Source organism: Hyperolius riggenbachi, chromosome 10, assembly GCF_040937935.1.
Source record: "Hyperolius riggenbachi isolate aHypRig1 chromosome 10, aHypRig1.pri, whole genome shotgun sequence".
Lineage (NCBI taxonomy): Eukaryota > Metazoa > Chordata > Amphibia > Anura > Hyperoliidae > Hyperolius > Hyperolius riggenbachi.
In genome coordinates, this window is record NC_090655.1 from 72,047,493 (window position 1) to 73,200,925 (window position 1,153,433).

General features: G+C 44.3%; 3 protein-coding genes, 3 long non-coding RNA genes and 1 pseudogene across 7 annotated transcripts; 3 read left to right on the plus strand and 4 right to left on the minus strand.

Annotated features, from left to right (window-relative positions):
- Positions 1-131,196: 131,196 nt before the first annotated feature.
- LOC137534224 (large ribosomal subunit protein eL43-like) lies at positions 131,197-132,247 on the plus strand (annotated as a pseudogene).
- A 50,823-nt stretch (positions 132,248-183,070) lies between these two features.
- Positions 183,071-192,654, plus strand: LOC137536617 (uncharacterized). Its single transcript, XR_011024588.1, has 3 exons — positions 183,071-183,158; positions 186,609-186,730; positions 192,569-192,654. It is a non-coding gene; the product is annotated as an uncharacterized lncRNA (long non-coding RNA).
- Positions 192,655-249,367: 56,713 nt separating this feature from the next.
- On the plus strand, positions 249,368-715,280 carry PLCE1 (phospholipase C epsilon 1). The gene is given in 35 exon segments (XM_068255587.1): positions 249,368-249,557; positions 318,768-320,210; positions 438,398-438,659; positions 503,683-503,999; positions 565,566-565,711; positions 567,608-567,866; positions 579,696-579,904; positions 596,086-596,758; positions 603,780-603,875; positions 603,878-603,932; positions 603,935-603,963; positions 607,593-607,710; positions 608,470-608,632; positions 610,186-610,308; positions 613,168-613,304; positions 615,878-616,116; positions 618,222-618,283; positions 618,362-618,527; positions 621,238-621,345; positions 626,760-626,876; positions 627,467-627,625; positions 629,572-629,701; positions 638,822-638,946; positions 643,090-643,207; positions 649,521-649,652; positions 651,073-651,363; positions 661,097-661,260; positions 673,398-673,659; positions 676,597-676,715; positions 681,662-681,790; positions 688,888-689,094; positions 695,631-695,798; positions 698,520-698,738; positions 702,170-702,382; positions 715,195-715,280. Coding segments are annotated over 33 exon segments (6,789 nt in total). The 5' UTR covers positions 249,368-249,557; positions 318,768-319,103; the 3' UTR covers positions 702,350-702,382; positions 715,195-715,280.
- LOC137534191 (uncharacterized) lies at positions 271,955-288,280 on the minus strand. The gene is made up of 3 exons (XR_011024326.1): positions 288,204-288,280; positions 276,174-276,219; positions 271,955-272,536 (listed from the first exon to the last, which is right to left on the minus strand). It is a non-coding gene; the product is annotated as an uncharacterized lncRNA (long non-coding RNA).
- LOC137534192 (uncharacterized) lies at positions 643,092-699,063 on the minus strand. Its single transcript, XR_011024327.1, has 3 exons — positions 698,849-699,063; positions 660,995-661,258; positions 643,092-643,339 (listed from the first exon to the last, which is right to left on the minus strand). It is a non-coding gene; the product is annotated as an uncharacterized lncRNA (long non-coding RNA).
- Positions 715,281-721,631: 6,351 nt separating the features above from the next.
- NOC3L (NOC3 like DNA replication regulator) lies at positions 721,632-855,587 on the minus strand. Its single transcript, XM_068258071.1, has 21 exons — positions 855,541-855,587; positions 843,504-843,711; positions 839,035-839,158; positions 827,664-827,824; positions 827,494-827,562; positions 825,691-825,821; positions 823,937-824,098; positions 800,076-800,169; positions 797,395-797,570; positions 772,456-772,584; positions 771,020-771,151; positions 769,692-769,772; positions 761,620-761,720; positions 756,777-756,849; positions 749,618-749,681; positions 746,042-746,113; positions 732,744-732,925; positions 731,042-731,170; positions 728,759-728,856; positions 725,799-725,883; positions 721,632-723,295 (listed from the first exon to the last, which is right to left on the minus strand). Exons 1-21 carry the CDS (start codon positions 855,547-855,549, stop codon positions 723,176-723,178), a joined length of 2,400 nt encoding a protein of 799 aa, XP_068114172.1. The 5' UTR covers positions 855,550-855,587; the 3' UTR covers positions 721,632-723,175.
- A 27,254-nt stretch (positions 855,588-882,841) lies between these two features.
- On the minus strand, positions 882,842-1,010,370 carry TBC1D12 (TBC1 domain family member 12). Of its 2 annotated transcripts, XM_068255225.1 has the most exons (15): positions 1,009,669-1,010,370; positions 992,024-992,101; positions 967,764-967,887; positions 942,147-942,203; positions 921,569-921,684; positions 919,307-919,389; positions 905,739-905,856; positions 904,943-905,049; positions 903,303-903,383; positions 897,535-897,629; positions 894,294-894,365; positions 892,430-892,558; positions 886,685-886,794; positions 886,337-886,595; positions 882,842-883,199 (listed from the first exon to the last, which is right to left on the minus strand). In XM_068255225.1, the coding sequence occupies exons 1-15, from the start codon at positions 1,010,193-1,010,195 to the stop codon at positions 883,134-883,136; spliced, it is 2,022 nt and encodes a 673-aa protein (XP_068111326.1). In that variant the 5' UTR covers positions 1,010,196-1,010,370; the 3' UTR covers positions 882,842-883,133. The 2 variants fall into 2 exon arrangements, with proteins under 2 accessions (XP_068111326.1, XP_068111327.1); XM_068255226.1 differs by lacking the exon at positions 992,024-992,101.
- Positions 1,010,371-1,153,433: the final 143,063 nt, after the last annotated feature.

The window sequence follows — 1,153,433 nt, forward strand, 5'->3', positions numbered from 1 at the left end:
TTTGTATGTCTCTATGTACAAGCATTTAGTTTTCACAAAAATATCTGATGTGCGTAAGTGACTTTTAGTGGGAGTGTGTGTATGAGTGATGATTAGTAGTGAAAGGTAGGAATGAATGGAGATGGTTGTAGATTTCAAAATACGATTGTATTGTTGGATTTTTTTTCTTCTTGAAAATTCTTCTATTGGGGTAAAATACTGTGCTTATGTCAATACATAGATGCCTGTCGTGTTCATATCTAGATCTTTGTTCGTATGATTGCATATTTGTCAGTGGGTATGTTTTGCATGTGCTGGGGTGGGGGGACTGGATTGTTTCTTTTTTCTTATCTTTTCAGATCCTGCCATTGAAAAGAAGGCCAGGACATTGAGCAGAAGAGAATTGAAAACGCCCTGTGATTCAATACCGTTGTGCGCCTTTTGCAAAATTACTGGCAGAGTGGAAGCAACCAAGGTGTAATCAGAAAATTCTTCTATTAGGTTAATGTACGTTTTTCTATTTCGCTATGTACAAGCGTTTACTGTTTACAAAAATAATCTGATGTACGTAAGTGAATTTTAGTAGGTGTGTGTGTGTGAGTGATGATTTGTAGTGAAAGGTAGGAATGAATGGAGATGATTGTAGTTGAAATAAAAATAGAAATGTATTGTTGGATTTTTTTTCTTCTTGAAAATTCTTCTATTGGGGTAAAATACTGTGCTTATGTCAATACATAGATGCCTGTCGTGTTCATATCTATCATATCTAGATATTTGTTCATATCATTGCATATTTGTTAGTGGTTATGTTTTGCATGTGTTGGGGTGGGGGGTCTGGATTGTTTCTTTTTTCTTATCTTTTCAGATCCTGCCATTGAAAAGAAGGCCAGGACATTGAGCGGAAGAGAATTGAAAACGCCCTGTGATCTAATACCATTGTGAGCCTTTTGCAAAATTACTGGCAGAGTGGAAGCAACCAAGTTGTAATCAGAAAATTATTCTATTGGGGTAATGTACATTTTTCTATTTTTCTATGTACAAGCGTTTACTGTTTACAAAAATCATCTGATGTGCGTAAGTGAATTTTAGTAGGTGTGTGTGTGTGAGTGATGATTTGTAGTGAAAGGTAGGAATGAATGGAGATGATTGTAGTAGAAATAAAAATAGAAATGTGTTGTTGGATTTTTTTCTTCTTAAAAATCCCTCTATTGGGGCATAGTACTGTGTTTAGGTCAATACATAGATGCCTGTCGTGTTCATATCTAGATCTTTGTTCATATGATTGCATATTTGTCAGTGGTTATGTTTTTCATGTGTTGGGGTGGGGGGGACTGGATTGTTTCTTTTTTCTTATCTTTTCAGATCCTGCCATTAAAAAGAAGGCCAGGACATTGAGCAGAAGAGAATTGAAAGCGCCCTGTGATCCAATACCATTGTGCGCCTTTTGGAAAATTAGTGGCAGAGTGGAAGCAACCAAGTTGTAAACAGAGAATTCTTCTATTGGGGTAATGTATGTTTTTCTATTTCTCTATGTACAAGTGTTTACTGTTTACAAAATAATCTGATGTGCGTAAGTGAATTTTAGTAGGTGTGTGTGTGTGAGTGATGATTTGTAGTGAAAGGTAGGAATGAATGAAGATGATTGTAGTAGAAAAAAAACCAGAAATGTATTGTTGGATTTTTTTTTCTTCTTGAAAATTCTTCTATTGGGGTAAAATACTGTGCTTTTGTCAATACATAGATGCCTGTCGTGTTCATATCTAGATCTTTGTTCATATCATTGCATATTTGTTAATGGTTATGTTTTGCATGTGTTGGGGTGGGGGGTCTGGATTGTTTCTTTTTTCTTATCTTTTCAGGTCCTGCCATTGAAATGAAGGCCAGGACATTGAGCGGAAGAGAATTAAAAAAAACACCGTATGACCCTTTACCCTTGTGTGCCTTTTGGAAAACTAGTGGCAGAGTGGAAGCAACCAAGTTGTAATCAGAAAATTCTTCTATTGGGGTAATGTACTTTTTTGTATGTCTCTATGTACAAGCATTTAGTTTTCACAAAAATATCTGATGTGCGTAAGTGACTTTTAGTGGGAGTGTGTGTATGAGTGATGATTAGTAGTGAAAGGTAGGAATGAATGGAGATGGTTGTAGATTTCAAAATACGATTGTATTGTTGGATTTTTTTTCTTCTTGAATATTCTTCTATTGGGGTAAAATACTGTGCTTATGTCAATACATAGATGCCTGTCGTGTTCATATCTAGATCTTTGTTCGTATGATTGCATATTTGTCAGTGGGTATGTTTTGCATGTGCTGGGGTGGTGGGACTGGATTGTTTCTTTTTTCTTATCTTTTCAGATCCTGCCATTGAAAAGAAGGCCAGGACATTGAGCAGAAGAGAATTGAAAACGCCCTGTGATTCAATACCGTTGTGCGCCTTTTGCAAAATTACTGGCAGAGTGGAAGCAACCAAGGTGTAATCAGAAAATTCTTCTATTAGGTTAATGTACGTTTTTCTATTTCGCTATGTACAAGCGTTTACTGTTTACAAAAATAATCTGATGTACGTAAGTGAATTTTAGTAGGTGTGTGTGTGTGAGTGATGATTTGTAGTGAAAGGTAGGAATGAATGGAGATGATTGTAGTTGAAATAAAAATAGAAATGTATTGTTGGATTTTTTTTCTTCTTGAAAATTCTTCTATTGGGGTAAAATACTGTGCTTATGTCAATACATAGATGCCTGTCGTGTTCATATCTATCATATCTAGATATTTGTTCATATCATTGCATATTTGTTAGTGGTTATGTTTTGCATGTGTTGGGGTGGGGGGTCTGGATTGTTTCTTTTTTCTTATCTTTTCAGATCCTGCCATTGAAAAGAAGGCCAGGACATTGAGCGGAAGAGAATTGAAAACGTCCTGTGATCTAATACCATTGTGAGCCTTTTGCAAAATTACTGGCAGAGTGGAAGCAACCAAGTTGTAATCAGAAAATTCTTCTATTGGGGTAATGTACATTTTTCTATTTCTCTATGTACAAGCGTTTACTGTTTACAAAAATCATCTGATGTGCGTAAGTGAATTTTAGTAGGTGTGTGTGTGTGAGTGATGATTTGTAGTGAAAGGTAGGAATGAATAGAGATGATTGTAGTAGAAATAAAAATAGAAATGTGTTGTTGGATTTTTTCTTCTTAAAAATCCCACTATTGGGGCATAGTACTGTGTTTAGGTCAATACATAGATGCCTGTCGTGTTCATATCTAGATCTTTGTTCATATGATTGCATATTTGTCAGTGGTTATGTTTTTCATGTGTTGGGGTGGGGGGACTGGATTGTTTTTTTTTTTATCTTTTCAGATCCTGCCATTGAAAAGAAGGCCAGGACATTGAGCGGAAGAGAATTGAAAACGCCCTGTGATCTAATACCATTGTGCGCCTTTTGCAAAATTACTGGTAGAGTGGAAGCAACCAAGTTGTAATCAGAAAATTCTTCTATTGGGGTAATGTACAATTTTCTATTTCTCTATGTACAAGCGTTTACTGTTTACAAAAATCATCTGATGTGCGTAAGTGAATTTTAGTAGGTGTGTGTGTGTGTGAGTGATGATTTGTAGTGAAAGGTAGGAATGAATGGAGATGATTGTAGTAGAAATAAAAATAGAAATGTGTTGTTGGATTTTTTTCTTCTTAAAAATCCCTCTATTGGGGCATAGTACTGTGTTTAGGTCAATACATAGATGCCTGTCGTGTTCATATCTAGATCTTTGATCATATCATTGCATATTTGTTAGTGGTTATGTTTTGCATGTGCTGGGGTGGGGGGGACTGGATTGTTTCTTTTTTCTTATCTTTTCAGATCCTGCCATTAAAAAGAGGGCCAGGACATTGAGCAGAAGAGAATTGAAAGCGCCCTGTGATCCAATACCATTGTGCGCCTTTTGGAAAATTAGTGGCAGAGTGGAAGCAACCAAGTTGTAATCAGAAAATTCTTCAATTGGGGTAATGTATGTTTTTCTATTTCTCTATGTACAAGCGTTTACTGTTTACAAAAATAATCTGATGTGCGTAAGTGAATTTTAGTAGGTGTGTGTGTGTGAGTGATGATTTGTAGTGAAAGGTAGGAATGAATGAAGATGATTGTAGTAGAAAAAAAAATAGAAATGTATTGTTGGATTTTTTTTTCTTCTTGAAAATTCTTCTATTGGGGTAAAATACTGTGCTTATGTCAATACATAGATGCCTGTCGTGTTCATATCTAGATATTTGTTCGTATGATTGCATATTTGTCAGTGAGTATGTTTTGCATGTGTTGGGGTGGGGGGTCTGGATTGTTTCTTTTTTCTTATCTTTTCAGATCCTGCCATTGAAATGAAGGCCAGGACATTGAGCGGAAGAGAATTAAAAAAAACACCGTATGACCCTATACCCTTGTGTGCCTTTTGGAAAACTAGTGGCAGAATGGAAGCAACCAAGTTGTAATCAGAAAATTCTTCTATTGGGGTAATGTACTTTTTTGTATGTCTCTATGTACAAGCATTTAGTTTTCACAAAAATATCTGATGTGCGTAAGTGACTTTTAGTGGGAGTGTGTGTGTGAGTGATGATTAGTAGTGAAAGGTAGGAATGAATGGAGATGGTTGTAGATTTCAAAATACGATTGTATTGTTGGATTTTCTTTCTTCTTGAATATTCTTCTATTGGGGTAAAATACTGTGCTTATGTCAATACATAGATGCCTATCGTGTTCATATCTAGATCTTTGTTCGTATGATTGCATATTTGTCAGTGGGTATGTTTTGCATGTGCTGGGGTGGGGGGACTGGATTGTTTCTTTTTTATTATCTTTTCAGATCCTGCCATTGAAAAGAAGGCCAGGACATTGAGCAGAAGAGAATTGAAAACGCCCTGTGATTCAATACCGTTGTGCGCCTTTTGCAAAATTACTGGCAGAGTGGAAGCAACCAAGGTGTAATCAGAAAATTCTTCTATTAGGTTAATGTACGTTTTTCTATTTCGCTATGTACAAGCGTTTACTGTTTACAAAAATAATCTGATGTACGTAAGTGAATTTTAGTAGGTGTGTGTGTGTGAGTGATGATTTGTAGTGAAAGGTAGGAATGAATGGAGATGATTGTAGTTGAAATAAAAATAGAAATGTATTGTTGGATTTTTTTTCTTCTTGAAAATTCTTCTATTGGGGTAAAATACTGTGCTTATGTCAATACATAGATGCCTGTCGTGTTCATATCTATCATATCTAGATATTTGTTCATATCATTGCATATTTGTTAGTGGTTATGTTTTGCATGTGTTGGGGTGGGGGGTCTGGATTGTTTCTTTTTTCTTATCTTTTCAGATCCTGCCATTGAAAAGAAGGCCAGGACATTGAGCGGAAGAGAATTGAAAACGTCCTGTGATCTAATACCATTGTGAGCCTTTTGCAAAATTACTGGCAGAGTGGAAGCAACCAAGTTGTAATCAGAAAATTCTTCTATTGGGGTAATGTACATTTTTCTATTTCTCTATGTACAAGCGTTTACTGTTTACAAAAATCATCTGATGTGCGTAAGTGAATTTTAGTAGGTGTGTGTGTGTGAGTGATGATTTGTAGTGAAAGGTAGGAATGAATGGAGATGATTGTAGTAGAAATAAAAATAGAAATGTGTTGTTGGATTTTTTTCTTCTTAAAAATCCCTCTATTGGGGCATAGTACTGTGTTTAGGTCAATACATAGATGCCTGTCGTGTTCATATCTAGATCTTTGTTCATATGATTGCATATTTGTCAGTGGTTATGTTTTTCATGTGTTGGGGTGGGGGGGACTGGATTGTTTCTTTTTTCTTATCTTTTCAGATCCTGCCATTGAAAAGAAGGCCAGGACATTGAGCAGAAGAGAATTGAAAGCGCCCTGTGATCCAATACCATTGTGCGCCTTTTGGAAAATTAGTGGCAGAGTGGAAGCAACCAAGTTGTAAACAGAGAATTCTTCTATTGGGGTAATGTATGTTTTTCTATTTCTCTATGTACAAGCGTTTACTGTTTACAAAATAATCTGATGTGCGTAAGTGAATTTTAATAGGTGTGTGTGTGTGTGTGTGTTTGAGTGATGATTTGTAGTGAAAGGTAGGAATGAATGAAGATGATTGTAGTAGAAAAAAAAATAGAAATGTATTGTTGGATTTTTTTTTCTTCTTGAAAATTCTTCTATTGGGGTAAAATACTGTGCTTTTGTCAATACATAGATGCCTGTCGTGTTCATATCTAGATCTTTGTTCATATCATTGCATATTTGTTAATGGTTATGTTTTGCATGTGTTGGGGTGGGGGGTCTGGATTGTTTCTTTTTTCTTATCTTTTCAGATCCTGCCATTGTAATGAAGGCCAGGACATTGAGCGGAAGAGAATTAAAAAAAACACCGTATGACCCTATACCCTTGTGTACCTTTTGGAAAACTAGTGGCAGAGTGGAAGCAACCAAGTTGTAATCAGAAAATTCTTCTATTGGGGTAATGTACTTTTTTGTATGTCTCTATGTACAAGCATTTAGTTTTCACAAAAATATCTGATGTGCGTAAGTGACTTTTAGTGGGAGTGTGTGTGTGAGTGATGATTAGTAGTGAAAGGTAGGAATGAATGGAGATGGTTGTAGATTTCAAAATACGATTGTATTGTTGGATTTTTTTTCTTCTTGAATATTCTTCTATTGGGGTAAAATACTGTGCTTATGTCAATACATAGATGCCTGTCGTGTTCATATCTAGATCTTTGTTCGTATGATTGCATATTTGTCAGTGGGTATGTTTTGCATGTGCTGGGGTGGGGGGACTGGATTGTTTCTTTTTTCTTATCTTTTCAGATCCTGCCATTGAAAAGAAGGCCAGGACATTGAGCAGAAGAGAATTGAAAACGCCCTGTGATTCAATACCGTTGTGCGCCTTTTGCAAAATTACTGGCAGAGTGGAAGCAACCAAGGTGTAATCAGAAAATTCTTCTATTAGGTTAATGTACGTTTTTCTATTTCGCTATGTACAAGCGTTTACTGTTTACAAAAATAATCTGATGTACGTAAGTGAATTTTAGTAGGTGTGTGTGTGTGAGTGATGATTTGTAGTGAAAGGTAGGAATGAATGGAGATGATTGTAGTTGAAATAAAAATAGAAATGTATTGTTGGATTTTTTTTCTTCTTGAAAATTCTTCTATTGGGGTAAAATACTGTGCTTATGTCAATACATAGATGCCTGTCGTGTTCATATCTATCATATCTAGATATTTGCTCATATCATTGCATATTTGTTAGTGGTTATGTTTTGCATGTGTTTGGGTGGGTGGTCTGGATTGTTTCTTTTTTCTTATCTTTTCAGATCCTGCCATTGAAAAGAAGGCCAGGACATTGAGCGGAAGAGAATTGAAAACGCCCTGTGATCTAATACCATTGTGAGCCTTTTGCAAAATTACTGGCAGAGTGGAAGCAACCAAGTTGTAATCAGAAAATTCTTCTATTGGGGTAATGTACATTTTTCTATTTCTCTATGTACAAGCGTTTACTGTTTACAAAAATCATCTGATGTGCGTAAGTGAATTTTAGTAGGTGTGTGTGTGTGAGTGATGATTTGTAGTGAAAGGTAGGAATGAATAGAGATGATTGTAGTAGAAATAAAAATAGAAATGTGTTGTTGGATTTTTTCTTCTTAAAAATCCCACTATTGGGGCATAGTACTGTGTTTAGGTCAATACATAGATGCCTGTCGTGTTCATATCTAGATCTTTGTTCATATGATTGCATATTTGTCAGTGGTTATGTTTTTCATGTGTTGGGGTGGGGGGGACTGGATTGTTTCTTTTTTCTTATCTTTTCAGATCCTGCCATTGAGAAGAAGGCCAGGACATTGAGCAGAAGAGAATTGAAAGCGCCCTGTGATCCAATACCATTGTGCGCCTTTTGGAAAATTAGTGGCAGAGTGGAAGCAACCGAGTTGTAAACAGAGAATTCTTCTATTGGGGTAATGTATGTTTTTCTATTTCTCTATGTACAAGCGTTTACTGTTTACAAAATAATCTGATGTGCGTAAGTGAATTTTAATAGGTGTGTGTGTGTGTGTGTGTGTGTGTGTGTGTGTGTGTGTGTGTGTGTGTGTGTGTGTGTGTGTGTGTGTGTGTGTTTGAGTGATGATTTGTAGTGAAAAGTAGGAATGAATGAAGATGATTGTAGTAGAATAAAAAATAGAAATGTATTGTTGGATTTTTTTTCTTCTTGAAAATTCTTCTATTGGGGTAAATACTGTGCTTTTGTCAATACATAGATGCCTGTCGTGTTCATATCTAGATCTTTGTTCATATCATTGCATATTTGTTAGTGGTTATGTTTTGCATGTGTTGGGGTGGGGGGTCTGGATTGTTTCTTTTTTCTTATCTTTTCAGATCCTTCCATTAAAAAGAAGGCCAGGACATTGAGCGGAAGAGAATTGAAAACACCCTGTGACCCAATACTGTTGTGTTCCTTTTGGAAAACTAGTGGCAGAGTGGAAGCAACCAAGTTGTAATCAGAAATTTTTTCTATGGGGTAATGTACGTTTTTGTATGTCTCTATGTACAAGCATTAAGTTTTCAAATAAATATCTATTGTGCGTAAGTGAATTTTACTGTGAGTGTGTGTGAGTGATGATTTGTAGTGAAAGGTAGGGATGAATGGAGATGATTGTTGGAGATTTCAAAATAGGATTGTATTGTTGGATTTTTTTCTTCTTAAAAATCCTTCTATTGTGGCATAGTACTGTGTTTAGGTCAATACATAAATGCCTGTCGTGTTCATATCTAGATCTTTGTTCGTATGATTGCATATTTGTCAGTGGGTATGTTTTGCATGTGCTGGGGTTGGGGGAATGGATTGTTTCTTTTTTCTTATCTTTTCAGATCCTGCCATTGAAAAGAAGGCCAGGACATTGAGCAGAAGAGAATTGAAAACGCCCTGTGATCCAATACCGCTGTGCGCCTTTTGCAAAATTACTGGCAGAGTGGAAGCTACCAAGTTGTAATCAGAAAATTCTTCCATTGGGGTAATGTATGTTTTTCTATTTCTCTATGTAGAAGCGTTTACTGTTTACAAAAATAATCTGATGTGCGTAAGTGAATTTTAGTAGGTGTGTGTGTGTGAGTGATGATTTGTAGTGAAAGGTAGGAATGAATGGAGATGATTGTAGTTGAAATAAAAATAGAAATGTATTGTTGGATTTTTTTTCTTCTTGAAAATTCTTCTATTGGGGTAAAATACTGTGCTTATGTCAATACATAGATGCCTGTCGTGTTCATATCTAGATCTTTGATCATATCATTGCATATTTGTTAGTGGTTATGTTTTGCATGTGTTGGGGTGGGGGGTCTGGATTGTTTCTTTTTTTATCTTTTCAGATCCTGCCATTGAAAAGAAGGCCAGGACATTGAGCGGAAGAGAATTGAAAACGCCCTGTGATCTAATACCATTGTGCGCCTTTTGCAAAATTACTGGTAGAGTGGAAGCAACCAAGTTGTAATCAGAAAATTCTTCTATTGGGGTAATGTACATTTTTCTATTTCTCTATGTACAAGCGTTTACTGTTTACAAAAATCATCTGATGTGCGTAAGTGAATTTTAGTAGGTGTGTGTGTGTGTGTGAGTGATGATTTGTAGTGAAAGGTAGGAATGAATGGAGATGATTGTAGTAGAAATAAAAATAGAAATGTGTTGTTGGATTTTTTTCTTCTTAAAAATCCCTCTATTGGGGCATAGTACTGTGTTTAGGTCAATACATAGATGCCTGTCGTGTTCATATCTAGATCTTTGATCATATCATTGCATATTTGTTAGTGGTTATGTTTTGCATGTGCTGGGGTGGGGGGACTGGATTGTTTCTTTTTTCTTATCTTTTCAGATCCTGCCATTAAAAAGAGGGCCAGGACATTGAGCAGAAGAGAATTGAAAGCGCCCTGTGATCCAATACCATTGTGCGCCTTTTGGAAAATTAGTGGCAGAGTGGAAGCAACCAAGTTGTAATCAGAAAATTCTTCAATTGGGGTAATGTATGTTTTTCTATTTCTCTATGTACAAGCGTTTACTGTTTACAAAATAATCTGATGTGCGTAAGTGAATTTTAGTAGGTGTGTGTGTGTGAGTGATGATTTGTAGTGAAAGGTAGGAATGAATGAAGATGATTGTAGTAGAAAAAAAAACAGAAATGTATTGTTGGATTTTTTTTTCTTCTTGAAAATTCTTCTATTGGGGTAAAATACTGTGCTTTTGTCAATACATAGATGCCTGTCGTGTTCATATCTAGATCTTTGTTCATATCATTGCATATTTGTTAATGGTTATGTTTTGCATGTGTTGGGGTGGGGGGTCTGGATTGTTTCTTTTTTCTTATCTTTTCAGGTCCTGCCATTGAAATGAAGGCCAGGACATTGAGCGGAAGAGAATTAAAAAAAACACCGTATGACCCTATACCCTTGTGTGCCTTTTGGAAAACTAGTGGCAGAGTGGAAGCAACCAAGTTGTAATCAGAAAATTCTTCTATTGGGGTAATGTACTTTTTTGTATGTCTCTATGTACAAGCATTTAGTTTTCACAAAAATATCTGATGTGCGTAAGTGACTTTTAGTGGGAGTGTGTGTATGAGTGATGATTAGTAGTGAAAGGTAGGAATGAATGGAGATGGTTGTAGATTTCAAAATACGATTGTATTGTTGGATTTTTTTTCTTCTTGAAAATTCTTCTATTGGGGTAAAATACTGTGCTTATGTCAATACATAGATGCCTGTCGTGTTCATATCTAGATCTTTGTTCGTATGATTGCATATTTGTCAGTGGGTATGTTTTGCATGTGCTGGGGTGGGGGGACTGGATTGTTTCTTTTTTCTTATCTTTTCAGATCCTGCCATTGAAAAGAAGGCCAGGACATTGAGCAGAAGAGAATTGAAAACGCCCTGTGATTCAATACCGTTGTGCGCCTTTTGCAAAATTACTGGCAGAGTGGAAGCAACCAAGGTGTAATCAGAAAATTCTTCTATTAGGTTAATGTACGTTTTTCTATTTCGCTATGTACAAGCGTTTACTGTTTACAAAAATAATCTGATGTACGTAAGTGAATTTTAGTAGGTGTGTGTGTGTGAGTGATGATTTGTAGTGAAAGGTAGGAATGAATGGAGATGATTGTAGTTGAAATAAAAATAGAAATGTATTGTTGGATTTTTTTTCTTCTTGAAAATTCTTCTATTGGGGTAAAATACTGTGCTTATGTCAATACATAGATGCCTGTCGTGTTCATATCTATCATATCTAGATATTTGTTCATATCATTGCATATTTGTTAGTGGTTATGTTTTGCATGTGTTGGGGTGGGGGGTCTGGATTGTTTCTTTTTTCTTATCTTTTCAGATCCTGCCATTGAAAAGAAGGCCAGGACATTGAGCGGAAGAGAATTGAAAACGCCCTGTGATCTAATACCATTGTGAGCCTTTTGCAAAATTACTGGCAGAGTGGAAGCAACCAAGTTGTAATCAGAAAATTATTCTATTGGGGTAATGTACATTTTTCTATTTTTCTATGTACAAGCGTTTACTGTTTACAAAAATCATCTGATGTGCGTAAGTGAATTTTAGTAGGTGTGTGTGTGTGAGTGATGATTTGTAGTGAAAGGTAGGAATGAATGGAGATGATTGTAGTAGAAATAAAAATAGAAATGTGTTGTTGGATTTTTTTCTTCTTAAAAATCCCTCTATTGGGGCATAGTACTGTGTTTAGGTCAATACATAGATGCCTGTCGTGTTCATATCTAGATCTTTGTTCATATGATTGCATATTTGTCAGTGGTTATGTTTTTCATGTGTTGGGGTGGGGGGGACTGGATTGTTTCTTTTTTCTTATCTTTTCAGATCCTGCCATTAAAAAGAAGGCCAGGACATTGAGCAGAAGAGAATTGAAAGCGCCCTGTGATCCAATACCATTGTGCGCCTTTTGGAAAATTAGTGGCAGAGTGGAAGCAACCAAGTTGTAAACAGAGAATTCTTCTATTGGGGTAATGTATGTTTTTCTATTTCTCTATGTACAAGTGTTTACTGTTTACAAAATAATCTGATGTGCGTAAGTGAATTTTAGTAGGTGTGTGTGTGTGAGTGATGATTTGTAGTGAAAGGTAGGAATGAATGAAGATGATTGTAGTAGAAAAAAAACCAGAAATGTATTGTTGGATTTTTTTTTCTTCTTGAAAATTCTTCTATTGGGGTAAAATACTGTGCTTTTGTCAATACATAGATGCCTGTCGTGTTCATATCTAGATCTTTGTTCATATCATTGCATATTTGTTAATGGTTATGTTTTGCATGTGTTGGGGTGGGGGGTCTGGATTGTTTCTTTTTTCTTATCTTTTCAGGTCCTGCCATTGAAATGAAGGCCAGGACATTGAGCGGAAGAGAATTAAAAAAAACACCGTATGACCCTTTACCCTTGTGTGCCTTTTGGAAAACTAGTGGCAGAGTGGAAGCAACCAAGTTGTAATCAGAAAATTCTTCTATTGGGGTAATGTACTTTTTTGTATGTCTCTATGTACAAGCATTTAGTTTTCACAAAAATATCTGATGTGCGTAAGTGACTTTTAGTGGGAGTGTGTGTATGAGTGATGATTAGTAGTGAAAGGTAGGAATGAATGGAGATGGTTGTAGATTTCAAAATACGATTGTATTGTTGGATTTTTTTTCTTCTTGAATATTCTTCTATTGGGGTAAAATACTGTGCTTATGTCAATACATAGATGCCTGTCGTGTTCATATCTAGATCTTTGTTCGTATGATTGCATATTTGTCAGTGGGTATGTTTTGCATGTGCTGGGGTGGTGGGACTGGATTGTTTCTTTTTTCTTATCTTTTCAGATCCTGCCATTGAAAAGAAGGCCAGGACATTGAGCAGAAGAGAATTGAAAACGCCCTGTGATTCAATACCGTTGTGCGCCTTTTGCAAAATTACTGGCAGAGTGGAAGCAACCAAGGTGTAATCAGAAAATTCTTCTATTAGGTTAATGTACGTTTTTCTATTTCGCTATGTACAAGCGTTTACTGTTTACAAAAATAATCTGATGTACGTAAGTGAATTTTAGTAGGTGTGTGTGTGTGAGTGATGATTTGTAGTGAAAGGTAGGAATGAATGGAGATGATTGTAGTTGAAATAAAAATAGAAATGTATTGTTGGATTTTTTTTCTTCTTGAAAATTCTTCTATTGGGGTAAAATACTGTGCTTATGTCAATACATAGATGCCTGTCGTGTTCATATCTATCATATCTAGATATTTGTTCATATCATTGCATATTTGTTAGTGGTTATGTTTTGCATGTGTTGGGGTGGGGGGTCTGGATTGTTTCTTTTTTCTTATCTTTTCAGATCCTGCCATTGAAAAGAAGGCCAGGACATTGAGCGGAAGAGAATTGAAAACGTCCTGTGATCTAATACCATTGTGAGCCTTTTGCAAAATTACTGGCAGAGTGGAAGCAACCAAGTTGTAATCAGAAAATTCTTCTATTGGGGTAATGTACATTTTTCTATTTCTCTATGTACAAGCGTTTACTGTTTACAAAAATCATCTGATGTGCGTAAGTGAATTTTAGTAGGTGTGTGTGTGTGAGTGATGATTTGTAGTGAAAGGTAGGAATGAATAGAGATGATTGTAGTAGAAATAAAAATAGAAATGTGTTGTTGGATTTTTTCTTCTTAAAAATCCCACTATTGGGGCATAGTACTGTGTTTAGGTCAATACATAGATGCCTGTCGTGTTCATATCTAGATCTTTGTTCATATGATTGCATATTTGTCAGTGGTTATGTTTTTCATGTGTTGGGGTGGGGGGACTGGATTGTTTTTTTTTTTATCTTTTCAGATCCTGCCATTGAAAAGAAGGCCAGGACATTGAGCGGAAGAGAATTGAAAACGCCCTGTGATCTAATACCATTGTGCGCCTTTTGCAAAATTACTGGTAGAGTGGAAGCAACCAAGTTGTAATCAGAAAATTCTTCTATTGGGGTAATGTACAATTTTCTATTTCTCTATGTACAAGCGTTTACTGTTTACAAAAATCATCTGATGTGCGTAAGTGAATTTTAGTAGGTGTGTGTGTGTGTGAGTGATGATTTGTAGTGAAAGGTAGGAATGAATGGAGATGATTGTAGTAGAAATAAAAATAGAAATGTGTTGTTGGATTTTTTTCTTCTTAAAAATCCCTCTATTGGGGCATAGTACTGTGTTTAGGTCAATACATAGATGCCTGTCGTGTTCATATCTAGATCTTTGATCATATCATTGCATATTTGTTAGTGGTTATGTTTTGCATGTGCTGGGGTGGGGGGGACTGGATTGTTTCTTTTTTCTTATCTTTTCAGATCCTGCCATTAAAAAGAGGGCCAGGACATTGAGCAGAAGAGAATTGAAAGCGCCCTGTGATCCAATACCATTGTGCGCCTTTTGGAAAATTAGTGGCAGAGTGGAAGCAACCAAGTTGTAATCAGAAAATTCTTCTATTGGGGTAATGTATGTTTTTCTATTTCTCTATGTACAAGCGTTTACAAAATAATCTGATGTGCGTAAGTGAATTTTAATAGGTGTGTGTGTGTGTGTGTGTTTGAGTGATGATTTGTAGTGAAAGGTAGGAATGAATGAAGATGATTGTAGTAGAAAAAAAAATAGAAATGTATTGTTGGATTTTTTTTCTTCCTGAAAATTCTTCTATTGGGGTAAAATACTGTGCTTTTGTCAATACATAGAAGCCTGTCGTGTTCATATCTAGATCTTTGTTCATATCATTGCATATTTGTTAGTGGTTATGTTTTGCATGTGTTGGGGTGGGGGGTCTGGATTGTTTCTTTTTTCTTATCTTTTCAGATCCTGCCATTGAAAAGAAGGCCAGGACATTGAGCGGAAGAGAATTGAAAACACCCTGTGACCCAATACTGTTGTGTTCCTTTTGGAAAACTAGTGGCAGAGTGGAAGCAACCAAGTTGTAATCAGAATTTTTTTCTATGGGGTAATGTACGTTTTTGTATGTCTCTATGTACAAGCATTAAGTTTTCAAATAAATATCTATTGTGCGTAAGTGAATTTTACTGTGAGTGTGTGTGAGTGATGATTTGTAGTGAAAGGTAGGGATGAATGGAGATGATTGTTGGAGATTTCAAAATAGGATTGTATTGTTGGATTTTTTCTTCTTAAAAATCCTTCTATTGTGGCATAGTACTGTGTTTAGGTCAATACATAAATGCCTGTCGTGTTCATATCTAGATCTTTGTTCGTATGATTGCATATTTGTCAGTGGGTATGTTTTGCATGTGCTGGGGTTGGGGGAATGGATTGTTTCTTTTTTCTTATCTTTTCAGATCCTGCCATTGAAAAGAAGGCCAGGACATTGAGCAGAAGAGAATTGAAAACGCCCTGTGATCCAATACCGCTGTGCGCCTTTTGCAAAATTACTGGCAGAGTGGCAGCTACCAAGTTGTAATCAGAAAATTCTTCCATTGGGGTAATGTATGTTTTTCTATTTCTCTATGTAGAAGCGTTTACTGTTTACAAAAATAATCTGATGTGCGTAAGTGAATTTTAGTAGGTGTGTGTGTGTGAGTGATGATTTGTAGTGAAAGGTAGGAATGAATGGAGATGATTGTAGTTGAAATAAAAATAGAAATGTATTGTTGGATTTTTTTTCTTCTTGAAAATTCTTCTATTGGGGTAAAATACTGTCCTTATGTCAATACATAGATGCCTGTCGTGTTCATATCTAGATCTTTGATCATATCATTGCATATTTGTTAGTGGTTATGTTTTGCATGTGTTGGGGTGGGGGGTCTGGATTGTTTCTTTTTTTTTATCTTTTCAGATCCTGCCATTGAAAAGAAGGCCAGGACATTGAGCGGAAGAGAATTGAAAACGCCCTGTGATCTAATACCATTGTGCGCCTTTTGCAAAATTACTGGTAGAGTGGAAGCAACCAAGTTGTAATCAGAAAATTCTTCTATTGGGGTAATGTACAATTTTCTATTTCTCTATGTACAAGCGTTTACTGTTTACAAAAATCATCTGATGTGCGTAAGTGAATTTTAGTAGGTGTGTGTGTGTGTGAGTGATGATTTGTAGTGAAAGGTAGGAATGAATGGAGATGATTGTAGTAGAAATAAAAATAGAAATGTGTTGTTGGATTTTTTTCTTCTTAAAAATCCCTCTATTGGGGCATAGTACTGTGTTTAGGTCAATACATAGATGCCTGTCGTGTTCATATCTAGATCTTTGATCATATCATTGCATATTTGTTAGTGGTTATGTTTTGCATGTGCTGGGGTGGGGGGGACTGGATTGTTTCTTTTTTCTTATCTTTTCAGATCCTGCCATTAAAAAGAGGGCCAGGACATTGAGCAGAAGAGAATTGAAAGCGCCCTGTGATCCAATACCATTGTGCGCCTTTTGGAAAATTAGTGGCAGAGTGGAAGCAACCAAGTTGTAATCAGAAAATTCTTCAATTGGGGTAATGTATGTTTTTCTATTTCTCTATGTACAAGCGTTTACTGTTTACAAAAATAATCTGATGTGCGTAAGTGAATTTTAGTAGGTGTATGTGTGTGTGAGTGATGATTTGTAGTGAAAGGTAGGAATGAATGAAGATGATTGTAGTAGAAAAAAAAATAGAAATGTATTGTTGGATTTTTTTTTCTTCTTGAAAATTCTTCTATTGGGGTAAAATACTGTGCTTTTGTCAATACATAGATGCCTGTCGTGTTCATATCTAGATCTTTGTTCATATCATTGCATATTTGTTAATGGTTATGTTTTGCATGTGTTGGGGTGGGGGGTCTGGATTGTTTCTTTTTTCTTATCTTTTCAGATCCTGCCATTGAAATGAAGGCCAGGACATTGAGCGGAAGAAAATTAAAAAAAACACCGTATGACCCTATACCCTTGTGTGCCTTTTGGAAAACTAGTGGCAGAGTGGAAGCAACCAAGTTGTAATCAGAAAATTCTTCTATTGGGGTAATGTACTTTTTTGTATGTCTCTATGTACAAGCATTTAGTTTTCACAAAAATATCTGATGTGCGTAAGTGACTTTTAGTGGGAGTGTGTGTGTGAGTGATGATTAGTAGTGAAAGGTAGGAATGAATGGAGATGGTTGTAGATTTCAAAATACGATTGTATTGTTGGATTTTTTTTCTTCTTGAATATTCTTCTATTGGGGTAAAATACTGTGCTTATGTCAATACATAGATGCCTGTCGTGTTCATATCTAGATCTTTGTTCGTATGATTGCATATTTGTCAGTGGGTATGTTTTGCATGTGCTGGGGTGGGGGGACTGGATTGTTTCTTTTTTCTTATCTTTTCAGATCCTGCCATTGAAAAGAAGGCCAGGACATTGAGCAGAAGAGAATTGAAAACGCCCTGTGATTCAATACCGTTGTGCGCCTTTTGCAAAATTACTGGCAGAGTGGAAGCAACCAAGGTGTAATCAGAAAATTCTTCTATTAGGTTAATGTACGTTTTTCTATTTCGCTATGTACAAGCGTTTACTGTTTACAAAAATATTCTGATGTACGTAAGTGAATTTTAGTAGGTGTGTGTGTGTGTGTGAGTGATGATTTGTAGTGAAAGGTAGGAATGAATGGAGATGATTGTAGTTGAAATAAAAATAGAAATGTATTGTTGGATTTTTTTTCTTCTTGAAAATTCTTCTATTGGGGTAAAATACTGTGCTTATGTCAATACATAGATGCCTGTCGTGTTCATATCTATCATATCTAGATATTTGTTCATATCATTGCATATTTGTTAGTGGTTATGTTTTGCATGTGTTGGGGTGAGGGGGCTGGATTGTTTCTTTTTTCTTATCTTTTCAGATCCTGCCATTGAAAAGAAGGCCAGGACATTGAGCGGAAGAGAATTGAAAACGCCCTGTGATCTAATACCATTGTGAGCCTTTTGCAAAATTACTGGCAGAGTGGAAGCAACCAAGTTGTAATCAGAAAATTCTTCTATTGGGGTAATGTACATTTTTCTATTTCTCTATGTACAAGCGTTTACTGTTTACAAAAATCATCTGATGTGCGTAAGTGAATTTTAGTAGGTGTGTGTGTGTGAGTGATGATTTGTAGTGAAAGGTAGGAATGAATGGAGATGATTGTAGTAGAAATAAAAATAGAAATGTGTTGTTGGATTTTTTTCTTCTTAAAAATCCCTCTATTGGGGCATAGTACTGTGTTTAGGTCAATACATAGATGCCTGTCGTGTTCATATCTAGATCTTTGTTCATATGATTGCATATTTGTCAGTGGTTATGTTTTTCATGTGTTGGGGTGGGGGGGACTGGATTGTTTCTTTTTTCTTATCTTTTCAGATCCTGCCATTGAAAAGAAGGCCAGGACATTGAGCAGAAGAGAATTGAAAACGCCCTGTGATCTAATACCATTGTGAGCCTTTTGCAAAATTACTGGCAGAGTGGAAGCAACCAAGTTGTAATCAGAAAATTCTTCTATTGGGGTAATGTACATTTTTCTATTTCTCTATGTACAAGCGTTTACTGTTTACAAAAATCATCTGATGTGCGTAAGTGAATTTTAGTAGGTGTGTGTGTGTGAGTGATGATTTGTAGTGAAAGGTAGGAATGAATGGAGATGATTGTAGTTGAAATAAAAATAGAAATGTATTGTTGGATTTTTTTTCTTTTTGAAAATTCTTCTATTTGGGCCTAGTACTGTGTTTAGGTCAATACATAGATGCCTGTCGTCGTGTTCATATCTAGATCTTTGTTCGTATGATTGCATATTTGTCAGTGGGTATGTTTTGCATGTTCTGGGGTGGGGAGACTGGATTGTTTCTTTTTTCTTATCTTTTCAGATCCTGCCATTAAAAAGAAGGCCAGGACATTGAGCAGAAGAGAATTGAAAGCGCCCTGTGATCCAATCCTGTGATCCAATACCGTTGTGCGCCTTTTGCAAAATTACTGGCAGAGTGGAAGCTACCAAGTTGTAATCAGAAAATTCTTCCATTGGGGTAATGTATGTTTTTCTATTTCTCTATGTACAAGCGTTTACTGTTTACAAAAATCATCTGATGTGCATAAGTGAATTTTAGTAGGTGTGTGTGTGTGAGTGATGATTTGTAGTGAAAGGTAGGAATGAATGGAGATGATTGTAGTTGAAATAAAAATAGAAATGTATTGTTGGATTTTTTTTCTTCTTGAAAATTCTTCTATTGGGGTAAAATACTGTGCTTATGTCAATACATAGATGCCTGTCGTGTTCATATCTAGATCTTTGTTCATATCATTGCATATTTGTTAGTGGTTATGTTTTGCATGTGTTGGGGTGGGGGGGTTTGGATTGTTTCTTTTTTCTTATCTTTTCAAATCCTGCCATTGAAAAGAAGGCCAGGACATTGAGCGAAAGAGAATTGAAAACACCCTGTGACCCAATACCGTTGTTTTTCTTTTTGGAAAACTAGTGGCAGAGCGGAAGCAACCAAGTTGTAATCAGAAATTTTTTTTATTGGGATAATGTACGTTTTTGTATGTCTCTATGTACAAGCATTTAGTTTTCACAAAAATATCTGATGTGTGTAAATGAATTTTAGTGGGAGTGTGTGTGAGTGATGATTTGTAGTTAAAGGTAGGAATGAATTGAGATGATTGTAGTAGAAATAAAAATAGAAATGTATTGTTGGATTTTTTTTCCTCTTGAAAATTCTTCTGTTGGGGTAAAATACTGTGCTTTTGTCAATACATAGATGCCTGTCGTGTTCATATCTAGATCTTTGACCATATGATTGCATATTTGTTAGTGGTTATGTTTTGCATGTGTTGGGGTTAGGGGTCTGGATTGTTTCTTTTTTCTTATCTTTTCAGATCCTGCCATTGAAAAGAAGGCCAGGACGTTGAGCAGAAGAGAATTGAAAACACCTTGTGACCCAATACCATTGTGTTCTTTTTGGAAAATTAGTGGCAGAGTGGAAGCAACCAAGTTGTAATCAGAAAATTCTTCTATTGGGGTAATGTACGTTTTTCTATTTCTCTATGTACAAGCGTTTATTGTTTACAAAATTAATCTGATGTGCGTAAGTGAATTTTAGTAGGTGTGTGTGTGTGTGTGTGTGTGTGTGTGTGTGTGTGTGTGTGTGTGTGTGTGTGTGTGTGTGTGTGTGTGTGTGTGTGATGATTTGTAGTGAAAGGTAGGAATGAATGGAGATGATTGTAGTAGAAATAAAAATAAAAATGTATTGTTGGATTTTTTTTCTTCTTGAAAATTCTTGTGGATTGCTGTGAAACACAGTGTTTTCTGTTAGTGATGAAAAGTCACCTCTGTGAAAAACTGTAAGCCAAAAATGTTGAAGAAATGAGACATTTTAGCAAAATTACATCCTGAACAAATCAAAGAAGCCGCTAATAAAATGTTCCCTGCATAACTTTTTTGGACCTTCGGTTGGGATTCAAAAATTTTAAATCGATGTCCGTCCTCACAAACACCGCAAACTATAATTGCAGAACCTTGTAGTTGTTTGTTTATTTGGATGACAGTTTTTTGACATAACTGATTGTGTTGACATTTGACCTTTTTAAACAGCTCATCCAAACATGACTTGAATACAATAAATTTTCTCATATTCACATATTTGGTGTAGATGTTGGATTCCATTTCTTCTGTTTCTAGATGCAGATCTTGATTGTCTTCAATGATGGTCATCATTTCTGATTCTATTAATGTTAAATCGAAAGAATTGAACTCCTCTCCACTGGATTGCTGTTGCTGATCTGAAATGTCTGTAATGTCTGCTGACTTGATTTCTGAATCATCAATTTGAGTTGGTGGCTGATTTGCTGTTGTACTTTGTGTTTCCATTTCTATATCATGATGTGGTACCTGGATTGTTGGTGTCTCACGTAAGCTGAATAGTGGTGGACCGAAAGTGATAGGACTTTCTTGCAATGATGACATACCAAAAGGGGTAGATTCAGGAACAACTGTAACATCCTTCAATGGTGTAGAGAAAGATTGTGAAGCCTATATATCTGTTTGTGGTAGGTTTTGAATAGAAATATCAGATTGAAAATCTTCTGTTTGTGTGCTTGAGTCAACAAATGTTGTAGTGGTTGTCAGTGATTTTTGGCATTTAGTACAAATGTTTAAACTGTCTCCCCTTTTTTTTCTTCACAGGGGGTCTTTTTTTTCCCAGATGATAACACCCACTGTTCATCTATGACTTTATTATTTTCAGCCTGTGGGAAAATGCTTGGTAAAGCCAGTCTCTTTAGCGCTTTTCTAGTACCTTTATATTTATAGCTCTCATTTGTAAAATGGCTAGAACATATTCTGTAGGTATCGTGCTTCTTCCCTTCTACGATTTTCGCTATCATGCTGTCAATATCATCGAAAACTTGTCTGGTGCTCTCCAACCATCTTCTTATAGCAACTGGTTCACTTGAAAATACATGAAGTATTATCTCTTGTTGTGTTAAATTTTGAGCAGATGAGTGGTCTGTATCATCAATAATACAGCTCGGCATGATTGCTGAAACTGAAAAAAAAATTTGGGGAATAAATGTAATGTTTAAATTATAAAAAAAAAAAAATTAAAGATAAATAATACATTAAATTAATTGAAAGAAGATATCTATTAAGATATTAAACCCATGCAAACAGTGTAGGTAGGTATAAAGGAACTGGTTGTGGAGTGTAACCGGTCAGTTAACCTTTATTTGATAAATTACTTTGGGAAGCTTTGCAGGTGGATGGCCAGGAAGTGTGGTATTTCAAAGAATGTAAAGCCAGACTTTAGTTGACTTACCTGTAGTGAAGGCCACCGTACTAACTTACCGACACTAAATGCACCTATAAATAACTATCTATAGTCAAGGCCTCTATACCTACCTACATATAGTGAAGGCAAAAATAAGTACACATACTGAGGGCCACTATATCCACTTACATATATTAAAGGCCCCTATACCTACCTATATTGAGTGCCCAATTTCCTACTTACCTATAGTGAAGGCCACTTTAACAACTGACCAAAAGTGAAGGCCCCTATACCTACCTATTTTGAATGGCCATATTCCAACTAACCTATAGGGAAGGCCCCTTTACCCACTTACCTATAGTGACGGCCCCTATGCCTACCTATTTTGAGTGCCCATATTCCTACTTACCTACAGTGAAGGCCCCTATACCGACCTATTTTGAGTGGCCATATTCTAACTTGCCTATAGTGAAGGCCCCTGTACCCACTTACCTATAGTGAAGGCCCCTATGCCTACCTATTTTGAGTGCACATATTCCTACTTACCTATAGAGAAGGCCCCTACACCGAACTATTTTGAGTGCCCATATTCCTAATTACCTACAGTGATGGCCCCTATACCGACCTATTTTGGGTGCCCATATTCTAACTTCACTATAGGTAAGTGGGTAAATGGACCTTCACTATAGGTAAGTTAGAATATGGGCACCCAAAATAGTTCGGTGTAGGGGCCTTCTCTATAGGTAAGTAGGAATATGTGCACTCAAAATAGGTAGGCATAGGGGCCTTTACTATAGGTAAGTGGGTAAATGGGCCTTCACTATAGGTAAGGCCCCTATGCCTACCTATTTTGAGTGCACATATTCCTACTTACCTATAGAGAAGGCCCCTACACCGAACTATTTTGAGTGCCCATATTCCTACTTACCTACAGTAAGGCCCCTATACCGACCTATTTTGAGTGCCCATATACTAACTTACCTATAGTGAAGGACCCTTTACCCACTTACCTATAGAGAAGGCCCCAATACAGACCTATTTTGAGTGGCCATATTCCTACTTACCTATAGTGAAAGACCCTATACTGACCAATTTTGAGTGCCCATATTCCTACTTACCTATAGCGAAGGCCACTTTACCAACCTACCTATACTGAAGGACCCTATACCTACCAACCTACCGATAATGAAAGTCCATATACCAAGTTACCTGTAGTGAATGCACCGAGACTTACCAACCTAACTATAATGAAAGTACCTATAAACAATTAGCTATAGTGAAGGAACCTGCCCATATACAGACTTACATACATAGATGGCACCTATATCTACCTACCTAAACTGAAGGCCTCTATGCCTACCAACCTACTTTTTATGAAAGTCCCGACACCCAATTACTTATAGTTCAGGCCCCTATACCTAACTATACTGAGGGCCCCTATACCTACATACCTATAGTGAAGGACCCTATACCAAATTATCTACAGTGAAGGCAACTATAAATACCTATCTATAGTGATGAACCATATACAGAACTATCTATACTGAAGACTTAGATACCTAGCTACCTATCCTGAAGGTGGCATCTTTACCTAACAACCTATGCAGAAGCAAAGAACCCAGCTAAGCAATGCAACCAGCCCAGCAAAGCAAATAACTCATAAAAGGAGACCACAAGGCACAAAAAAACAGTGCTCCCTGTCTCAGCAAAGTAATGCACTAGGGCTCCATCCCAGCAAAATCACCCCCCCCCCCCCCCCATCCCCTGCCCTACATTATGCTGGGAATACACCATACAATTTTCTGTTATGCTGGGCATACACGGTGTGTTTATGCGGCTGAATCAAACCACTATGCCTTGCATATACGGGCTAATCCGGCAGCCGATTAGCCACCAAATCAACTCCCGCCGTGTCACCGCCGCGTCCCTGCTGGTCCGCATGTGTGCACGGATCGTTTACCGCTCGTCCCCGCAGGAACTTTCTTATCAGCTGCTCGATTCCCCCCCCTTTTTTCCCCCTCCCCCTGCTTTTCCCTCCTTTCCCTTTCTTCTCCTTCCCCCTTTTTCCCTCCTCCCCACTCCCCTCTCTGCCCTTGCTCATGCTCCTCTCTAACTTTTCCAACCATATAGAAGAGGTCTATAGTTGCAGGCCTTTCTTGCTTTTTTGTTTCTATTATTTTTCTCTTTAATGCACAGTGTGTTTACATTACCACATAGCAAAAGATCTGCACATTGAGTGAGCAGACGGATTGATGTGTGTGTGTGGAGAATGCAGTGTTGAACCTTTTTCTATCTCATAGCACTAATGTGCTGAAATTGTGTGATCCGTGAGCAGTAACTGCTTGCTTAGCACCGAATGTAGTTCTCTGCCTCCCCTTTAATTTGATGTGAGTGGATTGGCACGGTTTGCGTGCTTTGAAACACAGCATTGTTACATCTGAGGAGGTGGGGCCGTGAATATCCTTTAAGAAGCCCCTCTAAGCCCCGCCCTGATGAAGCTTGGTGACGCCAAGCGAAACTAGTAGGCGATTGGTTGCTGCCATCCAGCCCGCTGACCTCCAACCCATAGGCGGTGACGTGCTGGGAATCCCGCTACAGCGCGTGGAGTCTGGCGTCTCATGCTTGAAGCAATTCGCCCTTTGGGAGAAGGCCCAGCGCGAGACGGCTGCGCTGGTGGATCTTTGGACATATGGTGAACTGTGTACAGTGGAGGCTGACGCTATGCGCTAGATGAGAAGGCGCACACATGTTGTACCGGCTCTCCAGCAGAACGAGCTGGGTCTGTAGCGACATTAGGTCTCACGCCGGAACACATCCCTTAGCGGGGGGCCCCCACTGGACTACAGCATCTGCAGCCCGCCTGAGCGGCTGGCATAATATAGCCAGGTGAAGCCTCCAAATGTATTGCCTACGACGGACATTTGGGAGGTCGTGAGTATAATCACTTGTTGAGTGAATGCAAGGTTTAAGGCATGCCGGTTCTCTTGAATGAGACTTTACTACGTCTGTTTGGATGACACTGGACAAGCCGTTCTTGACATCTGCTTTTTTATGCTGCTTCTCCTTCGCTATTGCCATCTGCTATTTTGCTTAAGCTCTTTATAGGTGAACTGCCTTTTTGCTGCTTATGGGGTACCCCAGTGCTTTGGTTTGTGTGTATGGAATGGTGTGTCAGTGTGGTTTGATTGACAGCTATGGTTTTTAATGACAACAGCGCTGTTGCTTTTATAGCTCCGTTGTGTATTGTTTAATTGGTCTCGCTTTCATGTATAGCCAATACAGTTTTTCTAATTTGCATACACCTGTGTGTCCTCAGGAGCCCTTTGTTCAAAAAATGTTTGTGACACAAATAAGATTCAGGACACTAACCCTCATTTGGAAAGGTGATGCACATTAATATTACTTATGTTCCTCCATTTCCCTTACCCTAGTCCCCTGTCTATACGATTCCCTGCCATTGTCTGCCGGCGGGGATCGAGAGTGCGGGGATCGAGCGGGGTAATCGGACCAGCTGAGTATTATCATCTGGCCACATCAGCTGCTCGATACACGGTACAGAAACGTACCGTGTATCCCCAGCATTACATTGCGCGATTGATAATTTCTAACACGTACGATTACACTCCAGATAGGTTACGCGCTCGATACCGCGGGTGGGACAATGGGAAAAAAGAGCAGAAGATTAGTGCCCGCGTGGACGAGCGTGAATCTCTCCAGGCGCAAGCGTGGACGCGCGGAAGTCTATCCGGCAGCATAATCGAACCGCAGAAACGCATCATGTATGCCCAGCATTACATTTACCTGACAGATAGGGCTGGTTCAGACGGACGTTTGGAGGCGTTGCGTTTGCTGGCGTCGCGTTCAGCAGCGTTCGTGTGCGTTTGGATGCGGTCGCGTTTTTTCTTCCCCTAGGGGGACATTAGCCGTCGCGGTTAACCTCCCCTGGAAGCTACATGTAGCTTCCAGGGGCTCCTTGAACGCCAGGGAAAATCGGGACCCAAACGCCGCGTTTGTGTAAACGCGCTTGAAAGCTTGGTACAAACGCTCCCATTCACTTGAATGGGAGCGTTTAACACCAAGCCCTGAACGCTGGCTGTAAACGCTCTGCAAGCGTCTGTCTGAACCAGCCCATAGATAGATACATTTAAACATGTTTGAAATTATCTATCTTACCATCTATCTGCCGAACAAATAGGCATTGTTCTACTCAGCAGGAGATAAACAGAAGACAATGCGCCAGAGATAATGACCATTCTCTACAGAAAATAATCTAATTATGCATTCTAACAGAAAAAGTAATAGAAAATTGAATGGTGTATTCCCAGCATTAGCAAAGCAAAGCCCCTATTTAGATCAACAAAACAAATGAACTGTGCCCAAACTTAAGCCTCATCTACACGCGTAGATGAGGCGGCGATGTGGCTTATCAATTGAGCCGCTAATGCGGCTCGATTGATAAAATCCGACAGGATGGATCTCCCCTCCGCCGATTCCCTGCTCGCTCCCCGCGAGGGGACAATGGCAGGGAATCAAGCGGAAGATAAGTGGCGCCGGCAGGGACGAGCGAGGAATCTAATCCGGCGCACGAGCGGGGATGCGGCGGGCACGCGCGGGGACGCGGTAGAGGCGATCCGGCGGCTAATCGAGCCGCCGGATCGGAGCCTCATCTACCCGTGTAGATGAGACTTTAGCAAAGCACAGCCCACAGCAAAGATAACCTCTTCCGTTCGATTATGTTACAAGACAAGACAAATAACATTTATATCGCGCTTTTCTCCTGGCGGACTCAAAGCGCTAGATTTCTCATAGAAGTGAATGTAAAAAAGATAAGAAAAACGAGCGGAATATAATGGAATTTATAGATCGAATGCAGAATCGAACGTGGAAAACTTATCATGTTTTAAATACATAATATTGGTTACACACTATGAGAATTTTCTGGCCGATTTACTGTGAGAAATATTATTTCCAACGTGTACAATCTGCTTTTCAATCGTTTTCCGACCATTTTCTGACAGATTACTTATTGAAGTGAACAAAAATCGATTGGCAAATGCATGGTAATTGATCGGAAAGCAGATAGGATATTTTTGAAATAATCGATCTGTCAGTACATTTGCCATAAAATGTCATAGTGTGTACCTGGCATAACGCAGTTGAAATAGCGGTTCGATTGCGATTATAGCAATTTCGATACATTTGCTTGCCAATGAAATTGAACTACTACTCTCAATACAGTGGAATACAGTAATTAACATACAACCAACACCTGGAATTCGAAAATATTTTGAAAAAAAAAAAAACACCAATCACAAACGAGAATCACTGTGATTCACGATTGGACACGCTATGAGATTTTCTGGCAGATTTATTACTTCAAACATGTCAAATCAAATTTACGATCGATTTCCTGTAAAAGTGTGTGTATAATGGTCAGATATTGATTGTAACACAATTGCAAATCGATCAGAAAACAGATTGAACATGAAGGAAATAATCAATCTGAAATTAAATCTGCCTAAAAGTATCATTGTGTATGTAGCATAAACGATTTGAGCTGGTTCACACTTGGTGCATTTTTAGTGCTTTTCTGATCGACGGCGATCAGCAAAGCGCTGATACTAACAAATTCCGTATAGATACTTGCACAATGCGGCATCTGTGCTTTCCATAAATAGCAAACACACTGCACGCTGCGCTTAGCTATTTTATTCCAATAGAAAAACTCACGTAATATTACACTAATGAAATGGTAGCAGCTATTTATATTATTGTGATACAATTGCGTTGCGATTTTTGTCCAAACGCAATTGTCGTGCAGCTTCGTTTTAAATGCAATTGAGCTATTCTAAACTGAGTACATTAGCTCAATAGCAATTGCATGGTGGTAATTGAGATGTGATTGTAATTGTCATCGCAATCAAATTTTGGATAGGAAAATAGCCCTTACATAAATGAAAGCAGACCCCAGGGCTCTTTTCCACTATGAATGTTTGCAATCGCTTTTCAATTTCCACTATGCGCTTGAGATTGAGCTACTATATTCAGTATAGTAAAGCTCAATCGCATACAAAACGCGACAAGACGACGATTGCGTTTTGAACAAAATCGCATCGCAAACGGATCGCAGTAATGGAAAGTGCTGCTGCAGTTTCCATTAGTGTAATATACCTTGCGTTTTGCGATAGGAATCAAATTGCAAATCGCAGGGTAGTGGAAAAAGGCCGGGCCCTTTTCCACTAGTAATCGCTAGCGTTTGCGCTAAACGCTAGCGATTGCGAACCAGCAAAAGTACAAAATTTTGCTACAATTTACCGACTTTTGCAATGGCGATTTTGCTATGCTATGCACTGCATAGTACAATCGCTGCAATAATCGTTCCGACGCACAATTGCTATTAGGTCAAAAAAGAATCGCAGTAGTGGAAATGACCGACCGCGATTCCTATGATAAAATGCAAACCTATAATGATTTGAATTTCACTAGCGGTTTAGGTTTTTGCAATTCAGCCATCGAAATTCGCCATAGCAAACAAGAAATAACATACAATGCAATTTGAAATCCTATTATAACATAAATAATGATTTGATGAAATAGAAATTTCTCATATGTAATGTATATCTAATGAATAAAAAATAAATATAAAATATAAGGGTTTTTTTTGTTTTGTTTTTATTACCTGTGCTATAATAGGTATATGAAGAAATATTTTCTGTAGATTAATACAAAATTAAATGAATTGGGTATATGAAATTTTTTTACTTACATTGCAATACATTGCTGGGTATAAGAAAGTGGACTTCCTCTAGTGTCTCCCAAACAGTTTGTGACAATGGAGGTCAGGGCACAGGACTAAATAATGAGTGCAGGACAACTTATTTATACATTTGCACAGTGCACGCTTTGATTCACACCTGGAGTGTCTATGGGTCACGGACATCTTGTAGACCTTTTCCCCCCAAGCCTTCACTAAACTACTCTGTCTAAGCACTCCTATTGCCCCCCCCTCCTCCGCTACATTACACTAACCCCTGCTGCACCCTCTCAGCTACATTACACTTCACTACACTAGACTAACCCCTGCTGCATCCTCCCATCTACATTACCCTGCACTACACTACACTAATCCCTGCTGCACACTCCCCCAGCTACATTACACTGCACTACACTACTGTACACTAATCCCTGCTGTACATTTCCCCAGCTGCAATACACTTACTACACTAATCCCTGCTGCACCCCCCCCCCCCCCCAGCTACATTACACTGCTCTACACTACACTAATCCCTGCTGCACCCTCCACCAGCTACATTACACTTACTACACTAATCCCTGCTGCACCTCTCCCCCCCCCAGCTACATTACACTTCTCTTTGTTCTTGCATGGGGAGCCACTCACCAGCTCTTGGCAAACACCTCAGGCCATCGCTATTCCACTGTCACATGCCGGGATCCGCTTTGCTGAGAGATCGGGTAAGCACATGACATCAGATTGTCCTGCCACCCCCAGCACCAGTACTTGCAGTGCTGAGGCCATCACAGCACCGGGTTTCCTTTACCAGCCCTTCTCCATACTCTTCCCAGACAGCCGCAACTCCATGTCCAGATGCTGGTGCCCACATTGCTGAGAGATCGGGGACATCGGGGAAGCAATGGCTATCAGATTTCGCTGCCATCCAATGCACCAGTACTTGGAGGGCGCTGTACTTCCTGCTTACTGATGCCCTTGCGTGATCCACTGGGGTCACGCAGGGGGCTCTTCAGTGTGCCACCAGAAGAGCCCAGATTCACCAGGATGGCCTTGGTGGTGATCCGCTGATTTTTTTTTCACCTCTCTCACTATCCTCCTGCACTGTAGCCACTGTTACTTGAAGACATTTAGCACTTACTTGAAGACAATGGCCTTTTTGCCCTTTCCTGACTAGTGAGCAGCCACAATGCACAGCCACGGGTCCTCACTAAGCGCCTTTGTCTTAGCCATGACTGTCCAAAAACTAATTGCAGAGAGCTGCTGTTTTTCACCTGTTGAGTTGATTAAAACAGCTGTTCCCAATTAATCAGAGTAATTATGATGCTTTAGAACAGCTTGGACTATTTGGAATGGTATAGAACTTTGGATTTTCCCACAGACTGTGACAGTTTGTGAAGGGTATCAATAATTTTGGACTGTACACTTTTTGCTCAAATGTAAATAAAAGCTGAGAATTTTTTTTTCCCCGACAATAATGTCTCTTGTATATCGTCTAATTATCTTTTGGGATACACCTATGTTGTTTCCTATTACAAAAAAATTACTTGCTGGTTGAATAAAAGTAACTTTAAGTAAAAATTTGCCAGGGGTATGAATAATTATGGGCAGCACTGTAAGTACTGAACCACTAAACCTGATATTTAGCAAATGTCGGTGATTAAAAGGAAGAAATGGCATCGCAGGCAATCTCCCGCTGAGGAATGTGAATTGTTAAAGATTCTCTATAAACAGCTGCAGAAAATGCCTCAGTGCAAAATTAATCTATTACAATAACAATAGGCTCCATCTTCAATTTAAAAGAAAGAACTGGGTCTCGCACTTCTCCAACTTGAAAAATAACTGATTTATTCAACAATTTGAGGCAGACAGACAAAGGATAAAAAGCTGCTGAGATCTGACAGCTGTTTCGCATCCAGACATGTGCTTTGTTCTTTCATCTATATTGGAGGCACTGACTGCTTGCATGGATCCCTAATCTTGATGGTAAACAGGCTGAGCATGCAGGGGCAAGGAAGTGCAAACACACTGCTTAACCCAGTTGAGATTAACAATTGAATTTCCAAGGCCATTTACATCAAAGGCTTTTGTGTAAGCAATTATAATAGGCAATATGTTTGTAACATATATTAACCACTTCACCACTAAGAGTTTTTCCCCTCATGGACCAGAGCAATTTTCACATTTCAGCACTCCTTCCATTCATTCACCAATAAGTTTATCACTACTTATCACAACAAAATCTTGTTTTTCAATACCATATTAGTCTTTCTTTGGGTGGAACGTTTGGCTAAGAATTATTTTATTCTTGTAATGATTGGTGTCAACACGCAGAGAGAGAATCTGATTATTGGTGATCTGCAGAATCACCAGCAATGCAGATATGCACCAGATTATGGATGATCTGCAGAATCACCAATAATCCAGGTATGTCTAACCTCTGGACACCTGAGATATGAGTGTTTTGTGTAACAGTAGCACTTTGAGTGAGAACCACCAGAAGAGCTGGAGGTTAGAAGAAGAAGGAAATTCACCCCAGACTGTGGGTGAATCCCTATAGGCTAAAGGCTCCCTAGGAGAGGGGCCTAGGCTTGGTTGCACGATGCCCTGCTGCTAAGATGAACAGACTTGCCCTAACTGGATGTGAGATCCTAGCTCTCTACACCCTAGAGGCGGGCTAAGGTAATACAAGTACACAGTGCTAGTCTTGGGTGTGAGGTCCGTAGTGTCAACACCCTGAAACTAGTCTATAGCATAACATAGCATTGACACAGTATCCTAGGCTTGGGTGTGAGGTCCGTAGTCACAACACCCTGGAACTAGTCTATAGCATAACATAGCATTGACACAGTATCCTAGGCTTGGGTGTGAGGTCCGTAGTCACAACACCCTGGAACTAGCCTATAGCATAACATAGCATTGACACAGTATCAGGCTTGGGTGTGAGGTCCGTAGTCACAACACCCCGGAACTAGTCTATAGCATAGCATAGCGAGAATAATCTAGCTCAGTGTGAATTCCCAGGTCCTCCTGGTTCTAACACACTGTGGGATCTGACTGAGGTCTGTGTGCCAACACATAAAGCATTTGCAATGGCAGACCACGTGAGACATACATCCTGGGATCAGCTGACCAAGGGAGTCAGCTGATCCCTCTCTGCTTCCCATAAAGCTTCTGTCTTTCCGCGCGCATGTATTCCTCAGCCTATGTGCACAGGAAGGCTGTACCACATCAGACACATGTCGCCGCGCGTAAACCGCCGGACTGGACGCGGAAGTAGCCGCCACGCCGTCAGAGCACGCGGCGGCTATTCCGCTATCCTTCGCAATTCTAAATGCATTTTAATGGAATAATAAGAAAAAAAGGAAGCAAAATTATTCTTTTTCAGTTTTCAACCTTTATAGTTTTAAAATAAAACATGCTACTGTAACGACTGACGGTAATGTGAGGACTGGCACTATTTTGGCCCTCAATCAGCTTCTATGCCCAAATCTCTGCTGCAGTCTTCGTCCTATGTGTCGTGTCCCCACTTGAATGGGAGATGACCGAGTAGCACCTGCCCGACTTCAGTTACACCCAGGTCTCTCTCTAGTGCGCAAACTATAGGAGCTGAGGGGAAGAGTGCAACGATAACCACCAGAACTGCACAGGCACTGGAGTCCCTACAATACAAGACAGCAAGCTGGTAACAATCGGCAGGAAAAACTAAGTCAATCACAGTCCAGAGTCATACATGGCAGGTCAGATATTGCGAGGTACAGAATCAGCAGACTAGAAAATGTCCAGTGTCAATCCGAGGTCATACACGAGAGTCCGAGGGATAAGGCAAGGTCAAGGCAGTTCCAAGTCGGTCCAGGCAGCAATCCAAAACGTAATCCAAAGAACAGGCAACTTCACACCGAGAAATCCACAAAGAGAACTAGCACCCAGCAGTAACCCAAGGTAACAACGCTATAACCGGCAGGGATCAAAGAACAGGAAGTGTTTTTATGCTAAACTATACCTAATTAGCCACACCATAGAACTACAATTCCCAGCAGCCCTTGCGGCCAAGAATTACAATAATGCTGCTATCCCTTTAATTGATTGCTCAGCTGAGCAATCAATATCGCCGCTTGAGGGCATAAGAGCGGCTCTGAGAAGCGGGCACCCATCAAGGATCACGGGACAGGCACTCCTGCTCAGTCACAGCCTTAGGGATGCCGCTGCGGGAGGAGGAAGAGGAAACTCGCCTTCAGTGCTGCCGGGGCCGTCGCTGGATCCGCTGAGTGGTAAGATCGTTACAGCTGCTGTGGATAAAACCCACACACTTTATTTGCCCATCTGTCTCGGTTATTACAACGTTTAAAATATTTCCCCAGTACAGTGTATGGCTACAATATTTTATTGGGAAATAAAGGTGTATTTTTTCAGTTTTTTTCGCCCATCACTAATTACAAGTCCTTATTTGCAAAAGTAACAGTAATATACCCTCATGACATAGATATTACAAAAAAATTGATTCTGTAAGGTAACTATTTATGTTTTTTTTTGTGTCATATTCTTTTTTTATATATCCAAAAGTTTTATTTTGGTAACTATGGGAGAGTGGGGGAGGTAAGGGGTTAATTTTAATGGGTGGGTTTATTTTTATTGACTTTAGGGTGTATTTTTACTATTTGGCCTGTAGACGTCTCCCCCACTTTATATACCTGTGTACTGTGTACAGTACACAGGAAATAGTGTGTACGTTTTCACTTTCGTTTTATCAATGACCATCGCGCATCTTTAGAAGAACAAGATGATTACCTGCAAGACGTAGATATATTACTGCTTTCGCGGCTAGTGGTTAAAGAAGTATTCTGTGACATATAGTAGAATGCATTAAATTATTCAAGAAAAAGGCTTCTACAGTAGTGTTCCTGGTTTCAGCATCAGAAACACTTCTTATACCAATATATTGTTGTCAAGGGCGTAGGGCCCGTGGTCGCAGCGGTCGCCTTGGCGACCGGGCCCGGCTCCTGAGGAGGCGGGGGAGGGGCCCGGGGGGCCCATCTCCGTTTGGAGGGCCATGTGCCCGTTCGCGCTGGTAGGAGGGAGCCGCAGCCGCGGGGAGGGCAGCCCGACCTCTTCCTCCCTTCCTCTCCCCGGGGCCCCCCCTCAGATGCAGAGTAAGCGGCTAACGGAAGCGCTATAGGCAGAACTCACCTCCCTGCGTTCCACTCGCCGCTGATCTCCTCTCTGGCTGGCTCTGCATAGATGTTGTTACACACGCAGCTTCCGGCTAAACAGGAAGCTGCGTGTGTAAGCATCTATGCAGAGCCAGCCAGAGAGGAGATCAGCGGCGATTGGAACCAGGGACGGAGGTGAGTTCTGCCTATAGCGCTTCCGTTAGCTGCTTACTCTGCATCTGAGGGGGGGCCCCGGGGAGAGAAAGGGAGGGAGAGGTCGGGCTGCCCTCCCCGCGGCTGCGGCCCCCCCCTCCATTATGGGGACGGGCAGCTACCTAATCTATCCTGGGGGGCAGCTACCTAATCTATCCTGGGGGGCACCTACCTAATCTAACCTATACTGGGGGGCAGCTACCTAATCTATCCTGGGGGCAGCTACCTAATCTATCCTGGGGGGCACCTACCTAATCTAACCTAATCCTGGGGGGCAGCTACCTAATCTAACCTATACTGGGGGGCACCTACCTAATCTATCCTGGGGGCAGCTACCTAATCTATCCTGGGGGGCACCTACCTAATCTAACCTAATCCTGGGGGGCAGCTACCTAATCTAACCTATACTGGGGGGCACCTACCTAATCTATCCTGGGGGGCAGCTACCTAATCTATTCTGGGGGGCAGCTACCTAATCTAACCTATACTGGGAGGCACCTACCTAATCTATCCTGGGGGCTGCTACCTAATCTATCCTGGGGGGCAGCTACCTAATCTAACCTAATCCTGGGGGGCAGCTACCTAATCTAACCTATACTGGGGGGCACCTACCTAATCTATCCTGGGGGCAGCTACCTAATCTATCCTGGGGGGCACCTACCTAATCTAACCTAATCCTGGGGGGCAGCTACCTAATCTAACCTATACTGGGGGGCACCTACCTAATCTATCCTGGAGGGCAGCTACCTAATCTATTCTGGGGGGCAGCTACCTAATCTAACCTATACTGGGAGGCACCTACCTAATCTATCCTGGGGGCAGCTACCTAATCTATTCTGGGGGGCAGCTACCTAATCTAACCTATACTGGGAGGCACCTACCTAATCTAACCTGGGGGCAGCTACCTAATCTATCCTGAGGGGCAGCTACCTAATCTAACCTAATCCTGGGGGGCAGCTACCTAATCTATCCTGGGGGGCAGCTACCTAATCTAACCTAATCCTGGGGGGCAGCTACCTAATCTAACCTATACTGGGAGGCACCTACCTAATCTATCCTGGGGGCAGCTACCTAATCTATCCTGGGGGGCAGCTACCTAATCTAACCTAATCCTGGGGGGCAGCTACCTAATCTATCCTGGGGGGCAGCTACCTAATCTAACCTAATCCTGGGGGGCAGCTACCTAATCTATCCTGGGGGGCACCTACCTATTCTAACCTAATCCTGGGGGGCAGCTATCTAATCTATCCTGGGGGGCAGCTACCTAATCTATCCTGGGGGGCAGCTACCTAATCTATCCTGGGGGGAAGCTACCTAATCTATCCTGGGGGGCAGCTACCTCATCTAACCTATACTGGGGGGCACCTACCTAATCTATCCTGGGGGCAGCTACCTAATCTATCCTGGGGGGCAGCTACCTAATCTAACCTATACTGGGGGGCAGCTACCTAATCTAACCTATACTAGGGGGCACCGACCTAATCTAATTTATACTGGGGGCACCTACCTATCTAACCTATACTGGGGGCACTTACTTATCTAACCTGTATTGGGGGCACCTAGCTAGCCTATACAGGTGGCAACTAAACTGGCTACCTATATTGGAGGCACCTACCTAACTAACCTATACTGGGGGCACCTACCTACCTATCTAACCTACGCTGGGGGCAACTATTCTGGCTACCTATATTAGAGGCACCCACCTAGCTAACCTGTACTGGGGGCACCTATCTATCTAACTTATACCGGCGGTGCCTGCCTATCTCACCTATACCGGGGGCAACTATACTGGCTTACCTATGCCTGACTACCTATACTGGGGGTACCTATAGCTGGCTATAGGGATTTTGAAATGTGTGTGCATCCGTCGGGTGTTGTCGGGGGAGGGGGGGGCTGTTGTTGCCGGGGGGGGCCCACATCCAGATTCCGCATCGGGGCCCAGAGGTTTGTAGCTACGCCACTGATTGTTGTAACTTGGTAGGTAGCCCTGCCCTCCCAGTGATATTTAGCCTAGGCTGTTTAGCTATGTGGAATTCTCCTCCCAGAGCATTCGGAGAGACCAGGTACATTTATCTACTGACTTCAGAACACTCAAAAGACAAACATTCCGTAGAGATGCACCGGACAGGCCTAAAGATGTCGCCACCTATGATGCATTCCAGAATGCAAGTCAGGGAAAGGAAAGATCTTACAATGGACAAATACTGAATAAATACTTTATACATGAATATTGTAATATATATATATATATATATATATACATATACATACAGTGGTTTTCAAAAGTATTCTACCCCCTTGAAGTTTTCCACATTTTGTCACATTACTGCCCCAAACATGAATCAATTTTATTGGAATTCCACGTGAGAGACCAATACAAAGTGGTGTACACAGGAGAAGTGGAACGAAAATCATACATCATTCCAAACATTTTTTTACAAATAAATAATTGCAAATTGTGGTGTGCGTAATTATTCGGCCTCCTGAGTCAATACTTTGTAGAACCACCTTTTGCTGCAATTACAACTGCCAGTCTTTTAGGGTATGTCTCTACCAGCTTTGCACATCTACAGACTGAAATCCTTACCCATTCTTCTTTGAAAAACAGCTCCAGCTCAGTCAGATTAAATAGACAACGTTTGTGAACAGCAGTTAGATATGTTTTGTTTTAAACCATTCCATTGTTGCCCAGGCTTTATGTTTAAAGTCGTTGTCCTGCTGGAAGGTGAACCTCCGCCCCAGTCTCAAGTCTTTTGCAGTCTCCAAGAGGTTTTCTTCCAAGTTTGCCCTGTATTTGGCTCCATCCATCTTCCCATCAACTCTGACCTGCTTCCCTGTCCCTGCGGAAGAGATGCACCCCCCGAGCATGATGCTACCACCACCATATTTCACAGTGGGGATGGTGTGTTCAGAGTGATGTGCGGTGTTAGTTTTCCGCCACACATAGCGTTTTGCATTTTGGCCAAAAAGTTCCATTTTGGTCTCATCTACCCAGAGCATCTTTTTCCACATGTTTGCTGTGTCCCCCACATGGCTTGTGGCAAACTGCAAATGGGACTTCTTATGCTTTTCTGTTAATAATGGCTTTCTTCTTGCCACTCTTCCATAAAGGCCAACTTTGTGCAGTGCACAACTAATAGTTGTCCTATGGACACATTCCCCCACCTGAGCTGTAGATCTCTGCAGCTCGTCCTGAGTCACCATGGGCCTCTTGACTGCATTTCTGATCAGCGCTCTCCTTGTTCGGCCTGTGAGTTTAGGTGTATGGCCTTGTCTTGGTAGGTTTACAGTTGTGCCATACTCCTTCCATTTCTGAATGATCGCATGAACAGTGCTCCGTGGGATGTTCAATGCTTTGGGCTCTTTTTGTAGCCTAAGCCTGCTTTAAATTTCTCAATAACTTTATCCCTGACCTGTCTGGTGTGTTCTTTGGACTTCATGGTGTTGTTGCTCCCAATTAGTGATGGGCCGAACCTCCGATTTTAGGTTCGCGAACCGGGTTCGCGAACTTCCGCGGAAGGTTCGGTTCACGGAAAAGTTTGTGAACCGCAATAGACTTCAATGGGGAGGCGAACTTTGAAAAATAGAAAAAATTATGCTGGCCACAAAAGTGATGGAAAAGATGTTTCAAGGGGTCTAACACCTGGAGGGGGGCATGGCGGAGTGGGATACATGCCAAAAGTCCCGGGGAAAAATCTGGATGTGACGCAAAGCAGCGTTTTAAGGGCAGAAATCACATTGAATGCTAAATTGCAGGCCTAACGTGCTTTAAAACATCTTGCATGTGTATACATCAATCAGGGAGTGTAATTAGAGTACTGCTTCACACTGACACACCAAACTCACTGTGTAACGCACCGCAAACAGCTGTTTGTGTAGTGACGGCCATGCTGGACTACTGCGCAACATGGCGAGATTGCTCTTCCTCACTCAGTGATGTCAGGTAATGTGTGACTTCCTTCTCAACTTTCCATGGCATTGTTAAAAAGCTTACGTTGTGTTTTTAAATTACATTTTCTACTTGCTGTGTACTTGTTCAGTACCGCTACAATGAGAATCCTGTGGAGGCGGGCAAGTCTGCCATTGTGACCCCGGGTAATGGCCGGGGAATGAGGGGTTTGAATCTGGTGTGGAGCTTGAGCAACGGCTACCACTACACATCCAAGGAGGGCAGCGGGCAGGCATGCACGCCCGCCTGCCCCGAGGTAGTGACCAAAAATAACAATACAGGAGGAGGACTTTCGAGGCCCTGCTGTGTATTTGAAATGAATGTACTTTAAATCCTTTAACGAGAACCAGTTATGGCGGGCAAAGATGACACCGCATTCCTTTCATGAGAATCATATGGAGGCGGGCAAGTCTGCCATTTGTGACCCCGGGTAATGGCCGGGGAATGAGGGATGGAATCCGGTGTGAAGCCTGAGAAACGGCTACCACTACACATCCAAGGAGGGCAGCAGGCAGGCATGCACGCCCGCCCCGAGGTAGTGACCAAAAATAACAATACAGGAGGCGGACTTTCAAGGCCCTGCTGTGTATTTGAAATGAATTAACTTTAAATCCTTTAACGGGAATCCGTTATGGAGGGCAAGTCTGCCATTGTCACCGCGGGGAATGAAGGTTGGATTCCGCCCTGAAGTGGGAGCCTGCTGAGACCCATGCTGTAGCTGCCCTGACCGTGCTTTGCAGACCAGGCATCTGTGGTCAGATGGACCCTTGAGCCAGCGGAAGACAAACCAAGTCGAAAGCATTTGCCAAGAATGTTTTACGGAGGGCAAGTTTTTTTGCCCTTTTTTTTAAACATTTTTAAAATTATAGATGGTTGTATTTTTAAATTGTTTGAAAGTTTAGATGGTTGTATTTTTAAATTGTTTGAAAGTTTAGATGGTTGTATTTTTAAATTGTTTGAAAGTTAAGATGGTTGTTGTATTTTTAAATTGTTTAAAAGTGTATCCATTCTTCCTCCCCCCAGCCACGAACAATACCATGGGAATGTGGAGCAGCAGAAGCCCCCTGTGATGGCTGCCGCGGTTGTTCTCCGCGGCTTGTCTTTTGAGGGGTGCTGCTTTTCCTCAGGTGTTCTTGCTATAGCTGTTTGTGCCTTCTCTCCAGGTGCCTTCGTAAAGCACTTGTCCCTATGTGACAGTTGGCCTTTCCACGGCTCAATTTTTGCTGGCAGAGACAACAGATGGCTTTGCTCCGATCTGAGACACACACGTGAAAAAATTTCCAAACCGCTGAACCCCCCTGGGGTGATGGCGCTAGGGTGGCATCAGCAGCTGACGTTGAAGGGCATGTTGGCTGGCTGGCCATAGCTGGTGATACACGGCGCCGGACACTGCCCCCAGCTGTTTCTGAGGACGAGCGCCCTCTGCTTCTATCATGGAGTCATCTCCTCCTACTCCTCTCTGACTCCTCCTCTGAACTGTCCCCCTGGTCATCTCCTCTACCGGGAACATATGTGGTATCCGTATCATCATAATCCTCCTGGCCAGCTGCGCTTTCCTCAGACACCTCCTCAAGTGCACCAACTTCAGGTGGTCCACCATCATCCCCATCCACACATGTTACGTCCATACTATCGCCACCTAACTCAGACGTATGAGGTGGTGTACCTGCGCCTTCTTGTTGTTGTTGCAGTAGTGGCTGGGAATGAGTGATTTCACCACCACCACCAAATAACTCCTGTGAAGTGTCAAATGCAGCGTATGTGGTGCTTGTTGTAGCGCTGGTGGCTGTGGGAGATGAGATGTTCTGTGTTAAATACTCAATCACCTCCTCACGATTTTGGGAAGTGATGCCACGTGCTTTCTTCTGAGCACTGTACTTTGGGCCAGGTCCACAGGAAATCACAGCAACACCACCTCGCACAGACCTGCCAGTGCAAGGTGGCCTTCCTCTGGGTCTGCCTCTACCTCTTCCTCTACCTGGTTTGTCCATCTCGGGGGGAAGCTAGGTATATGCAGTGAGGTGAGTTCACTCAACACAAAAGGTAGTTATATGCAGTGAGGTGAGTTCACTCAATCCAAAGGTAGTTAAATATGCAGTGAGGTGTGTTCACTGAACACAATAGGTAGTTAGATGCAGTCAGCTGAGTTCACTCAACACAAAGGTAGTTATATGCAGTGAGGTGAGTTCCCTCAACAGAAAAGGTAGATATGCAGTGAGGTGAGTTCACTGAACCAAAAGGTAGTTATATATGCAGTGAGGTGAGTTCACTGAACACAAAAGGTAGTTATATGCAGAGAGGTGAGTTCACTCAACACAAAAAAGGTAGTTATATGCATAGAGGTGAGTTCACTCAACCCAAAGGTAGTTCTATATGCAGTGAGGTGAGTTCACTCAACCCAAAGGTAGTTATATATGCAGTGAGGTGAGTTCACTCAACACAAAAAAGGTAGTTATATGCAGAGAGGTGAGTTCACTGAACACAAAAGGTAGCTATATGCAATGAGGTGAGTTCACTCAACCCAAAGGTAGTTATATATGCAGTGAGGTGAGTTCACTGAACACAAAAGGTAGCTATATGCAGTGAGGTGAGTTCACTGAACCCAAAGGTAGTTATATATGCAGTGAGGTGAGTTCACTGAACACAAAAGGTAGCTATATGCAGTGAGGTGAGTTCACTCAACCCAAAGGTAGTCATATATGCAGTGAGGTGAGTTCACTGAACACAAAAGGTAGCTATATGCAGTGAGGTGAGTTCACTCAACCCAAAGGTAGTTATATATGCAGTGAGGTGAGTTCACTGAACACAACAGGTAGTTAGATGCAGTCAGCTGAGTTCACTCAACACAAAGGTAGTTATGTATGCAGTGAGGTGAGTTCACTCAACCCAAAGGTAGTTATATATGCAGTGAGGTGAGTTCACTGAACACAAAAGGTAGCTATATGCAGTGAGGTGAGTTCACTCAACCCAAAGGTAGTTAAATATGCAGTGAGGTGTGTTCACTGAACACAATAGGTAGTTAGATGCAGTCAGCTGAGTTCACTCAACACAAAGGTAGTTATATGCAGTGAGGTGAGTTCCCTCAACAGAAAAGGTAGATATGCAGTGAGGTGAGTTCACTGAACCCAAAGGTAGTTATATATGCAGTGAGGTGAGTTCACTGAACACAAAAGGTAGTTATATGCAGAGAGGTGAGTTCACTCAACACAAAAAAGGTAGTTATATGCATAGAGGTGAGTTCACTCAACCCAAAGGTAGTTCTATATGCAGTGAGGTGAGTTCACTCAACCCAAAGGTAGTTATATATGCAGTGAGGTGAGTTCACTGAACACAAAAGGTAGTTATATATGCAGTGAGGTGAGTTCACTCAACACAAAGGTAGTTATATATGCAGTGAGGTGAGTTCACTCAACACAAAAGGTAGCTATATGCAGTGAGGTGAGTTCACTGAACACAACAGGTAGTTAGATGCAGTCAGCTGAGTTCACTCAACACAAAGGTAGTTATATGCAGTGAGGTGAGTTCACTCAACAGAAAAGGTAGATATGCAGTGAGGTGAGTTCTCTCAACTTAAAAGGTAGTTATATGCAGTGAGGCAAGTTCACTCAACACAAAAGGTAGTTATGTGCAGCGAGGTGGGTTCACTCAACACAAACGTAGGTGTATGCAGGGATGAGGTGGGTTAACTAAACACAACAGGTACTAGTAGTAGGTAAATGCAGTACTGGGTGGGTAGTACAATGTGCAGCTTCTTGTCACACACACAGGTAGTCACTGAATGTGCTGCTGATACTGGTGGGCTGCTGGCAGTGGGACACACACAGTATGAATTAGCAATGCTGTCTAAGCAACACAAGTGTCTCACACACACAGGTAGTCACTGAATGTGCTGCTGCTGCTGCTGCTGGTGGGCTGCTTGCAGTGGGACACACACATTATGAATTAGCAATGCTGTCTAAGCAACACAAGTGTCTCACACACACAGGTAGTCACTGAATGTGCTGCTGCTGGCAGTGGGACACACAGTATGAATTAGCAATTCTGTCTAAACAACACAAGTGTCAGTTTCAAACAAAGAAAAAAAATTGATCACACGAGCAGGATGAGCTCTGAAAAGAGCTGTTCTGGGGCGCTATTATAGCAATAAGATTCAGCTAGGAGCAAGCTAAGAAGGCAAGAGCCTGACTAATCTGTCCCTAGGAGAAAAGTCTGCAGCAGCTGTCCCTATTCTGTCTCTAGCAGGCACACGAGTGAGGCTAATGGCCACCGGAGCCTGCCTTATATAAGGGGGGGTGGGGCTCTAGGGCTTAGTATAGCCGGATTAACTACAATGCGCCTGCTGACTGTGATGCAGAGGGTCAAAGTTGACCCTCATAGAGCATTATGGGGCGAATCGAACTTCTGTGTAAGTTCGCTGGCGAAGGCGAACCACCCTGGGTTCGCCTGGAACCGTTCGCCGGCGAACACGTACGGCCCATCTCTACTCCCAATATTCTCTTAGACAACCTCTGAGGTCGTCACAGAGCAGCTGTATTTGTGCTGACATTAGATTACACACAGGTGCACTCTATTTAGTCATTAGCACTCATCAGGCAATGTCTATGGGCAACTGACTGCACTACAGTTCCTCTTTAAAACAGAAGTACAATTACAATCCATTTTCCCATTTGCTCTATTAGACTTGTCTCGCTGTTAAAACTACCAAGAGCTACTGAAAGGATTAAATAACGGTATCTCTAAAAGTATATAATTTATTTCAATTCATTTTCAAACACATTCTCACTCTTTGCAATCTTCTTTAAAAGATTCCTTACATAGATGGGCGTCTGCACATAGGGCAAAAATAGGGCACTCCCCCCCCCCCCCCCCGTAGTCGTCATCCTCCAACCCCCCCACGGCTGTCCCTGCTGCCAGCGCCGGACCTCAGAATCAGCCGGCAACCAATGAGTGCGGGCGCTAGGATCTCACGGACACCGTACTGATATGTGAAAGTGACATCACAAAAGCAAGAGAAAATCAGACCACGAGAGAGCCTGGAGCAGCCCCTGCACTTACTCACCTCCCTGGGATCCAGCGCTGCAGTTCTCCCTCCGTCCTCCGGGTGGCGCTGTAACTCTATAGTGAGATTGCTGGCTGTCGTTATGACGACATTTGGCAATCTCACCAGGGGGATGCAGAGCCTCTGTGGACAGGAAGTGGAATGGCTGCCAGCGTCTCGATCGCACGGTAGTTGGGTGAGAACGCCCGCTGCGTGAAATGCTCTACATGAACCTGTCGGTGGCTACCACGTGTGTAGCTCGGGGTTACCACTCTGAGCTGCGATTTTCCAAACCGAGTGTAGCTCGTGGTTACCGCTAAGGAGGTTAAGACAGCCAATTTGCCTGAATTTTGCAAAACAAAAAGACAGCTGTATCATGACAACAGGAAAGTGATGCAGCTGAAGTCCAATCATAAGTTGTATGTTAAATATAGAAATTGGATAGGTAAGCTGGAAGATTTTCCCGTAAGAAGCAGTCCATATTTGGAATCCAGTTGGACTGGCTTGGCTTGTTTGAATAGAGTGGGTTTAATGCATCTAAAATCTTTTAAACTACAGGTACTGTACATATCAGAGACAGATCAGAGTAAATGGTAAATAACTGAACAATCATGTCTTGAATACTCTCCTAGCAATGGCAGAAAATTGTGTTTGTAGCTTGATGAGAGCATTCTATTGATACATTTAGGAATCTATCAATGCAAAAGGCCCCCATCTCCTTTGAACTATTTATATCCTGAACTACATTATACACATTCATATACTGCGGCCTGGAGACTGGCTCTACATAGTGGTCATGTATATCGATTTTGAATAACCTTTGCTTGACAGTTTATGTCAGCAGTATTGAGGAATGAATAGTGTTAACCTTTGAACAGTTGTAAATTGGTTTCAGTATTTCAGTATAATAAACTTTTCTGATACTGATAGATTAACCTCTTCCATTCCAGGCCATATTTGGCCATATCACCTTTCAATCCCTACCCAACTGGGATGCAAACAACACAGGGGTATATGGGAGAGGGAAAAAAAACAGGAAACTCAATATGCTGTAGTATTGTGGTATAAAGATTCATTAAAAATAAAACAAATATATACTCACAAATCAGGGTTACGCTCAAAGGCAACCACTGTAATCAGTTACGGGAAAATACAGTCCCCCCTCTGTTTCTATGTAGAACCTGGTTGCTTCCCGTTAAGGTGGCCATACAATCAGGCGACTTGGCAGCCAATCGACCATCCGATTCGATTATTGTAATTTAATTGGATGGAAAACGGTGCCGCCAAGTGCATGCCCGACCGACAATGTGACCAATTTTGCGCATGCTGCAAGATGTTGGGTCGCGTTGCTTGATCGGGTGCGTGGCAGGAACGGCGTTGCGATCGGCAAACGTGACGAATCCCCCGGCACTGTCCCCCCTAATGAAGAATGTGCCCCGTGTAAGGTATATATTGCCTGTCCACAGCCTGCGCTTGTCCCTCCACTGCTCCGGGCGCATTCTCCTCTCCATACATGCACACCCCATGTGGTTTCCTAGTAAGGGCACGCGTATGATGTCACACACGTGCCCCCTTACTAGGAAACCCCGTGTATGCAGAGGAGATATCCCAGAGGGTGCGGGGGACAAGTGCAGGCCGCGGACAGGTAATGTATACCTTACACAGGGCACCGGGGGGACATTTACATTAGGGGGGCACAGCGTCGAGCGGCGCTCACGGCTGATTCCGGATCGACTTCAGCATGAAATTGATTGGGAATTGGCCTGTGGTGTATGGCAGTTGACAGATCTCTCTCTTGTCAGATTTGATCAGAGAGAGATCTGTCTCTTGGTGGAATTCGCCCATCATAGCTAGATGTATGGGAACCTTTATAGTGATCTTCCATTATCGTGCTACCCTTTATAATATCTCCAGTATAATAATTCCTCCTATGTGCCCTCCCTGTTATAGTGTCCTCCTTATAGTGTATAGTGTGCTATAGTGTCCTCCTTATAGTGCATATAATGCTGTAATGATTTCCTTCTAGCATGCTAAGTCGGTACCCACTTGTTACACTATGGCAGGCTCTGTCTGTGGGTTCCTACTACGGCAGGCCTGTGGGGCTCCTGCTTGAATTGCTGTTTCCAGTACAAGAGCATAGCACACAGAATGAACTCTAAGGCAGGGAACACACTTGACAGATTTCGTAAGTGTTTTCTGCACAGAAAACTGAGAACTCATGTTAATCAATGTGCTAGTTCATACTTACTGTGTTGTTCGCACGCAGAAAAAAAAACTGACATTCTGCATGATGACTCTGCACATTTTGTCACTTTTCTCTATCTCAATTACATCAGCTGCTGTGAAAAAACGCACGCGTTTTCCTGCATGGAAACACACTTGGTGTGCAGAAAAAGTATGCAGAAAAACGCGTGCAGAAAACTGAAAGTCAAGTGTGTTCCCTGCCTCAAAGAAGACTATTCTACAGAAATGAGAGTCTGCTCTACAGGAAGTAGCTGTAGCTGCACCCCTGATCATGTATATTAAAGGAGCCAGGTAAGTATGTATTTTTGCTTTCATAAGTATAGATCTACTGTAATGTGCCTGATACTGGGGAGGAGCAAAAATTCATACTTACCTGATCTAATCAGTTTTACATCCAGACATCTTCCTATTGCCACAGCAGCTCCTGTGCATCTACGATTGTGATCTCCTCCTCTCTGATGATGTTGTGTCGTGACTACCCTCTAATTAGTGCAGAAGGCGGAGCAAAAGTACTTGTTGTAACGTTACAAGAAACACACGATGACATCATTGCAAGTCCACATGCACAGCAGGACCAATCAGGTCATTTGGGCTCCCACACCAGGTGCCACCATAGACCGCAATGTAAGTTTGCAGCTATGGCATGCCAGTTGCTTTATTTGGGTGCCGGCGATTGGGTAACAGCTTCAGAGTTCTGCTAGCAGCCTCCTTTGGGCACCAGTGATTGGGTAATGACTCCATAGTTTGGCACGTGTGTGTCTGTGTGTTTGTTTATTTATTTTAGGCATAGGTGGAAGGGGTTTATGTTAGGCGTAGGTAGATAGGGTTAGGCCTGGTTCACATTAGCGCCAAAAAACAGTCTGCTCCCGAATCGGAAGGGAACGGATCGGAACAGATGCGAATGGATCCGTTCTGCACAATACGCTGAAGGGACTAAATTTTCTCCTGCAGCAATTTTTCCGGACCGCTAAGCCCAGAGGTCAGGGTCTGGAAGGGGGGGTAGCGGAACGGTAGAAGCTAAAGGAAAACGGAGTGAAAACGGATGTGATCGACCGGTAATCATATCCATTTTCACGGATCCATTTGCCACTTAAAGGGGTTCTGTTGTAGTCTAAAAATCAAACAAGCTGACACTTACCCGGGGCTTCTATCAGCCCCCTGCAGTGGTAATGTCTCACGCCGTCCTCCTCCGATCACCCGTTCCCCGCCGCCGGTCCCGGTTTAATATTTGTCTTAATGTTAGGCATGGATAGAGGGTTTTAATTTAAAATTGCTGCGCTGCCCTTGCTAATAAAAACAATTCTCTTATAGTTTGTCGTTGACACAACTTTATATAAAATCAACTCAGTTCCATCCAGTTCCTCTAAGTGCGCTGTGGTCTCTCCTGTATAGAGTATACACAATCTTCTGGTGCTATGCACTCCACTGCGCGCTCAGTGATGACCTGTGTAAAAACGACCTCACATAGCGTAATACTGTATAAACAAAAAGTACAACACACTCCTCAGTGCAAGTGATAAGGTGCTCACACGTGATCCCAGCTCCCCTAAAGGTTGAAAGGCTCACCAGATAGTTTCCACCGAATCACAGGTGGTAATCTCACATCAGCACATATGTATCACTCAGACCTTCAGTGACCATATCCAATTGATAAAAAAGCAGCCTTTAATAAAACACATACAAATACATCATCGCGCAGTATGTCAGTTCCAATATAAAAAACACACTGCGCCTCTCGCGCACTCAGAACACTTACAGGATCCCTCTGGGGGATAGAGTAGCTTGTCACAGCGGTAAGTCCCTCGGTTCCAGACGCTTGAGAACTTATTCCAGCCGTTCGCGGCGTCCCGCACTGCCGGTTCCCGCGCCGCCGGACTTCCGCAACTCCAACCACGTGACCTGCGTCAGGCGTACTGGCTCCGCCCTACGCGTTTCGTCACCAGGACTCATCAGGGGCTAGCGTTGCCAGTACGCCAGCCGCAGATATACCGCTCACCACCCGCCCCTCCCCTCCGCATTATCCAACGGTCTCACCGCCGTCACATGCCTTACAATGAGTGACATTAAACGCTCTCCCAATTCCCACCCCTTATGCTTAATCAACATTGCTCCTTACCAGAACTTAACATTACTATAATCCTAATGCTACAATTATTCAATGTTACAATGATATGCCACAACCTTCCTATTTATTATATCAATGCACGCATCCCCCCTATTTGCGCCACCTATTGGATAAACAGCATATTATCTTACCCTAGTCATTTGCTATATAGCAATTTAGATCAAACTCAATATTCAATCCAGTAGGTGCTAGAGCTTTCAAATCATGAATCCATCTACCCTCCGCCCTTGAAATATCCCTCTGTTTACTAGACCCCCTCCATTTTGGGACCCATTTCTCCACTCCCATAAATTTTAACAGAGAGTAATCACATCCATGACTTTCTTTGAAGTGTTTTGAAACACTATGTGATTCAAACCCCCTGCCTATGTTATAGATGTGCTCCCCTATTCTTTTGTGCAAAACCCTCGTGGTGCGGCCTACATACTCCAGGCCACACGGGCACCAGAGTACATAGACCACTCCCATTGTGGTACAAGTAATGCATTGTTTCACCTTATATGTTCGCCCAGAATTCCTACCCACAAAGTGATCTCCCCTTACTGCACTAGCTTCACGGCAGCCCCTGCATTTCCTGCAAGGAAAGAAACCCTTTTGGCCCAATAAGTCGGTTCCATCTGATCTTAGGGGTGGATCTATAAAACTAGTGACTAATTGCGATTTTAGATTTGGTGCCCTCCTGTAAACAAAGGAGGGCTTGGCTGGCAGATACTTACCCAATGTTCCATCCATCTTAATTATGTTCCAGTGCTTATTCACCACTCTTTCTACTTGCCTATGTTGCCGATTAAACCCCAACTGAATGGCATATTCATGTTGGTTAGTGGGAGGCCTTTGAGTTTCACTAAAATCGCAATTAGTCACTAGTTTTATAGATCCACCCCTAAGATCAGATGGAACCGACTTATTGGGCCAAAAGGGTTTCTTTCCTTGCAGGAAATGCAGGGGCTGCCGTGAAGCTAGTGCAGTAAGGGGAGATCACTTTGTGGGTAGGAATTCTGGGCGAACATATAAGGTGAAACAATGCATTACTTGTACCACAATGGGAGTGGTCTATGTACTCTGGTGCCCGTGTGGCCTGGAGTATGTAGGCCGCACCACGAGGGTTTTGCACAAAAGAATAGGGGAGCACATCTATAACATAGGCAGGGGGTTTGAATCACATAGTGTTTCAAAACACTTCAAAGAAAGTCATGGATGTGATTACTCTCTGCTAAAATTTATGGGAGTGGAGAAATGGGTCCCAAAATGGAGGGGGTCTAGTAAACAGAGGGATATTTCAAGGGCGGAGGGTAGATGGATTCATGATTTGAAAGCTCTAGCACCTACTGGATTGAATATTGAGTTTGATCTAAATTGCTATATAGCAAATGACTAGGGTAAGATAATATGCTGTTTATCCAATAGGTGGCGCAAATAGGGGGGATGCGTGCATTGATATAATAAATAGGAAGGTTGTGGCATATCATTGTAACATTGAATAATTGTAGCATTAGGATTATAGTAATGTTAAGTTCTGGTAAGGAGCAATGTTGATTAAGCATAAGGGGTGGGAATTGGGAGAGCGTTTAATGTCACTCATTGTAAGGCATGTGACGGCGGTGAGACCGTTGGATAATGCGGAGGGGAGGGGCGGGTGGTGAGCGGTATATCTGCGGCTGGCGTACTGGCAACGCTAGCCCCTGATGAGTCCTGGTGACGAAACGCGTAGGGCGGAGCCAGTACGCCTGACGCAGGTCACGTGGTTGGAGTTGCGGAAGTCCGGAGGCGTGGGAACCGGCAGTGCGGGACGCCGCGAACGGCTGGAATAAGTTCTCAAGCGTCTGGAACCGAGGGACTTACCGCTGTGACAAGCTACTCTATCCCCCAGAGGGATCCTGTAAGTGTTCTGAGTGCGCGAGAGGCGCAGTGTGTTTTTTATATTGGAACTGACATACTGCGTGATGATGTATTTGTATGTGTTTTATTAAAGGCTGCTTTTTTATCAATTGGATATGGTCACTGAAGGTCTGAGTGATACATATGTGCTGATGTGAGATTACCACCTGTGATTCGGTGGAAACTATCTGGTGAGCCTTTCAACCTTTAGGGGAGCTGGGATCACGTGTGAGCACCTTATCACTTGCACTGAGGAGTGTGTTGTACTTTTTGTTTATACAGTATTACGCTATGTGAGGTCGTTTTTACACAGGTCATCACTGAGCGCGCAGTGGAGTGCATAGCACCAGAAGATGGATAGAGGGTTAATGTTAGGTGTAGGTGGCGATGGGTAAGGGGTTAGTGCTAGGTTGGCCCCCCAGGAGGGTTATCAGGTGCCAAAGGGGTGGGGGGTTATTAATTCTCCAGGGGGCATTAGTTGCCTGCCAGGGTAGGGGTTATTAGTTGTCCAAGGGGGGTTACTAGTTGTCCACCTGGGGAGGGATCTGTGTGAGAGTAGGGAGTGGTTAGGTCATGGTAAAATATCTGCAAATATTACCGATCTTTCACTATATTAAGTAGTAGAATATCTGTAAATTTACTGATATTCTGCTTCCGCTTTTTTTATGTGCCGTTACCCAATTATTTTTTTCCGGTTTATGCCGTGCCCAGTTAGCTGGTGATTTAGAGACAGGTGCTCAGGTGTCTACACAGGACTAGGAAAGCATTTGAGCCCTGGATACAGCTTTAGCCAGGGTAGTGCAATAGAGGAGCAGTTGGCAGTCAGGGCAGTGTGAATTCAAATGACAGTTCTAGATTTGTTTACTTGCTGAACACACCTATTTAGTGGGAGCCCCCTCCCCAGCTTTGCTATACAGGAGCCAAGTTCATGTCACTATGGTTATTTATTTTATAGAACTGTATGCTTTGGTTTTACTTGTCAGCCCCATGTTCAGGTCTCAGTATTTTTCTTTTTTTCATAGCTCCCTGGGTATCTGTCCCGATGTGCTTCTCTAGTCGCATTGCCTCAGAACCAGAGAAAAACATTTACACCTGTGACATCTAAATCTTTCCAAACCGCTATCAGCATTTACCGCTTCCTTTCCAAACCCTGCTGCTTGAAGGGCCACTTCTGTCACCTCATTACAGGAGCGCACCTGCCCGAGTCTGCACTCTGCATGCCAGTTGTGATTGTTCTCTGATTTAAGGTGCATCTGCCTAGCAGTTTGCAGAAATGTTACTAACTAATCCTGCAAGACCTTTTAGCTTAGTTTGGCTGCAGTCAGTCCTCCTGTCAAAGCGACGTATCCTCATTGAGCTGTGGTAACTTATCAATAAACTGTGCTGTGTTCTCCTCACCACCAGGTCTGTCAGATTTGATATAAGGCACTGAAACAAGTTTGTTACCTTGAAGATAAAGGAAAAAAAGTCCTGTGCAGAAGCAGCACTGCCCATCTTTATAGCCCCTCTTTAGGCTCAGTTTATATCAGATCGCCCGCCCTGTCCCATTAGTCCTTTAATATAAGAATAAATGTTTTGAAAAGGCTGTAAATACCCTCAGGCTGGGTGCACACTTGTCAGTGCGTGAAAGGTCGCGGTTTTTGTCATGTGCGTTTTTTTGCATTTGTAGTGTGCATGCGTTTTGCGTTTTTTCCCGCACATGCATTTTTCTTGCATTTTAATGCATTTGCGGTTCGCATATACAAAACGCATACGCGTTTTATATGCGTTTTTCTATTGCGTTTTATGCAAATCACTAGGAAGACAACAGGAAGCGGAAATACATCAGAAAACATAAAAAAACCACACAGATAAAATGCATGAAAAATGCATACAAAACGCATTGTATTGCCTTACCATTGACTTTCATTATGTGCGTTTTTGATACTTTTTTTAAAAAAATATGCAACAAAACCAGCGTTTTTAAAAATGCATATTAAAAAACGCATACAAAACGCATATGCGTTTTTTATATGCCTTTTTTTTGATGCGGCCCATTGACAAACTTTGCATGCATAAACGTTGCGTTTCTGCTAATTGCGTTCCCAGTCTAAGAGGGTATTAAAATGGACCTGAACTCTTGCACAGGACAGAAGGAAAACAGAGAAATGCACACGGTTTGTATTTAGAGGATTTAGCCTGTCTAATTCCCCCTTATCTGTGACGAATAACAACTGTTATTTGATCTCTCAGCTGTGTCAACTGGCTGCCTTAGCAGAGCAGCTAATTTGTAAACACAGGATGTTAACCCTGTGTCTACTTATATTATGTCTGATATGAACTCAGTATGTATTTTAAGTAGAAAATGGGCCTTATCCAATTCACTTTTCCTCCTAAGTTTTCTTCTCGGTAATAATCTTACATCTTATCAATAAAGTGCCTTTTAAATGGAATGTCCGAGCTGCAAAAAAAAAAAACAACATCTACTTACTCGGGGCCTACTCTAGCCCCTATCAGCCGCTATGTCCCTCGCCGCAGCTCCGCTCTCAGCCGCTGGCTCTCGATCCCCAACGGTGCAGAGGCCGAGCCAGGTCGTCCTGTACTGCGCCTGCGCGAGCGCCGCTGTCAATCACTCGCACATGGTGTGGAGTGCCCTATGCAGGTGCAGAACTACTGGGACTGCGCAGAACACTCCAGAACACATGCGAGTGATTGACAGTGGCACTCGTGCAGGAGCATCTACACCGGAGGGGACCAGGAGCCACCGGAGCAGCAGTGAGGAACATATTAGCTGCCAGGGACTGGAGGAAGCCACAGGTAAGTAAAGGTTTTTTTTTTTTGCCTGATGATTCCTTTAACCCACCAGCAAGCAAGAAAATACTCAGAATACTTTAAATTGTAATTCTTCACCTACCTTTTGGTACTTATAAAGTGCTGAAGTTCAGTAGCTAAGGAGCTGTGGGTCCCGATGCAAGTTTTACATTGGGGCTCCCCCAGCACTCTATACATAACAATACGGCGCACAAAAACCTGCCAATGGCAATTACAGTGTCAGAGGTGCAAGAAGGGTATGGGGAACAGCTTGTTAATGATTATCACTATTCAAAGTATCTATAGAAGTGATTATTATGAGCACAGGACAAATAGAGAGTTAATACTTTGGTTGAGGGAGGGCCCCTCTGGCCCAAGAGCCCCGATGCAGTCGCAACCTCTGCACCCCCTCTTGCTAAGCCACTGCTGAAGTTTTTGTTTTTTTTTAAATAGAAGATTTTAAAAAAAAATTCTCCTATGAGAAAATGTAGGAGAAAAAGTAAATTGCATTGGACCCTATGGATCTTGAAGGATCTGGTTATTATATTGGGAACCAACTCTTGTCTAGGCCTTTTTGTAGTTTTTTTCATTAAAGTAAACCTGAAGCTAAAATAAACTTATGACATAATTAACTGTATGTGTAGTACAGCTAAGAAATAGAACATTAGCAGCAGAGACAAGAGTTTCAGATTGTTTCCAGTACAGTGAAAGTTAAAAAAAAATCAGTTTTATCTGGTTGAATAGCTCAGAGAAGCTTTTTTCATAAACTGTGTCAATTATAATCCTGCTTTCTGAAGCACTTAAAAAGCCAAGAAACAATGAGAGACAGCTTGAAATATGGTTTTACTGCAGGAAAGTTCAAAGGTCTGCTTTGTTTTATAGCTATAACCACCCTGGCGTTACAATTATTGCGGCCATGGGTGGCTTTTTTTTTTTTAAAAGGTTATTTTTTAGTGTAGCTAGTACTAGGCTAGCTACACTCTCCCCCCAAGTCCTCCGGCACTGTGTCCCCCCCTCCACTCGCCGCCGGCGATATTTACCTTGATGATCCCGTGATGGCCGAGACTTCTGCCATAGCTTCTGCCCTATGGCGTTGCTATGGCGATTATCGGACATGGCGTCCGATGTCATCGACGTCATGATGTCATGTGCAGTTCTGATCGCTGCCATAGCGACCCTTGGAGGCTATGGAGAGGCTGCGCCGCAGTGGGCTCCGGGGGGGGGGGGGGGTGTGTGTAAGCAAAAACAGCGGCGATCGGGGGGATCAGAGTGGGCCGGCGGCGATCGGAGGTGATCGGAGGGGTGATGTAGGTAGCCAAGTGCTAGCTACACCCCCTCCGAAAAATTTGGTGCAGAAAGACCCTCCAGGGGCTGAGAAATCCACCGCGGCGGTAATGGACGAGCTGAGCTCGTCATTACCGCCAAGGTAGTTATTAAAAGACAGAGTGTGGTTTTAAAACTGCAATTGTGACAGTATGATCAATGTTATAAATAGCTTACAAATAACCCACCGATACGAACGGCCCAATCCCATCACGATGATGTCATTTCAGCGTGGGGGAAGTTTGAAGAAGCGGCTTCAAACTGCCCCCGAGTGTTGCCGTGTTTTCTTGCAGTGTTTGACTCACCTCCAAACCGATTCCAACGCTGTCTGTCTTCTCTACGCCACCTGTTCCTTTTAGCGTACAGCATTGCTTCGCTTCCTCTATGTCACATGACATACAGGACGCAAAGCGATGCTGTACAGCTACCAGAGGGAGCAGGAGGTGGAGTGGCTAGACGGACGGCGTTCGACTTGTGCGTGTCAAACTCAAATACAAAATGGACTGAAATTGAGCTCTGGAACATAGTCGTGGGCCAACCCTAATGTCTAGTGGCCACCTCCCTATGAAGTTCCCTGGTGACAAGCACCCCACCCCCCCCCCCACCCCCTCCATCCCCTAAACTGTTAAACTCTTCCCTAATGTTTGGTAGTCTTCCTTCCCTAAACTATACAATTCCCTGATGTTTAGTGGTTTCCTGGTGTCTAGTGGCCCCCTTCCCTCTCCTATACATTTCCCTGGTATCTAGTGCTGTCCCCTTCTCCATACGGCTTTCCTGGTGATCTAGGGATTACCCTCCAATATAGTTTCTCTGGTGGTCTAGAGTGTGCCAAACATAATTCAAAGTGGAGAAACCACCTGAGGGCCAAATCTGATGGCTCCGAGGGCCAGATTTGGCCCAAGGGCTGGAGTTTGACATGTATGTGTTAGAAGGTGAGTCCAGCTCTGCTCGGGGGGGGGGCAAGTGGAGGTACATGGGGGGCAAACGGAGTCACATGGGAGGCAAACAGAGGCACAGCGGGGGACAAAACAGAGGATGGCAAACAGAGGCACGAAAGGGGGACAAACGGAGGCACAGGAAGGCAAACAGAGGCACAGAGGGGGGCAAGAAGCACTAAGAGGGAGACAAACAGAGGCAAATGAGGGAAACAGAGGGGAGAAAACAGAGGCACTAAGGGGGGGGGGGGACAAATGGAGGCTCATGGGGGGTACACAGAGGCAGAGAGGAGGGACAAATGGAGGTGCAGAGGGGGGCAAACAAGCACTGAGGGGAGCACAAATGGAGGCCCATGGGGGACAAAAAGAGGCAAGGGGGGTCAACCAAAAATGGGGGGACAAACAGGCACAGAAGGAGACAAAGAGGCACAGAGGGGGACACTGGAGGCAAAGGGGGGGCACATAGGAGGCAAAGGGGACAGAAATGGGATAGCGTTCCGACTTAAGAACGGATTCAGGTTAACAACGAACCTACATCACTATCTTGTTCGTTAACCAGAGACTACCTGTATAACTAAAACGAAAAATATCTTTGCTACAAATGTTCTATTCATTATGCGTACTACACATACAATTTATTATATCATGTTTTGTTTTTTATTTAGTTCCTTTTTTCACTTCAGGTTTGCTTTAACTGAGGGAATTCTGCATTCTATTTGTAGTGCACAAGCCATGGAAATATGCAGATCTGCAACAGTTAAAGATCACTGGGAAACGTGTGCATCCTTGATTCTATCAAGTGGATAACAGGAGCCCAGGAAGTGACAGCTGAGGGTGCGACTCTTGCTGTTCTGATTGACGGAAATGCATCGTCAGTTGTCATCATCCCAGATGTCAGGCGCAAACCGCTGATGGGGTGAATTAGTAGCTGCAGTCGCACATGTGCAGCATTAACGATGAGGACATCATGCCATCTACAGAGTGCCCTTGAGCGACGTTCCTGAAAACCTGTAGCTAGATATTCATTATTATTTTATTTTTTTCCGAAAACACAGAATTAAAGACAAATTGGTATTTCATCTTACTGCTGTGAATGATATAACAGCCTTGTGAGAGTTATAATAAAACCCTTCCTGTGTATATAATGATAGTGTCTGCTCCAAGCGCTAATTAAAAGGTATTGTGATTTCAGCAGAAAAAGTGTTGCATCCTCTTTCCTTCCGAAGTAATTTCTGGCAGTTTAGTCTACCCCATGAACCGGCGCTGTTCATTATCCGGCTCTTTTGACTCAGACAGCTTGACATGTGTAAGCTTTGTATGACTGGGGAGAAATCTGCCGCAGCATCTGTTTTATAACAAGCCAAAGCCAAAAGAGATGCCCCACTTTTTAATTCAAAGTGGAATGCCCCCCTCCCCCCTTAAAGCAGAAGAGACAGCCATACTTTCCCAGGAAAAAAACACATATATAAGTAGATAAATATATGTTCTACTTACATAACATATGTATTGTACTGTCCACGTTTTGATTTCAGTGAATTAATAATTCAGATTTATTTAGGCATTTTCCATCTTTACCGCCTCTGAATGAATCTAATTCTGATTTGATTTCCTCACTCAGGACTCTTTCCTACTAAGACGTTGCGTTAGATGCGACGTTACGGTTGCATAACGTGCCCCTAACGCAACGCCTGTGAGCTTTGAAGTTGGACGTTATATAGAGCCGCGTTATGCATCTCTTGATGCGTCCGTGATGCATACTTTTTGACGCATACTATCGGCCGAAAACGGCGCATGCGGCAAAAGACTGTGGAAACCATGTAATCGGAACACTCCACATCACGTGGTCCCGCCAGCCAATAAGCGGCCGCTCCAGGAAGTAAACACTGCAGTGCAGTGCATATTAATTAGCAATGTGGCTGGCCACAATAGTGGACTCTCCCCTCCTCCTCAGACAGTAATACTGGTAGGTGAAGGCTTCCAAAATAATAAAACGACTTAAATCAAATTAAAAAAGGCAGTGGTTGGCTTACCTCTCCTGTAGACAAAGGCGCTGGAGTCTTTCCAGCCCAGTCATTTGGTACTTTTTTCTGGGTTCTACTGACCCGAGGAATTGGGCAACACCCCCAAAACGCATTGTGTAACCCTGTTTTCTGTGCAATAAACCTTATGTTTGAGCTGTACTGGCTACTTTCTCTACAGGAGAGGTAAGCCAACCACTGACTCTCCTTTTTAAAGGAAACCAGAGCTGAGGGTTCCTAAAGATTTTATACTCATCTGCAGCTTGCTCCATAAGCATGTGCAAGTCCCTCGCCGTCCTCCCACTCTCTGCCGTTCTGCATGCGCAGTAGCCCAGACTGATCTCGATTGAGCCTATTACCGGGGCTGATCGCGGCTGAACGGAACTGCAGGAGGACGGTCGGCGCACGTGCTTATGAAGCTGGATGAAGCTCCGTGTGAGTATGAAATCTTGAGGGTCCCTCAGCTCTGGTACACTTTAATCTGTTTAGTTGTTTTATTATTTGGGGCTGTCTCCACCCACCAGTAGAATTAGAACTTATTTGGGGTTTTTACTGCTGTCTGTATCTGTAGATTTTTTCTGTCCCTGAGACATCCATGGCTTTAACAGGAATCTTGGATATCCTAGTCATCACAGCGTGACAGTCCTGCGCATACGTGGTTCAGAGTTAGAAAACCGTGCATGTGCAGGACTGTCACGCTGGCCGGCATGATGATGTGGAGCGTCCCTGTCCAGGAAGAGTACTGCCGACCTTCAGCCCGAAAGTCGCCGGTAACAGAGCTGCTAGCGGGACTGGGAGAGGAGCCAGGAGGACACCGAGGGACCTAGCGGCCTACAGTGGGCTGGAGGAAGCCCCGGGTAAGTACCAGTTTCCTTTTTATTAACACCTCAGGGTCCCTTTAACTGTAAAAAACTTTTAAACATCACTTGGAGAACTTATATTGCTTTTTTGTGTTTACATGATCATTCTTTGCTGTAATCAGGACTGCTAGCCTCCTCGCAGCTCTGTTCACAGCTCTATTGCAATAATAATTTACCAAACAGCAAGCTTAAGTTAGAAGATGTCTGTAATTTGAAATCAAGCTCTGTACACTTTTATTTGAGAAGCAGTCATCCAATTTAGAGCAGGAGGATTAGAATTTCAAAAGCTCAAATATACTACTGCTGTGAAAGGGAAAATTTCTCCTTGCAACTGACTTTTCGGCAATTATAGAATGTATGCACTTGTATTGCTTGTTTTTGTTGTTTTACTATGCATTAGTTATGTACATATTGCCATTGTCTATATACAGTATTTCACTCTGTACAGCACTTTGAGAAATAGTATCAAAATATAATAGTGTAAATATATATACAGTGGTGTGAATAACTATTTGCCCCCTTCCTGATTTCTTATTCTTTTGCATGTTTGTCACACTTAAATGTTTCTGCTCATCAAAAACCGTTAACTATTAGTCAAAGATAACATAATTGAACACAAAATGCTGTTTTAAATGATGGTTTTTATTATTTAGTGAGAAAAATAACTCAAAACCTACATGGCCCTGTGTGAAAAAGAAATTGCCCCCTGAACCTAATAACTGGTTGGGCCACCCTTAGCAGCAATAACTGCAATCAAGCATTTGCGATAACTTGCAACGAGTCTTTTACAGCGCTCTGGAGGAATTTTGGCCCACTCATCTTTGCAGAATTGTTGTAATTCAGCTTTATTTGAGGGTTTTCTAGCATGAACCACCTTTTTAAGGTCATGCCACAACATCTCAATAGGATTCAGGTCAGGACTTTGACTAGGCCACTCCAAAGTCTTCATTTTGTTTTTCTTCAGCCATTCAGAGGTAGATTTGCTGGTGTGTTTTGGGTCATTGTCCTGCTGCAGCACCCAAGATCGCTTCAGCTTGAGTTGATGAACAGATGGCCGGACATTCTCCTTCAGGATTTTTTGGTAGACAGTAGAATTCATGGTTCCATCTATCACAACAAGCCTTCCAGGTCCTGAAGCAGCAAAACAACCCCAGACCATCACACTACCACCACCATATTTTACTGTTGGTATGATGTTCTTTTGCTGAAATGCTGTGGTACTTCTACGCCAGATGTAATGGGACACGCACCTTCCAAAAAATTAAACTTTTGTCTTGTCGGTCCATAAGGTATTTTCCCAAAAGTCTTGGCAATCATTGAGATGGTTTTTTTTAGCAAAATTCAGACGAGTCTTAATGTTCTTTTTGCTTAAAAGTGGTTTGCGCCTTGGATATCTTCCATGTAGGCCGTTTTTGCCCAGTCTCTTTCTTATGGTGGAGTCATGAACACTGACCTTAATTGAGGCAAGTGAGGCCTGCAGTTCTTTAGATGTTGTCCTGGGGTCTTTTGTGGCCTCTCGGATGAGTTTTCTCCGCGTTCTTGGGTTAATTTTGGTTGGCCGGCCACTCCTGGGAAGGTTCTTCACTGTTCCATGTTTTTGCCATTTGTGGATAATGGCTCTCACTGTGGTTCGCTGGAGTCCCAAAGCTTTAGAAATGGCTTTATAACCTTTACCAGACTGATAGATCTCAATTACAGTACTTTTGTTCTCATTTGTTCCTGAATTTCTTTGGATCTTGGCATGATGTCTAGCTTTTGAGGTGCTTTTGGACTACTTCTCTGTGTCAGATACCTCCTATTTAAGTGATTTCTTGATTGAAACAGGTGTGGCAGTAATCTGGCCTGCGGGTGACTACAGAAATTGAACTCAGGTGTGATAAACCACAGTTAAGTTATTTTTTAACAAGGGGGGCAATCACTTTTTCACACCGGGCCATGTAGATTTGGAGTTTTTTTTCTCACTAAATAATAAAAACCATCATTCAAAACTGCATTTTGTGTTCAATTATGTTATCTTTGACTAATAGTTAACGGTTTTTGATGAGCAGAAACATTTAAGTGTGACAAACATTCAAAAGAATAAGAAATCAGGAAGGGGGCAAATAGTTTTTCACACCACTGTACAGTCACCACGTATTTTTGTCATTATTAGGGCTGGTTGCCACAGGCTACTGCTGGTGCGGTTCAGGGGCAAACCCAGGATTTTCAAGGGGGGGATTCCTGAAAGGTCTCCCTCAGCCATGCCCAATACAGTATACAGAGGTGGCCTTAGAGTATGCGGGGCCTGGGGCGAGTGTCATATGCGGGGCCTAGAGACATATGCTGTGGATACACACACACACGCTGTGGAAGCACACACTCTGTATAGGTTAGATAAGTAGGTGCCTCCAGTATAGGTTAGATAGGTAGGCGCCCCGCAGTATAGATTAGATAGGTAGGTGCCCTGCAGTATAGATTAGAAAGGTAGGTGCCCTGCAGTATAGATTAGATAAGTAGGTTGGTGCCCTGCAGTATAGATTAGATAGGTAGGTGCCCTGCAGTACAGATTAGATAGGTAGGTAGGCAGGGCCGAGCCTGGGCGGGTGCTGCGGGTGCAAGGCACCCAGGCGCCTGCCTCTGAGAGGCGCCGCCCGGCCGCCGCTCTCCCCCTGTGGCCGCCGCTCCCTCCCTCCCTCTAGCCGCCGGCGCCGCCGCGTCAGACCTCGATCAGGCGGGCGGGCGCTAGGACCTGGCCCGCCGCACTGATATGCGGAAGTGACATCACTTCCGCATATAGAGCGGGTGCGTCCGGCGCCTTCTTACTGGTCGGGTCGCTAGCTGATTGAGGTCTGAAGCTGCTGCAAGGTGAGGGGGGAGCGGCGGCAGCAGCAGCGGCGGCGGGAGGGGAGGGTTGGGTGCGTTCCTGTCACTCACTACCTAAACGGGGACCCTATACCCCCTGGCTACATAACTGGTCACATATACCCCCTGGCTATATATACTGGGCACATATACCCCCTGGCTACATATCCTGGGCACATATACCCCCTGGCTACATATCCTGGGCACATATACCCCCTGGCTACATATCCTGGGCACATATACCCCCTGGCTACATATCCTGGGCACATTTACCCCCTGGCTACATATCCTGGGCACATATTACCCCCTGGCTACATATCCTGGGCACATAATACCCCCTGGCTACATATCCTGGGCACATAATACCCCCTGGCTACATATCCTGGGCACATAATACCCCCTGGCTACATATCCTGGGCACATATACCCCCTGGCTACATATCCTGGGCACATATACCCCCTGGATACATATTCTGGGGACACTGGCTGTTTGTCATTATGTGCATTGCATGTGTCTTATTATGTGCATTTGCTGGTGAAAAGCTGTCTTATTATGTGCATTTGCTGGTGAAAAGCTGTCTTATTATGTGCATATGCTGGTGAAAAGCTGTCTTATTATGTGCATTTGCTGTTGAAAAGCTGTCTTATTATGTGCATTTGCTGGTGAAAAGCTGTCTTATTATGTGCATATGCTGGTGAAAAGCTGTCTTATTATGTGCATTTGCTGGTGAAAAGCTGTCTTATTATGTGCATTTGCTGGTGAAAAGCTGTCTTATTATGTGCATTTGCTGGTGAAAAGCTGTATTGTTATGTGCATTTACTGGTGAAAAGCAGTATCTTGTTATGTGCATTTACTGGTGAAAAGCAGTCTCTTGTTATGTGCATTTACTGGTGAAAAGCAGTCTCTTGTTATGTGCATTTACTGGTGAAAAGCAGTCTCTTGTTATGTGCATTTACTGGTGAAAAGCGGTCTCTTGTTATGTGCATTTACTGGTGAAAAGCGGTCTCGTTATGTGCATTTACTGGTGAAAAGCGGCCTCGTTATGTGCATTTACTGGTGAAAAGCGGTCTCTTGTTATGTGCATTTACATGGGGAAAAGCTGTCTCTTATGTGCATTTAGTGGGGAAATTTTGTCAGTAAAAACAATCTTTTGTCAGTAAATTTTTAGGTATTTGTCAGTAAAAAATAACGTGAAAGGTTGGCAACACTGGCAGGCTGTGTGACGCAACGGGAAAGCTACAGGCAGCCCACCTTGGGCTTGGCAGGGGGGAGGAGCCGACGTCAGCGAGCGAGAGTAGGGTGGCCGCAGGCAGCCATAAATACGCAGTGTGTGACTGCGTCGCACTCGCAGAGCCTCTCAGCCTGAGTCAGTCCAGAGACTAGCAGACTCGCAGGAAGCCAAAGCCAGCCAGGAGCAAGCCCATGGAAGGGGGGTAGGAATGGGGTATCACATGCATGCGTAAAGAGGTGGAAGGTGTGGGTGTGGTTATGTGGTTGGGCGCGGTTAATTTAACCACTCCCATAGGCGCCAGAGAAAATTTTGCACCCAGGTGCCAGGCCTCCTCAGGCTCACCCCTGTAGGTAGGTACCCTGCAGTATAATCTACACTGCAGGCACCTGTCTAATCTATACTGCAGGGCACCAACCTACTTATCTAATCTATACTGCAGGGCACCTACCTATCTAATCTATACTGCAGGGCACCTACCTATCTAATCTATACTGCAGGCACCTATCTAATATATACTGCGGGGTACCTACCTATCTAATCAATACTGCAGGCACCTATCTAATCTAGATAGGTAGGTACCCCGCAGTATATATTAGATAGGTGCCTACAGTATAGATTAGATAGGTAGGTGCCTTGCAGTACAGATTAGATAGGTGCCTGCAGTATAGATTAGATAGGTAGGTGCCCTGCAGTACAGATTAGATAGGTGTCTGCAGTATAATTTAGATAGATAGGTGCCAGCCTGCAGTATAGATTAGATAGGAAGGTGGCTGCAGTATAGATTAGATAGGTGCCAGCCTGCAGTATAGATTAGATAGGTGCCTGCAGTATAGATTCGATAGGTAGGTGCCCTGCAGTATAGATTAGACAGGTAGGTGCTCTGCAGTATAGATTAGACAGGTAGGTGCCCTGCAGTAAAGATTAGATAGGTAGGTACCCTGCAGTATAGATTAGATAGGTGCCTGCAGTATAGATTAGTTAGGTAGGTACCCTGCAGTATATATTAGATAGGTGCCTGCAGTATAGATTAGATAGGTAGGTGCCCTGCAGTACAGATTAGATAGGTGCCTGCAGTATAACTTAGATAGATAGGTGCCAGCCTGCAGTATAGATTAGATAGGAAGGTGGCTGCAGTATAGATTAGATAGGTAGGTGCCAGCCTGCAGTATAGATTAGATAGGTGCCTGCAGTATAGATTAGATAGGTAGGTGCCCTGCAGTATAGATTAAAACTTCCAAGTGGTAAAAAGCAGTGGCGTAGCTAAGGAGCTGTGGGCCCCGATGCAAGTTTTACAGTGGGGCCCCCCCAAGCACTCTATACATAGCAATTGATACGGTGCACCAAAACCTGCCAATGGCAACTACAGTGTCAGAGGTGCTGACAGGGGATGGGGAGCAGTTTGTTAATGATTACCACTATTCAAAGTATCTAAAGAAGTGATTATTATGAGCACAGGACCAATAGAGAGCTAATACTGTAGTTGAGGGAGGGCTCTTCGGGGCCCCTCTGGCCCAAGGGCCCCGATGCGGTCGCTACCGCTGCACCCCCTATTGCTACGCCCCTGGTAAAAAGAGTAGCACTCTCTCAGGTGGATGGCGTGCCCAAGCCTCAATGGACCTCCGCACCTCCTGGTCCCCAATGTAGTACAAGACACGAAGGAGGCTGGCACTGCAGTAAAGATAAGCTCTTTTATTCTGAAAAAGATAAAATCATGGGGCCGTATGGCCGTATCTGCAGTATAAATTAGATAGATAGGTGCCAGCCTGCAGTATATATTAGATAGGTGCCAGCCTGCAGTATAGATTAGATAGGAAGGTGCCTGCAGTATAGATTAGATAGGTGCCTGCAGTATAGATTAGATAGGTAGGTGCCCCGCAGTACAGGTTAGATATGAAGGTGGCTGCAGCGGTGGGGAGAGCGGGCATAGAAGTTAAAACTCACGTGTCTTCCTCCGATCCTCACAGCTACCATGTATTTCCTCTTTCAGCATCTGTGTATTGGTAACAGCGTCCCCTGTGGTGACATGCGGTCACGTCATCATAGGGGGCACTGTTACCAATACACAGATGCTGGGAGAGGAAATAGATGGTAGCTGTGAGGATCGGAGGAAGACACGTGAGTTTTAACTACTATGCCCGCTCTCCCCACTGCTGCAGAGGGTGCGGGGCCTCTTCAGGCGCGGGGCCTGGGGCGATTGCCCCACTTGCCACCCCCAAAGGCCGGCTCTGACAGTATAATAATATGGTAGGACACCATGCTGGGTACATGTATTGCAATTTCCTGTCCGACTGACAGGATCTCACTATTATTTCCTAAATGTCCGATCTGCTCCCGATCGACAACGGGATTATTATTATTATTATTATTTATTGTATTTATAAAGCGCCAACATATTACGCAGCGCTGATCAGGGATTGATCAGATTCAGGAGCAGTTTGGATACAGATAATAATGAGGACAGCCGACATTGCTAATGAAGGGGAAAGTGAAGCACTCACCCATGGTTGTGCTCATATCTGACTCTGTTAATCTGTTAAGTTCCACAGAGCTGCTCCATGCTCTGTAGGCACATTGCTGCTCCATGCTCTGTACACACACTGCTGCTCCATGCTCTGTACCCACACTGCAATAGAGAGTGGATTCCGCACCAGGTCAGTTTAAACAAACTTTGCTTTATTCAATCACGTACATGGCAAGCTAAAATCCATCACCACATGCTGACATGTTTCGGACGTTACACGTCCTTAATCATAGCATAGGTCAAGTGAACAGGAATGCTCTGTACACACACTGCTGCTCCATGCTCTGTAGACACACTGCTGCTCCATGCTCTGTACACACGCTGCTGCTCCATGCTCTGAACACACGCTGCTGCTCCATGCTCCGTACATACACTGCTGCTCTATGCTCTGTACACACACTGCTGCTCCATGCTCTGTACCCACACTGCTGCTCCATGCTCTGTACACACACTGCTCCTTTATGCTTTGTACATACACTGCTGCTCCATGCTCTGTACACACACTGCTGCTCTATGCTCTGTACGCACACTGCTGCTCTATGCTCTGTACGCACACTGCTGCTCTATGCTCTGTACGCACACTGCTGCTCTATGCTTTGTACATACACTGCTGCTCTATGCTCTGTACACACACTGCTGCTCCATGCTCTGTACACACACTGCTGCTCCATGCTCTGTACACACACTGCTGCTCCATGCTCTGTACACACACTGCTGCTCCATGCTCTGTACACACACTGCTGCTCCATGCTCTGTACATACACTGCTGCTCCATGCTCTGTACACACACTGCTGCTCCATGCTCTGGACGCACACTGCTGCTCTATGCTTTGTACATACACTGCTGCTCCATGCTCTGTACACACACTGCTGCTCCATGCTCTGTACACACACTGCTGCTCTATGCTTTGTACATACACTGCTGCTCCATGCTCTGTACACACACTGCTGCTCTATGCTTTGTACATACACTGCTGCTCCATGCTCTGTACACACACTGCTGCTCCATGCTCTGTACGCACACTGCTGCTCTATGCTTTGCACATACACTGCTGCTCCATGCTCTGTACACACTCTGCTGCTCTATGCTTTGTACATACACTGCTGCTCCATGCTCTGTACACACACTGCTGCTGCATGCTCTGTACACACACTGCTGCCCTATACTTTGTACATACACTGCTGCTCCATGCTCTGTACACACGCTGCTGCTACATCCAAAGTCAACTGTGGCCGGGAAAGAAAGGGGCAGTGCTGTGAGCAGCAGATATCTGCAGATATTCTGGTGTCTCAGCTTGTGCCTGTCCCCAGACACTGCACCAGCCCTGGTCTGAGGGGGAATTCTGGGCAGCTTAATACCCCCCTGTGTTTGCCTATGCAGTTCGTTTACTGCTCCAATGCATTTATCAGCATTAGCCTGAAATTGCGAGAACATTTTAGTCAAAATTCTTGAGACTCCGCATGAAGCGTCCAGCGGCAGTTGCGTTTGGCGATTCCAAACCCCCAAATGCAATTTGACAATAGAATGACTGGAACCGATGCTCGGTTTCAGCATTTAGCATCAGGCATTAGGCCTGTTCACACTTGTAAACACAAATCACAATCGCCTAACGGTTGCAATCTCGATTTTGCATTACTTCAGCGATTTTTCTGCAATTGCGTTTTGCGATTCTCATTGTAGTGAATAAGAATTGTGACGCAATCACCAGGAAAATGCTGCATGCAGAGCATTCGTGATCTGTGATCATCGCAAACGCATCGCAATCGATGCAGTGAGAGTAATTCCATAGGATTACTTGTGCAGCAGCGCTTTGCTGATCGCTGGAAAAAAGCCCCCGAGTGGGAATGGGCCCTTCCTTATTCTTTTGAAACAATAAACTGTGTTAAAGGACAACTGTAGCAAGAGTTTTGTGGATGCTGTCATATTTATTTTCTTTTAAGCAATACCAAGTACCTAGCTGTCCTGCTGATCCTCTGTCTCTAATACTTTAAGCCAGGGGTCTCAAACTCAATTTACCTGGGGGGCCGCAGGAGGCAAAGTCAGGATGAGGCTGGGCCACATAAGGAATTTCACAATCGCGGCGCATGGATCGCCGCCTCTGCCCGCCCCTTTCACTCTTCCTTCACAGAGAGGGGCGGGGAGAGGCGGCGATCCATGCGGCGATTGACGTCAGGAGGGGCAGAGCTGAAGCTGAAAGCTCTGCCCCTTCCAGGAAATGCCGGCGGATTGCCCCCCGGGTGATTTGGGGGCTCTGCAGCCCTCGTTTAGCGGCGGGGATGCGGCGGATTACTTGGGAGCACAGAAGCGAACTATAAGGAAGCTTTTGCCAGCGAGGGCCACAAAATATTGTATCGAGGGCCCCAAATGGCCCGCGGGCCGCGAGTTTGAGACCCCTGCTTTAAAGAGAACCCGAGGTGTGTTTAAAGAATGTTATCTGCATACAGAGGCTGGATCTGCCTATACAGCCCAGCCTCTGTTGCTATCCCAAACCCCACTAAGGTCCCCCTGCACTCTGCAATCCCTCATAAATCACAGCCGCGCTGTGAGGCTGTGTTTACATCTGTAGTGTCAGTCTCAGCTGCTCCCCCGCCTCCTGCATAGCTCTGGTCCCTGCCCCCGTCCCTTCTCTCCAATCAGCAGGGAGGGAAGGGATGCAGGCGGGACTGGAGTTCTGCAGGAGGCGGGGAGAGCAGCAGACTGACACTATAGAGATAAACACAGCCAGCTCTGACAAGCTGTTTGTCAGCAGCGTGGCTGTGATTTATGAGGGATTGCAGAGTGCAGGGGGACCTTAGGGGGGTTTGGGATAGCAACAGAGGCTGGGCTGTATAGGCAGATCCAGCCTCTGTATGCAGATAATATTCTTCAAACCCACCTCGGGTTCTCTTTAAGCCATAGACCATTGAACAAGCATGCAGCAGATCAGGGGTTTCTGACATTATTGTCAGAACTGCCAAGATTAGCTGCATGCTTGTTTCTGGTGTTATTCAGACACTACTGCAGCCAAATAGACCAAAAGGGCTGCCAGGCAACTGGTAATGTTTAAAAGGAAACAAATATGACAGCCTCCACATACCTCTCACTACAGTTCTCCTTTAAGTTAAAAAAATGATATAAAATCACTTTCAATCCAGAAAAAGAAATGACATTTACGCTTCTGAATGCATCACAAATGGCATAAGTGACTTTGCCTCCATCCAAAAATCGCGTGTTTGTGGCGGAGCTGTACAGCTTATTGTCGCTCTCGTTGCAGAGGTCAGTGGTGCCGCTACAGAATTCTAGATGGTGATGTCACTGCGCTTGTCTGTAGATGACACTTCATTCCGCAAATGAATGGAACTCATCCGGTGTGCACTCATCATCTCCTGCAATCAAAGGAACCAGAAGAATAGCACCTTACACTGAATATAGCTTGCACAATGTCATCCACAGAGCCTCGATTCCAGGACTCATTTATTGATAGGAAAAAAGAAAAAGACATTTCTGCAGGAGAGAGACGCTGCAGCCTCTTCTAGATCCCTGCGATATTTTCACAAGACATTGAGCACAAATAAAAATAAACAATTTGTGGGATTATGAAGCAAATACGCTCATTCCAGTAAGTACAACATAGTAACCAAGCAGCTCGGGGTGACCCAATACCACATGGAAAGTATAGGAGACTAAAAGAGACAAAAAGCCCTCCTACTAAAAAGCAATGCTTATTGCGGTCCAAGCTCTAACCCATAGAGCCATATCAATCCCTACCATGCACTGAGGAGGCCCATAGAGCCATATCAATCCCTACCATGCACTGAGGAGGACCAAAAGTCCCAAACAGGCTGTCTGCATGTGGGGTTGGTGTGGCTGTGTAAAATGTAAAGCTATGGGCTAGCTATACACCAGCGGTTCTGAATGCAAGCCTAGCTTCAGGAGCATAAAGAGAACATTTGCATATTCAGTAGTGGTGCATTATGGGTGACCACAGATGTTCACTTCGGCCTTGTTCACATTGCGTTCCGTTCACATGTTCGTCGACGTTGGGCGGTTTTTGAGGCCTATTTCTTTTCTTTATTCCCGGCGCTTGGGTGGGCGATTCGTTTTTGTGCTTAGCGGGTTTTCGAAGCGTTTTTTTCAGATCGGTTTTGTACTGGGTGGGCTATTTCTATGGATACACCTTAATAAAATGGGAATGGTTGGTGATATTAACTTCTTGTTTGTGGCACATTAGTATATGTGAGGGGGAAAACTTTTCAAGATGGGTGGTGACCATGGCGGCCATTTTTAAGTCGGCCATTTTGAATCCAACTTTTGTTTTTTCAATAGGAAGAGGGTCATGAGACACATCAAACTTATGAATTCCAGGAAACCATGTCAGCTTTACAGCACCACCCAGTGGTAGAAGAGGAGTGATGGAAGAGTCTCTTACAATCATCACCCCTATTCCACCACTGGGTGGTGCTGTAACACTGTCATGGTTTCCTGGATCCCCCATCTCATGTCATGTCCTGTGATCAAGACCCAGCAGACCTGTTGGAAGTTCAGAGCCACCGGTGAGGGAAGAGAAGAAGCCGTCCAGCACAGGTAACTTTAACTGTTCCCTGCCACCAGGGCCGGAGCTACCATAGGAAAAAATAGGCAGTTGCCCCAGGGCCCCAGAGCCTGTAGGGGCCCCCAAGTTGTCCCTCCCCCATCTGAACTGTTGCTCCCCAGGGACACTGCAGAGTCTGTTAAGTTTAGGGGATGATTGGGGGAGGGTCAGCAGCCAGCTCAGGGGCCCAGGAGGGAAATTTGGCTGCAACAAAGGGCCTCTGATGACGCTTTTTGGTCAGGGTGGTGTCTGTTGGGGGGCCCCAAGGCTAATCTTGCCCTAGGGCCCCATTGTTACTTGAACCGGCCCTGCCTGCCACCCGCTTGTTTGGCTGCACCAGGCAGCTAAACGAGATTTGCATGCAGATGTTTACATTGCACAGCACTTCAAACAAAAACAATTTGTTTGAAGCTGCTAATGGGTTAATAAACCATTCCTTTTTCTCTGCTTACAAGAGAGATCATACAGCAGCATGCAGCATCAATTTACAGAACTGATGTGCGTTTCAGATCAGAAGAAATCCCATATGAGGCTCTCCACAGCTGCCCTGCCCCCTGGACAATCAGAGCAGCCTATCACAGGAAGAGCGGAATTCCTGCTGATCATCACTAAAGCCCTGTTCTGCATGTTTACACAGCCTACCGCTGCAGCCTCCAACAGTGACACAGATCGTTTTCAAATGACTCACAAAAGAGGTGAAATCTTGCTCCTCTGTGGAAGGAACATCTCGTGAAGAGGCCAAAATCAATAAAGCAAGCTATTTGCATTAATGATCAGGCTGCATTTTTAAATCATTTTGTGGCGATTGCCTTAAAAGCACTGTTGTCCTTTAAGCTTGTCTCTGACTTGTGACACACACTAAAAGCGAATAAAGTTCTTCTTCTAAAAAGAAAAACAACAACCCTATAGAGCTTATTCACTACACTACATCAATGGAGATGAACCAAGGGCAATCAATCAGACTTCAGCTTACTAAAATTCAGTGCATAGCGCTCTTGTGCCATTCTAAATATGCCTGTCTGAGTGTCCATGATGCATAGAAGTCTTCTGGGACTCATCATTCAGTCTGCCTGGCATCCCGCAAGTACAGATGACTAACAGTTTCATGCAAGTCACCCCCGGTAGCTCTCCTGGCAGCGCAGAAGAGTTAAGGATCCTAGCCGAGATTTATGTCTACAGAAACGTGCCCTGAGTGTAAATCTCTTATTGATTAGGAAAGCAACATGATAGTTCCTATTAAAACTAGTTCAAAGAGGCAGCGTGGGAAACGTGATCCACCTCTAAGGAGCGAGGTCGTCATGTAACCAAGCTGGAGCTGCCGCAATAACCCAATTCAATCTTTAAATGCCATCAGTGCGGGAAATGTGATTGGTGTGAGAAGATGATGTACTGGGAAGCCAGGCATGAAATATAATAGTGAAGAATGAAAAATAAATATGACTAACTGGGTAGAAGGTGGGAAATATATATATATTTATATAATAGGATGTGGAATGAGAGAAAGAGTTTCAACTAATGGCAAACCAGATTGATTTGCAATCTCTATACAATTACGAGTTGGTAGAATTCTGCAGAAAATTGTTCCGTGCCCAAGGAGAGGTAGCATTAAAACTGAATTATAGGAGTAAATAGAAAATGTGATTAGCTTTCAAAATGGAAAGCCTGCCAAGTGGGGCTTTACCTCTAGGGAAACAATTACATTACTCTGCATAGGAATTCTCCAAACCAGGTTCGATCAGTGAAATATAACAAGAGACTAATGTAATATTGTCCACTGTTAGGGTAAAGGTGTAAAGCGGGAGTCTGGCCAGTGCTTTAGGCCTTGTTTACATTGATAGTCATATCAAGTGATAAAAAAGTGAACATTATTTTGGCGGGATTTAAAGCAGATCCTAGATGAAAAACGAACTATAGCAAGTAACTTGTCTATATATCTTATCTGAAGTTTAGATGGTTTACACAGTAAATCTGGCTGCATTAGTGTTGAGCCGAAATTTTCGAAATTTCGCGTTACTATAATTACGCATGCGAAATTTGCTATTACGATGCGAAATTATGGTAGCGTAATTGCCATTAAAATCGTAATTGAAAATACCGTACGCGTAATTTTCAATGCGTAATTTCGCGTTTCGTTCATAACGTAACTTCGCGTTAAACCATAATGTAATTTCGCGTTAAACCATAACGTAATTTCGCATTTCTTCGTAATTTCGCGAATTTCGTAATTACTTGTTAGCAGGGTTGCTCGCGAATTTTCGCCAAAGGCATTTTCGTCTGCATGGCGAATTTTGATGCGAAATAGCATTCCGTAACGCGAAAACAACGCGAAAATTAACGCTTACAGTAATATGAACTATCGCGAAATTACATTATGTAACTACGCTTACAAACGGTTGCATGCAAGGCAAACGTAATTTCGCGATACCCACTGTAATGCGAAAATTACGCTTACGCGGAATTTCGCGAAATCCTTCTTCATTACGATTATGTACTTACGGCCATAATCGTAATTACACTAATTACGCGAAATTTCGCATAATCGTAATTAAGTCATTACGCTCATCTCTAGGCTGCATACAGCTTACAGCATACAGCTTCAACAGTATGGCCCAGTGTACAACGAGCGGTTTTGGATGCGATCCGCCGGCCGCATCCGCCTGTAAAAACGCTTGGCTAATGTATTTCAATGGGCTGGTGCACACTGGCGGTTTGAGGTTTGCAGAAGCGTTTCTGCCTCAATGTAAAGTATAGGAAAAACGCTACATCAGAGCGGTTTGCCAGGCGTTTTTGTTACAGAAGCTGTTCAGTAACAGCTTTTTTTTTTTTTGTTTCACTTGTGTTTATTGAGGATATGTTTAAACAAGAACATATAAAACAAGCAGTAGTAAATGTCAACATGTTAGATACAACCAAGTGTACATAGGCTTATAGCAGGGCCCCCAACCGCCCCGTTTTCGGCGGGACGGTCCCGATTTTGGGGGGCCGTCCCGCTGTCCCGCGCTGCCCCCCCCTGGTCCCGGCCGCTGGGGAGTGAGGGGGAAAAAAGCCGATCGAGGCACCAGCCCGCCCGGTATGCGGCATGAATGGCCGCCGCCGCGGCCATCATTATCCTTCTCCCTCCTCCTAATAGGTCCCCCAGTGTCCCCTTCCCCCCCGCACAGTAATATGGGCAGCGGAGCGGGCAGTAAGTCTTACCACTGCCTCTCCGCTGCGTACCGGGATCTCCTTTGATCTCGCTTCCTGCTTCCTGTGACGTCACAGGAAGCAGGAAGATCAGAGGAGATCCCGGTACTCAGCGGAGAGGCAGTGGTAAGGCTTACTGACCGCTCCGCTGCCCATATTACTGTGCGGGGGGGGAAGGGGACACTGGGGGACCTATTAGGAGGAGGGAGAAGGATAATGATGGCGGCGGCGGCCATTCATGCCGCATACCGGGCGGGCTGGTGCCTCGATCGGCTTTTTTTCCCCCCTCTCTCTGCCTGGCCACCCCCCTCCTCCTTCTCCTCACCACCACCACCCCGGCACCCTCCCATTTGGGAGTAATTTAATAACAATTATTAAAAAAAACCTTTTTTTTTTCCTGGGGTGGGCGTGACTAGGGGGTTGGGGGCGTGGCCAGGGGTGTGGCCTAATTGTCCCGTTTTGGGACATTGAAATGTTGGGAGGTATGCTATTGTCTGTTAACCTGTGTGGGGAAGATATGGAGAGAATGAGGAGATAGATCCTGGGTCGAGAGAGTTTATAAGGAAAATGTTCAAGAGCATGGAGGTCGGCCCATTGTTAGGAGATCTATCATATCTTGATCAGGTTGTACAGTGACAGTAATAAATCTTAAAAGACAAAGAAGCCATATATGATAACAGTAACTTGAAAAACTTAAGGGGATAGGGATGGGGGAAGTAACTTGGAGGTCACACCAAAGGTTGTTGAGTGAGGTTAGAGGGGTCAATGTCAGTAAGGAAGAAGAGTCATGTTGTTGACCCTTGGATGCATCATACTGAGCATTAAATATGGTTATACAGATGAAGTGTTAGTAAGGACCTAAAGGTGGTGTATTAAGTATGCAGGTAGGGAGATGAGAGTGGAGCTAGGGAGGCATAAGATCGGGAGTATGGAGGACCCAAGGGTCCCAGACTTTGCGGAAGTGGGGTTCTGTGTCCCGTAGGAAAGCGGTCATTCGTTCCATATCCCTGGTCCAGTCTATTTTAAGCTTAATATCAGACAGAGTGGGAGGAGCGATGTTTTTCCAACAGGAGGCTATCGTCAGACGAACAGCCATAAGAATATGAGTAATTAGGCGTACGGTATGTCTAGGAGTATCTGCTGGAGGTTTACCTAAAATCATATAGATAGGATCGAGAGGGACCAGGACCCCAGTTATGGAAAGAATGAGTTGCTGTACTTCAGTCCATAGGGTGGCAATAACTGGGCAAAACCAGAAGATGTGTTCTAAGCTCCCCTTTTCATTGCATCCTCTCCAGCATAGGTTGGAAGAATCTGGGTACATTTTTGACAACCTATCTGGGGTAAGGTACCATCTGTACATGATTTTATATACGTTCTCTCTAATTTGTATACACATAGATGAGTGTTTGGCGTTTTCCCAAATATCTTCCCAATCTTCTAGTTGTATAGGCTGGGACAAGGCTGAGGCCCATTTGGACATGTATGAGTGGTCAGGGTTGGAGGTACCAGATTTAGTGTGAAGGAGGGTGTATATTTGAGAGATCAGACCTTTCTGATAGCCTTTAAGGATACAGATATGTTCAAAGGGAGTCGGTGAGGAAATAGTGGAATCTTTTTGCAAGATAGTTCGGAGAAAGTGGTTTATTTGGATGTATTCCAGGGAGTATAGCAAGGTGGAGGGCACTTTGTCTTCCAAGGCATGTCTGGTTAACAGTTGGCCAGTGAGGGGGTCTATCCAGTCGTGTAGATTGAAGAGGTTGAGGTTGTACCATCTAGATATTAATGCTTTGGACATTCCAGGAGGGAAAGCTGGGTTGCCCAGGACAGGTGTAAGAGGGGACGGGGATGATTTTAGCTTGGCTGTAGCTGCCGTCGAGCGCCAGATCTGTAGAGTAAAATTAATAGTAGGGAGAAGCGGAGGTGAACTTATTTTAGGTAAGGGATATGACCATATCAAAGAGGCGAGGGAGGTAGGTTGAAGGCTGAGAGCCTCTATAAGGCCCCATTTAGTGTAGACTTTAAGATCAGTCCATTCTCTCAACTGACGAAGATGGGCAGCGTGGTAGTAGTGTCGAAGGTGGGGGAGGCCTAGTCCTCCTTGTTCTCTGGGTGAAAGGAGTACAGAAGCCTGAACTCTCGTTTTTTTGTGATTCCACACAAATTTGGAGAAAGCTGTTTGCAACTTCGTCAGTTGAGAGGAAGGGACCGAGACAGGGAGGGTCTCGAAGAGGTAAAGTAGTCGGGGGAGAATATTCATTTTTAGTGTATAAATTCTTCCTATCCAGGAGATCTTGTAAGCGGTCCATTTGTGGAGGTCCTGCAAGATCTGTTGGATGAGGGAGGGAAAGTTATGTTTATATAGCGTTGAATAAGTGGGTGTCAGGTAGATGCCTAAGTATTTGAGGGTTTGCCACTTATAAGGATAGTGTTGTTTTAAAGAATCTAATAGTTCAGGGGGAATTTTAACCGGTAGAGCTTCAGTTTTGTCTTTATTTAGCCGAAAGCCTGATAGGGATTCATAGGTATTAAGGGTATTGTGTAAAGCGGGGAGGGAAATAAGGGGGTTCGTGATTGTAAGGAGGATATCGTCGGCAAACAGGGAAATTTTGAATTCATGCTGTCCCATCTGGACGCCTGATATGTCCACATTTATTCTGATGGCGGTGGCTAGGGGTTCAATACTGAGGGCAAAGAGGAGAGGGGAGAGGGGGCATCCCTGTCTTGTACCGTTACGAATCTGAAATGCATTGGGTGAGGCCATGGGGAGTTTTACTGTTGCTGATGGGGAGGAATAAAGAAAGTGGAGGATGGTTATGAAGGGTCCACTGAACCCTTGGTGTTGGAGGACTTGGAATAGGAAGGGCCAGGATAGGCGGTCAAAGGCCTTCTCTGCATCTAAACTAAGAAGCAGAGAAGGCCTGTCCGAACGGTTCATGAGAGAGATGAGGTCTATGGCTCGCCGCGTGTTGTCGCCAGCCTGTCGGTTCAGGATGAACCCCACTTGATCGTTGTTTATAAGCCTCGGTAGGATAGGGTTGAGACGGTTGGCGAGGGTTTTAGTTATAATTTTAAGGTCAGAGTTAAGAAGCGAAATAGGGCGGTAGCTCTGTGGTAGTTGGGGATCTTTCCCCTCCTTAGGGATGACTGTTAGAAGGGAGTTTAGTATGGTAGAGGGGGGAGAGTCTCCTTTCATGATTTTATTCTCTAGGTTTGTTAAGTGAGGGATCAGTATTGTCTGAAAATTTTTGTAGTAGGAGTAGGGGTGACCATTCGGTCCTGGGGACTTAGAGGAAGGGAGAGATTTAAGTACTTCTGATATTTCTTCACTGGTAATTGGAGTGTTTAGGGAGGTAAGTTCCTCGTCGGTTAGTTTAGGGAGTTGAAGTTGGCCTAAGAAGGATGTAACTCTGGTAAAATAAGAGGGGTCTGAGGAGGAGTCAGGAAGGTTGTAGAGTTGTTCATAGTAGGACGTAAAGATTTGTGCTATTTAAGTGGGGTTGTAGTGCGTAGATCCTTCAGGGTCCTTCATGGCATATATTGCTTGGAAGGATCCCTTAGGATTTAATTTACGGGCCAGAATTGTATGAGGTTTGTTTCCCCTTTCGAAGAAAAGTTGGCGTGACCATTTTAGACTTTTCTCCAACTGTGCTGTTTGGAGGGAGCGAATTTCCTGTTTCAGTTTCTGTATGTTTGAGAAAGAGTCCTGGGTAGGTAGTGATTTGTAGTTGACATATGCGTCACTAAGGGTTTTGGTTAATTGGGTCAGTTTCCGAGAAAGAGTGTATTTACGTTTGGAGCCCTCTGCGATGAATAGGCCCCTGACGAAAGCCTTGTGCGCTTCCCAAGCCATCCCCATAGAGGAGACTGATGGTAGATTGGTTATGAAGAAGGAGTGAAGTTCTTCAGTTAGTTTAGCGAAAATTTTTTTTATCGTGCAGTAAAGTTTCGTTAAGTCTCCAATATAGGGGTTTGTGGGTTGGGCGCAGCCAATCTAGTTCAACTGAGACAGTGTGGTGGTCAGACCATGCAGTGGGGCGGATATTTGCTTGGATCAGTGATGGTATGGTGTAGTTTTTGGAAAAGAAGTAATCTATACGAGAGTGGCTGGCGTGAGGAAGGGAGAAGAAAGTGTATTCCCTAGCAGTGGGGTTGGAGATCCTCCAGAGATCAAATAGACCATTCTGGCGCATCAGGGTCCTAAATTTTCTGGATTGTCGGTTATGCAGGGGAAATGTTGGCATGTCAGGGGTTATGCTTCTGTCTTTTATAGTGGAGAACGCTAAGTTAAAATCACCTCCTAGCAGAAGAGAGCCTACGGTAACTTTGTGTAGTTTGGCAAGGAAGTTTGAGAGAAAAGAGATTTGATTAGTGTTAGGTACATAGACATTAGCTAGCGTTATAGGTTTGCCTGCTAGTGAGCCTAATAATATTAGGAAATGCCCTTTGCGGTCCTTGATGGTTTTTGTTATATGGAGAGGGAGGCCCTTTTTACAGATAATTGCTACCCCAGCTCGCTTCTTAGGTCCTGAGGCTAAGAACACTTCTGGATATGCCCTGTTGTGGAGGCGTACGGAGTCCTGTGAAGATAAGTGGGTCTCTTGCAAAAAAGCAGGGTCTATAGCAAGACTCCGAAGGTCTCGCATTAGGGAACTCCTCTTTTGGGGGATGTTTAGGCCCTTACAATTTAAAGTATACAATTTAACCATTGTCAAGATAATCAACAAGCAATACAGTACAATCAACAATCAATTGGTGTGAAAAAGGTGTACAATAACCGGGGTAAGGTAAGTATAACTTGATAGCATCATTGAGGGAAGGGGGGAACAAGGAGGGGATAAGACCACTGGAAAAACTGTGGTCGCCACGGGTAACAACTAACAGTAGTTGTTGGGGCAGGAGCCAGACGAGGGCCCCTGGGTCTTCCCAAGTCCAGGGGGTCTCGGAAGTGACTCCTCGGAGGATCATGAGGGTAGTCCAAGTAGGTCGATTCAAATCCCCAGACCAAGAGCCCGGAGCGTAGTAAATCAAGAAGGACTGTAAGCATTATCTGCGGTCAGTGCACCCTTGATATTAGAGTGTATCTAAGGAGAGATGGAGGGTTATGCAGATCACGATAGTTCTCCAGATGTTTGGGATTCCATCCTTGATGGAGAGTCTGGATAAGCTAGGCTGCGTACAGGTATCCGTGACCAGTCCGACAGTTGTCGCATTTTCCTAGGTGGTGAGATTGCAGAGGGAGAGCGTGGATGTGAATTAGTGAGCTGAGTAGAAAGACGTAGGCCCATTTGTTTGAGAAACATGGGGGCATCGTCCAGATCTGAGAGAGTAAAAGTGGCTCCATTGCGGTTAACAATCAGTTTAAATGGGAAGCCCCATCGGTAAGCAATTATAGCATCTTGCAGGAGCTGAGTAACAGGTTTGAGGGCCCTGCGTTTTGTTAGTGTAATGAGGGATAAATCATTAAAGATAGAGAGGTCATCTCCTTTAAAAGAGATTGAAGAGATGTTGCGAGCTGCTTTCAGGAGGATTTCTTTTGCCTCATAGTAGTGCATGCGGACTATAACATCTTTGGGCCTCTTAGAAGCTGTCTGTCTTTCTCCTAGTGAGCGATGTGCTCTGTCCATTCTCCAGAGTTCATCCGGTGTATCAGGGGCTAAAGATTTATACAGTTCAGTCAGATGAGGTATCAGTTGGGGAGAAGTTACAGACATAGAGATTCCCTTTATTCTTAAATTTTGTCTCCTGTCTCGATTTTCCTGGTCCTCTTGTGAGGATCTCAGGAATTTTATGTCTGATTGCATCAGACGCTGTTCTTCCTCGATATCTTTCTGTTTAATATTAAGTGCCTCCATTTTCTCCTCTATAACATTTGTGCGTTCCCCCAAGCTGCTGATTTCCCCTTTCAAATCATGTACCGCTGAGAGTATTACCTGCTGTAGTGAGTCGTGCAGGGAGCGGTAGTGCCTTTCCAGGGTTGCCTCTAGAAGATCCGCTGTCAGTGGGGGCGGAGGAGTTTGATGGGAGGAAGCTGTGTCAGGCTGCATAATGGGGCCGGCGCCATCTTGCTGGTCCGGAGCACGGAGAAACCGCTCCATTGTGCCCGCTTGTGTGGGCTGTTTGGGCCCGGATTTTGCTGCCATCTGGTCGGGCGGGTGTTCGGGTGCGCGTCCCTGATCTGTGCCGCGCTATGGGGGCGGATGAGAGGCTACGTGCGGCTGCGGTAAGGCTGCGAGGGGCTGGAGCTCGGGATCTAAGCGGCCATCTTGGATCCGCCGCGCATGCGTCCTCGTTCAGTAACAGCTTTTACTGTAACAATATGTGTAATCTGCTACACAAAAACGCATCAAAAACCGCTAGGTATGTTTAGAAAACCTCTCTAAACATGCCTAGAATCGCTCTAAAATCAGCTCCAAAAACCGCTAGCGTTTTGTGGATCTGCTAGCCGTTTTGGTGTGCACTGGGCCTTAATGATTATTTCTTCCTGTGATCAAATGAGAGCAGCCATATTCTGCTTGTCAAAATTACACAGGCAAGCTGCTCTGCATCTCCATCCCTCAGCCTGTGAAAACTCTACTCCCCTCTCCTCCTCTCCTCTCTGCCCTATTGCCTCTGAATGCTCAGCAACTCCCGGCTGGTAACGCCTCCTCCTCCTTCGGGAAAAGCCTCCTTCTCCCCAGACTGAGACTGGGACTCAGAATGCCTAGGGACTGGATCTGTGGGTGCGGCGTGCTTAGTTTATATGAAATTAGCCTATAGACAAGTCACATAACATTTATATTGCGCTTTTCTCTTGTGGTCATAGCACTTGAGCTGCTGCCACAAAGGGGCACTCGGTAGGCACTGGGCAGTGTTAGGGAGTCATGCCCAAGGACTCCTAACTGAAAAAGTACTGGCTGACTGAACAGAAAGAGCCAAGATTTGAACTTAGGTTGCCTGTGTAATAGGCAGAGCCCCTATGCTAGGTAAACACGATACAATTTTTTTAGCAGATTTACCTGCCAAATCGATTTTTTTCCAACATGTCTATTCTGAATTTCGATTGATTTTCCAATCGGTTTCCATAAAAGTGCACGGAAATCAATCAGAAAATCGTCCGAAATTCAGATTGGACACGTTGAAAAAAATCAATGTGGCAGGTAAATCTGCCAGAAAATTGTATTGTATTGATCAGGTTGTACAGTGACAGTAATAAATCTTAAAAGACAAAGAAGCCATATATGATAACAGTAACTTGAAAAACTTAAGGGGATAGGGATGGGGGAAGTAACTTGGAGGTCACACCAAAGGTTGTTGAGTGAGGTTAGAGGGGTCAATGTCAGTAAGGAAGAAGAGTCATGTTGTTGACCCTTGGATGCATCATACTGAGCATTAAATATGGTTATACAGATGAAGTGTTAGTAAGGACCTAAAGGTGGTGTATTAAGTATGCAGGTAGGGAGATGAGAGTGGAGCTAGGGAGGCATAAGATCGGGAGTATGGAGGACCCAAGGGTCCCAGACTTTGCGGAAGTGGGGTTCTGTGTCCCGTAGGAAAGCGGTCATTCGTTCCATATCCCTGGTCCAGTCTATTTTAAGCTTAATATCAGACAGAGTGGGAGGAGCGATGTTTTTCCAACAGGAGGCTATCGTCAGACGAACAGCCATAAGAATATGAGTAATTAGGCGTACGGTATGTCTAGGAGTATCTGTTGGAGGTTTACCTAAAATCATATAGATAGGATCGAGAGGGACCAGGACCCCAGTTATGGAAAGAATGAGTTGCTGTACTTCAGTCCATAGGGTGGCAATAACTGGGCAAAACCAGAAGATGTGTTCTAAGCTCCCCTTTTCATTGCATCCTCTCCAGCATAGGTTGGAAGAATCTGGGTAAATTTTTGACAACCTATCTGGGGTAAGGTACCATCTGTACATGATTTTATATACGTTCTCTCTAATTTGTATACACATAGATGAGTGTTTGGCGTTTTCCCAAATATCTTCCCAATCTTCTAGTTGTATAGGCTGGGACAAGGCTGAGGCCCATTTGGACATGTATGAGTGGTCAGGGTTGGAGGTACCAGATTTAGTGTGAAGGAGGGTGTATATTTGAGAGATCAGACCTTTCTGATAGCCTTTAAGGATACAGATATGTTCAAAGGGAGTCGGTGAGGAAATAGTGGAATCTTTTTGCAAGATAGTTCGGAGAAAGTGGTTTATTTGGATGTATTCCAGGGAGTATAGCAAGGTGGAGGGCACTTTGTCTTCCAAGGCATGTCTGGTTAACAGTTGGCCAGTGAGGGGGTCTATCCAGTCGTGTAGATTGAAGAGGTTGAGGTTGTACCATCTAGATATTAATGCTTTGGACATTCCAGGAGGGAAAGCTGGGTTGCCCAGGACAGGTGTAAGAGGGGACGGGGATGATTTTAGGTTGGCTGTAGCTGCCGTCGAGCGCCAGATCTGTAGAGTAAAATTAATAGTAGGGAGAAGCGGAGGTGAACTTATTTTAGGTAAGGGATATGACCATATCAAAGAGGCGAGGGAGGTAGGTTGAAGGCTGAGAGCCTCTATAAGGCCCCATTTAGTGTAGACTTTAAGATCAGTCCATTCTCTCAACTGACGAAGATGGGCAGCGTGGTAGTAGTGTCGAAGGTGGGGGAGGCCTAGTCCTCCTTGTTCTCTGGGTGAAAGGAGTACAGAAGCCTGAACTCTCGTTTTTTTGTGATTCCACACAAATTTGGAGAAAGCTGTTTGCAACTTCGTCAGTTGAGAGGAAGGGACCGAGACAGGGAGGGTCTCGAAGAGGTAAAGTAGTCGGGGGAGAATATTCATTTTTAGTGTATAAATTCTTCCTATCCAGGAGATCTTGTAAGCGGTCCATTTGTGGAGGTCCTGCAAGATCTGTTGGATGAGGGAGGGAAAGTTATGTTTATATAGCGTTGAATAAGTGGGTGTCAGGTAGATGCCTAAGTATTTGAGGGTTTGCCACTTATAAGGATAGTGTTGTTTTAAAGAATCTAATAGTTCAGGGGGAATTTTAACCGGTAGAGCTTCAGTTTTGTCTTTATTTAGCCGAAAGCCTGATAGGGATTCATAGGTATTAAGGGTATTGTGTAAAGCGGGGAGGGAAATAAGGGGGTTCGTGATTGTAAGGAGGATATCGTCGGCAAACAGTGAAATTTTGAATTCATGCTGTCCCATCTGGACGCCTGATATGTCCACATTTAATCTGATGGCGGTGGCTAGGGGTTCAATACTGAGGGCAAAGAGGAGAGGGGAGAGGGGGCATCCCTGTCTTGTACCGTTACGAATCTGAAATGCATTGGGTGAGGCCATGGGGAGTTTGACTGTTGCTGATGGGGAGGAATAAAGAAAGTGGAGGATGGTTATGAAGGGTCCACTGAACCCTTGGTGTTGGAGGACTTGGAATAGGAAGGGCCAGGATAGGCGGTCAAAGGCCTTCTCTGCATCTAAACTAAGAAGCAGAGAAGGCCTGTCCGAACGGTTCATGAGAGAGATGAGGTCTATGGCTCGCCGCGTGTTGTCGCCAGCCTGTCGGTTCAGGATGAACCCCACTTGATCGTTGTTTATAAGCCTCGGTAGGATAGGGTTGAGACGGTTGGCGAGGGTTTTAGTTATAATTTTAAGGTCAGAGTTAAGAAGCGAAATAGGGCGGTAGCTCTGTGGTAGTTGGGGATCTTTCCCCTCCTTAGGGATGACTGTTAGAAGGGAGTTTAGTATGGTAGAGGGGGGAGAGTCTCCTTTCATGATTTTATTCTCTAGGTTTGTTAAGTGAGGGATCAGTATTGTCTGAAAATTTTTGTAGTAGGAGTAGGGGTGACCATTCGGTCCTGGGGACTTAGAGGAAGGGAGAGATTTAAGTACTTCTGATATTTCTTCACTGGTAATTGGAGTGTTTAGGGAGGTAAGTTCCTCGTCGGTTAGTTTAGGGAGTTGAAGTTGGCCTAAGAAGGATGTAACTCTGGTAGAATAAGAGGGGTCTGAGGAGGAGTCAGGAAGGTTGTAGAGTTGTTCATAGTAGGACGTAAAGATTTGTGCTATTTTAGTGGGGTTGTAGTGCGTAGATCCTTCAGGGTCCTTCATGGCATATATTGCTTGGAAGGATCCCTTAGGATTTAACTTACGGGCCAGAATTGTATGAGGTTTGTTTCCCCTTTCGAAGAAAAGTTGGCGTGACCATTTTAGACTTTTCTCCAACTGTGCTGTTTGGAGGGAGCGAATTTCCTGTTTCAGTTTCTGTATGTTTGAGAAAGAGTCCTGGGTAGGTAGTGATTTGTAGTTGACATATGCGTCACTAAGGGTTTTGGTTAATTGGGTCAGTTTCCGAGAAAGAGTGTGTGATGATTTGCTCAGCTGCCTGTGCAGGCAGCCAGCCTTTTGACCATTGTGTAGGTTTGCATGCTGCAGGACTCTGGAAAGAACAGCTTCTGTCAGTTTTGCAGCTTGTGCTTGCAGAGGAATTTGCATACGTTGTCATGCAAATTGCCTGGCCACATTCATTGGAGGCGTGTACTATAAGTACTATGTCTTTCCCACAATGCTTCGCTGTTCATAAGGATTTCGTCCTATGTAACACTCCTGGTGGGGTGTCAGCCTTGCTCTCTGTTTGAACATCAGCTTAGAGTAATTCCTAAATCTGCGCTAGGCAGATTTCCCTAGTGCTGTTAGGATTGTATTATCTGTATTGCCTGTTCTGTCTTGTCTTGCCTGTTTGCCATTGTCCTGTCCCTATGGTGGTTGACAGGAAATGGTTCTGATCTCTGTTCTTGGAGTATAGCTGGTGCAGCGGTTGCTACCAGCTATCTCTTCTGTTCTGTCTCCTGGGATCGCACTAGCTACTTTTTGCTAGCGCCGGGGATCCTTCTGTTCTGTCTCCTGGGATCGCGCTAGCTACTTTTCGCTAGCGCTGGGGATCCTTCTGTTCTGTCTTCTGGGATCGCGCTGGCCACTTTTCGCTGGCGCTGGGGATCCTTCTGTTCTGTCTCCTGGGATCGCGCTGGCCACTTTTCGCTGGCGCTGGGGATCCTTCTGTTCTGCTACTCTGTACTTGGATCGCGCTAGCCACTTTTCGCTAGTGCTGTGGATCCTATCTCTCGCTTGTCCCTGTTTTCGTGTGTCTGTCTGCTACGCTTGCTGGAGGCTCGGTGAGGTAACCGTTAAGCAAGCGCTCGCGTCCTCTGTTTCATGTTTGTCTGTTAATGGTTAGTTAGGCGTGCTTGTCTCTATTGTGCTTATCACGTGGAGACCGCGCATAACCGCGTGCACTGTTGCGAATGAGTGCGGTGTTCGTGGTTAGCTAGCATTTGTTATTTTCCGTATCTCCTCATTGTATTATTTGCTGTGCCTTTGCTAACCTCGTATTCTGTTCTGATCTGCCTTGTGTCTTGTCTGGCGATCGCACCTCTCGCGATCGCGTTCCTATTTCATATCTGCTGTTGTGTGTGTGCGGTTGCGGGGTGGCGACTGGATTGGCACACACACATACAACCTGTCCCTTTGCTCATTTTCATTCGCAATCGCCTCTCTTGCGATTGCGTTCTGCGTTTTGTACAATTCCTGTCTGGCATTTGTGGAGGTACAGAGGATTGGTTCCTCTGCACTCCCCAGCGCCATCTGCCGACAGGAATTTTCCCTCTACGGGTGCGTAGCACCTTTTGCTGGGTTCCTGCAAATTATACGCTTGTGGAGGATTTCCGCCGTGTCAGCGCACGCGTTGTGCGCTGATCACGGGGAAAGTTCCACAATCGTTACAGTATGAACAGCCCAACCCAAAACCCCAGTGTAGACGGAAATTCCGATTTGTATGATTTTGTCGAGTTTGGGTCCTGTGTCTTTAAGAGCTTTAAAAGGCTTAATTCAGAGACCAAGGCGGAATTTCTTTCTGAATGTGTGAGGTTTTGCCTGAATCCCACCTTTCAGATTTCTGATCCGTCCACGTCGGCTCTTCTGTTTGCCTATGTGCTCTTAAAAGACGATTTGTTCACCTGGGCATATAATCTGTTAAAAATCAATTCTTGGAATGGTAATCTGTATCAGTTGCTTGCAGAGATATTCTCTCACTGGTTTAAACTGCCTGGCTTACCACCTGCTCTGATTGAGTGTGTAGCTGCTGATAAGTCAGCTGATCTTTCCCTTCCATGCAAAACCTTTCAGTATGACAATCAGTTCAATGTGTCTGTTGCCACTTCAGGTTTTAAACAGCAGACATGCAAAGTGGCGAAAAGGAGAAAAACTAAAAAACGCAAGCATCGGAATAAAACACTCCCTATTGATGTTTGTAATGATGTTGTTCCGTCTCCGGCTTTTTTGCCCCAATCCAAAGCTTATGTGGATCCTGCTATAGGTAGGATCGCACACTACATTAAAGCAGTTAAAAAATGTGTTCTTGTTCCTGAACTCCAACCCTATGGAGATTATGTGGATACTGGCCTGTTTGAACCCCCATTTGCTTCCTGGGATGTTGGGGCCTTGCTGGAGGAATTCGATTTTGATTGGAAAGCTTTTTGCGATTTTTACATCGCAAAAAGCGAAGATGTCTTGAATGCTTGTCTTGACTCTATGTACCTTCTGATTGATTCCGATGAATGTGACAAGGATGATGTGGATCTGGTGATCTATGTATGGCAAACGATTTTGGATGAGTTGCACACACACCAACCAATTGATTCCAATAAAGAGACGTTGTCGGATGATTGTTCCTGCCTTTCTGGGGTAAAGCATGTGAGTCTTGACTTTGTGCAATCTGAAATGAATGAGTGTGCCGCTGTGGTTGATTCCTGTGCGAATCCTGAAGGATTCGCTCCTGACAGTGTGCAGTTTGAATCTGTGCGATCTGATGCCTGTTTCTCGGATGTTCCTGCAGATTGTGATCGGCATAAGTCTGCCGGTTTCCTCAAGGATGTGTGGGATCCTTTGTCATTTAGAAACAGATCTTTGAGATCTTCCGTCTGTGACCCTGCTATGGGGAAAAGTTCTCGACTATGCAGCGTCAAAAGTAAATTTAATATGCCTAATAAAGTTTGTCCTGTTGATGTCACTATTTCTTCTGCAGATGAGTCTCTGTCTCACCCTGTTCACACCTGTAAGGGCCCGTTGCCTGGGGACAGTTGCTCCAGCGTTTCGGTCCTAGATGCCTTGCAGTCTGCTCCGCAGATCGCTGAGGTTTGCGCTATAGAAGCGTCAGTTTCACAACCTAAAGTGAATTTTGATTCGCAGGTTTTGCGTTCTGATTCCTTGGATTCGACATTGTTAGCCGAATCTAAGAGTGAGACAGCGCTTCGGTTTTGCGAATCTAATGCTGAACCCTCTTTGCCTTATTCAGAGACGCTTTCTCTGAATCTGCCCTGTACCATGAATAAAAACATGATCTCCACTTGCACTGACATTTGTGAGTCCCTTTCTTGTTTTGAGAAAAATGCTGATTCTGCACCCTGTACTCTGGATGAGTTAATATTGCCTTGTACAATGTCTCCTGCAGTGCCCCTAGAGGCTCGTCTAGGTATTGCTGCTATACTCACCTGTTTTTCTGCAGTTTTGGAGTTGCAAGCTAGTTTGACTGCTACGCAGAATTCGGGGTGCAGTGAGATTAAAGTTGGGGAGTCAGTGTGTGTTCTAGTAGATATTCCTGTACATTCCGCTCATGATGATGAGATCCAGTCTCAGTTTATAGTGGAACCTTCCCTGGGACATTTGCCCTGTCCACAAAATAAAGTTCTAGTTTTGCCCTGTAACATGGATAGTTCAGAATCCTTCTCAGAAAACTTGAAAAATTATGTTCCTGAAGTTTTGTCTGATGTTCTGGAGGTCTCCGAGTTCCTCCCAAAGGGAGCAGAACTTGTAGGAGATGTCTCCTGCCCCCCAAGTCCTTCTGAGGTGTTGCCCACTTCAGTAGGCATTGCTGTTGTGCTGACTACCTTTGCAGCTCTGGTGGAGCTTCACTCATATGTAGTCAATGATGATATTGCAGTCACAGAAATTTCTGAATTTGAGTCCGAGTCTTCTTTTGAAAGTCCAGTGCTTGAGACCATTGCTCGTGATGATTCTCTGCCCGGTCCTGGTTTTGGTTTCCTCGTGTCGGACTCTGAGGTTGGCAGTTCCCCGACATGTCCTGAGGTTTCTCCTGTGCTGGTGTACCCCAGTGTGCTCTGTGACCCAGAAAGCCCAAGTGTGCCTCGGTTACCAGCGTACTCAGATGCTTCCTCGGTGGAGACATGCTCTGATATGGCCTGCCTGCTTGCATGCCCAGAAGTGGTCCCTGAAAGTCTTGATCTTGATGGGGGTCCTCGTAATTCTGAATCCGGAATTGTCATTGGTTCCATGGGGGTTCTTGGTAATTCTCCATGTGAGCCTGGTGATTGTTCTGCCCTCTTGGGATCTCTGTGGAGCTTCAAAAGGTTCTGGGAGATTCCGGGAGAAATTTTGCTTGGTACCCTGGATAAGATCAACGGTGGCTTTTGTGTTGTAAGGGACACTTCGAACAGGTATTGTGGCAGGTTTGGTATTTTCAGACGCTCCTTGGAAGGTGGTGGGTATTGTCTGGAGGGTGTCGATGGCTTCTTCTCTGGCTTTCACAGTCCTGATGGGTGTTATACTGAGACTGGTAGTACTGATGGGCATGTTTCGGTGGCTTCTGTTTCCGATGAGGTCGGTTTCGGGTGGACTGACTCTGGAATTGGACCTTGTCGGGCTGCCCCGACCTTCATGAGTCTTCAGTTTGAGTCTGTTGCTAATAGCAGTTTTGAGGGTCGTCTGGAATTCGACCCTGGAGGGGGGGGTACTGTGATGATTTGCTCAGCTGCCTGTGCAGGCAGCCAGCCTTTTGACCATTGTGTAGGTTTGCATGCTGCAGGACTCTGGAAAGAACAGCTTCTGTCAGTTTTGCAGCTTGTGCTTGCAGAGGAATTTGCATACGTTGTCATGCAAATTGCCTGGCCACATTCATTGGAGGCGTGTACTATAAGTACTATGTCTTTCCCACAATGCTTCGCTGTTCATAAGGATTTCGTCCTATGTAACACTCCTGGTGGGGTGTCAGCCTTGCTCTCTGTTTGAACATCAGCTTAGAGTAATTCCTAAATCTGCGCTAGGCAGATTTCCCTAGTGCTGTTAGGATTGTATTATCTGTATTGCCTGTTCTGTCTTGTCTTGCCTGTTTGCCATTGTCCTGTCCCTATGGTGGTTGACAGGAAATGGTTCTGATCTCTGTTCTTGGAGTATAGCTGGTGCAGCGGTTGCTACCAGCTATCTCTTCTGTTCTGTCTCCTGGGATCGCACTAGCTACTTTTTGCTAGCGCCGGGGATCCTTCTGTTCTGTCTCCTGGGATCGCGCTAGCTACTTTTCGCTAGCGCTGGGGATCCTTCTGTTCTGTCTTCTGGGATCGCGCTGGCCACTTTTCGCTGGCGCTGGGGATCCTTCTGTTCTGTCTCCTGGGATCGCGCTGGCCACTTTTCGCTGGCGCTGGGGATCCTTCTGTTCTGCTACTCTGTACTTGGATCGCGCTAGCCACTTTTCGCTAGTGCTGTGGATCCTATCTCTCGCTTGTCCCTGTTTTCGTGTGTCTGTCTGCTACGCTTGCTGGAGGCTCGGTGAGGTAACCGTTAAGCAAGCGCTCGCGTCCTCTGTTTCATGTTTGTCTGTTAATGGTTAGTTAGGCGTGCTTGTCTCTATTGTGCTTATCACGTGGAGACCGCGCATAACCGCGTGCACTGTTGCGAATGAGTGCGGTGTTCGTGGTTAGCTAGCATTTGTTATTTTCCGTATCTCCTCATTGTATTATTTGCTGTGCCTTTGCTAACCTCGTATTCTGTTCTGATCTGCCTTGTGTCTTGTCTGGCGATCGCACCTCTCGCGATCGCGTTCCTATTTCATATCTGCTGTTGTGTGTGTGCGGTTGCGGGGTGGCGACTGGATTGGCACACACACATACAACCTGTCCCTTTGCTCATTTTCATTCGCAATCGCCTCTCTTGCGATTGCGTTCTGCGTTTTGTACAATTCCTGTCTGGCATTTGTGGAGGTACAGAGGATTGGTTCCTCTGCACTCCCCAGCGCCATCTGCCGACAGGAATTTTCCCTCTACGGGTGCGTAGCACCTTTTGCTGGGTTCCTGCAAATTATACGCTTGTGGAGGATTTCCGCCGTGTCAGCGCACGCGTTGTGCGCTGATCACGGGGAAAGTTCCACAATCGTTACAGAGTGTATTTACGTTTGGAGCCCTCTGCGATGAATAGGCCCCTGACGAAAGCCTTGTGCGCTTCCCAAGCCATCCCCATAGAGGAGACTGATGGTAGATTGGTTATGAAGAAGGAGTGAAGTTCTTCAGTTAGTTTAGCGAAATTTTTTTTTATCGTGCAGTAAAGTTTCGTTAAGTCTCCAATATAGGGGTTTGTGGGTTGGGCGCAGCCAATCTAGTTCAACTGAGACAGTGTGGTGGTCAGACCATGCAGTGGGGCGGATATTTGCTTGGATCAGTGATGGTATGGTGTAGTTTTTGGAAAAGAAGTAATCTATACGAGAGTGGCTGGCGTGAGGAAGGGAGAAGAAAGTGTATTCCCTAGCAGTGGGGTTGGAGATCCTCCAGAGATCAAATAGACCATTCTGGCGCATCAGGGTCCTAAATTTTCTGGATTGTCGGTTATGCAGGGGAAATGTTGGCATGTCAGGGGTTATGCTTCTGTCTTTTATAGTGGAGAACGCTAAGTTAAAATCACCTCCTAGCAGAAGAGAGCCTACGGTAACTTTGTGTAGTTTGGCAAGGAAGTTTGAGAGAAAAGAGATTTGATTAGTGTTAGGTACATAGACATTAGCTAGCGTTATAGGTTTGCCTGCTAGTGAGCCTAATAATATTAGGAAATGCCCTTTGCGGTCCTTGATGGTTTTTGTTATATGGAGAGGGAGGCCCTTTTTACAGATAATTGCTACCCCAGCTCGCTTCTTAGGTCCCGAGGCTAAGAACACTTCTGGATATGCCCTGTTGTGGAGGCGTACGGAGTCCTGTGAAGATAAGTGGGTCTCTTGCAAAAAAGCAGGGTCTATAGCAAGACTCCGAAGGTCTCGCATTAGGGAACTCCTCTTTTGGGGGATGTTTAGGCCCTTACAATTTAAAGTATACAATTTAACCATTGTCAAGATAATCAACAAGCAATACAGTACAATCAACAATCAATTGGTGTGAAAAAGGTGTACAATAACCGGGGTAAGGTAAGTATAACTTGATAGCATCATTGAGGGAAGGGGGGAACAAGGAGGGGATAAGACCACTGGAAAAACTGTGGTCGCCACGGGTAACAACTAACAGTAGTTGTTGGGGCAGGAGCCAGACGAGGGCCCCTGGGTCTTCCCAAGTCCAGGGGGTCTCGGAAGTGACTCCTCGGAGGATCATGAGGGTAGTCCAAGTAGGTCGATTCAAATCCCCAGACCAAGAGCCCGGAGCGTAGTAAATCAAGAAGGACTGTAAGCATTATCTGCGGTCAGTGCACCCTTGATATTAGAGTGTATCTAAGGAGAGATGGAGGGTTATGCAGATCACGATAGTTCTCCAGATGTTTGGGATTCCATCCTTGATGGAGAGTCTGGATAAGCTAGGCTGCGTACAGGTATCCGTGACCAGTCCGACAGTTGTCGCATTTTCCTAGGTGGTGAGATTGCAGAGGGAGAGCGTGGATGTGAATTAGTGAGCTGAGTAGAAAGACGTAGGCCCATTTGTTTGAGAAACATGGGGGCATCGTCCAGATCTGAGAGAGTAAAAGTGGCTCCATTGCGGTTAACAATCAGTTTAAATGGGAAGCCCCATCGGTAAGCAATTCTAGCATCTTGCAGGAGCTGAGTAACAGGTTTGAGGGCCCTGCGTTTTGTTAGTGTAATGAGGGATAAATCATTAAAGATAGAGAGGTCATCTCCTTTAAAAGAGATTGAAGAGATGTTGCGAGCTGCTTTCAGGAGGATTTCTTTTGCCTCATAGTAGTGCATGCGGACTATAACATCTTTGGGCCTCTTAGAAGCTGTCTGTCTTTCTCCTAGTGAGCGATGTGCTCTGTCCATTCTCCAGAGTTCATCCGGTGTATCAGGGGCTAAAGATTTATACAGTTCAGTCAGATGAGGTATCAGTTGGGGAGAAGTTACAGACATAGAGATTCCCTTTATTCTTAAATTTTGTCTCCTGTCTCGATTTTCCTGGTCCTCTTGTGAGGATCTCAGGAATTTTATGTCTGATTGCATCAGACGCTGTTCTTCCTCGATATCTTTCTGTTTAATATTAAGTGCCTCCATTTTCTCCTCTATAACATTTGTGCGTTCCCCCAAGCTGCTGATTTCCCCTTTCAAATCATGTACCGCTGAGAGTATTACCTGCTGTAGTGAGTCGTGCAGGGAGCGGTAGTGCCTTTCCAGGGTTGCCTCTAGAAGATCCGCTGTCAGTGGGGGCGGAGGAGTTTGATGGGAGGAAGCTGTGTCAGGCTGCATAATGGGGCCGGCGCCATCTTGCTGGTCCGGAGCACGGAGAAACCGCTCCATTGTGCCCGCTTGTGTGGGCTGTTTGGGCCCGGATTTTGCTGCCATCTGGTCGGGCGGGTGTTCGGGTGCGCGTCCCTGATCTGTGCCGCGCTATGGGGGCGGATGAGAGGCTACGTGCGGCTGCGGTAAGGCTGCGAGGGGCTGGAGCTCGGGATCTAAGCGGCCATCTTGGATCCGCCGCGCATGCGTCCTCGTTCAGTAACAGCTTTTACTGTAACAATATGTGTAATCTGCTACACAAAAACGCATCAAAAACCGCTAGGTATGTTTAGAAAACCTCTCTAAACATGCCTAGAATCGCTCTAAAATCAGCTCCAAAAACCGCTAGCGTTTTGTGGATCTGCTAGCCGTTTTGGTGTGCACTGGGCCTTAATGATTATTTCTTCCTGTGATCAAATGAGAGCAGCCATATTCTGCTTGTCAAAATTACACAGGCAAGCTGCTCTGCATCTCCATCCCTCAGCCTGTGAAAACTCTACTCCCCTCTCCTCCTCTCCTCTCTGCCCTATTGCCTCTGAATGCTCAGCAACTCCCGGCTGGTAACGCCTCCTCCTCCTTCGGGAAAAGCCTCCTTCTCCCCAGACTGAGACTGGGACTCAGAATGCCTAGGGACTGGATCTGTGGGTGCGGCGTGCTTAGTTTATATGAAATTAGCCTATAGACAAGTCACATAACATTTATATTGCGCTTTTCTCTTGTGGTCATAGCACTTGAGCTGCTGCCACAAAGGGGCACTCGGTAGGCACTGGGCAGTGTTAGGGAGTCATGCCCAAGGACTCCTAACTGAAAAAGTACTGGCTGACTGAACAGAAAGAGCCAAGATTTGAACTTAGGTTGCCTGTGTAATAGGCAGAGCCCCTATGCTAGGTAAACACGATACAATTTTTTTAGCAGATTTACCTGCCAAATCGATTTTTTTCCAACATGTCTATTCTGAATTTCGATTGATTTTCCAATCGGTTTCCATAAAAGTGCACGGAAATCAATCAGAAAATCGTCCGAAATTCAGATCGGACACGTTGAAAAAAATCAATGTGGCAGGTAAATCTGCCAGAAAATTGTATTGTATTGATCAGGTTGTACAGTGACAGTAATAAATCTTAAAAGACAAAGAAGCCATATATGATAACAGTAACTTGAAAAACTTAAGGGGATAGGGATGGGGGAAGTAACTTGGAGGTCACACCAAAGGTTGTTGAGTGAGGTTAGAGGGGTCAATGTCAGTAAGGAAGAAGAGTCATGTTGTTGACCCTTGGATGCATCATACTGAGCATTAAATATGGTTATACAGATGAAGTGTTAGTAAGGACCTAAAGGTGGTGTATTAAGTATGCAGGTAGGGAGATGAGAGTGGAGCTAGGGAGGCATAAGATCGGGAGTATGGAGGACCCAAGGGTCCCAGACTTTGCGGAAGTGGGGTTCTGTGTCCCGTAGGAAAGCGGTCATTCGTTCCATATCCCTGGTCCAGTCTATTTTAAGCTTAATATCAGACAGAGTGGGAGGAGCGATGTTTTTCCAACAGGAGGCTATCGTCAGACGAACAGCCATAAGAATATGAGTAATTAGGCGTACGGTATGTCTAGGAGTATCTGTTGGAGGTTTACCTAAAATCATATAGATAGGATCGAGAGGGACCAGGACCCCAGTTATGGAAAGAATGAGTTGCTGTACTTCAGTCCATAGGGTGGCAATAACTGGGCAAAACCAGAAGATGTGTTCTAAGCTCCCCTTTTCATTGCATCCTCTCCAGCATAGGTTGGAAGAATCTGGGTAAATTTTTGACAACCTATCTGGGGTAAGGTACCATCTGTACATGATTTTATATACGTTCTCTCTAATTTGTATACACATAGATGAGTGTTTGGCGTTTTCCCAAATATCTTCCCAATCTTCTAGTTGTATAGGCTGGGACAAGGCTGAGGCCCATTTGGACATGTATGAGTGGTCAGGGTTGGAGGTACCAGATTTAGTGTGAAGGAGGGTGTATATTTGAGAGATCAGACCTTTCTGATAGCCTTTAAGGATACAGATATGTTCAAAGGGAGTCGGTGAGGAAATAGTGGAATCTTTTTGCAAGATAGTTCGGAGAAAGTGGTTTATTTGGATGTATTCCAGGGAGTATAGCAAGGTGGAGGGCACTTTGTCTTCCAAGGCATGTCTGGTTAACAGTTGGCCAGTGAGGGGGTCTATCCAGTCGTGTAGATTGAAGAGGTTGAGGTTGTACCATCTAGATATTAATGCTTTGGACATTCCAGGAGGGAAAGCTGGGTTGCCCAGGACAGGTGTAAGAGGGGACGGGGATGATTTTAGGTTGGCTGTAGCTGCCGTCGAGCGCCAGATCTGTAGAGTAAAATTAATAGTAGGGAGAAGCGGAGGTGAACTTATTTTAGGTAAGGGATATGACCATATCAAAGAGGCGAGGGAGGTAGGTTGAAGGCTGAGAGCCTCTATAAGGCCCCATTTAGTGTAGACTTTAAGATCAGTCCATTCTCTCAACTGACGAAGATGGGCAGCGTGGTAGTAGTGTCGAAGGTGGGGGAGGCCTAGTCCTCCTTGTTCTCTGGGTGAAAGGAGTACAGAAGCCTGAACTCTCGTTTTTTTGTGATTCCACACAAATTTGGAGAAAGCTGTTTGCAACTTCGTCAGTTGAGAGGAAGGGACCGAGACAGGGAGGGTCTTGAAGAGGTAAAGTAGTCGGGGGAGAATATTCATTTTTAGTGTATAAATTCTTCCTATCCAGGAGATCTTGTAAGCGGTCCATTTGTGGAGGTCCTGCAAGATCTGTTGGATGAGGGAGGGAAAGTTATGTTTATATAGCGTTGAATAAGTGGGTGTCAGGTAGATGCCTAAGTATTTGAGGGTTTGCCACTTATAAGGATAGTGTTGTTTTAAAGAATCTAATAGTTCAGGGGGAATTTTAACCGGTAGAGCTTCAGTTTTGTCTTTATTTAGCCGAAAGCCTGATAGGGATTCATAGGTATTAAGGGTATTGTGTAAAGCGGGGAGGGAAATAAGGGGGTTCGTGATTGTAAGGAGGATATCGTCGGCAAACAGTGAAATTTTGAATTCATGCTGTCCCATCTGGACGCCTGATATGTCCACATTTAATCTGATGGCGGTGGCTAGGGGTTCAATACTGAGGGCAAAGAGGAGAGGGGAGAGGGGGCATCCCTGTCTTGTACCGTTACGAATCTGAAATGCATTGGGTGAGGCCATGGGGAGTTTGACTGTTGCTGATGGGGAGGAATAAAGAAAGTGGAGGATGGTTATGAAGGGTCCACTGAACCCTTGGTGTTGGAGGACTTGGAATAGGAAGGGCCAGGATAGGCGGTCAAAGGCCTTCTCTGCATCTAAACTAAGAAGCAGAGAAGGCCTGTCCGAACGGTTCATGAGAGAGATGAGGTCTATGGCTCGCCGCGTGTTGTCGCCAGCCTGTCGGTTCAGGATGAACCCCACTTGATCGTTGTTTATAAGCCTCGGTAGGATAGGGTTGAGACGGTTGGCGAGGGTTTTAGTTATAATTTTAAGGTCAGAGTTAAGAAGCGAAATAGGGCGGTAGCTCTGTGGTAGTTGGGGATCTTTCCCCTCCTTAGGGATGACTGTTAGAAGGGAGTTTAGTATGGTAGAGGGGGGAGAGTCTCCTTTCATGATTTTATTCTCTAGGTTTGTTAAGTGAGGGATCAGTATTGTCTGAAAATTTTTGTAGTAGGAGTAGGGGTGACCATTCGGTCCTGGGGACTTAGAGGAAGGGAGAGATTTAAGTACTTCTGATATTTCTTCACTGGTAATTGGAGTGTTTAGGGAGGTAAGTTCCTCGTCGGTTAGTTTAGGGAGTTGAAGTTGGCCTAAGAAGGATGTAACTCTGGTAGAATAAGAGGGGTCTGAGGAGGAGTCAGGAAGGTTGTAGAGTTGTTCATAGTAGGACGTAAAGATTTGTGCTATTTTAGTGGGGTTGTAGTGCGTAGATCCTTCAGGGTCCTTCATGGCATATATTGCTTGGAAGGATCCCTTAGGATTTAACTTACGGGCCAGAATTGTATGAGGTTTGTTTCCCCTTTCGAAGAAAAGTTGGCGTGACCATTTTAGACTTTTCTCCAACTGTGCTGTTTGGAGGGAGCGAATTTCCTGTTTCAGTTTCTGTATGTTTGAGAAAGAGTCCTGGGTAGGTAGTGATTTGTAGTTGACATATGCGTCACTAAGGGTTTTGGTTAATTGGGTCAGTTTCCGAGAAAGAGTGTGTGATGATTTGCTCAGCTGCCTGTGCAGGCAGCCAGCCTTTTGACCATTGTGTAGGTTTGCATGCTGCAGGACTCTGGAAAGAACAGCTTCTGTCAGTTTTGCAGCTTGTGCTTGCAGAGGAATTTGCATACGTTGTCATGCAAATTGCCTGGCCACATTCATTGGAGGCGTGTACTATAAGTACTATGTCTTTCCCACAATGCTTCGCTGTTCATAAGGATTTCGTCCTATGTAACACTCCTGGTGGGGTGTCAGCCTTGCTCTCTGTTTGAACATCAGCTTAGAGTAATTCCTAAATCTGCGCTAGGCAGATTTCCCTAGTGCTGTTAGGATTGTATTATCTGTATTGCCTGTTCTGTCTTGTCTTGCCTGTTTGCCATTGTCCTGTCCCTATGGTGGTTGACAGGAAATGGTTCTGATCTCTGTTCTTGGAGTATAGCTGGTGCAGCGGTTGCTACCAGCTATCTCTTCTGTTCTGTCTCCTGGGATCGCACTAGCTACTTTTTGCTAGCGCCGGGGATCCTTCTGTTCTGTCTCCTGGGATCGCGCTAGCTACTTTTCGCTAGCGCTGGGGATCCTTCTGTTCTGTCTTCTGGGATCGCGCTGGCCACTTTTCGCTGGCGCTGGGGATCCTTCTGTTCTGTCTCCTGGGATCGCGCTGGCCACTTTTCGCTGGCGCTGGGGATCCTTCTGTTCTGCTACTCTGTACTTGGATCGCGCTAGCCACTTTTCGCTAGTGCTGTGGATCCTATCTCTCGCTTGTCCCTGTTTTCGTGTGTCTGTCTGCTACGCTTGCTGGAGGCTCGGTGAGGTAACCGTTAAGCAAGCGCTCGCGTCCTCTGTTTCATGTTTGTCTGTTAATGGTTAGTTAGGCGTGCTTGTCTCTATTGTGCTTATCACGTGGAGACCGCGCATAACCGCGTGCACTGTTGCGAATGAGTGCGGTGTTCGTGGTTAGCTAGCATTTGTTATTTTCCGTATCTCCTCATTGTATTATTTGCTGTGCCTTTGCTAACCTCGTATTCTGTTCTGATCTGCCTTGTGTCTTGTCTGGCGATCACACCTCTCGCGATCGCGTTCCTATTTCATATCTGCTGTTGTGTGTGTGCGGTTGCGGGGTGGCGACTGGATTGGCACACACACATACAACCTGTCCCTTTGCTCATTTTCATTCGCAATCGCCTCTCTTGCGATTGCGTTCTGCGTTTTGTACAATTCCTGTCTGGCATTTGTGGAGGTACAGAGGATTGGTTCCTCTGCACTCCCCAGCGCCATCTGCCGACAGGAATTTTCCCTCTACGGGTGCGTAGCACCTTTTGCTGGGTTCCTGCAAATTATACGCTTGTGGAGGATTTCCGCCGTGTCAGCGCACGCGTTGTGCGCTGATCACGGGGAAAGTTCCACAATCGTTACAGTATGAACAGCCCAACCCAAAACCCCAGTGTAGACGGAAATTCCGATTTGTATGATTTTGTCGAGTTTGGGTCCTGTGTCTTTAAGAGCTTTAAAAGGCTTAATTCAGAGACCAAGGCGGAATTTCTTTCTGAATGTGTGAGGTTTTGCCTGAATCCCACCTTTCAGATTTCTGATCCGTCCACGTCGGCTCTTCTGTTTGCCTATGTGCTCTTAAAAGACGATTTGTTCACCTGGGCATATAATCTGTTAAAAATCAATTCTTGGAATGGTAATCTGTATCAGTTGCTTGCAGAGATATTCTCTCACTGGTTTAAACTGCCTGGCTTACCACCTGCTCTGATTGAGTGTGTAGCTGCTGATAAGTCAGCTGATCTTTCCCTTCCATGCAAAACCTTTCAGTATGACAATCAGTTCAATGTGTCTGTTGCCACTTCAGGTTTTAAACAGCAGACATGCAAAGTGGCGAAAAAGAGAAAAACTAAAAAACGCAAGCATCGGAATAAAACACTCCCTATTGATGTTTGTAATGATGTTGTTCCGTCTCCGGCTTTTTTGCCCCAATCCAAAGCTTATGTGGATCCTGCTATAGGTAGGATCGCACACTACATTAAAGCAGTTAAAAAATGTGTTCTTGTTCCTGAACTCCAACCCTATGGAGATTATGTGGATACTGGCCTGTTTGAACCCCCATTTGCTTCCTGGGATGTTGTGGCCTTGCTGGAGGAATTCGATTTTGATTGGAAAGCTTTTTGCGATTTTTACATCGCAAAAAGCGAAGATGTCTTGAATGCTTGTCTTGACTCTATGTACCTTCTGATTGATTCCGATGAATGTGACAAGGATGATGTGGATCTGGTGATCTATGTATGGCAAACGATTTTGGATGAGTTGCACACACACCAACCAATTGATTCCAATAAAGAGACGTTGTCGGATGATTGTTCCTGCCTTTCTGGGGTAAAGCATGTGAGTCTTGACTTTGTGCAATCTGAAATGAATGAGTGTGCCGCTGTGGTTGATTCCTGTGCGAATCCTGAAGGATTCGCTCCTGACAGTGTGCAGTTTGAATCTGTGCGATCTGATGCCTGTTTCTCGGATGTTCCTGCAGATTGTGATCGGCATAAGTCTGCCGGTTTCCTCAAGGATGTGTGGGATCCTTTGTCATTTAGAAACAGATCTTTGATATCTTCCGTCTGTGACCCTGCTATGGGGAAAAGTTCTCGACTATGCAGCGTCAAAAGTAAATTTAATATGCCTAATAAAGTTTGTCCTGTTGATGTCACTATTTCTTCTGCAGATGAGTCTCTGTCTCACCCTGTTCACACCTGTAAGGGCCCGTTGCCTGGGGACAGTTGCTCCAGCGTTTCGGTCCTAGATGCCTTGCAGTCTGCTCCGCAGATCGCTGAGGTTTGCGCTATAGAAGCGTCAGTTTCACAACCTAAAGTGAATTTTGATTCGCAGGTTTTGCGTTCTGATTCCTTGGATTCGACATTGTTAGCCGAATCTAAGAGTGAGACAGCGCTTCGGTTTTGCGAATCTGATGCTGAACCCTCTTTGCCTTATTCAGAGACGCTTTCTCTGAATCTGCCCTGTACCATGAATAAAAACATGATCTCCACTTGCACTGACATTTGTGAGTCCCTTTCTTGTTTTGAGAAAAATGCTGATTCTGCACCCTGTACTCTGGATGAGTTAATATTGCCTTGTACAATGTCTCCTGCAGTGCCCCTAGAGGCTCGTCTAGGTATTGCTGCTATACTCACCTGTTTTTCTGCAGTTTTGGAGTTGCAAGCTAGTTTGACTGCTACGCAGAATTCGGGGTGCAGTGAGATTAAAGTTGGGGAGTCAGTGTGTGTTCTAGTAGATATTCCTGTACATTCCGCTCATGATGATGAGATCCAGTCTCAGTTTATAGTGGAACCTTCCCTGGGACATTTGCCCTGTCCACAAAATAAAGTTCTAGTTTTGCCCTGTAACATGGATAGTTCAGAATCCTTCTCAGAAAACTTGAAAAATTATGTTCCTGAAGTTTTGTCTGATGTTCTGGAGGTCTCCGAGTTTCTCCCAAAGGGAGCAGAACTTGTAGGAGATGTCTCCTGCCCCCCAAGTCCTTCTGAGGTGTTGCCCACTTCAGTAGGCATTGCTGTTGTGCTGACTACCTTTGCAGCTCTGGTGGAGCTTCACTCATATGTAGTCAATGATGATATTGCAGTCACAGAAATTTCTGAATTTGAGTCCGAGTCTTCTTTTGAAAGTCCAGTGCTTGAGACCATTGCTCGTGATGATTCTCTGCCCGGTCCTGGTTTTGGTTTCCTCGTGTCGGACTCTGAGGTTGGCAGTTCCCCGACATGTCCTGAGGTTTCTCCTGTGCTGGTGTACCCCAGTGTGCTCTGTGACCCAGAAAGCCCAAGTGTGCCTCGGTTACCAGCGTACTCAGATGCTTCCTCGGTGGAGACATGCTCTGATATGGCCAGCCTGCTTGCATGCCCAGAAGTGGTCCCTGAAAGTCTTGATCTTGATGGGGGTCCTCGTAATTCTGAATCCGGAATTGTCATTGGTTCCATGGGGGTTCTTGGTAATTCTCCATGTGAGCCTGGTGATTGTTCTGCCCTCTTGGGATCTCTGTGGAGCTTCAAAAGGTTCTGGGAGATTCCGGGAGAAATTTTGCTTGGTACCCTGGATAAGATCAACGGTGGCTTTTGTGTTGTAAGGGACACTTCGAACAGGTATTGTGGCAGGTTTGGTATTTTCAGACGCTCCTTGGAAGGTGGTGGGTATTGTCTGGAGGGTGTCGATGGCTTCTTCTCTGGCTTTCACAGTCCTGATGGGTGTTATACTGAGACTGGTAGTACTGATGGGCATGTTTCGGTGGCTTCTGTTTCCGATAAGGTCGGTTTCGGGTGGACTGACTCTGGAATTGGACCTTGTCGGGCTGCCCCGACCTTCATGAGTCTTCAGTTTGAGTCTGTTGCTAATAGCAGTTTTGAGGGTCGTCTGGAATTCGACCCTGGAGGGGGGGGTACTGTGATGATTTGCTCAGCTGCCTGTGCAGGCAGCCAGCCTTTTGACCATTGTGTAGGTTTGCATGCTGCAGGACTCTGGAAAGAACAGCTTCTGTCAGTTTTGCAGCTTGTGCTTGCAGAGGAATTTGCATACGTTGTCATGCAAATTGCCTGGCCACATTCATTGGAGGCGTGTACTATAAGTACTATGTCTTTCCCACAATGCTTCGCTGTTCATAAGGATTTCGTCCTATGTAACACTCCTGGTGGGGTGTCAGCCTTGCTCTCTGTTTGAACATCAGCTTAGAGTAATTCCTAAATCTGCGCTAGGCAGATTTCCCTAGTGCTGTTAGGATTGTATTATCTGTATTGCCTGTTCTGTCTTGTCTTGCCTGTTTGCCATTGTCCTGTCCCTATGGTGGTTGACAGGAAATGGTTCTGATCTCTGTTCTTGGAGTATAGCTGGTGCAGCGGTTGCTACCAGCTATCTCTTCTGTTCTGTCTCCTGGGATCGCACTAGCTACTTTTTGCTAGCGCCGGGGATCCTTCTGTTCTGTCTCCTGGGATCGCGCTAGCTACTTTTCGCTAGCGCTGGGGATCCTTCTGTTCTGTCTTCTGGGATCGCGCTGGCCACTTTTCGCTGGCGCTGGGGATCCTTCTGTTCTGTCTCCTGGGATCGCGCTGGCCACTTTTCGCTGGCGCTGGGGATCCTTCTGTTCTGCTACTCTGTACTTGGATCGCGCTAGCCACTTTTCGCTAGTGCTGTGGATCCTATCTCTCGCTTGTCCCTGTTTTCGTGTGTCTGTCTGCTACGCTTGCTGGAGGCTCGGTGAGGTAACCGTTAAGCAAGCGCTCGCGTCCTCTGTTTCATGTTTGTCTGTTAATGGTTAGTTAGGCGTGCTTGTCTCTATTGTGCTTATCACGTGGAGACCGCGCATAACCGCGTGCACTGTTGCGAATGAGTGCGGTGTTCGTGGTTAGCTAGCATTTGTTATTTTCCGTATCTCCTCATTGTATTATTTGCTGTGCCTTTGCTAACCTCGTATTCTGTTCTGATCTGCCTTGTGTCTTGTCTGGCGATCGCACCTCTCGCGATCGCGTTCCTATTTCATATCTGCTGTTGTGTGTGTGCGGTTGCGGGGTGGCGACTGGATTGGCACACACACATACAACCTGTCCCTTTGCTCATTTTCATTCGCAATCGCCTCTCTTGCGATTGCGTTCTGCGTTTTGTACAATTCCTGTCTGGCATTTGTGGAGGTACAGAGGATTGGTTCCTCTGCACTCCCCAGCGCCATCTGCCGACAGGAATTTTCCCTCTACGGGTGCGTAGCACCTTTTGCTGGGTTCCTGCAAATTATACGCTTGTGGAGGATTTCCGCCGTGTCAGCGCACGCGTTGTGCGCTGATCACGGGGAAAGTTCCACAATCGTTACAGAGTGTATTTACGTTTGGAGCCCTCTGCGATGAATAGGCCCCTGACGAAAGCCTTGTGCGCTTCCCAAGCCATCCCCATAGAGGAGACTGATGGTAGATTGGTTATGAAGAAGGAGTGAAGTTCTTCAGTTAGTTTAGCGAAATTTTTTTTTATCGTGCAGTAAAGTTTCGTTAAGTCTCCAATATAGGGGTTTGTGGGTTGGGCGCAGCCAATCTAGTTCAACTGAGACAGTGTGGTGGTCAGACCATGCAGTGGGGCGGATATTTGCTTGGATCAGTGATGGTATGGTGTAGTTTTTGGAAAAGAAGTAATCTATACGAGAGTGGCTGGCGTGAGGAAGGGAGAAGAAAGTGTATTCCCTAGCAGTGGGGTTGGAGATCCTCCAGAGATCAAATAGACCATTCTGGCGCATCAGGGTCCTAAATTTTCTGGATTGTCGGTTATGCAGGGGAAATGTTGGCATGTCAGGGGTTATGCTTCTGTCTTTTATAGTGGAGAACGCTAAGTTAAAATCACCTCCTAGCAGAAGAGAGCCTACGGTAACTTTGTGTAGTTTGGCAAGGAAGTTTGAGAGAAAAGAGATTTGATTAGTCTTAGGTACATAGACATTAGCTAGCGTTATAGGTTTGCCTGCTAGTGAGCCTAATAATATTAGGAAATGCCCTTTGCGGTCCTTGATGGTTTTTGTTATATGGAGAAGGAGGCCCTTTTTACAGATAATTGCTACCCCAGCTCGCTTCTTAGGTCCTGAGGCTAAGAACACTTCTGGATATGCCCTGTTGTGGAGGCGTACGGAGTCCTGTGAAGATAAGTGGGTCTCTTGCAAAAAAGCAGGGTCTATAGCAAGACTCCGAAGGTCTCGCATTAGGGAACTCCTCTTTTGGGGGATGTTTAGGCCCTTACAATTTAAAGTATACAATTTAACCATTGTCAAGATAATCAACAAGCAATACAGTACAATCAACAATCAATTGGTGTGAAAAAGGTGTACAATAACCGGGGTAAGGTAAGTATAACTTGATAGCATCATTGAGGGAAGGGGGGAACAAGGAGGGGATAAGACCACTGGAAAAACTGTGGTCGCCACGGGTAACAACTAACAGTAGTTGTTGGGGCAGGAGCCAGACGAGGGCCCCTGGGTCTTCCCAAGTCCAGGGGGTCTCGGAAGTGACTCCTCGGAGGATCATGAGGGTAGTCCAAGTAGGTCGATTCAAATCCCCAGACCAAGAGCCCGGAGCGTAGTAAATCAAGAAGGACTGTAAGCATTATCTGCGGTCAGTGCACCCTTGATATTAGAGTGTATCTAAGGAGAGATGGAGGGTTATGCAGATCACGATAGTTCTCCAGATGTTTGGGATTCCATCCTTGATGGAGAGTCTGGATAAGCTAGGCTGCGTACAGGTATCCGTGACCAGTCCGACAGTTGTCGCATTTTCCTAGGTGGTGAGATTGCAGAGGGAGAGCGTGGATGTGAATTAGTGAGCTGAGTAGAAAGACGTAGGCCCATTTGTTTGAGAAACATGGGGGCATCGTCCAGATCTGAGAGAGTAAAAGTGGCTCCATTGCGGTTAACAATCAGTTTAAATGGGAAGCCCCATCGGTAAGCAATTCTAGCATCTTGCAGGAGCTGAGTAACAGGTTTGAGGGCCCTGCGTTTTGTTAGTGTAATGAGGGATAAATCATTAAAGATAGAGAGGTCATCTCCTTTAAAAGAGATTGAAGAGATGTTGCGAGCTGCTTTCAGGAGGATTTCTTTTGCCTCATAGTAGTGCATGCGGACTATAACATCTTTGGGCCTCTTAGAAGCTGTCTGTCTTTCTCCTAGTGAGCGATGTGCTCTGTCCATTCTCCAGAGTTCATCCGGTGTATCAGGGGCTAAAGATTTATACAGTTCAGTCAGATGAGGTATCAGTTGGGGAGAAGTTACAGACATAGAGATTCCCTTTATTCTTAAATTTTGTCTCCTGTCTCGATTTTCCTGGTCCTCTTGTGAGGATCTCAGGAATTTTATGTCTGATTGCATCAGACGCTGTTCTTCCTCGATATCTTTCTGTTTAATATTAAGTGCCTCCATTTTCTCCTCTATAACATTTGTGCGTTCCCCCAAGCTGCTGATTTCCCCTTTCAAATCATGTACCGCTGAGAGTATTACCTGCTGTAGTGAGTCGTGCAGGGAGCGGTAGTGCCTTTCCAGGGTTGCCTCTAGAAGATCCGCTGTCAGTGGGGGCGGAGGAGTTTGATGGGAGGAAGCTGTGTCAGGCTGCATAATGGGGCCGGCGCCATCTTGCTGGTCCGGAGCGCGGAGAAACCGCTCCATTGTGCCCGCTTGTGTGGGCTGTTTGGGCCCGGATTTTGCTGCCATCTGGTCGGGCGGGTGTTCGGGTGCGCGTCCCTGATCTGTGCCGCGCTATGGGGGCGGATGAGAGGCTACGTGCGGCTGCGGTAAGGCTGCGAGGGGCTGGAGCTCGGGATCTAAGCGGCCATCTTGGATCCGCCGCGCATGCGTCCTCGTTCAGTAACAGCTTTTACTGTAACAATATGTGTAATCTGCTACACAAAAACGCATCAAAAACCGCTAGGTATGTTTAGAAAACCTCTCTAAACATGCCTAGAATCGCTCTAAAATCAGCTCCAAAAACCGCTAGCGTTTTGTGGATCTGCTAGCCGTTTTGGTGTGCACTGGGCCTTAATGATTATTTCTTCCTGTGATCAAATGAGAGCAGCCATATTCTGCTTGTCAAAATTACACAGGCAAGCTGCTCTGCATCTCCATCCCTCAGCCTGTGAAAACTCTACTCCCCTCTCCTCCTCTCCTCTCTGCCCTATTGCCTCTGAATGCTCAGCAACTCCCGGCTGGTAACGCCTCCTCCTCCTTCGGGAAAAGCCTCCTTCTCCCCAGACTGAGACTGGGACTCAGAATGCCTAGGGACTGGATCTGTGGGTGCGGCGTGCTTAGTTTATATGAAATTAGCCTATAGACAAGTCACATAACATTTATATTGCGCTTTTCTCTTGTGGTCATAGCACTTGAGCTGCTGCCACAAAGGGGCACTCGGTAGGCACTGGGCAGTGTTAGGGAGTCATGCCCAAGGACTCCTAACTGAAAAAGTACTGGCTGACTGAACAGAAAGAGACAAGATTTGAACTTAGGTTGCCTGTGTAATAGGCAGAGCCCCTATGCTAGGTAAACACGATACAATTTTTTTAGCAGATTTACCTGCCAAATCGATTTTTTTCCAACATGTCTATTCTGAATTTCGATTGATTTTCCAATCGGTTTCCATAAAAGTGCACGGAAATCAATCAGAAAATCGTCCGAAATTCAGATCGGACACGTTGAAAAAAATCAATGTGGCAGGTAAATCTGCCAGAAAATTGTATCATGTGTACCTAGCATTAATCATTACACTGTCTATTCATGTTACCCCCCCTTCTATGTGCAACAGTGTCCTCCCATTCCATATGCAGCCCTCTCATTCATTCAAAATATTCAGGCACAGCAGCCCTCTCTTTCATGTATAGCTTCCTTGTGCAGCAGAGCCCCTCTTCTATGTGTTATTCCCCACTTGCAACCTCTCTTTTTAATTTGCAAACTCCTTTTCCATATGCAGAAACCCCTCTTCCATGTCCAGTGCTCACCCTCAATGTGCTGCCGCCCAAGGCCTGGGTCTTCGTGGCCTTCCCAGAAATCCGGTTACGGTTTTCCGTAACTATACTAACTAGCAGTCTGAACCAACCAGCATCAAGGGTCATCAGTCCTCATAGCGGTGAAGGCCAACTTCTTAGGCTGTTTGTGAGCTTTGGTGTACTTAAAGATTGAGTTCCACGGCATCCCCAAGGTTAATATGGTACTTTCGATTACTGCATTTTAGCATTTAATACAGAGCGCATGGTATGTATATAGAGTGGGGTATAGCACTGTAATAGCTGGGCCTATTTTTAAGACTGTGTCTCAAGCAACCAGAAAGCACACTTATCCAGCATCAGCCGACCACCTTCGGTGCCAGATAACCAAGACTCTAATTTATATGTGACAGAAGAGTATTGTATCTATAGGTGATGGTGTTTGATCAGTATCACAGTTCAGTATTGGCATAAAATCAGTACAATTGGCATCTCATGGCCAAGAAATCCTGCAAATGCTGTTGGAATAAACTTTGCGTAGAAGTTTCAGGCAACATTAGAAGTGCTCTCCACCCACCTCCAAGTCGTTAAACCTCCTCCCCAGGTCAAGAATTTAGTGGCTGCTTGCCATTTACAAACAACCAATAAACAAATTATATCATAATTTTTTTTTTCGTTTCAGTGCCTCTTTAAGTGAACCCTATGACCAACTGATGTTCATAGATTAAAGACAGGTCTCCCCTTTATATGGCACTTATATAGTCCGGTGCCAATAACCCCTCATGAAATAACATGAATCTAGCTGGCACAGGTTCAACCTTATATTTTTCTGTCCCATTTTCTCTTTTCTGCAATGTATTCAAAGTAAAGTAAGTAAATCATGTTGTGGTGCTGTCATCAGTGTTATTCCTGATAGACCTCAATATCTGATTGTTGTGTGAAGTACAGGGACATAATGAGTAAACCAGCAGTAAATAAAGCAGCTAGAGAAATAACATACACCAGCCATTATTCCTTTAGCATTGAATACTCCAGCGTGGAGACACACTGCGGATCCTCACATCGCCAGTCCATCCACTGGGATTCAGCCACCAGCAGGCTTGCATATTATCCGGCTAGCTGATAAAGTATTGGATACTGTTTAGATGCATGCTGTGTTGTCATAAGCTCAGAATCGTTTGATATGATGCACTCTCTGGTCTTCTCTGCTAGAACAAGTGACCTTTCATTTGAGGAAATCATTAAGGTATTAAGAAATCATTTTCCATCTGCCCTGCTAGAAACTGTGCGGCGTTCTCATCTCAACAAATGGAGGCGGCTTCCAGGTGAAAAGCAACACATTTTACATCACTGAATGCTTTACTTGTCTTGTCTAAAAGCTTTATTGTGCAAACAAGTTAAAAAGTGTAAAAGCATTGAAGGTAAAATCACTAGCAAGGATGACTTGCCAAGCCATACGCTGGCACTGCCTGATCCACTATGAGGCAACCTGATGCAATATTTCATAGTGGTACTTTCTAGAGGTGGCAAAATGGTAAGGGTCCCGTAACACTGAAGTGGGCTTAAAAAAAGAAACTCTGCTCTCTGTGCCGTTGTTCTAATGACTGAATGTGCCCACTACACAGATAATGTCTGGAAATCAGAGTGATCGGATCAGCCTGGAAATTTCGACAAATTTATGGGCACCTTCATAAATATAAACACCAGGAACTATCAGTAATTGTTCATTTAATTTATGGAAGTATTCTAAAATAAAATCTTAAAAAAGTTCAGGGCAGGGGGATATAGATCAGTGCTGATTAGTAGTCAGATACAGTGGGTTGCAAAAGTATTCGGCCCCCTTGAAGTTTTCCACATTTTGTCACATTACTGCCACAAACATGAATCAATTTTATTGAACTTCCACGTGAAAGACCAATACAAAGTGGTGCACACGTGAGAAGTGGAACGAAAATCATACACGATTCCAAACATTTTTTACAAATAAATAACTGCAAAGTGGGGTGTGCGTAATTATTCAGCCCCGCTGAGTCAATACTTTGTAGAACCACCTTTTGCTGCAATTACAACTGCCAGTCTTTTAGGGTATGTCTCTACCAGCTTTGCACATCTAGAGACTGAAATCCTTGCCCATTCTTCTTTGTAAAACAGCTCCAGCTCAGTCAGATTAGATGGACAGCATTTGTTAACAGCAGTTTTCAGATCTTGCCACAGATTTTCGATTGGATTTAGATCTGGACTTTGACTGGGCCATTCTAACACATGGATATGTTTTGTTTTAAACCATTCCATTGTTGCCCTGGCTTTATGTTTAGGGTCGTTGTCCTGCTGGAAGGTGTTACCTCCGCCCCAGTCTCAAGTCTTTTGCAGACTCCAAGAGGTTTTCTTCCAAGATTGCCCTGTATTTGGCTCCATCCATCTTCTCATCAACTCTGACCAGCTTCCCTGTTCCTGCTGAAGAGAAGCACCCCCAGAGCATGTGCTGCCACCACCATATTTGACAGTGGGGATGGTGTGTTCAGAGTGATGTGCAGTGTTAGTTTTCCGCCACACATAGCGTTTTGCATTTTGGCCAAAAAAATTCAGTTTTGGTCTCATCTGACCAAAGCACCTTCTTCCACATCTTTGCTGTGTCCCCCACATGGCTTGTGGCAAACTGCAAACTGGACTTCTTATGCTTTTCTGCTAACAATGGCTTTCTTCTTGCCACTCGTCCATAAAGGCCAACTTTGTACAGTGCATGACTAATAGTTGTCCTATGGACACATTCCCCCACCTGAGCTGTAGATCTCTGCAGTTCGTCCAGAGTCACCATGGGCCTCTTGACTGCATTTCTGATCAGCATTCTCCTTGTTCGGCCTGTGAGTTTAGGTGAACGGCCTTGTCTTGGTAGGTTTACAGTGGTGCCATACTCCTTCCATTTCCGAATGATCGTTTGAACAATGCTCCGTGGGATGTTCAAGGCTTTGGAAATCTTTTTTGTAGCCTAAGCCTGCTTTAAATTTCTCAATAACTTTATCCCTGACTCTGCCTGGGGGACATCCTGGGCACACCAGCATAGATCCGGGGCACGTGCCACTGACCTTTGGGGCTAGCGCTCCTGCATGAAAATCAGATATCTATGACAAATCTGACAAGATTAGCTGCATGCTTGTTTCAGGTGTGTGATTTAGACCCTACTGACCAGAAAGATCAGCAGCATTTGCCAGGCAACTGGTATTGTTATATGAAGGAAATAAATATGGCAGCTTCCACAGGTCTCACACCTCGAGTTCCTTTTAATAGACTATGTACCCGTTTCAGCTCATCATGCCAATTGAGGCAAGCTTTAATAAACTGTAATTATTTTAATTAATTTACCTTTTCTTGAACTCTGCTGTGTTCTCTCTTTCTCCTTGAAAATCTCCCTTTGTGGTTTGACTTCTCTATTCTATTATACTGCACAAGGCCAGAGGGAATACACAGATTAAACAACAAACGACAATAAAAAAACAAACATATCAGTTGGGAACTATAAAAAAAGAGATATCAACAATTCTCATTTCCTGGTCTGGAATAAAAGCTTTTTGAGCCAACCCATAAAAAGAAGAGAGGCAGAGGGAGCGCCATGAGTTGGGCACTGTCACTGCAATGAATAATATATAAATAGCAATGTCATTTTTGAAGTTAGCACTTCGAATGTAGTTACAACTATGACTCCACAATGTGTTGAAATGTTTCTTTATTTAACATTAGTTCTGTTTAAATGGATCAGATACCAAAACTAGTGGGAAGGAAGCAGCAAAAAGATGAACCTAAGGCCACGTTCACAGTGCAACAGATCAGGACAGCGGCGCGGCATGTTCTATCCTCGCGTTGCTTAGGGTTCAGTGAAGCATACAGTCAGTGAAAAGTATGCTTCAATTTTACTGTTAATGTGCGCATGTAGTGCATTACCATACTGCAACCCTTTATACTTATACCGCAATGCACCCGCCGCACTAGGTGGTATAGACAGCCCTTCTGCCGTTCACATCAAAGGCGCTGCGCAGCAGTACGATGCGCTATGATGCTCTTGCTGCCTGCATTTGGCCCGCAAGCGCAGAGCTGATCCCATCACTGTCAATGGATGGGATCAGCAGCGCAGCGGGTAGGTGTGCAGATGGCGTGTGATCGTACACGTCGCGCTCTGATCGCATGGCCATCTGCGCTGCATAGATGTGAACGAGGCCTTATGTTAATGTTTTGTGCGGTTTTGTGCGTTTTTGTTGCGTTTTTGGTGTGTTTACATTAGCGTTTCTTTACCGCAGATGTGTTTTTTTAAGCTTTTTGTGTGCAGTTTAATGCATTTGCGGTTCGCATATACAGTACACAAATGTGTTTTGTATGCCTTTTTCATGCGTTTTTCTTTTGCGTTACATTCAAATCACTAGGAAGACAACAGGAAGCAGAAAAACATCATAAAATATTTTTTTTTTTAAAAGCATAGAAAATCGCGTAAAAAACGCATAACATCGTGTTTCCATTGACTTTCAGTATGTGCGTTTTGATGCATTTATGAATATCATGCAACAAAACTAGTGTTTTTAAAAACGCAGGTTTGAAAACGCATAGAAAACGCATATGTGTTTTTATATGCCTTTTTTCCTGCAACCCATAGACTTCCATTAGCGGCAAAAATGCAGCGTTTTCCACAACTCTAGCGTTTCTGCTATGTGTGCACCTAGCATCTAGCAAGTCTGAAGAGAAAATAAACTTATGAGATAATGCATTGTATGTGTATTACACAGTGTCTCTCCAGAATTTTTTTCCATCCAAGTGGCATGAAAAAGTAGCCGGGAGGCATGAAAAAGTAGCCGGGTGGGGCGAGGTGAGAAAATGCAAGGCTGGCGCTTCTCTGCACGATTCTGCTAACAGCAGAGAAGGAGGCGATCCAATGACAGCTGGGTGCTCCCCAAAACTAGCCGGGTGGAGCACCCAGCTAAAAGAGCCTGGGGAGAACACTGAGTACATAGTAAATAGCACATTAGTACAGTCCTGCGAATGGAGGTTTTTCTAACTGTAAACTGCGCATATGCACAGGACTGTCACGCCGGCCAGCGTAATGGCGCGTAGCGGCCGGCGTGATGACGAAGAGCGACCAGATCCAGGAAGAGTTGGCCCGACACCCGGCCCAGGTGTCGCCGGTAACGGAGCCCCCGGCGGGACATGGAGAGGAGCTAGGAAGACGCCAGGAGACCTCACGGTCTACGGTGGGCTGGAGGAAGCCCCAGGGAAGTGAATTTTTTTTTATTTTAACCCACTACTCAGGGTCCCTTTAAGGGCTCTTTTCTGCTAGCAGTGTTTTCCGATACAATTCCAATTGCAAGACACTAGGTACTCAGTCAGCTGATGGAACCCGCACGGTGATGTTTCTATTAGTGTGATGCGTTCGCTGCACAATTTTCCCAATCCCAATTACTGAATTTTTGTGCGCTTGAGTTCTTCAAAATATAGGAGAACAGGAAAATCGCATAGCGATTGCGCCACTATGTGATCTTTCTCGCAATTCTGCAATTCAAAATATTTTGCCTCCTGTTCTTTTTTTCCTCCCATCAGAAAATCGCAAATGCGTAGAACACGCCACGCACTGGATGAAAATCACAGCGGAATCACTGTAGTGGAAAATGGGAGAAATACAACCGAATTGCAGCATTTCTCAGTAGAAAACACCCCTAAATGGGATTAAACTCAAAAATACAAGTTACTTATGGTAATTTTATCCTACAATATTATACCTGTTTGTGTTATTCCTGGCATCTCTAGGCTCCCTATTTTATGAATGGCTTTGACATCTGTAGTCTAAACCACACCACTGTGAAGTGACCCCTGACACCAGTATGGAGCTGTGTCTACTTATGGGATACATTATTAAAGGGAATCTGAAGTGAAAATAAACTTATGATCTAATGAATTGTATGTGTAGCACAGCTAAGAAATAGAACATTAGAAGCAAAGAAAAGAGTCTCATATTGTTGCCAGTACAAGAAGAGTTAAGAAACGTCACTTGTTATCCATGGAGAGGAGCTTCTCTGAGCTCTCCCACCTATTTAGTCAGAGAGCATTGCCATTTTCTCATAGATCAAAGAAACAGTGAAAGACAACTTGAGATAAGATTTTTCTGCAGGGAAGTTTAAAGGGTCATTAGCTCTGCTCTGTCATACTTTAAAATGCAGAGTGTAGTTTGTAAACTGCAAATATTAGAGAGTGATGCAAAGTTATATATAAAAAAAAGCTGTAACTGAAAATAAAAATATGAGACTCTTTTCTTTGCTACTAATGTTCAATGAATTATCCGTACTACACATACATTTCATTGTATCATAAGTTTTTATTCACTTCAGTGTCACTTTAAGTAGACCTGAACTCAGGGACAGGACACAAGGAAAACAGAGAGAAATATGCCCTGTGTGGTTTTTAGAGAGAACCACGTCTTCAAGTAATCACTAGTGTAATTTAATCTTTCAGCTGTATCAGCACAGAAATTCGGCAGTCCTCGGCAGACACAACTAATATGTAAACATGTCTGCTTCCATGAATGCAGGAAGTAGACACCCTGCAGATTTATTGCAGGAGTTCTGTAAGCTGTAACAAATAAATGTTTTTCCTAAAAGGTTACTATGCTGTTGCTTATTTTTAGAGCAGAGGGGAGAATTCCGATAACTAATCAGCCTAGGACAGGCCTGGGCAAACTTTTCTCGGCCCAGGCTGCATGCTGCGGATCACAGGACGCATTCTTCCCCTCCTCTTCTGCTCTCCCTCCCTGCAGAGTGGCGAGGGGGCGGTAGCTAGGGGAGACTTAAAACTCACCTGATCGCCGTCCAGCATTGCGTCTCCATGGCAACATGGCATCACATGACCTCGGGACGTGTCAGCGTATTGCACGCTGGCTGCCAGCGTGTAATACACTGGCACGTTCTGACGTTGTGTCATGTGACGCCCTGTTGCCAAAGACACGCAATGCTGGATGGCGATCAGGTGAGTTTTAAATCTCCCTTAGCTACCACCTGATCGCGACTCTGCAGGGGGGGGGGGGGAGCAGCACGGAGTAAAAGCGGGAGCAGCCCAATCTGGCCCGCGGGCCCCGGTTTGCCCAGCGCTAGCCTAGGATAAGCCTCTGTAGAAGGATGTAACTGCATACCAATATACAGCAATATATTGATATAGGAAGTGTTTCTGAGGCTGGAACCAGAATATTTAGCCTACAAGTGGGTATCCTGAATAATTTACTGCATTCTACCGTATGTCGTTACAGGTCCTCTTTAATGTATTTCAGCAGAGTGTGATTATACAGTGTTTACACAGGTCCAAGCTCTTTCTTCACCGCTACCTTTCTCCCTTCATCTCATTGTATAGCTAACATGGCAGAAAATTGTAAATTGTGATCAAAAGTGGCCGTGTAACATTACCAGAATGCATCTAAGCCATTCGAGCAATTAAAGTAATTCAAATTATTTAATTCTTGACCTTAAACGGGCATTAGACAGCTGAGGGTGAGCAATAAAACGTCAATGGGCTGTTTTATTAATATCCTGACTACATGTTTACAATAATGGGATAATGAGAAGAGGCATGCGTCCCTCACAGCTCAGCGGGCAGCCTCGGCCGGGACTATTTCCTCTCCTGAAAATTGTTTATAGAGGCCAGTGACATCAATTACATTTTTATATAAGAACAATGTCGTGTGACCATACAGTGATGTGCTTCAAGGTGAACCGCAACTCCTTGATGCATGTAAATACATTTAGAAATGGGTGTGGAATTTAATTGCCTCTATTATGCAGAATTTAAATTAAAAATAAAAGAAACGCTGAAACGCCATATATGGTCGCTGCTTCGTTTACTTTTTTATGATGAATGTCAGTTATAATTTTTTCCCCACTCTTCCCTCTCTTTTAATTGCTATAGCATGACCTGTTCTATCTTGCGGCATGTGACTTGCCAGAGCCAATCGGAAGGCCCCTCTGTTTCAGGTAGGGTAACTTCTGCCCATTTCTACATTCTTATTAGCATAGCGAGTGAACATGGATGCTCATGTATATTTATATCTGCCTAGATGATGACAGCTTAATTCAGACATGTGAGAAGCCGAATGCAAAATGAAGCATACAGCTGGAACATAAATGCATAGGCAATATAGCTGTGGCATGCGGAAATTCAATGTACTTGTCTGATCTTAAGCAAACGTCTCACTAAAATGTCAAGATGGGACATCACTTTTGTTAAACCGTAACATTGCGCAGATGTACTAACAATACAATACGGATATGTTGCAAAGAGAGTGAGACCTGAAGACTTTTCTCCTTCTGTACCAATTCAAAAATGTTATTATTATTATTATTAGTGCCAACAACTTCAGAAGTGTATATAAGTATATTGTCTTGTCACTAACTGTCCCTCAGAGGGACTCACAATCTAATCCCTATTAGTCATGCGTCAATGTATCGTGTAGTGTATTGATTGTAGTCTAGGGCCAATTTAGGGGGAAGCCAATTAACTTATCTGCATGTTTTGGGATGTGGGAGGAAACTGTAATGCTGGAGGAAACCCACACAGACACATGGAGAACATACAAACTCTATGCAGATAGTTCCCCCGGCTAGGATTCCATTTGGGGACCCAGCGCGGCAATTTACATAATGGTGAAAAAATAACTGCCTTATAAGTAGTTGTCAGTTTACACCAGGGTTGTATTTTAGGATTTAGATTGTGCATGGTTAAACAATAAATTCCCATTCGAAACTGTGTGAACTATCATGTTGATACATTTCTGTTGTACTTACAGTGTGTAGAGGTTGTAGGCGATCAGAGAGTTTGACGGTCACTGGCCAGTCAATCAGTGCTTTTTCCAGTCAGTCAGTCCTGTCATTCAGTCTTGTTGCCAGTTAGTTCTGTCGCCAGTCAATCCTGTCATTCAGTCTTGTTGCCAGTCAGTCCTGTCAGTCAGTTCTGTCCCAAGTCAGTCCTGTCAGTCAGTCCTTTTGCCAGTCAATCCTGTCATTCAGTCTTGTTGCCAGACAGTCCTGTCAGTCAGAGAAGGTCAAGAAGGCCAAATCGTATGCTATTCATCTGTTTATTATTCAAAGAGGCCACATGTCATGTAAAGGAATTAAACCAAATTACTGGGGCTACTTAAAGGACAACTGTTAATTGCTATAGCATGACCCGCTCTATCTTGCGGCATGTGACTTGCCACAGCCAATCGGAGAGCCCCACTGTTTCAGGTAGGGTAACTTCTGTCCTGTTCTGTCCTGTCAGTCAGTCCTGTTGCCAATCAATCAATCCTGTCATTCATTCTTGTTGCCAGTCAGTCCTGTCAGTCAGTCCTGTTGCCAATCAATCCTGTCATTCAGTCTCTTCTGCCAGTACTTCTCCCCAGTTAGTCCTAGCAGTCCTTCATGCCTGTCTGTCCTGCCAGTATTTCCCTCTGGTCAGTCCTTACAGAACTTCCTGTCCATCCAACCAGCCTGTCCTTCCCACGCTGTAGGGTTCACCCTCCTGTTCTTCCTGTTACCAATGGGATGATAACAGAAAAGCAGTCCGTAACATGTTAGGGGTTGAAGGCCCATCATACCTAGAGGGGTGCTTTGGGGAAGACCCATGGCAACTTGGACTCCAATCCCTTGGTGTACTCACAGCAGGGCCCTGACATTTTCACACTATGCAACTTGTTACTTTATGTGAACCCACTGACTATACCATTGTAGGGGCATATTCACATTTCTGCTTTTTTTGGATAATGTGTGCAAATGGACGTGTTCCGTAGCAAAAAAAGATGCTATGAAAAACCATCATGTGCACATTGTGCACTGCGTTATGTGTGTGCTATAATGTGCACCTTACCTCTTGAAAACATGTCTGCCAAATCTTCTGTGTAGCCTGAGTAGGACAGAAGCATCTGCAGGAACAGCATGGTGGCGTAGTGGTCACCGAGCAAAGGCACTATCTGCAAGGAGTTTGTATGTTCTCCCTGTGTCTGCATGGGTTTCTTCCAGGCACTCTGGTTTCCTCCCACATCCCAAAAGCATATAGATAAGTCAATTGGCTTCCCCCTAAAAAATTGGCCCTAGACTATGATACATACTCTACACAATACATACATAGACATATGTATGAGGGACTCTGAGGGACAGTTACGTGACAAGACAATATACTTTGTACAGTGCTGCAGAAACTGTCGGCGCTATATAAATACTAAATATAGTAATATTCAGTGAGATATTTAGGCTTCACTGATATCACAGCTTTTGGTGTTTTACATAATTTGTGGGGGAAATGAAGAAACCATTGTAGTTTTCTCTGCTATTATGTTGTTCACAGACGCTTTGGCCAGTCACGTCCATTTTAATTGTATTTCTTTCCACCAACTACAAGGATCACGAGTTATTGCTCTGCTCAGAGTGGTATTCCATTCTGATCACATTATTTGAATGTTACACATTATGCAGGCACTTGCTATCCATCTGCATGGAGTGTAGCACAGCCGTGAGAACTTTACATTATAATATAACACAATAATAGATTGTAGAGCCCAATGCGAAATCGTGTTCAGAGAAAGGCTGATAGCACCGCAATCCTATTAATGCAAAAGTCAGAACTTTTCTACAAATAAATCACAGGAGCAGCCATTCATTGCTGAAAGACAGCCTAAACATCTTCACAAGAAGCTGGGCGAAAATCAATGTGGAAGAGGAAAGAGATGTATGACAAAGCTCTAAGTGATGCCAAAAAACTGCTGCCCTCTGACAGTATCTTGGCACATTACTATCTAAACAAACCACTCAGTCTTAGATCTGATCTATTTTTCTATGCAGTAAGTGCTGTTCAGACCAAACACACTTAATGGAAGGTCAAGAAGGCCAAATCGTATGCTATTCATCTGTTTATTATTCAAAGAGGCCACATGTCATGTAAAGGAATTAAACCAAATTACTGGGGCTACTTAAAGGACAACTATTGCAAAAAAAAAAAAAAAATGTTAACATTTTTAACCACTTCCCTACCACAGGTTATTTTCCCTTAAAAACCAAAGCAATTTTCACAATTCACCCTCCTCCTATTCATTCGCCAATAACCTTATCGCTACTTATCACACCTAAATGATCTATTTTTTTCCCAGAGGAAACTAGGCTTCCTTTGAATGATACCTTTTAATAAGAATTATATTATTATTATTATTTTGAATGCATTTAAGAGAGTAAGAAAAAGCGGTCATTATTTCTCAGTTTTCAGCCATTATAGTTAGAAAATAAAAAGTGATAATGTAGATAAAACCCACACATTTATTTGCTCGTTGTCCTGGTTATTACATTTTTAAATTGTGTCCCTAGTACAATGTATGGTGACAATCATTTATTTGGAAATAAAGGTGTTTTTTATCTTCTCATTATACTCTATCAATAATGAAAAGATCGTATTTTCCGCCATTTTCACCTTTCGCTCCTCCCATTCATTTGGCCATAACTTTATTACTGCTTGTCACACCTAAATAATCTTTATCTCATTTTTTTCACCACACATTAGGCTTTTTGTGGGTGACACTAGTTTTTAAATATTACTTTATTTTGTATGCATTGTAAAGGGAAAACCAAGGAAACAAAAAATTGAAAAAAAATACACTCTTTCTCAAATTTCATCCCCTAAAGTTTTAAAATAAACTAAGCTACTGTAATGCTTTTGTGCATAAGCAATACTGTCTGTTTACAAATCACAAGTGTAATGCTTGGGGGTTAAACTTTGACCCCCCCAGAGCAACAAGGCTGGTAGCTGAATAATGGAAGAGGCTACACAGGCTGCCCAGAGCAACTGCAGCTCTGGGATTCCGATATCACTACAAATAAGACACAATGACAGCGCAGTGCGATGTTGTGCTGCTCTTGCATAACTATAGGCTTCGGTTGCTATTATTTATATTCTTTCCTGTAGTTGTGCCTGTGTGGATGCTTGCTGGTGACTGTTGTTGCCTGCTTGCTCTGCTTCTGTGGACGTGACTGTGAGCTGCGGTTGCTACTAGTTACGCTCCAATCTATAGTCCTGTCTTGTATCTGTCTGAGTGCAGGTGCAGTGAAAGGTATGCATTGACTGGTATTACAATATAATGTGCAGCTGTTACACAGGTGCAGTTAACAGGTATGCTCGGAGTGGTATATTACACAGCGTGCGGTCACACAGGTAGTGTGAACAATTATGCAATGACTGGTATTACAAATGTGGATGCACTGACTGAAGTGAACAACAGGTAGGTATATGCAGTGATGGGTATTACAATGAGCACCTGTCACACACAGACAGGTACCGGGCAGGCACAGTGACACTGCGTGTGCTCACGTAGGTAGGTGGGTGCACTGACTGAAGTGAACAACAGGTAGGTATATGCAGCGATGGGTATTACAATGTGCACCTGTCACACACAGATAGGTACCGGACAGGCACAGTGTCACTGCGTGTGGTGCACCTGTCACACACATAGGTAGTCACTGAATGTGCTGGGCCTGGCTGGAAGTGGCACACACAGTAGGAATTATCAAGGCTGTCTATGCAACAGTGGGACACACACACAAAAAAATTGGATCACAAGAACAAGTATTAGCTCTCAAAAGAGCTGTTGAGGGGTGCTTTTTTAGAAATAAGAATCAGCAAGGAGCAAGCTAATAAGCCTACAAGAGCCTAACTAAGCTTTCCCTATGAGAGTCTGCAGCAGCTGTCACGATCTGTTCCTGCTGGTGACATTTGTGAATTCTATGGACTTCCTCTGTTCACCAGCAGATGTCCCCTCTCATTTCAAGAACATTGCAAAATCTTCATGAAGTTCCTTCTGTCCACCAGCAGAGGCCTCTGCATTCAGGAACTGTCTCTGCAGCCTTGTTGGATGTCACATGACCGTCCTGCACAGTATATAAGTCCAGCTCCAACAGAACACCTTTGCTAGTTCATTGGTGATGATAGCCCTAGAGCCTGTATTCTGGACCTTTTCCTGTTACCTGATTCCTGTTACCTGATTCCTGTTACCTGATTCCTGCTACCTGTAACCTGTCTGCCTGTTACCTGATTGTTTGACTCCCTGGTGTATGATATTGGCTTTGTCTGACTATTCTTCTGCTCACCGATTGTATTGCTTGATGTCCTGGTATCTGATCTCGGCTTGTTGACTAACCTATTGCCTGCTGCATATGTCCTGCGCTTGAATGTATATTATCCTGTGTGTGTATATATATATATATATATATATATATGTATATTTTTTGTGTGTAATTTTTTGTTTTTATTAAGAGTTATTCAGAATTCTCCTACTCTAATTAGTTATCAATGAGTGTACAGCCTGTTACACACATCCTACTTTATTTTTCACCTCAGCTGTAAGGAAAGTTAATTCATGAGATAAACAGAGGAGAGGATTGTGAATCATTCCCATGCCATATGTCACTTCAGGTATCATTTAACTGCTCGCCGACTGCGTCACACTGATGGGCGTGGCCTAGGCGGTAGCCCCAGGACCGCCTAACGCCGATCGGCATAAGGTCCTTGGGCTCGCTTTGCAGGAGATCGCGCGCGCTAGATGCGTGCGCATCTTCCCTAGGTAGGCAGAGCTCCGCTCCGCCTTCAGCCTCCCAGTGGCGATCGCCGCTTGGAGACTGTTAGACGGCGAAACCGCTGTCTAATTACCTAGTACAGCGCTGAGATCTACAGAAGCGCTGTACTGGGGATAGCCGTGTGACACGGCTGGCCCCTCCAGGGGATCAGAGGTGATCGGCTGTCATAGGCTGAAGCCTATGACAGCTGATCACAGTGATTGGCTGGTGGGGGGGAGGGAGGTCAGGTTTGTAGGAAAGAAAAAATAAGGAAATTAATTTAAAAATAAATTATAAAAATATTTATAAAAAAAACAGACACTGGGGGAGCAATCAGCCCCCACCAACAGAGAGCGCTGTTGGTGGGGAGAAAAGGGGGGGGGGGAATTACTTGTGTGCTGTGTTTTGCGGCCCTGCAGTGAAGAATTAAAGCTGCAGTGGCCCCTTTTAAGCAAAATAGCTTAGTCCTTAGGGGAGTTTAACACTGCGGTCCTTAAGTGGTTAAATAGGAATTGATTTAATCTCTAATTCACATCCAGATGAGACTTAAAAAAAACTATTCATTTGTTAGTGTTTATTATGCACAAATCTCAATGACCCCATTTGAGTGCTTCTCTGTATAGGAAATCTACTACTATAAACAACAAACAATGCTGTACAGCATTTAGGAAAACAACACTTAGGAAAGGTTATGGAAGGGCAGTGAAAGCAGGCAGAAGAGTAAAATACAATAAAGGAGTGTATACAATAAACAATAAGCATGGCAACAATAAACCCATGACCCTGTAAGCAATAGGATGAGTGGCCGGATAGTGTAATGGTTAAGGGCTCTGACACACGAGACCTGGGTTAGAATCTCAGCTCTTCCCGTTCAGTAAGCCAGCACCTATTCAGCAAGAGACCTTGGGCAAGATTTCCTGACACTGCTACTGCCTATAGAGCGCATCCTAGTGGCTGAAGCTCTGGCGCTTTGAGTGTAATATAAATGTTATATGTCTTGTGTAAAGTTTTTGAACCGCCCCCACCCTATAGAACTATCTCCCTGCCCCCCTCAGACTCGCCTCTTATTTTAACACTTTCAAGCAACACCTCCTCAAGATGGCCTACCCCCCCCCCCCCCCCAGCACACCTTAACTCTTTCAGCCGTGTACCTATTCTGCAGCTCTACCTAGTGTGTCCCTCTCCTTGACTTAGATTGTAAGCATTGGCAAAATTCCATCCCCACACCCACCCAGTGTGTCCTTCTTGCAACTCCACCAATACCCTTCCCATGGACTATCTCGGACTTGAATTGCTGGGTCTCTGTAAAATTGTGTGTTAATGTATTTTATACAGGGGTGTCTTTAGGCATAGGCATTACAGGCCACTGCCTGGAGTGCCATTGGTCCTGGGGGTTGTCATGCCCCTGAATAAGCTACGCCCCCTTAACAAAGCCACACCAGAACTAGGCTATGCCTCCTGAATGAAGCCACGCCCCATGAGTGTTTGTACCTCCTTCTGTCCCCTTGTGCCTCTTTATGTCTCCTTGTGCCACCTCTGCCCCCCTGTGTGTCCCTCTGTGCCTCCTGACACAGGACTTCTTGCCTGTATTGACAAAAAGGCTAGAAACACCCCTGATCTTATAACCTGTTTGCGTGTATAACCTTGAGCTACCTCTCTGTCTGGCAACCCTGGTTAACATATGCCAGGCACGGGGGGGAGGAGGTCACTCTGGGTGCTCAAGCACCCTCACTTTTTGTGACCACTACCCTAGGCCCTTCCACCAGACTTTCTCCTTATTGCAAGAGTGGAGTCTGTGGTGTGGAGTGGACTAGAGGGTTGCAGCAGATTTGCAGTAAGTATGTACTACTGTGAATTTCTGGGGGATAGGGGGAATGTCACATGCCACTGCAGGGCAAGGGAAGTGGGGGAAGGTCCCACCACATTTTGAATGGTACTACTGTGCATTTTTTTTTGGGGGGGGGGGTGCTTTTTAAAATTTGAGCACCCCCCACTTACTGACTCTCAGCACAGCCCTGTTGTATGTATCCCTTTTTATTGTCCAATGATGCATAATATGTGGCTATAAGTACCGTAAATAATAAACATGTTCTAAAAAAAATTAGCATATTGTGATAAAGTTCATTATTTTCTGTAATGTACTGATAAACATTAGACTTTCATATATTTTAGATTCATTACACTACAACTGAAGTAGTTCAAGCCTTTTATTGTTTTAACATTGATGATTTTGGCATACAGCGCATGAAAACCCAAAATTCCTATCTCAAAAGATTAGCATATTTCTTCCGACCAATAAAAGAAAAGTGTTTTTAAAACAAAAAAGGTCAACCTTCAAATAATTATGTTCAGTTATGCACTCAATACTTGGTCGGGAATCCTTTTCCAGAAATGACTGCTTCAATGCGGCGTGGCATGGAGGTAATCAGCCTGTGGCACTGCTCAGGTGTTATGGAGGCCCAGGATGCTTCGAAAGCGGCCTTAAAGAGGAGCTGTTAGGTATAGGGTCTCAGAGAAAAAAAACACATATATCAGTAGCTAAAGATTGGCTGTACTTACATTACATATGCATTTCACTATCCACGTTTGGATTTCACAGAATTTTTATATAGTATTTGCAGAGAATGATGCTCCTGACAGCTCATGGCAGGTTCCATGTTTGTCTGTCTCCTATGAAGCCAAATGTGTCGTCATGTCCTCCCTGCTTCCTGATGATTCGACTCAGAAAAAAGACAACACTACTGTGCAGTGAATATTAATTAGCCATGTGGCTAGGAACAATAGCGGACTCATGCAGTATACTCTGCCCTGTGATTTTTCAGTGCTGTGAGCTGGGCTGCGTTACACGCTGTTGTAACATGAGCCTGTAACTTCTCACTAGCAGCCGAGGGGAGGACCCAAGGTGGGGAGAAGCAGCCCCAGAATGCTTTGCAGTATGGTATGCGGCCTCTCGTCCTTTTAAGAGCTTGGGTCTAACGGCCTTGCTGTTCAGCACACATCAAAAGTAAGAGAGATTTTTAACTTCAGTATTGCCTTTTTGGCTTCCTTCTAAACTGTTTAACACAGGAGAATAGAGGTTTAAATTAGCTTTTGCAGCCTGACAGTTACTCTTTAAGCTCATCCAGAGTGTTGGGTCTTGCGTCTCTCAACTTTCTCTTCACAATATCCCACAGATTCTCTATGGGGTTCAGGTCAGGAGAGTTGGCAGGCCAATTGAGCACAGTAATACCATGCTCAGTAAACCATTTACCAGTGGTTTTGGCACTGTGAGAAGGTGCCAGGTCGTGCTGAAAACTTCATCTCCATAAAGCTTTTCAGCAGATGGAAGCATGAAGTGCTCCAAAATCTCCTGATAGCTAGCTGCATTGACCCTGCCCTTGATAAAACACAGTGGACCAACACCAGCAGCTGACATGGCACCCCAGGCCATCACTGACTGTGGGTACTTGACACTGGACTTCAGGCATTTTGGCATTTCCCTCTCCCCAGTCTTCCTCCAGAATCTGGCACCTTGATTTCCGAATGACATGCAAAAGGTGCTTTCATCCGAAAAAAGTACTTTGGACCACTGAGCAACAGTCCAGTGCTGCTTCTCTGTAGCCCAGGTCAGGCGCTTCTGCCGCTGTTTCTGGTTCAAAAGTGGGTTCATGCTTCCATCTGCTGAAAAGCTTTATGGAGATGAAGATTTCATTTTTCAGCACGACCTGGCACCTTCTCACAGTGCCAAAACCACTGGTAAATGGTTTACTGACCATGGTATTACTGTGCTCAATTGGCCTGCCAACTCTCCTGACCTGAACCCCATAGAGAATCTGTGGGATATTGTGAAGAGAAAGTTGAGAGACGCAAGACCCAACACTCTGGATGAGCTTAAGGCCGCTATTGAAGCATCCTGGGCCTCCATAACACCTGAGCAGTGCCACAGGCTGATTGCCTCCATGCCACGCCGCATTGAAGGAGTAATTTCTGCAAAAGGATTCCCGACCAAGTATTGAGTGCAACTGAACATAATTATTTGAAGGTTGACTCTTTTTGTTTTAAAAACACTTTTCTTTTATTGGTCGGATGAAATATACTAATTTTTTGAGATAGGAAATTTGGGATTTCATGAGCTGTATGCCAAAATCATCAATATTAAACAATAAAAGGCTTGAACTACTTCAGTTGTGTGTATTTGAATCTAAAATATATGAAAGTCTAATGTTTATCAGTACATTATAGAAAATAATGAACTTTATCACAATATGCTAATTTTTTGAGAAGATCCTGTATAATGATTTTTCCGAGACACTACTATCTTCTGTTGGAGAATGTCAAGGCTTCCAAGCTTATTACGGATAAACCAAAACCAAACGTTCAAGTAGTAAATTAGATGGCTACCAAATTGCGGCAAGTCGCTTGTTAAATGGGAGAATATAGGAATTCACGTATAGAGGGCACTTTTCCATGTGGCTTATGCTCCACCTGAGGGTTTGTGACCAATAATGGTGAGATACTTATTACAGCAATAGAAAACCATTAAGGATAGGCACTTTGTTAGTGGCCACACAAAATGTCTTGTTTATATGTGGCTTTGTATTTGTGAAGTATATTACTCTGTAAAGACCCGCAGACCTCTACATGAAAGAGTAATGGAACATCTGAGGGACATTACAAACAAAAGTAATAGGTCGCTAGTAGCAAAACACTTTAATGGTGTCCATCAAGGCATGACAAAAGGTTGAAAAGTATCCACTGTAAGCTAGATTCACTCCTCCATTAGAAAAGGTGATAATGATGATAACATGGGTCTTCAAAGAGAAAGTGGATTCCCATATTAGCTGTGTGCTCAGTTTCCCCCCAGGATTAAATGAACTTTAGTTACCTTTGTTACCTTTCTTTAAAACAATATTTCTTGAAAGCATGACCCAGTTAAAGCGGACCTGAACTCAGAACTTCCTCTCTGCTCTAAAAGATAAGCAACAGCATAATAACCTTTAAAGAAAAACACTTAAACCGCGCATGCGCAGTACTGTCATGCCGGCCGCTGTGATGACGCAAGGCGGACGGAGTGGTGACGACTGACCTCATCTTTCCGGAAGAGGGAGCCCGACACTCGGTCCCAGTGTCGCCGGGAGCCGCGGGGAGCCATTTCTGAGCAGGGCCTGGGAGAGGAGCCAGAAGGACGCAGAGGGACCTCCCGACCTATGGTGGGCTGGAGAAAGCCCCAGGTAAGTTCAGATTTTGTTTTTATTTACAGGTCAGAGTCCCTTTAACCACTTTACCCCCAGCGGTGCGGATATCTCTGTCCCTTTTTCCATCCTTTCACCCCCGCACCTCCCACGCTCCCGCCGCTGCCCGCGCTCCCGCTCGCTCGTGCTCCCGTGCACGCCACCGCCCGCTCGCCCGGAGATCAATGAACAGGAAAAACTGTTCCCGTTCGTTGATCTAAGCCCCCGCAATGATCAGCTGCTTCTATGAGAAGCAGTGATCATTGTGGAAACAAAAAACAGTTTCCCAGCCTCATAACACTTCCTGCAAGCGTACTTCCTGTACGCTTGCCGGTCACAGTAACAAAAAGTTACTGTGGCCATCTTGTGGCCAAATAGTAAAACTGCACCCTAGAGCATTTTTCATATACAAATACAATAGTTTTACACTAAAAGTTAACTCATTACCTCCCAAACTCCCCAATTTATTTATTTTTGTATTAAAAAAAAAAAATTACAATAAAAAAAAATACATAAATAGTTACCTTAGGGACTGAACTTTTTACATATTTATGTCAAGAGGGTATAACACTGTTACTTTATAAACTATGGGCTTGTAATTAGGGATGGACGCAAAACTGAAAAACATGCACATTTATTTCCAAATAAAATATTGGCGCCAAACATTGTGATAGGGACATAATTTAAACAGTTTTATAACCGGGACAAATGGGCAAATACATTTCATGGGTTTTAATTACAGTAGCATGCATTATTTAAAAACTATAATGGCCGAAAACTGAAAAATAATGATTTTTTTCCCCACATTTTTTCCTATTTTCCCATTAAAACACATTTAGAAGAAAATAATTCTTGGCATAATGTCCCACCTAAAGAAAGCCTAATTGGTGGCGAAAAAAACAAGATATAGTTAATTTCATTGCGATAAGTAATAATAAAGTTATAGACGAATGAATGGAAGGAGCGCTGAAAGGTGAAAATTGCTCTGGTGCTCAAGGGGTAACCTCTCAGTTGTGAAGTGGTTAAGGCTTGTAACAGCACATGCTCAGAACTCTCCCAGCTGCAGGAGCACAACCAGGGAGGCGTGCATCCAGGGAAAGCACATGCGCAGTAGTGCCTGACTGACTTGGGGCTTACTGCGGGACCGGGCGGATACCAAGGTGCTGACGGTCTACAGGCGGCTGGAGGAAGCCCCAGGTAAATAAAAATTCTTTACCTCAACTTAAAGGACACCCGAGGTGAATATAAACTAATGAAATAAACAATTGTACCTATCCTCCTTCTCCTACAAATGACTTTTTAAGATATTCCACAGTATTATTTTATATTTAAATCTACTTTTTAAGTTTTTACTGTTTTATTGTGTGTGCTCAATGACACATTCATTGAAGTAAGCCAGAGCTAAAATCTATGAACTATTGATCCTTTTTATCTCTTTCCTGCTCTCAGAAGCCATTTTCTGCTAGGAAAGGGTATTAGGGCTCTTTCACACTGTGCCGTTAAAGTCGCACGTTATAAAATACTTTAACGCAGAGTAACGCACAGCAATGCAAAGCCTGTGCGACATTCACAGTGCACACATTGCGTTAGTGTGTAACGTGTACCGTTATTAAAAAGTGCTGCATGCTGTGCGTTTAGCAATGAATCTGCTGCATTACTTGTGTTGCACATGCTCAGTAATGTTTTCGTCCTTTTTTAAAATGTTCTGCATGCGCCGTTTTCGTTCCATAGTAAATAGATTTTCTTACGTGCAACTTTAATAAGTGTATATGCTTTGCGTTAGGGCCGCGTTGTGCGACCTTAACGTCGCATCAAATGCAATTTCCTACTGTGTAAGTAGCCTTACAGTTGTAATTTCTTATCAGTGAGGGTCACACTGTAGTCTGACCCAGTCCTGACTCAGACAGCAACTGCCACTTACATACCTGATGTTTAACTCTTTCAGGCAGAAATAGTAAAAAAGAAACACAGCCTAGTTATTTGTGTGCTGGGCACTGTACATACACACGTCTATCTCATGTCACATCTTACCTCGGGTATCCTTTAAGAATGTAATTGGATTTAGCATGGAGGATGGGAGTGAGAGGGTTGATCTAATCAAGGGAGACGACATGTCCCATGAGAATGGAACATAGGCAGAGTATTTTAATTTTATATTTACTGTGTGTTTTCCCAGCTATAGCCCTGGTCCCATCCAGACTCTTTAAACACATAGACATCATGTCTAGTCTTCACAAACCAAAGAAGGACATTGCACAGAGGATGCATTACAGACAGAGGCAATATTCACATCTATGCAATAGTTCTTTTTTTTTTAATGTGAAGGATACAAAAGGCGAGCCAGTTCAAATAGTCTGTACTGAATGACATTTATCTTTAGTACAATAATAAATGAGATGAGCATGAGCCAGCACTGGACAGCCAAAGTACATAATGTTGCGAGTGTGGTATAATTGGTGAGCATGCAGGGAAATGAATTTAGCAAGGCATATAGACCACACTGCACTAGAGAGCTAACAGCAGAGAAAGCCAGATCACAGTAATTTGAGAGCACATGAGCAGGGCCGGCCCGCTCATGAGGCGGGGTGAAACTTTTGCCTCAGGCGGCAAAATTCCAGGGGCGGCACCCGCCCGTCCGTCGGTGCGGGGAGCCGGCCGCCGAGCTGGAGGGGTAGCTGGCAGGACGGGGGTATTGGGCCTAGCGGCGGGGAGGGGGGTCGGACCCCCCCCCTCCCTCGCCTGGGTCCCCCGTGCTCCGCTCCCCTCCAGCCTTAAATACAAGCAGCGTTGCAGGAAGTGACGTCAGTGGAGCGCACGCTTGGAACGAGGAAGAGGTGAGTCCTACCCGCCCGTGCCTCTTACACATAGCGGCTGCTTGTATTTAAGGCTGGAGGTGAGCGGAGCACGGGGGACCCAGGCGAGGGAGGGGGGGTCTGACCCCCTTCCCCGCCGCTAGGCCCAATACCCCCGTCCTGCCAGCTACCCCTCCAGCTCGGCGGCCCCCCAGAGCGCGCCCCCCACCGGGGGGTGGCGGCGGAAATTTTTTTTTTGCCTCAGGCGGCAAATAGTCTAGGGCTGGCCCTGCACATGAGATGAGTTGATGCTCTGGCAGGAGTGATTTTATTAAGAAAAAAAAACACTTTATGATTGCTTAACCCAGTTACTTATGTCTTTGTTGAATGATGTGCTTTAAAGGGCAACTGAAGTGAGACGCTGCAATATTTCTTTCCTTTCAAACAATACCAGTTGCCTAGCAGTGCACCTGGTCTATTTGGTTGTAGTAGAGACTGAATCACACCTGAAACAAGCATGTAGATAATCTTGTCAGATCTGACAATACAGTCAGAAACAATGATCTGCTGCATGCTTGTTCAGGGTCTATGGCTAAAAGTATTAGAGGCAGAGGATCAGCATGGCAGCCAGGCAACTGGTATTGCTTAAAAGGAAATACATATGGCAGCCTTCATATCCCTCTCACTTCAGTTGTCCGTTAAGCAAGATAACAGTTTTACTCTCTGTTCCAATAGATCTTCAATAGATTTCCCATTACTATCATAAGAGCTAAGAAAAAACTGCAATGGTTAATAGTTTTATTTTCTCCTGGGGCCTTGTCATTCCCTGTCCTGCACTAAGCACCATCATTGAACTCTCCAGGCTGGTAATTTTTATCTCTGAATGCAGGAGATAAGACTTGAAAGGAATTGTGTGCAAGATGCAAAGTTACACAGTCTGATGCTGATGCAGCGTGGTGAGTTATTATGCAACTTTATTATGCATAGTAGAAGCTTCCACACTAGGTGAACGTGATTGGAAGATAATTTTGATTTAAATCCAGATGTAATTTATTTACGCCAAAGGTAGGCAAGATAGAGTCCATAGAAAGCTGTTTTTTAGTTCTATGTTACTCCAGACTGTAGATAGGCTTTAGGGTAAAAAATGCTATCCCAAAGTGTCTTCTTAAGCCATTAAAAAATGTTCATAATAAAAAAAAATGGACTCACCATGGCAACAGGAATGTAAAGCGATAAAGGGATCCCGTGCAGTTCCTGACACTTACTGTAAAATGCCTTAGGCTTCTTTCCTATATGTAGTTATGGCCATTGGCCAGCACAATGACTTCCTGCCATCAAGTTACACTGCAGAGAATATATGCAGCAATAGCCCTGTATGGTAATGAATCATTTTAATGCTGTGATTTCTAAAACAGAGATTATGTTTATGAAAAGAAAGGTAAACTGAAAATTTAAGGCGGTTTATACATCTGTGGCTAGTGTTGCAGTGCCATAGGCCCTCCCTCCTCACATCACACAGCAATGCCAAAAAAGCCAATCATATGATGGTACAGAGTGCGATGACAGGGTCATATGCATAGCGCCGCCCCCCAGCATGTCCTCTGCACCCTTCACCACCCCTCACCTAGTGACATACTCCCTTCTGGACAGGAAGCACAACACTGGGGATCCCGAGTTCTCTGATGTTTTTGCGTTGTTCGGCGCGTGCGCTCCGCACCACCGCCACCAATGAATTTAAAATGTATAAGTCGCGTATTGACTTCAATGCACTCCCCCGCTGATGCATCGCTGTGGAAGTCATATGGTAATGTGCTGTTGACTTTGCTGTTGCGTTACTCTGAGTGCAGAAAGGGTGACGCAACACAAATAAGTGTCCATGTGTAAAAGGGACCTAAAATAAATTCAATGGAAAGACAACATACCTAAGAGTTTGAATAGAATTTGGTAAGTCACAAATATTTTAATGATAGTTGTCTTTTAAAATATTCAATTTATATCCCCGGTAGAATTCCTCTTTATTAAGTTTGGTGGCAAAATTTACTTTTTAAATGCGGTAAATATAATAATAATACTTTATGTAGTTTAAGAGGCGACTATCTGTCAATATGCAGAATGGTGGACATACCGTGTTTCCCCTAAAATAAGACCTACCTCAAAAATAAAGCCTAGCTTATATTTCAAGCATGCTTTAAATATAAGCCCTACCCCTAAAATAAGACCTAGCTGTGGGACGCTTTGTGTATGGGGAGGTGTGTGGTCTCGTACTGCACCACCCTTGGGGCTGCGTCCCCCTTCGTTCCTTGTAACTTCTCCGGTGTCAGCAGCAGCATAGTATTCAAGCTGTCAGGGTGTCCTTTGACCCGCATGCTGACGCTGTATGGGTGGGTGCTTGGTGGGCTCTGCGCTGGCGCTCCCCTCCTGTCATAATCAATGTGCCATAATGTGTCATAATCAGCTAATGCATCTCTGGCGCATATTCATTAGTACAAGAGAGGAGCGCCAGCGCAGAGCCGACCTAACTTACTGCATACAGCGTCAGCGTGAGGGTCATAGGGCTCCCTCACAGCTTGAATACTATACCGCTGCCACCGCCGCTGACACCAGAGAAGTTACTTGGAACGGAGGGGGTCACAGTCACAAGGGAGGTGTGGTAAGGGACCACACACCTCCCCATACACATAGCATCTACCCCTCTCCAGAGAGTAAGCCCCTCCCCCCATGAAAATAAGCCCTACCACATATTTCTCCCTGCAAAAAATATAAGACACTGTCTTAAGAGGCCCACACACTGGTCGATTTCAGCCTTCGATCGATTTATCGAATTGATTGGCCGATCGATCAATTTGCATCCGATTTCAATCGATTTTATCTATCTGACAGGATGGAAAATCTAGGTCAATCTGCTGGTGGCAGCAGATCGATGGCCCATAAAGTTGCATTGGATGTAATGGTCCAATAATGCATTTAGATCTATTTTCAATAGATTTCCAATAGATTTCATTCTGAAATCTATTAGAAATCTGTTCCTAGTGTGTGGCTCACATCAGATAGATTCCTGTCAGATTCGACTTGACAGGCATCTGCCAGAAATCTATCTGATGGTCGAATCTGCTGTAAATCTGTAAGTGTATGGCCACCTTATATTCGGGAAAAGACGGTAGTAGTAGTCATAGCACTAATGACAGATAGAATATTAGTAACATAGAACTAAGTCTCATGCAGGGCCGGTTCTAGACTTTCTGCTGCCTGAGGCAAACTTATGAGTATGCGCCCCCCAACTCCTTCCCAATTTGGAATGATTGCACAGCACCCGACAATTTACAAGTCAAATGAAACACTGCTGCTCTCCTGCCTCCTATCTCCTCATTCACTGTCAGATCTTCTCACTCACTGTCACTCTCCACTTGCGTCTCCTCCTACTCTGACTGACATACTGCATAAACACACAGTACAAACCTGCCGCCCCTGTAATCTCTGCACCTGATGCAATTGTTTCACCTTGCTTCATGAGAGATCCGGCTGTGGTCTCATGTTTGCATATACAGTTTAACGCTAACCTGTAAAAAAAGAAGGGCCCCGAGGGGGTACTTACCTCGGGGGAGGGGGGGTGAAGGATGGGAGGAGACCTCTGTAGCCTAAAGAGGCTAACCCAGTCCTCCTCCATCCTCTTGTTCCCCCGAAAAGCAGCCTCCTCACAAATGCGCACTAGCTCCATCCTGCTCGGGCTCTGGTGGAGATAGCTGAGCCCGGTCACGTCTGTGCTACTGCGCAAGCACGGACAACTTGTGCCTGTACAGTGGTGTGGGCCCGATCCAGCCCAGCTTTTTCTACAGAAAGCCGAGTGGGACAGAGCTACTGTGCCTGCATGAGCTGCCGACATGTGACAACAAACTCTTTTTCTGGAGTCCCAGCGCTGGAATGGAGGGATGGAGGTAACAAGGGAAGCCTCTTTTGGGTCAAGAGCCTTTCCCCTTCCAAGGGGAGTACCCCATTGGGCACTCTTTTTCCTTACAGGTACACTTTAATATCTGAATTTTTAAGACTGAGGGCTGGTGCACACCAAAACCCGCTAGCAGATCCGCAAAATGCTAGCAGATTTTTAAACGCTTTTTTTAATTTTTATGAGGCGTTTTGCTAGCGTTTTGCGGATTGCTGCTGCGGTTTTCAGTATAGTAGATTTCATATATTGTTACAGTAAAGCTGTTACTGAACAGCTTCTGTAACAAAAACGCCTGCAAAACCGCTCTGAAGTGCCGTTTTTCAGAGCGGTTTGCGTTTTTCCTATACTTAACATTGAGGCAGAAACGCATCCGCAATCCAAAAAATGCCTCACCCAGGCATTTTTCGTTTCCGCAAAACGCCTCCCGCTCTGGTGTGCACCACCCCATTGAGATACATTGACCAAGCAGATCCGCAGCCGCAAGCGGATCTGAAAACGCCCAAAAAGCCGCCCGGTGTGCACCAGCCCTGAATTATAAACAGCAGACATGACAGTCTAATGTAAGATCATTCAGCTGTAAAAAACAAACAGACGTAATTACCCTTTGAAACACTAAAGGTGGCCATACATCAGGCGACTTGGCAACCAATTGACCATCCAATTCAATTATTATAATCGATTTGGATGAAAATCAGTGCCGCCAAGTGCATGCCCGACCGACAATGTGACCAATTTAAGGATGGAAATTGGTCAGATTCTGGATCGCGCATGATGCGAGATGTTGCTTGATCGTGTGCGTGGCGGTAAGGACGTGCAATTTCCTGACGATCGACGAAACCCACCACGCTGTTCCCCCTAATGTCAATGTCAAGACATCCTTTATTAACCACTTGAGGACCCCAGTGTTAAACCCCCCTAAAGACCAGGCCTTTTTATTGTTAATTGGCCACTGCAGCTTTAAGGCCAAGCCGCAGAGCCGCACAACACAGCACACAAGTGATTCCCCCGCCCCTCTTTTCTCCCCACCAACAGAACTCTCTGTTGGTGGGGTCTGATGGCCCCCCCTGTGTTTATATTTTTTTTAATAAATATTTATGTTGTTGTTTTTTTTTTTTTTACTATACACCTTTTTTTTTTTTTTTTCTAAACCCCTCCCTACCCAACCCCCCCCCCCCCTCAAGGCAGCCAGTCCTGCGATCGGCTGTCATAGGCTTCTGCCTATAAGAGCCAATCGCTCTCTTGTCTCCCAGCTGTCCCCAGTACAGCGCTGCTGCTGATTGCATTGCTGTACTAACAGAAAAGACGGCAGTTTCGCCGTCTAACAGTCTCCCAAGCGGCAATCGGCGCTCGGAGACTTAAGGCAGGGCAGAGCTCGGCCCCCCGAGCAGGATCTCCTGCAAAGTGCAGCCCCAGGACTTGACGCCAATTGGCGTTAGGCGGTCCTGGGGCTGCCGCCGTGACCACGCCCATTGGCATGGGGCAGTCTTTAAGTAGTTAAAGGACCACTATCGTGAAAAAAGTAGGTTTTGGACCAGTCCCTCTCTTAAAGAGAAACTCCAACCTAGAATTGAACTTTATCCAAATCAGTAGCTGATACCCCCTTTTACATGAGAAATATAATGCTTTTCACAAACAGACCATCAGGGGGCGCTGTATGACTGATTTTGTGCTGAAACCCCTCCCACAAGAAGCTCTGAGTACTCTGGGCAAACTGCCACAATGTAACAATGTTCACAGACAGGAAGTAGCTGCTTACAGCTGTCTCTAACAGCCAAAACAGCTAGGAGCAGCTACATAACCTGTCCACGGTAAAAATGTCACCATGTAATAAATGTCAGAATGTAAATCAGGGAGAGGAAAGATTTTACAATGGGCAAACACTGACTAAATCATTTATACATAATTATGGTAAAAAATGAAGCACTTTTTTTACTACATTATTTTCACTGGAGTTCCTCTTTAATGGGGGATTCTCAGGGTTTTCTTTGTTTTCAACAGCATTTCCTGAACAGCCTGAACAGCAGTTGCAACGTCTAACTGACAAAATAATGCGGGTCCTAGAGGAAGATGGCCAAACAAACCAAGAAGGTGGGCATTGTGAGTAAACATGAGACCCATTATGGTGCTTTCCTGAGGAAGATGGTTATTATTTATTATTATTTATTGTATTAATAAAGCACCAACATATTACGCAGCGCTGAACATTAATTTAGGTTACAGACAATATTGAGGGGTGACATACAGCAATATGACAATACAGGAATACAAGAAAACCAGATCACACAGCACAGTATGAGTACCAGGTAATGCTTAGTCATTCACTGGATGGAGCATGGAGATTAGGCAAGTTAGGTTCACTCAGATGCATAGCATGGGTGCACAGTAATGGAGGTGCATGATCAGGTAGGACACAAAAGGAGGAGGACCCTGCCCAAAGGCTTACAATCTAGAGGGAGAGGTAAGGACACGAATGGTTGGGGACCAGAGTTCAGCTGTAGGTTTAGAGCACTTGTGAGGGGTAGTAGGCCAGAGTGAAAAGGTGAGTTTTGAGGGCTTTCTTGAAGATGTTGAAGGAGGGGGCTGCCCTAATGGGTGGAGGTAGGGAGTTCCATAGTGTTGGAGCAGCTCTTGAGAAGTCCTGGAGGCGTGCATGGGACTGGGTGATGCGGGGGGCGGTTAGGCGAAGTTCATTGGAAGAGCGGAGTGAGTGGCTAGGTGTGTACCTCTGAGTAAGATCGGAAATGTAGGTTGCCCAGGTTTTGTGGACAGATTTGTAGGTCAGACACAGTATCTTGAATCTGATTCTGGACTGGATAGGAAGCCAGTGGAGGGATTCCAGGAGGGGATCTGCCGTGGTGGAGCGATGGGAGCAGTGGATAATTCTGGCTGCCGCATTCATGATGGACTGCAGATGGTTAAGAAAATTGAGATCTGTCAACATGCTAAGTACACATGCTGCTTCTGTGACAAGACCAAATTGAAGAGGAAGGCTGTTGGAATCTAGTACTGCGGTTCTTGCATGAAAATTGTGGCTGGTGGAGCCTGGACTTACAACACCACTTCTGCTGTCACAATGAAATCTGCCATCAGAAGCTTGAAGGAACTGAAAGACCAGTAGAGCCACTGTCCTTCTGGAAATCTATCCTTGTGTTTTGCTGGACTGTTCTTTAAAGGAATACTGTAGGGGGTCGGGGGAAAATGAGTTGAACTTACCCGCGGCTTGTAATGGGCCCCCGCAGACATCCTGTGCCCGCGCAGCCACTTACCGATGCTCCGGCCCCGCCTCTGGCTCACTTCTGGAATTTCCGACTTTAAAGTCAGAAAACCCCTGCGCCTGCGTTGCCGTGTCCTCGTTCCTGCTGATGTCACCAGGAGTGTATAGCACAAGCCCAGTATGGTCTGTGCCTGCGCAGTACGCTCCTGGTGACATCAGGGGAAGCGAGGACACGGCAACGCAGGCGCAGGGGATTTCTGACTTTAAAGTCAGAAATTACAGAAGTGAATCGGAGCATCGGTGATGCCTGCGGGGGACCATTAGAAGCCCCGGGTAAGTTCAACTCATTTTCCCCCGACCCCCCCCTACAGTATCCCTTTAATAAAGGACGTCTTGTAAAATAGAAACTTTTCTGTCATGTTTAGGGGTAAGCTAGCTAGATAACCTGAAGTGTTAGTCTTGGTATTGTCTTGCTGCTGTATGTAAAGAAGTGTACCTGCACAGTGGGTTTGTATTTTGCTTTTGTTTTTATGCTGGAAATACATCCCTGTGAGCCAATCAAGGTGAACACAAAACATTTGGGGGATGCGACCGAGGGTTTTGGTCACATTTGTTCTCGAATATCGCAGCCCTTACCACTGCACACCCGATCGAGCATGCCAACCTAAGATTTTTCAGCATGTCCGATTGATACATGAGATTGATACATGCAACCAATTTCGGCCCGAAGTCATGCTCTTGGTGGCACCGATTTTTATAATATCAATAATAATTGTCTTATCTGATGGTTGATCGGCCGCTAAGTCTACAGATGTATAGCCACCTTTAGCTAGAGCAGTGTACATTCCACAGTGATACGTAAACTGATAAGCAGTAAGTGCTGTGATCTTCTGGGAAAGAGAGGGTTTTTTTACTGACACCACAAAGTTTTTCATGGACTTTACTGACAGCCCAAATTTGTTGACTTTTTTACTAACTGTCAGTAAATTTACTGACGGTGGGCAACACTGCTCAGGAGGTTTTGCTAGTTTGTGTCCCCAGCTGAATTAATTTGATCCAATGGCTGCAAAACCTTTAGCTAGCACTAGGCTAGGTGGTACAAGTGTCTGGCACTCCCCGATCGCCTGCGATCCACCCATTTATACATTACCCAGCCTGGCCCAAGCGATCGGTGCAGCCTCCCCGCACAGCTCCGGTCTTCACTATGGGGAGGATCGCCCATGACTTCATGACGTTGCTGACATCATGCGCAAACCCCGATCCTCCCCATAGAGAGACCCGAGCAGTGCAGGGAGGATGCGCAATCGCTGGAGCCAGGCTGGGTAATGTATAAACGGGGGAATCGGGGGGGGGGACACAGGCGATCAAGGAGTGCCGGACACTTGTACTAGCTAGCCTAGTGCTAGCTAAAGGTCTTGCAGCCATTGGATCAAATTAATTAAGCAAGGGGGACTCCTGAGGACAGAGAGTGGTATGCCCGACACAGTGTCGGGCATACCGCTATGGAGGTTAAAGCTGAATATTCACCTGAAGAGGGATTGGGGAACCTCACAGCAAAATCACCTGAAAATGAGCGCTCCCCAATCCATCCCCGCAGGAACACACATCATCATGCGATGGCTAACAAGAGGTTAAACTATAGCGCCACTTTGAGTCATCAGGAATCTTAAAGAACTGATCCATTCTGATGGTCGTAATCGCTGCACATCGCAAAACCTCCTTCCTGTAATCATGCGCATGTACCCATGTCGAGAAATCGCGGAAGCAATCGCTCAACCTTCAAAAAAAATGCCTTTGTTGGAAAATAGCCTTGTGGGTACGAGCCTTGAGGGGCCAGAGCCTTGTAGTCGGGAAAAGATTACTCAGTATCCAGAATGGACCAACATAAAACTATACCAACCTTGAGCAGGGTAGGATGGAACTCAAACAATTCCCATGGAAATGATTGACAAGATATGATCTTACTGTTGGCAAAACACTTCAGAAAACATATGTTTCATTAACAGACAGCCCTTCTCCCATGTATAATTATCTGGTTTGTTAATCATTTCTACCAGAAATGTTTATTCTGTAAATTTGAGTATATTCACTCTGCATGTCAACACATTCATAATTCCTTTCTAAAGTTGTGACATGAAGTTATCTCCCTTTTCTCTTGTGTACCTTCCTTCTGCGATTGTGTTTCCAAGGCAACCACCAACTGTTCCCTTCCGAGGGAAGTGTTTCATTTTATCATTTCCCGAGCTCTTAATTTAGCCATTTTCCCAATATATCAAGTAGCCGAAATGAAACGCTGCATACTTATTCTTAAAGTCGCGGGCGCACTTTTCTCAAGTGACAGCGTGCACCTTGGGGAATAGTCAGATATCAATAAAACATGGTTTTAATGTAGGGAAAAAAAATGAGTTAGTTATCGAGGTCGAAATACATAAACTGAGTTCAAGCTGTCATTATAAAATGAATACTGTTGATCCAGAAAAAAAGCAAAACAACATTTCTTTGTGGCAGCCGCAAATTTATCTGCACAGCGAGGAGGGAGAAGATGTGGCTGTATGAAATGAAGATGGACATGGGGATCTGCATAAAAGGAATAAAAAATTACTGTACTTTCACTGTAGAGTTTGACTAAAATCACTGCATGTTAGTAATCACATATCAGGCATGCTATATAATACGGCCCCATTGTGCAACAGTGTAAATAGCTAGAGGACAAATAAGTCTGTCCTTTCTGAGTACAGCGCGGCCCACAGGTATGATAGGGGCCACATTATTAGCGAAGGGACCATATGGGTCTGTGTAAGCATGTCATAAGGCAGGGCAGTTTCCAGGCTAAATTGCTCCCAGGGAGAGGGTAGTAAAAAGGAGCCCCCCCCCCCCCGGTGGGCTCAAAAATGTTATTTGCAATATTTAGCCCTCCCCCACACACAGGTGCGCCAGTGTAGATTAGCCAGCTATAGGTGCGCCAGTGTAGATTAGCCAGCTATAGGTGGCCCAGTATAGGTTAGGCAGCCATAGGTGCCCCCAGTATAGGTTAGGCAGCTGTAGGTGCCTTCAGTATAGGTTAGCCACCCACAGGTGCCTTTATTAACCTTCGCCGGGCTGCTCTCTCTCTCTCTGACCATCCCCACCGCTCACAGGAAGTAGTAGTTATACTACTACTTCCTGTGAGTGGCGGAAATGTTTAGAGGGAGAGCAGCCTGGCCACACGTGAGCATCGTCTGGAGCCCAGAAGGTGAGTAATTTCCAACTCCACGCTGCCGCACTGGAGGGGGAAGCACGGAGGGTACCCGAGGAAAGGAATGGGGGAGTCGGGTCCCTCTCCTTGTGGCTGAGTCCTATGTACTGCAACTGCTCCCCCCCCTCCCTCACAACCCCCTCCCTCTGGGGGACCGTGCGGGGCACTATGAGGGAGGGGGCCTCTATCAGCGCCCCTCGCGGTCCCCCCAGTCTCTAGGGTGTAGATGACATTTTTGCTGAGTCAGCTAGGTAGGTTACAGCTGATTGGTCAGGACATGTAGTCAAGGTGCTGGCAGGTAGTTGCCAAATAGAATACAATGTTGCACCAGCAAATGGAATATGAGTTTAGACTATATATAGGGGGTCCGTCTGATAGCAAGCTGTCAGTTCCAGAAGTGGCCAAGGATGAGCTCCTCACCCTCCACTCAATCTTTTCTCTAATTTTAGTCATAGTCAGCTTTAGGTGGTTAGTTTGAACCTCCACCAGACAGGTTTTGGACTAGTCCATGGCAGATTCTTAGGATTTCTTGTATTTCCTAGTGGATGTGGGAAGAGGGGGGGGGGGGGTCCAGACCAATGGAGGATGGCTTGGCGTCTGCTTAAACGCTGAGTGGTGGTGATGCCGGCAAGCTTCTCCCCGCCATGGAGTCAAGTCTATGTAAAAGCGCATTCGGCGCAAAACAATTGTTGACACTTACATCTCTGTGACTGACAGCAGCCCTGGAAGGGTGATGTATTTATGAACTTACATCTGTACCATCAGTTTTTGTTGCTCCTGGAATAAATGTAAGCTCCCTAATCAGCATGTGGCTGGATGGTGTAATGGTTAAGGTCTCTGTAATGGTGTAATGGTTAAGGGCTGGTGTAATAGTTAAGGGCCCTGCCTCTGACACAGGAGACCAGGGTTCAAATCTCGGTTCTGCCTGTTCAGTAAGCCAGCACCAATTTAGTAGGAGACCTTTGGCAAGTATCCCTAACACTGCTACTGCCTATAGAGCGCGCCATAGTGGCTGCAGCTCTGGCGCTTTGAGTCCGCCAGGAGAATAGCGCGATATAAATGTTATTTGTCTTGTCTTGATCTGGTGCCCTAAGATTGGTTTTTTTGCAAAAAAAAATTTTAACAGTCTGGATAGCGTACTAGCACTTCTGACATAGGAGATCAGGGTTTGAATTTTGACTGTTCATTTGCAGAACTTATTCAGTTGGGAGACCTTGGGTAAGGACCCCTAACACTACAGATTGGCCTACTGAGCACGCCCTTAGGCCTCTTGCACACTGCAAGCGATTCAGATTCAGATTCCGCTTTTTAATCAGTTTTTACTTCAGATTCAGATTTGCAGTTTGCTCCCTGCACACTGCAAATCGGAATCTGAATCGGATGTAAAAACAGATTAAAAAGCGGAATCTGAATCGGAATCGCGTGCAGTGTGCAAGAGGCCTCAGTGGCTGCAGCTCTCAAACACTTTGAGTCCGACAGGAGAAAAGCGCTATACAAATGTTATTATTTAACAGAGAGTGTTTTATAAAAGAACAAAAGGAACCTTGGGAATCCACCATAAGGAGATGGGCTAGCAGTGGCGTAGTAATGGGGGATGCGGAGGTTGTGGCCACACCAGGGCCCTTGGACCTTAGAGGGCCACATGGGGTCCTCCTCAAGTCACTGCATTAGCACTGTAGTGGTAATGATCACCTCTATGTGCACTGTGAATTTTCCTCTGCTTACACCTCTCTCACACACTGTCCTTTTTGGTTATGTAGGTTGGCTTGGGTTTAGCTATCTGTATCCTGTGATTATTACACCTACAGTACATATGGGGGGGGATTTTATATTTTCCTTGAGGTCCAGAGCTCTATTGCTACCCAGTGTGGACTAGTCCAAAACCTGTCTGTAATGGGTTCAGAGCTGTCAGATCAAATACTGTACTGTAACTGACAGATACCTAAGAACAAGTAATGTACAGTGCATTTTCCTCAGGGACAAATTAACCTCTTATATTTATGTGTATACATGTAATTTACATTTTACAGTTTACTAGCTGAAACCTGATTGGTAGCTCTGGGCAACTGCTCCACTTTTCACAGCAGTCATCTGGCTATGTGATTAAACACAACTCCTGATTCGATTAGCAAAACACAGTATTTATACTTATAAAGAACTTTAAAACTTAGCTTTTACTCAATAAATAAAAAAAAAATAGAGTTAGCCTCTGAGAAGAAAAAACACTTATTAAAGCAGTTTAATTTAGTCTGTGAGCGGGAATTTATATTTTTAAGAGCAAGAGGTGGCTGTATCAGCTCATATCCACCATAGGTCTGCCCTATAAACCGTGTTAGAAATAGTACATTTTAATCTATCACCTCACCATAACCCAACATGTTTCACCCCCTTAGAAAGATGGGGGCTTCATCAGGGGACATCAAAGTGCAATGGTGTTATCACGCTGGAGCGTGACGAGATATCGTACAGATAAATACACAATAACAGTAATGCGTAGTCTTAGACTGGTCAGAACTTGTGCACAAGTATAGGCATCGAGGTACAAGAGTCATTAAGCTAAATCGTAGTCAAATACAAGCAGAGTCAGGAACGAGTATCAGATGTCAGTCGTATTGCAAGGATCGGGCACTAACAGAGTCAGGGACAGGCCGAGTCGGTAACGTAAATCCGATGGCAGCGGTACAGAAGGACTACACTAGAGCAGGGTCAGGAAAACAAGCAAGAGGTCGGTACACAGGTAAATATACAATGAGATGTTACTTCAATAATATCAGGAGGATATTACGAATAAATTACAATAATATACAATACGAAAATAACAAACGACTGACTAACTGGAGTACACATATATTGTGCGTCTACACAATATATTAATGTAGCTCAAAGTAGCTAGCTAGGCCAAGAACCAGCAAACTGATTAGTATCAAGGCCAGTGAGTGAGTGAGTGAAAGCACTGGCCTTATATACAGATCCCAATCCCCCAGCAACCACTCCCACAGTGATGTCACATCAGTGACATCACTGCTGACCTCAGCTAGACCCTCCTCCTCAGCCTATAAGGCTTGTCAGCCGTCGCGCCCACGCGTTTGGTTGCACGCACGCCGGAACACACCTCCAGAAGGGGAGCTGGGGATGCCGCCAGAGGACGCTTGCTGAAAAGTCCCGCCGCTCGCCCGGGCCACACCGGAGATGCCGCGGGACCTGCCGCTGGAAGGTAAGAATGTTACAGGTGTATACAGTGCTATACAATACAATGCATATATCAGAAAAATAACATAAACTGCGTCATAGCCTCACTCAGTGGCATAACTACCAATCATGCCCCCCCCCCCCTGCAAACCTTTGATGGGGCCCCCCAAATGTTCACATCCATTCCCTTTGTGGCCCTCGAAGCCTCGGGACCCATCTTGCAAGACCAAAAACGGGTGTGGACATCATCTTCACACACATAACAAGTGTAGCCACAAAATACCCGATCTGAAGAATGGACTGATTTATCAGAGGACATGAAGTAGGAGTTGGGCCCCCCTTACAGCTCTGGAAGTGATGTAGTCGGTGAGGCCCCCTTACAGCTCTGGGAGTGATGTCATAGTTGAGGCCCCCTTACAGCTCTGGGAGTGATGTCGTAGTTGAGGCCCCCTTACAGCTCTGGGAGTGATGTCGTAGTTGAGGCCCCCTTACAGCTCTGGGAGTGATGTCGTAGTTGAGGCCCCCTTACTGCTCTGGGAGTGATGTCGTAGTTGAGGCCCCCTTACAGCTCTTTGAGTGATGTAGTAGTTGGGGCCCCCTTACAGCTCTGGGAGTGATGTCGTAGTTGAGGCCCCCTTACAGCTCTGGAAGTGATGTCATAGTTGGGGCCCCCTTACAGCTCTGGGAGTAATGTAGTAGATGAGGCCCCCTTACAGCTCTGGGGGTGATGTAGTAGATGAGGCCCCCTTACAGCTCTGGGAGTGATGTAGTAGTTGAGGCCCCCTTACAGCTCTGGGAGTGATGCAGTAGATGAGGCCCCCTTACAGCTCTGTGCCCCCCTGCGAGAGTAGGGGCTGCTACCATCTAGTTATGCTCCTGGCCTCACCGCTATCTGTAAAGGTTCTGGCTATGTGACCCAGTAAATCTGTGTGTCTGTCCAGTATGCGCTACACGCTTGTTTACAGCAGTGTGCTAAGAAATCTCCTGGTGAACATTCTTCCATTATGTCTTCCACAATCTCAGTGGGCAGCACAAGTTGGATGGCATATTGGGTAGGCTATTCCTTCTGCTTCTTATTCCATTTCCTAATCTAAGTAAGCCTGCTAGACTTGAAAATAAGGATGGAATATTTAATTACTGGGAGAATACACTGAGGGACCAATAAAGAGAAGAACAATAATTCGTTTTTGATGCTTTTATGCTATTAGTTCATCAATATTTTAATTTCTCTCTCATAGATAGATTTAAAAAGATGTATTTTATTCTTTGTAGTTTTATTATTGATTCTCTTTTTCATGTTGATTGCTTGCCAGTGACAGAGTCTATGCCTGACAAGTTATGCACGCATTTATAACGTATCAAATATCAGCGTATCCAGGGCAGTTTCTAGGCTAAATTGCACGTGGGGCAAGGGTGTCAAAATTGCCCCTCCCCCCCACTCCCATTGACTTGGGAACACTAAGGCCTAGTCCACACTAGGTCCGGACACGTACCCGTGGCTGTGTTTTTCAGCCCTGATGAAAAACGGAGTCCTGGATACTAATGGTAAAAATAGCAGCCTTCCTCACCCAAGAAAAAATGGATCCGTCTGCGTTTGCAGGGACCCGTTTTCAAAACCTGAATGGAAGGTTCGGAATTGCTGCATTTTTACAGACCACGGATACACGGATGGGTAGTGAAAAGCAATGGAAAACTGTAACTCCATCTCCACACAGGCAAAATAGCACCAAAAACGGATGAAAAAACGGATAGCCTGAACTTCCTTCTCCTCCCCTCAATGTCATCCCTGACAGCTTCCTGTTTACGAGCTGGGAGAGACACGAGTGCAGCCATCATGCCCAGGAGCTTTATAAATGTGGGGGACTTCATTATGACCGTCCAAGAGCGACCAGACCTCTATGACAAGAATAATGACCTATATAGTGACCCTCATCACGCCAGGAGGGTATGGGAGGAGATCACAAAACAATTTGTACACAATTATGACAAGCTGCCAGCCAGGAAACAGGCCAAGGAACGTAAGTGTGCCCTCATATCTGTTTTGTTCATGTGTTTTGAAATAGATGGTTTTAAGTAATCAAAATGCCACTCCCCCCCCCCACCCTTCCCTCCAGTGTCAAATGCCACTTTCTGCCCCCCCCATCCAGTGTCTTCTAACTGCCACTCTATGCCCCCCTCCAGTGTCTTCTATAACTGCCACTGTATGCCCCCCCTCCAGTGTCTCCTAAACTGCCACTCGATGCCACCCCTCCAGTGTCTCTTAACTGCCACTCACTGCCCCCCCCCCTCAATCTGGCCCCCTCAGTGTCTCAAAACTGCCTATCTCTGCCCCCCTCAAGTGCCTCCTAACTGCCATCCCCAGTGTTTTCTAAGTGCCACACATGTTGTATTTATAAGAACACTGTAAGAAGTGTTGAATAAAATGTATTAAACAAAAAAAGATAGAATTAAAAATGTACATATTAACTTTATAATTAAAAACAATGTAACCCCCCCCCCCCCCCAAAAAAAACCCGACAGCAACAAAAATGTCCACTCAAAGAGGCACAATGATGTCTTGGTATGGGAAGTACCCCTCCGGCGACAAGAAGTACTGTGCCAAGCGATCCCGATTCATCTGGACCTGAACCCTACCCCTAGTCGCATACCGGCGAATTTGTGGCAAGTAGTCCATGTCGGTATGCTGGAGATTGTACCCTTGCTCCTGTCGAACAAAGTTGTGGAGGATGCAAGCTGCTTTAACTACAGCTGTGGCGTTGGCAGGGCTCAGCTGTAGTGGCGAGTGGAACATCCTCCACTTGTTCGACATGATGCCAAAGGTACACTCCACCATCCTACGAGCCCTTGTCAACCGGTAATTGAACACGCGTTGCAGGCAGCCGAGGCCTCTCAGCCCATACGGCCGCATGACATGGTGTGACAAGGCAAAGGCCTCGTCGCCAACAAACACGTAGGGTTAGCTGGGCGATGTTCTTCCAGGCCATGGCTTGTCCCCGGGGATGTCCAGCCAGTCCTCATTCAGTAGTCTATATAACCTGGAGCACTGAAATATCCCCGAGTCACTTGAAGCACCGTAGGAGCCAATGTCGACATAGACAAAGTTGTAGTCTGCGTCGGCTACAGCCAGGAGTACCAAGCTAAAGTATTTTTTATAGTTAAAATACAGACTCCCGCTCCTCGCTGGCTTCTGTAGCCGCACATGTTTGCCGTCAATGGCTCCTAGGCAGTTCGGGAAGTTGCACCTATCCCAGAACAGTTCAGCAACCTCCATTCACTTTTGAGAATCAGGAACCGGCATGTACTTCTCGACAAGCTTGCTCCAGATCACCCGGCTTGTCCTGTTCACGATGTTGGCGACGGTGCTTTTGCCCACTCTGAATGTTAGATGTAGACTTGCATAGCTTTGTCCCGTCGCCAGGAACCTGAACTGAAATGACAACATCTTGTTTATGTTTGTTTTTTGTTTCCACGGTTGAAAAAATGAAGACAAAATGGCGAAGTATACGGGACAGTTTTGTCAAGGAACTGAAGGTGGAGAAAGATGAACAGAGGAGTGGAAGTGGTGCATCCAAAAGGACTCCATATTGCCACACTCGTCTTCTTGCCTTCTTACGACCACTCGTACAAGCGAGAGGGTGAGTGACGTTTTCAACTTGAAATCGCTGTTATGTGTATGCTCTCCAACATAACCAAGTATAACCTTTCAACTTCCTTTTTTTTAAGTAAACACCGGTGCACCTCTACTTTTCACACATTTAACCATTGCTGTTTCTTTTCTACCCACAGTACTGAAGATAACTTTGACGCACTCATGGATGATTCTAATGAAGCACCTGCCGCAGCGACTAGGGATTCATCTCCTGAAAATTCATTTGAAGACTTGACAACCATCAACGTGGATGACATAGCAGAGGAGGATTCTATGGCATCTAAGTCACCAACCCCTTCTACATCCACCCCACGACCTGACGCACAACCTGCCACCGACAAAGCAAATGCTGAAACCACTCGTTCAGAAGCCAGACGACCAGCTGCTTGCCTTGCAAGTGCTCGTGGACAGGGCAGAACAGCTAATGTTCAGATGGCTGGAGCTGTTTCAAGCGGTGGTGGGAATGATGCGCAATCAATAAAGGATGGTTTCCCGAAGGCTACAAGATACAAGTTCTGGTCTTTCACAACAATATGTGCAACACATTGAAATGCTAAAAAATCAATTAGATGAATCCAACAAAGTACTCTAAAAGGAAAGGCAGATGTTTCAGGAGCAGATTCAATCTCTAAAAAAGCAGCATTCTCACGAGATTGACCGGCTAATGCAACACCAGAACAGCCAAGTGTACTACTCGGTGATGTCACTTTTGCCTTTAATGGAACAAGTGCCACGACATTGGTTAATACAGTGCCAATGTAGTTTGCTTGAGTGTGTCAAAAGTCATTTTGATTATTCAACACCACCAAGTAGGCCACCTAGCGCATGGCACCCTTCTCCCACTCAGCCATACCAGGGTCCATCTCCCTCTCAGTCATACCAGAGTTATCACCCAGGCCCTTCCTTCCCTCCCTCTCAAGCAGATGAACGTCCCGTTTATACTCAGCTAGGTGGCGGCATGCAACCAAGCCCCCCTACTACGTCTTCCCAGCAAAATAGTGGAAACTACTCTTTTTTCCCTGAACAAGATCCTAAAAAGTAGGGTATAGGGCTCAGGAATACACTTGGTGTTTCATGTTCTACTACATTTCTCAGGTACTGCACCTGCATAACTTTGCACTGTAGAGGTTTTCTGCTCATGGCCAATGTCCCAGGCCCCCTGAGTCAATAGATTTGCTACCTGCCTTTGAAGACCTTGTGATCAACACATGCCCAACTCAGCTTACCATCCACATGTCAATGGGATGCTGATGATCCTAGGCCTTCAATGGCAAGTAGCTCAATCTATTGAGGCAGGCAGTGTCTGGGATAGACCTTGTGAGCAACATTGTTTACATTTTTTTGAAACTTTGATATTTGTTGTAGGTACTGCACCTGCATAACTTTGCACTGTAGAGGTTTGCTGCTCAGATGTCTCATTCCCCCTGATTCAAAAGTTTTGCTGACTGCCATTCAAGACCAGATGATCAACACAGCTTCTTCACTACCATCTACAAGTGCTTGGGCTGGTGCTAATCTTTCTCCTTGAACAGCAGATAGCAAAGACAACTGTCAATTATCCAAGCTGGGCTGCCCCCTCCTAAGCAATACCTGAGACAATGTGCAAGACATGTGGTTTGGGGAAGGGGGAAAACAAAGACACAAAATGTACAGACTTGAATGCCTGAACAGCAAGTAGATTTTCTAATCCTGTCTCTTCCAGGTTGGAAGGAGAACTTTATACCCTACCATGTTGGTAGTTTTGTCAATAAAAACTCCAAAATAATAAAATAAAGATTTTGTTTTGGTACAAAATGGTCTCCTCATCAATACAAAATGCAAAGTGGTATAGGTAAAGCAGACATTACATACTGCAAGGTGATCAGAAGTTGTTCCTCAGGGGTGATGGACTTCCGCAACCTAGTGTCTTTCTTCTGAAGATGGGGCCTCAACATTAGTATTGGGCGAACAGTGTTCGCCACTGTTCGGGTTCTGCAGAACATCACCCTGTTCGGGTGATGTTCGAGTTCGGCCGAACACCTGATGGTGTTCGGCCAAACCGTTCGGCCACATGGCCGAACTAAGAGCGCATGGCCGAACGTTCCCCGAACGTTCGGCTAGCGCTGTGATTGGCCGAACGGGTCACGTGGTTCGGACCCGAACGCGCTCTGATTGGCCGAACTGTCACGTGGTTCGGGTAAATAAATACCCGAACCACGTCATATCTCCGCCATTTGTCTGTGGGTTTAGCTTTGGGTAGGCAGGCAGGGTAGTTCGCGCTCCAGCCACGCTAGCCAGGGTCCCCCCAGTCATTGTGTCGCTGCTGGGAATAGTAGTACACCGCTCGCTCAGCCACACTATATAGCATTCTGTTTACTGCCACTCTGTGTACCTCGCTCAGCCACACTATATAGCATTCTGTTTACTGCCACTCTGTGTCTGCTGGGAATAGTAGTACACCGCTCGCTCAGCCACACTATATAGCATTCTGTTTACTGCCACTCTGTAAACCTCGCTCAGCCACACTATATAGCATTCTGTTTACTGCCACTCTGTGTCTGCTGGGAATAGTAGTACACTGCTCGCTCAGCCACACTGTATAGCATTCTGTTTACTGCCACTCTGTGTACCTCGCTCAGCCACACTATATAGCATTCTGTTTACTGCCACTCTGTGTCTGCTGGGAATAGTAGTACACTGCTCGCTCAGCCACACTATATAGCATTCTGTTTACTGCCACTCTGTGTACCTCGCTCAGCCACACTATATAGCATTCTGTTTACTGCCACTCTGTGTCTGCTGGGAATAGTAGTACACTGCTCGCTCAGCCACACTATATAGCATTCTGTTTACTGCCACTCTGTGTACCTCGCTCAGCCACACTATATAGCATTCTGTTTACTGCCACTCTGTGTCTGCTGGGAATAGTAGTACACCGCTCGCTCAGCCACACTATATAGCATTGTGTTAACTGCCGCTCTGTGTACCTTGCTCAGCCACACTATATAGCATTGTGTTTACTGCCACTCTGTGTCTTCTGGGAACAGTAGTACACCGCTCACCCGCCACTGTATAGCATTGTGCTCTGTGTCGCTGCTGGGAATAGTGGTACACCGCTCACCCGCCACTGTATAGCATTGTGCTCTGTGTCGCTGCTGGGAATAGTGGTACACCGCTCACCCACCACTGTATAGCATTGTGCTCTGTGTCGCTGCTGGGAATAGTGGTACACCGCTCACCCACCACTGTATAGCATTTCTGTACTGCCACTGTGCTGCTGCCAGTCAGCGTGTACTTTAAGGATAAGTGAAATGAGGAAGAAATCCGGTGAAAGAGGGAGGGGAAAGGGAAGAGGTGTTTCCCCTGACGGTTCACGTACAGGCCACAGGGGAGCACCCAAGAAAACCCACTCAATACCGCCCATGTTGTCCAGGACAACAACCCTCACAAATCCAAAAGAACAGGACCAGATAATTACTTGGATGACCTCTCAAGCGTCCAGCAGTGGGTTAAGCAGCACCAGCACATCACGCACGAGGTCCGAGTCCTCAGCCAGTTACAAAGAGCCAATGGGCACAAAGCTGACACAACCGGCAGCGACACCACGCACACAACTGCCAGATAACCAGTCCGATGAATTACCTCAGGACACAATGGGGTATTCGCAGGAGCTATTCCCAGCCCCACAAACTTCCACCTTTCAAAGGTCAATGGAGGAACAGCCAGAAATGTTGTGCCCGGATTCACAACCATTAACTGTGGGAAATGCACCGCGCACTGAAATACAAGGCGAGTCCGAGGAGGACTCGGAAACCCAAATCCCAGAGCAAGTTGGGCAGGAGGGGTTGCAATTGCAGGAGGTCGGCCGACAAGATCTGGAAGACGACGTTGGAGTGAGCTGCGCAGAGGTTGTTCTGGGGAGCTCTACTCCACGGCGGCGGCCCCCCACAATGACATATGACGAGTTTCAGGAGATGGAAGAGGAGGGTATGGACAATGTGGACATAGACCCAGATTTTGTTTGTGAACGAGAACATCGCCATCGTAGCAGCAGCACAGATGAGTCTGTTGAAGAACCCACTGCTGCACGAGTTCGCCTTGTGCCACAAGGTAGGCGGCGCGCAATTTCAGGCACCACAAGCGTGGAAGTTCAAGTGAGAGGCAAAAGAGGCGCAAACAGAAATCGCCAGCAAGGCAGGTGCTCCAAAGTCTGGGCTTTCTTTGAAGACTGCAATGAGGATGGTACTATGGCGATTTGCAAGGTGTGCAAGACCCGCCTGAGCAGGGGGAAAAGTATTAACAACCTCTCCACCACCAGCATGAGCTGCCACATGCTATCCAAACATCCCACTCTGTGGGCAAACGTGGCAGGACAGGGTACCAGCAACACTGCCTCCCTTGGGGTCACCAGACTCACCACCAGACCCGCCTCAGCAGCAGCAGTAGCCCAGCCATTGCGTGGTTCACAACATTCACAAACATCAGACGCTGACACTGTCACTTTCCGGAGTAGTGCTCTTGAGGTCTCCCAGTGTTCATCAAACACAACAACCAACAGCCCTTCAGTTTGCAGCCCTACGATTCAGTTGTCTGTCTCGGAGTTTGATGTTTGATCGCAAGAGGAAATTGCCAGCAAATGACCCCCGGGCCGTGGCAGTAACAGCCAGCATAGCCAAGCTTCTGGCCTGCGAAATGCTGCCATATCGAGTGGTGGAGACAAACAGCTTCAAGGGCATGATGTCAGTGGCCATCCCACGTTACGTGGTTCCCAGCCGCTACCACTTTGCGCGCTCTGCAGTGCCTGAGTTGCATGAGCACGTGGTCAGCAAAATAACCCGAAGCTTGAAGAATGCCGTTGCCTGCAAGGTTCACCTCACCACTGACACCTGGACGAGTGCGTTCGGCCAGGGCCGATACATCTCCCTTACCGCGCACTGGGTGAACCTTGTGGAGCCTGGCAGCGATTCCTCACCTGCTACGGCGCGGGTGTTGCCCACGCCGCAAACAGCTGCACCGCCGTCCCTCCCACTGGATAACAACAGCAGCACCTACCTCTCTGACTCCTTCTCCCCCAACGCATCTCAAAGCTGTACCTCATCCGGAAACGCTAACCCAGCAGCAGTAGGATCGTGGAAGCAGTGCAGCACAGCTGTTGGCATGCGTCAGCAAGCGTTGCTGAAGCTGATCTGCCTTGGGGATAAGCAGCACACAGGGGAGGAAATTTGGAGGGGAATAAAGGAACAGACGGATTTGTGGCTGGCACCGCTGGACCTGAAACCGGGCATTGTTGTGTGTGATAATGGGAGTAATCTCATTCGCGCTTTAAGGTTGGCTAAGCTGACACACATCCCTTGCCTGGCGCACGTGATGAACCTAGTAGTTCAGCGGTTCCTGAGGACATACCCAGGCGTGGCCGATCTTCTGTTGAAGGTGCGACGAGTGGCCAAACATTGTAGAAATTCCAGTACTGCTTCGGGGGCACTCGCCAAGATGCAGGAGCGCTTCAATATCCCCCACCATCGCTTGCTGTGTGATGTCCCTACGCGCTGGAATTCTACGCTGCACATGCTAGCCCGCTTTTGCGAGCAGAAGAGTGCAGTGGTCCAGTACATGATGGCGCAGTACTGAGGCGCATCCAGACAGCTGCCAAGCTTCTGTGGATCCGATTGGGCCAACATGTTGGACCTCTGCCAAGTCCTCCAAAATTTTGAGCAATCCACGTTGCTTGGGAGCAGTGACAACTCTTCAGTCAGCATTACCATACCACTGCTGTGTTTACTGAAGAGGTCAATTTTGAAAATCAAGGAAACAGCTGTCATGATGCAACTGGGGGAATCTGAAGGAGAAAACGATCAGCGTGATGGTACCAACATCAGGCCATCCGCCTCAGGAAACGCTGGCCCCAGCAGCTATGACGAAGAAGAGGAGGAGGAACAGCTGGAGTTGGAGCAGGAATTTCCTGCCACCACTGACGAGGGCCAGAGCGGTGCACGTTGGACTTCCACAATTCAGCGCGAATGGTCAGCAGAAGCAGACCAGGGAGAAGGTGACGACTATGATGCATCACAACAACTATCACAACGCTCACAAGAGGATGATGAGGATTCTGGCAGGACTCTGGCACACATGGCTCAGTTCATGCTAGACTGCATTGAACGCGACCCACGCATTGTGCGCATTGTGGACAACACCAATTACTGGGTTTATACCCTTCTGGATCCACGGTACAAACACAATGTTCCAAAACTGCTTGAAGAAAGAGTCAGACAGGTCAAAATGGAAGAATACCAGCAGGCCCTTGTGGAGACTTTAGAGAGGAGATTGACATCCTCCCCCTCCTCTAGCCAGTTGTACGCCGACAGGCTGACTTCCGCAAACCCAGGACGACCAGGAGGGCAGCAAACAACACAAGCCGCAGCTAGTGCCCAAAAGGGAATGGTATCGGCAGTGTCCTTGGAGTGGGAAAATTTTATGACACCCATGCAGCAGCAGCCCACAGAACAGCAAGCGTGCAGATCCACCTCCAACACCGATCGCCTGGAGAAGATGGTCAAGGACTACATGTCAGATGGCGTAGCTGTGTTGAACAATCCATCTGCACCCTTCAACTATTGGGTATCGAAGCTAGACACCTGGCACGAACTGGCAATGTACGCAATAGAGGTGCTGGCTTGCCCGGCAGCCAGCGTTATGTCGGAACGCTGTTTCAGTGCTGCCGGAGGCATCGTCACAGATCGGCGTATCCACCTCTCCACAGAAAATGCAGACCGTCTGACTCAAATTAAAATGAATCAATCCTGGATTGGAAACGACTACGCAACACTCCTGGACCCCAACCAAGTAACATGAACAATGACCATCTGTGATGGGTTAGCGTTTCCGGTCCCTGTTTATTGAACCTCTTATCTGTATTACATTTATGACTGCATGGCGGCAAAAAGCATTGCTATATCCGCACGCTATTTGTTCTCATGCAAGGCCTGGGATGCTGTGTCTCAAAAAGCGTGGCCTTCTCCTCCTGCGCCTCCTCCTGTTCCATCACGTGTGCTGCTGCTGCTGCTGGCCTGGGTTAGCGTTTCCGGTCCCTGTTTATTGAACCTCTCATCTGTATTACATTTATGACTGCATGGCGGCAAAAAGCATTGCTATATCCGCACGCTATTTGTCCTCATGCAAGGCCTGGGATGTTGTGTCTCAAAAAGCGTGGCCTTCTCCTCCTGCGCCTCCTCCTGTTCCATCACGTGTGCTGCTGCTGCTGGGTTAGCGTTTCCGGTCCCTGTTTATTGAACCTCTCATCTTTATTACATTTATGACTGCATGGCGGCAAAAAGCATTGCTATATCCGCACGCTATTTGTCCTCATGCAAGGCCTGGGATGTTGGGTCTCAAAAAGCGTGGCCTTCTCCTCCTGCGCCTCCTCCTGTTCCATCACGTGTGCTGCTGCTGCTGCTGCTGGGTTAGCGTTTCCGGTCCCTGTTTATTGAACCTCTCATCTTTATTACATTTATGACTGCATGGCGACAAAAAGCATTGCTATATCCGCACGCTATTTGTCCTCATGCAAGGCCTGGGATGCTGTGTCTCAAAAAGCGTGGCCTTCTCCTCCTGCGCCTCCTCCTGTTCCATCACGTGTGCTGCTGCTGCTGCTGGCCTGGGTTAGCGTTTCCGGTCCCTGTTTATTGAACCTCTCATCTTTATTACATTTATGACTGCATGGCGGCAAAAAGCATTGCTATATCCGCACGCTATTTGTCCTCATGCAAGGCCTGGGATGCTGTGTCTCAAAAAGCGTGGCCTTCTCCTCCTGCGCCTCCTCCTGTTCCATCACGTGTTCTGCTGCTTGTGCTGGGTTAGCGTTACCGGTCCCTTTTCCTGGAACCTCTTCTCTGTATTACATTTATGACTGCATGGCGACAAAAAGCATGTTACCTGTGCAAAGAAACATGACATTTTCCGCATTTAAAAGACAGTTTTTCCTTTGAAACTTTACAATCAATTTTCTCAAAAACTATAAGCTCTGTTTCAAATATTTTTTTTCCTCTTGTACCCACTCCCAAGGTGCACATACCCTGCAAATTTGGGGTATGTAGCATGTAAGGAAGCTTTACAAAGCACGAAAGTTCGGGTCCCCATTGACTTCCATTATGTTCGGAGTTTGGCGCGAACACCCGAACATCGCGGCGATGTTCGGCGAACGTTCGCGAACCCGAACATCTAGGTGTTCGCCCAACACTACTCAACATCTCCAGAAGTTTATCAAAGCTTCAAAAAGGAAGGGATATCACCATTAGCAATGTGACAAATATGGGAACAGGACAAGGTAAGTATAGGTAAAATAGGTAATCAAGGGTACTTACACACTCACAGACATCCGGCAGTAGTTGAAGAACCTTGGTGGGTGTCGTTTGAGGTCTCTTTAGAGCTGAGAGAACTGCCCTTTCCTCTCTCTCTCTTCTAACAGGATATGCACCCACCACCGTCTCCGACTTGACTCCAGGAGGTTTCCGGCATAGTACAGCAAGACACCCAGCCAGGCTAGGTTAAGCCAGTACATAAAAACAATGGGTTCCATGGCCGTGGCTGGGCTGCTGTCCTGGAGTGCTGTCCTGATGTTCTCTCAACTGGAATGTGCTTACAAAACCAGGTGTTTCACACAATAGACATCAAAGCCACTCCCAAAACACTCCCCTGTACATTACAAATATCCTTACATGGTGCTAATCTACTTTCTTTACAGAACAACCACTCCCACTTCCCATCTTTTGTCCCAAATCCACTCCCACAGCCCAAGCCACTACATTCCCCATGCTCAAAAAATGTTAAGTAACCTTTTTTTTCTAAGCATTAACCACACCCACGTCCTGCCCACTGATTCCCATTGACAAAATGATTGATTATTGGCCCAAAAACTCCTCCCACTACCTTCCTAATGACCAAATTCCATAGAAAACCATATAGATGTTTTCTGTCCGTTTTTTGGGGTAAAAAATGGATGCAAAATGGATGCACTTTTTTGGAAAAATGGATCCGTCTGCGGTCTGTGGTACTTCCCCTCATCTCGGACTGCTGCGTCCGTCCTGCAACCGTACCTAGTGTGGACCTAGCCGCTCATCCAGGAGGAAGCAGGGAACAGGAGAACACACAGGCAAAAAGAGCCGGGAAATCTGACTCTGGCATGGGCGCGGCGCACTGACAGCCTCACCCACCAGGTGTCATCACGTGGTGGTGATGTAATAATGATTTGATGTCAAACATAGGCAGCCCAGGAGGAGTCAAGGACAGTGGTCATGCTGGTAATCTTTTTTCTTCCATTTGGACGCACCGTGTGTCACCAGCTCCCTAGTGGTTATGTACTTGTACCTGTGCCCAGCTTCTTCTACTTGCAGGTCTGCGCCCAAGGCGGTCACCCTGCCCAAGAAATGGTTCTGAGCGTATCAATGTTGTTTTTAGTCAGCCTTTCTCAAATTAGGAAATAGAAGCAAACTTGCGCTCAACTACACAGTTATGGCCCTTTAATTGATGCACTTGGGTCTCGGTGCTTTAAGAAGGCGTGGTTATGAGCCGAAACGCTTAGTGACGTCAGATGGCATTCTGCGCACCACTCCCCACCAGTTACACGTGAGGGTCATGTAAATCTAGGCACAATACACACCATTATATTTGTAATGCAATGTGCAGCATGGGTGGCCACAGAGCAATGTTTCGCCATAAAATAATCATATTGGGGCAGCGTTTCACCAGAAAATAATCGTAATGCAGCAATGCTTCACCAATGTTTCAACTAAAAATAATGTGCACCTGTAAAACAAAAAAGAGTATTTACTCACCTGCAGAAGACTCCTCTCCCAGAGCACATCTCCCCCGATCATCTTCACAACTCCCGCACTGACACAGGCAGAGCAGGGCTATGGGAAGATGGTGCCCAAAGCCGTGAGCTGGAGACACAAATAGTCTCTAGTGCATGGCTTTGGACGCCATCTTCTCGTAGCCCTGCTCTGCCGGAAGTCTCTCGCAGGCTGAGAGGAGCTGCAGGTTGCGGGGAGTGAACTGGCGCGGTGCTGCAAGGCAGTTCACCACCTTGGGGGTCCCACAATCTGGCGGGGGGCACTCTAATAGCAATCAGTGTGTGAAAGCTGGGGTGGGAGGGATGGAGGGGCGCACTTTGGTGTCCTGGAGGACCTTGTCCCAGCTCTGCCTCTTGTTACAGTTGTCCTTTAAATTGTAAGCTGGCAAGGGCAGGGTACCTCCTCCTAGTGTTTTTTTAGTCTGCTCTAATTTATTATATGAACATGTACCAGTATTAGTGATGTCTCAAAACTCAATTATATTTATATCTGTACTCAAAATACTGAATGTCCTGATTCAACAGAGTTATGGACTTTTTTAACTCATGTATCTATGCCTCCCCACCATTTGTTTTATACACTGGATAGCGTGCTAGTTAAGGGAGTTGCCTTCGATTTAGGGTTTGATCCCTTGTCCAGGGTTCGAATCCCAGCTCAAGCTAATACATAAAACAGTAAGGAGTGTTGGGGCAAGGCTCTCTAATGATCCTGATCACCCGTGGAGCAAGCCCTACGTGGCTGTAGCCTTAAAGGCCTTTGAGTCCGCCATGAGAAAAGCACAATATAAATGTTATATGCCTTGTCTACAGCGCTACGGAAGATGTTGGCACTGTTTATTATTATTGTTGATTTGTATAGTGCTGTAATTATTATTATTATTTTTATTTATATAGCGCCAACATCTTCCGTAGCGCTGTGGTCTCTACGTATTTTTTTTTCTTTGTGCCTCTGAATTAGCAACAATAACAGGCATTCCTTTTCTGGCCTGAAATATGTTTGGCTGCATGCACAGAATTTGGCCAGTGTGCTTAAAATGTCAATACTTTATATTCCCACCGACTCTGATGTCTACTGGATTATGACACCCGATATACAAAGACTTCAACTTGTCTCAAAGAAAGCCTGTTTCTGACAAGCATCGTAATCAGTCTGCACACCAGGAGTGCACACTTGGAAGTTAGTTATACGTCTAGCCTAGCCTGAGAAAGGGAAAAAGCTATTTCTTCAGGTTACTGTCGAAAATATGAACATTGGCTCCACTGGCTTATTATAGCGAAGATCCGCTTCTAGTAGGGAATACAGAGAGAACACGTAACATTTCATGCCAAAACAATTTTGTGTTTAATCTCATGCATCTCAGATCTAAATAACAGTGTTCTTTGCAGAGGCACATTTACAATTACCTTGAAGGATTCTTATCCATTCTCCTGTAATAAAAGAATGCAAACTGTCTTATCAAGGCCAGGCACTAGATGGCAGCATAGCAAGCATCTTATTCACCATTGCAACTGAAATCCAGGGCAGGAGTTTTCATTCTTCACACTCCAGATAATTCTGTTATTTTCTAAGCAGATCAATCAAAGCTTGGTCTGAAATGACAACATGGCTATTGTATTTTTCTATTTCTGGTTGCTTTTCACAGCAGCATTGGTTTAAAGGGTACTCGAGGTGAGAGACATATGGAGGCTGACATATTTTTTCCCTTTTAAAGCGGACCCGAACGCAGAACTTCCTCTCTGTTCTAAAAGATAAACAACAGCATAATAACCTTTAAAGAAAAACGTTTACCGTATTTTTCTGACTAAAAGACGCTCCTGACACCTGGGTTTACAGGACAAAACCAGGGGAAAAATATATACTAAACACGGTGTATCCATGGTGAAGCGGCATCCTGTGGATTATGACCACTTTGTGCCTCATGCCCCCATGGGCTTGATTCACAAAGCGGTGCTAACCCAGTTAGCACGCCTAAAGACTTTGGGACTTTTGATAACTAGGGTGCTAACTGGGTTAGCACCGTTTTTGAAAATCAGCTTGCGCGCAAAGTCCCGTGCCCAAAATTTTGCACGCGCACAGCGCAGTGCGACGAAAGCGGCAAGGAAGGCCGCAATAGCAGTATAGGGGGGTGCTATTGTAGCTGGGAACACGAAGAATCACTGGCGTTCCCAGCCTAACGGCCGGTGACGGTGACGGCAAAACCAGATGTAGTCACCGGCGGGTCCAGGAGCATCAGAGCGACTCTACGTGGGCACTGATCAGCTGCGGGGGGCTGAGGGAAGCCCCAGGTGAGTAAGGCTGGTTTCACACCAGGACGTTGCGTTTTAGGGGACGTTATGGTCGCATAACGTGCCCCTAACGCAACGCCTGGTGCTCTCTGCTGTGAACGTCAGAGTGAGCCGCGTTCTGCAGCTCACTCTGGCGTCCGTGATGCCGTGATGCGTACTCTTGGACGCATGCGGCATCACATGGTCCCACCCGGGCCAATCGCTGCACAGAGCGGCCGCTCCAGGAAGTAAACACTGCACGTCACACCGTGCAGTGAATATTAATTAGCCATGTGCCTGGCCGCTCTCCGCTCCTCCCCAACATTCCTGAACATGTGCAAGCAGTCTAACGCGGCTCTGCCGCTTATCAAGTACTGCATGCAGTACGTTGTCTAATGGCGCAGCGTTACTAAGTAACGCAAAGTGGGCACTGTAAACAGCCCATTGATTTTTCATTGCTGTGCGGTGGGGTGTGTTACAGGCTGCTCTAACGTGCGCCTGTAACGTCCCACTGTGAAACCAGCCTAAAACTCATTTTTTATTTTTGACTTAAAGAGAGCCTGAAGCGAGAATAAATCTCGCTTCAGACCTCATAGATAGCAGAGGCATGTGTGCCCCTGCTAAACCGCCGCTATCGCGCCGCTAAACGGGGGTCTCTTCACCCCCAAATCCCCCTCCGTGCAGCGCATCCCCTCTTCCTGGTTGGGGCAGGGCTAACCGCCGCAGCCCTGCCCCACGCGCGTCTGTCAGCGCGTATCTCCGCCTCTCCCCCGCCCCTCTCAGTCTTCCTTCACTGAGAGGGGCGGGGGAGAGGCGGCGATGCGCCGCTGATAGACGCGACTGGAGGCAGGGCTGCAGCCGTTAGCCCTGCCTCCAGGAGCGACCAAGTCTACGACCAAGGTTTGCGGGGGTGGGTTTGGGGGTGAAGGGACCCCCATTTAGCGGCGGGATAGTGGCGGTTTAGCAGGGGCACACATGTGCTAACTATGAGCTCTGAAGCGAGATTTATTCTCGCTTCAGAGTCTCTTTAAGGTTCACTTTAACTACAACTAAAAAATAAAATAAAAACCCTTTCATTAGCCACCCAATTTTGATAATATTTTTTCCCCAACTTTTTTGTAATTTTTTTTAGTTGGGAAGTGCTGGAAAATTATTTTAAATCAAAGATGAAAAATTATCTCCTAGGAGAAAACTCAGGTGAAAAAGTGGATTGCATATGGGCCCCTGATCTGAAGTATAGGCAGGGCCGGATTTACCATAAGGCACACTAGGCACGTGCCTACAGGCGCCTGATTGGGCAAAGGGCGGGGTTAAATCATGTCCCATTAAAATTAAAAACCTAAAAAAAGGCAACACTAATACCAACGCCGCCCGCCGCCTCCTCCGTGCACCATGTTCCCGTAGCCGCGGCCGCAACTACAGTGAGGGGCGGGCGGCTAGTGACACACACACAGTCCTTTATTATGTGCCGCTCTCGCCGCCCACCGGCCGCCCTATTCATGCCTGCACACAGCGCTGCAAGTGAACAGCAGGCTGTGTGCATAGGCGGCGGGGGGCGGCACGATTTGTTCCTCTCTGTTGATGGAGTCCTAGGAGTGTGGCAAACCACGTGGGCGGACAAGAAGATGCGGAGGGAGTGGACTCCCTTACCAGCGAAATTAGCCTGCCTGGCTGCGCTGGTATGCGATAGAAGGGAGAGGAGGAATAATCCAGCAGGAGCGCAGGTAGGCAAAAAGCTCCACCCCGCCGACTTTCTGTCCATCCTTCTGCTCCATGCGTCCAGTGTTTACGTCACCCAGCAGCACACCTGCATCTTCTCCATGGTTACAGCGCTTGACCATGAAGAGTATGCAGGGGGCGCAGCTGAGTGACGTCAATGCTGGATGCATGGAGCGTCCTTTGAAACGAGTCTCTCCCTCTTGCCCCTGTTGCCACTGACAACCCAAGTACTTCTCCACCACCCGAGTACTTCTTCTCCCCCCCCCCCCCAAGTCTCCCTCAGCCGCTCGGGATATTGGGCAGAAAAAGAACTTCCTGACAGTCCCCCACCTCCACCTGGAGCCCCGCCCACTCTGACACCTGGGGGAGCCGCTGCCGCCATAAAGTGGACCTGAACTCTTGCCCAGGACAGAGAGAAATGCAGCCTGTATGTAAGAAGAGGGTGTAGCCTGTCAAATACCCTCTCAGTCTCTTACGCAGGACAGAAGGGAAACCCTGCACCCTGCTGTATGTATTTAAAGTTAAGCCTGTGTAATTCCCAATTATCTGTCTAATCACAAATTTGTATTTGATCTCTCCCCTGTTCCACCTGACTGCCACGGCAGAAAAGCTCATTAGTAAGCACAGGATGTTAACAAAATGTCTGCTTCCATGAAAGCAGGAAGTAGAAACACTGGTGATGTATTTTAGGATTTGTATCAGCTGTAACAAAATAGTTATTCTTTAAAGGTTATTATGCTGTTACGTATCTTTTAGAGCACAGAGGAAGTTCTGAGTTCAGGTCCGTTCGCTGACTTCCCTCCTCTACCTGCTCTAACCTCCCACTTACCTACTTTCCTACCCTGACTTACTGCTCTCTGCACCTACCTTCTACCTACCTACCCCCACTGACCCCTCTCTGTGCTGTCTATACTCACTTGCTGTGCTCTCCCACCTACCTACCCCCAATGACTACTCTCTTTGCTCTATATACCTACCTACTGCATTCTCCCACCTACCTACCCCCACTGACCCCTCTCTGTGCTGTCTATACCCACTTGCTGTGCTCTCCCACCTACCTAACCCCAATGACTGCTCTATTTGCTCTATATATACCTACCTACTGCATTCTCCCACCTACCTACCCCCACTGACTGTTCTCTTTGCTTGCTCTATATACAGTACCTACCTACTGCATTCTCCCACCTACCTACCCCCACTGACTGCTCTCTTTGCTCTATATACCTACCTACTGCATTCTCCCACCTACCTACCCCCACTGACTGCTCTCTTTGCTCTATATACCTACCTACTGCATTCTCCCACCTACCTACCCCCACTGACTGCTCTCTTTGCTCTATATACCTACCTACTGCATTCTCCCACCTACCTACCCCCACTGACCCCTCTCTGTGCTGTCTATACCCACTTGCTGTGCTCTCCCACCTACCTAACCCCAATGACTGCTCTATTTGCTCTATATATACCTACCTACTGCATTCTCCCACCTACCTACCCCCACTGACTGTTCTCTTTGCTTGCTCTATATACAGTACCTACCTACTGCATTCTCCCACCTACCTACCCCCACTGACTGCTCTCTTTGCTCTATATACCTACCTACTGCATTCTCCCACCTACCTACCCCCACTGACTGCTCTCTTTGCTCTATATACCTACCTACTGCATTCTCCCACCTACCTACCCCCACTGACTGCTCTCTTTGCTCTATATACCTACCTACTGCATTCTCCCACCTACCTACCCCCACTGACTGCTCTCTTTGCTCTATATACCTACCTACTGCATTCTCCCACCTACCTACCCCCACTGACTGCTCTCTTTGCTCTATATACCTACCTACTGCATTCTCCCACCTACCTACTCCAACTGACCACTCTCTGTGCCCTTTATACCTACCTGCTGTGCTCTCCCACCCACCTACCGCCACTGTCTCCTCCTAGTAATAGCCTAAATTTGGTATATTCCCTTAGTTGTTGGTAATATCTGCACATTGTTGGTATCTGGGTATTGTTGGTACTCGTCTTTGGTAATATTTGTAATATTTGTATTACTTGTGTGGTTTTAGTAAGAAAAGAGGGCGTGACATTATGGGTGTGGCCTGTTATGGGGCGGAGTTTAGGGCGCCGGAGCTTATGTGCCTACAGGCTCCTGAGCTGTAAATCCGGCCCTGAGTATAGTCCCCTGTATCAGAGGAAGCGAAGGTTAGTAGTAGGGGACCCCCAACAGCTCTGGGTCTCCCTTCAGTCACAGAGTTTGCTCCCCTCTAGTTACAACCCTGGTCAGTGCTGTATGAATGCATAATCATAGTAAAGGGTTTCATGAGTTTTCGTTGAGCCATGTGCAGAAGCAGCTAACACATTTGAGAATAAGGTGCTTGAATTGAAAAAACATAACAAAACACAAAGAAGTATCTGAAAGGCACCAATTAACTACTACATTAATGGACAGCAACACATACTGGGTGGAATGGTTGTTTACTGGGAGTTCTAAACCCAGTAGAAAAGATCTCTGGTCTCACAGAATTCTCTGGTGGGAAGAATTCCACATAATAATAGTCTGGGCTAAGCCTCAGTGGAAAGGTGGGGCTACACAGGGCCGGCCTTAGGTTTCACAGCGCCCTGAGCGAAACCTGATTTTTGTGCCCCCCCCCCCCCCCTTCCTCCTCTTCCCACACACGCACACACACAGGCCCATGTGAGGAAACGTGGAAAAGCCGCCGCATGTACTCAGAACGGGGCGGCTGATTCCGCGTCCAACGCGGCGGTTTGCACGCATAGGCCTACATCCAGTAACATGGCCAAACGTGGAGGAATCGCCGCATGCCTTGATAGCGGTGCGGCGGTTTCCGCGTCCAGCACGGAGGGTGATTTGCAACACATGTCTGATGTGGCTGGGACTGATAGTCCACACAGGTTCAGAAGGACGCGCGCGTGCGCAGAGAGGCAGAACTTTTATGACAGCCAGAAGGGAGTCAGCTGACCAAGCCAGTCAGCTGACGATTCTACCAGTTCCCATTGGTCCAGCATTTAGGGGAGGCGCTGGAGAGCGCTTTGCTACATATACTGGGTGCTGGTCATTCTCTGGTTGTCTGCCGTTGCGATCACTACATGGAAGCACTCAGACCTTTTTTCAGATCTCTGTTATATCTCTATTATATCTCTGTTATACTTCTGACTAGTTCCAGGGTGTTGATGATCAAGGAGCTCACACCCAGATTAGGGACTTGTGTTACCAACCTGTTATACTTCAGACTAGTTCCAGGGTGTTTATGATCAAGGACCTCACACCCAGTTTAGGGACTTGTGTTCCCAACCTGTTATACGTCAGACTAGTTCCAGGGTGTTGACGATCACGGACCTCACACCCAGATTAGGGACTTGTATTATCATTCTGTTATTCTTCAGACTAGTTCCAGGGTGTTGATGATCACGGAGCTCACACCGAGACTAGGCATTGTATATTATCTGTTATGACCTTCTGCTTTCCTGACCATCCCTCTGCTTTATGATTCGGTACCACGCATAACTGATATCACGTTGCCAAACCCTGCCTGTCTTGGATACCGAATCAGCCTTCTGTCTTTTGTACCTTATCCGTCTGTCTGCTGCCGACCTAGCTAGTCCGACCTCGAGAACTATCTCCTCTGTTTAGAGATAGTTCACAGATCTGTCAGTGAAACTCCACCATTGGTGTCACTCACACTCTGGTCCTTCCCACTCTCAGCCTGTCTCCTCCCCTTGGGGAGCTTCAGGCAGAGCCGGGACAAGGTCCTCCAGCACCCAAGGCTGAGACACCAAAGTGCGCCCCTCACTCCCTACCACCCCAGCCGTCACACACTGATTGCTATTAGACTAAGAGGCGCCACAGGGTCCACAACCTCCCCAACACCTTAATATCTAGTTATATGGCTTGCAGTCACTGCCATGTATCCCCTATTCTTATTTCTTTCTGCTTCAAACACAATTAGGAATGACAGCTGAATGAATTCTGCGCCCCCTCCTACACTGCGCCCTAAGGCTGGAGCCTCTCCAACCTATGCCTCGGCCCAGCCCTGGCTTCAGGCCTTGGAAGGAGCCTGTTCTTTAGGCAGTATCCCATACTGCCTTGTACCCCCTTTACGGGGGCCCTCCTCAAAGTATTACTGTTGCACCAAACACTCATATTACTCAGGTGTCCAGAGGTTAGAGATATATCTGATTATCGGTGATACTGCAGATCATCAATAATCGGGTATATATATTTGTATTCTCGGTGATACTGCAGATCACTGGTAATCAGATCCTCTCTGTGTTACACCGATCGTTACAGCCCATATGCAATTCACCTTTTCTCCTGAGATATCTCCTAGGACAGTGGTTCCCAACCTTTTTGACGTTGTGACACAAATGCTCAGATCTCCGTGACACATCACATATGTATAATAGAAAAAATACTATTAATAACTACGAATGGATGGAAAGAATGCATTATCCCGAATATACTTAAAAATGAAGGCTAGAACCTTTCAGGAATATTAATAAAAACAATCAGTGGGACCGTAAACCCCCCCCCCCCCCCCCCATTTAGAATCAAAGCTCAGCACCGACAATTTGCACAGCGCGTTATAGCCGCAGTGCGCCCTCCCCAAAAAAAACCTCAGACTCAGGTAGGTAGCCAGGCGTAGGTGCCCCCAGTATAGGATCTCATGTGTAGGTGCCCTCAATATAGGTTGCCAAGCATAGGTGCCCCCAGCATAGGAAGTCAGTTGAAGGTCTCCATCCCCCCATAGGTAGCCAGGTGTAGCTGCCTCCAGTATAGGTAGCCAGGTGTAGGTGCCTCCAGTATAGGTAGTCAGGCGTAGGTGCTTCCAGTATAGGTAGCCGGATATTGGTGCCCTCAGTAAAGGTAGTCAGCTATAGGTGCCCCCAGTATAGCAAATCAATTGTAGATGCCCTCAGTATAGGCAACCAGCTATAGGCACCCACTTGGAAGCCGGCGCCCTGAGCGACCGCTCCAGTCGCTCAGGTCAAAGGCCGGCTATGGGGCTACATATCAATATACAGCACTATATAGCTATAGGAAGGGCTTCTCATGCTGAAACCAGGATATTTAACAAAAACATAGGTATCCTGAATAATTTATTGCACTCTACTACATGTCGATATGGTTCCCATATAAAATGTCTTCTCTACATATTTCTGATGGTTCAAAGACCGTAGTAAAGTATACAATAAAATACATTTCTTTCTGTTCCTTTTTTTTAGGGGTTATCAATCTTTAAGGATTGAAATAATCTCCGAGTGTGCATGCTAACTGCCTAATAACATCAAAGTTTCTCTTTTACTTGATTATCGCTTCATCTTCCCATAAAATCAATCACTCACAAGTCATGACAAGCATTTAAAAAAAAGATTAGATATTTCTGTCTCCTGAGTCTCATCAAAAAGTCTCACGCTAAAGTGACAATGGCAGCCAGGAGACAACAGGTGCTGAGTGACTGGCCTGACACCGGCAGTCAGGTAATACAGAGCTTTGTGCCATTTTTGGCAAGAACTTATTTTACTCAAAGTCTTCAGGCTGTCATGTACCCGAGCTTCTCCTGCCACCTTCAAAATCTAACCCAAGGCTCTGCTTATACAACAGCACGGAAAGCACAAAGTCGATCTTATTCTTGTTTTATCACAGATTTTAAATTTACCTCCAGCTTTTCCTTTTTCATGAAGGGGTGATAGGAGGATATAGATTAGCCGCTTTACTCTTGTTCTCTGATGATTTATTGCTGGCAAGTTCAGACTGCTGCTGGCGTCCGTCTACATCTTTTAGCACTGGGATCTAACGGGCCCCACATTGGTATTGATGGAATGAAGCAGGTTAGCACTAATGCTATGACGGTGCCCAGCTTCGGTGCTTGTAGCTGAGTGTCGGGCGGCGAAGCTGGGTGCCTTCATAGCATTAGTGCAATGCTGCACACCCTTTGCAAGAGTTACTCAGGGATCCATCGATCGCCAGACCCTGAATTACATCTCTTCTACAGTTCCTACAACTTGGAGGGGGAATAGTATTTAAAGCCGCCGGGTATTTGAGCGGCAGCAGTGAGAGCCATCATTCGACCCACCCTGCGCCCTGCTGACCGATAATAGATAATACGCACGCCGATTAAAGTGTTCATCTCAATGCATTTACCTTCGATTGCGAGTGATCGCATGAGCATTGTGGTCCAATGAATTTCCTGAGAAGCTGCATGTAACTTCTGGCTATCAGTCTCGCCTGGTGGTTACCTGTCTGTAGCACTGGGGTGCAGGATTACGCGCACGTAGTGCAAAGTTTTGCATTTGTGGAAATTTGTTTTTTGTCCGCTTTTTCTTGTCAAACCAGTTAGCTCTGGCCTCCAAAAGGCACCCTGCACTGATGCTCCCCACTAATACCTCTCTGGTATATGTTAGCGTATCTTGCACTCTGTGGGCCATACCCTATTCAAGGTGATAAGTAGCTTGCAGATGAGAGCTACTTATCACCTTGCCATCGCGCGAGGATTACCGGCAAATCCTATTGCCCTTATCCTTCGCACGATGGCCGACCGTTAAGGAGCATTACTCAGGCGAAAGCCTGAGCGATGCTCCCTATTACCGGGCGATGGGGAGTGAGGTTTACGCTGTGGTGCTGTCCATCAGCACCACGGCCTCACTCCCCACACATGCGCACTCGCCCGCCGAACATCGCCGCCATCTTCCGCCGCAGCATCTGGGGGTCTCCTTTAATAAGGAGACCCCCAGAGCTCCCCGTCGGGTCACCGCACACTGTAGAAGCCCCCCATGTAGCTGCACCGGCACCCCTGTTGGCAAACATACCTCCGCAGATCACCCGACGCCTCTCGCCGCAAAATCCGTCGTGTAATTACAGTGTATCTGACACTGTAATTCCTGTGCGCATAGAAGGAGCCCGGGCAAAGCATCTTTGAATCTGCAGCCGGGGCTCCCCATTGGTCCACTGTCTGAACCAATAAAATCGCTCACACCGCGGACCAATGGGGAGCCCAGGCTGCAGATTCAAAGATGCTTTGCCCGGGCTCCTTCTATGCGCACAGTAATTACAGTGTTAGATATACTGTAATTACGCAACAGAATTTGCGGCAAGAGGCGTCGGGTGATCTGCGGGGGTATGTATGCCAACAGGGGTGCTGGTGCAGCTACATGGGGGGCTTCTACAGTGTTTGGCGACCCGACGGGGAGCTCTGGGGGTCTCCTTATTAAAGGAGACCCCTAGATGCTGCGGCGACGACGTGCGTTAGTCAGTTTAGACCTGCTTTTTGTATCGCTTCCCGGAGGTATGATAAGGGTAATTGGATAACGTGTTAAGAACTCACTGGGCGATTATATCGCCCAAGCGAGTTCTTTTCCACCTGGGGGGGGGGGTCTAAAGTTTTATAAGATTAGGCGATGCCCCCATCGCCTAAGTTAAGAACGTTCATCAATAGAATATGGCCCTGTGTCTCCATTGATTGATCTGATCTTGACCCGGCTTCTTTGATCATTTCATTCGTATTGACCTCGGCTTGTCCTTGTTCTGCTTCCTGCTGCCTGCCCCAACCTGGATTGTCTACTGATCTCGCTTGTCTGCCGCCTGCCTCAACCCGGATTGTGCACTGATCTAGGTTTTCTGTTGCCAGCCCCGACCCAGATTGTTACTCACTTACTTGCTGCCTTGACCGACTAGGCCTGAATATCGTTAATGGCAATTGCTGCCTTCCTACTGACCCAGATCTTCCTCTGATTACAAGTATTCTCCTAAATGTGGTGTCGCCTGTTCTCTCTACCACTGTTAAGAGTCTCTCTTGAGTGCGACCTGGTGGGCACAAGGCAGCTAAGTCCATCGTCCCTTGCAGGGCGCTCTGGTAAAGACCTGTGGTCACTTAGACCCCAGTTGTTCACCAGCTCAACACTGTTGTTGTTTGCGGTTGTAGTTCCATATTCCCTTAGGGGCTCAAAATGCACTGCGACAGTGGAACGATGGGAACGAACCAATGCCAAACACTTTTCTGCTTGGTTGCGGAAAACGGTTTAGCATTGGCTAAATGAGACACAGGTAGCCAGCCATGTGTACCAGCCCTTACAAAGTGCTGAAACGTCTTTTTGTCACCTCCACAATGACTTCCCTACCGTGAAGGTAGTGCAGTCAATACACGTCAGTGTAAACAAGTATCGCCCATCGATTGCCTCCACTGAATACTTCTTTTTGTAGGTAAAAATTAGGGCTGTATTTACATTGCATGTGGTTATAAGATTAAACATCTCAAGCCTCGTACACTTTTAATTTATGTTGTTTGTAATGATTGTTGTTAGATCATTAGATCTTTCCGTAGACTGATCTGGCTACAACCCGCTAACAGACTGTACTCCTACCTGCTACCAGCCCTGGATTGCTGCTTATTTGCCAACTACATTTGCTAGCTGCCAGCCTTGACCTTGGACTTGACTTCAGCAGAGGTAAATTAGGCAACGGGGCCCAAAAATCCATGATGCCCCTTTATAATGGACTGTGGAAGTCGCAACAATTAAAGAGAACCCGAGGTGTGTTTAAAGAATGTTATCTGCATACAGAGGCTGGATCTGCCTATACAGCCCAGCCTCTGTTGCTATCCCAAACCCCACTAAGGTCCCCCTGCACTCTGCAATCCCTCATAAATCACAGCCGTGCTGTGAGGCTGTGTTTACATCTGTAGTGTCAGTCTCAGCTGCTCCCCCGCCTCCTGCATAGCTCCGGTCCCTGCCCTTGTCCCTTCCCTCCAATCAGCAGGGAGGGAAGGGATGCAGGCGGGGACTGGAGTTCTGCAGGAGGCGGGGAGAGCAGCAGACTGACACTATAGAGATAAACACAGCCAGCTTTGACAAGCTGTTTGTCAGCAGCACGTCTGTGATTTATGAGGGATTGCAGAGTGCAGGGGGACCTTAGGGGGGTTTGGGATAGCAACAGAGGCTAGGCTGTATAGGCAGATCCAGCCTCTGTATGCAGATAATATTCTTTAAACCCACCTCGGGTTCTCTTTAAGTCACAACAATGCTACAGTCAGGATAGTACTATAACATAGGGGGCTTTACTATCATTGCTTCTTCTCAGTCTCTGTCTACTGTTGTTAGCTGCCTCCAGTGCCACTTAAAGAGGAACTTTAGCAAAGAGGGCAAAAACAATAAATCAATACATTTCAAAAAATAGAAGCGAGATAAAGAAATGATTGATATTCATCATTTAATTTGTTCATGTTGTCTGATCCACAATCAGTTGTCACACTCACCGCTCCAGGTCCCTACGACTGTCTCGTGGCCATTCCGGGGTGCGCACGCACAGGGGGTCCTATGGCCTGGTGTGTGGACTTCCTGGTCGGCGGGCCGCGGCATTGCGCGGTGCGCGCATGCGCGCAAACTGTTGTGCGCGGGGTTTTACACGTTATGCGCGTGCACGCGCGGCATTGCGCATGCGCGCGCATGCGCAATACGCTGCAAACGCACTGCGCATGCGCAGGGCGTTAATTTCGGCGCCAAAGATCCTGTATAAAAGCAGCACTGGCCATCACTCCAGTGCTGCTCGTTCTGACAGCTTGGCGTAAGCCCCGTGGAAACTCTGTTGCCTATCTCTCTGATTGACTTCTGGATTTGACCCTTGGCTTGTGACCCTGACTCCTGTTGATTGCCGCCTGCCCCGACTCTTGGATTGTGCCCTCGTTCTGCTGGTTATCCGCCTGCCCCGACCTCTGGCCTGTGACCCGACTACGCTGCTATCTCCTGCCCTGGACCTCTGGCTACTGTCTGACTACGTCTGTCTCATCTCACACATTAGCGTCGCTGTTCTCCTGACCACTTGCTGAGGTTATCCTAGTAGTGACCTGGCTGGGCACTAGGCAGCAAAATCCTGCACTCCCCTCCAGGGGGTGTGGGCGAAGACCCATGGTCGCTTAGATCCACTACTAGGTAACGCCTCTTCCATCAGTGGGAGGGTCAACAGCGCCTGAAGATCGACGATAACATCAGTCTGCAGTTTATCATCTTTACTACTGGCAGACGTGAAAAAAACAGACATCACCAACTGCAATTATTTATAACCACACCCACTAACATTGTTATAGGCTAAAAGGTTGTTTTTTTCATAGATATACATATGCACAGAGGGAGATACTGGTTGCTTGGCAGTTGGAAACAGCTGCTATTCCCCACAATGCAACAAGGTTCACAGACAGGAAACTGTCAGGACCTAGGTCCCGACATCACACTGTCACACTGTGGGAGGGGTTTCACCACAATATCAGCCATACAAACCCCCCTGATGATCTATTCGAGAAAAGGTAAAGATTTCTCATGGGAAAGAAGGTTTCAGCTACTGATTGGGACCAAGTTCAATCATTGGTTATGGTTTCTCTTTGAACACTCAGCGAGTAGGTATCAGCTACAAGAAACACTGATTTCCTGCATGCCTCCTGGTACACTATGACATTGCTATATGAGAGGTTCGGGTGCTGTAAGTACCAGGGGTGTAACTAGAACACAGCGTGCCCCCCTGCAAAACTGAGCTGGCCGGACCCTTGCAAAACCAATGAGGTAATCCTGAGATCAATCAAAAAAAAAGTATTAATACTTTCCTGGGGCTTCGTCCAGCCCCCTGAAGTCCATGGGCTCCCTCTGTGTCCTCTCAGTCCTGTCCGTTCTCCTATTGTGTCAGCCCCAGTAGTCGCTGACTACCGCACATCCTTGGCCCTGCCCACATGTCTCCTTGGTTCTGTGCTTGTGCAGTTAGTTAAGGCTTGTAACTGCTCAGACACAGAATGTTAGCGGCCATAGGAACGCAACCAAGGAGGCACGAGGCCAGGCACACATATGCAAAGTAGTTCCCGGCTGGGACTTTACTGGGCCTAACTGCGGTGAAACTGACAGGACCGGATAGACATCAAGAAAGCCCATGGATGACATGGGGCTGGAGGAAGTATGAATCTTGTTGTATTTTATCTCAGGTACACTTTAAACCCCCCAGGATCAAAAATGTGCCTGCATAACCCCCTCACCACCCAGAACTTGGCAACAGCAGCATTCATTACCTGCAGTCAGCAGAGCTAGCTACACGCCTCTCTTCCAGTACTGTAAATTACAGAGTTACACTACTGAAGAGATGAGTGAAGAGGACCTGTCTCTAGCTTCACTGACAGGTAATGTAAGGCGATTCTGCTGCCACACTCTGCATCTCACGACAGGAGCGGGACCCATTAGTCTCCTGGCCACACTGGGGGTCATAGGGACTATTGTTAGGCCACTGTTAAGTGCTGCACCACAACACAGAGACAGCTGCAAAGCATACAGCTTTAATAGCGGATTACACAACTGGCATACACCATTGCAACAGAGCTGAGACAGAACAGATCTCTAATGAAAAACCCTTTTCCCGCTAATGCCAGCTTTGACAGATTGGCAGTCCCGGCCTATTCATTTTACTTGCTGTCCATAACTGATGCACCATAGATCACTATGGCACTTTAAGGAGTAGCATTAAGCTGACTAACACCAAACAAGTTTAAAGTGGATAAATCAGGCAATGATAAGATTGTGAGACTTAAGTGAAAAGAATATAACTTGGAGGAAATATGAAGATGAGAATGTAAGGGAGGAAACCACCAGATACCAGTTCTCGTACATAACATGACTAGGCTGAGCAATAACCTTGGTGCTTTGGGGATAGCGTAATGAAACATATAGGCTAAGATCATAGAATATGCCTAGAGAGAAAAGAAAGTAGCCACTAATTTTTCAGAAAACCGGGCTGTTGAGGTAGAAAGTGGAAAATGCACTCAGAATTCCTTTAAGTGGATGCATAGATCAACCTTGAACAAGCCAAGCTTGCATTATCATAACAAAAATAAGAGATTTATCTTTCCCCTTTTGTTTTCGGCAGGTCTGCCCAGAGCACTCCGCAGGCTCTATTAGCGAACGCATTCTGTATGTGAATCTATCGGAGGATTTTCAGGGTCACCTCAGGGAGCTCGTAGAAAGACGGCATTAATGCAGACGGCAGAAACCCACATTGCTTTTACTCAAGAGTGAAGTGAGGGTTCTTTGAACAGTGCATTAAAGATGTGATGTAAAAAAGTTTGTTCCCTTTGAAAGTTATCATTGAAGGTGCCGTCAATTACTATTAGAGGCATTTGGAGAATGTCGACTTCTAGGCAGTGACAAGATTGTATCATCGCTAGATGTATAGCTACCGAGATATAAGTCTGCTATCTAAGCCATTCTCCACTACACTGGGTATGATGTCAAGTATAGTTATCTGTTTGCATATACTAGCTAGTGCCCTAGGCAGGGGCGTAACAATAGACCCTGTAAGGGATGCATCTGCAGAGGGGCCCAGAAGCCGCAGGGGGGAGGAAGAGCTTTGTTTTCCATGTCCCGAGAGACTGAAAACTAAGGGCACAGAGAGAAAAAAACAAACTTTCTGCTGTCGCCACAATTGTTCTAATGACTGCATCTGCTCAGTCACTGATAAGGAATCATACAAAGTTTTGTAGACAAAGATTTGTAGACAGTCCCTATTCAGTGTGCAGCAGGCTCTTGTGTACAGCGCCCTGCCCCAACCTCTCTACCCCTTCCCAAGTGCTCTGTGCTGTAGTGGTGCTGGAGAAATCTGCAGAGCAAGTTCTGTTCCATCAGAGATGGACAGAGTGAGTGTAATAAGCTGAGGCTGGGAGCACACTTGTCTGTCAGTTTTCTGTATGCATTTTCTGCACACTATGCATGTCTGTATGTGTGAAAATATGCACGTTTTATCACAGAAGATAAAGTGATTGATAGAGAAAATTCTCCCAGTGCTTCACTGCTTTCAGTTCTCAGAAACCACATTCAAGTGTGCACTAGCCAATTGAATAACATTGGTTCTCAGTTGACCTGTGCATAAAGTGGGGGAGGGGAGGGGGGTGGATTGTGTAAAAGGCTACAAAGCACCAAAAAGCCCTCTTACTAAAATGTTATACAAAACAAAAGTTTGCCTTCTTGAAGGACTCCCGAGGGGAAAATAAACTAATGAAATATGCAATTGTACTGTATCTATCTTCCTTCTCCCAAAAATGATTTTTAAGATACTCCACAGTTTTGTTTTATATATTAAAGGAAACCAGAGCTCACATAACTAAAAAGATTTAGACATACCTCGGGCTTCCTCCAGCCCCATCCACTCGGATCGCTCCCACGACGCAGTTCTCCGATGTCTGCAGCTCCAGTACCAGGTCTCGCACTTCCGTTTGTTGGAGCCAGTCTGGCTTAAGGGCCCTTTTCCACTAGCAATCACTAGCGTTCGCGCTGAACGCTAGTGATTGCGATTTAGCAAATGCACAAAATTTCGCGGCGTTTTTCTGACGTTTGCACTGCATAGCAAAATCGCGGCAATAATCTCTCCGCCGCGCGATCGCGATCAGATAAAAAACGAATCGCGGTAGTGGAAATGACCTACCGCAATTCCTATGTTAAAAGCAAACTGTAGCGATTTGAAAAATCACTAGCGGTTTGCAGTTTTGCGATTCAGCCATCGCAAACGCCGTACTGGAAAAGGGCCCTAAGAGAAGTGCACCCTCTACGTATCTCAACAGCAGCTGCTGGAGAGATACACAAAGAGCACACTTCTCCTGCGTAGGCTTTAACCATCTCAGCCCGCTGGGATTTTTCACCTTATGCATCAGAGCAATTTTCACCTCCCATTCATTCGCTAATAACTTTATCACTACTTAACACAAATTATTGATCTATATCTTGTTTTTTCCGCCACTAATTAGGCTTTCTTTGGGTGGTACATTTTGCTAAGAATTTTTTTTTTATAAATGCATTTTAACAGGATTAATAAGAAAAAAATTGAAAAAATTTATTATTTCTCAGTTTTCGTCCATTATAGCTTTAAAATAATCCACGCTTCCACAATTAAAACCTATGTATTTTATTTGCCCGTTTTTCTCGGTTATGACACCATTTAAATTTTGTCCCTATCACGTCCGGGTGGCAGAAATGGTTAAATCTACTGGCACACTTCTGGTACACTTTAAATCTTCTTTTTAAGTTTTTACTGTTTTATTGTTTTTGCTCAATGACACATTCATTGAAGTATGCCAGAGCTCAAATCTCTGAACTATTGACTCTTTTTATCTCTTTCCTGCTCTCAGAAGCAACGTTCTGCTGGGAAAGTGTTTTATAGTTGGAATTTCTTATCAGTGAGGGGCCACACTGTAGTCTGAACCAGTCCTGACTCAGACAGGAACTGCAACTTACATACCTGATGTTTAACTCTTTCAGGCAGAAAAAGAAAAAAAGGAACACAGCATAGTTATTTGTGTGCTAGGCACTGCACATACATATGTCTATCTCATCATGTCACATTTTACCTCAGCAGGGGCGTAACAATAGGGGATGCAACCCCTGCACTCGCAGGGGGGCCCCTCTAGGGCCCGCTCATGGCCATTTTTGGGGGGCGGAGGGGTCGCAACATGAGGGGAGAGCATTGGACTTCGACGGGGATGGGGGACAGTCCTCACCTCATTCTCTCTCCTCTATGCTCCCCTCCAGCATATATCACTGGCAGCAGGCGGCGGGCAGTGGACAGAAACACATACCTTCCTGCGTACACCGCCGGAGGTTCCTCTAAGTGTCTGATCCTACTTCCTGTTTATACAGGAAGTAACGTGAAGCACTCAGAGTTCAAAGACCTCCGCGGTGGATGGAGGTACCGGTATGTGTCCTGCCCGCTGCCCGCCGCCAGTGATATATGCTGGAGGGGAGCGCAGAGGGGAGAGCCCGAGGTGAGGGAGGGGGGGACTGTCCCCCCTCTCCGCCGATGTCCAACTCCCTCCCCTCATATTGAGCGGGCCGGGGGGGGAGGGGTGGGGGGCTAATCCAAATTTTTGCAGGGGGGCCCGGTGATTTCTAGTTACACCCCTGCGACAGTGAGTATCATTTAAAATAGAAGGCATTTGTGATAATTCGGATTGGAGTGGGCATATGATGTGTCCCACGATGCATCACTGCTGAATATGCTAATCATCCTTTGTTGTCGCTGTAAGCTAGCCACACCTCTTTCGGATTGGTTGATCCTCATCAGTGCATGCTTTTTAAGCTAAGAACAGAGATGATTTACCGAAGGAGGAAGGCCGTAACGTTGTGCCTGTTCACTACATAGATAAAACTGTGTACAGAAGCATCAGGCAAAAATTCATTACTACAGAAATGTAATATCAGACCTTAAAGGGCTATTATAGTAACATCTATAATGTTTTGAGATCCCCACAGAAAGTAATGTTATATCAGGTTACTAAAATATTTAATATACTTTGCGTGGCAGATATTCCTAGAAATGTGAATTTTAAAGGACCACTATCGCGAAAAAAGTAGGCAGATAAAATCTGGCAGAACTAGCAGGTTTTGGGCCAGTCCATCTCATGGGGGATTCTCGGGGTTTTCTTTGTTTTCAACAGCCTTTGCTGAACAGCTGTTTAACTGCCAAAATATTAAGATGCCAGCCAGCCTCCCTAATCACTTGCACACTATTTTGTCAGTTAGACTTTGCAACTGCTGTTCAGGAAATGCTGTTGAAAACAAAGAAAAACACGAGAAGCCCCCATGATGAGATGGACTGGCCTAAAACCTGTCGGTTCTGTCAGATTTTAACAACCTACTTTTTCACGATAGTGGTCCTTTCAGTACCTATCAATTCCACTGGAATTTGCAGTGAGAGGTCAGAGAGGGTTCGGTGCAAAGCTGTCACTTCCCTCCTGTTTAGCTCTCTCCTCAGAATAGCCACAAATGTCAGACATCACCAGCAAAGGGTGTTGTATTTTCAAAGTTGTGAACAGGGCCATATTTAAGCATAGGCATTCTAGGCCTGTGCATGGAGTTCACCCATAAACCAATGGCACACTTTGTTTTCTAACCTGGAGGCCTTGAGTCAGGTACAGTTAAAAATGGCGCCGGACGAATAATGGCGCCATTTTTAGAACGATATTTTTTAAAAACGATATTTATTGTTTTAGATACATATATATTTTTTGTTTTTAAAATGTTAATCACGGGACACGCCGACCATACGAAATTTATCGTTTTAATCTTCATCTTTTTTCTTAAAACGTTATTTATAGATTCAAATTGTCATCTTTGGTTGCCATTCTAAAAGTTTATTTGTATTTAATAACAGTGTTATACCTAATAGCTCTAACTAAACCACCGCATTCCCGACGCTCTAATCTAACTAATTGCCCCCAAACTCCCCGGGGGCCAATTCGGCCTTCTTTTCCCAGTGAGGCAGGGCTGGGAGCTACAGCCCTGCCTCACACGTGTCTGTCAGTGGCGGATCTCCGCCTCCACCCGCCCCTCTCAGTGAAGGAAGACTGAGAGGGGCGGGTGGAGGCGGAGATCCGCCGCTGACAGACACGTGTGAGGTAGGGCTGTAGCCCTGCCTCACTGGGAAACGAAGCCCGGATTGCCCCCCGGGGAGTTTGGGGGCAATTAGTTAGATTATAGCGTCGGGAATGCGGCGGTTTAATTAGGGCTATTAGGTATAACATTGTTATTAAATAAAAAGAAACTTTTAGAGGGGCAACCAAAGATGACAATTTGAAACTATAAATAACGTTTCAAGAAAAAAGATAAATAACGTTTCAAGAAAAAAGATGAAGATTAAAACGATAAATTTCATTACATCCTGCGTCATTATTTCACCTTAAAAACTATAAATATCGTTTTATAATTAAAGTCTATGTGTCAGGCAGTCACTTTGTATGACTTGGAAATCTGAAATTGTGTTTACATGTTGGTCCGCAATCTTGAAGAATTGTGAAAGAAGAATAAAAGACAAGTTGTTCATAAAAAAAACCTGTGATTTTTTGCTCGTGTAACTTGTATGGTATCTAGATTTGGGGTGGAACAGTATTACTTATTTTATCTTGATTGTGCTTGCTAATGCAAACTCTGTTGGTTCTGTAACCGTTTACTTTATTTCTCTATAGAGGTCCTTTAAAAGGCAGAGTGTGGATTCAAAACTGCATCTGTGACAGTCTGGCACATTGTTATAAATAGAGCTATATAATTGAAAATAAAAATACGCTTTTCTTTGCTACTAATGTTCTATTTATTATCCATACCACACATACAATTCATTATCTCATAAGTTTATTTTCACTTCAGGTTCACTTTAAGAGCACACGTTTGAAATGATTTCCCATCACACCTTAGTGAATGGGATTCTTAATTCCTGTATGCGAGTGAAAGGTTCTGCAGCCCTTTTCTGCACAGCTGCCTCCGTCTGTTCCCTGTGTCCTGCGCAGTGCTTGTAGCTGGAAGGCAGGCGAGAGGTTTGTAAGCATTTATTTATGAGTTACCTTGTAGGTAGCTTGATAAATTTGTCATTTACCCATCCTGTCAGCATTTTTCATTCTGAATATTTTCAATTTATGGTAATGATTTTGTGTTACAGTGGTATTAAGGACAAATGATTCTTATAAAATGACAGCATTGAATGCAATTAAATGTTCCCATCAGCCCCTATGAAAATTGGAAAATATGAACAGGAAAGACATTAATCATTTGCCTGTAGCTGCCATGTGTCTCTTGATCATATGGAAATGAATAACCGTACTGATATCAAGTTTTTAAAATGTATTGATTTTACTGAGCCAGGAAACACAAGTTTATGTAAATACCATGCCAAGGGCAAGTGTGTTATTTTTTCACTGTCATTTATTTTGTAACTTTATTTCCTGTTAGTGTCTTTTATTTAAAGTGTACCTGAACTGATGTGACATTATGAGATAAACATGCGTATGTACAGTCCCAATCCTAATGATAAATGACCTGTGTCCCTTTTTCTTCTTTTTTCTTACTGTAAGGCTGCTTTCACAGTGGGACGTTACAGGCGCATGCAGAGCCGGGACAATGTCCTTCAGCACCCAAGGCTGAGATAGCAAAGTGCGCCTCTTATCCCTCCCACCCCAGCCGTCACACACTGATTGCTATTAGACTAAGAGGCGCCCCAGGGCCCTCAACATCCCCAACACCTTAATCTCTAGTTATCTGGCTTGCAGTCACTGCTGTGTATGCCCTTTTCTTATTTCTTTGTGCTTCAAACACAATTCTGAATGACAGCTGAATGAATTGTGCACCCCCTCCTACACTGCACCCTGAGGCTGGAGCCTCTACAGCCTCTGCCTCAGCCCGGCCCTGGCTGCACGTTAGAGCACCCTGTAATAGCCCAACTCACAGTAATGAAAAATCAATGGGCTGTTCACATGGCCCACTTTGCGTTACATTGAAACGCTGCACGTTCTATGAAAGTGCAGCATGCTGTGCGTTATACGCAGTTTTAGCCGCGTTAGACTGTTTGCGCATGCTCAGTAATGTTGTTTTGTTGTTTTTTTGTGTGCAGGAGAGGAGGAGGGGAGAGTCCGCTATTTTGCATTGAATTAATATTCACTGCACTGTAATGCCGGTTCTCTTCCTGCTAGCAATGATTCATATGAATCATTCTCTGCCTGCTAGCAATGATTCATATGAATCATTCTCTGCCTGCTAGCAATGATTCATATGAATCATTCTCGGTTCTCTGCCTGCTAGCAATGATTCATTTGAATCATTCTCTGCCTGCTAGAATCATTCCCTGTCTGCTAGCAATAATTCATATGAATCATTCTCGGTTCTCTGCCTGCTAGCAATGATTCATATGAATCATTCTCTTCCTGCTAGCAATGATTCATATGAATCATTCTCGGTTCTCTGCCTGCTAGCAATGATTCATATGAATCACTGCCGGTTCTATTAAACGAAAATGGCGCACCAAGAGCCGCATAATGCGGCTCTATGTAGCGTCAACCCTTAGCACCACCATGAGTTGCGTTAGGGTAATGTTATGTGACCTTAACGTCCCCTGCAATGCAACGTCCGTCTGTGTAAGAGCCCTCAAGGTTAAGAATCCAGAGCTGTACATTACAGTTTCTATACACTCGGAATTGCAGCCTTCACTGATAAGTGTGGCTGAGAAAGATGCTTGTCCCATAAGACTATGGGATTTGATTTGCCAAGGACCCCAAAGCACACAAACTTGGTCATTGAGTGACTGTATGCCAAGATTAGAAAAAGTGGCTGGACCCAACAACAACTGAACCCATGACTGAGCAATGCAAGGATCTTCAGCTAGTGCATTTAAAGAGAGTCTGAAGCGAGAATAAATCTCGGTTCAGACCTCAGAGTTAGCAGGGGCATGTGTGTGTGCCCCTGCTAAACCGCCGCTATCCGTTAGCCCTGCCTCCAGGAGCGACCAAGTCTGCGACCAAGTGTCGCAGTGGGGGGTTTGGGGGTCAAGAAACCCCCGTTTAGCGGCGCGATAGCGGCGGTTATGAGCTCTGAAGCGAGATTTATTCTCGTATTCAGAGTCTCTTTAAAGGAACACTATCGCAAAAGGTCTTTTACAACTATTTAATTTATAAGGATTATTTGCAGATCGATTATTGATCATTCGTTTCCAGAAGAATTTTACCTTGTGTGTATGTGAGTTTAGTGTCCATACACACAACCAAATTTGTGTGGCCAGTGATTGGCCAATTTCACCACTACCATTAAATAGGAGGGCCAACATATATATTAAATACTCCTAGATGATCATTTTTAATCTTCTTTTTAAAATAATTTTTCAGCACTTTGCAATTGAAAAATCACCAAAAAGTAGGTGAGAAAGTACTATCAAAATTACTTTCGGTATTCTCTTGCTTGCTGGTGGTATAAAAGGCATTTGATTGACAATTTCCAAACATATCACCTAGGAGAAAAGTCAGGAAAAAAAGTTAATTGCATATGGATCACTGTGTAGGTAAGGGCTCATACTACATAGAGCGAGTGTAATGATCTGCTCAGCTGCCTGTGCAGGCAGGCAGCTTTTTGACCATTGTTCAGGTCTGCATTCTGCAGCTCTCTGGAAGAGAGACCTTTTGTCAGTTTTTCAGCTTGCAGCTGCTGAGGGATTTGCATGCGTTTGTCATACAGATTTCCTAGCCACATCCCTTGTGGGCTTGCTCTATAAAGAGTTATGTTTCCCACAGTAAGTTGCTGGTCATAAGGATTCATCCTGTGAAACACTCTGGAGAGTGTCAGCCTTGCTCATTGTTTGGATATTAGTTTAGAGTAATTCCTGGGACTGCACTCGGCAGGTTTCCCTAGTGCAGTTAGGATTGCATATCTGTTTTGTCTGTCGGTTGCGATTGTCCTGTCCCTGCGGTGGTCGACAGGAAGTCGTTCTGATCTTTGTTCTTGGAGTATAGTTGGAGCAGCGGTTGCTACCAGCTATCTCCTCTATCTGTTTTGCCTGGATCGCACTCGCCTAGCGCTAGTGCTGTGGATCCGTCTGATCGCCATCTCTCTGTCTCCCTGGATTGCACTGGCCTCTTTTCGCTAGTGCTGTGGATCCGTCTGATCTCCATCTCTCTGTCTCCCTGGATCGCACGGGCCTCTTTTCGCTAGTGCTGTGGATCCGTCTGATCTCCATCTCTCTGTCTCCCTGGATCGCACGGGCCTCTTTTCGCTAGTGCTGTGGATCCTGTCTCTCGTCTGTTCCTGTTTTCGTGTGTCTGTCTTGTCTGCTACGAATGCTTGCTGGAGGCTCGGTGAGGTAACCGTTAAGCAAGCGCTCGCATCCTCTGTTTTATGTTTGTCTGTCGGTGGTTAGTTAGGCGTGTTTGTCTCTATTGTGCTTATCACGTGGAGACCGCGCATAAACGTGTGCACTGTTGCGAATGAGTGCGGTGTTCGCGTTTAGCTAGCTTTTGTTATTTTCCGTATCTCCTCATTGTATGATTTGCTGTGCCTTTGCTACTCTCATGCTCTGTCTTGCTGTAGCCTTGTGTCACGTCTGGCGATCGTACCTCTCGCAATCGCGTTCTTGCTTCATTTCTGCTGTGGTGTGTGCACCGTCGCGGGTTGGCGACTAGTTTGGTGCACACACTTACAATCTGTCTCTGTGCTCATTCTCAATCGCCTCTCTTGCGATTGCGTTTCTTCTCTTCGTACAATTCCTGTCTGGCGTGTGTGGTAGGGCAGAGGAGCTGTTCCTCTGCAATCCACAGCTCCACCTGCCGACAGGAATTTCCCTCTACAGGTGCATTACACCTTCTGCTGGGTTTTCTTAAATTACACGCTTGTGGAGGATTTCCGCAGTGTCAGCGCACGTCTTGTGCGCTGATCACGGAGAGAATCCCACAATCGTTACAGCGAGGTGGTAAAATTGGCTAGTAGTTGGCCAATCAAAATTGGATGTGTGTACCAGGCTTTAGGGATCACAAAAAGTGCTCCTTTTGGCTTAAAGAAAAGCAGAGATCTAACACAGGCAGAATCGATACTTACCCGGGGCTTCCTCTAGTCCCATAAACATGTGTGAGCCTGCTGTTCAGCTGCGATCAGCCCCGGTAACAGGTTCTGTCGCGTCAGTCTGGGTCTTTTGCGCATGCGCTGGAGGACCCCTTGCATGGGCAGAAGACCCAGACTGGACCCGACTAAGCCAGTTACCGGGGCTGACTGTGGCTAAACGGAAGACCGCGGGAGGACAGCGAGGGGCTCACAAGTTTATGGGGCTGGAGGAAGCCCCGGGTAAGTATGGATTCTACCTATGTTTAGATCTCTGGTACACTTTAACCGGTTCAGCACTGCAGTCCGAAAATCTCATGCATCCAAGCAACGTTCACCTCCCATTCATTCGCCTATAACTTTATTGCTACTTATCACAATGAATTGATCTATATCTTGTTTTTTCCGCCACTAATTAGGCTTTCTTTGGGTAGTACATTTTGCTAAGAATTATTTTTTTCTAAATCTATTTTAACAGGAAGATTAAGAAAGAAATGAAAACAAATTCATTATTTCTCAGTTTTTGGCCATTATAGTTTGAAATTAATATACGCTACCGTAATTAAAACTCATGTATTTTATTTGCCCATCTGTCCCAGTTATTACATCGTTTAAACGATGTCCCTATCACAATTTATGGTGCCGATATTTCATTTAGAAATAAAGGTGCATTTTTTCAATTTGCGTCCATCACTATTTATAAGCTTATAATTTTAAATAATATAATAACATATTCTCTTGACATGCATATTTAACAAGTTCAGACCCTTGGGTAACTATTTATGTTGTTTTTTTTTTTTTTTTTTTTTTTTTTTTAAATAAAAAAAAGTGTATGTGGGTAATTTTTGGTGTGGGGGGGAAACTGCTAATTTTAAATGTAAAATAATATTTTTTTTAATTAAAAATGTATGTGGGTGCAGTTTACTATTTGGCCACAAGATGGCCACAGTGAAAAAAGTCCTGGATGCGAACGATCTCGCATCCAGGAACTAAAATGCTGGGGAGAAGTTTCCTGGGGGCATAAATACCGCGCTCTCTGGAGAGAAAGCGTCGGTATTTCTGCGGGGAAGTTAGATCGGTGAATGGGAATTATATTCCCATTCACTGATCGGGGGGCTAGCGGCGGGCAGCGGGAGTGTGCGGGGGCGCGCCTGATCACGCGCACCAGCCGGCGGCAGCAGCAGTGCCTGTCTGGACGAGGAAGCTCGTCCAGATAGGCCGAACTGGTTAAAGGTGCGTACACACATGCGACTATAGTTGTTTGAAACGATCGTTCCCCGATCATTTCAAACGACGATCGTTTGAAAAAAAGCAGCCAACGACCATTAAGTCTAACGATGGACGAGCTAGATCGTTCAAAACTAACGATTTAGCTTGGCGGATTTTTCCCAACGACGATCGTTTGCAAAAGTAGTACATCATTGGAAACGGTCGTTCGTACTAGGCTTGACATGCGCATTACACTTTTTCTCCATGGAACTTTTCATTTTTTTGCGCAAGCGCAATAGTTGCTTTATGTGATGTAACGTTAGTTTTAACGATCAGATCGTTACACACCTTTTAAAACTAATTTTACTTAGGTCGTTCTTTCTTCAATTAAAAGTTCGTTCGTCGTTCATAACGAACGATCGTTGTCGCATGTGTGTACGTAGCTTAAGCCTGCAGGGGAAAACCCAGGATTTTCAAGGGGGGGTGGGTATCTGAAAGGTCTCCCTCAGCCACGCACAATACAGTATATGGTAGGACATCATGCTGGGTACACATAATGCAATACCCTGTCCGACCGACAGTATCTGACAATTATTTCCTAAATGTCCGATCTGTTCCTGATCGACAACGGGATCGACCAGGAGCAGTGTGGATACAGATAATAATGAGGACAGCCGACATTGCTAATGAAGGGGAAACTGAAGCATTCACACAGCAGGGCACAGTGCTGTGCTCATACCTGACTCTAAGTTCTCCAGAGCTGCTCCATGCTCTGTACACTCACTGCTGCTCCGTCCAAAGTGAACTGTAGCAGGGAAAGAAAGGGGGCAGTGCTGTGAGCTGCAGGATCCCTGCAGATATATGGTGTTGTCAGCGGATTTTACCTGTCTGTGGCAATGTCGAACATGTATATGTATCTCAATTTATAAGTCCATAGCGCTACAGGAAATATAACTTATCTAAATTTGACCATTCAACAAGTCAAAATAAAAGAAGATCTAGTACTAAAAAGAAAAATGTAAAAAGTAATACATTATAAAAATAAATATAACCATAGAGGAAGTATAAATCACATTCTTCTTCTTGTGCCATAAGATAAAAAGAAGTATTCCCCAACTAACTCTCATACCTGTAGCACATTTGCCTTACACGCTTTTAGCTTCCAACTTCCTATCAAAGCCTAACTGGCATGTCAATATATCAGGTTCCCTGAATGAATCTGAAGCGAAAATAAACCTATGAGATAATGAATTGTATGCAGGGGCAAACCCAGGATTTTCAAGGGGGGGGATTCCTGAAAGGTCTCCCTCAGCCACACACAACACAGTATAATAATATGGTAGGGCATCATGCTGGGTACACATAGTGCAATTTCCCATCCATCTGACCGATTGACAATGGGATGGATCAGGAGCAGTTTGGATACAGATAATAATGAGGACAGCAGACATTGCTAATGGAGAGGAAAGTGAAGCATCACACATCAGGACACAGGGCTGTGCTCATACCTGACTGTTAAGTTACCCAGAGCTACTCCATGCTCTGTACACACACTGCTGCTCCATGCTCTGTACACACACTGCTGCTCCATGCTTTTTACCCACACTGCTGCTCCCTGTTCTGTACACACACTGCTGCTCCATGCTCTGTACACACAATTCTGCTCCATGCTCTGTACACACACTGCTGCTCCATGCTTTGTACACACACTGCTGCTCCATGCTCTGTACACACTCTGCTGCTCCATGGTCTGTATGCACACTGCGGCTCCATGCTCTGTACACACAATTCTGCTCCATGCTCTGTAAACACACTGCTGCTCCCTGTTCTGTACACACACTGCTGCTCCATGCTCTGTACACATGCTGCTGCTCCATGCTCTGTACACACACTGCTGCTCCATGCGCTGTACACACACTGCTGCTCCATGCTCTGTACACACAATTCTGCTCCATGCTCTGTACACATGCTGCTGCTCTATCCAAAATCAGCTGTAGCTGAGAAAAAAAGGGGGCAGTGCTGTGAGCTCCAGGATGCCTGCAGATATTATGGTGTCTCAACTTGTGCCTGACCCCAGACACTGAACCAGACCTTGTCTGAGGGGGGATTCTGGGCGGCTGTAATCCCCCCCGCGTTTGCCTATGGTATGAGTAGCACAGCTAAGAAAAAGAATGTTAATAGCAAAGAAACAAGTCATACAGTATATTGTTTCCAGTACAGGAAGAGTTAAGAAACTTCAGTTGTTATCTATGCAAAAGAGCTTCTCTGAGCTTTCTGACCCACCTTGGATGGCTACAGTGCTGTTTTCTGGAGCACTTACACATCAAAGAAACAGTGACAGATAACTTCAGATAAGGTTTTTACTGCTCAAAGTTCAAAGGGTCATTCGTTCTGCAAACTAAACTGCAAATATAACAGAATGATGTCAGCCATTATATTTTTAAAATAAAACGTGCTACTGTGGATAAAACCTGCACATTTTATTTGCCCACTTATCCTGGTTATTACAACGTTTAACCATTTACTGACATCCTAACGTATTAAAACGTCATTCTTTCCGCTATTAACAGCAACATGACGTTTTAATACGTCCCGCGTTCCCACCGATGCTACCGCCGTGTGTGCGCCGCTACCGCCGCTGTTTCCGTCGGGCTTCCGTCCTGGGTGATTGGGGAAGAGGACCAAACGGTCCTCTACCTAATCGCAGTGCCTGGAGTGAATGGACGTGACCGCGAACAGCGGCTACGTCCATTCACAATAACAGGAAATGTAACAATTAAATAAAGTGAAGAAAAAAAAAAAGTGAACATTTCCTATGAGTGTTCACTAGCGCCATCTTGTGGCCAAAAAGTATATTACACCTACAAAATACATTCATTTTCAAGTACATACAGATCTTAAAAAATTACACTTCCAACCCTCCCCCCCCCCCCCCCAAAAAAAAAAAACACTTGTAAAAAAAAAAAATCAGCTAAAAAAACTAAATAAATAGTTGCCTTAGGGACTCAGCTTTGTTAATTTATATTTTATGGGGGGAAATTAATTTTAATTTATTACATAGGGGCTTGTAATTATGGCCAGAATAAAAAAAACACAACAGAAAAATAACACTTATATTTCAAAATAATATACTGTCGCCATACATTGTGATAGGGACATCATTTAAACTGTTTAATAATCTGGACAACTTGGCAAATAAAACGTGTTTGTTTTATCCACAGGAGAATGTTTAATTTTAAAACTATAATGGTTGAAAACTGAGAAATAATGTTTTTTTTTTCTTTTTTTTCTGTTTTTCTCATTAAAACGCATTTAGAATACAAAAATTCTTAGCAAAATGTACTATCCACAGAAAGCCTAATTGGTGGCGAAAAAACGAGGTATAGATCATTTTCTTGTGATAAGTAGTAATAAAGTTATTAGGAAATAAAAGGGAGGAGCACTGACAACTGAAAATTGCTCTGGTCCGTTAGGATAAACACCCTTGGGGGTGAACTGGTTAAAATATGTTCCTAGTACAATGTATGTGTCCCTCATTAATTACAAGCCCTTATTTGCAAAAATAACAGTAATATACACTTGTGACATACATATTTAAAACAAATTGAGTCCCTAAGGTAACTATTAATGTATTTTTTAAAATGTAAATGGGCGGTTTATGCATTTTCCTTTAATGTAATGCATTAAAGTTTAATTTTTCTATTAGGTCACTAGACCCCCCCCCCCCCCCCCCCACACACACACACACACACACACACACACACACTTTCTTCCCCCTATGTACTGTGAATAGTGCACAGGGTATAGTATGTGCATGTCTTACTTTCACTTTGTGAATGACCACCAGCATCTCATTGATGCTGGTGATCATTGATAATAGGCACTTGATCGATGAGTGGGAACTGTGTTCCCATTCACTGATCAGTGTACTACTACATTGGCGCAGGAGGAAGTCATTGGCATGTGCATTAGAGAAAGAAAACAAGTATCTACGCTCCTGGGAGGGAACTGAAGTCCTTTTATATGAGGGGAGAGTTTTAAAGAGGAACTTTAACCAAGGATTGAACTTCATCCCAATCAGTAGCTGATTCCCCCTTACCCACGAGAAATATTTTTCTTTTCTGAAAGAGAGCATCAGGGGGGTCTGTATGGCTGATATTGTAGTGAAATCCCTCCCACAGTGTGATGTCATGATCATGGTCCTGACAGTTTGCGGTCTGTGTAACTCATTGCATTGTGGGAAATAACAGCTGTTTCCAACTGTCAAACAAGCTGTATCTCCTGCCGCAGACATCACCTTGCAGGCTTAAGATGTTACCATCAGTGATAAATGTCAGAATGCAAATCAGGGATAGGTAAGATTTTACACTGGGCAAACACTGACTAAATAATTTATGAATTAATATTGTAAAACAATAAGCAATTGTATTTATTATGTTATTTTCACTGCAGTTCATCTTTAACTGGAGGAAGCCCTGGGTAAGTAAAAAATCTTTAATATCGCTCATCTCTGGATCTCTTTAAAGATGAACTGCAGCGAAAATACAAAAAAAAACCCAATACATACCTGGAGCTTCCTTCAGCCCCCTCCGGCCTGATCACTCCCTTGGCGTCATCCTCAGCCTCCCCGATTTTCCGTATGGGGTCTCGGTATCTTTGGCCAGTTGGGGCCAGTTGACACAGGTGCAGTGCGGCTGTGCCCGCTCCTCCGTCTCACTCCACAGCCAGGAGAGTTCTGCGCCTGCACATTACTACTGCGCGGGCACAGAGAGCTCCTGGTGTCTGAAGCGAAGCGGGCGCTCATGCACAGCCAGGCTGCACATGTGCAGTAAGCCCCAACTGCTGGAGATACGTATGGAAGATCAGGGAGGCTGAGGATGGCGCCGATGGAATGATCAGGCTGGCGAGGGCTGAAGGAAGCCCCAGGTATGTATGATTTTCTTATTATCTTTTTTTGTCTCTGGCTTCTTTAGATATAGTGCAGTCTTTTTATAAGATTCACATAAACAATATAAATATATATATATATGTGTGTGTATATATTACATGAAAGTGACAATGTTGGAGTATATTCATTAGCATTTTTAACTGTCGTGGATGTATTGTTATCAGTGTTGAATGATATAATGAGGCCACCAGAGGGAGCCCTGACCTTTTTGTTTGTCTGTACAGCAGTACAAATCATTTTACCAAGAGGGGGCAGCCCAGAGGAAGAGTCCCATGTTGTGCTGAGCCTCTTTTGATAAAGATACATACCTTAGAAAACCATTAGTAGGTGACACTAACACACAGGAAGCCTCTGAGACTGTTGGATCCTTGTGATGATGGACAGGCAGCACAGTGGTGTAGTGATTAGCACTCTTGCCTTGCAGCACTGGGCACTATCTGATGCTATGGATTAGCCTGTCCGTTCTCCAGACCTGAATCCAATTCAGCATATCTGGGACATTATGTCTTGCTCCATCCACCAATGCCGCAATGCACCACAGACTGAATTTACCACCAAAGGTTTATTTGAATTTCCTGTCAACATTTTTTTTTTTTGGTCCATATAAATGGGTGAGCTTGTGAGAAATTGAAATATATATCGCCATTAGGACTTCTTGTAGCTGTGGAATGTGGAAAGGCCTGGGGCTTGATTCACAAAGCGGTGCTAACCTACTTAGCACGTCTAAAGTTTTTAGACGCGCTAACCAGGGTGCTAAGTAGGTTAGCACCGGATTTCTCAATCAGATCGCGCGCTAACTTTGCGCGTGCAAAGTTTTACGCGCGCTAAGTCCTATAGGCTGTAATGGGCACTTCACGCGGAGCGCCCTGTGCTCTGTGCAGTATGCGCGTAAAGTTTTACGTGCATAAAGTTTTGCACGCGTAAAGTTTTATGCGCGAAAAGCTTGTTTAGACGTGCTAAGGGGGTTTTCACAGGCGTGCTAACAGTTAGCACCGCTTTGTGAATCAAGCCCCAAATGGTGGGGATCAATCTACAATCAAGATGAAAGAAGAGGAAAAGATTAACAGAGTGAAAGATAGAAGAACTACATAAAAGTTAAGAAAGGAGAATGAAGAATAAATAAAAATATAAAGTAAATAAAGTAATAGATGGAAGTATTATTATTATTTAGTAAGTAAACAGACAAGGAAAGGATACAGACATGAAGAAAGTGGTATACAAACTGTGGAGAAATAGGAATGCTGGTTAAAAAAAAAAGATACAGAAAACTACAGATAAAAATAGAGGTGACACTTTTATTGACCTGAGGAAGCTGTCCAGAACCCGGGAAACGCGTTGATTCAATGTGCATGAATAAATACTTTTTTCATTAAAGTAGGTTCACACTTGTTTTAAAAACGTATCCGTGGCTTCGTTTTTTGGCCCCAATCAGGAACAGAGCCACAGATACCAATGTTAAAAATAGCCTGCGTTCAGGGGGATCCTATTTTAAAGGCATTTTCCCGGACTGTGATCGCTCCCCCATACACGGAGGGATTGTGAAGGGCAATGTAAAAACGGATCCCCCTCTACACAGGCAGTTTTGGACACAGAAACGGTTCCGTTTTTGTGTCACAGCCTGTGGGTGGGGAGGGGGCCGCCATGCTGGAGGGGGAAGCAGCCAGGAGGGGGGTGACAGCGGTCAGCGGGGAGGGGGTGTCATCCCCCCCCCCCCTCACCTGGGTCCCCTGTCCCTGCTCCCTCCCACCTGTTTGTGAACAGACAAGTGTCGACCTAGCCTTAAACTTGATTTGTCCTTCTGAGAATGTGAGACATACTGTACACTTCTCATCCATACTATAGTATGTAGGTATTATCGCTCATGAAGGGTAAATGTGAACTGGCCCATAGATAATCATTGCCACCTCTGACCTGTCTATTTTGAGTCGCTGTTTGGTCTGTGGAAATTCAAGCCATAATCTATACGGAGCCTAAACCAACACAGGATTGATTAAAGTCAATGGGAACCTGGCAAAAAATTCAAACAGATACTTACCTAAGGAGGGAGAAGGCTCTAAGTCCTATAGAGCCTTCCCTCTCCTCTCATGGATCCCTCGTTCCAGCGTTGTCACCCCACCCCACTGGATTCTGAAGTTTTGGGGAGCCTAATGGCCTATGACAGGCGGCACCATACTGCGGCGGCGTGAGCTCGTTCTCTTGTGCGCTCACGCATGTTCATTACAGAGCTGCCCGTCTTCAGTCCCGAAGACTTCAAAAGCCGCCTCCAGTGGGAGATTCAAACAGGGGAGCCAGGGCTGCAAAGAGGGGACCATGAGAGAAGCGCGAAGGTTCTATAGGGCCCAGAGCCTTCGCTCTCCTTAGGTTAGTATCTGTTTGATTTTTTGTTTCCAGGTTCCCTTTGGCAAGAACACGTAATACATAATAAATGTTTTCCATTTTCTCAGATACTCTTTTTCTCAGCATTTACTGTTATATGAAACACCGTTTGGGTGTACTGAAGACAATTATTTTTTTAATAGCAGCACCCACGCAATACCGTGCATTTTCGCTGGAGCCATATAAAATCAGCCAAACAGCTTCATTTTGAGCTACGATGAGCTTATTTAACTGCAAAGTGTTACGAATTCCGACTCTCACTGCAGAAAAAAAAATCCTGCAGTTTAATTAACTGGCTGGAAACGTGGAAAACTGAATAAAATTTTAAGCGAATGTGTTCCCATATTCCATCGCACCTAATCAGGCATTCAGGACAGCGTAAAAGCAATACGGGTTGGAAGCCAGCCTGAAGGTATTATCCCAGCAGCTTCTGGGAGGCTCTGAAAACAATGTACAGTAACGGAGATAATGTCTTTTGCAGAAACAAGGAAACTGGAATCAAAGGACAACCTTTCTTATAAAATGGATTGAACTGACTTCACGGAAAAAGAAAAATCTTATGAGGCTTGTAGCAATTCCAACCAAGAGGTCATAACATGTTAAGTAAGAATGAAATTTTCACTGCTGAGCGGGTCAGAGTTTTTCTCCATTATGGAGCGGTTTGATAACAATGCTGATATATATATATATATATATATATATATATATATATATATATATATATATATATGGAAAGTGAGCTGTAAACTAGCAATTTACTAGAAGCCGAGGCAGAAAATTTGATTTTGAACTGCTAGATGTAATGGCCAGTGGTGGTAAAGAGTGGTGTGGGCTACTGGCCCAGAAAAACTCAATAACAAAGCCTAGTGCACAATCTGGGCTGGCAGTTTTGGAAGGATCTCTGCTCCTGGCTGAAAAACATGTACTGCTCTATAGTGGGGGTGGGGGCTGACCGGCTTCACCGGGCAGGCTTTTCCATAGGGGCAAACTGGGCAGTTGCCCAGAGGGCCCCCCCGCCCCAGGTCTTACCCAACTTTAGTTCTGTCCCCAGCAGAGTTTTTGACAACGTAGCGACCCTCCTGTTCCTACTGACATGCTCCACTGTTAGTGTGTTCCCGTCTTCATCCCCGTTGGCTGCACCCTATTAGTGACCCATGGGTGTATTACGTAACAACATGGGTGGCGATGAAAGTTGCAACGAATGATCGTTCCCTGATCCATCCACCGCAATTGCGTACCGTGGAGACAGACGACATGCGTAAATGCGACATTGAATGATCGTGGTAATCAGCATGCGGTCAGTGGAGATCAGAATGACCATCCACAATTGGATCCGTCATGATGGTCATTTTAATTGAATGATCATCGCGTGTAATCGACAGTCGGTGAACATTATTTAATGAACTTTCATTAAACGATGTTACGAGATATCTTGCAAATGGTCGTTCGTCGTTAACGATTTGACTTGAAAATCTTCTGGTGGGTATGGGCCTTAATGCTAGGCACACACAATGCAATTTTCTGACAGATTTCCTGTTAGATTGATTATTTCCAACATGTCTGATCTAATTTCCGATCGATTTTTCGAATGATTTGATTTGAGGTGAACAGAAAAACGATTGAAAAATCGATCAGAAATCAGATCGGACATGTTAGAAATAATGGATCTTACAGTAAAACTGTCAGAAAATTGCTTTGTGTGTACCTAGCATAAGACATCAGATATTTATCTGTTTCCAAATCACACACTTTTCATAATCCTTCACGTCTGTCTTTATCTCTGCATAATATGTTGGTTGCTTTATAAATACCATAAATAAATAAATCTCCAACAAGCTCGCCATTTAGTGTTCCCATCAGATGCATGCACCATATAGATACTTTATTCAGATGCTGGTGGTTACCTTCAGCAGTAAGTTTTAGGAATATGGAAGAAGTTAAAACACCTAGAGGAAACCTATAAAAGCACAACAAAACAAAGGCACTCCATGCAAATGATGTCTATAGGGCACAGGTGTGGAACTCCAGCCCACAAGGGCAGGACAGTTCTAGGCTAAATTTCACCCAGTGCGAGGGTGTAAAAATCGCCGCCCCCCCCCCCCCCCTTCCCATGGAGCCAGGTATAGGTGCCCGCAGTATAAGTTAGCTACGTAGGTGCCTCCAGTATAGGGTAGCCCGTATAGTTGCCACCAGTATAGGTTAGATAGGTAGGTGCCTGCTGTATAGGTTAGATGGGTAGGTGCTGCCTGCAGTATAGGTTAGCTATCTAACCCATAGGTAGGTGCCTGCAGTATAGGTTAGATAGGTAGGTGCCCCAGTATAGATTGGATAGGTAGGTGACTGCAGTATAGGCTAGATAGGTAGGTGCCTGCAGTATAGGTTAGATAGGTAGGTGCATCCAGTATAGGTTAGATAGGTAGGTGTCTGCAGTATAGGTTAGATAGGTAGGTGCCTGCAGTATAGGTTAGATAGGTAAGTGCCTGCAGTTTAGGCTAGATAGGTAGGTGCCTGCAGTATAGGTTAGATAGGTAGGTGCCCCGCAATGGCGGTTGGAGCGGACATAGCAGTTATAACTCACCTTCCGCAGATCCCACGAAGCATCAATCTCCTGCATTTCCCGGCATCTGTCTCATTGATAACAGCGTCCCCGTGATGACATGCCATCACAGGGGGTGCTATTACTATGTGACAGATGCTGGAAGAGGAAGTTATAACTACTATGCTTGCTACACCAGCCTCCTGCTGCTTAATCCAGCGCCAGGGCGATTGCACACTTCGCACGCCCATAGAAACAGGGCTGCACAAGGGCCATATCCTTGCCAGGGTTTAGGATGGACTAAAAAAATGGAGAAATGTGCTCTACTTGATGAACCACACATTTCCTGATTCAGTTCTCACAATTATTTTGAGATGTGCCAAAAATGTGTGAGGACCTCGGCCCTTGAGGACTGGAGTTTGACATCCCTGCTAAAGCGAGATTTAAATCCAGTACTGTACACAAATAAGTGTTGTGACATTGCAGAAGCTCATCGAAATGATGCTACAGTGAGTGGGTGCCGTTATCAAAGCTAAAGACGGTCCAACGATCAATTTTTGAGTTTGTGATCTTTTTTATTGGATAGGCAGTGTACAGTATATACCTGATCTGGTAAGGGTTTGTTTTTTTCTTAAAGTGGAACAGAAATATCTCATTTGCTGCAATAGTTATACAATAAAAACGGGCGTAGCAATAGCTATCTATCTATCTATCTATCTATCTATCTGCCCACCCGTCTATCTATCTGCCCACCCTCTCACCCGTCTATCTATCTGCCCACCCTCCTAGCCCCACCCAGCTATCTATCTTATCTGCCCACCTTCCCCTCACCAGGCTATCCATCTGATCTGCCCCCCCCCCCGGCTATCTATCTTAGCCGGGGGGGGCTATCTATCTTATCTGCCCACCCCCACCAATTTATCTATCTATCTATTTACCCACCCTCTCACTCCAACCAGGCTATCAATTTTCCCACCCCTACCAGGTAATCATCCAGCCACCCACCCTCCCTACCTGGCAATTGTTTAGCCGACCTACCTTGAGTGATCAGGCGCGGGGACAGACTGGAGGACATTCGAACTGATCAAGCAAGCACCATGGTCAGTCGGTATCGGTAAGCACTGACATCTTCTACAGTTCGGCTGACGTCATCCAGCCCGCCTGCCCCTTCAAGCCACCAGGGGGCGCCGGTCCTCCCGAGAGCCGGCTTCCCCCCGCGCTACCATGCGCGGGGGAGGGGGCAGGCCGGCTCATGGGAGGACCGGTGCCCCCTGCTGGTGGGAGGGGGCAGGCGGGCTGGATGACGTCAGCCGAACCTAACCGAACATCTAGGCGTTCGATCATCACTATTTACAATCCACTGCCTTGTCTTCCCAGTGCACCTCCTGCCTCCTAGCTCACTCACCCTCTGTACTAGGTTCCAAGCAGACTGCACCATCTTTGCCTAGATTCATTTGCATTTGCTCTAGTCAGCTCCACACTTCAGTCAGTAAGTTGCATGCTTGTTCAGGGTCTATGGCTAAATGTATTAGAGGCAGAGAATCAGCAGGACAGCCAGGCAATGTGCATTGTTTAAAAGGCAATAAATATGTCCGCCTCCATATCCCTCTCACCTCAGGTGTGTTTTCAAGTGTAAAAGACAGAGCCTGTCATGCCATGCTCTGTCTTGATGCAGGATTGGGGTTACGTTTTGTTCAGTAACCTGTATAATGCAGATGTTACATGTATGCATCAAGAAATATTTCTGGGCCTCAGGGAAGGTTGCCATAGACTGTATTGGTAAATATATGCAATGTGTAACCAAACCCAATTTAGTTATGGCCACACCCACTTTTAGTTGCCTGTTAGGGGCCCACAATTGGTATTTTGCACAGGGGTCCACTGCTGGCTGTGTCCGCCACTGGTCAGTAGACCTTGTTTCTCTTGGCTCAGAAGCTTATCCGACAGTCACTTGCCACTAATTCTCTTTTGATCAAATCCAAGGCCCAGTGCACACCAAAAGCCTCTAGCAGATCTCCAAAACGTTAAAAAAAGGTTTTTGAAGCAGATTTCAGAGCGATTCTAGGCATGTTTTCTAAACATGGCTAACGTTTTTTGGAGCGTTTTTGTGTAGCAGATTCCAAATACTGTTACAGTAAAGCTGTTACTGAACAGCTTCTGTAACAAAAACGCTTGGAAACCTCTCTGATCTAGCGTTTTTCAGAGCTGTTTTCCACTTTCCTATACTTTAACATTGAGGCAGAAACGCCTCAGAAATCTAAAAATGCTGCAGCCCCCGAGTTTGCGTTTGTGGAAAAAACGAACCTCTCTGGTGTGCACCAGCCCATTCACTTTCATTAGCCAAGCGGTTTTTCCCCTTCAGGCGTTTTAAAAAACGCTCCAGAACCGCTCTGGTGTGCGCCAGCCCAAACTTAGCTTTATTGGCATGACCAAGATTCATACAGGCATTACCAAAGCAGGTGGGAATGGGGGACATGGAACGGGGTGGGGTAGGGGTACAGTGAGTTAGCAGTTCATGGACATTTTTAGGTTTACAGTTCCTTTGTGCTCCTCTCAGTGTACAGCTATTGTCACTGTGGATTCCTCTTCTCCTAGTAGAATGTGGAGTTTGATCACTGATTGCAGTTGATCAGGGTGAGCAAACATAGGTTATTTTTCAGAATTCATTGTACTGTACAAGAGAAGGTTTTCCTCACTATCAGGGTCTTCTGAATGAATATGATTTATTTCTCCCATTGCAATGTTTGTTCTGGGCTCTGCTGTATTCTGTTCTTGGGGACTTGTGATTTTTACACCAATGACATTACTTTAGGACAAAAGCAAGTAGGGTAAAATATGGACAAAAAAAGAAGAGGGTAAAAAGTTTTTATTGACTGTAAGTTGGCTTTAACAAATGTGGAGTTACACGTTCATGTTCTTGAATATGTGAATGGATTAAATAATGATTTTTTTTCCCCTCTCACATTCGCTCAGAGTTCATCTCTAGTGCTTTGTGGTTGCTGAAGTGCTTTGACATTATGTAATATATATGGTTAAGTCCTCACTGAGCATTAAAACAGAAAGAGGCCCAGTACTGGGTATTGCTATGGATCTAGAGGCATTACCTTAACATAATGGTATGCAGTAGGTTGTATGTGATTCACATTTTACTTTGTTGTCTTAGAAACTATTCATGTAGTTATTCATGAAGGTTCTCATTTATACAGTTTATGGAATATACAGCGGATGCTGAATTCAACTGGAGTAAACTAAAGGTGGCCACTATTGGCTCAATTCCCTGAACAACTAACTGACTGGCCAAAAATCACCTGGAAAGGATTGATTGGAAACAATAACGGTAAGTGAAAACTTACCAGATCTAATCCAATTACAGGAATTGATCCATTTTGGCCGATTCCATTGATCGGATCTGGCAAGTTCTAACTTTTCGTTAGTGTTTGTTTCCAGATGATTTCCAGCTGGTCGATCATTCAGGAAATTGAACCATTAGGGGCCACCTTAAAGGAAACTCCAGATGTGAATAGCAGCACTACTTATATTTACCTGGGGTTCCTTCCGCCCCATGTGGACTGTGCGCTCTCTCGCCACCCTACCAAACCACTCTGTTGTCCCGTGCAAAGCTCAAATAATTTATAATAATTCTGCGCTTGTGCGGGTCGGCTGCGCATTCGTCCCCATCTCTTCTTAGTACTACCGCGCAGACGCGAAACGCTCCCGGGACGGGGCATGCACGGGGCCGGACCACACATGCGCAGAAGAGCACAACTGGCTGTGACTGGCCAAACTATCAGAGTTTTTCATGGGTGAACAGAGCAGCCGGCGTGGATGACAAGAGGGCCCACGGTCCACATGGGGCTGGAGGAAGCTCTAGATAAGTATAAATAATGCACAGTTTACCATTTCAGGTACACTTCGAGGAAACTTTTTACCAGCAAGGTTGAACTTCAAGGATTCAAGGAAGCACACAAGTATCCACTAACTTGAAACTGAGCCAAACACCCGACCTACAGGTTATTTATCTAACTGTAAATTCATCAGCAGCTACTGATTGGTTCAATGACTAGTAAAAGAAAATGTGCATCATGCTTACTCAAGTTTGAACTCATCTGAATTTTTCAGTGTCTCCCTCAGTTCAACTCAATGGAAGGGAAAAACACTTTCTGTAAGCTAGTTTTTTGAGTTGCGTTATTCCAATCTAGATTGTGTCCACTGAATCAGACTAAAGCTTACTACCCACCCGACGATTATTGCGGCAATGTTACCCGAGTTCGGGTAAAATTAACATAATCATGTTAAACAATGTTGCCCCCCCCCCCCCCCCCGACGGCGGTCGCCCATCGTTAAATGACAGACGCGTCGGATCGGAATGTTAAGATCCCTAACGAGTCAGTGCAAAGTACCACGATCAACTATTTCCCGTTTGTGCCCGCCATGTAGTCGCGTGATGTCACGAGTAGGAAGAGGCGTCACTTCACGACCGGAGTCAAGGGGACATACAAGGTAAATACATACATTTGAATTAAAAAAAATATATATATGTTTTCAGAGACTGATGAGCAGACTACATGTAATTCTACGTTTGAGTTTTTCTTGAATGATCTTCTATGATTTTCTAGGGGTAATTTAACATGTATCCATTCTGTTTTTATCTCTTATGCTTTTTTGCTGAAAAGTCCTTCTGCAAACATTTCTCCTGTCTTGGTTATTTTTTTTTTTTTTAACAATAATTTAAAATAAAGTCCAGTTCATTTTCTACGAGTGGATCAACTAAGCTTTTAAAGTGAACCAGGCACTATTTTTAGCACCCACGGTATCTCAATAGCACATTAAACATGCATGCTAACAATGTGGCTCATTATTAAAAAAAACTTCAATTTTTTTTACCTCTTGTCTTTACATTTAAAAGTTTAGCAGAAGCCTTTATTGTCCTTCTACCTCCCACTTCCGAGGCCTGCCCGACCTCAGACATTTTAGGCAGATAAGGACTGCTGTAATTATTTTATTGCACACATTAGCAGAGAGAAAACAAAAGCTTTCATCAGCAAGGGGGAGTGGAGATATTAGGGGGTGGTGGAGATATTATATTACTTCAAAGAGTTCAGAGAAGTCACAGATGCGATCTTCACACCTTCCCCTAGATAAATAATGGGTAGCTAGAAGGGGAGGGGGAATATGGCAGCTCCTATAGCTACTAGAAAACAGGACAACGGGCAGAAAAAAAAGGTAGTGTTTGGTTCCCTTTAACCAGTAATATCACTTGAGGTGCAGGGAAACATGGACGTTACCCTACGCACCAGTTTTTCTTTCAGTTATAATTGACAGCAACTGTCAATATACTTTTTTTTTGTACTCTGCAAAACATGCAACATTTTTGTGCAAAACATTTTACTGCATAACTGATTTATATTAATAATCTGTTAGAACAAATAGCAGATTTGTCTGCACTTGGGCTTTAACTTATCAGTAGTTTTTTCAGCTGCGGGAGGAACCGCAGAGCAACATGAAGAAAAGACCCAATTTCGATGCAGATCCTGTGCTGGTTAGAGTTTAAGCCTGGGGCTTCAAACATAGACCCCCTTCACCACTGTGTTGCCCAGCGCTATGCAATAATAACAGTCTTTATGCAGAATTCTCTGTAGTAGTCAAAAAACTCCCATGCAATCCAACCATTCCATGATTTGGTAATTTTGGTATTTCTACTGGATCGGTAGAAGGTTAAAGGGACACTTAAGTCAAACAAAAAAAAAGAGTTTTACTCACCTAGGGCTTCCAATAGCCCCCTGCAGCTGTCCGGTGCCCTCGCCGTCTCCCTCCGATCCTCCTGGCCCCGCCGGCAGCCACTTCCTGTTTCGGTGACAGGAGCTGACAGGCTGGGGACGCGAGTGATTCTTCGCGTTCCTGGCCACAATAGCGCCATCTATGCTACTATAGCATATATTATATGCTATAGTAGCATAGATGGCGCTATTGTGGCCAGGAACGCGAAGAATCACTCGCGTCCCCAGCCTGTCAGCTCCTGTCACCGAAACAGGAAGTGGCTTCTGGCGGGGCCAGGAGGATCGGAGTGAGACGGCAAGTGCACCAGACAGCTGCAGGGGGCTAATGGAAGCCCCAGGTGAGTAAAACTCATTTTTTTTGTTTGATTTAATTGTCCCTTTAAGGCCTCTTTCCAGGGGCGTAGCAATAGGGGGTGCAGAGGTAGCGACCGCATCGGGGCCCTTGGGCCAGAGGGGCCCCGAAGGGTCCTCCCACAACTGCAGTATTAGTCCTCTATTGGTCCTGTGCTCATAATAATCACTTCTATAGATACTTTGAATAGTGGTAATCATTAACAAACTGTTCCCCATCCCCTTCTTGCACCTCTGACACTGTGGTTGCCAATGGCAGGTTTTGGTGCGCCGTATCAATTGTTATGCATAGAGTGCTTGGGGGGCCCCAATGTAAAACTTGCATCGGGGCCCACAGCTCCTTAGCTACGCCACTGCCTCTTTCACAGTGGGACGTTACGTTTGATGCGGCGTTAAAGTCGCACAACCTGCCCCTAACGCAGCGCATGTAGGTTGTGAAATTGGACATTATTTTGCACTGCGTTATGTGTCTCTTGGTGCGCCGTATTCGTCGCATACTGATGGAACGAAAACGGTGCATGCGTTACATTTAAAAAAACCAAAAAAAATTACTGCTCATGTGCAACACACAACGCAGCAAATGTATTGCTAAACGCACAGGATACAGCACTTTCTAAATATTGCTACTCGTTACACACAACGCAACGTGTGCACAGTGAATGTCACACAGACTTTGTATTGCTGTGCGTTAGTCTGCGTTATAAATTTTTATAAGGTGCGACTTTAACGTTCCACTGTGAAAGAGGCCTAAATGTTTTTCATAGCTTCCTACCAAAACATGACTGAAAATGCTGGGTAAATATGCAGAAAATACCAGTAAATATTAGTATTTGTCTGGCCATTAGGTCAATCACACTGTGTAAAAAATTACAACATAGTATGTCGAGTCATTTGAGTGGTTCAAAGGTTGTTACTGTACTCTTGTTTTTTTGCATTGAAGCTTAAGAACTGTATGGAAATGAAATGTTTAAAGTCAATGGGAACAGTAAAATAAATAAATAAATAAAAATGAACCAGATACTTACCTAAGGAGAGGGAGGCTCTGGGTCTTATAGAGCTTTCCCGCTCCTCTCTCGGTCCCCTTGTTGCAGTAGCAGCTCCCACATTTGAATCTCCCGCCGCAGGGGACTTCGGAAGTCTTCGGGAGCCCGAGTGCTCCTGACGACAGGCGGCTCCATACAGCGCCTGCGGGAGCGCAGGAGAGAGCGTGCTCGCACTGGCGCAGTACGGAGCCACCTGTCTTCGGGAGTATTCGGGCTCCTGAAGACTTCTAAAGGCTCTGTGGGTGAATACTACTACTGGTGGAGATCTGCAAGAGGAGCAGGAAGGCTCCATAGGACCCAGAGCCTTCCCTCTCCTTAGGCAAATGTTTGGTACATTTTTTTTTCTCTTCAGTTTCTATTGACTTTAAGAAGACTTATACAACAGGAGCTAAACACACCTCCAGAACTGCTGGAATGCAATGATGTGTCAGCTTGTTAATTTGTACAGAGCCATGATAATCCAACATGCATACAGACTGTTTCAGATTGTTTGATCCTCATCAGTGTATGGCATGGATTAATTTGGCTCTATGCAGTAGGGCTTGTAACACCAAGAGGTACAGACTAACCAGCAAGCTCATGGTGAACCAGGACTCATTGGAGTGTGTTACAAGCCCTATTGCATAGAGCCAAATTAATCCATGCCATGTACTGATGAGGATCAATCAATCCAAAACAGTCTGTATGCATGTTGGATTATTATGGCTCTGTACAAATTAACAAGCTGACACATCATTGCATTCCAGCGGTTTTGGAGGTTTGTTTAACTCCTGTTGTATAAGTCTTCGTAAAGTCAAATGTAAAGCCTAAACTGTTAATAATGAGGAAATCCCCCCCCCCCCCGAGCATTCTGGGAGACCACCTATATTTTGTACTGGCTTTAAGACTCTCAGTTAACAAACATTCCGCAGAAATCATCTGACATCCTGCCATAAAGATGTTGGAGAGGAAAAGATTTTACAATGAGCAAACAATGACAAATAATTTAGAAATGTCTATTGAAAATGTTTTTTTTATTCATTATGTTATTTTCACTACAGTTCCTCTTTAAAGGACAACCGAGGTGTCATGTGACATGATGAGATAGACATGTGCATGTACAGTGAATGAAAAAAAGGTTAAACATCAGGTATAAGAAATTACAGCCACCAAACACTATCCTGTCAGTAAATGGTTTCTGAGAGCAGGAAAGAGATAGTGTCAATAGTTCATAGATTTAAGCTCTAGCATACTTCAAAGAAGGTGTCATTGAGCAGACCATGAAACAGTAAAAAAACTTAAATATAAAATAAAAACGGTGGGATATCTAAAAAAAAAGTCATTTTTAGGAGAATGAGGATAGATACAATCGTTTTTCTCATTCGTTTATTTTCACCTCGGATGTCTTTTAATTTTGTGTTTATGGCCAGTGCCGATTCTGCCATTTTCTATATATTTTAAGTTGTACTTTCCAGTCGTGAGGATGTCGTTCTTCTGTACTTTGTGACTCGTTTTTTATCCCCTGACTGTACACTCTGTCTCTTTAATTATAACAAGGACAAGAATAATAAATCAAAGAAGAAAACTTTGTAAAACTGTAGTCAAAGTTATCCAAGGTGATATCTCTTCCAGCTAGTTATCTCTGGATCCCTTTGTTAAAGTAAGTTCTGAAGTTTAATTATATTGTGATGCCTCCAGATAACCTGAATTCCTGTGGTATTAAACTGATCCGCAGCCTGTGATCTGTAGCTAGCAATAAACAATGTGCTGCATACGGCAAAAGGCACAAGGGGCCTGTCCGCTAACCTAGCTTGTCTGCCAAATGTGAGGCATGCTTACCAGGGAATGTTATTTGCTTTAGGCTCCTGCAGTTGTAGATATTTTACTAGTTCATACTGTATATGCTGTATTTTTTTGCTAGTACTTTTTGTCATATTGTATTCTAAAAGAAAAAAAAAAAAACACACTGCAAATACATTCTGTTAACCATTTCAGTCAGCGGGTTGTTTTCACCTTATGGACGAGAGGAATTTTCACATGTCAGCGCTTCTCCCTTTCATTCCCCAATAACTTTATCACTACTTATCACAGCAAAATGATCTATACATTGTTTATTTTCGCCACCAATTAGGCTTTCTTTTGGTGGTGCTAAGAGTAGGTTCACACTTGTCAGATTCGTTTTTGTAAACGATTTTTTTTTCTATCCGATTGAGAGAAAATGCCTTTTTTGCAGGGACGTTTCCAGTCTGTGGAAACATCCACAGCCTTGACTGAGGGTGGGGGAGATGGGGTGTCATGCTGGAGGGGAGAGCAGGCAGGATGGGGGGCAGCGGTGGGGAGGGGGGACGCTCCATTGCCCGCTGCATCACTTCCTCTAATGCCACCCTGTGTACTTCATTGGGCGACATACAGGAAGTGACACAGCGAGCGGTGGAGCGCAAGGAAGTAAGTAGTTCCCCGATCGCCGCTTGCTTTTTAACATTGATTTTCAAAGGATTTAAGCAGAAACTAGCTGGAGGGGGAGCTGGGAAGGGGGGACCGAGGTGAGGGGGGGGGGGAAACGACCCGTCTCCCTGCCATCCGCTGCAAACCCCCCATCCTGGCTTCCCCCCTCCAGCATGGTGGCCCCCTCCCAACCCACAAACAGGGCTGGGACATAGGAAACGGATCCGTTTCTGTGTCAAAAGATGCCTGTGTAGAGACGGATCCGTTTTCCTATTGCCTTTCACTACCCCTGCGTGTATCAGGATCCATATGCGGTCTGTGAAAATGCAGCAAATCCGGACCTTCCCTTCATGTTGCAAACGCAGGCGGATCCGTTTTTTGTTTGGGTCAAGACGGCTGCTATTTCCAACATCACTATCTGTGCTCCGGTTTTCATCAGGTTTTAAAGACGGAGCTACGGATACGTTCCCGGACCTAGTGTGGACCTACTCTTATTATTATTGTATTGTAAACGCATTTTAATGGGAATAGTCAGAAAAAATGGAAAAAAAAAATATTTCTCAGTTTTCGGCTACTATAGTTTTAAAATAAAATGTAAAACTGTGGATAAAAGCCACACTTTATTTGCCCATTTGTCCCGGTTATTGCAACGTTTAAATCATATCCCTAATGTATGATGACAATATTTTATTTGGAAATAAAGGTGCATTTTTTCAGTTTTACATCCATCACTTATTTCAAGCACATAATTTAATAATAATATAACCTCTTGACATACATATTACAAGAAAAAATTAGTCCTGAATGTCTGTAGGTGTAATTTTACTATTTAGCCACAAGATGTCCTTGCACATTATTTTCTATTGCGTACTATTAGTGTCCAAATAGGAAGTAATGCGTGCATGTGCTACTACGGAAGTGACGCAGGTATCTTATTGATGCAGATTGGCTCAAGGGACTTCTGTCCCCTGCCAGCAATCCCCCCTGTCTCCAGTATCCCTCCTGTCTCCAATCCCTGCTGCCTCCGGCACGATCATGTGTGCAGCCCTGCAAACTGCACACACATGAGTCTCGCGTCCCTGTGGCTGTAGCAGCAGCAGCCGCAGATGGGAGACTCACGTCCGTGCAGCTGAAAAGGTTAAAGTGTTATAGGGTGACTCCATTAAAAGACGATAATTCAGTTTAGGGAAGATAGAAAAATTATACATTACCAGCTAACTTTAAAAATTTCTGGCAGCAAGAACTATTCAGATGAATTTCTAGATTTTTTTTTATCCAGCAACGCATGTTAAAGCAAGTCTGAAGCCTAATTAAAAATAAAAAACAGATACTCACGTAAGAAGAGGGAAGGCTCTGGTTCCTATAGAGTGTTCCCATTCTCCCCCCGGTGTCTGCGTTTCCCCTGCAGGCTCCTCGATTTGAATCTCCCGCCATGGGTGATTTTGGCCGTCTTCTAAAGCACTCAGGCTCCCAAAGATCAGCAGTTCTGTACTGTGCATGCGCAAGTGCGCGAGAGCTGCTTGTGCATGCGCAGTGCGGAGGGGCTCATCTTCGGAAGCCCAAGTGCTTCCACAGACTGCCGAAAGCCACCCAATGCAGAAGAGAGCAGTCCATGATGGAACGGTCATGGACTGCTAACGGGGGAGCCTGCAGGGGAATGCAGAGACCAGGAGAATGGGAAAGCTCTAAAGGGCCCAGAGCCTTCCCTCTCCTTTTTTATTTTTAACTTCACTGCAGACTCCCTTTAAGTCATCCACACAGGGGTCATAACTAGGATCATCCACCAGGCAACCTAGACAAGTGCTTGGGTGTCAAAAGGCCCACCTGCCACCTTATTTGACCTCTCTCCACTTCTGCTTACCCAAAGGACCACAAGGGTGTCCCAAATGTACTACCTTGCCTAGGGCCCCATCACATCTTGATCCATCTCAGCCCACAGCTGTAAGGGTCCCCAGCTTCTAACCTTCCCTTTCTTCAATACAGGGGACTAGAACTCATATGTGGCCATACTTGTTATGGGAGTGAAGATCATGAAGATGGCCACACTTATTTTATGACCTTTGTGAGATGGGCTCCAAGGCGATGAAGGGCATCATGGGGAATCAAGGGAAGTGGTGTAATCATTGGGGGTTCCTCATAAAAGTTTTGCTGGGGGCCCCATGAATTGTAGTTATGCCACTGCATCCACACATTACTTGGTTTGCAGCATCGACATCCAGACGATTTGATTCATAATGACTGTATCTGGCAAAGATAAAGATACTCTACAGTCGGGGCCTAGTCGGACTACAGCAGTAACCCTCACTGATAAGAAATTACAGCCATAAAACTCTTTCCTCACAGAGAACAACTTCTGAGAGCAGGGAAGAGATAAAAAGGGACAATAGTTCATAGATTTTAGCTCTGGCATACTTCAAAGACTGTGTCATTGAGAGGAGACAATAAAACATTAAAAACTAAAAAGTAGATTTAAACATGAAATAAAACTGGATGGTGTCTCAAAAAGTCATCTTTAGGAGTACAAGGATAGATACAATCTTTATCTCATCAGGTTATTTTCACATCGGTATTCCTCTATGCGTGGGCGACTTGAGAGGTTTAGCGTTATTAATCATAGTTGCTTATTTATTGATACCAGTATAGGGCTGAGAAATGAGTGCAAAAATAATTAAATAAATTTTGACCTTGTTCGTAGAAAACCTTAATTTCTAAATAAACACTGCAATCATTTTTGTTTCTTTTGGTTCCCTAGCTACTGTCAGTCACCAGAGCTGCCTTCCTTGTGCTTTTCTCCTTCTAATAGACTGTGACTTGTATATTGTTTTCTAATAAGTAATTAAATTCCTGCTGTGTGAAGGTGTTACTTTTTTTGTCAATTTTATTGACAGAAGTGTTCACAAGTTCAACACAAACCAATTTACCTGGCAGAAAATACTGTAGACCAAAGGAAAAAAATGTTTTTTTTTAGTCTGTCCTTAATAGGGTTTTGTTTTTACTCTCTAAAGGGTAAGTATTTTATTGTAGATATTTATTGTAGATATTTTAACACATTTTATGCATTTAGTTCAAAGTTTCAGGGATGCAGGTTTTAAGTATGTCTGTTCCTCTTGTCCATTGGACATAATCAACTCTGGGAAATACAGTGAAGGAGGTTTCTCTCATTAACACCTGGGTCTGAAGATCACACTTAGCATGGGTTTCTTTGGAGCTTTTATTAGGTGTAATTTCCCACTGGTGGGAGATTTCACACATTTTTATAGCTTTTCTTCCTTCACTGGCAACTATGACTTGGTTGGTTTTCTTGAATCTACACTTAGGTATGAGATGAGTCACATGGGCCTACCACAGACTGATGTGGTGTTTTCAGAAACTCTCTGCAAGTTCCACCAGCATAAAGGTGTACACACGGATGTCGCACGTCAGGGATCAGGACCTGAACCATTGCTGGGCTCCACACATGCATGTCAGCTGTGTAGCTGATGACGTGCTGTGTTGCTAAGCGGGGGGGGGGGGGGATGAGCGGCGTGTTTGTTGTCATGCAGGGGAGCTGTGCTAATGGGATCGGCGGAGATGGGAACCCCAATCAGCGTTGCTGGGGTTGATGCTGTACACATACCGTTGGACTAAAGCTAGGAATACACCCTCTATAACTGTCATACAAAGGGACCAGGGCTCAATCTTCTGGGCAATACTTTGGGGACAAGTGCTATATTATTATTATGCTATACCGACATGACGCTAGCCCAGAGACATTTGTTGCTATGAAAGAGGAAGAAGGGGCGACATGCAGCACATTACAGAGCAGCTTCCATCCGGGTAGGATGAGGAGGTGAAAAATTTGTTTGGGGGTTAGTTGGGCATTGTTGTCACTAGAGATTAGGCATGCTGTACGTTTAGGCGATGTCGGGGGAATCATGTATACATGCTAGATTCTCTGTCAATACAGTCCTTAAGTGACTTTTCCTGGAAAAAAAAATGGTCCTAGGCTATGGTAAGGCCATAAAATTATAGAGCCTAAAGGCCCGTACCCACCATTACATTTTTTTGACGCTTTTTCTGACAATCAGCAATTGTTTGAGCGACAAGTGACCGTTTCCATAATCTAACAACGGCGGTACAGGCACGCAATTACTTGAATGATGCGCAACGACGACTGTCACGGCAGATCAGATCTTTAACCACTTCCCCTCGCCCAGGACGAGTAACTACGTCCCTGCAAAATGCCATATCTCTGTGCAAAGACGTAGCTACTATGTCCCTTCCTGCTCGCTCCCCGCGTGCTCCCGCGATCATTACCACTGCTAATCGTTAGCCGGGAGATTAATGTATGGGAACACAGTTCCCATTCATTTATCTAAGTCCCCGTATGAATGACCGCCACCGTCTAAGAGACAGCACTGTCATTCATAAAAGGCGATACTTACAAATCCACGTATTACTTCCTCTATGCGTAGTAATACTATGCACAGGGAAGTTATGCGCGAGGACATCTTGTGGCCAAATAGTAAAATTACATCCCAAAATATTTTTCTTAAATAAAAAGACCTATTTTTACTTTTTACATTGATCCCTTACCTCCCACACTCCCCAATAGTTGCTCCCCAAAAAATGTTGTAAAAAAAAACAAATTAAACATTTACAACTAAATAAAAAACATAAATAGTTACCTTAGGGACTAAACTTTTTTTAATATGTATGTCAAGAGGGTATATTACTGTTACTTTATAAATTATGGGCTTGTAACTAGTGATGGACGCAAAAAAAATGCACCTTTATTTCCAAATAAAATATTGGCACCATACATTGTACTAGGGAAAAATTTTAAACGTTGCAGTAACCGGGACAAATGTGCAAATAAATTGTGTGGGTTTTAATCACGTTAGCATGTATTATGTTAAAACTATAATGGCCGAAAACTCAGAAATAATGATTTTTTTTCCATTATTTTCTTATTTTTCCTGTTAAAATACATTTAGAATAAAATAATTCTTAGCAAAAAGTACCCCCCAAAGAAAGCCTAATTGGTGGCCAAAACAAACAAGATATAGATTGTTTTGTTGTTATAAGTAGTAATAGGCGAATGAATAGAAGGAGCGCTGACAGGTGAAAATTGCTTTGTTTTTTTTAAGGGGAAAACCCCTTGGAGGTGAAGTGGTTAAGATCCTCGACGACTACCGTGCAAAGTACCGCAGTCACTTGAACTCGTGTATGTGACGTTGTGTGCCGTTGCTTGTACCCGCTGGCAGGTAGATAGATCGGGGAGTATTGAAAGCCTAAACACTACGTAAAAAAAAATGAGTTTCACTTACCTGGGGCTTTTACCAGCCCCCTGCAGCCATCCTGTGCCCTCGACGTCACTCCCGGATCCTCTGTCCCCCGCCAGCTAGTTTCATTTTTGCTGACTCTGAGTCAGCGGGCCGCCATGTGTATAATTACACACATTACCGCAGTAACAGTTCACTATAGCGGTTGTCAATGCGTACAAAGATAAGTGTTGACAGCCACTATAGCGTCCTGTTACTGCGGTAATGCATGTAATGATATGCGTAGCGGCCCACCGACTCAGAGTCGGCAAAAATGAAACTAGCTGGCGGCGGGGGACCAGAGGATCCAGGAGTGATGCCGCAGGCACAGGATGACTGCAGGGGGCTGGTAAAAGCCCCAGGTAAGTGAAACTCATTTTTTTCGTAGGATTTAGGTTCCCTTTAACTTAGTGACAGCGCTGTAGATAAGGTGTCAACAGCACTACCTTAATAATACCATAATATTAATACAATAATAATAACAACAACAATAATCATACAATATAAGTAACTATTTAAACCTGACTCCACTATACAATCAATACATCTAACTGAGAAAACCATAAGTGAAAATGTCAGCTGTGGTGAGAGTCTGACAGAATAAATTGAGAGAGCAGTTAAGACAATTCAACTCATCCAGACGGCTCTGGGTATCTGGCTGCTCTGGCATTTGTCAGAAAGGTCACTGATTATGATGCAATAAGTGGACGGCTTCATTGCGCCTCACGGTGTTGCTTTTGATGAAAAGGTTTTGTTGCTTTTCAGCACTAGTCATGCAAACACACACACACAAGAGCAGCTGAATTCAGTAAGCTGAGCTGTGCGACTGCTACTCCAACCCTGGCTGGAAATCAGATATAGGCCAGTTGGTCAGCCTTTCATCTACAGCAAAGTACACTTTAGTATTCTGTTCTTATTTCTCATGCTACAATCTGGATATTGGACTGTTATCAAAGATTATCCCCAGTATAAAAGACAGCATGTCATGCCAGGCTCTGTTCCCATCTAAACCTTGTTCCCCATTATGGACCAGAGCAGTTTTGACATGTTAGCTACTGTATGTCCCTATTTAATCAGCAATAACTTTATCACTACTTATGACAGCTAAATGAGATATATATATTGTTTTTTTTTTCAAGGACAAACTAGACTGTCATTGTACAACATTTTTCCCTAGAACAATTTTCTTTTTTATGCATTTTAATGGGAAAAAGGGGGGGGGGGGGGGGGGGTTAAACGCATATTTCTCAGTTTTACCAATTCCAGTTTCAAAATAAAAAACGCTACTGTAGAAAAAAAACAACAACAACAACAACACAATTTTGTTTGGCTAGTTCTCCCATTTATCACAAAACTTAGATTATGTTCCTGTCACATATGGGCAGGATATTTGATTCTGAAATAATGTTACAGTGTGTATTTTTCATTATGAACTGAGAAAATAAAATATCTTTAATGGTAAAAATCAATCGTATTGGCTCAGTGAACATATATTCCCTTTCACCAATTAGTGCTGCAGCAGATAGTGATGGAGGTGGGCACAGGCGCAAGCCCAACTGTGCACAGCTGTGCTTCAGCTACAAGACGTATTTTTTTTTTTTGCCCTCGTGGCTTAGATGAAGTCACAGAGGATGTAGATATACTGTAGCTGATTCTAATGTGGTTAATGATGCAGGTTAAGGGCTCAAACCGACTAGGAGCAATTTCTAAGCTCTAGTGATTTGAAAAAGCTCTTGCTAATACAATGCTATGAGGGATTTTTATAAAATGACATCGCTCAAGTGGGATCACACCCATAGCATTATAGAAAAGCGCACATAGTGGGTTCCAGGTCTCAGGGCGGGTCTCACTTAGAATTAACCTCCCTAGCGTTCTGGACGAGCTGAGCTCGTCCAGAGATGCTGGAGGGCACCGCTCAGGCCCTGGTGGGCCGATTTTATAATTTTTTTCAAACACGCAGCTAGAACTTTGCTAGCTGCGTGTTTGCTCCGATAGCCGCCGCTCATCGCCGATCCGCCGCTACCCGACGCGAAAGAAGCCCCCACAGACCCCGTGCGCAGCCTGGCCAATCACCGCCAGGCTACACGTTGGGGTGGATCGGGAGTCCGTGACATCACGACGTCGATGACTTCGATGACGTCACTCCGTTCGTCGCCATGCGACAGGGAAAGCCCTAAAGGAAATCCCGTTCAGAACAGGACTTCCTTATGGGCGTGATCGCCGGCAGCAATTGGAAGGGTGGGAGGGAGGGAGCAGGAAGGGGAGAATCATGTAGGTAGCGCTAGGCTAGCTACATGATTCAAAAAAAAAAAAAAATCAGAACGCCCAGCAGGTTAATGACTTAACTGGTTGATTAATTTATTAAAGTGATCTGCCCCCCTTAGAAATGCAGCCATTACAGGGTTTTTTTTCAAACTTCTACTGGGCACTTCCATCTGCGTTGCAGTGGCCCGTCCCCTGCTCAGTAGCCACAGCCTACTTGGTGGCGGCAGAGCTGGGGGCGGGCTGAAGCAGTGCAGGCGGAGGTTTCTGAAAAGCTTTGGCAGACTTCAGAACCATGGCCGCCACTGCGTTGCCAAGGAGGTGGGCGGAGCGTCACCTGTAAATGAATTATGGTCAATAGGGTAAGTTGTTAACCCTGAGACCCTCCAATCTTGCATGACAGGCTCTGTCTTTTTGTACTGGATGTACTCATTTAAGTGGGCTAAAACTCTGACATAGCATTCAATGAAAATGTGTTTTCCTACTCTTTATTACGCATACAGTTACCATATTTGCTTTTGTGCATATTGTCTGTTTACAAATTACAAAGTCCCAAAGTACAGTCTATCTGCTCTGAAAGATGCCATTGCATTTTCTTTCATAACTGCTGTATTTATATATGAAAATATATCAAGTGATCACTTCTCAGCTCTTTCTGCTCCTCAGCTCTGTACAGCTTGGTTTAGGCAGTTTGCTAATGTTTACATTCCTTTGTCAGATACATTTAGTAAACAGAAGATAATGTTATTACCTCTTCGGATGTGGCCAGATGCTGCCCAATGAAGCAAGTAGCTTTCCACTGAAGAACAAAGTGCTATGTTTAACTGTTTGAATGCTGTTCTGTTGTTTTTGTGGTAGTAAATTTTATGCTGTAAATAATGTTTTACAACAAAGAGGCAATACTGAGTTTCATACCACTTTAAAGGGGCACTATGGCGAAAAATTGTAAAATTTAAAATATGTGCAAACATAGACAAATAAGAAGTACATTTTTTCCAGAGTAGAATGAACTATAAATTACTTTTTTCCTATGTTGCTGTCACTTACAGTAAATAGTAGAAATCTGACAGAAGCGACGGGTTTTGGACTAGTCCATCTCTTCATATGGGATTTTCAGCAAGGCTTTTATTCTCTATAAAGATATTCCCTAAAAAGTATTTAAACAATGATGCTGGCCAGCCTCCCTGCTCGCTACACAGTTTTTTTTGGCAGTTGGACAGAGCAACTGCCATTCACTAAGTGCTTTTGAAAATAAATAAATCCCTGAGAATCCACCATGAAGAGATGGACTAGTCCAAAAAATGTCGCTTTTCTACTACTTACTGTAAGCAACATAGGAGAAAAGTAATTTATAGTTCATTCTACTCTGGAAAAAAACGTACTTCTTATTTGTATATGTTTGCACATATTTGAAATTTCACAATTTTTCGCCATAGTGCCCCTTTAAGTATTTCTAGGAAAGTAGGAAATATGAACGTTATCCCCCCCAAAAAATCTGATTTTTTCTTCTGACATGCTTGATGAACGACGAAGCCGCGATCTACAGCTGCTGCTTTCTTCCATCAGCAGATGAAGATTGGATGAGGATGATTCTGGCAGACACATTGCTTTCTGATTTAATATTTATTTTTATATATAGTTATTTAAGTATATTTAGACACATGCTGTTTAAGCTCTTAGTATGAAATTAACACCCACACCCTGCACTTACCATTGATTCATTATAAGGCACATAGAGCGTGTAAATTTTATAAAGTGTATAAAATATCATCCAAAACACTGAATGATTCGTTTCTGGTATTAAGATGATGGCATCTTGTCGATTTTTTTCCAGCTTAAAATGTATTAAGAATCCACCCAGTATAAAAGGGGCAGCACACATTAATATTGTGCTAACATATAAATATACATAGGGTGGCATAGTGGTTTGCACCAGAGGCCTAACTACAGGGCAGCAACCTCTGCAACTGCAGGGGCCCCCAGAGCTCTAAGGGGGCCCCAACTACTATTTCACTCCCTGATAAAGGGCTCCATCCTTCAGATCAGTTATTATTGTAGCTACGCTTGTTATGGGTGTGAAGACAATGATGCCCACTCTTATTTTAGGACTCGTGCAAGACGGGCCCCCAGGCTGTGATGGTCACCAGGGGTTAGGCAAAGGAGAAGGTGTGAATCAGGGCTGGATTTAGCATAAGGCACTGTAGGCACGTGCCTACAAGTGCCTTATACTGCAAAAGTGGGTCTCTGAACTTCCCTATTTTGCAATTAAAAAGCAGGGAACGTGATCGCTGTCACCACCGTGGCCCGCCCACGATTGTGTCTCCCAGCCGCACACAGTTCAGTTGCCATCCTGTGGTCCCACCCCCAGCAATTTGATGACCTACATGCAGTCCAGGGTTGGGGGTGTAGCCTGTGTTGAGGGGCAGAGCTTAGGGTGCCAGAATACCTCTTCCTACAGGCTCCTGAGTTGTAAATCCGTCCCTGGTGTGACTATTGGGGGCCCCATCAAAGTTTTGCTTGGGGCCCCATGATTTGTACTTATGCCCCTGGTTAGCACACTCTTGAAGTGCTAGCAGCCCAGGTTCAAATCTTGACCAGGACACTAACTGCATGGAGTATGTATGCCCACCCCATGTTTCTGTGGGTTCTTTGTGGGCACGTTGAATTCTTTTTACTTCCCAAAAACATGCTGGTAAGTTGATTGGTTCCCTTTCCCACCCCCAAGGAAAAAATGGCCTCAGATAATGATAAGAAAATTAGACTATGACTATGGTACAGAATATATTGCAAGCAGCTCAGAGGGACAGAACTACAGACCTTGGAAAGCCCCGTAGAAGATGCCAGAACTACATAAATACATAGTAACTATACAATTAACTCTAAAGCTGTTGATCCTGGCGCTGTGATTATTTTGGCCCTGGATCTGTGTTGGATGCTGTGCAATTCATTCAAAACCCAACTACGCCAAAACCCAAACCCACTTACAAAATAGATGATGCCAGAGCTTTTATCTCACCAGGAAGAAATATTAAACAGCAGTCAATGTAATCCTGGCCCTATTCATTTCAGCACTCTGTCACTGTAACAAGAGCATTTATGCAGTGTGAGCGTCCTGCGGCAGGAGAGCCTGGGGCAGGACGATCACACTTCCCCATGTCCTTGTCCATATTACCCTGCGGCTAAATGTATCGGCAGGGTAATGTGTTTAGCTCCGCCCCATCGCTTGTGCCGATTTCGCCACTTCCGTCGCAACACATCGCAATGCGTTAGTGTGCACTTCTGCGCACCCAATCAAGCAGTTTTGACCGAGATCTTTCCAGCATGTCTAATCTACGCATTCAAACACTTTTTTGCCTGAAATCCGTCGAATCATTGATCAGGCACGCTTGTTGTGGCACTGATTTCCATCTGTTTCAATAAAATTATTGAATCTGATAGTCGATCGGGCTGCAAAATCGGTAAATGTATGGCCACCTTCACAGTTACAAATGCAGTACAGCTGAAAAGAACAATGGCTGAAGGGCTAGAGCTGCTGCTGTGGTCTGAAGGCACTCATCTGTCTCTCCAGCACTAGGGCTTCAGGACTTGCGCCTAGAGTACCTAGGAATTAAAGGACAACTGAAGTGAGAGGGATATGGAGGCTACCATATTTATTTCCTTTTAAGCAATACCTGTTGCCAGGCTGTCCTGCTGTTCCTCTGCCTGTAATACTTTTAGCCATAGACCCTGAGCAAGCATGCAGCAGATCAGGTGTTTCTGACATTATTGTCAGATCTGACGTGATTAGCTGCATGCTTGTTTCTGGTGTGATTCAGACACTACTGCAGCCAGATAGACCAGCAGGCCTGCCAGGCAACTGGTATTGTTTAAAAGGAAATAAATAGGGCAGCCTCTATATACTTCTCGCTTCAGTTGTCCTTTAATCCGGCTCTATGCCAGAATCTCAGAATACATTGAAAACAATTTCTAATAACAAAAAACCCCGGTTCACACTTGCGTTTTCAGCCCAAACTGTCAATTGAAACGGATCAGTTGAAGTCCGTTCCGGTCTGTTCCGGCTCCCTTCCGGTTCCGTTCAGTTTCTGTTCAGTTTGTATCCGGTTTTTCATACGTTCTGCATACGTTTTAGATCAGTTTCCGTTTTTTAAAGAGACAAGATACTTATCTACCTGGGGTCTTGAAGGTGTGGAAATGCACTGTGGTCATTGTTGGAGAGAGCCTGCTGTGCAGACGTTATCGTTGGAGACAGAGACTGCTGTGTGGACCAAGCTTCTGGCTTGGAATAGCATCGTTCCTGATATTTACCTACTACTCAGGGGCGTAACTAGGCCCCACCGGGCCCCCCTGCAGATTTTCTGAGCGGGCCCCCCCCCCGGGGCCCGCTCGCGGCCGTTTTGTGGGTGCTGGAGGGGTGGCAGCATGAGGGGAAAGCCTTGCCCACAGTCGGCGGGGAGAGGGGTAGTTCCCCCCTCTCCCTCACCTCGGGGCTCTCCCCTCTGTGCTCGGAGACTTCTCCCTCTAGCGGCTGACGTCACTTCCGGAAGTGACGTCAGCCGCTAGAGGGAGAAGTCTCCGATGGAACGCACGGAAGCAGGTATGTATCTGCCCGCCGCTCGCTGCCCACCACAGCCCCACAGACACTTACGAGCTGGAGGGGAGCACAGAGGGGAGAGCCCCGAGGTGAGGGAGAGGGGGGAACTACCCCTCTCCCCGCCGACTGTGGGCAAGGCTTTCCCCTCATGCTGCCACCCCTCCAGCACCCACAAAACGGCCCCAAGCGGGCCCCAGGGGGGGGGCCGGGCCCCCCCGCGGGCGCAGGGGCTGCAGGGCCTATTCCTGTGGGACGTAAGCGTGCTACTCGCAGGAGATGGTGGGTGCACCCTCTACCAATGAAAAGGCAGAGGAAGGGACAGTTCCAGATGCTGTACCGGGACCTGAGACGACACCCAGAAAAGTTCTGCAGCTACTGCCGGATGTCCATACCCCTGTAAGTATCCATACCTAAACACCCCACCCCAACCCCTTTTTTATAGGCAGTGTGTCGTCAACTTCCATTTTCCATTTGTTCCTATTAAGCTGCAAAACCTTCCGGATCAGTTCCGCAGAGCACAACATTCAGAAAAAATAGAGTCTGCAGCATTTCTCCGGACCGGCCGCCGGAACGTAAAATCCGGAAGGAAACGGCTACGGTGGGACGGACGGATGTGTACGGACCCATAGGTCATCATTGGATCCAAACTCGTCCGTTCCGTTTGTACAGTTTACGTTCCGGATCTGGTCCGGAAAAAAACGCAAGTGTGAACCGGGCCTTAAAGGGACACTTAAGTCAAACAAAAAAAATGAGTTTTACTCACCTAGGGCTTCCAATAGCCCCCTGCAGCTGTCCAGTACCCTCGCCGTCTCCCTCCGATCCTCCTGGCCCCACCGGCAGCCACTTCCTGTTTCGGTGACAGGAGCTGACAGGCTGGGGCGCGAGTAATTCTTCGCGTTCCCAGACACATTAGCACCCTCTATGCTGCTATATGGTATATGATATATGCTATAGCAGCATAGATGGCGCTATTGTGGCCAGGAACGCGAAGAATCACTCACGTCCCCAGCCTGTCAGCTCCTGTCACCGAAACAGGAAGTGGCTGCCGGCGGGGCCAGGAGGATCGAAGGGAGACGGCGAGGGCACCGGACAGATGCAGGGGGCTATTGAAAGCCCCAGGTGAGTAAAACTCATTTTTTTTGTTCGACTTAAGTGTCCCTTTAAGTATTTCAGCATGACACTATGGAAAGTCATACATTAGTAGCAAAAAAAAAAAAAAGTCTCATATTTTTATTTCCAGTTATATAGCTTTTTTTTTCTTTTTTTAATAACAATGCATCATTCTGTCACAGCTGCAGTTTTAAAAGCACCTGAGTTATCTCCTAAGAGAAAACGTTCATCTTCTCTCTACAATTGAAAAAGTACCCAAAAGTTGGTGAAAGGGTTCTATCAAATTTACTTTGTATTTTCTTGCTTGCTGGTGTTTTCTTGTTTGCTGGAGGCTTAAAAGGCATTTTATGACAGGTTGTGAAAATATCACCTGGGTGAAAACTCAGGAGAAAAAGTGAATTGCATGTGGACTTCAGTCTTTTATACTATAAAACAAAGCAGAAATAATGACCCTTTAAACTTTCCTGCAGTAAAACCTCATCTCAAGCTGTCTCTCACTGTTTCTTGGCTTCAGAAAACTGGACTGTATTCAACCCAGTGGGTGTCGAATAGCTCAAAAAGCTCTTTTGCATAGAAAACTACTGAAGTGTTTTTTAACTCTTCCTGTACTGGAAAACAATATGAAGCTCTTTTCTTTGCTACACATGTTCTATTTCTTAGCTGTACTACACATACAATTCGTTATATCATACATTTTCACTTCAGGTTTGCTTTAAGAAATCGGTCGGCAAAACATAAGAAGGATCACGGCTGCTCTCAATCCCTGTCTTATTTCCTTTTTGTCAGAACAGCACAAGGGATTGCATGTAAGCCTGCCCATTGGAGCCTGTGGCAAAACCTCCTCTATGGAAAGTTCTGCAGCGTTACAGTGTACACTTCATGCCGCGAGCTTTCTCTCTCCCCACAGATAATAGCTGGCAGCAGCGCACAGTACAGAGGTTGTGTGCTCCGCTTATGAATTGAATCATTGTTTGACGGGCCTGCTTGCCTTTTTTTTTCCTGGACTGCATGAATCAGGGGTGTAAAACAGGCACCTTGTATGTTCTGCCACTTCAGCTCTGAGCACAGGAGTTAGGAAAGTAACCCTCTAAAAACACGAGAGCGCACGACGCGCCTGTCAGGGGCGCAGCCACGGGGGGACGGCACTCTGCTTTTATGGGATTACATCATCCAAATTATATTTTATGGATACTTTACTTTTTTTTCTAATATTTGCTGTTCTTCTGGTTATATTTGCATGTAATGGCTTAGGTCACGCAACACTAGATTTGTGTACTGAAGGAAAACATACTATTGGTTCGGGCCAAGCTGTCTGCAAGGGAGAGAGGAAAGGCAGCACCCTGCATTTAATAACTAAGATTGAGAAGATCAGTCATTTCTGGCGACCTGTGATTAATCAGATTTCACCTCTCAGTAATGGTTTGCTATGCTGCAGCTCCAAGTTAATGTTGATGCTAACAAGGCAGTTGAAGGGCATGGAGGAGAGAAAGCACTGCTGAGGACTGTTATATTGTAAAAGAGAAGTGCATTATGTCTATACTACTACAATAAATACCTTTCAGTAAACAGTGGGCTGGGACATATAATACTAGATGCAGACAGCAGCAATGTGCAGTCAGTCCATTCATTATATGTAGGGATGTACTTAGGTGATAAAATTTAGTCTAAGTAGTTCAGCAATGATAGGAACCAAATGTAAACATCACAAACAGAATTCAGAGGCTTTTGAGCAGGGCAGATTGTCCAAGTGATGGTGCTATTATTGCTGGAGAAATACAGTACAAATTCTAGTATGTTGGCTAAAGAAAAAAAGTAAGCTTTCAGCTTGTAAGCCTTCTTTAAGACTCCATTCCTGTTGACTGACAATGCTAGAACATACAATCAGAAAGAGATAGAGAGATATTTTGCAAATATGTATCATCCAGATACATTACATTACTAGGGATCTTGCAATGATTGTGAAGTATTTATGGCAAATAGATAAGATCCTTGGTTTTATTTACCACCTACAAAGACTCAAGGGCACAGTGATTCTGGGGGTGGGATGGGGGGTGAATAGGCAGTGCCCAGCATGCCCCAGTGTAGCACCGCCCATGCTTATTAGAGATGGTTAATGAGATGCAAATAATCATGTGTTGCATACAAATGTTAAAGTGAACCTCCGGACTAAAAATCAACTCAGCAGCACTGAAAAGGCCTGGTGTTTCTTTAACAGTTTCACAGCGTTAGAACTTTGTTTCTTTCATACAAGCCTCATTTTTGGCTGCACAGAAGAAAACTGCCCGGGCTTTTTTCCCCTGATGCTGTGCAAAGCATGATGGGATTTCTGATGATGTTGTTCTCGTTCTGCTGTTTTGGTGCAATTTTTTTTTTTTTTACATTTTGAATTTGACATTTGAAGCCTAGCGTGTGCAGCTGGGAGGGGTGATCAGCACACAGGACAGTTGGAACTGTGTCTCCTGCTCCTTGTCACCTCCTTTCAACCAAAAAGATGGCTGCCCCCATGACAAAGATGGCAGCCCCCATGAATCACAAACATTTGCCTGTTCTTTTAAAACAGGGTGGGTAAGAGATTATATTACCTATCTATTCTAATTAACATAACTAATGTAACTTGATGACAGTATGTTTGTTTAGGCTGAAGTTCCCCTTTAAGGTAATTGTGCACAGTTTGCCACAATGCATACTGGGAGATGTAGTCAGTTGAAGTGAGTACATCTTCTGGCCTGGAGATGTGGAAAACATATCCTGGCATATATTGCGGTGGTCGGAGACGCATGGGATCACTGCGGTTGCTCCCTGGGGAACATGGCAAATCCCATACGGACATGGCCTAGCGGAGCAGGCCCCCATAGGTAAGTATTTCCAATTACCCCAACTGTTGCTACCCCGATGGCACACTCTATTACAAACGTTCCTTACAGAGAGGTTCATTTTATATGTATTCATGCACAGATGCTCAGGTCCCTTTAAGGTGCTCATCAATGATACAATCTTGGTTGTACAATCTTACCAAATCCTTGTAGTAGACGGGTAAACCGAGTGAATGTAGTTTGGATGGATACCTTAGGTAGTCCCTCATATTACATACAAGTGGTAAGATTGTACAATCAAGATTGTATGAGTAGTGGGCACCTATAGTTGTAACATGAGGTTGTTTTTTGCCCATGTAACCGCACCGCGTGTCAAAGGCTGACATCCATGTGGTTACGTATGCTGTATTTTGGCTGTAATAAAAGGCACACGGCTGGCAGACTACAGGCTGAATTGTGTGGTAAACTCACTATTCAGTTGTCTGTAAACAGGCCCAAAATATGGTTTCTGTTTAGATGCCATGCTATCTGCATAATGGCATAATCATATACTAATACTATACTGGATAAAAAGGATCAGTTTATATGTATCAGGTCTGTCTCACATATATATTGAAATAGGAATAGAATGAAGACTTGCTTACTGTCTAACAATATTACTTAAAACAAATATTTAGCCAGTGTTTCCCTAGCTTAAAGGGACACTTAAGTCAAACAAAAAAAATGAGTTTTACTCACCTGGGGCTTCCAATAGCCCCCTGAAGCTGTCCGGTGCCCTCGCCGTCTCCCTCCGATCCTCCTGGCCCCACCGGCAGCCACTTCCTGTTTCGGTGACAGGAGCTGACAGGCTGGGGACGCGAGTGATTCTTCGCATTCCTGGCCACAATAGTGCCATCTATGCTGCTATAGCATATATCAAATACCATATAGCAGCATAGAGGGTGCTAATGTGTCTGGGAACGCGAAGAATCACTCGCATCCCTAGCCTGTCAGCTCCTGTCACCGAAACAGGAAGTGGCTGCCGGTGGGGCCAGGAGGATCGGAGGAAGACGGCGAAGGTACCGGACAGCTTCAGGGGGCTATTGGATGCCCTAAGTGAGTAAAACTCATTTTTTTTGTTTGACTTAAGTGTCCCTTTAACACCCTGATTTACATTCTGAAATGTATCACAGGTGGCGACATCTTTAGTCCTGTCAGGTGCAGCTGTGCGGAATGTTTGTATACTCGGGCCCATATGCAATTAACTGATTTGCAATTAACTTATTTGCAATTGAAAAGGTATCTAAAAGTTGGTGAAAAAGTACTATTACAATTATTTTGAGTATTTTCTTGTTTTCTGTTGTTATATAAGGTGTTTTATGACAATATCACCTAGGAGAAAACTAAGGAGAAAAAAGTGAATTGCATATGGGCCTGTTTTCTTTTGGTTTTGCTGCACTGTAATTCTGCTTTAACATTCATGTACTGCATATGGCCAAGGCAGAGAAAAGTCTCTTCTGTATTTTTTTCCTGAATAGCGTGTGTACTATTTTTCCACTGCATATATTGTTTTACAACAGGCATAATTTAGCTGGATCACATTGCATAGTCTGTAATAAATATAGTTGTAAAAGTGTAATTTCACTTTGATTTTTAATGATTGGCCAATTTTACCACTTCCAGTTATTATGTGGGCCAATGGATTTTGAATACTATGGACACAATGGGTATCATTCAAAAAGAGGCTGTCGGTAGTGCGGGAAAACACCGTTCTTCTCCGCAACCGGTAATTTAGACTTCTGGGTGGGCATTCATAAAGAAGTTGCCTGTTGCGGTAGAAGTGCGGAGGTTTTCTGGAGGAAGCTGGCGGTAGCGTGGCGGAAGACATGCGGAAACATAAAAGCAGCCCGATTCCCTCCGTGCGCTCCTCTGCCTGATACTGCTTGGGAGGTCCGTCCCATTAATTTACATGTAATCCGCCCACCTATCGCTACTGTCGAGCAAGCGGTATTTTCCTTCCGGATACCGCTTGCTCTAATCTTTATGAATGGACGTGTTTGTAACTTTTTCTAGATTAATCTAGAAAAACTCCGGACAAGGCGGAAATGTATCGCTCTGTCAGCTTTTCATGCGGAAAGAGCCTTTATGAATGGGTATTATGCTGAGTGGTCGGTAAAGTCACCGGTATTAAGCATTTCCGCATGCGGAAATGCTTTATGAATGATACCCATTGTGTAGGTAAGCTCTCATACTAGATGGGAGGGGTAAAAGACCCTATGGCAAGACTGCAAAAGATGTACCATCAACACACAGCTGAGGTGGCTGGCATTGACAGTACTGAGGTGCTGTAATAATGGCAGCACAAGAACATACATTTAGCACTAGATCCACAGAGGAAGCAAAGGATGCCTCTAGCCATTTTGTCACTGCAGTCAAGAAAACCTGTGGTGGACACCCCCGAACGCCTCACAGGGGTGCCCCCATGAAAATAATCATAATGTGGTAGAGTTTCACCAGAAAATAATCGAAATGTGGGCAGAGTTTTACCAGAAAATAATCGTAATGTGGGCAGCGTTTCACCAGAAAATAATCATAATGCAGCAATGTTTGACCAGAAAATAATCATAATGCTGCAATGTTTTTCCAGAAAATAATCGTAATGTGGGCAGCGTTTTACCAGAAAATACTCATAATGCAGCAATGTTTCACCAGAAAGTAATCGAAATGCTGCAATGTTTCTCCAGAAAATAATCATAATGTAGTAATGTTTCACCAGAAAATAAGCATAATGCGCCAATGTTTCCCCAGAAAATATACATGCAGCGGTTCACCAGAAAATAATCGTAAAGTGTGAAGTGTTTCATCAGAAAATACACTTAAGCAGGGCTCCTCTTCTCTCCCCCCCCCCCCCCCCCCTTTCCCATTAGTTTTTCCAATAGCCCTGTAGCCCTGGTGCTGCACTTGTTAAAAAAAAATAAAGCATTTAGTCACCTGCAGAAGACTCCTCTCCCAGCTCGCAACTCCGCCGATGATCTTCAGTGCAGTCAGTCCGGCTGTGAAACTTCCGCGCTGGCAGGCAGAGTAGGGTTACCGGAAGATGGTGCCCGAAGCCCTGTACTGGAGACACAAATAGTCTCCAGTGCAGGGCTTCGGACACCATTTTCCTGTAGCATTGCTCTGCCTGCCAGGAACCACAGACTCCCACAGGCTGAGGTGAGCTGCGGGCCGTTGAATTGGCGTGGCATCTATCAGGCCTGGAACCCACTGAAAACCGCAAACGCAAAACGCAACCGCTAGCGTTTTGTCTGAGCGGTTTGCAAGCGGATTCATGCGCGTTTTGGGTTGTGTTTTGCAACATTGTATTTTTTTCCCCAGCGGGTGCCTAGCGTTTTGCGTTTTGCGTTTTTATCCTGATTGGTCCTGTGAATTATTTTTCATTTTGTTACAGTGTGCTGAACCGCAAAACGCTAGCAAAACCGCTCAGTTTAGGTTTTGCTGAGCGTTTCCGCTAGCGGTTCAATACTTTACATTGAAGCGCTAACGCTCCCAAAATGCTGCACGTCCTGCGTTTGCGTTTCTGAGAAACGCAAACGCTCCTGTGGAAGTTGCCCCATCCATTAACATTAGCCCAGCGTTTTGGCAAACTGCTAGCGTATCGCAGTGCTGCCAAAACGCTGCCAAAAGCGCTCCTGTGGGTTCCAGCCCTTAGACGCCGAAAGCCAGTTAACCTCTTGGGGGGGGGGGAGGGGAAGGTCACACAATCTGGTGGTGGGGTGGCCGTGGCAGCGCTTCTTCTCTGCACAGCGCTCCAGGCGGCCGCCTGGTTGGCCTTGTGCACCAGGCACCCCTGAGAGGAAGACGCCTACTGCACTATACAGGCTGTGCAATAAGGCCACATACACATTTGAGTGCGATAAGGCCGCATACACATTTGAGTGCGATAAGGCCGCATACACATCTCAGCACATAGGGCCAGATCTAATTCACTTTTTCTCCTACGTTTTCTCCTCAGCGATATTTAACATATTATCAATAAAATGCCGTTTAAGCCACCAGCAAGCAAAAAAATATTCAGAATAATTTTGACAGTACTTTATCACCTTTAGATTGTAAGCTCACAAGGGCAGGGCTCTCTCACCCTTTTGTGTCTTGGAATTTGGTACACATTTATTCATATTAATTGTATCACTGTACCAATTCTGTATTTTGTATATTGGTGTATACCATTGTCTGTATTATTATGTACCCCATGTTTGCTCCTTACTTTGTACAGCGTCACATAATACGTTGGGGCGTTATAAACCAATAATAATACTTTCTGGTACTTTTTCAATTGCAGAGTGCTGAAAAGTCATTTTAAACCGAAGATGAAAAATGATCTCCTAAGAGAAAACTTAGGGAAAAAAAGTTAATTGGATCAGGCCCATAGGCTTCAATTCACTACGACACCTTGGAGGGAAAAAAAAAAGAGTAAGTAAAATATTGTATTCTGTGTTTTAGACCAGTGTTTCTCAACATTTTATTGGTATGTAGCCCTTTTAAAACCCTTTACTCACCAAGTGCCCCCTAGCATAGTAAACATTATCACAAGTACCCCTTGACAAATATACAGTATATTTAATCGTAGTAGATGAAAACTGTTCTAAACAATTTCCAAGCATTTACTATTGCTTTTAATTAGCTAAAACACTAATTTGGTGTTGTTTAAATAAGATTGATCATTTTCTAAAACTCTAAATTTGTTATTCTTGGTTATGCAAGTCTGAGTACCCCCTGGAACCATCAGACGTACCCTCTCGGGCACGCGTACCACAAGTTGAGAACCTAGATTTTAGACCACAGCTAAGGAGAAGTTCACAGTGGGATTTGTGTTGTGTTCCCTGTAAAAACAGGAATGCAACACAAAGGAACGTAAAAGTCCTTTTTTTTTTCGTTGAACGTGAAAATTGCCCTTTTAGCGATTGCGTTTAGTGTTTCTATAGCACTGAAACGCGATCACCGGGAAATTGCCTGTAAATGGTGCAGGCTACACGTTTGCATTTGGCGATTTGCGTTAATCGCCGGCGATTAACGCAAATCGCCCAAGTGAGAAAGGGCCCATAGGGTATTAGGCACAAAAGGACTCGCATCTGCACAGTAGAGCGGATCGATCGGGTTTGACTATTTCCGCCTTACCCGAACGGCTAGTACGCCTGCACTGGATCGCGGAGAGGTAAATATTTACATTTCCGCACTTCTAGTGACCCGGGCAGGCTAACGGAGGGATGGAGGAGGATGGGGAAGTCTCGTTAGGATCCAGAGGCTTCCCCTCATGAGGTAAGTATCTCCCAGAGGGGTATTTTTTTATTACAGGATTTCAGTAAGCCATCATTAAAAAATAATTTTTACGTACCTGGGGCTTCTACCAGCCCCCTGCAGCTGTCCTGTGCCCTCGCAGTCACTCAAAAATCCTCCGGTCCCCTGCCGCCAGCTAATTTCATTTGGCCTACAGGCCTGGCCACGCATAGCCTTTTTCGTGTTCGCGAGGCCAGGCCCGCGCAGGCGCAATAAGCCTGTTGGTGAAAGTGAAACTAGCTGAGGGGTGGGAGACTGGAGGATCCGTGAGTGACTGTGAGGGCACGGGACGGCTGCAGGGGCCTGGTAGAAGCCCCAGGTAAGTAAAAAGTGCTACAGACAGAGATCAGCACAGAAATCAGGCAACTGGCATTGTTTATAATGGAATAAAGATGATAGCCTCCATAATCCTCTCACTTCAGGTTCTCTTTAATAAAAGTAGGGTCTGTAACAAAATAGGCAAAAAAATATGGTTGTACTGGAAGGAACGGATCTTCCCCATCCCCCAGAATGCAGCGTTACATTCTAGTCTTCACAAATATCACTTTCACCAGGATTTCTCCTCTCTGATCATAAGATCCCAACACCTGCTCCAGTCTCAGGATTTCCTGATTCATACACACAGTGATTCTCTCATCCATCCTTTCCTGTCATGGAAAATGTTCAGGCCACACTGTGCCTTTGTCGTTTCCCCTTCAGTACAGCCTACATAGCTGCAGCATCAATGTACGGCTTTGACATTCCGATGGACTTGGCTAGACGGTGCAGCATGCTATTAGAGTACACCAACCATGAAAAATATGGAAGCTGGCTGCTCTGCCTGTCTAAAAAATACTGGTTTTCTATCTGTAATGAAGACCTGCAATATTATGTACTGTATATGAACAAACAGGAGCATGGATATCTGGCACTATCAGGCTTTGTTTATTGTCAGAGTTTTGCCATCACTGTAAAAAGTGTATACATCTGCTTAAAGTGGACCCAAATTAAAAATACAAGATTTCAGAAATAAAATCTATTTTCTAAATTATAATAATAAATAGCAGCCTTTTTTCAGCTGCATGTAGACAAATATAACATATTTTAAATTTATTGGAGGAACCCCTCCCTTCCTTTCATATTGCCGGGACAGAACCCGGCAAACTTGGAGTAGAAGGTGTCCGGCAAAGGAGGAATTGCTAATGGCTGCCACCTGTATAACCCTAGTAATGAAAAGAGAAGGGTGAAAAGCATGCACTAAAATGCTCATAGGCTTGAAGGAGTGTTTATTTATCTTTGTATGTGTCAGAGTGGTGCAACTAAATATTTTGAATTCAAAAAATGTTTGGTTTGGGTCTGCTTTACCATACAGTACAACATCTGTCTAAACAAGTGTATTATACTTGTACTTATCATTGCTGGTTGGCACAAGGTGGGGAGAGAGAAAGGTCCACGGCCTAACAAGCGTTTTGCTGGGTGTCACCTACTTATTCTGAGGCCATTCAGGTGCACATATACAACAATACTTTTTACACTTGTTTGGACCATATGCAATTTACTTTTTCTTGTAGGAGAGAAATTTTCAATTTTCACATTCTCTTTAACCACTTGAGGACTGTAGGCCTCCGTTTTCTGGTGAATTTTGGTAGCAATTTTAAAAAGTGTAAGCGATTGTGATTTGGACTAGCGATTTTAATACTGATTGGTTGTTTGCAGTAATTCAAAATCACACACAAATCGCTATGTATAGTGATTCATTAGCGATTTGCCAGTGCTTCAATATTTTACATTGGAGCTCAAATGCTCCTAAATTGAAAGTGTTTAGGGAAATCGCTAGCGATATAAAGCGCTCCCTAAACGCTTTAATAAAAAAAAACTAGTGGGCTCCTACTGTAACTCTTCCTCCAACGTATGCTCAGCTCTGAAAATAAACTTATGAGATAATGAATTGTATGTGTAGTACAGCTAAGAAATAGAACATTAGTAGCAAAGATATGAGTCTCATATTGTTTCCAGTACAGGAAGAGTTAAGAAACTTCACTTGTTAATTATGCAAAAGAGCTTCTCTGAGCTCTCTGAGGCCTAGAACCCACTAGAGCGTTTTTTTTGAGCGTTTAGGGAGCACTTTCAATCGCTAGCGATTTCCCTAAACGCTCTGGCGATGTAAATGGATGGGACAGATTCCACTAGAGCGATTGCAATTAAGGAAATCGCAACCGCAGGACATGCAGCATTTGGGAGCATTTCCTTTCTAATGAATTGTATAGGATCAGGAAAATCGCTCCCAAAATCGCTTGTAAAACGATATCCCAAATCGCTAGCGATTACAGTAGCATTTAGCACTTTGTAATCGGTACCAGGCCTGACTAATTTAGTCAGAGAGCACTGCTATTTTCTGAAGCACTTGTACATCAAAGAAACAGTGAAAGACAACTTCAGATAAGGTTTTAAGCCTCATCTGCACGGGTAGATGAGGCTGCGATCCGGCGGCTCGATTAGCCGCCGGATCGCCTCTTCCGCGTCCCCGCGCTTGCCCGCCGCGTCCCCGCTCGCCGCGCATGCGCCGGATTCGATTCCCCGCTCGTCCCTGCCGGCGCCGCTTATCTTCCGCTCGATTCCCTGCCATTGTCCCCTCGCGGGGAGCGAGCAGGGAATCGGCGGAGCGGAGATCCGTCCTGTCGGATCTTATCAATCGAGCCACATCAGCGGCTCGATTGATAAGGAGCATCGCCGCCGCATCTACGAGTGTATGCGGCTTTACTGAAGGAAGTTGCATTAGCTCTGTTTTATAGTTTAAAATGCGGAGTGTCGAAAAATTTGCATTCACACGCGCACGAATTCGCATCCGCATGCAAATTCGTTTACACGTTTTCCGCAACGGAATCGCACCGCACTGGTGGAAATGTAGCCTCACTTTTATTAAAATCGCAGTAAAAATTGCTGCGATCATGTATGCAATTTTTACGTGATTTTTATGAAAGTGAATAGGAGCGATTTTTAAAAAGCACTCAGAAAGTTCTAATCAATCACAAGCGCTCAGAAAAGCGCTTATAGTGTGGCTGAGCCCTTATAAAAGTATGCAAATAATATTCAACCTTTGCTACTGTAATTTATGGAACTGATCTTGAGACTTTCTAGGCGCTTTACTGGCAAAGTTTTGTTCCGACTTGTTTCTGTATATCATGTGGCAGTGAAATTCTGTAACGCGCCAGTGACATATGTGGCGAGTTAAGAGGGCCATTCAAACCATTGCGCAACCTCATCTGTGTAATTATTGGACTGTGCTTTGAAATAATAAATCTTTTACTTATTTTTTTAGGAAGCTGGTGTACCCATAATTACACCGCCCACACCCTCCTCCTTGTCAGTGCTGGATTTTGGTACAGTTCAGCCACCTCCCCCCTTTAGAAGTAATTATGTGCAGCAGCTCTGTCCACATGGCCAGGCTCAGTGATCACTAATACTCTATAGTGTGAGAGGTCTGCTAGGAGCAGTGTTAGCTCAGACATTCCAATGTAGTGAGGCAGCAGTGTCAGGGTTGGTCACCCAGCCCAGCAAATTACACAGGCAGCCACGCTGTTCTCTCATTCACAACACGGCAGAGTAGGATGGCTGCTGACCAGCACTCCACACTGCAGAAATGTGAGGAGGATGCTTTCACCCCGAGATCACAGCGCACACGTTCTGCCAGACTCCGCCGTGCAGCCCTGGGGTAAGAGACCGCGCTCCATCTATTGATGCGCAAACCAGTGATTACTTGTTTACAAAACATTTTTATTAGCGGAAGACATGTTAAAAAAAAAGGGTTAATAGTGCTGAATATACAACAGTATTTTGGTATGTTTTTAAAGAGAGTCTGAAGCGAGAATAAATCTCGCTTCAGAGCTCATAGTTAGCAGGGGCATGTGTGCCCCTGCTAAACCGCCGCTATCGCGCCGCTAAACGGGGGTCCCTTCACCCCCAAATCCCCTCGTTTTAGCGGGGGAGCGCTTCCTGGTTGGGGCAGGGCTAACCGCCGCAGCCCTGCCCCACGCACGTCTGTCAGAGCGTATCTCCGCCTCTCCCCCGCCCCTCTCAGTCTTCCTTCACTATTTCAGCACCCCCTATTTTTCGACACGGCGCCCCCCCCCCCCCAATTCACCCCGTCCCAGGTTGAGCCTACAAAAATCTGGTCACTCTACTTTAAGGCCTCTTTTCCACGGACAGTTGAACTGTGGGCTCAACAAGCAGTTACCACTACAGGCAGCAGCATGCAGTTACCAGGCAGCAGTAAGGCCTGGTGCACACCAAAAACCGCTAGCAGATCCGCAAAATGCTAGCAGATTTTGAATCGCTTTTTCTTATTTTTCTATGGCGTTTTGCTAGCGTTTTGCGGATTGCTGCAGCGGATTTCAGTATAGTACATTTCATATATTGTTACAGTAAAGCTGTTACTGAACAGCTTCTGTAACAAAAACGCTGGCAAAATTGCTCTGAACAGGCGTTTTTCAGAGCGGTTTGCGTTTTTCCTATACTTAACATTGAGGCAGAAACGCATCCGAAATTCAAAAAATGCCTCACCCCGGCATTTTTCGTTTCTGCAAAACACCTCCCGCTCTGGTGTGCACCACCCCATTGAGATACATTGACCAAGCGGATCCGCAGCCGCAAGCGGCTGCAGAAACGCTGATAAAGCCGCTCGGTGTGCACCAGCCCTGAGAGTTTGAGAAGCATTTCACTGCCTATCAACAGTCCGTGGAAAAGAGGCCTTAGTATAGTTGCTGTGCCCAGACTTGCTTTTTAAAATGCACAGTGCAAATAAACTGTCAGTTATGGGATTTTTTTTTTCCAGCCTGTGCAAAACTTTTACTAGCTTTGATTTTACTTTTCAAGCCAAAGGCTGTTTTATTAGAAGTCATATATTCTTTAGTACTTTAGAGAACGATTTCAACGGTACACCTGTCAGTAGATTGACCCCACAGCTCCACTGTAAAAATATAGGAATTTATGGTGACAACCAAGTCCCTGGCCACGCTAAAGATACTGGGCGTGCATTTTAAATGTGGCTATTGCTAATGCTGAGCAGGAAATCTGACAAAAATGAGCATATACCGTAATTTTTATTTATTTTGTTGAAAAGGAAACCGTAGTGAATATAGTTTAGTTGGGGCGCTAAATGTGATGCTAATATTTCCGAGTTAAGGCACATCTTATGCAGCTGCATTTGATTGGCTATTTTGATTCTTCATAACTTGCATAAAATGTGCATCAACTTGGAATTATTAGCATCTAATTGATCATGCTTAGAAGCTGTCAGCCAATTAGCCACCAGCTGATAAGTTCACACAACTGCTTGTTTATAATCAACACCTCCTGGTTTAGATTTTGCCATCATCACTTCTTTTTTTATGTTTTAAAACAGTGTTCCCCAACCCTGTCTTCAAGGCCCACCAACAAAGCATGTTTTGTGGAAATACACGCAGGCAGGTAATCTGCTCTGTTGAGATGCTAATTACCCCACCTGTGCATGTTTGTGGTTCTCTGCAAAACGTACTGTTGGTGGGCCTTGAGGACAGGGTTGGGGAACTGTGCTTTAAAGTGGTATTGTCACCATAAAAATCTAATTTCAACAGCAACTGGTCTGAGTGTATTAAAGGATACCACAACTGAAATGTGACATAATGAGATAGACATGTGTATGTACAGTGCCTAGCACACACATAACTATGCTGTGTTCCTTTTTTTTCTTTCTCTCTCTGAAAGAGTTAAATATCAGGTATGTAAGTGGCTGACTCAGTCCTGACTCAGACAGGAAGTGACTACAGTGTGACCCTCACTGATAAGAAATTCCTCTTTTTATCTCTTTCTTGCTTTCAGAAGCCATTTTCTGCTAGGAAAGTATTTTATAGGTGGAATTTCTTATCAGGGAGGGTCACACTGTAGTCACTTCCTGTCTGAGTCAGGACAGAGTAAGCCACTTACATACCTGATATTTAACTCTTTCAGGCACAGAAAGAAAAAAAGGAACACAGCATAGATATTTGTGTGCTAGGCACTGTACATACACATGTCTATCTCAACATGTCACATGTCAGTTGTGGTATCCTTTAAATGATAAAGATGGTAAGCCTGCATTCAAAACTTTTTTTCTGCTGTTATGGTTTGGAGTTATTACATACTATAGGAGCACTGGCCCTAGTGCCAAAAAGTTGAATGCTGGGAGTTCTTTTTATCTAGAATATATTCCTCCTCTTCCATTTATTTCCCTGCCTAGCTGATCACTTGTGTTTACAAGCAAGGCTGAGGTGACTCAGTGATTGGATGTGTAAAAAAAAAAACTCTCTGGGAGGAGGGCAGCTAATGAATACACATTGAGAAAGAGAAGGGAGGGGGAAAACAAGAGTCAGGGAGGATATGATGTCAGCATTAGCTTGGCAATATGGCCACTGCCTAGAAAGGATTTTCTGCTTTTCCTTTGTAAAATTCACAGGAATCATTACGTGGATAGCACAATACATCTGTTATGTAAGACTAGTAGATGTAGTATTTATCTACTTACATATGTGGTTTTTATTTCTAGGTTAGCATGGGTGTCGCTTGTTCTTTAAAGGATACCACAGGTGACATGAGATAGACATGTGTATGTACAGTGCCTAGCACACAAATAACTAGGTGGCATTCCTTTTTTTTCTTTCTCTACCTTAAAGAATTAAACATCAGGTGGAAGTTCCTGTCTGAGTCAGGACTGGGTCAGACTACAGTGTGACCCTCCCTGATAAGAAATTATAACTATAAAACACTTTTCTAGCAGAAAATGACTTCTGAGAGCAGGCAAGAGATAAAAAAGGGTCAATAGTTCATAGATTTTAGCTCTGGCATACTTCAATAAATGTGTCATTGAGCAAAAACAATAAAACAGTAACAACTTAAAAAGTAGATTTAAATATAAAATAAAACTGTAGAATATCTTAAGTAATTTTTAGGAGAAGGAGGATAGATATGATTTTTTATTTCATTCGTATATTTTCACTTCGGGTGCCTTTTTAATCTAAATGTAGAATCCAACAAATTTCCTGGACTGCTGGTGCTTATTAAACATGAAAAATTAAATGCAATTTGATGCAGGATTATGCACGTTTTTGTATGGAGATTTATGCAGCTTGAAAATGTGAAGTTAGTCTAGTTAGGAGTCCCAACAGGAAACCTCCATGGTTCTGACATCACGCTTCAGCACCATTGCGATTGCATTGCAACACAACATGCATAGTGGGTAAAGTAGCCTAAGGGCTGGTGAACACTATGGCCTGGTGCACACCAAAAACCGCTAGCAGATCCGCAAAATGCTAGCAGATTTTGAAACGCCTTTTATTTTTCTGTAGCGTTTCAGCTAGCATTTTGCGGTTTTGTGAAGCGTTTTTGGTGTAGTAGATTTCATGTATTGTTACAGTAAAGCTGTTACTGAAAAGCTACTGTAACAAAAAACGCCTGGCAAACCGCTCTGAAGTGCCGTTTTTCAGAGCGGTTTGCGTTTTTCCTATACTTAACATTGAGGCAGAAACGCAACCGCAATCCAAAATTTGCAGCAGCCCGGGAGTATGCGTTTCTGCAAAACGCCTCCCGCTCTGATGTGCACCAGCCCATTGAAGTACATTACCCTAGCGGATCCGCACCCGCAAGCGGATCGCAAACCGCAGCAGAAACGCTCTGGTGTGCACTAGGCCTATGAGTGCTTTTCTAAGCGACAGCGATTTAAAAAGCGCTTTGCTAATCTAACGCTATGTGTAATTTATTTACTTTTTTTAAATCGCATCACTCAAGTGAGAACACATGCATTACATTAGCAAGAGATGTTCAAATCAATGGTGCTTAGGGAGGGATCACACCTGCATCTGCTGGAATCTCAGACAATGGTTTGCCCCACAATAGTGCGTATTTAACTTGTTGCAGATTTGCTCATGTGTCACCCCTGCCTCTGAAAATTGCTTGTAGTGTAAACCAGCCCTAAGGCCCCATTCACACTTGAGCGGGAATTGCGCAATTCCCGCTCAGCGCAAAACGCTAGCGGTTTTTGAAAAACGCTAGCCCATGTAAGCCTATGGCAGTGATCTTACTGCTACGTTTGCGGTTAGCGTTAACCGCAAACGCGTAACATGCAGCGTTTTGCCGTTGATTCCCGATTAGCGATCGCGATTTGCATGCATAGCACCGCTAATTGCGATCGTTCCCAAAATTTGCGGTTTTAGGTGTGAATGGGGCCCTAGGGCTGGAACCGACTAGAGCGATTTTGTGAGCGATTCAAACCGCTAGTGATTTCCCTAAACGCTCAGCTAATGTTAATGGATGGGCCGAATTCCACTGGAGCGATTGCGATTACCAAATCGCAAAACGCAGGACATGCAGCATTTTTTGCATTTAGCGTTTCTGCAATGTAAAGTATATAAGCCCTGGCGTAATTGCTCATCAAAACCTGCACAGAGCGATTTTGCTAGCGTTTTGAAATGACAGCACACTGTAAACAAATTGAAATTAATTGAAAAGACCAATCAGAATGAAAAATGCTAATCGCTACACAATCGCTGGCAAAACGCTTAGGGCCCATTCACAATTGAGCGTTTTGCCAGCAATTTCGGCAAAAACGCTCAAACACTAGCGCTTTTGAAAGCGCTAGTGCAATGCAACCCTATGGGCCCATTCTTACTTAGGCGATTTGCGCAAATCGCCCAAAAACGCTAAACGCAAACGCGTAGCCTGCACCATTTTCAGGCGATTTCCCGGCGATCGTGTTTCAGTGCTATAGAAGCGCGAAGCGCGATCGCGAAAAAATCGTCAAGTGTGAATGGTGATTTTTTTTCCCCGTTAATCGTGAAAAATCGCCATTGCAAAACGATAGCAAAAGCGCTAGCGTTTTGCGATCAGCAAGTGTGAATGGGCCCTTACACTTTTTAAAATCGCTACCCAAATCGCCAGAAAACGCTCATGAAATTGCTTACAAAACGCTCATACATACGATTAGCGATTTGTAGTGGGTTCCATGCCTAAACGGTAATTTCACCTGTGGTTGAAAAAAATCCATTCAGTAAAGCTATACATTTTGCAGGGGTTAGCATTTACACTTAGTTGCTTGTTTTCTGTACATTTCAAGTGCAGCCATTCCAAGGTTTCTAACAAAAACTGGCAGATGGGGAAAATGGGTGACAGTGGCTCCTTCTCCATTAATAGGTGCAAGAAGAGAAATGTGAACTTTTGAGCTTGCGGTCATTTCAGCTGGATGCCTATTGAAATTGGTACTTACCACCCCCATACTTTTATGAAGTGAATCAGACCTAAATTTCTAGACTTATACTCGAGTATATACAGTAAATGTTTTAATATTATATTGATAAAAGATGTGAGGCACCCATGTGTGGGTATGATAATATTTATTGTGAAAGATATTTACCTAATGTGGAAGCTCATAATTGAAAAGCCAGTTCATAATAGAAATAAACCATGGTTAACCTTCTAATATTGTGTTTACAATGCATTCGTCATGCATTCACTGAGGCTGCTGCTTGAAGATAATACGAGGAAAAAAGGGCAGCTAAAAAAATATCTGAATCATGCATACACACAAAGCAGCACTATGATTGACTAATACACCAGAAAATTCAGCATTCACAAAACACTCTTTATCCAGGCCTAGTCTGCCCATGATGCCAAGTGAGGTGACTTCCTCAGGCGGCAGAAGTCTGGGGACAGCACCAGGGAGAAACAGGAAGTGAAGAGTGCCTGGCCAACCTATACTGGGGGCAACTGTACCTAGCTACCAATACTGGGGGCATCTATACCTGGCGACCTAGCTATACTGAGGGTGTTTTTTTTGGGGGGGGGGGGGGGGGGCTCACTGCAGCTAAAACGTGCGGTGCAAAGTTTCTGGTGCTGTGCGATTATTCCAATTCGGGGAGGCATTTTGCCTCAGGAAGCAAAAAAACAAAAATAAAAAAAAAAACAAAAAAAACAGCCCTGTCTGTATCCTAACGGTGAGTTATAACACACCCCAGAGGGAGACTCCACTTTCATTTATAAATATGCCATAACTATAAATTCATTTTTATTATGGCTTGCTGGGTTTGTAAAACTTCCTGTATGAATGTCAAATATAGCTTGGTTAGACTAAATACCATTGTGGAAAATGTCAAAACTTCTTGCTCCATCCCATTAATAGTGCACTGGTTAAGGGCTCTGACACAGGAGACTTGGGTTTGAATCTCAGCTCTTCCTGTTCAGTAAGCCAGCGCCCATTCAGCAAGGAGACCTTGGGCAAGACTCCCCAATGCTGCTGCTGTAGCTGTGGTGCTGTGAGTCCACCAGGAGAAAAGCACAATATATATGTTCTGTGTCTTGTCTTGTCATTAACATTCTCATGACCTAGTCAGGGAAGAGCTGGGTGGGGGCAAAATCCAGCCATTGTGAATACAGAGCTAACCCTGCTCAGCTTCTCTTGCTGTTGGGAGAACTCTTTGTTGCCAGCACAGCAACACCACAGCTCTACAGGGTTCAAAATCACCTCCTGTCTAGTTTCTCCCTCTCATACTCCCTCTGTTGTCTTTATTAAATTGCACCCAAGGTGGCAGGGGGAGAGATGGGACATGGAGGCATGTACCCTGGTCCACGACATGCCTCTATGTCCCCTATGTGCTGCTCTCTGCCCCCCCCCCCACCCTGCGCACCCCGCTGTCACCCTGCAAAAACGCCGATATGCAGCTTGTTAGCAATCTTGAGAGGAAGGGGCATCCCTAGCAGGAGCTAAAAGACCAAAAAACACCCTTTCCCCAGCTCTCATGAGACAGCTCAGTCTCTCCTTGCCTCCCTGCACTCTGCTCTGTGATGAGACACACAGAGCAGAGCTTCAGTATCGTGACCCTAGAGGTCACTGAAAATTAAACTAAAGGATTTCTGGCCACAGGAGTGGCGGTAATTGAGGCTACCTGATCCGGCTAGTCCCACAGATCAGGTAGCATGTTTTTGGGTTTTTTGTTTTTAGAAAAATGCGCAACGCAGTCAAGTTCACTTTAAGGTACAAGTGCCCTCCCCACACGGCTGTCACTTGGATGAAAGTTAAAGGGACCCTGAGCAGTAAGTAGAATAAAAAAATGTCACTTACCTTGGGCCTCCTCCAGCTAGCGGCGGACATGAACAGGTAATGTATAGTGCACTGGGAGAGGGGGCACTTCAAACATTGGCGGGGGGAGGGGGGATTCGTCACTTGTCCCGATATCGCTTGCCATTACTGCTGCGCACACAACCAACAAAAACGGCCCAACATTTTGCAGCATGTCAGATGAACATGCTTGGCCCGAAATTTGCATCGCCTATTGGGTATGCACTTGGCAGCATCACTTTTCATCAGATTCGATAATTACTGAATTGGGTGGTCGATCGTCTGCCAAGTCTCTCTAGATGTATGGGTACCTTTAGTGTAGAGCCAGCTTAATGGTATTAAAGGGTTGGGCCAACCTCTTTCATAGACCTTTTGGACATCAAAGCTGCAATCTGCTGATCAATTTGCCCGATGACCATGTTCATTACTCAGCGGCTTAGCCTACTAGGGCAGTGTTCCTCCAATCTTGTCCTCAAGGCGCAGCAATAGACATGTTTTGCTGGAAACTGCGAGTATTCAAAGGTGGGGTAATTAGTGTCTCCGCAAAATGTATTACCTCCACAAAGCCTGCATTGTTGGTGGGGCTTGAAAGGGACCCTCGTTGATAGGTATACAGAGGCTGCCATATTTATCTCCTTTTAAAAAATACCAAACGAGATAAACAGAGGAACACCAAGAGCCCCAATAGTGTAGTATGTGTTGACAAAGGGGGTAATGACAAAGAGTAATAGTTGTTATACTCACAAACATGGGTCACCAATAGGCAACCACTGTAAAGGCAGGTGGAGAGATTATCCTGACCCCACTCAGGAATAAGAAGTCGCTCTCTGTAGATAGTAGAAAGGGTCGCAACCCTCCACCAAGGGTGGATACAATATTATATAAGAGAGAACAGAGGCGCCAAAAGGATAAAAGGGGTTTTAAAGGAGCTTAAAAGCCAAAACTTGGTAATTAGAGGAGGCAGTGGTGGACTTACCCCCTCCAAGCAGACATAACACGACTGTACATACAGTCTATTTATTAACGAACTCCAGATAAAACAAAGCAACGCGTTTCACGGGTCAGTGCCCGCTTCCTCAGGCAATAGAAAAAGGAGTTACAGCTGCAAATGACAGAGATCAGAGGGTATATTGTTTCTGCTATAATACATCCTACATTTAAAACTTCAATCATTGAGTGACAAACATGTGCAAAATAATATAGTACATTGACAGTAAAGGTACAGTATTTTGTATTATAGAATTGTTGCACATGTTTTTTATCCTTTTATCCTTTTGGCGCCTCTGTTCTCTCTTATATATTAAAAAATACCAGAATCTTTTTCCACCCGGAGACCGGCGGATTGTTAGAGGACGGCGCAGGACATTACAGTTTCAGGGGCCAGTAGAAGCCCCAGGTAAGTGTCCGTTTTTATTTATAAAAAAACAAAAACCCAAAGAACCCGTTTCCACTAGAGCGAATCTGCATGCAGATTCGCATAACCAATATAAATCAATGGGCCAGTTTCCACTTGTCAGAAATTCTGTGCGGTGGACTGTGCAGAAAAAATCTGCACAGCAGAGCCATCAGAATTTGCACACTGCAAGGCTAGTAATGTTTTTAATAAAAAATTTGTATGCGTTTTCGCTATGCAAATTTTCCCTGCGAATTTGCGTACATTTTTGCTTATAAGCATTAAAAAAGCACACAGGCACTGACATGGCTAAATTTGCATACTTACAAACAGATGCAAATTCTAATGGGTTTTCGTGTTAAAATTTAAATACAATCGCATACGAATTTGCATCCGCATGCAAATCCGTTTTAGCATTAACAGAATCGCACTGCACTAGTGAAAACCGTCCCTTAGGCCTATGGCGGCACATGGTGCGCCCAAATTCCCAGCGCTGTTTTTTTTCCTGACTCGCAGCAGTGTCTGAATCAGACATCTGAAACAAGTATACAGCTAATTTTGTCAGAAACCTCTGATCTGCATGCTTTTTCAGATTCTATGGCTAAAAGTATTGTAGGCAGAGGATGAGCAGGACAGCCAGGCAATGCGTATTGTTTAAAAGAAAATAAATATTTCAGCCTCCGCATGTATCTCACCTCAGGTGCCCATTGAGGACTAGCTTGGGGAACACTGTACTGTGATATCTCTACATGGTACTGTACAGTCCTCACCTGGTTAACTTATAAGGCCATACAAATGATTCTAATCTAGCTGTGCATGCTTACCATATTTTATAACTTATTGATAATAGACAAATACTGACTGTTTGTTGTCACATAATCTTTTGATAAAACCTTTACAAGAGTTTCCTCTTTTTAATAAAACATTTACTACAAGAGTTCCTACTGTTTGGTCTACACTAAACTTACATTTGTATTTTAAATAACAAACATTCTACTGAAAGTATTCTCCTGTTTAGTCAATAGAACACACATATTTATTTTAAACAACTTCAATTCCAAAATACAAACATAATAATAATGTGCTCCATGAGTTGGCATATTTTCTGCTCTTTTAAATCTTATCTACTGGCACAGAACTAAAAAATATCATCTAATAGCCTAGTACTCAGCGTGTCCAGATGTTTGTTTTTTGTGAAATGACGTTCCTTCAACAAAAAATCCTGCCTTGAAATGTTGTTCAGATAGAGGGCTTGTTTCCACTGTTGCGACGCGATTTCGGCCGCATTCCGACGCTTGTAAAAACGCATGCGGATGCGTTTCCACATGCGTTTTTACCCGCGATTTCGCATGCGATTTCGCATGGCAGGGTGCCATGCGAAATTAACCATGACACTGCCAGGGCTAAATAAAATTGAAAAAGGTGCGAAATCGCACGCGAAATCGCGGGTAAAAACGCATGTAACAAACGCATGCGTTTTTACTATTAAATACATTAGCGGCGATTCGCACGGATTCCCGACGCAGGCGAAATCGTTGGCTCTTTTGTGCGTTTTTTTCACGCTGAAAAAAACGCACCTCAACAACGCTACAGTGGAAACAGGCCCATCCACTTGTATTAGGGCTCGTTTCCACTATCGCGAATCTGCATGCGTCCAACGCATGCAGATCCGCACATGTAATACAAGTGGATGGGCCTGTTTCCACTGTAGCGTTGTTGAGGTGCGTTTTTTCAGCGTGAAAAAAACGCACAAAAGAGCCAACGATTTCGCCTGCGTCGGGAATCCGTGCGAATCGCCGCTAATGTATTTAATAGTAAAAACGCATGCGTTTGTTACATGCGTTTTTACCCGCGATTTCGCGTGCGATTTCGCACCTTTTTCAATTTTATTTAGCCCTGGCAGTGTCATGGTTAATTTCGCATGGCACCCTGCCATGCGAAATCGCATGCGAAATCGCGGGTAAAAACGCATGTGGAAACGCATCCGCATGCGTTTTTACAAGCGTCGGAATGCGGCCGAAATCGCGTCGCAACAGTGGAAACAAGCCCTTACATGTGCGGATCTGCATGCGTTGGACGCATGCAGATTCGCGATAGTGGAAACGAGCCCTAAAGGAAACAGAGTTCAGTGAGGCAAGGTTCATGCTTTGTGGGTGGATTGTCACCTCCCACTGTTCAGGCTACAAAGGGGAGGGGCACAGTCTGAATCCATCTGGGAAAGATTGCAGCCGCTAGCACAGACAGTGCTGCAGGAAGAGGCCTATGTCTGGCCTGCCGAACGTGCACTTGAGGCTAGGTGCACACATAGCAGAAACGCTAGCGTTGCAGAAAATACTGAGCTTCTGTCGCTAATGGAAGTCTATGGGCTTCAGGAAAAAAAAGCATATCAAAAACGCATTTGCATTTTTGATGTGTGCGTTTTGAAAAACGCTGGTTTTGTTGCATACTCTTCAAAAATGCACATAATGAAAGTCCATGGAAAGCAATTGTATATGTCTATGTCAAAACTTCTTCATAAGCTGATCATTTGTAAGGCTAGGTGCACACATGACATAATGAAAAGCTGTGTTTTATGTTAATGTTATGTGCGTTTGTGTTAGCATTTTTACCGCAGATGTGTTTTTCTATGCGTTTTATGAAAAAAAAAATGTTGTGATGCATTTCTGTTTCCTGTTGTCTTCCTTATGATTTGCATAAAACGCAAGAGAAAAATACATTAAAAACGCATCTGTGGTAAAAAATGCTAACACAAACCCACACAACATTAACATAAAACATGACATAAAATGCAGCTTTTCATATTATGTCATGTGTGCACCTAGCCTTACAAATGATCATCAGCTTATGAAGAAGTTTTGACATACACATAAACCAGGAGTAGAAATGAATATCTACAATGATGTAGAAGAGGTTTATGCCTGAACTGGGGCTACCTGAACTGAAACCTTCCGCTGCATAACTGAACTGGCCTATTAGCCAGAGCAGAGTGGATCAGCTCACTTTTGCCGTTGCCTCTCACTGTTGTGCAGCATGCTGCTCCTCATCCTCCCGACTTTTGACTGTGAAGGCAAAAGTATCGGGAAGATGGGGGAGCAGCATGCAGCCAAACAGTGAGAGGCGGTGACATAATTGTGTTAACCCTCTCTGCTGCAGCCACTTAGGCCCGGTTCACATTAGCGTTCGCTATCTGGATTTTCCGGATCTGATCCGGACCGCATACTGTACAAACGGAACGTACGTTCCGCATAGCAATGTAAAGTCTATGCGGACGTTCACACGCGTCCGCTCCGTACGTGCCGGATCGGATCCGGACTCTTTTCAAACATGCGCTATTTTTTGGGTCCGGATCTCCGGCCCACGCACCCGGACCGGAGCCGGACCTGAGCCTGACAGCACCATCCGGAACACAGAAACCAATGAGAAACGGAAGGCACAGAACACACTGCCTACAAAAATCTGACGTTCTACCCCACTTCCTATGCGTATCCAAGCGGCCATTTCGAAAGGGGACACATGGGCCAAGCATGTCTGGAGTGGAGCAGCAGTGACAGACGTGCTAGAGCTGTTTGGCAGAATGTCGGAGGTGGAGGTGAGGCCTACAGCGGAGGAACCTGATTCTACAGGTGCACCAGGTGCACCTTCTGCTGACCCCAACATTTTTTTCTTAAAATTTCGCTATTTTTTGCACACGGATCCGGATGGCAGCCTGATGCATGCCTGATGCAAACGGACCGGATCCGGATCGGAACCGTACGGTTCTGATCAGGATCAGGTCAGGATCCGATCAGGATCCGGTCCGTTTACTTGCCAAAACGCAAGTGTGAATGGGGCCTAACAGGCTGATTCAGTTTAGTGGAAGGTAATTTTGCTCATCCTGACTAATGCTGCATACACACTTGAGATACAAGTCTTTGGAAAAAGCAAGACCACAGAAAAATGTTTCCCCCTTCCATGTAGTATGAGAGCCATACACTACACAGTCTATTCTATGGAGCTGAACTCCCCATCAGATAAAATCTTTGCAAGATGCTGCACACAAAGATGCCCGTACACATTCAAAAGATCAGTATCTGCCAAAGATCTGTTCCTGCAAAAGATCCATTCCTGCAAAATGCATTCATAGGGCTCGATTCAGTAAACCGTGCTAAGTGTTAGCACGCCTGTGAAAAGCCCTATATCATGCCTAAAGTTAGTTTAGGCATGATAAATTCACATCTAAAGACTTTAGGCGTGATAACTAGGGTGCTAACTGGGTTAGCACCCTTTACTAAATTCACATCGCGCGCACAGTCCCGCATGCAAAACTTTGCGCGCGCACCGCGAAAACAGCGCACCCGATGCGCCTATAAGGTCGCATTGGGTGCGACCTTAATGTCGCACCATGTGACGTTAAAGTCGCACGCAATGCGACCTTATAGGCGCATCAACGCACCGTTTTTGTCGCACCGCAATGCGACATTTCGCGCACACCGCGCTGTGGGCACGCAAAGTTTTTAGTGTGGGACTTTGCGCGCGATGTAAATTTTGTAAACGGTGCTGACCCAGTTAGCACCCTGGTTATCACGCCCAAAGTCTTTAGGCGTGCTAACTGGGTTAGCACCGTTTACTGAATCAAGCCCATAGTCTATGATATCTGCAGATCCTCATACACACCTTGTTTAAAGGCCCATACACACGTCTGATTTCCGTGAACGACGGGTCGTTTGTACGTCCCGTCGTTCGCCCGCTAAATCGGGCGTGTGTACAGACTATCGTTCGCTTGATAAGAGTGAGTTTGAGCGATCCGTGAGTTTGAGCGACCGTTCGTCGCCATGTCCCTCTGTGCGGCAGCTGAACACACGTTGCACAGAGGGACAGAGATGCTGCGGAAGCTGTCGTCGAAAGTTTTGTCCCCCTGCCGGAAGCTCCCTTCTGGCTGTGGGTTGCTGTCGCTAGTCCACACATACACACGCAGTACACGTGGCGGACTAGCAACAGTTGCGGAGACAGAAGTTTCCGGTGATTGAACTTTTCAATTGCACGGCAACTGCTGTCTCCGGCGACAGTTCAGGGTGCGCGCCTCATACACACGGGGCAACTGTCGCCCAGACATGCGCGTGCCACGTGTTTGTGGCGACAGTTGTGCCCCGTGTGTATGAGCCTTTAGGCCTCTTTCAGACAGGAGGCTGAACTGTGTGCTTGCCGAACAGTTCAGTCTCCCATCCGCCGCTGGCCAGTGCAATTCAGATGAGATTTAAATGCAGCCGAATGGCAGTGGTAGTAACACCACGTGTGTCAAGAGCTGGTGTTACAGGGCGGTGGAGGGACGCCACATGCGGAGTCTGAGCATGGCTGCGGCCACACTCAGAGGTGACATCATGGGGGGGGGGGGGGGGGCAACTGTCCAGTGCCCGTGCCAAGTGCTAACAAGTGTCCGGCCGGTGCAGGAGAGCAGCTGACAGGCAGAGACTCCATCCCCTGTCAGTTGCCCCTGTGAGTGGTGCCTTATCCAAGTGGCCAACTCTTATCTAATTTCACTCCTTAGTCTTCATTCATTGCTTAATTCTTATTTATTTCCAGTTTTGTCTTGCTTCCTCCCCCTGTGACTAAAGCCTGGCACACATCTTCAATTTTTTTTTTACAGTAAACACACCTTCAATTTTAATTGGCCAATCATTGGCCACATTTTCTTCTTCCATGTAGTTCGAGACTAAACCTACACATCTGTTCATAGTATTCACAAATCTGATAATCATAGTACATGGGGGTAGCAAAGTTGGACAATCAAAATTGGGTGTGTGTGTACCAGGCTTAAGTACAGCCTTGGATCTGAGGAAAGAGATATAACTTCCAAAAGCTTAATGGTATCGGTATCCTACAAAAAACAAAACAAAAACTCTGAAAATACAAAATGGTATCACTTACAATACTCAGCTTTTTTTGGGCAAGTCTCTGGTAATTTTTGGTCTTGGCCTCGGCACATACTGTAACACTGTGCCCATTCCAAACCGTCAGTATTTGAGCTGCTTTTCACATTACAGCAAAGATATGTGCACAATGTTTGCTTGGGCTGCATTTTTCAGTAGCCAGGGGAAAGTTTATTAAAGTCTGCTTTAGTTATTTTCATAAAGACAGATAAGGATGACAAATATTCAGAATTACTGAGCACAAGGTCAAGGTTATGTAAACACGGTGGCACATCCCCTCTTGTTGCAAGCGTTGTGCTGACTTTGTGTTGTCCAGTGTACTTTGCAGACTGTGCAAACTGTCAGGGGTACAGAAAGGGTTGTGATAGGGGTATGTGCATACTTATGGTCCCGCATACATCCATGTAGCAATACGGTGCAGTTACCATACAAGCAGGCCTGGATTTACCTCACAGGAGCCTATAGGCATAGATTTCACCCTCCATGGACCTACAACCCCCCACCAAACTGCACCACAAGTGTGCTGGCTGGCTCAACTTTTAACCCCCCCCCCCCCCCAATTCCCCTGCCAGGCCAAGTTAGCCACAGGTGCCCCTTAGTATTAGGTAACAATAAGTAACCTCAGTATTCGGTAGCTAGAAGAACCTCAGTATTAAGTACGTAGATGTGCCCCTGAGTGAAGGGAGATTTTGTCAGTGGAATGCCGAGAGCAGGTTGAGTAAGGCTTCATTCACATCACGGACGTTTCTGTGCAATTTTCACAGTCCATCGCCCTGTACGTTCTGCAAGTTATTGATTTTCCCTATGTTATTAAATATGCCTGGATTACATCTATGCGCTGCGCTGAGCAGTGTTACAAAAACGTAGGGTTGCATGCATTTCTGTGCGTTGAGCTGTAAAGTGCACATCAACGCAAGTGAATGGGTGTGCTTATTTAGCGCATAGAAGCACATGCGGTTTTTACCCATAATTGGAAAAAAATATATACACTTACATATGAAAACAAAGCTTTATTGACAACTGCTACAATAAGAAAAATGGGCTTAAAAAAAAAAGCACAACGCACTGAAGCGTGCACTAAAGCATGCACAAGCACATGTGAGCCGCCTTTTCATCATCAGGCGCCTGTAGGCATCCGCCTTAAGGTAAATCCGGCTCTGCTTACCTGCCTCTCACCAGCCTGGCAGTGGCACAGTGTCAAAATAGTGTCTACTGCAAAAACAGGGATGTTCAAAGCATAACTGCACTTACAAAAGTACAGTTATCCAAAATACTTGCATCAGTAATACTGGGGGCTATAAAGGGAAGCTAAAGTGAGAAGCAAAGGGAGGTTGCCATATTTATATCCTTTTAAACAGTACAGGTTCCCTGGCAGACCTGATCATCTCTGTGGTATCAGTGGCGACTGAATTACACACCTGAAAAAAGCATGTAGCTAATCTAGTGGTCAGACTTTACACAGAGCACCTGATCTGCATGCTTGTTCAGGTTAAAGCTGGATTCACAGTGGTCATATGCATAACACACGCAGTATAATGCTTTGTACACACTTGCGATAACTATCGTTTGCAAAGAACGATAGTTACCAGACGAACGATATTGGAAAGATTGGTATGCAACGATGGGATGCAGCGATCATCATACACATTTTAACGATAGTTCTCGCAGAAAAGAACGATCAGAAGGAAATGTTGCGTACATATTTATATAAAATTAAAAAAACCACTGACATGGAGTTACAATAGATACAAATATATGATTGTTAACTTGAAAACAAAGTTTAATTGAAATGAGCAATGTAACAATCTTTACGGCCGCGCTACAAAGGAAGTACTGAAGCTGGGCAGAATTTCAATGCAGGCGCATTGGCCTTTGTAACGATCGTTCTCGGCCGATGTCTGTACACACTATAGTTTTATAACGATTGTCGGTAGATCTGATCCGTCAGGTTGGATATTTCCATCATCCCGATGTCGTTCTTTTGTCGTTCGTGTTAATGATCGTTGGGTAAAGTTCTTTCCCCGATTGTCGGCGGAACGATCGTTAATGAGCTGTTTCAAACGACCATAGTCGCCAGTGTGTACGCAGCATAAGGAACGTGAAGTGAAATGGAGACTGGCCATAGAAAGCAAACAAAGCCTGCATGCAGAGAGTTAGAATAGCATGATCAGTTACAATACGGTACTGTGAACAGGCACACAGAATTGTATGGGCAGTGAGTTGACATGCAGTATTATTCTGCCACATAACTCGCATAGCTCCCAACTGTCCCTCTTTTGGAGGGACAGCCCCTTATTGGGAACCCTGTCCCTCTTTCTTCCTTATCTGTACCTCTTTCAGGACTCGTGTACAGATCTATGCAAATATGTCATTTATCTACTGAAAAAAAAGTTAACTCTAAACTTTATTCTTATTCCTTAAATTGAGAATTAATTTTTTCAAATGTTAATATGGAAGAAACTAAACCAGGATAGAAAGGACCAATGTGGTTTTGAATTATAAAACATATTTTTTTCTTATGAAATCTTTGTGTGACCAGGGGTGGGATGGGGGCGTGACCAGGGATGTGGCAGGGGCGTGGCTTAAGTGGCCCTCCTTTCTCATCTCAAAAAGTTGGGAGGTATGCAACTGAGTACTGTGAATGAGCCCTCCTAGACGCCTAAAGCCTGATACACTCACAATATTTTTGATTGGCCAATTTTACCACTTCAATGTAGTATGAGTGCAAACGATGCAATTTCCTGTCAGACCCGACGGCTTGAATTGATCATTCCCGGCATGTCTGATCTACTCACGATCGAGAACAAGATGGATTTTCAGATCAGTACTGCAAAAAATGGATTGTTTCCTGATCATAGGCAGATCAGATGTCCTGGAAATGATGGGACTTGCAGCACCAGACTGAAGAGAGCAGCTGGCCATGGGTTTCACGCTGACATATGACGCATACACCTCCCACGTTTTACTATGTCCAGAGTCAGCATCACGTAGGGGCCAAAAATCATGTTTACTATAACAGAAGTTTTATTATATCTGGGTATACTATCATACCTCCCAACTTTTTGAGATGAGAAAGAGGGAAACTTAAGCCATGCCCCTACCACACCCCCGACACACCCCCTAGTCACGCATACCATACAGATTCATAAGAAAAATGTTTTATTATAATTCAAACTACACTGGTCCTTCCTATTCAGGTTTATTTACATTCATATTAACATTTTAAAATTAGAAATATATCAAGTTAAAGGATGGGAATGAAGTTTAGAGTAAATCAAACATTTTTACTGGAGAAATATATATATTTACATAGAAAGAGGTGCAAAGTCCTGAAAGAGGGACAAATGAGGAGAAAAGAGGGACACAGGGACATGGCTCCCAAAGAGGGACTGTCCCTCCAAAAGAGGGACAGTTGAGAGCTATGATACTATAACAGGCGTTGCTCCTAAAGACTTATAATGGAGATTGGTTGGGACCTGTAGAGGTAGTTTAAAATACCCAAATGTTTCCTTTAGCCAGGTATATTATAACAAGATTATACTGTGCAGTACTATTCTAAGGGCAACTGGCCAACACAAAACTCTGGCAAGTAGCATTTCTGAAACCGAAATTTTTTTTTCGCTTCCACATAGTTACGTGCCATGTTTTCTTTAAGGAGGGATTGTCAGTCTTAAAATCAAATTCCATTTACCTACTGCTCTGTGTTCATTATGCAGCCTGGAACCTCACCCTGCATTGCAAGCACTTCAATCTATTCAGAAATGTTTCTGCTGTGATAAATCCTTTCTTAATCAGCCTGGCTCTATTTTTGTCATTGCCGACGAGAGGGAAGCTTGTCATCACTCCTCCCACATTCCTGCTCTTTACTGATTGGCTGAGGGCAGTTCAGTGTAAAGCTGCTGAAACCTGTCCTTGCTGTGCTTACATAAAAGCAAGCTAGCTATGACAGTGCAGATTCTAGGAGGAAAAAAAGGGAGGAAATGACATCAGGATTGGCCTCAGTCAGAGGGAATCAATATGGCAAATGCCAGGAAAAGTTTTCTCTTTATTTACTGTATAAAATTCACTGAAATTAAAATGTGGACAGGGCAATACATTCATTATGTAAGTAGAACAAGTAGTTACCTACTTAAATGTTTTTTGTTTTTGTTTTCCTGGCATAGTATGACTTTCCCTGCTGCTTTAAAGCTAAGTTGCTATCCTAAATAACCTTTTATTTTTGAAATTCAACAGTCATCTGTGTTATTAGAAAAAGAGACAGTCTTACATCGGGGACTGATGTGCTTTCCTGGAATGGTTTTCTACATCAGTGATTTTAATTGTCTGAGATCAGGAGATTCGATTCCCTATTTTCTACTGCCTCATTTAAAAATCAGCATATTGCAGATTAAGCAAGCGAGTAAATCTCTTTATCTCAAGCAAATAATCTTGCTTGTTTAGACAATGGAAAAAAAAAATCACAGATGAAATTGCCCTTAAGCTTAAATAAAAATACAACTTTGGGTGACTTTCTTTTGTTATAGTAAAGTAGTTCAGCCGAAACTAACACAAAACTAATTAGAAGGATAATGGGTAATTTTAGCTGATTGATCAATCAGTTAAATTGCGTACACACAAGCGAAGAATACCACCTGGATGGGATCAGGACTCGCTCACCTTGGGTAACAGTTCAGACAGCGTTCTTTACAGATGCATAACTAGCCTACAGGCTTGCAACGCACTCTGCTGCTATGGAGGGGGCAATGGAGAGTCACACAACATAGTGCGCAGGAAGAGAACGATACCCTCAGCTGAGTCATTCCACAGTGGTAGATTCACAAATGATGCAATGGGGAGGGGGGGGGCGGGGTTGTCAGGGTCCGCTGTACACACACCAGGGCTGTGGAGTCGGAGCAATTTTGGGTACCTGGAGTCGGAGGTTTCATAAACTGAGGAGTCGAAGATTTTTGGGCCGACTCCACAGCCCTGACACATACACTACATTGTTGGCCAAGGCGGCCCAAACTAGCTGCCTCTGCTGAGTGAGAACTTCCATATGTTCGCCTTCCAAATCTAAATTTAGTCTTGTTCAAAGATCTGGCTTAACCTCTAATTGTAGCATGGTAAATTTTACATTACATCTTTCGTGCTACTGTAGAAGGTTTTTGACAGATCTGTTTCGTTTTTTGTTTTTTAAGGGACTCAGAGCTCAACTAAAAAATGAAAATTGTACTCACCCGGGGCTTTCTCCAGCCCAGTGCTGGTCGGGAGGTCCCACGACTGTGTCCTGGCTCCTCTCCTAGTCCCCGCTCCGGAATGGCTGCCCAGCGGTAGCCCGGTGACACTCGGCCGAGTGTCGGGCTCCTTCTTCCGCGTATGACGCGGCTGATGTCACCACGCCGTCCGGCATGAAAGTATGGCGCATGCGCGATTAAAGCGCGCATGGGCCGTACTTTCACGCCGGCCGGCGTGGTGACATCAGCCGCGTCATACCCGGAAGAAGGAGCCCGACACTCGGCTGAGTGTCACCGGGCTACCGCCGGGCAGCCGTTCCGTAGCAGGGACTAGGAGAGGAGCCAGGACGCCGTTGTGGGACCTCCCGACCAGCACTGGGCTGGAGAAAGCCCTGGTGAGTACAATTTTCATTTTTTAGTTGAGCTCAGTGTCCCTTTTAAAGAACAAGCGACACCAATGCTAACCTAGAAATAAAAAACACATATATAAGTAGATAAATACTACTACTATTTACATAGCAGATGTATTGTGCTATCCACGTAATGATTCCTGTGAATTTTATAAAGGAAAAGCAGAAAATCCTATTCTAGGCAGTGGCCATCTTGCCAAGCTAATGCTGACATCATATCCTCCATGACTCTTGTTTTTCCCCCTTCCTTCTCTTGCTCATTGTGTATTCATTAGCTGCCCTCCTCCCAGAGTCTTCAGACACTCCCACTGCGGTGTTTACTAGGAACTGCACTGTCTTTGTTTTTCTTTACACATTCAATCACTGAGTCTCCTCAGCCTTGCTTGTAAACACAAGTAATAAGAGGGTGTTTCTGATGAGCAGCTAGGCAGGGAAATAAATGGAAGAGGAGGAATATATTATAGATAAAAATAATTCCCAGCATTCAACTCTTTGGCACTAGGGCCAGTGCTCCTAAAGTATGTGTCTTGGACGGTTGCGGGGCCGCAGGCGCGTCCTGTAACCGCCCGTGAAGAAAAAGCGATCGCAGTCGATTCCCTGCATCGATTGCGCTTCAGATCGATAGAATCTGGGTTGAGTGTGTAGGGGCAGCTGCAGTCTGTTCTCAGCAGAGAGAGAGCACCAGCCTAAATGCTGGATGGCTCTTTTGATATGCTAATGAGCCTGAGCCTAATCTGCCCCGGAGAGTCCCTGGCTTCAAGCTGTGCTGATGGCCCATCCATCAGGTATAAGGTGACAAGCACCATGGCAGAAGCAATCTAGTTGGGGGGAAAACCAGACCCGCTGGCTCCCTCCCAGCAGGGGAGGTGACACCTAGCTGGCTGCCCCAAACTTCAAAGAGCCTTTGCCTGGGAATAACCTGAGTCTCATAGCATATCCATAACTTCCCAGATCTGTCATATTTCTGGGGTTCCTGAGATGGCAGCTTCGCCAAACGTGGGGGAAGTGTAGCATGAGCCCCGGTGCTGGTTCTGAGGAAGTTTCAGAACATTCTGAGGTAAGGACTGCCAGTTAGGCAGTTTGAAAGTGCCCTGATGATACCACAGGGGTCCCACCCCTCATGTCTGGTATCAGGGCGCTGGGTAAATCGAGACAGACCTGAAAATGTTAATAAATCTGCCTTGACCTGTACGGTTCTGTGAGATAGAGCCCATATATGGGTAGATATGATTTCTAGTCCCCAGGACAAGGGGAGGGCTCATCTCATCTTCTAAGGGGGTGTGTGGCTCCCTGCCCTCACTCCCTCCTACTGAATCAGGGGCATAAGAATGGCAGAGGACCCAAACTCAGTGTCCTCCACCCTGAAAACATCTTGAACTCATCGGTGCCAGCTTGAGCATATGCTGGCATCCACCTGGTCTGAACTCTGAACTTTGATTAAAACCCAGAACTCTGTTTTTCCCACAAAAGGGACATCTTTCCAGGAACTAAGTATTTTGCTCCCTTCTTTTATTTTTTATACTGGCTATTACTGTTTTAATAATTCTTGATTTTAAAAATTGTCTGTATATATTATTTATATTGTGTGAATAAACGACTTTCTCCAAGTCATTCACTGTCCGCTACCCTGCTTATCAGCACACACAGAACTGATCCCGGGTCTCTGAAGATACGCTACTGTTTGTTTGTTGTTGGCTAGACAGAATACCGTGTGTTTAACCGTTTTATTCGCAGGACTAGTCAGTCAGTTAGTGGGCTCCACGGTCCCATGGTAACCGCGGTGGTGGCAGTTTACTCTGAACCAGTGGGTGAAGTTGTAATCACCCGTGTCTCGCAGGCTCCCTTCGGAGTTGTCTGCGGCTAATTCTTAACGGTTCCTGCGCATTGACTGCGACCAGAGTTCGCACGATCTGTGCGCTGGCACCGTTTAGAAGGCTAAGTGCGGTCAGCCACTAGGGCTCCTGTGACAGTATGTGATAACTACAAACCATAACAGCAGAAAAAGTTTTGCAAGTTTTGAATAGCATCTTTATCACTTAAAGCGGACCCAAACCAAATTTTTTTTTAATTCAAAATATTTAGTTGCACCACTCTGACACATACAAAGATAAACACTCCTTTAAGCCTACGAGCATTTCAGTGCATGCTTTTCGACCTTCTCTTTTAAGAACTAGGGTTATACAGGTGGCAGCCATTAGCAATTCCTTCATTGCCAGACACCACCTACTCCAGCATTTTGCCGGATTCTGTCCCGGCAATTTGACAGAAAGGGAGGGGGGGTTTCTCCAATAAATGTAAAATATTTTATATTTGTCATCATGCAGCTGAAAAAAGGCTGCTATTATAATTTAGAAAATACATTTTATTTCTGAAATCTTGTATTTTTAATTTAGGTCCACTTTAATACACTCAGACCAGTTGCTGTAGAAATGTGATTTTTATGGTGACAATACCGCTTTAAAGAATAGCCTATGGTATTAGGCAACTGACTTTTCGGAGCTAATTGTTCCCTTCTACACCCCTCTTGCCAGAAGCCGCTCTACAGTGCACTACTCGGTTATCCCTCCCCCGCCTGGAAAAAAGGGAGCCAGATTTAGCCAAGAAACATAATTTCAGTTATAGAACGGTGCCGTATAAAGCGGAGAAAACAGCTTTCGCTTATGAAAGGGCACTGGTTATAGCCGAGAAAAGTCATTACTATGACCTAACATCTCCCTACTCCAAATCCAAATCCAAAAAAGCTTTATTGGCAGGACCAAATACATTTAGCATTGCCAAAGCAAAACAAGACAAAACATTAACATGGGGGGGGGGGGGGGGGTTTGTGGGAATAGGGAAGGATATAGGGAGTTGGGGTACTCTTACACAGATGTCCCCCCCCTTGGTAGTTCCAAACCCTAAAGGTCCGTACACACGCCGGACTGGAGGCAACGACGAGTCCGTCGTCCCCTCCCGCTGGGTGGGCGTTCCAGCGACAGTCCGGCGTGTGTACAGTCTGTCGGCGGACTGATACGGCTGTTTCTGAGCGATCCGCCGGACTGTCACTGGAACGCTCACCCAGCGGGAGGTGACGACGGACCCGACGTTGCCTCCAGTCCGGCGTGTGTACGGACCTTAAGACTCCCTCTTGATGGTGCTTAACCTTAATCCCCCATGGTGGTGCCTAATCTTAGCTGAATTTCATGTCAAACATGTTAGTTTGACCTGATATAACCAAATGTACTGATATATCCAAATTTAGGCACCTGCTAATATAACTGATTTTTAGACGGGCTCATTATAGCCGCATTTCATGTCAAACATCTATGTTATTTTGAAATGATACATCCAAATTTATCATAGTTGTAGCTGCATTTCAAGCCAAACATACGTTATTCTGAAAATAACTGAATTTGTGACCTGCTGATATCACTGATCATTAGACGTACTTGTTGTAAGCCCCATTTTTATAGCTGTAAAAAAATTATGGGGTTTTCCGTTTGGTTTCCGATTTCCAAGTAGGTTTCTTTTTTTTTTTTTTTTTACATTTTTTTTGCATTCTCTGGCCAATCAGCATTTCCGACCATCACTAACGAGTACCTTAAGGCTGCTTCCACACAGGGACGTTACAGGCGCACGTTCAGCCAGCAGTGCAGCCTGGAACCCCCCCCCTAACGCACAGCAATGTAACACAAGTTGGCTGTTCACACTGCCCACGTTGCGTTACATGTTACGCTGCACATTGTAGTGAAAGTGCAGCATGCTATGGCGTTCTAGCGGCTTTAGCCGCGTTAGACTGTTTGCACATGCTCAGTGGGGGGCGGAGAGGAGGCGGGGAGATGCCGCTACAGTAGCCGCGCACATGGCTACTTAATATGCACTGGCGGTCGCTGATTGGCCGGCGGGACCACGTGATGCAGAGTGTCTCGCTCCGCATCACGTGGTCCCGCCGGCCAATCAGCGCCACCCTGGGAGACCTTATGCGGATAGAGCCGCCTAACGCGGCCCACTCTACCGTCCTCTCCCGCACCACCATGCGTTGCGTTAGGGGCACGTTACGCAACCATAACGTCCCCTAAAACGCAACGTCTTGGTGTGTAAGTAGCCTAAACGGACACCTGAGTGGACAATGGGGACAATTCCTAAGGGCCAATTCAGACGGATGTGTGAACCGGCATCTGGTTCATGCAAGTGTGCAGAAAAACATTATGTGGCTTCTGGTGTCACTAGAGTGTGATGTTTGCCTCAAACGATGGGGATAAACGGGATTGGAATGGAGCATTCACATTTTTGCTTCCAGAGTTGCTTCAACTGAATGGGAAAAAAAAAAAAAATAAATAAAAAAAAAAAAATCGGCATTTGTGTAAACGGCGGTAAACCATGGCACCAGCACTGCCCATTCATCTTAGTGTGCCTGAGACGAAAGTCATCTCAGGTTTTATACTTACCAGGGGGTTCCTCCAACCCACTTGATGCTCCTCTGTCCCTCACTGGCTCTGTGTGCCCCTCCTCTCACCTGCAGGACAGCCCGGTACTCTAGCAGAGTCGCACTTCGTGGGAGTGCGAGACAGAATCGGGCAGGCGTGACGAAGTGCAACCCAGCCAAAGTACCGGGGTGTCCAGCGGGGTGGGGGTCGGCAGGAGCGGCTTGGGAAGACAGCGAGGCAGAGATGGATTAAATGTAAGTCCGAGCAAGGTAGTAGACTTGGGGGCACCCTTGGTAAGTTTAAGTGGAGAGAGGTAAAAAAGGTGGAGGGCCTTAACCTAGGTCCGAAGCACCTGCCTAGGTTTGCCTCGTGTATAATCCTGCTCTGCGGTGAGGGCCCGAACAGCCTCAAGGGGGCAGGAGGAAATGCCAGGTAAGTGTAACGCCTCGTTCACATCTCTGCAGCGCAGATGGCTGTGTGATTGGAACGCAATGCGTAAGATCGCACGCCATCTGCGCTGCTGATCCCATCCATGACAGTGAATTGGTCAGCTCTGCGCTTGTGGGCAGAATGCATGCAGCAGTACGCAAGCGTATCATAGCGCATCGTACTGCTGCGCAACACCTTTGATGTGAACGGCAGAAGGGCTGTCTGTGCCCTTCTGCTGTTCCTGCGTGTCACCACCTCATATGCGCACAGAAGCACGTATAATGGGAACGAGGCCTTAAACCTGAGGAAGACTTTCTTTTAACAAAGATGGGGAACAGTTTGTTGATGATTACCACTATTTAAAGCATCTATAGAAGTGATTATTATGAGCACAAGACCAATAGAAAGCTAATACTGTAGTTGAGGTAGGGCCCTTCGGGGCCCCTCTGCGGTCGCAACCCCTATTGATATGCCCCTGAAAACAAGCGCCGCAGTCGGTGATAAACGCTAAACAACCATCTGTATGAACTGGTCCTAAAAAGTGTCTCATCAACAGAGGGACAGATACGGTAGGAGCTTTGTCAGTGCTAAAGTATTTAGCCAGCCCAGTATAAAAAGTATTCAATAAAAAGCAATAAGCAAAAGTGATCAGCCAGGGATACACGTCACACTATGTGAGATCAGAGGTAACTTGCAGCAGTGGCAGCTACACTTGCAAGGAGTGAAGTAACGGATTCTGTGGAAGAACAAAACGGGTGCAAAACTGTGCAATAAACTTTCGGCGGATGACTCGCCCTTTGTTCCCGTTGGACTTGTGCTGCTCTGGCAGCGGGCAGTATGTGGAGCGCCGCTGGACAGGGGGAGAGGCGGTCTGTCACGTGACCTAACACCTCTCCGGGCTGCAGAGCGCGGCGGACTCTCCCGGCGGAGCACGTGACCCGACACCTCACCGGGCTGCAGCAGAGCGGGGAAGCGGCGGGAGAGCTGCTGCTGGAGGGAGGACACCGCCACGTCCTGCCAGAGCATTGCTGGAGGAGCGGCTGCTGCTGCTGGTGAGTGATGCTGGCCGAGGGGCTGCTGGGCTCTGAAAAAAAGTTTGTTTTATCCATTATTATTAACCCTTCCAATGCTGCTGATAATGTTTCCAAGCAGATCACCCTGCACCTTATCCCAATGGGCTGCAGCCTTATCATGCCACTTTGACTTATTTGTGTATTTGTTTTGTTATTCATGCATTTTTCTGAAATCTTACCCTTTCATGACTGCTAGGTTATAGTGGGGAGAATTGGGATGTCAGGTTTTGATGTGGTTGCAGCCTTGCAGGCATTTAGTTTTGAATGATTTCACAGATTTTGTCATATATTTCCAACTTTTTTTAACTGTATAAAACTGGGCTCCATTGGCACTGGGAATCGCAGAATCACTAGCGTGTTGCAAAAGTGATTTTTCCTACGACTTTTTAATGTATGGGAAAGCGATTTTGGAGTGATTGTGTTTTTCGATTCTTTAACATTGATGTGCAATCGCTCCAAAATTGCTTAAAAAAATGCTTCATGTACCATGTTTGCAATTAGAGCCAATTGCTAATTGCTGGCCATCCATGCGGTGTGTGAACTCTACCATTGATTTCCATTGCTATAGCGCTTTTTGAAGCGTAGTGTAGTTTATGTAAATTTTGTACATTTATTAATGTGTACAACCTGACTTTAAGGGCTCGTTCACACGTCTTTTACAATTTTTAAGCGCTGGCGATTTTCAAAATCACCATGAAAGCGCTTGTGCCATGATTCCCTATGAGAGAGTTCACATCTGAGCAGTTCGTTTCTGATCCCCTCAGATAAGCAGTGCTTGGGCCATTTTTAAGGCGATTCCGCATCAATGGAAGGTGTAGGAAAACGCAAAACGCTCACAAAATCGCTTTGTGCAGCAATTGCGTTCACGGTTTTAAGAATTACTACATTGTATTTATTATTTAACGAATCAGAGAGTTCACTTCCTGACTAATGTCAGGAAGTGAAAAAAACGCTATCGCTCTGCAAAAGCGCATACAAAAACGCTTAAGAAAACCGTCCAACGCAGAGAAATGGGGGAAAAAAAAAGCTTCAAAAACCGGCCACGGCGGATGGAACGCAATGTGAACAAAGCCTTAAAGGAGTTGTCTTAAAAAACACCTATCGTGGAAAAATTTTATAATTTACTTTATTCCTATGTAGGTTGTGGAAATTTGACAGATCTGTTATACCTAGTACACACAATGCAATTTTCTGTCAGACTGATGGATGAATCGATTATTTCTAATCGGTCCGATCTACATAGTTACATAGCTTTTCTGGTTGAAAAAAGACACACGTCCATCGAGTTCAACCAGAGAACAAGTACAACACCAGCCTGCTCCCTCACATATCCCTGTTGTGCCAGAGGAAGGCAAAAAAACTCTTACAAAGCATGGTCCAATTAGCCTCAAAAGGGAAAAATTCCTTCCCGACTCCAGATGGCAATCAGATAAAATCCCTGGATCAATATCATTAGGCATTACCTAGTAATTGTAGCCATGGATGTCTTTCAATGCAAGGAAAGCATCTAAAGCCGCATCTACACGAGTAGATGCGGCCGCGATGCTACTTATCAATCGAGCCGCTGATGCGGCTCGATTGATAAGATCCGACAGGACGGATCTCCGTACCGCCGATTCCCTGCTTGATCCCCACGAGGGGACAATGGCAGGGAATCGTGCGGGAGATGAGCGGCGCCGGCGGGGACGAGCGGGGAATCGAATGCGGCACACGCGCGGTGAGCGGGGACGCGGTGGGCACGCGGAAAAGGCGATCCGGCGGCTAATCGAGCCGCCGGATCGCTACAATGTCCCTCGTGTAGATGGGGCTTTAGCCCCCTTTAAATGCAGATATAGGATTTTCCATTACTACTTCCTGTGGCAATGCATTCCACATCTTAATCACTCTTACTGTAAAGAACCCTTTCCTAAATGGCTAAAACGTTTTTCCTCCATGCGCAGATGATGTCCTCTAGTCCTTTGAGAAGGCCTAGGGACAAAAAGCTCATCCGCCAAGCTATTATATTGCCCTCTGATGTATTTATACATGTTAATTAGATCCCCTCTAAGGCGTCTTTTTTCTCTAGACTAAATAAACCCAGTTTATCTAACCTTTCTTGGTAAGTGAGACCTTCCATCCCACGTATCAATTTTGTTGCTCGTCTCTGCACCTGCTCTAAAACTGCAATATCTTTTTTTGTAATGTGGTGCCCAGAACTGAATTCCATATTCCAGATGTGGCCTTACTAGAGAGCTAGAGAGTTTTGCGATCAGCAAGGGTGAATGGGCCCTCAAACATTATGCTGTTGTGTATCTTTTAGAGCAGAGAGGGCATTCTGAGTTCAGGACCTCTTTAAAGCAGTAGGATCAGCCATACTATTCCAGGGAAAAAAAACACACATATATATATCTATCTATATCGATAGATAGATAGATAGATAGATAGATAGATAGATAGATAGATAGATAGATAAATACTTGATCTACTTACATAACACATGTATTATACTGTCCACGTTTTGATTTCAGTGAATGTTATATAGTAAATGAAGAGAATTCTGTTCCTGGTGGGAACCATGTCTTTTGCCCACAGTTAAGGCTAACTCGTGATGTCATTTCTGCCCTTTACTTTTTTTCTTGTCTCCTCCAATCGCTAAATCGCCTCAGCCTTGCTTGTAAACACAAGTGAGTAGGGGATTAGGTTTCAGATAAGCAGCTGGCAGGGAAATAAAGGAAAAAGAAGGAATACATTATAGATAAAAAGAACCCCCAGCATGCAATTCTTTGGCACGACTACTAAAGGGCCAGTGCTTCTTAAGTATTGGATAACTCCAAATCATAACAGCAGAAAAAGTTTTGAATGCAGGATTAGCATCTTTATCACTTAATACACTCAGACCAGTTGCTGTTGAAATTTGATTTTTATGGTGACGATACCGCTTTAATGGGCAAGAAGTTTATTTGCAGTCCCGTTTTCTGTTCCTCAGTTGCAGTTGAGTTCACACAGTTTTTGTCTAGTGGTTTTCTATACAGAAGCAGGCTGAGCTTTTATCTAATTCATGGAAGATAAGAGAACTGTCTGTCCTTGTTTCAGAGGCAAGGCTAACCCAGAGTAATATTTCCAGTGGTTCCACTTCTTGTGATCACTGCCTTGCAGTGGCGTAGCTAAGGAGCTACAGGCCCCCGTGCAAGTTTACACTGGGCCCCCCCTAAGCACTCTATACATAACAATTGATACGGTACACCAAAACCTGACAAGGGCAGCCACAGTTTGAGGTGCAAGAAGGTGATGGGGAACAGTGTGTTGTTAATTGCCACTATTCAAAGCATCTATAGAAGTGATTATTACCAGCAAAGGGCCAATAAAAAGATAATACTGTTGTTGAGGCTAGGTCCAACGGGGCCCCTCTGGCCCAAGGGCCCCGATGCGATCCCAACCTCTGCAACCCCTATTGCTACGCCTCTGCTGCCTTGGCACAATCATCAAGGATTTTTCCTTAAAAAAATTTTCTTATTTTTTTTTTCTTTACGCTTGACAAACAGCATGCCAGACCTCATAATGTGTAAGGCTAGGTGCACACTTATCAGAAACGCAAGCATTGCGGAAAACTCTGCGGTTTTGCCGCTAACGGAAGTCTATGGGCCGCATGAAAAAAACGCATATAAAAAACTCATGCGTTTTGTATGTGTGCGTTTTTAAAAACGCTGGTTTTGTTGCATAATCAAAAATGCACACAATGAAAGTCGATGGGAACGCAATGTATTGCGTTTTGTATGCAATTTTTTTTTTTTTTTTTTTTTTTTTTTCATGCGTTTTTTTTTTTATGATTTTTTTTTTTTTTTTTTGTGATGTTTTTCTGCTTCCTGTTGTCTTCTAAGTGATTTGCATAAAACGCAATGTAAAAATGCATTGAAAATGCTCATGCATTTTTGTATATGCAAACGCATAAAAATGCACGCAAAACGATAGAAAAATTCATATGCGGGGAAAAATGCAAACTCAAATGCACTAAGAACGCACACCAAAACCCTGCACATGACAGAAAACGCAACCTTTTATGCTTTGTGTGCACCCAGCCTAAAATGTTTGATTTGAAAAATTGCTTCCCACTCTTTTCCTAGATTGCTGACATTTTTTTTAAGTAGGCTGTTTTATTTTTAATGATTTATGTATCCACCTTGTGTCGTTCTGGACAAGAGACTTTACACAAATAAAGGAGGATACAGATGAGGTACAGTAGAAAAGCACAGTATTGGGTCCAACGGAGGGTGGCCTAGAGTTTTACCTTGTGGGGCCCACATTTTGAGGGGGATTCTATTAGTGATCCTTCAGTTAAGTGTGGATATCTTTCTTATGGAAAAGGGAGGAGGGAGGGAGGTAATTGTTAAGGAATACCAGAGCTGGAAGACTCAGATGAAATGGGCACAAATTATGTTTGGGGAGTTATTAGTAGATACTTACCATGTCTTCCGTTCCCCTCTGTCACTCGCCGTTCTCTGTCACTCGCCTTTCTCCTGTAGCAAGGCCCGTTATGATGGGTGACCCAGGCGACTCAGGTAACCTATGACTTGGACATACTGCGCCATGCATGCGCAGTGTGTCCACTCAGAGTCTCTTGTGGCTGCGCTCAATGCTGTCACCACACAAGCGCCAGCACGTCTCCACAGCATGAACTGCTGACTACACTGAAGGGCACACTGGCATGCAGTAGCGGGTTAAGCGAGCGTGCCTGTGTGGAGGATAAAGGCATGTTTGTCTTCTGGGGACTGAGATTTGCACCAGTCTTTCAAGTTTTTGGCTTTGTCTTTTCAGTTCTTTTATAGGAGCAATGGTCTCAAAGGTGGACGGCACACATTTGTTGTATTTAAATAGCAGAGTATCAGAGTCCAAGCTAGAGTCTGTCAATTCATCAAAGCTGAGGTTATCTCTGATATGTTGCGGTATTAGCCCTTTTAAGCGGCGATATTTGACTTGATTTTTGAACTGGTGTTTGACAGCTGGTATTGAGAGAGGAAGTGGATAGTGTGATGGACTGACCAGACAACAGGATTGATTTCTACACTCCCTGATGACAGACTAGTATGGAATATAATGCTGGGTACATACCATACAATTTTCTGTTCGGTTTTCAGTACGATCGATTTCTGATCCTTTTTTTTTTTTTTTTTTTTTTTTTTAATTTTCCAAATCGATTTCCATTTATTTCTGAGAAATCGACCAGAAAAATGATTGAAAATAAGATCGAACATGATGGAAATTTTCTATTGAACCAACTATCTAACAGAAAATTGTATGGTGTGTACCTAGCATAAGGTCTAGAGTGTGACCTTTCTTGTTAGTAGCAGAGCTGATTGCTTGGAAGAAACACAGATCATTTATGACAAGACAAATAACATTTATATTGCGCTTTTCTCCTTGCTCTCTTCCTAATTGCGAAGAGGAGACATCCACCCCTATATTGAAATCTCCAAGAACAAACCATCTGGGGGTTTATTTTATTTATTTAGGTATTTATATAGTGCCGACATATTACGCAGCACTGTGCAGAGTCTTGTCTTGTCACTAACTGGCCCTCAGAGGGGCTCACAATCTAGTCCCTACCATAGTCATATGTCTATGTATTGTCGTGTAGTGCATGTATCGTAGTCTAGGGCCAATTTAGGGGGAAGCCAGTTAACTTATTTGTATGTTTTTGGGATGTGGGCGGAAACCGGAGTGCCCGGAGGAAACCCACCAGACACGGGGAGAACATACAAACTCTTTACAGATGTTGACCTGGATGGATTCAAACCAGTGTTCAGTTGCATAGAAGTTCTACAAGTTCCTTAAAGAGAACCCGAGGTGTGTTTAAAGAATGTTTTCTGCATACAGAGGCTGGATCTGCCTATACAGCCCAGCCTCTGTTGCTATCCCAAACCCCCCTAAGGTCCCCCTGCACTCTGCAATCCCTCATAAATCACAGCAGTGCTGTGAGGCTTTGTTTACATCTGTAGTGTCAGTCTCAGCTGCTCCCCCGCCTCCTGCATAGATCCGGTCCCTGCCCCCGTCCCTTCCCTTCAATCAGCAGGGAGGGAAGGGATGCAGGCGGGGACTGGAGTTCTGCAGAAGGCGGGGAGAGCAGCAGACTGACACTATAAAGATAAACACAGCCAGCTCTGACAAGCTGTTTGTCAGCAGCATGGCTGTGATTTATGAGGGATTGCAGAGTGCAGGGGGACCTTAGGGGGGTTTGGGATAGCAACAGAGGCTGGGCTGTATAGGCAGATCCAGCCTCTGTATGCAGATAATATTCTTCAAACCCACCTCGGGTTCTCTTTAAGGAAGGCACATAACTTATGCCCATTTCACAAGAGCCTTTCAGCTCTGGTATCCTTTAGCATCAGGAAGATGTTGTGTTTAGGTGTAGTAGTGGGTTAAGGTTTAAGCATGAAAAAGGGGTTAAAGCTTTGAAGAAAGCTTTTCCTCTTCATAGGTTTGCTTTAAAGGACAGTTGAGTGAGAGTGATATGGAGGCTGCCATATTTATTTTCTTTTGATCAGCAGGGCTGCCAGGCAACTGGTAATGTTTAGCAGGAAATAAATATGGCAGCCTCCATATTCTTCTCACTTCAGTTGTCCTTTAAGCCAGCTTATCATACAGACAGGTTATGAGGACCTGCAGGGCACGCATGTTGATGCTCTGGTCTGGAATTGGGGCTTCCCAACCCTGTCCTCAATTACCACCAACAGTACCACAGGTAAGGTAATTGGTGTCTAAGCAGAACTGATTATCTACCTTTGTGGATTTCCACATAACATGCTGTTGGTGGTTTTTGTGGACAGGGTTGGGAAGCCCTGGGACTAGGTGATTAATCCTCAGTGCGATTAATAGTGCTGATACAAAGGCTTTAGGTCAGCAAAGGAAAATCTGTTCAAAGAAAGGGAGTGCTCTAGCGTGTATTAAAACTTTTAGTAACGTATAAAGTACCATATTTTTCGGACTATAAGATGCTCCTGACCATAAGACGCACCTAGGTTTAGAGGACAAAAACCAGGGGAAAAAAATGTACATGAAGGGGCATCTTGTGGATTATGCCCCCTTTGTACCTCATGCCCCCTTGTACCTCTTGTCTCCCTGTGCCCCCTTGTGCCCCCTTTTGTGTCCTCCTTTATGCCCCTTTGTATCCTCCTCTATGCCCCTTTGTATCCCTGTGTCCTTTTGTTTGTCCCCTACGTCCTCCTCTGCATGGACACAGTACAAGGGAGTCCCTGACATTGCTGCGGGTTGGAGGTTCGTATTGGCAGGCGTTCACAAGTCAGGAACTCCCTGCATTTGGACTGTAAGACTTATGAGTGAGTCTTATAGTCCAAAAAATACAGTATTTGCACTTACAATGTATCCTTGTATCTAAGGCATTTAACCTGCGTCAAGACCTCCCATCTTTCCTCAGATAAGCTGTGGTTGTTTCAGTGAAGAGACCTGTCAGAGATGCCATCCTACTGTGACCATGCTGTAAGCGTAATTACGTGTGTTGGTGTTACTACACCTTCATCAGATCCACCGTAGTAGTAATACCAAAACAAGTAACAATGCTAACAGCAGGGATTGTGTCCCTGGCAGGTCCCTTCACAGACTGGAGTATTCCACTGTAACAACCGTGCTGTTGGTCATGGCTTGTCGGAAGCAGGACGGGCAGTCTTGCCTCAGGGGACATCTATGTTACAGGCCTTGATATAAAATTGTTGCACTTACTAGATATCTTTATAAGAATTCTTATTAAGGTTTTAAACCCATGGGGGTTACATGGGGGACAAAGTCTGCAGACTAGCTCAAGGCCTTTGCGACGGTATGGAGTTGACCCGTAGGGAATAGGCACGCTGAACCTAACAGAGATACTCTTATTAATCCTTCACATAGCGGGTTTTATGTGTTCTGTAATATGAGTATTTGGAAATTGATGAAACTTGATGGTATGCACTTGTTTTTGTATGTATAAAGCTACGTTTCCACGGTAGCGTGACATTTTCGCTTGCAAAAAATCGTATAAGATTTTTCTGCTTGGTGAAAATTTGCATGTAAATTTGTACGCATTTAGTTAAATATACATAATCTGCCTACTAACAGCTTTGTCATGACTGCTGACAACTTTCTGTAACCATGGATCTAATGCGAATTTTCGCACAAATAACGTGAAATGTTGCGTTGCCTATACAAAGCATTGTACGTGAATCGTACGCGATGTCCAAAAATATGATGCAGGACCTCAGATTTTTCTCACGCGTTCGAAACTTTGCATGAAGTGGAAACAGCTGCATTGACTTACATTGGTTTTAAAATCTATGGGAATTTTCTGACTCAAAAAACGGACAAAAAAACCGCACAAGTGGAAACCAGGCCTAAAAAGATTTTTTTTTTTTCCCCGTAACTTTATAATTATAAAAGTTTTAATGTACAATAGCGTGCTCTTTTTATATAAACATTGCTGTTTCATTATAAAATTGCCATAAGTACAGATAGGTGCGTCACAAGATTATTTTTGTAATTAAATATTAAAAAGATCTTTACTTTGAAGTTTGTAGCCAGCTAGGAACTTCCAGAAATGAAAGTAAGATCAAATTTCATTGTTGCAACCATGGCGACAGTGCTGTGCCTGCATTGTCCAGAACCTCGCACATTGCTATACGCGTTGTGCGGAGCAGCAGCAACCTTTGTTACTTATTTTCACCACCTGCTCCAATCCATTGACTGACTGCACACTTTGACACTCGGATCTTTTAGTTTCTGTTAGAAACCTCAGATTCCTGTGCTTAGTATGCAGAGGCAGCAAGCTGTGGTAGGGCTTTCCATCAATTCTTGCAATATATGGAATGGACCTGAAGTATTGCATTATTCTCAACAAGGAGGAATTTCTCTTAGTGAAATTGTTTCTTTGTGTGAAATAAGCGATGCCTTCACTTCAGCTGTATAAATTGCTAGGATTCATACCATACATTATGTCAAACTGTTTTGAATCTGACTTTCACCATCATCCTAGTGGTGGCCATGCACAATACAATAAAATGATTCCATTCTACGGCAATTCAAAAAAACAAAAACTTTTTGCTTGTTTGTGTTTTTTTTTTTTTTCCTTGTTCAACAACAACAACAACAACAACAACAAATGACATTTGTAAAGCTCTTTTCTCCCATGGGACTCAAAGCGCCTAAGCATGGCTCCGACCATCGTGGTACAGAGGAAGAATTTTATAAGTCTGGAAATGCCAGGTTAAACAGGTGGCTTTTCAGTCTGGATTTGAATAGCTCCAGGGATGGTGCTGTCTTTACTGGGTGTGGCAGGGAGTTCCAAAGAGTAGGGGCAGCATGACAGAAGGCTCTATCTCCAGATTTTTTGAGGTGCACTCTGGGAGTAACCAAGTTTATAGAACTTGCTGATCTGAGGTTGTGAGAGGTGTGGTGCAGCTTCAGCAGGTCCTTCAGGTATCCAGGGCCCAGATTGTGCAGGGATTTGAATGTCAGCAGTCCAATCTTGAAGAGTATTCTCCATTGTAGTGGTAGCCAGTGCAGTGAGCGAAGGATCGGTGTAATGTGACAGTGGCGAGGCTGGTTTGTTAGCAATCTGGCAGCAGTATTCTGCACTAATTGCAGGCGACGCAGGTCCTTTTTGGGGAGGCCAGCATAAAGGGCATTGCACTAGTCCAGCCGTGATGTGATGAAGGCGTGAACTAGGGTTGGAAGATCCTCTGGGGGAATCAGATGTTTAATCTTTGCAATGTTCTTCAGATGAAAGAAGGAAGATTTAACTACAGATGAAATTTGGTTTCTGAAACTCAATTCCCCATCGATTAATACGCCAAGGCTGTTCAAGACATCTGATAACTTTTTCCTTTGTTTGAGTGGCTTTGGTCGGATTGTCAATTTTTTGATTTATTAGACCTAAATATAATTTGTAATGTTGGGGATAAGGAGTGGGTACTTTTGCTTTCTGGGGCAGGCAGGGATGATGGAAGCAAGTCTAACAAACAAACACAGAACATTTTACATCGCGCTTTTCTCCTGGCGGACTCAAAGCGCCAGAGCTGCAGCCACTAGGATGCGCTCTATAGGCAGTAGCAATGTTAGGCAGTCTTGCCCAAAGTCCCCTACTGAATAGATGCAGGCTTACTGAACAGGCAGAGCCGAGATTCGAACCCAGGTCGCCTGTGTCAGAGGCAGAACCCTTAACCAGTACACTATTAAGCCACTAGTCTAGAGAGTCTTTGTGGTTCACTGAAGCTTCAAATACACTTCTGACTGTCACCGGCAGGGATTGGTACACGACCCCTGTGGTCACATTTGTGGACGACGCTGTACAGACATGTCACTAGCCTGAAGGCTAGCGTCACGCTCTATCACTATGACTCACAACAGAGGGCTGGAGAGCAAAAGAAAACGGTGCAGCCGGGCAGCATTAGAGCGTGATGATCTCGCATGCTGGATCTCTCACCGACTGGTCGTGGCCGCCATACACACTAGACTATTGGCCGAGGTGATCTCTATCTGCTGTCCTGTCCAAGTTTAGTCTACTGTGTGTATAGACCTTTTATACAAAGCTTGATCTGTGCTGTACAAACTATAACTATTTTACAGTATATACAGAAATAAACAAACACTTGCCACTAGATGAGCTATTTACTGAAATGAAGCACTGAGCAATCTTTTCTCTGCAGTACTTGTCTACTCCAAAACAACTCACATATATCAGTTTTATTAATTCATGAATACAGATTATTAATATCCTTGCAGCCTAGCACACAGCCTTGTACCGCCCAGATCAGGCTAAACCATGTTGGGTTAATTTGGGCTTTTATTTCCCAATTAAAGCGGATCTGAACTCAGAACTTCCTCTCTGCTATACAAGATACGCAACAGCATAATAACCTTTAAAGAAAAACATTTCTTCGTTACAGCTGATGCAAACCCTGCCATAAATCTGCTGTGTGACTACTTCCTGCTTTCATGGAAGCAGACCTAGAGTTAACATCCTGTGTTTACAAATTAGCTGCTCTGCTGTGGTAGCCAGCTGACATAGCTGAGAGATCAAATTACAATTTTGATTAGTCACAGATGAGGGGGAATTAGACAGGCTAAATACACCCAGGGTGCATTTCTCTGTTTTCCTTCTGCCCTGTGCAAAAGTTCAGGACCACTTTAACCAGTCTTCACAGGCGAAGCAGCCAAATCCTGGTGCGGATCCCTTTGCTTGCCTGGGCACCTGTCTTGGGGAGTACACACAATCCTGCAGCAGATTATAATGGCAATGTGAATGAGAGAAATGTGGGGCATACATACACATTGTCAATTGCTTTTGCAGACACTCTGCGGTTGCCACACACTAAATTACAAGAACATTTGTGCAGCACTGGTACGTGTTTGACAAGGTTGTAATTTCACTTTTAAATGGATGTAAATTAAAACGTAACCACCTTGAAAGTAAAAAAAAAAGCTATGTTGTAAAGTGCCTCTCCTCAATGTTATGAGAGTTTGAACACTGAGGGTGTAAGACAGTGCTTTGCATTATTAATAATCGTCTTTTACAAATACAGTATGTGCTTTGTTGTTTTCTGTCTGAGAAAAGAACAGGGGAGATTAGCAACAGAAGCCTCTGGCGCAAGTTTATCGAAGTGGGTAACATGGTCAATAGCAATCAGTGTGAGAGATGCTAGGCTCTGTATACACCTACAGTCAATGTTTGAGCGACATTTTGTTCCCTGAATCAGTGTGCAGATGAGCTTTTTGTTCCTCTGCTGAGCAGCCCATTCAGCTCTATGGAGAGAGGAGGGAGAGAACAAGCAGGAGGGCTCCCCCTGCAGGAACTACAGCATGGTGGCGTAGTGGCAAGCACTCTCACCTTGCAGCACCCTGATTCGAATTCCAGCCAGGCACTATCTGCATGGAGTTTGTATGTTCTCTTTGTGTCTGTGTGGGTTTCCTCCAGGCATTCCAGCTTCCTCCCACATGCCAAAATCATACAGATAAGTTAATTTGCTCCCTCCTAAATTGGCCCTAGACTATGCACTACACTACACTACACGATACATAAATAGACATGGTTGGAACTACTGTAATGCCTTCCAAATAAAGACCTATATTGCCTGCTACTAGTCTGGAATGCTACAATACTGTTAACAAGCCAACCCTGCCATTGCCACAGAACACCAATCCTTTGCTCCCTACACTGGCTACCCATCAAATGGAGAATCCTTTTCAAAATTGGCATGCTAACATTCAAATCCCTACATGACCTAGGCCCTGGATACCTGAAGGATTTGTTGCAGCTGCGTCCCACCACCCACAACCTCAGATCCAGATGATCCAACAACTTGACCACCCCAGAGTCCAACTAAAAACCTTTGGAGCCAGAGCTTACTGTCCTACTGCCCCTACCTTGTGGAATGCCTTGCCAAATGTAATCAAGACAGCTCCAACCCTGGACAAGTTAAAATCAAAGCTGAAAAGCCACCCGTTTTAGTCTGGCATTTATGATCACATAATTCCCCCTCCCCAGTACACATCACTGTGTACTGATCTGAGACAAACGTATGCACTTTGGGTGTTACGGGAGAAAATCGCTTTTTCAAATGTTTTCTTGTTGTTGTGATCCCCTCTGAAGCACGGTTATGGTAAGTGACAAGACAATATTCTCTGTACAGCGCTGCGGAAGATGTTGGCGATATATAAATACTAAATAATAGTCAGACAAGGTTTTTCCAACATGTTTAATCACCAATGGCTAGATTGGTGAAAATAATCACCGAGGGCCAGTTTCCGCTATAGCGAATCTGCATGCAGATTGGCATAGCCAATTAGCCAATGATAGTAAATGGGCCTGTTTCCACTTGTCAGGAAATCTGTGCGTTTTGCTGTGCAGGAAAAATCTGCACAGCAGAGCCATCAGAATTCGCACACCGCAAGGTGGTGTGCGATTCACATGCAATGTAATGGGAAATTCGCATGGAAAAGCACAGACCTGGACATGGTTAAATTCGCATACTTACAAAAATATGTGAAAACGTATACGAATTTGCATTAAAATTTGCATATAAACTCGTATGAACGCACAAGTGGAAACGGGCCCTAATAATTGTTTTGGGTGAAGACATCGTGTGTGTGTGTGTGTGTGTGTATGTGTGATTGTCGCTGTGTGTGGCAATCAGAAATGTGCGATTAGCTAGGAGGATGTGCAAAAATCATCTCACGGCTTTGGATACCTCATGGACTTCTGAAACCACTCAAGGCCTAAATGAATACAGATAGGCTTAAACAGCAGTGCTTCACAGCCACACAGGGCCCCTTCTTCAAAGCTTAATATTTAATTTTAATTAGTATGGTGGGATGAAAGCACACTGTGTCGTCCTGAAATGCTGCTGATTTGCCTACTCCCCCATGTTTCTCGAGGCCAGTATGAAAGCATCCCGCAAACTGCTGCTGGTGACCTCTGTACACCTCATTCTGGGAGATAAGCAGGACTCCTATTTGATGAGTGTACTGACCATACAGAGTACCAGTTTCTCCCTAACATGTCAGTGAGAAACTGATTTATATTACATGCAGCTTTACAATTTAGGATTATTTAGCTTCTTCACGCAGTAATTCTGAGCGAAATCCATGAAAGGCAATTTAAAGGTTTCCTATGCATTATTGCTCTGTTTATCCTATTGAATAAGCTTGTGGTTTGTCTTTTCCACATTTGCATCTGTGTATTGTTCTGTGTAACTCTATGAAAGAAGAGCCTAAAAGCAGGGCCGGCGTTACCATTGAGGCAAAGGGGGCAATTGCCCCAGGACCCCTGAGCTCTGCCAGGCCCTCCCTTCTCCTCTCCCCAGGGCCCCTGCACTGTTTTTTGCAGTGATCCCTGGACAAAGGCTTGAGCAGATCTAGGATTGGGTTCCACCCACTGAACAGGTGTGTTTAACAGGTAGTTGCCAATCCTACCGCCCTGGCTTTCAGTTCTGCCTCTGACTCTGCTGGCGGGGGCATTCTGGGAGTTGTAGGTTTCACTCGGTTTCCTTTCGGGTAGAATGCTCTTCGCTGTGGATGCCACTTCTTCTTCCTGGTCGGTGGCAACCAGTGCTGTGGAGTCTGTACAAAAATCATCCAACTCCGACTTCTCAGTTTATGAAACCACTGACTCCAACTCTGCCTTCAGGTACTCTAAATGGGGCCGACTCTGACTCGACTCTGATTCCTTAGTTTAATACTTACCAGGGCTGTGGAGTTGGTACAAAAATTATCCAACTGTGACTCCCGACTTCTGACTCAGTGACTCCTTCATTGAAGTATGCTAGCGTGCAAATGTATGAATTATTGACACTTTTTTTTTCTCTTTCCTGCTCTCAGGAACCATTTACTGACAGGAAAGTGTTTTATGGCTGTAATTATTTATCAGTTATAGTTATGCTATAGTCTGACCCAGTCCAACCAATTCCCAACCCGAACAGAATCTGTCTCTTGCATACCTGATGTTTAACTCTTTCAGGCAGAGAAAGGAAAAAAAAGGAACACAGCATAGTTATTTATGTGCTAGGCACTGTACATACTCATGTCTATCTCATCATTTCACATGTCACATCAGTTGTCCTTTAAAGAAAGGAATAAAGTTTTGGGGGCATGGAGGTGTGACACAAAAATAAAAACAAAGCTTTTGGACCATATTCTATTTTGAAGTGAAAAGTAGCTAGCAGCATCTTTCGCAACAGTTGTGTACAAGCATTCTTCCACACGTGAAACAGCTGTTCAGATCTAGCCACTTGCCTGGAACTCTCCATCCCTCACCTGACTATTGTAACCATTGGATTGGATTAAATAAAGCAGACATCAAACAGGTTGGTGTAGATCCTTTTCCTCCTCCACCGATTACATATTTCAGTAAACAATCTTATTTTCAGATTGTACTTAATGAAAACTGGAAAACTGGTGGACCCAATCGATCCCGAAGAATCACTTTAGCAATTGTTTCTCTGATTGCAGACCACAGCCTCTGGCCCCCTTTAACCACCCTGGCGTTCTATTAAGATCGCCAGGGCGGCTGCGGGAGGGTTTTTTTTTAATTAAAAAAAAAACTATTTCATGCAGCCAACTGAAAGCTGGCTGCATGAAAGCCCACTAGAGGGCGCTCCGGATGCGTTCTTCTGATCGCCTCCGGCGGCCAGAAGTAACACGGAAGGCCGCAATGAGCGGCCTTCCGTGTTTCGCTTAACTCGTCGCCATGGCGACGAGCGGAGTGACGTCATGGACGTCAGCCGACGTCCTGACGTCAGCCGCCTCCGATCCAGCCCTTAGCGCTGGCCGGAACTATTTGTTCGGCTGCGCAGGGCTCGGGCGGCTGGGGGGACCCTCTTTCGCCGCTGCTCGCGGCGGCGATCAGGCAGCACACGCGGCTGGCAAAGTGCCGGCTGCGTGTGCTGCTTTTTATTTGATCAAAATCGGCCCAGCAGGGCCTGAGCGGCACCCTCTGGCGGTAATGGACGAGCTGAGCTCGTCCATACCGCTAAGGTGGTTAAAGACCCAGAGGTTTTTTTGTTGTTTTTTCACTTACTGATCACTGTGATTGCCCTAAGGTGGCCACACACAATACCATAAAATGATTCAATTTAACGCCAATACAATAATAAAGATCGGATTTGCCAAAAAATCAAAAGCGTGTTTTTTTTTTTTTTTTTTTTTTTTTTTTTTTTTTTATTTGAGTGAGAAATCCTACTTGATATCCCCATTTTTATTTGATAAAGTCGATCGGGAATGGTGGATTTTTCTGATCAATTTTTACTAAAATTTTAATGTGTAGTAGATTGTCAATTTATTAACCTCCTGAGCGGTATGGACGAGCTCAGCTCGTCCATCACCGCCGGAGGCTGCCGCTCAGGCCCTGCTGGGCCGATTTTCTTCAAATAAAGTGCAGCACACGCAGCCGGCACTTTGCCAGCCGCGTGTGCTGCCTGATCGCCGCCGCTCTGCGGCGATCCGCCGCGAGCAGCGGCGAAAGAGGGTCCCCCCAGCCGCCTGAGCCCAGCGTAGCCGGAACAAAAAGTTCCGGCCAGCGCTAAGGGCTGGATCGGAGGCGGCTGACGTCAGGACGTCGGCTGACGTCCATGACGTCACTCCGCTCGTCGCCATGGCGACGATCTAAGCAAAACAAGGAAGGCCGCTCGTTGCGGCCTTCCTTGTTTATTCTGGGCGCCGGAGGCGATCGGAAGAACGCCTCCGGAGCGCCCTCTAGTGGGCTTTCATGCAGCCAACTTTCAGTTGGCTGCATGAAATAGTTTTTTTTATTAAAAAAAACCCCTCCCGCAGCCTCCCTGGCGATCTCAATAGAACGCCGGGGAGGTTAATATAAACACCCCAGCAATTTTTCTCCGTTTTCATTTTTTTTTTTTTTCATTGGGGAAACCTTGAACACGTGTGGTGGTATATCGGTCAGGTTGTTCAAATGTTACAATCAATCAGGAAAATTGATTGTGATCCTTGAATTGGAAAGAAATGTAAAAGTGTGTGTGTGTGTGTGTGTGTGTACACATTTACAGTGATCAGGAGTACAAGAGCCAATGACAACTGCTCTTGAATGAGGGATAGAACTTAATATAGACATCTGAGCTCTGTCCTGGCAGGGTCACGCTATTGCATCCTGTGCACAGGATCGGGCGACGTTAAAACTCCACCGCATCAGGCTTAAGGTGGCCACACACGATACAACAAAAGATCCGATTTTACGGCAATTCGATAAAAACAATTGGATCTCCCGAAAAAATCGAAAGCTTTTTTTCGTTCGACTGAAAAATCTGATCGGATTTCCCGTTCTCTTCTATTTATATCCATCTGGAATGCCAGATATTTTTCTTCAATCTTTTTAAAGATTGTATGGTGTGTGTTAGATTGTCAGTTTATTAATATACACACCCTAGCAATTTTCTCAGTTTCCAACCATTTTTATCATAATTGGGGACAAATTGAACATAGGTGTGTGGTACATTGGTCAGATTTTTGAAATGTTACATCAGTCAGAAAAATTGATTGCAATTCTTAAATTGAACAAATATTTAAAAAATTGTATGGTGTTTGGCCACCTTTAGGCAGCCACAAGAGCAGAGTAGTTTTTAAATATGGCCGGTCCTGAACCGGTTAAAGGAATGGTTGATTGGCAGTTTTTTTTTTTTTTCATAGATTCAAAAATCTACTTGGTTTTGATATAAAAACATGTTGGACTCTTTAATGTGTGGATTGATTAGGGCCCGTTTCCACTAGTGCGGTGCGAATCGCTGGGATTCCACCGCTGACAAAATCGCATGCGGATGCGATTCCACATGCGATTTTGGCCGCGATTTCGCATGCGATTTAGCATAGGCAGGCTATGAGCGATTTTAACCATGTCACTGCCTGGTTTAATTTGCATTAGTTTTCGTGCGAATTCGCACGCGAAATCGCGGCAAAAAACGCATGTGCGTTTTCCCTATTAAATACATAGCCTGTGAATCGCCTGCATTCCTCACGCAGGCGAATTCTGCAGGCCCTACCGTGCAGAAAAATCCTGCACAGAAAAACGCACCAAAAAACTGACAAGTGGAAACAGTCTCATCCACTTGTATTGGTTATGCGAATCCGCATGCAGACAACGCATGCGGATTCGCTCTAGTGGAAACGGGCCCTTAAGGATGATTTTTTTTTTTTTTTTACACTGTTAATGGGCACCTTAAGGTTTGTAAAACCTATGCAAATTGACAGTGTGATAATATTTTCCACCTGTTACAACATACACACATTGGCCCATAGGCAATTCACTTTTTTTTTCTCCTGCGTTTTCTCTTAGGCTCGGTCCACACTTGTCAGGTTGCAGGTCGGATCCCATTTCAAACTGATCTGTTTTTCTAAAAAAATATTTTTTTTTCCCCTGAGATGTGGAAGTGACGCAACTGCAAGCAGAAGTGATGCCATGGTTATCACACATGGTTATCTTCCTACCTCTCTGAAAGGTCCTTCACAGTCTCCTACTCAGATCAGATCTCTTCTCCTCATGCTTTGTCTGTCGGGGTTCCTCAAGGCTCTGTCCTTGGTCCCCTCCTCTTTTCCATCTACATGCATGGTCTTGGTGACTTAATCAACTCATTTGGGAATACCACCTGTTTGCAGACGATACACAGCTGTACCTCTCGGCCCCAGACCTTAACTCCCTCCTCAAACGTGTTCCTGACTGCTTATCTGCTATATCCTCCTTCATGTCCTCTCGTTTCCTAAAACTTAATATGAGTAAAACAGAACTAATAATTTTTCCACCGTGTCTGCCCACTTCTCTGCCTAAAGTAACAATAAATGTTAATAACACTCCCATAACTTCAGTTCCCAAAGCAGGGTGCTTGGGGGTAATATTCGACTCCTCTCTCTTTAATTCCTCATGTTAACTCCATAACCAGCTTCTGCCATTTTCCAACTCAAAGACATATCTCACATCCGTCCTTTTCTCACTCAAGACACAACGAAAATGTTAATACATGCCCTTATAATTTCTCGTCTGGACTACTGCAACATACTACTTTGTGGACTACCTTCTAACAGACTGGCCCCGCTCCAGTCGGTACTGAACACAGCTGCTCGTCTCATTCATCTTTCTTCTCGATCTTCCTCTGCTGCCCCCGCTGTCAAGCTCTTCACTGGCTGCCAATTAACCAGAGGATCCAGTTCAAACTCCTAACCCTAACCTACAAAGCTCTCCACAATCTCTCTCCCCGGTACATATCCTCACTAATTTCCAGATACAAATCCAATCACAATCTCAGATCTGCACATGATCTTCTGTTGTCCTCTAGAATAACCTCCTCACATTCACATTTACAAGATTTTTCACGCGCTTCACCCCTCCTCTGGAATGCCCTCCCACAACACATCCATCTCTCGGCAACCTTTGTTACCGTTAAACGCTCTCTAAAAACGAATATGTTCCGACAAGCATATGCGCTACCTTAGGCCACTTCCCTTTGTTCTAAGACCAGATTGCACTCCTACTAGGTATCCTAAAACACACTGCCTCTATATACTTGTTGTACACTACCCCTCCTCTTGTTTCTCCCCCCCCCTCCCCATTTCCTTTAGATTGTAAGCTCGCAAGGGCAGGGCTCTCTCCCCCTTTTGTGTCTTGGTAACGATTATACATTCATAATGTTACTTTTATCACTGTCATTACCAAGTCTATATTTTGTATTCTGTATGCTGTATCATTTTTTTTTATTTAGTCACTAATTATGTATCTTGTATATTAGTGTACACCATTGCCTGTATTATGTACCCCATGTTTTTCTTACTTTTTACAGCGCCACGGAATATGTTCACGCTTTATAAATAATAATAAGGCTAGGTAGCTGCACTCACATCACTTTGCAAGTGGAAACGGGCCCTTAGGAGATAATTTCTCATCTTCAATGCACTACTGTTCACTTTTCTCCAATGTTGCTTACAGCAGGCAGTAAAAATCTGACAGAACAAACTGATTTTGGACTAGTCCATCTCAGGGGGGATTTTCAGTATCTCCTTTATTCTTTACAAAAGCAATCCGGGAAAGAATGTTCACAAAGATGTTGGCAAGCCTGCTTACTCGTTTGCACACTATTTTGGCATTTGGACTGAGCAACTGCGTCTTAGTAATTGCTTTTGGAAAATAAAGAAAAGTAAGGATTCCGCATGAGGATATGGAGTGGTCCAAAAATTTCTGATCTGTCAGACTTTTACAGCTTACTGCGACTGACCGGTACATGGGAGAAAAGTAATTTATAGTGCATTTCAATCTGAGAGAAATGTATTTCTTGTTACAGTTTTTTTCATGATGTTGGTCCTTTAAGTATTAGTAAATTGTGGCTGCAGAGGTATTTAAGTTTGCAAGTTAAGTTTGCAATGTATATAGTTTTTATTATTTGCATCAATAAAGCAATATTTTTTAAATGTAACCCCCTAATTGGTAGAGAGAATTTTCACTCCTATCCCTTCCTTTTCACAATACCCCAGCCTCCACTCTTCAGATGTGTGTGCCAAAGAGGAGTTAGAGATGTCCAAACATTATAAAATATTTGGATTAGCTGTAATATAACTTATTGGAGCAAGTGCTAATTCCTGGAATGCAGCCTAACCACCGCTTGTTGTATTTAGCTGATCTGGCATTGTGCATTTAGCTGATCTGGCATAAGTGGTCTCTTACACTATGGCCCTGAGCCATTAAAGGCTGCTAAAATTGAAGTGAGCGGGATATGGAGGCTGCCATATTAGTTTTCTTTTACCAGTACCTTTTACCTGGCAGTCCTGCATTGTTTAACCTCCTGAGCGATAATCCCGAGCTGAGCTCGGGGTATATCGCGCTGGAGGATTTCTCAGGCCCTGGTGGGCCGATTTGCATAATTTTTTTTTGTTACACGCAGCTAGCACTTTGCTAGCTGCGTGTAACTTCCGCTCGCCGCCGATCCGCCGCTACCCGCCGTGCCGCGCAGCCCCCCCTCCCCGACCCCTTGCGCAGCCTGGCCAATCAGTGCCAGGCAGCGCTGAGGGGTGGATCGGAACTCCCTCTGACGTCACGACGTCCATGACGTCGGTGACGTCATCCCGCCCCGTCGCCATGGCGACCGGGGAAGCCCAGCAGGAAATCCCGTTCTGAACGGGATTTAATCCCATTCTGAACGGGATTTCCTGCTTACTCTGATCGCCAAAGGCGATCGGAGTGGGTGGGGGGATGCCGCTGCGCTGCGGCTATCATGTAGCGAGCCCTGGGCTCGCTACATGATTTAAAAAATAAAAAATTTAAAAAAATAGTGCTGCGCCACCTCCTGGGCGATGTAATTGTATCGCCCAGAGGGTTAAAAGTAAATGAATATTTCAGCCTCCATATTCTTCTAATTTCAAGTGTACTTTAAGTCAGCTGGATAACTTACTGGTTAAGGCGCTTGCTTTTGATGTAGGAATTGAGCCTTTGGCCAAGGTTCGATACCCAGCTCAAACCAGTATGTAAATAGTAAGGAGTGTCTGGGCAAGGCTCCCTAATGATTCTGGTCGCTGGTGGAGCGCACCCTAAGTGGCTGCCGCTCTGAAGTGCTTTGAGTCCGCCATGAGAAAAGGGCAATTTATTTACTTATTTTTATTTATTATATTTATAAAGCACCAACATATTACGCAGCACTGTAATATAAATGTTATGTGTCTTGTCTTTAACGGGGTTTATGCAAGCAGCCTAACGCGAATAGCGCAATTCACATTATGTACACAGCCAGGACTAGAGTCTGAAAAAGGCCTACTGGCCAGACGCTTAGCCCCTTTTATTAGTTTGGCAATAAATGGTCCTGATTCAAAACTTCTTACTTTAACTGATAGCTAACATGGTTCAATACCAGCATTGTGAAGTTGGAGTCTGAGTCAGAGCAAATTTTTGGGTACCTGGAGTCGGAGGTTTCATAAACTGAGGAGTCGAAGCTTGATGATTTCTTTGTACCACCTCGACAGCCCACAGAAGTATTACACTAAAGAGTCAGTCGAGGAGTCTGAGCAATTTTGGGTACCTGGAGTCGGTGGTTTCTTAAACTGAGAGCCGGATGATTTTTGTACCAACTCCACAGCCCTGTTCAATACTCTGTCATACAAATAAGCACATTGTATGTATAGGTTGACTTGTGCTATTTGTTGTATACATGGGTTTTCAATAGGAAAAAATGAATTGGCATTCAGACTTGCATGTTGATGATTTTTTTCACGCTGCATGTTTAAATGCAAACCATGCTGCCTTGTTACATGTTCTTTGCAAGCAAAAACACAAACATGCACACAGACTAGTAGAGAGAGCACATGGATCAATGCAAACGCACATTGTAGTGTGAAAGAGCCCTACATGCTAGATGTTTAACTCTGACTGTAGAAATCGCTGACACTTTCAAATGGTTGTTTCCAGAGGAGGGAGTTGTCTAATATTTTACGAACGCTAAAAAGCATAGATGGAAAATGCCTTTTTATCTGTTTTTCGAATGTATTGTTCTTATCTTGCAAATGCCTATGACTAACTCAAATGGGATGAGCCTACACTTGCAGCAATCTGAAGCCAGTATGATCTGTGCCAGAACGTGCTTCATGGATGACCTTTGTTTTTCCTGGAAGTACAGTATAATCTTGTTACAGTAAAAGCTGCTATAGTAAACTAAATGTCCTGGTCAAGCATCATAAGTATTAAGGCCTGGTATAGGAAACCTGGATAATAGAACTTGGGTTATAGTGAACCTGTTTTTGGCCCCTGTATCCGCTGCAAAGAAGACAGGCACATGGCATGCTTCATTTGTCAATCGGAGACCCATAAGCCGTGGTCGGTCTGTATCAGAATCTTTTTTTTTATTTTGCCAAGTACAAAGGGGGGTTTGTACCCGGAATTGGTTGCACATAAAGGTTCTGAATGGAGGGGGGGGGGGGGGGGGATAATGTTTGAAAGCCAAGAGCCGAGGCTGCCATACTATGTTGCCACCAGTCTGTCATCCCTAAGGGGGAGGGGACAGATGGCTCAACAGTGATGATCCAGTTCTGAGGATCCCTATTTCTGACATCTGGCAATGCTGGCCAAGGTGTTCCAGTTCAAAAGGTTCAGTAGTGTTCATTTCTGTGGTGGGTCCAGACTCCTGGGCAGCATTCGGCAGGGCCCTTCAAAATAATCTGGCTGTTACAGAAATGTCCAGTTGTGGCGGCCCTTACTGCTGGCTGGTATCATGAAGGTGCTGACCCAAAGTTGTCCTTGCTGTGGTGGAGCAGCCGATGGATGGAGACGGCGTCCAGCAAGGCCAAAGGTGTCCCGATCTGTGCTATGCCTTCCAACCTCAGTGGAGCCTTGCCCTCCTGGGTAGCAGCGGTGGACTCCACTTGACCTGTACCTACACAGACAATGGAGCAAGGCAGCAGCAAGGACGAAAAAACTCCAAGTCCCGAATTCCTCACGACCCGCACCAGCAACCAGGCTACACTGGACCACACTGCACATTCACAGGGGGAAAAAACAAGGTAAATTGGTTGGGAAAAGGGAAGAAAAACAAGAAAGGGCCAGAATCCTGTGGCCATGACTGCCAGTTAAGACACCATCTTCCTGAACAGCAGTTACATTTAGTTTGGCAGCCACTTGTAGTCTGCTTACTATCTGCAAGCTGCTCTGGGCCCATGTGGATTACCTCAGAAGCATCGACTGGTGCATGGGCTACAGACAGCAAGCTGTATCTGCTGGTGAGACCCATGCTTCCTGTGTAAGCTGCTGCCTGATTACAGAGGGCATTGCCTATCTGTGACTTGCTTGTGCATGGCTGCAACGCTACTATATCATTCATGCTGCAGACATGTGGGCAGAGGAGCACACTATCAGTACTTACCTGCACTAACTGGGGAGACCTATGCTTCATTTGCAAGCTATTGCATGCTTAGTGCATGCAAATCCCTGCATATTGAGCGCTGTGAATTTTGATCTAACTTACACTTTGTGCTCACTTGCTGAATCATTGAAAAGCAAAAAATGACTTACAATTTTGACTGAATTAACCTGCCTGGCGGTAAGCCTGTGCTGAGCACGGGCTATGCCGCCGGGAGGCACCGCTCAGGCCCCGCTGGGCCGATCTGCATATTTTTTATTTTTGCTACACGCAGCTAGCACTTTGCTAGCTGCGTGTAGCATCCGATCGCCGCCGCTATTCCTTGTGCCGCGGCCGCCCCCCCCCCAGACCCCGAGCGCTGCCTGGCCAATCAGTGCCAGGCAGCGCTGTGGGGTGGATGGGAGTCCCCTTTGACGTCACGACGTCGATGACGTCATCCCGGCCTTCGCCATGGCGACGGGGGAAGCCCTCCAGGAGATCCCCAGGGGCCGGGGGGATGCCACTGAGCAGCGGCTATCATGTAGCGAGACTTTGCCTCGCTACATGGTAAAAAAAAAATTAAATTAAAAAACACTACTTTGCTGCCCCCTGGCGGATTTTTTTAAACCGCCAGGAGGGTTAAGATGCAGAACGTGGATATACTTTAAGCTGGAGTTAGACAATTTCTGATATAGTAAACTGCTTGGCCCAGTCCCTTGGAGTTTACTATAATGTGGTTCTACTGTATTATAATTTAGGCACGTACTACTGTGTACTAGAATGTATACACTGATCAGCTAAACATTTTAACCATCAATTTATGCAGAAATTATGAGACCTGATTCGTGGAAACTTTTTCCAAATTTAAATAAAACCAAACTTTAAAAGCACTGGCTTAACATTGTGTTGGACCTCCCTTGTGCAGCTTTGACTTATCAAGGAGCCACAAATCTTCTGAAGGAGTCGTGTTATATCTGGCATCAGGGCTAGCAGAAGATCATTTCAGTCCTGTAAGTTGTAAGGTGAGGCCTTGATAGATGAGATTTATGTTTCCCATAGATGCATGATAGGACTGAGCTACAGAATTTTTAACATAGGATTTATCATGGGTAATCTGGTCTGCAGCTACACGGTGATGTAACAGTGATACATTGTTCTGAAACCTTTCACATGCCTCTACTGAGTTTTCCATTAAATTCTGCTGCATTGGCTCCTCAGTGTGTATAGAGTAGTTTGCCTTTACTCTGTGTGTGCATCAACAAGACTTGGGACATACGTTTGTAAGAGGCGCCTGTTAAAGGGGTTCTGTGGGGGCTGCTGCAGATAAACAGACACTTACCTTGGGCTTTTATCAGCCCCCTGTAGCTGTCGTGTTCCACGCCGTCCTCCAATCTGCCGTTCCCCGCCACCGCCACACAGACGAATAATGCGCGCTCCCGTTCGCATCATCGGGAGCTTACTGCGCAGACGCAGTGCAAAGTTTTCTTGTACTGCGCCTGCGCAGTAAGCTTCCGATGACGCGGGAGCGAGCAGGCCTGCGGCTCCAGCCACGCAGCCGCAGTTGGATGCTTGACGCGCTACACCGGGGCCGGCGGCAGAGAACGACAGATCGGAGGAGGACGGCGTGGGACATTACTGCTATAGGTAAGTGTCTGTTTTTCAGGGCTGTGGAGTCGGTCCAAAAATCCACCGACTCCGACTCCTCAGTTTAGGATTCCACCGACTCCGACTCCTCGACTCTGACTCCTCTAATTTGCATATTACAATTTTGTTGATTAAAAGTATGTAACATGAAATTCGTCTCTTAACTGCCAACGCTTAGGAATTTTACAAGACAACTGAAGTGAGAAGGATATGTAGACTACTATATTTATTCCCTTTAGACTAAAACTAGTCCTTGGTAAGAGTACTTGTAAAAGGTACAAACCGGAACAAAGAACATCTATCAGGCCCTAGGCAATGTAAGTGTGGGTACATGTAAGAATGATGTGCAGGTACTCTGCAGGGGAATGAGGAGATTCTTCCTCTATTACACATTCTTCATGCACAATCTGAACAAGGTTTATGGGTGACAGACAACACCTCTGTTCAATGTGCACAGCATTCTCAGTGGATTCCCTGCAGCTCTGTGGGGAGTGCATATGTAGAGTATAGTACTACTGTGTAACAAAGTAAACCTGAGACAGATGAAATTAAAGTTTTATACATACCTCGGGCTTCCTCCAGCCGCCTTCAGGATAATCAGTCCCTCGTTGTCCTCCTCCACCACCTGGATCTTCTGCTATAAGTCCAGGTACTTGAGCCAGTCGGGCGTAGTGCCCATGCACATACTCCGCCGCCAGGAGCATACTACACCTGTGCAGCACTATTGCGCAGGTGCAGAGTGTTCCTGGCTGTGGGAGCGGCATGCGGCCGGACAGCGCTCACTGGCTGAATTACCAGGACTCATAGCAGAAGATCCGGGTGGTGGAGGACAGCGAGGGACTGATTAGCCTGAAGGGGGCTGGAAGAAGCCCCAGGTATGTATAAAACTTTACTTTTCATCCGTCTCAGGTACCCTTTAATTTGTAGTCACCAAACCAAATTTTAACAACATATCAAATTATTTGATGTCATCAGCAAAGGGAGTGCATACATTTGCATAAATCAGCATCAGTGCAGAATTATTTCCATCTCATTGACCATCTCTATTAGTGACACAGCTACACATCAGGCTTTATTCTTACAGCATAGATGTTATTTAGTATATATAAGAGATTCCTGTGTACACATCATATATACAGTCACAATCATATATGTAGATCTGACCTTAAAAATACGGGGACTGCTTTATTGAAGCAGCACAAGTAACTAATTTTGATTGGTTTCATTTTTGTGGACTAAGCACAGCTATTACTGTATATATACTGTATATATACATTATTTTTAATGACTATTATCTGAGAAATAGAACATTTTATCATATTTTCTATTTTAATTACAGTTACAAATTCATTAGGAGTCGGAGTCGGTGCATTTTTTCCCGACTCCGACTCCAGGCACCCAAAATTGCCCGACTCCACGACTCCGACTCCACAGCCCTGCTGTTTTTATCTGTAGCAGCCCCCACAGAACCCCTTTAATGTGAATGTTTGATAATGCCAGCTGGAGGAATATCTGGAATGTGCTGGTACCAATACTCTACTGGCGGCTTTTGCATGCCTAAATTCTTAACCCCTTACAGTGAGTAAAAGGACCACTGCCTAGTTCTATGCAGGAATAGCTCTGTACTTACACAAGTTTATCTCATCATGTCAGTTCAGACATCATTTAAAGAGGACCTGTAGTGAAAATAGCATAATGTATTAAATTTTTTTTTTTTTTTTTTTTTTTTTTACAATAGTCCTATAGAAATTTAGTCAGTGTTTGCCAATTGTAAAATCTTTCCTCTCCCCAATCTGAAATGTATCACTGGTGGTGACTTCTTTAGTCCAGCCAGTTTATCTTGGTGGAGTGTTTGTTACTGAGAGTTTTATGCACAACGGTAGATGCTGCTTGCTTAACAGTTGGAAAAAAAACATTATTTCCCACAATGCAACGAGGTTCACAAACAACAAACTGTGAGGATTATGATCATGACATCAGTTTTCAGATTTTAGCTCTGCATTTAATACCATAATTCCATCACTGCTGCACAGCAAGCTCCTCCCAGCTACACATACCTGAATCCATCTGCAAGTGGATAACCGATTTCTTAACCCACAGGAGACAGCATGTTAGACTTGGGAAACACACATCAAGCTCTCTGACAGTCAGTACTGGTGCACCCCAGGGTTGTGTGCTTTCCCCACTGCTCTACTCACTGTACACCAATGACTGCATCTCCACAGATCCATCTGTTAAGGTTCTGAAGTTTGCAGATGAAACAACAGTAGTTGGTCTCCTACAAAACGGGGACGAGTCTGCATACAGTATACAGGCATGTAGTGGGACAGCTTTCCTCCTGGTGCTGCAGCAACAACTTGGAACTAAATGCTCTCAAAACCATGGAGCTAATAGACTTCAGGAGATTTCCCCGCCCAGCACCTCCTATTAACCATAAATGGATCCACAATAACCCAGGTAGTCATTCAAGTTTCTTGGGTCCATGATTTCAAACAACCTAAAATGGGACAACAATACTGCCACTATTGTCAAGAAAGCACAACAGAGGATGTACCATCTACGGCAGCTGAAATAGTTTGGCCTACCTCAAAATCTAATGGTGCAGTTGTATACTGCAATCCTCGAATGCACCATGACATCTATGACTGTATGGTTCAGCTCCTGCTCAGCATTAGAAAAGGGGAGGCTGCAGCGCATCATCCGAACAGCGGAAAGGATAATTAGCTGTAGCTTACCTTCCCTGCAGGATCTTTACGCTAGCAGGTGCAGAAAGAGAGCAACCAAGATTGCCTCTGAACCCTCTCACCCAGCTCACTCCATCTTCCAGCGCATGCCTTTCAGGAGTAAGATTCCGGTCAATCGCTACCAAAACCTCCAGACACAGGAACAGCTTTTTTCCTCAAGCGGTGGCCATACTTAAAGTGTAACCGTCGGGCATAAAATCAAAAATCAATTCTTTATTGTTAACTGGTAAACAAGTAATATGGATGCTAACCGGGAAATCCAAAAGTTAAAATCTCTATTACTTTTCTTGTTTAAAAATGATCATTCCCCAGTTTGCCTGACTCTTATTTGGTACATTGCCGCACAAAGGAAGTTGCAGGGCATGCTGGGTTGTCTTTTTTTTGCTTCTATACATTATTTAAGTCTGAGGGGAAATAAAGAAAAAAAAAAAAAAAAAAGACAACCCAGCATGCCCTGCAACTTCCTTTGCGCAACAACGTACCAAATAAGAGTCAGGTAAACTGGGGAATGATCATTTACCAGATAAAAATAAAGAATTGATTTTTGATTTTATGCCCGACAGTTACACTTTAAAGAGAACCTGTACTGAGTAAAATTATTTAAAATAAACACATGAGGTAACTTCAAATGAACATTACATAGTTACCTTGCCATCAGTTCCTCTCAGAAGCGCACCATTTTCTTCTAAGGCCACATACACACATCAGACCATAGTCTTTTGAAAATGAAAGATCACAGACCAATGTTACCCCCTTCATGTAGTATGAGAGCCATACCTTCACAGTCTGATCTATGGAGCTGAACTCCCCATCAGAAAAAAATCTTTGCAAGATGCTGCACACATAGATGCTGTACGGACACAAAAGATCAGTATCTGCAAAAGATCTGTTCCTGCCAAAGATCCGTTCCTGCAAATTGCATTCATAGTCTGAGATCTGCAGATCATCATACACACCTTGTTTAACTGACATTCATCTGCAGATCAGACAATCATCTGCAGATCTGAAAATCCATCCTGGTGGATCTGATCTGCAGATGAATGTCTGTTAAACAAGGTGTGTATGATGATCTGAAGATATCATAGACTATGAATGCATTTTGCAGGAACGGATCTTTTGCAGATACCGATCTGTTGCATGTGTGCAGCATCTTTGTGTGCAGCATCTTGCAACGACTTCTGTCTGATGGGAAGTTCAGCTCCATAGAATAGACTGTGTAGGTATAGCTCTCATACTACATGGAATGGGGTAAAATTGGTCTGTGATCTTTCATTTTCCAAAGACTATGGTCTGATGTGTGTATGAGCCTTAACAGTGATCCTTTCCAGTTCTAACAACATTTTGTCAGAACTGAAATATATCAGTTGCTGTCAGTTACAGCTGAGAGGAGAACTGATGTGTCCATGTTTCCCTATGGCTCAAGTGGGCGATGGTACAGTTTTTTTTTTCATCAACCAAAAGTGTTTGAGAAAAGAATATTACAATATAAAATACAAATGTACATGAAAGGAGAAAATATTGGACATTGTATGAAGGCAACCAGAGGGTATTTTACAGACTAAGTCATCAACACATTGAACAGGTATGTACTAGGTGGACTTGTACAACAGGGATATGAATTCTTGCGCCAAAACAAGGTTATAAGTAATAGAAACAAAAGCAGGTAAAAGACAATAGATTGGGTGGGTTTAGTGATTTAACCATTTATCCCATACTTGATTAAATTTATTTGGGCATTTTCTATGGGCATAAATCAGTTTCTTATAAGGCAAATGTTTACGCACTCTAGTTTTCCAAGCTTCAAGGGTAGGAAGGATAGGAGATAGCCACCTGAAGGTAATACATTGCTTGGCAGCGAATAGGGATTCCATGATCAGAATTTGTCAAATTTAGGGATGTCTTCATGTAGAAGATTAAGGATGCATGTCCTGATATCTAGGTCCACTGGAGATCCCATCAAGTCATGTAAGAAGTCAGTGACTTGTTTCCAAAAATCAGCAATGAGTGGGCATTGCTAAATCAGGTGGAGAAAAGAAGGGTTGTGGGCTGAACATTTGGGGCATGTGGCGGATGCCGAGGGGGAGAATTTAATCAGTTGGGACGGGATCAGGTAGCTTTGATGTAGGGTATAGATTTGTGTGAGTCGCTCGCTAACGCATGGAGAGACCATTTTGGGGTGGAGAGGCAATCCTCCCATTCCTCCTCATCCAGTTGGACTCCCAATTGGGTCCATTTGGACAGGGAGTTCTGAGTTGTAGGGGTAGACTGGTGTTCCAGAAGCATCGAGTATACTATCCCTATATGGTGCTTCATTGGGCCCTCTGTAAGGGTCTCCATAATAATGGAAACATTAGTGTGGGGCAGGCCCAGGGGGAACTGAGCTTTGAGGGCATGTTGAAGTTGTAAATACATAAATTTGAATATTGGTGGAAGGTCAAACTGTTTTTGGAGAGTATGGAATGGTATCAGGTTAGCATTATGGATAACTTGGCCAAGATATATAATACCATTAGTTGACCAGAGATTGATATTGTCAATGTGGATCAGTTCAGGTAACTGGGGATTGTGCCAGAGGGGGGTGTAGAATTCTTTATTTGAGGAGGGGATTATTTTATTTGCCGCCCGCCATACCCTAGAAGCTTGAAGAAGGATAGAGTTGTTGGGAGAGTTACCAGTTAGGTTACCTAAGAGGTCAGGGGATTGAAGAGAGTTGGACACAAACCAGTGTGCCAGTTGTTCCAATTGAGAGGCAATGTAGTAAAGGTAGGGATCTGGAAGGGCTAAGCCCCCAGAGGAAGTAGGACAATGCAGTATATTGAACTTGAGCCTCGCCCTGGACCTACCCCAAACCAGTGAGAGGAACATGGATCTAAGTTTTTTGAAAAAGGATTGGAGGATATAAATTGGGGAGTTATGTATAATGTAGAGTATTTTGGGGAAGAGAACCATCTTGTTCAGATTAACACGTCCCGACACTGAGAGAGGGAGTTTGGTCCAGGCCGAGGCTTTGGCCTGAGTAAGGGATAGGAGAGGGGCAACATTATTTTGATAGTACATTTGAGGATCCAGGGTTACAATCACCCCAAGGTAAGTAAAGGGGGTAACAATTCGTAAAGGACATGGTAGGGGGGATGTGGAAACCACCGGATCATCTAGTCCTAAGATAACAGATTTGCTCCAGTTCACGGAAAGCCCGGAGTAGCATCCCATCTCGCTTATTAGGTCAAATGCAACTTGGAGGGATTCATTAGGATCTGCAAGGAACAGAATGGTGTCATCTGCATATTGGCTTATTTTTTCTTCTATATTACCTATGCGTAGGCCTTTGATTCTTCTATCCGCCCTAATTTTACAAGCTAGTGGTTCTGCAGAAAGGGCATATAGTAGCGGGGATAGGGGGCAGCCCTGCCTAGTTCCTCTATTAATTAAAAAGGGGTTAGAAAAGGTTGAGTTTGAGCAAACTTGGGCCATTGGTTGATTATAAAGAACGCTGACCCATTTAATGAAGTTTTCCCCAAACCCAAATCGGGCCAGTGTGGCTAGAAGAAAAGGCCATTCAACAGCATCAAATGCTTTGGCGGCATCAAGAGATACCACCACTCTTTGACCTTTATTTGTATGGGAGGCTTGAAGATTGGCGAACAAGCGCCTAATATTCAAGGAGGTCTTTTTTCCTGGCATAAAACCTGTTTGATCATTATGGATGAGAGTAAGTATTACTTGGTTCAGCCGGTTAGCCAGGATTTTTGCTAATATTTTAACATCTTGTGGTAATAGGGAAATGGGTCTAAAAGAATCACAAAGTGTAGAATCCTTGCCGGGTTTAGGTAGGAGAATAATTAATGCAGTACGCATAGAAGTGGGGAGCAAGCCTTCTTTAAAGGCGTGGTCAAAGGTTTGGAGTAACGAGGGTGCTAAGATGTCCGCAAATCGTTTATATATTTCGCCTGGAAGGCCATCAAGGCCAGAGGCCTTGCCATTGGGGAGAGAATGAATTGCGATCTCTATGTCTTCTAGTGTAATGGGGCCCTCTAGCATTTCTCTGTGTTCTGGAGCAAGTTTAGGGAGGTTAATTTCAGACAGGAAAATTTCAGCATCAGATTGATTAAAGGGAGATTTAGAAGCATACAGGTCCTTAAAATCTTCAGCAAATCTATCATTTATAGCAGAGGAACCGGTGAGGAGAATGCCAGAGGAATCCCTGATGGCCGGAATAGAGCTCAAGGAGCTTCTATCCCGAGCCATCCTGGCAAGAATTGTACCAGTTTTCTCACCTTGTTCGTAGAAAGATTGTTTATAAAAGAAATTCTTAGCGTGGACTTTTTCAGTGAGTATATCAGCTAACTGGGTTTGTGCCCGTTTCCAAGCATCAAAGTTCACCCCAGAGGGATCTGCCAGGTAGTTTTGCTCCAAGATAGGTATCTGACGTTGGAGGGAGGAAATAGATGAGTTAGTTTCTTTTTTGAGATGTGATACCGCACTAATAAGACCCCTCAGGTGGGCTTTAAAACAGTCCCAGGTGAGAGAACGGTTCACAGTATCCCGGTGTATATGGAAGAAGGTTTGTAGTTTATCAACCAGCCATTCCTCGGAGGTGAACGAGAGCCAGAAGGGGTTAAACTTCCATAGGAAGTGTTTGGGGGTGTCATACCATTGGATGAATACATAGATTGGGGAATGATCAGAGGTAATGCTGGGTAGGGAACCTATGGAGCCCACTAGGGGGAGCACATTAGCTGATACTAAAAAGTAGTCTAGTCTTGACAGAACATTATAGGAGGTGGAAAAACATGTAAATTGGTTTGAGGAGGGATTAAAGTATCTCCAGGCATCGTATAGAGGAATTTCAGATAGGAGGTTGGGGAATGGAGTGTTCTTTGAAGGGGCTGGTGGGAATTTGTCTAAAGCAGGATCACATAATGAGTTAAAGTCTCCCATCCAGATGTTGGGGCAGGAGGGTACTGTCGAGACAAAGTGGATGCCTTCTCTGAGTAAAACAGAGGAGTATGGAGGAGGGATGTAAAAAGCCAATATATTTATAAGCTTATTATCCAGAAGGCCATGAGTAAATACATATCTTCCATACTGGTCTGTCTTAACCTTAATTGGGTGGAATGAAAGAGAGCGGTTAAACAGTAGAGAGACTCCACGGGAGTATTGTGAGAAAGATGAGTGGTAGGCTTTTCCCACCCAGCCTCTCTCCAAAGCCTTAACCTTGTTTCCTGTTATATGGGTTTCTAGGAGGGCCAATATATCAGGTTTTTGTTTTCGCATAAAGCTCATAACCAGGGAGCGCTTAATTTGGTCATTTAGACCACGAACATTCCAGCATACTATTTTAATACTTCTATCACTAGTTGCCATTCAAATACCAGAGGGAGATTTTGAAAGGTAGGATACAAAAGACCAAGCATATACAATACAATAGGCAGTAGGTACACATGAGGTTAATGAAAGTAACATAGTATAACACGGCTGTCAACATGGCAGCCATTCCCAAAAGAACACCCTGTTCCACAGCAACCAGCATGTGGAACTTTATACCCAACAATATAACAGAGAAGGAAGGAAGATAAACGAGCTGGAGCCAAAAGCCAGTCAGACTCGTTTATTTACACTGAGGTCTTGATTATAAGTACCAGAGTATATAAATTCTTATTTTGGTGGGGTAGTGGCGGAACACTGCGGGAGAGACCCGTCCAGGTAGGGTACAGCAGCTGTTTAGCTTCAACTAGGGTGACATGTGTAGGGAGGGGAAAGTACGAGGGATTTCCCTGCAGTAACTCTCGTTGAGGTGAAGTACAGAATATAGTCCGGTTATAAATGAGGGGGTACACAAGGATATGGACGCCATGTTGGAGACTTGCTTCTGAAGAAAATAAAAGGTAGGCAATAGGCATGTTCCTGGAGTTAGGTAACGGCAAAGGTCACCGGTCCAAAAAACTTATAGGCTCAGGATGCAGCTGGAGCCTAGTAAAGGTAGCAAATTGACACTAGTGCGAACTCTCTATATATAAGGTATTGAAGTTTTAGTCCATTTATAATAAAAGTCCAGAAGAGAGCTGGTGACTGTAGACCGCAGCCTTGCGCGGGCAGAGTAACATCAAACACGGCAGTCTACCGCAGCAGATAGAGCAACACGAGCCGATAGCCCATATGTCACGAGAAATGAACCTTCACCTTGGTGAGACCGTGAACACAGTGCAATGTAGGATAATGAGGATACTTTAGGATAACTCAGCAGACCTTAACATTGGCACGATGGTGTTGTTTCCCCCCCCTCCCCCCCCCCCCCCCCGAAGAAGAGATGAGTAGAATAGTCTCACAGAAACAGGGTCTGCTGGCTGCTAGGTAGGGAAGAGTGTATTTGGCGCCCAAACCGGCATGGAGGACTGTAGAAAGACATGTGGCAGTAGGGGTTGCAAAGCAGAGAGAGGTTTAACACATCACATGTGGGTCAAGGGCAATAAGGATCCGCAAGAGTGGGGATGGTGTTACAGTACCTTAGTGCGGCGGTGAAGCCGGGTCACGATACCTCGGGCGGTTTTCAAGCCAACAGATTATTTCTTCTGGTTCAGAGAAAAAGTGAACTTTACCGTTATCGGTGATCTGAAGCTTTGCAGGGTATAACATGGCGTAGGGGAGCTGAGCATCTCTCAGCTTCCTCTTTGCTGTGGCGAATTTTGCGCGCTGCTTCTGGACTTCTACCGAAAAATCAGGGTAGAAGGAGATCTTAGTATTTTCATAGGTAATCGACTCTTTGACTCTTGCAGCTCTCAGTACCGCGTCCCTGTCGCGGTAGTTCAGTAATTTAAAGATGAAAGTGCGCGGTGGAGCACCTGGAGGGGGAATCTTGGGGGATATTCTGTGGGCCCGTTCAATAATAAAGGCCTTTGAGAAAGTATCTTCTCCAAAGAGGGATGTTAGGAGTGCTTCAGTAAACTTCTCGGGGTCGTTTCCCTCTGCCTTTTCAGGGAGGCCCACGATGCGTAGGTTTGAGCGGCGCTGCCTGTTTTCTTGGTCCTCCTGTCGATCCATAACTGATTTCAGGCCTTTCTGGGAGCAGCCCATCTCCACCTGCAGCGGTCTGACGGGGTCTTCCAGGGCACTGATTCTACCTTCGGCATCGGAAACTTTGCTTTTCAGATTGCGGAGGTCCTGCCGCAGAAAAGAGACATCCGTTTTCACCTCGTCCAGGGTGGAGGTGATTTGGGAGAGGCTTGACTGACAGGCTGTGATTGCTTTTAGCACTTGGGTCAGTGTCGGGCGCTTCTGCTTAACTGAGGAAACCATCGTCATCGTCTGAGGCAGGTTGTAACGCCGAGTCGGCGCCATCTTGGTCCTCATGGCGAAATTTTTGTAGCTTCTGGAGAGCTTCCGATGGCCGGGAGGTAGCCATGCTGCGGTCCTGTAGGGTCAGGGGAGCTTACTGAGTGCAGAGCAACCAAGGAAGAAAGAATCCGCCGCTGTTAAATTGGGTTTCAGGATATTGGTGGACAGGAGCTCTATCGCAGCACGTCCTCACGCCATTAGGTTCAGGCCACGCCCCCCGATGGTACAGTTTAACACTGTGCTGACCAGGAAGCTGTTAGGGGTAATAGCCATTTTCAAAATAGAGGACGGAGAATTCCATTGATCACAGTGGACAAACAGGACGCAGGAGAGGAAAAATAGATTGAGGAGTAGACTACACAGGAGGTAAGTATGACTTGTGTATGTTTATTTTGTCTTTTAATTTTCAGTTCAGGTTTTCTTTAATGCTGAACCACGTTAGAGCTGCTAGGACTTGAACGTAATCAGCACAGAACTGAAAATGAACAATTCACACATTGCTTACTGCCACTGTACTCACATACTGTCCTTGACTTGTAATATACACACTGTCTGTCCTTGTATTGTTTTTTGTTTGTGTTTGTTAAGCAACTGCCAAGACAAATTCCTTGTAAGTGCAAACTTACTAGGCGAAAATAAATTGATTATGATATCGCACTGTGGGAGGGGTTTCACCACAATGGGCATGATTCACAAAGCCTTTTCACTTGTTTTCATCTGTTTTCACTTTATCTATGTTACATTTTAAAGCTTCCAAAGAGCATAAATATAATCTAATTAAGGTAAGAAAAGTAATATTGAAATGAGGTTAATCACAAACAAGTTACTTTGAGTGATTATAAATAAGTCATTTATGAGAAGTTTTGTGAATAGAGCCCATTATCAGGAAATGTAATTAGGGAAACTGGTATCAGCTACTGATTAGAATGAAGTTCAATCCTTTGATAAAGTTCCTCTTTAAAGTCCAGATTCACAGCATTTTAAATGAATTTACCAAAATATGTTTGTGCATAATACAAGTTTTGTAAATAGCATTGCAGACTTACCAAGAATGAGATCTTCTGTATTTTGCACAAACTATAGCTTTTTATTTTCTTGCATTTAATTATTTTTTGCAAAACTGTTTATTCATACAGCTGAATCGATACAGGACAAAACTTTGCTTTGATAATTATTGCACACACATTCAAATTTTAGGCTTCTCGCAAAGTCCCCAGTGTGTATTTAAAACCTGTGCGAGCTTCTCATCGCCCTGCTCTGCATCCACTTTTGCCTGCAATAAGATTTTTTTCTACCTCCTTTATTTAACCCTTTCATAAAAGCATTGAGAGTTTGGAAATGCTTACAGGACACCTGAACTTAGTGATATGGAGGCTGACATATTTTTTTCCTGCATGTTAATTCCTGCTGATCCTCTGTCTCTAAAGGCTCATACACACATCAGACCATAGTCTTTGGAAAATGAAAGATCACAGACCAATTCTACCACCTTCCATGTAGTATGAGAGCCATGCCTACACAGTCTATTCTATGGAGCTGAACTCCCCATCAGACAGAAATCTTTGCAAGATGCTGCACACAAAGATGCTGTAGACATTCAAAAGATCAGTATCTGCAAAAGATCTGTTCCTGCCAAAGATCCGTTCCTGAAAAATGCATTTATAGTCTATGATATCTGCAGATCATCATACACCCCTTGTTTAACAGACATTCATCTGCAGATCAGATTCACTAGGATGGATTTTCAGATCTGCAGATGATTGTCTGATCTGCAGATGAATGTCAGTTAAAGGTGTGTATGATGATCTGCAGATCTTTTGTGTCTGTACAGCATCTGTGTGTGCAGCATCTTGCAAAGATTTTTTTCTGATGGGGAGTTCAGCTCCATAGAATAGACTGTGTAGGTATGGCTCTCATACTACATGGAAGGGGGTAAACTTGGTCTGTGATCTTTCATTTTCAAAAGACTATGGTCTGATGTGTGTATGTGGCCTAATACTCTTAGCCATAGACCCTGAACAAGCATGCTGATCAGATGTTTCTGACTGAAGTCAGACTGGATTTGCTGCATGCTTGTTTCAGATGTGTAATTCAGACACTACTGCAGCCAAAGAGATCAGCAGGACAGCCAGGCAACTGGTCATTTTTAAAAGGGAATAAATAGGGCAGCCACCATATCCCTCTCAATTCAGTTGTACTTGGTAAGGGTCAGGTGACCTGGGGTCACTAGGATAGACTGGCTTGTGCCCTCCTTCCCAGTAGTCGTGATCACTAAAAATCCAAATAATTTCCACTTGCTTTCAAATTTCATTTAAATGTTATGCAGCTTGAACTTGGACCTGTTCAAAAAATTGTAGAAATTGTCAGGAAGTTATATTTATTCTAAATGCAAGGAGAATTATTTGCATCTGATTTGATCTGGGCAGCACGGTGGCATAGTGGTTAGCACTCTAGTCTTGTAGCGCTGGGTCCCCGGGGTCGAATCCCAGCCAGGTCAACATCTGCAAGGAGTTTGTATGTCCTCCCGGTGTTTGTGTGGGTTTACTCTGGGCATTTATGTTTCCTCCCACATCCCAAAAACATACAAAAAAGTTAATTGGCTTCCCCCTAAATTAGCCCTAGCCTACGATACATACACTACACGATACATACATAGACATGACTAAGGTAGGGATTCGTTTGTGAGCTTCTCTGATGGACAGTTAAGTGACAAGACAATATATACTTTGTACAGCGCTGCTTAAAATGTCGGCGCTACATAAGTAGTACATAAAAATAATAATGATTCTACTCCTTCCAGACTACCTCATGTTAGTAATGATGGGATAGTGCAGCGATCTGCACACTTGGCTCTCCAGCTGTTAAGAAACTACAAGTCCCACAATGCATTTGCCTTTATGAATCTGTGGCTGTCAGACTCCTGCAATGCATTGTGGGACTTGTAGTTCCTTAAGAGCTGGAAAGCCAAGTTTGCAGATCACTGCGATAGTGAGAGAAGAGTGGACAGCAACTGGGGTGCTCAGCATTGCAGTAGAATTTTGCTGGCATCGTAATGGGAGGTGGTACTGTAGAATCCATCCAGCTGAAGTACTTCCAGTATATTTATTGTAAAAATTACACTCATTCAATGTTCAACACGGTTATGCTGGGAATACACTACACAATTTTGTGTTAGATGGTTCGATAGTTTCTGACATGTCCGATCTTATTTTCGATCGTTTTTCTGATCGAATGGAAATAGATAGGAAAAGATAACATAATAGAATCGGAAATCGATCGGAAAATTAAATCAGAAATTGATTGGACAGAAAATCGACAGAAAAAAATGCATCGTGTGTACCCAGCATTATGCATTGATTAGCGTAAATGTTCTATTTCTATTCATTATAGATAGAATGGCTAAACTAGGGCAAAATAATGGTTATAAAATAATTGAATTTCATAATATAGAATTGATCAAGCAATCCTTGCAGTTTTATGCATGCTGTAATTAATACATTTCAGTAACTATTCTTGGGTGCATAAAATAACATTTGAAAGCATTCCCTGTTTATTTTTCTGCAGAGTAAGTAGTACAAGCTTACTTCTCTCTGGAAAATCGGCAAATGTAATCCATGTAGGCCAGGAGACACTCCCCTGCCTGTGTCTTCACTCTGCCCCTCCTCCTTTTCTGCTGAAGTTACTCAGCTGTTGCCAGGGCGATGTATCTATTCAGGTCAGGCAGGAGGGAGCATAATGAAAACACAGGCTGAAAAATCACTGGACATTGCAGCGATTTTCCCATGATCGCGTTTAGCGCTTCTATAGCACTGAAACGCGATCGCCGGGAAATCGGCTGAAAATGGTGCAGGATACGCGTTTGGCGATTTGTGTTAATCGCCGGCGATTAACGCAAATCGCCCAAGTAAGAACGGAGCCACACGGTATCGTAGCACTAGCACTTTCAAAAGCGCTACTAGCGCTTGAGCATTTTTCTGGCGATTTCGATTTTTTGTGTGAATGGGCCCTGAGTGTCTCCTGGCCGGAACTGATTACATTTGCCGATTAGCCAGAGATGAGCAAGCTTCTACTGCTCTCTGGAGGGAAAATAAACATTTTTACACACGGAATGGTTGGGAATGCTTTCAAATGTTCTTTTACGTATCTAAGAGGGGTTTTTAGTTTTTTGGAAGTATAATTCCACTTTAAAGTTTTTTTTAGTGTAACACTAATTGATTTATAGAGTAGATATACGGTAAATAAAGTTCACAAAAATGTTTGTAAAAGTTTTGAGTGTTTCAGAATGAAATGTGAAGGGTTGGATAAATAGATAATAATTCAGGCATATGTGGCATTTGGTCACCTGCTGTGATGGTCTGATGATTTCCAGTTACTAGCTGTGTGGTGCTGCTGTGTGAAATGGTCTCCTGGCTGGTCATCTCAGCTGTGTCCATGAATAATGAATTGGATAAGATTTTCCAGTCCGTTAGACTCCTTGCTTCTGACACCGGTTTCACGGTCTCTTCCAGCTTGTAGCTTTTAGGAGAAGCATGGCTGTAAATGCAATAATGAGCTAGTAGTACATTATTTTAATTAGGATTAGTATCGCAAAGACAGTGGTCTAAGATACCAGTCAATTTCAAAGATGTCAGGGAAAATTCTAACTCATCGCATTCATGTTTGGAAAGTTTTCTACAACTACTCAGGTCATTGGCCGTAAAAGAAAGTGTTAAATGGTACTATGTTATGAAGAAGACCTGGAGGCGTCCTTAAAGTGACACTGAAGCGGAAAAAAACCCCTCATGATATAATGAATTGATTGTGTAATACAGATAATTAATAGAACATTAGTAGCAAAGAAAATAGTGTCATATTTTTATTTTCATGTATATAGCTTTTTTATAAGATTGCATCATCCAATATAATAATATGCAAGTGTCCCTGCGGATGCCCGCACATGTTCAAAAAACAGACCTAGAGCCCATTTTTAAATGGGCTTGGGTCTGCTAGTTCTCTAATAATTGCAGTTTCCACACTACACTCTGCATTTTAAATGATTTCACAGAGCAGGCTATTGACTCTTTGAAGTTTTCTCTGCAGAAAAGCCATAAACAAATAAACTATGAGGCCTGGGGCACACCAGAGGAGTTTTTCTGAGTGTTTTGAGTTTTTAAATCTGCTGCTAATGTTATCCTATGTGTCTGTGCACACTGGAGCAATGAGGTTTTGTAAAAAAAACCCATAGCATTACATTGGGAAGAGCTTTTAGAGGTTTCAAAAGCTCTTCCCAATGTAATGCTATGGGTTTTTTTTTTTTTACAAAACCTCATTGCTCCAGTGTGCACAGACACATAGGATAACATTAGCAGCAGATTTAAAAACTCAAAACGCTCAGAAAAACTCCTCTGGTGTGCACCAGGCCTGAGAGACAATTGAGATAAGAGCTTAAAAAGACAGTGCTGACCACGACTTTGCAGAGCTCGCATAAACTCTTCGTAGGCGAACACAGGGAGGGATTACAGCTGCCCAGAATCCCCCATCAGAGAGGTGCAGTGTCTGGGGACAGGCACAAGTTGAGACACCATAATATCTGCAAGCATCCTGCAGCTCACAGCACTGCCGCCTTTCTTTCCCTGCTATAGTTGACTTTGGACGTAACAGCAGCGGGTGTACAGAGCATGGAGCAGCTCTGGGGAGTTTAACAGAGTCAGGTATGAGCACAACCCTGTGCCCTGCTGTGTGAATGCTTTACTTTCCTCCTTCATTAGCAATGTTGACTTTCCTCATTATTATCTATATCCAAACTGCTCCTGATCGATCCCGTTGTCATTCGGTCAGACAGGAAATTTCTTTGTGTACCCAGCATGATGTCCTATCCTACCATATTATTATACTGTATTGTGCATGGCTGAGGGAATCCCCCCTCCCCCCCTTGAAAATCCTGGGTTTTCTTCGGCTCTTATAGATAACTTGTTTCTTAAAGGGGTCCATACACTTGTCAATTTCAGCCATCGATTCATAGAATCGATCAATCAGAAATCGGTTCTTTCAAATTGTCCGATTTGTGGACGATTTTGATGGATTTGATCTATCTGACAGGATGGAAGATTTAGGTCGATCTGCTGGCAGCAGATCAATGGCCTATAGAGTTGCATTGGATGTAATGGTGCAGTAATGCATTTAGATAGATGTCCAATAGATTTCATTCTGAAATCTATTGGAAATCTGTTCCTAGTGTGTGGCGCACATCAAATACAGAGATGTGAAAAGCTATTTGCCCCTTTCCTGATTTCTTATTCTTTTGCATGTTTGTCACACTTAAATGTTTCAGCTCATCAAAAACCGTTAACTATTAGTCAAAGATAACATAATTGAACACAAAATGCTTTTCCCGCCGATATACGGCCGATTCGATCACAGTGATCAAATCGGCTGTGAAATCGCAGCGCACACCGCTGACAGAACGATTGATTTCGATTCGTTCCCGTCGAGCCGTTTGTGCGGAAGATTTTTCTTGATCGCTGGCGGGTCGGGAGTGCGTCGATAGCGGCGTTCGAATGCCCGGCGACCGACGCAATACAGCGGGTATACATTACCTGTTCCGGCCGGCACAAGTCCCCTGGTCTTCTTTCTGCGCTGGGTTCCGGACCGGCTGCAGCTACACAGAACTTCCTGTCCCGGCAGGAAGTTTAAACAGTAGAGCGCCCTCTACTGTTTAAACTTCCCCTGGACAGGAAGTGTAGTAGCTGCAGGAACGGTCTGGAGCCCGGAGCGGAGAAGAAGACAGCGGGGACCAGGGGACTTGCGCCGGCCGGAACAGGTAATGTATGCAGGGGGGCGGGGGCGGCGGCAGCTCCACAGATTGTGATCGGTTTCAGGCTGAAATCGATTCACAATCTGTTTGCAGTAAAGGTGGCCATACGATCCCTCTCTGATCAGATTCGATCAGAGAGGGATCTGTATCCAAATAGGATTGGTCGAATCTGAAGGCAAATCGACCAGTGTATGGCCACCTTAATACTAGGCATACATGGTACGTTTTTTACCGTGTAATCGAGCCGCTGTGGCTCGATTGACAATTTCTGACGTGTCTGATACCCCGCCGGATCGATTCCGCACTCCATACCGGCGGGCAGGACAAAAGAAGAAATGAGCGGAAGATAAGGAAGCGCCCGCGGGGGCACACTGGAATCGAGCCAGCGGCTCGATTACATGGTAGAAAATGTACCGTGTATGCCCAGCATAACAGAAAATTGTATGGTGTATTCCCAGCATTACAGAGCAGGCTAGTGAACTTTTGAACCCATTTACAATGCTAAAGAGTTTCTAAACTGCAAATATTAGAGAATGATGCAATGTTATAAAAAAAAAAGAAAACTATATAACTGAAAATAAAAATATTAGAATATTTTCTTTGCTACTAAAATCCTAGTAATTATCCGTATTACACAACCAATTCATTATATCATCTTTTTTTTTCTGCTTCAGTGTCTCTTTAAAGTGGACCCAAATTAAAAATACAAGATTTCAGAAATGAAATCTATTTTCTAAATTATAATAATAAATAGCAGCCTTTTTTTCAGCTGCATGATGACAAATATAAAATATTTTACATTTATTGGAGGAACCCCTCCCTTCCTTTCAAATTGCCGGGACAAAATCCGGCAAACTGGTGAAGTAGGTGGTGTCTGGCGAAGGAGGAATTGCTAATGGCTGCCACCTGTATAACCCTAGTTATGAAAAGAGAAGGGTGAAAAAGCATGCACTGAAATGCTCATAAGCTTGAAGGAGTGTTTATCTTTATAGGTGTCAGAGTGGTGCAACTAAATATTTTTAATTAAAAAAAATGTTTGGTTTGGGTCCACTTTAAGTATAATAATTGAAATCTATAAAAAGGAGTGTAAGGTATCGCTGTAATAGGATATATGTAACACTGCTTAGAAGACACTTAAAGACACTCAGAACTGAGTCTTCCTGCTGTTTTTTACTTACCTGAGGCTTCCTCCAGCCCTATAAGCATGGATGTGTCATTCGCCGTCCTACCGAGTGCCTCTGTTCAGCCACAGTCAACTCCAGGTACGCGGCTCAGTCGGACTCAGTCTAACTGAGTGACGTCAGCCGGGGCACAGAAGGTCCGCTGCTGACGTCACCGAGACGCTTACCGGGAAAGATTGCGGCTGAACTGGACATAGGAGGTCGGCGAGGGACACTGGAGGAAGCCACGGGGAAGTAAAAAAAAAAACAGCAGAAAGACTCAGTTCTGAGTCTCTTTAAAGCAGACCTAAACCCAGTACTTCCTTTCTGCACTAAAATATATGCAACAGCATAATAACCTTTTATAGAAAAACATTTCCTTGTTACAGCTTACAGAGCCCCTTAGAGAGGCCGAAGTGTAATTATTTCCTGGTTTCATGGAAGCACATACATGGTTAAACTCCTGTTTACATATAGCCTGTCTGAACGGCACATCATGGCGCAGTTCAGACAGAGATGACAGGTCAAATCATTACTTCCAGTCATAATTGAAAGTGTGTGCCAGGCTTCAGGCTGGGGTCACACTTGAGGTTTTCCCACATGCAGAATCACACAAAGATCTGGCATCCCATGTTAATTAATGGGACGATCCATGTCTAGTGCAGTTCCCACATGGGGGACAAAAACTTGCTGCATGCACTACTTTTCTGTACACTGCATACTGCACACATAACCCTTTCACAATCCTTATCTTCCGCATGCATTTTAATGCAGATGAATGTACAAGGTGTGCTGGAAAATGACGTGTGTTTTTCTCGCATGTAGTAAGTGTGAACCCTTCTTTAATTAATTTATTTTGTGAACTACTCTTGCCTCGTCAGGTAATTTCGGAGTAGAGTAACTTTTTGGAGGGGTGTGTGTGTGTGTGGGGGGGGTGACTTCTCACTTTCCTTCTGTTACGGTGCCCCCCCCCCCCCCCCCCCCCCATCACTGCTTGGTAGCTTCTGCCCTCACGTTTTTGTAAACTGAAGATATGACACTTTGAGGCTAATTTCACACCAGGACGTTGCGTTAGAGGGGGCGTTAAGGTCGCATAACGTCCCCCTAACTCAACGCCTGGTGGTGCTGGATCTGGACGTCAGAGTGAACCACGTTGTGCAGCTCACTCTGGCGTCAGTGATGCCGTGATGCGCACTCTTGTGCGCATGCGGCATCACGTGGTCCCGCCGGCCAATCGCCGCACAGAGCGGCTGCTCCAGGAAGTAAACACTGCACGTCATAACGTGCAGTGCATATTAATTAGCCATGTGCCTGGCCGCTCTCCGCTCCTCCCCAACATTACTGAGCATGTACAAGCAGTCTTAACGCGGCTCAGCCGCGTCTAAAGTACTGCATGCAGTACATTGTCTTGTGACGCAGCGTTACAATGTAACGCAACGTCCGCACTGTGAACAGCCCCATTGATTTTTCATTACTGTGCAGTGGGCTGCGTTACAGGCTGCTCTAACGTGCGCCTGTAACGTCCCACTCTGAAAGCAGCCTGATAGAATGTAAAGTAGTCAATGTACAGCTTGTGAATCAGTGTAATTTTGCAATCCTATCAAAATTACTCAGCACACAGCCATTCATGTCTAAACCACTGGCAATAAAAGTGAAATCACCCCTAAGTGAAGAATGTCTGAAGTCTGCCCAAAGTGTCAATACTTTGTGCGCCCACCATTATTTTCCAAACACATCTAGTTTGCAATATAAAGACATGTTCGCTTCTGCTTGATTTGTTTTCAGTGATGCCAAATCCATCTCTCCATCCAAAATGTACATTTCACTTTCTAGCACTATTCGGGTGATGTAATTGCCCAATAATCTTATATCCCACGCAGGACCCCACTGGCCGTGAGGAGAATGTTTCACTGCCTGTTTTCATTGCAACAAGTCCAGTTTCAGGAAAACATAAAATTAATACGGTTTTATAAATCCAGCTGATTATTCAAAGTGAAATCGGGGAAAGTGAAAAGCCCTTATGGAAGTAGGCCCATATATATGGTGTTGAGCCACGCCCCCAGTCATCTGTCTCCACATCCCCCTCTAGGGCTGCTCAAAGATGCTCCACGCTTTTCAGCTGCATTCCCCAGTCATATTTGTCCCACATTGTAAAACAAAATTTTGTCTTCTTAAAGTGGACCTGAACTCATGCACAGGACAGAAGGAAAACCTAGAGAAACGCACTTTGTGTGTATTTAGAGAGTTTAGCCTGTCTAATTCCCCCTCATCTTTGACTAAACACAAGTTGTAATTTGATGCCTCAGCTGTGTTAGCTGACTGCCAGGGCAGAGAGGTAATTAGTAAACACAGAATGTTAACAAGGTCTGCTTTCATGAAAGCAGGAAAAGACACATCGCAGGATTGTATCAGCTGTTAACCACTAAATGCTTTTCTTTAAACGTTATTATGCTGTTGCATATCTTTTAGAGCAAAGAGGAAGTTCTGAATTCAGTTCTGCTTTAAAACCACGCATAAATTCTGTTTTAAACACTGAAGCGAAAAAAGAGTTATGCTATAATGAATTGCTTGTGTAGTACAGATAATGAATACAACATTAGTAGCAAAGAAAAGTCTCATTTTTATTTTCAGTTATATAGCCTTTTTATTTTTTTATTTATTTATTTTTTTAGAACATTGCATCACTCTCTCATATTTGCAGTTTACAAACTACACGCTGCATTTTAAACTATGAAACAGAGCAGAGCTGTTTTCCGCCGATCCACCGTCGCAGCCCCTTCCATCTGTGATCAGGATGTGAAAATCTTTTGATTCTCAATCCCGATCACTGTTCCGGTGTCTTCGGAGAGCTTGTTAACGTCGCATAAGCTCCCAGACCCGACACTTACGGGTTCGTCTGTGTTCTATTAAAAGAAACACGGTCTCAATAGCACCATCTTGTGGTCAAAAAGTAAAATACACCTATTTATGCCACTATACTGTTTTCCATAGTACGTTTATTATTTTTTTATTTTATTTTATTACTTTTAACCCCTTCCATCCCTGCCCCACAGTTACAGAAATAAAACACTTGTTAAAAAAAAATTAAAAAAAATACATCATTTAATTTTTTTTTACATAAGTAGTTACCTTAGGGACTTTTGTAATACGGATGTCATGAGTATATTTTTTTCAAAAAAAGTTCTTGTAATAAGTGAAAAATCCCTAAATGGAAAAATGCTCCTTCATTTCTAGATAAAATGTTATCACCATACGTTGTACTAGGGACACAATTTAAACGTTGTAATAAACCGGACAAATGGGCAAATAAGATGTGTGGGTTTTATGTACCAAAGCACATTTTATTTTAAAACTATAATGGCTGAAAACTGAGAAATAATCATTTTATTTCTTTTTTTCCTTATTATTCCCTTTACAATGCATATAAAATAAAATAATTCAGAGCAAAAACTACCACCCAAAGAAAGTATAATTTGTGGCGAAAAAAAACAATATATAGATCATTTCAGTGTGATAAGTAACAATAAAGTTATCACTGAATGAATGGGAGGAGCGCTGAAATGTGAAAGTTGTTTTGGTTTTTAAAGAGACTCTGTAACATTAAAAAGATCCCCTGGGGGGGTACTCACCTCGGGTGGGGGAAGCCTCCGGATCCTAATGAGGCTTCCCACGCCGTCCTCTGTCCCACGGGGGTCTCGCCGCAGCCCTCCGAACAGCCGGCGACTGTGCCGACTGTCAGTTCAATAATTACCTTTGCTGGCTCCAGCAGAGGCGCTGTGGCGGCTTTCCGTTCCGAACTACACGGAAATACCCGATCTCATTCGGGTCCGCTCTACTGCGCAGGCGCAGGAAACTTGCGCCTGCGCAGTAGAGCAGATCCGACGGCTATCGGGTATTTCCGTGTAGTTCGGAGCCGACAGCCGTCAGAGCGCCTGCGCAGGAGCCAGGAAGGTAAATATTGACGTCACCGCTGCACGGACTCCACGGAGGGCTGCAGCGAGACCCCTGACGGATGGAGGACGGCGTGGGAAGCCTCATTAGGATCCGGAGGCTTCCCCCACCCGAGGTGAGTACCCCCCAGGGGATCTTTTCATGTTACAGATCCTCTTTAAGGGGAAAAACCTGTGATCCTGGTTAAAATACTGACTATTGTGCTATTTGAACTACTACTCATTTTGTATCACAGACAGTCCTGATTGAGCTCACTCTGGTCAGCAGAGATACCACTGTTCATTACATTAGTATGTTGGACGACAATCGAGCATGTGTAGGCGTGCAAACGACTTGATGAGGAACTGATAACAGGCGTTTTGCCTGATCCAACAGTTGGATGTACTCGCATGACTATTGGGCTGATATCGTTCAGTTGTTGCAGGTGTACAAGTAGCAGTATGTAAATGAGTTGGTCGTTAGCTGTCTGGACATACAGGTTGTGCGGTACGTCAGGTCGTGTGCATGTTGTGCACTAGTTGGACATGTGTATGTAGCTTTAGCTCTTCCTGTACTGGAAACTATATGACACTCACTCATGTATTTGCTATTAGTGTTCTATTTCTTAGCTGTACTACACATGCAATTCATCATCTCGTAAGTTTGTTTTCACTTCAATTAATGAATGTTCCTTTTAAGAAGGCAGCATTCGTTTTACATAGCATTTTTAGTAAGGGGGCTTTCATCCTTTTAAGCCCCTTACACACTCCTAGGAGATCTGGTTCACCCTGAGCTTGCTGGGTAATATGTAACTTTGACCCGCATTGTGAGGAACCTTTAGGGGCTGCGGGATACCATCACTTGGCCATGATGCTTCAATGAAGCCCAGAATCCTGGATTTGCATATCTCCCAAGTAGATTCCTCAAGTGGCATAATGAGTCTATGTGTGACTCAACTCGCCAGCAATGAATGAGAAGTGAGATTTCCTGTGGGGATTTCACCTGCCATCTCCTCACTGTGATGTATTGTACGTTCTTTGTGTTCCTGAGGCAAATTGATTAACAAAAAAAGATTGTATAAAGCCAGAGTCTAAAATAAATAAAAAATAACCTTCTAACTCTTTCCCCTGACCTTCTCACATTTAAATTAGAAAGTTAAAAAAAATTGGTTGGAAAAAAGATCTGTTGAGCTTAATCTGAAGGTGGCGATACACGATTTAATTTTTTTTTTCTTCATTTTTTTTTTTTTTTTTAGATTTTAATCTATTAGATTATTTTTATCAGGGAGGCACAGACTAACCAGCAAGCTCATGGTGACCCAGAACTCATTGGAGTGTGTAAGGGACTACAATGGTCCTAAAAGCCCCCTGACTAAGATGTTAAGAAAAACAAAAGTTTGCTTTCCTAAAACAGAAAGAATTTGCGATAATTCAGGTTGGAGTGAGCTTGAGATGTCTCCCAGGGCATCACTGCTGAATATATGCAAATTAACCATTGTACCCTTAGAAGCTAAACACACCTCCAGAACCGCTGGAATGCCATTCCAGCGGTTCTGGAGGTGTGTTTAGCTTCTAAGGGTACAATGGGTAATTTGCATATATTCAGCAGTGTTGCTCTGGAAGACATCTCAAGCTCACTCCAACCTGAATTATCGCAAATTCTTTCTGTTTTAGGAAAGCAAACTTTTGTATTTTTATCAAACCTACCATACACCATTAAATTTTAAAAGCAATCAACTTGATTTTTTCCAACACATCTGATCAGATTTTTATTGGAAATCCGGAATAATCAATTTTTTTAATTGATTTAAAAAAAAGATACTTTTCAATACCTTATTTGATCGTTTTGGTCGAATAAACGGGAAAATCAAACTATTTGATTGTGCCATGTATGGGAACCTTTACACAGATTATTTATTTTAAAGGGTGTAGAAAAGCTAAAGAAATCCCATTGTGGGCAATGCACACTGCATCACAGACCCTCCAAATAACCCCTTCCTGACGCACCATGGTGATTGCCTGACTTCCCTGCAGCAAGGCCAGAGCTGTGGAGTCGGTACAAAAATCATCGCATATCCACATAAACTGAGCAGTTGGAGTCAGATGATTTCTGTACTGACTCCACAGCCCTGCATTCCAGTATGTTAGCCCTCCACAATACTACAAAGAACACTGCCTGGCAGGTGGCGGAAGAGACCTCTGAATGCGGTCTTTATACATGCTACATATGATGTTATCCTCATGCATTATCCTAGAAACATGCTGGGACCCTGGTTGTGGAAAAGGGGGAACTTGAGTTTGAGGAGCTACAGCATGGAAGTTAATTGTAAGGCTGCCCAAATGCATAATTACCATGCAGTTCATTTTCCCCATCATGCTAGGTTTGCTTTAAAGGGACCGCCGCAATTTCGATCGCGAAAAAAATCGAAAACTAAAAGGCGTAGGGCGGCGGTTTATGTGTCGTTGGAAAGAGGAGAAAGAGAGCTTCAAAATGGTATGCATCTTTCCATAGTTACTGCACTGCTCAGAGTCCCTTTAAACCACATCATGGGCAGCACGGTGGTGTACTAGATGGCACTGTTGCCTTGCAGCACTAGTGTCAAATTCTGGTTCAGATTTAGGTCAGAACACTGTTTGCATGGAGTTTGTGTATTTACTGTTTTGTGTGGGTTTCTACCGGACAATTGGGCTTCCTCCCACATCCCAAACAAAAAGTTACAAATAAGTTAATTGAGTTACCGTAATTGATCCCCCCACCACCAAATACAGTAGGTCTTGGTCTTTATTGGAGACATATGACTATGGATGGGAATAGTTTGTGAGCTCTGAGGGACAGATAAGGACATGACATGACTATGTACTTTATAAAGTGCTGCGGAAAATATCAGCACTCTTTAGATACACAATAGGCATAACCATAACATCACAAGGAGAGTGGTTGATGGAGAGAATGTGTTTTCCTGATTTAAAATGGAGGGTTAATGTTAAAAAAAAAATAGATTTGATGTAATAGAAAACCCACTTGACATTACTCACAAACCAATATAAAGAACAACCAATGGGATCCAGTAAGCATTGCCTTGGCAGACCGGAGACCAGTATCAGTGATCGAGTGCCTCTTGTGGGTGCTCTGCTCATATTCAGAACTTTTCATGTTGCTACATTTTATGGAATAATCTTGATTATGTTGGTAGTACAGTGTACGTGTTTTCATCCTTCTAATCCTAGAAGAATAACAAACACGAGGTCTGGGAAAATAAAGTCTATCAGAGGGGGCAGCGGTGCATTATTAAGCTCTTGCTCTGTCTCTGTAGATGAATTGTGGCAGTGACTTGGATCTCATCACACCAATATATGTATAAGTCAGTGTGATATTAGAAGGCGTGCAAGCAGCGGCAGTCTGTGGGTTTGTATGCTGAGATCTGGAACATCTGTTGCGGCGCTGGAAAGGATGCTGTTCCCAGTTCTGTTATTGTTTCGGCTTATTTGTTCACATTTTCATGTGGCATATTATGTTTATTTATAATAAACACATCCATCTGCTTCATCACTTTTTTATATGATGTGGCAGTCATGATAGCGTTGCTTTGCCCAGATGCGCTGGATATAGTTGTATATGAGTTTTAACACTTAATTATTTTTTTTTGCGTGTGGCACAGAAAAGTAAATTTTACCCCATTTTATTTTTGTCCTGTAATTTCTAGACGCTGATCTGAAAAGGAACCCGAGGTGTGAGACCTATGGAAGCTTCCATATTTCTTTCCTTTTAAACCATACCAGTTGCCTGGCAATCCTGCTGATCTTTCTGACCAGCAGGGTCTGAAACAAGCATGCAGACAATCTTGTCAAATTTGTCAGACATCTGATCTGCATGCTAATTTAGAGTTTATGGCTTAAAGTATTAGAGGCAGGGGATCAGCAGGACAGCCAAGCAATGTGCATTATTTAAATGGTAATAAACATGTCAGCCTCCATATCCATCTGACTTTGGGTTCCCTTTAAAGGACAACTGAAGTGAGAGAGATATGGAGGCTGCCATATTTATTTCCTTTTAAGCAATACTAGTTGCCTGGCTGTCCTGCTGATCCTCTGCCTATAATGCCAGAGACCCTGAACAATAACGCAGCAGATAAGATGATTGTGACATTCTTTTCAGATCGGACTGGATTAGCTGCATGCTTGTTTCTGGTGTGATTCAGACACCACTGCAGCCCAATAGACCAGCAGGGCTGCCAGGCAACTGGTATTGTTTAAATTAAATAAATATGGCAGCCACCATATCCCTCTCACTTCAGTTGTCCTTTAAAGAGGAACGTTATCCCAATATAGAACTTTATCCCAGTGAGTAGCTGATGGCCCCTTTCCTACGAGAAACCTTTACCTTTACTCAAATAACCATCAGGTACATCTGTATGGCTGATATTTCAGTGAAACCCCTCCCACAGCGTGATGTCAGGGCCATGGCCCTAACAGTTCCCCGTCCATGAACCTCGTTGCATTGTGGGAAATAACATCGGTTTCCAACTGCCTAGCAAGCAGTATGTCCTTCTGAAACGAACATTCCTGCAGAGGTCATCTGGCAGGACTAAATGTTGCCACCTGTGATAAATTCCAGAATGTAAATCGGGGGGGGGGGGGGGGAGGAAAGATTTTACAATAAGTACAGAGTAAATAATTTATAAATTAATATTGTAAAAAAACAAGCAGGTTTATTTATGTGAACCTAAACTCTTGCATAACGTCTATTTTATTTCGGCGCTGGTGAATTGGGCGTAGTGTGAGCTGAATACTCACCGTGCTGCCTCTAAACTCCTCTGCAGTGTTAAATACAATTCCCCCTCTGAGTTGTAGCAACTCAGAGGTAGAAATAATTTGTGGTTCAACGATCGCTGGATCCCCAAATCATCCGTGCACAGGCCACAGACTGGCCACAAGGCCACAGGCATTGCTGCTATAGCTGCGCCAATCTCGGGCGCAACACAGCCGACACTGTGCGCCGAGAACACGTGCCCTTGTGCGCAGCAGACAAGGAAAACACATGTAGTTGCTGAGAAATTTACTCTATAGCCTCTTTCCCATGGGCAACTGACAGGCTGTGAAATCGCCACCTGTCAGCTGCTTTCCTGAACCGGCCGGGCGCTTGTTATCGCTCTTACCAACATTAGACAGGCGGCCCCCACTGGAGTCACATCTGAGCGCAGCCGACATATCGAGGTCCTCTGCTGCCCTGTAACACCACCGCCTCTTGGTGAGCATGCAGTTCAGCCCCCAGTCTGAAAGAGGCTTACTGTATGTGTATTTAGAGAGATCAGCTAGTGTAATCAGCTTATATCTGCAAGTAATCAGCAAGTGCAAAGGGCCGTTTCCACTAGCGCGAATTCGCATGCATTTTCTGCATGCAGATTTGCATAACCTATACAAGTAAATGGGCCTGTTTCCACTTGTCAGGAAAACTTAGCGTTTTGCTGTGCAGGAAAAATCTGCACAGCAGAGCAATCAGAATTCGCACACCGCACACACTGCTTGTGATTGGCATGTAATGTATTTAATAGGAATTCGCATTGCATTTTCGCTATGCGAATTTTCCATGCAAATTTGGCCGCATGGTCCGCCTACCGCTACGCGCCGAGGAGAGATGCCGTAGTGCATATTCCATATGTTAATGAGCCGGGGGGGGGGGGGGGGGTCGAGTCCAGTCCAGAGCGGCACAGAGCTTCTCCAATCGCTGGAAAGCAATGGAATGACGTAGGCGGAGGTGTACGCTCTTTACAGCTCCGCCTACCGCTGCCGTCATACCATCGCTATCCAGTGATTGGAGAAGCTGTGTGTGCCGCTCCGGACTGGACTCGTCCCCCACCCGCCCCATCCCTCGCCGCCCGGCTCATTAGCAATCATGAATATGCACTGCTTCTGTCAGTGGATCCGCCCCCCGCTGCCCGGCTCATAAGAGTCCCGTACGCCGCACATTAGTACTACCGCACGCACATTGTTAAGCCGAGGGGTCATCATAGAGGGCTTCAGACTTTATAAATGTCTATTGCCTGAAATGCAATGCGAATGCACAGCAAAATTTTCTGACGCAGAGCCCGCCATAGCTAGGCTTCTGACCCCGCCCCCCGCTAAAGCTTATTATGAAAAAAAATCGTGAATAAATCGAAATCTCAATTTCTGAGAGAAAAATCTCGATTTTTACCCAAAATCGTGCAGCCCTACTGTTTACAGCGGTTTGCAACTACCAAAAAAGCATGCAGCAGCTACATCACCTGCCAACAGTAAAAAGGTCACCATGTAATGTCAGAATGTAAATCAGGGATTTAAAATATTTTACAATGGGCAAACACTGACTAAATCATTTATACATAATTATTGTAAAAATGAAGCACTTTTTTATTACATTATTTTCACTGGAGTTCCTCTTTAAATCGTTTTAGCTACAATTGCTCTTTAAGCTTTGTGTCGGAGAAACTAACTAGATCCAGCAGCAACTGATGCAGCTTGGAAAGAAACGGTTATGTGATAAAACTTGTTATGATAACCATTAGTCACAGTTTTACTGATGGAAATTAACTTTTCCCCATGCAGAGCGGAAATAACTGACTGAGTGATGGAGCTGCGGAATGAGACAGATCCACTTTTCCTCCATGTGTTGTTTTTGGCAGGCAGACCAGCGATCAGAGAAGCCTCTTCCTCTTTCCTTTAGGCAGTGTCTGGGTTTAAATGTGCTGCAGCTGCAAAGGTGTTTCCCTCTACATCATTCTTGTATATGTATTTTATCAGGATGGCCAGCCTACTATTTTTCTATGTACAGTTACCTTCATCGGTTCCATCAGCGGTTTGAATCAGCTGTTAGTAGGTCAGAAATGATCAGGAAGGGGGTTAACGATAGCATTTAGTGATAGAAAACATTATGCTTTGTTTGAAAGAGAGTTACAGATCCCTCTAGCTATCGAATGGTGGTTTGGGGGCCCCGGCCAGTGAGAGAGCCCAGGGCCCCCGTTTGTCGTGTGAACCAGGGTTTGATTTTAAGTTTTTTTTTTCGCAGCTTCCAGGATGCAGTTGACAGGTGAGTGGTTAGGGAGGGGACCGTGTGCGAGACCTGCCTACACGGGGCGCCCCTGTAAAAGATGTAATCTATGATAACGTCCAACTGAAGCCTCCCACCTGAATGCTACCTAATTTAGGTGTGTTTTTTTTTGTTTTTTTTACTTATGCAATTACTGCTAGATTTGGTACGGCAGGCAAAGGATGTATAACAGTACACCTGATTGGCTGACTGGCGCCTGCTCACCAAATAAAGGTAGGAAATTGCTTTAGCTGGGAGTGAGCAATTGTGTGTGTTGCAGTTAGCATTCAGTTCAGAGGCAGTGGGGGTGAATTCCCTGGGGGTGAGAGGCCCAGTGCCCACCCACACTTCCCTCTAGGTATTGCATTGTGGTTTAGGGGCCCCAGCCAGTGAGAGAGCCCGGGACCCCCGGCTGTCGTGTAAACCAGTGTTTGGAAATTACAGATTGTCCAGCAAGGTCATGGAGAACCAGAACTCCTAGGAGTGTGTAAGGGGCTACAAAGGACCAAAAAGCCCCCTTACTAAGATGAGTTGAAAACAGAAGTTTGCCTGTTTAAAACAGAAGGTATTTGCAATTATTCAGGTTGCAGTGAGCTCTGAGGTGTCCTGCATGGCATAATGTTGCAGACATGAATATTTTATTTTTCTTATTCAAGGAAAAAATTCTGTAATTTTGAGTTCCTGCTGGAAGTGGAGGACCCCAGTGGGTTGTGGGGGTTTGCTTTCTTTGCATAGCTCATCCTGAGCAGACACTGGAGCAGCCACAGTTACCTGGCAATGCATAGTGAAGGATGATTATTATTATTGCCCTTGTCTCTTCTGCTGTTTAGTAAATTAGAATGAGTATTTAGGGTTAGAACCTCCAGAAACAATCTAGAAACCACTAAAGGCTAAGCTAAACCCACTAAGCGATTTTTCTGAACGATTTTTCACGGTGAACTATTTTTTTTTTTTTTGTGATATCGCGAAACATCGTTTAACAGAAATTAGGTAAACAATGTTTCACGACGAACACCTGCGGCAATCGTTTGTTTTTGAATGACTGCCATGTTGGATTAAATCGGGGAGGATCTTTCCGTTCCTCATTGAATTTCACGGGTTTTGGCGCTATGGTGGACAGGTCTGTGGAGTCTGGAATAAAAATCATCTGACTCTGACTCCTTTGGCTAATTTTTACAAAGGCTATGAATTTGGTTCAAAAATCACCAGACTCCGACGCCTCAGTTTATTGAAACCACCGCCTCCGACTCCAGGTACCCAAATATTGCTATCTACTCAGACTCCACAGTCCTGATGGTGTACATGATGGTTCATCTCTGATGCAGCCAACCACGCTTGAAGATTCGGCCAAATGTATCGGGGAACAATCGCTCGTCATCAGAGATCCATCTGGCCGTGGGTACTGAGCATAATGCCTTTTCATCATATGTTTGTGGTGTTAGGTGAATAAGACTGGGCTATTCATGGCTTTGTCATCCCCTGGTATCAGTGCTTGTCTGTAAATGTATCCTTTTTCCTCTGACCCTTACATTGCCACATGCAGGGTGGGGTTTGCAACTTAGAGGCCTGTAGGCACAGGTAATCTGACGGCCTCAACTCCACCCCTGAACACAGACCACACCCCCAAGTAAAATATTCTGAACTCTAATACCTGCCTTATGTCACTAACGGTCCTTAGAAACTAACACTCTAATCACTTACTCATATCATCCTTAGTGACAAGGATTAGGGTGTAAGTACCTGAAGTCTGTGATATGAGGCAGGTATTATACTGCAAGTTCCTGAGGTCAGTGATATGAGGGAAGGGGGGGCCACCTCTGCTACATAAGGCGCCTGCAGGCATGTGCCTACAGTGCTTTATGGAAAATCTGGCATGTTAAAATGCTTTGTTTGGCATGTATGCTTGTAGAAGAGGTAATATAATCTTACTAGGTATTCCATATGAATGTTTTTCATTCTCTTGGTTTCAGAGTGTGTAAGGTTCCTCTCTTAGTGCGAGTGTAGAAATTTCCATGTTTCCCTGTGATTGTACATTCTGCTGTTTAGCGTGCTGGATCACTCTGTGGGTTGACCCGAGTTGAAAGAAGCATGACTAATACATGAGTCAGTAGTCTTTGTTGCTTTCACAAACCACTTAGGCCTCTGAATGGCCTATGAGTGGTCCTGCCGGCCTTCTGGTGGAGAACTGAGCACTCGCTCAATGTGTCGCTCTTTTTTGTCACAGCCAAAGGTGAACAGAATAATTAACAGCTATAATGGCATATTTTTTAATAATATCTATAACGGAAGAATAGTCCATTTTCTCATGCGGCTGCGTGTTAAGAGGGATTTTTATACTTTGATGTGTGCTTTCTCGATTTAAACTGTGTTCCAATCAAAAGCTCTAAAAGGATCTGCAAGAGTGATAACTTTTAAATGAATGCCTCTTACTGTCAGAACGGTCAAAAGAGCTTTGCACTAAAAGTATAAAAAGGTAGCCCCCGGTTAACTAATGAGGTGGGCACTGTAGTTTCGTTCTTGAAACACTGTGCCATCTCTGTCCCCTGTACCTCCTCTATGCCCCCCTGTGTATCCAGTGTCCCCTTATGAAGGCAAAAAGGGACAGAGGCAGCACAGAGTACTGCAGTGAAATGTCATTTTACCAGTTTAAAAAAAAGTTTTCTTTGAATTTTTTTAAGTCCCATTTTTTCAAAAACTACCAGGGCTGTGGAGTTGGTACAAAAATCATCCGACTCCAACTCAGACTCCTCAGTTTATGAAACCACCGACTTCAACTGCAGGTGTCCAAAATGGCTCCAACTCCTCGACCCTGACTCCTTAGTCTAATACTTACCAGGGCTGTGGATGTGGTACAAAAATAATCCCACTCTGGCCCATATGCAATTGTTTTCTTCTCCTGAGTTATCTCCTTGGAGATAATTTTTTTACTCTGTTTATAATCACTTTTAAGCATTTTATAATTGAAATAGTACTCAAAGTTTGGTTAAAAAGTACAAAAATTATTTCGAGTATTTTCTTGTTTGCTGGTGGTTTAACCCCCTTGCTGTTCCAATTGTTGCAGCAAGGGGGCCGTGCAGCACTTTTTTTATTTATTTATTTTTTTTAAATCATGTAGCTAGCCTAGCGCTAGCTACATGATAGCCGCTGACCAGCGGCATCCCCCTATCTTCTTCGATCGCCGCCGGCGATCTGCGCAAGCATAAAATCCCGTTGAGAACGGGATTTCCTGCAGGGCTTCCCCGTCGCCATGGCGACGGGGCGGGATGACGTCATGGACGTCAGAGGGAATCCCGATCCACCCCTCAGCGCTGCCTAGCACTGATTGGCCAGGCTGCGCAGGTGTCTGGGGGGGGGGGCTCGGCGCGGCGAATCGGCGGGTAGCGGCGGCGATCGCGTACCACACGCAGCTAGCAAAATGCTAGCTGCGTGTAGGAAAAAAAAATTATGAAAATCGGCCCAGCAGGGCCAGAGCAATCCTCATGCGCGAGTTACCCCGAGCTCAGCTCGGGATAACCGGCAAGGAGGTTAAAATGCATTTTATACCAAAGTGTGAAAATATCACCTAGGTGAAAACTGAGGAGAAAAAGTGAATTGCATATGGACCTCTGACTCCTGACTCCTCAGTTTATGAAACCTTCGACTCCAGGTACCCAAAATCGCTCCGATTCCTCGACTCCAACTCTACAGTCCTGAAAACTACAAGGTCATTTTGAACAAAAATGTTTTTGATTTGTTCCACAGAATCAAATTTCACATTTTTGGCCCGTTCATATCAGGTACAGGCAAGTTGGGGACTACCTTTACCAATTTTTTGATTTAATGTTGATGGATAGGGCCATTTTTTTTCTTAAAGGGTACCTGAAGTGACAGTGTTGTTATATAACATCTTGACAGACTCTTTTTTAAATGAGTACTGCAGAAAGGGTGGAAAAAGCTGCAAAATACATCCTTTATGGGCACTGGGTCAGGTCTGAATCAGGTTTGCATTAAAGCCAATGTCCATAAATTATTTCTAACTAATCCCTTTCTACAGCTTTACCTCATGTATTGTACTGCCATCTCAATACTGTACACAAATGCCCCTCTTCCAGCCCCCACCTCCCACGATCAAATCTTGGGGACACGTCTTTTTGCCACCAGCGTGCTGAAAGGGTATTTTAGGCAAACATTAACCATTATCTCCTATAAGAAAACTTAGAAGATTAAAGTGAGTTGTTAGCTGGAGCAGGCCCTATATATGACTCAAATGTTAGGTTTGTAACGAATAGAGATGGCTTGAAAAGTTAGTTTGTGTGAGAGGTGGGATAGTGGTACCAACAGAATTTGTCCAGCCTAATTAAAAGGTTAGTAGCAACCCCCACACCCCAATAAAAGACCCCTCTGCTGTCTCACCCGGCTAATTTTGGTGAGCACCTGACAGTCATTTGCCTACTTCCTTATGCTCCTCCTATACTGTAAGCAGCATGCCCTGCATTACCGCACATTTTGCCAGGCATTACCCCGTCGTGCCCCACCCCGCTACTTTTTCATGCCACCCGGCTGGAAACGTTTCCGGGCATACACTGAGGCATGTTGTAAGCACATTTACACAATAATACACATTAAAGCAGTACTAGTTAGAAGCCAGGAAATGTAACAAATAAAAAAAGTGCTTTAGAGCACTTGCGAACCTCTAAAGAAATTGGCTTCTAAAGTTATAAAGATAAATCTATAAAGGCGAGAACTTGGTGCTTTTATCTACTATCTTGCAGAATATGAATAAAAACCAAATCCTTTTTTTTTAATATCCCTTTTTTAAAAGTAATTATCCAATTAAAACCAGCGTTACCTGTCTATCATTGTATCTATGGATTAATGGAATTAAAAGATCTTGGATATCCATTATCCACTGTGAGGTGCATTTCTGCCACAGCACAGCTTGTGGCCTGGGACTTATTATTTGATGAATCTTTTCTATTTTGAATAATGTCATTTAAAAGAAATCTTGATAAATGATAGAATGTTCATCATTTGGATGGAGCCAATTAACTATGAATTTAGAAATTTACAAAGGGAGTAAAATCAGTTAATGTCTGTATTTTTTCTTTAAAGACTACAATATATAAAACGTGAATACGAATGGGTTTGCGTACTTCTATTTCATTGTGTCAGAATGTCTTAGAAATGGTCTTGTGCTCATCAATTGTTAAGGTGCGTACACACAACCAACTTTACGCCTGATTGTCATTTGAACGACTTGAAGTGCAAACAACAAGTCGTTCAAACGTCTTGTACACACTGACCAACAAAGCTGCTGATATCTTAATGTACATGTCGTTTAACCAACCTGATAATGGACAATGGACTAGATTAAACGACTGATCAAACAACTGTATGCTTGAACGTCTATTAGTTGGGCAAAAGACTAGAAGTCGTTTGTACAAACGTACGGACCTGACAGTCGTGTGAATGACAGTCAGTCCAACAGATCCACCAAGCGGACCGGGCAGACTGGCTGTTATCAGTCGCTCAACTGCACGTACGCACGTTTAACTTGTCGTTCAAACGTCAAGTCAGGCGGAAAATCAGGATGTGTGTACGTACCTTTAGGGGTACTGAAGGGGTAGGATTACTGTTAGGATTGGCGAGTAGATTAATATTCAGGAACCTGGTTCAAAAGACCCCAAAACATAAAATCTTAAATACTGCAGGAAATTACACACCAGCCGGTAGCCATATGTCAAGTATTTGGATATGTGTATATGCTGCATGTCCTTATGCGATCTGTCTTAAAGGACAACTGAAGTGAGAGGGATATTGAGGCTGCCATATGTATTTCCTTTTAAGCAATGCCAGTTACCGGGCTCTCCTGCTGATCCTCTGACATTACTACTTTTAGCCACAGACCCTGAACAAGCATGCAGCAGATCAGGTGTTTCTGACATTGTCAGATCTGACAAGATTAGCTTTAGGCTTGTTTCTGGTGGGATTCAGACACTACTGCAGCCAAATAAATCAGCAGGACAGCCAGGCAACTGGTATTGTTTAAAGGGAAATAAATATGGCAGCCGCCATACTCCTCTCGCTTCGGTTGTCCTTTAAGGTGGCCCCACACAACACAATAAAAATGATTCGGCAATTAGAATTTACTGCAAATATCCATTTTTTTTTAAATTTATTTTATAATACTCTATTGTATTTGGCGGAAATCTATATATCATTTTTTCAGGAACAGTAGATGTAGAACTGCACCGGCCCCTAAATGGTGAGTTGGATGTGCCACGGCTAGCCCAGCACCACCTGGGCGAAAATCTTCAGAAAGGATGAAGCCGGCACCATCGAGTTGCTCTTAGGTAATTTATTAAAAGACTGCCATCAAGTCAAGATGAATACAGTGTGTGACGTTTCGGAGCGTAAAGACATGCCCCTTTATCAAGCCATGACAGTCTCAATCTATCATAGGAATAATAAGTTTAAATAGTACATCATATTAAGACCTACCAATCACAGGCTATCTAATTCACTAGCCAATCCCCATCCACTATGTATGAAGTGGACCTGATGGGGAACTTGTTACATGAAATCTTAACCAATGGATTTGAAATTCACTCACCTGTCCGTGTAAGCCATCACCCCTAGAGCGCACCGTCGCCGTCCCTAACCGCCACCGCAGGTAGATGGATACACCCACCGGTCAGCCGGACCTGATGGGGAACCTGCGGGGAGGCGGCGCCGTAACGTCATAGACATTTACTAGGGAGACGCATGGGACACAGACGGAAATCCGCGTGCGTCCTAGAGGGCAGGACGGAACGTCACTACCCAGCGCCGGCCGATCACGTGGAGTGAACCACCAATCAGCCGGCCCTGCGTCTCCCTATATGGCAAAGGCGGACAAACGATCAGTTTTATTTGCAGGTTCGGGGGACAGCGATGGGGTCCAATGTGGCCCCGTCCTACGCAAACATATACATGAATGAATATGAGGAATCCTTTGTTTATAACAACAATTGTTTTAAAAAATATGCCATTTGTTGGCTAAGATACATTGATGATGTGTTTTGCGTGTGGGCGGGGCCACGTTGGACCCTAGACTAATTTGTGGGTGAACTACATGGTCAGTGTGAATCTATCAAACTCACATCTCATTGTGATGTTCAGCAAGTTAGTTTTTTGGATACCATGGTGATTTTATCAAATGGTAGATTTGACACTGACCTGTACGTCAAGCCGACTGACAGGAATGCTATCCTGTCATATAAAAGCTTCCACCCCACTAACACAATTAGGTCTATACCTAAGGCACAGTTTAAGAGGGTTAGTCGTATAGTAGGTGATAGCAGCAGATGGGAGGCTAGATTTAAAGAGAATCTGTATTGTTAAAATCGCACAAAAGTAATCATACCAGTGCGTTAGGGGACATCTCCTATTACCCTCTGTCACAATTTCGCCGCTCCTCGCTGCATTAAAAGTGGTTAAAAACAGTTTTAAAAAGTTTGTTTATAAACAAACAAAATGGCCACCAAAACAGGAAGTAGATTGATGTACAGTATGTCCACACATAGAAAATACATCCATACACAAGCAGGCTGTATACACCCTTCCTTTTGAATCTCAAGAGATCATTTGTGTGTTTCTTTCGCCCTGCAGCTATCTTCCACTGAAGTGTCAGGCTGTTTCTTCCTGCAGAGTGCAGACAGCTCTGCCTGTATGTAATTCCTCAGTATGTGAAAGCCCAGCCAGCTCAGTGGAGGATTTATCCAGCTTGTAAAAGATAAGAGAGAAGAGAGAAGCTGCTCTAATCTAAATAATACACAGGCAGTGTGCAGAGAGGGGCCTGGATGGGGGAGATGCATCACAGAACCACAACACTGAAGAACTTGGCAGCCTTCCAGACAAGCCTGACAAGTCTGACAAGAGAGAGATAAGTTGATTTATTACAGAGATGGTGATAGTAGAACGTGCTGCAGTAAGCCAGAACACATTAGAATAGCTTTTGGAACTTGTAGGATGATAAAAAACAGGATGCAATTTTTGTTACGGAGTCTCTTTAATGAAATGACACAAAAATTCATTGATAGACATTACCCTGATGATGATCTGGTTGCGGAGGCATGCAGGACGGCAGTGGATACTATTCAGAGACCTAGGGCCAATTTGGGCAACCGGATTCCTTTTGTGACTAACTATAATGTCCTTAGTAAGGACGTGGCAAAAATTATCAAAAAACATTGGTCACCTCTTGCCCAAGCGCTCCCTCTGGTCCCTGAATTTCGTAATCCTCCATTATTCTCTTATACAAGGGCCCCTACATTGAGGGACAAACTCACACATGCTGAGATGAGAACTCTAGTAAGACCCCCTGAAGGGTCAAGGAGAGGTATATACCCATGCCTTAACTGCGTCCACTGCAATTCGGTCATCAGGAGTAGTGCATTTACACATCCTAGAACGGGCAAAATATTTAATATCAGAGGGGTCTACAATTGTGACTCTAAGTATGTAGTCTACATTCTAAAATGTCCCTGTGGGTTACTATATGTGGGGGAGACGACCCAAAAATTTAAAGTCAGATTATCAGCTCACAAGCATGCGATCCATGAGCGTCTCGTGGAGCAACCTGTCGCCAACCATTTTGTACGCTGCAAACATAACGTTAGTCAATTGCGCTGCCAAATTATTGACAGCATACCAATTTTAAAGAGGGGTGGCGACAGACATAGACAATTGTTGCTACGCGAGGCGTACTGGATCCGTATGCTTGATACTATTGAACCTCGTGGCTTGAACCGCGAATATGATCTCACACCTTTCTTATGATATCTGAATTTGTGTTTATATTTATTTTTATTCTATTTGTTTTATGCATTTGTTCCCCTTTAAGGTAGTTGCTGCTTGTGTTGCTCCCGCCTGTTATATATAAACTAGTGGTTTCTGCTTTACATTGATGTGACATTTGCTATTCTCCGCTGTGGCCATGTCTGTGCCTCCATCCCCTGGGCGCGCCATCTCCCACCCCTTGGGTTCTCGATCGCCAGGCATGGCGGCTGTTTGGCCGCGTTGCGGCCGCTTGATTGCGGCGGTTCAGCCGCTTTGGCGGCTGTTTGGCCGCGATGCGGCGTTTCAGCCGATTGATTGCGGCGGTTCAGCCGCGTTTGTTGCGGCTGTTTGGTCGCCTTTGCCATATAGGGAGACGCAGGGCTGGCTGATTGGTGGTTCACTCCACGTGATCGGCCGGCGCTGGGTAGTGACGTTCCGTCCTGCCCTCTAGGACGCACGCGGATTTCCGTCTGCGTCCCATGCGTCTCCCTAGTAAACGTCTATGACGTTACGGCGCCGCCTCCCCGCAGGTTCCCCATCAGGTCCGGCTGACCGGTGGGTGTATCCATCTACCTGCGGTGGCGGTTAGGGACGGCGACGGTGCGCTCTAGGGGTGATGGCTTACACGGACAGGTGAGTGAATTTCAAATCCATTGGTTAAGATTTCATGTAACAAGTTCCCCATCAGGTCCACTTCATACATAGTGGATGGGGATTGGCTAGTGAATTAGATAGCCTGTGATTGGTAGGTCTTAATATGATGTACTATTTAAACTTATTATTCCTATGATAGATTGAGACTGTCATGGCTTGATAAAGGGGCATGTCTTTACGCTCCGAAACGTCGCACACTGTATTCATCTTGACTTGATGGCAGTCTTTTAATAAATTACCTAAGAGCAACTCGATGGTGCCGGCTTCATCCTTTCTGTATCATTTTTTCAGAAGATTCAGGGCTTGTTTCCACTGTTGCGACGCGATTCGCCGGCATTCCGACGCTTGTAAAAATGCATGCGGACGCGTTTCTGCATGCGTTTTTACCCGCGATTTCGCGTGCGATTTCGCATGGCAGGGTGCCATGCGAAATTAACCATGACACTGCCAGGGCAAAATAACATTGGAAAAGGTGCGAAATCGCCCGCGAATCGCGGGTAAAAACGCATGTAAAAAACGCATGCGTTTTTACTATTAAATACATTAGCGGCGATTCGCGCGGATTCCCGACGCAGGCGAAATCGTTGCCTCTTTTGTGCGTTTTTTCTCCGCAACAAAAAACGCACAACGCCACCGCAGGAGTGGAAACAGCCCCATCCACTCACATTACATGTGCGAATCCGCATGCGTTGGACGCATGCGGATTCGCGATAGTGGGAACGAGCCCTCAAAATTGTAAGCTTGCCAATGTCTTGATTTTTAGGTTCAAGCAATTTTTCCATAGTTTTTCACATACAATACAATTTTTTTACATTTCTTTTCAATTTCATACTAAATCTGACCAAAGTGTCGCACACAATTTTGTTACATTTTTCTATATTTATGAAAGAAATGATTGTAAACTCTTGGGTTTATAAATCAAGAAACAGACAATCTTTCCTGTAAGATTCAATCTCCTGAAAAATTGTACAAAAATTTCCACCACTTCCAATTGCGTTTCATCGGGAAAGAAAAAACACCCACAGGAATTTTTTTTTGTATTTACAGTTTTTATTAGAACACCCACAGGAAATTTGATGAGATTTCTCACTTGAATTTAATAATAATAAAAACAAACTTTTCAATCTTTTTGCACAACCAGTCATTTTTATTGAATTGCTATATAATCTGATTCTATTAATATATTGTGTGGGGCCACCTTAAAATGTTTTAACTATTTTTGTATAACCTGTTAGCTAAACTTTTATTGAGCAAATGATTGTAAACTTGGTGTAATATCTATATGTACCTTTAGGTAGGTATCACACTTATTTGAATTGCATGTGTTTTGCCTCTGCGGCTGAAAACGCAAATACCGTATATTCCGGTGTATAAGACGACTGGGCGTATAAGACGACCCCCCCAACTTTTTCAGTTAAAATATAGAGTTTGAGATGTACTCGCCGCATAAGACTACCCCTCTTCCAACGCACATCAAATTAAAACAAAAATCCTGTACTGGTGCTGTGTATGAACAGATATTGGTGCTGTACTGTATGTGTTACCCAGTATATTACCAGATATAGTCAATTGACTTGTTGCATTGGACAGGTCTCCTTGTCTACCTCTTTACTAGAGCGGTATGGAAGAATAGATGGTACTTCCTCAGCAGGGAGATCTGAGAGGCATTAACAGGATATGGCGTATCACCCGGCGTATAAGACGACCCTCAACTTTTCAGAAGATTTTCAAGGGTTAAAAAGTAGTCTTATACGCAGGAATATACAGTAATGTTATTCTATGGGCCGTACAAAAAAAACCATGTTGGCACACTTTTTGTTAAGCGTTTTAGGTGCAGAAAAAAAAAATGTTGAACAAGTTCATTCTTTTTGCATTCTGTATGCAAAATGTAAGCAATGGTTTCCTAAAACACAGGCGTTCCTCATGCATTTAAAAAAAAAAAAAAGAAAAGAAAAACAATTTTTTTCACTTGTCAAATATGAGTATTTATGAAAAATGCAGTTGAAATTGCACCACAAATGCATAAAACGTGCTAATGAGAAAATAAAAATGCAGGAAAAATGCAGAAATGCGCGTGGCAGAAAACGAGGGATGCTCACCGAGGTTAATTATGAGTAATCACGACTGATTACTCCTGATTCAAATAAGGGTTAATTGCTGCAGGTGGGGGCTGGATGCGGCGGGGTTAATTACCCATAATGGCGCCGACCTCCCGGCGCATCAACGAGATTGCAAGCGTCCTATTAGTCGCGATGCAAGCCTCGCTATGGCGCACTTCCTCCTTCAAACTGGATGGAGGAAGTGCGTCATAGCGAGGCTTGCAACGCGACTAATAGGACGCTTGCAATCTCGTTGATGCGCCGGGAGGTCGGCGCCATTATGGGTAATTAACCCCGCCGCATCCAGCCCCCCACCTGCAGCAATTAACCCTTATTTGAATCACGAGTAATCAGTCGTGATTACTCATGATTAACCTCGGTGTGCATCCCTGCAGGAAACGGATGCTTTTCTGCATAGACAAGTGTTACCCCAGCCTTAGGACTCCTTTCCATCGCAACGCAGAGCCGCACGTCTCTGTGTTGCGCAGCACTCCCGGGGGGCGGACCTTGTGATTCCATTCATTATACTAAATGGGATCGCCAGTGCAATCTCCCTAAAATGCAGGCAACCATGCACTGTGATTCAGAAGTGAATCGTAGCGCATGTGTGGGAACATCGGAGAATGTAGTCTTTACACTATCTGCTGTCCCTGCGATTGCGTTTCCATAAGCACAAAAGTGAGCATATGGAAACGAACCCTTAGACATACCTGGTCCCTGTTATGTGTATCCCTGTTATGTGTATCCCTGTACCCCTTTCAGCCAAGAAGTGCTGTTTTGAAATCCTTCCTTTGGCAGCCTTGTGCTTCATCTCTCTGCGGTATACAAGTTAATGGACTATTGTGCAGATGTGTGGCGGCAGCTTGTGCGGCCTTCTGATGGCGACCTGCTTATGTTTCAGGCATTTCAGTGTACTTTGAAAGCGCCTTTGAAAGAGTCTTTTTGTGTGTTTGTGAAAAAAGATCAAATGGTTGTACTGTTAGCAAATGAGTCATAGCTTTACATCCTGTCAGCCTTAATCTTAAAGGGGTTTTCCAATTGGAAAAAAAAAAAAAACCTCTGGAAAGTTTTTATCACGGCTAATTACTGACAGTTAATGTGGCCCTCCCTTCTTGCTAAGTCATTTTAGTTTGATCATTCATCCTTACACTACAACCTTATGGATCGCTAGGGACATCTTGAACTGTTAAGCTTTGGCGAAATGTTTAGTCCTACAGCAGCTGCTATTTGATATGCCATTCATATTGGATTTTTATACAAAAGAAAGAGTAAATGCATACATTTGCTTTTAACTTTGAGGCGTGCATATTAATATAATACAATTCAGTACACGTATCCACTTAAGGACCAGCCTATGCTGGTCCGATCTGTGCTGCGTGGGCTTTCCAGCTCACAGCACAGATCACTTTGAAGCCAGGGCGACCAGACTTCCCCCCCCCCCCCCTTTTTTCCCCACTAGGGGGGTGTCCTGCCAGGGGGTCTGATTGCCGCCGGCCATCTGCGTTTTGCGGGGCTCCTCAAAGCCTCCCTCCTCAGCCATTTCCGCCCTCACGCTCCTTACCTCCCTCTCCCTTTTCCTACGTAATGCACAGGACGGAATTCCGTCCTGCGCATTGAAGGATAGGCTTCCGCCTATCAGATGCCGGCAATCCCTGGCCAATCAGAGGCCGAGGATCGCCGATCTGCCTTACAGCGCTGCTGCGCAGCAGCGCCGTATGATGTAAACAGCGGGGATTTCTTCCCCACATGTTTACATTTTGCTGGCGAGCCGCGATCGGCGGCTCTCCGGCTGTTCACGGAGACACCCTCCGTGAACTGACATGGAAAGGCCGCTCCATCGACCGGCCGTTTCCATGGTAAACCACTTAAGATCTGCCGACGCCTATGGGCGTTAGCTGGTCGTTAAGTGGTTAATTACACGTTCATTCACATTGTACAACAGATTAAGCTGCAACCGAGTATTTGCTCATGCCTGAAACATACAATTAACATGGAGAACACGTATTGAAACAATGGGCATTGCTGGATTATTTTTGTATTTTTCTTTTAAGTATATTAATGATCAAAATGGTCAACGATAGCTAATATCATCTACTGTACATAGATCTCTGCACTAGTACTGTAGGTAGTTATATCGATAACCTTAGTTGGGCATTTAATAATAACCAAAGTTCTTTGATCTAAAAGTTGTAACAGGGTCTCCTACTTGTGTTTGTGCCAATACTTCTTGTTCAATGCATCGTATGGATCATACTGAACATGCTGGTTGAGTTGAACATAATGCAATAAGTAAACTAAGTAACTTGGGTAATTTACTTGTCCTGGGATACTTTTATAACTTTTACTAGTCAGCATAGCCCAAACTTTAAGGGCGTCTGATGAAAAACAAGATAATTATCCTACCTCTTAAGAGACAAGTGTCCCTGCATACACTGTCTCTGTGTAGCTGGGTCCGTGCTTTTTGCTGTTGCGCATGTGTGCAGCACGGACCCAGACAGCCGTTGGGACTTGAGGACGGGGCCAGTGAGCCGGACGGGTGCTTATGCGCTTTCAAAAAACAGACCTAGAGCCCGCTTTTAAACGGGCTTGGGTCTACTAGTGAATTATATAATATAGTATATTGTACAATTCAGAGCCAAAGATCTGGCACCCTAGTATTTAGGGCTATTTGTACTTCTGGTTTAGTGGCATGTATCCTCCCATAACTTACATTTTTATTTTCAGTGATTGGTACCATCTCCTAGTGTATTGGCATGGAACAGCTATCCTATTTCTGTATTCCGAAGGCAGTTGCTAGATCAGAACCTTATTTTCAAAGACATAACTCTTAGTACATGGAAAATATCTTCTGCCAAAATGTCTGAATAATGTCTGTGGTTATAAGACTGGGGTGAAGTACTACCTAAGGAGTATTTTCTATGAAAGTTCCCAATGTGCTACACACCTTGTAGTGTTCATGGACCAGTGCAGAGCTACGAGTACGTAGCTACTCATAATTCAAATTTAAATTGGATAGTGCTGCCTTTGGCTGAGGTGGCGCTGACATACCTATGCTGTGTATGCTGATGCACTCCACTCGCAGTCCACGTAATGCCACTACTTCCTCCTTCCGGGTTTGAAGGAGGAGGTAGTGGAGATACTCGGACCACAAGCGGAGCTGATCGGCTATAGGCGACAGCATGGATAAGTTGATGCCCCACCCTCCTGTTGCAGACAGTGCTATCGACTTTAAACTTCAATTACGAGTAACTATGTACTCTCGGCAAATACATTTTTTATTGGCTTAGGAAACAACGCTGATAGGAGTTTAGTGCTAACACTTTCAAAAGGTTTGTTTTGCAATTGAGTAACTCTGATTTTTACATAGCACCATCATGGCTTTTTAAACTTTTTTCAACCTAAAGTAAAACTTATCTTTTACTAATGTGTTATTTTCCATTGATAATTCATGTATAATTCATTTTCTTATAAGCTTATTCGCATTACAAGTTTACTGTTATCTCAGATTTCTTTCTATTACGCACAGTAGCAAAATTAGACAACCTTTTTTCTTTTCTTTTTTTTGTACTATATATTTTTTTTTTCTTTTTTTTTTTTTCTTTTTTTGAGTCATGGTTTACTGAGAAAATTCTTGTTTCTTTGTCTTTACAGAAATGTTATTTTGCAGACCTCTCTGCACTGTTCAACTCTCCTGGACTGAAACTGGACTTCACGTGACCGTTATCAATACGAGCATCAAGCTGTGCTTATACATCTCTGGAGGAAACAGCTGGATGGATCTACCCTTAAAAATGCATGATATGTAACAAAAAAAAAATTTGTTTCGTGTTCAAGACCGAGGAAAAACATTTTAACATCTGCTGCAAAACAAAACAGACATTTTATGTTATTGAGGCTTTTTTTTGGATGAAAACCATGACGTTGCAGTAAGGTCTGGTACAGTATTCTTGGTCCTTAAAGCAGAAAGCTGAAGACCAGAGCGTCAAAATGACTTCAGAGGATATTGCAGTCTCTGTTGTTCTACCCTCAGTGGAGGGGAAAGTGATACCCCAGCAGTCAGCTGCAGATGACAATTCTAAGAATAGTTTGGATACTAGCGTTATAAAAAGACATAACACAGAATCTGTGCCTTGCTTAACTAGGCTAAAGGGGCACAGAGCTCCGATCTGTGCCTCCAAGTGTTTTGTACTCGAAAGCAAAAATGGAAGGAATAACCAAGATGCCATCCAAGGGGACACCTGTACGTCAAGTACCGGTGAATATTTCAACAGCAAAGTGTTGGAGCGAGCCTACAAGGCCAGCCTGGGTTTTAATCAGTTTTGCAAGTCCTACAATCCTTTAAAACAGAACACTGTTTGCACGGATTCACCAATTCCTGCTGTGCTGACAGAAGTTAATTTTAAACTGGATAAATCGTCGGTGGAAGGGCAGGTGCTAAAGGGTCATTTAGCAGTGAACGATCAGGCAAATGCAGCTAGCCACAAAACGTATTCCGCCCAGAAGAGCGGTTTATGTTCCAGTTCCAAAAATAACCAATGTATTTTGGGCAGCCATTCGCAGACAATGATGAAAAATTGCAGTAATAGTTGCGTATCAGGTTCTTGTAGTTCTGATGGCTGTGGCTGTAGCAATGGACACACAGTTGTCAAGTGTGATGCAGGCCATCCTACGAGTTGTCATTCCAAGTTCTGCTTGGACGTGATGCCAGGGCTGCCCAGCGACTGCACTGATGGGCAGAGGGTGTCCTGTGCTTTGTCCTCGAGGGCTTTTCAAAATCAAGACTCGCCTGAGCAGTGCATGGAGGAGATGGATAATGATCTCCTCAGAAATCGTAAAGACCGCTCAACCCTGCTGATCAGGAGGTTTTGTAAAAATTACAAAGAAGTGAAAAAGTCTGTTTACACAGGAGCTGGTGCCATTGTTAGATCTCTGCCTTCTGGCCAGATTGGAACTCGAGCTTGTCAATTTGTCGAGAGAAGTCAAGAAAGCACGGATGAATGGAAGTATTTCTGGCTGTCGGCGAAACGCTTGACTTTCACACAGAGCTCTATGAGAAGAGATGAGTTTCTGTGCTTTTTGTTGACTGCATGTCAGGTAGGTTGCAAAAATAGTCCTTGTTTTATAATAATTGTACGCAACATCTTGTTCAGTTTATTTTATTCATTTTCAACTATTAAGGTGGTCACTAACTATACAATTTGCTGTACGTTTGTTTTAATATGAACGATCAGAAATTATTGTTTGGGACCATTAATGGGAAAAAAAATCTCCAAACAAATCCGATCACATTAAACTCTTAAGATTTCAGGACGTGAAGTCATGTTCTTATTGGCCCTTCTGTGCATTCCAGGCTGAGAAATTCACTTCCTGCGGTTAAAATGCCACAGAGTGCATGTGCCTGCGTGCATTCATTTAACAGTGAATGACTGCTGCTAATAGCAGCACTCATTCATATAAAGAAAAGAAAAAAAGTTAACACGGTAAAAAAAAAAGTATTAAAGTGACAGTGTCCCCCTAAAATAATAAAGTGTTTCTCTCTTACACCTAAATAAAATATTAACTCCTACCTAACTAATTAACTCCTTGTGTCACCTATATTTAGCCCTAAGATTAGTGGGCACCTGTAATGGCTGCCACCCGTAGTGGTCAGACGCGATCGCTATGTTGACCGCTCCGGAACCTAACGCTGTACAGATCGCAGATCGTGTTTGCTTAGCAATGTATCTGTACAGCACTGAGGTCCCCAAACTGTGCGCTATACGGATTGGATCCAATCGCCACAGATGCACAAGCTGGCGATAATGGGAGGCCACATTCCCAACTAGTGATGAAATATGGCATGTAGGGTATCATTTTAACCGAGAAAAGACAAGTAACATATTTGTGTTAACAAATGAGTACAACTGAGGCACTTGACATGTGGCATTTTTGACGTGACCTATAAAAACATTTGTATTTTCTGCACTTATGCCTATTTTTTCCCTATAAAATGCTGAATAATTCTTGAAAACAAATACCCAGAGAAAGCCAAGATTATCCTGAAAAATTTACATGTAACCCTTTTGTATTGCTGTATCAATAGTGACAACTGAAATGCCAAAATTGTCATGAATCTTAAAGGGGAAAAACCACTAAATGCAAAGTAGTTAATGAAATCGATCAAATTTTCAGATCCATACCATCAATCGTATTGCTTAGGAGATTTTCGTCTTTTAGTGGTCCCAAATGATAATTTCCGATTGTTCATAAGATTAATCTTTCGTACCCTACCGTTTAGCAAATTGTATTGTGAGTGGCCACCTTAAGAACAGTCTTTTATGATCTGATATTAGGTGATGAGAGATCTGGTACTATGGAGCTTTACATTTCAATTCAGCGATCACAAAAGTGCATATGCAAACACATTTATCACATTTATTGCAGTAAAGTGCTTAATGTGCAATAACCTTTTCTTAGCAGTCTCTACAGGGATCGCTGAAGCTGGTAGGTGGCAGTGGGCTCTGCGAGTGCATGGCCTGACAGCCGTTTCACAGTAACTTGCTTCTTCCGAGGCTGGAGTGTGACGACACACTACCAGTGTCGTAGCACATGGACCCTAGCGTGCCTCTATATGTGTTATTTTCTGAGCAATGTTTGCTCCATAAAATTACCATATTTGCTGCCATATAAGACGCACTTTTCCTCCAGAAAAAAATGGGTAGAAAAAGTCACTGCATCTTATACGGCGAATGAACCCCCGATAGATGAACAGCTGCCGATACGGGGACTCACTGCACTGTCTGTGTTTTTATCTCCCAATGTGTGTCCGCTCCCCCCTCTTGTCTTCTTCTCCCTCCTCTTGTCTTCTTCTCCCTCCTATAATTAGCATTGTAGCGGTAGTGTGTCTCACCTAATCCATGGTTCCCGTGGGGATTGCAGACCTCTACTTTCCTGCACTGCTCCTCTAGTGATGGCTTCTGCTGATATCCTCATCAGCAGAAGCCATCACTAGGGGGAGCCATACAGGAGAGGTCTGCGATTCCCACGGGAGCCATGGATTAGGTTAGACACCGCCAAACTGCTAATTATACAGGGGGGAGCAGAGACACTGGGAGAGCTGGGGACAGAAGGGAAACAGGAGGACACCAGTTGGGGAGAACATCTGCTCCTGGAACATGGAGGCACCAGGTTTAGTACTATATTATTATTTTTTCCCTGGTTTTTTCCCTCTAAACTTGAATGCGTCTTATATTTTGGAGCATTTTATACAGCGGCAAATACATCGATTCAGAGCATCGCGCGTATATTTGTTTTTATTAGAAAACGTGTTGTCATCCAAGCTAATGTCTGATCTGTTTCTAAAAACAAACGCACCAAGCGTATGGCTAGCCTGACACACGCGTTGAGAAGCTGCAGCATCTTGCGGCTTGCATGTTTTGCTTTCCCTGGATGCTGCTGCTACTGTGGTGTTTCTGTCGGAGCCTCACGTCCTGACTGTTCAGTGTCTGGCTCCAGCACAGCACTGTGATAAACCTGTTGAACGTTACTCCTCTCACAGATTCCAACACTGAGGTCAGCCGGCTATGTAGAATGAAATGGAATTGTACTTACGGCTTACCATAGAATGATGCCAAAGTCTTGCATCAGCCTGCTGTTTCTGCGAGGCTTTTTCTCATTAATGTAAAATCATTCTTATTATTTTCATACTGTTTTCAGCTCCATTTTCCTGCCATTTAGAAATGTTACCAATCATGTAATTTAACGTTGTAACTCATTATTTCTGATGTATTCGGTTCGCCTTTCCCCGTGTGGATTCCTTTTCCAAGCATGACGCTCTGAGAGGAAAATAGCTTTGATATTCTCACATGGCATTTGTGTTTAGAGACACTAAATTATTAAAGCACCTTGGCTTTCACTTGTATAAAGTTAGATTACATTCTGATTAGCAGCGGAGATTATCAATAATTCAGAGAAATACCTGGGCTAAGTTTATGCATGAGTGTAAATGCTTTCGCATTCGGGAGGCACCTCGGTGTATATTAATGTTTTTGTAAACACAATTATAATTACAAAGTTTGCAGCAAGGCTTGCTTTAAAGCGGACGTACGCTCATCCGTAGGACATCTGCCTGAAGTGATCCAAAAGTTTTTAAGTTGCTCATACACCCCTCAATATTGTGCCCAATTGACCTTCTGATTTGACAATTTTATCGAATCGGTGCTGCAACATGGCCACCCGATTGATCTTTTGGTCGATTTCCAGTCAAAAGGATCAATTCGACATGCTGGGAAATCTGTCACAAGTGGTCTATTGGTTGTTTGGCGGTAACGGTGTTTGGTATTGCGACGACCAACATAGAAGACAGACCTCCAGACCAGCTGGTGTTCTTCCTAATGTAGAATTGCCCCCCCTCCCTCCACTTCGTACCTGTATGCAATCTAAACGTCTCACCTATCTGCCGGCCGCCTTCGGTGTCTGCCATCATCGAGAGCACCTGTGCCACCTGACATCACTATATTAGCACGGTGCAACGTGGTGTGGGTGCTCATGATGACGCCATGCCCCCTGCCACACCACCTTTAGCCAGCCGCACACAGAGTGCGACCTCTTGCTTCACCTCTTTGGCCAACTGCACACTTGGCAATGCAGGCCAGCTACCCTCCTGGACCCCACCACCATCTATCACAGCTCCATCATGCTGGCTCCCTGGATCTGCCCCCTGGTCCTCTGATGACCTGCAGGACTGCACCATGCAGTGCATGACTCTACTGCACCACCAATGAACTCTGATGTCCCCTCCATCCTCTCTCTGATCCTCTCTCTGCCCCTTCATACTCCATGGACAGACTGTGTAGTAGGCCTGAACGATTTTAGGAAAAGATTGAATCGCACGATTTCTGTCAGCAATTGCGATTTCGATTTGATTCACGATTTTCTTCAAACAGCTTGTAATTTCACAACTAGGATCAGTTTGTGTGTGTGAGCAGAGTCCTTCCTTTGCTTTATGAGAGTCTCTGCAGGCCTGTCAATCAAGCTTTGCTTTGGCCAGTTTATCAAGCCTAGCCTTTCCTGCAAACACAATTATGCCTTTGCACAAATTTACTGTGCCCCACTGCAGCAAACAGCTATGCAGAATAGATTGCCTTAATTTCAAATTCACAGTACCCCACTGCAAACAGCTGTGCAGAATACTAGGTTACCACAGTCAGTCACAGCACAGTCATCAGCATTATCACGCTGACACGCTGTGCAAAGGAAGTGGAGGCAGTGCAAAAAAGTTGATTGACAGGCTGCCCGGCCAGCTAGTGATGTGGACTCGGGAGGCTGAGCTACGCGTGATTAAGAGCCTGTGGGCGGAGTCTTCCGTCCACCCAGCCAATGACATGGAGGCGCTGGGAGGAGTGAGACGCCGCAAGAGCGACAGACTGTGGGCGGAGTCTGCTGCCGGCTCATCTCATAGGCTGCAGGCACGGAAATTGGGGAGAGAGTGAGCCGCCTCATGGAGCGGCAAGCTGTGCACAGCACGAGAGGGGGCTGCCTGCAGAGGGGGACGAAATCGCCGCACTGACTATCACGGAATCGGCGTTCCCGTGATCGTGATTTCGATCCCCAAACGATTTATCGTTCAGGCCTACTGTGTAGCACCTAATAGCCAGGTAGCGTTTGAGTGCCACAGATGGCACCGCCCAATCAGGGCTTCAGACTACCTCTCCGGTCCTACTTCACCCCCTCTTTATCTTTGTTGTTACTGAATTACTGTTTGTGTATTGTCCATTCTATGCCTACTCTACCAGGCTAGGGACCCACTACAGGCGGTTTGCGGGATATCTAATTGCAGAAGAGCCGCAATTTCATTGTGATTCCCGGATCATTCATGATTGGCTCTGCAGCTACTGATGCAGTCACTCCGCAATCGCTCCTAAAATGCTGCATGCTGTGATTTGTGATAGCAACGCCTTGATTGGGACCACCCCACATAGGGTTCTACTGGTGTAGCGCTTTGACGATTGCTGGCAAAGGGCGAGTGCTGCAAAATTGATCCCAATAGTTCCCAGGCCTTAATGTTTCTCAGACTTCTCTTTGATTTCTAATGCCTACACACACACCATGCAATTTCCCGTCACATAGGTGGGTCGAAACAATTATTTCCAACAGGTCCAATCTGATCTCCAATTGTTTTTCTGATTACTTCTATACAAAATCCGATCAGAAAAATGATTGGAAAGCAGATTGGACCTGCTGAAAATAATTGATTTGAAAAGTCTGTCTGACTAGAAATTTCATGGCGTCTACCAGGCCTTATAGATCACTTTTGTGGAAACAAATGTTGGCCCCTTAACAGGTGGCTAGCAGTAATGAGGTTGCCTAGAATGATCTAGCAGCACAGATAAGCATGGGAAGAGCTGTATGCTACATCCAGATTTAAAGTCTTGTTACTGGTACAGCAGTGAGGCGTATGAAGCATGTAAGGAATGATTTATGTTGGAAAAATCACTCTTGTAACTTTTGACGTTAGGAGGGGTCTTTGAAAAGTAGCTGTATGAGTCATATTTAAATATTTCTCCCTTACAGGCTCCATAAGTTGTAAAGGAAATCCCTAATTCTTTTTTTTTCTTCCACTGTATAAATGAGGATTTATCCCTATGAAGGAGGTACAGTATGGGCAGTGAGTTAGAGCATCTGCCATGCAGTACTGCATTTCTAATCCTGCCTTTGTGTTATAGCATAGGGGTTTTCTTCTTTGTGGTTCTTCTCAGTCCAGAAACAGTCAGTTTGACCCTCTGTGATTGAAATCATTACAATTCCGGAACTATTCGCATTTCAAGCACTGTCAGGTTGGAATGCGAGTCAGAAAGGGGCGGGGAATGATCACATATGACTGATGGACAGCAGCTTTCTAGTGTCACTTATGGGGCATCACAGATTTTACTGCCTTGCATGTTTTCTAGCAAGCCCCCATTTTATGCAAAAATAAAAGTTCAAGCTGAACATGAACCTAATTTTGCTCATCTTTCAAAATTTGTGCATCAAAATTCTATGACTTGCGCATTCTGACTTTTAACCCTTTAGCAGACCATTTATTTCAAGGATTGCAAGTGCTCCAGGCCAATTCATTTTATCACTTTATTTTTTTATTTCTTATTAGCTACATTTCTCTCCTTCTAATTAGTACTTCTGTAATGTGTATTTACGGCCACTTGTCACTAGGAGGCAGTGTGAGACCATAACAGAGGACTTCTGCTTTCAGTTTCTAGATTTTCTGCTAGTAGAGAGAGATCAAAACATTCCAAGAATTTACAGCCCAACAAGTTCTGCCGACTGAGATCAAAAGCAGTGCACTCATCTCAAACGAGATAACTCTATTGAAGTTGCTAATAGGTTAAAGCACACCTGAACCGGAAGTTAAGATTTGTATTTTAAATTACTTTGGACTTCTTCCAACCCCCCCATAGTCCAGCAGTTCCCTTGGAGTCCTCTTGGTTCCTTCCGTTGTTCTTCTGTCAGCTCAGAAATGTTCTCAAGTGGAGCTTTAGTCATACTAACTGTGCACAGTCCTATCCGAGTGCATTCCACAATTGAGCTCCCGTAAACTATGGATGCACAGAATGCTCTCGGCGTCAGGAGTGTGTTTGTGGAGTGCATGTGGATGCAGGGGCGTAGCAATAGAGGGTGCAGAGGTTGTGACCGCATCGGGGCCCTTGGGCTAGAGGGGCCCCGAGGGGCCCTCCCTTAGCTGCAGTATTAGCTCTTTATTGGTCCTGTGTTCATAATAATCACTTCTACAGATACTTTGAACAGTGGTAATCACTAACAAACTGCTCCCCATCCCCTTCTTGCACCTCTGACACTATAGTTGCCATTGGCAGGTTTTGGTGCACCGTATCAATTATGTACACAGTGTTTGGGGGGCCCCAATGTAAAACTTGCATCGGGGCCCACAGCTCCTTAGCTACGCCACTGTGTGGATGGTACCGTGCATACGCAGTGGAGCTCCATACCACAAGAATTTCAGAGCTGACAGCTGGAGAATGGTGGGGACCCATTCGTTAAAATCCACACATTTGCACACCGTTCAATTTCCTTGCAGGGTGCATTTATTTGTAACATGTTGCTTCCTCTATTGGCTCGGTTCAGTTAGGGGTTGATTCACTAAACTGCGTTATTTTTTTTCTTTACGGCTGTAACTTTTCTGCGTGCGTATTGCGTTGTGCAATACTGGAGCATTTTACTAGTGATTTCAGCAGCTTTTTCATTGCTGGCAATCGCTAGCATTTTGAAAAACAGTACTGCAATGTAATGTGTATGGCAGTGTTTACACTTTCAGTGCTATAGAATCGCAAAACGTAATCGCTCCAAAATCACTTTCCTGTACAGTGAAATCGCTGGAAAATCACTTTACATAACGCTAGTAATTTTGCTAGCGTTTTGCGATTCCCAGTGGGAACGAGGCCTGAGCCTGATAACCAGTACTTCAAGGCATCAGTGCTGTCCACTACACCAGTGCTGTTGAACTTCAGGGACATGGCTAGCACTGGATTTTTCAGCTGGAGGGGGCAGAGTATCAATGTCTCGGCTGCGAGGGGCAGAGCCAAGTGTGAACAAGAGGTGGGCGTGACACAGAAAATAGTCTGGGCAAGCGAGTGCGGCCCACATCTGGCACACGGGCCGCCAGTTGTACAGCACTGCGCTACACTATGGTAAACCTTGTTAGCTTGCTCTCTGCATCTGTCCATGCGTGCACCCTCTGCTTTGCTGGAAAGGACAGAGCAGATGTGGCAGTACGTAAACCGGCCCCTTGCTTGTCTTCTGCAATGATACACGGCCACTGATGAGAAACAGTGAGAACAGCATATACAAGACAGTAAACCTAACCATGGACGTCCGCAGAAAATTTTCCGGGGGTGGGGGCAAAAAGGCGGGGCCGCGCCGATGATTTCAGGAGAAGTGTGAGGGTGAAGTTGCTAAGCGTGCCGCACCGAAAAATGGGTGTGGCCATGAACCAGAATGTGGGTGTGGTCACGGGTGGAGACACATTTACATGAGCTTAGCAATGATGGGACATTCGATAAGGACAGTGGTGGCGAACCTTTTGGAGGCCGAGTGCCCAAACTGAAACCCAAAAGTCACTTATCTATCACAAAGTGGCAACAGCAATTTAAACTAAATACTACTTTTAACTCATACATGAACATTATGGAAAATCCAAGTTGAAAATAAACCGTGAAGATAAACCATTTCATCCATCCTACTCCTGAAAAATGTATTCATTTTTTTAGAACCTCCCAGTTTTATTTTCTGTTTTAAAAAGCTAAAAAAGTAGGTTTAATGCTATTTTCTCATATGATAATGATTCAGCTTTTCCCATAGTTACGCTATTAGCAATCATGTGACCCCCCAACAAGACAAATTCATCATTCATGAGGCCCCCAACAAGACAAATTCAGCAATCATGAGGCCTCCAACAAGACAAATTTAGTAGTCATAAGGCACATAAATAGACAGCATTTCACATAAATAGGCAGAATGCCCCCTTAATATGGTAGACACCTCTCACCTGGCTTTTGAATTCTCCTCTACTGGCTGCTGTGCCTGGCTGGCCTGGCAATACTGTTTTTGGCTGGATTGGAGATAATGTGTGGGCTGAAAGGCCTTGCAGTAATGCTGTGGCCGGGCTGGCGGTGATTCTGTGGCCGGGCTGGCGGAGATGCTGTGGCTGGGCTGGCTGGCGGTGATGCTGTGACCGGGCTTGGCTGGTTGAAGTAAGTGCTGGCCTGACTGGTGATGATGCTGTGGCCTTTTTGACAGTGATTCTGGGCTGGTTGGCTGGTGGAGATGCTGGGCTGGCTGGCCTGGATAGTTTGCGTAGCGCCAGGAGCCTCCCAGTTTACGTAGCGCCAGGAGCCCCCCAGCTTAGGTAGTGACAGGTGCCCCCTGGTTCAGGTAGTGACAGGTGCCCCCTGGTTCAGGTAGTGACAGGTGCCCCCCTGGTTCAGGTTGTGACAGGTGCCCCACCGGTTCAGGTAGTGACAGGTGCCCCCCCCCCGGTTCAGGTAGTGACAGGAGTCCCCCAGTTCAGGTAGTGACAGGAGTCTCCCAGTTCAGGTAGTGACAGGAGTCTCCCAGTTCAGGTAGTGACAGGAGTCCCCCAGTTCAGGTAGTGACAGGAGTCCCCCAGTTCAGGTAGTGACAGGAGTCCCCCAGTTCAGGTAGTGACAGGAGTCCCCCAGTTCAGGTAGTGACAGGAGTCCCCCAGTTCAGGTAGTGACAGGAGTCCCCCAGTTCAGGTAGTGACAGGAGTCCCCCAGTTCAGGTAGTGACAGGAGTCCCCCAGTTCAGGTAGTGACAGGAGTCCCCCAGTTCAGGTAGTGACAGGAGTCCCCCAGTTCAGGTAGTGACAGGGATCCCCAGATTAGGAAGTGACAGGCGCCCCCTTACCGTACAGTCGTCAGACCTCAGATTCAGGCGGCGACCCGACCAGTTAGAGCGGGCGCACGGATGCACCACGGTCTATATGCGGAAGTGATGTCACTTCCGCATATCAGTGCAGTTTGCTAGGTCCTATTGCCCGACATGCGGACGCCCGTGAACCTAACCATAAGCAGCTTTGTAAAATGGCTGATGATTCTGCTTTAAGAGGTTCTTCACCAGAGAACTTTCAGTTATCTCATACTTCAGAAGAGGTGATTACAACTTGCATCTATAGATCATCTGATTGTTTTGCTTGGAGGTGAAAATGGACTTCCCTGTGAGATTATAGATACAATCGAGCAAGCACTGGAAATTATGTAATTCAGTTTTTCTAGAGTTTTCCACCTCCTGCAACTGTGCACTGTGAAACCATATGGAACAGGTGTTCTTATTTTTACAGCAGTGGCTGAATAGTGTACGAGTTAGAGACACTGAAGTGAAAAAGTACTAGTAGATTAGTACGGATAATTACTAGAAGATTAAAAGCAAAGAAAATATTCTCATATTTTTTTCAGTTATATAGTGTTTTTTATAACATTGCATCGTTCTCTAACATTTGCAGTTTATACACTACTCCGCATTCTAAATGTTTTTGCAGAGCAGTCTTATGAACTATTGACCTGTCCTCTGGAGAGAAAAAGAAAATAGTGTCAGACAGTTGAGATAACAAGCTTCAGAAGACAGTTCTCTGTGACTTTGAAAGTCGTGGAGCTCAATGGCTTTTTTTACATGTATAACTGGAGTTTCTTAAATCTTCCTGTACTGGAAACAATATTTGACTTATGTCTCTGCTCCTAATGGTTTATTTCTTAGCTGTACTACACATACAAATCATATCATTTTTTTTCCGCATCAGTGTCTCTTTGAGGGCTCTGCATTGGTGTTGCTGAGTAGCTTGGGGCCCCAATGCAAGTTTTACATGGGTCCTCATGTACTTTATTGATATGAAGCCTTAAAGGACAACTGTAGTGAGAGGTATATGGAGGCGGCCATGTTTGTTTACCTTTAAGCAGCACCAGTTACCTGGCTATCCTTCTGATCATTTGTCTCTAATACAGATAAAGGGTTTCTGACATTTTTGTCAAATCTGACAAGATTAGCTGCATGCTTGTTTCTGGTGTGATTTGGACACTACTGATGCCAGAAAGATCAGCAGGGCTGCCAGGCAACTTGTATTGCTTAAAAGGAAATAAATATGGCAGCCTCCATATACGTCTCACTACAGTTGTCCTTTAAAACCTACCAAGTACATTTCAGGCCTCTTTCACAGTAGGACGTTGCGTTTCAGTGTGACGTTAAGGTCGCACAATGCGGCCCTAACGCAACGCATATAGACTTTAACCTGGATGTTTTCCTTGTGTCTCTTGATGTGCCGTTTTCGTCGCACAGTGATGGAACGAAAACGGCGCATGCGTCACATTTAAAAAAAAAATTTACTGAGCATGTGCAACACAAATAACGCAGCAGATTCATTGCTAAACGCACAGCATGCAGCACTTTCTAATAACGCTACACGTTACACACAAACGCAACTTGTTCACTGTGAATGTCGCACAGACTTTGCATTGTTGTGCGTTAGTCTGCGTTGGAACATTTTCTAACATGTGTCACACCGTGAAAGAGGCCTCAGTGTCAGAGAGGTGTAATCAGAGTAAGGAAACTGTTAGTTATTATTGGATTATTAGTATTCATTGCACATATAGAGGTGTTCATTACCAGTATAGCACCAATAAAAAGCTAAGAAGATGGATGAAGGAGGATCCCTAGTGGGCCCTTCTAGTCTAGGGGCCCTGGTGCACTTTCAATTTCTGCATCCCCTATTGCTATGCGACTGGGGCTCTGACACGAGACTTTGGTTCAAATCTCGGCTCCTCTTATTCAGTAAGCCGGAACCTATTCAGTAAGGAGTCCTTGGGCAATACTTCCTAACACTGGTACTGCCTCCTGAGTGTGCCCTAATGGCTGTAGTTCAAGAGCTTTCAGTGTTATTTATCTTGTTTTCTTTTACCAGTGTTCCTGCACTGTTACAGCAGTGTTTGCCGCTGCCGTCAGCAGTGTGTCTGTTTATGGTGTTTTACTTTTGGTTCTTTATCTGCAAAATCGGCGAATATTGGGCGCCGCCGTGCACCCGAATTTCCTCTGACGCTGGCCGAAAAGCAAGTAAAAACCCGGCAAAATTGGTAAATACTGCTCGCCTAGAATTTCCACTTTGCCAACAGCTTAGCGATGTTTTGTATGGAAGTCAATGACGGCGCCCAATTTGTCCAGAAGTCGCATGCACCCGATTTGACTGATATTGGAAAAATTGTGTGGCATGCCTGGCTGCATACGCACCGCTTCCTTGTCACATGTTCTAGTCTCCACCCACAGGCCTCTGCTGTGCCAATCATTGCACAGGCCAAATTCCAGGCGGAGGCCTTTATCTGCGCACATATACTTGCCATTCTGTTATGGCAGATTGCTACCTTTTTTTTTTTTTTTACAGTTCTATTAAACAGTGCTGTGAAGTAATGCTGTGAATGAATAGTAATCATAATAAATTGTGATAGGCAGCACATAGCGTGCTCTGGACGTTTTAGATTAACGGCTGAATGTCTTGTGTTTGGCTTGGATTTTAGTTACACATGTAAGTACACGCTGATGATTTAATTTTGTTGAATTACACAGAGTAGAGAACATCAGGGGTTGGGATTATTTTATCACAGGCACAAAATTGATGTTGTTAATCACACCCAGTAATGGTTATAGCAGCAGCCTGAGCCTGCAGGGTTATGGGCTACTGGTTATTGTTAAGTAATATAAATCCTTGCTTACTTCTGTGACCTAGCCTGAATTAATGCTGTTATTAAAAAAATTAGGTTTTTGGTTTTCTCGTTCTTAGCTAGTGAATTATTTCCTCGAGAAAAACTCCTGTAGGGACCGCGTGAGACCAATGTTGTTCTATAAACTGTTTCCAAACGCTGTAGCAATAGTGGCTTTGTTACCCCAGCTTAAGCTTGGATTTTATGCACATATGATCTGGTAATTTTTTTTACAATCATTTTTTATAGAATTTTCAAATATTTAAACAAGGCATAAATGATATGCAATACTTCCCCGCAGTAAAATCTTATCTGTAGTTGTATTTCACTGTTTCTTTGATTTTATAAGTGCTTCAGAACAGGGCTTTGGATTCAGTACAAAAATCATCTGACTCCTCAGTTTATGAAACCACTGACTCCGGGTACCCAAAATGGCTCCAACTCCTCGACTCCAACTCCTTAGTGTAATACCTACCAGGGCTGAGGATTAGGTACAGAAATCATCCGACTCCTCCGTTTATGAAACCTCCAACTCTGACACCAGGTACCCAAAATTGCTTCGACTCCACAGCCCTGCTCCAGAAAATAGCACTGCTCCCTGACTAAATTAGCTGGAGAGCTCAGAGAGGCTCTTTTGCATAGACATCAAGTACAGTTTCTCAACTCTTCCTGTACTGGAAACAATATGTAGTGTACAACACATACTGTTCATTATATCAGAAGTTTATTTTCACTTCAGATTCCTTTTAAATGCACAGTACAAAAATACTGGTACAGTAAAAGGGTAGAAATAACTACTATTAGTTAACAGGAATAAAAGGTAGCATAAAGTGCATATGCTGAGGCTGGTGTGCCACCTCCACATGCTCACCTAAGAATACAAGAGTTAAAAATAAATAAACACCAGTAACAAACAGAACACGATGAAACCTGCAGTTCGACCACCTGCAGTTCACATCAATGAGGACCGTGTTGAACAGGGGTCCCATATATCAGAAAAGCTTCAAGGATTATGAGTTAAAGGGAATGTGAGCTTCTTCATCATATATATTTAATATTTTTTTCTTAAAAGAAAGTCTTGAGGAGGGGATGGAGATTTCCAGTGACGGGCCAAGAGACCGTAGTGGCATTACACACCTGGGATACACAGATATTCTGCGGTTTGCTATGGGCAGGGGAACAGTTATGAATGAGAGCAACCCACAGATCCTTAGCCACTGTAAACTGCCATACCTCAGATCTTACATCAGTGCACAAATTCCAGGAATAAGAAACTGCTGAGCAGAGCCAGAATGAGTGAAATTGATCTGCAGGGGGCCCAAAAACCTACATCATTAGCAAGCAATCCCCATCTAAGTAATACAATTGCTGTAGACCCTTCCCATCCCGTCAAGTGTATCTTGCCAATACTCTGGGTCTTCAGATTCTGGCAGCCTGTCCTGCCACTTTAAAGTGGATCCGAGATAAACGTTTACTCATTGCATATTTGTGTTCCTTTCATATAGTTTATAGGGCATTCCTCAAGCCAAATACTTTTTTTGTTTTGTTTTAATACTCTAATTCCCTATAAACTGAACACGCCTTGCCCACAGCTCCTCTAGAGTGCTTTGGCACGCTCAGCCTTAGTAGAAAGGGCTTATGGGAGCTCAGTCTAGGCAAGAGGAGGAGGAGGTTACTAGCCGGAGATTTTAAAGGGAGAGGGTAGGAGGGAGGAGGAGAGGGGAGTGAAGTTTTCACAGGCTGAGGGCTGGAGATGCAGATCAGCTTGCCTGTGTGTAATGTGACAAACAGAACATGGCTGCTCTCATTGTATCACAGGAATAAATAATCATAAACTGTTGAAGCTGTATGCAGCCAGATTCGCTGTGTAAACTTTAGATAAGATATACAGGGAGTGCAGAATTATTAGGCAAGTTGTATTTTTGAGGAATAATTTTATTATTGAACAACAACCATGTTCTCAATGAACCCAAAAAACTCATTAATATCAAAGCTGAATATTTTTGAAAGTAGTTTTTAGTTTGTTTTTAGTTTTTAGTTTGGTTTTAGCTATTTTAGGGGATATCTGTGTGTGCAGGTGACTATTACTGTGCATAATTATAAGGCAACTTAACAAAAAACAAGTATATACCCATTTCAATTATTTATTTTTACCAGTGAAACCAATATAACATCTCAACATTCACAAATATACATTTCTGACATTCAAAAACAAAACAAAAACAAATCAGTGACCAATATAGCCACCTTTCTTTGCAAGGACACTCAAAAGCCTGCCATCCATGGATTCTGTCAGTGTTTTGATCTGTTCACCATCAACATTGCGTGCAGCAGCAACCACAGCCTCCCAGACACTGTTCAGAGAGGTGTACTGTTTTCCCTCCTTGTAAATCTCACATTTTATGATGGACCACAGGTTCTCAATGGGGTTCAGATCAGGTGAACAAGGAGACCATGTCATTAGTTTTTCTTCTTTTATATCCTTTCTTGCCAGCCACACTGTGGAGAAAATCATGTTTTTCTTGAAGGATGCAGGCTTCTTCCTGTACCACTGCTTGAAGAAGGTGTCTTCCAGAAACTGGCAGTAGGACTGGGAGTTGAGCTTGACTCCATCCTCAACCCAAAAAGGCCCCACAAGCTCATCTTTGATGATACCAGCCCAAACCAGTACTCCACCTCCACCTTGCTGGCGTCTGAGTCGGACTGGAGCTCTCTGCCCTTTACCAATCCAGCCACGGGACCATCCATCTGGCCCATCAAGACTCACTCTCATTTCATCAGTCCATAAAACCTTAGAAAAATCAGTCTTGAGATATTTCTTGGCCCAGTCTTGACGTTTCAGCTTGTGTGTCTTGTTCAGTGGTGGTCGTCTTTCAGCCTTTCTTACCTTGGCCATGTCTCTGAGTATTGCACACCTTGTGCTTTTGGGCACTCCAGTGATGTTGCAGCTCTGAAATATGGCCAAACTGGTGGCAAGTGGCATCTTGGCAGCTGCACGCTTGACTTTTTTCAGTTCATGGGCAGTTATTTTGCGCCTTGGATTTTCCCCACGCTTCTTGCGACCCTGTTGACTATTTTGAGTGAAACTCTTGATTGTTTGATGATCACGCTTCAGAAGCTTTGCAATTGTAAGAGTGCTGCATCCCTCTGCAAGATATCTCACTATTTGTGACTTTTCTGAGCCTGTCAAGTCCTTCTTTTGACCCATTTTGCCAAAGGAAAGGAAGTTGCCTAATAATTATGCACACCTGATATAGGGTGTTGATGTCATTAGACCACACCCCTTCTTCTCATTAGAGATGCACATCACCTAATATGCTTAATTGGTAGTAGGCTTTCGAGCTTATACAGCTTGGAGTAAGACAACATGCATAAAGAGGATGATGTGGTCAAAATACTCATTTGCATACTAATAATTCTGCACTCCCTGTATAGACAAGTTATATGTTATAATTAGTTTTTTATCTGGGATCCGCTTTCAAGGTCCACACCCACAGCTAGATTTTTTTTTTTTAAATGTTGTCCAACAAACTATTGTTTAATGGGACATAGCGTAATATCATATAACTGAAATTCTCTAAACGAGGTTTAAAGACGGCCAAGGAACCGCAATGATCGTTTGGAACGACTCATGACGGAACACATTGTGAACGGTCGTTCAATTTTCGCTGAAGTCAAACCATTTTAACGATCGTTCGCATTCTGTCTTTTGCGTATCATCATTCACGATTGTGAAAGATGGATTGGGAAATGATCAGTGGAGTTCCACAATACGATCTTTATGTGGGTACTCATCTTAACATAGGGGGAATAACCATCCCCCATGAGGAGATAGACTAATCCAAAACCTGTCATTAAAAGGTCAGATTATAAGTACTGTAAATCACAGCTACACTATGCGTAAAAAGATTATAGTGTATTTACTCTGGGACAAGTGTATATACAGTATGTATCCATATGCATTTTGAATTTTATTTTTTCCGCTGCAGTGCCCCTTTAATATAATATATAAGCTTGGCCTTTTTTATTTTTATTTTTTTATAAAAACATGGGTCACTTAAAATCATGGTAAAAATAAAAAAAAAGTGCATATGCAAAATTGTAAATGGGTGTTTTGTGTTAACATTCTGACAAATGCTGCTATTTAACATTAATCTAAAATGATGACCCTAAAATTACTAAAACAATTGTATTCATGTATGAAAATACACGAGTTGGCTGGAGAACTGGCCAGATAAAAACCTGTAATCCTCGGCGCTGTTTCCTAACCTCCCTGGCGGTACGCAGTTTTTGAGGCTGCATCCACGGGAGGATTTTCATAAAATAAAAGTTTCGCTATATGCCTAAGCTAGCACTTTGCTAGCTAATTATGTCCCCCAAGCCCCCCGGCAACCAACTAAACCCCCCGATCGCCGCCTGTAATATTTACCCCTACGCAATCCAGCGAGAGCCGCAGCTTCACGATCCAGCTTCACTGACGCTATGGCGGCGATCGGACATGACGTCATGCGCAGTCCCGATCCTCCTCAAGTGAAGCCTGGAGCTGAGCGGGAGGCTGCGCCATCACGGGATCCCTGGGGGGTACGTATTACGGCGATGATCGGGGGCGAACGGTGGGGACCGGAGGCACTTGAGGGACATAAGCTAGCGAAATGCTAGCTGAAGACTATAGCGCAGGTTTTATTTTAAAAAAATCCTCCCGGGGCCATGTGACACTGTGTCGGGCTTACCACCAGGGAGGTTAAATTCCCCAAACTCTTGTGCAGCCTGCAGTCACCAGTCACTACTAAATTATAAACTCTGCGAACAAGGTAAAAATATGTAACTTACATTGAGGGTCCATGCACACTAGACCCTGGTTGCATAGCTACGCCTATAAGGTATTGCACAATCTACCATGTAAAGTGCACCTTATGCAAAACAAACAAACAAAACAAAAAAACCCACTGCTGATACTTCAACAGAGCACGTTCTCCTCTCCCAACCGAAACCTGGTCGGGAGAGGAGAACTGGCATTTTTTTTGTTTTGTTTTTTTTGCATAAAGTGCACTTTACATGGTAGATTGTACAATACCTTATAGGCGTATCTATGCAACCAGGGTCCAGTGTGCATGGACCCTCAATGTAAGTTATATATTTTTACCTTGTTTGCAGAGTTTAGCGGTGGTGGCTACTGGTGACTGCAGGCTACACAAGAGTTTGGGGAATTTAGGAAACCGCGCCGAAGATTACGAGTTCTTCTCAGGAATATCTGATCTGCATGCTTGTTCATGGTCTGTGGCTATTGGTATTTGAAGCACATGATCATCAAGAAAGCCAGGCATTTTGCATTGTTTAAAAGGAAATAAATAAAGCAGTCTCATCTGTCCTTTAATTCTAGAACTAGTGGTCATGTGATCCCTCAATACCATCATAGTTCTGCTTATAGCTCCTTCCATGAGTCTTTCTATGCTTTACAGGTCTGTGCTTCATTTCCCATTAGAGTTCAATGGAGTCCTTTCTCTCTCCAATGACATTCCATACCACAAAAAGATTGATATGGCCATGTGACTACTTCTTGTGAGTGATGAATAGGGTGTGTTGTTATGCTTCTGGTGTTGGACTTTAAAACTTCATCCAAACTATGAATCTTAGTGTAACCTCTAAGCTTAACCCCAACCATCAATCTCAGCCCTAATGATACTATTTCTGCAATTGGCAATACTGTCAAGCTGAAAATGTCATGTGTCGGAACAGATTTATACTGTAATGGAAAATCTGGTGTGACATAAAATGTGTAAGATTATCAGCAATGAACAGCCTGTGCCAAATGTAGCCGATTAGCAACATGTTCTTCTAGAAGAGTATTTGCAGTTGATTTGATGAGTTTTTGGTATGGCGGGCGTTTCATTGTGGCTGTTTTTCCCATTCTGTGCCGTTCTATATTCCAACCTCAGCACCTGCAGCAATCAGCGATGGCACAGTATGCAACAAGTAGCGCTTTCATTAGAATCGTTATTATGCAGAATGCTGGATTTGCAGCAGTCACTACAGTACTATGCCTATTAATGAAGCATATCCGCTGCCTTAATTTACTGTTCTTCATTATGAAGAATTTTTTTTTTCTCTCACTCATTTTATTTTTTTTTACGAGTTTGCTTTCCATTGAGCCTGTGATATTAATTTTTCATCCGCAGTGGAAATAGTCAATAAGATGCTCATAATTCCAGTTTACTTAAAGGGGAACTGAAATAAGAGGTATACGGAGGCTGCCATATTTATTTCTATTTAAACAATACCAGTTGCCTGGCAACTCTGCTGGTCTATTTCTCTGCAGTAGTATCTGAATAACACCAGAAACAAGCATGCAGCTAGTCTTGTCAGATCTGACTTTAAAGTCTGAAACACCTGATCTGCTGCATGCTTGTTCAGGGGCTATGGCTAATAGTATTAGAGGCAGAGGATCATCAGGGCTGCCAGGCAACTGGTATTGCTTAAAAGGAAATAAACAAGGCAGCCTCCATATACCTCTCTCTTCAGTTCCCCTTTAAATGAACTTAAATGCAGCTTAGAAATGGGCCAATCCTGATGAAGACATATTTGGAACATGGACACCTGTTGCACATCATCTACTCCATAGATTGCAATATTAAATGCTGCTATGGGGTGTCGGCCACCTGAGTTTTGGTGCATGAGTAATGTTCTCGGATACTGAATAGCTGAACGCTGGATCGTGTGGCTGGACAGCAAAGTGGTGAACCTGCCCAGCTAACACATAGTTGAGCGCTCAGAGCAGAAAGGGAAACGGAGGGATGGCGCTACAATTGGTACCCATATAGCGTCAATGGCCCCAATTCACTAAGCAGTTTAGACTAGTCTACTGATGGTTTTTAGTCTACTGACGGTTTGGTCAGTTGCATCAAAGGGAAATTCACTATTACCAAATGTTTTAGACCTGGTCTAAACCATTTGGTGATTAGGTCCAGTGTTCTCCCCAGGCGCTTTTAGCCGGGTGCTCCACCCGGCTAGTTTTGGTGAGCACCCGCCTGTTATCAGCTCACCACCTCCTATGAGGTAAGCAGAGTTGTGCAGAGAAGCACGGACCCTGCATTCTCTCATCTTGCCCCACCCGGCTACTTTTTCATGCCACCCGGATGGAAATAATTTCTGGGGAGAACACTGAGGTCAGTAAAGCAGGGGAAATGATCAGAAGATGCAATTCACAGACAAGTAACTATGACTGACATCCTTCTCTTCTCCTCTGATGAGCTCTCCTCTGCATACAATTAAAATCCTGCATAATTAATTCAAAAGGTTCTATCCTCACATCTAAAATACCTCACAGAACTACATCAGCTGGTCTAATCTCTGTCAGAAAAAGTGGGCGTGGTTACTCCTTGTTTGCCTGTGAATTGTGTAATTACTGAATGTTAGACCAGGTCTAAAACATTACACCAAACCATCAGTAGACTAAAAACCATCTGTAGACTAGTCTAAACTGCTTAGTGAATTGAGGCCAATGATGAGTGGGGAGGTTAGTGTTAGGAGAAGGGTGGAGCTAAGTGCTGCAAGTGGAGATGGGAGGTTGTTAGTGCTACGAGTGGGAACGTCAGAGCGACAGGGGAAACTGAGGGGATGGCGCTACAGTTGGTACCCACATAGCGGCAATGACGAGTGAGGCGGTTAGTGCTGCGAGTGGAGACAGGTAATTAGTGGTACGAGTGGAGACGGGAGGCTTGTGGCACGAGTGGAGATGGGAAGCTGGACCCATGAGTGGACCCATGAGTTAGGCAAAAAAGTGGGCGGGGAGGTGTTTAAGGTAATCCAATAACCCTTCTTATAAAAGAACTCAAAGATTCCTCTTCCCAAACTGCAATGTTATCTTTTACACGCATGGACTTCTGGCATCAGATCACATGAGAGGGTCTGTATCCAAACTCACCGACACCAGAAGTGAAACCTATTGGCTGTTCTCCCTTTATTATAGTCATTTGAAACGCTTCCTCCTCTCAGACGGCATCTTCCAATCATTATTGATTCCTGCTACTTTCATTTTCTGTCTGGGCGGACCTGCTGTATAAGTTTCTATTTCCCAGCCAAATTATTATCGTAGTTCCAATTTTACAAGAAATCAGTTCTCCTGAGTTTCAGAATCTTCACAGGAAATACTGATATAGACCAGTTCTGTGTCTCCTCCAGAAGACCCTGAAATAACAAAAAACATCTCGCCACAATGATTTGCTCTCATTATCATAATATACTGAAAAGCTATTAGTATATAGGAATACAAAGTATAAAGGATATAAACACAATTCAATTGTAAGGCTGGTTTCACAGTGGGACGTTACAGGCGCACGTTAGAGCAGCCTGTAACGCAGCCCACCGCACAGTAATGAAAAATCAATGGGGCTGTTCACAGTGCGGACGTTGCGTTACATTGTAACGCTGCGTCACAAGGCAACGTACTGCATGCAGTACTTTGGACGCGGCTGAGCCGCGTTAGACTGCTTGCACATGCTCAGTAATGTTGGGGAGGAGCGGAGAGCGGCCAGGCACATGGCTAATTAATATGCACTGCACGTTATGACGTGCAGTGTTTACTTCCTGGAGCAGCCGCTCTGTGCGGCGATTGGCCGGCGGGACCACGTGATGCCGCATGCGCACAAGAGTGCGCATCACGGCATCACTGACGCCAGAGTGAGCTGCACAACGCGGCTCACTCTGACGTCCAGATCCAGCACCACCAGGCGTTCCGTTAGGGGGACGTTATGCGACCTTAACACCCCCTCTAACGCAACGTCCTGGTGTGAAATTAGCCTAAAGGCTATATTATTTATTTTCACAGAGATCAGTGCAAGAAAAAGAAACGGATCAGGAATAAGAGAAAAGAATTCCCCGAAAACAAGATTCAGCAATATCGTTTGGTGACCACGAATGTGCGCCAATCCAGATTAGCTGGAAGTGCATTTTATTGGTCCAAGTTGCTAGCTACATACAGTTAGCAGTAAATTGGAGTGCAAGCTGGTATTTTTGACATCTCATTGACCATGTCTACTCAGTAGAGATTAACACTTCTTCGGCTAAGAGTAGAATCAAAGATATAGCTGGCACCACCTAAATGTAAAGTGCTGCCCATAATTATTCATACCCCTGGCAAATTTTGACTTAGTTACTTTTAGTCAACCAGCAGGTAATTTTTTGAAGGGAAATTACATAGATGGCTCCCAAAGCATAAGACGATTTGCAAGAGGTATTATTGTGGGAAAAAAAAACATTTCTTAGCTTTTATTCATATTTGAGCAAAAAGTGTCCAGTCCAAAATTATTCATACCCTTCTCAATAATGAATAAAAAAGCCTTTATTGGCTATTACAGCAATCAAACGCTTCCTATAATTGGAGACCAGCTTTTTGCATTTCTCCACGGGCATTTTTGCTCATTCATCTTTAGCAATGAGCTCCAAATCTTTCAGAATGTAAATCAGGGAAATAGATTTTACAATGGGCTGCCTGACTAAATAATCTATAAATGAATACAGGTAGTCCCTGGTTAACGAACGAGATAGGGACTGTACATTCCTTCTTAACCTGTATCTGTTCTTACGTCGGAACACTGTGCCATCTCTGTCCCCTGTACCTCCTCTGTGCCCCCCTGTGTCTCCCCCTGCTTCACTTCTGCCCTCTGCACCTGCTTATACAAGTTTAAAAGACATTTTTCTTTGAACTTTTTAAAATTAATTTTCTCAAAAACTACAAGTCCAATTTGAAAATGTTTTTTTTTACTTGTTCCCATGGAAACACTGAATCCATTCCGTTCCTATCGGCGGGTCGTTCGTAAGACGGGTGTTCGTAAGTCGGGGACTGCCTGTTTTATAAACAATAAGCAATTTGTTTATTTTTACTACAGTTCCTCTTTAAGGCAGTCAAATCTACATTGATTTTTGCGACTGTGTATTTTAACAAAGTGTGTTTTTATTCTTTCTTTTAGTCCTTTTAATGCTATTGTACATGATCAATATTTGTGCTGATAAAAGTAATCACATTTGAATTTTAATCTGGTGGAAATATGGTTCCTCTTGCTTTTCATGTTAATATTTTGGCGTGTTAGTGACATCTAGTGGTACCGGCAAGAATTTATTTTCTTTTGTGGGAAGTCTTGAGTGTGCTTCCAAAGGGCATATTTCGCAGATTGAACGATCTGTAACTCGCTCTGGCTGTGACACCACTGACCAGCGCCACATACATCAAGAATTTGTGGAATTATTGTTTAGAAATGCTAAATTTGTCTTGGTGATGTACTTGTCCAAACAGCCGGATAGGGAAAGGGACAGTTTGTTCGCAAAGGAACAATGATGGAGACTTCCAGTTTCAGTGAAGTAATAGTTCTGGCTTGCAAAGGCTGTGTTAGGAAAAGTAACATAGCTGCTTTAGAACCTGTAGAGCTTAGAGAGAGAGAAAGAGAAAGAAAGAGAGAGACACTGTAACCCAGGGTTGACCTTCATGCCAATCAGTAGTGGATACCCCCTTTCCCTGGAAAAAACTTTACCTTTTTCATAGATAGATAATTGTGGACCTCAGTTAATGAACAGATCACTTGGCAGAACTGAAGATTTCACCACTAGTGATAAATTTCGCAATGTAAATCGAGGTGAGGAAAAAATTAACATTGGGCAAAGACTTAGTAAATAATTTGTAATTTGAAAATTGTAAAAAAAAAACCAAAAAAAAAAAAAACCATTTTTATTCATTTTCAATTTTATTTTCACTACAGTTCATCTTTAGCTTAATCCAGCGGCCCCTTTTCTTTCCTTTGGAATAAGCTGCTGTTGTACCTGCATCGACTGCCAAGCACGAATGTTTTTTTCCTTTGGAGGCGACAAAGAAGGGCTGCCTGCAGTGAGGCCCTGCAAATCGCCAAACCCATTCCAACCCAGCGTCTGGATGCAGCTTGAAGCAACACTGTTGTGAGAGCGACCTGGAAGCTGCCATATTTTACGTTTAAGCAATACCTGTTGCCTGGCAGCCCTGCTGATTCTCTGCCTCTAATACCTTTACTTTTTAAGATTTTTATTTTCATTCATACAAAAAAATAAAATAAGTCATGTAAGCAGTGTTAAGCCGCTAAGGTCTCGGCAGGCTGCCGCCGGCAACCCTGCTGCTGCCTTTGTTGCCGGCCCTGCCGCTGACTCACAGGCGTGCAGGGCGGCAGACGGAGGACGCGTCTCAGTGCGTGCTCCATCTATGCAACAGTAGTCACGTGTCTCCCTGCGTGTCAGCTGATCTGCTGACACGCTGAGTTCTGATTGGGCAGTCCATGTATTTGTATATGGTGATCGCCTTCAGTCTGGGCCCGTGATAACCCTTGCTGGGCTTGTAGCTGAGATTGCGCTCACACCAAGTGCCTTGTCTTGCTGCAGAATTCTGTCTGTCTCTTGACCAAAGCTTCCTGCAGGTTTGATACCTTGTTGCCATCCGGATTGTAACTGACGTTTCTTCTGATCACCTGTTATTGACCCGGCTTGTTCCTGACCTTGCATCTTACTGGATCTCCTGTTGCTAACCTCGGATTGTTAAAGGACCTTGCATGAACGCTGCCTGCCCTGATCCCGGCCTGCTTTGACCACGCATCTGTATTGTGATTACACTTTCGTCTGGAGTGCCTCAGTCCAAAGGCCTCAGGTGACTATTCAGGTATACTGTGCCTGCATTACCTTGCTGTGTTTGGGGAATGCTATGTGCCAGGTTGTATGCTACATCTACCTGCAGGGTTGTGTAGTTTGTTGTTAGGTAGGAGTGTACGCAGGTCACGGGCTGGGTTATAGGTCAGTCATATGAGCATACAGTCTGACCTATAGCAAGTAGCCAGGCAAGCCTGACAAAGCCAATAGCCAGAATACAGTCAAATCCATAGATTTAACGTATCATTAACACGTAACAAAGTTATCCATAAATATCCCAGATGCACTAATGCTAGCGTAACAACCTGAGACTGATCACGGCTCTTTTCGAAATGTTGTAAAAAGAAGAAAGAAATCAAGAAGAGAAAGAAGAAAAGAACGAAAGAAGTATAAATGAAGACACAGTAGGTAAGAAAGATAAAATAGATAAGAAAGAAGGGTAGAGGAGAGTGCCAGTCACCTTATTCCTCATAGCGTATAGTAAGAAATCCAGTCACAATCTTTACTGCCCGTTCTCACTAGGGCGATTAGCGGATTATTCCCGCTAATCGCAGAAACGCTATCGCTTTTAAAGCCCTAGCACAATAGAAACCTGATGGCAGTAATCTCACTGCTGCGATTGCCTCCGATCGTGGCCGTTTCGCGATTAACAGCATAGTGCTGCAAGTCTCGAGCGATAGCGGTGAAGTGCTTAAACAAGTGCTGATCGCGATCGTCGGGAATCGTGGAAGTGTACAGTGATTTTACCGTGCTAATTGAGATAAAATCACCAGTGCAAAACGGTAGTGCTAAGCGCTACCGTTTTTCTAGTGTGAATGAGCCTTCACATCAGGATATTGAATCCAGGGACGTAACAATAGACCTTGCAAGGGATGCAGCTGTAGGGGGACCCAGAAGCCACAGGGGGGGGGGGGGGGGCTGTCCTAAGAGACAGACAACTAAGGGCATGGAGAAAAAAAACTTTCTGCTCTCTACACAATTGTTCTAATTACTGCATCTGCTCAGTCACTGATAAGGAATCATACAAAGTTTTGCGGACAAATATTTTTAGATAATCCCTAATCGGTGTGCAGCAGGCTCTTCTGTGCAGAACCCTGCCCCCAGCCTCTCCACCCCCTCCCCACGTGCTCTGTACTGTAGTACCTAGGTTCTCAACATGTAATACGCGTACCCCAGTGGTTAGACACTTCTACTCAATTAGTCACCCTCATTAAGGACACCTGTCTTAACTAGTCACCTGTATAAAAGACACCTGTCCACAGAATCAATCAAGCAGACTCCAAACTCTCCAACATGGGAAAGACCAAAGAGCTGTCCAAGGATGTCAGAGACAAAATTGTAGACCTGCACAAGGCTGGAATGGGCTACAAAACCATTAGCAAGAAGCTGGGAGAGAAGGTGACAACTGTTGGTGCGATTGTTCGAAAATGGAAGGAGCACAAAATGACCATCAATCGACCTCGCTCTGGGGCTCCACGCAAGATCTCACCTCATGGGGTGTCAATGGTTCTGAGAAAGGTGAAAAAGCATCCTAGAACTACACGGGAGGAGTTAGTGAATGACCTCAAATTAGCAGGGACCACAGTCACCAAGAAAACCATTGGAAACACATTACACCACAATGGATTAAAATCCTGCAGGGCTCGCAAGGTCCCCCTGCTCAAGAAGGCACATGTGCAGGCCCGTCTGAAGTTTGCCAATGAACACCTGAATGATTCTGTGAGTGACTGGGAGAAGGTGCTGTGGTCTGATGAGACCAAAATATAGCTCTTTGGCATTAACTCAACTCGCTGTGTTTGGAGGAAGAAAAATGCTGCCTATGACCCCCAAAACACCGTCCCCACCGTCAAGCATGGGGGTGGAAACATTTTGCTTTAGGGGTGTTTTTCTGCTAAGGGCACAGGACAACTTAATTGCATTAACGGGAAAATGGACGGAGCCATGTATCGTGAAATCCTGAACGACAACCTCCTTCCCTCTGCCAGGAAAATGAAAATGGGTCGTGGATGGGTGTTACAGCACGACAATGACCCAAAACATACAGCAAAGGCAACAAAGGAGTGGCTCAAGAAGAAGCACATTAAGGTCATGGAGTGGCCTAGTCAGTCTCCGGAGCTTAATCCAATAGAAAACCTATGGAGGGAGCTCAAGCACAGAGTTGCACAGAGACAGCCTCGAAACCTTAGGGATTTAGAGATGATCTGCAAAGAGGAGTGGACCAACATTCCTCCTAAAATGTGTGCAAACTTGGTCATCAATTACAAGAAACGTTTGACCTCTGTGCTAGCAAACAAGGGTTTTTCCATTAAGTATTAAGTCTTTTATTGTTAGAGGGTTCAAAAACTTATTTCACTCAATGAAATGCAAATCAGTTGCTATCTTTTATTTAAGGTTATTTTTTCGATTTTCCTTTTGATGTGCTATCTGCCACTGTTAAAATAAACCTACCATTGAAATGATACTGTTCTGATACTTTTCATTTCTTTGTCATTGGACAAACTTACAAAATCAGTGAGGGGTCAAATAATTCTTTCCTCCACTGTATATTTGTCAAGGGGTACGTGTGATAATGTTTACTCTGTTAGGGGGTACTTGGTGAGTACTGGATTTTAAAAGGGGTACATACCAATAAAATGCTGAGAAACACTGCTGTAGTACAAAGTGGTCTTCCTGCTGTCTTGGGTGTTTATAGAGCTGTTTACCTGGAGTTCAGTAACCATTCTTTAATGGTAACCAAATTGATTTTCTACAGAAGTATCCCTGTTGTTCACCTTAGAAAACCACATTTGAAGCCTTACCATGCCTGATTAATCAAAATAATGACTTGCTGAAAAACCTCACTTGTAGAAGATGGCATAAATCCAGTTTCTTTATTAAGAACTAACTACTCCATTCCAAAGTGTTACATGATCAATCAATAATGGAACAGTCTTTTGCTTCATTTGATTTATTGTCGTCAGTGGTTAATCTTCTGAGTTAATAGGAGCTCTTATATTATGTCTTCATTTCCTTGGAGGGTTGTTAGGTTCCCTTCAATCTTTTCCTTTTTAGATGATTTCAGCACCAGGACTTGAGTATCAGACCACTGGCCTTTATGGCCCGTACTCACGGGCTGCAGAAGTGGCCTGTCGCCAGCACACGTGAGCGTGCTAGCGACAGGCCGGCGACAGCTTCTCTCCAGGTCCCTCCGCGTACACACGCGGAAGAGGGACCAGCGGCGAGACGGAAGCTGTCGCCGACGTTCCTCCTCCCCCCGCCGGAAGCTTCATTCACCTCTATGGAGGTTGCTGTCGCTAGTCCGCGTACTCACGCGGACTAGCGACAGTTGCGGCGGAGGTGCGGCGGCGACTGTTGCCATGCGATTGAAACTTTCAATCGCATGGCGACAAGAGCGGCGGGCGACAGTTCGGGGTGCGCGCGCGTGCGACGGCCCATACTCACGGGCGACCTGTCGCCGCAACACGCGCGCGCCGCGTGTTGAGGCGACAAAAGTCCCTCGTGAGTATGGGCCATAATAGTGCTTCCTTTCAGTAAAGACAAGGTGAAGTCATTCTAGTTCTCTGGGGTTTATTCACAAAGCTTTCTTTTTTTGTAAGGACATCTAATGCAAGAGATAAATAAGGAGAGATAATTTATGAGTTAACTCCCGATTTGTCTCTCCTTAACTGACTTAAGTTAGATAAGGAAAGCTACATCATGGGTTAAAGGACATCGGAGGTGAAAATAAACTGATGAGAAAAACAATTGTATCTATTCTCATTCTCCTAAAAAATTACTTTTTTAGATATCTTGCAACACGTGAGTCAGAAACTGACCCAATCAGCCCTATCTGTGCCGTTGCATGTTTGATTCCCTGTGCATATATTCAGCATCTATTTTTTAGATATCACACAGCTTTATTTTATATTTAAATCTAGTTTTTAGTTTTTTTGCTGTTCCATTGCCTCTGCTTAAAGTGAACCAGAGATGAAGCACCCTCATGTATTTTACCATATATATCAGTGGGAACATTAGAGAAAACACCTACCCTGCTCTCCGTTTCATCCTCACCGCTAAAAGTGTGTGTTATCAGCTGCGATAAGAATCCCAGACTGAGCATTCAGTCTAGCTTTGCCGGGAATGATTATTGCTGAGTCATTATAGCAGAGCCACAAGGGGGCAGGCTTAGGCTTGAAAAGACTCAGCTATAATCATTCCGTAGCAAAGCTAGACTGAATGCTCAGTCGGGGTTTCTTATCAGAAGTGATAACAGTCAGATTAAACAGAGAACAATGAAATAAAGAGCATATTAGGTGATTACTGTCATGTTCCCACTGATTTATAAGGTAAAATACATGCGGGTGCTTCGTCTCTGGTTCTCTTTAAAGGGGCACTATGGCGAAAAATTGTAAAATTTAAAATATGTGCAAACATAAACCAATAAGTACATTATTTCCATGTAAAATGAGCCATAAATTACTTTCCTCTTATGTTGCTATCACTTACAGTAGGTAGTAGAAATCTAACAGAAGCGACAGGTTTTGGACTAGACCATCTCTTCATGGGCGATTTTTAGGGATTGATTTATTTTCAATAGCACTTAGTGAATGGCAGTTGCTCTGTCCAGCTGCCAAAAAACTGTGTAGCGAGCAGGGAAGCTGGCCAGCATCATTGTTTAAATCCTTTTTAGGGAATATCTTTATAAAGAATAAAAGCCTTGCTGAGAATCCCCTATAAAGAGATGGAATAGTCCAAAACCTGTTGGTTCTGTAAATTGTCTACTACCTACTGTAAGTGATAGCGACATAGAAGAAAAGTAATTTATGGCTCATTTAACTCTGAAAAAAAACCTACTTCTTATTTGTCTATGTTTGCACATATTTAAAATTTTACAACTTTTCGCCGTAGTACCCCTTTAATAGCACCTTCATTGACGTGTGCTAGACCTCAAAGCTATGAATCATTGAACCTTTTTATCTCTTTCCTTCTCTCAGAAGCCATTTACTAACAGTAAAGTGTTTTATGGCTGTAATTACTTACCAGTGAGGGTTATGTTATAGTTCGACCCAGTCTGAGCCGGACGGAAACTGTCACTTGCATATCTGATGCTTAACTCTTTCAGGTAGAGAAAGAAAAAAGGAACACAGCCTAGTCATTTTTGTACTTTGCACTGTACATGCGTACACATGTTTATCTCATCATGTCACCTCAGTTGTCCTTTAAGTTATTTAAAGGACAACTGTAGTGATAGGTAGATTTAGGGTGCCACTTTTATTTCCTTTTAACCACTCCCCCCCCCCCCCCCTTAAGACCAGGCTATTTTTCACAATACAGGGCTGTGCAGCTTGGTCAGGGTGCGGCACAGCCCTGTAATTTGGCACAGGATTTTTACCTCCTTTTGTTGTCCGTAATAGGACACTCTGCTGGAGGAGGTATCTGATCGCTGCTGCAATCGTTTTTTTTAATTTTTTTTTTTTTTTAAATAAGAAAGGGAAGGATTTTCCCTCCTTCCTTCATTCCTCCCTCCCCCTGTGCCGTCCTAATCACCATAGGGAGGAGATCGGCACTTATCCCCGCCTCTCATCAGCCTATGAGAGGACTTCATTCCCTACCCAATCCGAGTGTCTGCTGTACAGCGCTGCAGGAGATCGCAGTGTTGTACAAAGGTAAACAAAGGGGAATTACTTCCCCTTTCGGCAGAAAACAGCCTGATAGCCGCAATCGCTCAGTGAACCCGGCTGGGAACAATCGCGCATGCGTTCCCTGCCAAACTGCAGCTCCAGGACTTGATGCCAATCGGCGTTAGGCGGTCCTGGGGCTGCCACCGCAGTCACGCCTATTGGGGTGGCTCGGTAATTAAAGAATACCAGTTGTCTGGCAGCCCCGTTGATCTGTTTGGCTGCAGTAGTGTCTGAATCACACCAGAAACGAGCACGCAGATAATCTTGTCAGATCTGACAATAATGTCAGAAACACCTGATCTGCTACATGCTTTTTCAGGGGCTATGGCTAAAAGTATTAGAGGCAGAGCAGGATAGCCAGACAACTGGTATTGCTTAAAAGGAAATAAATATGGCAGCCTTCATATCCCTCTAGCTTCAGGTGTCCTTTAAGGAGAGATAAGTAGTGCATCAATAAGTAAAGCCTTGTATACACGCCTGACTTAAATCTGCTGAGGCGGCCGTTAAGGATCGCCTCAGCCCATAATCAGGCGTGTGTATGGCATCTGGCGAGCCCCAGCCCGCGACACCAATCCCATTGTCTGTGCTGCTTCATCTGCCACCACGTGACATCGCGCATGCACCGCTTGTCATCCTTCCGTTGTCCATTCACTCCCCCCCCCCCCCACATAGCAACCCAGCGAGTCATCTGCTACACAGCTGACACACGTGTGTGCAGCCCGGCCCAGTGCTGTCACCCAAGGGAATCAAGTCCTGATCCTCGACGAGCAACATCAAAGATATGTACGCACCTTAAGTTAGGATAATTTACTAGGAAAGCTCTGGGAATCAGCCCCTTTATCTGGTATGATCACTGTGATGCCCAACAGAATTTTAAGCTAAATTTCTGCAAAATTCTGTTCAGGAGGGAGGGGGGGGGGGCAACGACATTGTCCCTTGTGTGCTTATGTCTCCCGTGTGTGTTCCCTTCTCCCCCTGTTTGTCCATTCCTCCCCTTTGTGTCCGCTCCCTAACAGCTCCGCCCCCTAGTCTCCTGCTCCCCCACTGTATAATTAACAATGTAGCAGGAGCTTCTCTCCACTAATCCATGTCTCCCATGGGGATAGCAGACCTCTCCTGTCCTGCATGGCTCCCCCTAGTGACAGCTTCTGCTGCTGATGGGATCAGCAGAAGCTGTCATGGCTTAGATGAGATACTCCTGCTACACTGCTAATTATACACAGGGAGCAGGAGACACAGGTGCAGCGGACACACACTGGGAAAGAGGGGAGGGTGGTAAGCAGCCCGAAATGGACACACTGGAGAACAGAAGGAGAAACATGGGGACTCAGGACATCAATTGGGGAAGAACATCTACAAAGATGCTCCTGGAACATGGTTCAGTATAATATTACTATTATTATTATTATTTTTTCCCCCTGTTTTTTACCCTCTAAACCTAGGTCTGTCTTAAATTCTGGAACGTTTTATTTGGTGGCAAATACAGTGCACAGTGCTGACAGTGACAGGAAATTTGAGTGCTGGAGGCACTGTGCAAGTTTGTGCGCCTCCTAGGTGCTCATGTTAATATTGGCAAATAAAGGGAAATTTGAGCACCCGGTAAAATGAGCACCCAAATTTCCAAATTTTCTTTATTACCGATATTAATATGGGCACCCAAACTTCCATTGACTGTGATATTTAAAGTATACAGCGGCTATTGGTGGGTTTGCGACAAGGAGGTGGGGTGCAGTTGGGGTTAGACATCCGTGTGGGGGATGGTAGGTTCGAGTTAGGCATCGGTGGGTGGCAGGGCCAGATTTTCCATAAGGCACTGTAGGCACGTGCCTACAGGTGCCTGATGGTGGAAACGTGTCTCCCTCCCCTCCCTGAGTGTCTCCCTCCCTCCTTACCTTTTCAGAGTCCTGATGAGAATATAAATAAGCGGTTATTCACCCTGCTCTCAGCATTCCACTGACTACATTCCACTGACCTCAGTCAGGGGCATCTCTAGCTACTTAATACCCAGGTTGCTCTAGCTACCTAATACTTGGAGCACCTTTAGCTACTTATTATTGAGGGTACCTCTGGCTACCTAATGCTAAGGGATATCCGTAGCTACTTATAACATGCAGGGGAAGTAAGAAAGAAATGACAAATGGGCAGGTCAGCACACTTGTGGTGCAGTGTGGTGGGGATTTGTAGGTTCATGGAGGGCGGATCTAAGGTGCCATGACATCTGTGCCTATAGGCTCCTTTTAGGTAAACCTTGGCCTGGTGGATGGGTTGGTTTGGGTAGGGGGGGGGGTGGTTAAGCATCAGTGAGGGAGATCAATGTGTGAGAATAGTGATAAGTTTAGCATTATTTAAATAACGGTAAAATGTAAAATCAGAATTACTACTGCTCAATAGTAGTATTTCAGTAAAATGCAGGAGCAGATGCCGGCATTTAGTGGCTTGGGCGCCATAGGACCATCACTCGACACCACACTCCACTTTACCACTTTAGGGGCCTGCTTTTATTACATTTACAGACAGGTCACCTGACCTTATACTGGCAGATCAATTCTGGTACTTTTACCCAATGGAACATTTTCTACAAAGGATACCCTGTGCATCTCTGGCCGGATACGATATCATTTTGACACTTTTTTTTTTTTTTACCTCCCTGGCAGTATAATTATATCCGGATTTTAGGGTCGCTTCAGCCCGTTTCAGCCCCTAAATTCAGGAAAAAAATCATTCCTCCAGAATGCCTGCAGCAGCCCCAGCACTTGCCTTCCTGGGATCCAGATCTGCAAATTTCCCTCCGTCCTTCGGGTGGTGCTTTAACTCTGTAGTGAGATCACTGATGGTGATCTCACCAGAGTGATTCAGAGCCTCGGAGGACAGGAAGGAGAAAGGCTACAGATGTCTGGAATCCCTGGGAGGTGAGTAAAAATGCCTGCTGCACGCTATACTCTGCATTGAGCTCCCGGCGGCTTACCGCCAGGGAGGTTAATGCTTATCGTCAGGTATGTTGCACTGCAATCTCTGTGCTGAAGAAGTAACCATTATTGGGTTGTGAAACATGCGTTAGGCTGCCATTGTATTATTATTTATTATTATTATTTATTGTATTTATAAAGCGTAAACATATTACGCAGCGCTGGACATTAATTTAGGTTACAGACATTATTTAGGGGTGACAAACAGCAATATGACAATACAGGAATACAAGAAAACCAGATCACACAGCACAGTATGAGTACAAGGTAATGCTTAGTCAGTCACTGGAGGGGAGCATGGAGATTAGGCAAGTTAGGGTCACTCAAATGCATAGCATGGGTTCAAAGTAATGGAGGTGCATGATCAGGTAGGAAACAAAAGGAGGAGGACCCTGCCCAAAGGCTTACAATCTAGAGGGAGAGGTAGGGACAGGAGAGGTAGGGGACCAGAGTTCAGCTGTGGGTTTAGAGCAATTGTGAGGGGTAGTAGGCCAGAGTGAAAAGGTGAGTTTTGAGGGCCTTCTTGAAGGTGTTGAAGGAGGGGGCTGCCCTAATGGTTGGAGGTAGGGAGTTCCACAGTGTTGGAGCGGCTCTTGAGAAGTCTTGTATACAGTAGAGTCTCGTATAGTAAACCTCTGGCTTTAGTGAACCTACACTGATGTAACATATATGTTTTATATTATTATGTATGTATCTGTCTATGAATAAGTTGCATTTTATATGGTTTTCCAAAGACACTGAGGCCTCTAAACCCTCATTATACAGTTTTTTATATGGTATTGATTTCAGGTTTAGCCATACTTCAAGAACTTGGCTATTGTGTATGTTTACATTAATGTGGTATGAAACTCAGCATTTCTTCTTTGCTCTAAAAGATTATTTACAGCCTTAGGGCTGGTTCACATGGGCGCTTTCGCAGCATTTACTGCAACATTTTAGACACAACGTTTTTCGGGATCTACTGCTGTCCCATTCAAGTGAATGGATGCATTTGGGACAAGTTTACATTTTGCTTTCAGAGCCGGTAAACACCGGGAAACCAGTGTAGGGACCCAAATCGCTAGCCTTGAAGACTTCCCAAGAGCCTTCAAAAGCCAGCGTTTGAACGTGGCGCCAAGTAAAAGCTCGGCAGACGTCCGTCTGAACCAGCCCTTAAACCTACTATCACAAAAAAATGTTACAGCAGAACAGCATTTAAACAGTTAAACACAGCAATTTGTTCTTCAGTGGAAAGCTCCTTGCTTTAGTGGAAAGCTTCTGGCCGCATCCGAAGAGGTGATAACATTATCTTTTGTTTACTAAATGTAACTGACAAAGGAATGTAAACATTAGCCAAGTGCTGAAACTGAGCTCTCTATGCTTCTCAAATGTGTGCAGTTAAGAAGTGATCTCTGGATAGATTTTAATATATAAATACAGCAGATATGCAATAAATGCAATGGCAGCTTTCAGAGCAGATAAACCGTACTCTGGGACCTTGTAATTTGTAAACAGACAATATTACTGTGCAAAATAAAAAGCTAATTTGGTAACTGGATGGGTACTAAAAAGTAGGAAAACACATTTTTATTGAATGTCATGTTAGTTTTATGCCAGTTTTAGTGGGATAAATATCTGCTGTGGATGTGGAATTGTAGGCAACTTTGCTTCCAGTTTTTTAGTGATTTAATGATTTGCTTAAATGTTTCCATAAACACGACTTTGCTATAGGATCACTAATGTCTTCCATTCTAGCAATCTTGTATATGGAGGGGTGGAAGGGAGATATCCAATCACATTCAAAGGAACAACACCTAGTTATTGGCTCAGTTATGTGGAAAATCCAAAACATTTGAAGTTCAGCCGTCTACGGTACATATAAACTCTGCGGTAAAAAAAAAAAAATCCCATTTGCACGGAGAGACACTGAAAATAAAAAGCGGGCCTTCTTGGGCTTTATTCTACACATTGAAGAGGGAGGCTTTTTGGACATAGGAATCCTACAAGCCATACTCGTGCCTTTGTTGGGAGGACTCTACACCTCCAGGCCAAGATGGTAACCAAAAGCACAGAGGCAACCACTCAAAAATGAAAATACCTCAGAAAAGCTTTTAACGTTTCACGCTACTCAAATTAGACCATTGTAAAAAATACAAACAACTTCATGAATAAAAGAGAAGAGACCGAACACATGAAGTAACTTAGTGATCCCGTACATAGCTGAAATCCTGGAGGAACTTGGGAGGATTTTTAACAAGCATCTTATAACGCTGCTAAACTCTCAGACAGAAATTTGTACATCTTGAGGATCCAACATCCAATCACATGCAAGATAACTTCGTGTAGGTAGTCCAGTCTACTGAAGAATGCACAGATTGGTAAAGTGGGGAAGCAAGACAACCATCTGGTGCCAAATGAAAAACACTATCTAGAAAAGCCTAAACCTATAAATTCCGGGGTATATTCCCTCACTCCACTTGAACCGAAGAAGCCACTTTGCAAGTAATTAATGTTTTTTAGGGTATAAAAATAAAATGTTCTCCTATTCCAGTTCTTTCCATTTCCAGCCCTCAGATATCCTGTGTCTGCGCCACGACAAAACAATCTTCCGGTCTCCCGCCGCGGCTCACTTCCGGTATTTGCGACTTTAATGTCGCAAGCCACTGCAGCTGCACGCCCTGGCAGCGCGCGTCCTTACTCCAGCTGTCAATGGCAGCTACCTGTGCAGGCGCAGTTACATGTACTGGCTTGCGTCATTAAAGTCGCAAATACCAGAAGTGAACCACGGCGGGAAACCGGACGATTGTTTTGTCTCAGCACAGGCACAGGATGTCTGCGGAGGGCCGGAAGAAGCCCCAGGTAAGTTATATATATATATATTTTTATTTTTTTAATTTTTAGGGTTAAAGTACTCCTTTAATAAATGCATTGCAAAAGTTTAGGAAAAAACGTTCTGATTTCAAAGCTCCATGTGGTCCTATTTTTGTTTTTTTAATGTATTTGCTTTGTCTGTTTACAAAAGATTTTTATTTAAAGTGTACCAGAGATGGCATAACCTAAAGATTTGAAACTTTCCCGGGGCTTCCTCCAGCCCCATAAGTACGCCTGAGTCCCTCATCGTCCTCCCATGGTCTGCCATTCAGCCGCAATCAGCCCTGGTAACTGTTGCGTCGGTCGGGGTCTTCTGTGCGGGGGCTGGAGGAAGCCCCAGGGAAGTTTCAAATCCTTAGGTTATGCCATCTCTGGTTTCCTTTAAGGAGATTCAGTAATACGAAAAAAAAATCATATATAGCAGTTCAGCAGAATAAATGTAAAAGATGATACACAGTATTGTAACACCAAGTATTAGTGCCATGCAGTACAAAGACATTAACAACAGAATTTATAAACTTAAAGGGATACTGTAGGGGGGTCGGGGGAAAATGAGCTGAACTTACCCGGGGCTTCTAATGGTCCCCCGCAGACATACTGTGTTGGCGCAGCCACTCACCGATGCTCCAGCCCCGCCTCCAGTTCACTTCTGGAATTTCTGACTTTAAAGTCAGAAAACCACTGCGCCTGCACGCCTGTGTCCTCGCTCCCGCTGATGTCACCAGGAGTGTACTGCGCAGACACAGACCATACTGGGCCTGCGCTGTGCGCTCTTGATGACATCAGCGGGATCGAGGACACGGCAACGCAGGCGCAGTGGTTTTCAGACTTTAAAGTCTGAAATTCCAGAAGTGAACAGGAGGCGGTGCCAGAGCATCGGTGAGTGGCTGCGCCAACACAGGATGTCTGCGGGGGACCGTTAGAAGCCCCGGGTAAGTTCAACTCATTTTCCCCTGACCCCCCTACAGTATCCCTTTAAGGCCTGAATTTCTAAAACTGAAATGTAAACAGCAGCCGTGTCAGTGTAATATTTAATCTACATCATATTAGCTGTTTGAACTTTATAGCCCTGTCTTTTAATCAGCAGCATTTCCTCAGCCAAATAGAAGTATTTTTGTCTTCTGTTTACATTTCAGGACTGAATTTGATGATTTGACTGCATAGATAAAAGCACTTTTTGTTTTTTGTTTTTTTATCCGTGCAATGAAAAAAATAAAAAGGGACATGAGACAAGTTATGAGAAAGACTAGTACATTCTGTACCTGTGTTTCTCATTATGTCACATATCCATTTAGGTTTGCTTAAAGCATGCAAAAACATAAAAAATGCCTACGTTTTGCTATGAAAGCTTTGTAAGAAGTTCAGGAGTTCTCAGTATAATCCAGAGGATTTTCTTATCTTTAATGAATTCTCCTAGAAATTGGCTAGAAAATAGGGAGATCTTTCAAGTATTCTAGCATGAATCCAGCTCTAAACTTGTGTTTGTGAGTGAGCTCTAGTTTGATAATCACTGCAAAGGTCACAAGTGGATGTAAAATCCCGGCTTTGTAGCACAACGGCAAACATATCTATCAAATCTCTGTTGACTGTGGGATTCTTTTTGAGAAGCATGCTGAAAATACAGCTGAAAGCCTGAATTAAAAGATAGCTGTGCTTCCGACACACAGAATGTGTCAGGCGTGTATTTTTAGAAGTAAAAGCAGAGAAGACAATGCAAACTTGCTCTTTGTTCTTCTACTCCAGTTGGGATATATCTCTAAACTTCGATATATTTTAACCACTCGGCGACTGCCTGTCGCAGATTGGTGGTGTCAGAGTGGCTCTATTGTTCCTCTGTGCCACCATATGACGTCCTCTGGCGAGGAGCGAGATTTGATGTGAGCTCCCGTCACTGTAAAGAGCGGAGCTCAGCGATCAGCCTGCCAGTGGCTGATCAGCGCTGGCAGACTGGTTTTCATATTTATATAGTTAAATATATTTATATAGCGCTGACATCTTACGCAGAGCTGTACAGAGTATAGCTGTAACGATTGTGGAATTATCTCCTTGGTCAGCACACAAGATGTGCGCTGACACTGCGGAAGTCCTCCACAAGCGTATAAAACGGCAGAACCCAGCTTTGGTGTAATGCACTTGTAGAGGGAAATTCCCACTGGCAGATGGAGCTGTGGAGTGCAGAGGAACAACCCCTCTGCATTGCCACAGATGTCAGATGGGAATTGTACGAATTGCAACAATGCAGGGCAAGATAGCCCTCAGAGAGAGAGAGAGTGAGCACAGCGACAGAATGTATGTGTGTCCACCAATCTAGTCGCCACCCAGCGACGGTGAACACACAACAGCGGAAACCAAGTGGGAACGCAATCGCAAGAGTGGCGATTGCCAACAGTTACACAAGACCGAATAAAGACAGAGCACAAGTGTAGCAAGAAGGGCACAACAAATGACAACGATCAGAACGCCAAGGAAAATAACAAACGCACTCGCTAAGCGCGGTCGCCGCACGAAAAGGGCAACAGCGACAAAGCACGCTAATGGCGCGGTCTCCGCACGAAAAGCGCAACAGAGCCAAAACACGACAACCCTAACTAACCAATGTAACACGAAAATGAATAGAGAACGCGAACGCTTGCTGAACGGTTACCTCACCGAGCCTACAGCAAGCGTTCGTTCCAGACAAGACAGACAGGAGTAACCAGTAGCAACCACAGCTCTGGCCTACACTCCCAGACAGTACAGAAGGAACCACCGCCACTACCGCTAGGGCGAATGCGATCCAGACAGACAGATGGGGCTACCAGTAGCAACCGCAGCTCTGGCTTGCACCCCTAAGACAGAGTACAGAAGGAACCACCGCTACTACCGCTAGGGCGAATGCGATCCCAATAGACAGAACGATTTCCTGTCGACCGCCGCTGGCGACAAGGCAATCGCAACAGACAGACAGTACAAGGCAATACAGATAATACAACAACCTGACTATGCTAGAAGGAATGCCTAGTGCACTCCCAAGGAATTACTCTAAGATAATCTTAGCAAACAATTAGCAAAGGCTGAGACTCCAGGTAAGTTTGCAGGAACAAACCATCATGACCAGCAAGGGATTCTGGGAGGAAATGGTTTTTAACCAGCCGGGCGGTATATACGAGCTCAGCTCGTCCATCACCGCCGGAGGCTGGCGCTCAGGCCCTGCTGGGCCGATTTTCATCAAATAAAGAGCAGCACACGCAGCCGGCACTTTGCCAGCCGTGTGTGCTGCCTGATCGCCGCCGCTCTGCGGCGATCCGCCGCGAGCAGTGGCGAAAGAGGGTCCCCCCAGCCGCCTGAGCCCAGCGTAGCCGGAACAAAAAGTTCCGGCCAGCGCTAAGGGCTGGATCGGAGGCGGCTGACGTCAGGACGTCGGCTGACGTCCATGACGTCACTCCGCTCGTCGCTATGGCGACGATGTAAGCAAAACAAGGCAGGCCGCTCATTGCGGCCTTCCTTGTTTATTCTGGGCGCCGGAGGCGATCGGAAGAACGCCTCCGGAGCGCCCTCTAGTGGGCTTTCATGCAGCTAACTTTCAGTTGGCTGCATGAAATAGTTTTTTTTTAATTAAAAAAAAAACCCTCCCGCAGCCGCCCTGGCGATCTTAATAGAACGCCAGGGTGGTTAAACTGCAAGCCATCAGAGGAAGCAGCTAGGCAATTTGCATGACAAGTAGATGCAAATTCCTCCCCAGAACAGCAACTCTGCAGCTTGGAGTGGAGACAGGTCTCTTTTCCAAGGACCTGCAGCACTCAGACCTAACAAATGGTCAAACAGCTGTCTGCCTGTGCAGACAGCAGCGCAGATCATTACAATAGCCTTGTCACTTAACTGTCCCTAAGAGGGGCTCACAATCGAATCCCTATCATAGGCATATGTCTAGGTAAGTTGTGTAGTTGTAAAGGCTTGGTGGTATAATTTTCAGAGTCAGTTTGTATGCCTAAGGCTAGAGGTCTCGCTCTTTACCTAGCTGTCCCCGCTTGGTTCACCATTAGCTGGCCCTAATTAGGACTTGGGCGAGCAAGGCAAACAAGCTGATGTAGAAGGCAGATATACCACCACGAGCCACTAAGACTATGCAGCTGGGTGATATTTAGCAGAGCGGAATGCGCTTGTGGAGGAAGTTACACAGACCACCACAGGAGTTAACAAAAGAGCAAAAGAGATTGCTCAGAACAACCGCAGCTCTGAGCTTCCGATAACTGCCACAAATAAACAAGACACAATGGTTGCTCAGGGCGATCGCAGCCCTGAGCCTCTAATGACCAACACACAGAGTAACAAAGACGGACAACAGAGAGACAGACTGAATTCTTACCAATCTAATCGCTGTCCCAGCGATAGCAAACATTCACATTGACAAGGACAAGACAAACAGGTAGGAGCGTAACTAATAGCAACCGCTGCTACAGCCACGTCCACAGGAACAGAGCAAGCAGGAATACTACCAGTCACCAACGTGGTGAAGACAATTTCCAACTAACAGGAAGATAAAGACTTCACTGTACACTGCCAGGTTCAGTGAACGTCCAGGCAGACAAGGAAAGATAATGCAATACAGTAATAGAACTTTCACACCATGAACCCAGCAAACAACTAAGACTAAGCTGTATGCTATGTCGGGTGAGGTCTGAGAGGAGAGGCAGGCTGTTCTATGGACATCAGCCAATCAGAGAAGAATCAGAAAACTTTATTTCGCCAAGCACGACTGGGTCGTGCCCGGAATTGGGCTTGGCACGTACAGGGTACTGATACACGGTATACAGTAGTTACAGATACAGGACATGCAGTAGTAACAGAACATTATACAGAAAAACAGAACATTATATAACATTTATGCAGAGGGAGACAATGTCATAAGTTACAATACAATAAAAAACTAAAAAAGTACGCTTGAGCTGGAGCGCCGTCTATGTGCAGAGTGCCTCAGTGCGTCATGGTATTGTGGGGTGGGGATGGGCATTTCCATGGCGAGAGTTCAGGAGGTTGACAGCCGAGGGAACGTGAGAGCAGACCTGCAAATACCCACACAGCTTAATAGTAATCATGCAATCCTGTGTTCGCCTGATTGAAGGCTACAAGCTGCTTGTGAATGGAAAGGACTTTCATTACAAATGCATGCCAGATTATGCAACTACATGCATGTAAGAAATCCACAGCTGTCTGACCGGAGTTTAACTGCAGCAAGCCATAGATTGATTCATGACAACATCCTGAGCTCCTCTGAACTGCAGAGTGATTGCAGATAGCAATGAGACTCATTGCAAATGCAATCAAAACCAAGCAACCAAATGCAGGCAGAGAAATCAAAACTGCTCGGTTGCAGCTCTGCTGCAACTGACAGGAGGGATCCTTATAGTAGTGTTTGTTATGTAGTCTAGGGCCAATTGCAAGGTTGGGGGGGGGGAGATAATTTTTTTTTTTTTGATAAAAAAAAAATAGCAGCAGTGATCAAATAGCACAAAAAAAGGTTTATTTGTGGGAAGAAAAGGAGGTAGAATTCATTTGGGTGCGAAGTTGTATGATCGAACAATAAACTGTTAAAATTGTGAAGTGCAGAATTGTAAAGAAATGGCCTGGTCTCTAGGGGGAGGGGGGGTATAAACCTCTGGTCTTAAAGAGGTTAAAGTAAGGCGGTCTTAATATCTTGATATAAATTTGTCGGCTACCGTTATTTTTGGCTAGTTCACATGCATGTTTACAGTGCATTTACTATGCGATCACACTGCAACAACCATGACAAATCACATTGAGTGGTATCGCTCTGGTGCAGCCAAGTTGGTGAGGCATACCTGGCTAGAGCGTTGCGGTGCGATGCTCCGCCCCTTGCATCACAACGCAAAAAAATAGATGTATATGACCCTGCGGCAGAGTGGGCCAACAGGGTCATATGCATAGCTCCGCCCCCCCCCCCCCCCCCCCACACGTCGCTCACATGCCTGGCGCTGCTGCTCACCCAATGATGTACTCCACGCTGGACAGGAAGTACATCGCTGGGATTCCAGGCTTCCCTGTTGTATTTGCGTGGTTCCCTGCAAACATGCTGCACCGCCTTCGTATTTCACATTTCTGTGTTGCCCACAGACTTCCATGCATTCCGTCACCGCAGAAGTCTGGTTATAATGCGCTGTTGACTTTGCGGCGGGTCGGCAACAATTCGGAAACCTCTGATGCGGCGTGGTTACTGTATTAGGTCCTGTACACGTTTTTGCTGTTGCATTACCCTGAGTGCAGAAAGGGTAACACAATGCAAAAAAGTATCCTAGTGTGAAAGGGGCCTGGAAGCATGCCTCACTTCCGAGGTTACTGCGTACAACGCACTGCTCCTCTTGCAATGCCATGACCGGAAACCCCCACACTGCGCACAGTGTGATAGCCTTCTAGGGCTGTCACTACGTATGTGATGGGATGCGGCATTTTTGGACAATGTGACCTTCCGCACTAAGTGTAAAAGGGGCCTAAAATTTCATATAGCCGTCGATGAATTACCCTCTTAAAGCGGACCCAAACCAAACTTTTTTTTCATTCAAAATATTTAGTTGAACAACTCTGACACATACAAAGATAAATAAACACTCCTTCAAGCCTATGAGCATTTCAGTGCATGCTTTTCACCCTTCTCTTTTCATAACTAGGGTTATACAGGTGGCAGCCATTAGCAATTCCTCCTTTGCCGGACACCAGTTTGCCGGATTCTGTCCCGGCAATATGAAAGGAAGGGAGGGGTTCCTCCAATAAATGTAAAATATTTTATATTTGTCATCATGCAGCTGAAAAATATATTTTAATTCTGAAATCTTGTATTTTTAATTTGGGTCCACTTTAAAGTGGACCTGAACTCTTACACAGGACAAAAGGAAAACATAGAAAAATTCACCCTCTATGTATTTACAAGCAAGAAGTTTTGAATCAGGATGATACTATTTATTCAAAACTTCTTGCTTTTACTGATGATTAACACTGTATAATACCCTATTACTATATGTATTTAGAGAGTTTTAGCCTGTTAATTCCCCCTCATTTGTGTAATCACAAGTTGTAATTTGATCTCTCCCCTGTGTCACATGACTGCCACAGCAGAGAAGGCAGATACGTTCATTTGAAAGCACAGGATGTTGACAATATTTCTGCTTCCATGAAAGCAGGAAGTAGAAACTGTGCAGATTTATTTTAAGATTTTTATCAGCTGTAACGAAGAAATGTTTTTTGGTAAAATGTTATTCTGCTGCATATCTTTTTAGAGCAGAGAGGAGTTCGGAGTTCAGGTCCGCTTTAAAGGGTCCTTGAACTGTTGAAAAAGTCCTGAATATGTGATACTGTCCCATGTAGTTGTGGAATCCACTTCAACGCAGTCGGATGAAGAAAATGAACAGGAGTGACGAGGAAGGAAACTGGGAGTGCTGGTTGATGAGTGACAACTAGATTCAGCACTAGATAATTACATATAGGATAGATAGAAGTTTGATGTAATCATGTCTTAGGGCAACATTGCAGGGAATGAGCACTGTACTGACACTCTTTTCATCTATAGTTGAGCAGCAGGTACTGCTCAATAGATAGGATAGGAGGGGACGATAGGGAGCCTCCAGCAGACTGAGTAATTAAGAGCACAATGCGAAGTCCAATTCTTGGTTATGGTTTCACTTTAACAATGCAGGTTTACATGGTAGGATCATGGCTGCGATGCCACTGAGCGATCACCCCAGTTGACAGTTAGTTACTGTCTATACAAGGCTTAAAATACCATTACCAAGTGTTATAAAACTATATTGTACAAATAATGTCTGTATTAATAGTTGTGTATTGGAGCGATCCATTAGCAGCCTGAGTTGTATGTGAAATGTGACATCAGCCAGTGCTGGTCTCTGCACTTCTCAGAAAGGTACATTGAAAGCGGTTTAGCATGCCTTGGTGTTCAGCTACACACACAATTGGCAGAAAATGTTTACTCATTTAGCAGATGAGATGCATAACTTTTCTTCTGCTTAGTGCAGCACAACAAAGTGGGCCATACATCAAGTGATTTTGGCAACCGATCGACCAAGAGACCGATCTTTCTCTGATAGGTTCTGATGAGACCGATCTTTCTCTGATAGGTTCCGATTAGAGAGCGGTCTGTTGGCCGCTATAAACCACAGGCCGATTCCTGATCGATTTCAGCATGTAATCTTTCAGGAGTCGGCCTAGTGACACCACCTCGCCGAAACATGGGAAGTGTGTGTGACATCACACCTATTGGCTGCAATAAAATTGCAGCCAAAACGTGCTCATGGCTGGCAGTCAGGATGCTGACCTGTCCAAATAGTTGGGAATTCAGTGCCACCTCCCCCAACCATCTGAAAAGGGGCATCATTGAACCTGTAGACCGCTTACAGGAGGAAGGAAGATCCGGCAGGGACATTATCCCAGGTTGCAGTGTAGCAGAAATCTGTGAAATCATTGGAGCAAATGAATAAAATAACATCTTTCGGTTTATTAACCAACTCACAAAACTATTTCAATGTGTGTGTCTGTGTGACTTGCACACTTTGGATGAGCAGAAGAGAAAGAAATTCAGTTTCATCAGCGGTGAAGCTTAAACTGAGTGTTGGTGGATTAACACGTTGGCGGCAGAACGTGTTACTCACCTTTCTCCATATCTCGCCAATGCACTGTACACTGTTTTTTATCACCCTGACACATTTGACTTCACAGTGGCGAGGTGGCGACAGCCAACAGAGTCCAAACTGTCTGCCGCGACTTGCGCCCGCCAAATGAATGGCTGATGGTAAGGGGTTAAGTTTACAGCATTGTGTGATTGTCTTCTTATCTTACTGTTCAGAAAGGCATTATCGGTATATCTTCATCAAGGTTTCCCCCCTCCCAGCATGGAAAGCATTGAGCAGCCAGAGCTTTGTTACATGCAGAAGTGTAATGCTAGGTACACACGATATGTTTTTGCATTCGATAATTTCCGTCATGTCTGATATTACGTTCGATCGTTTTACCACTCTATTTTTCATAGAAGTGAATGGAAATTGATAAGAAAAGATAAAAGAATCAAGCGGAGCAACGAATCAAAAATCGATTGCACGGAAATCGACTGAAAAAAACGCATCGTATGTACCTAGCATAACATCACAAGCAGTCAGTCAGGAGTGGTGTGTACATATCTCCCTGACTGCTAGTTATATTACAGCAATATTCCAGCACCTCTAGCTACATGTTGCCTCCTCTGATCAGCTTTCCTTCTTACTCTCCTGCATGCTGTGAGGAGAACACTGTAAAGTATTTGTGAGCTGTGTTAGGAGTGAAGGATTATTTTAAAGCAGACAGAGAACTGTGGGAAGAAATAAAGTGCCTCTAGCACTGGTGGTAATGTGAACCCTAATACAGAGTATTTTGTAAAAAAAACTTTATCGATACTTGTCCTTTTGCTGAATTTTGTGATGACAATCCTTGTCACCTTCACTCTGGCCCAGGTCAGCAGGTTTTACTTGCACTGCTTGTAGCTTTATTGCAAGTGTAATCATGTTATGTAGCAAGTATAAACATATTATATATATCAAGTATAAACACAATTTAGTAAGTATATAAACATACTTTAGTAAGTACTTTAAATACAATATATATTTTTTCAACCTTAAAGGGAACACGAGGGGAGACTGATGAGGAGGCCATATTGATTCCTTCCTTTTTAAAAATTGTTACCTAGCTATCCTCTTGATCCTTTGTCTCTAAAGGTGGCCATACACTGGCCCGATTCGCGGCCGTTTTGACAGCAGATTCGATCCAGGGATCGAATCTGCTGCCAATCGTTCGCGCTAAACGCACCCGCCGATCCGATTTCCTCCCGAAATCGGATCGGTCCGTCGATCGCGTCGTGCGGGAAATTACCCTCGATCGCCCGCGGGTAGGGTGCGCGGCCGATCCGATCAGGTATACATTACCTGACGCTGGCTCCCGGGCGTCTTCTCCGCTATGCACCGCTCTGTTCCGGCTCCATCCCGGCGCTTCCTGTGTCACTGCAGTGACCAGGAAGTTCAAATAGAGGTGCGGTGCAGCGCGGAGAAGACGCCCGGGAGCCAGCGTCAGGTAATGTATAAGGGGGGGGGGGGGGGGCACAGGCGGCAGGAGCAGCTCAACAGATTGTGATCGGTTTCAGGCTGAAATCGATTCACAATCTGTTTGCAGTAAAGGCAGCCATACGATCCCTCTCTGATCAGATTCGATCAGATAGGGATCTGTCAGCTGGTCGATCTAATGGCAAATCGACCAGTGTATGGCTACCTTAACACTTTTGCATGCAGATCAGGTGCTCTGACTCAACTCTAACCAGCATTGCGGCCTTCTTTTTTCAGGTGTGTGATTCACACAAGTTGTGCATAAAGGGTCAGCAGGACTCCCAGGCAATTGGTATTCTTTAAAAGGAAATCAGTATGGCAACCTCCATACCCATCTTGCTTCAGGTTCCCTTTAAGAAAAAAATATTTGCATCACCTGAACTGTCTTGACCAGAATATGTTTCCCGTTCCTTAGAGAAGTCCTTCCTTCAGCTGCCTGAGTGTTTAAAATGTCTTCTTGTGATCTGCCCGCCAATGCCATTAGATGGAAGCATCCTGTCAGATTAACAAGCACTTTCTTGCTGTGGCCTTGCATGCGTGTAGCACATAACCAGACAAGTGATTGGCAGTGCTCTGTAGTCCTGCTCAGCTACATCTACTAAGGCAGCATACAGCGGTCACTGCCAGCCTCTGCTTGTCTATTTGGTTTCAGTCAATAAGAAATGAGGCTGCTGATCCTTATTGCAAGGCATATAGTTTGGTGTATGCAGATGACTGGAATCATTCCAGGTATGTTGTCAAATCAGCTTAGATGTAATATTTAAAGGGGATATATTTAATACTACTAATATTAGTAAATTTGGATGTTTGTTACTCGTTCACACAAAAATGGCTAAACGGATTTGGATGAAATTTGGCACACACATAGCACATTACCTGGAATAACATATAGGATACTTTTTATCCCCATACCCAAAAAGTGGACGGAGACTATATACATTTCACTGGGAAAATGTAAACTGCAGCCATTCTTACACTGTTAAGGGGAAGGGTAGGGGCACAGGCGGTGGAGCTGTGTAATACAGGAGGCGGGTGAGTGGCGGTGATTGACAGACTGGGGCAAGTAGCAAACTAGCCACAATCTGCGGGTTTTTTTTCTTATGGAGGACAGAGGGGGGGGGGGGGGGTGTGGGGGGGCTGAAAGCACAATGGAAGGCCACAGGCAGGTCATTGTATACAGAACATTCCTCTGCGTCCTAATATTTGACAAACCCACCTTAGGTTCTCTTTGAAGGGAACCTTAACTGAGAGGGGTATGGATGTTTCCTTTTAGACCATACCAATTGCTTGGCAGTCCTGCTGATCTATTTGGCTGCAGTGGTGGCTAACTCACACACCTGAAACAAGCATGCACCTAATCCAGTCTGACTTCAGTCAGAGCACCTGATCTGCATGCTTGTTCAGGGGCTGTGGCTAAAAGCATTAGAGACACAGGATCGGCAGGAGAGTCAGGCAACTGGTATTATTTTTAAAGGAAACGTTCATATGCTCAGTTTAGGTTCCCTTTAACCAGTATACTATTCAGCCAGGTAGCATACCTGGATTTTTGGTCCATGGCTTATTCATTTCACTTTTTCTCTTTTTTTTTTTTCTCCTACGTGATATTCTTACAACTTATCAATAAAAAAGCCTTTTAAGCCACTTGCAAGCAAGAAAATACTCAGAATAGTTTTTCTATGGGAAGAATTGTTCTTACCTGATAAGAAGACTCAAAGACCAAAATAATGATTAACAATTTATTTTGCACTTGGACAACGCATTTTGCGACCCTACAGTCGCTTCATCAGGTCAAATATCGTGCTATAAAGATTTGTTGTCAAAGCGTGGGCGCCATGTCGTTTCATTCTATATGATTTAAACTCTATGGGCGCCTCCAATAGTGTTATCTGCTAGAATCCTTTCACCCTACCTGGTAGGATATGCGCCGCTATAAGCTATAGGGCGAACTTTTTTCTGGAGCAGCGAACAACATGGCCGAGTGGAGACGGTTCTTCTCCACATGCACTGATTAGTGGTTGCCTTCAAAAGCAACCCACAATTGTGAGTATATAACTATTCACTCTAGACCAGCTGTTATGATGGTAATACACAATAGTGGGCTCCCGGCGTCCCTGTGTTTTTTGTTTCTACTAGTCAGAATAGTTTTTGTGCTTTCACCTACTTTTGGTACGCTTTCAATTGCAGAGTGCTGAAAAGTAATTTTTTAGCAGAAGATGAAAACCATCTTCTAGGAGAAAACTTTAGAAAAAAAAGGAAATGAATAAGGGCCCTATGTCCATTTCTCTGTCCAAGCTATAAAGGTGTTTAAAAAAAAAAACACGTCACCACACAGCTGTTTTCCTCCTAGTCCTGCAAGTTCTTGTCGTGTTGTGCGTGTGAAAAGGTTTTCTTCCTGTCACCAATAAACATAGCCGTGAGTTCTGCTCGATTTTTTTTTTTGCGATTTAACGTCAAGTGTTTACGTGATCTCCAGTCGTGAACATTTTATGATTTTCTTTTCTTCCCATCACCATTTTCTTTCCGCGAAGTTGACGATTTGCAGAAGGTTTTAATACTGCATTAGCTGGTTCTTAACCCAGTTCCACAAATTTCAGAATTCTCCTCAGTGGTTTTCTTTTGATGCAGGCCAGTAATTTGCCCTTTCTGAAATGCAGCAACCTCTTTTTCTCAACCATGGATTTGCTTCAGACATGGCTGTAGTTTTGTAGTTGGAAGAAGGATAAAGGTCTAAGATCCAATAGACTGGCCACAGTTCTGGAATTCTTGCAAGATGGAATAGAAAAGAAGCTGGCGCAAAGTACCTTGAAAGTGCAGGTTGCAGCCCTTTCGGTTTTTCTTAATAGGCGGTTAGCCTTAGAACCTTTAGTTGTAAGATTTTTCAAATCAGTAGAACGTTCCAGGTCGGTATGGAAACGTTCGTATCCCAGATGGGACTTAACTTTAGTTTTGAATATGTTAATGAGTGATGAGTTTGAACCATTAACCTCCCTGGCGTTCTATTAAAATCGCCAGGGAGGCTGCAGGAGGGTTTTTTTTAAATTAAAAAAAAAACTATTTCATGCAGCCAACTGAAAGTTGGCTGCATGAAAGCCCACTAGAGGGCGCTCCGGATCCGCACTTTCGATCGCCTCCGGCGATCAAAAGTAACAAGGAAGGCCGCAATGAGCGGCCTTCCTTGTTTCGCTTTCCTCGTCGCCATGGCGACGAGCGGAGTGACGTCATGGACGTCAGCCGACGTCCTGACGTCTGCCGCCTCCGATCCAGCCCTTAGCGCTGGCCGGAACTGTTTGTTCCGGCTGCGCTGGGCTCGGGCGGCTGGGGGGACCCTCTTTCGCCGCTGCTCGCGGCGGATCGCCGCAGAGCGGCGGCGATCAGGCAGCACACGCGGCTGGCAAAGTGCCGGCTGCGTGTGCTGCTTTTTATTTGATAGAAATCGGCCCAGCGGGGCCTGAGGAATCCTCCTGCGCAGGTTACCCCGAGCTGAGCTCGGGATAACCGGCAAGGGGGTTAAGAAATCAGAAGCTACACACTGCATCAACTAACTGCCAGCTGAAGCATATTAATCTCTGGAATAATGATCGGCTTTACATATTTGACAAACTGTGACCTTTTTTCTGTTTTGCTATTCTGAAGTCCTGCAAAATCAAGTTCTTTTTAAACAAGGTTATATTAGTGATCTCATTCAAAGAGGAAAAAAGGGTTAATGAGCCCTTATCTGAAAAAAGAGCGCCACCATAGTCACCTATTTTAAAAGCCTCGATTTGCAGCAAAGAACGGAAATTTAGGAGCACAGCAGCGCCTACTATTGGGCACCTCCGGGCATCAAAATGTACCTTCGCTGCCACATCTCACGGCTTTTACAATGGCCGTGATATGCGGCAAGGAAGGTAAATTGAGGCGCTCCAATGGAATGATGTGCGCTGAAGCATACAAATATGCAAATTGCAGCATTGCATTCGGCAGGGGTAGGTTATGGTTGCGGGAAAGGGGATTCAGTGTTAGGCGTCAGTAGAGGGAGGTCTTAGGGTTAGGCTTAGGTAGAGGGAGGTCTTGGGGTTAGACATTGATCAAGGTGGTCTTAGGCATTGGTAGATGGAGGTCTTAGGTATCAGAAAAAAGGGAGGTCTTAGGGTTAGGCATGGGTAGAGGGAGGTCTTGGGGTTAGGCATGGGTAGAGGGATGTCTTAGGGTTAGGCATGGGTAAAGGGAGGTCTTAGGGTTAGGCATGGGTAGAGGGAGGTCTTAGGGTTAGGCATGGGTAGAGGGATGTCTTAGGGTTAGGCATGGGTAGAAGGAGGTCGTAGGGCTAGGCATCAGCAAGGGGAGGGTTCTTTGTAAGAGTAGGGTTAGTTTAAGACATGGTAAAATATCAGTAAAGATTACTGATATTTTACTATTGGCCACAGAAAATCAGGAGCACCAATGTGGATAATCCAAAACGGTGTGCCAAGGTCCCACCCCAGTACTCAAGGGGTCACAGCAATTTCCAATCCAAGGACCGGCACCACACAATGCAAAGTAAGCTCAATTACTTTATTTCCATGAAGACAGCAACAACAGACGCTGTTTCGGCCGCAAGGCGTTTCTCAAGTTGCTTAAGGGTCATGACCCTTAAGCAACTTGAGAAAGGCCTTGCGGCCGAAACAGCGTCTGTTGTTGCTGTCTTCATGGAAATAAAGTAATTGAGCTTACTTTGCATTGTGTGGTGCCGGTCCTTGGATTGGAAATTGATATTTTACTATTGGAATTAAAGAGACACTGAAGCGAAAAAAAAATATGATATAGTGAATTGGTTGTGTACTATGAATAATTACTAGAAGATTAGCAGCAAAGAAAATATTCTCATACTTTTATTTTCAGGTATATAGTGTTTTTTCTAACATTGCATCATTCTATAATATGTGCAGATTACACAACACTCAGCATTCAAAATGAGTCATTCAGAGCAGTCTGTGAAGTAATGACCTCTCCTCTAGCAGAGGAAAAGTAAATAGTCCAGGAAAAAGGAAAATTGATATAGGGAGCACTGAGGCTAGTTACAAAATTACAAAATGTATTGGTTAAATTAAAGAAAGCTGCAAACAACAAACTTCATTCACACATTCCCCCTTAAAAACAGATCCTGGCCATAGATCTAATGAGGTGGCCCGCAGTTCCACCAGGAGTGCACTCCTATAAAAAAAAAGCAAAACTGACATGTCAAATACAAATTCTTCGGGCCCCAAAAAGCAGCTGGCCAGGTAGGTAGGCAAATCCCAGAAGCAGATAGCTAAGAAGCAAAAAAAAAATATTTCTGTTGTTCATGTTCAAGTCAGAGATAAACTGGTCCAGGTCCTGTCTAGAGCCCTTCCACAAGACAAATACGTCATCCACGTATCTCAGCCTTAGGGCTACGTGTTCCCGGTATCCAGGCCTGCCCCTCACCACCTCCTGCTCCCAGAAACCTAGGTGGAGGCAGGCATAGGCAGGGGAACACGCAGCCCCCATGGTCACGCCCCTTTTCTGTCTGTAGATAGATCCACCAAACTCAAAATAGTTATTTTCAAGAATTAGTTTCATTGCGTCCAAAACAAAATCTGCATGGCTTTCAAAACCTTGATAGTATTTGAACAGGTAATGTTCCAGAGCTTCCAGCCCAATTGGGTTGGGAATCGAGGTAAAAAGAGACTCGACATCAAGGCCGCCCAACAGCCAATCCTCACCAACGTAAACATCCTCAATGCCTGCCAGCACATCACCGGTATCCATGACAAAGGAAGGTAAACTTTTGACTATTTCCTTCAATTTTAAATCAACATATTGTGACAATTTCTCTAAGGGTCCATTATTGCCCGATATAATCGGGCGTCCTGGTGGATTGTGTAGATCTTTGTGTGTTTTGGGTAAGAAATAAAACGTTGGAATAGTGTATTCCGATACAATTAAGTATTTCATTTCTCTTTCCAATAAGACCCCCTCCAAAAACCCCCATTGGACCTTCAAGTTGATTTTTTTCCACCAGATATTTGAAAGGGTTAGAACTCACCCTTTCATATGTATCTCTATCACAGAGTAATCTTCTAGCCTCCTTTTCATAGAATACTTTGGTCATTAATACAACGTTCCCCCCCTTATCACTGTTTTTAATCACCAAGTTTGGGTTTGATTGTAGATTCCTAAGGCCTTCAGAAAAAAGCCCCATGCACATGAAGGACTGGAGGTTAGACATTAGTCTATTATGTCTGTAATGAGGGCGTATATGCTAACTACATAGAGGCGTGCTGCTTCAATGTTACAGCACACGGGTTGAGCATCAATAGAGGCTGGTGCAGAAGAATCTGCTTCTTAGCTATCTGCTTCTGGGATTTGCCTACCTACCTGGCCAGCTGCTTTTTGGGGCCCGAAGAATTTGTATTTGACATGTCAGTTTTGCTTTTTTTGATAGGAGTGCACTCCTGGTGGAACTGCGGGTCACCTCATTAGATCCATGGCCAGGATCTGTTTTTAAGGGGGAATGTGTGAATGAAGTTTGTTGTTTGCAGCTTTCTTTAATTTAACCAATAAATTTTGTAACTAGCCTCAGTGCTCCCTATATCAATTTTCCTTTTTTCTGTATCTATATCCCTTAGAGGTGAGACAGGCTGCACAAAAAGGGTTGATATCCCGTACCTTTCTCTTTGTTTAAATAGTCCAGGAACAGTTGAGATAATAAGTCAGATAACAGCCCTCTCCACGACTAACTTAGTCGGAGAGCTTAATGGCTTGTTGTTTGCATAGAGATAACAACTGGAGTTTCTCAACTCTTCCTGTTCTGGAAACCATTACACTGATGTATCTGATCTTAATGTTTTATTTCTTAGCTGTGCTACACATACAAATCATAATGTCATCATTTTTTTTTTTGCTTCAGTGTCTCTTTAAGTAGTAGAATAATGGTTATTTTACCGATATTTTATTAGCGGCAATCCCCCACGGTCTTTTTTTACATGTATGCATACAATTTACTCTCAATGTAAAAGGATTTAATGCACTAGAAGTACACTTATTTATTTTTAAAGAGAAACTCCAACCAAGAATTGAACTTTTTCCCAATCAGTAGCTGATACCCCATTTTACATGAGAAAGACAATGATTTTCACAAACAGACCATCAGGGGGCGCTGTGTGACTGATTTTGTGCTGAAACCCCTCCCACAAGAGGCTCTGAATACCGCGGTACTGCTGGCAAACTGCCACAATGTAACAATGTTCAGAGACAGGAAATAGCTGTTATTAGCTGTCTAACAGACAGAGCAGCTAGAAACAGCTAAATAACCTGCCCACAGTAACAATGTCACCATGTAATAAATGTCAGAATGTGAATCTGGGAGAGGAAAGATTTTACAATTAGCAAACACTGACTAAATCATTTATACATAATTATGGTAAAAAATGAAGCACTTTTTTTACTACATTATTTTCACTGGAGTTCCTCTTTAAACGTACTGAACCACAATGACATATTGTAGAACATAATAAATTATTCAGAATACGATTTTTTTACCTTATTTATTGTGGTTTCATTGGCAAACTTTTCTTATGTGTATATGCTGCTGTATATTAGTATGTAACTCAGCCCTCCCAGTGATGTTTAGCCTAGGCTAGGATGTCTCGCATCCTTCTTCCCAAGAGCACTCTGCGAGGTCAGGTGATCATCCTGCTCACTTCACTGGGAGGCGGCATGAAACACCCTGCAGTGATAAGGGCGAGGTAAGATTTTACAATGGGAAAACAATGATTAAATAATAAGTGAATACTAAGAAAAATAAAATGTAAAGTAACTCTTTAACCACTTCACCTCCAAGGGTTTTTCCCCTTAAGGCTGGGTCCACACTAGACCCGGTTGCAGGACGGACCCTGCAGTCCGGATCAGGGGAAGTACCCACCGTACTGCAAACTGATGAAAGTGCATCAGTTTTGTATCAGTTTCCGTTCAGGTTTTTCCCTGACAGAAAACGTCTCTATCATTAGGAAGGAGTGGGAGGATTTTTTGGGCCAATCATAAAGCTCAGGCTATCCGTTTTCACATCCGTTTTTTGCCTGTGGAGCTGGAGATGCGTTTTCTCATTGCTTTCACTACCCCTGCGTGTATCCGTGGTCCTGATCCGTTGCGTGAAAATGCAGCAGATCCGGACCTTCCGTTCAGGTTTTCAAAACGGGTCCCCGCAAACGCAGACGGATCCGTTTTTTACTTGGGTGAGGCTGGCTGCTATTTTAAACATTAGTATCCGGGACTCCGTTTTTCATCAGGTTTGAAAAACGCAGCCACGGATACGTTTCCGGACCTAGTGTGGACCAGGCCTTAAACCAGAGCAATTTCACCTTTCACCTATAACATTACTACTACTTATCACAACGAAACAATCTATAGCTTGTTTTTCACCACCAATGTGGCTTTCTTTGAGTGGTACTTTTTGCTAAGAATGATTTTATTCTAACTGCATTTTAATGGGAAAATTAAGAAAAAAATGGAAAAAAAATCATGATTTCTCGGTTTTCGGCCATTATAGTTTTAAAATAAAATGTTCTACTGTGAGTAAAACCCACACATTTTATTTGCTCATTTGTCCCGATTATTGCAATGTTTAAAATATTTCCCTAGTACAATGTATGGCACCAATATTTTATTTGGAAATAAAGGTGCATTTTTTTTTTCAATTTTGTGTCCATCACTAATTACAAGCCCATACATAAAAAAATAACAGTAATATACGCTCTTGACGTACATATTAAAAAAGTTCAGTTCCTAAGGTAACTATTTATGTATCTTTTTTTTTTCGTTGTCATTTTTTTTATTTACTGCAAAACAACCTATTTGGGCACTATGGGAGAGTGTGGGAGGGAAGGAGTCAATTTTAAATGTAAGTGTAGGTCTTTTTATTAAAATAAATGTATGCAGGTGTAATTTTACTATCTGACCACAAGATGTCCTGGCGCATTATTTCCTATTCGCTTACTACCTGTATAAGTAAAAGTGAGTTGTGAGTAGAAAGTAATGTGTGGCTGTGTTACTTTAGAAGTTACAATGAACGTAGGCATAGCCTTGATGTCGGCTATCATTGCATTCCCATTCATTCGTCTCCTGTCTAAAGATTGGTGGCGAGAAAGAGCGCAGGAGTGCGTGGCGGCAAGGGATGAGTATCTATGTCCCTGCGATGTAAAGTGGTGTTTTGCAGGGACGTAGGTACTCGTCCTGCTGAAGGGATATGCTTAAAGTGAACCTCCAGACTAAAAATCTACTCAGCAGAACTGAAAAGGCCTGGTGTTTCTTTAACAGTTTCACAGCATCAGAACTTTGTTTTTCTTACCCAAGTCTTTTTAGCTGCATAGAAGAAAACTGCCTGGGCATTTTTCCCCTGATCCTGTGCAAAGCATGATGGGATTTCTAAAGTTGTTGTTCTCGTACTGCTGTTTTGGTGCACTTTTTTGTTTCTAGTTTGGAATTTGTGATTTGAAGCCTAGCGCACGCAGCTGGGAGGGGTGATCAGGATACAGGACAGCTGGAACTGTCTCATGCTCCCTGTCACCTCCTTTCAACCAAAAAGATGGCTGCCCCCATGACAAAGATGGCTGCCCCCATGAAATCAAAAAACTTTTGCCTGTTTTTTTAAAACAGGGTGGGTAAGAGATTATTTTACCTATCTATTTTAACTAACATAACTAATGTAACTTAATGACAGTATGTTTGTTTAGGCAGAAGTTCCCCTTTAAAGGACACCTAAGACGGATATGGTGTCTGCTATATTTATTTCCTCTTAAACAATACCAGTTGCCTGGACTTCTGCTGTCTTTGGCTGAAGTAATGTCTGAATCTCACACATGATGAAACAAGCATGCAGCTAATCCAGTCAGACTTTAGTCAGGAGCCTCTGATCTGTATCCTTGTTCAGGATCTATGGCTATACGTGTTGGAGGTAGAGAATCAGTAGGATAGCTAGGCATTGTATAAAAGGACATAAATATGGCAGCCTTCATATCCCTCTTACTACAGATATGCTTTATAACTCAGATACTTACCATAATATTGGTTAAAGAGGAACTGTAGTGAAAATAACATAACTAAAAATGCTTTTGTTTTCAATATTCATTATAGAATATTTAGTCGGTGTTTGCCTATTGTAAATTTTGAAATGTATCACTGGTGGTCACTGGTTCTGCCAGGAATTCTGTATAGAATGTTCATTACTGAAAGTTCTATGCACATAGCGAGATATTGCTTGCTTGGCAGTTGGAAAAAGCTGTTATTTCCCTCAATGCAACAATGTTCACAGAAAGCAAACTGTCAGGACCATGCTCCTGGCATCACACTGTGGGAGGGGTTTCACCACATTATCAGCCGTACAGACCCCCTAATAATATATTTAAGAAAATGTAAATACTGTATTTTTTGTGGGAAAGGGGATATTCGCTACTGACTGGAATGACGTTCAATCCTTGGCTAAAGTTCCTCTATGGGACATTGTTAAACAGTGGCATAGTGGATAGCACTTTTGCTTTACAACACTGGGTCCCGGGTTGAATCCTAGCCCGGGCACTATATTTTTGGAGTTTGTATGTTCTCTCTGTGTCTACATGGGTTTCCTCCAGGTTATCTCACATTTTAACATAAAAATGCATGAATTGGCTTCCTCTTAAATTGTCCCTACAATGGACATGTGACTATGGTAGGGGATTAGCTTGAGAGCTCCTCTGAGGGCCAGTTCATGACAAGACTATTTACTCTGTAAAGACTATAGCTGCGGAAGATGTCAGTGCTATATAAATACTAAAAATGAAAGAGTATTAGTTGTAATAATTATATGCAAAATATCTTGTGTTAGGTTTCTAAAATAGCAATCAGCTAGTCTGTTGTTTTTATATACTGTATTTATGGTTTCTGCCTTTGGGGTGTACAGCAGGTGTCTGTAAAGAAGTGCAGTTTGAGATTCCTCTGATTCTTCTGACAATTGGTATTCCATTACATGACCTCCCGCCTGATCTCACAGATATACATACTTTTATAAGAGTGCTATGGCAGTAGAACAGTAGGGGGAGTTAGAGCACAAGGATGTTCATTCTGAAATTAATTTTCATGTTCTATTTTTTTTTCGCCATATCTGGAAGTGTCCATGAGAGCTAATCAAGTAATGAGTGGTAACTGAATAAACATGACTTTGTGTAAAATGTGAAAAGTTTAGTTAGCTATGTTCTATTTTCTCTGACTTCTGGAGGGTCCACAGTTCTATGCGTAGTACAAGGCTGGATAGCTTTGGACAGGGATCTTATATATAACATAAAATGTATGATAATGTGGGAAAATGGGAAGTTGTGTGTAGTCACCCACAACAACCAATCTAAACTCTTTTACAAATGATTAAACCCCAATTTATGTATTTTTTTTCTGTATTGGTGCCACCACAATCCCCAAGTAAGCGGCAGGCCAATTGTGCCCCCCCCCCCCCGACAGACCCCCTCACTCTGCACACCTGCCCCCCTCTCATTTTCCGGCTCTACTCCCACCATAGCAGCATGCATGCCAGGCCACCATTTCTGGTCAGTGTGGTAGATTACTTGCTGAAACAGCCACACCCTCACACCTGCTAGTAAATGGAGAGACTAATGCATGTGAATGCCATGCCCCCTCCCAGAAGCCACTGTGAGAAGCCATAAGTCTGCAGGATGCCAACCAAAAACCCCAGAGTGATGCCTTTGCTGGTGACTTGAGGTTATTTTGAAGTTCATGGTGGATGAGGGGTTTTTATAGTGTTGGGTAGAAATTGCAGAGATGGACTTAAATATTAGTAGACATAAATCTGGCTCCTGGAAGTTATTGTGTTGTGCACAGGACTGATGTTTGTTCTTTAGAGTTTTAATAAATAAACTTAATAATTACCAACATTTTATTGCATAGTATCTATTGATTGATAATTGGTAGTATTAAAGTCCACCTACAGTTTATTTCATTTTCCCCTCGTCATCTGCCCACCCACCTAAATTAAACAAGGATCTTCCCAATCCCAACTTCCCCCACCCTTCTGTCAGTTGAATACCTTAAAGAGGAACTCCAGTGAAAATAATTTAATAAAAAAAGTGCTTCATTTTTACAATAATTATGTATAAATGATTTAGTCAGTGTTTGCTCATTGTAAAATCTTTCCTCTCCCAGATTCACATTCTGACATGTATTACATGGTGACATTTTTACTGTGGGCAGGTTATGTAGCTGCTCCTAGCTGTTTTGGCTGTTACAGACAGCTTTAAACAGCCATTTCCTGTCTGTGAACATTGTTACATTGTGGCAGTTTGCCCAGAGTACCGCGGTATTCAGAGCCTCTTGTGGGAGGGGTTTCAGCACAAAATTAGTCACACAGCGCCCCCTGATGGTCTGTTTGTGAAAATCATTCTATTTCTCATATAAAAGGGGGTATCAGCTACTGATTGGGATAAAGTTCAATTCTTGGTTGGAGTCTCTCTTTAAAGAGAAACTCCGACCAAGAATTGAACTTTATCCCAATCAGTAGCTGATACCCCCTTTTACATGAGAAATCTATTCCTTGTCACAAACAGACCACCAGGGAGCGCTGTATGGCTGATATTGTTGTGAAACCCCTCCCACAAAGAAATTCTGAGTAAGTATTCTTGGCAGTTTCCTGTCTGTGAACCTTGCTGCATTGTGGGAAATAGCTGTTTACAGCTGTTTCCAACTGCCAAAAAAACATGCAGAAGCTGCATCACCTGCCAACATTAAAAATTTCACCATGTAATAAATGTCAGATTGTAAATAAGGGATTTAAAAGATAAATCATTTATATATAATTATTGTAAAAATTAAGCACTTTTTAATTTCATTATTTTCACTGGAGTTCCTCTTTAAGTTCCAACGATGGCACACTTGGGATTCCATATGGTTCCTGGGAATAGGCATAACACACACTCCGCTCATTTCCTTTCTTTCGCTGCCTGTTGGAGGTAAGCCATGGATGTGACATCCCCAGACCCCCCCCTTCCCCCCCATCCCACCTACTGAAGTATATAGGGTGAGTGTTAGGTGCAGTGATGTCAGATTAGTTCAGAGGTTTACAGGATGTGATGTAGGGGCAACAGTGACTCCTTGGACCAAATTGTGGAGTCACACGACCCCTGTAGTTGTGTGAGGGGTGGTGGGGAGGTTCTAGGACAACATTAGGTCAGTTGGAATGCACAAGATTGTGAGAGCCAAAGTAAATCCTGAAATAAGGTTTAATGCTGGGCATACACGGGTCGATAATTCTTATCAATCGAGCCGCTGATGGCTCGATTGATAATTTCCGACAGGTCCAATCAGCGCGCGGATCGATTCCCCGCTCGATACTCGCGGGTGGACAATAGCGGAAATCGAGCAGAAGATAAGGAAGCGCCCGCGGGGATGAGCGGGAATCAATCCGGGTGGCCGCGGGGACATAGAGGGAGTCTATCCGGTGGCTAATCGAGCAGCCGGTTCTAACCTTGTATTTCCAGCATAATAGTCCAGAGACACATGGGTACTGCGCAGACATTTTGTCTGCCTTGCACCTTGATGCTTTACAGGTTGATAGAACTCTAAATGCCCAACTAACATTGAAGTGTAAATGCTGAACGTAGTGTATTTGTTGTGATATACTTTTGTATGAATACAACAAACTACTAATAGTCATTATTAGATTGGAACTGGAACAACCTATTTTGTCCAGCCAGTCCTTTGATTCAGACAGGCCATCAACTTAGAAAAGCTGTCATAAGCTTCTCTCCAGGCTGACAAATGACACAGATAGCATGCTGTATATCTTATATGACCTGCTTGTAGACTGATATGCTCTTCTGTCCATATCCGACAAATCAGCAATGTAGAACAGCCATCATTGCTTCACTTCTGTCTATATAACTTCAGCATTTGAGTAATACAACATTGGCAAAGCAACTTCACCAGCCTGCTGAATGGGTAATGCAGTTAAACTGCTAATCAACCTATGATTACTCTTCCGTAGTGCTGTAAAGCTCAAACTTGTAGATGGCAATACTATCCTCTTTGTTCAGGCCTTGAGTGCAGTCTCCATCAGATGTATGAAATAAGTTGTGCAGGACTCATTTCAGTGGACACAATTCAGAAGTCCGAACTTCCGAAGATGAGCACATTCATATTTAATATCTCATCAGGTTTCCTTTAAGAAGAATGGGTAAAAAAATGCAAGATCCAGATGGGAAATGCTGGGATTTTTTTTTCTTCTAAAAGGCTTCTTACCATTATTGTTTTAACTAGTTGTTAGTATAAAGTTTCTGTTTCTTTCTGCAACATTTTACTGCAGTGGTCCAGCACATGTACCCCTTTGTGGGTCAACCCTGAGCCAACGTACTCCCTATGTGTTTTTTTTAGAACGGGAGCTTATTTTGTGTTGTAAATGTTCTAAAATGGAAGGCGATTTAAAATGTGTAGTGCTTCACACTACAAAATATGCATAATAGACAGCAGTTAACCCACAAATACACATAAGTAGCAGCCTTTCACCCCCAAAGTACTCATAACTAGGAGCTGGTTTCTCCCAAAATACGAGTAATTTGGCAGCATTTTACCCCAAATATACACATAATGTGGCAGCATATCCCCACACAGTACAGCGTTTCCCCACTAAATACACATAATCCGGCTGCTGAGACCCCTGCAGCTGTGCCAGACACCTCGCCAATAAACCTGGGTGTGAGATCCGCTATTTTGGCTGCAGCCCCAGGTTGAGAAACACTGCTTTGCAGAGTACCCTAAGGTTATGTCACAAACTGTTCACAAGCTAGTATTTCCACCGTTGTATAAGGCCAATTTGTGGTCAAACCAGTTTGGCAGTATGATTTAGGGAATCTGAGTACCTAGAGAAGATCCGCACCAACATGGGAAGAGCATACAAACTCCATGAATGTAGCGCCACAGCCGAGACTGCAACCCAGACATCCTAGCATTACAAAGCAAGAGTACTAAGCACTTATTAGGTGCTTACCGCAGAGAGTTGCTGATGTGAAAATATGTATGTTTATATTCTTTACCTCCAGTTTTCTGTTCATACTTTCACTTTTATGGGACTTTACCCTCCTCTATAGCACCACCCTGCTGCAGTCCTCTGTATGAGTCTATGCTAATGTTCCCCAAGTTAATGATCCGTCGTGACATCACTTTAATTTCTGGTAATGTAGACTTCACTCGCAGCACTAATTTGTGCTGGCAGAAAATGACAAACGCCAGATAGTTTTGTTTCTTTTCCTTTTTTTTCCCCCTCCTTGTTCATCAAGCGGTTTCTCCTCTTCCCTCTGGCTTGCTGAAGGGAAGAAGTTTCACAGAAACTTAAGAGGTGAGGCAGCGTGATGTGAAATTCAGCAGAGGGATTCTGACTTGGCTTGCGACTTCTCTTCTTTTGTGTTCTTATTGCCTTTGTGGGAGAGCAAAGTCTGATGTATTCTGAGAAACGTTGGGATGTGTGCAGAATCCTGCTGCTGTTCAGCTGTGATTGGGCTGTGAGGAAGCCGTGAGGAAACAACAAAGGTACATTGATCACCAGAATTGCATTGTTTCGTGCAGGGGGATGGGGTGAATGAAGCTAGCATAGGGGTCATGTAAGCTGTGTTATTACTATGCTCATTTATAAAAGAACCTTCACTTCTCTGTTTCATTACTCCTTTAATGTACTACATTTCTTTTTAAGTTTATAACTTTTTTTTCCAGTCTGAATTGTACTTCACTTTTATGCTCCTTTTTCACGTTGGTCATTTTTATAGTATCTATATGCCTACTGACGCTTTGCATGACAATGTGACAATATACACTGTGCAAACTCAGGCAATGAAATGCTCATTTCTTCTCTGGATGTGAAGTAGCCTTCATGTGAAACATGGAACTTTTAGTCTGTGAAGTCTGCTGTCCCACAGAGGTATATTAATGAATGGAAAGTGATACAATCTAGGAGTGATTTATGAAAACTTCCAAGGCAAGCCGCTTTGTAGGCTTTCCCTAACCCAAACCTTCAGAGTGAAGCAAGCTTGCTAGTTATTGCTATAGGCAACCAGGGATGTAACTAGAAAGGAGCAGTCCCTGCGGCTTTAGGGAGGACCAGAGCAGTAAGGAGGGCCTAACTAGTACTTCACTCATTCCGATAAAGGGGTCCTTCCTTCAGATCAGGTGTTTTTGTGGCTACGCTTGTTATGGGTGTGAAGATTACGATGTCCACACTTGTTTTATGACCCTTCAAAGATGGGCCCCTAAGCTGCGAGGGTCACCAAGAGTAGGCAAGGGAAGGGGTGTGGTGAACATTAGGGGTCCCGCCCCATCAACTGTTTTCTGGGAGGGGGCTTGATTTGTAGTTAAATTGAACCTCCAGACTAAAAATTGACTCAGCAGCACTGGAAAGGCCTGGTGTTTCTTTAACCGTTTCACAGCATCAGAACTTTGTTTCTCTTATACAAGCCTCATTCTTAGCTGCACAGAAGAAAACTGCCCGGGCATTTTTCTCCTGATGCTGTGCAAAGCATGATGGGACCATGTGCTGCAAAGTGAGAGTGCTAACCACTATGCCACCATGTTGCCCAAATGAAAAATGCAATGAAAGACTATGGGATTCCAGTAAAATCCTGTTTAGGGGTAGGGCTATTTATGCAGTTATCTCATCCATTTATTTTCACTTCAGGTTTGTTGTAACAGTGGTGTAATACCATAGGTATACAGATGCTACTTGTAGCATTGATCAGTATGTACATGTCCATGTCCTAGTGATGTGACATCAGCTAGCATTTCCTGGGGTTGATTTTATCCAGTAATTGTTAGTGTTGCAATAATGTTTCTAGAATAAATTGACCTATCTCCACATTTTTTTCATTTTCCATGTAACATCATTAATAAGCTCAAATAGCTTCTGGCCCACCTGCTTGAAATATGTATTACTGTAAGTTGGCTGCGTCAGTGTTTCCCAGCTCAATTATGTACGCCTGTTAAAGCTTAACTGTCGGCCATAAAATCAAAAATCAATTCTTTATTTTTATCTTGTAAACAAGTTATGAGGATGCTAACCAGGCAATCCAAAAGTTAAACATCACTGTTACTTTTCTTGTTAATAAATGATCATTACCCAGTTTACCTGACTCTTATTTGGTACACACAAAGGAAGTTGCAGTGCATGCTGGGTTGTCTTTTTTTAACTTCTTTACTTTCCTCTCAGACTTAACTAATGCAGCCTGAGTGGCTGAAGACTCCCCCTGCCCCCCCCCCATTTTCCCCTCCCACACCTCTGTTCCTCTCTGATTGACCAATATTGAAAACACACACACACACACACACACACGCTTGCAAAATAAATTCCACGTGAAAGACCTATACAAAGTGGTGTACACGTGCGAAGGGGAACGGAAATCTGCGAAGTGGGGTGTGCGTAATTATTCAGCCCCCTTTTGTCTGAGTGCAGTCAGTTGCCCATAGACATTGCCTGATTAGTGCTAATGACTAAATAGAGTGCACCTGTGTGTAATATAATGTCAGTACAAATACAGCTGCTCTGTGACGGCCTCAGAGGTTGTCTAAGGCCTGGTGCACACCAAAAAACGCTAGCAGATCCGCAAAATGCTAGCAGATTTTGAAACGCTTTTTCTTCTTTTTCTGTAGCGTTTCAGCTAGCATTTTGCGGTTTTGTGAAGCGTTTTTGGTGTAGTAGAAGAAGATGTATAGGGAAGATGTATAGAGCCAAATACAGGGCAATCTTGGAAGAAAACCTGTTGGAGTCTGCAAAAGACTTGACTGTGGTGGAGGTTCACCTTCCAGCAGGACATCGACCCTAAAGATAAAGCAAGTGCAACAATGGAATGGTTTAAAACAACAAATATCCATGTGTTAGAATGGCCCAGTCAAAGTCCAGATCTAAATCCAATCGAGAATCTGTGGCAAGATCTGAAAACTGTTGTTCACAAACGTTGTCTATCTAATCTGACGGAGCTGCAGCTGTTTTGCAAAGAAGAATGGGCAAGGATTTCAGTCTCTAGTTGTGCAAAGCTGGTAGAGACATACCCTAAAAGACTGGCAGCTGTAATTGCAGCAAAAAAGGTGGGTCTACAAAGCATTGACTCAGGGGTCTGAATAATTACGCACACTCCACTTTGCAGTTATTTATTTGTAAAAAATATTTGGAATCGTGTATCATTTTCCTTCCACTTTTCACGTGTACACCACTTTGTATTGGTCTTTCACGTGGAATTCCAATAAAATTGATTCATGGTTGTGGCAGTAATGTGACAAAATGTGGAAAACTTCAAGGGGGCCGAATACTTTTGCAAGCCACTGTATATGTATATATCTATATATGTATGTGTGTATGTATATGTGTGTGTGTTTTATTTTTTTTGTATGGCGCTGACAGCTCCTCTTTAAAGCTTAAACGTTCCTGCTTATGCTATGTGGAGTGGAGGAAGGATGGCTGTGTTATGTATAAAAGTCCTGCAGCACACATTCCGGACAGCAGATCGCATTGCCATTTATTTGTTGAATGTTACACCTTTGCTGTGGAGTAGCAGCAGACGCTTTAATGGTCCTTTAAAGAGGAACTCCAGTGAAAATAATGTAATAAAAAAGTGCTTCATTTTTACAATAATTATGTATAAATGATGTAGTCAGTGTTTTCTCATTGTAACATCTTTCCTCTCCCTGATTTACATTCTGACATCTATCACATGGTGATATTTTTACTGCTGGCAGGTGATGTCAGTGGAAGGAGATGCTGCTTGCTTCTTTTGGCAGTTGGACTCAGCTGTGAACAGCTGTTATGTCCCACAATGCAATGAGGTTTACAGACAGGAAACTGTCAGTACTGTAGTCTACATCATACTGTGGGAGGGTTTTCACCACAATATCAGCCATACAGAGCCCCCTTATGATCTGTTTGAGAAAAGGAAAAGATTTCTCATGGGAAAAGGGGTATCCGCTACTGATTGGGATGAAGTTCAATTCTTGGACACTGTTTCTCTTGAACTGGCGCTGCAGCAGAACACGAGTGTGGTGTTTAAAATGCAGCGCTTGTCTAGTGTGAACTGACCCTACATGAGATTTCACCGCTGAATAATAATGTATGCACATCTGCCGATTGACTCTGGTCAGCCTCAGTATACAAGCATTAAGGTTATTGTCAAGTGTCCCTATACATTCTTAGGATATTATGATGACCTTATGTAAAGCTGGTTACTGCTCCCAGTGTGAACAGAAGCTCACAACCTGCCCCAGCTTCTAGAGATCCGAATAAGAATCAATATCTTTAAGGCCCGGTTTACACTTATTGCATTGTGTTGAGTTGCGTGGCATCCCATTTTGGCAAATGGGATGTGACACAACTTAACTCAACTTTTAAAGTGTAAATGGGACCTAAAGGACACCCGAAGTGAAAGAGATGATGGAAGCTGACATCATTCTTTGGCTTTGACATCACTCTGACATTCTTTAAACAATGCAAAATGCCTGGCTATCCTGCTGATCCAAATACTTTTAACCACGGCCCCTGAACAAGCATGTAGACCAGAGGCTTTGACTGAAGTCTGACTAAATTTGCCACATACTATATTTTATGGACTATAAGACCCAAAAGTGGGGGAAAAATGTATAGTCTAAATGCAGGGAGTTTCTGTCAACGCCGGCCAATACGAACCTCCAACCCCCCGCAATGTCGGGGACTCCCTGTACTGTGCCCACGCAGACAGGACACGGGGACAAATGAAGGACGCGGGCGAACACAAAGGGGCATAGAGGACAGAGGTGGACACGTGGAGGACATAAGGGGGACAGAGGAGGACACGGAGACACAAGAGGACATGAGGCACAAAGTGGTCAAAATCCACACGATGCCCCTTCACCATGGATGCACCAGGTTTAGTATATATTTTATCCCCCTGGTTTTTGTCCTCTAAACCTAGGTGTGTCTTATAGTCAGAAAAATACGGTACTAGTTTCAGGTGTTATTCACATACTACTTATGCATGAAAGAACAGCAGGACTGCCAGGCAACTGGTAGACATTCAAAGAGAATAAATATGGCAGCCTCCATTTGCTTCTCACATCAGGTTATTTTTAAATGAACCCCGAACAGAACTAAAAAATGGGATACTAAACTTACCAGGGGTTTGCTCCAGCCCCCTATAGCCCGTGCGGTCCCTCAGCGTCCTCTGGGTCCCCTCTGTTCTCCCGCAGACGGCACATTGTCGCGACCCGGCCTGGAGTCGAGCGCAACTGTGCATGTAAGGCTCAATGGCACCCATCTGGAACACACGCCTGTCGCCGTTCTGCACACATGCAGTTCATTCTTTAGAGAGTCGCGCATGTGCAACAGGCGTGCAGGCAGGCTGCGCATGTGCAGTTGAACATGACTCCCGGCCGGGTCGCGCAGCTAACAGACTGGACAGCGGGAGAATGAAGGGGACCTAGAGGATGCCGAGGGACCTCACAGGCTACGGGGGACTGTAGGAAACCCCTGGTAGGTTCACTATTCCATTTTTTTTAGGTCTGTTCAGGGTTTCTTTTTTTGGGCAAATATTTTATCTATTTTGGGATGTGGGAGTACATACTCCATGCAGGTAGAATGTCTTAAAGGGAACTTTTAACTGAGAGGGATTTGAATGTTTCCTTTTAAACAATACGAGTTGCTTGTCAGTCCTGCTGATCTCTTTGGCTGCAGTAGTGGCTGAATCACACACCTGAAATAAGAATGCAGCTAATCCGGACTGATTTCAGTCAGAGCACCTGATCTGCATGCTTGTTGAGGGGCTGTGGCTGAACATATTAGACACACAGGATCAGCAGGAGAGTCAGGCAACTGGTATTATTTTAAAAGGAAAAAAACATATCCTTCTCAGTTTAGGTTCCCTTTAAGGTATGAATCTCAGCCAGGACACCAACATTGCAAGGCGAGACTGCTGTCTATTATAACACTGTGGTAAACCTCTGCTCTCAGCAGGTACTGAATCACCATGCATGACCCAAAACGAGTAAGCAGATTAGGTGTTCTGATGTACTCTAACTTGGCTATACTGGTTCCAAGTGTGTGACTGAGACAAGATGTAAAACAACACATTTATGGCTGGCGGACAAATGTCATGTTCCAATTGTGGTGGAAGCTGTATTCCTTTCACTTCAGATTTCCTTTAAAGCACCACTATCGTAAAAAAATGGTTAATTTTTAAATACATACATATAAAATATACGTCTCTCCCAAAGTAAAATGCTCCAATGCATAACTTTTTTTTCCCCTGTGTTGCTGTCACTTGTAGTGCAAAAACTGACAGATCTGACAGATTTTTTGACTAGTCCATCTCCTCATGTAAGATCCTCAGTATTTTCTTTACGAACGCACTCTATGGAAACAATCTGTACAACGATGACCTTCTGGCTCCTTGCACATTATTTTGGCAGCTGGACTTGGCAAAAGCCCTTTTAGTAATTACCGTATATACTCGCAAGCAAGCCGAATTTTTGACCCCCCAAAAGTGGGCCAAAGTTGGGGGGTCGGCTTGCTTGCGAGTCACGTTGGTCGGTGGTCGTAGTGCTCCACGGCGGCTGCTGTGTGATGACAGGATTGGAAGCTGTAGGCAGAGCGGTTTCCATAGCAACGGTGATACACATCGCCGTTACAGGAAGCCGCTCTCCCTACAGCTTCCTGTCATCACACAGCAGCCGCCGTGGAGCGAGCTGCTGTGATCTATTTACATGCCCGGGAGACGGAGAGGGGACTATTGGAAGCCGGCAGCCGCAGGGTAAGCTAATAGCAGCGGCGGGGGGACGGGGGTTGCTTGAGGCGGGGGGCACTATACTAGCTATGGGGGGCACTATACTAGCTATACTGGGCACGCGGCGGCCGCGGGGGGATGGGGGTTGCTTGAGGCGGGGGGCACTATACTAGCTATGGGGGGCACTATACTAGCTATGGGGGGCACTATACTAGCTATTCTGGGCACTATACTAGCTATGGGGGGCGCTAAACTAGCTATAATTGGGCACTATACTAGCTATGGGGGGCACTATACTAGCTATACTGGGCACTATACTAGCTATGGGAGGCACTATACTAGCTATGGGGGGCACTAAACTAGCTATAATGGGGCACTAAACTAGCTATAATGGGGCACTATACTAGCTATGGGGGGGCACTATACTAGCTATACTGGGCACTATACTAGCTATGGGGGGCTCTATACTAGCTATACTGGGCAATATACTAGCTATACTGGGGCACTATACTAGCTATACTGGGCAATATACTAGCTATACTGGGGCACTATAATAGCTATACTGAGCACTATACTAGCTATACTGGGCAATATATAGCTATACTGGGGCGCTATACTAGCTATACTGGGGCACTATACTAGCTATACTGGGGCACTATACTAGCTATACTGGGGCACTATACTAGCTATACTGGGGCACTATAATAGCTATACTGGGCACTTCACTAGCTATACTGGGCACTACCTACCCATACTGGGCACTATACTAACTATACTGGGACACACTGGGGGGGGTCACACGGCCAGCATTTCCTACCCCCGGCTTATATGAGGGTCAATCGTTTTTTCCTGGTTTTTCAGGAAAACGTTGGGGGGTCGGCTTATATGCGGGTCGGCTTGCTTGCGAGTATATACGGTACTCATGTAAATAAAGGAAAACATTAAAATCCCCCATTAGTAAATGGACTAGGCCAGAACCTGACAGATGCGTCAGATTTTAATCCTCTATTGTAATAAAACGACACTGGAAAAAAAAAAGTAATTTCCAGTGAATTTTACTCTGTGAGAAATGTATATTTTACATGGTGTACTTGTATGTATTTTAAATGTTAAAATTTTCGCAAAATGCAATTGTCCTTTAACCAGAGAAACACATCAGTCAAAGAATCTGATTGGCTGTCATGTCAGCAGCACTCCTCCCCTTTTCACACCAGATCCTTATCCACCTGATACAGGTGAACTGCTTCATAATAAGGTCTATTGTACATAATGGCCTTGCGTAGAATAGAATTGGGATGCATAGTCACCATTATATAAACTTCATTAAAGATATGTGAAATCATTTTATGGAGATCTGTTTGGAAGTGTTCTGTGCTGTGCTGCATACAGTATGCGATCATCATTTCTATATTGTTACGGCAACACAAGAAAACTCCCAGCAAGAAGAAGAAATCTCATGGAAGAAAGACTTTTTATTTATCCCTTGGGGAACGCAGCAAGTTCAGTTCAAGTTTTTTTGTTTTTCTGGTCACACGCCAGATGGTCTAAATTAGAAAGAAACAAATAAAACACATTCTACTGGAATGGGAAAAGATAAGAACTGCATACATTAAGGTTCTATTCACATGTTTAGAAAAAATAAAAGTTTCTATTCACACGAGTTTATGAAGATGTAACGCTGCCCACAAGTTGGCTAGACGTCGGATTGTTATAGGCTTGCTGCTAGCAAAGCTTTAGAATGTAGAAAATTCTCATTCTCAACTCATTTTAAATCCAGATTTGGCAAAACATGAGCTTGCTCTATTGAAAAGCATCTTGCGTGTGTTGCTATAGTGAGAATTTTTCATCTTCCCCTAATGCATAACATGTATTCAGCTGGAACGGGAGATGTTTTTGTTGTCAGAATATAATTGAATCCAACAGATGTTTTGTAACAAAAAAAGTTATGTATGAAAATGTCAGTTTGGGCATTTTTTAAAACCATAGAGAAGCCAAAATATCAGCAAGGCAGGAACCCCTTTACTGAACCATTGTGCTGGGAGCTAAAGAAAAGGATTATATTATATATAATATATATATATATATATATATATATATATATATATATATATTTCTCCATAATGAAATGGTTAATCCTATGACTCTGAGGACTGGTTTACTCTGCTAGAGCTTTTTCTAAGCACTTTCAGATTTTAAAGCTCTTGCTAATGTAATGCTATGTGTGTGTTCTCACTAGAACAATGTGATTTTGTAAAAATCCCCCATAGCATTGCATTAGCAAGAGCTTTTCAAATCACTAGTACTTCAAAAGCTCTTGCAGTGTGGACCAGCCTTGACTCCGTTTATGAAACCACAAACTCCAGGTACTGTATATACTGATGTATAGGCCGACCCCCCCCCCCCCCCTTCCCAACTTTTGCCCCTGAAACACCCTAAAAATGTGTGACCTGTGGATAAGCAGACACTCCCCTAGTCTACCCCCTGTATGTGGTGCTGTATGTATAGCAGAGTGCATGTATATGATTATGCAGTGCATGTATAGCAGAGTGTATGTGGTGCACAGTGTTGTGCAGTGTACATATAGCTACCTCTCCTCGTTGGTCATTTTTCCATCTTCCTTGCTAGAGATCCTGGCTTTAGTGTCTTCTGGTCTGTGGGCAGCCATCTCCTCCTCTCCCTTGCAGCTTTGTACTTGCCACTGACATCTAGTGGCATCTAGAGTAAGGAACTACAAGGGAAAAAGGAAGTTGTTTTCCAGGAGGAGAAGGAAGTGAAACCTGGACACCTAGCAAACAGCTTCTCAGGAGATGCTGCCAGGAACGAGAAGAGATACCTATACCCACACACTCCCACACATGACTCGCATATAAGCCAACCCTATCTTCCCATCAACCTTTTGAGACACTTCAATTTGGCCCAAAAAATTGGCTTATATGGTACCCAAAATTGCTCCGACTCCACAGCCATGATCAGGATAAGTTTAATGTACTCCAATGAACTTTTCTATGATGTGCACAGTTGTATGCAATATTTTATCTTTTTAGTTCTATCTTTTTCCTTCTTTGGTAGTATCCTTTCCTCACTGTAAGGCTCAAAATTCCAGCAGAGAAGTGTGGAGTTATTTTGTTGTCTTTGTGTCATGGACAAGAACCCACAATTGTCACAATTTTAATACTAAATAATACAACCCTCAACATTAATCCTAATTAATAATTATTGATCATAATAATCATTTTGAAACCTTGTAAAAACATGTATTCAATGTAAAGGATATTACTTTAACAAAGACTTTACCTTAGACTTTAACTTTAAGACTTCAAATAGTCCATTCCATGTTAAATGATTGCTTGTTTTACAAACATATTCTGAATATCTCTTTTCACACTTTCTTTGCTTTACTCAGTAGCAAAGCCACAAAAGTTTAGCACAGCTCCCTGTTGAAAGATCTTATTTATTAGTGATCAAGCTCTGAAGCATGCAGTGTACACAAGACGTACTAAGCTGTGAAGTGGCTTCGGAAGGCATGATGCACTTTGTCAGTGAGCTGTAATAGACCCAGTACATTTGTCCATGGCTGAAAGTATGCCTGAGGCCAGTTCCACCAGCGCTGTCGGGTGCCTGAGTTTAGTTCTTTCACACAGTGAAATGTGCAGCATTGTTTTGTATCATGCTCGCTATGCAAAAAGGCAGCAAGATTAGGTTTGAGGTTTCCAGTGTGCTCTGTCTGGTAAGTTTGACCTGTAAAGTAGGTATCCAGGTGCAACAGCCTGCACACCTCTTAAGAAATAACACATCAATGCACAAGCCGATAGATATTTTAAACAAACAGACAAATAAGTGACCGCTCTCAATAATACATCCGAACTGCAAGCCTATAGAGGCAATGCAAAGCCCCTCCGGAACTAACTACATGCCTTGAATGCAAAACAGATGCAAATTATGTTCTAATTCTAATCTAAAAAATTTGAAAGTGAATTTGAAGCAGTGAATGCAGCTGGTCACTAGTACCACTTACAATGAACTTGCATAGCGGGAAACATGGCAGCTCTTTCAAACAAAACTTATACCTGAATGATTTATGTGCATTGATGTGCGGACCCCAACAACTGGACTAAGGGCCCTTTTCCACTAGAAATCGCTAGCGTTCGCGCTGAACGCTAGCGATTGCGATTCAGCAAAATTGCTAAATTTCGCGGCTGTTACCCAACGTTTGCGATCGCGATTTTGCTATGCACTGCAAAGCAAAATCGCGGCAATAATCATTCCGCGGCGCGATTGAGTAAAAATCGAATCGCGGTAGTGGAAATGGCCTACCGCGATTCCTATGTTAAAAAGCAAACCGTAGCGATTTGAAAATCACTAGTGGTTTGCGTTTTTGTGATTCAGCCATCGCAAACGCCGTTGTGGAAAAGGGCCCTAAATCACACACCCAGCACTCACTACAGGTAAAACGGGGGGTGAACTTATACCTGAATGATTTATCTGCATTGATGTGCAGAGCCCCACTGGACTGCATTACACACCCAGCACTCACTACAGACATTACACTAGTCAGTCAGTCAGACCCAAATCAGTAGTTGGGATCAGTGATGATCGAAAAATTCTCCTGACATGAAAATCTCCACTGACCCTTGGAGGGAATTGAGCTTAATTAACCAGCTCCTACATTTGATAGGCTCTAAATTTGCATGTTAGAAGAAATGTTTGGACATTGTTCAAATTCTTTCTACATGAATTTTGAGACCAGATTTCCTTCTACATGCTTCAGGCTTCTTTAAGTTCTTTATTGGCTTAGGAAAATGCACATTTGTCTGTAAAAACACATTTTTTCGCAGACGATTTTTAGAACATTGTGCGTTTGAATTTAAACGCTTGCGTTATTCCACAGTGAAGTATAATTGTAGATGAGCAAGCACTCATCATGGTATGCAATATTATACTGCGTGATGTAAATAGGGCTTATTTATACAACGCTGACCTCTTCTGCAGCACTTCACAGTGTACATTGTTTTGTCAATTAACTTTCCCTCAGAGGGGCTCACAATCTAATCCCTACCATAGTCCTATGTCTATCGTAGTCTAGGGCCAATTTAGCCAGTTAACTTATCTTTATAGTTTTGGGATGTGGAAGGAAACCGGGGTGCCTGGAGGAAACCCATGCAGACATGGGGAGAACATACCAACTCTGTGCAGATAGTGCCCTTGCTGGAATAGAACCCACCTTCGCCACTGTGCTGCCCAGTTTCAGTTGTAATGCGATTTTCTGGGAAATGCATGCAGTTTTGAAGTGTTTCCTGCCTTAGAAAAGGCCGGAGCATAGATTTGTTAGAAAAAAGATTTCTGTGCACACAAGCAGGTCCTATTTCTGTCCTCCGGTTCTAGATAGTGAGAGTTCAAACTTGCCTTTTTTCTCTGAAGTCACCCTGTAGGCTCCAATACAGAGACCATAATCTGTTCCAATCGTGAGGCCCAGGACTTGAACCTTTGAAACCTTTGACAGCACTTTTATATGGGAGCTCTGCAGAGCCTCGGCAGAACATTAGTTTCTGGCATAGACACGAGAGAGTAAGGCTGATTGGCCCATAAGCCTTGCAGTTAGCTTGAATTTTTCTGTAGAGTTCTAATTTACGCATCTGGACATCCTTGGACAAAAGAATGGCTAAGTCATTTTTTCTCTTTAGATCACACACTTAGTGCTATAGAGAAGGGAGACCTAAAGTAAATCTTAGACATTATGTTTTCATGTGAAGTTGCTTTTTCACTAGTTGTGTTTCGTAGTCTTTGGAATGATGTTCTGTAGTCAGATTTGATGTATGGGGCTGAGTATGTGAGGAGCCAATGTGCTCTTCTCCCAAAAGCTAACAGCTGGTGTCTCTCATTTTTATTTTTAGTGACTGTCTATGGAAGCAAGCCTTCTGTGGTTGGTATAAGAATGATGATTGGCTTCTAGATTGCTTCCTACGTTGTTCAGAAACTAAATCCTGTTGGAACTGGTGTTTAGTGAGTTCCTTAAAATTTCCACCAGTGGTATTTCAGTGTGTGGGTATCCTCCAGGGATCATTTCTTTATGTAAGTTGGGAATACATATACCGTCAATGTAATGTTCATCCCCATCTTTCTCCCATCCTGTCAGTGGGATAATGAAATGATGACTCAGTCTTTTTTAATTTAGTAGAGGAAAAAACTTGTGTGAATTGGTTGGAAGATTGTTTGTGAATAAAGAGGTGTGCACCTTCTGTCCAGTATGTGAAGCTTTTATTCCATTTCAAACAGCATACATTCCTTGTACAAATCAGTGCAGCCGTGGGAGTGGAGGTGGGCACAAAAGCGGAACATGCGATGGCCGTTTCGCGTCCTGAAGACCAGAGTTCTCCAACCCGGAGCAGTGCTTTTCAGCGCTGCTAACTTTGGGCGCAGCCAGCACCGCCATAGACTGTAATGGGAATCAGTCTATAGCGGCGCTCAGTGAGGAAGGTCGGCTCCGTCAGAAGACGGAGCCGAAGTTGCTTAAAAAACACAATAATTCGGCCTCCAGCAATCGCTGGAAGCCGAATTATTTCATTCCCCCACTATCCATGGCGGCCTGGAGGGGGAATAGTAATTAAAACGCCCCGGACTTGTGCAGAAGCAGGACCAGCTATATAACAGTTGGATCCTGCGCCCAAGTGTACCAGCGCCAAATTCACATGTACGCAAACCACAAACATACATACAGGTGGGGTAATTAGTGTCTCAGTAGAGCTGATTAACTACCTCTGTTGTTGTCCACAAAACACGCACTGTTGGTTGGCCTTGAGGACACGGTTGGGGAACACTGCTGTAGACGCTTGGTCACGCTGCGTTCCAAAGTGGTAATATATTGTTAAATGTATGCGTCGGACTTTTTATTAAAAAGTATGTAGGTGTAATTTTACTATTTGGCCACAAGATGTCTTCGCACATTACGTTCCTGTGCGTACTGTTAGTACGCTAACAGGAGGTAAAGCATGGATGTGTAAGTTGGTTACAATGACCGCAGGCATCTCATTGATGCCGGCGATCATTGACACGGGGACATTCATCTCCCCTCTAATGATCGGTGGTGAGAATGTGAGCGAGAAGGCGTGCACGGTGGCAAGAGACGTCCTTGCGAGGTGTTGTGGTGTTTTGCAGGGATGTTGATTGTCGTCTCAGGGGAGGGCAAGTGGTTAAACACAGCATAAAATTAACAGCTAAACCATCTGACTAATTTTCAAGGTACTGTAAGGGTTAAAACTCAAGCTTTTTACCTCATTTAGCTGCTAATTGATCAATTTTCCCTTGCTGGCCAGCATTATCAGATTTTTTGGGGGAAGTGTAATAACATGTAACTAGGTAGAAACGTTTCTGCGGTATCCAGGGGGAAACCAATAACTTTCTCTCCTTTATTTGTTCACTGATCACTTCATTAGGAGTCAATCTGATCATTTCTCCTGCAGGGACAATGGTATCAGTTAGCTTCAGTGAGATGTAAATATGCTTTCAAAGGACATCGGGGCATATATTGTTTCACATTCATTTTTTGTTGTAATGCACAAAAGCAAAAATTTTAATTTTGGGAGTAATCTCACTTTAAAGTGAAATGTCTATTTTAACCCCATAAAATACTGAAACTTGCTTCAGGTACTCGCTAAAATTTTACGCGCTGAACCACTAACGAGTAAAAATGTATGTGTTAATGTTCCTGCACCAGCGGGAATGCGTAAAAATGTACGCAATGCGGCCTGAAGACCCAGAGGTCGGCAAAAACTAAACGAGCTGATGGAGGGGGACCAGAGCAGCAGTGAGTGACTACGAGGGCACAGGATGGCTGCATGGGGCTGGTAGAAGCCCCAGGTAAGTGAAACTCATTTATTTATTTTTTTTGCCTGATAACTCCTTTTAAGTGAGTATACAGTATACTTTTTATAAATAGTAAATAATAAAATGCTGGCGCATTACATGACAGGCATATACAAGCTGAAATTTATCAGAAAAAACATTGGTGTGTATGGCCATCTTTGCTACCTGTTGCTTGACACATGAATCCCATCCGTTTCTGGCTGCTTGATTTGCTTTGTTTCACAGTTTGGCCGAACTGATCTGCCCAGTCCCGCCACAGCTATATGCCTGCTAATTGTTAGCTTATAGTACATCAGTGTGTCAGTTCTGTGTGGGATTCTTAATTATACATGCACATTCCATCTATGGTTCCTTTGGCTCCTATTAGATGGGCTAATTGTCATGCTTTATTCGCAGCTTACGCTGTGTGATATGGTTCAGACGCATTGTTTTATGTCATTTTATTATTACAGGAACTTATTAACCATGATGTTGTAAAGATAAGGGTATTAGACGTGAGCCATGTTGTCCTACTTTGCTTCATCTTGTATTACAGCAGGAGAACAGTAGCTTGCATTCTGTTAGGGTGGCCTGTGGGGGACCTCAGCATGGGTGGGAAATTGCTTGCCAGGCTTAAGCACACCAGTGCCAGCATTAAGCATTGTGAATAAAGACTGTTGAGTTTACAGAACATACTCTGTTTAGACCACATAATGGTTTCAGACGAATAGGTTGAAGTCAGACCATTGGGATAACATTAAACACTGAAGCGAACAAAAATTATGATATACGGTAATGATTTGTATGTGTAGTACAGCTTAAGAAATAAAACATTAGGTGCAGATATATTAAGTCTAATATTGTTTCCAGTACAGGAAGAGTTAAGAAACTCCAGTTATCTATGCAAAAGAGCCATTGCGCTCCATAGTGAGCTCTGTCTTCTGAAGCTTATCTCAACTGTCAGTAATTGTGCTTCTTTTTCTCTGCACAGAAAGGTTCAATAGTTCACTGGCCTGCTCTGTAAAATCATTTAGAATGCTGAATAGTGTGTAAACTGCAAATATTAGAGAACGATGCAATGTTATTAAAAAAACACTATATAACTGAAAATAAAAATATGAGAATATTTTCTTTGCTACTAATGTTCTAGTAATTATTCTTACTACACAACCAATTCATTATATTATAATTTTTTTTTCCGCTTCAGTGTCTCTTTAAGGCTTTGTCATAATGAAGTGCGTTTGGGCTTCACACTTGGGTTTCGGCTGCTTTTTATTGCATTTGTGGTCTTGCACATATGAATGGCAAGTGCCGTATTGTATGTGTTTTTGATAGGCGTTTATGCAAATTTTTGTGAATGGGGCCAGTATAAAAACACATTTTCAAATGTCCAGTCTGGCTCATCACTATGAAATCAACAGGAAGTGGAATACATAATCAAACTTGGTTTTCATCCAAGAATGCATTAAAGAAACACAATAAAACGCTAAACCTCTGGGTCATTATGTGCGTTTTCTAGATAATGTTGGGAGGCATGGCTGCAGAGTGGATTGCACTCTTGCCATATGGCACTAGAGCCCCAGGTTTAACCACTTCAGGACCTCCGGCATACACCCCCCCTAGTGACTAGGCTATGTTTTACAGTTCAGGCCACTGCAGCTTTAAGGGCTCGCTGCAGGGCCGTACAACTTAGCACACAAGTCATTCCCCCCACTTTTCTGCCCACAAAAAGAGCTCTCTGTTGGTGGGCTTTGATCTCTGCTGAGATTTTTATTTTTTCAATAAATTTGCCTTTCTTTTTTAACCGCCAGCCAATGACAGTGATCGGCTGTCATAGGCATCAGCCTATGAGAGCCTATCGCTCTTGTGCCTCCCCAGGGGACAGCCAAGTGACACGGCTGTCCCCTGTACAGCGCTGCCATAGGTCTCAGCGCTGTACAAGTGGAGCTCCGTCATTCAAGCAGGGATGCGCATGCGATCCCCTGGAATTGCCGTCCCCAGGACTTAACGCCTATTGGCGTTACACGGTCCTGGGGAGCTGCCGCGTTCATGCCTATTGGCATGACACGGTCATTAAGAAGTTAAAGTGAACCCGAGGTGAGAGTGATATGCAGGCTGCCATATTTATTTCCTTTTAAATCTGGGCTGTGGAGTCTGTTCAAAAATCCACCCACTCCGACTCCGACTCCTCAGTTTAGGATTCCACTGACTCCAACTCCTCAACTCCGACGCCTCTAATTTGCGTATTACAATCTTGTTGATTGAAAGTATGTATCATGAAATTTGTCTCTTAACTGCCAGAAGCCATTTTCTGCTAGGAAAGTGTTTTATAGTTAGAATTTCTTATCAGTGAGGATCACACTGTAGTCACTTCCTGTCTGAGTCAGCCACTTACATACCTGATATTTAACTCTTTCAGGCAGAGAAAGAACAAAAGGAACACAGCTTAGTTATTTGTGTGCTAGGCACTGTACATACCCATGTCTATCTCATGTCACATGTCACGGGTATCCTTTAACCATTTTTGCCGCCCGGGAGGTGAAGCTCATGTCCGGGCAGCTGCTCTGCTGCGCTTCGGCGTGCCCCCGTGCTGTCCCCCGGTAGCCCTGGGATCAGTGAACAGGAACATGGTTCCCGATCACCGATCCGTGTCCCCAGCAGAAAAACCCAAGCGCTCTTACAAGAGGCTTCAGTCTTTCTGCACGTAAACTTTTCTGCGTCATCCTTGTGCCTCCACTTAGCGAGAAGCACAAGGAGAAAAAGAAAACTCAAGGTGGCCATCTTGTGGCCAAATAGTAAAACTACATCTACATATTTTTTACATTACAATTTACACATATAACATTAAAAATTAACTGTTTATTTCCCACACAAAAATATTACCCAAATAAAATTTTTCAATTATAAGCTTGTAAATAGTGATGGACGCAAAACAGAAAAAATGCACCTTTATTTCCAAATTAAATATTGGCGCCATACATTGGGGACAAAATTTTAAATGGTGTCATAACCGAGACAAACAGGCAAATAAAATACATAGGTTTTAATTATGATAGCATGGATTATTTTAAAGCTATAATGGCCAAAAACAGAGAAATTAATTTTTTTCCATTTTTTTTTTCTTATTAATCCTGTTAAAATGCATTTATAAAAAAATAATTCTTAGCAAAATGTACCACCCAAAGAAAGCCTAATTAGTGGCGGAAAAAAACAAGATATAGATCAATAAATTGTGATAAGTAGTGATAAAGTTATTAGCGAATGAATGGGAGGTAAAAATTGCTCTGATGCATAAGGTAAAAAAAATCCCCGCGGGCTGAAATGGTTAAAAGACAGCTGAAGTGAGAAGGATATGTAGACTGCCATATTTATTCCCTTTAGTCATCGACTAAACTAGTCCTTGGTAAGAGTACTTGTAAAAGGTACAGACTGGAACAAAGAACATCTATCAGGCCCTAGGCAATGTAACTGTGGGTACATGTAAGAATGATGTGCAGGTACTCTGCAGGGGAATGAGGCAATTCTTCCTCTATTAGGGCTCGTTTCCACTAGTTCGGCGTGCGTCTCGTAGGCGCATGCCGGCACTGAGCGGGTGGGCGGGATCGCAGGCGAATCCCATGAGCCGTGCCATGCACGGCTATGGGATTCGCAGCCTCCGCAGCGAATTCTGCAAGGGCTTCCGGCCGAATCGCTCCCGCAAGCGATTCCGCCGCGGACCCGTCATCCCCTATGGCAGAGTTTCCCCATGCGAATCATGTGTGGGGAAACCCTTACACATTCTTCATGCACAATTTGAACCAGGTTTATAGGTGATAGACAACACCTCTGTGTTCAATGTACACAACGTTCTCAGTGGAAGAGGACAGTGAGGGACTGATTGGCCTGAAAGGGGCTGGAGGAAGCCCCAGGTGTGTATGAGGGCCAGTTTCCACTTGTGCGAATCTGCATGCATTTTCTGCATGTAGATTCGCATAACCAATACAAGTGGATGGGCCTGTTTCCACTTGTCAGAAATCATGTGCGGTTTTGTGTGCAGGAAAAATCTGCATGGCAGAGCCATCAGAATTTGCACACCGCAATGCGGTGTGCGAATCGCATACAATTTATTTAATAGGAAATTCGCATGCGTTTTCGTATGTGAATTTTACTACTATTTTTACCGCAAATTCGCGGGTGTTTTCGCATAAAAACAATGTAAAAGCACACAGGCACTGACATGGTTAAATTTGCATACTTACAAACATATGCGAAAACGCATACGACTTCGTGGTAAAATTTGCATCCGCGTGCGAATTCGTTTTTGCGTTTTCCACGGCTAATTTGCACCGCACAAGTGGAAACGGGCCCTCAAACTTACCTTTGCATCTGTCTCAGGTACCATTTAATTCGTAGTCACCAAACCAAATTTTACATTTTAACATATCAAATTATTTGATTTAATGAGCAAAGAGTGCGTACATTCGCATAAATCAGCATCAACGCATAATTATTTCCATCTCATTGACCATCTCTATTAGTGACACAGCTACACATCAGGCTTTATTCTTACAGCATAGATGTTATTTAGTATATAAGAGATTCCTGTGTACACATCATATATGCAGTCACAATCAGATGTGTATATCTGACTTTAAAAATACGGGGACTGCTTTATTGAATCGGCACAAGTAACTGATTTTGATTGGCTTATTTAATTTTTGTGGACTAAGCACAGCTATTACTGTATATATAAATTATTTATGATGACTATTATCTGAGAAATAGAATATTTTATCATATTTTTTATTTTAATTACAGTTTAAATTCATTAGGAGCCGGAGTCAGAGCATTTTTTCCTGACTCCAGGCACCCAAAATTGCTCCGACTCCACGACTCCGACTCCACAGCCCTGTTTTAAACAATACCAGTTACCTGGCAGCCCTGCTGATCTATTTGGCTGCAGTAGTGTGTGATTTACACCAGAATCATTTGTTTATGGCTGAAAGTCTTAGGCCACATACACACATCAGACCATAGTCTTTTGAAAACGAAAGATCACAGACCAATTTTACCCCCTTCCATGTAGTATGAGAGCCATACCTTCACAGTCTTTTCTATGGAGCTGAACTCCCCATCAAAAAAAAATCTCTGCAAGATGCTGCACACACAGATGCTGTACAGACACGAAAGATCAGTATCTGCAAAAGATCCGTTCCTGCCAAAGATCCGTTCCTGCAAATTGCATTCATAGTCTATGAGATCTGCAGATCATCATACACACCTTGTTTAAGTGACATTCATCTGCATATCAGACAATCATCTGCAGATCTGAAAATCCATCCTGGTGGATCTGATCTGCAGATGAATGTCTGTTAAACAAGGTGTGTATGATGATCCGCAGATCTCATAGACTATGGATGCATTTTGCAGGAACTGATCTTTTGCAGATACTGATCTGTTGAAGGCCTCTTGCACACTGCAAGTGATTCCGATTCAGATTCCGCTTTTTAATCAGTTTTTACATCCGATTCAGATTCCGATTTGCAGTGTGCAGGGAGCAAACTGCAAATCGGAATCGGATGTAAAAACTGATTAAAAAGCGGAATCTGAATCACTTGCAGTGTGCAAGAGGCATGTGTACTGCATGTTTGTGTGCAGCATCTTGCAAAGATTTTATCTGATGGGGAGTTCAGCTCAATAGACTAGACTGTGTAGGTATGGATCTCATACTACATGGAAGGGGGTAAAATTGGTCTGTGATCTTTCATTTTCCAAAGACTATGGTCTGATGTGTGTATGAGCCTTTAGATCAGCAGGATTGCCAGGTAACTGGTGTTGTTTCAAAAGAAATAAATATGGCAGCCTCCGTATAACTCTGGTTCACTTTAAATCTTGAGCAGAACAGTCTGGCTCCTTGTTTATTTGTTCTTGCAGTTGTTGCCCTGGCTGGGACTTAAACCGGAGACCTAGCGCTGCAAGGCAAGAGTGCTATCCACTATGCCACATGCATGCAAAATGGTGCTGGGACATTTGGGCACAGGGTGAAGCCGAAAACTGCTTGCCCTGCACCTGGAAAAGTCCCAGCGGCGTTAATACTATTCCCCCTCCAGGCTGCCATGGACTCAAGGAAAAGATGCAATTCGGCTTCTTGCTATTGCTGATGGCCAAATTGCTCAATTTTTCTCGTAATTTGGACTCCATATTTTGCCGGCACCCAAATTACCCTCTGAGCAGCCCTATAGCCGTAATTCACATTACAGACTATGGTGGTGACCAAATGTCCAGCGCCCTTTCTGCCTGCCTCGCACTACACCACTGTTCTAGTGTAACTGTGCCACTGAGCTAGACCGGTAGCTCTGGTAAATCTTTTAATACCGTAGCTGTTGTGATGTGCACCTGAGGAGAACAAGGATAGATTACACATTCTAGACTGGCTCACACAGGAGAGACACATCCCTCCCCTTCACTCAGTCTTAGCACAGTAATGTGAGGTCTCCACTGACTACAATCACAGGCATTTGACACGAGTTAAAGCACATTCTTCAACTCTGTAAAATGCTTATTGAATGCACAGCCACAGCGTTCTATAAAAAGCAATGCGGCAGGTCCCAGACTTGACTTGGCTTTCCATGTTGTGCTGCCCTTTGTCAGAGCATCGGTCACATAGAGAACGCTTCGTGAAATCCGTGCCGGCGTGTTTTATCCATTGTTCAAGCTTTGAACAAGCTTTTTCAATAGATCTGCTTCAGGCTGGCATTTTTTATTTTTTTTGTGGTGAAAAAGCGGAAATGTTTGTGTCTGGAGAATGATTGACACTAGAAACACAAGTCTTGTTTTGGATGCTGCAGACAATGTAAAGCCCATGGAGACAAAGCAGCTACATCTGTCTTGTGTACTTGCCTCTTCACCTGTTGTTTTCCTGTGAAGTATTGGGCTGTTAGAAGGCCTCGCAAGCTGAATGTCTTTGATGGACCCTTTTAAAGGACCACTATTGCAAAACTTTGTAAAACGTAAAATGCACTTGTATGCTTATGTGTAAAGTGTAAATTTGTTCCAGAGTAAAATGTACTATAAATTTGTCTCCTATGTTCCTGTTGCTTACAGTAGGCAGTGAAAATCTGACCAATCTGACAGGTTTTGCACTAGTCCATCTACTCACGGGGAATTCTCAGGGTTTTCATTATTTTGAAAAGCATTTCCTGAATGGCAGTTTTGAAATGTGTTGTAAAAACACCCCTTATTTTGAGCAATCTATATATAATCAATAATCTTGCTCGAAGGCAATGCAAGAACCACTACTGCAAAAAAAAAAAAAGTAGTAGCTTCTAGGAGCAGCAATTAAGAAATATAATTGCAATCTTGCTACAATGAAGTTGCAAAAAATATTAAATTTTATTTATCATCATCAAAAAACATGAACACCAATTAAAATCAGGTAAAATATTCCCCACGTACTGATTATAATCAGAAATCCTCCATAACTAACCCAATAGTTCACAATATCCTATCCAATATGGATGTTATCACTAAAAATGGTACAGCCAAGAGTTGTGCACAGAGCTATAATCCAAAGAGTGTGGTGGATTAAACCACCTAGAACATTGCTGAATGCCCAAATACAAAAACAAGCACAAAAATCAAAAATCTAAATTGTGTCAAGGGATGAAAAAGAGAATATATATACATATATATATCTTCAAAAGTGCAAAAATATATTTATAGAATACAAAGTGTGTGTGTGTGTGTGTGTGTACTTATATATATATATATGTATATACGTGTATGTATATATATATATATATATATAGATATAGATATAGATATATATATATATATATATATATATATATATATATATATATATATATATATATATATATATGATATTGTAAACTATTGGGTTAGTTATGGAGGATTTCTGATTATAATCAGTACGTGGGGAATATTTTTAAGTGGTGTTCATGGTTTTTGATGATGATAAATAAAAATTGATATTTTTTGCAACTTCATTATAGCAAGATTGCAATTTTATTTCTTAATTGCTGCTCCTAGAAGGTACTACTTTTTTTGTAATAGTGTTGAAATGTGTTGTCCCTTAATCTACATATATAAAGTACAAGTGTCTCTGCGTCTGTCCGTGTGTCAGTGCTTTTGCGGTACTGCGCATGTCAAGCACGGACAGGACGCAGGGCGGGCGGTTGCGGCGGCCAGCCGAGCAGGTGGGTGCGCGCACGACGATACGGTGCACGGCAAGTGGGTGCGCAGGCGCGTTACAGTGTGGCGCTGGCCAAGGTAAGATTGTGGTTTTTTTGCACTCCTTAGCAGCTTTTTACAATTGTTTGTTTGGGGCATCTACTCCCACCTCCTTTTTTTTTTTATTATTCCACTAGTATGGGGTTTCAGAGCCTTTTTGAACATTGGTTAAAGCAGTATTGTCAGCCACAAAATAAAATTTTTACCCACTGTTCTGTTTATTATGCAGCCTGCAACCTAACCCTGCATTGAAAGCATTCCAATTATAATCATAAATGTTTCTGCTGTAATAAATCACATCTCAGTCAGCCTGGCTCTATTTGGTACATTGCTGAGCTTTTTTTTCTACCCTCCCACATACCTGTTTCTCACTGATGGGCTGAGGGCAGTTCAGTGGGACATTATGCTGAGAAGGGAAATACACCTCAGCCCTCTGCAGAAGCTGCTGAAATAAGATCTATGCTGTGCTCACATAGCAAGCTGGATATGGCAGTGCAGTTTCTATGAGGGAAAAAAAAAAAGAAATTACATCAGGACTGGCTTCAGTCAGAGGCAGTAAAAAAAGAAAAATGCCTGGAACTGGTTTCTCTTTACTTACTATATAAAATTCATCTAAATCAAAACGTGGACAGTACAATACATGTTATGTAAGTAGATCAAGTAGTTATTTCCTTGTTTTTTTTCCCCTGGGATAGCATGGCTGTTCCTGCTGCTTTAAAGTATACCTCAAGTAAAAATGTTTTTAATTTTGATTGGAAGGTCAGGGGTTAAAATCTGTTCAGAATTTCATTACTGTCTTGTGTCCCTTATCTGTGGGAATTCCCGTCACTTCCTGTCCAGACAGTGAGGAAATCTTTCCAAGTGAAACAGAGACTAATGTAAATAAAACCTATTTTTGTAGAGTGGGGAAGAGTTACTATATACTTAGCTAGTTTTTATTGCTGTCCCTTCTTTCTTGTCACCAGGACCGTACATTTTTTCCTGTAAAAACCCACAAAACTGTGGAGGTCTCAGGGACAGGAAGTATGGTAAAGTCTCTCCAGTGGAGAGGAGCACACAAACATGGGCGTAACAGCCTCCGTGACCCCTGGCATTGCGGTAGGTGGGCTGCTTCTCTCAGCCTTGCCAGTATGCAGAGTAGTGCAAGGAGCAGTATACATCACCAGCCTCCACTGCTGACATCTGCTATACTCTCCTCACATAACTCCATGTGGCTTCCTTCCCAGCTGTTCCTGCATGTCATGTGACAGAACACCCAGGAGCCATACGGTGCTATATGCTTCCACAACGGGCTATGAAGAGAGAAGAGCACCAGTGAACCAGCACTGGAAGCGGATAAACCATAGTGTTGGTGTTTGAATTCGGGAGATTGAATTTCGAAACCTGAACTCTCCACAGAACACCTCAGAACCCAAAGAAGTGGACCAGGGTCACAGTGAGTTCACTCCAAGCCGAAAGGTGGAAGCATCTGTGAACTGCACTTGTTATCCTGTCTACTTCTTTGGGTGCTGAATAGTGGTGTAGGATAGGGCTGTGGAGTTGGAGTCAGAGTTGAGTCGTCGGAGCAATTTTGGGTACCTGGAGTTGGAGTCGGTGGTTTCATAAACTGGGGGGTCGGAGTGAGATGATTTTTGTACCAAATCCACAGCCCTGGTAAGTATTAGACTAAGGAGTCGGAGTCGAGGATTCGGAGACCTTTTGAGTATCTGGAGTTGGAGTCGGTGGTTTCATAAACTGAAGAGTTGGAGTCGGATGATTTTTGTACTGACTCCAAAGCCCTAGTGTAGGAACCCAAATTCGAACAGAAACACTAGTTTCATATACTACTGCCTGCACTACTCAGATTATATAGTTTTCTAGTTACACCCCTGAAGACAAATACAGCCGAGTACCCAGTATCCGGAACCGGCGATGATCGCCTGATGCCGGATCCATGTGCTTGCTGGTTGCTTGAGTAACTGGACAAAAAAGTACAAATCTCCCCGCCACCTAAATACTCAGCGAACCTTTAGCGACGTCTTGTAGCCTTCCTGCAGCTCCTGGTTACTTTCCGGCAGCCTCAGTGCTCGGAAACTGTGTGTCACCTGAAGTTGCTGGAGGCTTCATCTGTATTTTAATGCCTCCAATCCCCCCCCCCAACACCCCAATTAAACAATCCCCATTATCCCATTATCCTTCAGGCATGCTGGTTAGTTGAGATATCCAGTTGCCCGAGTTCTGGGTAACGGGGACTTTGCTGTAATATATTTATTACCCTCTCCACATTACATATGCCTAATTTAAATAGGACATTTCTGGATTTGAGCTGTAACAATTTTTTGTAAATACTTTAGACTGATGTAGATCACTTTTCCCTTCAAATAAAAGGAAGCCATGAATAAGCTGAAATGAGCTCCTACTTGGTAAACAGCCGGACTAATTACTCCTCTGACTGAGGTATGTGAGAGCGCTCTACTAACACCTTCATGATGTAATTGTGTCCACAGGTTATGCAATCATCGCTGATGTCTTGGGAATGGAGTTTGATACTACTCTGTAAATATGACATGTATGTGAGACCCATACTAATATGCTGCTTAGCTTGAGCCCTGAAAGCCACTGTTCTGATGAAGTTAATTGCCTTTTGTGATGAATGTGTAAGAACACTTAGGAGTGGAACAAATCTTCAGCTCTGCTCAGATGATGGTCGGACTCAAGCTGCGTCTTATTTGCCACCCTGTCCTGATAACAAGGTGCACAGAACAAATATTGGATTTGTGTTTATAAGTGAGAAAGTGCAAATTGGTATCTAGAAACGCTCTGAAGGTCGATGTATTGACATTATTCAGTGTTTCAAGCCCTGGAAATGCAAGATAATTGAAATTTTATCATTTCTTTTACAGCGAGCGATTCACAGGTTCGGAAAGAGCCTGGCTTTCTTTTTTCCGCAAAAAGATTTTTTGATCATATATTAACATTTACGCCTGCGTTTTTTCCTACTAAATGAGAATATGGGTGGGGAATTACTGAGGAGCTGCTGCCATTAGTGAGGTACACAGTGTCCTGTACTTAAAGCGGACCTGAACTCTTGCACAGGGGAGAAAGAAAAAAACTCAGTGAAATCCACACTTTGTCCACTTTGTGTGAATTTATAGAGAACAGCCTGTCTAATTCTCCCTTATCTGCAATTAATGAGCCAGTATAATTTAAGCTGTCAGGACTCTTCCGAATTGTGAGCTAATATGTAAACACAGAAGGTTAACCTTTTCTGTGCTCCCAGGATACCAGGAAGTACCCACACTGCAGCATCTCTGTGGCAGTTCTGTAAGTTGTAATGAAGAAATGTTTTTCTTTAATGGTTATTATGCTGCTTCTTATCTTTTGGAGCAGAGAGGAAGTTGAGTTCAGGTCCACTTTAAGGTACTTTGTGTATTTACCATTCTCCCACACAATCAGTTGAGAAGTTTTAAAGACCATTTCTAGCTAAAGATTGACATTTTAAAGTGTTCCAGCCCCATGTGCATGGATTGCTGCCACGCCACCGTCCTCCGCTGCTTGCAGCTCTGGTACCGGGTCCCGTGACTTCCTCGAGTCGCGGCCAGTCTGCGCAAGAGGAAATGCGCTTTCTACGTATCTCTCCTGCGGCCGTGATGAGGTAGACCTAAAGACCTGTATTAGGACAAGTATAACCAGTAGGAAAGAAGTTATGTATCCGGGCACCAGCCAGCAGTAATGCTTAGATCACACCTTTATTGCATCCACCTGGAATTCCAAACAACGATATGTACAGTCGGCCTAACAGCCGTTTCGCAGGAGCACCTGCTTCTTCAGAGGCAACAATGCTAGGACATTGTATGTAGGACAAGTATGTACTGCATTACTTACATTAAAATGTAATTATATTACCTCTTTCTGAAGACCGCCACTGCATCGGGTTTCTCAAACTCCTGCATGGACCTTGTCACACATGATTGCGCTGAACATTGTGCATCAAAAGCCAAACTTTCCCCATAAAAGCCCTCCAATTGACAGCACTCTGCTGATTGTTCTGTCAGCTCAGCATGTTTGCCCTTGCTCCGGTCCGTTACTCTTGCTTGTGTTCCTGCTGTGACCCTGGCCTGCTAACTTCTCTTGATCTGCTTCTCTGTTTTTCTACCTAGCTTGCTTGAGCACGATTTCTACTGTTATCTGGGCCTGGTATCTCAAAGAAACCGTCACCTGCTGTAACCCTTTTACTTATAACCTCAACTAAGCCTGCTATGCACCAGCTCTGACTTTGGCCCTGAGAACTTGACTAAGCCTTCTATCCACTAGCCTTGACCTTCTCTAAGCCGGCTTTACACCAGTCCAGACCCTGCTTGTGACACCAACCACTCTGAACATCAGTGTGTTCTCTGCTCTCTCGGTCACTGCTGAGGTGAACAAAGGGGCTGCCCTCTAGTGTTGACAGGAAAAAAAAGAATTGCTTATTAGGGTCACTTGAGTTAAGTCTGGTGGCAGTTAAGGTGGGTACACAAATCAGATAAGTCTTTGGAAAATGAAAGATCACAGACCAATCTTACCCCATTCCATGTAGTATGAGAGCCATACCTACACAGTCTATTCTATGGAGCTGAACTCCCCATAAGATAAAAATCTTTGCAAGATCCTGTACACAAAGATGCTGTACACATGCAACAGATCAGTATCTGCAAAAGATCTGTTCCTGCAAAATGCATTTATAGTCTATGATATCTGCAGATCTCATACACACCTTGTTTAATGGACAATCATCTGCAGATCAGATCCACCAGGATGGATCTTCAGATCTGCAGATGATTTTCTGATGTGCAGATGAATGTCTATTAAACAAGGTGTGTATGAGATCTGCAGATATCATAGACTATGAATGCATTTTGCAGGAACGGATCTTTTGCAGGAAATTATCTTTTGCAGATACTGATCTGTTGCATGTGTGCAGCATCTTTGTGTACGGCATCTTGCAAAGATTTTCATCTGATTGGGAGTTCAGCTCCATAGAATAGACTGTGAAGGTATGGCTCTCCTACTACATGGAAGGGGGTAAAATTGGTCTGTGATCTTTGATTTTTCCAAAGACTTTATCTGATGTGTGTACCCACCTTAAGACTGTGATATTTAGAAATGCGGAACAATTAATGAGTGGTAGTACATAGAATGATGTGCTTTTGCTCCACCTGTTAAATACATTTTGCATTTTCTATAGTCTATTTTTCTATTTAATTTTTTTTGTTTAGTTTTGTTTATACTCAATATTGTATACAAATCAAATTGACAGTTAGACACCACCTTGCGAGAGACCACATCGGGTCCGGTCCATTACAAGGGATAATATTTTGATATTAACCACTTCACAACTGAGAGGTTTTAACCCTTGACCACCAGAGCAATTTTCACCTTTCAGCGCTCCTTCCATTCATTAGTCTATAACTTTAGCATTACTTATCACAATGAAATAAACGATATCTTGTGTTTTTTTGCCACCAATTAGGCTTTCTTTAGGTGGGACATTATGCCAAGAATTTTTATTCTAAATGTGTTTTAATGGGAAAATAGGAAAAAATGTGGGAACATTTTTTATTATTTTTCAGTTTTTGGCCTTTATAGTTTTTAAATAATGCATGCTACTGTAATTAAAACCCATGAAATGTATTTGCCCTTTTGTCCCGCTTATAAAACCGTTTAAATGATGTTCCTATCACAATGTTTGGCGCCAATATTTTAATTGGAAATAAAGGTGCATTTTTTTCAGTTTTGCATCCATCCCTAATTACAAGCCCATAGTTTATAAAGTAACAGTGTTATACCCTCTTGGCATAAATATTTAAAAAGTTTAGTCCCTAAGGTAACTATGAATGTTTTTTTTTTCAATTGTAATTTTTTTTTTATTACAAAAAAATAATAATTGGGGAGTGTGGGAGGTAAGGCGTTTAATTTTTTGTGTAAAACTCATTTACTTGTATGTGAAAAATGCTTTAGGGTGTAGTTTTACTATTTGGCCACAAGATGGCAACAGTAACTCTTTGTTTAATGCGACCTGCAAGCGGAAGGACGCTTGCAGGAAGTACTAGGAGGCTGGGAACGTTTTTTTTTTCTTCACAATGATCGCGCTGCTTATTGGAGAAGCAGCGGATCATTGCGGAGCTTAGATCAAAGAAACGGGAATAGATTTTCCCGTTCATTGATAACCGGGCGAGCGGCTGGCGGTGTGTTTACGAGCGGGAGTGCACGTTAGAGCAAGCGGGAGCGCGGGCAGCGGCGGGAGCGCAGAAAGTACGCATTTCTCCGTCCCTGGTGGTGAAAGGATGGAAAAAGGGACGGAGAAATGCGTACGCGTTGGGGTAAAGTGGTTAATGCTGTAGGTCTTAAAGTGAACCTGAACCAAGAAAAATTATTTAAAATAAACACATGATGTACCTGCAAATAAATATTATATACTTCCTTCGCCGTCCGTTCCTCTCAGAAGCTCGCCATTGTATTCTTATAACAATTCCTTCCAGTTTTGACAAGATTTTTTCAGAACTGAATTATATCAGTTGCTGTCATTTATAACTGAAAGAACAACTGATGAGCAAGGTGTAATGTCCATGCTTGCCCATGGCTCAAGTACACGATATTATAGCTAAACAGTGTGCTGACCTGAAAGCTGTTATTGGGTAAAAGCCATTTTCAAAATGGAGGACGGAGAATTTTATTGATCACAGTAGACAAACAGGGCTGTGGAGTCGGTACAAACGGACTTCAGGTACCCAAATTTATTTTTATTGCATGGCTATGCAGCGGGTACAAAAATCATTCGACTCAGACTCCTCAGTTTATGAAACCTCAGACTCCTACTCCAGGTACCTAAAAATTGCTCTGAATCCTCGACTCCAACTCTGACTACAGCTGTGCAAACAGGACGCATGAGAGGAGAAAGAGAAGGATGAAAAGGCTACACGGGAGAGGAGTATGACTTGTATATGTTTATATTGACTTTTACTTTTCAGTTCAGGTTTGCTTTAAGGGTCAAGGCCACTTTTAATGGTGTTATTGCCGTACTGCTATTTCATAATGACTTTTTTTATTTGTTTTACACTGATAATAAAGAAAAAATCCTACATATTCCACTACATTGCATAGTAAAGTTATTACTTTATTCCCAAATTCACAGTGTGCAAATAAGAAAGCCATACAAATATATGAAAATCACAAGAGGCATACATAAAAGCCCTAAACAAATTATTCTGAGCTACTTATACTACATACTAATTATATACTAAATAATGTATACATATGATACAGTGGAGGAAATAATTATTTGACCCCTCACTGATTTTGTAAGTTTGTCCAATGACAAAGAAATGAAAAGTATCAGAACAGTATCATTTCAATGGTAGGTTTATTTTAACAGTGGCAGATAGCACATCAAAAGGAAAATCGAAAAAATAACCTTAAATAAAAGATAGCAACTGATTTGCATTTCATTGAGTGAAATAAGTTTTTGAACCCTCTAACAATAAAAGACTTAATACTTAGTGGAAAAACCCTTGTTTGCAAGCACAGAGGTCAAACGTTTCTTGTAATTGATGACCAAGTTTGCACACATTTTAGGAGGAATGTTGGTCCACTCCTCTTTGCAGATCATCTCTAAATCCCTAATGTTTCAAGGCTGTCTCTGTGCAACTCTGAGCTTGAGCTCCCTCCATAGGTTTTCTATTGGATTAAGGTCCGGAGACTGACTAGGCCACTCCATGACCTTAATGTGCTTCTTCTTGAGCCACTCCTTTGTTGCCTTTGCTGTATGTTTTGGGTCATTGTCGTGCTGAAACACCCATCCACGACCCATTTTCAGTTTCCTGGCAGAGGGAAGGAGGTTGTCGTTCAGGATTTCACGATACATGGCTCCGTCCATTTTCCCGTTAATGCGATTAAGTTGTCTTGTGCCCTTAGCAGAAAAACACCCCCAAAGCAAAATGTTTCCAACCCCATGCTTGACGGTGGGGACGGTGTTTTGGGGGTCATAGGCAGCATTTTTCTTCCTCCAAACACAGCGAGTTGAGTTAATGCCAAAGAGCTCTATTTTGGTCTCATCAGACCACAGCACCTTCTCCCAGTCACTCACAGAATCATTCAGGTGTTCATTGGCAAACTTCAGACGGGCCTGCACATGTGCCTTCTTGAGCAGGGGGACCTTGCGAGCCCTGCAGGATTTTAATCCATTGCGGTGTAATGTGTTTCCAATGGTTTTCTTGGTGACTGTGGTCCCTGCTAATTTAAGGTCATTCACTAACTCCTCCCATGTAGTTCTAGGATGCTTTTTCACCTTTCTCAGAACCATTGACACCCCACGAGGTGAGATCTTGCGTGGAGCCCCAGAGCGAGGTCGATTGATGGTCATTTTGTGCTCCTTCCATTTTCGAACAATCACACCAACAGTTGTCACCTTCTCTCCCAGCTTCTTGCTAATGGTTTTGTAGCCCATTCCAGCCTTGTACAGGTCTACAATTTTGTCTCTGACATCCTTGGACAGCTCTTTGGTCTTTCCCATGTTGGAGAGTTTGGAGTCTGCTTGATTGATTGATTCTGTGGACAGGTGTCTTTTATACAGGTGACTAGTTAAGACAGGTGTCCTTAATGAGGGTGACTAATTGAGTAGAAGTGTCTAACCACTCTGTGGGAGCCAGAACTCTTAGTGGTTGGTAGGGGTTCAAAAACTTATTTCACTTAATGAAATACAAATCAGTTGCTATCTTTTATTTAAGGTTATTTTTTCGATTTTCCTTTTGATGTGCTATCTGCCACTGTTAACCAGCTGAGCGGTCTGGACGAGCTCAGCTCGTCCAACACCGCCAGCGGCTGCCGCTCAGGCCCTGCTGGGCCGATTTCAATGAAATAAAAAGCAGCACACGCAGCCGGCACTTTGCCAGCCGCGTGTGCTGCCTGATCGCCGCCGCTCTGCGGCGATTCGCCGCGAGCAGCGGCGAAAGAGGGTCCCCCCAGCCGCCTGAGCCCAGCGTAGCCGGAACAAAAAGTTCCGGCCAGCGCTAAGGGCTGGATCGGAGGCGGCTGACGTCGCTATGGCGACGATATAAGCAAAACAAGGAAGGCCGCTCATTGCGGCCTTCCTTGTTTATTCTGGGCGCCGGAGGCGATCGGAAGATCGCCTCCGGAGCGCCCTCTAGTGGGCTTTCATGCAGCCAACTTTCAGTTGGCTGCATGAAATAGTTTTTTTTTTATTTAAAAAAAACCCTCCCGCAGCCACCCTGGCGATTTAATCAGAACGCCAGGGTGGTTAAAATAAACCTACCATTGAAATGATACTGTTCTGAGACTTTTCATTTCTTTGTCATTGGACAAACTTACAAAATCAGTGAGGGGTCAAATAATTATTTCCTCCACTGTATATTAAATAATGTGAAAATCACAAATAACTATTGCATACTAAGTAAGGAGCAGAAATAGGAGGCCCTGTAATTACACAATAGTCAGTGTATTTCTGGCCTTGATAATTTCAGTAGTAGGAGGGCTTAAAACTAAAGGTGGCCACACACCATACAATTTTTTAAATATCTGTTCAATTTAAGAATTGCAATCAATTTTTCTGACTGATTGGTCATAATTTTGAAATGTTACAATGTACCACACACGTATGTTAAATTTTTTCCCCAATTATGATAAAAATGATTGGATACTCTGACAAAATTGCTAGAGTGTGTATATTCATAGATTGGCAATCTAACACACACCGTACAATCTTTAGAAAGATTGAAGAAAAATATCTGGCACGCCGGATCGATAAAAATCAAAGAAAACGGGAAATCCGATCAAATTTTTCAGTCAAATGAAAAAAAAGCTTTCAAATTTTTTTCCGGAGATCCGATCGTTTTTATCGAATTACCGTAAAATCGGATCATTTTATTGTATCGTGTGTGGCCACCTTAACATTGAGTGATTTGGGGGACTAGTTTAGGCCTTTTTTTACTTTTGGGGTTGGGCTAGACGCAGATCCAGGACAAGGTCCTCTAGCACCCAAGGCTGAGATGCCAAAGTGCGCCCCTCCATCCCTCTCACCCCAACCGTCACACACTGATTGTTATTAGAGTAAGAGGCGCCCCAGGGCCCCCAACTTCCCCAACACCTTTATCTCTAGTTATCTGGCTTGCAGCCACTGCCATGTATCCCCTTTTCTTATTTTTCTCTGCTTCAAAAACGATAGGGGAATGATAGCTGAGTGAGTTGTGCACCCCCTCCTACAGTGTGCCCTGAGGCTGGAGCCTCTCTCGCCTCTGCCCCGGCCCTGGAGTTGGGCACTTTGGATCATTATCAACTTGTTTCACACTCAGGACTGAGGTTAAAATATAACTTTTATTGAACAATTAAAAAGGGCCGTGTGTACATGTATAAGACCTAATACAAAACTGTATAGTGCCTGACTACAAATGTAACACTGAGATTCCGTAGTAGTGTTGGATAATACATAGCCAAGACCCATGTATGGAATGGCAGTATTCACATATATGTATGGCCCATTGATCTATTGACTGTAGTCTCAGGGCTCATTTCCACTATAGCGAATCCGCATGCAGGCACTTGCATAGGCAATACAAGTGGCATAGGCAATACATCGCATAGGCAATACAAGTGGATGGGATTGTGTCCACTTGTGCGTCGTGCTGGTGCGTTTTGGTGTGCGGGGAAAATCTGCACGGCAGAGCCGTCAGATTTCGCGTGCGGCAAGAATGCGGGTGAATCGCCCGCAATGCTTTTAATAGGGAAATCGCATTTGGCTTTGTCATGCGGTTTTCCCCCCGATTTTGCATGTAAGGCTATGGAACTTTACACAGGCAGTGACATGGTTAAATTCGCCTGCTTCCTAGCCATGCGAAATCGCGGGGAAAACAGCATGCGGAAACGCATCCGCATGCAATTTCGTCCGCGGTGGAATCCAGGCGATTCCGCACCGCAACAGTGGAAACGAGCCCTCGCTCGGTGGTCACTTCTCTATATGAAGACTACATATACAAAGTGCAAGTACTGGACATAAAACTTCACCTTACATCAACCTGTTTCACCTAACCAAGGCTTCCTCAGGATGTGTATACAAAGGAGTTGTACAGTGAAAACCTAACAAACAACCATATTATGTTTTAGTCTCTTAGGTTCAAACTGACATAGTAGAAGCAGCTCAAGTTGCTGCCACTATGTCAGTTTAAACCCATGAGACTAATCAGTTGATCCACCATGGAGGATTGACAGCTGACACATCGAGAGGTCAAGGGACGCTGTATGTCAGGAACCGGCCCGCGGCACGCCTGCGTATACGGTTCCCGACTGCGGGTTTGACCAGATTAAGCGAGGAACAGCCTTACTTAAGCTACAAACAAGGCTGAAACCCCTCAAACACTTCTCACTGCCACCACTAGCTGTTCGCTAGACACTTCCACTCTGCTGTTGAGTCCTCAGCGCGCACTCCGCGTTTTCGTATTTGGGTCAGCTTTGCGCTTAGGCCAAATACGGAAACGCCACGCACCCACACACACACACAGTTGCAATCTTACACTGTCGTGAAGCAAAGACCCACTAACAGTCGTTCCGAACGCTACTGTTAGTCCCTCTGCTGTCGCTACTCGCACTGGCGTTGTTCGTACGTTGGGTCAGCTGTGCGCTTAGGCCAACGTATGACAAACGCCCCCACACACAATGCAATTACAATTTCATACGGTAGTGTTGCTCAAGCGTACAATTAGGCATGAAACTTATACACGGTTACACTTCAGTCTCTTCTAGGCTATGAGTGTTAGTTTAGTACGGCAGAAGTCAAGCTTATTAAATAATAATTTAATATTCCAGAAAACATGGAACAGTGCAGAACTTAATATATACAAAAAGATTACAAAAAAACAAAGTAAAAATAGTTACAAGATAAAAGTTACAAAGATAACACACACGGATATTTGCGTAAAAATAAACGGGGGAAAAAAGAACGTTACCAGCTTAGGTTAGAACGTTGTTTGACGGGAGGACGCCGTTTCAACCAGGAGTCGCGATCATCCCTAGCTATTCGCTACCTCCGAGAGAAGATACCGGTGGCTGTCCTGGGCCAGCTTAAATAGTCCGAAGTGTCCCCTGGGGCATTTAATGTCCAGCCCCCAGGAACTAATGCAGTTTCCCCGTTTGTGACATCACCGAACGCTTGTCATAATCTTTCTTGTGATATGCAAACTTCAAAGGGGGTTCCTGTTTTAGCTTCTTGAAGTTTGGCAGGATACAATCTCACCCATTGAACTCTGCAGACATCAAAAAGCTTCCTCCACATTATTTCCTTGGTTAAAGTGTATTTTAGCACATCCATGAAAAGATTGAATTTTGGTTACAGGTAGCAGTTTGCCTGTAATCCTGTAGACAGACGCAGACAATCACACCTGGGACAGCAGATCAAAAGTGACTGCTAGTGGCTTAATGAGCCGCTTCCTTGCCTATTGAAGGTGACTGGTCTTATTCACTGAAGACCTCTTTAGATGCAAATGTAGGTCTAGCGACCCACCCACACAAATACATGAACAGTCCATGAATCTAGCCTGCATATCTACACCTTTGACATACCACAGCAGATATAAAAATGGGAAAATGAAAATATATTACTGTATTATCCTTAACAGCATCCGCACCCCAATATATCACCACACTGTACACCGGCTATATTCTCAGCCTAGGCAGCCCCATTGGCTGAGACCCATCATACAGAAGTACGAAGCTTGAGTCCCAAAGAGAGATTTGTAGAAGCAACACATCTTCTGTTTCAGTTGCTGGTGATGTCATCCAATACAGTTACAAAAGGGAACCTAAAGTGAGAGGAATAAGGCTGTCAAATTTACATTTAAACAATACCAGTTGCCTGGCAGTCTTGTTTATCCTCTGCTGCTAATACTTTTAGCCATAGACTCTGAAGAAGCATGCAGATCAGATGTCTCTGACTCAAGTCTGGCTGGATTAGCCACATGCTTGTTTCAGGTGTGTGATACAGACTCTACTGCAGCCAAAGAGATCACCATCAGCAGGACAGCATGGCAACTGGTAGTGCTTAGAAGGAGATAAATACGGCAGCCTTCATATACCTCTCGCTTCAGGTTCCCTTCCAGCAGTTACATGGGACCAACAACAATGGTGTGTGTGCGTGTGTCATAAACTTCAACTGCTTAGTCATTCTTTATTTACATTTTTGTACAGAAGCACTGCTTCTCCTGTGTTTGCATTATTGTTTTGTGAAATGTAGGCTTCTATGTCACAGCAAGTAAAGAGTTCATCTTCTGTCATGGTCAATGAGAAATCCAACTACTTTCATTTGAACCCATCCCCAGGAAGACCAGTGACTCGAGTCTTTTGAACGTGCGTCCTTTTCCCTGTCTAGAGGTTAGAGTTCACTAGTTTCAACAGCTGATTATTTTGTGGTTGGGAGGGCTGGCGATATCCGTTTTCAAAACCATTGCAGACAGAGGAGTCGGATGCTACCACATAGAAAGCACAACTATAAACACCTTCCTGAATCTTAGCATAAAATTCATTTTAAAAATAATCCTTCGTCCCGGTCTCTTGAAGCATCTCAAGTATTCCCCCTGTCAGGAGCTAATCAATGGTTGGAATCTTTGTCCAGGACGCTGTGAACTTGCTTGTACTTGGAAAATGTTATTGGTCCTGTACTGAGAACGCTTTTTTAATTTGCTGTGTGCATTTGAGGCTAGAGTATATAAAAGTATAGATTGTGGATGTTAATTTTAAGTAAAGATCTCACACTAGTGATATCAAAGCTTTTGTTGTTTGTTGGTTTTTAATGTTTCCTAGCAGCACAGTTATAGTTTTTCCTGAATTTTCTCCCAGATGATTTTGAATCTGTGACCTGATCAAAGACTAAAAAGACTTTACAGACTTTACATTAGGGAAGATAAGCATCAGTCCAACATCATTTCAGCTGCTAAATGTAGGCTATGATCACAGTGGTTTGTTGTGGTGCAACAACTAGGTAACTACCAGCCCAGGTGCCTTCTGTCAGAGTAATGTGACATCTTAGCAGTGTAAGCACACTACCGAATAAAGTACTGGTAAAATAAATATGTAACACTTTGCCACAAATGGGCTTGACCTTCATGTACATAAAATACAGAGAGACGTGTTGATCCAGTCTCCCCTCACTGGATCAGTTAACTAGGTATATAACTTCTGTGCAGAAGTTATATACCTATTTAACTCTGATCCAGTGAGGGGAGACTGGATCAACACGTCTCTCTGTATTTTATGTACATGAAGGTCAAGCCCATTTGTGGCAAAGTGTTACACATCTTAGCAGTGTGCAGATTTGCAGCAGCTTCCACCATCAGATAGATTTCTGTCAGATGCCTATCAAATCGAATCTGACCGGAATCTATCTGATGTGTGCCACACACTAGGAACAGATTTCCAATAGATTTAAGAATTAAATCTCATGGAAATCTATTGAAAATGGATCTAAATGCATTATTGCACCATTAGATCCAATGCAACTCTATGGGCCATCGATCTGCTGCCAGCAGCAGATCGACCTAGATTTTCCATCCTGTCAGATGGATCAAATCCATCGAAATCGGCTGCAAATTGATCAATTTGCTGATTTGAAAAAAATTAATTTCTCATCGATCGAATCTATAGAATTGATTGATCGATCGATGGCTGAAATTGACCAGTGTATGGGCCCTTTTAGTCGCAAGCATAGTCTCTTCAAATCGAAACAATACTCTGTTGCTCTGATGTCTCTTCCAATGGTAGTCTTATATCCTTTCACTGATCTCTGGATGTCCATTTTTTTTTTTTTTTTTTGCCACTTATGTAGATGTAATTCCACAATGATTGTACATTTATAGCGACAAAAAGAAAGCGGGGACTTCCTCAGCGATGAATCAAATTGCAACTTGTGCGTTTTACTCTATTTACATTAAAGCACTATAGGTACATTCACTTTTGTGCGTCCTAATCCATTTAGGATCCACCGGCAAAAAGTGCTTCCCACGTCAGTGATACTCGACCGGTTTCGGCTTCTGCCATCGTCAGGTGCCAATGCGACTGTCTTGTTTTGTTGTGGTGTAACAGCTGCTTTGTTGTGCTTCTTGCCACACTGCAATGTACCGCTTATGTGACATTTACAGTGCGGCATGTGCATTGCAGTATAACGGCACACGGCATCATAAAGTACTAAATGCGGCGCGTTACCACAAAACGCGTGTTAACAGTGACGCATACTTTTCATTGACTGTATGCTTCACTGTATGCAACGCAACATGTAGATAACGTGCGTCACCACTTGCACTGCTTTACTGCTGTTGCAAGAAACACAACGGCCACTGCGGATCTAGCCTTAACTACATAACGACCAGCTAACGCCAACAGGCGGCGGCTGGTCGTTTGTGGGTTTCCATGGAAACGGACGCTTGTTCGAGCGGCCGTTCCATGTCAGTTTACGGAGGGTGTCTCTGTGAACAGCCTGCGAACCTCCGTTCGTGGCTTGCAGGCGAAATGTAAACACGCGGGGAAGAAATCCCCTGTGTTTACATCATATGGCGCTGCTGTCGCAGCAGCGCCGCAAAGGAGATCGGCGATCCCCCTCCTCTGATTGGCCGTGGATCGCCGCCGTCTGATAGGCTGAAGCCTATCAGAGGCGGTACAGGACGGATCGCCGTACTGTACCGCCCATAGAAAGAAGGGGACGGAGGGAAGGAGAGGGAGGGGGGAATGTCACTGCGGAGGGGGGCTTTGAGGAGCCCCCCCCCCTCGCTCGGCCACACAGCGCGGCGGCGATCCCCCCAGCAGGACATCCCCCTAGTGGGGAAAAAGGGGGGCAGTTTGATCATAATTGGGGAAAAGTTGAACAAGTGTATGGTACATTGGTCATATTTTTGGAATGTTACAATCAGTCAGAAAAAATTATTACAATTTTTTAAATATCTATTCAATTTAAGAATTACATAGTGTGTGGCCACCTTTACTCTTGCAATACACATGCAAACCTTCGTTAGGTCTTTTGGTACAGCAGCTGACGAGCATTTAGATGCAGGTTGTAGGAGTACTGCTTTTGGCAAACTTTCTTCAGCAACCCACAGCTTCTACTTGACTAAATCTCATATTTTTTCTTATCATTTGATGGTTTTTTTACCATCACCTTTTAAACACTTTAATACATTTTTCTCTTTAAAAAAAAAAAAAAAAAAAAAGAAACAAACAAACTGGTATGTCCCTTTATGCAAGGCATTTTTAACCCCTATTCCACAGGACATGCGAGTCCACAAGTGTGGGCGTTGCTCTGCCACCTGAACAATACTAAAGGTGGCCACTAACGGTCCAATTACTAGCGAAAAATCGTTTGAGCGATCAGAAATTCTGATCGGATTGGTTGTAAATAATCTCCCTTGGTGGACACAATCGATTATGAACGAGTGAAAAAAATGTCGTCCGAATGAATTTTCGTCGAACCAAAATTTGGATTTTCTTGTTGGTTGTGATAGCTAGGAAACAAAGATTGGTTCGTTGATGGCGTAGTGAACGATGTATTACAATAGTTCGAGCGATCAGAAATTCTGATCGGAAGTGAACGATTTTTCGGTAGAAATTGGACCATTAGTGACCAGCTTTATGCACATGGTATTTGTCACTGAGGGAGTACACTGCATGAAGAGGATGTATCCTCTCCCTTCATTCCTGCAAAGAACAGACCAGGATCATTTTGCAGTGTCAAAGATGAAGGTATAATCCCCACTTCTACTGCCCAAGGAGACTAATGGCGAAATTTAACGAATCCAAATTCTGAAGAGCGCTGCTTATATATTCTACTAATTAGACCAAATCGTATCCTGCAGCCAAACTCTTAGGATTGGGGATGTCACCCTTGTCCCCTCCACACAAAACCAATATCTATATAATAAAGAATAGCGCTGGAATGGTCTACACCAGGGGTCGCAAACTCGTGGCCCGCGGGCCATTTGCGGCCCTCGATACAATATTTTGTGTCCCTCGCCGGCAAAAACGTCCTTATAGTTCGCTTCAGTGCTCCCAAGTAATCCGCCGCATCCCCGCCGCTAAACGAGGGCTGCAGAGCCCCCAAATCGCCCGGGGGGCAATCCACCGGCATTTCCTGGAAGGGGCAGAGCTTTCAGCTACAGCTCTGCCCCTCCTGACGTCAATCGCCGCACGGATCGCCGCCTCTCCCCGCCCCTCTCTGTGAAGGAAGAGTGAGAGGGGCGGGCAGAGGCGGCGATGCGCCGCGATTGTGAAATTCCTTATGCGGCCCAGCCTCATCCTGACTTTGCCTCCTGCGGCCCCCAGGTAAATTGAGTTTGAGACCCCTGGTCTACACCATTACATTTTATTCAATGTAAAAAATTATTCTGCATCTATTATAATACGACTCAATTCCCTTGGAATCTATTTAAAATTACAATGCACACATATGTCTGAACTCTATTACTAATAGTACACACACTCATTCACTTGCATACAGGGTCACCTGATTCCCCTTTAAAAAATCTACTTGAGAGTCCCAAATAAATGGTAATCCTATTGCAATATGTCACAAAAATTTTGTATCCGTTAAAAATTGAGTTTAAAACACTTTCTCTCTTAAAATCCACTTATCTTTGTTCCACAAACTCAGGGTCATACAATAGATGTTTGCAGTGATCAAGGCTGAGTCTCTCTCACAGACTCCTCCGTGCTTCCGCCCTGCTCTGTATATAGCTCATTCCCCTGTGAATAAATTATCACTCACGGTTTCCAGAGTAGGTGTCTCCTATCGTGTCCCGGCCGGTGACCCCTCTTCGTGCCACACTCTTACAGTTCCTTCAGTTGGCAGTCTCCTTCGTCCTCCTCCGGAGACGCCATGTCCCACTAGCCCCACTCTGCGTACCAGAGTGGAGCGCAGCTCCTGGGTCAGCTGCTCAATCGGATGTGACGTCACTTTCTCCGGACATCTCAAGGGTAGTGTTGCGTTCCACACACTGCGTGCCACCCGCTGCTTTATCTCGTAATGGCTTGGTCTGAAGCAATAGGGTTTACAGGCTACGTCAGATTGGTTGTGTACAACTTGTATACCACAGGGGCGCCCCTCAGTCAGATCAACATGTTTCGAAGGCTTTGACGGCCATCTTCCTGAGGATCAAATCTACTCCTCCATCTCCATCCTCATTTTTAAGTACTTCCTGGGGCTGTGGGATCCTCCTCTTCACCACTCTTAAAGGGGAACTCTTCTTATTTTTAATCTGTCAGTCACTGTGATATAAACCAAAAAAAACTCATACTTCCTAAAACATATCTGCACGTTAAAGTTAACCTCTACCAATAGGTCTTGTTTGCTCATTCTATTTTATTGATTCCAAAACCTTTAGAACTAATTATTGGAACTCAAATTGGCTTGGTAAGCTCAGTGACCCCCTGACCTACATACACAGGTGAATCCAATTATAAGAAAGAGTATTTAAGGGGTCAATTGTAAGTTTCCCTCTTTAATTTTCACTGAAGAGTAGCAACAACTCTCAAATGACCTGAAGACAAAGATTGTTCACCATCATGGTTTAGGGGAAGGATATAGAAAAGCTGTCTCAAATATTTCAGCTATGATCTGTAAGGGCTCGTTTCCACTATCGCGAATCTGCATGCGTCCAACGCATGCAGATCCGCACATGTAATACAAGTGGATGGGCCTGTTTCCACTGTAGCGTTGTTGAGGTGCGTTTTTTTCAGCGTGAAAAAAACGCACAAAAGAGCCAACGATTTCGCCTGCGTCGGGAATCCGTGCGAATCGCCGCTAATGTATTTAATAGTAAAAACGCATGCGTTTGTTACATGCGTTTTTACCCGCGATTTCGCGTGCGATTTCGCACCTTTTTCAATTTTATTTAGCCCTGGCAGTGTCATGGTTAATTTCGCATGGCACCCTGCCATGCGAAATCGCATGCGAAATCGCGGGTAAAAACGCATGCGGAAACGCATCCGCATGCGTTTTTACAAGCGTCGGAATGCGGCCGAAATCGCGTCGCAACAGTGGAAACAAGCCCTCAAAGGAGAAAAAGGGCACCCCCCTGTATAATGATGGTAAATACAAACAAAAAACTGGTGCTGAGACCAAAAAAGTAAATGCAACAAAGACTCACTTTATTGTACCAATGCAAAAACAATAAAAACAATTAAAAACAAGGCAAACCCATACCCCAGCCCAATCGCCCCTAATAAGTTATGATAATTGCTATAAGCCCGCCAATGAGATAATGAAACTGCACAAAATTATTTATATATATGAAACTGCACAAAATTATTTATATATATATATATATATATATATATATAAATAATTTTGTGCAGTTTCATTATCTCATTGGCGGGCTTATAGCAATTATCATAACTTATTAGGGGCGATTGGGCTGGGGTATGGGTTTGCCTTGTTTTTAATTGTTTTTATTGTTTTTGCATTGGTACAATAAAGTGAGTCTTTGTTGCATTTACTTTTTTGGTCTCAGCACCAGTTTTTTGTTTGTATTTACCATCATTATACAGGGGGGTGCCCTTTTTCTCCTTTGAGGGCTTGTTTCCACTGTTGCGACGCGATTTCGGCCGCATTCCGACGCTTGTAAAAACGCATGCGGATGCGTTTTTACATATATTTTAGATTTCATATGGAAAATATTGTGTATGTCTATTCATGGATGACTATTAATTATTTAAGCATCCAATTAATATTGACTGAATAAGCACTGGTGCTGTGCTGTCACAGTTCCATAGACACAAACACAATGCAAACGTGCAGATATTGGTAAATAAAGCCTCCTAAACTATGCATCCATAACAATGAAAGCTGCTATTTATGCAGGTGAAAAACCATAAGACCTCTTTGAGAATAATGAAAACGTTTGATACAAACAGTGATAATATTAACAATGTGTTATAGTGTAACCAATTAGAAAAAGTGAATATAGTGAAATGAATACGAGGAGAGGCAAAGAGTAGGAGGAGTGCGGCAGGGCTTACCAAATAAAAGAGTATGGATGGGACTGGGGACGGCTGCAAAGGCGGGCGCAGGAGCGCCTTTGCAGCCGTCCCCAGTCCCATCCATACTCTTTTATTTGGTAAGCCCTGCCGCACTCCTCCTACTCTTTGCCTCTCCTCGTATTCATTTCACTATATTCACTTTTTCTAATTGGTTACACTATAACACATTGTTAATATTATCACTGTTTGTATCAAACGTTTTCATTATTCTCAAAGAGGTCTTATGGTTTTTCACCTGCATAAATAGCAGCTTTCATTGTTATGGATGCATAGTTTAGGAGGCTTTATTTACCAATATCTGCACGTTTGCATTGTGTTTGTGTCTATGGAACTGTGACAGCACAGCACCAGTGCTTATTCAGTCAATATTAATTGGATGCTTAAATAATTAATAGTCATCCATGAATAGACATACACAATATTTTCCATATGAAATCTAAAATATATGTAAAAACGCATCCGCATGCGTTTTTACAAGCGTCGGAATGCGGCCGAAATCGCGTCGCAACAGTGGAAACAAGCCCTCAAAGGAGAAAAAGGGCACCCCCCTGTATAATGATGGTAAATACAAACAAAAAACTGGTGCTGAGACCAAAAAAGTAAATGCAACAAAGACTCACTTTATTGTACCAATGCAAAAACAATAAAAACAATTAAAAACAAGGCAAACCCATACCCCAGCCCAATCGCCCCTAATAAGTTATGATAATTGCTATAAGCCCGCCAATGAGATAATGAAACTGCACAAAATTATTTATATATATATATATATATATATATATATATATATATATATATATATAAATAATTTTGTGCAGTTTCATATATATAAATAATTTTGTGCAGTTTCATTATCTCATTGGCGGGAACTGTAAGAGTGTGGCACGAAGAGGGGTCACCGGCCGGGACACGATAGTGTAACCAATTAGAAAAAGTGAATATAGTGAAATGAATACGAGGAGAGGCAAAGAGTAGGAGGAGTGCGGCAGGGCTTACCAAATAAAAGAGTATGGATGGGACTGGGGACGGCTGCAAAGGCGCTACTGCGCCCGCCTTTGCAGCCGTCCCCAGTCCCATCCATACTCTTTTATTTGGTAAGCCCTGCCGCACTCCTCCTACTCTTTGCCTCCATCCGGCCAATACAAAGCTATGAGAACCGGAGAGCGCACAACACACTGGCTAAAAATCCGGATGTTCTACCCCACTTCCTATGCGTATTGAAGCGGCGATTTTGGATGGGGACACATGGGCAAGCATTTTGGAGTGGAGCAGCAGTGATTTTAAACGTGCTGGAGATGTTGGCAGTATGTCGGAGGTGGAGGTGAGTGCTAAACAGCGGAGGGCCTGATTCCACAGGTCCACCTTCTGCTGACCTCCCAGACCCCAACATTTTTATTCCTTTTCTACTATCTTTTGCCAAACGGATCCGGATCGCATCCTGATGAACACCTGATGCAAACTGACCGGATCCGGATCGGATCCGGATCAGAACCGTACGGTTCCGATCCGGATCCGGTCCGGATCCGGTCAGGTCATCCAGTCCGTTTGGCAGAGAACCGCAAGTGTGAACCGGGCCTAAGGCATTCATGTAGAGGAACAAGTACAACGTTCTGGAATGGCCATCTCAGTCACCAGACCCGAATATAATTGAAAATCTTTGGTGTGAGTTAAAAAGAGCTGTCCATGCTCAAAGCCATCAAACCTGAATGAATGAATGAATGAACTAAAGATGTATTGTTAAGAGGAATGGTCCAAAATACCTTCAATCAGAATCCAGACTCTAATTGGAACCTACAGGAAGCGTTTAGAGGCTGTAATTTCTGCAAAAGGAGGATCTACTAAATTCTGATTTCATTTCTTTTTTATGGTGCCCAAATTTATGCACCTGCCTACATTATTTTAAACAATTATTGCACACTTTCTGTAAATCCAATAAACTTCATTTCACTTCTCAAATATCACTGTGTGTGTCTCCTATATGATATATTTAACTGATATTTTTTATCTTAACAACCATCGATTTATACAGGAAAATCATTACAATTAACAAGGTTGCCCAAACTTTCGCATCCCACTGTAAATTAATCAGTGGTAATGACTTTGCTGCCGCATATGGCAATTAAAGACAATAAGCACAAATAGCAAGAATTGTGTTTTAGGAAATGTATGTATTCCTACATTTACAAAATTTACTTACTGAAAGGCTCAGTCTAACTGCCAAATTAGTGTGCAAATTGGTGGGAGGCTGGCCGGCATCTTTGTATATATGCTTTTCAGGGAATGCTTTTGTAAGAAATAAAGGAAATACTGAGAATCTCCCATAAAGAAATGGACTAATCCCAAATCTGTCAGACCTGTCCGCTTTTTACTACCTACTGTAAGTGACAGCAACATAGGAAAAAAGGAAATTATAGCTCATTTCATTGTGGGAGAAATGTACATTTATATGTACAAGTACGTATATTAAATAGTTTTGCTCTAAAGGATACCCGAGGTGACATGTGACATGATGAGATAGACATGGGTATATATAGTGCGTAACACACAAATAACTAGGCTGTGGTCTTTTTTTCTTTCTCTGCCTGAAAGAGTTAAACATCAGGTATGTAAGGGGCAGCTCCTGACTGAGTCACGACTTGGTCAGACTACAGTGTGACCCTCACTGATGAGAAATTACCACTATAAAACACTTTCCTAGCAGAAAATGGCTTCTGAGAACAGGAACTAGATAAAAAGGGTCAATTGTTCATAGATTTTAGCTCTGGCATACTTCAATGAATGTGTCATTGAGCAAAAACAATAAAACAGTAAAAACTTAAAAAGTAGATTTAAATAGAAAATAAAACTGTAGAATATTGTAAAAAGTCCTTTTTAGGAGAAGGTGGATAGATGCAATTGTTTGTTTCATTAGCTTATTTTCACCTCGGTGTCCTTAAAGAGGAACTCCAGTGAAAATAATTTAATATAAAAAGGTGCTTAATTTTTACAATAATTATGTATACATGATTTAGTCAGAGTTTGCTCATTGTAAAATCTTTCCTCTCCCAGATTCACATTCTGACATGTATTACATGGTGACATTGTTACTGTGGGCAGATTATGTAGCTGTTCTGGCTTTAACAGACAGCTATAAACAGCCATTTCCTGTGTGTGTCATTGTTACATTGTGGCAGTTTGCCCAGAGTACCGTACGGTACCAGAGCCTCTTGTGGGAGGGGTTTCAGCACAAAATCAGTCATACAGCGCCCCCTGATGGTCTGTTTGTGAAAATCATTATATTTTTCATGTAAAAGTGGGTATCAGCTACTGATTGGGATAAAGTTCAATTCTTGGTCGGAGTTTCTCTTTAAGGTTGTTCTTCTCTAGAAGTCTAGCACAGTAATTACTAGCACAGTAATAAGACAACAGAAACCTGGACACCGGTTTGGTTGTCTGTGGAAAATGTAAATATTTTGAAGTGACAACCACACAAAAAAAAAGTTACTTTGTATTTATTTAGATAACGATATAATCTAAAGCTGGTCATAAATTACTGAGAGTAAATAACTCAGCACAAGTGCAGAGACTCCTGTGAAAAGGAACAGAATTGGAAAATGTTGTACAGTGAACAGATATTCTGGCGACAGTCGGGAAGACTAATTTACACAGGTTAGACTAACACCATTATTTAATGCATAATCCAGCCAAGGAAACACTGTCTCCTTTTTCTGTCAACAAGGCATTTTTCCTTGGAAGAAACACTCATTTACCGTGGATGTTAATGCCTGCTTTATTTGTTGCATCTTACGTTTTCTGACAGCTCTTTTTATTTATTTTTTGTCTCAGCACCAACTTCTAGATGTTATATGCAAAAGTTGTTTTTTTGCACTAAAAGGAAGGTCTCTGAGCCAGTAATGATACCAATCTAAAGAGGAACTGTAACCAAGGGCACTGCCTTAAATATGGGCGACCAGGGTTCGAATCCTGACTAGGGTCAGTACCTATTCAATAAGGAGTTAAAGGCAAGACTCCCTAACACTGCAGGGTAGCCTCTTGAGTGCTTTGAGTCCATCAGGAGAAAAGCGCTATACAAATGTTTGGATCATTTAGGCCCCGTTCACACTTGCGTTTCTGTAAAGAACGGACCGGATCTGATCCAGTCCGTTTGCATACGTATTGATACGGCTGCAATCCGGATCCGTTTGGTAAAAGAGATACAAACTATATAAATATTGTTGGGGTCTGGGAGGTCAGCAGAAGGTGCACATGTAGAATCGGGTCCTCCGCTGTGTAGGGCCTCACCTCCACGTCCGACATATACTGCCAAACAGCTCCAGCACAAAGTCACTGCTGCTCCACTCCAGAAATGCTGGGCCCATGTGTCCCCATCCAAAATGGCCACTAGAAAACGCATAGGAAGTGGGGTAGAACGTCAGGTTTTTATAGCCAGTGTGTTCTGTGCTTTCCGTTTCCCATTGGTTTCTATGCACGGATGGTGCGGTCAGGCTCCGGTCCGGGTGCGTCGGCCGGATGATCCGGACCCAAAAATAGAGCATGTTGGAAAAGTGTCCGGAGTCCGGATCCAATCCGGCTCCGTTCCGTACGGAACGGACGCGTGAGAACGACCGCATAGACTTTGCATTGCTATGCGGAACATCCGTTCCATTTGTACAGTCTACGGTCCGGATCCGATCAGGCGAATCCGGACAGCGAACGCTAATGTGAACCGGGCCTTACTTAATCCCAATCAGTAGCTGATACCCCCTTTTCTACGAGAAATCTTTACCTTTTCTTGAATAGATAATCAGGAACATCTGTATGGCTGCCAAGCAACCAGTATCTCCCTCTGTGCACATTGTAGGGGGACATCAGAGCTGGGTCCTGGATGTGAGATATGTTTCTCCATAATTTGGTTTGTGACCCGTGTAACCACTTCAGCTCGCAGGTGTTTTCACCTTCAGGCAATTTTCCCCTGTCAGCGCTCTTTCCATTCATTCGCCAATAGTTTTATCACTACTTATCACACCTATATGACCTATATCTTGGTTTTTTTTGCCACCAATTAGGCTTTCTTTTGTTGGTACATTTTGCTAAGAATTAGGGATGGGACGAATCCACAATTTCTTCGAATCCAAATCCGGATCCGAATCTAAAAAGGTTCTCGAATATCTCGAACCTTTCGAATCTCGAATCTAACTAATCCTGCCCGTAAGAATTGTGCGATCCATGGTATAGTTTCCTGCAGTATAGGTACCCAGGCATAGATGCCCGCACTATAGGTAGCTAAGTAAAGGTGTTTTCAGTATAGATAGCAAGGTATAGGGGCCTTCAGTATAGGTTGCAGGGTATAGTGGCCTTCATTATAGGCAGCAGGGTATAGGGGCCTTCAGTATAGGTAGCAGAGCATAGGGGCCTTCATTATAGGTAGGAGGGTATAGAGGCCTTCAGTATAGGCAGCAGGGTATAGGGGCCTTCAGTATAGGCAGCAGGGTATAGGGACCTTCAGTATTGGTAGCAGGGTATAGGGGGCCTTCAAAATAGGTAGCAGGGTATAGTGGCCTTCAGTATAGGCAGCAGGGTATAGGGACCTTCAGTATAGGTAGCAGGGTATAGGGGGCCTTCAGTATAGGTAGCAGGCTATGAGGGGCTTCAGTATAGGTAGCAGGGTATAGGGGCCTTTAGTATAGGTAGCAGGGTATAGGGGCCTTCAGTATAGGTTGCAGGGTATACTGGCCTTCATTATAGGCAGCAGGGTATAGGGGCCTTCAGTATGGGGGGCTTCAGTATAGGTTGCAGGCTATGGGGGGCTTCAGTATAGGTTGCAGGCTATGGGGGGCTTCAGTATAGGTAGCAGGCTATGGGGGGCTTCAATATAGGTAACAGGCTATGGGGGGATTTGGTATAGGTAGCAGGCTATGGGGGGCTTCAGTATAGGTAGCAGGCTATGAGGGGCTGCAGTGTAGGTAGCAGGCTATGGGGGGCTTCAGTATGGGGGGCTTCAATATAGGTAGCAGGCTATGGGGGGATTTGGTATAGGTAGCAGGCTATGGGGGGGATTTGGTATAGGTAGCAGGCTATGAGGGGCTTCGGTATAGGTAGCAGGCTATGGGGGGCTTCGGTATAGGTAGCAGGCTATGGGGGGCTTCGGTATAGGTAGCAGGCTATGGGGGGCTTCGGTATAGGTAGCAGGCTATGGGGGGCTTCGGTATAGGTAGCAGGCTATGGGGGGCTTCGGTATAGGTAGCAGGCTATGAGGGGCTGCAGTGTAGGTAGCAGGCTATGGGGGGCTTCAGTATGGGGGGGCTTCAATATAGGTAGCAGGCTATGGGGGGGCTTCAGTATGGGGGGATTTGGTATAGGTAGCAGGCTATGGGGGGGCTTCAGTATGGGGGGATTTGGTATAGGTAGCAGGCTATGGGGGGATTTGGTATAGGTAGCTGGCTATGGGGGGATTTGGTATAGGTAGCAGGCTATGGGGGGATTTGGTATAGGTAGCAGGCTATGGGGGGGATTTGGTATAGGTAGCAGGCTATGGGGGGCTTCGGTATAAGTAGCAGGCTATGGGGGGCTTCGGTATAAGTAGCAGGCTATGGGGGGCTTCTGTATAAGTAGCAGGCTATGAGGGGCTGCAGTGTAGGTAGCATATCCTCCTCCCTCCCCCCGCAGCCTCCTCCGCTCACCCCCCTGCATAAATAAGGAGAAGCAGCCTCTCACCTCCAGCATCAGCGTGGAGCCCAGAGCGGCAGACTTCTCCCTTCACTTCCTAGTTCCCCCTGGTGGCCACTGGACCAGCTCTTACTGATGACGCGTAGTAAGAGCCGGTCACTAGGGGGAATAAGGAAGTCTGTAGGAGGTCTGCCGCTCCGGGCTCCACGCTGGAGGTGAGAGGCTTCTTCCTCTTATTTATGCGGGGGGCGAGCAGAGGAGGCTGCGGGGAGCGGGAGGAGGACACTTGCGAGCGGGTTAAGCGTCGGGATTCGGCGAGCGGAAAATGGCGCCGGGATTCGAGTCCACGAATCTCGAATATTACCTAATATTCGAGGGATTCGTGGATTCGCCAGATTCGTCGTCCCATCCCTACTAAGAATTATTTTATTCTAACTGCATTTAAACAGGAATAATAAGAGAAAAAAATCATTAATTCTCAGTTTTCGGCCATTATAGTTCTCAAATAAAACTTTCTGCTGTGGATAAAATCCACACATTTTATTTGCCCATTTTTCCCGGTTATTGCAACGTTCAAAATATTTCCCTAGTACAACATATGGCGCAAATATTTTATTTAGAAATAAAGGTGCAATTTTTCAGTTATGCGTCTATCACTCATTACAAGCCCATATAGGCTAAAGGTAATGAGGTATATAGTAATATACCTTCACAACATTCATATTAAAAAAACTTAACCCCTAAGGTAATGGTTTATGTATTTATTTTTTTTTAAACTGTAATTTTTTTTTATTTACTTTTTTTTTAAATGTGTGTTTTTATTTTTTTAGTGAATGGGCAGGGTGGGAAGTCAATCAGTGTTTATTTAGTGTGTAAGTTTTTTTTTCTTTTTTCATTTTCACTTTAATTTTACTTTTTGACCACTAGGTGGCGCTAAGCACTCTCCTGGAAGATACCAGGGAGTGCAATACCTTTTTTTTTTTTTTTTTTTTTTTTTTTTTACACATTTTGGGTTAATGACTCAAGATGCCTCCTGATTGGATGCATCTTGATTTATTCACAGGGAATAGTTTGCCTCGGGGGAACACTCGTTCCTCTTCAGCAATCAATCCCCTGTAATAGCGGTGGGGAAGGAGCCACCTGCACGCGGATAGGCGTGCACAACGGCAGCAACACTGCTGGACGGATATATTCGTCCAGATGGCCTTTGTGTGGCGATTTTTGGACAAATCTATCCATCCACATTTTTGTGGTTAAGAGCTGCATGTGTGACCAGGAAGGACTCCGGGTATTGTTGGCAGAAATCCAGTTACTACCTTTAAGTAGCTTTTTTTCATGTCCAGACTCTGGAATTGGGAGGGAAGGAAGGGTGGACCTCCCCAGTCCACCCAGGTACACAACTGTCTTTTGATGGAGCAGCAGAAAAAGTTCTGCTAATTTGCATTTAGAGGAGGCACAGGTGCAGTGGGATGGAGGATGTTGTGTATGGAGGAATTGGAGTGTATTGAATAAGTTGGACTTTACTAATGCTACGGACTCTAATGCTGATGTAAGCCATTCATTTACTTTTCAATTTATGCTGATTCAAAGCTGTTACTTTTGTAAATAAACAGACTTTTATTTATGAAGCTGTGTACTGTATGCTGGCTGCGACCCCTCTAAACTTCACAATATGTACATCTATATGAAAAAAAAACTTTTAGCCTATTGCAATGTTAGGGGGTGTGGTTATAGATAATGGCAGTTGGTGCTGTCTGTTTTTTTTCATGTCTGCCAGTAGTAAAGATGATTATGTGTAGGACGAATGTGGATCAAACAATATGAACAAATGACATGGGCAATATTAATCATTTCTTGATCTTCCTTAATTTTTTTAACTTATCACTTTGCAATGTATTGATTTATTTTTTTTCCCTTTTTGCTAAAGTTCCTCTTTAATGCATACTCCCCCCCCCCCCCCCCCCCTCATTCATAAGTACAGATATGATGAGTTAGTCCTATTTGGCAGCCCCTGCTTGCTGCTTGGAGGTGACTATTCAGCGCTTCATGCTGACATATGGTGCACACTGTGTCGGCTCCGGACTCTGCTGTGGGGTGGCCTTTATTGGATACCTCACATGTCGGTTGGCTGGATTTCTGGCAGAGTGAAAGGTGATGTCATGTAGTTAAGGCGATTTAGTCAATACGGCAGGCAGCAAAACTCAGTAATACAATGCATAATGCACACATTGGCATATGGTAAATGGCCAGCTGTTTTCAAGCTGGTCATCCTGGCATTCTCGTCCAGAAACCGTTACCATAATTCCCTAATTTTGTCAGACTGATCTTGCTGATAGCTATATTTATTGCCTGTAATTTTTGGAATTATAGAGTAAGAATGATGAGAAGGTTCTCATATCTTCTGGATCATTTGCATGTTTTTATAGTTCATTAGGATTTAAAATGTGGTAAATTTATTTTCAGATAGAAAACAAATATTAGTTGCTTAAATACTATATAATATTTACACACAGAGTGGGCTCTATTCACAAAACTTCTCATAAATAACTTCTGTATCACCTAATTAATAAAAATAACCTTTCAGCACATTTACAAGCAGAATAATCACTCAAAGTAAGATTAACCTCAATTCAATATTACTTTTCTTACTTTAACATATATTTTTGCTCTTTGGGAGCAAAACTGCCACAATGTAACAATGTTCACAGACAGGAATTAGCTGTTTACAGCTGTCTCTAACAGCCAAAACAGCTAACAGCAGCTACATAACCTGCCCACAGTAAAAATGTCACCATGTAATAAATGTCAGAATGTAAATCGGGGAGAGGAAAGATTTTACAATGAGCAAACACTGACTAAATCATTTATACATAATTATTGTAAAAATGAAGCACTTTTTTTATTACATTATTTTCACTGGAGTTCCTCTTTAACATGCAACAATGATCATCGGTTAGCTGGCAGCTGCTCACATGGCAGTTTGATTAAAGAGGAAATATCAAAGAAACTGCCATTCTGTAAACCCCACATACCTGTAGAGCTTTTAGCCAGCAACAATAGAAAGCTTTTCAGAAGTCTCTCATCACAGCCTGGGTGAAAAAAAATGCTTTAACAGCTTTTTTTTTTTTTTTTAACAAAGTCTGCACTGGGAAGGCAGGGGCTGTACCATGTAGATAGGTGCCACTTCTCTGTCACTATTCACAGAGGAATGATATACAGTGTTTCTGCCCACACACACACACACACTGCTTTCTCACAGATCTCATGAGAACAGCTGAAAGATTTTGGAGCACTTCATAGTTCCATCTGCTGAAAAGCTTTATGGAGATGATTTCATTTTTCAGCACGACTTGGCACCTGCTCACAGTGCCAAAACCACTGGTAAACGGTTTACTGACCATGGTATTACTGTGCTCAATTGACCTGCCAACTCTCCTGACCCCATAGAGAATCTGTGGGATATTGTGAAGAGAAAGTTGAGAGACGCAAGACCCAACACTCTGGATGAGCTTAAGGCCGCTATCGAAGCATCCCGGGCCTCCATAACACCTGAGCAGTGCCACAGGCTGATTGCCTCCGTGCCACGCCGCATTGAAGCTGTCATTTCTGCAAAAGTATTTCCGACCAAGTATTGAGTGCATACCGTATATACTCGCATATAAGCCGACCCGCATATAAGCCGACCCCCCAACTTTCCCCTGAAAAAACTGGGGACAATGATTGACCCCCATATAAGCCGGGGGTAGGAAATGCTGGATTGGTGCAGCCCCCCAGTGTGTCCCAGTATAGCTAGTATAGTGCCCAGTAAAGGTAGGTAGTGTCCAGTATAGCTAGTATAGTGCCCAGTATAGCTAGTAAAGTGCCCAGTATAGCCAGTATAGTGCCCAGTATGGGTAGGTAGTGCCTCAGTTTAGCTAGTATAGTGCCCAGTTTAGCTAGTATAGTGCCCCAGTATGGCTAGTAAAGTGCCCAGTTTAGCCAGTATAGTGCCCAGTTTAGCCAGTATAGTGCCCAGTTTAGCTAGTATAGTGCCCAGTTTAGCTAGTATAGTGCCCAGTTTAGCTAGTATAGTGCCCAGTTTAGCTAGTATAGTGCCCAGTTTAGCCAGTATAGTGCCCAGTTTAGCCAGTATAGTGCCCAGTTTAGCCAGTGTAGTGCCCCAGTATGGCTAGTAAAGTGCCCAGTTTAGCTAGTATAGTGCCCAGTTTAGCTAGTATAGTGCCCAGTTTAGCCAGTATAGTGCCCAGGTTAACCAGTATAGTGCCCAGTTTAGCCAGTATAGTGCCCAGTTTAGCCAGTATAGTGCCCAGCATAGGTAGGTAGTACTCCCGCCCTCACCCCCCGCTCCCCGCTCCCCCCGCTGCTATTACCTGCAGGCAGCGGCCGCTTCCTAATCCGCGTTCCCCTTCTGTTTCAGCGTGTATCACAGCAGCGCGCCCGGCGCTGCTGCTGTGACGATGCAGAGTGCAGGAAAGAGCGCGGCACCCTATAGCGGCGATCTGTATCGCCGTTACCAGGGGAACCGCTCTTTCCTGCCCCCTGCATCGTCACAGCAGCAGCGCCGGGCGCGCTGCTGTGATACACGCTGAAACAGAAGGGGAACGCGGATTAGGAAGCGGCCGCTGCCTGCAGGTAATAGCAGCGGGGGGAGCGGGAAGGGGGGGGAGCGGGGCGCGGAACACCCACCACTAACCACTATACCACCAGGGAAGACTCGCATACAAGCCGACCCCCCAACTTTTGACCCCCTTTTTGGGGGTCAAAAATTCGGCTTGTATGCGAGTATATACGGTAACTGAACAGAATTATTTGAAGGTTGACTTTTTTTGTTTTAAAAACACTTTCTTTTATTGGTCGAATGAAATATGCAAATTTTTTGAGATAAGAATTTTGGGTTTTCATGAGCTGTATGCCAAAATCATCAATATTAAAACAATAAAAGGCTTGAACTACTTCAGTTGTGTGTAATGAATCTAAAATATATGAAAGTCTAATGTTTATCAGTACATTACAGAAAATAATGAACTTTATCACAATATGCTAATTTTTTGAGGAGGACCTGTATGTGCTATTTAGAATTAGTTAACTTTGATAGCTGTCCTTTAATGGTGCCCATTAACGGTGCCATTTTTTTCATCATATGCGATCTTTCAACGCACTTTTTTACAATTGAAAGTAGTTAAAAGGTAAATATCGACTGTTCCCATGAAGTTTATTAGGGCATTTTCTCTCTTCAGAGACATTAATAAAGTCCAACTTTATGAAATTTTCAGTATGAAAAATATTATTCCAGTTGACCAAACAGTTGTTTTACTTTGATTTACACCAAGCACTTCAATGTTTTCTGTACAGTTTGATTGTAACTATTGCGTTGAGAGATCGCAGCTGATGAAAATATTGTACCATTAATGGGCACCTTGTAGTACCCCTGAACCGGGGTAAAACTTTTAAATAAAGCCCATTGAGGGCTAGATTACATTTACAGAAGTGGCCTTACTCTGCTCGTTGGCATCGTGATTCCCCCCCTTTCTCAGTCCCCATTGCTCAGAGCAGCACAGAGCTATTGTGAAGTGCACAAGTGCAAGTTACAAGCTGTGCTGTGACAGATAATGCTTGTAAACGAGCGCTTTCTCTGTGCTTGCATGAATAAGAACTTGTCCCTGCACAGGTCCAACTAACTCGACATCGCTAGGTGGAGCTTCCTGGTTTTCATATTCAACTAGAGGATTCCGTTAAATATAAAACGAGCAGGAACCGGGAACAGCGGGGACCCTGAGCAGTGCCAGGCCTCATCTGCAAGGGCAAATCCAGGATTTTCAAGGGGGGGATTGCTGAAAGTGGTGTGTGGGCGTTGCCAAAACATGATGTGGGTGGAGACAAATACTAGCAGTTTCTTGGCCAAATTGCACTCAGGGCGATGGCGTAAAATGCGCCCCAACGTGGAGACAGGTATAGGTGCCCGCAGTATAGGTAGCCAGCTACAGGTCCTCCCCAGTATAGGTAGCCCATATAGTTGCCCCCAGTATAGGTTAGATAGGTATATGTCTGCAGTATAGGTTAGATAGGTATATGCCCCAGTATAGATTAGATAGGTATATGCCTCCAGTATAGATTAGATAGGTATATGCCCCCAGTATAGGTTAGATAGGTATATGCCCCCAGTATAGGTTAGATAGGTATATGTCTCCAAGTATAGATTAGATAGGTATATGTCTCCCAGTATAGGTTAGATAGGTATATGCCTCCAGTATAGATTAGATAGGTATATGCCTCCAGTATAGGTTAGATAGGTATATGCCCCACTATAGATTAGAAAGATATATGCCCCAGTATAGATTAAATAGGTCTATGCCCCAGTATAGGTTAGATAGGTAGGCGGGGGAGCGGGGAGAGAGGAGTTTCCACTTACCTGCCTTCATCCTGCACGCAGCTTCTATCTTCAGCCTCTCCCGGCGCGCGTCACATCGGTAAGAGCTCCCCCTGTGATGACATGCGGTTACGTCAACACAGGGGGCGCTGTTACCATAGCGACAGATGCCGGCTGGGACAGGAAGTACATAGAAGCAGCGCAGGATCAAGGCACCGTAAGTGGAAAGTCTTCTCTCCCCGCAGCTCTTCCTGTGCCCGTACGCCCGCCGCAAGCGAGGCCCCCGCAGCGCTGCACACACATTCCTTTGGTGCAGGGGAGGTTTTCCAGACACCCGGAATCCCCCCCCTCCATGCGCCAGTGCTCTGCTACGGTAATGTAGCCCGCCATGGGCTTTATTTAAAAGATTTAACCCTGGTTCAGGGGCACGTTATCCACTTGAGAACCACAGGCTTATGACCCCAGCGCCATATGAGATAGCACACAGAGCTTTCTGTTGGAGGGCTGTGATTGCTGCTGCAGGCAGTATTATCTTTTTATTAATTTGTTGTTGTTTTTTTTTTTAAATAAGATTGACTATTTTTTCTTCTTTTTTTTGTAGTAGATATTATGCTGTAAATAATATTTTAGAGCTAAGCGGAACTGTGAGTTTCACACCACTTTAAAAAGGATTTTTACTGTATATAAATTAATGCATACAATGGCTTATTTTCACATTTTTTAAGCTATTAAAGGAATAATAGCAAATCCTGACTATTTTATTAGATATGTGGGTCAGCCTTTGTTGATCGGTTTTTCTCAGAAAGCTGCAGTGTGAATGATGGGACAAAGTAGAGGACAGTGCTCGTATTGGCATAAAAGAGGCTGTCTCTTACTCCTGATCCGGTTCTCGTCGCAGTCATGCAGCTCTCAGCCTGCAGTGGAGGGGGGCACAGAATATAGAGAATGCACACGCTCGTCGCTTCACATATTAACATCCACATCACAATGGACCTTCAAGCTTTCCGACGCCAACTGATCCTTTATGGGGCACAGTTTGTAAGGTACTGGGAGAGCAAGAGGAAAGAGAATTTTCTTTTAAAGGATACCCGAAGTGACATGTGAAATAATGAGATAGACATGGGTATGTACAGTGCCAAGCACACTAAAAACTATGCGGTTTCTTTTTTTCTTTCTCTGCCTGAAAGAGTTAAATATCAGGTATGTAAGTGGCTGACTCAGTCCTGACTCAGACAGGAAGTGACTACAGAGTGACCCTCACTGATAAGAAATTCCAACTATAAAACACTTTCCTAGAAGAAAATGGCTTCTGAGAGCAAGAAAGAGATAAAAATGGGGAATTTCTTATCAGTGAGGGTCACACTGTACTCCCTGTCTGAGTCAGGACTGAGTCAGCCACTTACATACCTGATATTTAACTCTTTCAGGCAGAGAAATGTCACATGTCACTTCGGGTATCCTTTAAAGCAACTTTCTGTTGTTAAAACTTTTTTGCAAAGTGAATCATTGTGATTTTATTTTTCCCTTTGCGAAGTAAACAGGAACATCACATGATCTCCCAGAATGTGGTAAGGGAGGAGGCTGCAGGATATTGTAACCTAGGCCACAGGCGTCGAACTCCTGTCCTTGAAGGCTATATCCACGTCCTTGTTTAGGATGGACTACAAAAAATGGAGTAATGTGTCCTACTTGTTGAACCACACCTTTCCTGATTCAGTCCCAACAATTCATTTGAGCTGTGTTAAAAATGTGTGAGGACTGCGGACTGGAGTTTGGCATCCCTGGCCTAGGCTAAACGTGACTAAGAGGTTGGGGTTCCATATCCTCATACTGCAATAAATGTCTGCTGTCTTTAGGGATACAAGTACTAAATAGGAAATCAATTAAAAAACAAAATCTGTTTTATTTTTCCAGAACTGCAATCTAAGCTATGGAAAAAAGGACAATGATCACCTCTCTGTGTGTCTGCTTGAGAAACGCTTGATTCCTCTGGTTGCCAGTGTCGCGGATCGGTCTGTGAAACAGGATGCCTGTACTGGATTTTATGCAACTTTGCTTAGAACCACCATATCTCAGTTCATAAGTGGCGCACTGCTGGAGGCGACGGCGTTGTTGGGTGCAAGAAGTGGTCTTCTCAATTTGACTGGTGGCTCCACTGGCAGAACAATGCTGAAAGGTAAGAGTGAGTGTTACATAAATGTATTTATAAACCTTGTAGAGATGAGTTCAGCACCAGACACACAAGCCAGCAAAAGACACACTGCAGCAATCCCCCCCTCGCTATCAGGTCCAATCAGTGCAGCAAGTAGATAACAGGCGAGTCTTCAATCTAAACAATTAGGGCTTCAATATAGCTTCAGTGTACAAGGCATGACAAAAGATGGGGGTACAAACACAGTGGCCTTACAACCGTTTTGCGGACCTTCCGCTTCCTCAGAGACCTGTAGTTTACCGGTACATTATGGGTCTCTGAGGAAGCGGAAGGTCCGCGAAACGGCTGTAAGGCTGCTGTTTGTACCCCCATCTTTTGTCATGCCTTGTACACTGAAGCTATAGTAAAACCCTAATTGCTTGGATTGAAGCCTGGCCTGTTATCTACTTGATGCAATAAATGTATTTATGCTTTGGGTTTTTTTAATGTCCTTTTTTATCCTGATGATCATTTAGTATTACGTAAATTCACTATCAGTATTGCATTTCTGATCTTGAAAGGGGAACTTTGTTTAATATACACACGCGTGGTGACTTCCCTACCCATACGCCGAACCTCCGACTGGTTGGCAATCCTTACAGGCAGTCTGCAGGACACTGGGGAGGACCGGAGCTGTGGTGAGGGACCTAAATGACTTCTAGGGGCTGGAAGAAGGCCCAGGTAAGTAAAGATAGATTTAAGTTTTCACCTCCGGAAGCACTTTAAAATGCTGCCTCAGCTAGGGATTGCTCAATCCAATTTAAGTTCCTACATAGAATGTACCTCACCAGCGAGAATGCATGTTTTGGAGTAAGCCCATGTATGCATAATTTCTGGCTAGAAACCAACAGTGATGAGCTATCCACTAATCTATTCTTCTCACCCAGAGTTGTGTTCTTGGGACTGCTGGATGGTTTACCAGCCAGAAGCTCTACCTGATATTTGGTGCTATTAGAAAGAGCATAGTGGTACTATATCTATTCGAAACCCTCCCAATCTCAGTTCCATCCTCTCAACTCAAGGCCTTACAATCTGAATTCTCTAAATTTATCTGGAACCATAAAAGACCAAGAGTGCATAAAAATGTACTACTCTCACCCAGAGAACAAGGAGGTCTCGGGCTTCCACATATACGCTACTATTATTACGCTACACATTTAAGAAAGCTCCCTGAGTGGTCTAGTTTAAGAGTCTATACAAAATGGGGCCTCCTGGAAGCAACTAGTATTTTGCCAGTCTCATTAGCATCCTTACTATGGTCCCAACCACCACCAAAGCTATCCCAACAACATATACTCCCAACAATTAAATTCACCATGCAGATATGGCGTACCACAGTCGATATGGCCAAGTTGAGGTCCTCTCCCTCTCCTCTACTCCCGATATTGGGCAACCCTGGCTTCAAACCAGGCCTCTCTGAATCCTTCATGACCGCTTGATTTAAATTGGGCTACTTCAATTTGAACAACTGGGTTCACCCTCTCACAGGCAAAATTTTTACCAGATCACAACTGGAAGAAAAAATCCCTTTCACCCCACAACTAATTATGGGATATAACCAAATCACCCATTTTTTACACTCAATTATACGTAAACCTAACACAACTCTCTCCATCTCCCCATTTGAGCGATTGTGTTTACATGCGGGATCTCAGAAAGGCCTAATCTCACAAATCTATATACTTCTTCTCACCAAATCGGGCTCCTGGGTTCCGAGTCACCCATACATGTCTAAATGGTCAACTTCCCTCTCCAAAACCATATCCATAGATGACTGGTGTGAAATTTGGGAAAACGCTAAGCATTCGTCATTATGTATACAAATCAGAGAGAACATATACAAAATTATCTTTCGCTGGTACCTTACACCAGAAGTTCTGTCAAAAATCTATCCAGACACAACATATTTATGTTGGAGAGGCTGTAATGATAAGGGCACATTGGAACATATTTTTTGGCTATGTCCTCTCCTCTCCCCCCTATGGAACAAGGTCCAAGAACTCATTACATCCGTCACTGGTGTCACGGTTCCTCTTGACTCTCTACATATGGTACTAGGTAAACCAATGCCAGATATAAATAGACACGTAAATCGTCTAATTACGCACATCTTAACAGCCACTAGACTAACTATATCCTCAGCATGGAAAAATCTAACTCCACCAGATATCTCGGAGGTGATCCTTAAAGTTAACTGGACCAGGTCCATGGAACAACTTATGGCTTCACTAAGGGACCAAGAAAAGAATTTCCATAAAATATGGGACTCATGGCCCTACACCTCACCTGACTATCAGCCCCCATGAGTTATAGATCCTTAATCTTTACCATTGACGTAGGCTCGAGAAGGTACTGTGACACCATATAGACATCTCTCTTACCCCCCCAATATAACATTGGGCCTTTACAAACCCACCCAACTAAACTAACTGCATCTTTCAAAAAATTGGCTAACCACTGACACATCATATATCATAGAAGCTAAGAATACTGTTCTATATCTTACTTCTTCTTCTCTCGACTATCTTTTCTTTCTATTTCTCTCAATATAATCTAACCTTATCTATATCCATATTGTTGTTGATGTAAATATAGTTCTTCACTTCTACTGGTTTAGATTTATGCTGATGAAGCAAACCTGTAACTTCATTTCTCTAAATGCTTCAACTCAACCTCTATAACAAGTATGATGGGTTAGATTGTTCGGCTTTGTTGATAGTTAATATGACTCAGGTCAAAAGAAACTTTAATCACTTGTTATCTACGATTTGAGCACTGCTAAACTGGACTCTATTAGATCTAATATATTCTTATGTTATTCTGTATGCTTAAAAATAAGTGACTTCGAATACTTCATATAATACCTTAAGATCTTTATCTCATAAGAACTTGCTCAATATCAGACTATCTCTGCCTATTACCTGTATTTTGAATATTGAAACTTACCTGAAATTTTGTGAAAACTCTGTTTAAAATCAATAAAAACAGTATAACTAAAAAAAGAAAGAGCATAGTGGTCCTTCTGTTCACTCTTGGAAGGCAGCAGTTAATGCTGTTGTCTCATTTCTCTGATATCTCTTTTCAATTCCTGGTTCTTAGGTCAACGAAGAGACATTTTACGAGACCTGAACTTATACATACAGATCTTAAAAGATGCTTTTCTTTTAAATATTACTGTGTTTTCAAGTGATGTTGGAAGCATTCTTTAGTACTCACTTGTTTGTATTTTGTATGTTTCTGATCAATAAAATTATGAGTCAAAAAAAGTAATACTAAACACAAACATCAAAACAGAGTTGCTAGACTTCAAGAAAAGTGAAAACAGCGGGTTGCTCTTCTGCCATTGTGCTTGCTTGTAATGGCTGTGACATCACCAGAGGCAAATTATTCTTTGTAGAGTGCGCACAGGGTGCTTGTGTGGGAACTGCGATGTTTGAATAGCTATCCAATTATAGAGCTTGTGTTTAAGGCATCAACCGATTTGAGCTTCTCAATGAAAACTGACATGAGCAAGATTTTATCTAGAACAAGTTACAGGGAATATCTTCTTTGATTAGATTGTAAACGAGGATGCTTTCGATCTATTCTTTTTTTTCTTGATCAAAATTAAATTGGCAAAAGCATTCTCTAATTACTGAATGTATTTTGAAGCAAGTCGCTAGATCAGGGGTAGGGAACCTATGGCTCGGGAGCCAGATGTGGCTCTTGATTGCTACATCTGGCTCACAGACAAATCAGTAGTAGGGGTTGATTCAGTAAGCTACACTGCTCAAGCAGCGCAGCTTAGTGTGGCAGCGCAAGTAAAACCTGCATAGCAGCACTACTAACTTACTCGCACTGCCCCAAAACGAATGGCTGCTCCAATTGTCCCACTCTGGACCCTGTCAGGTCCAGTGACTTTGTAGAACGAGATCCCCACACTTTTATTGGCCCAATAGGTTGCCAGTCACTTTACAGGCAGCCTATTGGGCCAAAGTGCGGGGATCTCATCCTACAAAGTGAATCAACACCCAAGTTACCTAGCTAATTGTACAAATATTTCTCCTGTCTGGCTCTTGGGAAAATTGCTTACGTTGCTGAAACCCAAGAGAAGCTGAAGATGTCTCTGACACTTCCGCTGCCCGGCGGAACAACTGTATACACATCACCATGGCAACAGGGACGTGAGCCCTACTGTCCCAGTTTGAAACATATTGTGTGCTTTCACGGAATTAGATTTTAAAATATGTGGCATTATGGCTCTCTCAGACAAAAAGGTTTCTGTCGCCTGCGCTAGATCATAACAAAACCATGTGGTTTTTTGGGGGGGGTTTCTTTTTCTTTTTAATGAAGAGTTCCACTTTAGGGCGATGTTTCCCAGTTTTCAGAAAAAAGATCCAAAGACGTTTACTTTTCCGATTTGCTTTAGAACAGGTGGAGGTTAGCTGCTATTCACTTTTAAACACAAGGCCATCTACTCCCAAAGTGGATATTTCAGTTTTGGTTGGGAGCCAAATTGCTTATATTTTGGGCTGTTCTTATTAAATGCTTAATTCCGTAAGAGTTGCAGTCCTTTGGCAGATGTTTAGAGGTCTGTGTGAAGTCATTTTCTGTTTTATTCTCATCGTAATGTTGCTGGATCACAGTGGAAAGATGACTGGAAAGGAAATTAAATTTGCAAGAGCGGCATAGAAGAGCTCCTTGTCCATTACTGGAGTGTTTGTTTACACTAAGGTCATTCTTTTGCTTTTTCCAAAACTCTAAATAATTTCCTGACATCCCATTTAGGCAGGGATTTGATTGAATCTTTCCTGCTTCATAATTCCTTATATGCAACGGAGTGTTTGCCCTCCTGTGTATGGCTAAGGCAGATTTTTTTTTTTTGTGATCTCTTCTCTGAGCTAAAGGAACCAATAGCATTGTGCAGGTGTTCTGCTAGCAATGTCTATATACGTTATTTCCTTAGAAATAAAATATAGTGCGGCAGACGTAGATACATTTTATACATTTAGAATACAGTGAGACCTGAAGATTGAACTTTTCAACCCTTTAGCAGCCATTTTATTTAGAGGCTTGCAAGTGCTCCGGGCCAATTTATTTTGGCACATTTTTTTCTTATTTCTTACATTTCCTTTGCTTCTAATTAGTATTGCTGTGATGTGTATTAATGGTCACTTGTCACTAGGGGGCAGTGTGACAATAACAGAGGAATTTTGCTTCCAGTTTTTATATTTTCTGCTACTAAAGAGAGAGATCAAAGCATTTCAAAAAACGTACAGCACGACGAGTTCTGCCAACTGAGGTCAAAAGCAGTTTACTTATCTCAAGAGATAACTCTATTGAAGTTTCTAATAGGTTAATTCGGTGGACTTATCCTCTCGATGAAGAATGCTTGTACCATTGTAGATTTAATGAATATATGCTACTGGCTTGTCAAATTGGTTACATAGTCATCTAGGTTGAATAGACATGTATCTACCAAGTTCAGTCTCTTGAGCCTCATTGCACCTGAATTCAGAGGAAAGAAAAGCCAGGACAGAAACTCCCCCTGATTGGATCATGCGATTATCTTCCCTCACCGAGAAGTCACAGCTGTAGAGGCCCTTCAAGTTAAAGAAGGTATTTACTGTAAGTCCTTTTTAAATGCTAGTAGAGCATTTGCCGGACCTACTTCCTGTGGTAAGATATTGCATATGTTAACCACCACTCCCCTAATGACCAGGCTATTTTTTACTAATTGGTGCTCTGCAGCTTTAAGAGCTCGCTGCAGAGCACTACATCTTAGCTCACAAATGCCCCCCCCCCCCCTCTTTTCTGCCCATCAACAGAGCCTTCTGTTGGTGGGCTCTAAACGCTGCTGCAGGCAGTGTTTTTTCTTCAATAATTTTTTTTCTTATTTATTTTTCAATAAATAATTGCCGATGGGAGACTGATGGAGCGAGGATACGCGTGCCCCTGCAATCTCCGCCCCAGGATTTCACGGCAATTGGCGTTGAGCGGTCCTGAGGCTGTCGCTGCGTTCACGCTGTGTGGAGTGGTCGGCAACAAGTTAAAGTATGCCAGAGCCGAATAAAACTAGAGATACGAGGCGGAGGGGGAAGCAGGCATATACTGTCACCTGTCCTGATGCTCTCTGCCCCCGTGTCATATCACCGGAGTCGAGCTTTACTGCGCTGGGAACGCACTGCACATGACATAATCATGACTCTGGCAACCTAAAAGAGGATTCTGGGAAGCTTTTAGGTCACATTTTTTTTTGGGGGGGGGGGGGGGGGTTGCAGAGAGAAAAACTGGTGTAGCGGTGGGCATCAGCTGTATTCTATAGCTTTATTCTATAGCTTTATTCGGCTCTGGTATCCTTTATGGTGGCCATACACGGTACAATACAAAACGTTCGATTTTCCCATTTATTCGATCTAAATGATCGAATTGAATGAAAGTTGAAAATATTTTTTTTTTCGATCAAGAAATTCGAACGTTTATCCCGTTTTTTCGGGAAAAATTATCGTACATGCTGGAAAAATCTTTATATTCCATCTAACGGAATAATCGAACTAAATTATCTAATTGAAAAATTGTACCATGTATGGCCACCTTTAAAGTGGCCATACATGGTACAATTTTTCATTTTTTTTTTCAATTAGATAATTTAGTTCAATTATTCCGTTAGATCGAATATAAAGATTTTTCCTGCATGTCCGATAAGATTTTTCTCGAAAAAAACGGGATAATCGTTCGAATTTCTTGATCAGGAAAAAAAAATATTTTCAACTTTCATTCGATTCGATCATTTAGATCGAATAAACGGGATAATCAAACGTTTTTATTGGACCATGTATGGCCACCATTAGGGTGTCCACTAATGGTCCAATTTCTAGCAATAAATTGATAATTCTGTCGATAATTCTGATCGGATTGTTTGAGATTAATCCGTCCAATTAATCCAAACTAAAATTTTGATTTTCTTGTCGGTTGTGAGATGAAGCAAGGCCTGAAGGGGGCAGGAAGAAGCCCCAGGCATGTATATTTTTAATTTTTATTGTCTCAGGTACACTTGCCTGGTTCATTCTGCACCAAAAAAAAAAAAAAGGACAATCAAGCCCTCCGATTACTAAACTTATTAGGTGGTATATTTTTTTTATCTGTGTCTGGAAGATGGGCTTCCAAGGAGAACTGAACTAAATATACTGGGTAGAGAGCAGTAAATATGACTGGATTGAAAGTGTTGTTTGACTGGTCAGTGGCAGCTTCAGGATCCATTTGCTGTTCAGTCAGATTCTAAAGGTATAATACTAACAAAGATGTCAGGGCCAGGGGTTGGTTTTGGCTCTGTATGAGCATTTATAACAAGTGCAAGGAGAAGAGATAGACGTTTGCCCACTAAAATTGCTTCAGTGGAAATCGTCCTTGAAGATGTCCAGATATGGGCTGATGATTTGTCAGATTACAGTGAAAGTGTGAAAATCTGACTAGTGTGAAATGTATGGGGAGCGGACATGAGTTTGTATGCTTTTTTTTTTGTACTTACATTTCCAGCATGATTAAGGCTGCTTACACACAGGGACGTTACAGGCGCCTGTAACGCTCCCCCAACGCACAGCAATGTAACACAAGTGGGCTGTTCACACAGCCCACGTTGCGTTACATGTAACGCTGCATGTTATCCGGAAAGTGCAGCATGCTACGGCGTTAGAGCGGCTATAGCCGCGTTAGACTGTTTGCACATGCTCAGTGGGAGCAGAGAGGAGGCGGGGAGAGCCAGCTACAGTAGCCGCGCACATGGCTACTTAATATTCACTGCACTAGCGGCCGCTGATTGGCTGGCGGGACCACGTGATGCGGAGTGTCTCGCTCTGCATCACGTGGTCCCGCCGGCCAATCAGCGCCACTCTGGGAGACCTTATAGGGATAGAGCCGCCTAACGCGGCTCACTCTACCGTCCTCTCTTGCAGCACCATACATTGTGTTAGGTGCACGTTATGCGACCTTAACGTGGCACCTAACGCAACGTCTTGGTGTGCAAGTAGCCTTAAAGTAGATATTTGCCTTCTTAAAACTGAAGGCATTTGCAAATTTCACCTCCATGTGGGTGAAGCACATCAAACTTGTAGCAAAAATAAACTTCTGAATTGTGTGTGTAGTACAGCTAAGAAATAAAAGATTAGAAACAAAGAAAAGTGTTTCATTTTGTTTTCCAATACAATAAGAGTTAAAAAAAAACTTCTGTTATATATGCAAAAGAGCTTTTCTGAGCTTTTGGACCCACTGGGTCGAATACAGTCCTGTTTTCTGAAGCACTTAAACCAAGAAACAGTGAGAGACCGCTTATAAGATAACTGTATCCAGAGGGATATGGAAGCTGCCATATTTATTTCTTATTAAACATTACCAGTTGCCTGGCTGTCCTGCTGATCCTCTGCCTCTAATACTTTTAGCCATAGACCTGAACAAGAATGCAGCAGATCAGGTGTTTCTTACATGATTGTTTTATCTGACAAGATTAGCCACATGCTTATTTCTGGTGCTATTCAGACACTACTGCAGTCAAATAGACCAACAAGGCTGGTATTGTTTAACTACTTTAGCCTTTTGGACGTATCTGCTACATCCCAAAGGCTGCTACCGTGCTCCCGCACGAGATTGTGAGCTCCCGTGCTGCCGCCCGTTAGCCCGGAGATCAATGAATGGGAACACAGTCACCATTCATTGATATAAGTCCCCGTTAGAAAGACCGACTGCTTATATTAGAAGCCGCAATCTTTCTAAAGAAAATAATGTTTCATGCTCTCCTTATATTTCCTGAAAGCAAGAGCGCTTGCTTACAGGAAGAAAAAAAAGACTGCCATCTTGTGACCAAATAGTAAAACTACATCTACATACATTTTTTTGAAAATAAAATCACAAACAATTACATTTAAAATTAACTGTTTACCTCCCACACTACAAAAAAATACCCAAAATAAAAAGTTTTACTAAAACAATTTTTAAAAATCACAATTAAAAAAATAAATAAATGACTACCCTAGTTACCTAAGGGTCTAAATTTTTTTAATATGCATGTGAAGAGGGTATATTACTAATATTTTTTTACATTATAAGCTTGTAAATAGTGATGGATGCAAAACTGAAAAAATGCACCTTATTTCCAAATAAAATATTGGTGCCATGCATTGTGATAGGGACATAATTTAAATGGTGTAATAACTGGGACAAATGGGCAAATAAAATATGTAGGTTTTAATTATGGTAGCATGTATTATTTTAAAGCTATACTGGCAGAAAACTGAGAAATGCATTTTTTCCATTTTTTTCTTAATGTTCCCGTTGAAATACATTAAGAAAAAAATAATTATTAGCAAAATGTACCACTAGAAAAGTAATGTAGCTTTGATGTGCAGTCAGTTTTAGAAATTTGTTGTGACCCGCAGTTTGAAATGGAAATAATTTTTAGTAACATTTGATTACATGATCAACAGCAGTGATTTCATGGAAGAGCAGAATTTCGGGGTTAAAGTTTGCAGTACAATATTTTACTTTTTATTTTTATTTTTTCAGTGTTTGGGCTCTTGAATTCTTTTAGGCCCACTATTAAAATTGCACACGATTCTAGTTCTCTATAATGATTCTGGTACCCACATACGGTTTATTGTGAAATAGTAATTGTAATTTATAGCAGGATGTACATTCCAAGTACATTGGTATGGAAGAAGTTAAACCGTTTTTCTTAGTTAATAACCAATTGTAATGTTAGGGGCTTCTTTGTTTAATTTGGTCCCCATTATTGTGTTTTATGTCTTATGTGACCACATTTACCTTTTCAATTTTACTGAATATATAAGTGCAGAGCCGGGACAAGGTCCTCCAGCACCCAAGACTGAGACAGCAGTGTGCGCCCCTCCATTCCTCCCACCCCAGCCGTCACACTGATTGCTATTAGACTATGAGGCGCCCCAAGGCCCCCAACACCTTAATCTCTAGTTATCCGGCTTGTAGTCACTGCCATTTATCCCCTTTTCTTATTTCTCTCTGCTTTAAACACAATAGGGAAATGATAGCTTAGTGAGTTGTGCGCCCCCCCCCCCTACACTGCGCCCTGAGGCTGGTGCCTCTCTCGCCTCTGCCTCGGATCGGCCCTGCTTAAGCGCCATTGTAGTGACAAGCACCAGCCAGTGTTCTCTTTGTTTACATGTGGTGCTTGTTCCTTAGTTGTGCAGTATGGTGCTTTAGGGCAAGAATCCACAAGTAATTAATGCTGCATTCCATTTTACTTATAGAGGCACTCCAACCACAAATTTCTTTGAATGGCACACTTCACCGTTTAACCAGTATTTACCCTAAGGCCTCTTTCACAGTAGGACGGTGCATTTGATGCGACGTTAAGGTCGCATAACGTGCCCCTACTACAACGCATTGAAAGACTATAACTTGGACGTTATAGTACATTTTTAGCCCTGCGTTTGGTGCGCCGTTTTCGCCGCACAGTGATGGAATGAAAACGGCGCATGCGTTACATTTAAAATAAATAAATAAATTACCGGGCATGTGCAACACACACAACGCAGCAGATTTATTGCTAAACGCACAGCATGCAGCACTTTCTAAATATTGCTACACGTTACACACAACGCAACGTGTGCACTGTGAATGTTGCACAGACTTAATATTGCTGTGCGTTAGTCCATGTTAAAACATTTTCTAACGTGCGACTTTAAAGTCGCTCTGTGTGAAAGAGGCCTAAAGGAAAATTGGACTCCCAAATGTCCACAGCCCATATGCAGGAGACACGCCGGCTGTCACTCAGAACCAGAGTATCTCCTACGTTTCCTGCTACAAGAAGATGTAAGGCACTATTGTAATGTGCTGACATTTTTGCCATGGCTATCTTTGCCATGAAAGGAAATCTCTTTCTCCATGAAAGCAAAGTTATTAAGTTTGACTTAATTGGTAAAAGGCGCTCCTAGTTATAGAGTTTAATCACTTGACCTGAGGAAGCCGGCAAAAACACATTGTGTTTTTAAGACAATTTATCTGTCCTTTTAAAGTTTTTCTACCTCATTTATATAATATGCTGCTATGCAAGGTCATAGCATGGATGAAAATGTTTTAACCATCGCTGTTCTCATGGACAGTTGGGTATGATGCGGCCACCTCTTCTCAAATGCCTCTCATCATGTATCAGCAACCATGTTTACATTTGCATGCCAGTGCACATGGATGTGTAAAGTGGCTGATTGCAAAGGTCTTGACCAATGGTTGCGGTTTTAATGTCTGTTGGCAGGTTGGATTAACTATGGCATTTTCTTGTCACCTGTTGACTGCATCACAACCACATTTATAGATGTTGATATAGTAGTTACTAAGCATGTGCTCTATGTTCTATTGCAAGCCTATTACAGTGGTTCAACTGCTCAAGAACTGCTGTTGATTTCATTGTTGAGCATTGTCTATGCAACAGTAGATCCAGGTGCGTTTGTGAGCGAGGTAATAGAGAATAAAGAGTTGCTCACCTGTCATCTCCCAGGGAACCACCCAACAGGACTGCCAGAAAGCAAACTCTGTGGGGTGCCCCATTGCTGCTGCTTACCTCAGCATCATCTTAACGTACAAGTTGCAAAGGGTGGAGCCTAGACCAAGCTGTAGAGTTAGATTGCAGTCTGCACTTCTGAAGTCTGTGCTTACTCAGTGGCTGAGGAAAGACTCTTGACCTAGTACTTGCAAAGTGATTTATTTGACATTAGCCACTCAAGGGGCTTAGTATATATGCTCAGGCATATGTACCATGGAGAAACTAGAAAAACATTTGATCCTGGTGTTCAGCGTTAAGTGATGCAAACCCATATTTACTTTTTTTTTGTTGTTACTCCTCCAGTAACAAAATAACTTTATAGTAAAACTTTCTCTATGCTGTATGCATTATACAATAGCTTGGACTTCTGGGCAAGATATTTACCTTGTGTCATCTAGAGCAGAGATGTTTTGTTGTGTGTTCCAAATGTTGTATTCGCATAGTTTCCATGCTAAGCTTTAGTAATCCTTTTCTGTAGGTCACATTTTACGGATTTGTGTGAAGGTTTTGCAAGGTTTGAGGCATTTAGCAATCCAACCTTACTGGTTCTGCAAGAAGAGCAATCTAAACCTGTATTGATGGCGTGATCAGGTCACACAAATACAGGTTTATTGAGGACATCCAGTCTGTTTGTCTGGTGCCAAAATGACTTGGTGTGAACCTCCCATACCTGTATGGCTAGCTATTAGCAGAGCAACAACTGCCTGTTGCAGAAACACAGCCATGATGTGGAAGAAGTGCTGTTTAGCCACCTCGGTTTTCACCTCATAGCCACCTCTCTGAAACTTCATAATTATTCTCATCCCTTTTTTTTTACTGTGACTCCTCACCACCGCATATAAAAACATTAGTAGATATCCCTTAAAGGGAACCCGAGGTGAGGGGGATATGGAGACCGCCATATTTATTTACTTGTAAACAATGGCAGTTGCCTGGCAGTCCTGTTTATCTTCTGGCATACGTAGTGCGAGTCAAAACCCTGGAACAAGCATATGGCTAATGCAGTAAAACCCAAGTCAGCTGAGTCAGAGTACCTGATCTGCATATGCTTGTTAAAGGAATACTGTAGGGGGCTCGGGGGAAAATTAGTTGAACTTACCCGGGGCTTCTAATGGTCCCCCGCAGACATCCTGTGCCCGCACAGCCACTCACCGATGCACTGGCCCCGCCTCCGGTTCACTTCTGGAAATTCAGACTTTAAAGTCGGAAAACCACTGCGCCTGCGTTGCTGTGTCCTCGCTCCCACTGATGATGGTGACATCAGCGGGAGCGAGGACACAGCGACGCAGGCGCGGTGGTTTTACGACTTTAAAGTCTGAAATTCCAAAAGTGAACCGGAGGCGGTGAGTGCCTGCATGGGCACAAGATGTCTGCGGGGGACCATTAGAAGCCCCGGGTAAGTTCAACTCCTTTTCCCCCTACAGTATTCCTTTAAGAGTCTATGGCTAAAAATATTAGAGACAAAGGATCAGGAAGGCTGTCAGGCAACTAGTATTGCTTAAAAGTAAATAAATATGGCAGCCTCCATATACATCTCACTTCAGGATCCCTTTAAGGCTCATACACATGTACCAACAATCTGTCCAACTATCTTCCAAACTTGTCTGTTGGAAGATAATTTGGGTGTGTGTATGGCTGGCAAACAACCAGATGACCAGCAGAGAACAGGTTGTTTGCCAGATCCAGAAACAATAGCAGTAGTCCCCAGGCTCAACCGCTGAAATTCAGTACCAGGGAGTCGACCAGTACGCACTCTGATCCACCAAGAGTGCACAGGAACACCTCAAACAAAAGAATGACTGTCTCCACCTGACTTTATGCAAAAATTGCTTAAATATTTATTCCACCATAGTAGCACCATAGTTTGCTATATCCAACCAGTGGATCAATCTGACCAACTATCATGCTGGTTGGAACGTGTGTAAAAGTCTTTTGAACAACTTTGTTGTTTTTGAATGCGGACATGTTGTGCATTTTGTCATTTAGGTGGTGTGAAGGGGGGTACTGCCTGGGCTTCCTTATCTACTTGCAGTCATTTCCTACCCTCATCTGCCTCTCCTCACTTTTACCCTTCCCATCTCACATCCCCTTTACCCTCCTCCCCACACTCAGTTCACCCTTTCTTCCTCTCTTCACCCACTTCACACTTCCCTCGTCCCCACACTCACTTTTACCCTTACATTCTTCTTCTCACACTAAGCTTCCAGCATCAGCTTCTCACCTCTGTCCAGACTGAACTCTGTGGCTGGCAAGAGACCAGAGCGTCCCAGTCATCCTCACTGCTGCCACCTGGTGTCCATATAGACGGAAAGCATGCTGCATTACAAATATCAAGACACTAGGTGGCAGCAGTAACAATGGCTGCAGACCGCTCTTTTCTATAGCTTCCAGCAAACTTCAGTGACACTTCTCTCTGCACTGTGATGAGTCATGATAGACTGCACGGCCCAGCTGAGAGCAGGCCCAGGGGTTGGGGACCTCCAAAAACACGGTGTGTGTCTCCTATATTATAGGAGACACGCACAGTGTTTTTTGAGAAGAGAAATGAAGGTTATTGGATTTACAGAGAGTGCGCAATAATTGTTTAAAGAAAAACTGTAGTGAGAGGTATATGGAGGCTGCCATATTGATTTCCTTTTGAACAATACCAGTTGCCTGGCTAAGCTGCAGATCCCCTGCCTCTAGTACTTTTAGCCCTAGACCAGGCATGGGCAAACTTGGCCCTCCAGTTTTTACGGAACTACAAGTCCCACAATGCATTGCAGGAGTCTGACAGCCACAGTCATGACTCATAAAGGCAAATGCATTGTGGGACTTGTAGTTCCGTAACAGCTGGAGGGCCAAGTTTGCCCATGCCTGCCCTAGACCCTGAACAAGCATGCAGCAGATCAGGTGTTTCTGACATTTTTGACAGATCTGACTGGATTAGCTGAATGCTTGTTTCTGGTGTTACTCACACTACTGCAGGCAAATAGCTCAGCAGGGCTGCCAGGCAACTGGTATTGCTTAAAAGAAAATAAATATTGCAGCCTCCATAAAACTCTCCCTACAGTTCTCCTTTAAATAAAATTAGCTAGGTGCATAAATTTGAGCACTGTTGTCATTTTATTGATTCCAAAACCTTTACAACTAATTATTGGAACTCAAATTGGCTTGGCAAGCTCAGTGACCCCTGACCTACATACACAGATAAATCCAATTATGAGAAAGAGTATTTAAGGCGGTCAATTGTAAGTTTTCCTCCTCTTTGAATTGTCTCTGAAGAGTAGCAACATGGGGGTCTCAAAACGACTCTCAAATGACCTGAAGACATAGATTGTTCACCATCATGGTTTAGTGGAAGGATACAGAAAGCTGTCTCAGAGATTTCAGCTGTCTGTTTCCACAGTTATATTGAGGAAATGGAAGACCACAGGCTCAGTTCAAGTTAAGGCTTGAAATGGCAGACCAAAAAAAATCTCGGATAGACAGAAGCGACAAATGGTGAAAACAGTCAGTCAACCCATAGACCAGCCCCAAAGACCCACAGCATCAACTTGCTGCAGATGGAGTCACTGTGCATCGTTCAACCATTGGCACACTTTACACAAGGAGATGCTGTATGCAAGAGTGATGCAGAGGAAGCCTTTTCTCTGCCCACAGCACAAACAGAGCCGCTTGAGGTATGCTAAAGCACATTTGGACAAGCCAACTTCATTTTGGTAGCTAAAATGGGGTTATTATTTGGGCATAACAAGGGGTGTTATGCATGGAGGAATAAAAACACAGTATTCCAAGAAAAACACCTGCTACCTACAGTAAAATATGGTGGTGGTTCCATCATGCTGTGGGGCTGTTTGGCCAGTGCAGGGACTGGAAATCTTGTCAGAGTTGAGGGACGCATGGATTCCACTCAGTATTAGCAGATTCTGGAGACCAATGTCCAGGAATCAGTGACAAAGCTGAAGATGCGCCAGGGCTGGATCTTTCAACAAGACAACGACCCTAAACACTGCTCAAAATCCACTAAGACATTCATGCAGAGGAACAAGTACAACGTTCTAGAAAGGCCATCTCAGTCCCCAGACCTGAATATAATTAAAAATCTGTGGTATGAGTTAAAGAGAGCTGTCCAGGTTTGGAAGCCATTAAACCTGAATGAACCAGAGATGTTTTGTAAAGGGTAATGGTTCAAAATGCCTTCAACCAGAATCCAGACTCTACTGGAACCTGCAAGAAGCGTTTACAGGCTGTAATTTCTGCAAAAGGAGGATCTGCTAAATATTGATTTCATTGCTTTGTTGTGGTGCCCAAATGTATGCACCTGCCTAATTTTGTTTAAAAAATTATTGCACACTTTCTGTAAATCCAATAAACTTTAATTTCACTACTCAAATATCACTGCGTGTGTCTCCTACATGATATATTTACCTGACATTTATTATCATAACAAGCGATTTATACAGGAAAATCATAACTATTAACCAGGCCCCCCCCCCCCCCCCCATACACACACACGCACCTTTTCTGCCCACCAGCAGCAGAGCTTTCTGTTGGGCTGTGATGGCTCCTCCAATATTTGTTTTCAGTTTTTTATTAAAAAAAGCCATTTTTTAAATTATTTTTATACCCCTCCCTTGCTCCCTCCCTCTGCCAGCCTATGACAGCGGATCGCTCCTGTCTACCCCAGGGAAACAGCCATGCCCCCAGTACAGCGCTGCCTTACATCGCAGCGCTGTACAGTGTTATTAGACGGCGGTTTTGCCGTCTGACAGTCTCCTAGCAGCGATCGCCGCTTGGAGGCTGGTGACTGAGCTCTGCTCCATCGTTCCAGTGGGGATGCGAGTGCATTAACGCGCGCTTCCCCTGCTATCTCCGGCCCTAGGACTTCACGCCAATTAGCGTGGAGTGGTCCAAGGGCTGCCGCCGCGCTCACATCAATCGGTGTGCAGCGGTCGGCAAGCAGTTAAAGTAGCATTTGTGTACTCTTACCAATATTCTACAGTCTACTTTAAAATAATATTTTCTTCTGCTCCCACTACTCTTCTTATGATATAATGAATTGCATGCGTAATACGGATAATGAATAGAGCATTAGTAACAAAGAAAAGGTTTCATATTTTTATTTTGTAATATATCTTTTTTTTAAAACATTGCATCGTTCTGTCAAAGTTGCAGTTTGCAAACCACACTCTGTATTTTAAACTATAAAACAGAGCAGAGCGAATGACCCTTTGACATTTCCCGTAGTAAAACTTTTTCTGAAGCGGTCTCTCACTGTTTCTTTGATGTATAAGTGCTTCAGAAAACAAGAGTGAGTGAACAGAAGCTCTTTTGCATAGATAACAACCAAAGTTTCTTAAAGAGAATCTGTATTGTTAAAATCGCACAAAAGTAAACATACCAGTGCGTTAGGGGACATCTTTTATTCCCCTCTGTAACTGTTTATAAACAAACAAAATGGCCACCAAAACAGGAAGTAGGTTGATGTACAGCATGTCCACACATAGAAAATACATCCATACACAAGCAGGCTGTATAGAGCATTCCTTTTGAATCTCAAGAGATCATTTGTGTGTTTCTTTCCCCTTGCAGCTCTCACCCACTGCAGAGTTACAAGCTGATTGTTTCTTCCTGCAGACAGCTCTGCCGGTGTCTGTAATTCCTCAGTATGTGACTCCTTTCACAACAGAGGATTTGTCCAGCTTGTAAAAGATAAGAGAGCAGAGAAAAGCTGGCTAACCTAAATAACACACACACACACACACACACACACACACACACACACACACACACACACACACACACACACACACACACACACACACACACACACACTGGAGTGTGCATAGAGGGGACCTCGAGGGGGGCGTGCATCACAGATCCACAACACTGAAGTTGGCAGCCTTCCAGACACAGGGCGACAAGTCCGACAGGGGAATGATAAGCTGATTTATTACAGAGATGGTGATAGTAGAAAGTGCTGCTGTAAGCCAGAGCACATTAGAACAGGTTTAGGAACTTGTAGGATGGTAGAAAACAGGATGACATTTTTGTTACAGAGTCTCTTTAACTCTTGCTGTACTGGAAAACAATGTGAGACTCTTTTTCTTTGCAACTAATGTTCTATATATTCGCTATACTACACATACCATTCATTATCTCATAAGTTTATTTTAGCTTCAGGTTTGCTTTAATATCTACATCAGTGTTCTCCCCAGAATTTTTTTCCAGCCGGGTGGCATGAAATGGTAGCCGTGCGGCGTGAAAAAGTAGCCGGGTGGGGTGTGATGAGAGAATGCAGGGCCGGTGCTTCTGTGTGGAACTCTGCTTACAGAATAGGAGGAGGTGAGGTGATGACAGCCGGGTGCTCACCAAAACTAGCCGGGTGGAGCACCCGACTAAAAGAGCCAGGGGAGAACACTGTACATATTACTGTTGTTGTACTGTATTTATTTAAAAAAGGGTATTTAATAAGGGTGGTTCAATGGTTAAATTGCTTAGATTGCTGTTGACTAGCATTACATAAGATGCATATTTAGCAGACAAGTTACAGATGCAGTATCTCTAGACGACATGCCAGTCATGTGCAGGTGATTAGTCAGTGAAATCTATCTGCTGCTCAACGGCCAGGAAGTAGAGATGTGTGTACAAGGCACCTGTTGAAACTTGGGACTAAAATAAAGCCCATGATACTGCCGGGCTTCCTGTCGGGATATTTCATTGTCTAAGTACTCCATGAATTTAGTCTAGACTTCAGCTCATTAAACAGACTTTCTCCTATATTTCAGTGTGTGTCTGTCTGTGTGCTGTGACTCCGCTAGCTTGGATGTATGGTTCTGCAGTGCAATACTATTTTTTTTTTTTTTTTTATCAACCACTTCAATTAAAGGACCACTATCGCAAAAAAAAAGTAGACAGTTAAGATCTGACAACAGACAGGTTTTTGGCCAGTTCATCTCCTCATGGGGGGTTCTCTGGGTTTTCTTTCTTTCTTTTCAACAGCATTTCCTGAACAGCAGTTTAACTGCCAAAATAGTAAGATGCCAGCCAGCAGGGATGGGCTCAAATTTGAATTTGGGTGAATCCGGATAGTTGCTATCCAGATTTCACCCAGTTACTTGGGGGGGGGGGGGGTTTCAAGCTTGCCTATCTGACGTTTTCTTCGGTCCGTCCCTTGGCGCCCCCCACGATGCGGTCCACGAGCGTCACGTGAGTACAAACACTTCCTCCAACCTAGAAGGAGGAAGTGTTTGTAATCGCGTGACCGCCGCGTAGACCACATCGTGGGAGGCGCTGAGGGAGGGACCAAAGAAGACATCAGATAGGTAAGCTTTACCCGCCCACCCCGCACAGGTAACTCGGTGAAATCCGGATAGCAACTATCCGGATTCACCCGAATTCGAATTTGAGCCCATCCCTGCAAGCCAGCCTCCCTATTCACTTGCACACTATTTTGTCACTTAGGGCCCTTTTCCACTTCCGCTAGCAATTGAAATTCAACAAGTCCCAACTTTTTTTTCCCGCGATTGCGATTTTGCTATGCATTGCATTGCAAGATCGCTGTAAAAATCACTCCGAGGCGCGATTCTGTTTTGGTAAAAATCGAATTGTGGTAGTGGAAAATACCTACCACGATTCCTATGTTATTTAGCAAACCCTAGCGTTTTAAAAATCACTAGCGTTTTGCGATTCAGCATCACAAGCGCTCACAGTGGGAAAAAGGCCCTTAGTCTTGGCAACTGCTGTTCAGGAAATGCTGTTGAAAACAAAGAAAACCCTGAGAATCCCCCACGAGGAGATGGACTGGCCCAAAACCTGTTGGCTCTGTCAGATTTTAACTGCCTACTTTTTTTCGCGATGGTGGTCCTTTAAAGAGAAACTCCAACCTAGAATTAAACTTTATCCCAATCAGTAGCTGATACCCCCTTTTACATGAGAAATAAGATGCTTTTCACAAACAGACCATCAGGGGGCGCTGTATGACTGATTTTGTGCTGAAACCCCTCCCACAAGAAGCTCTGAGAACCGCGGTACTCTGGGCAAACTGCCACAATGTAACAAGGTTCACAGACAGGAATTAGCTGTTTACAGCTGTCTCTAACAGCCAAAACAGCTAGGAGCAGCTACATAACCTGCCCACAGTAAAAATGCCACCATGTAATAAATGTCAGAATGTAAATCGGGGAGAGGAAAGATTTTACAATGAGTAAACACTGACTAAATCATTTATACATAATTATGGTAAAAATGAAGCACTTTTTTTACTACATTATTTTCACTGGAGTTCCTCTTTAAAGAGACACTGAAGCGAAAAAAAAATGATGATATGATTTGTATGTGTAGTACAGCTAAGAAAAATAACATTAAGATCAGATACATCAGTCTAATTGTTTCCAGTACAGGAAGAGTTGATAAACTCCAGTTGTTATCTCTATGCAAAAAAAGCTATTAAGCTCTCCGACTAACTTAAGGCAGCCATACACTGGTCGATGTGCCATCAGATCGACCAGCTGACAGATCCCTAACTGATTGAATCTGATCAGATAGGGATCGTATGGCTGCCTTTACTGCAAACAGATTGTGAATCGATTTCAGCCTGAAACCGATCACAATCTGTTCAGCTGCTCCTGCCGCCTGTCCCCCCCCCCCCCCCCCCGTATACATTACCTGATACGGGCTCCCGGGCGTCTTCTCTGCATCTTCTCAGCGCTGCACCCCGCTCCATCCCGGCGCTTCCTGTGTCACTCCGTGACCAGAAGTTCAAATAGAGCGCCCTCTATTTGAACTTCCTGGGTCACTGCAGTGACCCAGGAAGCGCCGGGATGGAGCGGGTGCAGCGCTGAGAAGATGCAGAGAAGACGCCCGGGAGCCCGCATCAGGTAATGTATTTTTCATCGGATCGGCCGCCGCTAGCGACGCGCACTTAACCGCGGGCGATCGAGGGTAATTTCCCGCACGGCGCGATCGACGGACCGATCCGATTTCGGGAGGAAATCGGATCGTCGGCGGCGTTTACCGCGAACGATTGGCAGCAGATTCGATCCCAGGATCGAATCTGCTGTCGAAACGGCCGGGAATCGGGCCAGTGTATGGCCACCTTTAGTCGTGGAGAGGGCTGTTATCTGACTTTTATTATCTCAACTGTAATTAAACTGTTTACTTTTCCTCTGCTAGAGGAGAGTTCATTACTTCACAGACTGCTCTGAAAGACTCATTTTGAATGCTGAGTGTTGTGTAATCTGCACATATTAGAGTGATGCAATGTTAGAAAAAACACTATATACCTGAAAATAAAAATATGAGAATATTTTCTTTGCTGCTAATCTTCTAGTAATTATTCATAGTACACAACCAATTCATTATATCATATATATTTTTTCGCTTCAGTGTCTCTTTAAGTATGAATGAAGATAGTTCCATCCATGTAATTAATAAGGGTGTGTTTACAGATGCATTATGGGGGAATGCATGTGCCTGTCTGGGATTATTAGGGACTGCACAGCAGGGCTGTGGAGTTGCTATGAAAATCATCTGACTTTGACTCCTCGATTTATGCAAACATCGACTCAGACTCCAGGTACCCAAAATTGCTCTGACTCCTCGACTCCGACTCCTACTCCATAGCCCTTGCATGGATATGGAGTGGGTACAAAAATCATCCGACTCCAACTCTGACTCCTCAGTTTATGAAATCTCCGACCCCAGGTACCCAAATATTGCTTCGACTTCTCGACTCCAACTCTGACTCCACAGCCCTGTTTTTTCCCCTCGCAGAAAATGAAACCCTGTTTTGTTTTTTCAACAAAAGTGGAATTACTTTTTAATGCTTCAACTAAATGTGACATTATCTGCATTTTGAAATAACAGACAGGCTCACCACTCAATGGCTGTTGTATAAAACATATCTGATAAGTTATCTTCCCTCATCTTCACCTTATTTATATAATACCTTTTCAGCACCTAGCAAGCTGAGAATAGTAATGGCAAAGGTAGCTTAAAGAGAAATTACACTGAAAGACTTGTATATTTTTACTTACTGCTGCAAGTAGACTAAAAACCAGGCCATACACTCATTGATTTCTCTCAACGATACACAGCCGAGAAATGGGTGTAGCATTTGGCCTGCTTAATTGACTTACCCAGCGATTTCTGGCCAAAATACTGTATATATTAGCGTATAAGCCTAATTTTCCAGCATAAATATGTGCTTAAAAGTTACCCCCTCGGCTTATATACGAGTCAGTGGAGCAAAACAGATGGTGGAGGAGGTATTGTTACTGGCAGAGGAGCATAAGGATTGTGCACTAGTGATCCTGCTCTTGCCAGCTAGCTCTCTGCTGTGTCCGTGCCCACCATCCCCACAACATAGTGTGCAGAGTGCGCTGCTCAAGACTATCCTGTGTCCCCTGGCTTGTGGAGTGTGCAAGCAACTTGTCAGAAGTGCAGTGATCGAGGATTCTACCTGCGTGGCAATCACTGTGTCTCATACCTATGACGCCATCTAGTGGCTTCTTGAGACACAGCTGTATGATCCTGGGGCACATCTGGCTATGGGGAGGGGGCTGACTTGTACTGGGGGAACATCTGGCTACTGTGGAGGGGGCTATATTGGGGAGGGGGATTATACACAAATCAATCACTTTTTCCTGGATTCTGAGGGAAAAGTGGGTACCTCCGCTTGTACACGGGTCGGCTTATATGTGAGTATATACAGTTGGTGGATTAGGGCAATTGATCGGGGCGTACCGTTTTGGTTCATCAGTGGTTCATGAGCGTGTTGTTAGCGGCAGTCGATTTGGTGACGTATAAGAACATATTCTGACTTTTCCGCTGTACGGCCTGGTTTCTGCTGGTCCCTGGCTTCTTATTGATTTCCTGTCCCTGGCGACCGGTGTGACGTAATGCAGAGGATAGACATGAGGGGCAGAAGCCTCGAGTAACTTAAACTGGCCGCTTTTATTTCACTTTAGGTACCCTTTAAAATGAACCTGAGGTATGAGACCTATGGAAGCTGCCTTAGTTATTTCCTTTTAACAATACTAGTTGCCTGGCAGTCCTGCTGATCTTTCTGGGTCAGTAGCGTCTATATCACATACCTAAAACCAGCATGCAGCTAATCTTATCAGATTTGTCATAGACATCTGATCTGCATGCTTTATCAGGGTCTATGGCTTAAAGTGAACCCGAGGTGATAGTGATACGGAGGCTGCCATATGTATTCTGTTTTAAACTATTCCAGTTGCCTGGCATCCCTGCTGATCTTTCTGGTCAGTAGAGTCTAAATCACATACCTGAAACAAGCATGCAGCTAATCTTGTCAGATTTGTCATAGGCATCCGATCTGCATGCTTGTTCAGGGTCTATGGTTTAAAGTATTAGAGGTAGAGGATCAGCAGGACAGCCAGGCAATGTGCATTACATACCATCTCAGAAAAAAAAGTAAATAAGTGGATAAATACTTGCTTTACTTACGGAACATATGTACTGCACTGTCTACGCTTTGATTTTAGTGATTTTTTTCTACAGTAAAAAAAGAGAAAATCCTCCTTAGCATTTCCCATTTTAACTGTGACTATTTTGAAGCCAATCCTGATGTCATTTCCTCCCTTACTCTCCTCTGCCTGATTTGCCTGCCCATCACTATAGAAAGTGCATTGTCTCAGCATGAGAAATATTGGCCAATCAGAGAGGAGCAGAGGTGTGGGAGGGGAAAACGGGAGGAAAAGACTCTTCAGCCAATCAGGCTGCATTAGTTAAGTCTGAGGGGAAGTAGAGAAGCAAAAAAGGACAACCCAGCATGCTCTGCAGCTTCCTTTTTGTGTACCAAATTTTGTGTATATCAAATAAGAGTTGGTAAAATGAGGAATGTTCATTTATCAACTAGAAAAATAATAGTGATTTTAACTTTTGGTTTGCCTGATTAGCATCCTTATTACTTTTTTACCAGATACAAATATAGAATTGATTTTATGCCTGACCGTTACACTTTAAAGGAAAAAAAAAAAGTCAGCCTCCATATCCCTCTCACCTCGGTTTCCCTTTAAGCTAACCCTTCCCCAGCCTCACAGTACAGCTAAAATATCCGCTCTTTTTGTATGCTTCTGACGTTAAGGTAAGCTAGTGATCCCATATGGTCATTTCAAACTGGCTCATAGGGAGCAACTTTTTCCTCCAGTCACTGGAGAGGGTTTGTGGCTACTCCACCCTAGCTAATTTTCCTCTTAATGGCTGGGCACAGTCTGGGAGGAGGCTATGCCATAATTTACCCTCCTTCCAATTACAAGTCATGGAGAGGACATGGCCAGCAAAGAGGGTGTGGCTTTTAAAATAATACTAATAATTTGACTTTGCATATATACCAGAGGAGGGGTTAAGAATACAGTTAAAGTGGACCTGAGGTCTTACACAGGACAGAAGGAAAACTAGAGAAATGTACCCTGTATGTATTTAGAGAGTTTAGGCTCAAATGTCACTAATCACAAGTGTAATTTGATCTCTCAGACGTGTCAGCTGGCTGCCTTGGCAGAGCAGCTAATTTGCAAATACAGGATGTCAACTAAATGTCTGGTTCCAGCAGGATGTAGACATACTGCAGATTTATTGCAGGATTTGTGTCAGCTGTAACAAATAAATGTTTTTTTCTTTAAAGATTATTATGAGGGTGCTTATCTTTTAGGGCAGTGCAGAAGTTCTCAGTTCAGGTCGGCTTTAAACTAGGAGACAAAAAAATAAATCAAAAACATTATAAATGCCTCATGGTTTACAAATCAGAGAGTTTTAGTATACAAATACAGCATTGTTTTTTATGCAGCTACATACGGTAGCTTTAGCTCTGTAACCCAGGTAGTTATAGTTAGTACAAGAACACAAAGCTTCACTACTGTGTTGTAATAATATTGATAGAAGTTCTCTGTGAGTGTAAATACATTTCTGTTGTGGATGGCAGGGAGAGATTGACCGACTGATGCAGTCCTGCAGCATAGACTGGTTGTTGTGAGACGGCCATCTGGAAACATTTACTGTTTTGGCGCAGCAGAGTGTCTCCAGCGTGAATGTTTTCATGTAGTTTGTCACGGGTGGGAAGAGGAGTGTCATTCAGAATACCTAGGAGACATGCTTTGGTGCTTGTTCACACTACAACAGCTCTTCTCAGCGCTTTGTGATTTTAAAAGCTCTTGCTAATGTTATCCTATGTGTGTGTTTACACTGCAGCTATGTGATTTTGTAAAAATCCCCCATAGCATTGCATTAGCAAAACCTTTTAAATCTCTAGTGCTTAAAAATCTCTTGTAGTGTGAATCAGCCATCATGCAGAAAACCTATAACCTGCTTCCATTACACATCAATATAGCAATAGCAAGGCAGTCATATGTTATGTGGATGAAGGAAGGAGCTGATGAGGAGCACCTTGACAGGTGATGCCACTGGTAATCAAAAACTTAACAAATCGCTGAGTCATCAGATATGCCTGACATTGGATGGAAAGGGGAATTTGGGGTCCATAGTGGCTCCCTCCTACTTTTCTTGATCTAAGGTGGGAATATCAAGAAGCCACTTTTAATCATTTCTTTCCTCACTGGGTGAAGCTGAGAGCTGTAGGGGGGTTGCGAGCGTACATCCGAAGAAGGGCGCCGGGTGAATGCTGCCGATATTCTACTATTGGACGCTGACTAATTATGATAATGGTATATTGGTACTTTTACCGATATTTTATTATCCAGTTACCTAGCATTCCTCTCACACTAAAGTGGCCACACACCATACAATAAAAAGATCCAATTTATACAGTTCAGTAAAAACGATCGGTTATACAGTAGAATCAAAAGGTTTTTTGTCTATTGGAGTTAGAAGTAGGATGGAATTTCTCTATAAGTCGATCAGGAGTGGTTGGTTTTTTCTGAACATTAAATTGTATAGGATCGGTTGTCACTTTTTTTGATTTATAGAGCCATGCAATTTTTTCATTTTTTTTTTCATAATTGGGTAAAAATTGGTCACAGAGGCACCGCGCTAGCGTCGATTGTACATCAGCTGCTCCTGCTTTACTGCCTATCTTTCTTAAAGGACCACTATCGCAAACAATTATAACATTTGAATCACATGCATATACAGTGGCTTGCGAAAGTATTCGGCCTCCTTGAAGTTTTCCACATTTTGTCACATTAGTGCCACAAGCATGAATCAATTTTATTGGAATTCCACGTGAAGGACCAATACAAAGTGGTGTACACCTGAGAAGTGGAACGAAAATCATACACGATTCCAAACATTTTTTAAAAATAACTGCAAAGTGGGGTGTGCGTAATTATTCGGCCCCCTGAGTCAATACTTTGTAGAATCACCTTTTGCTGCAATTACAGCTGCCAGTCTTTCAGGGTATGTCTCTACCAGCTTTGCACATCTAGAGACTGAAATCCTTGCCCATTCTTCTTTGCAAAACAGCTCCAGCTCAGTCAGATTAGATGGACAGCGTTTGTGAACAGCAGTTTTCAGATCTTGCCACAGATTCTCGATTGGATTTAGATCTGGACTTTGACTGGGCCATTCTAACACATGGATATGGTTTTTTTTTTAAACCATTTCATTGTAGCCCTGGCTTTATGTTTAGGGTCATTGTCCTGCTGGAAGGTGAACCTCAGCCCCAATCTCAAGTCTTTTGCAGACTCCAAGAGGTTTTCTTCCAAAATTCCCCTGTATTTGGCTCCATAAATACAATTAGAGATGGCCCGAACGGTTTGCCGGCGAAAGGTTCCCGGCGAACTTCCGGGGTTTGCGATCGCCGAGAACCACAAACTTTTCTGGAAGTTCGGTTCGCCCCCATAGTGCACCATTAGGGTCAAATTTGACCCTCTACATCAGTCAGCAGGCACACATTGTAGCCAATCAGGCTACACTCCCTCCTGGAGTCACTCCCCCCCCCCTTATAAAAGGCATGCCCTGCCGGCCATTATACTCACTCGTGTGCCTGCAGTAAATAGAGAAGGGACAGCTGCTGCAGACTCTCATAGGGAAAGCTTAGTTAGGCTTTTGTAGGCTTCTTAGCTTGCTCCTTGCTGATTCTTATTGCTAAAATAGCACCCCACAACAGCTCTTTTGAGAGCTAATCTTGTTCTTGTGATCTTTTTTTTTTCTGTGTGTCCCACTGACACTTGTGTTGCATAGACAGCCTTGATAATCCATACTGTGTGTGTCACTGCCAGGCCCAGTACATTCAGTGACTACCTGTGTGTGTGACAGGTTCACATTGTAATACCCATCACTGCATATACCTACTACCTGTTGTTCACAGTGCACCCACCTACCTACGTGATATACCTGGCAGTCAGTGCATACCTTTCACTTGAATGGATGGCAGACTTGCCCTCCATAACAGATTATCTTTAAAGGATTTAAAGTTGATTCATCTCATATACAGCAGGGCCTCAAAAGTCCTCCTGCATTATTTTTGGTCACTACCTCGGGATGTGCATGCCATGCCTGCTGCCTTCCTTGGATGTGTGGTGGTAGCCGTTCCTGCTCATTTGCCCACAGCATGCCTGCTGCCCTCCTTGAATGTGTGGTGGTGGTAGCCGTTTCTTAGGCTCCCACTCTAGACCGTAATCGAACCAGGATTCCCCGGCCATTACCCTTGGTCACTAGTCACTCGCAATGGCAGACTTGCCCTCCGTAAAAGATCCTCGTTGCAGGTACTGAACAGCAAGCAGAACAAGTATTTAAAAAAAAATAGATGTAAGCTTTAACAATGGTAGAGAAAGAACCGTCGAAAGTTGATAAGGCAGTCAGACATTACCTGACATCACTGAGTGAGGAAGAGCAATCTCGCCATGGTGCGCACCAGTCCAGCACGGCAATCACTACGCAAACAGCTGTTTGCGGTGCGTTACACAAGCAGTACTCTAATTACATTCCCTGATTGATGTATACACATGCAAGATGTTTTACTTTACGTTTCACTTTAGGCCTGCAATTTAGCATTCAATGTGATTTCTGCCCTTAAACCGCTGCTTTACATCCAATCCGGATTTTTCCCCTTGACTTTTGCCATGTATCCCACTCTGCCATGCCCCCCTCCAGGTGTTCGACCCCTGGAAACATCTTTTCCATCACTTTTGTGGCCAGCATAAGTGTTCCTATTTTTCAAAGTTCGCCTCCCCATTGAAGTCTATTGCGGTTCGCGAAAGTTCGCGCGAACCGAACTTCCGCAGGAGGTTCGCAAACCTAAAATCGGAGGTTCGGGCCATCTCTACATACAACTCACAGGTGCATGAATGTCAATATATAGTACTGAAGATGAAGTAAGGGACAAGCATTCAGCAACGCATTTGCGTACGCCCTAATTTGGGTAGTTTTCCGTACTTTATCATAAATGCATGTGTTAAAACTCAAACCAATGCAGTCTATGCATCACCGTAGAAAGGTTTTGTGCCTGCTATGTGTTCACACATTCATGCATCAGTGTGTTGGTGTGCTATGTGTGCACTGTCTGTCTCCACACCTGCATGCATCAGTGTGTGTTGGTGTGCTATGTGTGCACTGTCTCCACACCTGCATGCATCAGTGTGTTGGAGTGCTATCAGGGCCAGCCCTACCATGAAGCTGACTGAATCATGTGATTCAGGGCCGCAAACTGTAGGAAGCAGCATCAGCTCTACACTGAGACAATCTTTCAGTCTCTCACTCTGCTCTGCTACTTCTGCCTGACTCACAAGGTACAGAGCTTGCCTACTGCGAGTCCATGTGCTGGCCCTGCTCCTGAAAGAAAAACCGTAACCAAGAATTGAACTTTATCCCAATCAGTAGCTGATGCCCTCTTTCCCATGAGAAATCTTTTCCTTTTGTCAAACAGATCATCAGGGGGCTCTGTATGGCTGATATTGTGGTGAAACCCCTCCCACAATGTGTTGTCAGTGCCTCACAGCTCTGAGGTCCTGACATCACACTGTGGGAGCCTTGTTGCCTTGTGAGAAATAACAGCTGTTCACAGCTACAGTATTTCCAACTGACAAAAAAGCAAGCAGAATCTCCTTTCAGTGACATCACCTGCTAGCAGTAAAAATGTCACCATGTGATAAATGTCTGAATGTAAATCAAGGAGTGGAAAGATTTTACAATGGGCAAACACTGACTAAATCATTTATACATAATTATTGTAAAAATTAAGCACTTTTTTTTTTATTCCGTTCTTTTCACTAGAGTTTATCTCACTAGAGTTTATCTTTAATTAACAATCACTGTACTCTGCTAGCTCCGCCTCCTCTCCATGTGCTGTTTTGCATTCGGATTCCCTGCTGTGGAGGTGAGCTGATGTTTATGCTGTGCATGCATGCCTGAAGAAAGGTGTGTGAAATCTAGAATACACTTGGTAACTGCATAATGCGTTAAAATGTGCAAGAATGGGCCCTCTTATTTTTACATCTGATTAAATTTGCAGGTTCAAAACATTTTTAAAACGGCTGTCCGCTAAGAACTATGAAGTTAATCGTAGTAAAATTGACTGTACCAGCAATTAATTTTCTGTAATTCTGTGTAAGTTTAGCTGCTTGCTTCAGTAGCCTCCCTGGTGGTATGGACGAGCTGAGTTCGTCCAGCAAAAACTTGCAAAACGCGTTAATGACGAGCTGAGTTCGTCCATGCCGACAGGGAGATTTCCTGTTTCTCTGCCCCGCCGGCTGCATTTTTTTCTCATCAGAGGGATTCCCCAGGATGGCTGGATGCCTGGTTGCACGCTGTGGGTAGCGATCTGTGCTACCCACAGCGTGCAGAACAAGCAACCAGCAACCCTAGGGAATCCCTGGGCAGCCAGCGGGGCAGGGAAAATGCGGGGTTCCCCCTTGTACGCGGAGGCTATGTGGGCGGGGGGATCCCCTTTCAATGGTGGCTATTTGGGCGGCCTATTCCCCTTCTCCCCCCTCCCTCACGATCCCCCTCCCCCCCCCCCCCGTCTCAGCCCGTTGAGTAATTAGGTGTACTCACCTGAGGGCCCTTTTCCACTAGCGGCGTTTGCGATGCTGAATCACAAACCACTAGTGATTTTTTTAAATCGCTACTGTTTGCTAAATAACATAGGAATCGCGGTAGGTTATTTCCACTACCCCAATTCGTTTTTGCCTCAAACGTGTGCGGAGCGATGTTTGCTATGCACACTACAGCATAGCAAATCGTGAACGCAATGGCCGGAACTTTCCTGCATTTTGCGATTCAGCAATCGCTAGCGTTCAGCGTGAACGTTAGCGATTGCTAGTGGAAAAGGGCCCTGAGGGCTTTCTCCAGCGACGGCTGCGGCGTACACCCTCCTCCATCTCCGAAGTCTCGTTCTCCGTACAGTTACATTACGGAACTTGGTGACGTCACCAAGTCTCGTAATGTAACTGTACGGAGAACGAGACTACAGAGATGGAGGAGGGAGTGCGCTGCAGCCGTCGCTGGAGAAAACCCGAGGGCACCTAATTACTCAACGGGCTGAGACGGGGGGTGGGGGGGATCGGGGGGGGGGGGGGGGAGAACGGGGATAGGCCACCAAAATAGCCACCATTGAAGGGGATCCCCCCGCCCACATAGCCACCATTGAAGGGGATCCCCCACCCGCACAGAGGGGGATCCCCCCCCCCGCCCACATAGCCACCATTCAAGGGGATCCCCCACCTACACCTAGGGGGATCTCCCCACCCACATAGCCACCATTGAAGGCGATCCCCCCCCCCCCCCCGCACAGAGGGGGATCTCCCCCCCCCCCCCGTCCACATAGCCACCATTGAAGGGGATTCCCCCCCCCCCCCCCGCCCACATAGCCACCATTGAAGGGGATCACCCACCTGCTCAGAGGGGGATCCCCTCACCCACATAGCCACCATTGAAGGGGGATCCCCCCACCCGCACAGAGGGGGACCCCCCCACCCAAATAGCCTCCGCATACAAGGGGGAACCCCGCACATTCCCTGCCCCGCTGGCTTCCCAGGGATTCCCTAGGGTGGCTGGATGCTTGTTCTGCACGCTGTGGGTAGCACAGATCACTACCCACAGCGTGCTGGGATGGGGGGGGCGGACATCTGGCAACCTATAAATCTTGCTAAACACCTGGCTCACTATATATCTGGCTCACTATATATCTGGCTCACTATATATCTGGCTGCACATCTGGCTCACTATATAGCTGGCTGCATATCTGGCTCACTATATTCCTGGCTGCATATCTGGCTCACTATACCTTGCTGCACATCTGGCTATACATCTGGCTAACTATTCCTGGCTGCACATCTTGCTACGTATAAATCTGGGTCTTATACTCACCATTGGCGTGCTGATCCCTCGTCGCGTACCTCTGATAGCTTCCCCAGTGTCTTCTTCCATGTCCCTTGGCGGATTTTGCTTCTCCCTCGGCGATTACATGTCCCCCGTTGATCGGCGTTGATGACACCAAGGTCATCAGCGTTAATGACAACAGCGTCCTCAACATCTTGCAGAAAACACTTTTTTTTTAATTAAATTCAATACAATAACCTGTATTGAATTCAATTTAAAAAAAAAAAAATTGCAAAAAAAAAAAAAAAAATGGTTGAAAATTATTGGAATTTAATTGAAACACTTTTTGCACAGAAATCCTGGGGAAATAGAACGCCAGGGTGGTTAAGTATGGCTTTCTTTCTTTTTCCATAAATAGTTGTATGACCTCAATGTCCATAATGAAGAAGGGAACACATTCTATAGGAGTGATGCTGTAATGTTCCAGATATATCTGATGGCATCGCTGCCTTCTCAGTCTATGGGAATGATCTATATGCTCTTGTAGACCCAAGCAAGGAAGGCTGTGCTGCCATTTTACATTATGTATGTCCTTGCTGCTTTTGTTTGCATACAAAGATTGACATCACAAGCTTCAGGAGTAATGTTCTCAGGGGCTGGAGAGTACATTGCTATTTTAAACTTGCCATCTGTATTGCCAAAGTCTTTTGGAACTCTTCTCTGTCTGAGAAATAGGAATCTCTTGACTGTTGTATCATAGGAGTGTCGCTCACCTGCAGAGGCATAGCTAGAATTTCGAGTGCCCGTGCATAAAGCTAGTTTTTGCGCCCCCTCCCCAGGAGTTGGCAAAAAATGGGCGAGACTATGTATAAAAATGTGAGCGTGGTTATGGCAAACATTATGCCACATATAGGAAATGCAGGAAATGTTACACCCCATACATGTGGGGTAGGAAACATTATGCCACATATAGCAAATGCAGGCAACGTTACACCCCATACACGTCGGGCAGTATACATTATGCCACATATAGGAACTGCAAGAAATGTTACACCCCATACATGTGGGGCAGGAAACATAGTGATTAGAGTTGTGAGCATAATGCAGGTCAATTCACCTTTTTCAATTCACGCTTTCTCCTAAGTTTGCTCCTAGGAGATAATTTTTCATCTTCTCTGGAAAATTACTTTTCAGCACTCTGTAATTGATAAAGTACCAAAAAGTAATGCCAAAATTATTCTGAGTACTTTCTTGCTTGGTGGTGGCTGATGGCTTAAAAGGCATTTTATTGATACGGTTTGAAAATCTCACTTATGAGAAATCTTGTGAGAAAAAGGGAATTGCATATGGGCCACTGTATGGTAATTTTACCCATTGTTATATTTATTATGCAGTATGCAACATACTATGCATTGGAAGCATCTAGAACATTTCATTTATAGAAATTCGTACATTTGAAGAGCACCTGAACTGAGAGGGTGCCTTATTATTATTTTTTTTATTTAGCCCTGAATTCCTAACCCTTACAGTGAGAAATAAAGAACACAATCTAGTTCGAAGTAGAATTGGGACTTTACATATACTTTTTTTTTATCATGTCACATACTGCAGGTAGTGCACTCAGATGTAACTCCATGGATAGGGGCTGCCTGTCTAGAGCCGTTTCTGGTTACTAGAAAGCACCCGGCCGGTGCAGACGAGCAGCTGTCAGGCGGTGAATTCACCACATGTCCGCTGCCCCATTTCACATTGCAGGGTGTAAATAAATAAATAAAAAAAAAAAAAAAAAAAAAGAAATGGCCTCAATTCACTAAGCTTATCTCCTGTCTTTAATAACGTTTCTAGAGTTGTCACCATGGTGATAAGGCATGTAGTATTTAGGAAACATTTTACCTCAGGCAAACCTAAAGTTAACTCTTCTCTCTTTAAAGAGAATCTGTATTGTTAAAATCGCACAAAAGTAAACATACCAGTGCGTTAGGGGACATCTCCTATTACCCTCTGTCACAATTTCGGTCCTCCTCGCGGCATTAAAAGTGGTTCAAAACAGTTTTAAAAAGTTTGTTTATAAACAAACAAAATGGCCACCAAAACAGGAAGTAGGTTGATGTACAGTATGTCCACACATAGAAAATACATTCATACACAAGCAGGCTGTATACACCCTTCCTTTTGAATCTCAAAAGATCATTTGTGTGTTTCTTTTCCCCTGCATCTCTCATGCACTGAAGTTTCAGGCTGCTCGTTTCTTCCTGCAAACAGCTTTGCCCTTGTCTGAATTTCCTCAGTATGTGAAAGCCCAGCCAGCTCAGAGGACGATTTATCCAGCTTGTAAAAGATAAGAGAAAAGAGAGAAGCTGCCCTAATCTAAATAATACACAGGCAGTGTGCATAGAGGGGCCTGGAAGGGGGAGTTCATAGCAGAACCACAACACTGAAGAACTTGGCAGCCTTCCAGACACAGGCCGACAAGTCTGACAGGGGAAAGATACATTGATTTATTACAGAGACTGTGATAGCAGAAAGTGCTGCAGTAAGCCAGAACACATTAGAATAGCTTTTGGAACTTGTAGGATGATTAAAAAACAGGATGCAATTTTTGTTACGGAGTCTCTTTAAGTTAACTCTCCAATCCTTAAAATAACTTCAGAGTTAAAGACAGGCTGTTAATGAACTGCGTGTGAAAATAATTACAGGGGAGGTAAATTAACTACAGAGGAGGTAAATTAACTACAGAGGAGGTAACGTAAGGAATGAAGAGATGATATAACTCTCTCACTGTGTGGTGGTAAGTTTTCTCTTGCCTTATTATCTCCGGCATGATCTTAGTAAATTGAGGCCAATGTCTGAGGAGAGGGAAGCATCTAGATCCTCCAGAAACTGCCTACACTGCCTCTCGGTCCGCTGCTGCTGCCCGGGGCCCTCCTTGAAATCAGCTATGGAGCCGATTGTGCTCTTGCTTACTACCCAGCCATTGCCGTACTCGCTCAGTATGGCCACAGTTGTGCCTGAAGAGTAGCGAGGCCCGAAGTTAAGTCAAACAAGCCCTTGTCTGTAATCTTTAGAGGGTCCATGCTCGACAACGGGAGACTAGAGAACCATGTGGAAAGCCTCTACAGGATCCAGAGGCTTCTCTCTTCTTAGGTAACAATTTATTTCTTTTTGTATCTGATGTTTACTTTGGGTACATTTTAGGCAGACGAGGGGCTTACCATGTCAAACATTGCAGAGAAGGTCCACTCAATAAAGCTGATAACAAACCTGTATTAAGGAGCTCAAGAGGCTGGGCAAAAGCATTCAGAGCAAAGTGCAATTAGCCTGTAACCCCTGACTGGAGCCTGCCTTGAAGAAGCAGCGAGGTCAGGATAGGTTGGGGGTTATTACCTTTTTTGTTTTTTTTACTAAACACAGTTCATGTTTATAGGTCGCTGTACTGTATAGCGTGTCAGTGGTAGGGACATGAGGTTGTTAGCTGTTACAGAGACAGAGAGATGCGTTTGACTACATAATGTAGTCTGTAAGATGTTACATAATATGCCAGTGCTGTATAAATACAGGAAATCATAATTTTCTTGTAACTTTTATGGCTTTCTGTCCAGGAGGCTTTTCAGATGTCTACTGTATAGGTGCTGCACTTCCTCCTCTGAGTCACAGAACAGACTGTTTTATTTGGGGGGGAGGTGAGTAACCTGACCTTGTCACTAGTGAGCCAAATGCATTTCTTCTACTGGCTTACACAAAGCATGCTAGTTATGCATTTGGCCATAGTTTGCAGCCTTAATCTGAGCAGCTGCTGCCTGACAGTTCATGTGGACAAGTGCACTGTGCTTTCATTTGGAGACGTTCAAACTTCAGTACCTGTTCAGCTGGGATCGTAGAAAGATATGACTGTTCAGTGGAAAGTTCACTAGCAGGTAAGATGCTGTATTATTTCAAGCAGATATTATGCTAAGGATTTACTGATGCTGAACAGTTCTGTTCATAGTGCAAGGATGCGGTTACACACAGAGCATAGCAGACAGTGTTATTTGCTATATATTGTACTACTACAAGCCTTTGTAATGTCTGTGCTGAACTGGAATATTTAACTGTATGGGATAAAGTTAGCGGCTAATATTTATGGTGTTCAGGTTTTCATGCTCGGTATGTTGTATGTGGATATTAATGCATTTACCTCTTTATTTCTGCGTTTCAAAGTTTATATTGGCATTGTACGTTCATGTCATCGTTTGCTTAAATTCAGCATTCTATTTCACCGGTTTATATGACTGCGTTATATAGTTGAGTTTGGGAAGAAGAATTATCTAAAGATTATACTGTATAGAATAAAAAAAATGTAAAAATTGGTTAATATATTCTCCAACCTGTAGATCTATAGATTTTTAAAAAATTATTTTGTGGCAAATAGGGTTTCTGTGTTGTTTTGTGTACTATATATGCTTGATGACATTTTGTTAAGTGACTTAGATGATTTGAATCACTTGAGAATGTCTATTGGGTTATTTTTAATTATTACCCATGTTTACATATAGTCAATAAACCAATTCTTGTTTGCCCTGGTCTCTAATGCTGGGAACACACAATGCAGTTGCTTGTCCAATCAGCGGGTGATCCGATGGGAAGTTGTACTGTGTGTATAATTTCAAACTGCTCCCGATCGATAAATGTATCAATTCGCAAAAGCGATTTCTTTCTCAATCGGAGATAATCTTCCAGAGTCAATCGGACGGGAAATTGCATTGTGTTCCCAGCATTAAGGAGCTTAAGATCCTATAAGCACAAAGGTTAGTTTTTCGGGAAGTGGGAGAAATTGCAGCCTAGCTAACCGTTTGGCTACTATGCTATCTTTTTCAGAAATTGCACTAAAATGAAGAAATCGCTCAGGCCAGCTTTAAAAATGGTCATTGACAGAATTGGTGTTCTCATAAAAAAAAAAATTAAGCCTTTTAGTTTAGCAGGTTCTTGTAGTGTAATATTACTTGCATTTGTGTAGAATCAGTGATTTTTCTGATGTTGGCGTTATTGGGAGCAAGATCATCATCATTTTTGTCAGCGTAATGTAAACATGCATTCTATTGAAAGAACACTTTATTTTATTTTCTTTATACTCCTGTTCAGACCTGTGCTTTCCTCGCACGTTTTTAGGTATTTGATCCCGTCTGTGAACTCTGCTTGTGTGTGTGTGTGTGTGTTTTGGTTACATGTTAATTGCTGTTTAATTATATTTTATTGTATTTGTGGAAAAACATGTAATGACAGCTCACTGCTCAGGCAATTAACATTTTTTTTTCTCTCTCTGCGCTTTTATTGTTTATGATTCACTGTGGCAAAGCTCAAGTGGTTGTGCTTTATCGCTGAGCTTTGTTCAGAGCAGCCAGACAGCACAGTGCCGTTCAGAGACAATGCTTGTTATTATTGTTTATGAAGTGCCAACATTTTCCGAGGATTCCATCACAGTTCTGGCCTCATGCTTCCCTTTGTACTAAAAAAAGATACACACACACAAAAATTGCAGGAACACTTTATAGCATATGTGCTTACTAACTTATTCCAGGCATCTTCATGGAATGGAGCTCTGATTTAATTTATACCTGGAAGAGGCTCTTTCTGGTCAACAGTCCAATGGGGAAGATTGATAGCTAATAATAAACAGCCTATTTTAATCATGCCAGCAGTATTACCTATATACTTCTGAAATACTTTCCCATCCATTAAACGTGGTCTTTATTTTGTTTTTGGGAAGTGAAAAAAGTGTCAAGATTTGTATGAAGACTAAAGGATTTGCACATGTTTCCATAGTCCCCTGCTCCGTTCATATATAACGGGACATGTGGCTATATGTGAGCATTCAGGATGATGGATATGGAACAGGGACTGTTGTTAGCAATACAGAGATGTTTCAATAAAACGTTGCCCATCCCCTATACTCCCTCTGTAGTTCAAGCAGTCATTATTCTCCTTTGAAGTCCAATTGAGGTCCAACAGCAGTGCTGAGTTGACCCACTTCCAGTCTCATACACACGAACCAACAACCTGTCCAACTATATTAATGACACATTCATTGAAGTATGTCAGAGCAAAAATCTATGAACTATTAACCCCTTTTATACCTCTCCTGCTCTCAGAAGCCATTTTCTGCCAGGAGAGTGTTTTATGGCTGTAATTCCTTATCAGTGTGGGTTGTGCTATAGTCCGCCCTTGTACCAACTGGAGCGAAACTGTCACTTTCATTCCTGATGTTTAACTCTTTCAGGCAGAGAAAGGAAAAAAAAAGTACAGCATAGTTATTTGCGTGCTAGGCACTGTACATACCCATGTCTATCTCATCATGTCACCTCGAATGACCATGCATCCTGTCTCTGTTATTGCATCACAAAAGAGTTTTACACTGTGAGTATAAATAGTTTTAGTGTATTTTATAAGTTAAATGAGGATCTGCCTATTTGCAGTTCTAACTAGCTGGAAAAATGTAGTTTTGCTTTAACCTTTGGCTTGAAGAGATTATACGCCTAGGGGCACTTTAATCAGATGACTTTGTGACAGGACCAAACTCTTATCTAGTGCAAATCCAGCTGCTTCATGTTTATAAGTGTGTTTAAAGTGTTCTTTTTTTCCTCCTTTTGTGACTTCTGCACTCAGTTCTGGTGAGTGCAGACTGTGACTGATGCTTCATACAGTTGCAGTAAAATAAAAACCATATTTATTTTATTGCTTAGCAGTAAATTAAAAAGGCAACCTTCTAAAACACTATACTTTAAAAGCTTGTTTGAGCAGGTGTTTTTTGTACCTGTGTGTCTGTTGGGAAGCTCCCATATTTCATCACAGATTCCTTTTAAAGGACCACTATGATGAAAAGTGTAAACTTTTAAATATATTTGCACATATTAGGGTGGGACTCCATAGTATTGGTTTTTCTGTGCTTGCCGATCGGCAAAGGCTACTCCAGTGGATCCCTATGCAGGTGGTCCCACTAGCAAAATCCTGCTTGCAGAATTTTGGAAGCAATTCCTGAGAAATCACATTAATGGCTACAATGGGTTTTAGTAGAGAAATAAGTCTGCACTAGTTGACATAAGAAGGCAGCCAGTGGGGGGTTAGGTAACTCGCCGTGCCTCCGGATAGTTTACACAGTTTCATCAATTCCAAAAGAAAAATTGAATCCAGGCACCAGCCAAGTAGAAGATTTCTCTTTATTTCATCCCCCTGGTCAAACAGATACGTGCAGTAGATCGCGGCCCGAACGTCTGAGGAAGCCGGCAAGGCCCATGAAACGGCTGTTAGGCCGTGATCTATTACACATATATCGGTTTGTCCAGGGGATGAAATAAAGTAGTAATCTTTTACTTGGCTGGTGCCTGGAATCTCTTCTTCTTTTGGAATTGCATTAATGGCAACAGTAGTCTAAATCACAGTCAAATTGCAGCACTTCTGCAATTCATTAAATCGTAGGTACTTTGCGATTGCCACTAAGCGCCCATAATGGGTCACAGCCCCAAGGTGCACGCTTGTCCCAGAGTAAAATGGACTGTAAATATTTTTTTTTGTGTGTAGCTGTCACTTAACGCTGGAGCTCTCTAGGAGACCACTTTTGCAGCATTTGCCGATCGGCAAAACGCTACAGCAGTAGGACCCTGTGAAGGGGATTCTACTGCCGAAATTGTCAGAGATTAGCGATCGGGCTGCAGCATTCTGTTTTGAAGGAAGGCGATTTTGTAACTTCATTCCTATAAATGGTTTGAAAATCGTTTGGTATTTTGTATTACAAATTGGAATCGGCAAGTAGTTTTGAATCAGGATGATACCATTTATTGGCCAACTTTAGAAGAAAAGCAATGAGCTTTCAGCAATGAAGCCTTCGTCAAACTGATTCCTGTAACGGTCTGACGAAGGCTTCATTGCCGAAAGCTAGTGGTATCATCGTGATTCAAAACTTCTTGCTTTTACTGATGGCTAACACGGTACAACAATCTACTGCTTCTAAATGGCAATCACAAATGCTAGCATGTGGTGAGTTGCGACTCCTTGTGGGAGCAGTTTTTATAAATCGGACACCTCTGACCTATTATCGTTTTGTTGCCCCCGCAGTTGCCAAATCACTGCACATCGCTCTGAGGTGAGCAAATTGGAATAGCAGCTTAATACATTCCATTTCACTTCATTGACAAGGGGACCAGAGTGGTCCTAAAATGTTGGCCTGATTTTGTATAAATGGAAGTTTTAACTGCAGGCAGCAGGACTGACCCTAAGTGACAGTTATAAAAACCTGTGAGGAAGGAAATAATAAATACAGTGGAACCTTGCTTTGTGAGCATAATTTGTTCCGGAAACATGCCTGTAATCCAAAGCACCCTTATATCGAAGCGAATTTCCCCATAAGAATTAATGTAAATTCAAGTGATTCGTTCCATGATTTAAAAACAGTTATAGAAAAATATTTATTACAAAGAACTGTACTGTGTAAAGCAAAGATGTAAACAAGACTTTCACCATCACTAACAGAATAATTGCCTCTGGTGGTTCTCCCTAACCTTTTCTTTGTGTGGCTTTAACAATGAACTTATCCAATAACCGTTGCTTTTGCCTACTTATGAGGATTTTATGGAAATATGACATTGTACAGACCCTACACTCAGATTAAAGTGGATCTGAGATAAACTTTTACTCATTGCATATTTGTGTTCCTTTCATATAGGTTATAGGGAATCCCTCAAGCCAAATACTTTTTTGTTTTTTTTAATACTCTAATTCCCTATAAACTAAACAAGCCTTGCCCACAGCTCCTTTTGTGCCTTGGCACTGTAGCAAGGACTTATGGGAGCTCAGTCTGGGCAGGAGGAGGTTGCTAGCCATTGATAGCGGAGGCAGAGGGGAGGATGAAGGAGGAGAGGGGACTGCATTTACACACAGGCAAGCTTATAGCATCTTCAGCCCTCAGCCTGTGATAATGTGACAAACATAACATGGCTGCCCTCATTGTATCACAGGAATAAATAATCATAAACTTTTTAAGCTTCTAAACTTTAGATAAGATATATAGACAAGTTACTTGTTATAGTTCGTTTTTCACCTTGAATCCGCTTTAAAGGGAACCAGAGACGAAGCACCCTTGTGTATTTTACCATATTTATCAGTAAGAACATTAGAGAAAATGCTTACCATGCTCTCTGTTTCATCCTCACTGCTAAAAGTGTCTGTTATCAGCTGTGATAAGAATCCCGGACTGAACATTCAGTCTGGCTTTGCAGGGAATAATTATAGCTTAGTCATTATAGCAGAGCCACAAGGGGGCAGGCTTGGGCTTGAAAAGACACCAGAGAAGACAGACTCAACTATAATCTTTCCGTAGCAAAGCTAGACTGAGTGCTCAGTCGGGGATTCTTATCAGAGGTGATAACAGTCAGATTAAACAGAGAACAATGAAATAAAGAGCAGATTAGGTGTTTACTGTCATGTTCCCACTGATTTATAAGGTAAAATACAAGAGGGTGCTTCATCTCTGGTTCTCTTTAAAGCGGTATCGTCACCATAAAAATCAAATTTCAACATCAACTGGTCTGAGTGTTTTAAGTGATAAAGATGCTAATCCTGCATTCAAAATTTTCTAAACTTTTTCTGCTGTTATAATTTGGAGTTATCATATACCTTAGGAGCACTGGCTCTTTAGTAGTCGGTGCCAAATAATTGCATGCTTGGGGTTCTTTTTATCTATAATATATCTACCTCTTCCCTTTATTTCCCTGCCTGCTGCTTATCTGAAACCTAATCCCCTACTCACTTTTGTTTACAAGCAAGGCTGAGGTGACTCAGCGATTGGAGGAGACAAGAAAAAAGTAAAGGGCAGAAATGACATCACGAGTTAGCCTTTACTGTGGGCAAAAGACATGTTACTATATAACATTCACTGAAATCAAAACATGGACAGTATAATACATGTGCTATGTAAGTAGATCAAGTATTTATCTACTTATATATGTGTTTTTTTTCCCTGGAATAGTATGGCTGATCCTCCTGCTTTAAGTACAATCCTGCAGCATCAAAGTGGGAAGAACCGTTGGCTCAGTTGTGATGATGGGACTCGTGTAACTGTTTTTTGTTTGCAAGTCAACATTTGTGCTTGTATTTCAAAGTGCTCTTAAAGAGACACTGAAGCGAAAAAAAATGATGATATTATGATTGGTATGTGTAGTACAGCTAAGAAATAAAACATTAAGATCAGATACATCTAATTGTTTCCAGTACAGGAAGAGTTGAGAAACTCCAGTTGTTATCTCTATGCAAACAAGCCATTAAGCTCTCCGACTAAGTTAGTCGTGGAGAGGGCTGTTATCTGACTTTTATTATCTCAACTGTAAATGAACTGTTTACTTTTTCTCTGCTAGAGGAGAGGTCATTACTTCACAGACTGCTCTGAAAGACTCATTTTGAATGCTGAGTGTTGTGTAATCTGCACATATTATAGAATGATGCAATGTTAGAAAAAACACTATATACCTGAAAATAAAAGTATGAGAATATTTCTTTGCTGCTAATCTTCTAGTAATTATTCATAGTACACAACCAATTCACTATATCATATTTTTTTTTTCGCTTCAGTGTCTCTTTAAACCAAGTTACACTCAATCTTAAAAAAAAAAAAAAAGAATCCAAGGATTAGCAAGCAACACTGAGTTGCTTCTCAATCCAAGGTTTTATTTACTGTACTTCCCTAAGAAGTAGGAAACCTTTGAATGGTGCAGAAACTTCCCAGATCCTCAAGCTCACATCTCTGATGATGTGATGAAGGCTTAGAAACGCCGAAATGCATCATGACGCTGCAGGCACTCTGAAGCAGGACCTCTGCTCATCACTCCACCTTGATTGTCCACCACCATCAGGTGCCTATGCTGCTGGCCACAGCTACGGTATTCAAAAGGAGGAGCTGAGAGAGGGTTTCCAGGCAACCCATGTGTTGGGTGACATGCTTTACTACCACTCCTATCTTGTAAGTGTATCATAATGCTTTTATGCTGGTCCAGTAAACGTTAGTGCACCATAGAGTGCTCCCCATTTATCTTTTCTTAGAGTCTCACTTTTCCCACAAGGGGGGTGGAAGATAAAAACAGACACTTACCTGGGGCTCTGGGGCTTCTATCAGCCCCCTGCAGCAGTAATGTCCCAGGCCGGCCTCCTCCGATCTGCCGTTCACCAGCTCCGAGCAATTATTCATCTAACAAGATAACAAGATGAATAATGCGCGCTCCCGCTCGCGTCATCGGAAGCTTACTGTGCAGACGCAGTACGAAGTTTTTTTGTACTGCACCTGCGCAGTAAGTGTCCGATGACACGCGCGGGAGCGAGCAGGCACAGCCTCAGTTGGATGGCATGCCGCTCTAGAACAGGACCGGCGGCGGAGAACAGCGGATTGGAGGAGGACGGCGTGGGACATTACTCTTACAGGGGGCTGATAGAAGCCCCAGGTGTCTTTTATCTTCAACACCCCCCCCACCACTCACAGAACCCCTTTAACTCTTAGGGCAGGTTCAGACAGGCAACTGATCCAGCCACTTGTCAGCTCATCCAAATGATTTTCTGCTTTTTCTGATCCTAAGCAAACGGGAAACAAGGTTGTCTTAGATGATGGGATAAATAGGGATCAAAACGCTGTGTTTGTGTAAATGATGGTACCGGTGCTGCCCTTTCATTTGAATGGGCAGGGCTTAAAGAGAAACTGTGACCAAGAATTGAACTTCATCCCAATCAGTAGCTGATACCCCCTTTTACATGAGAAAATGTTCCTTTTCACAAACTGATTATCAGGGGGCTCTGTATGGCTGATATTGTGGTGAAACCCCTCCCACAGTGTGATGTCAGGACCATGGTCCAGACAGTTTCCTGTCTGTAAACCTCATTGCATTGTGGGAAATAAACACTGTTTACAGCTGGGTCCAACTGCCAAAAAAGCAAGCAGCATCTCCTTTCACTGACAACACCTGCCAGCAGTAAAAATGTCAGAGTGTGAATCAAGGAGAGGAAAGATTTTACAATGGGAAAACGCTGACTAAATCATTTATACATAATAATTGTAAAAAGGAAGCACTTTTTTTTTTGCATTATTTTCACTGGAGTTCCTCTTTAAATGGTGGTGGCGTAACTGCATTATTACAGTCTTGACAATATTTTTAAATTTTTCAAGAAAATGTCTTTTTCATAGATGTGTTTTTGAACATGTATAGAGGACAATCTTGTTTATAAATGTAGATATGTCATGATATTGTGAGGGCATTGGGATATACAGTTGTTCATAAGACTGCAATATCACTTCATCGCTGCGACCTATTGATATACTTTTAAATCAAATGTAAAATTGATGCTAGGTTAGATTTATTTAACCCAATGCCAAACTGCCATCGTTTTTTCCTTGATGACAGACACGGGCCTTATTCCAAGCTTCTGCTCAGTTATTCGTGGGTAAGATTTATCTGCCTTTCCCTCCCTGTCTGTAATAGAATTGGCAATAAATCTCTGTGACAGTACAAGACCCCAGTCAGTGTGATAGGAATTGCCAATAAGAATGCCTGAGCATCTGATTTTCTGTTCAGTGCTTCATACAGCACAGAGTGGATCCAGATCTTTTCACCTCCATGTATAATATTGCTACAGGTCACAAGTAACACTTAAAGGGTACCTGAACTTGATCAAAATTTACAAAATGGCCATACCTGGGCTTTCTTCAGTGTCCCTCAGCTTTGCCAACCTTCTCGCCATTATGGGGCTATGCCTACCATTCAAAGCTTCAACTATATCCAGTCAGAGAGGGGTGAATGCTCACTCCTCTGTACGTCCGCTTTGATTGCACTCCTGAGTGACTGTGCATGGCAGCCATGGCTGGGAGCATTCTGGGTATGTGAAAATCAGAAACATTTGTAGCCGATTATGTCCAGAACATTCTCAGTTGAGGCTCCTGCACACTGCCATGGTGGAGCATGCACAAAGAAGGTGCATGTGGTGGACAGAGCATGCGTCCTGCATTGAATGGGGGTGACATGGATCCAACATGGAGAGCCCCACAAAGCCGAGGGCCCCTACAGTGTATGGGCACGTTAAAGAACCCCATAAGTATGGCCACCTTGTAAATTTGTATTAGGTTCAGGTGTATTTTAAAGCTATAAGTTTGTTATAAACCCAGTTGATTTGGATGTGCTTGTGGCTTACAAGGGCTTAAAGCAATGAATTCCTTGACTCTGCCCATAGTCTCCAAGTGGTGCATTGTGGGTGTTGCTTTTTGGATAGGTAGAAGTGACATCCTGTAAACACCATCTGTTGTTTAAAGAGAAACTCCAACCAAGAATTGAACTTTATCCCAATCAGTAGCTGATACCCCCTTTTACATGAGAAATAGAATGATTTTCACAAACAGACCATCAGGGGGCGCTGTGTGACTAATTTTGTGCTGAAACCCCTCCTACAAGAGGCTCTGAATACCTCGGTACTCCTGGCAAACTGCCACAATGTAACAATGTTCACAGACAGGAAATGGCTGTTTACAGCTGTCTAACAGCTAGAAACAGCTAAATAACCTGCCCACAGTAACAATGTCTCCATGTAATAAATGTCAGAATGTGAATCTGGGAGAGGAAAGATTTTACAATGAGCAAACACTGACTAAATCATTTATACATAATTATGGTAAAAAATGAAGCACTTTTTTTACTACATTATTTTCACTGGAGTTCCTCTTTAAGAAAGCACTGTATATTACTAGTCAAATAACCTAGGAAACCTCATGCTGCAGTGGAGTCTGCTGGATATAACAAGAACCCACTTGGTTTCCACATGTTGAGAACGGCTGTAATTGATTCAGTTCCAATTCCTCAGAGCATATAAACACTTTGTGCTTTTTTTCTTTGTTCACACTATGCTGGCTGTACAGAGCACACTGTGATCCTATAGAGAATTTCTATCAATCAAACCAGTGATAAGTCTGCTTACTGTGCTGCCTTATCTCTGCTTCCCTGACTGCTGTTGCTAATTGGGTTCCTCTGTTGACCCCTGGAAGATTCCCAAAGTTGACCTCTGCATTGGTGAAAGGTTAGTCTATCACATGGCATGACTGAGGAGGAAACTGGTAGGTCCATCTGAATACAGGAACCCTATTGGAAGCTTTCATCTCCACCTCAGCTTGAGACATGGATTGATAGTATCAACGGTAACCTTCCTTTATATAAACTGGCCTACCATATAAGGGGCAAGATATGTCTAACTTCTGCAGTTTTTTTCTATTTAGCCATTGTGTGTATTGCTTTGATTTAATAAAATGTGTCGACCACCATTGTTTTGTAGTTTCTCAAAGTTCTACAATAAAAATTTACTGTAAAAAAAGAAAGCAGCCTACCACTTTTTCTGTCTCTGCTGGGAGAATAGGGATCCCAACAGCGACCTGAATAAGGTCCATCTGCATATGTGCTGACAGATATTTGAGATCTGGGTATACATCTAGCTTTGAAGGTAAGGAAAAACTAAAGCTGGTCACAGTTAGATTCATGCTTGATGCCGGAAAACAATGTCTCCCAGATATCAATCGTTTAACTAGATTACAGCCTTCCACTGCTCAATACCGAATTCAGGACAGAACTGAATTTGTTCTTATTTTGACCACGGCAGAGGGAGGGTTAACTCAACCTTGTCACCGCTTGTGTGTGCTGTGCTCCATGTTCCATTTATCTCTTTGAGGCCTAGTTCACACTACAAATCGCAAGCGATTCTGAGCGATTCTGTAGGCATTTTTTGTGCGTTTTTGGCAAGCCCTTTTGTAAGCGTTTTTTGTTATGCGATTACAATTTTCTGTGTTGCAATCTACAGAAAGTGCACTTTTTAATCTGGAACTGAATGTCTTCAATGTAAAAGCACTCACAGAATCGATTTGCCAAGCACTGTTTAAAGCGATTTGCGATTTTCCTATACCTTCCATTGAAGCACAATCGCTCAGAAAATGGTGCAGGAGCCGCGTTTGCGATGGGAAAGAAAGCTCATCGCTCATGGGAGAACACTCGCATTGGTTTACATTACACAAGCGCTTTTTAAAACGCTAGCGTTTTTTAAAAACTTCAAAGTGCTCATAATGTGAACAAACCCTGATACTTCCTGCATCACACCCAGAAGGAGGATGTGTCAGAAAGGTGGACTGCAATTAGGAGTGCAGCGCATAGAGAAAGCAACAGGAGTGAGTGAACACCCTCCTCCTGCCGTGGTCCGCATAAGTAAAAATTTGAGTTCTGCCGGCATGCGTGTTATTTCTTTAATAACCATTGTCTGTTTTGATGAACTGCTTATGTTGCAACAGAGATGAATGCATGTGGTGTGCAGGAATATGACATATATGTTTCCTGCACGCCGTGTGAACGTCAAAATTTTACCAGCAGATAGAAACCGTGTGGAGCTGCCTTCCTAAATGAAATTACTCTAACTAAAAACAAAAAAAAAACAACACAAAAATTCTTGTTAGGCATTAAACAAGCTTGCAGATAAATCATCTTGTGAAAAGTCCAACAAGAACATCCTTGATATATGAGGAAATGAAGGGAATAAAGAGTGCCAGTCTTTGATATGAGGCTGCTTTTCATTTCTAATGAAGAGGAATATTCTGAGGCGCACATCTCTCATCATATGCCAGCCAGGCAGAGAGAAGCTTTGTAGTAAGCCCACATGAGATGAGGCCTGGTGAAAGCAATATTACGTGACCCAGAGAAAGGTGGGCTTTGTTTTACTCCAAATAACACATCAGGCCTGACGCTGGAAAGCGAACAAAATTTCACTTTGCTTTTTCTCATCCTGAAATAACCAACCTGAAAATGTCTTTTTGTTCCCTGAACCTGAGTGAGTATTGGAAGTGAAACAAGGAAAATGTATTTTAATAGCATTAGGCTTGTTCTAGTTCACAGTACAGTAAAACCTTGGATTGAGAGTAACTTGGTTTAAGAGCACTTTGCAATACAAGCAAATTTTGTGAAATTTTGACTTGATATACAAGCAACATCTTGATATACAAGCAAAAAAGTGTATGCATGTGTGATGTCATCACAACTGAGCTAATAGTTCTTCTCTCTTTGGCGCTGCGGGATTGTACTTAATTGTACTTAATCTATGTGTAGAGGCTGTGCAAAGTCACATTTCCATGAAATCCTTAAAAGTAACTGTCATTGGATAAGTTCCTAGTTAAAGCCACACACAATAAAAAGGGGGGTGAGCCAACAGATGGCAATGATTCTGTTCTGTTACGGTGAAAGTCTTGTTCAAATTTTTTTTATACTATTTTACTACAACTGTTTTTAGATTGTGGAAAGAATCAACTGGGTTTCCATTCACTCTTATGGAGAAATTTGCTTTGATATAAGAGTGCTTTGGATTACAAGCATGTTTCTGGAACGAATTATGCTTGCAAACCAAGGTGCCACTGTATTTCCTAATTTCTTTGCCTTGCTAATAAACTAGCTGAGATTGCAGTCTAGGTTTCCAGTTAGAGTAGCTGAAAGTAGAGTTGGGCGATCATGAAATCGTGCAGTCACTGAGGCCGGGTGCACACATGGCAGAAACTCTTGCGGAGCGGGAAACTATGCATTTTATGCAGTAATGTTAGTCTATGGGATGCAGAAGGACCAGCGTTGCAGTTGTGATTTACAGTAAGCGTTCTGCAGACACTTGTAGTCATGTAGTGTTGCATAATATGCAGGCTGGCTGCCAAAACGCACATAATGAAAGTCTATGGCAACTCCTATGCATTGTGTTTTCTTTTCAATGCGTTTTTAATAAAAAATTAAAGATCTCTGACGTATTTCCGCTTCCTGCTGTCTTCCTATAGATTTGCATATATGTAAATGTAAAAATGCATACAAAATGCATATGCGTTTTGTATTAGCGAACCGCAAACCAGGGCTGTGGAGTCGGTACAAAAATCATCCGACTCCTCCATTTATGAAACCACCGACTCCAACTCCGACTCCAGGTACCCAAAATAAGTCAGACTCCTTGACTCAGACTCCTTAGTCTAATACTTACCAGGGCTGTGGAGTTGGTACAAAAATCATCCGACTCCCTACTCTGACTCCCCAGTTTATGAAACCACTGACTCCTGCGGAAAATGCCGGATTTTTACGCTATGTCTTATGTGAACCTAGCCTGAGGGGAATATGCACCTGCCTGTCTATTAAGATGCACTGTTACCCTGCAGGAGACTCAAAAGGGACTTTTGAGTCTCCTGCAGGGTATTTTCTGGGTCTTTTTCTCTCTTGGAGTACTGCCGGTTTCTCCTGATGGTGGCCATGTAGATCTTTACTGATTGTATTTTGGCAAAAGTTTGAAATATACACACTGTAATGTCTCATAAGGTCAGCTTTGGAACAGCATCTGTTCTAAGGCCTTGGCCCCTATTAAATTAACGTTTAATTTGAATTTTCTCCAAGGAAATACATTTTTATCTTTCAAAAAGTTTTTTGTTTTTTTTTCAGCACCCAGCAATTCAAAAAGTACTTAAAAGTTGGTAAAGAGATGTCAAACTTTATTTTTTGTATTTCCTTGCTTGCCGGGGGTTTAAAGCACACCTGCACTGAGAGGGATGTTGATGCTGACCTATGTATTTCCTTTTAAACAATGCTGATTTCCTTTCTGCTCATCTGCCTCGAATACGTTTAGCCATAGACCCTAAACAGGCATGCAGATCTGACTGGGTAAGCTGCATGCTTGTTTTAGGTGTGTGGTTCACACTACTGCAGCCAAAGAGATCAGCACGCTAGAGCTGCGGTGTGACCAAATCAGTGAGGTACACTTTCCTCACTAAGCCTCACTTCTGGGGTTACCACACTGGCTCAAATGCAACTCTGGCGGTGCCACGCTGTAACATAAGGCACTGCGTTAAATGTTATAGGATGCTGCAGTTTTGTGTGACGTGATGGACCGCCCCAAGTGTAAAAGGGGCCTGAAAGGAAATAAACCTTCAGGTGTACTGTAAAAGATGTTGTATGGTTAAAGTGTGATCTTGTTACCAGATAACTTGCAATAAATGACGTGGCCTGCAGTGGCTGCTGTATTCCACACATAAACTGTTGGATTCAGATAACATCATCTCCATACAAATCCTGTCTTTTTCCATTTCTATTCAGAGACAGAGGCTGATAAAGGGAAGTTATCTTAATGTAAAACATTCTTTTTCTGGTAGTTTTTTCTTTCCTTTCTTTTTTTTTTTTTTTTTTTTTTTGCATGAAACCGTGTTTGGCTTTATCAGGTGCTTCAATAACTTTGTATACTGATTAGTCCAAATGCTAAAACCACCTGCCTTCTATAACATCTATTACCCCTATTTTGTTGAATTCCGACACACCTTATTCAATTGCTCCATATTCCAGGTTTAAAGCTCATGATGTGCTCATTGTAGTCACTTAAAGGAATACTTTTTTTATGCTGTATATTACCACAAGTACTAGGAGCAATTTCCTTCCCCACACAGCTCTGCCTCTCTGCTGTAAAATCCTCCATCTGTTTTAGATACAAAAGTGTCGGGCTCTTAGAGGGCTGGACCATGTCCCTGCACAGGGGGGTTGCTATCACCTCCTCAGTGTATAGGTTAATAATCACCTTGCTAAAAAGAATCTTATTCAGATGGTGGTAAGGGGTTAAAGAGGTTAAAGATTCCAGCAATGTGTGTTTCTTATCATTGCTTCCCTGACTGATAAAGATCCTAATAATGCCTTTGTAAACAGCATCTCTCTCACAGCCCGGCACCACATAGCAGCCTACAAAGCAGATGCAGCTTGGAGTGAAAAGTCACAAGCAAGCCAGTCAGTCAGGAATAGTGTATACACATCTCCCTGCTAGTTACATTACAGCAATATTACAGCACATCTTGCTACGTTACCTCCTCAGATCAACTTCCTCCTCCTCATGTCTCCTGCATGCTGTGACACAGTAAAGTATATTTGTGAGCTGTGTGAGGATTGAAGGATGTTTTGTTTTTTTTAAGCAGGGAGAGAGGGAGCAAGAACTGGGTGAATAAAGTGCCCCTAGCACTAGTGGTAATGTGTACCCTAATATAGAGTATTAAAAACGTTGTTTTAATAGATAGTGTTCCTTTAATGCACAAGGGGTCCTTAAAGGCATCCTGACTAGTCTACAGCTACACAGACTTGTATGCAGCAAGCTACAGTGCATTGTGGTTCTGACCCATTCCTCTCTTGACCAGCAATAATCCCATGTATAGAGTACATATTTAATACTTTGTCTTTACCATAAGTAACAAAAAAGAGAGAACCCCATCCACTTAAAATATTCCCCAGCTATACAATACAATACAATAATACAATACAATAACATTTGTAAAGCGCTCTTCTCCCATAGGACTCAAGGTGCATAGTTGTGTCTCAGATTAATACAGGGTTGCAGGCTGGGTTGTGTTACAGAGGAGATAGTCAGATGTTCATGAATGCCAGACTGAAGAGGTAGGTTTTCAGTTTAGACTTAAATGCTTCCAGGGATGGAGCTGTCCTGATTGGGTGTGGCAGGGAGTTCCAAAGTGTAGGAGCAGCATGACAAAAGGCTCTGTCTCCAAAGGTTTTGAGGTGGACTCTGGGGGTGACCAAGGTGTTAAGACTTTTTGATCTAAGATTGTGGGGGGTGTGATGCAGTTGCAACAAGTCATTCAGGTATCCAGGGCCCAGATTGTGCAAGGATTTGAATGTCAGTAAGCCAATCTTAGACAGAATTCTCCATTTTATCGGTAGCCAGTGGAGTGAGCACAGGGTTGGTGTTATGTGGCAATGGCGCGGTTTGCTCGTTAACAGCCTTGCGGCGGCATTCTGTACTAATTGCAGGCGGCTTAAGTCTTTCCTATGCAGGCCTGTGTAGAGGACGTTGCAGTCTAACCTTGATGTGATGAAGGCATGAACGAGGGTTGCAAGATCCTCTGAAGGAATTAGGTGTTTAATCCTTGCAATATTCCTTAGATGAAAGAAGGAATGTTTCACAACAGCTGAGATTTGATTCCTGAAGCTTAATTTCCCACCAATCAGTACTCCCAGGCTGCGCACACAGTCTGAGTTGTTCAGGTCTGAGCTCCCTATCCTTAGCGGTGTTGGTTGAGACTGGGGCTGCTTTGCTGTTGAGCCCTGGTCCTCGATAAGAAGAACCTCAGTTTTGTCAGCATTAGGTTTTAGCCAATTATTATTCATCCACTCCTGAAGCTCAGCTAAGCATGCGTTTATTTGTGGTGTAGGGTCGAGAGGCAAGGCCCTGGAGACGTTTGTGAGTCTCCCCCAGGAGGAAGAAGCAGACTGTGAGGCAATTAAGACAGCCATCATTAAGCGATACCAACTCACGCCAGATGTGTATCGCAAACGTTTCAGGACTAATGACAGTTACCTGGATCATGCTTGCAACCTGCGCACTGCCTTCCAGCAGTGGTTAAAAGGACTGTCTGTTAAAACCTTTGATGCCCTGCAGGAACTGATAATAAAAGACCAGTTCCTCCACACTTGTCCTGTTGATGTCCGGCTGTTTGTGCTGGATCTAGAACCAAAGACAGTGGATGAGGCTGCGGAAATGGCCGATTCCTACACGGCCCATAGAGCACCCGAGTCCCGGAGGACTACTACGCCCAGCTGGAGGGGAGAACAGATTGCTAAACCTGTTTCACCCAGCACCCAGAGGAGGCAAGCACCGCTGTCTCCTGGATTCAAGCAACCAACCACTGACACTCGGAAATGCTTTGTATGTGTGTATGGGTCATATCAGCACGACTTGCCCAGAGAGGAAGAGGGAGGCCCCAAAATCCAGTTAGGCCTTAAACCCCAGTGAAGTCCCAACTGCTTTGTGTGCTACCAGAAATGCCACTGGCTATGCAGAGAATCTGCAGCTTGTCACGGTTGGGGGTACAATTGCCACTGGGCTGGAAACACTGGAGCAGAAGTGACTCTCTTACATCCCCAGCTTGTGAACCCGGAGCAGTACATACCTGGGAAAATGATTGCTGTCTGAGGAGTTGGGGGTGTCACCCCAGCCATACCCACGACCTTGGTCCACCTGGATTGGGGGGCCGGCAGCGGAATGAAAGAAGTTGGGGTAACTGACAAAATCCCCACCAACGTTTTGCTGGGTACTGACCTGGGACAGTTAGTGGCCCGTTATGAGTCTAATCCAACCCCCGTGGAGCCCGCCTCCCCAGCAGAAGGTCAGGACTCTTGCAAGGTACTGTTTGATAACTCTGTGCAAGTGGGGGGTGCTGGTGGGCCTCCAGGGGCTACGGACTGTATACTAGGAGCCAGCCCTAGTGATTCTCCAGTGCCTAGGCCTGAAGTGGGACATGTTGATACCGGAAATGCAGAAACTGATGATGTCATTTTGTGACGCACGGACTATCGAGGTACTCGATGCAGGAACTGTTGATGCTACTTGTGAAGTGCTGAGTAGCACTGTGTATAATGCTGCAGATAATGTTGTGGAATGTGATGTTCTAAATGTCAATATGTGTAAGGCGGATAATGTTGATATCATATGTGTTGTGCTACATAATGATGCTTGTCCTGTGGACACTCCGTCGGCTGCAGGAGTAACCAGCAGTGGTCGCTGGGCTGCAGCAGGTGGACTGCCCACTAAAGGGGCAGACGGCACCAGGCCAGATCTTTCCCCTTCAGATGTTTTTAAGACCAAATGTGATGTGGTTTATGATGTGTGTAATGTGGGCGCTCCCTCAGCTGTAGTGGTAACCCGCAGCGCTAGCGGGTCTACAGCAGAGGGACTGTCCATTGACGTGGCAAATGTTGCTGGGTCAGCAACACCCACTTCAGAGCCGAGCCCTGAGGGCCCAGGAGCCTCTCAGTTTGTAGCCTTCCTGGAGTGTGTGACAGGCAGCACTGAGCTCTTTGGGGCTGTTTGATTTGACAGCAGCCTGGAAGAGCTCAGGGCTCTGGCCAGCGGGTCACCGGCTGGAGGGGGCAGGCTGAGAGGGTTCTGGGAAGTTATTCCCTCGGAGCTGTCCGAAGTGAAAGAGGCAGGCCGGCAGATAATCGTTCCTCAAAGGGACCGAGAGATGGCTCCTGCCACTATAGAGAAAGTGCGTGTAGTGACTGTTGGAACCCTTCCCCAGCTGCAGCACTGTCTCTATGGTCGCAAATTCACGGTCGTCACTGACCCTCATTCCCCTGGTTGGTTACGTCAGGTTGCCAGGGGCGACGACACATTGCAGCAACCTGACCTAGCTTTCCAGTCGTGTAGCTTGGAGCTAACTGCCAGGTGGGAAACCCTCATGAGAATGCTAAGGAGTAACCCCCCCCCCCCCCCAGGCCCTGCCGTCAGTGTAGGCTTTGGCAGGACGATTCGTTAGAATCATCTGCCAGCGCCCTCTGGAAGATAGTTATGATGTTGGGATAATACAGGAGTATATTTTCATTTTTCATCTGCTGTGTATCTTTCAGAGGTGGATGTAGGCCAGTCAGGCTTCCTGGAGTCCTTATATAATGTAAATTAGCTCTGCATTCAATGGCCAGCAGGTGAAGCCATTGTCTGCTCCTAATTGGGAAAGAGGTAATTAGATAACAAGCCCCTCTTTTGTCTTTTGTTGCCGTGCTTTGAATTTTGTGCATATGTCAACAAGCCAAAATACAATCCAGACTGGACAGTGGAAGCTAACACAGGAATGTTTGAAGTTTTCAGATGACAGCCTACCTGGAAGTGGGTGAAGTGGTTTGAAGTCCTTTTGATACAATTTTACCTGTGGTCTGAATTGCTCTGAAGTCTGCAAGGTGTGACAGGAAAAGCCTTGAAATTCGCATGTCACAGCTAGCCCAGATGTGACAAGTGGCTCGGCAGACCGTGATGTCACAAACGGGGAAATTGCGTTAGTTTTGGGGATGGAACATTCAATGCCCCAGGCCCCAAATGGGCCTATAAGAACCTGCACAGGTCCTTCACAACAGGTAGCTCTTTGGAGATGGCAAACGCTAGGGCTATCCTGGTCTGACCAGAAGCTACGTTCTCCCGCAAAACGACGTTTAGACCTTCAAGTTGGCAACGTTTTGATTCCCGTTTATTTTTATGCAAATATCCTTGAGTGTATCGTTGTAACTTTTATTTTGTAACTTTTTTTTACTGTTTTTGTAAATCTTTTGTATATATTATTTTCTGCATTGTTGCACTTTTTTTCCTGGAAAATAAATCGTTATTTAATAAGTTTGACTTCTGCTGTACTAAACTAACACTCATAGCCTATAAGAGACTGATGTGTAACTGTGTATAAGTCTATGCCTGATTGTATGACTGAGCCACACTACTGTATAAGATTGTAATTGCATTGTGTGTATGGGGCACTTCTGGGCGCGACAGCAGAGTGAGAAGTTTCAAAGTTGCTAAGAGTATCGTTCGGAACGACTGTTAGTGGTTTGGCTTCACTTCAGTGTAAGATTCCAATTGTGCGTGTGTGTGGGGCGTTTGTCATACGTTGGCCTAAAGCGCGCAGCTGACCCAACGTACGAAAACGCCAGTGCGAGTAACTCGACAGCAGAGTGGAAGTGTCTAGCAACAGCTAGTGGTGGCAGTGAGAAGTGTTCTGAGGGGTCACAGCCTTGTTTTAGCTTGACTAAGGCTGCTTCCCCTCTCGATCTGGTCAAACCCGCAGTCGGGAACCGTATACGCAGGCGTGCCGCGGGCCGGTTCCCAAATTTCCAGCGATGACTGAACAGTGGGGTCCCTTGTCTTGATCTCCACTCACTCCTGGAAACTGGCCGACCTCTATGGGGTGCCATTTGGAAGGAGTTGCTGACTGAAGGGAAATGTGTGCCTCACACTTATTGGTAATCTATTTACATTCAAATTTTAAACCAAAATAAATGTGAGTTCATGAAAGTTCTATTTAGGATTAGGACTATAGATACAATTGTATAGCTCATCAGTTTATTTTCACTTCAGGTTCACTTTAAGATGCTTACATGTTTTATCTAGTTCCTATTTTTTCATGTCGTTGTAATTTAGTTATTCTGTTAAAAGGAGATAAACATAAAAACGTTCATATCATTTTTTTTCCTATTTGCATTAAGGAGTGAATAAAGAACCTCGGCTCTCTGTTGAGTTATCTGATTGTGGAGATGTTTTTTGTGCATTTCCTTCTTACAATTTCACAGATGAAATCGGAGGCTTTGAACAGAGTGCTGAACCAGCAGCAAGGAAGAGATTGTGAGGAGTTTGACAGTTTGCACAGCCTACAGTATAATTTATAAGAAAATTATCTGTAAATGCCCTATTATATTTAATGATCAAGCGGTTTATGAAAGCAGTCTTCTCTACCTGCGTAAATCAGAGGGGTCTTTATAGCTAGTACTTTCTGCTATCAAGAATTCTAATGAATAACAAGGAAGGGCTCAGCAGGGGCATTTTATAAGGCATTCTCTAATTAAAACAGAGCACACATTCAGTATATGGAAATGTGCATGAAATTAATTTTATTAATAGAAATTAATAAAAATATCAGTTTTAAAGGATACCCAAAGTGATATGTGTATGTACAGTGCCTAACATACAAATAACTATGCTGTGTTCCTTTTTTTCTTTCTCTGCCTGAAAGAGTTAAACATCAGGTATGTAAGTGGTTGACTCAGTCCTGACTCAGAGAGGAAGTGACTACAGTGTGACCCTCACTGATAAGAAATTCCCCTTTTTATCTCTTTCTTGCTCTCAGTAGCCATTTTCTGCTAGGAAAGCGTTTTATAGTTGGAATTTCTTATCAGTGAGGGTCACACTGTAGCCACTTCCTGTCTGAGTCAGAACTGAGTCAGCCACTTACATACCTGATACTTAACTCTTTCAGGCAGAGAATGAAAAAAAGGAACCCAGCATAGTTAGTAAGCTCTGTACATACACATGTCTATCTCATCATGTCACATGTCAGTTCGGGTAGAACCTGAGACCAAGATTAAGAAAAAAAAATACTTGCCTGGGAGGGAAGCCTCTGGATCCTAATGAGGCTTCCATCAATGTCCTCCAACAGAACAGGGTTGCACACTTTCTAGCACAGGCGCAGTGCAACCGCGCTCATACTTGAAGAGCACAGCCCAAACTCTTTGAGGGTCCTTGCTTGGCAACAGGACCACAGGACAGTAGCCGAAGCCCCATTAGGATCCAGAAGTTTCCCTTTTTTTAGGTACCGGTATGTATGTGATTTTGTACCCCAGCTTCAGTTCAGATGCACTTAAAGTGATCCTTAAGCCAACTGAAAAAATGAGATTTACTCACCTGGGGCTTCCCTCAGCCCCCAGCAGCCGATCGGTGCCCTCGCAGCTCCGCTCCGATGTCCCAGGACCCGCCGGCGAGCAATTCCGGTTTGGCCGTCACCGGCCGACAGGCATGGGAACGCGAGTGATTGTTCGCGTTCCCAGCCTGTATATCGCCCCCTATGCTGCTATTGCGGCCAGGAGGAACACAGAGAACACAGAGAAATGCACCCTGTATGTATTTAGAGAGTTTAGCCTATCTAACTTCCCTTCAGGTGTGAATAATCACAACTGTAATTTGATCTTTCAGCTGTCAGCTCGGCAATCTCCTCTAGGCAAAGCAGCTAATTTGTAAACACAAGATGTAAACTGTCTGCTTCCATGAAAGTAGGAAGTAGACACACTGCAGATTTATTGCAGGATTTGTATCCGCTGTAACAAAGAAATGTTTTTCTTTAAAGGTTATCATGCTGTTGCATATCTTTAATAGTAGAGAGGAAGTTCTAAGTTCACATCCACTTTAAGGCTGGGTGCACTTCCTCTTGTCATTTATACTTATGGACCGCATTTGTTCTGCATTTGTCTGTATGGAAGATGAATAACAAAGCTACTATCTTTATCTGAGACAGTCATAACTTTAAACCTAGCTTTTAACACTATGGGATTTAAAGAGAACCTTAACTAAAAAAAAAACCCATTAGTTTCACTTACCTGGGGCATCTACCAGCTCCCTGCAGCCATCCTGTGCCCTCGCAGTCACTCATGGCTCCTCCAGTCCCCCGCTGCCAGCTAGTTTTGTTTTTGCCGACTGGGAGTCGGCTGGCCGCCATGCGCACCTTTCTACGCATTCCCGCTGGTACAGAAAGCTTTCGCGGACATTAACAAGTACATTTTTACGCGTTACGGGTGCAATGCGTAAAAATATATATAAAAACAACAATGCAGAGGCATCCGCGGCATAACATCTGAGAAGAGACTGTAAAGGCATTCCTCTGCCCCGCTTAAAGAGAACCAGAGACTAAGATGAAATAGGTTTATACATACCTGGGGCTTCCTCCAGCTCCGTAAGCCTGGATCGCTCCCACGCCGCCATCCTCCGCTGCCTCTGTCCGCCGGTACCGGGTCCCATAATTTCGGCTAGTCAAGCCAGTCGACGAAGCGCAGTGCGCTCCCTTCGTACTGTGCAGGCGCATGCGTACAATGCCGGAGGGAGCCCCTGCGCATACGTACAACTGGTCGCGTCCGGTGGAAGTGACGGGACCCGGTACCGGCGATAGAGGCAGCAGAGGATGGCGGCGTGGGAGCAATCGAGGGCTTATGGGGCTGGAGGAAGCCCCAGGTATGTATGACCTCTTTTTCAATTTTTCAGCTATGGTTCATCTCTGGTTCCCTTTAAGTTCCACCAACCAATCAGCTACACTGGATTTCCAAAATGTAAGTCTTATGTGCCTGAACTAGGATTTTTTTTTTAAATCTTTTAATTGGTAAGAGCAACATGAAGAGAAATAGTGATACCGGAAAGAGAGGTAGCTGTACACCTAAACATTTATCCACAATGGCCTCAATTCACTAAGCTTTATGAAACACTTTATCAAACGTTTGATAATTTACCTCATGGGTAAAATCTAATTTTGAATTCACCAAGGTGTTATAAACGTATTGAACGTTTTATCGATAAAACATTTGATAAATATATAACACCTTAGTGAATTCAAAATGAGATTTTACCCATGACGTAAATTATCAAACGTTTAATAAAGTGTTTCATAAAGCTTAGTGAATTGAGGCCAATGAGAAGTACAGTGTCCCAAAAGTTTTAAACTTGGAGCATAGCACCCTTATATGTGACATTGTACCAATGTGTGTTTGACACCTCCAGCATATCGGTGAGCAATCAGGATGACTCTAATATCATTGATGAGGGGTTTTGAACCATCTAGTAAGTATCTTAACTACTTGACGACCGCCCCACGCGGTGGCAGCCCCAGGACCGCTCAGGAGACTGTTAGACGGCGAGATCGCCGTCTATTTACACAGCGCAGCGCTGCGATCAGCAGCAGCGCTGCACTGGAGACAGCCGAGTGACATGGCTGTCCCCCTGGGGGACAAGAGAGCCATCAGCAGTGATAGGCTGAAGCCTATCACCGCCGATCGCTGTGATAGGCTGGCTGGGGGAGGGAGGGAAGCTGGCTGGGGGAGGCAGAGTAAAGGTTTAAAAAAAAAAAAAAAAAAAAAAAAAAAAAAAAAAAAAAGCAAACATAAATATTTATAAAAAAAGAAAATAAACAACTGGAGGGCGATCAGACCCCACCAACAGAGAGCTCTGTTGGTGAGGGGAAAAGGGGGGGGGGGAAATCACTCGTGTTCTGTGTTGTGCGGCCCTGCAGCTGTGCCTTAAAGCTGCAGTGGCCATTTTAGCCAAAATGTGCCTGGTCTTTAGGGGGGTTTACCACTGTGGTCCTCAAGTGGTTAAAATTGTTTTCTTTACCTCTGCCTCAGAGTAATGATTTAGCTGTAAAGTTATAAGCCTTTGACCATTACTTCTCTGATAATTCCCATCCCAGTTCCAACTGCCACTTGGAAACATGGGGGAGAGTATCATACATCATACATAGCAGCCAAAAGCAAATTGTAAAACAAACTTGCTCCATGGAGGGAAATCTCTATCCATACAAGTAGTTAGCAAAGTTAGTCAAAAAGTTAACTAGTTGGAGGCATTTAAAGCAGGGTATCCTATGGCCATTACCTTTAGAATCCATTTCAGATTTTGACAGAATACAATCCCTTGTAAATAAATCTCTCACCAGAACTTTATCCCACAGTATTAATCTACTATATATATATATATATATATATATATATATATATCTCCCCTCATCCCCAGAGGGAATGCAGGGTTATTCCAGACCGGTGTGAACTCACTAAAATAGGATGAAATCCTATGCTGTGGAAGCATTGTATCCCATAGCATTAAGCTAGCATTAGTTGAGTTAGCCAGGCAAAGCCCTATGTTTAGTCTCAAATTCTGAGGTTTCAACAGCATGTCAGTCATTCTCCAGGATGACCCACTGCTTGGACCCTTCACACACTTCTCAATCCTTCACTCTAGTCAGAGGGGCTGCTAAGTGATATATCCTCGGAAAGGGCAATGCCAGCCCCTGCTCCTCTTTTGGTTTGAACGGAAGCATTGCTGCCAGCCAAGGCCTGCGTGTAATTGAGCCATAGAGTCTGGAGTTTTTTCCAGAAGGTAGCAGGGATGAGAATCAGAAGAGGGTAAAACAGGCGAGCCATTACATTCATCTTTAGGACATAAGTGTGCCCTGTCCAAGAGCGTATCAGTCCCACCCATCGTTCAAGATCTCTACCTAATTGATGCAAAAGAGGTAGAAAGATTATCTTGACTAAATTTGTTGGATACTTTGTGATTTTAACTCCTAGATGTACAATGTGGTCTTCCTTAAAGAGGAATGATTGGCTAAGATTAACAAAACAGCCTAATTAATAGAGAGGTTTAAGAGAGAACTTTTTGAGGGCTTTATTTTTAAATGACTAACTTCCCCATATTCTTTAATAACATTCAGTAGATCGGGCAGCGTAGAAAGGGGTTTAGTAACTAACAGAAGCAGGTCATCCACAAATATGACCATCTTATGCTGCCTACCACCTACTTCAATTTCCGCAATGTCCAAGTATTGCCTGATAGAGACAGCGAGATTTTTCATGGTCATGTAATAGAAGATTCTAGTCTTAATGAGATTTAACATCTAATTTAAAGCCTCGTACACATGGGGAGAAAAAATTGTTAGGAATAAAAGATGAATCCAAAGCACAGTTGAAGTAATTGAATAAAAGGCTAGCAATGTGTCTGTAAAGCATCGGTCCCCAAATTGTCACCCAAAGTATCTTAACCTAATCCCCGGTGGGTGGCAATTATTGCATGTATGTAAGCACTTTAAGTTTAGCTTTAAAATACCGTATATACTTGCGTATTTTTTTAGCAGAAAAAATGTGCTGAAAAGTTACTTCCTCGGCTTATATGTGAGTCAGTGGAGCAGAACAGATGGTGGAGCAGGTTTTGATACTGGCAGATGAGCATAAGGATCTTGCACTAGTGATCCTGCTCTTGCCAGCTGGCTCTCTGCTGTGTCCGTGCCCCCCGTCCCCTGTAACATGGTGTGCAGAGTGCGCTGCTCAAGACTACCTGTGTCCCCCGGAGCGTCCAAGCAACATGTCAGCGGTGCAATGATCGGGGATTCTTCCTTTGTGGCAATCTCTGTGTCTCATATCTATGATGCCATCTAGTGGCTTCTTAAGACACATATGTAACATTCTTGGGGCACATCTGGCTATCGGGAGGGGGGCTGACTTGTACTGGGGGCACATCTGGCTACTGTGTATCGGGCTATACTGGGGAGGGTGCTTATATGCGAGTTAACCACTTATTTCTGGTATCTGAGGGCAAAGTGGGTACCTCAGCTTATAGGCGAGTATATACGGTATATTTTTCTGTGTTCTGCACACCTTTTATAATACAAATTTCTTTTATATACTTTTATGTACTTTTTTTTTTTGTATTAATTCCCTTGAGCATTATTTAAAAGTAGTCAGTAGGCCCCAGTGGCTTAAACATCATTTAAGCGAAAGCTTCCTTTTACCGTATATCTTTTTATGGGGTGTGGGGCTGCCTTTGCTAAATTTAGCTTTCATTTAAGGAAAGTGAATGAAATAGCAGTTGCGTTGCGGTGTCCGGTGAGAGAAATGAATAGAGAGGAATTTGAGTGAGCATGGTGGTATTGGCTGCAATTCAGAGCGCAGTGTGTGAGGCCACAGCTGGATACCTTTTTTGGAATTTCATATCTTACAGCTACTGCACATGGTCAGGGGACAGCGATTAATCCATTTTGTGCTGCTAATTGCTAGTCCATTTTCCTCTCTTTCACCATCTTATGTCGGACTCTCTTTACCTTTCTCTGCTCTGTGTTATGAATATGAAGACGAATCTCATCACTGACTTAATGCAATTTTTTTCCATCACAATAAGCTATTCCTTTTAAGCATGAATAGGTTTTGAAGCAAGTGTAAAATGTGTACGCTCTCTGCCGATCTCCCCAAGCAGCTGCTCTTGTTCCACCAGACATGGGGAAATAAAAGCATCATTTGTTTAATTTACTGGATAAAGGAGACTTCGTGTTGGCAAGCTCCAGTTCCAAGTGCATCTAGAGCAGATTTCCATGTGAATCTGGATAATGGCAGTGGATTGCATTTAAATAGATAAATGGACGCAACGTGTATTGTGAATTAAAGACTCGAAACATGGTATCGGTGGTCTATTGGAATTTTTTTCTACAAGTTGTGTGCTGCCATCATATATCTGTTAGTAAGTTCTCTTGGTCAGCTAAACTTTGGAAAACCTTCCATTAACAGTTTCAGATGGTTCCGTATGTTTTAATGGGTTATGTAAATATTGGTGCGATACTCGCGGTTACAGTTGGGCGCCACCATAGGCCCCCATTACAAACTCTGCTAGAACTGTAAATTTAGGCATGGGGCTCGCCCACTAAAATAGCGGGTGCCAGGGCCACAAATTGCAGTCCCGTGCCCAATATTTTATAGGGTGAGTCCTGTACTCAAATTTACAGTTATAGCCAGGGCTGTGGAGTCAGTACAAAAATCATCCGGCTCCACAGTTTATGAAACCAATGACTCTGACTCCTTAGTCTAATTCTTACCAGGGCTATGGATTTGGTACAAAAATCATCTGACTCCTGACTCAGACTCCTCAGTTTATGAAACCACTGACTCCAACCCCGACTCCGGGGCCCATATGCAATTAACTTTTTATGTTGAGTTTTCTACTAGGTGATATTTTCAAACATGTTAATAAAATGCCTTTAAAACCACCTGCAAGCAAACAAATGCTCAGAATAATTTTGATAGTACTTTTCCCCATACTTTTTGGTACTTTTTTCCATTTAATTTATATTTTAAATCAAAGATGAAAAATTATCTACTAGCAGAAAACTCAGGAGAAAATGTGCATTGCATATGGCCCTGGTACCCGAAATTGCTCCGACTCCAACTCTGACTCTACTCTCTGACTCATATAGCCGAGTTTGTCATGGGCGCCTAAGGCGGCACCCGGAGGAAGAGTATAGGGTTATGGCTGGGGGGGGGGGGGGGGGGTTAAAGGACACCCAAAGTGGAAATAAACAATTTTATCTATCCTTCTCCTAAAAATGACTTTTTAATATATTCCACAGTTGTATTTTATATTTAAATCTACTTTTTAAGCTTTTACAGTTGTATTGTTTGTGCTCAATGACTCATTCATTAAAGTATGCCAGAGCTACAATCTATGAACTATTGACCCTGTTTATCTCTTTCCTGCTCTCACAAGCCATTTTGTGCTCGGAAAGTGTGTTATAGTTTCAATGTCTTATCAGTGAGGGTTACACTGTAGTCTGACCTAGTCCTGACTCAGACAGGAACTGCCACTTACATACCTGATGTTTAACTCTTTCAGGCAGAGAAAGAAAAAAGGAACACAGCATAGTTATTTGTGTGCTAGGCACTGTACATACATGTCAATCTCATCATGTCACATGTCACCTCGGGGATCCTTTTGAGGTTAGGTGCCCACCTACAGTTAGCTGTGGGATGGAACAAGCTTTGTGAGAGACACACCTTGGTGGGTGTGTCTCAATGTATAAAGGTGTGAGCAGATGTCTGTATAGTTGGGCTATGAAAAAGCACATTGTCGTCCGAAACATGTTAGCCTTTTTATCCTGTCATGTTGTTACTGAATAAAATCATTTAGATGTCACCCGTCTGAGAGTGCGGATATTGCTTTCCCTCTTAAGTTCTGATTTTTGATTCCAGCACTTTGGAACGGGGTTAGAGAGTGTAGCAGTTGTTATTCTATCCTGCCTATTGTTCACCTTACATGGAAACGGAAATCTTTAAACATACTGTCAAAACACTCCTTTTCAGACAAGCTTTGCTATAGGTAGTATTGGAGGCTCACTGCCTTATCTGCATATCCCATTGTCTCCTCCCCTGGTGTCTCCACCCCACTACTCTACATTTTAAAATCAAACACAATACCATAAAATAGTGCTCACAAAAATCATATATACCAATATACATAGGAAATGTGGTACTGAACATGTACACCAGTCTATTACAAGTGGAGCGCTCCCTGCTTTGGTGATAAGCTGAGAGAAATCGGATGGGAAATGGGTTAAAGCGTTCAAAGTTCAGTCTCTTCACAGTACACAGCTTGCACTTGAATGTAGGGGAGTGAATAAACAACCCCCCTCGTGGAAAAACTCACTGGATAAACTGGCCAAACGGGCCCGTCACCATGTTAGGGGTATTGGCCACCCCTCAGCCACCGTGGAAAAGTCAGCGGGGCTCTTGAAAATCCAGGCGGTCACCTCCAAAGAATAACGCTTGACATAGCGTAATGGTGCAGGGATAGATATCCCACGTTTATTGGCAAAAAATATATAAAATAGAACGTCCAGTACACGCGGGCATGCAAGTGTGGGGAGGCACGCGGGTCTGAAGTTGCGTGACAGCCGCTGGACAGTCTGCTTTAGCCCTTACCCCAATAGTAGCGCCGCTAAGTGTAGTAGTATCGTGTGCCGACAGTCACCAAGTCCGGTGATGTCACACATAGCGCCACTCCGTAGCTCCGCCCAATGCGTTTCGTTACTATGGTGACTCATCAGGGGCTACATTGTAAGCTCACAAGGGCAGGCACCTCCTTCTAGTGTTTCTTAGTCTGCTGTCATTTATCATATGAACATGTAACAGTACTGGTGATGTCTCAAATGACACATCAACTATGCAAGTATCTGTACTTGTATGGCTGGATGTCCTGATTGTACAGAGTTGAGAGAATGATCCAATCTTTTTCATCCTTTTTTACCAAATCTGTGTGGTATAAGGGTAAATTGAGTGCATATATTGAATGGATAATTTAGGTAGTCCCTTATATTACATAGGAATGATAAGATTGGAGAAAAAACACTGGATCATTAGTGGCCACCATAGGGCAAGCATGCAGCTAATGTTGTCATGTTTGTGACCGAAACATCTCATCTGTATACTTGTTCAGAGTCTGTGGCTAAAAAATATTAGAGACAGAAGATCAGCAGGACTGCCAGGCAACTGGTATTGTTTAAAATTAAATGTCACTCTCCATATCACTCTCAAATTTCCTTTAAAAAGAAATAAATAGGACAGCCTCCATGTCTCTCTCAGGTCAGTTGTCCTTTAATTAAAAGATTAGACCTGCTCTACATGGTGCTCTATATAGATCCTTAACTGGTTACCTGTAAGAGAATCAGTTATGTAATTGAAAGTTTGTCTTTTTTAATTTAATAGGTGTTACAAATGACTCCATTTCCTTTAATAGTAGCAGCAGTCAAAAGACAAGAAAACTGTTGTGAGCTTTATTGTAGAGAGCTCGCTTTTAGAATTATTTACTGATTTCTTCTTTTGATTAGAAAAAAAATCAGAGGGCACAGGAAACTAAATTAAGCCTATTGGTTGGGTTGTTATGGGATTTGTTGATTTCATACCATAGCGACACAAAAGCAGCTTTACTGGTAAGCCACGGCTTATGTGGATTTCAGTGTAATATTTAAAAAAGATCTCCTGTTTTGCTTAATTAACATCTGCAGCCTTGTTAACGAGCAAGATTTTTGTTTTAATGGTTAACCCTTGTCAGCCTTGAGAAGAATACTGTAATCTGCTTTTACTTGGAGACTTCAGCGTTCCACGCACCCTTTACCAGACACGCGTGTAAATAAATTATTTAGTACATTTATTTGCATGTTAATTTGTTTTGGGCAGTGACTGGCTGGTTGCAATGGTGTTCTGGATTTGGATTGTCTTATAAGCCAACGGACTTCATACATACTACTTCTATAGACCATGCTGATGTCTTTTATCCTGTTGATGTTGCTTTAGTATTTTCACATTTTTAATTTGTCTGATTTTGATGTCATTTTAGATCGCCAGCCTTGTTCAGCAATGGCAGCGTCTAATACTCAGACGGCGAGCGCAGCAGGACTGAGTAAGGAATTGGTGGAGCTGCAACATCTGATTCAGTTTCCAGAGGAGATCGCAAGCATCCTAACCGATCAGGAGCAGGAGATTTACCGCAAAGTCTTGCCCATTGACTACCTTTGTTTCCTGACCAGAGATTTTGGGAATACAGAATGCGACGCCAACTTTCCGGACATAAAGACATCACTGTCTGTATCTCTACTGAGGCTAAAAACTGGAGAACATAACCCTGTGGAAGAGCTAGTGGCAAGATTTAATGAGGTAAGTTGGATAATCTGCTGCCTTCAGAAACTCCGGTTTAATTTGCACTTAGACTAAATTATAATTCCCTTTGAATTGAAGAGCTGCTGCCACCAGAAAGCAGTTGTAGAGTCATTTTTTTTCAGCAATCTTTTACCTTGAACAGTTTTTCTTGACTAATTAAAAGACAAAAAGGTTGAAGAAAAGTAAAGCGAATCGAGGGATGAAAAAGTAAAACAAGAGGAGATAAATCAGAAGTGATGTTTTGCATAAAAGGCACTTAAAACATCTAAAGTTCCATGGTTGAATGATTTGTATACGTGAAGGCAAATTTCCTGTTATAAGCTTCATATTCATGAGTATCCAGAATTTTATTTGCTTTGGTTTTTCTTGCACATGGCATTGTTCTTAGCATAGTGCGTAGCATGTTTTAAATACAATAACTCATTGATATAGATTAACTAAAAAAGTTAAAGTACCCTCCAAACCCAGCATAAGTACCCCAGGGGTACACTTAGACCTGTTGAGAACCTGATCAGACTCTAGTTTTGGAATAAACTGAATAATATTGGGTATTGTGTTGTAAAGAGCACAGTCTAAGGTTAGGGGCATATTCTAATTAAAATATTGATGTCAATTCAGAAAAGCCATACACTGTTTCATAAAGGAGTCAGTAGGGCAACTGAAGATGTAGATGATAGATAAAAAATATTCTTGATAATCACTATAGTTCTGAGGATTTTAGAAATCTGTACACACAGTGGTGGAAGATAGAGTATTTACTTGCCGGTGGATCAGTTACCAGGATTGTGAAGCACTTTTTGAACAGTTGATATTTACATAGCGCTGGTACTTTGCATTTTTTTTGGAATCCTATGGTGGCCCCTAGCATCATTTTGTTAATGTGGTATTGTCAGATGATAACTAGTAGTGCCTGTTGACTAACTGTATGGCTAGTGTTTTAAGGTCAATATTTTACGGTGGATTAAGTGTGGTTACAATGTCCTAAAGGAAACTCTTTTCACTAATGCAGTATAGTTGGATTACTGATTTTAGACATGTCTGAAAATTGGTGTGTCATTATTAAGATTAAGAAATTAAGCCTGATACACACATCCAATTTAGATTGGCCAATGAATGGCCAATTTTACCACCTCCATGTAGTAGGAGAGCTTACTTATACAATCTGTTCATAGTGTTCAAAGTCTGTTTGCCGTCATACTACATGAAGCTGATAAAATTGGCCAATCAAAATTTGATGTGTGTACGAATCCTAAAGGTGAACACTAATGATCCAATCTTTTTCATCCAATTTTACCAAATCTATGTAGTATAAATGAGGCCAAACACCATACAATTTTCATGCAATCTGGCTGTACCATCAATCACCAAGTGCGGTTATACTACATGGATGTTGGTAAGATTGTATAAAAATTGTACAGTCAGATTGCATGAAAATTATATGGTGTGTAGTCACCTTAAAGTGAACATCCAGACTAAAAATCTACTCAGCAGAACTGAAAAGGCCTGGTGTTTATTTAACAGTTTCACAGCATCAGAACTTTGTTTTTCTTACCAAAGCATCATTTTTAGCTGCATTTTTATCTAAGCTCCACCCATCAAAGAAAAAAAGTCCGGGCTTTTTTTCCCTGATGCTGTGCAGAGCATGATGGGATTTCCTATGTTGTTGTTCACGTTGCCTAGCAACTGGGAGAGGTGCTCAGGACACAGGACAGTTGGAACTGTGTCTCATGCTCCCTGTCACCTCCTTTCAACCAAAAAGATGGTTGCCATCATGAAATCAAACATTTGCCTGTTCTTTTAAAACAGTGTGGGTAAGAGATTATATTACCTATCTATTTTAATTAACTTAACTAATGTAACTTAATGACAGTATGTTTGTTTAGGCTGGAGTTCCTCTTTAAGGGTAATTTGGTTGACCATATTGAATGGATAATTTAGGCAGTTACCTTATATTACATAGAAATGGTAAGATTGGATGAAAAAGATTGGATCATTAGTGGCATCTTAAGTCCCAACTCCTCTCTCCCCTGAGTTTGCTGCTAAAATCTCTGCAGGGATGATGAGCATGGTAGAGACACAATGTACAATGAGGGATGGGAAGAGAACACTTTAGAAGCAATGTCAGTATTCTTGAACCAGTTTTTAAAATTGGGATTATGTACACACTGCAGCTTGTTTACTCTTGGTATAAGCATAGAGTCACAGATTGTAATCTACAGGAAGTGATATGTTTATATTTTAAAATGACAATTAAATCTGTAAAAGGGTTGCAGTCTTGTGCCACCTAATAGACTAGGGGTAGGGAACCTATGGCTCGAGAGCCAGATGTGGCTCTTTTGATGTAGCATCTGGCTCTCGACAAATCAGTAGGGGTGGATTCACTGCTGAAGCAGCGCAGCTTAGTGTGGGTAAAATTTTAAGAGTAGGCACGCTAATGCTGTAGCATTCACTACTAACTTATTTGCGCTCCCCTCAAAACTAACGACAGCTGTAATTGTCCCGCCCTGGACCCAGTCAGGTCCAGTGACTTTGTAGGACGAGATCTCTGTTCTTTGGCTGAAAAAACTGCTGCTCCGTTCTCCCCGTGGCTGCGTAACGCACAGCAGAGCTGGTGACAAAGCTTGATTGTGTGCGCCCTGTCAGCAGCCAATCTCAGCCCTTACATCCTGCGGGAGTCCAATAGGGCGGCTTGGGGGAGTGGCTTTGCCTGAACTACTATACACTGGCTGGTGGTAGGTGGGCGTCACGTGACATGACTCATGTGGCGGAAATGGGGAACCTTTCGAAGACTGGATGGCAGGGCTTTGATGACTGAGAGGTAGCGAGAAGCAACAATTAGATAGCTTCAGTATACCGAAGATAAGCTGATTACCAGTTACTGCTGAATGTTTCTCAGCCTATGTCCAGCTGATTGATTTATTGCCCATTCTGTCACTAGTCCACATGTGTAACGGCTCCTTCCCTTCTCATCATATTCTTTCGCTTGCTCTCTATTGCTGTCCTTTTTAGTTAATCTCTTCCTCATTTTGTTTCCTCTCTGTTTTAATCTCCCATCTTGTGCTCTCCATCTCTCTCTCTCTCTCTCTCTCTTGTCTTTCCTTCCTCTCTCCCCTTTCCTCTTTCTCTCTTGTAGAGGAGCTCACAATCTAATACCTACTATAGTTTAATGTACTTCCATATTATTAATATGTATTTATATAGCACTGACATCTTCTGCAGCACTTTACAGATTACATCATGTCACTGACTGTCCTCAGAGGAGCTCACAATCTAATCCTACCATAGTCATAGTCTAATGTCCTACCATATTATTATGTATTTATATAGCACTGACATCTTCTGCAGCACTTTACAGAGTTCATAGTCATGTCACTGACTGTCCACAGAGGAGCTCACAATCTAATCCTACCATAGTCATAGTGTAATGTCCTACTATATTATTACGTATTTATATAGCACGGGTATCTTCTGAGACTCATAACAGACATGTCACTGACTGTCCTCAGTGCAGCTCACAATTGGTGATATATTTTGTGCTTGAAGGAAAGAGGGGGGCGCTTTGCTCAATGCTGGCCTGGGGCGTTAAAAAGTACAAATCCTGCCCTGAGTCTGTCTGCCTCAGTCAGGGACTTTACCAGAGCTGACAGCAGGAGAACAGATGGACACCGAGTAAATGGACATACTACAGGGGGCTGGAAGAGGCCCCAGGTTAGTATTAAAACTTTGTTGTGATTGTTTCAGGAACACTGTCAGAAACACCTGATCTGCTTGGTTGTTCATCGTCAATAGATAAAAGTATTAGAAACAGAGGTTTTAGCAGGACAACCAGGCAATCTGCAGTTTTTAAAAGGAAATATATATGTCATCCTCCATTTCCCTTTCAGTTCAAGTGTCCTTTAAGTCATTGGCCCAGAATGAGCATGCAAATCACATGCTTTGACTATGGTTAAATGCTTTTCTAATAACAGACTGTTTAATTTCGGAAAGGTGTTTGGTCCAGTTTCAGTAACTGCAGAAAAAGCGTTGTTGGTTATTTCCCCCTTTATTTTAAAGCAAACCTGAACTGATGAGATTAACAACTGTATCTATAGTCCTAATCCTAAATACAACTGTCCTGGAATCCCGTCGTTAGTGATGATCGTAATCTGCTGTTTACGATTACCTTAGATGTTACATAATTTCCCACAATCACAGCCGTACGTAATTATGATTTGGATATTCAATTGATTTTGTGTAATCCATTCATAAATTTGCTTAATTCCACTACATTTTGAGTAATTTTGTGCAAACTGTAGCAGTTACTAGCAAAGCCACATACATGTTATTGTCACCAAAATTGATACATGTGTTAAAGGGAACCTAAACTGAGAAGGATATGGATTTTTCCTTTTAAAATAATACCAGTTGCCTGAATCGCCTGCTGATCCTGTGTCTCTAATACTTTTAGCCACAGCCCCTGAACAAGCATGCAGATCAGGTGCTCTGACTGAAGTCAGACTGGATTAGCTGCATGCTTGTTTCAGGGTGTGATTCAGCCACTATTGCAGTCACAAAGATCAGCTGGACTGCCAGGCAACTGGTATTGTTTACAGGAAATATCCATATCACTCTGTTAGGGTTCCCTTTAAGGGAGATACTGGGAATACATTAAAAAAATACTTTTTTTCAGAAAGAACCTGTTGTTTTTGAGAAAAGTCATTTTAAAAATGCAAAGGATAAATGGTTTTTCAGCTGTCGGTTTTTTCTTTGCACTTCCAAAGATGATTATCTCAAAAACTAAAAGGTCCTTTTGAAAAAACAAAATTTTTGCCTGCTTCCCCTTAACACACGTAGCAATTTTGGTGACAATGGCATGTATTGGAAGCTTTGCTAATAACTGCTAAATTTGACATGAAATAACGTGAAAATTATGTGAACTTGCAAAATTACAGTTCCTGATTATGTTTACACACAGAATTAACTACGATTATTACCTAAAATTTCCCCTTTTCGATTTTGCATTGTCATTGCAAATTACATTGCTGAATTATGATTATGCTGCAAAATTCTTGCTCATCACTACCCATAGTCTTAAAAAAAATCTTAGTTTGGACTACCTCGGGGTAAATGATAAAGTTACTTCGGCTCTTGTATGGACACAGTTGTAAGTATTGAACGTCTTTTTTGACAATTTAAGTAATTTAGACTCAGACTGTTATATAGAGTGAGGCAGATCATTTTAGCGGGCACTCTTCCCTGCACTGTGCCTGACCTGGGCGCCACCATACAAATAATGTTATGGCTATGGCCGTGCAGGTGCATAATTCGGGTGCCAGCGCTAGCCAGACCTAAATGACTTCTCCCTCCGAGTTGCTATGATTCGGATGGGGAAGAGTAATCATTTCCATCCGAAATTTGAGTGGCAGCAGGGTGAGCAGTCATTCGGCTCACCCTGCGCCAAAGTGACCGGGCGGCGAAACTCCATGTGCGCCATTTAGAGCTCTAGAGTGTTAACCCTTACACTGAGAAAAAAAAGTAACATAGCCTAGTTCTATATAGGATTGGGACTGTACATACAAGTTCATCTTTTCATGTCATATGTCACTTCAGGCTCCCTTTAGGTTTGCTATATATACTGTATTTTTTGGACTAAAGACTCACTTTTCTCCCCTAAAAGTGGGGAAAAAAGTCACCGTGTCGTATAGTCCAAATGCAAGGAATTCCTGACTTGTGAACGCCTGCCAATACAAACCTCCAACCCGCAGCAATGTCGGGAACTCCCTGTACTGTGCCCATGCAAAGGAGGACACGGGGCACAAAGGAGCATAGAGGAGAACACCAGGGGGACACAAAGGGGCATAGAGGCTGACACATAGGGGACAGAGGAGGACACAGGGGAGACATAAGAGGGCATGAGATACAAAGTCAGGCATAATCCACAAGATGCCCCTTCACCATGAATGCACCAGGTTTAGTGAATATGTTATGGCCAAAACCAGAAATCGGCCAAAGTGGGAATTGGCCGGCCTTTTTTAGAACTGGCCGATTTGACGTCGGCCAAAATCCAAAATGCTGGAAATATCTGACATTTTACTGCCAGTTTGCAAAATTGCCAAAGTCAGTCGGCCAAAGTCCAAAATGCACAAATCTCAGAACATCCCGGGTCCTGTGCGGCAGCATGAAAGGCACTCAAGCTTCCTCTCTGCTCCGAAAGATACGCACTAACACAATAACCTTTCAATAACATTTCTTTGTTACAGCTGGTACAAATCCTGCAATAATTCTGCAGTTTGTCTACTTCCTACTTCCATGGAAGTAGGACATATTGTTAACATCCTGTGTTTACATATTAGCTGCTCTGCCATGGCAGAGGAGATTCCTGAGCTGAGTCAGATGAAAGAGCAAATCACAACTTCTGATTTGTCACACATGAGGGTGAATTAGACAGCTAAACTCTCTAAATACATACAGGATGCATATCTCTGTTTTCCTTCTGTCCTGTGCAAGAGTTCAGGTCCACTTTAATTGGGGGGCAGGTAACTTTGAGCAGCAGAAGAGGGAAGATAGAGAAGCATTTAGGCAGCTCAGGGTCCTTTCAAGCCTCATGGGACGTGGCTGCTGGCACAGCAGGGACAGCACGGACGCATTGTGCGGGCCCGTCACACACACCAATCCCCCCTACTTCACTAACTTGTCGTTGGAGGAGAAAAGCAGCCAGCAGCATATAGGCAGGTCAGGGTCCTTGCACGCAGACAGCGCGGACACTGACAGTGCAGACCTGAAGCGGAGAACTGAGCGGGGGACAGCGGAAATGGAGAACTGAGCGGGGGACAGCGGAAATGGAGAACTGAGCGGGGGACAGCGGAAATGAAGCGGAGAACTGAGCGGGGGACAGCGGAAATGAAGCGGAGAACTGAGCGGGGGACAGCGGAAATGAAGCGGAGAACTGAGCGGGGGACAGTGGAAATGAAGCGGAGAACTGAGCGGGGGACAGCGGAAATGAAGCGGAGAACTGAGCGGGGGACAGTGGAAATGAAGCTGAGAACTGAGCGGGGGACAGCGGAAATGAAGCGGAGAACTGAGCGGGGGACAGTGGAAATGAAGCGGAGAACTGAGCGGGGGACAGTGGAAATGAAGCGGAGAGCTGAGCGGGGGACAGCGGAAATGAAGCGGAGAACTGAGCGGGGGACAGTGGAAATGAAGCGGAGAGCTGAGCGGGGGACAGCGGAAATGAAGCGGAGAACTGAGCTGAGGACAGCGGAAATGGAGAACTGAGCGGGGGACAGCAGGAATGAAGCTGAGAACTGAGTGGGGTCAGCGAGAATGAACACCGCGGGACACCAGCGGGACACTTGCAGAGAGGTGGGCTTCGGGACTTGCCCGGCCGCATTTAGTTACAACGCGTTCTGGCCGTCCAAAGTCGAAATTGAGGAGCGTTTTGCATATTGACCACATGAGGCGCCCGCTTCACATTCTGACAAGTGGCCAGACTTTGGGTTCTGGAAGTAACATATATTTTTTCCTCTGGCTTTTGCGCTCTAAACCTAGGTGCGTCTTATAGTCCTAAAAATACGGTTGTCTCTGAAATTAGATTTTAGTTTGTGCAATACTTGTTTATAAAGATATTAAAATTAAACATCACCAGCTGCAAAGAGCCAGCCCCTTTTTCCCTTGAAGAGTACCTTGCCACCTCCGCAGCCTGTGTTTAGTGTCTGTGAAGACAAGCTGTCAGCGTCGATCCGTTTACCCTGGAAGTTTAAATTCGTAGGTGTTGTTAAGGATGTTTCAGATTTCTGCTGTATAATTCTCTCTGGGTACCTGAAACGCGATTGAAAGGATGTGATTATATTTTTTTTTAGCTTGTTAGCTTCCTCCGTGATGGGCAGCCAGTTAAATTGGCGCTGACAAGTCGATAATGATTTTTGGCCATCATGCGGTGAGGAAACATGCTGTTGAAAGAACAGCTTTCGTATGTAGGCAGCAGGAGGGCATCTCCTGGGTACAGTGCTGTATACGTTTCTGTGTGTGGTCTTCACCAAGCACCCAGCAGTTAGAGCTGTGCATAATTTGGTTACATTGCAGAGATGAGAACAGATGTGTGCCATCTGTGTGTATGGTGTCTGCTGGTGAAGCATAAACTCATGACCTCATTATATGGAACATTTACACAGTGTATTACTGCTGCCATTGGATAACTACATTACAGTAGGTTTGGTAGCTATCGACTTCTCTATGATAAGAGTAAGTTTAAAGGACCATTATTGCGAAAATAGTAAAATTTAAAGTACATGTAAACATATACAAATAAAAAGTACATTTTTCCCTGAGTAAAATGAGCCATAAATTACTTTTCTCCTATGTTGCTGTGACTTACAGTAAGTAGTCGAAATCTTACAGAACCGATAGGTTTTAGACCAGCTTATCTCCTCATGAGGGATTCTCGGTTTTTACTTTATTTTTAAAAGTACTTAGTGAATGGCACTTGCTCCATCCAACTGACCCCCCCCCCCCCCATAAGTGTGCGGCCAGCATCTTGGTATACATCTTTTTCAGGTAGTGTCTTTGTAAAGTATAAAGGCCATGCTGAGAATCCCCTATGGAGAGATGGACTATCCCAAAACCTGTTGATTCTGTCTTTCTACCATCTACTGTAAGCGACAATTACATAGGAGAAAAGTAATTTATGGCTCATTTTGCTTTGGAAGAAACATACTTCTTATTTGTATGTGTTTACATTTATTTTAAATGTTGCACTTTTTCGCAATAGTGGTCCTTTAAGAAAATGTGTGTTGATATACCTCATGTATGTAATAGGGCAACAAATAGGCATGCATGGTTTACCTATGCAGGCAAGACTTGTGACTCGACCATGCCCCCTACCTTAAAGAGAACCCGAGGTGGGTTTGAAGAATGTTATCTGCATACAGAGGCTGGATCTGCCTATACAGCCCAGCCTCTGTTGCTATCCCAAACCCCTCTAAGATCCCCCTGCACTGTGCAATCCCTCATAAATCACAGCCACGCTGCTGACAAACAGCTTGTCAGAGCTGGCTGTGTTTATCTCTATAGTGTCAGTCTGCTGCTCTCCCCGCCTCTTGCAGAACTCCGGTCCCCGCCTGCATCCCTTCCCTCCCTGCTGATTGGAGGGAAGGGATGGGGGCAGGGACCGGAGCTATGCAGGAGGCGGGGGAGCAGCCGAAACTGACACTACAGATGTAAACACAGCCTCACAGCACGGCTGTGATTTATGAAGTATTGCAGAGTGCAGGGGGACCTTAGTGGGGTTTGGGATAGCAACAGAGGCTGGGCTGTATAGGCAGATCCAGCCTCTGTATGCAGATAAAATTCTTTAAACACACCTCGGGTTCTCTTTAAGACTATCTCATGCTGCACAGTAGCACAGTAGATAGTGCTCTCGCCTTGCAGCTCTGGGATTCCCAGTAAAAATTTGGGCAAGGGGGGAACTATCTGCGCGGAGTTTGTACATCCTACCCCATGTTTGTAGGAAATAACCAGAGAAGGTCGGCACTCCCAGTGTTATATTTAATAGTTGCTGATAAAAGCCAACATTTTGGCACTCACTTTTCCCTTCATCAGGGCATCAGAGGCCTATCCAACAATATCATACACTCACTAGCAAACGATGCTGCTGCATAAGGCTTTAGTACTCAGCAGCAGCCTGAGTGCGCACATTGCTGTTGACCGGTTATGCCCTGATGAGGGGACATGCGAGTTCCGAAACATTAGCCTTTATCTGCAACAATTAGACATTACACTGCGAGTGCCGGCCCACTCTGGTCATTTCCTATGAACGTAAAGTGTACCTGAGATGAGCAGGAAAGAAAAAATATATACCTAGGGGCTTGCTCCAGCCTCCTCCAGGCTATTCACTCTCCAGCCGTCCTCCTGCGATGTCTGCATCTCCAGGAAACCGCCCTGCAAAGCCCTCCAGTCGTTGCAGTCCGGCTGCGTGCGCTCCCATGGCTGGGAGAGTTCTGTGCCTGCGCAGTAATATTGCACATATGCAGTACGCCCCCAACCAGAGGACTTTGCTGGGAGGATTGCCAAAGATGCAGACTTTGCAGGTGGACAGCGAGGGTGCGATTAGCCTGGATTGGGCTGGAGGAAGCCCCAGGTCTGTACAATTTTTTTCTTTCCTGTACATCTCAGGTTCCCTTTTAGAGAGTGAATGAAGCACTCTGGGTATGAGGCCTGAGCACCTCTTATAAAACATTTAGCTCATATCAAGGGTGTTTGGGCAGCAGCAACTTTCTCCCCCATGTTTGGGTTTCCTCCAGGCACTCCATGTTCCTCTCACATTTCAAAAACATAACTTTATTTGCTCTTACAAAATTGGTCTTAGACTGTGTTAGGGACATTCAACTTTGACTATGGTATGGATTAGATTGCCTCTATGGTATGGATTAGATTGTGAGCTCCTCTGAGGGACAGTTAGTAACAGGACTATGTACCGTTAAGATCTGTAAAGACTGTAAAGTGCTGTGAAAGCTGTCAGTGTGAATAGGTACGAAGAGGTAGAAGCAGTAGGATAACTTCTACTTACCTGTGCTGGGCTAAATAATTATTTTTTATGTTAAAGAGAACCCGAGGTGTGTTTAAAGAATGTTATCTGCATACAGAGGCTGGATCTGCCTATACAGCCCAGCCTCTGTTGCTATCCCAAACCCCACTAAGGTCCCCCTGCACTCTGCAATCCCTCATAAATTACAGCCGTGCTGTGCGGCTGTGTTTACATCTGTAGTGTCAGTCTCAGCTGCTCCCCCGCCTCCTGCAGAGCTCTGATCCCTGCCCCCGTCCCTTCCCTCCAATCAGCAGGGAGGGAAGGGATGCAGGCGGGGACTGGAGTTCTGCAGGAGGCGGGGAGAGCAGCAGACTGACACTATAGAAATAAACACAGCCAGCTCTGACAAGCTGTTTGTCAGCAGCGTGGCTGTGATTTATGAGGGATTGCAGAGTGCGGGGGGACCTTAGGGGGGTTTGGGATAGCAACAGAGGCTGGGCGGTATAGGCAGATCCAGCCTCTGCATGCAGATAATATTCTTCAAACCCACCTCGGGTTCTCTTTAAAGCTTGCTTTATAGTCTCTTGCACTGTACAGGCTCCATTGTAGACACTATAGAAAACAATCTGAAATAGTACATAACTATGAAATAGGGACGTGCAACAGTATATTTATGAGTACAAAGTATAATAATATCCCACAAAGCTGGTACTCACACAGGTAGAACAATTACAGAAAATCATGTGTGGAGGCCCAGCTACAAGCTTACTGTAATGAAATGGTGAGATTACTGGCTAGTGTGACATTATTTTAGGAGAGGAGGCAACAGGTATTTGCCAGCTGGATTAGGGAAGGGAGATGTGGATACACCTGGATTGAGAGGTGGACTATGGTCCTGACATCACACTGTGGGAGGGGCTTCTCCACAATATCAGCATACAGCCCCCTGATGATCCATTTGAGAAAAGGAAAAGATTTCTCATGGGAAAGGGGGTGTCAGCTACTGATTGGGATGAAGTTCAATCCCTGGTTATGGTTTCTCTTTAAAGCGGACCCAAACCAAACATTTTTTTAATTCTTTGCTTTTCACCCTCCTCTTCGCATAACTAGGGTTATACAGGTGGCAGCCATTAGCAATTCCTCCTTTGCTGGACACCATCTACTCCACCAGTTTGCCGGATTATTTCCCGGCAAAATGAAAGGAAGGGAGGGGTTTCTCCAATAAATGTAAAATATTTTATATTTGTCGTCATGCAGCTGAAAAAAGGCTGCTATTTATTATTATAATATAGAAAATAGATTTTATTTTTGAAATCTTGTATTTTTAATTTGGGTCCACTTTAACATTTGCTGATTTGCCACCAAGCCCTCTCAACATAATGTGGTTGTATACAGATTTGTCAGTTGTGGCAATTGATCACGGTTCTTGAATACTGCATATAGAGGGCCCTTTTCCACTGGAAAGCACAATCTCAAGTGCAATTGTGCTGCCTTGCGATCACGCAACCCCCAATTTACAGTTGATGGGCTTGTGCCCTGAAGCCATTGGAAACGTAGCGCAATTGCACCAAGCATCTCACAGGCCAGCGATTGTGTTCCGCGGAAAAAAAACTAGTCTCGCTAATAGGTCAGCACTGCGATTTACATCTAAACCGTTGTGCTGTTGCAATTGGCAAGAAGGCTGCCATTCAGAGTCTATTGGGCTACCAAGTTGCTGAGGTATCTACTGGTAAGTAAATCCGTGCCAGGTTTTCGGGATCACTTGTGTTCTCCAGTTACCTCCAGCCTGGGAGCAGTTCAGTAACTTAGACCCAATGGGTGTGATTTTTTTTTTTTCCCCAATGGAGAAATGTGCTGTGATCGAAATACAGTGTGTACCTCAAATCCAGTGCGTTTGAGTTTTTGAATATAGCCCAGTGCTCCTTGACAGCATTTTTCAGATTGCGTTAATTTTGCTGCAAGATTCTTGGGGTGCTTTCTGGGAAGGACCCACACACCTCTCTTGGTCACTGTATCTCTACAATTGTTTCTGAATAAACAGAAGAGTTGCAGAAGACTACATAGTGCTCACAACTGGGGAAAAAGCACATTCATGTATAGATTATATCCACAGTCCTGGAGTGCACTCCCATTTAGTAGTCCACAGCTGAAGTGACAGCTTGATAGAGTAGGGAACTATAGTGGCTGTAATGCGCACATATATATGCTTATATAGAGGTGTGCAACTACTAAGCACACGGGTTGTAGGATGAAGATACGTTCCCTACTCTATCAAGCTGTCACTTTAGCTGTGGACTACTAAATGGAATGGGCCCGAAGATGACTTTATTTCTCAGCGCAAGTCTTTACAAGGAGTGCACTCCAGGACTGTGGTTATAATCTATACATGTTACAGGTGTACATACAGTATACATAGGTAGCGCTATAATCTATACATGTTACAGGTGCCCTATTTGGCTAGCCATAGTGGTTTTATGGGGGGAATTTTTTAAATGTCAGTGAATTTTTGTACGCAATTTGGATAATAAATGGTATTGAGATATAATAGGTGAATTGCTCTGGGCTCCCTTACTTTTTGTGTGATGTTCTGCTCTGTTTTTTAGGGTGAGACGGGCTATAATTACCAATGGTGATATCCTGTATATTGGTTTTGTAGTAGTGAAAAAAGCACATTCCTCTGCAGTCACTAAACTGATGAGACATTATTAAAAGAAAGAAAAGCTCTAATGGAGACATTACAATGAGGAAAGCAATGGAAGGTAACATAAATGGGATTATAATCAGGGAACTGTATTATGGAAAACTATAATAGAGGGAATTGTTGCTGGGGATACTCAAAAAGAGGAATAATAATGGAGGGAACAGCTAAAAGGAGCAGCAACTGGGAGCACTATAGTAAATGGCATTGTGATGGAAGACTGGGGGAGGGGGGCTGCGGCGCGCGCGCCGCGCCGCGCCGAAAAAATGGGCGTGGCCATGACATTGTATGGGCGGAGCTAACGTAATGATGTAACAGCGAGGCATAAGAAAGCAGTGTTTACGCCATGATGTGGACAAACGAGACTTTGTATCATGGGTGTGCAGAAACTGTGTGATGCTAATAGTATACCGTAACCACAAAGCAGCAAACATAGCCATCTATGACCATTAAATAATAAATGCAGTAACAGTTACCCCGGACACCAGAAAATAAACGCAATAGGCAACATGTCAGTATAAAATAAATGCAATGCGGGCAAACATGTCAGTACAAAATAAACGCAATGCGGGCAACATGTCAGTACAAAATAAACGCACTGCGGGCAAACATTTCACCAGAAAAGAAACGCACTGCGGCCAAACATTTCACCAGAAAAGAAACGCACTGCGGGCAAACATTTCACCAGAAAAGAAACGCACTGCGGCCAAACATTTCACCAGAAAAGAAACGCAATGCGGGCAAACATTTCGCCAGAAAAGAAACGCACTGCGGGCAAACATTTCGCCAGAAAAGAAACGCACTGCGGGCAAACATTTCACCAGAAAAGAAACGCACTGCGGCCAAACATTTCACCAGAAAAGAAACGCAATGCGGCAAACATTTCGCCAGAAAAGAAACGCACTGCGGGCAAACATTTCGCCAGAAAAGAAACGCACTGCAGGCAAACATTTCGCCAGAAAAGAAACAATGCGGGCAAACAATAACATTTCACTAGAAAAGAAACAATGCGGGCAAACATTTCACCAGAAAAGAAACAATGCGGGCAAACATTTCACCAGAAAAGAAACAATGCGGGCAAACATTTCACCTGGAAAAGAAACAATGCGGGCAAACATTTCACCAGAAAAGAAACAATGCGGGCAAACATTTCACCTGGAAAAGAAACAATGCGGGCAAACATTTCACCAGAAAAGAAACAATGCGGGCAAACATTTCACCTGGAAAAGAAACAATGCGGGCAAACATTTCACCTGGAAAAGAAACAATGCGGGCAAACATTTCACCTGGAAAAGAAACAATGCGGGCAAACATTTCACCTGGAAAAGAAAGCATTTACTCACCTGGCAGAAGTGTCCGGCCTCTGGCGCGCTGCTCCGTCCCGGGACCGTCTTCCTCCTCCTGCTCTTCTCTCCCGCGCTGACAGGGCTACGGCAAGATGGCGCCCGAAGCCCTGTACTAGTGACACAAATAGGTCTCCAGTACAGGGCTTCGGCAGCCATCTTGCCGTAGCCCTGCTCGCCTGCCGGTGTCGGAAACAGACACCGGAAGAGGAGGCTGGAGCGGGGCTGCGGGCAATGAACTGGCACGGCGTCTATAGACGCCGCTGCCAGTTCATTGAGGAGAGAGTGGCCAGAGTCCCGAGGCCGGGACGTCCCGCTGCTGAAAGCGGGACGTTTCCCGGGACCTCATTAAGCCTGGGACAGCGGACCCCGAATCCGGGACGTGTCCCGGGCAATCCGGGACGTCTGGTCACTCTAACACATGGTCTAGCTTTCTTTCATAGCTTTGCTTTGTGTGTCGGTAAACATTCTAATATTTGAAGAGTTTTGAATTGTTTTGCCTTCGTGAGCATGCTTTTGAATGCATTCTATCCATTATGTAGTAGATGAAGAAGAAATAAATATTATGTCTTTCATCAACTGATGATCTGAGTCAATTCATCAGTTTCAAATGTATGTTTCTTTTTGTTTAAGGTTTTGTCTGCAGTTTTCTTCTATGTTGGGGTTTGTCCCATGCGACCTTTTACAAAGGCTTAGTAGGAAATAATTTGCAGTGTTCACCTAAATCGCCCCATAAATCACCATACAATCTATTTCATTGTCATGTTACCAGCAGAAAGTCATTTTTGTTTATTAAGAATGTATTTCGTGGGGCACCTTTATACACGTGTGGTGGTCTTCCCCGAGAGTACGCAGGTTCTGGATCAGTTTACCAAGTAATTTACACTACCATCCGAGCGAAAGTACCTAAGCTACCAGAGGTTGCCCTCCTAGGTATTAAAACCCCTGAACTTACAAAATCCCAGCATAAACTACTAATGCATATTTGTCTTGCCGCAAAAAGAGTGATAGCGGGCTCCTAGAGGACTCCCTCACTTCCCTTTAGCTCATTTAAAACTAAGCTTAGTTATGCGCTCTGTTTTGAAAGATGAAAGCTATCCTGGATGATTCGCTACGGCAATTTGAAAAGGTGTGGAGGCCATATTTTACCTACTACTCACATTGGCTCCCAGCTTCCCTCACTAATGTCTGAGCCTACTGCTCCTGTTTCCTAGAGGGGCTGGTGGGGTGGTGACGGAGCAGCGAACGGTTTCTTCTTTCCTAACCTACTTCTTCCTATTTTCCCTCTTTCTACTTTTTCTTCCTCTAAATGGTTCTGTCCCATTTGCCTAGCAATTCCTGTAGCTTTATAGCTAGGAGACTAATGGAGCCTGGGATTACTTCTCTTCAGATGGAGTTGCCAATTTAAACAATTCCCAGTTTATCCAATAAGAAATAGGATACCTTTAGTCGAATGCTATTGGACCACCAAGACTGAGTGGTGGCCATTGTTATATTGTTTGATTTCTAGCTATCTGTCGACTTTTTGGGGTGTTGGTGAATGTTGCCCTGTGCCGCCGACACCTATGTTAATTTTATGTTAAATTTCTGCGGTTGCAGACTCTGTTGTACCTTATGCTATGCATATTTCAAAGCAGATGTATATTTCATATATGTCTTATAAAGAGCTGTTCACTTTTATTTTAAAAATAATAAAATTTTATGTGACAAAAAAAAAATAATGTATTTCGTTTTTTTTTCTGATGTTCAGAGAAGGTCTATTATTTTCCACTCCTATATAATATTAGTTCAGGTGTAGGACATGCAAAGTCTCTGTTTTATATAACCGGGGAATGGTGTGTATAGCAGTGGGTACTTCTTATTGAGAAGAATAGCATTTCTAAATGTCCCTGTTTATAAACTTGCTGGAGAATTCTTAAACACAGAGTCATGCTTTTGTTGGCCTCAGCTGGTGAGTGCTTGATGATTTTCTGGCCATTCTTAGGAGGGAAGTCTAAACTGTATTTATGTTGAGGGAGCCAGGCTGAATTTTGGGATGACAGAATTCAGATACAGAATCGGAGGTGTAGATAGTTCATTTGGGTCTTTCATCTTCGCCGTCATTGTTTAACTCTTCTTAAATGAAAGAGCTCTTGAAATGCAGGAAAATCGTTAGCGCTAAAGTCTTAACTTGGAATCTGTTTGTTTCTTTTATTTACTGGAGGCACTCAAGCACACTCCTAATCAAATATAAACGGAGGCATTTACTTTCACCTGAGGAAGCAGGAAAACTGCTCGACTCAAATATACACTGAAGGTGGATAATATGCTTTACTTTGTTTCCAATTTCTGGTTAGTTCCTTCATTATTGCACCCCAGTTATAATGTGCATGTCATTATAGGGCACTCTTTACACTGTGGTGATTATAGTGCCTTACAGACTCATGTGGTGGGTAGTGGCTGGCTGGATAGTGTACTGGTTAAGGGCACTGATGACAGGGTTTGAATCTCAGCTCTTCCTATTCAGTACACCAGTACCTATTCAGTAAGGGTCCTTGGGCAAGTCTCCTTAACACTGCTACTGCCTACTGAGTGCATTCCTGCAGCTCTTAAAGAGGAGCTGTTAGGTATAGGGTCTCAGAGACAAAAAATACATATATCAGTAGCTAAAGATTGGCTGTACTTACATTACATATGCATTTCACTGTCCACGTTTGGATTTCACAGAATTTTATTTAGTATATGCAGAGATTGATGCTCCTGACATTTCATGGCAGCTTCCATCTTTGACTGTTTTGTCTGAAGCCAATTGTGATGTCATATCCTCCCTTACCCTGCTTCCTGATTAATTATTCATTAGCCCTCCCAAGTCCCAGCCCTCAGACACTCCTACCAGTCTCTGGTCTTATGCTCTGTACACAAGATACGTTTTCCCGTTCGATCCGCGGGTCGATCGGGATCGATAAGATTATTTCCAACATGCCCGATTCGGATTTCGATCGTTCCTGACGTCGATTTGCATGTTAATTATGCCAAATCGACGGCAGGAACGATCGAAATCCGAATTGAGCATGTTGGAAATAATCTAATCGATCCCGATCGACCCGCGGATCGAACGGGAAAACGCATTGTGTGTATTAGGCATAACGGGGGCATATTGTCTGTCACTCAGCGGGGAGCGATCATGTCATGGGGGGGGGGGCCGCGACTGACAACGCAATCGCTCGCACGGCTCCCCCCACCCCAACTGACAGCGAGATCGCACGCAACCCCCCGTGGGGGTGTGTGGGGGGGGGGGCGGTTGCGATGTCGGTCGGTTTGCAGGCGATTGCGATGTCGGTTGGTTTGTGGGCGATTGCGATATCAGTCGTTTTGCTTGCGATTGCGATGATTGCAAAGTCTTCGTTTTGCGGCCGAGATTGCGATGTCGGTTGTTTTGCTTGGGATTGCGATGTCGGTCGTTTTGCTTGCGATGTCGTTCATTTTGCTTGCGATGTCGGTCGTTTTGCGGGCGATTGCGATGTCGGTCGTTTTGCGGGCGATTGCGATGTCGGTCGTTTTGCAGGCGATTGCGATGTCGGTCGTTTTGCTTGCGATGCCAGTCGTTTTGCTTGCGATTGCGATGTCGGTCGTTTTACTGGCGATTGCGATGTCGGTCGTTTTGCGGGCGATTGCGATGTCGGTCGTTGTGACACCGATCGACGGTGTCACTCGCGGTGGGTGCTGTCACTCCCGGGGGATTGCCGCTGATCCCAGCTCTCACTCGCGGGGGGATGGTGCCGCCGATCGCGGCTGTCACTCGTGGGGGAGGGGGGTGCTGTCACTCGGGGGGGTTGCCGCCGATCGCGGCTGTCACTTGCGGGGGGGGCTGTCACTCGCTTTGGGTGCTGTCACTCGCGGGGGGGGGGGGGGTTAGGGGGGTTGTGCCACCGATCACGGCTGTCACTCGCGGGGGGGGATGTCACTCGCGGGGGGGTGCTGTCACTCGCAGGGGGGGGGAGCCGCCGATTGCGGCTGTCACTCGCGGGGGGATGTCACTCGCGGGGGGTGTCACCTGCAGCTGTCACTCGGGGTATCTGGATGGGGAAGGAAGGAGAGGGAGCAGCCAATGAGGCTGCAGCAGGGCGGGATAGGGAAATGAAGGGGTGGTACAGGGAGGGCAGTAGAAAACCTTCCCATAATGCTGTGCAGGCTGCATGCGGCCTTTTCAGTCTGGTGCGGCCTCTTAAACAGCCTGGAGATAAGGAAGGCTGCTATTCAGCCAACAATAAAGTAAAAGAGTTTTTTAACTTCAGTATTGATATTTGGCTTCCTTCCACACTGTTTAACACAGGGGAACATAGATTAAAATTAGTTGTTTTTGCCTGACAGTTACTCTTCAAGCGCTTTAAATCCGTCAGGAGAAAAGCGCAACACAAATGTCGTTTTGCAGGCGATTGCGATGTCGGTCCTTTTGCTTGCGATGTCGGTCGTTTTGCGGGCGATTGCGATGTCGGTCGTTTTGCGGGCGATTGCGATGTCGGTCGTTTTGCGGGCGATTGCGATGTCGGTCGTTTTGCAGGCGATTGCGATGTCGGTCGTTTTGCTTGCGATGCCAGTCGTTTTGCTTGCGATTGCGATGTCGGTCGTTTTACTGGCGATTGCGATGTCGGTCGTTTTGCGGGCGATTGCGATGTCGGTCGTTTTGCGGGCGATTGCGATGTCGGTCGTTTTGCAGGCGATTGCGATGTCGGTCGTTTTGCTTGCGATGCCAGTCGTTTTGCTTGCGATTGCGATGTCGGTCGTTTTACTGGCGATTGCGATGTCGGTCGTTTTGCGGGCGATTGCGATGTCGGTCGTTGTGACACCGATCGACGGTGTCACTCACGGGGGGGGGGGGGGGGGGGCTGTCACTCGCGGTGGGTGCTGTCACTCCCGGGGGATTGCCGCTGATCCCAGCTCTCACTCGCGGGGGGATGGTGCCGCCGATCGCGGCTGTCACTCGTGGGGGAGGGGGGTGCTGTCACTCGGGGGGGTTGCCGCCGATCGCGGCTGTCACTTGCGGGGGGGGCTGTCACTCGCTTTGGGTGCTGTCACTCGCGCGGGGGGGGGGGGGGGGGTTAGGGGGGTTGTGCCACCGATCACGGCTGTCACTCGCGGGGGGGGATGTCACTCGCGGGGGGGGTGCTGTCACTCGCAGGGGGGGGAGCCGCCGATTGCGGCTGTCACTCGCGGGGGGATGTCACTCGCGGGGGGTGTCACCTGCAGCTGTCACTCGGGGTATCTGGATGGGGAAGGAAGGAGAGAGGGAGCAGCCAATGAGGCTGCAGCAGGGCGGGATAGGGAAATGAAGGGGTGGTACAGGGAGGGCAGTAGAAAACCTTCCCATAATGCTGTGCAGGCTGCATGCGGCCTTTTCAGTCTGGTGCGGCCTCTTAAACAGCCTGGAGATAAGGAAGGCTGCTATTCAGCCAACAATAAAGTAAAAGAGTTTTTTAACTTCAGTATTGATATTTGGCTTCCTTCCACACTGTTTAACACAGGGGAACATAGATTAAAATTAGTTGTTTTTGCCTGACAGTTACTCTTCAAGCGCTTTAAATCCGTCAGGAGAAAAGCGCAACACAAATGTTGGAACTATTATTATTAGTGAGGGTGGAGATTGTGTAGTCACTGGCAATACCTTTTGGGCTTCAATGCTGTATTCTGTTACTGTGGATTGTATTGCGAGGGGTAGCAAGTATCTGCGGCTTGACTCTTGCCTGGTGTTCTCCTGTTGCTTTGGGAGAGTGGCCCCCTCTGCATTTGTTTGGCAGGTTGCCGGGCAATTCATTATGCTACCAGGTCACATGTTGCATGGGTCGTCTCCCATCACCAAGGAGGCTGCCACTCCTACTTCTATGCTTTGCTGTCCTTTTTCTCTGCGTAAGCAAGATATTATATTCATTATGGATGTGTGGTAGAGGCGTTTGGCCTTCTTTTGTGTCTCTTTTTCATTTTAACTAGCAAGCATTTTTTTGAAATTGACTGTTTGGGTCATCAATTAGGAGCTAGGTCCACCACTAACTCTATTTTTAACCAGTTTTAATATATTTTATACTAGTTGGTTCCTCTGTTACATCACCGAGTGGGGTTAGGTTTATCCTCCCCTCCTGCCTCAACAGTGGTTGCCTTGGAGGCAACCCTGGCTTGTGAGTATCCTTTAATTTGACATCACCTTTACCTGCTGTATACTAATTTACTACACTATATTAGGCTCTCGGTTGTCTCCTCCTTTTTTGTTTTAAAATCCAGTGCAATAGGCTAATGTTCAAAATGACAGATTGCTTAGTATGGTCGCACTACCTTCAGGGATCGGAACTCATTCCTTTGCCCAATACTTTGGGCCTGAGTGCTCTACAGATTTGCCAGTAGCTTATAGGTTAGTTCTGCATTGTGTTGATATTGAGGAGGAAGGAGGGATGACAGTGAGGTGCACAATGGAGCTGTGAGGGCATAAGGAGGAGAGCAGTGTACTCTGCTGAAATGATCCAGCAGTCTGGATTTTTCAGAGTCTCTGAGAGACTGCCCTTTCTGCCTGCTTCGACCGAGAACCCGCTAGCATGTGTACCGTGCTTTATAGACTCCAAGAAGACCTTGACAAAAATGTACCACTAACCACTTAAAACTTCCCAACCCCAAATCATTTCAGCATCATCGGCATCATGACTGATGAAGACAGAAGTATCAAGTGCCGAGCAAAGCAACACTAGCTGTATTGGGAGCTTGTATTCCATGCTTCTGGAGGCATGGTAGGGAAAATTTAGTGGAACTTGTCTTGGAAGAAGCTATAACAAGCAAAACTGTTGTCCTGCACCCACCACTACACCCAGGTTGGATTTATACCCCCCCCCCCCCCCCAGGCAAATATGTTGTGGTACCCCTTCCATGTACAGCAATGCCCCTACCATTCAATGTGAGAGCCCCTATACAGGGCAGCTATCAGGGGGGGCAACTGACACTGCAGTGAGGGGCCCAGGGTTTCTGGGGGCCCTGTCCCCCCCCCCCCCCAAAGTGCTGGAAAGGCTGCATGTGCTGGATGCGGGCCTGTTGCTCACTAACCAGCACACTGCGTTCCAGCACTGAGACAAGAGTGACATCAGCTCTTGAAGGTGGGGAGCAGATGAGTGAGCCCGCTACAGTGGACTTTCTATACTGGGGCACCACCTATATCTTGCTAGAGGCTACCTATACTGGGCCACCACCTATACCTGGCTACCTCTACTGGGGCTAGAACCACCTATACCTAGCTAACTATACTAGGGCACTACCTATACTTGACTACCTTTTACTGAGGGCACCACCTGCACCTGGCTACCTGTACTGGGGCACCACCTATACTTGGCTACTTATACTGGGGTGCCTATAGCTTGCTACCTATACTTGGGGGCACCTGTACCTGGCTAACCTATACTGGTGCACCACCCATATCAGGCTATCTATACTGGGGGCAACCATACCAGTCTACCTATACCGGGGCATCACCTATAGTTGAATACTGGGGCACCTGTATCTTGCTGGCCTATACTGGGGCACCAGCTATACCAGGCTCCCTATACTGGGGGCATCTACACCAGGCTACCTATACTGGGCCACCACCTGTAGCTGGCTACTTATACTGGGGGAACCTATACCTGGCTACCTGTACTGGGGGCACCTATGCCTGGATACCTATACTGGGTGCACCTATACCTGGCTAGGGCAGGGGGAGGAGCTGAGACAGAAAAGGACAAGAGGTAACACAGGGGGATAAAAGAGGCACAGGGGGAACAGAGGCGGACAAAAGAGGCACAGGGAGAAAAGAGATGAGACGGGAACATGAGGTCACACAGAGGGACACAAAAGAGGCACAAACTGAGGTGGGACAAAAGAGGCACAGGAAGAAAAGAGGGGGGCAAAAGAGAACAGATAAAGGATAAGAACGGACCTACAAGTCCCTATCTCATTTGTTAACTGGGGACTACCTGTATTTTGCTAGTATTTGGCTCTACCCATAACCATGCCATGGTCACGCCCACTTTTTGCCGCATCACGCTGTGCATGCTGCTTTCTTCAGAGTTGGAGCCATTTTTTTGCGACAGTGCACTTTGCGCACGGATACGGGGGTGGGGTGGCTAGTGGGCAGGTACAGCAACCAGTGGGTGGAAGGGGGACCCCTGCCCCTATTCCATGCGTAACATGCATGTACTGCAGCCCCTTTTTCATGTACAAGCTCCCTTAGACATCAGCTTCTGTTTTCATGTGTTGCTCCCCAAATGCAGCCTTCTCTTTCATATGCAGCAACCCCTATTTCATGTCCTGGTTAAGGCTGCAGTCGCCCAAGGCCTGGGCCTGTGTGGCCTTTTCAAAAATCTGGCCCTGGCTACACTGTCCATCAGGTTTGTGCACCTCTTATCACTGTCAATCTCCGTAGTTGAGATGTCAGCGCGTTAAACTTATAAAGCCGCAACAGTGCTGAACCCGCCTCTTCTGTTTGTGAATTGATTTGCAATTTAGTCCAGAGCGCATGCTTAATGTTAACGGTGGATGTGGCCGAAGACTGGGGATTCACTATTGGTGGTGCCTGCACTGTTCACATCTTCTGTTCCACCATGATAGGTTAAATCTAACACAACTGCTTCCCATTTCTGGTAAACTGAAGGAGCTATGAAGGGAACACATGTGGGTATTCAGAAGCAGATGGGGAATTTCCAGTTAAGCTGGAAATTTCCCTAAAGCCATTTTATGAAGTTTGTTTTTTACATGGAGGATTATGTAGGCTGCTTAAGAAATGCCCATTAGTGACAATGCAAGAAAGGGAACTTCTGCATTCTGTACACTCTCCAGACTCGCTTTGCCAAATTGAGGACATAATGTTTATTTTTTGATGGGACAGGAAGTTTATCATTTTGTGTTATGGATGTTGGAGAGGCCTGCAGGAACTTTGACATTTCAATTTTGCAGAGTAGGAAACTTAACATCTAATAACATTACAAAGCGTGCCGTGGTACCAAGAAAAATTGCATTTCGTGCCTTCTTTTTCCATCTAATTCATCGTAATATTTATCTTAATGGCAATGTCTGTTAACTGAAATGGAAAGTGCTATTTAAATAAAGTATATTATTGTAAAATATATACGGGTAACGTGAGCAGGTCCATAAAATATTCTTTAAGGGACGTGTGTTAGACATTAGATCGCAGTTGAGCGCGTTAATTGGAATCTAGATGGTATCATAACCACAAGCACCAGATAAACATGCGTGCTGAGCTAGGCAGACATGTTCAGCCCTCCTGAGTGTAGAGGAGGGAAGGGCCCGTGCTGAGTCCAAATGCCTGGTAAATTTCATCTGTTAGTAGCTTAAAGAGTAACTCCAGTGAAAATGATGTAGTAAAAAGTGCTTCATTTTTTACAATAATTATGTATAAATGATTTAGTCAGTGTTTGTCCATTGTAAAAGCTTTCCTCTCCCTGATTTACATTTTGACATTTATCACATGGGGATGTCAGTGGAAGTAGCTGCTGCTTGCTTTTTTGACAGTTGGAAACAGCTGTAACCCGCTATTTCCCACAATGCAACGAGGTTCACAAACAGGAAACTGCCAGGACCATGGTCCTCACAGTTTCCTGTGGTAGGGGTTTCACCACAATATCAGCCATACAGAGCCCCCTGATGATCCGTTTGTGAAAAGAAATAGATTTCTCATGTAAAAGGGGGTATCAGCTACTGATTGGAATGAAGTTCAATTTTTGTTCACGGTTTCTCTTTTTCAGCTTCAATTTCAACACTTTAACACTTAAAGTGGAATTGCAAGTGCAGTTGTGCTGTGTTTGCGATTCCACAAGCTGCTATTTCCACATGCCGCAATCACACCAAAAATCGTGTAGGCAGGTGATTGCGACTCGGGCAAAAACAAATCACGCTTATAGAAAATGAGAACCGCGATTTTCATGTAAATTTCAGTACTGTTGCGGTCAGCAAAATTGCTGCGATCTGCTTTTTGAAGCGGATCGCAAGTGGAAAAAACACCTTTAGGACTTCAGTTGGCTTTGTGATAGGGACATCGTTTTCTTTAAAGTGAAACAAGTAACATTTTTAGCCATAGGGCATATCAATAGCACATTAAAAATGCATGACAACAATGTGGCTCATTACTAAAAAAAAATCCATCCTACCTGTTCGTTTTACATTTAAATGTTTGTTAGAGGCTTTTATTGCTCTACTTCCACGGCCTGCAATAAGCAGAAAGAACAGCCAGATAAGGAATGCTGTAATTGGCAGTAGCTATGTGCAAACAAAAGCTTTCATCAGTGGGGAGATGGGACAATGTTGTTCAAACAGTTTAGAGAGTCACACTTGATTACATTCACACCTTCTCCTGGATAAATAAAGGGAACGGGGGGGGGGGGGGGGGGGGAGACGGCAGCTCCTACAGCTATTCGAAACCAGGACAAACTGCAGGGAAAAAAGCTGCTTGTATCCCTTTAATGGCTTCTTTTATGAATTGGCCACCACAGATTTACATGTTCAAGAACACAAATTCTACTTGCTTACTTTTCTTGTTCGTTTAGCTTCAGTATCACTAATATGCATATGACATGTATGTCTCTCTAATAAACTTTTCCCGCTTTAACTTCTTGTATCCTTAAAGAGACACTGAAGCGAGAATAAAATGCTGCTATCCCGGGGTTAAACGGGAGTCCCTTCACCCCCCCCCCCCCCCGCAAAAATCAACGACCAAATTGGTCGTAGATTTTACTGCTCCTAGAGGCAGGGCTATCGGCTGCAGCCCTGCCTCTAGTCGCGTCTATCAGCGGCGCATCGCCGCCTCTCCCCCACCCCTCCCCCACCCCTCCCCCGCCCCTCTCAGTGAAGGAAGACTGAGAGGGGCGGGGGAGAGGCGGAGATACGCGCTGACGGACGCGCGTGGAGCAGGGCTGCGGCGGTTAGCCCTGCCTCAATCCGGAAGAGATCCCCGGCTGCTCGAGGGGATTTGTGAGGTAAGGGACCCCCGTTTAGCGGCGCGATAGCGGCGCGATAGCGGCGGTTTAGCAGGGGCACACGTGACCCTGCTAACTTTGAGCTCTGAAGCGAGATTTATTCTCGCTTCAGAGTCTCTTTAAGTTTTAGTGCTGTCATAATAAAGTTGGCACATTGCTTTTTTAAATCAGAAGACATTATGGACTCCTCTCGTGGGGAACAATACAACAAAATGTTCTATTTTCAACCCTAAGGAAGGGATACATTGTGGCCTAAAAGTGTTGGCGAGTCCATTGTCTGCTTATGAATATCTAACTTCTTGTGCCAAGATTAGCCTCCCGGTTACATTTTTGGATCTTGGTGTGAGTCCTACACCCCAAGCTGTGCACCCACTTGGTGGTTAGCAAGGGGCATGTGTTCCATTATTGACTCTGTCTATTGCTCTTCAATGTTCTATTGCTTTCTTAATGAGAAGCCAAGGCGTAAAAAAAAATAGTAAAGTGAATACTTACCTAAGGTGAGGGAAGACTCTGGATGTGCCACTGCCTGGGAAGCTCCTCATCAGGGCCACTCTCCTCTTCTGTGACAAGCGTGGCCATGCTGCAGCCGCACCTGCTCAGTAGCACGGAACCAAAGTAGCACTGCATCTGTTGAAAGGCCTTCCCAGAAAGACCTGTTTGGGCAGCAGATTTTAAAAGTGTGTACAGTACATAGCTGTAGAGAAACAGTGACCAAGAATTAAACTTCATCTCAATCAGTAGCTGATACCCGCTTTCCCATGAGAAATCTTTTCCTTTTCACAAACGGATCATCAGGGGGCGCTGTATGGCTGATAATGTGGTGAAACCCCTCCCACAGTGTAATGTCAGGACCCTGTCTGTGAACCTCGTTGCATTGTGGGAAATAACAGCTGTTTACAGCTGGGTCCAACTTCCAAAAAAGCAAGCAGCATCTCCTTCCACTGACATCACCTGCCAGCAGTAAAAATGTCACCATGTGGTAAATGTCAGAATGTAAATATAGGAGAGGAAAGATTTTACAATGGAAAAATACTGTCTAAATCATTTATACATAATAATTCTAAAAATTAAGCCCTTTTTTTATTATTTTTTTCACTGGAGTTCCTCTTTAAACATTATAGGGAAATTCTGTGTCGTATCCGTCTGAAATGTTTTGTCATAACTTTAGAATTCTAAGATGTCCTGTCGATCAATTTAATTATGTTTTTCTCTGTACAAGAAATTTCAGTTTGTGAATTTTTTTTTTAAGTGCTGGGCTGAAAGGAAAACATAATTAACATGCAAATACTCTTCAAAAAAAATTGATAAAATGCAATATATTTAAATACTAAATATAACTCTCTCATTTGGTAGTTTCATCCCCTTCTTTAAATCCTTACAGGATAATACTGTTTGGTTTTGTTCTGTCTCTTTGTGGAAGGAATACAATTTCTCCGTAATTAGAGATTTTGTCTTTAACATCTTGGTACAAGTTGTACCAAAAGAAAAGTCTACATTTTGTGGCTGCTAATTATGCTTGGATTTTATATTACCAAAGCGTGCATCGGAGCTTTCTCTATAGTCTTAATACATTTTCACTAGTTAGGCACAGCATAGATTAAGTTGAATTTTGACAGTCAAATTATACAGTTTTTAGAACACTGATTGGGTATTGGATGTTTTTATAAATCACCCCATGTTTCTTTACCTTTTTATTATGGTTTTTGGAGGCAGTCTTGTGAACATTCTAATCTATATTGTATACAGGTAGTCCCCGACTTACGAACGCCTGACTTACAAATGGCATGGATTCTGTGTTTTTTTCGATTTTAACTACTTCAGCCTTCAGTGTTGTTCACCTTATGCATCCGAGCAACTTTCACCTCCTATTCATTCGCCAATAACTTTCACTACTTATCACACTGAAATTATCTATATCTTCTTTGGGTGGTACATTTTGATAACAATTATTTTATTCTAAATGTATTTTAACAGGAAGATGAAGAAAGAAATGGAAAAAAAAAGTTTTTGGCCATTATAGTTTGAAATGAATACATGCTACTGTAATTAAAACTCATGTATTTTATTTGGCCATTTGTCCCGGTTATTACACCGTTTAAATTATGTCCCTATCACAATTTATGGTGCTGATATTTTATTTGGAAATGTGCATTTTTTTAATTTGCATCCATCACTATTTAGAAGCTTATAATTTAAAAAAAATACAGTAATATACTCTCTTGACATGCATATTTAAAAAAGTTCAGACCCTTAGCTAACTATTTATGTTGTTGTTGTTTTTTTTTTAATTGTGATTTTTTTTTTTAATTAAAATTTTTATTTGGGTAATATTTGGTGTGGGAGGTAAACAGTTAATTTGAAATGTAATATAATGTGTATATTTAATAAGAAATGGATGTGGGTGTAGTTCTACTATTTAGCCACAAGATGGCCACAGTCAAAAAGTCCTGGAAGCGAACAATCTCGCTTCCAGGAACTACAAAGAGGATGGGAAACTTTTTTATTCGCAGAAAGACAGCGGCCTCTGATAAGAGGCCGGCGGTTTTTCTGCAGCGGACTTAAATTCCCAGGGCTCACGGAAGTCTTAAATTCTCAGGGCTAACGGAAGTCCGCGGGAGCACGCGAGATCTCGTGCCCGACACCGCTGCAGCAGCACAGTTTATCTGGATGGATATATCCATCCAGATAGACTTAAGTGGTTAAAAAAATTCTAAGAAAAAAATGGCTTTTAAACTTGTATAAGCATGTACAGAGGGCAGAGGTGACACAGAGGGGGTACACTGGAGGCACAGGGGTGCAGGGGACAGAGATGGCCAATGTTCCGACGTAAGAACGAACCTAGAGTCCCTATCTCGATTGTTAACCGGGGACTACCTGTATTTTGTACCATCATACCACTAGTTATATCCATTGCCCATTTAAGCTAGGTCCACACACAGAGCTACAATCTGAACAGTCACAAGAGATCCAATGTACTATGTGTCAATTCAGGTACTCGTGGCTGTAACAGACATGTCGTAGATGCTACTATGCTATCTATGACCTGTCCATATCCTGGCCAGTGTCTGGAAGTGTCATACAAAAGAATTTTACACCACCAGATCCCTAGTGTCTAGTGGTTCCTTTTCTCTTCCCCATTCAATGATCCCTGGTGTCTAGTGGTTCCACCTCCCTGCTCTGTCCGCTCCATTAAGTGGTCCAAAGCAAGAGTTTTGACCATTTATCTGAACCTACTGCCCACACTATGTGCTATTTTTAGCTTGTGGACAGATCAGTCAAGTTGCTCATAAGAAGCAGATGGGAGGAGTTTGTGGTCTTATGACCACTTCCCAATTTAGCACATGATGGCAACTAGTCAATCAATCAGAGTGACACTTCTATCATCTATGATCATAGCAGTCACATACTTCTCCATGAGATCTGCTACATGCAAGCAACACTACAGATCAGCAATGTAGACAGCCAGGCTAAATTTCAGCAAACCTAAAAGAGAACCTGTCTCAAATCAAATCAAAGATAGCTTTATTGGGATGACCAAGATTCCTACAGGCATTGCCAAAGCTGTTATGCTCCTCTGTCTGCTGCATGCTGTGACATAATGTGCAGTGATTCACTGTGGATTCCTCTTCTCCCAGTTAGATATGTTTTTCTCTCATCTTCTAATGTGAGAAAGTCTGGGAATAGTTCCATCAATTTCTTAGAGTATGTGTTCCTGGTTGCAGTATGTTTGGGGCAGTGCCGCAGGAAGTGGTTTTCATTCTCAAGGATCTTCTGTTCACAGTCTTGGCATAGTCTCCCCTCCCTGGGTTTGTACGTCTGTCTGTGTCTCCCAGACTCTAATTCGAGGTTGTGAGCACTCAGTCTGTAGACACTCAGGATTTGCCTCTCTTGAGAGTTTTGGAGCTTTTTCAGGTATGGGGCCATTTTTTATTCTCTTTGTAGGGACTGGTATACGGTTAGCGTTTGTGACTGTTTTATTTCACTCTCCTATTTTTCCACATAGTCCTCTTTGCTCTTGGCTGTGGTTTGTTTTATCTGGACTCTTGTTAAGACCTGTGGGTCGGGGGTAGGAGGGCGTGTAGACTTGACCACTTTCTTCAGTGCTTAGGCGACATGGCTTTGTAGTGGGGTGAGTCGGGGCTGCTGTTCTGTAGGTGAGCCCAAAAGGACAACACTCACAACACAATATATGATCAAAGACAGACAAATTTGTTGCACGATCTGCAGATATACATGGAAAACCATGAAACTATTCTGCCTATTCTAACTGTGCCTATTTTAAATAAGGGAAATATCTACATCTATATTATGTTGTATTGCATTTAGAATGGTGCTCATGGCAGATTTAAAGTGTACCTTTACTCATCCTTGTGTTAGCAAGTTCCCAGGATGTTTATAGGTAAAGTGCCACAAACTTTAAAGGACAAGCAATGTGAGAGAAATGAAACTATCTTTTATTTACCTGGGGCTTTTTCCAGCTCCTACAAGTCGTGTCCCTCGCCGCAGCTCCGGTCTTCTCCAGTCTCCCGGCAACAGCCTCTGAAATTCGCTGACGACCCAGATGGGTTGGTGTATTCTGTGCATGCACGGGCGTGAGCACGCACCTACATCACTGGGAGCGTACTGCATCTCTGCAGGTATTTGGGTAAAGGGGAGAAGTTCAGGGAAATAATATGGCTGTTTATGGCTTCTACTGTTTATCCTGGAGTATAGATTTACTTTAAGGCAATTTCTATTTTAAAGTGGACCTGAACTACAGAACAGATGGAAAACCTAGAGAAATGCACCCTGTATGTATTTTGAGAGTTGAGCCTGGTTAATTCCCCCTCATTTGTGTCTAATCATAAGTTGTCATTTGATCTCTCCCCATGTCACATGACTTGCCACGGCAGATTAGCGCATTTGAAAGCACAGACTATTAACAATATGTCTTTTCCATGAATCGGGAAGTGGAAACAGTGAAGATTTATTTTAGCTGTAACAAAGATTTTTTTCTGTTTAAAGGTTATTATACTGTTCGTATCTTTTAGAGCAGAGAGGACATTCTGAGTTCTGGTCCACTTTAAAGTTGCCCATGGAAAATGGTCCATTGAATTACCACCAGGCAAAACCTTATACAAGTCTGGCAATTTGATCAGAAGCACCTGAAAAATGTACGTCAATCTCTGTTATCAAGACTGAAATATAGTCTGAACTGAACAGAAATATTGTGATGTAAACTTTGAATTTTTGAGTCAATTTAATCAAATCGGAATCATTTTAGGAATTAATGATATCCATTTTAATGCACCTGATTTGTTAGAATCACATGAAAAGAGTAAATTACTTTTTCTGGGATTATGAAACAATTAGTTTGAGCTGTTAAGAATTTTTCCTGGTTTTCTGGGCCACAAATGCTTCATACGTTACCAGTCAGATCCCTGCACAATCTGGGCCCTGGATACATAAAGGACTTGCTGAAGCTGCACCACACCTCTCACAACCTCAGACCAGCAAGTTCTATAAACTTGGACACTCCCAGAGTGCACCTCAAAAAATCTGGAGATAGAGCATTCTGTCATGCTGCCCCTACTCTTTAGAACTCCCTGCCACACCCAGTAAAGACAGCACAATCCCTGGAGCTATTCAAATCCAGACTGAAAAGCCACCTGTTTAGCCTGGCATTTCCGGACTTATAAAAGTCTTCCTCTGTACCACGATGGTCTGAGCCATGCTTATGCGCTTTGAGTCCTATGGGAGAAAGCTCTCTACAAATGTTATTTGTTGTTGTTGTTGTTGTCAGATCAGTAAAATTCACCAATAAAATAAGTAATACGTATAAATCTTCCTGACGAGCCTTTGTGAAGGGTGAAACAGCGGTCAACCTGCTGCACTGGCGACCTTCCTTATCCCAAATGATTGCTTTTAATACCATTTTTGTATGAAAAAAATTTGGATTAGCAACTTGAATGTGCCCTGTGCTTTGTGTCGTTGTGGATTGGATTGCTGTTCTGCTGGGGGGGTTGCACTTCTGGTGAACTGCTGGGAGTTTTGTTGCACCTCACCTCTTCTTTTTGTGATACATTCTTTGAAAGTCCTAGTGAAAAGAATCCTGCCTACACTTTCCCATAATGCTCCTGTGAGGTAGACTTTGTAATAATTGCCTAGGCAAAGCTGGCTCAGTGAAATAGCCCCTTACCCCTTTCCCCCAATCAGTACCAATAAAAAAAACTATCATGTTTGGCTAATGCTACATTTGTGCTGCAAAAATTAAGATATGTGCTACTTTCGCTTTGAAGACTATAATCGTGTGATACGGCTCTGTCTGTCACCCCATGTTTACGTCGTACGTATCGCGTACATTTTTATTGTCCACCGCTGCCAAATAAGTTGCCACTTTTTAAATTCAATTAATACTGATAAATGAAGAAAATGGCAGTTATTTTTTCTCAATTTTATGACATCATCCAGCCCCCCCCCCTCCCCATAACAGTGTATAGATATGAAACCAGCATGGTTGGGCAGTGCCGCATTTGTGCCCCTTTGTGCTCCAAAAATCTTTGTTCTGTATTTTATAGTATTGAGATATTTTTAAAAGTCAAACGTTCACCAAGCTTTGCACATTTGAAGGGGGTGCGAGTGAATTTTTTAAAAACTGAAATATCTCATTCAAAAATTATAAAAGATTTTACAATATTTTTTTCATCAAAATGGGCACAAAAGCAGCAGTACCCAACCATACCCGTTCCATGTCTGTGTGCCGTTGTAGTGGAGTTGCATGACCTTGTGTGGAATAAATAATTGCTATTATCTTCAAAATAAAAGCTGCAGAAATCTTTATTTTTGTGGCACAAGTTGGCACACATGTAACACTAATCAAACAAACAGTGGCGTAGCAATAGGGGTTGCAGAGGTCGCGACCACATCAGGGCCCTTGGGCCAGAGGTGCCCTCCTTCAACCGTAGTATTAGCTCTTTATTGGGCCTGTGCTGGTAATTATCACTTCTATTGAAGCTTTGAATAGTAGTAATCATTAACAAATGGTCCCCCATTCCCTTCTTGCACCTCTGACACTGTGGTTGTCCTTGGCAGATTTAGGTGCGCTGTATCAATTGTTATGTATAGAGTGCTTGGGGGGCCCAGGTAAGACTTGCATCGGGGCCCATAGCTCCTTAGCTACACCACTGCAAAAAGAATAGAATTTTTATTTTTGCTGATTGTAGGGGAACCAGCTACACACAGTTTGCAAAGTTGATGGAAGTTCAAAGGAAGCTTTTTGCCAATGAAAAAAATGTGTATTTATTATATGCAATAATCTAATTAGCAGCAATGCTAGCAGGGCTTTGTAATCTAGTCTAATTACAGTGTTTCCAATACATTGTTTAACAATGCTGTGGTTTCAACGCTGGCTGTTTTGGGCAGTATTTTGGGGGGTTAGTACCTTTTTAACGTTGTTTTAAAACCTTGGCTTTTATATGGCTACTCCCTGATTATGGCTAACCTTTTAACGCATGATTATAATCCCAAAACTAAAATTTAAGTAACCACTCTTAGTTACATAAAAGAACATTTGAAAGCATTCTCAAGTATTCCTTTTGTGTAACATCATTTATTTTTTCTGCACTGCTCATCTCTGGTCAATGTCAAAGGCAAGAATCTCCCTGTGTGTATGTGGCTTGAGACTCAGACTTGGAATAGAGAAGAAACGCATGCATTTAGCACTGACGACCTACATACACATTCTGGGACCGTGATGTAGTACATATCACAGGCAGGCCATTAACACGATGACTAAACAACCAGCCTTGTTTAAAAATCAGATCACTGATGGCAGACTACATATTTTTGAGATGAGGTTTCCTTTAATCCACGGTAGTCCACGGGAATTAACGTCCTGCTTCAGCACGAAACAGAATCTTCTTAAGTAACTGGCTTAGAGAGCTGTAAAAATCAAAACAAATCGTTTTACTTGGCCTGCAACTTTAGCCTTACAACATAACACCCTTCCCTTTAATTAAATGAATTCTCTTTCAGAGGGCTAATCCAGATTAAGGAGCATCATGTACACTTGGGCAATCTGATTAATATATCATAGTTATCCTATCATGAAACATTTGAGTGTTAAGTGTGGTGTGTGTTTATACTCTAAAACTCTAAGCACTTTTTTTTAATACACTGACGATGCGTGCACCAGGACCTTACACACCACGTGGCATAGCTTGTGGTTAATATATCTGTGAGTGTTGAGAAAGCCCACCATTTGACTTAATAAGGAAACAGTGTAGGTTCTTGCTTACGTTTAGCCCAGTGCAGCATATGCATAACCTCTGTCAGCACACAGAATGGTAAACATGAGCCTTTTTTTTCTCTAATACTGTAACAGAGGGAAAGGTTTCCAGATACTGTCTGTTACGGTTAATGTGCTGCATGATGCCACTGCTGTGAGGGATACCATTTCCAGCTTCCTCAAATATTCAAGTCCAATCAATAAGAATTTACAGATAAAGCATGTCAGATAACGTAGGGCAGTCTTCACTGCACAGTATGTATGAACCTTGCTGGTAGATGACAAGCTAAGTCCTGCCTTGGAAGAAAATGTTAAGAAAACTTTTGCTGTTCAATGTATTTATTTATTTTTTTAAGATACACTGCGCGAGGCCGGTTTTACATTTAAGGTCGTGCTTTTGTGGTGCGCTGCCCCGCCTCCACTGCATTGCACCGCAACGCACAAAACCACAAACATGACACTGTGGCACAGCATGCCAACCGGGTCATATGCAGAGTGCCACGCCCCTCGCCAAGTGCCGTACTCCCTGCTGGACAGCACGGCTGTGGAGTCAGTACTCCTCAGTTTATGGAACCTCTGACTCCAGGTACCCAAAATTGCTCGAACTCCATGACTCCTTAGACTAATTTTTACAAAGGCTATGGATTTGGTTCCAAAATAATCACTCAGACTCCTCAGTTTATTGAAACCTCCGACTCCAGATACCCAGAATTGCTCAGACTCCTTAACTCTGACTCTGACTCGACAGCCCTGCTGGACAGAAAGTACGTCACTGGGATTCCCAGGGATCCCCTTCGGATTCCCTTCGGATTCCCGTTGTTCCCTGCATGCGCCATATTGCTGCCGCCAGCCTTTTCAAAGGTATGCGTCACCAATTGACTTCCGGCATGGGGGAAGTCTGGCGGTAAAACGATGTTAACTTTGCTGCGGATCGGGCACTTTGGGCACAACAGGATGCGGTATGTATGCTAGGCCTCATTACCTTGCATTGCTGCTCCGTTACCCTGCGGTAAAACAGGGTAATGCAACACACACTGGCTGTGCAAGTGTAAAACGTATGAAAACTCTTAAGGGCCGGTTCACACTTGCAAATGCAAAATGAAATTACCTAGCAATTGTGATTTTTGTAGTGTGATTTTTTTTAGAGATTGTTTAGCGATTGTGATTTGCGATTTCCAAAATGCTACAGGCAGCGTGTTTGTGATTTGAACCAAATTGCGATGCTGCAGTGTTAATGAAATATGTTGTGATCAGCAAAGCGCTGACAAAACACTCCAGTGTAGATGGAGCCATAGGCTATGTATTTACACTAGACTCTAATCTTAGCCTTTTCCCAACAGGAAAAATACAATAGAACTGATTTGTAGTCAGTAAGCTGTTTCCAACCAATACATTTACTTTGTTGTGCGAGAAAAAAAACCTGACAGCAGATTGCACCTTCCTGGACACTGTGCACGTTTGTGCATTGACTAACGTTGCGTGGCTATGGAGCAAGCGTTTCCTTGGGTACAAATTCTAATGGTGTTTCAGAGACTGCACATAACCTGCACCTAGAGCCAACTGAGACTTACACACTTGAGATAAAAGTCTTTGAAAAATGAAAGATCACAGACCAATTTTACCCCCTTCCATGTAGTATGAGAGCCATACCTACACAGTCTATTCTATGGAGCTGAACTCCCCATCAGATAAAAATCTTTGCAAGATGCTGCACACAAAGATGTTGTACACATGCAACAGATCAGTATCTGCAAAAGATCTGTTGCATGTGTACAACATTACCCCTTAAAGTTCTCAATGGGTGCTGTATATTTCGTATTTTTGCAAAAAATACGAAATATACAGCACCCATTGAGAACTTTAAGTCAGCAGTGACTGGAGAAGAATTCGTTATGATGAGTAAAATGAATTGCACAACAACCAGTGTGATATACGTTAGAGTGCGGTTGTAATAAACAATACGTGGGGAGGACAAAGATAAAACTGTTATCAAGGATTGGGGAACATATAAACAATATCAAGAAGAAGAGTAAAAAACATCCATTAAGCAAGCACTTCACGGAACACCACAGGAGCAGCCTGCAGACTTTTAGGTTTTATGCTATTCAGATAGTAGCAAGAGATTGGAGAGGAGGAGATTTTATAAAAAAATGTCCCGGGCAGAGACTAACTGGATCTATACACTAGACAGCTTAGCCCCATGGGGTCTGAATTCTGACGTAGAGCTATTTGTCTTTGAATGAGAGAAGTGACGTATACTGACCATTGAATGAATTAATTGAAGGAACAAAGCTATGGGAAGGAACAATAGAGCAGGGTGGAGTTACGGCAGAGTATAAAAAGGCGATAGATCCAATGAGAGCCAGCTCTGACGAAGGTAGGCGGACCTACCGAAACGCGTAAGCTGATTGGCTGTTCAAACGAGTGGTGACATCACCTGAATTTCCGGCAGAAAGTACCGGTATTCACGTATGCCATTGGATCTAGACGGCAACAAGCCGAACACCATCCGGAGTGACGCCGGCCAGGACTCAATGCCGCTTTAGACCATTCGGACTTTTGAACATCTCTGTCAAATCTCCACAGCTCAGAGGTTTCGTGAGTTTACTATGTATTGCTGCTATATTCATTGCTGCTAATGAGACTCATCCAGCTAATGCGGAAGACGGAGTGTATGTCAAAATACGGAGATTGCTGATCTATACGGATTTCATTTAATTACTGTTATACCTATCACTTTATGAAATGTGTCCATGGATGTGGATTATAGACTAAGAGCCATTTGAATTACTGGAGAATCCGCTAGTCACTGGACTATTTTTATATATTTTTATGTTTATTTTATTTTTGCATTTTTTGAATCTATATCAAGGATCCAATAGAAAGAAGTACAGAGTTTGGGTGGTTGAGGGCTCAATAGTGCACTATTGATAGACAAGTTGGATGCCGTTTTAGGTAGTTCTTAAATGAATGTTGCTAGTCTACTATATGGTGATTATATGAAAAATGTTGCGCTGCCTCACAGTCCACTCATGAGCAAAAGTCCTTCACCAACTGGCCTCCAGCTAGACTTCCACTCGTCTTCACATCCAGTAATCCTCAGAAAAGAACAAAAACAAACACGATCATCGCATAGACTGTTAGTCCAAGCACGATCCTCCACCAACTAGGCCCCGTGTGATGTTTAGAGGTTAACACCTTCCTCCTGTGCTCCAACCACCCGAAGGAACCGCACTCACCTTTGGTCGTAGCTGCCCAGACCTTACAGACAGCCTACAGCGCATAAGGTAACCACCCGATCCAAGTCCAGGTTATAACTTGCTTCTCCTTACTTCCAACACTCACAATGATTCCAGATTCAGATCACAGTAAGAGAAAAATTAAAATATCATAGCGTAGACTGCTAAACTTAGATTTCCAGGGGGGACCTCTCCCACACTGATTACACCGTGTTTATGCCTCTATGGGGGCCACCACTTCACTCACTGGTGATCCACCACCTGCCAGGACCAAGCTCACCTTTGATACCGGCTGCCCCTCTCACAGACAGCTGTCTAGCTTATTGGTGAGCGATCCTCACACAATGCTTGGCCAATGTGTGGTCCTCCAGAGCATTCAGTGTATGCACAACCCACTGCAACTGAACAAGCTCATATAGTGTAAAACCTTTTAATAAGAGCAGTGTTCTCCCCAGAAATTTTTTCCAGCCGGGTGGCATGAAAAAGTAGCCGGGTGGGGTGCGACAGGAAAATGTATGTGGTATTTACTACCCCGTCTCACCCTCAAACCACCCCCATCCATATATTGCTTACCTACTCATTGGTGGTGAGTGCCCACTATTATTATTACTTAAGTATTTATATAGCTCAGACAAATTCCGCAGCGCTGTACAGCGTAAGTTGTCTTGTCACTTAACTGTCCATTAAAGTGGCTCAGTCTAGTTCCTACCATAGTCATATGTGTGTATTGTATGTATTGTAGTCTATGGCTAATTTAGGGGGAAGCCAGTGAACTTATCTGTATGGTTTTGGGATTTGGGAGGAAACTGGAGTGCCCAGCAGAAACCCATGCAGACACAGGGAGAACATACAGACTCCATGCAGATAGTGCCCTTCTGATTATCTCCCTGCAGCAGTACTGGTAAAAGCAGGGACATGTGAGCCCTTTGCGTCATCTGAAAGGCGACTAAATGCTGTAAGCCCACCCAGAGCTGTGTATCAGTGTTGGTTATAAAATTAAGCCACGCTGCTATACAGCCCTGTGCAGGTTTACAGCGCATGGCTGCCTGTCAGATGACACAGAAAATACTGTTCTTTACCTAAATGTATCTGTGCTGCAGCAGTGGAGATCTGCTATACAGTATAGAAAAAGCAGTGATGTCTTGTAGCAATGATGCCTCTGAGGAAGGAATGGTAGGACTAGGGGTGGGTGAAGGCAGAGGATACAAGGTACAGACCTTTTTGAAAAATTCTGGGCAAAGGTGGCAGGAAATGGAGGCAGACTGCAGTCCAATCAGAATTTTTTTTTTTCATTTAGCAGTACAGGATCTGGCCCTCACCTCTCGCACAGACAGTGCAGTAGGAATTGAGGAAACTAAAATGGCTCGGCCTCTCCTGCTATATACTAGCATGAATGAACTCTATGTGACCTGGTCAGTGGTCACAGAAGTCAGACCAGAGCGAGCCCAGATGGAATGTGAGGAGTGGGGGACAGCATTACTGTGCGGGCTGCCATGCTCCATTAGCTGGCCACACGCTGTGAGGTCTAGAAAGTGTGACTCGCTTGCTTAAGCGTAACCATGCTGTCCCGGCTATCAGAAGAATACGGAGGACAGCAGTAGCTGGAGGTAGAGCCTGACATGCTGGACGCTTGCAGAGAGAAGGGACCTGGCTGTGAGGAGTACAAGCAGAGGGAGAAGCTGTGGTATTTGGAAACTGTGACTGCATCAATAAATCCTCGTCTGCCAAACCATGTGCGCGTACCTCATACAGGCTCGAGTCTCCCTGCTATGTAAACTCCGGCAAGCAGACAGCCTCTAACACGCCCCTCACAGTCTATAGGCTAGCGCAGATGGTCCCACCTCTCACCACGCGCTGAGCCAATGAATGTACGAGTCTGCCGGGAAGCAGAAGAGTTTGTACTCAGAATAGCAGAGCAGATTCAGGACAGAGCTGGGTTTTGCCATTTTGCAAGAGAGCCCAGCGCGTCTTGATAGATCACGTGAAACCAGCCGGGCGGTGCTTAATTTCAAGTGGGCGGCCCGCCCACTTGTTTGATTCTGGGGAGAACACTGAAGAGCAATTAAAAAAGAGTGCTACTCACAAGCGTAAAAAGATAACGGGCATATCATAAAAACAATCCTGAGGACGTCTCCTCTGCACACTGCCGCCTTCTGCCCGCCTAGCCACGCCCTACGCGTTTCGTCTCAACGACTCATCAGGGCCCCTGATGAGTCTCAACGACTCTGAGGAATATAACTTTTTACTATATGGTGATGTTATTTGTACTTATGCGAAGCCCACTATCTTCATTTTATTAAGGAATCCATGAGATGTCTATTAAAGAAATATAGTATTTTACTATTGGAGGCGCAGGTAATTTTTATTCTATATATTTGTTGAAGGTGGGGATGAGAGTTTAACCCCTTTTACTCTTGCAGCCTAATTGTTTTAATTGTTTCAGCGCCACAGTTGGAAATATTCTGCAACTGTACATTAAAATTAGGGGCCTACTCCAAAAGGGAAACAAAGCCTACCAAGTTATATGAACATCTTCGCTCCTAAATGGTACTGGTTATGGCTATAAAGAAGGAATACTTATGCAATCTAATGACTGTAATTTCCATGTGAAGAAACTCAAGGGTTGTTGTCAGCACTTGAAAACGTAACTTCACTGCAATGAGTGAAGCAGGGAAAGCAGTTATTCCAAATGTTTAGTTAGTCTTACGATCTCTCATTGGAGAAATTTGTGAAGATATTAGAGTATCTTCTCATGCAGAGGCCTTTTTTACTGAGGTATTAAGAATGTATTCCCGTTATGCTGAACATGAAGATATGCAGAAAAAAAACAAACAAAATGGACATATTTTTCATTCTCTGCAGTCTGACTTCAACAACCTTAAAGTGACGGTGTTGCCTTCTAGTTGTAAGGTCTAAGCACTGGGCTGAGGTGGATTGTTTACATGACAAAGGATATGTTCTCTTGCTTCCTGTAGTTTAGTGTTCCTGTCTCTGTAATTCATCATTTAATCACCATTGGTCTATGAGAGGCACACACTGGCAGATGTTTTGTTGGTACACGCTCAGCTTGCCCCAATACAAGCCTGAAATTCTCTCAAAATACACTCTTCAGCCAGTGTAAAGTAAATTCAATAAGGTTATTTGGTTCTCTGGCACACCTATCAATTTCCTGCGGTTGCACTTGCCCACCACCTGTAGTCTGTGATAACATTTTTAAAGTTTCTTACCAAAGGCCTAGACCTCCTGCCCACCACAGGCACACACGCGCACGAACACATACACACACAATCGGCCACACTTGTATGCAACTAGGAATTCAGTCAGTCAGGTTCACTTCCTGCATTTTTGATTGACCTGTTTCCAAGGTTCGGAAGCACTGGAAGGCTGAAGTGCTATCCACTAGGTCACCATACTGCCCACAGGAATGGAAAGTTGTTTGATTACATTTTAATTCAACATGTTTAAAGTAGCAAGCTTTTATTTAAAAGACACACATGAATATACACATAAACATTAGGAATATAAAGAAATGATCATAATTGGTCTGCCCCGGTAATGAATGAGCCACCAAGATAACCGGAGAGTTCATGATAAAAAAAAAAAAGTTAACAAAAATAAAATTATACACTTGGCATAACAGGCAATACTGGCCTATATATGTTACACGGCACGATACTGAATATCTACTGAAGACTGAAGAGTAATCCTTATCGTAGGAAGAGCGGTACAGAGTGGTACAGAGGAAGAATTCTGTAAGTCCACAAATGCCAGGCTAAATAGGTGGCATTTCAGTCTGGATTTGAATAACTCCAGCGATGGGGCTGTTTTTACTGGGTTGTGGTAGGGAATTTGAAAGGGTCGGGGCAGCATAACAGAAAGCTCTGGCTCCAAAGGTTTTGAGATGCATTCTAGGAGTGAGCAAGTTTATGTATCCTGCTGATCTGAGGTTGTGAGAGGTGTGGTGCAGTTTCAGCAAGTCCTTCATGTATCCAGGGCCCAAATTGTGAAGGGATTTAAATGTCAACAGTCCGATCTTAAAGAGTATTCTCCATTTTACAGGTGGCCAGTGCAGTGAGTGAAGATCTGTGTAATGTGACAGTGGCGAGGCTGGTTTGTTATCTGGCAGCAGCATTCTGTACTAGTTGCAGGTGGTACGAGTCCTTTTTTGGGAGGCCTGCATAGAGGGCATTGCAGTAGTTTAGGCGTGATGTTATGAATACATTAAGTAGGGTTGGAAGATCCTCTGGGGAATAAGATGTTTATTTTATGCAATGTTCCTCAGATAAAAGTAGGAATATTTGACTAGAGCCAAGATTTGGGTTTCTGAAGCCCAATTTCCCATCGATTAGCACACCAAGGCTGTGCACAAGATTGGAGATGTTTATGTCCGAATTCCCAATCCTGATTGATGGTGATTTAGAATAGAGCTGTTTTTATGCCAAGCACTGGCCTTGGACAACAAGGACCTCAGTTTTGTCAGTATTCAGTTTCAAGCAGTTGTCTTTGATCCATTCTTGTAGCTCAGCTAAACAATAATTTATTTTTGGAGTAGGGTCTGTTTCACCAGGTTTGAAGGGCAAGTATAGTTGCATGTCATCGGCTTAGCAGAGGCCATGTTGTTGGATAATTGTACCAAGTGGTAGCATGTAGATTTCTAATAGCAGAGTGGGTAGGACTGAGCCTTGTGGCATTCCAAATTTCAGAGGTACGGGGTTGGACATGACGGGTCCTAGGGATACTCTCTGTGTTCTGTCAGTCAACAAAGATTTGAGCCACTGTAGGACTGAGCCACTGATGCCACAGTGTTCCTGCAATACGCTGAGCAAGATCTTATGGTCAACTGTATCAAAAGCTGCTGAGAAATCCAACAGAATTAGGATGCAGCATTCCCCTCTGTCACTTGCCATGAGTAGATCATTGCAAACTTGGATGAGGGCTGTTTCACAGCTGTGGTGTTTCTTAAAGTGAACCAGAGATGAACGATTCACACAAAATAAACATATCAGTTGATAGCTTGTAAATAATAAATGCTCTACCCGATAATTTTGCCACTCTGGTGTGCCTTTTTGAGTGCTTTTTATCCATTATTGCTCCAGGAAATATCCAATATGGCCGTCTGCTCATATCCCTTCTGCTTCCAGGTTATGAGGTGTTCTGGATGTGCTGTCTAGCCTCTATGAGACTATAGACAAGCAGGGCTGCTGCTGCAGCATTTCATCTGTGTGCTTTCAACTTCATATTCTGGTATGCTGTGTGGCTGCCTGTAGGAAGTTTCTCTCATAGTAATGAAACTGCATACAGTAGATAATAATGATGACTGGCTGCTCAGACAGAGCACACAGATCACACAGCCACATTTGTCTGTTTCAGAGATTTTTCCTGCAGCAGCAGCCCCTCCCATGTCATCAGAGCTCTCAGTATGTAAAGCAGGAAATCTGATCCAGGAGGGGGAAGGCTTGGGCTTGAAAAGACAATAAGACAAAAGAGTGACTCAGCTATAATGATTCCAGGTCAAACCTCGACTGACTCAGTCAGGGATTCTTATCACAGCTGATTATAGACAGATTAAGCAGAGAAGATGTAAACTAAAAGCAGGGTAGGTGTTTACTGTCATGTTCCCACTGATATATGTAATAAAATACATGAGGGTGCTTCGTCTCTGGTTCTCTTTAAAGCCAGATTGTCGAGGGTCCAAGATGTTGTTTGCAGGGAGAGCCTGACTTCAAGTTGCAGATAGACAGACTTTTCAATAACTTTTCCTAAAAAGGGGAGGTTGGAGTCAGGTCTGTAGCTGCTCATTGCGTCTGGGTCTGACATATCATAAATGTTTTGGGTTAAATAATCACTTTACCAGCCATCATTTAACTAACCAAGAGATTTGATATTTCTTCAAATCTTTTATAAGGTTAGAAATAAGAGCTACAACTAAAGTGTTATTCACTTTAAACATCAGGTTGAATGAAGGGGCTAGGAATTTTCCTAAATATGTCAATCTATCATGGCACCAAGTCAAATCAAAATTAGCTTCTAAAACTTTGACGGAAAGTTTGGAGAGATTAACCACTTCCCGACCGCCTAACGCAGAATGGCGGCGGGTCTGCGGCTCCATTGTTCCTCCGCAATGCATATGTGCATCATCTCGCTAGGAACGAGATTTGATGGTAGCTTGCACAAGCTCCTGTCACTGTGCACAGCGGAACCCAGCCATCAGCCTGCCAGCCAACAATCAGTGCCGGCAGCCTGTTTGTTTTTGTTTTGTTTTTTTTTAGTAATTATTTATATTCATATTTATATAGCGCTCTACAGAGTATAGTCTTGTCACTTAACTGTCCCTCTGAGGGGCTCACAATCTAGTCCCCATCATAGGCATATGTCTTTGTATGTCTCGTGCAGTGTATGTATCTTAATCTAGGGCCAATTAAGGGGGACGCCAATTAACTTATCAGTGTGTCTTTTTTTTTTTTTTTTTTTTTTGCTTTTTTTACAAAATGTACTTTTTTTATTATAATAAAAACGAAAAATAGCATCAGCAATCAAATACCACCAAAAGAAAGCTTTGTTAGTGAGAAGAAAAGGAGGTAAAATTCATTTGGTTGCTAAGTTGTATGACCGAGCAATAAACTGTTAAAGTTGTGAAGTGCTGAATTGTAAAAAATGGCCTGGTCACTAGGGGGATATAAACCCAACTGCAAAACGTGAATGAACAGTCCCGACATACGTTTCCCGTGCCAGGCTAATAGCCAGTAGAATCATGCCTGTTAATTCATCCGTAGCAAAATGCGCCCAAACACGTCTAGTGTGTTCCCTGCCTAAAGGGAACCTTAACTTTTGTACATTTTTAAATCACACAGCTTTCTACTTTTTTCTGCACGACGCTCATGTTTTCATATAGTACTTGCCACCACAAATGCGGAAAAGTCAACGGAAAACCGTTCATGTTAAACGCAAAAGCCTACAGCGGTGCGGGAATCACAAGGGAAAATGGCCCTGCACGTGTTCCCTGCCTCAAAGGGCACGTGCAGGTGAGCGTGCACCTGCAGATGTGCGAGCACAGTAGAATCGTTTGCTTTTTGCCATCCGTGGCAAAATGCTCACAGACGCATCTAGTGTGTGTTCTCTGCCTGAAGGGAACCTTAACTTTCATGTCTTTTTAAATCGGACAGCTTTCTGCTTTTTTCCGCACTATGCACACGTTCGGATAAAGTACCTGCTGCCGCAAACACGGAAATGTGGAAATGTTTGCGTAAATATGTTCACGTCAAAAGCAACAGCCGACGGAGACCGGGAATGGCAGGAGAAAATGGCTGTGCAAGTGTGTTCCGTGACTTAAAGTGCATGTGCACTGTAAAATCATGCGCGTTTTGCAGTCCGCTGCAAAATGCGCTCAAACGCATCTAGTGTGTTCCCTGCCTAAAGGGAACCTTAACTAAACTAAAAAAAAAAAAAGTTTCACTTACTTGGGGCTTCTACTAGCCCCCTGCAGCCGCTCTATGCCTGCGTTGCCCCAGAACGAACCTCTGGTCTCTCGATGTGGCTTAGTTTTGATTTTGGCGACAGAGCCAGTCGCCAGCCACTACGCCTTTGCAGCCCTGGCTGTGTATGTCCTCGATCACGCTTTGCTGCCGGGAGCGTCCTGCGCATGCGCATTAGGAGAAAATCTTGTGTTGCGCATGTGCAGGACGCTTTTGGAAGACGCTCCCATTCTAGTTTTCAGAAAGGTAAAATTTAGGACATGTATCAAATCTTCTGTCTCTCCAGGGCCTTTGATAAGAAAGAATGACATTATATTACATCTGGCCTTTAAAAAATGGCCTTTAGTGCTACTGGTAGTTAAGTCTGCCATGTGCCCAAAAAACAAGCTGATTATGTATATAGATTATGACTTTAACCGTGACAAGCAAAATAATAGAATATGGGGTATTTGAGAGCTGAGGCCTATGTATTTAGATTTTTTTTTTTGTGCCAAAGTGAAAAAAACTGTAAAAAAAGTTTTCAAAGTTTTGGTACAAATTCAGTAAAACCGCATAAGTACAAATATTACTATATATATATATATATATATATATATATATATATATATATATATCTGTGTAGGCATGGGTCTCTAGTTTTCAGAATGGTGCCATTTATGGCTTTTCTTGACTGTTCAGAAGCTCCATGGGCTTTGCTAAGAAAGAATGACTGTATTAACTTTGGTGAAAAAAATGGCTTCGAAAAATCAATTGGTGCTGCTCAGGGTTAACAGCGTATTGCTTGGCCAAAAAGCTATATGATTATGTATATAGGGTATCATTTTAACTGTGATAAGCAAGAGAATAGAGAATAGAATTTGGGGTGTTTGTGATCTGAGGCCTATGACATTTGAATTTTTTTTACCAAGATAAACACCCCAAAAGATAAAAGAGAATACATAAATTGTTACCTTAGGGACTCAGCTTTTTAAATATGTATATCATGAGGGTGTATTACTTATATTTTTGCTAGTAAAGGCTTGTACCCATTGGTAGTGTGCAATGAGAAAATGAAAACCACAATATAGAAAAAAAATAACTTTATTTCCAAATAATATATTGTCACCATACATTGTACTAGGAACATCATTTAAATCTTGTGCTAACCAGGACAAATATGTAGACAAAATGTGTGGGTTTTATGTATGGTAGCATTGTTTATTTTAAAACTATAGGAGATGGAATTGGAGAAAATGTGGGTTTTTTTTGCTAGTTTTTTTTTTTTTTTTAATGCATAGAAAGTAAAAAAAAAATCACCCCAAAAAGCCTAATTTGTGGTGAAAAAAAAAAAAAGGTATAGATCATTTTGCTGTGAGAAGTATTGAAAAAGTTATGACTTTAATATCACAATCCTAATTTTGTTCTCTGTCATATGTTTAGCAATAATGTGCATTATCCTACATGTGGGAATTATGTAATGTTACTCTGTATAACCTTGAATTGAAAAAGTTATGACGAATGAAATGAAGGGGCGCTGACAGGTGAAAATTGCTCTGGTCCATTAGGGTGAAAAACCCTTGGGGGTGAAGTGGTTAAGGTTGGCCATTTGTGTGTGTGTGTGTGTGTGGGGGGGGGGGTTAAGGGTTAGCCATGGTGGTCAGGTGGCTAACCTTAGGAATAGGTAGCGGTAAGGTTCAGTGTGAAAATAGGGTTATTTTTAGCTGTCCTTGCAAAAAAAAAACAAAAAAACCTTTTCAGCTTCACCTGCTGCCCTTTTTTCCTTGGTGCCCGTTTTGCATACACACATGGTAATTATAGTCCTTTTTATTATCAACCAAATAAATAAGAGTATTTTTTTGGGGGTGTGGCTATCTCTACTGTTTGAATTTCCTCTCTCAGGATTACCCTTGAACGTAATTGGAAGCAAGCTGGTTATACCATACGTGCCTGTCTAATCATAAATCAGCTTCACAATAACAGGCAGCTGATCTGATATCTTAGAATGTATTGGATGCACTGCACTAAATATTATCATCTTTTAATATGATTTGCTATCCCAGCTTCATGCAGCAGCCCAGGAACCACAAGGCTGGGGCAGCCTGCCTCCGTCGTCTGGTTACAGTTCCACAATTGTTTCAATTGCAGAAATGAAATTACATAATGCATATTAGGTAGGAGAAATTGGATTTTCTCCTTGCAGAAAAGATCCTGGAAGAAGATTAGATTACTATAGTGTTTACGCATATTTCCACTGGTGTATCATTAATCTCCTTTTCTCTCCATATAAAGTCTCCATCTGGTTTATTATTGGGATTAGAGTTCTAAATGAAACTGACACATATTACTCCATCTGAGCATTGTGACTCTAATTGAGTTTGCATTTGAACGCTAGGTCTGTGTGTGTGTTTAGGGATTAGCAGGGATTTTCATTCATGATTTTGCTGTGGATTTTTAAAACCCATACTGATGTACAGTATGTTTTTACGTGTTAGTTAAAATAAGCATTCATTTCTATTCTATTATATGCGTTCTGTATGTGTGCGTGTTAAAATATGTATACATTACTATTATTTACGTGCGGTGCATGGAGTGCTGGTGTGCTTTTCTGCTTCTGTCTACTAGAGGTCTGTCTGTTTAGAATATCTATGGGAGTATGTGTGAAGTTGATAAGTTGGAGCTTTTGCAACACGTTATAATAGACACTTCAGCTTATTCATAAACGATTGACACTTCATTGATGAAAAATGTACAATGCAATGTACATCAATAAGAAAGCAGAGTGTTGTTTTGTGCTATCATTGACAGGGCCGTTTTTATATTTGGAGTGATATCCGCAAAAGGCGGCATCACAGAGCTAGACCCTACACGCTTTGTGCCAATGGCTGCTCCCAGGGTGATCATAGTGGGGATTGTTGCACGTTATAAGAGTATGATTGCTGCATTTAATGTGGGGGTAATTGCTGCATTTCATCTGAAGTGATTGCTGTAGTTCATAGGGGGGTAATTGCTGCTTTTTATGTGGGGTTGTTTGCAGCATTACTTATGGTGTACTATCTGCATTTCATATGGGGTGATTGCTGTACTTTATAAGGGAGGTAATTGCTGCATTTCATTTGTGGGTACATGCTGTGTGTTATATGGGTCTGATCCCTGCATTTTACATTTGGGTGATTGCTCATATGTGGGGGATTTCTGGACTTTATATGAGGGTGATTCTGTATTTCATATGTGGGCTATTGCTGTAGTTCATACGGTGGTGATTGCTGAATTGTATATGAGGGTGATTGCTGAGTTTTATATGGGGCTGATTGCTTATATAGGGGAGGTTGCTGCATTTCATATATGGGTGATTGCTGCATTTCATAGGGGGGAGGGTGATTGCTGCATTTACTGTTAAACTGCCGTTCAGGAAGATGGTGCTTTAATTGGCAGCCACGGCCACAGTATTCTTGTTTTCCCCCCTGAAGGTGTGCAGTGTGGTGCAATGTAGCCTGGTACATTGGTGCGGTTCGTGGGAAATTTGGGACCTGGAGGGTTTTTTTTAGCCTTGCCCCTGCCTTGGTCCATTGTCTGTGCAGGGACAGGCCGTGTGGAGTCCACCAGTGTTACAGAGGTGGTCGGAAGTCACTGCACCAATCGGGACACCTTTGGCCTTGCTGGATGCCAGCTCCATCCATCGGCAGCTGCTGCTCCACCTTTGGACACCTTTAATTCAGCCCCTCCATGATGCCAGCTGCTAATCCGCAAGTAATGGTTGCTGGCCACGGCCAGATGCTTTGGTGGCAGCCAGATTATCTTGACCAGCCCTGAATGAGTCGGAACCCACCACAAAAATTAACACTTCTGCACCTTTTGAACTGGAACACCTTGGCCAGCACTGCCAGATGTCAGCAATTTCGGATTCTCAGCATTGTCAACCATCACTGCCAGTCATAAAGAACTGGGCCATCACTGCTGAACCTTCACCTTCCTCTGCACCCCCCACCCCCGTTGTCTCCCTAGGGATGACAGATGATTGCCAAGTGTGACTGGTGGTGACGTAGTATGGCAGCTTCGGCTCTTGGCCTTCCCCCCCCCCCTTACTCTCACCATCCAATACCCCCCCCCCCCCCCCTTCCTGAACCTGTATGAGCCCAAACCAATTGCTGGTACAACTCCTCTGTCCTTGTCGAAAACTAAATGACTCTAATTTTAGGGGCTGATTGATCATATGGGGGTTATTGGGGTTGATTTCTGTTATTCATATGGGAGTAATTGCTGTACTTTAAATGGGGATGATTACTGCATTTCATATGGGGGTAATTGTTGTATTTCATATTAGGGTGATTACTGCATTTCATATGTGTGATTGCTGCATTTTATAACTGGGGAAATTGTTGTTTCAAATGTGGGGGTGATTGCAGTTGTATTGAAATACGGTAGTAATATATGTGAAAAGAAATAATACAATTAGCGTTTTAGTGTTGTTTATATCATACCTGCAATGAGTAAAACCTACAACTCCCAAATGACAGATATAAAGCACACCTCAGACGAATGTGACCATTAGTAGTACACAGAGAAAGAGCTTAACGCAGAATTGCTTATCCATGAGTAAGGATGACCGTAAGGATTTTATGAAATTCCAACTTTTGCATCAGAATTTCACAATTTCGAGGTAAAATTTAGAGTTCACAGAATTCCAACATCTAAGTTCCAAAACTCGCATGAAATTTGGTTTGTGTAATGCACAAACTTTTTTCTGCCAAATAGTGAAAAAAACGTCTACTGGGCATGCTCAAGGGACATGAATGAAAATATTCTATGCAAAAATTCCAAGCGATATTGATCCAATTCACATGTTCTCCTCAATGAAATTTTCCTACCCGATCATTAACCTCCCTGGTGGTATGATTATTTCCAGATTTTAGAGTCTAAAAGGGGTGCAATTTTTTGCACCCTTGCAGACCCTAAAACCAGGAAAAAATAATGCTGCTAGAGAGCCTGAAGCAGCCCCTGCACACTCACCTCCTTGGGAGGTGCTGCAGTTCTCTCTCCATCCTCCGGGTGGCGCTTTAACCCTGTAGTGAGATCGCTGTCTGTTGTCGTGACGACAAACTGCGATCTCACCAGAGTGATGCAGAGCCTCAGAGGACAGGAAGGAGAATGGCTGCCGGCGTCTGGATCCCGGGAGAGGTGAGTGAAAATGCCCACTGCGAATGTGCACGGTGCTCCCAGCAGCTACTACCATGAGTCAGATTCGGGGAAACCGCTCTGAGCTGCAGTTTTCCACCCCGAGCATGACTTGGATACCGCCAGGAGGTTAAAATGCCTTTTAAGCCACCAGCAAGCAAGCAAATAGAATTGTTTTGACAGTTCTTCTTCATCTACTTTTTGGTACTTAATTGCAGAGTGCTGAAAAGTTATTTTAAACAGAAGATGAAAAATGATCTCTTAGGAGAAAACTTGGAGGAACAAGTGAACTGGATCAGGCCAATTATAACCTATTGTGATCATATTTTTGCAAATTTGCACTAACAGTATATTTAAGCTTATACTTGGGTGCAAAAATATATTCACAATTAATTACAATTATGGCTTGCAATGCAAATTCTGAATTAATCAAATTTTGGCATTGTAGCGAATTTGGTAATTTCAACCATCACTAATCAGGAGAGGCCATTCTGAAGCATGGTACACACCTTGGATTTTGATTGGCCAAACACTGACCAATTTTACCACCTCCACTGTAGTATGAGAGCTTTCCTACGCAATCTGTCTGTAGTATTTAAAATCTATTGCCACTCATACTACATGGAGGTGATTAAATTGGCCAAATTGAAGGTATGTACCTGGCTTGAGGGTGTGCACACACAGCAAGTGTTTATTGGCGAACGATTGGCCAATTTTCCACTTTTATGTACTATGATGACTATCAGATTTTTAATACTATGAACAGATTGCGTAGGTAAGCTGTCATACTACATGGAAGTGGTAAAATTGGCCAATCATTAGCAAATCAAAATCGGGTGTGTATGCACCCTGGTTTTTTTTTTTAATGGTCAAGCCTTGTTGACCCTCCCACTGGCTGATTCCAGAGAAAGGAAATAGTTAGCTTTTGGCACAGTTTGCCAAGCATGCTCAAATTATCCCCTCCACCATTTTACACCTGTACACTGGTGTTACTTATTAGCCTTATTACTACTAGAATTTGTGTTGATCTAATTTGGCTTTAATGAGCGTAGTGACACTTAAAGCTCTGCAGAGTAGAAGGGTCTCCTATTGAAAAAAAAATCACCGATATATAGTTAACTGTTGCAGAAATATTTTTTGCACATTAAGATGTTTTAAAACGAAAATATGTATACATCCTGTTACATCTTTATTACCGCGTAGTGTTTTGTCTGGTCTTCTCTCCCTGCTTCCTACTTGAATTTCCACTTCTCAACACCCAGCATTGCATACCTTCTGTAAGTAAAATGATGGAAATATCTTGTTGCTTAGAGATTCTGAATGGTACACACACCCATTAATTTACAATAAATACGATGGATCTCCTAACAGCATACACAAGAATGCCTTCATTTATACAGCAGGCCCTTCCTGTGATCCATCATTCCAAATAAGAGTGTGTCTGGAAAGAAGCTAATAAGGTATAGTGAGTGCTCAGCAGCACATGCATACGGTACTGTATCACCGCACAACCTTAACTCAACTGTTCTCAGTATTTTCCTATTGAGCAGCAGTGGTGGAATACATGCTTTTCCTTGTTCAACCTTCAGCCTATGTCAACATGCTTTCTTTATATAGATAAAAGTAAAATTATTCTATATTCCAGATGTACCTCCTGTAGTTTACTCTTAAAGAGAAACTGTGACCAAAAAATTGAGCTTCATCCCAATCAGTAGCTGATACCCCCTTTTATATGAGAAATCTATTCCTTTTACACAAACTGATCATCAGGGGGCGCTGTATGGCTGATATTGGGGTGAAACCCCTCCCACAGGAAACTGGGAGGACCATGGTCCTGGCAGTTTCCGGTCTGTGAGCCTTGTTGCATTGTGGGAAATGGCTGTTTACAGCTGTTTACAACTGCCAAAAAAACAAGCAGCATCTACTTATATTGACATCATCTGCCAGAAGTATAAATGTCACCATGTGATAAATGTGAGACTGTAAATCTGGGAGAGGAAAGCTTTTACAAGTTATACATAATTATTGTAAAAATTAAGCACTTTTTTATTACATCGTTTTTACTGGAGTTCCTCTTTAAAGTGGACCCAAATTAAAAATACAAGATTTCAGAAATAAAATCTATTTTCTAAATTCTAATAATAGAAGCCCTTTTTCAGCTGCATGATGACAAATATAAAATATTATACATTTATTGGTGGAACCCCTCCCTTCCTTTCATATTGCCGGGACAGAATCCGGGAAACTGGTGGAGTAGGTGATGTCCGGCAAAGGAGGAATTGCTAATGGCTACCACCTGTATAACCCTAGTTATGAAAAGAGAAGGGTGAAAAGCATGCACTGAAATGCTCATAGGCTTGAAGGAGTGTTTATTTATCTTTGTATGTGTCGGAGTGGTGCAACTAAATATTTTGAATTAAAAAAAAATAATGTTTGGTTTGGGTCCACTTTAAGCTATTTGCTATATTTTTCAGAAGGGTTTTTATATGGTCAATGTTTTATTTGCTTATTATAAAATACTCTTTAAAGCTAATGGCCTCAATTCACTAAGCTTATCTCCTGTCTTTAATAACGTTTCTAGAGTTATCACCATGGTGACGAGGCATGTAGTATTCAGGAAACATTTTACCTCAGGCAAACCTAAAGTTAACTCCTCTGTCTTTAAGTTAACTCTTCAATCCTTAAAATAACTCCAGAATTCTAAAGTTAAAGACAGACTGTTAAAGGGACTCCGAGCAGTGCAAAAACTATGGAAAGATGCATATCATTTTAAAGCTCTCTTTCTCCTCTTTCCAATGATATATAAACCGCCACCCTACGCCTTTTAGTTTTCGCTATTTTCGCAATTGAAATTGCCTCGGCCGTGATTTCGATTGCGATTGCGAAAATAGAGAAAACTAAAAGGCGTAGGGCGACGATTTAGGGGTCGTCAGAAAGAGGAGAAAGAGAGCTTTAAAATGATATCCATCTTTCCATAGTTACTTGTATTACACAGGACGACACTTTCCCCAGTGTCAGCAGCTCCATTCAGCAGAATGCAGCTGCTGACTTTAGGAAGAAGTCGCCCTGTGTAATACAATGTAACTATGGAAAGATGGATATCATTTTAAAGCTCTCTTTCTCCTCTTTCTGACCACCCCTAAATCGTCGCCCTACGCCTTTTAGTTTTTTTTCTTTCCATAGTTTCTGCACTGCTCGGAGTCCCTTTAGGCTGCTTACACACCAAGACGTTACAGGCGCACGTTAGTGCGCCTGTAACGCTCCCCCAACGCACAGCAATGTAACACAAGTGGGCTGTTCACACAGCCCACGTTGCGTTACATGTAATGCTGCACGTTCGGTGCAAAGTGCAGCATGCTACGGCGTTGGAGCGGCTATAGCCGCGTTAGACTGTTTGCACATGCGCAGTGGGGGGCGGAGAGGAGGCGGGGAGAGCCAGCTACAGTAGCCGCGCACATGGCTACTTAATATTCACTGCACTGGCGGCAGCTGATTGGCCGGCGGGACCACGTGATGCGGAGTGTCTCGCTCCGCATCACGTGGTCCCGCTGGCCAATCAGCGCCACTCTGGGAGACATTATAGGAATCGAGCCGCCGAACGCGGCTCACTCTACCGTCGGCTTTTGCAGCACCATACGTTGTGTTAGGTGCACGTTATGCGACCTTAACGTGACACCTAACACAACGTCTTGGTGTGCAAGAAGCCTTAAAGAGACACTGAAGCGAAAAAAAATTATGATATTATGATTTGTATGTGTAGTACAGCTAAGAAATAAAACATTAAGATCAGATACATTAGTCTAATTGTTTCCAGTACAGGAAGAGTTAAGAAACTCCAGTTGTTATCTCTATGCAAAAAAGCAATTAAGCTCTGCGACTTTCAAAGTCCTGGAGAGGGCTGTTATCTGACTTTTATTATCTCAAGTGTTTTTGAACTATTTACTTTTTCTCTGCCAGAGGAGAGGTCATTAGTTCACAGACTGCTCTGAAAGAATCATTTTGAATGCTGAATGTTGTGTAATCTGCACATATTATAGAACGATGCAATGTTAGAAAAAACACTATATACCTGAAAATAAAAATATGATATTTTCTTTGCTGCTAAACTTCTAGTAATTTTTCATAGTACACAACCAATTCATTATATCATATTTTTTTTTCGCTTCAGTGTCTCTTTAATTAGCTGCATGTGAAAATAACTACAGAGGAGGTAACTCTTGCCTTATTATCTCCAGCATGATCTTAGTGAATTGAGGCCAATGTCAAGTGAAATAAAATAATAATAATCATAATAAAAAAACAGATACCTATGGAGAGGTAAGGCACTGGGTCCTATAGAGCCTTCCTGTTCCTCTCAGGGTCCCCTCGTTCCAGTGTTGTCACCTCCTTCCAATCTTCTAGGAGGCTTCAGGAGTCTTGGGGAGCTTGAGTGCTCCCAAAGATGGGCGGCTCCGTACTGCGTATGTGTGAGCTCACACAGGCCCAGTACAGAGCCCCCCATCTTTGGGAGCATTTACACAACGAGGGGACAGCGACTGGGGTTTTCCATTGCACTTCTTCTCTTTGTAAATATTGCACGCCATTACCGCTATGCACCAGATCGATACATGCGACCAATTTTGGCCCCAAATTGGTCACATCGTCGAACTGCCATGCTCTCTGTGGGACCAATTTTCATCCAATTTGATTATAGTTATCCAATCGGATGGTCGATTGACCGCAGTATCATCTGAGGTATGGCCACCTTTCGTAGTTCAAGATTTGTCTGGGTGGGAGCTAAAACACATTTATCTTTTTTTTTTTTACACTATTGTCATTCACCTGAGACACTCAAACGTATTAGCACTACCTTTTAAACCGTAAGAAAGACAGTAAGGGATTCAAAGAAAGTCTCATTAAGAGTTTAGAATTAGAGATGAACCATTTTATTTTCACTTCAGGTTTGCTTTAAGCCAACATTCCTCTGATGTTTCACGTACAGTTTTCAAGACTCTGTGAAGGAATGTTTATATTAAAGCAATAAATAAACGCATATTAAGTTCAACCTTAGGCAGTAGAAATACAAAAATGTTCATAATGCAGTACTCTGCAAGAATAGAAAGGGAACTAATGTTCGAGGGAGCACATGTAATAGAAAATGTGTGTAATGGGAAGTGGCTGGAAAAGGAACAAAGAGGGGTTCAGAAGGTTCTCCTCTGGTTCATAAAATCCTGCTTGTGAGGAATCTCATTATATTCCAGTTCCAGTTTCTTTCCAAAATAATAAAGTCTCTCATGAATGTCTTTGCCTGCTTTACGTGTTGCACTGAAGAAGGGCATTCCTTAAAAGGGCAAATGATTATTCTGTAAGCATGCCGGGCGCACTAAACATTCAGAGCATGTTGTACTGTTTCTTGTGTGACAAATAAAGTGTAAATAATGGAACTGAAATAAGGTTTTGCTTTGTTTTAGTTTTCGGCGGTAATGATGCAGCTTGTCTTAGTAACTTTCTCTGCATGATATCAACACTTTTCCCCTCACTCGTTCTATTTTGCTGTTATTTTCAAATAATGATCACATAGTGCCAAAAATGTCTCCAGAATTCCCCATTATCCGACACAGGCAGAGGTATTTTCAGAACGCATTGGGCTCATAAGCTTTTTGCTGTGGTTTAATAGGTTGGTTTTATGAAGTCTCCTTGCTGCATGTAATGAAGAGTACCTGTTACCTTAACAGCGGAGTTAGTTAAAAGTCCCTCTCCGCTACAATACATTTCACATCATTTTAAAAAAAAAAGGTGTACCTTTAGAATAAAAAGGGATTTTTTTGGTTGTTTGTGTGCATTGTGCAAGGGGGGTGAGTGTCATTCACCCTGTAATTGTATAAAAGAATAAAAGGTATCATTGCAAGGGAACGTATACATATAGACGCATGTCCATTTTTAACTGTGGCAAGGAAGAGGGTTGTTGCTGTTTGGCATCTAAACAACGGATGAAGTTTATCTGTGTGTCTGATTGTGACAGCTCTGCTGATTTGCTGCATAGATTCTTTTATCTAATATGCAGCTCCCACTGAGCTTGAAGTTGCAGCCTACTAAATGGCTATAAATGCAAATGACAGCTGCCAACGCTCATTGCATGGTAAATAGTACTTTTTGCTTGGATTTATTGCTTTGGGCCACAGGCAGGTAGGGTAACTATAGGGTTTTTTTTGTATATGTGATGATAAACTAAAACCCCATTTCAGGTATAGTTTTTTTTATTATACATTGTGTAGTTATTTTTTTTATTTAATGCACATTAAACTTTTAATACTTATTGAAGGGGTTCATCTATACTTTTCCACTGATGTCTCTATACGTATCGCCTCACTGTAAGTTGCCACCTGACTTAATACCCCAATTTTTGGTTCTAGCAAATGTTAAAGGCAACCTGAAGGGAGAGGTATGTGGAGGTTGCATACTTATTTCCTTTTAAACCATGCCAGTTGCCTGGCAGTCCTGCTGATCACTCTGACATCAGTAGTGTCTGATTTACATTCCTGAAACAAGCATGCAGCTAATCCTTTCAGATTTTTGTCAGACACATCTGATCTTCATGCTTGTTCGGGGTCTGTGGCTAAAAGTAGTAGAGGCAGAGGATCAGCAGGACAGCCAGGCAATGTGCATTGTTTAAAAGTAAATTAACATGGCAACCTCCATATCCCTCCCCTGTCCTTGAGTATCAGTTATGACCATAAATAGGAGGGCTTATAGTTTCGTAGCCTAAGGATTTCAGCACTCAGATTTTAGCATTACTTGTACATATTCTAGTTTACATCCAATTACATACAATATGTGCATCACCATATGCATTTTTTGAAATGTATTGTATGCCTCTGGTTGATATAAATATTAGCAGCTCTGCAATATGCAAGTAAAGGAACTGGTAAACTGAAGGGATTGAAAGCTTGATTTGCAGTTTATTCCAGCGCCATTTGAAAGGTGGCATTCTTAGATAAGGTACCGTAAGTTACTGTATCCCTTGTACACTAGTAAATGTGCATTTAAAGAAAACATGGTCATCCACAGGGATAGGGACTCAATCATTCGAGCAACAGTTCAGACTGAGTGCCATACAGACTTGCAACACTTTGGGCCATATACAATTCACCTTTTTACCCGAGTTTTCTCCTAGGAGATAATTTTTCATCTTCTATTTTCATTTTCCAGCACTTTTCAACTAAAAAGGTTCCAAAAAGTAAATGGAAAAAGTACTATCAAAACTGTTTTGAGTATTTTTTTTCCTTTCTGGTAGCTTTACCTCCCTGGCGGTATGCAGATGCAGTCGCTGCGTCCGCGGGAGGGTTTTTTTTTTATAAAAAATTTCTATTTGTTAGCTAGCACTAGGCTAGCTAACTATTTGCGGCAAGTCCCCTGGCACCTCTCCGACCCCGCCCCCCCCTGCCCCCCGATCGCCGCCGGCAACACTCACCCGTCCACGATCCCACGAGAGCCGCAGCTTCAGCAATGAGCTTCACTGTCGCTATGGCGACGATCAGACATGATGTAATGATGTCATCAACGTCATGCGCAGTCCTGACCCTCCCCATAGCGAAGCCTGGAGCTGATCGGGAGGCTGCGCCATTGCAGGATCCCTGGGGGGTATGTATTGCATCGGTGATCAAGGGGAGAGCGGAGGCACTTGGGGGGGGGGCATAGTTAGCTAGCCAAGTGCTAGCTGATGAACATTCAAAAAATTTTATTTAAAAAAAAATCCTCCCAGGGCCATGCGATCCCCTGCAGCGGCTAGCCCGACACTGTGTCGGGCTTACCGCCAGGGAGGTTCAAAGGCATTTTATTGACAAGTAGGAGAGGGGGAGGAGGGACAATGGTGTGACACATGACAGAGTGGCTTTGAGTGGGTGGGAAGAGGAGGGCAAAAGACATCTTTCTGGCGTCTCTGTCATTCAAGATCCAGAGAGGACACCTATACAAAATATATAGTACAGATAATGACTATTGATCAATACACTAGGCCCGATCAGGGGCGGACTGACAACTCATGGGGCCCCCAGGCATTAGGAGATTATGGGGCCCCCATACCAGTGTTTCCCACCTTTCACGCTATTTTTTTACAGACTAAGGCCTCTTGCACACTGCAAGTGATTCCGATTCAGATTCCGCTTTTTAATCAGTTTTTACATCCGATTCAGATTCTGATTTGCAGTGTGCAGGGAGCAAACTGCAAATCGGAATCTGAATCGGATGTAAAAACTGATTAAAAAGCGGAATCTGAATCGGAATCACTTGCAGTGTGCAAGAGGCCTAATATATAATAATTTACTGACAACAGATATTTTATACTGATAAAAAACCCTGCGCCGCACTAAGCGTGGCGTGCCGAAAAATGGGTGTGGTCATGCATCAGAATGTGGGCGTGGTCATGGGTGGGGCAAAATCTACATGACCTTAGCAGTGGTGTAAAAGGTCTGCCGGGGAAGTTTGAACTCTGCCATAGTGTTTCCCCCCCCCCCCCCCAAAAAAAATACATGTAATTTGACAGCATTTCACCAAAAATCCATGCAATTTGGCAGAGGTTCCTCCAAAATACAGATATGGCAGTCGTTCCCCCAAAATAGACGTAATCTGGCAGCAGCGGTTCCCCCAAATACACATAATTTGGCAGCGGCTCCCCAAAATATGCGTAATCTGGCAGCGGATCACCCAAAATCTGGCAGCAATGGTTCCCCCATTATACACAATCTGGCAGCGGTTCCCCAAAAATACACATGATCTGGCAGCTGTTTCCCGAAATGCACTTAATCTGGCAGCAGCAGTTCCCCAAAATAGTTAATCTGGCAGCAGTTCCCCTAAAATAGGTGCCCCCAGTATAGGTAACCAGGTCAAAAGGTATCCCCAGTGGAAGTAACCAGATCTATAGGTTTTCCTAGTGCAGGTATCCAGGTCTATAGGTGTCCCCAGTATAAGTAGCCAGGTCTATAGGTGTCCCTAGAATAGGTAACCAGTATTATAGGTGTCCCCAGAATAGGTAGCCAGGTCTATGGGTGCCCCCAGTATAGGTAGCCAGGTCTACAGGTGTCTCCAGAATAGGTAGCCACGCCTATAGGTGTCCCCAGTACAGATAGCCAGGTCTATGGGTGTCTTCTGTATAGATAGCCAGGTCTATAGGTGTCCCCAGTATATGTAGCCAGGTCTATGGGTGTCCCCAGTATATGTAGCCAGGTGGATAGGTGTCACCAATATATGTAGCCAGGTCTATAGGTGTCCCCAGTATATGTAGCCAGGTGGATAGGTGTCCCCAGTATATGTAGCCAGGTCTATAGGTGTCCCCCAGTATATGTAGCCAGGTGGATAGGTGTCCCAAGTATATGTAGCCAGGTCTATAGCTGTCCCCAGTATATGTAGCCAGGTCTATAGGTGTCCCCAGTATATTTAGCCAGGTCTATAGGTGTCCCAAGTATATGTAGCCAGGTCTATAGGTGTCCCCAGTATATGTAGCCAGGTCTATAGGTGTCCCCAGTATATTTAGCTAGGTCTATAGGTCCCCCAGTATATGCAGCCAAGTCTATAGGTGTCCCCAGTATGTGCAGCCAGGTCTATAGGTGCCCCCAGTATATGCAGCCAGGTTTGTAGGTGTCCCTAGGAGGGGAGGCAGCCAGTGAAAGGGAGCTGTGGGCAGAGCGATGGGAAGCATCCCCCCCCCTTCCCTCACCTTGGGGCCCCCCTTCCTGGCTCTCCCCTCTGGAATATTGAAGTGTCGCACAGCGGCTGACAGCGGGTGGAGACTTACAGCTGTACAGCCACTGGAGGGAGCTTTGATCTGTGTGCCGCTAGTCTGGTCTACTCAAGACCAGACTAGCGGCGCACAGATCAAAGCTCCCTCTGGTGGCCAGACTAGCGGCGCAAAGATCAAAGCTCCCTCCGGTGGCTGTACAGCGGTAAGTCTCCGCCCACTGTCAGCCGATGTGCGACACTTCAATATTCCCCCCTTCTCCATTGCTCTGCCCACAGCTCTCTTTCACTGGCTGCCTCTCCCCCTGCTCAGGGTTCTCCCCCTGACCACGGGCCCTCGGTCCGTGCCTGAGTGCCCGAATGGTCAGTCCGCCCCTGGCCCCGATCCTATTCTCTTTTTCTCCTATTTTTCTCTTAGGAGATAATTTTCATCTTAAAATAGCTTTTCAGTACTCTGCAATTGAAAAAGTACAAGAAAGTAGGTGAAAAAGTACTGTTAAAATAATGTTGAGTATTTCCGTGTGCATCCATGTAAAAAAGGCACCTGCAAAAAAAAAGGTGTACGGGATTGCGCTTGCAGTATATCTATAAAATTACTGATATTCTACTAATTAATTCCAATAGTAAAATATTGGTAATCTTTACCAACATTTTACTATGTCTTAACCTAACCCTTCTTGCCCACAGAACCCTCCCTCTACCCATGCCTAACCCTAAGACTTCCCTCTACCCATGCCCAACCATAAGACTTCCCTCTACCCATGCCTATCCCTAAGACCTCCCTCTATCGATGCCTAACCCTAAGACCTCCCTCTACCAATGCCTAACCCTAAGACCTCCCTCTACCGATGCTTAACCCTAAGACCTCCCTCTACCGATGCTAAACCCTAAGACTTCCCTCTACCAATGCTTAACCCTAAGACCTGCCTCTACCGATGCTAAACCCTAAGACTTCCCTTAACCCACCCTCCTAACCTTAACCTATCCCCATTTGGGCGCCCTGAGGTGCCGCTACAATTTGCAGGAAAGAAAGTAAATTTGGACGCCAAGGCAGGCCAATATGCAATTTGAGGCATTGCATAGTGGGCGTTCTTCCTCGGCTATGCAAACTGCAACTGTGAAAGTCAGATGCAATGTTATAAATTTAAGCTATATAACTGAAAATAAAAATGAGACTTTTTTTTTTACTTCTGCTGTTTTATTTATTATGTGTATTACACATACAATTCATTATCTCATATGTTTATTTTCGCTTCAGATTTGCTTTAAGGACCACAGACATAAAGTAAGGGAGGAAGTGCATGTTTTAATGGAACTCTTGTCATATTGATTATTTTAGCTCTGCTCTGGTTAGGGGTGGTTTAGAACTCTTTCCCTTACATGATCTATGCAAGCTTATGTGAGGGGATCCTGGGTCACATGACTGACTTCCAGTGCAGTCCAGTGCATTGCTTTGGAATGGCTGCATCAAATATAAAAATCGTGTGAGTGGAAGCTTAGTCAATTATCTCCCTTTATGAAGAATAAAAAAATTAGGAACTTTGAACTAGGACTTAAAGCTTCACTATAAAACTTGAACTAGGACTTTAAGCCGCACTAGAAAAGGTATAGGTAACTTTATAATTATCCTGAAAAAAAGATGAACCACACGTGCACCATCCGTCCATCAATCACATTTATTGGGGGTGACAGTGTCCAAGTACACCATAGGAGAAGCGTGGTACAGTGTGGCTTCCAACAAAGCAACTTGCACATCGTTGAAATGTGCAATCATCGGTGGAGGAGGTGGATGGATTTCGCGTCTGAAGACAAAGCGTCATCAGATGCGAAACAGCCATGTTAGTGCCTCTCACCCACTTCTACCACTGATTTGGACATGTAACTTGCTTTGTTGGAAGCCACACTGTACCATGCTTCTCCTATGGTGTACTTGGACACCGGCACTCCCAATAAATGTGCTTGATGGACGGATGGTGCACGTGCTGTTCATCTTTTTTCAGGAGTGCTATCTCTCTTCCTTCAACTTTTTTAAATGGAGCACACGTCCTTGGATTTCGTCATTGGAGATGCAGCAGCATCAGTGAGAGTATATTACCTGTGTTTACTTTGCTCTACTAACAAACACTATTAATGTTGGAAGTTCCACCCTTTACTTTGACTCTTTTTCAGTACAAACTTCATAATGATTTCATGTTTTCTGTTTTAGGTTAGTTCTTGGGTGACATGGCTGATTCTCGCTGCGGGATCCATGGAAGAGAAACGAGAAGTCTTCTCCCACTTAGTGCACATAGCGAAGTGCTGCTGGAACATGGGCAATTACAATGCTGTGATGGAATTCCTGGCAGGACTCAGGTACTTGCTTAATTGAGGGGTGGCTGAAGCAGCTGTTATAAACATAAGATGGCACGAAGTCAGCCAGTATTAAATAGCCATACAGTTACAAACTGACTGTTTGGAAATAACCTGGAGGGTCACAATGTTTACACGCTGAAGGCAGTCATGTTTAATCTTTTAAAATATTAAGTGAAGTTAAAGTAAATTTTAATTTTGATGATGAAGTAGAAAGACTGGAAAACATTATGGATGTCGTTGAGAGTTTGCCGGGCCAGACCACACTCATTTGCACGAAATGGCCTAACTCCAAGGTATTCTACTAAACAAATGCATAATGTTTCATAGCTTTTGAGCTTAACAGGAGGTGTTCTTAAAAAAAAGTGTTAACAGAGGTTTTATCTCAGTGGTTTCCAATACACAACTCCTGGGCTGTATGTGGCCTGTCTGTACTTGCTGTGTGGCCCGTCTGTGACATCAGGGCCAGGACCAGGTTCTCCAGTGCCATAGGCAGAGATTCCAAAGTGCCTCCCCCCTCACCCCCCAAATTGTCTGCCACAGTAGAAGTAGCATATGTGCCCCCAGTTGAGGTAGCCAGATGTGCTTCCAGCAAGCCCGGATTTATATTTTGTGTCCCCCTAGGCCAAGTATGTTGCAGCTCCCCTTTCTTGTGCCTCAGGACCCCTCCATTTACATGTGCAACCCCCTCTTCCATGTGTAACCTCCATGTACACCAGCCCCTATCTTTCATAAACAGCCCCTTTGAGCATCAGTTTCCTTTTTCATGTGTTTCTTCCCATTTTCACCCTCCTCTTTCATATGTAGTAACCCCTCCTTCATGTCCAGGTGCCCCTTGGCCTGCAGCTGCCCCAGGGCCTGGGCCTTTGTGGCCTTTCCAGATATTCAGCCCTGGCCTTCAGTATTAGGTAGCCCCCTCCCCATCATAGATAGCCAGGGATCTCTCTTCAGCTGATCACACGTTTCCTCTCTGACTGCCTCTAATGGCATGATGTAAGAGGACGCCACTAGAGAGAGTCATAGAGAGGAGACAATACAACAGGTTGAAGAGAGATCCCGGTGGTGGTGAGAGTTGAGTAACTCTTCCATCACGCTCCCGTCTCAAATACTCTAGTGAAGAGGGTGTACAGGATGTTGGAGCTCTGAGGAGGTGGTAATAGGGGGCCATGCTTGTGGGCCATTCTCTCCACTATGTCAAATGCACAACCACTGTTTTTGCGGTTGTTAATGGAAGAAGTCTCACATGTTTCCACTCTACACATCCCTTAAAATTAATTAATTGATTAAGCCAGTGAAGCTTAGATGTTAGAATATTTAGCTATGTCTCACCAATTAGCTGCACAAAGCATCATGTTGTTCCTTTTTTTGTCAACCTACACTTATCTAGTGATTGGGCAGGCTGTTCCAACCCCATGTGGCAGCTATTGCTAAGAAAGTTCTGGAATGGTTTTTTGGTTTTTCTTTTCTTTTTTGTATATGCACATACAAATAATTTAAGCAAGCTGAAATGTTTGCCTTTTGTCCCGTACAATCTTTGTAGCCGAACTAATAAGGGGTTAGCTTGTTCAATAAAATATTATTTCCCTAATAAAATGTGAGATGCCAAACTGCACTCTATCCTTCCATGACCAAAACTCCATCCATGCTTGGGGAACACAGTGTACATGTTTATCCCCAGATCCAGGTGGCACATCTGTCTTCGGAGGTCTGATGATCTTAGGCCTCATCCAGCACTTGAGGCTCTTGAAAAGTTGCAGCTCACCACTCTGTGAGCCTCATTAGGAATTATTTCCCCACTGTTACCATATTGTAAGTTCTGTTTCCATTTCAAAACTCTTCATGCGTTAGAAGTGATATTGTGCGTGCCGCAGAAGAGCAAACTTTTCCATTTCTTATCAGGTCACGAAAGGTTCTGAAAATGTGGCAGTTCATGGATCAAAGCGACATCGAAACTATGAGAAGCCTGAAAGATGCCATGGCTCAACATGAATTCTCGTCTGAGTACAGGAAAGTGGTGAACAGAGCGCTGAATATACCTGGCTGCAAAGTGGTTCCTTTTTGTGGAGTGTTCTTGAAAGAACTGTGTGAAGCTCTTGATGGGGCTGCAAGTCTGATCAGGCTGTGTCCCCGCTTCAATTCGCAGAATGAAACACTGGAGGTAAATACATATGTAGTCTTTCTCCCAGTCACTAAGCTCCCCTATAACGTATTATATGTTCCTTTTGCGCTTTTACTTAAATTTATTACGTATTTTTGAAGTTTGCAGTATTTTTGAAGTATTATCATATTTCTGGTATTTAATGAAACCATCTCCAAGAGACAATAACTTGTTTCAAATATGTTGATAATAAACGGCATACAGTTTCAGCTTTGCAGATGGGAAATATGTCTGAATTAATGCCTGATTAATGGGTTTTGAAGAACCTTGATAGCCTAATGTACTTGATTTTGTTTGCCGTGTTGTACGATTCTGTGTATGTGCAACATTTTTCTGTGTAGTTGTATTTTTTCTCTGCATCAGGTAAAATTCTTGTTAAAATTGTTAACTGTGTGTGTCTCTCTCACTCCCACTAGTTTGGTACGAATAGGACTATGTATTTACAAAAAGGTAATTTTTTCAGGTAAAAGTGGAGGTCACTTGACTGTTGCTACTTTTGATACTTGTTCTTCTCAGGCTGTGTTGCTGTCAACTTTCTTTAGAGGGTTTTAAAGGGGACTTTAAACGTACCCTCCTCAAAATCTTTAAAAAAAATGAGCTTTACTTACCTGGGGCTTCCTCCAGCCCCTGCCAGCCTAAGTGTCCCTTGCCGCAGCTCCGGTTCAAGCGGGTCTTACGGGGTCTGCTCTATAGCAGCTGCCAACCCGGTGAGGTTGGGGGCCACTGTGCTCTCCACTCCAGTACTACAGAATGCTCCTGACCACGTGAGTGCACTCGTAAGTGGCATGGCTGCACGCTCGCACATGAGCAGTGGCTGCTACGGAGGGGACCCCATGAGACCCGCATGGACCGGAGCTGCAGCGAGGTACACATAAGCTGCCAGGGGCTGGAGGAAGCACCAGGTTAGTAAAGCTAATTTTTTTTTTTTAGATTTCCCGGATGTTTTTTTTAAGGATGAGGATCCAAATTAAAAGATTTATTTAACGTTGCAACGGAAGGCAGAAAGTGCTATAGGTATAAAGCAGCACAATGTCTTAAACCAAGCTCTCCAGACAGCATTTTTAAAGAAGTCTAAAGGTGGCCATATATTTGGCGATTTTGCGGCCAATCGACTATCCGATTTGATAATAATTATTGAATCAGATTAAAATTGGTGCCACAACCAGCATGCCCGACCAACGATTTGACCATTTTGGGGCTGAAATCGGTTGAATGCATTGATCAAGCAAGCTAGAAAATCTTGGTCTGGCATGGTTGATCGGGTGCATAGCAGTAATGGTGTGTTTTATCGCTACCGACGAACCCAAGGAAACCCCTGGTCCCTCAAATGTTAATGTGCCCCCTGTGCATTCAAATATCTCACCTGTCCGACCACCACTACTGTCCAGCTTCTTCTTCATCAGCATTCTTGTCCCACGTGACTTCCACGTGTAGCACATGTAACGTCACACACGGTTCAAGGCTATATGCGGCAGTCACGTGGGACAAGAATGCATAAGAAGAAGCATCTATACTCACAGCAGCAGTGGACAGGTGAGATATTTTAATTTATGGGTACGGAGGGCACATTAACATTTCCGGGGACACCAATTTCATGCTGAAATCGATAGAGAATCGGCCTGTGGTGTATGGGCAGCCAACAGATCTCTCTCTGATCAGATTCAATCAGTGAAAGATCTGCCTCTTGTAGGCATTGGGATCTATTCACAGAACTTCTCATAAATAACTTAATTATCATCTAATTGATAAAAATAGCACATTTCCAAGCAAAATAATCACTCAAAGTAAGTTGTTCCTTATTAACTTTATTTCCATATTACTTTTCTTACCTTCATTATATTATATTTTTGCTCGCTGGAATATCTGATCTGCTTTGAGCTGTGAATTAAACATACAGGCTCATATGCAATTCCCTTTTTTCACCTGAGTTTTCTCCTTTTCATCTGTGGTTTATAATGCATTCTTAGCACTTTCAAATGGAAATGGGACAAAAAAGTACAAGGCAAAGTACTGTCAAAATTATTTTGTGTATTTGTTTGCTTGGGGTTTAAAAAACGTTTTATTGACACGTATTAAAATATCACCTAGGCTAAAACTCGGGAAAAAGTGAATTGCATATGGCCTACAGTATCAGATATCATACGGAGACAGCATAGGATGCATATTTATACATATACAATGAGTTAGGTACACAGTATTATTACATTTACAGAATGTTATAATTAAATCATAAGACCCCCATATTAATTTATCATTATTTTCTGGAAGGTGTGGCCTAGAACCCACTTGCAACCCTCCCTATCAAGGAGCATGCATGGGTGAGATCTTACTCTAAATTCTCCTATTAGGGTCAGGGGGGTACATTTGTCCCCCCCCCCCCACAGCATCTGGGGGGCGCTTTGGCAGTGTAGAGTGACTGGTGAGCGGCAGGAGAGCTCACACGGGCAGCAGACCGGCTGTTTCTCAGTATTCAGCTTGCTGCCACGCTGTTCTCCTGTCTCAGTCCTGCCTGTGTGCATACAGAGAAGAGCGCCCCTCCTCTTCTCTCCACTGTGACACTGAGCGAGGGGCGGGGCTGAGCCAAACAGACCGGGTAATTCAAGCCGAGAAGAGAGGGGATGGCTGGCTTCTAGCTAATGAATGTGGAGGAGATGCTGCTGTCAGAATCCAGGAGGTAGAGAACTAGTGTGTGAAAAGTCATTTTGTTTACTTTAGCTGCCTGGTCCTGAGCTACTGTGGAGCGAGTGACCAGCGGGGGTCGGGGGAGGCACTCATTGGTGAATGATTGCAGAGCAATGCGTATGCAGGGCCGGGCCGAGGCATAGGCTGGAGAGGCTCCAGCCTCAGGGCGCAGTGTAGGAGGGGGCGCACAATTCATTCAGCTGTCATTCCTAATTGTGTATGAAGCAGAAAGAAATAAGAAAATGGGGATACATAGCAGTGACTGCTATCCAGATAACTAGATATTAAGGTGTTGGGGAGGTTGTGGGCCCTGTGGTCCTCTTAATCTAATAGCAATCAGTGTGTGACCGCTGGGGTGGGAGGGATGGGGGGGGCGCACTTTGGTGTCTCAGCCTTGGGTGCTGGAGGACCTTGTCCCTGCTCTGTGCGTATGTTTTCAATGGTAATGGAGTATGCTTTCTTACTTGTACTTAATTGTATCCCTATGTTATATTATATACAGTGCTGCAGATGACTTGCTGCCCATACAATTGTATATAGGTTTACACTGCAGCTGCCTGGCTTCTATCAGTTCCCCTATATTAATGCAGCCCTCTCTTATCAGGCAGCTCTTCTCCTCCCCCAGTCATCTCCCTTTTCATTCCCACACAGACTCTAAAAACTATTCACGTGGGTTCATGTAAAGGTGACCATACATCAGGCGACTTTGCGGCAAATCGACCATCCAATTAGATCATTATAATCTCATCTGATGAAAATTGGTGCTGCCAAGAGCATGCTTGACAATGCAACCTATTTCGGGTTTCAAGAAATTGGTTACATGTAAACTTGCTTGATCTGGTACATGGCGGTAACGGCGTACAATATCGGGACGAACGCGACGGAACGCATTGTCCTCTGTAATGTAAAATGTTCCCCCTGGTGCAGTATATTTTACTTGTCTGTCACTGGCTTTGGGCTCTGTCTACATACATGTGCCCCACCTGGTTGTTGCCAGGCATTACGTGGGCGACACCACACACGTGCTCAAGTATACGTCAGCAATCACATGGGGCGCATGTATGTAGCCAAAGCCAGTGACAGACAGGTAAAATATACTGCACCGGGCACTGGGAGGGCAATTTACATTAGAGGGACAGCGTGGAGGCAGTGAGATGGTGGCTGCGGTGTCACAACAAGGCTGAGTCTCGAGAGATTTATGCTGAAATCTTTCAGGAATTTGCCTGCGGTGTATGGGCAGGCAGCAGATACGATCAGAGAGAGCTCTGTCGCTTGGTTGATCTGCCCATACATCTTCTGATGTATGGGCACCTTAAAGGGATACTCTGGGGGGTGGGGGGGTGTTGAAAATAAAAACAGACACTTACCTGGGGCTTCTACCGGCCCCCCTGTAGCTGTAATGTCACACACCGTCCTCCTACAATCCACCGTTCCCTGCCGCCAGTCCCAGTCTAATGTGGCATCTCATCACACTGCGGCTGTGCACGTGCTTGCTCCCTCTTGCGTGTCATCGGAAGCTTACTGCGCAGGCGCAGTACAAGAAAACTTTCTACCGTGCCTGCGCAGTAAGCTGCCGAGCGGGAGCGTGCATTATTCGTCTTATTGCCCGGTGCCGGCGGCGGGGAACGGCGGATCAGAGGAGGACGACGCAGGACATGACAGCTACAGGAGGCTGATAGAAGCCCCAGGTAAGTGTCAGATTTTATTTCTAAACTCCCCCCAGAGAACCCCTTTAAGTTGGTTCCTTTGTTATTGCATGTTGGTCTTCTGAGCACAGTGGTTCACCCAGCTGTTTACAGGATAATGTTTCTATCTTGGAGCACCAGCACCTTTTCTCTTCCTGCAGCAGCCCATTAATGTGTCACCATAATTATTATAAAGTATTTATACTATGCTGATGTCCTCCATAGCATGTTACAGAGTACATAGTCATGTCACTGACTGTCCTCAGAGGAGCTCACAACCTAATCCTACCAAATTCATAGTGTAATGTCCTACCATATTATTATTATGTATTTATATAGCAGTGACATCTTCTGCAGCACCTTACAGAGTACATAGTCATGTCACTGACTGTCCTCAGAGGAGCTCACAGTCTAATCCTACCATAGTCATAGTCTAATGTCCTGCCATATTATTACTATGTATTTATATAGCACTGGCATCTTCTGCAGCACATTACAGAGTACATAGTCTTGTCACTGACTGTCCTCAGAGGACCTCACAGTCTAATCCTACCATAGTCATAGTCTAATGTCCTACCACATTATTATTATGTATTTATGTAGCACTGACATCTTCTACAGCACTTTACAGAGTACATAGTCATGTCACTGACTGTCCTCAGAGGAGCTCACACTCTAATCCTACCATAGTCATAGTCTAATGTCCTACCATAATTTTATTATATATTTATATAGCACTGACATCTTCTGCAGCACATTACAGGGTACATAGTCATGTCACTGACTGTCCTCAGAGGAGCTCACACTCTAATCCTACCATAGTCATAGTCTAATGTCCTACCATAATTTTATTATATATTTATATTATTATTATTATTTAGTATTTATATAGCGCCGACATATTACGCAGCGCTGTACAATGTATATATATATCTTGTCACTAACTGTCCCTCAAAGGAGCTCACAATTTAATCCCTACCATTACCATATGTCTATATTATGTAGTGTAAGTACTGTAGTCTAGGGCCAATTTTTTAGGGGGAGCCAATTAACTTATCCGTATGTTTTTGAAATGTGGGAGGAAACCAGAGTGCCCGAAGGAAACCCACACAGACACGGAGAGAACATACAAACTCTTTGCAGATAGTGTCCTGGCTGGGATTCGAACCAGGGACCCAGCGCTGCAAGGCGAGAGAGCTAACCACTACGCCACCGTGCTGCACTGACCTCTTCGGCAGCACATTACAGAGTCCATAGTCATGTCACTGACCATCCATAGTCAATTTAATCACCCTAATCTTGTGATCATTAACCCTAAACTGATACTTTACTGTATATTTTTCCCATAATCTTATTGTTTAATTCCTACCCTTACCCTAAATGGCCAAAAGGTCTTGTCAATATCCAATATCCTGATCTATTAGTATCTCTAACCTCTCCCTTTCCTACTTCTGATAACCTCCGGTGCTGTTCCCTAAGGGTATAAATGTGCATGTGTGCATTTATTCATTACCTGTCCTGTGTCGCGGTGCCTGTCCGTCTTCCAAATCCACCACTCTTCTATTAGCCCCATACATGCCACTGGCGCATAGCATTGCGGCACGTGTGTGAAGTCACACCCGAGCCACACCAGTGGCGTGTATAGTGCTAATGGAAGAGCGGCGGATTTGGAAGACTAATGGACAGGTAATGTATAAATGCATACATGTACATGCACACTTATACACTATGGCGGATGCGGCACATTTCAGCATGAAATCTCTCCGGAATCGGCCTGCGGTGTACGAGCAGCCAACAGATCTCTCTCTTATCAGATTAGAATAGAGAGAGATTTGTCTCTTGGTTGAATCTGCCCATCATCCCTAGGTGTATGGCTACCTTAACTAAGCTAAAGGCTGGTACACAGAACGCAATGTCCTCTCAGATCAACAGCTCAGAACAATCATTTCTATCATGTCCAATCTACACCTGATCAAGAACAGGATCGATTGTAGGATCACTACTTCATAAGATCCTGTTCTTGATCAGGAACAAGTCGGACATACCGGAAATTATTGATTTGACCTGTCGATCTGACGGGAAGTAGCATCATGTGTTCCAGACGTAATGTTTTCCCTTAATTGTATCCCTATCCCCATTATCCTAATCCTTATTCTAAACCTATATTGCCCCAGGGGGTGCCTAGGCACCCCCTGGGGGGCGCAAAAATGGTCTTCGTCCCCGGGTGCTGAAAACCCTAGCTACGCCTCTGTAAAGAAGGCGGGGGTAGTTCCAACTCTGGTGCAAGGGGGCGGGGGGTTGTTTTGGCTGGCAGTCTCCCATAGTCTAGAGAAGGGGTACTGCCAGTCTTTATGAAACTACAAAGATCAGCGGCAGTCACGTGACTTCCACTGCTACTTAATGAACAAAGGTAGATTTTCTTTTTTATGGAAAGGGATTGTTTTTGTATTACATTTACAAACGTTTATTGGATGTATAAACGGGGACAAAATGACAGCATATAAAAAGCCATTACAAACTACTAAATATCGCATACACACACACACATACACACACACACACACACACACACACACACACACACACACACACACACACACACACACACACACACTCACTCACTCACTCACTCACTCACTCACTCACTCTCACACTCACCAACCAGGGAGAGAGCACAGGCACACTGGACAGACTGCCCTCTGTATTTGCCTCCTTCAACAGTTGCGGGAGGAAGACATGGGGTGCAAGAGGCAGGAAGAGGAGCTGGGGAATACAGGTGCTGAAACATGTTCGGGACTTGAACAGCCAACTGTTTTAATTTCCTTTTCTGGCCAGCCAAAGTCCGAAATAGTAAGTGTAGTGTGATTGGTTTTGCACATTGGCCGCATCAGTTGGCCACTTTGCACATGCCAGAACCACAGGCTTGCCAGAACCTCAAGTGGCCAGACTTTGGGTTCTGGCTGTAACATATACAAAAGATTAGTAAAGCTCTTTTCTATTAAAATTAAAAGAGTGGCCATGTGACTGTTTCTAACCCTTCTGACCAGTTGAAGCCTGGCATCCTAGTAGTCTGGCCACACCCCTTCCTATAGCACACTGCAAGAGCATACATCATTACTCCTGTTTTAGATCCATGAAGTAGAGGAAAAAATGCCACATGTCTATTCTTTAGGCTCTATTTACGCCCGTTGCGTTGCATCCCATTTTCCAAATGGGTCCCAACGCAACTCACCGCATAGCAGTAGGTATAAATAGGGCCTCAAAGTTGCTAAAAGTGATATGTGACCTTTTCCCTATTTTAAGTGTCTTATTAGGAGTTTGGAGAGTAATGAGGCTTAATGAAGTTTTTATAAAAATTTCAGGAATGCGTTTTTAAGCGTATTGCAGTAACCAATCTATGTTTTAGTCTTGTGTGGGAAAACCTATCTCTTGTTACCATATCACATGAACATAGTGTGCTGTTCCCACTTCCATCTGTGTATATACATAAATTGAAACAAGTTGATGGGGATTACTTCTTGTGTAAAGGCCGCTTGCATATTTCAGTGTAGAGTGGAATCAAGTCCAGCATTCTTTGCATGCTTACAGTTCCAGCACAAATATATCAATTCTACTTTCATCCAAGACCATCATAAAATCGCTAAGAATGAAACTACTTCTAGTAGAGACCCTCCGATTTGTTTAATAGACGTTATTGGGGCAGTAAGTCTTCCTATTGGCCTTTTCGATGCAGTTGTCTCTTAAAGTCCTGAATAAGTTGAGACTTTTCTGTGTAATATACAACATCCACCTGGCTGCGAGTGTGAATGTCAACAGAGTCAAGAGATGAATTAAAGTTGTTTGAATGGCTGCTCGGAAGTCACGCCAGTGTTTCCATTCTGAAGGCTGCACATTGGCATAAAGGAGGCTTCTTTCCCCTATGTGAATATTAGTATAGCTTACATTTATGATTTCATGTTGTACTTTGTCAGTGAGTTACTGACCTCAGTCATGGGGTAGCAAGGGGGAGTGTTTAAAATCATCGGAGCATTACCTGTCACACAGATGGCAGTGTTCGAAGTGATGCATGTGACAGTTCTGATGCCTATCAAAGATGTATCTTCAACAAAGAGGGTCAACTGTGTAAAGGTTTCTATACACAGCTGCTTTGTGTGCAGATGGCAGTAGCAGACTCTCTTAAATAGTGATGGTCATATCTAGGAGAACTCAGAGAAGCATATGATCAGTTTGGTCAGGTGATAGAAATGCAAGTCTCTGATTTGCTAGTCATGATCATGTGCTAAAGTAGGATGTGATCACAGCAAATCAGAGCATTGCACATCTATCAGTTGATAAAACAATGCTTGCTCCTTCTCCATGAGTTCTACTACACATGACCATCACTACTCTTAAGTCATTTAGATTCTTTTCTGTTTAATTTTTTTGAACCTCTGATTAAGTTTGATTAGCACCCTAATGAAAAACTAATGACCTGTACAAGTGCAAGTTTGTTTTATCAACCAAAGCAATTGTTTATGATCATTTCAGGCTAACACTTTGCCAGTGACAATTGTGCATGCTTGATTTGACTGAGCTGCATGTATTGTCCTTTTTTTTTATAGCAGATGGGGATAAAGTAATTGGCTACAACAATCCAGCCCATTGCTGATTGCTGCTTATCCAAGCAATGGCGGCTCATCTGTCTGTCTGTCTTTCCATATATCTTATATTTATCTATGGATTGGTCACATCACTGTTCACAGGAATCCATCCTCCCATGTTCAGATACAAAAATCTGCCGTGTGTAGCTATTTTAACCACTTCCTGTTCCTATGATGTGAATATAAGTCTCTGCACTCTCCTTCCTACAAAATCTTAGATAACACTGTTTATTTATCTCTGCGCTGATAAAAAAAAAACTCTATAGAGTCAAAAAGGAAAGTCAGCAAACCCCTCTCCTCCCCCAAGGGAATTCTATAGCAGGGAATACAATAGCAGAGTTAATTAGTAAACAAGTGTAAAATACACATTCCAGGAGCAGTCAGTAGCAGATTGTATACATTACTTAATTGTTACATCTAAGACATTATCAAAACAAATAAACTGTTTAAATAGGAAGCATAGACAAATAAAATGTGTGAGTTGAATGTACAATACAACTGTTTACAATAAAGCTGCAGTCTATTAAAGTTTATAGATTGTGTACTTTTTCATTTTCTTCCTTATTTTCCTTTTAGAATGCATAGAAAATAAGATAAATACAAAAAAAAAATCTGCCACAAAAAGCCTAATTTGACCTGAAAAAAACAAGATATAGATCATTTAGTTGGGCTAATTATTGACAAAGTTATTGCCAAAGTAATCAGAGCTGAGCTGAAAATGACCGGGTACACACCTTCAATTTTCTGGGGTCTTCTTATACGCCGGGTGTCATTGATGCTGGACGATACACCCTATCCTGTTACCGCCTCTCAGATCTCGCTTCAGAGGACTGTAGTAAAGCAGTGAGATCTGAGAGGCAGAGAAAGAGGTAAATAGGATAGAAGGGTGAACAAGGCATATTTTATGGACAGAGCGCGATCTATTCTTCCATACCGCTCTGATATATAGGTAGACAAGGGGAGCTGACCAATCCACTTAGGGAGAGGGAGAGTTGACCAATCCAACCAGTCAATCACCTACATACTGTTATACAGGTAGTCCTCGGGTTACGTACGCCCGCTTTACGAACGCCCCCCCCCCCCCCCCCGATACGAACGGCCCGCCGATAGCTCCGCCCCGTCGATGACGTCACCGCGAGCGCCGGATTTCTATGATTTACATGTTTTTAAGTAGTTTAAAATTGACCTAAAGACGCCATGTGTTTGGGGAGGTGAGCAGCTACATACCGCACACCTCCCGTGCCCTGGTGTCACCCTCTGCCTCTACTAAACACCTCCGTATCATTACAGAGATCCGCGTCCTCTGACGCAGGCCGGGAGGCGACCCGGCATACTGCACATGCGCAGAGCAGTAACAGTATCCGGGTCAGAGGACGCGGATCTCTGTAATGATACGGAGGTGTTTAGTAGAGGCAGAGGGTGACACCAGGGCACGGGAGGTGTGCGGTATGTAGCTGCCCAATGTTAAACTACTTAAAAACTTTTAAATCACAGAAATCCGGCGCTGTCCCGACTTAAGGACAGATTCAGGTTAAGAACGAAATGACAGTCCCTATCTCGTTTGTTAACCGAGGACTACCTGTATTCCGGGTAGCACATACAGTGCAGCACCAGTATCTGTTCATACATAGCACCAGTATATGATGATTTTTCTTTTCATTTTTATTTGGAAGAGGGGTAGTCGTATACGGCAAGTATATCCCAAACTCTATATTTTAACTGGAAAAGTTGGGGGTCGTCTTATATGCTCAGTCGTCTTATACGCGGGAATATATGGTGCTATGAACAGAGTGTGTAGGTAAACTTCTCATACTACATGGAGGTGGTAAAATTGGTCAGTAATTAGCCAATCACAGTTGAAGATATGTGCTGGGCTTTAGCTGGTCACACATCATTTAAAACAACCAATTTGTTGCCACTTCCATGTAGTACGAGAGTTTACCTGCAGTACAGCACACCTGTTCATAGTATTCAATATGTATTGGCACTCATACTACATGGAGGTGGTACATTTGGCCAGCCATTGCCCAATCAAAATTCAAAGTGTGTACCAGGTTTTAAACAAAAACAGAATTCTATCTGGTGAAAAGTCTGGTACACGCCTTCAATTATAATTGGCCAAACACTGCCATGTAGTATGAGGGTTTACCTACACAATCTGCTCATAGTATTCAATGGCCTCAATTCACTAAACTTATCTCCTGTCTTTAATAACTCTTCTAGAGTTGTTACCATGGTGATGAGGCATGTAGTATTCAGGAAACATTTTACCTCAGGCAAGCCTAAAGTTAACTCTTCTGTCTTTAAATTAACTCTCCAATCCTTAAAATAACTCCAGAGTTAAAGACAGGCTGTTAATTAGCTGCATGTGAAAATAACTACAGAGGAGGTAAATTAACTACAGAGGCGGTAAATTAACTACAGAGGAGGTAAATTAACTACAGAAGAGGTAACTTAAGGAATGAAGAGATAAGTTAACTCTCTCACGTGTGGAGGTAAGTTTTCTCTTGCCCTATTATCTCTAGCATGATCTTAGTGAATTGAGGCCAATATCTGTTGTCCCTCATACTATATGGAGGTGTTAAAACGGGTCAGTAATTGGCCAATCATAATTGAAAATGTGTACCAGCTTTCAGCTTCTTATGAGGTTAATGTGAATCATTACATAGTTGTAAAATTGTCCACCTTAGAATTAAATCAATGTTGTAAACTCTCTATTGTTCATGATGGCATTTTCTTGTATATCTGTTTTTTCTCTCTGTTGGCTTCATGAAAAGTTTAGATAAGAAAATGAAATGAACGTTTCAATTTGTCTCTCGCAGTTTGTGTCTGACTATAATGGGCAAGACAACTTTCTGCAGCGAGTTGGAAAAGACGGACTGAACAATGCAGACAAAGAATCCACAGTGAACAATATCATGCAGACGATTCGCAGCTGCAATCGCAGTCTAGAATCAGAGGAGGGGGAAGATAATGTCAGCGATAGTGGCAACTCCAGGAAAAACTCCGTCATGGATAGAAACAGATTCCAGTAAGTTTTGTGGGACGTGATCACCTATTTCTGCTTTCACAGGCAGAAGAACAGGCAGGTCGCCTCTTATCCGTGACCCCGCTGAGGGATTGCTTTTTTGGCTCTGTTTTTTAATTTCCATGCAAACTATGCTTTGAATTTTGTTGCTTAGCTACTGAAATCATATCTGTCAGTTTATCTGTTTACAGTAAGCTATTGCAAGAAGACTTAAACCATTCCATTTGATACAGGAAGCAAAAGAATGCTGCTATCTTTTGTAGGAATTTGTAAAGCAGGGAACAATGCAAGAAATACTTTGGTTAATAAAGTGCATATGCACAAGGCCTCTCCTGTGCCAGGCAAGCACCCAAGTTTTTCTTTTTTAAATGTCTTCTCTGTTAAACGTGGAAGCCAAATTCCAGGCAGAAGTGTTTCACTAGCCCTATGCAGGCACCCAATGTCATCTGTGTGTAAGCCAGTGTGTGTAAGATGAACTGATATTGATATTGCTTTTGTTGCTTTGAAGGGTTACTGTAAGTTACAATGTTAGATTAGAGGGATTCTCAATGGACACCAGAGTTGTGCTGCAAGAGAAGCCCATGCAAAAGAAATTTAACACAAATTAAACTATGCTTTCCCATTGATAGTTATGGTAGTTGCCATAGTTTCCAATGCATATTTTGACTGCTAAAATTGTGAATGAGTGAAGGTCCATTTTTCAGGACCATTTCTTTGGCAGTGCGGGCAGGGCGACCTCCCTGGGCGCAGACTGGCGAGCAGAAGAAGGGGGACGCAGGCAAAGGACATAACCACTAGGAAGCTGATGACGCGCAGTACAGCCAAATGGAAGAAGAAATAAGATTACCAGCATGATCACCTTCCTTGACTCCTCCTAGGCTGCCTGGAGTCAGCTTTCTGGGCTCTCTTTGCCTGTGCGTTTTCCTGGTCCCTGCGTCCTCCTGGATGAGTGGCTGGTCACTAGTAAGTAGGCAGATCTACTTGTGACCTGTGGCTGTGTGACGGTCCCTAAAGAGTAAGGGTTTGCGAGTCCACGGGGTGGGCGGGGGAAGGGGTGCAATTTTTACACCCTCGTCCTGGGTGCAATTTAGCCTAGAAACTGCCCTGCTATTTTTACACAGTTATCAGTACAGGAAGACCTCTGTTTGATTAGGGCTATGTTCCAGAAAACAAGAAAAATGCCCACAGCCCACCGTATGAAGGTAAAATCTAGATTTCTTTATTGGTACATTAAAAACATGCTTGTAGCTGATGCGTTTCAGACACACAGGTGCTTAGTCATAGCTCTTGCTCCTAGCTTGGAGCTATGCCAAAGGACCTGTGTGTTTGAAATGCGTCAGCTACCAGCCTGTGTTTTTGGATGTACCAATAAAGCAAACTGGATTTTACCTTCATACGACGGGCTGTTGGCATTTTTCTTGTTTTGTGTTGTCTCGTGGAGAGATTGCCCAGCACTGCTGCTATGTGAAGGGTGTATGTAGCGATCTGCCTGTACAGTTTATTATGTTCCAGAAGCATGGAACTAATTCACATTATTTGCATTTCCTGACTAGTGAATAGCCAGTTGCCTTTTCCCTCCCCCTCTTCTTTTTGTTCCTCTGTCCGGTGAGCAGCTATCCTTTCTGGGAGAGGATGTTGTGACCAAGCTACCGCTCACCTTCTCTCCCACTTATTTTAGGGCAAATGGAGTTAGGTGAGTGGTGCAGACTGTGGGCAAAAGGAAGGCGGTGGGTGTGATTTGGACTGCAGGTTCTATTAAGATTGTGAAGGGTAACCTGCCATTCCTGGGGCCAAACAAAGCAGCAATGCAGCTAAACTAATACAGTAATATATTTATAGCTTTTAACACTTCATACTTCTCTCATTGCGCTTTGGGGATGATGAACTAAAGTTACTAAAAGCTTGCCTGGAATTTTATAGAATCCTTTTTACTAAAAGGTGATGGGCGCTTCTACGATTATCTTCCATGTACAGTATATCTGAATGATACCAACTACTCTGGCCATGTTTGTGTAGTAGCTTTATGTCCCAACCCAGAAAAGCTGCATCTTGCTAACAAGACAGGAGAGTGAGTAGTAGGGATAACCAATGAGATGCAAATACTTCCAAAATTGTTGACCTTTTTATGCAAATATATGTAGCTTGAAAAAGGACCAATCATTTTAAACTTGGCATTTTCAAACTGCATACATTTGCATAAAATGTACATTAATTTGCATCAACTCAGAATAATTTGCATCCCTTTGATCATACCTAGTGAGGAGCAGTGTCCTCCTCAGAACATTTATCCACCATTGCTTTCACAACGCCAGAGACTGGAGCGTTAAAAAGGAACTCCGGTGAAAATAATATAATAAAAATTTCTACAATAATTATGTATAAATGATTTAGTCAGTGTTTGCCCATTGTAAAATCGTTCCTTTCCCTGATTTACATTCTGACATTTATCACATGGTAACATTTGTACTGCTGGCAGGTGATATTAGTGGAAGGAGATGCTGCTTGCTTTTTTGGCAGTTGGGCTCAGCTGTAAACAGCTGTTGTTTCCCACAATGCAATGAGGTTCACAGACAGGAAACTGTCAGAACCATGGTCCTGACATCACACTGTGGGAGGGGTTTCACCACAATATCAGTCATGCAGAGCCCCCTGATGATCCGTTTGTGAAAAGGAACAGATGTCTCATGGGAAAGGGGGTATCAGCTACTGATTGGGATGAAGTTCAATTCTTGGTCACAGTTTCTCTTTAAACCTCTTTCCCTGACCTGCTCTGTCCTATCCCAACCATGATACTTGCTGCTATTTAAAGAGCTCGACGGCTCCAAGAACATTCTTGGCCGTGACCTCAGCAGAGCTAGCAACATTGAACCTGAGCAATCATTGCCCCCTCTAACCAGCGCACGTGAGTTGGTTCAAAAGGGCCCAGACCCAGAAATGGAGGGAATGAGGTCACTTGATCAATTCTTAAAGTGGACCTGAAGTCTTGCACATAGAGAAATGCACCCTGTTGGTATTTAGAGAGTTTAACCTAATTCCCCCTCATCTGTGACTAATCACAACTGTAATTTGATCTCTCAGCTGTGTCAGCTCAGCTGGCTGCCTCAGCAGAGCAGCTAATTTTGTAAACACAGGATGCTAACCCTATGTCTGATCACATGAAAGCAGGAAGTACACACTGCATATTTATTGCATGATTTCAATCAGCTGCAACAAAGAATGGTTTTTCTTTTAATGTTGTTATGCTGTTGCTTATCTTTTAGCGCAGGGAGGAAGTTCTGAGTTCAGGCCCACTTTAAAGTTAGAAAAGCCTCATTCTAAAATCTGCATTGTAACTCCCATGAATTACTGTACAGTCGCCTTCTCTCTTTACATAACTTAGTTGTACTTCAATAAATTCCTTTTGACAAAGGTGGGTGGATGAAGAATTTGGCATTGTTTAAAGGTGCTTCGGACTATTAAACACTTAGCTAAAGGTTGCGATCGTCAATCCAGCATAGCTACCTGCAGCGTAGTCACTGTGGCTTCCTACATTTAAGTGCTGTAGTCAGAGCTGAATTATGAAAAAGAGATGGTGCCTTTCAGGTACTTCTAATGTTAGGAAGAACCTTTGTATGACCGCAACCCTCTTATTCACCCTGCAGCAGCCGGAGAATAATCTATTAAGGTAGAATTTCAACAGTATGAGCGTATGTGCCAGTGGATAGAATAGGGTATACTCACCTCATCCATGGCTGTTTCATTCCTTGCATATCTCACCAGTAAGGGTGGTCACTGAAATGCAAATAATTGGGCTTGCATGCAAGTTTAATGAAAATTACAGGTTTGGAATTGGGCCAGTCCAAATAAACAGGCATTTCCTTTGATTGGTCCAATTCCAAGCTGGATGCAGTTTGCATGCAAGTTGCAATTATTATTATCACTGACTACCTTTATACCTGTGTCTCTATGTCAAATACTGCTGATGGCCACTAGCTCTCTGCACTCACAAAAGAGATTGCGGATGGACTTTTTTCTTCCCCTAGGCCAGCTTTCTTGTTGATCCATGTCCGTGTGCAACAGTGTCCCTCCCATTCCATGTGCAGCTCCTCTGCTTCCATATGTTGGTCCCAATTTGAAGGCGTCTCTTCCATATTGTGTAACCCCTTATCCATGTTTCCCCCGCCCCTTTAGGCAGCAGCTGCCTAAGGCCCGGTCCTTTGTGGCCTTTCCAGAAATATGGCCCTATTTCTAGATGTCACTCTGGAGGACAGATAGTGACTGGAAACGGAGATCTCTGCATGATCACTACTGAAGTGCAGGGAGAAATCGGCTGTCAGTGAAATGGCTAACAGACTTTGGAGGACCTGCTAGCATTCTACCAGGGAAGCGGTAAGGATGACCAATAAGATGACACTAATTCCAAGCTTAGAGAGGAACTATAACCCAGGATTGAACTTCATCCCAATCAGTAGCTGATACCCCCTTTCCCATGAGAAATCTTTACCTTTTCTCGACTAGATCATCAGGGGGGTCTGTATGGCTGATATTGTGGTGAAACCCCTCCCATAGTGTGATGTCAGGACCCTGGTCCTGACAGTCTGCTGTCTGTGAACCTCGTTGCATTGTGGGAAGTAACACCTTTCTTCAACTGCCAAGCAAGCATTCTCTTCGTCTGTGCATAGAACTCTCAGTAATGAACATTCTATACAGATCACGTGGCAGAATGAAAGATGTCACCACCAGTGATACATTTCAGAAGGTAAATCGGGGAGAGGAAATATTTTACAATGGGCAAACACTGACTAAATCTATAAATGAGAAGGTGAGGATCTTTCCCTGCAGATACTTTAGTATTTTAGCTAGAGTTCTACTACTTTTTAAATGGCACTTTAGTTATGCTATAAACGTAGCACAAGAAATGCACTTTCATGAACAATTTCTTAGCGTCATTTGGGTTTTTGGAACTAACAAGAAGCAAACAATATCCATCAGCAGAAGCCAGGCAGATATAAAACAGGCAGAGAGGCACTTTGTCAGGAGATGTTTGGTTGTCAAGTAATGACTTGCAGACAGGCGTATGTGGGGATAATGTACATTTACAGCCAGGTGGTTGGAGGAGCCATTTAAAGAGGAACTCCAGTGAAAATAATGTAATAAAAAAAGTGCTTCATTTTTACAATAATTATGTATACATGATTTAGTCAGTGTTTGCTCATTGTAAAATCTTTCCTCTCCCAGATTCACATTCTGACTTGTATTACATGGTGACATTGTTACTGTGGGCAGATTATGGAGCTGTTTCTAGCTGGTCTGGCTTTAACAGACAGCTATTTCCTGTCTGAACATTGTTACATTGTGACAGTTTGCCCAGAGTACCGTACGGTACCAGAGCCTCTTGTGGGAGGGGTTTCAGCACAAAATCAGTCATACAGCGCCCCCTGATGGTCTGTTTGTGAAAATCATTATTTTTCTCATGTAAAAGTGGGTATCAGCTACTGATTGGGATAAAGTTCAATTCTTGGTCGGAGTTTCTCTTTAAGTGTTGATTGTTGCGATTCTGCATAAAACTTCTACCTTACGTGACAAGCTGTATAAATCATAGCACAGATCTAGCTGGCTCTGTGAGATACACACGTATCAGAGCATCTTTCTGTGGCGGAGCCTGTTTAGCCGAGTGCCCCGCCCTACAGATCCTCTAGTGATTGATGCCAGAGCCTTGTCGGAAGCCCTATTCTAGTAACGCCGCTTATTTCATTCTAGATTGATGATTTGATTTATGCCTGTGACACAGTCCTGCTGTCTTCCAGTAAAAATAATGAAGAAATATGCATCAGGTTTTTTTTTATAAAATGTAAGAATCGTACAGAAAAGCATCAGAATTAGTTTAGATTGTAATGCTCTCAATCATTAGTGCGGTTATGGAATTACGTGGCATGGAGCGAACGTCAGTCAAGGCCAGTAATGACATTTTTAAGGACAGCGAGGGACGAGTGCGGCGGAGAAGACAGGGAAGTAATTTATTTTGGTCTTTGAAATAAGCCGGCGGTTTCCTGCTCACATCTGCTTATTTCATTTACCTGCAATTCTGAATCTCATTTCAGGGTAATAATTTGTTTTGCTGAATTTTTGTCTTAATATTATTAAAAAGCGCCTGGTAGATGATATGGCTGAGGTGCCCCAAAACTGATGGCAAAACAGATATTTGTTTCAGGTCTTGTTAATAATTAGTTTTTGTTTGTTTGTTTTCTTTTTGGTACAAGTCGAGAGCAGGGATGAGCTTGTCATCCATAGTGAAGGCATTTTAATACATCTAACATTGCACAAATTGTTCTAGGCCTATAATAATTGTATTTTTGCTACAAAATGTAAATGGGATATAATATATGAAATGTGGAATTTTAGCTGGAGTGATTATGCTACATGACAACCCCTGCAGTGGGACAATAGCGTAGGTTTCACCACACAAGGCTTTTACAGCCGCGTTCACAGTGGAGTATTGTGGTACGTGTGATGTAAAGGAATCGTAACGCAGAAAGTCGCACTTCAATGTTAAGCCTATGCGATATTAACAATGTGTCCGGTGCAGAGCAGCTCTCCAACACTCCTGTGGCCAGAAATCCTCTGCTTTCGGTTCCAGGGACACGACGCTGCAGCTCTGTTGGCCAGAGTGTCTCGGCACAGAGCGGAGCTGTGGGGGAGAGGCACAGCTGCCCATTGAGAGCTGGGGAAGGGACATTAGGAACGCCCCCAGTGGGCGTTTTGCAGAAGTGGAATGCCCCTTCCCCTTGAGATTGCTGACAAGCTGCATGTCGGCAATCTTAAGGGGGGACAGTATGGCGTGAAAGGGGGGGGGGACAGAGAGTGGTGCATGGGGGACACAAAGCCATGTCATGGACCAGGAAACCTGCCTCTGTGTCTCATCTTCCCCCCTCCAAAACAAGGCAAATTCTGAAAGTAATCGTGTTGTTTGATATAAGTTATCGATGTAACCCATGATATTAATTTTTCATGTTTAACCACTTTTGCATCCAGACCTTGTTTCCCACTTATGGACCAGAGCAGTTTTGACAGTTTAGCTATGTCCTTATTAAATTAGAATTAACTTTATCCCTACTTAAGACACAGAAATGAAATATATATTTTAGGCTTTCATTGTATGCCATTTTTTCCCTCGAGCAACTTTGTTTTCTATGAATTTTAATGGGAAAACGAGGGGAAAAATTGAAAAAAACACATTATTTCTCAGTTTTACCAAATCCAGTTTAAAAATAAAAAGTGCTACTATAGATAAAAAACACACATTTTGTTTGGCTATTCTTACCGCTTATCACAAAACTTAGATTATGTTCCTGTCACAATTTATGGTGAAGATATTTGATTCTGAAATAATGCTACAGAATGTATTTTTCACTAGGAACTGAGAAAATAAAAGTATTTTTAATGGTAAAAATCAATCCCATTCGCTCAGGAAACATATATTCCTGTTCACCAATTAGTGCTGCATCAGTGCTGGAAGTGTGCACAGGAGCAAGCCCAATCCTGCACAGCACTGCTTCTGCTACAAGACGTATATCTACTGATATTTCCAAAAGTATGTAGATCTACGGCCTCATGGCTTAGATGAAGTCACAGGGGACGTAGATATACTGCAGTGGTGGATAAAGTGGTTAAAATTTAATTTTGTGTAGCTGTGCTTGTTGCATCTCTATGCCCTTGTTCAGACAGAAAAATAACCTCTAGAGCTGGACCTAGTTAAGGTCATATCTAGGAGAACTCACGGAGAAGCATGTGATTTGTTTATTTACAAAGTTCTGATTTGCTGTCACCACATCCTGCTTTAGTACATGATCATGACTAGCAAATCAGAGACCTGCATATCTCTCACCTGACCAAACTGATTGCATGCTTCCATTACTAGTTACCTGTGTTAATGACTGAAAATCTCTCATGCTTTCTTCCTCTGAACTGCAAAGTCTTATCGCCTAATATGGACTTATGATTTTTGCTGTAATACAAGGATTCTGGGAAATGTAGTCTGGCATCTGTTTCTTTTTCCTGCTTTGTGTGTCAGGTGATCTCTCTTGGCTGACACACCCAGCAGCAGAATCCAGAGAGGAGAGAATGTAATTTGTACTGCAGGGCTTGGCACATTAAAGAAATATTCTTCCCACCCCTTTACTATGTACACTGTGTATTTATTCACTTATCCTGATTGCTATTGAACATTTGCCTTGTTCGTTCTGGGCTGTAAAGTTTAATTATTTTCAGTATAACACAAAGAAAGTATGTAACGCTTGCAAACTATTTTGTAAGGTTTGTTGGTTCACAGTCCAGCTTTGATCAGAAGATCTGAGGATAGAAATGTGGGAAATAACATTGCTTTTTTTGTCAGATCTAAGCTCTGTGGTGTTCATCTTGTTCCTGGATTCGCAATGAAGCGAGACACTCGCCTGGAACAAGTGCTCAGCCATTTAGGACTGAGAATTCTGAAGTTCTTTTGTGTGTGTTTATGTAGGTCATCGTCGCTGTGTACTGTACGATGACACTTCTAGGCTTTTCTTCTCTGATTACCTGAACTGAGAGGGAGGCGGACAGTACCATTGTTTACACACAAGTGCTGGTTGCCTGACTGTGGCACTGATAATAACCTGCTGCTACTGTGTTCTGAATCGCTGACCCAGAAGGAGTATGCAGATCTGGTGTTCTGCTTCCACTGGCTGAATGCATGTTTCAGTCGTGTGACTCAAACTCTATTAAAGCCAAACAATCAGCATGCAAGCCAAACAACTGTCATTTTTAAAAGAAAATAAAATACTGCAAGCGCCATAGGGTTCTTAATTCGAATCAGGAAAAAAGGGCGCAGGCGCCCTTATGGAAAAAATGGCACCGCCATAGACGTCTATTACAAAAGCCACGATTTGCAGCAAAGAATGGAAATTTGGGTGCATGGCAGTGATAGCTATCGGGTGCCGAAATGTACTTTGTTTGCTGCAAAACACGGCTTTTATAATGGCCCCGATATGCGGTAAAGAAGATAAATGTTGACGCTCGGTGGCACATGATTAGCAGCAAACAAGCTGAAGTTCGGCTCCCATAGGCATCCGATAGAATCCCTGCCACCCACGATTTTATTGAAGAAAATTTAGCTAGTTTGCCGCTAATTGCAGCTTTGCGGTGGCGCCACCGGGCACCCAAGTTGAGTTTTCTTTGCGGCAGAGGAGGTTAAGGTTTAGGCGGGGTGGGGTACATGGGATTAGGCACCACCAGGGGCGGTCTTGAGGTTAGGCACCCCTGGGGGGGGTCTTAGGGTTAGGCACCACTGGGGGGAGTGTCTTAGGGTTATGCACCATGGGGGGAAGGGGGTTTCTTAGGATTCAGCACCAACTGGGGAGGACTTAGGGTCAGGCACCACCTTGAGACATGGGGATCTTAGGGTTAGGCAATGGGAGGGGAGGGAGAAGGGGGTCTTAGGGTTGTTAGGTACCACCTGGGGGGGCGGGGGGTGGAAGTTAGGCATCTGTAGAGGGAGGGTTCTGTGTGAGAGTAGGGTTAGGTTTAGCCATAGTAAAATATCAATAAGCATTACAGATATTTTACTATCGGAATCCAGCAGTAGAATATCGATAATTTAAGCGATATTCTACTAGGGGTAATGCCCTGCGCTCTTTTTTTCCAGGCACCTTTTTTTCATGTATTCTTGTGAATTACAGTTTCCTTTAACAAGAGCAGTGAAACTATCTGGGCTTCTGCCCTTACTGGTTAATTTTAAGGCTTCTTTCTCCACTATGCACATTGTGATGAGATTGCTATGCAGATGCTGCATTTTAGCCCCAAATGCTAATGACTTATACGCTGAAGCATTCATCAGCCTAAAAAGCGCAGCACAGAGCACTTCTTGTCAAAAGACTGAATTTACTGCCGTCGATTACAAGTATTTGGATTTATGTACACCGTAGTCCACATCCTAGAAATCTGTTATTTAGGAAATGAAATATTAATCAGACAAAATATACAGCTGTAAAAATGCAACAAAGTTATATTTACATAGTTAAAAAGCATGATTACCGTATCGGGCCTGCAGACTAGAAAAGGGTACCCAGAGGCATGTTCTAATTAAAGCTTCAGTCCGCTATAAAGCACCTTTCATTTGTAGGCGGAGTCTGTCACCTCCTGGCTCCTTCACTGCAACACCTCTTCTGTTTTTGGTATCGTTTTCAACCATCCTGGCTGCCATAGGTGCAAATGAGGAAGAACTTGTATACTAAAGCTAGTCTGTGGTAGAATCGGAAGAAGCAATAGAAACATAACAGATGACTGGGTAGTGTACTGGTCAAGGGCTCTGCCTTTGACATGAGACCAGGGTTCAAATCCTGGCTAGGGTCCGTTCCTATTCAGTAAGAAGTCCTTGGGCAAGGCTTCCTAACACTTCAGGGTGGCCTCTTGAGCGCGTCCCAGCAGCTGCAGCTCTTGAGTGCTTTGAGTCCAACAGGAGAAAAGCGCTATACACATGTTAGGATTATTATTATTTTTTCAAACTGTATTGCAGTCCTAGCTGCAGAGAAGAAAGCTGCTAGTATGGTGAAGAAATGGCTCACTCTACCCTCTCTACAGATAGGACATGCTGCAGATGGTGAATAATTTACAACAGTGCTAACATAGTCAATGCTAGCCTAAGTAGTTTTAAATCATTTCTTTTCATTTTATGTGCCCTCTAAAGTGTACCCGAGGCTATATGTTACATGATGAGATAAACCTGTATGTATAGTGCAAAACATATTAATAACTAGGCTGTTTTAATTGCTGTATTTTGCTGCCTGAAAGAGTTAATTTTCAGGCATGGATGTGACGGCTTCTGTCTTGTGGGGAATATAGTACACATCACTGATAAGCAGATTACAACCATAAAAGTTTTCCTGGCAGTATACTACTTCTGAGAGCTGGAGGAGATAAAAAAAAAAGTCAATAGTTCATGCATTTTAACTCTTGGAAGCTTAATAGACTGCCACTGAGCAGAGGCAACAAAACATTCAATTTGAAAATGTTGAAATACAAAATTATGGTAAACCATGGGATATCTAAAAAACACATCATTTTTAGGAGTAGGAGGATAAATACAACTGTTTATCTCAGCAGTTTATTTTCACCTCTGATTCACTTTAAAAAATATTTTTAATAATAATTTGTTAGAAAAATCATGTTCCCTTAACAAACAGGTCTTCCTTTGGTCTTTTAACTATAGCTCAAAGAAAAACCATGAGTCAAATCGTGTTCTGTAAGTTAACATTTGCCTATTTAATCATAAGGGTGTTTTTTTGTTTAATTGACTTGAATTGCATCTATAAATTGAGATTTAGATATGCATGCCGTGTGTTCAGCGGTAATTGTCATTGTGTCATTTTACACAAATAGCTTTTATTTACGAACTTTTGATAGAAAAGGTGATTCAAGCTTCAACTTTTAACTGTAGCCTGAGTGTGTTACTGATTGCGCTAAAATAGGGCTGGCTTTTTGAAACTGCGCTGTTTGTGGACTTGTTCAAAGCTTTTATTGATGTATTTCCTTTGAAAGAATCCTGTGTTAATTTATTCATAGAATGCTGAGCTCAAATTCCATAAGGACATAGCAATATATTCAATATTTAGGGGTGGACAGATTCACTGGAATAGATTAACACTAGAATGGGCTGGTAAGCAACCTCAACATGTTACTTATTGTTCTGATCTTTGGTCCAGCAAACAATCAACTAACACGCAGGTAAATCCATTTTCTAAAATGTTTCTTTAGATCACCTGCAGGCTCAGCGGTGCTGTAAGAGGGATTGTGTGCCCTGTATTAGAGTGGAATAAAACTCTATCATAACATTTAATAAACATGTGTTTCCCTATGTTTTATTTACCCATACAATTATCATATAGGGTTTTGTGCACAAGTGATATTGTCTGTGTGCAAATTCCCAAAGTACAGTTTATCTGCTCTGAAAGCTGCCAATGCTTTTTATTGCATAGCTGCTATATTTATATATCAAAATCTATCTAGTGTTCACTTTTCAGTTGCACACATACTGGTACTAGAAGCCGAGAGAGAGTTCAGTGTCTGCATTTTGCTAATGGTTACTGAATGTATCTGACAAAGGAATGTAAACAAAATATGTTATCACCTCTTTGGAGGCAGCCAGAAGCTTTTCACTGAAGCAAGGAGCTTTCCACTGAAGAACAAAGTGCCGTGTTTAACTGTATGAATGCTGTTCTGCTACAATTTTTTTGTGTAGTAGTAGATTTTATGCTGCACATAATGTCTTAGGGCAAAGAGGGAATGCTGAGTTTAACACCACTTTAATTATGTGCAACTGTGAGCTAGTAGGGTTGCCTTATTAAGGCAGGTGAAATTATGCAGGAGTTTTGTTTAACCTCCTTGCCAGTTATCCCGAGCTCAGCTTGGGGTAACCTGCGCAGGAGGATTTCTCAGGCCCCGCTGGGCCGATTTGCATATTTTTTTTTATTGTACGCAGCTAGCACTTTGCTAGCTGCGTGCATATTCCGATCGCCGCCGATTCGCCGCTTCCTGCCGCTTTGCGCCACACCCCCTCCAGACCCCTTGCGCAGCCTGGCCAATCAGTGCCAGGCAGCGCTCAGGGGTGGATCGGGATTCCCTCTGACGTCCCGACGTCCATGACGTCATCCCGCCCCGTCGCCATGGCAACCGGGGAAGCCCAGCAGGAAATCCCGTTCTGAACGGGATTTCCGGCTTACTCTGATCGCCGGAGGCGATCGGAGTGGCTGTGGGGATGCCGCTGCTCAGCGGCTATCATGTAGCGAGCCCAAACATATCTATAGTGACCCAAGCAAATCTCAGAAAAGAATGAGCAGTGGGGAACTCTTCTGTTCCAGGAAACAGGAGGATAGACACAACTGAGCTCTTGATGTTGAAAGTTTCTATCTTATATGTTTGTTATGCAATATTTTTTTATTAACGTGTGTCATTAAGAGCCCATCAGAAAAGTATGTCAGGTGGTGTACAGCCTGTGGGCTACTGAAGGTTGTCTAGGACACTCAAATTTCTGTGGTTGCACCAACTAAGAGAATACAACATTTTCCTGGTATTCCAAGAATCACAGGACAGGATAAAATAAGCAAGACCAGGAGCCAGATGGTGCCGTATCTCTGGACAAAAGCAAAAATCTATTAACCCTTGGCACTCTCGCATGTAAATGTTCAAACAAATGCATTCACAGATTCGCTCATCCAGGCACAACTGTCATCCCCACAGCTAAGTTTAAAGCCAGCGTTTTAGTTCACAGAAGAATGCAGTCTTATGCTTAGTGACCTATACTGCGCAGAACTACCCAGATAAACATAGGTGTCCTATCTCTGGCCCTGTAACATGCATAGTGCAGACATGCAAACACATTCATTGCATCAAACCTATCAATGGATTAGGAGCACACATCCTAACTTCCTCTCCTGGGAAAGACAGTGCATCTTACCAATCGCACAAGGGAGCTAACGTTATGTGTCCATGTGCACCATGCACATACACCAGCATAAGCTGTGTGCATGCTGACAAACATATACAGGGGAAGGAGGGAGTGTACTGAATTAGACCCTAGCCACAGGGGTCAGTAACAAGAAAAAAATACATATATCCAGGCACATCGCCTCTAGTTAGGACATTAAATAAGTTATTAAGGAAAGGGAGGTGCTAAAGGGGGTGTGGCTAGAAAACAGCATAAATCTATTAACCCTTCACACTCTCGCATGCAAATGTTCAAACAAATGCATTCACAGATTCACTCATCCAGGCACAACTGTTATCCCTACAGCTAAGTTAATGTTAGTGAATCTGTGAATGCATTTGTTTGAACATTTGCATGCGAGAGTGCGAAGGGTTAATAGATTTTTGCTGTTTTCTAGCCACACCCCCTTCAGCACCTCCCTTTCCTTAACAACTTATTTAATGTCCTAACTAGAGGCGATGTGCCTGGATATATGTATTTTTTTCTTGTTACTGACCCCTGTGGCTAGGGTCTAATTCAGTACACTCCCTCCTTCCCCTGTATATGTTTGTCAGCATGCACACAGCTTATGCTGGTGTATGTGCATGGTGCACATGGACACATCACGTTAGCTCCCTTGTGCGATTGGTAAGATGCACTGTCTGTCCCAGGAGAGGACGTCAGGATGTGTGCTCCTAATCCATTGATAGGTTTGATGCAATTAATGTGTTTGCATGTCTGCACTATGCATGTTACAGGGCCAGAGTTAGGACACCGATGTTTACCTGGGTACTTCTGCGTAGTACAGGTGACTAAGCATAAGGATGCATTCTTCTGTGAACTGAGACCCCGGCTTTTAACTTAGCTGTAGGGATAACAGTTGTGCCTGGATGAGTGAATCTGTGAATGCATTTGTTTGAACATTTGCATGCGAGAGTGCGAAGGGTTAATAGATTTTTGCTGTTTTCTAGCCACACCCCCTTCAGCACCTCCCTTTCCTTAATAACTTATTTAATGTCCTAACTAGAGGCGATGTGCCTGGATATATGTATTTTTTTCTCTGGACAAAAGGGTGTATAAATCCTTAGAAATTGATAATTACAAAGGTGGGCTGCAATAACTTGCAACCACCTCTGGAGCCTGTGGGGAGGTGACTTCCCAACTAGGTATTTCCAAGTACTGTAGAACAGGCAGTCATGCAGCACGATTCTCCCACGGTGGGAGAGCCCGCCACAGTAAAACTGCACCACACCAAAGCCCTTTTAACATTACTCTTTTGCAGACAGCGTAGAGGTAATGTGTTCCCTGCTGGACAGGAAGTATGTCACCAGGTTTCCTGATGGTCTGTGCATGCTCCCCACACCGTGCTCCATCGTTCACACTCACTGCGTTGCCATAGACTTGCATTACTGCATAATCCTTGTGGTAGGCATGGATCATGTGGTAATGCAGGGATGCTGTTGGGGTGGATATGCAGTGAATGAACTACAGCTGTTGCAGCGCATTGCGGAATTATGAAAGTCTCCACAGACTTTCATTGACTTAGTGGCCTCTAGCGGTAGAATTACTTACAGCACAGCCATAGTGTAAAAGAGCCCTGAAGGTCAAGCCATAAAAACTATAACCTCACCAAATGCACTATTGAAGGCGCCCAGTATATACAAATTGTTAAAAAACAGTTTAATAAAGAAAAGCACTGAAGAAAGTTTATTGGAGCACTTAAAATGGGCAATAGACAATTCGTTTCAGGGATCAGGCCCCCTTCTTCAGGTCAATCTCACAGGAGTGCCTACAGTAAAATATACAAAATGTAAAGCTCATGTTATTACAGTAGAGAGGAAATTCTGAGTTTAGTTCCACTTTGAGGGTTGTGGGTACCTTTTAAGCAAAGACACATTAAATGGTATGGCCAGTAACATCCTGTACCAGGTCCAAAATTCCACAACATTTTATAGATTTTGATGGCTGAGTAATCTTAACTTTAAACGCACTTACTGGTACCCAGGACTATTGTAAGCTTCTACTATAAAAGCATTATAAAAGCCATAATGCAAAAAGTTTCACCAGATGTTATACAGTAGGTGCATGGTATGTCCGTACCTGCCCACGCATTATACATCTGTGTTATTGCTACTTGTCTTTTTACTCTAAATATAAAGTCATATATCACTGTATATGCTCTGAAAAGCAGGGCTGTGGAGTCAGTACAAAAATCATCCGACTCCAACTCCTCAGTTTATGAAACCACCGACTCAAACTCCGACTCCAGGTACCCAAAATTGCTCCGACTCCACAGCCCTGCTGAAAAGTGTGCATGTTGTCGTCCTTGATATTAACCTCCCTAGCGGTATGGACAGAAATGTCCGTTCAAAAAAACATGCTGTGAACAGTATAAACATGCATACACATCAATACTCTCCTGCACTGTATACTAGACCCTTGCTTGACACATTTTGGCAAGTTACAGGGGAAAAAAAGTTTTACAAATATATTTTATCACTGTTTGCACAGAAATCCTGGGGAAATTGAACGCTGGGAAGGTTAAGCAGACTTTGCATGTGTTAAGTAATATTTGTGAATTTGAACATGGAGAATGAGTAAATGGATAGATTTAAGGCATCTGTGCATGCATTGGTCTTGTTAAGAAATTTGGTATTTGGAGAGTTTGACAGAGTAAATACACTGATATCAGTTCTTTATTTTTTATCTGCAGATTTATTATGGGAGATTTGTCTGATTCTGAAAGTGATGTTTCTGAACAGCCCAAGGACTTTGAGTTGCATTGGGCTGATGAACAGCAGAAAGCATTCAGCCACGGTACAGAACTGGTTCCTTGGTATGTTCTATCAATCAGAGCTGATGTCTACCAGTTCCTTCTGCAAGGAGTGACAGTTATCCGCTACGACCAGGAAACCCATATTTCCGTTCGTTGCTTTCTTCAGCTTCAACCAGACAATAGTACACTAACTTGGACAAAACCCTCCACAACTTGCCTTGCGAACGCTAAAAATAAGCTAGGTATCCCCGGTAGCGCTACAGAGACCAAGTTTCAGTTTCTGGCCAATGCTGGAATAAGTGGACTCACAGATGGCTTCTTGGACTTGTTCTCTGTGAAGGCTGTTTATATGGGACATCCGGGCATCGATATACACACCGTGTGTGTTCAAAATAAACTTTGTAATATGAACGTGGAAGAAAATGGTGTCACACTGCTTTATGGACTACACACTACTGAAAACAAGCTGATGCACTTTGTAGCTCCAAAGTACACAGCTAAAACGATCTATGATGGATTGCTGGAGTTAACCAAAGCTGTTCGGAAGATCAAACACTTCCCCGATCAGAGACTGCAGTGGCTGAGGAAGCAGTATGTTAGTCTCTACCAGGTAATTTCCTTATCTTGTTATTTAAACTGTTTATAAGATGATACTATTACATGAAATCATATTGGTTTGTGCTTTCCATTGATTTTTTTTTTTTTTTGTTCTTTTCATTTTCATCTGAAATTTAAAACCCGCTGTTAGAGGTCAGTTGGTATTGGGAAGGTCAAATATGGCAAATGAAACACTTCAGTAAGGCCTCTTTTCCGCTTGTAGGTAAAATAACTGCTTGTCAGCTGCTGCTCTTCCCCCATGGAGTTGCATCTGAGCACGGCGGTTGCTATGCACAGACACGACATGAGTTCTTTTTTTGCTGCCGGGAATCAAACCAGACACGTGGTGTTACCAAACCCTGCCATTGGATTCTGTGCAATTGCAGCCAGATGGCGCTTGTGGCTAGCAGCCAGGCTCGGCAAACGAGCAGTTAACCATCCGTGTAAAAGTGGCCCAAGAAACCAACACCACCCAAAACCTGAATGCTTGGATCCAGGCTCTTACTTCAGTGAGATAGGGCAGTAAATAGTTTCCTTTGTCTCCATGTGGATCACAGGACTTCCAACATCGTTGGTTAGGGCTTAGTTAAGATTGTAGGAAAAAAGGACATGTCCTTCCAGCTCAGCACAGTGATATAGTAGATGGCTTTCTCACCCTGCAGTGGTAGGGTACTTGGTTCAAAGCTGGGTCAGTACACTCTCTGCATGGAGATTATACACTGTCAAAGCAAAGGTCACACAATCTAATATTTTGTTGCACCACCTTAAGCTTTGACTATAGTGTAACTTTGCTGTGGGTATGTTTCAATGAGCTTCTGCATTTGGATACGACGGGAGAATTGAATCACTGTGCAAATTCTCCTCCAACACATCCCACAGACTCTCAAAGGGGTTAAGGTGTGGACTGTGTGGAGGCCAATCCAAGTGTGGTGTGAACATGACGTCTCATGCTCCCTGAACCCCTCTTTCACGTTTTGACCCCAATGAATCCTGACATGGTCATCTTGGAGTATGCCAGTGCCATCAGGGAAGAATAAATTCACCAATGGTATTATGGAAGCACTGAAGAACATATAAATACACAATTATGATACGGCTTGGTGAAAACTTTATTTTACGCCAGTTCTGAAAAACATGGTATACCAAATTTGGATTTAAATGGTCAATATTAAATGTTGATGCTCAAGAGAAATCTTTAGTATAATCTATTTCTCTGTTCCATGCTAAAAGTAGATTTTCATTTTTAATTCATAAACTGTATCATACTTATGGAGGACTGTACATTCCGGTAAGGGGCAGGAGCAGTAATGGCGCCATAGCTATGGGTGCTAGGGTGAAACAGTCCTGCCGCTGCTTCGTGTGATTTCTTGTCGGGGGGTGGTAATATCGCCAGAGCTATGGGTGCTCGTGTCACGCAGAAAAGTGAGTTTGTTACGAATAATGAAGTCCATGCGCCATATTTATACAGCCATCACCCGCATCGATGATATTTACACTGTGGTCTATGGTGGCACCACAATTACTAGTTGGGCCTGTGTGCCATAACTAAGTAGTCCCAACCAATCCCAGAAAGCTATGTAATCTAAAAGTGTAGTCCAGAAATGGTATATGGGCAATGCACAGGATAGGTATTTTCTAGATAAGATGAGAAAGTATTTCCTGAGAGAATGTATTGAAACACAGCCTGAGTGTCACAGCTGCACCTTTATTAAAGCGGTATTGTCACCATAAAAATCAAATGCCAATAGAGTGTATTAAAGCTGACCAAAACCAAAATTTGTTTTAATTCAAAATATTTAGTTGCACTACTCTGACACATACAAAGATAAATGAACACTCCTTCAAGCCTATGAGCATTTCAGTGCATACTTTTCACCCTTCTCTTTTCATAACTAGGATTATACTGGGGGCAGCCATTAGCAATTCCTCCTTTGCCGAACACCACCTACTCCAGCAGTCTGCCGGATTCTGTCCCAGCAATATGAAAGGAAGGGAGGGGTTCCTCCAATAAATGCAAAATATTTTATATTTGTCATCATGCAGCTGAAAAAAGACTGCTATTTATTATTATTATAATTTAGAAAATAGATTTTATTTCTGAAATCTTGTATTTTTAATTTGGGTCCACTTTAAGTGATAAAGATGCTAATCTTGCATTCAAAACTTGCAAAACTTTTTCTGCTGTTATGGTTTGTAGTTGTCACATACTTTAGGAGCACTAGCCCTAGTGCCAAACAGTGCCAAAGAGTTGAATGCTGGGAGTTCTTTTTATCTATAATATATTCCTCCTCTTCCATTTATTTCCCTGCCTAGTTGCTTATCAGAAACACCCTCTGATTACTTGTGTTTACAAGCAAGGCTGAGGTGACTCAGTGAATAAATTTGTAAATTAAAAAATGCAGTGCAGTTGTTAGTATACACCTCAGTGGGAGTTTCTGAAGACTCTGGGAGGAGGGCAGCTAATGAATACACAGTGAGCAAGAGAAGGGAGTGGGGAAAACAAGAGTCAGGGAGGATATGATGTCAGCATTCGCTTGGCAAGATGGCCACTGCCTAGAATAGAATTTTCTGCTTTTCCTTTATAAAATTCACATGAATCATTACGTGCATAGCACAATACATCTGTTATGTAAGTAGAAGTAGTATTTATCTACTTATATATGTGTTTTTTATTTCTAGGTTAGCATGGGTGTCGCTTGTTCTTTAACCTCCCTGGCGGTAAGCCCGAGCTGAGCTCGGGCTATGCCGCACAGGGGGATATCTCAGCCCCTGGTGGGGCGATTTTCACCATGTAAAGTGCTGTGCGCGCAGCTAGCACTTTGCTAGCTGCGCGCACAGCTTGATAGCCGCCGCTCTGCGGCGATCGCCCGCACGCAGCGGCAGAAGAGCCCCCCCCCCCGCCAGAGCCCTGCGTCCATGACGTCATGCCGATCGTCGCCATGGCGACAGGAGAAGCCAAACAGGGGAACGCGTTATATATGCGCTCCCCTGTTTGCTATTGTTGCCGGCGGCGATCGGACTAGAGGGCCACATGCGCCCTCTAGTGGTGTTTCATGTAGCTACCACTCTGGTAGCTTTACATGAAACAAAAAATAAAATTAAAAAAAAAAGTTTTTTTTACCATTTGAAAAAATAAATTAACCGCCAGGGAGGTTAATAGGCAAACCAATGATTTTAAATGAATTTAGTTATTTATCTTAATGTTGAATAAAATGTTACACTACAAATAAACCAGTACAGTAGTAGCCTTGTTGCCCAGTGTGCAGAGTTTCAAAGGTTACAAATACATGACACCTAAAGTGAGAGTGCTGCTATATGTATTTCCTTTTAAACAATACCAGTTGCCTGGCTATCCTGATGATCGTCTGCTTCTTCTACCTTTCTTTATAGACTCTGAACAAGCATGCAGACCAGATGTTTGAAGTTTGACTGCATTGGCTGCATGCTTGTTTCAGGTGTGTGATTCAGCACTACTGATACATGAAAGATCAGCAGGTCTTCCAGGCAACTAGTATTGTTTAAAAGGAAGTAAATATAGCAGCCTCCATATCCCTCTCACTTTAGGTGTCCTTTAACGCACTATCCTCAAGCTTGAAACTTTTTTTTTCTAACTCTTAAAGTGGATCCGAGAACTTTTACTCATTGCATAATTGTGTTCCTTTCCTATTGTTTATAGGGCATTCCTCAAGCTAAATACTTGTTTGTTTTTGTTTTAATACTCGAATTCCCTATAAACTAAACAAGCCTCGCCCACAGTTTTTCAGAGAGCCTTGGCAGTAGCAAGGGCTCAAGGGAGCTGAGTCTGGGCAGGAGGAGGGGGAGGTATTACTAGCCAGAGATTTCAGAGGCAGAGGGGAGGAGGGGGGATTAGGTTTTTTTCACAGAAGATGCAGATGAGCTTGCCTGCCCATACAGCTTGGGAATCATTGCTGATGGCAGCTCTACTTTAGATCTCAGATTGCGGGTTCAAGTTTGTCATAGGCCCACAGATGTTTTGTACACTGTGTGCCTCTGAGGAAGCGGCTGTTGGCCGTGAAACACGTGGCATTTCTTGATGTGAAGTGAAGGTCTGATGTTATGTCCATATGTATGATCCGCAATTTGAAGAAATAATGTATGATGAATAAACAAGAAAACTTTGGTTCATAAAAAACCCCGTTGTTGAGTGTATTGAACTTGAGAACTCTTCCTGAGGATGTGTGGTGCTTTCCATATATGGATAGGTTTCAGTTCTGATAAAGCATGTATGAGAATGTCATGCCTGTTTGTGCTGAAGAAAGCTTGTAATATAATAATCGGGAATATCTTTTTTATCAATGAAGGAAAAAACTAAAAAAACATTGAGTCCTTTTTGATGTGATCCACTTCACTTCAAACAACTCACTATATTCATAGAAAGGACTATAAAGTATACATGAAGCACAAAGTCTTGCAATTCTTCTGGTACAAAAATATCCAAAAATCTTTATTGACACAAATACAAAATTTCTTTTGGTTAAAAAAGAGAAAAAGATCTCTATAGGATGCTCCTCATTGGCATATATAATCACAGGAATTTGAATAATAATTAGTAGTAAAGGCTTAAAGCATTCAGCAGAATATTAATGGGCAACGACACGCTTGTTTCGGGCAATAAATGCCCTTCATCAGGCCACTGTATAAGCACTTTCTATAAATCCTGTTGGCAGCACATGGTAGGAGCAAGGAACAAAAGTTATGTCTGACCAAGCAGACACATATCACACTATCCTGACGGCAGGTATAAGGATAACCAGGCAGCTAGAAACAGGGGTTTTGCTGAAGAAAGCTTCAAAGAGGTCTTTAAGACTCTAAGTGGGGTATAAGAATCAGAATCGGATTTATTCGCCAAGTACAATGGGGTTGTTGTACCTGGAATTGGTTTTGGCACATACAAGGGCAGTGATGAAACAATATAAGCAATAAAATAAGGCAATAAAAACATACGCTGTAAGCCATGATCTAAATCCGGAGTCTTCAACTGTGGCAAGTAGATATGGTTACCCATCCCATCTACATCTGTACTTCTATTAGATTTGCCCAACCCCCAACTAACACTGAGGAACCCTATTTTTATTTTCTTGGACCCCTGAAGTTTCAGCAATATCGCGTTGGGGCTTCATGTTTAACAAGAATCAAATGTGCAAATTTGAACCATTAATTTGTGTGTGTGTGTGTGTGTGTGTGTGTGTGTGTGTGTGTGTGTGTGTGTGTGTGTGTGTGTGTGTGTGTGTGTGTGTGTGTGTGTGTGTGTGTGTGTGTGTGTGTGTGTGTGTGTGTGTGTGTGTGTGTGGGGGGGGGGGGGGGGGGGGGGGGGGGGGGGTTGCTTTTGAAAATTGTAGAACGGAAGGGTTAGCAACTTTTTGGTTTTTATTGCTTCATGTGTCTTCATCGGAGAGACATTCCCTTACTTCCTGTTTCTGATGCCTCTGTGGAACTTTGTGGCCTTAATATGACATCTGATAGTCCAGGGGAAAGGAACAGCAATAAAAAATGTTCAGTGATTTCCAATGTTTTATTTGCCGCCACTGTTGGATACATTTTCCTACTCCTACCAGATAAGGACACAGGACTGCAATTAAAAAAACACAAATGAGGCTCTCACGCAGGGGTCTCAAACTCAATTTACCCGGGGGCCGCAGGAGGCAAAGTCAGGATGAGGCTGGGCCGCATAAGGGAGTTCACGTGTTCCCGCCGCAAAACGAGGGCTGCAGAGCCCCCAAATCACCCCGGGGGCAATCCGCCGGCATTTCCTGGAAGGGGCAGAGCTTTCAGCTTCAGCTCTGCCCCTCCTGACGTCAATCGCGGCGGATCGCCACCTCTGCCCGCCCCTCTCACTCTTCCTTCTCAGAGAGGGGCGGGGGAGAGGCGGCGATCCATTCGGCGATTGACGTCAGGAGGGGCAGGGCTACAGCTGGAAGCTCTGCCCCTCAGCGCAGTCGTGGATGTTTGCGCGGGGGATTTGGGGGTCTGCAGCCCTTGTTTAGCGGCGTGGATGCGGCGGATTACTTGGGAGCACTGAAGCGAACTATAAGGTAAAATGGGCAAATATAGTTCGCTTCCATGTCTCTTTTGCTTTTGCCTGCAGGCAGCGCCGGTTTAAGCAACAATGGGGCCCCAGAGCAAAATAAACCTGCCCTCCCTTCCCCAACAGATACCCTGGAACAAAAATCGGCATTAAGGGACCTTTTTTTGCAGCTGGTATAGTCAGGGTGTAAAGGCCCCAATCGGTCGGAGCTCCACATTCTGGCTACCCCAGCCTGCATGGGGGACAAGGGGTTAAAAAGTTTCAGGAGGGGGGACCCCACATATTTTTTTTTTTAAATTCCCACACTCTAAACATAAAAATTTTTTGGGGAAAATAGGAAAAAATGCCAGGGATCTTCATACAGCCATATTGCGGCTGTATAGCGATCCCTGGCCAAAGCGCTGCGGCTGCGTATGGACCCCCTGGAAACCCTGTCAGGAAATGTATTGCTCTTTCTTTTGATACATGTAAAATTACACTACCGTTAGGCTTGCTACTAAAAGTGACATTTACCGCATTTAAAAGTATACTATTTTCCTTTGAAACTTTAAAATCGATTTTCTCAAAAACTATAAGGTCTTTTTGAAAAATTGTTTTTTTCCTCTTATTCCTAATGATCTCCTTAACATATCCTGCAAATTTAGGGTTTCTAGCATTTAAGGTGGATTTGCTATTAACCATTAAAGTCGGCGGTGTTTTAAATGTGTATTTTTTCCTTTGCAACTTTAAAATCGATTTTCTCAAAAACTATAAGGCCGATTTGAAAATTTTTTTTTCCTCTTGTAGCCACTGGGGGGCCCTACAAGCTCTGGGGCCCTGGGGCCACAAAATATTGTATCGAGGGCCGCAAATGGCCCGCGGCGCCGCGAGTTTGAGACCCCTGCTCTAACCCTCACCACATTATCGAAAACTACAATAAATATTTTTCTTGGATTGGGATTTATATACCTGCTTTGATACACTGTTTATGTTTGATTTCTGAATGCAGGAGGACAACCGATTTGAAGGACCAACATTAGCACAAGCTGTGGAGCTTTTTGGAGGCCGTCGATGGAGCACCAGAAATACAAAACACAGCAACCTTAAACCAAAAGCACTGAAAAGCCAAACGTGCAGCGTAACAATACTCTGGGGATAAACACTGCCAGAAAAAGAAGAAAGTACTTATGAGGGTATAACATTCTGCTGTCCCTGATTAATCACTGTATTAGCATTTTCATGAGAATTTGTAACATTTGCATTGTAGTCTGCCTCTCCTACTTTTATCACCAACTGACATTTTTATGTAGCTTTGTGGGTTTTGTCTGGAAAAATAGAGCTTGTATTTTTCCCTAGATTAGCTGTGGTAATTAAATAACCTGTTTTTATTGTGCATTTATCTAAGAAACCTCTGTGGCTTGCAAAGCCCTTCAGAATACTGAAACTTTGAATGGAGGGTTGTAATTAGGTAGAACATAAATGGCAACAGTAAACTGAGTCACAGGCCTTCATTAACTGATAGTACTGCTTGAAGCGGACCTCAACTCAGAGGCTTCCTCTTTGCTCTAAAAGATAAGCAACAGCATAATAACCTTTACAGAAAAACATTTTTTTGTTACAGTTGATTCAAATCCTGCAATAAATCTTCAGTGTGTCCTATTCCTGCTTTCATGGAAGCACACACAGGGTTAACATCCTGTGCTTACCATTTAGCTGTTCTGCCAAAGCAGCAGAGATTCCTGAGCTGACACAGATTTGAGATCAAATTACAACTTGTGATTAGTCACAGATGAGGGGGAATTAGACAGGCTAAACTCTCTAAATACATACAGGATGCTTTTTATGTTTTCCTTCTGTTCAAGAGTTCAGGTCCACTTTAAAGTGTAACTGCAATGATGAAACACATTTTGTTCAAAATATATTTAAAGGGGAACTGAAGAGAGAGGTATATGGAGGCTGTTATGTTTATTTCCTTTTCATCAATACCAGTTACCTGGCGGCCCTGCTGGTCTATTTCTCTGCAGTAGTATCTGATTAAAACCAGAAACAAGCATGCAGCTAGTCTTGTCAGATCAGACTTATAAGTCTGAACCACTGAAACACCTGATCTGCTGAATGCTTGTTCAGGGGCTATGGCTAATAGTATTAGAGGCAGAGGATCAGCAGGGCTGCCAGGCAACTGGTATTGTCTAAAAGGAAATAAACATGACAGCCTCCATATACCTCTCTCTTCAGTTCCCCTTTAAAGTGATATTTCAGCTTCTGTGCAAATAATACTGTTCATTAGCCCCACTCTTAGGGGTCAAGTCACTGATCTGCCGAGCGCAAAAATTACTCCGCATGATAAGCAGAGGTTTGCGCGTGGCAGATCGCGTGATAACTGTTGTGATAGCAGTTATCACGCTTTAGTGAATCGACCCCTAAGTGTGTCCATATACAATAGTAAGCTTTCCAGCTTTCCAGCCCCCTGCTGATGTTCTAAGGTGCCCAGCTTTTAGGCCTCGTTCACATTGGGTGCACTGAAAAACGTGTAAAAGCGCATGATAAAAAAAAAAAAACATGTGCTTGTGCGCGCTTCAGTGCGCGTTGCAGTGCGCTTTTTTTAAGCATGCTTTGCTTATTGTAGCAGTAGCAGTTGTCAATAAAGCTTTGTTTTCATATGTAAATGTATTTGTTTTTCCAAATTGGGGTAAAAAAACACATGTGCTTCTATTTACTAAAAAAGCGCACCCATCCACTTGCATTGATGTGCGCCTTGCACCTTGAGGCACAGAAATGCATGCAACACTACATTTTTGTAACACAGCTCAGCGCAGAGCATAGATGTGAACCAGGCACATTTAATCACATAGGAAAATCAATACCGTGCAGAACACACAGGGCAATGCGCTGTGAAAAGCGCACAGAAACGGCCCTGATGTGAATGAGGCCTTACTGCAGGGCCTGGCACATGCCTGCCTGCGTGTTTTTCTTGAGGGCGGAGTCTGTAAAGGAAGCACAGCGTGATGCCATTATGTCATGCACCCGGGTGCTAAATCTAAGCACAACTGGCTATGTGCAGAGCTCCAGCACCCGTAAGGCATAGTGATGTATGCTTTTCCCATGGGGCTGCAGGGAGAGATCCATGGGTGGCAGTGCACATGGCCTGGTCTTAGACAATGCACCTGATGCTTGCAGTAAATAGTGGGAAAGGTGTTTTTTTTTTTTTTAACGGTTTTATTCAATTTGTAAGAACCCATACAGACGTTTGTATGCAGTTATAGACCTGGGTATAGGTTAATGAATATTTGTCTTAACGGAATTCCATAACCTCATGGGGCATCTGTATCTCTCAGCTGCAGCACTTCTGAGCCGTGAGAGGGCTTGGGCCTCTGTTTATGCTGCTCCTGTTTCGCAGGTTCTTGGGGGTCCTACTCACAGCACCCCTGTTAATGTGCAGACTAACCCCCAAAGGGCATTACAATGCAGTGTAGTTAGTTTAAGACCTTGCCTATTCTGGCAAGTGAAGGCAAATGCAAACTTGCACAAGCTGTGCCCTTAGTTGAGCTGAGGAGGCTAAGTTTACAGCCAGTATGTGTCAGATTCAGCTTGATGAGCACACATCCTCTGTTGGTGCTCCTCTTCCTGTCTGCCGTGTCTTTTGTACATTGCCGCCAGGGGTGTCTGTATCCCCATGCCCCCCCCCCCCCCCCCCCCCCCCCCGGTGCATGTACTTAAAGGACATCCGAGGTGACATGTGACATGATGATATACATGTGTATGTACAGTGCCAAGCACACAAATAACTATGCTGTGTTCCTTTTTTCCTTTCTCTGCCTGAAAGAGTTAAAAATTAGGTATGAAAGTCACAGTTTCTGTCCAGGTCTGGACTGGGTCGGACTATAGCATGATGCTCACTGATGAGGAATTGGTCATAAAACTTTTTCCTGGCAGTAAATGGCTTCTTAGAGCAGGAATGAGATAAAAGGGTCAACAGTTCATAGATTTTAGCTCTGGCATACTTCAATTGATGTGTCATTGAGCAGAGACAATGAAATTGTAATAACATAGAAATTAGATTTAAATGTAAAATACAACTGTGAGATGTCTTAAAAAGTCATTTTTAGGAGGAGGAGGATAGATACTATTGTTTATCTCATCAATTTATTTTCACCTCGGATGTCCTTTAAATCACAGTTCCCCAACCCTATCCTCAAGGCCCACCAACAGTACATGTTTTACAGATAACCACACACAATCACAGGTGGGGTAATGAGTGTCTCAGCAGCGCTGATTACCTACCTCTGTGGATTTCTACAAAACATGCACTGTTGGTGGGCCTTGAGGACGGGGTTGGGGAACACTGCTCTAAATCACATCTGATGATTTTTGCCCCACAAATTTGTTGCTGCATCTGCAAATGTTTGAGCACCTTTAGTACCTGAAGTAGCAGACAGAAGGTAAAGAAAAGTCAAGGGTGAGGGGCAGTGTTAGACTTTAAGACAGGGGCAAGTCAGAGTTGCAGTAGCATTAATAGCAGCAATTATTTGCAGAAAAATGTCAGGTTCAGATTGTGTTGCCAGTGAACTGGGTGAGGTTAGGGGTTTTAGTTGGCTAAAAGATATTCAATAGGATTAGGTAAAATAAGAACGCAAAGGGTTAAAGTTATGGCTTAAAGACATGATCTGATTTTTTTTTTTTCTTTTGAATTCCCCTAAGGAAATTGATCCCGTTTCTGGTTTCCTGGTTTGTTTAGCATGGTTTGCTTAGCATGTTTCTGGTTTGGCCACAATCTCTATTGCAAATTCATTTAACCGCAGTGACTTCTGTGATCTTTCACCAGGGAGAGAGTGGAGACACAGCTGACGATGAGATGGCTACAAGGAAAAGCAAAAGTTGCAAAGAGAACCGCAGCAGGAGCGGCTCTGATCCTCCAGAAATTGACGAGCAAGAAGAGCAAGGTTTGGCAGGATTTAATACAGTTAATGGCAGTATGAAGTAGTACAGTTTGTATCCCTGGGTTCATCAGACAGAAATGTCAGTATAATATTAGGGCGTGTGGGCAGGGAATGCAACAGAAACGCAGTGCATGAATATGTTGAACTTTTTTCACATCCATCAGTGTATAAGATAAATCAGAATGCAGAATATTACCGGTAGATCATGCTAGGTATAGAGTGGCTGGATAGTATACGTTTTAAGGGCTGTGCCTGTGACATGGGAGACCGGGGTTTGAATTCTGGCTAGGGTCAGTCCTATTCAGTAAGAAGTCTTTGGGCAAGACTTCCTAACACTGCATGGTGGCCCCTTGTGCGCGCGCCCTCAGTGGCTGCAGCTCTTGAGCGTTTTGAGTCCAACAGGAGAAAGTGCTATACAAATGTTAGGATTATTATTTATAGGCTATAGAAAACTGCAAGGCAATGCAAAGGCAGCTCAGAAAGACCTGAAATGGCCCTGTACACAGCCCTTAAAGTGTTATTATACTCATCTATGGTCTAACGCATTAAACACACCTGACTATTTTTCAAGGTACTGGGAATAAAGGTTAAATTAAATCTCAAGGTTTTTACCTTATTTAGCTGCTAGTTTCTAAACTTCCTTTGCCAACCAGCATTATCAGGTTGTTTTGGAACATAGTTTGCAGTGAAAAAATGGCTCTTAGTAGGTCGTTATAAATTGTTGACTACAATTTCCTTGAATATCCTTTTGTTTATCAACAGATCACAGCACAACATCCGGATACCCGATGTCTTATACCCTTCCTTCGAGGAGGACTCATTCAGTGTCTGCAGCTGGTTCTCCAAGTTTAACCCCTGGGACAACCACACCTATCCGACCTGCATCTTCACCTGTCCTGTCCAGCTCAAACAAACCTCCCTCTGCGTAAGCTATGAAATGGCTCAAAGGGCTTTTTGAATATTATTTTATTTAAAATATACATGTTTATGTATTGCTAAAATGGGTTTAAAAAAAAAAAAGCCACATCAATATGAAGATTTTATGTTTAGCATTGTGAGTCAACAAGTGGAGCTCTAGAGTAAAACCAAACAGTCCTTTTAGAAATCACATCTGGCCTGCTGAGATCAGATTAGCAGACAATGTGGATTAATGATATACAGTACATTCAGCTAGCTGAGTGTTACAGAATTCTGTCCATTAAACCTTATTTTTAACATTGAAAACCTGTTCTGTTAAAAGCAAAGATCTTAAAAAATATTAGGCCCAATAATATGAAAGTGTGAAATAAAAAGGTGCACCTTCACCGCGTATCTGAGTCCATGAAAAATTGCACTTCTGCCAAGATTTGCAACATTGTGTTCGCATTTTCGCATGCGTGAAAAACCTCCATATCTTGCAGCATAAATTGAATGTTCATTATCTGTGATAAAAAACTGATCTAGCCTCACTTCCCTCTAGTTACATGATATGCTGATAATTACTTTGGAAATGGCAAGCAGGTGTAGAAATTCTGAAAAACATTGGTCTGATGCTCTACACTCAAGGAGTAAAGTTATTTTTCCTGAATCAAATCACAAAGATACCTATTTACGTACAGGGGCTTAACTACAGTTGCACCCCTCTACCACCCTTGGGCCCGGTCTGGTACTTATTATCATTATGCAGAAAGCACAGCATAAGGATGCCTTATTGTACATTACCTGTTCCTGGTGATCATCGCATCTCCTCCACTTCCTGTTTAGTTAGCAAGTGTTGTGCAGCCAGCCAATCACCGTGCGAGGACTGAAGCCGCTCGGTGATTGGCTGACTGCACAGCACTTGCTAACTAAACAGGAAGTGGAGTAGATGCAATGATCACCAGGAACAGCTAATGTATAATAAAGAATCTAACCAGGAAGTGGAGGATATGCAATCGCCATGAGCTGGTAATGTATAATAAGACTCCCTTTTGCTGCGCATTCTGCATAGCGATATTCGGCACAGGACAGCCCCCAGGGCAGTGGCGGAGGGGGGCTGAAGTTGCACTGTATTTGAGCTCTTGATTTATATTTAATCAAATACTGTACAATTGGCAATTATTTAAATCCAAGATATTTCATTACAAATATGTACCGTTCATTTTAAATATACTTTAATAAAGGTAGTTCCTATTGTGCATAACTGTACCTTTCACATGATGAGTGACAGCTGTTTTCTGCTTCTACAAGGTTGTAAATCAGAGGCATTTTTGCTCTATCTGTAAAATCATCACAGGATTTTTTTGTCTAAGCTTCCTCCTGGCAGCAGATTGTTCCACCTTCCTTCCATCTTTTACAAGCTCTGCCAACACTTACAATGGCGTTGTGTACTTTATCTCATAAATCAAAGAATGAAACGTCATTAAAATGATTTAATTTGCAGGAGAATGGCACACCATAAATGCACATGCTGGCACATGTTCTGCAATAAAACTGTAATAAATCTGTCTTGTTTTTCAGCACATGGAGCAGTTCGAGTTGGCATGGGAGAGTTAAGGGTGGGATGAGAGGCTTTCAGTCCTTCATGGTCTCTGATAGCAGCATGAGCTTTGTGGAGTTTGTAGAGCTCTTCAAATCCTTCAGGTAAATCCATACACAGCACTTTGTGGCTTTTTTACAGAACAATTCTGCTATGCACAAATGTAAATGGCTCTTAACTGGTACACTCAGTAATCACAGCACGTTTTTTTCTAGCAAAGATAGTTTCTTTGCAGAGAATGAAAACCTACATTATGCCGAATCAGGCAAAAACTGCGCTGGAAATTTGGGGACTGCTATAGCAGTTAATGTGAATTATGGCTGTAGCAGAGCTCAGTAAGTCATTTTGGCGCCGTCAGAAGATGGCGCTCAAATTACGATAAGAACAGCGTAATTCGGCTGCCAGCGGCCTGTAGCGGGAATAGTAAGTATCGCCGTCAGGAATTTTGCAGGAGCAGGGCAAGCCATTTTTTGGCTTTACCCTGCACCCAAATTTCCTGGTGCCTTGATGACATGTATGCCATTATAGCTTCAATTTACTAAGCATTAACGCATTTAGGGCCATATGCAATTCACTTTTTCACCTGAGTTTTCTCCTAGGAGATAATTTTTCATCTTCAATTTAAAATAGTTTTCCAGCACTTTTTAATAAAAAAAAGTACCAAAAAGTAGGTGAAAAAGTAATATTAAAATTATTTTAAATATTTTCTTGTTTTCCGATGGCTTAAAAGGCATTTTATTGACAAGTTTAAAAATATCACCTAGGAGAAAACTCAGGTGAAAAAGTGAATTGCATATGGGCCCTAGTGAGGCCAAAAACATCTGATTTTAGCAAACATTTTGTGAAATATTAATTCACTAAGACAGTTACTGCATGGAAAGCTGAAATTATTGACTAGCAAGGTAAATTACCGACTTGTGAGGTAAATACCCCATTGATGTCAATTCACAAAGATTAGCGCATGTGGTAAAAGAAGTGAGATGTTCGGTATTTTTAGACTAGCCTGAAGCTTGTCAGTAACTGACAAACAGCCTTCCAGAAAATTATAGAAGGGAGAAAACAGAGCAGAGAAAAAGATGAAAACATTCTAATAAAATTTTTTGCAGCTTGGTCTTTACTTGTTAGTATAATAAAAAATATGCAATTTGTATCATATCTTTCATCCATTTTCCTTTTACTGCAATAATCCATCAATTACCGAATGAAATACCACATGATTTTGAATGAATACTAAATGAAATACCGCATGAGGTAAAAATAATCGTGAATTGTCATACAGTTTTTTTGTGAATTTCCAAACTATCACTGAATGTGTGAAAATCTTAGTGAGTTCGGAAAAGAAGTCTAAAACGCAGAATGCGGTAGTATACCGACCCTTATTTCTATTATTATTTTTAAGTCTATGGGGCATTTTATACCTTGCGTGGCGCGATGTGCCAGAAGTCTCAATTTTAATGCGTGGGTAACAACGTGTTAGGGGTCGGCTAGCGCAGTGACGTGTAGTGATTAGAAGTCATGTAAGTCTATGGCGACGCATCTTTGTTTACATTTTTCGGCAATGGCACTGCTATGCGCATGTGCGGAAGCATATTTTTTTAAATACTCTTTTCCGCGCAATTCTAATTTCGGCCACAGAAAGTGAGCGCTAGAGAGTCTCACTTACTGCTTGGCTTGCAGCCGGAAGGGAGATTACCGAGCATTGCCACGGTAATCTCTGAAGGCTATTTTTAGCGTTGCGGTGCGATCATTATACTGCAACACTCCAGTTGCCAGTCTGAAACCAGCCTGTACATTATCCATATGAAGAATATAAATCATTATGAGTTGTAGCAACAAAATAGTTTTGTTCTTTAGATCAGAGATATATCTAATACATATGCAGCAGTAGCTTCTTAAAACAGAATTCACAAGTCTCCGTTCCTTTCATCCTCTTGGAAACAAATGTTGTGGGCTGAGTGAAGCATATCATTCCTTTACACCTTTACACCCCCCCGGCCATCTAGAACCGCTAGTGTATTGCAGAGGTGCAGCCTCAAAGCCTACTTAAATCCTGGCCGACATAGTCAGGTTTTGTCATCTGCTAGTACTAAGAATAATGTAGTTCTTGGCTTCTATGATACTTGAGGATTGAAAAAAAAAAAAGCTAGGGTGTCCTGCTGGCGTGTAGAGTTAACTAGTAGTTGAAGGACTGATTAGTCTTATTTGACTTCTGAAGGTCTGATTTATTTTGACAATCATTGGGCATGATCTCCCATCCGATTTCTTGTCGTTGAGGATTCAGTACAGCTGAAAATCGCTGCCCTCTCCAAAGTGCTCCTGAATTGGGAGTTCAGTTCTGCCATATGACTATAATGGTTTATTTGGTCATTAGCCAGGCTTAGCCATGGAACCAAACTTGAAAACACTTTTTTTCAGCACTTTGACCAAGGTCAAGGAAAAGTATTTCCATATCTGTGTAGATACAATGGTATTGTAATATCACCAGGGAGCTTAGGAAGAGCAAAACAGATTTTGATGAAGAGTTAAAGGAGTCAAAAACCCCTCCGTGTTGCCCACAGCAGCTTACGGCATCTTCTTTCATTTATTTGTGACAATAATCCTATCCCTGTCTGCTCAGAAGAGGCTTTGGTGTAGACCAGGGCTGGTTCCAGGTTTTACAGCTCTGATTCTTTTTGGCCACAGAATCTGGTCAGACAGAGGGTGCAGCCCTTACCCATTGTATCCAGAACATAAAAGAATCTCTACCCATTGTATCCAGAACATAAAAGAATCTCTACCCATTGTATCCAGAACATTAAAGAATCTCTACCCATTGTATCCAGAACATAAAAGAATCTCTACCCATTGCATCCAACAAATAACCTTTTGGTGGAGTTCAGTCTTAGACAATTTTTGGTACATTTGTGTGAATCCTAAATGTTTCCTATAGCCTAACATGATGATTTTTTTATTTTTATATTTAGTGTACGCAGCCGAAAAGATCTCAAGGACATTTTTGATGTGTATGCCGTTGCCTGCAATCGGTTGGGATCAGAATCCATTCCACTTTACACAAATTTGACAATTGATGAAAATGTCACGGGAGTTCAGCCAGACTTGGGTTTGTATCATAAAAACACTATTCACATCTGTAGTCACTGACTGTCTGCGTTGTGCACACTGGGCAAATCCAAGGATAGATAAATAAGCAACATGATAAAAAAAAGAAAACCTTTTCTTAGATTGTTAATTGAAAAGATTTTTCTGTAGCTTTTATAAATTGTCTTGGCTTTTTACATGATATTTCTCCAGTCTGAGTATTCTAAGAATGATAAATTATGACAGAATTGCATTTCATACCCCTTTACAACAAGATATCTAGGAAGGACGGTTTATTTCTGGGAAAACGCTGATATGTGAACTAAAAACTTAGACATATATGTGAATAAATGCCTCAGAATCCAGTAGTCATCACTGTAGAGTCTATCCACTTATATATTACTGACGCGCTATATCTATATGTTTTATTAATACCTTCCAAATAATTTTTTCCTTTAAAATATAAAAACACATATATTCAAATCAATATCTATGCACATTCACATACATTCATCCCTAGAGAGGCCTCTCTATATTATAAAAAATTACTGGATCCGCATAAAGTAAAGTCCTAAAAAATCTTTAAAAATGGATATTGATTCGTCAAAAATTCAGTAAATCTTCATCAGCAAATATATGATAGTATCTCCTGATACGTGTGGTAGGTTATCACATATATTCCTTTGTTATATTAGGTCAGTCCGTGCCAGACAATTTACACTCTGCACTATGATACACTATGGTCATACACTCACGGTTTCCTCTCAATAGATACACTGCCTCCTGACCAAGTCCACTTAGGATCTTAATGGAATAGCAGCTCCGCTCCTGCTTCAACTCTCAAACAGTTCCGTGCGACTGTCTCCTGGGAGTTTCAATCTGCGTGCCGCTCTCCCGACTGGCGTCCTTTGTACAGCATACGTCACCTCCGTTTGTAGGTGGCAAAGGTCCGCTCGCTGCACTGCACGTCTAACAGTCTTCCGCATGCACTTTGGGGGTTAAGGGATCCCTCTACGTGTCACGCAGCTTGTTTGAGTGTTCCAGCGCCGGTGAGTGTGTTTTGTATATCACTGTAGAGTCCTCAGTATCCAGTGATCAGTGTAGATGGTTCCAATTCCAATGGTTATTCGCATAGACTTCTCAAAATCTAGTGGTTATCAATAGGATTGGTGTTCAAATTTGGCGTATTTCATTTGGAACACCCAAATACTCACGAACACCACAGTTCAGCACCATTTCAGTACCGAACAAGCGAACAGGGTTTGGAAGGGACTTTGGAAGGAGGAAGTATCGGAGTCACGTGAATTGTGCCGTGAATCGCAAGTAAGTGAACTACCCTTGATCCTGTTCGCTTGTTCGGTACTGAAATGGTGCTGAACTGTGGAGTTCATGAGTATTCGGGTCTTCTGAAGCTTGATATGTATGGCCTAGAGGAACTTTTACGGGGAGAACATACAAACTATGGAATCAAACCTGGGAGCTAACCACTACTACATTGTGCTGCACCAGTAGTCATTGATGCAGGGTGGGGATGGGGGGGGGGGGGGATTTTACACTTGGGGACAGTGGCCAGGTGTCTATTGCATACATGGCTTATTGCAACTTTGCACACCGTTAACGTGGCACACTTGATCGACCACTTTAGACCAAGATTTTTAAATATGCTTGATCGACACATTCGACAGATTTCAGCCAGAACTTGATCGAATCATTGATCGGGTATACTTTTTGGGGTACATTTTGATAAAATTATCGGTCAATCTGGCTACAAAAACGCCAGATGTATGGATACGTTTAGACTACGATATGTACATTAAACTGTGACTATGGTATCGATTAGATTGTGAGCTAATTTTAGGGACAGTTAGTGAAATAGCTAATATACAGTTTTATTATTAATAGTGATCTCTTTACAGTAAGTGCTGAAAAGCATTGCATATGCCACTCGTTTTGCCTTCAGATTTCCCATTCACTCAGCTTGGGGTTGACAACATAAAATAAATGTATCCAGACACATTTCAAAGATGTGAAGACTGGTGGCCTTATTAAATTATACAGAAAAAAACACTTGGGCCAGGTTACATGTGAACAGGCAATATGAATGGGATCTGCTGTATCCAGTTATGAGAATTGGGACATCCGAGGCTCACTTGTTTGTAGCATGCTCCTGAGAGAACTGCCAGTGTGTTAGTATTGCAAAGAAAATTTGTCAGTGCATAGTCCGGAAAAATCAGTGTATATGACTAGGGATGGTCATGCGATGCAAATCATTTTGAGTTAATGCGGGATTATGCAAATTTTGTATGCAAATGCATGCAGCTTGAAAATGGACCAATCATATTTTACCTCAGCAGGATTTGATTGGTTCATTTTCAAGCTGCATACATTTGCATACAAAATTTGCAAAATGCTGCATCAACTCAAAACTATTTGCATCTCATTGACTATCCCTATATATGACCAGATATTTACTTATCTTGTATGAAAGGCTTGGTGTACTGTGGTGTACGTGTATTTATTTTAAAGAGCTGCAGCAAGTAAATAAGTTGAGAAGTTATTGCTGAAGACCTAATTACATCTCGTTTTATATTCCAGATTTATTGACCAGGAACGTATCTGATTTAGGCCTGTTCATTCGCAGCAGACAGCATTTGTCTGAGAACCAGAGGCAGATCTCCGACGCCATTGCTGCTGCCAGCATCGTTACCAACGGCACAGGGGTGGAAAGTACCTCCCTCGGTGTATTCGGATTGGGAATCCAGCAGTTTAATGACTTCTTGGTCAATTGCCAAGGCGAGCACTACACTTATGATGAAGTCCTCAGTATTATTCAGGTCAGGCTTTTTTTTGGTCATTTTATACATGCAAATCTTTCTACTGCCATTTGGAGAGGAATTATATATGATTAGCAGTATATCCCCTCAGGCAAATTTCACTGCCAAACCATAAAAACAATCCCATCTGCAGTTCATCACATTTACTGTTGATGTTGACGGTGGCATTTTAAGACACGCATACAAGGTCATTAGCGCGTGTAATCAGAAGAGCCACGGTATAAATGCACTTAGTAGCTTCTCATTATGTTTTGGACCGAACACCAAAATATGACATTAGAAAAATTAACATATAATTTGGCATCGTTTGACTTCCGCTAATTAGGTTGCTTGCACTGGGTAGAAAATGTTGGCTTGGCAAGGGCCTGTGCCATTCCCAATAGCACCTTACTGAGAACATGACAGGAGGTTGACAGACAGCTGGAAGGGTTCAGCAGCTAGAATGATGCTCTATACTATCTGTATGGTTGGTTTTTGTTTTTTACATAACTCTGTCCTGTCTTTTCCAGTAGCTGGGTGGTTAGGAACAGGCCGGTTTCTAGGCTAAATTTCTTCCAGGGCAAGGGTGTAAAAATTGCACTTCCCCTCCTGCAAAGATTTATGGCAGCGGCGGGAAGCGGTTGAAGTACAAAATCACCTTCCAGGCTCCATGTGAGCCACTGCCATATATCTTGCAAATGCTAAGAAGGTTCTCTTCTGTTGTTGTCTGTGTCTCTGTTGAGTTTACTTCCCTGGTTTTCCATCGTCTGTGGCCCCGATGAGAGAAACTAGAAGTAAATTCTGTACCTTTCTCCCCAGCATGGTCCTAGACAGCGGAAAAACCAGAGGATTTAACATTTTTCTGCTCTTTGAAAATATGATAACATAATTAACAAATGTTAGTATTTGGGCTTTGAGATACCTTTTTCTGTTGGAGATATTTCATGACTCCGGTAGATTACTGTTTTTGTTTGTTTTGTTTTTAATAAATGAAGTCATTTCCAAGGTATTTTATAAGTACCAATAAACGAAAGCTGACATCAGCAGCAAACAGAGTTACAGAGACAAGTGGCGTTGAAGGGCCTTTAACACCATTTGTCATCAACATACATGGCATAAAGATGGTAGTCGATCAATCATGCCACTAAGCATCCTATGAGGAGCCCACAAGGCTGGGCAAATGCACAGAACAGTTTAGAGACCTCATCTCAAAAGTCACAGATTGCCACTTTGCCAACGGCTAACACAGAATCCCAAAAAAAAAACAAAATTGTTGGTGCCACATATCCAACAGGCATGTGAGTTAAGCTCCTCTGCTGACATGAAGGCCAATCTCCTAGATGGGTCCCAATGATAACAGTGAGGTTGCCCGCAATGCCATGAGCTGTAAACATTGCAGAGTGCAGTCAGTCATGAAGGAAGGGGTGGGGGGGGGGGGGGGGATGGGCACCAGCAGGTTCCCCCTGTGCCACTGCACATGTCATGCAATACAGGAAAACTTGCTATTCTGATATGATCCACATGAGGGCTTTGCCACCTGATAGCAAACTCCTGCAGTTTATCTGCCTGTAAAGACAGGTTTTAATAATGGGGTGATGCTGTGGAATAGCAATAGGATATGTATGGGCTTCAACCACACCAGGCCCTAGGAGCTAAGGGACCCATACAGGACCAGCCTCCAGTCACTGTATTAACTCTTTATTGGTGCTGTAATGGTAAAGATCACCATTATATGTGCTTTGGTTAATATGATAAATATGAAGAAAACCTTCCTTTCCCTCTGCTTGTAAGACCTCAGGTGTAATCATTTGGCATGCGGTGGTGTTATCTGATGACAAAATAAACCCATGACATGTCATGCCTGAGCGCAGCTGCACTCAGATGTTACTCCATAGAGAGGCCGCCTCTCCCAACACCCCTGTGCCAAGTGCTGGCCATCACCCGGCTGGTGCACAGGGGCAGAGCTGGTCGCTAAAAGCTCGTGAATTCCCCCTCCCCCAGCCTGCCATGTGAAAGTATTGCAGTGCTGAATTTGTACATCATGTATGTTGGTTTTTAGATTGGTCTTGCAGAGCATCTTTAAGTACGATTTGTTTTACTAATTGCTTTTTCATTTAATTTTTAAGAAATTTGAGCCCAGTATTAGTATGCGCCAGCAAGGACTGATGTCGTTTGAAGGATTTGCGAGGTAATTACACGTCCCTGGATTGAAATCTAGCCAAATATACGATGTTGCCTTTGCTGATCATTACTCTGTATGTTTTAGGTATCTGATGGATAAAGATAATTTTGCTTCAAGAAATGACGAGTGTCAGATAAACGAAGATGATCTACACTTTCCTCTTGCCTATTATTTCATTGAATCTTCCCACAACACGTATCTCACAAGCCACCAGCTGAAAGGGGAGTCCTCCGTAGAGCTGTACAGCCAGGTAGGAAAAGTGACCATGCGTACAAACTAAAGCTTTTTGATCTGCCCAGTGCCCCATGCATCCTTCTGCCGTTTCCTACTGCTGCCTGTGCTCACAGGCCCAACCTTCCTATTCTTTTAAACCACTTCAGCCTTCAGTCGTTTTCACTTTATGCATCCGAGCAATGTTCACCTCCCATTCATTAGCCTATAACTTTATCACTACTTATCAGAATGAACTGATCTATATCTTGTTTTTTCCGCCACCAATTAGGCTTTCTTTGGGTGGTGCAGTTTGCTAAGAGCCACTTTACTGTAAATGCATTTTAACAGGAAGAATAAGAGAAAAACTGAAAAAATTCATTATTTCTCAGTTTTCAGCCATTATAGTTTTAAAATAATACATGCCTCCATAATTAAAACTCACGTATTGTATTTGACCATATGTCCCGGTTATTACACCGTTAAAATTATGTCCCTATAACATTGTATGGCGACAATATTTTATTTGAAAATAAAGGTGCATTTTTTCCTTTTCGCATCGATCACTATTTACAAGTTTAAAGAGACTCCGTAACAAAAATTGCATCCTGTTTTTTATCATCCTACAAGTTCCAAAAGCTATTCTAATGTGTTCTGGCTTACTGCAGCACTTTATACTATCACTGTCTCTGTAATAAATCAACTTATCTCTCTCTTGTCAGACTTGTCAGCCTGTGTCTGGAAGGCTGCCAAGTTCTTCAGTGTTGTGGTTCTGCTATGAACTCGCCTTTCCAGGCCCCTCTCTGCACACTGCCTGTGTGTTATTTAGATTAGAGCAGCTTCCCTCTTCTCGCTTATCTTTTACAAGCTGGATAAATCGTCCTCTGAGCTGGCTGGGCTTTCACATACTGAGCAATTACAAACAAGGGCAAAGCTGTTTGCAGGAAGAAAAGATCAGCCTGAAACTTCAGTGCATGGGGAAAAGAAACACACAAATGATCTCTTGAGATTCAAAAGGAAGGGTGTATACAGCCTGCTTGTGTATGGATGTATTTTCTATGTGTGGACATACTGTACATCAACCTACTTCCTGTTTTGGTGGCCATTTTGTTTGTTTACAAACAAACTTTTTAAAACTGTTTTTAACCACTTTTAATGCGGCGAGGAGCGGCGAAATTGTGACAGAGGGTAATAGGAGATGTCCCCTAACGCACTGGTATGTTTACTTTTGAGCGATTTTAACAATACAGATTCTCTTTAAAATAAAAAAAGTATAGAAATATTTCATCTTTACATTGATATTTAAAAAGTTTAGACCCTTAGGTAAATATTTACATGTTTTTTTATTATTATTGTAATGTTGTTGTTTTTTATATTAAACATTTTATTTAGGTATTTTTTGGGAGGGTGGGATGTAAACAGAACTTTTATAATGTAAATGTGTGTTAAGGTTTTTTTTTTGTTTTTACTTTTAGTTGTAGTTTTACTTTTTGGCCACAAAATGGCGGCCATGAGTTTGTTTACATGATGTCACTCTAAGCGTAACATATGTTTAGAGGGACGTATGGGGGACGCAACAGCCAGAAAAAGCGGAGCTTCTTAGAGAAGCTGTCGCTTTTTCTGCGGGGGAGAGGAATCAGTGATCGGGCACCATAGCCCGATTCACTGATTCGTGGGCTAACGATCCGCGGCCGGGAGCGCGCGGACGCGCACATTGCCTCCTGGGCGTAGCTAGTACGTCCAGGAGGCCAAAGTAGTTAAAGTATTCTTTGAAGCAGTAAAGTTTCCTTCGAGTTATATCTATTATTGTAGTTTATTTACATGTGAAAGATCACTATATAAGGCTTTGTAAACACACTAGATTTTTCTCAGCCAAGGTCGCTTATGCCAAGAATCTAGCATGTATAGCAGCTCCGATGTGTCCGCAAGAGATTCGGACAGACTGTTTATCTCGCCAGCCTGTTCATCTCATCTGAGCACAGGCCAAAGCTGCTGTTCTTCTTTATCTTTCCTACTTTGCTGACCACCATGCAGTTTCCTTACACCCTCACCATAGCAACAGAACATGTCACTAACATTCAGACTAGTGACATGTCTGTACAGCACTCTGCCCCGTACAATTATTGTGTCTTGGCCTCAGTATAATGATCCCTGATTATAATTTAAAAAGAAAATAAAAAGTATAAAGTACAAGTGCCATTTTTTTCTTTTAATTCCTGGTCCTTTGACCCTTTGCGGAATTCTCCTTTAAATTTTGATACGTGTTATACAGTAATTATTTGTTATACCTCAGCACAGACTTTCAGTGTTTCTATTTCCTTGTGCCTCCTCTTTCCTGTTCACTCACATTATCTTCTCATTTATGCACTAATAATGTTTTCCCCAGAAGGACGCCTTTGTTCGGAATATTTTTGTAAAGTTTTTTTTATGAGGTAACTGGGAAATATAATGTTCTGGAAATCATCCAGAATGGACGGTAAAGGGGAAAAATGATTTTCTGTTCTATAGTGGAGCCGCGTTTATGTCAGAAAATTGCTCCTCTTAGAATATTGTTTTGACACAGACTGCCCTGACCTATTCTTCTAAATTTAAAATCTCCCACAGGAAACACTGTTCAGAAATGCCAACGATATCGCGAAGCCGGAGATAAGAAACTACTATGAAAGTGTGTTTGCAGAATACAACACTTGCTTATAACAAGCGTCAGATGGCCTCCAGTGTATTTCACCAAAATGTAATTGCTATTTCAGGTTCTTTTGCAAGGCTGCAGAAGTGTGGAACTGGACTGCTGGGATGGAGATGACGGCATGCCCATTATATACCATGGACACACGCTAACAACCAAAATTCCTTTTAAAGTAAGTTTGTCATGTGACAGTACATCCTAGTGGTTAGCACTCTCGCCTTGCAGCGCTGGGTCCCCGGTTCGAATCCCAGATAAACTTTTACTCATTGCATAATTGTGTTCCTTTCATATAATTTATAGGGCATTCCTCAAGCCATCTACTTTTTTTGTTTTGTTTTCATACTTTAATTCCCTATAAAATAAACAAGCCTCGCCCACAGTTTCTTTAGAGTGCCTTGGCACTCTAAGCCTTAGTAGCAAGGGCTTATGGGAGCTCAGTCTGGGCAGGAGGAGGAGGTTACTAGCCAGAGATTTCAGAGGCAGAGGGGAGTGAAGTGTTCACAGGCTGAGGGGTGGAGATGCACAGCAGCTTGCCTGTGTGTAATGTGACAAACAGAACATGGTTGCTCTTATTGTTTCAGAGGAATGAATAATCATAAACTGTTGAAACTGTTTGCAGCTAGTTTTGCTGTGTAAACTATCTAAACTTTAATATATGATATATAGACAAGTTACTTGGTATAGTTAGTTTTTCATGTCGTTTTCATCTTGGATCCGCTTTAACCATGCCAATGTGTGGCTATAGGCTTTCGCGTTTGTTTGATTGATCCGCAGTGCAATTTGGACAGCAAAAGTATAGGCAGTGTTTCCCCGACAACTCCTCTGCGGGGAAACACCGCAGATTTGGCCTTAGTGGAAACAGTCTCTAATCCTAACAGTATTGCAAATTTAGCTAAGTTTATACATTTATTTATTGTATTTATTAAGCATCAACATATTATGTAGCGCTGAACGTTAGTGTATTTTCAGTGTGCATCAGTTTTCAGGCACAGGCAGTTCCTTACTTACAAATACCGGTAGGTTCCATGAGATTGTGTTTAACACCGTGAAAAGTGGATACATGATTTACTTTCAGACAACTCTAGATTTGGACATATAGTATAAACTGTTTTTTGTTTTTTTTTCCACATGCTTTTAAAGTGTTTGAAACAACATAACCACTTATACATTATTTGTAACATTCACCAACAAAAATATATATTTAAAAAAAGTATTGTATATTTTGCACACAAAGACAACTTTGTTTGTGTCTCTGAAACATAATTTGAGTAAGTAGGGGACTGCCTGTATTCTTTCTTTTAGATTCTCTCTAGTTATGTGGCTGTTCCTTTGGTCACTTTGCCTCTTTGATTAGTAACTGCTGTGATGAAACATTAGTCACCTAGGGCCTGATTCACACAGCTTTTCAATTAAATTATCTCACCTTATTTATTAACTCACAATTTATCTCTCCTTATCTAACTTAACTCATGGTTTAGCTCTCCTTATTTAACATAACTCATGGTTTAGCTCTCCTTATTTAATATAACTCATGGTTTAGCTCTCCTTATTTAACATAACTCATGGTTTAGCTCTCCTTATTTGACATAACTCATGGTTTAGCTTTCCTTATTTGACATAACTCATGGTTTAGCTCTCCTTATTTAACATAACTCATGGTTTAGCTTTCCTTATTTGACGTAGCTCATGGTTTAACTCTCCTTATTTGACATAACTCATGGTTTAGCTCTCCTTATCTATTTACCTCATGAATTATCTCTCCTTATTCGTTTATCTCATGCATTAGCACTCCTTACAGTTAAAGGGAATCTCCAAGCAAAATAAAAAAATGAGTTTTACTTACCTGGGGCTTCTACCAGCCCCATGCAGCCATCCTGTGCCCTCGTAGTCACTCACTGCTGCTCCGGTCCCCCGCTGGCAGCTTGCCGCCCTCGGAAGTCGGCGGGACGCATTGCTTACATTTTTACGCATTCCCGCTAGTGCGGGAACATTAACACATACATTTTGTACGTATTACTGGTTCAATGCGTAAAAATGTACGCATTGAACCACTAACGTGTAAAATTGTATCTGTTAATGTTCCTGCACTAGCGGGAATGCGTAAAAATGTACGCAATGCATCCTGCTGACCTCCGAGGTCGGCAAGCGCCAGCGGGGGACCGGAGCAGCAGTGAGTGACTACGAGGGCACAGGATGGCTGCATGGGGCTGGTAGAAGCCCCAGGTAAGTGAAACTTATTTTTTTATTTTGCTTGAACCTTCCCTTTAACCATTTAATGACAATTTAACGTATTAAAACGTCATGCTTTAGCCTATTAACGGCAACATGACGTTTTAATACGTCACGCATTGCCGCCGCCGCTCCGCACGTGTCCGCGACGCTTCCGCCGCCGTTTCCGCCGGGATCCCTTGTTAAGTGATTGGGGAAGAGTCCTCTACCCAATCGCAATGCCTGAAGTGAATGGACGTGACCTCGAACAGCGGCCACCTCCATTCATAAAACAGGAAACTGTTTAAGTTTAATAAAGTGTAAAAAAAAAAAAAAAGTGATCACTTCCTTAACGGGAGAGTGTTCACTAGCGCCATCTTGTGGCCAGAAAGTATATTACACACAAGCACAAACATACTATGTAAAATACACAATATTAATAAAATAAATACATTACACTTCCACCCCCCCCCCCCCCCCCCCCTAAAAAAACAAAACACTTGTATAAAAAAAAAAAATCACCTTAAAATCGATAAATAAATAGTTGACTGAGGGAAAATTTATTTTATTACTTAGGAGTTTTAAATTATGGCTAAAACAAAGAAAACAAAAAAAACCCAGAAAAAAACACCTATATTTTAAAATAATATATTGTCGCCATACATTGTGATAGGGACATAATTTAAACGGTTTAATAATCGGGACAACTGGGCAAATAAAAAGTGTTTGTTTTATCCAGAGGAGAATGTTTAATTTTAAAACTATAATGGCTAAAAACTGAGAAATAATGCTTTTTTTTCCATTATTTCTGTATTTTTTCCATAAAATGCATTCAGAATAAAAAGATTCTTAGCAAAATGTACTACATACAGAAATCCTAATTGGTGGCGAAAAAAACGAGGTATAGATCATTTTCTTGTGATAAGTAGTAATAAAGTTATTAGGGAATAAAAAGGAGGAGCACTGACAGGTGAAAAAAATGTACTACCCACAGAAAGCCTAATTGGTGGCGAAAAAAACGAGGTATAGATCATTTTCTTGTGATAAGTAGTAATAAAGTTATTAGGGAATAAAAAGGAGGAGCACTGACAGGTGAAAATTGCTCTGGTCCGTTAGGGTAAAAACCCTTGGGGGTGAACTGGTTAAGGTGAAAAATAAGTAACCTTTGTGAATCAAACCCTAGAGATCTATGGCTGTACTTGTTGCTGATTAGTTTCGGGATTGGTAAACTTGCAGTGTGGGAGAGGAGCAGGTAGGTAACCCTAGAGAGGATATTTTGGTCTGTATAGATTGTTACAGTTGACCATCCGTTTCTTGAATCAACAACCGTATGACCATTAACCAATGATTGTTTCTTCCAAACAATTATTTTCTTTTTTTCTGTGGAGGCACTCCATTCACTACCTCCTCCCAACTGAGATTTGTTTGCCACAAGAGGGCCTCTAAACCCTCTTTCAATAGGCTTTAAAGGGAACCTGAAGCAAAAGGGATATATCGGGGTACCCTGATATCAAATTGTGCATGTTTTTGGAGGCTCCCCATGTCCTACTCATCCCTGTAGCTGCTTGCAGAGACCATCTGGAAGGTCCTGGCTGTGCTCCTCTTTGTGCATGAGCATGGCCACTGCGCACAAACAGTTCTGCCTTACTGTACAGGCGTGCCTGTATTCGAGCAGGCACAGTACAACTCACACACCCTGGAAGTGCAGCTACGATAACATATCCCACAAGCTCTTGTCGGACATGTTTTGGAGGAGCGGGTGTGCAACAATGGTGGGGGCCAGGAGGATACGGCAAGTCTCTGCTGGATCCAGAAGCTTACATCTACCTAGATAAATATCTATTTTTCTTTTTTTGTTCCCAATCCATCGTGGGTGCACTTAGTTTAAGCCAATCGTAGTTTCTTAGAGAGACACTGAAGCGGAAAAAAAATTATGATATAATGATTGGTATGTGTAGTACAGCTAAGAACTAGAACATTAGGAGTAGAGACATAAGTCTAATATTGCTTCCAGTACAGGAAGAGTTAAAGAGACACTGAAGCAAAAAAAAAAAAAAATGATATAATGAATTAGTTGTGTAGTATGGATAATTGCTAGAACATTAGTTGCAATTCTAAATGTTTTTTTTACAGAACAGGCAATGAACTTTTGACCTGTCCTGAATTGTTCTCTGCAAAAGAAAAGACAATACAGTTAAGATAGCAGCCTTCAGAACACAGAGCTCTCTGGGACTTTGAAAGTCGCAGAGCTCAATGGCAATTTGCATAGATAACTGGAGTTTCTTAACTCCAACATTAAATGACTTATGCCTCTGCTCCTAATGCTTTATTTCTTAGCTGTACTACACATGCAAATCATTATATCAGATTTTTTTTTTTTTTACTTCAGTGTTTCCTTAAGAAACTCCGGTTGTTACCTATGCAAAAGAGCCATTGAGCTCCACGAAGTTACAGAGAGCTCTGTCTTCTGAAGCTTATTACCTCAAGTGTCAGTCATTGTATTGTTTTTTTTTTTCCTGCAGAGGATAGTACAAAAGTTCACCAGCCTGCTCTGTAAAATCATTTAGAATGCTGAGTAGTGTGTGAACTGCAAATATTAGAGAATGATGCAACATTATAAAAAAAAAAGCTGTATAACTGAAAATAAAAATGAGAATATTTTCTTTGCTACTAATGTTCTAGTTATTATCCGTATTACACAACCAATTCATTATATCATAATTTTTTTTGCTTCAGTGTCTCTTTAAGGGCTCTTTTCCAGTAGCATTTGCAAATCATAAATGCGATTTTTCACTAATTTTTTTATGCAGTTTGCGATTTTTGATATGCAATAAATTTGCATTACACAAACGCTCTCAAAATGGCTCAATTGCGCTTTGCATAAAATCGAATCTATCCACAACTCCTGTGTTAAATTAGCAACCTAGCGATTTAAAAATCGCTAATGTTTTGCGATTTTGATCAAATCACCTCTAGTGGGAAAGGGCCTTAATGATTTACTAAATCCAGAAGTTGACGTCTATAGCCAGCCTTAGTAGTGCAAACCTAGAAAACAGGAAGTAAAGCATTCTTCGCATAATAAGCAAATATGAGTAGCATTGTGTGCAGATCTTATTGCAAATCAAACACAAAACAGGGAGACACGTATCTCATTTGATCACACAAAAGAATATTAGAAAGATGATAATCTTCTGCCAGCGAGGATTTACATACCACAGAATGAGCGTGCCGCTATGTGCATTTCAGACAGACTGATCCACTTCATGGCTAAGCAACCTTTAATGATTTATAACTTGTAAGAGAAGAAAATGATTTTTAGTTTTTATTATATCATTTTGTTTCTGAAAAACTGATTTGGATGTTTTTTTTTTTTAACAGGATGTAATAGAAGCCATCGACCGCAATGCCTTCATTAACTCTGAAATGCCAGTCGTACTCTCCATAGAGAACCATTGCTCCTTACCCCAGCAGCGCAAGATGGCGGACATTTTTAAGGTGAGCAGAACAGTTCCTGTATTTGTTCTTTAAAGAAAACCCGTAACGAAAAAATCCTCCCCTGGGGGGTACTCTGAAGCCTCAATAGGATCTGGAGGCTTCCCCCTTCCTCCTCGGTCTCACGGCGGCGGCGATAAAGCTCCCCGAACAGCAGGTATGTAAATATTTACCTTCCCGGGTCCGGCACAGTATCGGCTCTCTGCTCGGAGATAGGCGGAAATAGCCGATCGCTGTCAGGCTGCTGTACTGCGCAGGCGCAAGTTGCCTGCGCAGTAGAGCGGACCCGGCGGAGATCGGCTATTTTCGCCTATCTCCTTGCGGAGAGCCGCAACGGCGCCCACGCTGAAGCCAGGAAAGGTAAATAAATCCGTGCTTGGCAAGGGAGGATTCTGGGCCACTTCCGGTGGGGCCAGCGCTGGACTGCCTGTAGCTACAGGGTAAGGGGGGAAGCCTCATTGGGACCCTGAGGCTTCCCCCTCCCGAGGTGAGTACCCCCCAGGGGAACTTTTTATTTTTTACAGATTCTCTGTAACTTGCTTTTATTTAAGAAATCATGTGGTCTGACTTTAAGTCGTGTTTTACTCCTCTAGTCGGTGTTTGGTGAAAAGTTGGTGACAAAGTTCCTGTTTGAGAGCGACTTCTCGGACGACCCCATGCTTCCGTCTCCCTGGCAATTGAGGAGAAAAGTGCTGCTGAAAAACAAGAAGCTGAAGGCACACCAGACTCCGGTGGATATTCTGAAGCAGAAGGTTAGAATGTGACTTGGTGTGTATGGCTGTTTCTCCAAGTGACGCTGATTACGCATTCAGGAAGGACATTTGGTCACCAAACTCCCACTGCAGCCCTATAGCTTTAGTGTGTGCCCAAACAGCCAAAGCTGTCATACAGTCATGTGAAAAGTGTACGCCAAATGGATTGTTTATTTTTTTCCTCCCAACAGATATTTGATCCTCTTTTTAACAATATTGATTGATTTGGGCAATAATAACAAAAATCATACACCATTTACATATTTTATTCCGTTGTGCAATGAAACATAATTGCAGATTGTGCTTGTGGAAGAAATGCGCACATACGCCAACACGCCGCCCACACATACACTTTTGGCCTAGAAAATAAGCCAAAAGCTATGACCCACCGATTGGCTGACACCCCCAGCCCCCCTCTTTCCCCATGTGGTACTATCACCACCCATGCAAAGCACGGATTTGTGGCATATGAGTGTGCTTTCACATATATAGCTACCTATCCTCATCTAGCTTGCTTCCTCTAATGTCCCATGAGGCTTCTGAACTGGCCACTGGAGCTCCAGACTCATGGTGATGTGATAGCATTGAGCAATGAAGCTTTAGCAGGGAGTTCAGAAAGCTGCATGAGAGGAAGCAAGCCGGGGTGAGGAGATGTAGCTATACATGCTTAAGCACACTCCGCAGAGCGCTCTGCATACATGGGCCTTCCACACGCACATCACCCGTGGTGTATCCCCCCCCCCCCCCCATGGATAAAGCAGTTTAAATGATTGTCAATCTACTCTTACTAGTTGTCTCCCTTTACCCTATCCTTACCCCACTTCATTTCTTTCTGCTTTCCTTGCTCCTACCTTGCATGTTGTAGGCTTCCCCTTAAAATGGCCACTCTGACTTATCATATGTTTAAAGAGAGTCTGAATCCATATTAATTTCCTTTTTTTATTGTCCACATATGTTAATTATTAACACCATAGCTGAAAAATGGGTTCAAAAGTTCACTAGCCTGCTCTGTAAAATCTTCCCTGCAGAGGGAAAAAAGATAAATTTTCTTTTAAAGCTTATTATCTCAAGTGTCTGGAAGAGTTCTCTGTGACTTTGTAAGTCGTGGAGCTCAATGGCTAATTTGCATAGATAACTGGAGTTTCTTAGCTCTTCCTTTACTGGAAACAATATTAGACTTGTGTCTCTGCTGCTAATGCTTTTTTTCTTAGGTGTACTACACATACAAATCATTATATCATAATTTGTTTTCGCTTCAGTGTCTCTTCAAGCAATACCAGTTGCCTAACTATCCTGCTGATCCTCTGTCTCTCATACTTTTAGCCACAGACCCTGAATAAGCATATGTAGATCCAGTGTTTCGGACATTATTGTCAGATCTGACAAAATTATCTGCATGCTTGTTTCTGGTGCGATTCAGACACTATTGTAGCCAAATAGAACAGGCAACTGTTGTATTACTTAAAATTAAATAAATAAATTGGGCAACCTCCATATACCTCTCACTTCAGTTGTCCTTTAAGTTTGTTCATACTTTTTTTTTTCCCATATAAGGTAATGGCATATCCGCTAATGTTTTTGATGATTGATTAATTGCAGTGTTCATTTTTAATTAACCCTTATTTTTATAGACTGAAGTTAAACTATGGATATGGCCACATCTGTAAAGAAAGAAATGCATGGAGTGTGCTTTGTTTTAACATAACTTTACATATTTTTAATGTGATGTGAATGTATTTTGGGCTTTTGTCCATTGCTGAATATGATGTCTGCCATGTGATGGACAAGTTGTTGGATTGAGTTTTACATTATCGGACAATAAATGATCATAGAACAGCATCCTTCATCTCTATAAGCCTTACTGGTAAAAAGAAAACCCCTGTGACCCCTTTTCTGTACAGTATGGAAAATTGTCGCCCTCATTACTGTCCTCTATTTCCCTGTAGGCTCATCAGCTCGCCAGTATGCAGGCACAGGCCAGCAACGGTAGCCAGGTGCTGCCCACCAGCGCCAACAATGAGGAGGAAGACGATGAGGAAGATGATTACGATTATGACTATGAATCCCTCTCGGATGGTATGGAGCTTTATTTACATATAAATGCTCATTTCCCAGCAATCTGCTTAAATTGTGTCTCCAAAGAAAACAATATGAGTTCTTCATGAGTCCATCTTTCACCATTTATATAGTTTTTTGTTTGTTTTATATATATATATCAGTAGCTATATAGGCAATGTATAGATCTATATGTCAACAAAATGTTGTTTCATGATCACTTTGCATAACCGTTTCTCAATGACCATTGTAGAGACAAGCTGTTTGGCAGCCTATCCGGTTCTATAGAGGGCAGGAGGGAGTCTGCTTCTGCTCACAGTGGGAACCATGACGATGGTCCGCCAAGTGTTGTTTATCTGGGTGAATCACTAAAAAGTTGGCTGCCAACCTTTGGACAAAACTGTACTCATGGTAGATTATCACCAACAATGATCACAAACTGTTGTTTCGGGTCCTGAAAATCTTACGTGACATAGCTTAAAGCGGGATTAAAAATCATATTGAAACTAAATAAGGGCTCTTAAAAATACATATTATACATTTTACAGTCAAAATAAAGCATGATTTCAGCCTGCCTTATACCCATTTGATTACCAGGACTGCTACTACCCTAAACCAAGAACCAACCGCTGCGCATTATGGGGCAGATTTCTTTCTATTCCTGCTGCCTGAGATGCCGGAGAGTCACGCAGCTTCCTCTGTTAGTTTTAATTTATGATCTGCATCTGCCTCTATCTCTTGCATCAATCGGACAAACTTTCTGATTGATGCAAGAGACAAAGGCAGCTGCAGATCATAAAACTCAGGGAGGAAGCCACGGGCATCTTTGGGGCTGCAGGAAAAGAAAATGCCCCAAAAATGCTCAGGGGTTCATTCCTGGCATAGGCACTAGCAGTGCTGGTAATCAAATAGATATAAGGCAGGCTAAAATCATGCTTTATTTAGACTGTAAAACAGATTACCGGTATACCGGTATATATTTTCAAGGTACATTTTTTTTTTTTTAATATAATTCTTATTAGTTTAATACCTCTATAATATGTGCTAGCATATTGATATTCTATGTATAGAGGTAAGAAGAGACATTAAACTAATTTGACTGTCAGTTGGATGCTTGTAAAGATACCCCCCATTTCCAGTGTCCCGTTAAAGGACAACTGTAGCGAGAGGTCTGTGTAGGCTGCCAAATTTATTTCCTGTTAAACAATACCAGTTGCCTGGCTTTCCTGCTGATCTATTTGGCTGCAGTCGTTTTTGAATAACACCAATATCAAGCATGCATCTAATCTTGTCAGATCTGACAATAATGTCAGAAACGCCTGATCTGTTTCATGCTTGTTCAGGGTCTACAGCTAAATGTATTAGAGGTAGAGGATGAGCAGGACAGCCAGGCAACTGGTATTGCTTAAAAGGAAATAAATATGGCAGCTTCCGCATACCTCTTGCTACAGTTGTCCTTTAGGTGTTGGGAACATACTTTCGGCGGAACCAAATATTTTTGTCCATATACTGCCTCTCGTTCCTCTTCTATTGGACGGTTCATGCCCCTTGGCCAAGCCAAAACGTGCATGAATGGGCCACTAACTGGCAGCAAATGTCAAATGAAATGAGTACGAACAATCGTTTTAGTCGACAAATGGCTTGCGTCTGTACAGGTGAAACTCAGAAAATAGAATATCGTTCAAAAGTCCATTTATTTCAGTAATTTAACTTAAAAGGTGAAACTAATATATGAAATGGGAGCCCTTCGTAGGTGTTTTGGATAAATTAGCTGATTAGAGTTTGACACTTTGAGCCTAGAATATTAAACATTTTCCCAATATTCTAATGGTCCGAGAGTTTGATTTTGGGCTTTTCATAAGCCGTACGCCATAATCCTCAAAATTATAACCAACAAATTTTTGAAACCTCTTGCTTTGCATGTAACAGGTCTAGTTCATATATTAGTAATTTTAAAATGAATTACTGAAATAAATGGACTTTTGCATGATATTCTAATTTTTCGAGTCTCCCATGTATGTTCCTTTACTCAGTCATTGCTATATTGCTCCTGTGTTTGTTTCCTTTAAATGAAATTAAATGGCTAATGTGTTATTTATAATTATGTGTGATGACTGAATAAGAATTAGGTTTTCCTAATCCCTTTAGTAGTGATAGTCGCACCTGATTTCTGGATCTGCAGCTGACTTTTAGAGAGAACAAGACAAACACATTATACCTTTCAGTACTAATAAACTAATGACACTGCATGAGCCACAGCTCCTATTCCCTCATCGTAGTTCAGAATCATTGTTCTGTAAATGTACATCTGTAACCGATAACCGCTTTTAAACATGATGTTTTCTTAATTCTGTCAATTACTGAATCATAATGACTTGTGTTGCCTATTTATTCAACGTTTCCTTTTTCTGATTCCTTGTTTGACTCTTTTCCTGTAGCCGATGTCCTTAATGCTTCCCCTGCGCCTAACAGTCAGGAAGGTAAAAGCCATTTGGATGGATGTTCTAACTGCATGGATTTGTACAGCTCATCTCCTGTTAATTAGGCTGTCTGTTCACAGAAAGGCACCCTGAGCCATGTGTCTACGCTACATGTGTAAAGCAACATTTATTTGTTAGGCTGTAGCACCTTTTTCACGTGTTTTGCTTCACACTGCAGCTTGGAAAATGTAGTATCTTCTACCTCCCTCCACCACAGGGAGGATGCACCCTTGCCTAGAGTGTGTATATGCAGAGTGTGCAGCACTAAACTGGGGAACAGATTTTGCACCTTGGAATACTAATAATTGCACAGATAGTGTTTCCCCAATCCATCTTTAGGGAGCACTAACAGTGGATGTTTTACAGCTGTGACCACGTAATTGTGAATGGCAGTTAAAACTGTTTGCTTGTGCAGTTCTGTGGATGTTATTAATGCTCCTATGATGTTCTTCCTAAATGTAAAAGGAATGCAGCTAGTTTGTATTCAGTTGTGCAAATGGTGTAAGTGATGACATTTGCTACTTTAGTGCGATTTCACTTGTGTTTGTTATCTTGGACTTGCCTGTAGGCATGCTCTTCCGAGTAACTACCTTCTCGTAGCTACTCGGAATCGAAAAGTTAAGTACAGCACCTGTGGGGGAGGGTGAGAGAGGGTTAACTTACTCATGCTGCCGTCTGATCGAAAGCGTTCCAGTCACGTCTCACATTGCGTTCCAAGTTGAGTTCCACATCACTACCACGCTTCCTCCTTCCGGGTTGAAGGAGGAAGTGTGGTAGTGACTGGAACGCGACTTGGAGTGCATCGTTGGACGCGACTGGAGCGCTTTTGAACAGACGGCAGCATGGGTAAGTTAACCTTCCCTCACCCGCCCCCACAGGTGCTGTAATTAACTTTTATCGATTCCAAGTAGCTATGAGTAGGTAGCTACTCAGAAGAGCATTACTACTTACCTGTTGTGATTAAGTGGTGTAAAAGTATAAGCAAAAAGGGAGTCCACTCCACTGGTAGATGATGTAAGTCCAATCATTAATTGAAAACTATTCTGGACAGACATATCGGCTCACGCGTATCGGAGCTACATTCGCTCCTTAGTCATAGTGTAAGAGTATCATGGTTTTCTGGGCTTTTAGTTTTTTTTTTATTGTGTCTTTCTGTTGTGTTTACTTATGTTTGTGGCTGAATTGCAGTTGAAGCTTTTGGTGCCTAATGCATGGGAACGATGTAGACATATGTTAGTGAACCATCGACTGAAAAGTCTTTGTTGTCAAATGTTGGATATGCAACTATTGTTTTACAGGCCAACACTAATCATTAACCATTAATCCATTTTTATTTTTTATTTTTTTTGCAGAATTTTAGCAAAAATAATGAATAGCCATTGGGACTGTTTGACGTAATAACCCATTAAGCCCAACATTTGGGCTTCAGAGCTTGCTATGTAGTCCTTGGTGGGATTTCTCTAATATCGTGTCCACATTTCAGTTTGCTATATGCAACTCTTTGGCATAATCTTATCTAGAGCTTTCATAAAGCTCTTTTTGTTGATACATATCACTCAAAGGCCAAAATAGAATTGCAATTTAGGTCACTGGAAAGGATAGTGTGACATTGTTTCAGACACCTTTTGCCAGTGTGTACAGGTGGCAAACAGTGTCTGTTGGCTTTTGGTATACACCATCTCTGCAGCTCACTTCCACCCATCCTCCTTTTTCTTCTGTCTATGGAGCAGAAAATACTGATTGGCAAATAGCCAAACAGCTTATTTGTACCGCCAAATAGTAAAAAGGAGGTAAGTTTTCTTTTTATTATTTATTGGTTACTACTGTACGAGAATTATGGGGCGCCTCCTCCACCCTACTTTACTAATTCAGCAGCTCCCTATTACACTGGGGGGCGGTCTGTTTTGAGTTTTTAAACTTTTTAAGTTTTTCTTTAAACTTTTTACAATATTTTTGGCAGAACGACCCATCCAGCTGAAGGACCCAAGAGCCCGAGTGAGGACCGTTTTTCCTCACTGGCTATTACACTGTGATTGAGAGTGGTGCAACCCACGTTTGTCAGTTTCATTCTACAGACTTAATGTACTTATTTAAGAAGTTATCTTAACCTACTTCACCAGCCCTGGGCAAACTACGACCCAGCAGGACGAACCAGCATATTACACGCTGGCTGCCAACGTGTAACACTCTTGCACATCCCAACATCATGTAATGTAACGCCATTAAGACGCGATGCTTGACGGCGATCAGGTGAGTTTTAAGTCTCCCCAGTTACCGCCCGCTCGCGACTCTGCAGGAAGGGAGGGGGGGGGGGGTTAGAGTTTTAGGAATGCGGTCCAGGCCGCTCAAAGTTTGCCCAGCCCTGTACTACACCATAAGGGGCTCTTGGTGTGTCTCTGTGCTTTTTCCTATCTCCTCTGGAAGGTCCCTGAAACCCCCAGAACCCAACATCTGTTTGTACTGGGAATGGCCTTCCAAAACGAACACACTTGCAGTAATGGTAAAATAAATAAATACACTATAATAAAATTTAGACAAGATAAAGCTAGTGAAATGAAACTATAACTACAACTTGGTACTACCATGGAAAAGGGAACCAAATAGTTTTAGTCCCAGTGGTAGCTGCAAAGGTAGGTTTAGACATAACATATCTTATTTTGTTTGAAAATTCCTAGATCTAATGATTGATATTTGATGTCCTTACAGTCCGAACACTATGCTTTGCTCTAAAAACATGGTATGGAGGGGCTCAAGACAACAGTTAAGGGGTTAAAAGTTGCCAAAATTTCATCCATGGGTCAGTTAAAAAATAGAACTAATGTGGTTCAGCCTAAAATATAGGGACCACATTTGTTAAATCATAAAGATGAATCGTTTTAGGATGTGCTCAAGAAGATCTGCGCTCTCTATAAGTAATTAAAAAATCACCAGATACATTGTGAGTTTGTTCCTATTGGTATCTCTGATTTGTGTCTTCATAATATTTTGGGGGTATACAAGTGGGAAAAAGAGTCGCCACTGTAAGACCATAAATATATAATGAAACGTTAAGTGTTGGCTTACTTTTCTGTAGAATAAATGGACAGTTGGCCAATAGAAGAAACTAAGTTTAATATACATGATTCTTATTTGAAATTTTGTTTCCCCATTAACCTACTGCTCATTTATTTTACATATACTGTAGGTAAGCTAACACTTGCCATTCCTTTTAAACACATTTTTATTTTTAATATTTTGGGGGCCCTCTTTCACCCACTAACCACACCCCTCGTCATAAAATTTCTCCTGGAGAGTGACCACATTAAGTTAGGAGGACTCCTAAATAGGGACAGGATTTGCCCAAATGCGTGTTGGGTGGTTGCTGGTAGTCACTTGGGTTTGTGAGTACCTTCTCTCCTACCATTACCTGGTATTGCTTTTCACACAGTAGATCATCCCCTACTCCTCCAGTCCCTCCAGTCCATGGGCATTCACGATCTCGCCCTGTCCTGGCTTTCATCCTACCTCTCCAACCGCTCCTTCACGACCGCCTTCAATGAGTCCTCGTCCACCCCCAACCACCTCTCGGTGGGAGTCCCCCAAGGTTTGGTCCTTGGCCCCCTACTGTTCACCCTATACACATCCTCCATTGGCAAGGTTATCTCCTCCATGGGTTTTAACTATCATCTGTATGCAGATGACACCCAGATCTACCTCCACGCCCCTGACATATCCACCACTACCATGGACAAGGTCTCCTCCTGCCTATCAGCCATCTCCTCCTGGATGTCCGCTAGGTTCCTGAAACTAAATCTAGACAAAACGGAATTTATGATCTTCCCACCCCGGCCATCCACGAACCTCCCAGATGTGCATGTCACTGTTAACCACACTACCATTCGCCCTACCTCTCAAGCCCGCTGTCTGGGTGTCACCCTGGACTCCGCACTCTCCTTCACTCCCCACATCCAAAACCTCACAAAGTCCTACAACTTCCACCTTCGCAACATCTGTATGATTCGCCCTTTCCTGACCTCTGCCACCACCAAACTCCTCATCCATGCCCTCATAATTTCCCGCCTTGACTACTGCAATGCCCTGCTGTCTTGTCTCCCTATGACCCGAACAGCCCCACTGCAGTCCATCATGAATGCGGCAGCCAGAATTATCCACTGCTCCCATCGCTCCACCACGGCGGATCCCCTCCTTGAATCCCTCCACTGACTTCCTATCCAGTCCAGAATCAGATTCAAGATACTGTGTCTGACCTACAAATCTGTCCACAAAACCTGTCCAACCTACATTTCCGATCTTACTCAGAGGTACACACCTAGCCGCTCACTCCGCTCTTCCAATGAACTTTGCCTAACCGTCCCCCGCATAACCCAGTCCCATGCACGCCTCCAGGACTTCTCAAGAGCTGCTCCAACACTATGGAACTCCCTACCTCCACACGTTAAGGCAGCCCCCTCCTTCAACATCTTCAAGAAAGCCCTCAAAACTCACCTTTTCACTCTGGCCTACTACCCCTCACAAGTGCTCTAAACCCACAGCTAAACTTTGGTCCCCTACCTTTTGTGTCCTTACCTCTCCCTCTAGATTGTAAGCCTTTGGGCAGGGTCCTCCTCCTTTTGTGTCCTACCTGATCATGCACCTCCATTACTGTGAAGCCATGCTATGCATCTGAGTGAACCTAACTTGCCTAATCTCCATGCTCCCCTCCAGTGACTGACTAAGCATTACCTTGTACTCATACTGTGCTGCATGATCTGGTCTTTCTTGTATTCTTGTATTGCCATTTTGCTGTATGTCACCCCTAAATATTGTCTGTAACCTAAACTAATGTCCAGCGCTGCGTAATATGTTGGCGCTTTATAAATACAATAAATAAATATTACCCTTGCCTTGGCATATTGCAATGCTGTAGGCTCTTGGTATCTCTTGAGTGTTTGTTTTTAGAAACCTGAGATACCTCCTTAGGTTTTTTGGTATATGTTAATTTCAAATCTTTCTACAAAAGGTTTTTAACCATTTTAACAGTCACTATCCTACATACTAGGTTAAAGGACCACTATAGCAAAAATAAGTAAGCAGTTTAAATGGCATAGAATTGTCAGGATTTGGACTAGTCTTTCTCCTGGGATATTCTCAGAGTTTTCTTTGATTCCAAAAGCATTCCCTGAATGGCAGTGGCTCAGTCCAACTGCCAAAATAGTAAGATGCCAGCCAGCCTCCCTACTCACTTAGACACTATTTTGGCAGCTGGACTGAGCAACTGTCATTCAGGGGGAAAAAAAACCCTGAGAATTCCCCATGATGGCATAGACTAGTCCAAAACCAGACAGTTCTGAAAGATTTTAACTGCTTACTTTTTTCACTGTAGTGGTACTTTTAATGTTCTGTTATTTTTACACTCACATAGTGTATGGGACAGTTATTAATGAGGGTTATAGGAGATGGCTGCAGAAGTATCCAGGGGGAGGAAAATTTACCAGCATAGATTTGCTGTATGTGGGGGTGCTGATGTCATTTTCACTCTACTGTCCCCTGTGTTAGGGGTGCTATGGATGTAGGGCATTTCAGTAGGTTATGCAACGACCAGGGCTGGCACTGCCATAGAGGCAAAGGGGACAATTGCCCCAGGTCCCCCGACTGTTTCAGGTACCCCTGCACTGCCGGACCTTGCCATGTTGTCTCCCCCCCACTGGTCCCCGTGGCTTCCTCGTGTAGCCACATTAATCCCTCACCTGTCCCGGGGGCCGGTGACTGCTTTCTTAGCCACGCTGTCTGCCTCTTCTCTATCCGGTGTGTTTACATGTAATACGCATCGGATCATAGCTGAAGAGTGCACGGATGGTGCAGCCACCGCCTGCCAGAACAAGTGAGGGATTAATTTTGATGCACGGGAAGGGGCCCCCGCTTAAAAGAACACCAAAGGTGAAAATAAACTAATGAAATAAACAATTGTATCTATCCTCCTTATCCTAAAAATGACTTTTTAAGATATTCCACAGTTTTATTTTATATTTAAATCTACTTTTTTTTACGTTTTTACTGTTTTATTGTTTTTGCTCAATGACACATTCATTGAAGTATGCCAGAGCTAAAATCTATCAACTATTGATCCTTTTTATCTCTTTCCTGATCTCAGAAGCCATTTTCTGGTAGGAAAGTGTTTTATAGTTGTAATTTCTTATCGGTGAGAGTCACACTGTAGTCTGACCCAGTCCTGACAGGAACTGCCACTTACATACCTGATTTTTAACTCTTTCAGGCAGAGAAAGAAAAAAGGAACACAGCATAGTTATTTGTGTGTCAGACACATTACATACACATGTCTATCTCATCATGTCACATATCACCTCGGGTATCCTTTAAGTTTGCCCTGGGGCCCCTTAAACAGGCCTTGGCAATGACCAATAGAGCCACCTACATCTGGAAAAAAAATAGTGTCAGGTGGCAGGATTCATCCATTTATGTCAATCGTTAGATGTCCATCTTGTCTTCTAGCCATCGGTTTTGCATGGAAAATACATTTTCTTTTTGTGTTCCAGAATGAAAGTTCTCATTGTTTCAGGTGTTTTGCTTTTTATAGACAGGCACCTAATTTTAAGTGCGGTGTTATTATTAGCTAAGCATAATCATTACTGTAGTCCTCACCTCTACATCGATTTAATTACAGATAATATTCTGGATGACCGCCCTGAAAGTAAACCTTGCTGTGACAAATTACAGTTTGAGTATAATGAGGAAGGACCCAAGCGGATCAAGAAGACTGATGGCGGCAATGTTAACAACAAAGGAAAGGTACTTATTTCTGTCTGATTAAACAAAGGCAATAAATATTATCAGCTCTGGTTTTCAGCCAGAGATAGAAGAAAAGGAGTGGAGTTCATCCTTTGACCAGCCAGCTTCAGCCCCTTATTTTAGAATGCTCTTGTGTTTCAAAATCTCAGCATGCACAAAAATGTATTCATTACTACATTATATCTATGTCACAAGTATTTTATGCCTTTGTGACCGCAGCTAATGCAGACTTTATATTATCATTTTTCACTATTGAACTCTGCTTGATCCTTAAATGGTGGCGTAGTGGATAGCACTCTCACCTTGCAGCGCTGGGTCCCCGGCTCAAATCCCAGCCAGGGCAACAACTGCAAAGAGTTTGTATGTTCTCCCCATGTCTGTGTGGGTTTCCGCTGGGCACTCCAGTTTCCTTTCACATCCCAAAAACATTAAAGAGACTGTAACTAAATTTTGAGCCTTATTTCTTCTATCCTATAAGTTCCTATACCTGTTCTAATGTGGTCTGTCTTGCTGCAGCCTTTCCTAGTTTCACAGTGGCTGTATTATCTCTGTTATATGATCTAATGTTCTCTCCTCTGTCGGGCTCAGGCAGTCAGGCTGGAATTTGCTGTGCTGCTTGTGATTGGATAGAAGCTATACACACCCTCTCCATGCCCCCCTGCACAGTATGTATGACTCACACACTGAGCTACTCTCAGCCTATCACTTGCTATGTCTTTTGTTTGTAAACACTGCATAAAACTGGCAATTACAAGCCAGGATTGCAGCAGGGAGTGGCAGAAACAGCACAGAGGGGCCCATGAGAACATAATGAATAGAATGGTATGCTTTTTATTGTAAGAATTTTAGAGTACAGATTCTCTTTAAGATAAGTTAATTAGCTTCCCCCTAAAATTGTCCCTAGACTATGATGGACATATGACTATGGTAGGGATTGGATGATAAGCCCCTCTGAGAAACAATTAAGAGACAGTACACTGTATACTCAGTACTGTGCTGCGGAAGATCTTGGTGCTATATAAATACTAAATAATAAATGTGAAGGGACAACTGTATTCTGTAATTTTCCATACATGTGTGTGCATTTGTAACACTAGAGTGCATGGGATTATCTCAGTAGCATAACTAATTAGCTGTGGGCCCCAATGCAGGTTTTACATTTGGCCCACTCAACCACTCTGTACATAGCAATTGATATAGACCACCAAAACCCTCCAAGGACAGTTGTACTGTGACAAAGCTCTAAGTGGTGGAGGGAAACGGCCTGTTACTGTAATGAACAGGTCTACTCAGAGGTCATTCTTTATTAGTATACCATGGCAGGGTACATAGCCTCTGGCAGGCATGGCATTTTGGGCCTTACACCCTTCCTTGGATGCTAGCGCCATCTGAAGAAGGATGGGAGGCCTAAAACATTGTGCCTTCCAGTGCTTATTTTCTCTGCTATGATGTACTAATAAAGACTGACCATTGAAGATGTGAAAGTTGACTTTCAGTGTCTGTCCTGTGTCGTTTACTGTGTGTGGGGTTGGGGGTTGCCCTGATTCACCAAGAACTCCCTAACAAATGAAAGCATTAAATCATTACCAGCATATTGCAAGGAGGGCCTCGGGGGAGGGGGGGTTGGGGGGGGGGGGCATTTGCAACCTCTGCATTCCCTGTTGCTACAGAACTTGTTTATGTAAAACACAAAGAAGAAAATAGCAGAGATTTAGGCTGTTAAGCATGGTTTAGCGGTCTCATAACCACTTACCGCTGACTTTCAAACGCCTGTAAGTCAGCTATATGCATAAGTGGGTTTACATGTTCATATATATTCATCAGATCAAAAGGAAAACAGAGAATCCGGAAACTAGACCAGCTACAAAGCATTTCACCACTTTATTACATCCCCAACAATGACAAACATGCTTGTGGCCTCTGAAGAAGTGAGTGTTATCCACGAAACGGCTGTCAGGCCATCCACACCTTGCGTATGTTTGTTATTGCTGGGGATGTAACAAAGTGGTGAGTTGCTTCGTAAGCTAATATGGTGCCCGGATTCTCTGTAGTTCTTATGGTCTAATGATTGGTCTAATCCTCCAGTCTTGCATCTAGTGCCGACTGTGTTGCTTCTTGTGTTGGTGGATCCATATATAGTCAGGCTGAACTATATTTCCTTTATAGGGGAACTGAAGTAAGACGTATAGGGAGGCTGCCATATTTATTTCCTTTTAAGCAATACCAGTTGCCTGGCAGCCCTGCTGATCCTCTGCCCCTAATACTACTAGCCATAGCTCCTGAACAAGCAAGCAGCAGATCAGGTGTTTCAGACTTTAAAGTCAGATCTGACAAGACTAGCTGCATGCTTGTTTCTGGTGTTATTCAGATACTACTGCAGAGAAATAGACCAGCAGGGCTGCCAGGCAACTGGTATTGATTAAAAGGAAATAAATATGGCAGCCTCTGTATACCTCTTACTTCAGTTCCCCTTTAATCATTCTACTAATGGTGATAAAGTGGTCAGCCTTCATGCCTTACACTTCTACGTACAAGATATGAATACAGTTTAGGACGCTATATGCCTGGAGTTTTTATGTTATCCCTGTGTTTTTTTGGGATTTTTTTGCTCTGTTTCCTACCGCAACTCAAACATCTAGTCACAGATTATCCAGAGACAAATAAAGGTAGCTTCAACTGTACACTTTTTTTTTTCAGTTGTAGAAGATGATTTATCACTCAGGTAATCTCCTTATTACAGCCAACAGTCTACTCAAATGACACTTTGCTTCATATATTAAAGAAACACTATCAAACTAAGGGCTTGATTCACTAAGACAAATAGCATGCCTTATGAAAGTTAACACGCCTTATCAGAGTAGCATAGCCTGCGCTACGAACCCGCATGTGCTCACGGCAGGAGGAGTGGAGCTCTCGTCATTGCCAATTAGCAGGCATAAGTTTGCTATTTTACTCTGATAAGGCGTGTTAACTTTGATAAGGCGTGTTATCTCTGATAAGGCATGCTATTTGTGAATCAAGCCCTAAGTGTTCTAAAATGACAATGTACAAAGAATGTCTAAGTAGCTTTGCTTTGTAAACCTTTTCCTACATTTCATGTTAAATATCAGAGGCCAGAGCTGTAATTCAGTGTCTCCTTTGCAAAGGTATGAATATCTGCAGTCTGACATGCTAAGAACAGTGTAATATTGAAGCAGAGTTATGAGTTATGGTTTCACACACTATTGCAAATGTTTATGTTGCACATAAGTTACATTTCCTCTGTTCTCTGCAGACAGCTCTCCGAGAGCTTTCTCTCACACAGGGTTAACAGAAGTAGTGTAAGGGAATTCCCCTCCCCTCATGGTTCACTCAGGACAGTTTTGGCAACTCTGAAGTGTGAAAGGAATTTGATAACCGTAAACAAAGAGATAAGCATTCAAATGTATACACCAGTACTTAGCAGCACTTTCCAAACTATTCCCATCTCAATTGAAAAAAAAAGTTTACTCAATAGTGTTTCTTTAAAGTACTACTATCTCAAAAAAAAGTAAAATATATGTGTACAAATACCTATAAGTAACACATTCCTCCCAGATGAAAATGTACTATAAATTACTTTTCTCCTATGTTCCTGTTGCTTTACAGTAGTCAGTAAATATCTGATTGATCTGACAGGCTTTGGACTAGTCCATCTATTTATGGGGGATTCTCAGTATCTCCTTTATTCTTTACAAAAGCAATCCTTGAAAAGGATCTATGCAACAATGTTAGCTGTCCTGCCTACTCAATTGCTTACTAGTTTAGCAGTTGGAGTGGACAACTGCCATTTACTTTTATGAAAAGCCAGAGAATCCCCCATGAGGAAATAGTTTAGTTCAATACCTCACATTTTTATAGCCTACTGTAAGTGTCTGAAATATAGGAGAAAAGTAATTTATAGTGCATTTTAATCTTAGAGACCTGTACTCATTACAAGTATGTGTACATATACATATAATTCTTATGTACAGGATTCATTATCGGTCAATAAATTTGGGATTTGTCCCATCTCTAAACTCAAACAAATAAGAGGGGTAGGTATTCGCACTAGGATTTTGCTTTGATTTGCACAGAGTGCCCAATACCTGTTACAAGACACGTCTTTTTATCATACATACCTAGGTGTACGATATGGAACTGGACGAAGAGTTTTATCTTCCTCAGAACAAAAAAGAAAGTAGACAGATTGCACCAGAATTGTCAGACCTTATCATCTATTGCCAAGCTGTGAAGTTTCCTGGTAAGTAGAATTATCTGTCTCGTCTATCCTTGGCGGCAATCTGAACGTTGACTGGAGAGTGTTGTATGCCTGGCAGTATGCCAGATCAATAAATATGGCCTCCAAACATCTTTCTTTGATGTGTCCACAAGCCTAGAAGATTAGTTTAGATTAGAATCACATTTAGGTAAGGCCTCATTTTATTAGTGTTTTGAATAAATAAACAGCTACAAGACAACTCCAAAGAAAAACCGCTAAGAACGGCTAATGTCCAAGCAACAGTTTTTGTGTAAATATACAAAAGCAGAAATCTAAATATACAGTTTTTATAGCGACATGGGAAGAAACTGAACCTAATGTAATCGTGTCAGTAATCATAGTTTGCTGTAATGGAGCTTTAATATAAATAATAAACACATTAAAACAACATGTATAACAAATCCGCAATAATCCCTTTCTTCGCATGTCCTTATGGAAGGATTGGATATTGTATACATTTAATAGCTTTATACAAGCGGTTCAGCTGTTTAAACTGCCTTGTAAAGACAGCCGTGTTTACACATCTGACATAAAACTACCAAAAGAGAGATTTATTTCCTCACTTAAGTTGTCAGTGAAGTGATGTAAATTATCAGTTATATGTCCTTGTCAACCGAGCATACAGAAATTCTCAGAGTTATCTCCAATAAACAAAACTGAAGTCATTTTTGTTACAGCTTAATTCATGGGTGATTCTTATGCTGAATGTAATAAGTGTGAAGCAGATGGCTGATTAATGAACTGGAAATATTAGAGAGCGATTTCTGCTGCTGCAACTGTTTTATATTGTCATTTATCATGTTTGCTATGGCAAGCCAGTAAGTGGTGCTACTGAGCCAACAAGACAGACCCATCCGTAGACTATGGCCTGCAGTGATGTAAGATTGGCTAACAGTAAAAGCTGAGGATCTAGAGGGAAAACTTTGCTCATTTCAAAAAAACAAATCTGATCTGCATGATGCATGTATTACAACAGCATGACATTATAGTAAGAGTACAAGAGCTAACCTGGCCTGCCTGCATTCCAGACCTGGCACACAATGAAACATTAGGTGGTTCAATTTAGTTTTTTTTTATCATTGCATCAAAAAAATTACACATACCTGGGGCTTCCTCCAGCTCCCCTCCACGCTGATCTCTCCCTCGCTGTCCTCTTGCTCCTCCTTTGATCCTCTGCAGTTTGGCCCGGGTCATGCTTCAGTTGGGGACAGTCAGCGCAGGTGCAGTCCAGCCACGTGACGCTCCCATTGCTGGGAGTGTTCTGCGCCTGTGCTGTACCACTGCAGTACTACTGCGCCTGTGCTGAAAGCTCCTGGCCATGAAAGCACGATGGGGGAGCCTTCATGACCAGACTATGCCTGTGCTGACGGAAGGACTTTCTGGGCCTAAATGGAGAGGATTCAGGTGGGGCAAGAAGCCGGCAAGGGATCGATCAGCCTGGATGGGGCTGGAGGAAGGCCCAGGTATATACCGGTATATTCTTTTTTTAAATCCCCCATTTCAGGTGCACTTTAAATATAGTAGCATCATACATGATTTTTATCATAGCTTACTGATTGTATGTGCACTTTACACAGCAACACTGCAAGGCAACGGGAGATTGGAATCTAGTAAGGATAAGAGGCCCAAACAGTGCATATATTTCAATCCACTGCATCTGGAAAAGGTGAACGAATGCATTCAAGGTCCTACAAGTTGTGCTTAAAGAGAAACAGTGACCAAAAAATGAACTTCAGTAGCTGATATACCCCCTTTCCCATGAGAAATAATTTCCTTTTCACAAACTGACCATAAGGGGGCTCTGTGTGGCTGATATTGTGGTGAAACCCCTCCCACAATGGGATGTCAGGACCATGGTCCTGACAGTTTCCTGTCTGTGAACCTCGTTGCATTGTGGGAAATAACAGCTGTTTACACCTGGTTCCAACTGCCAAAAAAGTAAGCAGCATCTCCTTCCACTGACATCACCTGCCAGCAGTAAAAATGTCACCATGTGGTAAATGTCAGAATGCAAATCAGGGAGAGGAAAGATTTTACAATGGGAAAACAATGACTAAATCATTTATACATTATTTTATTACATGATTTTCACAAAGTTCCTCTTTAAGGCATCATGTGTCATCATATCAGGTGTTAGGTCAGCACTATCCATGAGAAGCATCTTTGAATACAGCTCTTAAAACATTTTATTAACAGAAAACTTGTTATGACATTTTGGAGATTGCATGCTAGCCAACCACATTAATAAATTGTTAAACATAATTAGCCTGTATGTGTGTCTGGTCTAGAAAAATAAAATAAACACAGAGACGCCATATGACCCAGGTGCTCAGTTTGAAGTTTCTTTGACTTTTGATGCCACTTGGATACATCCTTGCCCTTTGCTGTGCGAAAGAAGACGGTCCGCACTTGTCAGTGACGTTATCCTTTATTGATGGACATATCCAAAACATCCAGGGCATCACATCACATAGCTGACATGTTTCGGACTAACCGTCCTTAATCATAGCTATCAGACAAATGACCATCTAGACATATATGTAGGAATATGTGTGTAGAATGCCCGCCCATGACTCCGCCCGGCCAGGGAGGAGTCAATTTAGGCTTAAATGCAAAATTAAAACACATATACAAAATATACAAGAATAAAATGCAAAAAATGCAAAATAAAAACACAAAGTACAGCGTTCTCAATTGTCAGTATATAGGGACTAATTCTTAAAAAGTCAGAACAATTTCTCATGGAGATATATACTGACAATTGAGAACGCTGTACTTTGGACGGTCAGGACGGTTAGTCCGAAACATGTCAGCTATGTGATGTGATGCCCTGGATGTTTTGGATATGTCCATCAATAAAGGATAACGTCACTGACAAGTGCGGACCGTCTTCTTTCTTGCGACTTTTGGAATTGCTGGCCAGGTCGTGCACTGTCGTGGGTTTTGGTGGGATGCAGCGGTGTTCACTCTACGCAAGTACCCTTTGCTGTGCATTTCCCAGTTTATGTACAGCTTCATTTCATTAGATGTGAATTTAATTTGTAATATCTTCAAAACTGATGTCCTTTTTATGTTTTTTTTACTTTATTACTTCTATTAAGTTAATGCAGTTTTTTTTTTTTGCACTCAAGTTTCAGGGCCCTTTCACACTGGTGTGGTGTGTTGCGGAAAGTTGCTACACTGCTACCGCAGGCTAATGTAACCTCACGGGGAAGTTCATACTTCCCACTTTGCAGTACGCTGCGCCGGAAGTGCCAGATTTAACGCTAGCGCACAACTGTTACTGTGTGGGACCCACAGCAACCTGAGGTGATATGCGTGGGCCCGGAAGTCCTGTTAGTCTATGGCGATACAGGGTTTTTTAAAAAGTTGGCATCGCAACATCGGGGCGCATGCATGGAAACTTATTTTAACAATACACTTCCATGCATTTCCGCATACCTGAAGCAGGAAGTGACCACAAGCGTGCATCACTTCCTGCTTGGAAGATTGCCAGACAGGGAACATCGAGTACTAACGCGGTGTTCCCTGAAGGCCTGTTTTTGCAATGCAACTGCCAGTTTTTTTTCCATCACAGAGCTGTTTATTAATTCATAGAGTAAAAGTTATCAATTAGTGCTGTGTTTCCTAGTTCTACACTTATCTACCACGCTAAATGCTTTAGGGGTCAACTGTGCTCAGTGCTGGTTTTATAAAAGATTTTACAAACCGGCAGAGCTGTCCGTCTTATCTGATCTTTCCTTTCTAAACATGCTGTAACCTTCCAAGTTCAGAATTGAAAGAGGGACTTTAACCCAGGATTGAACTTCATCCTAGTCAGTAGCCGATGCCCCCTTTCCCATGAGAAATCTTTACCTTTTCTTGAATAGATTTGTGGCTAATGTTGTGTTAAAACCCCTCCCACAGTGTTGTGTCATGACCAAGGCTCTGATAATTTGCGGTCTGTGAACCTTGTTGCATTGTGGGAAATAAGGGATTTTTTTCAACTGCCAAGCAAGCAATATCTCATTCTGTAACGAACATTCCGTACAAATCACCTGGCAGAGCTAAAGATGTCTCATGAATCGGTATATGCCTCATGAATCAATATTGTGTGTGTGTGTCTATGTAATATATTTTTAACCTCACTGGCGGTAAGCCCGACCTATGCTCGGTCTAGCCGCCAGAGAGGATCACATGGCCCCCGGAGGATTTTTTTTAAATAAAATTTGATTTATATGCTTAAAGAGAACCTGTACTGAGTAAAAATATTTAAATTAAACACATGAGGTAACTTCAAATGAACATTACCTTGCCATCAGTTCCTCTCAGAAGCTTACCATTTTCTTCTGACAATAATCCCAGCCAGTTCTGACAATATTTTGTCAGATCTGAAATATATCAGTTGCTGTCAGTAAAGTATCAGTTGCTGTCAGTTATAGCTGAGAGGAAAACTGATGTACCAGGTAATGTCCATGTTTCCCTATGGCTCAAGTAGGCGATGTTACAGTTTAACAGTGTGCTGACCAGAAAGCTGTTATGAGTAATGGCCATTTTCAAAACGGAGGACGGAAAATTCCCTTGATCACAGTGAACAAATGGGACGCAGGAGAGGAGAAAGAGACTGGGGAGTAGACTACATGGAAGGTAAGTATGCCTTGTGTATGCTTATTTTGACTTTTAATTTTCAGTTCAGGTTTTCTTTAAGCTAGCACTTGGCTAGCTAACCATGCCCCCCAAGTCCCTCCGCTCTCCCCGATCACCCCTGATCGCCGCCGTTATACGTACCCCCCAGGGATCCCACGATGGCTCAGCCTCCCAATCCGCTCCAGGCTTCACTATAGGGAGGGTTGGGACTGCACATGACGTCGATGACGACATGTCCGATCGTCGCCATAGTGACGACTGAAGCTAAATGGTGAAGCTGCTGCTCTTGCGGGATCCCGGACAGGTAAATATTGCCGGCGGCGATCGGGGGGATCAGAGCGGTTCCGGGGGACTTGGGGGCCATAGTTAGCTAGCGAAGTGCTAGCTTAAGCATTTAAATCAAATTTTATTTTTAAAAAAATCCTCCCGCGGACGCAGCCTCTGAAACTGGGAGGTTAAAACATCAGACTTGATATGTGTAGAACAATGGTTTCCGGCCTGTGTATTACCTCACGGCACCACAGTGCAGAAACAGTGTCACATGACATGCAATCATTTTTGATCGCGATGTGAGACAACCGAAATGTTCCAGCAATGGAGTTCTTGTGAGTTGGTAACAAAACCTACTTTTGGATTGGTCCTTGTCTAAGAATGAAAATCGTGTGCTTAAAGGGAACCTGAAGTGTGAGTAATATGGAGGCTGACATCTTCATTTTCTAATAGACAGTGAGAGTTGCCCAACTTCTGTGCTAAAGCTCTGCCACTAATATTTTACTGCCTCTAACAATTGACTGGCCCAGATTGAGCAGGCGGAGTTGATGCTTTCACTCTGATCTCTCTCCACTGGCTGCATGCTTGTTGCTGTGACTCAAAATCAATTAAAGGACCACTTTCACTAAAGCCTTAAAATTTGAAATACATGTAAATACATGCAAACAAGAAGCATGGGGTTGATTCATTAAGCTGCGGTGCTAAAGCAGCGCAGGTAGTAGAGTGTGTCGTGCACTGGTAACTTACATGCGCTCTTTCCAAATAATGACCGCACCACTCATCCCGCCCTGAGCCATGTCGGGTCCAGTGGCTTCATAGGACGTGATCCCCAAACTTTGATTGGACCAATAGACTGCCTGTCCGATACAAGTGATCTTGCATATAAGGGAATGAAGATGTCGGCCTCCGTATTCCTCTCACTTCAGGTTCCCCTTAAATCGTAACTAGTCAACTTTTTTTGCAGCCGGATTACTTGCCAATGCCATATAGTAATAAAAAAATCATATGTTAAAGAATAGAAAATAAAATATTGTCATACAGCTGTGTTTGCAGCAAAGGTTTTACGATGCAACACTTGTTAGTCTTGTCGGAGCACTCCTTTTCCTTCTTTGAATAGTCTCAGTATGTTTATTGATCTGGGCGACCATGCCTCAGTCTTAGTATAGCAATCTCAACATGTTCCCCTAGCTCAGTGTATTCTTATGTCAAGCTAGTATTTGTGTTGGACTGGTAGAGATGAGATCTGCATAGAGAAGATATGGATGGGAGATTAGTGTTGTAGCGTCACACAGGACAAGCTGGTTCGGTTCCACAAAACATTGTCTAAAAAAGCCACGGAAAATGTCATGCCCTCTTAGTTTGCTTATTTGGTTCATTAGTCTTCATTTTATGGGAACAGGCCTTACAACATTAAACCCATGTGGATCTGGCAGAGGAAAGGAAAGAAAAAGCAGGAAGTCCATTTTTGGCAACAATCCTGGTAGAACAAGCCCTGGGGAAACAACAACACTGGCCAAAACATCTGGAAGAGGTAATTACTGTATATTCCATTCTGCTCTAATATTGGTGCTAGGGTTGTATTCCTTGACACACGATACTGGTTTTGATGTTCTATTGAGTAACGTCATGGTCTTTAATAAGACATATTTTTCCTGAAAATGAACTGTGCATCTGACTTACCCCTGTCAGGGACCAATTAGCTTTGTGTGCTTCAAACCCAACTACGTGCAGGGAGAGGAGAGGGCGGGTTAAGGTTGGGACCTTTTTTTAGTAAACAGCTGCTGCTCTGAGATGCAAACTTGGTTGCTAGGGAACAATCAGTAAAAATATTTACTTATATGGATGCATAGGTATCTATGCCGATACATTTTCTACAACAGAGATGTCATTGGTACATTAATTATAAAGCTTGCCATAGTGACAAATTACCATATACATTTCTGTTTAAAGGGTACCTAAAGTGGTGTGCTATAAGATAAAGGGCACCTGAAGTGATGTGCCATGACTTGTGCATGTACAGTCCCAATCCTAACTATAACTAAGCCAAGTTCCTTTTTTCTCACTTTAAGGGTCTGAGCACACTGTCACATTGCTGGGCAGGTTCCAGGATTGTGTATCTGATATGCATAGACAGCACTGCCTGATAGGCACACTTCTGTACATATCAGTGTGTTCCAATAATGCACTGCTGCATGCATTTTGTGTGCAAACCAGTGCTGGCCCATTCAGTATAGTTCAAATAGGGCAGTGCCACAACAGAGAGCAGCAAAAGTGCCATGCATTTCTGTAAAAGACATGGCCCACCTGCCTTGGAGAGCAAGGCGTCAGTATGCCCAGGCCCTGAAGGCTCTGCAGTGGAAATGGTGTAATTCTTATGAATAACTAGTTACAGGTAACAAATCAACGCTCTGAGTTTAAAGTTTTCACACTCCCCTGTGAGTTGTCCCCTTGCACATTTAGTTATAACTGACAGCTGCTGATATATACCTGTCAGCAACTGGTATATTTCAGTTCTGACAAAATATTGTCAGAACTGGAAGGGATCACTGTAACAAGAAAATGGTGAGCTTCTGAGAGGAACTAACAGTGAGGTTAGTATGTAATATTCAATTGCAGCTACAACATGTTTATTTTAAATTTTCCTCGCTTCAGGTTCCCTTTAAGATGTAAGCAGCCATTGGCTTGTGTTGTTAGCAGGTTTTTTTTTTTGTTTTTTTTTTACAGTTAACTTTTTATTGATTTTTCTTGAAAAGTTAAACAAGAAGAGAGCACAGAACAGTGCATATAGTCCTGTTCCCACTACATAGGATACCATGGTTTTTGGCCTACAGGTGTCCTTGCAGAAATAAAGAAAATGTATTCATTGTGTTTAACTCAACCGGATGTCATCTAATATCTGTCTGTAGTTTTGTCCTTTTGTTCATCATAAGACATGAAAAATTTGCTTGCAGGTACAGCTGACACAAGACAGAGCTGGGAAGAACCATGTTCGCCTCCTTTCAATCCAAGCACTTCATTAAGTGCCATCATCCGAACTCCTAGGTGCTACCACATCTCATCTCTGAACGAAAACGCTGCTAAGCGTCTTTGTAGACGGTATTCACAGAAGTTGATACAGCACACAACCTACCAGCTTCTAAGAACGTATCCAGCTGCTACGCGGATTGACTCTTCAAATCCTAATCCACTCATATTCTGGCTTCACGGAATACAATTGGTTGCCCTTAACTACCAAACGGACGGTAAGTTGGTTACAGTTTTCTAAATGCAATTGAATGTTAATTTTTTTCCCATTGAACGGAACTGTTTTTAGTCCTACCATAGACAATTGTCATTTTCAGTATAAAATTTGCTTCAAGGTTTTCATGTGAAATACGGGTAGAGTGGAGGTTTCTTCTCGGTTATTCATGAACACTCTGCAGTATGGACGTATTTGATTTCACGCACATGGATCTTTTAGCATGACATTATCCAAAGAAAATAATAATACTGTACCAACAATTACTTTCTTACTTCTATTCAGTGGAGCCTTCAGTTAAGTGCAAAGTTGATTGGTGATGAGAGTATGCTCCCCCTCCCACTGTCAACTAGAAGTTGATGTTGAAAAATGGGGCTGTTGGTTAGAAGTTCAAACCTTCACTAGTCCCGCAGCTGGGACTTCTAGCAGCTAAGCGTTTTCGGTGTTTTGATTGCTGTATGTCACACCAAATGGGAGAATAGGACTATTACAGCTTTGTAAACTGCCATAACCAAGCAGATACATTGAATAATAGGTTTGTTTTTTTATTCCCTTCTAAGACATGCTACTTGCCCATCAATCGGGCAGATTATTTGGTTTAAGTGTTGCATTTACTAATAGGCATTACAGGCATATTCCTGTAGGCGACTGGAAGCAATAGAATATGGAAAGTGACCCCCCCAATCTTCTGCCCATTTCTTGTATCTTCTATCTCACCTCTCTCTTCTCAGGAAGCACCCTTAATTGTGTATAATGAGTTCTTCCTGTGACTGCATGTGTAGTGGCTTATAAATAGAATTAGTTCCTTTTCTTTAAAGTTATTTTATTTTGTATATAATATATTTAATTTTTTGAGTGTTCATGAGCATACCGGGGATGTGCCCGTGGATATAGTATCTGAAAAAAGGCATATATTAGGGCATTGGGTCTAATGGGTCTTCTATGCCTATAGGCTTTTGAGATTTGATTTAAAAAAAAGTAAAGGTCTTTCAAAATGCAAAGATTAGATTTCAGTCACATTACAATGACCCTGAAAATGCTTACTTATATTTAAGCAAATCTAAAATGTAGCATGAACAGTTTGACTGTGTTGCAGAGTTACAAATAGCCACTCAAAGTCATTTCGACAGTTTTCAAATTGGTGAGCTGTCCAAGGGGCAAACCCTCGCGGGCATTGTGAGCATGCAAAAGAAAAAAGTTTACCTGACTGGAGGAATCAGTTTGATCAGATCTACAACCTTAAAGACCCAGATTCAACAAAGGAAGCATTGTAGGTTTTGAAAAAAAAGGAAGGAGGCCAGGAAAAAAGAAGAGATAAGCATCTCTGGTGGACAGACCCTCCTAACCCCAGAGACCTGGATCCCCTCACAGATCCCACACCTGGACCTCCTAACTAGAAATATTCTTGATCTTTAAATCCAAATCACCACCCAGATCAGGTGTTCTACCTTGTGCGACTTCACTTGGTAAAAGCTTGTTGCAGGTGTTTAACTCCATGTATGGAGTCTTCAATATCTATGGAATGGAATACATTTGCATAACAAGTAGGCAACAGGCATTGTTAAAGCAAACAAAAACAGCAGCCTCAGAATTCCTCCCAATAGAGTTTTTATTTAAGTTTCTCAATATCTTTCAGTTACGGTCAAATTTATGATTACCATAATCATAACAAGATTAACTTTACCATGTTGGAGGAGTGCTCAGAGATGTTTAATAGACATTACCATGCTAAGGGAAGGATGGGGATATTTGATGGACATATTACCAGGTTAGGAGAGGGTTCAGAAGTGTATGAAGGACATTGCCATGTAAGGGAAGGGAGTATTCAGATATGTTTGATGAGCTTAATCATACTAATGAAATGTCCAGAGATGTTTGATGGACATTACCATTTTAGGGGAGGGTTCATAGATGTTTGATGGGCATTGCCATGTTATGAGAGGGAGGGTCCAGAGATGTTTGATGAACTTTCTCATACTAGAGGAAGGTTCTGAGATGTTTGATGGGCATTGCCATGTTATGAGAGGGAGGGTTCAGAGATGTTTGATGAACTTTCTCATACTAGAGGAAGGTTCTGAGATGTTTGTTGGGCATTACCATGTTTAGGGGAGGGTTCAGAGATGTTTGATGAACTTTCTCATACTAGAGGAAGGTTCTGAGATGTTTGTTGGGCATTACCATGTTTAGGGGAGGGTTCAGAGATGTTTGATGCACTTTCTCATACTAGAGGAAGGTTCTGAGATGTTTGATGGGCATTGCCATGTTATGAGAGGGAGGGTTCAGAGATGTTTGATGAACTTTCTCATACTAGAGGAAGGTTCTGAGATGTTTGTTGGGCATTACCATGTTTAGGGGAGGGTTCAGAGATGTTTGATGCACTTTCTCATACTAGAGTAAGGTTCAGAGATGTTTGATGGACATTACCATTTTAGGGGAGGGTTCATAGATGTTTGATGGGCATTGCCATGTTATGAGAGGGAGGGTCCAGAGATGTTTGATGAACTTTCTCATACTAGAGGAAGGTTCTGAGATGTTTGATGGGCATTGCCATGTTATGAGAGGGAGGGTCCAGAGATGTTTGATGAACTTTCTCATACTAGAGGAAGGTTCTGAGATGTTTGATGGGCATTGCCATGTTATGAGAGGGAGGGTTCAGAGATGTTTGATGAACTTTCTCATACTAGAGGAAGGTTCTGAGATGTTTGTTGGGCATTACCATGTTTAGGGGAGGGTTCAGAGATGTTTGATGCACTTTCTCATACTAGAGGAAGGTTCTGAGATGTTTGATGGGCATTGCCATGTTTAGGGGAGGGTTCAGAGATGTTTGATGAACTTTCTCATACTAGAGGAAGGTTCTGAGATGTTTGTTGGGCATTACCATGTTTAGGGGAGGGTTCAGAGATGTTTGATGAACTTTCTCATACTAGAGGAAGGTTCTGAGATGTTTGATGGGCATTGCCATGTTATGAGAGGGAGGGTTCAGAGATGTTTGATGAACTTTCTCATACTAGAGGAAGGTTCTGAGATGTTTGTTGGGCATTGCCATGTTTAGGGGAGGGTTCAGAGATGTTTGATGCACTTTCTCATACTAGAGTAAGGTTCAGAGATGTTTGATGGACATTACCATTTTAGGGGAGGGTTCATAGATGTTTGATGGGCATTGCCATGTTATGAGAGGGAGGGTCCAGAGATGTTTGATGAACTTTCTCATACTAGAGGAAGGTTCTGAGATGTTTGATGGGCATTGCCATGTTATGAGAGGGAGGGTCCAGAGATGTTTGATGAACTTTCTCATACTAGAGGAAGGTTCTGAGATGTTTGTTGGGCATTACCATGTTTAGGGGAGGGTTCAGAGATGTTTGATGCACTTTCTCATACTAGAGGAAGGTTCTGAGATGTTTGATGGGCATTGCCATGTTTAGGGGAGGGTTCAGAGATGTTTGATGAACTTTCTCATACTAGAGGAAGGTTCTGAGATGTTTGTTGGGCATTACCATGTTTAGGGGAGGGTTCAGAGATGTTTGATGAACTTTCTCATACTAGAGGAAGGTTCTGAGATGTTTGTTGGGCATTACCATGTTTAGGGGAGGGTTCAGAGATGTTTGATGCACTTTCTCATACTAGAGGAAGGTTCTGAGATGTTTGATGGGCATTGCCATGTTATGAGAGGGAGGGTTCAGAGATGTTTGATGAACTTTCTCATACTAGAGGAAGGTTCTGAGATGTTTGTTGGGCATTACCATGTTTAGGGGAGGGTTCAGAGATGTTTGATGCACTTTCTCATACTAGAGTAAGGTTCAGAGATGTTTGATGGACATTACCATTTTAGGGGAGGGTTCATAGATGTTTGATGGGCATTGCCATGTTATGAGAGGGAGGGTCCAGAGATGTTTGATGAACTTTCTCATACTAGAGGAAGGTTCTGAGATGTTTGATGGGCATTGCCATGTTATGAGAGGGAGGGTCCAGAGATGTTTGATGAACTTTCTCATACTAGAGGAAGGTTCTGAGATGTTTGATGGGCATTGCCATGTTATGAGAGGGAGGGTTCAGAGATGTTTGATGAACTTTCTCATACTAGAGGAAGGTTCTGAGATGTTTGTTGGGCATTACCATGTTTAGGGGAGGGTTCAGAGATGTTTGATGCACTTTCTCATACTAGAGGAAGGTTCTGAGATGTTTGATGGGCATTGCCATGTTTAGGGGAGGGTTCAGAGATGTTTGATGAACTTTCTCATACTAGAGGAAGGTTCTGAGATGTTTGTTGGGCATTACCATGTTTAGGGGAGGGTTCAGAGATGTTTGATGAACTTTCTCATACTAGAGGAAGGTTCTGAGATGTTTGTTGGGCATTACCATGTTTAGGGGAGGGTTCAGAGATGTTTGATGAACTTTCTCATACTAGAGTAAGGTTCAGAGATGTTTGATGGGCATTGCCATGTTATGAGAGGGAGGGTTCAGAGATGTTTGATGAACTTTCTCATACTAGAGGAAGGTTCTGAGATGTTTGATGGGCATTGCCATGTTATGAGAGGGAGGGTTCAGAGATGTTTGATGAACTTTCTCATACTAGAGGAAGGTTCTGAGATGTTTGATGGGCATTGCCATGTTATGAGAGGGAGGGTCCAGAGATGTTTGATGAACTTTCTCATACTAGAGGAAGGTTCTGAGATGTTTGATGGGCATTGCCATGTTATGAGAGGGAGGGTCCAGAGATGTTTGATGAACTTTCTCATACTAGAGGAAGGTTCTGAGATGTTTGATGGGCATTGCCATGTTATGAGAGGGAGGGTTCAGAGATGTTTGATGAACTTTCTCATACTAGAGGAAGGTTCTGAGATGTTTGATGGGCATTGCCATGTTATGAGAGGGAGGGTCCAGAGATGTTTGATGAACTTTCTCATACTAGAGGAAGGTTCTGAGATGTTTGATGGGCATTGCCATGTTATGAGAGGGAGGGTCCAGAGATGTTTGATGAACTTTCTCATACTAGAGGAAGGTTCTGAGATGTTTGATGGGCATTGCCATGTTATGAGAGGGAGGGTTCAGAGATGTTTGATGAACTTTCTCATACTAGAGGAAGGTTCTGAGATGTTTGTTGGGCATTACCATGTTTAGGGGAGGGTTCAGAGATGTTTGATGCACTTTCTCATACTAGAGGAAGGTTCTGAGATGTTTGATGGGCATTGCCATGTTTAGGGGAGGGTTCAGAGATGTTTGATGAACTTTTTCATACTAGAGGAAGGTTCTGAGATGTTTGTTGGGCATTACCATGTTTAGGGGAGGGTTCAGAGATGTTTGATGAACTTTCTCATACTAGAGGAAGGTTCTGAGATGTTTGATGGGCATTGCCATGTTATGAGAGGGAGGGTTCAGAGATGTTTGATGAACTTTCTCATACTAGAGGAAGGTTCTGAGATGTTTGTTGGGCATTGCCATGTTTAGGGGAGGGTTCAGAGATGTTTGATGCACTTTCTCATACTAGAGTAAGGTTCAGAGATGTTTGATGGACATTACCATTTTAGGGGAGGGTTCATAGATGTTTGATGGGCATTGCCATGTTATGAGAGGGAGGGTCCAGAGATGTTTGATGAACTTTCTCATACTAGAGGAAGGTTCTGAGATGTTTGATGGGCATTGCCATGTTATGAGAGGGAGGGTCCAGAGATGTTTGATGAACTTTCTCATACTAGAGGAAGGTTCTGAGATGTTTGATGGGCATTGCCATGTTATGAGAGGGAGGGTCCAGAGATGTTTGATGAACTTTCTCATACTAGAGGAAGGTTCTGAGATGTTTGATGGGCATTGCCATGTTATGAGAGGGAGGGTTCAGAGATGTTTGATGAACTTTCTCATACTAGAGGAAGGTTCTGAGATGTTTGTTGGGCATTACCATGTTTAGGGGAGGGTTCAGAGATGTTTGATGCACTTTCTCATACTAGAGGAAGGTTCTGAGATGTTTGATGGGCATTGCCATGTTATGAGAGGGAGGGTTCAGAGATGTTTGATGAACTTTCTCATACTAGAGGAAGGTTCTGAGATGTTTGTTGGGCATTGCCATGTTTAGGGGAGGGTTCAGAGATGTTTGATGCACTTTCTCATACTAGAGTAAGGTTCAGAGATGTTTGTTGGACATTACCATGTTAGGGGAGGGTTCAGAGATGTTTGATGAATTTTATCATACTAGAGGAAGGTTCAGAGATGTTTGATGGATATTAGCATGTTAGGGGATGGTTTGGAGATGGTTGATGAACTTTATCATGCTGCAGGAAGGTTCACATGGGTTGGGGTTTCTTATCACATAGGAGTAAAATGTTTGTGGGAATTCTGTCCTTGCTTTATTTGAGGTCAAATTCAGTCTCCTAGTGTAAAAAAAAATAAAAAAAAATGTACAGACAAACGGTAGTGTTTCCACTAAGAAAGCCTTTAGGTTACAGGTTCGCAAAGTACTGTATGTGAACGCTAATGGTTGTACATTTTTACTACTGGCATATTCTGCTGCTAGACTTGAAAAGAAGTGTTTTTTATCACTGCAGAGATCTCCATGAACTGCAGAGCACCTACTCGTGTTGTCAAGCATTGTTCTGGCACCTTTCTCTGCTGTTTCTAAATGTAATCCAACTGTCTGCTTTCATTTTCTTTTTAATCCCCCCTTGTTTTATAATAAATAACATGGAGAATAGTAGTTTTTTTTTTTATAGGCTTTAGGATATTTCAGTCAATTTCTCCTCATTTACCAAAATTCCAGTGAAAGATCTTGATGCAAGATTACGAGAGGTGCCGTTTATAATGCGAATGTATATTTTAACAGAAACGTTAAACCTAATAAATTGGACATTCTAATGTGTTTTTGTGGCGTGACTCCAAGTGACCCTGTTAAAGTCAGAATCTCTATTTAAGGTGGGGTTTCTACGTTGTTTCCCATGGTTTCATTATTTAGCAGTAATAGCCTGACACGCGCGCTGGGCTCTTGCTACAGAATATAACTAACCTCTGAAGATGTCCACATCTGGCCTAGCTGTGCGAACGCTGCATATGAGCTTTGATCCTCATTCCTAACATTTCCTGTGACCTAAAAACGGTTCTCAGAGCTTGTTTACATACCCCAATGGAGTTTCACTATGATTTTCCCCTCTTAATATAAACTTTAAAGTTACTGTATTGTAATGACTGATTACCCAAGAGTGACTTTCCCATTTTCCCTGTAATAACTTTGCTGCCTTAAATATAAACGTCTTATCACGTAGGTAGCTTTGTGACATTGCAATAGTCGACAGCCGATCAGATAACAACGTACAGCGGGTTTTGAAGTTTCATTGTTTTATCTTGTAAAGTATAGTCTGTGAGATTTAACAGAGCGCTGCACATTATTTTTTGATGGCTGCTGTTCTCTGTTGTTTTTCTTTTAATGTCAAGGATTTTGTCTTTATGTTAATTACAGAGGAGCTCTGGGCTTAGAATGTTTTAGATGCCTTTCTTCCTTCTTGCTCCTCTATACAAGCACCTGTGCTGTAAAGTTGCGCCTAAGATGCAATTGTCTCCAACTCGGGCTAAGCCAAATGGAATCCACCCTGGAATAAGCTCAAAAACAACCGCACATAGGGGCATGTATAATTTATACACCACTGTGCACAGAGTACTCCAGACTGCATGTGCCACCACCTGGAGGAAATGGTATAATCATGCTTTCATCTCTCGAGCTTGCACTCACCAGAGGGCAACTTGGAATGCACATATAGTATATGCTTCTGGGAGGTTGTGTTGGCAGTATCAACAGAGGTACCTAAACTGCAGTATAGTAAAGCAACCACAAGATGTCACTGTGTAAAAATGATGCAATGATCTCTATGGTATTGTGATTTCCTGTATTCACTCTGTTCCACTCTTTGCTAAGTAAGTAACTTGGGAGCAAAACCAAGTGGTGGATACACGGCTATACCGCAGAGTACAGACACATAGTCTCCAGTATGCTTGCCAGTCCATGCTAAGCTAAATCTTGAGCGGCTGTGTACCTCCTAGCGCCGCTTGATGCTTTCATCATGATATGACTCATCAGGGGTTGGGTCTATACAGGCGTACATTGCAACTTGAAAGTTACACCTGTCTACAGATGTTAAATTGTGAGCTTACTCTGCAGAGGCAAACAGAAATGATATTTTGCTTTGCTCCAAAAATTGCATTTACTGTTAACGATGAGGGCAAGAACACTTGTTACAAAAACCTAAGTTTACTGAACACAAATCTACAGAACTAATCAAAGCTTTAAACATAGATCCTTACCTATATATATATATATATATATATATATATATATATATATATATATTATATCTCAGTATTTGTAGAGTACTTGTTTTGCTTACATAACATATGGATTGTACTGTCCATGTTTTGATTTCAGTTAATTTTATACAGTATCTTAAATAAAGAGAAACCCGTTTCAGGCATTTTCCATCTTTACTGCCTCAGACTGACTCCAATTGTGATGTAATTTCCTTCCTTACTCTTTTTTTTTTTCCTAGAAACTGCACTGTCATATCTAGCTTGCTTTGTAAACAAACACACAGCATAGATTGTATTTCAGCAGCTGCCGCAGAGGGATGAGGTGTTTTTTTCCTTCTCAGCATCAGCCTGTCACTCTGAACTGTCCTCGGCGAATCAGTGAGGAGAAGGAATGTGGGAGAGATTTCAAGCTTCCCTCTCCCCAGCAATGTACCAGAAAGGGCCAATCTGACTGAGATAAGAAAGGAGCCAGGCTGACTGATTCATCACAGCAGAAACATTTATGATTATATTGGAATGCTTGCAATGCAGGGTGCATGTAGACTGCCCAATAAACATAGAGCAGTGGGTAGATGGAATTTGATTTTGTGGATGACAATCCTGCTTTAAAATAAAGCCTTAAAACAGAAAATAAATACATAAGACAGTGGTATTCCAGGGAGGTCCTATCCAGTATTAGCACAATGAATACAATTGTTTATTTTCTTTTCATGTTTGCTTTACATTTAAATTCTGACACAAATCAGTCACCCTATAGCTTCTCAGTCTGCAACTTGTAAGTTGGAATCATGGTTTGTCTTTTCAAAGATTTTTTTTTTTTTAAACTAAGGGATAAATAGTGATATAGTATTTAGATCATAGTAAAAGGATACAAAACCCAAAAACAAACCACAGGCTTGGATAATCCGCGTTATGTTTTCAATGCACCCTGATAACAGGTAGTCCCCAACTTACGGACACCCAACTTACGAATGACCCACCAATACGAACGGCCTGGAAATGTGAAATTTTATTGTGTGGGAACCTGTAAAACCTTTTCCCCAAAAGACGTAGTTTTTGAAAAAAACAGTTTAAAAAAGAACAAAGCAAAATGGTTTTGTAACTAGTAAAATGACATGTTGTTGCAGTACACTGAGGCCACAGGGGGACAAAGGTGACACAGTGGGGGGGGGGGGACACTGAGGCTACAGGGGGGACAGAGATGATAGGGGGGTACTGAAGGGACAGAGGTGACACAGTGGTGGGACACTAGAGGTATAGGGGGCAGAGATGGCACAGTGTTTCTACTTATGAACAGATTCAGGTTAAATAGCAAACTACAGTTCCTATTTCATTCATTAATTAGGGACTACCTGTGTATTATAATGTTGTGCTGACTGGATCATCTCTCCATCCATCTGTATAAATCTTTCTCAGCATCCTGATTCTCTTGCACGCATGTTTCTGTCTTTCAGATCTTTCCTTGCAATTGAACGCTGCCATGTTTGAAGCGAACGGCGGCTGTGGATATGTGTTGAAGCCTCCTGTGTTGTGGGATAAGAGCTGCCCGATGTACCAGCTATTCTCTCCGCTGGAGCGAGACTTGGAGAGCATGGAACCGGCCATCTATTCCTTATCTGTAAGAACACAAACATTTACTAGTTGATCTTATTGGTCATTTTAAACCAGCGTTCTGAATCCTAAGCCAGTGTTTTGCTACTGAAATAGTTGTCATGCTTCTCCAGCAGAACATATCTGGGAACGTACTGTTCCATTTCCCAGATAGCTCACCAACAGCTTAGTCTAACCAAACCATTTCTATAAATCTGTTACATAAACCCTGACACTGCTTATATACAGTGATATAGATCATATATATATGGTTTGTAATTTGTTGTACCAGGTTTTAGAATATACTGTTTAGAAAAGCCTTGTAAAATTTCTTGTTTTCATATTGCGATAGATGTCATAAATTAGTGCTGCAAGAGACTTTGTAGTAACCTAAATCCTGTTTATTTTGCTAGTGTAAAGATGACAGTAAGTGTATTATTCATACAAACTGCTGACTTCAAGCAGGTTCAACAACTTTGACTGGATTTCCCTGAAACCTAATCAGTGCTTTAGAATCAGTAAGGCCCTGTTCAGACTATGTGCGTTCCTAGACGTTTCTCCAGAATGCGTACGGGCAGACTTTGCGCATAGAAACGGCTACTAATGTTTTTTAATGGCCTCATTCACATGTATGCGTGTAAGACGCATAAGTTTCTCATCCGCATTGCTGCACGCAGTTCTGTTCATCACACACAGAAACGGACACAAAGTGTATGGACGCGTATCAAAAACGCATACTATTGCGTTTTAGCGTATGTTTCCCTCTGCGTTTCCCATTGTTTCCTGTGTGACGCACTTCCTTTGAACATGCAAAAACGCAATAGAAAACGCAAGAAAAACGCATATAAACGCGTATGTTTTTCAACTTGCATTTTCTTTGTTTTCTATGCGTTCTGCAAACGCTGACAGTATGAACAGGACCTAACATTTAGGCAGGGTCAGAAAGGAGGACATTGATAGACAAGACAAATTACATTTATTTTGCGCTTTATGTTGCCCTTGAACTGCAGCCATTAGGGCGCACTCAGCAGAAGTGATGGTCAAGTAGATGCAAATAACTCAAGTTGATGCACATGTATGCAATTCTTTATGCAAATTTATGCATCTTGAACATGAACCAATCAAATCCTGCTGAGGTAAAATTCCATTGGTTCGTTTATAAGCTGCATACATTTTTATAAAAAAAATGCATACATTTGCATCAACTCAAAGTTATTTGCATCTACTTGACCATCACCACTCAGCAGGCAGTAGCAGTGTTGGGGAGTAGAAATGGCCCGAACTATTCGCAGCGAACCTCGGGGTCATTTCCGCATTAATCATACTATGCGTTACTGTGCAGACGCTTTACCGGTGGCCTCGCGTCATTGATCACGTGCCTGCAGCCGGGAGTGCTCTGTGTGAAGTTGTGCGCATGTTCAGAGCGCTCCCGGCTGCAGGCGCGCAATCAAGGCCGCCTGGCCGCTGGGAACGCGTTTGCGCAGTAATGCGTAATATGAAGAATTATTTATTTATTTAATGTACTTATAAAGCGCCAACATATTACACAGCGCCGGACATTAGTTTAGGTTACAAACAATATTTAGGGGTGACATACAGCAATATGACAATACAGGAATACAAGAAAACCAGATCACACAGCACAGTATGAGTACAAGGTAATGCTTAGTCAGTCACTGGATGCAGCATGGAGATTAGGCAAGTTAGGTTCACTCAGATGCATAGCATGGGTTCACAGTAATGGAGGTGCATGATCAGGTAGGACACAAAAGGAGGAGGACCCTGCCCAAAGGCTTACATGTGTGTCATGTCATGTGTGGTGTGCGTCGGTGGTGGGCCCACACATGATCCATTATTATGGGTGGCCAAGACGGTTTTCATAGGCTTATGCTGGGTGATCGTGCTTGAGCATTTACCTGATATGGATCAGTGGATACATGAAGGAGCGCTCCTTCCTACAGCGCTCGATACTAGTTGCCTGGCAGTCCTGCTGAACTATTTGGCTGCAGTAGTGTCTGAATCACACCGGAACCAAGCATGCTGCTAATCTTGTCTGTTGTCAGAAACGCCTGATCTGCTGCATGCTTGTTCAGGGTCTATTGCTAAAAGTATTAGAGGCAGAGGATCCGCTGGACAGCCAGGCCAACTGATAATGCTTACGAGGAAATAAATATGGCAGCCATATCTTATTTTCAGTTGTCCTTTAGTACATGGGGCTTTGGCAGCTTCTCCATTGATCTCATGACAGGCTCACTTTAATGGTGGGTGTAGTGGAGTGTTTCTAGACGTTTAGTGGCATATAGACTGACACAAATGTGAAACTGATCTGTTTGCTTCATCGCTGCGTCCATCATCACCTCATATCTGATGACATATTTAGACATTCAATGTGTCTGATAATTGCAGGCTGTGACCTTCTCAGAAGCCAAGGTGTTTTCAGTAATACAGTCTTATGCAACTATCCATACTGGGCTGGACTGAGCTCTTTGCCTGATCTTTCAGTTGACGTAAAATTGTAAGCTGCATAGACTCGTGCTTCTTGTCAATAATTTACTTTTCAGTATCAAGGGGGGTGGAGGCTGTATAGACCTCGGGCCTGTTGCTCCAGATGATCAATTTGTCAATTTTGGGGGTAACATAACTCTGTTTGTGCAAGCTTCAAACTCATACACCACCAGTCCACACCCAGATCCCCCAAGGGTGAAGGGATACACTGCAAAAGACAAAAATGACTTGGTATCTGCCTAGATTTCAGCAATTACCGTATATACTCGCATATAAGCCGACTCGCATATAAGCCGACCCCCCAACATTTACCCCAGAAACCAGGAAAAAATGACTGACTTGCATATAAGCAGAGGATAAGAAATGTAGCAGCTCCTGAGGCTTCCCCTCCCAACCCCCTCTTCGCTTTTCTTTGCTTCAACACTTGTAAGCGCAAATGTTTACTTTTGTGGTGCTGAGAGAAGCAACACAAGTGAGTTGTGTAGCAAATCCCTCCTGCCTACACTCATACCATCAGTACCAAGTCCATTCATACCACTCATTAATTAGCATATAGAGTCCTGCTAAAGCACACTAGTATGAGAGTATGGGAGCCACCCTGCTCTGCATGGAAGGACATGTTCTATGAAAAACCCATCCACATTTTGCTGTGGAACAGTGTGATTAGTAGTTACCCCCTACCCCAAGAAAAAGAGCTGAATTATTAAACAATCACAGTTTTGAAAAAGTGTACTCTTCCAGATTAAAACAAACCACTGTACATACCTTTCCTCACAGAATGCAGTGGATTGGTGAGTTCAACAGTGCATACTGATGATGTGCCTGCAGCGACGGTTTTCTAGTGATCGGGGCCGAAGAGGAGCACACAGAGAACATCTGATGACAGATCCCATGCCCGGGGAGAGCAGATCAGCTGCTGTGTGATACAGAGCGAGCCTGCAGTGCAAGATGCTTCCAACTGATCGGGGCTGCACAGAGTTCAGCTGATGAGAGGGAGCGATTACATGCCCGGGGTTGTGCGGATTAGCGGCAAACGGATGCCCGGGGAGATCAAAGCAAGAGCAATGATTGGCCACCCAGAGAGTCACAGCAGGAGCGCTCCTCCATGTACATAATCTCGCGCTTCCTGCTGTCTCTGCACCTTGCGACCCCATTGGCTATACCCAGACAGGAAGTGACTACAGTGTGGCCCTCCTTGATAAGAAATTCCAACTATAAAACACTTTCCTAGCAGAAAATGGCTTCTGAGAGCAGGAAAGAGATAACAAGGGTCAATAGTTCATATATTTTGGCTCTAGCATACTTCAATGAATGTGTCATTGTGCAAAAACAATAATACAGTTAAAACGTAAAAAGTAGATTTAAGCATAAAATAAAACTGTGGAATATTTTAAAAAGTCATTTTTAGGAGAAGGAAGATAGATACAGTCGTTTATTTCATTAGTTGATTTTCGCTTCGGGTGTCCTTTAAATCCAGGTGGAGGCCATCATTTTTGTCTAAAGCTACGTGCTCGATGGGTCCAGCGACGTCTCCTTGACGACGATCGTTAAGCGACCCTTCTTCCTGCTTCTGAAGGAGGATGAGTTTCACTGCTGGCTTGCCACTATGTAGGAATTTTTAATTAAAGTGACCCTTTGACTTTTCATGTCAAAACACTCTCTTTGTCTAGATTTAAGGATGTGTTGATAAACTGGTAAACGACGAAAAGGCATCATGCTGCCCACAGCTGTTTTTATAGCAACAAACAGTTTTCTCTTCTGTACCCGATTAGACTGGGTACGACCGGTAAAAATGTTTGCCTCGCTTCATTATAACTATAAAAAGTACAGTACCAGTATTCTACAAAAAGACAGAGTGCTGTGACACAAGAAAAGCTACTAAGCTGAACAAACCACTTGTGTTTTACACAACAAAGTTTTCTTCAATGTGTGTGAAAAAAGTAAAAGGTTTATTTTTATATGCAATAACTAGACACTACATGTGTGCACAATTTCACCAGTGAAAAGATTAAGGATTCTGTTCAGACCGTTAGCTAGTTGTCACCGCTGTTAAGTGTGAGCTTTGTCGTTTCCTGTGTCACATTTGTCACAGGTGTTAGAGACACTGAAGCGAAAAAAAAAATATGATATAGTGAATTGGTTGTGTACTTTGAATAATTACTAGAAGATTAGCAGCAAAGAAAATATTCTCATACTTTTATTTTCAGGTATATAGTGTTTTTTCTAACATTGCATCATTCTATAATATGTGCAGATTACACAACACTCAGCATTCAAAATGAGTCTTTCAGAGCAGTCTGTGAAGTAATGACCTCTCCTCTAGCAGAGAAAAAGTAAACAGTTCACTTACAGTTGAGATAATAAAAGTCAGATAACAGCCCTCTCCACCACTAAGACTTAAGCTGGCCACTAACGGTCCAATTTCTAGCGAAAAATCGTTCGATCGATCAGAAATTCTGATCGGACGAAAAATCGTTCACTACACCATCAACTAACCAATCCTTGCTTCCTATCTATTACGACCACCAAGAAAATCCAAATTTTCGTTCGACGAAAATTCATTCGGGCGACATTTTTTTTCACTCGTTCATAATCGGTTGTGTCCACCAATGGAGATTATTTACAACCAATCCGATCAGAATTTCTGATCGCTCAAACGATTTTTCGCTAGAAATTGGACCGTTAGTGGCCAGCTTTAGTCAGAGAGTTAATGGCTTGTTTGCATAGAGATAACAACTGGAGTTTCTTAACTCTTCCTGTACTGGAAACAATTAGACTGATGTATCTGATCTTAATGTTTTATTTCTTAGCTGTACTACACATACAAATCATAATATCATAATTTTTTTTCCGCTTCAGTGTCTCTTTAAGTGTTCCTAAAAGTCTACTTGTATATAAAATAATACATCAATGGGAACTGTAATGTCATATCTTCCAAATAACTGTTCCTATTTGTGCAGTCCCCCTGTAATTTTCCCTTTGTCTGCTGTCCACTTTTGAGTCCTCCTGTTTCTACATAAATCCATGTATTTGCTAAAACATTTTTTAGTTGTGTTGAATTTAATGTACAACCTCTAAATTACTGACTTGGTTATTTGTGGAAGGGCTGTGCCTAGGGGTGTCATTTGGCATGACTGTAGGTGTGGTATGGGAGTGTGACTGGTGGTGTAACTACTGTGGCATGGAGTGCCTGGGTGTGACATGGAGTATTACTGGATGTGTGTCAGTACTGACCCTGGGTGTGGCATGGAGTATCACTGGATGTGTTTCAGTACTGTCCCTGGGTGTGGCATGGGAGGAATGGTGGTTCTTTGTCTGGGGGTTGCATGGAGTGTGATAGGAAGTTTGGCAGTACTGTGCCTTAGGGTAGCATAGGTAGTGACAGGAAGTGTAGCATTACTGTTCTTCGGGTTGTGGCAGTACTGTGTCTGGGGTAGCATGGGTTGTGACTGGAGATATAGCAGTACTGGGCCTGAGGCTGTGGCATGCGGTTTTACTGGGTGTGTGGCAGTACTGGGCCTGGTGGTGGCATGGTGTGACTGGAGGTGTCGCAGTACTGTGTCAGCATGGGGTGTGACTGGAAGTGTGGTTGTACTGTGTCTGAGGCTGTGGCATGCGGTGCTACTAGAAGTGCGGCAGTGCTGTGCCTGGAGGTGTGACAGTACTGTGTCTGGGGCAGCATGGGTTGTAACTGAAAGTGTGGTTGTATTTTGCCTGGAGGTTTTTTACTACTGAGGCTGGAGGTGGAATGGGGTGTTACTGGAAATATAGCAGAACTGTGCCTGGGGTTGTGGCATGGGGTGTGACTGGAGCTGTGGAAGTGCCTAGGGTGTAACTGGAAGTGGCATGGTGTGACTGGAGGTGTGTTCAGTGCCTGGGTGCAGGGCTGGAGCTACCATATGAACAAAAAATGGGCAATTGCCCCAGGGCCCCAGAGCCTGTAGGGACCCCCAAGGTGTCCCTCCCCATCTTAGCTGTTGCTCCCCAGGAACTCTGCAGAGTATTTCTAATGTTACCCACCAAACAGGGGACCCTCCATTGCTTCAGACATCAGGGGTTCCCATTCCTCAGCCCTCCTATTACAAGACACAAAGGAAATCAAACAAAACAAAGAAACGAAAACAAAAAAGAAACGTGTCAGACGAGCAGGGTGCAAGCATAGAAAGTCGAATAACAAGGTAGTTTCTAGCTTAGAGTCCACCACCAGCAATGTGGTGAACCTTTCTGGTTATACTCTTTCCCTAGATCAGGTCAGACTATTGTCCAGAGGTTTATCCTTTGCCCCCTCGAATCATTTTGATCTATTTCGGACAATCCTGGATCTCAATAAATTTGTGAGAAACTTGGTAGTAAAAAAACATTTTTTTTGAAGATCCTTCTGAAATGGCTGAATCCTGTGCGCCATTGTCCTTGTCACAGAATCAAATTGAGGATGTTCCCTCTTTCTGTGACATTAGGAATCTTTTGGCGCTTCAGGCTTTGGATGACAGGGGTTTGATTGGAGTGGACATAGATCAGGTGATACCCATTAAGGTTTCTAATCCTTCATTCTATCCAGTCAATGCAAGGTCTCCTGAGATTGACACTTTTTAAGACCTTGTAGAGAAGGAGCTTAACGATTTATCAAGGTTGTCCAGGGCACCTTCGGACCTCTCGGCCTCCGAGCGGCAAGCTCTGAATTGTTTACAGAGCAATACTGACCTTGTCATCCGCTCGGCGGACAAGGGGGGAGCGGTTGTTGTCCTGGACACCGCAGACTACCGGTCAGAGGCCTTGAGGCAGTTGGGAGATGCGGATGTGTATTGACCCTTACTCCGAAATCCTACTTTGGACTTCCTCAGTGATCTTCGGGGGCTTTTGGAATTGGGACAAAATATGGGTGTTATTACTAAAAGTATGTCGGAATTTCGATGCCCATTACATCCCATTGTCCCTGTCTTCCATCACCTCCTGAAGATACACAAGCTGGGCGCTCCCCCACGGGGCCGACCCATTGTTGCGGGTATTGGCTCCGTGGGCGAGCGCCTGGGTGAGTGGGTCGATTCGCATCTGCAGCCCCTTGTCTTGAGATTGCCTGGATATTTACAGGACACGTGCCACGTTCTGTCCAGTTTTGCAGATTTTGTGTGGGAGGAGCATTTTCATTGGGTGACTTTGGATGTCGCCTCTTTATATTCCTCCATCCCGCACAGACTTGCTTTAAAGAGTAACTGTTAGCCCCAAAAATCTAATTTAAATCTCTATTGCAATGTTTTAATTACTTTGTAAGGGAGCCAAAAAGGCAATGCAGAAGTTAAAAAGCAATCTAATTTTTTTACTGTGTAGCCTTTTCCCCAGGACGCAAAGCCACATAACAGATACTGCAGAGCATGCAGAGCATGCCCATGTCTGCCCGACCCCCCTCTCCCCCCCAGGACCAGGTGCCGATGTCTGCCCGACCCCCTCTCCCCCCCCCAGGACCAGGTGCCGATGTCTGCCCGCTCCCCCTCCCCCAACCCGCGCCCCCCCCCCCCAAGAGCCGATGTCTGTCCGACCCCCCAGGACCAGGTGCCGATATCTTCTCACCCCAAACAGCTGACACGGAGAGAGAGCGGGAGCGGAGTACATCTACACACTTCCAGCGCCGCCACCGCAGAGCAGCCGCCGCCTTGCATCTCTCTCCTGCTCGTGATTCTCTCACATGTGACTCGGCGGCGGCTGCTCTGCGGTGGCGGCGCTGGAAGTGTGTAGATGTACCCCGCTCCCGCTCTCTCTCCATGTCAGCTGTTTGGGGTGAGAAGATATCGGCACCTGGTCCTGGGGGGTCGGACAGACATCGGCTATTGGGGGGGGGGGGGGAGCGGACAGACATCGGCACCTGGTCCTGGGGGGGGGAGAGGGGGTCGGGCAGACATCGCCACCTGGTCCTGGGGGTGAGAGGGGGGTCGGGCAGACATGGGCATACTCTGCATCCTCTGAAGTATCTGTTATGCGGCTTTGCGTCCTCCTTAGGAGCTGGGGGAAAAGGCTACACAGTAAAAAAATTAGATTGCTTTTTAACTTCTGCATTGCCTTTTTGGCTCCCTTACAAAGTAATTAAAACATTGCAATAGAGATTTAAATTTGATTTTTGGGGCTAACAGTTACTCTTTAAAGGCCCTTGACTTCCATCTTGTGAAATACTCAACCTTTGAGACTCCCTTGCAATCTTACCTCATGAAGGCCGTGGAGTACCTCCTCACACTCAATTATTTTATGTTTGATTCGGGGTTCTACCTCCAGGGTAGCGGAGCTTCTATAAGGGCTACGTTTTTCCCCTCCCTGGCCAACCTATACATGGGCTGGTGGGAGGAGCTCCGCATCTTTGGAGATGAGAACCCATTTGCCTCCCATATCATTTGGTATGGCAGGTTTATAGATGATTTGCTTTTGGTGTGGGGGGGTCCTCCCGGCCTTCTAAGTGACTTTCTGACCTATGTCAATTGTAACGAACTTAATTTGAATTTTACTATGAGCCATCATAATACAAACATTGACTATCTGGACCTGACTTTGACTGGTGACACTTCACTTCACCGAGTTTCCACCACGACTTACCGCAAACCCACAGCAGGAAATTCCATACTCCTTGCAAGCTCCTGTCATCCCAGACACACTATCAATGCCATCCCCACAGGGGAATTTACTCGTGCAGCCCGTAACTGTTCTAACCCAGTGGAATTGGAGCAAGAATGCAATTCAGTTGAGGATAGACTAAAACAAAGAGGGTATACTAAAAAACAGCTAGCTTGGGGACGTCTCAGGGGCACTAGGAAACCACGGAGTGAACTTCTACAAACTAGAAAACGCAGTGGGGACCGAGACGACAGGGTGACTTTTGTAACAGAATATAGCCTTGAATTCAACAGGATCACAAACATTGTTAAGAAATATCTTCCAGTGTTGAATTCCGATATCAGGCTCAAGACAATATTAAAGAAGGGGTGCCGCTTCTCTGCCAGAAGGGCACGCACTTTGGGATCTATCCTTTCGCCGAGCTGTTTTCAGTCTCCCCTTTCGTCTCGTACCCCCACCTGGTTAGCAACAGTGGGATCTTATCCCTGTGGGTTCTCCACCTGTAAATACTGCCATTGTCATAAAAGGGTATGGTCCATATTTTCTTTTGCGACTGGTAGCAGTCTCCCCATTAAACATTATGTAAACTGCGACACGAGGTGCGTCATTTATGTAATTTCTTGCACCTTATGCCGCTTACAGTATGTGGGGTGCACCACTCGCAATTTGAGAGCCCGCATTGCTGATCATTACTGTGCTACTAAATGGAAAACTTTCAAAAAATCGTCAGTCTCCAAACATTTTGAAAACGTTCATAAGGGCAATCTCTCTTCTTTCGTTTTTCAAGGTGTGGAACGAATAGTGAGTCCTAAGAGAGGTGGCGATACCTATAAATTACTTTTGAGGCGAGAAGCATATTGGATCCATAAGATGGACACTCGCACTCCGAGGGGTCTCAATACACACTGGGATCTAAATTTAGTTTATGATTGCTAATTCTGCCTCCTCCCTTTTTACCCCTGCCATACAGGATTCTAGTGTGTCTCTCTTCTTCCCCCCCCCCCCCCCCCCCCTTTTCCCTAGATAGTTTGCCATCCGTTACTTGAAGCTATAATGTTCCTTCCAGTGGTGACTTTTTACATTACTTTTAATCTATTTCATTATCGTTATTAATGATAACATATTATCTATTTCATTATTGTCATTAGTGATAACATTTTGTCATATACTCTTATATTGTGTGTATTTGTAATGTCTCCTTTAAGGTGATGGCTGATTGAGGTATAGGGTGGAGCCTGTTGCTCTCCCACCTACTTAAAGCCCTCCCCTTGCAGGTTCACTTTTAACTATGACTAGGGGCAGATTGTAAGCCCGACACGCGTTAGTTGAACCTTGTGGTTTTATGCACTTGTCATGTGGAATTCCTGAATAAAGAATACCAGCTTTTTTCAACCAATGGTCGGTTTGCGGATCCTTCTGTGTATACCATAGGAAAAAATGGGCAATTGCCCCAGGGCCCCAGAGCCTGTAGGGGCCCCCAAGGTGTCCCTCCCCATCTTAGCTGTTGCTCCCCAGGAACTCTGCAGAGTATTTGTCAGAGTAGCGTCTCATCTGTGCTGGCGGGCAGGTGAGACACTACACTGACATAGACACTGCAGAGGTCCTAGGGAGCACAGTTACGTGTGTGGGAGGTGATTGGGGGAGGGTCAGCAGCCAGCTCAGGGGCCCAGGAGGGAAATTTGGCTTCAACAAAGGGACCCTAATGACGCTTTTTGGTTGGGGTGGTGTCTTTTGGGGGGGGCCCCCAGGCTAATTTTGCCCTAGGGCCCAATTGCTACTTGAACCGGCCTTGCCTGGGTGAGGCATTAAGTTTTACTGGATGTGTAGCAGTACTGTGCTTGGGTGTGTCTGGAGGTGTGGCACTACTGTACCTGGGGGTGGCATGCGATTTGACTGGAGATGTGGCAGTACATTGCCTGGGGTGGCATGGGGTGTAAGTGGAGGTGTGACATAGGGTGTGACTGAAGGTGTGTCCGTGCTGTGACTGGAGGTGTGTGCAGTGCCTGAGTGTGGCATTAAGTATTACTGAATGTGTAGTAGTACTGTGCCTAGGAGTAGCATTGGGTGTGATTAGAGGTGTGGCAGTACTGTTACTGGGTATGGCATGGAATTTGACTGGAGGTGTGGCATGAGGTATGACTGGATGTGTGGCGGTACTGTGCCTGGGGATGTGGCATGGGGTGTGACTGGAGGTGTGGCAGTACTATGGCTAGGGATGGCATGGGATTTGATTGGAGGTGTGGCATGAGGTGTGACTGGATGTGTGGCAGTACTGTGCCTGGGGATGTGGCATGGGGTGTGACTGGAGGTGTGGCAGTACTATGGCTAGGGATGGCATGGGATGTGATTGGAGGTGTGGCATGAGGTGTGACTGGATGTGTGGCAGTACTGTGCCTGGGGATGTGGCATGGGGTGTGACTGGAGGTGTGGCAGTACTATGGCTAGGGATGGCATGGGATGTGATTGGAGGTGTGGCATGAGGTGTGACTGGATGTGTGGCAGTACTGTGCCTGGGGATGTGGCATGGGGTGTGACTGGAGGTGTGGCAGTACTATGGCTAGGGATGGCATGGGATGTGATTGGAGGTGTGGCATGAGGTGTGACTGGATGTGTGGCAGTACTGTGCCTGGGGATGTGGCATGGGGTGTGACTGGAGGTGTGGCAGTACTATGGCTAGGGATGGCATGGGATGTGACTGGAGGTGTGGCATGAGGTATGACTGGAAGTGTGGCAATATTGTCCCTGGGGGTGTAGCATGGGATGTGACTGGAGATTTGGCAGTACTGTGGCTAGGGATGGCATGGGATATGTCTGGAGGTGTGGCAGTACTATGGCTAGGGATGGCATGGAATGTGACTGGAGGTGTGGCATGAGGTATGACTGGATGTGTGGCAGTATTGTCCCTGGGGGTGTAGCATGGGATGTGACTGGATATTTGGCAGTACTATGGCTAGGGATGGCATGGGATATGTCTGGAGGTGTGGCATTGGGTGCTAGGACAATCCTGTTTATACTTCTAAATTGAATTTAGTGTGCTACAATGCTAACAGAGAATTTGTCTTCCAGATTGTCTCGGGACAGAATGTCTGCCCAAGTAACAGTACAGGAAGTCCTTGCATTGAGATTGATGTGCTTGGCATGTCGGTGGACAGCTGTCACTTCCGAACTAAACCCATCCATCGGAACACTTTAAATCCCATGTGGAATGAGCAGTTTATGTTTCGGGTTTACTTTGAGGACCTGGTGTTTCTGCGCTTTGCTGTGGTAGAGAACAACAGCTCTGCTGTAACGGCCCAAAGAGTCATTCCTCTCAAAGTCTTAAAAAGAGGTAACTTTGCTTTCTTCAGGGTGATCAACAATTGTATTAGTAACAACATCTGGAGATCTATAAACAGGGTAAAAGCATTCAGCCTATCTTACATGTGGATGTCCATAGAATCTTAGAGTCCTGAGGTTTTCTGCATGTTATGGTTGCAGTTGGCTTAATTGAAAAGAATAAGGAATGGTACATGCATGTGCTGGTTTCCCTGTTCATTGCTGAGGGATCAGACTGACGGTGCCCTGCATTATTTATGGAAACAATCGACCTGTGACCGTGCAGAACAGTGCCTAACAACAAGTATCTATTTTTAATTGTGGGCTTTCATGCATGGGCAGTGGGTCAAAAGTAGGAAAATCAGATGATAGTAAAGTTGAAAGAAAAAAAAAAAAATTAGCAACCCATTTCTCCATAGCCCCTTATCCAACCATGCAGGTTAGATGGCCAGGACTAGTCTGTAAGTGTGTTGCCTTACCTCCTGAACCACAAAGAAACCACGTATCTTCAACATTGGGGTAGGTGCCAATTGTTATGGACCGCTGTTTTTTTTAGCCATGTCTGTGTTCCCCAAATTTTTCAAAACAATAATAAAAAGGTTGCAGTTGCATTTTCCTGCCAGGTTGCAGTTGCATTTTCCTGCCAGGTTGCAGTTGCCTTTTCCTGACGGGTTTCAGTTGCCTTTTCCTGACGGGTTTCAGTTGCCTTTTCCTGACTGGTTTCAGTTGCCTTTTCCTGACGGGTTTCAGTTGCCTTTTCCTGACGGGTTTCATGCATTTTCCTGACATGTTGCAGTTTCTGACCTAAACTGTTTGAATAGCAGTATTGCCAGATCTTTGCTGGTGACCCTTACATCGCACCACAAAGAAGACGGTTAGCAGTGTGAAATAGGCCTGAAGCAATGTTGCAGGTTGTGCATGTGCTAGTAGTAAATGCGCGAGTAGGAATTTTTTCCCTGTTCACAGGCGATTGCCATTTAATGCAACAATTATATGCGCTTGCTGCAGTGCTTCCAATTAAGGTTCTAAAGGAATGTATAAAAAACCAAGCGCAAAGGAGGGTAAAGGCACAGTAGAAAACAACTGCTCAGCTGCGTGTTACAAGGGGGAATCCCTCCACCCCTCAAGAATAAAAAATAGAATTTAAACACTGATAACACGCGCTAGATAATCCCCAAAAATGTGGTTTATTAGTATCAATCTAAAAACACTCCGCTACAAACATGAATCTTCAGCAACACCCTATGGAACAATCACTCCTTCACACCACACACACACTTAGAAGGGCCCTTCTATAATAAATAAAAACTGGCTGTAAAATTTATGCAATACAAAAATGTAACAATGAAAAGCTTATCTCACTAGCAGGAATGTCCTTTTAACCGTGCTGGCGATGACAGTAACAGTTTCCTTGCCAAAGACAGGTTCCCATCCAGCCACTATATGAACAGTATATGCTCCAATTTGAAAGCAATGGTGTACAAACAGTTCCTTGCAAAAATATTGGTTGCATGCACAGCGCTTTCAAAATTGTTAATACTTAAGCGGACTAAATAGAACTCACGTATTCCTGCATATGTACGTCCGCACAGATCACAGGTAAGGATTGTGCTCTTCTGTTCTCCTCATGAGTCGTGATAGTAATGACGGCAACTCCAGATTCCAGCTCCACGCCAGCGGACTCGTACAGGGCGCGTCACTTCCGCCAGTAAGGTTCAGCGGGCTGCTCTCAGTACTTCCGCCCGGCTGGGCTACACTGGGCTTAGCTGCAAACGGTGACGTCACCTCAAGATCTTAGAACTTCGCATACGAGCAGCAGCTGCGCGCATTGACTGCAAGCCCAGTTCAAGTCTTGTAATTGCGTTGCCCACAAGTCACAGCAATGTCTCTCCACCTCAACGCGTTTCAGCCAAACGCGTTGAGGTGGAGAGACATTGCTGTGACTTGTGGGCAACGCAATTACAAGACTTGAACTGGGCTTGCAGTCAATGCGCGCAGCTGCTGCCCGTATGCGAAGTTCTAAGATCTTGAGGTGACGTCACCATTTGCAGCTAAGCCCAGTGTAGCCCAGCCGGGCGGAAGTACTGAGAGCAGCCCGCTGAACCTTACTGGCGGAAGTGACGCGCCCTGTACGAGTCCGCTGGCGTGGAGCTGGAATCTGGAGTTGCCGTCATTACTATCACGACTCATGAGGAGAACAGAGGAGCACAATCCTTACCTGTGATCTGTGCGGACGTACATATGCAGGAATACGTGAGTTCTATTTAGTCCGCTTAAGTATTAACAATTTTGAAAGCGCTGTGCATGCAACCAATATTTTTGCAAGGAACTGTTTGTACACCATTGCTTTCAAATTGGAGCATATACTGTTCATATAGTGGCTGGATGGGAACCTGTCTTTGGCAAGGAAACTGTTACTGTCATCGCCAGCACGGTTAAAAGGACATTCCTGCTAGTGAGATAAGCTTTTCATTTATACATTTTTGTATTGCATAAATTTTACAGCCAGTTTTTATTTATTATAGAAGGGCCCTTCTAAGTGTGTGTGGTGTGAAGGAGTGATTGTTCCATGGGGTGTTGCTGAAGATTCATGTTTGTAGCGGAGTGTTTTTAGATTGATACTAATAAACCAAATTTTTGGGGATTATCTAGCGCGTGTTATCAGTGTTTAAATTCAATTAAGGTTCTAACCAATTCCCTACTGCTAAAGACATTATGGGAGAGAACGGTTTTCCTCACCAACCCGCTTTCATAAAAATGTTGTCTTGGGCTATGATATGGACAGAAGGCTGTATGTAGAATAGGAGGAATAGTTCTATCACAAAAATACATCTAAAAAGAAAACATAATGATTAAGACTCTTGCAGGGATTGAATAAAACCTAATAAACACCTTGTCACTGTAATAAACTTTTGTTTTTTTGTCTTTTTATTACATGATGTAACTGAAGGCTACAGACACGTGCAGCTTCATAATCTACATAATGAGACTTTGGAAATCTCCACCTTATTCATTCATAGCAGAAGGATGGAAGATATCCCTACTGGTACTGCATTGCCCGCCTCTTTGGTAAGTCATTGGCAGAAAATAATAGTGCTAATAATAATATAAATGAAAGTTGCCAGCATAGAACACTAAAAATACAAATGTGTATTCCAATGTTTGTCTAGAACAGAATAAATATGGATACAATATCACCAAAGCATAGCGTATAGTTTATTTACATCTCTCACAACACTGAGAATGATGCTTATTTGGGAGCAGGCAGTGTGGTGTATTAGAAAACTCCAATATTAATACCAAAGGGCAGTAAAGATGATAAAACGCAATGATTTTGCAATATGTATTCAGAGGGGAAAAAACAGAAACAACCACCTCAGTGAATCCTTATTGCGTTCCTCAATACATTCTCCCGCTTCTCCCTGCAGGCACTGCTGTAGGATGGAAATTTTGCTCTCCTACTTTACATGCTACATTATCAGCTATAACGTTCTGTATAATAAAACACACTTATTTGTTGTTTTTATGATTCTGATTTCACGCAAGACAGCAGATGCAATACTTTTGCTGTTTGGTACGATGCATTGTAAAACACATTTTTTTCGCAGGTTTTTAAAACTAAGGGCATACGGCAGAAACGCTTAGATGAATAATCATATTTAATTCTTCGGTGGTTCTAAATAGACTTGCAAATTCTGGTCCTGCCAGCGTGTGCCCAACATGAAGCATGTACCAGTTCACAGCGGTTATTTATAGCAAATAAAGCCCTTGCCATAGAGACGGTCTGTTGTGCTTTGTTGTCAATGGCTCCAGCGTGCTGCCCGCTTTTCACAGAGATCAGCAGAAACTGTAATTTACAGCACCTGGAGGGCGGTGGGGATTGCCGGAGGTGCTGATAACCTTGTGTTTCTGCCTGCCCATACCTGGCACATACTGTATAATCACGGTCTGTCTCCCTGTATCTGGGGCACTCTTAGGTTTTGGTCTTTTAGTAGTGTGATTTTTTTTTTTCTTCAATTCAGTATAAAATGTCCTGCTTCTAATGTTTCATTTCTTTTTTTTTTTTTTTTTTTACCATATATTCAATTTATAGACTGGCATTTTATTTTAATTTTTATTGTATGTGTATAGATATACATACATATGTGTGTGTGTATATGTGTGTATGTATATGTGTGTATGTATATGTGTGTGTGTATATATATATATATATATATATATATATATATATATATATATATATATATATATATATATATATATATATATATATATATATATATATATATATAAATAATATTTTTATTGTAGGATTCTATTTTTTCATAAAAAAAAAGTTGAAGTAAAAAATAATAAAGCAGAAAATGGCGAGCCAGTCAGTCAGTGTAATTGCACTGCTTTTATTATCATCATGTAATTCCTTTTTATCTTATTTTTAGTTCTGTAGCACCTGCCCTCATCTTAGGTCGCATTCACAGTGAGACGTTGCGGGGCTGCGTTATAAAGTCTTATAACCCAGCTTACCAAACTGCAATGTTAATCCTATGGGACTTTCACAGTGCGACGTTAACCTAATGTTAAAAATGTTGCATTACGGTAACTCACTGCTTGCAATGCGTTACCTCTAAACGCAGACACGCTGTGACATTAATGTCGCATTAAACCTCAACGTCCCACTGTAAATATGCCCTTAGCTTTAAATTTCTGCTGTTTTTTTTGTTTTTGTTTTTTTTCTACAACATGGCCCCTTAATTGGCAACTCTGATTTCCAGGGACAGTCACAGATTTCATTCAATACATAATATGTTGGCATTTTTTACATGGTTTTAAAGACTTTTTAAAATGCAGATAAGTAATTTATAGCTGGCTTTGGCGAAGCTATTGGGATGAGAGGTGAGCGGGCCAGGATGCTTCAGGACTTGAGTAATTAGTTTCCCTCCATAGCCTCAGGATATTTCAACGACTGCAGTTATGGACACAAAATAATGAACGGAAATTATTCCGATATACTAGATAAGAATGAAGGAGGCAAGCAAATGGTGTTTATAAGTTTGCATTTATATTTTAGGTTTGCAAACATAAACGCAGGTTTATTGACGTCATTGGAGTGCCTCCTTTATTATTATGTTTGATACATTTCTGTGGATTGTTGATCCATGGAGGGACTGTGCACCTGTGGATCAGGTGTATGAAGCTAGGAGTAGCTACTCCAGCACACTTGTTGTTATATCCAGATATACTGTATAACACTACTTTTTAACCCTTGAAAATCTTCTGAGAAGTCAGGGGTCGTCTTATACGCCGGGTGTCATTGTTGCCGGGTGATACACCCTATCCTGTTACCGACACTCAGATCTCCCTGCTGAGGAGTGAAGTGGCGCAGGTGCACATGTGCGAGATTTGAGAGGCAGAGGAGGAGGTAAATCGGATACAAGGTGGGCCAGAAGGGTTAAAGAGGCGTGTTTTATGGGAACAGCACAATCTATTCTTCAATACCTCTCTGATAAACAGGTAGACAGGGGGAGCTGACCAATCCACTTAGGGAGAGTTGACCAATCCAACCAGTCAATCGCCTATATACTGTTCATTACTGGGTACCACATACAGTACAGCACCAGCATCTGTTCATACATAGCTTCAGTATATGATGTTTTTTTATTTGGTGTGTGTTATACAGCGAGTATATCCCAAACTATATTTTAACTGGAGAAGTTGGGGGTCATCTTATCCGCCCAGTCGTCTTATACGCCGGAATATACGGTACTATAAAGAACTAAACTAAAAAATAGAATCTGCCCAGCAGACAACAAAGGCACAATAATAACTACCAGTTAACCCACGTTTTTCAAAAGAATTGCAAATCGGCCTATATACTAAATGATGCACCTGCGCATGCACACCAAAATCCCCACCAACAATGCAAATGCCACCTCTGCCCAAAGCCTACTTCTGCCCAAAGACTGCACAGGCACACCAAGGCCTGTGCATGCACACCACAACCACTGCCTACAAGGCGAACCGCATTCTAAATCTTGCATGCACACCAAAGCTTACCTGCACACACTACGACCGCCACACTGCATCCGTGCATAATGTTTATAGTGTACTTAATTTGTAGATGTCTTATTTGTTGGCTTTTATCGATTGCATTATTAGCTGCTTACCTTTTCTTTGTCTCTGTGAGGTCCCATTCATTAGCTCTTCCTACTACTTGCATGTCCATTTACTGGCAGTCGACAGCAATAGATAAACCTCTGAAGCTGCCACCCCTTCATCCCTCACTCCCTAATACAAACTTTATCTTGGATAGCTTGGAAGCTGAAATGTACTGTTCAGAGCCAGAAAAAGTGTCCTGTGCAGAATTTAATTAATACAGACTTGCATTAAAATCCTATATTTTTGCAGGTATTGATTATAAAAGTGTGAGCTTGCCTATCCATTGTTTCCTGCTACATACCTACTGATATCCGTAGGACTAGTCCCAACTGCACAGGCCTGCTTCCTGGGTGTCACCCTGGACTCGGCCCTCTCCTTCAACCCGCACATCCAAACTATTGCTACGGCCTGCAATCTTCATTTACACAACATTTCCAAGATCTTCCCCTTCCTGACACTGGACACTGCCAAACTCCTCATCCATGCCCACCTCATCTTCTACCTGGACCTGTACCACAGCAGACAGAACCAGAAATGGTATGTGGAAGGGTCCATGAGAGAGCATGGATGTGAAGTATATGAGTCCATTGTTCTGTAATGCAATCGGACACAGCGTAAGCAGACCTGGAGAGCTTGGTAGCAAATAATTCTGACCAATGCCATTTCTCTGATTAGGTATTCACGTGTAAGTCTTGTTGACTACTTCCAATAAAAGTTTCAGTTAGAGCAGGGGTGTCAAACTCAGTTACAAAGTGGGCCGAAATTGAGTTCTGGGACCAAGTCACGGGCCAACTTCAATGTCTAGTGGCCACCTCTCTCCCTTATAAAGTTCACTGGTGTCTAATAGCCCCTCTCCAGCCCCTATACAGTTCCTTGATGTTTAGTGGTCCTCCCTCCCTCATCTATACAATTTCCTATTTTTAGTGGTCCTCCTTCCCCTTTACAGTTTTTTGGTGTCTAGTGGCCCCCTCCTTCCCCCTATACAGTTCCCTGGTATCTAGTGCTTTCCTCCTCCTCCTCCTCATATGGCTTCCCTTGTGATCTAGGGTATACGCATCAGTATAGCTTCTCTGGTGATCTAAAGTGGGCCAAACATAATGCAAAGTGAAGAAACCACTCGAGGGCCAAATCTGATGGCTCCGAGGGCCAGATTAGGCCCACGGGCCTGAGTTTGACATCTAGAAGTTAGAGCGACACATATCATTTTTGAGTACAATTTGTTACACAAAATACAATGGTTTTACAGTCAACTATAATAGAAGATTAGCTGCCTGGGGAGTAGATGGATCTGTATGCGGTACTACACTATGCATATTGTTTTGAATCTGGATGACACTATATATTGGCTAACTCAGAGGTATAGAAAAAAAAAAGGAGGCTTTCGGCCGTAAACTTACATTTTTAAACCTTTGGGTTAGCCAATAACTGGTATCATTATGATTCAAAATGTCTTGCTTTTACTGATGGCTAACATGGTACAATTCTCTATACACAGCACCAGATGCAATGCATTTAAATACTTTATGTGCTCCAGTTACTACAGTGCCTTTTCTCATTAGAAATGGCAAAATCCAGTGCAACACCAATCTATGAACTTGCCCTCTGAGACATAAGGGCACTGTGTTTGCATTAAAATGTTGCATTATTAGGCAATGTAATGTTTATAATGTGAATGAAGACTTAACGTATACCGGTAAGTCAAACTTGTAGGGTTTTGCATAATATCGATTTGAAGATTCATCACACCACAATTCAAAGATTTACCATTCATCTGCTATTCAGTCATCCTATCCAAAGTGACCTTTTTCTTTTAGTATCTTATTAAACTATGAAATCTCATAATTTGTTATCCATTTAAGTTTTTTAGCTCGGACGAAAGAAGAGCAATGTCTTCATTCAAAGTAAGCGTACACGGACTTCCCGGGCCTGAACCCTTCACAGTGTTCACTGTCAGCACTGGGACAACTGCAAAACAACTGCTGCACAAAGTAAGGTCATATTGCACATTGCCTTATTGGAATAAAGTACTGTAATATTCATATGCATGGAAGTGAGATTTACATGGTTTCATTTCAGTTGCAGCCTGATTGAGTGCTGCCAATCTTTCCCCTGTTCTTTAGAAAATGTGTAGACCATTTATGGCTAGCAGCCTCAGGTTCATACTATAATTTAACTGTTAGCTAGTGGTTAGGTCTCTTCTGAGAGGGCACGTCACCGTCGTGGAACAGGCTGTCCTTGAAGCCAGCGTCCACCTTTGCTGCATTTGTTGCTTTGAATGCAAGTTGTGTAATCTGCCCGTGTGTGGGCTCTGTACATCTATGCAGCTGGTCCACTTGGGTGCAGCCTGTATTTGGAAGCGCTGCCATATCTTCTGTTGAGATTTATGTTGTTTATGATAGAGCACTCCTAGCAGGAGTACGTGGATTTCTGTGAGAAAAAAAAAGGTACTCACTCACCATTCATGTTCACAACTGCTGTTGCACACTGAGCATGCTACACAAAACCCAGATAGTGCATGGTGACCCAGAACTACTAGGAAAGTATAAGGAGCTAAAAGAGACCAAAACTCCCTCTTAATAAAAAGCAATGCTCAGTATAATTTGCTGCTGGTTCTGGGTCACCACGAGCTATCTGGGTATTCTGTGGTACTGGACAAAGACATATCACATGATGAGGACCAGAAAGTCTGAAACAGGCTATATGTATATTGGGTTAATGTGACTCTGTAAAATATATATGCTATAGGCTTGCTATACACCATTGGTTTAGGATGTGAGCCAGGCGTCAGGGGCATAAGGAGATCATTTGCATATTCAGGAGTAATGCATCATGGGAAACCACAGTTGCTCACTTGAAGCTGAATTATTGCAAATACCTTCTATGTTAAGAAGCCAAATTATGCTCAACTAAGCATGCTTTGAGCCAGTGATCAGGCCTTTTTTGGGGGGTATCTTTTATATCCTATTATTACCAGGTGTGATGTATAGAGGGAATAGACTATGTCAAGGCCAATCCTGGGGAAGACAGACACCGAGGATGGTAGGAGAGGATGAGGCACCACAACAGGACAACTTGAGTTTACAATTTTATCCCAATACATTGAGTAATCAATTTAAATGCAGTGCATTAAAGAGAATCTGAAGCGAGTATAAAACTCGCTTCTTCTCTTATATTCAGCAGGGGCATGTGTGCCCCTGCTAAACCGCCGCTATCCCGCCGCACAACGGGGGTCCAAATCCCCTCCGTCCTCGCCGGGGATCGCTCCCTGGTGAGGCAGGGCTAATGGCCGCAGCCCTGCCCCACACGCGTCTGTCAGCGCGTATCTCCACCTCTCCCCCGCCCCTCTCCCTCTTCCTTCACTGAGAGGGGCGGGGAGAGGCGGAGATTCGCCGCTGATAGACAGCGCTGAGAGGCAGGGCTGCGTCTATTAGCCCTGCCTCTAGGAGTAGCAAAATCAATGACTAAGTTGGTCGTAGATTTTGCGGGGGGGATTTGGGGGGTAAGGGACCCCCGTTCTCCTGCGGGATAGCGGCGGTTTAGCAGGGGCACACATGCACCTGCTTAATATAAGAGAAGAAGCGAGTTTTTTACTTGCTTCGGTGTCTCTTTAACAAATGTATTTAGATGTGTACAGCTGTAGCACTGTTTATACTGTATTATTATTAGGAATATTGTTCACAGGGATTGTTTTTGGTGAGGAATGGTCGATATCCTTTGAATTTTAAAAACATCTTAACAGAACCTTAACCCACTGATCGGATAGGCATGGAGAAAACTGTGAAGGGCAATGTCCGAAATCTAATAGTGCAAACTGTTTCCTGTAGCAGTGTGTGGTCATTGATCAGGTCAGGAATAGGGGGTTGCCTAGTCACTTGCAGAGGCTGTGGTTGGTAGTTTATAGCGGACAGTTTCATTTGAGGGTAACAGGAGGAAATTGTCAATATATAATAACCAGTGCCATCAATTAGGGGTTGACTAAATTACAAAAACAGCTTTATTGTGAATATAAACCAACTAAGACCAACCTAAAAAAAAAATTAATTTAAAAAGGCCTGCCTTGGAGGGCTCTTACATTCATCCCATACCACGCATGCTCACCCACTCTGGTCCCACCTGTTTCCAGGGTCTTCAGAGAGGGGAAACATGCATAAAGGCAATCAGACGATATAGTCATAAAGGCATAAAGACGAATCAGAGATACTGGCCACATCTGATACTCCGATCAGCGATTCAACACTTCTGTGGCTGAAACCAATGAGATCCCTTACAGGCAGCTGCGGGACTTGACCCCGCCCATGTACTCATTGCGTCTGGCCCTTGCAAGCTTTGCAGGGTGTGTGTCAACATGAACCTTAACGCACTCATCTGATAGGTATGAAGAGAATTATGAATAGCAATGTCCAAAATCTAATAGTGCAAACTGTTTCCTGTAGCAATGGATTGTCAGTGGTCTGGTCAGAAGGGAAGAGTTGCCTTGTGATTTGGATGAGAGCGTGTAATTGGTAGTTTACGGAGGACCGTTTCATTTGAGGGTGACAGGAGCAAAGAGTTCTACTCAATCTCTCACCTTGGCTTAATTGGAGAGGACTGTGACAACCACTAACCTCCCATTCAAGCTTACATTGGGTGGATGGCCACAGTGTGGGATACAGTAGGGGCACCACCCTTTGCTAATATATAGACAGGTGAACTGTGGGAGAGGGTGCAGGGAAAGGGCAGTACTGGCCTTAGACTCACCCTTCCCTGATGTGGAGTCTGTGCAGCATAACTCCCAACCGTCCTGATTTGCCCGGGACTGTCCCAGGTTGAGAGGGATGGTGCAAGGAAGTGCAGAAAAATGGAAAAACCATGTATGGTGCTAGGGGTGCAGCGGTTAATGTCACCCAACAATCATAAGCCTCCCCCATAGATGCAACAGAGTGGGGGATCTTTTGCGTGTTTGGAAACTGGGGGAAAAGAAAATCCCAGGTGTCGGTTTTCAGAGCACTCTGGATATGCAAGTGAAGCTGTTGCTGTCACTAGTAAACACTTTTCACGCTTGTAGTCACACTTGTAATAATGCAGATTATGGGACTAGATTTGTTAATTGGTGTCCAGGACAGTAGCAAGCATTCACTGGGGTCTGATTCCCCTCCCAGACCTCCCAAATCTGGCAGTCTAAATCTCTTTTAACAACCTGAGGTTCGGAAGAGGCAGCCTGATGTGTCAGAAGGTTGTGGGGGCAGCGAGGAGGACAGTCTGGCTCTGAGGCACATGGCGAGGCATGCAGGAGCCACTTAGCTGTTCTTTGTACTGAGTTATTATGTAAGCCTAGTTGTGTGTGTTTGTGGTTTACCGGAATCCGATTTCAGGTTTAGCAGTATGGTACTTAGAGACAGAAAACATCTGCTAGACGGCGCACAGCTATGCATTTACCGCCAGCGGGATACGCTTCTGTCCTCTAATGCAGATTAAAGGGATCTGTGGACTGTTTACACATCTTAAAATAAAATAGATACAATAACCACAGGGTAGCCTCACTGACAAGGCCCTTTTCTTCTGCAATAGTCAGTCAATTGGTTCTATTATTTTCATATCTGCCTTTACCTTATATAGTAAAGAATCACATTGTACACTGCCTATGACCTGCTCTCCTCCACTTCATCATGTTACACTTGTGGATCCAGGGAGCGAGATGCTGCAAGCTTTAAAATATGTTTATATTGTCATTGAGAAAGGTTGGCTGAATAGAACGGCTCATGCGAGTCCTTTCACACCGCCCGGTGCTGTAACACACACTTATACACAGCTTGGCATGCACTTTCCACATTCAATTCTGCTACGCTGAGCACAGCTTTCACGTCAAATGAATGGACTTATGTGAAGTCCAAGAAAGAAACGAAGGAAGACTGGAGTTCTGAAGTGAGGGGTGTACAGAATCAACCATATTTATTTCTTAGAATTTTCTTAGAATTAATTTTAAGTGAACCTCCCGTAAACGTGTTTAGTTGATTATACCCATAAACCACCAGGTTGTCCCAGATTGTCATTTGTAGCTGTACCTGGATGAAAACATGCAGTGGCAGATGTGCAGGAACCAAACCTATTTATCAATCGGCCATCAATGCCACTCTTCACTCTCTCCCATTGCTGAACATTTCCGAGCTTTGCAAAAAAACAAACCATGCTACCTATTTGAGAAAGGCTGGAAAAAATGTGCAGTTTCTGGCGCCTGTTTCGGTCCTGTGATGGTATAAAAATCATGTGACCTGGCAGCAGGGAGAGATTTCTGGAAATGCCACTAAGACCCAGGCCTTGGGTGGCTGCTAGCCAAGGGAGGGGCTAGACATGGAAGAGTGGCTGCTGAATATGGAAGAGATGCCTGCAAATTGCAAAGAAAGTATGCTAATGGGAAATACATATGGAAGAGGGGAGATGCTGCTCAAGGCATTTGTACATGAAAGTAAGGAACTGCTGTATGAGGAGGTTACATACAGAAGAGGGGACTGCACATAGAATCGAAGGGGTACTTTTGTATATGGATAGGGCACAACAAGAAAATTGGCCTAGGGGCATAAAAAGTATAAATCTGGCCTTGCCTGGCAGACCAATGGGATGAGAATGATGGAATGGGAATGTCCCACAACCACTTTGTAAGTCAGCACCCAGGGGTTGTCCAAAGGTTATACCACTAAGTAGGAGGGGCTATGGTTCTGCTGTTTGCCACTTGAATCAGCAATAAGCAGTTACTAAATGTTCCCATGTAAGATGTGAACTCACATTCTGCATCTTTAGTGCCCCCTTAGATCTGGTTAGTTTCAATGTATTGATTTTTTTGTTCACTGTTTTACAAAGGATATAATATTGTCACTGCTTTTCAAAGGGGCTCCCAATCTAATCCCCTACCCTTGTCATTGTTACATCTTAATCAAAGGGCAATTTGAGGGGAAGCCAGTCATATTATCTATATGTTTTTGGGATGTGGGCGAAAACAAAAAGTTCCCAGAGGAAACCCACACACACAGGGAGAGCATACAAACTCCATAGTGTGCTTGCCCCGAGTGAAGCCACATTTGTCAATTTCACAAATGATAAACTGGATGGTGTAGGCCTTGTTCATGCATATCAATATGTTGGCCTGTGTTTTGCATGCATTTTTTTTCTCTCTCCAAAGCATGATGTGCATTTATAGTTATTAATATGCACATCTGCATTAACTAATTTTAAAAAAACAAAAACGTACAAAGTGCACATATGGAAATTTCAGCATGCTGACAATTTTTTTAAAGATTGTAAAAATGCATTGTTTTCAAACAAGTTCACTGATTAATACGGACTGTCAGTTTCTGCAGCGTGGAAAAAGACAGGGTTAAAATGATCTAGTGTGAACAAGTCCTGAGCCAAACAAAGGGCAGTTGCAATGTCACCTCTAGCTGCCCTCTATTGGTGGAAGAGTCAACATCATGATGTTCCTGTTCTGGGCTTGCAGGAACGATATAGATACCAATAATCGGGAGGAAAAATATTATATCCTTAAAGGTGCTCCACTACACCAATGTTGAAGCTCTTCAATAAATACAAGGATATATAGCCGCAAAGTGATTTTATTGTCCAGAAACCAAGAGCAAATTGCACAGACTTTTTTCTTCAATGCAAGAGATATGCAAATAGACACAATCAGTGAAAAAAAATCTTTCCATGTATATAGTGAACACACTAAAAGTGAAAACGTTGACTTGTTTTGGATTGTAGTGATCCCTGGATGCAGCTCCTATTTCTGACATCTTGAGGGTGGAGTTTCCTGGCTTTATCATTGTCCAGAAGGGATTATACTGCATATCATCAGCTTTTTCTAATCAGATGTACACTATTTATATAAAAGCCTTAAGAAGGATCACTATGATGCGAAACAAGTCGACGTTGTCGCCTCTAGTGTGTTCACTATATCCATGGAAAGATTTATCACTGATTAAGTCTTTTTGCATATCTTTTGCATTGAAGAAAAAAGTCAATGCAATTTACTTTTTGTTTCTGGACAATAAAATCATCTTGCAGAAACGATACCCTGCAAAACCATGCAGGTGCAGGATAGAAATAACAGCTGTACATTTACAGACCTCCGACGAGAATCCTAAAGCTCATCATTAAATATATCAAAAGTTCATATTGAGCTATTCCATAGTGTAAATAATAGACTTTTGTAAGAAATATCAAATTTTTCTAATTTTTTTTGGGCCTGCACTACAAACGCATTTTGTCTCAAAAGTTGTCTTAAAGGAATACCAAGGTGAAAAAATGAAATAGACAATTGTATCTATCCTCCTACTCCTAAAAAATGACTTTATGAGATAGCCCACAGTTAATGTTTAAAGCTACTTTTTAAGTTTTTAATTGTCTCTGCTCAATGACAGTCTTTGAAATAAGTTAGCGCTAAAGTCTATGAACTATTGATCCTTTTTATCTCTTCCCTGCTCTCAGAAGATGTTCTCTGCCAGGAAAGAGACTTATAGCTGTAATTCCTTATCAGTGAGGGATGGTATAGTCCAACTAGGTCGCGACTGGAGTTAAACTGTCACTTGTATACCTGAATGTTAACTTTTTAGGCAGAGAAATAAACACAGGAACACAGCCTAGTTATTCGTATGCTTGGCATGGTATATACAGTTTTTTTTTCATCAGTTTATTTTCACCTCAGTATTCCTTTAAATAAAAGTCTGAACATGATCAATTTACGTAAATAGAAAAGAAAAATAACAGAAGAAAAATAAAAAAAAGCAGAAATGATGAAATGATAAAAACAGAGATGGTCAATGAGTTAAAAATAATTGTAGTATGCAAATTGTATGAAGTTTGAAATGGATGGTCAGATGCATTTACTGCTGATTTTGGTTGGCTCAAATCTGCATACAACTTGCATTAAGTTTGCATGCAAGTTGGCACTATTACCATCGCATTAACCATCTCTAGTAATAGTGCATACGCTGACTTGCTTAACCTGCATTATTCCATCCTAGGTGTGGTATTGGCCCCAGGCCATTTGGCTTCCTAGCTTATTTCAATCACAAAATAATGTGCCATTTCTTTCCTTTTCTTTTTTTGGTGGCAGGTTTTGTCAACTATAAAAAGAAATGAAGCAAGCATGGACTATTTTTTGATGGAAGAAAAATGCTTTATATCGAAGGACAAGAACGAGTGTAAGAAAATGCCCTTCCAACGAGTGATAAGCCCTGAAGAGGACATCCTGCAGCTTCTGAACAGCTGGTTTCCAGAGGAGGGCTACGTGGGAAGAATTCTCCTGAAAACTCAAGAAGAGGTATGTACCATTCATGGAGAACCTACCCCAGATATACCCTACTAGAGATCTCTTAGCAATCTTTCTTGCTTGTATATGCTTGTTAATTCATAGATTAATCACATAGTGGAGAGGCATACCTGGTGTCCAGGTACAAAGAAGGTTTAGGCCTCCAAATTTAAAGGACTCCTGACCTGAGGCAAAGCTACCTAAGGCACGCACAGAGGTATGTTCATTCTGGATCCTCATTTTTCTGTGCGTTGTCCTTTTCTCTTCGCCTTCTAACTGGTCCATGTACCGTATTTTTCACCGTATAAGACGCACTTTTTCTCCCCCAAAAATGGGGAGAAAAAGTCCCTGCGTCTTATACGGCAAAGGCAGGGAATCCCCAACTTAATAACGCCCGCCGTTCCGAACCGCCGACCCGCCGTCATGTTGGGGATTCCCTGCCTGCTTTCCCTATGCCTGCCCGAGTCTCCTGGCCCCCCCCGGATGAAAATGTCAATAGCAGCGGCAACTTACCTTTGGCAGGCTCCTGCGCTGATCCTTTATCATCGCGCTGCCCCCCGCTAGCCTCCTCTGCCTCCCCCCTCTGTATCTGGCCCCCCCGGGTGAAGGAATAAGTATCGGCAGCTTACCTCCGCAGTGCGCCCGCGATGACTGCAGACGTCCGTCTTCCAGGCACTTCTCGCTCTAGTGACCGGCTTGAACTGATGACGCGCAGTTCAAAGCCGGCCACTAGAGCGAGAAGTGCCCTGATGACGGACGTCTGCAGTCATCGCGCGCACTGCGGAGGTAAGCTGCCGATACTTATTCCTTCACCCGGGGGGGGGGCCAGATACAGAGGGGGGAGGCAGAGGAGGCTAGCGGGGGGCAGCGCGATGATAAAGGATCAGCGCAGGAGCCTGCCAAAGGTAAGTTGCCGCTGCTATTGACATTTTCATCCGGGGGGGCCAGGAGACGCAGGTGGGAGGGAGGAAGGCTGGGTGGCACTGGAGGACATATGGGGGGCACTGGAGGACATATGGGGGCACTGGAGGACATATGGGGGGCACATGAGGACACATGGGGGGGCACATGAGGATACACAGGAGGACACATGGGAGGCACAGAAGGACACATGGGGGCACATGAGGACACAGGGCACATGAGGACACATGGGGGGCACATGAGGATACACAGGAGGACACATGGGAGGCACAGAAGGACACATTGGGGCACATGAGGACACATGGGGGGCACATTAGGATACACAGGAGGACACATGGGAGGCACAGAAGGACACATGGGGGCACATGAGGACACAGGGCACATGAGGACACATGGGGGGCACATTAGGACACGCAGGAGGACACATGGGGGGCACAGAAGGACACATAGGGGCACAGGAGGACACACAGGAGGACACACAGAAGGACACATGAGGATATGGGGGGCACAGGAGCACACATGAGGACACACAAGGTTATGTACAAGACACTCCTGGAATACGGACGCACCAGGTTTAGTATTTTTTTTTTCCCTGGTTTTTGCCCTCTAAACCTGGGTGCGTCTTATATTCCGGAGCGTCTTATACGGCGCGAAATACGGTAATTACTCCATTGAAAAATGTTACTTTCAGCTTAAGGGCTGGTTCAGACGGACGTTTGGAGGCGTCACCTTCGTTGGCGTTGCGTTCGTGATGCGTTCAGGCTTTCAGCAGCGTTCGCATTGCGTTCGGATGCGGTCGCGTTTTTTCTTCCCCTAGAGGGACATTACCCGTCGCGGTTAACCGCCCCTGAAAGCAACATGTAGCTTCCAGGGGCTCCTTGAACGCCAGTGAAAATCGGGACCCGAACGCCGCGTTTGTGCAAATGCGCGTAAAAGCTTGGTACAAACGCTCCCATTCACTTGAATGGGAGCGTTTAACGCCAAGCCCTGAACGCTGGCAGTAAACGCTCTGCAAACGTCCGTCTGAACCAGCCCTTAGTCAAATTTTCATACAGAAAGAGGCAGCTTGCTGTGATGTTCCTTTCTGTCACCCTCCCATTTCTTCCAATTCCTGCCCCACTCACTCCCCTCAAGGATGGGGAAGAGGAGGGAATGGGAGGGTGATGGGAGGGAACGCCGTAGCAAGCCTGCCTCTTCCTTGCTAAACATTTAACTTTAGCTGAAAATCGCATTTTTCAAGAAGTAGTTACGGGGAACAAAGAGAGGAACAGACAATGCACAGAGGAATGTGGATCCAGGGTGAACTTGCCTCTGTGCTTACCTCAGCTAGCTTTGCCTTTGGCTCAGGTATACTTTTAAGTACTGCATAAATCAATCATTAAAGTGGACCTGAACTCTTGCACAGGGCAAAAGGAAAACCTAGAGAAATGCACCCTGTATGTATTTAGAGTTTAGCCTGTCTAATCCCCCCTGTTGTGACTAGTCACAACTGTAATTTGACCTCTCAGCTGTGGCAGCCGGCTGCTTCGGCAGAGAAGCTAGTTTGTAAACACAGGATGTTAACCCGAAGTCTGCTTCCATGAAAGCAGGACGTAGACACTGTACATTTATTGCAGGATTTGTATCAGCTGTTTTTCTTTCAAGGGGATTATGCTGTTGCAGAGAGGAGTTCAGGTCCGCTTTAAGTACTGCATAAATGTGAACAAAATAACAATAATAATATTCAATTATTATTGAATCAAATTATGTCTGATTGGGTATATTGGTGATATTAATTGGGCTTATTGGTAATTTCTGTCCTGTAGCAAGTGAGGCGTGTTTATGGAGACTGATAATTGAAGACCCTTTATAATTTGGTATACAGTAAGCATGACCATATAACTGTCCACACAGTCTTCTAGAAGAGGACATCCCGATACCGTTAGTTTGGGAATACTGTACAGGACATTTAACCATATTATTTAGTGTTACTGTACATCCCTGGATTGGAGCACATCTAATGTAGAACTCAGTGCCACATTCATTCTGCAATATGGGCATTATCCTGCAATTCCATATGAATCAGTGACACACCAGGCCAGAGTTGGATGTGTCTGTTGGAAGCGGTTTCCTGCTGTTTAAAGAGGAACTTTAACTTCAGATTGAACTTCATCCCAATCAGTAGCTGATACCCTCTTTCCCACCTTTTCTCATACAAATAGTCAGGTACATCTCTATGGCTGATATTATGGCGAAACCCCTCCCACAGAATGATGTCATGATCATGGCCCTGACGGTTTCTGTCTGTGAACATGGTTGTATTGTGTGAAATAACGGCTATTTCCAACTGCCAAGCACACAGTATCTCCCATTGCAGAATGCTAGTTTACCGAGAGTTCTATGCAAAGACATCACCTGTAATACATTTCACAATGTAAATCAGGGTGAGGAAAGATTTCAAAATGGACAAACTGAGTAAGTAATGTAACCACTTCTCTACCACAGGGGTTTTCACCTAAAAACCACAGCAAATTTAACATTTCAGGGAGGCAAGGGTTAATGGGCTTAATGGGGGTATAATGTATTAAAAAAAAAACTCACTGATGTTGATCACTCACTAATGCTGTATTAGTTATCTGAGATCCTCTCACGAGTGATCTCAGTAACTGTAATAGCATAGTGACTGATACAATGTTTACACACATTCTGCATGAATGAGCACTGTCATTGGCTTTGGCAGTGCTCATGCAAACTTGTAAGCACTTTGATTGGCTGACCAGCGGGTGCCGAACGCGACCACGCATCCGCGTGCACGCGACCGCGCATCTGCGTGCACGCGATCGCGCACGCGAACGCTCACAGCGGAAAAACAAACAGGAAATGCCTACCTACGCCCCTGTGACCCAGGTGAATTTTAAAGGGGCGTAGATAAGCGTGGCAAAGGTTGCTAAGTGGTTAATATTGTAAAAAAACAACAACAAAGCAATCGTATTATCACTACAGTTCCTCTTTAAGCCCAGGGAACCGTATTTCTACTACCCATGTTTTATTGCTGCAGTCCGGACTCTTCAGTGATCTTTATACTTGTGCATTATAAAAGTAGCCCATTAGCCTTTGTGACTGGCTTTCCAATCAGGGCTATGAACAAGTTGCTACTCTCCAGGAAGTGTGTCCCATATCAGGGGTCCCCCTGGTGTTGTCCATACATGAGGAGGTCGTGGTAATGATGTGCACCTCCAGGTTGCAAACGTTTGTCTGTAGTCTAATATGTGTATTTATGACGCCACATCTAAGGCTATGAATACATGTCTAGTTTTATTTAAAAGGTTCTTTTTGTCAGTGTTTAGGTGCCTATATTTGGATTCTTGAGGTACACACTCCCACTCTATACAGGTAGACCTACGGAAGGAAATGTTCTATTTTAAAGTGGACCTGAACTCTTGCACAGGACAGAAGAAAAACAGAGAGAAATGCACCCTGTATGTATTTAGAAAGTTTAGCCTGTCTAATTCCCCCTCATCTGTGACTAATCACAACTGTAATTCGATCTCTCAGCTGTCAGCTCAGGAATCTCCTCTGCCACAGCAGAGCAGCTAATTTGTAAACATAGGGTGTTTACCCTTTGTCCGCTTCCATGAAAGCATGATGTAGACCCAATGCAGATTTATTGCAGGATTTGTATCAGCTGTAACAAAGAAATGTTTTTCTTTTAAGGTTTTTATGCTGTTGCGAATCTTTTAGAGCAGAGAGGAAGTTCAGAGTTCAAGTCTGCTTTAAAGAGGGACTGTAGTGAAAATAACATAATGGATAAAGCTGGTTGTCTTTTGCAATATTAATTTATAGACTATTTAGTCAGTGTTTGCCCATTGTAAAATCTTTCCTTTCCCTGATTTACATTTAGAAATTTATCACTGGTGGTGACATGTTCAGTCCTGCCAGGTGATCTACACAGAATGTTCGTTACTGAAAGTTCTATGCACAGAGGTGATCTGTACGGAATGTTCGTTACTGAGAGTTCTATGCACAGAAGTGATCTGTACAGAATGTTCGTTACTGAGAGTTCTATGCACAGAGGTGATCTGTACAGAATGTTGGTTACTGAGAGGTCTATGCACAGAGGGGGATCTGTACAGAATGTTCGTTACTGAGAGGTCTATGCACAGAGGTGATTTGTACAGAATGTTCGTTACTGAGAGTTCTATGCACAGAGGTGATCTGTACAGAATGTTCGTTACTGAGAGGTCTATGCACAGAGGTGATCTGTACAGAATGTTCGTTACTGAGAGTTCTATGCACAGAGGTGATCTGTACAGAATGTTCGTTACTGAGAGTTCTATGCACAGAGGTGATCTGTACAGAATGTTCGTTACTGAGAGTTCTATGCACAGAGGGGGATCTGTACAGAATGTTGGTTACTGAGAGGTCTATGCACAGAGGTGATCTGTACAGAATGTTCGTTACTGAGAGTTCTATGCACAGAGGGGGATCTGTACAGAATGTTCGTTACTGAGAGTTCTATGCACAGAGGTGATCTGTACAGAATGTTCGTTACTGAGAGGTCTATGCACAGAGGGGATCTGTACAGAATGTTCGTTACTGAGAGTTCTATGCACAGAGGTGATCTGTACAGAATGTCCGTTACTGAGAGTTCTATGCACAGAGGGGGATCTGTACAGAATGTTCGTTACTGAGAGTTCTATGCACAGAGGTGATCTGTACAGAATGTTCGTTACTGAGAGGTCTATGCACAGAGGTGATCTGTACAGAATGTTCGTTACTGAGAGGTCTATGCACAGAGGTGATCTGTACAGAATGTTCGTTACTGAGAGGTCTATGCACAGAGGGGATCTGTACAGAATGTTCGTTACTGAGAGGTCTATGCACAGAGGGGGATCTGTACAGAATGTTCGTTACTGAGAGTTCTATGCACAGAGGTGATCTGTACAGAATGTTCGTTACTGAGAGGTCTATGCACAGAGGTGATCTGTACAGAATGTTCGTTACTGAGAGGTCTATGCACAGAGGTGATCTGTACAGAATGTTCGTTACTGAGAGGTCTATGCACAGAGGTGATCTGTACAGAATGTTCGTTACTGAGAGGTCTATGCACAGAGGGGATCTGTACAGAATGTTCGTTACTGAGAGGTCTATGCACAGAGGTGATCTGTACAGAATGTTCGTTACTGAGAGGTCTATGCACAGAGGGGATCTGTACAGAATGTTCGTTACTGAGAGGTCTATGCACAGAGGGGGATCTGTACAGAATGTTCGTTACTGAGAGTTCTATGCATAGAGGGAGATACTGTTTGCCATGCAATTGGAAAAAGCCATTATTTCCCACAATGCAATAAGATTCACAGACAGCACACTGTCAGGACCTAGGTCATGACATCACATCACACTGTGGGAGGGGTTTCACCACAATGTCAGCCATACAGAGCCCCCTGATGATCTGTCTGAGAAAAGGTAACAATTTCTCATGGGAAAGGGGGTATCAGCTACTGATTGGGATGAAGCTCAATCCTTGCTTACATTTCCTCTTAAGTATGAACTTGAGAACAGTAGCTTGCACATTTGTATTGTTATTTATTGCATTTGGCTGCACCGTAGTGCTGACGTCTCATTTTGTTCTTGTCCTATCTCTGTAGAATCTGAATGACAGAAATGTAGCGGTGGAGGAGAGGGAAGATAAGGAGCTCCCTGTCACGGCGGATGATGAGAGTTTTTTCGTGCAGGTACACGATGTCTCTCCCGAGCAGCCGCGCACAGTTATACGAGCGTTACGATTTAGCACGGCACAAGACGTTATTCAGCAGGTAATTGGAATGTCTCACGCAGTCCGTGCTGCCAAGTTTTGGGAATCTCCTTCACACACTCATAACTTTTATTGTTTGCTGGTGTTCAACTATAACTCGACAGGCTTTGCCTATTTTTTATGAAAATACCAGGAGTGTAAATGCATTTTTCAGGATAAAAAGAATATGATGGTTGAGGATGCGGTTCTGTAAAAGGTTGTTTTATAAAGTTGCAGTCCTTTAGTGTATTATTAGAGGAGTTTAACACTGAATTGGTTTCCCCTGATGATCACTCTGTAGCAGAGTAAGATCCTCCTCCAGGCAACCTAGGCATGTGTCTGGGGACTAGCGAGTATCAAGGGGCACAGCTGCTACCTTTGACTATTCTCCCTATTTACTAAAGTAAATACCTTATATACTTTGCGTAATAATTTTTCGGCACAAAAAAAGTACTGAAAAGTTACCCTCTCGGCTTATATGCAAGTCAGTAGAGCAGCTTTTGCTACTAGCAGAGGAGCATAAGGATTGTGCACTAGTGATCCTGCTCTTGCCAGCTGGCTCCCTGCTGTGTTTGTGCCCCCATCCACTGCAACATAGTGTGCAGAGTGCGCTGCTCAAGACTATCATGTGTCCCCGGGCTTGTGGAGAGGAGTGTGCAAGCAATGTGTCAGCAGTGCAATGATCGGGGATTCTTCCTGTGTGGCAATCGCTGTGTCTAATATCTGTGATGCCATCTAGTGGCATCTTGAGACACAGCTGTATCATCCTTGGGACACATCTGGCTATGGGAAGTGCGGATGACTTGTACTGGGGGCACATCTGGCTACTGTGGAGGGGCTATTCTGGGGAGGGGGCTTATATGCAAGTCAATCACTTTTCCTGGTTTCTGAGGTGAAAGCGGGTACCTCGGCTTATACGCAGATCGGCTAATATGTGAGTATAAATGGTACATATTTAAAGTGGAAGTAAACTCTATACACACATATTGAGCTCACTACCCTGAAAAAAAAACGACTTCCGCTTTCTCTGCTTTGGAAATAAAGGACTGCAGGTTCAAAAGCGTGCATTCTCCTGACTGTATAATAATAATTTATTGGGCTGTGCGGTTATATATATATATATATATATATATATATATATATATATTTCTGTATTTTTCGGAATATAAGACTCGCTTTTTCTTCCCCAAACCTGGTGAGAAAAAGTGGGTGCGCCTTATATACCAAATATACGTTAAATGTTGGATCACTGACAAGAAAGACGAGTACTTTCAGGCACTGCTGTGGATTGAATTTTATTCACTGTTCAAACTTTAGTTCGATCACAATATGTGATTGTGGTGTTATTCAGGTATATACATCACAAGTCACAAGTGGTGATTCCGTGCTACAGTGACATAAATTACATTTCTGTATGAAGTAGATGTCCTACCATATCTTAACTTATGTATCTATCTGAATAACACCACAATCCCATATTGTGATTGAACTAAAGCTTGAACAGTGAATAAAATTCAATCCACTGCAGTGCCTGAAAGTACTCGTCTTTCTTCTTAGTGATCCATGTTAAAGTTCTATTCACTAATTCAAGAGCACACAGTTGTTTGCAAACTAGGTGGAGTCTTTGTATCTCCCCTTCCTGATACTCAGATGAAACTTGCATAAACGACAGTAATCCTTATAGTGCCGGCCATTGCTATCTTCTTGAACTGATATACATTAAATGTTGTGCAGAGTGCACAGGGAGCACTTACCACAACCAGCGCCATGCTCCTCTCCCATCGGTCCGGCTTCTCAAAGCCTCTTCTTCTCTGGCAACCAATATAGCTGTACACAGCGGCTGCCTGCCGTTGCACAGCTCCACATCCTCTGTTTCACGTGTTCCATATTAGTCCAGCTTATTGTAACACCAATGGCTGGTGTCACAGTAGCTGCGGAAGTACGGAGTGTAGTGCAGTGTAACTAGTGTAGGGACAGCAGTGGTTAGTGTTGGGTTATAATAGTGTAATGAAGTGCAGTGTTACTGGTAGGGGCAGCAGGGGTTAGTGTAGTGTATAATAGTGTAGTGAAGTAGAGTGTAGTGCAGTATTACTGGTAGGGGCAGCAGAGGTTAGTGTAGTGTATAATAGTGTAGTGAAGTAAAGTGTAGTGCATTGTTACTGGTAGGGGAAGCAGGAGTTAGTGTAGTGTAGAGTGTAGTGCAGTGTTCCTGGTAGGGGCAGCAGGGGTTAGTGTAGTGTATAATAGTGTAGTGTTACTGGTAGGAGCAGAAAGGGTTAGTGTAAGTGTAGTGTAAAATGGTGTAGTGGAGTGCAGTGTAGAGTGTAGTGCAGTGTTACTGGGGGGGGGGGGGCAGCAAAGGGGGGGACTTAGTGTAGTGTTACTGGTAGGGGAAGCAGGGGTTAGTGTACTGTATAATAGTGTAGTGTAGAGTGTTCTACAGTGTAACTGGTAGATGCAGCAGGGGTTAGTGTAATGTAACTGGTCAGTGTAGCTTAGATAGACTAGCTTAGAGACCGCAAAGGTCCATAAGATGAACCTGAACGTAGACGCACCAGGTTTAGTATTTTTCTATTTTTCCCTGACTTTTTAACCTTTAAACCTACGTGTGTCTGATATTCCAAAAAAATATGTTAATGTAGAATTCATTTTTGTTATTTGAAAAACAGTTTAATCCTGCTTTAAGGGAATACAATTTTTAATTCATGTTCTGTTTTATAAGTTTGTTCATTGTTTGCTTTAGGCCCTCACGAAAGCCAAATACTCCTACAGCATTCTGAACAATCCGAACCCAAGTGACTATGTGCTCCTAGAGGAGGTGACTAAGGAAGCGTCAAACAAGAAGTCCTCAACTCCCAAAACGGCTCAGAGGGTCCTTTCAGACCATGAGTGTGTTTACCAGGCACAGAACAAATGGAAAGGAGCTGGTAAATTCATTCTGAAACTGAAGGAGCAGGTCCAGGTATAGTAACCAGCTGTACAGACTGTGCATGACGCTGTGTGGAAGCATGAGTATAAGAGACATCCTCTCCAGGGGCTTTACATGAAGCTGGCATTTTAACACCTCCTCACCTTTCACAGAGGATGTCTGTGTCATTTCCGGTAGGGCATCTTTTACAGGATTAAATGGCTGTTGCGCAGCCTAGAACATTTCACATGTAACCTGCCAGACACCTGCCCTGCCTTGTCACAGTCTAGCATCCGTCCTTTGAAGATAGTGTTACTGCGTCAAATATAACTTGGTGAAGGTTGAATTGTGGACTGGTGTCACCAGGAGACCAAAATAACACGGCCGCCTCTCAATGATATGACCACTTCCTTTATTCCCAAGTTGCTACGGAGACGACATAGCCTGTAATAGCATGCTGCATAACTTTATTAAACTGTAAGTCAGAGCAGCAGGAAAACACAGCTTTATTTACCCCACGAGTATAAGAGATGTCTGAACTGACTTCTAACATAGCAGCTTCTTTGGGCTTCTTCAGTCAGGCACGGAAGACAGGAACGCCTGTAAAATATTCAGTAAATGTGTTATACAAAATGTATCTGTGGTATTAAATCTGAATAGATTTAATGTTGCAAGCAGGTCTGTGAAGAGGCAGCCATTGTCAGCTAGAAGTCAGGGATGAAAGCTCTGGGACAGAGTACGTCTCAACCTGTGACATCCTAGCCCTGGAATTGACACCGGTTTTGTGAGGTGGGCAATGGCAGCTTCAAGTCTTGGGTGCCGTGCAGACAGGGTCTCTTTTATTACTGCATTCTTTCATACCTCAGAGGCTTCAAACAGAATATCTTAAAGAGAACCCGAGGTGGGTTTGAAGAATATTATCTGCATACAGAGGCTGGATCTGCCTATACAGCCCAGCCTCTGTTGCTATCCCAAATCCCCCTAAGGTCCCCCTGCACTCTGCAATCCCTCATAAATCACAGCCACGCTGCTGACAAACAGCTTGTCAGAGCTGGCTTTGTTTATCTCTATAGTGTCAGTCTGCTGCTCTCCCCGCCTCCTGCAGAACTCCAGTCCCCGCCTGCATCCCTTCCCTCCCTGCTGATTGGAGGGAAGGGACGGGGGCAGGGACCAAAGCTTTGCAGGAGGCGGGGGAGCAGCTGAGACTGACACTACAGATGTAAACACAGCCTCACAGCACGGCTGTGATTTATGAGGGATTGCAGAGTGCAGGGGGACCTTAGTGGGGTTTGGGATAGCAACAGAGGCTGGGCTGTATAGGCAGATCCAGCCTCTGTATGCAGATAACATTCTTTAAACACACCTCGGGTTCTCTTTAATAAATATAAAAGTTAGGTACTGATCTGAATCTGTACACAAAAATAAAAAAGCAGAAAGAGACCAGGAGCCCCAGAGGGTGTAGCTTATCAAAATAAGTAAGAATGGAAGAAGAATGGGAACTAACAAGCTTAGATGGCTTAGTCCAGCAAACAGAGTGAAGCGCATGTGAAGTACCCCTTCTTCATTTGGATGTAACCATTTCTGGGTTCCTCACCAATGGAAAAAAAGGCATATAGAGCCCTGGTGTGAACTACTCGAACTACCTCATCTAATGAGGGCCATATGTAAGCGGATGGAGAGGAGATGTCCCTAACTTGATAACACTCACAAGATAATAAAAAGTTGAAAGATAATAGACTTACCTCAAGGAGGCACTAATGATAATTAGAAAATAGACCCTGCAAGGGAAGCAGCCAGGGGGGGGGGGGGGAGAGGGGGGTTGGGACAGAAGCCGCAGGGGCCCTGTGGAGGGAGACGTTTTGTTTGTGTCCTAAGAGACTGACAACTAAGAGCACAGAGAGAAAAAACTTTCTGCCCTCTGCACCATTGTTCTAACAACTGCATCTGCTCATCCACTGATGAGGAATCCTACAAAATTTTGCAGGCAAAGATTTGTAGACAGACCACATATAGTGTGCAGCAGGGTCTTGTGTACAGTGCCAGCCAGCAACCTCTCTACCCCTCCCCCAATTGCTGTGTAATACTGTAGTGATACTGGAGAAGTCTGATGGACAGAGTGAGTGTAATAAGCTGAGGCTGGGAGCACACTTGGTGTGCAGAAAGCGCATACAGAAAACTGATAAACATGGGCTTGATTCACAAAAGCTTGATAACAGATATCACGGCAGCGCTATATATTTCACGCATGTTTGCAGCCTTTTTTTGTTTAGCGTGGAAAGTTTTTCCGCGTGCAAATTTTCACGTTTGCGCCGCGGATGTGTGGCCATGGCTTTCCCCTCATGCTGCGACCCCTCCAGTCCCCCAAAACGGCCCTGAGTGGGCCCGGAGTGGGGGGGCCGTCAGAATTTCTGCAAGCGGGCCTGGTGGTTCGTAGTTACGCCTCTGTTTAAAGGGGAACTGAAGAGAGAGGTATAGGGAGGCTGCCATGTTTATTTCCTTTTAAGCAATACCAGTTGCCTGGCAGCCCTGCTGATCCTCTGCCTCTAATACTATTAGCCATAGCCCCTGAACAAGCATGCAGCAGATCAGGTGTTTCAGACTTTAAAGTCAGATCTGACAAGACTAGCTGCATGCTTGTTTCTGGTGTTATTCAGATACTACTGCAGAGAAATAGACCAGCAGGGCTGCCAGGCAACTGGTATTGATTAAAAGGAAATAAATATGGCAGCCTCCGTATACCTCTTCCCCTTTAAAGGGAACCCGAGGTGAGAGGGATATGGAGGTTGACATGTTTGTTTCCTTTTAAATAATGCACGTTACCTGGCTGTCCTGCTGATCCTCTGCCTCTAATACATTAAGGGCATTGAGTTTGTTCTCTCTTGAGCAATGTGATTTATAAATACCACCTATAGCATTGCCATTAGCAAGAGCTTTACAAATCACTAGTGCTAAAAAAAAAGCTCTTGCAGTGTAAACCAGGCCTAAGCCATAGACTCTGAACAAACATGCTGATCAGATGTCTGACAAATTTGGCTAGATTAGCTGCATGCTTGTTTCAGGTGTGTGATTTAGACCCTACTGACCAGAAAGATCAGCAGGGATGCCAGGCAACTAGTATTGTTTAAAAGAAAATAAATATGGCCGCTATCATAGGTCTCACACCTCAGGTTCTTTTTAATGCTACCTTCAATAATAAATAGGGAGTAGGGGATGAATGGTATAACAAACATGCCTGTAATTGTGCTTGAAGATTTTTCTGTTTTGTTTAGCGTCAGCCTGCCTGTGTTCTGATAACTGCAGGAGCACTTTGTCTTCATATAGTGCTGTGGGGGGTGCTGATTTGGTAATGGTGGAGTAAGCTGTGCCAGCTTCGCGCATCCGTTCATGTGCTGGGGGATTAAAGAGCTCTGCGAGGTTTCCGAGTCTCTACCTACCTGCAGTGCAGTTAATAACAGAGCGCCTAACATACAGATGTTTCTTTGCAGGCAGCCCGAGATGACAAGAAAAAAGGCATTTCTATTGCCAGCGAATTGAAGAAACTAGCAAAGTCAAGCCGGCAGTCTCGGAACTTCACTCTGTCGCCCCAGATCTTATCACCAGAAGGTACCCAGCATAGAGATGAGAAACCTGCATGCAGTTTGTCCTTCAATGACAGCAGTGAATAGCAACTATATATGTGTGCATCATATACCTTGCAGGTATGCCTGTTTTACCTGTTCCTTTATCCTTATTGCCGCTTCCCAGTGTGAATATGTTATGTGTTGCATTTACTGTACTGATCGCCTACTGTGTGAAGATGATGTGTTTTTCTGCTTTAAGAAATAAGAGTTTGCATCCAATAACCCCCTGATGTCCTTGTGTCTAAAGTTATAATAGCTGTGCTGCTGCCTTCTGGATGAGATTTAGGCTTGTGAATAGTAGTACACCAACATATGTTATAATGAGGTCTTTGTATACCCTATAAACACAAAGTATGGCACCTATGGACAGAGGCCATGCATGATGTATGTACAGAGGCATGGGCACCAGTGCAAATTTACATTAACCCCACTCCCTGCGTAATTTTACATTGTCACTACTTCCTGCGCAATTGTACTCTACCCCCACTCCCTGCATCATTTTACTCTGCCCCCACTCGCTGCGTAATTCAACTCTGCATTCACTTTTCACTAGTTGTGTTCTGTCCTCACTCCCTGCATCATTTTACTCTGCCCCCCCCCCCCCCCGAATAATTTTACTCTGCCCCCGCCCCCTGCGTCATTTTACTCTGCCCCCACCCCCTGCATCATTTTACTCTGCCCCCACCCCCTGCATCATTTTATTCTGCCCCCACCCCCTGCATCATTTTACTCTGCCCCCTTTCCCTGCATAATTTTACTCTGCCCCCTTTCCCTGCATAATTTTACTCTGCCCGACTCCCTGCATCATTTTACTCTACCCCCACTCCCTGCATAATTTAATCTGCCCCCACTCCCTGCATAATTTAATCTGCCCCCACTCCCTGCATAATTTAATCTGCCCCCACTCCCTGCATCATTTTACTCTGCCCCCCACTCTCTGCATCATTTTACTCTGCCCCAACTCCCTGCATTATATTACTCTGCCCCCACACACTGCATCATTTTACTCTGCCCCCACCCCCTGCATCACTTTACTCTGCCCCCACCCTCTGCATCATTTTACTCTGCCCCCTTTCCCTGCATAATTTTACTCTGCCCGACTCCCTGCATCATTTTACTCTGCCCCCACTCCCTGCATAATTTAATCTGCCCCCACTACCTGCATAATTGACTCTGCCCCCTTTCCCTGCATAATTTTACTCTGGCCGACTCCCTGCATCATTTTACTCTGCCCCCACTCTTTGCATAATTTAATCTGCACCCACTCCCTGCATAATTTAATCTGCCCCCACTCCCTGCATAATTTAATCTGCCCCCACTCCCTGCATCATTTTACTCTGCCCCAACTCCCTGCATTATATTACTCTGCCCCCACACACTGCATCATTTTACTCTGCCCCCACCCCCTGCATCACTTTACTCTGCCCCCACCCCCTGCATCACTTTACTCTGCCTCCACTCACTGTATCATTTTACTCTGCCCCCACTCCCTGCATCATTTTACTCTGCCCCCACTCCCTGCATCATTTTACTCTGCTTCCCCCCTCTGCATCACTTTACTCTGCCACCACTCCGTGCATCATTTTACACTGCTTCCACCCCCTGCATCACTTTACTCTGCCACCACTTCCTGCATCATTTTACTCTGCTTCCACCCCCTGCATCATTTTACTCTGCCCCAAGTAAAATAATGCAGGGGGTGCATCATTTTACTCTGCCCCAATTCCCTGCATCGTTTACCCTTCCCCCTCCCCCCTGCATGATGTACCCTGCCCCACCCCCTGCATCCTTTTACTTTACCCACACTCCCTGCATTGTTTATTTAATTATATTATGTGAAACCGTACCTCAACAAGCTGCATTTGCCTGTACTAATGCGTACATTTGCTGTGAAGCCTATGGGCTATGGCAGAAGAGCTGTCATTCAGTGATAGTCGATAGAAGAAAATCTCCTATCTGCATGTACATTATAGCCAACAGTGTCAGTATGTGGATTGGTGACAGCACTGTTTCAGATAGTGACAGAATGTCATCCCTTCCCTGCCTAGTGACATCGCTAGCTATAATGTAAATGCATTAAGCCAATTCCCCAGTGTCACTTAGTGGAGAATGGCCCGGTGGCTGCAGTCCTAATGATCTGAGTAAGTTAAGCTGCTACCAGAGGCAAAAAATACAGCGTTTGGTAAATATCTCCCATCGGAGTCACTAGGCAGGAAATCACCTGTCTGCTATAAATGAGGGGAAAAAATGTAAGTATATTCTAAAATATGTTTTCAGTTTTATCCACACTTAAATAAAAAGCAGGTTAAAGGGGAACTATAGGGAAAAGCTGAAACATTCAAAATGCACATATACACATACCGTAAATGCACTGTTTTTCTTTTTTTAATTCCTGTGTAGCTGTCACTTAAATTATGCATCATAATCTATCAACTCTTAAACACTTATTGACAGGTTTTTGCTTAATTTATCTCCTCATGGGGGATTTTTTTGTAACGTTTCTTTTAATGTTTTCAAAAGCATTTCTTGAAAAGGATGTTTAGCTAGCCTGCCTACCCACATGACACTATTCTGGCAGCTGGACTGTGCCATTGTCATTCAAAGAGTGCCATTGAAAATTAAAGAAATCCTTAGGTTCCCCCATGAGGAGATGGACTAGTCCAAAACTTGTCGGTAAGAGGTTACGATTTGGAAGATTATAATGTTTTTACTGTAGGTGAGAGCTACATAGGAAGTTAAAGATTTATAGTGCCTTTACTCTGGGACAAATGTGTTTCTCATTTGTATGTGTACCTTTGAATTTAAAAAAAAAAAATTTCGTCAATCAAAAATGTTTTAGATTTTATACAACAGTACAATAAAAAAGTACTCAAGAAGTTACAGCAATATACAATAAGTATTCAAGTGTTGATTTACAATAGCAAAATATTAGATATAGCATGTCTTATCATGGTGGAGAGGGTGAGAGGGGAATGACGAGAAAAAGGGTGGGTGAAGCAACATAGTAAACTAAATTAGGACATACATTTGTCTATCCAGCGTTCTCATACTTTATTGAATTTGCCTGGACAGTTTCAGTGGGCATATGTTAATTAACAGGAAGAGACTTTTAATTTTAGTTTTCCAGGTTTCTAATGAAGGAGGAATGGGGGAGAGCCATCTATAGGTAACACATTGTTTGGCCACAAACAGGGTTTCGGTTAAGAGCACTTTATCAAATTTAGGAGTATCTTCAACTAAGAGATTCAATAGGCAGGATTTTATGTCTAGGGAAACAGGGGATCCCATCAAATCATGCAGGAAATCAGTAACCTGTTTCCAGAAGTCTGCAACTGGAGGGCAATTAATTTTAAATTTACAGATTGTTGCCATAGTGCCCCTTGTATGAAAATCAGTTCATAAGAATAACCGATTACTATCTGTGAAAGTGAACCTTTTGGCCCTGTTCACACTTGTAAACGCAAATCTGTGATTTTTCAGTGATCACATTTAGCAATTCTCATTCTAGTGAATGAGAATCATGGTGCAGTCGCCAGGAAAATCCTGCATGCAGCGCATTTGCGGTTGGCGATAATCACAAATGAGTCAAAATCGCTGCAGAGAGAGAGTAATCCCATAGGATTACTAGTGTAGCAATGCGATCAGCAAAGCGCAAATTGCCGCCAAAAAGGGCCCCATCGTGAATGGAGCCTTAATGTCACAAAATGTCATCCAAATGACAGTACAAACAAAAGTGCTCGCCATACTCACTGCCACCTTTCTAAGATTTGCATCCAGCTTTATGGTCCATTTAATTTTTAAATCTATCATTCAAGATTGTATCGTGTGGTGAACTTAATGGGACCTGTAGCACATAACATTTGTAAACTGTGAAATGCTGTAGAAACTGGAAGTTCAAGGAATATTAAGGAATTGCATGAAAGGGAGCCGCCATGTTCTACATGCAGGAGAGAGAGAGACCCCATGTGTAGCGTGCAGGAGAGGAAGACCCCATGTGTAGTGTGCAGGAGAGTGAGACTCCACGTGTAGCGTGCAGGAGAGGGAGACCCCACGTGTAGTGTGCAGGAGAGGGAGACCCCACGTGTAGTGTGCAGGAGAGAGAGACCCCATGTGTAGCGTGCAGGAGAGAGAGAGACCCCATGTATAGCGTGCAGGAGAGAGGGACACCCCATGAGTAGCGTGCAGGAGAGGGACCCCATGTGTAGCGTGCAGGAGAGGGACACACCATGTGTAGCATGCAGGAGAGGGACACACCATGTGTAGCGTGCAGGAGAGGGACACACCATGTGTAGCGTGCAGGAGAGGGACCCCATGTGTAGCTTGCAGGAGAGGGACACACCATGTGTAGCGTGCAGGAGAGGGAGACCCCATGTGTAACGTGCAGGAGAGGGACCCCATGTCTAGCGTGCAGGAGAGAAAGGCCCCATGTGTAGAGTGCAGGAGAGGGAGACCCCACGTGTAGCTGCAGGAGAGAGAAACCCCACGTGTAGCGCGCAGGAGAGAGACCCCACGTGTAGCGCGCAGGAGAGAAACCCCACGTGTAGCGCGCAGGAGAGAAACCCCACGTGTAGCGTGCAGGAGAGAGAAACCCCACGTGTAGCGCGCAGGAGAGAGAAACCCCACGTGTAGCGCGCAGGAGAGAGACCCCACGTGTAGCGCGCAGGAGAGGGAGACCCCACGTGTAGCGCACAGGAGAGGGAGACCCCACGTGTAGCGCACAGGAGAGGGAGACCCCACGTGTAGCGCGCAGAAGAGGGAGACACCACGTGTAGCGTGCAGGAGAGAGATCCCACGTGTAGCGTGCAGGAGAGGGAGACCCCACGTGTAGCGTGCAGGAGAGGGAGACCCCACGTGTAGCGTGCAGGAGAGGGAGACCCCTCGTGTAGCGTGCAGGAGAGAGAGACCCCATGTGTAGCATGCAGGAGAGAGAGAGACCCCATGTATAGCGTGCAGGAGAGGGAGACCCCTCGTGTAGCGTGCAGGAGAGGGAGACCCCACTAGTAGGGTGCAGGAGAGGGAGACCCCACTAGTAGCGTGCAGGAGAGGGAGACCCCACTAGTAGCGTGCAGGAGAGGGAGACCCCACTAGTAGCGTGCAGGAGAGGGAGACCCCACTAGTAGCGTGCAGGAGAGGGAGACCCCACTAGTAGCGTGCAGGAGAGGGAGACCCCACTAGTAGCGTGCAGGAGAGGGAGACCCCACGTGTAGCGTGCAGGAGAGGGAGACCCCACGTGTAGCGTGCAGGAGAGGGAGACCCCACGTGTAGCGTGCAGGAGAGGGAGACCCCACGTGTAGCGTGCAGGAGAGGGAGACCCCTCGTGTAGCGTGCAGGAGAGGGAGACCCCTCGTGTAGCGTGCAGGAGAGGGAGACCCCTCGTGTAGCGTGCAGGAGAGGGAGACCCCACTAGTAGGGTGCAGGAGAGGGAGACCCCACTAGTAGCGTGCAGGAGAGGGAGACCCCACGTGTAGCGTGCAGGAGAGGGAGACCCCACGTGTAGCGTGCAGGAGAGGGAGACCCCTCGTGTAGCGTGCAGGAGAGGGAGACCCCACTAGTAGGGTGCAGGAGAGGGAGACCCCACTAGTAGGGTGCAGGAGAGGGAGACCCCACTAGTAGCATGCAGGAGAGGGAGACGCCACATGTAGCGCGCAGGAGAGAGAGACCCCACATGTAGCGCGCAAGAGAGAGAGACCCCACATGTGGCAACCTATTGACCATCTGATTGGATTATAGAATCGGATGAAAATCTGTGCCGCCAAGAGCATGCCCGATCGAGGATGCGACCAATTTTGGGCTGAAATTGGTTGCATGTATCGATTGGACACGCTGCAAGATGTCAGGCCAGCGTGGTCAATCGGGTGTGCGGTGGTAACGGTGAGTGATATTGGGTCATTCATGACAAAACCACTGGTGCTGCTCCCCCCCCATGTATGTCAAATGTACCTGTTGCTGTATACTTTCCATGTCGTTGCTGGCTCCTTCCTCTATCCATACACCCGTCCTCGTTACTCAGGCAACCACATGAGGCAAGTGTATGGCTGGAGGATGGAGCCAGCAACCACAAGGACAGGTAAAGTATGCGGTGGGAGAGGAGGCACATTTGACAACGGTGTTGGGCTGGTGAGGCGGAGTCACAAGGCTGATTCCTGAACAATTTCCGCTTGCAATTGAATCGGGAATCCGCCTGTGGTGTATGGGCAGCCAACAGATCTCTCTCTAATCACATTTGATTGGAGAGAGATTTGTCTCTTGGTCGAATCTGCCCATCATTGCTAAATGTATGGTTAGCTTAAGTGCCTCATCTGTAGCTGGCAGCAGAAATTCTAGTGGCTCTGTGGGTGCAAATATTGATCTGCTGATTATCAGAAGTCCTGGCAGGCATCACCAGCGGTTTGTTGTTTGATCAATGTTGTTAGTTTGCTCTCACACTGTGATGTGACCTGACTAGTATAGCTGTGAATGTTATGTTACTAGAAGATGTATTGATGCGCCCAGCATGGAGCTTTCTGTACATGTTTCATAACACCCATCTGCTGATGCAAACAATAAAAAGAATATTTCATGCAGTGGATCAGACAATGAATAACACTTGTACGTTATACCTTTCAAAGATGTTTGTTCTGCAGAAGTTATCGGCTGCAAAAGTTTGTGGTTTTTATTTTGTCTGTCTAGTCAGTTCTCTGACACCTAAAAACGATGTTTGATTGGCAGCTCAGAAGACTGTGCAGTCACTAAAGACATTGGGATGAGTTGGTTCTGTCAGAAAGAAATCACAATTTCACTGGTGATACTACAATGAGGTTGGAGGCTTGATTTACCGTACTTATAGGGGTTGCAGAGGTCTCGACCACATCAGGGCCCTTGGGCCAGAGGGGCCCCATAGGGCCCACTCACCACCGCAGTATTAGCTCTTTATTGGTCCTGTGCTGGTAATAATCACTACTTTAGATGCTTTGAATAGTAGTAATTATTAACAAACTGTTCCCCACCCTCTTCTTGAACCTTAGACACTGTGATTGTCCTTGGCAGGTTTTGGTGCGCCGCATCAATTGTATGTTTAGAGCGCTTTGGGGGCCCAATGTAAAACTCGCACTGGGGCCCACAGCTCCTTAGCTACACCACTGTGCACACTAATAATATTAAAATTGCTGTTCTGCCTCCTCCAGACCACAACTCCCGGGAGTTTGGCCCTCCAAGTCCATGAAGTTAGACAGTACTGGTCTAATCAAATGTCTTATTGGGCAGAAAAAATGTATAGTGCATGGTCACCTTAGGATTGCTGTAGACCACATTTACCGCTTTCATGGCAATGGTATTCCCTGATGGCAGAGGACTTGAGATGTGCTGCTAACCTCTTAGGTCAGAAAGGACACATCCTGAGGTCTTGTGGGACAAGGGAGGTTACACAATATTAGCCTGGAGATTTTAATGTTTTGGCCGATTAGCATATTTATTCATCAGCTATTGGTGACAGGTTTATTGGGCTCATTTAATCCTGCCCAATAGGAGCAGCTTAGTGAGGAAGGGATGGTCCCAGTTTATGTCTCATAATTGTGTTTCACGCCATAAAAAGTTTGATTTAGGTTCACTCTGAATGCCATTTTATAGTGTGTTAAACTTTTACATGAAGAACTTTTGTTTTTTTAACATCTGAAAGAACAGAACACCATATTGGTGTAAATGTATGCCAACTATGCAACCCAGGTGTCCATATTGCTGGTTGTATTCCTTTATATACATTCAACTAGAAGCCTCTCAAGAGGCCAGTAATTAGCACACGGCCTTATATGCAAGGAGCTGCTGCAAGTGTATAGGAAAATACTATTTATAAGACAAGTGCTTTACCCACTGAAAGAAGTAACGTGAAATATGCAGAACAGATGGCTCTGAAGAATCACGCTCATGCCATGTTAAGTTCCCCGAGCAAGCTCACTGGAAGGCAGCTAGCAAATCACTCAACAGCCTCGGAGTTACTTGCACGGCCTGTGGAGATGCTCCATCTATGTGTATAAAGTATGTCGCCCCCTCCCCCTGTAAATATATTAATATAGTAAAATTAGTCACTTCCAGGATGCTGTAACTGAGATTTTATCAGTCCAAAGAAGTCTTTGTTGGACCCTCATCCAGGGTAGTTAAGTGGTCTTTGCAACTGTTTGTAATGGCTTAGACAGTATTTCAGTAGTAAAGAGTACTGGAAGAGTCATGTAACATTGAAGCAGGTCACTTCGGCGCCTGGAGCTCAGTGCCAAAGCTGGGCTCCGTCCTAGCACTAGTTCTGTGCTACTCGCCCCACACGAGTAATTTGGGGATCCGGCGATCGCCAGACCCCGAATGACATCTCCCTCTGAGTTGCTACATCTCGGAGAGGCAATAGTATTTAACACCGCCAGGGATTTGACTGGCAGCAGAGTGAGCAGTCATTCTTCAGCGGTGCGATAATACGTATGCTGTAACATCCCCATTGCTAGAGTTTAGGAATCCAGGGCTCTGCATAACAGGTTATCTGCAGTTTGCCACTGATAACTAATTAGAGTTCATAAAACACCTGTATGGCTGAGAGACACTTTTCAGTGCAGGGAACAGATAAAACGTCCAAAGTTTGTCTGTATGGGAGCTGATTAAAAATTAAAAAAACTGCCATTATTCACTTGAGGCTTTTTCACTCCAGGTATACTTTAATGTTAGTAAAGTGCTGGAAAAATTACAGGACTATATAGTAAATTCTCTCCCGAGTCCTTTGAATAACTGATGTTGCTAATTGTCCATAATGCCACTCTAACCAATTTGCAGAAGCAAGTTACTTCGTATGTGTTTGGGGCATGGGAGGAAGTCCATGTAATCATGAGAAGACACAACACGGCTGTGGAGTTTACAAGGCATTTATAAGTACGCATAATCCATCTACTTCAGCCAACATTTTATGTAATTGACACTATTAAGCTGCAGTGTTGGGCCAGTTATGGTGAGGTGTGGAGCTGCTCCAAAATTCTTTTAAGATAAGCATGTGCAGAAAACCACAAGGAGAAGGTTGGTGGGGGAGTGGGGTGCATATTTCAAGGTAAAGGTCATTGGAAAGGTCCTGTTAACTGCTGGCTGGTAAGCTGCATAGTTTCATCCAGCATAAGCACTTATCACCTTTTGGGTGAGTTCTGCCAAGCTGCTTTTTTTGCAAGCCAGATTAATCTTGTGCAGTGCTGAGACCATTCAGCCAGCTGTTATCAGGCCATCATGTGAGGAATTCCAGTAAAAGCTTGTAGGTTTCGGTGTTGGCAAGTTGATGTAGGCTTTCAGGTACAGTGGTGGATGCCCAGAAAGGCCTCTAACCAGTCATCTTGGGCATGATATTGGCTTAGATTGTTTGGAGTTTGCACACACCTTCACTTGTACAATTCATATCTGCATTAATAGAGTCCATTAACTATACTCAGGATGAAGTGGGTACATTACCTGAACTTAAAGGGAATGTCCAGGTTCGCTGAAAACAAAGGATCTTCCTACTTGGGGCTTCCTCTAGCCCCTGGCAGCTGCTATGTCCTATGCCACAGCTCCAGTCTCAGCCGCTGGCTCCCGGTCCCCTCTGCTGCAGAGGCAGACCTTGCGAGGTCGTCCTCTACTGCGCCTGCGCGAGCGCCGCTGTCAATCAAGTCCACGTTGTCCGGAGTGTACTGCGCAGGTGCAGTAGTTCTGCGCAGCGGGGACCCTGGCCGGTGGCGGAGAGCGGAGCTGCGGCGTGGGACATAGCAGCTGCCAGGGGCTGGAGGAACCCTCAGGAAAGTAGATCTTTTTCTTTTCTTTTTTTTCTCAGCGAGCCTGGACATTCCCTTTAAAAAGAAAAGCCTACGAACTTTCTCAACTGACGAAAGAGCTCTGTAAGAGTGGCAAAGCATCTTCCAGATAAAAATGGTGTCCAGTTAAAGGACCACTATTGCAAAAATGTGTAAAATGTAAAATACACTCAATCACATACTGTATATGAGGTGTACATTTCTCCCTGAGTAAAATGCATTATGAATCACTTTTTTCCCTATGTTTCTGGCGCTTACAGTAAGCAGGAAAAATCAGGCAGAAGTGACAGGTTTTGGACTAATCCAAATCTTCATGGGGGAATCTCCGCACACCCTGTGAAGGATCCATGCAAAGATACCAGCCTGCTCCCAACGCGTTTGCTCACTGTTTTGGCAGTTGGACTGAGCAACTGCTGTTCAGTAAATCCCCTATGAGGAAATGGACTAGTTCAAAATCTGTCAGATTTTAAAGGACAACTGTTGTGAGTAAACAATACCAGTTGCCTGGCAGCCCTGCTGATCTATTTGGTTGCAGTAGTGTCTGAATCACACCAGAAACAAGCATGCAGCTAATCTTGCCAGATCTGACAATAATGTCAGACACACCTGATATGCTGCATGCTTGTTCAGGGTCTATGGCTAAAAGTATTAGATGCTTAGGATCAGCAGGACAACCAGCCAACTGGTATTGCTTAACAGGAAATAAATATAACATCCTCCAAATCCCTCTCACTTCAGTTGTCCTTTAACTACCTACTGTATGTGACAGCAACGTAGGAAAAATAAATGAATAGCACATTTTATTCTGGAACACATTTTACATGTATGGATGTTAAAAGTTTTCCTTGAAGGCTACCGTATGTTTCTTTGGATATGCTAATTTAGCTTAGTTGCTATGGTTAGTCTGTCCCTCTTGGTGTTACAAGCCCTACTGCATAGAGCCAAATTAATCCATGCCATGCACTGATGAGGATCAAACAATCCGAAACAGTCGGTATGCATGTTGGATTATTATGGCTCTGTACAAATTAACAAGCTGACACATCATTGCATTCCAGCGGTTCTGGAGGTGTGTTTAGCTTCTAAGGGTACAATGGCTAATTTGCATATATTCAGCAGTGATGCCTTGGGAGACATCTCAAGCTCACTCCAACCTGAATTATCGCAAATTCTTTCTGTTTTAAGAAAGCAAACTTTTGTTTTTCTTGCTATATATAGTTGGCATTGCATGTGGCAGTGTGCAGTGGAGCCAGTCATTAAATGCTGCAGCCCAGCCTACAGTCCAGATGTTCTTGTGGTGTGGTCCAATGTACCTTCACAACTCCTGCTCCTAGTTCCTTAAAGGGAACCTGAAGTGAGAGGAATATGGAGGCTGCCACCTTCATTCGCTAATAAACAATGCCAGTTGCCTGATGTCTGTGCTTATGCTCTGCATCTAATACTTGAAGTCTCTGGCCCAGAACGAGCATGCAGATCAGATGCCGTGACTCTGGTGTGACTCCACTGGCTGCATGCTTGTTACAGGTGTGTGAATCAAAAACTAAAGCCTAAAGCTTAGCATGACAGCCAGGCAAGTGTCATCTATACCTAAAAGGCAGTTGTGAAAGGCATAGTGTGGACACAGTGATTTGCATGCATATTACTGCTGCCGCCTACTGTGCTTGTGGAGGGGTGGGGGGTTATGGTGGGCAGATAACTGGTTGTTTATAAGTGAATGAAGATGACAGCGTATTCATCCCATTGAAGGTTCATCTTCAAAGTGAACTCCAGCCACTGTTTACAGTTATGGATGGCTTGGGGAAGACGTGAAAGCATTTCTATTGCTGCCTGTGTTCTCATTGGATAGATCTGCCACCAGTAGTACATGTCTCTGTGACACTTAGCTTGGGAACAGTGTGAACTTCTAATGTTCATGAAGTTCTGTAGTCAGCAGAACAGAGGCTGGAGAGAAGTCTACCATGGTTAATCAGATTCAAATCATTTGGGTTTCTGTGTGTTGCATGCAAACTGTGTGCAGCTTGGATCTCTGCCCACTTCCACCAATTGTGAGCGGACCATCTCCAAGCTGCATACAATTGCATGAAAGCTGGATGTATACAGGATTGTTTGGGCATGTCATTGACTATCTACAGTATACTAATGAGGACACCCATACTAGTGAATGTGGTAAAGTTTCTTCCTCCTTCATTCCTCTGAGACAGGAGGGGAGATAATCTTCCTCATCAGGGGAGCAATTATAACTATGCCCAAACCAAGTACAGTAGAGTCCCGGTTATCCGGAACACAGCTAACCAGCAGTCTCCACCAACCAGAACACATCGCCGGCAGAACTGACAGTGGTGAAGGTGAAGTCTTAGGCTGTTAGTGGGATCTGCTTGGTTCCACAGCTCCCCTAAGGTTGAAATACTTTCAAAGCGCTGCGGAATATGTTGGCGCTATATAAATAAAAAATAATAATAATAATTACTGTATTAAACATTTAGTACAGAGTTCATGGTATGTATGTATTGTGAGGTATAGTACTGTATTAGCTAACCCTATTTTTAACATTGAGTCTCAAGGAACCAGAAAGCACACTTATCCGGCATCAGCTGATCCCCATCTGTGCCGGGTAACCGTGACTACAGGAATATGGTTTTGGCTTTAATATTGTGAACTATGGCAGCCACTGCGGCTTGCCATGATTCCTTCAGTGCAGTGCTCTAATCTCTGGGGGGACCTGAAGCAAAAATAAACTTATGACATAACAAGTTGTATGTGTAGTACACTTAAGAAATAGAACATTAGTAGCAAAGAAAAGAGTCTCATATTGTTTTACAGTACAGGTAGAGTTAAAAAAAAAATAATCAGTTGCTATCTATGCAAATAAGCTTCCCTTGGGTCGAATACGGTCCTGTTTTCTGAAGCACTTTAGCAGCCAAGAAACAGCAAGAGACAGCTTGAGATAAGGTTTTACTGCAGGAAAGTTCAATGGGTCATTATCTGCATGTGTGTGGTTTTAAAACTGAAAATCTGACAGAATGATGCAATATTATAAAAAAAAAAAGTTGATCTGACATTAGCCAATCACGCCTCTGTGACTGATGATACATGCTTATTACATTGCAGGTGACTGTATATACCTTGGAATGGATAACAGGACAGAGGATGCGGACTCTGAGGATTTCTATGTAAATACACCAAACGCTGCCTGGTACTGCAAGCTGCTCAGAAATTGGAAACTGCCAAGATGACGGGAGAGACTATGTTCTGCTGGAATTGACAGGAAGCTGCTGCTGAAGCGTGGATTGCAGCGGCACAGCCGGTGGTTTCCGTGAGCCTGGCTTATGCAGAAGAGTTGCGAAGTAGGATTGTTGCTGATTATTGCGGTGTCTGGAGAGGACACTAGCGGTAGTGCTTTGTGCTGGTTGCTGAACGCCTCCACATGCCTCCAACAATGCCACTTTATACACTGCATCATCTTTTTTTTTTTTTATTTGGTATGTGTATTCTTTTGTGGCAGTGAGGGGTACCCCAGTGGAATGTCTCATTGCAACTGGTGGGCTATTTCAGAGCAGCTTAGTGAGTATTTTAAGGCTTTCAATCAGTTTTTCTATATACTTTAACATTTCTATAGTCAAGGTATAAAATACCACCACATTAGACACTGAAGTGGCTGTATATAAAATATACGCCTGCCATTCTCTGTACAGGCGGCACACTAAACGCCTAGCTCCTCTTGTGGTTTTAAAGCCATTGAGGCGGATTCATGTGAAAATCATCAGCACGGCTTTCCGACTGTCGCTTGTCCTGGACTTTTATCGCTTTACAATGGTCGAGCTGCTCGGAGTTTATTTTGCTTTCACAGTTTTGCCGTTTTTACCTTTCTACATTCATTTTGTGTCTTTTGATATGTAGCACCTTATACAGGAAACGCTTAATGCTGACGTGTTTTGTAATAATTGTAAGATGCACCACATGTATGTATAGGATTTGTTTACATAGATTTCTAGTGATGTATTTAATAGCGTGCATAACGTTACCATTCATTTCACACGCCTCCAGGACTGTGCAGGTAAAAGGGCTGGCTCATGTAGAGGTCACGGCTGTAAGTATATGAAACCTTCATAGAATGTGTTGCAGACTGTATTGCTCTATATGGGGGATGCAGTGTGAATTTGTTTTTTAATACATAAGTTATATTGTGATCTGTGTGATTTAGCACCCGCTGTAAATGGAAATGGAATGTGTAAGACAGCTGAACAAAGTGTTTATGTTCCGCACAAATTTAATATTTCACCAAGATATTCAGCTGCTAATAACCGCTTTTCCAAGCCCGCCCCCCCCCCCCCCCCCCAATAACGCAACCCGATTGTCCTCCATGGCAAATTTTAATCACTTAATTCTGTTGTGTGCTTTTATTTAAGTCCCCGCCACACAGGAGGAAGTGTCTGTATATTTAGTTTCTTTCTGTGTTTGTCAAAGGGAAATATTTAAAGCAGAAATCATATTGCATTTCAGCATTCACTTCTTGTATTTTTGTTTTAATCCAATCCGCAGATCAGATTGCAGCGAGGGCGATGACTTGATAGATTGGGTATTCAGGCTACATTGATAATGGCCCGTGGCTCGTTTGCAAGGCATGTAGGGGTGGCAGACATGCGTTATCGCAAGTCGTGAGAATATTTATAGGCTTATGTTGTGTATATATATTTTCCAGGATATTACTGAATACTGTAATGCCAGTCCAGACATGTGAACTATAAAGAGGACGGAGAGATTGCTGCAATCAGGCTGACTTTTCAAGTATAGTGCTAGATGTATGACTGTATTTTATGTAGTCTTATTTTAGAAACAGGGGATACTTTGATTTACGGATATTATACCTTTATAACAGGATACATTTTAGTTGTCAGAAGATTTTATAACTATTTATTTTTTTATTGACCATAAAACAAGGCAAGACTGCCCGTTAGTAAGCAAGACACTTCAAGTATGGGGTTTATAGAGCACTTTAGTTGGTATAAGTGTTGATGATTCTGAGTGGCGCAGTTGTTTATGGTTTAGCTGCCATTTAATGTAGTCATGGCAGAGCACTTATTGAGAGCGTGGAACAAAGTGGCACTTTGCTGTGAGATTCAGCAGTATAGACGAGGCCGCTGGCAGAGCAGATAGGTATGGGGGTGAGTCGTGTTGTATCACGAGGGCAGGACCTAAAAAGGATTTGTACTTAAAGGACATCCAATATCAAAAAAGATGTGTAAAGGCGCGTACACACGCTGGATTTATGTAAACTACGGGTCGTTGGACCCGCCCGTGGGGCAGCTGTTCTGCCGACAGTTTGCTATTGTGTACAGTCTGTGGGCAGGCTGATAAGGCTGGTTTTGACAGATCCGCCGAGCGTCTTAATGGAGTTCATACTTTTGTTACTAATGGCATCCTTTGGCAGGCTGTGTCCTCTGTTCCTCCCATCCGCCTCCTTTTCTATCCATTATAGCAGAGTTCCCCAACCCTGTCCTCAAGGCCCACCAACAGTACATGTTTTGCAGCAAACCACACACATGCACAGGTGGGGTAATTAGTGTCTCACCAGAGCTGATTGACTACCTCTGTGGATTTCCACAAAACATGCACTGTTGGTGGGCCTTGAGGACAGGGTTGGGGAACACTGCATTATAAGTCTCATTAATAGGCCTCAACTAGTACTAGTCAGGACCTTTGAACAGGATGTAATGGCCAGTTGCCTCTCCATAGCTGCGCTGTCCATGAGCTCTTGCTCATGAAAATTGGGAAGCTAATGCGCATTACTTCCTGTCCAAAGTTCCTGACTAGAACTAGTCCCAGCCTACTAATAAGACTTTTAACAGGGGCTTAAAAGCAGATAAAATGAGGTGGATGGGGGAGATGAAGGACACAACCTACTAAAAGATGCTATTACTAATAAAACCATATACTGCATTACACATCGTTTTGTTTGTTTATTTATTTATTTGTTTTTTTCCTGGTCTTGGATGCCCTTTTAAAATGCTTTCTATGACAAATAGCTTTCTGGACAACAATGGGTGCTTGGAGTCACATGGTGCTGTATAGCTTGCTACAGCTGCTATGAATGCCATCCTGAGAGACATTTGGCTCCATTTAAATCCAGAACTGATGTTGTGGAATGGATGTCGCAGGAGAGTGTTCACCAAGAAATGACGTGTTGGGAGACAAGTTCAGGAGGCCTCATGTGGCTGCATGGCCTAAATATAGCAGAGTTGACTTGTGGTTTGCTTGTTTCACTTGTCAGTAATTCTATCAAGTATTTGGAACATTCACATGGAAGAGATGGATGTCTGTGGTGAAGAGTTTGAGGGCTCCATTCTTTTTCCCTAGTTAAGGTTTTTGATAATTTAAATAAAATGTACAGCAATGTGTTGTGTTTTGAGACCATAATTACTGCATGGTGTGGGAAGGTATAAAGGACACCTCTGTGGTCTTTGCTACGGTGAACTTTTTACATTATTTTCAAGATGGTGTTTATAAAATGTATTCTGATGATAAAATCATTGATATAAAAAGACTGTTCTGTAACGCAGAGCTGTGCGGTTCCTCTGATGGTCCTTTTGTTTCCAGCTACAGCCATGGATGGAGACTACACAACTCATTTATAGTACTATGAGGGTGCCAGAGAGGAACTTTAGTGCTGCACAAACCCCTCAATGCAAGTAATAGTTGTGAGAGGATGGTGAACACAAGGGGATTGTTACAGAGATGCAAATAATTGTGAATTCATACAGGATTATGCAAATTTAGTTTGAAATCGACCAATCAAATTTCATTTCTGTAGGATTTGATTGGTGCAATTTCAAGCTGCATAGCTTTGCATAATCCTGCATCAACTTCGAATGATTCAAATGTGGTTTAATTGGCGCAGGTGTGCGGCGGGGATACAAAAGGTTATATACCCATAATTTTGCCATCCGCCCAGTGTTCTAAAAAGGTTGCATGCGTCCTATTGGTTGTGTTGCAAGCCTCACACCGACGCATATCCTCCTTCAAGCCGGAAGTGCGCTGGTGTGAGGCTTGCAACGCGACCATTAGGACACGTGCAAGCTCTTTAGAACGCAGGGCGGATATCAAAATTAACCTCTTGTATTCCCGCCGCACACCTGCGCCAATTAAACCTCATTTGAATCATGAGTGATTACTCGTGAGAGCATCCGGTAAGCATCCCTGATTAAGTCATGGTGGCTTGGAGGGGGAATAGTAATTAACGCCACCAGGACTTTTATAGGAGCAGGGTGAGACATTTTTTGTCTTTACCCTTTGCCCAAATTTACTGCTACCTTATTTAAATGCATGCAATTCAGATACTTCCAATGCCACAATGATCAGCAGGATTGCCAGGCAACTAGTATTCATTCAAATACATAAGTATGAAAGGTTCCAGTTGACGTCGTGTTAGGGGTCTAATGTGAACTAAACTTATTTTGATTGTGTAGAGCATTCTTCAATTATCCCCCACAGAGATAACTGTGACATTAGACTTTATCTACTTAGTAATCTTATTGAGGGTAACAGAAGTGTTAATAAATACAGTATATAGGGATGGTCAATGAGATGCAAAGTTCATACATGACTATGCAAATACATGCAGCTTGAAAATGATCCCATCAAATGTAATTCAATTGATCCATTTTCAAGCTGCAAACAAATTTGCATGCAAAATGTATTTACATCAACAATTTACATGTCGCTACCTGGTCTGTTATTAAAGAGAATCTGTAAGGAAAAAATTGCCCCTATTGGGTACTTACCGTAGGAGAGGGAAAGCCTCTGGTTCCTAATGATGCTTCCGCATCCTCTTCAGACTCGGGAGAGCTGTCAGCCCCTGAAAATCCACTGACAAGCTTGTTGGGGGATGAGCGGTGCAGATGCAGTAGGGGCTTCAGCTTGCAGCAATATTTACCAAGCCTCACTCCTGCGCAGTACAAGCTTCCCCTTGGGCTCTAGCAGAAATAGCCGTACCTGATCGGGTCAGTAGAGCGAACTCGATCGGACTCTATTTCCGCTGGAGCCTGAAGAGGAAACTTGTACTGCGGCTGCACAGGAGTGAGGCTTGGTAAATATTGCTGCCGGCTGTTCAGGGGCTGCCAGTGCTGGATCCCGAAGAAGATCCAGAAGCTTCCCCCTCCTGAGGTAAGTACCCCATAGGGGCATTTTTTTTTTCGCTTACAGATTCTTTTTAAAGGATACCTGTAACCACCCCTTGGAGAGAAAAAAAAGACTCACCTAAAAGGTAATGCTTTAGATCCCTTAGACCCTTCCCGGTTTTCTCTACATCCCCTCCTTGTAGGTTTGACTCAATCGTCGGAAGGCTTCTTCAACAATAAAGTACTTGAGCTTCCATACTGCACAATCGCAGACTTGTGTGTGCGCATTATGGAGTCACAAATCTTTGGAAATGCTAGGAGACCTAAGTACTTCACAGGTGATCCAAAGGTGCACCCGGCAGGGAATTTGAACAAGGGTGGTAGAACAAGGGGATGTAGAGAGGACTCAGAAGGCTCTGTGGGATCCAGATTCTTCCCTTCGCTTAGGCAAGTATCTAACCATTTTGTGGAAGTTTGTTACAGGCATCCTTTAATAGCAGAGCAATGCTGGTAGGGATAGTCAATGAGATGCAAATCGTTGATGCAGGATAATACAAAATTCTGCATGCACATACATGTAGCTTCAAAATTGATCAATCAAATTCCATTATTTAGATTCATTTTCAAGCTGCATAAGTTTGCATTCAAAATTTGCAAAGTCCTGCATAAACTAGGAAAGAGTTGCATCTTACTGACCATCCCTATATGCAGTATTGATTAAAACTTCCACAACTAAAGCAACCACAGTGATAGGCATCCATTGGCCATGTATACTAATGCAGAATAGTTCCAGCTGATATAATGCCGACTGTAAGCTTAGGACTGGGCCAATCAAAATGGATGAGAAGTGTTTGGTCCAATTTCATGCTGCTTACAAGCCAGAGTTATGAGCATCTCACTGACTACCCTATTCCATCACTGGCCATGCAGCATCCTCCATTCTAACATTAAAACTAATTCTTCCAGCCACTTGAGGGTGCTGTGAGTATACAAATTGATTAATAGAAAGGAGACAAAATGTCTCTGCTGTCTGAAATTTTTGTTTCATGGCTAAACAATCACTCAACCTCTTAAATAAGGATACATGTTTATCCTTTAAAATATAGAGCTGCTGCTGCTTGCATAGCAGCCGCCGGAGTTTGTGGAAACCAACATCCAACAGAGGATTAAAATGTTTGTGCATTCTGTGACTGTCTTGATTTTGCCTAATTTATGCATGTCTTGAAGTGACTTTCTGTGCCAGTTTTGAAATGTGTTTGGTTTTGTAAAATGAATTTTCGATCTGGACTACTTTTATGTGTACAGACTTGAAACACTGTTGTATTTGTATATGTTGACAATAAAGACGGTTGCTTCTTCAGCATGCAGCAGCTCCTGTGTTGGGACTTAATGTTCTGTTATAGCAAAGCACCCACTAAGTCAAAGACAGTCTAAAAATAGAGAATGTTTATTGTAAATCAGACATCACAGCAGTTTATGTACAATTCAAAGCACTGCCTGTAAGACTTAACAATAAATATCAGTCTAAAGGTAGCCACACACGATACAATAAAATTATCCAATTTTACAGCAAGTCGATAAAAAAAATATCCCATCTTTATTGACGGGTGTATCGGGAATGGTGGTTTTGCTGATAATTTTTTATGAAAATTGAATAGTGTGTGTGGTAGATTATTAATTAATATATACACCCAAGCTATTTTCTCTGAGTTTTGTTAATTGGGGAAAAATTGAACGTGTGTGGTCAGATTTTTGAAATGTTTATAATCAGTAAGAAAAATTAATTGTTCTTCTTAACGTGAAGCAGAGACGAAGCACCCTCATGTATTTAACATATATATCAGTGGGAACATTAGAGAAATTACCTACCATGCTCTCTGTTTCATCTTTCACTGCTTAAGCCTGCTTGTTAACAACCCTGATAAAATCCCTGACTGAGCATTGTCTGGCTTTGCTCAGGAATCTTTATAGCTGTGTCATTATAGCAGAGCCACAAGGGGGCAGGCTTGGGCTTGAGAAGACAGACTCTGCTATGATTCCTGAGCAAAGCCGGACTGAATGCTCAGTGGGGGATTTTATGAGGGCTGATAACAAGCAGGCTGAGCAGTGAAGGATGAAACAGAAAGGGTAGGTGTTTTCTGTAATGTTCCTACTGATATATATGGTAAAATACATGAGGGTACTTCGTCTCTGGTTCAATTTAAACAGATATTTAAAAAATTGTATGGTGTGTGGCCACCTTGGTGTCAGGTACACGATACAACTTTCAGACAGATTTACTGTCAGGCTAATTATTACAAACAGGTCCGATCTGATTTCTGATCAATTTTCCATTTACTTCTATGGAAAATCGATCGGAGAGTCTTTCAGAAAATTGTATCGTGTGTACCTAGCATTAGAAATGAAGCCATTGATTTCAGCTGCCCACTTGCTATCTCCCAAGATGCACTTTAGCCGCAGATTTGGGGGAAGCTGGAGGTAAATTGAGTTTGTCTGTAGCCATAGATACGCAAAGCCACCTCCAGCAGAAGAATCTGTCCCGGTATTTAGACTTGTTCATACATTAACTGGTATAGTCTTAAGCAACATTGTCATATTATGCAATTTTTCCACATGAGTCTTAGCACGGGGGGAGGGGGCTGACAGCATGCGGTGTAATAATTGTCAGTTACGCTAGATGCATGTGAACATTCACATAAAATGCAAAAATTGGCATATGGAAAAATGCATCCCAATTTCATATATGTGAAAACACAGCCTCAACACGACACACTTTCAATTATGATTGGCAAATCACTGACCAATTTTACCACATGAGGGTGAGCAGATATTGAATACTATGAGCAGGTTGTGTAGATAGAACCTCATCCTACATGGAGGTGCTGCTTTATATCCTCAATATAAAGCAGCATCTCTCTGTAACAAAACCGCATTTGTATGATTTCATTTTACGAGTATTCCTTCCCTGAGCAGAATCACGTGCGTCTCTCTGTAACGTGAGGTGTGAAGTCCAGCTCTTCTGAGGAGATTTTGCTGAGGTGCTTCTCAGTCAGCTCCTGTAAGTCTTCGCTAAGCTCGTACAACCTTCCTTTACCCTGCAACACAAAACCCCAGAAAATCACACACTGCCTTCATTACAACAAAAAGATCAGAACTTCTTTATGTTTAGCTCAGAGCTGCAGTTCTCAGCTTTCCACTGAATGAGGCCTCACTAGTAAGGTCACCTCTCTCCCATTCAGCAATTACTATACAGGCTCACAGTGAAAGCTGCATTCCCTGTAACTGCAGGAAAGCAGCGTCACATGTTATGCACGCATCGCATACAGTGAAATAAACAGTTCAATGAAAAGTATGGTTCAATGTACTGTTAATACCAGCATTATACAGCAAACGCACTGCATGCAGGGTGATAGGATGCCGCAGTGCGAACGTTGCATTGTTTTTGTATTGCAATGCGATGTCTATAATTACATTCCGACGCACAGCAATAGCCCACTGTGAACCTAGCTTGACTACAGGCTGTGACACATGCATCATTGACTGCTACTTGTCAGTTACATCTGACACTACGGATACAGTTTCTATGTGGGTTATCAATGGCCAGTGATACCCTGCTGCAGGAGTTTCCACAGTTACATACTAATCTAGGTTGAAAAAGAGTTGTGACTATCAAGTCCAACCTCCCAGACTGGATTATTGTATCACCTCTCAACATGGCTGTGCCATACAGGTGCTACCGGCTATAATCACAGAAATGTAAAAACATGAGATGTGGTGGTAACACAAGGAGGCTCCTATATGCAGTAACTGACTCTTTTACTGCACTGCTTAAAGAGAAACTCCGACCAAGAATTGAACTTTATCCCAATCAGTAGCTGATACCCACTTTTACATGAAAAATATAATGATTTTCACAAACAGACCATCAGGGGGCGCTGTATGACTGATTTTGTGCTGAAACCCCTCCCACAAGAGGCTCTGGTACCGTACGGTACTCTGGGCAAACTGCCACAATGTAACAATGACACACACAGGAAATGGCTGTTTATAGCTGTCTGTTAAAGCCAGAACAGCTACATAATCTGCCCACAGTAACAATGTCACCATGTAATACATGTCAGAATGTGAATCAGGGAGAGGAAAGATTTTACAATGAGCAAACTCTGACTAAATCATGTATACATAATTATTGTAAAAATTAAGCACCTTTTTATATTAAATTATTTTCACTGGAGTTCCTCTTTAAGCACCTTTTACACTTAATCAGTTGCTCTCAGTTAAAGGATACCCAACGTGACATGAGATAGACATGTGTATGTACAGTGCACACAAATAACTAGGCTGTGTTCCTTTTTTTTATTTCTCTGTCTGAAAGATTTTTTTTTTTATTTCTCTGTCTGATTTCCCAAAAAAACGAGTTGTTTTTTTTTCATTCGAGCAAGAAATCTGATCGGAATTCCCATTATTATGCGATAAGTTGATGGAGAATGGTGGATTTTTCTGATCAATTTTTATGAAAATTGAATGGTGTGTGGTAGATTGTCAATTTATTAATGCATACACCCAAGCAATTTTCTCAGTTTCCAATGATTTTTTTTAATCATAATTGAGGAAAAATTAAACATATGTGTGTGGTACATTGGTCAGATTTTTGAAGGGTTCCAAACAGTCAGAAAAATTGATTGCTATTCTTGAATTGAACAGATATTTAAAAAATTGTATGGTGTGTGGCCACCTTTGGACCCATCTATATATATTTGGGATGTCAATGAAATGCACATAATGCCAAGAAGATGCAAATGTTATTGTTATTTTAGGCTCATTTGTGTTGCTAGAAAATGGATCAGTTAAAGCAGGGGTGTCGCACTCAAATACAAAGTGGGCCAAAATTGAGCTCTGGGACCAAGGACTCTAATCTAAAAATTTGAGAGTGAATTTAAAACAGTGAAGGTAGCTAGCCACTAGTATACTTACAGAAACTGGACTAAATTACACACCCAGCATACACTGCAGGCAAAGAGAGGGAGGGGGAATTAGTGATTAAGCTGCAACGGTGGGCAGAGCTCCAGAAGCTAGGTTAGAGGTAGGTCTTCCCCAAGGGGGTACGTCACCGCCGTGGGGAAGTCTATTAGGTCATAATTTGTGCACTAATTATCACTGAAGCTAACACCCCCCCTTGGTCTATAGTGATGCAGGGTGTGTAATATAGTCCAGCTTCTGGAGCTCTGCCCACCGTTGCAGCTTAATCACTAATTCCCAGTCCCTCTCTTTGCCTGCAGTGTATGCTGGGTGTGTAATTTAGTCCAGTTTCTGGAGCTCTGCTCACCATTGCAGTTAAATCATTCAGGTATGAGGTTGTTTGAAAGCGCTGCCATGTCTCCCACTGTGCAAACTTAAATGTAAGTATACTAGTGGCTAGCTGCCTTCACTGTTTTAAATTCACTCTCAAATTTTTAGATTAGAGTTAGCACATAATTTTGCATCTGTTTTGCATTAGAGGCATGTATTCAGCCCTAGGGGGCTCTGCATTGCCGCTGATGGCTTACAATTCAGGTGCATCCTTGAGCGCTTATCATTTGTCTGTTTTGCTGTACATACCTTATTCCTGGGCACAGAATCCGACACTGGTGGGTTGAACGTCATCTCATTTATGCTGTAATCATTAAATAATTCAATGGCAGTCCTGCAAAACATGAAATGCCTATTAGGTAGCTGTATTATAGAACGGGAAGATGCAAGCGCCATCTACAGAGCTGTGCTACAATAATTCCACCACACACATGCAATGCAATGTAACACTTCATATGAGTTCTGCTCATAGTACTGCTGTACCCGATTAGGGAGGATGAATGAGATGCAAATACAGTCTAACAACATTCAAATTTCATGTAAATTATATGCAGCTTGACATTGGACCAATCAGAATAACTTCCTGCCAAATTTTATTGGTCCAATTTCAAGCTGCATATAATTTACATGAAATTTGACTGTCAGGAGAAATGATTTGCATCTCATTAATCACCCTTATATCTAATGAAGAATGCAACAGGTATGGAAAACGCAGGACAAATCAAACCTCTGAACAAAACCGTGCAAGACTGCCTTTAACCTCCCTGATTTTTTCCGGATTTTGGGGTCTGAAGGCGGTGCAATTTTTTCACATGCTTTAAGACCCTAATAATCATACCGCTAGATAGATCTGCAGCAGCCTTGCACATTACTCACCAGTAGCTCCCATGGATCCAGCTCGGGTTTTCTCTCTGAGCTGCAGATTTCTGGCCCAAGCCTGACTCGTGGGTTACTGCTAAGGAGGTTAAAGCAGATTTATTCATTGTCAGCACTTGTCCCGAGCCATGGTGGGTCTCCCAGTTTGGCCCAGTTCTCACCTCATGTAACCTCAATGGTGCAGAGCCTACAATGGTATGCCTGCACTTTTACAACCAGATAAGCGGCAGTTCAGAGTACTGACCATCACTGTAATGATTTTCTTTTTTTTGTAAAAGGACACCTGAAATAAGAGCGATATGGAGGCTGGCAGCCATATTTAATCCAGTCAGACGTCATCAGAAACGCCTGATCTGCTGAATGCTTGTTCAGGGTCTATGGCTAAAGTATTGGAGGCAGAGGGTCAGCAGGACAGCCAGGCAACTGGTATTGTTTAAAAGAAAATAAATATAGTAGACTCCAGATCACTCTCACTTCAAGTGTACTTTAAACAATCAGGTATCAAAGTAAGGGATGGTGCACAATACAGGAGTTTAAGCGCTGGAGATTTTAAAAGCTATGCAATGCTATGGGGGATTTTTACAAAATCACCTTGCTCCAGTGTGCAAAGACACATAGGATACCATTAGCAGGAGCTTTTCAAATCACAAAGCACTCTGAAAAGCTCTTCTGGTGTGCACCGGCCCTGATTCAGCCAATGTCAGCACAGCGCTTTGGGCGCCACCATAGGCCATAATGAGAATTACGGCTAATTGGCTCAGTGGCTAATTTTGGCGCCGAAATGACCAATTCCCTTCAGTTAGAACAACTTAGAAAGGGAAAAAGCATTACAGGACAACTGAAGTGAGAGGTATATGGAGGCTGCCATATTTATTTCCAGTTTCCTGGCAGTCCTGCTGATCTATTTAGCTGCAGTAGTGTCTGAATAACACCAGAAACAAGCATGAAGCTAATCTTGCCAGATCTGACAATATTGTCAGAAACAGATGATCTGCTCCATGCTCAGGGTCTATGGCTAAACGTATTAGAGGCAGAGGATCAGGAGGACAGCCAGGCAACTGGTATTGCTTAAAAGGAAAAATATATGGCAGCCTCCATATCCCTCACTACAGTTGTCCTTTAATGCCACCCAGAAGTTTGCCTGCAGCAGGATGAGCTGTCTTTCAGCTGGACTCTGTGCCTAAATTTGGCCACGGTCATTTCAAATGTACACGTCCAGTTACCCTCTCCTGTGGCTACATATTAGGGGAAGGGATGTCCGCTCTTATAGTGACACGGAACACCTTCCTTGCCCTGGAACTGGCATGTAAACGGTGTGAGATACAATGGCAGCCCTGCTCAGACAGGTATTTAGCTAAATGACAAATCTGCTTTAAGTTCTAAAAGAAACTGTTAAACACAGATTCCGAAGCCACTACATTAAGTGAACAGTGTACCAGATGGCACTTCCTTGAGAGCGCCCAGCTGGCAGAAACACACACCTATTACACACCATATGCCACGCACAGTACACTTTACAGTATCGATACGGGTGAGGCCGAAAACACTTAGCGAAGGTAAAAAAAAATACTAAGCAGAGGGTTCACTGAAGAGAATAGTGCTGGAAAAAGGTTATTAGAGAGGTCACTGCACTGTGTACAAAAAATAAGTACCCTGTTCATTCTGTGTTAGCCTACCGTAATACTAACTTTCAGAAGTAGTATTTAATGGATTTCTATATACTCCATATTCACACCCTGCTAATCTATCATATTCAGGCACCATTCAGATCTTGTGCAGCTACAGAATCAGTTTTGGTTCATTAGTAGGAATGGTCAGTTAGATGCAAATAGCTGATGGATAATGCAAAGGTTGTATGCAAATATATGCAGCTGGATAATGGACCAATTGAATGAATTTAAGGTGGGATTTGATTAGTCCATTTTCAAGCAACCCAAATTTGCATATGCATGCATCATCTCAGAGTTATTTGCATCTCATTGACTATACCGGTCATTTGAAGCAGCCGGCCATACACTCACACAAGGCAGTAAAGCGTTGCAGCTCACTATAGCAGGCCTCAGGCTTCTGCCAGAGAGATGACACAAACATGAACGCCTGGTCAGTGACTTTACTGGGGCCTACAGCGGAATAAGGGATGGGGACTGGGAGGATGGAGAGAGAAATAACAGAGTTCAAGGGGTTGGAGGAAGCCCCAGGTAAGTGTAAATCCTTTTATTATAAATGTCTCAGGTTTCCATTAAGATGTGGTTGAATGTAGATTCAGTACACAATACCTGAGAAACACATGATGCAGCATTTGTGAGGACTTCAGTGACAACCAGAAATCTTACCTGCGGCTGTAGGAGGCCCCGAGAGCTGCGGAACCTTCTGATGGAGCCCCGGCACAAAGGTGAGCTGCAAATATCCGAACTACAGGATGGAAATGTCTCTACAGGAAGAAAATATTCCCATTACTTGTCACTTCTCAAACACATTGCCTGAGATGCCAGAAGACATCATCCATATCCTAAACCTCAGCGCACATCAGTGGTAACACAACGCTCCCAGATCTGGATAAACACATCATTCACACATCATAAAGCTTCTTTATCGGTAGTTTTATCAGAACACATCTGCAGTTCAGTCTAAAACTGGAGGACAAGGGAGATAAAAACTGACTTCTTAGTAATGATTTCAGATATTGTACTAATGAATCTTAGCGGGGTCACAGCTTTCACACAAGCACTGACAGCTCCACATACCAGCTCATTTTCTGTGCAGAGAAAAGCTCTGCTGCAGCACAAAACCAGTGTGATGTATAAACACACAGGCAGGGAAACTGATTCTTTAGACTGTACTAGTGTTTCCCCGAAAATAAGACAGTGTGTTGTATTAATTTTTGCACCAAAAGATGCGCTAGGACTTATTTTCAGTGGATGTCTTATATTTCTATGAACACCCAAGTCCTTGTGCTGTGTGTCCTCCTGCCCCCCCCCCCCCCCACCTCTAGTTTGCCCCTGTGTCCCCCTTGTACCATTAATGTCCTTCTGGTGTCCCCCCTCTGTCCCAGTGTCCTCAGATATCCCCCTGCATACTCCTCTTACCCCTAAGCTTCATGCCGCTGTGTGCCCGAGCTTCAGCCTCTGGGGATTGCTCGCTGAGTAATAACACAATTTGTCATACTTCTTACTGCCGCTAGAGCTTACTAGTTCCAGTTAGGGCTTACTTTCAGGTGATGTCTTAATTTTGGGGAAACCGTGTTTATATACATTTACTCACTGTAGCCATACACTGTACAATTATTTTGCCAATTAGACATTCGGCCAGCTAAAATATTATAATAGATAGTATCAATTGCAAATGTATAAATCCACTTCAAAATTACTAAGGGCTTAAATCGATCGATCTGCAATGCTGGTCTTTAGTCTGTCAGAATATACTCAATCATATCAATTGTAAAGAAAATTAAGTGATAATTGATTGCTTTAGGCAATCAATTAACTGGGTAATCAGGAATGTCTGTTCTAATATTCTGACCACGTGATAGGGCTCTTTTCCAGTAGAAAATGCAATCGCATTGCGATGTGAGGGCGTTTTTCTTCCTAATTTCCATTACTGCGATTACTAGATACTAGATGTATACTAGATTATATTATACAAGAGATAGGTACTATACTCAGTATAGGAGCTTGATTGCACCCAAAACGCAGGATTACGACTGCACTAGGAGAAAATCGAGTCACAAATGGACTGCACTGATGGAAATGGTCTCAATTTCCATTGACTTAACTGTACTCTGCATTTTGCGATTAGTTTAGCAATCAGAATCGTATCGCAAAACACAACATAGTGAAAAAGAGCCATACAATGTATCTGATTGGGCCTGATTTAGGCTAAGCCCACTCTACACAATTCAGTGCCACAGAACGTAAAACATATTCCCATGGCTGCTGCATCGAAAAGGTCATGAGAGCAATGCTACTATGCCTTCTTATCCAGTGTACGATAAAGGCAGCACTATTGTGAGTTTGAGTTCAGCCATCACAACGAACATTGCTCACTGATCAGAAGTCGATGCTGGCTCGTGTACTCAGTCAGTGAGATGTTAATTTTTCCGGCTTGCATGCAATGTAATTTTGACAATCCAAATCTGCAGGAAGTGCATTGGATTGTCTTAGTTTTTGAAGCAACATACTCATATGCTCTACATGCCAGCTGGAATAGTCATTGATTAGCTCTACTCACGTGTATAAGCCCTGAAAGCCCACTGATTGCAACATACTGTGTTCACTGTAAAGGACTGCAGCCCCACCCACCGCTTACACTGTGTATGGACATGCTCAGAGTCACATGACCCCTTGGCTCTTCTCACCTCCAGGTACAGACTTCTGCAAGGTTCTCCCTGTCCATAGCTGCAAAACATCTCCAGCAACCCCACACCCTCCTACCCAACTACACCTTCTCCCCAATAATCTGCAGTTTACGTGAGGGGATATGCATACGTTCATGCCTACCTCCTTCCTACCAGCTAGAGTAGTACAATGTAGCTGCTATAGGAGTGGCTACACTGAGGTCACCAATACAAAACCCTTCTGGAACCTGCAACTGTAATATGACAGAGGATAAGAAGTTACCTGCAAGCAGTGCAGCTCCCACAGTGCAGTGTTCTGCGCACTACAGTGTTCCGGCTCTTCAAGCTCTGGGAGATAAAGTCCACTGCCCTGAGACTCATTGTCCAGGAGAATGTCGGTCTTCGGAAATGTCTGAAAATACAAGCATCAAGTTTAGGTAGGGGAGGTGGTGCAAACCATAGGGTGTGGCCCATTAGTTCGACTGAGATTTTTCTGCCATTCCCGATTGATCCATGCAACCAATTTTGGATGGAAATCGATCAAAAGGTTGTTCGGGCAGCCAAGTTGTGGCACCAATTCTCTTACGATTTGATAAAGATATCAAATCAGAAGGTCAATTGTGCCCCAATATTGTATGGGCACTATAACTGAAATTACAGGAGATCGCTATTTACACCTTTTACTTGCAACAATTGGGGGGGGGGGGGGGGGGGGGGGGGGTATTTTTTTCTGCAAGTTATTTAAAAGAAAAAACAAAGTGATGCAGGAGTAGCGAGGATGCTGGCTGGCAGGGAGAAGTACTGTATATTTTTGGACTATAAGACTCAGTTTTCCTCCCCCAAAAGTGGGGGAAAAAAGTCACTGCGTCTTATAGTCCAAATGCAGGGAAATCCTGACTTTTGAATGCCTGCCAATACCAACCTCCAACTGGCTGCAATGTCGGGGACTTCCTGTACTGAGCTCATGCAGAGGACGACACGGGGACAAAAGAAGAACACGGGGAAACAAAGGGTCACAGAGGGGGACAGAGGAGGACATATGGAGACACCAGAGGTACAAGGGGGCATAATCCACAAGATGCCCCTACAACATGGACACACCAGGTCTAGAATATTTTTTTTCCTCCTTTTTCATCCTCTAAACCTAGGTGCATCTTATGGTCAGGAGTGTCTTATAGTCCGAAAAATACGGTATTACACGTAGAGCAGGTCTTCAAGTGGTTACAATGCAATAATTATGTTTATTGCTGAGTCCCTGAGATTTGGGGCTCTACAGAGATCTGAGGTGTGTGTTGGACCTGCGCTGGCAACATATTACACAGCTTCTCAGTACAAACTGATCTGCAACCCAACCCCCCCCCCCACGAAGGGAAACAAGGCTGAGCTAGACGAAAATAGGTCTCATCATTCACTTGCATGTGAAACATAATTTTAGAAGTTTCCATCGAACCCATTGGGAACGTGTGAAGATACTGGAACTTTTGAATCATACGCATGTTCCTAAAGCATAAGTCTGAAGGTCCAGTCTTGAAGAGGACATAAAACTTCTGAGTGAGTCCACCCATCCAATCTTGCTCTGCCAATTTTACCACCTCCATGTAGTGCGACGGCCAACATACTTTGAATACTCTGAACAGATTGTGTAGGTAAGCTCTTATAGTCCTTGAAAGTGGTAAACTTGGCCAATCAAAAATGGAGTGTGTGTACCAGGCTTACTCCTTTTCGACACCTTGATTAATATGATGTGGCTGCCTGGTATCAAACTGACACCCCAATCTAACAGTGAGACGCAAAGCGGAATGACCGATTTATAGGTGTATGAAACCTGTAACTGGGCAGAAATAAGTTTTGCTATTAATCCATGCAATACATAAATCTAAAGTGGAATTTGTCAGTAAAATACATAAAAAACTGGTCACAAGACAAGTGTGCAGGTCCACAGCTTTGGGGGAAGCCAGTTGTGCTGCTATATTCTATTCACTTACTTGCAGAAGGACTCTGTTGGTGGACAGGATGCCGATGCTGGAATTGGGCAGTACATGCAGCGCTAATGTAGAAAGTCTCTTAATAAAAGCCAGGGCTCTCTGATAGGACACTTGCTTCCTGCGCTTGGTCAGCATGACTTCCAGACACTGGAGAGCAATGAGTGTATCATCATTCGTAGAACCTGCAAACAAATAAACCCATCAAGTCATACAAAACACTAAAGTGCGACAAACTTCTTAACCACTTGAGCCCCAGAGTTTTATACCCCTCTAGTGATCGGGCCAAAAAAGCCATTTTTAGGAGGAGGAGGATAAATACAGTTGTTTATCTCATCAGTTTATTTTCACACCAGGTTCACTTTAAAGGAAGGACTAGAAGCAAAGTAACTGGCAAGGAAGAGCAACACCGGCAGTGAGACCTCAAGGGCAGCTGTACTCTGAATTCCAGAGAGGATAAGTTGCTGGCTGACCGGTGAGATGAGACCACAGTAACAGTGGGACCATAAGCTCCAACGTACAACCTGCAAGTTGACCTGAATATCAACAGCAGTGAAACCTAACAAATGTGGCGGGATTTTCACTCTGCCCAAGCTTATATAACTTTTGGTTGGATTTGCAGTTTCGTTCCACAAAATGTCTAAGTAGAGGCTAGCGTTACATTTACAGAGCAGACCTGGCAGCTCTGCATCCTGTGCAATCATTTACCAAGCAGCAGCTCAGAGCAATGCCATGCAATGTGGATTTATACCAGCTCCTCTCCAACCTGCATGTATCCAGCGGCAGATCCTAATCTCTTTCCACAATACGCCGCGGTGTGAGGTCTCCCCCACAATTAATGGTGTTATGTGTGGCATTCGATATATGCCAGAGCTTGTTCTACACAGTGCAATTTATGTGCAGGGTTTTATCCCAAGGCACACTATGCGTTCCACTTATGAAACATTATAAAGTGCTGTACAATAAAAAGGGGTGCATATTACAAACTTCCATAGCAAACTCTGCCTGTAGAGCTTAAAGTGGACCTGAACTCTTGCACAGGAAAGCATTAAAACAGAGAGAAATACACCCTGTATGTACTTAGAGAGTTTAGCCTGTCTAATTCCCCCTCATTTGTGTCTAATCACAAGTTGTAATTTGATCTCTCAGCTGTGTCAGCTGACTGCCATGGCAGATAAGCTCATTTGAAAACACGGGATGTTAATATGTCTGCTTCCATGAAAGCAGGAAGTAGACACACTGCAGATTTATTGCAGGGTTTGCATCAGCTGTAACAAAGAAATGTTTTTCTTTAAAGAGAATCTGTACTCTAATATTCTTACTATAAAAAGCATACCATTCTATTCATTATTTTCTCCTGTGCCCCTCTGTGCTGTTTCTGCCACTCTCTGCTGCAATCCTGGCTTGTAATTAACAGTTTTAGGGCCCTTTTCCACCAGCGCTGGCTGAATCGCAAAAACGCAAACCGCTAGCGATTTTACAATCGCTACGGTTTGCTTTTTAACATAGGAATCGCGGTAGGTCATTTCCACTACCGCGATTCGCTTTCGACGGGAACGCGAACGCGCGACGGAGCGATATTTGCCGCGATTTTGCTATGCAGTGCATAGCATAGCAAAATCGCGGCCGCGAACGTCGGGGAATCGCCGGTTTTGCGATTCAGCAATCGCTAGCGTTCAGCGTGAACGCTAGCGACTGCAGGTGGAAAAGGGCCCTTAGGCAGTGTTTACAAACAAACTAACCAGCTTCTAATAGGCTCAGCTAAGCATAGTGTGTGAGTCATTCAGAGTGTGCAGGGGGCCTGCAGAGGGTGTGTATCGCTTCTACCAATCACAAGCAGCCCTGCACATTCCACACAATCAAGCCTTAGCCCGACAAACAGGACAGAGGAAAGATACATTGATTTATTACAGAGCAGATTAGAACAGGCATAGGAACTTATAGGATAGAAGAACTAAGGCTGAAAAATTTGTTACAGAGTCTCTTTAAAGGTTATTATGCTGTTGCATATCTTTTAGAGCTGAGATTAACTTCTGAGTTCAGGTCCACTTTAAAAAAAAAATATCTCAGAAATAAATCCTATACAATTGTAATCCTAATACCCTTTCATATTTAGTACACCATGGCACTACAACTATGTGATTTTTGACTTTACATAAACTTCCTATAACCCCCTTTGCTGCAACTTTAAAGAGTATTTGCAGCGCAATGTAACAGGATAAACATGAGTAGGAAAGGCCCAATCCTATTTAGAACTCGGCAGGTTTTTTATTTTTCTATTTTTACTGCTAGGGTTAAGAATCCAGGACTGTCAGTTATAACTGAACAGACAACTGATGTGCAGTGTCATTTAGGATCCTTTTTACACTAAATCAGTTGCTGTCAATTATAACTGATGTACAAGGTAACGTCCATGTTTCCCTATGGCCTCTTTCATACTGTACACTGAAAAAGTAATGCGGTTAAACTGATCAGTTGTTCTATAGCAGTGCGCTGTGAAATATCTTTCAGTTAAAAAACATGTTATTTGAATGGGCTTATAGGGAAATAAGGACATGACCTTCACCTGGGCTGCACATCAGTTGTCCATTCAGTTATAACTGACAGCAACCGATTCAGTGTAAACCTGCCCTAACTCTCACTGATAACTATAGGTAATTTGTGTTGTAAAACTCTTTGTTGTTGAGAAAAGTACAGGAAGCAGACAAACCGGTTCAATGGTTCAAGATTTCTTTGTATGGGAGATAAATAGCACACACAGAAAACCTACCCTTGTGTAGCGGAGACCGTCACGATTTTAGCCTTTAAATACAAAACAACACTATGGGATTCCAGAAAAGTCCTATGTAGGATTTGGACTATAGATATAATAGTTCATCTCATTGTGATATTATGCACTGTGAGCTGATTAGGCTCCTCTGTGTTTTAAAGTGCAGTCAGCCTAGCACTGGAAGCTCGGTACTGCTGGGGTAAAGTCATGGACTCAGTAGTGTAACTCCACCTGGTTCCTTTTAGCAGACTGGGGGCGGGGTGGCCCAAGCTATACTGTTAAAGGGAACCTAAAGTGACATGTGACATGATGAGATAGACAGGTGTATGTACATTGGCATGCATACAAATTCCTATGCTGTGCTCCTTTTCTTCTTTCCTTGTCTAAAAGGGTTAATATTCAGCTACGTAACAATGTTTTTCTCTGGCTAGACCAGGCATGGGCAAACTCGGCCCTCCAGCTGTTACGAAACTACAAGTCCCACAATGAATTTGTCTTTATGAGTCATGACTGTGGCTGTCAGACTCCTGCAATGCATTGTGGGACTTGTAGTTCCTTAACAGCTGGAGGGCCAAGTTTGCCCATGCCTGGGCTAGACGGACCATAGCATCCCACACTGATAAGGAATTACAGCCATAAAACACTTAAATGGCAGTGAACGGTGCTTCTGAAAGCAGGGGATAGATAAAACAGGTCAATAGATCATATACTTGAGCTCTCTGAGGCTCTGCTCCCACTTCAGCGGAGAATGGTCATTTTGATGACCTCTGATGCGAAAGTGTACAGGAGGAGACGGGACGCGGATGTGCGAGAATCGGCAGTATGCTGCAGATTCTCGGATCAATCTGCACAACCAGCACACAATGGAAACTATTCCATTGCCGTGCATTGGTTTCAGTTCGGCTGCAGTGCAATGTATCTATGTAGCCGTGTGGCACCGTGTACTGTAGAAACGGGCCCTTACTTTGACATCTAACTGTTAAACAGTAACCAGCACAACTGTCATTTTCATCTTTACTATTTACCTGCATCAGTGTATTACTTCAGCTAACATCTGGAAATATGCCTGAAGAAGGGGACTAGATCCCAGAAAGCGTGCATCATTTAACTTTACCAGTTAACCATTAAAATGTATTACTTTTAGAAGACTTTTTTTACCTACTTAATTTGGAGATGGGCACGGCATATGGGCCTGTTGTATGGGCTGGGCTACCAGCAGGCCTGGATTTACATCACAGGAGCCTATAGGCACAGATGTCCTGGCACCCAAGACTCCGCCCTCCATGAACCTACAAACACCCACGGAACCGCACAGCAAGTGTGCTAAATGGCCCAGCTGTTGCTTCTCCCTTACCTCCCTTTCCTGTCACAGGTAGGTACATTAGGCAATCCTCAGTATTAAGTAGCTAGAGGTGACCTTGACTGAAAGGAGATCCGGTCAGTGGAATGCAAAGACCCGGCTGAGTAAGCTGTCATTTACACTCCGCTCTGGACTCTGCATACGTAAGGCAGCAGGGAGGCACTTGAGGAGGGGAGTGAGACGCCTTTTCATCATCAGGCGCCTGTAGGCATGTGCCTACCGGGCCTTATTGTAAATCTGGCCCTGGCTACCAGCGTCACATCACTGCCTAGGCAAAATGACACATTTTGGGCAGGTAAAACCATTCCAATATTTCATCTGAGTATTCAGCTGTTTGCCTGAAGTTCAATTTTAAGGTGTTGCACATAATAAGTAATGAGGTTTCCAGCTTAATTCGCTGGGGAAATTAAACAGGGATTCTGGCTGCTACAGCCGGCAGCTTCATTTCAGCTACAGTTTGCTTTGCTTCACCTCAACAGTCAGTCCCAGAAAGAATAAAAATTAGGATTTTTTTTTTGTTTTAATTTCCAATCTGAAAAGTATGAGAAATACAATGATTGTTTAACAATGTTACACAAGTATTCCCCCTTCAATGAGATCTGCTAATCAAGTATCTAACAGACCGAATATTCACATTAATAAGGGAAATAATGGCAAGCTGCAAGGAGGAACAACATGCAGCCAATCAAATCTCCATAGCTCAGTTAAGCTAATTAAAGCCTTGTTCTAATTGCCTGGCACATTTTTCTGTAGTCTTGCAATTTTCACGGATATTAAAATACTACTTCAGTCTCATTTTTTTTTAAAACATATTTTGTGGAACATATAGAATGCAAGTACCCAAATGTTCCATATTGCACATAAACATTGTTTTTATTACCTGGCTGGGTTTGCAGTGCTGACTTAAGGTGCGTACACACATGCGACTATAGTAGTTTGAAACGATCGTTCCCCGATCGTTTCAAACGACGACCGTTTAAAAAAAAGCAGCCAACGACCATGAAGTCTAACGACGGACAAGCTAGATCGTTAAAAACGAACAATCTAGCTTGGCGGATTTTTTACAACGACGATCGTTTGTAAAAGTAGTACATCGTTGGAAAACGGTCATTCGTACTAGGCTTGACATGCGCATTTCGTTATATATCTCCATAGAACCTTTCATTTTTATGCGCAAGCGCAATAGTTGCTTTACGTGATGTAATGTTCGTTCTAACGATCAGATCGTTATACACCTTTAAAAACGAACATTACTTAGGTCGTTCTTTCGTCAATTAAAAGTTTGTTCGTCGTTCACAACGAACGATCGTTGTCGCATGTGTGTACGTAGCTTTACTGTGCCAATGTCAGATGTCTGTCTGAGAGAGGAGCTAGTCTGGGAGGGGTTTAAATTCATCCAGCTCATCAACAACCACATGAGATAGTCAGAGAAGATGTGGGAGGGGAATTCAACCGGCTTAGGCAGCCAAGTGCCCCCAGTATAGATGGCCAGGTAGAGGTGCACACAGTATCAATAGCCAAGTAGAGGTACACACAGTATCAATAGCCAGGTATAGGTGCCCCCAGTATAGGTTGCCAGGTATAGGTGCCCCCAGTATAGGTTGCCAGGTATAGGTGCCCCCAGTATAGGTTGCCAGGTATAGGTGCCCCCAGTATAGGTTGCCAGGTATAGGTGCCCCCAGTATAGGTTGCCAGGTATAGGTGCCCCCAGTATAGGTTGCCAGGTATAGGTGCCCCAGTACAGGTTGCCAGGTATAGGTGCCCCAGTACAGGTTGCCAGGTATAGGTGCCCCCAGTATAGGTTGCCAGGTATAGGTGCCCCCACAGTACAGATTGCCAGGTATAGGTGCCCACAGTACAGGTTGCCAGGTATAGGTGCCCCCAGTACAGATTGCCAGGTATAGGTGCCCCCAGTACAGATTGCCAGGTATAGGTGCCCCCAGTACAGGCTGCCAGGTATAGGTGCCCCCAGTACAGGCTGCCAGGTATAGGTGCCCCCAGTACAGGTTGCCAGGTATAGGTGCCCCCAGTACAGGTTGCCAGGTATAGGTGCCCCCAGTACAGGTTGCTAGGTATAGGTGCCCCCTAATATAAGTAGCCAGGTATAGGTGCCCCCAGTATAGGTTGCCAGGTATATGTGCACCCAGTATAGGTTGCCAGGTATAGGTGCCCCCCTAATATAAGTATCCAGGTATAGGTGCCCCCCTAATATAAGTAGTCAGCTATAGGTGCCCCTGGCACAGATAGCCAGGTATAGGTGCCCCCAATATAAGTTGTCAGCTATAGGTGCCCCCGGTATACTTTGTTCTGGAACAAAGACTTATTTCCTCTTGTAGAGGCTTTTTAAATGTGTTGCCAAGATTGGTCCCCAAGTAAGGAACAGGAAATCTGAGATACTGGAAGCCAAAACATCTCGGTAAAGTCTGGCTGTTCCTGTACTGTATCACACAACATTGCTTCAGACTGGTCTACATTAAGGCCCGGTTTCCACTGTGCTAGCCTGCGATATGTGATGACAGCACTTGCTGTGATGCGAACTTGCATCGGAATCCCTCTGGCTGTGCCAGGCGCGGCTACGAGAATCAGATGTGTGGCGTGATTTTATGCTGCCGTATTTGAATTAGGATGCAGCACATTGACTTCAATAGGCTGCAAAAACTGCATCCGAATTTGCGTGCAAGGAATTGGTCGGGAATTGCAGCAGTGGAAACGTAGACTTGAGTTCAAGTTCTGAAATCCTGCTGAAGGTTTCTGAGCATTGCAAGTCGATTTGGTTCAGTGATATATTGTGGTTAGTTAATGTAAATCTGAAGGACATTGCTGCATTGGATTGGTCCATTTCCAAGCAGCATAAACCTGCATAACAGGATTACAGTATTAGGTCCTGTAGCAGTGACTGGATAGTGCACTGGTTGAGGGCTCTGCCTCTGACACACCTAAAGGAACCTGGGGAGAACTCTGTCCTCAACCGGTGACTGTTCAAACCGTCTTTGACCAGAGAGTCAGACCAGGAGCCCCCCGACTCTAAGGGGTGAGCAATCTAAGCAAAGAGAGAGGACTGAACTTCACCTGGATTTTTAGGCAGCTGTGCTGCTTTATTCCATTTAAAGGCCAGAGTTTGCTATAAAGCTGCATAGCTGTGGAAAAATCCAGGTGGAGCCCCAGGCTGGATAGTGCACTGGTGCTGCCTCTGACACAGGAGACCAGGGTACGAATCTCAGATCTTCCTGTTCAGCAAGCCAGCACCTATTCAGTAAGGAGATCTTGTGCAAGACTCCCAAATACTGCTACCGCCTATAGAGCGCACCCTGTTCTGAGTCTTGTCTTGTTGGCCATCCCTAATCATCAGTAGGTTTCTGGTATGTGATACTGCCCTGCAAAGTACAGAGCTGCCCGTCTTCAGAAGCTCTCGGGACGTGCGTTTCCGACGCCTCCTGGGGCAGCAAGTTTATAGGGGGGGGGGGGGGGGGGGTGACGGTGATGGGATGAGGGAAAGAGAAGTAAAGGAGGGGGACATTAGACACCAGGGAAACTTCATAAGTAAGGTTGGCCCATGACTTGGCTCCAGTGTTTCATTTTGTATTTGAGTTTGACGCTCCCGCACTAGAGGCTCTCTCCAGAGGCTTCCCTGATCATCCGCTGTCGGCCGTGACCCATCTTCATTTTGCAGCCAGGCTCCCCTCCGTATAAGAGCACAGCCGCACTGCGCTGGCACCAATAAGCTTATTCCTGCGCAGCGGCACGGAGCTGCTCATGCACGAATAAAAAAGCCATGCCCAGGGAAACACGGTGCTACTGCGCAGGCCATATTGGCATGTACAAGTGCGGTCACAAGCAATTGTTGACTTTAATGTCAAAGGTTATTAAAGTGAACCTCCAGACAAAATCTACTCAGCAGCACTGAAAAGGCTTGGTGGTTCTTTAACAGTTTCACAGCATCAGAACGTTTTTCTTATCCAAGCCTAATTTTTAACTGCACAGAATAAAACTGCCCAGGCATTTTTCCCTTGATGCTGTGCAAAGCATGATGGGATTTCTGACGTGGTTGTTCTCCTGCTGTTTTGGCGCAATTTTTTTTATTTTGAATTTGAGATTGGAAGCCCAGCGAGCGCAGCTGGGAGGGATGATCAGGATACAGGACAGTTGGAACTGTGTCTCATGCTTCCTGTCACCTCCTTTCAACCAAAAAGATGGCTGCCCCCATGAAATCACAAACATTTGCCTGTTCTTTTCAAACAGGGTGGGTAAGAGATTATTTTATCTATTTTAATTAATATAACTAATGTAACTTAATGACAGTAGGTTTGTTTAGGCTGAAGTTCCCCTTTAATGGCGCGTACACACGCCGTATTGTTACAAACGACGGGCCTTATCAGTCTGCCGACAGCCTGTACTCACGTACTACTGTCGGCAGAACGACCGCCCCGCGGGTGGGTCTGACGGACCAGTAGTTTGTAACAATACGGCGTGTGTACGCGCCTTAAAGAGACTCTCTAACAACATTTTCAGCCTTATTTCTTCTATCCTATAAGTTCCTATACCTTTTCTAATGTGGTCTGTCTTACTGCAGCCTTTCCTAGTTGCACAGTGGCTGTATGTTATATAATCTAATCTTCTTTCCTCTGACGGCTTTGTCGGGCTCAGGCACTCAGGCAGGAATGTGCTGCTCTGTTTTGATAGGATAGAAGATATACACACCCTCTCCACGCCCCCTGCAGGCTCTGTGTGAGTCCCAGACTGAGCTCCTCTTAGCCTATCACACTCTGGTTAGCAGCCATGTCTTTTGTTTGTAAACACTTCCTAAAACTGGCAATTACAAGCCAGGATCGCAGCAGGGAGTGGCAGAAACAGCACAGAGGGGCCCAGGAGAACATAATGAATAGAATGGTATGCTTTTTATTGTAAGAATTTTAGAGTACAAATTATCTTTAAGAGGGTCCAAACGCAGAGCAGGAGGAGTGCAAGGAGAAGTGGTAAGCCTTGAAACTTGCACTGGGGCCCATTGCTCCTCCACTGGCTGTGTAGTTCCAAAACTAGTGCTGGACAGGGTTAAAACCAGGCAAAATTATTAAACCACCTAATTCACCTGTCACTGCACTTCTTGGGGAACATTAGCTTGCCTGGAATTTAGAGATAAAGACTAGTTTGTTTGTACTTAAAAGAGAATCTGTATTGTTAAAATCGCACAAAAGTAAACATACCAGTGCGTTAGGGGACATCTCCTATTACCCTTTGTCACAATTTCGCCGCTCCTCACCGCATTAAAAGTGGTTAAAAACAGTTTTAAAAAGTTTATTTATAAACAAACAAAATGGCCACCAAAACAGGAAGTAGGTTGATGTACAGTATGTCCACACATAGAAAATACATCCATACACAAGCAGGCTGTATACACCCTTCCTTTTGAATCTCAAGAGATCATTTGTGTGTTTATTTCCCCCTGCAGTTCTCATGCACTGAAGTTTCAGGCTGCTCTTTTCTTCCTGCAAACAGCTTTGCCCTTGTCTGAATTTCCTCAGTATGTGAAAGCCCAGCCAGCTCAGAGGATGATTTATCCAGCTTGTAAAAGATAAGAGAGAAGAGAGAAGCTGCTCTAATCTGAATAACACACAGGCAGTGTGCATAGAGGGGCCTGGAAGGGGGAGTTCATAGCAGAACCACAACACTGAAGAACTTGGCAGCCTTTCAGACACAGGCCTGACAAGTCTGACAGGGGAAAGATACATTGATTTATTACAGAGACTTTGATAGTAGAAAGTGCTGCAGTAAGCTAGAACACATTAGAATAGCTTTTGGAACTTGTAGGATGATAAAAAACAGGATGCAATTTTTGTTACGGAGTCTCTTTAAAGAGGGATTGTCTGCCACAAAATCAAATTCCATTTATCCACTGCTCTGTGTTCCTTGTGCAGCCTGGAACCTCACCCTGCATTGCGAGCACTGCAATCTATTCAAAAATGCTTCTGCTGTAATAACTCTTATCTCAGTCAGACTTGCTCTATTCTCGCCATTGCCGAAGACAGTGAAAGAGGGAAGCTTATATCCCCTCCCACAGTCCTGCTCCTCACTGATTGGCTGAGTGCAGTTCAGTGTGAGCTGAAATACAATGCTCTTTGTGCTTACAAAACAAGCAGCTATGACAGATTCTAGGAGAGAAAAAAAGTAAGGGAGGAAATGACATCAGTATTGGCTTCGGTCAGAGTTAACCAAGATGGTAAATGCTAGGAACAGAATTCTCTTTATTCGCTATATAATATTCACTGAAATCAAAACGTGGACAATAAAATACAATACATCTGTTATTTAAGTAGAGCAAGTAGTTATCTACTTATTAATTGTTTTTTCCTGGCATAGTATGGATGATCCTGCTGCTTTAACAGCTTTTTTACTGCCCAAAAGTTTAATACAAACATTCTAACAGGTTCTGATTTCCTGCATGTAAACCAGGAATATATTCTGCTCAGAAACAAGACAAGCAGAATTGTATTGTTCTACTTTCCAGGGCTCATCCCTATACAACATATATACTGTCCAGGAGAGCAGATCCCGAGCCCTAAGCGCTGGTTATCCCTGCTCACTGCAGCTCAAAGCCAGCCCCGCTGCACTATTTGTGTAACCTACAAGAAAGAGGATACAGCCGCGACTTGTGGGAGAGCTCAAGAGAAGGTCATGAGAAATGGCTGTGCTCTATCCCACTGCTGTGCAACCATTTCTGAAATGAGTAAATGGGAAATCCCAGATAGAGAAAGCCAAGACAGTGTGTGTGTGTGTGATCCTTCTGTGGATAATAGTCAATAATAAAGTGGACCTGAACTCTTGCACAGGACAGAAATGCACCCTACTCTTCATTACTAATTTTACACACTCTGTACACAAAGAAAGGTCACATTAACTATTACTCTGTACTGACAATGCATAGATGAGCACTGACTGGTGTATAGACACAATTTACCCTCAATTTGCGTCCCCCGCCAGCAGGTGACAGTGTGGAGCCATTGGTGCATCTAGGGAAACCAATGTGTATGTCAAACACTTAAACAGCAATCAGGGAGGGGAGAAAGGAAAGTACACAAAAAAAATAAAATCTTGAGAGAGTGTCTTAAATTGGTTATTTCCAAGCCGCAGTGAAGCAGAGTGAGTGAGAATGAAGTGAAAGTATAACAATTAGGCAACTTGTCTTAAAGTGAACCTTAAGTCAGAAAAAAAAATGAGTTTTACTCCCCTGGGGCTTCTACCAGCCCCCTGCAGCAGTCCTGTGCCCTCGCAGTCACTCACTAATCCTCTGGTCCCCCGCTGCCAGCTAGTTTCGTTTTTGCCGACAGGCCCGTTAGGACTGGCCACGCGTAGCTTTTTCCGCATTCCCGACTGCAATTAGCGCTATTGCGGGCCGCAGCGCGTACAAAAATACGCGTTGCCGCATATCAATGCGTTCGTAATGGGGCAACGCGTATTTTTGTACGCATTGTGGCCCGCAATAGCGCTAATTACAGTCGGGAATGCAGAAAAAGCTACACGTGGCCAGTCCTGACGGGCCTGTCGGCAAAAACGAAACTAGCTGGCAGCGGGAGGCCAGAGGATTAGTGAGTGGCTGCGAGGGCACAGGACTGCTGCAGGAGGCTGGTAGAAGCCCCAGGTGAGTAAAACTCATTTTTTTTTCTGGCTTAAGTGTCCCTTTAAGTGCCCTCCAGTGATTCTATCAAAGTCTGTCAACCAACACAATCCTAGATCTTCATACCAACATTTTAGAACATCCAGACAGAACAAGTTAATCCAATGTTTCAAGACCACCCAGGGTCACTTTATCAAGGTAATGTGTTCAGTATACTGGAGGGTAATCGGTGCTAAAGGGCACTGGGAAATGAATGCAGCAGTTATATCAGAGAACTCTCCATTCATGTGCCAGACTTAGTGGTCATGTCTCGGATTCTCTTGGTGAAGGATTTTTTTTCCCATATTGCCTGATGGGTTTTAATTTGTTCTACATGTTAAATTGTAAAGGTAATGCAAATTGCTGCCCAGAGTATGGTAAGTAAGCTGCTGAATGACTTAAAACCATGTCATTTCCGCTGATCCGTAGCCCATGTTGCTATGACAAAAAAAAAAAAAAAAAAGTAGTTTGGAGTTACGGTCTGACGTGGCAGGTGTGGACGTCTAGCTGGACGCAGCGACGTTGAATACACGCTGAGTTGCTTGTTCGGTCTTGCTGGCCGCGGCGGACAGATGTGAGAGTGATTCACACTTATCTCCTGTGAATACCGCAACAGGTTACCAGCACATAAGCCTTGCAAGCTCTGAGCGGCCTCATAGCAGCCTGCCCAGCACGGGAGATTCTCACAGTCTAGCCTCTTGGACCTTTTCATATTTTTAAAAAAGCAACTGGTACTTTTACGCTATGATGGCATCTTCTTGTTGATTGGAGGGATCCCTGGAGACTGGATATCAGGAGGAGAAACCCTGCAGTATTGCCAGAGAGGTGAGCGATGGCCTGCGCCCCATAAGCGTGAACCCCATAAGCGCTCTGGCTGCAGGATCCGGTGAGTGGCACACTAAAGGGGGGGTCCACCCCCCAACAGTGATGAAAATGCAAAGTGTGACATATGAGTGCTGAATTTTAACAATATAACATATTTCCACAAGTGCCTTTATCTGTGAATATTAGATTATTGACGAGAGCCCCACTTCAAGGCATTGCAAGTACACTGACACTTTATTATACTGAGAACTTGAGGTTTCTAGCTTTCAGTGAAGCTTAAAGGACAACTGAAGGGAGAGGGATATGGAGGCTGCCATATTTAATACCAGTTGCCTGGCTATCCTACTGATCCTCTGCCTCTAATACTTTTAGCCATAGCCCCTGAAAAAGCATGCAGCAGATCAGGTGTTTCTGACATTATTGTCAGATCTGACAAGATTAGCTGCATGTTTGTTTCTGGTGTGATTCAGTCACTACTGCAGCCAAATAGATCAGCAGGGCTGCCAGGCAACTGGTATGGTTTAAAAAGAAATAAATATGGCAGCCTCTATATCCTTCTCGTTACAGTTGTCCTTTAAATCCTAATTTGTTAAGGTAAATCATTTCCCAAGAGTTAGAAAGATTCTTTTCACTTTTCAACACATCTTAATAACTTGTCTCAGTAAAAGCATCAACAGAAAAACAAAATTGTAGGTTACCTGCACTAAGTCCATATAGTGTCTTGTACAGGTGACTATAAAACTTCAGAGGGTCGATATTGAGAACATCACCTATAAAAACCAAACATACACACATTTTACACCAAATCAGGTAACATCTATGTATAGAATTGTCTCTTTACCAAAGCCTATTGCAATAATCAACGGTACTAAAGGGAATTAAAGCGGACCCAAACCAAACTTTTTCTTTTAATTCAAAATATTTACTTGCACCGCTCTGACACATACAAAGATAAATAAACACTCCTTCAACCCTATGAGCATTTCAGTGCATGCTTTTCACCCTCCTCTTTTCATAACTAAGATTATACAGGTGGCAGCCATTAGCAATTCCTCCTTTGCCTGACACCTCCTACTCCACTAGTCTGCCGGATTCTGTCCCGGTAATATGAAAGGAAGGGAGGGGTTTCTCCAATAAATGTAAAACATTTTATATTTGTCATCATGCAAAAAAGGCTGCTATTTATTATTATAATTTAGAAAATAGATTTTATTTCTGAGATCTTGTATTTTTAATTTGGGTCCACTTTAAGCATTCAATTTTAAGAACTTGTCAAACAAACTTGACCCTAAGGGAAGTCTGTAAACTCTGTGGGCATTTAGGGGTGCAGAAAGCATTTACTTACCTATGGAGAGCTGCTTCGTAGCCCCCATTGTATTTATGGAAGCCTCCATCTTCTCTCACTTGGTGCCACAGAACAGCAGGTTGAAAACGTTTATAGCGTGTCCCTGGGGGCTGCAATTCATGCTGAGGACATGTGATGTATGCTGGGGGATGTAGTTCATTGATGCAATTACATCTGGCCAGAAGATGTAGTAACCACAACAATGAACTACATCTCCCGGCATGCATTGCGGTGACCGGGGGCATGCTATACAATCGTGGGAATTTCAACCTGCGGCACTGAGAGAGAAGATGGAGTCTTCCATACAGACAAGGGGGAAGGGGGGCAAGAGAGCCTCCCCACCCCCGGTAAGTAAACGCCTGCTTTACCCCAAAAGCATGTAGGGGCACCCATGTGCTCTGTACACTTTAATATACTTTAATGCATTTAAAGTGAATGTAGTTTTTGATGACTTCCAAATCTCTCTCTCAAAAGCGTGCAGATTTAGGTCAGGAGGTTTAGTTACTGTTCATAACAGCAGAATAGGGAAGGCAGTGATCTCAGGGATTTAGATAACTGCATCATTGTCGGTGCCAAAAGAGTTGATAGAAATATTCCGTAAGTACTGGTTTCCTCCAACTCTCATGCATAACACGCAGTTCTGTGAATGGGAATGCCAGGATGGTGAGAATGGTAAGGGGAAAAAACGGCCAGACTGGTTTGAGCAGACAGAGTGGCTATGGAATCTCAGATACCGACTTTTGCACCAGTGATGAACAGAAAATCATCTCACTACAAACCACATCAGGTCCTATTGGCACCGCCCAATAAAAGTCTGCTCTGATACATCTCAATTTCTACACACATGATATCACGAGCAGGGATACAAAGCATCTTCAATTGGTAGAGCATAAGAGAACATAAACGACCCTAGAAACCTGGCCTGGATTTATGAAAACTGGTAAAATGTTTTGCCCGAGTCATATGGAACAAAACGTGGATTGTTTTTGTTATTAGTATCTGAGCAGATTTTATAAACCGTGCAGATTCTATAAATCAATCCATAGAACTCAGCTGTTCCTTTTTTCCCACAGTAAAGATTAAGAATTCAGAGTTCTAACTGGCAGTTCCTCCGCAGTCTGACAGTAGAGTAAAGCTTCTTATCCACACTAGAATGCCCGAGACAACCACTTCTGCTGAGAGTCTAGTGTGTGTAAGGCAGTCCCTTGATTGCCCGTGGCATGTTGGTGAATGATTCGGTGGTTCGTCGCAGCCAAGGGCACTGTTCTATTCCTCCATCAGCGGATCGACTCCGCCCAGAAGCATTTAGCAACAGAACACATCAATATCCTAGTTAAAGGGTATAGATGCATCTGTGCCGCGGCATCCCCAAACTGTCACCCAAGGAATTGCACCCCGATCCCTCCCAGACGACAGTCCTTATATGGGTGTAGGAGAACTTCTTATTGACGCCTTGTTGTGGGACAGAAGGAGGCTACAGAGGCATTGATCAATAGCAAGAAAGCTGATTATCTGACACAGTAGTAGGATGGGGTGTCTTGGTACCATAAAAAAGAAAAGACACAGGAACAATGGGAGTCCAGATAGCGTAGTATGTTAATAGGCAAATGGAGCGCAAATGTAAGTCACAAAAAGGACTACTCACAAAGGTGGGTTGCAGTAGGGGCAACCAACCACTTGAAGCAGGTGAAGACAATGAATCCAACTCCACTCTGGGTGGAGGTGCCTGGCTCTTCTACTGACCACATATGCTATTGCTCCGTTGTTATTGCCTGATGAAGCGGGCTCAAACCTGCGAAACGCGTTGCATATTTGGAGTTCATAAATAAAATATATTGACTGTCTTTACTACAGTCGTTCTGTGTCTACTTGGAGGAGGTAAGTCCACCACTACCTCCTCTATTTACCAAGAATTTGGTTTTTAAGCTCATTTAGCTTCCTTTTATCCTTTTGGCGCCTCTGTTCTCCTGCATAATATTGAGTCCATCCTGAGTGGAGGGATGAACCCCCTTTTTCTCATCTGCAGAGAGTGACTTCTTATTCCTGAGTGGGGTCAGGAAAATCTCCCCACCTGCCTTTACAGTGGTTGCCCAATGGTAACCCTGGTTTGTGAGTAATAATATTTACTCTATCTAGTAACCATTTACCAGTAAATATTACACTATTGGGGCTCTTGGTGTTCCTTGTTTTTATCCACTCTGGGTGTCCAACAGTGGACTGGGTATGGTCGCTCTCCTTAGTAAAAAGCACCGATTGCCACAATGGTGTCCAACCAGGTGAAACCAGAGGGATCCTGTCCAACCTCTCATGTCTGGGGAGTATTTATCCTTATTTGACACAGTAGGTGCCTTATGTGTCAGCTGTGTTGTGAGGAGGCTTAAAGAGAAACCATAACCAAGAATTGAACTTCATCCTAATCAGTAGCGGATACACCCTTTCCCATGAGAAATCTTTTCCTTTTCTCAACCGAATAATCGGGGGGATATGTATGGCTGATTTTGTGAAACACTCCCACAGTGTGATGTTACCACCTCACAGCTCTGAGGTGCTGACATCACACTGCGGAAGCCTTGTTGCATTATGGGAAATAACAGCTGTCCCAAACTGCCAAAAATGCAAGCAGCATCTCCTTTCAGTGACATCACCTGCCAGCAGTAAAAATGTCACCATTTGATAAATGTCAGAATGTAAATCAGGAAAAAAAGATTTTACAATGGGCAAACACTGACTAAATCATGTATACATAATTGTAAAAATAAAGCATTTTTTTTGTTACATTATTTTCACTGAAGTTCCTCTTTAAAATACAAGTTTAGGTTTTATACAAAGAAAATGTATCTGACATTTTACTGTGTACTGTACAGCAGATTTGATGTAGGTTGACATGGTAACAGGCAGGTAGAATTTTGCAATGAGAACATCCTCGTACCTTGTCCAGATAGAATGTTGAACGCTGTCTGAATACAGTGCAGACTCTCCCTGTAGCTAAGGTCCTGAAAGCAAAGCAGAATATTGACTGTAACAGACTGAAATAACATTCAGGACATGCTGATCTCTCTTGGACATGGATTTCAAAGATGTAAGCAATGAAGACATTTACTGCTGGCAGCCCAGTGAAACTCCATCAAGCTGAGCTCCACTTCTACCGTAAATGTTCTTTTGTTGATGACAAGCTTGAAGCGCCTGCCAAAGTCCACAATGACCCATCAAGCAAGGCATCTTAGGGCTAGTGTACACGGCCTTTTAATGCTCCTCTCGGATTGTAAACTCGATTTGTGTCAGCCTGCACCTGTTATGCAGGTTTATTATACAGCACGGCATAATAATATGCTGGCTCTTCAGAAATAAAGGCTAATAAAATCTATGACATGTTTTTCAACCATTCAAAATGATTTTGCAACCAATGTTTGGTATTTAATTATGGGGCACTGTACACTAGGATTTATAGATCTTTTTGACAATTTTTTTTGTATTTTATTTTAAAGTGGACCTGAATGCTTGCACAGGACATAAGGGAACACAGAGAAATGCATCCTGTATGTATTTAGAGAGTTTACCTTTCTAATTCTAGAGAGTTTACCTTTCTAATTCCACCTCATCTGTGTCTAATCACAAGTGTAATTTTATCTCTCAGCTGTGTCATATGGCTGCCTCGGCAGAGCAGCTAATTTCTAAACACAGGATGTTCTTAACCCTATGTCTGCTCCTGTGAAAGTAGACACTGCAGATTTATTGCAGGATTTATATCAGTTGTAATAAAGATATGTTTTTCTTTACAGATTATTTAGCTGTTGCTCATCTGTTACACGCGTAGATGAGGCTCCAATCCGGCAGCTCGATTAGCCGCCGCATCGCCTCTTCCGCATCCCCGCTGTGTCCCCGCTCGCCGGATTCGATTCCCCGCTCGTCTCCGCTTATCTTCCGCTCGATTACCTGCCATTGTCCCCTCGCGGGGTACGAGCAGGGAATCGGCAGTAGCAAGATCCATCCCGTCGGATCTTATCAATCGATCCGCATCAGCGGCTTGATTGATAAGGAACATCGGAGCCTCATCTACGCGTGTAGATGAGACTTTAGAGCAGAGAGGAAGGTTTGAGTTCAGGCGCACTTAGTTTCCACTAGCCACAGTGCAATGAGATCATCGCATTGAACTTATAATAGGCTGTCAGGTAGTTTCTTGTATGCCCATTTTCAAAATGTCAAGCTCCTCACATAAACAGTTATTGACGTGCTTGAGAGAGGTGTGCTGTGGTCATTTTTGATAAACAGCCTTCTGAATCCCATGCAGTGATAAAGCATCGAATGAAAACATTTAAAATACAAATTAAGCACACAAAAAATAAATACAATGAATCTATCTGGTGTACACGTTTTATCTTCAAAACAAAAACACATCAATTCTACCAGGTACTCTTCCACACAGTTAAGGATTCTGCGGGCATATGGATCAGTGCATGACTAAACGATAACAAACAAGAGCTAATGGCAAGCTAGATAACACTTCAGTTCAAAAAAAACAGTAATTAAAAGGAAGGAGTTGAGTAGTGGGAATTAAGAGTAAACCGTTTTTTCCTACTTCTATCTTTATATACACACACACACAAACATACTCACACATTATTATAAAGCGCCCACATCTTTTGTAGCTCTGTACAGAGTAAGAAATAGTGTACAGTGTACAGAACAATACAGACACACTGAGTGGCCAAAAAAAATGAGACACCCCTTATTTTATAGTCAACCAGTCCAACAGTAACATAGAATGATGTAACAAGTTGCTTATATAAGGAATGCTTGGCTTCATACGACAGTTATCACAAAAGTTAATATCAAAATGGGTAAGACGAATGACTTTGAGACTAAAAATCTATTCAGCAGCACTGAAAAGGCTTGGTGTTTCTTTAACAGTTTCAAAGCATCAGAACTTTGTTTTTCTTACCCAAGCCTCATTTTTAGCTGCACAGATTAAAACTGCCCGGGCATTTTTCCACTGATGCTGTGCAAAGCATGATGGGATTTCTGATGTTGTTGCTCTCATTCTGCTGTTTTGGTGCACATTTTTTTATTTTTTTATTTTGAATTTGAGATTTGAAGCCTAGAGTCTGCAACTGGGAGGGGTGATCAGGACACAGGGTAGTTGGAACTGTGTTTCATGCTCTCTGTAAACTCCTTTCAACCAAAAAGATGGCTGCCCCCATGAAATCACAAACATTTGCCTGTTCTTTTAAAACAAGGTGGGTAAGAGGTTATATGACCCACCTATTTTAATTAACATAACTGATGTAACTTAATGACAGTGGGCTCGATTCACAAAGCGGTGCTAACCCAGTTAGAGACTTTAGGCGTGATAACCATTGCACCACGCTGGTGAAAAGCCAGTTTAGGCGTAATAAGTTTAGGTGTGATAAGTTTAGGCATGATAAGTTTAGATAAGTTTGGATCGCGCGCAAAGTCCCGCACGCAAAGCAGCGCCATTAAACTCTATGCGAAGTGCACCAGACTTTGCTAGCGCAAAACTTTTGATCAGCTGTGCACTGCGGTGCTAACCCAGTTGGTGCTTAAACTTATCACGCCTAAACTTATCACGCCTAAACTTATCACGCCTAAACTGAGTTTAGGCATGATAAAGGGCTTTTCACCAGCGTGCTAACTGTTAGCACCGCTTTGTGAATCAGGCCCAGTATGTTTGTTTAGGCTAAAGTTCCCCTTTAAGTGAATTTAAACGAGGGATGATCGTCTGTGCAAGAAGAGCTGGTGCTACCATCTCTGAAATGACAGTACTTTTAGCATTATATTGCCCAACAGTAACTTGGGTGTTTACAGAGTGGCAGATGAGGATAAGTAGCAATTGAGTAGTTCAATGTCAGGTTGATCTTATAATTTCTAAATGTGGTGTGGTTATATTCCATATGACCTGTGACCTGTTATATTATTTTGCGGTTTGGATATTTCTATTCGATCAATAAAACTTTCGTAAAAGAAAGTATAAAATTGCGTCCCCCCCCCCCCCCCCCGACTGACAGCGTGATTCCTGGTCTCCTCTGGTGTCATCGCTGTGTCCACTTTTACCGCGAGTGCCTGTACCGCGTAATACTAGGCGCGTGTGACGTCACACATGTGCCTGGTGACACATAGTACTGGCACTCGCGGTAAAGGTGGACACAGCAATGACGGTGGATTAAGACAGGAATCGCACCGACTGAAATCGCACCAGTGGAGATTTTAAAATACTGCAAACAGGCACGGGCGGGAGTCATCGGAATATCGAACGCCCTTACCGCCACGCACCCAATCGAGCACTTGCCACTGAGATTTTTTAGCATGTTCGATCGATCCTTTCAACCAGTTTTGGCCTGAAATTGATCAAAGCATCGCTCTGGCCGACATGTTACGGCACAGATTTTCCTCAGATTCCATCATTTTATTGATCATCTCGCAGAATTGTATGACCATGCCAAATCAACTGTCATGTTACACTGTATAACAATTCCTGCACCACAATTAATGTATATCCATTCAGAATAAGTCCTCATCAGTAGCCCTGTCAGTGTAGCCATCCACACCCACACACATACATCAATATTAGGGCGTCGTCAGGCCTTCACAAAGTCTCTGATTAAGCATGCAGAGTCCAAATGATAGTGACTAATGAAGCAGGCATGAATAAAAAATGAACATAACATCACACTGTTAATATCGTTTAGCAGAGACTATAAAACGAAGGCAGACATAGCTTGGCTCAGGCCGTTCCCCTGAGTGATGAATTACATCAGCAGCCGGCATCTCACGCTAGGAGCAGAAATCAGACAAATATTCTTATAATATCTCTCCCTCTATTAATTTCTCGGATAATAAATAAACTCGTCCCTGCCATAAAGCACCACAGAAGGGAAATTCAGTTATTGCCGGAAAGCTGTCAATTCACACTGGTAAGAATTGGCTGTGAATAAATGAAAGCACATTACATGGAAAATTATAAAGTGATATTTATCGAGCAATAAATGGTTTAATTTATGCAATCAGCGTCGCTTTCATTGAAAGTACAAACCTACATTATTGGCCATTACAGCCCTGTGAGTTCCTGGATGTTTCTGCTTTCAGTAGGACAGGGGAATATCCCTTCATTTGCACATCACTGTGTGAGTTCCGAAAAAACCCTCTCCATAGCTGCCTACTAAGGTTTCACAACCTTGGGATTATCATTATTTAGTGTTTATATAGCGCCAACATCTTCCGCAGCGCTGTACAGAGTATATGGTCTAGTCACTTAACTGTCCCTTCAGAGGGGTTCACAATCTAATCCCTACCATAGACATATGTATTTATGTATAGTGTAGTGTATGTATCATAGCCTAGGGCTAATTTTAGTGGGAAGCCAATTAATTGTATGTTTTTTGGAATGTGGGAGGAAACCAAAGTGCCCAGGGGAAACCCACACAGATACAGGGAGAACATACAAACTCCATGCAGAGTGCCCCGACTTGGATTTGAACCTCAGACCCAGAAGTGCAAAGCGAAAGTGCTAACTTCTACGCCACCGTGCTGCCCACGGAATTCACATGACCTCGTCCTACAACAGCTTTTATATTCCATGATATTTTAGTATGACTGGGATGTGCCGATGCTATCCCATCCCCCCACAATACTCGCACATTTCTGCCATATCACCCCCCAAACCAGGTGATAACATGTACCCAAACCCCCCACTGATTGACAGACTGAAATGGGAAAGATTGTGTCTCAAAACCAATAAGCGACTAAAGCGAAGTACATTATCTGTCGCCCACTATGGCCCTTTGAAATGGTTTTAGGCGGCAGTTTGGAAACAATCTCTTTACAGATCATGATGGTCATGTCTAGGAGATCTCATGGAGAGGCATGTGATTAGTTCGGTCAGGTGGTAGATATGAAAGTCTCTGATTTGCTATTTAAGCAGGATGTGATCACGGCAAATCTATCAGCTGGTCAAACAAAATCACATGCTTCTCCATGACTACTCCTAGACATGACCATCATAATTTACAGACACATGGTTTGGCCCTCAGTCAACAAGCATGTACTGCCCAATGGAGAGTGGAGGAAAAAATACACAAGCCGCTTCACACTACAGAAACTTCCACTGAAGGAAGGAAGGAAGGAGAGATAAGGGGATGATGAGTAGTTAAGGGTCTGGAGAGGTGACAGTGTTTAGGGAGGATAGATGGGGGGGGGAGAGGTAGGTCACATGGGAGGGCAGGTGGTGGTGAGGATCGTTCACATGGATTCTAGGACAGAAGATAGGGTAGGTGGGGGAGGGAGGCAGCATATGAGAGGCAGGTGAGGAAGGGTTATGCATCACTCCTGCTAAATATCAGAGAATGTGTATTGCTCACCCATTGGGGTTTCATCAGTTGCTGGCAAAATTGGGACTTTTGTTTCAGAGATAAATCATTTCAATGTCGCTTAACCCCCTTGGCGGTACGATTCTTTCCGGATTTTAGGGTCTAAAAGCGGTGCAATTTTTTTCCACCCTTTCAGACCCTAAAACTCTGCAATCACTCACCTCCCTGGCTCCAATGCTGCAGTTATGCCTCCATCCTCCGGGCGGAGCTGCAACTCTAAAGTGAAATTGATGGCTGACGTCATGACGACAGCCGGTGATCTCACCAGAAGGAAGCAGAGCTCCGAAGGAGAGGAAGAAGATTGACGGCCAACGTCAGGATCCCCCGGGAGGTATGTAAAACTGCCCGCTGCACGCTATACTCTGCACAGACCTCCCGGTGGCTACACTGAGCAGAGGTCGGAATTACCGCTCTTAGCTGCGGTTTTCCGCCCCGCCCTAGCTCGGGATTACCGCCAAAGAGGTTAACCATATCTGCCATCCTAAGCTTTAGAATCAACACATCATTCGTTCATTGAGCCTTAAAGAAAGTCGCCCAGATATTCTAAATTAAAATTAAGTGTAGACAACTATAGGAACAATCATGCATTTTCAGTCTAAGCACACAAAAAAAAAAGAATCTAAAAGAAATTAGGGTATAACCACTTACCAACCTCGGGTACTTGTATCTACCCCCCTCTGGACTTCACTTCAAAATCATCTGATCGGTGACTAAAGCCGATCAATGTGCCCGTAGTAAATGATCACCAGCATTAGCAAGATGCCAGCATTAAATACATAATTATCTTAGGGACTCAGTGGGTTTAATATGTATGGCAGTAGGGTATATCACTGCTATTTTTTAGCAAATTAAGGCTTGTAATTACTGATATAGTATAAAGAAACACAAAACAGAAAAAAATACACCTTTATTTCCAAATAAAAATATTGTACTAGTAAAATATTCCACCATAGAGAGAACAAAATATTGTAAAGAATTGAACATAATTTAAATGCTGTAATAACCGGGACAAAATGGCAAATAAAATGTGTGGGTTTTATCTACCGTAGGACATTTTATTTTAAAACTACAACGGCTAAAAACTGAGAAATACTTTTTTCATTTTTTTTCTTATTCCCTTTAAAATGCATATAAAAAAATAATTCTTAGTAAAAAAAAAAAAAAAAAAAAAAGGCACCTATAGAAAGCCTAATTTGAGGCAAAAAAACCCCAAGCAATATATAGAGCATTTTGGTGTGATAAGTAGCAATAAAGTTATTGGCAAATTCATGGTAAGAGCGTGATATGAGAAAATTGCTGTGGTTTTTAAAGGGAACCTGAACTGAGAAGGATATGGATTTTTCCTTTTAAAATAATACCAGTTGCCTGACTCTCCTGCTGATCCTGTGTCTCTAATACGTTGAGCCACAGCCCCTGAACAAGCATGCTGATCAGGTGCTCTGACTGAAGTCAGACTGGATTAGCTGCATGCTTGTTTCAGGTGTGTGATTCAGCCACTACTGCAGCTAAAGAGATTAGCAGGGCTGCAAGGTGACTGGTATTGTTTAAAAGGAAAAATCCATATCCCTCTCAGTTTAGGTTCACTTTAAGGGGAAATAACGTGGTAGGGTAGTGGTTAAATGTCTGCAGTAAATTTAAATCACTGGCTTACAAATATTGTTTTCAGTGTGGGATTAGCTTGAGTGAAGGAAAGGCTTCAATACTTACTCCAGAATCGATGAGTTTATAGAGAACAATCAAAAGGTCATCAAAAAACTCCACATTTATAAGATGTGCAAACCTTTAAAGACAAGAGATGACATCACAATACAAAACATACAGATCTAGAGTGCTAATCTCATCATCATAATAAAAAAAATACAAAAAAAAAAACTATCAACATTTCTTCACATAGTATACATCACTAATGAATAATATAAATGTATATCAGCACAGATGGCACTGTCAGTTATACACTGACAGCATATAGGTAGCAGTTATGAAAGCCAGTGTTTATAGTGCCTGTTTCCACTACACGCAGATTGGATGCAGAAAAACTGACTCCAATGAATGCCTATTGGCCTGTTTCCACTAAACGCGATTTTTCTGATGCAGATTTTCCCATAGGCATTCATTGGAGTCAGTTTTTCTGCATCCATTCTGCATTCAATTTGCATCCAATCTGCGTGTAGTGGAAACCGGCCCTTAGCCCTTCTGGAAGGAGCTCACCAGAACATACAGTACATATTAAACCGCATTAAATCAGTATAATGCCTTCCAATGCTTTACCAACAACTACAATCCCTATTCAGTTTTGTTTATACAGTACAGTATATGAATGGTCAATTTCTAAAAGCACCAGAAGCTTAGGTAGCCTCAAATACACAAATGTTACACATTGAGAGTCTGTGATATACGCTGACCAGCCCAAAAATGAACATGCTAGGAACAACACTGCTATCTACACTTCATAGAGGATAACAATTTTTGCTATTGATTAAAGCGGAATATAACCCTGCATTTTAACTTTGCTCTAAAACATTATTTACAGCATATTATATGCAAAAAGCATTTTTTTTTAATAGATCAGCATTGGAAGGGTTAAACACAGATGTTTAAAGTTCCGTGGAGAGATATGCAGAAGTTCAGATTGTTACATTCTATTTAGTTATATGCATCTATTGAGAAATGTTACACACTCTTTGGCTGTCCTCCAGCTCCTTCTCAGTCAGAGACAGTGAGTCACATTCAACACTTAGATACATTTATGTAAACAAAATGTATCTATGTCAGCTTCGGATGCGTCTGCAGAAATCTCTAGGAACTTTAAAGCCCTGTGTAACCCTTCCAATGCTGGTCTAGTAAAAAAAAAATGCTGGTTGCATATAATATTCTGTAAATAATGTTTTAGAGCAAAGTTGAAATTCAGGGTTATATTCCGCTTTAGAAGGCAGCTTTAGGAGTCTTTTGAGGAAGTGTAATACATTGGCTGACCAGGCGTCCTCTTTTGCCCGGACAGGTCCACTTTTTCCGACCTGTCCGGGCCGTCCTCCCGGGTTTTTGAAATGTCCGGGTAGCAGGTGAAGAGAGCTGAACACGAGCCGAGTGGCAGAAGAGCCGCTTGAAGAGAGTCAGTGAGCCAAGCGGCAGAAGAGCCGCTTGAAGAGAGTCAGTGAGACGAGTGGCAGAAGAGCCGCTTGAAGAGACAGAGAGCCGAACACGAGCCAGCTCTTTGGGAGCCGAGCGGCCAAGCGCAAGCCAGAAGAGCCGATGCTTTAAAGAGCCGGAATTCCCATCACCAGACTGAGTCTCAGTCTAGTGATGGGAATTCCGGCTCTTAAGCATCGGCTCTTCTGGCTCGGCTCCCAAAGAGCCGTCTCAATGAGAGGACTCCATAGCTCCCTATTAACAGCAGAGCTGGGCGTTGCGAGTGCCCCTGAGTTTGTACGTGGCCCCGCCCCCTCCTCTGGCAGGCTCCCGGATGATGCCTCCTGGTTGGAGGTGCTGGGCTTCTTGGGCCCAGCACGCGCAGTCGCCACGCTGAAAACAGCAGAGTACCTGCTCCGTGCGCTGTGTGCAGTCATGGCCTGGAAGTCAGGGGGAGCCAGCCACTCCGAGCTGGACGGCAACTGAGGGAGGGGCGGCAGCAGCACGTATCTGCTCACACAACTGTCATATCATCTCACTCTAGTAGGGAAATGTGCTGCCAATCTGATCCATTTGTGGGGAAATATGCTGCCAATCTCATTGCATTTGTAGAGAAATATGCTGCCAATCTGATTCCGTTTGTGGGGAAATCTGTTGCCAATCTCATTGCATTTTGTGGGGAAATCTTCTGCAAATCTGATTGCATTTTGTGGTCGGCCCTCCACCATGTGCTCTGGAAAAAAAACCGGCCCGCCTCCATGCACGCGAAGTTGGACAGCACACTGCTAAGGTCATGTATATTTGGCCCCACCCATGACAACGCCCACATGCTGTTGTGATTGTCCTCTTTTTTGGAAATCAAAATATGGTCACCCTAGTAATACAAGAATATTTCCCTATCACTTGGCTTCACTAGTACGAAGAAGAAACAGTAATTAGCCTACTGCTGCAAGGCAATACTTTACCAAACTACACTTTTTCCTGATAGTTTCCTGATTCTTCAAAGCTGTAGTTATACATGTTAAAACCTTTAGTGGCTTTTTTGTATGAACTGTAGCCAGCCTGATAAAAAAAAAAAACCAACGACAACAAATAGAAGTAATGGTCCTTTGAACTTTCCAGCACCAAGTCCTAATCAGAAGCCTTGTGCTATGCCTGGTACACACCACGATATTCCCCGTCAGACCGATGGATCGAATAGATCATTTTCAATAGGTCCAATCTAGTGATTAGAAAATTGATCACAAAACTAAAATCAGATCTGTCGGAAATTATCGATTCTACCCATTAATCTGATGGAAAATTGCATGGTGTGTAACAGGCATTACGGTTTCTCAGCTGATTTGGCTTCTATTTACGTCTCAGGAAACCAGTCTTAATTCAACAAGTTGTTTGACAAGTTCTTTATAAAAAAAAAAAAAAAAAAAAACTCTTCCTGTACTGGAAAACAGAAAGACTTCAGACATTTTCTTGGTAGGGCTAGAACTATTTGTGCCCATGTCCATCTTATGTCACTTCAGGTACACTTTAATGGGAAGCAGTGAGATTTGCAAGTTAGATCAGCCTGCTGGGGAGGTGGGAAGCAACTGGCAGCACGGCATGGGTGACTGCATTCTTTAGAGGAAACCTGTGGGGGTGCCCATGGGGGGGTACTTGCCTCAGGAGGGAGAACCTCTGGATGCTAATCAAGCGCCTCTAGTGAGATCCAGTGCATAGACCCCCAAACCGTCTACAAACAAGGAAATGCTGTGACGTTCCTCCCGCTCGGGCTCCAGCAGAAATAGCCATGCTTGATCGGTCCACTTTTCTGCAGAGGTGTAGAAGGTTTCTGGCTGCACAGTAGAGCAGACCCAATTGGGCTAAGCTATTTCCGCCGGAGCCCAAGCGGTAAGCTGCCAGTAAACCTGCGCAAGGTGCTTCACAGCATTGTATTGCTTGTGGAGCCCGATGACTGATGTGCCTGTGCGAGATGCTGACAAGCCATCGTTGGCCTACTTTTGGGTGGTCCCCATGCTGGAATAGATGGAGGGGGGGGGGTGGTGCAAGCCTCTTCAGGATCTAGAGGCTTCCCTCCAGATGACGAGCACCCCTAGTGGCATTTTTTTTCACTACAGGTTTAATTTAAGCCTGAATTACAGACTGTAAACGGATTTTTAAAAGTGACACTCATGTGAATGTCTCTGTGATAAAGGAAAGCAGAGAGCAGGGGACTAGAAGCATTTTACCTAGATAGGGGCTTTTAAATTACACCTGAGGTGTGCCAAAGAAAAAAATCCTGGTGCACCAGAGCACTTCCTCCTGAAACTCTTCCTGCTGCTCATTGTCTTCAGTGCTCCCAACTCCCTTTTCCGTGAGGGTTTTTTGTTCAGTGTCCTGAAAGTTAACCCGGGATGTGAGCAAGCTGCTCTGAACCGGGTATGTGCGAGTTCCAAACCGGGCATGTGCGAGTTCCAAACCGGGCATGTGCGAGTTCCAAACCGGGCATGTGCGAGTTCCAAACCGGGCATGTGCGAGTTCCAAACCGGGCATTCCCAGTAAAAGAAAGTGCTTATGTATGGCATCTTTCTTTTGTGCTCAAGCACATCCACGGTTGCTTCCTGCAGAGAGGGTTTAACTGATGGCCCAGTCGGATATAATAGACAAAAATGGTACAGGAGGGATCTTGGAGACAACAAGCAACTGTAAGAGTTTTAGAAGCAAGTGCATTACCACATAATGTATTTAATTTGATATTTGCTTCAGGTGTACTTTAACCACTTTACCTCCGCAGTGCTAAATTTCTCCGTCCCTCTGCGCACTGCTTCACCCCCAGGGACGGAGAAAGGCGTATGTTTCTGTTTACATGCCGGGAGTGGGCGGGGCAACACGCTCGCACACTCTAGCCAGTCCGCACAGCAGTTGACTAATTGGACATTAGGAACAAGTGTTCCTAAATCCAATTAGAGTCCCCGATTGATGTATGAAGGCTGCTTCAAAGAGAAGCAGTCTTCATAACAAACCGCCGGCACATTGTTATTGTGTCCGTGTGCATGCGATCGCGCGTGCACACACCCACCCGCACAGCCCCTGCAGTCCAATGATTGGTTATTGGGGACCCCAGTCCCCAATAACCAATCATACCACATGACAAATAAATGAATGGAGACTGCCTCTGCTTGAGGCAGTCTTCATTCATAACAACAGTTGTAAACAAAGCTCCACAGTCCAATGATTGGTTTTGGGGACCCCAGTCCCCAATAACCAATCATATTGCCTAATAAATAAATGAATGAAGACTGCCTGGGAGGAGTGAAAAATGCTCTGGTTTTTAAGGGGAAAACCCCTCAGTTGTGAAGTGGTTAAGCATTAGTTGCTGGACCAAGTGAACAAAACATCATGCTATGCACTTGTCCCTGTGGCCTGCTTACAGGATAAATATACTCACTTGGCCAGCCCTTCCAAGACAGCGGGGAGGAGAACAGATTTCTGTGCTCTCTTCAGAATTCTGAAGTAGGTTAAGAAAACAATGTTCAAGGTTTCTGTATGCTGTGGGAAAATGAAGACAAATACACAATTATCATACAGAAACAGTCTTCATATTCCACAATCTCAGTTAACTCTGAGGCCTAGTGCACACCAGAGCGGTTCGGCTGCGGTTTGTGATCCGCTTGCGGGTGCGGATCCGCTCGGGTAATGTATTTCAATGGGCTGGTGCACACCAGAGCGGGAGGAGTTTTCTGCCTCAATGTTAAGTATAGGAAAAACGCAGACCGCTCTGAAACACGGCACCTCAGAGCGGTTTGCCAGGCGTTTTTGTTACAGAAACTGTTCAGAAACCGCTTTACTGTAACAATACATGAAATCTACTACACCAAAAACGCTTCACAAAACCGCAAAACGCTAGCTGAAACGCTGCAGAAAAATAACAAAAAGCATTTCAAAATCTGCTAGCATTTTGTGGATCTGCTAGCGGTTTTTGGTGTGCACCAGGCCTTAGAGCACAATGCCTAAAAGCATAGTTCAGCAATCACTGGATATGTCCAGAACCCAAACACAAGCTAAAAACAGGTTATAAGATCATCATCATCATCATCATCATCATCATCATCATCATCATCATCTAGAGGGATGAAAATGTATCCCTTAAAGGACAACTATAGCATAAAGAATCTTAAATTAAAAATACATAAATATAAAATGTACATTTCTCCCAGAATAGCATCTACTATAAATTACTTCTTTCCTATGTTGCCGTCACTTACAGTAAGTAGTTAAAAGCAATTAGATCTGATAGATTTTGGACTAGTCCATCTCCTTGTGGGAGATTCTTAGTATTACCTTTATTTTTTACACAACCAACTCTCTGGAAAGGATCTATACAAATATGTCAGCCAGCTTTCTTATTCCTCTGCACACTGTAACCTTTCAGATTTTCCCTACCTTCTGTAAGTGGCAGCAACACTAAGAAAACATTAATCTATCTGCATTTTACTCCGGGAGAAATGTACATTCATGTGTATGTATTCTAAATTTTACAATATTTTGGGAATAGTTGTCCTTTAAAGTGGACCCAAATTAAAAATACAAGATTTCAGAAATAAAATCTATTTTCTAAATTATAATAATAAATAGCAGCCTTTTTTCAGCTGCATGCTGACAAATATAAAATATTTTACATTTATTGGAGGAACCCCTCCCTTCTTTTCATATTGCCGGGACAGAATCCCGCAAACTGGTGGAGTAGGTGGTGTCCAGCAAAGGAGGAATTGCTAATGGCTGCCCCCAGTATAATCCTAGTTATGAAAAGAGAAGGGTGAAAAGCATGCACTGAAATGCTCATAAGCTTGAATTAGTGTTTATTTATCTTTGTATGTGTCAGAGTAGTGCAACTAAATATTATGAATTAAAAAAAATGTTTGGTTTGGGTCCGCTTTAATAAAGGCACAGGATTGGAGAAACATTTCATAAACTGTAAATACGCTTTGATGGCAAACACATTACAAATTCACTGCGAATAAATGAACCAAATGTTTGCTTATTTACACCCAACCACCAAAACTTAGCCAAGCAAATATTTACACATACAAATGCATATATTGTAACCAACAGACAGACATGATAAATAAATATGCCAGTGGAATGGATGTGTGTAATCTGTACAGGACACATAGCCAGGAAGGAAAGATCCTGACCAAACAGTGATATTATAAACATAAAAGAGAAGAAAGATGGAGGCACTGTTGAAGCAAATGAGGTACCTTTAATCCACGGTGATGCAGACAACGGGGTACACAGTGGGGGTGAGGGGGGGTGCCTGACAGCTGTTTCGCTAAATAAGCTTCTTCAGAGGCAGCAAAGAACATCTTAACCCAAGTATCGCTGGCTTTTTAAATGGTTTCACTCACCGTTAGTACGGCCAGGTACACCGCCCACAGGTCGCCGCCATGACGTCCGGCAAAATGGCTCCGCCTACCGGTGGTGACATGTGCGCTAACTCTAAACCAATGGCTGAGCAGCGGGTCTCCCCGCATAGTGCGCATCGTCTCCTTCCGGGTCTCGCGTCACTGCCTGCCTGTCATTGGCCGCCTCAACATGGGGGTTGCCATAGTGATCATCAACACTTACGCCAGCGTATACAAGGGGACACAATCGTCGTTAGATTCATAGATACACATTTAGAGGTTAAAACGAAATGCAATTCAGGATAAAGATAGCTTAACACCATTAGGCAACACAGAGATACACATTACAGTAAACTAATATTTAGAGAGAAAACAATGTAACTCGTTTCTCTCATTCAGTCCCAAAGGACCACAAGCCCGTCTCAGAAATGATTCTAGCTTCTTGCTGAAGCAACATTTGTTCATGATTTCCTCCCCTATGGGGTATCGGGATCTCCTTTAAGCCCAAAAACCGCAAGGAGTTGGAGTCACCATTGTGACATTCACGCATATGTGAGATGAACCTACCCGCTCCTACACCCGTCCTAATCGAATTTACATGTTCTTGGAAACGGGTGCAGATCATGCGAGTGGTCTGTCCCACATAGAAACGGTTACATGAGCACAAGATTGCATACACAGTATTTTTAGAGCGGCAATGCAAGAACTGTTTGAAATATATAGTCTTAGCGCCCAATTGTACGCTTTTTCCTGTTAAAAATTGGGTACAGTGATTGCAATTTCCGCATCTAAAATTGCCAATCGGAATGTGTTTTTGCAACCAATTTTGCTCATCAACCGATCTGAACTCACTATTGGTGACTCTGTCTCCAATAGTTGGTGCTCTCCTAAAAGATACAAGAGGTTTATGTTTGGCAATCATACATGCACTAATGTTGTTCTGAAACTCACACCAATGTCGCTGGATTATTGATTTAATCCTACCTGCCATTGGAGTGTAGTTAAACACACAAGTAAAGGGTTGGTCCACAGACTTTTGATGGCGTCTCGCCTTTTTCCTATTAACCATCAAGTACTCTCTACTCAAATTATCAGCTCTTCGAAACGCCCTATTCAATTCCTCCATCTCATATCCCCTCATGGACAATCTGATCGCCAGTTCTTTACTTTGAAATACAAAGTCCTCCCTTTTGTAGTTGTTGCGTTTCAACCTGACGAATTGTCCATAGGGGATACCCTGGATCGTATGTGGAGGGTGGAAACTCGACCGGAGGAGCACGGAGTTGGTAGCAGTGTCCTTTCTGTGGCCTCGGCTGAGGACATGGCCATCCTCAACATACAGTTCTAAGTCAAGAAAACACAAGGTGGGATTAGCCACCACACTCGTGAACTGCATGTTGAGGGAATTAATATTGATATAGGCCAAGAATTCCTCAAGCTCCACCAACGTGCCCCCCCAGGTCAGAACCACATCATCAACATAACGATACCAGTGCCCGATCTTGTCCCTGAAAGGGTTCATGGTTCCAAATATGCACGTTTTTTCCCATACCCATAAAAATAGGTTGGAAAACGTGGGGGCTACAGGAGTTCCCATGGCTACTCCGGAGCGTTGCCAATACCACTGGCCATCAAACAGGAACACATTACGTGTCAATACAAAATCGAGACATTGCATCAGGTACTCAACCCAGCTGGCATCTTCACCACATTCCAGCAGCAACTGTTTAATCGCTAGAATACCTTGTAAATGAGGAATGCGGGTATACAAATTCACCACGTCAATGGATGCCAGGAACTCATTCTCCCCAACCTCCACACCCCCGAGTCTCCCCAGGGCGTCCAAGGTGTCAGCCAGGTGGGTGCGAATCACCCTGAGAAAAGGTCTCAATTGATGGTCCAAAAACTTGGATAAAGGCTCAGTAAGTGAGCCCCTGGCCGACACAATTGGACGCCCCGGAGGGGAGATCGGGTCCTTGTGGACCTTGGGGAGAAAATACCAAACCGGTTTTCTGGGGAAGTCGGGCAACAAACCCTCCCCCATCTGCTTAGTCAGCGATCCCTTTTCTACTCCCTGCCTTAGGAGTGCCTGCAATGAGGATTTGAACTGAGGCAGTGGGTTGGATCTCAACTTCTCATAGAAGCCGTCCGGTCCCTCCAACTGCCTGAGGGCTTCCTTGATGTAATAACTCCTAGACATGACTACAAGATTCCCTCCCTTATCAGCCTTCTTCAAGACTAGTTGTTTATTATCTTTGAGCCATTTAAGTGCATCTATTTCTTCCTTTGTTAGATTGGGATCCACCTCTGGATAGATAAGTGCCTGAATGTCATGAAGAACTCTTCGGTTGAGAATGTCAACCGGAGAACCTGGAGCTGTCCTAAATTCCTTAGTTGATTTACAGGGACGGAATTGTTCTATTGGTGGCTCAATTGTGTCAACCTGCATGTCAATGTCATCATTATTGCCCTCAGACCATAGTTGTTCCAGATCCCACAGTGCTTGGAAGTCCTGGCTGCTCTCCAACTTCTGAACAAAGAATCCCAATTTGCTGATAGTGGTGTGGCTGTTAAGCCGGATTTCATCTGCTGGAGAATCCAATTTCTTCTCCTGCCACAATGCTATGTTTAATTTGCGTATCGTTTTGTACCAGTCGACTTCAAAGTCAAATTTGTCAAAATTACATGTAAGAGAGTAGTTGAGGCCTTTTTTCAGGAGTGAATCACTGCCCCCTGGTAACTCAACCCCTGAGATGTTGATGATTTGTAGATTTTTTTCAGCCTCTATTTTCTGGAGGCTCTCTATCTCCTTTTGCGTTTGCCCTTCCCATAGGTCCCCCTCCCCCAGGTAACCCTTTTGTTCGGGGTTTTGGTGGAACCTAGATCGTCCTCTTCCTCCTCGTCTGATGGCACGTCTAAAGGGACTTCTACACATCTTTTCTTAGGGGGAGTTTTGAGTGCAGATTTGGGTTTGACCTTAGATGGAATCTTAGGTTTAATTTTCTCCTCCGGGCTAGAGTCACTTCCTGATTCTGTGGTCCAGTACCCTTTGCTGTCTGGTGCCTGTTTCCTTTTCCTATTTCTAGGACGTCTGATTGGTTGTTCCCAATCCCAGATTTTGCCTTCTTTGAAATCTTGGCGATCGCGTCTGAACTTCCCAAGTTTCCTTTGTTTGATATCGTCTTGTACTGGAACCAATCTATTTTCAATTTTCTCCTCAACCTTGCCTAGCTGGTCAGCGGAGGTTAATTTGAGAAGCTCCTGCTTACACTGGGTGATCTCGGCTACTGTAGCGTTGTACTCGCGTTCAGTCCTCTTGAGAACGATGGACTGCAATCTTAGCGCATGCTGCAGGTGCTCATCATCCCATTCTTTCATGAACTCTGTATCATTTCTATATTCACTTGCCTCTCTGTAATTGCGAAAGCCTCTAGATGCTATTGCTTTAGATTCGTAACGTTTGAGGGTTGCTACAGTCCAAAATAATTTCACCTCTTTGTCAGATAGTCGATTGAGATCTTGCTCTATAACCTTCACCCCCACTGTCCTGCTGGAACTTGACCCACTTGCTGTGTCTGTAAAGAAGGTCTCCCAATCTGACCTGCCAGCCTGAAGACGCCTGGTTCCAGCAATGGCATCCGCAGATGTACCAGGTAATTCGGTGGCAGGTGGATCTGCCTCTTGCATCTGTGCACAGATAATTCAAACTTGTACGTAATGTGGGAAGGTAAAAGACTGGCACCAGATGAACCAGGGGCAGTATGACACCGGATCTGTACCAAGGCTAAAACGTGCTCTCAGAAGCATACATGAACATAAAAGAGAAGAAAGATGGAGGCACTGTTGAAGCAAATGAGGTACCTTTAATCCACGGTGATGCAGACAACGGGGTACACAGTGGGGGTGAGGGGGGGTGCCTGACAGCTGTTTCGCTAAATAAGCTTCTTCAGAGGCAGCAAAGAACATCTTAACCCAAGTATCGCTGGCTTTTTAAATGGTTTCACTCACCGTTAGTACGGCCAGGTACACTAAGTAAACCAGGTAAATTAAAAATACATAAATATAAAATGTACATTTCTCCCAGAATAGCATCTACTATAAATTACTTCTTTCCTATGTTGCCGTCACTTACAGTAAGTAGTTAAAAGCAATTAGATCTGATAGATTTTGGACTAGTCCATCTCCTTGTGGGAGATTCTTAGTATTACCTTTATTTTTTACACAACCAACTCTCTGGAAAGGATCTATACAAATATGTCAGCCAGCTTTCTTATTCCTCTGCACACTGTAACCTTTCAGATTTTCCCTACCTTCTGTAAGTGGCAGCAACACTAAGAAAACATTAATCTATCTGCATTTTACTCCGGGAGAAATGTACATTCATGTGTATGTATTCTAAATTTTACAATATTTTGGGAATAGTTGTCCTTTAAAGTGGACCCAAATTAAAAATACAAGATTTCAGAAATAAAATCTATTTTCTAAATTATAATAATAAATAGCAGCCTTTTTTCAGCTGCATGCTGACAAATATAAAATATTTTACATTTATTGGAGGAACCCCTCCCTTCTTTTCATATTGCCGGGACAGAATCCGGCAAACTGAAGGAGTAGGTGGTGTCCAGCAAAGGAGGAATTGCTAATGGCTGCCCCCAGTATAATCCGAGTTATGAAAAGAGAAGGGTGAAAAGCATGCACTGAAATGCTCATAAGCTTGAATTAGTGTTTATTTATCTTTGTATGTGTCAGAGTAGTGCAACTAAATATTATGAATTAAAAAAAATGTTTGGTTTGGGTCCGCTTTAATAAAGGCACAGGATTGGAGAAACATTTCATAAACTGTAAATACGCTTTGATGGCAAACACATTACAAATTCACTGCGAATAAATGAACCAAATGTTTGCTTATTTACACCCAACCACCAAAACTTAGCCAAGCAAATATTTACACATACAAATGCATATATTGTAACCAACAGACAGACATGATAAATAAATATGCCAGTGGAATGGATGTGTGTAATCTGTACAGGACACATAGCCAGGAAGGAAAGATCCTGACCAAACAGTGATATTATAAACTGCTGCTCTGGAGGAGTACATCACTAAATAATTCAGAGCCCTAGCTGGGGGATGGGTTTAAATCCGCCATGACTATAAAAGTAACGCATATAATAAATTTAATGAAAACATTTTCTTTTTTACAATCTAATAATAAAAATGTACTTGACCTAGGGTCTTGAGGTGCATACACACGTCTGATTTTATGCTCGATTGTTGTTCAAACCAGACATTTGTACGACTTGTCATTCAAACAAAAAAAGTTGTTAAGACTCCTTGTACACAGAGACGATAAAACCTTTGAAATGATAATTACAGCTAATTTACATGTCGTTTGAATGGTCAATTGACTGGATAGTACAATGGACCAGATCAAATGACTAATGAAACAACTTGTTGTTTGAAAGTCTTTTATGCTGGGGATACACGGTACGTTTCCCCTTTATATTTATATGATAATTTCCGACAGGTCCAATGACCCGCCGGATCGATACCCCGCTCGATCCCCGCGGGCTCACAATAGAGGGGAATCCCCTGCGGGGATGAGCGGGGATCGATCCAGGCGCCGGTGGGGATAAGCGGGGATGCGCCGAGATCGAGCCAGCGGCTTGATCCGTCGCAACTATCTCACTGTGTATTCCCAGCATTAGTGTTAAACTAATAGACTTTCAAACAACAAGTTGTTTGTACACATCTGCCAAGCGTATCAGTCAAAACTGCTGCCATTAGTCTAACGATTGTTTGTACACATGCCAACAAGTTGGGGGGGGTCGGCATATATGCGAGTATATACGGTATACATACTGGGCATATATGACTATAGAAGGTTTTAGATAGTGAGCTCCTCCTACATGGGTATGTATACCCTGTATAGCAGTGCTGAAGAGGTTATCGCTATATACATACTAAATAATAATTGCGAGAACCTTTATGAAATGATTTTTCCTCCAACGTTATAATCCACAAAAAAGGCATTATTGACATCAGATCAACATTTCATTGTGCATGTTCTTAAGCGTAGTCTGCAATCTACTAATCCTGATAACTGCCTTACCAATTTTAACTTCTTTTCTTTGCTTTCTGATGCTTCTGCTTCAAGAAGTTCTCGTTCCAGTTTCTCTTCAGTCTTCTTCCACTGCAAGTAAAATAATGCAACAATAAGCAAAGCAACGATTGCAAGCAACAAATGTGTGTCAAACAATCGGCAAGTCAGACCAGGAAGTAGTGTCCACATCAAGCGGATGCATGTCAGCTTTTCGAACGAATGCCAACTCCCCCTGGGCCATGTGTGGGCGCGTTCATTAGCGCCATTCAGGCGCCATTTTTTATGTGATTTTCAGAAATGAAACTAACGTTGCCAGACAGATTCCAGCCACTGCAGAGTGGCAAAAGGTCCACACAGAAGAAAAAGGTTATTAGGGGTATGTTTACACTTAGCACTCACATTAGGTTCCCTTGAACAGAATATGGGCTGTTGGCCTTGAGATTTATATTTAGCGGAATGTTGTTTTGGGTGTTTTTACTCTACTTTGACTGCTTCCATGTTTGTTCTGGGCCAAGGATTTGGAAAATGCTGAAGCCAATAACCAGCATGAAGACCACGCAGGTAGCAATTATAAAAGGTAGTTGACAATGGCAGCTTTAACCACTGATTGGTAATCCAGCAGTATATCTACACCCCGCAAGAGGACTGTTCCCGTTCCAGGGGCGTAGATATGCGTACCTTGCCATATTGCCATTTTGAGTGCTCCTGTGCGAGCTCCCGCGCACGGTCTCGGCACCGCCCATTAGTAGACAGATCAGTGAATGGGAACGCAGTTTCCATTCACCGATATAAGTGCCTGTGATCAATGATTACCTTAGGGGCTCAAAATGTTTTAATATGTAGGTCATGAGGGTATATTACTGTCATTTTTAATGTAAGATCTTGTAATTAGTGAAGAACACAAAACTGAAAAAAATACACCTTTATTTCCAAATAAAATATTGTCGCCATAAATTGTACTAGGGACATAATTTAAATGTTGAAATAACGGGGACAAATAAAATGTGTGGTTTTTATCCAAAGTACCATATTTTACTTTAAGACCATAATGGCCAAAAACTAAGAAAATGATTTTTGTTTTGCTTATTCCTGTTAAATGCATTTAGAATAAAATAACTTAGCAAAGTGTGCCAGCCAAAGAAAGCCTAATTGGTGTCAGACAAACTAGATATAGATCATTTTGTTGTGATAAGTAGTGATAAAGTTATTGGTGAATGAAAGGGAGGGGTGTTGAAAGTTGAAAATTGCTCTGGTCCATAAGGGGAAAAACCCCTCAGTGGTGAACTGGTTGATAGCTTTCACAGTACAGGTTTCCAGACAAATGATACAACACTTACCTTCCTTTGCATCCTAGATAGGTTCTTCCGCTTGTCTTTATAGGACATTAGTTTCTGTTTGGGGGCAATGTCCTCTGCATCCTTCTTCATTTCCACTTCTTTAATTCTTAGATGGAGAAAGATGTTCAATACCTGCAAGCATAAATGATTGATTAGAATAGAGTGCAGAAATCTTTTTCTTTAGTGGTCTAGGTTTCTTGGCGAAGCCTGGTACACACCTTCAATTATAATTGGTCAACCAATGACCACCTGTTCCACTTCCATGTAGTAGGAGAGCTTACCTATACAATCTGTTCAGTGTCTTCAAAATCCGTTGACCCTCATACAACAAGGTGGTAAAATTGGCCAATCAAAATTGAAGGTGTGTACCAGGCTTTACCCATGGTAACTACTTATATATAGCGAGTATACGCTCAGTGGGACACATATGGCAAAATAGGACATAAAAGCAGATAAAGGGCTAAATTCATGAAACTGCTCTGCTATAGCAGCACAAGCATCATGACAGCAGCGCAACCTAAATCCAGGGCTGCACGCTATGCGCTGTTGTGCAGCGTAGGGTGCCTTCCTTAGTAACATGCGCTGCTTACATAGCAATGCATGCTCCTGTAAATGTATCACAACCGTGGCTGCGATACTACCACAGCATCACCCGTAATTTCACTAGTGCAGCCGCTACTATGTTTATTACTATAGTTGCTATATTAATTAACCTAGTAACGGCAGCGCTAGTGAAGTATTGCAGTCGCGATACTTCACAGCAGCACCCAGCATTTAAAGGTGCACGTGTTGCTATGTAAGCATCATAAGGAAGGCATGCTATGCTGCACAACCGCACGTGGCATGCATCCCTGGATTTAGGGTGCGCTGCTGTCAAGGAGCTTGCGTTGCTATAGCAGCGCAGCTTCATGAATAAAGCCCAAAGACTTTTGTAATGAGTACCTTTAGTGGGTAAAAAGGTTGGGAGAGGCTAGGAGACCTTTGTCAGCCCTGATTTGCTTATGTGGAGGACACACACACTGATGATGTCACATACACAGCAATTCCAGCACACGGTAACATCAGAATTCCCGCTAGCACCTGTGTTGTAACAAGCTCGACTTCGACATATCTGTCTGGCACATAATCTCAACAACACACATTACAGAAAGCCAGCTACTGGGGTTCTTCTAGACACGGAGTGGCAACAATTACATCTGCTCTGTTAATGTTCCCATAAACGCCCTAACAGAACTGAAGATCATTAAATGTATGTAAATGTAAAGATTTAAAACAACAAGCGAGGGTTTCTGGATGTGGAAAGAGCATAAATCCTTTTGTAGATGAGCTCAATACATGTCAAGAAACGCTTGTTAAAGTCGAGCAGGAATTTCAGTTCCTATAAAGCGAAGAGCGCACACAGACTGAGGTATGCGGGAATCGTGATAAAATCTTACCTCAGGACGGACGTCATAATTCCTGCTCTTCACCAACCCAGAGATGATCTTCACCACCGCCAGAGAGGCTTGGCCGACCTTATCTTGTCTGAAAAGCTTTTTCACTGCCTCCATACACATGTCTGCAATCTGGGGAACGCACACAAAAAACATGTGATGGCACATTAACCACAGGACATCCATACTGTGCTGTCTGGCTGATCACTAAGCCCAGCAAAGAAAGCAGACAAGACACAGAACATTTATATTGCCATTTTCTCCTGGCGGACTCAAAGCGCCAGAGCTGTAGCCGCTAGGGTACACTCAGTAGGCAGTAGCAGTGTTAGGGAGTCGTGCCCAAGGTCTCCATACTGGCTTACTTAAAAGGAAGATAAGTGGTGGAACCTTGGTGTGTGAGCATAATGCATTCTGTTTGTAATCCAAAACACTCATATCAAAACAAATTTCCCCATAAGGAATAATGGAAACTCAGATGATTCGTCCAGTTCACAAGAAGAGCATAAATCCACTTCAAAGGGGACCGGAAGTGAGAGAGATATGGAGGCTACCTTACTTATTTCCTTTTAAACAATACCAGTTGCCTGGTTTTCCTGCTGGTCCTCTGCCTCTAATACTTTTAGCCATGCACCCCGAACAAGCATGCAGAGCAGGTGCTCTGACTGAAGTCTGACTGGATTAGCTGCATGCTTGTATAAGGCATGTGATCCAGACACTACTGCAGCCAAAGAGGGAACCAGTATTGTTTAAGAGGTAATAAATATGCCAGCCTCCATATACCGTTCACTTCAGTTGTCCTTTAATGGACATCCAAGGTGAAAATAAACTGATGAGAAAAACAATTGTATCCATCCTCCTCCTAAAAATGACTGTTTTAGATATAATAATTCCTTTTCTTTTTTTGTATAGCGCTTTTCTTGTGTTGGACTCAAAGCGCTTGCGAGGCAGCGACTAGAGCGCACTCAGTAGGCAGTAGCAGTGTTAGGGAGTCTTGCCCAAGGTCTCCTCACTGAATAGGTGCTGGCTTACTGAACAGAAAGAGCAGAGATTTGAACCCAGGTCAGATATCCCACAGTTTTATATTTAAATTTAGTTTTTACTGTTTCATTGTCTCTGCTCAATGACACCTTCATTGAAGTATGCCAGAGCGAAAAATCTATGAATTATTGACACTTATCTCTTTCCTGCTCTCAGAAGCCATTTACTGACAGAAAAGTACTTTATTGCTGTAATTACTAATCAGTGAGAGTTATGCTATAGTCTGACCCAGTCTGGACCCGGACAAAAACTGTCACTTGCATACTTGATTTTTAACTCTTTCAAGCAGAGAAAGAAAAAAAGGAACAAAGCCTAGTTATTTGTGAGCTTGGCACTGTACATACATAGGTCTATCTCAACATGTCACCTCGGTTGTCCTTTAAACCAGTCATGGAAATCTACTGCCCTCCGATTTCCTGTACATTGGGTGGGAACATCCTTGCACAGTGACATTCTAGCCTTCATTCACACTTGTGCTCCCTCCACAAAAATCATTTTACTAATGTGACTGCAAATTTAGATTTTATTTCATGAGCCCTCCACAAGGATTGGCTGTTAACAAGAGCAGGGGGATATTTCCAAGAACCACACTTTACTGCTTCCGGTAAGCTGTAAGTAACGAGCACTTCTCTAGATAAATTCTGAATACAGTATTCAATATCCACACAATCCTGCAGTCAATACTGGAATGAATTAAAAAAGGTTGCCGTAAAACTGAACCAGTAAACATTGTGATAAACAATGTGATAGAAATGAGAGCATGGTAATAATAACCACAATAAATATACATAAACTGATATAAAAAAACACTACATCACTTTTATTAAAGATTCATTTTAAAGAGACACTGAAGCGGGAAAAAAACATTATATAATGATTAGTATGTGTAGTACAACTAAGAAATAAAACATTAGGAGCAGAGACCCAAGTCTAATATTGTTTCCAGTACAGGAAGAGTTAAGAATCTCCAGATGTTATCTATGCAAAAGAGCCATTGAGCTCCACCACTTTCAAAGTCGCAGAGAGCTCTGTCTTCTGAAGCTCATTCTCTCAAGTATCTGGCACTGTATTGTTTTTTTTTCCTGCAGAGAACAGTTCCAAAGTTCGCTAGCCTGCTCTGTAAAATCATTTAGAATGCTGAGTAGTTTGTAAACTGCAAATATATTAGAGAATGATGCAATGTTATAAATAAACTATAGAACTGAAAATAAAAAGAAGAGAATATTTTCTTTGCTACTAATGTTCTAGTAATTACCCGTACTACACATCCAATTAATATCATTTTTTTTTCTCGCTTCAGTGCCTCTTTAAAAGCATAAAAGATGTGGCATAGCCACCATACCTCAATGTCATAAACAAAAATACTGTACAAAAAAGTTTTGGGGAAAAAAAAAACATAAGATCCCTCACCGTTGCACGTCCAGATCGTAATAGTTGAAACCTGTTTTGGGACTGCGTTCCTGCAAGGGCGCAGATTTCAATCAGCAATTCTACGTGGTCTCGTTGCTCTTGCCGCTGATCCCTTGCTGCACCTGCTCGCTCTGTTGTCACAGTGACAGCAGGGCTTCTGTATCTCGGTCAGGAGACCATTTCATTGGCTCCTGACCCGGTGATCACTGTGAGCCAATCACAGTTATCACAGTGCAAAATAGGAAAATGACAGCTCTGGCCCTTAAGGGGCCACAGGAAACTACATGAATTGAGTACAGAGATCTGACGGGGGGATCATTTTAATGGAGACCACATAACACAAGTATACTCTTATTCCAGCTACAATGATCGGAATGTATCGGCTGAGGGAGAACTAGTACATAGCTGAAGGGAGCTTGCATCCTTTAAGCAGCCCTCCAGGCGGAAGCCCCAGTGTGACATCACTGCTGGAACACTGGAAGTCCATGTGAGGTTTCCCATGGCTTCGTCTCCTACTGGCAAAAACACCCCCCCCCCCCCCCCCCCCCCCCCCTCCACAACTGGGTCACGCTCCTCTTCTCTGACAAGCTTGGGCATGCAGCAGCCGGACATGTGCAGTGCACAAGCTGCTCCTGCTTACTGCGCATGTGCGATCGCGCCGATCCCAAAGGGGGTGCGCACCCTTAATTATGATTGCTGACTATCCATTGTCGGCAATCCTCCGGGGGGCCATGCTCGGCGAGTGGGGACAACGGAACGCTAAGGTAATCCTCAACAGGATTTTGAGGAGTCCCTCTCTTATAGTGCCCATTTACGGTACAATCAAAACATTCAATTTTCCCGTTTATTTTACCAAAACAATCAAATCAAATGAAAGTCAAAAATAATATTTTTTTCCAAACAACAAACAATTATCCCATTTTTTTAATAAAAATCTGATCAGACGTGTTGGAAAAATATATTTGATCTAATGGAATAATCGGACTAAATTATCTAATCGAAAACAATTAAAAAAATTGTACTATGTATAGGCATCATTAGGGTAATTCATCTCGGGTACCCTTTTTGCGCTCCACTTCTTTCCAATTTGGGTAGGAAAGTCTAGAGCGTGCCTGTACTCTGCTCACCCACTGCCTGTAATTGATAAACCTGAATTTTATACTGATACTTATTCCAATGATTCCCTGATGAAGTGGGTTTTAGGCAACGAAATGCATCAGGGTAAATATGAAGTTCGAGCTGTCAGCAGCTAGTTTGAATGTACTCCCCTGTTACATTCAGGGCTGTGGAGTCGGAGTCGGAGTCGTGGAGTCGGAGTCGTGGAGTCGGGCAATTTTGGGTGCCTGGAGTCGGAGTCGGAGTCGGGAAAAAATGCACCGACTCCGACTCCGACTCCTAATGAATTTGTAACTGTAATTAAAATAGAAAATATGATAAAATGTTCTATTTCTCAGATAATAGTCATTAAAAATAATGTATATATACAGTATATATACAGTAATAGCTGTGCTTAGTCCACAAAAATGAAATAAACCAATCAAAATTAGTTACTTGTGCTGCTTCAATAAAGCAGTCCCCGTATTTTTAAGGTCAGATATACATATCTGATTGTGACTGTATATATGTGTACACAGGAATCTCTTATATATACTAAATAACATCTATGCTGTAAGAATAAAGCCTGATGTGTAGCCGGGTCACTAATAGAGATGGTCAACGAGATGGAAATAATTCTGCATTGATGCTGATTTATGCAAATGTATGCACTCCCTTTGCTGATGAAATCAAATAATTTGATATGTTGTTAAAATTTGGTTTGGTGACTACAAATTAAAGGGTACCTGAGACGGATGAAAAGTAAAGTTTTATACATACCTGGGGCTTCCTCCAGCCCCCTTCAGGCTAATCAGTCCCTCGCTGTCCTTCACCACCCGGATCTTCTGCTATGAGTCCTGGTAATTCAGCCAGTCAGCGCTGTCCGGCCGCATGCCGCTCCCACAGCCAGGAACATTCTGCACCTGCGCAATAGTGCTGCACAGGTGTAGTATGCTCCTGGCGGCGAGTGTGTGCATGCGCACTACGCCTGACTGGCTCAAGTACCTGGACTCATAGCAGAAGATCCAGGTGGCGGAGGAGGACAACGAGGGACTGATTATCCTGAAGGCGGCTGGAGGAAGCCCCAGGTATGTATAAAACTTTAATTTCATCTGTCTCAGGTTTACTTTGTTACACAGTAGTACTATACTCTACATATGCACTCCCCACAGAGCTGCAGGGAATCCACTGAGAATGCTGTGCACATTGAACACAGAGATGTTGTCCGTTACAATCTCCTCATTCCCCTGCAGAGTACCTGCACATCATTCTTACATGTACCCACACTTACATTGCATAGGGCCTGATAGATGTTCTTTGTTCCGGTTTGTACTTTTTACAAGTACTCTTACCAAGGACTAGTTTTAGTCTAAAGGGAATAAATATAGTAGTCTACATATCCTTCTCACTTCAGTTGTCTTGTACAATTCCTAAGCGTTGGCAGTTAAGAGACGAATTTCATGTTACATACTTTTAATCAACAAAATTGTAATATGCAAATTAGAGGAGTCGGAGTCGTGGAGTCGGAGTCGGAGTCGGTGGAATCCTAAACTGAGGAGTCGGAGTCGGAGTCGGTGGATTTTTGGACCGACTCCACAGCCCTGGTTACATTGTGCTTAAGTTATACTTATGAGAGCCTCTGGTATGTTTGCTGTGCCACTTTGTTTTTGCTTTTAAGATTAATCTCCAGCATGTTATTCTTGCCTGTCTGTTTATATACCTGCATTATAAAGTTATCATTCCTGTGCACAGATTTCTATTACATTGTTTATAGGTTTAATTTACAAATACATTATTAAGTCATTCAAGTAGGCACTACACAACTGTGAGCTGAATGCATTTCCTGGCTGGTTTAATCCAGCACGCCTTATTAGTGTGTATATAATTTGAATGCCACTGAAATAGAGGATAAGGAAGCAGGCAAAAGGAGAAGCCACAGAGAAGCTACCCACCACCTATATCTTCCAGTATGCCAGTTGCTGGCACAAATCCTGCAACAGCAGAAGACAGCTAGCAAATCATCTAACGGTGTATCCGCTATTCAACTCAAACAAGACACAGTATACAATGGCTTTTTGTGCTCACAGTGCTGCAGAACACGGCATTTAGCTTAAAAGTGGACCTGAACCCTTGCACAGGGCAGAAGGAAAACAGAGAAATGCCCCCTGTATGTATTTAGAGAGTTTACCCTGTCTAACTCCCCCTCATCTGTGACTAATCACAACTGTAATTTGATCTCTCAGCTGGCTTCCTCGGCAGAGCAGCGAATTTGGAAACACAGGATGTTAACCCTATGTCTGCTTCCATGAAAGCAGGAAGTAGAAACACTGCAGATTTATGTTAGGATTTGTATCAGCTGTACCAAAGAAATGTTTTTGTTTAAATGCTATTATGCTGTTGCTTATCATTTAGAGCAGAGAGGAAGTTCTGAATTCAGGCCTGCTTTAAAGGGCAACTGAAGCAAGAGGTATATGGAGGGCTGCCATATTTCTTTCCTTTTAAGCAATACCAGTTGCCCGGCTGTCCTGCTGATCCTCTGCCTCTAATAATTTTACCCATAGACCCTGAACAAGCATGCAGCAGATCAGGCGTTTCTGACGTTGTCAGATCTGAAAAATTAGCTGCATGCTTGTTTCTGGTGGGATTCAGACTCTACTGCAGCCAAATAGAGCAGCAGGACTGCCAGGCAACTGGTATTGTGTAAAAGGAAATATATATGGCAGCCTCCGTCTAACTCTCACTTCAGTTGTCCTTTAAATAATATTGGAGCAACTGTGAAAAAGGTTAGATATTCACCCATGTTGGAGGGGGGGGGGGGGGGGGGGGGGAGGAAGGCTCTGGATCCCATAAAGCCTTCCAGGTCCTCTCTTTGCAACCTTGGTCCACCGCCCCCCCCACCCCCCCAGCCCCCCCACCCCCCATTCAACTGACTGAATAGGACTGAGAGTCCTTGTGAAGGCTTCTGAAGACAAGTGGGCTCGTGCATGTGCAGTCCAGATTTGCCCATGTTTTTGCCACTTGGCAATGTGAGTGCTTCTGGTGCAGAATTTCAACAAGCGACAGCAGTGGACTGAGGGCACATAGAGGAACTAAAAGGCTCTATGGCATACATGTCAAAATCCAGCCCATGGGCAAAAGCTGGCCCTCCGAGCCATCAGATTTGGCCCTCAGGTGATTTCCTCACTTTGCATAATGTTTGGCCCACTCTGGACAACCAGAGAAGCTATATTGGAGGGTAAACCCTAGATCACCAGGAAAGCCATTTCGGCCAATGGAGAGCTGGACAGTTCAAGGCCACTTTTGAGTTACACGTCAGCTATTGCCAGGGCGATGCATCACTACAAAGGAAGAGGTTAGAGTGTGCCTTCAGAACTTCCTTCCTCTCGGCACTCAATCTCAATTTAACATGAGCAGTAGAGATGGTCAATGAGATGAAAATAATTCTGGCCTGCAAACAAATTGGATGCATATTGTAAATACCTTGAATTGGGCCAATCAAATGCAGGGCTATGGAGTCGGTACAAAATAAAAAAAACATGAACTGACACCAACTCCTCAGTTTATTGAAACCACCGACTCAGAGTACCCAAAATTGCTCCGACTCCTTGACTCCGGTTCCACAGCCCTGATCAAATGCACTTCCTGCTGAACTGAACTAGCCCAATTTCTAGCTACATACAAACTGCTTTTAATCTGCATGCAAGAGGGAATTATTTGCATCTCACTGACCATTGCTCAGAAAGATTATGTTCTTCAGAACCCCCAGGTCCATGCTCACCCTTAGGGCCCTTTTCCTCTGACCATACTTAGTCTTAAGTCACTGAAATAAGAGAATGTGTTCCCCCCCCAGTACTCCGCTGCACAACATGCATTTCCTGTGGCACAGTCACTTTTATGCAAGGATAGGGTATACCACAGTTGTGTGCAATTTATATAGCAATAATAATATTTATATAATAATATTTATATAGCGCTTTTCTCCCTGGGGAATCAAAGCGCTGTGACCCTGCATTATGTAGTCTCAAAGGCTAGGGAAAAGAGGTGAGTTTTTAGCCTTTTTTTTTTTTTTGTAACCACTTCCGGGTTTCGGGTGGTTTTGCTGATCTGTGCTGCGGGGGCTCTTCAGCCCGCAGCACAGATCAGATAGCAGCCTGGGCGATCAGACTTCCCCCCCCCCCCTTTTTTCCCCACTAGGGGGATGTCCTGCTGGGGGGGTCTGATCGCCGCCGGCTGTTTGCGCTTGCGGGGGGGGCTCTTCAAAGCCCCCTCCGCAGCGCTTTCTGGCCTTCTTACCCGTCCCTCCCTCTCCCTCCCCCTGTGAGCGGCGCAGGACAGAATCCGTCCTGCGCCGCCTCAGATAGGCTTCAGCCTATCAGATGCCGGCAATCCCCGGCCAATCAGAGGCCGGGGATCGCCAATCTCCTCTACGGCGCTGCTGTGCCGTATGTATGTAAACAGCGGGGAGATCTTCCCGCGTGTTTACATTTACCCTGCGAGCCGCGATCGGAGGCTCGCAGGGTGTTCACGGAGACACCCTCCGTGAACTGACATGGAACGGCCGCTCATACGAGCGCCCGTTTCCATGGAAACCACTTCAGGATTCAGGGGCGTACTTATGCGTAAGCAGAATCCTGAAGTGGTTAAAGCTGTCCAGAGAAGGATCCTCTCGTACTGATTGTGGAAGTGAGTTCCATAGAGTAGGGGCTGCATAGGAAAAGGCCCGAGCACCAAATGTTAAGTGTATCCTTGGAATAACCAGCTTCATCTTGTTGGCAGAGCAGAGGGTGCGTGGAGGGGTATAAAGTTCCAATAGATCCGCTATGTATTTGGGTCCCATGTGGTTTAGGGCCTTGAATGTCAGCAGGCAGATCTGATTCTCCATTTTACTGGCCACCAGTGAAGAGTTTGCAGTACTGGGGTGATGTGTGAGCTGCGGGGGGCATTGGCTAGGAGTCTGGCTGCAGCATTCTGTACTAGTTGTAAGGGGCGCAGAACCTTATCTGCAGATCCAATGAACAAGGCGTTGCAGTAGTCTAGGCGGGAGGCTACAAATGCATGAACCAGGGCAGGTAGGTCTTCAGCTGGAAACAGAGCCGGATTAAGGCTAAATGGGGCCCTAAGCAAAGTAACTAAATGGGGCCCCCCCCAAAATGTCGTAATAGAATCAGAAGATGCAGCTGCACAGCAACATGCCGCCCACACCGGGGCAGCCGAGCTACTGGTTGCTATGGGCAACAGCCCGCTTTCCTCTGTGGGTGCACAATGCAGGAAATAGCAGCGGCAAAATGCAGAGTGAGAGATGAATGGCTAGGACATTTGCACTCAGGGGCTGGGGCACCCCTGTGAAGAGGGCGCCAGATATCACAGCAGCAGCACTTTTCCCCTGCATCTCCGACCTGGCAATGGCAGAAAGCTCTGGACACCGACAACCCGGAAGCCGATCCCCAGACAGAATTACATAACCGCCCCCACCACTGAACAACCGAATTCCTCCCAAACTAGACAGCCACCACACAACCTCCATCCCAGTGAATACGATAGTCCAGCAGAGAAGGCAGCCACAGCGGGGGAGAATGACAGCACCAGATGACTCACATTCACCTATTGCGATCCAAGCAATAGAGGTCCTGTCATCCGGAGCCCATCTGTCTCCTCTAGAGTGCTGCCGCTCTGTTACTACTACTATTACTACTTCCTACTTCCTGTCTGATCTGAGAATCAGGAAGTTCAGAGCGAGCGGCTGCACTGTAGAAGAGACAGATTGGTTTCAGATGACGGGATCTCTATCGCTTGGATCATGGATAGGTGAGTAAGCATTCGCCATCTCCTGCTATCATTCTTGCTGCAGCTGTGGTTCTCTGTGGTAAGGGAGGGAGGAGTGGGCAGCGGCAGAGAGCACAGCAGCAGGAGGGGGACCTAGGAGGAGAGCCTGGCTCTGAAGACAATCAGCAGCGCATGGCATCATTTGACAAGACAAGACAAATAACATTTATATCGCGGTTTTCTCCTGGCGGACTCAAAGAGCCAGAGCTGCAGCCACTACAGCCTATAGGCAGTAGCAGTGTTAGAGAGACTTGCCTAAGGTCTCCTACTGAATAAGTGCTGGCTTACTGAACAGGCAGAGCCGAGATTCGAACCCTGGTCTCCTGTGTCAGGGGCAGAGCCCTTAAAGGGACTCCGAGCAGTGCCTGTGGGTATGCCTTTAAAGAGACTCTGAAGCGAGAATAAATCTCGCTTCAGAGCTCATACTTAGCAGGGGCATGTGTGCCCCTGCTAAACCGCTGCTATTGCGCCGCTAAACGGGGGTCCCTTCACCCCCAAACCCACCCCCGCAAGACTTGGTCGTAGTCTTGGTCGTAAATCTTGTCTTCCTGGAGGCAGGGCTAACGGCTGCAGCCCTGCCTCCAGTCGCGTCTATCAGACGCGCATCGCCGCCTCTCCCCCGCCCCTCTCAGTGAAGGAAGACTGAGAGGGGCGGGGGAGAGGCGGAGATACGCGTCTGACAGATGCGCGTGGGGCAGGGCTGAGGCGGTTAGCCCTGCCCCAATGCGGAAGCGCTCCCACGCTTTACGGAGGGGATTTGGGGGTGAAGGGACCCCCGTTAAGCCGCGGGATAGCGGCGGTTTAGCAGGGGCACACATGCCCCTGCTATCTAGGAGGTCTGAAGCGAGATTTATTCTCGCTTCAGACTCTCTTTAAGCATACCCACAACTAATTAATACATCCTCACACCTACCAGCATGATGTTTGTAATTATATCCCCCTGGGTTCCTTATATTTCATTGCATTGTGCTGAATCGAGCTGCCGATTTTGGAGAAAAGTCGTCCTGTGTAATACAATTTAACTATGGAAAGATGCATATCATTTTGAAGCTCTCTTTCTCCTCTTTCCAATGATAGATAAATTGCCACCCTATGCCTTTTAGTTTTCGCTATTTTCGCGATCAAAATTGCCATGGCCGCGATTTCGATCACGAAAATAGCGAAAACTAAAAGGCATAGGACAGCAGTTTATATATCATTGGAAAGAGGAGACAGAGAGCTTTAAAAGGATATGCATCTTTCCATAGTTACTGCACTGCTCAGAGTCCCTTTAACCATTATACCATCCAGCCACTGCTGACAGCTTGGCGAGGGCTGGTTTATGTGCTGATGGGGCCCCCTTGACTCGGAATGGGGCCCCAAGCGACTGCTTTTGTTGCCTGGTTGGTAATCCGGCCCTGGCTGGGATAAGGCGTTTGATTTTCGCTATATTTATTTCTTAGATGGAAAAAGGAAGACTTGACGACAGCTGATACCTGCTGTCTGAGTTTTAGATTTCCATCCAGGATCACCCCAAGGTTTCGCACAGAGTCTTTATACTGTACGGTATCTCCCCCAATTGCTAGTTTGAGGTGGTGAGCGTTTTGAACTTTATCCATCATGTGTGGACCACCTACCACCAACACCTTGGTTTTGTCAGAGTTTAGCCTCAACCAGCTGGTGTTCATCCAATTTTGTAAATCCACTAGACACGCATTTAAAGATGCTGATGGGTCTTGGGTGCCAGGCTTGAAGGACAGATACAGTTGTGTGTCATCTGCATAACAATGGTATCCTAGGCCAAAGTTCTGGATTATTTTGCCCAGTGGGAGCATGTAGACTGCAAAGAGTAATGGTGATAGTACAGAACCCTGTGGAACTCCATAGGCAAGTGGCACTGGATTAGAGTAGTGTGTGCCCAGACATACTTGCTGTGCCCTGCCAGATAGGAAGGTCTGAAACCAGCTAAGAACAGTACCCCTTAGGCCACAGTAATTCTTCAGTCGCTGGATTAGTATTTCATGATCCACAGTATCAAATGCTGCAGACAAGTCAAGAAGATTCAGAATTGAGCAATCACCCTTGTCCCTTGCAGTAAGTAGATCATTCATTACTCGGACTAACGCCGTTTCAGTGCTGTGACTTTTCCTGAATCCTGACTGAAAAGTATCAAAAATGTTATCTGTAAGCCTGGCTTCTAGCTGGTTGGCGACTGCTTTCTCGATAACTTTTGATAGGAATGGTAAGTTTGCCACGGGTCTGTAGTTGGTCACAGAATCAGGGTCTAGTGATGGTGTCTTCATGAGGGGTTTTATGATTGCTTTCTTTAGTTCTTCTGGGAAAAGTCCACTTTGCAAGGAGCACCGAGTTATTTTGTGAAGTGCTGGCCTGATCAGCTCTGGGCACTGCATTAAGGATCCAGTTGGGCCAGGATCCAGGTCGCAGGTAGTGGGACGGAGACTTTAAATGAGAATTCCAAAATCTTCTTCACTCAAAGACTTGCCATGGTGGAACGGTAGTAGGCGTATGCAAAGTCCAGGGGTCAATTGATGTTGTTGGTGTTATGCTGACACGGATGGCAGACACCTTGTTTGTGAAGAAGGCAGAGAATTCTTCACACCTTTCCCTGGAGAATGTGGTTGGGGCTTTTAGGCAGGAAGGATTGCAGAGTGATTCCACTGTGTGGAAGAGTTGAGCAGCTCTGTTGTTGGCTGTAGATATTTTGTGCGAGATAAAGTCAGATTTTTTCTTGGTTATTGCTTGTTGGTATTGTCTGAGGTGTTGAACTAGGCTAGATTTGTGCTCCTCAGACCCTGATTTACGCCACTGTCTTTCTAGCCTGCGCCCTTTCTTTTTTAAATCCACAATGGTTTTGTCAAACCAATTAGCTTTCTGCTTTTTAGTTGCTGATTTGGTGTGCCATGGGGCAATACTGTCAAGCGTTTCATATATCATGTTGTTGTACTGGGTTACTAGAGTGTTGGGGTCCATTTGACTATAGGATGCAACTCATCATATTGCAAGTAGTCTCTAAATTATACCAAAAATGACAAAAACAGAAGTTATGCACTTAAGGGGATCTATCATTTTCACTTCTAACTGTTAGGAAGAAAGAAGAAAACAATCCATGTAACTGTTTATACTCTTTGTAAGCACTTGAGTCGAGCTGTTTGATCCTCACATATATAAACGCTCAGACTCTTGAACCTGTCCCCAGTGGCTCAGTGGAGATGTTACAAACATACAGAGCTCTGACACATCCATCTGTAAAGAAGAGACTAAGCATTGGGTAATGAATATTGCCGGTCCACCTAGCTCACTAACGAGCATTACTGACACATGATGTACTGCACAGGAATAAGGACAGATATCTACAAAATCACCAAGACGTTCCATTTTCATAGTAAAATGTAGAGACACGTATTTATTTATTTTTCACCCGCTTCAGAGTGTCTCTGACCCTCAAGCTTCCCGAGCATACAAGGAGAGAGATATTCACCTTAAACCCACATTCCTGATCTGTGTTGTACATATGTTTCTTCTCAAGAGATAATCCCCTCAGCCGCCTTCTGCGCTCATAAATGGCGCTCTGCTGCCCTCTAGTGATGGAAAGATTTTTCTTTTTTTTTCTCCAGCACAAAAAAAAACTTGCATTACTCCAGGGGTGTCAAACTCTAATACAAAGTGAAGTGGGCCGAAAGTGAACATTGGGACCAACTCCAATGTCTACTTGCCACCTTCCTCCCTTATAAAGTTCCCTGGTGTCTAATGACCCCCCTCCAATCCATATACAGTTCTCTGGTGTCTAGTGGTCTTCCTCCCTCCCCTATATAGTTTCCTGGTGTCCCTCCCAAATTCATTTCCCTGGTGTCTAGTGGTCCCAACCCTCCCCTATGCAGTTCCCTAGTGATTAGTGCTTCCCCCTACCTCCCCCATATGGCTTTCCTGGTGATCTAGGGCTTCACCTCCAGTATAGCTTCCTTGGTAGTCTAGAGCGGGCCAAACATAATACAAAGTGAGGAACCCACTTGAGGGCCAAATTTAATGGCTCGGAAGACCAAATTTAATGGCTCTGAGGGCCGGATTTGACATTTGAGTTTGACATGTATACATTACGCCATCACAGTTATGCTAGACACACACAATGCAATTTCCCATCAGATTGACGGGTAATCTAACGGGAAGTTGCCCCGTGTGTACCTAGCATAAGGGCTCTTTCACAATATACATGTCGTGTTGGTGAAAAGTCATTATGCTGGGCATACACGGCTCGACGCAGGCTTATCAATCGAGCCGCTGATGGCTTGATTGAGAATATCCAACGTGTCCGATCACCGCGGGGATCGATTCCGCGCTCGATACCCGCTGGAGGATAATAGCGGCGAATCGAGCGGAAGATAAGAAGTGCCGTCGGGGACTAGCAGGAATCGATCGCGGGGACGCGGCGGGAGTTGATCCGGCGGCTAATCGGCCGCCGGATAGACCCGTGTATGCCCAGCATTAGCCAGGCGTGGATCACAGTCAGGCTTAATCAAGGTGATGAAATCCACGCCCTCCCCGGCAAAGGTCCATTATTATACACTACTTCAGACTACAGCCCAGACAAGTTGGCCATGCAGAGCACAAACTGACTGGAATCTTTTAGCCAGTAACAGCTTTGTTGGAGGCAGCCAGACAATATATGGGGCGAGGCATGTATTACACTTACTGTACCTGCAAAATTATCTAACTTAATACTGTTTGATTGGAAAATTGTATTGGCACATTACAATGCGTCTTTGGTGCTGGTAGCTGGGGTTCGACTATATACAGTAATAGCCAAACCCCCGTGCCTAATTTGCTCAGTCAGGGCTGACTTTGCTGCATATTCCATTGTGGTGTATGGTGGCACCTAATTGATCACTTGGGCTGTGCACCCAAATTAACTGCGTCGATCAGAGCCTCAGTCAGGATTTCAAAAGTTGCACCAATTGCACGTGGTCCAAATCCCAGTGAGGTGCCTTAGTCAGATACACTTCGTTATTGCACTACTACGGACCTGAGGAAGCTGCTTGTGACAGGGAAACGCATTGTCTAGTGCATAAATTTAGTTTTTGTTTTTGAAGTGAGACCTTCTTGAAGGTAGGATTCTACTATATCATTTATACCTTCTTATACCCATATACTCAAAATTGGGTGCCTCCTATCCATTGCTCACTACAAATCCCAGTGAGATCTGGCGGGCAATAAGATGGAGAGATGCAACTGACCTGCTGGATAAAAATTTGGACTAGCATATTGCAAGGAGCTACAAACCAAGATGACGAGGGTTGAAACCTGGTCAGTAAGTGCATTAAGAGAGCATTTGTGGTCCAGACCCAGCTGTCAGAGGCAAGGCTTTCTGGCCACAGAGTAACTTTTTTTTTTTTTTTTTTAAAGAGAATATTTATTTTCAAGAAACAGCTCTTAAAGAGCAAAAAAACATAACAAAAACAATCCCCAACTAAAATGCAGTTCAGGTTACATTACAGTGCATGGCATAGGCAAGAACTTTAGTTATAACACATGGAAGAAATATAATCATGAGCATCAACAAGGTAGAGTGAACACTACAAAAAGACTCTTTATGTAGCAGACAACGAAAAGTGAAGCTTTGATTACAGGTATGAATCAACCCAGGATCAGGTCTTGAACAGAGGCATTAATGTCCAGGTTTGGAATTACAGTGTCCATAGAGTCAACCCAGCAGGACCATAGCTTAGAAAATGTATTTGGTTGATTACGTGCTTGATACGTTAACTTGTACAGTGGGAGTGCTAGGTTTATCAGTCTCTTCCAATCATTCAAATTGGGGGGGATTACTGTTTTTCCATTTAAAGGGACACTTAAGTCAAACAAAAAAAATGAGTTTTACTCACCTAGGGCTTCCAATAGCCCCCAGCAGCTGTCCGGTACTCTCGCCGTCTCCCTCCGATCCTCCTGGCCCCGCCGGCAGCCACTTTCTGTTTCGGTGACAGGAGCTGACAGGCTGGGGACGCGAGTGATTCTTCACGTTACTGGCCACAATAGCGCCATCTAAGCTGCTATAGCATGTATCATATACCATATAGCAGCATAGAGGGTGCTAATGTGTCTGGGAACGCGAAGAATCACTCGCATCCCCAGCCTGTCAGCTCCTGTCACCGAGACAGAAAGTGGCTGCCGGCGGGGCCAGGAGGATCAGAGGGAGACGGCGAGGGTACCGGACAGCTGCAGGGGGCTATTGGAAGCCCTAGGTGAGTAAAACTCATTTTTTTTGTTTGACTTAAGTGTCCCTTTAAGAGTAATAGATTTTCTGGAATAGAACAACAGGATTCTAATGAGTACTTTCTTACCAGAACTACAGGGCATGTCCTGTATCATTCCCAGCATACAGACTTTAAACGAATGGACAAGGGGAAGGCCCAAAGTGTCTCTTAAAAAAAGGATGACTAACTTCCAGTAATTATTAACCTGGGGACAAAACCATACACAGTGCAGGAAGTTGGCTCCTGCCCGCATTTAAAACAGCGCCCATCATGAAGAGGGCCCATTTGCGACAGTCGCATGGGCGACAAGTAGGCCTGATGTAGCCATTTTAAATTTATCAATCTATCATAGGCTGCAATGGTAGTTTTATGGTACGTATCTATCAAGTCTTGCCAGTCCCCATCCTGTATGTCATCCACCACATCAGACCACTTCCTTTTCGTAAACTCGAATTTAGGTGTAGTTAAAGAGGCCAGTAAAAAGTTGTAATACCTAGAGATCTGTTTGGTCCTATCTTTGCTTAGTAAAAGTGTCTCCAAGCTCAAAGGGGTCAAGTCCACTCCTGTCAGGCCAATCTGGGCCTGTACAGCGTGTCTAAGCTGTAAGTACCTAAAGAAAGCCTGTCTAGGCAGACCAAACTCCTCTCGCAACTCAGAAAAATCTCGGAAGTTTCCCCCAGTAAATAGTTGATACAGATATTTCACATTATATTGGGTCCAATATTGTGGGTCGGGAACTGAGAGAAGTTCGGGAAGATTGTTATTACACCACAGAGGGGAGCTGAGAGATATAGGGGCAGTAGGTTCACCCAAGAATTTACGCGTGGCTTTATACACCTTGATGGCGTTTTGTATAAGCGAGGTTCCTCCTCCCTGATTGGGAACTGTATATCTATAGATAGCTCCGCACAAGGACTCATACGAAGTTGCAATATCGGCCTCAACCGCTAAGGTAGAGTCTTGTTTAATGTTACTTAGCCAGAAGGCGATGGGTACCAGTTGGGAGGCGAGAAAGTATAGAAAAAAATTGGGCAGTGCAAGCCCACCCTGAGACGTGGGTAGTTGTAATGTGGACAGAGATATTTTAGGTATTGAATTTGCCCAGATAAATGAGGTTATTAACGAATCAATACGGCGAAATACCTTCCCATGAATCCAGGACGGAGCCATCTGAAGGATATAGAAGAGCTTAGGGGCCACGATCATTTTGACTATACAGACTCTTCCGCATACATTAAGTTGGAGGGAAACCCAACTCTTAAGCTTGGATTCAATGGTATCTAATGCTGGGTACAAATTAGAATCAAGAAACTTCCCGGTGGAGCGCAGGATCCAGATCCCCAAATATTTAAATGTATCCTCCACCTGTAAACAGGAGCGTGTTGAAATCATCTGACGGGCGGAATCATCCAAAGGGAAAATAATTGATTTGGACCAGTTGATTGAGAGGCCAGACAGGGAGCCAAACCTAACAAAAATATCCAAGATCCAAGCCTTCGAAAAGATCCTCAACGCCCTGTGCGGGGTGAACAAGCCTAGAGCTATAGAGAGCAGTGTAAAATTCTTGAAAAACCCTAGCTATTCCCAAGGAAGTTGTATGAATTATACCTGAATTATCTATTATTCTTGGAATAGCTAATGATTGATCGTTAGATTTCAGTAGGTAGGTTAAAAGCTTACTGCATTTGTTCCCAAATTCAAAACCCCTCTGTGTGTGTGTATCAGATCTTTCCTCTTGGTTCTATCAAGAAGTAGTATCTCCAGCTTTCTACGTTCCACTTCCCACTTAACGTAGTTTTCCCGAGTGGCGTGCTGTATTAGTCGCAATTTGGCCTCCCGCATCCCCCTTTCATGATAAGTTTGGGAGGCATTGATATTTTGTCTCATCCTGGACATTGAAGCTCTAAAAGTTCCTCCAAGTACTGCCTTACTGGCCTCCCAACATATTAGAGGGGATGCCGTCCCCTGATTAATAGGCCAATAAGCATTCATATCTCTGCGACAGTCTTCTAGTATAGACTCATCTTCGAGCCAGCAGGACTCGAGTCTCCATATCGAGGGGGATTTATGACCAGGCAGATATAACTGACAAATAAGAGGAGAGTGGTCCGATATACCATGGGGGAGGTATTCTATAGAGTCTACAAGGGGAAGTATGTCTTTAGAACACAAACAGAGATCGATACGGGACATGGTCTGATGGGTGTCTGAATAGCAGTAGAACTCTCTAGAATCAGGAAATTTCCACCTCCAAATGTCTTGAAGATCATATTGAGATAGCCATTTAATAAAGGGAGTGTATGGTCTACCAGCTCCATTCAGCCTGTCCAATGCTGGGTCAAGTATAGCATTAAAATCACCCATGAGCAGAACCGGATCATCCATAAATGCATGCAGCTTAGTAGAGAGGCGGTCCAGTGCCTAAGCATTAAAGGGAGGTGGGATATAAACCGATCCCAATATTAAAGGCCTACCATCTATAATGTATTTAATAATGACGAAGTTCCCATTGGGATCAATTCTAACCTCAGAAATCTGAGCAGGGAGAGATTTAGCTATCATAAATAGCTGTTCCCCTTGAGAAAGAGGAAAAATGGTCGAGATAATATGAGGAAATCCAGGGTTTTTTAAGTAATAGAGCTCGAGAGCCCATTAAATGAGTTTCCTGGAGACAAATAATGTGTGGGGAAATCTTCCGCAAATGCTCAAACACCAGACGCCTCTTAATCGGGTTATTCAAGCCTCTTACGTTCCATGAGACTATTTTAATGTGCGTCATCACACCAACAAGAGAGTACCTTTGAGCTCACAATAAGGACTATACTTGCCACCTGCCATTGCATTAAGGTAAGACTAAATTGCAATAAAGAACATACATAAACTGCATCATAGATACCCAGCGTATCCCTAACCCACCCCATCCCCTGTTTAAACTACAAAGGATCTAGTTCCCTAAACTTGAATCACAAGGAGAAGTCTAGCTAAACTAACAGGTATCTTCAGTGTCATCCTGGCTCGAGATAAAACATATCCACAGAAACTTGTGGATAGGTTCATATACTTAAACTTAACTGGTTGCTAACAAATAAAAATAAAAAGGAAAAAAAAAGGAGAATGAAAAGTACAGAGTGATCCACTCCAGCTTCGGAACCATGACCGCCGCCCAGCATAGTTTCAGAGAGTCTGAATAGATAATTGAGATATTTCCGTTTTTCTCCAGTAGATGGCAGTCAGCAATCATCAAAACAATGAATGGCCTATCAGGCGGAGAAGGTAGGCATACATTTGTAGGAATGTGTGTTAGATTGCAGGGAAATATTCAGCAATCATTAGTCATCTACCAGAGAGGATCAGTCTGCAGGGTAAAGAGGCATTATATTGTCTAGTGGGCCCTATATACAGTGGGGTCTGATAAATCTAAAACATCACATAATAGATTTGTAAAACATCTAACTCACAGTATCAGATTGGGAGCCTGTAGAGGCAAAAGTTATTAAGCAAATGAGGAGCATTTCTGTATAAAATATAACCTTGTACGTCTGTTAGTACGCATAATCTAATTGTGGAGCACATAGGAACAAACATACTAAGAACCTGTAAAACACAAAGATTATTAGAAACGTTAAGTGCATAGAAAATATGCTCCATAGATAATAGCGTGGAGAACAGTGCTCCTTTACGGTGTAGTGATTGTCCGTGAGCGCTGAAATTATCAGTACTGACTGCGCTGGGTAAGAACCTGTATGTCAGCATAGCTGAAGAGGCACTTGGTAAGAAAAATAAGTTCAGTGCAGGGCTACATTCAGAGATCAAATATAAGAAAGTTGACCCTATTTATTTTTCTTAGGAGAGAGGACAGGGATTGGAAACCCCCGCAGTTCCATCCACGCTGCAGCTTCAGTCTGAGCCAAAAAAAGTGAAATTTCCCTTTATACTGGATGCGAAGTTTCGCAGGAAAAAGCATGCTATAAGGAATGTCTTGTGATCTGAGTCCAGCTTTCACAGCATTAAAGGATACCACAGTCGAAAAAGAAGTTTGCAGCAGTGTGTGGGGGGTTAAAATTACATACAGTTAGCCAGTCCGGCCCCCTCCGTCTGCTGCCGTTAGTCTCCTATAAGTCCCAGTGCCCGGCGACTTGATTGACCCCCCACCCGGACATACTGCGCCCTGTGCGCACAGTATGTCCTCCCCTCTTCGCTTCTGGCCGGCGCATAGCGATCGGCTCAGGAGCACGTTCATTCCTCTGCCTCCTCTGCGCTGCGTGTGCGCTCCATTACACTTGGCGTCACATGCTAATCATGTGACGCTATCATGTGACGCTAAGTGTAATGGAGCGCACACGCAGCGTAGAGGAGGCAGAGGAATGAACGTGCTTCTGAGCCAATTGCTATGCGCCGGCCAGAAGCAAAGAGGGGAGGACATACTGTGCGCACAGGGCACAGTATGTCCGGGTGGGGGGTCAATCAAGTCGCCGGGCACCGGGACTTATAGGAGACTAACGGCGGCAGACGGAGGGGGCAGGACTGGCTAACGGTATGTAGTTTTAACCCCCCACACACTGCTGCAAACTTTTTTTTCGACTGTGGTATCCTTTAAAGGTTTCACGCAGTTTCTGAACCTCAAGGGAGAAGTCCTGGTAAATTGAGACCTTAACACCATTAACGGAAAGATCCGGGGCAGATCTAGCTTTCTTTAAAATTTCCACCTTGTCTCTGTAATTGAGCAGCTTTGCGAGCATTGGTCTCGGAGTAGCTCCTGGTTTAGGTGGGCCTCCCGGTACTCTGTGGGCACGCTCAATCGAGAAAGTGTGGGATAGGTCAAGATCTGGGATCGAATCCTTTAGCCAATCCTCCAGAAACATCTCTGGGTTAGAGCCTTCACTTTTCTCGGGGATACCCACAAAACGTAGGTTTGATCTGCGGGAGCGGTTTTCTAGGTCGTCCATTTTAAGGGAGTGTTCCTGAGAAAGTTTAGTAGATTGTGACTGAGCAACACGCATAGGGTTAACTGTGTCTTCCAGATCACTTATCCTCCGCTCAGATTCAGATGTTCTATCTTTAAGTTTGCTGAAATCAGCTTTGACAAATGACATCTCAGTTTGTGTCTAGTCTGGTGGTTAGGGACAACTGCAGGGCCTGTATGGCGGCCAGAAGCTCTGCTCTAGTGGGTTCGGGCGGGTCTGGTGCCCCCTCCATGTTATGAACAGGGTGTCTTGCGACTAGCGCGGGGTCTGACCTAGCCCTCTGCTCTTTGGGGGGTTCCTCTATGTGAGGCTTACCGGACAGTTTTTGAGTCCCCTCCGCTGCTGTGTTACGAGAGGCCAGGGTGGCGTCCTCCTCCGAATCCGAGGAGACTAGTGTGTGTTGTTGCGCCATCTTGTCTGTCCTCATGTGCGTACTTCGCGAGCTTCTCTGTGGCGTTTGCCACCATCGGGGGGCCGTATTTCGGCATCCTGCGGTGCAGGGGGTCTTTAGCAACCAGCCGGAGCAAGTTTGGGTTGCAGGCAGAAGGCGTCCACCGCGTGTCAAGCAGGATTCAGTCTCGAGCCGGGAGAGCTGCAGGCAAAGACGTCCTCACGCGCGCATGGCTAGCCACGCCCCCACAGAGTAACTCTTAGTAACATATCGCAGCAGAAGCAGGATAACATTCATATCCAATGGTAGATTCTGGAGGAGGATGGGTTTGGAGTCCTCATAATTGACATGAGGGTACTCATGAGGGTCCCTTGGCAGCTTCGGCGGAACTAGTGGGACAGCGCGGGTAGCGCTGTACAGCCTTTCCTGGTCCTCTCATTTCTTTTACTTGGTGAGTCTTTTGCTTCCTACGATCTCCTTCCCTGCTTATTCATGCACTTTAGGTGACTTTAGATTTGGCTATTGCGGCCATCTTTTTGCACCAACTTCTACCTCAAGACAGTTCTTGTCTCTATTTGCTTGGCTATTTGATCAACTGTTGTAGTTTGCACATTTCACCATTCTGATTCAATGTTGTATGTTTATCAATTTTTGCAGCAATATGTTTGTTTTATATAATGAATTTGATTTTGCACGGTTACCACTTTAACTTTACTAGGGAGTTCTTAGTTTATCAATTAGTTTTTTCAGCACTAGCACCTTATCTCCAGCAGGAGAGATGTGAGAATAGTAACCTTCAATATTTATGTATGTTCCTTCTGGGATAGTGACCTGTGGAGCAGGAGTCCCTATTATTATTATTATTATTTACAAGATTAGGACTCCGCTTTCATTCATTTATCACAGGAGCAACCAGAAGAAACTATACTTATGATACCTTTCAATAGACTCAATTGTTAATTTATTATTTAGGGACATATGTACCAGGTCTGGCTGTTTGTTTTTAATTGATTTTAACTCATTAGCTGGTCATCAATAAAGATTTTTTTCATGGTAGCTTTGGTGTCCTGAGTTATACCTGATTGAATGCTTCTGCCTATTATCAGATCACAAGAGAGGGGGTTCTTTCTCTTTTTTGTTTAAGTGTCATGAGGGTACTGGGACACCATTGTGGCATGTGCAAGAAGCGTTAGGTCAGGTCACGTGTAGCTAGTTTAGAGCCATGATAAACGCAACGACCCTTTTTTACTTTATTTTCTAGATGAGATGCAGAAGAGGTATTGCCAGGAAGGCATACATCAATTTGTGTCACCAGATGTTAGGCGAGTTGACTCACTCACTCAATGGATCTCGTTCTCCCTACGAAACTTGGTACCTTCTGTCGTTCTGTTGCGATGGGAGGGGTGACAGAGCAGCGCATAATTTAAGTCATATGGCAGGCAGGGTAAGAGGGGAGAGCAAAGCTATCGGCTGTCACTCAGGTGAACTGCTCCACCTAGAGGATCACTGGGCAGGCGGTCATCAGCGAAAGGTGTACACATACCAGATTATCAGTAGATGCAGTTGATACTGGCCGCCTCAGCGGATCCGGTGTACGGACCTTCATACGGCTTGTGTGACAAAGTGGAAGACAACCACATACCTTTATCAAACAGGATTTAAAATACTGATTTATGTACTTGCAGAGTCCTGGTTAACCAAAACTCTGGCAGCCTCATCTAACCGGCATGCCTGACGGGAGAGAATGGGGGCATTCCTATACTATATGTAGAGTAAGTGTGCAGCCAAAGTTATATACACTCATCTAAAGTATTATTAGGGACACCTGTTCAATTCTTCATAAATGCAATTATGTAATCAACCAATCACATGGCAGTTGCTTCAATGCATTTAGGGGTGTGGTCCTGGTCAAGACAATCTCCTGAACTCCAACCTGAATGTCAGAAAGAAAGGTGATTTAAGCAATTTTGAACGTGGCATGGTTGTTGGTGCCAGATGGGCCGGTCTGAGTATTTCACAATCTGCTCAGTTACTGGGATTTTCACGTACAACCATTTCTAGGGTTTACAAACAATGGTGTGAAAAGGGAAAAACATCCATTATGCCTCAGTCCTGTGGGCGAAAATGCCTTGCTGATGCTAGAGGTCAGAGGAGAATGGGCCGACTGATTCAAGCTGATAGAAGAGCAACGTTGACTGAAATAACCACTCATTACAACTGAGGTATGCAGCAAAGCATTTGTGAAGCCACAACACGCACAACCTTGAGGCAGATGGTCTACAACAGCAGAAGATCCCACCGGGTACCACTCATCTCCACTACAAATAGGAAAAAGAGGCTACAATTTGCACAAGCTCACCAAAATTGGACAGTTGAAGACTGGAAAAATGTTGCCTGGTCTTAGAAGTCTCGATAGAGTCACAATTTAGCATATACAGGAAGAGAACATGCATCCATCATGCCTTGTTACCACTGTGCAGACTGGTGGTGGTGGTGGTGTAATGGTGTGGGGGATGTTTTCTTGGCATATTTTAGGCCCATTAGTGCCAATTGGGCATCGTTTAAATGCCACGGGCTACCTGAGCATTGTTTCTGACCATGTCCATCCCTTCATGACCACCATGTACCCATCCCCTAATTGCCACTTCCAGCAAGATAATGCACCATGTCACAAAGCTCGAATAATTTCAAATCGGTTTCTTGAACATGACAATGAGTTCACTGTACTAAAATGGCCCCCACAGTCACCAGACCTCAACCCAATAGAGCATCTTTGGGATGTGATGGAACGGGAACTTCGTGCCCTGGATGTGCATCCCACAAATCTCCATCAACTGCAAGATGCTATCCTAGCAATATGGGCCAACATTTCTAAAGAATGGTTTCAGCACCTTATTGAATCAATGCCACGTAGAATTAAGGCAGTTCTGAATGCGAAATGGGGTCAAACACCGTATTAATATGGTGTTCCTAATAATCCTTTAGGCGAGTGTAGATCATCTGGGCTCCGGTCTCCATTTCTCCTGTAGCTCCCAGAGGCTCTGTGGCATTCTAATACAGCTCCCTGGCTTGTCACCTGACCCACATCACGTGATGCGTCAGAGCCGCGCGCGGAGGACACCGCAAAGCTGCTGGAAGCTACAGGAGAGAAAAAGACCAGCGCACGGATGATCTGTAAGTGATATGGGCCATGCACAAACTCTGCCTATAATGAGGAGGGGTTAGTGTATATTTAAAGAGACACTAAAGAGACACAAAAATGTATAATGATTTGTATGTGTAGTGCAGCTAAGAAATAAAACATTAGGAGCAAAGACATAATTCTAATATTGTTTCCAGTACAGGAAGAGTTAAGAAACTCCAGTTTTCTATGCAAAAGAGCCATTGAGCTCCACACTTTCAAAGTTGCAGAAAGCTCTGTATTCTGAAGCTTGTTATCTCAACTGTCAGTCACTGTGTTTTTTTCTCTCCAGAGGACAGGTCAATAGTTTACTTGGCTGCTCTGTAAAATCATTTAGAATGCTTAGTAGTGAGTTAACTACAAATATTAGAGAATGATGCAATGTTATAAAAAACACTATATAACTGAAAATAAAAATATAAGAATATTTTCTTTGCTACTAATGTTCTAGTAATTATACGTAATACACAACCAATTCATCATCATTTTTTTTCGCTTCAGTATCTCTTTAATATTTGAATTCTCAAGCAACTGGGCAGGATCACATATCTGGCAATTCCCGCCTGCGCCGGATAAATAAGACTCTTGTATAAGAAAAAAGGAAAGACTATTTTCTCTGTTCTACTCAAACGCCAGTCAAAAAAAATGACTTCTGCACAATAGGTTTCTTAACAAGCCTGTCTGACACTTCCACCCTCTAACGACAGAAGTTTCAGCATACAAACAGAAGCAGTCAATATCAGCGAGGTGCTTGACAGCAAAGACAATAGCAGTAAGTGAAGGCTGCTTTCTGACCTTCATGCACTTGTCATTGATGAGCGGGACGACCAGCACGATGATGTTGTTGTGGAAGTTGAAGTGTGAAAGGGAAGTCATGAGCTCACACAGGCATGTCACCGCCACCTCTGCCAGACCTTTGTACGCTGTCAGTGACACCACTTCACTCTTCTTGGCTTTCATTTGCTTCCAGTCTGTGAGATTTACATTGTGAGAATTCAGAATCAATCCAAAGATCAGTGGCCAAAAAAATCTACAGCAAATACACGTGACAAACTGTTCTCAGCAATAGACATTCAATATCCCCTCTACAGAAAGCGCTGTATATCCCCGTTTACAGAATGCGGGGCATCCTGTATGGCTTGTTTATAAATCGAAGCAAAACTAGGCCGGAGCAGCCGATTACAACCGCCTCTGCCGAGAATCCAGTAGGTGTAAAGCAGACCCCGTTCAGCCAGCAATCAATCAGATTGATGGATTGCTTTGGCCCAGCGACAGACAAGAGCATCGTTCTACCTACTCACCCATGATGCCACTCGCACCGCTCTGTCACCATAGCAACAGAACTCATCACCAGCCTGCAGGCTAGCATCATTCCCTGGCTTCCCCTATATTGAGGGACACTTCAACCTACTTCTGGCAACCTATACACTGGGGTTTGGTACAAAAATCATCCACCTCATCAGTTTATGAAACCAACAACTCAGATTCCAACTCCAACTCCAGGTACCCAAAATGGCTCAGACTCCTTAGTCTAATACTTACCAGGGCTGTGGATTTGGTACAAAAATCATCCGACAACTCAGTTTATAAAACCACCAACTCCAGGTTCCCAAAACTGCTCAGACTCCTCAGCCCTGATAGTTACTATGTTAATTAACATAGTAGCGGCTGTGCTAGTGAAGTATTGCAGTCGCGATACTTCCCAGCAGCACCCGGCATTTAAAGGAGCGGGCGTTGCTATGTAAGCAACATAAGGAAGGCACGCTATACCCCAACCAAAATTTGGCTCTGGGGCCCTATGATTCCTAGCTACGCCCCTGGTGATGGTACATTTGGAAAAATGTCAAATGCTGGGTACACACGATGACATTTCCAGTGCGACTGACGGAAATCGGACGATTATTTCTGCCATGTTCAAATTGCTCCAGTTTCATAACAGGATCGATTTTCCAAAGTTCTCATGGGAAAATCGATCCAGTTGTCGATCAGGAGCAGTTTGGATATGTACTCACGATGCAACTTTGTCAGATAATTCAGCGATCGGACAGAAAATTGCATCATGCGTACCCAGCATAAGTTTATCTACATTTATCTGCAGGGCTGTGGAGTCTGAGTCGAAGCAATTTTGGGTACCTGGGATCGAAGGTTTCAATAAACTGAGGAGTCGGATGATTTTTGAACCAAATCCATAGCCTTTATTATTAAATTAGAATAAGGAGTCAGAGTCGGACTCTGAGCAATTTTGCGCACCTGGAGTCAGAGCTCCCCCTCACCTGGGGCCCTTCTTCCGCGCTCCCCCCTCTAAAATTTAGTGCAGCTGCATCAAGCAGAGAATGATTTACCTCTTCCTGGGTCCAGGCGCTGGATCTCTGCTTGCCGCCGGTCTGGTTTTCTCAGTTGTCCAATGCCGCTCTCACTGTACTTCAGCAGAAGACCAGACTGGCGGCATGCAGAGCTCCGGTGCTTGGCTGGAACCAGCAATTCCCAGCTCGCTGCAGCTGAGCTAAATTCTGAAGGGGGAAGCGTGGAAGGGAGGCCCCTTGGGGGGGGGGGCGGCGGAGGCTGCCGCCCCTACCTGCCGCTCCCCCTTCCAGGCTACCTATACGGGGGACACCTGTAGAGTACATTTGAAATCGGCGCCGGTAGACTTGGGCGCAGCAGGATACAGCGGTATATAGCTGATCCTGCTTCTGCACAAGTCTGGGCCAATTTAATTACTATTCCCCCTCCAGGCCGACATGGATAGTGGGGGAATGAAATAATTCGGCTTCCAGCGATTGCTGGAGGCCGAATTATTATGTTTTTAAGCAACCTCGGCTCCGTCTTCTGACGGAGCCGACGTTACTCACTGAGCGCTTTAATAGGAATGATTCCTATTGAAGTCTATGGAGGCGCCGGCTGCGCCCAAATCTAGCAGCGCTGAAAAGCACTGCTCCGCACCTGTAGACCTGGCTACCTATACTGGGGACACCTATAGACCTGCCTACCTATACTGGGGATACCAGTAGACCTGGCTACTATACTTGGAACACCTATAGTCCTGGCTACCTATACTGGGGGCACCTATAGACCTGGCTACCTATACTGGTGCACCTATAACTTGCTACCTAAACTGGGGCACTTATACTTTGCTATACTGGGGGCATCTATAGCTGGCTACCTATACTGAGGGCACCTATAGCTAGCTACCTATACTGGGGCACCAATACTTGGCTATGGGGTGGGCCAAATCTGCTACTTTGCTTAGGGCCCCATTTGGCCTTAATCTGGCTCTGGCAACACTAGGAGGATTTCAACACGTCTGGATTGCTGAAGATGGAGAGACAATTAGGAACATTTATGTGAGAGAACACAATGACGCGTTCCAGAGACTAAAGTCCACATGTAAGCAGTGTTGCCGTATAACTTCAGAAGTGGATCACAAAGGGGAAAAAAAATTACACATACGTTTGCAGTAAACACAAAGATATGCTTACCCTTAATGGTTTGTTCCAGATTTTCTAGGTAAAATTTGTACTGACTCACTAGTCCTTCCTCAAATTCTCTGAGTCTCTGAGTTTCCTTCTTGACCTGTTTTACAGAATGGAGATGATTTATTATATTTTCACTTCCTAGTAATACATCCATCCATGAGAAAGTTTGAAAATTGATGTCCTGGGTCTGACTAATCGCTGTGTAATGTGTGTGCAATGGAATGATCCTTATCTCCTTCCATCATGGGAATGCAGACTTGCCTGCCAATTCATGCAGTCTTTCCTAAATGGCCGATTCGAGTTCCACACAGAACATTCTCTGGGCAATCAACCAGTCAACTTACTTTAGGTTTTCTGTTCCGTTCAGTGAAATGGGACTAATAAGAGTAATGTCCACATTGATTATCTATGTGAACAATCTATAGCCTATTCTGAATAAGTTTCTATGCCTGGACTATAAATCTGTGCACAAAACCTGCCCTACCTACATCTCGGAGCTTGTTCACAGGTATATACCAGGCCCCCCTTCCGGTCCACAAACGACCTTCGCCTAACTTGCCTCTGCATTTCCCAGTCCCTGCGCGCCGGCAGGACTTCTCAAAAGCCACCTCCAACTCTCTGGAACTCCCTTCCACCGCCCATCAGATTTGCCCCCTCTTTCAACACATTCAAGCAAGTCCTCAAAACCCACCTCTTGAAGCTGGATTAACCACCCCCTACCACACAGTAACTCGCTCTCCCACTCTCTCCCTTAGATTGTAAGCCTTTGGCAGGATCCTCCCTTCCCTAGTGTATTCTGCATGATCGTGTGCTCTCATTGTGCTCCTTTCCTATGACCAAGGGTACTTGTATGACTGGGCCTATCTAACTTGCCCAAAATCACGTGATCATGTATTTTGTACCATTTGCCTTGTATAGCTTTGTCCTAACCTTGTTACGTATGTCATTCTTGTATCATTGTATGTATTTATTGTCCAGCTCGGCATAATATGTTGGCGCCAGGGGCGTAGGGATCACCATAGCAACAATAGCAGTTGCTATGGGGCCCACAGCCACAAGGGGGCCCCGGAGGCCCTGGCTGCCTGTGTTTCTTTTATTTGTTTTTCCTTAAGCCACTTTTCTGTTCATGCCCACCAGCAGTCTTTTCCCCCCTCTCCCCCTCCACCTCCAAGGATCATTGCATAAATTGCAATGAGGCAGGCAAGTAAAGGGGACTATTTCTCCTTCCGCCTCCCTGCACATTGACAGGGCTGTTCCAAGCCGACAGTTTGTAGTTCCGGCTGGAAACAGAGAGACACAAAGCTGCATGTGGGTTCCCTCCTCCCCTCCCCTTCTGCTGCACACAGAGCCCGGAGAGAGCTGAACTTGGCTTGGACTCCTCCCCTCTGCTACACACAGAGCCCGGAGAGAGCTGTATATGGCTTGGACTCCTCCCCCTCCCCTCTGCTACACACAGAGCCTGGAGAGAGCTGAACGTGGCTTGGACTCCTCCCCTCTGCTACACACAGAGCCCGGAGAGAGCTGTATATGGCTTGGACTCCTCCCCCTCCCCTCTGCTACACACAGAGCCTGGAGAGAGCTGCAGAGTGATGCAGATGGAAAGTGAGGGAAAAGGAGAGAGGAAAAGACCGACTGGGGACTTGCTGAGGCTGAGCATTTACAAAACCAGTAAGGAAAAAAAACCTGATGATTTGTGACTATTGCCTACCAGTTTTTACCTATGGTTTTGTCTCCTTTCCCTCCTCCTGATAGACTTAGAACAACTCTGCTTTGCTGTATTTTTAAATATTCTTTATTTTTCATCAAAAAGCACAAATGGGTATAAAATCAGTCACAAATATGTGAATTGTGCATGTAAGATAAACAGCACTGTATCACTGTAAAGGGGGGCCATACACTAGCCGACCAACCAATCGACCATCCAATTCGATTATTATAATCGAATTGGATGAAAATTGGTGCTGCCAAGTGCATGCCCGAACGACAAAGCGACCAATTTCGGAACAGAAACTGGCCGCGTGGTCGATCGCGCATGTTGGAAAATGTCGGGCCGAAGTTAGTTGGTCGGGTGCGCGGCGGGACAGTGGGTGAATTGCGAACGAGCGATGAGACGACGAAACCCCCGCAATGTATAAATGTATGTAGTATGTGCATTTATACATTACCTGTCCGGTGTCAGCCTCCACGCGGTTTCCGTCCATCTCGCCGGGTTCCGCATGCACGCCGGGGGCGCTATGTCTGACGCCACACGCTAGTGTGTATTGGATGAAAATTGGTGCTGCCAAGTGCATGCCCGAACGACAAAGCGACCAATTTCGGAACAGAAACTGGCCGCGTGGTCGATCGCGCATGTTGGAAAATGTCGGGCCGAAGTTAGTTGGTCGGGTGCGCGGCGGGACAGTGGGTGAATTGCGAACGAGCGATGAGACGACGAAACCCCCGCAATGTATAAATGTATGTAGTATGTGCATTTATACATTACCTGTCCGGTGTCAGCCTCCACGCGGTTTCCGTCCATCTCGCCGGGTTCCGCATGCACGCCGGGGGCGCTATGTCTGACGCCACACGCTAGTGTGTATGCGGCTTAATATGTTGGCGCTTTATAAATACAATAAATAAATCATAAATAAAATACCCGGCGAGATGGACGGACATCGTGCGGAAGCTGCTACAGGACAGGTAATGTATAAATGCACTACACTGCATACATTTATACATTTTGGGGGCAGCGGGGCCGATTCCCGGATGATTTCATTCTGAAATCAGACAGGAATCGTCCTGTAGTGTATGGGCAGATTCGATTAGAGACAAATTTATCTCTAATCAGATTCAAATCTGCCCATATTCGTTCTAATGTATGGCCACCTTAACATGAACAGGTATTTTGGAGTATAAGCCCTGATGCATATCTTATGTAAACATATCTAGAATTAAAACAAGAAGAGTGTTTCTCTCATGCTAGGTACACACAATGCAATTTTCTGACAGATTTACTGTCAGATCGATTATTTCCAACATAAAAGTGAATGTAAAATTGATTGGACATGTTTGCAGTTTTCTGCAGGGCTGTGGAGTCGGTCCAAAAATCCACCGACTCCGACTCCTCAGTTTAGGATTCCACCGACTCCGACTCCACGACTCCGACTCCTCAAATTTGCTTATTTCAATTTTGTTGATTAAAAGTATGTAACATGAAATTCGTCTCTTAACTGCCAACGCTTAGGAATTTTACAAGACAACTGAAGTGAGAAGGATATGTAGACTACTATATTTATTCCCTTTAGACTAAAACTAGTCCTTGGTAAGAGTACTTGTAAAAGGTACAAACCGGAACAAAGAACATCTATCAGGCCCTAGGCAATGTAAGTGTGGGTACATGTAAGAATGATGTGCAGGTACTCTGCAGGGGAATGAGGAGATTGTAAACAGACAACACCTCTGTGTTCAATGTGGACAGCATTCTCAGTGGATTCCCTGCAGCTCTGTGGGGAGTGCATATGTAGAGTATAGTACTACTGTGTAACAAAGTAAACCTGAGACAGATGAAATTAAAGTTTTATACATACCTGGGGCTTCCTCCAGCCGCCTTCAGGACAATCAGTCCCTCGATGTCCTCCTCCACCACCTGGATCTTCTGCTATGAGTCCAGGTACTTGAGCCAGTCAGGCGTAGTGCGCATGCACTCCGCCGCCAGGAGCATACTACACCTGTGCAGCACTATTGCGCAGGTGCAGAATGTTCCTGGCTGTGGGAGCGACATGCGGCCGGACAGCGCTGACTGGCTGAATTACCAGGACTCATAGCAGAAGATCCGGGTGGTGGAGGACAGCGAGGGACTGATTAGCCTGAAGGGGGCTGGAGGAAGCCCCAGGTATGTATAAAACTTTACTTTTCATCCGTTTCAGTTACCCTTTAATTTGTAGTCACCAAACCAAATTTTAATAACATATCACATTATTTGATTTCATCAGCAAAGGGAGTGCATACATTTGCATAAATCAGCATCAATGCAGAATTATTTCCATCTCGTTGACCATCTCTATTAGTGACACAGCTACACATCAGGCTTTATTCTTACAGCATAGATGTTATTTAGTATATATAAGAGATTCCTGTGTACACATCATATATACAGTCACAATCAGATATGTATATCTGACCTTAAAAATACGGGGACTGCTTTATTGAAGCAGCACAAGTAACTAATTTTGACTGGTTTATTTCATTTTTGTGGACTAAGCACAGCTATTACTGTATATATACTGTATATATACACATTATTTTTAATGACTATTATCTGAGAAATAGAACATTTTATCATATTTTCTATTTTAATTACAGTTACAAATTCATTAGGAGTCTGAGTCAGTGCATTTTTTCCCGACTCCGACTCCAGGCACCCAAAATTGCCCGACTCCACGACTCCGACTCCATGACTCCGACTCCACAGCCCTGGTTTTCTGACAGATTTACTGTCAGATCAATTATTTCTTTGTGTGCCCCTAGCATTAGTATGTCTCGAGATTACTTGCTATGATTGGCCTAACATAGATACATTTCAAAATATGAACTGATCCCTAACAAAAATTATCTCACCTAATCAACCAGTTTAACCAGTGGGGAGTTGTATCAGACTGCCCCATTAGAAGACATCAAACCTTCCCTGAACGGGCACCACCCTCTGTCCACTTTGCTTTATAAAGAATATATGTATTTATCCTTGTAAATGCATGCTGGGAAACAGCAGCAGTCTTGTTGTTGCTGCTCCTTGTAGTTCCTCCCACTGCCAATCAGGATATTGGTGGTTGGTGTGCTCACACTGAAACAATTGGAAATAATAATGGCAGGGGCTTAAAGGTAACCTTAAGCCAAAAAAAAAAATCAGAGTTAGTACCTGCTAACGCTGTTTTGAACAATCCTTCAGGGCAAGGTGAGACGTCGCTCCTCCCAGACGCAGGAACAGACAGCACTTCCCCTATAAAAGAATCACATGGTCAGTACACCCTCAGTGCGTTTAAGCCAAGTACCGGACAGGTGAACAACCTCTAACCCACACATGTGCTTCTATATCACAAGACAATTTTCACCCGGGTGGGATCATTGCCCTGAAGGATTGTTCAAAACAGCGTTAGCAGGTACTAACTCTGATTTTTCCCCACAATCCTTCAGGGCAAGGTGAGACGATTAACAAGTAATATAACCTCAGGGTGGGACCACCGCTTGAAGAACCTTTCTTCCAAACGCCTGGTCATTAGCCGACATCGCATCGAGTCGATAATGCCGAATAAAAGTTGAAAAACTTGACCACGTAGCTGCTTTACAAATTTGCTCTGGTGATGCTCCTGCGCAATTAGCCCATGACGTTGCCATAGCCCTAGTTGAATGCGCCTTAAATGATGCTGGTACTTCTAACTGCATGGTTTTGTATGCTTCCACAATAGCTAACTTAATCCAGCTAGCAATAGTGGACTTTGAAGCTCTTTGACCTACCGATTTCCCTGAATGAACAATGAACAAGGAATCCGACTTCCTAATGTCTGATGTTCTGTGCAAGTACTCAAGGACACTCCTCCTAACATCTAACATGTGAAATATCTTCTCCCTATCCCCAGTAGGATTAACTGAAAAGGTAGGAAGAACAATGTCCTGTGATCTGTGGAATCTAGACATTACTTTAGGACAGAATTTTGGATCAGTCTGCAGAACAATCCTATCTTGAAGGTCCTGGAAATATGGACTTTTCATAGATAGAGCCTGAATCTCACTAACTCTTCTGGCCGTGGTCACAGCCACTAGAAATACTGTCTTAAGGGTTAAGAATTTTAATGAACTCTCCTTCATAGGTTCAAAAGCACCCTTACATAGCCCGTTCAGAACTACCGACAAATCCCACGGAGAGACATAAGGTTTAAAAACCGGGGATTTCCTAGAGACCGCCTTTAAAAATCTAATGATCAAAGGAGAAGAGGAAAGGGGAACCCCAGAAAACGCTGAGAGGGCTGCAATTTGTACTTTTAAGGTACTTAGAGAAATCTTTTTGTCCCAACCGTCCTGGAGAAAATCCAAAACCGCTGGGACGGAGAGGCTATTAAACTTAGACTCCTTCAACCAGGAATGAAAAGTTTTCCAATACTTTAAGTAAATCTTTCTAGTTACCTCCTTTCGACTAGAAATCAGCGTACAGGCTGCCTTATCAGACACCCCTAATTTTTTTAACATAATTAATTCAGGATCCAGGCCGTTAAACTCAAAAACTCTGGATGGGGATGCCATAATTCCCCCTGCTGCAGCAAGTCTGGTCTGTTTGGAAGTCTCCAAGGCTCCTCCACAGACAATGACCTGATCACTGCAAACCAACTCCTTCTTGGCCAGAAAGGAGCAATCATTATCATTGGGGTTCTATATCTCCTCCATTTGCTCAGAACCTCTGGAATTAAATTCTGGGGGGGGAATGCATATAGGAGTGGAAACTTCCACTCCTGACTGAATGCATCCACTCCCCGACAATTGTCCCTTGGATTCAGGGAAAAAAACTGTTGTACCTGACAATTCTCTTCTGTTGCAAATAGGTCTATTGATGGAACTCCCCATCTCTTTGTAATCTCTAAGAACACTTCCTTGTTCAGAGACCATTCCGTTGATAGAACCTTGTTTCTGCTCAGCTTGTCCGCATCTATATTCAGTGCTCCCTTGAGATGGACCGCTCTCAATGATAATACATGATTTTCTGCCCATGAAAAAATTTTCTCCGCTTCCTCCTGTAACAACAGGGATCTTGTGCCCCCTTGCTTGTTTAACCTCCTTGCCGGTCTAAAAAATCCGGCAAGGAGGCAGCGCCGCACTTTTTTTTTTTTTTTTAAATCATGTAGCGAGCCAAGGGCTCGCTACATGATAGCCGCTGAGCGGCGGCATCCCCCTACCTACTCCGATCGCCTTCGGCGATCAGAGTATGCAAGAAATCCCGTTGAGAACGGGATTTCTTGCAGGGCTTCCCCGGTCGCCATGGCGACCGGGCGGGATGACGTCACCGACGTCATAGACGTCGTGACGTCAGAGGGAACCCCGATCCGCCCCTTAGCGCTGCCTGGCACTGATTGGCCAGGCTGCGCAGGGGTCTGGGGCGGGGGGGGGGCGGCTCGGCGCGGCGGGTAGCGGCGAATCGGCGGCGAGCGGCGGCGATCGCAAGTTACAAGCAGCTAGCAAAGTGCTAGCTGCTTGTAACAAAAAAAAATTATGCAAATCGGCCCAGCGGGGCCTGAGAAATCCTCCTGCGCAGGTTACCCCGAACTGTGTTCGGGATAACCGGCAAGGAGGTTAAGAAGGCCACCGTCGTCACATTGTCTGACTGTATCAAAACATGTGATTGATTTATTACTGACTGAGCCTCCATCAATGCCAGATGGACCGCTCTCAACTCCCTCCAGTTGGAGGATCTCTGAGCTTCTATTTTTGTCTATTTCCCTTGAAACGCTCTGTGACTCATATGGGCTCCCCAACCCCACGAACTTGCGTCCGTAGTTAGGATAAAATCTGTTGGATTTTTCCAGATTGCCCTTCACAAGGTTCGATTCCCTCAACCACCAGTGCAGGGACGACACAACAGTTTCTGGAATCGATACTCTGAAGTCTAGAGTTCTTGGATTTCCATCCCAATTCTGCAGAAAAAAACTCTGCAGCTTCCTTATGTGGGCCAGAGCCCAAGGTACTGCCACAATAGTTGAAGTCATCAGCCCCAACACCCGAGAGATTGTTCTCAAGGTTGGTCTGATCTCCATTTGCAAATGACTGAACCGCCACTGTAAGTTTCAGAATCTTTTCTGTCGGAAGAAACATCTTTTGACTGATTGAGTCTATTATTATTCCCAGAAAGACCATTCTTTGACTTGGTACAATCGAGGACTTCTCCAAATTGATAATCCAACCGAGATTTTGAAGATGGTTGGAAACCAACTCTAAGTGACCTTCTAGCTCCTGCACCGAACTGCCTAATAATAGCAGATCGTCTAGATAAGGTATCACCAGAACTGATTTTTCTCTTAATGGAACCAAAGCCTCTCCCAGAATCTTCGTGAATATTCTTGGGGCTGAGGTTATTCCAAATGGGAGGCAGACGAATTGAAAGTGCATTACAATTCCGTCCACCTTTACTGCGAACCTGAGAAATTCCTGCGATTTTACATGAATCGGGACATGCCAATAGGCGTCTCTTAGATCCAGAGACGCCATGAAAGCTTTTGAAAATAAAAGATCTCTCACTGAGATAATTGATTCCATTCGAAACTTTTTCTTTTTCATGAATGGATTCAATGCTTTCAGGTTTAGAATTAGCCTGTACTTCCCTGATGGCTTTTTTACCACAAATATTGTGGAATAAAACCCTTTCTTTTTGTTGTGTTGTTGGTACTCTGCAGACCACCTTTTGATCCAACATATTCTGCAGTATTCCTAGAATTTCCGGAATGAGTGCAACATCCTTTGGTGGTTTTGACACCACGTACCTTGACGGAGGGGGACTGGCGAATTCTATTCGGTATCCGAATCGAATTAGCTGTCGAATAAACGGACTTTTTGACATTCGAGCCCAACTGAGCGCAAAATATCTCAACCTTCCCCCTACCGCCAGGAACGCGTCATTGTGACTTAGACTGGGTTTCCTGAGGCTTTGCTCTGAAACCCGTCTTAGCTGATTTGTCAAAAGACCACCGTCTTCTCTTCTGGTCTCTTGGTTGCTCCTTCTGTTCATTCCTATTTCTACAAAAAAATCTTTTATTGGTAACCACCTTTTGTTTCTTAGGAAAAGTTTTCTTTTTATTAGATGTTCTTTCCAAGGCTAAATCAAGTTCAGGCCCAAAAAGAAGGTCCCCTGAAAAGGGTACCCCGCATAATCTATTCTTTGATGTTAAATTACCGTCCCATGTTTTAAGCCATAGGGCCCTACGACAAACATTAACAAGAGCCGTTGATCTAGCTGTGAATCTGACCAATTCAGCCGAAGCATCTGCTATATACGCAGCTGCCTTAAGCAAAATAGTAATTGAATTCAGTAATTGTTCTACCGAAGCACCTGACAAAATACTTGACTTTAGTTGGTTAATCCATAATTCTAAAGTTCTGGCAACACAGGTAGAAGCTACCGCCGGCCTGAATGAGGTGGCGCTAGCCTCCCAAGATCTTTTTAGATAAGCGTCAAGCTTCTTATCTATTGGATCCTTTAAATCCCCTAAGTCTTCAAAAGCCAGATCTCCCTGTTTTGTAACCTGGGAAAATGGGGAATCTAATTTAGGACACTTATCCCATAACATGGTATCCTCAGCTGAAAAGGGAAACCTCCTTTTCATCGCTTTGGACAACAATAATCTTTTTTCTGGCTCAGTCCATTCCTTTAGAATCGTCTGTTTAATAGCCTTATGAACTGGAAAGACCAGACCCTCTTTCTCTTCCATGCCTTTATATAATTGATCATGTATAGATAAGTTAGAAGCCACATCCTTATTGATCTCTAACGTATCGTTAATTGCCGAAATTAACATTTCAGTATCTTCAGTACGAAATTTAAACCGGGAACCAGATTCTGACTCCATATCCCCAATATCTGAATCGTCAGAATTGGCAGCCTCATCAGCCATATCCTGATTATCATTATCCGGTACCGAGAGCACCCCAACTTCCTGAGAAGATGATGGCCCTGCATTAGTTAAAGAAGATTTAAAGGACTCTAAAGAAGCATTAATCTCCTCTCTAAATGCTTTTAACGTATCCTGAACAGATGGCACAGGCTGTTCCCCAATCACCTTATCCATACATATCTGGCATAAAGTTTTGGCATATGGCAAGGCCATTTTTGCGTTACACACAGGGCATCTTTTATATGTAGGCGGAGGCCTACTACTTGCAGTAGCTGCTGTATCTGCTGACTTTGCCTGCAAGAAAAAACAAATAGCCATACTTGCTATGCCCCCAATCAGTTGTACACAACAGTAACCCAGTGCAGAACGAGATGACTATAATTATCTCACCTTCTGCCCGGCAGAGCTGCCTTCCGTCCTGTCTACCGCCGACATGTTGCCACACGTCCGGCACAAGACGCTGTCTATCCGTCATGCAGCTCGCGTGGCCTTCCTTATTACTTCCGGCCTCAGCACAGGGGGGCGGAACCGGAAACATACGAGAGACAGAGCACCACGGCTGGCCAATAAAAAAGTAGTTCCGGCATACCCGCCGGAAACTACGCATGCGGAACCCCATACGACCGGAAGGTCGCAATAATCCATGCTCCTGCGCGTCAATCCACCACGCTGTCCGCAGAGCCGCTGGCCGCCATGCCTCCGAGTCTCGCTCCCGCTGAAAGCCTGAAAGAAAGGCCTCCACGCCCTCTACTCTTGCCTCCCCTGACGGAACGGAAAGGTAGGCATATTCCACATAGTCCAGCGTGGAATGATAGGCTAGACTGCCTCAGTACCGCAGTCTCAGCCTACCCTAAAGAATGTAACCTGCAGCCCAGCACACAGGTCCCACTCCTAGGGGAGATGCCGACCTGCCTGGACGCAGGAACAAACAGCACTGAGGGTGTACTGACCATGTGATTCTTTTATAGGGGAAGTGCTGTCTGTTCCTGCGTCTGGGAGGAGCGACGTCTCACCTTGCCCTGAAGGATTGTGGGAAAAAGTGTGGTTCGTTATTCTTCTCTTTGTATAAACTGTGGGAGATTGTGAGGAGGTGGGATTTATACTGCATCAATTATTTTAATTCTCTTAAGGTGTTTCAGATTTGGGAGGGGGGACTGACACAATCTCAGGAGGAGCCGTCCTGGAGGACTCGCCGGAACACTGCTACCAGGTAAGCAGCCGGCACTTTTTGATGTTTGATTATTTACTCTATAGATATTATGATGCATAAACTGATTATGCTTTCACGCAGTCACTGTTATTACTGAACCAAGGTTCACAGTTTCACATGGAGCTTTTTGATCCCATGTGTGACTTCATTTTGCTGTATTTCAGTGGCACTATTAGATGATATATTATTGCATTTGGTACATATGGTCATGGAGGACTTTTATGGGTATATATATTAAGTGTTTTATCTTGTGCCTTGTAATAGTACACTGAGAAACTCTGCAATAAAGATTTTTGTATTTTTCTACCATATTTTTGGATTTATGAGTGGTGCTGTTCCTAAAGGTTTTTTTTGCCTGTCTTGAAAGTACATCGAGGAGAGTATGACAGAAAAACACAGACTAGAGGGAATGTGGCAGCAAAGCAGATAAGTGTCCTCCTCTACAACTACTCTGCAGGGAAAGCACTACTGGAAGGGGGAGGGGGGGGAGTTAAGGGGATACCTGGAGGGCCCATCAGCCGACATTTTATGTGTAGTGTGTGGCAGGAATAGATGGCAGGCTCTCTAATGAGATTCTGATCTGAGAGGGCCAAATAAGGTTTTCCATTATAAGTGTATGGACACCTTTCTGGGCTATGGCAGAGTAGCGTCTTTCCAATCGGGCTTCAGTGGAAATATCTGAGCCCGATCTGGTCCGTTCTACTACGCGGGTCAGAGTATATAAGGTATTCCCTTATCAGGCGAGAGTAGATCTGATGCTGCGTGACCGATATCGAACAACGCTAGTGACACTGCTGGCTGAAATTTTCCATCCGGTGTGATCGATTGATTTTACCCAAAGATTGATCAATCATGCATCACTTTCTAACAGGTTCAATCTAATCTGCCACAAATCCAAAAAATATATAAAGTAGTGTATGACCAGCTTTAGTGGTGAATTTACATATTCAGGAGTGTAGAGGAGTGATAAAATAAGTCCTGTACAGTGATCAGTCATATGGAGAACATTATTAAAGGGTCAGCCCAGCCAAATACTTCCCCTACCAGGCCCCGTCTAGGAAATTAGAGTGGACAGTATAAAAATCCATAAACAGCTCGGTTGTACCTCTACTAATGAGTAGGGATACCGTATATACTCGCATATAAGCCGACCCCCCAACTTTTACCTGAAAAAAACAGGGGAAAATGATTGACCCTCATATAAGCTGGGGGTAGGAAATGCTGGCCGCCTTATTCCCCTAGTGTGTCCCAGTATAGCTAGTAAAGTGCCCAGTATGGGTAGGTAGTGCCCCAGTATAGCTAGTATAGTGCTCAGTTTAGCTAGTATAGTGCTCAGTATAGCTAGTATAGTGCTCAGTATAGCTAGTATAGTGCCCCAGTTTAGCTAGTATAGTGCCCCAGTTTAGCTAGTATAGTGCTCAGTATAGCTAGTATAGTGCCCCAGTTTAGCTAGTATAGTGCTCAGTATAGCTAGTATAGTGCTCCAGTTTAGCTAGTATAGTGCCCAGTATAGCTAGTATAGTGCCCCAGTTTAGCTAGTATAGTTCTCAGTATAGCTAGTATAGTGCTCAGTATAGCTACTATAGTGCCCCAGTTTAGCTACTATAGTGCTCAGTATAGCTAGTATAGTGCCCAGTGTAGTGCCCTGCCCCGCGCACGCTCCCTCCCTCCCTCCGCGGCCGCCGCTGCTGCTAAATTACCTGCTTCAGCGGCCGCTTCCTAATCCGGGTTCCCCTCTTCATCCTGCGGACTCCATAACTGTATCACAGCAGCGCGCCCGGCGCTGCTGCTGTGACGATGCAGGGGGCAGGAAAGAGCGGTTCCCCTGGTAACGGCGCAGCAGCGGCGGCCGCGGAGGAAGGGAGGGGGCGAGCGGGCGGGCGAGCGGGGGGCGCAGACCACCACCCACGACTCGCATACAAGCCGACCCCCCAACTTTTGGCCCCCTTTTTGGGGGGTCAAAAATTTGGCTTGTATGCGAGTATATACGGTAATCAGTGAGATGCAAATAATTTCTCCTTGCATGCAAGTTTCATGTACCTTATATACTTGTGTATAAGCCTAATTTTTCAGCACAAAAAAAAATGTGCTGAAAAGTTACCACCTCGGCTTATATGCGTGTCAGTGGAGCAGAACAGATGGTGGAGCAGGTTTTATTACAAGCAGAGGAGCATAAGGATCATGCACTAGTGATCCTGCTCTTGCTAGCTGTGTCCCTGCTGTGTCCATGCCCCCATCCCCTGCAATTTGGTGTGCATATCGCGCTGCTCAAGACTTCCTGTGTCCCCTAGTGTGTGGAGCAGAGTGTGCAAACAACGTGTCAGCGGTGCAATGATTGGGGAATTCTTCCTGTGTGGCAATCGCTGTGCCTCATATGTATGACTCCATCTAGTGGCATCTTGAGACGGAGCTGTATCATCCTTGGGGCACATCTGGCTGTGGGAAGTGCGGATGACTTGTACTGGGGGCAGATCTGGCTACTGTGGAGAGGCTATACTGGGGAGGGGGCTTATATGCAAGTCGATCACTTTTTCCTGGTTTCTGAGGGAAAAGTGGGTACCTCGGCTTATAAGCGGGTCAGCTTATATGCTAGTATATACAGTACATTATATGTAGCTTGAACTTGGACCAATCAGAATAGCTTCCTGTCAATTTTATTGGTCCAAGTTTAAAGAGGAACTGAACCAAAAAAAAGTCACTAAATTGAGCCTCCTTTTCCCTTTGAAATAAATGATTAGACACAAAACACTTGTAAAGGGCAATATAAAAGTAGATATATTTGTGCAATACAACTATGAATAAAAGAGAATGGCAGGCTCCATCTTGCAACTCTCTCCCTCCATTTTGCAGCTCTCGCTCCATGGGAGGTGCAGAGTCTGATTCTGTGGGCGGTGTTACAGTTGGAGTTAGACATGCCCATTCACGCCCACAGAATGAGATTTGCAGCCCAGTGTCATGAGGTCATCATCAGTCGCCCTGTTACAGGAAAGTGACAGCTGTGGCTTCTGCTGCTGCCCTGCACTGTACTGGCACATGCCTTGATAAAGTATTATTATTTTTTCTCTAACTATGCCTCCTGCAGTGTGAGAACGTCTGCTTGTCATCCTGTATCTCTCCCCATTTGTTTTGTGCCAGATCCCATATCATGTCCTGTAGGCATGCAGCTCTCCCCTTTCATATCCTGTCCGGCAGAGGTAGGGGGGGGGGTAACACTGCAGAGGGAATCCGCTCTTATGTCAAACACCCCCATCCCCCTTCTCCTCCTTGTAGATATTACGCAGGGGGAATTCCCTCTTACATCATCCAGCCGCCCTTGTCCTCTCTTGTAGGTAGCTTGACAGAGGGAATCCCCCTCTTATGTCACCACCCGTGATCACTTATGATTCAGGTCGCTGATCATCCCAGCTCTCATACACACTAAGAGAGGTTTGGCACTTCACAGTGTAAAAAAGACTGAACAGGTTTTTCCCAAAAATCATAAATATATATGCTTCACTGTTAATGCTTCACTCTTTATAAAACTGATAAAAATATGACAGGCACGCATATGCTTCACTGAAATTACTTCACTCTTGTTAATTTCAGGAAAAACTTTTTTTTTTGGCCAAAAAGCAACCCACAATCTCCCCCTCTCGCTATCAGTTCACATACACACTAATAGAGGTTTGGCGCTTCACAGTGTAAAAAGGACTGTTATATTTTTTTATTGGATATTTGTTTAGTTTAATACAGAGTGAAGCATTAACAGTGAAACATATATATGTATTCATGTTTTTTTCTGGGAAAAACTTGTTCAGTCCTTTTTACACTGTGAAGCGCTTCACTGATATTACTTCACTCTTGCTAATTTCAGGAAAAACTTTTTTTTTGCCAAAAAGCAACCCTTTTAGATACACATTGGGCTTGATTCACAAAGCCGTGCTAAACAGTTAGCACGTGAAGTGCCGCTCTTACTTTCGCTCGCGCAAAGTGCCGCGATCGTAGACATTTGCGTGCGATAACGTGGACTTTTGCGCGCCCACTTCACGTGCTAACTGTTTAGCACACCCGTGCCAAACAGTTAGCACGGCTTTGTGAATCAAGCCCAATGTCCCCCTCTCATTATCAGCTCACATACACACTAAGAGAGGTTTGGTGCTTCACAGTGTAAGAAGGACTGTTATATGTTTTTAGTGGACATTTGTTTAGTTTTATATAGAGTGAAGCATTAACAGTGAAGCATATATATGTATTCATGTTTTTTCAGGGAAAAACTTGTTCAATCCTTTTTACACTGTGAAGCACTACAAGCGCTTTTATGAGCACTTTTTAGCCAGACTTACATTAAAATCGCGATCACGGTAAAATCGCTCAGTAAAAAGCGCTTATAGTGTGTCTGAGCCCTTATGCAGAGAAGGGGAGAAAGGGTGAGGAGAGAAAAGCTGAAAGAGAAGGAAGAAGATAGTTAAGTGACAAGATAATATGCTCTGTACAGCACTGCGAAAGATGGCGCTATATAAATCCTATATAATAATAGGCAACTGTCCCTGCGTACAGCAGGGACAGTTGTCTCTATGTAGCTGGGTCCATGTTTCTTGCTACTGCGCATGTGCCCAGCACGGACCCAGCCTCTCACATACAGGAGGATGGGGCTAGGGAGCTGAGCGGGCAGCGTGTGAGCAGACGGCCGGATGTGCGGCGGGTGAGCGGGCGGCCGTGTGTGCGGGCGACAGACGAATGTGGCCGGGTAAACGGGCGGCAGACGCGCGGCGAAAAACAGACCTAGGGCCCGTTTTTAAACCAAGAGTACTTCTGAGCGTTTTTCAAATCAACAGTGATTTGAAAAGCGCTTGGCTAATGTTACCCTATGACTGTGTTCTCACAGCAGCGCAGAGATTTTTTCAAAAACGCAAACACACTGCATGTAGCATTTTTTGGTGTGATTCATTCAAAAATCGCTCTTAAAATCGCGTCACAAAATCGCACTCACAAATTGCTAGCGATTGCTATTGTGATTTTGGTGTGCACTAGCCCAGAAAGAAGAGGTATAGGGAGAAATTGAGAATAGCCTGAGATGGAGCAGAGATCTTATCTGTATTGCAGACACACATCACACAGAGGCTACTTGCCTGTAATGTGACTCCTGTCCCTGCCAGTCTCATACAAGTCAGAAAGCAGCCCTCCTGGAGTCTAGGGACTGTCAAAAACTTTTCAATTTGTTTAACACCTTATCCAAACATACAGTCATTATACCAATGGGGAGAGACCAGACAGATTTTTGCCCATGGACCCTCCATGCACAGCTCTGCATCATGCTGCCCTCTAATTGCACTTTTATCAGCTAGCCGAGTGTTTCCCATTGCCTTACAACAAAGTTAAGTCAGGATTCTGTTTTCATGGGCACCTCCTGATGACTCACTGTGTCAACAAACAAAGCTGCAGGGGATTTGCATAAGCAGGAGAAAGTCTCCCATTGATCTCTGGGAGCCTTACTGCAGCAGAGTAAAGGCCCGTACACACGCCGGACTGGAGGCAACGACGGGTCCGTCGTCACCTCCCGCTGGGTGGGCAATCCAACGACAGTCCGGCGTGTGTACGCGCTGTCGGCGGACTGATACGGCTGTTTCTGAGCTCAGAAACAGCCGTATCAGTCCGCCGACAGCGCGTACACACGCCGGACTGTCGTTGGAACGCCCACCCAGCGGGAGGTGACGACGGACCCGTCGTTGCCTCCAGTCCGGCGTGTGTACGGGCCTTTAGTCACAGAGGGTGTGGCTTATCAATATAATTGTATATTATAGTTTAGTCACATATTGTACATATATTGTACTGTTTTGCCTACAATTTTTAACCACTTGCCGACCGCCCACAGCCCATGGGCGGCGGCAAAGTGGATGCCTTAAGGACCGCAATACGCCTTAGGGCGTTGCGTCCTTTTCCTATGCCGGGGGAGCGATCGAGTCATTGACGCGCACTTCCCCCGGCAACTGGCTCCGCCCACCCGCCGTAACATCCCGCCGGCCATACGGAAGCGCCGGCGGGATGTTAACCCCGCGATCGCCGCTACAAAGTGTATAATACACTTTGTAATGTATACAAAGTGTATTATACAGGCTGCCTCCTGCCCTGGTGGTCCCAGTGTCCGAGGGACCACCAGGGCAGGCTGCAGCCACCCTTGTCTGCACCCAAACACACTGATCTGCCCCCCCCACCCACTGATCGCCCACAGCACCCCTCAGACCCCCCCCCCCGCCCACCCCCCAGACCCCTGTTTGCACCCAATCACCCCCCCTAATAACCCATCAATCACTCCCTGTCACTATCTGTCAACGCTATTTTTTTTTTTATCCCCCCCCCCCTGCCCCCTCCTGATCACCCCCCCACCCCTCAGATTCTCCCCAGGACCCCCCCCAGACCCCCCCCCCCTGTGTACTGTATGCATCTATCCCCCCTGATAACCTGTCAATCACCCGTCAATCACCCATCAATCACCCCCTGTCACTGCCACCCATCAATCAGCCCCTAACCTGCCCCTTGCGGGCAATCTGATCACCCACCCACACCAATAGATCGCCCGCAGATCCGATATCAGATCACCTCCCAAATCCATTGTTTACATCTATTCTCTCCTCTAAACACCCACTAATTACCCATCAATCACCCATCAATCACCCCCTATCACCACCTGTCACTTTTACCTATCAGATCAGACCCTAATCTGCCCCTTGCGGGCACCCAATCACCCGCCAACACGCTCAGATTGCCCTCTGACCCCCCCTTATCAATTCGCCAGTGCATTAATTACATCTGTTCTTCCCTGTAATAACCCACTGATCACCTGTCAATCACCTATCACCCATCAATCACCCCCTGTCACTGCCACCCATCAATCAGCCCCTAACCTGCCCCTTGCGGGCAATCTGATCACTCACCCACACCAATAGATCGCCCGCAGATCCGACATCAGATCACCTCCCAAATCCATTGTTTACATCTATTCTCTCCTCTAAACACCCACTAATCACCCATCAATCACCCCTATCACCACCTGTCACTTTTACCTATCAGATCAGACCCTAATCTGCCCCTTGCGGGCACCCAATCACCCGCCAACACGCTCAGATTGCCCTCTGACCCCCCCTTATCAATTCACCAGTGCATTAATTACATCTGTTCTCCCCTGTAATAACCCACTGATCACCTGTCAATCACCTGCCAATCACCTATCACCCATCAATCACCCCCTGTCACTGCCACCCATCAATCAGCCCCTGTCATTGCCACCCATCAATCACCCCCTGTCACTGCCACCCATCAATCAGTCCCTAACCTGCCCCTTGCGGGCAATCTGATCACCCACCCACACCATCCGATCGCCTGCAGACCCGCAGTCAGATCACCTCCCAAGTGCATTGCATCTGTTCTCTCCTCTAAACACCCACTAATTACCCATCAATCACCCCCTGTCACTGCTACCCATCAGATTAGACCCCCATCTGCCCCTAGGGCACCCAATCACCCGCCCACACCCTCAGACCCCAGCCCTGATCACCTCGCCATTGCATTACTTGCATCTATTCCCCCCACTAATCACACCTTGAGACACCCATAAATCACCTCCTGTCACTACCTGTCACCCCCTAGCACACCTACCCATCAGATCAGGCCCTAATTTGCCCCGTGTGGGCTCCTGATCACTCGGCCAAACCCTCAGATCCCCCTCAGACCCCCTTCCGATCACCTCCCCAGTGCATTAAGTGCATCTATTTTCCCCTCTAATCACCCCCTGAGACACCCATCAATCACCTCCTGTCACCCCCCCTAGCACTCCTATCCATCAGATCAGGCCCAATACAATCTGTCATCTAAAAGGCCACCCTGCTTATGACCGGTTTCACAAAATTCGGCCCCTCATAGACCACCTGTCATCAAAATTTGCAGATGCTTATACCCCTGAACAGTCATTTTGAGACATTTGGTTTCCAGACTCCTCACGGTTTTGGGCCCGTAAAATGCCAGGGCGGTATAGGAACCGCACAAGTGACCCCATTTTAGAAAAAAGACACCCCAAGGTAATCCGTTAGGTGTATGACGAGTTCATAGAATATTTTATTTTTTGTCAAAAGTTAGCGGAAATTGATTTTTATTGGGGTTTTTTTCACAAAGTGTCATTTTTCACTAACTTGTGACTAAAAGTAAAATCTTCTATGACCTCGCCATACACCTAATGGAATACCTTGGGGTGTCTTCTTTCTAAAATGGGGTCACTTGTGGGGTTCCTATACTGCCCTGGCATTTTAGGGGCCCTAAACCGTGAGGAGTAGTCTAGAAAACAAATGCCTCAAAATGACCTGTGAATAGGACGTTGGGCCCCTTAGCGCACCTAGGCTGCAAAAAAAGTGTCACACGTGGTATCGCCGTACTCAGGAGAAGTAGTATAATGTGTTTTGGGGTGTATTTTTACACATACCCATGCTGGGTGGGAGAAATCTCTCTGTAAATGGACAATTGTGTGTAAAAAAATCAAACAATTGTCATGTACAGAGATATTTCTACCACCCAGCATGGGTATGTGTAAAAATACACCACAAAACACATTATACTACTTCTCCTGAGTACGGCGGTACCACATGTGTGGCACTTTTTTACACCCTAAGTGCGCTAAGGGGCCCAAAGTCCAATGAGTACCTTTAGGATTTCACAGGTCATTTTGCGACATTTGGTTTCAAGACTACTCCTCACGGTTCAGGGCCCCTAAAATGCCAGGGCAGTATAGGAACCCCACAAATGACCCCATTCTAGAAAGGAGACAACCAAAGATATTCCATTAGGTGTATGGCGAGGTCATAGAAGATTTTATTTTTTGTCACAAGTTAGCGGAATATGACACTTTGTGAAGAAAAACAATTCAAATCAATTTCCGCTAACTTGTGACAAAAAATAAAATCTTCTATGAACTCACCATACTCCTAACGGAATACCTTGGGGTGTCTTCTTTCTAAAATGGGGTCATTTGTGGGGTTCCTATACTGCCCTGGCATTTTAGGGGCCCTAAACCGTGAGGAGTAGTCTGGAAATCAAATTCCGCAAAATGACCTGTGAAATCCTAAAGGTACTCATTGGACTTTGGGCCCTTTAGCGCAGTTAGGGTGCAAAAAAGTGCCACACATGTGGTATTGCCGTACTCAGGAGAAGTAGTATAATGTGTTTTGGGGTGTATTTTTACACATACCCATGCTGAGTGGGAGAAAGATCTCTGTAAATAAACAATTGTGTGTAAAAAAAATTAACAAATTGTCATTTACAGAGATATTTCTCCCACCCAGCATGGGTATGTGTAAAAATACACCCCAAAACACATTATACTACTTCTCCTGAGTACGGCAATACCACATGTGTGGCACTTTTTTGCAGCCTAACTGCGCTAAGGGGTCCAAAGTCCAATGAGCACCTTTAGGCTTTACAGGGGTGCTTACAATTTAGCACCCCCCAAAATGTCAGGACAGTAAACACACCCCACAAATGACCCCATTTTGGAAAGTAGACCCTTCAAGGTATTCAGAGAGGGGCATGGTGAGTCCATGGCAGATTTCATTTTTTTTTGTCGCAAGTTAGAAGAAATGGAAACTTTTTTTTTTTGTGTCATTTTCCGCTTACTTGTGACAAAAAATAATATCTTCTATGAACTCAATATGCCTCTCAGTGAATACTTTGGGATGTCTTCTTTCCAAAATGGGGTCATTTGGGGGGTATTTATACTATCCTGGAATTCTAGCCCCTCATGAAACATGACAGGGGGTCAGAAAAGTCATAGATGCTTGAAAATGGGAAAATTCACTTTTTGCACCATAGTTTGTAAACGCTGTAACTTTTACCCAAACCAATAATTATACACTGAATGGGTTTTTTTTTATCAAAAACATGTTTGTCCACATTTTTCGCGCTGCATGTATACAGAAATTTTACTTTATTTGAAAAATGTCAGCACAGAAAGTTAAAAAAAATCATTTTTTTGCCAAAATTCATGTCTTTTTTGCTGAATATAATAAAAAGTAAAAATCGCAGGAGCAATCAAATAGCACCAAAAGAAAGCTTTATTAGTGACAAGAAAAGGAGCCAAAATTCATTTAGGTGGTAGGTTGTATGAGCGAGCAATAAACCGTGAAAGCTGCAGTGGTCTGAATGGAAAAAAAGTGCCTGGTCCTTAAGGGGTAGAAAGACTGTGGTCCTCAAGTGGTTAACATGGATTGCAATGCTCTGTTCATATTCTGAGTTCAGTTCCTCTTTAAGCCGCATAGCAGTAACATTAAATTTTAATGCAAGGAAAAATGATTTCTATGTAATTGATCATCCCTACCTTTTCAGGCAAACCTTCATCCTCTGCCTCAAAGCACTGCAGGCACAAAAGTTTTCAAACCCCTGTCTAGGCACACATTCCAGCAAGAGTGTGTGTTTATAAATGAGCAGAAGCGTCTCCATTAGCAAATAAATCACTAAAGGCTCGTACACACATACAATTAATCCGCCCGTTTGTGGTCGGATTTTGGTCTGTTGGACGACAACAATCAGGCATGTGTATGGGTGGCAAATGACTAGATGAGTGATTGATAACAGGTGGTTTGCCCCATCCATTAGGCTGATCAAACCACATGACTGTTGGGCTGATATTGCGCAGTTAGCCACGTGTGTAAGTCGTTTCAGTGATGTGCGCTTGTTTTGAAAGCAGCCATATCATGTAGTCTATCCTTTCGCTAGCAAGCACAGTATATAAATGAGTTAGTCGTTTAGTTGGTTGGTGAGCGTATAATACAACTTGTGTAAACTGTTTGTCGTGGGGTCGACCATGTCGTGGAGCTGGTCGTGCAGTTAGACATGTATACGAGCCTTAAAGGACTTACGAGGCGAGCATTGAAAAAAAAGTTAAAGAGACACTGAAGCGAAAAAAAAATATATGATATAATGAATTGGTTGTGTACTATGAATAATTACTAGAAGATTAGCAGCAAAGAAAATATTCTCATACTTTTATTTTCAGGTATATAATGTTTTTTCTAACATTGCATCATTCTATAATATGTGCAGATTACACAACACTCAGCATTCAAAATGAGTCTTTCAGAGCAGTCTGAAGTAATGACCTCTCCTCTAGCAGAGAAAAAGTAAACAGTTCACTTACAGTTGAGATAATAAAAGTCAGATAACAGCCCTCTCCATGACTAAGGCCACATACACACATCAGACCACAGTCTTTTAAAAATGAAAGATCACAGACCAATTTTACCCCTTTCCATGTAGTATGAGAGCCATACCTTCACATTCTTTTCTATGGAGCTGAACTTACCATCAGAAAAAAATCTTTGCAAGATGCTGCACACACAGATGCTGTACAGACACAAAAGATCAGTATCTGCAAAAGATCTGTTCCTGCCAAAGATCCGTTCCTGCAAATTGCATTCATAGTCTATGAGATCTGCAGATCATCATACACACCTTGTTTAACTGACATTCATCTGCAGATCAGACAATCATCTGCAGATCTGAAAATCCATCCTGGTGGATCTGATCTGCAGATGAATGTCTGTTAAACAAGGTGTGTATGATGATCTGCAGATATCATAGACTATGAATGCAGTTTGCAGGAACAGATCTTTTGCAGGAACTGATCTTTTGAATGTCTACAGCATCTTTGTGTGCAGCATCTTGCAAAGATTTCTGTCTGATGGGGAGTGCAGCTCCATAGAATAGACTGGGTAGGTATGGCTCTCATACTACATGGAAGGGGGTAAAATTGGTCTGTGATCTTTCATTTTCCAAACACTATGGTCGGATGTGTGTATGAGCCTTAAGACTTAGTCGGAGAGTTAATGGCTTGTTTGCATAGAGATAACAACTGGGGTTTCTTAACTCTTTCTGTACTGGAAACAATTAGACTGATGTATCTGATCTTAATGTTTTATTTCTTAGCTGTACTACACATACAAATCATAATATCATATTTTTTTTTTTCGCTTCAGTGTCTCTTTAAGTACCTCATGTCCATTGTAGTCCTTAGGGCAGACTATCGGCGCCTTCCTTTCAACTGACTGGCGCTCTGATAAGCAAATCCACTTTGCATTGCCAGCCTCGACCCTGCCCCGGGTCGCCTTATCAGACGGCGACTCGAATCGCCGCTTTAAAAGTTCCAGCGTCTGCGCACTTCTCTTAGCCTAGTGCGGCTGCACAGGTATTCTGTGATGTCTGTGGTCGTCCTCGCACCTATCACTCTGTTGTAAGTCATGTGGGTGGGACCACAGGACCGCCCACATGACATGAATGATGTAAGAGTCAGCCGCGCCCCCTCAGCAGAGACGAGCAGCGCTGAGGGACGCAAGACGTGACTTGTCATATACGTGTACTTACTCTTCAAAAAAAAAGTGTCAGCACACGTATATGACAAGTCACGTCTTGCGTCCCTCAGCGCTTTGAAGAGTACTTACTCTTCAAAAAAAAAAGTGTCAGCACACGTATATGACAAGTCACGTCTTGCGTCCCTCAGCGCTGCTCGTCTCTGCTGAGGGGGCGCGGCTGACTTTTACATCATTCATGTCATGTGGGCGGTCTTGTGGTCCCACCCACATGACGTACAACAGAGTGATAGGTGCGAGGACGACCGCAGACTTTACAGAATACCTGCGCAGCCGCACTAGGCTAAGAGAAGTGCGCAGACGCTGGAACTTTTAAAGCGGCGATTCGAGTCGCTGTCTGATAAGGCGACCCGGGGCAGGGTCGGGGCTGGCAATGCAAAGTGGATTCGCTTATCAGAGTGCCAGTCAGTTGAAAGGAAGGCGCCGATAGTCTGCCCTAAGGACTACAATGGACATGAGGTACTTTTTTCAATGCTCGCCTCGTAAGTCCTTTAAAAGAAAAGCTCAGACACTGGTCACTTCCTGTTTGACAAAATGGCCGACAATGCCTTCTCCCTCACAGACCAGTGAGAATAATGCAAACAAAGCAGAAAAAGCAGCCACAACCAAGAGAGCCTGAAAGCTGCCGTTTCCTACATGCCTTACCCGAGTGGCCTTCTCCTCCTCTGTCAAGGGACGGATCTTATAGGCAGGGGTGATATCTTTAAATATTTCCATGAGGGAGATCAAGACAAGCTTCCGGATGGTCACTGCTACGGTGGAGTCCTGTTCCATCAGCATAGCTCGCAGTTCCTTCAGCTTTTTAATCTATTCAAAGGAAGAGAAACATAATCTCAAGACGCCACTCAAATAACCCTTGAAAGTTACGTTAAAACTATTATAATTTGAGAAAAAAACTTTCTGAGCAGTGTTTCTGCTAGAATGGCTCCTTTTACCAGGCCGGAGTCTTGAACAGGGTGCTAGTGGACCACAGGCGGAGCAGGACAGCAAGCGTGCGCCACCTCTTGGGGGCCACGCCCAGAACAACACAGCAAGCTCTGGGGCAATGTCCAAAGCAGCACATCAGGCGCCTAGACCACACCTGAGGCAGTACAGTGCACTGTTGGGTCCCTGGACCACGCCTGAAGCAGCACAGTCAGCTCCTAGAGCTCAGCCTGAGCAGTATGGCATGCTTACCCGGAGCAGTACAGGACTCTCATGGACCATACCCGGAGGAGTACAGCACATATCTGAACCATATCTGGAGCAGTATAGCAAGCTCCTGGAGAAAGCTGGAAAAATATGATATTTATTGACTCCTTGCTGTCCATCAGTAAGTAGGCAAGGATTCAGCTGACAGAACAACCACCCCTGCCACAGCACTTTATGTCCATCCTACTAGAAGGGGTGTATCTTAGATTGACTGGATGTGAAATATAATGCTGTCGGTCAGAGGAACTATGCTACGCTTCATCAGGACGCCAGAGATAGTGGTGCAAAATGGCTGTCGACCTACATTTTGTACTGCCTCTGTACCTGCTCATGGCTTGATCCATGCTGCTGTTTTTTATCGATGTGCACTCCTGCTGTGTTCTACATATAAGTACAGTACTTCTGCTTAACTTGGTTGAGCAGCACTCCATCTACAAAGGTTGATCCTGTGCATCTTTTTTCTACATGATTTGTATCTGGAGGGGGAATCCTCTGGATCCTAAAGAGACTTTCTCCTTCCTCCTTAGGAGAGGGGATCCAATGCTGGGGACCACCTGAAAATCTCCTTGTCTGCACTTGTTGGCGTGCACAGTAGCGGCTCTTTGCTTGTGCGGATATAGCCAAACCTGATCAGGGTCACTGTACTGCGCAGGCATGTGCAGTCTGGGCCTGCGCAGTAGAGCAGATCCAATCGGGCTCGGCTATCTCCACCGGAGCCCAAGCGGAGAGCAGCTATTGCGCATGTGCGCAAAGGCTCTTGTAAATTAATGTATGACACTGCTCGGGGGAGCCAGCGCTGGATCCAACTGAGGAGGGCGGGGGAAACCTGATTAGGATCCAGAGGCTTCCCCTCCTGAGGTAAGTACCCCCCATGGGCACTTTTTTTTCTTACAGGTTTACGTTAAAAATATTAAAGTGACTGCATTTACACTTTAAGGCCAGAAACCCACCAGGAGTGATTTTCTGAGCGTTTTGTGATTTGAAAACTCTTGCTAATGTAATGCTATGGGTGTGATCCCACCTGAGCGATGTGATTTTATAAAAAATCCCCCATAGCATTACTTTAGCAAGAGTTTTTTCAAATCACTAGCGATTAGAAATCGCTCCTAGTGGGTTTCTGGCCTAATGCCCACTGACTGCCAACCAGACAGCTAAGCCAGAGTAATAAATCCAAACATTCCCTTTTTTTGAATATACAAACCACACACACTGTTCTCTGGATCAGCAAGGATCGCCGAGGCCAGACTGGCAATGTGGACCTTCTTCTCTTCCAGCTTCTCTCTTCTGTGCTCTATCAGTTCCTCTGTACTCATCATCCGCAGCGCCTCGACTTCCATGTCTGCAAAAACACACAAGGCTATAGGCTTGACATGAATAAACACTACACCTCAATACATGAGGCAGCATCAGCAACAAAACACTAAATAAAATGCTTTACCAGCATGGTTGTCTAAAAACATGAATTATTTACATTAGCTACTAAAACAAGCATGAAGAGTTAAACCAAGCTGTTTACCAAGTCTGGATTTCTGGAAAGGCCACAAAAGCCCGGGCTTTAGGCAGCTAATACTCAAGGGGCATCTGGATATGAACAAGGGGCTGATACATATGAAAGAGCAGTGAAACTTGAATGCAACACATGAAAAAGGGAAACTGATGCTCAAGGAAGCTGTACATAAAAGAAAGGGGTTGCTATACGTGGAAGAAGGGGCTGCACATGGTATGGGAGGGCGGATCAGCACAAGAAAGGGGAGTCACAATATACTTGGCCAAGGGGCACAAGATGCATAAATCCAGCATTGCTGTTCACATCTAGCAAGGCTTCAGGCATGCAACGCTGCTTCAACAACACCATCCAGGGCAATGGAATACATTACAACTACATACGACAACTTTATCTCCCACCTACCTCTGTAGTGCAGATACAGAGACCACTTACCGACTAGTGAAATTTCCCCATAAGGGAAAATCTTTATGTGGCAGTGTGTACCCACTGAGTAAATACATAGAAAAAAAGTAATATTCCAGATGGGGAAAGGAAGGGAGGGAGGAACACTTGGGGCCGGTTCCTACTAGCTGCAAATTTGTGCGTTTTTTTTAAGCACACAAATTCACACGTTCATTAATTGCTATGGGCATGTTTCCATGAGTTTTGAAAATCGCAACCGGAAAAAAAAACCTGACAACCATGTTACTATTTATCGGGCGCTGCATGCTGGAAAATCATGTGTGATACGATTTTTGCATTTCCATTTGGGTTTTCGCATACGCGATAAACAACAGAAGAACTTCCTTATTATTGCTATTTCGCTGTTGCATGCATATTTCACATCCAAAAATTCTAGCAGAAACGTAGCCTTGTAGTACCAGACGAGAGTGGGGAAGGATTAAAACCTCCACCAGCATTTTTTTGGTTGCCTGGTGTCCTTCCTGGTGCCACTCTTCACATTTTCATAAGGAGAATTTACTACAAGCTTTGGAGGGTTCATCTCTTCTCCATTCTGTCCAGACTTTGCAAAGTGTTAAAGAGAACCCGAGGTGGGTTTGAAGAATATTATCTGCATACAGAGGCTGGATCTGCCTATACAGCCCAGCCTCTGTTGCTATCCCAAACCCCCCTAAGGTCCCCCTGCACTCTGCAATCCCTCATAAATCACAGCCACGCTGCTGACAAACAGCTTGTTGGAGCTGGCTGTGTTTATCTCTATACTGTCAGTCTGCTGCTCTCCCCGCCTCCTGCAGAACTCCAGTCCCCGCCTGCATCCCTTCCCTCCCTGCTGATTGGAGGGAAGGGACGGGGGCAGGGACCGGAGCTATGCAGGAGGCGGGGGAGCAGCTGAGACTGACACTACAGATGTAAACACAGCCGAGTGCAGGGGGACCTTAGTGGGGTTTGGGATAGCAACCGAAGCTGGGCTGTATAGGCAGATCCAGCCTCTGTATGCAGATAACATTCTTTAAACACACCTCGGGTTTCTTTTTAAAGAAAAAAATCCCACTGTATCAGTTACCTTCCTGTCCTTGAACCTCCAGCATTTCACCTTGGTCATCCTCTTCCTCTTCTTCATCAGCTTGGACAACTACAAAAGTTAAAAAGTTGTGTTATGCAGGTTTAAACCCAGAGCAAGTAAAGAAACCACGTGAACATACTTTAAGGCTGTGGAGTGGGACAAGCTGTTACCTGGTTTTTCTATGCTCTGGGGAATTATGCCACTTCTATCCTTAATGGGCAGCAGGTGAATGCGTTCTTTCTCAGGTTCTGTCTTCATACGTCTGGGCGTCTTCTCGTACTTTTCAATCACATTGTCTTCATATTTTCTTTTTGCGGCATGAACTGGTTGACTGAGAAACAGAGGAAAACTTAAAAAATGTAGTGAAAATGACAATTAATAAAATTGCTTATTTTTTACATTATTAATTTATTGCTTATTTATTCAGCGTTTGCCCATTGTAAAATCTTTCCTTTCTCTGATTTATATTCTGACATTTACCACAGGTGGTGACACCTTAAGTCCTGCCAGGTGATCTTTACGGAATGTTTGTTACTGAGAGTTTTATGCACAGAGGGAGATACTTAGCTTGGCAGTTGGAAAAAGCTGTTATTTCCTACAATGCAATGAGGTTCACAGACAGGAGACTGTCAGGGCCATGGTCATGACATCACACTGTGGGAGGGTTTTACCACAATATCAGCCATACAGACCCCCTTGATGAACTATTCGATACCGCCTTTTGTCGTGGGAAAGGCAGTATCGGCTACTCATTGGAATGAAGTTCAATCCATGGTTGAAGTTCTTCTTTAAAGGATCTGTGGCTCCCACCCTGCTGCCCCCTGTAATAGACAGAAGCACCCCCTTCATTCCTCTACCATTCTCTCCTCTTCCAGGGTCCTAAACTCTTTGGCGAGTCATATGGATCCGGGCAGGTGCCAAATGTAAGAACTACAGCAGCGCTAACTGGAAGATTATCCAGCTCAGCAGGTGTGGGTTTAAAGTGCACCGTAACTGAGAGGGATATGTTTGGTGCCACATTTATTTTCTTATAAAAGAGAATCTGTAAGAAAAAAACAGTGTCCCTATGGGGTGCTTACCTCAGGAGGGGGAAGCTTCTGGATCCTAAAGAGGCTTCCCTCCTCCATCCCTCCATTCCAGCGTCTGCACAGTAGAGCGGATCCGATCAGGCTTGGCTATTTACGCCTGAGCCTGAAGGAAAGCCGCAATTGCACTTGCACAAGGCTCACACAGGATGGTTATGAACCTGGAGCCGCGGTAGATCATCAACGGCTGACAGCGCTGGAGCGGTGGGGCAGAGGATGACAGGGAAAGCCTCAGAAGGATCCAGAAGCTTCTCCCTTCCAGAGGTAAGTAAGGGCACTTATTTTTTCTTACAGATTCCCTTCAATAGGAAACAAGTAAAAACATGTGGGCACCAGGAGAGGAGAGAGAAGGCTCTATAGGACCCAGAGCCTTCCCTCTGCTTAGGCAAGTATCCCTTTTTTACGACACAGTTCCCATTGACTTTAAAGGGAACCTTGACAGAGGGATATGGATGTTTCCTTTTAATCAATACCAGTTGCTTGACAGTCCTGTTGATATCTTTGGCTGCAGTAGTGGCTGAATCACATACCTGAAACAAGCATGCAGCTAATCCAGACGTCAGAGCACCTGATCTGCATGCTTGTTCAGGGGTTGTGGCCAAAAGTATTAGAGACACAGGATCAGCAGGAGAGTCAGGCAACTGGTATTATTGGAAAATTCCAAATCCTCAGTTTAGGTTCTCTTTAACCACCCTGGCGTTCTGATTAAATCGCCAGGGTGGCTGCGGGAGGGTTTTTTTTAAATAAAAAAAAAACTATTTCATGCAGCCAACTGAAAGTTGGCTGCATGAAAGCCCACTAGAGGGCGCTCCGGAGGCGATCTTCCGATCGCCTCCGGCGCCCAGAATAAACAAGGAAGGCCGCAATGAGCGGCCTTCCTTGTTTTGCTTATATCGTCGCCATAGCGACGAGCGGAGTGACGTCATCGACGTCAGCCGACGTCCTGACGTCAGCCGCCTCCGATCCAGCCCTTAGCGCTGGCCGGAACTTTTTGTTCCGGCTACGCTGGGCTCAGGCGGCTGGGGGGACCCTCTTTCGCCGCTGCTCGCGGCGAATCGCCGCAGAGCGGCGGCGATCAGGCAGCACACGCGGCTGGCAAAGTGCCGGCTGCGTGTGCTGCTTTTTATTTCATTAAAATCGGCCCAGCAGGGCCTGAGCGGCAGCCGCTGGCGGTGTTGGACGAGCTGAGCTCGTTCAGACCGCTCAGCTGGTTAAGCATAGAAGCTATGAAGCCTTCGTCAGACTGATTACTGTATTTCAGGGCTGTGGAGTCAGTACAAAAAATCCACCGACTTCGACTCAGTTTAGGATTCTACCGACTCAGACTCCTAATTTGCATATTACAATCTTGTTGATTGAAAGTATGTAACATGAAATTAGTCTCTTAACTGCCAACGCTTAAAAAAATTAAAAGACAACTGAAATGAGAAGGATATGTAGACTGCCATATTTATTCCCTTTAATCATAGACTAAAAAACGTACAGACCGGAACAAAGAACATCTATCAGGCCCTAGGCAATGTAACTGTGGGTACATGTAAGAATGATGTGCAGGTACTCTGCAGGGGAATAAGGAGATTCTTCCTCTATTACACATCTGAACATGGATCAGGCCCTAGGCAATGTAACTGTGGGTACATGTAAGAATGATGTGCAGGTACTCTGCAGGGGAATAAGGAGATTCTTCCTCTATTACACATCTTCATGCACAATCTGAACCAGGTTTATGGGTGATAGACAACACCTCTGTGTTCAATGTGCTCAACATTCTCATTGGATTCCCTGTAGCTCTGTGGGGAGTGCATATGTAGAGTATAGTACTACTATGTAACAAAGTAAACCTGAGACAGATGAAATTAAAGTTTTATACATACCTGGGGCTTCCTCCAGCCCCCTTCAGGCTAATCAGTCCCTCGCTGTCCTCCTCCACCACCTGGATCTTGTGCTATGAATCCAGGTACTTGAGCCAGTCTGGCGTAGTTCGCATGCACACACTCCGCCGCTGGGAGCGTATTACACCTGCGCAGCACTATTGCGCAGGTACAGAATGCTCCTGGCTGTAGTAGCAGCACGTGGCCGGACTGCGCTGACTGGCTGAATTACTGGGACTCATAGCAGAAGATCCAAGTGGCAGAGGAGGACAGCGAGGGACTGATTGGCCTGAAGGGGGCTGGAGGAAGCCCCAGGTATGTATAAAACTTTTCTTTTCATCTGTCTCAGGTACCCTTTAATTCGTAGTCACCAAACCAAATTTTAACATATCAAATTATTTGATTTCATGAGCAAAGAGTGCATACATTTGCATAAATCAGCATCAATGCAGAATTATTTCCATCTCATTGACCATCTCTATTAGTGACACGGCTACACATCAGGCTTTATTCTTACAGCAGATGTAAGATGTTATTTAGTATATATGTTACGGCCAGAACCCGAAGTTTGACCACTTTGGGTTCTGGCCGGTCAATGTGCGAGTGGCCACGGCGCTGCAGCCAATGTCCGAAATGAGCTGAATCCTGGCGGCTCCGATCATTTTCCCCGGCGCTGGCCCTGCCCCCTGCTATCGGCTTTCAGTCAGCCCCCCCGCCCTCTGCAGGGACAAACAAATTCCTGCTTTGCTGCAGCCACGAACCACTCTGGGGGGGGGGGGGCACATGTGTCCCCCGGCTGTCAGAAGCCAATAGCAGGGAGGCAGGGGGCGGAGCCGGCGCCGAGGAAAATGATCGGAGCCGCCAGAATTCGGCTCATTTCGGACATTGGCCACAGCGCCGCGGCCACTTCGCACACTGACCGGCCAGAACCCGAAGTGGCCAGCCACAACGTGACGTGGCCAAACTTCGGGTTCTGGCCGTCACATATATAAAAAGAGATTCCTGTGTACACATCATATATACAGTCACAATCACATGTGTATATCTGACTATCAAAATACGGGGACTGCTTTATTGAAGCAGCACAACTAACTATTTGATTGGTTTATTTCATTTTTGTGGACTAAGCACAGCTATTACTGTATATATAAATTATTTATGATAAATATCTGAGAAATAGAACATTTTATCATATTTTCTATTTTAATTGCATTTTTTCCCGACTCCAGGCACCCAGCCTCCGCCTCCGACTCCACAGCTCTGCTATATACTGACAAATTTTAGGACACAGCTTATATACACTGTACATTAAAAAGGAGATATGATTATGCTGATCTGCCAGTGCCCATATACTTCTGCTCTCATGGCCACAGTTTAAGTGATCTTCTAATCACTGTATTAATGGATGGCTTCAAATCGCATAATGAAAAGACTAATAAAAGAGACAGTTTATACGTTGGTTCAAAACGGTAGATAAAGGTTTAAATAAGGATTACAATTTCTTGCGCAGATATGATGGGTTTTAAACCCCACCATACGTTTATTTTATATTCTATTTTTTGTATTTCTTGTGCCACAATTCTCTTTAATTCTTGTGCTGATAAGTAGGGCTTTACATTGTACAATTTGCTTTAGCATACAAACAACACTGTATGTAGCCTGGCTGAATGACATTTGAATGAGTTGTTATTTAGTATTTATATAGCGCCGTCATCTTCCGCAGCGCTGCACAGAGTATAAATATTGTCACTAACTGTCCCTCAGAGGAGCTCACAATCTAATCCCTACCATAGTCACATATCTATGTATGTAATGTATGTATCGTGTAGTGTATGTATCGTAGTCTAGGGCCAATTTAGGGGGAAGCCAATTAAATTATCTGTATGTTTTTGGGATGTGAGAGGAAACCGGAGTGCTCAGAGGAACCCCACGCAGAAAAGGGGGGGTATATACTCCTTGCAGATGTTAACCTGGCTGGGATTCAAACCAGGTACAGAGCGCTACAAGGCAAGAGCGCTAACCGCTACGCCACCATGCTGCCAATCTCATCACACTCAGCATTATTATTATTACGCTGAGTGTGTGGAATGTGATGTTCAAGCAAAAAAGGTCTTATCTTTTGGTAATAAATTAGCTGACATCCTTGTGAAATCCTCTTGATGTTGTAATTATGGCATCCAATTACTTTTATTGCAGGACAATGTATCTCCTTTTTAATGCCCATTGTATATAAGGGGTGTTCTAAATTTTGTCAGTATACAGTATACAGGAATCAGTCTGACGAATAGCGGAAAGCTTACTGCTTTTCTTCTAAGTTAGCCAATAAATGGCAGTATCCTGATTCAAAACTTCTAGATTCTCTTTAAACAATACAAGTTGCCTAGAAGTCCTGCTGATCTCTGACTGCAGCAGTGTCTGAATCACACACCTGAAACAAACATGCAGCTAATCCAGTCAGACTTCAGTCAGAGCACCTGATCTGCATGCTTGTTCAAGGTCTCTGGCAGAGGCTCAGCAGGGCTGCCAGGCAACGTGCATTTTTTTTTAAAATAAGTAAATATGTCAGCCTCCATAGCCCTCTCATTTCAAGTGTGCTTTACAGGAATATAGTGTTCTCCCCAGAATTTTTTTTCCAGCCGGGTGGCATGAAAAAGTAGCCGGGTGGGGCGAGATGAGAGAATGCAGGGCTGGTGCTTCTGTGTGCAACTCTGCTTACAGAATAGGAGGTGAGCTGATGACAGCCGTGTGCTCACCAAAACTAGCCGGACCTAAATAGTACAATTAGTGTACATGGCAGATTTGTAACATCTGCTCCTTAATTGTCTGTTTCTAATTTGTTTTGATTCTGTTCTCTGTGGCTTTTTTTCTTATAGCATTTCACATTCCTCTCTGAGCCACTAGGGGTCTCCCCTCCCCAAACCTATTAGCCACAACAGTAATTCATGAACTTATGAGACAATGAACCGTATGTGTAGTACAGATAATAAACAGAACATTAAGGTGCGTACACACCTTTGACTCATATTACCTGAAGGGGATCGTAATTCGATGCCCTTGGAAAATATCACAGGGCCGGCCTGTACTGATGCATGGACGCTGTAATGCGGACAATGCTTTCTGTCGCTATGCAGGATGGAGGGACTACAGAGCGGTGCATGCGTGACATCACACAGCAGGCAAAGCAGCAGTGTTTAAAAAAAACAAGCGGATCGCTTGTCAGTTGGGGGTAAACGATTGAAGGCCACTGTATACATGCCTGACTATTGTCTGAGGCAGTCGTTATCCGCCGCCTCAGAAGACAACTTTAGCCAGGTGTGTGTACGAGGCTTAAAGTGAACCTCCGGACTAAAAATCTACTCAGCAGCACTGAAAAGGCTTGGTGTTTCTTTAACAGTTTCACAGCATCAGAACTTTGTTTTTCTTACCAAAGCATAATTTTTAGCTACATTTTTAGCTAAGCTCCACCCATCAAAGAAAACTGCCTGGGCTTTTTCCCTGATGCTGTGCAAAGCATGATAGGATTTCCTATGTTATTCACGTTGCCTAGCAACTGGGAGGGGTGATCAGCACACAGGACAGTTGGAACTGTGTCTCATACTCCCAGTCACCTCCTTTCAACCAAAAAGATGGCTGCCCTCATGAAATCAAACATTTGCCTGTTCTTTTAAAACAGGGTGGGTAAGAGATTATTTTACCTATTTTAATTAACATAACTAATGTAACTTAAAGGTAACCAGAGAGGATCAATAAAAGATTTTATACATACCTGGGGCTTCCTCCAGCCCCATACGCACGGATTGCTCCCACGCCGCCGTCCTCAGCTGCCTGGATCCGCCAGTACCGGGTCCCATCATTACCGCCAGTCGGCCAGCGGACGCGGCTAATTCTCCGCATCACAGGGGGCTCCCACCATACAGTTACGCGGATGGCTGCCATGCGTACGGGTATGGAGGGAGCCCCTGTGATGCGGACAATTGGCCGCGTCCGCCGGAAGTGACGGACCCGGTACCAGCGGATCCAGGAAGCGGAGGACGGCGGCGTGGCAGCGATTGAGGCTTATGGGGCTGGAAGAAGCCCCAGGTATGTATAAAGTCGTTTTCTATTTTAACAAATCATTCCTCTCTGGTTCCCTTTAATGACAGTATGTTTGTTTAGGCTGAAGTTCCTCTTTAAGTAGCCACGAAGAGTCTATTGTTTTTCAGTACAGGAGGAGTTAAAGCAGTATTTAACTCTGACATAATATTCAATAAAAATGTGTTTTCCTACTCTTTATATCCCATACAGTCATATTTGCTTTTGTGTATAATTATTATTATTCATTTAGAAATGACAAGTTCCCAAAGTACAGTTTTATTTGCTCTGAAAGGTGCCATTGTATTTTATTCATAACTGGTGTATTTATATTGTAATGTACCCAGTAATGATTTCTGAGCAGTGTATCAGTTCTGGACACATTATGCTGGGTACACACCATACAATTTTCTGGCAGATTTACCTGCTGATCAATTATTTCCAACATGTCTGATCTGAATTTCAAACGTTTTTTTCCGATCCTTTTTCCGATCGATTTCCGTTCACGTCTATGGAAAACAATCGGAAAAATTTCGAAATTCAGATCGTACATATTGGAAATAATCGATGTGGCAGGTAAATCTGCCAGAAAATTGTATGTGTGCACTTAGTATTAGAAGAAGTTTCTGTCAGGGAATGTTTACGTTCCTCTCTGCTACAATTAAGCAAACACAAGATAATGTTATCACCAGCTTGGATGCCAATCTCATTGCAGGGAGCTTTCTATTGAAAAATGAATGCTGGATCCACACCATACAATTTTTCAGCCGATTTACCTGCCCGATTGATTATTTCCAGCATGTCCAATCTGAGGATCGATTGATTTTATGACCCATTTCCATTTGTTTCTACGGAAATCGCTCATAAAATCGATCCTTAGATAGGACATGCTGGAAATAATCGATCGGGCATGTCAATTGGCCGAAAAATTGTATGGTGTGGATCCAGCATAAGTCCTGTGTTTTAACCCTTTGAACGCTGTTCTGCTATTAAAAAAAAATGTGGCAGTATATTATATGCTATAAATAATCTATTAGAGCAAAGAAAAAATACTTGGTTTTATACCACTTTAAAACACTTGAGTTGTTATCTACACAAAAGAGCTTCTCTGAATTTAGGTTTTACTGCAGGAAGGTTCAAAGGGTCATTAGCTATACTATGTTTTACAGCTTAAAGAGAAACTCCAACCTAGAATTGAACTTTATCCCAATCAGTAGCTGATACCCCCTTTTACATGAGAAATATAATGATTTTCACAAACAGACCATCAGGGGGCGCTGTATGACTGATTTTGTGCTGAAACCCCTCCCACAAGAAGCTCTGAGTACCGCGGTACTCTGAGAAAACTGCCACAATGTAACAATGTTCACAGATAGGAATTACCATATTTTTCGGAATATAAGACGCACTTTTTCTCCCCCAAAAATAGGAAGAAAAAGTGCCTGCGTCTTATTTTCCAAAGGCAGGGAATCCCCGACTTCAGAACCGCCTGCCGATGCCAACCGCCGATCCGCCGCATTGTCGGGGACTCCCTGCCTTGTCCCCCTGTGTGGTCTGCCGGTCCGCTACCCGGTAACAATAACTGCAGAGCAACTCACCTTTCTATGGATTCCAGCGCTGTGTGGTCTGCTGTGTGGTCCTCCGCCTCCAGCATGTCAGCTACACCTGTAAATGAAAAGTTAGCGCAGAGACGCTCACCTACTCAGCGGCAGCCGCAGCGGTGGCAGCACGATCTGCAGACATCTCGTCCCGGGAGGCTTCCCCTAGTGACGGCTCCTGCTAATGACTCATTGAGTCATGGGGAATGACTCATTGAATCATTAACAGGAGCCATCACTAGGGGGAGCGTGCAGCTTCCCCTAGAGACGGCTCCTGTGAATGATTCAATGAGTCATTCCCCATGACTCAATGAGTCATTAGCAGGAGCCGTCACTAGGGGAAGCCTCCCGGGACCGAAATGTCTGCAGATCGTGCCGCCGCCGCTGAGTAGGTGAGCGTCTCTGCGCTAACTTTTCATTTACAGGTGTAGCTGACATGCTGGAGGCAGAGGACCACACAGCAGACTACACAGCGCTGGAATCCATAGAAAGGTGAGTTGCTCTGCAGTTATTGTTACCGGGGAGAGCTCGACATGGGGGGGGGGGGGGGACACACATGGACATGCACAGGAGGGGGCACACACAGGAGAACATGAGGGGGACACAGGGACTGGAGGACCACACAGGGGGGGTGAAGGGGACACAAACACACACAAGGGGGGCAGGAGGGGACACAAGGGGCCTGGAGGACCACAGAGGGGGGCTGGAGGAGACACACAGGACATGAGGGGACACATGGGGCAAGAGGATCACACAAGGTGGCAGGAAGGGATGCCACACACAGGGGGACAGAAAGGGACACATAGTGGACACACGAAGACAATGGGGAGAACATGTACTGAACAATACGCTCCTGGAATATGGACGCACCCGGTTTAGTATATACTGTATACATTTTTTCCCCCAGATTTTTGCCCTCTAAACCTAGGTGTGGCTTATATTCCAGAGCGTCTTATATTCCGAAAAATACGGTAGCTGTTTACAGCTGTCTCTAACAGCCAAAACAGCTAGGAGCAGCTACATAACCTGCCCACAGTAAAAATGTCACCATGTAATAAATGTCAGAATGTAAATCGGGGAGAGGAAAGATTTTACAATGAGCAAACACTGACAATCATTTATACAAAAAAATGAAGCACTTTTTTTTACTACATTATTTTCACTGGAGTTCCTCTTTAAAGAGAACCTGTACTGAGTAAAAATATTTAAAATAAACACATGAGGTAACTTCAAATGAACATTACATAGTTACCTTGCCATCAGTTCCTCTCAGAAGCTCACCATTTTTTTCTGACAATGATCCCTTCCAGTTCTGACAATATTTTGTCAGATCTGAAATATACCAGTTGCTGTCAGTTATAGCTGAGAGGAAAACTGATGTACCAGGTAATGTCTATGTTTCCCTATGGCTCAAGTGGGCGATGTTACAGTTTAACTGTGTGCTGATCAGAAAGCTGTTATGGGGTAATGGCCATTTTCAAAATGGAGGACGGAAAATTCCCTTGATCACAGTGAACAATCAGGATGCGGAACAGGAGAAAGGCACTGAAGAGTAGACTACATGGAAGGCAAGTATGACTTGTGTATGCCCTTTTTGACTTTTAATTTTCAGTTCAGGTTTTCTTTAAAGAGGAACTCCAGTGAACATTTTACTGTTGGCAGGTGATGTAGCTGCTGAATGGTTTTTGGCAGTTGGAAACAGCTGTAAACAGCTATTTTCCACAATGCAACAAGGTTCACAGACAGGGAACTGCCAAAAGTGTGAACTTTTCTTGTGGGAGGGGTTTCTTGTGGGAGGGGTTTCACCACAATATCAGTAATACTGCGCCTCCTGATGGTCTGTTTGTGAAAAGGAATAGATGTCTCATGTAAAAGGGGGTATCAGCTACTGATTGGGATAAAGTTCAATTGTTGGTCTGAGTTTCTCTTTAAAAGACAGTGTGGATTCTAAGCTGGCACTGCGACAGTATGATGCAATGTTATAAATAAAGCTATTTAACTGAAAAAAAAAAAAAAGTCTATGCCACACACTACAAGATGCAAAAATACAAATCAGAATACAGTATAACATTACTGCATATGCTGCAACTAACTTAGCGGCATTCCTAAATGACCAACACTACGGGAGCCCCTAGTGGGCCTTTTTAACCACTTTGGGACCGGCTGCGTAACCCCCCCTTAAGGACCAAGCATTTTGCGGTGGAGGAAAGTGTGTGCGTTGGGGGGGGGGGGGGGGGGGTTGGGCTTGAGGGGGGGGGGGGGGGCGGATCCCGTCTGTGGCTGGCTGGGCAGTGCCCCCCTCATGGTGGCAAGTGTCCCCCACCTTACGCCAGCAGCCATCACTCACCTTCCAGGCGCCAGCGATGAGCCGCAATAGCCCCCTTCTTCTCCAGCCGGCATCTCCGCTCCAAATGACGCTCAGGTCGGGTCGCGGCTTGATGACGACAGACGGAGCAGAGATGCCGGCCAGAGCAGAGGGTGGCACCGATCGTCGCTGGAACAGCAGGGAGGTGAGTGGATCCTCTTCTTTTCCCCCCTGCCGCCGCCGCCGCTGTCAAAGTGATCACTACGATCCGATGGCGATCGTAGTGATCACGTGATCAGCAGCCATACGCGATGGCTGCTGATCACTGAGGGGAGATTAAGATGTCATATGACAGCTTAATCTCCCCTCTTGGGTGCGCACGATCGCGTCGGGACGGTTCTTTAGCGCGGACATTGAATCAATGTCCAGTCAGAATGGTAGCACCACCTGCTGGACGTTGATTCACAGTCCGTGGTTCCCAAAAGTTTAATTTGACATCATCAGGCCTATCACAAAACAGAGAGGGCAGGCTGAGAAGGTTCACACCATACTGGATCCGAAACCAGTCACAGCAATACTCCTCAGCCACAGGAAGCCAGTGTGGGCCGTACCTGGAGGAAAGGTCTCTGGTGAGGAAGGAAGCTCTCTGAGCCATCTCCCGCATAAGCTGCAAATCATCTTCATCCAACATGTCCAGAGGCAGCGACTCCTCATCCAGCTCATGCTCTTCAACAGCTAATAGGAATGAAGCAGATATAAGTACACCTTGCTCAAGGAAAAATGGTTTTCAAATAAGACAGATGAGGGAAACACACTATGCTAAATCTACAATAGTCCACATCTTGTACAGAAATGAATAGCTAATTCAGTTTTATCCATACTTCCAGCTTACATAGAAACTGTAACTCAGGACTGATATAAGCTTTCAACATTTAAATGACAACTGAAGTGAGAAGTATGTGGAGGCTGCCATATTTATTTCTGTTTAAACTATACCAGTTGCCTTGCAATCCTTGCTGGTTTATTTGGCTGCAGTAGTGTCTGAATACCACCACAAACAAGCATGCAGCTAGTCTTTTCAGATCTGACAATGTCAGAAACCCTTGATCTGCATATGCTTGTTCAGGGGCTGTGGCTAAAAGTATTGAAGGCAGAGGATCAGCAGGATAACCAGGCAACTGGTATTGCTTAAAAGGAAATTTAATATGGCAGCCTCCATATCCCCCTCACTTCAGTCGTCGTTAACTAGTCAGCAGGCAGGAAGATTATAAATAAAAAAAATAAAAAAATAAAAAGTAGCAGAAATCAGCAAGAGGAAAGAGAAATAAAAAACAGACATGGTAAGGATGTCAGTTACTTTTAGGGCCTTTTCACACCAAGGCAGTGAGGTATTTTTACCACACCCAACCGCCGTGCAATGAAAGTCTATGGAGACCTTCAAACTTCTGCAGTATGGCGCGACGCAACGGAAGTAACGGTTTCAACGCATCCCTGATGCAGGTCCAAAACTACGTTAACCCTGCGGCACTGCGTCGGCCCGAAGTCATGTAAGTCTATGGCAATGCGTGGAGTTTTTACCAATGCGACATTACGGCGCACATGCGTATTTTAATGATACGCTTCCGCATACCCCAAGCAGGAAGTGATAGCAAGCGTACATCACTTCATGTTTGGCCGGTGGCCAGACAGGGAACTCCGTGCAATACCGCCGTGTTCCCTGCAGGCCTGTTTTTGATGGTGTGATGCGGTGCATTGGGCGCGGCACACCACCAACACTGGTTTCTAGTGTGAAACCAGCCTGACCCTTTAGCAGCCAATTTATTTAGAGGCTTGCAAGTGCTCCAAGCCAATTTATATTAGCACTTTTTTATTTCTTATTTATTAAATTTTCCTGCTTCTAATTAGTACTGCTGTAATGTGTATTTATGGCCACTTGTCACTAGGGGGCAGTGAGAGACAATAACAGTGGACTTCTGCTTACAGTTTGTAAATCCTCTGCGAGCGAGCTAGCGAGCGCGAGCGCGAGCGCAAAGCCTTCCAAAGAATTTACAGCACAACAAGTTCTGCGACAACAAACCCTTTTAGCATTTCAGATATCGTTCTCCACTAGTACTGATGAGACAGCCACTTGATAAGTGGTGAAACAACTTGTACAATGCAAAAGGAAAAAAAAAAATCCCAAACTTACTTATTTTTCGTTCAAGCAATGAACATTAAAGTGGGGTTAAACTAACTAAATTAAAATAAAAGAACTTACACTAAGGTCAGGGACGGATGTAAACCAAATTGTGCCTGGGGCAAGGTCAGGTTTTGGTGCCCAAACTGCCATTTCTTATCCAGTTTTGGCGCCTAAAGGTCATGTGTTGGCGCCTTAACTGCCTCTCCCTGACACAGTGCTGATTGTGAATTTATTTGCTCTAAATAAAAGAGCTGTGTGCTGCAACTCCACGTGCTTTTTTTGTATGAATTTAGGGGTTTGGGCACCCCCAGTTGCGTGCACCGTTTACCTCCAGCCTGTGATAGCTGCTGACACCCCCTGGACTATATATATATATATATATATATATATATATATATATATATATATATATATATATATATATATATATATATATATATATATATATATATATATATATATATATATATATACACACACACGCACGCACGCACGCACACACACACACAGCCTGTGTATAAAAACGTTTAATTTCAATGCAAAGCAAAGCGCTCTGCTAATTGGAAAATGTAATCACTGCCAGCTAGGAGCTCTCTACCTGCTCTCTTCACTCTGCTCTCCCTCCCTCCTCTGATGAATAGACATGTCACCATGGCAATGGCTGAGTCACTTCAGCAGAGGGGGAGTAAAGTGAAGAGACTAGGCAGAGAGCTTCCGGCGAGCAATGACTACATTTGCCCAGGGATTAGCAAAGCACTATGAACTTGTACTGCTCTCTGCATTAAAAGTAAACATCTTTACACACCGGGAATGCTCTAAAGGTTGATGTACCTAAAAAGAGGTACTTTAGTTCAGGGAGTTTAAATGACTTTAGGACCACTATTCTGAAAAATAGTACAATTTTAAACAACCTGTGCACATACTTTTAAAGGTCAACCAAGGTGACATGATGAGATAGACATGTGTAAGTACAGTGCCAAGCACACAAATAACTATGCTGTGTCCCTTTTTTTTTTTCCTTTTCCTGACAGAAAAAGTTAAACATCAGGAATGCAAGTGGCAGGTTCTGCCCGGGTTGGGACAGGTCAGATTGGGTCAGACTATAGCATAACCCTGATAAGTAATTACAGCCATAAAACACTTTCCTGTCAGTAAATGGCAGAAAGCAGAACATAGATTTAAAAAAAGAGTTAATAATTCATAGATTTGAGCTCTAGCATACTTCAATGAAAGTGTAATTGAGCAGAGACAATGAAACAGTAAAAACTTAAAAACTAGATTTAAATATAAAAAAAAACTGTGGGGTATCTAAACAAAACTTATTTTAGGAGACTGAGAATAGATACAATTGTATTTCTCATCAGTTTATTTTCACCTCGGATGTCCTTTAACCCCCTTGGCGGTTTGATTCTTTCCAGATCTTAGGATCTAAAAGCGGTGCAATTTTTTTGCACCCTTTCAGACCCTAAGACCTAGAAAAAAATCATGCTGCCAGGGAGATCTGCAGCAGTTCTTCAATCACTCACCTCCCTGGCTCCAGCGCTGCAGTTATGCCTCCATCCTCCGGGTGGCGCTGCAACTCTAAAGTGAAATTGCCGGTTGTCGTCATGACGACAGCTGGCAATTTCGCCAGCAAGAAGGAGAGAAAGAAGAATGCCAGCCGACGTCGGGATCCCCGGGAGGCATGTAGATACGCTCAGCATTGCTCTGCATACAGCCTCCGGCGGCTACACTGAGCAGAGGTCGGGATTACCACCAAGGAGGTTAAGAAGTACATGTATCCGAGAGTAAAATCCACTATAAATTACTTTTCTCCCATGTTGCTGTCACTTACAGTAGGCAGTAAAAATCTGATAGCTCTGATAGTCCTCATCAGGGATTCACAGTATCTCCTTTATTTTTTAGATAAGCACTCCCTAGAAAATGTCTATACAGAGATGCCAGCCAGCCTGCCTACTTGTTTGCACAGGACTAGCCAACCGAAAAAAGAAAACCAAGAAAATTGCCCATGAAGAGGACTAGTCCAAAGCTTGTCAGATCTGCCAGATTTTTAGTGCTGACTGTAAGAGAAAGCAGCATGGGAGAAAGGCAATTTATAATGCATTTTAATCTGGGAGAAATGTATTTCTAGTAGACATGTATTTTACACTTTACGCGATACTGATCCTTTAGTCCATGGGGAGTACTCACCTCAGGAGGAGGAAGACTCTGGACCTAATGACCTGAAGGAGTCTTCCCCCTTCCTCCTGTGCAGCGCGGATCCAGCACTCAGACCCCCATCCGGCAATATTTACCTTTGCCATCCAGCAGTGGCGCAGTACCATCTCCCCCCTCTGGCTCCGGCATAAATAGCCGAGCCCGATTGGGTCCGCTCTCGTGCCTGCGGAGTACAGCGGACCAGATCGGGCTTGGCTATTTCCACAGGAGCTCGAGAGGGAAGATGGTACTGCGCATGCACTGGATCCCAAAGGTAAGCTTGTAAGTGGATTTTCGCGGGCTACCAGCGCTGGATCCCGGAGGGTGAAGAGGACGGGGGAAGCCTCATTAGGATCCTGAGCCTTCCCCCTCCCGAGGCAAGTACCCCCATAGGGGCATTTTTTTCCTTACAGATTCTCTTTTTAAGGTTTTCTGACCGTCTAAGCAACAGCAGTGTACCATATATCAGGTATATGAAAACGCATCTGCTTTATATAAAAATCGTGCAAGACAGGAACAATAAACCCAGTATCTGGTGAAAATGGACTTAGTGTAAACGGGCCCATAGGAAATCCTGGTTTGTTTTACATGCCCACTGGTACAATGCAGGCGATCTGTAAAGTGGTTCATCCTGAGGAGCTGATCCTCAGGATTCTGTCTGAGCCATGTCAGCAATAAGAATGAAGGGCATGCTTGTGACGGTACCTGGCTGTTTCTTCTGCACAGTTTCCAGGGGAAAAGGTCTTTTGGAGCTGACATCTCGCACGGCTTCCCGAAGCTTCTTCTGCTCTTTCCTGAACTTCTTGGCTGTGCTCTCCTGCTTGTACTGCTTGTTTTTTAGCTTATTCTCAAGCTTGAGCTTGCTGGTCTTCAGCAGCTTGCGGAAGCTGGGCGCTTGTTTCCGATGTCTTCTCTGCATAAGTAAAGTTAGAGGATGGTAGCTGCATTAGTACACTTGTTTTACGAAGGAATGGCAACTGTTCTCAATATTCCTGTTACTTGTACTGCTAAAGTGGCCATACACTCATCGATTTTCTCATTCGATTTCTTGAAGATTCAATTCATCTGCTGGCAATGGATTCCCCAAAATGTCAAATCGATCGCTTTTTGAATGATTTTGACTAAAAATCGATCGAAAGTTTGGATTGGAGAGGATGGAAAATTTAAAACCAACAATCAGGTCAAGAGCATTGGCAGATCGATGGTCTATAGCTTTGCACAGCATGGAACAGTGCTACTCAGCAGTTTGATCGATTTACAATAGATTACTTACCTGCTGGAATTTATTGGAGAAAGGTGTGCAGTGTGTGGTTGGAATCAATTTTGTCTGAATTGATTCTTTTTAGAAAGGAATCGATTGTTTTGGAACATTGGGTAGAAATCTATAAAGCTGTCCATACACCTATAGATTTTCACCCAATTTTCCCAAAATGAAAACGATACCTTTTCAAAGGGAATTGATTCCTACCATTCCAGCAGAAAATCTATTGAAAAATTGATCAAACTGCAGAGCTGCACTGTTCGATGCTGTGCAAAGCTATAGGCCATCGATCTGCCAATGCTGTTGCCCCACCCCCGGTTTACATTTTCCATCCTGTCCAATCAATTCTTCCAATTGCTGATTGATTAAAATGGATCCAAAATTAAACGATCTGACATTTTGAAGAATAGATTCCCAGCAGATGAATCGAATAAGAAAATAGAGGAGTATATGGCCACCTTAACTGTCAGTGCAAGTAAGAAGAGTATCACGTAAACAATGCTACCATTTGTAAAGTGCTTATCTTCTGTGGGACTTAACCACCCTGGCGTTCTATTAAGATCGCCAGGGCGGCTGCGGGAGGGTTTTTTTTGTATTAAAAAAAAACTATTCCATGCAGCCAACTGAAAGTTGGCTGCATGAAAGCCCACTAGAGGGCGCTCCGGCGATCAGAATTAACAAGGAAGACCGCAATGAGCGGTCTTCCTTGTTTTGCTTACCTCGTCGCCATGGCGACGAGCGGAGTGACGTCATGGACGTCAGCCGCCTCCGATCCAGCCCTTAGCGCTGGCCGGAACTGTTTGTTCCGGCTACTCTGGGCTCGGGCGGCTGGGGGGACCCTCTTTCGCCGCGCTGCGGCGGCGATCAGGTAGCACACGCGGCTGGCAAAGTGCCGGCTGCTTGTGTTGCTTTTTATTTCATGAAAATCGGCCCAGCAGGGCCTGAGCGGCAGCCTCCGGCGGTGATGGACGAGCTGAGCTCGTCCATACCGCCCGGCTGGTTAAGGTGGCCATACACTGGCCAATTTTTTGCTTCGATGGAGTATTATAACCAATAAATTAATCCAATGGATCAAAAATCGAGTTGTCAGCATGATAACATTTTTACAATGAATTAATCGAGTACGTCGGGTTATTTCAATCGATGGAACAAGAATTGAGAGCTTCTCATTGTGTATTCGATCAACCTTTACTCAATCCGATTCATCAGGGTGCTTATTTTGTAGTCGAATATAGCCTCCGATCAATTAAAGGTGGAAAAAAATGGAACAAAAATCGACCATAGTGTATGGGCAAAAAAAAAAAAAAGTCTATTCATGTTCGATCGATATTTTTCATTTGAATCGATTCTAAGAATTGATAGGTCAATCCATTCTCCTATAATCGACCAGTGTATGGTCAGCATTAAGGAGGCCATACCGATTTAGTGGCCGATCGACTATAGAATTCAATAATAATTGTCAATTCGGATGAAATTCGCCACCTCCAAAATCATGCCCAATTGACGCTGTGACCAATTTCAGGCTGACATTGGTTGCGTGTATTGATGGGACATGCTGCAAGATGCTGGGCCTATGTGCGCGGCAATGTGTGATATCACACAAGCGGGGGTGGGGGCTCTGGGGGGACAAGGATACAGAGACTTCAGACAGGGAGGTGATGTCATGAGGCCGATTCCCAAAAGACTTCATGTTGAAATGTATCAGGAATCGGCTTGTGGTTTATGGCGCCCAACAGATCTCTCTGATGTATAGGCACCTTTACAGTACCTCTGAACTGAGAGGGAAATGGTGGCTGACACTTTTTTACTTTTAAACAATTCAGATTGCCTGGCTGTCCTCTTGAGCTTCTGTCTCTAAAACTCTTAAGGTGGCCATACACTGGTCGATTTGTCATCAGATCGACCAACAGATAGATCCCTCTCTGATCGAATCTGATCAGAGAGGGATCATATGGCTACCTTTACTGCAAACAGATTGTGAATCAATTTCAGCCTGAAACCGATCACAATCTGTGAAGCTGCCGCCCTCCCCCATCCCCCCCCCGCATACATTACCTGATCCGGCCGACGCGAGTCCCCGATCTCCTCTTCTCCGCGCTTGGCTCCAGCTTCACTGAACTTCCTGTCCGTGGGAAGTTTAAACAGTAGAGGGCACTCTACTGTTTAAACTTCCTGCCGGGACAGGAAGTTCAGTGAAGCCAGCCGGACTTGGAGCCCAGCGCTGAGAAGAGCGGAGGAAGAGGAGAGGGACTCGCGCCAACCAGATCAGGTAATGTACTGCAGCTGTATTGCGTCGGGCATTAGAACACCGCTATTGGCACACTCCCGACCCGCCGACGATCAAGCAAAATCTTCCGCATGGACGGAATGACGGGAGTCGACGGGAACGATTTATTTCGGACGGAAATCGATCGTTCTGTCAGCGTTTGCGCAACAATTTCACAGCAGATTCGATATCGGCATGAAAATCGTTAGGTGTATGGGCCCCTTTAAAGAGATTCTATATTGAAAAAAAAAAGTTCCCCTGGGGGATACTCACCTCAGTAGGGGGAAGCCTCTGGATCCTAAAGAGACTTCCCCCGTCCCCCTGTGTCCCACGGGGGTCTCGCTGCAGCCCACTGAATGCACACTTGCGCCTGCATAGTAGAGTGGACCTGATTGGGATAAGCCATTTCCAACTATTTTCAAGCCGAATGCCGCCACTGCGCCGGAGCCGGGAAGGTAAATATTTACATCCCCGCCGTTCGGGGAGCTCGATCGCTGCCACCATGGGACAGAGGAGGACCGGGGAAGCCTCGATAAGATCCCCCTACTGAGGCGGGTACCCCCAGGGGCATTTTTTTTAGATACAGATCCTCTTTAAGGTAGCAATATATGTAGCGATGATATGCAGATTGGACCAAGAGACACATCTCTCTGATCAAAAAGAGATTTGTCAGCTTGTCCATAAACCACAGACCAATTCCTGACCAATTTCATGCTGAAATCAATCTAGAATTGGCCTCATCCACCGCCTCGCCTCTTAAATGTCCCCCTGGTGCCCAGTGCAAGTGATACATTACCTGTACACGGCCTCCGCTATACACGCACACCACGTGGTTGCCTAGTAATGTGGCATGTGTGACGTCAAACACGCGCACCGTTACTAGGCAACCACGTGTGGCACACCTGTATGCAGAACGGAGGAATCCCGGAGGCAGCAGAGGACAAGCGGAGGCCGTGGACAGGTAATAGATCACTTGCAATGGGCACCTGGGGGACATTTAACATTAAGGTAAGCAGTGCTGATAATAAAAATTAACTTTAAAAAAAAAAGGTAAGCAGTGCTGGGGTTTTTTGTCGCATTCATCAATCGGCCCAAAATTGCACACTGTTACCGCTGCGCACCGGATCGAGCAAGTCGGCCCAACATCTTGTAGCATTTGCGATCAACTTATGGGACCAAGTTCGTTAGCCATTGACCCTGAACAAGCTTGCAGATTTGAGGTTTCTGACTGAAGTCTGACTGGATCAGCCACATACTTGTTTCAGGTATGTGATTCAGTCACTACTGCAACCAAACTGCATTGTGTAAAAGGACATAAATATGTCAGCCTCCATATCCCTCTCAATTCAGGTGTACTTTAAAGCGGATCTGAACTCAGAACTTCCCTTCTGCTGTAAAATATACACGATAGCATTATAACCTTTAAAGAAAAACATTTATTACAGCTGAAACAAATCCTGCAATAAATCTTCAGCGTGTCTACTTGCTGCTTTCATGGAAGCAGACACATTGTTAACATCCTGTGTTTACAAATTAGCTGCTCTGTCATGGTAGAGGAGATTCCTAGGCTGACACAGCTGAGAGATCGAATTACAGTGGTGATTAGTAACAGATGAGGGGGAATTAGACAGGTTAAATTCTCTAAATACATACAGAGTGCATTTCTCTGCTTTTCTTGTCTTTTTCAAGAGTTTAGAGCCACATGAAAGCACCTGGAGTTAGGAGACCGGACTGGGAACCGTAACCTAACCAGTATGAAGTCCCTTGGCAGGATTTCCTAACACTCCAGATCCCGTGCTCAAAGTGACTGCAGCTCTCCTTAGCTTCCCAAGCATATTAAATGACTGGCCAAAGTGTGCAGTGCTGCCCTCACGAATCAGAAGTACAACAGAGGGGGCATGCCTGGCCATAGTGTGCAGTGCTGCCCTCACCCCTAACTACAACAGAGGTGGCATGCCTGGCCATAGTGTGCAGTGCTGCCCTCACCCCTAACTACAACAGAGGTGGCATGCCTGGCCTTAGTGTGCAGTGCTGCCCTCACCCCTAACTACAACAGAGGTGGCATGCCTGGCCATAGTGTGCAGTGCTGCCCTCACCCCTAACTACAACAGAGGTGGCATGCCTGGCCATAGTGTGCAGTGCTGCCCTCACCCCTAACTACAACAGAGGTGGCATGCCTGGCCATAGTGTGCAGTGCTGCCCTCACTCCTAACTACAACAGAGGTGGCATGCCTGGCCATAGTGTGCAGTGCTGCTCTCACCCCTAACTACAACAGAGGTGGCATGCCTGGCCATAGTGTGCAGTGCTGCCCTCACCCCTAACTACAACAGAGGTGGCATGCCTGGCCATAGTGTGCAGTGCTGCCCTCACCCCTAACTACAACAGAGGTGGCATGCCTGGCCATAGTGTGCAGTGCTGCCCTCACCCCTAACTACAACAGAGGTGGCATGCCTGGACATAGTGTGCAGTGCTGCCCTCACTCCTAACTACAACAGAGGTGGCATGCCTGGCCATAGTGTGCAGTGCTGCTCTCACCCCTAACTACAACAGAGGTGGCATGCCTGGCCATAGTGTGCAGTGCTGCCCTCACCCCTAACTACAACAGAGGTGGCATGCCTGGCCATAGTGTGCAGTGCTGCCCTCACCCCAAACTACAACAGAGGTGGCATGCCTGGCCATAGTGTGCAGTGCTGCCCTCACCCCTAACTACAACAGAGGTGGCATGCCTGGCCATAGTGTGCAGTGCTGCCCTCACCCCTAACTACAACAGAGGTGGCATGCCTGGCCATAGTGTGCAGTGCTGCCCTCTCTCCTAACTACAACAGAGGTGGCATGCTTGGCCATAGTGTGCAGTGCTGCCCTCACCCCTAACTACAACAGAGGTGGCATGCCTGGACATAGTGTGCAGTGCTGCCCTCACTCCTAACTACAACAGAGGTGGCATGCCTGGACATAGTGTGCAGTGCTGCCCTCACTCCTAACTACAACAGAGGTGGCAAGCCTGGACATAGTGTGCAGTGCTGCCCTCACCCCAAACTACAACAGAGGTGGCATGCCTGGCCATAGTGTGCAGTGCTGCCCTCACCCCTAACTACAACAGAGGTGGCATGCCTGGCCATAGTGTGCAGTGCTGCCCTCACCCCAAACTACAACAGAGATGGCATGCCTGGCCATAGTGTGCGGTGCTGCCCTCACCCCTAACTACAACAGAGGTGGCATGCCTGGCCATAGTGTGCAGTGCTGCCCTCACCCCAAACTACAACAGAGATGGCATGCCTGGCCATAGTGTGCGGTGCTGCCCTCACCCCTAACTACAACAGAGGTGGCATGCCTGGCCATAGTGTGCAGTGCTGCCCTCTCTCCTAACTACAACAGAGGTGGCATGCTTGGCCATAGTGAGCAGTGCTGCCCTCACCCCTAACTACAACAGAGGTGGCATGCCTGGCCATAGTGTGCAGTGCTGCCCTCACTCCTAACTACAATAGAGGTGGCATGCATGGCCAGTGTGCAGTGCTGCCCTCACCCCTAACTACAACAGAGGTGGCATGCCTGGCCATAGTGTGCAGTGCTGCCCTCACCCCTAACTACAACAGAGGTGGCATGCCTGGCCATAGTGTGCAGTGCTGCCCTCACCCCTAACTACAACAGAGGTGGCATGCCTGGCCATAGTGTGCAGTGCTGCCCTCACTCCTAACTACAACAGAGGTGGCATGCCTGGCCATAGTGTGCAGTGCTGCCCTCACCCCTAACTACAACAGAGGTGGCATGCCTGGCCATAGTGTGCAGTGCTGCCCTCTCTCCTAACTACAACAGAGGTGGCATGCCTGGCCATAGTGTGCAGTGCTGCCCTCACCCCTAACTACAACAGAGGTGGCATGACTGGCCATAGTGTGCAGTGCTGCCCTCACCCCTAACTACAACAGAGGTGGCATGCCTGGCCATAGTGTGCAGTGCTGCCCTCACCCCTAACTACAACAGAGGTGGCATGACTGGCCATAGTGTGCAGTGCTGCCCTCACCCCTAACTACAACAGAGGTGGCATGACTGGCCATAGTGTGCAGTGCTGCCCTCACCCCTAACTACAACAGAGGTGGCATGCCTGGCCATAGTGTGCAGTGCTGCTCTCACCCCTAACTACAACAGAGATGGCATGCCTGGCCATAGTGTGCAGTGCTGCCCTCACCCCTAACTACAACAGAGGTGGCATGCCTGGCCATAGTGTGCAGTGCTGCCCTCACCCCTAACTACAACAGAGGTGGCATGCCTGGCCATAGTGTGCAGTGCTGCCCTCACCCCTAACTACAACAGAGGTGGCATGCCTGGCCATAGTGTGCAGTGCTGCCCTCACCCCTAACTACAACAGAGGTGGCATGCCTGGCCATAGTGTGCAGTGCTGCCCTCACCCCTAACTACAACAGAGGTGGCATGCCTGGCCATAGTGTGCAGTGCTGCCCTCACCCCTAACTACAACAGAGGTGGCATGACTGGCCATAGTGTGCAGTGCTGCCCTCACCCCTAACTACAACAGAGGTGGCATGACTGGCCATAGTGTGCAGTGCTGCCCTCACCCCTAACTACAACAGAGGTGGCATGCCTGGCCATAGTGTGCAGTGCTGCCCTCACCCCAAACTACAACAGAGGTGGCATGCCTGGCCATAGTGTGCAGTGCTGCCCTCACCCCTAACTACAACAGAGGTGGCATGCCTGGCCATAGTGTGCAGTGCTGCCCTCACCCCAAACTACAACAGAGGTGGCATGCCTGGCCATAGTGTGCAGTGCTGCCCTCACCCCTAACTACAACAGAGGTGGCATGCCTGGCCATAGTGTGCAGTGCTGCCCTCACCCCTAACTACAACAGAGGTGGCATGCCTGGCCATAGTGTGCAGTGCTGCCCTCACCCCTAACTACAACAGAGGTGGCATGCCTGGCCATAGTGTGCAGTGCTGCCCTCACCCCTAACTACAACAGAGGTGGCATGCCTGGCCATAGTGTGCAGTGCTGCCCTCTCTCCTAACTACAACAGAGGTGGCATGCTTGGCCATAGTGAGCAGTGCTGCCCTCACCCCTAACTACAACAGAGGTGGCATGCCTGGCCATAGTGTGCAGTGCTGCCCTCACTCCTAACTACAATAGAGGTGGCATGCCTGGCCATAGTGAGCAGTGCTGCCCTCACCCCTAACTACAACAGAGGTGGCATGCCTGGCCATAGTGTGCAGTGCTGCCCTCACTCCTAACTACAACAGAGGTGGCATGCCTGGCCATAGTGTGCAGTGCTGCCCTCACTCCTAACTACAACAGAGGTGGCATGCCTGGCCAGTGTGCAGTGCTGCCCTCACCCCTAACTACAACAGAGGTGGCATGCCTGGCCATAGTGTGCAGTGCTGCCCTCACCCCTAACTACAACAGAGGTGGCATGCCTGGCCATAGTGTGCAGTGCTGCCCTCACCCCTAACTACAACAGAGGTGGCATGCCTGGCCATAGTGTACAGTGCTGCCCTCACCCCTAACTACAACAGAGGTGGCATGCCTGGCCATAGTGTGCAGTGCTGCCCTCACCCCAAACTACAACAGAGGTGGCATGCCTGGCCATAGTGTGCAGTGCTGCCCTCACCCCTAACTACAACAGAGGTGGCATGCCTGGCCATAGTGTGCAGTGCTGCCCTCACCCCTAACTACAACAGAGGTGGCATGCCTGGCCATAGTGTGCAGTGCTGCCCTCACCCCTAACTACAACAGAGGTGGCATGCCTGGCCATAGTGTGCAGTGCTGCCCTCACCCCTAACTACAACAGAGGTGGCATGCCTGGCCATAGTGTGCAGTGCTGCCCTCACTCCTAACTACAACAGAGGTGGCATGCCTGGACATAGTGTGCAGTGCTGCCCTCACTCCTAACTACAACAGAGGTGGCAAGCCTGGACATAGTGTGCAGTGCTGCCCTCACCCCAAACTACAACAGAGGTGGCATGCCTGGCCATAGTGTGCAATGCTGCCCTCACCCCTAACTACAACAGAGGTGGCATGCCTGGCCATAGTGTGCAGTGCTGCCCTCACCCCAAACTACAACAGAGATGGCATGCCTGGCCATAGTGTGCAGTGCTGCCCTCACCCCTAACTACAACAGAGGTGGCATGCCTGGCCATAGTGTGCAGTGCTGCCCTCACCCCTAACTACAACAGAGGTGGCATGCCTGGCCATAGTGTGCAGTGCTGCCCTCTCTCCTAACTACAACAGAGGTGGCATGCTTGGCCATAGTGAGCAGTGCTGCCCTCACCCCTAACTACAACAGAGGTGGCATGCCTGGCCATAGTGTGCAGTGCTGCCCTCACCCCTAACTACAATAGAGGTGGCATGCATGGCCAGTGTGCAGTGCTGCCCTCACCCCTAACTACAACAGAGGTGGCATGCCTGGCCATAGTGTGCAGTGCTGCCCTCACCCCAAACTACAACAGAGGTGGCATGCCTGGCCATAGTGTGCAGTGCTGCCCTCACCCCTAACTACAACAGAGGTGGCATGCCTGGCCATAGTGTGCAGTGCTGCCCTCACCCCAAACTACAACAGAGGTGGCATGCCTGGCCATAGTGTGCAGTGCTGCCCTCACCCCTAACTACAACAGAGGTGGCATGCCTGGCCATAGTGTGCAGTGCTGCCCTCACCCCTAACTACAACAGAGGTGGCATGCCTGGCCATAGTGTGCAGTGCTGCCCTCACCCCTAACTACAACAGAGGTGGCATGCCTGGCCATAGTGTGCAGTGCTGCCCTCACCCCTAACTACAACAGAGGTGGCATGCCTGGCCATAGTGTGCAGTGCTGCCCTCTCTCCTAACTACAACAGAGGTGGCATGCTTGGCCATAGTGAGCAGTGCTGCCCTCACCCCTAACTACAACAGAGGTGGCATGCCTGGCCATAGTGTGCAGTGCTGCCCTCACTCCTAACTACAATAGAGGTGGCATGCCTGGCCATAGTGAGCAGTGCTGCCCTCACCCCTAACTACAACAGAGGTGGCATGCCTGGCCATAGTGTGCAGTGCTGCCCTCACTCCTAACTACAACAGAGGTGGCATGCCTGGCCATAGTGTGCAGTGCTGCCCTCACTCCTAACTACAACAGAGGTGGCATGCCTGGCCAGTGTGCAGTGCTGCCCTCACCCCTAACTACAACAGAGGTGGCATGCCTGGCCATAGTGTGCAGTGCTGCCCTCACCCCTAACTACAACAGAGGTGGCATGCCTGGCCATAGTGTGCAGTGCTGCCCTCACCCCTAACTACAACAGAGGTGGCATGCCTGGCCATAGTGTACAGTGCTGCCCTCACCCCTAACTACAACAGAGGTGGCATGCCTGGCCATAGTGTGCAGTGCTGCCCTCACCCCAAACTACAACAGAGGTGGCATGCCTGGCCATAGTGTGCAGTGCTGCCCTCACCCCTAACTACAACAGAGGTGGCATGCCTGGCCATAGTGTGCAGTGCTGCCCTCACCCCTAACTACAACAGAGGTGGCATGCCTGGCCATAGTGTGCAGTGCTGCCCTCACCCCTAACTACAACAGAGGTGGCATGCCTGGCCATAGTGTGCAGTGCTGCCCTCACCCCTAACTACAACAGAGGTGGCATGCCTGGCCATAGTGTGCAGTGCTGCCCTCACTCCTAACTACAACAGAGGTGGCATGCCTGGACATAGTGTGCAGTGCTGCCCTCACTCCTAACTACAACAGAGGTGGCAAGCCTGGACATAGTGTGCAGTGCTGCCCTCACCCCAAACTACAACAGAGGTGGCATGCCTGGCCATAGTGTGCAATGCTGCCCTCACCCCTAACTACAACAGAGGTGGCATGCCTGGCCATAGTGTGCAGTGCTGCCCTCACCCCAAACTACAACAGAGATGGCATGCCTGGCCATAGTGTGCAGTGCTGCCCTCACCCCTAACTACAACAGAGGTGGCATGCCTGGCCATAGTGTGCAGTGCTGCCCTCACCCCTAACTACAACAGAGGTGGCATGCCTGGCCATAGTGTGCAGTGCTGCCCTCTCTCCTAACTACAACAGAGGTGGCATGCTTGGCCATAGTGAGCAGTGCTGCCCTCACCCCTAACTACAACAGAGGTGGCATGCCTGGCCATAGTGTGCAGTGCTGCCCTCACCCCTAACTACAATAGAGGTGGCATGCATGGCCAGTGTGCAGTGCTGCCCTCACCCCTAACTACAACAGAGGTGGCATGCCTGGCCATAGTGTGCAGTGCTGCCCTCACCCCTAACTACAACAGAGGTGGCATGCCTGGCCATAGTGTGCAGTGCTGCCCTCACCCCTAACTACAACAGAGGTGGCATGCCTGGCCATAGTGTGCAGTGCTGCCCTCACTCCTAACTACAACAGAGGTGGCATGCCTGGCCATAGTGTGCAGTGCTGCCCTCACCCCTAACTACAACAGAGGTGGCATGCCTGGCCATAGTGTGCAGTGCTGCCCTCTCTCCTAACTACAACAGAGGTGGCATGCCTGGCCATAGTGTGCAGTGCTGCCCTCACTCCTAACTACAACAGAGGTGGCATGCCTGGCCATAGTAAGCAGTGCTGCCCTCACCCCTAACTACAACAGAGGTGGCATGCCTGGCCATAGTGTGCAGTGCTGCCCTCACTCCTAACTACAATAGAGGTGGCATGCCTGGCCATAGTGAGCAGTGCTGCCCTCACCCCTAACTACAACAGAGGTGGCATGCCTGGCCATAGTGTGCAGTGCTGCCCTCACCCCTAACTACAACAGAGGTGGCATGCCTGGCCAGTGTGCAGTGCTGCCCTCACCCCTAACTACAACAGAGGTGGCATGCCTGGCCATAGTGTGCAGTGCTGCCCTCACCCCTAACTACAACAGAGGTGGCATGCCTGGCCATAGTGTGCCGTGCTGCCCTCACCCCTAACTACAACAGAGGTGGCATGCCTGGCCATAGTGTGCAGTGCTGCCCTCACCCCTAACTACAACAGAGGTGGCATGCCTGGCCATAGTGTGCAGTGCTGCCCTCACTCCTAACTACAACAGAGGTGGCATGCCTGGCCATAGTGTGCAGTGCTGAGTTCACTCATAACTATAGGGCAGAGATATCAGCTCACAGGAGACTCGAGTCTATATTGCAGCAGCCTTTTACACACTATTATGCACAGTTCAGGGACTGACTGGCTCAGTTAGCTTCCTGCACACCGCTGCAGTTACATGTAAAGAACTCACCGGCTTCATATTGTCAGGCAGTCCACAACCCACGTGTAATCACTGGAACTACCGGCTAATAGAGCTCAGCCCAGCGCTGGCAGGAAAAGCCGTCACACTGCTGCGTAACTTCTTTCTCACAGCGCCATCTTCTGGCTAATGTTAGACAACAGCTCAGAGGTGAAACGTGTTTTTCGTTCTTGATTTGCTCACACGCTGTTTGTAACAAAACGTGAAGGCAACGATTGTTTCAAAAGTAACCAAGTGATCCTTTTTTTTAATACGTTTTTTTTAAAGAGAACCCGAGGTGTGTTTAAAGAATGTTATCTGCATACAGAGGCTGGATCTGCCTATACAGCCCAGCCTCTGTTGCTATCCCAAACCCCACTAAGGTCCCCCTGCACTCTGCAATCCCTCATAAATCACAGCCATGCTGTGAGGCTGTGTTTACATCTGTAGTGTCAGTCTTAGCTGCTCCCCCGCCTCCTGCATAGCTCCAGTCCCTGCCCCGTCCCTTCCCTCCAATCAGCAGGGAGGGAAGGGATGCAGGCGGGGACTGGAGTTCTGCAGGAGGCGGGGAGAGCAGCAGACTGACACTATAGAGATAAACACAGCCAGCTCTGACAAGCTGTTTGTCAGCAGCGTGGCTGTGATTTATGAGGGATTGCAGAGTGCAGGGGGACCTTAGGGGGGTTTGGGATAGCAACAGAGGCTGGCCTGTATAGGCAGATCCAGCCTCTGTATGCAGATAATATTCTTCAAACCCACCTCAGGTTCTCTTTAAGTATTCACTCCTGATTAGATGTGGTCTACAGCAATAGACCTCAAGAAGATTGATTGTTTAAAGTGAATGATGGGAACCGCATTTTAAAAAATGAGACAGATACTTACCCAAGGAGAGGGAAGGCTCTGGGTCCTATAGAGCCTTCCGGCTCCTCTCCTGGTCCCCTCCTTCCAGTGCTGGCTCGCCCGGTAGCAGTATTTGACTAATTTAGTTAACCTCTATGGCGGTTAATTTTTTCTGCAAAAATTGCAGAATTCCAATTTTTTTTTATTTTTTTTTAATGTTTCATGTAAAGCTACCAGAGTGGTAGCTACATGAAACACCACTAGAGGGCGCATGTGGCCCTCTAGTCCGATCGTCGCCGGCATCTATAGCAAACAGGGGAACGCGTATACGCGTTCCCCTGTTTGGCTTCTCCTGTCGCCATGGCGACGATCGGGATGACGTCATGGACGTCAGCCGACGTCCTGACGTCAGGCACACCCGATCCAGCCCATAGCGCTGCCCGGAACTCATTGATCCGGGCAGCGCAGGGCTCTGGCAGGGGGGCCCTCTTCAGCCGCTGCGTGCGGCCGATCGCCGCAGAGCGGCGGCGATCAAGCTGTGCTCGTGGCTAGTAAAGTGCTGGCTGCGCGCACAGCAATTTACAGTTGAAAATCGCCCCACCAGGGGCTGAGATCTCCCCCTGCGCGGCATAGCCCGAGCTCAGCTCGGGCTTACCGCCAGCGAGGTTAAATACTGCTTTACCCGGCGGAAGGAGGCTTCAGAAGTCTTCAGGGAAGTCTTCAGGGAGCCTGAAGAAGGGCAGCCCTGTACTGCACCTGCGCAAGCACGCTCTCTTGCATGCTCATGCCTGTGCAGTATGGAGCCGCACGTCTCCGGGAGGACACGCGGAGCCAGCACAGGATAGACGCTAGACAGCACCGAGAGAGGAGACGGAAGGCTCTATACGACCCAGAGCCTTCCCTCTCCTTAGGTAAGTATTTGCTTCATTTTTTTAAAATGCGGTTTCCATTCACTTTAAAGATCTGTACACATGGGGACATTTAATGAATTGATCAGATTTGATCAGTGATAGTCCTTTAAAATGTACGAGCATTGTTGTACATCAGCAGTCTGTAACCACTGTTTTCGGCTTGTTCTTTAACCACTTGATGACCCACCCTTTACCCCCCCTTAAGGACCAGCGCTGGTTTGATTGATCTGTGCTGGGTGGGCTCTGCAGCCCCCAGCACAGATCAGGGTGCAGGCAGGGAGATCAGATTGCCCCCCTTTTTTCCCCCCTATGGGGATGATGTGCTGGGGGGGTCTGATCTCTCCTGCCTGCTGTGGGTGGCGGGGGAGGCACCTCAAAGCCCCCCTCCGCGGCGAAATTCCCCCTCCCTCTCCTACCTGCTGCCTCCCCCTGGTGTTCCGGGCTGCACAGGACGCTATCCGTCCTGTGCAGCCAGTGACAGGATGTGGTCTGTCACATGGCGGCGATCCCCGGCCGCTGATTGGCCGGGGATCGCCGATCTGCTTGTGTTTTTTTAATGTTTCATGTAAAGCTACCAGAGTGGTAGCTACATGAAACACCACTAGAGGGCGCATGTGGCCCTCTAGTCCGATCGTCGCCGGCATCTATAGCAAACAGGCCGCCGATCGCCGGTCGCTTGTGTTTACATCTAGCCTGCGAGCCGCCATCGGCGGCCCGCAGGCTATTCACGGAGCCCCCCGCCGTGATTTGACAGGAAGCAGCCGCTCGTACGAGCGGCTGCTTCCTGATTAATTAGGCTGCAGCTGGCGACGCAGTACTGCGTCGCTGGTCCTGCAGCTGCCACTTTGCCGACGCACGTTATGAGTGTGCGGTCGGCAAGTGGTTAAAGAGAAACTCCGACCAAGAATTGAACTTTATCCCAATCAGTAGCTGATACCCCCTTTTACATGAGAAATCTATTCCTTTTCACAAACAGACCATCAGGGGGTGCTGTATGGCTGATATTGTGGTGATACCCCTCCTACAAAGAAATTCTGAGTACTACTCCTGGCAGTTGCCTGTCTGTGACGGAGCAGTGCTTTTCAGCGCTGCTAGATTTGGGCGCAGCCGGCGCCTCCATAGACTTCAATAGGAATCATTCCTATTGAAGCGCTCAGTGAGTAACGTCGGCTCCGTCAGAAGAAGGAGCCGAAGTTGTTTAAAAACATAATAATTCGGCCTCCAGCAATCTCTGGAAGCCAAATTATTTCATTACCCCACTATCCATGTCGGCCTGGAGGGGGAATAGTAATTAAATCGGCCCGGACTTGTGCAGAAGCAGGATCAGCTATATACCGCTGTATCCTGCGCCCAAGTCTACCGGCGCCGATTTCAAATGTACTCGTCTGTGAACCCTGTTGCAATGTGGGAAATCGCTGTTTACAGCTGTTTCCAACTGCCAAAACAGCAAGCAGCAGCTACATCACTTGCCAGCAGTAAAAATGTCACCATGTAATAAATGTCAGAATGTAAATCAGGGATTTAAAAGATTTTACAATGGGCAAACACCGACTAAATCATTTATACATGTAAAGAACTCACCGGCTTCATATTGTCAGGCAGTCCACAACCCACGTGTAATCACTGGAACTACCGGCTAATAGAGCTCAGCCCAGCGCTGGCAGGAAAAGCCGTCACACTGCTGCGTAACTTCTTTCTCACAGCGCCATCTTCTGGCTAATGTTAGACAACAGCTCAGAGGTGAAACGTGTTTTTCGTTCTTGATTTGCTCACACGCTGTTTGTAACAAAACGTGAAGGCAACGATTGTTTCAAAAGTAACCAAGTGATCCTTTTTTTTAATACGTTTTTTTTAAAGAGAACCCGAGGTGTGTTTAAAGAATGTTATCTGCATACAGAGGCTGGATCTGCCTATACAGCCCAGCCTCTGTTGCTATCCCAAACCCCACTAAGGTCCCCCTGCACTCTGCAATCCCTCATAAATCACAGCCATGCTGTGAGGCTGTGTTTACATCTGTAGTGTCAGTCTTAGCTGCTCCCCCGCCTCCTGCATAGCTCCAGTCCCTGCCCCGTCCCTTCCCTCCAATCAGCAGGGAGGGAAGGGATGCAGGCGGGGACTGGAGTTCTGCAGGAGTAGGGATGAGCGTAATGACCTAATTACGAATTTCCGAAATTTCGCGAAATTACTACAATTACGATTTCAGCAGTAATCGAAATTTCGTAATTTTCGCAAATTACGCAAATTTTCGTAATTACGAAATTTAGTATTTTAAAGTTTGCAAAGGTTTCTATCCCTGTAGATGCCTAAAATGAATAACCAATCAACCAACCACTCCTCCTCTCTCTCTCTCTCTCTCTCTCTCTCTCTCTCTCTCTCTCTCTCTCTCTCTCTCTCCAGAGATTTGTAGTATTTCAAAACCATACTCACATTCATGACATGTCCAGGGATCAAACCCAGGCCAACCACATGGAAGACAGCTATGCTCACCACCATACCACCAAACACACACTAAATAGACTGCTAACCTAAATCTTACTTGTAGACAGTCATATGAGACACATGCTGGGTGCAGGGCTTTGTGATTGGACCATGCGATAGAGTGAGGTGCAAAAATGAAATCATGCCTAGCAGAGGATGGTTTCACAGTGCTAAATGCTAGGCTGGCTGTGGTGCAATTGGTTAGTGTGTCTGGCTGGTAACAGCAAGGTTACAGGTTCGATTCCATCCAGGCATGTCTTTTCCTTTTGCGTTCAACAGTTGTCCAAACAGAGCCAACAGAGCCCCAGATAGCCATGTAGAGTTAGGTCACAGCTAGCCTGGCTGTGGTGCAATTGGTTAGTGTGTCTGGCTGGTAACAGCAAGGTTACAGGTTTGATTCCATCCAGGCATGTCTTTTCCTTTTGCGTGCGCGCGCTGCGCCATTGAACCCCATGGGGTATTTTGCGTGCGTAAAACTTTACGCATGCAAAACTTTGTGCTCGGTGTTTGGACAACTGTTGAACTCAAAAGGAAAAGACATGCCTGGATGGAATCGAACCTGTAACCTTGCTGTTACCAGCCAGACACACTAACCAATTGCACCACAGCCAGGCTAGCTGTGACCTAACTCTACATGGCTATCTGGGGCTCTGTTGGCTCTGTTTGGACAACTGTTGAACGCAAAAGGAAAAGACATGCCTGGATGGAATCGAACCTGTAACCTTGCTGTTACCAGCCAGACACACTAACCAATTGCACCACAGCCAGCCTAGCATTTAGCATTGTGAAACCATCCTCTGCTAGGCATGATTTCATTTTTGCACCTCACTCTATCGCATGGTCCATGGTCCAATCACAAAGCCCTGCACCCAGCATGTGTCTCATATGACTGTCTACAAGTAAGATTTAGGTTAGCAGTCTATTTAGTGTGTGTTTGGTGGTATGGTGGTGAGCATAGCTGTCTTCCATGTGGTTGGCCTGGGTTTGATCCCTGGACATGTCATGAATGTGAGTATGGTTTTGAAATACTACAAATCTCTAGAGAGGAGGAGGAGGAGGCTGGCTGTGCTATTCATTTTAGGCATCTAGAGGGATAGAAACCCTTACAAACCTGAAAAAGTAAAATTTCGGTTGGAGAAACGAAATTCGTCATTACGGGAGTGAAATTTCGATTACGAAATTGTAAATTACGATTTGAAAATTAATTACGAAATTACGAATTTGGGTCGTAATGTTAAATTTCGCATTCGTAATAAAAGCAGTTCGAAATTTCGAAAATTTCGGCTCATCTCTATGCAGGAGGCGGGGAGAGCAGCAGACTGACACTATAGAGATAAACACAGCCAGCTCTGACAAGCTGTTTGTCAGCAGCGTGGCTGTGATTTATGAGGGATTGCAGAGTGCAGGGGGACCTTAGGGGGGTTTGGGATAGCAACAGAGGCTGGCCTGTATAGGCAGATCCAGCCTCTGTATGCAGATAATATTCTTCAAACCCACCTCAGGTTCTCTTTAAGTATTCACTCCTGATTAGATGTGGTCTACAGCAATAGACCTCAAGAAGATTGATTGTTTAAAGTGAATGATGGGAACCGCATTTTAAAAAATGAGACAGATACTTACCCAAGGAGAGGGAAGGCTCTGGGTCCTATAGAGCCTTCCGGCTCCTCTCCTGGTCCCCTCCTTCCAGTGCTGGCTCGCCCGGTAGCAGTATTTGACTAATTTAGTTAACCTCTATGGCGGTTAATTTTTTCTGCAAAAATTGCAGAATTCCAATTTTTTTTTATTTTTTTTTAATGTTTCATGTAAAGCTACCAGAGTGGTAGCTACATGAAACACCACTAGAGGGCGCATGTGGCCCTCTAGTCCGATCGTCGCTGGCATCTATAGCAAACAGGGGAACGCGTATACGCGTTCCCCTGTTTGGCTTCTCCTGTCGCCATGGCGACGATCGGGATGACGTCATGGACGTCAGCCGACGTCCTGACGTCAGGCACACCCGATCCAGCCCATAGCGCTGCCCGGAACTCATTGATCCGGGCAGCGCAGGGCTCTGGCAGGGGGGCCCTCTTCAGCCGCTGCGTGCGGCCGATCGCCGCAGAGCGGCGGCGATCAAGCTGTGCGCGCGGCTAGTAAAGTGCTGGCTGCGCGCACAGCAATTTACAGAATGAAAATCGCCCCACCAGGGGCTGAGATCTCCCCCTGCGCGGCATAGCCCGAGCTCAGCTCGGGCTTACCGCCAGCGAGGTTAAATACTGCTTTACCCGGCGGAAGGAGGCTTCAGAAGTCTTCAGGGAAGTCTTCAGGGAGCCTGAAGAAGGGCAGCCCTGTACTGCACCTGCGCAAGCACGCTCTCTTGCATGCTCATGCCTGTGCAGTATGGAGCCGCACGTCTCCGGGAGGACACGCGGAGCCAGCACAGGATAGACGCTAGACAGCACCGAGAGAGGAGACGGAAGGCTCTATATGACCCAGAGCCTTCCCTCTCCTTAGGTAAGTATTTGCTTCATTTTTTTAAAATGCGGTTTCCATTCACTTTAAAGATCTGTACACATGGGGACATTTAATGAATTGATCAGATTTGATCAGTGATAGTCCTTTAAAATGTACGAGCATTGTTGTACATCAGCAGTCTGTAACCACTGTTTTCGGCTTGTTCTTTAACCACTTGATGACCCACCCTTTACCCCCCCTTAAGGACCAGCGCTGGTTTGATTGATCTGTGCTGGGTGGGCTCTGCAGCCCCCAGCACAGATCAGGGTGCAGGCAGGGAGATCAGATTGCCCCCCTTTTTTCCCCCCTATGGGGATGATGTGCTGGGGGGGTCTGATCTCTCCTGCCTGCTGTGGGTGGCGGGGGGGGGCACCTCAAAGCCCCCCTCCGCGGCGAAATTCCCCCTCCCTCTCCTACCTGCTGCCTCCCCCTGGTGTTCCGGGCTGCACAGGACGCTATCCGTCCTGTGCAGCCAGTGACAGGATGTGGTCTGTCACATGGCGGCGATCCCCGGCCGCTGATTGGCCGGGGATCGCCGATCTGCCTTACGGCGCTGCTGCGCAGCAGCGCCGTACAAATGTAAACAAAGCGGATTATTTCCGCTTGTGTTTACATCTAGCCTGCGAGCCGCCATCGGCGGCCCGCAGGCTATTCACGGAGCCCCCCGCCGTGATTTGACAGGAAGCAGCCGCTCGTACGAGCGGCTGCTTCCTGATTAATTAGGCTGCAGCTGGCGACGCAGTACTGCGTCGCTGGTCCTGCAGCTGCCACTTTGCCGACGCACGTTATGAGTGTGCGGTCGGCAAGTGGTTAAAGAGAAACTCCGACCAAGAATTGAACTTTATCCCAATCAGTAGCTGATACCCCCTTTTACATGAGAAATCTATTCCTTTTCACAAACAGACCATCAGGGGGTGCTGTATGGCTGATATTGTGGTGATACCCCTCCTACAAAGAAATTCTGAGTACTACTCCTGGCAGTTGCCTGTCTGTGACGGAGCAGTGCTTTTCAGCGCTGCTAGATTTGGGCGCAGCCGGCGCCTCCATAGACTTCAATAGGAATCATTCCTATTGAAGCGCTCAGTGAGTAACGTCGGCTCCGTCAGAAGAAGGAGCCGAAGTTGTTTAAAAACATAATAATTCGGCCTCCAGCAATCTCTGGAAGCCAAATTATTTCATTACTCCACTATCCATGTCGGCCTGAAGGGGGAATAGTAATTAAATCGGCCCGGACTTGTGCAGAAGCAGGATCAGCTATATACCGCTGTATCCTGCGCCCAAGTCTACCGGCGCCGATTTCAAATGTACTCGTCTGTGAACCCTGTTGCAATGTGGGAAATCGCTGTTTACAGCTGTTTCCAACTGCCAAAACAGCAAGCAGCAGCTACATCACTTGCCAGCAGTAAAAATGTCACCATGTAATAAATGTCAGAATGTAAATCAGGGATTTAAAAGATTTTACAATGGGCAAACACCGACTAAATCATTTATACATAATTATTGTAAAAATTAAGCACTTTTTTTATTACATTATTTTCACTGGAGTTCCTCTTTAAAAGATACTTACACGATGTCGGTTGCAACAATTGTTCATATGTCATTTTGACAGATGAAATCTTGCCATGGGTTTGCACCTTAAAGTGTACCTGGGACAATGCAAAAAAGAAAATGTATATACTTGGGGCTTCCTTCAGCACCCTGCAGGCTGATCGCTCCCTCGCCGTCCTCCGCCACTATGGGTCCTGTTTAGTGAGGCAGTCGGCGCTGGATGGCGCAGTGCGGCCGTGCGCACTTCCCGTCTTGCTCCCGCGGATGTGAGTATTCTGCACGTGCGAAGTAGTACTGCAGGATGGGGTGCACACCCGCTCTACACTACGACTTGCTCACTTACCAGGACCCATAGAGGCAGTGGAGGAGGATGAAGGACTAATCAGCCTGCAGGGGGCTGGAGGAAGCCCGGGGTATGTATACATTTTCTTTTTTACCTCATCTCAGATTCTCTTTAACAATTCAGTCTCCTGTGTTACGTTATTTAACACCAGCAGTTTTGTATCTGTAGCTTGTAGCTGGCTGCAGATGTTGATTTGAATGGAGCCCAGTTTTTTTGTTTTTTGACCCAGACTATGTTCACAGTGGTCATTGCATTGCGTTGCTTGTAATAGCAGGGAAAAAGGTGGCCGCACTTTATCTGCGCGATGCGTTGAGTACAGTGAAGCATACAGTCAATGAAAGGTATGCTTCATCCCTACTGTTAACTCGGCGTTATGCAGTAACACACTGGATGCAGTGCGTTACAATGCCACACGTCGTAATACCGCAACGCCCCCGCCACACTGGGAAAGCCGCTATAGTGTTGCATTGCTTTACAGCAAGCTGCGTTACAAAGCGGCCATTACACTACAACGCACCACTGTGTGAACGTAGCCTAAATATCTTTTCATTCATTTCAATCAATCTTTAGCTCTTTGTTCTGATTAACCACATGCAAAATTCCAGTTCATAACAAGGCAATACTGTATATCATTCTGTGCAACAGAAAATCAAATAGTCCCCAGCCAAAGTCCAATTCTTAACTGTATCTCAAATATCTAATGTGTACTTCAATGCAGGCGCTGGAACCATACCTTGACCTTTCATGATATATTATTATACCCTTCCCTATTGTTTCCACCCACTACCCTCTAGATTGCAAGCTCACAAGGGCAAGGACCTCCTCCTATTGTTTCTTATCTTTCTGTAATTTGCCATATGAATCTGTACCAATTTTAGTGATATCCAGTGGCATACCTAGGGCATTTGACAACCGGTGCTGGGTATTAAATGACACCCCTGCCCAAAAAAGGGAAAGGAGTGATGTGGGGCCGGCCACGGGGCCCGCTGTTTGTTGCGCCCGGGGTGCCTCCTTTTAGGGAGACCTCTACCACCCTCTCTCTAGAATCACGTTCCAGACAGAGCGGTGGCCCGGCCGCTAGGGCGGACGCGGGCCCCGTGTCCGTCTCCAATCCTTCCTTCTATCCTGTGCAGGTCAGGACTGGGGTAGTGGACACATTCCAGGACATGGTTGAATCTGAACTTATGCGGGTTCCGAAGGTGTCCAGGGCCAGGTCAGACCTTTCTGTGCAGGAACAAGAAGCACTGCGGTCCCTCCAAAATGATCAATCTATTGTGGTGCATAATGCCAACAAAGGAGGGGCCATGGTTGTCCTGGATGCCAACTCCTATAAGGCTGAGGCTCTACGACAACTTAGTGACACTCACACCTATCAGATTTTGAGCGGAGATCCCACCTCAAGTTTCCAGGCAGAACTCAAACATTTTCTCAACACAGGGGTGTCTTTGGGGGTGTTTACACAAAAGCAGGATTATCTCATGGTGAAAGCGCCAGTTATCCCTATATTTCATCACCTCCCAAAGGGACACAAACTGGACATTCCCCCCGAGGGGCCGCCCGATTGTTGCGGGCATCGGGTCCTTGAGTGAGCGTCTGGGCCAATGGGGTGATGCCTGCCTTCAGCCCCTGGTCCAGAGACTGCCTGGTTACCTACGAGATACAACACACTTACTTAATAGCCTGGATCCTCTGCGATGGGAAAGTCACTATTCATGGGTTACCATGGACGTGACTTCTCTTTATTCATCAATTCCCCATGATTTAGCTCTTAAAGAGAACCAGAGATGAAGCACCCTCTTGTATTTTACCCTATAAATCAGTGGGAACATGACAGTAAACACCTAATCTGCTCTTTGTTTCATTGTTCTCTGTTTAATCTGACTGTTATCACCTATGAAAAGAATTCCCGACCGAGCACTCAGTCTACCTTTGCTATGGAAAGATTATAGCTGAGTCTGTCTTCTCTGGTGTCTTTTCAAGCCCAAGCCTGCCCCCTTGTGGCTCTGCTATAATGACTCAGCTATAATTATTCCCTGCAAAGCCAGACTGAATGATCAGTCCGGGATTCTTATCACAGCTGATAACAGACACTTTTAGCAGTGAGGATGAAACAGAGAGCATGGTAAGGTTTTCTCTAATGTTCTTACTGATATATATGGTAAAATACACAAGGGTGCTTCATCTCTGGTTCCCTTTAAAGCCTTGGATTTCCATATCCAGAGATATGGTTTCTTCTCAGACAAGTTTGGGGGCTTCCTCATGTTAGCGGTAAATCATCCGTTGACCCATAATTATTTTATGTTTGATGGGGATTTCTACTTCCAAAGATGCTGAGCTTCTATGGGAGCCAAGTTCTCCCCATCCCTAGCTAATCTGTACATGGGGTGGTGGGAGGAGCTCCACATCTATGGACCTGATAACCCCTTCAGTGAGTATATTTTTTGGTATGGTCGTTATATAGATGATCTGCTTCTGATATGGGGGGGGGGGGGGGGGGGCAGATCTGGTGTCACTTTTTTTGTCCTATTGCAATGGCAACAGTCTCAATTTGTCATTTACAATTTGTTGCAATCCTACAGATATCAATTACTTGGATTTGACTTTGAGTGGATCGCAAACGTTAAATAGGATAATCACCAGAACTTACCGCAAGGCTTGCGCAGGAAACTCTCTTCTCCTGGCCTCCAGCTGCCACCCTAAACATACTTTAAGGGCAATTCCCTATGGTGAAGCCAGAAATTGCTCTGAGCCCAAGGAGATGGAAAGGGAGCTGGATTTGGTGGAGAGGCGACTTCGGGATAGGGGCTATGATAATTTGGCAATTATAAAAGCCAGAGAGCAAGTGTAGGAATTGTGCGGAGCTGCTGCACAAAGGTGCCGATAGCAGGAAGGGCAATAAAAAGAGAGTTGACTTTTAGGACCCCTTATAGTTTAGAGTATAATAAAATCGTTATTAAAAAATATTTGCCCATTCTGCATTCAGACCCAAAGCTCTACAAAATTTTGGAGGAAGGTTGCAGCTTTTCTGCGCGTCGAGCCCCTACCCTGGGCTCTCAACTGTCCCCAAGCCTCTTTTCCAGCTCACTAAAAAAGGCCCCAACCTGGTTAACATAAACAGGTCCCTTTAACCTTCCTGGCGGTAACCCCAAACGTAGTTCGGGGTAAGCCGCGCAGGAGGTTTTCTCAGGCCCCGCTGGGCAGATTTGCATAATTTTTTTTCTGCACGCAGCTAGCACTTTGCTAGCTGCGTGAGCACACCGATCGCCTGCACCCCCCCCCCCAGACCCCGTGCACTGCCTGGCCAATCAAGTGCCAGGCAGCGCTGAGGGGTGGATCGGGACTCCCAATGACGTCACCCCGCCCGTCGCCATGGCGACAGGGGAAGCCCTCCAGGAAATCCCGTTCTTTGAACGGGATTTCCTGATCGGAGATCGCCGGAGGCGATCGAAGAAGCCGGGGGGATGCCGCTGCACAGCGGCTATCATGTAGCGAGCCCTGGGCTCGCTACATGATTTAAAAAAAATTTTTTTTTAAAAAGACTGCTGCGCTGCCCCCTGGCGGATTTTAATAGACCGCCAGGAGGGTTAGGTGCGGATATAATACCTGTAAATACTGTTATCTTCATGGTTCAGCACGTGAGATAATCTCTACTGCCAATGGCATGAAATGTCAGATTAAACAATATATTAACTGTAACACTAGCTATGTGATTTATCTCATCAGCTGCACCATTTGTAAGCTGCAGTATGTGGGGTGCACGACACGACCGTTATGCCAACATATCTCAGAGCACTTTAATGGACCTTCCAGGTGCCTCAGAAATGAAGCCTACATTTCCCAGGTTTCCAGTGTATCTTAACACTTCTTGAATGTACACCGGGAGGATATGAGGGGTTTTGTTTTCCAGGGGGGTAGAAAGGGTCACACGTCCTGTAAGGGGAGGGGACACACACAGACTTTTGAGAAGGAGAGAGGCCTTCTGGATATGGAGACTGGACACACGTATTCTCAGGGGCCTAAACTCTAGAATGGATATCAGCCTAACCTATGATATTGGCCGTTAGCTTTATAGACTCTTGCTGAATTTTCATCTATAGTATAGTTGAAATTGTTGATGCTTATTTTTGTGAATATTATACGGTTTATGGGGCGGTAATGATGACATAGTTGTACCTTACATAATTATATACGTCTTTTTGTATAACTTGACGAATGTTAAGAGTTTGTACATTGGCATCGCCATTTTAAACTGTTATATATGTATATGTTACTTTAAGGCTAACGACCACGCCCCCCTCCTTGTGTGGCCGCACTAGACTATTAAACCAGTGATTTGGAACAGATTGTAAGCTATGATTAAGGAGCCGTGAGCTCCGATACGCGTGAGCTTTTTATCTATGTAACCACTGATGTGACAATAAATGGAGTATTTTTTTCACCCAGCCATTGGTGTAGCGGAATCTCCTTTCCTTGCATTTTAAAACTCCCATGGGCCACATTATTTACATTATCTCTCAGTAAATGTAATGCTGTGGCTGATTAGTGAACAGTGCAGAACCAACCAATTACATTTGTGGCTGAAAACTAAACTTTTAGAAATGGTTGCCTCAGAGCACAGAAATGTGTAGAGACAGAGTCTTCCTTGCTCGGAAATGTACAAGTTAAAAACTGAAAAAAAAAATAAAAATGTACAAACTTATAAAGTTGGGCTGCAGCCAAATGCAATCGCAATTTGTATCAGTAACACCTAATTTGCTCTGTTATGCTCTTTAAAGGGAGTTCATTAAGAGATTCCCGTGGCTTATTTTAATTAGGAAAAATGTGGGTAATGGCTGACTGCAGAGGCATTACATGAGTTCTGGGAATTAAAGGAATCATGATTCAGCTCGGAGTTCCCGGCAGTGGAAAACTGCAGATATTAACAATGCAATCATATGAGGGTCAATACTGTGGCTTGCCCAATTAGCTGGGGTAAAAACAAAGCAGAACAAGAAAAAGTACTGTATGTGGAAATTAGGACTAATGAGTTTTGTGAGAGGCGAGACTGTACCCGCCCGTCTAAACGGAACTGAAATCTATTAAAAAAATATTATTTATCACTTACCTGGGGCTTTTGCCAGCCCGCAGGTGCAGTACAGGTAGTCCCCGACTTACCTACGAATGACCCGCCGATACAAACGGCATATATTCTGTGTTTCCATGGGAACAAGTCAATTTTTTTTTTCAAATTGGACTTTTAGTTTGAGAAAATCGATGTTAAAAAATTGAAACAAAAAATGGCTTTTAAACTTATATAAGTAGGTACAGTGGGCAGAGGTGACACAGAGTGACACTGGCGGCACAGTGTTCCGACTTAAGAACAGACAAACCTACGGTCCCTATCTGGTTCGTTAACCGGGGACTACCTGTAGAGATTTTTCTCATACTGCGCTCAGGATGCTCCTGGCAAAGGGAACACGTACGAGGATACACGCGGCCACGGCGTAGTGGACGTCGACTTAGAAGTCTGCTTCCACTGTGTGAAGAAAAGTGAGCCTTGTTTGAAGATAATGGCCCGCACCACATCCAAGTATAAATCAGCTTTATTGAAGATCCATAAAATGCTGTATTGCAGCTACAGCCCGCTGTTTCGGGTTACGTGTCCTTTTACAAGCCGCTCAGTTTGTAAAGGGGCATATAACCCGAAACAGCGGGCTGTAGCTGCAATACAGCATTTCATGGATCTTCAATAAAGCCAATTTATACTTGGATGTGGTGCGGACCATTATCTTCAAACAAAACGGAACTTCACCCTGTTGGTACAAGGGGTTGGTTCCCGCACACCCATAGAGGATCGCCGAGGTGCTGTACCATCTCTCTTGAAGAAAAGTGAGCCGTGGCGGGGATTGGAGGTTTGTTCTAGGATGGCATTGGGCAAAGGGCGGCTGCAGGGGGCTGGCAGAGGCCCCAGGCAAGTGAGACTTATTTTTAGGTTATTTTAGTTCAGCTTTAAAATACCTGGATAACGCGCCCCTCTTGCCGCTGTTCCTGATCTTCCCGCCACTTCCTGTGATCACAGCAGAAGTTCTGGCTGTGAAACAGGAAGTGTCCGGAGGATGGAGAGAAGCCTTGAGCTGGAGCAAGAGGATGTCATACAGGTAAATTACAGTGAATGGCCTGTATCAGTGCATCTATTGCCAGACACAGTTCATACCTTTCTCAATGTAATGACAATGGATCCGCTGTGCCGTAAAAATGTATGCTGCATGGCGTTGCCACCACATTGTATTGGCGCAACATCTGTCTGGCAACTGATGCGCTGACGCAACACATTGACTGTAAATCTAGCCTAAGAGCCTGTACACATTGCTGCGCTTTTAAAATCACATGCGATGTTTAAATCGCATATCCTTCATGAAAATAGAAAAAAAATGTATCGCACCAGTGTGTACAGGTCTTCACGATTTTTCAAAAGATCTCGCAATTAAAAACCGCATGTGATATTAAAAGCGCAGCGCAAGCACAGCAGTGTGTACATGCCCTAAGCAATGAAGTCCTAGGTTTAGGACCGATACTTTTACACTGGTTTACACTGACACACTGTGCATCAGACAAGATGATTGCATAGAGAACGCGATACAATTATATTGCTGTGGAATCGGCATAATGCGAGGCATGCTGTGTGGTACTGGACACATGCAGGTTTACAGCTGCAGTGAAGCATACATTCATTACATGGATTGGGAATCTGTTTAAAAAAAAAGCCATATACTTACCTAAGAAGAGGGAAGGCTCTGGGCCCTATAGAGCCTACCTTCTCCCGGTCCCCCTTGCATCGCTGGCTTCCCCGTAGCAGTATTTGACCAATCTGGTCAAACACTGCTGTCTCCGCCACCGATGGGAGGCTTTGGAAGCCCGAGTGCTCCCGAAGACGGGTCTCTCCATATTGCACATGCGCGAGCACACTCACGTGTGCGTAGTATGGAACAGCCCGTTCCTCTCCATAGGCGAGTATCTAGCTTTTTTGAATGATCTGGCAATATTGAATGCCAATGACTTTAATGGCCCTTTTCCACTAGCAAGCGCGATCGTAAATCACCTGCGCTTGCGATCACGCAAGCTCCTTTCTCCACTGTCCGCATTCCGCTGTACCGCCGTCGGGAATGTAACGAGATTCGGACGATAATCGCGCTGGACGGCGTTTCGCCAAAAAATGAATCGCGATCGAAGCGTCATGGTGAAAAATGAGCATAAGGGCCCATTCACACTAGAAGCGCTTTTCTGAGCATTTTGTGATTGATTAGCGTTTTTCAAAATTGCTCCCATTCACCTTCATTAAAATGACACGATTTTCGCATACGTAATCGCAAAATCTCAGTGATTTTTTAATGCGATTTTAATGAAAGGGAATGGGAGCAATTTAAAAAAATGATAATCGCAAAACGCTCAGAAAAGTGCTTCTAGTGTGAATGGGCCCTAACTGTATGCTTCAGGGCCCGTTTCCACTAGTGCGGTGCGATTCCGTTGTAGAAAACGCGAAAATGAATTTGCATGCGGATGCGAATTCGTATGTGACTGTACACGAAAACGCATTAAAATTCACATCTGTTTGCAAGTATGCGAATGTAACCATGTCAGTGCTTTTACATTGATTTGAAGCGAAAACGTGCACAAATTTGCATAACGAAAATGCATGCGAAATTCCTATTAATTTCATTACAGGCAAAACGCACACTAGCCTTGCGGTGTGCGAATTCTGATGGCTCCATTATGCAGATTTTTTCTGCACAGTCCACCGCACAGAATTTCTGACAAGTGGAAACTAGCCCATTGATTTACATTGGTTATGCGAATCTGCATGCAGATTCGGTCTAGTGGAAACGGGCCCTCACTGTATGCATTAAATAGCATTCCTAACACAAGGCGACCTTCCCCTACGCTGAAATTGACCTTAAGTATCATGCTGGCTTTCCGCATGCATTTTTCTGGATATAACATGCAAAAAAAAAGGCAACAGGTTGTCTTATGCTTTCCTTCCATGTGAAAAAATGCCCCGGAGCATTGATTTAATTGACAGTCTGATCTAATGTGTTTCACCCGTAGTAGAAATAATCCCTTGACTTTGGTTGAAACTTTGGCCTATGACTATAACAGGGACAGCTCTTGTGAGGGTCAGTTAGGCTGGATCCACACTATAAGTGCATTTCTGAGCGACTTGCGATTGCACTTTCATTAAAATCGCAGTGAAAATCATGAAAAAATTGCAGCAATCGCGCCAATTGCATATGCGTAGATTTTAATGAAAGTGAATGGGAGTGATTTTTAAACAGCGCTCAGCAATCACAAGCACTCAGAAAAGCGCTTATAGTATGGATTCAGAATTCTGTAAGTGTTCCTATAACAATACATAGCTCAGTTATTTTCCGTTAGCCGGGCGCATCCACTAGGTGGCGATAAAACTCCACCAGAATTACATCTTTCCCTACTATCCATGGCGACCTGGAGGGGGAATAGTAATTAACGCCACCTGGTGGTTGCGCCCAGTAAACGGAATAGTACCCATATCTCAATTGGAACCACAGCCTCTATGGTACGTGCAGACTTAAAGAGGAGCTGTTAGGTATAAGGTCTCAGAGAAAATAAACACATATATCAGTAGCTAAATATTGGCTGTACTTACATTACATATGCATTTCACTGTCCACGTTTGGATTTCACAGAATCTTTATATAGTATTTGCAGAGAATGATGCTCCTGACAGCTCATGGCAGGTTCCATGTTTGTCTGTCTCCTATGAAGCCAAATGTGTCGTCATGTCCTGCCTGCTTCCTGATGATTCCACTCACAGAAAAGCTCGTACTGAATAACAGTACTGTGCAGTGAATATTAATTAGCCATATGGCTAGGAACAATAGCGGACTCCTGCACTGTACTCTGCCGGGAGTTTTTTCAATGTTGTGAGCTGCTGCTTTTGTAACATGAGCCCTGTAACTAATCAATAGCAGCCGAGGGGAGGGCCCCAGAATGCTTTGCAGTATGGTATGCGGCTTGCGGCTTCTTAAGAGCTTGGGAATAACAGCTTTGCTGATAAGCACACATCAAATGAAAGAGATTTTTATCTTCCGTGTTGCCTTTTTGGCTTCCTTCTAAACTGTTTAACACAGGAGAATAGAGGTTTAAATTAGCTTTTGCAGCCTGACAGTTACTCTTTAAGGTGGCCATTTATGATACAATTCTCCAATCAAGCATCAGATTTGATTGCAATATCAACCGGAAACAAACAATTGGTTGGATCAACTAATGGAGGGAAAGCTGCTATATCGAATTTGATTACATTCCATTAGATTGCAATGAATCTGATACAATAGAATAGCAGCTTGCCTTTCATTAGTGAGCCCGAATGATAATTTCCGTTCGATAATACGATCTGAATCGGACAATAGATCGTCCAGAGAATTGTATCATTAATGGCCACCTTTTCAGGGAAGAACCGATAGGTTATTTTTAAACCCAAATTTAATTGTATTTTTTTTCTCTTGAGGTTTGCCCATCCTATAACCAAATTGTCACTGTTGCTTTTGAACACCAACTGTGTCCCCCTCCAAGGCAAAGATCACAACACTCAGAGTAAAAGTTTCAGCTTCCAAGTTTTATTTACATAGGAATTGTTCATCTAGTGGTTTCAAATGAAGGCTAAGTCCCTTCTATGTACATGTTCTATATACATGTTTATATTTGAAAAGTAAGAAAACTGTACAATAGCCACAAAAAATTAGAAATACTTTGACGTAAAAGAAAATACATAAATTATATGTAACATCTGAGTTTACACAAGTGTATTTCAGAAGAGATTTAGAGCAGCAACAGGAGGGAGGGTAAAGCCGGTTCAGTGTGGGTTCTCCATGGTGTCACTGCTGTCCAGGCCCAATAATACATTATAACGGATTTATACTTGCATCCTTATTTCACATACAGAGGCTTGGCATACTGAAAGGGCTACAAAACAAGTAAGCACTGCACTTACACAACAGGTTATTAGATGGCTGCCAAAGTTAGGAAGGAACCTGAATGAATAAATAGTTCCTAAAAGAAAGTTTTGTAAATGGTGCACATTATATAGCCATATCCAACCACACTTCTTAGCATTATAGTGGATTATTTACTCAGCAGAGTACCCACAAATATTACCGTTTCATCTGAAAACAAGACATCAGCGAATAAAAATTGTGTTTGTTTGTTTTTTTTAAACTGGTCTTGTGACCTAAGGGCCCTTTTCCACTGACTAAGTTCGATCCAAAAATCGGATTGCACAAATCGGATTTGACAATTGATCAGGCATTGCAATCATCATAATCGTAAAAAGTCCCTTTTCCAGTAAGGCATTTGCTCGCTTACTCTCGCGTACTCTTTAAAGGAAACCTCCAGCGGTCTGCCGTTCAGCCCCAGTAACCAGCTCAGTCCGGGTCTACTGCGCATGTGCGAGAGGTCAGTGCATGCGCAGAAGACCCAGACTGAGCATATTACCAGGGCTGATCGCGGCTGTACAGCAGTCTGTGGGAGGACAGCGTGGGACTCTGCACGTGTTTATGCTGCTGGAGGAAGCAGCAGCGAGTATAAAATTTTTTTGTTTTTGTTTACAGCTCTGGTACACTTCAAGTCAATGAGAGTGAAAGAAAATCTACCCAACGTGGTGCCATGTGATTTTCCTGCCATTTCCAATATTTTTTTTTCCCCAAGCAGAATCGTTAGATAAATGCTTGTGTAAATAACATAAAAAAAATAAAAATAGGGATTGCGGTGGAAAAAAAAGGTCCTTAAGGAGCCCAGCTGAAAAAAAAGTTACCTACATGCTCTGTGGCTGCTGTTCAGAACAAAAGGGGCGGGGCATACATAGCTCTGAGACCCTCGCATGCCATCTAAAGATCATTTTTCTCTATGGGAATAGTCCATAGAGATCGAGTTTAGGGACTTCTGGAAGCACCAAACATGCTACTAGAGGTTGCCCAAAGTTTGTGAGTCATTCACCATAGAGAGTCACAGTACAGTCTGCGTAATGTACACCTGTATGCATTCCATCCAAGTTATTATGATCAAAAGATCTGTGTGCAGGATAAAGACTCACAAGAACCTTTAGAAATACAAGGACTAAATGAATGCCATACATTCTCATGAAGCTTAAAGGACAACTGAAGCAAGAGGGCTACAGGGCTGCCATATTTCCTTTTAAGCAATACCAGTTGCCTGGTTATCCTGCTGATCCTCTGCCTCTAATACTTTTAGCCATAGGCCCTGAACAAGCATGTGCAGACCAGGTGTTTCAGACCTCATCAGATCTGACAAGATTAGCCGCATGCTTGTTTCTGGTGTGATTCAGACACTACTGCAGCTAAATAGATCAACAGGGTTGCCAGGCAACTGGTAGTAACAGGAAATAAATATGGCAGCCTCCATATACCTTTCTTCAGTTCTTTAAAGAGAACCCAAGGTGGGGTTCTAAGAATGAAATCTGCGCTCAGAGGCTGGGTCTGATTATACTGCCCAACCTCCGTTGCTATTTAAATCCCCCTTAAGTTCCCCCTGCGCTCCTCTCTCCCCCATAAATGACGCGCTGCCGGCACACAGCGTGTCCCAGCGGGCTGTGTTTACTTTTGTTCTGTCACTCTCCGCCGCTCCCACGCCTCCTGCATAGCACCGGTCCCCACCTGCGTCCCTTCCCTCCAACCAGCGGGGAGGGAAGGGACGCAGGCAGGGACCGGAGCTATGGAGGAGGCGGGGGGAGCGGCGAGAGTGACAGGACAAAAGAAAACACAGCCCGCACAGCGCAGCTGTGATTTATGGGGAGAGCAGAGCGCAGGGGGCACTTATGGGGGATTGAAATAGCAACAGAGGCTGGGCAGTATAGGCAGACCCAGCCTCTGAGCGCAGATTTCATTCTTAGAACCCCACCTCGGGTTCTCTTTAAGAACAACTGTATTCCATATATGAAGATTATGGGGAACCTTTGGTAAAAATGAATATGAACCCTCTGCTGATGACCTATCTGAACACAACAGCAGGAAGATTCCTCAATTTGTACCCCCAACCCCGCCCCTCACCCCTTAGTGCTGAAGGAATCTTGGCCTGCTTTTATGACGTAAAACTATACAACATTTTATAGCAGGTTAGCCGTTTGATTGAATAAAAATCTATTAAAAAGTTGCAGTGGGTAGGAGCAGTATGCTGTCAATGGCCGCACAGCGCTGTAGAGCAACAACCAGCACAAAACTAGCGGCGGTGGTGGGGGGCTCCATATTAAAATAGATTTCAGCAGAATCTAATATCAAGTGGTACAAGGTAATGAGAGGGCAAACCTCTAAACATCAATAAAAATACACGCTATAAGCTATTTGGAGGTTACCCAATGTTTGTCCATTTAAAAACAAAAAACTAGTTTAACCAGTAAAATTAGATGCCAGCGTTCAGTGGGCTGCCAAGCCAATAGATCATATTGCAGACTATACAGGACAATAAAAAGGTAAGAGGTAAAGCACACATTATAAAAACTTGCCTGGATTCTCAGTATTGCACATCAATATACCAATAAACCAACTCTCATCCCACCATGTTGCTTTCAGCGTTTTAAAGTCGTACATATAAATATTTGAGTATATTCAAAACAGAGGGAGCTTTATTTAAAAGCAGATGTTTAAAACGGAGCGCATCTGGTTAGCGTTAGTAAGCAGTCATACAGGATCTCAAGAAAGCTTCAGAACTGAATACTAAACTGGTTATTAGAATAAAAGCAATACGGAATGCTAGATTTCACATTTACGGTTCACCTCTGCTATCAAATCATGGCAGCTCTGGTTTTACATCCTTAGCAATCAGAGGCTATGACAGATATGAATGATAGAATAAATCACTGAGTAATCCCTCGGATAACAGAACTGATAATTGCAGCAGCATTTTCTGGTCTGTGGATTCAGGTGTAGCCACTGCTATGCAAAATCTCACGCCTCAGGGCTAGTTCAGAGCTCAGATGCGTTGCAAAATAACTGCATCTCAACTCACTGCCCATACATTTCTATGGGGCTGTTCACAGTGCAGCGTTGTATTCTAACTCGCTGCATGCAGGTCTTGTATTACAGTCCATATTCATTCATTGCAATTCACATTCATTGTAACGTGTGAGTTATGCAACTGACCACTGTGAACCTAGCGTCAAAGAAATAGTGTCTCTTAAAAATTAAATTTGCAAATTGGAATTTTGATGCAAATTGCTTCATGATTTCATTCCCAGCGCAGTTTGGGAATCAGCAACTGTAGCATGTAGGTAGATAATATATTGCAAATCATACAAGATCCTTAAAGGAGTCATCAATCATATTGTGCTACCCCGGTAAGTAGTACGCGTAAGAAGCACTTCCTCCAGCCCCTGGCAGTTGCTATGTCCCTCGCTGCATCTCTGCTATCCGCCTCTGGCTCCTGGTCCCAGACGGTTCCTCGCCAGGCATCCTCTACTGCGCCTGCGCCGCTGTCAATCACCTCCACGTGGTCTGGAGCGTACTGCGCAGGCGCAGAACTACTGCGCAGTACACCCCGGACCACGTGAAGGCGATTACTGCGCCTGCGCAAGTGCCGCCATCATAGGTCATCCTGCGCACCGTCGGCCAGCAAAGCTGCGGCGAAGGACATAGTGGCTGCAAGGGGCTGGAGGAAGCACTGGGTAAGTAGTACGGGAGGTAGTAGTATCTGATTGGTCACTCCTTTAAGCACAACTGAAAGCAGCCAATGGATACACAACTGCACTAAAACATAAGTCGAAATGAGTATAAGAGTGACTGACTGCTCTGTCTTGTCAGCTCCTCGTGTGCAGGTTATTCACTTAACTGAACCAACCAACGTTGTCCTTTTATGTAAAATGTTACCAATTTCGTAACCAGAATAAACTATGTAGTGTATGTAGTCAATTTCCTTGTTGAAGAATTGGATAATCCGCTTCAACTCAGAATATAGGTTTAGCGTCACGGTCGTTCACACCCAGGAGTAGACTATAGGGTAATTGCTGAAGTAGAAAACTATTCGGCTAGGAAAAAATTATAAGAGACATCTCTACTATCAGAACTCAACAAAAGACTAGAGGTAATGGTGGAACAGCTTTAAACAAGCACAGGTCACCCTCCACTTGGGATAAATACTCCATGGAGTATTGCCTACATAGGTTCCTCCATAGGAATCTAAGTAAAGAAAAATGAGAGGCTTGTCAAGGAACGAGGGTAGTGAAAAAAAAATCCCTCACCTTGGATGGGATGCTTGGACATGTTCTTTCCCACCGACTGCAAAGGACAACAGCATCCATCCATAAAATGTACCAGAGACAGAACAAGAGGATTTTTACTTACAGCTCCCTATAGTCTGTCAGCTACCTCAGTGTCGTCCTGGCCCAATCGGTTATACTGCTGTCACCCAAACTAAAGTCCAAAAACTGGCAAAGTTGCTGCATAGGCCAGGAGCGTTCTGCGCATGCGCTGGACAAAATGGTGCTGGCCACAGGGGTGCGATCAAGGAGGCACATGGCCCAGAAGGTAGCAGCACAATGGATCGGACCAGGAGGATGCAGAGTGGGCTGATGACAGACTACAGGAGGCTGGAAGAAGCCAAAGGTAAGTAAACATCCTCTTGTCCTCTGTCTCAGGTTTACTTTAATGCAGACAAGAACATAAAAAAATAGATGGCCGTTTAGAAAATCAAATCTAAAATCCTCAGTGTAAAGCCTTGTACACACGTATAAATACTGCCACCTGCCCAATCAGCAGCAAGCTATAGTCGGGGGTTAGGCAATTAGTGGGTCAGGCAATTGCTGGACATCAAATTACTTCTCCCTCCGAGTTGCAAAGGATTGGAGGGGGAATAGCATCCCCCCCCCCCACTTCTGCGGCAGCAGGGTGAGCAGCCATTCGGCTCACCCTGCCCCAAAAAGCACCGCTGCCATATTGCCAAATACGCCCCAAGAGGTGTCAGAGGGAACCTTCCACCCAAATCACACGCAGCAGTGCAGATATTAAGATGGGGAATTGAAAAAGGGAATCAATGTGAAAAGCAGCTTTTTTTTTATTTCAAGAATTGTTGCCAAGAAACATCAGTACAGAGATCATTTCTATGCTGAACATTTTGCTCCAATTTAGAAGGACAGACTCATCATGCCTGCTAAGCTTGCCAATACTTTTATGGATAACAATCAAACAACGTCATCCTAAAAGGATAAAACGGCGAACCCTTAAGTACGATGACTGTTAGTATTTGGTATTTAAAGTACTCATGCACAGTGAAGTAAAGTGTAGAGCGAAACATGGAAGCTGCAATTGCTTACTCCATTTTAGAAAGTGCTAGTCTCCTGGATGCTGATCTTCTCTGCACTCAATACCTTCAGAATCACTGAGAACTAATCATGGATATCAGATATTTTGACTCCACCTGCCGGATGTGTATTCTAGGCAAGTAATTTGCATTACTAACACCAAACATCAGCATGCCAGCCAGGCAAGTAATTGTTTTTCTAAAGTCAGCAATGTCTGCCTTCTATGCATCCCAGCAGTTTTTCTCTAAGATACTGTGTATAATTCATGACTTTGCTAACAGATTAATAATAATAACAGAGGTGGCTGGCAGAAGGAAACACCTTAAGATTCCTTCTCAGATGGTAAATACTAGAACAAGACTCAATGGTTTGTTAAAGGTTCAAGTTGAATTCAAGTCAGATAGTAGAGCAAACTTTGTGAAAAACTGATGAGATAAATAAGATCCATATTCCTAATCCAGGCTGTCCTAAGTCAACTAAAAGTGGCTATACACCTAATTTTTCCATCGATATCCATGCCTGACTATTTCTGTCAGAAATTATTCAAATTGGTCGATCGCCCCAAATGGAGGATATTGTTCAATCCGCAGTGGGTCGGGAGTGCAGTAGAAGAGACGTTTGATTTTGGGACAACAGTAGTGCAGTGTTGGCAATGGAGATTACACTCACCAGTCCATTGGCACTAGTCTTCTCTCCATAGCCGCTGAGCACTTCTCCCGGGTCTCTTCCCTTCATTGCCTGTGTGCTGCAACAAACCCTAGTGGTCACGCAAGTTATGCGCCACCGGACCTCTAGTGTTCGGCCTCCAGAATTTGTCACAGGAGACGGGCGCTCTGGGAGAGGACAGGGAGGAGCGCCGGGCAGTGAAGAGAAGACGCACCCAAAAAAACGGCAAGTGTAAGCTCTGTTGGGCGTGGAGGCACATCACAAGTCCTGCCTGACCTGCATCTCTGACCTGGTCAGCAGATACAAATCTAGCCACCCACTCTGCCCCTTTTCCTGTGTGACTACAGGAGCCACCCCCATCCTGTGGAAGTGTCTACCCGTCCATCAGGCTTTCTCACCTCTTTAAGAAGGCCTACCCCACCTCGCCAATGCCCTAACTCTCTCAAGAACCTCTCAATGCTGCCCCCCCTCCCTCCTATTGTCACCACCCCCTCCCTTTATATTGTAGGCCTTTGGCAGGGCACATAAATTCAATATAATTCAGCGTGTGTGGCCATATTCAATCCCTCTCTGGTGAATTTGGGGGCCATCTATTAATGTATGTCCACCTTTAAGACGAGTACACATGCCTGATTTATTCTAATGACGGGTCGTCATTGGCAGGCTGATATGGCTGGTTTGACCGATCCGCCGAGCGGATCAGTCAAACCCAGCCTTATCGGCCTGCCGACAGACTGTATACACACGGAAACTGTTGCTAGAACGGCCGCCCCGCGGGCGGGCTTAACGACCCGTCATTTGAATAGATCAGGCGTGCGTACGCGCCTTTAGCCTCATGGCAATGTTATTGCGACTGCGTGGACTTGATACAAGATAAGACAGTACATTAGTGATCTCAGTTGCCTGACTGCTCTACACTGTACAGTATGAAAGCCTGGAAAGGCCCGTTTCTTACGTTTCGTTGCTTATATGGTGTTCAGAAGCGCTTAATCTGGCTGTTCTGTATTCCTGGGTGATTATATACTGCATCACAAATACTTTCAACCGATGTTTGTTGCACCCTGCCTTGAGTTCAGCTTTAAACTGGAGGGGAAAATGAACTAAAATCAGTGAGGCATTCCCCAACCCCTGCTGGCACTTTACTACTATATAAACTTTATTAAAGTGAGCCTGTTACCCATCCAATATTCAGCCTATAATATGCTAAAAACTATGTCTGGTGCACAAAATATTGTTACAGTGATTAATATCCCTGCAACCGAACTGCTGGTGACAGGTGTGCTAAGACACAAAAACAATCTTTGGCACAAAGGTCCTTCCATCAATCAAGTCTTTAAAGTTCACAGTACTAAAAAAAAAAAAAAAAAAAAAAAACTGCACTCACCTGGGGCTTCTTCCAGCTCCTGGCAGTCGATCGGTGCCCTTGGTGCAGCTACGGTGAAGAAGCCGACCTCGCCAGGTCGGCTTCCGTGCACTCCACGGCGGGGGGGGGGGGGTGTCACGTGGTGTAGAGACGTCATCGGGTCTCTACTGCGCAGTAGAGACCCGATGAAGTCACGTACATCATGTGACCCGCGCTGTGGAACGCACATGACGCCGACCCGGAAGCCGAACTGGCAAGGTCAGCTTCTTCAGCGCTGGACGCCCGGAGGGAGAGGAGCTGCGCCGAGGGCACAGATCGACTGCCAGGAGCTGGAAGAAGCCCCGGGTGAGTGCAGTTTTTTTTTTTAGATGCGCGGATCTTCCCTTTAAAATAAAAAACCTGTTCCTGAAACCTTTGGGGACAGTTGGCGATTCCTAGTTGCAGAACACTTTATTAGAAGAGGCTTTTATCAACCATTCAAATCCTGCTGAGGTAAAATTTGATTGGTCTATTTTCAAAATAAATTTGCAATCAAATTTTACCTCAGCATTGATTGGTACATGTTCAAGCTGCATACCTCTGCATGATGCAGCATCAACTCGAAATGATTTGCATCTCATTGACCATCCCTATATAACAGTTTATTCATTTGCATTGATCCATTACAGAGTCACTTTAAAGGGACAAGTGAGATTAACTACAATGCCACTATGCTAGCACAGATACCCATTTTCATGAGCATTTACTCCACTAGCACAGAACATTGCTCTGATCTCTGTATATGCAACAAGCTTGCTGGGACAATCTTTCTGACCAATCGTTTATGACCAATTAGCTTTATTATGACTAATTTCTGACCAATTAGCTTTAGTGTAATTCATGGTAGGGCTTCCATTACTATGTGGGATGATGCAAATCATAAATCAGTAATATGAAAAGAGTTAAAAAACAAACAGCAACTGCAACATAATCCGTAACCCTTAGCGCAGTGGAGCGCAATTGCCTTGTTTGGAGTGACTAGTTTAAGATTCGGTTGTGTTCACAAGCTGCTGTTTATTATTATTCCAGTAACAGTTACATTTACTTGGCCTTCGTGTGGCTGATGCAACCTCACCACCGAAATGTAACAATCACTCCAATGCAGCTTTTATACTCAAGCCTGTACAAAATCCCAGACACGCATTTGGTCCTCTGTAGAGCTCAACCCACTTGGGTCTACCTTCTACTGGTACCAGTGAGCTTGGTTCAGATGGCAGTTCGATGTAGATGAATTTGAACTTTCACCAACCAATCGGGAGGAAGAAAAAAAGTGCATTTTGTTTTAAAAAGATTAAAACTTAAAAATTTAGTGTACCAAGTTCTGTTACAAAGGTTTATTGCATTAAATATATTCTGTATATTAAATATGGTCCTTGTTGCAAAAAACCTGCATGTAGTGTCCTCTGAAAACCAAATGCTTAAATCATCTGCTTTCATTTTAATACTGACAAGAAGAAAAAATGCTGGACTGTGTACATGTTCCACGGCCACAAGTAGTCAATGTGCAATTCCCTGTGGTGCCACAGTTCACACTTGTCCGTAGTGGTTTACAAATCTAGGATATACACCATTTTCTTTACTGGAGTGGTTTCATAGAGTCAGATAATTCATTTAGGTTTTTGACGCAGGGCTACTTTTATCGCCCTCTTTGTAATCCTTCATTAGTGATGCAAATACCTACAAGACAAAAATCAAGATGTCAATACAAACGACGACAAAACATTTGTAAAGCACTTTTCTCCCTGAGGACCCAAAGCGCATGAGCTTGTCTCAGATCGGTACATAGTGCATACAGGGGGGGGGGGGGGGGTGTTACCATATATTTCAGCATAAGACGCACTTCGGGAGATGGGAATATACACTAAACTTGGTGCATCCATGGTCCAGGAGCATCTTGTATATGCTCTCACCCATTAGTGTCCTCCTTTGCTCCCCCATGCGTCTCCTCCTGTCCTCCCTGGCTCCTCTCCTGTCCCCCTGCATCCTCATTGCCCCCCCTTCTGTCCCCATGTCCTTTCTGGCTCCTCTCCTGTCCCCCTGCATCCTCATTGCCCCCCCCCTTCTGTCCCCATGTATTCCTTGGCCTCCTCTGCTCCCCTTCTGTTTCTGTGACCTCCTCCGCTCCTCATGCATAAATAAAATGAGCCGCAGCACCACTCACCTAATGCACAGCTCCAGCGGTGATCCCAGACCTTTCCTCTCCTGAACGGCTCCCTTAGAGTTGGCTTCTGCTGATGATGCAATCATGGGGACAATACAGGGTGTGCCCTACGTTGCAGAGGGTCAGTGGCTCTTATCGGCGTGCAATTATAAGTTGGGATTCCCTGTATATGGCATATAAGACGCAGGGACTTTTTCTCCCCTTTCTGGGAAAAATACTGCGTCTTTTATGCCAACAAATATGGTATGGGATTATAAATGCCAGTCTAAACAGGCAGCGTTTCAGTTTTGATTTAAACGTGTCCAGGGATGGAGCAGTTTTGATTAAGTTTGGCAAGGCATTTTAAAGGGTAGGAGCAGCATGACACACAGATGTCAAAATATTTTGTTTTGTTACACGATCAAATTTTTTTTTTTTGTGTTGGGTTTTCAGTGTTCACTTGCAAAAGACCTAACACTATTTCATAAAAACAAAGCACAGAAAGGAAAAAATGCTTATCCACAAGGATATTATGTTGGAAAACTCAGTAAGAATAGCCACCCTTGTCCCTGCTTCCTACACATCACAAGACACAGGAGACAGGTTTAAACATTTTCTAAGATTTATTAGGACTACTGCCACTGCTGATCCACACCCTATAAATCACAGGACAATCCCCTTACCATAGACTAGTATCCAGAAAGGCAGGATCACAAATACTGAACATATCTCATTACCCCTCCAGGCCAGCTACATACATTGTTAGAGCCAGAAACATACCTCTTTCTGCTGCTCTGTCTGAGCTTGTAAGAAAGATGAATGCAGTTACCTACTTTGAGAATGTGATAAGGTAACGTGATCAGCCCACGGTCAGAAAACATGTATTTGGATGTCCCCTTTGACATGCATACTTCCTTCATAAACTGAACGCTCATAAAACTTACTGTCTTAACATCTTAACTACTGCTATCTGAACCAAACAGGAATTGCTCTGCAGACTGCTTGCAAGGAAGCATTTTTGGTGAAAACAATGATAAAATGGCCCGTGCACTATAGGTTATATACATTTTTCAATCATATTTGCCTTACACTTTTAGAAAGGAGGTGAAGTGGTAGGCATTCCTCCTGCAGCTCTTGAGTACCAGGTTTATTATTTATTTATGTTTTAAAAGTATTTATATAGCGCTGACATATTATGCAGCACTGTACAGAGTATATTATCTTGTCACTAGCTGTCCCTCAGAGGGTGCTCACAATCTAGTCCCTACCATAGTCCTATCTCTATGTATGTATCGTGTAGTGCATGTATCAGTCTAGGGCCAATTTAGGGGGAAGCCAATTGACTTATCTGTATGTTTTCGGGATGTGGGAGAAAACCGGAGTGCCCGGAGGAAACCCATCCAGACACAGGGAGAACATACAAATTACTTGCAGATGTTGACCTGTCTGGGATTTGAACTGGGGATTCAGCGTTGCAAGACGAGAGCGCTAACCGCTACGCCACCGTGCTGCCCACAAGTTTGAATAAGCATGGAGTTTGTATATGAACCCTGTGTTTCTGTAGGAATCCTCAGTGTCCTAAACACACTGGTGGGTCAACCTGCTTCCACCCAAACAAGGCTCTAAGATCAGAGATCAAGCCATGCTCTAGACCAGGGCTGGGCAAACTACGAGGTCCAGGCTGCAGACCGTGGGCTGCATTCCTCTCCCCTTCTTCCACCCTCCCTGCGGTAATGACATGGTTAACTCTCCTGAGTGCCGCTTCCAGCGTCTGTCTCGATGGCAACAGTGGCATCATGTGACATGGCGTTAGTATGCGGCATCATGTGACATGGCGTTAGTATGCGGCAGCAGGTCACATGACACCACTGTGACCCTGGAAATTAGCACTGTAAGCGGCGATTACTGGTAAGTGAGCCAACAATGTCATTACCGCAGTGATAGAAAACTCTGCAGGGCTCTGGTCTTTAGGGACATTCGATTGTGAGACCCACTGCATGAAAGTTAGTGATGTGACTTGTCAGTATGTAAAGCAAGCCAGAAAAAAAAGCCAACGCTACAAAAATGTGCAAAATAAATTAAATGGACTAAAAACACCCACCCAAGGCGAAAATAAACTAATGAGATAAACAATTGCATCTATCTTCTTTCTCCTAAAAAGATATTCCACAGTTTCACAGTTTTATGTCATGTTTAAATCTACTTTTTAAGTTTTAGCTGTTTTATTGTTTTAGCTCAATTACATATTCATTGAAGTATGCCAGAGCTAAAATCTATTAACTGTTGAACCTTTTTATCTCTTTCCTGCTCTCAGAAGCCCTTTTCTGCTAGGAAAGTGTTTTATAGTTGGAATTTCTTATCAGTGAGGGTCACACTGTAGTCACTTTCTGCCTGAGTCAGCCACTTACATACCTGATATATAACTCTTTCAGGCAGAGAAAGAAAAAACAAAAACAAAAAATGAACACAGCATAGTTATTTGTGTGCTAGGCACTGTACATACACATGTCTATCTCATCATGTCACATGTCACTTCGGGTATCCTTTAACTATCATTACATTATTGTGGCAAAAAATACATATTGCTGCATTAACATATTAAAAATTCAGAACAAACAGTTTAGAGGCGGAGCACAAGAATCCTTCCATACAACAGCCAAGCTTTTACACTAACCTGTGTCCACTTCTTATTACTGTTTTGCATCTGGATAGCTGCTATACAGCTAAAGAGCTTCTCAGAAGTAATGTCATCAGGCAACTTAGTCAGAAACTGTGCTATGTGAATAAAGTCCATCTGTAGGAGAATCTCTTCATACAGTCGCAGGATTCCCAGCGCCGTCCTGAACAGATACTCCTCCCCGTCCCGGCAGAACACGTCCCACACCCGACAGGCGAGGTCAAGTGGCAGTGACTTGCTGTATAGCGTGAATATCCTGCAGGCAAAGTATCCACAGTCAGTTCAGTTTTTTCCAAGAATGCAAAAACAGAGAAAGTAAAATAGTATTCATAAAATATGCTGTACCAGTCTATCAGGTAGAGGTCTGGCGTGAGGCCGTAAGAATTGAAGTGCATGAAAAGCCTGGGGAGATTCTCTTCAAAGAATACTTCAAACGCCGCAAAATATTTCAGCATCTAGAGAGGAGATGAAGGAAGAGTGAATTGACACGCTCAGATGACAGCTGTCAGAACTAGCATAGCCAGGGATGGGGTAATCGTTCAGCTTGCAGCAAATCAACAAAGCATTGCTAGGTTGTCTTCTGCTCCTGAAATGATTCATAAATGGCAAACAAATCTTGATACACCGTATAAGTATATTTTATTAAAGGGAACCGAAAGTGAACATAAAGTTTCACTTATCTGGGGCTTCTACTCGACCCCTGCAGCCGCCCTGTGCCCGCGCTCCACGGAACGATCTTCCGGTCCCTCGCAGTGTCTAAGTTTAGATTTTGGCGACAGAGCCAGTCGCCGGACACTGCACCTGCACGGCCCTGGCCGCGTGCATCCTTGATCATACTCCCATCTCCGGGATCATCCTGCGCATGTGCAGTACGAAATTTTCTTTTACTGCACATGGGCAGGACGCTCCAGCCACCGGGAGCATGATCGAGGATGCACGTGGCCAGGGCTGCGCAGGCGCAGTGTCCGGTGACTGGCTCTGCCGTGGAAATCGAAACTTGGTCACGGGAGGGGGGTGGGGGGGATGGGGAGGGGACGACTGAGGATTGTTCTGTGGCGGCACGGGCCCAGGGCTTCTACCAGCCCCAATGTTTTTTATGTTCACTTTAGTTTCCCTACTATGACAGTAGGGTGTTACCCTCTTAAGACGGACTACCCCCACCCCTTTTTCTTGAGTAGGTCTGTAAGTTCACCGCCAGTGGGGGTGTGGTCTTGTGCTTTATAGGTTACATCTCACACTGAGTATCTATGCTACGATTAAGGACCATTGTGAGTCTGAAACACGTGATCAGTCGGTGGTATGGTTTTTGTTACAAGATTTAACAAAGATTTTTCACGTTTATGGAACAATGTGTGAAACCTACCTTCTGTTGTACATAAACACACTAAAAATCAGGGTTGTGGAGTCGGTCCAAAAATCCACCGACTCCGACTCCTCAGTTTAGGATTCCACCGACTCCGACTCCTCTAATTTGCATATTACAATTTTGTTGATTAAAAGTATGTAACATGAAATTCGTCTCTTAACTGCCAACGCTTAGGAATTTTACAAGACAACTGAAGTGAGAAGGATATGTAGACTACTATATTTATTCCATTTAGACTAAAACTAGTCCTTGGTAAGAGTACTTGTAAAAGGTACACACCGGAACAAAGAACATCTATCAGGCCCTAGGCAATGTGACTGTGGGTACATGTAAGAGTGATGTGCAGATACTCTGCAGGGGAATAAGGAGATTCTTCCTCTAATTCACATCTGAACATGGATCAGGCCCTAGGCAATGTGACTGTGGGTACATCTAAGAATGATGTGCAGGTACTCTGCAGGGGAATGAGGAGATTTTTCCTCTATTACACATTCTTCATGCACAATCTGAACAAGGTTTATGGGTGACAGACAACACCTCTGTGTTCAATGTGCACAGCATTCTCAGTGGATTCCCTGCAGCTCTGTGGGGAGTGCATATGTAGAGTATAGTACTACTGTGTAACAAAGTAAACCTGAGACAGATGAAATTAACCCCCCTGGCGGTATGAAAAATTCCGCCAGGGGGCAGCGCAGCAGTTTTTTTTATTTATTTTATTTTTTTAAATCATGTAGCGAGCCCAGGGCTCGCTACATGATAGCCGCTGCTCAGCAGCATCCACCCAGCCCCGCCGATCGCCTCCGGCGATCGGCGATCAGGAAATCCCGTTCAAAGAATGGGATTTCCTGGAGGGCTTCCCCCGTCGCCATAGCGACGGGGCGGGATGACGTCACCGACGTCATTGGGAGTCCCGAACAACCCCTCGGCGCTGCCTGGCACTGATTGGCCAGGCAGCGCACGGGGTCTGGGAGGGGGGGGCGGAGGCCGGCGGCGATCAGAGTGCTGGCGCAGCTAGCAAAGTGCTAGCTGCGTCCAGCAAAAAAAAATAAATTATGAAAATCGGCCCAGCAGGGCCTGAGCGGCACCCTCCGGCTGCTTACCCAGTGTCCAGCACGGGGTTACCGCTAAGGAGGTTAAAGTTTTATACATACCTAGGGCTTCCTCCAGCCACCTTCAGGATAATCAGTCCCTCGTTGTCCTCCTCCACCACCTGGATCTTCTGCTAGGAGTCCAGGTACTTGAGCCAGTCGGGCGTAGTGCGCATGCACACACTCCGCCGCCAGGAGCATACTACACCTGTGCAGCACTATTGCGCAGGTGCAGAATGTTCCTGGCTGTGGGAGCGGCATGCGGCCGGACAGCACTGACTGGCTGAATTACCAGGACTCATAGCAGAAGATCCGGGTGGTGGAGGACAGCGAGGGACTGATTAGCCTGAAGGGGGCTGGAGGAAGCCCCAGGTATGTAAAAAAACTTTACTTTTCATCCGTCTCAGGTACCCTTTAATTTGTAGTCACCAAACCAAATTTTAACAACATATCAAATTATTTGATTTCATCAGCAAAGGGAGTGCATACATTTGCATAAATCAGCATCAGTGCAGAATTATTTCCATCTCATTGACCATCTCTATTAGTGACACAGCTACACACCAGGCTTTATTCTTACAGCATAGATGTTATTTAGTATATATAAGAGATTCCTGTGTACACATCATATATACAGTCACAATCAGATATGTATATCTGACCTTAAAAATACGGTGACTGCTTTATTGAAGCTGCACAAGTAACTGATTTTGATTGGTTTATTTCATTTTTGTTGACTAAGCACAGCTATTACTGTATATATACATTCTTTTTAATGACTTATCTGAGAAATAGAACATTTTATCATATTTTCTATTTTAATTACAGTTACAAATTCATTAGGAGTTGGAGTCGGAGTCGGTGCATTTTTTCCCCGACTCCAGGCACCCAAAATTGCCCGACTCCACGACTCCGACTCCACAGCCCTGCTAAAAATGTACCATCATTATAAATGATGAAAAAAGGTACTTGAGCTTAAAGCAAGTCATACACTGTGCAAGGTTTGCCCTGTTGGAGAAACTATCAACACTTACCCTCACTGTCAGTTTTTGTCAGACTTTTATTCAATGAATGCACAAAAGGACAGTCTGCCTAAAGCTGAGTACACGTACGATAACGATCGTTCGAAAACGAACGATAACGACAATCGGATCGATAATCGTGTGTTCCAAATTTTCCAACGATCATTTTTTTTGGACGATAACGACCGTTATCGTTCAATCCGACCGATCCAACCCGGCGGATTTTTTTGAAAGATAATCGTTCAATCTTTGCAGTGTGTACAAAGATCGTCCGATAATGATTATCTGTGGAGTAGTACGCATGTTCTTATTGCCTGTCATAACGTCACTTCCGTTTGCGCACGCATTTTTTTTATCGTTCGTCGTTCAGTACTTTATACTTATATCGTTCACGTGTGTACACAATCGTTCATTACGAACGATCTTTTCGGTCTAATTTGAATATCGTGTAAACATCACGAATCGTTCGTAACGAACGATCTTTATCGGACGTGTATACGAACCTTTATTGTGCATTGAGTAAATGTCTGAAAAATTGACCAGTTGATTGCGCGTAGGTAAGCCAACACTTCTTATTAAAATGGTTTTTAATTATTTTATATACTTTTAGCCACCTCCAGTCTTATGTTGTCTCACCTGTTAAAGAGGGGGGGGGGGGGAGGGGCGGATTTGAGGGTTAGATTACAGTGCATCATTTGCTTTGCAGAATAATTCAGCTCATACAATTCTATGGGCCTGTTCACATCTCTGCGATGTAAGATGTTATTCTAAATCGTTGCATGCAGGCTCTGAATAAATGTCTATATCCTGTCATTTTAATGTAAAAAATGAACAATGCGGTAAATAATAAACAATATGCAATGCGGCAATTTTGATTCCAGCCCTGTGTTTAAAGCATAAGATCCTAGTTTTGGAGTAGTGACCCCTGCCTTTACTAAGGCCGAGAGGGGACGGTAGCTCCTCACATGGTATCTTAAGTGGTACCTTAACCTCTTGAGGACTGCAGTGCTAAACCCTCCTAGTGACCAGGCCATTTCTAGTTAAATTGGCCACTGCAGCTTTAAGGCTAAGCTGCAGTGCCACACAACTCAGCACACAAGTGATTTCCCCCCCACCCTTTTCTCCCCACCAACAGAGCTCTCTGCTGGTGGGGTCTGATCGCCCCCCCATGTTTAATTTTTTTGTGTACAATTATTGTTCGTGTTTTTAATTTAAAAAAGTCTGTTTCTTTAACTATCTTCCCTCCCTCCCCACAGCCAGCCAATTATGGCAATCGGCTGTCATAGGCTTTTGCCTATGAGAGCCGAACGCTCTCCAGTGTTTCAGGGGGACAGCCGTGTCACACAGCTGTCCCCAGTACAGCGCTGCTGCTGATCACAGTGCTGTACATGTAAATAGACGGCGATCACGCCGTCTTACAGTCTCCTGAGCGGCAATAGCCGCTCGGAGACTGAAGGCGGGGCGGAGCTCCGCCCCCGAGCAGGAGATGCGCATGCAGCCTGCGCGCGATCTCCCGCATTAGCTGATCCCAGGACTTTACGCCAACTGGCGTTAGGTGGTCCTGCGGCTGCGCCCATAGGCGTGACGCGGTTGGCAGGAGGTTAAATTGCACCAGAGATCACAAATTGTAAACAATCTGCAATTACCCGGGGCTTCCTCCAGCCCAATAAGGATGCAAGTCCCTCGCTGTTCTCCCGTGGTTTGCCGTTCAGCCACGATCAGCATTGGTCACAGGCTCAGTCGGGACCAGTCTGGTCTTCTGCGCATGCGTGGACCTCTCGCGCAGTAGACCCAGACTGATGCAACTGAGGGACTCACATGTGCTTATGGGGCTTTAAGAAGCCCCGGGTAAGATTTCAATTTGTGATCACTGGTTTACTTTAAAGAGAACAAGATTTGATACTTACCTGGGGCTTCCTCCAGCCCCATGACCACAGTTGCCTACCTCGTCGACTTCCCGGGTGGCTCCGTTTGCCTGCTATTGGCCCAGGTAATCATTTAGTTGCGTCAGTCAGGTTCTTCTGTGCATGTCTGGCCCGACCATGTTCACGTTGCCATGAGCCTTCTGTGCCTGCGCACTACACTCCCGGTGACTTGAATGCGATGGGCGTGTGCGACAGGGCATGCGCAGAAGAGCCCGACTGACTGAACGAGCATTACCAAGGCCGATCGCTGGTGAACTAAGCCACCCGGGAAGACAGGGAGGGGGGCAACAGTAGTCATGGGGCTTGAGGAAGCCAAAAGGTAAGTATCAATTTTTTACCCCCCTCGTCTGGTTACCCTTAACTTAGCAACCCGGACTTGAGTATATTATCGATACACGGACATTCTTTACCCTACAAGTGATATACTAGACCAGATCAGGCTGCCAGACTCCTTGTGGTTTTTTTTTGTTCCCATTCAGTCATCTTTTATTTATTTTTTTTCTCATTGGTTTACTGACTGTCTTTGGTTTAGTATCTGAAAAAAAATGCTGTGAAAGAATGGCCTAGGCTGCCTACATGTTAATAAAAAGCTCTTTATGCCATTGCCAATGCAGGAAGTGAGATGGCTGCGCTGTGAGAAAAGGCTCTGTGAGTCTATATCACGAGGAGGGGTTATTGGTATGGCGTACCATGCTGTGATCTACCCGGAAGAAAGCCAGCTGGCACGGCTTGTTCAGGAGATTGGCGAATGCGATGAATGCATCGGCTTCTTCTAGGTTGAGAATGAGCACTGCTGCGATGAAGGACATGCCTTGGACCTGCACAAGGGAGGGCAGGAGAAACAAAGTGATTAATTTAGGACAGGCTCCCATCACAGCTCTCCACACACACAGGGTTCCAGCTGCTGATTACATAACTGCTTCAGGCAGAAACGAAGTCTGGTATAGTCACAGAAAACATCTATAAAACAGGAAATGAATGTGCATCTGTATACAATCAGTAAAAACAGTGGTCTGGTACCCAATCCCAAACCTTCACCGCTTCGTATAGGGTGGGAAAAGGTTACAAAACTGTTCCACAAGTCCCCAATGAAAATCTTTCTCACATCCTGTCACAGTAACCCCAATCAGCTGCAGAGAAGTGAGGGGAAAGTACCTCTAAACATTCCCTACCTAACTACAAATGAGTGTACTGCTGTCCATGTTTCCACTGTATCACTCTACTAAAGCTCTGGTACCGAACCGGGGCTTCCTCATGCCCCATAAACACGTCTAAGTCCCACACCGTCCTCCCGCGGTCTGCCGTCCAGAACCGGTGAGCCCCAGTAACTGGCTCAGTGACGTCAGTCTGGGTCTACTGCGCATGCGTGTGAGGTCTGCGCATTCGCAGTAGACTGTCTGGCATCGACGGAGTCTGGTAATGGAGCTCACCGTGGCTGAATGGCAGACCGCGGGAGGATGGCGTGGGCCTTAGACCGGTTTATGGGGTGGGAGAAAGCCCCGGGTCAGTATTAGAGCTGTAGTATTTTTAGACTGAGTCTCTTTAAAACTGACCTATGCTCAGAACTTTTTCTCTGCTCTAAAAGATAAGTGACAGCATTAAAACCTTTAAAGAAAAAGCATTTCCTTGTTACAGCTTACAAAGATCCTGCAGTGTGGTTACTTTCTGGTATCCTGGGAGCACAGAAAGGGTTGACCTCCTGTGTTTACCTATTAGCTGAGAACTTGGCAGACAGCTCAAATGACACACACTGATTACTTGCTGATAAGGGAGAACTAGACAGGCTGTTCTCTATAAATACACAGGTTGGAATTCTCTGTTTCCTTGTCTCCTGTGCAAGAGTTTGGGTCTGCTTTAAAGCCCCAGGTTCAGGGCTTGTGTGTAAAACATACCTTAATTTGCAATTCGCAAAGTTCTGCACATTTTACATAATCCATTTTTTTATTTTAATTTTTTTTACTACCGGATTGGCTGGGCAGCAATGCCAACTTACTCTGCTAATGTCAGATACTGACTGCCTGGACAGCACAGCAGTCTTTTCTGTTCAAACTCTGCCCACTATCCAATCACCAGCGCTTTTTGTGCTGCTGTATAATTTATACGCTTCTGTATTTAAAGGGATGAGTTTGCAACACTGGTCCCGATCCCTGCAGGTTTAAAAGTTGTCTGTCTCTTTCTCAAGAGACTTCTAGAAACAGTCATTGCTTACCTCCTAAAACATGCTAGCTGTCTGGCTCTCATTCTGACATCCTGTCAGTGACCACCTGCCACAAGTATGAAGATCTGGTATCATAACTCCTTATCGACATACGTATTTCAGGTGAAGGTCACAGACAGCATTATAGCCAGCAATAAGCTTTTCCAGAAAATAAGTCAGCAATGGCTGCTCCTACAGCTCTCCTGCTACGCTGGTGTTTTAAGAAAATGCAAACCAGCAATTACTACTCGCAAAACAGAGCAAAGAATAGATACATGTAGAGATAACTAAGTAGAATTAAAAAACAAAAAAAACCAAAAAACAATACACGTCACTTAGCTGAATACTCCACTTACATAGCCAACATCTGGTCTGTAGCATGTGTATGCCCCCAGCACACTGTGCAGCAAGTCATGATAGGGTCCCCCCTGGAAAAGAAACCGCAGCAAGATGGTGAGTGAGCCAGGCTGATACACTAGGAAACTATATACAGTGGGATGTGAACGTTTGGGCAACCTTGTTAATCGTCATGATTTTCCTGTATAAATCGGTTAAGATAAAAATGTCAGTTAAATATATCATATAGGAGAGACACACAGTGATATTTGAGAAGTGAAATGAACTTTACTGGATTTACAGAAAGTGTGCAATAATTGTTTAAATAAAATTAGGCAAGTGCATAAATTTGGGCACTTATTTTATTGATTCCAAAACCTTTAGAACTAATTATTGGAACTCAAATTGGTTTTGACCTAAGCTTTTTTTTTTTCTTTTTTAAAGGTCAGTGCACTAAAAATGAATGACTATGGCTCCATTATAGCTGTTAGGAACCTTGGTGGTGACATCTGGCCTAGCTATATACTATGATAGATTACACCTACTCACTCATTACGAAAACGGCAGCAGATAGATCCAGGGGCTAGTTCACACTAAAGCTTAGTACACACATGCAATTTTGATTGGCCAATTTGCCAATTTCACAGCTTTTTATCTGTTTACAGAATTCAAAATCTGTTGGCCCTCATACTACATGGAGGCGGTAAAATTAGTCAGTCACTGGCCAATCAAAATTAGATGTGTGTGCCAAGCTTAAAGGACATCCGAGGTGAACATGAACTATGAGAAAACCATTTGTATCTATCCTCCTAAAAAATGTTTTAATTTTTTTTTAGAGATATCCCACAGTTTTATTTTATATTTAAATCTAGTTTTTAAGCTTTTACTGTTTAAATGTCTCTGTTCAATGACACCTTCGTTGAAATCTGCCAGAGCTCAAATCTATGAATTATTGACCTTTTTATCTGTTTCCTGCTCCAGGAAACCATTAACTGACAGGAAGGTATTTTACAGCTGTAATTACTTATCAGTAAGGGTAAAGGGGCCCATACACTGGTCGATTTCAGCCATCGATTCTATCAAATTAGCCGATCGATCAATTTGCAGCTGATTTCGATTTGCTCTATCTGACTGGATGGAAAATCTAGGTCAATCTGCTGCTGGTGGCAGATTGATGGCCCATAGAGTTGCATTGGATCTAATGGTCCAGTAATTCATGTAGATCGATTTTCAATAGATTTCATTCTGAAATCTATTGGAAATCTGTTTCTAGTGTGTGGCACACATCAGATAGATTCCTGTCAGATTCGACTTGACAGGCATCTGACAAATCTGATGGTCGAATCTGCTGCAAATCTATAAGTGTATTGCCATCTATAAGCTACAGTCTGACCCAGTCCGACTCGGACAGAAACTGTCACTTGCATACCTGATGTTTAACTCTTTCAGGCAGAGAAAGAAAAGGAACACAGCCTCGTTATGTGTGCTTGGCACTAGACATACATATGTCTATCATGTCACATCGGTTGTCCTTCAAATTATACCTGTAGGGAAAAAAGTGCCCAAACAGATACCTCAGTAAAGGGAAGTCTCTAGATAGTCCAGAGGCTTCCCCTGACACCCTCCACCTCACTGTTCCAGTGCTACACCCCCTCCCCAGCAGCTATTTATTTATTTATTGTATTTATAAAGCGCCAACATATTACGCAGCGCTGAACATTAATTTAGGTTACAGACAATATTTAGGGGTGACATATAGCAATATGACAATACAGGAATACAAGAAACCCAGATCACACAGCACAGTATGAGTACCAGGTAATGCTTGGTCAGTCACTGGATGAAGCATGGAGATTAGGCAAGTTGGGTTCACTCAGATCCATAGGATGGGTGCACAGTAATGGAGGTGCATGATCAGGTAGGACACAAAAGGAGGAGGACCCTGCCCAAAGGCTTACAATCTAGAGGGGGAGGTAAGGACACATATGGTAGGGGACCAGAGTTCAGCTGTAGGTTTAGAGCACTTGTGAGGGGTAGTAGGCCAGAGTGAAAAGGTGAGTTTTGAGGGCTTTCTTGAAGATGTTGAAGGAGGGGGCTGCCCTAATGGGTGGAGGTAGGGCGTTCCATAGTGTTGGAGCAGCTCTTGAGAAGTCCTGGAGGCGTGCATGGGACTGGGTGATGCGGAGGGGCGGTTAGGTGAAGTTCATTGGAAAAGCGGAGTGAAAGGCTAGGTGTGTACCTCTGAGTAAGATCGGAAATGTAGGTTGGACAGGTTTTGTGGACAGATTTGTAGGTCAGACACAGTATCTTGAATCTGATTCTGGACTAGATAGGAATCCAGTGGAGGGATTCTAGGAGGGGATCTGCCATGGTGCAGCTCCACAAGAGCTTGTCTCATGTCTGTACAGTAGCATGGAGCAGCTTGGGCACAGCATTTCCTGCCAAGCACCAGCGGTGGCTCCATGCTGCTGCACAGGTAGCCACACTCGTCACACATGGGAGCGGTGGCAAACCATTACAGGGCGCTGGGCAGCGGTGGTCTGGAGGAAGACGTGGGAAGCCTCTGGAGGATCCAGAGGTTTTGCTTTAGCAGGGTAAGAATTTTACCTTTCCCTCCCATTTACACACAGGTTTGCTTTAAAAGCAGCACAGCAATCTTGAGGAAACGATCCGATTTTTAAAAATAGACAAACCAAGAAGTTACAATATGGAATCATGTCTCCACTTTCATAGATGTCCAAGATTGGAAATTGTCGTCATGAAGGAGTCCGCACACAGACTTATCGGAGCAATCACCACAAATTTATTCTCCCATCACATGTATATGGATACACAGTCTGACCTGCATAGGCCGACGATCGTTTCGGGGCCACTCAGGGTCCCCTTTATCAAGGCGGGTAGCAGAAAAGACATATACGTATGTCTTGGGGCCCGGCACCAACTTACCCACTGACGTGAGTGCGGTCTTTTGATACACAAGATTGGAAATTGTATAAGCTTTCGGTTCAATTTGCACACAAAGTACCACAGACCAGAAACACAGCTAACCACGTTAGTTACAAAGCTGTCAGCTGACTAATCATCAGGAGCTACTAGGCCCAATTAGCTCAATTTCAGTCAATGGAAGTTTGCATGGAAAGTTGGAACAGAAGCTCATGAGCCTGACACAGAGGTCTCCAAAAGCAAACGTTCTGATGAGGCTGCATATAAAATGATACAAAGCCGTTCAGCTTATTAATGAATAAGTAGGCATTTCTTTACCTTCTGGAAAATATAAAGTGACGGGAATGTTCGGGATATGTCTAGTTTAATTAGCTCTAGACTGGCTTCTCTATCAGCGACTGAAACACCTGCATCTATGGAGGAAGAAAATAAACTTGTAAAGAAAGCAATTGTAGTAAATTAACTCACATTTACACACAACAGCCAGATTGATAGAAAGTTAAACCGTACTGCTTTAGAACTAAAGCCATGTACACATGCTGGATTGGACTGGGACATGGCAGCTGACAGACCCTGCCTCGGCCAAGAATCGTTAGTCAATCCAGAACACCTACAGTGGCTGCCTAAAGTCTGCTAAATATCCAGCATGCCAGATCTTTAGCGATCCCCAATGATAAACAAGCAATGCATTGCATTTTTAACACCCCCCCCCCCCCCCTCCAACATGGGAATCTGCTTGGTCATACCCCCCTAATTGAAACCCCGCCAGCTTGGAGGCTGCAGACTGATCTGGACAAGGTCGCCGCTGCACTGCCGTACAAGGACAGTGTACAGATGCCTGCTTGGTGACCACACACATATACACAATACAATGTTTTATATTTCTTTTCAATTCGATAAGTACAATCAATTTTAAATGATTAATTGTAACATATGAAAAATCTGGCCTATGTATCACACACATTTAATTTTTCTCCAATTATGAAGAATGATTGAAAAAATGCTTGGGTCGATTTGCTTGTCAATTCAAGCTTCCGAAAATATAACGGTTTTTATCGAATTGCCGTAAAAGCAGATATTTTCATTGTATTGTGTGTGGCCACCATTACTACAAGTGACAAGTACACGGGAAGACAGACATTTACAGTGCATTTTACTCAAACAAATGTACATCATATATGGCTATATTTTTTGTCACAGTCCCTCTAAGTGCCATTTTTGTAGCTGTCCATCTGAACATAGCCTTAGGTGAAAAACTGATTCTGAAGAGGGTTACTCCACACAGTACAGGATTCTTGGTATTTAGCAATAGCAAAATACTCTAATAATCTAATTTTGATTATCAACTACAGACTACATGATAGTACAGTTTAACCTTGTTATAGTAAACCTGGATATATAATATAACTTCTGTTATAGTAAACATTATATTGGCCCCTATGTCATGTTGACTCTGGATGTAGTAAAAAGTGAGAGGTGCATGCATCATATGCCAGTTTGAAACCCATGGCCAGCTGCTCTCTTCAGGCTGGTGCTGCAAGTCCCGCCCGCGGAGGTATCAGAGCCAATCACAGGAAGCAACTGGCAGCCTCTATTCAGTGACTGCTGCAATTTTTAACCTCCTTGGCGGTAACCCCGTGTGTGACACGGGGTAAGCCGCCGGAGGGTGCCGCTCAGGCCCTGCTGGGCCGATTTTCATAATTTTTGTTTTGCTGGACGCGCTAGCACTTTGCTAGCTGCGCCAGCACTCTGATCGCCGCCGGCCCCTGCCCGATCGCCGCTATCTGCTGCGGCGCGGGCCCCCCCCCCTCCAGACCCCAGCGCTGCCTGGCCAATCAGTGCCAGGCAGCGCCGAGGGGTGGCCCGGGACTCCCAATGACGTCCCGACGTCAGTGACGTCGGTGACGTCATCCCGCCCCGTCGCCATGGCGACGGGGGAAGCCCTCCAGGAAATCCCGTTCTATGAACGGGATTTCCTGATCGGAGATCGCCGAAGGCGATCGAAGCGGGCGGGGGGATGCCGCTCAGCAGCGGCTATCATGTAGCGAGCCCTCGGCTCGCTACATGATTAAAAAAAAATTTTTTTTTTAAAAAACTGCTGCGCTCCCTCCTGGCGGTATTTTTCATACCGCCAAGGAGGTTAAGGAGCCCTGGATACTGGACCAGCAATATGCCCAACCTGGTTGTGCAGCCTTCAGGTATACTGAACCTTGTAGTCCACCAAATGTGCAAGTGCTTGTACTGTACCTCCAATGGGAAGGCAGAGTTGGTCCTTTTCAGCAAAGAATGTACCAGGGCATGCTGGGCCATTTATAGGACAATTTATGATATAGGCCTCGATTCATCAACACTTAGCAAATTTGTTAACAACAGTTTGGTAAAATACCGAATTTGTTAACTTCATTTCAGGATTCATCAAAGTTATCTACAGCTGTTAGCGAACATTCGTTAACGATTCGGTAACGATTCGCTAAAACGGAAGAAAGTGCAATTCATGAAAAAGAAAGTGGGCGTGGTTTAGCGTTACATTTAGGATTCGTTATCTCCTTCACTGCTCTGTCGTTATTCCTGTCAGATCATTGCTGACAGAGAAGATGGAGCCATTTGAAGTGGTTATGTATCAGCTGAGAGTGATTCAAAGGCGCAGAAGGGCAAGAATAAGGTCTGCAACCATATAAATTTGTAAGAGAATAGATTTATTTGCTATAACACGACATCTGCATTTCTCTTGAATCATCTTGTAAGAGAACACAGGCAGTGCCAGGGTTAACTAATTTTGCTAGCTGCACTATAATTTTTTAGAAAAGGCTCCTATCAAATTGTGGGATTGTCCCAACCACTTCCAGAATCCTGGTCCAGGTGTTAAGCCCTATTCAGAATGTTGCTACGTAGTGCTCAAAGGACTGCCTTTTACCCACAATTCCATGGGAATCTTATGGCCTTGTGTTAAATTACCGCTGTAAAATGAAAATATCGACACGTTACCGAATGTTTACCGAATTGTTATCGAATTCACACCGAATGCCGAAAAACCTTGATGAATACAACTAGAAATCGCTAAACTTCGAATTCGGTAATTTAACAAACTGGAAAAAGTTATCTCAAAGACAATGATGAATCGAGGCCATAGTAAACTTCTGACCTAGTAAACTACTTTTCCCAGTCCTTTGGAGATTAATAGCAATTCCTTTTTTGCATAGTGCTTTTCTCCTATCAGGGTCAAAGCGCTTGTGAGGCATCCACTAGAGCAGTGTTTCTCAACACGTAGTTCGCGGACCCCAGGGGGTACGCGAGACCCCAGCCGGGGGTACGCAGCCAGGAGGGGGACTCAGTGCAAAACGGGGGAGCATGCCCACACATAGCGGCGGGGAGGGGGTCCACTCCCCCCTCCCTCACCTGGGCTCCCCAGTCAGCGCTTTCCCCCTCCGACACATTAACAGCGGCGGCATGGTAAAGGGAACGTGGCCTTACTTACGCGCTCCACGCCGGAGATTCTTCTCTGTTAGCGATGACGCTGCTTCCTGTTTATCAGGAAGTTGCGTCAGGCTCAAAGAAGACCGGACCTCCGGCGTGGAACGCAGAAGTTTGCATTCCTTTCACCATGCCGCTGTAATGAGTCGGAGGGGGGAAAGCGCTGATGGGGGAGCCCAGGTGAGGGAGGGGAGGAGTGGACCCCCTCCCCGCCGCTGTGTGTGGGCATCGCTCCCCTCTCATGCGCTGCATCCCCCTCCTGGCTATACTTGGGGCACCTATGCCTGGCTATACTGGGGGGCACCCACACCTAGCTGTACTTGAGGTGCGTGTCCCATTACATCTGGCGTAGAAGTAACACAGCATTTCAGCAAAAGAACATCATACCAACAGTAAAATATGGTGGTGGTAGTGTAATGGTCTGGGGTTGTTTTGCTGCTTCAGGACCTGGAAGGCTTGCTGTGATAGATGGAACCATGAATTCTACTGTCTACCAAAAAATCCTGAAGGGGAATGTCCGGCCATCTGTTAGTCAACTCAAGCTGAAGCGATCTTGGGTGCTGCAGCAGGACAATGACCCAAAACACACCAGCAAATCCACCTCTGAATGGCTGAAGAAAAAAAAAATGAAGACTTTGGAGTGGCCTAGTCAAAGTCCTGACCTGACTCCTATTGAGATGTTGTGGCATGACCTTAAAAAGGCGGTTCATGCTAGAAACCCCTCAAATAAAGCTGAATTACAACAATTCTGCAAAGATGAGTGGGCCAAAATTCCTCCAGAGTGCTGTAAAAGACTCGTTGCAAGTTATCGCAAACACTTGATTGCAGTTATTGCTGCTAAGGGTGGCCCAACCAGTTATTAGGTTCAGGGGGCAATTTCTTTTTCACACAGGGCCATGTAGGTTTTGAGGTTTTTTTTCTCACTAAATAATAAAAACCATCATTTAAAACTGCATTTTGTGTTCAATTATGTTGTCTTTGACTAACGGTTTTTGATGAGCAGAAACATTTAAGTGTGACAAACATGCAAAAGTATAAGAAATCAGGAAGGGGGCAAATAGTTTTTCACACCACTGTATCTATACTGGAGGCACCCATGCCTGACTATACTAGGGGCACCCATACCTAGCTATACCTGGGCCACCTATACTTAGCTATACTGAAGGCACCTATACCTGAGGCACCTATACCTAGCTATACTGGGGCCACCTAAATCTTGCTATACTGAGGGCACCTATACTGGGAAGGGGGGGGGGGCACCTACACCTAGCTATACTGGGGCCACCTATACCTAGCTATACTGGGGCCACCTATACCTTGCTATACTGAGGGCACCTATACCTAGTTGTGCTGGGGGCACCTATTCCTAGCTATACTGAGGGCACCTATCCTGGGGGGCACTTATACCTAACTATACTGGGGCCACTTATACCTAGCTATACTGAGGGCACCTATACTGGGGGCACCCATACCTAGCTGTACTGGGGGCACCTATACCTAGCTATACTGGTGGCACACATGCCTGGCTATACTGGGGGCACCCATACCTAGCTGTACTGGGGGCACCTATACCTAGCAATACTGGGGGCATCCATGGCTGGCTATACTGGGGGGCACCCATGGCTGGCTATACTGGGGGGCACCCATGGCTGGCTATACTGGGGGGCACCCATGGCTGGCTATACTGGGGGGCACCCATGGCTGGCTATACTGGGGGGCACCCATGGCTGGCTATACTGGGGGGCACCCATATCTAGATGTACTGGGGTACCCATGCCTTGCTATACTGGGGGCACCCATGCCTAGCTATACTGAGGACACCTAAACCTAGATCTACTGTGGGCACCCATGCCTGGCTATACTGGGAGCACCTATAACTAACTATATTGGGGCCACCTATAACTAGCTATACTGAGGGCACCTATACTGGAGCAGGCACCTATACCTCGCTATCTATACTAGGGGCACACACACACACGCACGCTACTTGGTAGGGGGTACTTGGCTCGAACTGAATTGCGATAGGGGGTACTTGGCTCAAAAAAGTTGAGAAACACTGCACTAGAGCACACTCAGTAGGCAATAGCAGTGTTAGGGAGACTTGCCCAAAGAAACTCCTTACTGAATAGGTACTGGCTTACTGAATAGGAGGAGCCGAGATTTGAACCCAGGTTCAGGTAGACCGTTTACTAGAACAAGTTTATACTGTACCTGCTAAAATCCTCCTGCAGGCATTTTCATGATGCTGACAAGTGATCTGACCTCGGAGTTAAAAGTGAATGACTGCCAGAGCCAGTGAAATCACTAGCATGTCAGTCAGCACATCTCTCCGAGGCTGCTAAAAGCACCAGCCAGGAACCAAACATCTCCTGCTAAAGCACAGCTATTCATTCGTGTATTTCAGCACTTTCCAAGTGTGTGCCGTGAGGCTGGACTCAGCTGAGTCTTGCTGAAACTTTTACATAGCTACAAAGGGCTTGGTGGGAACTCGGAGGAAACGACCCCTGCCACTGGGCAACAGTGTAAATAAATCTGTATAAATAAAGTTATGCATGAAGAGTCTAGAGTATTTTACCGTCTGCCCTACATGATGGAAATAAAGGGAAAGAAGTTACCTTCTGTCTCCGTTTCTGAGCCTGTCTCGCTGAAGCATTTCCATCTCTCCTTAGCTCTAGACAGAAAAATCTCATAAAGCTCTGAAAACAAAGCAGACAGTTATTATAAAGGACGATGACACACAGCATTAGCCTAGGTTCACAGTCATACCAGGCATTTGGCACCAATGACATTCTAGCGGCTAGCCAATATTATCCTAGTTACACAACACATGAATCAATAGGACGCAGTCAGAGTGGAGGAAGCCATGTTTACTGAGGGCTTCCTTACCAGTTGGGCATGAATTTACCTTATTCTCAATTAGTAAGCCTTTTATTTTGCCAAGTAAGTCCCCTTTAACAGATCTGCCAAAATCAAACCAACAAATGTCCACTCAGGTAATACCTTTAATGACTGTACATAGTTTTCTTGCGAGCTTTTGAAACTTTATAATTTCTTTTTCAGGCATGTTAGAGAACAGTTACACTATGTAGAGTTAGTCTTTACAGGTATTAACTGAATGGACATTTATGTTAGTTTGATGTTGGCAGAAAGTACAATCAGCATCAAAACCAAAGCATACAGGTCCTTTCACATTTAATGTGTTGGTATGCGTTCGTATGCATTTTTTTCATAGCAGTGCATTGTGAAAAAGCTTTCAGTTAAGGCCCATATAGTCGGAACTGAGCCATAGGAAAACATGGGCATTACTTTGAAAATCAGTTTTCTTTCAGTTATAACTGAGAGCAATTGATTAAGTGTAAAAGGGGCCCTAACTTTGCTTATTTTCAGATCAACAGAATACCTAAACAGCTTGGGGTGACCTAAAACTACTGCGAAAGAATATGAGACTAAAAGAGACCATAAAAAGCCTTATATTCAGATCCCAACTCCTCTCTCACACACTCATGTCTTCAAGCCACTAGGATATATGGAGGTATATGGAGGCTGCAATATTTATTTCCTTTTTAGCAATACCAGTTGCCTGGCTGCCCTGCTGATCCTCTGCCTCTAAAACGTTTAGCCATAGACCCTGAAGAAGCATGCAGCAGATCAGGTGTTTCTGGTACTTCTGTAAAATCTGACAAGATTAACTGCATGCTTGTTTCTGGTGTTATTCAAACACTACTGCAGCACAATAGACTGCAGGGCTGCCTGGCAACTGCTATTGTTTAAAAGGAAATAAATATGGCAGCCTCCATATACTTCTTGCTTCAGTTGTTGCTGCGCGGTAGAGTGGACCTAATTGGGCTTGGCAATTTCCGCCAGAGCCAATCGGAAAGCAACTAGGAAGGTAAATATTTACATTGCAGCTGTTCGGAGGCTGCCAGCAATGGATCCCGGAGGATGAAGAGGACGGGGAAGCGTCTTTAGAATCCAGGGGCTTCCCCCTCCCGAGGCAAGTATCCCCAGGGGGTGTTTTTTTCCATTACAGATTATCATTAAGTGTTCATAAGACTACAGTCTATGATCTTCTTATGTTACTTCTTTTTTGTCTAATAGGAAATGTTCAGAAACCTGCTGGCAGACATTTTTTTTGACCCAAACATGTGATTTGATCTCAATGGGAGAAATCACTAGCAGAATCAACCCTGAATCCATCTGTCAGGAATCACTTGTGCTATTGGTTGCTATGGATCCTTGGCATCGGAGCACTTACCTGGAGTGATATTCAGCTCGTTCCCTATAGCCAGGCTCCATACTTTGCCACGGACACTTGGAGGTAAACCTTGCCACCAAAGGTCACGGACTCTTCTTGTATTTCGCCTAAAACAGAAGGGAGAATTTCAGTGGCTCTACAGTGGAAATGTCCTCTTTGTTTTAACTGATTAGCCACACGACTAAGTATGAAGCACAAATGATTAGTTTTATGGAAACCATCTGAAAGGATTGATTGTTTTAGTTTCATTTTTTCATGGAGCCTTATCAGTCACCAAACTATTAACTTAACATATGAACTGAACAAATTTAAATCATCCAGTAAGAATGTATTTAGCGTATCCATCTTGTTTTTAGTGTACATTGTCAGATGTAAGAGAAATGTCATTTGGGAAAAAATATTTCTGCTGGTTTCCATCTTTTTGGTTTCTCTTCGATGCCAATGGTGCCTCACTTCTGCCCTTTTTTTTTTAATTATACTCCGCTCAGGGTAAATTTACTGCTCATTTAACAGATTACTGTCCCTTCCACAGCAAATATCAACTGGGCAACAGGCTTATGTCAGTGTTGACCTACAAAAAAAAAAAGTGGTGATGGTCTGTTTCAATCAGCTTCTGGCCATAGTGACCGTATCTTATCTAAAATGGAAAGTTTACATTACTACAAAATGTCAAAAACAAAACAAATAAAAATGTTGATCATTTCCCTATGCCAAACCAATAGTCTTGCCAGAGATCCCCACACACCATGGTTTTCATCCTCTGTGTACCTGCAGCCAGAACTGCACAAAAACTTACACGGCATCCCAGTTTGGCAAGATTTCACTGTTCCAAATCACCATGGCGCTGGCAATACTTTCCTCTTGCTTAAACCTCTCTTTCATTTGCTTCTTCCTCCTCTGTGCCTCTTTTACTTCTGCAGAGAAAACATTTCATCAGTTTCATACAACACTGGAACTTTTTTAAATAATTGCATTGACAGGTATAAAATATTTACAAGCTCCTTTAAATTATAGCAAAGAAATGAACAGCGCTACTTAAAGAGGAACTCCAGTGAAAATAATTTAATATAAAAAGGTGCTTAATTTTTACAATAATTATGTATACATGATTTAGTCAGAGTTTGCTCATTGTAAAATCTTTCCTCTCCCAGATTCACATTCTGACATGTATTACATGGTGACATTGTTACTGTGGGCAGATTATGTAGCTGTTCTGGCTTTAACAGACAGCTATAAACAGCCATTTCCTGTGTGTGTCATTGTTACATTGTGGCAGTTTGCCCAGAGTACCGTACGGTACCAGAGCCTCTTGTGGGAGGGGTTTCAGCACAAAATCAGTCATACAGCGCCCCCTGATGGTCTGTTTGTGAAAATCATTATATTTTTCATGTAAAAGTGGGTATCAGCTACTGATTGGGATAAAGTTCAATTCTTGGTCGGAGTTTCTCTTTAAAAACAGATGAATGCTTACCTGCAAAAATCTGTTTTTAAGTAGCGCTGTTCATTTCTTTGCTATGTTTGATTTAATTCTGGTCAGCTGCTCCCACTTGTTAGTTTTTCTTTGGTGTATATGCAGAGCCTCTGTTTGGGTTCAAGGTGCGTTTGTAGTCTCTGGGGGGGCTCAGCGCATCTCTGAGCTGAGGCCATTCAGAGGCGGCCTGGTGATGCGCTGATCCCACTTTTTCTGCGCAATCCTTTAAATTATACTTGCATAGGAGTTGTGCAAGGTCTTTCCGCATGTGTACTGCTTTGTAGGGAAATATGGTTTCAAGTGTCCATAGTAATCACCATACCCATACTACTGACCAACAAAAATCTATTAACCCTTCGCACTCTCACATGCAAATGTTCAGACAAATGCATTCACAGATTCACTCATCCAGGCACAACTGTTATCCCTACAGCTAAGTTAAAAGCCAGGGTTTTAGTTCACAGAAGAATGCATTCTTATGCTTAGTCACCTACACTGCGCAGAAGTACCCAGGTAAACATAGGTGTCCTAACTCTGGCCCTGTAACATGCATAGTGCAGACATGCAACCACATTCATTGCATCAAACCTATCAATGGATTAGGAGCACACATCCTGACGTCCTCTCCTGGGACAGATAGTGCATCTTACCAATCGCACAAGGGAGCGAACGTAATGTATCCATGTGCACCATGCGCATACACCAGCATAAGCTGTGTGCATGCTGACAAACAAATACAGGGGAAGGAGGGAGTGCCACAGGGGTCAGTAACAAGAACAAAATACATATATCCAGGCACATCGCATCTAGTTAGGACATACTACTGGCCATACTCCACAATTTCTGCACAGTTCCTATTCACCAATCAAAGTGCCTGTGATCGATGACCATCGGTATCAATGAGATGCTGTGGTCATTGATAAAACGAAAGTGAGAGCATACGCACATTATTTCCTGAGTACTGATCACAGGTAGGCATCTAGAAGCCAAATAGTAAAATTACACCCTACATACATTTCAGCAAAAATACATTAATTCCTCATTAAAATGAACCTCTTACCTCCACCACTCTCCCCTAGTTACCAGAAAAGAAAAAAAAAAAAACACACACACACGTCAGACTGTGTCCTCCTTTGCCCTGTCTATGTCTCGGAGCCCCCTTTGCCTGTCTATGCCTCTGTGTCCCCCTTTGCCTGTGCCCCATCCCGCCAAAGTAGGTGACATTTACTGTCCCAATTGGCATTAAGGAGCGGCAGGAGTTGGGTCCCACGACGAGGAGCAGAGGATATGGGAGTCCTAGGTGCAGGCGGTGGTTTCAGCTTGACGGGACATTCATCAGCCTCCAGACTCCGTTTTGACTGGAAGCAATAGTCTTGGAGGCGGGACCATGGCTCAGTCATTGGGCCAATCACTACAGTCTCTCAGTAGCAGCGAGTAAACGTAATAACCGGGACAAATGCGCAACTAAAATGTGTGGGTTTTATCCACAGTAGCAAGTTTTATTTTAAAAGTATAATAGTAGAAAACCGAGAATTTTTTTTCCATTTTTTTTTTCTTATTACTCCTGTTAAAATTCATTTAGAATAAAATAATTCTTAAAGACACACCATGCAAAGAAAGCCTTATTTGTGGTGAAAAAAGTTATAGATCATATTGTGTCATAAGTAGTAATAAAGTTATTGCCGAATTAAAGGGAGGAGCGTTTAAAGGTGAAAATTGCTCTGGTCTATAAGGGGCAAAACCCCTCAGTGGTGAAGTGGGTAAGCTTCAAACCAGTGCTCTGCTCTGAGTTGGTTGAACGAGACTCTAGGATACCAAACTGATCCAGTAGGGATATCTAAACTGAGTGTGATCAGGATGGGTGTAATAAAAGGGGCGGCACAAGAGTTTCTGAATAAAGAGGTTTAAGTTTCAGATGAATGATGCCCCATGCCATGGATACTTTAAATTAAATTTGAATTAAGGCATGACATGACTTAAAAATCTTCATTATTTCCATATACCAATGAGCAATAGATAGTGGTTCTCAGTAAATGACATTATCTTCCACTGCAAGGAAGCTCAGTGACAGCTCAGTGAAGAAAGACTGATTTCTGTGAGGGCAGACAATGCACTCAGGAGCATAAAACAAGCCTTTTCATCAAAATAAATTTCTCAGTTAAGTAATTGCACATCGGAGTGATAAAGAAGATTGGAAGGTCAGTGAATATTTGCAGAGCGTGATTTATTCCCCTCGTTTCGCTGTTCCCCATCATTACTTTCCTACAAACCGTTTCTGCCAGACGCACTACTGCTGGGTACAGATGATGAACTGTACTGAGCAGGAAAGGCTCCCAGTGGTGCTTCTCTATGTAAAGCCGCATGGGGTTTGCGGGATTGATATTACCTTCAGCTGAGGCTTCATAAGCATACTGGAAACTGTTTAGTCATCGCAGTTTTTAAACTAGCTATATTTCCTCCTTAATCTTTCATTTTAGGCTGGTGCCACAGTCATCTGTCTCACTAGAACAAGCATTTCATGTACAGGAGAATCATTTCCTAATAAGTACCAGAGGAGGCAAAGCCGTACAATCACAGGAGACAAGACAGAGTTAATAGTGCAGTTTGTAGAGAGCGTAGCCATACTTCTAGCAATGATGGGCAGATTCAACCAAGAGTCAAATCGCTAATAGAATCGGATTGTAGAGAGATCTGTCGGCTGCCCATACACCGCAGGGCGATTCATGATCAATTTCATGTTGAAATCGATCAGAAATCTGTCTTGTGACACCGCATCCTCCACCTCGCCGCCTGATGTGATCCAAAATATGGATCGCCCTGCTCCTGGCAGCGTTAATTAATATCCCCCCCCCCCTCTGTGGACTCTGGGGAAATACACAATTCGGCTTACAGCCATTACTGGTGGCCGATAGTGGTGCATGGTGTGCCCAAATTTTGCCTGTCTTGTTTGGGGGACCCCTTATTAAAGGGGACCCAAATTACATCAAAAAGTACTTCCCCATCCAAACCTATCCCCACATATGTGGGTAGTTAACTCCATATCCCAAAGTAGGAGGGCTTTTCAAAAAGTGTTTGTTCCCCTCAGATGCATCCCCCCACCACAACAAAATGATCAATAGTCCCCCCTTCAGATTTGTGAAGTCGTCCCCAATATGCCACCCAGCTTGCATCAGAGTAACCGTAGCAGTGCTGTGTGGACTTAAATGTGAGTTCAAAGCTACTTCAAGGTGTTGGCAGTGTAAGGGGGGAGATCCACACACATCTCCACTTTTAAGTCTATGTTCACGTTAAAGGAAACCTGAAGTGGAAAACTATTGTGACAATCTGTAAAACTAATCCTAAATAGAACTTTCCTGAAGTCTTCGATTCTCAGTTTCACTTTAGACTTGAAAAGCTACGTTAGAAGTTTTAACGGCCATTGCGATGTTAATTGGTTCATTCAGCTCCCACACAGAGAAATGCCAACTTAATAGAGCTTTAAAATTTTAGATTCGGCAGAAATTAAATGCTTTTTATGTTACATACTTTCAAATCAATAAGACTGTTCTACGCAAATTAGAGGAGTCGATGGAATCAAACTGTCTTCGGAGGAGACAATTATTCCATGGCTAAATTAGAGCTGTTCCCACGGACGCTTTTACGGTGTTAAACGCAGCGTTTTGGACGCAATGTTTTTTGGGATCTACCGCCATCCCATTCAAGCGAATGGGAGCATTTAGGGATGGGGCTTTTGCAGACTTTCATGAAAGCCTGACTGTTTATCCCGGCATCACGTCTCGTATGCAACATGCAGCTTTCAGAGGCGGTGAATGCTGGGAAATAAGTGTAGGGACCCGAACCGCTAGCCTTGAAAGCTTCCCAAAAGCTTTTAAAAGCTAGTGGTTAAACGCCAGCCTTTGAACCCGGCGCCGAGCGAAAGCTTGGCAGACGTCCGTGTGAATCAGCCCTAAGGATCTCATGGCCAACTTCATATGATCTCTAAAAGGTGGCCATTAATTGTTCAATTTCTTGAACTATCGACTAGCCAATCCAATACATGTTAACTTCTTGTTATTGGACACAATCGATCGCTCGGGAAATAGGGCCAATAGTAGCCACTTTTTTAAATCATTCATAGGACCCTGATGACAAAAACAAAGATTGTGTACAAGACAACCTCCCCCCTCCCAAAAATAAACACACATTCACAACTATTTTGATCCTGCTGTATTGCAAGAAAGTAGCTGTGAAAATATTTATCCCACAGCAATAAAGCTGCTCATTTAGCTGAAGCAACTGCAGCGTGAAAGCAAAACAATTATCCAGTTTGCCACAATGCGAGCAGCACAGATAGAGCTATTTAGAGGAGGGAATGTAGCCTTGAAAGGGCTGCTCTATTACTTTCACCATAATGCATCTCCGATGGATCCAGTCAGAAGGGCAGACGCCCAGAGCCTTGATTTAATTACAGGCAATGCAATGCTTCCAGCAGTACACAAAGCATTTATTACAATCTGTGACCTTGCAATCCCTTAAATCTCAATCAATGCTGGTAACACTGCTGGCTGTTCACGATAACAGAAGCAGAACAAGAGCACAACGCATTCAATGGCCTTTTATACAGTGGATGATAACGTTGCTATTTATAAGCCAGCGGCCATGCAAATCACGACAGGATATTAAACCATAGCTTGTACTTGTATCGTGCGTGCAATAAAGAATAATGGTAAAACATGAGTGAACTGTGTAAAATGTGTAGAGCAATTCTACTTTACAATTCTCACATGATTTCACAGATAAATTACATTCTTGTGGATTAAGCAAGGTCAACAATGCCACTGAAAATGGTCCATAAGGTTAGCCTTCCTCTTCCTGCCACTCATGAATGACTAGAGAGGAGCTTTACATTTTCATGGCTTTCCATGCTAATTTCCACTAACTTGAAACATAGCCAGTTAAGGCTAGTTAATTAACCAGCTGCCAGCTAATTAATCATCATGTATAAAGCCTTGTACACACATCCAATTCTGAATGGCTCATCACTGGCCAAATTTTACCACTTCCATGTTCATAGTATTCAAAGTCTCTGTTGGCCCTCACACTTGGGGCCACCGCTAGGTACAAGCGACCCATGCGGCGGGGCTTGGGGCCTCACCCTTTGCTGGGGCCTCTGTTCGGCTGCCCTGTGCTGTGTCTGGACTCAGAAGCCACCTGCTTTTCTCTGCATACTGCAGCGCCTTCGAGCATTCCTAGTGTGCAGCGGGCAGCTAAACAGGATGTCATAGAGGGAGCCCCAGGTAGGCTGCAGCTATCAGCTGATCAGCAGTGGCAGCCGTACACAAACCTTACAGCCTGGCCTGCCCTCCTGAACCTATTGAAAGCATGGATGGGGGCCTGATGAACTGACATGTCACGTCAGTACCTGTGTACACTGCAACCCCATGGCAGAGCGAGACTTCCGAGGACTTTGGTAGGCGGTAGATGCGTAGGTCCACCCAGGCAACAGACACTTGTGGTGCAGACAGGTGAAAGGAAGGCATCCTATGGTAAGAATCCAGTGTCTGTTTTCCCAGCATAAGGTTTGGAAAATGTGCACTGCCCCGAGAATGGTCCATATTGACATGATAGCATCATGCAGTTGGCTCCACCCACATATGGCTACACGCATTTTTTTTTTCACCGTTGTATGGGGCCACAAAAAACAGGAGCACCCCTGCTCACTGCATGGCGGTGGTAAAATCGGTCAGTGATTGGCCAATCAAAACTGGATGTGTATACCAGGCTTTGGGCCTAACCGATCCCATTCTATGTCAGTGGAAATTTGCATAGAAACCTGGAACTGAATCTCAAAACGAGTGACTAGAAATGTATACATTTTCAATTGCACTTACGTTTTTTTTTTCAATCTAGAAATTGGATTCTAGAATTGCCTAAACATTTAATAGTGGAAATCAAGAGATGTGTGGGTTAATGAACATCTGAAACCACACATGAGGTGAGAATGGTGCATCCGGACAAAGCAGATTCCCACTTCATGTTAATATCACCAAGAAAGCAATGGATCTGCCCCATCTGTGCTAAATCGCTGTGCTGATAATGGCCTCAACAATATATGCGTAGTGCCAGTACCCCCCAAACAGGTCCAAAAAGATTTATATCACCATTACCAAGTTTTGACACGTATGAACTATTGTTAAAGTGGATCCAAGATTAACTTTTACTAATTGCATAATCGTGTTCCTTTCCTATTGTTTATAGGGCATTCCTCAAGCCAAATACTTTTGTTTTTGTTTTAATACTCTAATTCCCTATAAACTAAACAAGCCTCGCCCACAGCTTTTCACAGAGCCTCGGCATTTTCAGACAGTAGCAAGGGCTCATGGGAGCTCAGCTGGGCAGGAGGAGGGGGAGGTATTACTAGCCAGAGATTTCAGAGGCAGAGCAGAGGAGGGATTAGGTTTTTTCACAGGCTGAGTGCTGAAGATGCAGATAAGATTGGCTATGTGTAATGTTTACAAACAACATGCTGTTGTATCACAGGAAGAAATAATCTTATTCTATTAAAGCTGTTTGCAGTTAGATTTGCTGTGTAAACTATCTAAACTTTAGATAAGATATATAGACAAGTTACTTGTTATAGTTAGTTTTTCATCTCGGATCCGCTTTAATCAGATTTCATCTTCCGCTAAACATGAAGGAAAATGCCCTTTTATTTTGTTCAGATATAAATTATTATTGAGAAACAGTGGGGCATAATGTGACATTACAATTGACTATACACTTGTAACGATCGGTGTCAGCACACAGAGAGAATCTGATTATTGGTGATCTGCAGTATCACCAAGAATGCAGATATACACCTGATTATGGATGATCTGCAGAATCACCAATAATACAGATATATCACTAACCTCTGAACACCTATATAGTGTGAGTGTTTGGTGCAACAGTAATAACTTTGAGTAAGGATCACCCGAGGAGCAGGTGGTCCTTGGCAGTATGAGAAATACCTCCCTTTGGAAGTGCAGAGATCTTGCGGCAGCCTGAGACATCCAAGGGGGCGGAGTCCCAGGCTGAATAGCAAGAAGACCCGGTGGCTAGTGACCCCTGGAAGATCGGCGTCACAAGCAGGTCTGGAGAATGACACAAATGCTAATACAGTTCCCTAGTCTTGGATGCGAGGTCCGTGGTCTCAGCACCCTGGAACTAGTCTGGAGTATAACACAAATGATAATACAGTTCCCTAGTCTTGGGTGCGAGGTCCGTGGTCTCAGCACCCTGGAACTAGTCTGGAGTATAACACAAATGCTAATACAGTTCCCTAGTCTTGGATGCGAGGTCCGTGGTCTCAGCACCCTGGAACTAGTCTGGAGTATAACACAAATGATAATACAGTTCCCTAGTCTTGGGTGCGAGGTCCGTGGTCTCAGCACCCTGGAACTAGTCTGGAGTATAACACAAATGATAATACAGTTCCCTAGTCTTGGGTGCGAGGTCCGTGGTCTCAGCACCCTGGAACTAGTCTGGAGTATAACACAAATGATAATACAGTTCCCTAGTCTTGGGTGCGAGGTCCGTGGTCTCAGCACCCTGGAACTAGTCTGGAGTATAACACAAATGATAATACAGTTCCCTAGTCTTGGATGCGAGGTCCGTGGTCTCAGCACCCTGGAACTAGTCTGGAGTATAACACAAATGCTAATACAGTTCCCTAGTCTTGGGTGCGAGGTCCGTGGTCTCAGCACCCTGGAACTAGTCTGGAGTATAACACAAATGATAATACAGTTCCCTAGTCTTGGATGCGAGGTCCGTGGTCTCAGCACCCTGGAACTAGTCTGGAGTATAACACAAATGCTAATACAGTTCCCTAGTCTTGGATGCGAGGTCCGTGGTCTCAGCACCCTGGAACTAGTCTGGAGTATAACACAAATGCTAATACAGTTCCCTAGTCTTGGGTGCGAGGTCCGTGGTCTCAGCACCCTGGAACTAGTCTGGAGTATAACACAAATGATAATACAGTTCCCTAGTCTTGGGTGCGAGGTCCGTGGTCTCAGCACCCTGGAACTAGTCTGGAGTATAACACAAATGCTAATACAGTTCCCTAGTCTTGGATGCGAGGTCCGTGGTCTCAGCACCCTGGAACTAGTCTGGAGTATAACACAAATGATAATACAGTTCCCTAGTCTTGGATGCGAGGTCCGTGGTCTCAGCACCCTGGAACTAGTCTGGAGTATAACACAAATGATAATACAGTTCCCTAGTCTTGGATGCGAGGTCCGTGGTCTCAGCACCCTGGAACTAGTCTGGAGTATAACACAAATGATAAACAGAAGTAATCTGGCTCAGTGTATATTCCCAGGTCCTCCTGGTTCAAACACACTGTAGGATCTGACTAAGGTCTGAATGCTTCCACGTAAGTGTTCGCAATGGCAGACAACCAGCAACTGGCAAGCAAGCTGTATATATAGTTGCAGGACTCTGCCACCCCGCCCGAGCCACTCAGCCAATCAGGAGTACAGCAGGAATCAGCTGATCGTCCTGATCAGCTGATACATCTCCTGTTGGTATAAAGGTCCTGACTTCTGGCGCGCTCGCGCGTAGCTCTCCATCCATCTGTGTGAACTAACAGACCCAGCCACACCAGATGCACGCTGCTGTGTGCAAACCGCCGTGTTGGACGCGGAAACAGCCGCCTTACTGCCAGTACATGCGGCGGCTTTTCCGCGATCTCTCACAACACTGCATTAATTAGCACAGACTAGATAGTTGTCCCAGTCCTGTAACCATTTTTCATGGGTTTTAAAAGATTTTTTTTAAATTACATTGGGATTCTTCCATCAATAAAATGTATATATTGTAACAGTTTTGGGAGTGCATTCTCAGCGCAGGCCATCTTGGCACAAGGGCTCACCCTGCTACTGCACAAACTCCGTGCCGATTACTATTCCCCCTCCGAGTTGATTTACTAAAATGTGCAGCGCCCAGCTGACACTCCAGGCATCAAAATCAGACATGCAGCGCTGGCACCTAAAATCAGCTGCTTCGGTTTTTGTAGCCTCGTATTTGTAATCAATTATGGGATAATTGGTCTTTGGTGTATCTATCTATGCTCCTTAGCAACCAGTAATAATATGTTGCTAGTCAGTGATGTAACGGACCGGTACACAATAGAGTCATCAAATAAAGAAATAAAATCTGGATTTGGCATCAGACACATTTCTGAAGATGGTCACCAGTGTGATCTGTTTCAGACAACGGAATAGTTAAATGTAGTAGTGAAGGCCTGAAGCGATCTGCTTTGCTTTTCACATATGTCTTTGCTTCTCAACGTAACGTAATAATGTTACTAACCACTGACATGTGTGACCTACTACATATAGAGTACACAGTAATGAAAAAGTAATGGTAAAGCAAATGTGCCCTCCGGGGTAATGTTTTTTGGATTCTAACGTGGTAATGTTCCTAACCGCTTGCACACTCTTCAGCAGATACCTCACTCTTGTCCTCTATCCCGCCTGAAGCCACTGTCTCCAGCCTTGCTCTGGGTCCTGCTCTTCATTGCTTCATCCGGAGAGGCTGGAGGTACAGCTGCTACAGACACAGACGGTGGGCAAGAGGAAGGCATCAGCTGAAGTAAAAAGCCCAGCGAGCCCTGCAGTGAGGGGAAAAAAAACACTATCATAATGGGGATTTGTGGAGTAACCTAGAGTGAACTGGCAAGAGGGGAAATAAACATGACGACAGGGAAGTAGTGTATCAAAGAAATCAGTTCTCCTAAAAAGGAGATAAAAATTGATGGCTAGTTTTATACTCCAGTAGGACCTGCTACATTCAGAAAACATGGCCATCAAACAATGGACAGGAAATAAGAATCTGGAATGAAAACTCTAGTCAACTCCTGGACTGCCCATAAATGATCTGTTACAAAGAACATGGTGACCATAAAAAGACTGATGCAGGCCATATTATTGATGTAACCTATGTGAATGAGATACGAAGTAGAGGAGTTCTGGGGGGGAAAAAACCTTCCAAGCAGGCGAAGAGTTGCCAGACATTGTACTCACAGGCAAAGTCTTACCATCTCCTAGACTCAACCCTTCCCTTTCCATTCCCACCAGGCTATCCCAGATATCTCCTCCCTTGACCTGTCTTCCAGCTAGTGATGAGTTAGTGACAACGATCGGCACTGGCAGGCTTTTTTTTTTATTCACCAACAAAAGAAAATGTATATAGCGCTGCCATATTACACAGCTCTGTACAGAGGATAGTCTTGTCACTTAACTGTCCCTCGGAGGGGCTCACAATCTAATTCCGATCATAAATGAAAAAAAAATAAAAATGCAGCAGCAATCAAATACCACCAAACGAAAGCTCTATTAGTGGGAAGAAAAGAAGGTAAAAATAATTTGGGTGCTAAGTTGCTAAGACCGAGATATAAACCGTTAACATTGTGAAGTGCCGAACTGTAAAAAAAGGCCTGGTCACTAGGGGGGTATAAACCTCTGGGGCTCAAGTGGTTAGGCCTCTTCCACATTAGACAACGCGTGCCCGAGCCGGTTGCTACACGCGTTGAATAGGCTGCGGGTGTCGTCGGGAATCTGCGGTGCGACGCCAAGTAGCGGCGGTAGTAATTAATTAACCCAACGGGAAACCGCTGATTCCTGACAATACAATGCTCCCGGGTGCGTCGCAACGCATCGAAACGCAGCGTCGGGTGTGAAGGGTAAAATGAAAGTCTATGGACTTTCTATTTACCTTGGTCAGCTCAAAGTTTCGACTTTGTGTTGAAACGCTGGAAAAGGGCTCTAGTGTGAAAGAGCCCTTAAAGGAAAAAAAAAAGAACCTGGTCCTAAATGAGCTGTTCTTGAGAGGCTCCTGAAATGCTGCTCATTCAGTTAGCTTAGGATAGGTCTATGATAGTGGTACAGTCTTTCCAGCTGATATAGCATGGCATTCGAGTAAGTTGGGATTGTCCTATCGAGTGTAGGGAGCCTGTGTTGCTTCTTTCAGTCAGCCAGTTTAAAAATCTGGCTTTTCAGACAAAAGTCAAATCTGCAGAGAGGAAGAGGCAAACTTGTTGAGATGTTCCCTCCTACTCTTATCCCTTAAAGTGAACCAGAGACGAAGCACCCTCATGTATTTTACCATATATATCAGTGGGAACATTAGAGAAGACACCTACCCTGCTCTCTGCGTCATCCTTCACTGCTCAGCTTGCTAGTTATCAGCCCTGATAAAATCCCAGACTGAGCATTCAATCTGGCTTTGCTCAGGAATCATTATAGCCGAGTCCTTATAGCAGAGCCAGAAGGGGGCAGGCTTGGGCTTAAAAAGACATCAGAAAAGACAGACTCCACTAGAATGATTCTTGAGCAAAGCCAGACTGAATACGACATCAAGCCGCGACCAGACACTTAACGCAGAGAGAGTGGGATGCCGGCCAGAGCAGTGGGGAGCGACGATTGTCGGGGGAACGTCAGGAAAGAGAGTCCCCATCCTCTTCTTCCCCCCAGACCAGACCAGCAATTTAGTATAAGGAAGATGATGCCTAAGATGCCAATAGTCATCACAACGATCGCCCGCGGATCGTAGTGATCACGTGATCAGATGCCAATCGCAATGGCTCCTGATCCCAGAGGGGAGAGGTCACCTGTCATTTGACAGCGTAATCTCCCCTCTCGGGTGTGTACGATCGCGTCGGGAGAAGAAATGGCAGGTGGCGAAAATCCTACGCCGCATTAGGCTTAGACAGTCACAAGTGCGACGTAGGATTTATTACACGCGGTCCGCAAAAGCATAAGATAGCTTTGGCTCAGGTGTACTTAAAGGCAGAAGAATGTCAGCTACTCACCCAGATTACAGGACTAGTCCTCTTTATAATGATCAACAAAGATGAAATGTCAAATGAGCAGCTACAATCCAACGCAATGGTATGTCATTTTACATTTGAATTTCTAAAAGCTATGTCAGCTGTGTTACAGAAATCATTTTGTAAAATCAAATAGCATTTCAGTTTCCAACCAGCACTGAATATCCTGAAGGTCATGTTTGCTGAATTAGTAATTTTTCAAACTCAGAACATTTTAGTGTTATCTATAAAGTATATCAACTGAATAACACCCCTCTTCCTGCAGGAGTGATCCGGTGCAAAGGGTAGCAAGTCTAAATGAGCATTAACATGTACAAGCATTTAAAAAGACACCAGGGCCCCCAAAAACAAAGCTCAGCAGGCTGTATGCAGCCCACGAGTTGTACTTAAATGAAACCTGAACCGAAAAAAAAAAAAAAAATGAGTTGGGCTTCTACATTTTACGCGTTACAGGTGCAATGCGTAAAATTTTGTGTGTCTGGCCCCTCTGTTTACTCTGGGCTGCGTGTGCGCGCCATTACACCAAGCGTCACATGTTAATCATGTGATGCTTGGTGTATTGGAACGCACACGCAGCCCAGATTAGACGGAGGGGTCTACGTGCTTTTGAGCTGATTGCTATGCGCCGGCCAGAAGTGAAGAGGGGAGGACATACTGCGCACACAGGGCGCAGTATGTCCAGGTCAAGGTTCAAGCAAGTCGCCGGGACACCGGCATGAATACTACACGAACGGCAGCAGACGGAGGGGGCAGGAGGAGGTGTCGGTATGTACTTTTAACCCCCCACACACTGCAGCCATCTTTATTTTCAGCTGTAGTATCCTTTAATGGTATGTATTTATAAAAAAAAAAAAGAAAAAAAAAAGAAAAGAAAAGTATGTAGATGTAATTTTACTATTTGGCCACAGGATGTCCTCTCAGCTTCCTGAGTGTACTGTTAGTACGCTAACAGGAAGTAATGTATGTATTACTTTTGTTATTACAATGACCGCAGGCATCTCATTGATGCTGGTGATTGACAATCTCATTTTTTTTAAATACACACCTCGTTTCTTTGCCTCTGCTACCATCTCATCATATTCCTGGCGGTGACGCAAGGTTTCATGGACGGACTTTGCAGGGAGATTTCTGAAATGAAAAAGAAATGTGGAGATAAAAAACAAATGTATTGTTACTTTAGAACTTGGGATTCAAACTGCTCAGACTGGCCCCCAAGATCAATTGCTTATCACAATTTATAGAGAGGGGCTCAATGAAACCCATTAACAGATGCCATACAACCTAGGCTGCAGCACTCATTGAAGTCTATTCATGCACCCAGCTGTCTTTGGCCCTGGACCCACTACGGGTGCTTTGCGGCAAACGGCAGCCACTGATGCAACTGCTCCCAATATGCTGCAAGCAGCAATTTGCGATTGCTCAGCAATTGCAACACTGCGTGTGGGATCACTCAAATAGAGATCCACTGGTGTAGCACTTTGCCGATCGCTAAGTGCTGCAAAACTTGCAATTCATAGAAAAATGACAGAATGCAGGTTTTGTTTGGTATCAGTTACGTATGCAATCAGTAAAAGGTCGATAAGTATGCAATAACCTATCAGTAAAATCAGCAAGCTGCGTTAATTTACTGTGTAAAACCTCAAATCATGATGCATTATGGGTAGGATTTGGAAGGTTTATAGTCATGTGAATTTTTAATAGAAAATGCAGGTCCGTGAACAATTTCACGTCTGCCACATTGGTATTTTTCTCCAATTGTGGACCCATAAGTTTATAGCTTAAACCTACATTACCATGCAGTTCCTGCAGCGCAGCGGAAGTCAAACCTATGGCTATGCGCGTTTTTTGAACGAATCGCCGCAGTTTAACGCACCGCACATGCGCGGAAGTGCCATTTAGTATAAGGAAGATGATCCTGGCACTCCCATCCGGAATCTCTCACACATTTTGTTTTTAAAACATATGAGAGATGCATGTCCATCTGCCCGGTGATCAACTTCTGCTGCCCCCACAGCACATTCCGCCCTCTGTCCACCCGCACCCTACAAGTCCACCTGCCCAGTGATCAACACAGGCGTATACAAGGAGCTAGTGGTAGTGTTCGCACACTATCTGAACCGATCCACTAATCTGACAGGGGGGAGCTGCCTCACAACCGCCAATCAGCGCTACTCTTTTCTCTGCTTCGTCTTCTAATTGGACCCGATGGTGGCGGGAGCATTGGGTTCAGAGAAGAAAGTAGTGCTGATCGGCAGTTCTGGAGCAGCGCCCCCTGCCTGACTGGTGGATCGGTTCAGATAGTGTAGTGTGTGAATACGTCCATTGGCTGCTTGCATCCGCTTGTGTACTTCAGGTCAGGGGCAGAGGACGATCAACAGGCAGCTAGACATGTGTGGGGGCGGGGGGTGGCTGTGGACAATCAACAGGCAGTTGGACATGGACAATGCTTGTTTGTAAATGTTATTGTTCATTGTAAATTCAGGGCTAAAGCTTGCTTTGAATAAAGTCGTGAATCAAAATCACAATTTGACAGAAAAATGGCAATTCAATCTTTTCCCAAAATCGTTCAGCCCTAGTGAGCGCTATAGTGTCACTTCCTGTATGGCCTGCTGCCAAACGGGGATTACCGCGGGAATCCCCCAAAGGCCTGTTTTTGGCGGTGCAGCCAATCCAGAGTGTGACGCTGGCCTGAGGAATTCCAGCAAGCTCTATATATTTTACCAAATCTGAGATGCGGTGAGCAATACCCACTGCTACATATAGGTGAAAACGGAACAGTAATTTTCACACAGACACTCCCACTTTTTTCTAAATTAATTCCATTTTTGACCGAACCAACGCTGCACTTTTTATCAACCTTTTACCGCATTCAGTAAGAAGCTTCAGCATTTTTCTATGAATCACAAATTTACACCACCAACTTTGAAAAATTCAAGGCATGACTCCCCAACACTGCAGGGTGGCCTCTTGAGCGCGTCCCAGTGGCTGCAGCTCTTGAGTGCTTTGAGTCCGGAGAACGGCGCTATACAAATGTTCATATCAGATTATAAAAATTACCAAATGTGTTAACACTTTCTGAAATGGAAGCCATTGTGCACACATGGCCAACGGCATGATGATATCTGCCCAACAGTCGTCTGATGCCTGATATCAATCACTGGTCATGTCGTTTGGCTACATTTTTGCACGAGTGACGTCCAACAAATCGAAATCTGTAGTTTGTTGGACATTTCATTTCAAAAGACTTAAATTGAGCAAGTCATGCCACCAAGCAATCATCACAGAAGAAAATTACTACAAGACTCACGCAGGTCGATCTTCTAATATAAGTGCTGTTGTTGAGAGTGGTTCAAATTCAAATTTTTTACGTCTTGCTGACTGTGCCTGGCCCTTACACGTCCTCCCTGTGCGTGCTTCATATTCCTGCAGCAATGGAAAACATAGGTTATCTCAGCTTTACTCTTCAGTGTTGCATCATTTTAAAGGTTTATTTTTATCCTAAAATATTAATACCAAATCAATTCTAGATTTCTTTTTGTGAGGGACATAAAAAGTAATATTCTAGGTATAATAAAAGATACAATCCAGTTCATATAAAGTTGGAATTCTGTGTGAAAATGTAAATAAACGCTGAAATGATATGAAAATCATTTAAACCCTACATATACTTTGAAAAGGACTAAAAAAAAAAAAAAAACAAAGCAAATGTTGAAACTGAAAATGTGTTTAATAAAAATGTTCTTTTTAAATTTGATTGCCAGAAAAACATTAAAAAAAAAAAAAAAAAACTGTCCGCAAAAGACTGGAAAAATTGTGTAATGCTAAAGAAAAAAGAAAAAAAAGAGAAAATAAATTACCAGTATACTCTTACATTTTTAACCACTTCATGCCCTGGGCTGAAGGGAACAACTGCACCTGTGCCCTCCCCGCGGTACACATGCACTTTTATTATTGTCCTATTGGCCTTAGAGGTGCACAAATAGGATATTGATAAAACCTTCACATTCTTAACCACTTCCAGCAATATGAACATTTAGAATCTACAGTACATATTTGTACATCCTGGAAAAAAAAAGTCTCTCTATGCAGGAGACAGGGTTGAAAGCCAATACTGGATGACAGCGATTAGGGATGATCAATGAGATGCAAATAACTCCAAGTTCATGCAGGATTATGTTAATTTTGTATGCAAATTTACACCGCTTGAAAATGGAGCAATCAAGCCCCACCAAACATTTAAGTGTACCTGTGACTCTTAAAACGCAAAATAAGATACTTACCCCATTAGAGAGAAGTAGAGGATCGCTGTTCCAACGTTGGGACCCTCTGGACCTATTTGACAAGCCCAATAGGCTTGCACAGCCACGCTCCTGTCCATTTACAAGCTGGGCCGCACTGTGTAGTCGCAAGACGGCCTGTGCTGGTGCATTAGCATTGAGTTGCTCATGCGTAGCTTTTCCTCCATATATGAGCGGCTTCATGCTACTGCACAGGAATGAGCTATCAGTGTGCCTGCACAGTGTGGCTGTGAAGATAGAAAGGGTCCGGGCTGGCAGCATAGGGGTTGTGGAGGATTGGATGTGCCTTCGGAGGATCCAGAGGCTTTCCTTTACTGAGCCAAGTATGTAACTTTTGTGTCTATTTAAGTCGCAGGTTTGCTTTTAAGCAGGAGGGTCAGCCATACTATGCCAGGAAAAAAAAAACACTTAAATACTTGATCTACTTACATAACAGATGTATTGTACTGTCCATGTTTTGATTTCAGTGAATTTTATAAAGTAAATGAAGAGAATTCTGTTCCTGACAGTCTCCATGTCTTTTTCCCATTGCCTGAAGCTAAATCCTCATGACACTTATTCCCTTAGTTATATTCCAATCTGCCGGGTCGAGCTGGCTTGCTTTCTAACCAGTGTGAGCACCAGATCAGATTTCAGCCAGGCCTGTCACACTGCAGTGCGCTCAGCCCAATCAGAGAGGAGTAGGAATGTGGGAGGTAAGATGATAAGCTTCCCTCTCTCACTGTCCTCAGCATTAGGGAGACCATACAGCCTGGGTAACGGAGATAAGATAATTACAGCAGAGACATTTCTGACTAGATTGGAGAGCTTGCACTGCAGGGTGAGATTACTGGCAGCATTACAAACACAATTGAGTGTTTAAATGGAATTTGATTTTGTGGCTGACAATCCCGCTTTTAAAACAGAGGAAACCACAAACATCGCTGTAAATTGAAATTACAGTAAGTGTTGCAGTCTGATAAATCAAATTGTTTTTTAAAATCATAGGTGTGGTCACCTACAGGCTAAAGGGGAGAAATACCAGCTAGCTTCTTAGCAGCATATAGACCAATTGCCAGCATTTGTGATGGTATGGGGATGAACCATTTAAATGGCATGAGTAGCTTGCATATCTAGGAACTTATTAATACCGAACAATAAACACGGGTTTTGGGGCAACATTCACTAAAATCTACATACAGTGAAGGCCTTGTTCATTACAACAATGCTTAAACGCATTCAACACGTATTACAAAAGCATGGATCTGTTGTGAAAGTCTCGTTGCTACTCCAGTCCAGATTTGACACAAGAACATTTTTGGGCATTATGAAATTAACAATATGAAAAAGACCCCAAACTGTTGAGCAGCAGAAATCAAACACCAGGCAAGAACGAGACAACACTTAAAGCGGACCTGAACTCAGAACTTCCTCTCTGCTCTAAAAGATAAGCAACAGCATAATAACCTTTACAGAAAAACAATTCCTTGTTACAGCTTATAGAGCTCCTTTAGAGATGCTGCAGTTAAGTTACTTCCTGGTTTCCTGGGAGCACAGAAAGGGTTAACCTCTTGTGTTTACATATTAGTTTTCAACTCGACAGACAGCTGGGAGCTTAAATGACACCAGCTCATTACTTGCTGAGAAGGGAGCATTAGACAGGCTGTTCTCTATAAATGCATGCATGGTGAACACTGGATTTATCAGTGTTCTTTTTTCCTGTGCAAGAGTTCAGATCCGCTTTAACTTTCAAGATTACTATAACTGGCCTCAACTACCACATATTTAGTAGTTTTTGGCCTGGTTCACACTGGTCAGTGTTCTCTCCAGGCTTTTTTAGCTGGGTGCTCCACCCGGCTATCTTTGGTGAGCACCCGTCTGTCATCGGCTCTCCTCCTCCTATTCTGTAAGCTGAGTTGCACACAGAAGCACCGGCCCTGCATCGTCTCATCACACTCCACCCGGCTAATTTTTTCATGCCGCCTTGCTACCGTTTCATGCCACCCGACTGAAATGTTTTTCTAGTGAGAACACTGCTGGCAATTTAGTGACAAATGGATCCGTGGAAGCAGATGATTACTGGTTGATCGGATCAGTTTTCACTCCGTTGCCATTCAGCTGCTTCCGTTCTGTTTCCCCACATCCCCCCATCACCAAAGTGGATTTTTCTCCTTAGAACGGTCCATCTCTTCACTAGTGTGAAGAAACGTTCCATTTGCTCATTGCCCCCAATGCAGCGCTTCAGCTTCCATTCTGCTGGGCTCAGCGGTCCGGAAAAATTGCTGCAGGAGAAAACTTGCGTTCCGTTCAGTGGATTGTGCAGAACGAATCCCATTCGAACGGATGAATGTGAACGGATCCATAGGTTAACATTGGATCTGTTCCCATACATTCCGACTAGGTAACATAGTTTTTGTAACGCTAATGTGAACCTGGCCTAAAGAAAACATGAGGCAACACAGCGGCAAACATACCTCTGTCCCAAATTTGTATTAAAATGTGTTGCAAATAAATATTTGGAATACAGGATTTTCAAATCTTCAGATCATTGCATTATTCCTCTATATACAAGTTATACAATACACACTGTTCTTTGACTTGGGGTTGTAAGTTGTATATTGATCAAGCTATTTAGCAATTTACAAGCTTTACTATATGCACAGCAATCACATCTAGAACCTGCACATTCCTACGAACCAATGAAATGTAGCTGAACAGGTTTGTGAGTTTGAGACCGCAAATCGATATTATGGACAAGTGTAAAGCCTCTCCTATTACACGGAACTCATGACAGACTGGTTTGAGGAATGTATGATACCTAGTTAGGTCCATAAATATTTGGACAGAGAACTTTTTTTCTAATTTTAGCTGTATACATTACCACAATGAATTTTAAAGGAAACAACTCTGATGCAGTTGAAGTGCAGACTTTCAGGACCGGCTGCCTAACCACCCCTAAGGACCAGGTGATTTTGCATGGTGTGTGTGTGTGTGTGTGTGGGGGGGGGGGGGGGGGGGGGTTAGGCAGCATGGTGTCCACAGTGTGGCCAGGTGTCCCCCGTATTGCGGGCAGGCTTCACTCACCTCCCCCAGGCTCCAGCGACGAGCAGCTGTGGACCCCTCCGCTCTGGCCGGCATCCCCGCTTGTACTGCCGGTCAGTTCTGGGTCAGGGCTTGATGATGCCGGGACCAGATACTTACGTAAGAGCGAGCGGGGATGCCGGCCAGAGCGGTGGGAATGTCAGGAAGGTGAGTGGATCCCCCCCACTCTAACAGTGATCACTACGATCCGCCGGTGATCGTAGCGATCAAGTGATCAGGAGCCAAGCGCAATGGCTCCTGATCACTGGAAGAGATGTCAGCTGTCATATGACAGCTTACTCTCCCCTCTTGGGTGCGCACGATCACGGCGGGATGCTTTGTTTACTGCAACATTGAATTTACATCCAGTCAGAGCGGCAGCCCCACCTGCTGGACGTAGATTCATAATGTGTCGGTCCCCATCTGGTTAAAGAGGGATTGTCAACCACAAAATAAAATTCCATTTACCCACTGCTCTGTGTTTAATATGCAGCCTGCAACCTTACCCTGCATTGCAAGCACTCCAATCTATTCAGAAATGTTTCTGCTGTAATAAATCTCATCTTAGTCAGCCTGGCTCTATTTTTGCCATTGCCAACGAGAAGGAAGCTTGTTATCACCCCTCCTCACTGATTGGCTGAGGACAGTTCAGTGTGTCACTAGGCTGAAATCGGATCTTGCTGTGCTCATATGTTTACAAAGCAAGCTAACTAGAGCAGATTCTAGGAGTAAAAAAAAATATTGGCTTCAGTAATGGCTTCAGTCAGAGGGAACCAAAATAGCAAATGCCAAGAACAGAATTCTCTTTATGTACTATATAAAATTCCCTGAAATCAAAACGTGGACAGTACAATACGTGTTATGTAAGTAGAAGAAGTAGTTATCTATGTGTTTTTTCCCTGCCATAGCCCTGCTGCTTTAAGCAACAATCCCTTCATTTCAAGGGCTCAAAAGTAATTGAACAAATTAATTTCTGATACTTGGTTGAAACCCCTTTGCTGGCAATGACAGCCTGAAGTATTGAACTCATGGACATCAGATGCTAGGTTTCCTCCTTTTTAATGCTCTGCCAGGCCTTTAGGCCCCGTTCACATCTGAGCGGGAATTGTGCAATTCCCGCTCACCGCAAACCACTAGCATTTTTTTTAAACCACTTAGTTATTCTATGGCAGTGTTCTCACTAGGCGTTTTGCGATTAGCGATAATCACAAACTCGTTACATGCAGCGTTTTGGCGGCGATGTATAGAACCGCTAAGCGCGATCGCTCCCAGAATGCTACTTTGTCCAGTGATTTTTCCGCGCTAATCACGGAAAAAATCGATCCCGCAAAACGCTAGATTTTAGATGTGGACGGGGCCTTACTGCAGCGGCTTTCAGCTGCCGTTTGTTCGTGGGCCTTTCTGTCTGAAATTACTATCACTTTTACTAGTGAAATGCATGCTGAATTAGTTTAGAACCAGGTGACTTACTTGAACTTTTTAAGAATTTGTCAAGATCAGAATATAAAGAGGTTTCCATTTGACTAATAAATCTGCCAATCTGAAAAGTGCCTTTGACATTTCTACTGAGGTAGCAGCATTTCTCTGATGAACCCCTGCTTTATAAACAATGGCAAAGGGTTCTCCATACACATTTTGCTGCCTCTGACTGGGCAGTTTGGAGCATTCAGTTACTGCATAGAAGGAATGATCAGAGTAGGTTACTCCGGTGGCTTTGCAGTCATTTACCTTCATAAGAAGGGCGGGAGATAAACTTCACAATACCAAAAAGAAAAGCCCAAAGTTTTTGTGCAACAAGTGTTATGTATAGGGAGGGGAGGGAGATAATGTGCATCTAAAAAGGATACCAGATTCCCAAATGTCAGTAAACCGCTCTATTTTGGACATGTCTGTGTACTTAAAACTGTCACTTGTACTAACAGGACAGACCGAAGAAACACAAGTAGTAAATCACTCTAGGAAAAAATTGCTAAAACCGTTGCAATGCATACAGTTCTGTAACCGTTGCAATGCATACAACTCTCTAGGAAGGTGGAGTTGCACTTCCGCTGTGCAGTACTGAGCAGAGGCGTAAAAGGGGATGCACAGGTAAAGACTGCACCATGGGCCCTGGTCCATGGGGCCTTGCTCCATTGCATTAGCTCTTTAGTGGTGATATAGTAGTAGTAACCTCCATATGAGCTTTGAAATGTGGTAATCATGCTATTCCTTTTCTTTGCTTACACCTCTCTCACAGTGGCTGTCCGTGGAATGCCGGTTTTGGTGCTCTGCATCATGCAATTGCTGCACATACAGTGCTCAGCGAGTCCAGTGTAAAATCTGCACCGGGACCCATGGCTCTAGTACAAAGCAAGCACTAAGTATATTATAATCTTGTTTTGTATGAAAAACTATCACGTCCAATAAATAATGCTTTGCATAGCCCTGACGTGCAGAAGTGTTGACTACTAACAAAGCTATTTACATACCAGTTTTTTTTTTCCTTATTGTATCTTGTGAGTTCACTTTTATATTGCCAGAAGTCCTTATAGATGTAAAGTCAGCACAGCACTGCTCAGTCAACCCTCTGACTGAACTCGAAAAGACGTCTTTTTTTCACCACATCTATGTAATACTACGTAACTTTCCATTTAAGCCAATTGCCAATTCCCACAAAACTAATCACACCCTTTAAATGCAGTAGATCTGCCTTAAAATTATATGCAGCAATGCAAACATTGAAAGAGGCTGTGCTGTAGATTATAATAATCTAAATAAAACAAGATAATCACAGGAGGATGGCAGAAATATTTCAGCCTGCCTCATCTAGTTGTTGCTAGATTCTGTCAGGTACATTAGTGACAACTTGTTCTTACAACAAATCATATCTTTATTAGTCATCATACAAACGTCTCTTTTGCCAGTATGCAGCTTACGGCACCCAGAGACTTGATACCTTGGCTTGGCCTAAATGTTTCAGGTCAGTTCAGCTGACCATTTACTGCAGCAAAGATCTTTCTCAGCCAAACATCTCATCCACTGTCCCAGTAGAGGACTGGGAAGGGGGTGGTTGGGGGTTCATGCACAAACGAGTCAACTTACCCGGAAGTGTATAAACAAAAACCATTCCTTAATGCAGCAGCATATCAACGGCCAAAGGTGTTCAGCTAAGAGGGGGGGGGGGGGGGGGTCTGTTTCAACAGGTATTACTCAGCAGTGTCTAAAGACTAGCCTGCAGGAAGCTTGTACTTTAAAAGTGAAGTACCTCTGAATGCTGCAAAGGCTTCCTATGTCCTCCTCGACCCACCAATACTTTCCGAGATCCTCTTGTTCTGTATGGCCTGCTCAGTAGCACAAACTTGCTTGCGCACGGAGGAAAGTGGTGTGCTTGAGTGGCTTTGTGCTAATGGGCAGTCAATAGATAAAGGAAAGACTGGCATTACATGCTCATAGGAGAGGAGGACCAGCTGCATTCCTACTCAAAGGATACTTGCACTGCAGACACACTCAACATGCAATAGGTCAGTGATCTGCAAACTTGGCTCTCTTGTTAACCGGTTCAGCGCCGCAGTGCCGAAAATCTCATGCATCCGAGCAACGTTCACCTCCCATTCATTCGCCTATAACTTTATTGCTACTTATCACAATGAATTGATCTAGATCTTGTTTTTTCCGCCACTAATTAGGCTTTCTTTGGGTAGTACATTTTGCTAAGAATTATTTTTTTCTAAATCCATTTCAACAGGAAGATTAAGAAAGAAATGAAAAAAATTCATTAGTTTTTGGCCATTATAGTTCGAAATTAATATACGCTACCGTAATTAAAACTCATGTATTTTATTTGCCCATCTGTCCCGGTTATTACACTGTTTAAACGATGTCCCTATCACAATTTATGGTGCCGATATTTCATTAAGACATTAAGGTGCATTTTTTCAATTTGCGTCCATCACGATTTATAAGCTTATAATTTTAAATAATATAACAACATACTTTCTTGACATGCATATTTAAAAAGTTCAGACCCTTGGGTAACTATTTATGTTTTTGTTTTTTTTATTGTATTTTTTTTTTTTTTTTTAAATGAAAAGTGTATGTGGGTAATTTTTGGTGTGGGAGGGAAATTGCTAATTTTAAATGTAAGATAATGTAATTCTTTAATTAAAAAACTGTGTGTGGGTGTAGTTTACTATTTGGCCACAAGATGGCCACCGTGAGAAAAGTCCTGGATGCAATCGATGTCGCATCCAGGAACTTAAATGCAGGGGAGTGGTTTCCTGGGGGGCAGAAATTCCTCGCTCTCTGGATAGAAAGCGTCGGTATTTCTGCGGGGAAGTTAGATCGTTGAATGGGAATTATATTCCCATTCACTGATCGGGGGGCTAGCGGCAGCTCCCGATCGCGCGCACCATGCAGGGAAAGTAGCAGTGCCTTTCTGGACGAGAAAGCTCGTCCAGAAAGGCCGAACTGGTTATGGAACTACAAGTTCCACAATGCATTGCGGGAGTCTGACAGTCATGATTCATAAAGGCAAATGAATTGTGGGACTTGTAGTTATTTTTTTTAAGTATTTATAGAGTGCCGACATATTACGCAGCGCTGTACAGAGTATATTGTCTTGTCACTAACTGTCCCTCAGAGGGGCTCCTAATCTAGTCCCTACCATAGTCCTATGTCTATGTATGTATCGTGTAGTGCATGTATCAGACTAGGGCCAATTTAGGGGAAAGCCAATTAACTTATCTGTATGTTTTTGGGATGTGGGAGGAAACCGGAGTGCCCGGAGGAAACCCACACAGACACGGGGAGAACATACAAACTCCTTGCAGATGTTGACCTGGCTGGGATTCGAACCAGGGACCCAGCGCTGCAAGGCAAGAGCGCTAACCACTACGCCATTAACAGCTGGAGAGCCCAAGTTTGAAGATCACTGCAATACGTGAAAAGATGAGGTACCATTATTCCATAGCCAAGTACAGCCAGAGTAGCATGTATGCTTAGTCTCTCAAGAAGCAGATAAACTGCAAAACAGCTGCCGGGATATTTTGTTCAACCACACGGCATGCTACTTTGTACCCAGACAGATGTGGTTTTAAGAAGATACAGTACTGCTTGTTCTGATCTGGTGTGCCTTGAAACAATGTATTGATCCATGGATGTCTAACTAAAAACAGGGTATGAATCTTATTTAGGTTAGGCGTAGCAAACAAAAGTATTAAAGATACTGTATGCAATAAAAAATAAATAAAAAACAACAACACTCTGCTGGGGTCAACTGTCAACCAATTTTATTTTATTTTTTGCACTATCCATGCATTAAGTATTCAGATGCAGAGTGTTCCTTGAGCTGCCTCATCTGTATAAATCACAGTCCTCACAAACACTGGTCCGCACGACAGTCTACACGGAGCGTCCCTGTAAAACGATGCAATCTATGATTGCATCCAACCGAAGCCTCCCACCTGAATGCTAATTCATGCAATTCCTGCTAGATTTGGTACAGCAGGCAAAGGGTGTATAACAGTACACCTGATTGGCTGACTGGTGTCTGCTGACCAGATAAAGGCAGGAGATTGCTCTAGCTGGGACTAAGCAATTGTGTTTGTTGCAGTAAATCAGTCCTGTAGGTTCTCCTGCTTCTGGCAGCACAAGCAGGACACTGATGAACCAGTATGATGCATTAGAGACAAGCAACCCCAGGGTTCATAAGGTGAAGTGATCCCTCCCTTTCATATCTGCAAGCTGGGATGAGGTCATCCCTGCTGCATCCTCTGTTTACTATCACAGCATTCATGAATAGTGCTCTCTGGGCCCTAATTAATGAGTCAAGCCCCAGCTGCGGCTACTTTACTGAAAGCATACCGACAGTGACTCAGTTCAGAATATCAACAGCTGCTACGGTAATTCAGTTGGCAGTGATCATGCAGAATATATTAAATGAATGGTGTGTATATGCTAGGCATAGACTTAAAGAAACCCTGAACCAGGGTCAAATATTTTAAATAAAGCCCATGGTGGGCTAGATTTTCTTTGCAGCAGTGCCCTGAGGGGGGGCGCCCACAACAAGCTTAAACAGGTTTTACCCGTAACCACTTGCCCACCACCAATTGGCGGCAGCAAAGTGGCACCCCCAGGACCGCGTAATGCCGATCGGCGGCGGCACCTAGGGGACTAATTAGCCATGGATCGCGCACATCCGCCGGCATTAGGCTCCACCCACCCGCGACGTCAACTCGCTGGCCAATTAGGAGCGCCAGCAGGTTGTTAACCCCCGATCTGCCGCATACAAAGTGTATAATACACTTTGTAATGTATACAAAGTGTATTATACAGGCTGCCTCTTGCCCTGGTGGTCCCAGTGATCGAGGGACCACCAGGGCAGGAGGCAGCTGTGCATGTAAACACAACACACTGATCCTGTCCTCCTGCCCCCCTGATCGCCCACGGCACCCCTCAGACCCCCCCTGATCACCCCCTCAGACCACTGTTTGCACCCAATCACCCCCCTAATCACCCTCTGTCACTATCTGTCAACGCTATATTTTAGATTAGGTCCTAAACTGCCCCCCTGGGGGCTCCTGATCACCCCCCCCCAGATCCTGGACTTAGCACCAGTACTATCGTAGACCCTGGTGAAATGGCAAGCACCAGCATGGTAGTAGAAACTGGTTCGGTGGCACGTGCATTAAGACCCGAGTCGCAGCCACCATCAAAACGGGCCCGTACTACCCATAGTCTCCCAGAGGTGCTAGCAAATCCCAATTGGCAATCCTCTGGTTCCGCCGCACCCATACTGCCCCCTTTCACCGCCCAGTCTGGAGTCCAGGTGGAGACAGATAATCTAGGATTGACCCTAGACGTTTTTCATCTGTTCTGCACCGTGGATCTCTACGACTTAATTGTGGCTGAGACCAACTGTTAGGCCACACAATACGCAACCGCCAATCTGAGAAGCTACCATGCCCAGCCTCTTCGGTAGAAACCACTCAAAGTTTCCAAACTTAACATTTTTTTGGGCCTTCTCCTTAACATGGGTCTAGTCAAAAAGAATGTATTGCGGTCTTATTGGTCTACGCACCCAATACATCACATGCCCATGTTCTCATCCTGCGCTTCCTGCACTTCACTGCCAATACAACCTGTAATCTAAGAGGCCTCCCTCCTTATGACCAGTTCCACAAAATTCGGCCCCTCAGACCACCTGTCATCAAAATTTCCAGATGCTTATACCCCTGAACAGTCATTTTGAGAAATTTGGTTTCCAGACCGCTCACTGTTTTGGGCCCGTAAAATGCCAGGGCAGTATAGGAACCCCACAAGTGACCCCTTTTTAGAAAAAAGACACCCCAAGGTATTCTGTTAGGTGTATGACGAGTTCATAGAAGATTTTATTTTTTGTCAAAAGTTAGTGGAAAATGACACTTTGTGAAAAAAAAAATAATAAAAATCAATTTCCGCTAACTTGTGACAAAAAATAAAATCTTCTTTGAACTCACCATACTCCTAACTGAATACCTTGGGGTGTCGTCTTTCTAAAATGGGGTCACTTGTGGGGTTCCTATACCGCCCTGGCATTTTAGGGGCCCTAAACCGTGAGTAGTAGTCTGGAAATCAAATGCCTCAAAATGACCTTTGAAATATTAAAGGCAGGGCAGTTTCTAGGTTAAATTTCACCCAGTTCGAGAGTCAAAAAATATGCCCCCCCCCCCCTTACTTCCCCAAAATCAGAGCTGCTAAGTGAAATCATGTCAAAAGGCTTCTTGAAACCAACTCACCATTTTTTTTTAATTTGCTGGGCTGCATGCTGGGGGCTGTGCAGGGTGCTATGCTGGGCTGCATGCTGGGGGCTGTGCAGGGTGCTATGCTGTGCAGGGTGCTATGCTGGGCTGGGTGCTGGGGCTCTGCAGGGATCTATGCTGGGCTGGGTGCTGGGCCTCTGCAGGGTGCTATGCTGGGCTGCATGCTGGGGCTCTGCAGGGTGCTATGCTGAGCTGCATGCTGGGGCTCTGCAGGGTGCTATGCTGGGCTGCATGCTGGGGGATGTGCAGGGTGCTGTGCTGGGCTGCATGCTGGGGGCTGTGCAGGGTGCTATGGTGGGCTGCATGCTGGGGGCTGTGCAGGGTGCTATGCTGGGCTGCATGCTGGGGGCTGTGCAGGGTGCTATGCTGGGCTGCATGCTGGGGGCTGTGCAGGGTGCTTTGCTGGGCTGCATGCTGAAGGCTGTGCAGGGTGCTTTGCTGGGCTGCATGCTGGGGGCTGTGCAGGGTGCTTTGCTGGGCTGCATGCTGGGGGCTGTGCAGGGTGCTTTGCCGGGCTGCATGCTGGGGGCTGTGCAGGGTGCTTTGCCGGGCTGCATGCTGGGGGCTGTGCAGGGTGCTTTGCCGGGCTGCATGCTGGGGGCTGTGCAGGGTGCTTTGCCGGGCTGCATGCTGGGGGCTGTGCAGGGTGCTTTGCCGGGCTGCATGCTGGGGGCTGTGCAGGGTGCTATGTTGGGCTGGGTGCTCTGCAGGGTGCTATGCTGGGCTGGGTGCTCTGCAGGGTGCTATGCTGGGTTGCATGCTGGGGGCTGTGTAGGGTGCTTTGCTGGGCTGCATGCTGGGGGCTGTGCAGGGTGCTTTGCTGGGCTGCATGCTGGGGGCTGTGCAGGGTGCTATGCTGGGCTGCATGCTGGGGGCTGTGCAGGGTGCTATGCTGGGCTGGGTGCTCGGCAGGGTGCTATGCTGGGCTGCATGCTGGGGGCTGTGCAGGGTGCTATGTTGGGCTGCATGCTGGGGGCTGTGCAGGGTGCTATGCTGGACTGGATGCTGGGGGCTGTGCAGGGTGCTTTGCTGGGCTGGGTGCTGGGGGCTGTGCAGGGTGCTATGTTGGGCTGGATGCTGGGGGCTGTGCAGGGTGCTTTGCTGGGCTGGGTGCTGTGCAGGGTGCTTTGCTGGGCTGGGGCTCTGCAGGGTGCTATGCTGGGCTGGATGCTGGGGGCTGTGCAGGGTGCTCTGCAGGGTGCTTTGCTGGGCTGGGTGCTGTGCAGGGTGCTATGTTGGGCTGGATGCTGGGGGCTGTGCAGGGTGCTATGCTGGGCTGGATGCTGGGGGCTGTGCAGGGTGCTTTGCTGGGCTGAGTGCTGTGCAGGGTGCTTTGCTGGGCTGGGGCTCTGCAGGGTGCTATGCTGGGCTGGATGCTGGGGGCTGTGCAGGGTGCTTTGCTGGGCTGGGTGCTCTGCAGGGTGCTTTGCTGGGCTGGGTGCTCTGCAGGGTGCTATGCAGGGCTTACACAGACCTTAGAGCTGGTGCCGACCAAACCAGAGCATGGCACAAAACTCAGAGCTGGTGGCGACCCGACCAGAGAACGGCAGAGCAGAGCGCACACTACCGCCAGCATCACTTCATGGCATCCAGGAAGTGGTCATGGTCAATGACATCACTTTCGCATGTGCATTGTCTGCGGTAGTGTGCACTCTGCTCTGACGCTCTCCGGTCGGCTCGCCGCCAGCGCTGAGGTCTGCAAGAGAGGCAGGCAGCAACGGGAGGCACACTGGGGGGGGGGGTACGCGAACTGAAGCCGGCGATCGCGCTGGTGCGCACGGCTCCTCCTGCCTCTCGCTGCACCGCATCCGCGCGTCACCGGCTCCTAGCAGTCACATCCTTCTGCCTGGCCCCCCCCCCCAATCTGTCTCTCATCGGCGCCCCGTTCAGCAGAACCGGCTGAATGGGGCAAAAAACGGCCCTGCCTAAAGGTACTCATAGGACTTTGGGCCCCTTAGCGCAGTTAGGGTGCAAAGAAGTGTCACACATGTGGTATCACCGTACTCAGTAGTATAATGTGTTTTGGGGTGCATTTGTACACATACCCATGCTGGTGGGAGAAATATCTCTGTAAATGGACAATTGTGTGTAAAAAAAAAAAAAAAAAAAAAAAATTGTCGTTTACAGAGATATTTCTCCCACCCAGCATGGGTATGTGTACAAATGCACCCCAAAACACATTATACTACTGAGTACGGTGATACCACATGTGTGACACTTCTTTGTGTAAAAATACACCCCAAAACACATTATACTACTTCTCCTGAGTATGGTGATACCACATGTGACACTTTGTTGCAGCCTAGGTGCGCTAAGGGGCCCAACGTCCTATGAGCACCTTTAGGCTTTACAGGGGTGCTTACAATTTAGCACCCCCAAAATGCCATGACAGTAAACACACCCCACAAATGACCCCATTTTGGAAAGTAGACACCCCAAAGTATTCAGAGAGGGGCATGGTGAGTCTGTGGCAGATTTCATTTTTTTTGTCACAAGTTAGCAGAAATGGAAACTTTCTTTTTTTTTTAGTCAAAGTGTCATTTTCCGCTAACTTGTAACAAAAAAAAAAAAAAAAAAATCTTCTATGAACTCACCATGCCTCTTAGTGAATACTTTGGGATGTCTTCTTTCCAAAATGGGGTCATTTGGGGGGTATTTATACTATCCTGGAATTCTAGCACCTCATGAAACATGACAGGTGCTCAGAAAAGTCAGAGAAGCTTCAAACTGGGGAAATTCACTTTTTGCACCATAGTTTGTAAACGCTATAACTTTTACTCAAACAAGAAAAAAAAATCCAACAAGTGTATTTATTGATCAAAGACATGTAGCACAATAAATTTAGATTATATATTGTATATAGATATCTTACTTTATTTGAAAAATGTCAGCCCAGAAAGTTAAAAAAAAAAATCATTTTTTTGACAAAATTCATGTCTTTTTTGATGAATATAATAAAAACCAAAAATCACAGCAGCAATCAAATAGCACCAAAAGAAAGCTGTATTAGTGACAAGAAAAGGAGGTAAAATTAATTTAGGTGGTAGGTCGTATGACCGAGCAATAAACCGTTAAAGCTGCAGTGGTCTGAATGGAAAAAAAGTGTCTGGTCCATAAGGGGTTTTAAGACTGCAGTCCTTAAGTGGTTAAAGTATACATAAAAAAAAGCATGCTTAAAAAGAAGTTAAAAATAACACCCCAATATGAAATGATGCAATTTACCTGCATTCATTAATTTACCCCCCTTATCAAGAACATTATGTTTGAACCATTCCCAGCGGTCTCTGTAGAGTTACACTATTGCTGGGAATACATCATGAGTTTTTTTAGGCAGATGGTTCGATAATTTCTGACAGTTCCAATCTGATTGATCGTTTTTCTGATCGATTTCCATTTACTTCTATGAGCAAATCTATCAGAAAAATGATCAGACAGTACATCTGCTGAAAATTCCCAGCATTACTCTATACACTCCTAATTATTCCTGTGTAGGACAGCTGATAAAATCTGTAAACGCTGAGCAGCCATGTATGCAAAGTTAAGGTAGCCATACATCTAGCAACGATGGGCAGATTCGTCCACGAGACAAACCTTTCTCTGATCAAATGTAATTAGAGAGAAATCTTTCAGCTGCCCATACACACCAAAGGCCGATTCATGACCAATTTCAGCATTAAATCTCTCGGGGGAGTCCGCATCCACCGCTGCTCCCCTTTAGTGTATAAATGTGCCTCTGTGTGTGTATAAATGACCTGTACTATGTTGTCCACTGCGTGGTGCCCATCCGTCTACCGCTCCTCCATTTCCACCTCACACTACTTGCTGTACATCAGCGGTGTGAGGCGCAAATGAAAGAGGAAGCCGCATGGGTACCGCGCAGTGGGCGAGACAGGAGAGGTAATGTAGAAATTCCCACATGGGGGGGGGGCACATTAATACGCTAGGAGGAACTGTACCGGGGGTTTTAGTTGCGCTTGTTGCTCGTCCCGCTATACATCGCCGTTACCGCCGCACACCCGATCGACCACAACGGCCTGAGATCTTGCAGCATGTTCGATCGATAAATGCAACCAATTTCTGCCCAAAATTGGAGGCATCATTGATCAGGCATGCTCTTGGCAGCGCCAATTGTCATCTGATTTGATAATTCTTGCATAAATTATCAAGGTTGTAAAGCTCTGTATACAGGGAACAGAAGGGTGACTACAGGGAGACTGCTACATGACAGTCATGTAGCTATAAAATAGCCATCAGTTCCTGCCAGTTCCAAATTTCAGACTTCTTTTGCTTCAACCAAACATGCTGAGACCAAAGTTCAGTACTAATGCTGGAAACTTTTCTCTTCCCGTCTGCAGCTTGTTTGCATAATTTACATAAAAACTGCTAAACTATCAGATATTTTTTACACATCTGCAACCCTTTACGGCCATTAATCACTTTGTCATGACAGCAGACGATTAATGAATAGAACACACTAATTGTGCGCTGCTAAGCATCACCCTTAAGGCACATAACGAATGCTTATCCTCCGTAATCCTACACTTACAGCCTGCATGGAAGCCAGGCACTGAGCCCAAGGCACTACACATGAAACTTGGGAGAAGCCACTGTGATCTCTTCTCTCCCCCTTCTGCTTAGGAATCCAGCTACAGCTATAAAACAAGCATTAGGAAGATTTTTCCAGTCTCATATGTGGTGACTTGTGGTCTGGCCCATAACGGTACTGTGAGCCATTGAAAAGATATGAATAGTAAGGGGGAAAAAAAAAATTAAGACCTGTGGTTAAATGAAAGTAATTGCCACACTTTATGCAGCACAGGCATACTTGAGGAGCTACAGTTCCCTGAAAAATCTATTGTTTGATCTTGATGATGCAATCATGCTGTAGTCACTGAGCAACTGGTGTGTGTGGTGTGTGGTGTGTGGTGTGTGTGTGTGTACACATCGGAAAAGGGCGCCAGTAAATTTGGCCGCCGGGTGAAGTGGATAGTAGAATACTGGCATTACTGCCAAAGTACTACTAACGCTTCACCAAACCTGCCTCTCACCCCAACCCTCCTGCTACCCAGTCCCAACACTAGCCGTCCACCCAGCTGCTCCTAAGACTATCTTCCTGTTACCCTATGTCTAACACTATCCATACCCCTGCCTGCACGTTAGTCCCTACCTGCTACAATCCCAGCACCCAAATTACACAGTGGGCGCCACTAAAGCCATAATTAACATTGCAGTCTAATATGGAGCCCAAATTAAGTGCAGAAACTGCATTCTGGAAACAGAAATAAATTTCCTATGACCAAGTGTGGGGCCAACAGCTGTCAATACCCACTTCTCCTGGAGGAAGGGCTGTGAGTAATCAAGGAATGGGAATAGTGGTGCTAAGTGGACAATGTGGGTTAGCATTCCCTGTGGCAGCACTGATGGTTGATAGTTTGTAATTCAGTAGGCTATAGCTTAAAGGGGAACTGAAGTAAGAGGTATATGGAGGCTGCCATATTTATTTCCTTTTAATCAATACCAGTTGCCTGGCAGCCCTGCTGGTCTATTTCTCTGCAGTAGTATCTAAATAACACCAGAAACAAGCATGCAGCTAGTCTTGTCAGATCTGACTTTCAAGTCCGAAACACCTGATCTGCTGCATGCTTGTTCAGGGGCTATGGCTAGTAGTATTAGGGGCAGAGGATCAGCAGGGCTGCCATGCAACTGGTATTGCTTAAAAGGAAATAAACATGGCAGCCTCCATATACCTCTCTCTTCAGTTCCCCTTTAAAACCCTTATTGGAAACATTATCTCACATCTGTGGCATCCAACAAGCATTCCAACAGTTCAGAGAATGCATTTCCAGCACTAAAGAATATTAAGGGTAGGAACACACTAGGCAGAATCGCATATGCGTTTTCCACTATGTGCTATAGAAAAAACATATGCGATTCTGCCTAGTGTATTCCTACCTTGAGACAAACTGACAGTTAGCCAGAAATGTCTTGCTTGAGCAGTCCAACTACCTCAGCTGACACAGATTTCTAAGGTAGTCTCATTCCTCCCCCCCCCCCCTTCCCCCAGGGGGTTGTTGTGAATGATTATTTTGACTGCTGAACAGATGCATCAAAAGCTGAGCTCAAGCCTAGACAAATTCTGCCCATAAACTGCTGCTGTGCAATAAGCGCTTCCCGCTCGACACACGTTCTATGCAAGTCATTTGCTTCTTGCTATACTGCTGCACAAACAATGCAGACAATATTATTTATAACACATTGTCATTACCAGGGAGGCTAAACAAAAAATATTAATTAGCGTCACCCAGAAAGCAGAGTTTGAGATTAGCCAAGCATAGCTTCTAGCAGCTGATCCAGTTAATCAGCAGTTGTGTTTAATAGTTTAGTGATTTAGCTCCCTCTTCCTGGTGAAAAAAAAGTCACTAGCTTTTTTTGGAGATTACCATCCCAGTCACTAGTTATTGCCTTGTATGGAACTGTCCCCCATTCCTCTGGTGTGGGCATACTCCCCTGGGTCAAATGATAAATGTTGCTTCACTGGTGGAGGCAAAATGTCTCTCAAAATTACATTTCATAAATGTAAGATTCAGAGTTTGTTTGTATACAGTTTAACCACTTAACGACCAGCCAATGCCGATAGGCGGCGGCTGGTCGCAGTGGTGTTTCCATGTCAGTTCACGGAGGGATTCTCCATGAACAGCCTGCGAGCCTGAGATCGCAGTTCGCAGGCGAAATGTAAACACCCAGGGAAGAAATCCCCGGTTTTTACAGCGTACGGCGCTGCTGTCGCAGCAGCGCAGTAAAAGGAGATCAGCTGATTGGTCGGGGATCACCACCGTCTGATAGGCTGAAGCCTATAAGAGGCTGTACAGGACGGATTGCCGTCCTGTGCCGCCCAGAGAGGAGAGGGAGGGGGAATATCGCTGCGGAGGGGGGCTTTGAGGAGCCCCCGCTACACACAGCAAGCCGGCGGCGATCAGACCCCCCCAGCAGGACATCCCCCTAGTGGGGAAAAAAAAAAGAGGGGGGTTTGGGGGGAGTCTGATCGCTCTGCCTGCCACACGATCTGTGCTGGGGGCTGAAGAGCCCACGCAGCACAGATCAAAGAAAACTCATGCGGTCCTTAAGTGGTTAAAGGAATCATCAGGCTAAAAATAAAAAATCAGCTTTACTCACCTGGAGCTTTCTCCAGCCCCTTTCAGCCGACTGTTCCACGTTGACCACTCCACTCTCCACCACCGTCTCGGGCTCCCCGCACGGTGCAGAGCACGACCTTGAGGTCATCATTACTGCGCCTGCATGAAGCACTGCTGTCAATCAAGCCCACGTTGTCCGTGGCTTACTGCGCAGAGGATCAGCAGGACTGCCAGGCAACTTGTATTGTTTAGAATGAAGCAAATACATCACCTTCCATATCCCTCTCATTGCTGCTGCATCACCTCTCTTCCCCCCACTGGATGGCGCTGCAATGCTGACACCATCCCCTGGGTTAGGACCACATCATATCGTGTGATCCAAACGCAGAAGTGGCTCATGGGAGTGCAGTGGCGCGGGTGGATGAAGAAGAAAAGCTGATCCAGCTGCTGGCAAAAGGTATATATGTTACGGCCAGAACCCGAAGTTTGGCCAGAACTAGAAGTGGCCGGCCACTTCGGGTTCTGGCCGGCCAATGCGCGAACTGGCCGCTGCGCTGCGGCCAATGTGAGAAATGAAACAATTCCTGTAAGGTTTAATGTGATGTTGTGGCCGCAGCGCAGCGGGGGGCAAAAAAATGTATCACACATCTTTACTTTATTCAATGGCATTAAGCCGCCCGGCTTTTTCCTCTGCCTCTCTCTCCTCCCCCCCCCCCCGCCTCTCTCTCCCCCCTTCTCTTATGGGCACAGCCGGGCGGGGACACGCGTGTCCAGGAGAGTCGTTCCTCGCGGCAGGAGAGCAGAGCGGGGGAGGCTGCAGACATTGCTTCTGCCAGCACCCGCTCTGCAAGAACGGCAGGATTCCCCTGCCGCGACGAACGACTCCGGAGGGACACGCGTGTCCCCGCCCGGCTGTGCCCATAAAGAGAAGGAGAGAGAGAGGCGGGGGGGGGGGGGGGGGGGAGAGGAGAGAAAGGCAGAGGAAAAAGCCGGGCGGCTTAATGCCATTGAATAAAGTAAAGATGTGTGATACATTTTTTGCCCCCCGCTGCGCTGCGGCCACAACATCACATTAAACCTTACAGGAATTGTTTCATTTCTCACATTGGCCGCAGCGCAGCGGCCAGTTCGCGCATTGGCCGGCCAGAACCCGAAGTGGCCGGCCACTTCTAGTTCTGGCCAAACTTCGGGTTCTGGCCGTAACATATATAAAAAAAGCTTCCGGCGCCACTCTGCATAGCTGCATTAGGCAGCAAAACTATATATGCCAGCAAAAGATGCCCTGGCACACATTAGCTAACTCGAGATAATGTGCGCAAGGCTGCTAACAGGTTAAACCAAGGTTCTTGCAACCCAAAGTTATACTGTATGTGTTTCTAAAATATTCTTACTACTTTTTTTTTCTTTTTCAAAAGGTTTTATTTGACAGAGTACGTAAACAATACATGAAATAGGTGACATGGATGAGTGATGTGACGTTACTCATGCCAGTGGTTCTGATGAGTGAATGCTGAACATGCAGGGGTGATCAGACCATGCAATCGAGATGCCAATAATTGTGGAATAGCTCATACAAGGAGCAAAGGATAACGAAGGAAATGTATAAAATTCCATACCCCTGTGTTTAATAGGTTTGGCGTGGAGACTGATGATAGACTGCCAGAACTCTCCTCCTGATGAGAAAAACAGAATTTTAGCCTTAGTGAGATCAGAGATAAGTGAGATACTGAAGCAGAAAATAAATTACATACAAAATTAGCATTTTTAAACTCAGCCATGTCATTGTATATATACACACACACACACACACACACACACACACACACACACACACACACACACACACTGCAGTTTCAGAGCACCAAACATACACCTGATACACTTACACTTTGTGCTGTACTGAATCAGAAATGGGTGACATACTGGAGGCTGAATACCAAGTAAGACAGCAGGCCAGACAGGGCACGGCAGACGCTATACACAGCCTCTGTACAAGATCAGAATTTATAAACACAGACCGAGTAGCCATATTAAGAACACGAGGCATGTCAAACCGTGGGGCAAGGATAGATCACCAACTTAATGGATAACCTAACTGTGCTTCCGCTGTCCTCTCCTGCAGCCCCCAAACAACGGGATCCAGGATCATAACAATCCTGTGATAGATTCGTGCAGGCGCAGTAGAGGCTTTCATTTGTGCTCAGATGGAAATAACCAAGCCTGATCGGATCCATTCTACTCCACAGACGACATCTCATGCCTGGGCAGTACAGCGGATCTAATCGGGCTCAGATATTTTCACCTGAGCCCGAACGAAAGCCTCTAGTGCGCCTGCAAGAGGCTCTCACAGGATTGTTATGATCCTGGAGCAAGCATCTTTGTTCAGGGGCTGCCAGCGCTGGATGGGGGCTGCAGGAGAGGACGGGGGAAGCCCATTAGGATGCAGAGGCTTTCCACTCCCGAGCCAAGCAGGGCTGTGGAGTCTGGTACAAAAATCATCCGCCTCCTCAGTTTATGAAACCTCTGACTCCTCGACTCCGACTAGTTAGTCTAATACTTACCAGGGCTGTGGAGTTGGAGCCTTCATAAACTGAGCAGTTGGGTGATTTTTATACCGACTCCAGGTACCCAAAAATTGCTCTGACTCCACAGCCCTGGAGCCAAGTACCACCCAGGGGCTCTTATTTTGTGCATGGATAATAAGAAAAGGGAATGTCTATACCTGCAATGTGGGGGCAGGTCTGGATAGGGAACAGGCTTGAGGAAAGGGGACAGTGAATAGATGTGACTGTTGCAGAGAAAGGGAGGCTGTGTAGGAGCTGATCCCGGGCTGTGTGTGGTGAATGAGGGAGGTTTGTGGTATGGCTGTAGTCAGTGAGGAGGTTGACTGGTTACGTGTACTGATAGAATGGTCAATAGCAGGATAGTATTTCACGATAGTACAGATATTATGGTCGAGGGGACGCTGTAGATCTTTAAGAGTAGACAGTGACTAAAATAATGGCCCGAGTAGATGGTGTGGATCTCTGAATTAGTCAATTATAATACAAAAAAAAATGTAATGTACATGATGAGGTAATATACGTGAGGAAACAGATCAAGCAATAGAGAGATCACGACTGAAGGATTGGATCTGGAACACAGGAGTTGGTATGCTAGTTGGAAGGATGGCGTTATCAAATAACTTACCAATCGATCAAGAGAGGGTACGATTATGCGGATTGATTATATGATGCTAAAATGGTGTACCAAACCGAAAATCTAAGTTTGTGTGGAGAGGAGGTGACAAAGGAATTGGATCAATGGTTGGTATGTACAAATGCAGTAGATTAAGTGAATAAGCACCTGCAAACTCGGCCACTGATAGCCTAACAAGACACGGTGAGCATTGGTGGAACAAGAACGAACATTATTGATGAGAAATAGAAATGTTTTTCCTTAGTGATGGTTTATTTGGTTTTGGGTTGGAACCCATTTTTTTGAAGAATATATATCTACGGTATATATCAATATTAATGAGTATTACAATATTAAATAAGGGAGGAAGGGGGGAAAAAGGAGCAAGGGAAAAGGAAGAAAGGGGAGGAGAGTTATAAATCAGATCAATAAAAATTGTCTTGAGTATTTCAAAGGATGATGGTGGCACTGCTCAACTTAGGATTGCGGAAATATAAAGCCGTTACACCATTAGTGGAGAATTTTCTTAAAATGGACCTGAACTCTTGCACAGGACAGAAGGAAAACAGAGAGTTTAGCTTGTCGAATCCCCCTCATTCGTGTCTAATCACAAGTTGTAATTTGATCTCTCCCCATGTCACATGACTGCCACAGCAGATTAGCTCATCTGAAAGCACAGGATGTTAATAATATGTCTGCTTCCATGAAAGCAGGAAGTAGGCGCAGAGCAGATTTATTTTAGGATTTGTATAAGTTGTAACAATTACTTTTTTTTGTTTTAAGGCTATTATGCTGTTGTGTATCTTTTAAAGCAGAGAGGACATTCTGAGTTCAGGTCCTCTTTAATTGTGCTAAGTAGCACAAGTGTTTGACCATTGTAAAATATTTCCTCACCCTGATTTAAATCCTGAAATTTATCACAGATGGTGACATATTTAGTCCTGTCAGGTGATCTCTGCAGAAAGTTTGTTTAATGAGAGTTCCAGCTCCAGGACAAAAAAAAAAAAAAAAAAAGTCCTGGTCTCTGAAAATGTTTCCAAGTATTGCTACCCTCATAATTAAGGGACACTGAAGTGTGAAAAAAAAAACTTATATAATGATTTGCATGTGTAGTACAGCTAAGAGAGAGAACATTAGTAGCACAGATATGAGCCTCATATGGTTTTCCAGTCCAGGAAGAGTTAAGAAACTTCAGTTATCTACAGCGTTGTGGAGCTCCACAGATTATGAAACTGACTCAGACTCCACAGCCCTGGTTATCTATGCAAAATAGCTTCTCTGAGCTCTTCCACCCAACTTAGGTTCAAAGCACTTAAAGGAATACTATCGAATCACATTTTTTTCAATTGACACAGGAATTGTTTGGGAAGTGCTGCTAAGTACTGGTGTATACATTTTAGTAGCAACTTCTTTGTTTACGGTTATCAAAATACTTTCAAACTTTACTGATGCCAAAACAGATGGCTGACTGAGCCATGAGGAGAGGGGAAATTCCCCTCACACTTGATCAGTTAACTCTATGGGCTTGATTCACAAAGCGGTGATAACTCAGTTATCACGCCTAAAAGACTTTAGGCGTGATAAGCGGTGCAAAGCTGAGTTATCACCGATTTGTGCTGCTCTTCGCGCGAAGCTCCCGCGCGCAAAGTTTTGCGCGCGTAGCGCACCGCGCTGCGCGCACAAAGTCCCATAGGGCTCAAGACGCTGCGCGCGAAGCATGGCACACTGCGCGCGCAGCGCGGTGCGCTACGCGCGCAAAACTTTGCGCACGGGAGATCGCGCGAGTTTCTTCTTATCACTCCTAAACTGAGTTTAGGCGTGATAAAGGGCTTTTCACAGGCGTGCAAACACTTTGCACCGCTTTGTGAATCAAGCCCTATGTGTAACTCTGTGTGTGACAGAGAGAGAGAGCTCCCAACAGCTGCAGCTCCTGTGTCCTGTGTTTCTGACTGACGTGTCTGAAGAGAGCAGAGGAAATGTAACTATTGTCATAGCTTTTCATACTGTTTTTGCTTTCAGAGTTTGATAGGTTTGATATTTGCTTTCTGTAGTCTGATATGCAGCTCTGGCTGTGCATTGAAGCAGGCGCCCCTTCTGCAATTGATTTGTCCCAATATAGCTAAATCCTACCCTCAATAAATTACAGCTTTTGCCTCTGATATTTAACATGAAAAGTAGGAAAATGTTTACAAAGCTACTTAGACATTGTCATTTTAGAACACTTGGGTATCGATAGTATTCCTTTAAGGGGCCCATACACTGGTCGATTTGAGCCATCGATCGATTCTATAGAATCGAACAGAAATCGATTCTTTCAAATCAGCCAATCGATCGATTTTCGATCGATTTCGATTGATGTAATCTGACTGGATGGAAAATCTAGGTCGATTTGGTGCTGGCAGCAGATCGATGGCCCATAGAGCTGCATTGAATCTAATGGTGCAATAATGCTTTTAGGTCGATTTTCGACAGATTTCCAGTAGATTTGATTCTGAAATCTATTTGAAATCTGTTCCTAGTGTGTGGCAATAAGATAGATTTCTGTCAGATTCAACTTGACAGGCATCTGACAGAAATCTGATGGTCGAATATGCTTCAAATGTAATTAAAAAAAAAAAAAAGTGTATGACCACCTTTATTTATATATCAAAGAAACAGCAAGAGACAGCTTCAAATAAGGTTTCACTGCAGGGACGTTCAAACGGTCATACGCTCTGCTTTGTTTTATAGTTTAAAATAGCGTGGTTTATAAACTACAAGTATAAGCAGGATGATGCGATGTGTAAAAAAAAAAAAAAATAAACTATATAACTAAAAATATGAGACTTCTTTGCTACTAATACTCTATGAATTATCCGCATTACACATACAATTCATTTTATCAGAAGTTTTTTTTTTCGCTTCAGTGTCATTTTAAATACTATACACTAAAAGAAGTTCATCAAATATGAGAAGCACATCAGCACTTTTCATAAGAGACTGACTGGAGTCTTGCTGCTCTGCCTGGACTAACCTCTTCTGTAGAGCGCTGGGTGGAGAACCTTCACACCACTCCATCTCACCTCAGTCTCACAACCTTTCAAATAACATGCGAAGGGCAGATAAAGCCAGTACAGAGCACATCAGCAAAGCAGGGCAGCTTATCTGTATCTGGAAGTGTTTTTGTGTTCTCAGCTCCTTCAGAACTACATGTGCAGATTAATGGCTGGCACTTTCCCCTCTCACTTGCTGTGCTGCTGCCCCTCCCCTAATCAGCTAGATCAGGGGCAGACGTGTGTGCCTTGGAGCTGGGGAGGTAAGGTCCATACACACAATAATGGTTATCTAAAACAATCATTCTCAATTGTTCCGGACAGCCTTGTTCCAAATAAACAGCTTTTTCTGCTTGATGGAGAGAGGAGAATGAGTGGAGGAATAATAGTGACTAGGCATACCAGAACGCTAACAAGCTATTGGTGGATACCAGTGAATACTTGTAAACTGTGCCTCAGTCATCTCAGGAAATGTAAGTTGCAAGTCTGATCCTTCATTCTGGCAATACTTGCAGGATTAGATAAGCAGAAACCACAGAGGTGAAATAGCTAAAGCCTCATTCACACACTCCAATTCCAGTTTATCCTTAATGATCATTAACCACTTCGCCATATCTGGACACATATATCCGTCCAGATAGGCAGTGGTGCTGCAGCCGTGTGGTGCGCGCGATCGGGCTCCCGCTGCCTCCCGCTGCCCCCCCGATCAGTGAATGGGAATATAATTCCCATTCACCGATCTAAGTCCCCGGCAGAAATACCGACGCTTTCTCTTCAGAGAGCGTGGTATTTCTGCCCCCAGTAGTGATGGGTCATTCGCGAACGAGCCGGCTCTAAGAGCCGGCTCTTTGAAGTGAATCAGAGGAGCCGATGCTCACTCTGAGAAGAGCTGATGCCTCAGCCGCCCTTTTTAGCTCTGCTTTGCTCTGTAATAAAGGGCGCTGAGGCATTCTGGGAGATGTAGTCCTCCTCTCGCAGCTTGTAGGAGTGTTAAGGGCGGAGCAGAGCAGTAGCAGGAGGGATTGCCCCAGTCAGCGAAGCAGTCTGAAGTTGTCATGGAGACGGGGGCGGGGCTTTTACTCCGATTCTGAGTGGTGTCTAGTGATATTTAATGAAGAGTCGATTCAGAGCCGTAAGAGCCGGCTCTTTAATGGGAGCCGATTCAGAAGAGCCGATTCTCTGAGAAGAGTCGGAATTCCCATCACTAGCCCCCAGGAAACTTCTTCTCTTCTTTTTAGTTCCTAGATGCGACATCGTTCGCATCTAGGAATGTTTTGAATGTGGCCATCTTGTGGCCAAATAGTAAACTGCACCCACATACCTGTATTGAATAAAAAAATATACATTACATTACATCTAAAATTGGCTATTTACCTCCCAAACTAAAATTACCCAAATACATTTTTGTATAAAAAAAAATAAAAAAAATTACAATTAAAAAAAAAAAAACTACATATATAGTTACCTAAGGGTCTGAACTTTTTAAATATACATGTCAAGAGAGTGTCTTATTAAATTTTTTAAAATTATAAGCTTGTAAATAGTGATGGACGCAAATTGAAAAAATGCACCTTTATTTCTAAATAAAATATCGGCGCCATAAATTGTGATAGGGATGTAATTTAAATGGTGTAATAAGCGGGACAAATGGGCACATAAAATGCATGGGTTTTAATTACTGTAGCATGTATTAATTTTAAACTATAATGGCCAAAAACTGAGAAATAATGATTTTTTTTTCCATTTCTATCTTAATCTTCCTGTTAAAATGTATTTACAGTGGGGGCGCATGCGCGGCGCTGAGCAAGATGGCCGCTTAACCTGAGAGCTCCGCCGATGGCTGGATTAAGTTAGACCCAACCGCGTCATACACCTGGCTTACCTGAACTAAAAAGGCTGGTCCCGGTTCCCCATCGAGCACTGATTCATATGGGACCGAAGAAGAGGGGCAGATCGGCTTCTAAAAAGAAAATTGAGGCATATTTTTCCCGGCCCACTAAGCCTCCGCCTACAACCAAGATGGCGTCTCCTAAATCTCAGCGTGGCGAGGAACCACCCGATACTTCGGACTTTATAACTAGAGCCATACTGGAAACCTGCTTATCCGACCTGCACACAAAGATATCAGGCACAATAAAAGATGCGATCTCCTCAGCCCTGGAAGGCCTACGCTCGGATGTTAAGTCCTCATTGGCGCGGACCACGGCACTGGAAAAATCAGTTGCGGCCTTGGAACAACGCTGCGCATACTTAGAGGAGGAGAATGATAGACTAACGGACACAGTCGGGGAACTACACCGCTCTATGGAAGATCATGAGAACAGAGATCGAAGGTCAAACTTAAGGATAAGAGGGGTGCCGGACTTTGTTAAGCCCCCGGATATCAAACAATACCTGACAGATCTATTTACAGACATTGATCCGGACATCTCACAGGACATGTGGCGGTTTGATCGTGCCCATCGGGCGATAGGGCCACGTCCAGAAGGAGCCCCTCAACTTAGGGATATAATAGTCCGCTTCCACTACTACGAAGCGAAAGAGAAGGTGGCCATGAAGGTACGCAATATTAACTTTTACAAATTTCGTGACCACGATGTACAAATCTTTAATGACATATCCCCCATCACATTGGCTAAACGCCGCAAGCTTAAAGCTGTTACAGCACTTTTACGGGAAAACGACATCCAATACAGATGGGGATATCCCTTTAAGTTGATTGCGGTCAAGGAAGGCAGGTACCACGCCATCTCTGCTCCGGAAGATGCACCGGATCTACTCAAAGGCTTAGGACTACGCATGCCGGGGAAAGTTGAATCTCAATCCCAAACAAATGGTTCTCCTGCTAAATCTCGGGATCAAACAGCATCACCACCCTGCCTCTCACCTGAAGTCCCAGCCACTTAAGCATGGAACCAGGACGCTATCTAAATCTTTCTTCTCACAATTCAGGTTTATTTTTTGAAATCCGTAAAGTTTTTGGTGTGATGCGGTCATAAGTATGCAGTATTTTATTATACAGCCTGTCGGTGCGGCTCCGGGACACCCGGCCGCAAGGTGCCAGCATGCATTCCCTCTATGGGTGTGCAGTGGGGCGCACCCACACAAGGGATATGTATACCCTTGTACTTTCTAAAAATGTTTTGATGGCTTTGCATATACAGATTATGGTTATTTCACTGTTGTTCACCATGCAAAATTCAGTTTATGAAAATATTAAGAGGTCTGTTCCCCTAAATTTAGGGGTTGGTCTTTTTCTGTTTCTATCCTATCTTTCCCTCTTTCTCTTCTTTCCCTCCTTTATCTCGTTCTCTGAACATCTTGCCTGCCAGCCATCCTTTTTCACATGTTTGGTGTTAGATAACATGCTGTGGATCTTCCTAAGCTGGGCTCACTGCATAATTAAAGTCGGCTTCTATAACTTTTTATTATGGTAAAGCTAGTTACACTTAATGCCAAAGGGCTCAATTCGGTTCGCAAACGATACTTAGCACTACGGGATCTAGAACGCATCGGCGCAGACTTTGTTTTCCTTCAGGAAACTCGGTTTTCCTCTAAGCGACCGGGATTTCTGAAAAGCAAGGCTTATCCAACTTTTATGGCTAGTGCTGCGGAAAAAAAAGCGGGTGTCGCACTTTTAATACATAGCAGATGCCCATTTCAAGTTAAAACTGAATGCAGTGATCCCAAAGGTAGATTCATAATACTACAAGGTTCCTTGCATGGACTAGAAATTGTACTGGTGGTTGTATATGCACCAAACACCCACCAGTTACAGTTTCTGGAAAAAGTATTTAAGAAAGTTGAACAGTTAAAATGTCCAAATGTGATTATAGGGGGGGATTTTAACCTGATAAGCTTCCCTACAAGGGACCGTAGATCCGAGGTCACCCCCTCTAATTTCTCCACTATTTGTAAAAATGCTAAGAATTTCAGGTTGTTGCAGAAACAGTTTGGATTGTGTGATGCTTGGAGAGCTTTGCATGCAGGTGACACCGATTTCACTTTCTATTCACATAACACCTCCACTTACACCAGAATAGATCATTTTTTTATAACCCCTGCCTTGCTGAATACTTTAATTGCTTCCGAGATAGGCCCAATTTCCTGGTCAGATCATGCTCCACTAGATTTAACCTTAAACTTGGCAAACAACCCAAAAATCCCCTCGGTTTGGAAGCTAAACGACAGCTTACTTTTAGATGAGGAAGTTTACCAAGATATTTTAGAGAGCTTAAACAGCTTTTTCCAAATAAATACAGGATCTGTAACTGATTACTCCACTGTCTGGGAAGCTCATAAGGCAAACATTAGGGGTAAACTCATCGCAATAGCAAGCAGAAGGAAAAGAGCAGCCCTCGCAAAAGTAACAGATCTCCTCACTCAAATTACTACACTAGAAGAATCTCATAAAAAAAGTCCCTCCAAACAGTTATTTAACAAACTGGAAGATCTGCGCAAACAATTAACTGATCTTCAATATACTTCAGTAGAAAGGTCTTTGCTCTTCACAAGGCAAATGTTCTATGAGAAAGGGAACAGGGCCCATACACTATTAGCCAAAAAACGTAGGGATATAAAAACACGCAATGCAGTCCTTTCCCTTAAAGATAAGAAGGGGGTGATACAACATGATCTCCGCTATATAGCCCAGATATTCAGGGAATATTTCTCCGAGATATATAACCTCCAAAAAACAGAAAATTATTCACATCCCACCCAAACAGAAATGAAAAACTATATTAAATCATGTGGGCTCCCCATATTGTCAACAAATCAATTAAACATACTAAATGCAGGCATAGAACAGGAAGAAATTATTGAAGTTCTTAAAAAAGCTCAGCCCCACAAAGCCCCTGGTCCTGATGGATACACAATGGCCTACTATAAAAAATTTCGAGATATTTTGGCTCCAAAAATGACTTTACTATTTAATAATTTTATGGGAATGGATCCTATTCCAGAAACAATGCTAAAATCGCATATGGTGGTACTGCCCAAACCAGATAGAGATTCATTAGACCCTAAAAATTACAGGCCAATATCTCTACTGAATACAGATTTAAAAATATTTACTAAAATCCTAGCAAATCGCCTATCCCCGCTATTACCATCCCTGGTAGATAAAGACCAGGTGGGATTTGTCACAGGTAGATATGCAGGAGATAACATTCGACGCACTATAAACTTGATAGATTTTATCAACCATTCGAAACTTCCTTCTATACTATTAAGCCTTGACGCGGAAAAGGCCTTTGATAGGCTGAGTTGGCCTTTTCTGTTCCAAACTTTGAGGACCATGGGCTTTGAGGGAGCGTTTCTGAACACCCTCTACAAATTATATTCCAAACCCCAGGTAGCCTTAAAAATCCCATTTACAGACCCCCACCAATATTTCACAATTTCCAATGGCACCCGTCAGGGCTGCCCCCTGTCCCCCCTGATTTTCGCCCTTTCTATAGAGCCCCTGGCAGCCCGGATACGGGGCAACCCCGATATAACAGGGATAAAAATTGGGGAAAATGCATATAAAATCTCGCTTTTTGCAGACGATGTGTTAATATCAGTAACTAATCCACATATATCCCTCCCTAACATGCATGCAGAGCTCTCTAAGTTTGGATACCTCTCAAACTATAAAATAAACGATAGCAAAACGGAAGCTCTCTCCTTTTATCTTTCTCCCCTAATGGTGGACGGTCTGAAGTTGCGGTTTCCATATAGATGGCAAAAAGACACCCTTAAATATTTGGGAATTCATCTCCCCTACGATTCCAAGAAATTACTTCAATTTAATGTTTCCCCCTTAATCAATCGCATCATTAAAGACCTAAATAAATGGAAAGATTACAACATTTCCTGGATTGGTCGTATGACAGCGTTTAAAATGAACTCCCTACCTAAGCTAGTTTATATATTCTCCACAATACCTATGTGGATACCGCAATCTACACTGCTCCCCCTTCAAAAAGCTCTACTACGCTTTATATGGCATAGTAAACCACCCAGGATTTCCAAAAAAATAATAACTTTGCAAAGACAATTTGGAGGCCTTTCAGCTCCAAATATTTACAACTATTATGTGGCAAGTCAATTTAGGCAGATGGTAGCATGGCTTGAGAAAAGACCCCATGCAAAATGGGCACAAATAGAGTTTGAGGCATTTATGCCTTTTCATCCAAGTGCTTTCCTATGGAAAAATAATGTTCCTCCTAAGGAGGCGAGGGAGATATACTCCTCCCTACGGTCTAATTTGAAATTATGGACAGTTGTGGGGAGGCGTATATCCCTCTTTCCGCAGGTATCAGTCATGATCCCAATACTTGGCAATCCCAGATTCACCCCAGGTCTTAAACGCACCACAGCATCAATATGGCATCAAAATGATATTTGGTTTATCTCTGATTTAATGAACCCTTTTACAGGGAAGCTATACACTTATGATGATCTCAAGGACCATATAGCACTTACCAATGCCAACTACCTGCAATATATGCAAATACGACATTTCGTAGCATCCATTTCCCCCAAGTTGGAATTTCCACAGAAGACAGAGTTTGAAATAATCTGGGATGCAGGTCCCACACAAAAAGGACTAATTTCTTCTCTATATACGTGGCTGAACTCCCCGCAACGTAAGACTCTGGAGTACCAACATCGTTACATGGCATACTGGGACCAAGCACTGGAAACGGATACTACTCTTGATACATGGTCAAAGATCTGGATAAACGCATCTAAATCCTCTATTTGTGTGCTAACAAAAGAGAACATATACAAAATAATGCTACTTTGGTATCAAACACCAGTTCGCTTACATAAATGGAACCCCTCTCTTTCCCCGGCATGTTGGAGGAACTGTGGTCAACCTGGCACTCTTCACTATCTATTCTGGTTCTGCCCGGAAATCCAAACCTACTGGTCGGATGCTCTCCAGCTAATAACTCGCTATACTGGTCTAGAAATTCCTAAAGACCCTTGGATCTGCTTGTTGGCTAAACCCATACCGAAGATGAAACCCCATAACCAACGTTTGCTTAATCATTTTCTGACAGCAACGAGATGTGTTATCTCCAAACATTGGAGAGACACCTCTCCACCTAATATCTCTGAAGTGTTAAATAGAGTGAAATATATTTATAAACTAGAATATCTTACGGCTGTAATGCAGGATAAGATTCACATCTTTCAAAAGGTATGGAAAGATATTGACCTGTAAGCAACATATGGTGGTTTGTAAGTTAAGGGTTGATCCCTAGTGCGCTTATTTAGGATTATAAGATCTGGTGGGCTGGCAGGCCACTCTTCCCTTCTCTCCTTCCTTCTTTCTTCTCTGATCTGAATTTCACTTCTGTTTTTTCTCCCTTCTCTCTACTTCTTTCTTACCCCAGAAGAGGGATCTCCATCCCTCCTAGGATAACGGTCTAGCCGGGTCGTCCCATCTCTCTGAGAAAGATGACAGATTTAAACCCATATGGGATTCTCACAGCAAATGGGGTGACTCTTGGTTGGGCTATTGTAATGATGCAAATAGATAATAGATATAAGATATAATTGATTTCCACCTGATTAACAAATAGAGACTACTGAATCAGCTGTTAACATAATATAGCTAACTATTTTGTTCTGATCATTTAAAATTATCTGTGTGGAATGTTTTGTACTTTATTATGCAAAGGAAAAAAAATAAAAATATTTAAATACAAAAAAAAAAATGTATTTACAGTAAAGTGGCTCTTAGCAAAATGTACTACCTAAAGAAAGCCTAATTAGTGGCGGAAAAAACGAGATATAGATCAATTAATTTTGATAAGTAGCGATAAAGTTATTAGTGAATGAATGGGAGGTGAACATTGCTCGGATGCATAAGATTTTCGAAGCTGTAGGCTGAAGTGGTTAAAGTACACCAGTGGTGACGGGGCGAGAAGAGAGTTAAGATACTTACCTCAATAAAGGCTGGTATACACAATGCAATTTCCTGTCAAATAAATAAAATCGATAATTTTGGGCATGTGATCTGCTCCTGATTGATTATGTACAGTACTGATCTAAAAAAAAAAAAATCAATCCAGTTCTCGATCGGAAGCAGATCAGACATGCTGGAAATTATAAATTAAACAGGAAATTGCACCGTGTGTACCAGCCTTAAAAGGAAGATCCGAGAATTAAAAAAAAAAAAAAAAAAAAAATTACCTGGTGCTTCCTCCAGCCCCTGGCAGCCATCCTGTGCCCTCGCCGCAGCTCCGCTCCCCACCGGTGGGCTGGGGTCCCCTCCGTTGCAAATGGCGACCAGCATCTTCTGTGCATGTGCGCGGCTGTGCAGCTCACATAGTCTGGAGCGTTCTGTGCAGGCGCAGAACTACTACACCTGCGCAAAACACTCCCCACCACGTGAGCAGCCATACTGCGAAGGAGCGAGTATGGCCCACGCCTGCACAGTAGAATGAAGTAGCTCTTGCACGGCCTTTTCCTACACGCACAAGTGGCTTTGTGCTACTGTGCAGGCTTGACCCGCACTATCACATGAGCAGTACACAAGTGCATAGTCCTATAGCAAGCAAGGTTACATAACTACCTCTGTAGATACTGTATCCATAAATCCCACATTGTTGTTAGTGAGACCCGACAACAGGATTAGGTAACACCACCTCAAAATAATAGTTTCTCAGTTACATACAACATGTAGAAAGCACAAATGATTTTCATATATAAGACACTACTAGCTATAGTTTACCAGAAGCAAGGACTGCTACAAGATAAAACTCCCCCTGCCTGTGTGATATGGAAGAGATGATGGGGGGAGGGGATTTGCTGAATGTAATAAGTAGCAAGCAACGTTAAGGAGTGGAGTAGAAAAGCCTTTAGGCATCCCCAAGCGAGGGCTTAATTCACATAAGAGTGACAGGGAGACAGAATGTGAACCTTCTGGAACATAGGCGTCTCTTTATAAGTTATATTAGGCTTTATTCTGAGGACTTGTTGCTTATGTTGCCATTATAACTGGCATATCAATATGACAGTGGTTTCAAAGGAATACAGTGTGCATAATGAAGAAATGCCAGAGTGAAGAGGCAGTGAATACACCCCCCTTGCCCTCTTAACTTTTAATGGGAGCAGAAAAGGCGCAGGAAAGGACAATGTGTACATCTGTCAATAAACAGGATCTTCCTTTGAAGATCTTCATAGAGCGGTCATTGTTGGAATTTCTGGGATGTTTCTCGTACCAACTGACAACAGAGCACTTCAGCTGTGTACCTTCTTTACGAGACTGTCAGCGAGAAATCACATTTGACTACACTAATCACAAGACACAGTGTCGCACACAAATAAGAATGCAAGTGACATTTTTTAAGGATTCTCCAGTCGAGCTAAAAAATAATTCGCTCTCCAAGGACACGGCTGCCACCATAATGTGCAGATTGCGACAGATAACCACCCTTTCCTGTTCATATCCGAAGTTTCTGACATCACATATAGACTATTCAAACCTCTGGGATACTGATAGGAGACAATGATCTGGCCTTTGCTATATGTTGCTAAGCTTTGAATTGTCATGCTGGAGGGGAGATTTGTCTATACAAAATCAGGGAGTGCCGTGCCTTGGTTGGTTAAAAATATAAGTGTGCCATGAAACCAAAAATCACGACACTACCGCTTCTGCTGATCTTTATAATGGACACAAAAAAATTAAATCTTGATTGTACATTAGTGGCAAATCTCACCACATCTACACAGTGTAAAGGCCGCTTCAGCCTACATTAATCGAGCGTGTGTACGGACCATAAAGGGTATCTGAAGTAAGGGATATGGAGGAGGCTGTCATAATTATTTACTGTAATGGGGAAAAAGAAAGGTTAACTTACCTGGGGCTTCCACCGCCCCCCCTTCCCCCTCCTCCACAAACATCCTGTACTCGCGCTGGGACAAAACGATCCCCCGCTGCGGCTCGCTTCTAGGATTTGCAACTTTAATGTTGCAAGCCACTGCGCCTGTGCGGCCCTGGCTATGCGCTTCCTCCCTCCCGCTGACGTCACCGGGAGTGTACTGCGCAGGAAGCTCCTGGCGGCATCAGCGAGAGCGAGGATGCGCGCGACCAGGGCTGCGCAGGTGCAGTGGCTTGCGACATTAAAGTCACAATTACCTGAAGCAAGCATGTTGAAAATCGATCGAACCGTTATCTTGATCGGACCACCACATGGTCAGATAATTTAGATTATGTGGCCAATAAAGGGGTGCTCAGGAGGCCGGCCCAAAATGCAGTGTCCTCAATAGTGGGCATAATTAGCGGAAGGGGTTATAGGTGGTTGGGTGTGGTTTTGTTCAGGTTTCCATCGAGTTGTAGCACAACCCCACACTGCTTTCATCCTCCTTTGAAACTGCCCTCTATTTCATTTACTGAACGGAATCGGAAAGAGAATCCTTTAGTATGTACTGTGCTTTCGATAGTGTGTCCCTTGTCTTTTTCCTCCTACCTGTTGGCATAGGTCATGAATAATAAAAAAAATAATGAAGTTTAGTGGACTATGATGCAACTTAACCCAGTGCCACAGGAGTATAGCAATGAAGTGCATAACTCGGGCTGGGCAAAAAATAGGCTGAGGTCCGAGAAAAAACAAAACAAAAACAAAACAAAACCACACACACACAAACATTGTGAATGCAGGAAATCAGACAGCCCTACCCTGACAGGCTCTTTTGAGAAGGTAACCTGCACTACAGGAGGAAAAATGGATTCACATAATGGATTGCATCCAACCCAATAACCTGAATGTATGCGTTTGCTTTTATATACCAAATGTCTTCTGTAGCCTTACAGATTGTTTGCCAAGACTGAATCAGAGGTGAGACAGTTGGTGACCCACGCTTTGTTGGGTCTAACGATTGCCAATACATTCGTACAGATTGTTTGTATGAATGTATTTGTGCGTTATCTCTTTATAGGTCTGTGGGGTGTACCCACAATCTTGTCAGTTTAAAAATGATGCTATGGGTTAACTTTTCTGAAGAATTGTTGGACTGATGAGGGTTGATATGCTAAAGTGCCCTCTAATAGTGGCAGGGGCTGACTTCTCAGAAGAGACTACAGGACTAATCAGATTTAACCTGCTAGGGTGGGGCTGTTGCACTTGTTATACTGATATAGGATGTGTTGTGCATGTTTCTTTGTTTTTAACTTTCACTTTGTGAATGAATATTGGCATCTTGCTGATGCCGGCTTTCATTAATTACAGACACTTACATCGGCTTTGGGAGCACATGTTCCCATTCTCCAATCACGGACTGGCGAGATGGTGACGGAGACGAACGGGCGCGCACCATCGTGAGGTAAACAAACAGAAACGGATATCTATGCCCCTGGTCCCCTAAGTGGAATTTTCAGGAGTGTAGATTTGTGTACCAGCGGTACAGAAGTAATTAAATGATTTCCTGCTAATGAAAGCGACAAGATTGTATGGGGTATGGCCAAGCATTGAGGTGGACATTCCTCCTCTTCCACTTATTTCCCTGCCAGCTTCTTATCTGAAACCTAATCCCCTACTCACTTGTGTTTACAAGCAAGGCTGAGGCGACTCAGCGATTGGAGGAGACAAGAAAAAAAGTAAAGGGCAGAAATGACATCACGAGTTAGCCTTAACTGTGGGCAAATGACATGGTTCCCACCAGGAACAGAATTCTCTTCATTTACTATATAACATTCACTGAAATCAAAACATGGACAGTATAATACATGTGTTATGTAAGTTGATCAAGTATTTATCTACTTATATATGTGTTTTTTCCCCCGGCATAGTATGGCTGATCCTACTGCTTTAAGAAATATTGGTACCAGATGTATCATAATATTCTTTCCTGTAAGTGAAGGTGTTAGTGGACTTGATTGTCCTTTAATCTGGATACCATTATTTAGCCTGCTACTGAATACTGAAGAGGTAAAGCTCAGAAAAAAAAGCATTAAAGGGAATCTTATCACTAAAAATAAATACAAAAATATTAACTTGCCTGGGGCTTTTTGCAGCCCCCTGCGGTCTTCCTGAGCCGTCGTTCCAAGACTCTTCAGTCAGCAGTAATTACCCCCTTTAAAGCTGGCCAGCCATGGCCGGTGGCAGGCTCTGCGCGTACACGGCATTGGGCCATGCGTATGCTGATTGCGCTCCCAGAGACGCAGCGATTGTTCTGTACTGTGCATCGAGAGCACGATGAGAAGGCTCATGGTCCAGGGCCGCACATACAGCTGCCGAGCAGATCGCGGAGTGACAGCGCAGGCAAAGGATGACTGCGGGGGGCTGCAAGAAGCCTTTTTTCCCCCCTTTAAAGCATTTGTGTGCTTAAGGGCCTGTTCAGACTATGCGCGTTCCTAGACGTTTTCAGGGAACACGTACGGGTACCAAAAACGCATAGGAACGGCTCCTAATGCTTTTGAATGGGCTAGTTCACATGTATGCGTATGAGACGCATACGTTTCTCATCCGCATTGCTGCACGCAGTTCTGTGCGTCACGCATAGAAACGGACGCAATGAAAGTCTATAGACGCAAATCAAAAACGCGTACTATTGCGTTTTTCGTGTCAGTTTTCCTCTGCGGTTCCCATAATTCTTTTTTTTCCCCTGGGTCACGTGTGTGTGCAAAACGCAATAGAATACGCATTAGAACGCGAGAAAAACGCATGCGTTTTTCAACTTGCGTTTCTTTGATTTTAAACACATTCTTCATACGCAGATAGTCTGAACAGGCCCTTAGAGAGCATTGTTCAGAAGGAAAAAAAAAAGCATAATTTCAATCAATTTGCTAAAGTAAAGGCATGAATAGCTTTGTCGGCTACACACATTACAATGTGATCATATGATATTGTGATAAAAAGCCGATCATTTTAATTGAAAATTCTCTATACATTATTGATATCAAATGATCTTTTAATTGATCATTTGATCGATATGATTATTTACTTCTGGGCACAATACAATCCATCCCAACTATAGTCGGCTGGCCGCGCAATCTAGTCTAATCAGCATAATCACATGCTCAGCAGGGCCTGTATGCACAGGGGAAGCAAGTTGAAAGAAGAAATAATTTTTCAAATCCATTAAAAAAAAAAAAAAAATCAACTCTCAGGGCTGCTATAAAACACAAGTCCCATTTAATAAATGCAATTATTAATGTGACTGAATGAATGGTTATGTGAATGATTACATCTTCTGCAGCTCTCTGCTATAAACATGATAGGGAGAAGACAAAAAGCCACGTAAACCACAGATTACACACTGTGGAGGAAGAGGAGATAATGGAAGGCTCTGATGAGCACTGCTCTATGCAGCTCATATTTCTCTCTGCTCATAGAAAATCACAGAGTTTATCCAATTGGTCAATGCTTGATTATTAAATTCTCTGGAAGGAAATGCAAATGGGCCCACTGTTTGCTTATGGGTCCACTATAACTACTGTATTTTTTGGACTATAAGACTAACTTTTTCTCCCCCAAAAGTGGGGTAAAAAAAGTCACTGCGTCTTATAGTCCAAAAGCAGGGAGTTCCTGACTTGTACAAATCTCCAACCTGCCGCAATGTCGGGACTCCCTGTACTGTTCCCATGCTGAGGAGGACACAGGAGGACAGCGGAGGACACAAAGGGGCATAAAGGATCACACAAGGAGGACAGAGGCAGACACATGGGGGGCACAGGAGGACACAAGGGGGACGGAGGAGGATACAGGGAGACACAAAAGGTACAAGGGGGCATGAGGTACAAAGGGGGCATAATCCACAGGACGCTCCTGCATCATGGGTGCACCAGGTTTAGTATATATTTTTCCCCTGGTTTTTGTCCTCTAAACCTAAGTGCGTCTTATGGTCAGGAGCATCTTATAGTCCGAAAAATACGGTATGTGCTGCAGCACTCTTAAGCTGGACGGACACACACACACACACACACACACACACACACACACACACACACACACACACACACACACACACACCCCAACCCCATGAGCCAGCACACCTCCAAGGCCCCTGGAGTTAACGCCTAGCGCAGCTCCTCATTGTTCAATTAGAAACATCTACTGCATGGCCATAAAGCTACCGTCAGGCACCTGAGCGACACCTCAATTCAGGGATTATCGAGTAAATTTTTCAGGGCATTTTCAATTAAGATATGGAAGTTTGTACCATGTCATCACTTTATTCAGTCTTTTCGACCAGGAGGATATAGAAGGAGGTGTATCGCCGCCCCATTTGCTAAAGATTTCTCTTCTCGCATAAACACACATTATTTGGACTAGGTTAATGCCATGCGAGGAAAGAGTGGAGTCCGCATACAAACCCAAAAGTAACGATTTGGGGTCCACCACAATTTTCTCCCATCACCCCTGACATAATAAGACAGTTTTGTCCAGAAATTTATAATAATCGGACAGTACCAAAGCATATGGAAAATATCGCCTCTGTCTACCTTACATTTGGGGCATCTATCTGATCTATCAGAAGAATCCAAAAAAATATGCATGCAACTGAACAGCAGTATAGTAGGCACGATACACAAGTTTCAAATGAGCATACCTATCAGAGGTCGATATTAGGACTCCACCCATTTCTCCTAGAACATCACCCCACTCCCTATCAGACAGACAGTTGACCAACATCCACCGACCACTTCATCCGAGCCCTATCTAACCTGGCGGTGGATGCAGGGAGTAGAATTGAACAGGGCTGTGGAGTCGGAGTCGAGGAGTTGGGGCAATTTTGGGCACCCGGAGTCGGAGTCGTGGTTTCAGAAACTGAGGAGTTGGGAGTCGGAGTCGCATGATTTTTATACAAAATCTACAGCCCTGTTAAGTATTGGGCTAAGGAGTCGGAGTCGAGGTCTGAGCAATTTTGGGTACCCGGAGTCGGAGTTTCAGAAACTGAGGAGTCGGAGTTGGAAGATTTGTGTACCGACTCCAAAGCCCTGGAATTGAATATACCATTGAGAGAGGTTTGTCTACTTTTTGACGGATCAGGAGACTCTTCAGCATGTCCGATTCCCAAGACCAGGTCCCCGGGAATTGTGCAAGCCAAGCATGCTTAACCTGCATGTAGCGAAATCAGATTTTAATTTCATTAAAGGACATCAATTTCCCCCGAGGAGCCAACTGCTCCACCTGTTTGATCCCATACCGTGCCCAAATCTGTGGATCAGGAATCTCCACAAAGTGAGGGAGTTTCGGGTTTCCCCAGAGCGGAGTGTAGGGAGACATATTGTTGGGTTTGGTCAGTTCAGACGTATCCGCGTCCCATGCCTTAATGGTAGTGCGCAAGGGAGGGAGTAATCTCAGAATATTTTACACCTCTAAAGGCAAGGTTAGTGAGAGATTCCTGCGAGCCCACCACCGCAGCTTCCAAGATTGCCGCTGTATTACATTCATCCTGCCCAAACCACCACCTTGTAGTGACCAAAATTAAAGCCAAAAAATATTTATGCAGATCTGGTAAAGCCAGGCCTCCACCGTCGATTGGCATCTGCAATGTGGTTTAGGACATCCTGGGAGAGCCCCCCGCCCACAGAAAGTCAGAGGTAAGAGTCGATTTTTCGGAAAATAGCTTTTGGGACCCACGCTGGAGATTGTCCAAAGATGTAGTTGAACCTGGGGAGATATAGCATTTTACATAAATTTGCCCTTCCCACAACAGACAGCGGCAGCTTCTTCCACAATTGATGGTTTTGAGAGCAACGGTCTATAATGGGCTGCAAATTAAGTGGTATATAAGTAGTTAGATCCAGATCTATGACAATGCCCAAATACGTGAACCTAGTCACCCAGCACAAGCCAAGAGTATAACTAGGGGGGGGGTTTGCTACTTTATCAACAGGAAAGTAGGGATTTGTCCCAGTTGACTACCACCCCACAGAACCTACCAAATTCATCTAGAACAGAGTGCCTCCCGCAAGGAAGGGCCAGGGTCCTGTAGGAAGAGCAGCATGTCATCCGCATACAGTGCTATTTTTTCAGTCAACCCCCTAGTCATTCCTTTGATACCCGCATCCCCTCTAATTTTAACAGCCACCGGCTCTATTGCGAGAGCGAATAGGAGGGGTGATAGCAGGGGCGTAGGAATAGACCCTGCAGCCCCTGCAGTTGCAGGGGGGCCCCTAGCAAGTCAGGGGCCCGGAGGAGGAAAGGCTGTCACCACCGGCGTACCTACCGGGGATGCGACTCTCTCAGCCGCAGGGGGGCCCTGCCGCCCGGGGCTGCTCTGGGGCCCGCTCACTGTGCGTGGGGGGAGCGCTGCTCTGGACCCCCCAGCAAGGTGCTCAACTGGCCGCAGCGTCTAATAGACGCTGCGCCAGTTCAGTCCCCGCAGCCCCGCTCCAGCAGCCTGCATAGTCTCCGGCAGGCAGAGCAGGGCTACGGCAAGATGGCCGCCGAAGAAACCCTACACTGGAGACTATGTGTCTCTAGTACAGGGCTTCGGCAGCCATCTTGCCGTAGCCCTGCACTCTGCCTGTCAGCGCGGGAGATGTGCTGCAGGAGGACTTGGGGAGCTGCGAGCCAGATGCCGGGAGAGGAGAAGACTTCTGTCAGGTAAGTGAATTGTTCTTTTTTCACAGGTGCATTTTTTTTGTGGTCACTGCTGCCCACATTGTGATTTTCAGGTGTCTGCTGCCCACATTATGGATTTTCTGGTCACTGCTGCCCACATTACGATTTTCAGGTGTCTGCTGCCCACATTGCGATTTTCTGGTGTCTGCTGCCCACATTACGATTTTCTGGTCACTGCTGCCCACATTACGATTTTCTGGTCACTGCTGCCCACATTACGATTTTCTGGTCACTGCTGCCCACATTGCGATTTTCTGGTCACTGCTGCCCACATTGCGATTTTCTGGTGTCTGCTGCCCTCATTACGATTTTCTGGTGTCTGCTGCCCACATTATGATTTTCTGGTGTCTGCTGCCCACATTACGATTTTCAGGTGTCTGCTGCCCACATTGCGATTTTCTGATCACTGCTGCCCACATTACGATTTTCAGGTGTCTGCTGCCCACATTACGATTTTCAGGTGTCTGCTGCCCACATTACGATTTTCAGGTGTCTGCTGCCCACATTACGATTTTCAGGTGTCTGCTGCCCACATTACGATTTTCTGGTGTCTGCTGCCCACAGGGCCGGGCCGAGGCATAGGCTGGAGAGGCTCCAGCGCCTCAGGGCGCAGTGTAGGAGGGGACGCAGAATTCATTCAGCTGTCATTCCTAATTGTGTTTGAAGCAGAAATAAATAAGAAAAGGGGATACATAGCTGTGACTGCAAGCCAGATAACTAGATATTAAGGTGTTGGGGAGGTTGTGGGCCCTGTGGCGCCTCTTAGTCTATAGCAATCAGTGTGTGATGGCTGGGGTGGGAGGGATGGGGGGGCGCACTTTGGTGTCTCAGCCTTGGGTGCTGGAGGACCTTGTCCCGGCTCTGGCTGCCCACATTGCGATTTTCTGGTCACTGCTGCCCACATTGTGATTTTCTGGTCACTGCTGCCCACATTGTGATTTTCAGGTGTCTGCTGCCCACATTATGATTTTCTGGTGTCTGCTGCCCACATTGCGATCTTCTGGTGTCTGCTGCCCACATTATGATTTTCTGGTGTCTGCTGCCCACATTATGATTTTCTGGTGTCTGCTGCCCACATTACGATTTTCAGGTGTCTGCTGCCCACATTGCGATTTTCTGGTCACTGCTGCCCACATTGCAATTTTCAGGTGTCTGCTGCCCTCATTACGATTTTCAGGTGTCTGCTGCCCACATTACGATTTTCAGGTGTCTGCTGCCCACATTGCGATTTTCAGGTGTCTGCTGCCCACATTGCGATTTTCAGGTGTCTGCTGCCCACATTACGATTTTCTGGTGTATGCTGCCCACATTAGGATTTTCTGGTGACTGCTGCCCACATTGCGATTTTCTGGTGACTGCTGCCCACATTGCGATTTTCTGGTGACTGCTGCCCACATAAGGATTTTCTGGTGACTGCTGCCCACATTAGGATTTTCTGGTGTCTGCTGCCCACATTACGACATTCTGGTGACTGACTGCTGCCCACATTAGGATTTTCTGGTGACTGCTGCCCACATTACGATATTCTGGTGACTGCTGCCCACATTAGGATTTTCTGGTGACTGATGCCCACATTGCAATTTTCTGGTGACTGCTGCCCACATGGCGATTTTCTGGTGACTGCTGCCCACATTGCGATTTTCTGGCCCACATTACGATTTTCTGGTGAACACTGCCCACGTTACGATTGTCTGGTGAATGCTGTCCACGTTACGATTTTCTGGTGAACGCTGCCCACATTACGATTTTCTGGCCCACATTACGATTTTCTGGTGAACACTGCCCAAGTTACGATTGTCTGGTGAATGCTGTCCATGTTACAATTTTCTGGTGAACTCTGCCCACATTACGATTTTCTGTCCCACATTACGATATTCTGGTGAACGCTGCTCACATTACGATTGTCTGGTGAATGCTGCCCAAGTTACAATTTTCTGGTGACTGCTGCTCACGTTACTATTTTCTGGTGACTGGTGCTGCCCACTTTACAATTAATTTACAGTGAAACGCTGCCCCATTACGATTATTTGGCACCTATGGGGGGGGGCCCCATCCAAATATTCGCAGGGGGGCCCAGTGATTTCTAGTTACGCCCCTGGGTGATAGCGGGCAGCCTTGCCGGGTTCCCATTGCCAAACTAAATGACTCTGAAATGTCATCATTTGTATGTATTCTTGCGGATGGGGCTTGATACAGCAGTTTAACCCAGGCGATGAACTCCCCACGAATCCCATACCCCTCAAGGACTTCCGAGAGGTACGGCCATACGACAGAGTCAAATGCCTTTTCGGCGTCTAGGGATGCTACAACTCTGGCACCAGCATTATCATGTTGGATCTGTAAATTGGTGTATAGATGTCTGAGGTTTATGTCCGTACCTCTGCCGGGCAATCTTCTTGTTCTTTAGGGCATGGCTCCCCCCCACCGCTCCCCGCCTCTGCTAGCTTCCTCCAATCGGAAGCTAAGCTGCGATCCAGGAAGTGCTTTCTGGGTCGCTGCTTAGCTTCCGATTGAGGAAGCTAGCGGCGGGAGGAAGCCACGCTATGGAGTACAAGAATACTGAAAAGCTCAGGTAAATAGTGGGCTCACAGCAGGCGGTATAGTCCAGAACGACATAGAGGCATGTCTTTATACACAGGACATGACTTATTGAGATTTCATATATCCACCTCGGGTTCTCTTTAACATTGCACCTCAGCTAGCTTTAAAATCAACCGTGTACACCTAAAACTAAGTAGACACACTTGAAGTCGCCCTATTAGGAATAACCGCGATCCTTCAGGTGACACTGCGGTGTACAGACGTGTCCCACAGATACAGCTAAGGGATGCATCTGTTTTTATAAAGAGACAACGGCATGGCTTTCAGCAGGCGGGCAACAATGGACTTGACTGTAGCTAAGGATCCCACGTACTGGATCTCTGTGTGACCTCTGCGGACACCGTACACGTTATATTCAGGCTGGGAACACACTAAGCAGAAACGCTAGCGTTGCGTAAAAAAGCAGCGTTAACGCATATAATGTTAAGTCAATAGGACGCATAAAAATATGCATGTGTATGCGTTTTTTAAAACGCTGGATTTGTTGCATATTTTCAAAAAAACGTATTAAAAAAAAAAAAAGCACATAATGAAAGGCAATAATGGCAATGTATTGCGTTTTTGTAAAAAAAAAACAAAAACAAAACCCTATATTTTCTGATGCATTTCCGCTTCCTGTTGAGTACCTAGCGATTTGCATAAAAATAAAAAAAAAATAAAAAAAAAAAATCACATGAAAACCACAAGAAACACACATGTGCAGAAGGAAACCGCACATGCACAGAAAGCGCACGAAAACGCACATGACAGAAAATGCAACCTTTTAACGCACTGCCAAGTGTGCACCCAGCCTCAATGCAGAGATAGTCCTGACCCACTACCACGGCCGAGGGTCATCTAGCATACGTACGCAATCACACTCAATGAGTCATCCACACTGATGTTAGTGTCCAAGCAAAACAAAAATATTTTTTTTTTGTTTTTTATATAGTTTAACCACTTCAGGGTCACAGTTTTTTTTCTCTTAAAAACCAAAACAACTTTCACATTTCAGCACTCCTCCCATTCATTCAGCGATAACTTTATTGTTACTTATCACACTGAAATGATCTATATATTGTTTTTTTCGCCACAAATTATGCTTTCTCTGGGTGGTAGTTTTTGCTCTGAATTATTTTATTTTATATGCATTGTAAAGGAAATAATAAGGAAAAAAAGAAAAAAAAATGATTTCTCAGTTTTCAGCCATTATAGTTTTAAAATAAAATGTGCTTTGGTACATAAAAACCACACGTTTTATTAGCCCATTTGTCCGGTTTATTACAACGTTTAAATTGTGTCCCTAGTACAATGTATGGTGATAATATTTTTACTGGAAATGAAGGAGCATTTTTCCATTTAGGGATTTTTAATACTTTTTCACTTATTACAAGAACTTTTTTTTGAAAAAATACACTCTCATGACATCCGTATTAGAAAAGTCCCTAAAGTAACTATTTATGTGAAAAAATTAAATGTAATTTTTTTAATTTTTTTTTTAACAAGTGTTTTATTTCTGTAACTGTGGGGCAGGGATGGAAGCGGTTAAAAGTAATAAAATAAAAAAAATAATAAACTTTCTATGGAAAACAGTGCGCTAGGCTAGCTAAATGATTTAAAAAAAATATATATATTAAAAAGATTTAATGTGCTGCGCTGCCCCCTGGCGGTTTTAATAGACCACCAAGGAGGTTAAAGAGGCCTAAGTAAACCACAAAAAATATAAAACACAATCCTTCCATGCCACAAACTTTCTCCTGGCTAGTAGCAAAGCCACAGCAATTTAATAGCTTGTGGACTGCACACACACACACACACACACACACACACACACACACACACACACACACACACATCAAAGTTTACTCACCTGCTGAACGGTTTTACTGTCTTTCTGAACATTCTCTCTAGGAGGAACTTTACCAAACAACTTCCAGCCAGGAGCGCTCAGTCCCGGAGATTTGAGATCTTTTGATCTTTTAGAGAAAAAATTTCTGTGGAGAGACAGAAAAAAAAAATGAAAAGATCATTTACTGAAGTATGTCTTTAGGCTTCAGGGTACATCTGCTGCTAACAATGACAAGAGAAGCAACTGTGTTGTCAGCGCATCAGATCAAACCAGATAATTCCACTACCGAAGGCGTATTTTTCAACTGTGCACTCAAACTGCAGCTTACTATGAGATAGTATGTCAGGCTGACAATTCCAGCATAAAGTGCACTGCCAATGTTACACAAACAAATCTCAAGAGAATGCTATCTGGCCTTTATAGAGATATTAAAGCGTACCCGACATGAAAGTAATCTCAGCTTCTATACTTACCTGGGGCTTCCTTAAGCCCCCTGAGGTTACTCAGTCCCTCCATGTTTTCCCAGGTGTCTCCTCTCATCAGTTATATGGCCCAAAAGCCTGGCCGAGTCACAGTTCATTGCTCAAACGTGCTGCGATTCGTCGCGCATGCGCAGCATGGTGCGCTCCCGCGGCTGGGAGTGTGCTGCACTTGCACAGTACCACTACGCAGGCACAAAACGCTCCCAGGGACGGGAGCATAATGGGGAGCACAACGGGGGAGCACGCCTGGCCTCAAGGAAGCCCCAGGTAACTATAGAAGCGGAGATGGCTTTCATCTCAGGTACACTTTAACCACTTCACCCAAAGGGGTTTTACCCTAACGGACAAGAGCGATTTTCACCCTTCAGTGCTTAGCCCTTTCATTGGCCAATAGCTTAATCACTACTAATCACAATGAAATGATCTATATCTTGTTTTTTTCACCACCAATTGGGCTTTTTGGGTTGATATTTGTTTTCAGTAATGACTATTTTCTATGCATTTTAAAAGGAAAAAAGGAAAAAATGAAAAAAAAAAAACACACTTTCTCCAATTTCATCCCCCTATAGTTTTAATATAAACACTGCTACTGTGCATAAAACCCACACGTTATCTGCCTATTTGTTCTGGTTATTACAAGATTTTAAAGGAATACTATCGATTGAAACGACTTTTTTTTAATACTCTATATTAGTGTACACATTACCACTAGTGCTAGGGGCACTTTATTTATTCACCCAGGTCTCTCTCTCGCTATCCCTGCTTAAAAATTCATTTCTCACACAGCTCATAGTAGTTTGGGTCACCCTGAGCTGCTTGGTTACTCTGTCACACAGCTCACAAATATATTTCACTGTGTCACTCACAGCATGCAGCAGACATGAGGAGAAATAGGCTGATCTGAGGTGGTAACAGGTAACTAAATGAGCTGTAATATTGCTGGAATATAACTAGCTATAACACTAGTATGTGTTTACACTCAGACTGGCTGCCTGCTTGAAGCGATTCACTCCAGGCTGCATCCACTTTACAAGCTGCTGAGAGGGGCAGACCACTGTCTACAATTAGCATTATTAGTATCTTTATCAGTCAAGAGAAGCAAAGATAATAAACACACATTGCTAGAATCTTTAACCCCTTACCACCATAAGATTATTTCAGCAAGGTGATAATTAAACTATAAACTGAGGAGTTGATAGCATCTACCCTGTGCAGAGATATGGTCTAGCCCTCTGGGAGCTCAGTATTAGATACATTTTGTATCCAACACTGACGCCAAAACTGACAGAGGCTTTTACAGCTGAGAGGAACAGCTGTGTGAGGAATAAAATTGCTCCTAGTACTTGCCCTAATGTGTGCTACAACATACAGCATTTAAAAATAAATGCATACATCGATAGTATTCCTTTAATTATGTCCCTAGTACAAAGTATGGTGACGATAGTATTTGGAAATAAAGGTGTATTTTTTCTTTTCACTATTTTCACGTGCACAGCGGCAGCAGCACTGTCTGACTCATAAAACGTCCTGGAGCCATTAAGAGGCTCTAGCAGGACGTTTTTATAAGTCAGCATGTCATTAAGTGGTTAAGGGTTCCTTCCACAAGGACAATACTTTCCAAGTAAAACTGTTTCTACTCCCCATGTTCTAAAGCAAAACACACGGCAAATATAAAATTAACAGCATTTTTCATACATGTGTTTTGGGTTCTTATTAATTCATTAGTAAGTCCTAAAGGTGGCCACACACCATACAATTTTTTAAATATCTGTTCAATTTAAGAAATTGCAATCAATTTTTCTGACTGATTGTAATATTTCAAAAATATGACCACTGTACCACACACCTATGTTCAATTTGCCCCCAATTATGATAAAAATGTTTGGAAACTGAGAAAATGGCTTGGGTGTGTATATTAATAAATTGACAAACACACACCATACAATCTTTAGAGAAATTGAAGAAAAATATCTGGTATTCTGGATAGATAAAAATCGAAAAAACCGGGAAAGCCGATCGGATTTTTCAGTCGAATGAAAAAAAAGCTCTCTTTTTTTCGGGAGATACGATCGTTTTTATCGAATTGCTGTAAAATCGGATCATTTTATTGTATCGTGTGTGGCCATCTTAAGTCATTGGAATAAAACAGTAGCATTTAAGACAACCCATTCCTCTTCGTCTCCAATGAGGTATATCATGTGCGTTTTACATAAGTTGTTTTAAATTATGCAGCAAGTTGTGCACTTCAAAAACCCACACACACCCTTCATAGAGCAGGTCAATGCAATTCAAATAATTCTGGCTGGCATGCAAACTGTATGGTTTGGGCCCATCTAAATTGGTGCGTACAATTTGGATGCAAGCGGAAATTATTAGCATATAATTGACCGCCTATGCTGATATTCCAGTGAGTGCACAGCAGCCCCTACCCCTCTGGGTTGAGTGATGGCTAAGAGCATTGTCCTACACACTTACTCCACCCACCTTGTGACAGCACAAAGCTACAGGCCATCAGTGCATCTACAGTGTCAGCTGGGAAATGTCGCTCAAGGGATCGGGTCCCAATACCTTGCACATCACATAAGAGACGGATGCTGTCTCTGGGGCTCATCTAAATATTTGTGGATGTGTGCAACCAACAAACTTAAGTTCTAGCTTCCAAAACGCCCTTTCATGTTGATTCTGATTGGCCCAGTTCCAAATTGCATGACATTTGCATGCAAGCAGGGCTGTGGAGTCGGTACAAAAATCCACCGACTCAGACTCCTCAGTTTAGGATTCCACCGACTCCGACTCCTCTAATTTGCATATTACAATCTTGTTGATTGAAAGTATGTAACATGAAATTCGTCTCTTAACTGCCAACGCTTAGGGCCTGTTTCCACTACACGCAGATTCTGCATGCAGAAAACTGACTCCAATGAATGTCTATGGGCCTGTTTCCACTGAACGCGATTTTTCTGATGCAGATTTCCCATAGGCGTTCATTGGAGTCAGTTTTCTGCATGCAGAATCTGCGTGTAGTGGAAACAGGCCCTTAGGAATTTTAAAAGACAACAGAAGTGAGAAGGATATGGAGACTGCCATATTTATTCCCTTTAGTCCTAGACTAAAACTAGTCCTTGGTAAGAGTACTTGTAAAAGGTACAGACCGGAACAAAGAACATCTATCAGGCCCTAGGCAATGTAACTGTGGGTACATGTAAGAGTGATGTGCAGGTACTCTGCAAGGGAACAAGGAGATTCTTCCTCAATTACACATTCTTCATGCACAATCTGAACCAAGTTTATGGGTGATAGACAGCACCACTGTGTTCAATGTGCACAACATTCTCAGTGGATTCCCTGCAGCTCTGTGGGGAGTGCATATGTAGTGTATAGTACTACTGTGTAACAAAGTAAACCTGAGACAGATATTAAAGTTTTATACATACCTGGGGCTTCCTCCAGCCCCCTTCAAACTAATCAGTCCCTCGCTGTCCTCCTCCGCCACCTGGATCTTCTGCTATGAGTCCAGGTACTTGAGCCAGTCTGGCGTAGTGCGCCTGCACACAACCCGCCACCGGGAGCGTACTACACCTGCGAGGCACTATTGCGCAGGTGCAGAACGCTCTTGGCTGTAGGAGCGGCACGTGGCCAGACAGCGCTGACTGGCTGAATTACCAGGACTCATAGCAGAAGATCCAGGTGGTGGAGGTGGACAGCGAGGGACTGATTAGCCTGAAGGGGGCTGGAGGAAGCCCCAGATATGTATAAAACTTCTCTTTTCATCCTTCTCCGGTACCATTTAATTTGTAGTCACCAAACCAAAATTTTAACAACATATCAAATGATTTGATTTCACAAGCAAAGAGTGCGTACATTTGCATAAATCAGAATCAACGCAGAATTATTTCTATCTCATTGACCATCTCTATTAGTGACACGGCTACACATCAGGCTTTATACTTACAGCATAGAGGTTATTTAGTATAGATAAGAGATTCCTGTGTACACATATATACAGTCACAATCAGATGTGTATATTTGACTTTAAAAATATGGGGACTGCTTTATTGAAGCAGCACAGGTAACTAATTTTGATTGGTTTATTTCATTTTTGTGGAATAAGCACAGCTACTACTGTATGTATAAATTATTTATGATGACTATTATCTGAGAAATAGATAAAATACATTTTATCATATTTTGTATTTTAATTACAGTTTAAATTCATTAGGAGTCGGAGTCAGAGTCGGTGCATTTTTTCCCGACTCCAGGCATCCAAAATTGCCCCGACCCCGACTCCACAGCCCTGCGTGCAAGCCAGAAATATTTACATTTTCTAATTATAAGCATACATTGAGAAACTGATTAGGTTACACGTGATATTTGGTTAAGGCTGGTCCTCATGTGATTGGGTGGGGCAGGGACATGTGTGGGACACAGGCAGGAGAAGCTAGCATCGATAGCTTTACACCATACAAAAAAAACAAAAAACAAACAACAACAACAACAAAAAAAAAAACTTTTGGCTATGGTGGTGGGAGGGATATTAGATCTGATCTCAACTGATGTCCAGTAAGGCAATGTGACAAGGTGATGCCAGGTATATATACTGTACATTCATTGTTTACCACACGTAATATTTACATGCCCACCTCTCATTGTTGAGCAACGGAAACTGACATTATCCAGATGACCTCTGATCAAAAATGTTTCTCAGCAAAAACATCTAGCTTTCTCAGAAAAGTAAAAAGGCAAATTTTGATACAACAAACTACACGATATGGCCACATTCAAAACAAGTACAAGTCGTTCAAACAACTTGAACACATGTGGCCAACTGCACGATATCAGCCCAACAGTTGTGTGAGTTGATCCGCCGTTTGGATCAGGCAAACTGCCTGTTATCAATCGCTCATCTAGTCATTTGCCACACGTACACACACCCAACTGTTGTTATCCAACAGACCATGTTTGGACGACCGGTGGGCGGAATACTTGCTTGTGCGTCCGAGCTTTTACGGTTTGTTTACACCTCTTGATTTTAATGTCGCCCGTCGGGAATTGGGACATTGCTGGCTGGCCTGTACAGACACGTGTCAGCTATGTAGCGGGATGATAAAGCACAGCGTACCTGATCCCACGTGGTGGACAATGCGATTGGGCATCACAGGTGTTGATTTCTCCCCCCCCCCCCCCTCCCCGCAGATTGCTAGCGGGGTGAGGGGTGGCAGTCACTGTGCACACACCTGTCTATTGGCACAGCTGGACGTGTACGGGACTTTAGGCACTGAACAAAAAGCTTCATGTGTTTGTCAGAGTGATACAGAGCGTCTTGAATCTGATAAACTCTGCCATGCTGCTCTCATTAAAGCCAACCTGTAGTCAATTAGCAGCAGCTGTAAGTGAAGTTATGCAACATACTTCTGTAGCTTTCTAGTCTTTCAGGCTGTGCCTGTGTGCACCCTGAAAACGGATTCTTTCTTTCAGGAAACCAGTCCTCTTGGAAAAGATGTTCGTATGAAGGACTTCCCATCGGTCTCATCAAGCTGTCCAGGTGGGCTGGGTTTTACAATCGATGAGTGCGACTGCGCAGAGATATAAGTATTATGAAGGACACATCTCCAACGCACTAGCAGGCGCCCAGCCGATGCATGGGAACACCTGACAGGTTGAGGATTCAATCAGCTCTGAAAAATTAGGCAAGGATACAAATCAAATGCAAATCCTATGCAACTAACAAATTAACATCATGTCGATTTTGATTGGACCAAATTCCAAGCTGCATAAAATCTGCATTTAAACAGCATGCAAGCCGGTATTACGTTTACCTTATTGACCCCACTTCTCTCTGCCAGTATGTTTTTAGGATGTGGCAGGAAATCAGAATTCCAGAACTCTATGCAGATACTCTCTTTGGCCTGGTGCACACCAGAGGAGTTTTTCTGAGCGTTACATTGGCAAGAGCTTTTAGAGGTTTCAAAAGCTCTTCCCAATGTAATGCTATGGGGTTTTATACAAAACCTCATTGCTCCAGCGTGCACAGACACATAGGATAACATTAGCAGCAGATTTAAAAACTCAAAACGCTCAGAAAAACTCCTCTGGTGTGCACCAGGCCCTAGGCAGGAACTGAACAGAGCTCTAAAGCTGCAAGCTGAGTGCCCTATCCACTATGCCAGCCATTTATGGGTATTCTGTGAATTCGGCAAAGATTACTCTCCTATAGTCACTGCAATAAATAAGTACCGGTAGTATGAATTGATGTCTCATTTAACAGAAGAGGAATTCCAGTGCAAAAGCTTATGATAACCTTCAGTATAATGATGCAGCTTTCACATTCCTGCTGAAGGACAGCACTGGATGGAAGGCTGAGCCCTGCTCTAGAAAGCAGCAAGCATTTTATTTTCCTACAGCTCTTGAGATCTACCACAGCTATTTCCTCTTCTCCTGTAAATTCTGAGTGAAACCATGTGTCCAAACATTAGCATCACTCACAGCTCGGCACAAACTATGCAGAGCTGGATATAAAAACAGAGCATCCAGGAAAATATGCATTTATCATTTCCTGACCTTTCATCAGGACAAAGAATTTAAGGTGATTAGCAATAATGACAAAAAAAGTTCTACATTTTTTCCAACCAGCAAAAGGACCAACAGCGCAGGAAGTAGTGACATGTCCGTAACAGGAAGGCAGCACCTCCCATAGCTCCTGTAATTCCTGAATATATATTCTGAGACTGAAGAAGTTAGGAAGCTCATACATTGCTCTATTATGCAGGCCGATCAATCTACTGATCTGATAATTTTATGGAATCAGAATCTGTGTCACAACATTATCGCTAATCTTTCGATCGGTTTCAGCCTGAGATAGGTCAAAAGGATTTATCGTGAATGCTGGGAAATCTTGGTCGCAAGGGCTCAAACAGGTGCGCAAGCAGTAACGGCATTCGATATAGCAACAATCTATGAGGCCAGGATTTTTACGGGCGTGACAGGTGAGCCTTCAAAAGTGCACATGGGCGCACACACATATACACTGGGGTCGGGCAGCAGCAGTGAAGGTGGCCATACATCTAGTGATGATGAGCAGATTTGACCAAGGGACAAATCTCTCTCTGATCCAATCTGATTGGAGAAAGATTTGACAGCTGCCCATACACCTTAGGCCGACTCCCGGTCAATTTCATGCTGAAATCAATACGGAATCGGCCCTGTGACGCCGCATCTGCCACTGTCCCCTAATGTTATAAAGCCCCCTAGTGCCCTGTGCAAGTGATACATTAACTGTCCGCAGCCTCCGATTGCCCTCCGCCGCTTCCGGGATTCTTCATACACGCACACCCCACGTGGTTGCCGCGTGTGTGATGTCAGACGCACGTACTAGGCAACCACATGGGGCGCAGGTATGCAGAGAAGAAATTCCGGAAGCAGTGGAGGACAAGCAGAGACTTCAGACAGGTAATGTACCACTTGCACGGGGCATCGTCGCATTCGGCGATCATCCCGAAATTGCACGCAGTTACCGCCACATAGCCGATCAAGCAGGTCAGCCCAACATCTTGCCGCATGTGCGATCGACTATGCAACCAATTTGGGGTCTTGGTGGCAGGGCTGTGGAGTCGGAGTCGAGGAGACGGAGCAATTTTGGGCACCCAGAGTTGGAGTCGTTGATTTCATGAACTGAGGAGTCGGGAGTAGGATGATTTCTGTACAAAATCCACAGCCCTGTTAAAGAGAGTCTGAAGCGAGAATAAATCTCGCTTCAGACCTCATAGTTAGCAGGGGCATGTGTGCCCCTGCTAAAACGCCGCTATCCCGCGGCTTAACAGGGGGTCCCTTCACCCCCAAATCCCCTCGGTGCAGCGGGGGAGCGCTACCTGGTTGGGGCAGGGCTAACCGCCGCAACCCTGCCCCACGCGAGTCTGTCAGCCGCGTTTCTCCGCCTCTCCCCGGCCCCTCCCAGTCTTCCTTCACTGAGAGGGGCGGGGGAGAGGCGGCGATGCGCGTCTGATAGACGCGACTGGAGGCAGGGCTGCAGCCGTTAGCCCTGCCTCCAAGAAGAAGAAGATTTACGACCAACTTGCGACCAAGTCTTGCGGGGGTGGGCTTGGGGGTGAAGGGACCCCCGTTTAGCCGCGGGATAGCGGCGTTTTAGCAGGGGCACACATGCCCCTGCTAACTATGAGCTCTGAAGCGAGATTTATTCTCGCTTCAGAGTCTCTTTAAAGAGGAGCTGTTAGGTATAAGGTCTCAGAGAAAATAAACACATATATCGGTAGCTAAAGATTGGCTGTACTTACATTACATTTGCATTTCACTGTCCACGTTTGGATTTCACAGAATTTGTATATAGTATATGCAGAGATAGATGCTCCTGACAGCTCATGGCAGGCTCCATGTTTTTCTGTCAAATGTGTCGTCATGTCCTGCCTGCTTCCTGATCACAGATAAGCTCTTACTTGAACAACACAGTGTGCAGTGAATATTAATGAGCCATGTGGCTAGGAACAATAGCTGACTCCTGCAGTGTACTCTGCCCGAGATTTATCAGTGCTACGCGATTACAAGCTGCTGTAACGTCTCATTAGCAGCCGAGGGGAGAGCCCCAGAATGCTTTGCAGTATGGAATGCGGCTTGCGTCTTCTTAAGAATAACAGACTTGCTGATAAGCACACATCAAAAGTAACTGAGATTTTTATCTTCACTAATTGCTTTTGGGCTTCCTTCTAAACTGTTTAACACAGGAGAATAGAGGTTTAAATTAGCTTCTGCAGCCTGACAGTTACTCTTTAAGTATTAGACTAAGGAGTCAGGGCCATTTTGGGTACCCAGAGTCGGAGTCGTGGTTTCATAAACTGAGGAGTCGGAGTTGGAACATTTTTGTACCGACTCCACAGCCCTGCTTGGCAGCACAGATTTTCATCGATTCGATTAGAATAATCGAATCGGATGGTCGATTGGCCACCAAGTCGTCTGATGTACGGCTACCTTAACATTTCCAATAGAATTGGTGTTCAGGATGTGGACAAACAATAGATCCCTCTCTGATCAGATTCAAAGAGGGTTCTATCTAATGGTCAACATGGTAGCAGATCATACAAAATGTATGGCCACATTCACTCAATTCCTTATCAGTCATTCCGCACCGCTGTGCTGTGAACGCTGCATGCACAGCCATATGTCGCTCGCCTCCTCCACCACATTCCCGTTACCGGTAGCGTTTTGCACTTGCGCAGTAACTAAAAATTGCTACTGTGCATGGGCAAAACACTCCTGGTCACAGGAGCATGATCGAGGAGCTGCGGGGCTAAGGAACAGAGCAGTGTGGAATGGCGATCATGGAGCAGGAGGACTTTAGGACTTTAGAAGAAGCCCCAGGTAAGTAACTAGTCTAATTTTTTTCAGTTTAGTATCCCTTTAAGAGATTCCAGTACAAAAGACAGAGTCTAGCCTGTCAATTTATTGGGGGGGGGATGGGGGGGCACAATTCCCCATCTAGTGGCACGCGACCTAACCTTCCACCACGCGGCTGGAAAAAAATTCTGGGGATAACACTGATACAGCACATCACGAGTCACATCTGTGCAGCCAACAATTACACCAAGCGCTTACACGATAACCGAAATGCAAAATAACGTGTCCATGTACACATTCAAGCAGGGCTGTGGAGTTGGAGTCGTGGAGTCGGGGCAATTTTGGGTGCCTGGTGCCCTAATAAATTTAAACTGTAATTAAAATAGAATATATGATAAAATGTTCTATTTCTCAGATAATAGTCATCATAAATAATTTATATACACAGTAATAGCTGTGCTTAGTCCACAAACATGAAATAACCAATCAAAATTAGTTACTTGTGCTGCTTCAATAAAGCAGTCCCCGTATTTTTAAAGTCAGATATACATCATATTATGACTGTACATATCATGTGTACACAGGAATCTCTTATATATACTAAATAACATCTATGCTGCAAGTATAAAGCCTGATGTGTAGCCGTGTCACTAATAGAGATGGTCAATGAGATGGAAATAATTCTGTGTTGATTCCGATTTATGCAAATGCACTCTCTTTGCTCATGAAATCAAATAATTTGGTATGTTAAAATTTGGTTTGGTGACTACGAATTAAATGGTACCTGAGATGGATGAAAAGAAAAGTGTTATACATACCTGGGGCTTCTTCCAGCCCCCTTCAGGCTAATCAGTCCCTCGCTGTCCACTTCCACCACCTGGATCTTCTGCTACGAGTCCTGGTAATTCAGCCAGTCAGCACAGTCCGGCCGCATGCCTCTTCCACAGCCAGGAGCGTTCTGCACCTGCGCAAAAGTGCTGCGCAGGTGTAGTACGTTTCGGGCGGCGGAGGGTGTGCATGCGCACTACGCCCGACTGGCTCAAGTACCTGGACTCATAGCAGAAGATCCAGGTGTCTCAGGTTTACTTTGTTACACAGTAGTACTATACTCTACATATGCACTCTCCACAGAGCTGCAGGGAATCCACTGAGAATGTTGTGCACATTGAACACAGAGGTGTTGTCTATCACCCATAAACCTGGTTCAGATTGTGCATGAAGGATGTGTAATAGAGGAAGAATCTACTTATTCCCCTGCAGAGTACCTGCACATCACTCTTAAGCCGCATCTACACATGTAGATGCGGCCGCTATGCTCCTCATCAATCGAGCCGCTGTTGCGGCTCGATTGATAAGATCCGACAGGACGGATCTTGCTTCCGCCGATTCCCTGCTCGCTCCCCGCGAGGGGACAATGGCAGGGAATCGAGCGGAAGATAAGCGGCGCCGGTAGGGTCGAGCAGGGAATCGAATGCGGCGAGCGGGGATGCGGGCACGCGGAAGAGGCGATCCGGCGGCTAATCGCTTTTCATGTACCCAGTTACATTGCCTAGGGCCTGATAGATGTTGTTTGTTCCAGTCTGTACCTTTTACAAGTACTCTTACCAAGGACTAGTTTTAGTCTATGACTAAAGGGAATACATATGGCAGTCTACATATCCTCACTTCAGTTGTCTTTTAAAATTTCTAAGCGTTGGCAGTTAAGAGACGAATTTCATGTTACATACTTTCAATCAACAAGATTGTAATATGCAAATTAGAGGAGTCGGAGTTAGTGGAATCCTAAACTGAGGAGTCGGAGGATTTTTGTACCGACTCCACAGCCCTGCATTCAAGCAGGGCTGTGGAGTCGGAGTCGGGCAATTTTGGGTGCCTGGAGTCGGAGTCGGGAAAAAATGCACCGACTCCGACTCCTAATGAATTTGTAACTGTAATTAAAATAGAAAATATGATAAAATGTTCTATTTCTCAGATAATAGTCATTAAAAATAATGTATATATACAGTATATATACAGTAATAGCTGTGCTTCAGTGCTGGGCGTAATGGAAAAAGCTACGCTTACGGATCATTACGCGTAATTTTACGCTATTACGCATTACGGAATTACGCTTACGGCGTAGACATTCAATTACGGTACATGTCTGTAATTACGCATAGCCCTTACGCAATTACGCGTAAGTATACCGTAATTCAGGTTATTACGTTATAGGCTTACGCGTAAAATCCTACTAGCAATTAATGCGTAAGGTCATGCTGCCAAGCGGAAAAGTTGACGCATGGATCAATGTTAGGTAGCCGCCGACTTTAAGTGTTAATAGCAAAGCCCCCTTAATTGCTAAGAGCCTCAAATTTGGAGACTATATTAAGGAGATCAGAAGGAATAAGAGGAAGAAATTTTTTTTCAAAAATACCTTATAGTTTTTGAGAAAATCGATGTTAAAGTTTCAAAGGAAAAATATATACATTTAAAAACCCGCCGACTTTAACGGTTAATAGCAAAGCCTGCTTAAAATTTAGGAACACCAAATTCACAGGATATATTAAGGGGATCAGTGGGAATAAGAGGAAAAATTTTTTTTCAAAAAGACCTTATAGTTTTTGAGAAAATCGATTTTTAAGTTTCAAGGACAAAAATGTATTTTAAATGCGGAAAATGTCAGTTTTTTTTGCACAGGTAACAATAGTGTTTTATTTTCATAGATTCCCCAAGTGGGAAGAGTTTTACTTACTTCGTTCTGAGTGTGAGAAATATAAAAAAAAAAACCGACGTGGGGTCCCCCCGCCAGACCTCTTTAACCCCTTGTCCCCCATGCAGACTGGGATAGCCAGAATGCGGAGCACCGGCCGCGTGGGGCTCCGCACCCTGACTATACCAGCCCGCATGGTCCATGGATTGGGGGGTCTCGGAAGGGGAGGGGCAGCCAAGCTTTCCCCTCCCCCTCAGAGCCCTTGTCCAATCTAAGGACAAGGGGCTCTTCTCCACCTCCGATGGGCGGGGGAGGTGGAGGCCGCGATTTCCTGGGGGGGGGGGGGGGGGGGGGGGGGGGGGGGGGGGGGGGGTTCATGGTGGCATCTGGGAGTCCCCTTTAAAAAGGGGTCCCCCAGATGCCCCCCCCCTCCCAGGAGAAATGAGTATAGAGGTACTTGTACCCCTTACCCATTTCCTTTAAGAGTTAAAAGTAAATAAACACACAAACACAAAAAGTATTTTAATTGAACAAAAAAACATAACCACGAAAAAAGTCCTTTAATATTCTTAATTAACCATTAATACTTACCTGTCCCTTTAAATAAATGATCCCTCGAAATAGCCTCGGAAATGTTCTATCAGTTACAATGTAACAAAGTTATTACAATGTAACAACTTTGTTACATTGTAACTACGCCGCACCCGACGTCACTCGCCGCCGCCGCCGCTGCATACCCGTCTGCGCTGCACGGACCCGACAGAGCTCTGAGCTATATAGCTCAGAGCTCTCTAAGCATCTTTGTATTTGGGCTCCAAGGAGCCCCCATTGGTCCTTAGCAGACCAATGGGGTTCCTGCAAATCAGAAGTCTGCTAAGGACCAATGGGGCTCTTTGGAGCCCAAATACAAAGATGCTTTAGAGAGCTCTGAGCTATATAGCTCAGAGCTCTGTCGGGTTTAGGACGCTAAGTCCTCGCCGGCTCCGCTGCCCTCCCCGCCTCTCCCACATGTCACTTATATACATGCTGGCACCCATGGGTGCCAGCATGTATATGGGTGACACGTGTGGTCGGGGTGGACGGCGGGAGCCGGCGGGGACTTAGCGTAAGTGTATGCGGCGGCCGGCGGGTGAGCGGCGAGTGACGTCGGGTGCGGTGGTGTTACAAAGTAACAAAGTTGTTACATTGTAACAACTTTGTAACATTGTAACTGATTAGTATATTTCCGAGGATATTGCGTGGGAACTGGCTTTTAAAGGGACAGGTAAGTATTATTGGTTAATTAAGAATATTAAAGGACTTTTTTCGTGGTTATGTTTTTTGTTCAATTAAAATACTTTTTCTATGTGTTTGTGTGTTTATTTACTTTTAACTCTTAAAGGAAATGGGTAAGGGGTACAAGTACCTCTATACTCATTTCTCCTGGGAGGGGGGGGGTGGGCATCTGGGGGACCCCTTTTTAAAGGGGACTCCCAGATGCCACCATGAACCCCCCCCCCCCAGGAAATCGCGGCCTCCACCTCCCCCGCCCATCGGAGGTGGAGAAGAGCCCCTTGTCCTTGGATTGGACAAGGGCTCGGAGGGGGAGGGGAAAGCTTGGCTGCCCCTCCCCTTCCGAGACCCCCCAATCCATGGACCATGCGGGCTGGTATAGTCAGGGTGCGGAGCCCCACGCGGCCGGTGCTCCGCATTCTGGCTATCCCAGTGTGCATGGGGGACAAGGGGTTAAAGAGGTCTGGGAGGGGGACCCCACGTCTTTTTTTTATATTTTCCACACTCAGAACGAAGTAAGTAAAACTCTTCCCACTTGGGGGAATCTATGAAAATAAAACACTATTGTTACCTGTGCAAAAAAAAACTGACATTTTCCGCATTTAAAAGACATTTTTGCCCTTGAAACTTAAAAATCGATTTTCTCAAAAACTATAAGGTCTTTTTGAAAAAAAAAAAATTTTCCTCTTATTCCCACTGATCCCCTTAATATATCCTGTGAATTTGGTGTTCCTAAATTTTAAGCAGGCTTTGCTATTAACCGTTAAAGTCGGCGGGTTTTTAAATGTATATATTTTTCCTTTGAAACTTTAACATCGATTTTCTCAATATTACGCGATTACGGCAGACTGTGTAATTTCAATGGGAGTTTACTGTTTTACGCGTAATTTGTTACGCGTAATAACGTAACCTACGGTCTACGCGTAATTAATTACGCGTAATACCGTAACCTTACACGTAACGCTTACGGTGCATTTGTAGTGAATTACGATGTGTAATTACGCTAATGCGTAATTTCGGCCCAGCACTGCTGTGCTTAGTCCACAACAATGAAATAAACCAATCAAAATTAGTTACTTGTGCTGCTTCAATAAAGCAGTCCCCATATTTTTAAGGTCCGATATACATATCTGATTGTGACTGTATATATGTGTACACAGGAATCTCATATATACTAAATAACATCTATTCTGTAAGAATAAAGCCTGATGTGTAGCTGTGTCACTAATAGAGATGGTCAACGAGATGTAAATAATTCTGCATTGATGCTGATTTATGCAAATGTATGCACTCCCTTTGCTGATGAAATCAAATAATTTGATATGTTATTAAAATTTGGTTTGGTGACTACAAATTAAAGGGTAACTGAGACGGATAAAAAGTAAAGTTTTATACATACCTGGGGCTTCCTCCAGCCCCCTTCAGGCTAATCAGTCCCTCGTTGTCCTCCACCACCCGGATCTTCTGCTATGAGTCCTGGTAATTCAGCCAGTCAGCGCTGTCCGGCCGCATACCGCTCCCACAGCCAGGAACATTGTGCACCTGCGCAATAGTGCTGCACAGGTGTAGTATGCTCCTGGCGGCGGAGTGTGTGCATGCGCAATACGCCTGACTGGCTCAAGTACCTGGACTCATAGCAGAAGATCCAGGTGGTGGAGGAGGACAACAAGGGACTGATTATCCTGAAGGCGGCTGGAGGAAGCCCCAGGTATGTATAAAACTTTAATTTCATCTGTCTCAGGTTTACTTTGTTACACAGTAGTACTATACTCTACATATGCACTCCCCACAGAGCTGCAGGGAATCCACTGAGAATGTTGTGCACATTGAACACAGAGGTGTTGTCTGTTTACAATCTCCTCATTCCCCTGCAAAGTACCTGCACATCATTCTTACATGTACCCACAGTTACATTGCCTAGGGCCTGATAGATGTTCTTTGTTCCGGTTGTACCTTTTACAAGTACTCTTACCAAGGACTAGTTTTAGTCTAAAGGGAATAAATATAGCAGTCTACATATCCTTCTCACTTCAGTTGTCTTGTAAAATTCCTAAGCGTTGGCAGTTAAGAGACGAATTTCATGTTACATACTTTTAATCAACAAAATTGTAATATGCAAATTAGAGGAGTCGGAGTCGAGGAGTCGGAGTCAGTGGAATCCTAAACTGAGGAGTCGGAGTCGGTGGATTTTTGGACCGACTCCACAGCCCTGCATTCAAGACTGGATTGTATAAAGTGCACAAGTCTGACCAGGGTCCAATAAATCCTCACAGTACCAGTCCATTCAATTAAACTAGCAAAAAATAAATATCACTGTCTGCAAAGTTCTGAAAGTCTTGCTACTGTACCGCCTGTTCATGTAAATGAAGAACAGACGCCCAGCACGGTCTGCTTTCTAATGAATAAAAGCAGTCAAGTGCATGCAAGATCTAAAAATAAAAAATCCGCCTGGTGGGTTTGGCCATATTGGCACAAAACTAAGACACGCAAAGAGCCCGATTTTAACCACTTTACCCCCTGCGGTACGATTTTCTCCGTCCCTTTTTCCCCCCTAAAAAACCAAGGACGGAGAAATACGTACCTTCCGCGCTAGTGCCGCTGTCCGCGCTCCCGCACGCCGCCGCCCGGAGATCAATGAACGGGAAAATCCATTCCCGTTCGTTGATCTAAGCCCCCGCAATGATCTGCTGCTTCTTTGAGAAACAGCGCGATCATTGCGATTTACCCAGCCTCGTACTGCTTCCTGTAAGCGTCCTTCCGGACGCTTACAGGTCGCATGTAAACAAACACTGTGGCCATCTTGTGGCTAAATAGTAAAACTACACCCTAAAGCATTTTACATATACAAACACAGTTTTACACACACAAAAAAAAAAAAAAAAAAAAAAAAAAATCAGAAAAAAACTACAATAAAAAAAAGCATAAATAGATACCGTAGGGACTGAACTTTTTAAATATTTAGGTCAAGAGGGTATAACACTGTTACTTTATAAACTACGGGCTTGTAAATAGGGATGGATGCCAAACTGAAAAAAATGCACCTTTATTTCCAAATAAAATATTGGCGCCAAACATTGTGATAGGGACGTAATTTAAACTGTTTTATAACCGGGACAAATAGGCAAATACATTTCATGGGTTTTAATTACAGTAGCATGCATTATTTAAAAACTATAATGGCCGAAAACTGAATAATTTTTTCCCACATTTTTTCCTATTTTCCCATTAAAACACATTTAGAATAAAATAATTCTTGGCATAATGTCCCACCTAAAGAAAGCCTAATTGGTGGCGAAAAAAACAAGATATAGTTCATTTCATTGCGATAAGTAATAATAAAGTTATAGACGAATTAATGGAAGGAGCGCTGAAAGGTGAAAATTGCTCTGGTGTTCAAGGGGTAAAACCCCTCAGTGGTGAAGTGGTTAATACAGGGATTAACATTTACAGAAACATTCATCTGAAAGGCAGAAGAGGAATTTGAAGCAACTGTTGACTTGAGCTCTGCAGAGCGTGCCTAGTGTGGGTGAAGCAGATTTTCTCCATTACCACAACCAGGGGGAAGACCTGGTTTCAGCTGTCCCATTATAAGAATATGAGGAGTGAGAGGAGGATGGGTAGTCTGAGAAGGAATGGAGAGGAGAAAAAAAAAAAAAAAAAAAACCAAACAACCAACCAACCATATATTGGTTGGATTTTCTAGCAGAGCCAATTACATTAGTGACACTATTAATCCATTTTCAAGAGAACACGCACCAGTTGCAGAATCAGTACAATTCTGAAGGACAATATTCAGTGGAGTTGGCCAATCCACATTCGGTATCTTGAAAAACTGAATACAGAAAATGTTGCCAAGGTCTGGACAGTGCATATAGTAGCCTTGGCTGTGATGTCACGCACAGTAGCTGACCGATTTATCTGCAGCTTCTGAATTAGGTCCAGTTCACCCTGGCACGGGTGGAAAACTGATCCATGTAAAAACTGATTCATTTAACCGATCAGTTTTAAAAGGCAGGCGGTTTCCATCTGTGACCCTCCGTTCCTTCAGCTGCAGCCAATGCGACGGAGGGGTCGATTGGGGGGGGGGGGGGGGGGGGGGTTTGTGGTATAAATCCCTGCAGACCCAAACATGCAGCCCCGTTCACATCGCTCCGCTTGACAGTGCGCAGTCAATGAGTCCATCGCATTAACCACATGCTTTCAAAAAGGAGCAATGTGAACAAATTCTATTGATTGACACCGCTCACCTCCGTTGGGGTCCATTCCGGTACGGTTCGCTAAACGGACTGGTTTTTTTTTCTTTTCCCACATGTGAACCAGGTCTTAAAGGATACCCGAGGTGACATGTGACATGATGAGATAGACATGTGTATGGACAGTGCCTAGCACACAACTATGCTGTGTTCCTTTTTTCCCTTTCTCTGCTTGAAAGAGTTAAAACATCAGGTATTTAAGTGCCAGTTCCTGTCTGAGTCAGGACTGTGTCAGACTACAGTGTGACACTCACTGATAAGAAATTACAACTGTAAAAAAAAAAAAAAAAAAAAAAAAAAAAAAAAAAAAACTTTCCTAACAGAAAATGGCTTCTGAGAGCAGGGAAGAGATAAAGGGTCAATGATTCAATGATTTTAGCTCTGGCATACTTCAATGAATGTGTCATTGAGCAAAAACAATAAAAACTTAAAAAGTAGATTTAAATAAAAATAAAACTAATATCTTAAAGTGATTTTTAAAAGAAGGAGGATAGATACAATTGCTTAGTTAGTTAATTTTCACCTCGGTTGTCCTTTAATAAGTGCATTATGTTGCCTGGCTTTCTGAGGTTGCTACCCTTACACAAGCTTAGCCAGTTTCTGAGCAAAGGATGCTTTCATTGATTAAACAAGGATAAAAAGGCACTGATTAATAAAAATAATTCAAGTGGATATTCTGGGATTGCTAACCAACATTCACCCCTACATGTAAAAAAATGACAGTAAGATGTTGCTGGGGTTAACCGTCATCACAGGCGCATGAAGAGATCAGCTGCAATATTCATCATCTTTGCAACACATCAACAGTCAATCAAGACTATTTTTGGGAAAAAGAAAATAGAGGGAATATTCTGTTGGAGCGGGATGATCAGAATGCTCAGGGGATTGCTCCATCACTATTAATCAGAGTATTGTTCATTCTGCACTAGCTAATTCCTATGAGTCAGTGTTTTAGCAAGCAAAAGAACAAAATCACTCTATTATGAGTAACACCATTATTTATATAGCTGCATTCATTGCCAGTGATGAGCTGCCAACAAGGGGGTCACTAGAGAAGCAAAGCAGTCTCATTTGGTGTAGAAGGCAATTCTGGCACTGGCTTGAACACTGTTGTGAGTGGTTCATTTACCGGTACTGGCCGTCAGCATTTAAACTGTCATTACATAGCAATAGCCTAAATCCCCTCAGGACCAATATAAAATATTCCAGTGTGATCTGATGCTAATGGAAAACGCATAACATGCATTCAGATTGCCAAGTATAAACAATGCTGCGGAATTCCTTTGCCAACATTTCTTAGGGAAGCCGGAGATCATATTCATGTAATCTCTGAATGAGGAGGCGGAGGTATGTCAGTCTAATTGTCCCAACCTAGATCCCTTTCCTGCTAGAAACAATACGCTAAACTGTACAAGACGGCACACCCCAACAAACAGACTGGATTTACAAATGATAGGCGGACAGCAAGGTAGAAGAGTGCACTGGAAACAGCTGCTCCAAGGGCATGCATTCATGAGAAGTGAAGGGGTTCCCCCATCTTTTTAACATTAGTATTTTTATTTTTGATTTCTACTGCATTAACACACAATGATTAAAAATCGAGAAAAGGATTAGTTACAATTTACCATTTTATATCTGACTAGAAATTAATCTGTGGAGTCAGAGTTGAGGAGTTGAAGTCGAGGGAATCTTTTGACTCCTAAACGGTCACCCGAAACAATCTCCATCACTTTAAGCAACAGTTACCGTATTTGAAAGGCTTACAAATCCTAATACCCTATGGCTACTTGCACACCAAGACGTTGCGTTAGGTGCTACGTTAAGGTCGCATAACGTGCACCTAATGCAAGGCCTGGTGCTCTTCGATGTGGACGTCAGAGTGAGCCGCGTTGTGCAGCTCACTCTGGCGTCCGTGATGCGTACTCTTGGACGCATGCAGCATCACATGGTCCCGCCGGCCAATCGCCGCACAGAGCGGCCGCCCCAGGAAGTAAACACTGCACGTCACACCGTGCAGTGAATATTAGCCATGTGCCTGGCCGCTCTCCGCTCCTCCCCAACATGACTGAGCATGTGCAGTCTAACGCGGCTTAAGCCGCTGTAACGCCGTAGCATGCTGCACTTTCGGAAGAACGTGCAGCGTTACATCATGTAACACAACGTGGGCAGTGTGAACAGCCCACTTGTGTTACATTGCTGTACGTTGGGGGCGCGTTACAGGCTGCACTAACGTGCGCCTGTAACGTCCCTGTGTGTAAGCAGCCTAAAGGTGGCCACACACCATACCATTTTTTAAAGATCTGTTTAATTCAAGAATAGCAATCAATTCTTCTGACTGATTGCAACAATTCAAAAGCCTGACCAATGTACCACACACCTATGTTCAATTTTTTCCCAATCATGAATAAAAAAAAATTGAAAAGCTCAGAAAAAAAAATTGATTGGAACTGTACATCAAGTAATTGACAATCTCACACACCATACAATTCTTGTTAAAGTTGGTCTGAAATTTCCACCATGTCCAATCTTCAAAAATTGGGGGGGGGGGGGGAAGAAAGGGAAGTTCGATCGGTCCTGCAGATCCTCTGCTTCTTATATACTTTTAGCCATAGACCATGAACAGGCATTTCTGACTGAGGTCTGACTAGATTAACTGCATGCTAAATTAGTTGAATGCGTAGCCCCACCCCCTCAATCAAGATAGAGGGGGGGGGGGGGTGGAGAAATAACACAGCTCAGGTAATTTATTTGCCTTACAGGACGAGCCCTGCAAATAAGTTTTCAGGCTGGATATCCCCTTTAAGATGGATTCGGGTTTGGGGAACAAAAAGCTCCTGGCCAGGAAACTGACACTGTTGGCCATCCCAGCCCGTTATGGACAATGAAAATGCGCTACATATGCGCCCGAGTTCTGGTGTGTAGCCCCGCTACCTTGCAGAAAAGGGCCTATGCCCTTTCTATATCTGATATACTTGCCCTTGGTAGGAGTGCAGAGGCGCTTGACCCAGAGCTAGACCTACTACTGTGTTTCTCCAAACTTGATTGCCTGATGAAGCGGGAGTTTTGCCCATGAAACGCGTTGCATACCTGGAGAGTCCCCAATAAATAGTACGGTTACATTTTAACGGCTTATTGGCTGGTCTGTTTTTTACCTGAGGGAGGTGTGTCCACCTGCATCCCTCCTTTTAAGCGCATTTTAATCATTTTATACTTGTTGGCGCCTCTGTTAATCTTGCTTTTGCCTCTGGTAAGATGAGACCAAAATGGAACTTTTTGGTCAAAATGCAAAACGCTACATGTCGCTGAAAACTAACACTGCACATCACTCTGAACACATCCCCACTGTCAAATATGGTGGTGGCAGCATCATGCTCTGGGGGGGGGGCTTCTCTTCAGCAGGGACAGGGAAGCTGGTCGAAGTTGATGGGAAGATGGGTGGAGCCAAATACAGGGCAATCTTGGAAGAAAACCTCTTGGAGTCTGCAAAAGACTTGAGACTGGGGCGGAGGTTCACCTTCCAGCAGGACAACGACCCTAAACATAGAGGCAGGGCAACAATGGAATGGTTTAAAACAAAATATATCCATGTGTTAGAATGGCCCAGTCAAAGTCCAGATCTAAATCCAATCGAGAATCTGTGGCAAGATCTGAAAACTGCTGTTCACAAACGCTGACCATCTAATCTGACTGAGCTGGAGCTGTTTTGCAAAGAAGAATGGGCAAGGATTTCAGTCTCTAGATGTGCAAAGCTGGTAGAGACATACCCTAAAAGACTGGCAGCTGTAATTGCAGCAAAAGATGGTTCTACAAAGTATTGACTCAGGGGGCCGAATAATTACGCACACCCTACTTTGCAGTTATTTGTAAAAAATGTTTGGAATGATGTATGATTCTCGATCCACTTCTCACGTGTACACCACTTTGTATTGGTCTTTCACATGGAATTCCAATAAAATTGATTCATGTTTGTGGTAGTAATATGACAAAATGTGGAAAACTTCAAGGGGACTGAATACTTTTGCAAACCACTGTATATTCTGAGCTGCTTTCTTTATTCTACTTAATATGCCAAAAAAGATACAGTATTCCATAAAGGATTGGTCACACCATGGCCCTGATATACTAATCTGCGGTAAAATAGAGGTGACAGGCAGTGCACAACATTTTACCATTACTAGGGTGACATTTATACAGTAGATAAGAATCTCATTCACAAAGTGTACAAACAAACGGAAAATGCTTCCACTGGCTGTTGGCCCCACAACTGAATATCTAGGAGTTGATGATGTGAAGCTGGAAATTTCCAAGCATTGCAGAGAGGAGACATGGAAATATAGCACACATTGCTTGCAAAACCTCAGTGTTACTTTCCATTCTCAGAAACATACGACTGGTGGTTTCTTTTCCAAATGCCGTCATCTGCAAATGTTCTGAAATTCCTAATGTAATCACCACAGAGGAGGTTACACGAGTCACAAGAGTCACTGAAACAAATTAATTCCAAATGTCATAAATGTAAGTTTAATTTCATGAGTAATCAAAATTTATTTCAGTTATCCAGATGGGACAAGAGGATAAAATGAAACTGGTGAGGGGGACTCAAGGAGGAAGAGCAGCTCAATAAAGCAGACTTGTAAACTATTTTCCCCCAAAACATACAGATAAGTTAATTGGCTTCCCCCTAAATTAGCCGTATGTCTGGTGCACACCATGCAAATCAGATAGGTTGAAGTGATCATTCCTGTCATGTCCGAACTTCTCTTGATCAAGAAAGAAATCGATTTTGTGCAGTAATGATTGAGAGAAGATCGGACCAGACAAATGATAGATTCACCCAGATCTGACAGGAAATTGCTTGGTGTTACCGGCATTAGAAGACTATGGACATAGGACTATGGGAGAGATTTAGATTGCGAGTTCCATAGAGGGACAGTCCAATACAAAACTATATAATCTGTAAAGTGCTTTGTAGGATGTCAACACTATATAAATACTATATAACAATAACTGCTGTATATTCTGGCGTATAAGACTACTTTTTATTGTTTTTAACCCTTATAAATCTTCTGAAAAGTCGGGGGTCTTATACGCTGGGTGTCATTGATGCTGGGCGATACGCGATGCTGATCGCCTGATCGCCGCATGTTCTGGGGTGAGTTCATTGCTCATGCTGCAAGGTCTGGGATGCCCAGGGTATGAAAGAAAGAGATGGTGCTGTGCCCATAAACCACTCTTCCACCTGTCTGGCCCACCCTATCCTGTTACCTCATGTGCGAGATCTGAGAGGCAGAGGAGGTAAATAAAATACAAGGGCAGGCCTGATGGGTGAAAGAGGCGTGTTTTACGGGCACAGCGCAATCTATACTCCCATACCACTCTGATAAACCGGGAGAGCTGACCAATCTGCTTGGAGACAGGTAGAGCTGACCAATCTGCTCAGGGAGAGAGAGTGTTGACCAATCCAACCAGTCAATCACCTGCATACTGTTATATACTGGGTACGACATACAGTACAGCACCAGTATCTGTTCAGAGGGTAGTCTTATACGGCGAGTATATCCCAAACTCTATATTTTAACTGGAAAACAGTCTGTATGCATGTTGGATTATTATGGCTCTGTACAAATTAACAAGCTGACGCATCATTGCATTCCAGCGGTTCTGGAGGTGTGTTTAGCTTCTAAGGGTACAATGGTTAATTTGCATATATTCAGCAGTGTTGCTCTGGGAGACATCTCAAGCTCACTCCAACCTGAATTATCGCAAATTCTGTTTTAGGAAAGCAAACTTTTGTTTTTCTTAACTGGAAAAGTTGGGGGGTTGTTTTACACGCCGGAAAATACGGTATATTATTGTGTGACTTCTATAGATAAACCACAAGGTGGGTGTTTCTTAATTTTGCTGCAGAGTCAGATGAGTAAGGCCTGGCTTCCATATGTACGTTTTCAGCCGTGCTTATGGAAACGCAATCACAGAGAGTACATAGACTGCACTGTCTGCTGTTTCCATACATGCACTGCAATTCACCACTGAATGGAATCGCAAGCACCCCCCCCCCCCCCCCTCATTTTTCAATGTGTGTGAAAGTTTCCCAGTCAATGGACAATAGTAACATTTTATCTATTGTCAATGGACTGATTGGAGTAGTATATTGATGGCAATCATTTTAAGAGTATGGTTATTGAGAAGTTTGGGTTTTGATCAAGCCTGTGAAGTCGAGGAGTGGGCGTAATTTTGGGGTACCTGGAGTCAGAGACGGAGTCGGAGATTTCATAAAGTGAAGAGTCAAAGTTGGATGATTTCTGTACCCTCTCCACAGCCCTGCAAGGGACAAAGATACAAAATGTCAACTTTTCTTCCTACTGGAATTTAGCTTGGTAGATGCCTTCACTGCCCAATGAAAATGTTCCAGACATCAAATCAATTCAAGATTTAGTCTGCTAAAATCTGCTAAAAGTCTAAATGTTTGGCATTTCACAAAAAGGCAACCTCAGGATAGGTGACTTCATCACTTTCTATTGCTGCAATTTGCTGTAAAAAATAATACAAAAAATAAACATCACTGCAAAGTTTACATATAGTTGCAGCCAAATGTTTTAGAAGGGACACAAAGGTTGTATTTAGCAAAACTTGCAGCTTCAGTTCTTGCCATGGCAATTGACAGTTTTTATGTAACTGAGCAGACTAATCGGATGCATTGCAAAGCGCTTTACAAAGAAAAAAAAAAATATAAATCATCGGTCCAGATATAGGTGTAAAGTAGACCAGCTGGAATCACTATCATCCTGAATGATTTAAGGGCAAAATGATTGCTAAAATAAGGGCAGATGTGCATAAAGTGAATGTATAGGGGGCTAGAAGAGACCGAAAAGCCCTCCTACTAAGCAATGCTTGGTGTGGTTTGCCTTCTTAAAACAGAAGGAAACTTGCAATAATTCAGCTTTAAAGTGAACCTAAGCTGAGAAGGATATGGATTTTTCCTTTTAAAGCCAGTGGTTACCAATTTAAAAATAAAAAAAAAGTCAGATACTCACCTAAGGAGAGGGAAGGCTCGGTCCTAATGAGCCTTCCCTCTCCTCTCCCGGTGCCCTCGGTGCTGCGCTGGCTTCCCCGTTCGCGTCCGCCGCCGCAGGGACTTCGGAGGTCTTCAGGAGCACTCGGGCTTCCGAAGACAGGCCGCTCCATACTACGTACGCGCGAGTGCGTCATAGAGGGCGCTCGCGCATGCGTAGTATGCAGTGGTCAGTCTTCGGGAGCCCGAGTGCTCCCGAAAGCTCCCTTCGCCTGCGTAAGTGGCAGTATTTGACCGAACTGGTCGAATACTGCTACGGGGGATCCTGCGCGGGACCGGGAGAGGAGAGGGAAGGCTCATTAGGACCGAGCCTTCCCTCTCCTTAGGTGAGTATCTGACTTTTTTATTTTTAAATTGGTAAACATTCACTTTAAAGAGACTCTGTAACAAATTTTTCAGCCTTAGTTCTTCTATCCTATAAGTTCCTATGCCTGTTCTAATCTGCTCTGGCTTACTGCAGTCTTTCCTAACTGCACTGTCTCTGTAATAAATCAATGTATCTTTCCTCTGTCCTGTTTGTCGGGCTAAAGCTTGATTGTGTGGAATGAGCAGGGCTGCTTGTGATTGGTAGAAGCGATACACACCCTCTGCAGGCCCCCTGCATACTTTGAATGACTCACACACTATGCTTAGCTGAGCCTATTAGAAGCTGGTTAGTTTGTTTGTAAACACTGCCTAAAACTGTTAATTACAAGCCAGGATTGCAGCAGAGAGTGGCAGAAACAGCACAGAGGGGCACAGGAGAAAAAAATGAATAGAATGGTATGCTTTTTATTGTAAGAATATTAGAGTACAGATTCTCTTTAAAATACCAGTTTCCTGACTCTCCTGCTGATCCTGTGTGTCTAATACTTTTAGCCACAGCCCCTCAACAAGCATGCAGATCAGGTGCTCTGACTGAAGTTAGACTGGATTAGCCGCATGCTTGTTTCAGGTGTGTGATTCAGCCACTGCTGGAGCCAAAGAGATCAGCAGGACAGCCAGGCAACTGGCATTGTTTAAAAGGAAACATCCATATCACTCTCAGTTTAGGTACTCTTAAAGGGGAACTTCAGCCTAAACAAACATACTGTTATTAAGTTACATTAGTTATGTTAATTAGGATAGATAGGTAATATAATCTTTTACCCACCCTGTTTTAAAAAAACAGGCAAATGTTTGTGATTCATGGGGGCAGCCATCTTTGTCATGGGGGCAGCCATCTTTTTGGTTGAAAGGAGGTGACAAGGAGCAGGAGACAGTTCCAACTGTCCTGATAACCCCTCCCAGCTGCACACACTAGGCTTCAAATGTCAAATTCAAAATGTAAAAAAAAAAAAAAAAATTAAAAAAAAAAAAAAAAATATTTGCACCAAAACAGCAGAACAAGAACAACAACATCAGTAATCCCATCATGCTTTGCACAGCATAAGGGGAAAACTGCCGGGGCAGTTTTCTTTTGTGCAGCTAAAAATGAGGCTTGTATGAGAGAAACAAAGTTCTGATGCCGTGAAACTGGTAAAGAAACACCAGGCCTTTTCAGTGCTGCTGAGTCGATTTTTAGTCTGGAGATTCACTTTAAGTGAACATTTGTGGTTACCCACAATGCACTGCTACTGAATATGCAAATCATCTCTCTATGCCCCTGTAAGCCAGGCTTGCATCCAGAACCGCTGGTGTATAGCAAGCCTATAGCTTTGCTTTTTACACAGCCACATCAACCCCACATAGACAGCCAGTTTGGGACTTTTGGACCTCAGTGCATGGCAGGGATTGATATGGCTGTATGGGATAGGGCTTGGACCAGTACAACACAGTAATCAAGTAGAGTGAAGAGCCTGCCTAAGTCCCCCTCAGCTGCAAATAATCACATTGCGATTACTGTAATGTGATCTCTCAGCAAGCCTAAAGGTGGCCACACACGATACAATAAAATGATCCGATTTTACGGCAATTCGATAAATACGATCAGATCTCCCGAAAAAAAATGTAAAGCTTTTTTTTTCATTCGACTGAAAAATCCAATTGGATTTCCAGTTTTCTTCAATTATTATCGATCCGGAATGCCAGACATTTTTCTTCAATCTTTCTAAAGATTGTATGGTGTGTGTTAGAATGTCAATTTATTAATATACACACCCTAGCAATTTTGTCAGAGTTTCCAATTATTTTTATCATAATTGGGGAATAATTGAACATGTGTGTGGTACATTGGTCATATTTTTGAAATGTTACAGTCAGAAAAATTGATTGCAATTCTTAAATTGAACAAATATTTAAAAAAATTGTATGGTGTGTGGCCACCTTAATGCTGAGCATACACGGGTAGATCAACTCCCGCCGCGTCCCCGCGGATCGATTCCCGCTCGAGTGGGGAATCTATCCGGCAGGTCATCGGACCTGTCGGAAATTATCAATCGAGCCATCAGCGGCTCGATTAATAACAGCGCACCCCGCCGTGTATGCCCAGCATCAGTTAGGCCTCTTTTCCACTAACTGTTGAGCTGTGTGCTCAGCAAGCAGTTGCCAGGCAGCAGTGAGCAGTTGTGAGAGTTTGAGAGGCATTTCACTGCCTAGAAACAGTTCGTGGAAAAGAGGCCTTAGCAAACAGGTTGTTAACCCTTTGTCTGCTTCCATGAAAGCAGGAAGTAGATAGTGCAGATTTATTGCAGGATTTGTATCCGCTGTAATAAAAAATAAGTTTTTCTTTAATGCTCATTTAGAGCTTGTTCACACTGCAGACGGTTTTGGCTTTTTTTTTGGGCCGCCTGCAGTTGTTAAAAACACCCCCCCCCCTCCCCCCGACCGTGTGGCCAATGAATATCTATGAGAAGGTTCATATTAGCACCCGTTCGCGGTGCGGCTAGGAAATCGGTGCATGTTCCGTCTCAATGTAAAGTATAGGAGAAAACGCAAAACTCACAAAAATCGCTTTGTGTAGCGATTGCGTTTAAAGGATACCCGAACTGACATGTGACATGATGAGATAGACATGTGTATGTACAGTGCATAGCACACAATTAACTATGCTGTGTTCCTTTTTTTCCTTTCTCTGCCTGAAATAGTTAAATATTAGGTATACAAGTGGCTGACTCAGTTCTGACTCAGACAGGAAGGGACTACAGTGTGACCCTCACTGATAAGAAATTCAAACTATAAAACACTTTCCTAGCAGAAAATGGCTTCTGAGAGCAAGAAAGAGGTAAAAAAGGGGAATTTATCAGTGAAAGTCACACTGTAGTCACTTCCTGTCTGATTTAGGACTGAGTCAGACACTTACATACCTGATATTTAACTCTTTCAGGCAGAGAAAGAAAAAAAAAAGGAACACAGCATAGTTATTTGTGTGCTAGGCACTGTACATACACATGTCTATCTCATCATGTCCATGTCAGTTCGGGAATCCTTTAAGAATACATTGTATTTATTATTTTCCGGATCAAAGAGTTCCCTTCCTGACTTCAGGGAGCGAATTACAAAACTGCTCGGACAAAACTCTTAGAAAACTGCGAACAACAAAAACGAATCGCCCACCCAAGCATTAGGAATTAAAAAAAAAAAAGACTCAAAAACAGACCAACACAAACGGACACGCGAACATAACGCAATGTGAACAAGGCCTTCGAGCAGAGAGGATGTTCTGAGTTCAGGTCCACTTTAAAGGGGAACTGAAGAGAGAGGTATATGGAGGCTGTCCTGTTTATTTCCTTTTAGACAATACCAGTTGCCTGGCAGCCCTGCTGATCCTCTGCCTCTAATACTATTAGCCATAGCCCCTGAACAAGCATGCAGCAGATCAGGTGTTTCAGTGGTTCAGACTTATAAGTCTGATCTGACAAGACTAGCTGCATGCTTGTTTCTGGTTTTAATCAGATACTACTGCAGAGAAATAGACCAGCAGGGCTGCCAGGCAACTGGTATTGATTAAAAGGAAATAAACATGACAGCCTCCATATACCTCTCTCTTCAGTTCCCCTTTAAGTGTAGTGCATGGGGCAGGGAAGAGGAGGGAATAGAAGAGTGATAGGAGGGTACGTTGTGGCAAGCTTAAAGAGAACCTGAACTGAAAATGTAAAGTCAAAACAAACATACACAAGTCATACTTACCTCCGGTGTAGTCTACTCCTCAATCTCTTTCTCCTCTCCTGCGTCCCGATTGTCCACTGCGATCAATGGAATTTTCCATCCTCCATTTTGAAAATGGCCATTAACCCATAACAGCTTCCTGGTCAGAACACAAACTGTAATATTGCCCACTTGAGCCATAGGGAAACATGGACATTACCTTGCACATTCAGTTGTAACTGACAGCAACTGGTATATTTCACTTCTGACAAAATCTTGTCACAGCTGGAAGGGATCGCTGTAAGAAGAAAATGCTGAGCTTCTGAGATGAACTGACGGTGAGGGGAAGTATGTATGTATTATTCATTTGCAGCTACACCATGTGTTTATTTTAAATAATTTTATTCAGTTCAGGTTCCCTTGAAGTCTTCCTGTATGAAAAAGTTTGACTTTAGCCAAAACGGGACAAGGAGAAATGAAGAGAGAAATGGACAACACACAGAGGATGAGCATGAACAAACCTCTGTGCTTACCCATGGTAGCTTTATAAATCCGGTGCAATTTAAATATAAAATACCAAGAAAATAGAAAAAAAAAAAAAAGACTGGCTATAAAAGCATTTCTTTTGGAGGAGGTTTCAGACGAAAACAACCAAGATTATCAACATCAAAGAGAAACAGGTCAGTAATTCCAGTTATATTCCATACGTCTCAGTTTTCCCCAAAAAACAAACGAGGAAAAACAGCACACCACACATGAAGAGTTAACGACTTTCAGTGAGGAAACTGATAGTGTTTAAAAGGGCTGGTCACCAGCACAGTCATCAAGCCTCTTATCAGAGAGACTGGTTTTGCTGGCAACAGAAGCACAAAACACAATAGGGCAATGGATAGCTGTGACTGGCACAGCTTGAAGAACAAAGCGACACAATGTGACTTGCAGATAAAAGTACACTTGTCACAGAATGTCTGCGATACATTTATCACATTTTACATGAAAGTTAGTTTATCCTATTCTGCTAGAACAATGAACAGATGTAAAGAAGAAGAATTAAAGAACAGATGCGAGGAGAAATAAAATAAAAAAAACCCCAGGGCTTCCTCCAGCCCCTTGCAGCCGAAATGTCCCTCGCTGCAGCTCCGCTTCTAGCCGGTGGCCCGGGGTCCCCTCCGTTGCAGATGCCGACTGGCATCTACACTTCAGACGACGTGAGGGCGAGCAACATGATTGCGTATGCGCCATAGATGCCAGTCAGCATCTGCAGAGGGTTTCCCGGGCAGGAAGTGGAGCTGCAGCGAGGAACCCATCAGTTGCCAGGGCCTGGAGGAAGCCCTGGGTAAGTAGATTTTTTTTTTTTTTTTGCTTGGACTTCTCTTTAAGGCTGGTTTCACACCAGGACGTTGCGTTTTAGGGGACGTTAAGGTCGCATAACGTGCCCCTAACGCAACGCCTGGTGGTTTTGGAGCAGGACGCTACCAAGAGCCACGTTACAAGCAGCTCTTGGTGCGCCTGCTCTGTCGGAGGCACTGCCGTGACCACGTGAGCGGAGCTCTCCGCATCACGTGGTCCCGCCAGCCAATCAGCGGCCGCTCCAAGAAAACACTGCAAGTGCAGTGAATATTAAGTAGCCATGTGCCTGGCTACGTAGTGGCCTCTCCCCGCCTCCTCTCCGCCCCAAAATAAAAAAAAAACACCCGTACTGAGCATGTGCAAAGTCTAACGCGGCTTCGCCGCGTGTAAAGTACTGCATGCAGTACGTTATCTGGACGTGCTGCGTTACAATGTAACGCAACGTGGGCACTGTGAACAGCCCATTGATTTTTCATTGCTGTGCGTTGGGGTGCGTTACAGGCTGCTCTAACGTGCGCCTGTAACGTCCCACTGTGAACCCAGCCTAAAAGATATCCAAGGACCAGTATACATGAATCACGGTATGAACGTGCCACGACCACACTGTGCTCCTACCACAGTAATGCTGCATTCGTACCACAGTTGTAATACATTTGCAGACATCAAACACTTGGTTGATGTCTGTTAAGAAATGTGTATACCATTTATGATTAGCAGCACTAGGAAAAAATATGTTTTATTGTTAGACTAGAGGTAGGTCTTCCCCGCGAGGGACAGTCATCGCTGTGGGGAAGTCTAGTAGGGAATAATTTGTGTACATAATATTTATACTGAAGCCAACGCCCTCCTTTGCTGTACCTGTTTTGAATGCATGTTGTGCAATTTTGTCCATATTTTGGAGCTCTGCACATCTTTGGAACGCTGACAATTTTTGGGTACCTGGAGTCGGTGGTTTTATAAACTGAGGAGAGTATTTTTTCTACTAGGATTGGCTAACGATTGTGCTCACTATCTTAGCGCACCTCATTCATGTGCAGCTACAGCCACTTGCAGAAATTTGAAACAGAACACATTGCTTATAATTAGTAGTTTATATTCTCTATTTCCTCTTCATCTCCTGTAGACCTGTCTTCAGTTCTGGTTATTTGCAAATAGAGTAATCCCCACAGCATCAGGGCTGTGAAGTCGGAGTTGAGGAGCCTGAACAATTTTTGGAGACCAGAAGTCGGTTTCATAAACTGAGGATTCGGGGTATTTTTTGTACCGACTCCACAGCCCTGCACAATAGCAACCACTTTGCCAGTGGTGATCAAGTAGGTTCAGGGCCGCTTTAAAATAAGGTTGAATCTGTAGGTTTTGCGAGCAAGGAAAAGATTACCAATTTAGGCCAAATTTGACCACAAAAAACTGTACACGTGGCGAAGAGGATACAGGCAGAAAAGTTACATTGCAGCATTGTGACATACAAATACGCTGGAATGGAGAAGTAAAAAATAAAAATGATAAGGTCTTTAAAGAAGATGAACATGGCTAGCCTTCTCTGAAATGGGATATAACTAAGTGAACACATTCCTTTGAAAGGATGTTATTCCTGAGGTGTTTCATACAGGAAGTTCCCAGAGGAAATATTCTTACTTCCTTATACACTAGAATTGTGCATTATTAAAGCATAACTCCAACTAAAACCCAGCTTTGTATAGAGAGTGGAGAAAGAGCATGTTTATATTTTTAGTTTTCTGTATGTGTTCCCATTAAATAGAATAAAGTAATGTAATTGCAGCACTACTCTGATACAGACAGCAAGAGTGTGAGCTTGATTTCTACAGCCCCAATAGGCAGGGCTGTGGAGCCGGTACAAAAATCATCCGACTCCTCTGTTTACAAAACCACCGAACTCCAGGTACCCAAAACTGCTCCGACTCCACAGCCCTGCCAGTAGGCTAAGAAAGCAGTTTAAAAATAGGTAAAGTATCACAAAACGATTAGGGACCATTCCACTAGTATACTTTGCGTGTTGCATCCAAATTTGCATAAGCAAACTGAATGCGATTTGGAAAACATATGAGTTTTAAAGTGTACCTGAGACCTGGGGCTTCCTCCAGCCGCCCCCCTCCTCAACAATTGCTCACAAACTGTCTTCCTCCACCTCCTCATTCTCCCAGTAGAAGCCCTGTTAGCTTGGCCAGTCAGCGCAGGTTCACTGTACTCCAATGACCTCCACAGGGATCTACTTACCTGGGGCTTCCTCCAGCCCATGGCAGCTGATATGCCCCTCACTGCAGCTCTGCTTCCAGTCGGCGGCCCCCTCCGTTGCAGGTGCCGACCTCACCAGGTCAGCATCTTCTGCGCCTGCGCATAACGCTCCAGGCCACGTGACTGTGAGCGGCGCAGAAGATGCTGACCTGGCGAGGTCAGTATCTGCAACTGAGGTGACCCCAGGACACCGGAGGTGCGGCGATGGAGATATCCGCTGCAAGGAACTGGAGGAAGACCCGGGTAGTAGATTTTTGCCTGGCTGTCCTGGTCATCCTCTGGCTCATTCTTTTACCCATCAGTCCTGAACAAGCATGCAGATCAGATGTTTGACTGGATTGGCTGCATGCTTGTTTCAGGTATGTGATTCAGACACTACTGAGGCATGAAAGATCAGGAGGATGCAAGGCAACTGGTATTTAAAAAGGAAAAATATGGCAGGCTTCATGCCCCTTAAAATGATCAAATGATAATATATAAACAAACCTGAATTAGTACTTATACTTGAATGACAGATGCAAGCAGAATGAGGGAAGAAAAAAAAAAAAAAAAAAAAAAAAAAAAAGATTTAGCCGGGGCTTCCTCCAGCTCCTGGCAGCTCTCCTGTGCCCCGCTCGTGCAGGCGCAGTAGATGCCGACCTGGCGAGGTCGACATCTGCACCGGAGGGGACCCTGGGCCACAGGCTGGGAACGGAGCTGTGGCAAGGGCTCAGGACAGCTGCCAGGGGCTGGAGGAAGCCCCGTGTAAATTGATTTTTTTTTTTTTTTAATTTGCTCAGACTTTCCCTTTACAAACAACAAAAAACAAAACAAAACACACATTTACACAATTATGGAGTACTTCTAACCAGGGCTATGGAGTGGGTACAAAAATCATCCGACTCCAGCTACGATTCCTCAGTTTATGATTACCCAAAAATTACTCCGACTCCTTGACTACAACTCCACACCCCTGAACAAATACGAAGCGCTACTTGAAAGGATGTTAGCCACAATAGGGAGAAATTGGCCAACACATGTTATTAGGGCTGGGAGCCACTGTGGGCGCTTTGCAGAATCTCAGAGTCCAGCGATTTGGTAAATCACAGAAGCGACATTCATTTTTCCTAAATAATACAAACAAGTTTTTTTTTTCCTGCAGCTCAATGAATCACGGGTTATTGTAGTTTTTGTAAATCAGACAGTCTCTGTATGTACAGACTACAGGAATAAAAAGAAGAAAAAAAAATTGTCAGCTTTAACATACTACCTATAAATCAATGAGTGAGAAACCGGTTTTGAAGAGTTTTATTGCCATCACAGAGACTACTTTTTATAGAGGAGTGTTAGCAGAAGAGAAACAAAAAACACACAATATGGCCCAGTGAGCTATGCATCAGTTCTCTCTTAGCTGGTATAGTAGTACTCACTAGCAGTTTTCCCTGGAAGGTGCTGCGTGGACCCAATACATGCACAAAATATAACAAACAGCTCTATCAGAAACAAGCCAGAACACAACTTCTTAAAAAATGTAACCACCTACAAAGCAGTAGCACACTACAAGCATTTTTCAGACATCACAGCAGATTCTCACCTGCTGCTAGAGGGACCGAGCCCTTCCAGTGAATCTGCTGAGTAAGCCCTCAAGTGAAACTTCAGCTTCATCAAAGCACTAATGTCTTTCCTAGCTTTCCGTAGGCATTCATTGGCAAAACCTATTTTGTCATAGGATTCAATTCAATATAAAAATGCAACACATAACTATCTCATGGTGGTTAAAGGGAAGGTTCAGGGAGGGGATTAAAAAAATAAAAATAAATTTCCACTTACCTGGGGCTTCCTCCAGCCCGTGGCAGGCAGGAGGTGCCTTGCATGCGCAGTACAGCCCGGCGGACGTCCGATGACGTCAGCGCGCCGGCGTGGGACGCAGAAGTCCCAGGAAATGGAGCGCAGAAGAGCCCGACCTGGCAGCCGGCCTGGCCAGGTCGGGTCGGGCACCGGAGACCACCGGGAGCCTGCGGAGCGGCGGCGAGGGCACCTCCTGCCTGCCACGGGCTGGAGGAAGCCCCAGGTAAGTGGAAATTTATTTTTATTTTTTTAATCCCCTCCCTGAACCTTCCCTTTAAGCCAGGTAAAAATATATGAAGCCTGTTACAGTATTTTCATTTTTGGGCACCCAGCATCTGCAAATCCCAGTGCAAAGACAGACAAGTCTCCTACTTACAAACAACTTGAATTACAACATTTCCTACATACAAAATTGTCTTCATGTACAGTACAAAATTTACATTACTGTTATTACATATTTTTGTTATATTACAGTATTGTAAAAACTGCTGTAAGTACCTTAGTTTTAAAACAAACAAAACAAGCGCAGTGTTCTCCCCAGCAATTTTTTCCAGCCGGGTGGCATGAAATAGTAGCCGGGTGGGGCAAGATGAGAGACTGCAGGGCCAGTGCTTCTGTGAGCAACTATGCTTATATCATAGGCGAAGGTAAGCCGATGACAGCTAGGTGCTCAGCAAAACTAGCCGCTAAAAGAGCCTGGGGAGAACACTGAAGCGCATTGACCCCTCTCACCCAGTCACTTCTTGCAGCTCCGCCCATCAGGCTGCTACTTCAAAGCCATCCCTTCCAGAACCTCCAAGCACAGGAGCACCTTCTTCCCCACGGCAGTCCTCCTATTGAACTCCAGCTCCTCCGGCCAGGTCAGCCTGACTGCGGCACCTTAGCCCATGGCCAGCATTACCGGAATAATTTCCTCCGAATGCCGTCCCATGACCATCTAAGCACTCCTGTGCAGAACTTGTCCTCTCCCTAGCTTTAAGGCCTCGTTCACAACATCACACGCAGATGGCCGTGCGATCGGAACGCAACACGCACTATCGCACGCCACCTGCGTTTCCATGCGCTGCGTGGCTGAATGGGTTAGCCGCACACTGGCAAAAATGCGTGCAGCATACGTTTGCCCACCGCACTGGTACGGTACGCAACGCATGCAATGTGAACATCAGATAGTGCAGTCTATGCACTAAAGTTCTTGCTCGTGCCCCTGCTCTGCATGTAATGCCTGTAATTTCTATGCCTGTATCGCGAAAATTTCTTCTACTGCCTTCTGTTCTACTGCCTTGCCATGTCAGTGTTCTCCCCAGGCTCTTTTAGTCAGGTGCTCCACTTGGCTAATTTTGGTGAGCACCCGGCTGTCATCTGCTTGCCCCCTCATATGCTGTAAGCAGAGTTATGTTGGCAGCTCTGCAGCTCCAACCCCATCCCCCCCCCCCCCCCCGGCTGCATTTTCATGCTACCCAGCTGAACAAAAAAAAAAACATCTGGGGATAACTGCATGTATACCACAAACAATTCCATGTACATCATCTAGCGTACTTGGCAAATAACAGCTATTCCGATAAGTGAGAAACACCATGTTACGTAACACAGGACTCAACTTGCAAACAAATTAAACTTACAATCTCCCAGAACTGAACCTGTTTGTAAGTAGGGGAGCGCCCGTAGTGCAAGTAAAAAAAAAAAAAAAAAAAAAAAAAAATTAAAGTCTTGTTGTGACAAATTGGTAATGAAAGGTATATGGAGGCTGCCATATTTATTTTCTTATACGTGTCCTGGATGTGCTTCCAATTTTTCTGATTCAGTAGGGTCTGAATCGCACCCCTAAAACAGATGTGGCTACTGGCTAGTTTGGTTAATCGTTGGTCAGGGCACCTACCGTAATCTGCATATTTGTTCTGGGTCTAAGATTTAAGATTTTTCACATTTGCATGGTACAATCATGTGGCAGAAGAGCCTGGGGGCAGGACGATTAGCTAGATTGTTGCAGTGCCATAGACTCCCATGCAAATGCATACCGCACAGTACCTCTTGTACCGTGCAGTAACACACTGTCACCTGAATTTAATCGTCAGCACTTCCGCTGCATCTCAGTAGTGTGGCCAGTCTCATTGAGACTAATGGCCACTGCAAAGGGGAGCATACTACATTACTATGCAACACGGTATGTGTGAAAGCACCCTTAAAGTAAACCCGAGGTGAAAGTGATATATAATCTGCCCTATTTCCTTTTAAGCAATGCCAGTTGCCTGGCTGTCCGCTGATCCTCTGCCTACGACTGCTATGGTGGGAGGGGGTCGTTATGGTCAGACCAGTGTGTCTACATCGGCTGCACAACGATTGCATGAAGATCTGGCATGTTGGATTTTTAGCGATGCCCAAGCACAATTGCATTGTACTCGCTGCTCCCACCACCAGAAGCTGCTCCATTACACGCGCTCGTCGTTTCTCCATTCCCCTATTCATAGCAAAAGGCCGTCATGTGCAAAGGCTGATGACACGCTTGTACAGTGTTCTTAATGCACTGTCGCCTTTGGCTGACGACGCATCTGTTGCTATGCGGGGGGCGGAGGAACGACAAGCGTGCCCTATGGAGCAGCTTCCAGCGGGTGGGGAGGTGCAGAGAACAATACCGTTGGGTGATGCTCAGGCATCACCAAAGGTCCAACATGCCAGATCTCTAGCAATCATCGTAATGCCGCTGTACATACTCTGGTCTGCCGCCCAATTCTCAGCCATGGCGGTCTTTATAGTGCCTCATGGCCGAGTTCAGACCAGTGTGGCAATAAGTGTCATTCTCTATACAATATACAATATTATAATAAAAGTTTGACTCGTCCATACCGTTTGTAGAAAGTTATTTTATGAACGAGTCAGCCTCGTCCTTACCACCAGAGAGGTTAATTCAAATAAAAACAAATTGCACTTACAATTAAGTGGTAGAGTGTGCGTATGTGTGGGGCCGCCTGTCAGTCCACTCGCAATGCTTGCACCTGGCCAGGGCTGCAAGTGTGATGTTGGTGAGGAAGGACCGATGGTGGGCTGGACCTCAGCATGTGTATGCAGTCACTCGCAACACTATGGACTGGCAGACAGGGAAACACTCTGCCACTTAAATTGTAAGTGCAATTGGTATGCGTTTATTTGAATTAAAAAGGTTAATGCACTATTGGAGCACTCCTCTTTCGTTTCACACAATACTGTCAGAACTGACAAGATTAGCTGCATGCTTGTTTCTGATTTAATTCAGACTCTACTGCTTACATCTTGGTTTTAATTGTGACTTGGTTGCTGTGATTTTTGTGTTCACAATAAAGCATTTATACTTTTTTGGATCTCTGTGGTCCCTGTGAGCTTTTCTTTTTGTGTTGTGGTTAAAGGTGGCCATACACTTAGATTTGCAGCAGATTCGACCATCAGATAGATTTTCTGTCAGATGCCTGTCAAGTCGAATCTGACAGGAATCTGATGTGTGCCACACACCAGGAACAGATTTCCAATAGATTTCAGAATAAAATCTATTGGAAATCTATTGAATATCGATCTAAATGCATTATTGCACCATTAGATCCAATGCAACTCTTTGGGCCATCGATCTGCTGCCAGCAGCAGATCGACCGAGATTTTCCATCCTGTCAGATCAAATCGATCGATTGGCTAATTTGAAAGAATCGATCAGTGTATGGACCCCTTTAGTCTAGTACTTAAGTTTTGGGGTCCGATGTGAGTTGATATTTGAGGAGAGCTGTTAGCTCCCTGGTTTACATACCAACTCTGATCCATTTGAGGACTGTCTAACATTTGTTCATTGTAATTCAGACACTACTGCAACCCCCCCTCCAAAAACAGCTGGACACTCAGATTAAAAGGAAATAAATACGGCATCCCCCATACCATTCTCACCTTGGGATCACTTTAAAGTATCAAAGCAGATGATCAGCAAGACAGCCTGGTAAATGGCATGGTTATTGTTTAAAAGGAAATAAATATAGAGGCCTCCATATCCACTTTACTACAAGGTCCATAGAGCAAATCTAGGCCTCTTTTTTTTCCAAGGCAAGAATTGAGATACTTACCTAGGGAGAGGGAAGCCTCTGGATCCTAAACAGGCTTCCCTTGTCCTCATATCAAATCGTTTTAGCACTGGGACCTCTGAAGAGTGGCCACCCAGCGCATGCATACTAGCAATGTTCCGCTAAGGGTCCAGCGGAAATAGCCAAGCACGATTGGGTCCATGCTACTGCACTGGAACAGACGCAGTAATGTGGACCCGATCCAGCCCGGATTTTTCCAAAGACAGCTGAGGAGGACAGTGCTAATGTGCCTGTGCAAGCTATTGGCAAACTATTTAGGAGGGACCCTGCACTGGAACAGGCCTGCGAAGTACGAGGGAAGCCTCCTTAGGATCCAGAGCCTAGGGATTCCCTTTAATCCCATAACCAGGTTTTCAGAGTTCCTGAATTCAAACTGCCAGGAAATGTTAAGCACCTTGGCAGTTCTTAATACAAACCCACCTATAGGGCTCTATGAAATGTTTGGGAAAAATTCTTCCCCTTACACCAGGAAATAAAATTGACAGCTCTGTGATCAGTGACTTGCACCTCCTCATCACAATAGAAATATGGAGAAACCTTCTCATTGCCTTTACTGCAGCACATAGTAAACCATAAACAACCATAACCATAAACAGACTAGCAAAATTAAGTTTTCACAGAGGGCACTCTGGGTGTGGCTACTGCTACTTGCCATCATCATGCAGTCCAGCCTGCAAATGAGTAGGACACAGTGATTTCTAAAAAGACTACAGCATGCAGTACCGGAAGTCTGGTGTCAGAGGAATCTGAGAAAAGGTCCCCTGACCAGATATTTTTAAAAGCAATTCATTTGACAACACCCAATAAAAGAACTCATACACAGGTAAAAAAAAAAAGTTCTGCCACTGATGGCTTTTAAAAAGGTAAACATTTGTGCCTGCAGCTGGATTCCAAACTACTCTGTTGGAAACAGAACTTTCACAAAAGTGAAAACTTTGACATTCTGATACGATAGGTCTTCTAACAGTCGGTGTGACACTCCATGTCACAATCCATCACTCCGATACCTGTTTCTTTGAAGGAGCAAGTATCGGAGTGATGCGTTTCATGCAAAACTTAAAACGCTAAGTCAGAAGCTAATCCCTTAAGCTACGTACACACATGCGACAACGATCGTTCGTTGTGAAGGACGAACGATCTTTTAATTGAGGAAAGAACGACCTAAGTAAAGTTAGCTTTTAAAAGTGTGTGACGATCTGATCGTTAGAACGAACGTTACATCACGTAAAGCAACTATTGCACTTGCGCATCAAAAAGAATAGTTCCATGGAGAAATAGCGAAATGCGCATGTCAAGCCTAGTACGAACGACCGTTTCCAACGATGAACTACTTTTGCAAACGATCGTCGTTGGGAAAAATCCGGCAAGCTAGATCGTTCGTTTTTAACGAACTAGCTCGTCCGTCAGACTTAATAGTCGTTGGCTGCTTTTTTTTTTTTTTAAACGAACGGCCTTTCAAAACGATCGGGGAACGATCGTTTCAAACGACTATAGTCGCATGTGTGTACGCACCTTTAGAGTTTCCGAGTCCTCTCCAGTAGAAAAGACAAGACAAGTAATTGGCAAACATTTGTTGTAAATGCCAATGCCAATAGCTGCCAGTTAGAGTCCTGGTTGAGGAGTCAGATTATCTGAATGCACTGTATGCAGGGGACATAATCTGCAATGCACAAAGTTTGGCACTAGTCTACTTTAGAGTAGGGCAGGAATTCTCATAGGGAACAGTTGTTCAATCACAGTATCCTCTTACAGCACAAAGCATTGTGACTAGCCAAATAGTATGGGCAGAGTTAACTACAACTTATTGGAAACCTAGCAGTTTTGGAAGGTGCCATTTACCCAATCACGTCAGCTGAATTTCCCTATGAGGGTTCCTGCTGGTTCTCTAAAGTAGACTAGTGCCCAAAGTTCTGTGGACCATAGGGGTAGGGATGGACAATTAAATGCAAATAATTACAAGCTGATGCAGGATTGTGAAAATCCTGTGTGCAAATGAATGCAGCTTGAAGATGGATCAATGAAATCTCACCAATGAGAAGTTATATGGGCCCATTTTCAATTTTCATACATAATTTATTTGATCCTGCATGCATCAACTCTGAATTATTTGATTCCAATTGACCACCTCTACAAAGGATAGCACCTATCCATTCTACATGTCTGGTGGGTCCACTGCCAAGCAATCAAGAGAATGGTCTAACCAATAAGCGTAAGCACGTATTTAAAGTATAACACTCTTTTATTCATAGTTGTCATTCAAAAGCAGCACGGTGGTGTTGTGGATAGCACCCTCGCCTTGCAGCGCTGGTTTGAATCCCAGCCAGGGCACTATCTGCACAGAGTTTGTATGTTCTCAATGTGGGTTTCCTTTGGAAATTTCAAGACTTTTCTGCTACTTTATAGTCATCCATGTGATAACAGCTTAAAGGATACCAGATGCCAAAAAAACCTAAGATGTAGTGGGTAGAGGAGTAAGAGCTTATACTTACCACTCCGTTCATTATGCTCAGTTAGCCGCTGCTCTCCCATAATCTTTCTTGGCCTTCTCCGCAAGTCAGAGGACTCTCCTGACTTGTCTTCCGGACATACTGCACCACGCATGCGCAGTATGTGCTTTCTGCTTCCCCATGGCCACGCATGACAACTTAGCAGACTGCTACATCATTATGCGCAGCCACGGGAAAGCAGAAAAAAACAAATTGCTCAGTATGTCTGGAAGAAAAGTCAGGAGAGTGTTCTGATTTGTGGAGAAGACTGGGAAAGATTACAGAAGAATGGCGCGCTGGTTGCGGAAGGAGCAGTAAGTATAAGCTCTTATGCTGGGAATACACAAGTCAACCCGGCGGCTCGATTAGCCGCCGGAGCGACTCCCCTCGCGTCACCGCGGGCGCCCTGATAGATTCCCGCTCGTCCCCGCGGGCGCTCCTTATCTTCCGCTCGTTTTCTTCCCGTTGTCCGCCCGCGGGGGATCGAGCGCAGAATCGATCCGGTGGGGTATCGGACCTGTCGGAAATTATCAATCGAGCCATCAGCGGCTCGATTGATAAGAACAATCCATCCATGTATGCCCAGCATTATGCCCCTGCCCACTGCATATTAGGTTTTCCTTGACATCTGGTATTCTTAGGATGTTATCATATAGACGACTATAAGGAGTAGCAGAAAAGTCTTTGCTCTAGTGGTCCTTTACAAAAGGTAAAGTACATCATCATATGACAGGTGTGCTGCCAGTCCTGCCCATCAGGGCTCACCTGCTGAAGAAGTCTGCGATGCCCATCCTCCAGGGCCGCTCCCCATCCTGCTCCCGGGGCTCGGCATCCCCCTCCGGCAGGCTCAGGCAGTCGTCCAGGTGCTCAGGGGCGCTCTGCCGCCGGCTCACCTCAAAGGTGTTCCGCGAGCCGCGGGTGACCTCCAAGAAGCGGAAGCGGTCTGCCTCGGCGGAGACGAAGTAGCCGGCCACAGTGTGCGCGCTGAGCGGGGAAGAGTCGGAGCTGGACGGGCTGGCCGCGGGAGGGGCGGGTCGGCTGTCACTGGAGCAGCACTGGCGCTGGCAGGCACACGGCAGCTTCTCGCTCACCCCTCCATTGGGCAGCCGCAGCTCCGGAGCGGGCGGGGGGTGGTAGCCGCTCACGTCTCCGTTAGTGAGCCTCATGCCGGTGATGTAGAGATGCAGGCTGCCTTCTTCTTCCTCGTCCCCGGCCTCCTCTTCCTCCGCCTCCTCCCCGCAGCGATGGAAGACAGAAGCTGCTCCGCCGCCGCCATCCTCCGGCCCCACCATTTGCCTAGAGGAGCTGCCAGGCCGGCCCCCCGGAGCGCTGCAGGGGCCGCCGCCTGCTGCCGGTACACAGCTCCGTGGTGGAGGAGGGCGGAGAGACGCCGCTTCACAAGTAGCTCCCCAGTGCGGGGGTCTGACAACAACGTCCCGCCTACGCACCGCTGTCACATGCCGCGGGTGTACGGAAGCCGGGGCGGTGTTGCGCCGAGGGAGTCTCTGGGAGACGTAGTCTTCCATAGCAAAGCCATAGACAGGCTGTCAGCGCTTGTTTTGTGGAACTACAACCACAGCATGTGAACTCGTTTTATACAGTCTTTACATAAATATGAACTGTAGTGAAAAATAACATGGATACAATTACTTATTGTTTACAATATGAATTCACTGATTATTTAGTCAGTGTTTGCCCATTGTAAAATATTTACTTTTCTTGACTTACATTCTGAAATAAACGTATCACTGGTGGTGACATCTTTAGTTCTGCCGGGTGATCTGTGTGGAATGTTTGTTACTGACAGTTCTATGCACAGAGGGAGGTGTTGCCTCACTTGGCAGTTGGAAAATGCCCTTATTTCTCACAATGCAATGAGGTTCACAGACAGCAAACTGTCAGGACCATGGTCATGACATCACACTGGTAGGGGGTTACACCACAATATCAACCACACAGACCTCCCTGATTATTATTTTTTTTTTTTTGAGAAAAGGAAAATATTTCTCATGGGAAAGGTGATTTAGCTACTGATTGGAATGAAGTACAATCCCGGGTTAAAGTTCCTCTTAACCAGTGCTAGTTTTTTTTTTTTTGCAAAACTGAATAAAATGTTTTATTATACTGCAAATAAGCACTCCTCATTTCATTATTATTTATTGGCAGTGTCCTAACTAGGGAGCTTGGGGCCCCAGTGCGAGTTTTACATGGGGCCCCAAGAACTCTATCGATATGGAGCCCTAAAACCTACTGATAGCTGCAGTGTCCAAGAGGTGTATTTAGAGTAAGGAAACAGTTAAGGATTACCACTATGCAATGCACATATACTGTAGAGGTGTTCATTACAAGCATTGCAAAGAATGAAGAAAGCCCCCTGTGGGCTCCTCTGGTCCAGGGGCCCCGGTTCATCCCCTATTGCTACGCCATTGTTTATTGGATATATATAGCGCCGACATATTATGCAACAGAATATTACTTCCAACAGTGTAAGGCCTCATTCACACTGGGATTGCAAAACGCAAGCAAAATCACTAGTGTATTGCAAAGCAATTTTCCAGCGTACAATTTTCCTTGTACAGTAATTGCTATGCAATGTGTGTTTTCGCATGTTATTCAGAATTACGCTGCAGACATGATCTATTACAATGCAGAGATGTATACAGGGGAATAACAAAAGCCCTGGGCCCCCAAACAAAATCATCACGGGATGCCCTGCAACCCCAAGCAACATCATCATGGGATGCCCTGCAACCCCCAAGCAACATCATCATGGAATGCCCTGCAACGCCCATGCAACATCATCATGGGATGCACAGTAACCCCGAGCAACATCATCATGGGATGCCCTGCAACCCCATGCAACATCATCATGGGATGCCCTGCAACCCCCAAGCAACATCATCATGGAATGCCCTGCAACCCCCATGCAACATCATCATGGGATGCACTGTAACCCCGAGCAACATCATCATGGGATGCCCTGCAACCCCAAGCAACATCATCATGGGATGCCCTGCAACCCCCAAGCAACATCATCATGGAATTCCCTGCAACCCCCATGCAACATCATCATGGGATGCACTGTAACCCCGAGCAACATCATCATGGGATGCCCTGCAACCCCCAAGCAACATCATCATGGGATGCCCTGCAACCCCCAAGCAACATCATCATGGGATGCCCTGCAACCCCCAAGCAACATCATCATGGAATGCCCTGCAACCCCCATGCAACATCATAATGGGATGCACTGTAACCCCGAGCAACATCATCATGGGATGCCCTGCAACCCCAAGCAACATCATCATGGGATGCCCTGCAACCCCCAAGCAACATCATCATGGAATGCCCTGCAACCCCCATGCAACATCATCATGGGATGCACTGTAACCCCGAGCAACATCATCATGGGATGCCCTGCAACCCCATGCAACATCATCATGGGATGCCCTGCAACCCCCAAGCAACATCATCATGGGATGCCCTGCAACCCCCAAGCAAAATCATCATGGAATGCCCTGCAATCTCCAAGCAACATCATCATGGGATGCCCTGCAACCCCCAAGCAACATCATCATGGGATGCCCTGCAACCCCCAAGCAACATCATCATGGAATGCCCTGCAACCCCCATGCAACATCATCATGGGATGCACTGTAACCCCGGACAACATCATCATGGGATGCCCTGCAACCCCCAAGCAACATCATCATGGGATGCCCTGCAACCCCCAAGCAACATCATCATGGAATGCCCTGCAACACCCCTGCAACATCATCATGGGATGCACTGTAACCCCGAGCAACATCATCATGGGATGCCCTGCAACCCCATGCAACATCATCATAGGATGCCCTGCAACCCCCAAGCAACATCATCATGGGATGCCCTGCAACCCCCAAGCAACATCATCATGGGATGCCCTGCAACCCCCAAGCAACATCATCATGGGATGCCCTGCAACCCCCAAGAAAAATCATCATGGAATGCCCTGCAATCTCCAAGCAACATCATCCTGGGATGCCCTGCAACCGTAAGCAACATCATCATGGGATGCACTGCAACCCCCAAGCAACATCATCATGGGATGCCCTGCAACCCCCAAGCAACATCATCATTGGATGCCCTGCAACCCCCAAGCAACATCATCATGGAATGCCCTGCAATCTCCAAGCAACATCATCATGGGATGCACTGCAACCCCCAAGCAAAATCATCATGGGATGCCCTGCAACCCCCAAGCAACATCATCATGGGATGCCCTGCAACCCCCAAGCAACATCATCATGGGATGCCCTGCAACCCCCAAGCAACATCATCATGGGATGCCCTGCAACCCCCAAGCAAAATCATCATGGAATGCCCTGCAATCTCCAAGCAACATCATCATGGGATGCACTGCAACCCCCAAGCAAAATCATCATGGGATGCCCTGCAACCCCCAAGCAACATCATCATGGGATGCCCTGCAACCCCCAAGCAAAATCATCATGGAATGCCCTGCAATCTCCAAGCAACATCATCCTGGGATGCCCTGCAACCTTAAGCAACATCATCATGGGATGCACTGCAACTCCCAAGCAACATCATCATGGGATGCCCTGCAACCCTAAGCAACATCATTATGGGATGCACTGCAACCCCAGGCAACATCATCAGGGGATGCCCTGCAACCCTAAGCAACATCATCATGGGATGCCCTGCAACCCCAGGCAACATCATAATGAGATGCACTGCAACCCCCAAGCAACATCATCAGGGGGTGCCCTGCAACCCCAAGCAACATCATTATGGGATTCACTGCAACCCCAAGCAACATCATCATGGGATGCCCTGTAACCCCAGGCAACATCATCATGGGATTCACTGCAACCCCAAGCAACATCATCATGGGATGCCCTGCAACCCCAGGCAACATCATCATGGGATTCACTGCAACCCCAAGCAACTTCGTCATGGGATTCCCTGCAACCCTAAGCAAAATCATCATGGGATGCACTGCAACCTCCAAGCAACATCATCATGGGATGCCCTGCAATCTCCAAGCAACATCATCATGGGATGCACTGCAACCCCAGGCAACATCATCAGGGGATGCCCTGCAACATCATCATGGGACTCACTGCAACCCCAAGCAACATCATCATGGGATGCCCTGCAACCCTAAGCAACATCATCAGTGGATGCCCTGCAACCCCAGGCAACATCATCATGGGATGCACTGCAACCCCCAAGCAACATCATCAGGGGATGCCCTGCAACCCCAATCAACATCATCATGGGATGCCCTGCATCCCCCAAGCAAAATCATCATGGAATGCCCTGCAACGCCCAAGCAACATCATCATGGGATGCCCTGCAACGCCCAAGCAACATCATCATGGAATGCCCTGCAATCTCCAAGCAACATCATCATGGGATGCACTGCAACCCCCAAGCAACATCATCATGGGATGCCCTGCAATCTCCAAGCAACATCATCATGGAATGCCCTGCAACCTTAAGCAACATCATCATGGGATGCCCTGCAACCCCCAAGCAACATCATCATGGGATGCCCTGCAACCCTAAGCAACATCATCATGGGATGCACTGCAACCCCAGGCAACATCATCAGGGGATGCCCTGCAACCCTAAGCAACATCATCATGGGATGCCCTGCAACCCCAGGCAACATCATAATGGGATGCACTGCAACCCCCAAGCAACATCATCAGGGGATGCCCTGCAACCCCAAGCAACATCATCATGGGATGCCCTGCAACCCCAGGCAACATCATCATGGGATTCACTGCAACCCCAAGCAACATCGTCATGGGATTCTCTGCAACCCTAAGCAACATCATCATGGGATGCACTGCAACCTCCAAGCAACATCATCATGGGATTCCCTGCAATCTCCAAGCATCATCATCATGGGATGCACTGCAACCCCAGGCAACATCATCAGGGGATGCCCTGCAGCCCTAAGCAACATCATCAGGGGATGCCCTGCAACCCCAAGTAACATCATCATGGGATTCACTGCAACCCCAAGCAACATCATCATGGGATGCCCTGCAACCTTAAGCAACATCATCATGGGATTGCAAAACGCAAGCAAAATCACTAGTGTATTGCAAAGCAATTTTCCAGCGTACAATTTTCCTTGTACAGTAATTGCTATGCAATGTGTGTTTTCGCATGTTATTCAGAATTACGCTGCAGACATGATCTATTACAATGCAGAGATGTATACAGGGGAATAACAAAAGCCCTGGGCCCCCAAGCAAAATCATCACGGGATGCCCTGCAACCCCAAGCAACATCATCATGGGATGCCCTGCAACCCCCAAGCAACATCATCATGAAATGCCCTGCAACGCCCATGCAACATCATCATGGGATGCACAGTAACCCCGAGCAACATCATCATGGGATGCCCTGCAACCCCATGCAACATCATCATGGGATGCCCTGCAACCCCCAAGCAACATCATCATGGAATGCCCTGCAACCCCCATGCAACATCATCATGGGATGCACTGTAACCCCGAGCAACATCATCATGGGATGCCCTGCAACCCCAAGCAACATCATCATGGGATGCCCTGCAACCCCCAAGCAACATCATCATGGAATGCCCTGCAACCCCCATGCAACATCATCATGGGATGCACTGTAACCCCGAGCAACATCATCATGGGATGCCCTGCAACCCCCAAGCAACATCATCAAGGGATGCCCTGCAACCCCCAAGCAACATCATCATGGGATGCCCTGCAACCCCCAAGCAACATCATCATGGAATGCCCTGCAACCCCCATGCAACATCATAATGGGATGCACTGTAACCCCGAGCAACATCATCATGGGATGCCCTGCAACCCCAAGCAACATCATCATGGGATGCCCTGCAACCCCCAAGCAACATCATCATGGAATGCCCTGCAACCCCCATGCAACATCATCATGGGATGCACTGTAACCCCGAGCAACATCATCATGGGATGCCCTGCAACCCCATGCAACATCATCATGGGATGCCCTGCAACCCCCAAGCAACATCATCATGGGATGCCCTGCAACCCCCAAGCAAAATCATCATGGAATGCCCTGCAATCTCCAACCAACATCATCATGGGATGCCCTGCAACCCCCAAGCAACATCATCATGGGATGCCCTGCAACCCCCAAGCAACATCATCATGGAATGCCCTGCAACCCCCATGCAACATCATCATGGGATGCACTGTAACCCCGGACAACATCATCATGGGATGCCCTGCAACCCCCAAGCAACATCATCATGGGATGCCCTGCAACCCCCAAGCAACATCATCATGGAATGCCCTGCAACACCCATGCAACATCATCATGGGATGCACTGTAACCCCGAGCAACATCATCATGGGATGCCCTGCAACCCCATGCAACATCATCATAGGATGCCCTGCAACCCCCAAGCAACATCATCATGGGATGCCCTGCAACCCCCAAGCAACATCATCATGGGATGCCCTGCAACCCCCAAGCAACATCATCATGGGATGCCCTGCAACCCCCAAGAAAAATCATCATGGAATGCCCTGCAATCTCCAAGCAACATCATCCTGGGATGCCCTGCAACCGTAAGCAACATCATCATGGGATGCACTGCAACCCCCAAGCAACATCATCATGGGATGCCCTGCAACCCCCAAGCAACATCATCATTGGATGCCCTGCAACCCCCAAGCAACATCATCATGGAATGCCCTGCAATCTCCAAGCAACATCATCATGGGATGCCCTGCAACCCCCAAGCAACATCATCATGGGATGCCCTGCAACCCCCAAGCAACATCATCATGGGATGCCCTGAAACCCCCAAGCAAAATCATCATGGAATGCCCTGCAATCTCCAAGCAACATCATCATGGGATGCACTGCAACCCCCAAGCAAAATCATCATGGGATGCCCTGCAACCCCCAAGCAACATCATCATGGGATGCCCTGCAACCCCCAAGCAAAATCATCATGGAATGCCCTGCAATCTCCAAGCAACATCATCCTGGGATGCCCTGCAACCTTAAGCAACATCATCATGGGATGCACTGCAACTCCCAAGCAACATCATCATGGGATGCCCTGCAACCCTAAGCAACATCATTATGGGATGCACTGCAACCCCAGGCAACATCATCAGGGGATGCCCTGCAACCCTAAGCAACATCATCATGGGATGCCCTGCAACCCCAGGCAACATCATAATGGGATGCACTGCAACCCCCAAGCAACATCATCAGGGGGTGCCCTGCAACCCCAAGCAACATCATTATGGGATTCACTGCAACCCCAAGCAACATCATCATGGGATGCCCTGTAACCCCAGGCAACATCATCATGGGATTCACTGCAACCCCAAGCAACATCATCATGGGATGCCCTGCAACCCCAGGCAACATCATCATGGGATTCACTGCAACCCCAAGCAACTTCGTCATGGGATTCCCTGCAACCCTAAGCAACATCATCATGGGATGCACTGCAACCTCCAAGCAACATCATCATGGGATGCCCTGCAATCTCCAAGCAACATCATCATGGGATGCACTGCAACCCCAGGCAACATCATCAGGGGATGCCCTGCAACATCATCATGGGACTCACTGCAACCCCAAGCAACATCATCATGGGATGCCCTGCAACCCTAAGCAACATCATCAGTGGATGCCCTGCAACCCCAGGCAACATCATCATGGGATGCACTGCAACCCCCAAGCAACATCATCAGGGGATGCCCTGCAACCCCAATCAACATCATCATGGGATGCCCTGCATCCCCCAAGCAAAATCATCATGGAATGCCCTGCAACGCCCAAGCAACATCATCATAGGATGCCCTGCAACGCCCAAGCAACATCATCATGGAATGCCCTGCAATCTCCAAGCAACATCATCATGGGATGCACTGCAACCCCCAAGCAACATCATCATGGGATGCCCTGCAATCTCCAAGCAACATCATCATGGAATGCCCTGCAACCTTAAGCAACATCATCATGGGATGCCCTGCAACCCCCAAGCAACATCATCATGGGATGCCCTGCAACCCTAAGCAACATCATCATGGGATGCACTGCAAACCCAGGCAACATCATCAGGGGATGCCCTGCAACCCTAAGCAACATCATCATGGGATGCCCTGCAACCCCAGGCAACATCATAATGGGATGCACTGCAACCCCCAAGCAACATCATCAGGGGATGCCCTGCAACCCCAAGCAACATCATCATGGGATGCCCTGCAACCCCAGGCAACATCATCATGGGATTCACTGCAACCCCAAGCAACATCGTCATGGGATTCTCTGCAACCCTAAGCAACATCATCATGGGATGCACTGCAACCTCCAAGCAACATCATCATGGGATTCCCTGCAATCTCCAAGCATCATCATCATGGGATGCACTGCAACCCCAGGCAACATCATCAGGGGATGCCCTGCAGCCCTAAGCAACATCATCAGGGGATGCCCTGCAACCCCAAGTAACATCATCATGGGATTCACTGCAACCCCAAGCAACATCATCATGGGATGCCCTGCAACCTTAAGCAACATCATCATGGGATGCACTGCAACCCCCAAGCAACATCATCATGGGATGCACTGCAACCCCCAAGCAACATTATCATGGGATGCCCTGCAACCCCCAAGCAAAATCATCATGGAATGCCCTGCAACCGTAAGCAACATCATCATGGGATGCACTGCAACCCCCAAGCAACATCATCATGGGATGCACTGCAACCCCCAAGCAATATCATCATGGGATGCACTGCAACCCCCAAGCAACATCATCATGGGATGCCCTGCAACCCCCAAGCAACATCATCATGGGATGCACTGCAACCCTAAGCAACATCATCATGGGATGCACTGCAACCCCCAGGCAATATCATCATGGGATGCACTGCAACCCCCAAGCAACATCATCATGGGATGCACTGCAACTCCCAAGCAAAATCATCATGGAATGCCCTGCAATCTCCAAGCAACATCATCATGGGATGCACTGAAACCCCCAAGCAACATCATCATGGGATGGCCTGCAACCCTAAGCAACATCATCAGGGGATGCACTGCAACCCCCAAGCAACATCATCATGGGATGCACTGCAACCCCAGGCAACATCATCAGGGGATGCCCTGCAATCCCAGGCAACATCATGGGATGCACTGCAACCCCCAAGCAACATCATCAGGGGATGCCCTGCAACCCTAAGCAACATCATCAGGGGATGCCCTGCAACCCCAAGCAACATCATCATGGGATTCACTGCAACCCCAAGCAACATCATCATGGGATGCCCTGTAACCCCAGGCAACATCATCATGGGATTCACTGCAACTCCAAGCAACATCATCAGGGGATGCACTGCAACCCCCAAGCAATATCATCATGGGACGCACTGCAACCCCCAAGCAACATCATCCTGGGATGCCCTGCAACCCCAAGCAACATCATCCTGGGATGCCTTGCAACCCCAAGCAACCTCATCATGGGGTTCACTGCAACCCCAAGCAACATCATCATGGGATGCCCTGCAACCCCCAAGCAACATCATCCTGGGATGCCCTGCAACCCCAAGCAACCTCATCATGGGATGCCCTGCAACCCCCAAGCAACATCATCATGGGATGCCCTGCAACCCCAAGCAACCTCATCATTGGAAGCCCTGCAACCCCCAAGCAACATCATCATGGGATGCCCTGCAACACCAAGCAACATCATCATGGGGTCCCCTCTATTTCCAGAGTGCTGCCTCCACTGCTGGTGGGCATAAGAAGACACCTTTGAATGAACCTCCATGCTCAGTGGGTTGCCCAATAAAAAGAGGCATGAGTATATTGTAATGTCCCGTCACCTCAAAATCAAAGCAGACAGATAATCAACCCCCCCCCCCCCCCCTTTCCCCTCTCCCCATCTTCTTTGCTAAAAAAAAAAAGTCGATGGTCCCTGAAAATGATCATGGATATTTTTTTCTTTGCTTTCCATGGAGCTGAACATATATTAAGGAATCTGGTTTTCTTTATGACTTTGAAAGCGTGTAGCTAAGGAAGAACTGCAGCTATATCAAGTCAAAGCGGAATTCTGTCTGTTTTTCGGTGTCCTGCGGCTGCCACATTGTCCCCCCGCACAACCACTCTCTTTGGTCATTGCATTGTTACATTGGGCAGAACAAAAGTGTATCCCAGCCTCCCCCACCCCATATAATAAGACTGCTGGTGTCATGCATGCGCATATGTGACCATGGACGCCCCTGCGCATGCACATGCTGCGGGAGGCTGCGTAGCACTCGTTAATGGAATAAGCATAATTACTAGTATATTCATAATAGGTAGTCTTCTGCATTCCCCCCACAACAGTATTAGGTAGGTGGCCCTCTGCAACACCCCCAGATTTCAGAATTGAGACGCCTCTGTAGTTCAGTGTGCCTCTGCATTTAACTTCCTCCCCAAAAAATCCCTTAGGGTGTTGGTGTTAGTGGGAATGTGTAGTGTCCAGTAGAGTTGGGCCGAACGGTTCGCCTGCGAACGGTTCCATGCGAACTTCAGTGGTTCGCGTTCGCGTCCCGCAGGCGAACCTTTGCGGAAGTTCGGTTCGCCCCATAATGCACATGGAGGGTCAACTTTGACCCTCTACATCACAGTCAGCAGGCCCAGTGTAGCCAATTAGGCTACACTAGCCCCTGGAGCCCCACCCCCCCCTTATATAAGGCAGGCAGCGGCGGCCATTACGGTCACTCGTGTGCTGCCTGCGTTAGTGAGAGTAGGGCGAGCTGCTGCAGACTGTCTCTCAGGGAAAGATTAGTTAGGCTTAACTTGTTCCTGTCTGGCTGCATACCTGTGCTGTGAACCCACCACTGCATACCTGTGCTGTGAACCCACCACTGCATACCTGTGCTGTGAACCCACCACTGCATACCTGTGCTGTGAACCCACCACTGCATACCTGTTCAGTGAACCCACCACTGCATACCTGTGCTGTGAACCCACCACTGCATACCTGTTCAGTGAACCTGCCACTGCATACCTGTTCTGTTCAGTGGACCCGCCACTGTATACCTGTTCATTGAACCCACCACTGCATACCTGTGCTTTGAACCCACCACTGCATACCTGTTCTGTGAACCCACCACTGCATACCTGTGCTGTGAACCCACCACTGCATACCTGTTCAGTGAACCTGCCACTGCATACCTGTTCTGTTCAGTGGACCCGCCACTGTATACCTGTTCATTGAACCCACCACTGCATACCTGTGCTGTGAACCCACCACTGCATACCTGTTCTGTGAACCCACCACTACATACCTGTGCTGTGAACCCACCACTGCATACCTGTTCAGTGAACCTGCCACTGCATACCTGTTCTGTTCAGTGGACAGCCTGTGGACTGCCTGCCACTGTATACCTGTTCATTGAACCCACCACTGCATACCTGTGCTGTGAACCCACCACTGCATTTCCTGTGCTGTGAACCCACCACTGCATACCTGTTCTGTGAACCCGCCACTGCATACCTGTTCTGTTCAGTGGACCCGCCACTGTATACCTGTTCAGTGAACCCGCCACTGCATACCTGGTCTGTTCAGTGGACCCGCCACTGTATACCTGTTCAGTGAACCCGCCACTGCATACCTGTTGTGTTCAGTGAACCTGCCACTGCATACCTGTTCTGTGAACCCGCCACTGTATACCTGTTCTGTTTAGTGAACCCGCCACTGCATACCTGTTTTGTTCAGTGGACCCGCCACTGTATACCTGTTCAGTGAACCCGCCACTGCATACCTGTTCTGTTCAGTGGACCCGCCACTGTATACCTGTTCAGTGAACCCGCCACTGCATACCTGTTGTGTTCAGTGAACCTGCCACTGCATACCTGTTCTGTGAACCCGCCACTGTATACCTGTTCTGTTTAGTGAACCCGCCACTGTATACCTGTTCTGTTTAGTGAACCCGCCACTGCATACCTGTTCTGTTCAGTGGACCCGCCACTGTATACCTGTTTAGTGAACCCGCCACTGCATACCTGTTCTGTTCAGTGGACCCACCACTGTATACCTGTTCTGTTTAGTGAACCCGCCACTGCATACCTGTTCTGTTCAGTGGACCCACCACTGTATACCTGTTCAGTGAACCCGCCACTGCATACCTGTTCTGTTCAGTGGACCCGCCACTGTATACCTGTTCATTAAACCCACCACTGCATACCTGTGCTGTGAACCCACCACTGCATACCTGTTCTGTGAACCCACCACTGCATACCTGTGCTGTGAACCCACCACTGCATACCTGTTCAGTGAACCTGCCACTGCATACCTGTTCTGTTCAGTGGACCCGCCACTGTATACCTATTCATTGAACCCACCACTGCATACCTGTGCTGTGAACCCACCACTGCATACCTGTTCTGTGAACCCACCACTGCATACCTGTGCTGTGAACCCACCACTGCATACCTGTTCAGTGAACCTGCCACTGCATACCTGTTCTGTTCAGTGGACCCGCCACTGTATACCTGTTCATTGAACCCACCACTGCATACCTGTGCTGTGAACCCACCACTGCATACCTGTGCTGTGAACCCACCACTGCATACCTGTTCTGTGAACCCACCACTGCATACCTGTTCAGTGAACCCGCCACTGCATACCTGTTCTGTTCAGTGGACCCGCCACTGTATACCTGTTCAGTGAACCCGCCACTGCATACCTGTTCTGTTCAGTGAACCCGCCACTGCATACCTGTTGTGTTCAGTGAACCTGCCACTGCATACCTGTTCTGTGAACCCGCCACTGTATACCTGTTCTGTTTAGTGAACCCGCCACTGTATACCTGTTCTGTTTAGTGAACCCGCCACTGCATACCTGTTCTGTTCAGTGGACCCGCCACTGTATACCTGTTCAGTGAACCCGCCACTGCATACCTGTTGTGTTCAGTGAACCTGCCACTGCATACCTGTTCTGTGAACCCGCCACTGTATACCTGTTCTGTTTAGTGAACCCGCCACTGTATACCTGTTCTGTTTGGTGAACCCGCCACTGCATACCTGTTCTGTTCAGTGGACCCGCCACTGTATACCTGTTCAGTGAACCCGCCACTGCATACCTGTTGTGTTCAGTGAACCTGCCACTGCATACCTGTTCTGTGAACCCGCCACTGTATACCTGTTCTGTTTAGTGAACCCGCCACTGTATACCTGTTCTGTTTAGTGAACCCGCCACTGCATACCTGTTCTGTTCAGTGAACCCGCCACTGTATATCTGTTCAGTGAACCCGCCACTGCATACCTGTTGTGTTCAGTGAACCTGCCACTGCATACCTGTTCTGTGAACCCGCCACTGTATACCTGTTCTGTTCAGTGAACCCACCGCATCAGTGCGCATACCTGTGCAGTTAAGTGAACCCACCTACCTACGTGAGTGCACGCAGTGTGATATACCACTCCGTGCATACCCGATATGGACAAAACAGGTAGAGGAAGAGGTAGTGCCAGAGCCAGAGGAAGGCCACCCGGCAGGTCTGCGCGAGGTCGTGTAAATGTAATTTCGTGTGAACCTGGCCCACAGTACAGTGCTCGGAAGAAGGCACGTCCCATCACCTCCCAAGATTGTCAGGACGTGGTTGAGTATTTAGCGACACAGAACACCTCATCTTGCTCAGCCACCAGCGCTACTACTAGCACCACTTCCGCTGCATTTGACACTTCGCAAGAATTATTTAGTGGTGAAATCACTGATGCACAGCCATTGTTGTTACAGCCAGATGAATTTTCACCAGCTAATATGTCTGAGTTACGCGGCAACACTATGGATGTAACGTGTCAGGAGGATGAAGGACCTACTGATGGTGCAAGTTTGGATTTGTCTGAGGCAAGCGAAGCTGGGCAGGATGACTACGATGATGACGGTAATAGGGATCCTCTGTATGTTCCCAATAGAGGAGATGAAGAGGGGGACAGTTCAGAGGGGGAGTCAGAGAGTAGTAGGAGGAGAGAAGTTGCTGAAAGAAGCTGGGGCAGCTCTTCGTCAGAAACAGCTGGTGGCAGAGTCCGGCACCATGTATCGCCACCTATGTACAGCCAGCCAACTTGCCCTTCAGCATCAGCTCCTCCACTCCGCCTCTGCCCTTGAGCGCTTCCTGCTCCTCTGCCCACAGCAGCAGTCAGGTGTCCGTGAAGGAAATGTTTGAGCGGAAGAAGCCAATTTCGGCCAGTCACCCCCTTGCCCAGGGTCTGACAGCTGGCATGGCGGAACTGTTAGCTCGGCAGCTGTTACCATACCGGCTGGTGGACTCTGAGGCCTTCCGTAAATTTGTGGCCATCGGAACACCGCAGTGGAAGATGCCAGGCCGCACTTATTTTTCGAGAAAGGCCATACCCCAACTGCACCGTGAAGTTGAGAGGCAAGTGGTGTCATCTCTTGCGAAGAGCGTTGGGTCAAGGGTACACCTGACCACGGATGCCTGGTCTGCCAAGCACGGGCAGGGCCGCTACATTACCTACACAGCCCATTGGGTGAACCTGGTGGTGAACGATGGCAAGCAGGGCGCAGCGGACCAAATTGTGACACCTCCACGGCTTGCAGGCAGGCCTCCTGCCACCTCCTCTCCTCCTGCTACATGCTCTTCGCTGTCCTCCTCCTCCTTGGCTGAGTGGCAGTTCTCCTCTCCAGCTACACAGCCCCAGCTCCGCAGGGCCTATGCTGCATGCCAGGTAAGACGGTGTCACGCCATCTTAGACATGTCTTGTCTCAAAGCGGAGAGTCACACTGGAGCAGCTCTCCTGGCTGCTCTTAAGAAACAGGTGGATGAGTGGCTGACCCCGCACCACCTGGAGATAGGCAACGTGGTGTGCGACAACGGCAGCAATCTGCTTGCCGCTTTGCATATGGGGAAGCTGACACACATACCCTGCATGGCACATGTCATGAATCTAGTGGTTCAAAGATTTGTGGCAAAGTACCCTGGCTTAGCGAATGTCCTGAAGCAGGCCAGGAAGTTCTGTGGGCATTTGAGGCGGTCTTACACAGCCATGGCACGCTTTGCGGAAATTCAGCGCAAAAACAACATGCCGGTGAGACGCCTCATTTGCGATAGCCCGACTTGCTGGAACTCGACCCTGCTCATGTTCTCCCGCCTGCTAGAACAGAAGAAAGCCGTGACCCACTACCTCTACAACTACAGTAGAATGAAACAGTCTGGGAAGATGGGGATGTTCTGGCCCGACAACTGGACACTGATGGAAAATGCATGCAGGCTCATGCGGCCGTTTGAAGAGGTGACCAACCTGGTGAGCCGCAGTGAGGGCACCATCAGCGACTTAATTCCCTACGCTTACTTCTTGGAGCGTGCTGTGCGTAGAATGGCGGATGAAGCTGTGAATGAGCGTGACCAGGAACCGTTACGGCAGGAACAGGCATGGGACCAATTTTCATCAGACCCAGCTGTTTCCTCAACACCTGCGGCAGCACAGAGGGGGGAGGAGGAGGAAGAAGAGAAGTCGTGTGCAGAAGACGAGTCAGACTCAGAGGATGATGAGCAAGGTGTTTCTTTGGGGGAGGAGGAGGAGGAGGAGGAGGAGGGGACAGCTGCAGGAGAACAACCTCAGCAGGCATCGCAAGGGGCTTGTGCTGCTCAACCTTCCCGTGGTATTGTTCGCGGCTGGGGGGAGGAGGTTGACTTACCTGACGTCACTGAGGAAGAGCAAGAGGAGATGGAGGGTACTGGATCCGACTTTGTGCAGATGTCGTCTTTTATGCTGTCCTGCCTGTTGAGGGACCCCCGTATAAAAAACCTCAAGGGGAATGACCTGTACTGGGTGGCCACACTACTAGACCCTCGGTACAGGCACAAAGTGGCGGACCTGTTACCAACTCACCGGAAGGTGGAAAGGATGCAGCACATGCAGAACCAGCTGTCAACTATGCTTTACAATGCCTTTAAGGGTGATGTGACGGCACAACGTCAGCAAGGTACCACTGCCACTAATCCTCCTCCCGTGTCCACGCAGTCAAAGACGGGACGCTCCAGCGATCTCATGGTGATGTCGAACATGCGGACGTTCTTTAGTCCAACGCCTCGCCGTAGCCCTTCCGGATCCACCCTCCACCAACGCCTGGAACGGCAGGTAGCCGACTACCTGGCCTTAAGTGTGGATGTAGACACTGCTGTGAACAGCGATGAGGAACCCTTGAACTACTGGGTGCGCAGGCTTGACCTGTGGCCAGAGCTGTCCCAATTTGCCATCCAACTTCTCTCCTGCCCTGCCGCAAGCGTCCTGTCAGAAAGGACCTTCAGCGCAGCTGGAGGCATTGTCACAGAGAAGAGAAGTCGCCCAAGTCACAAAAGTGTTAAGTACCTCACCTTTATCAAAATGAATGAGGCATGGATCCCGGAGGGCTGCTGCCCGCCCCAAGACTAAGTCAGTCCCCGCACACACAGCATCTCTGCCTGCACGCCGTGTGACTGGCTGCCTGGCCTGCCCCAAGAAGACTAAGTCGCTCCCAGTCCCTCCACACAGCATGTCTGCCTGCAGGCCGCTTGACTACCTTCTCCGCCACCACCAACAGGGTCCGGGACTCCAGGCGGATTGCTGAATTTTTTAGGCCGCTGCTAGCAGCGGCCACTGTAATAATTTTTCTGGTGCGTGTACATGACTGCCTAATTTTTCTGGCTGCACTGCGGGCAGCTGCAACAACAAAAGAAAAGGCATGTACATGCGCCCATTCCCCTTCGTGATCATTACCTTGCCGTGGTGAAGGGGCTTGCGTATCACAATGAAGCAATGACCGGCGCCTAGATGAGTGTCTCGGGGGGCACACCCACGATAATAAGGTCGTTGCCTCATTGTGGTCAGACCAAATTTGATCAGCTGGACAGTCACTGTTCTGTCATTCAGCTACATCAGCCAGGCGACCATATGGGCTGTAAAGCCACCAAAACCTGCACTCTCGCCATGGTGCGCACCAGTCCAGCACGGCCGTCACTACACAAACAGCTGTTTGCGGTGCGTTACACGGTGAGTTTGGTGTGTCAGTGTGAAGCAGTACCTTAATTACACTACCTGATTGATGTATACACATGCAAGATGTTTGAAAGCACTTTAGGCCTGTCATTTAGCATTCAATGTGATTTCTGCCCTTAAAACGCTGCTTTGCGTCAAATCCAGATTTTTCCCCGGGACTTTTGGCATGTATCCCACTCCGCCATGCCCCCCTCCAGGTGTTAGACCCCTTGAAACATCTTTTCCATCACTTTTGTGGCCAGCATAATTATTTTTTTTTCAAAGTTCGCATCCCCATTGAAGTCTATTGCGGTTCGCAAACTTTAACGCGAACCGAACCTTCCGCGGAAGTTCGCGAACCAGGTTCGCGAACCTAAAATCGGAGGTTCGGCCCAACTCTAGTGTCCAGAAGCCTCTACCTGATCTGCACTGTGCCCTTATCCCCAAAACATACAGACCTGCAGATCAGCGGGGAATGATGAGAGCAGTCCACAGTGACCATGTGACGCACTTCAAATGCAGGAAGTGATCATTGACATCACTTCTCAAGATGACGTATGCTTCCTTAGAAAGCTCCTTCTCTGTGGAAACTGAGCTGCTGAACTCAGATGACTGTGTAGCTGATCACAAGCTGCAGGTCGGTGTGTATTGGGGACAGGGAAGCAGTGCAGGACAAGGGGAGGTACAAAGAGGCCGCGTGGGCTCCTGTGGTCAAGGGCTTTCCATGCAGCTGCAGTCATATGTGTGTCTCTGATCCAAACTCTACTTATAATAGGAGATATCAGGATTTGACTCTGGGACATGACATGGCTTTGGGGGTCATCCTGGATGCTTGGCTTCACCCCAGCAACTTTAGCTTCTTGTTTTATTATTTCATCTATTCTCTCCTTGTTAAATCTTGCCTGACTTTGCATACTTGACAGATAAGATAGTCATCCTGTGAGATAATGTGCAGAATGATTTTTCTTCAAATAAGACTCGGTTCCCACTTTCGCCGGATTATGCGCGGCTAGCGGGAGTGGACAGTGTAGCATGGCTGGATTTCATGCAAGGCCCCAAAGGCCATGGCCTAGGGCATCTGGAAGTAAGGGGCGGGCAGCAGGCTTGCACATTCATGCAATAAAGATGCCAAACATGTGAAACAGTGGTCAGGCAAGTGTCTGGGACTCAGGGGATGAAGGGGTAGCAAATGGGGGCAGCTAACTGTCTGTGACCTGAGCTATTATTCACCATTACCGTTAGCCGCTGTTCGAGTCTGACTTTGGTCTCCACCCAGCTCCAACCTATCAGAGCAGTAGGAGGGTTGCTGTTGGTCAGGGGGCAGATGGAGAAAGTGGCCTTGGGTTGTAAAAGATGCAAATGCGGCCCTGCAGTGTAGTGTCCGTCCAATCCGATGCTCCACTGTGGTCAAGCTGCAGCCCAGGACAAATTATACCCCCATAGGCTATATGGGGAACACATCGGCCTGTCCGGTGTTATCGGGGACTGCACAAAAGTGTGGCCCGCTTGTCACAACGGATCCCATGGATTGCAGACTGACAAGTGTGAATAGCTCCTATTTATGAAAAAGGAGCTGTTCACTGTCAGTTTTGCGATGAGTGGAGAACGAACATAACAAAAATGTCCTTTCTCTGCTCAAGTGGAAACAGAGCCTTACTGTAATCTGTTCAATTTGCCAGATACTGTAGGTCAAGAGAAGGCCTTATTGTTGAGTTCCATGCTTTTAGCAATATGGAGCTCTTGGATTTATGCCTTTTTTTTCATTTTCTAACAATTATTTTATATAAAAGAAGGCCAGAGAGTGTACTCTAGGACAAACAGATGGGTAACCACGCTCTGTCCTTGCTAAAGGTTAATGGTTCCTGTAGAATAAACAAGATAGACAATGATATGGTCTGTGTAAGTTTGCAATGCTCAGATTTGCTATGTCTGAACTCTAAATTATTTTACAATGGTCTGCATAGTTATACCAACTAAGGCTCAGTCCACACTTGTGCTGATGCAGAACAGGAACGAAACGCGCATCTGCGAGGTGGATGTGTTCCCTCCATTCTGCATCTGCTTTGCGCAAACACACTGCTCGCGTCGGTTCTGTGTTCACAACGTCGCAAAGTCGGCTGGCCAACGCTCGTCCCGTCGCTTGTCCTGCTGCTCGGTCCTTTCCACAGCCTGGAGGCCAGCAGAAGCATGGCTCTCAATAGGTTGCAACAGGCCAATACTGCCTAGCAACTGGGAGAATTTTCATTGGTTCAACATGAACCAATGAGAATTCTCTCTGTTGCTGAGGATTCCCATTGGTTTCTTGCAGCCCAATGGAGAATTCCCATGCTTCTGTCGGCCTCCGGGCCCTTCAGAATAGACAAAGCGGCGGTAATGGGCGGCGGGACGCGTGAGTACGACGTCACGACGGCGACAGGATGCAGCCGAAATGGGTGACATGGGTGCGACGACTAGCCTAGTGAGAGCAGATAGTGTCCGCTCTAATAGGCTTGCATTGGAACGCGTTTTTCTGTCCAGTCCGGGAAAAAGTGTGAAATCTGGACTCTCCGTTATGTTTTCTTTCTGTGCAACACGGATCCATGTGATCCGTTTTCCTGCACGAGTGGAAGCGGGTTCTATTTTTAACATAGGATCCGCTTCCTGCATTTCTGCAGAGCTTTAAAAATGTATCCTACGGATACGTTTTTAAAACAAGTGTGAACCGGCCCTTAATGTGAGATTCAGCTTAGGTGTAAGTAGCCACAGTAAGCGCTTCTGAGCACTTTTAAAATGCCAGGGCTTTGAAAAGTGCTTGGCTAATGTATTTGAATGGGTTGGATCACACCAGAGCGATGTAATTTTCTCCTAAACGCAAATGCGGGTCCTGCAGCATTTCTGCTTATTTCTGAGGTGATTCGGCCTCAATGTTAAGTATAGGAAAGTGGAAATTCGCTCTGTAATGTGCTAGATCAGAGAGATTTTCCAAGCCTTTTTGTTACAGAAGATGTTCAGTTCCAGCTCTACAGTAAAAAAAAAAAAACAAACGCTACACAAAAACGCTCAAAAAATTGCTAGACATGATTAGAAAATCGCTAGGCACATGCCTAGAATCACCTAGAAAAATTAATTCAAAGAGTGCTGAGCATTTGCTATTATGCTAGCGCTTTTTGGTGTGCACTGGCCCTAACACATTCTCATTGTTTATGATCTGCTAAACAGACATCTGAGTGTATCAGCTCATTTTCCACAGAGAAGGAACTCTTCAAGGTGCTGAATATGCAGTGAAGCTGCCACCCCATGTTTGGCACTGACAAAATCAGTGTAAATGCTGGGACCCACTGGAAATCACAAATCACTGGTAATCGGTCGAATACTGCTCTCTGTCACAGCAGGAGGCCTTTGGGAGTCTTTGGGAGCCCGTTCCCAAAGATGGGCCGCTCCGCATTGCGCATGCACGAGCACACTCTCTTGCACGCTCACGCATGCACAGTACAGAGCCGCCTGTCTTCAGGAGCACTCGCTCTCCTTGAAGACTTCTGAACCCTCCCCCAGCTGGGGATTCAAACGGAGGAGCTACCATTGGAATGAGTGGAAGGTGAGAGGTGCGGGAAGGCTCTATAGGACCCAGAACCTTCCCTCTTCTTAGGTAAGTATCTATCTGTTTTTTTTTTGTTTGTTTGTCTTTGTTTTTTTATTCCCATTAGCTTTAACCCTCCTGATGGTCAATTAAAACCACCAGGGGGCAGCGCAGCACTATTTGTTATTTATTTTTTTTTTTTTTAATCATGTAGCTAGCCTAGCGCTAGCTACATGACAGCCAGGATTTCCATTAGGGCTTCGCCATGGCAACGGGCGGGATGACGTCACCAACGTCATCGACGTCGTGACGTCAAAGGGAGTCCCGATCCACCCCTCAGCGCTGCCTGGCACTGATTGGCCAGGCAGCGCATGAGGTCTGGTGGGGGCGGCAAAAGAAAAATTATGCAAATCGGCCCAGCAGGGCCTGAAAAATCCTCCTGCGCGGCATAGCCCGAGCTCAGCTCGGGCTTACCGCCAGGAAGGTTAAAGCACTCTGACTATGTGTGACTTTCCTTGGCAGGTTTTAGTGGCCTACATTAATTGCTATTTATAGAGTTCTTCAATGTCAAACTCTCAGTGGGCTCATTGCTCCTTAGTTACGCCCCTGGCTGCAGCTCTCAAGTGCTTTATGTCAGGAGAATACAAGAAATAGAAGATAGAAGAAATAGAAAATCTTTTTTGTCATTGTAACAACCGAAATTGTACAACTAAATTCTAAAATGCAATTTTCCAGCAAAAGCAAAAACAGCGTAACAACATTCCATTCCTACATACATTGCATTGCACACACCCTTTTTCAACATGCCCACTTAGCAGCATTTAACATAGAAATGGCAGAAGGATAAAAACTGTTCTTTAATCTTTTTGTCTTAGTTTTTATAAGTCTAAAACGTTTTGCAAAAGGCAGATGATCAAATAACACATGTCCTGGATGTGAGGCGTCACTTAAAATTTTCTTAATATTCCTGAAACAAAAAGAATTATATAATTCTTCTAATGGAAGAAGAGGACAGGCAACTATCCTCTGGGCAACCTTAATTACCCTATGAAGCTGCTTTTTCTGTGCTACTGTGCAGCTTGAAAACCACGGACAGAGACAGTAGACTAGGACACTCTCCACTGTACTGCGGTAACACAGCGCACAGAGACAGTAGACTAGGACACTCTCCACTGTACTGCGGTAACACAGCGCACAGAGACAGTAGACTAGGACACTCTCCACTGTACTGCGGTAACACCGCGCACAGAGACAGTAGACTAGGACACTCTCCACTGTACTGCGGTAACACAGCGCACAGAGACAGTAGACTAGGACACTCTCCACTGTACTGCGGTAACACAGCGCACAGAGACAGTAGACTAGGACACTCTCCACTGTACTGCGGTAACACCGCGCACAGAGACAGTAGACTAGGACACTCTCCACTGTACTGCGGTAAAAAGACACCGAACAATTTCTAAGGGATATTATTCTTCCTAAGCACCCTTAAAAAATATAGCCTCTTCTGTGCCTTTTTCACTACTTCAGCAATATGTGACCCCCAAGTCAGGTCCTCTTTAATAGTAACTCCTAAAAACCGAAAGTCGTGACCCTTTTTACAATATTTCCATTTATAAAAAGTGTCTGAATGTCACCTGCCTTCTTCCTAAAATCCACTATAAGCTCCTTGGATTTGGCTATATTTAGGAGCAGATTGTTGTCTCTACACCACATTTCCAGCCTTTCTACCTCATCCTTGTAGGCAGACTTACCCCCCCCCCCCCTGAAATAAGCCCCACCACTGTAGTGTCATCAGCAAACTTAATGGTGTTACTATGGTGGGCAGGAACACAATGATGAGTGTAGAGGGTATAGAGCAGGGGGCTCAGCACACAGCCCTGAGACGAGCCAGTGCTGAGACTGATAGATGAGGAAAAATTTGAAATTTGTGCCCACTCTAATCCTCTGAGGACGATCGCTCAAAAAGATCTTAATCCACAGGCAAGTTGAAAATGAAAGCCCCATGTCTGACAATTTGGTCACCAGTCTATGGGGTATAATAGTGTTAAAAGCATTATTAATACTTTCAGTGGCGTAGCTAAGGAACTATGGGCCCGATGCGAGTTTTACATAGGCCCCGCCCCCAAGCACTCTATACATAACAATTGATACGGCGCACCAAAACCCATCAAGGACAACCACAGTGTCAGAGGTGCCACAAGGGAATGGGAACAGCTTGTTAATGATTATTGTTAATGATTATTGTTAATGATTATTATCATTTAAAGCATTTATAGAAGTGATAATTACAAGCACAGGACCAATTACTGCAGTTGAGGGAGGATCCTATGGACCACCTCTGGCCCAAAGGCCCCGGTGCGGTTGAGACCTCTGCAACCCCTATTGCTATGCGACTGAATACTTTGTAGAGTGCAGAGGAAAATAACACAATTATATGCATGATAATAGGCCGTGTATGTTGTGGCTGTTTGATGCACATGCCCTCTGTTTTCTTGGTACAATGATGCCACCTAGTGAAAACTCGTGGAGAATACAGCAAGAACAACTAGGATATCCCCCGAAGAGTGAAGACTTGCCTCAATGCCTGCTTCTATTAAAGCTGATGGGAAGCTTTTTTTTTTTTTCTTTTTTTTTTAATGAAACAGATACTTACCTAAGGAAAGGGAAGGCTCTGGGCCAGGCCGAGGCATAGGCTGGAGCCTGGAGAGGCTCCAGCCTCAGGGCGCAGTGTAGGAGGGGGAGCACAATTCATTCAGCTGTCATTCCTAATTGTGTATGAAGCAGAAAGAAATAAGAAAAGGGGATACATAGCAGTGACTGCAAGCCAGATAACTAGAGATTAAGGTGTTGGGGAGGTTGTGGGCCCTGTGGCCCTCTTAGTCTAATAGCAATCAGTGTGTGAAGGCTGGGGTGGCAGGGATGGAGGGGCGCACTTTGGTGTCTCAGCCTTGGGTGCTGGAGGACCTTTTCCCTGCTCTGGGCTCTGGGTCTTATAGAACCTTCCAGCTCCTTTCATAGTCCCCTCTGTTAAGCGCTGGCTCCCCTGATTGAATCCTCTGCCGCAGGAGGCTTTGGAGGTCTCAGGAGCCCGAGCCCTCCTGAAGACAGGTGGCTCCATACTGCGCACACGCGATTGCGCGAGAGAGGGCACTCGCACATGTGCAGTAAGAAAGCCGCCTGAAGCCTCCTATGGTGGCAGAGGAGCAGTATTTGACCAATTGGTCAAATACTGCTACAGGGAGCTACTGAGGCAGCTATTTTTTTTATTTTAGATTGCATTTGTTTTTTAAAGCCTTATTTCAGCTTCACATGTTTGCATATAATGGTAAATTTGCATTAACCTCCATAGCGGTAATCACGAGTACAGCTTGGGGTGGAAAAAACATACCAGGAGCGGTAACCCCGAGCTGAACTCGTGGTAGCTGCCGGGAGGTTCATGCAGAGCAATGCGTGCAGCGGGCGTTTTTCACTCACCTCCTGGGGGATCCCGATGTCGGCTGCCATTCTTCTTTCTCTCCTCCGATGCTCTACTTCTCCATGGTGAAATCACCATCTGTCGTTATGATGACAGCTGGCAATCTCACTATAGGGTTACAGCACCACCCGAAGGACGGAGTGACAACTGCAGCGCTGGATCCCAGAGAGGTGAGTGAGTGCTGAGCTGCTGCAGATCTCCCTAGCAGCACGATTTTCCCCCCAGTTTTAGGGTCTAAAAACATGCAAAAGAATTGTACCGCTTTTAGACCCTAAAATCCGGAAATAATCATACTGCCAAGGGGGTTAATTAGTACTATTACTATTAGCAATACTCTCTAATCATGTCACATGACTAGGGGTTGTCAGTGCTGGCCAAAAGAAGCAGCTTACTGTGGGAGGAACAGGTGGGCATAGGCATTTGGGCACAGATTTACTTCCAGCTGTACTTGGATTTGTTTATGTAATTACATTCTAAAAGATCCACAATAACGATTTCAGCTGTGGTTCGGTAGCGTTACTCTCAATGCTAAGTAATTAGAGGTTGTTAAACGCTGTGTGGTAAAACACCCCTGAGTGCAGGGAAAAGATAACAAGTACCATATTATAAGATTTGTCTGTATGGGAGCTGGGGAGCATTATACAAACTACCTTTGTGTACCTAAGTCTTTAGAACTTTAAATGAAGACTTTAACCTTTAAAGCGGACCTGAACTCAAAACCTCCTCTCTGCTCTAAGAGATAAGCAAAAGCATAATAACCTTTAAAGAAAAGCATTTTTTTTGTTACAGCTGATACAAATCCTGCAATAAATCTGCAGTGTGTCTACGTCCTGCTTTCACGGCAAGGGTCTGAACAGCCTCAAGAGGGCTGGAGGAAGCCCCAGGTGAGTATAAAACCCGAGACTACGTTTGTCTCATATGTAGAAGCTTTCCAGAGGCGCCAATAGAATAAAAGTCACTTAAACTAGCTTAAAACCGATGGGGCAGTGGTGGGCCTATCCCATCCATGCGGACAAAGCAAACAAAGGAAGGACTATGGCATCAACAGTCAAACAACAATTTATTTATACTCCACAGTAAAAATAGGCAACATGTTTCACGGGCTCAATCCCGCTTCATCAGGCCAATCAAAAAGGAGCATACAGCTTATCAGCATCAAAACCACACTGAGCGCCTCTGTCTTTATGTTTGTCTCATGTTCACTTTTAGGGTCCACTAACACAGTTGTCTGCAGTTGTGTCCGCTTTTCAGCAACACATCAGTGTTACGGATGCTGAAAATCAGATAGAAGCGGACACAACTGCGTTAGTGGGTACAGGCCCTAAGAGAGAACTTAGCATGACTGCATATTAGGTGAGGCAGTATTCTAGTTTCAGGCAGCTATTAATATGTCCTCCCTGGATATGCTAAGCCAGAGGTTCCCAACCGGTGTGCCGCGACACATTCATGTGTCACGGCAGCACCAGCTATGTGTCGCCGCTCTCTGCTCCCCCTGCTCGTCTCCCCCGCAGATCGCCCTTCTCAGGGCTACAAGAAAATGGCCGCCGCCGTTCACATTTGCAGACATGCGGCGGCCATTTTCTTGTAGATGTACACTAACTACAGGCAGAGGGCGGAGGCAGCGCATCGAGGACGGAGCCACGGTGCGAATGAGTGGCTCAGGGAGGAGAAGAAGGGGCGGAGTGGTGGCTATGGAGGGGTGAGTTAGGGCGGGGATCCCCAACCTGCCTGTGGTCCGCAGGACGGCCGCAGGATTGTCCTCTTCCCTTCCTGGGGCGCTATACTGGGGCACTATATTAGCTATCCTGGGGCACTATACTAGCTATCCTGGGGCACTATACTGGCTATACTGGGGCACTATACTGGCTATACTGGGGCACTATTCTGGCTATACTGGGGCACTATACTGGCTATACTGGGGCACTATACTGGCTATACTGGGGCACTATTCTGGCTATACTGGGGCACTATTCTGGCTATACTGGGGCACTATACTAGCTATCCTGGGGCAATATACTGGCTATACTGGGGCACTATACTAGCTGTCCTGGGGCACTATACTGGCTATCCTGGGGCACTATACTGGCTATACTGGGGCACTATACTGGCTATACTGGGGCACTATTCTGGCTATACTGGGGCACTATTCTGGCTATACTGGGGCACTATTCTGGCTATACTTGGGCACTATACTGGGGCACTATACTAGCTATCCTGGGGAACTATACTGGCTATCCTGGGACACTATACTAGCTATCCTGGGGCACTATACTAGCTATCCTAGGGCACTATACTAGCTATCCTGGGGCAATATACTGGGGCACTATACTAGCTGTCCTGGGGCACTATACTGGCTATCCTGGGGCACTATACTGGCTATCCTGGAGCACTATACTGGCTATACTGGGGCACTATACTGGGGCACTATACTGGCTATACTGGGGCACTATTCTGGCTATACTGGGGCACTATTCTGGCTATACTTGGCACTATACTGGGGCACTATACTAGCTATACTGGGGCACTGCAGCATCAGCAGATTGTTTCTGAGCCCCTCGTTGTGCCTGCAGCATCAGCAGATTGTTTCTGAGCCCCTCATTGTGCCTGCAGCATCAGTAGATTGTCACTGAGTCCCTCATTGTACCTGCAGCACCAGCAGATTGTTACTGAGCCCCTCATTGTGCCTGCAGCACCAGCAGATTGTCACTGAGCCCCTCATTGTGCCTGCAGCACCAGCAGATTGTCACTGAGCCCCTCATTGTGCCTGCAGCACCAGCAGATTGTCACTGAGCCCCTCATTGTGCCTGCAGCAGATTGTCACTAAGCCCCTCATGGTGCCTGCAGCACCAGCATATTGTCACTGAGCCCCTCATTGTGCCTGCAGCACCAGCAGATTGTCACTGAGCCCCTCATTGTGCCTGCAGCACCAGCAGATTGTCACTAAGCCCCTCATTGTGCCTGCAGCATCAACATATTGTCACTGAGCCCCTTATTGTGCCTGCAGCACCAGCAGATTGTTACTGAGCCCCTCATTGTACCTGCAGCATCAGCAGATTGTTACTGAGCCCCTCATTGTGCCTGCAGCATCAGCACATTGTTACTGAACCCCTCATTGTGCCTGCAGTATCAGCAGATTGTTACTGAGCCCCTCATTGTGCCTGCAGCATCCGCAGATTGTTACTGAGCCCCTCATTGTGCCTGCAGCATCAGCAGATTGTTACTGAGCCCCTCATTGTGCCTACAGCATCAGCACATTGTTACTGAGCCCCTCATTGTGCCTGCAGCATCAGCACATTGTTACTGAGCCCCTCATTGTGCCTGCTGCATCAGCACATTGTTACTGAGCCCCTCATTGTGCCTGCAGCATCAGCAGATTGTTACTGAGCCCCTCATTGTGCCTACAGCAACAGCACATTGTTACTGAGCCCCTCATTGTGCCTACAGCATCAGCACATTGTTACTGAGCCCCTCATTGTGCCTGCAGTATCAGCAGATTGTTACTGAGCCCCTCATTGTGCCTGCAGCATCATCAGATTGTTACTGAGCTCCTCTTTTCTATCATACGGGACGTGTCATGTATATCTGAATGTTTGGCATAATGTGATGTGTCCCGGATATCTGAATGTTTGTCGTGATGTGTCACGACCTGGAAAAGGTTGGGAACCACTGTGCTAAGCTGTAAGGTTTACCTGCCTTCCCAGAGAACTACAATTAAGGCAAATTGCAACAGCTGTTTGGCTGTAAACACCCGTGGCTGATTTATTAGGAGGTAATGAGGTTGATTCAGCTAAAATCTCAGCTAACGTTAACACCTGTTTTAACTCGTATTTCAAATAAATAGCTGCCTTCAGTTTATCTCCAATTTCAAAAAGATTCAACAGCCCTGGGCATAGTTTGGAATTAGGGTCCTTTCACACAATACACGTTGCATTGCAAGAAGATTGCTACACAACGGTGGTGAAAAGTCACATTGCACGTTAGAGGAGTACCTATGAGTCAACTTCGTGCTATGTTCTTGCACAAGATAATAGAGTATTGATAAAATACTGTTATTGCTCATCTAGTTTACTGGCTTTGTGATGCTGTTTTAGTTTTTTTTAAATGTTGTGCTTGTCTCGCTTTGTTTTCCCTATTATACAACTTTGTCCTCCCTGCCTGACATAATTGCTAATTGTTGTACTTTGCGAAGGTACCCCCACCCCACCTTTGCCTTGGACAATAACTGCTCATCTTTACCTAACACTAACCGGGGTCCCCACCCCACATACGCCTAACACTAACCTAGCCCCATATCTACACCTAACACTAACCTAGCCCCATATCTACACCTAACACTAACCTCCCCCATACCTACACCTAACATTAACCTCCCCATACCTACACCTAACATTAACCTCCACCACCTTTGACCAACACTACACCCCCTCACAATCACCACATACGGCTAACACTTACCTCCCCATACTTACGCCCTAAAACTATCCTCCCCCCTTACCTACATCTAACACTAACCTCCCCTCTTGCCTATGCCTGACACTAACCTCTCCCATACCTACGCCTAACACTAACCTTCCCCACCTATGCCTAACAACAACACCCTTCCCACATTCACCTAACACTAACCTCCCCTCTTACTTACGCCTGACACTAACCTCTCCCATACCTACCCCTAACACTACCCTCCCCACCTATGCCTAACAATAACACCCTTCCCACATTCACCTAACACTAACCTCCCCTCTTACCTATGCCTGACACTAACCTCTCCCATACCTACGCCTAACACTACCCTCCCCCACCTATGCCTAACAATAACACCCTTTCCACATTCACCTAACACTAACCTCTCCTCTTACCTATGCCTGGCACTAACCTCTCCCATACTTACGCCTAACACTACCCTCCCCCACCTATGCCTAACAATAACACCCTTCCCACATTCACCTAACACTAACCTCCCCTCTTACCTATGCCTGACACTAACCTCTCCCATACCTACACCTAACACTACCCTCCCCCACCTATGCCTAACAATAACACCCTTCCCACATTCACCTAACACTAACCTCCCCTCTTACCTATGCCTGACACTAACCTCTCCCATACCTACGCCTAACACTACCCTCCCCCACCTATGCCTAACAATAACACCCTTCCCACATTCACCTAACACTAACCTCCCCTCTTACCTATGCCTGACACTAACCTCTCCCATACCTACGCCTAACACTACCCTTCCCCACCTATGCCTAACAATAACACCCTTTTCACATACAGCTAACACTAAGCCCCCGTCCCCCATACCTACGCCTAACCAGAGCAATTCCCTACACCCATTCCTCGCCATGGCAGGCTTACCACACCACACTCACCCCTTTCCTTTTTCTGGAGGGGCTCTCGGTACCAATCACCAGGGGGGTCTTCAAGTGGCAACGGGGGACCAGAGGACACAGAGGAATCCTCATTAGAATTAAGAGGCTTCCCTCTCCTTAGGTAAGTACAAGTATGTGTTTCTGAAACTTTGGATCTCTTTAAAGTATACCTGTAACCTTCAAACTGTAGATACAGTTGTTTTTTTTTCATCCGTTTATTTTCACTTCAGATTTGCTTTAACCACTTGCCGACCGCGCAATCTGCGTCGCCGGCTGCAGGCTAATTAATCAGGAAGCAGCCGCTTGCGCGAGCTTCCTGTCACTTCACGGCGGGGGGCTCCGTGAATAGTCTGCGGGCCGCCGATCGCGGCTCGCAGGCTAAATGTGAACACAAGCGGAAATAATCCGCTTTGTTCACATTTGTACAACGCTGATAACCGTAGCAGCGTTGTACCAGATCAGCGATCCCCGGCCAATCAGCGGCCGGGGATCGCTGTCACAGGACAGGCAGGAGCCTGTTAGAGGCTGCACAGGACAGATCCGTTCCTGTGCAGCCTCCGATCTCCGAGGAAGGGAGGGAGGAGAGGGAGAGGGGGAATCCTGTGGTGGAGGGGGCTTTGAGGTGCCCCCCCCCTCCCCCCCGCCAGCCACATACAGGCAGGAGCGATCAGACCCCCCCCCCAGCACATCATCCCCCTAGTGGGGAAAAAAGGGGGGCGATCTGGTCGCTCTGCCAGGTGTTTGATCTGTGCTGGGGGCTGTAGAGCCCACCCAGCACAGATCAGCGAAAACAGCGCTGGTCCTTAAGGGGGGGTAAAGGCTGGGTCATCAAGTGGTTAAGAGAGAACTTAGCATGACTGCATATTAGGTGAGGGAGAAGTTCTAGTTTCAGGCAGCTATTAATATGTCCTTCCTGGTTATGCTAAGCTGAAAGGTTTACCTGCCTTCCCAGAGAACTGCAATTAATGGCAAATTGCAATAGCTGTTTGGCTGTAAACACCCGTGGCTGATTTATTAGGAGGTAATGAGGTTGATTCAGCGAACATCTCAGCTAACGTCAACACCTGTTTTAACTCGTATTTCAAAGAATTAGCTGCCTTCAGTTTATCTCCAATTTCAAGAAAGATGTAACCACTAGTCGCGTTTGCGGCAGTATATCTACGCCCTGCGAGAAGACTGTTCCCGTTCCAAGGTCATAGATAGTTGTCTTCTATTCCCTGCGCGTGACTCATCCTCAGTGGCGGTGTACTACTAGTACACCAATCAGTGAATGGAAACACAGTTCCCATTCACCAATCTAAATACCCCTGATCAATGGCCAGTGCCGTGGCCACTGATAAAACGAAAGTAACACATACATGCGCTACTTCCTGTTAGCGTACTAACTGTACGCACAGGAGGATAATGTGGGGGTGTATTTTATGGCCAAATAGTAAAATTACACTTACATACACTTTTTAAATAAAAAATACAAATACACACATATACCATGAAAATTAACCCCGTACCTCCCCACTCTCCCATAGTCACCATAGCGATAGTGGTCCTTGTGCATAGTTTTGAATAAATGTCCTTTCACACTCTGGATATTGCTCTGCAATAAACTCATTGCACACTGTTAGTGAAAAGTCACATAGCACGTTAGAGGAGTACCTATGATTCAACCTCACGCTATGGTCTTGCACAAGATAATATTTACAGTAATGATAACATATTGATCATCTAGTTTATTGGCTTTGTGGTGCTGTTTTTGTTTTCTCTAATTTGGGCTTGTCCTCCTTTGTTTGCCCTTTTCTAAAACTCTGTCCTCCCTGCCTGACATTACCAGCTTTCTCATGCCTAGTCCTAACCTCCCCTTCTGTTACTTAACCCTAACGCTCCTTATGCCTACCAAACTGAACCTCTTCTTAATGCCTAACCTCTCTAATTAACATAACCCCCTTCCTTAGGCTTATACCTATTCCCCTTTGCCCCTTCAGCCTAGTCCCTTTCCTTAAACCGAAACTTAAAGTGAACCAGAGATGAAGCACCCTTGTGTATTTTACCATAGAAATCAGTGGGAACATTAGAGAAAACATTTACCATGCTCTCTGTTCCATCCTCACTGCTAAAAGTGTCTGTTATCTAGCTGAGATAAGAATCCCGGACTGAGCATTGATTCTGGCTTTGCTATAATGACTCAGCTATAATGATTCCTGAGCAAAGCCAGCAGGGGGCAGGCTTGGACTTGAAGACAGCAAAGAACACAGTCTCAGCTATAATTATTCTGTAGCAAAGCCAGACCGACTGCTTAGTGGGATTCTTATCTTAGAGGTGATAACAGGCAAATTAAACAGAGAACAATGTAACAAAGAGCAGATTAGGTGTTTACTGTCATGTTCCCACTGATTTATAAGGTAAAATACATGAGGTTGCTTCATCTCTGGTTCTCTTTAAAGAGACTCCGTAACAAAAATTGCATCCTGTTTTTTATCATCCTACAAGTTCCAAAAGCTATTCTAATGTGTTCTGGCTTACTGCAGCACTTTGTACTATCACAGTCTCTGTAATAAATCAACTTATCTATCTCTTGTCAGACTTGTCAGCCTGTGTCTGGAAGGCTGCCAAGTTCTTCAGTGTTGTGGTTCTGCTATAAACTCCGCCTTCCAGGCCCCTCTATGCACACTGCCTGTGTGTCATTTAGATTAGAGCAGCTTCTCTCTTCTCTCTTATCTTTTACAAGCTGGATAAATCGTCCTCTGAGCTGGCTGGGCTTTCACATAGTGAGGAATTACAGACAAGGGCAAAGCTGTTTGCAGGAAGAAAAGAGCAGCCTGATACTTCAGTGCATGAGAGATGCAGGGGGAAAGAAACACACAAATGATCTCTTGAGATTCAAAAGGAAGGCTGTATACAGCCTGCTTGTGTATGGATGTATTTTCTATGTGTGGACAAACTGTACATCAACCTACTTCCTGTTTTGGTGGCCATTTTGTTTGTTTATAAACAAACTTTTTAAAACTGTTTTTAACCACTTTTAATGCGGCGGGGAGCGGCGAAATTGTGACAGAGGGGAATAGGAGATGTCCCCTAACGCACTGGTATGTTTACTTTTGTGTGATTTTAACAATACAGATTCTCTTTAAGGCTGGGAACACACTTAGCAGAAACGCTAGTGTTGCGGAAAACGTTGCGTTTTGCCGCTAATGCAAGTCAATGGGCCACATCAAAAAACGCATATAAAAAAGGCATATGCATTTTGAAACATGCGTTTTTAAAAACGCCGGTTTTGTTGCATGATTTTCAAAAACGCACATCTTGAAAGTCAATAATTATGCAATGGTATGCGTTTTTCATGCATTTTTCATGCATTTTTACAAAAAAAAATTATTTTCTGATGTATTGTATGTTCCTGTTGTCTTCCTTGTGATTTGCTTATAACAAAACAATGGAAAACGCATACAAAACACATATGCATTTTGTATATGCGAACCGCAAACTCACAAAAACGCCCGCTAAACAGTAGAAAAACGCGTATGTGCATCCTGATTGGCTGACGAGCACCTGCTGACGACTCAAATGTAGCTGCATGCATGTATTGCTGTGTTCTATTGCTTGTGTGTGTTGAATTTAGCATTCAGTATGGAGGCAGTGTTGGTGGGTTTTCTGGATGTGAGAGGTCCAGAGCCTGGGTGTGAGAGGTCCAGGCCCACCTGCACTCCCCTCCAGGTATCGCGCATTGGCCTTGGGGCCCCGGCCAGTGAGAGAGGTCCGGTGCCCCTGGCCATCGTGCGAACCAATCGTGTGTTTTTAAACGTTTTTTTTTCAGCTCTAGGACATGGCGGACAGGTGAGCGGTTAGGGGGGACCCCTGTGGGAGGGATGCCTGCACCGGGCGGTCCTGCTAGCGACGCAATCTTGCGATTTGCGTCCAACTGAAGCCTCCCACCTGAATGCTAATGGCTGCTAGATGTGGTATGGCAGGTAAAGGGTGTATGACAGTGCATCCTGATTGGCTGACGAGCACCTGCTGACGACTCAAATGTAGCTGCATGCATGTATTGCTGTGTTCTATTGCTTGTGTGTGTCGAATTTAGCATTCAGTATGGAGGCAGTGTTGGTGGGTTTTCTGGATGTGAGAGGTCCAGAGCCTGGGTGTGAGAGGTCCAGGCCCACCTGCACTCCCCTCCAGGTATCGCGCATTGGCCTTGGGGCCCCGGCCAGTGAGAGAGGTCCGGGGCCCCTGGCCATCGTGCGAACCAATCGTGTGTTTTTAAATGTGTATACATCAATCAGGGAGTGTAATTACAGTTCTGCTTCACACTGACACACCAAACTCACTGTGTAACCAGAGCCGGGACAAGGTTCTCCAGCACCCAAGGCTGAGACACCAAAGTGCGCCCCTCCATCCCTCCCACCCCAGCCGTCACACACTGATTACTATTAGACTAAGAGGGCCACAGGGCCCACAACCTCCCCAACACCTTAATATCTAGTTATCTGGCTTGCAGTCACTGCCATGTATCCCCTTTTCTTATTTCTTTCTGCTTCAATCACAATTAGGAATGACAGCTGAATGAATTCTGCGCCCCCTCCTACACTGCGCTCTGAGGCTGGAGCCTCTCCAGCCTATGCCTCGGCCCGGCCCTGTGTGTAACGCACCACAAACAGCTGTTTGCGTAGTGACAGCCGTGCTGGACTGGTGCGCACCGTGGCGAGAGTGTAGGCCGTGGCAGTTTTCAAGCCCATACGGTCGCCGGGCTGTGGTAGCTCAATGATAGAACAACAGTGACTGTCCAGCTGATCAAATTTGGTCTGACCACAATGAATCAACAACCTTATTATCTTTTGTGTGCCACCCCCACCCAAGACACTCAAATAGCTGGCGGTCATTGCTTCATTGTGATACGCGAGCCCCTTCACCGCGGCAAGGTAATGATCGTGAAGGGGGATGGGCACATGTACATGCCTTTTGTTTTTTTGTTGCAGCCGCCCGAAGTGCAGCCAGAAAAATTAGGCAGGCATGTACACGCACCAGAAAAATTAGTGTAGCGGCCGCTGCTAGCTAAAAATTCCGGAATCCGCCTAGAGTCCTGGACCCCGTTGGTGGTGGCGGAGAAGGCTAGTGGCCTGCAGGCAGAGATGCTGTGTGTGGGGACTGACTTAGTCTTCGGTCGTGCAGTAGCCCTTCGTGATCCATTCCTCATTCATTTTGATAAAGGTCAGGTACTGAACACTGTCGTGACTTAGGCGATAGGGGTGCTCGGATGTGCCTCATCCACGAATTCGGCAATCCGCGTGGTTGCAAAAAAAAATCCGCATTCGGCCCCGCCGCATGTGGATTTTCGTCCGCGTCCACGCAACCACGCGGATTTTCTGCCGTGAATGGCGTAATCACGCGTGGATTCCTGCCCGGAGGCGGAATTTCTTTTAACGTTAATAACAAAGCCCCCATACATGCTACAATCCCCCAAATTGCATGGATTATCGAGGTGATAAGGACAACATAACTTCAACATAAAAAATTCCCCAATTTTTTTTTTTTTAATGGCTTTTAAAGACAAATCACCACTGTAAATGGGGCTATTAATTGGTAATACGTGGTTTTAAAAAGGGATATACGCGTTAAGCAATCAAAGAGGTGAAGGCGAGTTCCAATGGCACTTGGCGGCGAAGGTACCGCTGGAGGAGGATGAGTGGCTGACGCCAAAAAGGCCCCAGAGAGGTTTTTGTAATTTTTTTTTGTTATTTTTTTTTTTGCAGCAATTAGCAATGACATCGCAGCAGAGTTGTCAGTGGACACGGGCAGTGTGAACGCAGAGTGCAGTGGTGGTAGCGACTGAGTCAGGAGAAGGACTATGCGGGCGGTCAGTTCAGCAGCACAGAAGGACCACGGCAACATACTGGTAGTAGTAGTAGCAGCACAGTGTCATAGTGCTGGCCAAAAAATTAAATGCACCCGGTGACCCGGGCAGTGTGAACGCAGACAGAGTACATTGGTGGAAGCGAGTGAGTCAGGAGGAGGAGGACAATGCGGGCGGTCAATTCAGCAGCACAGAAGGACCATGGCAACATACTGGTGGTAGTAGTAGCAGCACAGCGTCATAGTGCTGGCCAAAAAATTAAATGCACCCAGTGACCCGGGCAGTGTGAACGCAGACAGAGTACATTGGTGGAAGCAATTGAGTCAGGAGGAGAAGGACAATGCGAGCGGTCAGTTCAGCAGCACAGAAGGACCATGGCAACATACTGGTGGTAGTAGTAGTAGCACAGTGTCATAGTGCTGGCCAAAAAATTAAATGCACCCGGTGACCCGGGCAGTGATAACGCAGACAGAGTGCATTGGTGGTACCGTGGTAGCGACTGAGTCAGGAGGAGGAGGAGGACAAAGCGGGCGTTCAGTTCAGCAGCAGCAGCAGCACAGAAGGACCATGGCAACATACTGGTGGTAGTAGTAGCAGCACAGCGTCATAGTGCTGGCCAAAAAATTAAATGCACCCAGTGACCCGGGCAGTGTGAACGCAGAGTGCAGCAGCGGGAAGCGACTGAGTCAGGAGGAGGAGGACAATGCGGGCGGTCAGTTCAGCAGCAGCAGCACAGAAGGACCATGCCAACATACTGGTGGTAGTAGTAGTAGCACAGTGTCATAGTGCTGGCCAAAAAATTAAATGCACCCGGTGACCCGGGCAGTGATAACGCAGACAGAGTGCATTGGTGGTACCGTGGTAGCGACTGAGTCAGGAGGAGGAGGAGGAGGACAAAGCGGGCGTTCAGTTCAGCAGCAGCAGCAGCAGCAGCAGCAGCAGCAGCAGCACAGAAGGACCATGGCAACATACTGGTGGTAGTAGTAGCAGCACAGTGTCATAGTGCTGGCCAAAAAATTAAATGCACCCAGGGACCCGGGCAGTGTGAACGCAGAGTGTAGTAGCGACTGAGTCAGGAGGACAAAGCGGGCGGTCAGTTCAGCAGCTTAGAAGGAGGACCATGGCAACTTACTGGTAGTAGTACCATAACACCAAAAAATTAACCAAGGTAGGCACTAGGCAGGTAGTAACTGTCTTTATAAAGGCAGGCATAGTTAACAACAGCACATGCAGCAGCCACTTCATGTCCCCCTGTGTCCGACAATAGGGGCCAGGAACTCACCTTCCACCCAAGCCTGGTTGATTTTCAGGAAGGTGAGTTTGTCCACAGAGGCGTGGGAGAGCCGAGAGCGCTTCTCTGTGACCACGCCACCGGCCGCACTAAAGCATCTCTCTGAGAGGACACTGGAAGGAGGGCAGGATAGGAGTTCCAGGGCGTACTGGGAAAGCTCGCTCCAGATGTCCAGTCTCTTGACCCAGTACTCCAAGGGGTCCACGGGGCTGTCGGTGTCATTGAGCCCGCTGGACAGGGCCGGCCCGCCCATGAGGCGGAGTGAAACTTTTGCCTCAGGCGGCACTTCTGGGGGGGGCGGCACCCGCCCGTCCATGTGTGTGGGGGGCCGCCCGAGCTACGCCGCAGGAAGTGACGTCAGTGGAGTGCACGCTGGCCTGGAACGAGGAAGAGGTGAGTAATCCCCGCCCGTTGCCTCTTACGAATAGCTGCAGCCACAGCACGGACCTTTTTAAAGCTGGAGGGGAGCGGAGGACGGGGGACCCAGGCGAGGGAGGGGGGTCCGACCCCCCTCCCCGCCGCTAGGCCCAATACCCCCTTCCTGCCCGCTATCCCCTCCAGCTCGGGCGGCCCCCCACAACAAAGGCTTGGGGGGGGGGGGGGGCGGCGGCGATTTCACTGAAAATTGCCTCAGGCGGCAAAAAGTCTAGGGCCGGGCCTGCCGCTGGATGACCCCATATAGTCAGACACCATGGTGGTCAGTCATTGCTTGTGCTGGTTGGTGGTGGATGCTGTGGCGGGCACCTCTGTTCTGGGCTGCTGCACTGCATACAGGCTCTTGCTTAGGCTCTTCAGGTCTCCGGGGCGCCAGTTGCTGCTGCTGCTGGTGCTGGTGGTTGTTGTTGTGCTGCTAGTGGCAATGGCAGGCACCTCTTGCTGGCTTGGCAGAGCAGTTACAGTGGGGGTGGAAGGCTGGGGGAATGCTTCCAGTAGTCTGCGCACAAGGGCCTCCTTCAACTCCCTTGTGCGTTGCTCGGTGGTGGATGGCGTCATGAAGTCTCCCAGCTTCCCCTTCAGACGGGGATCAAGCATCAAGGTAATCCAGATGTCCTCCCTTGAACGCATCTGGATCACCCGGGGGTCCCTGTGAAGGCAGCGCAACATGTGCACAGCCATGGGAAACAAGTGGGCCCTGCCAGCAATATCTTCCTCGTCCTCGCCATTGTCCCATAACGCATGCCTGTCCTCTTCCTGTGCCATGTCGTTGTCCTCCTCAAACCGCCATCCACGTACAACGCCTGCTGCACTCTGCTCCTCCTCCTCCTCCTCATTCAGGTTAGGGACCTCCAACTCTTCCACTACCTGCTGTGAGCCCTCCTCTGAGCTGGACTGTGCTGCCATCTGCTCCTGTTCTTCCAACTGCCTCAGGGCTTCATCCCCACGCTCAATTAAATTGTTCATTGCCTGCTCCAGTAGACAAACCAAGGGCACCCACAGGCACACAGAGGCCCGCTCCTCACTGACCATCTTGGTTGCCTCCAGGAAGGGACTCAGCACCAGGCATACTTGCTGCATCAGTGTCCACTGAGTGGCAGTAATCATGGGGACTTGCTGGTTGCTTGGGACACTTGGGTCTAGCATGTAGGCCCTAAGAGCCAGCCTGTGCTGACACAGCCGCTCCAACATGGCCAGAGTCGAATTCCAGTGAACTGGCATGTCGATGATCAGCCGGTGTTGTGGCCTTCCATACTGCTGCTATAAGGTGGACAAGAGTGCAGAGGCAGTGGCTGACAGGCGGAAAAAGCGTATCACCGCCCGGGCATCCTGCAGCAGCTCGCTCATCCCCTGGTAGGTGCGCAAGAAGCGCTGCACCACAAGATTGAGCACGTGGGCCAAGCAGGGGATGTGCTGGAGGTTTCCCTGCTGCACTGCTGCCACCAGGTTGGCCCCGTTATCGGCTGCCACATACCCCACTTCCAGGCCTCTGGGGGTCAGCCACCTCCGCTCCTGCTTCCTGAGGGCGGCCAGGACGTTGGTGGCCGTAAGCCTCTCCTTCCCCAGGGTCACCAATTTTAAAAGGGCTTGGCAGTGCCGAGGCTTGGCGCTGCTGCTGCTGAGGCGGGCTTGCTTTCCGGGTGCAGAGGGAGTGTCGTGACAGGACCCTTCTGCATCCCCCCTGATCCCGCGTGGTGGCACCACTAGCTGGGCTGATGCGCTCTTGTCCTCCCTCCCTTTCATCAGTGTCACCCAGTGGGCCATAAAGGACAGGTAGCGACCTGTCCCAAATCTGCTACTCCACGAGTCCATGGTCACGTGGACCCGCTTGCCCACAGAGTAGTCCAGGGAACGGGCCACGTTTTCCACCGCAAACTTGTGGAGTGCTGGGATCGCGCTCCTGCTGAAATAGTGGCGACTGGGGACTTGCCACTCGGGGATGCCAAATTGGAGCAGCGTCCGCATGGCGCTCCCCTCCTGCACCAGGGAGTAGGGAAGCAGCTTTGATGCCATGGCCCGGGCCAGCAAGCCATTTAGTTTGCGGATCCGCCTGTGGCTTGGAGGCAGAGGCTTGGTCAGACCCTGAAAGGTGTCGCTCAGCAGGGTCTGACGACGCTGGGATGCAGGGGAGACAGAGGAGAGAGACGACCACTGGCTGCCAGCCTCAATGTCTGTGTCCTGAGTAGCCAAGGTGGAAGAGCGCTTGCGTGCTACTACTGCTGCTGCTGTGGGGGATTCACGACCCTGAGGGAGGGATGATGCTGCTGCGCTGGTGGGCCTTCTGCTCTCAGGAACCCCTGCCAGCAGGGGCGTCGCTAGCCCTGTTTTAGGGGGGCACGTGCCCCCAATCTTTCCTGGGGTGCCACGGATCTCCCGGCCGCCGCTGCCCCCTTTGTCAGCGGCTCCCTCCAGCCGCCGCCGCCGCGTCTCAGACCTCAGGATCAGGCGGCGAGCCGGCGACCAATCGTGCGGGCGCTAGGACCCAGCGCCCGCACTGATATGCGGAAGTGACTTCCGCATATCGAGCGGGTGCGTCCAGCGCCCGCTCGTACATCTGGTCGGGTCGCCGCTGATCCTGAGGTCTGCTGAGAGGTAGGGGGGGTAGGGGAGGTAGGGGGGGGGGGAAGCGGCGGCGGCGGCGGCGGCTAGAGAGGGGGCCTCCCTGTCACTCACTCACTCCCTAAAGGGGCTCCCTGGCACTCACTCACTCCCTAAAGGGGCTCCCTGGCACTCACTCACTCCCTAAAGGGGCTCCCCTGGCACTCACTCACTCCCTAAAGGGGCTCCCTGGCACTCACTCACTCCCTAAAGGGGCTCCCTGGCACTCACTCACTCCCTAAAGGGGCTCCCTGGCACTCACTCACTCCCTAAAGGGGCTCCCTGGCACTCACTCACTCCCTAAAGGGGCTCCCTGGCACTCACTCACTCCCTAAAGGGGCTCCCTGTCACTCACTCACTCCCTAAAGGGGCTCCCTGGCACTCACTCACTCCCTAAATGGGCTCCCTGTCACTCACTCACTCCCTAAAGGGGCTACCTGTCACTCACTCACTCCCTAAAGGGGCTACCTGTCACTCACTCACTCCCTAAAGGGGCTCCCTGTCACTCACTCACTCCCTAAAGGGGCTCCCTGTCACTCACTCACTCACTCCCTAAAGGGGCTCCCTGTCACTCACTCACTCCCTAAAGGTGCTCCCTGTCACTCACTCACTCCCTAAAGGGGCTCCCTGGCACGCACTCACTCCCTAAAGGGGCTCCCTGGCACTCACTCACTCCCTAAAGGGGCTCCCTGTCACTCACTCACTCCCTAAAGGGGCTCCCTGTCACTCACTCCCTAAAGGGGCTCCCTGTCACTCACTCACTCCCTAAAGGGGCTCCCTGGCATGCACTCACTCCCTAAAGGGGCTCCCTGGCACTCACTCACTCCCTAAAGGGGCTCCCTGGCACTCACTCACTCCCTAAAGGGGCTCCCTGGCACTCACTCACTCCCTAAAGGGGCTCCCTGGCACTCACTCACTCCCTAAAGGGGCTCCCTGGCACTCACTCACTCCCTAAAGGGGCTCCCTGGCACTCACTCACTCCCTAAAGGGGCTCCCTGTCACTCACTCACTCCCTAAAGGGGCTACCTGTCACTCACTCACTCCCTAAAGGGGCTCCCTGTCACTCACTCACTCCCTAAAGGGGCTCCCTGTCACTCACTCACTCCCTAAAGGGGCTCCCTGTCACTCACTCACTCCCTAAAGGGGCTCCCTGGCACGCACTCACTCCCTAAAGGGGCTCCCTGTCACTCACTCACTCCCTAAAGGGGCTCCCTGTCACTCACTCACTCCCTAAAGGGGCTCCCTGTCACTCACTCACTCCCTAAAGGGGCTCCCTGGCACTCACTCACTCCCTAAAGGGGCTCCCTGTCACTCACTCACTGCCTAAAGGGGCTCCCTGTCACTCACTCACTGCCTAAAGGGGCTCCCTGTCACTCACTCACTGCCTAAAGGGGCTCCCTGTCACTCACTCACTGCCTAAAGGGGCTTCCTGTCACTCACTCACTGCCTAAAGGGGCTTCCTGTCACTCACTCACTGCCTAAAGGGGCTCCCTGGCACTCACTCACTGCCTAAAGGGGCTTCCTGGCACTCACTCACTGCCTAAAGGGGCTTCCTGGCACTCACTCACTGCCTAAAGGGGCTTCCTGGCACTCACTCACTGCCTAAAGGGGCTCCCTGGCACTCACTCACTACCTAAAGGTGCTCCCTGTCACTCACTATCGGGGTCCCTGTCACTCACTACCTAACTGGAGGCGCCTGTCACTCACTAGCTAACCTGGGGGTCCCTGTCACTCACTACCTAACTTGGGGGGGCTACCATATTAAGGGGGCATTCTGCCTATTTATGTGAAATGCTGTCTATTTATGTGCCTCATGACTGCTGAATGTGTCTTGTTGGGAGCCTTATGATTTGTTGGGGGCCTCATGATTGCTGAATTTGTCTTGTTGGGGGCCTCATGATTTGTTGGGGGCCTCATGATTGCTGAATTTGTCTTGTTGGGGGCCTCATGATTGCTGAATTTGTCTTGTTGGGGGCCTCATGATTTGTTGGAGGCCTCATGATTGCTGAATTTGTCTTGTTGGGGGCCTCCTGATTTGTTGGGGGCCTCATGATTGCTGAATATGTCTTGTTGGGGGTCACATGATTGCTAACTGCGAGACTATGGGAAAAGCTGAATCCTTATCATATGAGACAATAGCATTAAACCTACTTTTTTAGCGTTTTAAAACAGAAAATAAAACTGGGAGGTTCTAAAAAATTGAATACATTTTTCAGGAGTAGGATGGATGAAATTGTTTATCTTCACAGTTTATTTTCAACTTGGATTTTCCATAATGTTCATGTATGAGTTAAAACGTTTGTACAGTATTTAGTTTAAATTGCTGTTGCCACTTTGCGATAGATACCGGTAAGTGACTTTTGGGTTGCAGTTTGGGCACTCGGCCTCCAAAAGGTTCGCCACCACTGTCCTAATCTGATGTCCCACCATTGCTAGGTTCATGTAAATTTGTCTCCACCCGTTACCACACCTATATTCTGGTCCATGGCCCACCCATTTTTTGGTGCGGCGCGATAAGCACGCCACACAACGTGATCGTCATATTTTTGGCACGCTAGCTGCAGTGTGCTGAATTCTGCTGCCTACAGTATGTACAGTATATGCTGTTCTCTAGTGCCTGCACTGTGTGCGGATTTACCTCCAGTGTGTACAGTGTAAGGTGTTACTCTGTGCCTTTATTGATTGTAAACCAGCTGTATTGTATGCTGATCCCTGCTACTTTCAGTATGTACAGTATTAGCTGTAAAGCCTGGTACACACATACAATTTTGATTAGCCAATTTTAGCTCTGTTCATAAAATTCATTGTCTGTTGGCCCACTTACTGCACGGGGGTGGGAAATTGGGGGTCAGTGATTGACCAATCAAAATTGTATGTGCGTATACATCTTTGATCTATGCCTATACTGATTGTAAATGATCGAAATAAAGGACAGGGGGCTCCGTCCAATATTTCGATGGGCAGGCCCGTTATCCGTAGCTTACACCGCTGCTAAGTTCATGTACATTTGGCCCCACCCATGGCCACGCCCACTCACCGCATGGCCGCGCCCATTTTTTGCCCACCTCCCCTCCTGGTGCCCACAGGTGCCACTGATCTCCAGGGACCCTAGAAACGCCCCTGCCTGCCAGCAGTGCCTGCTTCCTCTTAAACTCCGCATACTCGCGGCAGTGGCGGCTTCTCAGGTGGCCCTGGAGGTATGAGGTACCCATCTTGCTCAGACTTTTCCCACGGCTCAATCTTTTGCTGCATAACCTGCACACCGCATACCTTTTTGTTTTATCATCAGTACATTCGTCAAAGCAATCCCACACTGGTGACTTTAATTTACTGCGGCCCCCACTAGCAGAGGGTGCAGCGGAACAATGTGTGGTAGTAGTTGCCGGCGGTTGCATGGTGGTGGTGCCGGCTGAAGCAGTGTCCTGTCTACTTCCTCCACGCCCACTGCTGCCGATGCCCCTGCCCCTGCCTGACATATGGCGATATCCTTGCCTAGGCCGAGGTGACTCGTCATCCTGCTCTGACCATTCTTCCCCGGACTCAGCAGGCTGCGCATAGTTAGGGTCCACAACGTCGTCATCATCAGCAGCATCATCATAATCCAGCTCTTCCTCTGACTCCCCCGCCTCCTCTTCTGTCCCTACATCCCCAGACACAGACCCCTCTTCTTCATCACCAGAACTCAACAACGCTTGTGATTGTGGCCCGATCTCAATCTCTGCCACATCAGTCCCCAGTAAGTCCTGAGCTTCTTGCATCAGCAGGTTCCCAGATGCCGGACTGAGGGACAGAACGCTGTCATTCTGGGAGGGCTGCTGACCAGTGGGTGCTGGGGTGGATGTCACAACAAGCGTGGGACGTTGGCTGCTGCTGCTGCTGCTTGGAGTGGTGCTCACAGTAGAGGTCTGGGAGGAAGTCATGATGTCCATGAGTACGTCAGGTTCCATTTGCTCAACCACCACAAGGGGACCAGAAACTTTAAAATATTTGGACAATGGCGTCCGCTGACTCGGCCCAGGCTTTGCTGCCCCCCTTTCTGCTGCATCACGACCACGTACAGCTGGGCGTCCTCTCCCTGGACGTGGAGCAGTCCCAGAAATGGCTGAGGCAATTGAACTCCCTTTCCTCTCACCCCGCGAAACCCTGCCAGACATGTTGCTAGTAATGAATCACTGGATGCAGTGGGCACAGTACAAGGTCACTGAAGGATGCACCAGGCACAGTACAAGGTCACTGAAGGATGCAGTGGGCACAGTACAAGGTCACTGAAGGATGCAGTGGGCACAGCAGTGGGCACTGGATATACAACTAGGTCACTGAAGGATGCAGTGGGCACAGTACAAGGTCACTGAAGGATGCAGTGGGCACAGCAGTTGGCACTGGATATACAACTAGGTCACTGAAGGATGCAGTGGGCACAGTACAAGGTCACTGAAGGATGCAGTGGGCTCAGCAGTGGGCACTGGATATACAACTAGGTCACTGAAGGATGCAGTGGGCACAGTACAAGGTTACTGAAGGATGCAGTGGGCACAGCAGTGGGCACTGGATATACAACTAGGTCACTGAAGGATGCAGTGGGCACAGTACAAGGTCACTGAACGATGCAGTGGGCACAGCAGTGGGCACTGGATATACAACTAGGTCACTGAAGGATGCAGTGGGCACAGTACAAGGTCACTGAAGGATGCAGTGGGCACAGCAGTGGGCACTGGATATACAACTAGGTCACTGAAGGATACAGTGGGCACACAAGGATGTCACACTGTGTAATGAGATGCTTATATGCCAGCGAGCGAGCAGTGGGCATTGGGCACGGCACAAGGTCACTGACAGAATGAATGAACAGCGCTGGCAGAGAGTGGCGGTGCCGGCGGTGTGACTGGCTGCCTGCAAATAGTACAAGTGAAGTGTATAACTGTCACTGAAATAATATACAAGTGTGTAATGAGATGCTTATATGCCAGCGAGCGAGCAGTGGGCACTAGGCACGGCACAAGGTCACTGACAGAATGAATGAACAGCGCTGGCAGAGAGTGGCGGCGCCGGCGGTGTGACTGGCTGCCTGCAAATAGTACAAGTGTATAACTGTCACTGGAATATACAAGTGAACACTGCAGCTGCACTAACCTGCCTGCCTGCACTACACACAGATAATCCCCACTCCCACTACACTGACTACACTGCAGCACTGAAACTGCCTGCACTACACACAGTTAAATAATCACTAGACTCCCACACTCCCACTACACTACACTGACTACAACTAACTACAGCAATCACTCACTGACTAGCTAACTGTGTACAGTATAAGAGCAGTGTTAGCAAAAAAAAACGCTTTGTTTTTAACACAATAAATGCACTTGCTCAAACAACAATGGCCTGGAGATAATCCTCTCAGCACCACAGTCTAGCAAGGACAGAGCTTTTCCATCATGGCCGCCGCTTTATATTCAGGAGGGGAGGGCATAGCTCCCCTCCTGTGATTGGTTGCTAGGGCCTGGCTGGGGCCCTCTGATTGGCCTGCAATGTGTCACTTCCGCATAGTTTGACGCATTTCCGCTAACCACGACTTCAGCGCCGGGTTTCACGAGCGTGAATGCGGATTTCTGTCCGCATTCACGCGAAGCCGAAGCAGATTTTCGTGGTTGAAAATCTATTCACGGCTTAGCGTGTCCGAGGCGGAATGCGTCAAAATGGTCGTGAATCCACGCGTAAGCGTGATCACGACCTGGCGGTGAGCACCACTGTTAGGCGACTTCTCTTCTCAGTGACAATGCCTCCAGCTGCACTGAAGGTCCTTTCTGACAGGATGCTTGCGGCAGGGCAAGAAAGAGAGAAGTTGGATGGCAAATTGGGACAGCTCTGGCCACAGCTCAAGCCTGCGCAACCAGTAGTCCAAGGGTTCATCGTCACTTTTCGCAGTGTCTACATCCACACTCAAGGCCAGGTAGTCGGCTACCTGCCGGTCCAGGCGTTGGTGGAGGGTGGATCCGGAAGGACTATGGCGAGGAGTTGGACTAAAGAATGTCCGCATGTCCGACATCACCCTGAGATCGCTGGAGCGTCCTGTCCTTGCCTGCGTGGACTTGGGAGGAGGAGGCTTACTGCCAGTGGTACCTTGATTGCGTTGTGCAACCACATCACCCTTAAACGCATTGTAAAGTATCATCGACAGCTTGTTCTGCAAGTGCTGCATCCTTTTTGCCTTCTGTTGAGTTGGTAACAGGTCCGCCACTTTGTGCCTGTACCGAGGGTCTAATAGCAAGGCCACCCAGTACAGGTCAATCGCCTTGAGTTTTTTGATACGGGGGTCCCTCAACAGGCTGGACAACATGAAAGAGGCCATCTGCACAAAGCTGGATGCAGACTTACTCTCCATCTCCTCTTGCTCTTCCTTAGTGACGGCACGCCACTCCTCTTCCTCCCCCAGCCACGAACAATACCACGGGAATGTGGAGCAGCAGAAGCCCCCTGTGACGGCTGCCGCGGTTGTTCTTCTTCCGCCGCCTCTTCCTCCTACACAGAAACACCTTCCTCATCATCATTGATGAATGAAGAAAGCAGACTCCGGTACTCCAATGCAGAGGTAGTTTATTAAAGCACGGTTACAAAAGCCCTCATCATTATCATCAGAGTCTCACTCCTCTCCTTTCCCACACGACTCCTCTTCTTCCTCCTCCTCCTCCCCCCTCTGTGCTGCGGCAGGTGTTGTGGAAACATCGGGTTCGGATGTAAATCGCTCCCACGACTCCTGCTGCCGTAACTGTTCTCGTTCACGCTCCTCCACAGCTGTATCCACCACTCTACGCACGGCACGCTCCAGGAAGTAGGCGTGGGGGATCAAGTCGCTGATGGTGCCCTCGGCGCGACTCACCAGTTTGGTCACCTCCTCAAAGGGCTCCCTGACCCTGCATGCATTTCGCATCAGTGTCCAGTTGTTGGGCCACAACATCCCCATCCTCCCAATTTGTGTCCTTGTACTGTAATGATACAGGTACTGGGTGACGGCTTTCTCCTGGTCTAGCAGGTGAGAGAACATCAGCAGGGTGGAATTCCAGCGAGTCGGGCTATCGCAAATCAGGCGTCTCACCGGCAAGTTGTTTCTATGCTGAATGTCCGCAAAGCGTGGCATGGCCTTGTAAGAGCGCCTGAAATGCCCACACAACTTCCTGACCTGCTTCAGGACGTCCTCTAAGCCTGGGTACTTGGACACAAATCTTTGCACGACCAGATATAGCACATGTGCCATGCAGGGTACGTGTGTCAGCTTTCCCAAATTAAACGCGGAAATAAGATTGCTGTCGTTGTCACACACCACGTTGCCGATCTCAAGCTTGTGCGGGGTCAGCCATTGCTCCACCTGTTTGTTAAGAGCAGCCAGGAGAGCTGCTCCAGTGTGACTCTCCGCTTTCAGGCAAGACATGTCTAACACTGCGTGACACCGTCGTACCTGGCATGCAGCATAGGCCCTGGGGTGCAGAGGCTGTGTAGCTGGAGAGGAGATCACGGCACCAGCCAAGGAGGAGGAGGAGGACGACAGCGAAGAGGTGGTAGCAGGCGGAGAGGAGGTGGCTGGAGGCCTGCCTGCAAGCCGTGGAGGTGTGACAAGTCGGTCCGCTGCGCAGCCTAGTACTCCCTGCTTGCTGCCATCGGTCACCAGGTTGACCCAATGGGCTGTGTACGTAATGTAGCTTGGCAGACCAGGCATCCGTGGTCAGGTGGACCCTTGACCCAACACTCTTCGCAATAGATGACACCACTTGCCTCTCAACTGCATGGTGCAGTTTGGGTATGGCTTTTCGTGAAAAATAAGTGCGGCCTGGTATCTTCCACTGCGGTGTCCCAATGGCCACAAATTTACGGAAAGCCTCTGACTCCACCAGCTTGTATGGTAATAGCTGGAGAGCTAATAGTTCCGCCACGCCAGCTGTCAGACGCCGGGCAAGAGGGTGACTGGCAGACATTTGCTTCTTACGCTCAAATACTTCCTTTACGGACAGCTGGGTACTGCTGTGGGCAGAGGAGAAGGAACCGCTCAAGGGAAGAGGCGGTGTGGAGGAGGGTGGCTGTGAAGGTGCAAGGGAGAAAGCGGATGAAGACGATGCACCTGAAGGAGGAAGAGGAGAAGGAGGGTGGCTTGTCTTTTGGGTGCTGCTTTTCTTCAGGTGTTCTTGCCATAGCTGTTTGTGCCTTCTCTCCAGGTGCCTTCGTAAGGCACTTGTCCCTACGTGAGAGTTGGCCTTTCCACGGCTCAATTTTTGCTGGCAGAGAGAACATATGGCTTTGCTCCGATCTGAGACACACATGTTAAAAAATTTCCAAACCGCTGAGCCCCCTGGGGTGATGGCGCTACGGTGGCATCAGCAGCTGACGTTGAAGGGCATATTGGCTGGCTGTCCATTACTGGCGATACATGGCGCCAGACACTGCCCCCAGCTGTTTCTGAGGACGAGCTCCCTCTGCTTCTATCATGGAGTCGTCTCCTCCTACTCCTCTCTGACTCCCCCTCTGAACTGTCCCCCTGGTCATCTCCTCTACTGGGAACATACGTGGCATCCGTATAATCGTCATCATAATCCTCCTGCTAGCTTCACTTTCCTCAGACACCTCCTCAACTGCACCAACTTCAGGTGGTTCATCATCACCCTCCTCACACTTTACGTCCATACTATCGCCACCTAACTCAGACGTATGAGGTGGTGTACCTGCGCCTTCTTCTTGTTGTTGCAGTAATGGCTGGGAATCAGTGATTTCACCACCACCACCAAATAACTCCTGCGAAGTGTCAAATGCAGCGGATGTGGTGCTTGTTGTAGTACTGGTGGCTGCGGGAGATGAGGTGGTCTGTGTTAAAAACTCAAGCACGTCCTCACAATTTTGGGAAGTGATGGCATGTGCCTTCTTCTGAGCACTGTATTTTGGGACAGGTCCGCACGAAATCACAGCAACACCACCTCGCACAGACCTGCCAGTGCCTGGTGGCCTTCCTCTGGGTCTGCCTCTACCTCTTCCTCTACCTGGTTTGTCCATTTTGTCCATCTCGGGGGGATGCTAGGTATATGAAGTGAGCTGGGTTCACTCAACACAAAAGGTAGTTATATGCAGTGAGGTGGGTTCACTGAAGAGTAAAGGTACTTAGATACAGTGAGCTGGGTTCACTCAACACAACAGGTAGTTAGATGCAGTGAGGTGGGTTCACTGAACAGTAAAGGTACTTAGATGCAGTGAGGTTGGTTCACTCAACACAACAGGTAGTTATATGCAGTGAGGTGGGTTCACTGAACAGTAAAGGTACTTAGATGCATGGAGCTGGGTTCACTCAACACAACAGGTAGTTATATGCAGTGAGGTGGGTTCACTGAACAGTAAAGGTACTTAGATGCAGTGAGGTGGGTTCACTCAACACAACAGGTAGTTATATGCAGTGAGGTGGGTTCACTGAACAGTAAAGGTACTTAGATGCAGTGAGGTGGGTTCACTCAACACAACAGGTAGTTAGATGCAGTGAGGTGGGTTCACTGAACAGTAAAGGTACTTAGATGCAGTGAGGTGGGTTCACTCAACACAACAGGTAGTTATATGCAGTGAGGTGGGTTCACTGAACAGTAAGGGTACTTAGATGCAGTGAGCTGGGTTCACTCAACACAACAGGTAGTTATATGCAGTGAAGGGGGGTTCACTGAACAGTAAAGGTACTTAGATGCAGTGAGCTGGGTTCACTCGACACAACAGGTAGTTAGATGCAGTGAGGTGGGTTCACTGAACAGTAAAGGTACTTAGATGCAGTGAGGTGGGTTCACTCAACACAACAGGTAGTTAGATGCAGTGAGGTGGGTTCACTGAACAGTAAAGGTACTTAGATGCAGTGAGGTGGGTTCACTCAACACAACAGGTAGTTAGATGCAGTGAGGTGGGTTCACTGAACAGTAAAGGTACTTAGATGCAGTGAGGTGGGTTCACTCAACACAACAGGTAGTTAGATGCAGTGAGCTGGGTTCACTCAACACAAAGCTAGGTATATGCAGTGATGAGGTGGGTTAAGTAAACACAACAGGTACTGGGTATATGCAGTACTGGGTAGTACAATGTGCAGCTCCCTGTCACACACACAGGTAGTCACTGAATGTGATGGGCTGCTGACAGTGGCACACACACTATGAATTAGCAAGGCTGTGCATGCAACAAAAGTGTCAGTTTGACACACAGAAAAAAAAAAGTACAGGATGAGCTCTGAAGAGAGCTGTTGAGGGGTGCTATAAAAGCAATAATAATCAGCCAGGAGCAAGCTAAGCAGCCAAGAACCTAACTCATCTGTCCCTAGAAGAACAAGTCTGCAGCAGCTGTCCCTAGTCTGTCTCTAGCAGGCACACGAGTGAGGCTAATGGCCGCCGGAGCCTGCCTTATATAAGGGGGGGGGGGGCCTCCAGGGTTTAGTGTAGCCTGAATGGCTACAATGTGCCTGCTGACTGTGATGCAGAGGGTCAAAGTTGACCCTCATAGTGCATTATGGGGCGAATCGAACCTCCGCAAAAGTTCGCCTGGTCCAGGCGAACGTGAACCACTGAAGTTCGCCTGGAACCGTTTGCCGGTGAACCGTTCGGCCCATCTCTAGCTGGAAAGAGTGAGATCTCTCTCTCTCCCAGAGCACAGGGATGTGGGGGAGCAGCAAGGGACATGGCCAGGGAGAGAGAGTTAACTAATGGCATCTCTGGAAAGCCTGCAGGAATGCCCCTAGTGGGCATTTTGAGCAGGGAATCCCTCTCCTCCTATTACCCTCTGAGATAGTGACAAATATTGTTGCTAATTTCGGGGGGCTATTACACGGGGGAGGGGGCAGAGAGCGGTGGTGGGGACACACAGAGGAATGTCATGAAGCAGAGATCATGCCTCTGTGTCCCATCTGCCCTCACCCACCGCCACCACCTAGGGTTCCCTTAAAATAACTTATATAGGAATAGGAATATAGCTTTTAAACGAGGAGACACAGAAGCTTATTGTACAGCCAGAGTAGGTCTAAAAAAGGCATCCGCCGGCAAACGGACTACAGTATAAGGTACACTTGCCTATCTAGTGCCAGCCTCTCTTTCCGGATCAGTTAAAAATGGCGCACAGCACCGATGTGTAAAAATGGCACCCCATTAACTTGCATTGTCGGACGATATTTATCGTTTTTAAGGTTAAAAAATGGCGCAGACCTTCTTAATGTAATTTATTGTTTTAAAACCTACTTTTTTTGTTCTGCCTGAACGTTATTTATCATTTTAAGCACTGCTTTGCTGCCATGTGGAAAATGTCTGCCCGCCGACTTTAACATTTAATAGCAAAGTCCCCTTAAAAGCTAGAACCACCAAATTTGGAGGTTATGTTAAGAAGAACAGTGGGAACAAGAGGACATTTTTTTTTTCAAAAAGACCTTATAGTTTTTGAGAAAATTGATTTTAAAGTTTTCCTTCGGACTGTGGGAAAATTAAACGCCCACCGACTTTAGCGGTTAATAGCAAACCCCCTTTAATGCCGGAAACACCAAATTTGGAGGTTATGTTAAGAAGAACAGTGGAAACAAGAGGGAAAAAAGACCTTGTACTTTTTCAGAAAATCTTAAAATTATAAAATTTCAAAGAAAAAAAGTATACATTTAAAAGGGAACCTTAACTTACACCCCGTGAAGAGTTTCACTTACCTGGGGCTATTACCAGCCCCCTGCAGCAGTCCTGTGCCCTCAGAGCCGCTCTGGAATCCTCCGGTCCCCCGCTGTCACTTAGTTTCATTTTTGACAACTCACCAGTCGGCCGGCCGCCATGCGTATTATTGGATGCATTCCCTACTGCAATTAGCGCTGTTGCGGGCCGCAAGGCGTACAAAAATATGCGTTGCCGCATTCCGTAGATATGCAGCAACGCGTATTTTTGTACGCGTTACGGTCCGCAACAGCGCTAATTGCAGTAGGGAATGCGTCCAATAATACGCATGGCGGCCGGCCAACTGGTGAGTCGTCAAAAACAAAACTAAGTGACAGTGGGGGACCGGAGGATTCCAGAGCGGCTCCAAAGGCACAAGACTGCTGCAGGGGGCTGGTAATAGCCCCAGGTAAGTGAAACTCTTTACCCCCCATTCAGTTAAGGTTCCCTTTAAATCCCGTAGTGACAGTTCTTAGGGAAACAATTCCCGCCGACTTTAGCAGTTAATAGCAAAGGCCCCTTAAATCCTAGCAACACCACATTTGCAGGATATGTTAAAAAGATAGTAGGAAACAATATTTTTAAAAAAAGAAAACATTTAATTTGTAATGTATTTAATAATGTAATTTTTTTAATGTTTAGAGTGTGGGATTTTTTTTTTAAATGGTGTGGGGTCCCCCCTCTGGAGGCTCTGTAACCCCTTGTCTCCCATGCAGGGTGGGATAGCCAGAATGCGGAGCCCCGGACGCAACAACCAGAAAAGTCCTTTAATGTTCTTAATTAACCAGAAATACTTACCTGTACCTTTAAGAAAAAGTTCCCACACCAATATCCTCGGAAAAGGTCCAATGCTATAATCTGTTATGTCCCACGACGACAGTATCCTCTATCTTGCGATCTTCAGAAATACTTACCTGTACCTTTAATAAAAAATTCCCACGCCAATTGGAAAAGGTCCCATGGCAATATCCTCTATCTTGGGATCTTCTGTTACATGTTGATTGAAGATCTCCGCGTGCACCCGACGCCACAGACGCCACCCCCGCCGAACTGCTCTCAGCTATAGTATAACTGAGAACAAAAAGCATCTTTAAACTTTGGCTCCAAGGCTCCCCATTGGTTCCTTAACAGACCAATGGGGATCAGGAGGATCCCCATTGGTCGGTAAGGAACCAATGGGGAGCCTTGGAGCCAAAATGTAAAGATGCTTTTGCTCTCAGCTATACTTAGTATAGCTGAGAGTGCTTTTATGCAGACGCATTACCGCCGGCTCCCGCTGCCCTCCCTGCCTTCCACACCTGTCACCCTCACCCAAGTGTTCATTGGGTGCCAGCATGGGTGCAGGGTGACAGGTGGGGGGAGGCAGGGAGGGCAGCCGGCGGTAATGCGTTGCATAGGACGCACTCTCAGCTATACTGTATAGCTAAGAGAAGTGCGGTGGGGGTGGCGTGTGTGGCGTTGGGGCGGCGGAGATCTTCAACCAATGTAAAGAAGATCGCAAGATAGAGGATACTGTCGCCGTGGGACCTTTTCCCAAGGATATTGGTGTGAGAACTTTTTTTTAAAGATAAAGGTAAGTATTTATGGTTAATTTTGATTAATAAAATACTTTTTTTGTAGTTGTGTTTTTATTAAATTTTTAACCCTTTGTGAAAACGGGTAAGGATTACTTTGCACCCCTATACTCAATTCTCCTGGGAGGGGGGTGGGCATCTGGGGGTCCACTTCTTAAAGGGGACTTCCAGATGCCGCCATGGCCCCCCCAGGGAGTCGTCGTCCCTACCTCCTCCTGGGGCACCGGAGGTAGGGAAGAGCCCCTTGTCCATGGATTGAACAAGGGCTCGGGGGAGAGGGGAAGGCTTGGCCGCCCCTCTCCCCCGGAGCCCCCCCATATCATGGACCATGTGGGCTGGTATAGCTCAGGGTGCGAAGCCCCAGTCGGCCAGCGCTCTGCATTCTGGCTATCCCAGCCTGCATCGGGGACAAGGGGTTACAGAGCCTCCAGAGGTGGGACCGAAAGTCATTTTTTTTTAAAATTTGCTATCAACTTTTTTTTTTATCTTCAGATGGTGGGAAATAAAAAGAAAAAAAAACAACGTGGGGTCCCCCCTCTGGAGGCTCTGGAGAGCGAGCGGAAGTCGATAGCTATGCGTCTGCCCTGAATGCATTCTAAGCTATACTAACTGGTTCATGAATGATCCGGTTCTTTTTGTATTGAATTGAATGAATCGGTTCAGAGCCGATGCATTCGATACAATACAAAAAGAACCGGATCATTCATGAACCAGTTAGTATAGCTTAGAATGCATCCAGGGCAGACGCATAGCTGCTGGCTCCCGCTCGCCCTCTCCACCTGCCTGCACCTGTCACCCCTCACCTAGCAGCACCCATGGGTGCACCAGGTGGCAGGCTAGGTGAGGGTGACAGGTGAGGAGGCGGGGAGGACAGCGGGAGCCGGCACTATGCGTCGGCAGGATGCATTCTAAGCTATAATTAGTATAGCTCATGGCCGTGGGAGATCTTCAATCAACTTAATTGAAGATCGCAAGATTAGAGGATACTGTGTTCGTGGGATCATTTCCTGAGATATTGGCATGGGAACATTTTTTCTTAAAGGTACAGGTAAGTATTTCTGAAGATCGCAAGATAGAGGATACTGTCGTCGTGGGACATAACAGATTATAGCGTGGGACCTTTTCCGAGGATATTGGCATGGGAACTTTTTCTAAAGGTACAGGTAAGTATTTCTGGTTATTAAGAACATTAAAGGGCTTTTTTCGTGGGCTGGTATAGCTCAGGGTGCGAAGCCCCAGTCAGCCGGGGCTCCGCATTCTGGCTATCCCAGGCTGCATGGGGGACAAGGTGCTACAGAGGCTCGGAAGGGGGGACCCCACGCCATTTTTTTAAATTTCCCACACTTTGAACATTTTTTAAATAAAATAAAACATTTAAATTTTTTTAATACATTGTTTCCCACTACCTTTTTAACATATCATGCAAATTTGGTGTTGCTAGGATGTAAGGGCGTACGTTAAAAAGGGGCGCTGGGAAAAAAGGGCACCGGGTTTTAAATGATAAACATGGATAACGTTTAAAAATATAATGTACTATATTTCGTTTAAAAATAATGTTTTATAAAGTTATAAATCATTAAATAATGTGCATGAAATTGGCAATTGTGAAAACGTTAATCTTCCGTTTAAAAAGTGAAACGTATAATAACGTTTAAAAAAAAATAGTAAGTAACCCTCCCTGTACCTACCCCTAACCCCTAGACCCCCGTGTTGGTGCCTAAACCTAAGACCCCCCTGGTGGTGCCTAAACCTAAGACTCCCCTGATGGTGCCTAAACCTAAGACTCCCCTGGTGGTGCCTAAACCTAAGACTCCCCTGGTGGTGCCTAAACCTAAGACCCCCCTGTTGATGCCTAAACCTAAGACCCCCCTGGTGGTGCCTAAACCTAAGACCCCCCTGTGATAAGCATTAATAACGTGTGAAAAAAATATTGTGCTGTTTTTCATTTAAAAATAATGTTTTAAAGAAGATTGTACTGTTTTTCGTTTAAAAATAATGTTTAAAAAATTATAAATCATAAAATAATGTGTAATCATGAGAAGCAGTTATAAAACAGTAAAAGTCTCCGGGCGCCGCTTATAAAACGTTATTTTTCTCCGGCGCCCTTTTTTCCTGTCGGGCGCCCATTAAACGATATTTATTATGGGAGTGAATGGCGGCGCCCGATTTGTCCACTTGCCTCAGGCGCCCGAATTTACTGTTACCGATGTAAGGGGCCTTTGCTATTAACTGCTAAAGTCAGCAGGAATTGTTTCCCTAAGAAGTGTCATGCATTTAAATGTAACTTTTTTCCTTTGAAACTTTAAAATCAATTTTCTCAAAAAGTATAAGGTCTTTTTGAAAAAAATGTTTCCCTCTTGTTCCCACTGTTCTTCTTAACATTCCCAGCAAATTTGGTGTTTCTAGCTTTTAAGGGGGCTTTGCTATTAACCGCTAAAGGCAGGCAGACATTTTCCACATGGCTGCAAAGCAGGGCTTAAAACGATAAATAACGTTCAGGCAGGACAAAAAAAAAAGGTTTTAAAACGATAAATTACGTTCACAAGGTCTGTCCTGCTAAAACAATAAATATCGTTTTAAACAAAGATCGGGCAGAAGGGGGCGCCATTATTTAACCAGCGCCATTTTTCACTGTACACTCTCTTTCTACCAATTGTTCTATGCTCTAGGTCTTGCTCCCTCTATATGTAGCCTGTTATTGGACTTTTTTACTCTCATGCGGAATGTCATGTTAATTTAAACAGCAGGAGTAATTTATTTTCTAACTATTAAGGTAGCCATACACTGGTCGATTTGCCATTAGATCGACCAGCTGATAGATCCCTATCTGATCAAATCTGATCAGAGAGGGGTCGTATGGCCACCTTTACTGCAAACAGATTGTGAATCGGTTTCAGCCTGAAACCGATCACAATCTGTTGAGCTGCTCCTGCCGCCTGTCCCCCCCCCCCCCGTATACATTACCTAAAGCTGGCTCCGGGTCCTCTTCTCCGCGCTGCACCGCATCCCAGCATCCCGCACCGCATCCCAGCGTACACTGTGTCACTCCGTGACCAGGAACGTCAATTAGAGCGCCCTCTATTTGAACTTCCTGGTCACTGCAGTGACACAGGAAGTTAATGTACGCTGGGATGGAAGCAGGAACAGAGCGGTGCAGCGTGGAGAAGATGCCCGGGAGCCAGCGTCAGGTAATGTATACCTGATCGGATCGGCCGCCGCTAGCGACGCGCTCCCTACCCGCGGGCGATCGACGGTATTTTTCCGCACGGCGCGATCGACAGACCGATCCGATTTCGGGAGGAAATCGGATCGGCGGGTGCGTTTAGCGCGAACGATTGGCAGCAGATTCGATCCCAGTGATCGAATCTGCTGTCGAAACGGCCACAAATCGGGCCAGTGTATAGCCAGCTTTACTCTTCCTACTACTTTCTTTCTCTTATGTATCATGGCTTTTTAGTTTTATTTTTTACACATTTCGTGATAGTGGTCCTTTAATGAAAGCTATATCTATCATTATTACTATTGGTCTGCACAAAAAAAGCTGCAGTCCAAAAAATAAAAAGTTAAATTTTATTGAACAATCCTTTTCTTTGTCTTGTGTTTTGTAAAACATTGCATATGCTGTTATTATGGGGTTTTCTACCCTAATATAATAAGTGAGCATCAAATGATGCTTAAAATCTATAATTCCCTAAGAAAAATTAAAATGTTACATTCTAAAATGCAATTAAAAGCAGATTATTCTTGGTGTGCATTTAATTTTCCGGATGTTAGTTTTCACAAACTGCTTGGCTTGAAAGGATTTAAAATGAAATCCCAATTTTAACCAGTAGAGGGCAGTAAAAGACTAGCAAGTGTTTATTTACTTTTCAGAAGTAAAATGCTGAGCCTGATTCTCCAGGCTGTGATACCACTTCCTGCATGGTAAAAGTAATATAATAGCAAATAATAGCACTGCTTGTAATATCAATAGCATAGTCATTGTCACATACACTGACTTCAGCACAGATATGTGTACAAAAACAATAATCAGAGACTCTGATAAAAATTACTACTGTATACATACCACCCAACTTTTTGAGATGAGAAAGAGGGACACTTAAGCCATGCCCCTGCCACACCCCTGATCATGCCCCCATCACATCCCTAGTTATCAATACCATAAAGATTTCCTAAGAAAAATATGTTGTTTTATAATTCAAACCACACTGGTCCTTTCTATCCTGGTTCATTTTCCTTCATATTAGCATCTTTAAATTAGTAGTACAGGTCCTTCTAAAAAAAATTAGCATATTGTGATAAAGTTCATTATTTTCTGTAATGTACTGATAAGCATTAGACTTTCATACATTTTAGATGCATTACACACAACTGAAGTAGTTCAAGCCTTTTATTGTTTTAATATTGATGATTTTGGCATACAGCTCATGAAAACCCAAAATTCCTATCTCAAAAAATTAGCATATTTCATCCGACCAATAAAAGAAAAGTGTTTTTAAAACAAAAAAAGTCGTTGTTTTGCGGCAGGAACCTTAACCTGCTGAGCGGTCTGGACGAGCTCAGCTCGTCCAGTACCGCCGGAGCCTGCCGCTCAGGCCCTGCTGGGCCGATTTGGCTCAAATAAAAAGCAGCACACGCAGCCGGCACTTTGCCAGCCGCGTGTGCTGCCTGATCGCCTCTGCAGTGCGGCGATCCGCCGCATGCAGCGGCGAAAGAGGGTCCCCCCAGCCGCCTGAGCCCAGCGTAGCCGGAACAAAAAGTTCCGGCCAGCGCTAAGGGCTGGATCGGAGGCGGCTGACGTCAGGACGTCGGCTGACGCCCATGACGTCACTCCGCTCGTCGACATGGCGACGAGGTAAGCGAAACAAGGAAGGCCGCTCATTGCGGCCTTCCTTGTTACTTTTGATCGCCGCAGGCGATCGAAAGTGCGCATCCGGAGCGCCCTCTAGTGGGCTTTCAGTTGGCTGCATGAAATAGTTTTTTTTTTATTTAAAAAAAACCCTCCCGCAGCCACCCTGGCGATTTTATCAGAACGCCAGGGTGGTTAATTGAACATACATTAAAAATATTAGATAGAACACGCAAATTAAGGGATATTTCACCCCGACCCACCCCATTGATGCCTATATTGGGAAACCAAAAATTTCAGTGGGGATGTGTAGAGGAAAACTACAGCCAGTGGAGGAAGCGTGGGGAATTGAGGATTCAAACTTTAATAACAAAACAAACATGGAGGAATGAAGGGGAGGTAGCATCACACCTGGGCATTGAGAGGGTAGATGCTTGGAGTCTGAATCAATTTAGACACTTTGTACGGACTCTGGGGAATAAAGGAGAGCTCTCTAGAGATTTAACACAATTCGAAAGAATGTGTGTGGGAAAGGGGCAAACAAAGGGGACGTTGGCAGGAATTTATAAATGTCTAGGTGAAGATGTGGACCACTCTCAGAGATATAGGAATATATGGGAGAGGGATATTGGCAGAGAGTTGACCCAACCCCAATGGAGTAGGATTATTAAAATGTGTCATATGGCATCAGTATCCACTAGGATTCAAGAATCCGGATATAAAATAGCTATAAGGTGGTACCAAACACCGGATAAGCTAAATAAGATCTGGGGAACAGACCCAACTTGCTGGAGATGTGGACAGGAAAGGGGAGATTTATTACACATCATGTGGAGTTGCGGAGGCCTGACTCTTTTCTGGGACGCAATAAAACAGATATTGTTGAAAGTTGCAGACATACCTGTTTCTGAGGACCCTGGAATCTACTTATTACATCTTAATACAAAAAGGTTGAAAAACTAGAGGTTCTGTGGGAATGCATGTAATAAATGCAGCTAGGATGGTGATCTGCAGGAAGTGGAAAACGCAAGTGGCCCCCTCATTAGATGAATTGATAGAAGAAATAAACTATACCCAAAAAATGGAAGAATTAACTAGTATAATATATGGAAGAGAGGAGGGAAATTGGGATAGATGGGAGGCCTTTAAAAATTCCGAGGAATATGGTGAAGTAAGAGAGAGGTTTGGTTGAGGGGCAAATGGATGTAGGGCCTATGGACGGGGAAGAGTAGAATAGGAGGAGCATCAAATAGAAAAGACATAGAGAGAGTCATAGGAGGTGGTTACGGGGAACAGGGAGTGATGGACAACAAACTGTCACAGTGTGGATGCTCTCTGGCATCGGGTGCGTCTCTTCTATATCTCCCTTTACATCTATCTTCTTTTCTCCCTTTGTGAACGGTGCCCCCCCCCCTCTCCTAGTAGTGGGAGGCAAGGAAGGAGAATGACAGGATAGGAGAATGGGACCTTAGTCCCCCCCCCCAGCAAGATAAAAAGGTTGGGAACACGTCTTAAGTAGAGGAGTAGGAGGAGGGGACAGTGGAGGAGGGCCAGGCCCAGAGGAGATCCAGGAGGGAGGACTGGAGAGGGAGGAGGGGGGGGGGGGGGGGGGAGACAGAGGTCTATGTAAAGTGATTGCTGGGGAGGTATAGCAATATTGGACTAGAATTTCACGGGGTTGGTTTTTGTTTCTTATTTATGTATTTATATGTATTTGGTACTTTAATGGAGAATAATCTTGATAAATAAAGAATATATAAAAAAAAAAAAAAAAAAAAGTCAACCTTCAAATAATTATGTTCAGTTATGCACTCAATACTTGGTCGGGAATCCTTTTACAGAAATGACTGCTTCAATGTGGTGTGGCATGGAGGCAAACAGCCTGTGGCACTGCTCAGGTGTTATGGAGGCCCAGGATGCTTTGATAGCGGCCCTTCACCCCCAAACCCACCCCCGCAAACGTTAGAATTGGTCGTTCCTGGAGGCAGGGCTAACGGCTGCAGCCCTGCCTCCAGTCGTGTCTATCAGCGGTGCATCGCCACCTCTCCCCCGCCCCTCTCAGTGAAGGAAGACTGAGAGGGGCGGGAGAGAGGTGGAGATACGCGCTGACAGACGTGCGTGGGGCAGGGCTGCGGCGGTTAGCCCTACCCCAACCAGGAAGAGATCCCCGGCTGCACCGAGGGGATTTGGGGGTGAAGGGACCCCCGTTAAGCCGCGGGATAGCGGCGGTTTAGCAGGGGCACACATGCCCCTGCTATCTAAGAGGTCTGAAGCGAGATTTATTCTCGCTTCAGACTCTCTTTAAGCTCATCCAGAGTGTTGGGTCTTGCGTCTCTCAACTTTCTCTTCACAATATCCCACAGATTTTCTATGGGGTTCAGGTCAGGAGAGTTGGCAGGCCAATTGAGCACAGTAATACCATGGTCAGTAAACCATTTACCAGTGGTTTTGGCACTGTGAGCAGGTGCCGGGTCGTGCTGAAAAATGAAATCTTCATCTCCATAAAGCTTTTCAACAGATGGAAGCATGAAGTGCTCAAAAATCTCCTGATAGCTAGCTGCATTGACCCTGCCCTTAATAAAACACAGTGGACCAACACCAGCAGCTGACATGGCACCCCAGACCATCACTGACTGTGGGTACTTAACACTGGACTTCAGGCATTTTGGCATTTCCCTCTCCCCAGTCTTCCTCCAGACTCTGGCACCTTGATTTCCGAATGACATGCAAAAGTTGCTTTCATCCGAAAAAAAGTACTTTGGACCACTGAGCAACAGTCCAGTGCTGCTTCTCTGTAGCCCAGGTCAGGCGCTTCTGCTGCTCAGGGCCGGCCCGCTCATGAGGCGGGGTGAAACTTTTGCCTCAGGCGGCACATTTCTAGGGGCAGCATCCGCCCGTCGGTGGGTGCGGGGAGCTGGCCGCCAAGCTGGAGGGGTAGCGGGCAGGACGGGGGTATTGGGCCTAGCGGCGGGGAGGGGAGTCAGAACCCCTCCTCCCTCGCCTGGGTCCCCCGATCTGCGCTCCCTTCCAGCCTTAAATAGATCAGAAGCAGCCGCTACTCGTAAGAGGCATGGGCGGGGAGGACTCACCTCTTCCTCGCTCGATCCAGCGTGCGCTCCACTGACGTCACTTCCTGCAACGCCGCCCACTGTATTGTCAGGCGGCAAAAAGTCTAGGGCCGGCCCTGCTGCCGCTGTTTCGGGTTCAAAAGTGGCTTGACCTGGGGAATGCGGCACCTGTAGCCCATTTCCTGCACACGCCTGTACACTGATGTTTCTACTCCAGACTAAGTCCACTGCTTCCGCAGGTCCCCCAAGGTCTGGAATCAGTCCTTCTCCACAATCTTCCTCAGTCTGGTCACCTCTTCTCGTTGTGCAGCGTTTTCTGCCCCACTTTTTCCTTCCCACAGACTTCCCACTGAGGTGCCTTGATACAGCACTCTGGGAACAGCCTATTCATTCAGAAATTTCTTTCTGTGTCTTACCCTCTTGCTTGATGGTGTCAATGATGGCCTTCTGGACAGCAATCAGGTCGGCAGGCTTACCCATGATTGCTGTTTTGAGTAATGAACCAGGCTGGGAGTTTTTAAAAGCCTCAAGAATCTTTTGCAGGTGTTTAGAGTTAATTAGTTGATTCAGATGATTAGGTTGATAGCTCGTTTAGAGAACCTTTTCATGATATGCTAATTTTTTGAGATAGGAATCTTGGGTTTTCATGAGCTGTATGCCAAAATCATCAATATTAAAACAATAAAAGGCTTGAACTACTTCAGTTGTGTGTAATGAATCTAAAATATATGAAAGTCTAATGTTTATCAGTACATTACAGAAAATAATGAACTTTATCACAATATGCTAATTTTTTGAGAAGGACCTGTATACAGGAAGCCTAGCAGGCCATAAGTATAGGAATATAATTGTATTATGGCATTGTGTGGTTGTGGCCCCGGAGGAAACCTCATGGTTTTAATTTTCTGTGCAGACTAAGTTTAATGAAATGTTTTTTGTTTACTCATCTGTGCCTGAACACACGTGTCTCCTACTATTTGTGCAATAAATAAGTGGTTTTGGACATAATTTGAAGTGGCGCGTTATACCTCAATTACCATATTCTTTTTTTTGTCCTGTAATCTCTGCTGCCTGATGCAAATCTTTCACCTTGCCTCATCAGAGAACCGACTCTGTGCCCCACTCTGTGATGGAGTCCTCAGCATAGGTCAGCACTTCCAAAGAATTATAGCTCTCTTAGTATAAAATAGAACAGGGGTAAAGAGGCACCCAGGAAAGGATAAAATTAGATTAAAAACCGCTAAGTGGCTTACCTCAGTATCAACAGTGACTTGCGACAAATAAGGTTTATTATGCACAGGCAATGCATTTCGCGGGTGCAAGCCCGCTTCCTCAGGCCAATACAAGTGTCAGGACAGCTGTCGCCAATAGTATTGAGCGCCTCTTAGTATAAAATAGCTCTTTATTCAAAATCCACTACAAAGGTTACAGCAAAAAGTGGCTGGCTGTGTCCCGTCAGTGTGGTGTTCACCAGCCTGAGGAAAGGCTATCTGGCCTGAAACAGCGGGCTAGCGCTGGGACACAGCCACCCCCTTTTTGCTGTAACATTTTTAATAGATTTTTTATAAAGAGCTATTTTATTTTTAAGGGGGCCTTACACTAGCCGACCAACCAACCAACCAATTGAATTGGATGAAAATTGGTGCTGCCAAGTGCATGCCGGACCGACAAAGCGACCAATTTTGGGACAGAAATTGGCCGCACGGTCAATCGCGCATGTTGGAAAATGTCGGGCCGAGGTTGGTTGGTCAGGTGCGTGGCGGTAAAGCGGCCGAATTGCAAACAAGCGACGAGACGACGAAACCCTCGCCGCTGCCGACGCAATGTATAAATGTATGTAGTGTGGTGCATTTATATATTACCTGTCCGGTGTCAGCCTCCACGCGGTTTCCGTCCATCTCGTCGAGTTCCGCATACACGATGGCGGTCTATGTCTGACGTCACGAAGGCGCATACCGTCTGACGTCAGACGCTATGCGCCGCCAGCGTGTATGCGGCTGTTACCCGGCGAGATGGACGGACACCGTGCGGAAGCTGCTACAGGACAGGTAATGTGTAAATGCACTACACTACATACATTTATACATTTTGGGGGCAGCGGCGGGGCGGACGCTGCGGCTCAGCCAATTCTCTGATGATTTCATTCTGAAATCGGACGGGAATCGGCCTGTAGTGTATGGGCAGATTCCACTAGAGACAAATTTATCTCTAATCAGATTCGATTAGAGATAAATTTGTGTTTTGGTCGAATCTGCCCATATTCGTTCTAATGTATGGGCGCCTTAAAAGAGCTTTTTACATTCCAGAGTGACATGAACTAATAAGCAGTAAGTGCTGTAATCTACTAGGGACTTTACTGGCAGCCAAGATTTGTTTACATTTTTAATGACTGTCCGTAAATTTACTGATGGTTGGCAACACTGGTCACCATCTGTGATACATTTTTGAATGTAAATCAGGGTGAGGTAAGATTTTACAATGGGCAAACACTGAGTAAATAGTTTATAAGTGAATATTATAAAATATAAGAAATTGTATTCATTATGTTATTTTCAATACAGTCCCTCTTTAAATAGTGTGCTGATGTTAACTGTTAAGGAAATCTTGGCCAGGAAAACCAAGAACCAGCAAATTTGACTATGTACTCCCAGTGCATTCATGGGTTTTCTCTGGACTTTCCAGTTTCCTACCATATTACAAAGTCATACTAGTAAGTTAGATGGTTTCCACTCTGAATTGGCCTTGTACAATAGTGGGGACAACAGACTGAGAGCTATTCTTCGGGACAGTTTTTAGTGATATTCATTTTTTAAGTCTGTTGTATAAGGTGCTGTGGAAAATGTCAAAGCCACACAAATGCATAATAATAAAAACATAAATATGCTAATGGTACATTCTTGATTATATAGTAACATTCGTTTAATTGGTTTCATATTTCATTCATGATAAACTTCCAATAATTTAATAGAAATTAGTTAATGTTAAAGTGGACTTTTTCGGCTTCAGCCCTTTAAAGTGGGATAAAACTCTGACATATCATTCAATACAAATGTGTTTTCCTACTTTTTATTACCCATCCAGTTATCATATTTGCTTTTGTGCACAAGTAATATTGTCTGTTTAGAAATTACAAGGTCCCAAAATACAGTTTATCTAATCTGAAAGCTGCCATTGCATTTTCTTGCATGGGTGCTGTATTGATATATTAAAATTGATCTAGTGGTCACTTCTCAACCGCAGACATACTGGAAGCAGACCGAGCTCAGTTTCAGCACTTTGCTAATCTTTACTAAATGTGTTTGACAAAGGAATGTTAACAAAAGATAATGTTATCACCTCTTTGGATGAGGCCAGAAGCTGCCTACTGAAGCAAGGAGCATTCCACTGAAGAACAAGTGCCGTGTTTAACTGTTTGAATGCTGTTCTGCTGCAATTTTTTATTTATTGTGGAAGTAGGTTTAAGGCTGTTAATAATCTTTTAGAGCAAAGAAATGCTGAGCTTCATACCACTCTAACTTTCATGCTTTAAATTGTGCGTATGGTTAACATATTACTCACTGGTAGACTTTCTTATTGATATCACTTCAGAAATATTTCCAGGACATTTATCTATATTATATTTGATAGAAGATCAATATCTGGCTCTCAGGGAGCTACACCTTAGCAGTGTGACTACTGATATCTTGCAGGTTATTAGAGCCCCCGGATTCGGGAACTTAACAGTCAGCAATTGTATTAGTAAACAACATTGCTCGAACATGTCCTTCTTTGAGCTGATTGCAGCTCATCTGAAGAAGTTCAAAATATTTGAGGTTCAGAAGGTTTTGAATGTTATGATGTTTGAAGTCAATTGAGAAAACTCCTGCTGGTTTGTTCTGCGGGGCAGTTATGGCAGCTAAATGCAACGGAATGGCATGGGAAGCCCACTACAAGTCTGAGGAACACCTAGCAGCTTCTATGCATCTCCTGATGTTTACACACTGTGTGTTTGGGGGTATTTAAAGGCCCTCGGTTAGACTATATACCAGGTGACTACAGGTTTTCAGTAGGATGTTTGTCACCCCAAAAATGGTGAATGACTGAAGTCCATGCTTGGAGACAAGTTTCTCCCCACATAGAATTCTATATTCCTGTCCAACGATGGCCCCTGAGTGACAGTTGCAGAGGCCCTAGGCATTATGGGATGTGTATTTATTATCTCACCTGCATTCAGTTGGGTACAGGGTGAGCAGGAAGACGGCTCACTTCACCTGCCCCTGCTGAAACTTGCAGCTCCTGCTGAAAGTTATGGCAACTTGGGGGGGAATGACATGGCCGGAATCCAAATTACAGAGAAATCTCCCTGCACCGCTATAGACCATATAACATTGTGGTCTATGGCGGCGCCCAAGTCATGCACTACGTAGTGCTGTGCAGGCGCTGAGATGAACTGTCTCATTAGGGGATAGCCCACTTATCAGCTTTGCAGATGTTTGGTATGATATTCCCCAGATTGAATTGATGATGCTGCACAAGAATTTCACATTTATTTGAACGCCACAGCACTAGCCACAGGGAGCTGTGCACATGTCACGGGGACCTAAATGTGACTGTAGACATGTTACAGGATGCTGTTAGAGATCACTCTAAGTGCAAAATCTAATTGCACGATTAGTCTTTCATTATTATTATTATTTAGTATTTATATAGCGCCGACATCTGTTATGAAGCTGAGCGCGAGCAGACCCTGTTGATTTAGTCAGAGGCGGTAGGCGTGGGCTCTCCCAGGGCGTAGACGAGGTCACACGCCAAGGGTCAGGGCAGGCGGCAATCGGCAAGGTTGAAGAAACAGAGGCCAAAGGTCAGGGCAGGCAGCAGACGGGATAGTCACAAAGCCAAGGACCAGAATAATATAACAAGCAGAGCAACAAGCACCGGATTCGCCTCACTGGTTTGGCCCAAGCTGTCAGAACAAACAGCACTTGCCAGTGGAGCGAGGTGGCCTTAAATAGCTCTGCTGTTTGAATCAGGCACCACAACGCATTGCGCATGCGCTGTCACGGAATATGTTGGCGCTTTATAAATCATTAATAATAATAATAATAATTAGATGTACCTAGGTGCAAAAACCAGGGGAAAAAATCTATACTAAACCTGGTACTATTGTGGTGCAGGGGTGTCTTGTGGAGCTTTTCCCACCAAGCTGTCTCTTTCTCAGCTACACTGCCCAGCTGCACTAACACCTGCTGCCCCCACCAACTACACTAACTACCCTACACTAACCCACGCTGCCCCCACCAGCTACACTAACTACCCTACACTAACCCACGCTGCCCCCACCAGCCACACTAACTACCCTACACTAACCCCGCTGCCCTCACCAGCTACACTAACTACCCTACACTAACCCCAGTTGCCTCCACCAGCTACAGTAACCACCCTACACTAACCAGTGCTGCCCCAGCCAGCTACACTAACTAACCTACACTAATTTCTGCTGCCCCCACCAGCTACACTAACTACCCTACACTAACCCCTGCTGCCCCTACCAGCTACACTAACTACCTTAAAGTAACCCTCGAAGCCCCCACCAGCTACACTAACTACCCTACACTAACCCTCGCAGCCCCCACCAGCTACACTAACTAACATACACTAACTCCTGCTGCCCCCACCAGCTACACTAACTACCTACACTAACCCCTGCCCCCCCCCCAGCTACACTAACTACCCTAAACTAATCCCTGCTGCCCCCACCAGCTACACTAACGACTCTACACTAATCCTTGCTGCCCCCACCAGCTACACTAACTAACCTACACTAACTCCTGCTGCCTCCACCAGTTACACTAACTACACTACACTAACTCCTGGTGCTCCACAAGCAACCCTACACTAACACTACACTACACCTTGCTCCTCTTGCTACACTAGCAATGTGCAAACTGAGGTACACTGAGGTATGACAAACAAGCATGAATGCAGAGCATGTCAGCAAAGACATACTTAGTAGGAGAAGGGGATCAATGTTTGAAGTGCAGTGGGCGGCACTTACCTATCCAGCTAGCGTGCTCCCAGTCCTTCATGATGTTTCTTGTTTTTTTTCACCTATGATGGCAGGGTTTGATTTTCACATGATGCGTTTCTTGCCCACTATACCCATATGCGTCTTACTGTATTAATGATCCATGTGTGTGCGATTAGTTCTACACATGTTTATCGTACCCTGGCCATACGGCACCTACTGAGTCTTTTACTATTTCTGATCACATTTTATAATATTCATAAAGGATGAACCTTAGAGATCTCCTAGATTTCATGTGTGGATTTAAATCCAATAAAATATTACTTTCTTGTGAATATTTGATGCATGCGCATATCTCTATAAAATACCGCAATTTGGGAAAATCACACAAATTTGTAGTACCGTACTCAGAGTTCCCTGCTAAGTGTACTGACTGTCCCAGAATCGTTGTGTCCATTTAGTACATTCATTTTATCAGCTCTCTTCCAGTTACAAAACTCCTTTGGGCGTTTCCCTCCCGAGCTTTGTATTCATCTATTTGGCTGTGTTCCATCAAAGCACATACGGTAAATGTCAAGGGAACAATTGCCACTGCCCTACTTTCAGGAACGGTGATCAACTGGTAGACGGAAAAATTATTATTTTTTGTTTGTTTAGTAAGGCTTCTTAAATAAAACAACATATTAACCGCTTCCGGACCAGCGGGGTTGAAATCTATGTCCTGCTTGGCTGCACGGCTCTGACAGGACGTAGATTTGACCAATCGTCGCCACGCGGTCAGTATGACGGCAGAGCTGTGTGAGTTGCGATGCAATTCAGTAGAGGTTTGTGGGCGTCTGGAGAGCAAAGTTTAGGGTGCCAGGACATCTGTGCCTATAAGCTCCTGTGATTTAAATCCAGACCTGGGTGTGATATTGGAACTTATCATTTGTATAGATGTCTCTTTTTTTGACAAATCCACAGGTCAGGGAATGTTAGGGTGGGGCACACGTTGTTAGTGAGAAGGCTGTGTCAGATTAGGGTTAGCATAGGGTTATTGATTTCTGGTACTAATGAGATGCTAATAATTCCAGCTTGCATGCAAGTACCAATTACCAGCATAGTACCAACCAAGAGCTAATACAAATGTTAAAGGAGGGGCCCTGGTGGCAAAACAGGTGAAAAAGGGCACTGGAGGCCCCCTGGTAAAATTGGCACTGCCATAGGTGTCTATGCTAATAGCTGCGGTTAGGGTTAGGCATCGGCGGGGGGGGGGAGGTCTTAGGGTTAGGCATTGCCAGGGAGGAACGGTTAGGGTTAGGCATTGGCGGGGGGGGGGGGGGAGGTCTTAGGGTTAGGCATTGCCAGGGAGGAACGGTTAGGGTTAGGCATTGGCGGGGGGGGGGGGGGAGGTCTTAGGGTTAGGCATTGTCAGGGAGGAACGGTTAGGGTTAGGCATCGAAAGGGAGGGCTCGTGTGATGGTAAGGTTAAGTTATAGTAAAACACTGGTAAAGATTATCGATATTTTACTATCGGAATTAACTAGGAGAATATCAGTAATTTTACTGATATTTTGCTAGTGTCTATCATCAGTGCCCTTTTTACCATGGGGCCCTTTTTACATGGAGTCCTTTTTGGTCCAGAAACCCTGGTGCAATTGCAATTTGCAACCTCTGCATCAACTTTTGCTATGCCACTGCCAGTGGCCCACTGGTGATAATGCAGTTACATGTTATTTATTCTTAATTATATAGGGATATTATTTATGTTAATTTAAAATGACTGCTTATGATCCTCTGTTTTAGCTAAAATAGTTTTGTTTTGTTTTTTAAAGTGAACTTGAGGTGAAAATAAACTGATGAGATAAACAATTGTTTTTATCCTCCTACTCCTAAAATTACTTTTTAAAGTGTCCCATGGTTTTCTTTTATATTTAATCATTTACAACTTAAGCTGAATATTTTACAGTCACTAATCAGTGGCAGCCTATTAAAGAAAACCTGTAACGCAGAAAACCTCCCCTGGGGGGTACTCACCTCGGGCGGGGGAAGCCTATTGAGGCTTCCCCCGTCCTCCACGGTCCCACAGCAGCAGCGATAAAGCTCCCCGAACAGCAGGGATGTAAATATTTACCTTCCCGGGTCCAGCGCAGGCGCAGTGTCGGCTCTATGCCTCGGAGATAGGCGGAAATAGCCGATCGCTGTCGGGCCGCTCTATTGCGCAGACGCAAGTCATCTGCGCCTGCTCAGTGGAGCGGACCCGACGGAGATCGGCTATTTTCGCCTATCTCCGTGCTGAGTGCCACAACAGCGCCCCTGCTGGAGCCAGGAAAGGTAAATAAATCAGCGCTTGTCAGTCTTACCGAGGGAGGATTGCGGGACATTTAGGGGGAGCCAGCGCTGGATTGCCTGCAGCTACATGGGAGGGGGAAGCCTCATTGGGACCCTGAGGCTTCCCCCTCCCGAGGTAAGTACCCTCCAGGGGAACTTTTTTTTGTTACAGGTTATCTTTAAGTGTCCCAGACAAAAAGTCAATAGTTCATGTATGTCATCTCTCCCTGCCCTAAGAAATTGTATTCTGCCAGGAAAACCTTTATATTGCTGTAATCTGCTTATCAGCGATGTTTCCTATATTCCTGACAAGACAGAAGCTGTCAATTCCATGCCTAGAAATGACCTCTTTCAGGCAGCAAAATAAAACAAGTTAAACAGCCTGGTGATTAATATGTTGTGTACTGTATATAGACATGTTTATCTCATCAGTTCACACATCACCTCTGGTACACTTTAAAGTAAACCAGAGCTCTGAGAAAAAGAAGATTTGATACTCACCCCCCGCAGATTTCTCCAGCATAAACACTTGTGAGTCCCACGCTGTCCTCCCGCGGTCTGCCGTTCAGTTGCGATCAGCCCCGGTAATAGGCATAGTCGGGTCCAGTCTGGGTCTTCTGCGCATGTGCCGACCTACTGCACATGCGCAGTAAACCCAGACTGACATGACTGAGACAGTTACCGGGGCTGAAGAATCTTGGAACCTAGAATTATGAGACTGTAAAAATAATACCTATTTTTCAAATCTGAATCAGATGCTGAGTGGTTCCAAGCACGGCGATGGTATCTGTGCAGCATATTTACAGTATAACGTATTATGATGACTATGAAGAAAAATAGCGTTTCTTATGCTTCTTTATAAATCCTGAAAATATGTACATATATTAGTGTTATTATAAGACATGTACCTTAACAAAGCAAATACAAAATACAACATGTATTGGCAGAACAGTTAGGGTGGTGAAAAATTGTGTTGTGGAACACTGAAGAAATGTAATTAAGAAGGAAAATCAATCTGGCCAGGCATATGTTTGGAACCACATCAGTGTGATTTACAATGTATCTCTTTCACTGAGACGGAGGTCATTAAAATAAGAAGAGTCTTTTCAAATGTTGCCATGAAGCGAATCCCACCGGATGGAAAAGTGCACCGAAGTCTGTCTGTGCATCTCCTCAGGAAACATCTCCAATTATTATAGCAAACATTTCTGACTTATGTCCCCTCTTCTGTGGCAGGGAAAGCAATGTGTTCTCTCACATGGACATAGACAAAGCCATACTGGATTTCACAACTAGTTCTCTGAATATCTGCAGATGTACAGTCTTCAAGAGGACCTAAACTCTTCCACAGGAGAGAAGGAAAACACAGAGAAAACCACTCTATTTGTATTTAGAGAGAAGAGCCTGTCTAATTCTCCTTTACGCTAGGTGCACACTTAGCAGAAACGCTAGCGTTGTGGAAAACGCAGCGTTTTTGCCGCTAATGGAAGTCTATGACCCGCAGGAAAAAACGCATATAAAAAAAACGCATATAAAAAAAACGCATATGGGTTTTCTATGTGTTTTCAAACATGCGTTTTTAAAAACGCAGGTTTTGCTGCATAATATTTAAATACGCATCAAAACGCACATAATGAAAATCAATGGGAACGCAATGGTAAGCGTTTTTCATGCATTTTTATATGGGTTTTTCCCCCCCAATGTATGTTGTATGTTATACATGTGTGATGTGTTTCCACTTTCTTTTGTCTTCCTAGTGATTAGCATAAAACGCAATTGAAAGACACATGAAAAACGCATACAAAATGCATATGCGTTTTGTATATGCGAAATGCAAACGCATAAAAAAACACACGCAATACCCTTCAAAAAAGCATCTGCGAAAAAAACCCCTAGTGCAAACGTAGTAAAAACACACACAAAAAGCACATGATAGAAAACGCAACCTTTCACGCTCTGTTATGTGTGCACCCAGCCTTATCTGAAAGTAATGAGTCACTGTAATTTGATCTGTCAGCTCTGTCTGATCTGTGCCAGGGCACACAGGCTATATGGAAACACAGGAGGTTAACCCTGTATGTGCCTTCCATGAAACCAGAAAGTAACCACACTGCAGGATCCCTGTAGGAGCTCTTTAAACTGTAACAAAGAAATGTTTTATTGTAAAAGGTTATTATGCTGTTGCTTATCTTCTAGAGAAGAGAGGAAGTCCGGGGTTTAGGGCCGCTTTCAGAAAAAGTAGCTGGGAACCTAAACTACTTCAAAATATTATGCACCCCTGGAATCCCTCCAGCCGTGTACTTACCTTCATCTGTAAACTTCTAAAGATGAAAAGAGAAGACTTTGTTGATGTGTCCTGGTCACTTACCTGCTAAGGTCACATGGTTAGCATATGCCCACGGATGGAGTTTTTTTTTTTTTTGCACAAATGTAAACTTAGGCATGAGGTCACAAATCACATCCTCACACGTTTGCCTGAGCAAATAAGACTAGCACCGGCCCTGTCTGGGAGTGATGCATCATGGGAAACTACAGTTGCTCACTTAAAGCTGCTTTCACAGTGCAACGTTACAGCGGCACGTTACAGCAGCCCCTAACGCAGAACAACTCACAGTAATGAAAAATCAATGGGCTGTTCACAGTGCCCACGTTGCGTTACAGTGTAACGCTGCACGTTAAATGAAAGTGCAGCATGCTGTGCGTTATACTAGTATTTAGCTGCGTTACAATGTTTGCACATGCTCAGTACTGTTTTTTATTTATTTATTTTTTAATTTGACGCATGCACCGTTTTCATTCGATCACTATGCGTTAAAAAGTATGCATCAAGAGACGCATAACGCAGTTCAATATAACGTCCAACTTCAATACTAACTTGCGTTGCGTGAGGGGCATGTTATGTGACCTTAACGTCGCATCAAACGCAACGTCTTAGTGTGAAAGAGCCCTAAAGCTGAATTATCGTAAATACCTTCTGTTTTAAGAAGTCAAAATTACACTTAGCATTGCTTTTTAATAGAGTGCTTTTTGGTCTCTTTTAGGCCTTTAAACTTTCCTAGTGGTTCTGGGTCACCATGAGCTGGGTGGGATCCTTAGTACTGGTCCAAGCTCTATCCTATAGTGCCATATCATTACATGCCATGCACAGAGGTGGACTGACAACTCATGGGGCCCCGTACCAGTGTAGCCAACCTTTCACGTTATTTTTTCCAAAGATATAAAAATTTACTGACAAAGGATATTTTTTATTAAAAAAAAATGCGTGGTCACGCAACTGAATATAATGCTGGGCATACACGGTACGTTTATTCCCGCTAAATCGAGCCGCTGGCTCGATTCCGGCGCTTCCCCGCGGGTGCCTGGATCGATTCCCGCTCGTCCCTGCGTGCGCTTCTTATCTTCTGCTCGTCTTCTTCTATTGTCCTGCCCGCGGTATCGAGCGGGGAATCGATTCGGCGGGTGATCGGGCACGTCGGATTTTATCAGCGGCCCCCATCAGCGGCTCGATTCAGCGGGTATAAACGTACCGTGTATTTCCAGCATAAGTGTGGTCATGGGTGGGGTCAAAAATACATGACCATAGCAAGCTAGCAGTGGTGTAAAAGATCTGCCGGGAAAGTTTGAGCTCTGCCATAGTGTTTCTCCCCAAAATACATGTAATCTTACAGCATTTCACCAAAAATCCATGCAGTTTGGCAGAGGTTCCTCCAAAATACAGATAATATGTCAGTGATTCCCCCAAAATAGACGTAATCTGGCAGCAGCACTTCCCCCAACATGCACATAATTTGGCAGCAGTTCCCCAAAATACGTGTAATCTGGCAGTGGATCACCCAAAATACATGTAATCTGGCAGCAGTGGTTCTCCCAAAATACACAATCTGGAAGCAGCGGTTCCTCCAACATACACAATCTGGCAGCGGTTCCCCAAAACTACAGTTAATCTGGCAGCAGTTCCCCCCAAATAGGTGTCCCCAGTATAGATAACAAGGTCTATAGGTGTCCCCAGTGGAAGTAACAAGGTGTATAGGTATCCCCAGTGGAAGTAACCAGGTCTATAGGTGTTCCCAGTATAGATAGCCAGGTATATAGGTGTCCCCAATTTAAGTAGCCAGGTCTATAGGTGTCCCCAGTTTAGATACCCAGGTCTATAGGTGTCCCCAAAATAGGTAGCCAGGTCTATAGGTGTCCCCAGTACAGATAGCCAGGTCATAGGTATAGGAGGAGCGCCATTGGTTACCTACAGGGGCTGCTTACATAGCCCCTCTTCCCTGTGAAAGTCGCCATCCCCTCCACATCCATCTGCACTTCAAAGAATCCTGCTTGGAAGCTCACTCTCAGCCGCAATGCATGTCGGGAGATGCATTCCATAACAGGAACTGTAGTCCACAGATGTGTATACATCTCCTGCAAGGGAGATGTATGGACTTCACCTCCCAGCATGCATCGTGGTATGCATCTCTTGGCATGCATTGCAGCAGGGGGCAAGCAACCTTTTAAGCAATACCAGTTGCCTGGCTTTCCTGCTGATCCTCTGCCTCTAATACTTTTAGCCATAGACCCTGAACAAGCATGCAGCAGATCAGGTGTTTCTGACATTATTGTCAGATCTGATAAGATTATCTGCATGCATGGACGTAGCAATAGGGGGTGCAGAGGTTGCGACTGCATCGGGGCCCTTGGGCCAGAGGGGCCCCGCTCAACTGCAGTTTTACCTCCCTCAACTGCAGTATTAGCGCTCTATTGGTCCTGTGCTCATAATAATCACTTCTATAAATACCTTGAATAATTGTAATCATTAATGAACTGTTCCTCATCCCCTTCTTGCACTTCTGACACTGTGGTTGTCCTTGGCAGGTTTTGGTGCGCCGTATCAATTGTTATGTATAGAGTGCTTGGGGGCCCCTTTGTAAAACTTGCATCGAGGCCCACAGCTCCTTAGCTACGCCACTGCCTGCATGTTTGTTTCTGCTGTTATTCAGACACTAATGCAGCCAAATACACCAGCAGGGCTGCCAGGCAACCAGTATTGCTTAAAAGTAAATAAATATGGCAGCCTCCTTATACTTCTCACTTCAGTTCCCTTTAAAGCCTCATCTACACGCGTAGATGAGGCGGCGATGTTCCTTATCAATCGAGCCGCTGATGCGGCTCGATTGATAAGTTCCGACAGGTCGGATCTTGCTACTGCTGATTCCCTGCTCGTACCCCGCGAGGGGACAATGGCAGGGAATCAAGCGGAAGATAAGTGGCGCTGGGCGGAGACAAGCGGGGAATCAAATCAGACGCACGAGCGGCGAGCGGGGACGCGGCGGGGACGAGCGGGGATGCGGAAGAGGCGATTCGGCGGCTAATCGAGCCGCCGGATCGCCTCCACATCTCCGCGTGTAGACGGGGCTTTACTCTGTACTTGTAGAGCAATTTATAGACACTCAATTCGAGAGGGTTCAGTGATGGGATAACTTGTTAATTAAAATAATGCCGGTTTGAGCAGATAATGAAAAGTGTGACAGTGACAAATTGCGGCTGTTTACTATTGAAAAAATATGCGCTAGAGGTGACTCCCTTAATTGCTATGAGGCCATTAAAGCAGAAATCCACGTTTAGACACAATGGGGTGATTTACTCAAGATGTACAGATGAGATCATTGAAATTTCACTGTGTCCTTCTACACCATCCAATCATATACATGCGAGCATGAAATAGAGGCGCGAGGAAAAAATTACGCAGGTGGATCAACGAAATTGTAATAAACAATAAAGATTGTTTTCAACTGGGCGCGAAGTGAAGCTGAAAACATGTAAATGAGTGACAGGAACTGAAAACAAAAAGATATTTACTTTAACTACTTCCGTACCAGCAGTCTCTGCCCCCTTAAGGACCAGAGACTGCTGGCACAGTAAAACGGCACTTACCAACGAATCGACGCAATCATCCATCGTCCCCGCCAGTCATGCCATTCTATCCCCGCCGCAGGTCACTCTCTCTGCCATCCCTATGACGGCAGAGTGCTGTTCGCCAGTCAGGAGCCGCTTTCATTGGCTCCTGGCGCTGTCAATCAATGTAAGCCGACAAATTGGCTTACAGTGATGACAGGGTCAGCAGCCAATGAAATCAGCTCCTGACCGGCTCACACAGCTCTGCTATCATATAGACGGCAGGGCGAGTGATCTGCGGTGGGGAGACAGCGGCGCGATCGGCGGAACCGCGCGGCGACGAGTGTTGAAATGTACGTCCGCGCAGCCAAGTGCAGGACGTAGATTTCAACTGCTTCAGTCCGGAACCAGTTAAACACCGTTTCAATATTCAGCAATATAGCTGAACCTAACGCTACTCTCACACAGAACCCTCCCCTGACATACTGTTGGGGCAGAAAATACTACAAGAGTTGTTGTTTCAGAGATGCTATCACCAGCTCTTTTTGTTCAAAGTCACTTAGATCTTTCGTCTTACCCATTTTGACATTAAGTTTCATGATAACTACGTCGTCCAAAGCTGAGTGTTCCTTATATAACTTTACATTGTTACGTCACTCTGTCACTGTTGAACTGGTTGTTTACTTTCAAATAAGGGGTGTCTAGTGTTTTCGGGCCACTCAGTGTGCACAAACACACACACATTTTATATATATATGTGTATATATATAAATACAGGGCCAGACTTAGGCCAAGGCTACCTAGGGCACCACAGGAGCAAGGGCACCAAAGCAGCAGGCTAAATATGGGGGGTCAGATGTACAGCAGCGGCTGATTGAGTCGGAGATGGAGGGGAAGAGGAAGACGAGCGGAGAGGTGACACTGGTAGCTACTGCAGTGTGGAGGGGAGCTGGCTACCTATACCAAAAGGTGGGAGTGGGAAAGGAAAGAATTAAAGGGGTTCTGTGGGGGGGATGTTGAAAATAAAAACAGACACTTATCTGGGGCTTCTATCAGCCTCCTATAGCAGTAATGTCCCACGCCGTCCTCCTCCGATCCGCCGTTCCCCGCCGCCGCCACCGGGCAATCATTTGTCCAACAAGACAAGTAATGCGCACTCCCGCTCACGTCATCGGAAGCTTACTGCGCAGGCGCAGTACAAAATTTTCTTGTACTGCGCCTGCGCAGTAAGCTTCCGATGACGGCTGCGCAGCCGCAGTTAGATGGCATGTCGCGCTAGACCGGGGCCAGCGGCGGATTGGAGGATTACGGTGTGGGACATTACTGCTACAGGAGGCAGATATGTGGCAGTGACGAGGTTGGTTGGTTAGCAGTCTGGCAGCAGTATTCTGTATCAGCTGTAGGCGGTACAACTCCTTGTTTGGAAGGCCGGTGTAGAGAGCATTGCAGTAGTCCAGTCGGGATGTAATGAAGGCATGAACTAAGATTGACAGATCTTCTGGGGGGATGAGATGCTTTATTTTTGAGATGTTCTTCAGGTGAAAATAGCCACAGCAGATATGTGATTTCAGAAGTTTAAATACCCATCAGTTAGACCTCCCAGGCTACCCACATGATCAGAGCTGTGTAGATCAGTGCCTCATATTCCCAGTGGTGAAGACTGAAAGTTAAGTTGTTTTGTTGTCATGCGCTGCCCTCCGATCAGAAGGACTTCAGTTTTATCTGCATTTATTCTCAGCTAATTGTCACTCATCCATTGCTGTAGTTCGGCTAAGCAGGCGTTTATAGTTGGAGTTGAGTCTGTCACACCAGGCTTGAAGGAGAGAGATAACTGGCTGTCGTCAACATAACAGTGGAATGTCAGGCCGTGTTTTTGGATTAGTTTTCCAAGCGGTAACATGTAAATTGTGAATAGCAGGGGAGTAAGGATTGAGCCCTGGGGCACTCCATACTTAAAGGGATACTGTAGGGGGGTCGGGGGAAAATGAGTTGCACTTACTCGGGGCTTCTAACGGTCCCCCACAGACATCCTGTGCCCGCGCAGCCACTCACCGATGCTCCGGCCCCGCCTCCGGTTCACTTCTGGAATTTCAGACTTTAAAGTCTGAAAACCACTGCACCTGCGTTGCCATGTCCTCAATCCCGCTGATATCACCAGGAGCGTACTGCGCAGACATGCTCCTGGTGACATCAGCGAGATTGAGGACACAGCAACGCAGGTGCAGTGGTTTTCAGACTTTAAAGTCTGAAATTCCAGAAGTGAACCGGAGGCGGGGCCGGAGCATCGGTGAGTGGCTGCGCGGGCACAGGATGTCTGTGGGGGACCATTAGAAGCCTTGGGTAAGTTCAACTAATTTTCCCCCGACACCCCCCCCCCCCCCCCCCCCCCCCACAGTGTCCCTTTAAGTGGTACAGAGGTGGACAAGAAGGGCCTCATAGACACTTTTTGGGTTCTGCCACTCAAGAAGGATTGGAACCACTGGAGAACCATGCCATCAGTGCCGCAGTATTCCTGTAGCATGCTTAATGAGTGGAATTGATGATCCACCTATTTTTTTTTTAAATAATGCAATTTGCTGCTTGTTAGGTTACACAGATATTTAGCATATTGCACCACCAAGGGAGTAGCAATAGCCGGTTTAAAAAAATCTGGGGTGAATTCAGAAGAAAGGAGAGAAGACACCAAAGATACAGCAGCAGAGAAAGCGTACTTTCACACTTACACTTTGCGTTGCGTTACTGTTTATTGCACTGTAACCGAGTGCAATTCAAAATCTATGAACAGTTCACACCTTATTAGTTACAGATTTCCCAGCAAGCTCATGGTAAACCAAAACTGCTTGGTTTGTGTAAGGGGCTGAAAGAGACCAAAAAGCCTCCTTACTAAAATGCTATGCAAAACAGAAGTTTGCCTTCTTAAAGGGAACCGAGCATCATTTTTAACTCCCAGGACAGCTCAATAGCAAATTTCATTTGCATGCTGAAAATGTGTTTTTTTATTATTTTAAAAAAAACTTTCATTTTACCTCATTTTTTTTACATTTATGGGTTAATTACAGGCAGAATCCTTCGACTTCCTGTATTTCCTCTGGCTGTTCAACGGTCCCAAGCAACAGAAGATGGAAGGTATGAAAGAACTCACCTTATTACAAGCTTAGATCAGACAAACCCATTAAGCATTTGGGAGGCAGATGAGATTTCCCCGCTGTTCTTCAAACTGATAACATTAATCACACCTGATGAATTTCACACCTAGCCTGGAATAATGGCAGTGAAAAGGAAGCAGGGGGGTTAACTTCTCAAACATGGCAGCCCTTTCAGCTATTTGAAACTAGTAAGATCCCTTTAAAACAGAAGGTATTATTCAGGTTGGAGTAAGCTTTGAGGTGTCCTACACCCGCAGTGCATCACTGCTGAATATGCAAATCATCTCTTTGATGTCCCTGATAGCTACACACACCCCCAGAACTGCTGGAATGCAATGATGTGTCAACTAGTAAATATTCCAGAGTCAAACTTATCCAACATGCATACAGACTGTTTCGGATTGTTTCGTCCTCATCAGTGCATGGCATGGATTAATATGGCTCTATGGGGTAAGACTTGAAACACCCAGAGTTACAGATTGCCCAGCAAGCTCTGGTTTTCATGGTGAACCAGAACTCCTAGGAGTGTCTAAGTGGTTGAAAGAGACCAAGAGAAAGAGAAGGTATTTGTGATTATTCAGGTTGGAGTGAGCTCTGAGGTATCCCACAGTGCATGACCTTATCAGTTGCAATGCGATGCAACCAATTCAGTTGTTACAACACAGAATGTGCATTGCGTTGCTAAAATCGCATATGTTGACATGCACTGTATTTGTTGATCAAGGTGCAGATTGGTCAGTTGCTTCAGCAATCCATCCCATGCCACTACAAATGTTTTTTTGTTGTTGTGCTATGTGTATATTAGAATGCAATGCAATGCAACATCCAAGTGTGAAACTAGCGTAAACAGGTTCTATGAACAACACAGATAAGTATAAAAAAGAAACATTAAAAATGGAAAGAAAGAGGAGATATATGCATCGAATAAAGCATTGACAATGAATGATATCCAAAGATAAACCTATTGTAACGATCGGTGTCAGCACACAGAGATAATCTGATTATTGGTGATCTGCAGTATCACCAAGAATACAGATATATACCTGATTATGGATGATCTGCAGAATCACTAATAATACAGATATAATACTAAACTCTGGACACCTGTATATATATATAGTGAGTGTTTGGTGCAACAGTAATGACTTTGAGTAAACCACCTGATGAGCAGGTGGTCCTTGGCAGTATGGACAATACTGCTCTTTTGAGAAGCACGAGAACCTTCCAGCAGCCTGAGACCTTCCAAGGGGTGGAGTCTCAGGCTGAAGGTAGGAAGGGCCAGTGAGTGAGTGACACCTGAAGGCGGATGTCACTAGCTGGTCTGGAGACTATCTCTTAGAGGAGAGAGATAGCTCTCGAGGTCGGGCAAGCCAGGTCGGCAACACACGGACAGACAAAGTAAAAAAACAGAAGACTGATTCGGTATCCAAGACAGGCAGGGTTGGCAACGGATAATCAGATGTGCGTGGTACCGAATCAGAGAGCGGAGGGATAGTCAGGAAAGCAATAGGTCATAACAGATATCAAACAATGCCTAGTCTTGGGTGTGAGGTCCGTGGTCTCTACACCCTGGAACTAGTCTGAAGTATAACAGAGTGATAACACAAGTTCCCTAATCTTGGGTGTGAGGTCCATGGTCTCTACACCCTGGAACTAGTCTGAAGTATAACAGAATGATAACACAAGTTCCCTAATCTTGGGTGTGAGGTCCGTGGTCTCTACACCCTGGAACTAGTCTGAAGTATAACAGAATGATAACACAAGTTCCCTAATCTTGGGAGTGAGGTCTGTGGTCTTTACACCCTGGAACTAGTCTGAAGTATAACACAATAATAACACAGTAGTGATCTGGCTCAGTGTGAATTCCCAGGTCCTCCTGGTTCAAACACACTGTTGGATCTGACTAGGGTCTGAGTGCTTCCACATAGTGTTCGCAACGGCAGACAACCAGCAACTGGCAAGCAAGCTGTATATATAGTTGCAGGACTCTGCCGCCCTGCCCGAGCCACTCAGCCAATCAATAGTCCAGCAGGAATCAGCTGATCATCCTGATCAGCTGATCAGTGGCGTACCTAGGGTATTTGGCACCCGGTGCTGATTATCCACAGACACCCCCCCCCCCAATCAGGAAGACAACGTGCGGCACGCTTAGCCGAAAAATGGGGCTACATTGTGCGGCTGCGCTGAAAAATGGGTGTGGTCATGGACCAAAATGTGGGTGTGGTCACGGGTGGAGACAAATTTACATGAACTTACCAATGGTGGTACATTAGATTAGGACAGTGGTGGCGAACCTTTTGGAGGCCGAGTGCCCAAACTGCAACCCAAAAGTCACTTATCTATCGCAAAGTGCCAACAGCAATTTAAACTAAATACAAACTCATACGTGAACATTATGGAAAATCCAAGTTGAAAATAAACTGTGAAGATAAACAATTTCATCCACCCTACTCCTGAAAAATGTATTGTTTTAGAAACCCCCTCCCCCCAGTTTTATTTTCTGTTTTAAAAAGCTAAAAAAGTAGGTTTAAGGCTATTGTCTCATATGATTATGATTCAGCTTTTCCCATAGTCTCACAGTTAGCAATCATGTGACCCCCAACAAGACAAATTCAGCAATCATGAGGCCCCCAACAAGACAAATTCAGTAACCATGAGGCCCCCAACAAGACAAATTCAGTAACCATGAGGCCCCCAACAAGACAAATTCAGCAATCATGAGGCCCCCAACAAGACAAATTCAGCAACCATGAGGCCCCCAACAAGACAAATTCAGAAATCTTGGGGCACCCAACAAATCATGAGGCCACCAACAAGACAAATTCAGCAATCATGAGGCCCCCAACAAGACAAATTCAGCAATCATAAGGCACATAAATAGACAGCATTTCACATAAATGGGCAGAATGCCCCCTTAATATGGTAGACACCTCTCACCTGGCTTCTGAATTCTCCTCTACTGGCTGCTGTGCCTGGCTGGCAATACTGTGTGGACTGAAAGGCCTGGCAGTGATGCTGTGGCCTGGCTGGCGGTGATGCTGTGGCCTGACTGGCGGTGATGCTGTGGCCTGACTGGCGGTGATGCTGTGGCCTGACTGGCGGTGATGCTGTGGCTGGGCTGGCTGGCGGTGATGCTGTAGCTGGGCTGGCTGGCTGGCGGTGATGCTGTGGCCTGACTGGCGGTGATGCTGTGGCTGGGCTGGCTGGCGGTGATGCTGTGGCTGTGCCTGGCTGGTTGAAGTAAATGCTGGCCTGAGTGGGGGTGATGCTGTGGCCTTTTTGCCAGCGATTCTGGGCTGGTTGGCTGGTGGTGATGTTGGGCTGGCTGGCCTAGATAGTTTAGGTAGTGAGAGGTGCCCCCTCGTTTAGGTAGCACCAGGAGCCAGTGTAGGTAGTATAGTAGTCCCCAGTACAGCTAGTATAGTGGCCCCCAGTATAGTGGCCCCCAGTTTAGCTAGTATAGTTTCCCCCAGCCAGTATAGTTGCCCCCAGTAAGTATAGCTAGTATAGTTGCCCCCAGTAAGTATAGCTAGTATAGTTGCCCCCAGCCAGTATAGCTAGTATAGTTGCCCCCAGCCAGTATAGCTAGTATAGTTGCCCCCCGCCAGTATAGCTAGTATAGTTGCCCCCAGTAAGTATAGCTAGTTTAGTTGACCCCAGTAAGTATAGCTAGTTTAGTTGCCCCCCGCCAGTATAGTTGCCCCCAGCCAGTATAGCTAGTATAGTTGCCCCCAGTAAGTATAGCTAGTTTAGTTGCCCCCCGCCAGTATAGTTGCCCCCAGCCAGTATAGCTAGTATAGTTGCCCCCAGTAAGTATAGCTAGTATAGTTGCCCCCTGCCAGTATAGCTAGTATAGTTGCCCCCAGTAAGTATAGCTAGTATAGTTGCCCCCCGCCAGTATAGCTAGTATAGTTGCCCCCAGTAAGTATAGCTAGTGTAGTTGCCCCCAGCCAGTATAGTTGCCCCCAGCCAGTATAGTTGCCCCAAGTAAGTATAGCTAGTATAGTTGCCCCCAGTATAGCTAGTATAGTTGCCCCCAGCCAGTATAGTTGCCCCCAGTAAGTATAGCTAGTATATATGCCCCAGTATAGCTAGTATAGTTGCCCCGAGCCAGTATAATTGCCCCCATTAAGTATAACTAGTATAGTTGCCCCAGTATAGCTAGTATAGTTGCCCCCAGGAGGGTGAAAGCAGCGCTAGAAGGAGGGGCAGTGGGGGCAGCGGTGGGGAGGGGGGAAATATCCCCCCCCTCCCTCACCTGGGACCCCTCCTTCTGCCTCTCTCCCCCTCCATAACTAATAGTCGGGAAGTGCGGGGTGGCCGGAGGCGTGCTAAGAATTACTCACCTCATTTCCGCGTTCCAAGCGTGGAGCGCAGCCGCAGCGTCATGTCGTTACAGGTCTCCGTCTTCAATGCCGCCCACTGTGCTTCCACTAATCAGGAAGCACAGTGGGCGGCATTGAAGGCGGAGACCTGTAACGACATGACGCTGCGGCTGCGGTCCACGCTTGGAACGCGGAAATGAGGTGAGTAATTCTTAGCACGCCTCCGGCCACCCCGCACTTCCCGACTATTAGTTATGGAGGGGGAGAGAGGCAGAAGGAGGGGTCCCAGGTGAGGGAGGGGGGGGATATTTCCCCCCTCCCCACCGCTGCCCCTCCTTCTAGCGCTGCTTTCACCCTCCTGCTGTGCTGCTGTGGGGGGTCGTGGTGACACCCCCCTGGGTGTCTGACACCCGGTGCGCCCCGCCCCCCTGCGCCCTATGATAGGGACGCTACTGCAGCTGATACATCTCCTGCTGGTATAAAGGTCCTGACTTCTGGCGCGCGCGCGCGTAGCTCTCCATCCATCTGAGTGAACTAACAGACCCAGCCACACCAAACGTACGCTGCTGCGTGCAAACCGCCGCATTGGACGCGGAAACAGCCGCCTTGCTGCCAGTACATGCGGCGGCTTTTCCGCGATCTTACACCTATGAAACCTATAACTGTATGCGTTTCGTTTACTAGACTTAAATAGAACATAGTACTGAATCTCATATATTTAACTTTAGTTTAAAAACTTTTAAGACTGTATTCTAAACAGCAGTGATGACAAATCTTCCTTTCTGAGCTGAAAAATAAGGAATGACCCTTTGAACTTTCCAGCTCTGAAATCTTATCAGAAGCCTTTTCTGACCCTTTCGGCTTCTATTTACTTTTTAGGAAAATGACTGAATTCAACAAGCTGTTGGAGAAGTTTAGACATAGATAACTTTAGGTTTTTAACACTTGCTGTTCTGAAAAAAAGAAAGTGATTTTAGACAATCCCTTAGTAGGGCTATGTACCATATGTACCCATGTTTATAACATTATGTCACATGTCACTTCAGATACCCTTTAAAACCATACCCTTTCCCACTTGGCATACTTATCAGTCAAATGTGATAATACTAACTCTAAAAGAGAGAGCAGTTCATTTCACCATGGGGATAATTGCACACCATGCAGTACACAGAATATTGCAGATGGATGCTTAATTTTGCTATTGTATAGCTAAAATGCTGTGACAATGATGTGCACGTCTGATGAGGGTGAACCTGCAGCGGTCACGGCAGCAGTTGGTTCAGATGTAGAATGAATAGGGAGGATTCTCCTCCTTTGTTCACTTCCATGTATGGTTGCTATGGCCACTCTGCCTCTCCTGAATGGATGGCCATACTGTGTGTTACTGACAGAGAAGTCATGCAGATGGTAGAGACATGGCTTTGGGAGGTGTGAGCTGATTCGCCGTTTTTACACATACAGTCTCCCATCCTGTCCACCCCCAAAAACTTGTATTTTGATTGGATAAAACAGATTACATTTTATTGGCGGATTCTGAACTGGAGTTGTATAACTAGGCTGAACATGTTCTGTTGATTGTCATCTGGTGTCTGGAGGTTTGAGAAAGGAGCTGCGCTGTCAAAAGTCGCTGCAAATGTCCTTTAGGGCCCTTTTCCACTGGGAAGCGCAATCAAATGCACAATCGCACTGCATTGCGACTGAAATGGAGCACGATACTGCAGAGAATTGGGCAGGCTGACAATTGCAATTTGAGAAAAAGGAATCGTGCTAGTGGAAAATGAGCCCCTTAATTTACAAGAAAATCGCGGGGCTATTGCTATCGGCAAAACAGCTGCAATACACTTTTTGAAGTGGCTGTTGCTGCTGCAATGTGGCTGATAACCTACAGACGAGCAAAGGGGGAAGCAGTGTGGTGACACAAGGTGGCCAGGGGCGTAACTAGAGGGGTGCAGCCCCTGAGACCTCGGGGGGAGGGGGGGCAGAGCTGATAAAGGGGTCCAGACTTTCTGTGGCTGCACTTATTATGGGTGTGAAGATCATGATGGCCACACTTGGTTTATGACCCTTGCTAGATGGGCTGCCAGGCTGTGAGGGTCACCAGGAGTAGGCAAGGTAAAGGGTGTGAACATTGGGGGCCCATCAAAATTTTGCTGGGGGCCCTATAATTTGTAGTTGCACCCCTGAAGGTGGCCCCTGCATGCCACATCACAGCTACGGCCTGCGGGCCTCATGGAATGAATATCTGTATACAGGGCCGTGCAGAGGGTCCTTAAGTGGGGGGTGCTCAAATTTAAAAAAGGGGCCTGGCAATGCCTTCCCCCGCATGCCCCCCCTCCTTTCTGGCTAGGGGGGTATTGATTGGCATGCTGCTGAATGCAGATGATGGGTGCCATGTGGGTTCTGGGTGTAAGTACTGAGTGTTATGTGGGTTCTGGCTATGGTTGGGTATCGAGTGCCATGCCGGTGTTGATTGCAAATACTTAGTGCCATGTGAGTTCTGGGTGTCAGTGCAGAGTGTCATGTGGGTTCTGGCTATGGTTGGGTATCGAGTGTCATGCAGGTTGTTGATTGCAAATACTTAGTGCCATGTAAGATCTGGGTGCATGTACTCGATGTCATGTAGGTGCTGGGTACAGGTACTGGATGTGACATGGGTGCAAATACTTGGTGCCATGCCTGCACTGTGTGCTAGCTATGGGTGGGTATTGTGTGTCATGTGGGTTCTGAGTGCAGGTACTTTGGCTGCTAGTACTAATTATGTGGGTGCAGACAGTGGGTGCCATGTGAAGGCGGTGTGCAGATGTGAGTAGTGAGTGATATGTCAGAGCTGGGTGCAAGTACTGTGCTATGTAGGTGTGAGTACTGGGTGCCAGCTATAGGGTGAAGGGGTGCAGGTATTGGGTGTACTATTGGGTGTTTGATGCAAGTACTAAGTGCCATATTGAGGCCGGCTGTGAGTATTGGGTGCAGGGTGCTTGGTGCAAGTACTGGGTGCTTGCTATAGTGGGGGTTACTGGTTGAGTGTAATGTGGGTGCTGAATATTGGTGGGATTGCTGTGGGTGCAGGGGGTGGGAGATCACTGTGGGTACTGCTATTAATGGCATAGTTGCTGCTAGGGGAGGTAGAGGTCAGTGTGGTTGCTGGGGGAAGGGTAGGTCACTGTGGGTGCTGGGGGGAGAAGTAGCTGTGGGTGCTGTGGAAGGTAGAGGTCAGTATGGGTGCTAGAGGAAAGGGGGGTCACTGTGGGTCCCTTAGGGGTGATCACTGTGGGTCTCGGGAGGTAGAGGTCATTGTGGGTGCAGGGGGTGGGAGGTCACTATGGGTGCTGCTATGAATGGCATAGTTGCTGCTAAGGGAGGTAGGGGTCAGTGTGGGTGCTGGGGGAAGGGTAGGCCACTGTGCTGTGGAAGGAAGAGATCAGTATGGGTGCTGGAGGAAAGGGAGGTCACTGTGGGTGCTGGGAGAAGTCAGTGTGGTTACTGGAGGAGGGAGTGGATGCTGGATGTTGGGAGAGGCCACTGTGGGCGCTGGCAATGGGAGAGGTCACTGTAGGTGCTGCTTTTGGGTTGGGAGGTCCATGTGGGTTCTGCACGGGACATTAGGGTAGCCACTGGGGGAGGGAAAAATCACTGTGGGTGCTGGGGGAGGGATAGGTCAGTGTGGGTGCTGGGGTAGGCAGGATCACTGCTAGAGCTGGGGAGGGAGAGGTCACTGTGGGTGCTAGGTGGAGGGAGAGGTCACTGTGGGTGCTGGGGGAGGGAGAGGTCACTGTGGGTGCTAGGTGGAGGGAGAGGTCACTGTGGGTGCTAGATGGAGGGAAAGGTAACTGTGGGTGCTGGGTAAGAGAGAGGTCACTGTGGGTACTAGGTGAAGGGAGATGTCACTGTGGGTACTGGGTAGGGAGAGGTCAGTATGGGTCCTAGGTGGAGGGAGAGGTCACTGTGAGTGCTAGGGGAGGAAGTGGTCACTGGGTACTAGGTGGAGGGAGAGGTCACTATGGGTGCTAGGGGAGGTAGAGGTCAGTATGGGTCCTAGGTGGAGGGAGAGGTCAGTATGCCACACAAGGATTCCTGTCTGGGCCTCTTCATGTAAAAGTGTCCCAGGTGGGTGCGGAGCTTCCCGTGGGTGGGCGGGGCTTGTCGGGGGCGGAGCTTATTTTCCGCAGCGAGAGGGGCTTTTTTTTGAAGATTTTAAAAAGGGGGGTGCCTGGGCACCCAGAGCACCCCCCTGTGCACGTGCCTGTCTGTATAGAGCTTTGGGGGCCACCAGAAAAGGCTCAGTTAGCCACATTTGGCCCCCTGGAGGGACTTTGGACATGCACGCCTTAGCAAACAAGAGCATAGGATTACCAGATGGTGCCGGCTTCTCCTTTTCTTCAGATTGATGTGTGCCCGTAGTTTGGGTTTGGGTGAATAAGACCTGAGAGGGAAGTTTCAAACAGGGAAGTGATGTGTCTCTGCAGTGCCCTTGCTAAAGCGATTGTGGATGCGGTACACCAATCCCGCTGTCTAAATCACATCTGAATTTATATCAGTAAATAGCATAATGAAATCAGTCTTGGTCCAAAACACATACATATTAAGTTGAGTGGACAGGAAATCAGTCTTGGTCCAAAACACATGCATATTGAGTGGACTTAATGAATACATTAAATATGTCCTCATTCTTATTCCGACTTGATTGATTGGACAGCTCATTAGCTATATGGACTATGGAACGTAGAAATGATCACTTGCACAATGAACAAAGCCTAATTGATCAGCACAAAGTTTCGCTACTTAAGCCAAGGCATGTTGTCTTGCATAAGGATATGATAGACTTCAATTCATAATAATCAGTGCTAAGAAATTAAGGGTAAAGCTGCCATTTGTCTGGAAAATATAATTAATGACAACAGCTTCCTAATGTCTCAAAAATTAGGCTGGAGGAACTGCAAGTCTCAAGCTTGCCCTGCCAGTTACCTGGATGTGCTAGGGATGGACAAGAGAGGAGCCGCGATCGGCAGGCGTCTAATAGACACCTGTGATAATTATCGGCAATCGGGCGTCCAACTGGTCATGTGGCTAGTAGCTGATAGGCTACTACATATAATTTAATGGTTTTAGCCAACTGTACATGATTGGCTACAACTATCCGTCATTTGCCACTGAACGTTAAGGTTAAGGCACCTACCGGGGTTGTTACGGTTAGGCTTAAAGTGGATCCAAGATAAACTTTTACTCATTGCCTAATTGTGTTCCTTTCACATAGTTTATAGGGCATTCCTCAAGCCAAATACTTGTTTTGTTTTAATACTCCAATTCCCTATAAACTAAGCAAGCCTCGCCCACAGCTCCTTTTGTGCCTTGGCACTGTAGCAAGGGCTTATGGGAGCTCAGTCTGGGCAGGAGGAGGAGGTTACTAGCCATTGATTTCAGAGGCAGAGGGGAGGAGGGAGGAGGAGAGGAGTTCTGAATTTACACAGGCAAGCTGATAGCATCTCCAGCCCTCAGCCTGTGACAATGTGACAAACAGATCATGGCTGCCCTCATTGTATCACAGGAATAAATAATCATAAACTTTTGAAGCTGTTTGCAGCTAGATTTGCTGTGTAAACTAACTAAACTTTAGATAAGATGTATAGACAAGTTACTTGTTATAGTTAGTTTTTCCTCTCGGATCCGCTTTAAGGTGGGGGAAGGGGTTAAGGTTAGGCACTTATAGCTGATGGTTAAGGGTTAGGGTGGGTGCTGGATAGTGCATAGTGAAATATTGGTATTTTCAATTACGAATATTTTACTGTTAGGGGCACCACTCAGTGTCCAACTGATGAAGCGATGGTGTAATATGAAATCAATGAGCCACCACAGCAAAGATAGCTAGGTTTGCGTTTCACCGCTCTACTCTGCATAAGGTCAGGATCCTAAGGTGGAAAGTGTTTGACAGGGTTGGGCCCCTGCTCAGAGCAGGACAGGAATAGGGGTGTGCAAGGGGTCTGACAACTTCACCACCCCATAAATCTCCACCCACTTTGCTAATCCCTGTGGCAATTCATTTCGTGAGTCTATGCCCACTTCCTCAGGTCAATTGTAATGCCTAAAAACACTAATTTCAAGGTATTCAGAGCTCAAGTTTAAGCCGACATATTTGTGGTGTCCCATGGATTCATGCGCAGCTCTGTGCCGCATTCACTAATCACAAGCGCTTCTGCGTCCGCTACACCACTTCTGTTGCATCCTGTCGCACCGCGGGTACTGTGGCCTGTCTCATAGAGATTTAAGGCCTCCGCGGTGGGGAAGAGTACCGCAATGTGACGCTGTTAGTGTGAGGGGCCTCGAGCTTCTTCTTTTTACGTCAACCACCTGCACAGGTTGAGGAGGATCTGACGTTCAAGTTTTGAAAAATGCAACTCACCCTTATTGAGTACGTTTCTGGACTCACGCATATTTTTTAACCTATATGCTTTAACTAGGGCAGCAGAACTATATTTAGTCTAAAATGTAAATAAGTTTATTGTCACTGTAGCACAGTTTATTTTTATCTAGGAGAAAAATTGTACCTCCCATATGTTCTTTCTGCTGAAACCCAGGCAGATCACAGCTTGAAGTGCTGTAATAACAAAACAGCATGAACTGGAACCGATATTGATTTCACGTTGTTCCTCATTACTTACAAACCAAACAAGTACTATGGTCGCTGCTGGCATTTTCTAATGGAATGCTACCTGTTGTCTGTGTAAGTGACACATTTCCAAATCTTTGAGGCCTCTTGCACACTGCATGCATTTCAGATTCCGATTCCGCTTTTTAATCTGTTTTTACATCCGATTCCGATTCAGATTTTTAATCTTAACTGCATGCTGCGTTTTTTGATCCGTTTTTCTGTTGAATGTATTCAAGGAAAATCGGAAACGGAATCGGAATCGGAAACGAAATCGGAAAACGGATTTGCAGTGTGCAGGGAGCCTTAAAAAGAAACTGTCATGGATGGAGATGTAGTCTGAATTCTCACGCTGAAAATGGATCTGTGGGTAAGAAACCAAAACTTTTTGGGTGAGTGAATAGGGTTTATTCACACCATCCCCGGCAGTCTCCGTTTTGGTAGGTCACCTAAAGCATAGCTCCCAACTGTCCCTCTTTTGCAGGGACAGTCCCTCTTTGGGAACCCAGCCCCTCTGTCCCTCTTTCTTCCTCATTTGTCCCTCTTTCAGGACTTATGTACAGATCTGTATAAATATATGTATTTTATCTACTGAAAAATGTGATTAATTGACTCTAAACTGTATTCCCATCCATGATATATTTTTTATTTTCAAATGTTAATATAAAGGTAAATGAACCAGGCTAGGAAGGACTGGTGTGGTTTGAATTATAAAACAAAATAATTTTCTTTTAAAATCTTTATGGTATGTGTGACTAGGGGTTTGATAGGGGCATGATTAGGGGGTGTGGCAGGGGCGTGGTTTAAGTCTCTCTCTTTCTTATCTCAAAACGTTTGAAGTTATGCTAAAGTGGAACTTTAACTCAGGATTGAACTTTATCCCAATCAGTAGCCGATAGCCCCTTTCCCAGGAGAAATCTTTTTCGAATAGATAGTTAGAGACCTCTGTATGGCTAATATTGTGGTGAAACCCCTCCCACAGTGTGATGTCAGGACCATGGCCATGGCAGTTTGCTGTCTGTGAACCTTGTTGGATTGTGGGAAGCAAGCAGTGTCTATTTCTGTTCATAGAATTCTCAGTAAACAAACATTCCACAGAGATCACCTGACAGGACTGAAGATGTGGCCACCTGTGATAAATTTCAGAAAGCAAACAATGAGTAGGTAATTTATAACTAAATATTGTAAAAAATAAAAAAGGCACTCTTAGTCATTATTTTCACTACAGTTCCTCTTTAATGTTTGTGTTCCCAAAAATTCACAGTTGCTGGCCCTGTGCATAGACTGAGCTTCAGTTTCTGATAACTGCTCTATTCTGCACTGCAGAAAACACCACACTGCCATGAAGTAACATGCTAAGTATAAATGGGGCCTTGGTGGCACAAGAGGCATAATATAAGGCAGGTAGTTTTAACAACCACTTTAGGCTGCAGGTGTTTTCACCTTCAGGACGGAAGCAATTTTCCCCTGTCAGCACTCCTCCTATTCATTCGCCAATAACTTTATCACTACTCATCACACATAAATGATCTATATCTTTTTTTTCCGCCACAAATTAAGCTTTTTGTGGGGATACTTGTTTTCAGTCATTACTTTATTTTCTATGCATTTCATAGACAAATACAAAAAAAGAAAAGAAAAAATACACTATTTCTCCAATTCCTTCCCCAATAGTTTTAAAATAAGCAATGCTACTATAAATAAATGCTAAATATAATACTATATATACAGGGAGTACAGAATTATTAGGCAAGTTGTATTTTTGAGGAATAATTTTATTATTGAACAACAACCATGTTCTCAATGAACCCAAAAAACTAATTAATATCAAAGCTGAATATTTTTGAAAGTAGTTTTTAGTTTGTTTTTAGTTTTAGCTATTTTAGGGGGATATCTGTGTGTGCAGGTGACTATTACTGTGCATAATTATTAGGCAACTTAAGAAAAAACAAATATATACCCATGTCAGGAATATATTGGGGTGCTGATGCTGTTAAGGATAATACAGTAATATATTTTTATTTTCCCATTTTTATATCTGCTGTGGTATGTCAAATGTGTAGATATGCAGGCTAGACTCATGGACTGTTCATGTGATTGTGTGGGTGGGTCACTAGACCTACATTTGCATCTAAAGAGGACTTCAGTGAATAGAGCTTGGGTAATCAGACAATGGCAGAAGTAAAGTGTTGAAGTGGAGAACTCTAAACTAAGTCAGGAAGAGTCGCTGCACCAAAAGTTGACATGTGTGTTAAACACTATTTCATTGTGAGGAAATTGAATTATTGGTGGAGGTGCAAACTATACCCTGTAAATCACATCTATTGGAAGGGGGTTGGAAATCTCTGCAGACTTTAAAAACGGAGACAGGAAAAAGCCTTAATCAAGTTTCCACCTGGAGTTGAAAGCCTCACTTCACAATCTTTTGATGTATAGACTTTTACCTGGAAATGGAATATGTCTGAGATTTAATTAAAAACTAGTTCCTCCCCTCCCCAAGAAAGTTGCAGCCTCCAGGCATATCTCACAGTATAAAACAGCAGCTAGGATAACCACAACTTGTAGTTCTTGGAGGTAGCACACACGGCTAGAACTAACCTGGTTCCAGACCAGAAGTGCGTACTCCCGCAACAACGCCAGATCGATACGCTGGTACGTTTGTTTCCTGTTTATTTTGGTGGGCAAAATCACTTTGTGTGTATTTTTGTACTTTTATCTTTGTAAATTTTTACTTTGTTTTTGTAATCTTTTGTATATATTCTGTTCTGCATTGTTCCACCTTTTTCCCTGGAATATTAAATTATTATTTAATAAGCTTGACTTCTGCCGTACTAAACTAACACTCATAGCCTAGAAGAGATTCAAGTGTGTATAAGTCCGTGCCTGATTGTATGATTGGGCGACACTACCATATGAAATTGTAATTGCATTGTGTGTGTTGTGCAGAGTGGCTAGCAGTATCGTTCGGAACAACTGTTAGTGGTTTTTTCTTCACTACAGTGTAAGATTGAAACTGTGTGTGTGTGTGTGGGTGCGTGGCGTTCCCGTATTCTGCCTAAGCGCAAAGCTGACCCGGATACGAAAACGCGGAGTGCGCGCTGAGGACTCGACAGCAGAGTGGAAGTGTCTAGCGAACAGCTAGTGATGGCAGTGAAAGGTGTTCTGAGGGGTCCCAGCCTTGTTTTAGCTCAAATAAGGCTGCTCCCAGCTTGATCTGGTCAAACCCGCAGTCGGGAACCGTATACGCAGGCGTGCCACGGGCCGGTTCCTGACAACCCATTTCAATTATTTATTTTTACCAGTGAAACCAATATAACATCTCAACATTCACAAATATACATTTCTGACATTCAAAAACAAAACAAAAACAAATCAGTGACCAATATAGCCACCTTTCTTTGCAAGGACACTCAAAAGCCTGCCATCCATGGATTCTGTCAGTGTTTTGATCTGTTCACCATCAACATTGCGTGCAGCAGCAACCACAGCCTCCCAGACACTGTTCAGAGAGGTGTACTGTTTTCCCTCCTTGTAAATCTCACATTTTATGATGGACCACAGGTTCTCAATGAAGTTCAGATCAGGTGAACAAGGAGGCCATGTCATTAGTTTTTTTTATTTTATACCCTTTCTTGCCAGCCATGCTGTGGAGTACTTGCCAGCCACGCGTGTGATGGAGCATTGTCCTGCATAAAACTCATGTTTTTCTTGAAGGATGCAGACTTCTTCCTGTACCACTGCTTGAAGAAGGTGTCTTCCAGAAACTGGCAGCAGGACTGGGAGTTGAGCTTGACTCTATCCTGAGCCCGAAAAGGCCCCACAAGCTCATCTTTGATGATACCAGCCCAAACCAGTACTCCACCTCCACCTTGCTGGCATCTGAGTCGGACTGGAGCTCTCTGCCCTTTACCAATCCAGCCACGGGCCCATCCATCTGGCCCATCAAGCCTCACTCTCATTTCATCAGTCCATAAAACCTTAGAAAAATCCATCTTGAGATATTTCTTGGCCCAGTCTTGACGTTTTAGCTTGTGTGTCTTGTTTAGTGGTGGTCTGTCAGGAATATATTAGGGTGCTTAGGATGTAAGGAACAGGAAGATATTCTTTCTTTTTTCTGCCTGTGTTCCATGTAGGTCTGCTAGAAGGGAGCTGTTGCCGTTGATTGGGGCAAGGAAGTGGGTATTGTCTTGACCATATGAGGTGCTTTGAGTTTCTGCTAATGAGATTATCTGCCTGGCTTTTTGAACTCAGGAGACGGCCCATTGTCTCAATACACAAAGCAAGCCTAGTCAGGAAAAGTCTAAAACATGTCAGCTTGTGGTGAAGAAACCCTATTTCACTGTGAGGAAATTAAATTATTGGTGGAGTTGAAAAGCCTCACTTAACAATCTCTTGATGTATAGACATTGTAACCTGGGGAAATTGGGCTAAGGAAGTCTTTTGTTGGGTGTGGGTACTATAGTGGATGTTGGATCTCTGAATATCCAATTATGACTGAGGATGTAATTAAATCTAGTCTTCCCCCGTCCACACAGGCTTAGGGCCCTTTTCCACCTGCAGTCGCTAGCGTTCACGCTGAACGCTAGCGATTGCTGAATCGCAAAACCGGCGATTCCCCGACGTTTTGCGGCCGCGATTTTGCTATGCTATGCATAGCAAAATCGCGGCAAATATCGATCCGCCGCGCGTTCGCATAAAAAACGAATCGCGGTAGTGGAAATGACCTACCGCGATTCCTATGTTAAAAAGCAAACCGTAGCGATTGTAAAATCGCTAGCGGTTTGCGAATTTGAGATTCAGCCAGTTTGCGCTGGTGGAAAAGGGCCCTTACAGCCTCGAGGCGAATATTTCATTATAAAAACCAGGGGACAGCTACCTCAAATCAGTTCTCTTCTGACGGTAGCTGCGGCTGGTCTCCTGGCCCAAGCTAGTGGACTCCTGGTCTAACCAGAATTGTGTCCGTCCACAAAAGTCCAAGATTCTTCTATCTGGATTCCTGTATTTTGGTAAGCAAACTGCTTGGTGTGTTATCTTTGTAACTTTAATTTTGTAACTTTTTATTTTTGTTTTTTGTAATCTTTTGTATATATTCTGTTCTGCATTGTTCCATGTTTTTCTGGAATATTAAATTGTTATTTAAATAGCTTGACTTCTGCTGTGCTAAACTAACACTCATAGCCTAGAAGAGATTGAAGTGCAACTGTGTATAGTCCATGCCTATTTGCACGCTTGAGCAACACTACCATATGAAATTGTAATTGCATTAAGTGTGGGGGCGTTTGTCATACGTTGGCCTAAAGCGCGCAGCTGACCCAACGTACGAAAAACGCCAGTGCGAGTAGCGACAGTATCGTTCGGAACGACTGTTAGTGGTTTTGCTTCATTACAGTGTAAGATTGCAACTGTGTGTGGGTGCGTGGCGTTCTCGTATTCGGCCTAAGCGCAAAGCTGACCCAAATACGAAAACGCAGATTGCGTGTTTAGCCCTCGACAGCTGAGGGGACGTGTCTAGCGAACCGCTAGTGGTGGCAGTGAGAAGTGTTCTGGGTGGTCACAGCCTTGTTTGTAGCTTAAATAAGGCTGCTCCCCGCTTGATCTGGTCAAACCCGCAGTCGGGAACCGCATACACAGGCGTGCCGCGGGTCGGTTCCTGACAGTCGTCTTTCAGCCTTTCTTACCCTGCCATGTCTCTGAGTATTGCACACCTTGTGCTTTTGGGCACTCCAGTGATGTTGCAGCTCTGAAATATGGCCAAACTGGTGGCAAGTGGCATCTTGGGAGCTGCACGCTTCACTTTTCTCAGTTCATGGGCAGTTATTTTGCGCCTTGGTTTTTCCACACGCTTCTTGCGACCCTGTTGACTATTTTGAATGAAACGCTTGATTGTTCGATGATCACGCTTCAGAAGCTTTGCAATTTTAAGAGTGCTGCATTCCTCTGCAAGATATCTCACTATTTTTGACTTGTCTGAGCCTGTCAAGTCCTTCTTTTGACCCATTTTGCCAAAGGAAAGGAAGTTGCCTAATAATTATGCACACCTGATATAGGGTGTTGTCATTAGACCACACCCCTTCTCATTACAGAGATGCACATCACCTAATATGCTTAATTGGTAGTAGGCTTTCTAGCCTATACAGCTTGGAGTAAGACAACATGCATAAAGAGGATGATGTGGTCGAAATACTCATTTGCCTAATAATTCTGCACGCCCTGTAAATAAAACCCACCAATTGTATTTGCCCATTAGCCCCGGCTATCACAACATTTAAATTATGTTCCTAGTACAATGTATGGCGCCAATATATTATTTCGAAATAAAGTTGTATTTATCTGGGGGTTTTTTGTGTGTGTCCCATCAATTGTAAGCCCTTATGTCTTAAAATACACTCATTACATACATATTAAAAAAAAAAGCTGGGTCCCAACTATTTATGGATTTTTTTCCATCTGTTTGTTTGGTAACTGGGGTGGGGAGAGAGAGGGCTTTGGAAGGGATTAATTATATTATTTTTTTAAAGAAAAAGTCTGTGGTGTGTAATTTAACTGTTCCCACTAGATGGCGCTAGAAACACTCCCGGCTTATCAGGAAGAGTTTTTTTTTTTAACAATCATTCACATTCTTTGCCATGAATGGATGGCCATGCCCATTTATTACAGGCACTGTGATTGGTTCAGGGAAGCCTTGCTTCCCTTCCCCAGCCGCCGACATGGAAATACCGCCAAATCCGAGAGGCAGAAGCAACACTTGTCCAGTTAGTCTTGAGTGATGCCTATCTGGACGAGAAATACTCGTCCAGATAGGCTTAAGTAGATAAAGATTTGGTTGATCAAAGTATGCAACTTACTTTGTAAACACTCTTCTACAATGAAATTCTCTTCTATAATTAAATGTGATGCAAAAATTCCTGCATATGATTTCATTCCCTGCTTTGTCCCAGAGCATATTATTATTGCCTTGTAGCCAAAGCAAATTACCTACCCATAAACTAGGAAGGCAATACATTGTTAGGAAACTTTCAGCCTGGGAAACCTTCAAACATGAACTGCTTCCCTTTTCATACAAGCTGAACAGATGTTCTTATATGCTACAGTCTCCCAATGGAAACACAAACTGTATTCAAATCTAAAATGTAAGCTAAATGAGATAAACATTTATGATCCAATGACAGTTATAGTTTATAACTGGCTTCTATAATTCAGCATTTTATGCATTTTACTTGTTGCCATTCGTGTGTCATTTCATCACCTGCTGCAAAGAATAAATGTGGGTACTTAGCTATTATTCAGGTGTGATCTTTATCCTTAAGGCTAAGGTCACACTTGTCCACGTGAAAAACCATCAGTTTTCTGCTTTGGCTGTTTTTTCGCGTTTTTTCCTGCATTTCCGGTTTTCCGTGTGCGTTTTTATGCATTTTTCATGTTTTTCCATTTTTTTCCATATTTAACAAGTAAAAATAAATCATTTTTTAAATGAGTTTTTACCTTATTTGGGCAAAAACTCATAGAAATGCATGCAAAACGCAAGCATTTTTTTTCACTATGGGAAAGCATTGCATGCAGAACACGTGCGTTCTTCATAAAGTATGCAAAAATAATACACTTTTTAAGTTTTTAAGTTTTTGAGTTTTAAAAATGCATCTAAAAATGCATCAAAAACCGCATACCAATGCGTTTTTTGTGTGGCACATAGACTATCATTATGTGCGTTTTTCCGTGCGTTTTTCGAAAACGCATGCGATTCAAAGAAGTGTGACCCTGGCCTAAAGGGAACCTGAGACGAGAAGCAGTAGTACTACGCAACATAGAGCGGTCCCAGCCGCGGGACTGCAATGGGGGAGCTCACCTGGCCAGACTTGCAGGAGACAGGAGCCACCGGGGGAGACAACGAGGGATGAGCAGGACTTCCGAGGTGAAAATAAACTAATGAGATAAACGATTGTATCTATCCTCCTCCTTCTAAAAATGACTTTTTTCGTTACCACAGAGTTTAATTTTATATTTAAATCAACTTTTTAAGTTTTTACTGTTTCATTGTCTCTGCTCAATGACACATTCATTGAAGTATGCCAGAGGTAAAATCTATGAACTATAGATCCTTTTTACCTCTTCTCTGCTCTCAGAACCTATTTACTGCCAGGAAAGTGTTATATGGCTGCAACAATTCCTTATTAGTGAGGGTTACGCTATAGGCCGACCTGGTCCCAACCCGGACAAAAGCTGTCACTTGCATACCTAATTTTGAACTCTTTTAGGCAGGGAAAGAAAAAAAGGAACACAGCATAATTATTTGTGTGCTTGGCACTGTACATACACATGTCCATCTCATCATGTCACATGTCACCTCGGTTGTCCTTTAAGTGAATTTTAACCCTGGGGAAAAAAACATTTTACTTACCTAGGGCTTCCCCAAGCCCTTTGCAGCCGCCCTGTGCCGTTGCCACTTCTCCAGTGTCCTCCGGTCCCCGCTGCGGGTTCGTTTAGTTTTCGGCTGATTTAGAGTCGGCCCCCAGCAACGCTAAATGGAAGTACACTAAACGGAAAAAATACACCTTTATTTCCAAATAAAATATTATCACCATAAATTGTACTAGGGACATAATTTAAATGTTGTAATAACCGGGGCAAATGGCAAATAAAATGTGTGGGTTTTATCTACAATACCACATTTTATTTTTAAACTGTATTGGCTGAAATCTGAGAAATAATGAATTTTTTTAAAATTTTTTCCTTCTTCTTCGCTGTAAAATCCAAACAAAATAAAATAATTGTTAGCAAAAAGTACTGCCCAAAGAAAGCCCAGTTTGTCCTGCAAAAAATTATATATAGATCATTTCAGTGTGATTAGAAGTGATAAAGTTATTGGCGAATGAATGGGAGGAGCGTCATGTGAAAATTGCTCTGGCTTTGAAGGGGAAAAAAACCTGTGGTTTGGAAGTGGTTACAATTATTTGTGTTATAGCTTGCTATTCTTACCCTACTGACACCTAATGTTTTGTACATACCTCTGTTATAATGGTATTGACTGTATGGATGTTCAATATCATTGCACTGTATTGTCTTATGTTACCATGTTGGTATCAAGTTTATTTCAACAATGTTTTGTCTATTTCTTGAAAAACTAATAAAAATTTAACCCAGAAAAAATGGGTACCCTCAATAATTCCTTACATTCTAATATGTATTCCTCAGTGCTGAATTTCCCACACTCTGGTAAAACCACCTGCAGCCACCCAATGCTCAACACGTGACATGGAAAAGTGGCCACCACCATAAATATAAATGAGAAGTCAGGTATAGGTTTCCAACGGGAGTACACTTTTAATTAAAAGAGCATAAAAACATATATAAATTGTATTAGAATCACTCAATTGAGGGCCCATGCACACTGGACCCACATTCCTATAGAGCTTTTAGCCTAGCAATACTAGAAGCCTTTTCAGAGATCTATCAGCTCAGCCTGTGTGAAAAAATAGCTTTGTTTATCAGCTATATGTAGCAATTGTGTCGGCATCGGGGGGAGGGGAGGCAGAGCTGTAATATGTAGCTAGGTTACACTTCTCCCTGGCTGTAAACTGTTAACTTTATACTGCGTGGCAGAAAGACACACACAGACAGCAACACACAGAGCTGACGAAGGCGTGGTTAACACCGAAACGCGTTGTGACGTCAGATGGCTCCAGCGCGACCCCCTTAAAGGACCCTGCCCACCGCACCCCGCTCCATGCCAAAAACATAGCTCCTGCTGCTCCTGCCAAGCACAGGAGCTAGGAGAGGACTGCTGGCAGGCCTGAGAAGCGCATATGTTCATACACACATTGTAAGTATAACTTTTAATCGTGTTTGTTCTAAGTAAAAAGTTAATGCACCAAAGGAGCGCTCCTGTTTCTTTCACTGTTGTGCAACACATGGAGCTGCATGTGATGATTATTTACACACATTTGAAGCTATATTTCTTCTTTCTATCATTCTGAACACATTTTCCTCACAGTTTTACTGCTAGTGAGGTCTGTCTCTGTATGCTGGATGTGCTGGGCACAGTCCTCCATAGTAATGCCCATAATAAAGTAAAGTGACTGTTCTCTGTCATTTTTTTCTTCCCACAAATGAAAAGATGAGAAAAACCCTTGTACTGCTATTTGCTAGTAATTACTGGAAATATATATGGCATTTAGAATTTTAGCTAACTTTGATAGTTGTCCTTTAACCCATTCTCGTTCCGTCGTTTTCCCTTGAGCAATGTTCACCTCCCATTCATTAGTCTATAACTTTATCACTACTTATCACAATGAACTGATCTATATCTTGTTTTTTCCTCCACCAATTAGGCTTTCTTTGGGGGGTACATTTTGCTAAGAGCCACTTTACTGTAAATGCATTTTAACAGGAAGAATAAGAAAAAAACGGAAAAAAAATCATTATTTCTCAGTTTTCAGCCATTCTAGTTTTAAAATAATACATGCCTCCATAATTAAAACTCACGTATTGTATTTGCCCATATATCCCGGTTATTACACTGTTAAAATTATGTCCCTATCACAATGCATGGCGACAATATTTTATTTGGAAATAAAGGTGCATTTTTTCCGTTTTGCATCTATCACTATTTACAAGTTTAAAATAAAAAATATAGAAATATTTCATCTTTACATTGATATTTAAAAAGTTTAGACCCTTAGGTAAATATTTACATGTTTTTTTTTATTGTAATGTTTTTTTGTTTTTTTTGTTTTTTTATATTAAACATTTTATTTGGGTAGTTTTGGGAGGGTGGGATGTAAACAATAGGTTTATAATGTAAATGTGTGTTGATTTTTTTTTTTTTTACTTTTGGTTGTAGTATTACTTTTTGGCCACAAGATGGCGGCCATGAGTTTGTTTACATGATGTCACTCTAAGCATAAAATACGCTTAGAGAGACGCATGGGGGACGCTAAAGCCAGAAAAAGCGAAGCTTCTGAGAGAAGCTGTCGATTTTTCAGCGGGGGAGAGGAATCAGTGATCGGGCACCATAGCCCGATTCACTGATTACCTGGCTAACGAACCGCGGGCCGGGAGCGCGCGTGCACGCGTGCGATCAGCCGCGGGAGTGTGCATGGTTCCTGGACGTAGTTTCTACGTCCAGGAACTAAACTAGGTTAAGGTCAGTTTGCTGGATGTGAAGGCTTTTAGTTTGAGGAACAAGTGCTCTAAGAAACAATGGCTGTCCAACAAAAGCAAGCTGTGAATTACATGTAGTTCCAGGGCCGGATTTACCATGAAGCACTGTAGACACGTGCCTACAGGCGCCTGATGATGGAAAGGCAGCTCACGCCCTCCCTTCTTCCCTATACAGATTCCTAAGCAGAGCTACTTAATACTGACGGTACCTCGAGCTACCTAATGCTAAAGGACACATGTAGCTATCTATAAAGAGCAAGGGAAGTAAGGGAGAAGTGACAGCTGCGTTAGCCAGCACATCCATGGTGTGGTTTGGTGGGTGTTTGTAGGTTCATGGAGGGCAAAGTCTAAGGTTCCAGGACATCTGTGATAATAAGCTCCTGTCTGTGATGTAATCCCGGGCCTGTGCAGCTCCTTTTTTACAATCACATATTGCAATATATCTTAGCAGGGATGTTACGTACAGGCGTAGTAATGTCATTTTGGAAGCGCATCAGATTGAGTAATTCCGGCGCACCGCAGGTAATATGAAAGCACCCATAACTTTCATTGCCTTGCGATAGCAGTGTGGTAAATCGCCGTGACACACAGTGCCAGTGTGAAAGGGCCCTCAGTCTGTCTCAGCAGAGTTCCTCACTACTGTCTGCTGAACTCCTGGAATGGGAATGACACTGCTTTCAACTTAAAAAAAGTGGACACAAGGAAAACACAGATTAATCCACCCTGTTTGTGTTTAGAGCGAAGAGCCTGTCTAATTTCCTCTCGGCTGCCAGTAATCACAGCTGTAATTTGAGCTCTCAGCTGTGTCAGCTCCGGAATGTTGACAGCCTCACTTAATTTGTAAACACAGGATGTTAACACCTTTCCCATGAAATCAGGAAGAAGACACACCACAGATTTGCTGCAGGAGTTCTGTAAGCAGCAACAGACATGTTTTTCTTTAAAGGTTATTATGCTGTTGCTCATCCTTTAGAGCAGAGAGGAAGTTCTGAGGTGAGGTTCGCTTTAAGAGACTCTCCGGAAAAAAACAAATAAACACACAGGATGGTAAGTTAGAGGGAATCCGGAAGATTTATTCTGCAGGATAAAAAGATGAATAGAAGCAATTTTGGATTCTCAATACAAGATGTTTAAAACATCTCTGAAATGCCGGTGCATTCCATAGTGAAAGCTTAGCTTTTGTTAGAGAAGCAATGCTGCTTCATTGATCTATACTGGGCTTGTTCTGGATGGAGGTAAAATGTCATATTTAGCAATAAAAACGTGCCAGAACGGCCTCTTTTGTAATGTAAATGCTGTCGAACAAGTAAAGCTGTAAGGATGGAAACGTTGAACTGCACGATGAGAAACCTACTTCCTAAAGCAAACCTGAAGTGAAAAAAACGTATGATATAAAGAATTGTATATGTATCATGGATAAGGAATAGAACATTAGTTGCAAAAGAAAAGAGTCTCATATTTTCATTTTCAGATATATAGCTTTTTTTTTATAACATTGCATCATTTTGTCATATTTGCAGTTTACAAACTACACTCTGTCTTTTAAGTTATAAAACAAAGCAGAAACAATGACCCTTTGAACTTTCCTGCAGTAAAACCTTATGTCAAGCTGTCTCTCACTGTTTCATGGTTGTTTAAGTGCTTCAGAAAACAGGACTGTATTTGACCCAAGTTGGGTTGAATAGCTCAGAGAAGCTCTTTTGCATAGATAAGAATTTAAGTTTCCTAACTCTTCCTGTACTGGAAAACAATATGAGACTCTTTTCTTTGCTGCTAATGTTCTATTTCTTAGATGTCCTAGTGTGATTTGCCTTTTTAAAACAGAAGGTACTTGTGACAATTCAGCTTTAAGTGACCATATGTGGTTACCCACAATGCACCACTACTGAATATGCAAATTATATCTTTATGCGCCTGAAGCCAGGCTAGCATCCAGAACCGCTGGTGTAGAGCAAGCCTATAGCCTTACATTTTACAGAGCTACATCAGCCCCACATGCAGACAGCCTGTTTCAGACTTTTGTTCGACCTCAGTGCATACGGCTCTATGGGATAGGGCTTGGACCAGTACAACACAGTAACCAAACAGCTCAGGATGTCCCCTATACTTTCCTAGTGGTTTTGGGTCACCCTGAGCTACTTGGTTACTCCGTTAGCTGTACAATATACATATACAATTCATTATATCATACGTTTATTTTCTCTTCAGGTTTAATAGCATGGAGCTTTAAATGCTGTCTACAGTATCCTGAGGTAGGAGCACTTCTGAAGCTATGAAAACATCATACCTACTGACATGGGTATCAGCGATGCTTACCTAGCATTGTTGTAACAGAGACATGGTGAACACTAACATGAAGTAGAGATTGCCCGAACGGATCGCATGCAAACTTATTCAACGTGAGTTCGTGTTCGCGTTGAACCGCGAACATTTAGCGAATTCGACCCACCCCCTATACTACATCATTGGGCTAAACTTTGACCCTCTACATCACAGTCAGCAGACACATGGGAGCCAATCAGGCTGCACTCCCTCCTGGAGCCCTCCCCCCCACCCCCTATAAAAGACAACAACATCGGCCATTTTCTCACTCTGCCTGCTGCTGCTATTATTATTATTTATTGTATTTATAAAGCGCCAACATATTACGCAGCGCTGGACATTAATTTAGGTTACAGACAATATTTAGGGGTCACATACAGCAATATGACAATACCTGAATACAAGAAAGACCAGATCACGCAGCACAATATGAGTACACGGTAATGCTTAGTCAGTCACTGGAGGGGAGCATGGAGATTAGGCGAGTTAGGTTCACTCAAATGCATAGCATGGGTTTACAGTAATGGAGGTGCATGATCAGGTAGGACACAAAAGGAGGAGGACCCTGCCCAAAGGCTTACAATCTAGAGGGAGAGGTAGGGACACGAGAGGTAGGGGACCAGTGTTCAGCTGTGGGTTTAGAGCAATTGTGAGGGGTGGTAGTGAGAGAAGGGAGAGAGGTTGCTGGAGAGATAGGGAAAGCTTAGTTAGGTCTTGTTAGCTTGCTCCTTGCTGATATTTGTTGCTGAAAAGCACCACCAAAACAGCTCTTTTGAGAGCTAATGTTCTTGTAATGTGTTTTTTTTTGTGTAGCCCACTGACACTGCATATACAGCCCTGTCTGTCACAGCTGGCCCTTGCTAATTGCTATACTGTGCCAGGCCCAGCACATTCAGTGCATACCTTTTCACTGCACCTGTGTGACTGCACATTATATCATACCACCAGCAGTCACTGCATACCTTTTCACTGCACCTCTGTCACTGCACATTGTATTATAGCAGCAGTCACTGCATAACTTTTCACTGCACCTGTGTGACTGCACATTGTATTATAGCAGCAGTCACTGCCTAACTTTTCACTGCAACTGTGTGACTGCACATTGTATTATAGCAGCAGAGTACATTTTTTAGTAGATAAATACATATATTTACATAGGTCTATACATGAATCCTGAAAAAGAGACAAAAGATGAAAAAAGAGGGACAGGGGGACAGGGTTCCCAAAGAGGGACTGTCCCTCCAAAAGAGAAACAGTTGGGAGCTATGCCAGGGAACTGTTCAGGTGACTGAGGAGGGCCAATAGAGACCAGGAAACTATATAGGGGAGGGAGGAAGGATCACTAAACACCATGGAACTTTTATAAGGAAGAAAGGACCACTAGAAACCAGGGCACACCTCCCAACATTTCAAGATCAGAAAGAGGGACACTTAGGCCACACCCCTGCCACACCCCTAACCATGCCCCCGACACACCCCTAGTTGCACACACAATAAAGATTTAATGGGAAAAATGTGTTGTTTTATAATTCAAACCACACTGGTCCTTTCTATCCTTGTTTATTTTCCTTCATATTAACATTTGAAAATAAGAAATACTGTATATCAATTTAAAGGATATAAATAACATTTAGAGTATATTAACTACATTATTTCAGTAGATATATACATATATTTACTGTACATAGATCTATACAACATGAGTCCTGAAAGAGGGACAAAAGAGGAACGAAGGGGGACAGGGTTCCCAAAGAGGACAGTCCAAAAGAGGGACAGTTGGGAGCTATGCCAGGGAACTGTTTAGGTGACTGAGGAGGACCACTAGAAACCAGGAAACTGTATAGGGAAGAGAGGGGGCCCACTAGACAACATGGAACTGTATAGGAGTGAGGGGCAGTAGGCTCTAGGGAAAGAACTGTTTGGGGAGGCAGGGAGACACTAGACACCAGGGAATGTATAGGCAAGGGAGGAGGCCACTAAACACCAGGAAACTATATAGGGGAGGGAGGAAGCACTACTAAACACCATGGACTTTTATAAGGGAGAAAGGACCACTAGAAACTAGAGATCTGTATGGGGAGGAAGGAGGACCACTAGATACCAGGGAACTGTATGGGGGGGGGGGGGGGGACATTAGACGCCAGGAAACTTTTATAAGGGATTGAGGTGGCCACTGAATATTGATTGGCCCGCAACTTTTTCGGCCCACTTTGTATTTGAGTTTGACAGCCCTGCTCTAAGCAAATATGACAAGGGCTTGTCAGATTTTCCCCCGTGGCCTTGCTCCCCTCTGAGTATAAGTGCAGCCGCACTGCACCTGTGCAAGTATTTGTCATGCCTGCACACTAGCAGGGAGCCACTTCTGCACAACTTTTCCTCTTTTTCCCCCATACAAGAGCAGCTCCATGCTATTGCACAGGCACAGCCAGGGCAGCGGTGGGGTCTAGGTGGACACAGGAAGCTTCTGGATCATCTAGAGCAGTGATGGCTAACCTTGGTACTCCAGCTGTGACAAAACTACAAATCCCATCATGCCTCTGCCTCCCCAAGTTATGCTTAGAGCTGTCAGAGTATTGCAATGCCTCATGGGACTTGTAGTTCCACCACAGGTGGAGTGCCAAGGTTAGCCATCACTAATCTAGAGGGTAACAATCTAACTTTTTTTTGGCCCACAAGTTTACTGTAAACATTCAAATTCTCTTTTGATTCTTAATAATATTTTACTGAGTGAAGCTCACCCCAGTGCATTTTTATTGGTTTATTACACGTCCTTATATATCCTAATAACCCTTTGATCAAGATGATGTTGTCAAAATTAACTAGGTAGCTCACTCTGATTAGCTGAGTCGATCAGCATATCAAAGCAAGGTGCTATAGTCAACAACAATTAGCATGCTAATACAGCTCTACTCTTAGCTCAGTTAGCAGGGAAAAGTCTTTTTTACTAATTCCAGCAGACATTCGAACCATACTTTTCTCTAAAGAAATAATATGAAGTAGTACACTGCAATTATAACAGGCAGACATTTCTCCTAAAATAGATCAAACATGATTCTAATGATGTTCAACATGGTGGCTACACATCTAGTTTACTGCCAAAGTAACCTGGTTTGTAAAATAGGATGCTATGTTACTTTAGGGAGCTGGATTTTTTTTGTATAGGTGTGGATTTGGACATAGTGTAAAAATGTTTTTCTTGACTGTTAATGTACTTTTAGGCCGGTTTTTCAATTGTGGTGAGCGGTGCAGGGTTATGCTCCGCCCCAGGGGCGTAACAATCACCCATGCAGTGGTTGCAACTACGGGGGGTGGGTGGGGTCTGGATAGGAGGCCGCACAGGGCAGGGGCAGCTCAGGAGGGTGAGCAGCAGGCACACAGTTATGGGAATGGAGGCCCAACACCCCCCCTCCATCCCTCACCTTGGGCCCTTCAGCACTCCCCCCTCCAGAATTAGAGCTGTGGCCATGCAGGGAGACTCACCTCACTTCCACATGCAAATCCAGTGCATGGAACGCGGAAGTAAGGTGAGTCTTCTTTCCCAGCCGCTGCTCTAATTCTGGAGGGGGGAGCGCTGAAGGGCCCGAGGAGAGGAGGTGAAGGTCAGGCCCCCCTCCCCGTGGCTGTGTGTGCCCCCTGCTTGCCCTCCAGGTTACCTATAGGAGGGGCGTCTATTGCTGGCTACCTGTACTGGGGGCACTTATAACTGGCTACCTATATTGGGGGCACCTATAGCTTGCTACCTATACTAGGCACATGTGCCTGGCTACCTATACTAGGGATAGCTGGCTACCTATAGAGGGACACCTACAGCTGGCTATCTATACTGGGGGCACCTATAGCTGGCTACCTTTACTAGGGGTACCTACAGTTGGCTACCTATACTGGGGACACCTATAGCTGGCTACCTATACTGGGGGCACCTATAGCTGGCTACCTATAGAGGGACACCTACAGTTGGCTACCTATACTGGGGACACCTATAGCTGGCTACCTATACTAGGGGCACCTATAGCTGGCTACCTATACTGGGGACACCTATAGCTGGCTACCTATACTAGGGGTACCTATAGTTGGCTACCTACCTATACTGGGGACACCTATAGCTGGCTACCTATACTGGGGGCACCTATAGCTGGCTACCTATACTGGGGACATCTATAGCTGGCTACCTATACTGGGGGCACCTATAGCTGGCTACCTATACTGGGGACACCTATAGCTGGCTACCTATAATGGGGGCACCTATAGCTGGCTACCTATACTGGGGGCACCTATACCTGGCAAACTATACTGGGGGCACCTATACCTGGCAACCTATATTGGGGGCACCTATAGCTGGATACCTATACTGAGGGCACCTATAGCTGGCTACCTATAATGGGGGCACCTATAGCTGGCTACCTATACTGGGAGCACCTATAGCTGGCCACCTATACTGAGGGCACCTATAGCTGGCTACCTATATTGGGGGCACCTATAGCTGGATACCAATACTGGGGGCAGGAGAGGAGGGGGGGAGAGGAGGGGGGAGGAGAGGAGAGGAGGGGGGAGGAGAGGATGTAGGGCCCCATCCAAAGTTTCCCAGGGGGGCCCAGTGATTTCTAGTTATGCCCTTGCTCCGCCCCCCACGCATTGCACAGCTACTCCAAAAAATAAAGTACTGTATATTTTGTACATGAAGACAACTTTGTTTGTATCTCTGAAACGTCTCGAATCGTTTGTGAGTAGGGGACTGTCTGGATATCTTTTCTCAAAATTGACTACGAGTTAGCTCCACTGGCTATCTTTATTGGAGACAACCCTTATGGTTACACCTGGATTCGATGCAGGAAATTTTGCCACCGAGCACTTTCTTTTTTAAGTGTTTTTATACTTCAATTCTCTTAACCCTCACTAATTCTCTAGTCTAACGTCTAACATTACCTTACCCTTTACAATTTACCCTCAGCTAGATATGTCAGTAGCGAGTCCGGGGCCATCAGGCCACCCTCTGCCCTATCCGGGACTCTCTGCATCCACTTGTCATGGACTCCCATCAACCAATTCACCTCAAACAGAACTGTACGCAAGGTTTAATAATATTAAAAATGCGCACTTACTTAAAATGGTAAAAGAGCACAGAGTTTTTCCAGACTCTACCCCAAGTGCGGCTGCTTGGCTGACTTGGGACTGTGTCACTTGCTCTCCATGCTTGATGCCACTCTCAGCCACGCTGCACGTGGTGGCTGGGAATTTGTTCTATTTAAGGTGAATTGGTTTATGAGAGTCCATGACAAGTGGAAGCAGATGTAGAGAGAGTCCTGGATAAGGCAGGGGGTGGTCTGATGACCCCAGTTGCACTGCTGACCCATCAGGGGCTTCACTACAAGTCATGGGGCCAACCTCTAGCAAAACTTTGATGAAGCCCCTGGTGACCCTCACAGCCTGGGGGTCCATCTTGCAAGGGTCAAAAAACAAGTGTGGGCATCATAATATTCACAGCCATAACAAGTTTAGCTACAAAAACACTTGATCTGAAGACTGATCCCCTTATTTGGAGGGACTGAAGTAGAAGTTGGGGACCCCTTACTGCTCTGGGCCCCCCGTGTCTGCAGGGGCTGCTTTCCTGTAGTTACGCCCCTGTGAACCCTCTAGCTGAGAGTCAATTGTAAAGGGTGAGTGCTCCTTTCACAGGGTGAGGTGGCGGCTTCTCTCACTGAAGTGTCGTAAAGCACGCTCTCTCCTGGTCGGCATCTGCGCAGTGGCAGATTTGGGTGCCGCAATACAATCACCATAATTCGTGTGCTGGCAAAAGCCAGACCCCAAATTATGTGCAGAGGGGGAGGATTTAGGTAATCAGTTTGGTAATATACTAATTACATTCCCCTACATGACCTTGTGCAGGGAGAGCTGACTTCCGTCTTCTCCCTGCGCCCAAAACAAAATAGGCAAGAGCATACATACTCTATATAAGTAGCATGCAAATGGTTAAATAATTCTCCTAGCATTTTAGGCATGTCTATGCCGAGACCAGAGATGGATTAAGATGCAATGGGGCCCTAGGCAAGGTAGTAAATTTGAGGTCCTTTTGTGGTACCCTTGTGGTACTTTTGGTAAGCTGAAGTGGAGAGAGGTCAGAGAAGGTGTCAGGTGTGCCTCTTGACACACACTATGCCCCAAGCACCTGCCTGGGTTGCCTGGTGGATGATACTGCTCTGGCCAAGACAATCCACCACCACCAGTCCAAGTCTCTCACAGATGCATTGTGGGAAACAGGGGCTACTAGACAGCTAGATTCTTGGCAGAGGTGGCCCCAAGAGAGAGAGAACCATCTAGCATGTGTACAAGACTGTGGTAGAGATTAGATTGTGAGCTCCTCTTAAAGAGGACTGTCGATAAGAAGATAGGCTAGTTCAAAACCTGTCTGTTCTGTCAGATTTCTACTACCTACTTTAAGTGAAAGCAACATAGGAGAAAAGTAATTTATGGCTCATTTTACTCTGAAAGAAACGTACTTCTTAATTGTGTAAGTTTACATATATTTAAAATTTTAAGATTTTCGTGACAGAGGTTCTTTAAGGACATGTAGTGACATGACGATATGCTCTGTAAGGTGCTTTGGAAAAGGTTAGGGCTATATAAATACATCCTAGTCATAATAATAACAATGAAAGGACAAAGTCGAAATTATGACGTGAGGAGGATACCAGCACTGTCTAGTCAATATTCTTCGTTCACTATAAATACTATATTGCATAGCTGAGAACTCAAAGAGCTCAACGGAATATTAATCAGTTATATACACAAACACACAAAAAACATAAAGGATAGTGAACTGATTATGGTAGGCACATTAGACTATGAGCAGGGGCGTAGCAATAGGGGGTGCAGAGGTAGCGACCGCATCGGGGCCCTTGGGCCAGAGGGGCCCCGAAGAGCCCTCCCTCAACTACAGTATTAGCTCTCTATTGGGCCTGTGCTCATAATAATCACTTCTATAGATACTTTGAATAGTGTTAATCATTAACAAGCTGTTCCCCGTCCCCTTCTTGCACCTCTGACACTGTAGTTGTCATTGGCAGGTTTTGGTGCGCTGTATCAATTGTTATGTATTGAGTGCTTGGGGGCCCCAATGTAAAACTTGCATCGGGGCCCACAGCTCCTTAGCTACGCCACTGACTATGAGTATGTTATGAATTAGATTCTAAGCTCCTTTTGAGGGACAGTCAGTGACATGACTATGTCTGAGTAGGACTGAAGAAATATATAGAGAAATGCATCCTGTATGTATTTAGAGAGTTTAGTCTGTGTAATTCCCCCTCATCTGTGACTATGTAATTTGATCTCCCCCCTTGTCACATGACTGCCTATGGCAGAGATGGCAGATAAGTCCATTTGAAAGCACAGGAGGTTAACAATATGTCTGCTTTCATAAAATCAGGAAGTAGAAACAGAGCAGATTTATTTTTGTATCAGGCGTAACTCTAAGAAATGTTTTTTTCTTTCGAGGTTATTAAGCTGTTGCGTAGCTTTTAGAGCAGAGAGGACGTTCTGAGTTCAGGTCCGCTTTAAGGAAACTTTTTTCTTATTTTAGACACACTGTGACTTCTGTTTGTTTTTCACCAAATCACATGCTTTTTTTAATACTTTATTAAATCTTTTTACAAGGTTTTTAATCCCTTCATTATAGTAGGCTCAGATTTGACAAGACACATAACATTTATATTGCACTTTTCTCCTGGCGGACTTAAAGCACTTGAGCCTCATTCACTCGGGTGCATTCAGTAGCAGTGTTAGGAAGTCTAGCCCAAGGGCTCCTTACTGAATAACTGCTGGCTTACTAAACAGGAAGAGCCAAGATTCAAACCCAGGTCATCTGTGTCAGAGGCAGAGCCCTTAGCCAGTACACCATCCAGCCACACATTTAGGGATGTAATTCCGAGAACCTGGCAGTGCCAGTATAGCAGAGTGCAGATGCATCATACATGACCTGTTTTCAGTGGAGGTATACGCCCTTCTCACTCTTCTCTTCAGCCATGCTGTACAATCTAGCCTTGAGGTTCCTGATGTATGACACATGACTATATGGCACAGCTGAAGAGAGGGGTGAGGAGGACGTGTAGCTCCGCTGTAAACTGGTAATGTATTACTCTTCTGCTGCCACATTATTCATCTCCAAACAGAAGCGGGCCCCCCTAGCATCTCCCCCCTGCCCCCCCCCCCCCCCCCCCGGTTGGTGGAATTGGGGGAGCTTGATGTTGATACTGCTGAACACACAGTTACCAGCATTATGCAGTCACAAAACAAGCGGTGCAGAGAGAGAATAAGATAACCTGGCAGATGAAAGTTAAATTACACAGAAAGAAGACCTTGTGTGGCCATTAAAGCAAATGGCTGTTACTTTCTGGACACCCATCTTTGGATGGCAAACAAAAGAAACAACACCATATCACTAATCACAGGCATATGTGGGCTGGAGCAGCGTAGGAATGAGTTTTCACACTTCCATTTATTATTTTGCATATCAGAAGTCCCCATTATCCAGAATTCAGGCAAGCAGAAGTCTCAACTAACTGGCATGCCTGAAGGATTACAGGAGCTATAGTTTTGGGGCGTTTGGGGGGTGGAGGCATTTTAAATACTTACCAACCCTCCAACAATGTCTGGCAGCCTTCCAGTATCTCCTCACGGGCTACTAGTGGCTTTCTGGTGTGGTGCACGGAAGCCGGCGTGTCACATGACCCGATGCGGGACTGTCTACAAATTTTAGGGACTGTATACAAATTTTTGTCTACAAAACTTTGTATGATTCCTTATCAGTGGCTAAGCAGATTCAGTCATTAGAACAATTGTGCAAAGAGCAGAACGTTTTTTCTCTACATGCCCTTAGTTGTAAGTCTCTCAGGACAGGGGAAAACCACTTCTCCCCCCATGGGACCCCTTGCGGTTTCTGGGCCCCCCTGCTGAATCCCTTTGCAGGGTCTATGATACGCCCCTGTATCAGGTGATCCCCGCCGGTGCCAGATACTGGGGTCTGTGCTGTATACAGCAGATTATGCCTAACAAATCTGAAAACAACATATTTCATGATGATTGAGGCAATGTGGCTTGGACAGTTTCAGAATTCAACCTATGCTAGCATGTGGGAGTTCTAACAGTCTCTTACCTTAATTATAATTCTATTAGGAAGAGATTATCACAATACATGATAAATTATCTTGGACTGTTGAATGACAGCCTGAAAGCTGTGGACATGACATTCATATACAAATATAACAGGAAACTGTACAGCAATTAAGAAATGTCAATGCTGTCTATTCCCCATCCTCCTCGTTAGGGACTCTCCTCTGCCTATATGAATAATTGGATTACATTTAGAGCCAGTTTATATGAAGTGCATCATTATTTACTGCAATGGTCTCTGACAAGATAAACTGGTATGTAGTGAGAATCATACTCACTGGGTGAAATGAAAGTAGACAGGACATTTAACTATGCTCCAAGCAAGTGGCATTCAATTCTGTTCCTCTTTGGCATCAGCCATTGAATATCTTTTCATTCTTTTTACAGCTGAGATACACCGCATAGCGTTGTTCTCTTAGGCAGATTACTATATAAAATAACTGAGTTCCTAAGAGGAATGACTATTTTTGGCTTTTGAAATTGTAATTGTTTTAGGCGTTTGGAATAGGAGCGAAAATATTTTATCATATTAAGTTTTGACAACATTTAAATGTAAATGTATTTTAGCCCAGTTCATATGGGCTAATTAAACCCAGAAAAGATGTATGCAATCCTTTACTGAACAAATGGATTTAATCTTTTTTTCATTTGTATTTCTTAACCTTTTCTGGACTTTCCAGCTCTGGTCCCTTCATAGTGGGATAAAACTGTGACATAACATTCAATAAAAATATGTTTACCTACTTTTTATTACCCATTCAGTTACCATATTTATTTTGTACGCAAGTAATATTGCCTGTCTGCAAATTACAAGTTCCCAAAGTACAGTTCATCTGCTCTGAAAGCTGCCATTGCATTTTATTCATAGATTTTAATATATAAATACAGCAGTTATCTAGTGAGAATTTCTCATATGTCTGCTTGTGAACTTAGTACAGTTCCGTTTTAGCGAGTGGCTGGCTGTAACTAATTGTAGCAACAGAGGAATGTAAACAAAAGCTATTGTTATCACCTCTTTGGATGCAGATCACAAGCTGAAAGAGCTTTCCACTGCAGAAGAAAGTGCTGTGTTTAACTGTTTGTATGCTGTTCTGCTACATTGTTTTTTGTGAAAGTAGGTATAAGGCTGTAAATAAACTATTAGAACAAAGAGATAATTCTGTGTTTCAGACCAGCACCAGGGACAACCCCATGGTTCATACAGTATAAGGAAATAGTGATAGTAACAAAAGTAGAATCATAGGAGTTATACAAGATTGCCAGGTATTGAAAATATTTAAACAATTTGTACACAGTGGTAATTATTTCTGAGAAGATCCAGAATTTAACAAGTTTATGGCAGATGGGAAAAAGCTGTTTTTCGGTCTATGTGTATTTGGATTGATCTAAAACACTTAACTGATGCTAAAACAAGGTGTTTCCAGAGTGTTATTCTTGATAATGTTTTTGACCCTTCTTCTTCTATACAGCAGATAGATGAAGTACAGCAGATAGATGAAGTATCTTGTTCGGTAAGCAGTTTCTGGCTTTGATGAACACAGCTGGAAGTATATGAAGCCAGACTGACAAAAATGCATTACTGGGAAGTAGGGCAGCACTGCAGAAGACACAGGTGCCTACAGGGACACTGAGGGAGACAGTGACTCATTTTCCTTTTCTTACAACAGAACAACAAGGGGGAGGACATGTCAAATCAGTGTTAGAAAATTCCTGAAACAGAGCAGGGCAGAAACTGAATGGCAAAACTAGGGAGATCTACAAGTATAATGTGCTACACTATGCTATGCTGTAACTTCTTGTTCAGCAGTATTTCAACAATATTTTCATTCAACACCTTCTGGCTGGCTGCATACTGTTAAAGTCTACATCCTGTTTGCAGCCTCTTAAATGACATAGAATTCAACAGCTCAGCTTCACGCGCTTTTACCGCGATTAGTGCTACTAAAGACAGAGGAGTTGTGTGCGCTGGTTAGGGGCGTGCGCCAATTGCAGAGAACACACTGCAAAAACAAAAACAAGGCTTTGGTCCTTACAGTGATACCAAATAGAAACTCGGGTTCAAAATAAGGTATTAATCTGAAGAGAGGGATGCCCCAGGATCCTATTGAGGCTTCCCTTGGTGGTCCGATGTCTCCCGTCACTGAGCATGGCCCACCTCCACATTAGGGCTGTGCTCCTCTTCTATTACGAGTGTGGCCGAGCAGTAGCTACACGAACGTGACCGCGCTTGTGCAATAGCACAGAGCTCGTGGTTCTGACTTACTGCACATGCGTGAGTGTGCTTGTGCGGCTACTGCGCGGCCACACTAAAGAAAAGAAGGTGCATTGCCCCGATATGATTAGCAACAATGCCTTGTCATCAATTCTCCGTGGGGCCACGTTAAGCGATGGGTGACATCAGAGCACTGAGGCTTCCTTCTCTTTAGGTAAGTATCTCATTTTGTACCTGAGCTCTACTTCCTGCTAAGTGCTAATCAGGAAGTAGAGAGAGTATAGACAGATATGACGGACAGGAGACCAGGGGCAACTGGCAAGCGATCTGCGCTTGAAGCAGGGAAGGAGGTAACCTGTTCTTATAGACAATGGCGTAGCAATAGGGGTTTTAGAGGTAGCGACAGCATTGGTGCCCTTGGATCTAAGGGACCCCGAGGCGGCCCTCGCTCAAGCACAATGTTAGCTCTCTGTCTATTGGCCCTGTGTTGGTGATAATCACTTCTATAGATGCTTTGAATAGTAGTAATCATTAACAAACTGTTCCCCATCCTCTTCTTGCACCTCTGACACTATTGTTGTCCTTTGCAGGTTTTGGTGCGCCGTATCAATTGTCATGTATACAGTGCTTGGACGGCCCCATGTAAAACTTGCACCGGGGCCCATAGCTCCTTAGCTATGCCACTGCTTACAGACTTCCATTACGTAACTTTGCCTACTGAAGAGGGGGTGAGCACAGAGGGGGACCCTGGGGAGAGCGAGGGAGAGAGAAGTCGGGCACCCCACCCTGCGGCTGAGTCTCAGTGGGGCTGTGGCTCCATCCTCCAGCACTGCATCCCCCACCTGCCCGTGGAAACGGGGCTGAGCCCTGGGCCCCCTCTGTGGTGTAGGGCGGCCGGGCCCCATAGCAGATGCTACGGTTGCTGTAGCTATCCCTATGCCACTGATTATAACCCACTTTGAGTCAGCACTCTACACCATTGGAGCAGCAGATATAAAACAGCTTTCACTGCAGCTGCTTAAACCACTTACGAGACGAATATTAGAAAAAATGTTAGTTACCTTATTGCAATATCAGACCTCAGGGCAGACGATCAGTGCCTCCCCTGTCTGTTTCAGGTGCTCTGTTATCTAAATCCAGGATTCATTACAGGCCCCGACCCTCTGCAGGGTCGCCTGAACTGATGAGATAAGAATTGCCGCTTTAAACAGCAATGTGTTACACTCGTGGCCGCCACATAGCGGCTCCCTCCCCAGCTGTGAGCCGCTGCTAGGAGGGAGCCGCTGCTATAGTAGGCAGCCCTGCCGGTATCATCCATTCACACGCCGCGGCCTCCCTTCCCCCACCTGCCGAGCAGCCAGCACATCTACTCTACCCCCTTTTTCGGAGGAATTCTGGGCATGCTGACATGCGGTCACTGAAGAGCCGCTGGCTCATATTGAGCAGAGAGTCACTGAGGAGCCGCTGGTGAGCCGGCTCACGTACGAGCGGAGTGCGGATAACAAAGAACCGCTGGTGAATCAGAATCATAATACAAATTCTAAGCCAAATTATTTCATTCCCCCCCATCCATGGCGGCCTGGAGGGGGAATAGTAATTAATACTCCCCGGACTTGTGCAGAAGCAGGATCAGCCATATACCGGCTGTATCCTCCGCCCAAGTCTACCGGCGCCGATTTCAAATGTACGTCTATTACTACCAAACCCTCACCCAGGCATGCAGCCATAGTGACAAGGAAAAGCCCCCATCTTGTACCAGATCAGGCCACGTGCCTTTTAACATTGGAGGTGGTAATTGGCAATAGTGGATGGCAAATCCTTCTCCTCCTTTGTAAATTAGGATTGTCCCAGTGTTGATTGGCAAGGGCCTCTTATTCACCTTTATGCCCCCATGAATGAAAGAAGTGGGGTTAAAAGTAAAATTGCAGAGGCGTGTCGTAACCTAAAGGCCCTCTAAGAAAAGGGAAACCCCAGATACCCATTCCTTCCTATATATAAGTGTAGAGGTCAGTGGGGATCCCTCACCTTGGTACAAAGGGTTAGACATTTAAAGGAAAGTAAAAAAAATGTAAAAATTTCAGGTAACAATGCTACAAGATAAAAAGTTTTAAGCATTTATGTTCCACAAAGTAATTTAGGTCAAAACATGTGTCCCAGCTCCATCAGATCTTCATGAAATATTCATCTGTAATCTTGCATCTTCAGCAGCAAGGATTTGTAAAGAGAAAATAGCAATGAGTCCTGCTAAGAGAAAGCCACAATAGTCCAGATTTTGGCGTTTTTGCATGAAATTCCCATGTGTGCCACTTTCATACATATGTTAGCAAAAATTAACATGATACTAACTACATGGACATTTGTTTGCTCTCCATCATGGTCATAAGACCGAGGGACACGGGCACAGAACCATTCAGAATCAGAATCTTTATTGTCACTGCACAACAACATTTTTTACTGCCAATTTCCAGTACAAACTAAACAAAGAAGGATAAAAACAAAGACAACATATTTACATCGTATTGCGCTCTCCACTTTTCCAAAATAATACACCACATCAAATATACCACTTAGCAGCATTTAACATAGCGGTAGCTACGGGATAAAAACTATTCCTTAACCTATTCATTTTGGTCTTTACGAGTTTGAAACATGCAGACAACACATGTCCTAGGGGTGAGGGGTCTTGTAAGATTTTCTTAAAGTACCCCTGCACCGAGAGGGGGTTTGAATGCTGTCAGTTTCGTTGTGTGAATGGTGCTGTGACATATGTCACATCACCATCTTCTCAGTCCAGTACCCCAGGAGTCCCCGTTCTAGTCAGCCGAAACCTTCGACTGACTAGAACGTTGAATATGGGCATGGCCGGCCTTTGACCTGAGCAACTGGAGCGGTCGCTCAGGACGCCGGGTTCCGGGGGGCGCACGTGAAGTGCATTCAACCTGCTGGCTGCGGGCTCCGTCTGTGGCTGCTGCGAGTGGTAGCTCCGTCCCCTGGTGCCGCTGGGGGTGATGGGGGCAAAGACTTCAGGAACCTGCTGTTGCCTCTTGCTAAGTCTGTGTGAGTCGTGCGTGCCAGTAGCGCCACCCCTCACTCACAAGCGATGTCTGCGCTGCGCACCAACCAGAGAGAGACCTGCTTGTCACTCCTAACTCCTGGCCATCTTCTGTCCCCAGCTACAAGCAGAAAAGTAACATTCCCCAACTGCCTCCCAGTTGGGGAATGGGGGGGGGGGGGGGGGCTATATACGCTAAAGAGGGATCTGTTTGTATACTATCCACTTTTTATCTGCCTAGCTATATAAAATTTATCCTGTGCATAAGGGGGGGTCTGTGAGTGTGCTGTGTGTCCTGAGCAGCAGCGTTATTTTAGCTGCTGGCTCAGGTTAAATGACAGGCAGGGGAGCATGGTGGCTGCGGAGGAGATTGGAGAGAGTGCATGTGGTTGTGTTCATGCGTGCACTCCTCCAGGTTGCAAGGCGATGGGGGGACGCGCAGCAAGGAGCGAGCGCAGAGGAAATTTCTGGAAGGGAGCTGCTCGCACTGACAGCGCGAGCAGCCAATAAGGGGGCAGCGCGTGAGGAGCCGTTAGAGAAACTGCAAATAGGCAGTCTCTCTGAGGTGTGGCGCAGTTGTGAGGCGACGATGAGAGCATCAGAGGGGGGACATAGCTGAGATTGCTGGCGCAGCTCCGGAGAAGACAGAGCCCAGCAAGACAGCGTGTCATGGTGGAATTCCTTTGGGGAGGGGACTTCTGCAGCTATCCACGGCTAAATCCAGTGTCAGGAATATAGCTTGAGAGAGGCGGAAGCAGCAGATTTGGGCGCATGAGACAAGCGGACAAAAAGGGCGCCCCATTCACTCCCATTATAAATATCGTTTAATGGGCGCCGAACAGGGAAAAAAGGGCGCCGGAGATTATTAACGTTTTACAAATGGCGCCCGGAGATTTTTAATGTTTTATAACTGTGCTTGTGATGATTTACGTTTAGAAAATGAGCCCGTGACGAATAACGTTTATAAAAATACTAAACATATTTATCCTATTTAATTAAAACATTATTTAACATTTTAACCCTTACTGTTTGTAAAACATTATTATTCACAAAATAAAGTGATCAGTACGTAACGTAAATTGCAATATATTTTTTTACAATCACTATTTGTAAAACATTTCTAAAACATTATTAGCCACCCAAAAAAATTATTTACATTTTTTATTTATTAATGTTTGTAAAACATTATTATCCATAGGGGGTCTTAGGTTAAGGCACCACCAGGGGGGGTCTTAGGTTTAGGCATCACCAGGGGGGGTCTTAGGTTTAGGCACCCCCAGGGGGGTCTTAGGTTTAGGCACCACCAGGGGGGTCTTAGGTTTAGGCACCACCAGGGGGGTCTTAAGTTTAGGCACCACCAGGGGGTCTAGGGGTTAGGGATAGGTACAGGGAGGGTTCTGTGTGAGAGTAGGGGTTAGGTATAGTTTTAGTACAATTTTAATAATACTAATCAACAGTTATTATGAATGTACTTATATTAATATCATTGTTATAAACAATATTTTCACATTTTATTATAATAATAAACGATAAATCAAGATTATTCATAACAATATATAATTATAATGTTATGTTTAAACAAATATTACTGTTTTTTTAACAAACGTAATTATAAGTTTCAGTTTAGAAACAGGGAAGATTAACGTTTTAAGAATTGCCGATTTCATACACATTATTTAATGATTTATAAATTCTTAAAACACTGTTTGTAAACGAAATTCTACACAATATTTTTATAAACGATAATACTGCTCAGAGCTGGGACAAGGTCCTCCAGCACCCAAGGCTGAGACACCAAAGTGCGCCCCCCCATCCCTCCCACCCACCCCAGCCGTCACACCGATTGCTATTAGACCAAGAAGCGCCCCAGAGCCCCCAAACCCCACCAACACCCTTATCTCTAATTATCTGGCTTGCAGTCACTGCCATGTATCCCCTTTTCTTATTTCGCTCTGCTTCAAACACAATAGGGTAATGATAGCTGAGTGAATTGTGCGCCCCACCTACACTGCGCCCTGACGGTGGAGCCTCTCTCGCCTCTGCCTCGGCCCGGCCCTGATACTGCTTACACCACGCGCCCTTTTTTCCCGACGCCCTTTTTTGATGTACGCCGGGAGAGAGGCATCTATAATTCAAAGAGACAGGAGAGAAGATGAAATGGGAATTTTTGGTGAGGGAGACTGCAGCCAGGAATACCCGCTGGATTTGATGAGTATAAAAGCTGATGGTGTTACCAGGCCAATATAAGCTAGAATAAGAAACAGAATTTTAGTGACAGATAACAGAGCAGAAACAGCAATAGTCCTATATAGATCTCTGAGAGGATAAAGACAAGTATTTTTAATCAAGATCCCTTGCCTGTCATTAGGTTTTTTTAGGCTCAGTCTCAGCTATTATGTGAATCTGTGAAGAGTATTTACTATTGCCACCATAAATCTGTTTTTGTTATTGCTCCAAAACGCACTAGAACTGTAATTCAGCGAAGCCTTGCTAGAAAGAAGAGTCCGATTGCTTGGAAAAATACCCAGATTCTGGAAATGTCTGAATATTTTAGGTTCTAAATACTGTGGAAGAAATCTATGCCATAAAAGCTCAGAGATGGAAAGAGAGTTCTGATAAGGGCTGTGTCCCCATAGTATGTATGTGGAAATATATATCACCAATATATATACTGTTGATGTATAAGGAAAATAGACAAACCACTGAGATCTAGAAAGATACTCACCTATAATGTTGCAAAAAAAAGCGGAACAAGCACCACTAATAAAGTGATAGTAATAATAAGGTCTAAGCGTGCTATGAGCTCAATATACACATTGAAACCAAAAAAGGAAGAAAGCAGCTCTTCAAGCACCACACTAGACCAAAATATAGAAATGTATCAAAGAGTCATCTTTATTGAACATCATCAGAATCATAAAAACATTTAAAAACAAGACCATAATTCTGGGGTCCCCAAAATATACATGAGTAGTCCACTAGTACTGATAATGATAGGCAATTAGTAGCGCTACAGTACTAAGTGTAATAGCTCTCCTAAGTGCCAAGAATAAACACAAAATAATATAAACACAATTACAAAATCCTCTGTGTTCCAAACTAGGAATAAATATAGACGTTATACAGAACAACGAGGTGTACACATCATGATACCAAATGGTATAGTGCAAAGTGACAACGTGCAATAAACGATATACGGAGTAAACAACTCAATGTAAACACAGCAAATGAATAGACAAGAGATGCAATGTTGGACAAAATCGCAGTTGAATAGCAAGGTGTGCAAAAGGAGAGGAACAATGATGGAGGAGGAACAGAGTACTCACATGAAGATGACACTTAGGAGAGATGGGGAACCCCAGGCGTATGGAACGCCTTAGTGCACCTCGCGGGAAAACCGCCCGCTTCTGAGGAGGCTGGTGCTGGACATGTGAAGGCTGCCCTTTAACCTGAAGGAGGAGGATGTGACGTAGGCGCAATGCCCAGACGTGACGCGGCCGCGTCGTTACGCCAGCTGCACTGGGTCGCCATGGCAACCCAGACGCAGCGGCGCCGTCAAGAGGAGCCGATTGAAAGGGGATATTGGGGCATGCGCAAAATGAATTGTAAAAGGGCAATAATGATGGTGAAAACAATAAGATGAAAGGATAAGACAGAACAATAATATATGAAAAGTACATATAAAGGTTAATAATAAATATAAAGAAGCAATAATATACAACCAATCTATTTATATGCAACTTATTACACCGTTCTGCCTAGAAGCTACAACACTGACATCTAGTGGAAGGTCTATGAAACAACTGAAATTGTGCACAAGCACATATATGTATAGATGAGCTCCTGATCTTGAGGTTCATTAGACTTCTCTTGTATTCATGAGTTGTATACAATCGGAAATTCTACATAAAAAAGATAAAAAAGGGGGGGGGGGGGGGGGAAGAAAGTAAGAAAAACGGAGATTAGTAATTATAAATTATAAAACCATATCAAATTATGAAAATGAACCAAGTTATAAATCCAGCATGTGGAAGAAAGGACCAATTGAAGGAACCACAGAGGAAACGAAAAAAGTTGGAAGGACACCATAGAAAAGGACCTGCCGAAATAAGCCCAATAGAACCTATGAGCCATAAATACATATGGAATCCCTCAAAGTAGGGGGAAATAAGGAAATATAAAGTAAACAATTACATCCAGGCAGGTCCTGGCCAAAGAAAAGAAAAGAAAGGAAGAAGGGAACAAGAAGAAGGTAAGACCAGATCAAAAATAAAAGCAACCATGGAAACGCCCAAATGAAGCAGAATTATTATAGAACCTAAAAGAAAATGGAGGGCAAAAACGTATATACACATATGTGTGTATAGAACAGTAACATAGGTAAAGGAATATGTATTCAACGTATGTGATGCCTGAAAATATATGCATATATATATATATATGTCTGGGTGTAAAATACCTACGCATTCACAAAACGCAGAACACACTACCAAAAAGAGAATGGGCAAAAAAGATTTTTTGTACAAAAGAATGGCATTAGGAACAAGTAATGAATCCAAAAAAGATGTACATGATGGATTAATGGAGAAAGCTACTGAACGAAAAATCTTCGTTCAAGCCTCCAGGTGCCTGTGTGCCCATTTCAAAAATCCACCTAGTCTCTGCTCTAAGTAGAGATTGGGTTATATCACCTCCTCGTGTAGGGGCGTAAATCCTTTGCAAGCCCGTCACTTTCCAACCAATTGTGCTACTATTGTGATGCAGGAGGGCATGTAAAGCTACAGGGGTAATCTGTTTGCCTTCTAGATGATCTTTGGCTGAAAGTCTAATGGTAGAAAAATGCTTTTGTATACGTAATTTAAGCATGTTTTTAGTTTGGCCGATGTATTTGAGGCCACAAGGGCATTCCAGAAGATAGATGACACCAGGAGTAAGACAGTTAACAAAATGCTTCAAATTAAAATATCTCGTGTGTGAAGCATTCCATACCTGTTTAGTAGGTGTCATTGTTGGACAAATATTGCAACTATTGCAGGGATAGCTGCCCTTCACTTTGATTTTACTCTTTGGTTGTTTACTATAATGACTCCTACAAATCATGTTTCTTAAGGTAGGTGCTCTTCTTGCTGTAATTGAAGCATGTTGTGTAATATACCCACTCATTATAGGATCACTATTGATTATTGGCCAATGTTTTTTCAAAATGTTCCGTATCTGAGTCCATCGATTATTGTACATCGTACAAAATCTGACCAATTCTTCCTTCTTCCTTACCTTGGGCTGCAAAAGATCAACTCTGCTGCTGGATCTTGCCCTAGATACTGCCTTCCTGATGGAACTCCTAGGATAACCTCTATCCAGAAAACGCTGTGACAGCTGGTCTGCTTCCCTCTCAAAATCGGATATGTTAGTGCAATTTCGTCTCAAACGAAGGAATTGGCCAACTGGAATATTTCGCTTCAAAGTGTCTGTGTGAAAAGAGTCAAAATGTAAGAGGCTGTTCACAGCGGTTTCTTTACGATATAATGAGGTATGGATAGCTCCTTGCTCATTCACTTTTATTTTTAGATCCAAAAAGCTAACCTCTGTCTGGGAGTAGTTGGCAGTAAGGAAGATATTGTAATCATTAATGTTTAACTCTGAAACAAATGTTTGCGCTTTTTCCATATTCCCATTCCACAGTATTAGTATGTCGTCCACATACCTGAAATAGCCCAAGATGTTATCATGATAATCTGTCATTTTTGAAGACCACACAATTTCCCTTTCCCACCAACCTAGGAATAAATTAGCGATTGAGGGGGCACACTTGGCCCCCATAGAAACGCCATGTGTTTGTAAATAATATTTACCGTTGAACGTGAAGAAGTTATGTTTCAGCACGTAATCTAATAGTTGGAGGAGAAAGGTATTGAAGTCGTCTCTCACAGTTGAAGTGGTCCTAAGAAAATATCTGACAGACGATAGGGCATCTCTGTGGTCGATATTCGTGTAGAGGGATTCGACGTCACAAGTAATCAACAATGAACCTGATGGTAAGACAACATCATCCAATTTAGTGATAAGATCTGATGAGTCCCTTACATATGAATCTAAACTAGTCACGTGGTCTTGCAGAAAAAAATCGATAAATGAACAACAACGCTCCAACAGACTGCCAATGCCTGCCACTATGGGTCTACCAGGTGGTGCCTCCCTATTTTTGTGCACTTTGGGTAGCAAGTACAAGGTGGGCGTGACCGGATTTTTTACCGTCAAGAATTGCCACTCTCTAAGTGATATGAGCCCCATTTGTTTGGCGTCCTTTAGGATAGAATCTAATCTATCCTTAAACAAGGTAGTTGGATTGCCACGAAGTTTACGATAGAATCTATTGTTGTTAAGTTGTTTATTGGCCTCTTTTTCATAGAGAGCGGTTGGCCAAATCACTATGTTGCCCCCCTTATCTGCCTCCTTTATGACTATATCAGTCCGTGTGTTTAATACCTGTAGCACTTCTTTTTCTTTCTTTGATAGGTTATTCTGTGTGTTCGGAGTTCTTTTAATCTTCTTAAAGTCCTGGAGCATCATGTCGAAAAAGACTTTAACCTGCGGACACAGTGCAAGAGAAGGCATAAAAAATGAAGGAGACCTAAAGCTCGTCTGAGGTCGATCTTCTTGTGAGGGATCATTTTCGCTTACCAAATCAAGTAGATCTTGTAAGACCTGTCGATCTATTGCCTCTGGAAGAAACAGGGCTCCCTGTAGTTGTTGAGAGGTTTGTTTTTTGTTATGATATGCAAATTTCAAGGTAAGTTTTCGACAAAACAGGTAAAGGTCTTTGACTAGTTCGAATAGATCAAATTCTTTAGTTGGAGAAAAGGATAGACCCTTACTCAGAACTTTAACTTCTATGGATGTGAGGGGTATATCAGAAAGATTAATGATTTGTAATCCCTCTGCTACCGTTATGCTTCCGGACTCTCCAGAGGTCTTTTCTTTTTGTTCGGGGATTGTACATAGCTGGTTAGTCTTCTTCTGATATCTCCTACCACCCCTTCGCTTTCGCTTCCTGTATCTAAAAAATCCGATGCATCAGAGGATTGGTTGCTATGTGGCCTGGCAGGTTGTTCACCTCCTACTGCTCCTTCTTTTGGCTTGTTTTTAGGAAGATTTTTTGGATTTTTTCTATACCTACGCCCCCTACGATTTCCTCTATGTTTCCATAGATATGCTTTATTCTGATCATAGTCCTCTCTATCTCGCTGTAGCTTTTTCTTTTTGGCATCTATAGTGTCATGTTCTACTTTGGCAACATCTTTCTGTAATTGAGTTAGAAATGGTTGTACAAGAGTAAGGGAGTCAAATTTATTTAGATCTTGCAGGAGACTATTTATTCGATTTTTGAGCATGGGTAGCAGTTTTCTATCATGAACCAATAACATTTGTATGATAATAATAGAGCATTTTGCCAACCCTGCTTCCCAATCTTCCCTTTCTTTAAGGTCAACCTCCCATGATGGAAATATTTGAATACGTAGGCCTCTAGGATAGATGCCTTCTTTGCAATAGTGTTCCAAACTGTGGATATTCCACCACAGCTTGATGTAATCAGCATGTGCATCTTTGATTTCCACACATAATTTTCTAAATTCTGGGGAGATTGAAGCTCTAGGACTATCTCTACTTTCTGATGCAGCAAAGACCGAGCTCAATTGGGAACTCCATGTCAGTTCCATACGATTAAGGACCTCCATAGTCTAGGCTAAGCGACTAAATAGCTGAGTAAACCTGAGCTCAAATTCTTAACATCTAAGTTGTAGAATCAGAGGAAGACCAAACAACCAGACACCGTCAGCGTATGCAACTAGACAAGGCAAAACAAAGAAACAAGTGAAATAGCTGGGAGGAAACAGTCGCTTCTAAAGTTGAGGTGTGCTGTCGTTCCTAGAAAAAAGCAAAAATGCTTTAATAAATCAATTGTTGCAAAAAAAGCGGAACAAGCACCACTAATAAAGTGATAGTAATAATAAGGTCTAAGCGTGCTATGAGCTCAATATACACATTGAAACCAAAAAAGGAAGAAAGCAGCTCTTCAAGCACCACACTAGACCAAAATATAGAAATGTATCAAAGAGTCATCTTTATTGAACATCATCAGAATCATAAAAACATTTAAAAACAAGACCATAATTCTGGGGTCCCCAAAATATACATGAGTAGTCCACTAGTACTGATAATGATAGGCAATTAGTAGCGCTACAGTACTAAGTGTAATAGCTCTCCTAAGTGCCAAGAATAAACACAAAATAATATAAACACAATTACAAAATCCTCTGTGTTCCAAACTAGGAATAAATATAGACGTTATACAGAACAACGAGGTGTACACATCATGATACCAAATGGTATAGTGCAAAGTGACAACGTGCAATAAATGATATACGGAGTAAACAACTCAATGTAAACACAGCAAATGAATAGACAAGAGATGCAATGTTGGACAAAATCGCAGTTGAATAGCAAGGTGTGCAAAAGGAGAGGAACAATGATGGAGGAGGAACAGAGTACTCACATGAAGATGACACTTAGGAGAGATGGGGAACCCCAGGCGTATGGAACGCCTTAGTGCACCTCGCGGGAAAACCGCCCGCTTCTGAGGAGGCTGGTGCTGGACATGTGAAGGCTGCCCTTTAACCTGAAGGAGGAGGATGTGACGTAGGCGCAATGCCCAGACGTGACGCGGCCGCGTCGTTACGCCAGCTGCGCTGGGTCGCCATGGCAACCCAGACGCAGCGGCGCCGTCAAGAGGAGCCGATTGAAAGGGGATATTGGGGCATGCGCAAAATGAATTGTAAAAGGGCAATAATGATGGTGAAAACAATAAGATGAAAGGATAAGACAGAACAATAATATATGAAAAGTACATATAAAGGTTAATAATAAATATAAAGAAGCAATAATATACAACCAATCTATTTATATGCAACTTATTACACCGTTCTGCCTAGAAGCTACAACACTGACATCTAGTGGAAGGTCTATGAAACAACTGAAATTGTGCACAAGCACATATATGTATAGATGAGCTCCTGATCTTGAGGTTCATTAGACTTCTCTTGTATTCATGAGTTGTATACAATCGGAAATTCTACATAAAAAAGATAAAAAAGGGGGGGGGAAGAAAGAAAGAAAAAAAGAATTTTTATGATTCTGATGATGTTCAATAAAGATGACTCTTTGATACATTTCTATATTTTGGTCTAGTGTGGTGCTTGAAGAGCTACTCACCTATAATGGACTGATCCAGTGCTGGTCCTTGAACACCTAGGAAGAAATAAAAAGCAGAATAAATAACACTAACTTACCAGTATAAAAGAGGCTATTGGTTAGTTACCTTTTCAAAGACTGTGCAGCTTGCATGCAGATCATCCTGTGAAAGAGGTGATTATACAATTTAGTAGAGGAATCTCATGCAGTGAAGAGACTGTATTATTTTTTTCCCCCTATTTTTGATGATACTCACCTTTTTCCGTGTTCTTCTTTTGGGATTTTGATTGTTGATTTTGATTGTTGATGTTCACGTGCAGGAAAAGAGGAGATTGTTTTTGATCAATTATTTATTTATTTTCAATAATTTATTGACCTTAATTAACCTATTAACAGTATTAACTCGCTAATTAATTTATTTCATTTATGCTTTAAGTACTCGAAGGAGGAGGAGCGGTGCGTGATGACGTAGGGCTGTGAGTCGCGCCCCCCGCACCGAGAGGAGAGCCCGGGCGTGCAGCATGGTGTATAGCCGGAGGAAGTGATCTCAGGCTCCACGGAGATAGGTGACCCGCAACCGCCTCGCACAAGACCCCCATAGCGGCAGGAAGGTGGGAAACAACCGGAGACATTGGGGAGGCCGAGACAGGAGAGCGGAAAGGACCTTTGCGGTTCCCCTCGTGGCACCTTTGTTTTTACTGGTGTGAGGTAACGGCAGGAGCAGCGGAGAGATAAGCAGAAGCCCTGCTGGGGGAAAACACACCATAAGCAGCAGAGCCCGGCGTGGCGACCGGAGCTGGAGGAAGGTAGATCCAGACCCAGCAGAACTTTAAAGGGGTCCCCTTAAGTGTCCTTCCCCCCCCCCGTGAGTAAAAAGCGGGGTGAGAACAACAGAGAATGGCGGGAGGCACAAAGAAAAAAGGAACTGAGGCGGGGAATACCCAAACCTCGGGCACGGCAACTGGGGTGCCCAAGACCCCGCAGAGAGGGGCGGCAGAGTTTTTTACACCTATGCCAGCTGGAAGCCCACGGGAGAGGGCCACGGAGAAAGTACATAGTTCGGTGGCCGGTGGGACCCCACAGAAGCTGGGGGGAAATAAGACCGCAAACCTGGAGGAAGTATGGCAATTCTTAAAAACACTACCTACAAAACACGATCTAAGTGAGCAGACAGAGAAGATCCTATCAGCTACACACAAGGAGATCACAGCATTAAAGGAGGAGCTAGCAACAGCAGTTGCTAGAACTGAGACTCTAGAGCATGAGATAACAAAAATTAAATCTACCCTCCTGGAATTACAACAAAGCACAAGCAAACAGGGGTCTCTGAATAGAACTCTGTGCTCACAAATGGAAGATATACAAAATCGTGCCAGACGATCGAATATCAGGATCCGAGGCCTCCAGGAGTCCGTGAACACGGAGAAACTGCGGGAAACGGTACAAGGGATTTTTAACAGAATACTTAAGCGCCCTAAGGAGCAACCCATTGTGATGGATAGAATACATCGAGCCCTAAAACCAACGCCAAAAGGAGGAGAAAAAGACAGAGACGTGATCTGCCGTCTGCACTACTACGCAGAGAAGGAGGCAATAATGTCCGCAGCATGGAAGCAACCAGAGATCACCTATGAAGGGAAACAGATACAGCTTTTCCAGGATTTAGCTGCCTCAACCTTGCAACAGAGGAGAGCTCTAAAACCGCTGGTACAGGCCTTACAGAAAGAGGGGGCTTCATATAGATGGGGCCACCCCTTCTCGATGATCATCAAAAAGGGAGCCCTGGTGTTTGTACTAAGGGCCCCAGAGGAGTTGCCGGTCCTCTTCAGGGCCTTAAACATCAATCCTGTAGAAGTGCCAGAATGGGACCCTGAGACTATTATGATGGGTAAGACGCGGCAAGACCGCCGAAATTAGAACATGACGTTTATATGCCGTCTCCTAAGCCCCACTAATAGGGGGTAGATGGAACGAAGGGTGCTCTCCTGGGGCCGGTAGCCTGATGTCAATAGACTGTTATGATAATAGCTCTCCACTGATGGGAACTTACGGAGCGCATCCAGAAATAAGTTGCTCCCTGGATGAGAAATATATAAGATAAAGATGCTGTTTGAAACATGTTATCCGTGGCATTTAGGATGAATGGGGAAAAGGGAGGAGGGTGAATATAGGCCTAGGGGGTGAGGAAGGGAAAAAGGGGTCTAATGGTAAAACAGTGAACTGGGGGGGCCCAACCGAAAGGGGGGAGAGTAGAGACGCGGTCCGCCTGGGGGGCAGGGGCAAGGTGCCTGTGCGGCACAGGCGGACAGCGAGAGGAGAGAGGGGGGGGGAGGGGGGTAGGCAAGTACTTAATGTGTGTTCCACGACAGAAAAATAGGGAGGTGATAGGGTTAAGTATTTTCTCTACGGGGAAATATGTTATTCATATGTTATTCACAAGAGAGGGGGAAGAGTGTTTCATAATAAAGAAGCTAGGAGCAGTCACATGGGGAGGTTAATCCTTTAAATTTAAAGCTACACACTAATATGGGGGTGGAGAGGGAGGGGGGGGTATCCACAAGATGAATATAAAAGGCTAAATAGCAGGTAGAATTGACAAGAAATGGGGATTCACTAATAATCTAAATTGAGGTTAATAGTAATGTGTAAAACACACGAGCAAAGGAAAATATATAACAACACAGGGAAGGTAAGAGTAGATCTCTTCTCTCCCCAGGGGGGGCGGGGGGGGGACCCCGGGACATGGGCCGGAGGGGGACAGGTTGCGTCCCCCCTGACCCGTGGACCGGGGGTCCAGGGGGAAGTGGGAGGGAAGGGTGAGTGATTCGATAGGTATTGGCATAAGATGTTCACAATAAATTGATTGATATGATGATTTGATATCATGATACTTTGGTAGATAGGTGTGATCACCATTGATTGATTGATTTTGATACGCACCATAATATGTAAAAAAAAAAAAAAAAAAATATATATATATATATGATATTATGGTAGATGGGAATGATCACTATTGATTGATTTTGTTATGTACCATAATCTGTAAAATATATCACTGAGGTTGGGGGTGAGGGGGGAGGGGGGGCTTGGGGGAGGTGGGTCAGGGTGGCACAGACGGGTCCCCCTGGCCCGCGCCCACCAAGAAGGGAGGAGGGGGGGTTTTGGTTGGGAAGTAGAATTTGAACCCCAAGGAATAGTAGGAAAGATAATCTTTTGAAGACTGGGCCTTCCTCCCTGGAACTGTAACTATGAGTGGAAATTGATATATTAATGGATGATTATTATAAAATCTAAAGAGGTGGAGAAACTGATTGAGATAAGATTGGGCCTGCTCTTGGGGGGGGGGGGGGGGGGGTGACGTGCAGGGCGCGTTGTAATGACCCGACTTCAACCTCCGGATAGAGGTAAAATCTATGAAAGGGGGGGCAGGGTTCCTCGCCTAATGAGAAATATACTCAAATACCCATGGATATGGGTAAGTGGACGACGTCCACTACACTTCAAAGGGCAGGGTGTACTGCCTTTTTATTTTTCTCCTTCTTTCGCACTATGGGTGATCTTGTTTCTTCTTTTTTTTTTCCTTTTTTTCTTTTTTGTGGTGGGGCACTCTTTATCTCTTCTCCTTCTATCTGGCATTCCCCTCCCTCTGAGAAAAATTAATCTAGATCAAGATGCACCAGATTAACATGTTCTCCCAGAATGTCCATGGCCTTAATATCCCAGAAAAGAGGGCAATGCTATTACAAAACTTACATAAAGCCCAAATACACATAGCATTTCTGCAGGAAACACATCTAAGGGGGGATCAACATCCAAAACTGACTAATAGAAGATACCCAGTGGCCTACTATAGCAATAATCCGGAGGCAAAAAGTAAGGGAGTAGCCATAGTGATAGCGGGATCAGTGAGGCTTGAGGGGATGGAGGTACTAGGGGATTCACAGGGGAGGTTCCTACTGATAAAGGGACTCATTGACTCTCGGAAAATGACATTGGGGGTGATCTACACACCCAACTCGGGGCAGCTGGGGTTCTTACAACAATTCCTGAATAAATTAGACGCATTTTCTGAGGGCTCCATCGTGATAGCGGGAGATCTAAATCTCACCCTGGACCCACTTATAGATACATCCTCAGGTAAAACATTTATTGGACAGGGTACCTTACGGAAAATTAAACAAGAACTATCTAAAAGACAACTAATTGATATATGGAGGATACAACATCCCTCAACGAGAGATTACACGTTTTATTCAGCTCCCCACAGTTCTTATTCCCGCATAGACTATTTCTTTACCTCGCATAATTTACTGTCAGAGGAAATAAAAACCTCGATAGATACCATGGTGATATCTGATCACGCACCCATTAAGTTGAGCTTGGGACTTAAAATGGGACAGAAGGGTCAGTGGAATTGGAGAATGAATGAGTCCTTCTTGAGAAATAGGGAAGTAATAGAAAAAGTAGCAGAGGAATTAAAAACATACTTTGAAGTTAATGATAGGGAAGGAATCTCTCCTGTGATCCTCTGGGAGGCCCATAAGACGGTGATAAGAGGGATTCTTATAAGGGAGGGGAGTAGATTAAAGAGGGAGCAAGAGAGGGAAGTAAAGAAATTACTGACAGAGATAGAAATTCTGGAAACCCGACATAAGAACTCTTTGGCCAAGAATGACTTAGAGGAGTTAACAAGGACGAGAGAAAAATTAAGAGAGAGACTCTCCAATAAGGTAAAGTATGCGGCAACAAGATGTCGAAGAAATTTTTTTGAATTTGGAAATAAAGGAGGCAGAACTTTAGCTAGGCTATTGAAACAACAACAAACCTCCAATTATGTCCCCTTTCTGTGTGATACAAGGGGGCAGAAACATTATAGAAATGAATCACTAGCCAGGATGTTTGGTTCCTTCTATGAGAAGTTATATGGGATAGAGGAAGACCCGCTGGGGGATGGGGGGAGAATGGAGGAATATGTAGCAGCCTCGGGCATGGGAAGAATTGACCCTATGGAAACAGAGAATTTAGAGAGGGAAATTTCCAGAGAAGAATTATTAAGAGCAGTGGGGCAAATGTCGGAGGGGAAGGCACCGGGACCAGATGGCTTCTCCCTTGGGTATTATAAGAAGTTTGGGGATATTCTTGAGCCTTACTGGCTAAGAGCCTTGAACCATTTGAGTGGGAGGGATGGTATAGAGGGGAGATTTGGCAAGGAATCGCTGAGCTCACATATATCGGTCATAGCTAAAGAAGGAAAGGACCCATCTTCGTGCTCGGGGTATAGGCCTATCTCTCTCCTGAATGTAGATTTGAAAGTAATGGCCAAAATATTGGCCAATAGGTTAGCCCCTAATATGGTGGATTTAATACACTACGATCAGGTGGGCTTTATTCAGGGGAGAGAGGCTCGAGATAATACAGTTAGAACAGTAGACATTACCCAGTGGGCAAGATACTCACCTGACCCTGTTGTGGTGTTGTCCACTGACACGGAAAAAGCGTTTGACAGGGTCAGGTGGGGATTTATTGAGGTGATGCTGAAACATATTGGTCTGGGGGAATATATGAGATCTTGGATTTTAGCTATGTATAAAAATCTGACTGCCAGGGTGAGGGTAAATGGTATACTCTCGGATTCTATTGAGATTAAAAATGGGACCCGACAGGGATGCCCATTATCCCCCCTGATATTTGCCCTTACTCTGGAACCCTTTCTGAGAACAGTGCGTAAAAACACAGATATAATGGGAGTAAGGGTTGGGGGGCGGGAGCATAAGGTCGCGGCTTATGCTGACGACCTTTTATTTTATATTTCCAGGCCAAACATATCTCTCCCTAATCTCTTGAAAGCATTTAAGGAATATGGGATGTTAACTAATCTAAAAATAAATTGGGATAAATGTGAGGCACTGGGTATTGGGTTGAAAGATAGAGAGAAGGAGAACTGGGGGGCTAGTTTCCCCTTTAAATGGGTAAGAGACTCATTAAAATACCTAGGCATAAAATTGACTTTGAATATCCCGGATATGATTAAATTAAACTATTACACATTATTATCTACTATAAAGAGAGATTTGGAGAAATGGAGCAAGCTAAAACTATCGTGGTTCGGAAGGGTCAATGTGCTAAAAATGAATGTAATGCCGAGGCTGCTGTATGTGTTCCAGGCCCTCCCCATCCCCCTGCCAAAGGTATATTTGGAAGGGCTTAGGAGTACCTTTATGAGGTTTATATGGCAAGGAAAAAAAGCAAGGATAAAGTATGCCATGCTCTCACAGCCCAAAGATAGAGGGGGAATAGCCGCACCAGACCCATACAGATATTACCAGGCAGCAATATTGACAAGGGTAGTAGATTGGAATGTTAATAAAGGAATTAAACAATGGGTCACCTTGGAACAGGAATTTATAGAAGATTCACTGGAGATGGCCCCATGGCTACCATATGTACCAAAATGCAGGACATCAGCAGGTCTATTGGTGGAACACACTTTAAGGGTTCTAAATAGAGTAAGAAACAGAGATAACATTTCTCCCAGCCCATCGCCCCTTATGCCCATCCTAGATAACCAAAAATTCCCCATTGGATGTAAAAAGGGAAGTTTTAAACAGTGGAGAAAGGGGAAAAGAATACAGGTGTGCTCTTTGATAACTGAGGGTGTATGGACCGACGAGACAGTAATTGCAGAATCATTGGGGCTAGAGAAAGTAGATGGATGGAGCTTGATGCAATTTAGACACTTCTTGCTTTCAATAGGTAGTAGGGAGGCAATGTCAAGAGAATTAACAGCTTTTGAGAAGTTAAGTATAGGAGGTAGTCAATCGAGGGGCACCTTAGCTAAAATATATATAATTCTGGGAGGAGATGAGAACTTGACACAGACAGTGAGGGAAAGATGGGAAAGGGACCTAGGTAGGGGCCTGACACCGAGGGAGTGGAATAAGATAGTTTCGATGCCTCACAGAGCATCAGTCTCTACAAGGATCCAGGAATCTGGATATAAGGTGCTCATGAGATGGTATTATACCCCTGACAGAATGCACGCGATGTTTGGGACAGATCCCCGATGTTGGAGATGTGGGGAAGAAGAAGGGGACTTCATACATATGTGGTGGTCCTGTAGGGCTCTTGAGCCTTTCTGGGCATCAGTAAGGCAATATACATGGAGAGTAGCTAGCATCCCAATTTCTGGAGACCCGGGGGTGTACCTCCTACACTATAATGCAAATATTATGAGAAATTATAGAGGGTCCCTGGGTATGCATATGATAAATGCAGCTAGAATAGTAATAGCTAGGAATTGGAAAGCTAGAAATGCCCCGTCGCTGACAGAATGGTTTGACGAAATAGACCAGACACAAAGAATGGAAGAACTTTCGGATATATTGTATGGTAGGGAGGAGGGGAGATGGAAAGAGTGGGTAGAATTTAAGAACTCGGAAGAATATAGCAAAGGGGGAATTCAATAGGCACGTCTGAGATAGACGGGGTCGTGGACTGGGAGACCAGAGGTGGAGAATGGGAATGGAGAAATAGGAGGGTCAATGGAGGGTTGAGAGATTGAGGGGAGAGGGGAGGGGAGTGCCTTCTGTCTGTTTCTTTTTCTTACGTATCTTTCTCTTTTCTTTCCTTTTCCTTATTTTCCTTTTCCCTATTGCTCTTTTCTTCTCCCTATAAATACTACCTGGATGATTCCTCAATCGGATAGACTAGACAATGGATCCCTAGTATCGGTTCATTAGAGGAAATCCCTGGAAATATCCAGGACCTCCCCTGGTTGGCTCCCCTCTGCCTAGGCCAGGATAGGACGGGGGTGAGGGAATGGGCAGAGGAAAAGGGGACAACAGGAACAGTGGAGGAGGGCCGGGTAGGGGGAGGGGAGGGTGAAGGGAAATTTAAAAGTATGTAAGTACGCAAGAGATTGGTAGTATATGGGGGACTACAGAACTGTGATATGGACTTGCAATATACATGTTAATGTTGATAATCTATGGAAAAGGTTTTGTTGGTGATTGTCCTCTTTTCTTCTGTAATTGGAGTAAACGGAAACTTTTTTCTACGTTTATAAATAAAGAATAAAAAAAAAAAAAAAAATTTATTTCATTTATTTATTTATTAATTTATTAACCTATTTATTTATTTTATTTATTTATTTAGTACTTAAAAGCTGGATTGATTGACTGTTTTGGAACAGATCTAACTGTCAGGAACCGGCCCGCGGCACGCCTGCGTATACGGTTCCCGACTGCGGGTTTGACCAGATTAAGCGGGGAACAGCCTTATTTAAGCTACAAACAAGGCTGGAACCCCTCAAACACTTCCCACTGCCACCACTAGCGTTGCTAGACACGTTCACTCAGCTATCGAGTGCTCAATACGCAATCTGCATTTTCGTATTTGGGTCAGCTTTGCGCTTAGGCCAAATACGGGAACGCCACGCACCCACACACACACACAGTTGCAATCTTACACTGTCGTGAAGCAAAGACCCACTAACAGTCGTTCCGAACGATACTGTTAGCCACTCTGCTGTCGCTACTCGCACTGGCGTTGTTCGTACGTTGGGTCAGCTGCGCGCTTAGGCCAACGTATGACAAACGCCCCCACACACAATGCAATTACAATTTCATACGGTAGTGTTGCTCAAGCGTACAATTAGGCATGAACTTATACACGGTTACACTTCAGTCTCCTCTAGGCTATGAGTGTTAGTTTAGTACGGCAGAAGTCAAACTTATGAAATAATAATTTAATATTCTAGAAAAACATAGAACAATGCAGAACTTAATATATACAAAAAGATTACAAAAAGACAAAGTAAAAAAGTTACACAATTAAGAGTTACAAAGATACCACACACGGATATTTGCGTAAAAATAAACGGGGGAAAAAAGAACGTTACCAGCTTAGGTTAGAACGTTGTTTGACGGGAGGACGCCGGTTCGACCAGAAGTCGCGATCCTCCCTAGCTATTCGCTACCTCCGAGAGAAGACACCGGTGGCTGTCCTGGGCCACCTTAAATAGTCCGAAGTGTCCCCTGGGGCATTTAATGTCCAGCCCCCAGGAACTAATGCAGTTTCCCCGTTTGTGACATCACCGAACGCTTGTCATAATCCTTCTTGTGATATGCACTTCAAAGGGGGTTCCTGTTTTAGCTTCTTGAAGTTTGGCAGGACACAATGTCACCCATTGAACTCTGCAGACATCAAAAAGCTTCCTCCACATTATTTCCTTGGTTAAAGTGTATTTTAGCACATCCATGAAAAGATCAAATTTTGGTTACAGGTAGCAGTTTGCCTGTAATCCTGTTTACACTTACAGATTTCAAAGCAATTCCACTTCCGTTTTTAAAGTCTGTAGAAATTTCCAACCCCTTCAGGTGTCCGCTTCCCATCCCCAACATTCTGGCAGGCTTGCTTTGTATGATGGGACAATGGCTGATTCCAGTTCAAAAGCCAAGCCGACCAGCCTATTCTTCCTCAATTGGCCGCTAATTAGCAGTACACACAGTTTCCCCGGCTGGACAATGAGGGCAGAGGTAATGTACATTTACATGCAGACTTACATTATCCTTCAGATTACTCTGGCCAGGTGGCCAATTACTACCAAGCACAATACACATCTGAGGTTTTACCCAGTAGACAGAAAAAAAAGACAGAAATATGTTCTGTTATTATCCTTAACATTATCAGCACCCCAATATATCACCACACTAACTATTTTTTTTTTTTTTAAAAAGAAGCACCATTACTATTGGGAATAGAGATGTGGCGAACTGTTCCCGAACCGTTCGTCGGCGAACATCTCTGAATCCCTGGGGGGTTTACTACTTCCGGGTCGCTCTGACCCGGAGTAGTCAGAGCGTTGGAACGGGAGAGCCTACAGGGTGGAAAAGACAACGAAGGGAACCAGGAGTAGGTGAGTAGCTTTTTTTTTTTACAGGTTACTAAACAGAGAGTTTAGGAGTACATTAATGTTACTAAATCAATAGGAAGTATGTAATTCTTCTAGTGAAAAGAGAGGACAGCCGGCTATCTGCTGGACAACCTGAACACACGCACAGAACCATGTGAGTGCCAAGGGAATGCAGCCAGGTGGCTCAAAGGACAGAATGGTTGCTAGTAAGTATGACATTCCAGGGCTAGTCTCTCAGGGTGGGCTCTTTGGAATGCCTTCACGGCTTCACCAGTCTAGGAAGTTAGGAACACAACATTTCCAGTAGTGCTCCCAGGAATTCTGCTGTCCTGCCACTCAATGCCAGGAAACTCCTTTTGTAGGGAGTAAACTGACAATAACAAAACTTGTATAAGGGTATAGGTTATATACATATCATCAATATTGCCACTGGGATCCCGCTGACCTCTTAAATCAAACTAGGGCTGGATTTAAAAAAAAAAGTCACAAAGTCATCTGTAAACTTGTATCTACTAGAGATGACTCAAACCTCCGATTTTCGGTTTTCGAACCTCGAAAGCGAACTTCCGCAAAAAGTTCGGTTCACGTGAACGTTTCGAACCGCAAAAGACTGCAACGGGGAGGCGAACTTTGAAAACTAGAAACATTTATGCTGGCCACAAAAGTGATGGAAAAGATGTTTCAAGGGTTCCAACACCTGAGTTTTTGCATGGCGGAGTGGAATACATGCCAAAAGTCCCTGGGAAAAATCCGGATTTGACGCACAGCAGCGTTTTAAGGTCAGAAATCACATTGCATGCTAAATTGGAGGCCTAAAGTGCTTTAAAACATCTTGCATGTGTATACATCACTCAGGTAGTGCAATTAGTGTACTGCTTCACACTTACAGATGAAATTCATTGGGTAACGCACCGCAAACAGCTGTTTGTGTAGTGATGGCCGTGCTGGACTGGTGTGCACCATGGCCAGAGTGCAGGCGATAGCGGTTTTAAAGCCCATATGGTCGCCGGGCTGAGGGAGCTCAATGACAGAACAATAGTGACTGTCCAGCTGATCGAATTTGGTCTGTCCACAATGAAGCAACGACCTTATTATCTTAGGTGTGCCCCCCCCCCCCCCCCCGAGACACTCATATAGCCGGCGGTCATTGCTTCATTGTGATACGCAAGCCCCTTCCCCTGTGGCAAGGTAACTGTTATGATCATGTCTGCAGCGTTTACTGCTGGCTGCAGTGGTATTGTAACCCAAGCAGTTCTGATGTCATTACATGTATTTTCTTGCATAGTTTGGTTTGCACTTAAACTAGTTGCTGATTCCATCTGCAGTCACTCTGAAATTAATGACAGTTTAACATGCTCTTGTGTAAACAAACATTGTCTGCTGCAGTGGAGGGGCAGTCCCTTTCCTGCAGGCTGCATATCATTGTCTGCCTTTTCCTGCTATCAGCCTGTGATTAATTACCATTCACTTGTGTGGGAATCTGCAGGTCTGCTCCCATTGGATGACCTCAGTATAAAGAACTGCTTCCTGCAATGTCTCATGGGCTACCATAGTCTCAGATTCAGTCTGTTACTCTGCCCGTGCCCTACCTCGTTCCTAGTCCGTGTGGACTGCGCTGACTCCTGCGAAGGGGTCAGCGAGTCCTCCTAGTTCTGCTCTTGTTCTAGAAGTTGTTACTTTGCTTGTCTTGTGTCATATATTGGTTCATCGCCAATATATACGCATACTTGCACATTTATTATTTTCCTTGTATTCGTGTTACGTTGATACATCAGTGTCGCTGATATATACGTACACGAACTGTTTATATCCTGTATTCCGTTAGTCAGCGTTCCAGCACGCTGAGCTAGTTATCCTGTTCCTGGTCCTGTTTGTGGATTGCGTTCATCTCTGCGAAGAGATAGCGAATCCTTCTGAGTCCTGTTCCCTGTATTACTCTAGTCTTAGTCAGAGTTCCTGCTTATGTCATATATCGGTTCATTGCCGATATATACATATGTTAGTCAGACGTTACAAATAGTTTCATTGATAGCTGTAATTGTAATACGCTAGGAAATCATACTTATTGTATATTTATCTGTGTTACGTTCATCTATCTTGATCCTGCTATTTTCTGACTATCCTGTCCTGTCTTTGTGAGGCACGCCATTGCTGCAAACGCATTGGCTACCTCATTCCAGTCTGTGTTATTGTGGACGCTTGCTGTCACTAAGTAGTGGCTAGTTAGCAAGCGTTCATTCTGTTTACCTGTCCTGATCTCCTCAGTTCTGGTTTGTGCGCTCAGCGCTACTTTGCGCTGAGACGTTATAGCGAAAGCATTGTTTGTGGCTGTCAGATCTGCACCGGCTCTGTGCGCCACAATCTCCTGTTGGAGTCAGTCCTTCCCTTCACTAAACTGAGGATATCCTGATTCCTTGTGCTGGTGTGTGTACCTCCTTCACGTCAGCTTATGCATCACGAGCTGACCGTGGAGAATACACCTCCAAGCGTAACATTATGGTAGCCCCATTACCAATCCCTATTGTGGGGGGAATTTCCAGAAATTATGACATTGTTTGTCAGGGGTCCTGCTCTTTTAAAAAATTTGAAAAGCTTGGTCCTGAAGTTACAGACAAATTTATATCAGAATTGGTTAAAGTTCTGGCCAATCCCGACTTTCGGGCTTCTGCAATTTCTACCTGGTCTGATTGGATCGTTTGTGCTCTTTTTAAGGGCAAACTTTTCGATTGGGCAATCGATGTCTTAGATCACACTCAGTTTAGACAAAGTCCTTTGCAATTTATAGCTTTTGTAATTCACAATTGGTTGCGCATAGATCCATTGCCTTTTCCTCTTAATGAACTCCTGGCAGCAGGCCAATCAGCTGCTCCTTCAATTGCTTGCAAGAATGAGCAGCAAGCAGAAAGTGTTACTGATAATTTTCCTGCAGCTTTGAATAAATCACCAAAAACAGCAAGGTCAAAGGCAAAACGCAAACGTTCTAAGAAACGTGTCCAATCTGCAGAATCGTTATGTTTAGCGACTGCGCATCAGACCTGCAATGAGATTCTGCCATTAACAGATAATGAAATGCAATTGTCTTTCAGGGGAGTTAAATGGACTTATGAAACTACTAATGAACTTTCATCACTGGCTAGGGAAAATAAAGATTTTTGTTTAAAAGAATTATCTGAGTATGATTATGAGGATATATTACAGAGTATTGAACAAATCAATCTATTCGTGCAGCAAGAAAAATTTGCATACACTACAGTCCAACACTTGCTACAGGTATTGGAAATCCTTAGGAATAAGAAATCTGCCAATCGCCTGTTAAATAATCCAATGTATGTTTCTGCCAAAACCACATTTGCAAACTGTGATCTGCCTGTTAAGTATGCTTGGAATCCTCCATTTGAGAAAGGAGAGATGGAAGCTCTGGTCGATGAATGGAAGAATGATTCAAGTTCATTTTGTCAATTTTACAGTGCAAAAAGTGAATTAGTATTGAATGCATGCATTAAGTCTGCCTATAACCTAATAAAAACTGGTGTGTGTGGGTATGACCTTGTGGCTCCATTGATCGATGTGTGGAAAATGATTTTGGACGATTTTTATGCGATTCAATCAGTTGATACCAGGGAAGACACACTGTCAATTGGAGACTGTCCCACTTCTCCAGTTACTGAGTCCCTGCCATGTCTTGTGAATGTTCCTGTAACTCCACCCTGTACCATGGATAACTCAGTGTTACTTCCCAGTAAAACAAAAGCCACTGATACTTTCTTAACTTTGCCCTGCACAAATTTCTCAGCAGAGAATTCAGAGGTCCTGCTGACTTCTGAGTCCAGCCTAGCCAGTACTCATGAGTCTTTGTTCAGTGAAACAGACACCAGAAAAATCTTGCCTGTCTCTGCAAACACTTCTGCAGAAATTACCTGTGTTAATAAAGTTCAACTCCTGTCTGATCCAGCAGATGCCAATAGATGCACTACATCAGTTTCCGAGTCCCAGCAATCCTGTCCAGAAACCTCAGAACCCCAGCATCTGAATTTTCCAATTTCACAATTGAATGGTGATTCAGATGCGCAAACATTGTGTTTTGATCTTCCTGTTTCTACACCTCACTCTAGTTTCATGAATAACTCAGAGCGTATGCTATGTGAATCCGAAATCGCAGAATTATTACCGTGTTCAGAAAATGTTCCAGTGAACTTGCCCTGTACCATGAATTGTGCAGTAGATCTCTCCAATGAAACTCAGGTCACAGAATCATTATGCTGTCCAGCAGGTGCTTCCATGGTTTTGCCCTGCAATATGGACTGTTCAGTGATCCTGTCCAGTGAAGCTGTGGTCACAGAGTCTTATGCTTCACCCAGTACTTTGGATACTTCAAACCCTCTAGCAGAGGAGTCTGAGGCACTGCTTACCTCAGTTGGTGTTGCAGTAATATTCACTTGTCTAGCAGCTGTTTTGGAATTACAGTCTGCTCTAATAAAACTTGATGAATTTCTGCCCAGCGAAGCAGAAGCCATTGAAATATTGTCCTCGTCAGCAAGTGTGTTAGATACCTTGCCCTGTACACAGTCTGATTTAACCAATGTTGTTGAGTCCCTCTCCAGTGTGGTAACAGCCGAGGAACTCCAGCCCTGTCCTCTGAATGTTTTAAAAGTCTTGCCCTGTAACATGGATAATTCTGACTCGCTGGAAAAAATAATAGAAATCTCAGAATTTCAGTCCGGGTTAATGAGTGTTTCTGAAACCCAGCCCTGTATCCTGGAAAATTCTGGTTCTCTGGCCGGTGTGGCAGAAGTTCCAGTGTCCCCTTTCTGTTCAGTGAGTTACTCAGTTTTGCCTAGTTCAGTGGGGATTGCTGCACTACTGACTTGTTTTGCAGCCCTTCATGAGCTCCAATCCAGTGTATTTGATGAGTCTCTGTCTAGTCCAGAAGAAGTTATGGGAACCCTGTCTAGTTCGGTGCATACATCAGAAGATTTGTCCTGTCTTGTAAATGCCCCTGAACATGATTTGTTAATAACCTTGCTGGAATCAGAGACATCTAAGTCTGATCCTGCATTTTTTAGTGAGAATCCAGTAACTGTGAAGTCTAGTCATGATGATTTTTTTTTGCCCAGTCCTGGTTTCGGTCCTGCCTTGACTGACTTTGAGGTTCGCAGTTCCTTGACATGCACAGAAGTCTCTCTTGTGCCGGTGTGCCCAGATGTGCTTCGTATGCCAGAGTGCCCAAGTGTGTCTGTGTTGGCGTGCTCACACGCTTCCCTAGTGGAGACATGTTCTGATGTTGCCGGTTGGCCTGCATGCCTGGAGATGGTTCTGGTCCCTAAAAACCCTGATCTTGATGTTTGTCCTTGTGACCCTGACTCTAGAGTTGCCCTGGGTTCCATAGGGGTTCTTGATGGTTCTCCATGTGAGCCTAAGGGGCGTTCTGACCTGTGGGGATCTCTTTGGAGCTTCCAAGTGTTCTGGGAGATCTCTGAGGAAACTTGTCCTGGTACCTTGGACTGGTTCAACGGTGGGTTTTGTGTTGGTAGGGACAGTTCCGGTGGGCATTGCAAAGGCTTTGGCGTTTTTGGACAGTCCCGGGAAGGCGGTGGGTATCGCTCAGAGAGTTTCTGGGGGCTTTTTTCTGGAAGTCGTGGTTCTGATGGGTATCACACTGAGGCTTGTAGTGCTGACGGGCATGGTTCTGTAGGTTCTGGTTCTGATGGGTCTAGTCTTGTGGGGCCTGATTCTGGAATTTGGTCTTGCCGGGCTGTCCCGGTCATCATGAATTATCAGTCAGATTGTTTTGTCGGGAATTTCAGTTTTGAAAAGCGTCTGGTATCCGCTTTTAAGGGGGGGGGGGGGGGGAGTTATGTTATGATCATGTCTGCAGCGTTTACTGCTGGCTGCAGTGGTATTGTAACCCAAGCAGTTCTGATGTCATTACATGCATTTTCTTGCATAGTTTGGTTTGCACTTAAACTAGTTGCTGATTCCATCTGCAGTCACTCTGAAATTAATGACAGTTTAACATGCTCTTGTGTAAACAAACATTGTCTGCTGCAGTGGAGGGGCAGTCCCTTTCCTGCAGGCTGCATATCATTGTCTGCCTTTTCCTGCTATTAATTACCATTCACTTGTGTGGGAATCTGCAGGTCTGCTCCCATTGGATGACCTCAGTATAAAGAACTGCTTCCTGCAATGTCTCATGGGCTACCATAGTCTCAGATTCAGTCTGTTACTCTGCCCGTGCCCCACCTCGTTCCTAGTCCGTGTGGACTGCGCTGACTCCTGCGAAGGGGTCAGCGAGTCCTCCTAGTTCTGCTCTTGTTCTAGAAGTTGTTACTTTGCTTGTCTTGTGTCATATATTGGTTCATCGCCAATATATACGCATACTTGCACGTTTATTATTTTCCTTGTATTCGTGTTACGTTGATACATCAGTGTCGCTGATATATACGTACACGAACTGTTTATATCCTGTATTCCGTTAGTCAGCGTTCCAGCACGCTGAGCTAGTTATCCTGTTCCTGGTCCTGTTTGTGGATTGCGTTCATCTCTGCGAAGAGATAGCGAATCCTTCTGAGTCCTGTTCCCTGTATTACTCTAGTCTTAGTCAGAGTTCCTGCTTATGTCATATATCGGTTCATTGCCGATATATACATATGTTAGTCAGACGTTACAAATAGTTTCATTGATAGCTGTAATTGTAATACGCTAGGAAATCATACTTATTGTATATTTATCTGTGTTATGTTCATCTATCTTGATCCTGCTATTTTCTGACTATCCTGTCCTGTCTTTGTGAGGCACGCCATTGCTGCAAACGCATTGGCTACCTCATTCCAGTCTGTGTTATTGTGGACGCTTGCTGTCACTAAGTAGTGGCTAGTTAGCAAGCGTTCATTCTGTTTACCTGTCCTGATCTCCTCAGTTCTGGTTTGTGCGCTCAGCGCTACTTTGCGCTGAGACGTTATAGCGAAAGCATTGTTTGTGGCTGTCAGATCTGCACCGGCTCTGTGCGCCACAATCTCCTGTTGGAGTCAGTCCTCCCCTCCACTAAACTGGGGATATCCTGATTCCTTGTGCTGGTGTGTGTACCTCCTTCACGTCAGCTTATGCATCACGAGCTGACCGTGGAGAATACACCTCCAAGCATAACAGTAACGATCACGAAGGGGAATTGACACATGTACAGGCCTTTTGTTTTGTTGTTGCAGCCGCAGTGCAGCCAGAAAAATTAGGCAGGCATGTGCACGCACCAGAAAATGTATTATAGCGAACTCAGGAATCCGTCTGGAGTCCTGGACCCTGTTGGTGGTGGCGGAGAAGGCAGTCACGCGGCCTGCAGGCAGAGATGCTGTGTGGGGAGCGACTTAGTCTTGGGGCAGGCAGTCACACG

Excerpts from the sequence above, each read along its gene's own strand:
- TBC1D12 (XM_068255225.1), bottom strand. The coding sequence starts at position 1,010,195 with ATGGTGGGGCCGGAGGATGGCGGCGGCGGAGCAGCTTCTGTCTTCCAT. Across the intron at positions 905,857-919,306 it reads AGCAGAGGCAAAGAAACGAG|AAGTAAAAGAGGCACAGAGG; the intron begins GTGTGTATTTAA and ends TTTTCTCTGCAG. Across the intron at positions 903,384-904,942 it reads CGAGCTGAATATCACTCCAG|AGCTTTATGAGATTTTTCTG; the intron begins GTAAGTGCTCCG and ends CTTTGTTTTCAG.
- NOC3L (XM_068258071.1), bottom strand. Across the intron at positions 839,159-843,503 it reads TGTGCAGAAGAAACAGCCAG|CTGTTGAAGAGCATGAGCTG; the intron begins GTACCGTCACAA and ends CATTCCTATTAG. Across the intron at positions 731,171-732,743 it reads CCAACAGAGTCCTTCTGCAA|ACATTTCCGAAGACCGACAT; the intron begins GTAAGTGAATAG and ends TTGTATTTTCAG.